General features: G+C 42.2%; 7 protein-coding genes, 5 long non-coding RNA genes, 1 other non-coding gene and 1 pseudogene across 26 annotated transcripts; 10 read left to right on the top strand and 4 right to left on the bottom strand.

The window, feature by feature from the left end:
* The first annotated feature begins 15,417 nt into the window (after positions 1-15,417).
* Positions 15,418-93,785, top strand: UBL3 (ubiquitin like 3). Its single transcript, XM_005585569.5, has 5 exons — positions 15,418-16,253; positions 80,873-80,981; positions 85,944-86,030; positions 90,491-90,568; positions 90,879-93,785. Exons 1-5 carry the CDS (start codon positions 16,227-16,229, stop codon positions 90,929-90,931), a joined length of 354 nt encoding a protein of 117 aa, XP_005585626.1. The 5' UTR covers positions 15,418-16,226; the 3' UTR covers positions 90,932-93,785.
* A 6,860-nt stretch (positions 93,786-100,645) lies between these two features.
* LOC141408959 (uncharacterized) lies at positions 100,646-135,696 on the top strand. 2 transcript variants are annotated; one of them, XR_012426785.1, is made up of 6 exons: positions 100,646-100,767; positions 103,842-103,966; positions 127,846-127,994; positions 128,114-128,319; positions 131,455-131,495; positions 133,453-135,696. It is a non-coding gene; the product is annotated as an uncharacterized lncRNA (long non-coding RNA). The 2 variants fall into 2 exon arrangements; XR_012426786.1 differs by lacking the exons at positions 100,646-100,767; positions 103,842-103,966; positions 127,846-127,994 and having other exon boundaries at positions 128,081-128,319.
* A 114,891-nt stretch (positions 135,697-250,587) lies between these two features.
* On the top strand, positions 250,588-336,962 carry SLC7A1 (solute carrier family 7 member 1). Of its 4 annotated transcripts, XM_065533121.1 has the most exons (14): positions 259,375-259,442; positions 290,844-290,923; positions 291,642-291,741; positions 309,828-310,211; positions 313,078-313,236; positions 315,325-315,499; positions 322,039-322,160; positions 322,796-323,018; positions 323,837-323,976; positions 326,801-326,903; positions 328,558-328,775; positions 329,041-329,207; positions 330,106-330,214; positions 331,787-336,962. In XM_065533121.1, exons 4-14 carry the CDS (start codon positions 309,842-309,844, stop codon positions 331,888-331,890), a joined length of 1,890 nt encoding a protein of 629 aa, XP_065389193.1. In that variant the 5' UTR covers positions 259,375-259,442; positions 290,844-290,923; positions 291,642-291,741; positions 309,828-309,841; the 3' UTR covers positions 331,891-336,962. The 4 variants fall into 4 exon arrangements, with proteins under 4 accessions (XP_005585622.1, XP_045233066.1, XP_065389193.1 ...); XM_005585565.4 differs by lacking the exons at positions 259,375-259,442; positions 290,844-290,923 and adding an exon at positions 250,588-250,850; XM_045377131.2 differs by lacking the exons at positions 259,375-259,442; positions 290,844-290,923 and adding an exon at positions 250,850-251,123.
* LOC102119677 (uncharacterized) lies at positions 334,679-336,962 on the top strand. Its single transcript, XM_045377132.3, has one exon. It carries the CDS (start codon positions 334,679-334,681, stop codon positions 335,357-335,359), a length of 681 nt encoding a protein of 226 aa, XP_045233067.2. The 3' UTR covers positions 335,360-336,962.
* Positions 336,963-338,550: 1,588 nt separating this feature from the next.
* Positions 338,551-341,393, top strand: LOC141408958 (uncharacterized). Its single transcript, XR_012426784.1, has 2 exons — positions 338,551-340,129; positions 340,595-341,393. It is a non-coding gene; the product is annotated as an uncharacterized lncRNA (long non-coding RNA).
* On the bottom strand, positions 340,873-770,820 carry MTUS2 (microtubule associated scaffold protein 2). 4 transcript variants are annotated; one of them, XM_045377128.3, is made up of 14 exons: positions 768,371-770,820; positions 761,469-761,709; positions 686,798-686,995; positions 535,824-535,985; positions 501,362-501,460; positions 485,008-485,219; positions 408,559-408,625; positions 368,270-368,484; positions 360,624-360,729; positions 354,585-354,658; positions 349,428-349,526; positions 348,185-348,304; positions 345,643-345,740; positions 340,873-343,847 (listed from the first exon to the last, which is right to left on the bottom strand). In XM_045377128.3, exons 1-14 carry the CDS (start codon positions 770,615-770,617, stop codon positions 343,634-343,636), a joined length of 4,152 nt encoding a protein of 1,383 aa, XP_045233063.2. In that variant the 5' UTR covers positions 770,618-770,820; the 3' UTR covers positions 340,873-343,633. The 4 variants fall into 4 exon arrangements, 3 of the variants coding, with proteins under 3 accessions (XP_045233063.2, XP_045233065.2, XP_005585621.1); XM_045377130.3 differs by having other exon boundaries at positions 686,798-686,992; XR_012426783.1 differs by lacking the exon at positions 408,559-408,625 and having other exon boundaries at positions 343,251-343,847.
* LOC123569802 (uncharacterized) lies at positions 354,075-361,776 on the top strand. Its single transcript, XR_006693597.3, has 3 exons — positions 354,075-354,749; positions 357,950-358,242; positions 360,482-361,776. It is a non-coding gene; the product is annotated as an uncharacterized lncRNA (long non-coding RNA).
* Positions 390,638-409,732, top strand: LOC123569803 (uncharacterized). The gene is made up of 4 exons (XR_006693598.3): positions 390,638-390,720; positions 393,498-393,589; positions 394,978-395,064; positions 409,600-409,732. It is a non-coding gene; the product is annotated as an uncharacterized lncRNA (long non-coding RNA).
* Positions 768,371-977,189, bottom strand: LOC141409003 (uncharacterized). The gene is made up of 4 exons (XM_074022127.1): positions 977,111-977,189; positions 970,176-970,710; positions 951,418-951,490; positions 768,371-770,819 (listed from the first exon to the last, which is right to left on the bottom strand). The coding sequence occupies exons 1-4, from the start codon at positions 977,187-977,189 to the stop codon at positions 770,724-770,726; spliced, it is 783 nt and encodes a 260-aa protein (XP_073878228.1). The 3' UTR covers positions 768,371-770,723.
* Positions 977,190-1,020,532: 43,343 nt separating this feature from the next.
* LOC141408957 (uncharacterized) lies at positions 1,020,533-1,022,208 on the top strand. The gene is made up of 3 exons (XR_012426782.1): positions 1,020,533-1,020,706; positions 1,020,799-1,020,938; positions 1,021,670-1,022,208. It is a non-coding gene; the product is annotated as an uncharacterized lncRNA (long non-coding RNA).
* A 19,124-nt stretch (positions 1,022,209-1,041,332) lies between these two features.
* On the top strand, positions 1,041,333-1,059,266 carry SLC46A3 (solute carrier family 46 member 3). 4 transcript variants are annotated; one of them, XM_074021795.1, is made up of 6 exons: positions 1,041,333-1,041,609; positions 1,042,291-1,042,503; positions 1,047,350-1,047,477; positions 1,049,297-1,049,380; positions 1,055,205-1,055,361; positions 1,057,720-1,059,266. In XM_074021795.1, exons 2-6 carry the CDS (start codon positions 1,042,394-1,042,396, stop codon positions 1,057,799-1,057,801), a joined length of 561 nt encoding a protein of 186 aa, XP_073877896.1. In that variant the 5' UTR covers positions 1,041,333-1,041,609; positions 1,042,291-1,042,393; the 3' UTR covers positions 1,057,802-1,059,266. The 4 variants fall into 4 exon arrangements, with proteins under 4 accessions (XP_073877896.1, XP_065389191.1, XP_073877895.1 ...); XM_065533119.2 differs by having other exon boundaries at positions 1,046,607-1,047,477; XM_074021794.1 differs by having other exon boundaries at positions 1,041,333-1,041,818.
* Positions 1,055,498-1,055,603, top strand: LOC123569946 (U6 spliceosomal RNA). The gene has a single exon (XR_006693818.1). It is a non-coding gene; the product is annotated as a U6 spliceosomal RNA (small nuclear RNA).
* A 19,054-nt stretch (positions 1,059,267-1,078,320) lies between the features above and the next one.
* Positions 1,078,321-1,097,124, bottom strand: POMP (proteasome maturation protein). 3 transcript variants are annotated; one of them, XR_012426781.1, is made up of 7 exons: positions 1,097,068-1,097,124; positions 1,093,736-1,093,833; positions 1,092,831-1,092,891; positions 1,088,803-1,088,904; positions 1,085,320-1,085,468; positions 1,084,949-1,085,042; positions 1,078,321-1,079,184 (listed from the first exon to the last, which is right to left on the bottom strand). XR_012426781.1 is itself a non-coding variant. In XM_045377617.2 (6 exons), the coding sequence occupies exons 1-6, from the start codon at positions 1,097,068-1,097,070 to the stop codon at positions 1,079,117-1,079,119; spliced, it is 426 nt and encodes a 141-aa protein (XP_045233552.1). In that variant the 5' UTR covers positions 1,097,071-1,097,124; the 3' UTR covers positions 1,078,321-1,079,116. The 3 variants fall into 3 exon arrangements, 2 of the variants coding, with proteins under 2 accessions (XP_045233552.1, XP_073877897.1); XM_045377617.2 differs by lacking the exon at positions 1,085,320-1,085,468; XM_074021796.1 differs by lacking the exons at positions 1,085,320-1,085,468; positions 1,092,831-1,092,891; positions 1,093,736-1,093,833.
* Positions 1,097,125-1,144,356: 47,232 nt separating this feature from the next.
* Positions 1,144,357-1,144,883, bottom strand: LOC102115836 (large ribosomal subunit protein uL23 pseudogene; annotated as a pseudogene). Its single transcript, XR_012426780.1, has one exon. The product of XR_012426780.1 is annotated as a large ribosomal subunit protein uL23 pseudogene (transcript).
* Positions 1,144,884-1,153,433: the final 8,550 nt, after the last annotated feature.

Here is a 1,153,433-nt window from a genome sequence, read left to right as displayed (position 1 = left end):
CTACCCGCAAAGACAAGATGAACAGTTCCTCTCCAAATCTCCAGATAACTTTGAAAATGTCAGAACTGGGCATACCCAGGGCCCAGAGGCAGGCTGTGCTTGTAATTCAGAACATAGCAATTCCTGCCTGACTCTGTATTCTTTGCTTACCCGAGACAATTCAACGAATCTTGTAAAGTAGTGATATCTCCCCAACAGGGGGATGTTAGGAGAGTCCTAAGAGATGAAAAGCACAGCGCCAGAGCCTTCCTAGTTTCTTCAGCTGAACAATCCAATTCATAGCATTAATTGAGCAACTACTCTGAGCTGAACCCTGATGTTGTGCCAGGTAAGGTTAGAATCTTACATGTTTATGCATGACACTTCCTGTAAGTGAAGAATACCTGGAAACTTCTGCCCCTAGCGCTTCACTCGGCTAGCTGCTTCTTTTCATTAGGGTCTCTGCTAAGTGCCATCTTTTCCAAGACCTTCTCTGACCATCTGCCCTTGAGTTGACCACCCTCCTTGTCACTCTTCATTTTACTACCCAATTTTACTTTATTTATAGATCTATGACTACCTAAAATTATCTTGCACATTCATGTGTTTAGTTGTTGGGTTTATCAGCTGTCTCCTTAACAAAAACAGAGGCTGCATGAGAGCGGGACCTCACCTGTCCTGCTCTGTGCTCTCGCCTGGTGCCTGACACAGGTATGTGAATGGATGCCAAAGCAGGACACACTTGCCAAAGGGCTGTCAGTCAAGGGCTGCCGCAGGCCACACCGGACTCCAATGTCTTCCCCTTGGTCCTTCAGAGGCTGAAACTGAGATTGGTTGAGGTGTGGGGAGGGTTGCGGACTCCTACCTGGTGGGCACTGAGTTTCAGAGAATGAGCAGGAGTTAGCCAGGTAATGGAGCAGGGGAAAGATATGCCAGGCAGAGGAAACAGCTCATGCCCGGGGCACAGTGGTGCGTGCCTGTAGTGCAGCTACTTGGGAGGCCGAGGCCGGAGGATCGCTTGTGCCCAGGAATCCTGGGCTGTAGTGGCTGTGCCAATTGGGTGTCTGCACTAAGTTTGGCATCAAGATGGTGACCTCGGCCAGGCACGGTGGCTCACGCCTGTAATCCCAGCACTTTGAGATGCCGAGGCGGGCGGATCACTTGAGGTCAGGAGCTCCAGACCAGCCTGGCCAACATGGTGAAAACCCATCTCTACTGAAAACAGAAAAGTTAGCTGGGCATGGTGGCACATGCCTGTAGTCCCAACTAGAATAGCTTGAACTGGAGAGGTGGAGGTTGCAGTGAGCCAAGATTGTGTCACTGCACTACAGCCTGGACCACAGAGTGAGACCCTGTCTCAAAAAAAAAAAAAAAGAAAAGAAAAGAAAAAGAAAAGAAAAAAAAAGATGGTGACCTTCCGGGAGCAGGGAAACACCAGGTTGCCAAAGAAGGGGTGAAGGGGCCCAGGTAGGAAACGGAAACAGCTCATACGAAGGCATGGTTCCCTTGAAAGAAGGTATCACACTCTTAGATTTGTAAAAGGTTTGGTGTAACTGAAGCAGGCATTAAAGGGTGAAGAGAGGTAAAAAATTAAGTGGAGGGAAAGAAAAAGAGGGAGATAGGTTGAAAGAGAGAGAGAGAGACAGAGAAAGAGAGAGAGAGAGACAGCAAATACTGAGGGAGATAAACTAAGGTATTTGGAATGTGATTAAAAGATTTTTAAATAAAGAGTCAAAAAAACAGCGATAAAGACCAATCAGGGCTTTTGAGTCACTCAAACCTGAATCCAAGTACCAGTTCCACTAATTATAAGGCGTGTGCCCTATCTAAACCTCAGTTTCTTCATCTGTAAAATGAGGATAATGATAAAACCCCACCTCACACATTTGTTGTGAAGAGTAATGTATACAAAGTTATTTGGGCCTGTGATAGGCACATAAAAATATGCAAGTACTTTTAGTTTGGAAGGTTATTATTGGGGATATCATGAAAAGTTTATATTTTAGAAAAAACCTTCTGACATAGGTACACAGCAGGCATTGACAGGTGTACAGATTTCATTTTTTAAAACTTTATTGATTACAGTTGATGTATAATAACCTCTGTTTTTTGTTTTTTTTTTTTTTTTTGAGACAGAGTCTTGCTCTGTCACCTGGGCTGGAGTGCAGTAGTGCAATCTCAGCTCACTACAGACTTGACCTCCTGGGCTCAAGCAATCCTCCTGCTTTAGCCTCCCCAGTGGCTAGAACTACAGGTGTGCACCACCATGCCCAGCTAATTTTTTTTTTTAAGATGGGATCTCCCTATGTTGCCCAGGCTGGTCTTGAATACCTGGGTCTAAGTGGTCTTCCTGCCTTGGCCTCCCAAAGTGTTGGGATTACTGGTGTGAGCCACTGTGCCCAGCCACACTGTACATTTTTAGTATACTATTTGTAAAACATTTATAAAAAAAATTAGTGACTAATGCAGGAAAGCCAACTTAAAATATGTATGTATAATAAAAATGATCTATTATCACCATTTCAAAATAAATTATTTTACCACTAAAAAGGCAGGAAGAACATTCTCTCCAAACAAAGGGTGAATGTTTATTTAAATTGAAAAAAAAAGAAATTAGTTTTTGAAAAACTCACTGCATTCTTCAACATTTTCCCCCAGATTAACAAAAATTTGATCCTGGATTGGTGTTTGGGAGGCTCTGATATTCGGGCTTTATTAGAGGGAGTGACCCTGGATGTAGGCAGGCACCATGGGTGGCAATTGGTCCCAGAAAGAACTTGTGAATGAATGAACTAAGTAAGATTGTCCAAATGGGTATGGAAATGTGGGTGATCAACTCAAGAAATATTAAGAAGGTAGAACGAGTATGACTTGGATATTGGGGATGTGTGATGGGAAAAACTCCAGGATGGACGACGGGAAGAAGCTTCCTACCACACAGGAAGGGAGGAAGCTTAGTAAGCAGCCATGTGCTGCTTTCTTTGTAATGTGCTGACTTGGGAGCTCCAGCAGGACATCCTAGTGGAGTGGTCTCACGGGAAGGTGGGATTTATGAGTCTGGAGCAGGTGATGCCTGAGATGCAAAATTGGACATCATTAGCTTCAGCGAGGCAGTGGAAGCCACTGCTGCGGAGGCTGCTCAGAGTGAGAAAAGGGAAGGGAAGGAGGGAGATAGAGGGAAGGGGAGGGAAGAGGGGAGGGGAAAAGGACCAAAACGAACACTCTAGGGAACATCAACCTTTGAGGGTCTGATGTAGTACGGAAATTAGTGAAGGAGCTGGAAAGACAGCAAAGAGAGAGTCACAAAGCCTGGAAAGGGTGTTATTGTGGAAAACTATGTGCTGTTTTTGAAAAGATAATGACAGTAAGCATTTCCAGAATGCCTTCTATCTACCAGGGGCTGTGCTAAGAGCTTTACAAACTATTTCCTCTGGCTCTTCTAACAACCCTATGAAGTAGCTACCATTCCTAACCATTTCTACAGCTGAGATGCTCACATTTTACCCAAATGAAGGCAGCAATGCCCACAATGCTAGTGAGTGGTAGAGCTGGAATCCTGTCCCATGTGGTTTGAGTCCAGAGCTCATCCAAGGGCGAGGGAGTGGCCTCTCCTGTCAAGGAATCAGTGCGTTGGTCAACAATGACAAAGCCTGAAATGTATTTGTGGCATTTGGCTATTAGAAATCCTAGCTTAAGGGTCTGAGTGAGGTGTGAGGGAAGGTGAGAAAGAGGAATGCCACATGTTAGTGGATAGAACCACCATATGTGGTCTTGATATATGTGCACTGTATAACTCCAGGGGTGCCATTGACATTGATCACAGTATGAGCAACTCCTGGAGTTATGTTGTGTACAGTCTACATAGCCCTTTGCAGCAGCCCTGCCTGAGGGTTACGTGGAGTACAGAGGAGGCACTCCCACATACTTTGAAGAAGTGTGGTGTTAAGGGAAAGAACAAGAGAGGGTAGGAGTTAGAGCAAGAGCACTGAGAAATGAGAAGTCCTTGTTTTTCAAGATGGGAGAGGCTTGAGCCTGTTTCCATTCTAAAAAGAAGAAGATTGGTTTGCCTGGGGTAGCCCCAACTTACCTGTTGTTGCTAGGGATGATTAATAGTGTCCTTTTCCCTAGAATATTTCCTGATTTGTACAATACATTATGTGGCCCCCATAGGTAGGAGAACCCTGGGAGCAGGAGACAGAAGATGTAAGAGATGGAAGGATTGTTTGTCAGAATAAGATTCTGGAGACAGAGGGAGTAGCTATGAGGCAGGTACAGGGTTTTAAAAGGGAGGGGGATAGGGCTTCCCTGAAGCAGGAAGGTGATGAGGTCAGAGTAAGTGTGGACAGCAACGGGTGAGGGAATGGATACAAATGTGTGAAATTTTTTACTTGATCCCCTTTTTTTTGTGAAGTAAGTGGCCCTAAGGTTACAGTTTGGGTTTCAAATTCCCAGGCCCAATTTGCTTTACTCTGTTAGTCATGAGGCCAACCTTTTCATAAATATGGCTCCATTGGTCTCTATATGAAAAGGTGGACGATGTGGATAGATCTGTGCTGAGCATCAACAAATAACTGAAAACACATGCTCTAAGAGAAGTTAGATTAGTAGTGTTTCCATCACCTATGAAGAGCAGTATCCCATTTCATTATGATAATTCTAATAATAGCATACCATGTGCTCGAAAGTGTTCTAAGTTTTAAATTTATGTGTTTTGATGTAAGATTCTAAATATATCCACTTTTAATTTTATTATTCTTTTTAAAAACTTTATTTGTTTATTTTAAAACATTTTTTAGAATCAGGGTCTTGCCCAGGCTGGAGTTCAGTGGCACAATTGCAGCTCACTACAACCTCAAACTTCTGAGCTCAAGCGATCCTCCCACCTCAGCCTCCCAAGTAGCTGGGACTACAGGTGTGCACCACATCCAGCTAATTTTTAAAATTTTTGTAGAGACAGACTTTCACTATGTTGCCCAGTTTGGTCTCAAGCTCCTAGGCTCAAGAGAACTTCCTGCCTCAGCCTCCCATATATAATGTTGGGATTACAGGTGTGAGCCACTGCAGCCACTGCAGCCACTGCACCCAGGCCCCCCTTTTTTTTGAATAGATGAGAAACTTACTCAAGCTTCCATATCTAGTAAATGGCAGGGCAAGGATGTGAATCCAGGGCCCACACTCAACCAATATGTTATTTCTCTCTCTCTTTCTTATCTACTTAAGTTCATTTCAGGTCTTCTCTTTTATCTGTGGCATTAAGTCAAAGGTTGTGATTGCGTTAAATTAATCATGTCTGAATCCTCTACAAAAGATGACGCAGTAATCTGATATGAAGGCTCCTGGCATGCTAGACCAGATGCCAAGCAGAACAGGGTCATCAGTTCTTAATGTTGTTGCTACCCCTGTAAGAGAGTTAGGCCCCTGGCTCTTCCCTGAAACCTCTCGGGAGCATGCTGGAGGAGGTGCATGCTAACTAGATTGCTCAGTTTAGGAAATACAGTCATGAATTCAACCACGTTGCCCAATAAGGCCTGACTCAGGAGCTTAATGAGCAATGACGTAGGCCGCTCTCTGGCTGCAGCCAGTCTCCAACTGTGGTGACCCCTCTGTTAATGTGGAAGCCTTCAAGAGCAAATGTGAGGCTTGCAAGAAACCTCTCCTTGATTCTTTATTTTGCCCTATCAAATATTAATATAATATATAATACATTCATTGATAAACCGTGCCGCTATCTCCCTTGGTGAATATAAGACAACACAATTTGAATGTGTGGAATAACCCATCGATCAAGTAATCAATAAAAACTAGTGTCAAAACTTTATGGTATGACTATACTAGAGGTTACTGGGGTATAAGAGAAATAGGATTTACAGTTCATGACACAAGATTAATGTTAACAGTACACTTGCCTACACTGAGGAAAATATATTTCTTACATAGGATTTTTTTTAAAATGGGGGATCGGGTATGGTGGACTGGCTCAAAAGATTCTGGAGGCTGAGGGCAGGAGGATCACTTGCATCCAGGAGGTAGAGTTCAGCCTGAGCAAAACGGTGAGGCCCTCAACTTTAAAAAGGAGACAACATTTGATAGAGTCTTACTACTTTTGGCATGAACAATTTTTTAGTTGGCTGGGCGCGGTGGCTCACCCCTGTAATTCTAACACTTTGGGAGGCTGGGGCAGGTGGATCACTTGAGGTCAGGAGTTCGAGACCAGCCTGGTCAACATGGTGAGACCCCCGTCTCTACTGAAAACACAAGAATTAGCCGAGCATGGTGGTGCGCGCCTGTAACCCCAGCTACTGGGGAGGCTGAATCAGGAGAATCGCTTGAACCTGGGAGGTGGAGCTTGCAGTGAGCTGAGATGGTACCATTGCACTCCAGCCTTGGCGACAGAGCGAGACTCTGTCTCAAAAAAAACAAAAAAGTTGTTGTTGTCAAATAGCCCTATGATAATGGGTTGGTCTCTATGACAATGAAAACCAGTAATAATGATTATGTCTTATGATATCAATTTGATGATAAATTCTATATTTATTTGACATGATTTAACATAAAATTATATAATAATTCAATATTACATAATGTTACTAGAATTTGTTTTGTCTTTCTATTTCTTGGAACAACTTAAAGGAAACGCATTCTCATGTGCATTTGAAAATTACAAAGAAATTGTGGCTGCTTCTCAAGAAGTTTCTATTTCCTCATTTGTGGGAAGAAAAAAAAAGGTGATGATATCATCACAAAGCATCATTCCAGCTCCAGCACTGGATGATTCAATGACCCCATAGTGTCCGCAAAGTGAGGTCAGGTCAGGAAGAAAGGCATTGAGGGGCATCAGCAAGACACAAAATTCGAGGATTCTTTTTCTGGTAGCGTATGAATTCTTAGACTCCCCCATTCACATTGTTGTTGGCAAAATAGCAAAAAACACGTTACCATTAAAAAATGTAACTCGTTTCTTCAAAAGTGAAATTCTCCAACCTTAACATGAAAATCGTTCCTCTTGCCATTGGCATATTCTTTTAGTCATGGGAGAGCCATTGAGTTAAGCCTTGGATATCATTTCTGTGGAAACCAGACACAGCTCTAGGTCTGAAGATAACATTAAGAAGGTAATCCTTGACTTTACAGAATCACAGAACTGGGAAGGGATTTTAAGACATCACATGTTCATCTCTGCAATGCACTTAGAAGATTTTTTTGAGTGCTATTCACTAGGTTAAGCCCTGGGGATACAAAGATGACTAAAACCCAGTTCCAGCCCTTAAGGAGAATACACATAGTTGGAGACACCAGGCACAAACTGACGAAAAGATGAATGATGGTGAAAGAGACAAATATCATTCTATTGCTGGTATAACTAGCAATTCAAAAAGAGAGAGAGAGAGAGACAAATGTCAAAGCTGCCAAATGGTAGCAAAACTGGGTGTTGCCTCTTTCTATATTCATGATGGACGGCCCAGGAGTGGTATTACCGAAATTATCTATGAATAAGAATATGATTTCTAAAGTTTAACAGATTGGTATTTGTACTCAAGTGATTCTAAAACCAAGGTTTTATGTTGCACACAAGTCCCAAATCTAACTAAGTGTGCCTGCCGCCCTGTTTTTGCTTGCTCAGCATCCACCCTTCAAAAATGTCTGTTAGCTATGCATAGAAAAAGGCCTGTAATCCCAGCACTTTGGGAGGCCAAGGGGGGCAGATCACTTGAGGTCAGGAGTTCAAGACCAGCCTGACCAACATGGAGAAACCCCATGTCTACTAAAAATACAAAATTAGCTGGGCGTGGTGGCACATGCCTGTAATCCCAGCTACTCAGGAGGCTGAGGCAGGAGAATCGCTTGAACCCGGGAGGCAGAGGTTGCGGTGAGCCGAGATCGTACCATGGCACTCCAACCAGGGCAACAAGAGTGAAACTCTGTCTCAAAAAAAATAAATAAATAAATAAAAGGCTGAATCTGATAAAAATCATCAAAGTATAAAACGAACAATCACAAAGTACATTTTTTAAATCTAATAAATCGGCATGCATAGGCAGAAATGATTCCAACCTTTATAAATATTTGGGGTTTCCTATCTGGTTGGAATGTGTGTTTGCGTGTGGATGTGGGAGGGTGTGAAGTGGGGGCTGTGAGGGTGTTGCTGAGGCTGTGTTTGTATAGCAAACACTCATTTCTACTTGGATTGTATCTTTACTTGGAGTATAGTAGAGTTAGTTGACTTTGGAAAATACCAGCGTCGGGCCCAGCCCTGGAGAGTCAATGATATTGAGAGGCTGAGACCTCCTTGCAGTCACCACTGTGCACTGCCACTGCGTCAAGGTTATGCGTGTATATTACATACGCGCTGACACAGCTGTAGACACATATAAGGGCTGGAGGTGGTAGTGGGAAAGCTGGATTCTCATGCACAGGTAGCATTCTAAGCAGGTAAAACCCTTTTGGAAAGTAATTTTGCTATGCAATTCAAGCACTAATGGAATGCTCGGAGACTTTGTGGCCAGTAATAGTTTCTGAACTCTCACCTAAACAAGTAATTCAAAATGCAGATTTATAAGCACAAATAGTGAACAATTGCAAGCAATCTTATGCCTGCCAAATAGAAAATGATTACATATGCACCAATCAATATGCCATGTAAGAGTGTTTAGCTCTTAAAAATGAAAACGAGCAATTGAAAGATGACATGGTCATTTGTAAAAAATGCACATTTTTATTTAAAAGAAAAAACTCTGCTTTTATATTTAAAAGAAAAACTTATGTCTATTATAAATGTGTGATATCATGTACACACACCCACACACACACACATACATACACACACAAAATCCTGGAAAGAAATATACCAAAACCCAAAAATAGATCCTCTAATTTCCAGAATTGCTATGATATACTGATGTTACTCTTTATTTTATTTTTTATTTTATTTTATTTTATTTTTTTGAGACGGAGTCTCGCTTTGCGCCCAGGCTGGAGTGCAGTGGCCGGATCTCAGCTCACTGCAAGCTCCGCCTCCCGGGTTTACGCCATTCTCCTGCCTCAGCCTCCCGAGTAGCTGGGACTACAGGCGCCCGCCACCTCGCCCGGCTAGTTTTTTGTATTTTTAGTAGAGATGGGGTTTCACCGTGTTAGCCAGGATGGTCTCGATCTCCTGACCTCATGATCCGCCCGTCTCGGCCTCCCAAAGTGCTGGGATTACAGGCTTGAGCCACCGCGCCCGGCCTGTTACTCTTTATTTTAAAAACAGAAGGGGAAATACATTTTTACTGGGTTAAATATATATTATGTAGTGGACTTTTATGACTAAAAGTCCTCCTTGTTTTTATAGAATTTTGTTGGCAGGAGGTGGGTAGTGAAAAAAGCATTGCACTAGGGGTCAACCCTGGTAGCCCTTGACACTGGTAGGTTTCCTGGTCTGCAAAATGAGGAGATGGCATTTGATGATCTCTGAGACCCCTTAAGAGTTTTAAAATTATGTCAGTCCAAGAGGTCACACAACATGACAACTGAGCCAAAACATACAGACAAAAAGTACTGTTGGAGTTCATAGACCTTTTATTTTTATCCTATTATATCAACAGATCTTATCATGACACTCTCCAGCTTAAAACCTTTTAATGGCTTCCTTTTGCTATGAGAGTAAATCCAAACTGCTCAGCCTAAGTTATAAAGCCTTTGGTGATTTACCTCTAGTTTCTCTCTCCTGCCCTTCTCTGACCCCAGTCCTGCCTTGATTCCCAAAAGTAACCATCTGAGTTTTAGCCACCTCCCTTCTCTGCCTCACTCTGGGCCATGTGCTTTCTTCCTGATTACCCTGCCTGTTCACCTGGCCTTCACCTGGTTAAACTCCACACGCCTCAAGGCTGAGTTAGTTTGCTTTATTTCCTCTGTGTTTTCAAAGTGCCTAGTGCATGTTCCTGTGGTAGCATTTAACAACTCATCACATGGCATTTTAATTTTCGCCTTACTTGTCTGTGTTTCTTACTGGACTCTGAGCAAAGAGGGAAGCATCTTGAGACAGAGACTAGGGCTGCATCAGGGAAAGGTCAATCTCTTAGTTAGTAGGTTGGTGCATGAATACAGTGGTATGGGGAGTGGGAGGAGAGAGCAGTGTGCTATGATTGTTCCTCAGACCACTCAAGACTGTGGCCATCGGTCACCTTTATAAATCACAGTACCTTCAGGTAAGCACTCTTATAAGAGAAACTAACTGGGAAAAGAAGGGGAGCTGGGCAGAAGGAATCTGGCATATGCAGTGTTTCTTCCCTGCACATTAGAATTACTTTAGAGATTTGGAAAATACCAGTGTCAGGCCCTGCCCTGGACAGTCTGATTTGGTTGGTCTGGAGGAGGGCTCAGGTATTTGCCTTTTTAAATGACTCTCAGCGATTCTTTTTTATTTTAATATTTTAATTTGACAAATTATGATGTACACATTCATGGGGTACACTGTGATGCTTTGATATGTCTATACAACCCGGAAGCATTACATCAAGCTGGTTAGCGTAACCATCACTTCCTTTACATAACCTTCCTCATTGTTTTTTGTGGTGAGACATCTGAAACTTAATGATTTTGAGACATATCCTACATTATTGTTGACTATAGTCCTCCTGCTATGCAACAGTTCTCAAAACTTCTTCCTCCTGTCTAACTGGAACTTTGTACACTTTGATTGACAACTCGCCATTCCTCCCCACTCCCACACCCTCAACTCCTGGTAACCATCATCCTTAGGATATGGAATCAGCCTAAGTGTCTATGAACAGATGAATGGATAAAGAAAATGTGGTATATAAACACAATGGAATACTATTCAACTTTAAAAAGGAAGAAATCCTGTCATTTGCAATAGTATGGATGAAACTGGAGGCCATTATGTTAAGTGAAATAAACCAGGCACTGAAAGATAAACACTGCATGATTTCACTTATATGTGGAATTCCAGTGATTCTTATGGGAAGCAAGTTGAGAATCTCTGGTTAGGAAAGTGTGAGGTTAACAAGCTGGATGTATCTGCCATATGTGTATTGGAGTACAAAGAGGTCACCCAGACTGTCCTATCTATTCCTTTGCTTTACACAATTTAATTTCATTCTTTATATTGCAAACTCCTTCAGAGGACAATTTTCAAATCTAAACACACATTCATTCTGCTCCAGCAAGAGTAAAGACTAAGGGAGGAAAATCCATGACAAAACCATTCAGTAAATTATGTCTAGTTTCAGAGGAAAGCCCTTGGCCACTTATGGTAGGGAATCAACATTTCTTTGTTTCTTTCTTTCTTTTTTTTTTTTGAAGATGGAATTTTGCTCTTGTTGCCCAGGCTGGAGTCCAGTGGCGCAATCTTAGCTCACTGCAACCTCTGCCTCCCAGGTTCAAGTGATTTTCCTGCCTCAGCCTCCTGAGTAGCTGGGATTACAGGCGTCTGCCACCACTCCCGGCTAATTTTTTTTGTATTTTTAATAGAGACAGGGTTTCACTACGTTGGACAGGTTGGTCTCAAATTCCTGACCTCAGGTGATCCACCCGCCTTGGCCTCCCAAAGGACTGGGATTACAGGCATGAGCCACTGCACATGGCGGAATCAATGTTTCCTGAGACCTCGTCTATGTTAGAGGGTTTCACGTAGTTTTCTCATGGGAAGTTTAGAATAATTTTACTAAGCCTTTGAAGTGACTCTTACATTGGCTAGAATCAAATAAAAGACTTAAAGAAGAACCTTAGGCATGGTTAGAGTCGTGATTGTCCTTGCACTGGGCCCCTACCCCGGGCCATGACCAGGACACATAGGGTTCCAGCTGCCCTTTGATGGGAAACTGCAGACTGTGTCTGGGATCCTGGGTACCTGCAGATCAGGCCAGCTTTCAGCAAAACTGAATGGCGATGGCAAAGGCTATCTCTGCTTCTTATCGCATTTTCCTACTGTCTGATTCTTTGTAAATGTCAGTGCATGGCATCATGAGATAATCAACTAAAGAACCACATGATAAAAGCTTACTGGTCTCACAGAAAGTAATCCTTCCATTTAGTTACTTTAACTTCACGAGGTTCCTTGAGAAGATCCTTCGGGAATGATCTTAAGATGGGAGCCATTTTAGACCCCTTACATGGTAGATGGGGGAGATATATTTGTTAACAAATGTATGAGATTTAATTTACATATTATAAAATCCACTCATTTCTCAATAACTCAGTGGTAGAAACAATTCATGTGTCTATCCACGGATAAATGAATACACAAAATGTGGTTTATACATACAATGGAATATTATTCTGCCATAAAAGGGAAGGAAATCCTGACATGTTATAACATGGATGAATCTTGAAGACAGTTCGCTAAGTGAAATAAGCTAGTCACAAAAAGACAAATGCCATATGATCGTATTCATATGAAGTATTCAGAGTAGTAAAAAAAACATAGAAACAGAAAGTAGAAAGGTGGTTGGGAGAAAAAGGGGAGTTAGTGCTTAATGGGTTCAGGAAGCAAAATGAAAAGAGTTCTGTGAATGGATGGTGGTGGTGGTTGCACAGTGTGAATGTACTTAATGCCACTGAACTGAAAATATAAAAAAGACTAATATGTTAAGTTTAATGTTATGTGTATTTTGCTACAATTTAAAAAATAAAGAATTATCCATTTAAAGTGTATAATCCAGTGGTTTCTAGTATATTTACAGAGTTCTACAACCATCGCCAAAATCTAATTTTAGGTTGTCATCACTCCACCTTCCCTGTTCCCCCCAAATCCCTCCTACCCATAAGTAGTCACTTAGGGAAGATATTTTTAACAGGCCATGAGTGTCATGCCCTATTTTTCCAGGACTTGACACTCATAGACTCTTAGAAGGGACCTTAGAGATTTAGTTCAAGCTTCTCAGATGAAGAAATTGAAACTCATAGAGGCAAAAGGTCACATAACTAATCCATGGCAAAGCCAGGTCTTTTGAGTTCCTGTGAAGTTATTTTTCCCATTACAAAAATGCCGTATCGTTCACTTTCTTCCAACTGATGCTGACAATAGATTCACGGGGTCAGGAAGATGCTACCTTTTCCTGCTAGGGACAGCTGAACTCCTTTCTACAGTCTCCCATCTCACCTGCCTGAGCTGGGAAGCAGAGAGGAAAGAAAGAGTGGAAAAATCTGCAACTGTGTCCAATAATGTTACCTCATGCCTTAACAATGTTAGGGATGAGTTATAATGAGTTTTATTGAGAATAATGTCTCAGCCTCTCTTAGAAGAGTAACTGGAAACACAGGGACTTTTGAAAGACATGGCCTTTTGTAGAGGTGGCAGTGGTAACCTGTAGCAAACAGTAACTCTTGCCTTTCTACTTATAGTAGCACTTAGGCCTGGCAGTGCCATGGCCAGGGAGGTCATTGGATAAAAGTTGGAGTCAAGGGTGTGGTGGAGGAACTAACTCTGTGAGTTAGAGCTTTCAAAATGTGCTCCAACATTCCTTCTGAGCTCACCTGCCGTTATTTCCTGGAGGGCTGGTGGAGGGGTAGGGGGACCTCAGTGGTTGCTAAATATGGCAAATGAGCTACCAAATAACAAAGGCCATGGAAAATCATGTAACTATGGACTTGGAAATATCTAGACAAAGTCTGAAGCCTAATCACAGTGAGATTTGGGCCTGTTTTCTCTTCTGGCCTTTGGTTTTTTGGAGAATTTGATCTATCCTCCTCAGGGTGATATAGTCCCTTAGGAGTGTTTGGAATTTCTCCACCCAGGCTACTCAAGAGGCAGGTACTCTAAATGTCCCGTGGGTTTCCATCTGATGAGAAATCCAACTTGAGAGATTGCTGTGGGGAATCACGTAGGCTTCTAGACAATGAGCTCCCTGAGGACAGTGACTGGATTCTGCCTCTTTTCAACAGCCCTGTAGACAAGGATGTAATAACCCCCATTGCCAACCCAAGACCTTGGCATTTCTGCCACATGATGCTGCTGTTTGCTACAGCGACTCATTTTTAATCTCCTAGTGCCTAGCAGAGTGCCTGGCACATTTGTTTGCTGAATGAGAGAATGAGTAGTGACATTTCATATCAAATGATGCATTATTATTTACAAAGTGACTTATTTCCCATGCATGAACTCATCCTCATAACTACCCCTACTTTACCCCTGGAAGGTAGGCAAGACCATTTTACCGATGAGGTCACATAGCTGTAGGTTGGAGCGGTGACTTTCGACTCTAAATTCATTGGCATTTATATATAGGTGTCAGATTGAGACTGCCCTTTCTAAAGTACTCTGTCAAAGGACTAAGAGATATGAATAGAGATTCAGATGTTGACCTCAGATTTAGGAACAAAATGCAGAAATCACAAATGTCCATCTGATTGGTCTCTCAACGATGGCATTATTTTCTCCTATTTGCTAATCACTGCAAGGCATATAGGTTTTTAATTACATTATGAGTTACATGGAATGGAATTTAGGGTCCAGGTGGATAAACTGGTGAATCCCCATGTAGTTTGTAGTAGCTATTTCCTGATACAGATTTGATAAATAACACTGTTGTATGTAATACAGTTTTGGTAATTTCAGGTAAGTTGATTGTAGCTTTATGGCCCTGGGTCTTCAAGGAAACACATGTTCAAGCATTCTCACTGCTTAATGAGATCCTTGTTCCTGTTGAACTTCTGTGACCTTATTGGAAATCAATGATTGCTTTTGTTCTTCAAAATGTAATGTTGAGGAGACCTAGATTAAATCACTCTACAAAATGCACTGAGATTGCAGGATGTGGGGAGTGTGCTGTAATTAAAATGAATTATTCTGCTTGGAGGTACAGCATATTTTAGCTCTGTGTGCATATTGTGCATAAGGGAATTTCTCTGTGCAGAATTATTTTCTCCCAACAATTCTCATGATCACAGCACTCCTGGTAGCAGGTGTCACTTAACTCCTGGGGAGCAGCTTGTCCAAAGCAAGGGAAGGGGGCGCTCCTTTCCTCGCAACTGTTGCTATGGGGGGCGTGGCTTCGGAGCCGTGCGAGGACGCATTCGGCGGCTCCCTCCCCCCATCCTTCGTAGACTACACTTCCCGTGATGCTCGAGGGTGGTCTCCGTGGTGACGCACTTAGTGTCCGCGGAGGGAGGACGAGGACGGGGGCGGTGGCTGCGAAGGGGGGCCCGTGCTCTCCCCGTTTCCCCTACTCTCGCTCAGGCAGCTGCCGCCGCCGCTGCCACTGCCGCCATGTTGGTTTGAGAGGCTATGACAGGAGGCGGCTGCGGCGTGTGGGATTGAAAAGTGGAGAAGGAGGAGGAGGAGAAACAAAGCTCTGAGAGGAAACCATTCCCGGGCTGAGCAGAGGGAGGACCCGGCCTCTTCCGGGGACCAGCCGAAGTCGGCGTCGCCCGGAGCTCGCGAGGCCGGGGAGGGGAGGGGAAGGCGGAGACCGGGGAGGCGGTGGCGGGGGAGGCGGAGGCAGAAGAGGAGCGCCGAGGAGCCGGAGACGATGCGCCCCGACCCGCGCTGCTGCCCGGAGGCGCCCGCGGCCTGAGCCCAGAGGGGCTGTGGAGTGTCCCGGCCGGCCGCGAGCACCCCGCGCTGTCGGTCCCCCGTCCCGGTCTTTCGCTTTGGCTCCCAACTAGTTAAATGCCCTTGAGCGCGGGTTTCCGCGGCCCGGCTCTTCGCCCCGGCGGCGCGAGTTGAGCCGTTCACCCGCGCGGGCGCCCCGAGAGCGGCTCGGCAGGGTCCGCGGCCAGCGTCCGGCCACCGCTCGGCCGCCACTCACGGCTCACGCGTCGATGTGTAGCTACATAGTTATCTATGTACATCCACGCTGGGGCATTTTTCTCCTGCTTGATGAGGACTTGACTCGGGAGCGAGTGTGAATCATTGCCGGGGCTGGGAAAGGAGGAAGGCGGATTTAACCCCCTCCCACCCCTCTTCATGTCCGTGTGTCACTCGGCTCGGTCCACCTGGCGCGGCCGGTCCTGGGGCTGCTGCTGCTGCTGCTGACGACGACGACAGGGGCTGCCTCTGCTGTCCCGGGAGTTTCTTCCTGCTCCGGCCACACAGCTCCTGGGGATTGTTCCTCTTCGCACCAGAACCTCGGCCTGACCGGCACTTTGGCTCCGAAATAACTTATTTTTGGGAGAGAAAGCACATCACGAACCAGTCAAAATCGTGAAGGCTTATTTCTGTAGCTTGAAGACTTCTGCTGTTTTTTCTTTGTTTTTTGTTTTTTGTTTTTTGTTTTCCGTAAATATCTGGGTATACATCAAACGGCAAGATGTCCAGTAATGTCCCGGCGGATATGGTAAGTGACGGATAAGTTATGACACTGATTTAACTGTGGTTTCCAATCTTATTTAATCAGAAAGACGGCAGGCGTGGGGCGAAGATTTGCTGGGGACTGTGGAAAAGCCACCGTGCTGAGCGATTTGGAGAAGTTGGAGCTTCTGGTTTCCCCCTTTTAGAAAGTAGTGCTTTTAATATAGGTTCTCTCATTTGGTCGTGTTTTCTAAATCCTTGAAGACAGTGGAGAAGTAGGGAAATGTATCATGGTAGCTTGAGGGGACAGAACATCTCTCTCTTTGCTAGAAGCCTCCGAACACTAGTATTTTAACGTTTCTGAAAACGTCAGTGACAGTGGGCAGAGCTGAGGACTGGTGTCCCTACGAGAGAATAGGTAAGGAAACGGGAATCTTGCTTTATGACACAGACAAGATCATCAGTGCAGTAGGGACGAACTTGATATTTTTCAAGAACAGAGATGCACATCTCTTCAAGAAAAAGTATGTTAGAATTTGCCGTGAGCTTTCTGAAATGTCAGAATACGGATGGCAACAGAAATATTAAGATATTTTGGGATTTTCACAAACGTAGGCTGACCCTGTATTGGTACTTACTGTGAATATTCCAGGGCTTTTTAATGGCAAATATTTGTTAGTAGTAGATTCCATATTAGACATAAAGCTAAGGAAACGTAGTATTGAGCCTCAATCACGATCACTGAGTGTTGAGAGCTTGAAACAAAAAGTACTGTTGTGTATTGACGCCTTTCTTTTTGTTTTGTTCATAAAGGCTGAGGTTGTGAGTCTGTTGATTGACAGTAACCGTGTAACCTTACAGTGCTGGGGGCTTGGATTGTGTGAGTGTGAAGTTACACTTTGCAGTCCTAAGGACAAACATAATGCAGTTAATTAACAGGAAGAGGAATAATCTTGTTTATGAAAGTATTGAAGTTAATGTAGTTGTGCTCACATATGTTAACATTTGAGTGTTTGTGTATTCAGTGGAAACAAATTGAACATTACTGATGATTAAATTTTATTTTTTAATTTAAATTTATTTTTTTATTTTTTGAGACGGAGTTTTGCTCTTGTTGCCCAGGCTGGAGTGCAATGGCGCGATCTTGGCTCACTGCAGCCTCTTCCTCCCGGGTTCAAGCAATTCTCCTGCCTCAGCCTCCCAAGTAGCTGGGATTACAGGCGCCCACCACCACGCCCGGCTAATTTTTTTTTTTTTTTTTGGTGGAGACAGGGTTTCACCATGTTGGCCAGGCTGGCCTCAAACTCCTGACCTCAGATGATCCACCCATCTTGGCCTCCCAAAGTGCTGGGATTACAGGCGTGAGCCACTGCACCCGGCCTGCTGATGATTAAATTTTAAAACGCCAGATGTTTCTATAGGAGCAAACCTCATAAACAGATTTTATAATAAAAATTAAATGATTCTAAATGGCTTATTTTGACCTTGGTTTAAATTTTGCTCTTGTTTAATTTCCCATTTAATGCAAAGGAAACACAGTGTTCTGTCTCTTGGGTGACCACATAACAGCTTTACACTCTCCTTCCTGAGTCCTAAAACTCGTGCGTTGTCCTTTTAGTTTTCGCTTCTCTTCTGGTGTGCACACATGAAATAGCCTCCTGCCTGGTTAAGGACGGTTGGACAAGGTTTCCTCCATACCACTCTTGAAGTTGCTGGGAGCGGTCTCTAGACAGAGCTGGGAAACGCTATTTCCCTTGTTTGATGAGTAATCTGTGGGTTCATCGCCTCGAGCAAAGATTTGCTCTCTCGAAAGCCTCCATTTTATATCATCAAGCACAGTGCAAGATAGGTTAACCTTAAGTACCATCTATTCTCTCACAGAAGTTGGAATGAAATAGATGTGTGTTATTAAAACAGTGCCACTACTTCCTTTAGGTCCAGTGAAGAAAAGCTGTAATGTGCGTAGCATCAGTCACAGATTGAGATGATTTGGGAAATACAGTTTCCAAGTCAGAGAGAGGTTTGGAGGCTGATGTTAGGATCAGAGGACTGGGAAGTAGGAGCAGGGTTTTATTAATATCTGCAATTATAAAATATAGCAGTTTATCTGTTTTAGACTGTATGTTAAGGCCTTGATGATTCTGTGGTGCTTTGAGATCCTTTGATTAAAGGTGATATGCAAGGGCAAAGCAGTATTATGTAATAAACATATAATGCCCTGATGATGCTATTTCAGAGTGGGTACTAAGGTACAGCACAGTTTGATTGTTCTGAGTGTTTTTTTTATGTCTTGTTCTCTACTGTTCAACTGGTTAGAGGTTAAGATTTTTTTCTTTGTGAAAGTCTTTTAAACGTTCATTTATTACTTTACTTTGCATTTTTGCTTAAGAAGTCTATCATTTGCTATATGCCTAGAATTCTCAACTTTTTGAAATATAACATGACAAATATTGGTTAGAAGTTGTCGATTAAATGCTTCATAATTATTAAACTCTTCATACCATTGACAGTTGATTTTCGTTTACATTCATGACAGAACAATTTACCGCTCCAAACCTTGAAGAGCTCCTCTCACCACTCCCACGGCAAAGCTAATGACATATATCCCTTGTAGCATAACTCTAAATTGATCAGGATATGTACTGTTACAATCCGCTAAACTTGCATTTATGAATAAACACATTTTTGCTAGATGCAGTAAAATGTTAATTAAGCTTTCTCCTAGTTGACAGTATGTGCTATTTAGAAACAAATGTTACAGTTTTACTTTTTGGTAGTGGTATCATTTCTATTGAAGTCAATCTTTTATATGTTAATGGTACTTGTCAGTTGTATAGGAAAATCCTGTTGGGGAGATGGGATGGGGGTGGTGAAGTTACAATCTCTGTCATGTTTCCAATAGAGATAATTTATTCTCGAGCTACAGTAGTTGCTAAATCAATTGATGTTTTTGGTAAAGTCTTTATGGCTATGATTATGACTCACTTTAAAATAGATTTTTCAGCTTTGGTTTTTGTTTTGTAGATAGAACTCACATTTAAAATTTATTTTTAAACATTCAATAATTTTTTGTGTTTAGCATAAGGGCTCTCATTTTTAATAATCCAAATGTCAATTTTTTGGATGAGGGAGTGGCACCCCTACTGAATGGATTTGCTGTACCCTTTAAAACATAATTTGTAGTTGGTACTTTTACTACATTCTGTAATATATATGTCCTATAAATATAAATATATTTACTTGAAATGTTGGTTTTTCTTTGCTAAGAGTGATTGAGTTTGAACTAGATTTGATAACATCTTAGTGTAGTAACTTATTTTTGAAGAAATCTGAAAATACTTGAACAGAGTATCATTATAATATATTGTATTTAAATGATGTATTTATTTATTTATTTTTCAGCCAAGATCATAGTTCATGATGCGGCAATATTCATTTTATAGTTTATAGTTGCAGTGTGACTTATGTTAACCACTGTAGGATTTTTGCAAGAAAATATTCACTGCCTGTGTTAGTAATAAGACCTAAGACTGGGCAGCAGTGGTAATTTTGTTTTCTGGATTGGTAAAGTTATCAAGAAATATATTCTTGTTTTTATAAGAGTACTATAGACAACATTTAGGCTACTATTTAGAGCTTTGGACTAAAATTATACTTTATAATATCTATTACATTGAAAACTTTAAGAGATAAATTGACAGTGTGAGAATAATGGCAGAGCAATTTTGTGATTCAAAACATTTTAGTTGATAAAACAAAGAAAAGCCCCGTATCTTTAACAACTGTTAATGTAAAAATGGTAGCAGATAACAACAATTTGTAATAGGAGTTGAATGAGATAATGACAATTCAAGTTTTTTCCAGTATATTTTGTGTGCTTAATGAATATTTTTATTATAATTTTTGTTGTATCACTTCCATTCATGTAAGAATTATTGGAGCCCTCTTGTGGACAGGAAATTACTAAAATATATTTCCTTTCAAAGTGAACTTTTATCACTTTTCCAAGTTAAAGTAAAATGACATATGTTGAATATACCAGGAGAAAATGCCATGAAAGAAAAAGGTCCAGAAAATAGAAAGTTTTTAACATTGAGAAAAGTATACTGAGATTTAATGCCCAAGGACTTTTTTCTCTTTACTTACAGCTCCTTTTTATTTTTCTTTCTCTTCCTGATGATTCTCATTTCAGGTTTAAGTTGAAGGGTTTTATAAAGCCAAAGGGTAGATAAGTACTGTTTACATATATGTGTTACTTGAATAGCTTAATAAATAATATATTAAGAATTGAATGTTTCTCTAAATTTTTACTTGAATGTATCTCATATTTGGTATTTTGAATTAGACATTTTTATTAAGAAAACGGATGACATTGTTTCCCTCAGTTTTGAATTAACTTCTTTCTACCTGCCCCAGCTTGTGTCTGAAATGGTCTTTAGTTCATTTTAGGCCACAGTGATCTTTCCTTCCTGTAAACCACTTTCCTTTAGTGCTTTTGACATTCCTCTTACACAGGTATCAAATGTCTGTGGATATAGTATAACTTTTATTTCACCTCTGATAGTTTTTAGACATTCAGAAATTGTTGAGTGACTTTCTTGACTCACAAAGTATTACTGTCTTTGTTACATGGAAAAAGTAAATACTGTTCCGTAGTAATAGTGGTATTAAATATGAAGTCTATAATGTCTGCTTCTGTTATCACTTGAAATATGAAAACTATATTTGTAGTATTAAAGCTTGAATTTATTTTAAATTGGTGGATAAAATACTGATGGTGCTATTAGTTTTCATAATATAAAACAGTAAATGTGTTTTAGGAGACTGAAGCATATACTTAGTAAATGTGCTCTTTAATTTTCTAAGTCATCTTATTCTGGGAGGGGAAAATGAAAAGTGACTGTAGAATTCATGGTAACCTGGAAACCTTGGGTAATAAGTCATTCTGAACCAGTAAATTTTCTGAATACTTGGAGGTTGAGTGTTAAAATAGCCCATTCTAACAATGTTGGATTACCATTGTATTTGCTTAAATGAAATATACTATGCATAAGTTAACTTATTTTTGGCAACTTAAGAGCTATGATTTGAATAATGTTGCTTGCATTTAATCAGTGTTTACTGGGTACCTGTCTGTGTAATATAGTAGTAGTATTAATAGGTATAAGCTATAACTATAATATCCTCAGCACCTAATATAGATTGTGAAGCTTTATGCGCCTTCACTAGATCAGTAATTTACAAAGTGAGATGAAGCAAGTCGATTTTGAGAAGTAAATATGAGAACGTCTATTTGTTTATTCTTACCCCAAAAGGGAAAAGGATTCAGCTTTTCTATTCATACTATATGAATTGGCTGTGGGGTTTTCCTAGGTCCACCTGCATTCAGGTGGTCGCTGTGAGTGTGGTTTGCTGAGGGAAGATGTGTGAATTCTGTAATGTAGATGCCAGCAATAGCATCATGAGTTTCTCAGAGTTTTTCCAGTTTTTCTGCTATATAGTCCCTTTTAAAATACTTTTTTAAAAGAAGAATCTATGATACTTTGTATTGAGATGGGGAACAGAGGTTTGCTGTCAAAGCATTTAAAAGAATTGTAGAACTCAAAGATTAATCACACATTTTTATTACAGAAGATGAGTATTCTATATGCTGTTCTTATCCGTGATGACAAGAGGCTACCAAAAATAAAAATTCAGCAGATATTTTTAGGAAAACAATCCCTAAATTGTCACTTGAAGGCAAAATCGACATTTTAAATAGTAAGTGAGAAAGTACCTGCTTTTCAAAAGAAACAAGTGTTATGGAGAACATTTTGAAAGCGTGTTGAGGTATTTCGTATCTGTTGAAAATCTTCCTTACAATCAATTTTAATTGACTTTGGACCATTTATTGGAAAGCCAAACATTTTGATTTGTAAAAATACCTTATTGCAGTCAGGAAAAAGAAAATTTTAATAACATTGACAACAGGTAGCTGACTTTAAATAAAAATGTTTGCGTATTTGGTGATAGAATGGAAAAGTAATATGATTTAGAAAATTAGTAAGTGACATGTTCTTCTATATAGATCTCATCTTTGTAAGATAAGTTTTTCAGATATGACTTATGACAACTCTTAAAACCAAGTGTCAGAATACATTGAACTTCACAAATGAAGAAACTAAGATTTTAAAAAATAGAGATATATTTAATAATAATGCTCACTTAATATGTTAATAATAGCATTTTTAGTGATTGAAAGATTAAAACGAATTAATATTTAAAATAGTTGATAGTTAAAATAGTAAAAAGTAAAACAAAATTTTGATCTTTTAACTTCTGTTTTTAGTATGTGTTTTATACTATATGTATGTTTATAAATGAAAACACATATACTGTAGATAGGTGCCTCAAGTATTTTATGTTTGGGATTTTCAATCAAAAAAATGTAGAAGCCACTGCATTAGATGACTAAAGATTTCTGAACATTTTAACTTCTTGTGTTTGATAGTTACAAGTTTTCTGTCTCCTGCCTTGTTGAGCAGCTGTTTTTTCCTGTGATCAGTGTGTCTACTTATTCCTAACCATTTACAGTTGCTGGTTTTAATTTGCTATGGGTGTAGAAACCATATTTCCAAAGTTTATTAAAAATAATATGTGTTTAAAATGAACAAATGGTGTCTGAGTAGAATTTTAGGAGTTACCTCACAGTAAAGTGTATGATCTTTTATTCCATGGGCTTGATCATATCTGTTTTGGTTGCTTAGAATTCTCTTTTTTGGGGGGCCAATTTTCTGGCTGTTAGCTGTGTTTTGGAGATATGCAGTTTCTTGATAGTGAAGAACTGGTTACGTGATAAAAAATAAAATTACACTTATAACTTTACTTTGAGCTCGTAGAGGAGAGAGAACTAATATTTGTTGTGTACTTGCTAATACCAGGCAGATGCTTGGTGTTTTACGTTATAGCATTTAATTTAATCCTTACAGTCACCCTGGATAAATATAGTTGGTATATAAAGAAACTCTTAATACCCACCAGGTGAAGACCACCAGGAATGCATCTGTGGTGAAACAAATTAGGTTGACTGTTTTGCAGCTAGGAAGAGCATATGCCAGATACCGCCAAGTGTCAGTAAAAGAGAGCGGGAGGGCTGGGCTCACGCCTGTAATCCCAGCATTTTGGGAAGCCGAGGTGGGCGGATCACTTGAGGTCAGGAGTTCGAGATCACCCAGACCAACATGATGAAACCCCCATCTCTACTAAAAATACAAAAATTAGCTGAGCATGGTGGCAGGAGCCTGTAATCGCAGCTACTCCGGAGGCTGAGGTAGGAGAATCACTTGAACCCAGGAAGTGGAGGTTGCAGTGAGCAGAGGTTGAAGTGAGCTGAGATTGTGCCACTGCACTCCAGCCTGGGCGACAGAGTGAGACTCTGTCTCCAAAAAACAAAAAAGAAAAGAAAGAATGGGGGACTTTTCAGTAGGGTTTGGGCTGTGCTAGAAGCAGGGACTCCTGGATTGAATGCTATCATACATCAAGTGGAGGTGGGTTAGTTACTGGGTCTTTCAGCAGTCTTTGTTTAGGAGACAGGATAAATGAAGGGGACTTGGAAAGTCATTGGTGAGAAAACATGATCACTTACAGAATAGGAGATTGTTGGTCATTTTGGAGCTGCAGTGTGGCCATAGGAAAAACTTTCTACCTGTTGGTCTTCTCTGTATCTTTCAGATATCACAGTCTGGTTATCAACCGAGCTCATTTTTACTTTCTCACAGCCTAGGTTCAGAGAGGGTAAGGAATTTGTTTGCGATCACATAGCGAGGAAGAAGTTGAGCTAAAATAGGAATTTGGGTCTGGTGGCAATAGTGATAAACATCTACACCCCCTCTCCACAACCATAACTGAGCAAACATCACTGAATCCCTCAGGCACATTATCCTAAGAATGCCTTAGGTTCCTTCCCAATACCTTGTTCCAGGGAGTCCCTGCTGATTGGTCTGAGCTAGCATGGTAGAAATGAAACCTATTTTATGAAACCTATTTTATGTATCTTTGTAATATACTATGTAACCTCTGGATTGGAATGATTTTAATTAAGGTTGCTTGTCTTACTAATTGGTAAAATTAAAGGGAGTTTCCTTTAAACTTGTAGGAACTTTGAGTCTTCTTGTGTATATATTTGTTACACAGTGGATTTTTCTTAAAAAGTACCACTTTGAATGCTTTATATATGTAACAAATAGATTGACTTGTAAAGGATTTAGTGCTTTCGGGGCATTTTGTTTTTGTCTTCATACTTTTAACTGCATATGTATATGTAGAAAGAGAGAGATTCTGTATTGGTTGGTCAAATCAAGTAGCATTTTTGGTCTAAGTAAATATATATTTGGGCAATTTTCTGACTAGGTTTTGAGAAGAAAATGTTCTTTCTGCTGAAGAAAATTGTGGAAGTTTGACATTAACATTTTTTGTTTATGTACTTAAGATGGCAATTTATTGTGTCTAGACAAAATGTTCTTATGATAAGTTTTTCTTTACTTTCATATAAAATTAGTGTTTTTCTTTGCCTTAGAAATAGTCTTGCTTTTGTATCCTGCTATTTTCATTTAGTCATGTTAAATCAAGTTTAGCCTAAAGCTACCTCCTTACATATTTTAAGCTCAGCCTATATTGAACATATATCTATGCAAATAAGTATAGAACCATATTATAATTTTGAACTGATTATGATAGATGTATATAAATTACTTAGCTAATTCCATATTCATGAGCATTTAGAAGCTATTACAAACAATGACATAGTGGATATTCCTAAGCGTATCTCTGTGCCTTGTCTGATTATTACCTTAGGACAAAACTCTTAGTAATGTAGTTGCTCTGTCAAAAAATAAGTGTTAGTTTTGGGACGGGTGGGAAAGAGAAGGATATATGTTTCCTAATTTTAAAGCATCCTTGAATTTCTGGATAAACCTAGCTTTTAATTATACATTACTCAAATGGTATATGCTAGATAATACTTCATTTATAATTTTTTTGTTCACGAAAAACATTGGCTAGCAATTTTAATTTCTTGTAAAGTATTTGACAGATTTAGGTATCAAGGTTATGCTGACGTCATAAAATGAGTTGGGAAATGCTTTTTAATTCTCTGGAAGAATTTGTGAGGATTGATTTTATTTCATCCACAAATGTTTGAAATAATTCACTGGTGAAGCCATCTGGAATTTTCTTGTGAAGATTATTGATTCTATTTCTTTAATACATAAAAAGCTATTCTTATTTTCTATTTCTTTGTCAGTTTTGACAAGTTTTGCTTTTTAAGGGATTTGTTCATTTTGTCTGAATTTTCCAGTTCAGCTTACGGTTTTTTTTTGTATGTGCATATCCTTTTATAATTGTTTTGATATTTGTAGTATCTATGATCTCTCCTTTTCAAAATCTGCTTATTGGCAATTTGGGTCTCTTTGTACTCAGTCTTTTCAGAGTCCGTTTTCTGATTTCTGCCTTTACCTTTATTTCTTCTACTTAAAAATGTTAATTTTCTGTACTTTTTAAAGTTTTCTGATATGGGTACCTAAGTCATTAATTTTCAGCTTATTTATTTATTTTTTAAATTTTATTTATTTATTTATTTATTTTGAGACAGAGTCTCGCTGTGTCGCCCAGGCTGGAGTGCAGTGGCGCGATCTAGGCTCACTGCAAGCTCCGCCCTCTGGGTTCACACCATTCTCCTGCCTCAGCCTCCCGAGTAGGTGGGACTACAGGTGCCCGCCACCACGCCCGGCTAATTTTTTGTATTTTTAGTAGAGACGGGGTTTCACCGTGTTAGCCAGGATGGTCTCTATCTTCTGTCCCCGTGATCCGCCCACCTCGGCCTCCCAAAGTGCTGGGATTATAGGCGTGAACCACTGTGCCCGGCCTATTTTTAAACATCTTTTTAAGAGACGGGGGTCTCACTGTGTTGCCCAAGTTGGTTTCTGAACTCCTGCGTTCAACTGCTCCTTCCTCCTCAGCCTCCCAAGTAGCTGGGAATACAGATGTGCAGACCACTGTGCCTGGCTCCTTTGTGGGTTTTTTTGGAATATTTTTGGAATTTAAAAAATGTATATGAAATTCCCTCTAAATGCAACTTAGATGGATCTTACAAGTTTGATATATATTATTTTTATTATCATTCAATAAAGCATATTCTAAATTTTCCCTTGTGCTCTCAGCATTTGGGGATTTTCTAGCTATATTTTTGTTATTGATATCTAGTTTGGTATCTCTTGTGGTCTGGAATCATTCTATGCTTATGGGTGATTTGTTGACACTTGCTTTATGGTCAGTTTTAGAAAATTGAGGACAGTGTGCCATAGACAGCAATTAAGTTTATTAATCATGTTCAATCTGTTGTATCACTACTGAATTTTTTTTTGTCTTTTTTAAATCACTCAATTGAGAAACTTCTGTTAAAATTGCCACATATATAAGGATTTGTCTATATGTTTTTAGTTCTCTCAAATTGTGCCTCGTATTTGGAGGCTAAGTTGTTAGCTACAAATAAATTTATGGTTGTTCTGTCTTCCTCTCTAGTAACACTTTTTGCTTTAAAGTTTTTTTTAGGGGGGGATGTTAATATAGCATTCTTTTTTTTTTCTATCCATTTCTTTTAAATCTTTCTTTGTCATTATACGTAAGATGAATCTCTTTAAGCATCATATAGTTGGGTTTTTGCTTTTTTACTAAGTTTGATAATCTCTGTTTTACCTTTAATGTAATTACTATAGCACATTATTTGGGTTTAAATTTACAATTTTGCAATTTGTGTTTTGCTTCCATCATCAGTCCTTTATAACTTTCCCTTCCATTTCTTGTTTTCTTTTGGATTAATCAAATAGTCCCATATGCCTTTCTCTTAGCTTCTCTGTTATAAATTCTTTTACTATCTTTACCGGTTAGTCTAGAGATTACAATGTACATCTTTAACTTTTTTGTCTATCATAAATTTTTGCCTTTGCCAGTTCAGGGTAATGGAATGGCCTTTTAATTTAATTCCATTTACCCCTCTTCCAGTCTTTGCTTTGTTTTCAGCCCATAACAACAGTGGTAATAAAATGTTGTTGTTAAAATAATCATTACTCATTTCACCTTGTCCTCAAATTTACTCTTCTGGAAGTCTTCATTTCTTTCTTTTTGATTGTATGTGCATCTGGGTAATTATCCTTTTATCCAAGGAACTTTTAGTGCAGGTCTTCTGGTAATGAATTCTGTTTTTGTTTGCCTGAAAATGTGTTCATTTTACCTCACTTTTAAGGGGTCCCTACTTCATGCACCTTCAAGATGTTATTTTATCATCACCTGGCTGCCACTGTTTATGTCAACTCAGGCTTTTAATTGTATTGTTATTCCTTTGAAGTTAATGCGTTTTCCTTTGGCTGTTTTAAAGATTATATCTTGTCTTTGATTTTCACCAATTTTACTATCGATGTGCTCTTTTGTAGCTTTTTTTTTTTTTTTTTTTTGTAATCTACATAAAGCTTGTAGAGTATCTTGAGGTCCTGAGTCAATCTTTGGCTTACTATATTTTGTCATTTGAGAATTAGCTAAATTTTTTTTTTTTTTTTTTTTTTTGAGACAGAGTCTTGCTGGTGTGCAGTGGCATGATTTCAGCTCCCTGCAACCTGCGCCTCCTGGGTTCAAGTGATTCTAGTGCCTCAGTCTCCCTAGAAGCTGGGATTATAGGTGCATATCACCACATCTGGCTAATTTTTGTATTTTTCATAGAGATGGGGTTTTGCCATATTGGACAGGCTGGTCTCAAACTCCTGGCCTCAAGTGATCTACCCACCTCAGCCTCCCAAAGTGTTGGGATTACAGGCATGATTACAAAGTGTTGGGATTACAGGTGTGATTACAGGCATGATTACAAAGTGTTGGGGTTACAGTGACCTGGCCCAGGAATTAGCTAATATTCTTTAAGTATTATTTCTATTCTATTGTCTTCTTTCCTTATGGAAAGAAGTTACATGTATGTTAGGTCATGTCACCATTTCCATTCTTTTTTCCCCCTTCTCGTAAGCCTAGAGATTTTCTATCCACCTGTTTTCATGTTCACTTATATCTTCACTGTCCAATATCCAGTTATTTCTAATTACTGAGTTTTTAATTTTAGTTTTTGTATTTTTTATCCTAAAATTTACATAGATTCAAATTCTTATGTTTTCATCTGTTTTCTTGAGTATATTAACTATTGTTGCAAAGTTCCTTTCTGATGACCGTCATATCTAGATTGCCTGTGAGCCTGTTTCTGTTGTTTTGTTTTTGATCATTCAATCCTTTTTCCTTGGGTGCCTGGCAATGTTTTATTAATATTGTGATGAAAAATTATAGAGAATCTGAATTATGGTTATCTTTCTCCATATAGGATTTAATATCCTCTAGTGAGTAGTTAGAAAAACATTGATTACTTTGACTCATAAGTGACTGATATGACATGAGCCTGAATTCAGGGCAGTCAGGAAATTCTGATAGCCTCACTATTGGTGCACTACTGGTATATAGCCCTTAGCTAAGGTCTCGGTTGAAAGTTTGGCATATTTACCAAGATACCTCTTCCTTGGCAAGTCCCAAATTTCAAGTGTCATGAGGCTGATGAAAGCTTTTTTAAAAACCTCTTTCCAACATCTTTTTGTTGGGATTTCCTGAATTTCAGTCCATGCTGTTTATGATTCAGCACATTCCTGGAGAGAAAAAGTTGAACAGAATATTGGGCTCCTTTCTTTGAAGTTCCTTTTTATTTTCCTGAGATCCTGAATTCCTGGCTCCTTGGTGGTGCAACATCCACTTTTTGTGTCTTCCTAGCCCAGTGAGACTCATACAACTTCTGGGATGCTGCTTTCTGCTTGGCCTTTTGCTCTGTGCTGGTAATTGGCAAATACCTCAAGGGGGAATTGAAGTGAGATCTTCAAAGTGTTTCCCTTCTCTAAGGAATCTTGGCTTCTCAAGTCCTGACTCTTGGTTGTTCTCCCAAAACCTTCAAATAGCTGGGGATTTAGGGGCATTTTATATAACCTTTATAGTTGTTTTCCATGGGAAATTTGGTCTGATATTGCTGTTCTCTCATAGATAACCTAATTGCCTTTTCTTTTCGTACCCTGGTTTTATTTTATTTTTTATTTATTTATTTACTTATTTTTGCTGTTTTGTGCTGTAGAATCGGCAGTCCTCTCTCTCTTCTATTCTTCTAATTGCTAAGAACAGCTAAAACTAATTACTATGTTACTTACCATTGCACCATCAGCCAAGCAGTTGCTTAAGTCAGACATCTCTTGGAGCCATCCTTGATTCGTCTCTTTTCCTCATTCTTTATATTCAGTCACTTTCGAAGTATATCTAGAATCCATCTACTTCTCTTCATCTCCATGCTACCAACATAGTTCAAGCACCCTGTCTCTCCTGGACTATTGAATTAATCTTGGAACTAATCCTTCTAATTTCATTCACATTCCCTGTAGTACCTTTTCCAAAAATACCTTGAGTGTTTTCCATTGAAGAATAAATTTCCATAGAATAAAATTACAAATCCTTACCTTGGGCCTTCAGGGTCCTGCATGATCTAGCTCCTGCCTAACATGATTATCTCATCTCATTTGATTTACTATGCTTTAATTATATTGGCTCCCTTTTAGTTCTTCAAACATGCCTACAAGCCCTGTCCCACAGCAGGGCTGAGTCTATGCCTAGGATATTCGTCAATATACTTATTCTTTTTTTTTTTGAGACAGTGTCTTAACTCTGCCGCCAGGCTGGAGTGCAGTGGCGCGATCTCGACTCACTGCAACCTCCGCCTCCCAGGTTCAAGTGATTCTCCTGCCTCAGCCTCCCGAGTAGCTGGGACTACAGGCGTGCACCACCATGCCCAGCTAATTTTTGTACTTTTAGTAGAGATGGGGTTTCACCATGTTGGCCAGGATGGTCTTGATTTCTTGACCTCATGATCCACCTGCCTGGGCCTCCCAAAGTGATGGGATTAGAGGCATGAGCCACTGCGCCCGGCCTGGATATTCATCGGTATACTTCTGTACCCACTCTGCATCACTGAGTCTTTGCGTAGGATACTCATCAGTATGCTTCTGTACCCTCTCTGCATCTGCATGGGTAGTTTTTCTTTCTTCAGAGAAACTTTTCCTGACATCTAAAGTTGAGAGCCCTTACTCCCTTGGTTTCTGTTGCAAGACCATATTGATTTCTTCTGGAGCACGTATCACACTTTGTAATTCAGTTATTTGTCCTCGCCAGTAGGCCAAAGATTCCAGGAGGGTAGATATATATATATTTTATTTGCTGCCATAACCAGTACTTAGTATAGTGCCTTTTGTATAGTAGATTTTTCATGAAGGTTCGTGGATTAAAGGAGTAAAATGATTGCTTACAGACACTGTGCCAGGCTTATTACTTGGAACAAATTTAATCCGTCAGAAAACTCTCAAAACAATCCTATCAGGTAGGTAGGTGCTACTGTTAACTTCATTTCATTGATAGAGAAAGTGAAGTTTAGTAATGTTTGATTATTTTCAGGAAGCCAGCTAGCTAGGTAGCCTTTTGTGTGTTCTTGGATTTTTTGATTTTCTAACTTTTTGACCATTCTTCACTTTGTCGTATCCTCTTTACTATATTTTAAAGCCAATGGTTATGGTTATACTAATACTCTGATATTTTAACTTCAGCTTCTGGCCTTTGCTTAACATTTAATTTTTAACATTTTAAATCAGCATGTAATTTAATAATTTAAATGTGAATTTTAACATTTGTTTATCATTAAGCCAAAATGTCAGAAAATAAATTTGAAAGTCGAATGGAAGTTTTGAGAAAGCATTAACTGAAGTTTGGTGTCTTTAATAGGACTTAAGTACTTTAAGTGGTGGATTGCTATGTGGCTATCAAGTATTGTGATTTTTCGAGCTATAAAATCTTTCTCATTACTATGTGACTGTAAAGAGAAAGACTGTATTATAATTGTATGTATTTGAATATATTATGTCATACATGAAGAAAACATTTTTGAGCCTTTTATATTTAAAGAACTATTTAGTTATCCATATTTTTTCGTTTTAGCATCCAAAAAGATCAACAGAATTTTCATGGTAGGTATCATTTTTATGCTAACTTACATGTAATCATTAATCATTCTGTTCTTTTTATTTCTTTTTTTTTTTCTCGAGATGGAGTCTTGCTCTGTCGCCCAGGCTGGAGTGCAGTGTGGCGTGATCTCAACTCACTGCAACCTCTTAAGTTCAAGTGATTCTCCTGCCTCAGCCTCCCAAGTAGCTGGGATTACAGGCACACGCCACCCATGCCCGGCTAATTTTTGTATTCTTAGTAGAGATGGGGTCACCATGTTGGCCAGGCTGGTCTCGAACTCTTGACCTCGTGATCTGCCTGCCTCAGCCTCCCAAAGTGCTGAGATTACAGGTGTGAACCACTGCGTTATTTATTCAGACAGTCAATAAGTATTTGTTGAGTACTTCCTATGTGTCAGACGCTCTTTTAGGTGCTGGTGTATAGTGGTGAATGAAGCAAACAAATCCTTCTCCTAATAGAGCTTACATTTAAATGGTAAAGATACAGACATTGAACAAAATAAGTGAAGTATATTGTATATTAGATGGTGGTAAGTATTAAGAAAAAGCAGTAAAGGGGGTTGGGGGTGCTAAGAGTATGTCTGTGTTCAGTTTTAAATAGTGGGAGCAGGGAAGGGCTCACAGAGATGTTGACATTTATGCAAGAGTCTAAAGGAGGTGGGGAACAAGCCATGCAGCTCTCTTGGGGAATTGTATTCTAGGCAGAGGGAATATTCCTCATTGGAGTCTCTGTTCTTTTTAAATTTCTCAGTGTGTCTTCTGCCATTTCCTCACATTTTTATGTTTCTTGTGGTATTTGTTTTCTGTCCTGTGTGATCTAAGTGGTCTCATTATTTTCCTCACTAATTTGGGCAGCAAACATTTTTGGGTACCAGTGTCCTAGATACATCCTGTCAATAGAGCCAATCATTTTTCTCTAATGTGTTTCAAATCAGTTTTCTTTTTTTTTTTTTTTTTTCTTTTTTTTTTTTTTTTATTGAGACGGAGTCTCACGCTGTTGCCCAGGCTGGAGTGCAGTGGCGCGATCTCGGCTCACTGCAAGCTCCGCCTCCCGGGTTCCCGCCATTCTCCTGCCTCAGCCTCCTGAGTAGCTGGGACTACAGGCGCCCGCCACCGCGCCCGGCTAATTTTTTTTGTATTTTTAGTAGAGACGGGGTTTCACTGTGGTCTCGATCTCCTGACCTTGTGATCCGCCCGCCTCGGCCTCCCAAAGTGCTGGGATTACAGGCTTGAGCCACCGCGCCCGGCCTATCAGTTTTCTCTTGTATCTCCACTACTTTGTAACCCGATCTCCATCCAGACGTCTTTTTACTTTAGTTATCCACTACTGTCTGCCTTCCACTGTTTTCCCAGATTTGTCTATGGAAAATACAGCTCTCAGTGTCTGACTAACTATACTACCTACTAATGGCTGGCTCTCACTCACATGCTAATCCAGGCCAACCTTCTTACCATGACAGCATTAAGGCTCTTCTCTTGGCAGTTGGGCCGCAGTCCAGCCTCATCTCCTGTTGGCCCCTTGTATGTGCCCTGTGTTTGAGTTGTAATGAACCCCTGCTTGTTCATAATCTTTCTTTTAACTCCTGTGCTACTCTCTCATCCTTGCAGAGCCTTCCCTTTCTGCTTAAAGTGGACCTTGACTTCTCTTTATCTTGCTCCATTTGCACCTGAGACTTGTCCTCAACTGCAGTGCTGATTCCTTGGTAGTGTTTTATAATTTTGTCAGGCAACTAGACACTGTAAGTATGGAACATGCTGGGACCTCCAAATTAAAAATGACAGTTGGTACAAAACTGACTTCTAGGAGGGACCAAGGAAAAGTAGCCAGAGTGGCAGGATAGCTTCTTCCTTCAGGGATTGCCCGCAATGTAAAGCGCAGACTCCAGAGGAACAGTGCTACCTTAAATCCTATGCAGGCATCAGTATTTCCGGTTCTGATGGCCCGGGGATTTCTAGGTAGTAGTGAGTCTCAGCATTATTTGTCATAAAGTCATACTGCTAGATGAACAAGGCTAAGTCTACAGAGAAGGTAAATTATAGAAGTTAGGTAAAAGGATTGGAATCCTAGCTAATTGGTCTGAAATTCAGAGCTAGGCCACAGAATTAGTTGCTCTTTCATAATTTTCATTATCTGTACTCTAGCAACTGTAAGTATTTTTATGTGTTTCTGCCACTAAACAGACTATGTACTCTTTGAGGGCGGAAAGAGGCTTTATCTTTCTAAACCCCTGTATCTAGCACAGTACCTACGAAATAAGGAAAACTCAATGAATGTTGAATTAGCACTGCAGGTGTCTGATAGAACTTTGCACAATCATGGAAATGTTCTTTATTGTGTTGTCTAATAAGGTAGCCACTTGCTGGGCTACCTGTGTCTATTGAGCACTTTCATCACGGCTAGTGTTTAAGGAGTAAATTTTTACTTATGTTTAATTTTAATGAAAATATGTGTATCTAGTGGCTACTGTTATTGGACAATGCATGTGTATGGTTTATATGATTAATTCTTTCAGTGGACTAAAAAGATCTTTGACTGTTTTTGTTTTTTTGTTTGTTTGTTTTTGGCTTGTATGCCAAGTGGTCCCAGATTGCTAAGCTTTTCGTTTTACTTTTTGTGATTTTTCAGTTTTCTTCTTCTCAATGTCAGCATTCTTTTTTTTTTTTCTTTCTATCATTAAGCTGTCATCAGCCTTTCTTTCAACTTTTCTGATTTTAGTCAATTCTCATATAGAAAGACATATAATCAAGGTAGTAGAATTATCTTTTTTTTTTTTTTTTTTTTTTTTTTTGAGACGGAGTTTCGCTCTTGTTGCCCAGGCTGGAATGCAATGGCGCGATCTCGGCTCACCACAACCTCTGTCTCCTGGGTTCAGGCCATTCTCCTGCCTCAGCCTCCTGAGTAGCTGGGATTACAGGCATGCGCCACCACCCTGGCTGAGTATATTTAGTAGAGATGGGGTTTCTCCATGTTGGTCAGGCTGGTCTTGAACTCCCAACTTCAGGTGATCCACCCTCGGCCTCCCAAAGTGCTGGGATTACAGGTGTGAGCCACTGCACCCGGCAGGAATTATCTTTTTTAAAAGAGCAAGTAGTGTAGGAATCTGTGAGTCATTTTACCTCTCCTTAACTTCCGTAAGAGTGTGAAATTAGTCCTCGGGAAAGAAGAGAAGTCTAAAAAGTATAAATTTATGTGAGCATTCAGTTGAAGAAAAAATACCAATGTGAGATTAGATGAGTCACCAAGGGAGGGAGGGAGGATACCCTGAAGGCACAACCCCTCTATTTGGGAACAAGGGAATTAAAAAAGTAAGAAAAGGAACAGAGTTACAGGAAAAAAGAAAATAACAAAAATGCTGGATTGTCATTTAAGGCATATAGGGAGAAACTCCAGGAGGAAGAGTGGTCAGCAACAGCAGATACAGCAAGGAGGTGAGGAATATTGTATAATTTGGTGAAAGCTGTATGGGTCTCAATACATTATCAGATATTTCAATGTGGTCAAGAGTGTTTTTAATATAATTCTTGTAGTTTTCTTCCTTATTGATATGCTAGGCATAGAAGGATTCAGTATGTCCATTTTTTTGGAAGTCATTTTTTCCATTCTTGTGCCTGTATCTGTATTTTCCCAACACTTTCTAATTGTCAAAATATTTTGCTTTGCTACTGCGTATAATCAGGACAGGCATTAATAGTGCTTGCTTTTTGCTCTGAAATTATTCCTTTTTAATCCTACACAGGTGAATTTTTCTGTTACAGAATAATAGGGCTGTTGGTTCAGTAGCAATCATCTAGTTCATGCTTTGATGCAGAGTTTGCAAAGAGATGTTTCTTATTAAATTCTTTGTACCCAGAGAAAGAGTTTTACTAAAAAAAATTGGGAAATCAGATTCCCAGCTGAATAGGAGAGAAACAAATGGCTTTTTCATTCCCCAAAGTACTGTCTATCTTACTCCTTTGGGACTTAGAACAGGCAGCCAAGAAAAATCAAAAGCTGGGAAAACTTTTGCCCTAAATACCTTTATTCTGGGTTCATTGATAAGTTGTATGTACTGCAGACTGCAGATGTAAGCTTGTTATTATATTTTTGCTTTTCAAATTATGCCAACACGTGAGTCATTTCTGGAAGAAATGCTGACATACCTCATTTCTCAATTAGAACCACTAGATGGACAGCTGAAGTCTTCCTTGAGTAGTTCAAGTGGCTATCCCAGGGTGGACAAAAGGGATAGCAGTCTACTCTGAAACTGTAAAACCTGTTTTTTGTTTCCCAGGTGACTTGAATAACTTATATAACTTATAATTACCTGAAAAGCACACCAAAAATAAATCACAGGTGCAAAAGGGAGGTTTTCCAGAATAGGCACATCAGATTATGACAAAGATAGGAACAATGGTCTAGCCACTCACTCTGTTTGAAAACATAGTATATATGTGGTCACATATTAGATGATTCATTCAAGCTAGAAGAGTAACTTTCCCAAATTGACCATTCTTGTCTTAATATTTTAAGAACATATTTTAATTAAAAATAATAGGAGTAATTTCTTATAAATTTATAATTGATGTGACTATTTTAATAACATAAAAACAATATTTTTAAACAATTAACTTTTCAGAAGGAAAGCTAATTATCATTATGCAGCGTCAACTAGGTTAATGTGGTTGCCGCTCAGTTATCCTCCATAGTAAAGTTAATGACGTGTATTCCTTCTGTGATTTCTCAATGTACTTGACCAGTGGTTCCTAAAGAGAAGTATTTATGTGGCTTGTCCCATTTTGTCCTTTCTTGGCCATACTCTATTTATTTTTATCTGTCTGCTCTTAAAAATCTACATTTGCGGCCGGATGCTGTGGCTCACACCCGTAATCCCAGCCCTGTGGGAGGCCGAGGCAGGCAGATCACCTGAGGTTGGGAGTTCGAGACCAGCCTGACAAACGTGGAGAAACCCGTCTCTTCTAAAAATACAAAATTAGCCCCAGGCGTGGTGGCACATGCCTGTAATCCCAGCTACTTGGGAGGCTGAGGCAGGAGAATCACTTGAACCCGGGAGGCGGAGGTTGCAGTGAGCCGAGATCACACCATTGCACTCCAGCCTGGGCAACAAGAGTGAAACTCCGTCTCAAAAAAAACAAAAACAAAAACAAAAAAACCTGAATTTACCGTTTTATTTTTTCTTTCATTCTAATTTTGTAACTAATTAGAAAAGCAATAAGATTATTGTAAAACTTGTACATTTTAAGGAAAATAGTGCCATCTATAAAATTCTTCTTCTTACATATGAATACTATTAATGTTTTTTCTCTCGACACTCCAGATTTTTTTATGTGTGATGTGATATGTGTGTGTGTGTGTGTGTATGTATACAGTTGACAATTCATTTTGAAATGTTCTAATTTGGGGAGGTCTTAAAGATCCAGTTTAATTAAGGGTCCTTTTATGTGCCCTTTTGTGTAGGCAATTTACACTCACTCGAAAGAAAACCTTTAGTTCTTTGAGTTTTTCGATAGGATAAAACAGGCTTCTTTTTAACACATCATAGCTGTACCATATTTCCTTTCTAAAATGCAGTCTTTGGCCAGGTGTGGTGGTTCATGCGTGTAATCCCAGCTACTGGTGAATCTGAGATGGGTTGATCACTTGAGCCCAGTAGTTTGAGACTGCAGTGAGCTGTGATTGTGCTACTGCACTCCACCTCAGGTGATTCTATAGAGTAATATGGTTGTGCCAGTGACTAGAAACACTTTTCTAATTTTAATCCTGTAATTTCACTAAGATCAAAGCAAATTGAAACTCACCTAAACCAGACTATTTCAGTAGAATCAAAAGGCGCAGAGGTTTGAGTTTATATTTGAGATTTGTGGGATGCTTATTTTAAAATCTTTGAGATCTCACAAAAGGACTGTTTTGTTTTTAACTGTTCCCTCCTTCAGTCAGTACTTTATCCTATTGCTAGATTTGTAAATACGTATATGGTATCTATATACATCTCTGTAGTACACAAGACCTTTAAAAAGACTCTTTAGATTTTAATTATGTTTTATTTACTCCCCTTTCACCAGCTAAAAGTAAATGAAGTAAAAACAAATATCTAAATGTGTGATTTACAAAATTTACACATACATTTATCTTTTCAGAAATCACGTTTGCATAAAGTTCATTAACTGAGTTCAATGTCTGCTAATTTATAAGATACTTTCCCTGCCTTATATATTCAACCAAGGCAGCATATTCCAGTGGTGGTATTGTTAATTATATCAGAATTACGAACATCAACACTTTCTCAAAAGTACTGAATGAGAGCGAGTTTCTAGATCTTCAAATTCAGGTAATTTAATTTAACAAAGAGCTTTAGGACTCGTTGCAGTCACCTAGCAATTACTCATAAAATTGTTTTTAATTTCATCTGAGTTCCTTGAGAGCCACTGTGTTGAAGATTCTGTTTTGGGGATTTATGTGCAGTCAGATAATTCATATTTTGTATTTCTGTACAAAATCAATAGAACAAGACAAAAGCAAACTTACAGAAAATTAGTAAAAACATTTTTGTATGGTCTCATACTAGAGAATATAAAGCAGATAAAAGATTTTTATTGGCTAAAAACTAAACTTTGCTACCTCTGGAATACGTTTGTAATGAACAAATGATATACATACAAAGTGTTAGAAAGCTCAACCAAAGAAGTTAGTATGTTCTTTTGGAAATGAGAATGTCTTCATGTTCCAGTGACGTTTAGTATCTGGAATGCAGTAGCAGCCTGATCTTACTTTAGAGATTTTAAAGTTAGATCTACCAAGAAATGGCTGCAAAAGGTATTACATCTGGCTTCCTGAGCACTTTGATTAGTTACCCAAGAGTTGTGATTACTATGATATGACATAGTACAGCTGTAAAAAAATAAAGACAATTTTAAGTTTTATCCTGGTGTGTATACACAGCTTTGCTATGTTACAAGAAAGGTATTTTCTTTGTGATGAGTTTAGTGTAATAAATCAAACACATATATAACCTATAAGTGATAGGTTTAAAAAGTATAAATATATTGAAACACTGCTCAGATTTCATAGTCTTTTTTTTTAAACAAAGTTCTTTTGGTACTTAAGTCAGTAAGCCTTCTTCTTCTTTGCATTATTTTTTAATAGTGAAATACCAGTTGCTGGCATGTATCGAGTGCCCAGGTGGGCACTGTTCTATGCTTCACACATGTTAACTCAGTAAAATTTCCCTACAATGCTGTTAGGTAGGTATTATTATTATCCCCATTTTACAGATAAAGAAGCTGAAACATGGAGATTTTAAAGCAGTTTTTTGGTAACTGGTGGAGCCCTGGCATTCAAATCCTGGCATTCTGTTTCCAGAGCCTATTGTGTGACCGCCTATTATTCCCAGAATTCTGGGAAGGCATACTCTGCTATTAAATACTATGTACATTAGAAATAAGGCAGTTCATTTTATATATGCATGTGGTAAGATTATAGAACAAAAAGACAACAGTCATTTAACAAATAGTAGCAAATAAGCTGAAGGGTTGACTTCAGTAACTTTAGCATGTAGTTATGTTTACTATTTTTCTCATGGTTGGAACCTAATATGTTGATTTAAGCAATGTCTATAGTTAATTCATTAGAATGAAAGGACAGAAATATAGTGGATGATGACTCAAGGGAGAAAAAAGCTTGATATAATGGTTTTTAAATGTTTAATACTATTTCAAATATAGGAACCATGAGTGAAAAATAAACTCCGGGATCGCAAGGAATCTGGGGAGTATCCTAAACTTAGAGTTCATTCTGTGTTACTGTAAAAAGTCTGAGGACCTCAGGCCGGGTGTGATGGCTCACGCCTGTAATCTCAGCACTTTGGGAGGCTGAGGAAGGCAGATCACCTGAGGTCAGGAGTTCAAGACCAGACTGGCCAACATTGTGAAACCCCATCTCTACAAAAATGCAAAAAGCAGCCAGGCATGATGGCACATGCCTGTTGTCCCAGATACTCGGGAGGCTGAGGCAGGAGAATTGCTCGAACCTGGAAGGCAGAGGTTGCAATGAGCCGAGATCGAGCCACTGAACTCCAGCCTGGGTGACAGAGCGAGACTCTGTCTCAAAAAAAATGTCTGAGGACCTCTCAGTGGGATTCTCATTTCTGATACATCTCTCTTTTCAGGATCACTCGCATACTAGCATTACTAAGAACTTAATTTAGAGAAGCTTCTTTCCAGAAAAGAAAGAAAAAACCATGTGTTGGAATAAGTTAAGAGACATTGTTAGGCTTATCTGAACACCATAGATCATCCTATACAGTTTATTTGTAGAACCTTTTACGTTTTTGGAATGGTTGACATTTTATCCTTGCAGTTGTCTGTAGAAAAGTTTGAGGGGTAGGGAGTGGGGAAAAAGGATTATTGTTCTTGAATTATCTCCTGTGATAGAGGTCTCAGGTCTTGAAATCAGCCCTTTGGCATTAATGAATCTTGCTCATTAACTCTTGGGAGTGGGGGCAGTGGTGTGGTCCTTGGATTCTTTCTAAATTGTTTTTCTCCAACTTGGAAATATGGTTCTCTTCTAACTTTTCCCTTTTTTGGAAAAAGTGATGTCTTTTCTGGTAGAAGAAGAAATTTTACTTTTGAAAAATGCTCATAAAAAGAAATCTACATAATTTGCAGTATCCTAGTATTTTAATTCATTATTGTAAGTAAGCAGTAATTATATAGGTTCTATTATAGAAAGTATAACTGCTTTATTATATTCAATCTTCTAGTTCTGTGATTGTTAGGTTAATTTTTTTCCAGGTTTGTAGAAGTACCATTGTAACAACCTCCTTAGTGTATGGACTTGAGCAAATGTTATTTTCACAGGTAACTGTTTCTTTTGAACTCTGAGCATCTTTCTTTATCCCAGGATTTCTGATATGGATAGCCTTGATGCGGTTAAGGGTAAACGCAATAAAATCACCTTACTTGGCTCTTTCCCTTTCTTTTTACACTTCATAGTTCTCCTTTTCTGTCCCAAAGCTAAACGTGGGGTTTAATTCTCTCAGATTATAAAGCATTTAGAGAGTCACTTAGCTAGGATTTTCTAAGCACTTTTATTTTAACTTTCATGAAAAATTTCAAACATACAGAAGTAGAGAGAATATTATAATAAAATTTCCATGTATCCATATTTCAGCTTCAACAGCTATCACCTCATAGACAGTAGTGTTTTATCTGTATTTGTATTTGCCCTACTTGCTCCTTCTCAATTATTTTGAATCAAATTCCACGTCATTCGTAAATATTCCCAGATATATAATATAGATAGTGATTATTTTTAAAACAACCATAATACTCTTATCACGCCTTAAAAATTAGCAGCAATTACTTAATATTATCAAACCACACAGATATAAAGCATGTAAAGATGCTATCTTTTAGCAATTGAAGGCATTGAAAAATTAACATTTCAGAATGTGATTCGTGTTAAAGTGGCTTTTGTCTTGTGAACGTTGAGAAGGGAAGAACGTGTGGGAAAGGTCTTTTTAAATTCTGAGACAGTATTCTTAGAGTTCTGGGTTTTTCAGTCTTAAACTAAAATGAACTAAGTCTCAGTCTGCTATCAAAATATACAAGCTATTATACATTGGCCACTAAGGTGAAGTGCAAGCACACTTGTGATATGCATATTATGTGAAGTCAGAACTTTAAAAATAAGGAAACAAACACTTTTTTGAAAGGCTGGAAAAACTGCCTTAACATTTAAAAATAGTTCTTAGAGAAAAATTTGTCAGGTGATTGGCCTTAATTTGAGAAATTATTAGTTTTCATCTTCATTTTTATTGGAAGGAAAAGGAAGAAAATAGTTATTTGTGTACTTCTAATCAAGTGACCTAAACAGTTTTCTTTTTCCTTTGCTCTATAAAAGATTAGTAGTTTAAATAATTGATGTTAAGTGTCTCTGAATTCCTGTGGTTTGAAGGCTTTGCACATATTAACTTTCTCTTCCTGACTGAAAAGGATGTGTGTGATAGTATCTTTTTTCCTTAGTTAGTCTAAATTTAGATTTCTTGATCATGAATTAGAAAGCCTGTGAGTGTATGTGAATGTTAGAGTATGACTGTTTTCTTATTTTTAGCTGCTTTTGCTGCTGAACTTCCTTTTTTCACTGCTTGATGCAGTTAAGGGTAAATGCAGAGCTGATACTGGTGTAATGCAGCTTCTAGGCCAGAACATTTGCATATAATATGTTCTATACCAGGAGCTTGAAATGGGGACTAAATGCAATTTGTGAATGAAGCACATTAATTTGCTAAACTAGCAGCTATGTCAGATTTTAAAAATAAATTTTTGCTGTCAGTTCAGGCTAGCACAAGTTATTTTCTGTAATTTAAATGAATAAAAGCAAAAGTTTAAAACATTCTCTGGATCAAATGTAATTTTGAATTCCTGGCTTACAGAGAAAGCACTTGTTTATGTCTGGTTGCCATTTACCCAGCTCTCTGTTCTCCCATCTGTCATAATGCTGACCCAGTTTGGGATTAGAGTAGGGATTTACCACACGCACAAGTTTATACATGCATGCACACATGTACATGTGAATTTGTACCTAAGTATTTCACTTAACAAATTGGATTTCAGCATTGATCTTCTGCTAAATGGAAATTTGAAAAAATTATCTATGATTATTTTCTGCTTTTAGAGTTGGATTACAGATTACATTGAAAAAAATGGAAAACTTCCAGAAACCCTCTCCTTTCTAATACATTTCAGCTATTTTGCTTATGGTCTCTTTCCTGTTCCTCCCCTGACCCATTCTTATTTCCATCACCTCAGCCAGCTTTATCATCATAACCCTGTACCCTTCCCCTACCAAGTAGAGCGGGGACTAAGCAGTGATTAAAACATTGGAGCAAACCTGAATGGCTTAATTCATTTTAAAAATTAGAAGGTTCTGCTGCCTATTTATCCATCAGATAAGAGGCAAAATAAACAGAAAAGCTTAGCTTTAGTTATTACAGTTTATGTTTTCATCTTAAACGTGTAGCATACCAAGCTATGGTAACTGTAGACTTCCCAAATGGCATTCAGATTCTAAACTAGAAAATGCTTTTATTTATTTACTCCAGAATAAATAAAATGTCACAGACAAGAAGTTAATGTATTTACCTCCTAAAATGACTTTAAAGATTGAGGTGGTTTAGTATTTAGTACTGAAACTTGGAATCAAACAGTTCTCGGTACAAAATGTCCAGGAATAATGAGGAAACAGCATGGCAGCACTGCCATGGTTTTTGTCTTTGGGGGATTGTTGTAGGCAGGCAGGATGACTTTTGTGTCTCACATCTTGAATCGAGAGGTGATAAATAAACCTAATTTACCTAGCAGTTAGGTGTAACAGCAGTCTGCTCCCTAGAGTTTATCCAAGAAAAAGGAAATAGCAAATGTCTCCAAGCAATAAAAATATTACACAGATTCTTATAACCAAATTTATAAACTTTACTCCTAGAAGATTTTCAGAGTTCAACGTTGTTCCTTTTTTTTTTTTTTTTTTTTTTTTGAGACAGGGTCTTGCTCTGTCACCCAGCCTGGAGTGCAGTGGCACAAACACAGCTTACTGCAGCCATGAACTCATGGGCTCAAGCAATCCTCCTACCTCAGTAGTTGGGGCCACAGGCATGTGCTACCATGCCCAACACTTTATTTATTTATTTATTTTGTAGATACAAAATCTCACCATGTTGCCCGGACTGGTCTCAAACTCTTGGGCTTATTCGATCCTCCAACCTCATCCTCCCGAAGTGCAGGGATTACAGGCATGAACCAATGTGCCCAGCTCATTTACTTTTATTTTAGACATGTGTAGTATTATTTTAGGTAAACAGTTTAAAACTGATTATTTCAGCACATAGCAAGAGATTTGCTTTAGATAGTGAAAACAGTCAGCTTCTATGATAAAAATTCCTTATTGTTATTTAGTTCTCAAAGTAGACTCCCTAAACTCTGTGGTTACATTCCATAATTTAGTCAATTTCTTCAATACCATATTGCTTTAATTGAGAAGGGACTCTACACAAAGTAAAGTAATAATACTACTATTATTCAATAATAAAATTATAATATGTTTACAGAGTGCTTTTTGCTTTTCAGTTAAAATACTTTCATTCATATTGTCTTATTAAAAAATAGACTATTTCTTCTTAGTCAGATCCTGGTGATGGTGGGGAAAAAAAATCCTTCAAAGCTGACAGAATTCCTAGCATAGCATTCTGAAGTTTAGTGGAAAATAGCCCTCAGCACCTACCTAATATGTCCTAAAAGCATCATTGTGTGATAAGTGATATTTTTGATGACTCCATGCAGAGACTGGTTATTTGATAGTTATTGAGAGGTGCTAAACTTACCTACATCAGAAATGTATAGATTATTCAGCTGTTCACAAAGATAGCTCCCAAAGATAGCGCTAACATAGACCTGTATGAGTTCAGTTCCTTCATTGCAGTAGGTAAGTTATCTAGACATCTTTCATTGAGTGCTTTTCTGTTTGAATTGGCATCTGTTTAATCGCTTTGTGAATGACATAGATATAGAAACCCACTCATCTGTTAACTTTTAGGTAGATTTTTAGGCAGTTCAGAAAGCACACTGAGAATTTCCATAAAATGACAGTAACATTGCCTGAAGTTTTATTTTTTGGTTCTGGGTTGGAAGGATAGTACATATTTGGGAACAAAGTGGCATTCAGAAGAGCAACAATAAAATGGGGTTTTGTTTGTTTAGTTTAGCTGTGGGTGTACATATGCCTTGGCTTCTAGACCTCACAAATTGATTTGTTCAGGAAGTTAACACATTTCTAACTTGGATAAAATAATTTTAATGTTAATATCTTTGATCTATGGTAGGTGGGTAATTCATGGTCATTTCCCAAAGTATGCATTTATCATTTTTTGGTATCCAGACTAGAGGATCTCAGAATTTTGAAGCTGATTTATTATAAGAGATATTTCCCCCCCACACACCCACCCATTTCCCACTCATCTAACTCATTCTATTTGAAATCTCAGCTGAGTCTTTTTCTCTGGGATGCTGTTTCAGACCCTTGTAAATCTGTATTGGTGCTCACTCTTTGTGCCCAATGACACAGGATTTCTGTTATAGTACACACTGGATTGATTTTTCAGTTGCTACCATGTTTTTCCCAGAGTTAGGACAATTCATAGGGGTTGGGAACTAATAGTTGCGAACTAACACAGTAATAATAATTTTTAAATATTTGCCCAACATATATTTAATAGAAGAGGAATAAACTGATTTTCTTTTTATAACATTTCTATATAGAAACAAATACCTACTAATTCATTTTCTGCTGGCCAATGCAGGGTCAGTTTTCTAAAAATAATTAGACAAAACATTTCTGAAGGTTTGGTAGTTTTAATCCCTTAGTTTTTATTGCATGATTTTTCTGAACCAGACAGCTTCTAAAGGGCATTTAAAATTACACAGTAAAATTTAATTAATTCTGGTAAAAATATATTGTTCAGTTTTGGAACTTCAGCTGACTACAACCACACATGGCCATCTTATTCCAGTGGTGTATTTCTGGACAGCAGCCCGCCTAGGTCATTCTTTAATAAAACTCTGGTCTGTCTCACTAGCTCATGTGCTGGGAGGGCATGGCACATGGGCATCTTATTCAGCTTTATAGTAGGCCCTTATATCTTAGGCCTATTACAGTGCTTGGAAAAGAGTGGGTTTTAATATTTATTTGATGACTTTTTGAAAGAGTATTAAAGTTTTTCTTTTTACTGATTTATAAAATTTGGCATCTCAAAATTTTTATTATTTTTTATTATATAGTTATAGATCTCTATATATTAAATGATTATTTGTGATAACAGTAGAAGTTCTTAGTAGGTTTTCATGTTGTTGCCATTAATTTGTTCTAGATTTTCTGTTTGGCAGAATATAAATTTGTTTTCCTTGAGAACATCTGTAAGCTAGCAGGCAGGCTCAGTTTTAGTTAAGGACTAATGAGTAAAATTTGTAACTGTGGAAAGACCTTGTATGATTTTTGATATTTGAAGTAAATAAAACAACCTGTATTTATTCATATTGGCTGTGCAATATAACTTCACAAAATCTACAGCAAAATAACATTAGATACTCTTTTAGAAAAAGAAAGATTCTAAATTGAACCTAAAACTACTGTTTCTTCTTGGATTAGACCTAATAACTGGGAATAGAAATTAACCCTCTTGAATAAGTTGAAGAAGGATGATTTGCATTCCTTCTTTTGTAACTCTGAACATTATTTCATTAGATAACCAGAACAGTGTCACTAATACTCATTAATTACATCTTTTTCTTCTGAGGATTTTCATTTTATTTCAAAAGTGGCTCTGGCTGTTCTTCCCCAAAGCATATGAGAATATTGTGGTGGTGTTTAAAGGTTGCTTTATTTCTTGAAAATAATGATGCAAAGTGAATTTAAAAAGTAGCAGTTTGAGGAATTGAATACAGTCGTCTCTCAGTATGAGGGAAGGATTTGCTCAGGACGCTACCATCACCCAGTACCAGAATCCACAGATGCTTCAAGTCCGTGATATAAAATGGTGCAGTATTTGCATATAACCTATGTACATCCTTTCCTATATGTTAAATTATCTCTAGATTACTTACAACTAATACAATTTAATGTCATTATATGTAGTTTTTTATTTGCATTATTTTTAATTATTGTATTATTTTCAATTTTTTCCAAATATTTTCAACCTATGGTTGGTTGAACCTGCGAATGCAGAGTCTCGAGGATACAGCCAGCTTTACAACTGTTCATATTTTACTTAAATAAATTTGCCTTTGCCTTAAGTTGTTTTGATGTTTCTCAGACTTTGGTTCTTATTGAAGATAATTTCTTTTCTCGTTACAACAAAAAAAGGTTTATGATTTTCAAGAAGAAAAATAATTTCTGAGCAAAGAGAAAATGAAGAAGAATACTATGGCTAGCCGGAGAAGCGTTTCCTGAAGTTCTATGCAATTACTGAAGTTTGGCTGTAATTTGGTTCTCAGCAAGGCAAAGAGAGATACCTGATTGATAATAAGATTCGTAATATTCATAAATTAAAACTATACCAATTGCTTAGGATAAGGAATTTTTTTTCTGGCACTGAAGTCTGAGAGAAATGTCTTACATAGGCCCTTATAAAGGAGACATTGACTAGCTCTTTCCAAGTAAATGTAATAGGTATTTTTAATGACATAACTCTTAGTCACAATTGGGTAAAAATGACTCTTTAGAAAATAGCACTGTCCAATAGAAGTAGAACACAACATATGCAATTTTAAATTTTCTGGTAGCCACATTAAAGTTAAAAGACACAGGTAAAATTAATTTTAATAACATTTCACCTGATATATCCGAAATATTATAATTTCAACTTCTAATTGATACAAAATTATTGATGGTGTTTTACCTTTTTTCATACTAAGTCTTCAGAATCTAAGGTGCGTTATACTTAGAGCACATCTGAGTTCAGATGTCAGATTTTCGTTAGAAATAGTCTATAGTTCATAAAATTTACAGTTGAAAAAATAAATTCATATACCCAAGTTCCAAACATGCATAAGGTTTTCTGGTAACTGAATCTCACATATCAATTTTTAAATTTAAATTAATTTCAAGTGCTCAATAGCTGTATATGGCCAGTAGCTACTGCAGGGAACAGTGCAACTCTAGAGTATCTAGAGTTAGAAAAATCTTACCCGAGAGTACACATCAGAATCACCAGATACCTTCAACATATATGACCTTGGAAATGATTTAGTACATCTGGGGTGGTGCCTTGGAATATGTATTTTGGAAAGTTCCACAAATATATTCTGATTTATACACTTGGCTAAGAATGTATTAATCCAGAAGAGAAAATGAGCTGCGTATACTTAAAGTGATATAACCATGAGTGGTGGTTCTTGCAGGTGGGCTTTGTACAAGAGTTCAGCAATAAGAGCCCAAAGTGCAGATATTCAACATTCCCAGCTTGAAAACTCTTAGAATTGAATTTTGAATTGGCTAAACCCTATGCTGATTTGAAAGGGAAGGTTTACATGGGGAATAAATAATGGCGAGACTGTCAATACATTCAGAGAATTGTGGACTTCAAGATGTAAACCCTGTGGCCCCTTTGGAGAGGCTTCTGGAAGGATACAGGTATTAAGCTAGGCCTTTTACAAATTCATAAGATTTCGATGGGGGAGCATTCCAAGTGTAGGAACATTAGTGCGAGTACAGCCTATATTGGCGAAGAAATTTTGAAGTGAGATGGAAAGCCAGAGTCAGGGAGAAAATTTTGAATTTTGTTTATTTAAAGGGCAACATGAAGGTACTTGGATATTTGAGAGAAAATAGGGAGTGTATCAGTTAGGAATGCTTTTAGCTGCAAAAACAACCAACCAAAAAACCACAAAAACTCCAAACAACCCCAACTAATAGTGACTTTATCACTAAAGATATTTAATTATCTCACATAACAAGAAACTGGGGAAAAGGCATTCTGGCTAGTCTAGCAACTCAGTGATGTTATCAAGCAGCCAGGTATTTTCATTATTGGAGGCAGGCTTTTTATCCTTGTGCTTGTTGCTCAGTAGTTGCAAGATAGCTGTGTAGCTCTAGGTATCACAACCAATTGAAAGACAAGAAGAGCAAGGGGTGTGGAATGGCATGGAGGGCATGGCAGGGACAGCATCATCTACCAATTTCCTTCCGCAGCTGTCTCTTCTTTTCAGCATAGGATTAAATTTCCTAGAAGCCCCCATCAGTCTTCCATACATCTCTTTGTCCAGAGCTAGGTCACATGGCTAGTACTAGTTGCAATGGAGTTTACTGTAGCTCTGATGTCCTCTTCACTGTGTTAAACATTGCTTCATTTTAAAATACTCTTACTTAGGAAGGAATGAAACAAACATGGCATGTATCAATTAATACTGAGTTTAGCAATTAGTAACTTCTAAATCATACTTAGTAGCTTAAAATAAGTAAAGAGTTTTTATTATTCTGCAACAAGAAATTTGGAAGGTGGCATTCCAGGTCTAGTACAGTGGCCTGAGAAGTGCCTTCAAGGGACCAGTATCCTCCTGTCTACTTGCTCTGCTTTCCTTAGTTTATGGATTTCCTCCCCATAGTCCAAAGATTATCATATAATAATTTCAAAGATCACATTATGTTCTGGGTGGTGAATAAATGGATGGGCAAAAGGCTTTTCCCTAGCAGTGCTTTGAGAAATGACCCTTCCTCCCCAGGTGCTTTAACCTGTACCACCGTTGACTCGAACTATGTCAAGGGTCTATGCATAGCTAGTAAAAGTTGAGCACGTTTTCCAGGTGTTTATTGTAAAGGCCCAAAATTCATAATTGTTAACAGTGAGCAAAAGAACACATTCCCACATTGTAGCCAGCCTTTCAAACTAAATCATTTTGTGTCCTTCTGTTGTGTGTGCAGCTACTTCTTCCTAAGCAGAGTGCTGGTTTCCAATCATAGCTTGCATTATAAACAACATTGGTTCAAATAAGGCAAATCAGTTTCCTTAATTTAAAATAACTAATTCACATGTAGAAAATTCACTGTTACACTAAAAATACCTGTATTTTCACATAGTAGAATATTAACTAGTTGTTAAATATTTACAAAGGCTAGGCACAAAATGTATTATACACCACTGGTCTTCAGTTTACAAATCCAAAAGATGCCTTGTCTTCATCTTCTTGGCCTCTCAGCAGCACTTAAAACAGTACCGCATTAGCCTTTTAAACACTTTCTTCTTTTGGTTTCTGTGACCCTATATACATGATTTTCTTGCTATCTCATTAGCTATTCCCTCTCAGTTTCTTTTGCCAACTCTCTATTTGCTTTTTAAATATTAGCCTTCTTCAGAGCTCAGTCTGTGCTCTCTTCTGTCTCTCTCTTTTCTAGAATTGGATCAGTTCCCAGGCTAAATACCACTTAAATGCTGATGACCCCCAAATGTGTATTTCTAGCCCAGATGATCTCCTCTGAATTCCTTAATCACATGGCCAGTTATTTTTAACATCTCACTTTTTAAAAAACAGACATGTCAAATTTAGGATTGATCCTATTGATACCATCATCATTCTCCCAGTTGCTCAATCAGGTTTGTGGAATAACCTTAATTCCTCAGTTTCTCCATTATTCACATCACAGACCTCAGCAAGTTGTATGTTTTACCCCTGAAATATACAGTTGGCCTTTCATATTCGTAGGTTCTGTGTCTGTGGATTGACCAACTGTGAATTGAAAATATACGGGAAAAAAAATTTCACAAAGTTTCAAAAAGCAAAACTTGAATTTTCTGCAGTCTGAGTACTATGTTGGATCCACACAAATGAAGTAATATATAGTGATTTGTATTAGGTATTAAAAGTAATTTAGAGGTGATTTAAAGTATATACGAGGATGTGCTAGGTTATATGGAAATACTGTGCTATTTTCGATCAGGAACCAGAGCATCCTTGCTTTTTGTTATCTGCAGGGTGGGGGTCAGAGGGCAGGGTCCGGAAACGTAGCCCCCACTAATGCTTAGAGATGACTCTGTATTTAATGGAAACATACCTTCTTCACTGCCTCTACCCCTGTCCAGGCTTTTGTCACCTCAACTGGACTCCTGCAAAGTCTTCTAACTGGTCTGTCAGCTTCTGTTTCTAAAGAAAGAATGCTTTATCCATACAACAACCATGATGACCTTCAATGTAAATTGGACTGTGCTCCACTGCTGAAAACTTTTTAATGGTTTCACAGTCCACTTTAATATTTAAAGTCCTTCCCAGGCTGTGTGAAATCTGACTCTTGCTTGCTCTTCAACCTCATTGGTGGCTCTCTTCCTCAGTCACCATTCTGTCCTGATTTATTTATTTTTTCCTCAGATGTACTAAGGCTTTTTCTTTTCTGCTTTGGAGTTTTTATGCATGAAGTTCCCACTGCCTCAGTTGTTCTGCCACCTACTCTTTGCTTTTCCGAGTCCGTCTTCAGGTTTCAGTGCAAGTATCACTTTCTGAAGCTCCTCTCCCCAGGTTCCCTATTCTAGGACCCTGTTGACCCTGTTATTTCTTTATAGCACTTTCCCGCAAGTTGTCTTTTGTTTGTTTCCTTGTTTACCTGTCTTCATCACTGTACCGTTAGCTCCATGTTTTCAGACATCCATCTGTGTTTTACATCATGTGTACCCAGTAGGTGTCTAGGGTAGGTGCTCAAAATTTTTGAATGCATGATTAATAGTCATGCATCTTGGAGAGATGTTTATATTATTTTGAGGAAAAGAAAGATTTATGTTTCTATTGAGCATGATCATACTGTGTTAAAAATATTAATAGTCTTTAGTTATTCCAATTTTTTTTTCAATTAAAACTTAAAAACTCTTCTAACTTGCAGTTTTATACCTGAGCACAACGGGAGATCATTGAATGCAACTACTACTTCCCTAAGAGGGGAACGCAGAAAATAATGTGCTACTTTATATTTTTACAAAAAGTTTTAGAGCTTACAAAATACATTCATATTGTCTCATTTGAGCTTCACAGTAGTCTTCTGAGTAGTTGGGGTATTTAACTTTATGTAAGCACTGGTCTTACTACTAGGCATGTGACTTTGGGAGGTAAGTCATTTGCAAAATGAGACTATGAGGGTGGTGTGGGTATCCATAGAATTAATATATATGACAATATTTTGTAAACTACGCAAGACAAAACAGATGTTGGTGATAATGATATTACAACTAAGAAACTTAGCTTCCAGGACAGTTAAGTTAAGTGGCATGTCTAGGATGTCACAGGTATTAAGTGGTATGATTGATAACCAAACCCAGTCTGTATAGTGAAATGAAAAAATCAAAAGGTTGAGTGGTAACATACTAGAATGTCTTCATAAATCTATATGTGAGGTGAGGGGAGTGGGAGCTTGGGTTTTGAAATTTTGTAATTAATTTAAAATGGTAATGTCATGCTTTATTAAATGGTCATATACGCACTGTATGCATTGAGTCTACACTGAGCAAATGAGAATACTGTGACACCTTTTTATACATTTGATACAAAATTAACTTGCTAGCTATACATTAAATATTTAACGAATTTTTTCCATCTTAAGAGTTGGAAGGAAAATGGAAGTTGATTTTTAATGATCTAGAATAGATTGTAGTGAAAGCTGCCTAAGCAGCTTCTTTTTGTTCATTTTTCCCTTTAGCAAACAGAGGCTTTGAGAATTTCCTCATATAGACCTGATTTCTCTTAGAAGTGCTATAAAAGCTGTTTTAATTCATGTTCGTTAATCATTGTGGTTTTTTAACCCACTACAAAGAATTTATAAAATAGACTATTATAGTACGTTTAACCATTAAGTAGCAATAGACAGTTCTTTTAAAATTTGAAAAATGTGGGAAATATTAAAAAGTAGCAAAAAGCCATCCATATTGTTACCTCCCAAAGATAGCCTGTGTAAATATTTTGGTTTCTGTCTTGGCAATCTTGCAGTTAACTGTTAGAGGTAAGTCTTGAGTCAACTTTTGCCTTCTCTTTTTCAGAATTCCTTTTTTTTTTTTTTCCAGAACCGCAATCATCATAGCTGATTGCTTCCTTTAGGGCTATATTTGATCTGAACAGTGATGCTATTTAGACTACACTAGATACTATACTTACAGTTATTAAATTAAGTCATACTTCATTGAACAGCAATGTAAACAGCTACTTGGATAATAATAACTATTGAATAAAAAGGAGCCTTAAAAATTCATAGAATTAACAGGAAAAACTCGATGTAGAATTGTGGTTGAAGTCAGTAATTTGGTGGAGAGCAGAAAATAAAGGGATAAAAGGCAATGAGAATTGAAGTCTGAGGTACTTGAATCACAGAACTCAGGAGCAGTAAGGCAGCTAAACTGGCAGGCTAGATTCTTAGGCAGCTGCCCAGTTTACGGACTAGGGAATTGAGCCTTCAGCAGTGAAGTGAGTGACTTACCCAAGATTATATAGTCAGCTAGTGTAAAAACCAGGACTAGGAGAGTCCAGGGTTCCTGACTTACAGTTTAACCTTTGTTTCCCATACAAGAAGTAGCAAGAACTGGGCTTGATGTTATAGAAAATGAATTCTACAAATATTAACTTTATATGAAGTTTGTGGCATCTATGTTCTCTTTAACAATAGCTGGGTCTCTGTGGAAGAGGAAAGAAAATATGGTAAACCTTCAGATTCAAATGCCCAAATTCATATTCTGACCAATTCCTTTTTGGTATCATTACCCTTTCTTTGTGATTTCATCGTTCTGAAGTATACTACATATTAGAATAACTGATAATTATAATTGAAATGATAAAATATGGTATATATTAAATATTAGTTTGGAAATACAATCTCACGGTGGGAAAGAACAAGATAGAGGATATTATTATAAAACTTAAAAATTGCACCATAGACACAAAAGCTGTTGAAGAAAGCATTACAGATCACAAAAGGCAATAAAGTGAATTATGAGTTTGCATGTGTATCACTGGGTCAGAAGAGATGGCAGAGCCATGGCCAATATACCCCTTCAGGCAGTGAACACATGTGAAGCCAGTTTTGGAGTGAGAAAAATGCTTTTTAATATTTCTGAAGTTAAGCCAAAGAATGCCTCAGTATTTATAATGAAGCAAAGATCTGGGTCCAATTTAAGAAGGTGTTAGACTGGGGTCAGTAAATATATGGCACCCTTGCACCTCAGCACTGCATCCACCATACTCCCTGCCCCTCAGCGCTACCCTTTACTTACGACAGATGTGGATGATTAATAGCAACTCATTTTCCACTGAACCTAGAGATGGTTTAAGATCCTTCTTAATGGAACGTATTTTCAGCAGCTCCTCTAAATTAATAATTGGCAAGAGTGATAAACTTTGTTTTCCAGGCCGGCATTAGATATTTTCTGGATATTTTTCTTGCTAAAGTAGACTAATGTAAAAGTTAGTAAATCAATCAGTAACTATAGAAGAAGAGCTAACTACTCACTTGCTGAATAATAAAGGTTTTTTCTCTATAGCACAGTTTTATCTAATTGGATGCTAGTATGTAATTTTACTAACATAGAAATACAAGATACCACTTTGTGGGGTTTTTTGGTTTTGATTTTTTGGTTTTGAGACAGCGTCTTGGTCTGTCGCCCAGGCTGGAGTGCAGTGGCACAATCTCGGCTCACTGCAACCTCTGCCTCCTGAGCTCAAGCTATTCTCCTGCCTCAGCCTCCCAAGTAGCTGGGACTACAGGCACACACCACCATGCCCAGCTAATTTTTTATATTTTTATTAGAGACAGAATTTTACTGTGTTGGCGAGGCTGGTCTCAAACTCCTGACTTTAGGTGATCTGCCTGCCTTGGCCTCCAAAGTGCTGGGATTACAGGCATGAGCCACCATGTCCAGCCACAAGGTACAACTTTGGATGCATACCACTTTATTCTAGAATGGCATTTGTAATGCCATAGTTTTCTGGAAATCCTTAGTAGTTTTAGAAAATGGTAGAATTGTTAAGAATTTATTTTTAAATCTATCCTGTATATAATTTAATGTTGGATAATTGCATGGAAATTGTATATAATGAATATGTGAAATCATGTTCTATCAACTTCTTGAATGTTGTGATGTTTCAACCATTCATTCAATAAAAAAATATGGGAGGGTAGGTTATAATTAAGCCAAACCAGTTGTACTAGGGAGTGATTCCCACCCCCCCAAGTTAGAGGAGACTATTTTTTATTAAAAAGATATATAGCATATACAGTCATGTTTCTCAAAGAGAAGGCAGTATTGGGGATGTAAGAGCCGTTTTCTAAGTGTAGATGCCCATGCTTTCATCCCACACGGCAGACATATCAGTCTCTTGGAAGGGGGGGCCCAGGCCAGGAAATATAATTTGAAAAAACTCCCTAGATGATTTTGAATCTACCTTGCCCTCAAGGACTGCTGAAATCTGGGAACTTTAAGAATTTAGATTCTAAAATTGGGTTTGTTTTCCAGACAGAATTCCCAAGAGAGAATTACTGTGGAAAGCTGCTATAGACCATTTAATCCATCATCCATTGTGATAAAATGGCAGACATTCTTAGTTTGGTATAGGTGTACTATGTGTTTTACATAAATCTTAGTATTTCTGATATTTTAAATACCTTTTAATTATTGAGTAGTCTCTTTAGAGAGTTGTTTTTTATTTAAATCATTGGCTTAGCTTAATTAAATGGTCCCGTATTTCTGAATCAGATGGCTATTTTGACATTTAATAATCCTGGCTCTTTCAAGTTAGTACTGTTACCTGAGATACAGAATTATACATAACCAAGTTGTATATATATGTGCATGTGTATTTCAGGCCACATGCACGTGTGTTGTGTATGTTCAGATCATTGGAAGGTAGGAATGATCGAATGCATTATAAGCTGTTTCTGTAATCTCTGTTGTTTATAGCTATAAATCATGTTCATTGTGGAAATTTGGAAAAATGTGAAAAGGATAAAGTAGAAATCTGAACTCATTATGCTGTCCCTCAGAAATAACATCTGTTGCGTTATTCAGTTTCTTCCTGGTTCAATCTTTGGAGGTGCTGTTTGCAGGAGTTTATCCATTTCTTCTAGGTTTTTTTTAGACTGTGTGTATGGAAGTATTCATAGTAGTCTCCCAGGGTTTTTTGTATTACTGTGGGGTCGGTGGTGATGCTCCCTTTTTCATTTCTCATTGTGTTTATTTGGATCTTCTCCCGTTTTTCTAGCTAGTGGTCTATCTTATTTAATCTTCAAATAACCAAATCCTGGATTTGTTGATCTTTTGTATGGTTTTTCACATCCCAGTTTCCTTCAGTTCAGCTCTAATTTTGGTTATTTCTTGTCTTCTGCTAGCTTTGGGGTTAATTTCCTCTTATTTCTCTAATTCTTCTAGGTGTAATGTTAGGTTGTTAATTTGAGATCTTTCAGACTTTTTGATATGGTTATTCAGTGGTACAAACTTCCCTCTTTATAAACTTCCGTCTTTAGCTGTGTCCCAGAGATTTTGGTATGTTGTATCTTTGTTCTCACTAGTTTCAAAGCATTTATTGATGTCTGCCTTAATTTTATTGTTTACCCAAAGGTCATTCAGGAGTAGGTTGTTCAATTTACCAGTAATTGTATGGTGTTGAGTGATTTTCTTAGTTTTGAGTTCTATTTTTATTGAGCTGTGATCCAAGAGTATGGCAGCATAATTTCAGGTTTTTTGATTTAGTTGAGGATTGTTTTATGGCCCATTGTGTGTTCTATTTTAAAGTATGTGCCATGTGCAGATGAGAAGAATGTATATTCTGTTGTTTTTTAGTGGAGAGTTCTGTAGATGTCTGTTAGGTCTTTTTGGTCAAATATCAAGTTCAGGTCTTGAAAATCTTTGCTAATTTTCTGCCTTGATTTTCTGCCTTGATTTCTGCTAATTTTCTGCCTAATATTGTCAATGGGATGTTGAAGCCTCACACTATTATTGTGTGGCAATCTAAGTCTCTTTATAGGTGTTTAAGAATTTGTTTTATCAGTCTGAGTGCTCCTGTGTTGGGTGCATATGTGTTTAGGATAGTTAGATCTTGTTGAATTGATCCCTTTACTGTTATGTAATGTCCATCTTTGTCTTTTTTGATCTTTGTGGTTTTACAGTCTGTTTTGTCTGAAATTAGGATTGAAACCCCTTCTCCCTTCATTTGCTTGGTAGATTTTTCTCCATGCCTTACTTTGAGCCTCTGGGTGTCATTGCATGTGAGATGGGTCTCTTAAAGACAGCGTACCAGTGGGTCTTGCTTCTTTATCCAGCTGCCACTCTATGCCTTTTAATTGGGATTAAATTTCAGCCTGGTTGGAGGACCTCTGCTAGGAACTAGCATGGTCAGTTGGTCAGCTGGCATTTTGGGTTGCCAGAGTTCGTGCACTGGTTCTTTCTTATCTGTGTGGGCTGATGTTTTTTAACTGTGGTATAATTCGAGTACAGTCAGTTAACTTCTTTTCTGGATGTTTTCAGAAGGCCAAGGCTTTGTGTCTTGGCCTTTTATTTGTGCAGAGTCTTTATTTGTCACTGAGTTCTTGTCCTGGGTTTCACAGCAGGGTGTATTAGCAAAGTATTTTTGGTGTTGAAGTTTAAGCTGTGATCCAGTAGATGGTGCTTAAGCGTAATGGCTAGTAGGTAGGCTCTTGCTCCACCACGTGGCGCCTCTGTATTTCGTCACCATTGCAGCTGTGCTTCCTCTCCGTGCTCTGAAAGTGTGGGCTCCTCTCCCACTTAAGTGCTGGCTGCAGATCTGGCCTTCATACTCCCAGGCTGCACACTGCTGCCCTTGGATGAGCTCAGGCTTCATGTTCCCTTCCCAGCTTGGAGGCAGCAGGGGAAGGGACCTTGGCAGTAGCTGTGGCAGAGGGCCTTTCACTTGCCTCTTGGGGCTCTACCCCAGAGAAATGCGGACCCTCTACCAATCAGTGTGATTGGCCTGGGGTGGGGTGGCTGCATAGTGGGCTCAAGCCAGGGAACCCTGCCTGGTGAGGAGCAATGGGGAAAGAGGACTTTGAGGGGAGACAGTCTGGCCTGTTCTCCTTAGGGCGGCTCTGGCTTACTAAAGGTATAGTTAAAGCACTCAGGGTCTTCGCTCCTTCCCCAGTCCGAGGGCAATAAGGGCAGTACAACTGAAGTGGCAGAGGGGCTTTCAGTTGTCTCCGGGAGCGAAATCAGAGAAATGCAGAGCCATTGCTACTGTTCAGCCAAGGATTGGGAAGGCTGCACTGCTGGCCCAAGCTTGGGGCTCTGCTTGCTGAAAAATGCGGGGGTTGAGGGCTCATAGTGAGAAGAAGCTGAGCTCCTCTGTACAATGACTGCCGTGCTTTAAGTGTGAATAAAGCTCTCAGGCTCTCTGTTTCTTCTCCAGTCCAAGAGCAGCTGGTGCAGAACCGCTGCTGTTGGTTGCCTTTGGGAGCCCCTCCCCAGGGAAACACAGAGTCACTAGCAGTGGGAATGCTCAGCTTGGGGTAGGATGGCTATTCAGTGGTTCCGAGAGCAGGTGTACCTGGTGAAGAGTGGGGAGTGGGGTCTCATGGAGAAAAGAGACTGGGCTTCTCTCCATAGCGTGGCTGTGGTATGCCAGAGTTGCCATCAGGCCCTCTGTTCCTTTCTCAGCTTGAGGGTAGCAAGGGCGGTACCACTGCATCTGCAGTGGTAGAGGGGCTGTGGGTTGTCTCTGGGATTTTCTCCTTAGAGAAATGCAGAGCTGCCACCCACTGAAGTGTTCGGGTAGGGGCAGGGCAGATGTGCTGGGGGTCCAGGTTGAGAGGCACCCTGCCCCTACCTGGAGGTGAAAACCCATCTGGCCCTTTTTCCATAAGGCTGCTGCACTGTGCCGGGGTCCCTGTCAGTCCCCAGCCACTAAGCTGCCTTCTAAGCCTCAAGGCAACAGAAAAGAGGTCTGGTGAGCAGCAAAAATGGCGGCCTGTCTGCTCCCTCTGGGAGATCCATCCCAGGGAGGTGCAGAGCTGCTACCAGCCTGAGTGTCTGTTCCTTAGGGCAATGTTGCTCCAACGATTTAACAGACTGGCAGGTAACTATCATGTCAAAAGGTTGGCTTGACTTATTCTATCCATATTTTATAAATTTTTACGGCTGCATAACATTCTTTCAAGTTAGTCTGCCCTGTTTTTTCTTTTATCTTCTGTTTTTTTAGTTGTATTAAAACATTCACACTTTATCGTTGTTAGGATTTTAGAAGACGTTTTTGTATGTCATAGCTTTTTTTCTTCTGCCTTTTTTGAATTATTTACATTGAATCAATTTCTAGGAATCGAATCTCAGTTAAAAAGAGGGAATATTTTTTACAGCTTTTGATATTAATTGCCAAATGACTTTTCAAACAGGCTTACACTGTTCAAGTGCTCTTCTGTCTCCTCAAATCTGCCTACTCACTGGCCGTCAGAACTTATTAACTCATTCAGTCAGGGGTTAGGAGGAGAAATAAGAGGCTGAAATTTAAATCCATCAGTCTTGTTACTTTGTTGGTGTCTCTTGTCATATTTTCAGCAGAGCAAGTGTCAACACTAGCATTTCAAAAGATATTTTAAAAATTAAACGTGAAATTCAGTGATTTATTGATTTGAATTGACTGCAGGGTGTTTGTGAAAGTAAGACTTAAATAATCATGAATATAAGCTTGAAAAGGAATTACTGTTCAGCAACTGGATTTTAAAATAAACGTTTGAAACCTTTGGATGTTAGTATAGTCATTCCCCTACTCCCTGCCCTAGTCATCCTAGGAAATTTTATTCTCAGTCCATTGGTTCTGCCATTTCATAAAATACTTTGACTTTTTTGGGTGTTTTTTTTTTTTTTTTTCAGTACCCACAATGTGACAAATTTTGTCCTTTGATATTTGGACTCATTTTGAAAATAGCAATAATAATTCAAAATAAAGTATAAAATAAAATGGTGATAAACTGCATAATATTATCCTGGCTTAAAGGAAAAAGCCAAATGTGATTTGTAGAATAAGAAGGCAAGGTTTATAAATGAACGCCATGTAGAAGTGAGGCGATGGGAACAACGGAGAGGCATATTCCTGAACTAGGTTTCAAAATACTTCCAAAGCACAGGATTTGACTCTTCTTTTCCCTTCAGTGGCAGCAATTGTGCACATCCTGTCCAGAGGGACCGCTTTGAAGAACCACTCATATGCATAGAAAAAGTTCTATTTTTGTTACAGATTCTTAATTTTATAGTCTTAGTGTATAGGAACAAAGAAATAATATGTGATCATGTAATTTATTGCATTTAGGTACCTTTTAGACATTTTTGCTTAACCATATAACATCTTCAGTTAGTCTTATTTTCAAATGATTTTAAATATCCTATTTGCTGAGTAGTTTAAAATGTGTGAAGTTATTGTATTGCTCTAGATTTCTCCAAGAATGTGCTCTTGAGGGTTCATCGTGGTAAAGGTATGAATTAAGTAATACTTTACTTAGCAATGATTCTCAACCGAGGCAATTTTGCCCCCTAGGAGACATTTGACAATGTCTGCATACATTTTTTTATTGCCACAACTTTGCCGGGGGCCAGGGGAAAGGGGGGCAGCAAGGATAGAATGCCACTGATATCTAGTGGATAGAAGCAAGGGATGATATTATACCTCCTACAATGCACAAACCCCCGCCCCCACCACCCAAATGAAGAATTATCTGGTCTAAAATATCAGTTGTGCTGAGGTTGAGAAACCCTATCTTAGCCTAAGATCTGTTCAGAAACAGAGCTGTATTCAGTTTCCCACTTACCTTCGGCAAGATGTTTAACCTCATTCACGCCTCAGTTCCCTTATCTGGAAAATAAAGAGAATAATATTTATCTTCTATAATTATAGTTAGCACAATCTCCAAGACCGTGGTAAGCAGGCAACACATACTGTTCTCATTGTTGTCACCACTAATAATATCAAGCATGTCAAAAATTACTAAAACTATAAAGTTTGATGAGTACTTAAATGCATCTATAGTTTTTGGGTTTCTCTGTTAATTTTGCTCATTTAAGAAGAATTCACATATCCTTTGTGAAATAGCTGTGCTGTTGCAAGTATGACTACTTAGAAGTTTTTGTTTTCCATGTGTTTTGTAATTACTCTTGATTCAGACTACTCTATTCATACTTGTATTATCAAAATAATGCTTAAATGCTGTGACAAATTTGTAGAAGAATGATTGCACATATTTAGTGGACTCTGAGTCTTTAGAATAAGGACTGTTAGTAAGTTTATGGACTGGGGCCTCTTCTTTTTTGGGGCTACATCTACAGTAGTAGCTGTGGCTTATTAGACATCTTGTCTGTAATCATGGTAATTATGGTATTTTTCTCTTTCTTTCTAATGGCCCCCTGATGATTTTATTGATGTACTTTAGGGAGGACGATCAGCTGATTTAGTACTCGTACCATGCCTTCTTTAAAGATGTTTAGGGTCAGGCGCGGTGGCTCACGCCTGTAATCCCAACACTTTGGGAGGCCGAGGTGGTCGGATAACCTGAGGTCAGGAGTTTGAGACCAGCCTGACCAACATGGTGAAACCCCGTCTCTACTGAAAATACGAAGAATTAGCTGAGCGCGGTGGTGGGTGCCTGTAATCCCAGCTACTCTGGAGGCTGAGGCAGGAGAATTGCTTGAACTCAGGAGGCAGAGGTTGTAGCGAGCCAAGATCGTGTCACTGCACTCCAGCCTGGGCACAACAGAGCGAGACTCAGTCTCAAAAAAAAAAAAAGTGTTTAATATGCCATCAAAAAAAAAAAAAAACACACAAAACTACATTGATCATATTTATTTTATTTGATCTTTGCAGTAGTCATAAAAGGTGAATGAACAGTTATGTAATGTGCCTCCCAAATGCATGTAGGTAATGTAGGTAATGTCAGATTATAGATTTGAAGATGTATTGGTAAAAATGTAATGGTAAAAAACATGTATTGGGGAATGTCAGTGTAGAATTTGAAGGGTTCTTTCTCCAACACTATCTTGGCCAGTGTAAATAAATGTATTTCAAGACCTTAAAGAGGATTAGGGGGATTCACCGGAGAACCACATCTTGGTGAAAATATTCTATAGAGACATTAAATTCCTGTAGTTCTAAGATTCTGTCTGTACCCTTCAACTCACATTTTACTCACTAACTAAGCCTGCTTCTTTGACCACAGGGAAGCAAAGTACCTAGCATGTAATTTTCTTTCTCTTTTTCCTTTTCTGACCTGAAGAAATGTACAGTTTCAATGGGGAGACAAAGACCAACCAGCCAACAGAAAACTGATACTAAAATATGAAGAATAAGAAAAATACATTAAGAATTTTTTTCTTTAGAGCCTGTTTGATAATGTTTTCAATAAATAATTTCTACTAATTAATTTGTAAATAATTAATTTCTAAGTACGTTAACTACTTATTCCATGGCAGTATAATTGCAATGTCAGTGGTTAAAGAGACATTTAGACTATGTTCTCTTTATATGACCCATGCTTCCTGCCCTTAAATTTTTTCCTAAAATCTGCCTGTTACTTTTCTAAATCTAGAATACAAAGCCCTTGAGAAATAGCAGCTGAGTTTAAACAGTATCTAGTGAAAGGCTGAAAGAATCCTCAAACCTTTTAGAAGAATGACCTTAACTGTTGTGATCAGAATTCAGACCAAGTCATGGGAGAGATCCAAGATGAAATCATTTTATCACCTAAAAGATTGTCAGCGTTTTTGATTACAGCCATCTTAGTGGGTTGGAGATGGCATTTCACTGTGGTTTTGATTTTGATTTTCCTGATGACTAAATGATGCTGAGCATCTTTTCAGGTGCTTACTGGGCAGTGTCACTTCTAATTTAAAACATGTACTTGAGTAGTGATTTTGCTTGTGATTTTTAGGAGAAAGGCTTAGAAGTTTATTTGTAGGACCATAACATTTATGAGAATTTCAGGTTGACCATGTTTATAAGTTTAGTTTATTAGACTTATAAGAAGTATAGGTAATTGGGAAGATTCACCAGCGGTTAGTGGAAATATCTAAAGAAGAAATTGAGTCTGTTCAATTAATAATTGCAGTTTAAAATCTAAATAATTGAAAGCCAGTGGTAAGTGATACATTTTGACAGATTTGTAAGTTAAGTAAAAACTTAAAGCTAACTTTAAAAGCTGGGACTAATTTTTTGATTTTTTTTGTAATTTTCATACGTCAAATATTAATTAAAAAATAAAATTAAACTTCTAGATTTTATTTTCTTTGCACAAAAACTACTCTTGGCACAAAAACCACTTCCAAGGGCTCCAAAAGCAGCTCACATCTTCAGCCTTTGAGCAAATGGCTTAATTTTAATCATCTAATTATTTATATTAGGCCAGCTCTAACATGCTTCTTCCTTTGCAGTAGATCTTTCAAGTTTTATCTTCTGTTCTCTTTTCAGGCTTTCTAATTATAAGAACCGAACAGTAGAACTAAGTATTTAAAAATATCGTTAAAAAGAAAAACTTAAAATTCTTCTCCTTATTTAAAAAAAAAAAAAAAGGGAGAGCCAAGTTTTCCTCTGCCACCCAGGCTGTAGTGCAGTGACACAGTCACAGCTCATTGTAGCCTCAAACTTCTGGGCTGCAGTGATCCTCTTTCCTCAGCCTTCCAAGTAATTGGGGCTGCAGGTGCATGCCACTACACATGGCTCTCTCTCTTTTTTTTTTTTTTTGAGATGGGGCCTTGCTATGTTGCCCAGGCTGGTCTTGAACTCCTGGCCTCAAGTGATCCTCCTGCCTCAGCCTCCCTAGTAGCTGGGATTACAGGCACAAGCTGCGTGTCTCCTTAGGGTTGCAGTGAGAATTAAATAAGTCAATTTATAAACACCTAAAAGAGGATCTGGCAAGAGGTATATGGATTAGCAATTACTAATAGTGTTATTACTGATTAATAATGTTACTTACATTATTAATACTAACACAATGTTACTAATTGTTACTAATTAATAATAATATAACTAATGTTAGTAACTGTTACTAATATTATTAATAATGTTACTAGATCCTGACTAGAGGATCTAGTAAGAGTTATATGTATTAGTAGTTATTAATGTTACTACTACGTACCGCATATTAAGTATATATTTTTTATATTATTAGATTATATTCTTAGGAGTTCGCTAGGATACTTGCTGCCATATATAGCTCCTTTTTTCCCCTTTGGAAAATGTAATCCAGGTTACAAACAATGGAGTTACAAGTTAAGCCCTTAGGACATGAAAGTTTATAAATCAGCATTGGTCAGGCTCCAGATTATTTAGTATTTGCTAGATTAAAGCCACTGGTAGTAGAGTTATTCCTTGAAGGCATTAGGTCTTATGCACATACAAGTTTATGTATGAACATATATGATCAAAATCACTAACTCTGTTCATGAGTGAATAGCCTGAGTACTTGAATTTGAAATGAATGTTTGCTATCTTATTTGAGAGTGTCAAGATAAGAATGTTTTGGCTACAATTCGTAATAATTGTCTCTTTGAGTAGAATTCTGCCTTTGTTATTTTGTAGTCTTGATACATGCATTTAATTCTTCCCTGTACCTGCTGCAAGAAAAATGTAGTCAAATGCATAGCCAATTTCATGATCTCAGAAGCACATATTGAAGTGTACCTGCTAATTTCTGTTGCTTTTGCAGGTCTTGAATATTTAAGCATTGATATGATAAGTGCCTGATAAACACATTTTGCATGAACAAATTAATACACAGGATTAACTAGAGCAAGATGTATTGGAGAAAGGGCACCCAGTGCCTGGGAAGACCCATTAGTAGATTACTTACCTAGTGATAAGGGTCTAAACTAGGATGCTGACAGGTGAATGGAGAAAAAATAAAGGATAAACACTGCAGAAGAAAAATTAATAAAACCTGATGACTGTGTAGCTCAGTAAAAATAGTTGTGATTAAAATATGATTTAAAATCATATCTGCTACCAACCATGTTCTTTATATCTTCTTCTAACTTCTAGGATCATTATTATTCTCTAAATTCAATTAACCTGTACCTGGGTACTTAGTTTTCACCTAACAAACATAACTAAAGTAGATTAGAAAAAGTCAACCTGCACATAGGTAGGGGTGTGTGTGTGTGTGTGTGTGTGTGTGTGTGTGTAGTGTTAGTAAAGATTCCCTCTTATTAATGTTGAATTGCTATTGAAGAAAACTGAGAAAAAAAATTTCCTAAGAAAGCAGCTTTTATGGCATAGTCATACTTTCTAAAACTTTTAAGATAAAGTAAGATAATACCTTCAGTATTGGTAAGTGTTCAAATATTAACATCTTGACTATTATGAAAATAAGAGAATATCTAATAGGCCAGGTGCAGTGGCTCACACTTGTAGTCCCAGCACTTCAGGAGGGTGAGGCAGGTGGATCTCTTGGGGCCAGGAGTTTAAGACCAGCCTGGCCAACATGGCGAAACCTTATCTCTGTTAAAAACCTAAAAAATTAACTGGGCATGGTGTCACATACCTGTAATCCCAGCTACTTGGGAGGCTGAGGCAGGAAAATCTCTTGAACCTGGCGGGTGGAGGTTGCAGTGAGCCGAGGTTGTGCCACTGCACTCTTAGCCTGAGCAACAAAGCAAGATTCTGTTTCAAAAAAAAAAAAAAAAAAAAAAACAGGTGGTGGGGGGAAATGTAATAGAAGAAATGAAAGTGGTAGTAACACTTAGTAACACATGTTAGTTCTTGTAATGAGAGGTCCAGAGACTAATTTAAATCTTTTCCAGACTTGTTAGTTACTCTGAGTTATCATTGATACATGGTAGCAACTTCTGGCATCCCTCAAATATTCTTGAGGATTGTAGATGTAGATAATTGTAGATAATAGATGTGAGTATAGGCTATATCATTGATTAATAATAGAACATTTGAGTAATTTATGAACAAAAGAGGAAGAAATTTAGAATATTAAAGTAATAAAAAAGAAGAAAACTAAAATAAATAAATAGAACATTGCTAAGCAAATAGTTCATGTCAGAGGGTTGCCATACCTATACCAATTTATTTGGAATTCTGTCTTGTCTTTTATAACCTTAGATAATTCTCTACAAACTCTGAGCCTCTTTCTAAATTTGCAAAAAATATGTGATATTTTCTAGCTCAGTGCCAGGGATCCATTAGTTCTTGAATTGTGTCTCTAACAATGAAGCATTCTGCTCTTTTCATGTCCATGGCTTTGGATAATTGTCTAATCTGCATATACCAATCTTTCCTGTTCATGAATATTATTTCTGCTGTCTGTTAGTCGTTGACTTTTCCCCAGGAGTTTATCTGTTCTTTTCCTTAGCTGTTTCTTTTTAAATTTTTTCCTTTCAATTTTAATTTGAACTTTACTATTCTGTAGTTCTCTTCTTTATTTCCCGGGACTCTTTGAAGCCATCTGCTGCCATTTGTTTTGCTTTCTGTATTATAATACGAAGTGTTTTGATGCTACTAGATTTATATTCCCTAACAAGGAGCTTATGAGCATTCTGTTTTTTAAAAAAACATAAATAGTGTGATGCCTTCACCTCTAATAAATAGCACTTAATGATTATGTTAATGAGCATTCTTAGTTTAGAAAGTATGCATAGATGCAGAATTTTGTGCTGTATTTTATATTATGTAGGGACAGAGATGCATTTGTCACTTTTGCTTGTCGTTTTCACTGCTTGTTATGCAAAGCTGTCCTGAATAATTTGTCATACCAATTCTAAGTAAATTGATAGATTATGTATTAGGATTTTAAAATTTAATTAATTACTATTAATAAAACACCATTGTGTTCAAGTAAGAATTCATGAGTATTCCAGAGACATCTATTTATAAATAAGAACTTCAATATTAAGAGCACGTGAGATCATGGCTCTCTGGGGCACCACTAAGTGACAGTATCACTAGTCACAGGTTGATGCAAATTGTCTGTGCGAGCTGAATAGGACTGCAAAGCAGAGGCAGTGTGAAACAATCGTTTTCTTCATAGACAGACAGACTGTATTCTTTTTAAACAGGAGAGCTTGCTATCACTTTTGAATAATGAGTTAACTGACAACATATTGTAAAGAATAGGATGATTATTTATTTATTTTTATTTTTTTCCCTCTTTAGAGTAATTGGTTTTTATTATCACTGTAATCTGTTTCAGAGCTTGTATTCCAAAATGGTTGTAGGAAATAGTGTGTTACCACTTAACTGTGTATAACAGTAAAAAATATTGGAAAACATTTTTTCTTGGTAATTATTGGTAGATCCACTTGCTGATTATACATGAAGTGTCCAGTTGCATGTATATCTTTGAAATATTTTAGTAATGTTGGCTATAGTTGCATACATACTCTAGTACATTATTCATTCATCCTTTGAAAGTATTAATACCTACTTTTTTCAAGCACTGTGACTGAGGTTAACTATATGAATTAACTTAAAATGAATTATTTTTCCTTTTTTGATTTAAAAGCAGGATTTAATTGAGAAACAAAACACAACCAATGGAACCTCATCTCCACAATTGTTCTGTAGCCACATACACATAATAAATGTGCCTGGTGTAAGAGAAATAAGACCAATTTAAGTTTTAAGATTGATTTTCTACCTTCAAGGACCATGATTTAATTGGGGGAGTTGGTAGGATATGGACATAAATGGTTTCTTGCTACAATAACAGATGTGATATATGTAGGATGACCTTATAATTTATTGTCTAAATTGAGGTACTTTTGAGAGTGAAAGGGGGCACAGTAATAGTGAGACATATAGTTCATAGTAATAGTGAGACAACAAACACGAATCAGAATTGTCCTAGGCAAGCATGGACCCTATAGTGACAGTGATTGGATATGCCAGTGATTGGATGGAAACGCTGAGGAAGGAATGAGTAGTGTAGGTTTGAGTGGTCACTTAGGCTTCCAAGGTGACCTCAGAACCAAACAAGAACAATTAGAAAGTCATTCTGGTGATTCTTGCCAGGATAGGATTTATAATAAATATATTGCTTTGGCTGAAATAGAAATTTGGATAGGGAATTGGCAGTAGTTGTACTGAAGAGTTTGGATTATAAATATTTGATCTTAAGAGTTACTTAACCTCAGTGTCCCAGTTTACCATCTGTAAAACAGAGATAACAGTACCTGTCTTATAGGGTCCTGTGATGTTTAACTGTGTACGTCATAGAAAGTACTGTGCAGCACTTGTAAGTGATTAGTAAATGTTAGTTGTCTAGAACACCCTGACAGAATTTTAAACTTTTAAGAATGTGTTTGAGAGTACACGATGGATTGGGCTGAGAAACTGGCAGAGAGAATTTGAAAGAATTAGTAATTGGGTAAGGGCAAGTGAGAACAAAGGGCAGGAGTAAATGATGACTGAGCTTTCAAGCCTAAAGGACTAGGAGACCAGGAGAATTCAGCAGAAATAAATAAGTCAGGAAAGGTATCTGTTGTTAAGAAGTAAGTTCAGTTTTAAACATATCAATTTTGAGGAGACAGTGAGCTATCTACCCAATCAGAAATGGGCAGCTAGCAGTTGGATAAATGAAAATGGTGCTTCATGGATAATTAGTTTGGGAATATTCCAAATGGATGGCAGTGGAAACCTTGGGAGTGAATGAGATCTCTCAAGGATGGAGCAGGGGCTGGGAGAGAAACTGATGAGGGAACCTTGGAAAACCCCATATTTGGATTATAAAAGGAAGAGAAACCAACTGAAAGAGAGGATCAGAAGATTAAATAAGCAGGAATAGTCTTCCCAAAGGATGTTTTACCAAACACTAGTTCTGTGAGGTGGTAACAGGTAATATAGGAAAGAAAATTGGTTCTATAGTTAAATACTCATTCACTGCAAGAATTCCATGCCCTTTTACGGGAGGCTGAGGCAGGAGAATGGCATGAACCCGGGGGGCGGAGCTTGCAGTGAGCGGAGATTGTGCCACTGCAGCCTGGGTGACAGAGCGAGACTCCATCTCAAAAAGAAAAAAAGAATTCCATGCCCTTTTAATATGTTAACATACATGACACATCTCCAAGAAAGAAACACATAAAGTAGTGTTTTGTAGATGTATCTGACATCAGAACCCGTTTCTCCCCAAAATACCTCTTGGGGGTTGGTGTTCCAGAAAACATACTTTGGGAATTATAGGAACCTAATGAGGAAAGACGTTTAAGAAGTAAGGGGTTAAATTGTGTGGAACGTTACAGAGAGACTAAGGAAGATGAGAAATGAGAAGAAAATTTTTTATGTTTTCATTAGATGGTCATAAGCAACCTTTAAGAACCCAGTTCAGTAGCATGGCTTCAATAGACACAGGTTTAAAAGGAATGAAAGATAAAGAGTTAGTGATAAGGAAATTAGAGTATTGGATTTATGTAATTTTACCTCTATCTAAGTCTAAAGTGTGACTGATAGGAATAAATAGGTCATTATTGAATGTTTATGTGTCCTATGTATATTATTATATTCCTAAATAACATTCTCTTTTTACTTAATAATTTTCATATATTAGTGAGGAACTTTTAACAGTCATCTAGAACAATACCTCTGAGAACCATTAGTTTCCTTTTTATAGGGTAAAGTCATACATTAAAATTATCTTATTTTTTAGCCATGGCATCAAGCATTAAACTATTTCCCCATGTTTTCTTAAAAGTATGGGGAAAGACGCACCTTTTTAAATTCTGTGTTTTTACAGTGTCCATCTTATGTGAATTTTATTCTAATAAATATTAAAGACCATCTCTGGGTATATTCTGCTCTTTCATGCAACAGTGATACAAATATTTAATTCATAGTTATGCTATAAAAGGGGGAGTCATTTTTACATTCACTAACAATAAGTAGATTATTTTAATTACAGTTATTTTAACATTTTTAAAGGTAGCAATGCTATGTCATAGGACTTCTGGCTGACTTTCCATTACAAGTAAAATTTTGTTTCTACATCAATACATTGTGCCCAACAAATTTGAAAATCAGCAAATAAACTTGAATTTCAGTGACCTGTTTGTGTTAGCCCCATTGCCTGCTGAGGTGGCTGAATGCCTTATAGCAAACCCAAAGTACTGTGGAGCTAGCAACTGTGTTTGATCATCTCTGTATTTTCTAGTGCATCTAGCCTAGTGCCTTTTTAACACACATTTGTGTGCTCAGTCTTTTGAAGAATCAGCTAAAAGTAGAACAATCTTGAACACACTAATAATACAGGTATAGCTCTCCTCCCTCTTAGAGATTTTGGCATATGAAAGATTCTGAATTTTGCAGTGAAGAAACTTACTTGAATTGAAATTTTCTTTTATATTTTTAAATTGTGATAAAATACATATAACATAAAGTGTACCGTCTTAAACATTTTAAAATGTGCAGTTCAGTGGTATTGCACATTTGTGATGTTTTGCTACCATCACCGCAGTCCATCTCCAGAACTCTCTTCATCTTGCAAAACTGAAACTCTATGCCGATTAAACAATAATTCCTGCTGGGCGTGGCGGCTCACACCTGTAATCCCAGCCCTTCGGGAGGCCGAGGCGGGTGGATCACCTGAGGTCAAAAGTTTGAAACTAGCCTGACTAACATGGTGAAATTCCGTCTCTACTAAAAATACAAAATTAGCTGGGTGTGGTGGTGCACGCCTGTAATCCCAGCCACTTGAGAGGCTGAAGCAGGAGAATCTCTTGAACACCGGAGGTGGAGGTTGTAGTGAGCTGACATGGTGCCGTTACATTCCAGCCTGGGCAACAAGAGTAAAACTCCATCTCAAACACACACACACACACACACACACACACACACACACACACACACACACACACACTATTCCCCATTAAGCCCTACCTCCATTCCCTGACAACTGCATTTTTTGAATTTTTTAACCCATTTCCAAACTTATTTCACAGTAATTAAGAATTCTTTTTATCTTAGCATCTATTTATATTCCCTACAAGTTCCATGGGTCAGAGAAATGCAGGATTCGTTTTCAGTTAGTATATAGCAGATTAATTAAGGAATATTTTGTCTCAAAAGTTGTGTAAATCCTAAGAGAAAACAAGCTTTTCTGGAGAGGCTATTTGAATAAGATAGAAATCAAATATTTAAAAAGAAATAGGAGGAGTCTTGAGCGGCTGTTTTTGGGGTGGCATCGAAGTGTGCTGGAACAAGCCCTGACCTAGAAGGGAGAAAACCCAGGTTCTAGCCAGCCTCTCAGGGCCTCTCTGTCCTGGTTTTTTCCTTATCTATGAACTGGATGAATTCTGAGATTCCTAGTTTTAAAAATTGTTCTGTGTTGAATGATTGAGGAATATTGTGAAAGGCATAGAATTTAAAGTAGTACTGAGAATTTGATAATGGCATAGAATAAGTAGGAGAGAGGGAATCTGGAAATTGACACAACAAAGGAGCAGACAGCTCAAAGGGGATATTGTGGAAGGCCCAAATAATGGCAAAGCTAAGGCAAATAAGTGTAGACGTAAAAGATTTATCCTGTATCATACCTGGATTTATTGGAATATCTAGATGGTTAGAGAGAAGAGGAAACACTATATAGTAGGTGCTGGAAATGTGCCTTGTGCTAGAACTATTCAAAAGAAAACTGGTGCCTAGTTGATCTTCAAAAAATACTGGTTAATTTCAGGCTGTCTTATCCAAAAAACTTCCACCATCATGCCCCCACTAATGGAAGGTGGACAGAGGAAATGGAATTGTCATCTTCCTGAAATATATGAAACTGTATCATGAATATATACTACTCTTCCCCTCCCTGCTGTCCTCTCTAGTGCTTTGCCTTTACCATTTCCCTTTTTCCTTTCTTAGTTTAATATCTTCAGTGTTTGGGTGACAGAAACAATTGTACTGAACAGTTGTTCTTAATTTACTGAGCCTTGTGACCTCAAGACACTCCCCAAAACAAAGATTTCTCTAGAAGTCTAGAAGGCAAAGATTGCCCTAGAGAAAATACTTTTGAATTCATTCAAATTTGTTATTTAGTTAATAGTATGTATAGAAAACTAGAGGGCTACCATTGTCCATTGAAATCAGGTTAAAGCTGTTACCTTGTATCCTAGATGAAAGGGATATCCTACAGTCAGGTTTTAAAGAGATACAGACTATAATTTAATTCAGAATCAGTATGCTCTGTAAGCTTACAGGAATTTGAACTTGAGAAAAAAGTAGTTTTAAGAATAAGTTGCAGGAATTCGCAGTAATATATACTGTCAGTCTTCTCATGGAATTTTAATTTTATCAAAGTTTCCCAAACTGAAAGTAAATGTACATTTTTAAGTACTAAAGGAAAGAGCATTATATAGTTAGCGTTACGTTATTTACTAAACTGATGATGGGTATAATGGTGATGATAATTTGTGATAATATCTAACTATTAGGGACTTATGTGCTGGGCACTAAATGCTTTATGAATTGTGAGTTTTATACTTTGATTCTGAAATGTATTTATAAGAACCCAAAGTTTTGTTTCTTCACTGATGAAGGAAAAAAAAAACAGTTTACATAGAAAGCAAGGAGGCTAATTAACTATTACTATTCATTCATCTCCATAGCCCAACAGCTTTTCGTTCATGTTCATGAGCCTTCTCCCGAAAATATTTTAGCTAATAAGTAGTTGAATGGTTTCTGTAATTCAAAAATTATTAAATGTTGCTTTGGAATGTAGTTTTCCACCTACATTTTAAAATGAGTTAAAATGTTCTGGAAGTTCACATTCCAAGTAAATGAGATGTCGTAAAAATTTTATTTGGGAACTTAAGCTGGAGGACTCTCTGGCCTCTCTTATCTACTTCATAGGGTAGGTAAATGTTTCCACAAGTAAAAGCAGGAATCTCACTGAGTGTTCTACCTGTAAGGATTTAATACTAACATTTAATAAATATTAGAATCTACATCATACTGAATGGTAAACAGAATATAGAAAAAGACCCCATAGCTTATTCCATCCATTTAGCAAATCTAAATGTACCCTAGTTTACAACTTCATGCCTTAGTCTACTGAATACAAGTAAATTCATAGTTAGGAATTCAGATGTATTATAGGTTAAAATCTGTTTTCGCAGATGGCTTAAATTACTTCTTCACAAATATGATGGGTGCCCCATTTCAGTGGGGGAGAGAAATCCTTTCTTGACTTCTCCAGTTCTATTTTGACATTCTTTTTCTACTCTTTTTTTCAAAACATGGGTCATTATTTCATCCAGGATGATTAGATGCCAAAGGATTTATTAATGCCATTCCCTCTCAAACATCTAGAAGCTAGAATGTGTGAATTGGGGTAGAGGGTGAGGAGTGCAAAGCATTCTAGGCAGAAGGAAAAACCTGTGTAAAGGCCTTGGGGCAAGTAAGAAATTAGCAGTTTTGACTGAAAGACCCCTGTGGTTGGAGCCTAGTGAGGGGAAGAGTGATGGAGATGACGTTGGAGAATAAGCAGGCCCATATAGGGACCATGGTAAGGAGTTGCTGGGTCAGCTGGTCTTTAGCAGAGTGATATGGCAGCTAAGTGCTGTGGGCTCAGATGCACCTGGGCTCAAATCTCAGCTTATCTGCTTACTAGTCTCTAAACTCTGTCCCATAATTCTAGAATGTGAGACTAATACCTTTTTCAGAGATGGGCTAGGTAGAATAACCAAGTGCAGCACCTGAAATATACTGCACCACTCAGTAAATGGCAAGCTATTATTTTTACTTTTTATAACTCGCTGTTCCATACCCTACTCAGGAATCTCAGACCCACAGCTGCTTCCTTTTTATTATTTTTAAAATTCATCCAGCAAATATTTATCAAGCACTTACAATTAACATATCCTAACTACCCCTCCCTCCCATAGTTATCTGTTTGTCTCTCATAGCTTCAAGGTTATGAGATCCTCAAGGAATTTCATATTAACCTTTTGCAATCCAGGTACCAAGCAGTGTCTGTTTTAGAAAATGTTTGAATAAGTGAATAAAAGAAAGTTTATGAAATATGTAATTACATATTTTAGCGCTGCAATTGTTTGAATAATTTTTATTTTAAATCAGTCTTACATAGGAAAATGAATATATCACTTCCTCATTCTTTGTTTGTTTTACAGTATAGTTAACAAAAATTCAAAATATGCCCTTTATAAATTCCTAATTCTAGAAAATGTTTATTTTAAAATGTATATATTAAAATAAGTCACTGATAGGTTTATTTTTTTTGTAGATCAAGTAGCTGTTTTAATATGATATTATTTTTTAAAAACTACTCATTTTCAAATGCAAATAAGAAAAATAACCAGAGACTGACATAAACAACAAATTATCAGAAAGTTGAGCACTTAAAAAAAAATCTTTTTGTTTTGAGACAGTTACAGATTAACCATGCAGTTTTCAGAAATAATACAGAGAAATCCCAAACACTGTTCACCCAGTTTTCCCTAATGGTAACATCTTACATAATCACAGTGCATATCACAACAAGAAATTGATAATGATAGGCCGGGCATGGAGGCTCACGCCTGTAATCCCAGCACTTTGGGAGGCTGAGGCAGGTGGATCACCTGAGGTCAGGAATTCGAGACCAGCCTGGTCAATATGGTGAAACCCTGTCTCTACTAAAAATACAAAAATTAGCCGAGCGTGGTGGCGTGCACCTATAGTCCCAGCTACTTGGGAGGCTGAGGCAGAAGAATTGCCTGAACCCGGGAGCCGGAGTTTGCGATGAGCCGAGATCCCTCCACTGCACTCCAGCCTGGGCGACAGAGTGAGACTCCATCTCAAAAAAAAAAAAAAAAGAAATTGGTAATGATAAAATTCACAGACTTTATATTTGTCCAGTTTTATGTGCATTTATGTGTGTGTGTGTGTATGTGTGTGTGTATGTATTTAGTTCTATGCAGTTTTATCACAGATAGATTCCTGTACCAACTACCACAGCCAAGATACAGGACAGACAGTTCCATCACAAGGATTCTTTGTGCTACCCTTTTATAGGCAATGTAACCCTTCCTGTCTCCTCCCTTCCAGCCTGGCCATTCTCCATCTCTATAATTTTGTCATTTCAAGAATATTGTATAAGTGGAATCATATAGTATGTTACCTTTTGCAATTGGCTTTCTTCACTAAGCGTAATTCTCTTGATATAAGTTGGGAGTTTTTTTTTTTTTTAAGATTTGCAAAAAGGGTCTAATACCTTTCCCACTGGCTACCTGCTTGTTGTTGCCATTTAGCAAAGAAGGCAGGAATGAGCAGTAGAAAGGCAAAGCGTGCTTCTGTTGATGGTTTTCTCCAAGGAAGACTGGCATGTGAAGTAGAGTATCCCAATACTCATTTTATTCTTAAGAGACTCTCAGAGGAGAAGTGGGAATTCCTTTTCAGATCAACGTATTTGTCTTTCAGCAGAAAACAGTCTTTTTAAAGGGCATGGTCCATCTCCATAATTATATTTTATACCCAAAGACCATTCTAGTCAGTTCCATCTTCCATCCTCCCTCTTTCTTTCCCCTCATTTTTTTCATCCTGACTGATTAAAAACATATTATTTTATAAACTAAGTTCTATATGAAATTTCCCCAAATTGATACTGTCTAACAAATAGAAATGGCAGTTTGACTAAAAATGGTTCTAACTTGAAATTACATGCGTTTAAGGGTTCTTGTTGTATCCATTGGCCTTACAGGAAATCATCATGGTAGTTCTGCCTCACTAATAGTCTTGTCTGATTTGTTTTGCCTCGAAAGTAAATATAAAAAATATATAATTCATTTGAGTGATCTAAATGCCATCTCTTAGGAACTTTACTACATATTAGCTCTCATACCAAGTCAGAGTCCTTATTACCAGTTTTCTTTTAGACAGGTATGTACACAAAGTATATTACATTTTAAGCTATAAATAAGTCTTATTTTTAACCCATTGTTGCTGTGTCAAGGATCCTACAAGCAGAGGTTTTAAATGGATTTTATACTTAGGCTTAGCTTGGCTTCAAAGATGTAAAAAGGTCTTTCATTAATAAATATTTAAATAATAAGTACTTAATATTTTAAAGGAAACCAGCTCACATTTATAGAAATTGTCATACATTTACTGAGAGGAGCTACAATTAACATTATTTATCTGAATAAGCCCTGGAAGATTCTTACTATAGCACAGGAGCAATTAACTAATAACCAGCCCGGGTATCCAGTTGTTTATCTGCGTGATTGCTTTCAGGATTTCTTCTAAAGGAAATTATGGGAATCCAGTGTTTTTCTCCATCTTTCTTACAGTCCTAAGGTACACTTGACAAGCAGACTGAGGCAGATTCACGGCTCTAGTCTAGTAGCAAGCTTGTCTCGTAGATATAAGCATAGGCCCAAGTTAAGACCAGTCTGTTAATTGTCTGTATCTATTAACCTAGTCCATTTGAAAAGTAGGCCCAAACATATTTGTTAATATGGTAACTTAGAATTAATTTTACTTTTCAAAATACGTTACTAAATGATAGCATTTAGGTTAACTGGGGCATGTTGCTGACAGTAAAGATCCAGAGCCTAAATCAAAGATTGAGGTGTTTACGCATTTGAACTATCTGCATGACCATAGCACTACCAAGAAACAATGATCCATTCCTGTTCTACCTACTGTGCCACCCCTTCAATACAATGCCAGAATGCTGAAGCCCAGGTTTGAATCAGCTCTGACCTTTCTAGTCTGCACTTTCACTTGCATCTTGAAACTGAAAAAACTGAAATATTAATCCACAGTTACTGACTGCCTACTATGCGCCAAACACTCATACAGGCACTGGATGTTTCAGGCGAGAGTTACTTTCCTCAGCAACGCAGTGTTGTGGGTTTGTTGCCGCTCTTTTCAATTTTGGACATAAGCTTCTTTCCTGAAGCAGTTTTACTATAAGACTTGATAAATTTTTAGACTTAAGTATTTACACAGTTACTGTTGGCAGTTGTCATTTTCTCCCCCTTCCCCACCCAGAAGGGTGATTATGTTTCCTCTGAGTAGAAGATTTTAAAATCTTACCCTGCTTTTTGTTCTCATTTTATACTTCGAAACCACTTTCAGACTCTACTGTGAATTACCAAACTCAAATGTTTTCTGGAACTAGGCAGTTTCCTGAGTGTTTGAAGCAGGCCAGGGGGAGTAAGGAGGGAGGAGTAGGGTCTCTGTCAAACCGAAGATGCATAACCACCTATAAACATTAAAATAATATTTTTTAAACTTGGTTCAAACGTATTTAGAGGCTATGAGTTTCCAACGTTCTGAACATCTAGATAAATATGAACTCTTTAGACCATTGATTTTTGAAATATGAAAGTATAATATCAGTTTATTGGCAACTGTGATGTGTGTTAGTTTTAAAATAGGAAATGCTGAGAATTTTGTGGCACGAACCCAGACAGTTAAATTTATAGGGTGCGGTGTGTGTGTCTTGTTTTGTCTTGTTTTGTTTTGGTTTGGTTTTCCTCTCACAAGCTTAAAAGCTTAAAAGCTTGTGAGAGGAAAAAGAGAGGAAAAAAAGAGGAAATAAAGAAATTGGGAATGTTCAGAGATAATTTCTTCAGCCGGATATCTAGAACAGAAGGTCTTAGGTTCAATGAATAGCCTTCAAAGGATCCATGAATATCTTATAACTTCATTTTTAAATGTTGTATTTCTATATTTCTGTGCTTAGTGTTTTCTATAAAAAGTAGACTTTGTTGATTTATTTTTATTTTATCTTTTTTTAGGGATGGGGTCTCATTCTGTCACCCAGGCTGGAGTGCAATGGCATGATCATTGCACTGTATCCCCACAGCCTCAAACTCTGGGTGCAAGCAATCCTCCTGCCTCAGCCTCCAGAGTAGCTAGTACTATAGGCATATGCCGCCACACCTGGCATTTTTTTTCTAAAATTTCTGTAGAGTCAGGGTCTCACTTTGTTGATCAGGCTGGTCTCAAACTCCTGGCCTCAAGCTGTTCTCCTGCTTCAGTCTCCCAAAGTGCTGAGATTACAGCCATGAGCCACTGTACCTGGCCAACTTTATTTTTTAGAGCGGTTCTAGGTTCACAGCAAAATTGAGAAGGTGGCAGAGATTTCCCATTTACATTTTTCCCCCATGCATACATGGCCTTCCCTGTTATCAGCGTTCCCCCACCAGAGCAGTGTATTTATTACAATTGATATGCTTATTTGTCTACTTAAGAAAATCATTTGTATTTCTTTGAAAGCCCATACTGATATAGTACTTGATAGTTTAAAATTTTTTAAATATTAATAGTTTATTAGGAATATCCTGAAATGATTATTTTTGAATTAAATGTTACTCTATTTTAAAAGTAATACAGACTTACTGTAAAAATTAGAAAATGCAGGAATACACAAAGAAGAAACTAAAGATGAAATAAGTACTGTTACATTTAGTACATACCTTTCAAGACTTTAGTTTGTACATATATATGTGTGAGATATACACACCCATACTATTGAAATATAAACAGAGTTCTGCTTTGTATTTTAGGTTTTTAAACTGTCAGAAGCACTATTTATTTATTTATTTTGAGGTGGAGTTTTGCTCTTGTTGCCCAGGCTGGAGTGCAATGGTGCAATCTCGGCTCACTGCAACCTCCGCCTCTGGGGTTCAAGTAATTCTCCTGCCTCAGCCTCCCAGATAGCTGGGATTACAAGCACGCACCACCATGCTCGGCTAATATTTTGTATTTTTATTAGAGACAGGGTTTCACTAGGTTGGCCAGTCTGGTCTCAAACTCATGTCCTCAGGTGATCCACCTGCCTTGGCCTCGCGAAGTGCTGGGATTACAGGCGTGAGCCATCGCACCTGGCTAGCATTTTCATTCAATTCAAAGTTATAAACTTATAAACTGCTGTACCAGAGAGACAAGAAACCAAGTTGCTGTAATAAAACATTTTGGCAACAAGAGAGTCCTGATCTCTTTATATGGAATAATAGGAAAACAAAGTAGAAAAATTTGTCATTGAAGATAGAAAATATAGGATAGTTAAATGTAGTCTTAGTTACACCTTTTCTCAACCTTGTTAGTAAACAGGTTACTTGTTCAGCAACCCATGAATATTCTATATTTTCTAGCCTCTTATAGGACAGCAAAGGAATTTATAACACAAAAGTTGAATAAACAAGATGTTTTTAGATCCAAGTAATTTAGTTTTTAGTTTTTGTTGATTTTTTTGGTCAACCTTCTCACCAATCATAGTTTCTATGAAAAGCTGCTTCCCTTTTTAAAGGGAGCCTCACATTTCTTATTTTATATTTTTCTTTGTGTGTATTATTCAACTTAGGCTGCCACAACAAAATACAGTAGACGGCAAAGTACCATTGCCTTCTTGTTGTCCCCACCTGGAGGGCAGGAAGAGAGAGGGAGAGAGCACAGGAGCCGAGCTCTTTCTCTTCCTATAAGCCTGCTGTTGGACAGACGAGGACCTCACCCTTATGATCTCCCTTTAACCTTAATTACCCTATCCTCCAGACACAGTCACTTTGGGAGTTAAGGCTTCAATACAGAGATTTTGGGGACATGTGAGTCAGTACATAGCAAATAGGCATGTGTTCTTTTGTTCCCACAGTACTGTTTTATACCTGGCTGCTTTCTCTCACTTAGTATGTTGTGGCTGTCTTTTCATGGCAGATCATACAGGTCTTTATCTCATGTCGTTTAACGCTGCATGGAATTCCATGGTAAGGATATACTGTCATTTGTTTTCCCATATCCATATTGATAGACATCAGGGAAAATCAAAAGTAGGCTTTGGTGTCACCTTTACAGATCCTAAAGACTAAATCTATTTCCTTTCATCATTTTTAAATATTATAATTTGAGTAAAAACCCAATGGAAATTAATTTTAAGCATAAAAAATTTTAAGAAGTAGTAAGTTCACATAATTTGCATTACTCTTAATTAGGAAGCTTGAATTTAATTATATTTTTTCTAGTTAAACACAAGTGGCTGAACTATTAGGGGCAGAATTTCTTGGACATTAATGACTGAAGACCTTAAATATTCCATATAAGTTCATAGGGTAATATGTATTTGTTATTCATACATTAAGAGAAAGCCATGAGTAGTAATGTATCTGTGACGACTAAAATTCACATTGTGTTGCATAGATGTTAGGTTCCTTGCTTGAAGAATTGCTCATTACCGATTTGCTATAGGAAATAAATAAGGTGTTACTTTCATAGAGCGTAATCATTCTTGCAGACTACTACTTGAACTCGTTCAAGTGGAACTCAGAGTTTTTGGATCACTTCTTTACAGCAACATGTTTTTATCAGATCTCTTCCTGTATTCAGCTATTTGGTATAACTTCATTCTAATTAGAAAAAGCAGCAAGAAATGCTTATTGGGCATATTGAAAGGGCTTTTCACCTGGAACATAGATTATTTTCTTTTATCTTTTAAAAAACTTTTAATTGAAATATGTAGATAGAATATGAAATCTACTTCCACTCCATCTAATATGAAATTCATTTGCATTACATTGAATCCAGAATTGTGTATATGCATTTTTATAGGGGAGATATTTTATAACTTTCAACAAAATTTTCAAATAATTTTCAAATTGGTGAGGTGCTGGAAGTGACACTGGCCATGGTGGTAAGTGAATATAGTAAATCAGTGACTGCTGTAATAGGCACCAATTTATTCATTGTAGACTCTGACATCTTAAAGATTTTCTGGTATTTTTAATAAGAAAAAAAATTAGTCACTAAAAAGGAGAGCTTGGGTAACCTGGGACCTGGCACAGTTCAGACTGGTACAATGAGATTCTCTGTTCTTTACATATAAAGAAACTAGGCTAGATTGCCTTATCCCAGGGCACAGCTCTGGACTGGACCCAACTTTTAGTAAGATCTTACTTACTCTTTTAACAAAGGCCAGGAGTAATAGAAACAACACTTGTATTTCTGTGACTTACAGGGGAATACATAGATATGGTGTTTTTTAAAAAAAACATTAATTACAACAGATAAAAATTAAACATTTGTGAAATATATTAACAATGATATAAGCAAATATATATTGACTTGGAAATGTGAAACCAGTAGATCTCAAACACTTTAATTCTCTTATCCCCCTTAGGGTTATCACTGAAGGTGAATTTATATCCTTTGTCCCTATCTTACTCCGTGTCCTACCTTACTCCGCCTAAAAAATATATGATCATGCAGTTGGGACTAAAAGAGCTACTATTATTGATTCCTCCTTTAACCATGATAAAGTTCTTTAAAATTAAAGTTTCTTGGCCAGGCACGATGGCTCACACCTGTAATCCCAGCACTTTGAGAGGCTAAAGCAGGCAGATCACTTGAGGTCAGGAGTTCAAGACCAGCCTGGCCAACATGGTGAAACCTCATCTCTACTAAAAACACAAAAATTAGCTGGGCGTGGTGGTGGGCATCTGTAATTCCAGCTATTTGGGAGGCTGAAGCAGGAGAATTGATTGAGCTCGGGAGGCAGAGTTTGCAGTGAGCCAAGATTGTGCCACTACACTGCAGCCTGGGTGGCAGAGCGGAGACTCTGTCTCAAAAAATATATATATAGTTTCATGTTAATTTGTCTAGGTTTTAATAATTTTCATAGGATAAAAACTTGTATATAGTTTTTCTTTTAATTATATATTTTAAGAAGTAGAGTACCAACTAATTTTTTTTTCTGTTTAGTGATGAGATCTTCAGTGCCAACATTTTTATTAATTTTTGGGTTAAAATGTATGTTCTATAATAATAGTGATAACTTGCAAAAGTTCAATTCTGAACATTGTTGGAGTAATTAAATTTAAAAGCATAATGAATTTTTTTTCCCTGCGTTCATTTATTATGGCAAATATGTCACACACACACACACACACACACACACCCCTTAAATAATAGGCAATAAAATGAAATGTCAAATTCCCATTCTTTTTTAAAAAGTTTTATAGAATTTAAATAAAAACCACAATATGGCATTGGTAATAATTTAGAATGTGATTGAAATGAAAAACCTTTGAGTCTTCTTTTTTACTTAAAAGATTTTTAGATTTATGTTAAAAGAATCATTGTCTTCTTACAGATAAATTTGCGCCTCATTTTGGTAAGCGGAAAAACAAAAGAGTTCCTGTTTTCTCCTAACGATTCTGCTTCTGACATTGCAAAGCATGTATATGACAATTGGCCAATGGGTAAGTGATATTTTTTCCTTGAGTATGAATAATGTTGATTCTTTATGCCCTACCTTGTCTCACAAACATTTTGAAACTGTTATAAACATATAACATTTAAAAGAACAACCAAAAATTGGGAGTGTAAGTCTCAGATTTAGAAGATCATTGTATCCTTCCTTATCTTGCTCTTCAGCAGTCTCATTCCCAGATGGTAAAGGAGCCCAGGATGCAATGGCTCCTTTTGCCTTAGAACTGTTTTAATGTAAGTGGAAAAAAAAATTTTTTTTTTTTTTTTGAGATGGAGTCTCGCTCTGTCGCCAGGCTGGAGTGCAGTGGCGCGATCTCAGCTCACTGCAACCTCTGCCTCCCGGACTCAAGTGATTCCCCTGCCTCAGCCTCCTGAGTAGCGGGGACTACAGGTGCGTGCCACCACACCCAGCTAATTTTTTGTATTTTTCGTAGAAACGGGGTTTCACCATGTTGGTCAGGATGGTCTCAATATCTTGACCTTGTGATCTGCCCACCTCGGCCTCCCAACGTGCTGGGATTACAGACGGGAGCCACCGTGCCTGGCCAAAAAATATTTTTAATAAAGAAAAATGCAGCCAGGGATAGTGGTTTTTACCTGTAATCCCAGCACTTTTGGAGGCCAAGGCAGGAGGATTGCTTGAAGCTAGGAGTTTGAGACTGACCAGCCTGTGTAACATAGCAAGATGTCATCACTACTAAAAATTTAAAAATTAGCCAGGCATGGTGGCACATGCCTGTAGTCCCAGCTACTTGGGAGGCTGAGGCAGGAGGATCACTTGTGGCCAGGAGTTTGAGGATGCCATGAGCAGTTATCACACCACTACATTCCTGCCTGAGCGACAGAGCAAGACCTTGTCTCAAAAAAAAAAAAAAAAAGAAAAGGAAAAAAAAAAACCACACACAAAATAGTGAGTATACACACACCTTCATATGAGTAAACCTATTTTTACCAAAACACAAAGTAAGAGGAAAGAGCAACATTTTTAACAGATAATACATTCTCTATGGTCTTCTCTAGATAGCCTATTTAAAATTAAGTTTGAAACAAAATTAACTTCTAATTCATGTCAGTTCTTGTGTTCTCTGAACTACTATAAGGTCAAGATGATTAATATCTGTCTATGCTTTCCATTTTCAAGCCAGTAACCATAACAATCTTGGAAAATGTGTGTGGTATTTCTTCCTTTCTCTGATTTTTTTTTTTTTTAAATATATAATAAGACTGTGGGCTGGGTGTGGTGGCTCAGGTCTATAATCCCAGCACTTTGGGAGGCTGAGGCAGGCAGATCACTTGAGGTCAGGGAGTTCAAGACCAGCCTGGCCAACATGGTGAAACCCAGTCTCTACTAAAATTACAAAATTTAGCTGGGCGTGGTGGTGCACCCCTGTAATCCAAGCTACTCGGGAGGCTGAGGCAGAAGAATCTCTTGAACCCGAGAGACAGAGCTTGCAGTGAGCTGAGATTATGCGTCTGCACTCCCGCCTGGGTGACAGAGCGAGACTCCGTCTCAAAAAAAAAAGAAAAAAATTGCCTCCTTCAAGTGAATTGTTGGTTCGTTTTCTTCCTTTGAACTTCCCCAGTGTCATCTTGATCCTTATGTCATGTATCATAGTGATACGAATTATTTTCAGCTGATTTCACTTAATTTTTTTAGCAGAAGCAATTTGAACTTTTAAAGGACAAGACTCGTTTTGACAAAGAACATAGTATATGTACAAAATGAGTCAATTAGATCAGTGTTTCTCAGCCTTAAATAATATATGGAACTTTTCTAGAGGAACATAATTCTTGTAGATCTCTAGTTGCTGACTTAAATTATTTTTATTACAACGAGTATTTTAAAATATAGAAACATAAACCCAGTTAAAACTCTTTATTCTTGTTAACTCATATGCATAATCATAAAACTAAAAAAGATCGATTCAGAAAATGCAAATATAACTCTCAAACCAATAATGTTCAAATTAATAACATTAATGTGCTAGATGATGTATTTTTGCCAAAACCAACTCACTGCTTACCCCATGAATACTATTGAGTTTGCCATGCCTATGTTCCTGCATAGTGTTTGATGATCAAGTTATCTGTAGAGTCACCGTAAAACCTTTACTTATACAGTATAACAAATTGTTACTCAGTTTTCTCTTAGATAGAATGCATCATTTACCTGTTAAGTGAACCTCTGTCCTTATCTCATTAGCCTCTTAACAATTAAAGAAGTACTGACTGCTTGGCACCAGTACAATCATAAGTTTAATGCACACGTGAGTACTGAAAACCCCAAGGCTGCGCTTGGTTATAAAATGACTATTTAAATCATCTAGACAATCTCCGACAGATTTCATTAAAATGAAAATACAGATTTTCCAGATTTTCATTAAAATGAAAATACAACTTAAAACTTCTTGAAGAGGACTTTTAGACCCTAAGGACATGTCTTTGTGGATTCATAGGCCTAAATTTAAGAAATACTGATTTAGACAAATACTTTCAACTACTGGATCTTTCTTCACATTAGTAACCAAGCGGCTGATTTCTAAATCAGGGAGATACTGAAGCTATAAAGGTTATAGCTAAGAAGGAATTTCAGAAAAGCTAAAGATGACTAAATTTGGGCTCTAAGAATATTGGCTATTCTTTATAGTCAGGCGGAAATAGACGACTGTCAGTATGAAAAGCATTTTTAAATATCCAACAATGATGTTATTCTAAGTGTGATACAAAAAGATTACCTTTATGAGATTTTTTTTGGGGGGAGTGGTCATAGTAATAGCTTTTGATATATGGATATTATAGATGAGATAACACAAGGCAGAAGAAGGGTAATCACTCTGAAATTTATTTGGGCAGTAAAGGTAAAAGAAACACTTTTACTTTCATAATTACTTACTTAGATATTAAAATTAGTTTAAATTCAAGTATAAGTCTTTGCCATAAATAGTATCCCAAATGAACAAACCATCTACCAGTACTGAAAATTGATTGTATCAGTGGATGTTCCTTTATTTTCAAAAAAAGATTTTAATTCCCAGTATTTCCTCAGGTTGCCAAGTCTACTCAGCAGTTTTAGACACTGCAAAGAATAGAGAAGTACTTTAATTTTTATTTTACATAAAATATTTAAATTAAAAATGTAAGTCTGTATTGTATCACATAACGTACTTAAAATCAGCAAATTAAATACTTATTGATGCTAATAATAAATGTGTGGCAAATATTAAATCAATAGAAGAAAATACTTAATGCACTATACTTGTTGAAGGAATTAGTTTTCCTTAGCATACCCTTATGCTATTTAGTGGAAATATTACTAACAGGTGGAATAGTCAGACACATAGCTGTTATTGGGTCAAAGGTTCAAAAAAATCTGTTAAACTTAGGATATGTTAATAACACCTGAAATTCTTCATTTAAGCTATATTCTAAGGTTTCTCTAAATTTCAGATCCTTGGAGAGGGGAAGGGAGATAGCATATTACACCGGTGAAGTACGTGGAAATCATGACACTCTGTATAAGATAATGAAACATGGGACTTCAGGTTTCTGCACCTCAAAAAAAAAAAATTCAAGTATTTTTAGAATATTAGTCTTTGTTTCCTGTGAATTAAACAATTACTGTAATTTACCTTTGTATCTATGGAGCACTTCCATCTTGACCAGAAATATTCTATTAAACAATAATTTTGGAAGTGATGAATTCAAAACAATTTGTATTATAGTGTTAGAGACTTATTTGATCTTTCTTCTGGAATAGGAGGGACCTGGGAGTAACAGGATCAGAAGGCAACAAAACCTTGCAGGAGGGAGAAGAGGGAAGAGACTAAAGGCATGGGTCAGGGGCAGGAAATGACTGAGATTTATTTCTCCTCTGCTCATTTCAGCTGTGCCTAAGTCACTTATAGGCAGTGGTTTTATCAAATTCATATTCATCATTTTGAATAGTCAAGAAAAGGGCAAAAGAAAAATCTGTAATTACTTCCTTTCTCTTCTGTCACTCTTTCAGAATACTTTAAACAATTTTTTTTGTGTTGCCCATTATCTCTTGCTATAGGAAACAAACACGTGAGAATTGTTGACAAAAAAGACAAAGGAATTCTCAGATCATTAATAAACTCAAGACTTAAATTGTTACATCTACAAGCTCATGAAAATTACTAACCCTTTACCCTATCATAACACTAGTGTCCTTAAACCTTTATTTTAATGGAGTGGCTTCCATCTTTTACTATTATATAAATTATAGGCTGAAGTTAAATAATCTTTTACCCATTCTACCTACCAGTTTGTCTTTTGATTTTCTTTGTGTGTACACTTTTCTAAGTTTTCATGTTTGTACAGTACCTCCTAATATATATTAGTTTTTCAGTTTCTTCCAAGTCTTCATTTTGGGTGAGGTGAACTAAAGTTGTATCTTCTCTAATGTTTACTAACTGACTTCAGATAGAAAATAAGATAATAAATCAACATTATCCAAAAGTAAACACAGTTTTTTTGTTATTCTTAATATATTAACTGTTTTTTAGATATTTGTTAAACCTGCTGTTTTCTAGCCTTAAATGTACATTTTAACAGGTACAAATATTGGAACATTATAATACTATCTGTTAATTACTGGTAATTTAAATTAATTTTAAAATGGTATTTGTTTTTACTTGGTAGGTCTTTCCCAACTCATTTGTATTAACTTTAAACTTGGGGACTACAGTTTGGTACATTTTAGTATTCTTTAAGAAGCAAAATGAGTCTCTTTGCAGCTCTTGCTACTTAAGAAGAATAAGCAAGAACTAGGGTTGCGGTGAATATATGAATAGTGACTGTTTCTAATAGTAGGAAGCTCCAAGGGCCTTCTTTGTACTCTAACTGATTTGAATCTGAATTTTTAAAACAATATAGTAGTACGTTAATTACGTGTTAGAATATACCTAACCAGTTCACTGGATTCTTTTCAGACTGGGAAGAAGAGCAGGTCAGCAGTCCAAATATTCTACGACTCATTTATCAAGGACGATTTCTACATGGAAATGTCACATTAGGAGGTAACAGCCACCTTTGTAATGGGATTTCATGTCTGTCTCATGGTAGCATGATTCGTTTGTTTTAAATGCTAATGTCTTTGAATTTACTAAAAAAAAAAAGACAAATTCAAACTATGAATTCTGCCTACTTCTGGTATGCCTACTCCTTCACATTGTGTATTCTGTTAAATTTAATTTTAGGACTGTAATAAGTATCTACTACCTTGTAAAATAAACTCTATCCCAGTATAGATAGAATTCTATACCTACTATTTTTTAAATGTGATGTTATTATATTTCCAAATAATGTAATTCAGATATAGTATTTTAAACTTAAGACTGGACACACAAACTAGGAAAAATTTATGATAGTTTTCAAATATATAAAGGGATGTTTTCAGGTGTTCCTACCTGATATAGTTGCTAATCATGTGAGAATAAAGTAAGTGACTGACATTAGAGCAGCATTTTAGCGTAATAGTTGAAAGAAAAGATTTTGGAACTAGACTATTTAAGTTGTATTAGCTGCACTACTTACTGGCTGTGTAAACCTTGGGCAAGTGACTTAACCAACCTGTGTTCCAGTTTCCTCATCAGTAAAGTGGAATTACCATAGTGCCTACCTCAGAGGTTAAGAAGGGTAAATTACTTTATATATTCAAAGTGCTTACATGCATGGCACATAGTAAACACCTTAATTGTTAGCTATTATTATTCTTTATATATGACTGGAGAAATGTAGCTCAATAGTGCCCCCTTATGGGGTACATTTTCTACCATCAACAGGATTTGTTTAGTTTTGAAAATAGGTATTTCAAATATATTCAGATAATTGGAAATGTATAGGCAAATTAAATGATCTATCTAAATATATATTTCATTAAATATAGTCTGATTTTTCCTCTAAACCTAATATATAATCTGTTTTTCCTTAAAGGTAGAATGTTTGCATTCATTCATTCAGCATGTATTTATTAAATTCTTATGTGCCAGTACTGTGCTAAGCACTTGGGAATCCAGTATTGAGTAAGACAGAAGCTCTCCCTTCAGGTTGCTCTAGTATTACATAGGACAAACAGATCAAATGCACTGGTAAAAATCCTGGGCAATAAGGGCTAAAGTAGATGAATGCAAATGATTTTATCACAGTGTCAAGTGAATAAAACATTTCAGGCTATAATCTCACACTGAGTTTCACTAGTAGTTTTATAACTGGTCTAAAAAATGCTTCTCTCTACTAAGATATCTGGCACTTTAAAATGGAGCTTTTTTGATTTGTAGTTTTTTTTATAGCTTTTGTATAAATAGATGGACTGACTCTTAATGCTCTTTGTGTAAGAATTGACTGTTAGCTCCCGAGCTATATTGTACATTCATTAAGGATGGGACCATGTTCTGGTCTTTTTAAAATTATGGCTCATACAAGATCTTACGTGAATTAAAAATTGGTAAATGATGGTTGAATTTAATCTATTGATTATATGAGTGAACCTTGAAATACTCCATTTCCCTTTTGAGTATTGATCTATGTGAGCAATTTCCCACCAACTCAATTCCTTAATTATCTTTTCTGTTGTGACCTCAGAGTTTGAACTTCATATTAAAGCTCATAGAATTTGTGTTAAAAATCAAAATTATTGATTCATTCCCACTAAAGTATAATTTTTACCAGTATTTTTTTGAAATTGTTTTAGAATAATTACCAGATTGACTTATATAATTATTATTGTCATTCTGTATTGCTGTCCTTCTTTTCAAAAACAATAAACTATCTCTAGCGTAGAAGCATGGCCTGGACCTCTGCGTTAATAATTACAACTGGATGTTTGAGCAAGTTTGGATAACGATAATCAACTATTTGTCTTTTGGGTCTCAGTTTTTCTTTTTAGCATCCCTGTGTTCTTCAATGTGAATAATAAAGAAGATAGCGCACAGGGAAATGCAACCATCTATAAATATTTGAGTGGCCTGTGTGGAAGAAGGCTTTGTGTGGCCCTAGAACTTGCTCTGTGTAGCCCTGTGAATTAGACTTCGGATCAATAACTGGAAATCAAAGACAGTTTCCTATTCAATATAGGAAAGAACATGTGAACACATTGAACTACCTAAAGAAAGACTAGACTGCCAGGGAAAGTTAGTGAGATCTTTGTTATAGGTGGTGGTCAAGCAGTGGATGACCATGAAGTAGTGGGTATACAGCCATGGGTGGAATTCAGCCATTATGTGGACAGTTAAAGTGGGAAGCCAGGGCATTCTCTGCCATTCTTGAAATTTTCTCGTTCAGTTAAGTTTCAGATTGAAATGTTCAGTTATCAAATGTCTTAAAACATAGCCCTGAATCCCCCTTTTTGAACTAGAACCTTTATGTAGTCATATAGAGTTTCATTTCATTAAAGGAAAAGTGTGACAGCAGCCTTGTTAATCAGAGGGTGAAGAAGATGATCAGCTAAAGCTTTGGCATTCAGTATGGCCCAGATTAGCATTTCCCAAAATGTGGTTCTGAAATAATGAGCATGAGGCTCATCTAGGATACTTATTTTAAAATACAGATTTCTGCACGCCCTCTCTCCCCAACCCGCGTCTCCTGATTTTACTACAGAATTGAATTCCTGGGTGATTTTTATGTACTCTAAAGGTTGAAAACCTCTATTCTGGATATTGTACTGTGTCATAGGAGAAAGCAGAAGCGTCCACAGTGAAAGGAAGAGAACGCATTTTAGATTCTGGCATTCCTCTTCTTTCACATTTTTAAATGTTATTAACATCAATACCTACTATTTCTAGTTAAAATTCAGATGAAGAAGAAAAAATAATAGCTCCCACACATTACATTTGTAACTTCAAATGGTAAGCCTCTTGGGAACTTTCCAGGCCTGTCTGACGTGTTTTTACATTTATATCTCAGTTCACCTACCTTTTTTCTCAGATTCATTTTCCTTGCTATCTCAAAATGATGATGGTAGTATATACTGAATGCTTTCTTTGTGCCAAGCTCTGGGCAAAGCACTTTGCTTGGATTGTTTGATTTAATGGACAGAGCTACAAAGGGCATGTAATAGAATTAGTATCTCCGGTTTAGTTGAGGAAACAGAAGCTTAGAGGGTAAGTAACTTGTTGAGAGTTACACAGTTGGAAGCAGCAGAGATGAAAATTTTTAATCCAGGTCTGTCTTACTAGAGCCCGGAAGACAGATATGAGAGTGATACACAGCCTGGTATGTGCACATTTTAAGTTCAGTTCAAGGTTTGAAGGTATGAGAATGATATGCAGCCTGGTATGTGTGCATTTTAAGTTCAGTTCAAGGTTTAAAATGTTGATCAGGCTTTCCCAAATATTTAGTGAAATTTTTCATAACATAAAGTCTTATTTACATTTTAATTTAAGTCAGGCCTAGGAAGTTATTCTAAAAGCCTCCCTTTTTTCGTTATGTATTTATGGGCCATCGTGCTTCATTTGAACATCAGAGGTTAAAAGTGTAGACCAAATAATGGCTGGCCAACTTTAAATAAGATGGGAACTCACCTTAAACATATGAAATAGTACCAGTGTTGAAGATAATTAGGATTCTTTTAAAAATCTGCATGGTAACCATCATCCTATAGAGCAAGTTTTAAAAACAGGGAGCTGGAGAGTCATTATTGCTAAGTAATGATCTTTGGCCTTACTTTAGTTTGTAGTTTTTGAAGACAGGGTAATTTGAGGTGTCAGAACTAAAACATGACAACTATAGAAACAGTTCTAGAAGCTAAATATACCAGCTGCTTCTAATTTTATACACAGAGTAACAAAGAGATTTACCATGAAACTCAGTGTTTGTATTTGCCTTAGTGGACATGGGTGTGTATTCTATGCCTGAAATATTTCATGATAAAATTTATTAAATTTATGAGTGAAAACATGTTATAAAGACTTGATTAGGAAACAGTGATTATTGATAACGCCAAGACAGTGATTATTTTAACCTAATCTTTTTAAGAAAATTCTTTTCTAATGGACGAATACAGGGATGAGAATAAATGTTTAAAATCAGGTTTGTTTCTTGCATTTCTACATCGTAGTAGCCTGTTCAGTGCAGTAATTTTATTAGACAATTGACAGGTAATTAGATTTAGAAATGAATATCTCTTAATCTAAACTTTTACCTAATATAGAAAGAGTATTTTTTTTAAAAAATTTAATCCTTTCTCCTCTAAAGGTAGCCTCTGATATTAGCCAATTACATATTTTTTTCTTTTATCATTTCTTAAATAATATGGGTAAATGTGTCAAGCAAATGGCTATATAACTGCAAAAAATTTTTAAATTTTAAATGTTATTTCTGATAATATTAATCTAATTTTGTGAAGGTACTCTGAGTTAAGAGGTTCAATCTGTTAAAGAAGTCAAAAAAAGCAATCAATTTTTAAAATGGTTTTAAATCTGGATAGTGATTTTAATAGGTTGATATATGTGTAACTAATCATCTTTTGCTTTTCACATAGCATTAAAACTTCCTTTTGGCAAAACAACAGTGATGCATTTGGTGGCCAGAGAGACATTGCCAGAGCCAAACTCTCAAGGTAAGCCATGCACTGGAAAAGTGTCTCAGTTGAGGCACAAAGACAGGCATTCAGGAATGCTGGGTTTTTCTTGGAGATTCTGAGGGAAAGGAAGTTTGCATAGTTTGTGAATAGAGATTGTCAAGCAAATAACCAGACATTTTTGAAACATGCTAAAATTAAAAGAACATTTATTACAGCTTCTTAATTTTGAAAAATGCAAACATTTTTAAAAACGCAAAACTACTGCTTCCTATACTTGATTGCCTAGCCCCTTTTCCCCTCCAGTTCTAGAATTTTTATAAACGAGGCCCTTCTTCATTTTCCCTAGGTCAGAGGAATCGTGAGAAGACTGGAGAGAGTAATTGTTGTGTAATCCTGTAAACACTGTCTGCCTAGTGTGATGTGATATAGTCTTTGTCTTTCATGCTGCTGGGACAGAAAAGACCCGCCATTGCTTGAGAAACCGTTCAGAACAGTCTGCCTGTAAGCCCATGGAACTGAATTACCACATGAACACTGTCCTCTTTTCTCATGAAAGTAAAAGCACCAAGAACATTTTTCACTCTGATTTTTTATTTCTCCTCTTTTTATGTTGAGCTGTTTTAAAACATACTGGTTTTTGAATGTCAATCTCCAGGGGAAAAGTTAACAAGTTATCTTTCGTAGCAGAAACCATTTTGCTGCCACAAAATTTTCATCATCAGAACTAATAAAGCAAGTGTTCCAAATACAATTTGCACTAAAAAGATTGGCATTATTTTGCTCATCAGCAGAATTTATAACAGTTTATGGTACCTAGAAATACTTACATATACAATTCCACACTGGAAGACACTCAGCAATTAATGAAGTTAATTACTGGGCCAACTTGAGAGGAAAAAATGGAAAAGAAACAAAAATGTTGGGTGAATTCTACCAAAGTCAGCCGTGGTGGCTGCAGTGGCACAGAATACTAAACTGAGTGTGACTCTTTTCACTGCAACAAATGAAAAAACAAAATGTGCCTGTTTAAAGCACTCAGTAGAGGGCTGATGAAACTGATTTTTTTCCCTTTAAGACATGCACTCTTGAGTCCTACAGTAACTGAGCGCTTGTTTAGACAGCACAAGAAGGGGTGAGAGTGCGTCTCCTAGCCTTAATGTGGGAGGGTAGTTCCAGTCACTCATCGGCTTTCATTATTGTGCAGAAATATTAGAAAACCTCATTGATCAATTTTACGTATTTGAATATCAGTGAATTGAAATTTTCCATAATTATCATTCATTTGTAACCACATCCAGTGTCATTCTTACTCCTTAGAGAGTTCAGATGAATTCTTAAAATTTAAAAAGAAAAACTCCATAGTACTAATTTTGTTTCTTTATATAGTTTGCATTTGATATTAGTGCTTGCAATTGTATTAAAGTCAAAAGCTGATTTTTATGGCATACACAATTAAGAATGCCACTTTTTCTTTTATTTCATACCAATAAATTAAAGATTGATATGCTAAAAACAATTTGCACAGCACTAAAGCATGAGCTAGTTTCATCTAAACCTGTAAAAATATGAAAGATTTTATATTTTTTCACTGGGAAGAAATTCTTCCTGGGTGAAATTACAAATATGTGTAGAATATATTTAATAAAAGACTTATAAAATACCTAACTATAGGACTTAAAATATAGATTGGCTTGTAGTATATAGAACAATATTCCATATAAATAAGTTTAGCCTTTATAAAAATGAAGTTGCAGGCTGACATTACATTCTGTACTTACTAAGTGTCAACAGCCCTTAAAAACATTAAATGTAAATGGTTTCAAATGGTCAGCGTTGTTTAAATGTAATCAGGTTATTTTATTCATTGTTAATGCTTTGATGAAAAGGCTTTATATGCAGTAGATCTACGAAAATATTGTTCATACTGATCAGAATTAAATTTGTATAGAGCAGAGTTTTAAAACGAATGTAAATAGCACTAAACATTTTCTTTCTGCAACCTGTACTTATAGATTCTTCCTGTAAACTAAATAAAAAAAAAAAATCATAGTGCATTTTGGTGGTAATTTTAAAGGTCTTGATTAGGTCAATAATTGTTAAAGCACTGTCTCATTCATGTTTTCTACTTTTATTTCTTAAGCTTTTAAAATTCATTTAATTAATATTCTGTTGTTGGTTTGGGGAGTATTCCCAATGTATCTTTGATATTTAACATGGTTAATTTGTATACAGTCACAACAATGGATAGAATTATGTAGTCTGTGTTATCACTAAAATGTTATATTCAAGAGATGTTAAATATATGCTTTGTTGACTAGCTGAAATGTGAATTCTGTTAGTGTTGACTAAAGAATCTGGTAGTTGCTTAATTGGGCAATTAAAACAATTTATGGCTCTATTCTTTTGTAAAACAAACTACTGGTAATTATTTTTAATACTTATTTTCATTCTAATTACTCTTTTTTTAAGTTAAAGACTATCAGTTAATTAAGATTGAGTTTTTATGATGTTTAAAAATCTCTATTGGTTTTTCAATATATTTTTCTGTGTGTTCTCAGATTATATATTTCAATCAATTTAGAGTTTGCTAAGTGAGATAAACTGGTTCACTAGTAGAGAAAGAATTATGTCGCTTAATACCTAATATCATAGTTGTACAACATGAAAAAAAATAAAAAGTAGCAGTAAAAGTATATACTGAAAACACCAAAAATTTAGATGCCTTAATAGTATATACGTGAAAATACTCAGCTGCCCCTTTAAAAATAATTTCTTGGACTGCCTGGTGGTTAAAATACGATTCCTAATATCCAAGGCTACTTTTGAAGATCCCTCTGCCAAAAATACAGCGTGCTTCTCTAAAAGTGAGAGCTGCATAGATCCAGTAATGTACATAAAGCCTGAATGATGAGCCTATGTCCCTGCCTAACGCTGGTGTCTCACTCATCTCTTTTATCTAATTTGTCCTGAACTTTGTTAAGTGTTCCGGACGAGGCCAAGCTTTTCTTTATTAAAACCTTAGCATGTCTCCCTGATCTGAACTATTTGCTTTCTCTTCAAGATAAGTTGTATTTTGCCATGAAAAAATACAGTATCTAACGTTACCATTCACATGAAATGAAGTTTCCTCATAACATCTATCTTTAGTTTTATGAAGTCATCGTGACCAATGTTACAGTAATTTCTGTTAGCTGATTGTGGTAAACAGTGTTTAATGTGAAAAGAAATTAAAACTTCATCTGTTGTAGAATAATTCTCTAGAATGACTTCCATTCATAATTCTGGTACATTTGCCTATTCTTTATTTCACTACTGTTTTTGTCTTTTTTTCTTTCTTCAGTTTATGATACTCTTCAGTAAAATTCAACATTGGGCCAGCCTTTACTCTGCTGTGGTTTAGCAAAATCAAAGAGAAGTATCAGCCAAAATTTAATATGCCTTCATATCGTTTTTATTTGTAACTTTTGCGAGCATTCCAGTTTTTTTTTCCATTTGTTTGTTGTAATATGGGCACTTGTTAGCCAAATGGAGTGATTGGGGTGGGGCACGTGACCTGTAATTACAAACACAGCTATAATTGAAACACAGCTGCAGGCTGTGCTGGAGTCTAGGCACAGTTTTTGTGGCCAGGGTAGGGTGGGGTTCTTGGGCGTGAGCAGTTGGTGGTTGGGTGTGACTCCTGGTTTACCCTGACCCCCGCCAGTTGGTGTGCTTGCTTCAGAAGGCAGCGGCTTCTATGAGCCTTTTTACACAGGAGACGGTTGACTTCTGAAAGAGATCATGGATAAAACTAAGTGAGAAACACCTAATTCTTAAATATCAAGAGTTCAAGCCAGTACTAAAATGTGAAAACCAATTTCACTTACTACATTATTTGTAGTCTTCGACAGTGATGTCAGATGTTTGTCTTTTAATATTTTTCATATTCCTCTTTTTCAAAATGACAGCTTTCAAGAAATAGGGAGTAGGCATAGTAAGTTCCCATTTGGGGAAAGGAAATGCCCATCTCTTTCATGTGAGTCAACCAATAAAAAAGGAGTTGGGTAAACACATTTTCTAACTTGGCTCTGGAAGTGGTTTGTTGTTAGAAGTCTTAGGCCAAGAGTCTGGCTGGTTTTAGAATGTGGTAATTATACATTCAAACATTATTTGATATCTTTTATTTTCTACACATGTTCTTGAAGCTTATTTGATGTAAGGGAAGTCTTACAATGAAGTGGGAGAAACTTTGCTATAGTTAAATAATAAAAGGAGGTAGCAGAACCTAGAGGGGAACTGGGACAAGCCGTAGCAGAGCGAGACCCTCAGAATTCTTGTAGGAACATACAGGAAGTTGGCCAATTCTCAGTTGTCTGCCAGATAAGATAGTTTTTCTTTTTCCCTGCATGCTGGAGCATGGTTCCCCTTATGTCTTTCTTCCTTATCACATGGTTTTCCCTGGGCATCACTCACCTGGGTTCCATTAGTTAGGGTGCCACTCTCCCCCAGTGTTTCTCAGTAGCATTTTTTTTAAGTCTGATAATTTTAACGCATCTACATTTTGACTGATACTGTTCTTCAGTCCTCAGAGTTCAGAAAACCAGAAGAATAGCTGGACTTTGGAGTCAAGCCTGGCTTTGTTCTGGGTAACTTTGAACAAGTTACTTAATATCTGAGCTTCAGTTTTTCATATATAAAAATTAACACGTAGTTTAGAGAGTTGCTGTAAGGATTATTTTAAAATAAATATTTAGAGCGCTGCTTTGTCCGAGAACTCTTGTAAGCTAGCAAACCTGTCAGAAGGCCTTATGTTGGAAATAAAGTGCTGGGCATCGACATATACTCTAAACTTTATGAAAGTAGCTTATGAAGAGGCCAGAGAAAATGTGGATGATGCTGGGTTCGTTTAAAAGGAAGATGAGTGGGGAGATCTGAAAAATAAGCTCTAGAATAGAAGGAAAGTAGGGGACCCAGTAATGACACAGCTCCAGATGTGTATATACGAGGTACCAGGTCATACATAGAGCTTAGACATGTTAACATAAGGCTGTAAACATGACTGTCAAAATCTGAGATGCTACTTGTTACTAGGGTACAAAAATTACACTGTTCAAAAGAAACGGGTCTAATAAAGGTGGGAAACTACTATACATCAAGAATACACAAAAGGAACTTAGACCTGAGAGGGAAAGTAAATGAGTATGTGAATATTGATGAAAAAAGACAAAAATATGATGGTTGGGTTATCTTGTACTTTTCTTCATCAGATTAAGGCTATGGATTTCTGTTCTGAATCTGCAACAGGAAAACACGGAGACAAGACATGGTAGGGATGCAGTAGTTGGGCTATAAAAGACCTTCCTGGATATCTTATTTGCTAAGAGTCCGATTAACTCTTGACTTGCTGATAATGCCATCCCATTAGGTTACCAGAAGTAACAAAACTGCTGCTCTGGGATTCATTTTGACCCAGTGGGAAAGAATTACTCTAGGGGAAATGTTAGGAGCCTGTAGTGAACATAGGTGTGCACTCAAATGTTAGTAATGATGAAACTAAGACACTGGTGATTGCTTCTCCAGCATCCCTGCTGCTTCCTGGCTGGGATATTGAGGAGTAACTTTGCTTTCCCCCTCCTCGTGGCTTAGGGAAGTAGGACGTTATCCCAGCCCTGTTACCTTGGGTGTAATTGCTTTAGAAGTGGTCGTGGGACTCCATCCTGGCAAAGGAGATGTGAGGGAACTCTGCTGAGGGTGTTTCTGGGGAAAGTTCCTTCACTCCCAAGGAGACCTTGCCGGAGACTTTTTGCCTGTGGACATTATTTTGCCTGAATGTGATGATTGAAACTGCTATAGCCACATTTGGACCTGGAAGGGATCTAGCCTGAGGGCAAAGCCAGCATATTGAAGCTGTAGAGGAGAAAGGAAAACACCTGCCCTTGCAGAGCTGCTGATTCTTTTTTAGCTTTTAAGTTCAGGCATACATGTGCAGGTTTGTTATGTAGGTAAACTCGTGTCACAGGGGTTTGTCATACAGATAATTTCATCACCCAGGTATTAAGTCTAGTACCCATTAGTTATTTTTCCTGATCCTCCCCCTCCCACCTTCTACCCTCTGGTAGGCCCCATTGTCTGTTGTTCCCCTCCATGTGTCCATGTGTTCTTATCTTTTAACTCCTGCTTATAAGTACGAACATGCAGTATTTTCCTGTTCCTGCATTAGGTTCCTAAGGATAATTACCTCCAGCTTCATCCCTGTCCCGGCAAAAGACATGATCTCATTCGTTTTTCATGGCTGCACAGTATCCCATGGTGCCTATGTACATTTTCTTTATCCAGTCTACCACTGATGGGCATTTAGGTTGATTCCATGTCTTTTCTGTTGGGAAGAGCGCTGCAGTGAACACATGCATGCATCTTTAGGATAGAACGATTTATTTTCCTTTGGGTATATACCCAGTAATGGGATTGCTAGGTCGAATAGTATTTCTGTTTTTAGGTGTTTGAGGAAACGCCACACTGTTTTGTTTTCCACAATGATTCAACTAATTTACACTCCCACCAACAGTGTATAAGTGTCCCCTTCTACACAACCTCTCCAGAATGTGTTATTTTTTGACTTTTATTTAGTTACCTTTTATTATTTTTGAGACAGGGTCTCACTCTGGCCCAGGCTGGAGTGCAGTGGTGTGAGCTTGGCTCGCTGCAACCTCTGCCTCCTGGGCTTAAGCGATCCTCCCACCTTAGCCTCGTGAGTAGCTGGGGCTACAAGCTTGTGCCTGGCTGATATTTTATATTTGTAGGGATGAGGTTTCTCCATGTTGCCCAGGCTGGTCTCAAACTCTCGTGCTCAAGCAATCCACCAGCCTCAGCCCTCCAAAGTGCTGGGATTACAGGCAAGAGCCACCACACCCAGCCAATTTTTGACTTTTAATAATAGCCATTCTGACTGTTGTGAAATGGTATCTCATTGTGGTTTTGATTTGCATTTCTCTAATGATCAGTGATGAGCTTTTTTTATACGCTTCTTGGCCACGTGTACTCTTGTGAAAAGTGTTCATGTTTTTTGCCCATTTTTTAATGGGATTGTTTATTTTATACTTGTACATTTGTTTAAGTTCCTGATAGATGCTAGATATGAGACCTTTGTCAGATGCATAGTTTACAAAATTTTTCTCCCATTCTGTAGGTCGTCTGTCACTCTGTTGATAGTTTCTTTTGCCTGCAGAGGCTCTTAAGTTTGATTAAATCCCATTTGTCAATTTTTGCTTTTGTTGTGATTGATTTTGGTGTCTTCGTTATGAAATCTTTGTCCATTGCTATGTCCAGGATGGCATTGCCAAGGTTATCTTCCAGGATTTTTATAGTTTGGGGTTTTATATTTAAGTCTTTATTCCGTCTTGAGTTGATTTTTTTCTGGTGTAAGGAAGGGGTCCAGCTTCAGTTTTCTGCATATGGCTAGCCAGTTATCCCAGCACCATTTATTGAATAGGGAGTCCTTTCCCCATGCTTGTTTTTGCCAGGTTTCTTGGAGATCAGATGGCCATAGAGTGCAGCCTTATTTCTGGGCTCTCTATTCTGTTCCATCAGTCTGTGTGCCTGTTTTTGTGCCAGTACCATGCTGTTTTGGTTACTGTAGCCCTGTAGTATAGTTCAAAGTCAGGTGGCATGATGCCTCTGATGTCTCCAGCATTGTTCTTTTTGCTTAGGATTGCCTTGGCTATTGGGGCTCTTTTTTTGGTTCCATATGGGTTTTAAAATAGTTTTTTTTCTGTTCTGTGAAGAATGTCATTGGTAGTTTGATAGGAATACCATTGAGTCTATACATTAGAAGAGCTGCTGACTTTGCTCAGTGTGGAGCCCGATGCTCTGGGCTTCTTGGGAAGTAATCTGTTGGAGCTTTTTCCTTCTTCCAGTTCAAAGCATCATATACATAGAAGAGAGTGTTAGGCATCAACATCTACTCCAAACCTTATGAAATTAGCTTACAAAAAGATGAGAGAAAATACGAAGATGCTTCTATGTATTCAGATCTCTGAAAAATAAGTATCTGCTGTGTAGTCACAGATTATTCTGATGAAGGGAAAAGAGGCATCAAAAGAGACCATTGTGGCTACGAGTCAGCTCTCCAATCTCATAATTTTAAAAAACATGAACAGAAAGTGGGAGTTTGGATATATAAATCAAGGATGAATATAATAAGTGCCAAACACTTCTGTGAATAATGTTGGAAAGGCCTGGGATGAGCTAGAATTGACAGAAAAATAATAAAAGCTACATGTTTGTTATGGTCACACAAAAACCAGCAGGGATACACCCCATATTTCTCAAGTGTGGCTGTGCATTAGAATCACTCAGGGAGTTATCATTTTTTTTACTTTTTAATATCGATGCCTGGGCCTCATACCAACCACGTTAAATCTGAACACCTATGGCTTGGAGCAGATCCCTAGAAGGGAGCACACGCTAAAGCTGGGAATGAGGACAGTTAATGTGGCACTGGAAACCAACCGAGGTGACAACGACAGGAACCAGGTGCCCCGCTACCTTGGTTCAAGTCACCAGACCCAGCTAAAGTTATATTTCGGTTACATTTCCGAGTTCTGAAAGAACTTGTGCACTCTGAGTAACCTGTTCCTCTCCCAGTTTCATTGTCAGAAGTGGAGGGCAAGCCCTAGGCACTCTCTCACAACCTCGCCATCATCATGTGCTCTGAGACCAGAAGGAACCTCAGACAGCCACATCCCCTCTCAGTGTCCTTACTGGAGTCTCTACCAGCCCAGGACATCCCCTTTTCTATTCCCACTTTCTGTCACACACCCTCCCCCATTCCAGAAACCCTGTACTGGCCTCTGGAGGTCAGGCTCCATTGGAAACTTGCCATATGCCTTCGACCTCTCTGAAAGTTCCCTTCACTTTCTTGCTCTGACCCCTGACTCGCCTGAGGGCACTGCCTCCTTTGCAGTCCTGGGGTGTTCTGTATTTTAAGGCTGTCATTTATTGACTGTTTACTTAGTGACAAGCACTGTTCTGTGGTCATAACATAGGCCCATTTTACAGATGATAAAACAGGCCCAGAGAAGTCCCATTTATTCTTTGAACATTGAAGGTTCATTTTCTCAGGCAAAGACTATTCTTAAAAATACGCCTTATAATTTTTTTCTGTTTTTAAAATTGATATTTTTCCATTTTAGGACTGTAATCCCATGATTACAGAAAAGTATGAGGGGAAGAAAATCCCACTATCCAAAATCAGCCCTTAATATCTCGGCAAATTTCCACTAGTCCTCTTTATGAATATGTATACATTAAAATAAAAGAGTACTGTATACAGAGTTTGTATGTGATTTTCATCTTTACGTATCACAAGCGTATTCCCAGAATGTTAAATCTTTGAAAACGCATTTGCTTATAGGTCTATAATACTCCATTTTATAGGCATGCCATTTTCATCCAAGTATCAAATGGATTGACATACAATTGTTAATAATCTTTACTTTTTATACTTTAAATGCCATAGCATCTGTAACAATATCATCTTTTTTCATTCCCGATACAGGTAATTTTTGTCTTTTCTTTCTTTTTATTTCAGTGTAGCTAGTGGCTTATATACTTTATTGCTCTCAAAGAAACAGCATTTTATTTTCAGTGTTTTTTGATTTGGATTACTTACCTATTTTCTATTTCATTGATCTCCACTGTTATTTTATTTTCTGTTTCTATTGTTAGTGTGCTCTCACTTTTTCTAGCTTCTTGAGGTAGAAAGCTTAGATTAATTTTTTTCCTTTTGTGTGCTGCTTAGGCTGCATCCCACAAACTTGGCTATATTGTGTTCTCATTTTCAATCAGTTAAAAAAAATTCTAATTTCCCTTGTGATTTCTATTCATGGCTTATTTATCAATATGTGTTTTCTTTCCAAGTAGGAATTTTGTTTTGTTTTTCTTTTTTTTTTTTTTTTTGAGACGGAGTCTCACTCTGTTGCCCAGGCTGGAGGGCAGTGGCGCGATCTCGGCTCACTGCAAGCTCCGCTTCCCAGGATCATGCCATTCTCCTGCCTCAGCATCCCAAGTAGCTAGGACTACAGGCGCCCGCCACCATGCCAGGCTAATTTTTTTTTTTTTTTTTTTTGTATTTTTAGTACAGATGGAGTTTCACCATGTTAGCCAGGATGGTCTCGATCTCCTGACCTCGTGATCCACCCACCTCGGGCTCCCAAAGTGCTGGGATTACAGGCATGAGCCACCGTGCCCAGCCCCAAGTAGGAATTTTAAGATATCTTTTAATTATCAATTTTCAAATTAATTCCACTATAGACTGAAAAACATTCTCTGTATAATTTTAATTAAGTGTATTGAAATTTGCTTCATGGCCCAGCACAGGGTCTATTCCAGTAAAAATTTCATGTGCCCTATAATAGGATATATATTCGGGATAAAAGTGAATGCTGCTATTATTGAATGTTGTTTTCTATAAATCTCAATTAGGTCAAACTTGTTGATAGTGTTGTTCAGGTCTTACTGATTTTCTGTCTGCTTTTTCTATCTATTACTGAGAGAACTGTAAATCTGGATTTGTCTAACTCTCTATTTTGTCAGCTTTTGCTTCATGCATTTGAAGCTGTGTAATTAGGCGCATACACAATTAGGATTGCAGTATCTCTTTGTTCCTTTTTTTTTTTTTTTTTTGAGACGGAGTTTCACTCTTGTTGCCCAAGCTGGAATGCAGTGGCGCGATCTCGGCTCACTGAAACCTCCACCTCCCGGGTTCAGGCGATTCTTCTGCCTCAGCCTCCCAAGTAGCTGGGGTTACATGCATGCGCCACCACGCCTGGCTAATTTTGTATTTTTAGAAGAGACAGGTTTCTCCATGTTTGTCAGACTGGTCTCGAACTCCCAACCTCAAGTGATCCACCTGCCTCAGCCTCCCAAAGTGCTGGGATTACAGGCATGAGCCACTACGCCTGGCCTCTTTGTTCCTTTTATCATTACGTTTATCTTCATTTCTGATGATGATGCAGGGCAGGCGAGCCCCAAAACTGAGGCTTAGTCAGGGAGGGTTTTTGGCTTTGTCCAGGAAAAAACTGAATGGTGAGCTAGTGGTATCAGACAGCAACTTTTATTGAAGCAGCAGTGCATGGTAGCAGCAAAGGGGACTGCTCCTTGCAGAGCAGGGCAGGGAGGCAGGGAGGGAGGGAGGGATGCCTCATAGTCATTGTGTCCAGGGTAGTAGTTTAGAGGCAGTTTTGCAGTCATATTTCTATTTATTTTTAATTATATGCAAATGATGGGGCGGATTATGCAGACATGTTTAATAAAGGGCTGTAACTTTCTGCTTGCTGAGTCATTGTCATGGAAAGGGGTGGTAAGTTCTGGGTGTTGCCATGGCAATGGTAAACTGACAGGCACACTGGTAGGCATGATGGAAAGGTGCTTCTGCCCTGTCCCTGTTTTAGCTAGTCCTCAATTTGGTCCAGTGTCTGAGCCCCGTCTCTTATTTCAATATTACTTTTCCTAAATTCTATTTTTTTCCTGATACTAACATTGAAACTGCCTTTGCAAAATTATAACTAAGGAAATTATGACCGTGAAAGACATCAGACCTAACCAACTCCATCTTGCTTCTAACCTCTAAACTGTCCTTGCCCATTCCTGGGTATAGGCCGAACGAGCCTTGGGAAGGAACTTAGTTTAGGGTTTAGATAATAGCCCTGACCAAAAGTGAAACTGTTCTTGCAAAACAAATAAAAGGTCACCAGCCACGAAGTTAAGGATGAGAGGGGCTGGAATTCTCAATATTGCCCGCCATTATTCCAGAGGTCATAAGATTGCAACTTCCAGAGGTCATAAGATTGCAACTTCCTCTTGAAGGTAACATCACCATTGTGAACCTAAGATTGGTCTGTTGAGATGTTTTTTCAGGTTTTTGCATTTCTGACAACTGGGTGTCCCCAGCCTGGAGGTGCCAACCAGTCCAGTGGCCCCCATCCAGGAACTGACTCAGTGCAAAAGGACAGCTTGGACTCCCTATGATTTCATCCCCAAACCAACCAATCCGCACTCCCAACCCACTGGCCCTACCCACCGAATTATCCTTAAAATCTCTGATCCCTGAGTTTTCAGGGAGACTGATTTGAATAATAATAAAACTCCAGTCTCCCCCACAGCCTGCTCTGCATAAATTACGCTTTCTCTACTGCAATTCCTTGTCTTGATAAATCGGCTGTCTAGGCAGCGGGCAACGTGAGCCCACTGGGCAGTTACAACATCCCCACTTCAGTTTCCTCATGACTACAGCTTACGTAGTGTATCCTTTTTCATTCTTTATTTTTAACCCATTTATGTGTTTAAAGTATATTTCTTATATACTGTGTATAGTAGATTATTACTTTTTTTTTTATAAGAACTATTCAATCTCTACCCTTTAACTGGAGTGCTTTTATCCTTTCTTTCTTTCTTTCTTTTTTTTTTTTTTTTTGAGACAGTCTTGCTGTGTCAAGCTGGAGCACAGTGGTGCGATCTCGACTCACTGCAACCTCCGCCTCCCAGGTTGAAGTGGTTCTCCTGCCTCAGCCTCCCAAGTAGCTGAGACTACAGACATGCACCACCACACCCAGCTAATTTTTGTATTTTTAGTAGAGATGGGTTTCACCACGTTGTCCAGGCTGGTCTCGAACTCCTGGCCTCAAGCAATCCATCTGCCTCAGCCTCCCAAAGTTCTGGGATTCCAGGCGTGAGCCACCGCACCAGCCTTTTTACTATTTACATTTAATGTAATTATGGACATACCAGTTTAATGTCCTGGCATTGTGAAAACCAGTTATGCCACACTAAGGATTGTCTCATCTGTTCTCTTTCTAGATCAAGCATTTTTCTTTTTTTAAATTTATAAATGGGAAGCTTACATCACGGTATTTTTAATTCTAACTCTACGATTGGCTTAATAGCTAGGGCTTACAATATATATTTGAAGTTTTCACAGTCTACCTTCAATAACATTACACTACTTCACAGTAATTCAAGACCTGAGAGAAGATTACTTCCACTTCTCCGCCTGTTTTGTGCTCTCATGCCATACATTGTGCCTTTATATGTTACAGATCTCGGAACATATAATCATTGTTTTAAACAGCCAGTTATCTTTTAAAGAAATAAAAAGATGACTTTTGAAAATGCTTTTATATTTGCCCACATATTTACCAGTTCCTAAACTCTGCATTAGATATGACTTTCCATTGGATATCATTTTCTTTTAATCTTTTGCCTTTTTAAAATATCCTTCCTTAGAACCTTTTTTAAAAAAATATAATGCTATGTTGTTCTCAACATTTTTTAGTGTTGAAATAAAATCCAATAATCGGAGAGCTCCTGGAATCTATGATGTGATCAGAAGATGGAGCAGTAATTTAAAACTGATTTTAGCCTCCGTGTGACCCAACGTTGTTGAAGGGCTGCCAAAAAGTAAGTTCTATCTCAGACTTTATTAACAGGACAGTAAGTCTCAGGATATGAACAATAATGTTGTGCTCCAATTTCATCGATGACGTGGAATGTTGTGTTCAGTTCTAGGTTCCACATTTCAAAGTTATTGACACATCTGAAGTGTGTTCACAAATGACCAACCAGGATCATGTAGGATCTAGAAATGGTGTCAGGGTGGTGCTGTCAGAGGAAGTGGAGATGTTTAACCCCCAGCCAGAGAGAAGAAACTGAAGTTACTTGAAGGGCCGCTGTGTCAAAAGGCGTCATACCTATTGAGAGTTGCTGCAGTGGTCAGAACAGAGCTAATGGGCAGAATTTGCAGGTAGACAAAGTTTGATTCAGTTTGGCTCAGCACCGTGCAAAAAGGAAAGGAGTTATTTTTGATAGTGAGCTTCCATCGCAGGAGGTGTTCAAGTAGATGCTGTCAGAAAGCAAAAATGCCCTGCCTAGTAGGTAGGAGAGAGAAGAGTCATGTATTGGACGTAAGGATGAATTAGTTTACGTCCAAGCACGTTTCCAAATCTGATTCCATCCCTCCTTAATTTCTCTGCTGGTTCCTGCCTTTCTTCCCTTTGTCAGTGTTATTTTCCTGCCTATACACATTCCTATTTTCATCTCTTGGCAGCCCGTCCCTTCCCTGCCATCTCCTTTCTAGTGTGTTTTTCCTTGACAAGTCAGGATGGTCTTGGGACTTGTGCTTAATTATAAAGACCTCCTTACATCATCAGTTTCTCCAAAGAACCACTTTCCTGTTGTAACGAAAATGTGACCATCCCTTAGTATATTGTCTAAGCCAAGATTCCCTGCTGGATAGAGGCTTGGACAAAGCTTACATGCCAAGACTAGGGAAATATTGTGGAAAGAAAATGTATATAAACCAGGCTTCGTACAGTAGGCTGGGTTTCTTGTATTCCATGGCCTTACTTTATCCTCATTTTTCTCCAGTTTTGCGTACTCAACTTTAGAATATAGTTTTCTCAAAGTAAGATTTCAACGCAGTAATCATGGCTTGGGGCACTTTGTTTCCTATTTTTATTTCTTTTCTTTTCTTTTTTTTTTTTTTTGAGATGAAGTCTTGCTCTGTCACCCAGCTGGAGTGCAGTGGTGCGATCTCAACTGACTGCAACCTCCACCTCCCGGGCTCAAGCAATTCTCCTGCCTCAGCCTCCCGAGTAATGGGACTATAGGCGCACGCCACCACACCTGGCTAATTGTTGTATTTTTAGTAGAAACGGGGTTTCATCATGTTGTCCAGGCTGGTCTCAAACTCCTGACCTCAGGTGATCCACCCACCTCGGCCTCCCAAAGTGTTGGGATTACAGGTATGAGCCACCGCACCGGGCCAGTTTCCTGCTTTAAAGGTGTTTTCCTAGTCAGCTGTGCTCATTCATCCTCAGCCCCTAAGTCTACTGGTGGCCTGTGCCCACAGCAATGAGTGTAGACTCATTGGACCCATGCTTTCAAAGGCAGCTCCGTCCACCTCCTGGGACATAGGCTAGTTTCCCTTGTGAAAGGAAAATATCTTGGGGTCCCAAAACCACTGAGCTAAAGGGAAGAGTCAAGCTGGAAACTGCTTAGGGCAAATTTGTTTCCCATTCTATTCAAAGTCACCTTCTGCTCACTGAGATAAACACATATCTAATTGCCTTTTTTGGAGTGGCTAATCAGAAACTCAAAAGAATGCATCCATTTGTCTCTTATCTGCCTATGACCTGGCAGATAAGAGACAAATAGGCAGATAAGAGTCAAATGGATGCCCTTCTCCTACTCAAGTTGTCCTGCCTTTCCAGACGGAACCAATGTTCATCTTACATATGCTGATTGATGTCTCATGTCTCCCTAAAATGTAGAAAACCAAACTGAGCTCTGACCACCTTGGCCACATGTCATCAGGGCCTCCTGAGACTGTGTTACGGGCATGCGTCCTCAACCTTGGCAAAATAAACTTTCTAAATTGACTGAGACCTGTCTCAGCTTTTCGGGGTTCACACCCTCTTAATGTGACTTTCTGCTTTATCCTCACGTTGGATCCGAAAAAGGCATGTGCGTGACTTGAGAAGCTATGTGTGATGGTCAATTTTATGTTTGACTTGACTAGGCCACAGGGTGCCCAGATGTTTGGTCAAACATATGGGTGTTTCTGTGAGGGTGTCGTGGATGCAGTTAGTGTTGAAATCAGCGGACTGAGTAGAACGGATTGTCCCTTCCATGCGGGTGGGCCTCGTCCCATCAGTGGAAGGCTAGACTAGAACAAAAGGACTGATTCTCCACAGTTTAAGAGAGGATTCTTCCTGCCTGACGTTGGCTTTTTCTTGCCTTTGGACTTGAACTGAAATGTTAGTCTGGGTCTCAAGCCTGCCAGTATTTGGAAGTGCACTGCTGGCTCTCCCGGGGCTCCAGCTGGCCAATTTCCCCTGCGGAGCTTAGTGCTTGCCAGCCTCCGTAATTGTGGGAGCCAATGCTTTGTAATAAATCCCTGTTTCTCTATGTATACATCCTGTTGGTTTTGCTTCTCTGGAGAACCTCACTAACACACTGTGCAACTGAGAACTCTCATGAAAGGTAAAACATTCAGCAACGTGGGTGGGGGCTCCTGCCATAATAGCTCCCCAAAATAGGACATCTTTGGAACCCTTGCCTCACTCTTCCTGTTTATTTGGTTTTCTGGCTTTGTCTGAGGTATTCTTATTTTTCTTTTGAGACAGGATTTTGCTCTGTCACCCAGGCTGCAGTGCAGTGATGCAATCCTGGCTCACTGCAGTCTCAATCTCCCAGGCTCCAACAATCCTCCCACCTCAGCCTCCCAAGTAGCTGGGATCACAGGCATGCTCCACCACATCTGGCTAATTTTTTAAAAAAAATTTTGTACAGACAGAGTGTCTATGTTTCCCAGGCTGATCTTGAACTCTGCCTTAACCTCCCAAAGTGCTGGGATTGCAGGTGTGAGCCACCATACCTGTCCTGTGGGATTCTTATCCTCTAACATCAGAGGTCCAGCTATATTACTAGAATGTGTTGCAAACCTGGACAGTGAAACCCTTTCTGCTATAGTATTGACTGTCGCCTGTGTTCTAAGCATTAGGTGAGCTAGTAAGGATTCCGAGTCAAATGAAGTGATCTCTACTCTCAAGAAGCCCATAGTCTAGTGGGGAAGATGGCAAGCAGAACTTACAAACCAGCAATTGCAGGATAACCTAACAAATAAGATGGTGTATACACAAGACATCACAAGAACACAATGGGTAGGTACCCAGCCCCAAATAAGGAAACCAGGAATGGCTTTCAGAAGATGATATTCAGCAGGAATCCTTACAAACGAGTAGGACTTGTGCGTCAGTGATTATAGCAGCATTCTCACAACAGCCAAAGGGTGGAAATGACCCAGATGTTCATCAAAGGACATACAAAATGCAGCATACACAAGATGCAAATGGATATACAAAATGTAGCATTATACACAAAATGCAAATGGATATTTAAAATGTAGCATGTACAATGGAATATTAGTCAGCCTTAACTAGGAAGGACATTCTGACACGTGCTATAAAATGCGTGAACATAGAAAACACTATGCTAAATAAAATAAGCCAGTCATAGAGGGACAAATACTGCATGATCCCGCTCATGTGCAGTCCCAAGAACAGGTACATTCACAGAGACAGAAAGTAGAATGGTGGCCGCCTGGGGCTAAGAGTGGGGCGTTGTTGTTTGTTGAGTATAGAGTTTCAGTTTGGAACGGTGAGAACGTTCTGGGAATTGAAAGTGGTGATGGATGCATAACATTGTGAATGTACTTAACACTTTTGAATTACACACTTAAAACTGGTTAAAATGGGGCTGGGTGAGGTGGCTCATGCCTATAATTCCAGCACTTTGGGAGGCCAAGGCAGGAGGGTTGTTTGAGCCCAGCAGTTTGGGACCAGCCTGGGCAACATAGAGAGACCCCATCTCTACAAAGGAATTGAGAAAGGGGAGGCTGGAAAAGTAAGCAAAGAATGTGACTGAGGAACCTTGGAAGCCCTGCCAATGACTTTGAGGTTTGGACTTTTTTCAAAGACAGTTGCACAGGTATCATCCACATTCACATCACATGGAATGAACTCTGGTTGTCACCTTGGCATATTTCCCTTCAGTCTTTATATTGCAAGAAATTATAAATTTTTGTTTAAAAAATGCTTACTATAAGGAATTTAAACAGTCCTAAACATGAAGAGATGAAAATGTTTCACATTACCCCAAGCCCTTCACTCTTTTTTTTTTTTTTGAGGAGACAGGGTCTCCCTATGTTGCCCAGGTTGGTCTCCAACTTCTGGCCTCAAGTAAGCCTCCCACCTCGGCCTCCCATAGCGCTGGGATTACAGGCGTGAGCCACTGCACTCGGCCCATCACTCTTAAGTAAGAATATTAACGGAATATTTTTCTTTCATACAGATAGTTGAAATGGTTAATAAACAAATTCACATTTAAAAACTTGGGATCATGTAATTGCGGCCATTTACAATTTTTAGGTATTTAATTTTAGTTAAATTTAACATAAGAAACTGAAGTGAAACCAAAGGACACACTGACTGTCACATAAAAATATCTTCACCACTACAGGATGATTTCTTAAAAATCTGTCTAGGATTAAGAAAAGAGTAATTATGAGGGACGCAGAAGAGAAGACACTGGCATTATTGTTTGTATTACACATTACATATCAATTTCAGAAAATACTGACTCCCTGCTATGAAAGACGAAAATATTAATACTTCTTCCACCTAACCCCCTCCGTATTTTGTAGGTTACATGATTATCTCAAAATGTTCCATGCCGGGTGCAGTGGCTCACACTTGTAATCTCAGCACTTTGGGAGGCCGAGGCAGGTGAATCACCCGAGGTCAGGAGTTTGAGACCAGCCTGGCCAACATGGTGAAACCCCGTCTCTACTAAAAATACAAAAACTAGCCAGGCGTGGTGGTGGACGCCTGTAATCCCAGCTACTTGGGAGGCTGAGGCAGGAGAATCTCTCGAGCCCGGGAGTTGGAGGTTGCAGTGATCCGAGATCGCGCCACAGTACTCCAGCCTGGGTGACAAGAGTGAAACTCCGTCTCAAAAAAAAAAAAAAAAGTTCCAGGTTTCCATCACTTGCACTGTGCTCTTTAATTAGTATTCTCCTAATTGTTCAGTTTTAATTCAATATTTAAACGAGTTTCACTTACTTGTCAGTCTTTTATCAGGGCTTTCCTACTCCTTGTCATTTTTGTTTTTAAATCATGATTCACCTAAAGTTGGTAACTTTTTTTTGCTTGTTTTTTTGTTTGTTTGTTTGTTTTGTTTTTGAGACAGAGTCTCGCTCTGTCACCCAGGCTGGAGGACAGTGGCACGATCTTGGCTCCTGCAACCTCCACCTCCTGGGTTCAAGCAATTCTCATGTCTCAGCCTCCCGAGTAGCCGGAATTACAGGTCCGTGCCACCACACCCAGCTAATTTTTGTATTTTTAGTAGAGACGGGGTTCTGCCATGTTGGCCAGGCTGGTCTCAAACTCCCAACGTTTTATGGTAAATGTTTTTTCGAGAAGATTCATGACATTGTGTGGAGATGTCTGCCTGTTCCCTTTCCATTTGAAGGGCACCTTGACAGGTTAGATAGTCTCAGGTCACACTTCCTGGAACTCTGTTGACGTTACTCCATTGTCTTACGGCTTTGATTGCTATGAAGAATTCTCAGGCTGGTCTAATATGTTTCTGTTGTAGTTGATTTCTGTTGCAGTTGATTTGTGTTTTTCTGGATGCCTGGAGATTTTTTGGCACAGAACCTCCTGGAGTATCAAAATCTCCAAGAACATGGGGTGTGCTTTTAATTTGCAGTGTCAATCCTGCCTGGGAGAGCCCATGTAGATATCTTTGAGTAAACCTTCTCCACCCCTTTTCAATCCTCTGCTTCAGGAACACACGATTGTTCTTATGTTGGTTTCTCTTCTTTTCTGTACCATATCCATTCTCCTTTCCGTTTTAACATCTCTGTTGTCTTCGTTTGCATACACTGAGATTACTGGAAACCTTTCTTCTGTGCCAGTGTGCTTGAATTTTTAGCTATGTCTAGTCCTTTGATTTTTTAATAATCTACACGTTAGTTGTCTAATTACAGTGTTCTGGAGTTTGAGGCAATGGAGTGGGGGAATAGAAGGAAAGGGCAGAAAGCTTGACTGTGGCCATGTGCAGCCTGTTGGAGAAGCTGCACCCTGCTCTTTGCTGCTGTGTTGCTGTGTGGAACCTGGGATCACTCTGCCTGGCTGCAGGGGTGGTGTGGGAATGGCAGGTGTCAACATTCCCACATGGGGCTTCAGATGGTTCTTCCGATTTAGGCGTAGTCCTGGAACCCTCCTTTCTGCTGGGGAGTCAGTTCTGTGCTTCACTTTTCCCATTTCTCCCATTCCTCTGCCCCTCAGTATCCCCAGTCTCCCCCTTGACTCTTTGACTCTTTGTAAAGTGCTCTGTTTACTTCTCAGGCTGGTGGTCCCAAAGAGGGGAAAATAGCAAAGTCTATTGACTCTCCGTGTTTTCAATAGTTATTTTAAAACGTTCCTTTCGGTGATCACTCGCCATCTTTGACTTTTCCCTTTCATTCATTTCCTAGTCATTCACTGGGCACGTATCACATGCCAAGCACTGGCAGAGATACTCGCAGTTCAAGGACAAGTGGCATAGTCTCTGCTCGTGGAGTTTATGGTTCATTTTATTTCTCATTTCATTAATCACCAAATCTTCCCAATTTGCTATTAGTTATTATCCTCTTCCTCTCTACTCTCGTCAGCCTGTTCCAAGGCTTCATTATCTCTTACGCATATGATGCAATCACCTCCTATACATTCCTCCTTATCCGAGAATTCCTGTTGACAAGTCAAGCCTGCATAATATCTTTAGAGAAATCATTTCAAAATCACTTTCTTCATGACTCTCTTCTAACCAAGAAATTATCAGCAACTCCTTACTTGTGACGACGCAAGCCCAGGCTCCCGATCACAGGTCCCTGTCCTGTGGCTCCAAGCTCTCCATGTGCAGTGAATACTGTGGAGTGGCTTGTTCAGCATCCATCCCAAACCCTTCCAGCATTCCTTTCATAAGCCGCCCAAATTGAGAGCTAAAAATTACATTTTTCTGACTCTACCGCAGTTAGAATCCCAGCTGTGAGGAGATTCCGACTGTCAGATGCACTTGGTGAGATCTGATTCAAAGCTGAGGTATGTGGAAGAGAACTGGGGGTGAAGCATCCATTTTGCCAGCGTGGGTTGCGACAAGGGCAGGGGGGTCTGGTTTGGAGGTAGTGGCTTCCTGGTCTGGAGGCAGCTTCTTAATGTGGCAGCTGCCAGGTCATGGCAGAGCCCTCTCTGCTCTCTTGGTGGCCACTTCTACAGTGTGGTTAAGAGTCATTCTTGGTTGGCCAGGTGCAGTGGCTCACACCTGTAATCCCAGCACTTAGGGAGGCCAAGGCTGGCAGATCGCCTGAGGTCAAGAATTGGAGACCAGTCTGGCCAACATGGTGAAACCCTGTGTCTACTAAAAATACAAAAAGTTAGCTGGACTGGTGGCACATGCCTGTAATCCTAGCTCCTTGGGACACTGAGACAAGAGAATCACTTGAAACCAGGAGGCAGAAGTTGCAGTGAGCTGAGACCACACCATTGCACTCCAGCCTGGACAACAAGAGCGAAACTCCATCAAGAAAGAAAGAAACAAAGAAACAGAGAGAGAGAGGGAGGGAGGGAGGGAGGGAAGGAAAGGAAGGAAGGAAGGAAGGAAGGAAGGAAGGAAGGAAGGAAGGAAGGAAGGAAGGAAGGAAGGAAGGAAGGAAGGAAGGGAGGGAGGGAGGGAGGGAGGGAGGGAGGGAGGGAGGGAGGGAGGGAGGGAGGGAGGGAGGGAGGGAGGGAAAGAAAGAAAGGAAAAAATAGTCATTCTTGGAAGCTTAACCTAGAGACTAGAGGCTTTGTTTCTTCTTTCCATTGTCCAAGTAGCATATACTGCTAAGTCCTTTCTGCTTTAACTGTCTAGCCTGGCACCTGGTTCCTGCGATTGCTGCCTCTGACTAACCAATGTATTCTACTATCCAACTTTAATCCTTACTTTCCCCCACAACTTACCAGGCTAGTCTCCTCTCTGGTTCCAGGAATATATCCTGTTCACTCCTGCCCCTGGGCCTTCATTCTCATTCTCATTTGTCCCCTGCCCTGTAGTGATCTCCACTGGGCCCTCTAATTCCAGATCTACAGCCAGAGCTGTCTCCTGGAGCCTTCTTTGACGGCTCTTGTCCCTACTGATCATCTCCAAAAGACAGGAAGGCACAGCCCTGAGAGTCAGGCGCAGGTTTATAGTCTCAGCTCTTCCACAGCCCAATTGCAGTACTGGAAAAACCAGCTCTTAGTTTCCTTCGCTGTCAAACATGGAGGCTGGACCACATGGACACTCCATTCTCTTCCAGTTCTAAAGTCGTTAAGACTCTTACAGCTCCAAGAAAAGCCACTTTCCAATTCAAGAGAGCCAGGCTGCTCTTAAACACATTTTATTTCAAATTCTGTGACATCTTTATTTCCTGACACCTTTTTTCTGCAAGGTTGACTGTGCCCATGTGGAATTGTTTATTTTAATTGCTGGAAAGTCCCTGCAGCTGGCAGAGCCAGGCATCGAGTGATGAGGAACAGAGTATTTTTTTTAACAAGGCAATTTCTCCTCCGAGTGTGGTCACTGCTTTATGGACAAAATAAACAACTTGCATATGTTCAATTACCCGGCTTGTCTACTGAGACCTCCTGGCCATAGCGAAGGCCTGATTGGTGACCATCCAAAACAAGCTCTCAGTCCACGTTCCAAGAAAGGCAGACGACGAGGCCTGGAGGACACAACGCTAGGCCGTGCTGGGCCTCATTAGAGGCTCCACGAAAGTCAGCACCAAGGAGCAAACGCTTTGGAGCCTCGGGGGTGATTGACTTGGCAGAACAATGAGGTCTTGGGGTGAGATCATTCCCAGCCTTTTCCTTCAGAGTGAGAAAGAGAACGTGCTGATTTCCACACCACTGCAGAGGCTGTCACTGTCATCTGGTGGACGGAGTAGCAGGAGGGAGCACACCAGAAGCCTGTCGAGGCAGGTCTGCCGCTTACCAGGCTAGTGTATATGCCCATTTATCCAACGATTCTTAGTCTACTCTTTATCCAAGAGCTACATCCCTACATCACATTATTTCAATCATACCATGCAAGGCCTTCATAGAACTTGATGGCAGTGTTATCTTTATTTGTTTATTTATTTTTTTGGAGACAGAGTTTCGCTCTCATTGCCCAGGCTGGAGTGCAGGGGCACGATCTCGGCTCACTGCGAACTCCGCCTCCTGGGCTCAAGTGATTCTCCTGCCTCAGACTCCCAAGTAGTTGGGATTACAGGCACCTGCCACCACGCCCAGCTAATTTTTTTGTATTTTTAGTAGAGACGGGGTTTCACCATGTTGGCCAGGCTGGTCTCGAACTCCTGACCTCAGGTGATCCGCCAGCCTCAGCCTCCCAAAGTGCTGGGATTACAGACATGAGGCACTGCATCTGGCCAATGTTATCCTTATTTTTTAAATTTTTATTATTATTATTTTTAAGACGGAATCTCCCTTGTTCGCCCAAGCTGGAATGCAGTGGCATGATCTCGGCTCACTGCAAGCTCCGTCTCCTGGGTTCACGCCATTCTCCTGCCTCAGCCTCCCAAGTAGCTGGGACTACAGGCGCCCACCACCACACCTGGCTAATTTTTTTGTATTTTTAATAGAGACAGGGTTTCACCGTGTTAGCCTGGATGGTCTCGATCTCCTGACCTCATGATCCTCCCACCTCGGCCTCCCAAAGTGCTGGGATTACAGTTGTGAGCCACCACGCCCGGCCTATCCTTATTTTTAAAGTATTATTTTTGTTTTTCAGAAATGGGGTCTCTGCTACCCAGGCTGGAGTAGAGTGGTCCAATCGTGGCTCACTGCAGCCGCGCACTCCTGGGGTCAAGCGATTCTCCCACCTCAGCTTCCTGAGTAGCTGGGACTAAAGGCGTGTGCACCATGCCCAGCTAATTTTTTTATTTTCAGTAGAGATGCAATCTCACTATGTAGCCCAGGCTGGTCTCAAACTCCTAGGCTCAAGTGATCCTCCCGTCCCTGCCTCCCAAAGTGCTAGAATTGCCTTTGATCAAGCGATGACGTAAAAGATAACCAGCTGGAAAATGCCCCTCATTTCTTCATGCATCTTACATATGCATCTCGGAAGCCATGGATGCTACTTTAACAAACGCAGCACTTAAGTGGCCTAATTTGGGGTCAGGAATAACTCCAGATTTTTATCCTATTTCTATCTGCTTTGTTCTCTTCAGTGCATTGGTGCCTTCTCTTACTCACACACGCACACACATACACACATACAGCCTTGGCCCAGATTCACACGGCTGGGAGGCCTGGCCCTACTGCTTGATTCTGACCCTGGCCTGGGACTGCCTTGGGGTTTTTGTTTTTTCTAGTAATTGCCACTCCACATATTGCCCCTACTCCTGGACACCTACCTCCTACAACCTGAACCCACATCATCTTGACCCCACTTCCCAAGGGATGGAGATTAAACAGTTCCTGAGTGGTAGAAACCATCAGACATAATTATACTGATCCCATAATTGCAAAAGATTTTCAGAGCAAATTTCTCAGAAAGTTTATCTTCATGAATTGCTTTGACCTATGACCCACCGTAGCTATTTTTGGCTTATGTGTTCATGAGTGCATTGCAGAGACAGATAGGGTATCCACACCAAACAGGAAAACAAACATTAAAATTGGGGCTTTGTGTTGTCTGACCCACAGCTGCAAGAATGAATGCCCGGATTTGAAGCAATGGAACAGGTAGAACTTAGCCTTGCCAGATGGGGTAGGCGCATGAGCCACAAATGCAAATTTGGCCCCTGGTCTCAGTTCCCCAGAACTGCTATGGGGATCCCCAAGACGAGCTCCCAAGTAAAAAGTAAGAACTGTAGCTGTAAATATTTAAGAACTGTCTCCAAGATCATAGACAAGAGTGAAAGCCAGAAACGAACGTTATTGCACAGCTTGTGCTTGACTCAGGAACAAATGCTGAGCCAGTTCGAACTCTGCACCCACCTACAGATAGGCTTGTGCTGGTAAGCTGGATGCGTCGATGCAAAGCTCGCTGCTTCTGATCTGAACTCTTCTCACTGTTCCTCATTACTTTAAGCAAATGACGATGTGAGTAGCACTCAAGAAAACATTTGATTCATTGGAGGTAGAATGAGACATTCTGCAGTGAAGAAATAGACCTTATTCCTGTCACCCAAGGTCCTACACATTCTTATCGGGAGGAGAGACAGCAAAAAAGGACAAGAAACTAAAGAGAATCAAATTCAGCAATGATTTATAGGAAGGGGAGCCATATGTCCCAGTGATGCCTACGGTCTGAGTGTAGCTGTTAACGGTGCCTCTTTTCACTCTTTGATTGATTGATTGATTGATTGATTAAGGCAGAGTCTTGCTCTGTTGCCCAGGCTGGAGTGCAGTGGTGTGATCTCGGCTCACTGCAGCTTCTGCTTTCTGGGTTCAAGCAGTTCTTCTGTCTCAGCCTCCTCAGCAGCTGGGATCACAGGTGCCGGCCACCACACTTGGCTAACCTCTGTATTTTTAGTAGAGATGGGGTTTTACCATGTTGGCCAGGCTGGTCTCAAACCCTTGACCTTAAGTGATCCACCGCCTTGGCCTCCCAGAGTGCTGGGATTACAGGCTTGAGCCACCGCACCCGTCCTCACTCTTTATTGATACTTACTGTATTTGTTTGCTAGGACTGTCGTAACAAAGTACCTCCAATTGGGTGACTGAAACACAGACATTTACCATCTCCCAGTACTGGAGGCGAGAAGACTGAGCCCCAGGTGTCTGTAGGACTGGTTTCTCTGAGGGCCAAGAGGGACTCCAGGCCTCTCTCCACTGCCTGGTGGCTGGCTGGCCATCTTGGCTTTCCTCGGCTTGCAGACACATCACCCCAGTCTCCGATTTCATGTTCACGTGGCATTCTCCCTGGGTGTGTCTGAGTCCAAATCTCCTCTTTTTTTATAAGGACATCAGTCATCTTGGATTAGGGCCCATCCTATTCCAGCATAACCTCATTTTAACCAACTACATCAGCAACGACCCTATTTCCAAATAAGGTCACATTCTGAGGTCCTGGGGGTAGGACTTCTTCAACATATGACTTTTGGGAGGACATAATTCAACCCGTAATAACCACTATGTGGCAAACCCACGTGGATGTTGAGAGACAGAGGAGACACCCAGGACACGGCTGAGGCAGGGCGATGGAACTATGAATGAAGCTCCATGCGAGCGTGAAGGAGAGGCTCAGAGAAGCGGCGTTTGAGTACTAGCTTGAGAGGCACCACCTTCACATTGTATCCTAGTGAAGCTGCAGGGGATTTTTGTATCTAAGACTTAGTTTCTGAGAATACATTTTCAAAGTCATGTGCCCACCTAGAGTGCAAAACTGCGTAGTTGTTGTTAAAACCAATACACTGTGAAGCACAAACAGGTTAGAACCAGAAACAGAAACACTGCGTTAGGGGCCGAATTGTGCTCCTGAGATTCCCATGCTGAAGTCCATCCCCTAGTCCCTCAAAATGTAACCATTTTTGGAGACAGGGTCTTTTAAGTTAAAATATAGTGTGGGTCCTAATGGAGACAGGGTCTTTTAAGTTAAAATATAGGGTGGGTCCTAATGGAATATGATGGTGTCTTTTTTTTTTTTTTTTTTTGAGGTGAATTCTCACTCTGTTGCCAGGCTGGAGTGTGGTGGCACAATCTTGGCTTGCTGCAACCTCCACCTCCCGGGTTCAAGTGATCCTCCTGCCTCAGCTTCCCAAGTAGAGGGGACTACAGGGTTGTGCCACCATGCCCAGTTAATTTTTGTATTTTTAGTAGAGAAGGGATTTCACCATGTTGGACAGGATGGTCTCGATCTCTTGACCTCGTGATCCACCCGCCTCAGACTCTCAAAGTGCTGGGATTACAGGCATGAGACATCGTGCCCTGCCAATTGCGTCTTTATAAGAAAAGGGGATAAGGACACACTGGGGAAAAAGAGAACCCAGGGCTACACATGCACAGAGGAAAGGCCGTGTGAGGAAGGGGGAAGACGGCCTTCCGCACGCCAAGGAGAGAGGTGGCAGAAGAAGCCACACCTGCCAACACCTTCGTGCTGGACTTCCAGCCTCCAGAACTGTGAGAAAATAAAACCCTGCTGTTTAGGCCACCCAGGCGGCGGGACTTTGCCGTGGTAACCGAATACATGCTGTGATTAGTTCAGAATCCTCGTGCACTTTTTGTTTGTTTCTTGTTTGTTATTAGTCTTGTTTTGCTTGTTAATGTTTAACTTCAAAATCTTACATGAACACATCCACTTTCTGCCCAAACCTCCTCTTCTCTCCCATGTTGCCACTGTTTCAGTTTGGAGTGTGCAAGCATACGCATATACAGGATTCTTTTTAAAATTAATGGGATGGTACTGGGCATAGTATTCTACAACTTTTCTTTTTTTCTGAGTAATGTACCTCTGAGGTCTTTCTATATTTTAACATTTTCTTTACTGATGTACTTTTAAATTGTTTCCAGTGTTTGCTATTAAAGTCTATTTTTAAAAAATAGCTCCTTAGGAATGGTTGACGGTTTAAATAGTCCAGTTTCTTTAAACTTGCATGGGGAATAGAATGGTTATTTTGAATAAACTGCATGCCTCAGAAAATTGAAAAAATAAAGTCCTCAGTTTCTTAAGAATTCAGCAAAGTCGTATTCCTTAATTTTATGGTTTCAATTTTTAAAAACTTCAATAAAACAGTGTAACATTTTCCAACACATAGAACTTACACCCAAACCTAAATGTGTTTCTGACTTTTTAGTGCTTAATTCCCTGAAACGTGGATTGAATGTGGCCTGCAAGGCTTGGTGGGACTCTGCGTTTATTTATTTATTGATCTATTTATTTTACTTTTAGGATAGAGTCTCACTCTGTGGCCCAGGCTGGAGTGCAGTGGTGCGATCTCGGCTCTCTGCAACCTCTGCCTCCTGGGTTCAAGAGATTCTCCTGCCTCAACCTCCCAACTAGCTCGGATTACAGGCGCCTGCCACCATGCCTGGCTAATTTTTTTGCTTTTTTTTTTTTTTTTTCAGTAGAGACGGGGTTTTGCTATGTTGGCCAGGCTGGTCTCTGACTCCTGACCTCAGGTCATCCACCCACCTCAGCCTCCCAAAGTGCTGAGATTACAGGCATGAGCCACCGCGCCTGGCCAACTCTTCATTTTTAGTCTTTAGCTAGAATACTTAGAATGTACAAGGCCTGGTGGCTATTTGCATTTTATTGTAATCTAGTATGAGTCTGAATTGTTTTGAATTAAAATCAACCCTTGGGCTAAGAAAGGCTGATATAATTTATTTCAGGCTTTCAGTGACATACCAGATGTGACAGCCCCTTGGATTTGCCTTTACCTGTGAGAGATTTGACTCTAAGTGTTTTACAATACTTTGGGTGCATACAATTGTTTTAATCTACTCCCAAAGGATTTTTACTTCATCTGTAAAATCTTGGTCTCTTTATCTTGGTCTCCCAAGATTATAGACAAGAGTGAAAGCCAGGAATAAATGTCACTGCACAACTTGTTCGTGACTCAGGAACAAATGCTGGGCTAGTTCAAAATATGCACTTACAGATACACTTGTGCTGGTAAGCTTGAGTGCGTCATTGCAGAGCTCACTGCTGTTGTCACGATTGCTTAGTCAATTATTACTCAGACGTTTTTACCCATCCAATTTAGCAGGGAGTAACTTTTATTTGAAGTCAAAAGCAAAGGCAAACAGAATAATCTGATAGGATGTGTGCTGAATTTGAAAATCTAGGAATTTTATTTAAAAATCAATTTGAGACAAATAGCATACAAAATGTCCTGATGCAAGTTGATATTATTAATAAGTACCTAGTGGATTATAGTTAGAATATACAACCTTAACTAAAAATAGTAATAATTTGGCCGGGCGCGGTGGCTCACGCCTGTAATCCCAGCACTTTGAGAGGCCAAGGAGGGTGGGTCACGAGGTCAGAAGATGGAGACCATCCTCACTAACATGGTGAGACCCCGTCTCTATTAAAAATACAAAAAAAATTAGCCAGGCATGGTGGCGGCACCCGTAGTCCCAGCTACTTGGGAGGCTGAGGTAGGAGAATGGCGTGAATCCAGGAGGCGGAGCTTGCAGTGAGCTGAGATCGTACCACTGCACTCCAACCTGGGTGACAAAAAAATAAAAAAAGTAAAGATAATTCTTTCAAATACTTATGGCATCAATTAAAATATGAACTTTGTGGTTCTGTGCACAAAAAGCAGTAAAAAGCTTTTATTTTAAATCGTCATCAACACTCCCATCCCAAAGCTTCATCAGTTTCTCCACAGATGATGAGTTCGCTAAGAAGCTGCAGTTGAGGAGAGTCAAGTTAGGTTTCTGAAAATGTTAACCAGTAGTAGTAATAACAGTAGCAGTATTATTGATAGCAATAACAGGATAGTAATAACAGTAGTAGTATTGATAGTAATAACAGGAGTACTGATTATCGAATTTAATGAATGAAACATCTGCAATTAAAATTGTACAGAATTTTTGGTGTTTCCAGGGATTTGAACTTAGAGAAAGCCTCCATAGAAGTTCCCATCAAGGAGATTCTCTTCTCTCCTCTTAGCAGGTCAAGTGCCCTTGCGGGCAAGAGCAAGGAAGAGAACACCCTTCTCCATTTTATATTCAGCTAGGAGCAAGCAACAGAAGGTAGGGCAGCTCTGCATGGTGCCCTCCCTGGTCCGTTGTTGGGATCACTTTTTGCAACCCTGAACTTGGTTCTGAAATTCTATCCCAGGTCCAGTACAGCACGAAGCCACCTGACCCTTCTCTCTTAGAGACGCCGGAGCTGGTTATTGCCAAAGTGCAGTGTCTGGTGGCTCCTGGCATCAGGAAGGGAGGCAGAATGGAAAGGCTTTGGTGTCTGACTGGCATGGGCTCAGCTATTGGCTCCCACACTCACTAGCTGCGGGATCTGGGGAAATTATCTAAGCTCTTTAAACCCTAGTGTCCTCAACTGAAAATAGTATCAATGCTACCCGCACGGTAGGACAACTGTGGTGGTTAAAGGGACACACACCATGTGTTCCATGCAGGGTCCTCCTCTTTCCGTGGATGAGTAACCACAAAACCTCTGCTTGGATCAGGCACACTTGGATCAGCCCAGTCCAGACCAGAGGAGATAAGCTGCGAACACCTTGATCCTCAAACCTTGATCATCAGGAAGCATCCTGTGATAGACAGGGTGCCTGTGATAAGTGGCATCCTGTGATAGGCGGGCACAAGCATCCTGTGATAGATGAGCTGTCGGCTGCTGGGGCCAGGCGAGGGTGGCGATCGCTGCGCTGGAACAAAACAACAAAGCTGTCATGTTGTCTGCTCTGTTTAGATTTATAATAAAGCAGTAGCACTGGTACTGATATTCTTATGAGTGTGACATTTATTTTAAAAATTAGTGAAAATGGCTGGGTGCAGTGGCTCATGCCTGTTATCCCAGCACTCTGGGAGGTTGAAGTGGACAGATCGCTTAAGTCCAGGAGTTCAAAACCAGCCTGGGCAACACGGGGAAAACCCGTCTCTACAAAAACTACAAAAATCAGCTGGGCGTGGTGGAACATGCCTAACACACTCCCAGCTACTCGGGAGGCTGAGGTGGGAGGATCGCTTGAGCCTGGGAGACAGAGGTTGCCATGAGCCAATATTATGCTGGTACACTCCAGCCTGGGTGACAGTGGGAGACCCTGTCTCAAAAAAAAAAAATTAGTGAACACAAATATTCAATACCTTACACATCAGATAAATTATAAACATGTTACAAACAGCAATAAAAACATTTATAATTGTTATATTTTATCAAACACTAAATTATTAAAGACTAAAAATGAGATACTCAAAAAATAAGCAAAATCCACATAAAATGAAGAACACTTAATAAAATATAATTGAAAATATAATTTGATATATTTTTTAACGTTCATCTGAAAAAAATAAATTTATGTTAAATAATAGAGTGACTCAGTGGTGTCATTGTTGAATGGTGAACATATTTTTATTGAAAATGTTGCAACCATTGAGAAAACTCTTTCTCACCTTTCACTAGTTAGCGACATTGTGAGGAAGTAACTTTACGTGTCTCCTTAGACTCCCGCTTCAAGGAATCTCATCTGCTTGATAACTCTGAAGGATTCTTTTTAAATAATTTCTTGGGTTTTTTTTTTGGTGAGGGAGGGTGCAGTGGTCAGCAGGTCAGCAACAGAAACGTTTTGATGGCAAGTGGTGGCTTTGTTTCCAAAAAAGAATCTCAGTTTTATTTTCACTCTTTTCCTTTTTTCACATATAGATACAGATTCCTTGGCAGTTTCCTATCCATTTCAGTAATAGTCCGCTTAGATCCTATTTGCTAGCAGCATTTTTGATCAGAGTAATAAATAGTCTTGCCACAGAAATTTTCCTCCTCTTGCACCTACCAAAGGAATATAACTTTGTTCTGTTTGAAAATTCATGCCGGCCGGGCCGTGGCTGACACCTGTAATCCCAGCACTGTGGGAGGCCAAGGTTGGTGGATAGCCTGAGGCCAGGAGTTCGAGACCAGCCAGGCCAACATGGCAAAACCCTGTCTCTACTAAAAATACAAAAATTAGTGGGGCATGGTGGTGGGTGCCTGTAATACCAGCTACTTGGGAGGCTGAGGCAGGAGAATCACTTGAACCCAGGAGGCAGATGTTGCAGTGAGCCAAGCACTCCACCATTGCACTCCAGCCTGGGCAACAGAGTAAGACTCCTCAAAAAAAAAAAAAAAAAAAAAGGAAAGAAAAGAAAAGAAAATTAATGCAGCATGAAATTCTCTGAGTTCACCTTAAGACATAACATGATCTCAATTCCAGGTCATTTAAATATTTCAAAAAAAGTTTCACCCACAGAACATTTACAGTTCAGCACTCAAAATTAGAACTCTGACTGACATAATGGTAGTTATCTTGATGCTATTTGTACTCATCATTCAAAAGCCATTCCTTGAGTATACATTATCTGCCAGGTCTTGGGCTAGTCATTAATGAGAACTAGAGAACATGACAGATGTTTTTATTCCTGTCCTTGGAATCTTTCTAATGTGAGACACAGTAAACAATTAAATGAATAAATGATTGCAAATGATCATTTGTAACCGGAGAGAAATAGCTGAGTGCTAAAAAGCAAATGTCTTTCTGAGGAGGTGATATTTAGGCTGAGTCATAAGTGATTAGAAAAAAGATAACGACAAGGAAGCAATTAGAGAAAAATGTTTCCAAGTCGGGGAAGGAGTGAGTGCAAAGGCCCCAGGGCAGGGAAGAGCTGTGTGTAGTCCGAGAACACTGGGGCCGTGTGACTGGTGCAGAGCAAAAGAGCAGGAGACGGTCATGGGATGAGGCTGTGAGGTTAAGAGGAGCCAGAATAGGCGGAAGTTTGTTGGCCTTTATCCTCAGGGCAATGGAACATCAGCGAAAGGATTTCAGTAGGGAAGTGACATAATCTGCCTCTCAAAGAACACTTTGTGGAAAATTGTGGGAGGTGGCAAAAGAGGAAACAGGGAGACCCGTGAGGGGGCTGCTGCCGTTGGCCACATGAGAGGGGACTGTGGCTTTGACCCAGATGGTTGTGGTGGAGATAAAGAGAGATGGGCTTGTACCAGATATAGTTTGAAATACAGACAACAGAACTTGCCACTGGGTTAGACAGAGGTTAGATAGAGGAGAATAGACATGTGAGTCCGGGATGGGATGCAGTAATTACGGGCGCTAGTACCCAAGTGAATGGCAGTGCCTCTTGCAGAGACAAGAAGGTATGGGGAGGATGAGACTTGGACGGAGTGAAGGGCTTCAAAGGTCCTGTTTTCATGTCTGAATTGGAGATGTCTCTAGGACATCTAGGTGGAAATGCTGATCACTGAAACTACTTAAAGGGAGCACATAGACAGACACCAGAAGAGAGCCCAGGACCAAACCTTGATGCTGCCCAGCAGCTAGGGAGCAAGGGGAGGAGAAGCCCGCAGAGGAGAATGACGGAGGTCAGGAAGTAGGTGCAAAACCGAGAGAGTGCAGGACCTTAGAGGCCAAGAGCGATGCCCAGACGCTCAAGAAAGGATAAGGTTTCAAGAGGAGTGGATGAGTATGTCCAACAGAGCAACTTAAAGACCAAAACACCCCTTGAAGTTGGCGATCTGGAGGCTCTTGGTGATCTAGTCCCGCACAGCTTCAGTGGGGAGGGAGGTGCACAGGGTGGATGGATGCCATGCAGGAGCATGCTGGTGAGAGTGCACACAACTTTTGCAGACAGCTCTTTGGAGAGGTTTTCCTTTTTGCCAAGCAAAGGGGTGCAGAACAGAGTCCCACACTGCTCTGGACAATCCCTTTTCCCAATTAACCACTTTCAACCCCTCAGCCTAGACACCTTTCCCAAACGGCAGAAGCCTCTCCCAGCGCCTCCACCCCTGACCTTTCTCCTAATGGTCTGGTTGGGAAGGAGAAGGAACCACTTGCTTTCGGCCTCCATGTGGACACCTGTTCATCCCACTGCCCAGGATTCATCTCCTCTCCTTCTGCTAATAAGCCCCAAGCTCTGCCCTACTTGATTTTTGACTCTGGCTAGCTCAAATTAAGTTTCTATCACTTTCATGCAAGAGACCCTAAAAACTTCACCCTTTTCTCTCAAAAGGCTTAAGGCCAGCTTTTCTTGGCTTTCTCACTTAGCCAACAATGAGGTAGGACATGAGAAATGCTAAGAAATGCCAAAGAGTAGAAAATGAAGGAGAACTTGTAGGAACACAATCATTCTCACAATGTTTTGTTTTCTCAAATTTTATTTTGTTAAACTAACCGCATTATGGGAAATTGCCAGTGGGGGAATATTGACTTTTCAAAGCAGAGTAGTGCTTTAGAAAGACATTATGTGGCTTTGATTGAAATCGCAGGATAGCTTTATTTTGTACATGCCCACTATCATGGCCTGGGGAGGGAGGAAGATGTGTAATAAATGTGAGGAAAGGAATAAAGGGAATTTTATTAAGGGTGGGATGCTAGGACATGAAGATTCTAGCCCTTACATAACTGCAGAAGTGTAGAAATTGGGTATCAGGAACAAAAATAAATAACATAAGACGCAGCAAATTTAATGGATTTGAATATCACCAGCCAGTTAGACTCTCCTTTGCAGACCAACATATTTTCCCTATTTGCAGCAAAGCTTCAAAGCCTCAGGCTGGCATCAGGCCATCAGAATATTCAAACTTCAGTGAGGACATTTCCTGGAATCCAGCACCTCACTCACATCCCTCTTTCCCCTTATCTTCCCCTACCCTGTCGCTAAAACCCAAACATGATGGGAAAGAAGAAGAGTGCTTCCTTTTCGCTCATATGCTTGCTATGCCTCCCAACAATACAATATATTCCTCAACTTGCCCCAAGTCCCACGTCCCATCACATCCAGGCAGTTCCAAGCCGTGGGAGACCGGGCAGACACAAGAGAATGCATGCTCTTTTCTCTCAAAGCCTTCATGGGAAATTCCCAGAATTCTGCAGCATAAAACTGTCTATTTTGTTCCCTCTCTATTTCCGGTGGCTGCACAGTGCCTGGTACGTGGTAGACCTCAGTAGCATTTCTTGAAGGAATAAATGGAGGACTAAGCTAAGCTTTTCCAGAGGAGACGTTCACACGCCAAACACCCCATCTCCATGTCCGGATGCTTCCATTTACCTCTAAATAAATTTATCCTGTTTGTTTTTGTATCTTTCTTCCTTGAAGTGGAAAAAAAGTCAAAATGGTGAAATGACATTTTTGTCGAATCATGAGGCATGAAGGTAAAAGGACCAGAGTGTGGCAAATCTGTGAAGGTGATGATGACCTTTGATGCCCGACTCCCCTGCCAGGGTTTCATCCGCACTGCCTGCCTCCTGATCACCTCTCCATTTCTCTCTCCTTCCACCTGCCTCTTGCTTCCCCATCCCACTCCCCTGATCTCCAGGGCTCAGCTGTCCATTCAACTGCCTAAAGTGTAGCTCATGAGGACTGAGCCTTCCTAGAATTATTTGGATTTAGTGGAAGTTTCTTGAAGAGCAGCCCACACGAGGGGTAACATTTCCAGAGGGGAGGAGCAGGTGACTTAGGAAGATTTGATTCTCCCACCTCAAATTATCCCAGAGGCAGCAATATATTCTAGCCATTCAGAAGGCTCTATCTGGCCACTGATCACGTTGATGAATAAAATTGGGTTAGGACCCAATGGATTCTCATATCACCAGCCAGTTAAACTCTCCTTTGCAGATCAATATCCTTTCCCTATTTGTGGCAAAGCCTCAAAGACTTAGCCTGGCATCAAACCACCAGAATATTGCCAACTTCAATACTGCAAGATTGTCTTCAGTGAGGAACTACCATCCATTCACCCATCTATTTCTTCCATTCATTTGCTAAAGACCAGTGGTGAAAAAGAACTACACGTCAGTTCTCCAGCAGCTTACACAATCAGGGAGACAGAGAGATAGTAACCAACTAACCCAAGAAGTGAAGGAAACACCTGAGATAAAGGGAGGCAGGATATGGGGGTTCATTCCACAGGAACCACAGAAGCTGGGTGGCTTGAGAGGTGTCTTCCAGAGGAAGGAGGAGAAGGAGTTAAGGGTGGAGAAAGGGGAGACGAGATTCCTTGGGGAGACAGCATGACTTATTTGAGGTACAGAAAGCAGGCTGCAGTGGCTGTAGTGCCAATATCCAGGTGGACAGAAAGGCAAAAACCAGACCATTTGGGCTCTTTGGGGCCATATTGAATATTTTTGTCTTAAGCACAATAGAAAGCCATGGGCCGTTTCGAGTGGGAGCAGTGCAGTGATGCTGGTGCACACTGAGATGTTTTAAAGCTATTCACGTATGACTGGGCTTTTCTTCTTTTGCACTCGTAAGTCAGAGCATCTCTTGCTGAGGTGAATTAAAATGGTGCTTTCTTGGAAAGCAAAGACAGAGCCAGGGTCAAGGTTCCACTATCGACATCCACTTCAGAGATCATAGAAATAACCAAAGCTCTGATTTTTAAGAGCAGAGCTTTTAGTGACTCAAAAAGCAGAGCCCTGCAGGGCAACAAAGTTCATTCAAAGGTGAGTAGACAGTGGTCAGCTGGAGTAAACGCAGGGGGAGGGGAGTGGACTAAGAGGAGAAGAACAGAGGCCAGAGGGCCTTCTTGACCTGTGGGAACCACATCGAGAGCAGAGAAGAGCCTGCGTGGAGAGACTGCTCACCCTCTGCCCCCCAGAACATCAGGGTGCCTGTGGGGACCCAGCCAGGCTTCCCCAACCCAGCCACAGACTGCCCCTATCTGGGGGAAAGCATGCGGCTTGTCAGTGGCCTGGGCTGAGGGGCCATCTTCCCAGCTGCCTGCACTTTGCCCATCACTAACCCAGCAGAGGCGACACCCCTTTTTGTTCAGTCCATCCAAACTATCTCCTCAATTAAATGGCTGATGACCTATGTACATTCCCTTTCCAAAGAGAAAATAATAACGAGGACATACCCAAATGGGCTAGTGATGCTTCAGATGGAAGAGATCCTTCATTTCTGTATGTGGATAAGACTAACAGAACCCCCTGGGCCGAGATAGTGTTCAGACCCATTCCTATTATTAATGTAATTCCTTTCCAAGGTCACCCTTGCTGCTGGGTGGAGAGCTAAGTGCCACGCGGCCAGAGCAAAGGCTGTGAGAACAGGCAGGAGGTCATTGCAGTGGCCCAGACAAAAAGTGGCAGTAGCTTGGCTCAGATGGTGGTGGGACTGGAGATGAAGTGAAGAACGGGATTTTAAGATGTTATTGAGATCCACAGATAGGGTTTAATGAAGGAACAGAGGTGGAGAGTCAGATAATTGTATTACTTAGGTCTCCCCTATAATGCTGAATAGCAACTCCAAATTCTCAGTGGCTTACAATAATCATTTATTTCTCTTGTTAATAGTTCTGCAGGTTGACTGGGGCATTTCTGCTTCAGGTCGCAGGTGAGGTTCAGGGCATCCCTTTGTGTCTCTTGTTCTAGGACCTGCAGCAACACAGGGCAAGCTCTCCATGGTTGATAGAAGAAGGGCAAGAGGCCACACCAAAGCACACAGCCCATTCCAAGTCACCGGCAAGACAAAGCCTAAAAAGTGTCTTTGTGTATACATCAGCCACAGGACACCAAATGGCAAAGCCCAAAGACAGTAACAGAGGGAATTAAACTCCACCCCAGGGAAGCCATGCAAGGATGAATTGTGAGCAAATAATGCTTTCTGTCTTAAGAATCAAGGATGGCTCCTGAGTTTCTGGCTTGCACAGCTAGACAGTGGTGTCCTTCGCTGAGAAAGGGAACATCAGAAATGGAGCTGGTTTTGGAGAGATCATGAGCTCAGCCTTAGACATTTGGGTTTAAAATGCCTTTTAATACCAAAGTGGTGGAAGCTATAGAGGAGTCTGGCCTGGAGGTATAGATTTGGGAGTTGTGGCGAAGGCTACCAGTTGTCCCCTACCATTCATTCACTTACCCTTCTTCTTTAGTATTAGAACATGTGATTTTTAACTGACCACTGTATCTCCCTTGAGCTCAGGTGGTCATCTGACTAAATTTTAACCAATGAAATATAAGGAGTGTCATATATGACTTCCAGAAAGGCATCCTTAAAGGAACAGTGTGCTCATTCTCCTGCCTTATTCCTTCTTGCTGGCAGAAATGTGATTTTGATGACTGGAGCCCAAGAAGTCGTCTTGGACCATGAAGTAAAAGTCTTATGTTAACAACAGAAGAGCAACAAGACAGAAGACCAGTTCCCTGATCATCATATTGCTGCCATGCTAGCCCTGGCGTGCCTTTGTCTGTGTGAGTGAGAAATACACTTTTATAGTATTTATATTACTGATATTTTGGAGTGTTGAGGAAGGATGTGAATTACTGTGCTCATAGGACAGATTATTATTTTTTCTTTTTTTTTTTTCGAGCCGGAGTCTCACTCTGTCACCCAGGCTGGAGTGCAGTGGCATAATCTCGGCCAATTCTCCTCCAAAGGAATGCAGCTCCTTGCCAGCAATGGAACAAAGCTGGACAGAGAATGACTTTCATGAGTTGAGAGAAGAAGGCTTCAGAAGATCGGTAATAACAAACTTCTCTGAGCTAAAGGAGAATGTTTGAACCTATCGCAAAGAAGGTAAAAACCTTGAAAACAGATTAGATGAATGGCTTACTAGAATAAATCCAAACCACAATGAGATACCATCTCACACCAGTTAGAATGGCGATCATTAAAAAGTCAGGAAACAACAGGTGCTGGAGAGGATGTGGAGAAATAGGAACACTTTTACACTGTTGGTTGGATTGTAAACTAGTTCAACCATTATGGAAAACAGTATGGCGATTCCTCAAGGATCTACAACTAGATGTACCATACGACCCAGCCATCCCATTACTGGGTATATACCCAAAGGATTATAAATTATGCTGCTATAAAGACACATGCACACGTATGTTTATTGCAGCACTATTCACAATAGCAAAGACTTGGAATCAACCCAAATGTCCATCAGTAACAGATTGGATTAAGAAAATGTGGCACATATACACCATGGAATACTATGCAGCCATCAAAAAGGATGAGTTTGTGTCCTTTGTAGGGACATGGATGCAGCTGGAAACCATCATTCTTAGCAAACTATCACAAGAACAGAAAACCAAACACCGCATGTTCTCACTCATAGGTGGGAACTGAACAATGAGATCACTTGGACTCAGGAAGGGGAACATCACACACAGGGGCCTATCATGGGGAGGGGGGAGGGGGGAGGGATTGCATTGGGAGTTATACCTGATGTAAATGACGAGTTGATGGGTGCAGCACACCAACATGGCACAAGTATACACATGTAACAAACCTGCACGTTATGCACATGTACCCTACAACTTAAAGTATAATAATAATAAATAAATTTAAAAAAAAAAAAAAAAAAAAAAGATTTGTCCAGGGACTCCCACTAGAAAAAGACAGAGAGTTAGGACTCAAGACAGGTCTTCCAGGCTCACTTTCCACAGCAGCAGTTTCTACACCTGACACTGATGGTTTTGTTGATAAGCCTCTTTCTTCCCTATTGCTTCCTGACAATGACTTACACTATTCCAAGAGTGCTTACAGTCAAAAGAAACCCAGACTAAGCAAGATTGTATTCAGACTGAAGGACATTCCTTAAAGCCACAGGAAGGTGTTTAAAATCTAGAACCCAGAACAGGGAAGTCTACGGGGTTCCTCACTCTTTGATAGGACAGCTGGAAAGGCCAGGAGAACAGCATTAGTGTGGACCGATGGTTGAGGCCCAATAGCTCCAGCTCCGAAGCTGATATGAGGCCTGCCCCATGCCAGCTTATAGCTCACACTTCAACCAATCAATCACACTTAATGTGATTGTTCTTCAAGGAGACAGTAAAATCTCAGATACGCTTTATTCTGGATGAAATGTTGGGCCACAAGTCTGGAAGACTCTCATCTTGTCACATTTCAGCCGGTGGCTCCATCCTGGGCACTCACCCCCTATCAGCCTTGAGCACTTTGGCAGGAGATCCACAGATATTTAGAGCACTGTACAGGGCTGGCTGTCCCCACAGAGGAGGCCCACATCCATGGTGTCAGCGAATGCAGGCCTTACAGTTCTATGGCTGGGCATGCTGGTGGCTGCAGTTTAATAAGGGGATAGACTTGGCCATTTATAAAATCTGTCTCTAGGATTATGTACATCATTGACTCCTGCCCCGAGTGACGAAAGATGATCCCTGCTCCCCATGGGCTTTCTGCCCAGCAGAGGACAGCAAGCAGGAACGGTTACTGCCTTCTCACATTACTCCTGGTAAATCTGGTAACTCTGGGTGCAAGGAGCTGAGGACAAAGAGCTTTAAGCACTCAGGAATAAGAGAGGTTGCTTCTGGCTGGGCAGGTCGGGGAGGTGGCCAGGGGGCCCCGGGGTGGGTATTGAAAATTATCCTGGGAAAGAGTCCCAGAGGATTCCCCTCGAGCTGCCTAAACAGTCATCTTCACTTCAGCCAAGCCCAGGCAGTGGGGCAGAACCATTTTTCTTCTTTTGCATCCTCCCATAGTCAAAGCCTAAAAATGCAGGTGTCATTCTCAAGTGGCTCTTGCTATGGAGCTGAGGACCCTCAGTAGCAGGAGCTAATGTACCAGAGACATGTGTACCCTCACAGGTGGCAGGTACCAGAGAGAGCCAAATGCTTGTGCCCAAAGACTGCAGTAAGAAACATTGACTGTGACTGTTTCTTCAGAACAAAGTTAACACTGATCGGTCAGGTACCTGAGGTCTTAAATCCATTTAATTAACCCAGACACAGGTTAGATATGAGACATGTGAGGTGTAAAAAGTGTGCTTACTAATTTTAAAGATTCCCTTGAGGAGTCCAGGAGCCTTGGCTAACAGGAATTCCTTCTGAATTGTATGGGAGCCAGCATTTACCTGCAATTCCAGGTCTTCCCCACCAGAGTGCAGCAGTGCACAGTCAGCTCTGGCTTCAGAAATCAATTTGGAATTCATTTATTAATAGAAATCTGTACACCTGTATTTACAAGAAAAAGAAAAGGCATGGGCTGAGGTACATCTACCGTAAAGACAAAATCCAGAAGTATACTACTTTAAGAACCAAAGTTATGTAACCCTTTTGTGCCTCCGTGAATCCGAGCTCGCAGTGGTTTGTGAGAAACAAAGCAGAGCCTCTCGATTTTTCATGCGCATACAAGTCACCTGGACATCTTGTTAAATGCATATTCTGATTTGGGAGGTGAGGGCTGAGAACCTGTGTTTCTAACATGCTCTAGGTGATGCTGCTAGTCTGTGAGCCCTACAGACTTTCAGGAGCGAGTGATCAGAGCACTGTCTTATCCAGGGTCTTCATACATGCTGTTGCCTCCCACAAGGAGGGTCCCCACCTTGTGGCACAGAATAAAAGTTTATTAAGCAATATCAAATGTATATTATGTCCCTTGAGGTGCAGACGTGCACTGTCAGAGGAAAGCCCAAGCAGAAGGCAAATCCAGGATTGGCAGAGTCAGGCCAAAATCTTTCTATATTCCCCTTGGGGAAAAAGAGGAGGAAATTGCACTTTTTATGAACAAGTTTAGCCTGGCTTCCTTTTGACTCCACACTCATCATGTACTACATGTAGTATTTAACATAGTTAATGTAATGTTGATCATCAGTAAAGCAGAGGGAGTTTTGGAAGGCTTGACCTTCAGGGTTAACCTATGGTGGTAGGACAATTGTTGGTGACATTGGATCCTTCTCTTCCTCAGGCCTTCAAACCAATGGCTCCTCTGGGGTGACTTCGGTCAAGGTGAGACTGGTTTTGTCCTCTCTGTCTTCAGGTTTGACCAGGGGCTCTTCACGCTGCCCACAGGCTGTATACAGAGTGCTCCGTCTGGCCTCCAGGTTCTACGGCTCCTCCCTCTGCTGTATCCCCTGGACTTTCGTTGGACTCTTCATACCTGGGAACCAGGTGGAGCAGTCTGCATGCAACCTATGGGGTAGCATCAAGAGCATTTGTCTTTGGAGCCAAGAAGCCTGGAGATAAAGGGCAGCCATGCCACCAGGTGGCTAGTATTTTGCAGTTGGTGATGCCCTGTATCGACATCACCTGGGTGCTTGTTTAAGCTGTGGCTTTATGGGGCTCATTGAATTAAGACCCCTGGAAGTGGATTAGCGAGCTCCCCTGCCACCCTTTTTTTTTTTTTTTTTTGGAGACAGAGTCTCGCTCTGTTGCCCAGGCTGGAGTACAACAGTGCAATCTCAGCTCACTGCAACTTCCCCCTCCCAGGTTCAAGCAATTCTCCTGCCTCAGCCTCCCAAGTAGCTGGGATTAAAGGCGCCCACCACAATGCCTGGCTAACTTTTTGTATTTTTAGTAGAGACAGGGTTTTGCCATGTTGGCCAGGCTGGCCTCGAACTCCTGCCCTTAGGTGATCCACCCGCCTTGACCTCCCAAAGTGCTGGGATTACAGACATGAGCCACTGCACCCAGCCTAGAGAGCCCTTTTGCACACTGAATTTTGAGACTTACTTCTCAGCAGGAAGCCAGGGATGCCTTTGGGAGAGCATGAATGGTAAAGAGGTATCTGCCTGTGGCTCTGGAAGTGATGGGCAACTTTCCCATGAGCCAGGAACCCCGGAGCCCTTGGATTTTTGCCCCGGTGGCGAGAATACCTGCTCTGTAAGGATCCACTGAGTCCCAGCTGAGGGGCTAGTTTCTTTCCCTGGTGGGGTGAAGGGAGGAGCTTTTCCTCCTTAAAATACCTGTTTCATTGGTGCTGCTGCCTTTCCTGGACCTTGAAGGTGAGGCAAGAGATAATGGTCTTAAACATGCTACATACCTTGAAAATACGGAGGACTCTGCACAAATAGCACCCTGTAAACCAAAAATAAAATTTAACCCTTCCGCCCCCTCCCCCCTCCGCCCGGCAACTGACTTAATGGACCTCACCTCTCAGCCAAGGGGATTCCACAGTAAACCTGAAAAACTAGTTTGGGGCCATGATAGGAAGGGGGGCAGTGGTTGGATACGCTTCATTATACTCTCCTGCCTTTGGAATTCAGGAACAACTGACCAGCATTAAATTAAAACAGAGATCTTAAGATTAACAAAACAGACTCTTGGTAGCAATAAGATACCAAATTCCAACCCGACTCTAGCATAACATCACATGACAGATAGCAGGCCCTGAAAGAAATCAAAGTATTTTCCCTCTCAATATATTTCTTTGACATATTTTGAAAGAGCAGTGCGAAGCTGTCTCTTGGGGAAATTTACATTCTTCCTTTTCCAGGTCTTTTTCTGATGCTGGAGAGATTAGCTGAGAGTCTAGCACCTTTGAAAAGTCTGAGTAGGAAACATTTGCCATCTATTGCCTCTAAGGGCAGCTACCTATAGGACTTTACAGAATAAGAACTTTGGTCTCCACAACCCTTTATCTTAACCCAGACACTCCTTTCTATTGATTCCAGGTCTTTAGATAATAACTTAATTCTCTCGACCAATTGCCAATCAGGAAATCTTTGAATCTACCTATGACTTACAAGCCCATGCTCCAAGTTGTCCTGTCTTTCCAGACGGAACCAATGTACACGTTACATGTATTGATTGATGTCTGCCTGTAACTTCTCTTTCCCTAAAGTGTAGGAAATCAAGCTGGAACCCAACCACCCTGGGCACATGTTCTTAGGACCTCCTGGAGCTGTGTCATGGGTCATGGTCCTCACATTTGGCTCAGAATAATTCTCTTCAAATTGTTTTACAGAGTTTGGCTTTTTCATCAACAATTTGAACCAGCAAGAAAGTGTGGAAAATAGCGCTGATGAGAAAAACCCAGTTTTCTAGGCTAGAGGCGTGGGTCTGCCCAACTGCTGAGAGGCTTCTCCAACATGGCTCACCATTCCTAGAAGTGGTGTGTGGCGGAGCTTGTGCAGAATATCATATCAGGACATACCTGCACCAGTTAGTCTAGGCCAGATCTTTTGACTATGGGAGAGACTGGGTCCGCGGACCCGCGCGTAAGATGTTTTCCACGCTGTTAGTAAATCAGTGGCCTTTTTCCCCCCGAGTGAATGAATTTGGGAATAGTACCCGAATCAGAAAAGTTTCTGAGGATTTCTCCTGGAATTCCAAGGGTCTGTAAATCCTGTGGCTGGCTGGGAGCCTACGTTGATGATCTTTAATGCAGAAGAGGATGTATTTGAGCATCTGGCCTGGAAATTGACTAAATCTGTCTATAGCATAATTGGTTCAGAAAGAGCTGGAAGACAAATCGAGAATGGTGGGCGTAAATAGAAGAAAAGGTGGCAGAAGGGGAGCCAGATGGATGAGCTGAGACACAAAACACACACAAACAAAGGCTGCTTGGGATGCCAGCAGAGCACATTTGCATCTGGGGTCCAGAACAGGATGGTCACAAGGGAGCCTCCTTGGCCTGGAGATGTCAAGACCCAACATCCAGCTCCCAGGACAGAGCCTATCCCTAAACAGCAAGAACCCAACCACCTTCCACATGGGGCAATCTCTGAGCACACTGGGATAGGTGGTCCAAATTGGCTTTCTTAGTGAATTCAGAACACAAAAAATTCATTGAAAAATCAGTGGATTTCTTAGAGAATTTAGGCTCACGGCTGATGCAGAGGTCTGATCAGAGACAGATTAGGGAAAGATGATTTCTTCGTTACTATATATAATTTTTCCTTTTGCACGGTGCCATTCCAAGGCAGCCGAAATATATTCCGTTTGCAATTCTTACAGGGTGTTTAGAGTAGTAGCTTGCATGTGGTGGGCCCTCAATACTATGTGTGGTGATAGAGAGATTTCCTTATTTGATCAAGCCTTGCTGCAGCCAGGAGGGAATCAATAGTTAAAAATGTCTGCTGCTGAATTGCTTCTCATGCTCATTTGCCGGCGGTGAGGGAGGGTGTTGTCAAGCAGCCTTAACTTCTATCTGCACCCAACAGATACCTATAATTAAAAAATAATAAATTTTGCATTTACTTACAAACACTGAAGCAATTTTCAGAGTATCAAAAAGAGCAGGGGAGAGACCATCGCAGTGAGAGGTGACATTGAGCCAGGTGCATTGAACAGCACAACCATAAATAATTACATTGCCCTTTTCAGAACTGCGACGCATGACCTACCCAATTAAGCCTCCCAGAGTCTCATTCTGATGGCCCATAGTTCACGACATCCTTCCCACATTTGTCATAACAGCTTTGTTTTCTGCATCTGCTTTCTTTCACAGTTTGCACCCCGTGCAGTCAAATTTCATGCTTCCAAAATGAAAAATAAAACTGCCAGTTCTCGTCTCTTTGGGGGAAATTAGTCTTCTTTCTCCCATAAATTATAAGCATGCTTCAGCTGTAAACAGAGCATTAGCAACTCTGGAAGTACATTAACTTCCGTTATTGGCAAGACCTGAGGTTACTGAGATTTGCTGATTTTGACTTAGGGAGGGGAAGGCAGGTAGCTGCAGAGTGGGTGGGAGGTGTGGATTATTTACCATTTCAGCAGAAGGAAGGACGTTCTCATCCGTGCAACCCCAGTTTATGCTGCTTGTCACAGCACAAGTATGAAAAGCATCCCTTTCCCTCTAAAAGTGTCCCAGTTTGGATGACAAATTATATGGTCACTCTGATTAAAATGCAAATAAAATATGGAGCAAAAGCTTGTTTTGTGAGTGAAGCCAGACACAAAAGGCCACATGTTGTGTGATCTCATTTATTTGAAATGTCCAGAATAAGCAAATCCATAGAGGGAGAAAGTGGATTAGTAGTTGCCAGGGGCTGGGGGTTCCTGGGGGAAATGGGAAAGGATTTCTAATGGGTATGAGATTTCTTTATGGGGTGAGAAAAATGTTCTAAAATTGATTGTGGTGATGGCTGCATGACTCTGTGAATATGCTAAAAACCATTGAATTGTACCTGTTAAATAGGTAAATTGGATGGCACATAGATTATAAGTCAATAAAGTTGTTCTATTGAAACAAAAGTTAAAAGAAAAATGTTAAACTACATAAATCCCAGAAAGGGAAAACAAACAAATGAAAAGCTTGCATTCTGTCTTTCTGCTCATGAGCATTCTGCCCTCTCAGGGCTGGTCCCTCTGAAAGAGCTGATTCATTTGAAGGATGTGGTGGCACATGCAGGGATCTGGAGGGCCAGCCTCTTGCACACAACTGTATTTTTATGATCTTGTTGGAGCAAGAAAGGGAGCATGAGTTTCCCACAGTCGTTGCTGAACATCAAGGTGTGTGCGTTGGCCTTTAAATGGCAGGGGAGCTGGTCAGGGGACCAGCAGGAGCATCAGGTATATAAAGGGCCCAGCAATGACAGCTTGGCTGGAAGGAAGAAGACAGAGGATTCTGATAGGGACTCACCCTTGCCCAGTCATGCCCACTGCCAGTGAGTTCCCATTTAGGGAGAAGAAGGGAGGAGTTACAGGATGAGGGTGAAGGTAGGCATGGGGGGAACAGGAGTTTCAGTCTCCCCAGAGGAATTGAGCCCATGATTCTGCAGGTGGCACAGGGGTGGGGCCAGATCTGTCCTCTGAGGTCAGGAACTCTAGGGAACAGAGGACAGCCATAGAGGGGCCTCTTGATGCTTAGACCTCTCAGCCTAGTGCTTTGAAAGGGATTATTCAAAGCCTAGTGTTTTGAAAGCCTAGTACTAGAATGAGCCCTGTTCCTGGTCCATCTTCCAGCATTGGGATCCTCCTTCAAAAGACGGGAGTTGAAACATGTAAGGAGACTAAACACTTACCCTGCACATTTGTATATCCTCACCCCCTAGAACAGTCTGGCATGTAGGAGTATGTGGTTGGACAGACGCACAACACACAGGGTTCCGTTGAGCTGATAAGGTTCCCTGGGGCAGCCCGTGTCCCAAGCCAAGGCCCAGGGTATTTGGTCTGGGTCACCAACAGAGGGTGCTAGACACCTTCAGAACAAGGCTGGGTCTGGGGCCAGGGCCTGTCTGGAGGTGATGGAGTTCTCTGCTCATTGCAGACAGAGGTGGAGCCGGGGCAGGACTTGAGCCCCAGTATCCACACATTCAGCGAAGGGATGAGACAAACCTGTTCCCTGCTTGGGCATTTCCCCAGCATTACAAAAGGAAAACCAATCCCTGAGTGAATAGAGGACACGATCCGTGTTAGGTTTGCTCACCAGTCTATCCCCAAGGGCCGGCACACAGTGCCGGGACAGAGAGGGCATGTGAGAGGAGAATAGGAGGGAATGTGGGAAAACCAGACGGGAGTGGGTCCACAGTGTTCTGAGGCTCTATCTCTGGCCTTTGCCTAGTGAGTCTCAGAAACAAGAGTTACACATGAACTCCTGTACACCACCCAGTGGGGTCTGTGCCTGGGCTGGTCTTTCAGCTGGATAGAGCTAGGTACAGACAAGGCCCAAGCAGGTCTCATTAGCTTTGCAGAGAGGACAATTCCTGGGACCGTGCACCTCTTCACACCACCCTCCCCACTCCCCAAACCAAGTCCACAAAAACAGAGGAGACAAAGCAAAGAAGGAACAGAGCAAAAATGAGATCAAAACCCTCCTACAGAGGGCCAGCACATTGGGCCACCATGTCTTCAGGTGAGAGTGTCCATTTGATATTTTGAGAGTCAGAGATGGGGCTGCTGGGGCCACAGGTGAATCCAGGAATGGAAGAAATGGAGCTGAATGCATCTGCTGTTGAGCTGCTCATCATATAGTTTTCTGCATTTCACATACTTGTCTATTTTTCCCTTTATTGCAAGGAAATCCTTGTTGTGTGCAAGGAAATCAGCAGGAAAAGGGTGCAGTCAGGAGTCAAAGGGAGAACCAGACAAATAAAGGAACGCTGTTCTTCAGAAGATGAAGCCTGGCGACTGTCACCCAGGGCTGGCGGTGAAACACTAATGCATCCGCAGGCATCCCCTCTGTGGGCAGCAGTCTTGCCACCTGCAAGGTTGCTCAAGGACAAATGTTGTAAGAACAAACCAAAAGAGCTTATGATGTTACCCAGTGCGAGTCCCTCACAGCAGCACATTCTGCTGAGAGGGTCGAGTGTTATAACAGTGAATCAATGAGGAGGAGTCGAAAAGTTTCTTCTTCCTGTGGGTTTAGAGTTCCCGCATAAGCTTGAACAGTTGAAAGTGTTTGTGAACTCCTTATTTTTTGTTTGAAATTCTCCTGGGACATGTTCCATAGGATCTTAGGATTTTAGAATGGAAAGGAAAAAACAATAAGACCTTCAAAGTCTCTTCCTTATATTTACAGTTGGAAAAAGCCAAACACTGTGGTGGCTAGTGTCTGACCCACACCTCAATACACATACCACACACACATACTCACTTACACACTCACACAGAGAAAAAAGAGTAGTAAGGATGAATCTTCCTGATAATAAGCACCAACTAAAGGCCATTCCTTTGCATCTTGTTTATGGCTCTGCAGCTCATGTCAGGGGCCCATCTCTCCCCATGGCTGTGGACTTCCCTGAGCACCACCAGCCCTCTTGCCAAAAAGTGTGAGTCTTGGCCATGGGGTGCCTCCCTTGCTTCTCAAGGACTTGGGTTCTTAGAGTGAAACTAGAAAAATTTACTGATAAAGGATTAGCCATCTGTGAGAATTAACTAAGAAGAGTTATTGGTAAACATGTCACCAAAGACATTGGAAACATCCAAAACTCAAGCTGGCTAAAGGAGGAAACATGAAATGTGGCCTGTGGTGATAATAGAGTATGTGGGGTTCTAGCCATGCCCTATTTAGAGAAGGGCATTGAGAATCCACAGGATGGCTCGCTCTGTAGGCCAAAGGCTTGGACAGAAGAGAGGAAGTCAGGGAAGCCAGGTTCACCTCCCCTTCTCCCCACACACAGGGAGCTGGGGTGCTGGTTAAACCTCTAGAAGCCACCCAGCAAGGCTGTCCCCAGAGTCAGGAGAGAGATTCCCTCCCAGGACCTGGGCCAGGAGAACATTCTGAATGTCCACCAGCACCAGCATCTGATTTTCTGCCCTCCAACTGTCTACAGAGGCAGAATGCCCTGAGCAGGTGCTGGCCTCCCCTTCTCAGTGTGTTTCTCATTGTAAGTGCATAACTTGTTACTCTGGGGTGGGGGAAGTATAAATAGTAAAACAGGCCCGAGACAAGAGCAGGGCTCTCTTTATTAGTTTTCTGGGGCTACTGTAACAAATGACCACAAATGGAGTGACTTAAAACAACAAAAATTCATTCTCTCACAGTTCTGGAAGTCAAGAGTTGGAAATCAAGGTATCAGAGAGGCCACACTTCCTCTGAAGGTTCTAGGGAATAATCCCTGTTTGCTTCTGCCAGCTCCTGGTGGCTCCAGGCTCGCTGGCTTGTGGCTGCATCACTCCAGTCTCTGCTTCCTTCTTCATGCAGCCTTCTCCCCTGTGCATCAAAGCTCTCCCACTTTTCTCTTAATAAAGATACCTGTCAGTGGACTTAGGGCCCGCCCTAAATCCAGGATGATTTCCTCTCAAGATCCTTAACTTAATTACATCTGTAAAGACACTTTTTCTAAATAAGGTCACAGTCACAGGTTCCACAGGTTAGGATTTGGCCATATCTTCTTGGGGGCCGTGATTCAACCCACTACACTGACCCATATCAGGGTCCCAGGCCTGCCATGCTGGGCCAGCCTCTGGGGGATGCACACTTTCACAGGGATAGCCAACCCGTGGAACTGTCCAGGGGCAAACTGCCTTCATCAAGGTTGCCCCTTGTTGTAGCATTGTGCTCTTATTTTAAGCCAATTTTGCTGACCACTTCAACTCTGACATTGCATGCGAAAAAGCACCTGTGAGGGTGTCCCTAGCTGGTCCCCACTGCCTGCAAACCAAATGCTCAGCCTTGAGGAGCACAGCACATGACAGACAGAGCCAACTTTCCAAAAACATCTGGGAAATTTCCCCCTCTGCAGTCAAGAAGCTTCTAGAGAAGGTTGGCTATTCCCGGATATGGAGTAAAAAAAGAGGCTTGTCTAAACTCATTTATTAAAAAATGCAATTTCCTCATGTTTTTTCCCAAGGGGAATATACAAAGGGCTTCTCCTGGCTCTGCCAGTCCTGGATTTGCCTTCCACTCTGGCTTTCCTTCTGACAGTGCGGGTCAGCACCTCAAGGGACAGCAGCTCTCCACCAACAGGCTCAGCCTCAGAACAGTTTCCAGGCATGGAAGAAGCTCAAAGTGCTTCAGCCGATGCTGGCAACCAGGAACAGATAAGGAACAGGAACAGTCACTTAGAGGCAGGACACACAGTGGGTCAGGCCTTAGAATCTAGACTCAGACTGGGTTTGAATGTTGGACCTGCCACTGGCCAAGGATATGACAGTGGCCAGATTCCTTAATCTCTCTGAGCTTCATCTGAAAAGTGAGCAGTTGTGAAGACTGAACAAGTTTCCCAGGTAAACTGCTGAACATTCTGTTTGGCTGTCAGTGTGTGTTCAGTAAGCATTCGTCATTAAGGCTGTTCTAATTATTAAGAGGAAGGAAATGGGACTATTCCACTCCTTTATCGGATCCCTCAAAGCCCAGGGCTAAAGAATTGGAAACAGAACTGTGAAAGAATCACCTCCACCCTGTGAACTCCTCCACTTTCTCACCTCTCTTGTCATTGCAAATGCATTTTCAATCACTCAGTGACACTGAGACTTTGTCTTGATCATCTAATTTGTGTAAAATAATGCAAGGTTGGTTTTCTAGATCTAAGGAGCCAGGAGGAAAGAAGTTATGATGACGGGCTCTGCCATTGTCTCCTACCAGTAGTCCTGGAGGTCTGGAAGAGCTTCAAGCTACACGTTGCCTCCACAATCTGCCACTCTTTTGCAGAGTGCTCTGAACAGGAACTATTAATAATGGCTTCCCAACTAAAAAGCCCAGTGCAGCCCACAGAATACTTGACAGAAGGCCCAGCCAGTAGAGCTTAACTGGGGACTGGAGAAGGAAGGACCAAATGCCTCTCTCAAGTGACATCCTCACTACTGCAGTGTAACAGGACCCAGCACACAAGGCATTTGTCTGATCCTCACTCCACCAACAGAAAGCAATTGGGGTGGAACCTGCCTGCCATCAGCTCCCACACAGTCCTGAATGAACTCTCTCGCCCTGACCCACTCACCCCTCACCCACCTCCTCCCCCATCAGATGACATTTTTCTCCTTTTCCTCCAATGCCAAGTTATTTCTACCCCAGGGCCTTTGAACAACCTCTGCCTCCCATCAGATACACTTTTCCTCAGACCTTTTCAAGGCTGGCTCCATCTCCTCACTCAAGTCTCAACTCAAACATCACCTCCTCCAAGGCTGTGTGGTCTAAATAAATACTCCCACTCCTTCCCTGGTCAATGAGCCTGTTTTGTTTTCTTTGTAGCACTTCTCTGTATTTTATATAGTCTTATTCTATGTTTACAATTTGTTGCCTGTTTTCCTTTACCAGGAGGGCAAAGGGCTCTGTTAAGCTATGCACATTGTCAAGTTCCTGAGCGCTAATAAAGAGGGTCTGGAGGAGGCGGAGGAGGAGAGGGAGGATCTGGATGCAGAGGCTGGTGAATGACGGTACTGGGGGAGCTGAGGAGGACTGGGAAGAGTATTCCAGGTGAGGGTATGAGCAGAAACGAAGCTTGGAGGCCCGAATGTTGGTGAGACTGTCAATGCTGAGTGATTGCCCCGGTCCTTGGCAATCAGACTTGACTGCTACTGCTCTGGCAACTTCAAGTCCTACCCAGGGTGGGTGGGAACCGGGATGAGGAATGCACCCAGGAGGGTTTTGGTGGAGTCCTGGCAGCCTGTGGGAGGCCAGGAAACAGTGATGGCAAAGGAGTGGAGACCCAGGGGTCATCGCTGGGAGCTACAGCACAAGCCCAGGAGCAGGAAATGAGTCACTGGAGGCTCCCAGAGGCAGTCGGCAGGGCGAAACTTTTAAGCCAGATCCCGCAGTAAAGCAAGCCCCGACTCTCCCTGAGAGGGAGGCATTATTTAATAACTGTCCGCGGAGGGAGAGGCTGGGTGCATGCATCAAGAAGGGTGGAAAGACAGCTCTTACTCAATCACAGTTACTGATCCGTTGCTCAACTCACCGAATGCATCTTGTCCATCTGCCAGGAGTCAAGAGTCAGATTCTTGGCTCTGCCTCCAGCTGCATCTCAGCGACCGGCATTTCCTTGGTTTTCTCTTTTTATGGGATTAGGCTGTTGACTCCCTCATCTACCTCTTAAGGAAACAGGGAAGATTATCTGATTAATATCTGTAAAGTTCTTTGGAGACCCATTCGGAATGAACCAAAGATTACTGGAATAGCGATACTGTACTTTGAGTTTACATGGCTGTTTTTTGAAAAACCTTAAATAGCCAGTGTCCAGAAGTTTTTCTTAGGCTTTCTTCTAGAATTTTTATGGTTTCAGGTCTTAGACTTAAGTCTTTGATCCAGCTTGAGTTGATTGTTGTATAAAGTGAAAGACAGAGATCTGGTTTCATTCTTCTGCATGTGGCCATCCAGTTTTCTCAGCACCACTTATTGAATAGGGTATTTTCCTGATTTATGTTGTTGTATGCTTTGTTGAAGATCAGTTCAACAAAGTATTTGGTTGTATTTCTGAGTTCCCTATTCTGTTCCATTTGTCTATGTATCTATTTTTATGCCAATACCATGCTGTTAACTACAGCCTTGTAGTATAATTTGAAGCCAGGTAATGTGATTGTTCCAGATTTGTTCTTTTTCTTAGGATCACTTTGGCTATTAGGATTATTTTTTCTAATTCCATGAAAAATGATATTGGAATTTTGATAGGAATTGCATTGAATCTGTAGATTGCATTGGGCAGTATGGTCATCTTTACAATATTGATTCTCCCAATCCATGACTGTGAGATATATTTCCATTTGTTTGTGTCATTTAGGATTTCTTTCAGAAGTGTTTTATAGTTCTCCTTGTAGAGATATTTCACCTCCTTGGTTACGTATATTCCAGGCATTTTTTTTACAGCTGTTGTAAAAGGGATTGAGTTCTTGATTTGATTCTCAACTTGATTGTTGCTGGTGTATAGCAGTGCTATGCTTTGTGTACATTGATCTTGTAACCTGAGACTTTATCAAATTCACTTATATCCAAAAAATCTAGGAATTTTTTGGAGGAGTCCTTAGAGTTTTCTAGATATAAGATCATATTATTAAGCAAACAGGGATAGTTTGACTTTCTCTTTTCCAATCTGGATGCCTTTATTTATTTCTTTTGCCTAATTGCTCTGGCTAAAACTTCCAGTACTATGTCAAATAGAAGTGGTGAAAGTGGGCATCCTTGTCTTGTTTCAGTTCTTGTGGGGAATGCTTTCAACTTTTCCTCATTTAGTATGATGTTGGCTGTAGGTTTGTCATATGCAGCTTTCATTATTTTGAGGTATATTCTTTCTATGCCTAGTTTGTTGAGGGTTTTTAATCATAAAGTGATGCTGGTTTTTCTGCACCTATTGAGATGATCATATGGTTTTGGTTTTTAATTCTGCTTGCGTGATGTATCTCATTTATTGACTAATGTGTGTTAAACCATCTTGCATCTCTGGGCTGAACCCACTTGATGATGGTGTATTGTCTTTTTGATGTGCTATTGGATGCAGTTTGCTGGTATTTTTTTGAGGAATTTTGCATCTATGTTCATCAGGGATGTTGGTCTATAGTTTTCTTTGTTGTTATGTCCTTCCCTTGTTTTGGTTTTGGGGTAATGCTGGCTTCATAGAATGAGTTAGTGAGGAGTTCCTCTTTCTCAATCTTTTGAAATAGTTTCAGTAGGATTGTTACCAATTCTAAAGGTCTGGTAGAATTTGGCTGTGGATTCATCTGAACCTGGGCTTTTCTTTTGTTTCAATTTTTAAAAAATTACTGATTCAACCTCACTGCCTGACTGCTGAGATAAAATCACAGACTTTTCCCACTGAGCCTCGCACTGCACCTGTGCCTCTACTAAAATAAACTTTCCACAAGCGGAAAGTTCTGGGACTGAAGCCTTGCTCTCTGAATTCTTTTGTCCCACAGGTTGCTCCCTTGATGTTGTGCATTCCTCCTTGTCCTAGAAGTAGGAGTCCCTGAGAGCCAGACTACTGTGAACATTGCTGCTCCTATGGGTCTAGCTGCCCAGTGGGGCTGTCACACTCCAAGCTGGTGTTGGGGAATGCCTGCAAGGGATCCAGAGAAGTGATAGGTACCAGCACCAGTTCTGATGGGGTGGCAGGAGAGTGATGTAGACTCTGTGAGATTCCTTGGGTATAGCCTTAGTGCACTGACTTTCTCAAATGCTGGTTGTGGTAGGAATGAACTGGTCACGTGTACAGACTCAGGACTCCTGGTTAGCCAGGGTGATGCAGGCAATGGAGATAGTCAAGGTCACACACAAGTGGTATAAATACATATATGTGGCATAAATATATATAGTAGTGTATATATATCACATTTTATATATATTTATACATATAATTTCCCTTTATATATAATTTTTACAATATATGCAATTTATATATACATAGTTCTATAATATATGGAAAAGGTATATATAATGGAATATTATTCAGCCCTTTAAAAATGACATTATACTAAGTGAAATTAGCTAGATCAAAAAGGACAAATAGTATACTCAAAGTAGTCATATTCATAAAGACAGAAAGTAAAACAGTGGTTACCAGGGCTGGGTAGAGGAGAGAATGAGGAGTTACCATTTAATGGGTACAGAGTTTCAGTCTGGGATGATGAAAGAGTTTTTATATGGATGGTGGTGATGGTTATATAACAATGAAAATGTACTTAATGTCACGAAATTGTACACTTAAAAAGGGTTAAAATGGTAAATGTTATGTAAATTTTACCACAAAAATTAATAATAAATGCCAGGAAGGGTACTGCATTCCTTATTTTATAGGAGAGGAAAACAAGGCACAGATACCAAGGAACTTGCTCGACGCTGTAGAGCTAGGGAGGGGCAGAATTAGAACATGCCTACACAAAACGAGCTTCCAACCTATGCTCCCAGCAGTTTCCTGTATTTTCTCTTTCAAAGGTATTTTTTTGTGGTAATATTTATAATAGCACAAATATGGAAACAATTTAAACGTCCAAAGATTTGACTCAATTGTGGACTATCCATTTAGTATATTATAGAACCATTAAACTTATGTTTCTGAAGAATTTTCTAATAACATGGATAAGTCATCTACAATGTATTTACACACTAAGTGGGGAAAATGTCAGTATATAAAAGTGAACTTACATTATGATCCCAGTTTTATTTTTTAAAATTATACAAAGGCATAGTTTAAGTATGGTTAAGCATTAAAAGAAGGGATTATATTCAAGTTATAATGAATTTATTTTGGAATTGTAAAATTTGATGGTTTTTTTTTTTTTGGATACTTTTCTGAGTGTTTCTGTATTCATTATCTAATTGCTTTGTAACAAATTGTCCCCAAATTTAGTAACTTGCATAAATAATAAGCATTTCTTTTCTGTCACAGTTTCTGTGGGCCAGGACTTTGGAAACAGGTGGACTGATAGCTCTAGCTTGAGATTTCTCATGAGGATCAGTCAGATGTGTCAGGGCTGTGCTCACTTGAAGGCTCAACTGGGGCTGGAAGATCTGCTTCCAGGTGATGCCATTCATGTGGCTGGCAGGGTGGGTCCCCTCCACAGTTGTCTTGGAGTGTCTTCACAACACAGCAGCTGACTTGCCCCAGAGCAAATCCTACCCACAAAACCGAGGAGGATGCTGCAATGCCTTCTATGACCTGGCCTCAGATGTCACACGTTATCGATTCCACAGTATTCTATGAGATCCACAGACTAATCCTAATTCATGGTTCGGGGGGGACTGTACATGGGAATGAGTTCCAGGAGGTGTTCACCATCTTGGAGGCTGCTTCCGCAGTATCAACTTTTGTAAACTAATGTGAGACAATGTAGAATCAGGATTATGCCCTGGGTATTCCTCCTCAAAACCCATAATCTTATTCTAATGATGAGGAAACATCAAGCAAACCCAAATTGAGAGATATTGTACAACATACCTGGCCAGCACTCAAAACTGTCTGGGTGCTGATAAACAAGAAAAGACCGAGAAGGTCAGAAGAGACTAAGGAGATGTGATGATTAAATGTAATGTGGGATTCTGGATGAAATCCTGTAACAGAAAAAGGACCCTAGTAGAAATACTGGCGAAATACGAATAATGCCTGGAGTTTCGTTGATGATACTGTACCAATGTTAATTTCTTGTTTTTGACAAATGTACCATGGTAATGAAAGGGGTTAACATTAGTGGAAACTTCATGGGAGGTATATGAGAACTGTGTGTACTCTATTTGTAACTTTTCTGTAAAATTAAAACTATTCCAAAAAAAAGTTATTGAAAAAAGAAATATAGTTTAAGATAAAGGTTAATATTTGACTGATTGGATTTTAGAAGTAAAGGGTTTGGTTTTTTTTTCAGGCAGAGTCTCACTGTTGCCTAGACTGGAGCGCAGTGGTGCGATCTCAGCTCTGCCCCCCCGGGTTCAAGCAATTCTCCTGCCTCAGCCTCCCAAGTAGTTGGGATTACAGGCACACACCACCACACTGGGATAATTTTTTGTATTTTTAGTAGAGATAGGGTTTCACCGTGTTGTTCAGGCTGATCTTGAACTCCCAACCTCAGATGATCCACCCTCCTCGGCCTCCCAAAGTGCTGGGATTACAGGCTTGAGCCACCGTGCCTGGCCCAGATTGATCTTTTCAAACATTATCTCTGGCAGTCATGCGGAGAAGAAGTGAAAGGCAGGGGAAATTGGAATTAGGATGACAATTAGAACCTGTACTAACGATTCTGGCAACAGATGTTGATCGTGAAGTGAGGAAGTGGTAGGAAAGTTGCCTTTCTGAGCATTTCCTTGGAGCCACGCTCTAGGGTGAGCACTTTACATCTATAGAATCATTTCATCCTGACAACCTTAGGAGGTACGTACTATATTATGTCTATTTTAGACACAAAGAGACTGAGGTCCAGATAAGCTTGCCAGATAAAATATAAGATATCCGGTTGTATTTGAATTTCAGGCAAACCAGTAATACTTTTCTGGTATACATACGTCTCATGCAATATTTCGTTTTCTAAATCTGGCACCCGAAGGCCCAGAAGGGTGAAGCAAGTTGCTGAAGATGTCCTAGCCGCCCAGTGGCAGCGCCAGAATTGGACTCGTGGGCAGGTGAGAGCCTGCACTCGGCTCCACCCTGCCTGGCTGTGCCGCCTCTCGCAGGTGGAGCTGGCTGGGCTCTCAGCCGACAGAGAGGGCTTGCAGGAGCAGAACCTTGGCCAGGTCACTCGAGTTCATCTTCAGGCAGCTTCATTTACCCTTTCTCTCTGCCTGCGTTATTAATTAATTAATTTATTTATTAATTTATTTAGTACTATACTTGGAGCAGGTCTGCAAACCTCCTATAAGCTATCTTAGTGCTGATAGCAAAATCCTGGCTTGTGACTAAGTCACTAAATCCCCGGAACTCCAAAGGCTCCTCTGCCCTGGGGTTCAGAACATTTTTCCAGCTCTCCCCTCCCACGGAGCACTGTAATTAGGAACTTATTCAGACCTGATCTGCAGACAATATTCATTGACAGCTTTGTATACCTGTTCCCACTGGCCTGGGATATAAAGCTCAACTTAAACAGAACTGTTTTAAGAGATTTCATAAGGTTTCACCTGAGGCACAAAATACAATCGTACTTTCAACATTGGAATGTTTTGAACGTTTGACAAATGAATACTGGTAATACTGTGAAGTGCGGGGCAGGAATGTTACTCTTTGCAGTTGCTATCCTTACTAGTTTCATTGAAAAGACAGATACCAAAAAACAGACCCAGAACAACACAATGAGTGTTGCAAGGAGGGAATACAGAGGAGCGGGTGGGAGTCCAGGAAGAAGGTGGGGTCATGAGGATCTGGCTGCTCACAGACCACCCCATTGGCACCGCCGGAGAGCTCATTAGGAATGCAGAATCAGGGACGCCAACCGAATCAGACCCTGCAGTTTCCTTTCTGTTCGTTTGTTTTTTGTTTTGCTGAGATGGGGTCTCAATCTGTCACCCAGGCTGCTGTGCAGTGGGGCGATCATAGCTCACTGCAGCCTCAAATTTCTGGGCTCAAATGATCTTCCTGCTTGTAAGCGTATGCCATCATACTTGGCTAGTTTTACTATTTTTATTTTTGCAGAGACAGGCTCTTGCTATGTTGGCAAAGCTGGTCTTGAACTTGTGGGTTCAAACGATCCTCTCACCTTGGCCTCCCAAAGTGCTGGGATTACAGGTGTGAGCCACCACAACCAGCCTTAATAAGATCTCCAGATGAGTCCTGTGCACATTCCAGAGACATAACATTGAAGAATAAGCACCCTTCACTCCAGAGATGATACATGAAATGAATCTAGGAGGAATCGCTTTCCAGGTGGGGTTTAGAGGGAAGGCATTACAGGGAGAGGAAGCAGTAAGCAACGGCATAAAGAAAAGAGACACATTCAGGAAATGACCCAAAACTTTGGTACATCCAGAGCCCAGTGGTACATGGGGAGCAGTAGGCAGGAGCCTGCAAAGGTTGGCAAAGATGCCTTAGAGAGGGGAAGATGGTGAGTGGCTTTGTTGCCACATTGGAGGGTTGGAGTTTTTTAAATAAAACTGTTCGAGCATACAAAAAAGTATCAGTAACTAGCATAAAATACAATAATGAGTATCAAGTATAAATAAAACCTTACAGATCAGCCTCCTGTGTATTCCCACCCACCTGCATTCCATTCTCCTCCCTTCTTCCTGAACCTGACTTCTGTTCTGAGTTTGGCCTTACCATTCTTATGGATGTTTTTCATAATCTCCACACATGTGTTTGTATAGCTAAACAATACAGGATTGTTTTGCATGTTATTTTACTAATATGTATTTTACTACATAAACAATATGTATTTTACTACAATTTTACTTTCTGTTTGACACTATGTTTTTTAAGACTTATTGTTGAGACTGGGCACAGTGGCTCACGCCAGTAATCCTAGCACTTTGGGAGGTTGAGACAGTGGATCACTTGAGGTCAGGAGTTTGAGACCAGCCTGGCCACCATGGTGAAACCTGTTTCCACTAAAAATACAAAAAATTAGCTGGGCGTGGTGGCGTGCGCCTGTAATTCCAGATACTTGGGAGGCTGAGGCAGGAGAATTGCTTGAGGCTGGGAGGCAGAGGTTGCAGTGAGTCTCCATCTCCAAAAAAAAAAAAAAAAAAAAAAAGGCTTAACATGCATGAGGCCCTAGTTAATTCATTTTTGACTACCTTATAGTACTTCTTTGGATGACTATGTCACTATTAATTCTCCTAATAATGGATATTTTGTTGTTTCCAGTATAGACAATGCTGACATAAGGGTCGTATGAGTCTCCTTGTACACAGGCTTGAGTTTCTGTAGGGAACATTTCTAGGAGCAGAGTTGCTGGGTTATAGAATATGCACCTCTTCAACTTCTCTAGATGCCATCATATTGTTTGCCAAAATGTTTGTACCAATTTACATGCCTACTAGGATAGCATGAAAGTTTCTGTTTCCCACATTCTCTCCAATACTTGATATTGCCACATTTACACATTTTTGCATGAGAGTGGGATACACTCTCGTACACATGAGATACACATGAGAGTAGGATACAAAGTGGAAGCACTTTGATGAGAGTGGGATAGCATCTCCTATTTGCTTTTGTTTGTTCAGTTACTAGTGAAGTTGAGCATGTCATTGTATATTTACCATCTATAGGTTTCCTCTACTGTGACTTGCCAGTATATACCCATTGCCCACCTACCTCTTGGGTTGGTTGGCTGGAATTGATATGTAGGGTTATTAATATAGTCTGGGCTCTACTCCATGATTAGTTATCTGTATTTACAATTTTCTCCCAGGCTTGGTGGGCCTTCTTGTGGTGTTTGTGGTGTTTTTTATTATACTTCAGCTTTAAATTTTAGTATAATCAAATGAATCCATGTTTTCCTTTGTGTTTTGTGTATATATTTTGGACGTTATTGCCTTCCTTGATATTACAACAATATCCTCCTATAGTCTTCTAAAAGTTTTAAAATTTTGCTTTTCACATTTAGGTCTATTTGTATGCTTTTTCATATTGACAGTCAGTTGTCCCATTGCTATTTATTGAATCGTCCACTCTTTGCTTCTGAGCTATAACGTCACCTCTGTCATGGATCGAGGTTACACAGGTGCATGGTCCATTGCTGTCTGTCCTGTGAGTCTGTGTACCTTTTCCTGCCTCTATGCCATAGTCCTATTGACAGAGCCTTAGGATAAGGGAGACATCTGAAAGGTCAGTGCTTCCCATACTGCTGTAAATTCTTCGCCTTGCTGGTCCGCATGGACTCTGGGATCATCTTGTTAAAGTACACACACACTCAACACACACTCACACTCATTGAATTCTACTGCACTGAACATATAGAATAACCTGGAGGGAGACTGGCATCTTTGAAATAGTCATCCCATCCACAAACATGAACTTACTTTTCATTTATTAGATCTTGCTATGTTTCCTATAAAGTTCTCTTTATTTTAATTTTAGAGACAAGATTTCTCTCTGTCACCGACTGGAAGGCAGTGACACAAACATGGCTCACTGCAGTTTGTACCTCCTGGCCTCAAGCAATCCTCTCACCTCCACCTTCAGAGTAGCTGGGACTACAGGTGTGCGCCGCCAAGCCTGGCTAACTTTTAAAAAAATTTTCGGTAGAAACAGGGTCTTTCCATGTTGCCCAGGCTGGTCTGAAACTCCTGGCCTCAAGCAATCTTCTCACCTCAGCCTCCCAAAGTGCTGGCATTAAGATGTGAGCCATGGCATGTGGTCTCTATAAAGTTTTATAATTTTCTAGGTAAAGGTCTTGGATATCTGTGGATTTTTTTCCTTAAGTACTTTATGTTTTTTCTTGCTGTTGTAAATGATTTCTTATTTTAAATTATACTTTCTGGTTTTGTTTTGTTTTTCAGATGATTTGTGCTTTCAGAATAAGTATCCTTATAAATATGAATTGATCATGACACTTATAAATAAGAGTAACCTTCCTAGAAGCACATCATTACCAGATCCGATTGTTGATTTGCTTGTCCTGCGTTCAACAATAGATACAACTAGTTTTGTGCTAACTCATTTGCTCATCTGCCCCTTTTACTAATCACTCATCTCCTAGTTTCACTGTGGGTCTGATGGCCCTTTCTACATGGTAGCAGTTTCTTCTTTCATTTCTGGAAAAATCAATAATGTTTGCTTTGCTTTGTGAGGTCTAGATAGAACCATCTGTGAGAGCTTTGCTGATTCAGTTCATTTCCTCAAGCAGCTAAAACTAAGTAAAAAAAAAACACCACGTAGGTGGCTCCTTCCATTTTCGAGATTAGCTCATAGGTACTGCACATTCATCTAATTGCCCTGAGTCCATACATCCATGTCAGTAAAACAGTTTTAAAACAGACTTTTGTCCCCCTCTAAGTCTTTGATACTCATTTTAACTTCCCCAGGAATATAAAACTTGAAGGGAAGAAACACCATGGTTTGTCTTGGGGCTGTGGTCCTTGACCTTAAGAGAGAAAAAAAAAGAAAAGAGTCCTGCTGGAATATTAGGCCCCTTCTTCTCCACCCCTCCCACACTGACACCGCCTTCACCCCACTGTCTTCGTCTCCCTCCATGTATTAGTTTCATGTTGCTACGATAACATATGACGGCAAACTTGAGTGCTTAAAGCAACACCTGTTTACCATCTCACAGTTCTGGAGGTCAGGAGTCTTGTGGATCTCACTGGGCTAAAAGCAAGGTGTCAGCAGGGCTGAATTCCTTTGGGGGCTTCCAGAGGAGAATCCGTTCCCTTACATTTTCTGCCGTCTAGAGGTTGCTGACTTTTCTCGGCTCCCGATCCCCTTCCGCTTCATCCAAGCCATCCATTGCCTGCTGTGTCACTCGGACCCTGCTTGCTTCATCACATCTTCTCTGGCTCTGACTTTCCTGGCTCCCTCTGTCACCTGTAAGAACCTTCAAGATTACATTGGCCCTGCCTGGATGATCTAGGGTAACCTCCATGGCAAGGTCCTTAACATCATCAAATCTGCTGAATCCCTTTGCCAAAGGAAGTAACATTTTCACTTATTAGGTTTTGCTATGTATATAACAATCAACCATGTACTGTTCAAACATTCCGAGGTTCCAAGGATCAGATCATGAACATCTTGTAGGAAGGGCATTTTTCTGCTTACCGCACTACTTAGACCAAATTTTTTTTTAAAATCAAAAGCTCTGATTCATAGAATCAATTTTGTGGTTTGAAGCCAGCATTTTTTAAAAATGAAACCAGAGCACTTTGCTTCTAATAAGGTTAAGTATTGTTACATTGAGTAAGGATTTATGTTGTTTCACAGACTTTGGGTTTCCTTGATATGTATGTATCTGTCACTGGTTACCGATATAAAATGTATTTCTTACTGTGAGTTGTGATAAAATTAAAAAAACAACTATAGAACTATCATAACAGCCTCTTAATTGGCCTTTCTGCCTCCAGGCTCTGCAGTCCCTCCTCCACACTGCTGCCAAAAAGCTCTTTCTAAAAATAAATTGGATATGCCATTCTGCTTAAAAATTTCTGGTGGCCCTCCATAGAGGAGCTAGATCTCCCCAGCTCCTCCAGATGCACTGTTCATCCCCTCCGATGCCTGACCATCATGGAGGGCTTCAATCAGGCTCCTAGAGTTTGACTACTACTCAGCTGTGGGCAAAGGGATCCACTGGCAAGAGTCAGAGGGCTGGAAGATAGAGTCGTTTCGGGTGTTCTTCCTCCAGCATCTTCCCTGGGGGCTGAATTCCTTTGGGGGCTTCCAGAGGAGAATCCGTTCCCTTACATTTTCTGCCGTCTAGAGGTTGCTGACTTTTCTCGGCTCCCGATCCACTTCCGCTTCATCCAAGCCATCCATTGCCTGCTGTGTCACTCGGACCCTGCTTGCTTCATCACATCTTCTCTGGCTCTGACTTTCCTGGCTCCCTCTGTCACCTGTAAGAACCTTCAAGATTACATTGGCCCTGCCTGGATGATCTAGGGTAACCTCCATGGCAAGGTCCTTAACATCATCAAATCTGCTGAATCCCTTTGCCAAAGGAAGTAACATTTTCACTTATTAGGTTTCGCTATTTTTCGCTATCACTTATTAGGTTTCCCTGGCAGGCAAGCCAGCTTCATGGGCACTCAGTCTACACAGTTGCACAGGGCACCATGCTCAGAAAGGCTCCACACTTGGTTTAACAGTCTGCTGTTGCCTCCTTGGAATTTGGACTAATTTTTTAACAAGGGGCCTTCGTTTTCATATTGCACTGGGCCCTGCAAATTGTATCACCAGTTCTGCTTTCAGGGTAAATGTTGCAGGAACAATGTTCCTCTCCCAAAGGCACCGCTCTTGTCTGAGACCCGTTTCCTACAACCACACCTGTTGGGTTCCAGCAACTGCTTGTCCACGTGCCCTGGCAGTCCTGGCAGTTCCTGCTGTTGCTTGCCTTGGAGCACTTCACATCCCTTGTTCATTTTTCTCAGTCCTACCCACTTTTTAAATAATCTCTTCATTAAAACATTTCACCCCTTTCAAGAGTGTCATTTATTTCTCTCAAGACCTTGACTGATAAAAATAGTCCACAGGATAATATCCAAAGTCTAAGTCTTATTGTCTAAGTCTAGCCCCTCCCTATCCTTTTAGTCAATCTACCACGTTGCCTCATTCATGCTATGATCCCGCTCCGTCACACTTCATGTTGTTTTCACAAATATGCTGTACCTTTTCAGGTCTTTAGTCTTCTCCAGTTGCTAAGGATTCCCCAGGAAATCACTACCTTGTCTTCTCTAGTAATATAATTTAAGCTGGGCACATTGCTATCCAGACTAAGACAACACATTCCAACTTCTCTCGTAGAAAGTGTGGCCACGTGACTAAATTCTAGCTAATGATACCAAGTCGAAGTGCTGTGTGTGTGACAGATTCCAGGAACCTTCCCTAACAGACTCCGGGAACATGACCTCTGCTGGTTCTTCATTCCTTCTTCCGTCCTGTGGCCTCAGATGTGGGCCATCTTAGACTATGAGGATGAGAAGTATGTATACTCTTGGGATGGCAGAATAATAATTTAGAAGGAGCCTATGTCTCTGAGGATTTATTGAACCAAACTCTGGACAAAATGCCTAGAGGCCTAAAGACTCTTATATAAGGAAGGGATAAATCACCTTTTTAAGCCACTGATATTTGGGTTTTCTTTTTTTTTTTTTTTAAACCAATAAACCTGATACTAATTAATGCCATACCTATCACCAGTCATTAAATAAATCTTTATTAAGACCCTCCTGTGGGCTGGGCCCTGTTATGGGCTCTGAGATTAATTTTGAATAAGCTAGTAACAGTGAGGCCATGTGCAGGCGGAGGCGATGGTAATTTGAGGCTGTCAGGGATAGACAGGAAAAGACCACCAACTGGGAATGCATATTTGGAAGAAATAACAAGGCTGGGAAGAGCACAGACGAGACTTCAAGACAGAACTCAGACAATGATAGAGAAGTCAAAGTCCCAGAGAACAGAAGAAGTTGTAACCTGCAAAAAATAAAATTCAACCATATTCTACCCAAAATGTATATTATCTGACCAAGTGACTGGGAAAGGTTAAAAGGAAAATGATGGACAAAATTTACTGTGCAAATAAATATAAGCAAAAATGGAGCAGGGGCTGAGTCCTTAATATCAAATGAAGACTACAAAGAGAAAGCATTTGAAGGACAAGGCCCTTCTACAAAAGCCACCCCAGCCCTAGGTGACTTCCCTGATGAATTCTACCAAATATGTAAGGAGAAGATAATACCAATTCTACACAAGTTCTTCTATGAAAATAGAGGAGGAAGGAACCACTACCCAATTCATATTATGAGACCAATTCTTTGTTCCAAAACATGACAAGGACATTACAAGAAAACTACAGATCAGCTTCTCTCATGAACACCAATACAAAAATCCTGAACAAAAGACTAGCAAATTAAATCCAGCAACAGAGGGCATCTCACATTGCCAAAAGGCAGAAAGTGTTTAAAGACTGAAGGGAACATGCGGAAAGAACCCAAAAGCTGACTTGAAGGAGCTCCCACTGGCCAAACTTGACACAATTTGGGCATCAAAAAGAATAATAATGGATTAATAACAATGGATTATAGGAATGGATTATAATGTATTGAATAAAAGAGAACCCACAAGCTTTTACTCATACTACAATAAAAAATGGGCAAGGAAATGCTCTTTATAAAAGCACTCTTAGCTGATTAATATAGAAGGAATCATAGAAAAATCAGCAGTTTGCAATTCTTAGTGTAATACTTAATTCAGATAAAGATCATGAATAGCTGCTGAAATAACTGAATAAAATGTGAATGAATATACATAGTTTAGAAGTATCATCCTACATATTACTTATAAATTACAAAATGTGAAAAGAACTTTTCAAGCGGTGAGATCTGGCAGATGACAAGAGAAAGCAAGTGACACAACTGTAATGTATTTGCCATTGCCACAAAAATATGCATGATGAGCCTCCCCAAAGTCAATGACTTAGAAATGGTGACCATTTATTTTTATAACTTACATATCTGTGAGTTGTCTGGAATTTGGTGGATCGAGGTTGGTCTGGGCTAAGCTAGGTGGTTCTGCTGATCTTGGCTTGGTTCACTCAATTATCTGCAGGTCAGCTGGGGAGCTCTGCCTTAGTCTTGTGCTGAGGAAGCTTTGCTGACAATACTGCTCATATGTCTCATTTATCCCCCCTGAAACCAACGGGCTAGCCCAGTCACATTCTGTTTGCACTAGCGGAAGTACCAGAGAGCAGCCCAAATACATAAGCATTTTCCAAGATTCTCCTCACACTATATCTGTTAACATTCCATTGTCCAAAGCAAGTCATACGACTGAACCCGGGAGCAGTAGATTGCACCTTGCTTCACAGCAGGGGGGTTGGGGGTGCTGGAAAATGATGTGGTTTGACTTTGATTTAATTAAAAGTTGAGGGAAAGAGGGGAGATTGGATTCAGAGATGCTAAGAGCTCTTTGGGCTCTGACATTCTAGGATTTAACCATATAACCCCTTCCCCAAGTATGGGGCAAACAGGAAAAGAGAGGAGCAAAGAGTATGGGTATTTCAACTGCTGCAGGCCACTAGAGTGGTTAGAACTGTCTGGATGATAATGCATCTGAAATGCTCCTAACTTAGGCAGAGATGAGGGCTTAATTAATGCCATACCTTAGGCCTTAATCTCTGCCTAAGTTATCACAGAAAAATATACATTACTATAAATAAGTAACTTTCCCCAGCCTTCTCCATTCAATTTGTCATTTACAATTCAGAGTAATCATAGTAGCACATTTTAAATCAAGCAGAGAAATATGAATATATATATATGATAAATGCATATATTTCTGGAAGGCTGCTTCAGTTTCGTGTGAAAAAACAAAGAGCCAAGGAAGGTGAGAAATTAGAAAAGCAGTAAAATTCATAGTCTGAGCCAGAAAACTTAATTCGTTATAATATGAATAAGAGAACAATGCAGTGGTTGTGATTCATAGACTGAACCACTTCAGTGTGCTGCCGGTTATATAAAGGACGGATTCTGAGACAGTAAGGTGCTGCCATGTAGCATCAGAATGAACAAAATTCACATCACAAATTCGATTCTGAGGCTGCCAGCCTTTATGGAACTTTGTATGCAACCATGAAGGAGACATTTGGGGACAGGGAAGGGAGAGACACTATGCCTGGGATAGAGACTCACATGTCTGAAACAGAACATTATAGCCTCTAAAAATAGGTGCTCAGTAACCACTCTGTCAAGAAATAATATGCCGCAAAGTTATGCTTTCTACTTAGGAAATGTGAAAGGACTTTTCTTTTACTCTGCTGTGATGTATCATAAGAGAGTAAAACAAACCAACCTTCAAAATCTGGAAATGCAAGGCCTCAGAATTTGGACAGAGGAGAATTCTGTGCCTTCTCCATCTCTATTTTCTTTTAGTTCAAAAGAAACTTTTGCTAGTTCAAGAGAAATTGAACTAGCAAGAGTAATCACATCCTTTAGGTAAGAGTTGAGTCTCTTGGAGGGCTTGGGGGTCTGGCTTTCCACAAAGCCCATGCCTTGAGCAAAATGCCCCCACCCCCTCCTCACCCTTACCTTCAATCAGAGCTCTTATCAAATAATTATTATCAAAGTATTCTTTTGAGTTAAAGATAGTTCATTCATACACTACTGCAGATGCTAATAGGAATGGGAAGGAGAATAGGAAAAAGGATAAGGCGAAGGAAAATGTTGTGGACTAAGTTGTGGCCCCCACAATTCATAGGTTGAAGCTCTAACCCCTATGTGACTGTATGTGGAAACATGGCCTTTAAGGAGATGATGAAGGTTAAATGAGGTCATAGAATGGGGCCCTAATCCAATAAGACTGGTGCCCTTATAAGAAGAGGAAGAGACATGGGACGTGGACACAGAGAAAAGGCCCGTGAGGACACAGCAAAAAGGTGGCCATCTGCAAACCAAGGAGAGGGGTGTCAGGAGAAACCAACCCTGCCAACATCTTGACCCTGGACCCCCAGCCTGAAGAGCCATGAGAAAATAAATTGTGGTTGTTTGAGGCATCTGCTCGTGGTACTTTGTCAGAGGAGTTAGTCCAAGCAGACTAATAAGGAAGCTATGTTTATTAATCATCCACGAAGTGTCAAGCGCTGAGATCAACACTCAGTGCATCCATTAAATGAATCTTCGCAATAGCCCTGCAAGGTAGGTAATGTAGAGACAACTGAAGCTCAGAGAGAAGCAACTGGCTCAAGGTCACCCAATGCATGACTCTAAAATTGAACTCATGCCTACTTGATTTCAAATGTAAACTGTTTTCATTGTATTCGAGGTTCTGAAATATTGGTGTGCTGTGCAGAATCATCGGGGAGCTTGTGGAAACTTCAGAGGCTTCTATCCAACTCAGGACCTGCTGAATGAGCTGAGGATGGGACCTGCCCTCTCTGCTTTTCCTAAGCTCCCAGGGGAAGGCAATTCACAACACTGCCGTCATTTACGAGGCTGTGTGAGCCAGTCTCCTGCCTGGTGGTTTTTCAGGGTTCTGTGGGTAGAAAAGCAGCTGTCTGAACTGCTAATTTACCATCTTTCTTCACCTCTCAACTTTACTAGAATTCCAGGAGATACGGTTTTCATTAGCTTTTATGGAGGAAGTCTCCAGCAACATCAATTTAAAATACAAAAATCCACTCTGATCTGGCCCATAATTGTGGGTAATCACACAGCTCTATGGTCCTGAGTTTCTGAGGGTTCATCCTACTCTACATTCTGAGGGATCCATATTCGAGTGTAAAAATTATCAGGACGGAAATCTGTGCAGTCTCTGACCCATTTGCTGTCAGCCACACCCAGTACAACCAAATTTCAGCAACACAAAAATGCAGCATTGTTTTTGGAAAATGAATACTCCTTAATTCTTAGTATTTTCTGAGTTTGGAATTCTCTTCATTGTACATACAACAATAAAGTTGTATGCATCCATGGTTATTTCTGGCCATTGGATGGTCATTTTGTGCAGTGAAATCAGACAAATACCAGATATTCCCTGGCTATGTCTCCTGAACTCTCTATTCTCATGGAGAAAGATACTGACTTGTTTGAGCCATCTCATTATTTTCTAAACATCAAAGAATATCCTTTCTCAGCACATGTCATATCCCTGAAGGTGTGGATTTGCCAGACCGCTTCACTATTGATAGAGACAGGAGACAGTCAACGTCTCCGGAAAAAGTCCACCTTCAAGCCTAAAACAGGCTGAAGGCTGAAAAACCGAACCGCTGGTCCTGGATGAAGCCTGCCCTTTCCCGACTGATGCTCTCTATGTAATGGCCACCTTCGCACTGGGGTAAGGGGATGGAGCCAGGGAAAGTTCACCCTGTTTGCAGTGGGGGAGGAGCCTGGCCCCTTGGGGTCCTGTGTGGTGGCCTGGGATTCAGTCTGTAAGGTGGGGGCCTGCCAGCAGGACTCTCACTTTGCCGAGAGCTCCTCTTTCCCTTTTTCCCTTTCACCCAATAAACCCTGCCCCACTCACCCTACAACGTGTCTGTGTGCCTAAATTTTCCTGGTGGTGTGACAAGAACCTGGTTTTTCCTACAACACAATCAGACAGGAACACAATTTGCTAGTATGTGATTTTTCTTGAGGCCCAATTCTTGATTTTTTTCCCCACTATTTTAGGAATGCAGTAAATTCAGAAACTCAGTTTGGCTTCAAGGACTGTTAGCTAGTTTCCTAACTGCATCTCTAGGGAAAAAGAGGGAGTAAGAGGAACCGAGAAGATGGCAAAAATCAATGGAGTCTACGTGAATTATTAGCGCCCTCCCTCCACCAAATATCATGAGGCAGGTTGGAGTGAGCTCTTAGCATATGGGGAGCCAGTGGGCAGTCAGATGCCAATCAATGGTAGGACTGCAGGCGGGGCATCCTTGCCAACTGCAGGTGAGGACAGAGGCAGCTGGAGGGGAAAGCAGAGCTCCTGCTTTGTTCTAGTTCATCTTTGTCAGAGAGAAACAAACGCAGGAAGAACACCACCCAAAAGAGCCACGGCAGAGAACAGTCTGCAGCACCAAAAGGCAAAGCAGGCTCTGCTGAAGGAACGAGTTTACAATAAGATCACTGAAAGATATATCTTTTTTTTTTTTTTTTTTTTTTGGAGATAGAGTTTCACTCTTGTTGCCCGGGCTGGAGTATAGTGCATCCTCCACCTCCCGGGTTCAAGCGATTCCCCTGCCTCAGCCTCCCAAGTAGCTGAGATTACAGGTGCCCACCACCATGCCCGGCTCATTTTGCATTTTTAGTAGAGACAGGGTTTCACTATGTTGGTCAGGCTGGTCTCGAACTCCTGACCTCAGGTGATCTACTTGCCTCTGCCTCCCAAGGTGCTGGCATTACAGGTGTGAGCCACCATGCCTGGCTGAATTATATACTTTAAAGTGGTGAATTTTATAGCAAGTGAATTATTATCCCCAATTTTAAAAGATTGTAAGAGAAAAAAATCTCCACAAAAGAATTTCATGTTAGACACCCGAAGAAGGAAAAGAAAGGTGTGGAGGAAGAGTAAGGAAGCCCCAAGTGATGGGAGATGCTCACAGCTTGACAAGGGGCAGCCTGGCTCTCAGCGCCCTGTGTCTTCACGCAGCAAGTGTCCATGCATGCACCGGGGCAGCTGATGAGTCCCACTTTATGCTGGAGATTCTCATTCCGAAGAGTTGTAGAAAGAAGAGCTTTTGTCCCAAAGCAGCCATAAAGTGGCAGGCTTGCCAAGATTTGATACTTGTATCTTCCGTGACTACCCAAGGGATAAAAAGGGACCCCTCTTTAGGTCGGGACCGTAGGACCACAGCTCTGTTCCTCACATGTGACCTTGCTTCTGCTCAGCCGGGAATCACCCAGCTCCTGACGCTCCGAGATGAATGGCCCTTAGAAAAATCTACTTCATCTCAGTTATAAACGAACCACATGTGCAGCCTCTTTGGAGTCAGTTTAAATCATAAAACCGGCTCCATTGCTCAGTTTTGACCCGTTTGTGCCTGGCCCATTTAGGCTCCTTATCTTAGCACTCAGCCCTTGAGCCAAGAGACCTGCTGGTTCTAACCAAAAGGTCTCAAGGACCCCAGCTGGTGACTGTTGCCCTTCTGTTCCTGCACTTGGAACATCTTGCACAAGTCTCTGGGCACATGATTCTAGGGCAAGTTTAACATGTCGCGATTCCCATCAAAATTTTTCCATTAAGATCATAGCTGTCTCTCTAATCATGGAAGTTTTCCTTCCAAACATTCCCGTCCCTTCTAGCCCAGGACATTAGTCCTTGCTTCTTGCCTACCTTAAGTGATCAATGCCCAGAAAAGATGAACAAGATGCATGAGTAAAACCTCACATTACATTTGGAAGTGCAATGTGGAAATATATGTACCTATAGGAGTAGAAAAGAGAGATTGGCTATCTTTGATGAGGGGCGTGAAGCTAGAGCAGGGATCACCCCCACACACACAAAAAAAATAGTGCTTTGCTCTTACTATTTCTTTTTTATGTATATCTTTATCATTTAAATGATAGCAAGGCATTCTTCTGAGTGGAGAAAATTTTAATTGCATGAAATAATTCTTATCTGGAGCAAAAAAGGGCATACGGACATAAATAATTTATGAGAATTGAATTAGTTCCCAAAGCCCTCATATTTGAGTCTACTTTTCTTAGAAAGAATATGCTATGCTATATTTGAGATATGTAAGAAAAGGGCTAGGGAATAACATGACGCTCATGTTCTCATCACCCAGCTCAAGCTATGAAACATGACCAGTATAGTGAAGGTGCCCTGTGAACCCCTCCCTTGTGCAGTCTACTCCATAATTCCAAGAGAAGTGAGAACTACTCCTAGTCATTCTGCGGCCAACCCAGTAACTAATGTAGCAGTTGTCCTGTGTGATGCAGATGGAAATTCCAGAAATTGCCTCTCAGGAAGTAGAGAGAAGGAATTTAAGGAAAGCCTCGGGCTGATTAATTACCATTTTGTGTTATCTGCAGTAATGCTTTCCTCCTTTGGCAAGAGGGTATCAGTTGAGAGGATGTCTGAAATAAAATCAGCCAAGAGCTCTGTGTGCAGCAGACCCACACCAGCCGGGCAGTGATTGGCCCTACTTCCTGTGAGCACGTTCACCGTGATCACCAGGTCTGCTGTGTCTGGGTGATGAGGAGTTGGCCGTCATCCACTCATTTACTGAATGTACGTCAGGGAAGGCCATCTAATCAGCGTTCCACCGGGAGGCGGCTCTGTGACCCTGTAGTTCAATGACACTGTTGCTTTCTGAAAACTCTAAATCAAAGGAAGCAGAGATTGCTGGTGAATGAAACCTTTTGTGTTCTTTTTATTAGCACTCAAAATTACGTTTTCTCTGGCGCATTTTTATGTTTGGTGAGCTCAAGAACAATGGCTGTGTCTTTGGAAATTAATGATGTAATTAAAAAATCTGTCCTCCCCTAGGTCCCTTGCTGGTGGTCACAAGGTGTGTTTCATCTTCTTTTTCCAGCAGAGTTGATGAAGCCCAAGTTGATTTTATGTAGATTAGCTAAAGAATGCTCCCAAATGGGTATACATAAGAAATGCACTAAGATTTTTCCAAATGACAATGACTCATCCCTCCCCACACACATACACACACTTTTTGTTTTTGCTAATTACTGCTTCAGGTTTTTGTTGCTATTGTTTATTTTCTTGGAAAATTGCAATGTAAATAATGCACAGTATGTTCATGTACCTGTACGTTGGTGCCAGGTGTGAAAGCACGAGCTTCCGCTCAGTTTATAGTCGCACCTAGAATGGCATAGAAATTATCTTTACAGGCCAGGCGTGGTGGCTCACGCCTGTAATCCCAGCATTTTGGGAGGCCGAAGCGAGCAGATCACAACGTCAAGAGATCGAGGCCATCCTGGCTAACATGGTGAATGAAGCCTCGTCTCTACTAAAAATACAAAAATTAGCTGGGCGTGGTGGCGGGCGTCTGTAATCCCAGCTACTCGGGAGGCTGAGTCACGAGAACTGCTTGAACCTGGGAGGTGGAGGTTGCAGTGAGCTGAGATTGGGCCACTGCACTCCAGCCTAGGTGACAGAGCAAGACTCTGTCTCAAAAAACAGAAATTCTCTTTACAAGGATGCAGCGTTCTGCTAACTGCTAGCATCAGCTTTATGTGTCAATTTGAAAAGATTCAGATGCAAAGGGACGGCTAACCCACGCCAGAATGATGCCTGTTATCTCCCCATGTTTAAAGAGAGACCTGCTTATTGGCTCTGCTCCCCACATTGAGGCACCAGGATGGAAATTGAAAAGGATTCATTAATGAAAATATCAGAGGCAGACCTATATTCTTTGGGTTTTTCTCCTTAATACCATCCACAGGATTCCTCTAACTTGAAAATTTTTAAACATAATGAAAGCATCCAGTGAAAACAACTGAAACATATTCTTTATCTATCTATCTAAAAATCATAATATATGGCATCTAGAATCATACATATGTTATGCAATTTACTAAAAAGGCAACATAGATATAGCAAATATACCATACATTTCATTCACACTTATGTTTTCAAACTGGCTCCACCACCAGCCTCTGCTCCCTGCCCCTGCTCCCCGCCGGCTGGCCGGGAGAGCAGGGGATGAGGTGTTTCTGCCCTGATTCTCTTCTTTCACCATCCTGATTAAGTGTCTCTGATGTACTCCTCAGTCTCATCCACATTTCATGCCGATGTGGTCATGACATTTGTCCTAACAAATCAGATAATAGAATATATGGGCCATAATTATTTTGCCCTCATTTTATAGACAGAAGAAATGAGGCCAGAGATGCTATGACTTGCCCAAGATTCCTTAATGCTGAAGTCAGAGGGCAGAATTCTGAATTCCTTGTACCCGGGCACCATTCTCCTCCCTAGAGAACCCTTGTCTTCAAAGGGAGACTGGACAATGCTCATTAAGGAAGGGCTAATTGACTAGGGCACGTAGGGGGAACTCCCACCACTGCCTACGGGCATAGAGTGTCAGGAGAAAACACCTACCGCATAGGCCTCAGCTTCGACGTTGTACATTTCAGTAGAGACAGTAAAACCATATACTTAGAATGTTTTTACCAAGACTTGAGAATTGACATTTGCTTCAACAAACGTCTGTTTCACAGAATCTCAGAAAACCTTAAGTCCTATGGATTTCCACCATGTTTTTATTTGTCACTGTTTCTCAGCAATTGCGTCAACATTTCAGGCCAGCTGGAGATAGGCCAGAAAAATGAGAACATTAGCCAGAAGAGTCTGATGCCCTTGATTTCATACCTGCTTTCATGGAGTTAACGTCAGGCTTTTATCTTTTCTTTTTTTTTTTTCTTTTTTTATTTTTTGGCCAGTGATGATTAATCTTTGTAATGATTCAGTTTTCTTTTGCCACAGCTTGTCTAAAATACTTTTCTCGCATAGTCTTCTGGTGAAAAAAAATACTAAGACAACAAATGAATAGAAAGGGAAATTTTTAGCCATTTCCACGGAATGAGGCTAAACTCAGGGCCCAGTTTTACCTTCCCTTTTAATGGGACTGGTGCCAACCAGGTAAAACTCTGCAAGCAAAGCAGGGAGATGTCACTCTACCAGAGTGAAGCTGATTGTCCTTCTCCTGACAGAGGGCACTCTGGAAGCGGCTGCCACATGCTGTGCCTGCCATTGCTCCAGAGATGATGGGCTGGTTGCCCTTTCTAGCCTCACACGTTGGTCAATCCTCTCAACACTGCATTTTGGAAGACAGTTCATGAGACGGAGCTACTACTCCTCTGCCTTAACGTGAGAAGGTTTTTGATGGGAGAGAACGGGGTGTAGCCTCCTCTGGAATAGTCCTTGTATTCCTCCTACGTCTGAAGTTCGTTCTGATGATCATACAAGGGAGTGTTTAACATAGCAGGGAGTGTTCAGGGCAATGCTCTTTGTCCCTTTCAGGCTGACAGGGCTCTGGCTAATTTCTGAGAGGCCAAGTCGTGAGCAGTGAGGCCCCATCCCTGGAATGCCATGTGGACACATTATGGTGTTGGGAATTTTTCCTGACCTGGGGGCGATGTGTACCCACCTTCAGAAGACTGAGAGCTCCTGGAGCGGAGGAGGCCTCTGGTTTACAGATCCCTTTTCCCACTCCGAGTTCACGGTCCTCATGTAGGTAAGAAGTTCTGGGTAGACTGCTTGCATGAGGCAGACCAGAGTGTCCTGTGGTATCAAAAATAAGTCCAGCTTTTTTTTTTTTTTTTTTTTTTGAGACACTTTGTCACCCAGGCTGGAATGCAGGGGCGTGATCTTGGCTCACTGCAGCCTCGACCTCCCAGGTTCAAGCAATCCCCCTGCCTCAGCCCCCCAAATAGTTGGTACTGTAGGCTCTCACCACCAGAGCTGGCTAATTTTTTTTTTTTTTTTTGAGATGGGGGGAGTCTTGCTCTGTTGCCCAGGCTGGAGTACAGTGGCCCAATCTCAGCTTACTGCAAACTCCACCTCCCGGATTCAGGTGATTCTCCTGCCTCAGCCTCCCGAGTAGCTGGGATTACAGACGTGAACCACCACGCCTGGCTAATTTTATACTTTTAGTAGAGACGGGGTTTCTCCATGTTGGTCAGGCTGGTCTCGAACTCCCAACCTCAGGTGATCTGCCCATCTCAGCTTCCCAAAGTGCTGGAATTACAGGCGTGAGCCACCATGCCCGGCCAATTTTTGTAGTTTTTTTTAGAAATGAGGTTTCACAATGTTGCCTAGGCTGGTCTTGAACTCCTGAGCTGAAGGGATCCACCCACCTTGGCCTCCCAATGAGCTGGGATTATAGGCGTGAGCCACCGCCCCCAGCCAGTCCAGCCATTTTCAACTACCAAATTCGATTTCTCATTCACACTTCCTGTGCGTCAAAGTTTGGCTGCAGCTCTGTTGAACGCACCTTCCCTTTGGGCCCCAGACTGCCGTCACAGCCTGTGTGTAGGACATGGCTGGTTAACTCAGCAGACGGGAAGGAGGACTTGAAAATCATGGCCCTGCTCCTAAAGCATCTCCCTGGAATGGGCGCAAGGCACTCCTGCTCGTGGTTCATTGGCCAAAGCAACTCATATGGCCACTGTTAGGTGGGGACTTATAAGCCTCCCACCGGCAAGGAGAGTGGATACTTGTGAATAACAAAACAATTAGTAATGCTAATTAAATGCTTGGTCTTTAGTATTCAGCACTTCCAGTTCATTCAGCACTTCCAGTTCACTGGCCATTTGGTAGACCACTGACCACCAAACATGCCCATTCTTAGCTGTTGCCAAAACCACTATTAGTTGGTTCTTGGTCTCCTTTGAACTACATCTGTCTAGACTGATTTTTTCCTTTACCCTTAATTACATGAATAATGCATAAATATATTTTTTGTTGTAAAATATTCAAACAATAAAACTAAAATAACACTATGGTGGTTTCCATAAAATTAAAAATAGAACTGTCATATGATCCAGCAATCTCAGTACCGATTATACTGTAGTTTCCCCCCCTTATCTGTGGTTTCAGCTACCCATGGTCAACCTTAGTCTGAAAATGTTAAATGGGAAATTCCAGAAATAGACAATTCATGAGTTATAAATCACTTGTCATTCTGAGTAGTGTGATGAAATCCCACTAGGTCAGTTCTATCCCACCCAGGACGTAAATCCTCTCGTTTTCCAGTGTCTACACTCCCTATTCATGAGTCACTTGGTAGCTATCTCGGTGGTGCTGTGTTTAAGTAATCCTTATTACACTTAATGATGGCACCAAAGTGCCATAGTAGTAATACTGACATATTGGTTATAACTGTTTTGTTTTATTATCAGTTCTTGCTGTTAATCACTTACTGTGCCTAATTTATAAATTAAACTTGATCGTAAGTATGTCATGTATAGGGAAAAAAAACACAGTAAGGTTTGGTACTATCTGCAGTTTCAGGCAGCCCCTGGGGGTCTTGCAATGTATCCTGAGGAACAAGTAAGCAGGGATTACTTGTTCTAAAAGAAGTGAAAGCAGGATCTCAAACTTGTATTTGTACACCCATGTTCAAAGGGTGGCTGTTGTATCCATTGACAGATGAATGAATAAATGAAATGTGGTGTATCCATACAATGAAATATTACTCAGCCTTAAAAAAGGAGGAAATCCTGACACATGCACAATGTGAAGACATTATGCTAAGTAAAGCATGCCAGTCAGAAAAAGACAAATACTATGTGTTAGGAAGATTTGGGACAGGGTCTGGGTTTCACTATGTGATTCTATTTATATGAGATGTCTGAAATAGTCAAATTCATAGAATCGGAAAGTAGAATGGTGGTCACCAGGAGTTGGAGGGAGAGGAAAATTGGAGTCTGTTGTTTTGTATTTTTTATTTATTTATGTATTTATGCATGTATGTACGTATGTACGTATTTATTTATTTATTGTGAGACAGAGTCTTGCTCTGTGGCCCAGGCTGGAGAGCAGCAGTGCCATCTTGGCTCACTGCAACCTCCACCTCCAAGGTTCAAGCGATTCTCCTGCTTCAGCCTTCTGAGTAGCTGGGATTACAGACACCCTCTACCATGCCCAGCTAATTTTTGTATTTTTAACAGAGATGAAGTTTCAGCATGTTGACCAGGCTGGTCTCAAACTCCTGACCTCAAGTGATTCATCTGCCTCGGCCTCCCAAAGTGCTGGGATTACAGGCGTGAGCCACTGTGCCCAGCCTGGGTTTGTTGTTCAGTAGGCACAGCGTTTCAGTTTTGCAAAATGAAAAAAGTCTGGAGATCTGTTGCACAATAAAGTGAATACACTGAACACTGCTGAACTGTACACTTGAAAATGATTAAGATGGTAAATTTCATGTGCTTTTTACCACAATTAAAATTTTTTTAAATTTTAAAATAAAAAATAAGGTAAGGGTTTCATGACCACCTTCCAATCGCATTTACCTCACCACAGGTAACATCGGCTTACCAATTTGGAGTGCATGTTTTTTTAATACTTTAAGTTCTGTGATACATGTGCAGAACATGCAGGTTTGTATATTTCTTTTTATTGGTTTCAAACAACTTATTTATTTCTGCCTTAATTTCCTTATTTACCCAGTAGTCATTGAGGAGCAGGTTGTACAGTTCCCATGAAGTTGTGCAGTTTTGAGTGAGTTTCTTAATCCTGAGTTCTAATTTGATTGCACTGTGGTCTAAGAGACTGTCATGATTTCTGTTCTTTTGCATTTCCTGAGGAGTGTTTTACTTCCAATTATGTGGTCCATTTTAGAATATGTGCTATGTGGTGCTAACAATGTATATTCTGTTGATTTGGGGTGGAAAGTTCGGTAGATGTCTATTAGGTCCACTTGGCGCAGAGCTGAGTTCAAGTTCTGAATATCCTTGTTAATTTTCTGTCTTGTTGATCTGTCTAATATTGACAGTGGGGTGTTAAAGTTTCCCACTATTATTGTGTGGGAGTCTAAGCCTCTTTGTAGGTCTCTAAGAACTTACTTTATGAATCTGGGTGCTCCTGTATTGGATGCATGTATATTTAAGATAGTTAGCTCTTCTTGTTGCATTGATCCCTTTACCATTATGTAATGCCCTTCTTTGTATTTTTTAATCTTTGTTGGTTAAAATCTGTTTTATCAGTGGCTAGGATTGCAACCCCTGCTCTTTTTTTTGTTTTACATTTGCTTGGAAAATATTCCTTCATCCCTTTATTTTGAGTCTATGCGTGTCTTTGCACATGAGATGGGTCTCCTGAATACAGCACACTGATATTTCTTGAGTCTTTATCCAATTTGCCAGTGTGTCTTTTAACTGGGGCATTTAGCCCATTTACATTTAAGGTTAATATTGTTATGTATGAATTTGATCCTGTCATTATGATGCTAGCTGGTTATTTTGCCCTTTAGTTGATGCAGTTTCTTCATAGTGTCAATGGTCTTTACAATTTGGTATGTTTTTGCAGTGACTGGTACCGGTTGTTCCTTTTCATATTTAGTGCTCCTTCAGGAGTTTTGTAAGGCAAGCCCGGTGGTGACAAAATCTCTGAGCATTTGCTTGTCTGTCAAGGATTTTATTTCTCCTTCACTTATGAAGCTTCGTTTGGCTGGATATGAAATTCTGGGTTGAAAATTCTTTTCTCTAAGAATGTTGAATATTGGCTCTCACTCTCTTGTGGCTTGTAGGGTTTCTGCTGAGAGATCCTCTGTTAGTCTGATGGGCTTCCCTTTGTGGGTAACCCAACCTTTCTCTCTGGCAGCCCTTAACATTTTTTTCCTTCATTTTAACCTTGGTGAATCTCACGATTATGTGTCTTGGGTTGCTCTTCTTGAGGAGTATCTTTGTGGTTTTCTCTGTATTTCCTGAATTTGAACATTGGCATGTCTTGCTATGTTGGGGAAGTTCTCCTAGATAATATCCTGAAGTGCTTTCCATCTTGGTTTCATTCTCCCTGTCACTTTCAGGTATACCAATCAAACATAGGTTCGGTCTTTTCACATAGTCCCATATTTCTTGACGGCTTTGCTATTTCCTTTTCATTCTTTTTTCTCTAATCTTGTCTTCATGCTTTATTTCATTAGTTGATATTCAATCTCTGATATCCTTTCTTCTGCTTGATCAATTTGGCTATTGATACTTGTGTATTCTTCACGAAGTTCTCGTGCGATGTTTTTCAGTTCTACCAGGTCATTTATGTTCTTCTCTAGACTGGTTATTCTAGTTAGCAGTTCCTCCAACCTTTTATCAAAGTTCTTAGCATCCTTGCATTGGGTTAGAACATGCTCCTTTAACTCAGAGTCATTTGTTATTACCCACATTTTGAAACCGGCTTCTGTTAATTCATCAAACTCATTCTCCATCCAGTTTTGTTCCATTGCTGGCAAGGAGTTGTGATCCTTTGGAGGAGAAAGGCATTCTGGTTTTTGGCATTTTCAGTCTTTTTTTTGCTGGTAGTTCCCTCATCTTCGAGGATTTATCTACCTTTGGTCTTTGCTGTTGGTGACCTTCGGATGGAGTTTTTGCGTGGTTGTCCTTTTTGTTGATATTGATGCTATTGCTTTCTGTTTGTTAATTTTCCTTCTCACAGTCAGGTCCTTCTTCTGCAGGTCTGCTGGAGTTTTCTGGGGGTCCACTCCGGACCCTGTTTGCCTGGGTATCACCAGTGGAGGCTGCAGAACTGCAAAGTTTGCTGCCTGCTCCTTCCTCTGGAAGCTTTGTCCCAGAGGGGCACCCTCCGGATGCCAGCAGGAGCTCTTCTGTGTGAGGTGCCTGTTGACCCCTGTTGGGAGGTGTCTCCCCATCAGGAGGCACGGGGGTCAGGGACCCACTTGAGGAAGCAGTCTATCCCTTAGCAGAGCTCAAGTGCTGTGCTGGGAGATCTGCTGCTCTCTTCAGAGCTGGCAGGCAGAAATGTTTATGTCTGTTGAAGCTGTACCCACAGCTGCCCCTTCCCCCAGGTGCTCTGTCCTAGGGAGATGAGAGTTTTATCTATAAGCCCCTGACTGGGCCTGCTGCCTTTCTTTCAGAGATGCCCTGCCCAGAGAGGAGGAATCTAGAGAGGCAGTCTGGCTGCAGAGGTTTTGAGGTGCTGTGGTGGGCTCCACCCAGTCTGAACTTCCTGGCAGCTTTGCTTACACTGTGAGGGGAAAACCACCTACTCAAGCCTCAGTAATGGCAGACACCCCTTTTCCCACCAAGCTCCAGTGTTCCCAGGTCAACTTCAGATTGCTGTGCTGGCAGCGAGAATTTCAAGGCAGTGGATCTTAGTTTGCTGGGCTCTGTGGGGGTGGGTTCCAATAAGCAAGACCAATTAGCTCCCTGGCTTCAGCCCCCTTTACAGGAGAGTGAACGGTTCTGTCTTGCTGGCATTCCAGATACCACTGGGGTATGAAAAAAACTCCTGCAGCTAGCTCCGTGTCTGCCCAAACAGCTGCCCAGATTTGTGCTTGAAACCCAGGGCCCTTGTGGCTTAGGCACCTGAGGGAATCTCCCAGTCTGTGGGTTGGGAAGACCTTGGGAAAAACGTAGTATCTGGACCAGATAACACAGTCCCTCATGGCACAGTCCCTCACGGCTTCCCTTGGCTAGGGGAGGGAGTTCCCCCACCTCTTGTGCTTCCCAGGTCAGGCGATGCCCCACCCTGCTTCTGCTCACCCTCCATGGGCTGCACCCACTGTCTAACCAGTCCCAGTGGGATCAACCAGGTACCTCAGGTGCATACGTAGAAATCACCCACCTTCTGCGTTGGTCTCCCTGGGAGCTGCAGACTGGAGCTGCTCTTATTCAGCCATCTTGCCCGGGAGTCTGGAGTGTATTCTTACAGGTATTTTAAAATGTGTTTACATACATACCAACATCAGCAAAAATAGAAGTAAACAGTTTTGTGTAGATTTTTAAATTTAACATAGTATATTACATAACATGGTATTTACCAACAATATGCTTTTAAAATTTAACAGTATATGTGTTAGATATATTTCAGTGCTCATATATACTGTTCAAGCTTTTTAAAAATTGCCACAATGAGCCATAGTATAAAAGTATAACAGATTATTTAACCATTCTTAATGGACATTTAAGTTGGTTTCCAATTTTTTCACTGCTACAATCAATATTTTGAGTTTATGTGCAAGTACTGCTCTACATTAGATAACTAGAAGTGGATTTTTGGATCATCTAGTATGTGTATTTAATATTTTAATTTCTACTGCCATGTTGTACTCCAAAAGAACCACTTATAATGCAGGAAAATACCATTTCCTCACCTCCTCATTAATGCTTGCTAAGATCAGTCTCTTCCATTTTTGCCAAACTGATGGCTGGAAGTGATATCTCATTGCTCCTCTAATTTGCATTTCCTTGATTGCTGTTGAAATTGAGGATCTTTTCCTTTAGTTGCTGGTCATTTGCATGTTTTCCTCTAAATTGTCTTTTCAGATTCTTTGTCCACTTTTCTTTTGCGTTTTCTCTTACTGATTTGTAAGAATTGCTTATATATTCTGTATATTCATCTGCTGTCTCTTATTATATACGTTGCAAATACCATCTTGCACCATTTATTTTCCAGCATCATTTATTGAATTTTTTACTTACTGGTCCCAAATGCAGCCTTTGTCATTTACTAAATTTCTATACATACATAGGTCTGTTTCTAGACTCTAAATTATGTTCCATTGATTTCTTTATTTCCTTCCTTATGTCACACTTTTTAAATTATTATAACTTATAGTGTACTTTTATAGCCTCCTTAGTCTCCTATTTCAAAATAGACTTTTCTGGTCTGGCACATATTCTCTTCCAAATAAAAATATAAAAACATTTGACATATGTTGTAAGATTTGAGATGGGGAGGAGGTTTTGAGTGGTATTGCAAAGAATTTATAGATCAATTTGGGGATAATTGACATTTTTAAAATATTGAGTCATCCAAATAAGGAACGTGGTATAACTCTCCATTTATTCAGATTTTTTTGTCTTTAATAAGTTTTATTTTTTTATCCTTATGAATGTTATATTTTGCTTATTATTCCTAGGAATTTTAGAGGTTTTATTGGTGGTGTAAATGCAATTATTTTTTCAATTTCTAATTGGTTTTGGTAAGCAAATTGAGAAGCTATTACTTTTCATATGTTGATTTTATATGCATTCACATTGTTGAACTCTGGCTAAATAGGGTTTTAATTTATTTTCTTGGACTTCATGGGTGGATAATTATGTCATTCTAAATCAAAGACATTTTTGGTTTTTCTTGTCAATATTCATGTTTTTGTTTATTCCTTATCACATTGGCTAAGGATGTCCAGCACAGAGAATGATGCAACAGCCTTTCCTTGTTCCGTTAATAGTAATGCTTCTAATTTTTCATCATTTATTATGGTATTTGCAATAGATTTCTGTCATATGTACCTATTAAATCAGACTCCCAATAAGAAATTGATAACATTTTGAAATAGCATAATCTGAGAAGAGTTTGTTTATAAAGAGTCGATCCTCATTATTCACAATTCTATATTTGCAAATTTACCTACTTGTTAAAATTTATTTGTAACCCTATAACCAGTAACCACCTTACTTTCTCAGTAATTCATGAACATTTATACACAGAATGGTGAAAAACAAATGGAGTCACCAATGTGCATCTTCCCAGCTGATGTCAAACAAGGTGTCGTCTGCCTTCTTGTTTAAGCTCTCATAAATAAACATGCATTTTTTCGTGGTTTATTTAGTGCCACATTTTGTTGAATTTCTGTGCTTTTTCTTGTGATTTTTCTGTTTAAAATGGCCCTGAAACACATTGCTGAGGTGCTGTCTATTTAGAGAAAGAAGGTGTTGACGAAAAGAGTCAAACTCTGCAAAATATTTTAAGAGATTTATTCTGAGCCAAATATGAGTGACCATGGCCCATGACACAGCCCTTAGGAAGTCCTGAGAACATGTGCCTAAGGTGGTTGGGGTATAGTTTGGTTTTATATACTTTTGGGAGGCATGAGACATGAATCAAATACATTTAAGAAATACATTGGTTTGGTTCAGAAAGGTGGGACAACTCAAAGCGGGGCTTCCAGGCTATAGGTAAATTTAAACATTTTCTAGTTGACAATTGGTTGAGTTTATTTGAAGACTTGGGATCAATAGAAAGGAAATGTTCAGGTTAAGGTAAAGGATTACAGAGACCAAGTTTTATTGTGCAGAGGGAGCTCGCAGATAGCAGACTTTAGAGAGAGCGGTTGTAAAATGTTTCTCATCGGACTTAAAACGGTGCCTGACTCTTGGTTGATTATCTCCTGGATTTGGAAAGGAAGGAAGGAAACCAAAGGGGAAAGGGGATTTTCTATAGAATGTAGATTTTCCCACAAGACACTTTGCAGGTCAAGTTTAAGATATGGCAGAGAAACATATTTTGGAGTAGAACATTTTGATTTTCTTTCTCATTATTTCAGAGTTAGATTGGAAAGTAAGTCACGATATACAAGGTTGAGTAAAATCCATCTGATGAGAATTTATGGTTTGTAGGGCATGATTCCCCAGGCTCCTTAGATAGGAATTTCAGCAAGATAAAAAAAAATCAGAATTTTTCTCTCAAAGGCTATGATGTGCCTTAAGGAGAAAATACGTGTGTTGGAGAAGCTTCATTCAGACATGAGTTATAGTATAAGGCTGTAAGTTCAATGTTAACAAGTCAATGATATAGATTAAATATGTCTAAGAAATACACAGAAAGCAAGGTTACGTATTGATTGGTTAATGAAAATATTTGACCACAGGCTCACAGGTACCTAACCTTATATTTCCTCTAGGAGTGATGATTCAGTATTTCTTAATTCAGTGTTTGTAGTGACTTTGTAGGACAGATCTACGTACAATAACAAGAATTTGCTGTATTGACAAAGGTTCAGGTAAAGGGTACCACAAGGGGTAGAGAAGCAATCCAGGGCTCAGGAGCAGCAGCACACTCAACACCTCTAAGGCAGAGGGATGAGGAGGGAGCAGGTGCCAGAACGCAGAAGGAAGAGTCCTGTGGAGTCTGCTGCCTTGAGAGCTCCAGCAACTACTCAGGTGACTTTGCGGGGAGGAGACCCAGAAACAAATACCCTGACCCACTCTCCTCCTTCCTCCATCTTTTTGGTGAATTTCCTGTTAGTCAGTTTCAGCAGGAAACCAGAGGACACACCAGGCAAGTAGAAACCTTTGCCAGGGTCTCTGCAGATGAGTGAAAACTGGAACTTACGGGCCCAGGGAATACAGTCAGCATGGTGCATCAGTTGAAGGAAGGGTCTCTATATCCCCAACTTATTAAATAGCCTTTACTTTTCTTTAAAAAAAAAAAAGGAATTGTTGAATGTCACACAATTTTTTTCAGCATTTATAGTTTCTCCTTTAATCTGTTAAGGTTAGAATTATATTAATAGATTTTCTAATGTGAAACTACCTTCAATTACTGGATAATTTGTCTTATCTTTTTAATAACCTAAGTCAATTTGTTAATGTCTTATTTTGGATTTTTTTTGCAGGGATGGTCAATTGCAAGTGAAATTGGCCTCTAGTTTTCCTTTCTAGTTTTAGTACCATGGTAAATCTAGCCTCCAAAAATTATGTTAGACAATTTCCATTTTTCTACTCTGTAATAGTTTTTATAATGTTGGAATTATCCCTTCGTTGAATATTTTTTAGAACTCTGAACACTTTCTGAGCATTTTTTCCTTATAGTTTCATCAAATTTCATTTTCTTCCTTTACTTTTTCTTTATTATATTATTCTTTAATCCCCCAAAATGCATGCAGTAATAGGCACAACAACTTTAAAATAGACATAAAGAGTAAAGATGCTCTCCTTGTTCCTGCTGTGTTACTACCCACTAAGATGACCAATATTGATATCTTGGGTGCATCCTTTCCCACGCTGTTCCACACTCACTCAAATGTACACAAATAAGTAAAGTGTGCATTTTTTAAATGGATCACATTGTACACATTGTAAAAAGTAAAGTAGAGGTTCCTCTTCAAAGATTTTCCTCCCCATTTAATTAGGAATAAATAGTAACTTCTCTTAGAAGCAACATTTATTCAAAGACCTGTGCTAACATTCTTAAATATCTGCTAGCCATGATAAAGAAATCAATGTACTTTATGTTCTTAGCTCCCACAATTTAGCTTCAATATTTGCCCTGGCATGCTTATACTGGTCCAAGCAAGCATTAGGTCATAGCCTGTTCCTCTTCCTTATTTGAAGGTGTTTTTACCTTTCTCAGTCTTCCACAAGTTACTTCCTCTTTCCTTTGTTCTCCTCTACTTTTGCCTCCTTTAAAAAGTTCTAAGTTGCTAGCCAATCAGGACAAATACAGAATGTGAGGTCCTGTTCCAGCCAATAGAAACCGGACACAGCAGTAAAGTGGACACGTCAGGTTATAAATGACCCTGTCTCCTTTGTTCAGTGTACTATCATGGCAAAAATGCTGGTGAGTGCACCCTTTCTGCAGAAAGTATAAAAATGGCCTTGCCGAGTAAATTAAATTTATGTTCAAGTGCTATTTCCTTACAGCACTGGGGAACAAGCATTTCAAACACCATTATTCTGCAATTTCTTTTATTCTCTGCAACCAGTATATAATTAATATCCTTCCAGGTAATGAAGATAGTGTAACTGATTGTGTGTAATAGCTGCCTAATAGTCCATTGTATGAACATACAATGGGTTAATTGCACATCTGCCATTCCTTTATAGATGGAGAGTTAGGTTTTCTTTCTTTCTTTCTTTGAGATGAAGTCTCACTGTTGCTGGAGTGCAGTGGCATGATCTTGGCTCAGTGCAACTTCTGCCTCCTGGGTTCAAGCAATTCTGTCTCAGTCTCCTGAGTAGCTGGGACTACAGGTACTCACCACCGCACCTGGCTAATTTTTGTATTTTTAGTAGAGATGGGGTTTCACTATATTGGTCAGGCTGATCTTGAACTCCTGACCTCAAGTGATCTGCCTGCCTTGGCCTCCCAAAGTGCTGGGATTACAGATGTGAGCCACCACGCCCAGTCCTTTTTGTTGTTGTTACTACAAATATTGTCTCTGTAAATATTTTTGTATACCAGTACTTTTATTTCTATAAAACAGATTCTGAAAAAAGTGGGATGACTGAGTAAGGAGAATGTAAATTAACAAGATGCAAAACAAGGCTCAATTCTAGCCTGAGGTTCCAGGAGTCAGAGTAAAGAAGTGGTGATGCTTTTCCCATTCTGTAGGGTCCTGCAACAGAATATGCAGGGCTTGCAAAGGAGCGGTTAAGGGCTGATTTCAAAAGCCAGAGGGCAACAGCCACTTAAGAGTCAGAGGGTAGAAGAGGCTGGGATTGAGGGAGGCTTTTTTGGAGAGGGTTCTTGGAGGGCTGTGGCAGTTTCCTTCTCATGGCCCCAGGGGGCAGGGAAAAGGGCCCTTTCCCCTCATCTCAAACTGGTGAGAAGAGCTTCAGGAGACCACAGGGAGAACTACAGATGTGTCCCCTGAAGTTTGAGATCACAGTAAAGGGTTTCTAATTCTTGCCCCCCAAAATAATTCTCCAGGTGAAGGGCTGACTGCAGTCCCCTAAGGCAGCAAAGCGAAAAACTGTATTGGCCTGCACCACACTTTCACTGATGCAGGGGACAGGGAACTGTGGGTGCTTCCTGTGGACTAGAAGTAGTCTATGCAAGACAGAGGTGGCCTGGAGCAATTATGAATCTTACTCAAGAGGTTCCTCGCTTTTACCTCTTGGCTATTATGAATAATAATGCTTTGAATAGAGATGTCCAGATATAGTCATACATCACATAAGGGCATTTTAGTCAACAATGAACTATATGTAAAACAGTGGTTCCATAAGATAATAATGGAGCTGAAAAATTCCTATCACCAAGTGACATCATAGCATAATAATGTTGTAGCACGATTACTGTATTTTTTTTAGACAAAGTCTTGCTCTGTCACCAGGCTGGAGTGCGGTGGCACGATCTCAGCTCACTGCAACTTCCGCCTCCCAGGTTCAAGCAATTCCCCTGCCTTAGCCTCCCAGGTAGCTGGGACTACAGGCACGTGCCACCACGCAAGGCTAATTTTTTGTATTTTAGTAGAGACAGGTTTCACCATGTTGGCCAGGACAGTCTCGATCTCCTGACCTCATGATCTAGCCACCTTGGCCTCCCAAAGTGCTGCGATTACAGGCATGAGCCACTGAGCCCGGCCAACTCTATTTTAAAATTAAATTTAGTGTAGTCTAAATGTACAGTGTTTCATAATATCCTAGGCTTTTACATCCTCACCACTTATTCGCTGACTCACTCAGAGAAACTTCCAGTCCCCAAGTTCTATTTATGGTAAGTGCCCTATGTAGGTACACCAATCATTTTTATCTTCTGAATTATGTTTTTACTGTCTCTTTCTATATTTAGATATGTTTAGATACCTGGGTACTTACCATTGTGTTACAATTGCCTACAATATTCAGTAAGGAAACATGCTGTGTATAGTACAGGTTTGTAGCCTAGGTTTATAGTAGGCTCTATTTTCTAGGTTTGTGTAAGTATGCTCTATGATGTTCACACAACGATAAACTGCCTAACGATACATTTCTGAGAACGTATTCCCATCGTTAAATGACACATGATTGTAACTGAGTCTTTGCTTTCATTTCTTTTGGGTATATATCCAGAGAGGGGATTGTTGAACCATATAGTAATTATATGTTTCGTATTTTGGGAAACCACACACTGTTTTCCATAGTAGCTGCACCATTTTACATTCCCACCAACAATGCACAAGGATTCTAATTTCTGTGCATCTTCACCAACACTTATTTTCTGGTTTTTTTTTTTTTTTTTTTTTTTGATAACAGCCACCATGGAGGTGTGATCAATTGAGTTTCAGTGATTATATTTTTCATTTCTAGAGTTCTATTCCATTTTTAAAAAACATCTATTATTTCTTTAACACTGCTAAAGATAGTTATTTTATATCCTGGGTGTGATATTTCTCTATCTGAAGTTTTTGCACATCTGTTTCTATTGTCGCTTGTTACTGATTATTTCACTGATGGTGCTTTTTTAGTCTGTGTTTAGTTGGTTTAAAATTAGGAGTTGATCATTTTATTTAGGCATTTATTCATGGGAATTTTTCCCATGTACCTTGCTTGAAGGTACACTCTTTTAAATAAGATTTGTGTTTGTTTTTGCCAGCAACTAGGAGGCACTGCCAATATGAGACTTCTTTAAATTTAATCCTGGCTTGAGACTGTTCAGATCATTACCAGTATGAACTTGTACCAAAATTTACATGGGGTCCAGATCGAGGTGATGAATTCTCAATAAAGACTGCTATTACCCCTCCAATAAGTGTCAAGTTCAAGACAAGGAGGTTTCTCCATTGTTTCCATTTGCATATCAGTTTTAATTTCTTTTTCATCCCATCATGAAACATTGCCCTTGGGGTCCCAGCTAAATGCAGAAGAGGGTATCTCCTTATAGGAGTAGACCTTATAAGATTTACTAATTTTAGTAGATGCTCAGATTTATTTCCTTGCCTGGACCTTATTTGAGAGATATTTTATATTCCCAGTGGATAAAAGGACTACAGCAAAGGTATACATTCTTCTTAAATTCATATGTAGTCTTAAAGTAATTCCATTCAACATTCCGGAGTTCTGTGTATGGCGAGGAAGAATGTGGTAAAATGATTCTCAGAATAAATCAGCATGAAAAATAAGAATTTTAGAAAGAGAAATGGGAAGACAGAAGACTTTACCTACTTGATAGCAAGCTACGTCACTAAGTTGTCCAAAGAAAAATGAGATAATAATTAACAAGAATTCCATGGAAGAGCCTAAATAGAGTAAACCCCCAAAACATAAGCTTAATGTTTGATAAATGACTCATCACAAGTCATTAAGAAATTGATTCTTCAGCAAATGGTGTTTGTAAAATATAAAACTGAGATTCATATTCTTACTTCATTGCATACACTGGAGTAAATTTGTCATAAATTAAACAACTGAAAATAAAAGAAGCTGTAAAATTTATTTTACATGAATGAATGAATAATCTCTAGTCAGAAAAAAACTTTCTAAGGACAGAAGCAATTAGAGAAATAACAAAAGGAAAGATAACTAGATACAAATGAAAAGTCCGTACAGCAGAAGACATAAAAACTTAAAGCTAAGAACAACTGCAGGGAAAATTCTTTTTTAATTTTAATTTTAATTTTTTATTTCAGTAGGTTTTTGGGGAACAGGCGGTGTTTGGTTACATTGATAAATTCTTTAGCAGTAAATTGAGTGATTTTGGTGCACCTATCACCTGAGCAATGTACACTGTACCAAATGTGTAGTCTTTTATCCCTCACCCCCTCCCAACCTTTTCCCTGAGTCCCCAAAGTTCATTGTATCATTGTTATGCCTTTGCGTCCTCGTAGCTTAGCTCCCACTTATGAATGAGAATATATGATGTTTGGTTTTCCATTCCTGAGTTGCTTCACTTAGAATAATGGTCTCAAATTCCATCCAAGTTGCTGTGAATGACATTATTTTGTTCTTTTTATGGCTGAGTAGTATTCCATATATATTTTCTTTATCCACTCATTGATTGATGGGCATTTGGGCTAGTTTCATATTTCTGCAATTATGCATTGTGCTGCCATAAACGTGTGTGCAAGTATCTTTTTCGTATAATCACTTATTTTCCTCTGGGTAGATATCCAGTAGTAACATTGCTGGATCAAATGGCAGATTTACTTTTAGTTCTTTAAAGAATCACCACACTGTTTTCCATAGTGGTTGCACTAGTTTACATTTTCAACAGCAGTGTAAAAATGTTTCTTGTCACCACATCCATGCCAACATTTATTATTTTTTGATTTTTTTATTATGGCCATATTTGCAGAAGTAAGGTGATATTGCATTGCGATTTTGATTTACATTTCCCTGACAATTAGTAATATCAAGCATTTTTTCATATGTTTGTTGGCCATTTGTATACCTTCTTTTGAGAATTATCTATTCATGTCCTTAGCCCACTTTTTGCTGGAATTGTTTGTTTTTTTCTTGCTAATTTGTTTGAGTTCTTCATAGATTCTGGATATTAGTCCTTTGTCAGATGCATATTTGTGAAGATTTTGCCACTCTGTGGGTTGTCTGTTTACTCTGCTGATTATTTCTTTTGCTGTGCAGAAGCTTTTTAGTTTAATTAAGTCCCATCTATTTATCTTTGTTTTTGTTACATTTGCTTTTGGGTTCTTGTCCATGAAGTCTTTGCTTAAGCCAATGTCTAGAAGGTTTTTTTATGTTATCTTCTAGGATTTTTATAGTTTCAGGCCTTAAATTTAAATCTCTGATCCACCTTTAGTTGATTTTTGTATAAGATGAGTGATGAGGATACAGTTTCATTCTTCCACATGTGGCTTGCCAATTATCCCAGCACCATTTGTTGAATAGGGTGTCCTTTACCCACTTTAGGTTTTTGTTTGCTTTGTCAAAGATCAGTTGGTTGTAAGTATTTGGCTTTATTTCTGAGTTCTCTATTCTGTTCCATTGGTCTATGTGCCTATTTTTATACCAGTACCATGATGTTTTGGTGACTATAGCTTTATAGTATAGTTTGAAGTCAGGTAATGTGATGCCTCCAGATTTGTTCTTTTTGCTTTGTCATGCTTTGGGTATGCAGGCTATTTTTTGGTTACATGTGGATTTTAAGACCGTTTTTTCTAGTTCTGTGAAGACTGATGGTGGTATTTTGATGGGAATTGCATTGAATTTGTAGATTGCTTTTGGCAGTATGGTCATTTTCACAATATTGATTCTACCCTTTCATGAGTGGGGAATGTGTTTCCATTTGTTTGTGTCATCTATGATTTCTTTTGGCAGTATTTTATAGTTTTCCTTGTAGAGGTCTTTCACCACCTTGGTTACATATATTCATAAGTATTTTATTTTATTTTATTTGAAGCTATTGTAAAGGAGATTGAGTTTTTTATTTGAATCTCAGCTTGGTCACTGTTGGTATATAGCAGTGCTACTGATTTGTGTACATTGATTTTTATATCCTGAAACTTTACTGAATTAGTTTATCAGATCTAGGAGCTTTTTGGATGAGTCTTTAGGATTTTCTAGATATACGATCATATCATTGGCAAACAGCAAGAGTTTGACTTCCTCTTTACCAATTTGGATGCTCTTTATTTCTTTCTCTTGTCCGATTGCTCTGGCTAAAACTTCCAGTACTATGTTGAATAGAAGTGGTGAAAGTGGGCATCCTTGTCTTGCTCCAGTTCTCAGGGGGAATGTGTTCACCTCTTCCCCATTCAGTGTAATGTTGGCTGTGGGATTGTCATAGATGGATTTTATTACCTTAAAGTATGTCCCTTCTGTGCTGATTTTACTGAGGATTTTAATCTTAAAGCAATGCTGGATTTCGTCAAATGCTTTTTCTGTGTCTATTGAGATGATCATGTGCTTTTCTTTTAATTTTATTTATGTGTTGTATCACATAAACAGGATTGCATATGTTAAACCACTCCTGCATCCCTGGTATGAAACCCACTTGATTATTATGGATTATCTTTTTATATGCTGTTGAGTACAGTTACCTAGTATTTTGTTAAGGATATTTGCATCTATGTTCATCAGGGATATTGGTCTGTAGTTTTCTTTTTTTGTTATATCCTTTCCCGATTTTGGTATTACGGTGATGCTGGCTTCATAGAATGATTTAAAGAAGATGCCCTCTTTCTTTAGCTTGTAGAATAGTGTCAGTAGGGTTGCTACCAATTCTTCTTTGAATGTCTGATAGAATTCAGCTATGAGTCTGTCTCATCCTAGGCTTTTTTGTTGACAATTTTTTTTTTATTGCTGTTTCAATTTTGCTGCTTGCTATTGGTCTGTTCAGAGTATCTATTTCTTTCTGGTTTAATCTAGGAGGGTTGTATGCTTTCAGGAATTTATCCATCTTCTTTATATTTTCTAGTTTGTGTGTATAAAGGTATTCATAGTAGCCTTGAATGATCTTTTGTATTTCTGTGGTATCAGTTGTAATATCTCCTGTTTCATTTCTAATTGAGCTTATTTGGATCTTCCCTCTTCTTTTCTTGGTTAATCCTGCTAATGGTCTATCGATTTTGTTTATCTTTTCAAAGAACTAGCTTTTTGCTTACTTTATCTTTCGTATTGTTTTTCTTTGTTGTTTTAATTTCATTTAATTTCATTTTTAATTTTAATTTCTTTGTTGTTGTTTCTAATCTTTGTTGTTTCTTTTCTTTTGTTGGGTTTTGGTTTGGTTTGTTCTGTTTCTCTAGTTCCTTGAGGTATAACCTTAGATTGTCTATTTGTGCTCTTTCAGGCTTTTTGATATAGGCACTCAATGCTTTCCTCTTAGCATTGCTTTTGCTATATCATAGAGGTTTTGATAGGTTGCGTCACTATTATCATTCAGTTCAAAGAATTTTTTAAATTTCTAAATTGATTTCATTGTTGACCCAATGATCATTTAGGAGCAAGTTATTTAATTGCCACATATTTACATGGTTTTAAGGGATCCTTTTGGAGTTGATTTCCAATTTTATTCCACTGTGGTCAGAAGAGGACTTGGTATAATTTTGATCATCTTAAATTTATTGAGACTTGTTTTATGGTCTGTCTTGGAGAATGTTCCATGTGATGATGAATAGGCTGTATATTCTGCAATTGTTGGGTAGAAAGTTCTGTAAATATCTGTCAAGTCAGTTTGTTCTAGGGTATAGTTTAAGTTCATTGTTTCTTTGTTGACTTTCTGTCTTAATGGCCTGTCTAGTGCTATCAGTGGAGTACTGAAGTCTCCCACAATTACTGTATTGCTGTCAATCTCATTTCTTAGGTCTAGTACTAATTGTTTTATAAATTTGGGAGCTCCAGTGTGAGGTGCATATATATTTAGATTGTGATACTTTCCTGTTGGACTAGTCCTTTTATCATTATATAATGTCCTTCTTTGCCTTTTTAAACTGTTGTTGCTTTAAAGTCGGTTTTGTCTGATATAAGAATATTTACTCCTAATTGCTTTTGGTGTCCATTGGCATGGAATATCTTTTTCCATCCCTCTACCTTAAGTTTGTGTAAGTCTTTATGTGTTAGGTGAGTCTCCTGAAGACAGAAGAAACTTGGTTGGTGAATTCTCTTGTTGGTTAGCCTGGGTCACAGACTTACCTCTGTGGACTATGAGGGCTGTCGGGGCTGGGGGAGATTGGCAGCTCCATAAGCATCCTGAGATAGAGGAAAAATCCACTCCTGAAGGAAAGAAAGGTGAGCAGACAAGGAATGATCAGGTATCCACTACGTATGCCACACCCTCACTCATTCGAACATCTCCCAACTCACTCCCGGAGGGTCCAAGAGGATCTGTACCTCATCCACAGTTCAACCCCAGTCATCTCTCCAACTATGTCTGCCCTATGCTCCAGTGTTACTCCAGATAGGGAAAGTAAGCTTCACGTCCAGTGTGGCCAGTTCTGTCGCACAGCCACACAACACCACACATTGGTGCTGCCTGTGCCCTCACTGCCTGGATAGACTTGTCATGCTTCACTCTGTCTCATTTCCTTAGTCTCCTCTCCCCCATGAATCCTGGGAACTAGGCTGAAGGACACAATATGAGCAAACAGGCTATCATCAGGAATGCCCGTCCTCCTTGAAGCTAGCCTTGAACCAGACTGTGGACTTGGACTTTTTCCCCTAAGGTGGAGTTTCTTCTGAAGGGTTCCTCCGTTTCTGCTTCAGGTAGACTATCCCTGTGCTCTGCAGATGTTCTCATTAGATCAGTCTCGATCACTCAGAATACCATTCTCACCGGAATCGTGAGAGAGGCACATACTTGGGCACAGGACCCTAGCAGGGCCAATCGGAGGCCTTTCACAGGGCTGAAATGATGGCTGCAAGGGATCTCCATCTATCGTGCAATCTGTAAAGACCATTCTTCCTACCAATGGAGAGATCTGACAGAAAATCATAAAGTCACCAGGGAAACTGTGAGATAGAGAGAATGAGACAGATTTTGAGGACCTGGCTCTAGCCATATATACACGTGGCTCAAATCCTAAACATTTCAGTCACACAATGATGAAATTTCAAAATTTCTAAAATTCTTTTACACCTTGTTTAATCTTATGGATGACTTACAATTGAGTGACTCCTGACTAACATAGAGGAAGGATTATTTGTTTCTGTGTTTGACCATTTGAAACGGTGAGCAGCTGTGACCTGTGGAAACACGTATCTCAGAGGAAGAAGGCAGAACAAATCATCCCTTCCTCAGTCTCATACCTAATATCTCCAGTTGTTCCAAGGAAATTTTTAATATGTATATAAATATTTGTCTGAAAATTCTTTTAAAAAGTGACGGTGACTGGTAAATCCCATGTGCTCAGGAATGCTTCCTTCAAGTATTCGTATCTCCCTTCTCTGGAACGGAACCTTGTAGTAGGGGATTGGAGACCCTGATTTCCAACAGCCTGCAATGATCTCAGGGCATCCAGAAATGAGGGGCATGGGGCCAGGCGCAGTGGCTCACGCCTGTAATCCTAGCACTTTGGGAGGCTGATGTGGGTGGATCACGAGGTCAGGAGTTCAAGACCTGCCTGACCAACATGGTGAAACACCATCTCTACTAAAAATACAAAAATTAGCCAGCTGTGGTGGCACACGCCTGTAATCCCAGCTACTAGGGAGGCTGAGGCAGAAGAATCGCTTGAACCCTGGAGGCAGAGGTTGCAGTGAGCCAAGATCACGACCCTGTACTCCAGCCTCCAGCCTCGGCGACAGAGTGAGACTCCATCTCCAAAAAAAAAAAAAAAAAAAAAAAAAGAGGGGAATAGGAGACAATGAAATGGAAGCTGTCTGTCTGTTGGGGATAATGAGATTTCCGATCTGCATCCAGTTGGGCAGTTGGGGAGGAGTTGGGGAGAAGACAGTGTGGCTTTATCCTTACGTCACTGTTCACGTAGAACCTGTCATTTTCATCAAGCCATTCAGCATTCACACAACCATGCAATGTTTGAGTGCCTGCTCCAGGCCGACATTCTGCATGGCACACAATGGTGGGAAGATAGGACACTGCCTTTACGGAATTTATAGCCTAGATGGGAAAGATAGACAAGCAATTAATGATGAAATGTGATAGGTGTTATGAATGAGACATTATTAATGTATTTGATTAATGTAGTTGACTGTATTAATCAACTCTTGGTGACAAGTGAGAGAATCCAAATTCAAGCTAGCTTAAATAAAAAGAGTCTACTTACTGACTGCACGATAGCCCTGGATTCAGATGTCTTCAGGTTTGACTGGATCCAGCACACCAGTGGTGTAATCCTGTCTGCCTCTGCCCCTATCTCTGTGTCTCTCTGACCTCTGCTTTCTTCTGCATCTGCTTCATTCTCGGGCAGGCTTTCTTGCTGGCAAAGATAGCCCCCGGCAACTCCAGAAATACATTATCCTAATTATAATGAGATCCTAAGATCTCATATAAAAAGAAATCCTCTCTCTCTCAGTCTCCATAGCAATCCTTCAATTATTCAGTTGGTTCGTGCCCACCACTGGATCAATAATTATACCCAGAGATTAAAGGTTTTATTTGCAGCTGTCTGGTTTACAGGTGCAACCCAAGGCTGCACTAAGAATCTAGGAGGTGTATTCTTAAAGATTTTAGGGGCAGCCCCTAAGGATATGATGCATAACTTATACCACGTACTATGGGAACACATAACAGGGCAAATGTCCTGCTGTAGGGCTTCCGGAGAGGCTTATTAGAGGAAGCTCATGTGAAGCTTGAGTAGTAATTCTTTCTTTTTCCTTTTAGAGACAGAATCTCACTTGTTGCACAGGCTGGAGTGCAGTGGCACAATCATATTTCGCTGCAGCCTTGAACTCCTGGGCTCAAGTGATCCTCTTGCCTCAGCCTCCGGAGTAGCTGGCGCTACAGGCATGCTTTCTACCATGCCTGGCTCAATTCTTATATCAATAGCTAATATTTATCAAATGCTCGCTATGTACCAGGCACTATGCAAAGCACCTCACATATATTAACTCACTTATTCTTCACCACAACCTCTGAAATAAAAACCAGTGTTTTGTCCATTTTAGAGAAACAAAATTGAGGCACAGAGGAGTTAAATAACATATTCACAGTCCTATAGGTAGTAAATGAATAGGGTGTCGGGTAAGGTAAGTGGGAGGAAAGAAAGATCCAGGTGAGAAATAGCATGTGGACAGACCCAAAGGAATCACTGAGGAATCACAGCCTGGACTACGGGAGGACAAGGAGCTCTGCAAATTGGGGATGTTAGTAAGACCATTTCCCCTCTGTCTTGACTGTAATTTCGGAGTCTTGTTTTCAGAGACCCACGTTTCCATGCAGTTTGCCAAGGATCTGGATCAGCTGCACTGAATTCCCGGCTCATTTCTAGAAACGTGGCCCAATGCTCTGATCAAAAAGCATACCTTGATTAAAACTGATCTTTCAAAAAAGCCTGCCTGATGTGACCTATTATTCTCACGGTTTTAACAACATGGCAATAATTGTGTTGTTGCTTGTTGCAGTTGAGTGACTCTATTTGGCAAGTGGGCTAATTTTAGAGAGATCAGCCAACCTAATTTATCTGCAACCTTTCCCTTGGTCCTGAATTCATTGGTACTCCAGTCACTTGGGTTTTTTGGTTTGTTTTGTTTCCTCATTTTTGTCCTATTGGAGTGCTCTTCTGGGCATAGATCAAACACCAGTGGCTACACTTCTGGATGTCTTTCACTTTAATAACAGGTCACCATCCCCACTATGAGTGCTCTGGGGCCCGAAGTCTCGAACCATCCCGCAGAGAAACACAATATGTGTGCACCACTCCGCAGCCTAAGGACACAGTATCAGAAGTGCTATATTTCTATTTACAGAAATATTTAGAGGAGAAGCATCTTTTAAAACTGGCGCAGACCTGGGTGCAGTGGCACATGTCTGTAGTTCTAGCTCCTCAGGAGGTGAAGGAGCTCAAGAGTTTGAGGCTTGTGGTCATCAATATGGTCAAGTCATCTGAAATCCCATTCTGTAGTATGATTGGGAAAGATGGAGGAGAAGATGACAATGGGTGAAAAGACCATATAGAGGCATCGTTGGATGCCGTTCAGGTACAGTAACAACCATCTGACTACCTTTAGTCACCGAGCTGCTCTTTGAGTGAACTTTGTCTCTGCTACATGAATGACTAAGATCTGCTTCAATCTTTACTTCCTTAAAGAGACCTCAACCAAAGGCTCACCAGCATGCAGGATTTATATTAAGCATATTTAACAGCCAACATGGCACAGGCATCAACCAATCAAAACAGGTGCTGAGCTACATGCAATGGTTCAGTTGAACTTGTGCTCACCAACTGACTCTCAGCCCTGCTGGTGGGGATCAGGAAGTCTCTTTTCACCCAAAAGACAGCATCCAATATCTACTGCAAGACAACCAGATATTCCTCTGGGCCAGTGGCTCTCAGTAGACGCTGATTTTGCCTTCCAGGGGACATTGGAGATGTCTGAAGACATTTTTGGTCGTGGTATCTGGTGGGTAGAGGCCAGGGATCCTGCTACCTATCCTACAAGTCTCAAGGCAACAACAACAAAGAATTATCTGGCCCAAATTTTCATAGTAGTGAGGTTGGGGAACTGTCCTCTTGGAGATACCCTTAGCATGAGCAATAGCTTCCCATGCTGTGAATCACAGCAAACCTTTACAAGATAGTGTTGATGGCAGAGTCCTATCAGCTTGTCATCTTGCGGGTGTGCCATGAGTTCACAATAAAAAGCCGTTTATAAATACCACTGCTCCTGTGGCTTTTTTCCACTTTAAAATCTACTAGTCAAACAATAAAATGGCCAGGCACTGATGAAGGTGTTCTGCTGGTGTTTTCTTATACCAGCAGAGCATGCATTAGGTGAAAATTATTTATGGTGACCACAATAATGAAAGGCAGCTTTTATGAAGTTATTATTATTATGTGCCAGGCACTTCTTAGGGAGTTTTCAGACTTTATCTCAATTTTTACAGAAGCTCATTAGATGTCCCATTTTTGTGATGAGGAAGCTGAGGCCTAGAGAGTTCAGTGACCTGCTGAAAGTCACTCTGTCTCTACTCTGTGTGTTCTCAGCCACTGTATTGTCCACACACCCCTGATAGCCCACTCTTGTAGGAATGTTCTGTGTCAAATGCAAACAGAAGAGACCTAATTCTAAGGCTGTGAGGTTAGGGTATTTCAAGGCAGGAATGGGACGTCTAGGGAATGGGCAAACTGTTTAGAAGTCCAAAATGTCTTCAAATATAATATATACAAGGCTTATATTTATGCTTCATAGAGTTGAAGCTTCTGAGGTGTTCAAGTGGGATGAAATCTCTTATACCTTTTTCTATCTTAATGCAGCAAGAAAGCCTTATCTGTGATGAGGATTTTCAGATGAAAAAACTACTGTGGTTAGGCTTGGCCCAGGATGGCACATCACTCACATGGCACACCCTTCTAGAAAACCAAAGAAGGGGATGGCTTCTGTCAAATCAAATCCCTGCAGACATTAGCTAAACCCAACAAAGCGCATTAATCAGGTGAGCCACCTCCAGTGCCACCCAGAGCCCTATGGTTTACAGGCAGGTGTTCCCTGGTTGAGAGAGACACGTGTTTTGTTGGAAATGGCCATGGAAGAGAGTCAGGGACCTCGGTACAGGCCTTGCTACACTTTCTTTGATTTCCTTTCTTTTCACAAGAAGGAGAGAGAAAGGAAGAGTCAGAGGATAGAAGAAAGAAGAGAGGGGAGGAGGGAGCTAGTGATCTGACATTTCCTTTTACGCACCACCTCATCTCATCCTCACAGTGATCGGTCAAGGCTAAACATTGTTGTCCTCCTTTACAGAGCCTTTAAGAGGTTCACTAACTTGACCAAGGTCACATAGTTGGTTGATGAGGGAGTTCAGATTCACACCCATGCCTGTCCAATGCCAAAAGCTCTGCTTTTTTTCCTCTCTGCCACTCTGCTCACAGTGGGACGTCCCAGCCTTCGGGAGCTGATAGCATTGTGCTCCTATCAGTCAGAGCAAGTGGATTGCTTGTGTTGGCAGCACATCTACTGAACGGCAAATGACAGGGACGAGGATGACGTGGAGACTCTCGAAGACTTTCCTATGTTCCGCGTTGGGCACAGGAGCCAAGAGGGAGGACAGCAATTGTAGGAAACACCTTAAAAGCAACAAATTGATAAATAAACAAATGGAAGCTTCAATCTTACGTCCTGAAAAGAGCCTGGCACTGTCAATAAGAGGGCCTGGTTCTGCCTCTGCTTGGTCCTGTGGCCTTGAGGGCTGCATGGGGCTCCCCGTGTAGCTGTAAAACCAGAGGTTTGCTTGGGCCATTGTTAGTCGTCTCTTTCAGCTCTGACAGCCAATCTTCTGTTTAAATATGATTTCCACTATATTAGTCTGTTCGGGCTTCTGTAACAAAATACCACAGACTGGAAGGCTTAAACGACAGACACTTACTATGTCATAGTTCTGGAGCAGAGAAGTCTAAGATCAATATGCCTGCAGGTTTGGTCTGTTCTGAGGCCTCTCTCCCTGACTTGCAGACAGCCGTCTTCTCATCATGTCCTCACGTGGTCTGTGAGTAAGCCTCCCTGGTGTCTGTCTCTGTATGTCCTAATCTCTTCTTCTCCTAAGGACACCAGTCAGATTGGATTAAGGCCCACCTTAATGACCTCATTTTAACTTGTTTGTCTCCCCATCCCCAAATTACATTCAGAGACATTGGGGATTAGGATTTCAAGATATAATTTTGAGGAGGATGCAGTGCAGCCCATAACATACTATATGTTCCAGAATGTTCTCATGTGCTTTATAAATTTAAATGTCAATGGATATGACATTCATATGCTAAAAAAATGTAGCAAAGGTATGGGAAGTTAGTTAAGTACTTGCTTCATGGCACACAAAAAACTTCCAAACACTACAGAAACCCATGCCGCTGGCCTTCAAATCAGAAAGACATCTAAACCGGAAAGGTGAGTGAGGAAGCATCCTCTTGGTGATAATGATGACCAAGGCTCAGGTGAGAGGTCACTATCAGGGCTCGAATGCTCACCTGACAAGCTGCTTGTGCCTAAATCTTCAGCTAAATAGGAGAACCTGAAGACAGTTGTTGGAAAATGTGGTATGAAAGGGAAAAAACACTGAAGGGAATCAGAACAGCTTGGGGAAAAAAACAATTTGTTGGACCGCCTCACACTTACTTTAATATAGTTAACCCTGGGACAACATGGGGCTTAGGGGTGCCAACTCCTCACACGGTGGAAAATTCATGTATAAGCCCTCAAAACTTAATTGTCAATAGCCTACTGTTGATCAGAAGCCTTACTGATGACACAAACAGTTAGTTAACACATATTTTGTATGTTACTAGTATTATAGATTGTATTCTTACCATAGAGTAAGCTAAAGGACAGAAAATATCATTAAGAAAATCGCAAGGAACACAAAATATATTTACTGGTCATTATGTGAAAGTGGATTATCATCATGGTCATCATCCTCATTTTCACACTGAGTAGGCTGAGGAGGAGGAGGAAGAAGAGGAGGGGTTGGTCTTGCTCTCTCAGGGCTGGCAGAGGCTGAAGAAATGGAGGAGATGGAAAGGGAGTTGGGAGAGGCAGGCACCCTTGGTGTGACTTTTATATTTAAAAAAAAATCCATGTATGAGTGGACCCGTCCAGTTCAATCCTACATTGTTCAAGGGTCAACAGTATTTTTATTTTCAAATACTCATGCGGAGGACAGGTTCTTATCACCTTTCAGAGCTTGTTACCCTGATTACCTTCTTACCTAGTGCCAATGGCCTGAAAATCTTGTCAACAGTTGGATGCCAGGCCTGAGCCCTTTCCTAACAAACCACAAGAGACAGCAGGAGTTGAGAAGGGAGGCTTGGATGTTCTTGACTTGTATAGATTTGTCCCAAACAATTTTGGTTTTTGGTAAAATTCTAATTTTTAATAGCATCTATTGAGTTTATTGTAAATTTTCAATGTAGAAAATTGAGGTAAGTATACAAAAGAATTAAAACTTTCTGTAGGGACAATATTTGTATATGTTTCTGCCCTGAATATATATATTACATGTATGTGTGAATATAATATAGCCTTATATTTGCAGATATGTACATATGAGTATGTATATATAAAAATTGGAAGTATATTACAGACAAAATATTAGACCCCATTCTCATAATATAGTCTGAGTACCTTCTACAATTTTAAATGCTATTTGAAAGCATGATATTTAATGACTGTTTAATATTCCATTATGTGAAGGCGGTAGGGAAACAAGAGCATAGCAGAGCTAGGGTGACAGCATTTTAAAATCAACTCTATCTTAAAACTACCAAGGCACATTCCTTGCCAGTCACAACCCATGGTCATAAGATGTTTACAACTAAGGAAGCAGCCTAATAATGCCCACAAGGACAGACTCCTATGATAACGAAATGCCCAGATGTCCTAATATCACATAACAAAATATGCTTTTAAAATAATTACAGTCATGCGTTGATGTACTTACGCACAAAAATGCCAAAGATAACCTTTTAAAAATTGGCAAATTACTAAAATTTGTCTCACTGTCGGCCCATCTGCGGGTAGACATAATTCATCTTTTACGTAGATAAGACCCCTGTATGAGAAGAGTTTAAAACAAAGACACTTTCTGAGGATGCCCTATCCGGTAGCTGAGTAGCCTTCAGTAAGCTACCTCTTCTCACTGCACTCTGTGTCTTGTCTTGAATTCCTTGCTGTGCGAGTTCCAATAACCCTCTCCTGGGGTTGGATCGGGACCCCTCTTTCCAGCAGCAAAAGCAACTTAATGTATTTAACCAACCCTTTGCTTATGGGTATCTGAAATTTCCTCTTTTGCTATGATAAATGACTCCATGATAGACATATATGTATCTAAACCTTTGTGAGCATCTCTCATCATTTTCCTATAGTTGTGTGTGATGGTCAATATTAAGTGTCAACTTGGTTGGATTGAAGGATGCTTAGATAGCTGGTAGAGTATTGTTTCTGGGTGTGTCTGTGAGGGTGTTGCCAGAGGAGATTAACACCTGAGTCAGTGGACTGGGAGAGGAAGACCCACCCTCAATCTGGGTGGGTACCATCCAATCGGCTGCCAGTGCAACTGGAACAAAAGCAGGCAGAAGGTGGGATAAGCTGGCTTGCTGAGTCTTCCAGCCTTCATCTTTCTCCCGTGCTGGATGCTTCCTGCCCTCGAACATCAGTATCCAGCTTCTTCAGCCTTTGGACTCTTGGATTTACACCAGTGGTTTGCCAAGGGCTCTTGAACCTTCGGCCACGGCTTTCCTATTTTTGAGGCTTTGAAACTGGGACTGAGCCACTGCTGGGTTCCTGGCTCCTCAACTTGCAGATGACCTATCGTGGGACTTCACCTTGTGATCGTGTGAGTCAATTCTCCTTAATAAACTCTCTTTTGTATGTACATATGTCCTATTAGTTCTCTCCCTCTGGAGAACCCTAATACACTATATTTTCTTACAAACATGTAAATTGTGAGAAAGTCCTCTTCTCTTGAGAGTACACTGTTTATGCTGTAGAGAAAGCACTTTCTACCATGCCACAGGCATGCATGCAGCTAGTTTCGAAGGTCTCCTCAAAATTCTGGCAGGATTAAATTTTATTCTGTACTAAATGACCATAGTCAAATCCTCTAAGCCCAACAGCTGCACATTTTAAAATCCAAGTGTTTGTCAGATGTTGCTCTCTGTCTTTTCTGCAATCCTTTGGGGCACTGTTTTCTAAAGGTGCTTCTAATTATTCCTCACTGAAACAGGGTAGAATGGTCCTAGCATGGGAAAGCTGTGTGAATCAGGACTGTTGGACGTAAGTGACAGAAACCCAAGATGAAGTGGTGACAGCAAAAAACGGGGGTGAGGGCTAGTGAGCACTGGAAAAGGGATCGAGGGCTACTAACTCTTACTTTGTGGCTCCTCTTTGATTTCTCTGTCTGTGTCCACTTTATTCTCTCAGACTGGCTTATTCCCTGGGGCCGGAACCGAGGATGCTGGCAGCACCTGGCTGATGTCTGCCCAGCTCTGTCCACAGGGAGCAAAGAGACTTCTCCTTATTCCAGTTCTGAAAGTCCTTGGCAAGGAAGGCTTTTGTCCACCCTGAGGGCCCTCTCTATAGCCAGGGGATGGTCAGCCAGGAGCTTTCTACCCCCAACAAAATTTCTATGCCAGGGAGATGGGATTTTTTGGGATGGAAGTTCCTTCTGAAGTCACACTAACTGGTAGGGAAATTCAAAAGCAGAATTTCCCAGAAGAGAAAGCCACTCTCCCCAGGTCAGCAGCTCGTTAGAATTGAAACCCACATCTGTCTGGCTCTGATTCTGTGCACTTTCCTTGCTCCCAAGGTGCCCAATGGTGCTAGAAAGAGACTTAGTATGTCAACCTTAACCTTAGATGTTGCTCTGTAGGGCCTACATTGTAGCATCTCCTTTTCTTAATGGTTGCTGGAATCTTGGGCAGCTGCTCTTTGACTGTAATCAAGGCTGCCTGTCACTCATGGTTTCTCTGAACCTGTAATGTGAGTCATGACCTGCCTAAAAACTGGCTTTGCTTAAAACATTTAGCCCACTTTATTAGCATCCTCTAATTTTTTGCTGAGATCTTGTGCATAACTATTTTTTCCCTGGTTCACACTGAATCCTTTTTCCTGAGAAGTCACTTGCTCATGGAGTTTGTTGTATTGAAGACAGGACCTTGCTGAGTGGGAATGCTAAACGGAGCACAGTGCTAAAAGTCTCCTGGGTTAAATTTCACCCATACTCCCACCAGGGCCTGGAGCACTTGCTCTTAGAATTTACAAACATTAACTTCATGTTGGCGCTCTGTGTTGCCCAAGGAGAGCATCTCTACAATCTACGAAATTCTATTTTACTGCCAGAAGTCAGCACAGGGAAAAAGAAAGACAGACAGATAGGCAGAAAGAGAAAATTCCACAGTCATATTTCAAACACCAAGGCATAGCTTTATTTTTCTTAAGAATACAAGATTTACAAGCTCCAAACAGGGGTGAAACAGTTTGCAGAACTCTCACAGCAAATGAACTGGTAGAGTTCAGATTCAAATCCTGATCTGGTGCCAAGGGCAAAGGAGGTGGTCTTTAATCCTACCAGGCTTCTCTCTGTGAGAACGGGACATGCTTACTGTAGCCTAATTTGATAGCAATTTTAAAAAGATTAAAATGAAAAAAAAAATTCCCCTATATTAAGTCTTTGAAAGGCATCCAACTTAGTTTTCATACAATTATTCTCTCTTTGGAGTCATACTTTATTGGTTTCAGTAATGTGTAACAAATGCACCAGCATAAACAGATTTAGGAGCAAACAGCTGCTTCGTAATTATAGTTCAGCTTGTGGGGCCCAGCTGTGGGGGTGCAGCCTGCGCCTGCCTGTGCGCCAATAGGGCTGGTCACCTTGAGCATCTGGGAGTGTCTGGGTAAGTGAGGTCTGGGCAAGGCAGCATCCACACACCTGCGTAGTTCTCACTTTGTCCACGTTATCCGACAATGCCACAAAATTATCAAGTAAGTGTTCTCCAAGCGCATATTCAGTTAGTGTTTGGAAAGTGCATAGGTACCTCATACAGCACCTTTAAGAGGAGCTAGGGGCCCAGGAATGAGAGCAGGTGTGAGGCCTGTACTCTCTTTGCATAGATAAAATATGCATGTGCATATCTGAGGCCAGAAAGTTAGATTGGGGCCAGAATGTGGAAGTCCTTACCTGTGGGATACTAGGGAACCACTGAGGGTTTCGGAGAGAATCGTGTCTCTGATGTGCGGCATGCCGTGGAGCCGGGGGGTGACAGGGCAGGCTCATGCAGGGCACTCGCCGTGGCCGGAGGAGGAGAGAAGGCAGCCAGTGAGCTGAGCAATTCGGTGCCTGGGTCAGGAGGGGAAGAGGGAGTACAGGAAGGCGGATGAAGCTGCGAGTCTGCACCCCGAGGTCGCCGTTGCGCTTTGCCGGAAATCAGGAGAAGCAAGTGTGGATCTGACTCGGAGATACTTAGAGACACCACTGCAAGCTGCAAGTTTGGAAATACAGGAGGAGGCTTGGGGAAAATCTGGAGCAGGGAGCATTTGGGAGCCTCTTAGGTAGAAGTGCAGGTCAAGTAGCCAGAGTGTGAGGCGTGCATGTCTGGAGAGAGGAGGCCAAAGGAAAGCCCACATTTGGAAATGGAGGAAGGGTTGGAAGACCCAGAAAAGGCCCTGCTTAGAGTCCAGAGAAGAGCTGGATGGCGCAGTTCACGAAAGCCCAGAGCCGAGAGTTTCCAGGAGAAAGTTCCAAGTGTTGCTGAAAACCAGGGGGCAGGACTCCAGTTGGAGCCTGTGAGGGGAGCCTGGCGGCCCTGATCCCTGAGAGCAGCCAGAGCCTGGGCGTCATGGTGGAAGTGGGTGGGAAGTGCAGGAAGCAGGTGGAGATGGTCCTTCAAGGCCTGGTGATTCACACAGGTAGCCAGCTGTGGACCGAGACACAACTGGAGAGGGGCCTGAACCCAGAGCATCTCCAGGTGGAGGAGGGAGCCAGGAAGGGCCAAGGTATCCGGAAGAAAGGGGGCAGGCATGGAGCCAGGTCCCCAGGGAGGCTGCAGTCTTTCTCTGTTCATGGACTGGTTGTTGGTTATTTTGGGTTCTCAAAGTCGTCCACTCGGTGCGGTCCAGAGAAAGTTCCCAGGGGTCTCAAGCCAGAGCAGGCCTTGTGCTTTTCCGAACACTGTGCGTGTTGACTCAGGGTTACCGTCAATGGCTAATTCTAGCGTGTCTTTTGTTGAAGTCTGCAGAAGAGCCTCAACCAGCACCGGCTTTTGAAGAACTTATAAAACTTGTGTTCTTCTGATTCTGGGATTTTTGCCTGAAATGCCTCGTATATTTTTGGCTAGGTGTTGTTAGCACTTGTGTTACAGCATTTGGAGCTCTGTATTTTTGTGATGTGCTAGCTGTGAGGATGTTTAAAATTAGATTCCTAGAAATCAGGTTATAGGAGCTCTCGGCCATGCTTCATGGGTTATGTTTTGACCCCTCATAGTGGACCCCGTTGCAGTGGCTCTTCTTAGTATTTGTGGAACACCTGACTGGTGATGCTAGGAGAATGTGATTTGTTTTCTTTGTAAGTCTAAAGTCTAATGACCTTGTAGAGTCTTTATACCCATCTCTTATAAATCAGCTTTAATATACTTGAAAATGTCCTCATTTTGCCCTTGAAAAGCAGGCTCACATTTTAAAAGTCATCCTTTTAAAATCCTTTTCTGCAGCCTGTGCCCTTTGTCTGTTTTGTTACCTTCACTGCAACATCATGAAACAGGGACAAGGGCTAGAATCTGTTTCATACACAGAACTTGAAACAGGGACAAGGACTAGAATCTCTGTTTCATACACAGAGCTGAACTGTGCTGAGCGACCTGCTATGCTGACGTCTGTTTCTGTCATGAGAGGGAACCCAGGCCTCTTGACTTTTCCTTTTGTACATTTTCAAAAAGAATATTTTTTCCTCTCTTGGGTCCATTCCATTGTGGGATTCTCTCCTAAGGCTGTTTCTTTGCGTTCCATTTTGACAAGTATGATTTAGTTTCCGAGATGATGAAAGGGCAGTGAAAAGGCCTGGGAAAGAGAAAGCAGGAAGAGAAGGAATTATCTCATGATTTTAGTCAGAAGGAAATCACTCAGACAGAAATGCTATTCCAAGTGGGTCAGATCCCAGGAAGTGGGATTGAATAAGTGACATGGTATCGCACAACTCTGTTTTACATTCTTGCTGTTGCCAGGGGTAACGAAAAGAACGAGTATATTCATTCCGAGGTCAAATATATATCTTTGCTGACTCTGACTATAATTAGCAGAATTCGTTCAGTTCAAGTTTGAGAATACCTTTACAGAAGAGGGCCTTCGTGCCCGTGTGCCTATTTCTATTTATATGTTCACACGTATTGGAGTATAAATGTGTGTGTGCTCTGTGTGAGACCTCATTATTTGAAACAAGAAATGTGCAGTAGAGCTTATTAATTACGGGAAGGTACATTTGGGGGATAAACCACTTTGTTTAGAATTGAATAATGGGGTCTTTGAGGGACGTATATAAGTATGTGTGTTTGCATTTATGTGTATGAAAGTGTGTATTGCATGTATATGTGTTGTGCATGTATGTGTGCCTTTGTGTGTAATGTACATGTGCATGCATGTGTATATGTGTGCATGTGTATTTGTGTTGCATGTATGTGTGTGCATATGTTACATGTTTAGGCACGACTGCACATATGTGCAAGTAGGCATGCATGGATGCTCGTGTGTATATAGTTATACATGTATATTTGTGCATGTTATGTCTATGCATTTACATATGTATGTGTGTCAGAATGTGTACGTATATGCATGTGTGTTTGAGTGTTGTGTGTATGCTTGTGCATGTGTGTTTGAGTGTTGTATGTTTGTGCGTGTGTGTTTGAGTGTTGTGTGTATGTGTATGCATGTGTTATGTGGTCGTATTATGTGATTATGTGAATGTGTGTGCATGTGTGAATGTATGTATTGCATGTAGGTGTGCGTGTCCATGTGTATGTGTGTGTGTGATATGTGTCTGTGCATGCATGCATGTGCACATTTGATTTGTGAATCCTCTCTGGGAGGGGCATGTTCCTGGAGACAGTGCATGGGATCCTCCGCTGTCCTCTCAGGGAAAGAGACATTGTGAAAGTTCGAGCCATTAGGTAAACATGCCTGATGTTCTACAAAATATATATTTAAACATACCACTGGGGTTAAATATATGTTAAATGGGTGCAAAGCTGTTATATTGCATTAAAAGTCATGTTAGTACTTCCTGGTTAAAGGCTTTGTGAATGATTTCCTGTACATGGGACATAATACACCACACAGAATTACAGCGGGTCAATGGTATTTGCCAGGAGGTCTGGCTTATGATTGGTATTTCTAGTTGCAGACATGCAGGTTGAGCTTTGCTGGACTTAGAGGAGGGTCATTGACTCTGCCCACTGAATGATACCAGCCTCTCTGCTGCTTCCTTTTTCTGCCGGCTTCATCCAGAGCTGGGACAGCTGCTCTCAGACGCATTGTACTTTTCTCTCCATAAAAATCTGCAGCATTTGTTAGCAGTCCAATAGCAGACCGAGTGGCAGGTCCAAGGGCAGGTCCAGCGTCAGGTCCAGCATCAGGTCCAGCGGTAGGTCCAGCATCAGGTCCAGGAACAGGTCCAGCGGCAGGTCCAGTGGCAGGTCCAGGGGCAGGTCCAGTGGCAGGTCCAGTGTCAGGTCCAGCGGCAGGTCCAGCCAACTTTCCACATGGCCCATGTGAAAATGTACCCTCTCCCTGCCATTTTTTAAAGCAGTAGTTATTAGTAGAGCCTACTGCCATTTCTCCTTGAGCTCCTCACAGTGGATGGTAAGCATTTGCTTTATTAAAGCAAAGTTCCGTGCTCTTTGTGCTAAGTCTCCTCTGCCTTTCTGTGAGAGGCTAGAATTGGGATCGACCCTCAGCTGTGCCAGAGCCTTGGTACATGTCTCAGTTCTGGAATCTACTCTGTGCTTGTTGCCTTCCATCCACCGACAGCCATCTGTCTTCCTGTCACTCCTTCAACACGGAGTCCAGCAGAGTGCACACAGGTGAGCCTGTGTGAATGCTGGTTTTGTAGGATCTTATCGGGACCTTAGTCATCTTTTCATTAGGAAACGAGACACTGCAAAGGACTTAAAGAAAAGCCCAAAGAAGCCGTATCAGTAGAATCATAGAGACAGAATCCTACAACCATAGGAAATGGCATTGATTATCATGAAATGTGCATTTATGTGAGGCATAGTAAAACATCACATTTCTTACTGGGTAAGAGCTTGGAAAAGAGATTATGAAAGTATAACTGACTCTACTCTTGTATCGTGGAACATGGTAAAATGATGCAAGGTATTGTATAGAATGGAACAAACAGAATAGAATTATATAGAGTAGCGCAGAATAGAACAAATAGCATAATGTTATATAGGGTAGCATAGAATAGAAGAAACAGTGTAACATTATGTAGTATAGTATACAATAGGACAAATAGTATTACGTGGTCTAGAATAGAACAAGTGGGATAGTATTGTAGAGTATACAGTTGAACTAATGACATAGTATTGCATAGCATAATACAATCTAGATTAGAACACACAGCATAGTATTAATATTACGTAGTGTGGTGTGGAATAGTAGAGTCGCATGGCACAGAACAGAGAGGATAGTGTTCTGTAGCACTGATGCAGGAGTTTTGCTCTTTAGCTCAGCTGGGTCCAGGTTCTTGTCTCATGACCAGGAAGAAACAGGCACGGGGACATCGAAGAGTGAGTGCAGTGGAACTCGTTAAGCTAAAAGTTAAGCTGTCAGCGAAAAGAGGGGTCCTGAGAGCAGGTTGCTGGTCGCCCCCTTCCCAGTTGACTACAAGGGCTTTTATATAGAAGCTGATGGGGCTGGGCTCGCTGTCTAAGGAGCAAATATCTGGTGGTTCCACCCCTTTCCCTCGTGTGCATGGGGACCCTTAGTCTGCTGTGAGCATGTTTAGGCGAGCCCCCCGTGCAAGTCCCCCTATCTGCACAAAACATGGACTGGAGGCTCTCTGGGACCTTCCCTTACTGTCTGCCTAAAGCAAGCTGGCTAACTCCTTTCTGTATAGAAGAAAATAGAATAGAATAGAACAGATAGTACAGCATTTTATAGTATGGAATGAAGCTGTAGTATTCTATCATAGAGAATGGAATAGTATAGAATAGAACAAACAGATCGTACTAGTGTAGTATAGAATAGTAGCCTCATGCAGCACGGAGCAGTGTTGTGCTCCCTATGTACAGAGTGTAACCACCAGGAGAGCGTTCTTCAGTGGGGCGTCACTGGCCCTTCATATTTCTTTGGTTCTGCGGAAATGAGGAGAGGGAGTTAAGAGAGGGGGAGGAGGTTGGCTTTCTTACTTTTAAGGCGCTCATTACTTCTTGGGGATCATTTGATGGTCCCCTTTGGTAGTATTCTGTGAAGCAGTCTGTGGACTCTGTGTAGGGTGAAATGTGGGGCAGTCTGTGGACTCTGTGTAGGGTGAAATGTGGGGCAGTCTGTGGACTCTGTGTAGGGTGAAATGTGGAGAAGTCTGTGGACTCTGTAGGGTGAAATGTGGGGCAGTCTGTGGACTCTGTGTAGGGTGAAATGTGGGGCAGTCTGTGGACTCTGTGTAGGGTGAAATGTGGAGCAGTCTGTGGACTCTGTGTAGGGTGAAATGTGGAGCAGTCTGTGGACTCTGTGTAGGGTGAAATGTGGAGCAGTCTGTGGACTCTGTGTAGGGTGAAATGTGAAGCAGTCTGTGGACTCTGTGTAGGGTGAAATGTGGGGCAGTCTGTGGACTCTGTGTAGGGTGAAATGTGGAGCAGTCTGTGGACTCTGTAGGGTGAAATGTGGGGCAGTCTGTGGACTCTGTGTAGGGTGAAATGTGGAGCAGTCTGTGGACTCTGTGTAGGGTGAAATGTGGAGCAGTCTGTGGACTCTGTAGGGTGAAATGTGGGGCAGTCTGTGGACTCTGTGTAGGGTGAAACATGAAGCAGTTGAGAAAGGATGAAGTCAGAAGTAGCTCAGCAGAGATGCACCAACTCTTACCTGGGAGACTGTGGAGCAGTCTGTGGACTCTGTGTAGGGTGAAATGAGGTGTTTTATGTAAATTGTTGTCTCATGCCTGGCACATGGCAGAGCCTCCGTGGATCTTGCCGTCATGAACCCTCTGATAACTTCTCTACAGTGCCCTCCACACTATAAATACCACACATTGTGGGAAGTCCGGGCCTTTTCAAAGGCTGGGTTTCATTTTAACAAAATTGGAATGCCCTGCATATTTGGAATGGCCAGATCATCCTGCACTTTTGACTTCACCTGTCCAGCTGGGTACACCTCCCTGCGTGCTGCCAAGGTTTACGGCGGAATTCCCTGACGCCACTACCCTCACTGCCTGCACCTGAATCTGCTGTGGGGTCATTTCCTTATTGGACTTGTCTGGGGACCTCCTGAGGGGTGGATGGGTCAGGACTGGGTTATCTGGGGAAGGTGTTCATGGCATTCCTGTTTGCAGTCTGTGTCTCTGTTGGAAGAGATGCTTTTAGCACATCCGTTAATCCAGACGTGATTAGCAAGGGGCGTCTCTCCCAGGTAAGAGTTGGTGCATCTCTGCTGAGCTACTTCTGACTTCATCCTTTTTCAAGTCTGTTACAAAGAGAACTTTGGTTTCTCAAGGTTTAAGAATTAATGTCAAAGAGCAATTTAGTGTTCTTTTTGAGTCACCAGCCTTGCTGTGGATGATTCATGAGTCCTTGGTGGTTAGGGCCACAGCACAATCGGTGGGCCGTCTGTTCCCCACCCTGGTGGATACTTTCTCACCCAAAGAAATGTATTCTGTTAACATGTCTCAATTAGAATATTTTAGTAGGAGACAGAGTTATGGCTCTTGTTTTAATTTGTAATAGATGATTACTGTAGCAGGGTCAAGGTTGAGACTTGCAGTGTAGCTCATGGAAAACATTGATTAGAAACACCCAAAATATATCACCAGCTTTGTTGCTGCAGCTCCAAGGGACTAGGAATGCATATATATTTTTTCTTTTGTTATTATTTATTATTTTTATTTTTGAGACAGAGTCTTGCTCTGTCACCCAGGCTGGATTGCAGTGGCATAATCTCAGCTCACTGTAACCTCTGCTTCCAGGGTTCAAGAGAATCTTGTGTCTCAGCCTCCCAAGTAGCTGGGATTACATGTGCCTGCCACCATGCCCAGCTAATTTTTGTATTTTTAGTAGAGACAGGGGTCTCACCGTGTTGGCCAGGCTCGTCTTGAACTCCTGACCTCAAGTGATCTGCCAACCTTGGCCTCCCAAAGAGCTGACATTACACACATGAGCCACTGTGCCTGGCCGCCATGATCATTTTAAATGTGGCACTGAATATCTGCCTTTTTTTTTTTTTTTAAGAAGTGCAAATGTTACCTCTCACACCTCTATTCTGTTGCTGGCCTGGGCTGGCCAGCAGGGTTCCCAGGCTTGAGGCCATGTCTGAAGTGTTGTTGGACAGTGTGGATCTGTGACCCCTTGGTCTTTGGGGACGTGGGGCACCCCAAGACACCCACAGTCTTGCGAGGGCTTACGGCTCTGTGTGTGGCTGCTATGAGGCAGCTTTCGGTGGGGAGGAAGGAGAGCAGAGCCCATCTGTCCTGGTGCGGAAAATGCCCAAGAAACTAAAGAAATGGTACAAAAAAAATCATCTGCCCTGGTGCCATTTCTGTTAAAAAAAAAAAAGAAAAAATTCACTCTGAATGTGGTGCTGTGCTTGAGGAGGATAGAAAATACCTGGAAAGGCGCAGAAAGTGTTCTTATGGGGTCAGCGCCGGGAAGTGGGATGGAAGGCTTGGGAGTGTGTGCAAAGGAGGACGTGGCGTATTTTATTCTAGTTTATTTGGTAGAGCAAGTGATGAAAGTGAAAGCTTGAGTGATCAGAGCAGCTCGGCCTGGCCATGGGTAGATCCCAGCGTGTCCCGCCTCCCGCCTCCAGCTGCAGCTGTTTCTCAGTCACAGATGAGACAGGTGGCCTGAGGCTGTGGGCCGAGGAGGGGCAGCTCGGTGTCCTGAGCACCTGACTGTCCAGGCTGCTCTTGGGCCAGCCTGAGGGAAGGGGTGGAGGAGAGCTGGGAGGGTGCACAGTGCGTCCTCCTCCCCTGCCCTGGGATTGAGGTAAGCCCAGGCTGCTGTCAGGATGGAGGAAGATGCCCTCAGGATGGAGGAAGAGGCCAGTGGAGTTTGGTCAGCAGCCAGTGTTGTCTTTCCCACAGGGGATACGCAGTGCGCCAACTAGCAGGAAAAAACTCTGCTTTAGTTTTTAAATTTTGCTCATTCTCTTTATCGTGCTGGTCATGATAAGATATGGATATTGTTGGTAGGAATCAGTGTCAATTGCGTACAGTTGACTCTTGTCCAACACAAGCTTGAGCTTTGCGGGTCAACTTATAGGTGGATTTTATCAACCAAACTCAGGGAGAAAATACAGTGTTCTGCCACGTGAAACGCATGTTGGAGGGCTGATTCTTTGTACACACAGAAAATACAGCGTTCCTGCCATGTGAAACGCGTGTCGGAGGGCCGACTCTTTGTACACGCAGGTTCGGCAGGTCCACCTGTGGGGCTTGAATGTGCCTGGATTTGGTGTCCATGGGGTCCTGGAACCGACTCCCTGAGTCCAGCGAGGCTGGCCCCGGGATCGACTCCTTGAGGACAGTGAGGCTGGCCCCGGGACTGGCTCCCTGAGGACAGCGAGGCTGTTTCTAGTAGCAGGTGGTTTATTTTGTGTTTTCCCCCTGGCTCCACACCCCGTTCTCAGAGACACGGCTGTCACAGGGGGACCAGCTGGGGCAGGGGAAGAGTGGAGGGCACCTGGTAGAAGTGGCCGTGGACTGTCTTAGGAACGATAACCGTGACACCTACCGTAGACGAAGATGTTGTTGGTCTGCACTCTTCTCGTGTTGGTCTGGGGCATACAGTGGCCGTGGGCTGGTGTGGTCCACAGCCCCGGGCTCCGTGGTCCCTGACCCTGAAATCCCATCCGGTGCTGTGTCACCTTGGGCCAGCTGTCTCCTGAGGGGAAGGGAACAGGGAACAGCCCTCCCCGCATGGCCTCCCCAGCACCACCCACCCCCAGGACCTCCAGTGTTGACCCTGCTGGGGGCTTCTCTCTCCTGGGGGGACCTTGTCCCAACAAGAGGACTCCATGGGCTGCAGGAGGTGTCGAGCTATTTTCTCTCCTGGAACTGGGTTGCTGGCAGCTCCCAGATGCAGGAGGAAAGGCTCAGAAGTGCCTTCATAATAAGGAGTTGTTGACGTGAACTTTGGACAGCAAACACTGCTTACATTTCCTTTTCCATTTTGATGCGTTAATGGTGTGCGGCAACGCCGTGACACACGGGGATGCAGGTGATGGGTGACCCCCCCGCAAGGGGGCCATGCACCTGTTTGATAAGAAGGCATGCTTCTCTTACTGCAAATAAAAACTTTTAATGGTTTTCTGCCAGAAAGACCCTGTCCTTTATGTAGGATACATAGAGGATCATTTGGCAAAGGATTGGGGATTTGGGGTTAAACTAAAAACAAATTAATTTCATTTTATAGCACTCTAAACCCATTTGAGTTCATTATTCATTGAGAATTTGAATAGCACACACTGTTCTGACTTCCAATTTCCCCCTAATGAACGGCATTTGCTGTAACATGACAAAACCCTTAGTCTTAGAATTACTGGGTAATGTGGAAAAAGTCAAAGTTGGTTCTCTGTTGTTTTGCTTTAAGGAAATTATATTACTTTGCAGCCACTTAGTTTTCTCCTTTCCAGTAAGAAAAATTGCTTTCTTACTACCTGAAAATTCGTGAAGGTCAAGGGGACACAGGCTGCAGTGCATTAAAAGCCACCATCAAATGTGGACGTGGACCGAGTTTTCCCCTGTTCTCTCCCACCATCAAATGTGGACGTGGACTCAGTTTCCCCCTGGTCTCGCCCATCATCAAATGTGGACGTTGACCCAGTTTCCCGGTGTTCTCGCCCATCATCAAACGTGGACGTGGACCCAGTTTCCCCCGTTCTCTCCCACCATCAAATGTGGACGTGTACCCAGCTTCCCCCTGTTCTTGCTAACCATCAAATGTGGACTTAGACACACTTTCCCTCTGTTCTTGCCCACCATCAAATTTGGACACGGATTCAGTTTCCCTCTGTTCTTGCCCACCATCAAATATAGATGTGGACCTAGTTACCTTCTGTTCTCACCCACCATCAAATTGTGGGTGTGGACCCAATTTCCTTCTGTTCTTGCCCACCATCAAATGTGGACATGGACTCAGTTTCCCTCTGTTCGTGCCTACCTTGCCACCATGGCTCATTTCACAATCACTCAGGAAAGAAAGAAACATTATTTTTAATAGGCATAAAGGCAGTTGTTTTTAACCTAAAGAACAGGACATAATTCCAGCAATGGAAATGACCAGCCGAGTGGGTCTGTGTGAGGTTTGGAAGAAAAAAAGGATTTTAACTTCCCCTCTCTGTGTGTGCCCACCTCCCCCAGTTGAGAGTCACAGATTTAATTACTTTAATTTTGAGCTTAAAATAATTTGACAACCTAACAAAAACTACTACAGTCCTATAAAATTCTACTGTGTGTTTGGTTTTTCAGTTGCTTTTCTGAATATGGTAAATGAATGCATTATGAGTTGTTATTTTAGTAATTGCTATAAAAATTAATGTATGTTATAACCAAGTGTTATAAAGTTAATTTAGCACAAAGTAAAGCTAAAGCTGCATTGATTTCCCACTGTACTTGTGCATAACAACAGCTCCATGAGGCAGGCGCTGTGACCCTGCAGTCTGGTGGGAGCAGGTGCCAACTGGCTGGTGCGTTCGCTGCCCGTCCCCTCTTGCTGCCAGGCAGCTTTGCAGTTTCCAGGCTATGCGGGAGTTGAGGCCGGTGGTCAGTAAGAGACGGTGGGGAGTTGGGTGGTGCAGGTTGACGTGGGGTGGAAGGAGGCGTGGAGAGCCTGGGAAAGGCTGGACAGCAGCTCCGGTACCTGCACAGCGGGGCAGGGTGCAGCGGCATGAGACAGTGAGTAGCTCCTGGAAACAGCCCTTGGGGTTTTTATAGACGAGTCTGTCTTCAGCTCTGCACCCCTTTCCTGCTGAGTCCGGGTGGAGGGTGGAGGCGTCGAGCGCTTGTTTCTCCAGGTGAGGGCCCGTCGGACACAGCCAGTGTTTCCTGGAGTCCCCTCAGCTGGGAACGTGCCCCTGCTCTTTTCAGAACAAAACAAATCTTAGTTAAACTTGACACATCACCTTTCCAGAAGGTGTTTAAGTCTGTATGCCTGTTAAGTCACCGAACTTTAAAGAGTAATGATACAATATGCTTCTTTTTAGGGGAGAAAACCTAGCTGATTTAAAAGATAAAATCAGAGGTTGGGGTCGCAGCATTTTGGAGGAGACTTGGTTTATGTTCTAGTGGGCAGCAGTGTTTCCTCAACTATGGTGTTTGCTCTATTATTACATTACAGAGGTGACACTTCAAACATAGGGAAATGGAAGGCAAAACAGCCCCCCCATTCAGAGATAAACGTTATCAACATATTCATGCACTTCCTTCTGCTGTTTTTGCTCTTCACTTTTTATTTTAAGACCACGTTCGTAGGATGGATATATAATTGTTTATGGTGACTTTAAAAGCACCTTTCTTGCTAAAAAGAGTATTTTTTCAGTCTGGAAAATTTAGACAACATGTTTTGTTTAAAAATTAATTATAATACCACCGTGAAGTCATCAATGTTTTTATACATTTTCTTGGTCTCTTTATGGACTTAATATATACAATTTAACAAATTGGAAATAACGTAATTTTATGCATAAAATGTTTCTTGGCATTAGAGATGGAGCAGAGAGGAGGCACAGGGCTTCCCGCTGGCTGAGGTCCTCCCAGGGTGTGACCAGCAGCCTCCCAAGTTTAGGGTCTGCACGGAGTAAGATTTCTAAATTGCCTTACACCACAACCCCTGCAGTCATGCGTCCCTTTGATAAGGGGGTGTACTCTGATAGATTTTTCAAGACAAGAGTTTGCTGGATCTAAGGCTGTTTCAGCTGCTTCTGGAGACGGCAGCTCTGGGACGTTGTGCCAGCTCTCCCTCAAGACCCCACGGATGCCACATCCTCGTCTTTTGGAACCCAGTGTTGTAGAGGAGAAATCTGAAGCCAGTTTGATTTTTGCTTCGTGGTAGGAAACTGATGTTTTCAGGCTTTTCCCCTTTATTTCCATAATGAAGATGATGTCCCACCTCATCCAGAGGTGTGTTTGTTACCTTGTCGGGAATGTCCAGCCCTTATGTGCCCCTTCAGGTCCTCGGTCCCTTTCTCAACTTCCTTGCAATCCTCCCCATCTCATCCATCTTCACTGTATGTAATTCTGTTATTTTTTTCATTTTTGTGCTCACTTTCCCATGCGACTTTTGTTCTTGTTTCACAGATGCCCGTGCCAAACTTTATGTCTGGGGCTCGAGGGCCGTGTTTTATTCTGTCTGCCTCTGCATGTACTTTTGAGAAGTGGGGTTGGAGGTTGCCCCCCAGGTGCTGTTTCAGCTGGACCTGCCCAAACTCTGTGAATTGGGGGCGTCGGGCAAAGCCCATGTGGCTCTATGGTGGGCCGTGTTGCTGAACCGTACATCTGAGGTTTGGGGGCCGTGTTTCATTCTGTCTGCCTCTGCATGTACTTTTGAGAAGTGAGGGTGGGGGTTGCCCCCTGGGTGTTTCAGCTGCACCTGCCCAGACTCCCTGAAGTGGGAACATCGGGCAGAACCCGTGTGGCTCTACGGTGGGCTCTGGTGCTGACAGAGCAAGAAGCCGCACTCCCAGGACATGCTTGCAGCTGTGGGCAGGACTGGGATTGTGACAGGATCATTTCCTTCTCTAAAATACATCTCAACTGTTATCCAGAGGGTTGGCTGTAGGCTTTCAACAGCTTCACTCTTCTTAGTGACCAGGAGACAATTCACTAAACAGAGCTGCTGTCAGGGTTTAATTAGGAATCTGCGAGAGGCTGGCGGGGCAGCTCCCTCTGCAAGCCTCCTGCAGCCTCCCCGTCCCCACTCTTGGGCCCAGCCACCTGCATTGGTCTGTGGAGGCTGCACATTCTCTGTTCTCCTAAGGGGCTCCTGGACTTCGGGACAGCCTTGGTAAGTTGATGTGTAACTCCCAGTCTCTTCTCTCTTTAAGTAAGTACGTTCATGGAATCCTGATCTTCTAAATTGTTTCATCTTTGTAAAACAGCCACAGTTTCCTAAGCCACCTTGTGTCTGAATGTGAATCACTTGTTATTTTTCACTGCAGAATGAACAGAACTGGAATCATAAGATTTAGAGGGTGATGAAAAGACAGAGGTTAGCATATTCCATTTTCTCACCTTTTCCTTACACTTTTTCCTTAAATGCACCTCTCGTATGTCTGTGAAGTTCTTCCCAATTCTGTAATGTCACTCCATCCTCAAGTGGAACATCTGTGAACAGTAACAAGTATTGATGTGTACACCTCTGCAACCCAGCTGGAATTAATGCTTTTTATTTATGAATGGATGGTCATCGGATGGCCAGAGGGATTCCCTGTGAATTGCGGGGGTCCTCATGCCTGCTTGTGAGTGACATGCACATGGCGAGGGCTAGGGAATCTCAGTCTCTGTGATTCGAGTAGTGACATCGTTTACGCAAGGCAGGTGGATGACTCTGAGCTTTGCATGCTCCTGGGTGGCACAGCACAGCTGACATGGAGTGGGGCAAGGGCTTGTTCCACGAGTTTCTGTGTTTTTGTTGTTGTTGTTGTTGTTGTTGTTATTTTTTTTGAGATGGAGTCTCTCTCTGTCACCCAGGCTGGAGTGCAGTGGCGCGATCCAGGCTCACTGAAAGCTCCGCCTCCCGTGTTCACACCATTCTCCTGCCTCAGCCTCCCGAGTAGCTGGGACTACAGGTGCCCGCACCACGCCCTGCTAAATTTTTTGTATTTTTAGTAGAGACGGGGTTTCACAGCGTTAAGCAGGATGGTCTCGATCTCCTGACATTGTGATCCACCTGCCTTGGCCTCCTGAAGTGCTGGGATTGCAGGCGTGAGCCACCGTGCCTGGCCTGTTTTTGTTTTTTTGAGACAGAGTCTTGCTCTGTCGTCCAGATTGAAGTGCAGTGTCATGATCTAGGCTCACTGCAACCTCCACTCACTGCAACCTCCGCCTTTCAGTTCGAGCAATTCTCTTGCCTCAGCCCCCCTAGTAGCTGGGATTACAGGCATGTGCCACCATGCCTGGCTGATTTTTGTATTTTTAGTAGAGACAGGATTTTGCCATGTTGGTCGGCTGGTCTTAAACTGTTGGCCCCATGTGATCCGCCCGCCTTGGCCTCCCAAAGTGCTGAGATTACAGGCATGGGCCACTGCACCCAGCCCTGTGTTTGACTCTTAAATCTTCTTTTTCTTTTTAATATTTCTGTTTCTGGATGGTCACTCAGTGGATATGGAGGAAGAGTTCACAGATGTCCGTATTACATTTCTTACTTAAATTAGCCTCCCTTGAACACTGCTGTAGGGTACAGACGCATGAAGGGCTGAAAGGGTGGTTGCGTCCCAGTAAGTGTGAGCGTGGAGCTGGTCTGTGAGACCCCGGTGCCAGTGAAGGCACCCGTGTGAGATGGCCTGGGATGGGGGTGTGCAGAGCCCTGACCGTAGCACACACCCTTCAGCTTTGATGTTTCAGGCCATTGCTCTGGTCATCAGTGAGCAGAAGGTCTAACAGCAGTGATATTTATCACTAGCTGTGTTGGCCAATGTGTTAGGAGGGTGAACCTGTTTGACTTAAGCTGTTTGACGGGTTTGACAACTGGTGACCTGGTGCCTGGACGCTTGCTCTGTGACTTGCCCTACGTGGCTTCTCCCTCTGGTATGCATTAGATGAGATGGGCGTGTTTAGGGTGGTGTGGCCCTAGACTAGAAATGCAAACCCTGCCTCACCCCAGATCTGCCCCACCCCAGTGTGACTTTTGGAGGTGGAGGCCCAGCATCCTTCACCTGCCCTCCAGGTGGGCCTGAGGATGCTGAGGTTTCAGAGCGCTGCTTTGCTGGCACTCCAGCAAGTCCTGCTTAAAGAGGCCAGGATCTGAAATGGCAGGTTACCAAATTGTATAGCAGAAAAATAGAAACGTTTCCTTAGAATGGGCGTAGGAAGAAAAATGATTTCCTTCACCATATCTGGAAAAGATTTCAAATTAGCAGGCGCTATTTGGAATTATTAGTGGTCTCCTGTATTTCTTATCTTTTTTTTGTTTTTTGTTTTTTCTTTTTTTTGATACAGGGTCTCACCCTGATGCCCAGGCTGGAGTGCAGTGGTGCAGTCTTGGCTCCCTGCAACCTCCGCCTCCTGGACTCAGGTGATCCTCTCACCTCAGCCCCCTGAGTGTCTGGGACTACAGGCATGATACCATACCTGGCTAATTTTTGTATTTTTTTTTTTTTGTAGAGACGGGTCTTGCTATGTTGCCCAGGCTAGTCTCAAATTCAAGCATTTGTCCTGCCTCAGTCTCCCAAAATGCTTCTGTACCCCTGACCCAACAAGGAAGGCCAAGAGGCGTGAGCCACACTCCTGGCCTCCTGTCTTTCCTTGTTGGAACAGGGATGTAGAAGCACTTGCCACAGCTGACTTGAGTATATCTCGTTTTGCTTTGTTTTCCTCACGGGTAACCTGGCAGTGCTGTGCACCAGTGCTGCTGGCCAGCTGTTTTTTCGATGGACTGGCAGAAAATCAAACTGAGACCCGTGTTCCTTTCTCCCTGGGTACTGACCAGGTGGGAGAGGAAGGACGTTATCTGAGTATCAACTTCATGAGGGCTGGTGGGGAAATGTCAACTTTAAGGTGCCTGGGATCTAAGGCATGGAACCCAGAGTGCAGCGGAACATAGGGGATGTAGCCTTGGGAGCAGAGACGTGCGGGCCAGTGCCCTCGTTCCTGGCGGGTTCTGAGTGCAAGAAAAGGTTAGTGAACCAGCCGAAGTCACGGAGCAACCTGCCAAGACCTGCCTGGATGTACGGCTGGCGTCCATGCTGGCCCCAAAACTGCCCATTTGGGGATTCCTTGCAGTTTCAGACCCACCTAGGGGTCCGGAGAGCGTCCAAACCATGACCTCAAAGAACGAGGTGTTGCCTTGAGATCCTCCAAGGTGAGGGTAGTAATTTTTTTTTTTCAATTAGCAATAATTTGTTGTGAATGATCTTGGACCTATTTTCCACTTCTTTGTATAGGAAGAGAGACAGAATAAAAAGTCTCAATGTGCCAGATGCCATGTAATGAAGTCGTGGGGTTAACATTGTTGATTATTACGTAACATCACGTTAATTGGAACATATTCACACGTGTCCACAGCGTGTGCGTGTGCCCAGTCCGATGAGCACGTTGGGTTGGGGTCGCTGCTGGTTCATGCAGCCCCTCTGGGTGGTGCTTTCTCTGTGACTTGCCCAACACCATTGCTGCTGCCTCTGTTGGAGTTCAGCCCTGACCGGCCTTGCTGCCACCAGGTTCTCGGGGCCTGTGCACCCTCTTCCCCGCGCGCACCCTCTACCCCGCGTGCACCTTCTTCCTGGGGCACACCCTCGTCTCCGCGAGCACCCTCGTCCTCCGTCCTGCCCACCCAGGGTCTGCTGTGTGTTTCTACTCACCCCATGCCCGCCTCTTGCTGTGAGCTCAGTTTATTGAGGTGCGGTGAGAAACCAACAGAGGGGAGCAGTGTCCCAGCTTGTCAGGGCAGGAGGGAGCCTTGGGCATCTCTTCCCCAACTCTGGCGACCCACCCTTCACGATGTAGTGCTGGGGAGAGAGGTGAGTTCTAAAGGTAAGACGGCCGTGATTTCCTGAGTCTTAATTACCTAACACTGGGTCATTTGCCGTGTCGCCTCATCGAAGGGCACCTCTAGAGACAAAGCAAAGCCTCTGGTGGCCGTGGGCGGGGTGGCCATGCCTGTCTGTGGGTTCTGTAGAACCTACCCAAAGCCCCTCCAGCCGTGGGGATGTTCAGGCACTTGCCGCCTCTAGGAAGTGTGCGTTAGCAGCGTGGTAGGTGCGGACGCCTGGAGGGACAGGCACAGGCCCACAGGCGTGGTGAGTGTGGGAGATTTAGCCACGTGGGGACGTGTGGAGGGATAGGCACAGGACCACAGGCGTGGCGGGTGTGGGAGAAAGTGCACAGAGTGCCCAGCAGACGGCGTGTGGTCAGCGGAAGCCGTGAACACAGGCCGGGCTCGGGAGACACATTTGGAAATACACTTTAAGCAACATCAATGGATAATGCTGCGATTTGGTTTCCTCCCGTGGTCCAAAACACGTTCTAGAGATGCCGCTGCTTTGTGTGTACCTGAGACAAGGGTCTAAATGTATTAGGGCCTTGATGTAATCTGTAAGACAGGTACAAAATGCCTATTTCAACGAGGCACTGAACAAGAAAGCGTGCTCTATTCAGTGCAATGAGAATGCTTCATTGTCATAAGCAAAGTAAAATGCCTCCAAGGCGAGCTTGCCATGTGTTTAATGACCTTGGACAGGAGCCTCCTAAACCTGCCAGAAAGTGCTTCCAGCATGGCTTCATGCAGTGGTTTCATGCAGTGGCTTCAGTGGAGAATGTGCATATGTGGCTGATACTGAAAGCTGCGCAGCACCCTCCCGACCTGACGCATCCCCATGTGTGGGCCATGAGCCGGGCATCCTGACCTGACAGGTCCGCATGTGTGGACCATGAGCCAAGCAGCACCCTCTTGACCTGACGGGTCTCCTTGTGCCCATTGGGGGACCTCCGTCAGTCAAACAAGTGACACATGTCAAACTGAATGCAGGGAGGAGGGTCCAGGATTGCACGCAGGCTCCGTGTCTCGTCCTTCTGAGGCCTTCTGGGAAGCCAGGAGGGCAGTGGGGTCTTTTGCGTGTTTCCTCCTGGTGGCTGTGAATTTGTACCAATGGCTTTTTGCAAAAGGGCCCAGAGGCGGAATCAGACCCTGTCTTAGAAAGGATGACGTCTTCACGGGCACCTCTTTCCACCACTCTAGTGCTCCTGTGATTTTTCAATATGTGCACCCTGCAGACTTCAGCCTGTTGGTGTCTTGGGGGAATAGATACCAGGATTGTTCCAGTGTCTGCAAACCTGAAACAGGAATTTCTCTGCATTAAGTTGGTCACCAAAATGGGAGGTAAAGGGAGAGGGGAAGGAACTTCTTGGCCTCATCAGCCCTTTTCTTGAAACTCACAGTCAAACTTTGTCAAATTCTAGATGATGGTGCTTTAGTCGATGCATTTATGAATGTTATGTCTTGTTTTCTGAGTATGGTGCTTCGAGAATTTAAATATTAAGGTGAAATTGCCATGCACAGTTGAATTGGCACCATAATTTGACTCTGTAAAGCCTTTTGGTTTTCTGTTAGAGTGACTTACCATTTTTTGAGTTAACTGAAACAAACTCTGCTGTCAGCACGAAGGAACCACTGTATAGTTAGGACATCCAATTAAATAGAATTCTCCTAAATAGAGCGTGCTCTTTTCATAAATTTTAAAAATTCATTTATTCATCAAACACATATTGAGTACTTATCACCCTGGTTGCTAGTCACTGTTCATATATATTTTTAAGGAATTACTTCCACCTAGCTCTGAAATAACATTGCATTTAGAATTTAGCCCAGAGGTGATTAAGCATGAACTTTTCTCAGCAGTCTTGTTTTCATTTTTACTTGAGAGCATGTTCTCAGACTTGGTGCCCAGCTGACATTACCATGCATTGCCCAAGGCACACACCTGGCGGGGCTGTGTCTCTGGGGCTTTAGAGCAGGAAGGAAGGGCTGCCAGGTGTCTGGCCCTTCCATATTTCCCTGGGGGAAGGATTAGGCCTTGGGCAGGAGTCTTGGCTTGTCTTACTGGATTAGCTGGTGTCATTCAGTCAGCTCTGCCTTGGTGTTAAGCTCTGGACTGACTCTGACCTCTGAGTGGCAGAGGAGAGGATGGTGATTTAGAATCAGTCATGCAGACGGGGGCACCCAGCAGGTCTCGGATAAAAAGTGGTGGCAATTGATCACTTCCCTTTTTGGGAGAACTGTGTGGATTGACTCAGACCTCTTTCTTTTGATTTTATCTTGAGACTTTGCAGAAGCAAAAATGCCTTTAAAAAAAATTAAATGATGGGCTTTTGTAATGTTTGTGTCTCCCCAAGATTCACAAGTTGGAATCCTCACCCGCGAGGAGATAGTGCTAGGAGGGGGAGCTTTGGGCGGTGAGGAGGTCGTGAGGGTCTCATAAATGGGATTTGTGCCCTCAAAAAGGGACTACAGAGAGCTCCCTCGCTCTTTCCACGGTGTGCGGACCCAGTGAGAAGGCGCCGTCTATGAACCAGGAAGCCCTCACCAGGCAAACCTGTCAGGCCTTGACTATGGACTTCCCAGCCTGAGACTGAGACTGAGAGCTGTGAGAAATGAACTTGTGTCATTTGCCAGCCCCTGCCCAGCCTGTGGTGTGTTGTTAGAGCAGCCTGGGTGAACGAAGGCAGGTCGTGAATTTTCTGTCGTACTTTCTGGCTTCAGATACTTGCTAGGGAGATGTCACATCTTACCCAGGTGGGACGGTCTGGAATCAGACGTTCTGTTATAATTTGACCTTGTTCTTGCCCCACGCCTGTGCCGTTCACACCTCCAGGTGTCTCGGCTGCCCGCGGCCCCTCCAGACGTTTCTGATTCGGGGTGTGGTGCTGGTCGCGGCCGTGCCGTCAGTGACCAGGAGTAGGAGCTCGCGCCCCTCGTGAACCAGCAGCCTCACCCGGAAGCTGCCGAGAAGCATTTGACAGAAGGTGATCGCGCCTCGAGACTGAAATTTCCTGTTTACAGGGAATGGAGGTGCATAGTAGGGAATTTCATGATGGCCCTAGAAACAGATGCCTCTGGGGTAGGGGATATTCTGCAGGACAATGGCCCCGGACTCTCGAAAAGTGAAGATCACAGATAAAAGGGGTGCAAGGCTGTCCCTGACTAAGACGGGGAAGGAGAGTCACTCAGCACAGTGTGTGGCCCGGATAGAAAAGACGTTTTTGGAACGATTGTGCTACCCGAACATAACCTGGACAACGATGCTCTGAAATCGTTCTTGTCTGCTGATGATGGTACTGCGGCTGCAGAGGGGCCCTTATTCCTAGGGAATGTGTGCTTGAGGACTCGGTGAGGCAGCAGGAGCCTCTCACCTTCAAGTGGCTCCAGAGGAGAAACAAATCTGTCTCTCTGTCTGATCTACAGAGAGAGTGAGAAAGCAAATCTAACGAAATGTTAGCAGTTGTTGGAGCTCCACGTGGAGAAAACTTGACCACTCGTTGTACTGTTCTTCCACTTTTTAAATATGTTTGAACATTTTCATAATGAAAATGTGGGAAAGTAAAAATAAATCTGGAAATTAGAATGGAAGTGAGCCCAGCCAAGCGCTCTTGGGTTCAGCCGGGAAGAGCCAACGGTCCGTTGGTGTTCTCTCGACTCGTCGTGGGGATTTCCTCCTCCTGGGTTCACCACCTAGTTTTCCTTGTGATAGTTATTTTATACATAGCTATGAACATAGGTGATACTGAAAACACACGTTTAGTGTGGTTTGTCATTAAGAATTTGGAGAACTGGCTAAATAAACCACTTGTACAGAGTTGAGATGAGCACTGCCTGCCTCAGCGTCTGTGGTAACAACTTCATTTGGGTGCAGAGCTTGGCAGAGGTTTGAGTGACTCTGTCTCGATGGTCCTCTGTCAGAGGACAAGGTTAAGCATCACCACCGAGGGCCCTGTTGAGCCTCCGGGCTGGAAGTAACCTCCCCCTGGCTGGTGAGGCAGCCTCTGGGGGCCTTTCCTGACAAAGCCCTTCACTGAGCTGCAGTTTGGCCATCTCTGCCCTCGCCTCCCTGACTGCAGGGTCTCGAGGTCTCACCACCTCCAGCCTGAGCACCCAGTGCCCAGGGAAAATTTCCCACCTTCCCTGGGGCTCAGGATGCTGGCTCCCGGGGCAGTGCCCGCAGCTGGGCCCCTCCTCCTGGGCTGGGGGTAAGGCTGGCCATGGCCTCCTGCTATGTCCCACTGGCCACTTCACCGCAGCTGCAGCCCTCACTGGGTGGCCCCTCCTGCTTCTGTTGGATGAGGAGATGCAGGCCTTCACCGAGGCTTCCTGGCCTCGCCCCTGCTGGCCCCAAGGCTGTGCCGCTTCCCCCTGCCCAGCCCCTGGTCTCCGTACAGTGTCTGTCCAGGAAGTCTGTCCATCTGTCCTTGACATTCTGTCCAGAAGCAGCCACTGTCATCCTAGTTTGTGAGGGGCGAGCAGAGCCCAGGTGCGGTCGATGTGGAGATGCTCATGCACTTCAGTGTGCAGGGAAGTGAGTTCCTTCATATCTACAGCCTCTGCACAGCCAGCTGGGAGCTCACCCCATTCACAGGTGGATGTGCCTTGTTTTTTGGCCCAATCACCTGCATTAACTCAGAAGAAACACAGTTCCCTGCTTTTCTGTCTTTCGTGACCGTCCACCTCCCTCCTCTGCCTGGGGCTGAATGGTGGGGTCTGTCATGGGTTCGTGGGACCCTCTGTTCTTGTGCGGCCACCAGGAACTGTTATCCGGGCTGATTCCACAGGAGGAGTTTGGGGTGAGCTCCTGAGCGAGAGTTGGGAAGACTGACGTCTGTGTAAACCTTGCTTGTTCATGGTTATTCCTCTCAGTCTTCTTAAATTGTGAAAAATTGGGGGCCAGTTTGAAATAAGGATTTGGGTATGGATTGGTGAGGAGAGAACGTTGATCTAATTGGGTTTACGTTGTGTGTGATAATTTTACGCTATCCTTGGAAAGAACTGAAGATGTTGACAGTGTCATGAGAATCATTTCTTTCTTTCTTTCTTTCTTTCTTTCTTTCTTTCTTTCTTTCTTTCTTTCTTTCTTTCTTTCTTTCTTTCTTTCTTTCTTTCTTCCTTTCTTTCTTTCTTCCTTTCTTTCTTTCTTCCTTTCTTTCTTTCTTCCTTTCTTTCTCTTCCTTTCTTCCTTCCTTTCCTTCCTTTCCTTCCTTTCCTTCCTTTCCTTCCTTTCCTTCCTTTCCTTCCTTTCCTTCCTTTCCTTCCTTTCCTTCCTTTCCTTCCTTTCCTTCCTTTCCTTCCTTTCCTTCCTTTCCTTCCTTTCCTTCCTTCCTTCCTTCCTTCCTTCCTTCTTTCCTTCTTTCTTTCTTTCTTTCTTTCTTTCTTTCTTTCTTTCTTTCTTTCTTTCTTTCTTTCTTTCTTTCTTTCTTTCTTTCTTTCTTTTTTAGATGGAGTCTCACTCTTGTTGCCCAGGCTGGAGTGCAATGGTGCAATCTCGGCGCACTGCAAACTCTGCCTCCTGGGTTCAAACAATTCTCCTGCCTCAGTCCCCCAGTAGCTGAGATTATAGGCGCTCACCACCACGTCCAGCTAATTTTTTGTATTTTTGGCAGAGAAAGGGTTTTGCTCTTAAGGGCATTGTTCATTAACTATTTATTGGTGGCCTGCCGTTGAACTAATGTTAGTGTAGTGCTGACATCATCAGCCATGGCAGAAACTTACTTGGCATCCCTGGAAAAGAGGGCAGGGAAGCATAGTGCCCTGAAACCACCTCATTCTCCAGTGCTACTTCCAACTCTGAGCTGATGGTCATTATGAGTGGATCTGCCCTGGACAATTAGTTTAGTGCAGCTGCCTTGGACAGTCAGGTTAAAAGTAACAAACCGCCACAAAACTCAGCTAATAAAATGTGAGGAGAGACATGGGGCACCAGGAAGGGGTGAGGCCTGTCTCCCTGTGTGCCATCTGTGTGGAGCCTCAGTACCTAGGGGACAGCGTTTACATAGAGCCCCAGGTTTTTATTAGCATTTCCCTGAATAAAATGTCACTTGTGAGCTGTGGACTGGGAGGCTTTTTCTGATGATTAGGTTTCGTAATGTGGGATCATCAGTAGGCAAGGTGGGCCTGAGGGCCATAGGATCTGGAGACTGTCCAGGGCTGCTTTCTGGGGATGACAGGCTTGTCCCTTCAGCAGTCAAGACACCAAAGAGAGTCTTTCTGAGAATAAAAGAGAGAAGCTTTCAAGGAAAAAAGCAGTTTCTCTCTCTGGGAGTTGAGTGCATTTTCCTACATTTACTCGGAGATGTTCCTTGGTTCCCACCGTGTGCCATCGCCCCGCTATGGGGTGGGGTCACCCCACCGCGTACCTAACCCAGGAAAACTCCTCTGCAGTTATTTCAGAGGCTGTGTGCATTTCTCTTGCCTCAATGGGTAGAGTGAGTTTTTCTTCCTACTGTTTTTAGTCAGTTTTCTTAATCTAGCCTGTTACTGGGATAAGTTCCAGAGACGAGCAGTTTTAAAAACAATCTTTGTACGTTGCGTACAGAGCAGTCCACCTGTAACCAGTTTGTTCCTGGAGGTACCGCGTGGCCTTGGTTACGCGAGGGCCCCGTGGCTCAGGATGGGCCGAGGAAGGAGTGCGTGAGCAGTGGGCACTGGCCGGAGGCAGGGGAGGCGTGGCCACCTGTGGCTCGAACTCCCCCCATCCACTCTACCGCACCGCTGGGATGTGAACACTCTCGCCCTGGACGTTTTGTCTGAATGTTCAGTGCCCAGGCTCTTGGGTACACAGGCGGCCCCGGGTTTTATTTCAAAAGGGTGTCGCGAACAGTGAAGTAACCCACGTGCCTAAGCTTTGATTGACATGAAGGAATGTAGAGGCTGCTGAAATCCTGGTCATTTTAGAACAAAGTATTTTATTAACAGTTTTCTAAAAGAAAGAAATCATTAAAAAATTGATCCCTGTTGAGGTAGAAGGATCTCGTCCTCATGCTCCTCAGTTCCTTCCAGAATCAGCTTCCAGTTCAGCTGCAGAACAGGTTCTGGTGGTGGCTGGAGCAGCCCAGGCAGGTGCCGTCGGGTCTGAGTTCACACTGGTGCCCGTGTGGTCTCCAGTTACGGTGCGGGCCATGGGGTCTGAGTTCACACCATTGCCCATGTGGTCTCCAGTTACGGTGCTGGCCATGGAGTCTGAGTTCACACTGGTGCCTGCATGGTCTTCAGTTACAGTGCTGGCCATTTGTGCCTTTCTGGGAAGTTAGAAGATTTGTGCCTTTCTGGGAAGTTAGAAGGAGGATCATTTCATCATGTCTCTGTCCTCCCACACCTGATCTATGCTGGGCCACCGTGAATTCTTCCTTTTAACTGTTTCTCTCATCACGGGCAACACTGGTGTTCTGTGGTCAATGTTTGCCATTTCTGAAAACGGATTCTGTGTTTCTTTATATAATCACCTGGTCTCTTTTACGAATTTCGCTTTTCTTTAAGAAAATCATCGTGCTTTTATCTCTTCAATCTCAACTCTGTTCCCTGACACAGGCTCTTACCAGCTCGAAAATTAAAAGTAATCTTTGATTATACTTAATACTTTCTAAAGTTTTCAAAAGTTTATCAGCATGTGGGTTACTGAACATTGACTGTTTATTTAATGGAAAATTACATTCTAAGTAGAGTATTAGAGTGAAAATGATCTTTTGAATTTATTAAAATATTCAGGTAAAAATACTAAAATGCCTTCGCCAAACTTCATGCCTGTGTAGCGTGAAAACATTAAGCTGCTCTCTGCTCCCGGGAATGCAGGAGTAGAGTATGTGTTTGAAAGCGTCATTCCAGTCTTAAGTTTTAGGTATTCTTAAAGGGGTTGGCTGGAGAAGTGACATTTAGCATTGAGTGAACGTTTGACAAAGATTTGTCTCGATATAAAAATAGTTAAAAACAATCTTTAGTGTTTCCTGTCGGGGTTCACCCATTAAAGAATGGTCTTGTAAAAAACTCATCGAGAGTGTCGGCACCCAGAGGTGCTACCTTGCCCACAGTTGTGTCATCTGCTGTCACCGGGCGACACTCCCAGTGTTTAGCTGCACGTCAGATGTGGCCACGGGGCCACAGGACATCCCTGCAGACGGATGTTCTTATGCAGATTAATGAGGATGGAGACCGCTGCAGAACTGTAAGCCCCTCAGGGGCTGACGGAAGCCTGGGAATACCCAAGACACCAGAGTCGCTGCTGCCCTGGGTGGAAGGAAACCTGCCCTGGAAGATGGGAAGTGCAATAAGGAGAAAGTACCAAGGTACATGATGCTGTGAAAACGGAGATGTTTTAATTAAATTAGCAATTAAAATCATTTTAATTATGTGAATTATTTGAATTCATGTTAGTTCTTTTTAGGAAATTAATACTTAAAGGAAGTTTGTTTTCTGAATTGTTTGAATTAATTGAGTCAGCACAAGAGTTAGCATTGATATCTGACCCTCTTCCAGGGTTGGGGCAGAGGAGATGGGGGCAGAGGAGACAGGCCTGCCACCCGCTTTCCCCTGGAGCTCAGCCAGAATTTCCCATTGAGGAGCCCTCAACTCCCTGAGAGCCAGGAGCTCTTGCGGAGAAGCCGCTGTCGGCATGCCACCCGCTTTGATGGCCCTGCTCTGCCATCCCTGCGCTCCAAGGGCCGGACCCTGCCGCTGCCTGTGCCAGACGTGTCTCAGGGAGGTGCCAGCCAGGGGGTATGCATGGCGGGGCCTGGGCATCGCTGTCCGGATTCCGTGGCTGCCGGTTACATTCTCTCGCTGTTTGTCCCCCGGCAAGACTCATGAGGTTCCTTGAGGACAAGACCCCCTCCTGCCACCTGGTCTGTTTCCTGAACGTTCTCTGCACCAGTACAGCCCCGGGATGCAGCCCTCGGGTATCAGGGTGTCGGCCATAGTAGGGGGGGTAGCTCTGCTGGGCACCGTGATGGATGTTAGCCGCTGTGCTTCACTTTGGGGACATATTTAAGTACAAAAGTAATTTTAAAATTTCACCGTTATTTCAAGACAGCTGAGAGCCTATTAGCACAGAATCCCTGGTCTGAATGAAATGAAACGGTTCTTATTAATTATTCATGATGCCATGAATATGTAGCCTTATTTTTTATAATTGCCAGTCTGTATAATTAACCTTTCATTTGGTTAAAGTACTTAACACTAAGTAGAGCTGTAATTTCAACTGTTTATAAAGCATATGGAAGAATGTTTAAATGTTTAATTAGAACCACTTTTTTTAGTTTCATAGAGAATTTTTTTTCTTGTCAACGAGGGTCTTTAATTATTTAAACCAAAAGAGAAAAACAGACCAGAAAAGAAAAACAACTAGTAAAGCTCGGAACTGCGAAGGTGGCATCATTCCGTTAGTCTCGGGTTTTGCTTCCTGGGTTTGTGACGTGGTCAGAGTCCTTGTCTTTGATTTCCTAACACAAGTTGTTAAAGTTGGAAGTGAGTGTGAAATTGAGTTAGTCTAGCTTTATTCTTTCATGGATGAGAAGTGAATTATCTTCAGCAAGGTGGGTGCAGGCGTGGTCCGCGGGGGTCACTGTGGTGAACAGGCCGCCCTTGTGGGGAGCCAAGTTCGTCATCACTGGGACAGAGCCCAGGACACTTCCCCGGCTGGCCAGCCTCTTCCTAGAACCCCACACATTACAAAGGATGGAGTCCAGATCTATGCCATAAAGAATCGAGGGTGGTTACAGAAGGCACCACGATCTCAGCTGAGTGGCTCTGAGCACCCCAACGTTGGGGCACCTCAGCATCCTGTGTGGCTCAGGCTGTGCCCAGCAGGGAGGCTGGCCCGATCAAGCTGCGGTCTCCACCCTGAGAGTGTGGGCTCCTTCCCCCAGCGCGGGTTAAAGCACCGTGTGTCCACCTGTGCAGTGGCTGGTCCCAGTGGCCCTGGAGGGCTGAAACCCTGGGTCCCGCCACTGGTCCGGGGCATCCGTTTCCCCTTCCCGCAGTTCCTGTGTCTGTGTGTCCAGGGGGCTCCGATCCCTGTCTTAGGACCATGGCTGAGGGGTCAAGTTTACCCGCTTTGGAGCTGGCCCGGATCTTGGTTCTGTGGATCCTCGCTGTGTGGCTCTGGAGCAGTTCTGTCCTCAGGAGATGGATCCTCACAGCCGCCTCTTGGGGCCATGAGGAGAATTAATAGGACGACCCCCGGGTAGCTGCTCAAAGCCCCGTGCGGGGCCAGGCCTGTGTCTCCACCAGTTCCTTTGCTCTGTGCTCCCCCCCACTGTCACATCGCCAGCCTTTATTTCCTTTTCCTTGGACCCAGGCAGCGAATGCCCCGCTGGCCTTGGCAGCCCCTTCTCTAGTCTGTCCTCAAATCACTTCCTGATGGACAGCCGTGACTAGCCATCGGCGTGACCAAAACCCCACAAAATAGAACCCAACTTTCCTATTAAGCTGTACAGAGCTGTCCCAGCCCCACTTCCCACAGGCTGGCCTCATTCGCCATGGGATCCGTGGTTCTCACCTGGGGCTGGGGGTGCCCCTGGCATCTGGAGGGGAATGTCAGGGATGTCCCTCCAGGCCCAGTACAGTCCCCCAGCCGGTGGCCGGCAGACAGCAGCACCCAACCTGATGTCCCTGTGGCTTCTGGTTCCCCGAGGCTGGCTGTGCTTTGCTGCCTCTACATGCTCTCAGATGGGTGCCCTCTCTCCACCTTCACTGGTTAGCTGTGTTCCATCCATTAGAGCTCAAAGCACTGCCTCCCGGCAATGCAGCCCCTTCTCCTGGCCTGCCGTCTGCCTGTGCCCCGCGCTCTGTACCGTGTCCTCACAGACCGATCAGAGCGAGGCTCCCAGGGATGGAGAGGTTCCTGCTTGTGTCTGCTTGTGTCTCTGTCCCGCCTTCTCTGGACCCGGCACCGTGGCCTTTGCCGACAGAGGTCTTGGGTTGATTGTCTGCGAAGCAGACAATCTATATGGCTCTAAATGGCTGTGAACATGCTTGATTGGGTTATTTTAAAAATAGTTGTATATGTAAACATTTGAGTGTGACACAGGTGGATTTTTGGGCTAATGGTCTTGTTCTTCAGGGAGTAACCACAGGCCCATCCACAAGGACCATTTCCAGCTGATTTATGGAACGCTGTTCTACCTGGTTAATTTTCAACGTTATCTCAGTCTGAGAGGTAGCTCAGCATGTGACGAAGATCACTGGTTTGAATCCTAATCTTCTCCTTAGGAGCTGCACCTTCCATGCCTTCGTTTCTTCCTTGGTTAGGTAGGGAAGGTATGAGCTACCTCAGAGTTGTGAGTGAGGCCTGCATCGAGTGACCGCATTAAAGTGCCAGGAACTGCACCCGGAGTGTTGATATTTAAAGACCTTTAAACATTGCGATGCTGCATTTTGGTACCCAAGTAAAACAGCAAAGTTATTTCAGATGCAGACACAGACCCTCCGTGAGGTGGGGGGCTGATGGCAGGAGGTGGACCACCGACCCTGTAACGAGGGCGTGGTCTGTTCGAGGCTGAACGAAGTGCACATCATTGCACGTACCACGGAGGTCCCTCTCGTGAAGTCCTGGAAGCGTCCATGTGGCTGAGCCGTGTGGTCTGTCCATGACGTCTGGCAGGAGCAGAGCTTTCGGGTGCAGCCTTGCTCTTGTGCGCACAGCCCTCAACGGTCTCAAAAGTCTGAGGCTTAAAGCAGGCTTGGGGTTTCCTTACACCTCCTGGACATCTAATTTGCCTGGCAAACATGTTTTTCTTGGGTGTAAAGGTGAAGGAGTGGGTGATTCTGGTGAAAGTGTACTAATTACTGCACTTCTGGGTCAGTGGCGCTCGGTTGAAGACACTATCTGCCCTGGGTGGACATCTCTGGGGTGGTGAGAACCGGTGGCTGGATGTCACGGGGTTGCCAAGAAGATGCCAATTTTTTCCTTTTTCCTGAGTAACAACACCCTACTTTGTTTAGGGAAGCAGCACACCCAGCTGAAAATCCAATTCTCTTGTGCGGCGGAGCGGCTGGTGACACAGGTCCAGATGCTGGGATGCTGATGGGGGGTCCTGGAGTGGGAGGTGTCAGGAGGCTTTCCCGACCCACAGCAGCCCTGGGCCCTTGTCCGGCCTTCTTGCCCGGGGCATGACACCTGGAGGGAAAGCAGCTTCGGGGGCCCGAGGGCCAGAAGGCAGAGTCCTGGCGTGTGAGGCAGGCCTGGGCCAGGCTCCTCGGAGGATGTCACAGAGCTGCTGCCCATGCGGGGACCACCCATCTCTGAGCCCCACGCAGATTTTCCTCCGTAGCCGAGTGAAATCCTGGTACGTCCAGTGAGGCAGTCAGAGGCACCTTTTGTGGAAGGAGGACAAAGCTGGAGGGAAAGAGGTTTTCCTAAAGGCACAAGGCGCTGATTCTGTGTTAGGGATAATTCCTAGGAGTGTGGTTGCTGGTGGGTGGAAAACTGTAGCCAGAGAATAAGTGGGAGTGGCACTTGCTGGTATTTAACTGATTCGTTCACAAATGGTCCAAACAGTTCCAGTGAAAAGAACATTTCGGACACAGAAGTTTTCATCCTGCCTGACAATCAGCGTGACCGTGGGCTCTTCCATCCTTCCTGGGTGACAGTGAGAGGGTCTCAGGCCCTTCCGGCCCTGTGCTGGCATTTCCCCAGGGTGTGTGCCCCATCCCGAATAGGCTGGAATGCCTCTGGGTACAGCTGAGCCTCTTGAAAAGGGAAGAGACATGATGCGCTCTGGCTGAACAGGAAAATGAGGGAGGACAGGGAGAGGGGCCTGGAGGTGAGGAGGATGGTGAGCAACACTGGGGACAGAGGACGTAGGGTAACACCAGGGACAGGGGGACGGAGGGTAACGCCAGGGACAGGGGCATGGAGGGTAACGCCGGGGACAGGGGATGGAGGGTAACACCACTTCTCCAGGTGCCTTTGGGGGATGCTGCCGCCTCTCAAACCCCAGAGTGAAGTCAACAGGATTCTGTCCCGAGGAGCCCCAGAGCCTGGCAGCTGGGATTGTCGCAGTATGAACCACTGTTCACTAGCTCTGCACCCTGGGACAGGCTCCCTGGTGTTCCCACCCTGGTTTCCCATCTGGACAGTGGGACCCTGAGTGTCCCCGTCCCAGCTGTGCCCAGAGCCCTGGACTCCAGCGTGTCGTCGGCACTCATTAGCGTTTCTTTTGTTGTGGTCCGTGGACGAAGTGGCTCTCTCTTTGTGTGTTCACAGCCCTCCTGCTCACTTTACCTTCTGGGAACACTTTTTACATAGCTTCGTATGTGGGGAGGACTCGAGTGATTAATCGAATGTTTCATCAGGTGCAGTTCTTCTGTTTCCCAGTTTTGACACAACATTTGGTGAAATTTCCAGGGACTCCTGTGGTCAGCCTCACGGTTTCACTCTGTCACTTTCTAATGCAGTATTCTTTGGGAGTCTTTTCAATTAAGCACCATCATTTAAAAATAAGTTTTATAATATGCAGTTTCAGGTTAATTCTTTACCTTTGTGTCTCAGGCAGTAGCTACCTACCTGTGAGTAGTCACAAAGGTTCACGCAGTTTTCTCTAGCCATCCCTGGCTCGTAGCTCAGCAGGTCCCTTCAGATGAGTCAGCCAGCTGTGTACCTGCATGTTCAAGATACTTGTCAGGGGCCTTCCTCAGAGCAAGACCGACGCTCACCTCATCCTTGGGACTTTGGAGCCCTCCCTGGAGAGACTCCAGCCACGTCCAAAGGGGCCGTCCGGCTCCCACAGGCTGGTGGGAGTGACTTCTGAGCCACTCCAGACCACACTTTGTGTTCCTACACCCCACAAAGCCACTTAAAGTGCCATGTTCTGGTGCTGTGTGCCTCACCAGTGTGCCACACAAGCCTGCATGGGGATCTGAGCGGGCGCTGCCTTCCTCAGGCTATGCTTGAGTTTTGGGGCAACTGGAGCACTCGTGGCTGTGATTCTCGCCACTGTCTGGGCTTCCCTAGAGGGTCTCACCCGCAGCCTGAGGACCACATCGGCAGCCACCGAGGAGCCGCCAGGTGCGGCGTTGGTCCCACTCAGTCCTTCTCAACTTTGGTGAGAGAGGAGACAGCAAAACTTCAGCTGGGAGCCCCAGGCCTTCTCTGCTTGGGGCCCTGGGACTGACATAGCACAGATCCTGCCATCCACGTGCTGGGGGCCCCGCCGTGCGGTTCCCTCCTCTGGTCAGGGGCTGCACCCTTGGGCTGTGCAGCTCCTGGTTCTCACACTCAGGGGCCCAGGGAGGGTGGTGGATGAAGAGAGAAGGAGAAGGGTGGCAGTTTGAGCCCAATTGTGTTGGCTTCGTCTTCCGCCTCTTGTCCCTAAGTACATTGGCAAAGTTTTCCAGGTGAAAACTCAGAAGGGATTTTTAATGACTGGAATCTGTGAATTCCATGGAAGCCAAGTCTGTCCACCTCTTTCACCCACCTCATTTCTCCCCGTTGGGGCTGATTTTGGCAGCGTTCATAGGGGCAGGGACGGAAGGGGTGGGGGCCAGCCGTCGGCCCTATGTCCCTCCCCTCCTCCCCTCAGCGCCACAGCATTTCGGTGTCATCCCCTTCCGTGCACGCGTCCTCATGAAAACCAAGTGCGGCTGGAGGGAGATGCCTGCGCCCACTCCCGTGACCTTCCCGGCCAGCCTGGCTGCAGCGGCCTCTCGGCAGGCATCTTTCTGGTGCTGCCTCCGTGCCCCTCCCATCACCTGATGCTCGTGTTCCTGAATCTTCACGCATGTGCTCTGTGCAGCCACCTCACGGGATCCCTGGGAATGGAGACAGTGTCTCACACTGGTCAGAATGCTCTTCTCTGTCCACTGAATAGTCCAACACAGAATCATTCCTCTGTGATTATTTATGCTTTGTTATGTAGAATTGGAATAAAGAAAAAGTGAATTTAGACATTACAGCCATCAGGTTGAAGCTTAGTAATTGCATTAGGGAATTAAATGGAAGCATTTGAGCTTCTCGAGTTCTAATTCCACATCTTCGTATCCCCATCACCCCATACCCAGTGTCTAACAGAGCTCTTGGTCTAGGAGTTTCTTGATAAATGCTTACTGAATTGAACTGGACTGAGCTTAACATTCCCACCCAGAGTTAGAAGCCAGTCCCTGAATAAATTGCATTTAGAATATGAGTTTGACGTTACTGTGGTAAGGGGTATCCTACACGTCATAATTCCTAGTCAATATCGGGTATTTAGTCAAATAGACTCAAGTATAGAGAAGCATAGGCCCATCTGGCAAAAGGGCAAGGCACGGTGCTTTAGGTCCAGGTCCCCAATATCAACTATGAAAATAAAACGTCAACTCCAGTGACAGCCCTGTCCTCAGCTGGTCACTGTTTACGCTAACAATTATAAACAGCTTGAACTTGCTGTCCTGAGAGGCAACACACCCTCCATTCTCTCTGCAGTGTAGCTGCCTTGGTGGATGGAACATACCCCTCCTCCCTCCCTCTCCCTATCCCTCCCTCCCCCCTCCTCTCTCCCTCCCTCTCCCCTCCTCTCTCCCTCCTTCCCCTCTCCTTCTTCCTATCTTCTCTCAGCTTTCTCCCCCCACCTTCTCTCCTGGACAAGGGGCAGAAGAGAGGAGACCTCCGGAATCTTCTGCTTCATCCAAGCAGCTTGGGGGCAGCATCAACAGCTGCAATTTGGCTGCCCCAGCAGGTGCCTCAGGGCAGCCTTTCTAATGGGAATCCTGGAATCATGTCTTTCCTTAATGTGTCCTAAAGGCTGGAGGACATGAAGTGAAACAATGCTCCATGCTCAGTCCTGTGATTTTGTGTAATTATTGGACTTACTTTGAAATTAAACTAAATGATACCCAAGGTAGAGCATGAAAAAAAAAGAAAAAACAGGCTATGGTGTTTGAAAAACAAACAAAACCATTTGGTTTGTTGGTTTGTTCTTAGACCTTCACAGGCTCCTAGGTCACACGTTTCAGTTTCTCAGCAAGTGACATTCTCTGCAGAAGCTGTGTCAGTCTCTTCTTTGATGATGTCAGCCACAGCAGAAAGAAGCACTCCGTAGGCCCCGTGCTCAGCACCTTGGCGTGAGCTCCTGCCATCTTCTGTTCATGCTCATCATAGCTCTGTGCAGTGGGCATCCTCCTGATCCCTGTGGGAGGATGGAGGATGGAGGCGGAAGGGTGAGTGATGGCAGGATCACATGAGGGGTCTCTCCCGAGGTAGGGAGGGGAACCAGCCCAGGACCTTAGTGCCCATCGCATCCTTCTTCCTCCTCCTCTGCCTCTCTGTGACTGTTTGGCTCAGGCTGCAGGGACAGACATGAGTATGTGCAGAGCCTGCGTGAACCCCTGGGAATGTGTGCTCATATTGGCAGGGAGGGATGTGAGTGTGTACAGAGCGTGTGTGCACACCTTGGCGGTGTATGCTGGCGTTGGCAGGGACAGATGTGAGCGCGTATGGAATGTGTGTGCACACCTTGGGGATGTGTGCTGGCATTGGCAGGGACAGATGTGTACAGAGCATGTGTGCACACCTCGGGGTGTATGCTGTTGTTGGCATGGACAGACGTGAGTGTGTACAGAGCGTGTGTGCACACCTGGGGGTGTGTGCTGGTGTTGACAGGGACAGATGTGTACAGAGCGTGTGTGCACACCTGGGGGTGTGTGCTTATGTTGTTTTGTAACCGGCAAATACGTGGCCCGTTGCATCGGGCGGCCCTGCGCCCATGCTGAGTCCGTCAGTGGCCCTCGGGTTGGGGTCTCCATCTGCCCAGACAGCACTCGAGTGGCTTGAGGTTTCAGATTCTTCCTCTGCGGATACTTGGGCCTCCTCAGGACCAAACGTCAGAACCAGCCAACTGCAAAGTACAAGAACGTTCAAATGCATCTTCAGTAGGAAAAACAAAAGCAATTGGAAAAATTTTCCAACGTGACCCCGTGGTTAAGCCGTTAGATACTCCAGCCAACAGATTGAATCACTTTAAAATTCACACCAATTAAAATGGTTGTGAGAGTTGCAGAGCTTTACCGCTAAACCTTGAAATAATTGAAGCATTCTGCTCCACTTGCTTACAAACTAGGGTTGGGGATACCTTTCAGTCCAAAGTAGCAACGTTCTAAATCCAGCTTAGATGCGAGGCTCCCACTGACACAGGAAGAGACAGTGGCCCTTGATTATTCTCCTGTGTTCAGATACTGTGTCGTTTCTTTTTTTTTTTTTTTTTTTTTTTGTATCCTGATCATCACTTCTGCTTTTCCAATTCAAACTAAAGGGAGTTTAGTTCTGTTTTGGAGAAGCTGTAGTTAGTGGTTTCTTTTCATGGTTTGCTTAATCTCTTAAGTCTGGTGCTTACATTACCCAAATAGACTTTTCTTTAGTACGACAGTGCCTTAACCCAGGGCTTCTCCCTCCATATCTGCTCCCCAGGAGGCTCCCTAGGAATGGGTGCTGGAGATCCAGCCCCTCTCCATGTGCCTTTTTCTTTGAGTCCAAGGTAGCTTTGGCTCAGAGAAGAAAAGAGGCCTCCGGGTTAGGTGCCTCTGATTGCTTGCTTGTGAAATGTTTAATGATAAGGCGACTTCCAAACTAATTTACACATTGATAGTTGTAGCTTGAAGTATCACCGCAGTCATAAGAACAAGAAACACTCCCATAAAGTAGATAAGCAGAAAAAAGCCATAGAAGTTTAATAAAGCGCAAATAAAATGGTGTTGTAAGAATGTCCAGTGGGAAATGCTCTCAGTCCAGCCAGATCCAGCTGTGGCATCAGTCCAGCTGTGGCATCCTCCTGTAAAAACATTCAGCCACGTGTGGCCCTGATCGCAATCACTACTCTGAATTGTGATCCAGAATGTTGTTGGGGGCCGATGCCGGGACTGTTCCAGCAGTTGAGTCTGATTGGGCCTCACGGTGGTGATGTGCTTAGCGCGGCCAGCTGGGCTGAGTGGTGGCCACCCGTGCACTCGCCACGTGCAGCCGTTATTCTGGTGATGGGGTTGCATGCAGCGCGGCTTGTCCACCTGGGCAATTAAAGTACTGGGAACCCAACCGCGGGCGGGTGCCTCCCGACATGGGAGCTATCTTTTTTATCCAGGGCCCTGTGGCGCTGCAGACCCCTGCCGCCAGTCTGAGCTCACAAGGAGGTACCGGAGGGCTCTGCTGGGGCATGGAGGTCCCTGAGCAGGTGGTCACTTATTGCTTGTGGAGTGGTCCATGGCCTGTGAGTTTATTCTCGGGGTTTGTGTGGGCGAGGTTAACCAGTTCACAGCTGGGCACTTACCCCTTACACAGGTGACACTAGTTAAAGTGGAATCTATATTAGCTCACACGGGAGTGTGTGAGGAGCTGGGAGGGTGGGGAGGCTTGGCCTTAGCACTAGATCCCGGTCTCCTGACGTTTCTGCATCTTCCAGTTGAGGGGCCGTCAGAGCCGCTGTGGGTCCTGAAGACAGTGGATGCCATATGGACCAGGGGATGCGGAAGCCTCTAGGGGATGTGGAAGCCTCTAGAGGCTGCGGGAGGCAAGGAGACGGTCGCTTCCCCAGAACCAGCCCTGCTGCCACTTCGACGTTAGATGGTGGGACCTGTTTTGGACTCCAGCTCCCAGAAATGTGAGAAAATAAGTCAGTGTTTAGGGCGCTAAATTTGGGGTGATTTAGTGGAGAAATAGAAAACTAGCCCACAAAGGTGCACGCATTGAAATGTGCTCTGTCCAGGTGTTCACAGTGGTGTGAGGGGGATGGCATCAGGGTTCTGGGAACTGTGCAGTTTTACTGAAGGAAGGGGGCTCGCCACGCCTTTCCTCATATAACTGAAGGTATGTATGCCTGCCACACTGCCCAGGAGACAGGGACTAGAATTCTGACTTTATTTCTTATGGGAACCAAGCCACAGTCAGAACACGGTGAGGGCCGAGACGAGCTTCCTACAGCCTGAACTGGGAAGAGGAATCGCAAGTAGTTTGTGTTTTTCTACACAGACCTGTCCTTTCAGGTTTTGTTAAGTTTTGGAAAAAGGGAGAAGCCAGGCACACCTCGGCGAGGGACAGTGTTTCTGCAGGTGGTGCGGCTTCAGCCTGAACATGGCCATGTGGTTGGGAGGCTCAGAAACTGCCCTCAAAGGGCACTCATCTATTCCTTATTGCAGTAATACCTCATTTACAGAAATCCACAGAAATTACAGTGCGGGAGGCTTCTGGTCTGGATGGGTTTGTGTAGACCGAGGTCACGGGGTGTTGTCCCAAGTGCTAATCCTGATCTGGCAGAGGCTCTGTTCCCAAATAATTATTCCACAGTTTCAGAGCCTATATCTGAGTGATAGTCTTTTAACTTTGTTGCATAAAAGGAAACAAAGTATGTCTTGAGGGTCCAAAAATCCATGTGGTAATCATGGCTGTAAACTCATACCTGGGGCTTTGGGATGGAGTGAAAACCACCGTCACCTGGCGTGGACGCTGCGTGGTATTTTTAGCGTGGCGGCCTGCTCGTGCCTTGAACTCTATCTGCAGTGTGAGCAACAGCTGTGCATTTGAGAAATGTGGACAGGTCAGCTTGCTCCTCCAGGGGCTGCAGGCATCTGGGTGAGGGGCCTGGGATGAGGCCACATCAGTGGGAAGGAGCTTGGTTGTGTCAGCAGATATGTCTGCCTCTACAGGCCCGCAAGCCAGCCAGAACCCAGTTTTCCTTTGGTCATCTAATGCCAGAAAAAACCTGTTTCTTAGAGATTCTCATAATTTATATTAATGAACCATTTGACCGTACCTAAAATGTTATAAATGCATGAGGCTTTACAACTTGGCAGATGTGTAACTCACATGTCGTTGTATCAAACTGTTGAAGATATTTGTTTCACTTGAAGGTTTTTAACATTTTATGTGCAAAGCAAATGCCAGTAGCATTTTGAAGGAGTATTTTGGAATTTTAAACACAGTGGGATAGTGCTGGGTCTCTGGGATACTGGTGAGATGGACGTGACCTCAAGCTCTTGTAGCTTGCAAGCAGGATTGCTAAATTGTCACAACTGCAGTGCTGGAAAGTCAAAGTGGATTTCTGTAAATAAGGTATTAGTGCAATAAGGAACAGATGAGTGCCCTTGGAGGGCAGTTTCTAAGCCTCCCAGACACCCCAGGAGGAAGCGGGGGACGGGGGCAGTTACCCACCAGAACCTGGACGGTGAAGCTGGGTTTGCTGGTGGCCCTGCTTGGCAGGTCATTACGTGCAATAAGAAACAGGTGAGTGCCCTTGAGAGCAGTTTCTCGGCCCCCTTCAGAACCGCAAGTGGAAGACGCTCCAAGGTGGGGGGTGGGGGTTCGGTTATCCACAGGAGCCTGGATGGTGGAGCTGGGTTTGCTGGTGGTCCTGCGTGGCAGGTCATTACATGCAATAAGGAACAGGTGACTGCCCTTGAGGGCGGTTTCTCGGCCTGCTTCGGAACTGCAAGTAGAAGACGCCCCAAAGTGAGGGGGGGGCTGGTGGTCGGTTATCCAGTGGGGCCGGATTTGCTGGTGGCCGCTGCGTGGCAGGTCACTGCGTGGAGCGATGGGAGGGGAGTGGAGTGGGAATAGAGGATGCAGCCTCCACAGCTACTGCTGGGAGTTGGCTCTGGTAGCAGAAGGGGCATAGATAGAGGGATTCCCATCAGGGGCAACACGACTGGGGTCCCACGTGTGGTGGATGCCGAGGTGTGGCTATATGTAATCTCAGTCTGCACAGCCGTCCTGGTGAGTGGGTTCAGTTACCTTCCCATCTCACATTTGAGAAATCTTGGGGGCTCACATCACAGCTAGGTGGGTTGGAACTAATGTCTCAGGCAGGACGTTGGCCCCAGAGCCCAGATCTTACCCGCCCCTGCTCTTTTCAGTCCACCAAGCTTGTAGAGAGGGTTGTGTGGTGGTGGGTGGCGGCTGAGAAACCAACACAGTAGAAGGCGGGGAGGAACTAAACCAGGCAGGAGACACAGGCAGTGCTTGGGAGGGGTCTGCACGGGGTGTGGGTGTGGGAGACACCTCTGGGCCAGTGAACCCCGTTCTGTGCTCCTGGCTTGCCCAGCCTTGGCCCTCAGCCACATGCTGCGTGCTTTAGGTGAAATCTCAGTCGCTCGTGTGGTGCGGGCATCTTTTCTCCCTGGCTTTGCCTCTCTTTAAATCACGGAGTCTCAGTGGGGATGGCGGGGCGGTTGGTGGTCCATGGAATTTGCCCTCCACCTCCTCATCCTTGTCCTGTCCTGTCTGGCCTGTTACCTGAATCTGTGTCTCTTCAGAGCCTGCAAATGAGTGGAGGCCACGACAGCCTCTTGCTGACCGACCTCTCAAACTTCTATTCATCAGAATAGTGTTAAATGCCGATTCCTAGGCACCCCCATTGGACTCTACGCCTGCCTAGCATGGGTACTTTGGGGAAGGTACAGAGGATTGCTGGGCTGTTCCAGGGGGGAATTTGCATTGTTGAATGTCTATTGTGTTCCTTCCAGCACTCTACTTTCCACGCACACGTGGCATTAAACCTGGAAGACCTCTGGGTGCTGTGCTGGTGAGGAAGCCCCGGCTGGACGAGGGGCTGCTGGGGCTCGGACTTGATTCCTGGGCTGGGGGCTGCGGGCTTATTCTCTTCAGTGGGTCTGCTGATGGGATGCCCTGAGAAGTCCTGCTGTGCACTCAGGGGAAGGTGCAGAGACGGGCTCAGAAAAGACAGACCATGGATTTAAAAATTCCTACTGGAAAATCTTTTATGAGCAAAGTAATTTGCATCTAACTGAAGACAATCATTGCTTGAATAATTGGTTTGTTTACAAAGTTGGTCCTATGAACAGATTGAAGTTTTCATTCATGCCTTATCTATAATGTAAATAGGAGCTATTACCGCAACTTAAATTAGCTTTAAATTTCGTATCAGATTGCAGTCCAGATCACAAACGGCTGCTTGATAATCTAATTGATAAAACGGAGGAATTTAGTGCTTGGAACCCAGAGTGAAGGGAACAGAATTGCTTTGGTTTCTCAAAAGCGTGTTGACTGAGTGGTGACCTGGGGTGAAGAGAAGTGTCTGGAGTCATTACACTCGAGATGATCTGCCCCCACCTTTCTCAGCTGTCTTCTGGACAAAACAAAGGGTGATAAATGGAAAAAATTCAGCACTGAGTTCGTCTATGCCCTGAGCTTCTCATACAGTCATTAATGGGCTGTATCTGTGAAGCCTCCATACAGGCACAAAGGAATTAGGCTAGAGTAAGGCGGCCGGCGACCTCTGGCGTCTGGACCTCATGTCATTTCCTAAAGCCCTTTTGGGTGAAATGACAGTGGCAATGTCGTTGTTCGGAGGAGTGTAATCTCACGTATGAGATGCAGATTTTAAATGATGCAGATTTTAAACACCAAAGTCAGGAAGCTTGGTGGGAGTGGCTGTCTTCCAAGTGGTTTTCTGTGCTGCCATGGATGAGGCGTGGATGTGTCATCTGTTGGTGAGATCCACTGGTGAAGGGGCTAAGCAAACCATGGAGGTTGGGGGTGTGAAGCTGCATCTCTTCTGGCATCCCAAGTAAATACATCTTGTAAAACTTGTGAATTTGACCCTGACCCTAACCCCAACCCTGAGTGTTGAAGTCTGGTGCAGTGTCTTGAGCCCTCTTCTGCATTGAGGGTGAGTGACTGTAAATGACCGATTCCTCAGTGGTGAAAGTTCAAATTTAGCTTCCCTGAGGAAGCCAAACCTCGGTCACCCGTATCTCCATTGTAAACACTGCGGCCCCTACGCGGGTGGCTGCAAGTTTCCAGGCCTTCCTTGGAGAAGCAGCCGTGAGGTGCTTGATGATTTGATAACATCAGCCACCTTCTGTCTTCTGTCTAATCACGGTACAAATGATTCTCCTACAAGGAAATGGATCTGGTTTCTTCCTGATCATTGGAAGAAGCAGCCTGCCTAGGGACTCCACTGTCCTCTGCACTTGCACAGCGAAGCCTGTGTCTGTCTCCAAGGAGTGTCACGTGTGTCGTGGGAATCGCTTCCTTAATTCTTCCTGCTTTTGATAGCTTGGGTAGCTCTGCCTGTTTCACCCGGGATGAGCAGCGGGTGGTCTCTGGCTGCTGTGGGACTAGGGCTTGGGGGTGCATCATCACATCCGGTGGCCTGTCCAGGTGGGCATCATTGTCTTTTGCCTGTTGCCTGAGGCAGCTGTGATGCCATGGGGGTCATGCTTGTCAGGGCCAACCCAGTTCTTCCCGTGTACACCTCTCCTGCTGGAGTGCCTTTCCTTATGATGACTTGTTGAATTAACGTGGAGAATGCAGAGAGGCTCTGGGCCTCTCTCTCTCCCATTCTTACTCCCTGGAGCTGTGATGCCCGACAAGGGAGCCCATAGCCAGAGGCTCCTTTAAATTTAATTAGAATAAAGATTTGATTACATAGCTAAACACATTTGAAAAGAACTTCACAGATTAAATTCCAGATTCAATCCTTCAGGCCCAGTGGCCACGTTTCGGGGCTCAGCAGCTGTAGGTGGCTGTTGTCTTCCTGTGTTGGCTGAGCAGATTGGGGCGTTTCCAGTTCAGCAGGCAACTCTCTTGCATGGCTCTGCCTGTGGTGAGGGCACCTAGGCTGGAGAGCCTCATGGGGATCCCTTAGGCCTCCGGCTGCAGCCAGGCTGCACGGTTCCTGTGCCCCGGGTCCTCTGCAGGCCCAGATGGATCCCACCACAGAGCCAGCACTGCTAGACTTGGGTACTGTGTGCAGACAGCAGAGGGTCACGTCCGGGCCTTGCAGGGGATGGGGTGACTGGCCTCCTTGGCCAGGCTCCTGTTTCCGAGTCTTCAGGGGAAATGCATCCACCATCCACCATCCACACCGTGCACCAGAGGAAAACTGCAGGCTTCCCTGTGGATGGTGAATTGAGATCATGCAGAGTGACTAGGTTTGGGTTCCTGACCAGCGTGGAACCTGATACCTTTAGGTGGAACCTGACATGCCTCCGTGTGTACATGGCAAAGAGAATGCAGCATTGTCAGCTTGAATCCAGATGTGCTCCCGTTTTGAGGTGGAAGGTTCTGGGAGTATTGGCCATTGGTGATTGTGCTGCCGTGGAGGACTTTGAATGCAGGCACTGGTTTGGGATAACCCTGGTTTCCTGGTCCTGTATGTGGGCATCCCTGAATATCCCGGGCTGGAGGAAGGCAGGGCAGATGGGAGGGTGACAAGAGGTGTCAGGTGTTTCCAGCTTTGGGGACTGATGCCATCAGATGGCCGAGATCAGGATGGTGGTGGCCAGGGACCAAAGCAGGGGTGCGTGGAAATGCCATGTTCCTCGGAGCATGGGGAGGACCTCTTGAACTCTATTCCTGGGCAACAGTTCTTCCATTCTCAGGAATCTGTGCCATTGTAATTGAGTAGCAAATTCTGTAATTGCTCTAATTACTTACTGTTAAGTCTCCATCCCAATTACCATAAATTAGCAACAGTGATAAGTTTGCCTGGTCAAACCTTACCAAGAAAAACCAGTGGACCTAGTTTTAGTTGCCTCCGGTTCCCTCCAAATCAGATTCCTTAGCGGCTTGTGTCCCCACACTTGCTGCAGTTCCTCCTGGGCCTGGCAGGCACATTCCAGACATTCACATCTCAGCTCAGATGCAGGCGTGCACATTATTTATAGAAAATCGCACTGCGCTGTGATCGGCTTGAGCTGACGTTCTCTAGGTGAGAGGTGGAGGTTCAAAAGTTCTAATGGGATGAAATTAGAAATATGAATTTTAAAAATTCACGTGTTATGAACTCTGTTCAGTGATTTTCTCTGAAATGAGAGACTATTTGCAGATGAGGCAGTCAGCCTGCAGCTCTCCTTAGATCTGTCCTAGACCTCGATGCCATCCTTCGGCCTCTTCCTGGGTGTGGGGTGCTCTGCTTGAAGCAAAACCAAAGGAAAGAACATGGTCTGCATCACTACTGCAGCCAGCTCAACGCGCACACCCACTAGGAGGGGCGTTTGATCACTTAACATTTTAAATGCATTTAACATTAAACCAGCAAGTCAGCCAGTGCTTTCTGTAAGCAAGCTGCCTGGCTCATGGGAACCTGACACTTGACTTTTTGGAAGAGAGTACTTGCTTCTGTGGAGTCTCAATATTTGTCTCATTTCTTGAGACTCTGCTCAAAGTGATGAACGTGAGTAAATTAGGACCTTTTTTTTTTTTTTTGTAAATTGGGCCACAGAGCTCTCTAGGCACAGTCAGGGGAGTAAACGGCTGTGAAAGATGCCGCCTGATGTGAGCCATGGCCAGGCACTTTGGAACCTGGGATCCCATCTCCAGCCTTTCAAAGGACACAGATGAATATAAAATGCAGATGGGAGAGTTCATAATTTGGGCATCTCTGTTCTTTTGAAATCAAAGTGCAAAGAAAAAGTTTTGCCTTGAGGTCTTAACCCATACTTGTTTTTCTCCTGAGGTTTTAAGATTTTCTTAACTGCTTTTTTCTCCCCCAATCCTTGAGGAAGTTCTATCTTCATATCTTCTTAAAAGATATGGTTAAATTCAACACTGAAATATAAAAACATGCTTTCATATTTTTCTTTAAACTGATGTATCTGACATTGGTGAAGAACTAACTGGGAGTATTGATTTATTTTTATTTTTTTGAGACAGTCTTGCTGTGTTGCCCAGGCTGGAATGCAGTGGCATGATCTTGGCTCACTGCAGCCTCACCTCTTGGTTCACGCCGTTCTCCTGCCTCAGCCTCCTGAGTAGCTGGGATTATAAGTGCCTGCCACCATGGCTGGTTCATTTTTGTATTAGTAGAGACGGGGTTTCAACATGTTGGCCAGGCTGGTCTTGAACTCCTGACCTCAGGTGATTCACTCACCTTGGCCTCCCAAAGTGTTGGGATTACAGGCACGAGCCACCACACTCGGCCTGGGATATTCTTGATTATAACTGTAACATATCCCTTTAATAAAAACAAAACAGAACAACAACAACAACAAAACAGCTGTCTGAAAAGTCTCGAAATTAAAGAGCTCACTTGGACAGGGATTTGGACACCAGTTGAATGGCCTAGCACACCACAGTTACATGGGCCACTCGGCCTGTTAGGTCCTTAGGGTATTTGAAGTCATATGGATATTTGCATTTCTGCCTCTGGATATCGTGTTAGTATTCGGCTAGTGTTTGAGGGCCAGGCTCAGATCCGGGAAAACAAGAGCCCCTGCCCTCACGGCACTTCTCTTCCATGTGTGTGTGTTAGGAAAATAGAAAGCATAAGATATTTTTTTCAATGAGCTGGGAAGATGGAAAAACAAGCTTAAGATGTTTACTTGTTCAGAAGAAGGGAAGTGCAAGGAACACTCAGCTTTGCTGCTGCTGAAGGAGGCCCCTGGTGGAGGCTGTTTCAGAGGTGGGGTTTCTCTGAGAAAGGCGGTAAGAGGCAAATAGGATGCCCCATCTGGTTTGCCAGAGATGGGGAAAGTTAGTATCCCCAAAACAGCTTCAGCATTCTGGCAAAGCTTTGGAAAACCAGCTACGGTGTAGGACCTTGTTGGCCGCTGGGTAGAAGGAAAACATTGCTGGTCCTGAGGACTGTACTGTTGTTCCACTGCTATAAAGAACTATCTGAGGCTGGGTAATAAGGGAAAAAATATTTAATCGGCATACAGCTCTGTGGGTTGTACAGGCTTCTACATCTGGGGAAACTTACAATCAGAGTGGAAGGTGAAGGGGAGGCCGGCATGTCTTCACATGGCTGGAAGGGGAGAGAGAGTGAAGGGGAAGGTGCCATGCACCTCCAAACAACCAGATCTCAGGAGAACTATCATGAGGACAGCACTTGGGGGATTGTGCGAAACCATTAGAAACCACTCCCATGAGTCAATCACCTCCCACCAGGGCTCACCTCCAACATAGGGTTAGAGTTCAGCATGAGATTTGGGTGGGGACACACGGCCACACCATGTCAGGCTTCCCATTCTTCTCCTGCACGTGCTTCGCAAATGGTTCTGTCATTGGTTTTTGTTTCTGTTGATACATAATATATGTACATATTTTCAGAGTGCATGTGATACCTTGATTCACCCCTATATTGATGAAATCTGTGTACTTGGGATGTCTTTCACTTTAAATAGTTTCTTTTCCTTGTGCTGGTTATGTTAAGTTATTCTCTCCTAGCTGTTTTGAAATACACGGTAGATGCCATCCCCCTGCTGATTTATCAATAGTAGGTCTCGTGTTCCCATTAGGCTGTGTGTTTGTGCACATTACCAGCCTCTGCCCATCCTGCTTATGAGTGGGCTCTGCTGGGCCTTGTTGACCACCTACTTTTGGCCTCCACGAGATCTGCTCTCAGCTCCTGCTTATGAGTGAGAACATGGCCGTTTCCTTGCTTGAGTCGTTTGCTTAACGTAATGTCCTCCAACTCCATCCATGCTGCCGCGGATGACAGGGCTCTCCGCTGTGTGGTGGAGTATTGTTCCTGTGTGTGTGCGGGCCACGTTCCCTTCATCCCCTGTTGACGGGCACTCAGGTGATTCCAGACCTTGGCTACTGTGGATGGAAGCTGAGAGCAGTCACTGGCTTTATACTCGGGGGATGTAAGCCACTTTGATGTTCTCAAGCAGCCTATCCCCAAAGCCCTCCGTAGAATGCCGCATTCGTTTGTACTCATGGCTTCTTCCACTAGGATGAACAGCTGGGAAGGGGCTTTGAGTGAATGCTTGGGTTTCTGTCTTTAATTGGTACCCAGCCACACTGGCCAAGCAGGGGTCCCAGTGACCCTGGACACTACCTCACATAAGGTCCAAAGATGCAGTTAGGTTCTTTTTTTAACTTAAAAAAAATGCTTTTGACCTGGGTAAGCTATGGCATTATCAGTTAGAGTTTTTCATATTGGAAAGGTGTATATTTTATTTTCTAAGAAGGAAAGAAATCCTGTTAAATACTCTAACTACAGATTAAATCATGTCAAGGAAAGAGGTACTATTTTGGGGGAAAATTACCCCTTCATGTCAAAGATCAAGGAGATGACTTACATTGTTTAATTGAGTGAATTATGAAATCTTAAGTGGTTTTAAGAAGATGAGCTGTGGATCCTGCAAGACATGAGACTGATACTGATTTAATGTTAGTCAGCCCTGACAGAATGTGGCTAATATTTAAAGCTTGCTCCAGTATTGCTTGATAGATTGTAAGTTAATGTAAAGATCTGTTTGACACTTTTATTTTACAAAATATTATTGAGAAAAAGTTTGACAGCCAAGGAACGGCCTTCAACCAATTTCTTCCTAATTTCTATCACCAGAAAATTTTGTCCTGTTAATTCCAGAATTTACTTTTGGAAAGTTCCCGTAAGTAGAGCAGAGGTATTGGTGGTTGAATGGTGACTTGAATTTAGGTGAAGATCGTTAAATATTTCATAGTCATGTTTGTCTTGGTGGTTTTAGCAATTTTATATTAAACTTAGAACTGTGAGTCAAACCAAATGTGTTCTTTTGCTTTTGTGATACTCCTTTGTATGACTATACTGGTAAAGAATGATAAAATGTGTATTGGGTATTTTTTCTGTGTAGATATTAGGATTTTTAGGGGAACAAATTAATCATTCTTCTAATATACACTGTGCTGTGTGTTGGGTCCTTTGTATATTAGTTGAATCACTATAATGAGGACCACTTGAAAGTCTGTTTCTATAGCAGATCTTTTATATGTTGACTTGTGTTATGCAAAATCCTTCATTCTCTAAGAAGACTAAGCAATGGGTTGGAGGAGAGATTTAATCACCCATTAGGTCTATTCCGAATGCCCAGAATTGAATGCAAGTACTAATTATGTTTTTGAAGTGGTGTGGGTGTGTGTGGTGGACTCCTTTTTAGGTCATGGGAGGGAGGTAAAGCAAAGATGAGATTTGCTGATGAACATTTGTGCATATGCTAGTGGAGAAGTCATATGACTTGACTGCACCTGCGTACTCTGATTTTGGTTTCGTTAGTGTCCGTAGCCACAAGCCTCAGCCGCCTCTGGGACCCACCCTGAGGGGCTGTGGTGAGGGTTATTACAGAGTCGTGTGTCTTAGTGAATGGCACAAACGGCCTTGTGGGGCCTACTTTGGCTTTGTTTGAACCTCTAGATTGTTAAACTAAGTTTAACATTTTGAGGATTATAAATTGTGATTCTTGTCTAAGAAGAGGTTTCTGTTGTCTCTGAAGACAGGAGCCCCAATACAGATGGTCCCTGGCTCCCAATGGTTACATTTGTGATTTCTTTTTCAACCTTGTGATGGTGTGAACTAGTCACACTCAGTGCATTGTTTGGCCCAAGATGCGCTGCCTCTGGATGAACCCGTTGTAAGTTGAAACTATGATGTCAAATGCACTTTCTATTTAGGATATTTTCAGCTTACGCTGGGTTTATTGGAACAGTTTCATCCCGTGGTAAGTCAGGGAGCATATGTGCTCATAAAAGTAGAGACGATCTCATAGATACCGTGAGATATAATGTCTCTGATGTTACAGAGATACGATGAAAAAATCAAGTGGGACTTGGAAGCCTTGGAGGGACTCACATGGGCGGCTCCTGGAATGCAATCCTGAGCTCCACTGGCTTCTGGATGTGACATCTGTGCCTTCTGCTTAGCCCAGTCTGTTATCGGCTGCTCTCGAGAGCAGAGAGGTCCAGCGTTCCTGTGTTTAGGTGTTTGAGCTGCCTTAAGAGGCTAGGTCAATACTCACTGGTGTCTTCAGGGCTTTAGGCCTTCTGAACAAGCAGGAAGGGCGAGTTTGTAGAGCTTTGGAAATCTCAACAGACTTCAGGGCCATCCCCCTTGGCAGGAGAGAGCCCCACTGGAGGCGAGCAGGGTGCCTTGCGGGCCTGTGCTGGGCCCAGGCATGTACGGACGTTGTGAGGGCCACAGGACACAGATCGGTCTTGGTTCACAACTGGTGTCGATGGCCACGCAGCATTTCTGCCAGGTACATGAGTGCGGGGACTTGGGTTTTGGGGTGTGCGTCCTGGTTGCCTAGTTGCTTGGAAGACCCCTATTCAGACCCCAGCCTGAGTCACCGTGACAGGCCTCCTGCTTCACACGCCACACGGAAGCCATGCCGTCGGTCACTGACGTCCACCAGGTGTCAGATGTGCGTGTGTATCTTCCTTGGTCTCGGGATGGGTCTTGTTTTGAGGTTATAGTAAACGTTCTTTACGAGGGGTTTGGATTTTTTATGTTGTTTGCAAGGAGGCAGCAGGGAGTGCTTGAGCAGTGAGATCCCCTTTCCAACCAATGCAATTTCAGATCCCAGCAGGTAATTAAGGCAGCGGAGCTGTGGGATCACCTTTCCAACCAATGAGAATTCAGATCCCAGCAGGTAATTATGGCAGAGGGGCGGGTGGCAGAACCCTGAACTGTGGCTGTTTCTGGTGTCTTGCCCCACGGACAGAGCGTGCTGGGGCCTCCGTGGTCCTCTGTGGGGTGGGTGGAGCGCATAAGCTGGGTGCTGCTGGGCCCTGGCTGGCTCCACAGCCCGGGGTTTATGCAGGACTCGTTAGACAACTTGGAACCCAGAAAGCAGCACGAGGAGAACGGGATTGTGCCTTTCTGGATCGTTGGTGCTTCCCAGTCTCAGACACTGAGCAGGCTCTGAGGGGTCTCGCCGGGAAGACTTGCACAGTCGGCCCCCAGGATGGAGTGGGGCTGCAGCGGGTCTTGCAGGAGCTGCAAGTGGGGGTGAATGTCTCGCAAGTGGGACCTTTCAAATGGGCCCAGCAGGATGCATCCGTGGAAATGGTGCCACCTAACGCAGGGCTGTGGCTAGCAGGACCTGAAAGGCTACCGCGGGCTCTGTTTCTGCTCTCTCTGGAGAGTCTCTGCACGGTTTTCCTTGGTTTTTGTCTGTTTGGAGGACGCTTCCCCCTTTCTTGCGCTTACCTAGCCTTCTGAGCTGCCTTGTTGAGTATGACAAAGCCCTGAGAACCATTTTTATCGCATAATTGTGTTATCCTGGTGGCTGGATAAATGACCTGCAAATGTGGGTGACTCAGTAGCTCTGAGGGTGTTCAATATGCAAGACAGAGGTGGGAAGGAAATGTTCAGGCAGGCATCAGAGGATCTGTTCTCTGCTTCACACTGGGGCCCTGGTTTGCTGACAGTCTTCACACTCAATCCAAAAATGGGGATAATGAAGTCTCACGGATTCGGCTTCAGCTGAGAGCTGCCTCCAGCACAGTCTTGTGTGAGTAACAGTTTCTATGTTTGGTGCGAAGGGCGGGCGTCAGTTGATCTTATTTGTGGTGGTGCTTATGGTGGGTTTTCCATAAGGAATGTAGACTTTATTAGCTTTGGCAAGGGAATCCTGAGTGATAAATTGGAAGAATGTTTCAGGAAATTCTGGAAGCTGCAGTGAATCTGGAATCTGTATGAAATTGAGATTTGGATTCTCACGATTTCCTAATGCTACCCCGAAACCCAGTAGTTGAGACGGTCGTAGAGCTTCAGTTGTGCTGCTCCGGTTCCACATTTTAAAAGGAACATGTTGCTTTCATCTGGAATGTTCTGAGCTCTGAGTGCTGCCGGCAGAGTGACCAGCTCGCTGCATCAGAGGGGAAGCCAGGGCTGCACTCACGGCGTCGCGGCAGCTGGGAGCTGACCCTGGACCTCAGGCACGTGTGATGCTGACCATTTTCTGTAAACTCCAAGGGTGTAGTGGTCTCCTTGGCCCTTTACAGTCTTCTGAAGCTTTTGATGTGTCTGCACTTTATAGATTTTTCAGAAGTAGACAGCATTTTCCCACACCCTTGGGCTGAGTTTCATCGAGGCTGGTGTGTGGGAAGCACCACACCCGCATTCTGACAGGGAAGACTCTGGTGCCCAACTGAGGTCAGAGTGGAAATTTGTTCTTCCTTCCCTCCAGTCTGGTCCAGCTGCTCCCTGCTTGGCCAGAAGAAAATCATGCTTATCCAAGTCGTAGGCAAACCCCCGAAGTCAAACATTTGTCTTTTTTCTTTAATATGCCCATTTAGTTTATATGGAATAATAGCTAGAGAAATGCCTTTTAGTGGAAAATTAATTTCCTTAATTACAGAGAACTTTTTGGATAAAAATCAGGAGGCTATTTTGTAATAAGATCTAGTTAAATACTACAGTGGAAAGCTCCTTATATTTGATCTTAAACTTGGGCCCTGTGTGCGTGTCCGCATGCTCGTGCTCATGACGCCAGGTGCAGATGTGAACTACAGGCACAGTACATACTTTCTGGTTGCTTTTTTGAACGTCTTATTGCTTGACCTCTCCGACTCAAATGTTGAGTTATGTTGATTCTGTTCAGAATGTTTATCCCTCCGTCTAGGGTCCAGTCGTCTTTCAGGGAGGAACCGTCTTCCTCATCTCTGTCTCCTACAGTATTGTATATTTAATAGTCAAATATTTATAGGTTACATGGGTGACTGATCTGTTCATTAGGAGGAAAACAATGCCAATTTTCACATCATTAGAATGGACTTGTTAAATGATTGTTAGTCTAATGAAGTTTCCATGGCAAAAGAGGCTTTGCAGATGTGAGTGTAACGGACAGTGAGATGGGGGAGGACCCTGGGTTGTCCAGGTGGGTGCAGTGTCTTCACATGTGCCTTGATGAGAGGGAGTACGAGGGTCTGCCTCAGAGGAGGAGACCTGAGGACGAGATAGAGGCCAGAGGGCTGTGGGGTTGAGGGCGAGTGTGGGGCAGGGGCAGGGGCCGGAGGGGTGCAGGGCTGAGGCCGGGGCAGTGGTAGGAGGGGTGTGGGGCTGTGAGTCAAGCTGCATGGTGGCTTCTATGAATTGGGAGACTCCAGGCAGGAATACAAGCTACTGACCCCTTGACTTCAGCCCTGGGACTCCTGACTTCCAGGGCTGAGAGGAGGTTTGCATTTGTGGTAATTTGTTGCAGCAGCAATAGGAAGCTAATGCATTGTATCTGTTCTTTACCTCCAAACCTTTGAAAAGTAACCCTGTTGTATTGGCCTTTTGTGTGCCCTAAATTCTAATGAGATGGTTTGTAGGAAATAATGGACACAAACGATGGCAGAACAAAAAGTTGGACAGAAGCAGTGTCTTCTGTGGTTCTGTAGTTTGGGTCTGGGAAGTTAGATTTCAGTCAGAGTGTGTGGTCTTGTTCAGCGTATACCTGGAGTACTTGTTCAGAGCTCCTGGGGGAGTGGTCTTTAACACCGTTAGGATTAAAACTCCAAGCACATCAGGGCCAGAGTTCCTGAGTCAGTGTTAGGCGACCTTTGAATAAGAGTTGGCATGTAGAGTCTGCCCACTTTACTAGTATGAAGCAGCAAAATCTTTTTTTTTTTTTTTATTTTTTGAGATGAAGTCTCGTTCTGTCACCTAGACTGGAGTACAGTGGCGAGGCCTCGGCTCACTGCAACCTCCGCCGCCTGTGCTCAAGTGATTCTCCTGCTTCAGCCTCCAAATTGCATGATTTATTTTCCTGTTTTATATACTTAGTATGTGAAAACTCTGCAAACTTTATTAATACAAATGACATGCCAGAACTTAGGAGAATCTGGTATTTTCCCATGCAAGTTAGTAGTGATGTGGAATTCCTGGGCTGGTTTGGTTTTATAAGACATGAGGCGGATTCTTTGCCTAACTTCTGTGGAGCTAACAATTGTTAATCACCCAGCACTCTTACCTCCCCCAACAGCTCAGGTGAGGGGGGTGTTACCCCCACTGTCGTGATGAGAGGCAGGAGACTGAGGCTTAGATGAGCAGGTGACACATTACTGTCCAGCCCCACCCACCCTGTAGTTTCCTGCCATGGCTCAGCTATCTTCCTGCAAGAAAGGACAGACACCCTGGTGCTGGGTAGAATTCCTTGTGAACCCCTTTCCATCCTCCAGGGAGTTCTTGCTTTACAGTGGTGGCTCATGGGGAGTCCTCTGGCCCACTGAGAAAGTGACTCATGTTGTGACATTACTGTCTCTGTCCGGCTGCTGTCGATTGGGTGATTTGTAAAGAGACATTTATTGCTCACAGCTCTGGAAGCTGGAAAGTCCAAGGTCAAGGCAGTCCAAGGTCAAGGCACCTGCAGATCTGGTGCCCCAGGGCCTGTGGCTCACAGATGGCAGCATCTCGCCGCGTCTTGCGTGGCAGCGATCGTCTCGTCAGAACTCAGGTGGAGGAGCAGGAGGGCTCCTCCAGGCCTCCCAACAAGGACACCAAGCCCAGTCCTGAGAGCAGGGCGTCCCAAAGGCCCCACCTCTTAATGTATCCCGTCGGAGATGGTTTCAGCATGAGGTTTTGGGGACATTCAGGCCAGAGCCATTGCTCTGCTGTGGTGTTAGGGCTGCATGGCATCATTACTGCAGCAGAGCCACAGCTTCTTATCTGCATTTGCTGCAGGAGGAAGACGCAGGTGCCTGTGTAAGTTGGGGTTCGGTGCAAGAAGTGGAGACTCTCTGGGAATCTTAGCAGGAGGAACTTAAGGGCTTTGAGAACTGACACCTTAGGACTGTAGTTTTCTTCAGACTTTCTTCAGACTGTAAAAACCTTGGTGTGTGACAATACTGAACATTGCCTGAGCCCTGTGATCCTGTAAAACAGTGATGGTTAAGACATTCCCCCTCCCCACAACTGCACCCCCACTTTTACTGCAAGAAGCCCCTTCCCATGTGGCTTAGGCTGACTGGCGGGATGACCATTTACCGAGGACAATACCAGATACAGGCCTTCAACCCCCCCTTCTCTGCCTTATAAGTGATTAGCTAAACTGCCTGTTCCCACTGATCAATCACTTCCCACCTTGAAATGGTTCTTCGTGGTGCAGTTGCGCCTAGGGGGATGGACTTGTCTTTGACTGTCGCCTTCCACAGAGGACAGTTAGGGTGGGCAGGAAAGAATTCTCTGCTACAGGTCTGCATTCCTGGCTGTTTCCAGAAGTGGGAATTCTGGTGCCCTAGAGTGTGGGAATGGATTTCTAGTGTCCCAGCTTCAGGTGGAGTTGAAATTGAGTGAGGCAACCCACGACACCCATCTGGAGCCAGGAACTAGAGCCATTTTTAAAGTGGCAGTTTCTCCATAAGATTACCCAAAAAATGCGCTCAGCACGTTTTTCTTTCTTTCTCATACGCATTTGGCCATCTAAAATGGGAATAGTGGTTTTTTGAAGCATGGATGTAGTTTTAAATTTTGAGTATTGTAAACCTTAATGTAGCTTCTTAAAATGTTTGCCTGAGTATCTGGAGATATACTAAACCTTTGGAGTGGTAATAATGAGTTGATCTATATGACTGCCTTCTATGATGCAATGAAAGTACTCTAATTAAAACCTCTGCAGTTGGGTCAGCAGGCGATTGGCCAAAACAAATTCTGCTTTTTGGGTTTCTTTAACCAAACAAGGGAGTAGAGTGTAGGCTGAAGTGGCAAATTCATTTCAGAGTACGCCAGAGCCCTCAGCAGCCTTCTCAGGTGAACGTGTAACGTGCCGTGAGTCTTGGCAAGCCTGGCTACTGATGTGTGCACGTGACACCACAGAGCCACACCTAGGAAGATGTGGTTTCTGTAACAAGCTTTGGAAAACCAAAGTTCAACTAAATTATCCAACTTTGTTACAGAAAAAGCTTAGACCAGATGGCCAAAGACCTGATTGTTTCATGGTTGAGACATGGTTATAAAATTGCCCTTACTTGGTGCCAATCAGTGTTGGTCCACAGTGATACTCCTCCAACCTCACTGAATAGTTTGGAGACTGATATGAGACTGTGAAAATCTCCTTAAGGTGAAAAGGGTTCTGGGGCACCCGGAAATATCCGCACACCCGTGGCCATTCCCCTATAAGGTGGAAATGACGGCTGGGTCATGCGGGAGCATCAGCACACCTGTGGCCATCCTCTTTAAGACGGAAAGGGCTGCTGGGGTGCCCTGCAATATCTGCACACGCGCGGCCATTGTAGCTGTCCCCCTTTCTGCTCAGTCACCTCTGTGTTCCCGCATTCAGGCTTTGGGACACTCATGAACAGCTCGTCCCCTGGGCTGGTGAGGAAGGAGTGGGAGGTTGTTCTGAGGCTCTGTCACTGTCTGCCCTGTCATGAGCTGGGCAAGGCAGTGGCAGTGACCCTGGAGGAGTCTGGTCAGTGAGGGCTCCGGCAGGAAGTGCTGAGGCTTGAGGTGACTCTGCCAGTCGTAACCAAACGTCTTCCCTCTTATTTCCATGATTCCTTCTAGTTCTGCACCTTGCACTGTAGAGTCTCTGTGTATCTATAAATACACATGAGTTATGATACAGGTGTCTCTTTCCCCTCTTTCTGGGGCTGGGCCCAGGGAGTGAAGTGCAAGACCCCCTTACTGCTGGATGCCCACCAGCACGAGGCACTGCCTGCCCTGCTGACGAATGCCTACAGCGAGTCCTGGAAGCCTCCTTTTGAGCACCTGGCCTGTTGACGGTGTATACGGGAGACAACGGAGCTCCCCTTGCCCCACCCTGAGCAGAGAGTGGGGAGGCGGCGGCAGCACTGCCCCCATGGTGCATCCTTGGTGCATGGAGGAAAGTCTGTTCATGCTTAAAACACAGCCCATCCTCTCAAAAGCAGGGTGACAACCATATTTACTTCTGGAATTTTAAAAAAGAGCCCGTCTCTTTGAGAGAAGAACATGGCACGTATGTGTGTGTACCTCCTTTGTTTTTTTTTTTTTTGAGACAGTTTCCCTCTGTCACCCAGGCTGGAGTGCGGTGGTGCGATCTCAGGTCACTGCAAGCTCTGCCTCCCGGGTTCATGCAATTCTCCAGCCTCAGCCTCCCAAGTAGCTGGGACTACAGGCACCCACCACCATGCCTGGCTAATTGTTTGTATTTTTAGTAGAGACGGGGTTTCACCGTGTTAGCCAGGATGGTCTCGGTTTCCTGACCTCGTGATCTGCCCACCTCGGCCTCCCATAGTGCTGGGATTATAGGTGTGAGCCACCGCGCCAGGCCGTATGTGTGTACCTCTTTACAAGTCTTGCCCGACCTTTGCATTTAAAAATTATTGAAAAACTTAAGGATGTAACTGACAAGAACTTCATAGGTTTCTCCAAGTAAAAATTTGGAAAAGTTAAGTGAACCCATAATGTGTTTTATTTCTATGAGTCCCACACTTGGATTTTTAAATGTGGGCAAAACCTCAGCAGGCCGAGCAGGCTGCGTGGGATCTGGGAGATCTTCTGTGAGTGGAGGGCATCATTTCACCACTGTGCAATTGAACGAAGATACGTCGTTTATTTATTTTTGAGCCAGAGTCTCGGTCTGTCACCAGGCTGGGGTGCAGTGGTGCAATCTTGGCTAACTGCAACCTCCACCTCCTGGGTTCAAGCAATTCTCCTGCCTCAGCCTCCCAAGTAGTTGGGACTACAGGCGTGCACCACCACATCCAGATCATTTTTGTATCTTTAGTAGAGATGGGGTTTCACCATGTTGGCCAGGATGGTGTCAATCTGTTGACCTCATGATCTGTCCGCCTTGCCCTCCCAAAGTCCTGGGATTACAGGTGTGAGCCACCGTGACCAGCCAGATTTGCTGTTTTAAAACAAAGCGTATATGGCGGCTTACTATGTCAAGCACGGTTCAAAGCACATTACAAAGCTGGGCAGGATGGTGCTCGCCTATATTTCCAGCTACTGGGGAGGCTAAAGTGAGGGGATTGTTTGAGCCTAGGAGTTCAAGGCTGCAGTGAGCTATGATGTTGCCACTGCACTCCAACTTGGTGACAGAGTGAGACCCAGTCTCTAAAACAAAAACAAAAACGCATTTTACAACTGCTAAGCCATCTGCATGTGTTCATTACAGTTTTTTCTGCGAACGGGCATGGTGGCTCATCCCTGTAGTCCTAGATGCTAGTGGAGGTTGAGGCAAAATGATCGCAAGACAGCTGGTATTTGAGGCCAGCCTATGCAACATATCAAAAACCCTTGTCTATATATAAAAAAAAATATTAACTAGGCGTGATGACACAAGCCTGTAGTTCTATCTACTTGGGAGGCTGAGGCAGGAGGATCACCTGAGCCTGGGAATTTGAAGTTACAGTGAGCTATGATTGTACCACTGCATTCCGGCCTGGGTGACAGAGTGAGACCCCTGTCTCTAAAAAACAAACAAATGACGACAGCAACAACAACAAAACACTTTTTCTGAAGCTAGCACCATGCAATTATGTACTTTATAAATTGCTAGTCTAATTCCAAGGGAATAGTTCAGCAGCTGACATTTGAGAAGCACCTGTAGAAAGGATTCAAAGGCCACGGACACCGTCCACTGTTTTTGTTTTCCTACAAGAAAAAGGATGGCAGTATTTATGCCCTGCTTACCTATCCCAAGTCGTAGATCACTGAATCTTTAAAGATTATGATTCTTGCTTGGTTTTTGGTACCAAAGGAGACAAGGAAGGAGCTTAAGAGGTGAGCACGGTGTGATTCAGGACTGAAGTTTCTGCCACTTCCTGGGAGGTAACTGCAAAAGTGAGCCGTTCTGACTTAGCTGTTTGTGCATTTGCCACCGCCAAGGGGGCACTGGTAGATTCAAGCTTTGGGGCTCTTCTGACAACTGGCAAGGATAAAGTATTAGCAAGGGCAAGGGAATAGCAATAAAATAATCCAATAACAAAGATATGAAGATTTATAGTAATTTTTAGGCCGGTGCAGTGTTTCAGGCCTGTAATCCTAGGGCGCTTTGGGAGGCCCAGGCGGGAGGATCACTTGACCAGGATTTCGAGGTTAAGGTGAACTGCGCTCCAGCCTGGGCAACAGGGCAACACTCTGTCTCTAAAAAGAAAAGACAATTTAAACCCTTTACGTGCATACCAAATCTTATACCAGAAGGAAAACTGGTCTCGAGCTCCGTGTGAGCTCCCTGGGGCCCGCCGGGACGGGGTTGGCACAGCCGGACCTGCGGCACTAGTTCTGGCCGGGCGCTGTGGGATCTGCAGGGGACCATAGGATGCTGTGGCGCGGCGGGCTGAGATTGGCGGAGAAGCGGCCACACGCCTGCCGAGCTACTGAGAAGGCGAGCGGAGGTGCACCCCGCCCGCCCGCCCGCCGCGGGAACCGCAGGTTGAGGCGCCGGGCGCGCGAAGACTCAGCTGCCCCGCCCACCAAGGGCGCGTCGGTACTCGGCCGCCGCCTCTGGGCTGGCAGCCGCCACCGCGCCGCGCTCCCATTGGTGCCCGGCGGTGACGCGGCCGAGCGGGCCGGGGCTGCCTGGTCCGTAGGCGGGCGCGGGGAGCTGGGCGCGAGGGGCGGGGGCCGGGCGCGCGGCTGATGAAACCTGGCGCCGGATTCCGCCAGTCCTCCGCGCCCATTCAGTCAGCGCGGGCAGGTGTGAGCCCCGGGTCAACCGCCTGGCAGGCGCGCACGCGGCCATCGGCTCCCGCTAATCGCAGCCTCCACTCCTCTCCCCGCGCGCCGCGCCCCCGCCCCGCCCAGTCTCCCCGGCAGAGCGTCCGTTGGTCCTTGAGCGCGTCCGACTGTCCGTCCACTGTCCTGCCGGAGCCCCGCCGCCGCCGCCGCCGCCGCCGGCTCGGTGAGTGCCCGGCCCCCGCCAACGCAGGGGGCAGCTCCTTGGGCCCGGGTTATCACGAAGGCGGCCCTGGCTCCGCGTGGGGCCGCGGGAGGGCGGCGCGGGAGTGGCGAGGGCCCCCGTGCCGGGAGCGCTGCCATCCTCCGGGAAGGGCCAGGACCTGGACCGGGCGGGCCCTGGAGTGGGTGCGCGGGGCCGGTGCCCATGCGGCTGTCGCCTCCACGGAGTCCATTTTGGCTCCTTGAAGCCGCGGCGTGGTGTATGATGCAACACCGAGTGAGTAAGCGTGGGCGACCTGGCGATGCCCGCCCCGCGCGCCTGTCCGGGGACCCGCGCGCCGCTACGCATCGGGTGGTCGGGGTGGGTAGGCGGGCGGCGGGCGCACTGGCCAGCCCGGGAAGCATCCGGAGCCCGCTGGCAGCGAGGAGACCTTCCCTTACATGGCGCGGTGCAGAGCACCCCGCCCCGCCACGAGGTCCGGGGATGTGTCATCAGCCTTGGGTGGGGACCCTGCCCGGCCGCCCCCAGGGTGGTCCTGCGGCAGGTGGCCCGCCCGGGGACTCTGTCGCCATCCCCGCCTGGTGGTCGCCCTGACCTAGAGCACCTAGCCCTCCGCTTGTCCCTAGAACCTGGGACGCGCCGCCTGCACCTCTCGTCTGGGTCCCCAAGATTGCTTCGAGGAAGTCTCCCCTAGGTGGGCTGCTTTGTGACCCAGTGTGGCCTGAAAAGACCGGGTTCCTCAGGCCCTCCACATGGTTTGGAGTGAGAGGAAGTTCTTCCGCCTTTGGGAAGACACCGTATTCTCAGGGTGTTCCCTTCTGCGTAGTAGAAAACTTCCCGGGCATGGGCAGGTCACAGTCATTCTAAAACCTGCGTGTATTCAGAGCGGCAGCTGCGCGGTAGTACTACAACGGCCTGTTGGTTCAGCTCCTGACCCTTTCGAGGGGATGGGGGACCCAGATAGCAATTGTGTTTGACTTGTGTGACTGGGATAGTCAGACATGTGCCTTCAGGAAAAAAATAACCTGCATTTCCCAATACTCACGTCATCACCGCCATGCCCTCATGTGTTGGGTTTTAGTCCAGACATAGTTACCAGATGGTTGGGATTTCAATCCCAGGTGTATCTCCCTAAAAAATGTGCCTTTTATTTTCCATTCGACTAGTAGAATTGTGTATGTCGGCCTCTGGCTGAATGCCCTAATTGTATTTAATTCGAATTATAATTTATTTGGGGTTTTTCTTAATATTTCTTGCCCTTTATGTTTGGTTCAGATAATAGGTAACCATGAAACATTTATTCCTCTGGTATTTTTAGTTGGTGTCAGTGGAAATTATCATGATTTTCATATGAACACACCTTCCTGTTATTAAAACAAAAGGTCTTATTTAAGTCACACGAACAGAATAGAAACTTAGGGGAAAAGTCAACAATAGGTTAAAATGGTTTTAAAAATAGGTTTAGCATATTACGATCACGTTTAATTATTATAAAGGTAAAATTCAAAGGATGTCAAAGGAGTTTTGAGTAAAGAGAACAGGGCTTAATAAGTGGATCAGAAATGTAGTCCCTTGTCTGGGTCTGGATCCTAGAGCCACATGCTTCTGTGCATATGATTACTTGCTTTAGGTGGAAAAAAAAAAAAAGGCTTGAAAGACAAGGTTGTTGACTTCAGGGAGTTTCAGTTTTCTATTTGGTAGAAGAACTCATTCTTTGATGGAATTAAATACATGTTGATTGATTATGCCGGTCTGTAGTTTATTTTAACCGAAGTCCATACAAATAAGTAACTATGTTGGAGGGCTCAGAGCCAATTAAATTAATCCTTTCTCATTATCAACCATGTATTTGGAGAGATTGCTGTTATTCCGAGGGACAAATTTGAAATGTGAATAAGTGCATCCTTGTTATGGAGAAAAATATTTTTTTCCCTCTAAACCTTGGAGATACTTGGGTCTCGGAGTTATCTCTTCCAGAGGCATCTTCAGAGATGCCTGTCACTCCACCTGCTTCTTGGTCCTCACTCCAAGCAAGACGTTCCGATGGGTTGTGGTGTTTTTCTATATAGTTGGGCCCTGCAGACCTGGACAGATTTTAAAGCAGATCCAATAAGATTGGCCGGTGGATTCATGGAGGGTGAGAAAGGTCAAATATGACTCCAAGCACATCAGAGTTGCTGTATTAATGAGATGGGAAGGCTGAGCAAAGAACCTGTTGGATGGAAAAGGGACTTTCTGAAAGTCACAACTGCCCTTTTTAGAACTCTCATCCCCAGGGTCAGGGCTAGAAGACGTATCTTCTTGGAGCCCCTCTCAGGTGCCTGCCTGTGTGTTGCAGCCAGCCGTCCAGGGTGCTGGCGTCCTTCCCCTTCACCTAGCCTCACTGGCTCCTCTCGCCAAATCTGGGGGGTCTCTTCAACCTCTGGCTCCTTGCTGCCCATGGCCTCCCTTTGCTCCTCTGCCGCCTTCTAGTGGGCCACCTGGCGGTGGGCTTGTCCTGTGGAATGGGGACCCTCTAAACATGGGGTTCAAAGGTCCTGGGATCTTCCTGTATCATCAGGACATCTGCCTCCTCTCGGGTTTCCCAGGCCTTGGGTGGGGAGGCATCAGATCCCTGGCCAACCTGCTGTCCACCCCAGGGTTTGGACCTCTCTTCCAGTGAGGGAACAGAGTAGTAGCTTCATTTGCGGCAGATTACCTGCCTTGTGATAAACTTTAGTGGCCTCCCTTTCTGTTTTGTCATAATCTGCCTCCTCCCCCACCCCCATACCCAACTGCAAAGCAGCCTTGAAAATAACCACCCCTGTGGTTCAGTGTGGGTCATGATCTGTCAAGCCAGGTTTAGTGCATTTGCCAAATGGAATTACCAGAAGGATGGGCATAAAACTGGGAAAGTGATTTGGTGGCTTGCTAGCCGTGTTCATTTCTCTCCCAAGGCATTTGTTCAGATGTGCAGCATTGGCAGACCCGGGGGATGCCGTTTACCTGGCCCATTGGTCAGGATTTGGTCATCCCAGGAACATGGACCAGATTCTGGCTGGTCTGCGGTTTGCCCCTCCTGCCACACCCAGTGGTTTTCATTGAGCTTTCTTCATCTAATTATTGTCAGAAACAGTGGGGAATGGCAGGTATTGCATTTGGTGAACACACTGGATAATGGAGCCAGAGCCGTGTGACTGAGGGAAGAGGCCTTCACAGCTTCAATGCAGAATGGGATGATTATCTGCCTTGAAACGAAGGATGCTGCTTTGAGGAACTGAGGGGAGTCAGGACCAATACTGGGAACAGCACTCCTCCTGGCTTCTGGAATCCTGGCTTTGCTTCTCTCTGAGGTAATTTAGACTTCCTGAACCTTCTACACTGGCTCCATCTGTATATTGGGAGAGCCTGTCCCTCTCAGCCTCACAGTGGTGAAGTTAGGAAGCATGGAGTCCATAGTGTTCTTTGAAAGAATAAAGGCACCAAGTCCATGCATTTAAATTTCTCTCTTGAGATCAGTCCTTTTGTTAGCAGCCTGCAGTTCTGACCGTGGCAACCGAAAGTCAAGAGCAAGGAAACCTGGGGGTTTATTTGGAGGTGGGAGAGGAGGCCCCTTCTTCTAGTAGGACTGTGTGTGGCTACATTGTCTTTCCATTTTGTTTTCTGATTGTCCCCTTGCCCCTCCCTTTCCTGGGGGCACAGAGGGCATGGCAGTTTTGTTTCCTAGCTTTCCATATTCCTACTGCAGTGCTTTCTTCAGAATATTCGTTCAGATCGGGTTCTTGGCTGTGAGGACAACCAGCTGCATTCCTGTTTCTTTAGAAGTGGATCCCCGTGTCCTGCACAGTGAGTTCTGTGTTGTAGAGACCGTCTAGCAGTGGTGACTCCGGGAGTGGCCTCTGCTCGATGTGGGGCCTCTGCAACATGAGGTTAGGGGGCCTCTACGCTGTGGGGTCGAATGAGACGTCATGACCGCTGCTGGCGGAAAGAGCAGAGCCCCAGAGTGGGTTCCACTTCTGGGATAAGTGTTTTTTCTGATAGTCCTCGGAACCACATTTAAATTCTTTTTCATATTGTTTGCATAATAATTGACTTCTAGTGCCTACCTTATAGGACTGAGAGGTTTTAAACGAGATAATCCATGCTATGGATTTAACACAGCCTCTGGCACAAGTCTAAATGTTGCATATAAGTGTTAACTATCATACTGGAAAGAAGGCTCAGTTCCTTGATCTAGGCGTGGGAGAAATATATATATCTATGTGTATATGGATATATATATATATATATTTTTGAGAGAGGGTCACGCTCTGTCACTCAGGCTGGAGTGCAGTGGTGCAGTCACAGCTTGTGTAGCCTTTACCTCCTGGGATCAAGTGCTCCTCCACCTCAGCCTCTCCGGTACCTGGAACCACAGGTATGTACCACCACACCCGGCTAATTTTTATTTTTTGGTAGAGGAGGGATCTCATTATGTTGCCCAGGCTGGTCTCAAACTCCTGGCCTCAAGTGATCCGCCTGCCTTGCCTCCCTAAAGTGCTAGGTTTACAGTCGTGAGCCACTTAGCCTGGCCCTGAGAAAAATAATTTTTATAACAACTTCATTTTGCTCTCTCATTTTACCAAGGCATTAAAATGTTGTGCTCTTTCCTTGGGTTTGTGTCTGAATTAGAAAGGGGCACACATAGTCCCAGGGTGCTGAAGGAGGGATGTGGGCCTCTGAGGCATCTGCTGACAGGTTCACCATCTCATCTGGTCCTAGGTCTGAGGGAAGGAACGATAGTCTCTGGGCTGTTTTGACTCTGACTGCCTGGATGGACTTGAAGCCATCTCTCTTTGGGATCCTGGTGTCCCCCTGGCCATGGGGTGCAGGTTTGCTTAGGTCTCAGACCCACACAGCTTGGGCTTGGTGACTCCTAGGACTCCTGGGAAACAGAGCTCACAGCCCCTTTCTTAGTGTTTGCTGTATGTGTATGTGTATGTGTATGTGTATGTGTATGTGTGTGTGTTTGGTGGGAGGCAGGACGGGAGTGACTGCCCTAGCTATAGTCATCCTAAACATTTTGTTCAAATTACTCTGAAGACCTTGGGTTTTAGAAAAAGCAAAGCTGAGAAGCTGAAACTCTGGGCCGTGCGTTTCCCACCTCACTCATCCCGTGCTTGTGTCAGTAGGATAGGATGCCTCCATACAGGGCGGGGTGGTGGGGGACACCCACCGGGGGGGGCAGCAGTGAGAAGGCAGGGGCTCACCTCCCCACAAAGTGGCTGGAGTTGATCTGTTACGGATGTCTTCGGAGTGTCCTTCTCTGCATCTTGTCTGCCTACCAAGTGCCATTAGCTAAAGTCTCTTAGGCGAAGTAGGAAGGAAGGGAGGGCCCCGGGGCTAGGTAAGATCAATCCTTGCAAGCACTTATTTCATGCTCAGCATGTACTCTACGCTTTATCTATGTTTCATTTGAGTCCTCCCAGCCACCCAGTGAGGTCGGCCCTTCTGCTTTGACTGATGGGGGGAGGGAGGCAGGTGGCCCATGGGCACACAGGTAGGCAGTCAGCGGCCGAGTGAAGATTGGAACCTAGATATCTGCCTTTACCTGGACTCCAGCCTGTCTCAGTATAGGCCTGGTCTGGCCTGCCCTGTGTGAGTAGGAGGCAGACAGATCTGAAGCCCATCTGCCTGTGTCCCTCTGTTTCTGGCTGAGTCCAAGTGGTGCTGGCACTGGTCATGCGCCCCAACGCTGGATGGCACCCTGCCTTCCCTCTCTTTGCCCTGATTTCCCTCTGCTGTCTCTGAACGCAGGTCTTCCCCCTCCCAAGTCCAGGCGTCTGGCACAGCTGGAGCCCTGGGGTCCCTGGGGCAGCTGCGCTGGGACGTGGCCAGTGTCAGGAGCCAGTGTGTATGACAGGCTGGGCTGCATTCTTTTTGGGTCAGTAGTTTGGCATTTACATCACCAGCCTTTGGCTGGATGCAATGCCTCCTGCCCAGACCACAAGGTTGCTTTGTCTGATTTATCACCATCCAGCCATGCCCACATTCCACCTCCATCTCCACCTGGGGAGACCCCATTGCAGGGGGTCTTGTGGGAACCAGAGACTGTTCGTAGGGGAAAGTCAGCTTCCTTTTGTGTATTCCATCCTTCTTAAGGCCAGTGGCCTCTGTCGTCCTGCCCTTGGCTTGGCTTTGATGATTTCTACAATATCTTGCAGAGGTGCCGCCTTTCCATAGAGGATGCTGCTTTAACACTCTCAGAGAGCCTGGGGCGGGAGCTGTCCACCCCAGAGCCTGCAGTGAGGGCCCGTCTTCCCCAAAGTGACTTGGGAGTGTCTTCCTGGTCCGCAGCTTTTCCACAGTGTCAGGGACACCTCCTGCCCTCCCTTGGGACGAGGCCTGGTCCAGGAGCTGGGGCATTAGGGTGCAGTTTCTGGGACCCCATGGAGGTCCCCTGGGAAAGACTGGCAATTAGAGTTAGGAAAACTCTTCCCTAACCCTTTTTGCCCTTCTCCTTTTCCCCTTTTCTTTTTCAGCAGTTTTTGGATAACATTTCAAAGTTAAAAGTTACAGAGGCCAGGCATGGTGGCTCACACCTGTAATCCCAGAATTTTGGGAGGCTGAGGCAAACAGATCACTTGAGACCAGGAGTTTGAGACCAGCCCTGGCCAACATGGTGAAACTCATGTCTACTAAAAATACAAAAGTTAGCCAGGTGTTGGTGGCACATGCCTGCAGTCGCAGCTACTCGGGAGGCTGAGACACAGGAGTCACTTGAACCTGGGAGGCGGAGGTTTCAGTGAGCTGAGATCACACCACTGCACTCCAGCCTGGGTGACAGAGTAAGATGCTATCTCAAAAAAAAAAAAAAGAAAAGAAAAGAAAAGAAAAGTTGCAGGAGTGCAAGGAACTCCTGAGTACCCTCTTCTCAGATGTGCAGGTGGTTTATGTTTTGCCTCCTTCTATTCTCTCTCCACCCACACACAAACTCACATGCACACAGACATATACATTTTTTTCTGAACCATTTGAGAGTAAGCTGAAGATATCATGCCTTTTTATTTGCTCTCTGTACTTCGGTGTATATTTCCTAAGAACAAGGACCTTCTCTCATATAACCATGGTACGATAGCAAAGTCAGATTGCTAGACAGTCCATATTCGACTTGCAGTCGTCCACATAATGTCCTTTATAGCTAGGTATTTTTGGGGAAGGAGTTGTGCAGTGTAGGGGTTCTTTCAAAAAAGCTGTAGTCTAATTTTCTACCTCATGAGCCTTTTTAAGAAAAAATGTTTCTAAAAGTTAGAATGCTTTGTTGTGGAAATTTTGGAAACTGCAGAAAATTAAAAGAAGGAGAAAATAAAAACCATTCATAATTCCAGTTCAGAGGCTGAGTAATCAACCAGAAAGGTGGTGGGAAGACTTTCTCAGCTCCTTCAGCTCTGGTGACCTGGCCACGCAGTCCCGTGGTCCCTCTACCACCCACACACCAGGCAGGAGCCCCGCAGCGGAGTCCTGGGGCTGTGGGAGGAGCCGGCCCTGTCTGGAGCTGACGGTCTTTCATGCTCCTGCCCACCCCTTGGGCAGGTGCCCACCGAGCAGGCGGACTTAACCAGCCTTGGTGGTGCCTTTGTGGTGCATATCCTCCGGGTGGGGAAGGGTGGAGATTGTTAATAAATATCCAGAACTTGTTTGAGACTTGAAAAGAAATGTTGCAGGCCCACTCTTGTCTGGTCTATACCCTTTGCTTCCTGGACTTGGCAGAGGTTAAGGATGGGGCCTGGAGCCTGATTGAGGGAAACAGCACTGGCCCCGTGTCAGTGACCTCTTGGGTGCTTCATGCGGTTGCTAGACTTGCCTTTTAATAAGCCTCTTGGCCCCTACCAGTGGGCTACAGAAGAAATAAAATGTGAAATTTTACCACGTGAAGTTTGCTGTTTGCTGATGACTGTGCGTCTCATAAGTTCCTAGGGAAAGGTTTTAAAACTGGTGCAGATAGTGAAGTTTGGATCTCACGTCTCTGCTTTGTCTGCTTAGGTGGTCCCTTTGTCATAACAGCTGTAAGAGTGGCTCTCCCATTTCCTCACCCAGGAGGGGTCTTTGCTAAGCGAGTCTGGTGTCTGGAAGGATTTTGTTCTTAGAAGCTACTACGTCATTGTCCTCAGCTCCCCGTCGTTTGTACCTCAGTTTCCCTGAGCTGTAGGTCTACGTTATGTGTGAAAATGGGCCTCTGAAGGTCATGATCAAAAGCCTTGAGTATTTTTCCATGTGTTTGTTTTTTCTGCTCCGGCCCCAGACCCTCTCCTTGAAGGAGCTGGCCTTGAGAGTGACTTCGGTGGGCAGCCGCCCAGACTCCACACACCCCGCTGAGTCCACGTAACGCCCAACCCGGACAGGCCAGAGCTGAAGGGCTACTCTTCAAAGAAACCCTTTGAAGTGCAAACATTTCCTTTCCTGAAAAGAAGGGAAATTGAAATGAAAACGTATTGTTCTGTGCGGACAATGTTCTCTTCGATCAAAGAGGGAGTGGGGCTTATAAAGGGAGATGCACAAATTAGAGCTTGATGTGGCCAGTGGTGTGGACGTGAATATTCATCCCTGTGGAGGAAAATAGTGGGGTCTCTAACATTCGTAAGACTGTATTTTCCTTTTTTTTCTTCTTTTTCCTTAAGGCTCTGAATCTAGGTCTAACGTTCTGTTTCATGATGTCCCTCCTTTGTGTTTTGATCTTGTGGTAAGCATTTGGGAGTGTCTTTCAGTCAATCATGATACCATTTCCATGTTAGAATATTATGTAGCCAGTAAGAATGGTGTTTTCAAAGAACATTTGATTTTATGGGGGAAACTTTAATGTTAAAAGTGAAACCATCGGGGTGCAATGTTCCATATTCGGTGTTATCTTAATGAGATCTTTGTATTTGCACAGAAAGAAAAAATTGGTAAAATTGGACTTTGTTTTTCTCACTCAGTGTTTGTGGCACCTAAAATAGTGCTCAACAAATATTTATTGAATGATTATTTTTATAATTAGTAAAACTGTATTTAAAGGAGGAATGTCTTTGAGCTAATGTTTTGGCAGGTGGATGGGACAATATATTATTTTAAGTTTCTGTTGTAATTTTGCCCTGGCAGCTCAGTTCTGGTTGATTTTGTTCTTTGGTACACACATGTACCCCATTTTGCACTTTGGTGCAAATTATACTGTGAATGGGTGACTTTGACATTTATATTTTTGGAAGAATCCGGTTCTACTGAAGTCAGAGTATCAGAAAGTTGACTTTTTCCTAATGTTCCCAGATGGAGTAAAATTACAGCTTCTTCTTACTTACTCTGTAGTTAAGGAACCTTTGGGCCAGTTTGTCCTGTCCTGTGGTTGAGAATTTTTGCCTGATTTGCCCAAGGTTTCTCATCCTTCAGCATCCAAGGCTACCAACATGCACTGTTCATATGTCGTCCTGGTTTCTAATGGATAGTTGTCTAAAAATGCAGCTTCCCATTCTTACCTGTACTGTAGGTTAGCTCGGAAGATGTCCATCCGTGGTCTCAGTGATCTTATCCAGGGAGGGTGACTGTCACAGCTGTCCTTTCCTCTCTGGTGACATTGTTTCATTCCTCCTTCAGGCACTTGGGATTCAGAGCCCTGTTGACTGCCTCTTCTGCACTGTTAGCTTAGCACAGGATTCTGGAAGCCCGGTGCTGGGAAAGCCTTTCTCTGGGCTGTTTGGGATGGGGCTACTGGTTACACGTACACACTGGTACTCACTGGGTGTTCCTGGGGATGGCAGCTTTTAAACTTCTTTGACTGCAGTCTACAGTAAGACCTAAATTTACATTGTGATCAAGTACACACACAGAGGCACACATATTGATACATAGATTAAAATGACAATTTTTATGAAACAGTACTCAGTTTTACTATCTGTGATACACTGAGATAATTTTTATTCTTTTCTATTTCATTACAAGAAAAATTCCTGGTGGCAACTTGGAGTTTGCAAAACACACTACGTTTAGACATATGAGCCACACCTCACCTGCAACTTCACTGCACTGCCCTGAATTTCATGTTCACTGCTAGCACCAGGGAATGGGAGTCAGTTCTCCATCCAGACCAGTTAGGGCAAAGAAAGTTGAGGAGTCGAGGTTTCTTTCTGTGGTGATTTGAGAGTTTCTGACTGAAGGAGACATTATTCTCTGTGGTGATGCCCAAGAAGGTGAGTAGGTTTTCAGGGCAGATCTGTGTTAATTTCCCCGGTGTGGTTTGCTTATGCAAACTGGGGTATCTGTCCTTAGTTAACCTGACACACTGGTGTCCCAAAGGTGGCCTGGTCAGGCTGTATGTGAGTCTTTAGAAATGGGCCATACGTTTGTTAATTTCGGTGGTCTGATTTTCTTTGAGTTTATTTTATTCGGCGTGATGTGACGAAGAACCTATCTGAAAGAGTTAAGGATTTTTGGGAAGAAGAGTAAGAAAACATACTCGTAGAAATGTTATTTTTTGACTAAATCTGATGGATTAAAATCGAATGGTGTTGAAACTATATTAACAATAGCAGCCGTACCATTAAATAGTTCTTCTTGAAAAGGTTGGATGGATTTTTGCTTAAGAAATGCTTGAATGTTTTTTCTGTTTTTTCTTAGAAATTAAATGTCTTTTAGTCTGTGTGTATAATTCACAAAACAATTGTAAATCAAGGGAATTGACTCTGCCTAACAAGGATATAGTGACATAACAGAACTAGAACAAGATAAATGGCCTCATTTATTGAAACAATGTGCAAAAGTCTGTCCTTGTTCTTTGGAAGTTTCTTTTATTTACTATGCTTCTTAATAAAAATAAATTTGTTGTGAGAATTCAGAGTACTTACTTTACAGTATTCTTAAAAGTTCATATAGAAGTTACAAATATTGGCTGGGTGCGGTGGCTCACGCCTGTAATCCCAGCACTTTGGGAGACTAAGGCAGGCAGATCACCTGAGGTCAGGAGTTAGAGACCAGCCTGGCCAACATGGTGAAACCCCATCTCAACTAAAAATACAAAAAATTAGCTGGGTGTGGTGGTGCAGTACAGCTCCCGAGTAGCTGTAGTCCCAGCTACTCAGGAGGCTGAGGCAGGAGAATCGCTTGAGCCCAGGAGGTGGAGGTTGCAGTGAGACGAGATTGTGCCATTGCACTCCAGCCTGGGGAACAGAGTGAGACTCTGTCTCAAAAAGAAAAAAAAAAAACCGTTACAAATATTACCACCACCATTGTTGGTGTTTGAGAAGAAACCTCATGAACTTGATCTTATGCTGTTATATATGTTAATGTTTGAAATAAGTGATGACTCTGTTATTGCAAGTGTACCGCACTTCCCCCGCAAATCTATAACCTCACAGTTTCAGCCGCTGGGTTTGTTTGTTTGTTTGTTTTTGTTTTTTAACTTTTGTTGGAAGACATTTCTTTCTCAGATTGCTTTCTTTCCAGAGGGCAATCTTGGGAGAAATTAAGCAAGAGCATTCATTAGTTCTTTGAGTAATTTTATTGAACTGGGAAGAATGTCTGTCTTGCTGGTCTCAGAGTTGGATACAATTAGAGTTTTAGAAAATTATCAGATCTAATTTGTGCTGGGATTCAGGCCTAATTACCGAAAGACTCTGTGGTCTGGTGAGTCAAGGTGAGGGCATGGCTGTCTCATGTTTCTTGGGTGATTTGGTGTAGGGCAGTGCCCAGGGGAGGAGAAAGCTCTCTGCACAAATCTAAATCACTTTCCTGTGGCTCCTGGTTGCCCATGAGCGGTCCGGTGTGGAGCATCTGCAAGGGAGGTCTTGCTGAGTCACCTTGCGCAGCGTTTGAGTTGCTGGAAGAGTTGAAGTCTACTAAGAGCTGCTGGCCTTGACCCACAGAGGTCCCAGCAAGAGTCTCTTTCCAGCAAAGGGTCCTGCTGTGTGAAGGAAGAAAGCACCATTCCGCCCTGGGGAGGCACTTGGGAGCAGGGACAGAGGGAAAGCATGGGCTTCTCCACACGGATGCTTTGTGGAAGCAAGCAATACTCCCTGTATCCAAACGAGCAGCGACTCAGACATTTGAATTCTCTTACCTTTTCCTGGAATTGACCTTGTTGCTAGACTTCCTTGAAGGAACGGAACCGTAGGGCACACTTTACTGTGCATGCGGGCACGGGTATGGGCTCCTTACAGTTCTGGGGTGGGGCCTGAAGGCCACATCGCTGCCAGGTCTAGACCTAACGAAGGGCCTGCACCTGAAGATGTAAGCTGTGTAAAATAAAAAGTCAAATCTGAGGACAAGACTAACTGGAGCGTATTGTTTCTGGAAATGCAGCACACACAGCAGGACACGTTTCCATTGTAGTTGTGTACGTTGGGTGTATTTTGTAATGTGTCTGTTCATTATGACTGTTACTCCTTCGTTGCTCTCTAAAGAGCATGTGGGTGGATAAGATCATATGGGTTGGGCAGAGGTGGCAGTAGGGGCAGGCAGTAAGGATGGGGAAAAGGAACCGCATCTCAGCAAGTGTGCAAGTTAAGTACTTGGCATAATGTAGTGGTGCCTTTCATATCCTAAGGTCATACTGTGGGTATCTTTGAACTGTCTAGACCAATACATGCATACAGATCCTCCCCCGGGGATCTCCTGAAATGCAAGTTCTGATTTGGTAGCTTAGGGAGTGGGTCTGAGAGATTGCATTTCTAACCAGCTCTCAGGGTCACTTGGAGTAGCAAGCACCTCCAAAACTGCTGGAACCTGGGACAACTGCAGGGAGACCTGAGCTGCCCATTAGACCACATCATCCTGAGGGTCTGGGATGCATGTGTCTTTGTGCCTCCTGTACCAAGGGCAGTGCTTGGTATGAAGTAGATGCTCAAAGTGATCTCTTCAACTGGACTGAAGAGGCTGCTGTCCCAGAGCCCATTTGCTTTAGTGGCCTTGGGACGGCAGGGGTGTGGTGATCCAGTGATAGCCTGTGCACTCATTTCAGCCCAGCTTGGTTATTGCTTTACAGCCATCTGCAGATAGGTTGTGCGGATTTGGCAGCAGAAGCGGGCTCCTGGCACCGGCAAGGAGTGATAGCCGAGGGCTTGGCAGTGAGGACAAGGACAGAACACCCACGGAAGAGAGGCAAGAACTCAGTAACCACCACCGTCTGGGATAATTAGCCGAGTGGCAAGCAGCCCTCCTCATTTCAGGAGGTCTGTGTTGTACACCCACATGCAACTCTGTGCCTCAGTTTCCTCATTTGAAAAATGGAGAAACTTACAGTCCCCCTGTTGTAGGTTATATTAAGGATTGAAGCTTTTAGCGCCTTGCCAGGCTTAGCATGAGAGTGCAATAAATGTGAGTTGTAATTAGGACTGGTGTGTAAAGGGTTACGCCCCAGCCTTCAGGGAGGTTTCTCCCAGAAGAAAAATCCCATTCCTGGGGCTGCACATAAATGTGTTGGTATTTTGCTGCTAAAAGAGTAGGTGTAAATTAACATGCAAAGTGATTCCTCCAGAAGGCTGGGGGTGGCGAAATGGGCCAAGGGGAGGTTGCTACTTGTTCCTCATCCTCAGGAAATTCTTAATGGAAGAGGCGGATGTCAGGAGCTTTCTAATTAACAGGCGGGTGAGAGGGGAGATGAACGTGTCTCTGGGGTGTGCCTCAGGGGCAGGCATGCACTGGCGCTGGCGCTGGGGCGAAGTTCCAGGGACCCTTGCCCGTAAGACCTTAAACCAGAGTGCCACTTAGAGGGGACAGCGCACGCTTGGATGCGTGCTCTGGTGTTTAACCCTCTTTGCAACTTACTTATGTTTGGTTCTTCAAAAGTCTTAGAAGTGGCTGGCTAAAGGTAACGGGGTGCTGAGGCATGGCTCCCACACATGTCTATCACCCCAAAGGTGCTGGGCATGAGTACTGAGGGAAACCTTGGCTGTGTCTGACCTGTGTTTACTTCAGAGCTTTATGCCTAGCACATGGGTTTGCACAGGGACATTTAAAGTAAGAAAGAAGAGAGCATAGTAGATCGGTGTCTCGGGAGGCTTTGAAGGGGGCCCAAGCTTCTGTGTTTTACCGCAAATGCCTGTGAAAACTCCCAGAACATTCCTTGATCGAAATGGTTTTCTTGTACCTTCTCACAGGGGGAGAAGCAGGGGTGGGGGCGGGGGCGGGATGTCATGGGAATGGAGCGTTCTTAAGCTCAGTTGTATGTGATTTTTATTTCTCTCTGTTGCCTGGTTCATTAATTCATAAACTCCTTTAGAAGGCTGAAGAGTTCGTTAGAAATATCCTATTTCTGTTAAATAGCAAGTAGAAACATGGCATTTACATTTTTCTTTAAAACTCAGAACTTGAGATCACTTATGTAAAATGTGAGGCAAGGCTGTCCCTTCTCCGGGAGGCTCTGGTGTTGGCGGGAATGGGGGGTTCAGGGGATCGAGGTTTAACCTGTGACCTTTGGTAGCTTTTGAATTTTTGAGCCATGTGTGTGTTGGCCTTTTGAAAATCCCATCATGGCATGCTGCTTTGGGGAAATCTGATTTCGTTTGTATGGTACGTCTTGCAGGAATGTAAAGGGTAGCTTTTAATCACCTTCTTAACGCTGTTCAGTCTCTAGAAACTGGCATATTATTCATTTGCCTCAGCAGGCGTTAAGATTAACAACATATTCCATGGGTGAAACTTTGCAGTTGGGCCTGGGAATAGTCTCTCTGCTTTATAGCACTCATCACCTTGCTGGAGAGGGAAAATCAATCAGGTAAGGGGACATGTCTTGATTGTTCAGCGCAGCAGCCGTGTGAGGAAATGAAGGCTTGTTTCCAGGTGGGAAAAAGGCCTGTGAAGGAGGAGGCTCTGCCAGCCATTGAAAGTGTGTTCTCCACGTGTGTTTATGTATTGTCTGGGCATGAAGAGGGGTAACATGGAACAGATCTCAAAAAGGGGGAGGCAGTTATGAAGGCACTGAGAAATAAATGTAGAAAAGCAGAGAGGAAACACGGTGTAGGAGTCCTGGACTCTTAACAGAGCTTGAAGTACCTAGGAGCCTGAGAACTCAGACATGTCCCCTCTGCTGTCCCCTCCTGCCTGGCCTCGGAAGTCCTCCTGGGGACTTACCACACTCGCTGCATGGCAGTTCCCGGATGCCCCGGCCCCTCCGCAGTCACAGCCTGGAGGTAGAGAGACCTGCACCCCACCGGCTCAGCCATGGACTCATGTGATCCTGGGCCAGAGGCAGACACTCCAGGCCGCACTTTTTGCCTTGGGGATCTGAAGAGCTTGCACTAAGATGCTGCCCTCTGTGAGGTTTCCAGCCCTAAACGGGAAGTGAGGGACATTCCATGATTATGGATCCGCCAAAGAGCTCTGAGCGGTTCGGTGGCCATGCTGTGAAAGTGAACGTTGAGTGGGAACCACGCCATCAGATCTAGTAGGAACAAAGGGTCTGGTAGGAGGACGACGACAAAGACCTCTACTGAGAAGTGTCACTTTGCCTGTGTTAGCCCAGAAACATTGAGCAGGGCACCGGTTCGACCAGAAGGAACAGAATGGCTCTTGTAAAAATAAAAAGCACTTGGTACCAGCATCCATGTGGTCCACCAGGCTTGTGCCCCGTCAGAGGAATACTCTGGAGGAAATATTCCTCCGGCTGTGGAAAGAGTGAGCAGTTGTGGACCAAACATTTCATGGTCTGATGAAAAGCTAGTGGATGCTGGCCAGGTGCGATGGCACTTTGGAAGGCCGAGGCAGGTGGATCACCTGAGGTCAGGAGTTTGAGACCAGCCTAGCCAACTTGGTGAAACCCTGTCTCTAATAAAAATGTAAAAAAATTAGCCGGGCATGGTGGTATGTGCCTGCAGTTCCAGCTGCTCGGGAGGCTGAGGCAAGAGAATTGCTTGAACCCAGGAGGCGGAGGTTGCAGTGAACCGAGATTGTGCCACTGTGTTCCAGTCTGGGCAACAGAGCGAGACTCCATCTCAAAAAAAAAAAAAAAATGCTAGTGAATGCTTATCCATTCATGACAGGGGCAGCCGTTTCCTGGTGTCAGATCCCTCGCCGCGGTGTCCTGTTGTGCGGGGCGCCTCAGGTGGAGTTTGGAATGTCGGGATAGGCCATGAGAAGTTTTAGTTCCATACTATCTCACCAGGGAGGAAGCCTGAGAGAAGTTATTTTTCAAAAGGATTAGTGAGCCATACACATCAAAATATATACAGGTTTCATCAAAGGAAAGAGACCCAGCTTGAATTGAGGATGAAGCATTTCCACAGCGGAGTGAGGCCGAAGCTCTGCGTCGAGATATCTAGAGAGAGCTGGCTGCTGCCTGAAAGGTTTCTTTCAGAAAGCCCTTCACGGTGGTACCACGTGTACTTGTTTCTCTTCTGCCCTCCTGAGAGACATGCTTGTCCCCAGCGGAATGAAGAAAAAGGCAAATTAAAAGATGTGTGAGAGAGAGAGTTCTTGCCTGCCGCCAGATCCCGCCTGCGGAGAGAAGAGCAGGACTGTGGAAAGAGGCCTCGGGTCTGAGAACAAGAGGACTCATTCAAGTCTGTGGCTTTTGACAGGCTGTGACAGGGAGCCGGCGTATTGAGGGATCGCTTTTCCAGCATTGGTGGATCCTTAGTGGACTTGGAGCTCTCAGGGTACCCAGTGAAAAGGCACCAGGCCAGAGCTCCCCGGGGTGTCTGGTTGACCCAGTAGCTTGCCGTGTCCTCTCCAGGAAGAAATAGTTGAGAGTGGATTGTGCCAGATTCGCATTCCTCTCCGCAGCCCCTCCAAGGCTTCTCAGCCACGGCTGGACTCTGGGTAGACTCAGCTGGGGACAGACGGTGGACACCTGGCACCTCTCCTGGGCCTCACAACGTTTGCCCAAGGTCCTTTAGGTTTGTCTTAGCAGATGTGATCCTGCCGATGACAGGGTATTCTTATTTACACTTGCAGATGTGTGTGTATTAAAATAACACGCCCTTGGATTGAATAGAGCACATTCGGCTGTGCCACTGAGTTCACGTAAGGTTTGCAGTAGGACAAAGGATGGCAAACAGTTCGATCTGCAAAAACAAAAAACAAAAAAAAAACAAAAAACTTCAGTTGTGCAGCCCAAGTTCAGATGTCTTAAATATCTGCTGTCCGGATAGAAATCTGAGAAGGGTTGTGCTACGGGAGAGGGGAAATCTCATTTGCCAGCCCCCAAGAAGCCTTGGCTTTTGTCTGGGGACAGCAAGGACTTCCTAAGAGGGCTGACTGAAAGATCCCGAAGATGAGAGTAAGAGATGCCCTCAGCGTCTCCAATGCCACAGGCCACAGCGAGGAGAACCACAGACTTAGTGACCAGCTCTAGAAGTCAGCATGTGTTCCTTGTCAGAACTGGCAAATGTTTTAGAATAAATGAAAAGCAAATAGGACTTTCCATAGCTGGTGACAAACCGACCCAAGCAGAGGAGTGGAGGAGGAGAGGGTCTCGGGGTCCAGAAGAACGTGGTTCTCCGTGGTTGCCCAGCACGTCAGGGCCAGCAGTGCTTGGGGTGATGACAAATCTTTTGCAAATGCTATCATGGGACATGCCGGCCCACAAAGCCTGCTTTGTGAGCTCCTCCAAAGACAGGATACTCGGCCAGTGGCGACTAAGGTTGACCAAGATGTTATTTCTTGTGATCTTGGCTCTCCAAATACAGGCTCTGTGGCATTTCAGCGAGGAGCAGGACAACTTGGTGGCCAAGAGGTCCATCAGAGATGCCTGGCATGCATTCTGCACGTCACTGTAAAGCAAGTTGCAGCCCCAGCACGGACACAAACCTCTTGGAGCCAAAGTTCAGATTTCCCTGTTCTCTCCAGTGTGTGTTTTCCACCTGTCCCCCTTTACTTGGACTTCCCAGAGCCACACGCCCAGGAGACACTGCTACCTTTCAGTTAGTGTCACTTCTTCTGCACTGGGCACCCAGCTTCCTCCACAGCCTCACCAACCCCCGCACCAACGAGGTACTTGGAGCTGACTCGTGCATTTGGCTCCAACTGTGGGAGCCTGCTGAATCTGGCGCCTGGCTCTGGCTCACCCTGACCCAGTTAGGTGGGAGTTCAGAGTCAGAGCTGGATGCCAGCCCGGCCACCAGCATGAGGTGTGGAGAAAAGCCCCAGACGCATTCAGCAACAAAGTGGCTGGGAGAGAAGGTGGCTGTTGAGGTGCAGGGAGAGGAAGCCCCTGCCCCATCCAACCATTGAGTTCACTGTACCTTTTGCTCATTCAAGCTACAGTGAAAGACCTTATGCCAAATTTCATTTGAATTTTAGAACCGACCTTGTGTTTCACTGTGGATAAAGCAATTTGTAAACTTCTGTATTGGTATTTAAATTGAGGTGATTAAAAAAAGACAACCAGCGAATGGAGGTGACAGGCTCGGGCCAGGGCCCTTCTGACCCAGGGCTACCTGAATGGGAAGTGAGAGGAGCAGAGGTGTTGGCACCAGACAGACTTGGGTTCTAGCCTGGTCTCTGGTGCTGACCGGTTGTAGGAACCTGCTCCAGGCCTTCCTCTGCCCACTCGCCAGGTGCCGTGTTCCAGGGTATCTGAGAATTGAGGCAGTGGCTGGCCAGTTCTCAGTACAGAGCTGCACATTTATCAGTTGGGCAGCAGTTACCAGTTTCCTTTTTTTTCCTCCTCATTCTTTCATTTAGTTTTAAATGGCACTAGAGATGGTGCATCTGTTGTCCTGGAAGCCCACAGGGCACTCGGAACAAGGCTCCTCAGCAAATGAACAGACCAAGTGGACCATTGGGATGGCCCAGACATCCTGTCCTGTCCCCTCCTTCTCTCACTTTCTGCAGCTCCATCAAGTATAGGTTTGATTTGAACTTGGTACTGTTGGTGTCAGCCTTTGGAACGTAGGGAGGGTGTATGACGCTGAGAAATGGTGATATAATGCAAGTAACAGATTCCCAATTTCAACAGCATGTCAGTCGCATTACCTAGTTCTCTGCTGTTAGAAAACTGTTCAGTCTTATCTGAATATAGTTTGTGTGGTTCTTCCTACCTGCGGGAAGCTTTAAATTTCTTTTGTTTTCTTTCCTTTTTTTTTTTTTTTTTTTTTTTTTTTTTTTTTTTTTTTAAGAGACAGGACCTCATACTGTTTTTTAATGATTAAGTGAATGACAGAGAACATCACACTTTTACCATCTATCTTCATCCCTTTGTAAACTAAGCTCCTACTCTTCTAAAACCGCTCGCAATTTCAATTTCCTGTCTCTTGAATTAGACAATCTCCTGATCTCTTCTCGGTCCTCCTAGAGGTCTCTCACATGCTGTACATGAAGAAAGCCTCCTTCAACAGACCCAAAAAATGAGAGGATCTGTAGAAAGGAATGGCCAACAGTATTAAATGTTTCACAGACACCGCAGGGGGTGATCGCAGCTCACTGCAGCCTTGACCTCCTGGGCTGAAGCAATCCTCCTGCCTCAGTCTCCTGAATAACTGGGACTACAGGTGCACACCACCATACCTGCTTAATATTTTAGAATAGTTTTTGTAGAGACAGAGCCTTGCTATGTTCTCCAAGCTATTCTCAAACTCCTGGCCTCAAGGGATCCTCCCATTTCAGCCTCCTGGAGTGCTGGGATTATAGGCATGAGCTACCACACCTGGCCTAAATTTCTTGATAACTCCACCAGTGCCGTGAGTTCATGTTCTTGTTCATGTGAGTACTAGGCAACATTAAGCATTGATATTTGGTGAAAATTAATAAAAAATGTACTTTCAGCTCTGAATGGGGAGCTCTGTAGGCCTTTCTGGAAGTTGCAGGGCAGGGGCAGATGACCACAGTGGGCACTCATGTCCCTCAAGCAGGGACAGAAATCTCTTTCTGTGGGCCAACTTTGAAAACGTTTGTACTGTATTGAAAACAGACTACATTTGGAATCTAAACTTTTTAGACATTGGTATGAAAAACCTTTGGTTTAGTTTGTACATAAACTTACTTTTAGGCTCACTCTTAACTGCGTCATAAACTATCTAAAAGTAGGTATTTTAGGGGATTCAGGGGCACATTTGTTTTATTACAAGTGGTATTTAATAGCATATCCAAGAGCTAAATACACCTTTAGTTCAGACTCTTATTTAAGTTTGTAAATTCTAAAGTTGGGTCCTTTAGCACAATGGAAAGTTTGCAGAAGCAAAACAAGTAAAGGTTTCTTTTTAAAAATTCATTGTGTACTGGGGATTTATCATACGTTAGAAGCAGTATACAGTACTTGGCTTTTAAAACTATATGTCTTTTTCTTTTTTTGTTGTTTGCGTTTACTGTTTTGAGAAGATCTCCCTGGGCATTCTTCCAGCACAGATCGAGAGAAATTGGCACTGGGTAGAATCATAGTTTTATGTATAAGTAAGAAAATCATGGTGTTCTTAGATATTTGTTTACTTAAACGCTCCTGTAACTAAAGAACAGTTGCAATGGTTACACAAAGGGCATAGAAAAAGTGCCTTCTGAACAAGATTAGCTTGAGTTTAGGAGGTGGCAGCTTTTCCTCTCTGCTTGATTTGTGTGAATCTTAGCATGTGCCTCATTAGGTGTTTTTGTTCATTTGTTTGACTTGGGCCCAGGACAGATACTTGTGATTTGTGCTGCAAATAATCCTCCACTGAGAGACTGGTTAAAAAGTAAAGAATATTAGCTGCTCCAGTGAGTGCTACGAAATGTTAAGGTTTACCCTAGACCTTGGCTTTCCATTTTTGGATAAGATTTCAAATTTCAAAACAGGCTCTTTGAGAAGACAGCCCCCATCCATGTATTCATTTGTTCCACAGGTATCGGGTGAGCTCCTACAGGTGCTGGCACTGACCTTCCCAGATTCTTGCCCTTGTGGGCCATAACTCCCTGGCATCATACAGGTAGAGTGATAGCACAGGCAGTTGGCCAAGGACCCTGTTTTTTAATGATTAAGTGAATGACAGAGAACGTCACACTTTTACCATCTATCTTCATCCCTTTGTAAACTAAGCTCCTACTCTTCTAAAACCGCTCGCAATTTCAATTTCCTGTCTCTTGAATTAGACAATCTCCTGATCTCTTCTCGGTCCTCACCCCCTGCGGGGTCTGTGAAACATTTAATACTGTTGGTCATTCCTTTCTACAGATCCTCTCATTTTTTGGGTCTGTTGAAGGAGGCTTTTTTCATGTACAGCATGTGAGAGAGCTTGTCAAAGAACGGAGTCATTGCTTGTTAGCCGCTGGGTATGCAGAAATGCCTGTGGAAGTCAGAGCTCATGGTCTGCAGTTAGAAAGTGCTGGGCGAAGGTGAGGTGTTTAGGCCTGAGGCCTGAGCTGTCCGTACCCAACTAGGGTTACCAGGTTTAGCAATAAAAATACTGGACACCCAGTTAAATTTGAATTATAGATAAACAGTGGATCCTTTTTTTTAGTATAACCTTTTTATACTAAAAAATTATTTGTTGGCAATATTTGGGACATCATTGTGATATATTTGGGGCATACTTACATTAACCAATTATTGGTCATTCACATGAAATTTAGATTTAACTGGGCAGTCCTGTATTTGATCTGACAGCTCTTTGCTGAGCTACCATCGAGTCACATCGTCTTTTGTGGTTCCTGGTGCACTTTGAAAGGGGAGGATGTGGGCCTTAAGGCAGACACTCGGAGTCGGACACTCTGGTTTTAGAGAAGTCCGTCTGCCTTTGGACTCTAGAATTGCACCTCCCCGTCATTTGTGTGCTACTTCCTCCTTCGGCTCCCAGAGTGTGGTGTTCCCCGCGATACTGCTAACAGCTGCCTTCTTTTCTCCCAGGGATTTCACTCCCAGCAACACATGCCTCTGGGTGTGCTCCGCATCCAAGTTCCTCGTTTCAGATTCTCACATCCCCGACTGCTTGCCAGATAGTCCTCTCTGTTCTGCTGGATACAGGACATGTGGCAAGACTGCTTCTTGATCCGAGGATATTTTGACTGTCATTTACGAGTAAAAATATTTTATCAGATACATGTCATCACCGAAGAGTTTTTTGATGACAAGATTGTCCTGATTGAACTTCAGTTTAAATCATTGTGTTTTTAGAGCACAGATAAACCATTTAAATTTTTCATGTTTCATGACATTATTCTCTCCAGGATAGATTATTTGCTATCTACATTTTCAAGAAAGGTTTCTTGTATGTACCAGCCACTTGTCTGTGGCAGATCTCATGGCTTTGGCTTCTGTCTCTGTTTCTCCTGGACCACTTATCCCTTCCAAGTTGAGTTTTCCTCCCTCGAATTGTGCAGCTTTAGATGTTGGTTACCATGCTGAGTTGACCTTTGCGGTTGTGTGCGTTGGCTGCTTTTGCTTGCTGTGCTGAGAGCAGTCCCATGCAGGTTTCCCAGGGTCACCTTCCCTGCCCAGCGCTGGTCAACTATAGTGCTCGTGCCCGTGTTTTATGAGCTTCTGATCACTTTGTAGATTCCAAACTGGGGCAGAGAGCGACTCAGGGAGCCAGAGGGGTAGGGCTACAGTGTCTTAGTGAGGGCCACCCTTAGCTCACATTCAGTGCTTCCAAGTTTAGGATTTCAGAGTTACCTTGGGCTCATTCCCTTCATATTGATAACTGATGGCATCCGGCCAGTCCTTCCTTCCCTACCCCTCACACGGTCTTCTTCCTTTTCATTCTAGTCCCACGCCCTCGTGCCGTGAGTCCTGAGTGTTTCTTCCCACCTCCTCACCCTCTGTCTTTCCAGCATCCTCCTGCGTGGCCTCTGTACTTTTTCTCCCCTGTTAGATTACACTGGCACCTACCCCTTTACACGGTGCCTGCCATTCTTGACAGCGTGTGCGTAGAGTAGAAAACCCAATGAGTGACTCTTGCGTGAAGCATCCTGGCTCTGCCCCGAGGGCTGGGGGAGCCCACACTGGTCCACTGGGCTTCTCTGGCGACAGGTGTGACTTAGTGTGGGACCAGGTGGCCCAGACAGCGTGTCGCACTTGGAGGTGTGCTTGGGACCCACAGGCGGCCTCTGCACCCTCACCACCTGCATTTTGGGGCAGTGTTAGGCATGCCACAGGCAGCCTCAGACCTGGGCATTGGTGCCTCCTTGGCCACTGGCCATGAGGCCTGCTTCCCTTGTGACATTTCACTTTGACCTTTCCTTTGAAGGTTTTTAAAGCAACACTGTACACGCAAAGGTCAACAAAGAAGAGTGGATGATAGGTGGACAGAAATGTAAGTTAAAAGGCAGGAAATGAGGCTGCTTAATACAAGCAGGTTGGAGGGGATGAGCAAAACAAAAAATGCCCTTGAGATGATGCTTTAATCATTTGTCTTTAGAGACGTAAAGCGGGACATGGAAAACAAACATTTCCATTCAATGTATACACAGTTTGCAAAACAAATAACTGGGCTTTGTGAGTGTCCAGACCTCCTGGAAGGAGGAAAGTGGCTCTGGACTTGGCAATCCTTTTCCGCCTGAGTTCAGAGTGGAAGACATTGGGGAAGCCGCCCCTCTGGTGGAATAAGTAAAGCAAAAGCCTTTCATTTCCTTAATGAAATGTAATGCTTCCAAATTTGGCCCAAAAGCCAAACTGAGATGAAAAGGCCTCTGGGTGGAACGGGACCATCCATGAGTGAGGACCCCCCAGCGGATGTCTGGTGGTCACTTCACTGCGATCTAGAAAGGCCACAGCCATGGCCAGCCCTCCACCACCCCGCATTCAGGCACTGCCAAGCGCTTTGGTGGTTGGTGCTATAGAGACTGGGACCTTTACATATGTAAATGTTCTAAAATTAAAATCGACCATAAAGTGTCGTTATGTTATGCTTTTACAATTTCCCCATTTTGTTTCTGTTTTTAATAGTTTTAAGTCAATTTTAATATTTCTGGGCAGCAGCCCTCAAGTCTTCCACCATCTGAATCAGGGCAGATGAAAATAAGTCAAACAATAACCTTATTTTATTTTTTAAACTGTATATTTGTATAGTACGTTTTTGATTACAAAATACATTTTTTTGCTATTTTAAGGGCAAAAACTGCAATTATTTTTGCATCAAGCTAATACCTTCATATGGTATGGCAAAAACAGGTGTCATTTTGGGTACTTAATGTTCACAGCACTTTATAAGTTGGTTACTAATGAGATGTCTTATACATTAAGAAACTAATAATAGTAATATAGTTGACATATAGCACATACTATGCACCAGGTGCTCTGCAGTGCTTTACATACATAAATTCATTGAAACCTCCTCATCTTGCAAAGGAGAAAAGGGAAACTCATGAAATTAAATAACTTGCCCTTTTTTTTTTTTGAGACAAAGTCTCTCTTTGTTGCTGAGACCCAAGTACAGTGGCATGACCATGGCTCACTGCTGCCTCTACCTCCCTAGGCTCAAGTGATCCTGCCATGTCAGCCTCCTTGGTTACTGGGACTATAAGCACAAGCCACCATGCCTGGCTAATTTTTTTTTCCTGTATTTTGTAAAGACATGGTTTTGCTATGTTGCCCAGGCTGGTCCCCAACTCTGAGGCTCAAGCCATCTATCCGCCTGCCTTGGCCTCCCAAAGTGCTGAGATTATAGATGTGAGTCACTGTGCCCAGTCCCATCATTTTTTGAATCCAGTTTGGCCTGAGAGTTTAGCTTCTATCTTGTTTCACTGTCTCTTGAGCCTCACAGGAGGAACAAGGTGGAGGTAGGGGGGCGGGTGTGGGTGACACTGTCATTATTCCAGTTTCAGATGGTAGAACTGAAACAGCAGCATGGAGTAGCTTGCTCTAGATCACACGGCGAGGGCAGGCCTTCTGATTCCTCATCAGATCAGTGAGCAAATATAAAATGGGACGTGGAAAGAATTTTTCTATTCAATGGCAAGTCAATGACAGTGCTTGATGCAAACCGCTAGGCCTTTGTACGCAGGCACGTGGCAGGCCCTGGCTGCCTCCTCCATGCTGAGCTCGGGGCAGAGGAGGTTCAGCAGAGGGACCACTGCACATAGCATAGCAGCCATTCATTTAACGCCAGAGGAACATGTGAACGAGCTTCCCCAGGATTCCCAGGCGGGTGGGGAGCTGCTAGGTAATTGCACCTGGTGGCCCACCCAGGCAATGTGATTATGTGATTGTGGCATTCAGGGAGCTTCCGCATTATGTTAGAAAACTTTTGTTTCTGGTTCTGTTTCTCTTTTAATTTGTGTAATGTGACCAGGACGTCTGTGGCCCGGCTAGCCGGCAGCCGTGTGCTTTGTTCCCTAGTTGGAGCCTGGCCAGCCGCGGAGGTGGATCCGAGGGGCCTTTGGGGCGACTCCTGCCTCAGCCTCTTCGGGCTCTGATAAGCACCCCTGAAACTCTTTGAGGTTCAGTGTTCTCATTTATGAAATGAGGATTGATGGTTGCTTTTCTAGGTGTGTGAAAGACCTAGCACAGTGTCTGCTGCATACCAGCTGCTCAGATGTCATTGCATTACGTTGAAGAATTTTTTAAAAATCTGTGTTGATAGTGCAATGTGTTGTTGTAAGTGATCACTGGACTCACTGTGGGTACTCTTGAGAATGGGGTGGTGGTGATTAGTCTGGTGTCCTTAGGAGCTCGATTTAGAAGGAGGAGGGGTGTCGTGTGATTATTGCAGCCCCCGCCTCATGGGGTCAAGCCTTCACACTTGCAGTGGACCTGGTGGCTGCAGACATCCAGAGCTCACTGCCCCTAAGGCTGCTGCCATCAGGGGCCCTGCAGGGAACAGAGTGCTTTCTCAGGCTGGGCAGTTTGAGGTGAGTTTAAATAAAGTGACTTTTTACAAAGGCAGGGCAGGGGGTTCACAGCCTGGAGTAGTGAGGGAGCCCTGACCACTTCTAACACCCTCAACCTGAGGGGAAGGGACGGTTTTGAGGCTGCAGCTGGCTTTGTGAAGGGCCGATCTCCCATGAGACAGCCCGCAGAGAGGGTCCTCCCTCGCCTCACTCCTCCCTGCCGGCGTCCAGAGAGCTCGGGATGCACAGGTGGGCCTTGTAGTGGGGAAGGCAGGGAGTGGCTCTGAGGGCAAACAGGATGCAATTTCAGGCATGGGGCACAGAGCCAGGTGCCCTTGGCTGAGCTGAGGACAAAAACAAGTCAGATGAGTTGTGCAGCCCACATTTTTGTTTGCTTTAGATAGGAGTCAGTTCCTAAAATGGAATCAAAGTGACTGGACAGAGACCTGTTTTGATGAATTTAAGCTGGTGGCTTCTTGGGTAATCTTCCTTTACTTGCTTAGAAGCCTGGAGACATGTGTTCAGGTGCGTCTGAGTCATTCGGTGTATTAGGACTTGAGTTGCCCTGTGGCAAAATAAAGGGATGGACTTGATCAGGGCTTATCAAGCGGGTGGCCTACAGGGCCAGGTAGTACATATTTTAGGCTTTGCGGCCACACAAGGTCTCAGTTGCATGATCATCATCTCCTTTTTCTTCTTTCTCTTTTTTCTCCCTCCAAAATCATTCATAATTTATGGTCAATACAAAAATGGGTGAAGCGCCATTGTGTGTCAGCTCCTGGACTAGATCGTCAGTCCCCTGTGTGCTTTGTGCACTTCTGTGTGCAAGGTGATTTTAGGGAATGCACATGCGTTTTTATTTTAATGGTATGTGAGTTCTAATGTGTATTGGGAAAAATAGATGACTAGCACCTTAAGAGTTCACTACCCATAGATGTAGCTACGCGGGGCCCTCCAGGAAACAGTTGGCTCTCGCAGGCTGGGTGGTGGATGTGAGTTTTAAGACCTGATTCCAGGTAATTTTGGTGGTGCTCCATTTATGAGAGTAATACATGGTGGTTTTTTAAAAAATTGCCTACATTATTAAAAGATGGATTCCTTTAAGGAGAAATGTTATAAAGGACAGTGTCCATACCACACAGAGCAGAACCTCACAGAAGAGGTACAGTGTAGACTGTGGGCTGGAGTGGATTAGATCAGCTCACTCCTCCCCAACACCACACTCCTTGATTATCCCATGTTTTAAATGTAGCCTGTTGGACCATTTCACATTGATGAAAATGCTCTCCACACTTTGAGAAGTTTTGTGTAAGTTTAGAGGAGAAAACAAGAGGGCAGAGCCGTTTTTTCGATGGAGGTGGGCAGCCCGCCCACACTGCCCCTCTGTGAAGGGCTGTCCCCTGGCTGGGAGCTCTTTGGAGTCAACCCCTCCTCGAAGTTAGAGCCACTTCACCCTCCAGGGCATGCACATTCCAGCAACACAGCTAGTGATTTAGGCCCAGGAGAACAAATTAAGTCTGTAAAAAAAGTACAGAAATTCAGAGGCCAAGACTTGCGAGTGCTTGCTTAATTCCCTTTGGTAATTACCGCTGTCAGTCTCCCTGTCCCTGAGCCTGTGCTGCTCTCACGAGCTCCTGGCCACACCCGAGACTTATTTGTCTCTGTGGGCTTCTTTAGAACTACTGCACTGTCCGGGTTGCATCTGTGGGAGGGATGCCCGCCTGCAGGGAGTTGTACCCAGCAGCTTGTAAACGCCCAGGAGTGTGGCACGAGCTTACCTGTCAGGTGTGCCTTGGCAGAGAAAAAGCTGCGGCCAAGCCCTGTGAGCATTCCGAACATTCAGTGCTGGAAGCATCCCAAAATCTGTCTCCCACTCACTGAGTTGGGCATGTCTTTTCCTATCCTCCCGGATGACTTCTTTGTCCTGGTAGTGAGCCCTGACGGCCTTGGGAAATACTGGCCTGGGCTAAGAGACTGTTGCATTTTGACTGCCTGATGAGCTTTTACTCTTCTGATTACCTCTTTAAGCCACCCTTTCTTTTTGAGATCCTGGACCATAGGCACCCACAGTGAGAGGGGTTCCCTCCCCCCACACCCTATTTTGACCTAAAAGCTTAAAAACCATGTGTATGGCACTATGTAAACCAAAAAATACTGCAACCTTCCCCGTTTTTATTATTCTGTGTCCTGTCGTTGTGAAGTATTTAAGCTGTGTGTTAAAACAGGAGCTTGTATTTGCAATGTAACAGAACACCAGAAGATGAGGCGGCAGTTGTAGGGAGAGTTTATCAGATAGGAGCTAATTTCACCCTCATGAAACTCTCAAAGCAGAATGACGGTTGCATATAATAAATAGCTTGTGCAAGTAGAGTGGAGAGCCTCTTACCGACGGCAACTGGAGCCATGATGATTGATTTCTGGGGGAGTGGGGTGGTAGAGTTTTGACTTGAAGGAGAATTGAAGTATGTGGGAGGAAGTGCTGCCTTAGCAACTGAACTCGAATAGAAGTTCAAGTTCAAATCTGCCTGTTATGGTTAGTGGGAAAACTATACTGGGGTCCCTTTGGATTGGGCTCCTCTCGGCCTTTTTTTTTTTTTTTTTTTTTTTACAAAAAATAGTTTTATAAATCTAATTTACATTGAAAGTATAAATTCAGTGGTTTTTAGCAAATTCACAGGGTTATGCAGTCATCGCCCTAATTTTGGAATATTTTTGTCACCCCTAAAAGGAAACTCGTACCCATTAACAGTCATTCCGCACCCGTAGCCAAACCCTGCACAACCACCGAATTCCTTTTTATCTCCATCCTGGACATTTCGTATAAACGGAATGACACGGAATGTGACCCTTTATGCCTGGCTTCTTTCACTCAGCATCGTGTTTTCAAGGTTCATCCATGTTGCAGCGTGTGTCAGAATGTCATTGCTTTTTATGGCTGAATAATATTCCTTTGTCTGGATGTGCCACATTTTGTGTATCCATTCAGCAGTCGATGGGCGTTTGGGTTGTGTCTGCTTTTTGGCTATTATGAATAATGCTACTGTGAACATTGGTGTACATTTTCGTGTGGACACTTGCTTTCCTTTGTCTTGAGCATGGACCTTAATGGGATTGCTGTATTGTACCTCCGTGCACTTTCTGAGGAATCTTCCTAGTTGTTTTGTTTTTCCATTTTGAATTGTAAGTATTTTTTAATTGTGGGAGAATACACATAACCAAACTTACCATCTTAGCTGTGTTTAGGTGTGTAGTTCAACCACATTAACTACATTTACGTTGTTACACAACCAGCGCTGCTGCCCTCCTTTACTTGGGTTTTGGTGAAACAGTCCACACCATCTCTTAGGCCCCAAAAAGGATAAATAACTTTGGCTTTGACTCAGCAAAGAGGTGGGTTAACAATGATCGAACGCACCGCCTTTTGAGAGGTGTGAGAGTCTAGACAGGGTGATGGTTCCTTGGCCCAGAACCTCAGGATCCCTTCTCTGTACAGATGCTGCTGTGTTAGGAAGCTTTGGATAAGAGGAGCAGGGTGGGGATAACTTGAAGAGGCTGCCCAAGAACTAAGAGTGGGAAAATGGTAAGGTGGGCTACTGTCTGCATCCTAGAGGAGCCCACCAGGCGTGTTTGAGGGACACTGTCTTTCCCAGGCCTTTCTCCGGGGCATAAGTAGGTGCACAGGGGCTTTTCTTTTGTAGTGGTCTGAGATCCACCTGTGCCCTGGCAGATGGCAGAAAGGGATCCTGAGTATAAAGGACTGTGGATTGGATTTGCTGAGTCACGGGAGAGTGTACAAGTGTGGGCCAAAGTGTGTAAGCGTGTTTAGGGAAGACCTTCATAGACCTAGAAGAGATCCTGGAGAAGGTGGGCCTAGATCATCGACAGCAGGCCCCCTCTGCCCCGCCTCTTGGGAGGCCAATGCCCTGGCGCTCCCTGAACCCTTTGTACTCCTCCAGGCCCTGTTCTGGGAATGCCTGCTGGGTCTGTTGGCTCTGCCCTGAAGTCTCGCCAGGCCTCCTTTCTCTCTCTGCTGGCCACCTTGAGATTACCGCGCTGCGTTTGCACTGTACTCATGCATCTCCATGAGCCGCTGTCTTCCCTTCTCAGTAACATAGTCACCTCCTCACTGGCAAGGTCTGTATTTTGTACTCTTTCGGGTTAAGTCACTGGCAGACAGAAACATCAAATATCCTAATTCAGGATGGATGCCACAGTCTACCCAGGCAGCTCATTAATGAGATAATTCTTTAAAAATATTGACAAACCATTAATTAAGAGCTGATTATTCACACATCAAACAATTCTTCACTTAAACTAGAGGATTTCTTTAAATAGCAGCTCCCCCTGGCTGCGTTTATCTCTTTGTGTAGTTTATTAGCTATTTGGCAGAGAAATTTCAGAATGCCAGCTACAAGCCAGTGCAGTTGAAGAACAGAATGTAATGAAGCGAAAGTATTTCTGGAAGCATGTCATTTATTCAAAGAAATTATCTAAGAATGTATTTATTTTGAAAAGCGCTTAATGTATTTATATGCATAATCTCTATTTATTTTCTTAAATAATTCTTTGAGCTTAGCAGTCATTTCTGCATTGGAGAAGGCAGGATATTGAGATTCAGAATAATTTGTCCAGGCTTTATTCAGCTAGTCCGTGGTTGAGCAGGGATTGATATCAATGTCTTCCTCAAGACTTGGGCCTCCTCATCCCATTGCCTCTGACTGCATTTGCTAAGTGGGAGGATCGTCCGTGCTTCTAATTAAACTTGTACTGTAATTTCATTATGGCTGTTGCCCTAGGGGAGCTATTGTAAGTCTGGCATAGAGTTTCAGTAGTATTGAAAATAATGGAGCATCGTGGATTTAGTTAGATGCACACCCTGAGGTTTGAGCTGAGATTCCGCTTCACAGAACCTACTTTATGCAGCTGGTTTTTTCACATGTGAAGCAAGTGTAACAGCTGTATCACCTTCAAAGGCTTGGCTTGAGTATTAAATGAGATGACATACTCATTTAAGAAGATGTGCCTGAGGAGAGGGCACTGGTGCCTCGCAGGCACCTAGCAGCAGTGTTAGCCTTTGTTGTTATTCTTGTCAGTGGGCCTGTAACTGACTTCACGGGTGCATTTATTGTTGACTGAGCCAGAGGTGAGCTGTGCAGGATAGTTGGTGAGAGCATGTCAAATGGAAGGCGGGAAATGACCGAGTGGAAAATCAGTGTATTCTTCCAGACCACCCCTTCCTCCAGCCCTTGTCCTCCCTTCCTCTTTCTCCCCACTATTTTCCTGTGTTAGTCATGGTTTTCCTTTTACTGTCTTGAGAGGACTCGTGCATTCGGTGACTGTGTGGTCCTTCCAGCTCTTCCAGCTTAGGACTTGGTGTTTTTAAATTCTCATTGGCCGGCAGAGCATCACTTGTAGAGAAGCTACGCTCCCCATGGTGAAAACTGCCTCTCACCAGCTAAAGATTGCGTTCCCCCAGGAGCACCAAAACCCTGTCTTTTTCGGGACAGGAGGACTTGTTAATAAATTGGCAGTGGTGCCTTAGTTTCAGAGTTGAGCTGCCTTTCCTGAGCATCAGCATCTCATCCATAAAGCGGGGATGGGTATCCCTGCCCGTGCTGGGAGACCCATGACAGCACAGAGTGGTGCTGGCGGTCCCGTCTCTTCAAGCTGCCTATCTTCTCCATGCTGCCCGCAGGGCGAAGGCATCCCCAGCCATTGTACCAGCTGTCACATTCACTCTTAGAAACCAGAGCCTGGATTCATTCCAGTGGGAAACTTGTCTTGGTCTCCTGCATCTTCTCATCCTTTACTGCTGTTCTTCCCCTGCTTCTTCTTAGCTATTCACTACCTGGTTCAGGGACATCAAGGGTTCTCCCGGGGTGTGGTGACAAAGTTTTGCTTTCCTGTGAATATGTTTGTGCCTATTTTGCAGACAACATTTGTAATTTTTAATATTATAATTTAAATAGTGAAACATTAAAAAACCCACTCAAGTAAATTTATAGAACACTTTGCCGTCCACCATTGCACACGGTAAGGTGGGCTTTCTCTGCCTTGGCACATCATGGATCATTCTTTGTTGAGGGAACTGCCCTGTGCATGGTAGGATTTAGCTGTATCCTTAGCCTCTGCCTGCTAGTCGACCACCATCCTTCAACTGTGACAACGTAAAATGTCTCCAGACATTGTCAGATGTCCTCCAGGGGACAGAGTCACCCCCGGTTGAGAGCCACTGCACTGCAGCCCCCAAATCTGTCTTCCCGGTCTCTCTTTTTGCCCCTTTTGGAGCCATCATTAGATTTACACCAGTAGGTTAGAATGGCTTTCTCTAGCCTTTTGCAGTGCACAGCACAGAAGGCGTGTGTAGCCTTTTCTCAAAGTATTTTGCATTTCAAAGGAAGGATGAATCATGCAATTTTGAGCCAAACGATCTTTTCCTGGGTGCAAAATGAGCTGGAGTAGTTTTAATTATTGAAGGGCTGGAGGTAGGATAAATATCTTGCTGTTTATTCCTTGACCACATTTTCTTTAGAGTTCGTCATCTCCCATCCCCTAGTAAGTATTGTAGAACCACAAATACTATATAGATTGTGTGGTCTTTCCAGCAGCTTTTGCATTTAAATTTTGTTGCTTCCTCAGGGAGTGGACAGGAACTGGTATAGGTTCCAAATAATAGTGGAGCCAGGGCAGACATTAGAAATTAGGAGAATGCCACAACAATGATAACTGTGTGAGGTAATGCATATGTTAGTTAGCGAGGTTCAGTCATTTCACAGTGTAAAGGTTGAGGATGCCTTATCCAAAATGCTTGGAACCAGAAGCTTTTCGGATTCGGGATTTTTTTCAGATTGAACTATTTGCATTATACTTACCAGCTGGGCGTTCCTAATCCAAAAAAAAAAAAAAAATCTGAAACTAGAAATGCTCCAGTGAGCATTTCCTTTGACAATCACGTTGGTGCTCAAAGTTTCAGATTTTGGAGCATTTCAGATTTTGGATTTTTGGATTAGAGACACCCAACCTGTGTATACACTTTAAAATATCATGTTGTACGTAGTAAATATATACAACTTTGTCTGTCAGCGTGAAATATAAAATGAAATAATCTTAAAGTAGGGGAAGACCTATTGACATTCTCACGTGGAGACGAATCTATTCTATGAGTTAGCCTGGGGACTGTTGAGTAACAGCTGGAACATTCCCTGTCATCAGGTAAAGGACAGGGCATGATCATGGGGAAACTGGCAGGCTGAGAATGCTATGCTGGGATGGAACTACGGAAGTCAGGAATGCAGGGGAACGTGATACTTGACAGGTTTGGTTGTAGTACCATTCATTTGTGCCCCTTGCCATTACTCTGTATTGCTGCAGTTAACAAGAGTCTGGATAAATCTAAGATTTGGACTTTCAGGACTGGAAGGCTCAAGGACAGAGGGGACGCCCCTGTTTCTGTGGTCCAGAAAACCCTTTGGGAATCGCAGCTCTCAGTGTGTCTGCAGAACAGCCTCTAGGATGGTCACCTGTTGACACAGTCCGGTGGTGCCGTGTGTGGGGCCCATCAACGAAGGGGCGGAAGGGCCCCAGACCACGAGAGCCTCAGAGGGCAGTTCTGGATTCTTCGGTGATGCCTGGGGCCTGCCCTTGTGGTTCCAGGGTTGCTGAAGTCTTTACGGTGCACATTAGGTTTTGATTTCTGTCCTCCATCACTCTCTTTGAACAGTAAAGTTATTTCAGTCTCAGCGCAATGCTGTTAACAGAAAACTCATGGAAATTTCAAGACAATATTTATGTCAAAGGAAAAATTGAACTAATTGTAGTTTGCCTTTTCAAACTAGAAACCCCCTCTTTTTGCAAGACTCTGACACTCCCGACCTATCCCCTCGGCAGCTGCCTGGGCTGTTCCGCAGGAATCTGGCCATCCAAAGGGCTCGGCTCTCACCAGAGTTATTGGTTGACTTCACAGAGGTCTCCCCACTGCCTTGAACTGTGGTCCCTTGTAGCTTCATTCTTGACACCCCCTCAGCGCGTCACCGATAATGGTGACATCGACCTCCTGCTGGGAATGAGCACCTGCGCGTATGGTTGGCGCTCATTCTGTTTCTCCTTGTTTCATGCAGTTACTTCAGGAGATGAGAAGTGTGCTGCCTTCATTAGGGTTTGCTCCGTTCTTATTTTTTGAAGAGGCGTTCCCATTAATAGAACATTAAGTCCACAAAGATGGGGATTTTGGTCTAGTTAGTTCACTGCTGCATCCCCAGTTTCTGGAACTGTACCTGGCACTCAGTACATAACTGTTGAGTGAAGAATAGAATAAGAACAGGCGAAGCTGCTGTGTAAGTTGCCAAAAAGTTGGGCATTATGTTTAATAAATTTAAAGTTTTTTTTAGTGGTTCTTATCAGTGTACTTAGTGGAAAGACCTGAGTCCTTTTGATTTATGAATCGTTCAGTGGGATATGTTTTCTGATATTTTGGGGTTATTTTATGCACAGATTTTCTCTTGGCCTGCCGGGTGTCCACTATAAATATACAGCCATGGGCCCTGTAATGATGTTTTGGTTTATTATAGAACTCATCTATGAGAGTAGTTCCATAAGATTATAATAGATCGGAGAAATTCCTGTTGCTTCTTGATGTCTTATCCTTTGTGACATTGTCCTGCTATGCGTTACTCACGTGTTTTGGGTGGTGCTGGGGTTAACAGACGTACTGCATTGCCAGCCATCTAAAAGTATAGCACATGCAATTAGGTACAGTAGATAATACTTGATAATAAATGACTGTGTTACCGGGTTATGTATTTACTATATTATAATTTTTATCATTATTTTAGAGTATAGTCCTATTTACAAGAAAAGTTAACTGTAAAGTCGCCTCAGGCAGTTATTTCAGGAAGTATTTCAGAAGAAGGCATTGTTATCACAGGAGATCACGGCTCCCTGTGTGTTCCTGCCCCTGAAGACCTTCCAGTGGGACAAGACGCAGAGGTGGAAGACGGTGACATTGATCATCCTGGCTCTGTGTAGGCCCGGGCTAATGTGTATGTCTGCATCTTGGTTTTTAACAAGACAGTTGAAAAAGTAAAAAAAAAAAAAAAAAAAAAAAAAATTCAAAATAGAAAAACCTTGTAGAATAAGGACATAAAAATATTTTTGTACTTTTGTGTAATGTTTGTATTTTAAGCTGTGTTATTACGAAAAAGTAAAAGAGTTACAAAAAAGTTCGTGAAGTAAAAATGTTGCAGTAAGCTAAGCTTAATTTATGACTGAAGGAAAAATATTTTTTACACATTTAGTGTAGCTTCATTGTACAGTGTTCCTGAAGCCTCCAGTAGTGTGCAGTCCTGTCCCAGAGGCCTCCACGTTCACTCCCCGTCACTCACGTTCACTCCCGTCACTCACATTCACTCACATTCACTCCCCGTCACTCCCGTCACTCACATTCACTCCCCGTCACTCACATTCACTCCCCGTCACTCACATTCACTCCCCTGTCACTCACATTCACTCACATTCACTCACATTCACTCCCGTCACTCACCTTCACTCCCCCGTCACTCACATTCACTCCCCTGTCACTCACATTCACTCACATTCACTCCCTTGTCACTCACCTTCACTCCCCGTCACTCACGTTCACTCCCCATTCACTCCCCCGTCACTCACGTTCACTCCCCCGTCACTCACGTTCACTCCCCCGTCACTCACGTTCACTCCCCGTTCACTCCCCGTCACTCACGTTCACTCCCCATTCACTCCCCTGTCACTCACATTCACTCCCCGTCACTCACATTCACTCCCCCGTCACTCACCTTCACTCACTCCCCGTCACTCACCTTCACTCCCCGTCACTCCCCGTCACTCACCTTCACTCCCCGTCACTCCCCGTCACTCCCCGTCACTCCCCATTCACTCCCCGTCACTCACGTTCACTCCCCGTCACTCACGTTCACTCCCCTGTCACTCACGTTCACTCCCCGTCACTCACCTTCACTCACTCCCCTTCACTCACCTTCACTCACTCCCCCGTCACTCACCTTCACTCACTCCCCCGTCACTCACCTTCACTCCCCGTCACTCACATTCGTTCACTCCCCGTCACTCACATTCGTTCACTCCCCCGTCACTCACATTCGTTCACTCCCCCGTCACTCACCTTCACTCCCCGTCACTCACCTTCACTCACTCCCCCGTCACTCACCTTCACTCCCCGTCACTCACATTCACTCCCCCGTCACTCACATTCACTCCCCCGTCACTCACCTTCACTCCCCCGTCACTCACCTTCACTCCCCGTCACTCACCTTCACTCCCCCGTCACTCACCTTCACTCCCCCGTCACTCACCTTCACTCCCCGTCACTCACGTTCACTCCCCGTCACTCACGTTCACTCCCCGTCACTCACGTTCACTCACTCCCCCGTCACTCACCTTCACTCACCTTCACTCACCTTCACTCACCTTCACTCACTCCCCGTCACTCACCTTCACTCACTCCCCGTCACTCACTCCCCGTCACTCACCTTCACTCACTCCCCGTCACTCACCTTCACTCACTCCCCGTCACTCACCTTCACTCACTCCCCGTCACTCACCTTCACTCACTCCCCGTCACTCACCTTCACTCACTCCCCGTCACTCACTCCCCGTCACTCCCCGTCACTCACTCCCCGTCACTCACCTTCACTCACTCCCCGTCACTCACCTTCACTCCCCCGTCACTCACCTTCACTCCCCCGTCACTCACCTTCACTCCCCCGTCACTCACCTTCACTCCCCGTTCACTCCCCCGTCACTCGTGTTCACTCCCCACTCATTCGCGTTCACTCCCCACTCATTCGCGTTCACTCCCCCCCACTCGCGTTCACTCCCACTCGTATTCACTCCCCCTCCCTCACTCACATTCTCGCCCCCCTCACGTTCACTCCCCCCACTCGCGTTCACTCCCCCCCACTCGCATTCACTCCCCCCACTCGCGTTCACTCCCCCCCACTCGCGTTCACTCCCCCCCACTCGACTTCACTCCCCCCCACTCGCGTTCACTCCCCCCCACTCGACTTCACTCCCCTTCACTCGACTTCACTCACGTTCACTCCCCTCATTCACGTTCACTTCCCCTCACTCACATTCTCGCCCCCCTCACGTTCACTCCCCCCACTCGCGTTCACTCCCCCCGACTCGCATTCACTCCCCCACCACTCACGTTCACCCCCCCACCACTCACGTTCACCCCCCCCCACTCATTGACACTCAGGACAACCTCCAGTCCTGCAGCCTTTGTTCATGGTAAGTGCCCTATAAGGAGGTACCAATTTTTATCTTTTGTATCTTATTCTTGCTGTACCTTTTCTATGTTTCCATTCACAGATACTTACCATTGTGTGACTGTTGCCTACAGTATTCAGTACAGTAACATGCTGTACAGGTTTGTAGCCTAGGAGCCAAGGCTATCCCATGCAGCCTAGGTGTGCAGTAGGCTATCTCACCTAGGTTTCTGTCAGTACGCTCTAAGTACACTGCAGGATGTTCACACAAGGATGAAATCACCTAAAGACGCATTTCTCAGAACACATCCCTGTCATTAAGTCATGACACATGACTGTATTACAATATAGCCACATGGTGTCACAATCACACTTTTACAGTCCGCATGTACTCCTGGAAGCCCATCAAGGGTAATGTTGGAATGCTGCTTGCTATATTTTTGAAACAAATGGAATTGAACTCTTTACGTCTGAGGCGTAGCATTGCATTACTCTGCTTTTAACAAAGGAATTTTCAAATCTCAAAAATTACAATAAATTGGTTGGAACATTTTTGGATTAAAGGGAAGTGATGCTAATGAATTTATTTGCTATGCATTCCAGTCCCATTAATCCTGATGAGTTCATCCTGGCTTAACATATGGCATGCCTTTCTTTAGACTTTTAAAGAATTAACTGCTTTTATACCACGACTGCTTTTATACCACGACAGGAGACTGCGACTGGAGCAAGCGTCACTGCGGCAGGCTGCTGAATTCATGCCTAAGGAGCAGGACAGCAGCATTCCTCCTGTTGAGTGTATATTAAGCTTGGCTGTGTTCATTTCACTGGGCAACCTTTTAAGCACTGGTTCTCAAACTGTAGGGTCTGGAACCCCTCTGACACCCTTAAAGAGTATTGAGGACTCCCAGAAGCTTCGCTTATGTGGGTTGTGTCTATCAACACTTATGAATTGGAAATAAAATGTAGTCTGGGTGCAGTGGCATACCCCTATAATCCCAGCACTTTGGGAGGCTGAGGCAGGTGGATTGCTTGAGCTGAGGAATGTTGAGACCAACCTGGGCAATGTGGCGAAACCCCGTTTCTATGAAAAATACAAAAAATTAGCCAGGCGTGGTGGTGCGCACCTGTAGTCCCAGCTACTTGGGAGGCTGACGTGGGAGAATCACTTGAGTCTAGGGAGGTCGAGGCAGCAGTGAGCCAAGATTGTGCCGCTGCATTCTGTCGCCTGGGTGACAGAGTGAGACCCTGTCTTAAAAACAAAAACAAAAAAAAAAAAGAAATTAAAGTTTAGAACGACTTGAAATAAATGTCTTAATCTACCTAAAATAACAAGGATTAACCCATTTTGTGTTACTATAAGTAACATTTTTATGAAAAGTAACTATTTTCCAGAACAAAAATAATTCAGTGAGAAGAGTGGCATTGTTTTACATGTTTATAAGCCTCTTTAATGTTTAGCTTATGGCAGCTGGATTCATGTATGTGCTTCTGCATTCAGTCAGTTTGGACGTGTTGTTTTAGTTGAAGTATATAAGGAAAATTTGGCTTCACAGGGATGTACCTAGAAAAGGAGGAACACTTTAGTGGCCTTTTCAGGTAATTGTAGATATTCTTTCTTGATACTACATTAAAACTCCACAGGCAATAGTGGGTTCCACTGTGGAATCTGAAGCCATCTCGGTAAGCTCTTTGTTCTAAAATGATGGGTCTATCTTGCACTTCGAATCAGTCTACACATTTATGATTCTGTTTTACTGAATTACTGTTTTACTGAATGATGTAGGTCTTCCAAATGCTGGCACATTTCATCATATATTTTTAAAATATCACATTTGTTAACATCACCCCCAGTGTCATGGAAAAATTCAACTTTTAGGGAGCTGTCCACATCTTGATGACGAATACAAGTTTTCTGAAATTCCCATTTTTTTCTTGAAAGCTCTCAAATTTTATCACTCGCAGCAAATGTCGTCAGTTGTTTCCCTTCTAGATTCTGCCCCTTTTTTTCCAGAGTTAACTTTTTAAACTATGAATCCCAATCATGGCCCTTTGGCACCCACCCTGCAGTGGGGCACCAGTATGCTGTGTCCCTGGTGGGCTGTGAGCCTGACTTTATCAACCTTCATTGTTCTCGGTGCTCTCATGGTACATGATAGAGCATCAAGAAAGAGCGGTAATTGACAATTAGGGACACTTGATTATGGACTGTGTCTTTTTTCTTTTTTTTTTTTTTTATTATACTTTAAGTTCTAGGGTACATGTGCACAATGTGCAGGTTTGTTACATATGTATACATGTGCCATGTTGGTGTGCTGCACCCATTAACTCGTCATTTACATTAGGTATATCTCCTAATGCTCTCCCTCCCCGCTCCCCGACCCCATGATAGGCCACGGCGTGTGATGTTCCCCACCCTGTGTCCAAGTGTTCTCATTGTTCAATTTCCACCCGTGAGTGAGACCATACGGTGTTTGATTTTCTGTCCTTGCGATAGTTTGCTCAAAATGATGGTTTCCAGCTTCATCCATGTCCCTACAAAGGACATGAACTCATCCTTTTTTATGGCTGCATAGTATTCCATGGTGTATATGTACCACATTTTCTTAATCCTATGGACTGTGTTTTAAATACTATTGAATTAATGTTCAGTTCCACTGGTGTGATCATGGCATTACAGTTTGGTAACACAATGTAATTCTTAGCAATTACTTATTGACATATTTGGAGGTAGTTGTCATGATAGCTATAGCTTGCTTATCACAATGGTCATAAGGAAAGCATATATTTGTCTAAAGAGGGATAAAGCAAATATGGCAAAATGTTAAATATTGGGAAGTGTAGATAAAGAGTAAGCATTCAACTTCTGTAGGTTTGACATTTTCAACATAGAAAGTGAAAAGGAATGAAATATCAATGTAGGATGAAATATCAATGTATGAAAGATGACGCAGGTGGGAATGGAATAAGATTCCAATTGTGGGCAGTCTGGTTTGCTGCTAAGTTACACAACTCTAGCTGTTGATGAGCATGTTTATGTGCATTTTTTGTGTAATGATAATCTTATCTGGGTTCACATTAGGTGCAAATCATATTTCAGACAGCTTAATTAAACCTCTTCAGCTCCCGGGCGAGTGCAAGATTCTGTGAAGAGTATAAATGGTAAGATTTAGAAAACAAAGGACTTTATATGCCATGCATCTACAAGGTTCTTCCTAGCGTGTCCTCAGGCTGCGTTCACACCAGGTACTCCCAGTCACTGGCCAGCACGATTCCATTCCAAGGCAACAAGGTCCTGCTTCCCAGATTTAGGATAACCTTCTGCCCATGCTGAGACTCTTGGTGTTATGGGCAGACGTGTGCTCCGTGCTGCCATGGCAGCTGTTAATAGTACCCATAGAACTCCATCACCGAATGCTCGATTGTACGAATTGGAGTCCAAGTGTTTTCAGAAGATACCAGCTAATGTTTTCTGCCCCTGCTGACCTTGCTGGTCAATACCAGTGTCAGGAGCGGACTCGCTCCCCTTCTTCCTCAGAGCTTTTGCATGTCTACGACTGTGCCCTAGATTTGTGGAAATTGCCAGTGTGACGCTTTTATATCTTCCTCTTTGAAATATGAGAGTCGATTTCAGAGGTAAAGCGGTGGAATCTCTGGTGTGGAGGGCATCTAGTCTGGCTTCCCATCTTCTCCCTGAATTCCCCTGATGATGCCCCATGGTGGTCCCCTTTGCCGTCAACCCTGTCTTCAGTTGCTGTTAAGGTGGCATGTGTTTCCCACTGCAGGGCTGAGCTGAATCCGTTTTCACTGTACCAGCCACAGACTTGGAGATTCTGGGGTCGAAACTGAACATATCTGATGGCTCTTCCTTGCCTTTCAGGATTCTGAAACCTTCCTCGTATCCCTCCTGACACTTCTTTGCTGCAAGATCGAGGCTGTACTCTGGTGAGAAGGTGTTGAGGCTTCACGTCGTAGTCCAGGTACAGTCTACCTGTCAGCATGACAGCAGCATGCTAGAATATGTTATTCTGTTTTGTGCTAGAATATGTTATTCATTTAGACTGCTGGTTGTCTGTTGACTTTTTAAGTTAACTGTCAACTAAAACCCCCCAGTTGTCTTCTTTTTCAGATTCCCAACTGCTGTAATTTTTCAGACTCATGTGGCTAACTGTCCAGACCCATTAACCCAGCAGAAAACAAGCTTGTCTTTTCACTTGAGTGTGTTCCTTAAATTCCTGCATTTCCTTCCAACAGAACTCTTGATATCCTGTGGCTGGCCAGGCCTTCCGTCCCTGAGGCCTGGTCACCAGGGCAGGCTCTGGGGAAGGATCAGCCTGGAGCTGTCCCACGTCATTCCTGGTGCGGACATTGGGCACTGTGTCTCGTGCTCTGTGCGCCACCCAGCTCCTGGGCACTGGCGTGCAGCACAGCGGCTGTGCTGTGTCCTGCTGTGTTTCTCTGTGTGACTCCTGGAGCCTTTGCAATTCTCAGGGTCAAGGGCTGCTTCCAGTTCTCTTCCTACCCCAGAACTTTTCATCTTGCTCCCATTCTTCTGACTCTTCTCCTTACTTCTCTCCCTTTTACTTAGGAATTCTGCTGTAACTCGTTCCTGGTTCAGGGGCTGTAGCCGTCTGCTCTAGGGCAGTGGTGTTTCAGGCTGTTCCTTGCAGCTTGAGAGTTAATTCCAAGTGGGCATAAGAGCCAAGTGGGGCAGGGGGGCAGTCAAGGCTGGCCACTGAGGCTCTGTGTCCCCTCTCTTTCTTTAAATACGAGTAGCTTCATTTTTGTCTGATTTTTCTATTTGGGTTTGGCGTAGGATGTAGTTTGGGTGCCGAGACCAGCTCGGTCGGAGACCCTAACCCAGCAGCGCTAGAGGAATTAAAGAAACACACACGGAAATATAGAGTGTGGAGTGGGAAATCGGGGCTGACAGCCTTCAGAGCTGAGAGCCCCAAACGGAGATTTACCCACATATTTATTGACAGCAAGCCAGTGATAAGCATTATTTCTATAGATTATAGATTAACTAAAAGCATTCCTTATGGGAAATAGAGGGATGGGTCTGGCTAGTTATCTGCAGCAGGAGCGTGTCCTTAAGGCATGGATCACACATGGTAATGTTTGTGGTTTAGGAACACCTTTAAGGGGTTTTCTGTCCTCGGTGGGCCAGGTGTTCCTTGCCCTCATTCCAGTAAACCAACGACCTTCAACGTGGGCATCATGGCCATCACGAACATAACACAGTGCTGCAGAGATTTGGTGGATGGCCAGATTTGGGGGCCTGTTCCCAACATTTGGGAAAAAGAGTTCCGCTATAAAATACTTTAAACTAATTGCTCTGGCCATTTCTCCATTAAACTAAAAATGTTTACTGAGTATGGAGGCTTCATCATTATCATTGCTATTTTATTACACAAAATAGAGCTAAAACTCTTCAGTTGAGGGAAAGTGTGTGTGTGTGTGTGTGTGTGTGTGTGTAATGACCCTCACCTGACTTGTCTCCCACTCTCTCACATTCTTACAGTCATTTGAGGCCATTCATATAGTTAATTCTGAGACTATGGCTATATTAGGAATGCAGACATACCCAGGCTCAGCAGCCCACACTGAGATCTTAATCAGAAGGACTTCTGGGGGATATAGCCAGTGACCTTTGCCACATGTAAGCAACTTTGAGCAGGCTGCCTTGAAATAAAAATTAAGGAGGAAGGAGGGGCTGCCCACAAGCTTCAAGCTCCGGGGGAGGATTAGGCTATAAGTAAGCACCTTGTTTATGAGGCTGCTACAGCCTTGTCAATGTCAGAAACAAAGGTGCAGAATTACCAGGTGCACCTTCCCAAAGACAGTGGGTAAAATTAGCTGCCGGCCAGCAGGGAAGTGGGAGGATGTTCTGCACAGGCCAGAAGCCACTGTGTGTTGGGGTGTGTGAGCCTTGAGCACCCTTTTCTTTCCTTTCCTGTTTAGGTGCTTAATTAGTAGAATGACTTGAATTAGAGTGAGTTCATTCTGCATTCTTCCCCCCTCCACCGCCCCAGTCAGATGTGTTTCTGCTGTCTTGACAGACTATTTTAGAACACCTTCCGGTGTTACCTGACACTGGGGCTGGGCGTTGACATCTGAGTGAATAGCCTAAGTCAGAGTCTTCCGCTTCTAGGGCTGGGCAGTGCATTATCAAGGTGTGAGGGGAAGCCCTTGGGTGGTGTTGGGGCACAAGTCCTGAACCCTGTCTGAATCGGGGGAATTTATGGCTTACTGGGCACCGCCATGATGTCACCTTTTCCCGTCGAAGAGAATCAGGCCAGGTGGTAACATAGGTGCCACATCTCCTGGAGGCCTTTCAGTCTTGGCCACGCTTGTTGTTTGGTTTATCACATTCTGTCTTCTCTCTTCTGTTCTGTTCCCTGCGCTTCCTTAGTCTCTGCAAGGAGAGAGCGCACATAGTAGGGGAATAATAGGTAGTTGTTGCATGGGTGGATCATTGTGAACAGTTACTTGCTTGCTTCTTTCTTTCCATAGTGTGCACTCTGAGGGCAGGGACGATGTATGGTCTCATCTTTATAGCTCCCATAACTCCCTACAACCATGGCCCAAGGAAGATCACCCAATTTTTAAAAAATGAAGTAACAGCTATTTAATATATGGCATTTTTCCAGAAGGAGGAAATTACTTTCAAATCATTCAGCCTCCGTTAAATGAAATAGTTTCAGGCAAAGTCGTGGTTATCCCCACCACTGAAGCAATGTATTAAAGAAAGTTGCTGCTCTTGTTCTTAGACCCACAAGGATTCAGTGAGCAAATGAACGCCAGTTCACTCATTATCACACGAGAGTGTTTGGACCGTGGTTAGTCATCTATTTCTCTGGCTTAAAACAACACACATCTTATTTTCTCAATGTTTCTATGGGCCAGGAATCAGAGCAGGAGTCAGGGCTTAGCTGGGGCCTGTGCTTGGGGTCTCACCGGGCTACAGTCTGGATGCTGGCCTGGGCTTGGTGTTCATCTGGAGGCTTGACTAGGGAAGTGTCCTCTTCCACGTTCCCTCAGGTTGTTGGCTGAATTCATGTTCTGTAGTTGTAGGACGGAGTTGTGGCCTCTTTTTGGCTGACGTAGAGGCTGCTGTCAGCTCTGAGAGGCCACTCGCGGTTCCTAGCAGCTGCCTGCATCTCCCAGAAGCCACCTGCAGTTGGTTGTCATGTGAGCTTCCCCAGCATGGCTGCTTGCCTCATCAAGCCAGCCCAGCACAGGTCAGCTTTCCTTACTCCTTGGAAGGGAGAGCTGAAAAGTGGTTTCCATCTGCTGTCTATTTTTATAAGAAATTACTTTCTTCCTTGCTTTTTTACTACATTTGTCCCTGATTTTAAACCTTCTACAGGGTCCCAGCCCAACAGGACCCGTTTACCCTTGCAGCCAGCATGGATGCCCTGAGCCATCACTGGCCCTGCTGGCTGGTGGGTGGCTCCGGAGTGCCCAGTCCTACTTTAGGAGCGAGATGGGTTAAATGGCTTTTTGTGAGCTGCCTTGGAACTTAACTGCAGCTTTGTCATGTTCTTTGTATAGGAAAATGTGGTCCTGGGTCTCAGATGACTGGCATGTCAGTGAACTTTAGCAGGCAAGAGGTCCTTATACAGTAGGTTTTTCTGTGGCCATGGGGACTGTAGAGAATATTATTTGTGGCATATGTTAAAATGTCTCTTTTCAGCCTTTAAGAACTCCTTAAAAAACAATAGAAGTGGCTGGGCATGGTCACTCACACCTGTAATCCCAGGACTTTGCGAGGCTGAGGTGGGTGGATCACTTGGGGTCATTCAAGACCAGCTTGACCAACATGGTGAAACCCCATCTCTACTAAAAATACAAAAATTAACTGGATGTGGTGATGCACACCTGTAGTCCCAGCTACTCAGAAGGCTGAGGTGGGAGGGTTGCTTGAACCCAGGAGGCGGAGGCTTCAGTGAGCTGAGATGGTGCCCCTGCACACCAGCCTGGGCGACAGAGTGAGACTCTGTCTCAAAACACAAACAGACAATAGATGTAAGCTGTGCTCTCTTTTTCTCCTGATTCTGTGAAATGTAGAGTCTGACTGTCACAAAGCCATAACCAAAAAAGGAAGAATTTTGATTATGCATGGTCTGGAACATTTGAGTTGAATGTTGGCATATTGAGGGGCTGGCTCCAGGGTCAAGTTGGGGTGGCACTCCAGAGTGACAGTGTGTGGTCATGGTGTTGGTCTGGCGCCTTTGATGAAAGCAATGCAGGTGGCACTGCCAGTGACGGATGATAAAATACGGACCACGTGGTGTGCTGAAAGGGCCGCTCCACCCTTCACCCCCTCTGGCACTCTCATGCGGTGGGAAGGAATGGAGCTGGCTTCCTCCTGGTCCGTGGGCACTGTTTTCTCCCGGTCTTTGATCGTTCAGGTGAGCATGCGGACAATTGGCCATTTGTTTCCAGATACCTGAAAGGAATTGCAGGTAAATTGAATCACATTCTCCTCTCTGCTAGAGGCTATTCTCTCAGTGCCCACTAGCACGTCCGCTCCACATAAAGAGAAGGCCTCGTCATTAGAAAAGTACAACCAGTACTTGTTGAAGACTGAAGACAGGTAAGGTGGTCAGCCAGGCCAATAGGCTGTGACATTCTTTTGAGATTAGAAGTCAGATTAAAAGTGTGTTCCTTCTGGAGTGAGTGTCTGAAATTCTGGTCACCAGTGAAAAAGTGTGGTTGTGAATGTGGCAGGAAGACCTGCCATAAATGTGGCATTTCCTGGTGGGAATTACTGGTGCATGACATGAACTGCGTAGATAATCCCCATGGTAACTACGGGCGTGTGTTTTATGTGTGTGTCAGGGCTCTTTGAGAAAAAACAGGGACCGGGGAACAAAGAGATCAATAGGAAAGGTCACAGCATGTGCTTACGCAAAGGTGTTATATGAGATGGATTAAAATATTGGGCTGTAAGGCGAGCATATTGATTTGCTACCGAAAAGGAGAAGGCTGGACCTCGAGAAGTTGGAAGTCCTCGTGCTCTGTTTTCCCCCCTCAATGTTTCTTACACAGACCAGATTAGTCTGCCCAAGATCATGTTTTGTGGATGCTCTTCCTTTGCTTTAAAACTCTGCGTCTAAATAAAGGTGTAAATCCCTTAGCTGACCACTGAAGACCCCTAAAAGGGCCACCCTGCCCTGCCCCAAGTCACAGATCACAGATCAGCGTGCCAGCCTCGCCCAGTGACTGACATGCCACCTGTTGTCCGGCGGGCATGGGTTCCATCTCCCCAGTGAGGTTGTTACCTGTCGAAACGTAAGAAGGAGTGAACTGCAGAATTCACTTGTGGTCCTTCCAGTGTATAGCTTCTAAACGCGTGCGCCTAACGTTTTAGACAGCCACCAGCTTTTGCATAACCTGTGAACCATGCCTAAGTCTGTTCCTTGGTGCTCACATCAGCTTTTCTGGTAGAGGCTATAGTATGAGAGACGGTTGCTTTTCAGTTTGACTTTCTATTGATTCAGACTTAGGCCCAGAGAAGTGTCTCAGGACACCGCCAGGAGAGTTAAGGACAGGTCTGCCTGTTACACATCTTTGACTCTTGGCTGTTTTTCTAGGTCGTAATGGTTGAATATTGACAGTTTCGTAGGGCTCAACCTAATCCCATATAAAAGACCCTTTAACTAGTTAACATGTGGCTGTCACTTACAGCATTTTGGGGCTGTCCTGGCGCTGGGGTTGGGGAGTGAGGTACTTGGTGCAGGTAGTGGAGTTTCCTCAGTGTTTTTTGGGTCAGCCCCAGACGAAGTCCTTTGTTTTTACATTTAATTTTGGAAATTTCCAAACATGTACAAATATAAAGGGAAAAGCATAATGAAGCCCCGTGTATCTGCTTATCAGCATCTCCTAGACAGACTCGAGGTGGGCTTGGCTTGTCCTGGGACCCTCATGCCTTCCTTTGTTCTCCCTCTTTGTTGATTTCATTAAGAGATTTTCTTTCCCTTAATTCAGAAGCAGTGCATACTCATTATTTAAAAATCGTCGAAATATGGAAGGAACCATTCATAATCTTCTTCTGTCTAGAGACAAATGCCTCACTTCCTCCTGCACTACCATTCTTTGTATACACTTATTTTTATGTTTTTGTTTTAAGGACTGCTATATGTTATTTTGACACTTTTTTCCCTACTTTTATCAGGGACATCATATCTCCAGCGTAATATGTAATCCATCTGCTTTATCTGCCACTTCCTTCCACATACCCCTTCCAGGCCTCTGCTATCTGTATCCTTTCTACAACTTTCCACCGAAGCCCCGGTTGGGTCCTGCAGCCAAAATTACCCACTTTTCCTCAGTCCCAGATAAAGTTCCTGTTACCTCACAGGCAGCAGGTGTTGGCTAGCAGCTGGCTGGATGGGAAGTGGATGGATTACATTGATTCACTCCACTGCATGAATAATAATGGGCTTCATTTTTACAGGGGTGTCACATTCAAGAAGAGGTTGTCACTTAACTCATGACTCTTTTATGTTTGTAGGATTTCAGACAGGGTAACAAAGTAAGAATTGTCAGGCAGCAGGGAGAATGAGCTTGGTCAAAGTTGAGTCAATTTGGCACCTGGCAGGCCATAGGGTTTCAGGAATTAGGTGACCTGGGTTCAAATCCTGGCTTCACTATTACGAGTTATGTGACGGCAGGCAATATAATCCGCCAGCTACCTAGCAATTGTGACTTGATTGCTTCCTTGTGAGGATTTAATGCAGCAGTACATCTATGCATGTGTGTGACGTGGAGCTGGTGTTGTGTGATATTGGCTGTTTCTAGCCGGCCCCGCTCACTCTGAGGCTGTTCCTGGGCTGTGCCCCATTGTTCATAGGTTTTCTTTGTCTCCTCTTGAACCAGTGAATTTTCTAGGAGTTCCAAGTTTTTTCACAAAAAAAGTTGCTTGTGATGGTGGGGAGACTGGGGGAGAAGTGAACATTTCCAGGAGTTTATGGATTAAGGTGTTCCCAGGCCTGTGTGTGAATTGGTGGACTGCCTGGGTTTATTAAAGGTTTGTTGAGTGAATCAGTGAGTGAGTAGGAAAATACCAGTCTGTGAATGTCCAGTGAAAATTCAGTTAAGTTGGCATGGAATCCTCTGCTTTGCTCTCGTTTGCAATGCTGATTCTCCTTGTGCTTTTTGAAAGAGGAAATATTTAGAAGGAGGGAAAGAAAACTAATTTAACTCCCAGGATACTTAGAGGCTCAGAAAATTGAAGTGCCAGTGTTCTAATCTTGGGGGAGCTTTGTTTAAAACATTTCTTTTTAAATAAATGAACAAATTTGTTTAAAGAACAGATTTCTTCTTGAGATGTGAGAGCCGGTTCCATAGCCATTTCCAAGGCCCCGATGCAGTGCGCGCAGACGTAAAGCCTGTTGCATGGGAGCTCCCGCTGTGTCGGGCCAGCTCCCTGGTTGGTTCTGGCTCACTGATGCTGCACTTGGGAGGCAGCAGAGAGTCTCCCCGAGGACCTGCCCACAGGGTGTGCAGACTGGTGTTTTCTTTCCATGCTGCCCAAGTGTGATGAAAAGGCACGTGTCAGAGGAGCCCTGGCTCCAGTAGGATAGGCTAGGATACCTGTTTTTGTTGTAACACACTTCTGCATGCAGGGTGTGGGCGTCTCTCCCGATGAAGCACTGCCCTCTGATGATGAAAACACGTCGAGAGACACCAACTCTCCACTCATCCTGCTGGCTGCAGGAGGAAACGCTTTTCGGGTGTTCTCTGGATTTTGTGAAGATGTCGATAGCTTTTCCACCGGCTTCTCGTTTTTTTAAGTCAGTCTTTGATTTGGGTAAACAGAGTTGGGTGACGTGAGCTGAGTGGAGTGGGTGGTACTCAGTGCCTGTGGCAAAGATTCCATGAAGGGAAACCCTGGTGATGGGAACCTTGAGCTGATGGGGATTGTCTGCCCTGTGCTTCTGTGAGGCAGAGACAGTGACCAACAGATTGTAATTGAGATTTAAAAGAAAATATTATTATGAGGCAGTAATAGCTACTAATGGGGTGATGCTGATAGTTATTTGCATTTGAAGAGCAGCGAGCTCTGTTTTCTGGGTGTTTCCTAGTACGTTGCCTCATGTGAGCCTCACAGCACCTTGCAGTGGCAGGACCATCCCATCTTCATTTTACACAAGTAGAAACAGAGACCCTGACACTGTGCCTTGTTGAACACAATGCATTTGGGCCTATGGAAACCTGGGCAGAAAGAGTGGTGGGGACCTGAGCTGGTCCCCACAGTGGCATGGGGGCGATGTCTGATGGGGGTGAAGGGGGTGGGGAGAGGGCGCAGACAGAGGTTACCTGTCAGGAGACGGGCTTAGAGAGGGCTTCCTAGACAAGATTGTTGCTTTAGATTTTAATCTGTAACTAGCAGGTTTTTACATTTATATTCATTTAGAGAAACACATGTATTCCTTGGTGAATGAAACCATTCAGTATTCAGCTAATAAGATCTCCTTTGATAGAAAGACCCTCACAAGTTGTTGATGGTCATGGTGATGATTACCTGAGACAAAAGTGAGTGTCTCGTTAGCTTCCTGAATTTCAGGTCATTGGTAATTACTGAGTGCTGCACATGCTGTGGTCCTGTCAATCCTATTTGGTGCCTGCTAGGTGCCAGGGGCATGGAGGGATGATCGGGATGCAGCCCTTGGCCTGGGGGAGCATCATGAGGGGGCCGAGTTGAGTCAGTGGAAAGAGCTTGCCCCCCCTCCGATGAGGCATGTGTGGTGTCGCCTGTGCCCCCTTTGCCAGGCCACAGTGCCATCTGTGCCCTCTTCTGTATTTTATACCCTCTCCCCACGGCCCTCGCTGCCATGCCATTTCCCAGAATTTGTTGATCCAATTCAGAGGGCAGTTCAAGGCTTTGGAGGCAGTGAGGCTTGAGCCCCAGCTGCACCTTTCATTAGTCAAATGCCCTTGGGGACGTTCCTTGGGAGAATGCTATAGAAGTTATTTTATTTGTGGTGGGGCCGGAAATCATTACTTAAAAAAAATCTCGCCAGATGATTGTAATGTGCAACCAGCGTTGAGAATTACTGAGTTGTAATCAAGCCTGCAACTTCTTGTCTCTAGAATGCAAGGTATTGCCTACCTGATAAGGGGCGAAAAGATGAAGTAAACTATGTAAAGGACTTTCATTTGGCCAGTGCCCCAGGATGTTAGGTGTTTTTAGTCATTACTGTTGTTTTCTCATTGAAAACGTGACATGTCATTCTAGACTACACAGCAAATGATGGAAAAGAAGAAAATAACAACAAAAACATACCTATAATCTGAGTTAATATTTTAGGATTTTACACCCACATAAGTACTCATTGGGATTATATTATGTTCTTTTGGACTTGATGTTTTCTCATGACATTAAACGTTGAAAACGGTTTACTGACTGCAAACCATTTCAGCAACAGACTCACGCTGTAAAGATCTCACTGGGCTCCTTCCTGGGACAGCATTGTCCACTTTCGGCCTGTGGGCTGTTAGTTTATTTGTTTGGGCCTCTTCACGGTGTGAGTGGTAGGACCTGGCGCTCCTTAGTTGCTTTTACCTGGCTGAAGCCCGATGCTGTGCGTGTGGTCTCTGCCATGCCTGCTTTGGGGCCTCTGTTGGCAGTTGTTCCTTGGCTGGGCAACTTCCCCACTGTGCCTGGAAGCTGTTCTGCAGTTGGTGGCTGCTCAGCCCAGGGAATGGCACCTGCGGTAGAGCCTCGTGTCGTCTCCTCCCTGCATGACCCCCACTCACCCACTCCATCCTCCTGTGGAACCTCTCATCCCTCCCTCCTCCCCACCCCTCTCCCTCCTCCTGCGGAACCTCTGATTCCTGCCTCCTCCCCATCCCCTCCCTCCTCCTGTGGAACCTCTGATTCCTGCCTCCTCCCCATCCCCTCCCTCCTCCTGTGGAACCTCTGATTCCTGCCTCCTCCCCACCTCTCTCCCTCCTCCTGTGGAACCTCTGATTCCTGCCTCCTCCCCACCTCTCTCCCTCCTCCTGTGGAACCTCTGATTCCTGCCTCCTCCCCATCCCCTCCCTCCTGTGGAACCTCTGATCCCTGCCTCCTCCCCACCTCTCTCCCTCCTCCTGCGGAACCTCTGATCCCTGCCTCCTCCCCACGCCTCTCCCTCCTCCTGCGGAACCTCTGATTCCTGCCTCCTCCCACCCCGTCCCTCCTCCTGTGGAACCTCTGATTCCTGCCTCCTCCCCACCTCTCTCCCTCCTCCTGCGGAACCTCTGATCCCTGCCTCCTCCCCACCTCTCTCCCTCCTCCTGTGGAACCTCTGATCCCTGCCTCCTCCCCACCCCTCTCCCTCCTCCTGCGGAACCTCTGATCCCTGCCTCCTCCCACACTCCTCTCCGTGTAATGTTGCCTTTGCTGTAAGACTTAGAGTGGTGGGCTGTAAACCTTGTCTATGGGACCTCAGAGGTCCCTGGGAACTTCTGCCACCAGCCCTGTTGAGTCAGTAGGCAGAAGCCGTGGCGGGGAGGCGGGGCTCTCAGGCTTTCTGATTGTGAAGTCACCAAGGCCTGAAGGACTGAAACCCCCGGTTCAGCCATCACGCTGGCCCTTGGCCCGCCTTGTGCCAGACTCAAGCAGTCACATTGCCTGCAGCTTGTGGATTTTAGAAGAGTGTAAAGTGTCTACAACCAAGGCCTCCAGCTCGATATACAGAAGTGCCCAAATGGCTCTGTGCCTCTGTACTTCTTGAGGGAAGGCCACCTTTTTTCCCCCCATGAAAGTAGTGGCTTTTTGAGACAGACCTTTTCCTTGTCCCACACTCCCCTTCGGGACCCTAGTGCTCCAGGAGTCGCCGTGTATGTTCACAGCCTCCCACCCCACCCCACCACTCTGTGCTTTCCAAGAATGAGGACGGAGTTTGCCCATTTCTCTTAAACCCCAGCTGTCACAGTGCTTTGCACATAACAGGCACGGGATCAGTCACTTTGGGTGGAATTTAGTTATATCCTCAGCATGTCACTAGCTGCCTGGGGTCAGCCAGATGTAGACCCTGGGGCCTTTAAAAGAGTCTCCAAGCTCAGAAGTCATGTTTCATTCTAGGCAGAGCCTCTTCCCAGTGAGACTGGGGCCTTGCACTGTGCCATTTCCTTCTCTGCTGCTCACTGCACAAGTGGACTATTGTTTGTTTTTTTTTTTCTTTTAAGCTGCATAATTTTGAACCACCCCTCCCATCCTCATACTTTTGATTCTTTGATTTACTCTCTCCAATTCAGTTTTCTTATGGTCGTGGAGCTCATTTAGTCTTTTTTTTTTTTTTCTGAAACAGGGCCTCCCTCTGTCACCGAGGCTGGAGTGCAGTGTGTGATCACAGTTCACTGCAGTCTTGATTTCCTGGGTTCAAGCCATCCTCCTGGATCAGCCTTCTAAGTAGCTGGGACCACAGATGCATACTACAGTGCCCGGCTAATTTTAAATGTTTTGTAGAGATGATGTCTTGCCACGTGGCCCAGGCTGGTTTCGAATGAACCCATGTGGTCTTTTTATTGAGACAGATTTCGCTCTTGTCACCCAGGCTGGAGTGCAATGGCGTGATCTCGGCTCCCTGTAACCTCCGCCTTCCAGGTTCAAGCAATTCTTCTGCCTCTGCCTCCTGGGTAGCTGGGATTTTTGTATTTTTAGTAGAGATGGTGTTTCACAATGTTGACTAGGCTGGTCTCCAACTCTTGACCTCAACTGATCCACCTGCCTCAGCCTCCCGAAGTGCTGGGATTACAGGCATGAGCTACTGCGCTTGGCCGAGCTCATATAGTCTTTAGTGACACTTTGCACGGTGAAAGGTTTTCTCTGCCTGTACTCCCTGTAGGTGAACATGCCTTCTGCAATGCAGAATGACTTTGGAAAGAATTGTATGTATTTTTTAATGACAAAAATAAAAGAGAATTTTTAAAGAGAATTTTGAAAAGTATTACGATAGTGAATAATAAAATTACTGCTATTAATATTTTGATATACTTTTTATCTGGCATTTAAAGGATACATATATGTATTTTGCTTATCCAAAAATATATACTTTTGTAGTATTTTTCTGTGAACCTGTTGTGAACGTTTCTTCATTGTCCATACATAGTCTAGAAAGACATTCTTAATGGTTGCATTATTTTGTCATATGTTATTACAAGTTATTCATAATTTTTCCTACTCTTGGACAGGAAGAATTTTTCTCATTTTTTCCACTTCTCTTAGTGACATCATGTTAACATCCAGAATGATCTTAAACTATATTCAACATTTGTGAGCATGTCACTCATGATTTTCCCAATTATGCTAGTCTGTATTTGTCAGTCTTCTATACATTGTATGTGAACTGAATTTTTATGAATAAGGATTTTCCCTTTGATATGTACTAAACTTCTTAAGATCAGTCCTCCTATCTGCTCCCTGCCCCTCATGCCCAAACTGGCAGTGGCTTCTGATGACAGGAGAAAGACCGTGATATCTACCATTGTAGCAGGCTCAGTTCACCCGGGATTAATGAGTCCATGTTAGGTCAGATATGACCTGTCCTCTGATGGTCTCAGGCACTGACCACCGTTACTTTCCTTTTCTGTTCTGAGTCTCTTTCTGCCTGTTAAGGGACCTCCATTGCTGCTTCTCAAGACTGTGTTTAGTTCTATCACTTTCCTACCTCTTTTTTTTTATAACACCATGCCTACCTCCTTCCGTCTCCATCCTTAGTGTCTGCCAGTCCCATCTGATCTGACTTGTTTTTTAAAATTTGAGTTCTTGCACCTGGGCCTCCTAACATCTGTGGGGAAGTGGATCCTGGTTTGAGATCACTTCCTTCAACACAGGTTTTGCCCTTGTCATTGAGACTCCACATCCTCTCCCACCATGGCCAGTGTCCCCTTCTCCCACCTGTGGCTGCAGCCCACTCAGCTGTGCGAGCCCTGCCCCTCTGTGCACACTCAGTCTAGAGCACTCTGGGACTGCTGGGCAGCTGCCCACATGCCAGCCATGAGGCTGGCCAGCCACTCTTGTTGAGGAAAGCTGAAAAGACGCCATTGACTATGCCCACCCATTCATGGTATCCTATAATAGTGCTACCACCCTAGCAAAGACAGAGATTCCTTAGCCTGGTACAAACGTGGACCACAGTCTTTCTCCTGCAAGGGTGAAAGATTTTCCTCTGGCTGGCTCCCGCCAGGTGCCTGGAGAAAGGGGTCTCCCGGGACCCGGCCATTCTGAAGGCCACTGAAGGGCAAACTAAAAGTGTTGGCTTCTTAAAGATCCCAAGATGAAGATTTTCTTGAAAGAAGGGCATTTCCAAGTATAGTGTAACAGCTTGCTTTTGACTCCTCCCGTCCCCCAAGGAGGCCATTAAGCTGGAATGTATCAGTGGTGGAAAGATCCGTTAAAGTCAAGGCTGGAAACATCACACCATCCACCCCTGCTCGCTTGTATCAGAAATCTTTAAAATAGAGCGGAAAAGAGTCTTTATCTCAAATTCTGACCCATTGGGCCAGTAAAACTCCTGGTGTTATGTAGTGGTTACTAGAATAGAATGCAGAGTTAGAACTCCTGTTGTGGGAAACTTGCTTTTCTGAGGATACCCCGCAGGTAAATGTTCTTTGATAATAAATGACAGGGAGCAAGATGGATCCGAGACACTTGGGGTTGCAAGATTTCCATCAAACCCTCAAATAAAAGGAGGCGTCGACTGTTGTATAAATTCCTCCTCACCTAATTTCCACGTAATGCTCTCAAAGTATTCTGGCAACTTTCTGTGTAAACCCCAACAGCAGGCAGTCTCTACCAACCTGACTTTGCTTGCTGGGGTTGGAATGGTTAGGCTAATTCTGTGCAGAGTAGCTTTGTGCAGCCTCACTGTTGGTTGAACAACCAGCTTTGGAGTCCTGGCATGAATGTAAGAACTGGTATAATGTGTACAAAATGCTGACAGATAAAACCACTTGGAGAACAGGTTTTTGCATTACTTCCAAGGAGACAGGATATTTCCTAAAATAAACCCAAGACAGAGTAAGTGTCTCATTTTCTCCTACCCTGGGAAGTAGGAGTGAACACCTAGCCTGAGACATTTATGTTCTCCAGATTATCAGCTCTGGGCTTCTCAGCAGCAGTTGGCAGCATCTTTGTTCCAGTGTCTTCCAAAGGAATTGAGTTTGCGCTCTCCCTAGATAGCAAGCAATACTTAAGAAGTAACCAAGGTAAAATTAATCTCCTGTAGGGGTCCCAGCTGTCCCCACCCCACCCCGCTGAGACCCAAACACTTCCCTCCAGCACTTCCCTGGGCTTGGTGAGGGGGAAACAGGCCAAGAACTATACCGAAAGCAAATGGGCCACTGCGTACCTATTCAGGGAAAATGAGCTGCATCTGCGCACAGATGTCTCACCAGAAAGGCCCTTTTCACATGATGTTAGAAAACCGTTATCTGTATCTAAGCTTACAGTGATGTAATCACCTGCCCCTTCATTTTGAAGGGTGTACAGAGGTCCCCCCAGCATAAGTTGCTTGGTTCTTTGAGTGGGTTTTCAACTGGTAGCAGTGATCTGTGCTGGTGGTGACACAGATGCATGTGTAAGGCTTTGCATCTGCGCACCTCCACAGGCGTCATTTGTCCTCTTATGCGAGCAGCCGGCTCACATTAGCCTTCTGTTATACGGAGGCCCAGAACTATGTAACTGGAGTGTGTCTGGGCTCCGGTGCGCTCCTTGCCAAGAATCCGTTTGGTTACTCTTGTAGCTTTGGTTCTGCCTAGGACAACAGCACATTTTTGAGAAAGGAGTGCAAACAGGGAACAGCCCTCCTGAAAAGCCCAGAACAGAGAAAGGCAGGGCGACCCCTTCTCACCTTCTGGGCATGTAGGTTATGTTATCCTATGAGGCCTAGGAAAGAAAATGCTATTGAGTAGCATTGTCTTTCCCTTGCACTTGGTCTTTAGTTTTTTTTTTTTTTTTTTTTTTTGAGACAGAGTCTCGCTCTGTCACCCAGGCTGGAGTGCAGTGGCCAGATCTCAGCTCACTGCAAGCTCCGCCTCCCGGGTTTACGCCATTCTCCTGCCTCAGCCTCCTGAGTAGCTGGGACTACAGGCGCCCGCCACCTCGCCTGGCTAGTTTTTTTGGATTTTTTAGTAGAGACGGGGTTTCGCTGTGTTAGCCAGGATGGTCTCGATCTCCTGACCTTGCGATCCGCCCGTCTCAGCCTCCCAAAGTGCTGGGATTACAGGCTTGAGCTACCGCGCCCGGCTGGCCTTTAGTATTTTATGGAGAGAATCTGCTTATTCTTGAGCAGAAATGACATCTGGGAGAGGTTGGACACAGACAGGCACTGTCTGTGCATCCCCCAGCCACATTTCCCCCACCAGATCCCAAACAGTGCAAGTCATAAGGAGTTTTCACACCCTGTTTCTCTTCAAGGCTCGTCTACTTAAACTACTCTCCTCCCTGCCAAAAAGGATATTGAGAAGTGACTGCAGTAATGTTTGCACATCTCCCAGCACAGGCTTTTCAGCTGAGGGCTATGTTGCATTTTCCCTTTCAATTTACTATGCAAGCAATTGTTTACTAAACGCTTTGTTGTGATTTACAATTTGACTTGAATAAATCTGGCTAATTCCCCAAAAGGAAGAAAAGAAAAAGGCATTTCCAGGAGAAATCACCCCCTGAGCCTGCAGATCCTGGGGTCCCAGCACCACTAGGTCCTTGGTTCCTGCTCCTTCTCCTCCCTGGTGCCACTCAGAGGCTCTCACTTAACTGCCTAGGAGGCCGCAGGCATCCCTGCCTTGCTGAGACAGCTCAGAACTGCTCTGGCTCGAGAGCTTGCAGAAGCAGTCCCGTGTGTTGCTGTAAACAACCTGGGAAGCCATCCGTCTCTCTCGGCTTGCTCTTCTCTTGGCCTCAGGCGCCCTTTCCTGCTCTTCTCAAACTCTGAGGTCTGATTTTCCCCGCTCCATCGCTGTTCCACAAGCAGCGCTCCCTCCTCATATCCTCCCCACTTTGCCCCACCTGCTACACCATGATATCATTTCCTTCCTACCTGTGATGCTGCCGGAACCCCAGAGGATGGTGCCTGCAGAGCCCGTGACCCTGTTTGACACTTGGCTCTCAGCTGTTTTCCCCATCTTTGCAACAAAGGCATAGGATCAGATGATTTTTATTCCCCATTCTAGCTCACATTTTTGAGTCTTGGGATTATTCTCTTCCCTCGGCCTGTCAGATAAAACAGAGCAGGCACCGCTCCCAGTTGCTGCCCGACCTGGAGCTGATCAGTGATGTGACCATTGCCGAGGGGCCCTGAGCTGCAGCCTGGGGAGGCCCTGCTGCGCTGTGCCTGCCCGGCAGCTGTGGGTGCAAAGGTGTGGGCAGGCAGGGAAGTGTTCAGGTGCTTAGGCACGGACTTTTCTAGACTTACCATCTCAAGTGACTTAATTGCAGCTAAGTTAGGTCAATAAATACCAACTGATGATCAACATGAATAATTGATGGTTTTTTGTGTGTACCTCAGTAGCCAAAAGTCATGATGATAGCTTCTCTGTGCACGTGCTGTTGTTTTGTCTTAGATTTTTAAAATAAACTCTGTTTTAGGATAGTGTTAGATTTACAGAAGAATGGTGAAGCATACAGAGCTTGCATGTGCCCCTCACCGTTTCATATTAGGAATGTGTATCTTATTTTGGTGGGTACACTGGTTACAATCAATATTGATGTGCTCTCACTAACTGACATCCATATTTGAGTCAGGTTTCCCTCGTTTTTCCCAGGTGTCCTTTATCTGTCCCAGGATCCCATACAGGATCCCACATGGCATTTAGTCCTCACGTCTCTTTAGCTCCTCTAGGCTCTGCCATTTCTCAGACTTCCTAGTTTTTGATGACCTTGACACACTCAGTCTGGTATTTTGTAGAATGGAATGTGTCTGGTGGTTTTCCCATGGTTAGCCTGGGGCTGTGGGTTTTGGGGGAAAGACCAGGGAGATGAAGTGCCCCTCTCATCACATCACTCTGCCAACATGACTGTCACTGTCGTTGGCCTCGGTCACCTGCTGCAGGCAGTGGTCCTTGGGTTTCTCCACTGAAGAGTTTATCTGTCTTCCCACCCCTACCCTTCCATCCTGGACTCTGTGGAAGGAAGTCTCTTCCCTTCAGATGTGGGGGGCAAAGCTCCGCCTTTTTGAGGGTGGCTGCTGGCCTGTCCTTGCCAAGGGCTCACCTGTTGCGTCTGGCCAGGCAAGGTGGGCCCGTAGGTTGGAGGAAAGCAATCTCAGAGCCATCCCACAAGGCACAGGGTGTCCTGGGCCCTAATGGGGTATGTCCCATGTGAGGGTGGGATGGATGGATACATGTCCTCTCGTGATAAGTGCCCAAGAACACATCAGATATGCATATATATCATGTACCACGGAGCACATTGGGCTGACATTTCAGTCCAGAAGAAAAGTGCTTCCTGGAGTAGTAAGTGATGAAAAGCCCTCACTGGTAATAACTCAACATTTTTCTGCTTCCACTTACCTCTGTGTTACCTTAAAAGTGAAAACAACTGGCTCCTTACCCTCAGGGGATCCTAGAAAGATCTTTAAAAAACCATTGTTATTGCTATTCAGGGCTTCTGAGTTTTAATAATTTAATAATGTAATTTAATCATGAAATTACGATATGGTTTGGTTTGCCTTCTATTACAGCATACTTAAACTAACACCTTGTTTTTCCTGGTATATTATCTGATGACTGAGTGTAGGAACAATGTCATTGATGTGTGTTTCCTCTACTACACAATTTCCACCCATGGAAGAGTCTCCATTAAGAGGACCTGATACCAATGTGGAAGCTCAGAGACCTCAAAATGAAGTCAGCTGTATCTGTTGGCCTGCTGGGATAATTCTGTATGTGCTGGTGAAACTGGAGAAGGCTGTGTGCTTCTGACAATCAATGGAATTCTACGAATTAAAGCCTTTTAGCAGGAAATGATTATGAAGGACCTGATCACTGTCTGTTTCAATAATGTGATAAGATGAGAGTGATGGAATGAAATGAGGAGCAATCAGGAAACATCTTTGTTCTTTTTCGACAGCTCTGAACAGCAACATGGGGTGCAAAGTCCTGCTCAACATTGGCCAGCAGATGCTACGGCGGAAGGTGGTGGACTGTAGCCGGGAGGAGACGCGGCTGTCTCGCTGCTTGAACACTTTTGACCTGGTGGCCCTCGGGGTGGGCAGCACACTGGGTGCTGGCGTCTATGTCCTGGCTGGAGCTGTGGCCCGTGAGAATGCAGGCCCTGCCATTGTCATCTCCTTCCTGATTGCTGCGCTGGCCTCGGTGCTGGCTGGCCTGTGCTACGGCGAGTTTGGTGCTCGGGTCCCCAAGACGGGCTCAGCTTACCTCTACAGCTATGTCACCGTTGGAGAACTCTGGGCCTTCATCACCGGCTGGAACTTAATCCTCTCCTACATCATCGGTAGGTACCGGGGGTCCGGAGCTTGTGCCCTCTACCACTTTTCTGTTTGTTCCCACCTCTAAAGTGTGGGCGGATGCCCCGTGGGGAGGTCATTCTTGTTAACAAGAGAGGCACAGAATTAAGAGGATGTTTCTGATTCATTTAAAAGTATTTAGTTTCTTTTAGTATGTTTTTTAGTTACTAGAGTAAATGCATCACTGATAGAGAAAAACTGGGAAAATAAAGAAAAGCACAAAGAAGAAAGTAGAAATATCCTGCCTGACAATGTGGAGAAACTAATTCTCTTATTCATTCATTCATTCATTCATTCATTCATTCATTCATTCTTTTAATAAATGTTTATTGAGTACCTGCTCTGTGCTGGGCATTGTGCTAGATACTAGGGATCCCACGAAGGCATAAGACTCTGTTCAGCAGTTTACTGTCTACAGAGAGAACTATTGTTTTAACATTTTTGTGAATTTAAATGTATATTTTTGTACAGTATACCTCTTTATAAAACAACATAGAGTAAACACTTCTCATATCATTAGCTATTTTTCCATGGTAACGTTTCTAATGCTTGCCTACCCTTGTATAGATTTCTATACACAGCGTGTAACGTATTGGATGTCTTTATGGGTTGTTCAGATTGTTTCCATTATGTTGTTGCTGTTGTTATAAACAGTTACTTACTTTATGTTTTTGTGCTTAGCCATGATTCTTTTCCTTAAAACTGTCTAAGGAGCAGAATGGCTCTTGGTGGGTCTGCATGTTTTTAAGGCCTTTGTTGACTGTGATCCTCCACGTAGCCAGGGCCCCCTTACCCTGCAGTGTGGACACTGGACATCGGCCTGTAACACAACCACCCAGGAAATAAAGAAGCAAATGTAGAAAATCTTTCCAGTTTGCCAGGTAAACACGCTTTGCTTCCCTTTATGCTTTTTTGTATTTTGATTACAACTGAAGTTGAACACGTCAACTTAAAAGAAACAAAAACCTAAGTCTCAGAAGAAGCAAAGGGTGCACACGGCCACTCAATGTGCCATTTATTTTTTTTCTCAAATTTTTTGGTAATAGCGAGAAAACAGTAAGACCTGGTCAGCCGAGCCATGTGGGTCCTGCCTTGCTTCTGTGCCAGCTCCCACCAGACCCTACCACACCCGCCCTGCCACGCATGCTGCCTGCTGGGACCGTCCCAGCCCTGGGCTCCCCGCAGCCCTATCTCTGCATGGGGGGCACCACTCCCCCTTCACCAGGACAGCTGGCAGAGGGCACACACTCACGCTCTCTGAACGGCACCTTCGCTTTCTTTCCAGCAGCTGCAGTATCTGCTGAGAGCCAACCTAGCTTAGTCTTCTGGGCTCTAAAATAAAATTCATAATGTTTTCTTTCAATGCCACATCAAAACTTTACAGCCACACATGGTTCTCACAAGCTGAGGTCTCTCACTGGGAATGTAGCTATTGTAAATGGACCGTTATGTTTCCAGAGGATTTACCTGAGCATAAAATATACATTGAGCATGAACTGCTTGCAGCTTCTAGACCAGCAAATGAAAGGCTCTGCCAGAGTGCCATTTGCTTGTGGGAGAACATTTGCATGCATTATGAAAATATATTTGCAGCCTTAGCTGCTGGGAAGGGCAGTTTTTCCAGCAAACATTTTTTTTTTTTTTTTAAAGGCATGATTCAGAAATTGGGAGAGGGTAGGCTGGGAAGAAAGGCTGGGGTAGCCCCTCTCATCGAGCAGGACAGGGTTTGGGAGCCACATTTGCCAAGAGCCAGCCGCTTTGGGGGTGACAGGGAGATGGTGAGACCATGTTTACAGAATTCATAATAGATTGGCTGCTCAGGAGGAAGAAATGTGGTTAAACTTCTGAGTTGTTGGAAAGATACTTACTTATCATAAGACCCAGTAGTGAAATTGAATCTCTGCAGATGACTCTGGCAGTATGCGGTGAATAATTGGGACCATGGTCACCGACAAGGCCCCCTTTGAAAACAAAGGAAAATGCTCTATGAAAATACTGGAATTTTAGTGACATTTCCTGAGAAACACCAATGGAAATGCATTCTGACTCTCTCCAGAATTATATGAGAGGAGAGAACGAGAGTGAAAGACAGCAGCCAACTATTGTTGGCATTTTGGGTGCTGCCCTGTTGGTGTTCTTCAGCGCTGGAGGGTGCAGGCTGAGGGGAGAATGAGGAGAGCTGGGGTCTGTCTGCGGTCCCGCACTCTGGGGATGCCATGGCCTCCGAGTCACGTTCAGGCACAAAGTGGCAGAGGTGGCTGATGCCTACTCTGAGGTGAGCAAGTGGCTTTGTCCCTGAGCTGGGGTTCAGCCCCTTCAAGGACCTCCTAGGACGCCTCTTCTTGCTGGGAGAAGAATTATGGTGCAGGCGCCATCATCTCTGCTGCCAAGAGTTTCCTAGAAAAGGGCTTCCTGACCGGGGTTCCTGCAGACTGCCAGCTGCACCCCGGGAGTGCATTATGAAATCAGTTTTTCATGAGTTGTCGTCAATGTTTACTTTTTCAATGCAACAAAATAGGTAGCATTGCATACTATCAGAGTGCCTCTCAGGTGGTAAGGGTAACAGCTGTTTTGCAAAGTTTTTATTCGGATATGTATATTTGATAGAATACACCTGTGCATATTGGGTGGGATGTGAAATGCATTCCTCTGTGGGCCCTAGAAGCCTTCTCGCACTTAGCACTAGTTGACCGTCACTTCTGGCTCAGCATACGCTGTGGTCTGGCTGCTGCCGCCAGATTCCAGTGCACTGTCAGTGACTCCTGCAATGATGTTATGAACATGGAGCTCCACTACAAGTACCTGGCTAACCGTTGTCCTCATATCCCCTCTGTTGTGTGTGCTTTGGGGCAGGTACTTCAAGCGTAGCGAGGGCCTGGAGCGCCACCTTCGACGAGCTGATAGGCAGACCCATCGGGGAGTTCTCACGGACACACATGGCTCTGAACGCCCCCGGCGTGCTGGCCGAAAACCCTGACATATTCGCGGTGATCATAATTCTCATCTTGACAGGTAAAGAAAGCCCACACTGAAAAAGAGATCAGGTCAGAGTGACGGTCAAAGGTTCTGTGAGAGGCTCCTGTTAAGTTCTTTTCTTTACTTATCTCTTAAACCACAACCCCATTTCTTTTTGTTTTGTTTTTGTACTTCATGCAGGCATCTTTATTTGTCCCTGTCTTCATGGCTGCTTGTAGATTCAGATAGGGCTGGCCTGCTTCATAGCTGCGGAGTTGTGTGCCACTTCATTAAAAGAGAATCTTAGGTGTTTAGCCTAGCTGTTTGTGGAATAAGATTTTGTCAGCACTGCAGGCTTTTTGTATGAGTGTCCTGGGAATAAAAATTCTTTTGACTCAGAGGATGACCATTTGGAAAGCAAAGCTGTCATTCATCAGCCAGGAAAATGTGGAGGAATGAGCTCCGTCTGGAACACTAATGTGTGCCTGGGGCGTCTGAAGACGACTTGGATGGTTTTACACCTAACAACCATCAAAACACCCTTTCAATAAATAAGTTTCATGACAGAGTTGTGGTTACAGAATTTGAAAAATCCCAAAGACTGCCTGAACACAGCTGATGGCAACTTCTTGCTGGTGACATTTGTGCGTGTCTTGGCCAGTGCAATGCGAGTTTTGCTCTGTGGGGCTGTATAAACGTGAAGCTGAAATGCAGATAAATTCTCATTTGGGGTTAGAAAATCTTGGATGAGTTTTAAAAATGACATGCTTTATTTTACACACCACATAATTGAAATAACTTCACTCAGGCTGGTCTCAGCAGTATTTCTGGTCCAGCTGGCAGAAACATGCGTCAGAAAGTAAGTCTGCACTGGTGAGATTTCATTTTAATAAACCTAAGAAGGAGGAACAGTAAAGAAGAAATAGATTGTTGTGTTGGGGTGTTCTCCCTGTGATTAATCACACAATTCTCTTCTAACATCTGTACTTTATAATTCCATCTCAAAAGTACAGCAGATTTTATTTTATTTTACTTTATATTTGAGACAGAGTCTTGTTCTGTCACCCAGGCTGGAGTGCAGTTGCGTGATCTTGGCTCACTGCAACCTCCGCCTCCTGGGTTCAAGTGATTCTCACACCTCAGCCTCCCAAGTAGCTGGGATTACAGACACGCACCACCACACCCAGTTAATCTTTTATATTTTTAGTAGAGATAAGGTTTTGCCATATTGGCCAGGCTGGTCTGGAACGCCTGACCTCAACTGATCTGCCCACCTCCCAGAGTATTGGGATTACAGGTGTGAGCCACCGCACCCAACCAGTTTTTATTTTAAAACTATGAGGGGCATCCATGGCAGAGCAGTGGTCTCAAATCCTGGCTGTGTTTGAGTGGTACCAGCCCCTTCTGTGCCACTTTTCCTGCGCAGCAAAGACTCCAGCTACGGAAGTACCTGAATGACCTCTTCACCCTAAGGTGGTGCTGGGGCATACGCCTCAAAGGCAGCGCTATCAGAGGTTCCTGGGCATCTTTATTACTTAGTTTTCTTAAAAAAAAAAAAAAAAATGTGAGTTTGCAAGCTAGAGCTAGCCTAGCTCAGATGTTATTTTATATGCACTGAGTCCGATGAGGAACCATGTATGTTAGTGGTTCCAGAACCATACTGTTAGTATCACTAACATCCCAAAGTCAACCAGAATAATTTCCTCTTCTGAAAAATGCCCGTTCTCCCAGGAAACTGAGCAAAGTGTTTCTTCCTGGAATTGTTCCTGGAGGCTGTTTCCCAGCAATGCATTCTTTTAGTGAGCGGGAGCGGCTTGGTATGCGGGTCCAGGCTTTCCCTCCCTATGAGAGGGGCGCGTGCTCCAGATCTCTGCAGTCCTGGGGTGCCTCTGGATGGGCTTCTGAGGGGATCTGGAGGTCACCTAGGAGGGCCTGGGAAGCACCCACAACCTTGGTGATTTAGACCCCGATCCCTGCCCCCAGAAAGATCGTTAATCCACCCCAATCCCAGAGGCTCACAGAGGTCTGCAGAAGCTCGATGCACTTGGATTCTTTTTCAGTCACCTTCTTATCCCCATCCAGGAAGGACCTTCCCAGTTGGTGGTTAACACTTAGACAAGGTTTTGTGTCTGTGCACTTTTTCAGGACTTTTAACTCTTGGTGTGAAAGAGTCAGCCATGGTCAACAAAATATTCACTTGTGTCAACGTCCTGGTCCTGGGCTTCATTATGGTGTCAGGATTTGTGAAAGGGTCGGTTAAAAACTGGCAGCTCACGGAGGAAGATTTTGGGAACACATCAGGCCGTCTCTGTTTGAACAAGTGAGTTGCTGCTTCTGACCATTCTTCTTATTTGGTATTTAATGACATAGACTTGTATGGGGGATATAACTGGCTCGGATGGCTTGTGCTTTTAAAAAAACATTATTGGAGTATATGTTGTTAATTGTTTTGTTTTTTTGCAGTGAAGTAGCTGAGGGTATTTTGTGTGTATCAAGTTTGTGTGAAGGTTTATTCCCCTGAAATGGAAAGACTATTGTATGACAAGAAAGACTGAAGGAAAGAAAATCATCACCCTAATTCCAAATTGTGTATCATTCAAGATTCTTGTCAGACTCATTAAATGATCCCTCTTTCCCCAGATTCTGTTTGATGGCCAACTTTCGAATTTTGTGTTCAGAAAGGATTTTTCTCTGCAGTGCCATGGTGACCTCACTTTACCTTTGAATACCTTCCTGTTACATTAATAATGCAGAGGGAAGATAAATAGATGAAACTGCTTTTGAAGGTTTGCAGAATGACTGAAGTGTCAGAATGTGAGCACAACAGTCTCTTTCGCCGACATTCGACTTGTGCTGCTCCAGCCCTGGTGACAGTGGCCCCATCACCCTCATGTCTCTGACGCAGACACCCGGAACTGGAGGTGACACCTCCACCCTGTGCCATCTCAGGTCTCTCACCCAGCCCTCACCGACAAGCTCAGATAACCTAGGAAACAAAGCTCAACAGTGACAGCATATCTTTTTTATCTTTTCTGTCAGATCTCCACATAATTGTTTAGGTCCCTGGATAGAGAATGGGGGCTTGGATTTTGTGTGTGATTCTTCATTAAGACTAAAGGTTGAAACTGCCTTGATAAAGAGGCCGCCCCAGGTGCCACAATGGAGTGCCTTTAAAGAGATTTTTTCAGTCCTGAAATGAGCGTCCAACTTGGCTGGCCAGCTTTACCACAGGCCTCTGTGGACCCAGACATCTTCCGTCTTTCTCCGTCTTGCTCTGGGACATTGTCCTCATGTGCCCGGTCAGAGCTGGCTGTAGGTACAAGCGTGACCCAGCTCTTCCAGAAGGGAGAAGAGAGGGTAGAGGAGAGTGCTCAGGGCTATTCAGGACAGACCAGAAGACACACAGAAATTCCACGGGCAAGAGTCCACTGGGGGCCACATCGAACTGCAAGGGAGGCTGAGAAGCACTATCCCACGTTGGGAATCTTAGCAGTCACGTATGCCCAGTTGGTCACTAGTTCAGGGCCAGGTGCCCAGCCATGTTGTCTAGTGTTGTCACCAGTGGGCAGGCATTGACGTGTGACTACTTGAATGGAAACAGGAAACTATGGCGCTCGGTCGCACGAAACTTCACTAACACAAATATTTTGTGGTTAGCCGTTCTAATAAGAATACCTTTGCTTCCTAAACTCTGTGACAGAGAAGTGAAGACTTTGAATATGTCATCCCAAGCATTTCAGAGTGATGTTTATGCCAAATTTATGGATGCGCATTAGTTTACGGTGGCGTAAAGCCAGTTCCAAATATGCCTTGAAGGAACATAGTAGCCTTTGAAAACTCTGAGAGCGTATTTGAGCGGTTGCTATTTACAGGTCAGGAATGAAATACAAAGGGCACCTCTTGTTAACTGGTTGCCAATCGAGATTTAATTTTATTATTTTTATGAAGAGATTGTTTGTGCCAGCCGATGGTATTTACTTTCACTGGTCATCCTCACGCTGATGCCCTGGTAATGATGAGCTAGCTGTACCGGCCCCCAGACAAAGCAGCGTTTGTTGCCCCAACCCCCGATCACAGGTGGGGCCCCCTTGGCTACATCTGACGGCCTCACTGCCAGGGCCCAGCGCCCTGACCACGGGGCCGGCAGGGGATCGGCTGTGTGAGGAGGTGGCGTTCTGCAGGACTGGAGTCTCCTTGGCATGCTCTGTCATGTTGTTAAAATCTCTAAGCATCTTTCTGTCTTTTGTTTTTCCAGCCATAGCTTTGTGTTTCCGACGACAGCCATGTAGTCTTGCATGAAATTGCTTGTTCCTCTGAAATAGTAGGGCACGGCCCAACCAATCCATGTAACGTACGGGGGCTTCATCTTGCATGGGAGGCCGTGTGACCACGTGGGTCTGTGATTTCAGGATGCTGTCTTCTAGCCGTCCGAGAAGGCCCCCAGGAACTAGGTCGGTCTGTCTGTTGGTCTGTGAAGAGGAGTGTTACCCTGCAGTCTGGATGGCTCCTCATGCCTTTGACTCAGGCTGCCGCTGGCATTCCCATCCAGTGTTCTGTGGACACAGCAATAGTGAAGCATCAACCCCGCGTGGAAGCCTGTTGAGAAAGTTTTGTTGGATGGTGTCTGCCAGTTAGGATGGAAGCCCCAAAATAACACTGGCTTCAACAAGATAAGGGTTTGGTTCTCTTTGGTCAACCTCTGGGGGTGGTAAGTCCAGCATGTTGCTTCACCCGGCCAGGAATCCAGGCCAGACGCCCCAGGGCCCAAGGCAGCTCTTCCTGCTCCGGCCAGCAGGATGGAGAAGGGAACAGCAGAGGGCCCCCTGCCTCCCCACTTCATCCCCTGGGGTTTCTCAGCAGACGCAGACACCATGTCTGCTCAAACCTCCTCCATCAGAACTTAGCCAGATGGCTACCCCTTGTAGCTAGCGACTCTGGGAAACATGCAGTCCTGGTTCTTAAGGCTTATATGTCCAGCTGAAACAAGGGTTCTATTACCACGTAGAAGAACAGGGGAGTGTGGCTTTTGAGCACAGCTAACAGTTGATGTCAGGGTGGCTGGTGTAAGTGAGGGGGGCGGAACCCTGCTGCAGGATGTTCACTGCTGATGCAGTGGGAGACCTTCGGGCCTGACCCCTTTCTATGCCAGGCCTTGTCTTTGCTGCTTCTGAGCGGCCAGCTGACTGGAACACAGAAGGGCTGGTCAAAGGCTGCAGGGCAGGCAGCGCCGAGCTGAGACCAGGACTCAAGCTCACTTTGTCTCGGGGCAACATTTGCTGGGTGAGGGCTCTTGGCAGCCCTTCTCCTTCACGTGTGAGTTGCCAGATGATGAGTGAACACAACTGCCGCATGCATGTAAAAGGTTAGTTATTGATTATATAGAAAGAGACCGTTGAGAAATACCTCTACATGTTTTGGTTTGCGCCTCTAGAATGGATTCTGTGGTTATTTTGTGTTAATACTCTGCCACTGGCATCAGTAATACCCGATCTTAAAGGTTGAATTTAACTTTTTGAGTAGGTGAAATACTACGTGGTTCATAATGCTTTAAAAAAAAGATTTACAATGCGTTCCTTTCTTCATCCACCTCATCTCCCACCCCCACAGGTAAACTTTCTAATTGTGTGTGTGTGTGTAAGCTTCCAGTTTCTCTCTGTGTAAGCACAAGCAAATGCAGATATGTATATTTTATTCCTTTTTTCTTACACAAAACGCGGCATTCTGTATATATTGTTCTGCACCTTGCGTTCTCGCTTACTAGCATACCCTGCAAATTTTTTTTTAAATCAGGCCCTTGTTCGTTGTTATGGTTGCCCAGGGTCCCGGCACCTGGGTCCTCCTGGGTCGGGGGTAGGTCCTCCTGAGGTCGGGGTAGGTCCTCCTGAGGTCGGGGGTAGGTCCTCCTGAGGTCGGGGATAGGTCCTCCTGAGGTCAGGGGTAGGTCCTCCTGAGGTCGGGGATAGGTCCTCCTGAGGTCGGGGGTAGGTCCTCCTGAGGTCGGGGATAGATCCTCCTGAGGTCGGGGGGTAGGTCCTCCTGAGGTCGGGGGGTAGGTCCTCCTGAGGTCGGGGATAGGTCCTCCTGAGGTCGGGTGTAGGTCCTCCTGAGGTCAGGGGTAGGTCCTCCTGAGGTCGGGTGTATGTCCTCCTGAGGTCGGGGGTAGGTCCTCCTGAGGTGAGGGTGCAGTACGAGGAGCAGGTGTGGCAGGGTCACAGTCAGCGGGGCCAGTTTTCGGATGCTCACGCGTGCCTTCACCCATGTTCTGTCACCTGGAGGGTTATCCAGTGTCTCCTGCAACTGTCCTGAGGAGCCAGGGAGGATGCCTTTTGTTTTGCCTCCTTCCTTTGCACTCACCCATCCCCCTTGCTTCCTTCTCTCCGTGCTTTTATTGTTGTGCGTGCTTTACCTGTCTGCGTGAGGAAGACACATTCCAGCCCTTCTTAGTCCTCTTCTGTGAGTTCACCTGTTTCTGGGATTTAATCCTGTATGCAGTTCCCTACACTTTCCACTTGCCCTGAAATGGGAATTTCAGGACCTTTCTAGGTGCCTCTGCCTCGTGGTGGCCTAAAGCTCATCTATCCATGATAGCATTCATTTATATATATTTTTTAATTTTTAAAATTTATTTTAGAGACAGGATTTTGCTGTGTTGTGCAGGCTGGGGTGCAGTGGCACAGGCTGGGGTGCAGTGGCACAATCATGGATCAAGGCAGCCTCAAACTCCTGGGCTCAAGCAATCCTCCTGCCTCAGTTTCCCAAGTAGCTGGGACTCTAGTCACATGCCACCACACCCAGCTAATTAGAAAAAAAAAATTTGCACTAACCCAGTCTCACTATGTTGCCCAGGCTGGTCCCTAACTTATGGCCTCAGGTGATTCTCCCGCCTCGGCCTCCCAAAGTGGGCATGCATTTATTTTAATGCAAGGCCATGTTGCTAGCTCTTGATGTCATAGGAGCTGAGTGGGGATCTGGAGGCTTTTCACTGCCTGTCTGTCACCCTGGCCACCACAGGGGACCGAAGTGGGGCCCACAGAAGCCATTTTGACTTTTGAGTCCCCTCCTCTTTTGGCCTCCTCCTCCCCGTCTTGAGCCATTTGGTTGTCCCCTGTTTTGTCTTCAGCATAGGCCACTTTATAACAGAAGCCGTTAGCCAGGGTGGGAGTGGGCAGCCGGCAGGGCCTGTGGCCTGAGAGGCGAGGGGGTTTGGATGAGGTGGGCACAGCTCCAGCCCTTTGCTGTCCTGTGGCTCTGCTGACTTGTCTGTCCTGGGCTGCTTGGGTTTCTAATTTTAGTCATACTCTAACACAACAAACTAAAATTTTGTTTGGCCACAGTTTTTCCTACATCCATCACTTGTACATTTCTGGGGGTTTCCTCTTGTTACTGTTTATGGAACCACAGTAAACCCCACATGTACATGAGCTTTCTCATGCATGTACTTGCAGTGTCTTCATGGCAGTTTCTGTAACTGAGAGATGTGAATATCCTCTAGGAATTAGTAAGGCTTAATCCCTATTAGAAAGTTGGGTCCATCCTATCTGTCTGTTTTATCAGCCAGTCAGTAAATCCCACTGAAAGCAAAGTTCACCAAATGGGCTGCCCAGCCAACCTGAGGAACGTCAGTGTTTATAGGATTGGGAGCATTCTATAGGGTTCCTCTCTTCATGCTGATGAGGTTTAGGGCAGGTTGTCCTGTGCCGCTGGGCGGCTGTCAGTATGGTTGAGTGGGGGTGACAGGTGGGTGGTGAGCATCCTCTGGGGCTCCAGGCCAGCCAGTGGGACCCTGGCACAGGACAGAAAGCCTGCGGCCCTGCGACTGGCAAAGATGTGGGAGTAGGGGGTGCCCTTCTTGAACCACAAGGAGTGCAGTTGCTTTTTGGGTGGCAGCAGAGGGCCGGATGCAGAAAGCTTAGGGTTACTTGGTGACCAGCAGGGGCTATGTGCCTTCTGACCAGGCGATGGTGGCCAGGGAAGCCACCTGCACTGACGGCGTGGTGCACCCCCAGAACGCGGCATGTGGGGGACTCAGACAGGCCAGGGCTTTGTACATCGCAGAACAGGGGCTTGAAGGACCCCCGACGGGGCCCTGGGAGGGGCCATAGCGCCACACTGAACCTGGGCACCGTGTCTCAGAACGGGTGTCAGATTTATGGGACTGTTTTCTGAATGTTTAAGCAGCCTGCTTCTTCTGGACTACTGGGTTTGTAAACTGTGCTGATTTTGCCTTTGCATTCATCAGTGTAGCAAAGATGTGCTGAGACCCTCCCGTGGGCCAGAGCCCAGCTGTGCCTGGGACCCACACACCTGGCAAAAGCTGCGCCATCCTGGACTCCACCTTGTGCATACAGGCACTTAAGGAATGCCTTTGCTGACAGAGGCTTTTAGTTTAGCCTTAGCTTCTCTGGAATTATTTGTTTGGAGATTGAGTTCCTGGTAAATATGGGACCCGGGTATTTATTCCTGGTAAATATAGGACTGGCTGGCGGCTCTGCATCCTTCCTCCGAGGGTCCTGGGGAGAAGGGTGTGGGGCTGGCCGCGTGGCTGGTTTCTCCCCCATTTCCTGTTGAACTCCTGCCTCATAGTCCCCACGTCTCCCTACCCTAGTCATTGTTTAGAAGGTGCTTCTGGAAAGGGCGATACTCTGCAGCGTTGTGAGCCTGGGCCACGAACATCAGGGAGGCCTGTGTCCACGGAGTCAGCATGCTGTGGCTGGATTCGGTGTCTGAAGCCCAGGGCCTGGCAGCGGTAACAGGGAGGGCTGACTGCCAGGTGCCGCTCGTATCCGGAGATGAGCACAGCTGCTTACGCCAGACTGTGCAGCGAGTGACGTGACATTTGTTTGTGGCTCTTTTTTCTAGTGACACAAAAGAAGGGAAGCCCGGTGTTGGTGGATTCATGCCCTTTGGGTTCTCTGGTGTCCTGTCGGGGGCAGCGACTTGCTTCTATGCCTTCGTGGGCTTTGACTGCATTGCCACCACAGGTATGCCTGCCAGCCCACTGCGGTCCCGGGTCCTCCTGCATCCCGGGCAGACAAGCCAATGCTGCCCATGGCTTGTCATTTCCCTCCTTGCTGGCACGGTCCGGTCGCCACTCTTTCACACATGAGTGACGTGTAGATTTGTACTTTCCTGCCAACCCCTCCCACCCTCAAACCATCATCACATCCCCAAGTGTCAACGCCTGATGGAAGCTGCATCCTGAATGAGGCTAAGGTTCTGCTGTTAGAATGGGATCATAGCTGCGTGGCTGTGGCCTGACTCCTTATCTGAGCATCTTCCGGGAGGAGTGAGGCCATTCACAACATTGTCATCCTGGTGGACTGAACAGGCCAGATTTCCTCTGCCAAAGGAAGCAAGTCTCTTCCTTGGCCGCACCGCCACATTCAAGCCGAGAGCGCTGCTGCAGGGCCGCGGGCTGTCGGCTGTGTCTTCCTGAGCACCACCCCTCCGCTCCCGGAAGCACAGGAGGCCCCAGTGCCACAGGGCCAAGCGCTGGGGGGAGGTTTCCCGTAGTGTTGCGTGGGTTCCCTGGCACTGAGAGGCCTTGGGTGTCACGTGGGCAGATGCGCTGCCTCTTGCTCTGTGCCCTCCTCTGCTAACCCCTTGGTGCTTCTAGGTGAAGAGGTGAAGAACCCACAGAAGGCCATCCCTGTGGGGATCGTGGCGTCCCTCCTGATCTGCTTCATCGCCTACTTCGGGGTGTCGGCCGCCCTCACGCTCATGATGCCCTACTTCTGCCTGGACAATAACAGCCCCCTGCCCGATGCCTTTAAGCACGTGGGCTGGGAAGGCGCCAAGTACGCAGTGGCCGTGGGCTCCCTCTGCGCTCTTTCTGCCAGGTGAGAGGCCTTTCTGTGCTGGCTGCTCCTAGGGGTGGAACCACCGCAGGGCTTAGGCTGTAGCAGACCAGGTACAGCCGTGCGAGACACACGTTGGCTGCCAGCATTCTTTACCCTTGAAATAGACCGAGCACCCAACCTAGCCTGGATCATGTGGCTTTCAAACCCTTGTCAATATTCATCATCCCAAGAGTTGTGTTACTGAGATTTTCATCCTGAAGAACCCGAGGCTGGCTTTTCAGCATCATCTGCTTAGCAAGGGACTGGCTCTCTGTCCCTAAATCTGGTCCCTGGAACAGGCTCCCTGTTTGAACACCATAGTTTGGCCCTCAGTTTGGCTGTCATGCAGAAGCTACTTTGAAGAAGGGAATAAATGCCTTTTAATGAGAAACATTTTCACCAATGTATTTCCTCTTAGCCTGTATAAACAGAGCTATTTGGTAAATATTGATTTACCATGGGGAAATCTTCATGAATGCAGTGATGCTTGTATTTTCTGTTTGATTCAGCTAGAAATAATTGCAGGAATAAATACAGGTTTCCATCGGTAAAGACGGTGCTGGGTCTCATGCTAGTGTATGTTAGATAGATGTTCCCTGCTCTTTACCTTAACCCTTACTCACAGTGTGTGCTTTTTCTGGGGTTGATTTATTAAATGCCAAGTCTTTTAGCTACAGGCCTCACCCAGCGTGGAGGGATGGCAGCTCTTGGTGAGCTCAGACTCCCTCTCCTCTGTGGTAAACTGAGCATGGATGGATGTGGTGCCTTTATCCCTTATGAGCCAGGTTCACTCACGTGGTTTGCCTCTCCCCATCTAGCCTTCTAGGTTCCATGTTTCCCATGCCTCGGGTTATCTATGCCATGGCTGAGGATGGACTGCTATTTAAATTCTTGGCTAAGGTCAATGATAGGACCAAAACACCAATAATCGCCACACTAGCCTCGGGTGCCATTGCTGGTGAGTACCAGAACTCATTTCACATGTCAATATTTTACCAGTGGAGTCATGACTCCCTAGGGAGGTATCTTGCCTTGTTCTGGTCTGTGAGTAATCTCACCTGGTCTTTTTAACTCCTGGGTTTCATACTTGGAGCCTGGTTCATTGCAAGTTGACTGACCTTTTGACAAAAGGCAGAGGCCAGTTTGACAGAGGATGGGAGAGAATTTTCGAACAGCTTGCACTCTGGTTTTCATCTCATTGGGCAGAGCTTAGAACACACAGTATTCCCCCAAAACCCTTTCCCCCCATTTCTGGACATTTCCCTGAGTAGTCAAGGGCAGGCTGACACCTTCCTGCATGACACAGGCCAAGGGAGACCTCGCCAGCACCTGGAAATTCGGCATCCATTTCTGAATTCTCTGGAAAATAAATGTCCCTTATGAAATGTGCTGCCTCTTCCCCAGAGAGTATCAAGCGTGCTGCTGATGAAGCCGCTTGCCGCTAAGTTTATACGTAACAGCAGACCCAGTAGAGCTTCATCTTGTCAGATGAGCATCATTGCTGAGAGGATCATTTTGATGGATGACTAATCTGAGCCATGTGGGTGTTCCAGGGCCGTAGATGATGGAAAGGAGAACCCAAAAGGAAGCTCGCGTGCACACTGTACCTGTGGTTTTATGTCTCCTTCTTTCGCGGTTGCATTTCATAGCCCGGAAAGGCAGACGCCAGCCCACTGTACAGATGTAGAAGTGGAGGCCCAGGGAGGTGAAGTGAGGATGTGCACCCAGGACGGTGGAGCAGCCTTGTGATTCCAGGATTGTTTTCATGCCAAAGTAGCCAAGCTCCTTCCAGGGTCTGAGCAGAGCAGTGGGTCTTTTTGGCAAATTGGGGCATGTGATATCAGTCATAGTTTCTAACACAGCAACTTGTCAAGTAGCCATTGGTAAGGCCCTTGACCTTCTTAAATGAATGAATTATTCACTAAGTTTTATTAGCATTCATGCCTTTAGCAAACTGCTTAGTTTTGTGGATTAATATTATGTAATAAACCTATTTTTAAATTATGAAACTTTTTTTTATGTGATTCTATGTTCTTCAGAGTGACTACAGTGGTCAGATTGAGAGGCACTATACACCAGAATGTGACCAGTATATTTACAGGATTAAGGATTTGGAAATAGTCATTGTTTTCTCAGTCTTTACCCGGAATTTGATCATGTTCAGGACTGGCCTTAATTTCCTTCCCCTGCTGATAGAGGGAGATCAAATCATGCTCTTTGAAGGGACTGTGAAGTACGTGCCATTCACAAAATCCAGGATTTACCCTTTTCATTTGGTGGGAGTGGTAAATAAGTATTTGATTTTCTAAAATCACCTCACATGGAAGAAATTAGTCTCAAGTTTCCCATGAGTAGGAGCATCGGCATCTGTGGCATGCACAGTTGGGTGCTGTTCTGATTATCCAAAAGGCCCTCCCTCATTGCTCTTTAATTTTATGTTTTATTCTCCATTTAAATTTGTTTTAGTTGCAGTGATCTAGAGGGGCTTGAGAGATATTTGTGGAAAAATAATGGTTTTGTGTTTATATTTTAGCTTGTGTTGATTGCATGTGTTTTGAAAATATCCCAAAGCAGATCTAGCCAAGTTGTTTTTTAATGAGTACTTGACATACACACCCACGTGCATAGACATGCATACTCTCCCAAAACTCACAAAAGATGTTCAAATAAGGGTGCAGGTTTTCATTCATTTTAAAGGCCAGGGACACGGTGATAGGGGCTGATACTATATTGTTTAAGAACAGCTCTTCAGATTTCTTCCATGTGAGTGACTTCACATGTGAAGAACTCTGCTCTCCTGCTCGCCTGCCTGGGTTAGGACCCCCTGTGATTCCCCCCAGAGCACCAGACCTGCCCTTCTTTATCATCCAGCACTGTTGCCCACTGATGCCTGTGTCTTGGTGGGGTACACTCGGAAGGCTGGGGCCTGTGGTCTGCCCTGTTCAATAGTGAGTGCCTAGAACCCAGTGATGGGCACATTCTCACCAGAGCTGGATGGATGGAAGATGGGTAGATGGATACATGTTGAATGGATGGACGGGTGGATGGGATGGATGAATGGATGGATGGATAGATGGATGGATGAGATGGATGGAAGATGGGTAGATGGATAGATGCTGAATGGATGGACGGGTGGATGGGATGGATGGATGGATAGATAGATGGATGAGATGGATGGAAGATGGGTAGATGGATAGATGCTGAATGGATGGACGGGTGGATGGGATGGATGAATGGATGGATGGATAGATAGATGGATGAGATGGATGGAAGATGGGCAGATGGATGAGATGGACTGATGGATGGTGAGTGGATGAATGAAAGATGGGTGGATAGATGGATTGATGGAGAATGGATGGATCGATGGGATGGATGCACATGAGTCTGTGAATCAGCATGGTCTAGAGGAAGACACACAGGACTCAGAGTCATAAGAACCTAGTTCACATCCTTATACCTATGCTTATGAGCTGTGTGATCTTAGATAAGTCTCCTAACCTGTGTGAATGTTAATATCTGTAATGTAAGGATGGCTTACAAAGTTGCCATTAAAATCACAAGAGCGAAGGTATTCTCTATACAAATGTTAATGATTATTACTGTCTATTGAGGACTGTGTCTGTGATTTAATCACAAGCTTAAAGGGAAGCTTGACTTTAATCAAGCTTAAAGTGGGAGTAAAAGCAGCCCCCTTCGCTGCCCTGGATGGTAGGTGGTGGTGGTCCTGGTTGTCTGTGCATGCAGACAGCCATCCACAGATCCTGGTGTCTGTCTCTTCCCAGCTGTGATGGCCTTCCTCTTTGACCTGAAGGACTTGGTGGACCTAATGTCCATTGGCACTCTCCTGGCTTACTCGTTGGTGGCTGCCTGTGTGTTGGTCTTACGGTATGTATGGCTTTTTGGGGTTTCATGACAGAATGCAGATGCACCTGGTAGCCTTTTCACAGTTCCGCTATGGTTTATGTGATGAATGAAACTTTTAGGTTGGTGATGGCTCCAATGGGAGCTGCCAAGGAGAGGGGAGGACCTGGGTTGAGAGCCCAGTTAGGAGGACGTCCTTGGCAAGAGTTGGGTGGCCCCTCACCCCCCTCTATCGTGTGCCCTCATTTTTATGGCTAGATGTTGGGTGGATAGAAATAGATTCTCGGCCCAACTATTAGGCCAGGATCCTGGGATCAGAATTTTTGAAGACTGATTGCAACTTGGTTCAGATTCTTGGGACAGAGAGGATTGAGGGCTGCCCTGGTAGGAGTTAGGGAAACCCAAGGCCTGTGAAACCCAGGTCAGCGTAATGCTTCTGAAGCTTCGTTGCACTGTGGCTGGAGGAATGAATCCCATTACGTGGCATGGGGTGCCCTAGGTTGATGTTCAGGGACACTGTGGAGTCGGCTTGTTGTGGCCTGGTTGGGGCCAGGCAAGCCTCTCGCAGTCGCAGTAAAGCTGCTTTGGGCCTGGGCTTGGTGCCTCGGTGTTCTCACCTGCCCCAGCGCCCACTCCCAAAGCGCATCCCTGGGCAGCTGGCATCCTGAGAACCGGTGCTCATGGAGACACTCAGCACTGGTCTGCCCTCAAGAGCCTGCTCCTTTCTTTTCAGGGATTCCCACCTGCCAGGCCATTGATTGCATCTCCAAGGTGCTCAGCAGCCGATGCACATAAAGCCCGAGCTGAGCCTCAGCAGAAGCTCTGTAGAATCAGCTAAGACTATTGGGGACCCCTTATTCTTCCCAACAGGCCCAAGGCTAGAAGATTCTCTGAGGTCCCCCACTTTCTTAATTGACCGAGTGGTGCTGCACAAGCGAATCCGTACAAAAATGGTTAATATCTTTATACTCCCTCTTAGAATTGATCATATGCAAAATAATTCATACAGCACTCTGCTTTTCAAAGCTGGTGGAAAAGATGTGCACTCTGTTCACTTTGGGTGGGAAGATAAGGCACCTCATTCAGAACGGATGCTCCACTGGCAGGTAACTCATGTCTTGGAAATCATGCTGCAGGCTCGGCCCTCCGACCAGCCGCACAGAATTACTTACTCCGAGGTACTTGGAGTTTTAAAATAAATTGATCCAATTAAGGCACGCAAACAGAATTTCTCAAATCCATCAGCCTGCAGCCGCATTTCTCTGGCTCTCTGTGCCAAATAGGATCCTGGCGTTACTGCTTTCTATTTCTCTCCTTCCTTTTTGCTCCCTACAGCAGTAATTTTGTGGGAAGTGGCCTAATATCTTTAGCATCTGAGGGCCACTGCCACTTCTCAGAGCAAGAGAGATCTCTCAGGGTATTCCTCTGGGCTGCTCATGGTGGAGGTCATGTCACCCCGAAGCAGAGACCGTGGGGGATGTTCCCCAGAAGCAACAGTGGGAGGTGGTGGTCCCGGTCTCTCCTCGTCTGTCTACAACGCAGCATCTGACTATATCCTTCCCATTTTATACCTTGTGTCCCGGGCAGCTAACTTTGGAGGCTTATTGAGAACTTGAGTTGGTGCATGTCCTTTTGCTTGAAGCGGATGATGGTGGTCACACAATACCTTTCTTTCCAGGTATCAGCCAGAGCAACCTAACCTGGTATACCAGATGGCCAGTACTTCTGACGAGTTAGATCAAGCAGACCAAAATGAGCTGGCCAGCAGCAATGATTCCCAGCTGGGCTTTTTACCAGAGGCAGAGCTGTTCTCTCTGAAAACCATACTCTCGCCCAAAAACATGGAGCCTTCCAAAATCTCCGGGCTCATTGTGAACATTTCAACCAGCCTCATAGGTAAGAGCTAGCCCTTCCCTGGGGCCTTGCTTGTTGGCATTGCATGGTGTCTAGGCAGTGGAGCTAGAGTTGGGGGAAGGTGCCAGAGAAGATGAGCATCTGTCTCGCTCCTAGACTGGGACATAGTTGCTCTGTGCTAACTGAAGTTGATGCCTTCGGAAATGGAGCCTCTCTCGCCACAAGTTGAGGGGAGAGCAGCGGATGCCAGTGGGAAATTGAGAAATGGTTGAGTTGCAGCTCGCTCTGTCTCTTCCTTCCCCCTTAGCTGTTCTCATCATCACCTTCTGCATTGTGACGGTGCTTGGAAGGGAGGCTCTCACAAAAGGGGCGCTGTGGGCAGTCTTTATGCTCGCAGGATCTGCCCTCCTCTGTGCCGTGGTCACGGGTGTCATCTGGAGGCAGCCCGAGAGCAAGACCAAGCTCTCATTTAAGGTGAGCAGTTCGGCCTGGGGAAGGAACCCTGGCACACAGACCCTGGCCCTCCTGCTGCCGGGCTAGCCTTGTGTGGGCTCAGCCGGGCCTGGGTGCTCCTGAGGAAGGTTTTTGTCAGCCAGCTTCAGGTAATATGGGGCAGGGGCACTGAAGGCACACAGAGGACCAGACCCTGGAAGGGGAGGCAGCAGCCCTCCTCTGCTGGACGTTTCCTGAGTAGTCAAGGGCAGGCTGACACCTTCCTGCATGACACAGGCCAAGGGAGACCTCGCCAGTACCTGGAGGTTCGGCATCCATTTCTGAATTGTCTGGAAAACAAGCGTTCCTGATGGTCAGTGTTTTGTGAAATGTGCCGCCTCTTCCCCAGAGAGTATCAAGGGTGCTGCTGATGAAGCCGCTTGCCCCTAAGTGTATATATAATAGCAGACCCCGTGGAGCAGTCCCTCCGGGGCGGTGCGACACTTCTCGTAAATGTCTGCTCAGGTTGATCGCATGAGTTTTCCAAGCCTCAGAGATGGGCAAGGCCTCTGCATTTTTAGATTACAGAAATACTAAAAAAGGTTGTTGACCTGAGAGGTAAAGTGGAGGTCTGTCTTCTAGTCCTTTCTTTAGCGGGAGAATCGCAACAGAGGAAAATTAGAATGGAGCTCACTTGGCCATTCCGAGCTTAGAACCAAATCCCCACCTACTAAGATTGACCCTTGGGTGTGTTTGTGTGTGTGTTTGGGTGCGGGGTGTGTGTTGGGTGGGGGTGGGGGTGGGCGCTCCCTCTCTCTTCCCCACGCTCGCCTGACAGTCCCCGTCACTCTCAGGTGTGCTGCCTTTTGCTAGACAGTTTTACTGAACTGTTGGAACCGGCGCCACTGCCGTGGACTGACACCGCCTCCTGTCTCTGCAGGTTCCCTTCCTGCCAGTGCTCCCCGTCCTGAGCATCTTTGTGAACGTCTATCTCATGATGCAGCTGGACCAGGGCACCTGGGTGCGGTTTGCCGTGTGGATGCTGATAGGTATGTGATGCTGCCGCCAGCATCTCTCGGGAGCCTCCCTTGTTTCAGATTTCATAACAGAATGACGCACATGCAGTCAGCAGCTTTCTCGAAGATGATGCTGAATCCCTGGTAGGCTGAGTCCTCTCCTCCCTGTTAGATACTTTTTGTTTTCATTGCCTCTTGCCCAAACTATTTATTCCATTGGGCAAGACCTTGGTATTCACAGGAGCAAAGTGATGAGTCTGCTGCAGATAAGGTACCAGTTATTTTCACCCCGGACAGGAAAGTCTGGCCTGTGCCTCCCGGCCCCCCGCCTGCCCAGCACCAGGTTGGCATGGGCAGTAGGCCCAGGCAGGGGTGGGTGTCATGGGCTCTCTGTGATGGCATCGTCTTTGTGGAAGGAGAGTGCTTTGGAGCCTATGGGAGATGCCACTGGGCCAAGGGGCTCCCACATGAGATAGATCACCAGGGGTGGGTGCAGCCTGTAGGGCCAGCCGAGTCCCACCCCTCTGGACGTCTGGCCCAGGGGCTGGAGGGGAGCGACTCATTTCCTTCCCTTCAGCATCCGAGTCGTCGTGCTGATAGCCAGGAGAGTGGCCCTGGCCGTTGCCCCTCAGGACCATGTCCCTACAGCCTCGCGGCCCCGAGTTTGCATGCTGCGGGCAGGTGGCTGCTGCCTCATCTCCCGGGACCCTCGAGGGGTGCTTTTCCTCCAGGAAGTACTTGGCGGCCTGTTGTCTGCTGGCACCGGGGGGAGGGGGGTGTCCTCATTCTCTGCAAATCCAGCCTATATCTAGTTAGACAGACGTCTCCTAGAGCCTTTCTGAGAAAAAACTGCTCACAGCCCACTGGCCAGTTCCTCAAGGCCTGGTGAAGGCGAGGCTGCCTCTTCCCAGCATCCCTGTCGAAGCCCCTGTGTTTGGGAGCCTGAGCTCCTTTCCTGGGCGCTGGGTGGCTGAGTCCTTGCTTTCAGGCCTCTTTACTGTGTCGGCCACACAAGGTGGCCCCAATTACCTGGGGCCATCTGGCCACGTTCCCTGGGCAGGTGGTTAGAAGCGTAGGTCCTGGACCCACCCCGGAGTCCTGGGCACAGGAACAGACTGTGGACTCCTGTGTGAAGTCCGTTCCCGGGGCTCGGTGGCTCCTGCAGTCTGATGGTCAGTTACGTGGAGGAAACGGGCAGTGGGACCGTCCAGGCTGAGAGCCTGGAGACCTCCAGCGCCTGCGGGAAACCCCATCTCCATAGTGCACATTCCCGATACTCTCGTGGCCTCAGGGGGCATCAGGGGGTTAAGCTGAAGGACCCGACGGCTTCGGGTGGCCCTGGCCCAGCTGCTCTGTCTGCTCAGGAAATGCTGCAGCATGAGGCCGTCCAGAGGAATGTGGGGCTTTGCCAGATGTCACAGTGGCCTTCGTGTGGCAGCTGCTCCAGATGTGGAAAGGTCACAAGGGCTGCTGGCTGCGGGCTCATGCCAGGCAGGGGCAGGCTGCCTGAGCGGGTTTGCTGCGGGGCTGCCCTGGGCTCCCAGCCCTGCCTGCGGTGGTGCAGCCAGCGCTCTGTTCACACCCGTCTCTGCTGTCGGCCCGCAGGCTTCATCATCTACTTTGGCTACGGCCTGTGGCACAGCGAGGAGGCGTCCCTGGATGCTGACCAAGCAAGGACTCCTGACGGCAACTTGGACCAGTGCAAGTGACACACAGCCCCGCCCCCCGGAAGTGGCAGCAGCTCCGAGGGACGCCCCCAGAGGACCGGGAGGCACCCCCCGCTCCCCACCAGTGCAACAGAAACCACCTGCATCCACACCCTCACTGCAGCTGAAGGTGCAATTACTTGAACTGCAGCCCCAGCCCACCCTCGGCTCTGCAGCCGGCTCTCCAGGTCCTGGTCACCTCCAGACAGCTGCTTGGCTGGGGCCACTAGGCTGCAGCCGGCCACTGTGTCTCCTCACTTCTCTGAACAAACAGTTCCTCCCCTATCAGCTCAGCCCGGATCTGCCACAGCCTCAGGCAGAACGGAGGTCACCTTCTCTCCTTATCTTGGGAACCAGGCCTTCCTCCCCGGGAACTGTTCTGGGATTGAAATTGTGCATACTCCAAACTTTCGCAGCCATCTTCCCGCTCAGCCCCAGACACCCAGCAATCAAGCCAGATGAGTACCACAAAACAGTGTGTCCCCAGCAGCTCCCCACCCTCAGAGCCAAACGACAGTAGTGCGCTTAAAAAGGAAAATCAGGCCTGTTGTCCTTCTCCCGTTGCGTTCAGATGGGTCATTAGGGCTGGACCTCGCCTGCCCCTCAGCTTCTCAGGGCTTTGCCCTGACACCATGACTGGCTGGTCAGCGGGGCTGGGGGCAGCTGGTTCCTCTCAAATGAGGAAGAAGGGATCGCTCCCATTAGGGCCTGCTCTGCTTATGCATGTGTGTGCACACGTGTGTAAACCAGGGACCTTCCTCAGCTCGTGGCCTCCAGGCCTGGGCCAGTTCTTGCTGCTCCTGCCGTCTTCTCTGACTGGCTGTGTCCTGAGTAACTGGAACATGAGACTGTATCTGCAGGACTGGCCTCACGGCGGCCGAGTTAGAAGCGTGTTTCCTGTGCGTCGCCGCCGTTCGCTCAGTCTTACCCTCCCATGCTTTGGAGCCAGTCTGGTGGCTCTTGGAAAGTTCTCAAGGTTGGTGGCAGCTCAGTGCGGGTTTAGGACATGTCGGGGGCATGCGTTTCTGGCCCTGACATGAGCTGTCTGGCCTCTCTGTGACGTGATGAAATTGAAATCAATCTGCAGTCCATGAAATTGTGACTCACTCCCCCAGATTAAGTTAGGGCATAACATGAACGTGGAAATGACCACGTCATCACCCCTGTGGCTGGCGTATTGCTGAGATGTGTGGTTCGTAGGGGAGATGATTTCCAGGCATATTGCTGTCCCTTTTGTGTATCTGTCATCTGGATGCTTCGTACCCCACGCCTCCACAAGTGGGACAGACCCGAGCATCCTCCCCGCCCCCATAGCTACAATGCACTCCACCCCGGCCTGTCTTGCCCGGGTCGGGGCCTGCGGCCAACACCATTTCACGCACACTCCTTGTAGATGGAAGCCAGAGGAAACCTGAACGTGGGTGGAGCATTCCATTGAGAGTCGACTTCAGGAGACAGAAGGCCCATGCTGATGGGGCAGGGAAAGGGAGGTAGGCATTTTGGACGCCAGGGGAAATGGAAATGTTGCTTTCAAAACTTAGTTTCCTTTCCATTTCTTCCTAGTCTGGCCTTTGATACAAATCTGGTAGAAGCCTGATACATTGAGGGCACTTGTGTCCTCCCTGTGTCCCCAGAAGATTCTCGGAGAGAAGTGCAAGAATTTGTGAACACGCCAGTGGAGGGCAGGTGGGCAGCCATGGGCTGGGCCTCCGTATCAGGCCTGCTCACTTTGCTGGGAGCTTTATTCTGATGTCATTTTGAATGGTCCAGAGGGAGCATCAAAAGAGCCCAAAGCTCCGATTTCCAAAGAGAGGTATTGACATTTATATAGATTGGTGCTGTAACATATTTTGATAAATACTAACTTATTTTGTTGGGGTTTTGGTTGTCTCTTGTCTTAGGACCTGGTAGTTATTTGCTTGATTTTTTTTTTTCCGTTATTTTCTACATAAGCAAAGAGAACTCAAGGGATAGACAGTCTCCAAGAAAAGTGAAGTGGTAGGAGAGAATTGCTTTTTTTTGTTTTTTCTTTTTCTCTAGTTTTTCTTTCTGGCTGAAATTTCTGTGAAGACAGCACCCAATAGACTATGTAGAGTTGACATTTGACGTTTCAGTGGGCGCCGTGAATCATTCTGTAGATTGAGAAGGTGTGTCTCCCCTGCTCCGTCTCATCATGAGGGCTCACTGACAGCTGGGAGTCTGTGGCCTTCCTCACGCAGAGGCCTTAAAGCTCGATGCGGAAGCACGCCTAGGCTCGGCAGGGATGGGACCCCCCCCGCGCCCCCTCCTTAGAGGACGGGCTTCCTGGTTAGGAAAGGACACGTGGAGGTGCCTTGCATAATAGTTCATTGGTCACCGTGCTTTTATGAGTAGTTTTTTGTGCAGTTGCCAGGGGGTTTCTCTGCTGTGTGCGAGGGGAGTAATTTAAGCAATGGTGTCTGGAGTAAGCCTCACAATTTTAATAGACTTTTTTCTTATCACATCCCTCAGTTCTTTCCCTGAAATAAAAATACAAGCAAACACATTGATAGTTTCACATCTCTTAGTTCCCTTGCCCAAACAAGAATATTCTTAGTTCCGCTGGCCAGGATTTTCCTACATAGTCAGAACTTACACATTACTAGAGGCACACCCGCCAAGGGAGTATGGTGTCTACTTTTATCTGTGCACCAGCCACAAATAAATACCCTCATTGGAAAGACCCATTTGTGCTGGGTAAACATCCCTTCCTGTCTGCCACAACCCCCGTGACTGCCCTGCATGTGTTCATGACCTCTGAAGGCCCAAATTCATGAAGCAGGAAACCCAGCAGATCCCCAGCCCGCCTGCCTCAGGACCTCTGCTGAAGACAGGGATGAAGAGGGTCTCCAGGGAGGCAGCGGGGGCCTTGTTGGCGGCTGGCTCAGGAGCCGGCTTACAGGAGGGCAGCTCTGCAGTGGGGAGGAGCGCCGTCCGGAGGAGACCAGGCCTCTGCATGCCCCCCACTCTGCTTACCATCCCTGCTCACACCCCCTTGGCCAAGGCTTTATGCAGCGGATTTAATTTTCCAAATGAAGAGGACAGAGTGATAGATGCATTTTCCCCAGGCTGTCTCGGAAAGGTCGCTAAATGTATACTGTTAGAATTGCTGAGCTCTCCCCCCACTTTTGGTTTTTGCAGCAGCAAAAACTCTCTCTCCACTGCAACTTCTTTTCTCTCTCTCAGGCAGCCAGCTCCCTGGTCCCTTGTGCTGACTGTAGTACAGGGGCCAAGAGCTGATACGAAGCCAGGGGTGACCGCAGGACGGTGGGCTCAGTGGGCTTCTCCACCTACCCCAGTCGCCAAGGCCCTGACGCACTCCCTCCTGCGCCGTCAGCACATCCATGTGCACAGCTGGAAGGGTGCATGGCCCGCCCACCTTTGTCCAGACGGGTGGAAATCTGATGATGCCAGCTCCTCCCTGCCGTGCCCCTGCCGCGAGCAGGCATTGTGAACTGGCTGGTGTTCGCAGTCCCACGTGGTGTGGCCTCCAGCCCAACCCATGGTGGAGACTGGAGACAGAGCAATGAGTCCTGGTGGGGGGCACGTGGACATGCCCCACAGGGGCCTCACCCAGGCTTATAGGCAAGGTCCTGGGCACTGCGTGACGCAGCACTCACTGCTAAAGCAAGCCCGCCTGGCTCTGTGCCAGGGCCCCTCTTCTGATTCACACGTCGCATTTTTACGCAGACCCTTCCTTCTTAATAAAAGCTGACAGTTCTGTTGGCACCCAAGAACCCACACCGTGAAGACAGGGAGTGAGGGGCCTTTGTGCCCAAGCCCAGCACAGCTGTGTTCTGGGGTGCGTGAGAGGCATGTTTGTGTCCGTGCGCTGCTGGTCTCCTAACACAGTTCCGAGGACGGGGAAATTGCTGGGTGGCGGGGCTGTGAGGCTCGTATGTGGAACTGCTGCAGAGTTCGCCGGCAGACGGATCTGGATATATGTTATGTATAATTGTTATGTGTAATTTAAGATATATCTGTTTGCCATCGTCATAAGATTATATGTAAGACTCTTAAGGGAGAGGGAGATGTACATTCTGCCAGGCTCCTGTGGACTTTGTTTGAGTCATGAAATTGATTACTGTTGATCCAGTGGTGCGAGAAGCTACACTCCATGTGTCATCACGCTTATGACTCCTAATGGATTTTTAAGGCAAAAAATGCCAGCCGACTCCATCTTCACCCCTCAATTCCTCGAGTCCAGCCTTTCTGTGCCAGTGCATCCCTGAGCCACAATGCTCTCGCCATCGGGACCCGGCTGGGCCTGGAGTCTCGGGGCACAGTTACCATGGAGCCCTCCTGGGTCATTCTACAAATGTGCTGAGTGCCAGCTGAAAGCCCCACAGGAGATGGAGTGCCTTGGCCAAGCTTAAAGAGAAGATTTTCTCAGGGTATTTATTAGTGTGTCCAGCAGGGTCAGGAAGCAGGGATGGAAAGATGCATTCAGACTGTTAATTTATTAACAAGGCAAATGGTTTTGTGTTTCTTGATGACAAGCTATTAAGTTTGGGACTTATTTTCCCATTTGAGAAGTTATAATATATATTTAAGATAAGTTTCCTGCTTAAGTTGTGCCTTTCAGCTTCAATGAGTTTAAGGAGCACTAAGGGTAATGATACCAATGAGGGTTGGTTTATTATCAAACCTGAATAGCTGTGGTTTCTCCGGTAAATGTTTTCTTCTACTGAACATGGAGCCATTATTAAGAGTTGTATGTTTTTTATTATGTACATTTGTATATTTTTTTGCTTGTTTGATGTTCTATTTTTCTAATAGTTTTCTTAGAGTTTCTTAAAGTTGTGATACTAGATTTAGATTCCGATGCTAACTGCAAATCAGGTTGGTCTCTGCTGGGTCTCTCCTGCTTTTATTTTCCTTTAAGGACAAGTGTAGTTGTCGTCCACCACCTTTCAAAACATGTGAAACTGCCCTGCCTCCCCTTTTTGCTAACAACCCTGTGTACATTGACAACTTCTTTTATGTTGTAAAATCAAACTATTTTGTGGTACATTATCTCGCGCTTCCGCAAATTCTAATAAATTCTGTGGCTTCCATGTGCACGGCGTGATCTCAAGAATCCTGGCGGGTCTCTGCTGGGACCCAGGCGTGGGTCCAGATCCCGCTCTGCTTCCCCACAGCCCATGACTTTAGTCCCATCTTCTCTTTCCTGTAGCCATTTGGGGGAAATCTTTATTCCAATAATTTGAGCCTCAACCAGAGAATCCCTTGAGCCCCCATTTTGGATGCTCTGATACTGTCTGCAGATTTATTTGGCTTTGGGGCCACAGATGTCTTCTTTCCAACCAAGCTGTTGGGGTAAAGCAGCTCAGAGGCTGTCAGTTGTCAGGCATTTGCTGAAAGACTTGGTCTCCGGCAACAAACCGCCCTCGCCCATTGCCACCGCAGCCTGTGCTGGCCTGCACACACACACCATCCTGACACACACACCATCCTGACACACACACCATCCTGACACACACACCATCCTGACACACACACCATCCTGACACACACCCCATCCTGACACACCCCATCCTGACACACCCCATCCTGACACACACACCATCCTGACACACACACCATCCTGACACACACCCCATCCTGACACACCCCATCCTGACACACCCCATCCTGACACACACCCCATCCTGACACACACCCCATCCTGACACACACCCCATCCTGACACACACACACCATCCTGACACACCCCATCCTGACACCCCATCCTGACACACACCCCATCCTGACACACACCATCCTGACACACCATCCTGACACACACATACCATCCTGACATACCATCCTGACACACACCCCATCCTGACACACCCCATCCTGACACCCACCCCATCCTGACACACACACACCATCCTGACACACCCCATCCTGTTAGAGGGAGCAGAGTGTATGCAGGGCAGAGGGGCTGTGGGGAGTGTAGCTATCCTGGTAATTGTTACTCTCTCACTCCCTCAACTCCCTTGAGAAAGGATCCATTTTTTTGCATTGGAGGCAAATGTAGTCAAGTGGGTCTTAATTCCCAGACAGTAAAAGGCAGGGATTCACAGCGGCTCTACCAGAAGATCTGCTGCCCGGAAGATAAGGTTTGACCTTTGAGTTTTGTCAGCTGATGGATGGTGCTGAAAGCAGATACCCAGGGAGCTGTGCGGAGGGGAGGGCAGGCAAGCTGCTCTCCTGGCCCCAGAGTGCCTGTGATCTGGAATGTGTGACGAGCATCTGCACCTGAGAGCATCATGCACATTTCGTGTTCCTTGGCCACACAGAAAGCCAGACCACAGAGCTTGCCCGGTGGGGAAGCAAGACTGCGCAGCGTGCCCCTGGGACACAGGGTGGGCGTGGTCTCTGGCCCAGTGTAATTACTGCGGGAGGTTCTGCTGATGCAGAAGCTGATTCACAAAAGGGGCCAGCTTCGCAAAGCGGCCCAGAGAGCCTGATAGATTCCAGAATTGGGAAATAAGCACGGGACATACCTTGTTCCTGGATTTTTGTATGTGTCCTGTAGGAAGGCGACCTCTGGTCCCTAAGGATGACTTTGAGCCAAGTGCAAGGTGGACCCCAGTTCCTGCAGCGCCACACTGCCACCTAGTGGCTACTGCTTGGTGCCGCACAGGCAGCTTGAAAAGGCCATGCCAAGTCTTTCAGCAGTTTCTTCGAAAACCCTGACCGGTGGCGGCTCAAGGCGCCGTGGGGCGATGCCAGGCTGGAGGCTTGAGGGGCACCACCTGGAGGAAGTTTTCCCTTGCACAGTTTGGTTATGAAGCACCTCTGGTCATTCAAAAGCTGCCCCCAAACAGCATTCGCAGCAACAAGGAAGCCTGTGGAGCCATGGCCTGGGGTGCTAGCCTGGCTTCCAACCCAGCTTTCAGCCCAGCCCTTACACCACACAGACCTGGGCAGGGTCTGAGGCTGCAGCGGGGAGGGCTGAAACCAACTACAGGTAATCAATCCCATCAAGCCCTGTTCAAAGGGAACACCAGTGTTACCAAATGAAGCCTGTCCACTCAGCCATAAATACAGCCATTTAGAAAACACAATGCGAAGAGAAGTCGTCAGGAATGAAACAGGCAATATGTCTGCAGATGAGGAGAACAGCTTTTTGGCTTTTGGTGTGGCCAAGCACTTAAGCCCAGTGGATTGGGACAGTGGGGAAGAAAAAGCTGTGCTGGGTGGGACTTTGCCATGGATGCTTTTAAATTGTACTCCTTAAAACAATGCACCTGTGTGCCAACCGATTCAGAACCGCTGTTCCCACAGTGCAGGAGGGACGAAGCCCAGTGCCTGCTGTGTGAATTTGGTGGTGCAGTCATGTGAGAAGCCGCTATGCAGAGCCAGCAGCTGCGTGGCAGGGGCTCTCTTTGTGTCTGTGGTGTGAGTGCCTTAGAGGGAGAAGGCATGGGCACCCAGGAGGTCTGTACACACTCAAGGGGCAGGGCCACCTGAGCTCAGAGCTGCAGGGCCTCCCGACCCTGCCTGGCTCTGGCCCTGGAAAAAACTTCCCGACGTAGTGAGCGAGAAAGATTGGCCTGCATCACGCTGCAGTGAGTGACCCACGCCTGGCCGTCAGAAACACCAGATGTCTGTCTTGGTTGTATTTTATGAGGTTTGGGGCAAGAAGTTTGAGAGATGCAGACTGGCTCACAAAAACGTATTTAGCAAAGTTAATTTAAGTGAATTAACATGCTCTGTCTTAACCACCAGAATGACTTACCAGCCTTCGGGATTTTGGGGGGGGAGGTGTGTGTATTTAAGCATTTGACAGACTCACGTGGGCAGGATCCTCACCGCTTGGTGGTCATGGATGAGGTGATGGTGCAATCCCGGTCATTGCCCAAAGCGTACACACTGGTGCAGCAATGGCTTTGAGACCATCCTTCAACTCCAGTCGCAGGTGGAAAGCTGTCCAACCATTTGGTTTCCACCTGTGCTTAACTCCATAACTCTTTTCTTGCTAGGGGGATACAAGTCTCCCACGCAGGGAGAGCCAAGCTCTCAAGGCTCCTTGGCACAGAGGAGGTCAGTGAGTGAGTTGACTTCCAGAGTCTCCTCTGCCTACTGCAAATTGGCCATGGAAGGGGCCACCATTCTTCACGGACAGTGGAAAGCTGGCTCTAATCTCACCACCTGCTCATGTGGGTGGCTGGCACCCATTTGCTCCTTTGTTATGTGGAGGTGCTGCCATCTGCCTTGTTTACCGCATAAGGTGGGTAAGGACAAGGGGAGGGGGTCATTAGGAAAGTGAAGGGTGCTCAAGATACCCCAGAAGAAACAAACGGGTTAGGACACGTGGCCAGGTAGATTATTAATAACTAGATTGCCATCGATACCCTGGGAGGCCTGGATGACCCAGAGGTGGCCCTGGGATGTTCCCTGTGAGGTCCCGAAGGGAATTGTGTGTCCTCTACAAAGGGTCTGTCATTCAGTACTTGTTCAGGAGGGACTCGCTGATCTCCCTAAAATAGCTGCCACTCCCACACACCCTGCAAAACCACCACAGGGAACCTGCGAGCCCAGCTCTCTCCCTTGTGACCAGTGCCAGGCACCTGTGGGACACTCTGAGGTCCAGCTGGCTAAACCAGCTGCAGCCCAAACTGAAGGCCATCGGGATGGGGGGAGCAAGCACTTTCAGGTTGAAATGAATGAATGACCTTTTGTGTTCTCTTTCCAGCCAACTCCAGCACACCCCAGCCCTGCAGAGCAGAGGCACTGCGCTCCCACGTCCAGGGGAGGGGCTGCTCAAGCCCCCAGGCTGGAAGGGTGGGCGCAGGGACCTGGGACCTGCTGAGTCAGGGGAAAAGGGGTCTCTAGACTTCTCGCATGGACGATCACCCAATCCCAGCACACACAGAAAAGGGGTCCAGCCTGCAAATGCCACCCCCCACCTTGCCTCCCTGCCTGGAATCCCCAGCCTGAGAGGGACAGGACTCCAGTTAAATCAAGTAGGTATCGCAGAAAGTCCCTCAAGTTTATTTTAATAGGCTTTAGAGTTAAACACAAATATGCAACACAAACTGTAGGGGCAGGAAAAGGGATGTTGTGACCCCATTCATTCAACCAATCACTGCCAGGGCTGTCCCCACCCCCATCCGTTCTAACATCCAGCCAGAACCTTGTCCCAGCATGTGACGGGCAGGGGCGGGGGTGGGGGGCAGGCCGCCCATGCATCCCCCAAATGCCACAAAAAGACAGGTGGTACCTGGTGGGTCTGTCTGAGGCAGGTGCAGAGGCTGCAGCATCTGAACATGGAAATTGTCGCTCCAGCCTGGAAAGGGACAGAGGCAGACACCACGTGGAGAGAAATCTGAATTCTGATGGTGTGGGGGGTGGAAGAATCGGGGAGGAGGCACAGCAGCTGCTGCCCTATGTGTTTCTGGAGCAGTGATGGCTCAGATGAGGAGCCATACACGATGGGTGTCCATAACAAAAGAAAAAGCAAAAAAAAAAAAAAAAAAAAAAAAAAAAGAAAACACGAAGCCAGGGCCATGTGGAAATTAGCTCAAGTACCCAAGGTCAGGGTGGGTTAGGGTAAAGCTCTCACCAAAGTCCACCTAATGAGGAATTACTTAGTGCTAACAATGCTACAACTCTGACCACAGCAGCCTAACACACTGTACCACGTTCTAGCATCACACAGAAGTCGGTATTGCTGTGTAACTGCGTTTAGCAGGTGCGGCTATGTAAGCGGTTCCTAATTCGGGCAGCTAAGCTGAACCGAATGTGTGTTTGCAGGTTGTGCCTGCTACAAGAATAAATGATTGTGTACTTAGTCAATGTGGCATGATCTACTCTAATGGAATGCCCAACTCAGTATCACAGTATCATGCAGAGCCACTAAAGCAAAGAGAAATGGTGGCACTTCCATGTGGATTTACTGTGTATGTCCCCAGAAGGAGCAAGACCCTTGGAGGTTTGCTGGAGATGTACCCGAGGCCCGGAAGCTCAGCTTGGACTCAGGCTAGGGCCAGGGACCATGTCTGCCTTCATGTTGGCCACACTTGCGCCCTGGGCAAGCCGACTCCGTCCGCTGGCTGTTTCTTCCCCGCTCCATGGCTCTGGCCCCTGCAGGATCCCCTCATGGTTCTTCTCGCCTTGGGCACACTCAAAGACAGGCCTGTGCTCAGGACAATTTTGGGGGGCCTCAGGGAGAAAGTGCAGGGTCTTTGTCGCATACAGGAAACAAGCGCATCATCATCATCACCATATATGTTAAAACTACTTCTTTCTTTTGTGTATCATGCTCCTAATCTTCCACACCACTACATGAGTACTGTTCATATCCTAATTCTACCATTTTAGAGACAGATGCCAGTCCAGGAGCTGGTGGCCCCTGGCTGGCTGTTTCACTGGGCTCCTCTGTTTGGGAGAACCTTCTGGGTCTAAGATGGGCGCACGGTCAGCAGCAGCGTTGGCTGATCATCCAGCAGGAGGTGGAAGTGGGTTTCTGGGTGGTCGTGTGATGATCTAGCACAGCTCAGAACTGGTTCCCCGGGGACAGAAACGGTGTGTTTTTCTGGAAGCCCCTGCCAGAACCCCTGAGCCATCTCAGTGTGCACTGAAGGGGCTGAGTTGTAGAACCAAACTGAAGTGGGGGCTGCTATGAAATGGGGGCCTGAGGGTCCTATTTCAACGAGTTGATCATTTACGGCATCGCGTCAGAGTGAACCACATGGCAAGCTGGAGTGCCGTCCCCCTCTGTGCCTGATCAAAATACAGACCCTAGCAGCAAGTTCCTTCATGAGGATGGAGCGCGAATGGGCGCGGTCATCTGCAGGGTCATCCTCACTCTCTCTCAAAGGTTTTCCGGAGGGTGCAACCTGTTTTCCGGATTGTGCAACAATAGCTTAATGACCGAGTCTGAGATGCCATTTAGGAAAAAAGCAAAACTGTGTTTACAAGACTGTTAGAGATGAGTCACTGTCATGAGAAACGTCTGCAGAACTGTTAAACCCCCTTCGGGTTTCCCACTGCTCTCCCTCAGCCGCTCATGACAGGAGTCTCGATAATGAAAACTTGCGAATGGAATAATAGTGATCTCACATCATGTTGACTAAGAAGCTGATTGTTCCAAAGGCAGTTACCGTTCACAAATAGCTGGTGTTCGTGTTAAAGAGAGCACCACTTGGTGGTGAGTTGAAAGGCGCTTCTTCTCTGTATCTTTTTTATTTTTTTTTCCTTTTTCTATTTTGGGTAGAAATATTCCTGGGAAGCTAGATAGAAATGCATTTTCATTTCCCAATAATTCTTAGGCACAAGTTAGAAAACTGCTGACCTTCACTAAAATATGTCAGCACTTCATATTATAAAAAATGAAATTGAGAACCGCAGCATGTGTATATACGTATATCTAAATATACACACATATCGGTGCAGTACACAATGATTATTCAATGTATATTGAAAACTGAGCTTTTTGTAACTAACCTGAAATTCTGCAGTGAAAGTTCATTGCTCAAGAACAATTGCAAGTGTCTTTCTTTTGGCTCTAACTATGGTAAAACGTTTGCACATCAGACTTTACCATTTACACGTTCCTAAGTGCCGACACCAGGGCAGTCTTACACGGGGATCAGAGGAGGACGCGCCTAGGATGCATTCGCAGCTACTGAGCATGCGCACAGGGCCAGCTCCGGCGGCACCGGCTCGGTGCTCCCTCGGGGTGGAGACTGGAGGACGAGAAGCCGGAGCTCCCGCAGGCCGCGCAGTGGCGTCATCTGGGTGTTGTGCTGACTCTGGCCGGAGAGGAGGGCCCCGAGGAGGAGCCGCGGTAAACGGGAGATGTGGGCGAGAGTTTAATCGGGCTGGTTGGGTCCCCAGTTTGGAGCTTCCAAAGCAGCTCTTCGTTGGTTCGGCTCAATCTCTTCTTCTCCTGGGTTTCCTTCTCAACATACTCCTGGAGGTTAGCGTTTTCCTCCGACAGTTGTCTGCACGGGCACAATGACAAAACAAGTAGCAATCATGCTAGTGGACACCGAACCTGAGGTCACGACAATGGGTGCAGGACAAAGGGAGGAGGCCATGATGCCATCAGGGAGAACAGGGACCAGGGCGACCCAGTGACCAAGAACTTTGGTGGAGTCATGATTTCCATTTAGCCCAATGACACACCTGTTCCCAGAGCCTCTCTGGCCAACAGCCATCATCTCACAGGCCCTCTGCCTGGTCAGCGGGGGCACTGGCTGTCCACTGGACAGAGCAAAGGCCAGCGACTGAAAGGAGGGAAGTGGAGAGCTGGAGTGGGTGTGCTGCCAGGGGCTCCCAAAGGAGAGACAGCCGCGGAGCTGGCAATTCACAATGACAACAGCACAAGAGCAGCGACGAGCCGCAGGCCTTCCTGAGCCTGCCGGGAAGCTGGGGGGGCCTTCTCCTGGCCTCCCTGCCCTAGGCTTGTGCCTGCACGACAGCAGCGTCCTCCCCTGATGGACATGCTGCGCTAGGGGTCTGTGTCCGCCTGCTAGACTGGGAGCTCCGGAGGACAGAGGCCAAGGCTCCGTCTGCATGCTGAACCCCCAGCGTCCAGCTGGTGCCAGGCACATAACAGATGCTCAGTTAATATTTGCTGATAAAGACTGGTGGGTGAAAAAATGAATCTAAGTTGCTTGCTTTGTTGCATTTTTGAAGAATGACAGCGCCTTTGAGGAACTGACAGGAACAAGTACATATGCATTTTAAAGCTGGACAGATCGAGGTCCAGAAGAATCAGCTCTGTTGGATAAAGTCTGCACTTGCTCTGCTGACAGGGCACCTTGGCAGCTTCCGGAGCAAAGGGAGACTGCTGCCCCCAGCACAGCCTTTCCTATGTGCCTCTGAGCTGAGAACAAAATGCCCGCACTAGGGGCTTAGTTATGGGGGCAATGGCTGTGTGTCCGTTCGTGCATGTGTGTAAGAGCATATGTATGTGTGAGAATGTACATGTGAGAATAAGCATGTACATGTGGGGATAAGCGTGCACGAGTGTGCAAATATGAGGGCATATGAATAGGTGTGAGGATTGTATGAGTGTGTGTGCATAAGTGTATGAGAGTGAGTGTGCATGAGTGGGAGTACGCAAGTGTGTGTGTGAGCGAGCATGCAGTGCCTGTGTGAGTGCATGTGAGTGTGTGCATATGCACGAGTTATGTGTGCAACGGTAACACACCACAGGTGAATGCTGAGGAGCCTAGTTGAGTGGGCAAGGGTTCGGGCCTGGGTCTTACTGATATGGCTGAGCCCGCTTGGAAGAGCAGCTGAGGAAGCCAAAACCCTGCTTTATCCGCACACTGCGCTGTGTGAGGGAGGAGCCTGAACACTCTTTCTTGAAAGCTGGGGCACCTCAGAGCGGGGCCCCACAGGGACAGGCAAGACCTGGATGAAAATTGTGAATTTCTGGAAGTTGCGGTATCAACCAATGGTGACTCTCTTTTTGGCCTGGGAACACCCAGCTGGCCCTCCTCTCCTAATCTCTTCCAATAATAAACCCCTTCCCCTCCCAGTGCTGCAGGAGGACCCTGCCGCACACTTTTGCTGATTCACTCATGTCTCCCAAGGTGGGGCCCATTGATATGTGGCCAGGAATAGGTAAGATGGCCACAGGGGCACGCTCTTGTTCTTCAGGTCTTGGGGGAAAACAGCAAGAAACTGTGGGGAAAGACTCACAGCCCAGAGTGAGGGAAACTGGGTGCTGCAACAAAAAGAAGCCAAGAGGAAAGCCACTTTGTAGGTGACACCCAGCCCACCTACCTGGTGACAACTGTGTTTTGGTCAATCCTTGCTCTGAGGTCTTCGTTCTGCTGTTGGAGAACCTGGATCTTTTCTTCTAGGATAATGTTCTTTTCTGCCTATAAAGGAAACAGTGTTTAAGAGGTTCTAGCAAGGCCATCAAATGGGAAGTAAACCGGTGCCCTCAGCTCTGGGCATTGGAGGATTATCAAGAACAACATTTTGCAAATACCAGTTTGCAATGTATTAGTGGGTTGTAAAATCAGGTCAGAGGAATGCGACCAGCATTTCTTCTTTAAACGAAACAGCATAGAAAACGCCCATGTGCACCGTATGTAGCAAATTTCAGGTATTTTTATTTTATATATATATTATGTGTGTGTTTCTGATGTAAAATGTATTTCTTATAGTGAGTGTCCCCAGGCCCTTGCCATTGTCAGAGATAAACCATGAATACCACTAGGACCTCCTTTGACTATTGGGTCTCATGGTTCTTCCCAAAGTGTCAACCACACCGTAGCAGCATCCCTGGCCAGCCGTCCGTGCACGACACGACATCCTGAATCAACGGAGGCAGGAAATCTAAATAACGTAAGCACGCTTTTTCCTTCAGAGGCTACGGGCAGCCAGGAATGCAAAGCCGGAGAGCAGCTGGGTACATTCGCCAAGTCCCATCATGCCATGGCTGTTACTCCCCAGCAATTGATGCTTTCCCTCTGTTAGCATGTCCTCGAGGGCCTGAGACCTGGCTGAAGTACAGTTCGATTCTAAGACCACTTTAGAAATAAATTCTTTTCCGAAAAGAATGTGACATCATTCACTGTTAATGTAGTTAATCTTTAAAGAAAACGGTCCCTAGTCCATGAACAGGACTTTGGAATCCTGGCCCCAGGACTGGCCCCCTCTTTAGCAAGGCCCCTCACCCAGCCCTCACTTTTGCTCCCAGGAGATGAAGTGATCAAGTAGGTTCCTTTTTGCCTGGAAAGGTTTCTGGGATGAGAAGCCATACGGGCAGGCAGAAAGCCTGAAGCAGGGCTAAAATCAGCCAAGTAAACCCAGAGGTTTGCTGGTGACCCAATGCAAGTGGCCAAGCCAGGAGCGGGAGGAAGGGTGGCTGCTCTCAGAGCAGCTGGTCCCCACACTGGCAAGGCTGCAAGGCAGGGTTCGGCTGAGGCAGGCGCTGTCTAGGCCTGGCCTGAGCTGGGAAGTCCTGAGCTGCTGGAGGGTGCAGAGTGGTCAGCATTGCCCAGAATCTTGGTGACAATCCAGCATCACCTGGTCTGCCCCCATTAACTGAGAAGCACTCGTGCAGCAAGAGATGTTTGCAAAAAGGGATGCTTCCAGAGAGAGAGGCAACATGGCCACCAAATGTAATGGGTGGCCCTAGATCAACTCCTGGTTTGGTTGTACAGATGCAAGGGACATTTCACAAATGGGGAGCTTTAAAAGTTCGATGTTATGATCAGTTTCTGCCTGACATGGCAAGCTGAGGATATAAAACACATGGTACAGTACGTGTGTGTGTGCAGACACTGCCTTACAGAGGAAAAGTTCTGGAAAGTATAAGCATTGGTAGGAATATGATGCTATAATCTGCTTATTTTCTGTTTATCTTATTTCATAATTTTCCATAGTACACATATTTCCTTTTGATAGTATCAGAAGTTTATTTTTAAAGTAACAATAATAAAGGGAAAAAATAAGAATCTGAGATCCTGGGGCCAACTTCCAGATCAAGATGGGCTGCCCTTGGAAGGAGGCTTCTCCTCCACTCCCTTTGCACACCTTTCTGGGACTCTAGCCCTGGCCGGGGGCTTGTGTGAAATCCTGGGTGTTCTGTGCTCCCCTTTACTAGCTCTGCAGGAGCCAGGCTGGTGGGCTGAGGTGGACGAGTGTGGGTGAGAGCAAGGACTCTGTTCTGGACTGAATGTTTGTGTCCCTGAAAATTCCTATGCTGAAACCTAACCCCAAAGTGATGGTATTAGGAGGCGGAGCTTTGGGGAGGGGATTAGGTCCTGAGGGTGAGCCCCTGTGAACGGGATTAATACCCTTATAAAAAGGGCCCCAGGGAGATCCCTGGCCCCTTCTGCCTTGTGAGGACCCGAAGCACTGGGCCAGGACTCCTAGCTCCATCTCCGCATCTGTAAAGCGGCTGGGGGCGGCAGCTCCTCCACAGGCAGCTGTAGTAGTTAGGAGCAGGCTCGGGGAAAGTGCTCCGTGCAGTGCCTGGGCACTGGGGATGCTGCATTGTGCTGGGTCACCACACGTCCCCAAGAGAGGGCAAGGAGACAGCAGGACTGTGGGAAAACCAGCGCAAAGCAGAAAGAGGCCACCCATCAGAAAGGCTCCAGAGTTGGACAAGATAAGGCCACCTCCAAGATTCCTTATGAGAGCTCCTGGCTTCCTGGGAAAGGCCCGCGGTGGGATTTTCTGCATAGGTGTAAGCAATGGGCAGGTAACAGACACACCTGGCTGAACACCTCAGTGTCAACGATGACCTCAGTGATGACAGCAGGAATGTCATGGAGGTTAGTTACTCTCGCGAGCAAATGGACCAACTCACCAGCTTTTCCAGCTCGAGAATCTTCTTTTCCTGCTCATGTATTTGCTGATTCTTCATCTCTAATACCTGCTTCAGACTCTTCATGTCTTCTTCCAAGTGCTGATAAGGAGCCAATGCAATCTACAGGGGCAGAGAGCCATGAGCTGTTGACCAGGGCTCCCGACAAAACCCAGTATTAACCAATACCACGAATCCAGCTAAATCCATCCTCCTGGGACAAGTGCCCTGATGGCAACTGCGACACCAAAGAGAGAGGATGCTACAGCCTTCCCTGATAAAGTTTCCCACTGAGAAGCCTCCTAAAATCCAGTTCTGTGGGGGAGCAGGTGAGACACGGCCATCGTCCACTGGAAAGTCTGACTCCAGAACTGCTGGGTGCTGCCAGCCTATGCCCAGCAGGGAGCTCATGGGGTAGAAAGAGTAAACCCAACACTGGCTTTTAACATTCACCCGGAAGACTTGATTCACGAGGTAGCTGGGACTCTTACAGGTCTCACCTATGCCCGTAAAGAGCCCATGCATAGGAAATGAGTCAAGTGGTTTAAGAAGCAGAAAAGCCATTTTAGACAAAAGTCACGTTGGGGTAGTGCTGCTGGATGTAACAAATTAAAATACAGTAGGTCCTGTTAAATCCAAATTCAGATAAATGACATTTTAAAAAATTCAGTATAAGTATTGCATGGGACAGACTTACACTCAAAAATTTATCTGTAATTCAAATTTAACTGGGTGTCCTGTATTTTATTTGGCAACCCTACATTAGAGGGAAGGAACTTTGCCAGCTTTTCTGGAAAAAATTCCCCTCAACCTGTTAACGCATGCTGCAGCCAAGGCTGCCCCACGTCAGCCTAAAAAGTTGCGGGAGAACGGGCTGGAAGGGGTGGCCGGGCCGGGGGAACGGGCTGGAAGGGGTGGCCGGGCCGGGAGAATGGGCTGGAAGGGGTGGCCGGGCCAGGGTGGGGGTTTCCAGACCATGCTTATCACAGGAGCCCTGGGACTCCAGCTGGGGAATGCTGCGGAATTTGGCAAAAATAACACGTCGCTGGAGAAACCCACAGCTGCTGTCTGTCTCAGGGGAGAGGTGCTGACAGCAATTGTTTAAAAATCCAGGGGAGGCCGTGACCAGCTGTCACTTCAGCAGTGGATTCACAGAGAGGCCTTGTCTCGGGACTGGACTGCTGAGGGAGCCCCGCTGGCCTCGCTGGGGCGGGGTCCCTGCGGGGCTGGAAGCCTGGAAAACTACCTCCAGCTGCTCCTCTGTGTTCCTCCTCAAGGCCTCTTCGAAGCGGCGGGCTCTGTCCCGCAGAGACTGGCTCTGGAAGGTCAGCGTGTCCACCTGGTCCTGCAAGTAATGATACAAGGAGTCCAGCTGGGGCCACTACAGACAGCAGCCACCACAGCCTGGGCAGCTGTGATCAGTGGGCCACCACTGTGCCCTGAGCACCCTCAGAGCGTTTCCCTGGGGGCTGGAGAAAGAGGTGCCAAAGGGGAACCCCCACAGCCACACGATGGAGGAGGGTGTCCCCCCGCGTCTGCCCTCGGCTCACTCCTCCTTGGTGCTCTGTCAGGAAGAGACCACAAAAGCACAGTGAGCCGGGGGCGTTTCACAACCTCTGATCCCACAGAGGCAGACAATCCTCAGAGAGAATCCTCAGAGGCGCCTCTTGTCCAGGAGGCACCCAGCCCCTGGCTTTGGGAAGGACCACGATGAACGTATTTCAAAGATGTATTCTCATTTAGGAAGCTCAATCCAGAACCCTTCAAGCCCTCCTTGACTTCCTTCTCTCCCTTGGGACCCCTCCCACATCACCAAACCTTCTCATCACGAAGTCCATAATCAAGTCCTGCCATCCTGAATGTCCCTAGAACCCACAGACTCCCCTGAGCTCCGGCCACTCTGCTGGCTACTTTCTGAGACGATTCCTGTTTTTTTCTGAATGATCACTCCTTTGCCCTCACACTACATGTAGTGAGGCACTCTTTCTAACGTGCAAACCGGAACCTGTCCTTCTCCTCTCTCCTACCCCACTGCCCTCAAGCTGCAGTGCACGCTCCCTAACACAGCGTCCTCCCAGCCTCGCTGCCTCCCTTTCCTCTTGTGCCAGCTCTCCTGCTGCCAGTGCCTTCCTCCAGCCAGCTCCCTCTCACTCCCGCTTCACTCTGGCTCCCACACAGCCTTCCCGGCCTCAGGACTGGGTTGCATGTCCTTGATAGGAGCTGCCACGTAAGCCAACTCCACACAGTCTCCTCCTCCCTGCTCAGACCCGCCCCGTGGCCAGACTGGCGCTCCCAGCCCTTAGCCTTCCCATGCCTGCCAGTTAGGCAGGCCGCTGGCCACTCTCCACCTGCAGGTTGAAGGAATATAAGGGTGTCTATGGAGACACTGCACCCCTTCCCCAGCTCCCAGCGCAGATGCACCTGCACTGACCCTGCCCCACTCAGCTCCCGCCATGACTCTCAGGACCACAGGCTGGCAAAGGACCGCTGATGCCCAAGGAGAGCTTCACCCTTCATGTCTCACTCATGCAGACCAGTCCAAAGCTCTTTGCCCAGCACCATTTCTATAATATCAAAACACAGAAACTAGGCTCTCCCATTAACTCTTCTAAAAAAGTATACAGATATACAGATACACACACACACAAAAAAAGAGAGAAGGAGAGAGAAAGAGAGAGAGAGAGAGACAGGGTCTCACTCTGTTGCCCAGGCTGGAGTGCAATGGTACGATCTCGGCTCACTGGAACCTCCACCTCCCAGGCTCAAGGGATCCAAGGGATCCTCCCATCTCAGCCTCCCAAGTAGCTGGGACTACAGGTGCGCACCAGCACACCCAGCTAATGTTTGTATTTTTAGTAGAGACAGGGTTTCGCCATGTTGCCCAGGCTGATCTTGAACTCCTGACCTCAAGTGATCCACCCGCCTCAGCCTCCCAGAGTGTTGGGATTACAGGCGTGAGCCACCGTGCCCAGCCTCCCGTGGACTGTTCTGGCAAGAGAAATGGCCTCATCCGCCAAATAATGGGAGGCGATATTGTGAATGCTAGTAAGTGTACACAGTGACACTAACATGGGAAGCACTGGCTTGACTGCTTGCTTTCTTATGGTGGACGACCCTGGTCTGCAAGCTCCCTGAGTAGGTTCCTTTTCCTCTTTTTTTGTTCTCTTTTCCAGTTACTTCTTTTTTTTTTTTTTTTTTTTTGAGATAGAGACTCACGCTGTCACCCAGGCTGGAGTGCAGTAGCTTGATATTGGCTCACTGCAACCTCCGCCTCCCAGATTCAAGAGATTCTCGTACCTCAGCCTCCTGAGTAGCTGGGATTACAGGTGCCCGCCACCACGTCCAACTAATTTTTTTGTATTTTCAGTAGAGACGGGGTTTCACCATGCTGGCCAGGCTGGTCTCAAACTCTGACCTTGTGTGATCCACCCGCCTCGGCCTCCCAAAGTGCTAGGATTACAGGTGTGAGCCACCGCGCCTGGCCCATGTCTGACTAATTTTTTTTGTAGTTTTAGTAGAGATGGGGTTTCACCATGTTGGCCAGGCTGGTCGCGAACTCCTGACCTCAGGTGATCTGCCCCCCTCGGCCTCCCAAAGTGCTGGGATTACAGGCATGAGCCACCGCACCCAGCCTACTTCCATTTTATTTTTAAGAAATAAAAGTTTCCAGGCCGGGCGCGGTGGCTCAAGCCTATAATCCCAGCACTTTGGGAGGCTGAGACAGGTGGATCAGGAGATCGAGACCATCCTGGCTAACACGGTGAAACCCCGTCTCTACTAAAAAAATACAAAAAACTAGCCGGCCGAGGTGGCGGGCGCCTGTAGTCCCAGCTACTCAGGAGGCTGAGGCAGGAGAATGGTGGGAACCCGGGAGGCGGAGCTTGCAGTGAGCTGAGATCCGGCCACTGCACTCCAGCCTGGGAGACAGAGTCAGACTCCGTCTCAAAGAAAAAAAAAAAAAAAAGAAAGAAATAAAAGTTCCCACAGTGCCATGAAATGCAAATGCCAGTGCACTGGGGCAGCACGCTGCAGGTGGGATTTTGCAGGCCTATGAGCTGAAATGTTCATCGCAGCCTGGGCAGCCCCTCCAGGCCCGCAGCACAGGTCACCTGCTATACTGACTATAAAAATGACCATGGCTTCTACACCAAACCTCCTCAGTGTTGCCAGAGAAAGCATTTCTTTTAAGCCTCTTTCCCTCCATTAAAAAATAAAACAACAGCAAACTCTTCAGGCAATTACAACTTAGGATGGATCTAAAATACCAAACTGATGTGTCTGCCTTATTCACCATTACTCAAAACAGATCTGCAGGGAGAGCATACGCTGCTGCAGCTAACGTGGGCTGCCTTCTTTATGTCATGCACAAAGACCCGGCTGGTGGCCTGACCCAGTGTGGGTCACTGGGGAGTCAACCGACATCATGACAATAATCACAATAAATGTAACAATGCTTGTTATTATTACAACAGTCACAATAGCTGCCGCTTATTAGCACCGACCTAAGCCAACCCAGGGCTAGGCACTTCTGACACGTTATTTTCCTTAATCTGTTCACACCTTGAGAAAAGTAGTGTCATCATCCTTATTTTAAAGAGTAAACTAAGGTTTACAGAGGCTACATAACTCTCCAAGATGTGAAAGCTAGTAAGAGCTAGCGCAGCGGGGATTTAAACACAAATTCAAATCTCTAACCACCAAACCTGTTTCTCCAGGTGCCTGTGGACTAAGGAGGTTGGCTTGAGCAATTCCACCCTCCTTGCACCAAATCACCTCCAGCCCAAATGGATTGTGCTGGACGGAGAGTCACAACGAACATATGCCCAGTTCAGGACCATCTGGTGTCAGTGGCAGGGCGCCGACTCCCAGACGAGACAAAAACTCGCATTTCTTTGGGTTTGGGATTGGATGGGGTTTTTGTGACATGGCTGTATGGCTGTCAGTTTCCTGATTTGTGTTCCTTTAAGGATAGCACAACTATTGGTGCAGGATGTGTATACAAGGAAGGCAGTCTGGGTTCACTGGCCAAGGGCAAACCACACGAGCACTGTGCAGGCATAACACATTTTAGTTTTTGCAGAGTACACTGGAGGGTGTGACCCTGGCTCTCTCCACAGTCCTGGACTCTTGGCGGGGCAGGCTCAGTGCCATGTATGTTGCCAGGGGAAAGTGAGCCATCAAAAAAGCAGAATTCCTGCCTATGTATTAAGCTATGGGGTTCACCTCCCACAATTCCAGATGAGAGTATGCCTAACATTTAAAAAATAATTTTGCTGTGATTGGAATTGCTACACTTGGAAGTGGAAGCAGGGCCCCCAGCGTCCCCCTGGCTTCCCAGGCAGCTCCTCCATGGGGCTGGCGGTTGTCAATGTCTTTTCACACAAGCAGCTGCCTGCGTCTCTGTAAGGCAGGAAGGAAGCAGGAAGGACACACAGGTGATCCGGGACACGCTGCATTCTCTCCTTAGAGGCCTGCAGGACACAGGCAGCTCCTCTGGCATCTGAGACCAGCATTTCTTAAAGGTGATGGTGAGAGGTGGAGACAGTGTTTTTCATCTCAGCCACCTCCAGGTAACTGCAGCCCCTTTTGTAAGTCTCAGAGCATGTTTTGTAAATCTCAGAGCATGTTCTGTAAGTCTCAGAGCATGTTCTGTAAGTCTCAGAGCATGTTCTGTAAGTCTCAGAGCATGTTCTGTAAGTCTCACAGCATGTTCTGTAAGTCTCAGAGCATGTTCTGTAAGTCTCACAGCATGTTCTGTAAATCTCAGAGCATGTTCTGTAAGTCTCAGAGCATGTTTTGTAAATCTCAGAGCATGTTCTGTAAGTCTCAGAGCATGTTCTGTAAGTCTCAGAGCATGTTCTGTAAGTCTCAGAGCATGTTCTGTAAGTCTCAGAGCATGTTTTGTAAATCTCAGAGCATGTTCTGTAAGTCTCAGAGCATGTTTTGTAAGTCTCAGAGCATGTTTTGTAAGTCTCACAGCATGTTTTGTAAGTCTCAGAGCATGTGAATTCTGACCTGCAAAACCCTCCTTGCACCATTTCCTCAGCCTAGAACACTCTCTTCCCCAAGTCCTCCTCTGGCTTTGAACATAGCTCAGTTACTCCTCGGATACTCCAGACCACAGCAAGTGCACAGTAATCTCTCTGAATGCCTGTGGCATTCACTAACGGTATTATTCATGTGGTGCAAGTATGTGTTACCTGTTGTCTGTTACTATTTGCATCACAGCTCTCCGAGTAGACAGCACATTTCTTCAGGGTAGGCAGTATGACTTATTTACCTTATGTTCCAATGTTTAGTACAGGATTTAGTACACAGTAGGTGCTGAATGAATGTCTGTGGGTGCGAATAACGATGCTGCCATTATCTTGGTATCAGGTAAGAAAATTAAAGAAATACTAACCTGCAATGACAGCCGCAGTTTTTCAAAATTTTCTTCCAATTCTTTCTTTTCAAGCTCATGAGTGGACATCAATTCTGGAAAGAGGACATGAAACTGTTAAGTTGGTCTTCGTTTTGAAAAGGATGAAACAAGGCTCTTTTGGCAGACTAAGACCCGTGACTTCAGGTAAATCAATGACTCCCGGATAGCAGATTCAAGCCTACGGGGACTCCTCCACTGGTTTGAAATTGTATGTGATGAACGGGTTAGTATTTAGGAGAGAGAAAGAAAAAAGGGACTGGGGAAAGGGAGGGAAAAAGAGAAGATGGGGGCAGAGAGAGCACATATGAACACACACAGAGCACACACTACACACACACACACGTCACACACCCATCACATACACACACACCACACACACACCCGTACCACACACACATCACATACACACCACACGCCACACACACATCTACCACACACATCACATACGCACACACCACAAACTACACACACACACCTATGACACACAATCACATACACACCACATGCCACACACACACACCTACCACACACATCACATACGCACCACTGCCACACATACACATACACACCTACCACACATATCACATACACACACACCACATGCCACACACCTACCACACACACATCACATACACACATGCCACACACACATACACACCTACCACACACATCACGCACCACTGCCACACATACACACCTACCACACACATCACACACACACCACATGCCACAGACACATCTACCACACACATCACACACACACCACACACTACACACACACCTATGACACACAATCACATACACACATGCCACACATACACACCTACCACACACATCACATATGCACACACCATACACCACACACATATACACACCTACCACACATACCACATACACACCACATACACACCTACCACACATTCATATACACACCACATGGCACACACACCTACCACACATACCACATACACACCACATACACACCTACCACACATTCACATACACACCACATGGCACACACACCTACCACACATACCACATACACACCACATACACACCTACCACACATTCACATACACACCACATGCCACACACACCTACCACACACACATCACATACACACACATCACATACCACACACACACACCCCTACCACACATCACATACACAGCACATGCCACACACATACACCTACCACACACACATCACATAAACACACTACCCACAAGAGCACATCCAATACACACCTTCCATGTACATCACATACACATACTACATGCACACACACACACCCCACACACACATCACACACATACACCACATGCCACACACACACCACACAATCGCAAACACACACTACATGCCACACACACATACACACCAAGCAATCACATACACTATATGCCACACACATATACACACCTATCACACACACCCCTGCACACACTCCCCCACATAGACCACACACATCCCCCACACATCATGCCCGCCACACCCCCACATACATACACTGCCCACATCCCACATACACATACATACCACATACAAACCTCCAGCACACACCCACTACACACACCACACACATTCCTCCACACCCCCACATATATACACTACACATACCACACATATACGACATACACACCTACCACACACACATATACACAACACACACACGCATAACACACCCACACACACCAATCACATCCTCATAGCCTGCCACGCTCGCACGCCTCCAAATCCATACACATTTACACACACACACATGCCCTCCCCCCACATCCTTACAGCACCCACACCTTTGTAACACACCCACCCCCCCACACCATACACCACATACACACACCACACACTCCCCATAAACACATCACACATATACACACACATGCACACTCACACACTGCACACACTATAAACACCCACCCACATACCACACACACACATCCACATCCCCATACCTCCCACCCCACACACACACACATGCATCCCCCCATACCTCCCACCACATACACACACACACACACACACACACACACAATCCCCCCATACCTCCCACCACATACACACACACACACACACATCCCCCCATACCTCCCACCACATACACACACACACACACATCCCCCCATACCTCCCACACACACACACACACATCCCCCCATACCTCCCACCACATACACACACACATACATCCCCCCATACCTCCCACCACATACACACACACACACACACATCCCCCCATACCTCACACACACACACACACATCCCTCCATACCTCCCACCACATACACACACACACACACACACACACACATCCCCCCATACCTCCCACCACACACACACACACACACACATACATCCCCCCATACCTCCCACCACATACACACACACCTGCATCCCCCCATACCTCCCACCACACACACACCCCCGCATCCCCCCACACCTCCCACCACACACACACACCTGCATCCCCCCCATACCTCCCACCACACACACACCCCTGCATCCCCCCATACCTCCCACCACACACACACACACCCGCATCCCCCCATACCTCCCACCACACACACACCTGCATCCCCCCATACCTCCCACCACACACACACACATCCACCTGCATCCCCCCATACCTCCCACCACACACACACCTGCATCCCCCCATACCTCCCACCACACACACACACCTGCATCCCCCCATACCTCCCACCACACACACACACACATCCATATCTCCCCATACCTCCCACCACACACACACACACCCGCATCCCCCCATACCTCCCACCACACACACACACCCGCATCCCCCCATACCTCCCACCACACACACACACACACCCGCATCCCCCCATACCTCCCACCACACACACACACCCGCATCCCCCCATACCTCCCACCACACACACACACACACCCGCATCCCCCCATACCTCCCACCACACACACACCTGCATCCCCCCATACCTCCCACCACACACACACACATCCACCTGCATCCCCCCATACCTCCCACCACACACACACACACACATCCACATCTCCCCATACCTCCCACCACACACACACACACATCCACATCTCCCCATACCTCCCACCACACACACACACACACACACATCCACGTCTCCCCATACCTCCCACCACACACACACACACACACACATCCACGTCTCCCCATACCTCCCACCACACACACACACACACACACAAACACTTCTACGTTCAGCTGTACCACCATCCTGCCCAAGTCAGATCCTTTGTTCACGTTATTCATTGATTCTCTAAACTGTCCTCATGGCAAAATAACTAGGTAATTAATATTAAATCCCATCTTCTTCCCCTCCCAGGATCACTCTTCCTTCCCACTGCAAAGCAGCCATCTGTGGCTGAGGAAAGCAGTGGAGCTGCGAGCAGCCATCCTGCCAGCCGGGCTCGCCAGCCAGGCTCAGTGCTGCGTCTACACGGACACCTCGGTAGCCTCTTGGCTGCCCTCTGAGAACCACACATCCCTGGGATTTGCTTCAGCAAAGATTCGGTGTTAAGACAACTCAGATGCAAGGAAGAACTAATTGGACTGATTCCTCTTAAGAGGGTCTGAAACAACTCTGTTCCGTGAAAAGTGTCATCCCAGCAATACTTTGTAAGTTAGGCAGGAAGAGTTGTCATGTGAGAGCTATTAAGCAAATGGATTCTCTTTTCCTCCAGATGGGAAGAGTCTTATTAGCTGGGTGAAGCCCATCTCATTCTGGCTACACAAGCAATTTGTTTTCATGTTGTAAGGAGAGGGAGGAGGGTCTCATTAATCAGCCGGGATCACATGCTCAGAATAGCAGCATACCGGAGACCGACCATTACCATTCTGGGTGGCGTGAGCTGCAATCAGGAAAGACTGTGGTTTTCATTCACTCAAATCTTTTAACTAATGGTGGTAAGGGCCACTAAGAAATCCAGGTGTTACAGCTGACATTTACATTTGGAAAAGAAACGTTTGTGTTGATTCTGAGTGAGACTTCATTCGTCAGAAAAATCCACCCGATCTATTTATGTGAAAATCCAGAAAGAAAAGGCAACACCACGGCTCACTGTGCCATTTCCGTTCACGTTCCCTCGCGTGAGACCAGCTTCCTCTAGTGACAGATTTCAGGGTGTTTTCAAAGGATCCCAATGCCCCAAGGGAAAAGAAGAGGCAGTATCCATTCTGAAGATGACATAAACCATTGCTAATATCTGTGTCTTCATCATGTATTTCTTTATTTCAAACTCACAACACTGTCTCATGCTTAATAGGGTGTTTAACACAATGGTTCTCAAGTTTTCCTGCATATTAGAATCACCTAAGGAGTTTGAAAGCCTTCTGATGCCTGGGCTGCACCCCAGAGCAATTAAATGGGAACATCAGAGGTAGGCAGCCACACATCAGTGTATTTTTAAAAACTTCTAGGTGATTCCAATGTGTAGCCAAGGGTAGGGGCCAGTACTCCGAGTGTGAGACACACTACCAGGACCCAGGCAATCCCTTTAACTAGTCCCCAGGAAAATGCCGTCCTTTGCCTCCAGCTTGGTCACCTACTAATAGCTCCCAGAGGCAGCGGGGGTGGTGCTTGAGGGCGACAACAACACAGACCTTGGTGATGGCACACTGGGTCTTGTTCACAGAGAACATTTTTACGATAATACAAACTCTGATGCTAATTCTCAAATTGTAAAATTGTAAAAGTTTATCAATGTATTGTTAACTGTCGTTGCTTTTAATACACACTTTTTTTTTTCTTGAGGCAGAGTTTCACTCTTGTTGCTGGAGTGCAATGGTGCAATCTCGACTCACTGCAACCTCTGCCTCCCAGGGTTCAAGCGATTCTCCTGCCTCAGCCTCCCGTGTAGCCAGGCCACCGCACCTGGCTAATTTTTGTATTTTTGGTAGAGACGGGGTTTCGCCATGTTTGCCAGGCTGGTCTTGAACTCCTGACTTCAGGTGATCCACCTGCCTCAGCCTCCCAAAGTGCTGGGATTAGAGGTGTGAGCCACTGCTCCCGCCTTTAATACACATTTTAACAACCAGCTGACTGGGAGGGAAAAGTAAAGCGAGAGGAGGTTGAAAAACAAATTGTATGTATTAATGTAAATGCATGTGAAAGTATAAAATGCTGCTTCTTTCACAAAGGAAAATCTCATTGGAACTTAGTAATGACGCCGTTATGACCCACATAAAACCCAAAGATAATTCAAAGTTACAAAAATGTAAAAAGAAAGATCTGGAGACTGAATGCCCACCCACGGTGAATGTGGTCTATGAGTGTCAGCTCTGGATATCCCGATCCAACCAGATGCCGCAGGAGCCCGGAAAGCATCACAAATATGAGGAAAGTGTATCCATGCCGGGGCTTCCATTTGTTTTTATAAGGCCATAAAAATCATAAAGCCTAGCCGGGTGTGGTAGCGGGTGCCCGTAATCCCAGCTACTCAGGCTGGAGGCTCCAGCTGAGGAGAATTGCTCAGGACCCAGGAGGCAGAAGTTGCAGTGAGCTGAGATCGCACCACTGCACTCCAGCCTGCAGAGCAAGACTCTGTCTAAAAAAAAAAAAACGGGGAAAAGAAAACATAAAGTGCACTATTTCCATGCCTACTTTAGACAGTGGCCCTCAAGTGTGGCTACACATTAGAATCACCTAAGGAGTCTTAAGAAATCTTGATGCTTACACTGCACTACAGATCAAGGACATGAGAATCCCTGGGGTGGGACTGAGGCTGGCATTGGTCTTTTGTTACAGCTCCCCAGAGGACTGGGAATTCCAGTATTCAGCAAGGTTGAGGATAACTGCATTGGAAGAAAGCAGCAGCTAGCTACCTGCATCCTTAATTCCTATCTCTTCTTTTCCCAGGAGCCAACAGAAAAAAATGCACCAGGAGGGAAAGACAGGAAAGGAGGAACAATAAAGGAAGGGGGGCTCCACACACCTGCAGCAGGAAAGGCTCGGCTTGCACCACCCACCCCTGCCTGCTGCACATGAGGCTGGGAGCTACCTTGGACTTTGTGGTCGTGGTCATCCTGCAGGATTGTGATGGCAACTGTGTGGTTATTCTCCATCTCTAGGAGAGCAGCCTCATGGCTGGCGGTGAGATCTTCCACCTGGAGGAGAGTCGCAGTTACCGGTTAGACAGAGAGCTGCTTGGAGAACAGAAGTGGAATTCCGTGAGTGGAAAAGGTCCATGACCTGAAACATCAATGACAAGTCACAGCCTCGTGCCGAAGCAGGTGAGTTGGACTTTGGTGGTGATGTGGCAGCCCTCAGAGTCAAGAGGAGGTCACTGCCCCAACCTGGCTCTTTGCAGGAGGATCCAACTCCAGGCAGGGGATCACTGCCTGAGGTACCTCTTTAGAGTCCTGAGTGTGGCTCCTGGACCATCCCCTTCCCACTCCTAGTCCATCCCCTTCCCACTCCTAGTCCATCCCCTTCCCACTCCTAGTCCATCCCCTTGCACCGCTATGAGCGATGACGGCAAAGGAAAAGAAATGGGTCCTCCCTACGGGGTGGTCTGTTTCCCAGAGGCAGGGGGAGCTACAGTACACAAGGTAAACGGAGGCGAACGAATACTTATTAGGCTGCCCGAGATACGTTACTCTACTTAACCCTCAGAGCCACCTTCTGAAGTAGATCTTATTATGCCCAATTGACAGATGTGGAAACTGAGGCTCAAAGAAATTTGAAATGTTTTGCCCAAGGGCTAACAAATGGCAGAGCTAGCAGTGAGACCCAGGTCTGTCTGACTTCAAAGGTGAAGCTCTTTCGAATGCACTATTGGTTTGTGTTGACCTCCCCCAAGCAAGACCAGCAACGGACACCTTAGGATTCTCTCACCAGTACCAGGTGAGGCTGGGAGGTCTGCGTGTCTGTTTTTAAACACAAGGTTGCCCCCCAGATTATAACTTGGACCTTCTGCTCAGGCAACGTGGTGCTCCTGGTAAGGGCTGCTGCTTCCCAGCTGCAGGAATGCTTCTAGCAGTTTAATCGCACGGAGTGCAGCCAGTCCAGTCCAGGATTCTTCCTTTTCATGTTTCCTGACCCCCTCCCCTACCCCTCACCTTCCTGCCTACCAGGTTTACTGTTTTTGTTATTGTTATTGCGGCTGTTGTTTTAACTTCAAATACATGACTTGCAGGAGTAATGGCCTAAAACGACCTCTCCCTATCATTGCAAATCTCTCCTGGATACGCTACAACAGTGTTTATCCAAGTTCTCTGTCAGTGATCCACTGCAAAAATCACCATTGTACACAATACCACAGCGCACACACCCCCACACGACCACACCCAAAACCAAAGTTTCACAGAAACAAAACTCCGCCTTCCATTTGGAAAAGTCTGGTTTAAAAATGCTTCCTCTGTTTTACTTCGTTTTACAAAAGGCGAGTTAGTAGCCGCTACATTTATTTCACAAGCTACTCGTGTCAAAACTTGGCATTTGAAAACCACTGAACTAGAAAATGTGCGCTGGTCTTGAAGCCCCTTGGTGGCCCAGTTAAGAAGACATTGCTTCTAGCTGGTCATATTCAGCCGCGTCTGAGGCTCCCACATTTCTCTGGGGAGGATTCACGGGCTGACCTTTGATCTGAATGGAGAAAGGGTTCTCCCCAAGAAAAGAAGCCTGCCTGTGAAGTTGACACATGGGGATATATCTGATTTAAAAAGGGGTGGATTCCCATTCCGGATACTATTATTTCATCAAAAAATTATCCCGACTTCTCTTTCTTCTGGTAAACGAGAACTTCATCCACTAAAACAAGTATCACTGGGCAAAACCAACAGCGGACCCATGGCATTAGGAAAGCTGCGTCGCAGTGTGAGAATGGACACGGTGCACAATGACTCGCTCGCATTTAAAGGCCATTCTTGATCAAACGGTATTTACTCGAAGCTCAGAGCTATGAACCCACCAGCAGAAAGGCTGATTACAACAGTATTTAATTGTCCAATTCCTGTTTACAGGAGGTTTTCATGGAATCTTTGTCCAAAACCTTTCAATCTGTTGGAAAAATAAATCACTAGCTTAAAAAGGAAATACCTCTTCTTTCTGCTCCATTACGGATGTCACTCAGGCCACAGCACACCGTAAAAACACAGCACCCCCCCGCACCCTCCCTGCACCCTCCCCCCCTCCGCCCCACACACACTGTTTGGAGGGCTGCCACACAGTTCAGGAGAGCAAAAAACCTTTCATCGGTCCTTGGCGTGATTCTCATTTATTGGGTGCTTACACAAATGATCATGAGTGGTTTCAGAAAAGACAGACAGATGGAAGAACTAAGTTTCAGAAGAGTCCTATGAGTCCCAGGAGGTGGATGTGCCCTGACCAGCAACACTACACTGTGTTTGTGGCATCAACGTGTGCCATTCTGGTTTGCTGGAAGGTAAAAAGCCTTTGATTCAGTGGTGATGGAATACCATGCCCATTGTAGTAAGGGTAATGTAATGGTATCATATATTCCTTACAGCCTTTCAGAGGTGCTTTTATGAATGAAATCACTGATCTCCTAACTCTAAAAGTTCATATGGAATTAGAGAAATGCCCAGTATGTTAGGAAGGAAACTAAAGGGAGCCCACGAGTCAAAAAATCTGAACACAAGAATCCATGCTCTTTAGTAATTCAGGTTTCATGCAACTTTATGGTTTTTAAAAAATGTTCTCTCCAAGAGGAAGGAGCTGTCTACTGTTGGCCATCCTCTTTCTTGTCATAGTATTCATCCATACAACTTCTCCTGTGGTTCTTGGCTTCTTTCTACAGCACAGGTTCACATTTATGAAGCAGCCAGTAAGAACTCCCAGCCTGAGAGGATCTTGAAACCAGAAGGAATTGGAGGAGATTTAAACAAGGTGACCCAAGGAAAGCACAAGATCTTTCTATGCATTGAAGATGACCAAATCAAAGACAAAAGTGCTCGACCATTATGGCCTATGGCAAACTTGGGCTGGCTGAAGCACCCTTAGCTTCCATTTAGAACCCTGGTGAGGCCCCTTAGACCACCACTGGGCCATCCTCCTCCCTCCATAGAGAGAGTTCTGGGCTGTGCCATGGAGGCGTCTGTCAACACAGACATCCGGTAGTCCTCGTTCTATGGAAAAGCAGCTGTTCCCTGTGACATGACTCCATTCCCGCAGCCGCCTGCTATTCAGCTGGGCTGACTGACAGCAGAGCACAGGGTTGGAAGACCACCCTCTCAGACGGGTGAGACTATAGCTGTGGTTTGACTTCATTTAGCCATTTACAAAATGCAACGATCTGGGGCTTTGGCAAGTCACTTGGAGAAGACTTAGATTTCAAATGAAGAAACGTGTGTTTTACATTGTCTCAGCTTCGTTCATTAAACCCAAACCAGATTAAACTCCCATTTGCGCCCATCCACATGGGATGAGAGAGAGGGAGCCTGCCCAGGCCCACTCTCTCCCACGCTCTCTTCATGATTTTCATTTTTAGATAACGAGGGGGCCCTCCTTCACTTGGTCATGGGTTGCAGTATCCTGGACACTGGCTCAGCCATGCCAGAGCTCCCAGTCTGCTGTCATCCCATGCCGGGCTGTGCCTCTGCCCCTCTGCAGCCCTCCACGCCGCAGAGGCCCCATCTCCACTGCACCGCCTTCTCCGGAGCATGGAACGTCTGGGCTGTGATGGCAGGCTCTGGTGCTGGGAGACAGAGGGCCCTCAGGGATCTCTTTCTATTTGATTAGACAGAATGTGGTTTCCGCTGCACAGCAGCTGTGAGCCTGCTCTGCAGGAGGGCTGAGGAGGCATAATGCAGATGATGGACAAAGTGGCCTCTGTACGTTTGGATTAATCCTGGGATGCTTTTCCTTGAGTCATTTAGTTTAAAATGATTTCCTTACGAAAGCACAGAAAGTGCATCCTGGATAAGAGACAAAGCAACATTTAAACTCCAAAGGCTGAGCTCTGCTGCTCCCTATGGAGGGGGATGTGTGCTGAGCCTGATGGAGCAGAATCGTCACGCATCCAGACAGGCGGTCCCTGAAGCCAGTGGCTTTGGAGCAAGTCGTGGAGTAAGACAAACTGAGGGTCTTGGAGGAATGGGTCCAAGGTCACACGCCAGATACTTGCATGCCAGGCTCTGTGGGGACAGTCAAAGGCAGCCCAGAAGCCAGGGCTGGAAGCTGGGCTGAACATGTTTGGGGCAAAAAAGGAAAATGCGTGTGTGTTTACAGTGAGTCTGTTTTGCGTGCTTTGATAAAGGGAAGCTGTGGCCATTTGGCATCTGTTGATGCGCAGCTTGCTACAGAAGGAGAGCTGGCTTTCACACACGAAACACCTTTATCCTTGCACCTTGAAAATAAGAGTTACATCTTGTCTTTAATCTCACTTAAGAAAGCCAAGAGGCAAGACCACCTCCACCCCTCCCTCAGGTCCTTAACTCGAGCCAGCAGGGCCCTGCAGCTCCCACGATTCCTGCGGTTCTGGGCCCGGGCTGTACACAGAAATCCCCTGGACAGTCCAGAAACAACCTGCTGCCAGGTCTCATCAGTGACGCTGATTCAATTAGTGTGAGCGGAGGCTGAGGAGGGGTGTTTGCCAGTTCTCCAAGTACCCACCTGTGTAGCCAGGGCACACACCATGGGCAGAGAGCCAGCCCGTGCCCCGTGAGATGGCGGGGGGCCAAGCAAGAAGCAGCTCTGGCTGGCTTTGTCATGAAGGAGGTGCTGCTGCAAAGCCAGAGGTCAGCCTGCCTCAGCCGGCAAGTCCCAGTTTGAGTAAAGTGATATTTGCAGCCTCAGAAAATCCTGCATCAGAACTGAAGCAGCACCTGCCCCTATTGCCAGCTGTTGGGGGCCACAGGGTCATGAGGAGACGCCAAGTCAGTGAACCTGATTTTTAAGGGTCCAGAAGGACAGAAATGTTGCTATCTGTGGGGTTAGCACTGCCCAGTGCAACCGTCCCTGAGAAGGAGGCCCCCAGAGTGGAGAGTCCACCAAGGACTCTGAAACCATGGATCATCCTCATCTCCATCTCAGTCACACCCTTGAGTCTCCTCTCCCACTAAACAGGAACACTGGTTCTATCTGGTAGTTAGACTATTGGCCTGGGGTGCATTTCATCTTCCTCACTTCCTGCATGTTCTCTGCTAAGGAAACTGAAGCCTGGGGAAACAGCCAAAACATTCTGCAGCAGGAGCAGAATCAGGGGCCTGAATAATTCATAGGCTTGACTCTCTGGTTCCCCCAAACCAATGGGTTTCTGTAGGAAAGATTCAGCCAAATGAAAAGCATTCAGATATGATTTCTGACACTTCCAGCTGTGAGGATAAGATGTGAAACTCTCAATTCCTCCACACGCTGTCTGCATTTCTCACCCACGTGACAGCTCCTTGGGCACTTATCTCGAAGCTTCCTCAATGGATAGATAAGCAAGCCCACCTTTTATAAATCTCAGTATCTCTTGCAGTATCCTGTCATGGCGCTTTGCGTACATACAATGCACATTCCACAAATATTCTTTGCGCAGGTGAATCAGTAAATAAATAAACGGCTTTTGCTATCATAAAGGATCATGAACAGAGCACAGAGCTCTCATACAACAGAACGTTTGAATTACGCCCAGGTAGCTTTTGTAAGTCATTTTCATGTGGAAACGTCAAGGGTTTCTCTCCTTTCATCACTCCAGCTTGAAATATCTAAAAGGCCGCCATGTCCTGGCTTTAAAAAGAGGTGAAGCACATCTCTAGGCACACACTTCTGCACAGGTGAGGCCTCAGCGAGGCATCCTGGCCCCCGAGGGGACATGCCCCCCTCAGCAGTGCCTCAGCTCCAGGACACCACCACGTGAGCCTTTGTTCAGCGTCTCCTGCCTGCGGACCACCTCTTACCCCTCCTCCTCACCTTCTGGCATCGTCTCAACCAACTCAGACCTTCAGATCAGAGGCCTTTGGTAAACATGGGTATAAACGTGTTCTGTGTAAAACTGGGGATGAATGGCCCATAGACACAGAGGCACAGAACAAGCTGATATTCATACCAGGCTTGAGATGTATAAAGCGGCCGTAAAATCAGTAAGACTGTAGACAGCAGCCCGTGCAAATGTCTCCCGACAGGAGTTACACGCAGACAGACTGGGAGGCACGACGCTGGGGGTTCAGTTTCGCATCTTAACACCAACAGGTAACTTTAGCTGTAACCTATTCTGTTTCCTAGTCTCTATGGTCTAACCCACCTCAAACAGGGAGGTGTGTCTGGTTTTTACAGGCCTCTAGGAAAGGAGAATGACTAACCTGAGATACTGTCTAGAATAAAATGCCACAAAGTAAGAGAGGTTTTTTATTACAATGACAGCAATTAGTATTACTCTTAAATTTCTCCCAGGTCCCCTAAGATGCACAAGCCTCTTCTGGGGCAGTGGGAGGGCCGGGTGGGTACTGCCGTCTGGGATGTCCATTTGGAAGCAGCTGAGGAGGGCAGCACAAGGGTTTTTGACAATGAAGAGGCCACTCGACATGAACCTGAATGCCAAGTGAGATTTAAAGGGTGCCCTTCACAAATGTCAGCTTACCTTAAGCATATCATGAGCACACTATATAAAGCAACACACCAATTAGAAGGTGGGGGTGAAGGCACCGGAGCTGGAGAACTTAGAAATAAGAGAAAAGAAAGGAGCAGTGCTCATGGAAGCAGGGTGGGTACATTGAATCGTCCGCCCGCCTCTCATCAGTACTAACGGCAGTCGTGGACAGGGTGGCTGCAGTGGGGGTGGCAGCACCTGCCTCCTTCCGGCTTTCATACCGACAAGCGCCCTGGGAATTATCCTCTGGTTAGTCCATTGATGCATTTTCCTCTCCAGTAAGGTTTCTGGGCAAAGGTTAACCATTGGCATTCATCCTTTCATCCAGCAAATGGATATTGTGGGTACTCCGCCAGGCATGGATCCAGGTGCCAGGATCCAGCAGGAGAGCTGACAGGCAATTCTAACTTAGTGGCTGACAGCAGGGGTGTGGAGCCAGACTGGCTCAACCCTGGCTTCTCCATGACCAGCTCTGTGAATTCTGGCAATTACTGAACCATGGGGGCTTGGCTTTCTCCCGTGTAGAATGGGAATAAGAATGGTACCTTCCTCATTAGGGGAACTGTGAGGACTAAATGAGTCAGTTCATGTAAAGAGCTTAGAGCAGTGTCCGGTGTAGGATGAGTGCTAGATACATGTTTGCTTGTTATTCTTTCTGCCCTCATGGAATAGAAAGATGATAAATAAGGTAGAAAAGCAAAATGTATGTGTTAGTGATAAGTGGTGAAGGAACACTAACACTGGGAGGGGGACAGAAAGAGTGTGTATGTGGTGGGGGGAGGAATAATACTTTTGGATAAAGATCTCACTGAGAAAGGTGACCCTGGAGAAAAGTCTGGAAGGGAGGGCAAGAGGGAGCCATGCACTGTCTGGAGGGAGAGCATTCCAGGCAGAGGGCACAGCAAGTGTGAAAACCCTGAGGAAGAGTGAAGGAGGCCAGAGTGGCTGGAGGAGAAGAGAGGACAGGGGAGAAAGGAGAAAGCAACTCAGAAAGTGAACTGTTGGAAAAGCTCACCTACTGAATAGGACTTCTTGCTAATGGGGCACTGGATCCCCTCTGCCTGCCACCTCCATCACCCAACAGCAGAGCTCGAGCGGCACTGCAGACTGACCTGCTCCTGGTGCTGACACCGGATGCTCAGCAGCTGGTCACGGTGCTCCTCCTGCAGGCGCGCCATCTCTGCCTCGAATTGCAGCTGCAGCCGCTCCTCCAGCTCCTGGAGCTCGGCCTGCTGCTGCCAGCCCAGCCTCTTCACCTCGTCCTCGAACCGCCTCTCCAGCTCCTCCTTCTCCTTTTGTAGTTTCTCGCACTTTGCTGTATGGAAGGCTGGGTGCAAAGCACAAGATCTTTCTTTAACAAATGGCTGTAGGAGGCATGGGAAGGCCTCAGCCTCCACGGTCAGATCATCAAGGCTGGTGTAATAAACAGGGCGAGGTCCTCTGACTTCTGCAGGGCTACACGGTTTGTAAAGTGCTTTCCTTTCTACCCATTAGATCCTCACGACAGACCCTGGATGTTGAGGAGAAGCCGCAGCCTCACGGAGGTCTGGAGACTTGCCCAAGGTCATCCAGTGGCTGCAGAAGGAGCTGGGAAGGCAAATTTGGGCTTTCTGATTGCAAGGCCTCTACGGCAAGTTGTCACAAGGTCCGTGGTCCATAGACATAAAAAATATGGGGCATTTGGTAAAAATGTAGGCTCTGAAATACACCCTGGGTGAATCAGAGCCCACGAGGCAGGAATTCAGGATCTCAACTTTTAGCAAAATCCCTGGGTGACTCTTATGTCCCTCAAGACTTGAGAGCTGCACACTACGGAAGCTGGAGATAGGAATAGGGCCTGGCCCCTAAGGCTACTCTATTCTAGCTAAAATGCCAAACAGGATGATCTCAGAGAAGGTGTGGGGGCTTCCTTTCAGGTGCCCTGAAGTTTTCTACTCGGTATCTCTTTTGCATAGGCACGCCACCCCTAATCACAGAGTCGTGGTTGGCTTCAAGCGTGCCAGCTGAGAACAGGGCATGAGGCAATGACATCAGCCACCACCGCTCCTGCCTGAGCTCCCCCTCCAAGCCTGCTCTTAGTGTCCGTGCCTCCCCTGTGCTGTGGGCGACAGCCGAGTGCTTCCATTCTAAAGACCGCTCCCTGAACTGCACACCTGCTTCCAAGACCTTGACAATCTACCACGTCTAGGTCAAATGGAGCTGATTACACACACACCCAAATGCAAATGCCAAGGCACACAGACACATCATCTACGTTCCGCAAAGGTCTACCATGCTCGCCGCGCTGTGCTACGAACTGGGGAGACACTGGCATTTACGTTAAAATCGAATGAGCAGCGATAGGTGCTGATTAACTGTAATCCAGACTCTAGTGGTGGTTACCGATGACGGGAATATACATCCAAGGTTGCTAGATGGCATTCGAAACACCCTAATTAGAAGTCCCACGCTATAGAGGCAGCTAATAAAATAGGGCTTCTTTGCCACATTTGGCTCTGAAAAGTTTAATTAGCATAAGGGATGTTAACGTTTTTTTCTTCTGGTGAAATAAGTGGTGGATTGGCTAGATATTACACAGGCACCTTGCCCTTGTATTACACAGCCTAACACTGTCCCCAGTGGTCTTCCTAGCCTACCCGAGGGCTTCCGTTGGGCCAGTGTCCCACATCCCATCATTTAATGGAGAACTCTGATCTCCCAGTGCAATCAGGGTACACCGAGGGCAGGGTGGTGGGAGCTATTCATTCCATGTGCAGGCAGTAAGGAGATGCACTGTAGGTAGAGAATTTACAAGCGAAAACCAAACTGACTTTAAAAGATCCCTGGCTTTTGATGAGCGCTTTGCACCAATAATTCGAAACAATATTGGTGGAAAAGGACTCCTTCTCAAAAAAGGCTTTTGTTGCTCTAAGTTCTGAACAACTGCTACAGTGACTTACCTTTCAGGTTTTTGAACTCTTGGGGGCTTTTTATTTTTTAAATCACAACCACAGAGAAAACACAGAAGTACAGTACAAGGACATTACTGTATAACTGGAACCATTTGAGAGTAAGATGCTGACCTGCGAACATGAACCCCACATCACCCCATGTCCATTCCCTACAAATAAGGGCTTTCCCCAATCTAACCACAGCACTGTCATGAAAATCAGGAAAGAAACATTGCTACAATAGTGCCGCCCAGTGCTCAGACCTACTTCAGCTTCACGAGTTGTTCCGACGACGTCCTTTCTAGAAAAGGAATCCAGCCCTGAATCACAAGTTGCTCCAAAGGAGGCTCCTGCTCCTTAGTCTCCTTCAGGCTGGCACAGTTCCTCAGTCTTTCCTTGACTTTTAGAACCTGGACACTTTTAAAGATAACTGGCCAGGAAACTTGTTGAATGACTCTGAATTTAGTGCGTCTCATGCTTTCTTCTTATTCCATTGAGCTTACTCCTGGTTGGCAGGAATATGACAGAAGTGGCACTGAATTCTTCTCAATTAATAAATTTAAATAATATCGTGAAAATGGAAATTTCTTCTTTTTAAATTATTTATGTAGTGAGTCAGGAAAATGATGCGTATTACTGATTTTTACATGGTGATGCTGAAAATAATTTTGTGGTATAGAGGACAGGGTGTCAAAAATGATCCATTTTGGGTACCAAGTTAGGTGTGCCCCTGAATATATTGCCACATCTGTTGCAAGTAGATCTTTTAGGTGAGGTATTTCTAAGGAACAAAGAGCTGGAAGGCACCAAGCTTCGGGGCACAGGAAGGAAGCTGACATTTTGCTTGCCTGCTAATAATTATTAGTATGAAAGGCAGACTTAGTCAGAGACTTTGTGGTTCCTTGTACTGAGGTCGTGGCAGGGGACCCCCAGAGTCCTCCCCTTCCTCTGATCACTGGAGACTACAGTCCCCACACAAGGAACTTAATGAACAATGACTGATAGGCAATGTGGCTCAGGTGTGGTGGCAGGGGTGAGGACATACCTGTTCCCAGGAGTTCTGAGACCCCAGTTTACTCGAGCTCCAGCTCTCCCTAAAGACCCTCCAACGAAAAAAAATGTAATCAGGATTCCGCCAGGGAGTTGAGCTAGCGAACAAAGCTCTTAGGAATCACAGAAGAGGTAAGAGGTGGATATATAAAGATAGGTTTATCCTGGGATGACTGGGTGTTAAGAAAATAGAACAAAGACCATAGAATGTCAATTAAAACACAGTGATTGACAGATTGACACAAAGTCAAATTAAGTCAAGTAGAGAAGCAAGAATTTTATCTACATGGGGAGAAAGCATGAAGTCACCCTACAGACAAAAACACAGTCCCCTGCTGCCCACGAGGACAGTCCAGGGAACGAGCTCCCAGTGCACGGGGCCCATCTGCAAAGTGCTCTTGCCTCTAAAGTTCAGTGTGAAGTAGCTTCATAGTGGCCTTCGCCTCACGTATCATGTACCTGTGGATGGGATAACTAAAGCAGTGACATCGATGTATTTGCTTGTATTTAGGTTTACCAAGAAGCTCACTGAGAGGTAACACAAACAGCCAAGGAACATGAAAAGATGCTCAGTGTCCTTGCAAATGGAAGCAGGAAATCATTTTTCATCTATAAGGCTGATAAAGATGAAATGTTCTGATAATACAGGAAGAGTATGAGGAAACTGTCACTTGATGGACTGCAGGTGAAATATAATTGATACAGCTGCCTTGGAGGGCAAAGATATATTTCAAAATTTAAATGTCAGGGACAGCAGCATTATGGGTGGGAGATAAAGTATCTGGGTTTCTTTCAGGGGTGATGAAAATGTTCTAAAACGGATTGTGGTGACAGCTTTCCACAACTCGGAATATACTGAAACCCACCAAATTGTATACCTTTAATGGGTGGGTTGTATGGTATGTGAATTATATCTCAATAAAATTTTTACCAAAAGAGAGGAAGAACATTTTTTAAAAACTAACATGACATGGAGTATATCTCAGAGGATAAATTTAGATGTTTTTATAGAAGGAAAGTTCATATTCTGATTTTAAAACTCTATATAATAATGGTGAAGGCAAATGCTGGCAAAATGACAATGAAAACCCTACCACAACACTGTTGAATATACACACACACGTACATATATACATATATGGATATAGTCATGCATTGCTTAATGATGGGGATACGTTCTGAGAAATGCTTTATGAGGAAATTTCATCACTGTGCAAACATCATGGAATGTAGTCGCACACACCTAGATGGCATAGCCTACTACCCACCTAGGCCATATGGTGTAGCCTATTGTTCCTAGGCTGCAAACCTGTACCACATGTTACTGTACTCAATACTGTAGGAAAGTTATAGCACAATACTATTTGTGAATCTAAACATATCTACACATTAACAAGGTACAGTGAAACTACGGTATAAAAGATTAAAAAAATGGTACAACTGCACGGGGTACTTACCACGAATGAAGCCTGCAGGACTGGAAGCTGCTCTGGGTGAGTCAGTGAGTGGTGAGTGAAAGTGAGGGCCTGTGACATGACTGTACACTACTGTAGACTTTAGAAACACTGTACACTTAGGCTACACTAAATTTATTTAAAATAATTTTTTCTGTCTTCAAAATAAGTTAACCTCAGCTAACTATAACCTTTTACTTTCCAAACTCTAATTTTTTCAAACTTTTTGACTCTTTTGTAATAACACTCAGCCTAAAATGCAAATACTCCGTAAAGCTGTTCAAACATGGTTTTTCTTCATATCATTATTCTAAAAGCTTTTTTCTAGTTTTAAATTTATTTTACTTTTTAAGCTTTTTTGTTAAAAACTAAGACACAAATGCATATATTAGCGTAAGCCTACGCAGGCTCAGGACCATCAATATCTCCATCTTCCAACTCCACATCTTGTCCCAAGGGAAGGTCCTCAGGGGCAGTAACACCCATGGAGCTGTCATCTCCTAGGAAAACAATATGCCTTCTTCCGCAGTACCTCCTGAAGGACCTGCCTGAGGATGTTTTACAGTGAATTTGGTTTTATAATAAATAGAAGAAGTACCCTCTAAAATAATAATACAAATATAGCATAGTAAACACATAAACCAGTAACAAAGTCATTTATATCATCAAGTATTATACACTGAACATAATTACATGTGCCAGACTCTTTTAGGATTGGCAGCACATTCAGTGTGTTTATACCAGCATCACCACACAGATGTGAGTAATGCATTGTGCTGTGAGGCTCTGACGTCACTAGGTGATAGACATTTTTCAGTAGCATTGTAATCTTGTGGGACCACCTTTGTACATGAGGTCTGCTGTTGACTGTAGTGTTGTGATGCGGTGCATGGCTGTACGTGGAACCTAGGAATCATTCTTACCACTTCTTAGCTAGAGATACATTGAGCACATAAAACTCAAATGAAAATAATTTTTAAAAAAATCTAACCATTTATTTTGTCTTTAGAAAGTACTGTTTTGCGTGGGTAAAAATTATTTATCACATGCCAACGTCAGTAGTTTTAACTCCAGAAGATCAAGGCAATAAGTTGACTTGTATAGATGGAATAAAACAGACAAAACGTACATAAAAGAATAAAAACAACTTATTTACATTGGTGAAAAAAATTAAATGACACATATCTTTTAACACAATAATTTCACAAGTGCACAAAAAACTGGGTCAAGGACAACCACTATAGCATAATTCGCCTTAGGGAACTAGTAGGGGGCTAAATGATGATGACAAACCCAGTACACATATAGGTTGAATCCTATGCCAACCGGATTTGGGTAACCAGTAAAAAAATAAGGCAAATCTTTTTGTAGCATCATGGAATGACCTCTGTAATATATTGTTAAACCTAGAAAAGGCAACATGCCAAGCCGTGTAATTGCAAAATTACATTTGTGATAAAACTGTACCTCTATTTTATACTCTTTCTCCTTTGGGAGGTTGGATACCAAGGTATAGGATTCACTGTATATTGAATTCCTGTAATGATATATATTTCATTAAATCCCTATTTATTGTTTGCATGACTTAGAAGTACAAAGATTTTAAAAATTATTTGTCATAATTAAAGAGAAGTCTGGGTTTTCAAAAGTTCTGGTATCCAGTGGTTGGACTTTTCAGTTTCACTGATAGTTTTACCCAGGTCAGTGTAGGATGACTCATGGATCAGGCACTCTACCAGGGGCTCAGAAATGATTGGGTTTCATTCGAGGGCTGCCCCTGAACTGCACTATTGTCTTAAATCAATCACAAACTGGGTAAACCTCAGTTTTGCTGTCTATAAAGTGGCAAAGTAATCACTTTTTGCACATATAGCTCCAATCCCCAAATTCCCAATTGCTATTACAAAATGAGAGGTGATGCCTACATTCTTCCAGTGGCTCTCTGTTGTAAGCCCTACGCCTGTAGAAAATATTGGATAATAAGAGCAGCTGGCACCAGGGGAAATGGTTCCAATAATGGAGTCCCTAAAGAAATAAATATCCTGTTGCCTCTAGTAAACCTTCAGAAGTCTATCTACTTGGGCACTTTTCAGCCAGAGATTAATGTAAGCTAATTTAATAGCATTAGACAATACCTGGAGTTTCACTTTCATTATTTCTATTCATGTGAAAACACTTAGCCCTTCAGAGTGAAAGGCAGACACCACTATCATAAACTCCTATAATCTAGGAAGCTGAGAAAATACATTTTCAAATAATCAGATTATGATTGGCCAAGAGTATATAACATTTCTAATTCATAAGCATAAATTTGAAAAGCAAAAGTAGGATTATAATCTGTTGTACAGTTTTAAATAACTGATGTTTATTGACAACGAATAATACACACACATCTGATATAAAAATACCTAAAATAGTATTAAAACTGCATTTGGAACATCCTCAGATATATATAATATAAAGATATCAATCTACCAACTTCTGAGTATAAACCAGTAAGATGTAGTGTGATCCTTGAGCCAACAGCAGACTAAAATTGCTGTTGGAACCATTTATAAGACAAGCTTAATTTCAACCACAGTTCATAACTTGAGTAAGAGAATCGAGTAAGATCAATTTGCTCTCAACGACTGTCCCAAGAGTCTTTTGAATAATTGTAACTTCACACTGGTTTTCCAAAGAGGCAGCAAAAATAGGAGTTACAGCACTAGATTGAAACAAAAGAGAACTATTTGGCTCTATAGCTCGTAATAAAATCATAAATAAGAATATTACGTGGCCTTTTATGTCATAGCGAAAGCTTTATATATAATTGCTATAAAAAATGATGAACCAATACTTTGTGTGTATATATAATATATATATGCTACCATTACATATACACACACATATATTTACATGCACATTATATATATTTAGGTCACTATAATAGTCACTATCATCACATACTGATGAAAGACAATACCACAGTTAGATAAAAGATTAAGTTGTTTCTTCAAGAGATTGGGAGTAACTGAAAAGACAAAATAACTGTCAAGGACAAAATTTAATTTAAAAAATTACCCTTAATGTCACTACACAAAGAAAATGAAAATTTAAATTGTGCAATCCCTTCACAGCATTTCAGTGGTGTGAATTCTTAATATCCTGTTAGGAATTTCCCATGTCTTCCTACGTAACATTTTATGGCGACTTTATATTCTCGTGTTCATGTAACACAATTTATATTCTCTCGTTATTGCACAATTAGTTTGTTTCCAAGATTTGCCATTATAGACAATGCAACAAACATGTTCACCCATATATCATTTTGCTTTTTTTCATTTAGGATACATTCTTGGGTGTAAAATTACATGGGATTAAATATTATGAGCATCTTTATGCAGTGGAGTTTTTCTTTTTTGGCAGCACAGATCCTTGTAACAAACCTGTGACCACCAGGCGGAGCTATGCTGCCTGAAAAATGCCCTCTGGTGGCAACTGTCTTTGTCCAAACCTGTTAGGTCACAGGAACATCTGCAAGGTGGTCAGGCGGGCTGCATGAAACACAGCTGTCTGGGATCCCGGACGCAGTACCCTGTAGAGCCCTACTCTCTCTAATTACTGATTTTTGATGACAATGTTAAGAGGTGAGAAAGGAATGGCTGAAAATGAAGGATGAAATTTCATGGACCATGGCTGGGCACGGTGGCTCACGCCTGTAATCCCAGCCCTTTGGGAGGCTGAGGTGGGTGGAACACCTGAGGTCAGGAGTTGGAGACCAGCCTGGCCAATGTGGTGAAACCCCATCTCTACTAAAAATACAAACATTAGCCGGGCTTGGTGGCACGTGCCTGTAATCCCGGCTACTCTGGAGGCTGAGGCATGAGCATCGCTTGAACTCGGGAGGCGGAGGTTACAGTGAGCCGAGATCACGCCACTGCACCCCAGCCTGGGTGACAGAGCAAGACTTCATCTCAAAAAAAAAAAATATATAAAAACCAACAACAACAGAAAGTTCACGGACCAAGAGTGAAAGGGCAGGAGTGTCTGGGGCTCTTGTCATCTCTGCAGGTCCCTGCAGCACCTCTAGGGCCTGGTGACCAAAAGGGAGCTGGTGCTGTGAAAATCACAGGTGACAACTGTGAGCGATTCCCGGGTGCCAAGCACCTGCCTCATACTGTTCCCCACAGTAAGCCTATGGGGTCCCGTAAGTATCCTAATCCGTTTGCAAAGAGCAGGCAGGGGCTCAGAAGGAGGAACTAAGTGATCTAAGACCAATGTGTGGGAGGGCTAGGCCTGCCTAGCAGAGGCTGTAGCATAAACTGAGGCCTCTCCTCTTGTCCACCCCTCTGGTGGGGGCTTCCGTGATGCCCCCGTGTGGTAATATTGGGAGGGAGGACAATGCCTCACCATAGCTTCCTGAAAATACCCGCTGTTGTTGTAAACTGCAACACATCTCTTCACCTGTCTGTCTCCCTCAGCAGTGGGCAAGGACAGTGCTATCCTCGTTTTTGCATCTGTGTTCAGATAGGCAGGCCAACAGTCAATAAACTGGCATTGACTTTATGTTACCTCTTGTGTGACAAGCACAGTTCTTGGCATAGCGGAGAACAGACGCTGTCATGGCGGGAAAACAAATGAGCAAAAAATGTAGGAAGCAAAATTTCATTTCATTTTATTATTATTGTTATTATTTTTGAGCTGGAGTCTCGCTCTGTTGCTGGAGTGCAGTGATGTGATCTCAGCTCACAACCTCTGACTCCCGGGTTTAAGCGATTCTCCTGCCTCAGCCTCCCAAGTAGCTGGGATTACAGGCATGCACCACCAAGCCCGGCTAATTTTTGTACTTTTAGTAGAGATGGGGTTTCACCATGTTGGCCAGGATGGTCTCAAACTCCTGACCTCAGGTGTTCCGCCCGCCTCGGCCTCCCGAAGTGTTGTGATTACAGGTGTGAGACACCGCACCCAGCCAGGAAGCAAAATTTCAGATAGTAAAAACTTTAGATAGGTGCAGTAAAGAGAGTGAAATAGAAGCAAGGCTAGGGAAAGACCGGGGAAAGGGGAAGGCAAGTTCGGCTGGGGTGGATAAAGAAGGCTGTTCGGCGAAGACGCCATTCAAACAGACTTGAATGACAGAGAAGAACATAGAGAGATAGGGAAAGGGAGTCCCAGGTAGAAGGAACTGCAAATGCCAAGGTCTTAAGATGGGAACAATTCTGGCATACTGTGGACAGAAAGACAACCAGTGGGGCCTGAGTGCCCATGGAGGAGAGCAGAAGGAGGTGAAGTTCTAGAGGAAGGTAGGGGCTAATCACACAGGGCCTGTGGGCCCTTAAAAGGGTTAGCGTTATGCTCAGGTAAAAATGCAAAGTCCCCAGAGAGTATCAAACAGGGGATAACAGGAACGAATGAAGCTTTTAAATCCCTCTAGTAGTTGCATGGAGAATAGACCCTAGGAGGCAAGGATGGAAGTGAGGCAATCAGTGAGGAGAATGTGTTTGGAGCCCAGGTGGTGACATTCAATGATGACTTGGACTCAGGTTGTTGCATGGGGAGGAATGGATTGATGGCGGATGCATTTGGGAGGCAAAGACAAATTGGCTTGCTCATGGATGGGATGAGGGCGGTGTGGGACAGACAGGAATCTTACCGTGGAATTCCCCTCTGGGTCACAATGTTCAGGAAAGGCCTTTCTGGATGATGTTGGAGGTTGCCAATTAGTATGAAAAATTTAAAATTTAGGACTGCTCAGTTCTGATAAGCCTTTCATGATTAATGATGGTTATCACCTGGTTCACATGCTGTGCTGTATTTTATACAGTACTGAGTTATTAAAAGCACAGAGCCTCAGGATGGACTCTAGTTATTCAACCCCCCAGGGAGGTGGGGCAGGCTAATAGTTGTGTTTTTCTTCCTAAGGGCCTGCAAACAGTCTGCGAAAGGATATTTGACATTTGGCTGTACTAAGGTGAAGGGCAATTTGGGCATCAGGAGTTGGGGACGGGATGTAACAAATACAGAGAGATTTCTTATCAAGGTGGCATTTTAAAGGGCACTGATGTTTTCCTTCCCTGTGAGCCAAACTTTGAGAACACAGCCCCCAAACCGGATGACTACAGAGGCCTCCGGATCCCCAAATCCATGTCAGAAGTGCTGCATTGAAGTCTTACCCCTTACTTCTTCTTTTTTTTTTAAATTTATTTATTTGTGTTATTATTTTTTAGAGGCAGGGTCTTGCTCTGTCACCCAGGTCGGAGTGCAGTGGCGCAATCATGACACTGCAGCCTGGAACTCTCGGGCTCAAATGATCCTCCTGCTTTGGTCTCCCAAGTTTCTGGGATTACAGGTGTGAGCCACTGCACCCAGCCTTCTTTCTTAAATAACTGACTGTACACTGAATCCTGCAGGTCAGAGTTTCCAGAAAAAGAGAGATTAGAAGGGGTGGGTGGAAAAAGTGGAAGTCCAGGAAGGGGAGTGGTCAGAGGAGGGAGAAGGACAAAGCAGAGGCCAGGCAGGTGAGGCCCAGGCTCTGTCCACACCAGCTGTGGGAGCTTGAGCAAGGCACAGGCCTCTCAGGGCCCGACATTCTCATCGGTCAAATGAGGAGGTTGGGCACCTTCAGTATGCAGCCCCTTTCTGTCCTAGCATCCTAAAATTCTATGGGTATTGTGATGGTGCACGGGTGTATATTACATCCACTCTCTTCTGTTACAGCAAACAGGGAAAGGGGTACCAGTTTTTATTATAATTTCCTCCCAAAACGGGCCCCTAAAGAGATAAGCTTCAATTACAAGAACGTGCTTTTGCAGAACCACTTCATGTCCCACTGACGTGAGAAATTCAGAGCAATATCAATGCCTAGCATCTGTATGTTTCATAGTTTATAAAGGTTCTTAACACTCAATATTAATTTGCTCAACCTTCACTGCATATTGCAAAGATGGGTGAAGCAGGCATTTTTCCTCTGATTTAATAGAATAAATCGTGGCTTGGAGGGGTTCAGTGACTCATCTAAGCTAATACAGCTAGAAAGAGACCAGCCAGGACTCAGTCCAGGTGTTCAAATCTCAGTTTTGTGTGTGTGTGTGTGTGTTTGCTTTTTGAGACAGGGTCTCACCCTGTCTCCAGGGCTGGAGTGCAGTGATGCAATCTCAACTCTCTGCAACCTCTGTGCAGCCCAGATTCAAACAATTCTCCTGCCTCAGCCTCCCGAGTAGCTGGGATTACAGGCGTCCGCCACCATACCTGGCTAATTTTTGTATTCTTTGTAGAGACAACGTTTCACCATGTTGGCCAGGCTGGTCCAGAACTCCTGACCTCAAGTGATCCTCTCACCTTGGCCTCCCAAAGTGCTGGGATTACAGCCATAAGCCACTGTGCCCAGCTGCAGTAATGCTCTTTCGAAGAATAATAATATTGTTATTCTGCCATATGCTTTGGAAGAAGTGAAACAAAGAAATATAAGGAAAAGCAGAACAAAAATCCTGATTAGTTTAAAGCTCTTTTTTAGTAATAAATACTTGGCCATTTTATGTATTCTTTTGGGATGTTTTTGTGTTTTTCTGAGGCAGGGTCTCCCTCTGTCACCCAGGCTGGAGTGCAGTGGTGTGATCATGGCTCACCGTAGCCTCCACCTCCCGGGCTCACATGATCCCCCCACCTCATCCTCCGCCACCGATGCTGGGACAGTGGGTGTGCGCCACCACACCTGGCTAATTTTTGTATTTTCTTGTAGAAACAGGGTTTCTCAATGTTGACCCAGCTGGTCTTGAATTCCTTGGCTCAAGCTATCCACTTGCCTCAGCCTCCCAAAGTGCTGGGATTACAGGTGTAAGCCACCACGCCTGGCCTCATTTTATATATTCTTAAGCTACAGGATAAGCATTTCAACAAATGGATAATGACTGATCCTATGTGTGACTATAACTGCAAGGTTATAACATTCTTGGTCTGAGAGGAGAAAAATACAAGTATGATTTATGGAGGCAAAGGAAGAAAGGGGAAATGGATTTAAGAGGATGGTTATAATTATGAGTTTTTGCAAAGAAAAAAAAAATGCTGTCCAAGTGAGAACTAATAACGCTACTGCCCATAAATAGGAAATGGCTTTAATAGGAAATGGTTTTGCAGAGAGCCCATTTCTTCCTCTCCTCCAGGTTAATTTGGGCTTGCAGAGTTTTAAGATCTCCACGGCACCGGTTCATATAATACACTACATGGGGGCCATCCAGAAGGCTCAGCATTGGAAAGGCAAGGTGAGTGGCTCCCTGTGGTCGCAGTGGTCATTTACTAGCTTTAATTTTTTTTTTCCTGTGCAAAGTGGCATCGAAAAATGATTTTTAATTTGATCTCAAATGAATATTTGTTACATAAATTATAAGGTACCATCATCTGCATGTTGAATATCCCTTTTAGAAAGAGCTTTTAACAAGTTACTGAAAAATGTTTAAACAGAGGCAGAAGTTTAAGTTTGCGACCACTCTTTGCTGTGTAGAATTGCCCTGCGGGGTTCTAAAAAATGAACTCCCGTGACCCAATCATTTAATAAGCTTCACTGTTTGGAGGGGCCTCCTTCCACAGCCTGTTGCTGACTTCATTCCTCTATCCCATAGTTTGGGTGACCTTATTTGCTCCTAGGTGAGTAGGAGACTAAATGGCTGCTAGATAAGAAATCTGAATGCATTTGATGGTAATAGATTCAACATTTTATTCCTTTTTTCAGGTTGTCAAATGCAAAGCATATTTTCCACAGGATGTGGGAGGCACCTTTCTTCCTTTTTTTTTCTTTTTTCTTTGAGATGGGGTCTCACTTTGTCACTAAGGCTGGAGTACAGTGGCGCAATCTCGACTCACTGCAAACTCCGCCTCCCAGGCTCAAGTGATCATCCCACCCCAGCCTCCCTAGTAGCTGGGCCTACAGACATGCACCACCACACCTGGCTAATCTTTTATAGTTTGGTAGAGATGGGGTTTCACCATATTGCCTATGCTGGTCTCGAACTCCTGAGCTCGAGTGATCCACTTGCCTCGGCCTCCCAAAGTGCTGGGATTATAGGCGTGAGCCACCGCACCTGGCCATATGATTGTCTTTCTTTATTATTCATCAGTTTACGGCTTTTAATTTTGCACAGGGATGGGTTTATGTTTTAAATCTACAGAACCTAACTTTAAACATGGAAGACATGATTTTCCTCATCAACTCATCCCAGCTTCTCCTGATTACAACCAAATACATCAAACAGATTCCTAGGAACAAAAGAGATCGCCTTGAATTGTTTCCGCCCAGGAACTTTTAGGCATAGACACAGAAGCAGCTAGGTTTTCAGGCAGTTATCAATAGCCCAAGAGTGTGTTGATGGCAATGGCTAACAAAAATGCCTGTCCAGTGTCCTGGCTAGACCTCAGCTGGGCTGCCTTCATCTACATATTCCCATCACTTGATGCGATGCCAGGCATATGGCACATTTCCATAAATATGTGCTGACTTGAAACAAAGCAAGGCGATACCTTCCTGCAGAGTCCTCAAAAGGTGGGAGGTGGCCTGTTCCCAAGGGGCAGACATGTCTAAGACAGCAGCATTGGAGAGCCACACCCTTTCCGGGACAGTGTCCAACCTCCAGATGCCGGATGTCCTGGCCGGTGGGTGTGTGTCCCTCTTGCAGGTGTGAAACCCATTTCATTGGTAACTGTCTCCTCCTGGAATGCGTCTAGAACAGAACAGCTTTCACGGGAATTGCTGCACCCATGGTTGCGGCTTCTCCACGGAGCCCTGGCTTCCTGCCAGCCGGCAGACTGCTCTTAGACAGTCACAAAGACAGAGCTGACATTCAGAGAAGTGACCTTCAACTAGAAAATGAAGGTAAGGCAACCTCATGGAGCAGAGGCCAGGATTAAATGTATTTCTGTTCATGAAGCCCCCAGCACGGCGGCTGGCTGCCTCTGCCCCTCGCCAAGGTCACTGATGCTCAAGTGGAAGGAGCAGGGACTGAGGGGTTTCAGGATGTGAGGCTAGAAAGAATGATGAGTTCGAGGAAAAACAGAAACAAGCTGGGACCAGATGAGGCATCACCCAGACCCCAGGGCAGGAAACAAGGCTGCACACGCAAATCCTCAACGGAGCGGAAATACTGGTGTGCAAAGATTATAATTTTAAGGGTAGCCTACGTGATTACCTGGTGTGAAATGCATTCCCGGGGATGCCTCCAGCTATGGCATTTCTCCCAGTGCTGGGGTAAGTAAAGCACAAGTGTCTAAGAGCATGGGCTTTCGTGTCCAATGCACTGGAGCTTGTGGCCTGCTCACTGCTTACCAGCTGATGCTCCTGTGCAGGGAGTTAAGCCCTCTAAGCCTCACTGTCCTCATCTGTAAAATGGGGATTGCACCAGGACTTCCCTCCTAGGGCTAGTGTGAGGTTTAAATGGGATAATTCATAGTAAGTGCTCAGCACCATGCCTGGTCTCTACTAGTAATTCAATAAATATTAGCTGAGGCATTCACTGTTGATGGCTTCACAGCTAATCGGTACTGAGCCCTAATTCTATGCTGGCTGCTCTACTGCATCCTCTGTGTAAAGAGGGTTACTGAATGTCACAAAAGTCCTGTGAAGTAGGTGTGATTCCAGCTTAATTTTCTCAAGTTAAAAAACAGGAATCTGGGCAGCAGAACCAAGTCCACCTGAATCTGTGGAATCTCAAATCTATGCGTATCACTGCTACATCATCCTGTCCCAAGCCAGTGCTTCTCAAACTCAAGCATGCATTAGAATTAGCATGGCTGCTTAAAACTGATTTCTAGGCCTCACACCCAGAGTTTCTGATTCAGCAGGGGCTGAGAACCTGCATTTCTAACACATTCCCAGGTGCTGCTGGTGCTGCTGGTCCAGAGACCACACTTAGAGAACCACTGCTGTAAGCAAAGACAGTGCTTCTTAAACTGCAATACCAATTAACGGAGGATTCTGTTAAAATGCAGACGCTAATTCAGGTTGTGAATTAGTTGGGGTGGAATCTGAGAGTCTGCATTTCAAACAAGCCCCCTGGTGACAGTAAAGCTGCTGCTCTAGGGATCGCCCTTGGAATCACAAGGCCCTAGGTCTCCGTACTCAGGACTCAGGACCACAGAGCCCTGCCAGCTCTGGTGTGTGGAAGACCAACAGCCTTTATCACTTGTGCCAGAAGGCTGCTTAGAAACAGAGCAGAAGGCAGACGGTGCCCTACCACTGATTACAGGGACTTGCCCAGGGCTGCCACTCTGATCCTCTTACCTGTCTGAATTCTAGATCTTCCTGTTCTCTCTCCCTGGCTTGAGCCCCCACTCCTGGCCCTAGGACTGTCTGTTCACACTTGGGTCCGAGGCTGTGCCCTCCTGGCTAGTTGAGTCTCAGGTTACTGAATTTCCTTTGAGGCTCCTGCCTTTAGCTTCCCATCCTCCACATCTCTTAGAGTCACAGAGTGACCCCTTTCTGCTCTCAGGCACCTGCTCACAGCTGTCCTCTCCACGCCTGTTCCCAGACTCCTTGGAGGCACCTTCCACATCCATAAGAATGGCTTGCTCAACACCACAACCTCCAGATCCTGTCCAGAGCCAGCAGCCAAGACATCCAGAGTCTGCAGGAACGCCTCGACCACACCACCTCCACCAGCCAACATCTATCATTTCTTTTCTTTTTATTTTTGAGACATAGTCTCACTCTGTCGCCCATGCTGGAGTGCAGGGGTGCGATCTTGGCTTACTGCAACCTCTGCCTCCCAGGTTCAAGTGATTGGCCTTAGCCTCCTGAGTAGCTGGGATTATAGGCACGTGCCACCACACCTGGCTAATTTTTATATTTTTAGTAGAGACGGGGTTTCGCCATGTTGGCCAGGAGAGTCTGGAACTCCTGACCTCAAGTGATCTGCCTGCCTCGGCCTCCCAAAGTGCTGGGATTACAGGCAGGAGCCACAACATCTATCACTTTGAAGGCTCCCTTTTCTTTGCTCAGAAGAGGCTCTGTGGTGAAGTGGTCAAGAGTGTGGGAGCACCTGGGATTGAATCCGCCTCTGGTCTTCGGTGGCTGTGTGACCTAGGGCAAGTCACCTAGCTCTGGCCTCAACTTCCTCAGCTACAAAATGCCCCAATAGGGCATGTGCCCTTGGAGCCTACTTCGCTGGGAAAACTGAAGTCAACAGGCACAAAGCTCTCCTGTTCCTCATTCTGAAACTAAAAAAATTCCTCCTTCTAGAAGAAGTGTCTTATTCAAGGTGATATTCCTTGATGACCATTTCTCACACTCTTGGGCCTGTGACCTCTCTAGGAGTCTCCTGTGGCTACTCTAACAAATTCCCATAAACTTAGGGGCATAAAACAACTCCACTTTATGACTCCACAGTCCTGGAGGTCAGGAGCCTGAACTGGTCTCACTAGGCTCAAATCAAGGTGTCGGCAGGTGTGTGCTCCCTTTGAAGGCTCCCTGGAGAATACATATCTTCCCCTTTTCCAGCCCCTCGAGGCCATCTGTGTCCCTTGGCTCATGGCCCCTTCCTTCATCAGATGCACCAACAGTGTAGAATCTGCAATTTAGCAAATCTCTCTCTGTGTGACCTCTGCTTCCATCCTCACATCTTTTCCTCCATCTCTGAGCCTATAACTTCCCTCTTACAAGAAACGTTATGATTCCACTGGGCCCCAAAGGATACTCTCCCCATCTCAAGATGCTTGAGTTAATCATACCTGCAAAGTCCATTAACCACAGGAGGTAACACACTCTCAGGCTCTGGGGACTAGAACGAGGACATCACTGGGGACGTTGTTCAACCTAGTGCATCTTCTGAATTTCTCCTGAGCCTCTCCCTGAGATTCCCTCTGGCACTAAGGGTTTCACTCGGGCTCCATACACACAGCCTCTACAAATGGTGGTGTCTCTCTCATCTTTCCCAAGCAGAACAAGACCACACAAAAGCACAGCCTTCCCTCCTATGATGTCCTCTAGCTATGTGGTTACCCTCCATTTCTCTCCCTTTTCTCTCCCTCTTTTCTCCCTCTTTATATAGTCTTCCTTACAAAACAAACACAGGTCTCCTGTCCCTGCCAATTCCCTTTCTCCCACTGACTTTCAAATTACTGCGATCACTATGTCAGCTCTGCCTTTTCACTATATCTGGAATTTGGCCACATCTCCCCTTTTCACCACCACCATCCTGGCTGCCACCACTATCTCTCACCTACATAACTGCTATGGCCCCAACTGTTCTCTCTCCACTGTCCCAGTCCTTGTCTCCTGTACCATTTAGTCTCAGCACAGCAGCCAAAGAGACTCTGAAGACTATAGATGCAGCATGTTGCTCCTTTACTTAAAGCTCTCACCTCCCTCAGGGTCACTGCCAAGTCCTGCACCATCTCTACTCCGTAGCCTTCTGACTTCATTTCTCGGTCCTCTCCTCTGTTCACTCTGCTCCAGCCACACTTTGCCACTTCTTGAACACTTTTAAGCCTGTGGTTCTCAAAAGAGGACCCCCAGACCAACAACACTAGTAGCACCTGAAAGCATGTCGAAATGCAAATTCTTGGGTTCCACCCTCTTCCTCTGAATCAGAAACACTGAAGGTGGGACCCAGTAATCTGCATTTTCACAAACCCTTCAAGTGGTTCTGATGCTGAAGAGTCTCAGGGCCTTTGTACTTGTGATTTTCCTTGCACGGAAATCCCTTCTCCCAGCTTCCTCAGCAGACACCTGGCTCCTTCTTTTTGGGTCTGGATCTGAGCCCCAGGAATCCCTCCCCCAGGCTCAGAGACATGAGCATCAGCAGACCAGTGGCCCCTTGTCAGTCTGAGATTCACTCCACAGAGCGCCTTAGCCAAGCTTCTACGTTTAATACTAAATAATCCCAACCTCTTCCTGAGTACCCCAGCTGCTTCTTACAGTTGCTACATTCATGATAACCTAAGAGTTCTCTTTTTGATTTTCAAATGCCTAATTAACAATTCTTTATATTAAATTCTTACTGGTAGAATATCTGGTGTGGTTTCTGCCTGCTGATAGTACTCTGCTGATACTCTGGTGAACTCTGGGGTCTACACACAACTCCATGCAAATGTGGCCGCAAGCAAATTGTCCTGTTTCCACCAGTGAGAACTGTGAGTGGAATGGAAGAAGATTCCTTGTCGTTCCAACTGTTCTCTGTTGAACGTACTTTGATATGCACTTTGTGTATGTGTGGAGTATCTGTATCTTTGTATACTGTGGGGTTGCTTCCTGGGATGGAGTGATTTGTTATCTAAAATAAAACCCTTTAAATGACCCCCTACTATGGCTTGAATGGATCACCCCAAAAAGCATGTATCAGAAGCTTAATCCCCAATGCAACAGTGTTGAGAGGTGGGACCTTCAAGGGATGATTGAGTCATGAGGGCTCTGCCCTCATGGATAGATTAATGTCATTATCATGGGAGTGAGTTTCTGATAAAAGAATGAGTTCACCTCCCCCCTTCCCTTCTCTCTCTCTCTCTCTGTCCTGCCCTCACTCTCTCTCTTGCACTTTTCCTTCTGCCACGGTATGATACGGCAAGTTAGCCCTTACCAGAAGCAGCCCCTCAACCTTGGACCTCCCAGCCTCCAGAACCGTAAGAAATAAATCTCTGTACTTTATCAATTACTCAGTCTCAGACATTGTTATAACAGCACAAAATGGACTAAGACACCCCTAAGAAGCTATCTGGTTTAGAAACTCACTAAAGAAAAGAGAAAAATCCCACAGAAAAATACAAAACGCATTTGCCAATTTTTTTTTTTTTTTTTTAGATTGTTGACTTTCCTTCAAGGAGTGGAACTATATTGTCTATGAATGTGTCTGTGAATATTTTTTAGTCAGAAAAAGATCAGTCTATCCCCTGATCTCATTAAAAGAAGTTGAGTAAATGTAAAGAAGGACCACACTTGGAGCCTTTCCTGGGCACTCTGTGTCTGCATCTGGCCCCATCTGGTCAAGTCCTCCGTGACTTCACATCATCTCAGAACAAAGGATACATTTCTCAGCATGACAGATGAAGCCCTTCATCAACTCATTGTTGCTGGGAATGATTTAAGAAGGAAAAACAGGGTTTGGGGATAGAAAAGGGAGAGAACATGGATGGTAGAGCAGAAATGGAGGCTTTTGCACTGAAGCTCTGATGGGAAGAAAAAAGCGAAGGAAAGTAAACTTGGACGTAAACATTGAATGCCCAGCCTGTCAGGAGGAGCGAGCTGAAAAGCAGGAGCAAATTGCTGATGCCTGCATTTTAGGACAGTGTCTCTATGAGTAATGGGCGGGATGGGGGGCGAGGGAAGAACCAACAAATCCAGTCGTAATATTGGGAGCCACTACGATTTGAGTGGAGAAACAGAGTTTAAAACAAAACAAAAACTCTGAGGATGCATGAGAGGCACCGTGCTTATAGGAAAAACAGGCATGGTTTTGGAGCCTGATAACCCTCAAGTCAACTCCCTTTCTGTACAACTGCTAGCCTTGGGCAAGTCAATTGATTGTTTCTCTGAGCCTTAATATTCTCATCTGTAAAACAGAGATAACATGACCTAACTTGCAGGGTTATTGTGAAAATTAGAAACCATGCATTTATGCTCCTTGATATTTCATTGGCATTTAGTAAATGGCAGCTTTGATTATGAATGATATACATGTGGTCTGCAAGCATCTGCGGAACGGCCCAGGGAAGGTGTGACAGAGGGGATGGTGGACTTGAGTCTTCAAGGAACCCTGGGGAGGTTGGTGGAGCGAAGGGAGGGACAGAACAGTTTAGGAAGGGGCAGGAGAAGTTGGCAGAACTTCCAAGGGGCATGTGGCTATCTTATGGGAGTAGCAGGAGTTGTGTGTGGGTGGGCAGACAGCAGTCTGAGGACGCTGTGCTAAAAAGCCTGAATTCTAGCTACCCTGTGAATGATAGAAAGTCACAGAAGGATCTCTCTTTATCGTAGTGGTTTGATTTTTATTTTTTGCATGCTAAAAAAAAATTAAAGCATTATGAAAGTGAATGCAATAAAAAGTAAATTTCTCTCTCACCCCAGACCTTCCAGCTAGACAACTGCTGTTCCTGCTGGAGGAAAACATGTTTCTAGTTACTGATCGATTTTAATCAGGGAGGGGAAGTCAGATTTGTTTTTCAAATGTATCCCCAGTGGTAGCAGACAGGAGGGTAGACTTAGGGGCAAGGGTAGGGGTAAGGACTAGTGAGGAGGCTTTTGCAATAAGAAAGACTAAGTCACTATAATAATGAGGAGGAAGCAGAATTAGAACACACTTCCGAATTATAATCAACAAACCAATGACCTATTGGATGTAAAGTATGAAGGAGAGGAGGGAGAGAGCTGACGATCACTCCCTGATCAGGTATCAGCTTATTCTGTGAATTGTGGCATGTCAATAACGGAGCCACCAATTTGTGGCTGAACTTTTAAATCACCCCGCCATCCCCATCTCCCTTTCCTTATTTTGTGAATAATCGTCTGCAAGTTATAACCGAAATGGCTTTCCCACTAGAGGCTCCATTTTCCAATCTCCTTGGAACTTCGTGCAGGCACGTGACTCCGCTTGGGTCTAAGCAATGCGAAGAAGTGACATGTGCAACTTCTGGGTCATATGGGGAAACTTCTGGCCCTTTACTTTCTCTTTCTCTTTCCCTTAGGCTGAAATATGCCCTTTGTGGGCATCACTCTCAGCCATCCACGAGGACAGCAACCTAGGGATGGTGGCGATGAGTCCCTGATGCCCTTCTTGCAGCAGAGAAGCACGGCCACCCCTAGGCCTCTTAACTTTAGACTATTACATGAGAGTGAAACATCCCTCTGTATCATTTATTTCATTGTGTTTGGGGGTCTCTGTTGTAGAAGCTTAGTTTGCACTTGAACTAACATAGGCATATAGGAGGAAAAGCAGGGATTGGTTTTATTCTGTTTTCCTTTGAGGTGGGGAGTGTGCAGTGGGTGGAAATAAAGCTGTTTTGACTATGGAGAGTTGTCGTGCCTGTGGTTCACCAAGAGGTGAGCTCACAAGAGAGAGATTAAGGCTAGAGATTAGGAGACAGTGGTTTATAGGCGGTAGTTAAAGTTGTTAGGGGTAGACGAGATCATCAGAGAGATCATGGAAAGTGAAGGCCCAAGACAGTATCTAGGACAAATATTTTAAGGAAAAAGCACTTACCTCATTTTATGTTACAATCTTTTGCTGGCATGCATGTTTTCTCACCTGATTATAAATTCTTTGGGTCCCTGAATTAAAACCCCTAGAATACTTTCATGCGGAACAGACATTCAAAATTATCTTAAGAACAGCACTTTTAAAATACTTTATGTCTTGGCAATAGATTTGCTTTCTATTTTTCCATTTCACGACTGTAGACTTAGGCCATTCCGAGTCAGTCTTTAAGTGCTGAGATACAGAAAACAGGTCACAAGCACAAAGGAGTGAGGTGGGCCAGGTGGGACATGTGGCAAGCATGAGACAGCCCAAGGGCTTGGGTGAAGACAGCAGGTGCCATTCAATAAGAAGACACATAGCACTACAGAAAATGGGCCATAGACGCTTCACAAAAGAAGATACACAGATAGCCAGTTGCCACATAAAATGTGCTCAACATCATTAGCGATCCGAGAAATGCAAGTCAAAACCACCATGCGATACTTTTTCACACTTACTAGAATGGCTAAAACAACAACAACAACAACAAAATTACGGACAAATGTTGGCAAGAATGTAGAGGGACTGGAGCCCTCCAAGATTGTTGGGGATGGTGCAAAATGGTGCAACCATTTTTGAAAACTGTTTGGTATTTTCTCCTAATGTTAAACTCACATCTAACCTATGACCAGCAATTCTATACGTAGGGATTTACCTGAGAGAAATGAGAACGTGTATGTCCACAAAAGGCTTGTAATAAGGATATTCATAACAGCCTTATTTATAACAGCAAGACAGTGGCAACAACCCAAATGTCTACCAGCAATGCATAAATGCATTGTGGTATATAGTTACTCATGCAAATGGAATGCTAGTCAACAATAAAAAGGAGCAAACCACAGATACACTCAACACTGTGGATTAATCTCTTATGTGGAGCAAAAGCAGCCAGACACAGAAGAATACACACTATTCATTCTACTCATATGAAATCTAAGAACAGGTAAAACTAATGTATGGCGATAGAAATCAGAAAGGGGTTGCTTTGGAGGAAGGGGGGCTTGGCTGGAAAGAGGCATGAGGGAACTTTCTGGAGCAATGTAAGTATCCTATTTCTTGTTTTGGGTGGTGATTACACAGATGTATTCATAGTCCAAACTTCTCAAACCGAACATTTAAAAAATAAACTAAAAACAACAAAAAGAATAGTCTTTTTTTTTTTTCTGAGACGGAGTGACGCTCTGTCGCCCAGGCTGGAGTGCAGTGGCATCATCTTGGCTCACTGCAAGCTCCGCCTCCCGGGTTCATGCCATTCTCCTGCCTCAGCCTCCCAAGTAGCTAGGACTACAGGCCTACCACCACGCTTGGCTATTTTTTTTTTTTTTTTTTTTTTTTTTGTATTTTTAGTAGAGACAGGGTTTCACTGTGTTAGCCAGGATGGTCTCAATCTCCAGACCTCATGATCCGCCCGCCATGGCCTCCCAAAGTGCTGGGATTACAGGCATGAGCTACCGCGCCTGGCCTAGTCTTTTATATTTATCCACATGGTTACCATTTTGACCATCTTAATTCTTTCCTATACATCTAAGTTTCCATCAGTTTTAAAGGATATTTTCTCTAGACATAGAATTCTGGCTGACAGTTTTTTTTTTCTTTCAGCATTTAATACAAATGTCATTCCACTGCCTTCTGGGCTCTGTTCATTTCTGACAAGGCTAACCGTCATTTACATCCTTGTTCCCCTAAATGTAATGCATGTCTTCACTAAGCGCTTTTTAATATTTCCTCTTTATGTCTGATTTTCAGCAGTTTGGCTCGGATGTGCTTAGGTGTGGCTTTCTTTGCATTTATCCTTCTTGGGGTTCACTTAGCTTCTTGGGTGTTCAGGTTGCTCTTTTAAAATCAAACTCAGGATATTTCTGCCCATTATTTCTTCCATTTTTTCCCTTCAATCTCCTCTCTCTTGTCCTTCTGAAAACTCAATTACACATCTGTTAGACCTGGGTGCTATAGTCCCACAGATCACTGCTACTGCCCTTTTTTTTTTTCTCTCTCTCTCTTTTCTTCTGATCGGCTAATTATCTGTTGATCTATCTTCAATTCACTGACTCTTTTTTCTGTAGTCTCCAGTCTGCTTAAAAGCCCATCGGTGAATGATTTATTTCAGAGGTTCTGTTTTTGGTTCTAACATTTCCATTTGGTTCTTTTATAATAGTTTTTATTTCTCTGTTGTGCTCCTCTATCTGTTTACTCATTACATTCCTCTTTTTGTAGAAGTGCTAGAACGTGTTTATAATAGCTTTTACATTTTCGTATCTGCTAATTCCAACATCTGGGGCATTTCAATATCGATTTCTTTCTTTTTTTTTACACAACTTTATTTTTATTTTTATTTTGAGACAGGGTCTTGCTCTGTTGCCCAGACTGGAGTACAGTGGTGTGATCACGGCTCACTGCAACCTCCACTTTCTGGGCTCTGGCAATCCTTCCACCTCAGCCTCCCAAGCAGCTGGGACTACAGGTGTGCAGCACCATGCCCAGTTAATTTTTGTACTTTTAATAGAGATGGGGTTTTGCCGTGTTGCGGAGGTTGGTCTCGAACTCCTGAACTCAAGCAATTCACCTGCCTTGGCCCCTCAAAGTGCTGGGATTTCAGGTGTGAGCTAACATACCTGACCCTCAATACCCATTTCTATTGACTACTTGTTTCCTTGATGATAGGCCTCGCGTCTTTGTATGTCTATTTTTGTTCATGCTCAACACTGTGGATGAGGTAGTGCAGGGAGTCTGTACGACACTGTCTTCCTTTAATGGGCATTGAGTGTGTTGTTCTGGCAGACAGTTCACTTACTGGATCCCTTTGATTCTGTCACACATGGTTTTATTCATCTTTCGTGCTAGAGAGACACTTGTTCTAGATAACAGTCATTCTACAGACCGGCCTTTCTCAGGTCTCAACTGATTGCTCACAGTACTTGGTGAGAATCTTCCCCCCGACTGGGCTGGAATTCCCGTATTTCCCAGCACTGCACAACGGGTGGAACCTCCACTCAGCACTCAGACCTGCCCTCAGCTGCCCTCTGCAGGCCTTCTGAATATGTGCAGCCTACCCTTCACCTAAGATCACATGGGAACCCCCCGCCATGTAATCCCTGGGGCCCTGCTCTGCTCAGCTTACTCCTGTCCAGTGCTCACCCCACTAGTAGCTAGTGGAATTCCTAGTCACTTCAATTGCCCTGTACTCTCGTGTTTACCTCTTCAGCCCAGCAAGATGGCGGCCACAACCTGCACACCTCCCGCGCCCAGGTTTGGTGAGCGGCCCCAGGCAGTAAGCTGGGGCTAACAGGGGACTGATTCATTTCATGCGCTTCCCTTTTTCCAAGGATTAAGGCTAAGGTGTCAACTGTGCAGTGCTTAGAAACAGTTGCCTCATGTTTCGTCTGTTTTATAGCTGCGTATCGGTGGTTATCACAGTCAGTACCAGTTATGCTATTACGGCTAGAAGCAGAAGACAGGGCATGAATAGTTGAGAAAAGCTTCCGGTGATTCTAATAGGATTCTGTCTCCTCCTATGGGGATGTCTAAACACTGAGGATCTAGAAAAGAAATCATTATGCAGATAGCTCCTCAGGGATATCGTGGCAAGATGCCATTGGTATTGATAGAGCACACGACTGACTTTGATCCACTGAGCAGCCACTGATTACAATTTTGCCTTTCTAAAATTGATCAAGTGTAGGGAAGAATCATTTGTTCACTGACTCCTACGTTTCCTTAAAGCTCAGCAGTTTCCTTGCTACGGCCTTTCCTGGACCCCTGACTGGGTAACAACCCTCCTCTAAACTCCCAGACCACTACCACCTTGCTCCCAGGTAGGTCTGCCTATAAAGAGACGTATTTCTCATTGTAAATTAATACATTGGTAATTTGGTTTTCTAGATCATGCTCCAGTAAACTGAGTTAAAAGTATTTCCCTGAAAGTCAGAACCATTCCTGGTGTACTAACAAGGAAAATTTAAAAAGCTGGACCACAGGGAGTCCACTAACATAAGCACCTGCACTTAGCTGCCAGCCTGGGCTCTCCAGATGACACCTCACCTGGAATCATCTTTCTGACTGGCTAAACTCTGACCATGTTCTTCATCAGGACCTTTGTAAATAGAAAACAGCTGTGTTGAAGAGCCCTGGATCTTCATCAGATTCATACTGAAACTTAGGTTTCAGTAGCAGTGACCTAGTTAGGTCTTTACATGATTACTTGCAATGCAGAATTGGTCAAGTTATCATCTTGTTCAACAGAATTAACTTTCTTTGGCTGAAAAAGTGCAATTCTTATCAAAAAGAGACTTGACCACTATATAAACATACACTGCAATTTATATATTTGTTCAAATCATCTGCCAAATTAAGCAAATAGACTGACAGTACATTTAATACCTAACCATGGCCCTGGTGGTATCAGTGGTTCTTTGAGTGAATCAGGCTAATTCATAATGGCTTAGACATGACCAAAAAAAAAAAAAACAAATGTTAAAAAATCTGCCAAGAATCATTTGAGCCTCATATCCCAGACACCGGCCCTGCTTTTTATGCAAGCAATAGTAAGTCTCATAAACACAAACTCATTTCCTCTACTCCTCCTGCTTAGAGACAGCCATATAGAAACAACTGTCTTCACTGTTTTTCCTGTTTCCCAGTAGAGAGATTAAGTCAATGTTGTCATTAATGCTGTCTCTGAAACTGATCAAGTGTACAGAAGAATCACTTGTTCACCGACTCCTACATTTCCTTGAAGCTGTTTTTCTCCTACCTCCTTTTCTGGACCCCTGACTGGGTTACAAACCCTCCTCTAAACTCCCAGACCACCAGCACCTTGCTCCCTACACTGGATATGAATGACCTGCTATGTGTCTGTCTCTCCAATACACAGGCATTTCAGGAGTGCAGAGCCCTGGTCACATCTTTCTTTTCCTCCTGGCACAGCAAAGAGTACATCTGTGTTGAATAAAGTTTATAAAATGAAGCAGCTGAATTCCCCACATTCATCGTGCTAATCCCTGGGCCAGAGGCTTAACATACCCTGAAAAATAAGAGGAGGTCCCTGTTCACGAGAAACTCAACTGAGTCGATTATGTTTGCATAATTTGCATGTGATTGTCTGTAATTTACAACATATATTTTGCAAATGCTCTTCAGCCATTTCCAGGTTAAATCTATAACACGTTACGTCTTTTTCTTGCTATTTATTATCTTCTCTCAGACACCAATTTAGATCTTACAAAGCGAAGGCAGCCTGATATGGTTATGGTGGGAAGAGATAAGGATGCAGCTCTGTTCTTCTTAATAGGTATGTGATTTGGGGTTTGCTTCTATTCTGTATAGCCATGATATATTTACTGTGAAATTGATGGCGGTATTATCTCCCTTGCCTATCTCCTACTGTTGTTGTCAGGATCAAATGCAGTAATGTGTGAAAGAGCTTTGTAAACTATATACCACTATTCAAATATTAGATTTACGGAGTCCTAAACCAGTGGAGGCAGCTGACTCTGTTTCCGGAAGCTGCTTGTCCCCAGGGTGATTTAGGGGTTGCCCTTGGTATTGGAGCTATTCTAGCCAGTCAGTTCAGGTTAGTTAAAGATTAAACTCACAGATTTAAAAATATTAACATTAGCAGGCACAGTGGCTCACATCTGTAATCCCAGCACTTTGGAAGGCCGAGGCAGGACAATCATTTCAGTCCAGGAGTTCGAGACCAGCCTGGGCAACGCAGTGAGACCCCGTCTCTACAAAATATATATATACACATATATCTACTATATATATATACACACAGTTGGGTGTGGTAGCATACACCTGTAGTCCCAGCTACTCTGGAGGCTGAGGCAGGAGGATCACTTGAGCCCAGGAGTTACAACTGCATGTCTGCACTCCAGCCTAGGTGACAGAGCAAGACTCTGTCTCAAAAACAATAATAACATATATCAGAAAAAAGTTATCTTTATCTTTATTCATAAAAGAGTAAACATTTTAAAGGGTTACAAAACAAACACCTCCACATAAAATAACCAGAAAGTGTTAGGCATATAGATGTAAAATAATTTTATAAATATCAAAAAATACGTTGCTGCCAACTGGAATGAATCATTTTCTCAAAGTGTAGCAGTTTTGTGAAATTGTAGCTGATAATGTATTTTCCATGGCAACCAACCCTAGTCTCTGGTACATTTAAGGGAGTTTGCAGTATTGATATTACTGTGCATGGGTAAGCACCTGTTTGGGATAGAAACTAAAATGACTTTAGAAAATTACATTTACTGGAATAAAATCTAATCATGGCAGTTGACATCACTGGTCTGAAATTTTCCCCGCTTAGAACTGATATTATTTTCTTATAACAGGGGCCTAGTCATGCTGAGTGGTCCATTGTGCAAACAAATCAGTAATTTTATCTGAAGCTATATTGTCACTCGCAAATTTCTGACAGTAGTCCGGGCATGCAGGCTCATGCCTATAATCCCAGCACTTTGTGAGGCTGAGGTGGGCAGATCACCTGAGGTCAGGAGTTTGGGACCAGCTTGGCCAATATGGTGAAACCCCGTCTCTACTAAAAATACAAAAAAAATAGCTGGGTGTGGTGGCACACACCTCTAATCCCAGCTACTCGGGAGGCTGAGGCAGGAGAACCGCTTGAACCCAGGAGGCAGAGGTTGCAGTGAGCTGAGATTGTGCCACTGCACGCCAGCTTGGGCAACAAGAGTGAAACTCCATTTAAAAAAAAAATTTGGACAGTACACTAAACCTACTAAATCTAAACCTTCTTTCAAATAACACTCCTCACCTCACCATCAGCTTACCTAGGAAAGAGCCTGGTATATATTTTGGGTGCCCCCTAAATTTTGCTGGCAAATTGAATGAGAAGATCCAACTCTGCTAATCAGAGAGAATTTTGCATTCCATAGATTTTGATATGTTGTGTTTTTATTTAATTCGAAATATTTCCTAATTTATCTTGTTTCCTCTTTGACCTATGTGTTATTTGGATGTTGTTTAATTTCCAAATGTTTGCAGATTTTTTTCCAGATATTTTTATGTTACTGATTTATAGACTATATGATAGTCCAAAACATTTTGTATATTTTCAGTTCCTTTATATTTGATGAAGTTTGTTTTATGGCTCAGAATATGGTCTGTGTTGCCAAATGTTTCACATATATTTGAAAAACATGTGTATTCTGTTGTGGAATACACAGAATACACATGTTTGGATGTATAGAATGGATACAGCATTCTATAATGTCAGTAAGGTCAAGTTGGAAGATAGCGTTGTTCAGGTCTTCTACAGAAAATCAGCTGACTGATTTTCTGCCTGCTTGTTCTGTTGTTACTCAGAGTGGAGTGCTGGGGTCTCCAATCATAACTGTAGATTTGTCTATTTCTCCTTTCAGTTCTATCCATTTTTGCTTCAGTGTTTTGAAGCTCTATTGTTTGGCATGTAGGTATTTGGTATCATTATGTCTTTTTAGTAAATCAACCTTTTTGTCATTATGTAATGGTCATCTTCATTCCTAGCAATATTCCTGGGTCTGAAGTCTACTTTGTGTGATATGAATACAGACACTCCAATATTCTTTTGATTGATGTTCACATAGTATATATATTTTTTTCATCCTTTCACTTTTAACTTATTTGTGTCTTTATGTTTGAAGCGGGTTTCTTTTAGGCAGCATGTAGCCAAGTCTTGCTTTTCTTTTTTTATCTAGTCTGACAAACTCTGTCTTTTAGTCGGTGTGCTTAGAACAGATAGTTTTATGAATCAGAAAACGTACATTCTTTTTGTGATCCCAAGGTTGGTTATTTTTTTCTGCTGGTTTCTTGGTTTCTTAATTTTGAGTCAGCTTCTTTAAAGCTGGGTGAGAGAGGAGACAGCAGAATCTAATCTGAAATGTAAGGGAATTAACACATACTGAGCACCCACTATTCTTCCAAACATTCTGCTAGATCCTTTGCCCTCACCTACCTCATACCTACTTACGACAGGACTACTATCCCCATCTAACTGTTGAGGCAATTGAGGACCTATGATATAGGGTGCTAGTCACATTCTCCCCTTCTTCCATAGTAATAACATAATATCTGGGCAAGGTCACCAACAGGAAAAAAAGCACATTTCCCCAGCTCCATTGTGGCTAAATTTGACTTGTGACTTAGTTCTGGCCAAAGAGATGTATAGTCAAGGACACTTCCTGGACACTTTCCCCCAGAGAGAGCAGACCCACTTTCTCTGCTTCTTTGTTCTTTCCTTCTTCCAGCCTGCCACCTGCAATATAGATGTAATGACTGTCACACCAACTGTCACACTGGACCACAGTCGGGAGGGTATCATGGTCCTCCTCCTTGCGGTCATAGGACAGTGGCTGTAAGGAGCCTGGGTCCCCAAGGACGGGGAACAGTACCACAGCTGCTCCTCAGTGCTCACCTTTTGACTCCTATGTAAGAGAGAAATGAACAGCTGCCTTGATTCAGCTACCATTATTTCGGGATTTTGTTACTCATGCCTGAACCCAATCCTAATGGATATAGCCTAGGACCAATTAAATCACACTGTGTTATAATCCATGTTTGGACAGATTTATACTAGCGTCTATCATGGTTTTGCGTAGAAGTCATATGGAGTTAGGAGTAACAACTATTTTATTTTGTTTATCTGATATTTTAATTTACCAAATTAAAAATTGGAAAAAAAAAAAAAAACACTTGGTAGTCAGGGTGCAAATGCTGTGGTGAACTTAGATACTGTATGTGGGAAGAATTTAAGACTTTTCTCCGACACCAGCTGTATGCTGTTAGGAAATCACTTACTCTTTCTGACCCTCAGTTTTCTTATGTATAAAATAAGGATACCAACGCCTACTTTACTGTTTGAATAAATAAAACATGTCATATGGAAGGGCTTGGAGGTACCAAGCACTGTGTAACTAAAAGGGATTATAATCATTAAGACCAGAAGATAATTTTTTTTGATAATCATGAATGGTAAATCATCTCACAAATACCTTCCACTGTATGTGTGTGTATGTGTGGGCTGTTAGTCATAAATGAGAGCATACTGAAAAATGCATGCTAGTCAATAACTTAAGAACATAATAAATAACAATTCAGTGCTCACTGCCACAAACTTAGATTCCTACCACATCTTTATATCAAGCTCTCAAAATTTTTTCTTACATCTTTATTTTATATTATAGAAAACATTCAGGTATTGTTTTGCTATATTTCAATAAACTGACCTTAATCAAAACATAGATTTAACTATTTGGATTTCTGTACAATACCTGAGAAACTCTGCTAGAAAGAGTGCTTTAGGCCAGGCATGGTGGCTCATGCCTGTAATCCCAACACTTTGGGAGGCCGAGGCAGGCAGATCACTTGAGGGCAGGAGTTCGAGACCAGCCTGACAAACATGGCGAAACCCCGCCTCTACTAAAAATACAAAAACTAGCTGGGCATGGTGGCCCGTGCCTGTAATCCTAGCTACTAGGGAGCCTGAGGCATGAGAATCGCTTGAACTCGGGAGACGGAGGTGGCAGTGAGCTGAGATCACACTGCTGCACTCCAGCTTGGGTGAGAGTGAGACTCCGTGTTAACAAAAAAAAAAAAAAAAAAAGAGCATTCTGTTTTTCAACTATATTCCATTTTTAGTATTTTTAAAGTGTTCAGAAAAGATAAAAAAGCAAAGTCCATCTTAAATCTGAAGCCAGCAGGAAGATGAAAACCTGTGGCCTGGCTTGGGTGGGGACACCGAGAACAGAGGCTGTCACAAGCTCTGAAAAGGGCACAGGAGCAGGAGGCAGCTTTGTCCAGCAGTAATGGGGACTGGGGGTAGCTGCAGGTGAACTGGGCAATATCTGGGCAAGGTCACCAAGGGGAAAAAAACACATGTGCCCATCTCCATTGTGGCTAAATTTGCCTTGTGACTTAGTTCTGGCCAATGAAGCCAGCAGCTGGGGTGATTGAGAACTCCAAAGTTAAGAGCCAATTTCACACCACATTCAGATAGTCACAGCTTTGAGCAGCCCCAGGGAAGAGCGTGATGGGAGTTTTGCTGGGGAAGCATCATTGGTTCATGCACATTTCAACAGGCTTTCCAGTCTGGCCGGCAGGGCAGCAGGGTTAGCGAGGGGTGCCAGCCGGAGGGCTCCATTGTATCGCTGCTGCATTGCATGTTTTCTGTCTGGTGGAGTTTGTTTAATTCATATTGATTTTTAAGACTCAGGTTTTCTAATAAGGCAGTCACAGTGTGACTATGATGTCATTTTCTCTCTCAGCTTGGCTAGGGAGAGAACCTTAAACATCCACCTGATGGCAGTAAACAAAACGTGAGGCATACGATCTCGAAAGGAGATAATCCTTTCTGGGGAACAGCATCTTATAAACCGATTTCAGTGCTTACAAATACATCAGTGCTCTTCAGTGATTCAATATTCGACTTTGGAATTTGGAGTGTGGTGTTCCATCAGAAAAATCAAGGGTCATATTTTATTTTCTGGAAAATTTTTAAATGTGATAAAAAATCAAATATTAAATCTATTTCTAGCATCTTTGCTCTTCCTCCCTGGGTGTGGTGCTGGATTCTGGTTTCCTGGGGATCCAAAATGCCCTTTAATCTCCACAACCACCACCACCTGGGGAAGCCTTTTCCAAGGACACACCCAATTCCCCAAAACCCCACAGACAAGAGCCATCACCCATGGAGGGTGAGCTGAGGATGAGATCCTTTATGACCAGCATTTTAAAAAAATAAAAATGGAGGCCACAGTTTATATACCCCAACGCCAACTACCTAGAGCCAGGTAACCGAAACTTAAGTCACCCTGATTTCCCCAAACAGGCAATTATCCTATCCCTAAACAAAACACACAAGTAAGCTTTTGGTCTTTATAAGCATGATTGAATGAAATCAAACCAATCAGCTACAGATGAATCAGCTCAAACAGCTCTATTTGCCTGAAAAAAGAATATATGACAGCCAATCATGAAAAAAGTCAAAATCTTTATGCTCTAGAAATTGTGCTGCAACTGCTGTAAAGTTGAGCCTTAGTAGCAGTTTTTGGTTTGAGGTCTCCCAGTTCATGACGTATACTTTCATATGCATCATATATTCCTAAAATTCTAACTTGATCTGATTTCATTTTTGACACCAGAGTGCCCTGTCTCCAAGGAAACATATGTTGAGTATCCCTTATCTGAAATGCTTGGTACCAAAAGCATTTCACATTTCAGATTTTCTTTTTTTTATTTTGGAATATTTGCATTATACTTACTAGTTGAGCATCCCTAATTTAAAAATCTGAAATCCGAAAGCATCCACTCAGCATTTCTTTTGAGCATCAGGTCGGTGCTCAAAAGGTTTTGGATTTTGGAGCATCTCAGATTTTGGATTTTTGAACTATGGATAATAAACATGTACAATGTAACACAAATATGAGCAAATTCAGCCACTCCATAGGGATTGTACTCTTGAACCACAAAAGGCTCCGTCGTAAACTATACCCTGATACATACTTGGATATTATGTGTCTCTTCTCATTTGTGTGTATGTTTGTGTGCATGAGAGGGAGAGAGAGAAGATTTAATTTCCTCTTTATAAGACAACCCTAGCAACACAAGATGAAATCCACCATAATCTTTTATCTTGATTTACAGAATAAATATCCAACACATTTTGCATTATAGATACATTTGGGACAAATGTAAAATCCTCCCAAAATTATCAGTCAGTGCTTTTGAGAATATATTCCCAAGAAAATAACAAAAGAGGTAAAAAGTAATTTGCAAACACTATACTTGTTGCATAACAACAAAAATGGTAAAAATCCAAATGCTCAAAGAAAAGGAATGTATTCTAGTTTATCAGCACTACAGAACATTTTATGGCTATGAAATGACAAGTATGAAGACTCTGATACATAGAAAGAGAAACAGGGAAACACTCATTCTGTCCTTAGGTGTGCAGAATGGGCAATGTCTGCAAATGATCATGGCAACCACTGTTCCAGGGCGGATTTACTGGGGGCAGCAGGTGTTGGTAGGTGCTCCATGGTTGTGCTCTCCTCCCCTGCCCACACGCATCTATTTGCATCTTAGCATATGAGGTCCACAGTAGACAGCACCTCTTTCACAGAATCTCTGGTACTAAGCATCGGGTCAATCTAGCCCACACAGCACCTCTGTGCAATCTGGGGAAAAAGTGTCCCTTCCTCTGAGTGGCAGCAGCCTCATGCCAGGCCACAGGGCTTGGTGGTGGCTGCAGTTGGATGCATTTCAGCCCTGACCCAGAGGGGTGCCCCTTTAAACAGTATAACCTACTGCACCACCCATGGTGACCCTGACCAGCCTGTGTCTGACAAAAAGTAGGTGCTCTAGAAACAGCTGTTGGATGCATGAATGGACTGAGATTAAGGAGAACGAAGTTTTTCCTTTGGTGCTTTTGGCACATGTCCCAGCTTTAGCCAAGATCTTTGAAACAAGTCTGTAGACTGATTTCTAAAATGCAATGGATAGGGTACTGTCACTCTGGTCTGGACTAGCCCTAAACTCCTATGACTTCCCTGTCTGCTCCACACAAGGTGCTCAGAACCTCGCAAAATGAGTGAATCATTCTCCATGACTGTAGGACCGACCTGGTCTGGATGTGGTATAAAATATATTTGGTCCTTCTTCCCAGTTTCTGGCACAAGTCTCTAAAATGCTTGGAGTTTTTCAAGTGGCAGGATTACCTTTTGTGACTCATAATGATCCCCTTTCAATCACACCTGAGTTTATGCTAATGATGACTTAGGGTAGGGTCCCTATTTGACTTTAGGATGGGGCTGGTCACTAGAATGAAGAAGTCATTAGAGGATTGGAACTTTCAGTCCCACCCACCGACTTCCAGGGAGAGGAAGGGAGGCTGGGGATAGAATTATATAAACTTTATAAACTTTTTTATTTTTTTTGAGACAGAGTCTTGCTCTGTCGCCCAGGCTGGAGTGCAGTGACACAATCACAGCTCATTGCAACATCCGCCTCCCAGGTTCAAGCAATTCTCCTGCCTCAGCCTCCCGAGTAGCTGGGATTACAGGTGCCTGCCACCACGCCTGGCCAATTTTTTGTGTGTGTGTTTTTAGTAGAGATGGGGTTTCGCCATGGCCAGGCTGGCCTCGAACTCCTGGCCTCAAGTGATCCACCTGCCTTGGCCAAAATTATATAAACTCTTGAATGTGATTCAACAGGCTTTGGGGTTGGTGAGTATACTAAGGTACAGGGAAGATGGTGCACCCAGAGGGCATGGAAACTCCCCACCTCTCTCCCTGCCAAATACCCTGCTCTATGAATCTTTCTAGTGAATTATCAAATCTAAGGAGGCAGTTGTGGGAACCTCTGAGTTTATAGCAGATTGGACAGAACCTTGGGTGGCCGCTGAGACTTAGGACTGGTTTCTGAGGTGGACATGGTCTTGTGGGACTGAGCTCTCAACCTGGGGGTCTATACTAACACTGGGTCCTTGGTGTCAGAACTGAATGGAATCACTGGACACTCAGCTGATGAGGAAGAATTGGCTGTCAATATGGAGAAACCCTCCATACCCTGGGCATGAGAAAACAGCACTCACTAGGGCATGTTCTCAAGGTTTACTTGTAAATCAATTGCCAGGAAATTCCTACTTAAAGACTACTGGAGATTCTCTTCCAGTGTGTGAGGACACACATCGAGTCTCTGGTAGAGGGCACTAGTCCAACTACGGACCTTCTAGAAGATTCAGTCGTGATACCACCAGAGAGGTCACAAATGGGAAGGTATAAAAGGGCAGTGTCTGCAAATGTACTGGGGATTGCTTTCCATGCCTTGCTCCCCAAAGTCCATCTCACCAGGAGGGTAGCTGACTTGAGAAGACTGAGTTCCCCAGGCAGACGGGCAAAGGCGAAGGAAGGAGGCGGGAGTGAAGGAAAGGGATATCCTTTGCCATTTCTCAGGAGCCAGGCCAGCCTCGGTATAATCTCCAAACAGGTGCAATTTGTCTTTCGCATCTTCCTTTTCTGCGCCTTTCCCCACCCACCTGTGCTGCTCTCCCTTGGCCTGCCTTGCTGCCCAGGGCCCCCCATGATGGGATCCTGCCCTTCCAGGCCTATCCCAATTGATGTACTTCCTGCCTCAACCCTGTCCCTGGCCCAAATCAAACCCCCTGTTCCTTCAGTGTAGTTCATTGAATCTCCAACTTCACTGTACTTAATAAACAGCTGGGGGCTTTAAAAAAAATGGCCTAGGCCTCCTCTTCAAATGTTTTGATTCTGTTGCCTAGGGCATCACTGCAGGTGATTCTAATATGCATCAGGCCTGTGAACACAGACAAAGCTGATTCTGACCAGATGCTAAAGCTTTTTTTTTTTTTTTGAGACAGAATTTTGCTCTTGTCACCCAGGCTGGAGTGCAATGGCACAATCTCGGCTCACTGCCACCTCTGCCTTCTGGGTTCAGGTGATTCTCCTGCCTCAGCCTCCTCAGTAGCTGGGATTACTGGCACCTGCCACCACACCTGGCTAATTTTTTGTATTTTTTTTTTTTTTTTTTTTTAGAGAGATGGGGTTTGACCATGTTGGCCAGGCTGGTCTCAAACTCCCGACCTCAGGTGATCCACCTGCTTCGGCCTCCCAAAGTGCTAGGATTACAGGTGTGAGCCACTGTACTCAGTCCAGATGCTAAAGCTTTCGATTGCATTTATTCACCTCAAAAGTTTGGACAATGGATGGGTACTTATTAACAGATATTGGTGGAATTTAGGCATGAGTTTAATGGATATGAAACAGTTTAAGCAGCAATTTTTAGATTTGGGAGACAGGGCAGCCCTGTTCTGGAATCTGCAATAAATACACCTAACTATTCTGACTTTCTGCACCTTCTTCCCTTCTTCCTTGTCTGAAATCAGAGCCTTAGAAATTCCATGTCCCCCATGTCCCCCCACATCCCTCCACCTCCAGTTCCCATTAGACTCAGCTGATAAGAGCCTTAACTTAGGACAGGGCTGGTGCTAAGGGGAAGGGACTGACCATACTACTCTCTCTGGGCCACCCGTAAGCCAGGTTTGCATGCTCAATGCTCTTCTCCCAAAAAGAGAATACATTGCATGTCAAGACGCCAGAGCTTATGCGCTTTACGGTTGACAACTGATCCCCACATTCCCCTCCGTCTTTGTTCTCTCAATGCAATCTCAGCTGTGAACTGGGTGCTTGCGGCTGAAGTGTGTGCCGGGGATGAAAGCTGGGCCGAAGGAACCAGGCAGTGGTGCTGCCAAGGCCTTCCGCCCTCCCTCTAGTAGCTTTTTCATCTGGCAGATAATTCTGGTTCTATTCTTAGCACTTAGGCAGAAATCAAATAAGACTTAAACCCAAAACCCAATGTAATCCTTGTGCAGTGCCTGCTGCATTTAGAAGCTTCGGGAAAGCACAGAGAGAAGCAGCCTTGCACTTGGCACACCCGGCACCCAACCCAACTGCATCAGGGGACACGGGGCCCTCAGAGCCAAAGCTTGCCCACGGGGAGGGCAGAAGTCTCTCCAGGGAGAAATTCACCCTGGAGTGGAAATTTCCATCTTTTATCTTTGGGTTCAAGGTGCTACACACCGGAGAGTTAAGAGAGTCACCCTGACGGAGAGCTATCCGCACTATCTTCTTTAACTGACTTTCCATGTTATGAAGGGGAACTTGTGGGACACAGAGGTCTACCAGCTCGCCCCACCTGAACCTAAAGCCCATGCTCAGAACTGCCAAGCCTTGGAACCCCCTAGAAACTCGTCTGTTTCATAGAGAAGCATACTCAGGGATTGGCTTCTAGCATTTCAGGGCTACAAGACTTGACAGTCCTCATATAATTCAATGCTTTTCTATCACTCCCTTAACTGAGACTAACATATCTTGCTAAAAGAGGAGGAAAGGCGGCAGGAGCTATACATTACAGGGGGTAACACCGCACACTTTTCTAGCTGAACCATAACTTATCAGCATCTTTCTGTTTCTGAGTCTCTGGAGACCCAACCTTCCTCATGCTCAAGTCTCTCGGCCACTGAGGGCAGGGAAGTGTCCCCAAGCCAGTGGTTTGCAAACTGTGTGCTGAGGCACCCTGGGCCACTGCGGCAAATCACAGGGCGCTGCAGCATTTCTTCCATTAATACTCCCAAGGGAAACACACCGATGCTGCCTCCCTGGGGGATACCATGCGAACTCCTGGTTTGGGGGGTTCAGAGTTTTGACATTAGCTCAACATTAGCTCACACTTCATCCCCTTTGATATCATAACTTTGCAAAGCTGAGGTTTTGGCTGCTGCTATGATAAAAAATATGCAGTGAAAATCAGTGTGAAACAAGATACAAGGATAGCCTTATCCAATCCGATGCCAAGGTCTGAGAAGTTGTGTGGGGCCCAAACACAAGCAAGTCATTGTGGTTCCTTAAGAATAAAACAAAAATATATTGTTTTCTTTCCATTTATGTTCAGTTTTTCAAATGGCCACAAAGTTGTTAGGACATACACACTTAAGTGGCTTAGACCTAACTCCTTAATAAATAGAGCTGCAAGGTATTTATTTGGCCTTGAGACTGTGAAAAAAAAGTTACTGAGACACTGTGTTCACTGTGAATTGAGAATTTTGGAACCTCTACCCTAGGCCTCTGAGCTGTCCCTGCAGTGTCATCAGGGGCCATCTCCAAGGGTCTCTACCTCTACAAGGTGGAAGGCAGATTCCAGTAGGGGACAAGGCAAGATCTCCCAGCTGTCTCCACCTCCACATTCCCTGGGAACTGACCTGAAGGCCAGCAGAGGTGAAACCTGCTCTTTGGCAGCTTCGCTGAGGAGCAGAGGCCTCAGAGTCACCTCCAGCTGAGGGCAGGCCCTAAAGCGGATGGGTGCAGAGGCGGGTCTTTGCAGTTCATCAGTGAGGAAGGAGGAACTCCTTTTTGATAAAGCAGTTTCCATCAGTGTGGAAGGAGGCGGAAGGTCCTTTTAAAGGAACCACGGGAGTCATCGAGGAGGACAGCTCTCGCGTGTGTGTGTGTGCGTGTGTGTGTGTGTGTGTGCATGTGTGTACAATGTGTGCATGCACGGGAGGGCAGCCAATCACATGGGACCCATGGCTCCATGGGTGAACAGTGGTGAGTTCTTCCTTAGAGAAGAACGGAAACAGTCCCTGGCACTGGGCAGGGTCGCCAGTGAGTGTACCAGGAGTTTCCCTTCAGGAAAAAGTGGGGGCCACTCTCAACACTGGTCTTTGAGGCCAGATGTGGGCATCTGGATCATGAGGGGTGGCCACACTGGTGAAGAAACTCAGATGGGGGCACAGAGGCTTCACCCACGGCGGCCTTGGCAATGAGGTCATCACTGGAGCTGTCCCTGTGAATGCTGCTTGGGGTGATACCCAACACACAGAAATTAGGCTCAACCTCCATGAAAACAACAACAATGGCAAAAAGGAAGGATGAGACTTTTCCAGCAGGAGTCTGCGGGGCATGGGGCCGCTTTCGCCCCTCCCGCTCCTCCTTCCAGCCAGGTCAGACATGGCCCTCATGGACCTCAGCTTCCCAGGGCTCCTCACACCCTGCCTTTCCTAGCTGACTCTGTCGGAAGAAGCGTATATCTGGCGTCAAGCCCTGGGCTTCTCCTGGCCGGGGAGAAGGGGTGTCCGGGTGTAGGTGTCCCTGCAGCAGTAGCAGGGTCCTGCTGCTCTGGATCACACACCAGCGAGGCTGGGAAGGGGCCTGTATTTGTTGTTTTCCCACAAGCACCTGCTGTCCTTAGAGAGGAGAAGAGACCACTGCAGACCTACTTTAACGTTAAAAGAAGTCACAGAACTCACAAGGGAGAAAAAGAAAACATTTTAACGAAAGGAGAGGGGAATACAAAGGGTTGGGGAAGGCTATGCTTGGATCTCACTATTCTGTCCACTGCACACCTGAGGGCATGTGGTCCCTGGGGAAGTCCAGCCTTCTGCCTATCTGCATGGCTAGCTACGTGCCAAGGACACCTGAGATTGCTCCAATCCCCTCACGGAGGAAGCCACACCTGCACATGGTGGCCTGTTCCCAGGACCACACTAGATGGAGGAGAAGTGCTCACTGACAAAGACAATAGTGGGCAATGGGAACAGACCATGTGTATTTCAGCTTTGCTGACTGATTCCTGGGGAAAGAGAATAACAGATGGTCAAGAGGGAAAATGGGATCAAGCAATGAGAACATGGCAAATATCTGGTCCTGTCCTTGACCTACAGTGAAAGCCACATCCCCAGGGTTTGGGGATCATTTTATTTATAAGGTCTCTACGGTCCAGACTGAACCAAACCATTTCATCAGCCAAAGATTAGAAATTTCAACATGAACTCTCACATTTTTAATCCAACCAGATTTGTGTTTTTGACCTTGTTCTAGATCACAGAGTATTTCACAACAGGGTAGACAGTGGCAGGAAGCCATGGAACATCTGCGTCTTACAGACAGCACCCCATTTTATCAGAGGGGACCCAGATGGATCAATGCAGACTGGTGTATGAGCTGCCGTCTGCAAATAGCAGAGTCAAGGACTGATGAGTTCCACTGTGAACTGTTAGGAAGCTGTCTTTATAACAGCAGAGACGTGAAAATTATGGTTCCCTGCTAAGGCCGCAGCAGCCCACCACTGCGCTAGGCAAGATACTTCATTCATCTAGGCAGGTTTGCACTGGCTTATTACAGGAGGTGTAATTGCTTTTGTTACACATTCATAGGAATCAGGAAAAGACATTCTTTATGCTCCTCATTTTCAATGCCCTACTTACCAACTTCATCCCTGATGTTTGCAAGTTCGATTGACAGCTCTTTTTCTTTCACAAGGGCACTTTCACTCTGAAAAAACAAAACGGATACCGAGAGTCCCCTAGTTTTATGCTAGATAAGCACTTTCACATGATTAATTAATGAATCGTATTAAGCAAATATTTATAAGTCTAGTCCTTAAGGAGATAATTTTCACATTATACAAGCATATAAAAACTTACAAAGTCAAGTCTGACTCATTCATTTGTATCCCATTCAAATGGCAAAGCTAGCATTATAATATTAATAACACCCGTGGTTGTGCTTTTGTCTGGATTACACTCTTGTATATCATCCTGCAATAATTCTTTGCATATTTATGTCCCATGCAATCTATTGCCATATATTATTATACAGTGTTTATTATTATCACTACTATGAGATTTCCAACCATTAAAAAAGTCTGTGCCATATTTCTCTGAGGGCCAAATGCTTGTTTTACCAACTGTTTTTTACACTTACCCTTTTGTCCATACATGATTAGCTACTTAATCAATAATAAAGATCAGGACAGAAGGCTTAGCATGAAACACTTCTCTTTGTAATATGACCAACAACATTTAAGGTTTCCAAGTTTTTTGTTCCACTGTCAGCATCAATAGATGCAAAAAGAGGAAATCTCAAGCTTGAAATACCATTTAGTGCAAAAAATGCCACATATAACTAAATGACTGCTAAGTTGTTTTCAAATCAAAGTAGGGAAGTAGTTGAAGATATGCTGAATTTGTAATCTGCATTATTGAGTCACCATAAACAGCATATTATGATTTTATTACTCACAATTACCAGAAAAGATGAGCTACATAAATTCTCTTCAAGTTTGAGATACCAAAAATACAGGCCTTCAAAGAAAGTCTCTGTCATTCTGTAGCATAGACTCTCAAAGCAAACTGATTTCCAGAGAGGGAATTTTGAGTAACGTGTGGACCAAATACCTAGCGTGAATATCATCGGGGCCTTGAGAATGTTTTTTCTTCCTTAATAACCATTGCCGTTGGTTTCAGCACCTCTGAAGGACGTGTGCGGAATGTGACCACACCGTTCTCACAATATTGTTTCCGGTGTGCTGTTCTGAGACGCGGGTAACAAGTGTGCTGCTTTGGGTTGGTGGGAGGGTCTCGGGTTATCCAGAGGGCATTTGCTAAGCTGTGTCATAATATTCATCATGTCAAAAATAAAACCCTATTTTCATAATACACTGAGAGCTATTTTCATCACAGGAGTCAAAAATTATTAGCTACTAGTTTCCTTAAGAAAATGTAGCAATAGATCTGTCCCTGAGGGAAACGGGCCCTGCTATAGTCTGAAGGTATGTGTTCCCCTAAATCCCCCTAAAATTCATGTTGAAATCCTCACCTCCAAGCTGATGCTAATAGGAGGTGGGACTTCTGGGAAGTGATCAGGTCATGAGGGTGGAGCCCTCACGAATAAAATTAGAGGGATCCCAGGGAGCTGCCTTGCCCCTTCCTCCATGTAAGGATACAGCCCAGGTTCTAATGTTTACAGGAAAGTGGCCAGCACCAGACACTGAATCTTTTGGAGCCTAGATCTTGGGCTTCCCAGCCTCCAGAATTGTAAGAAATAAATTTCTGTTATTTATAAACCACCCAGTTTATGATATTTTGTTATAGCATCCCAAAGAGACTAAGACAGACCCAACGGACACCTCCCATCTCATTTCTGAAGTTCTCTCCTTCCATCCCAGTCCATAGCATCCTTGTTTTCCCTGAATTTCAAAGCTAACAGTTACATCTGAGAGCATGTATTTTCTTGCCTAATCCTACCCTGTATCTCAATATTCCTACTCTAACGCCACACCCACTGTGCAGGGTTGTCATGAGGATTACATTAATGTATGTGATGTAGTTAGTGTCCAGCACTTAGCAAGTTCATACAAGTGTAAGTTGTTACTATATTTCTGTTTCCTTGTATTTCATTTGCAACTGGATAACATCCTATATATAACAGGTGCTTTTCCATATTAATTATCTAAATGCATTTAGAATTTCTATATCAGTCTTATCCTCTTTTTTTTTTTTTTTTTTTTTCCTGAGACAAGATCTCGCTCTGTCACCTAGCCTGAAATGCAGTGGCGTGATCATGGCTCACTGCAACCTCCATCTCTGACGCTCAAGGTATCCTCACACCTCAGCCTCCCAAGTAGCAGGGACTACAGGTGCATGCCACCATGCCTAGCTAATTTTTTGTATTTTTAGTAGAGACGAGGTTTCACCATGTTGCTCAGGCTAGTCGCAAACTCCTGGGCTTAAGCAATCTGCCCAATCTGTAGCTGCCACAGTACTGGGATTACAGGTGTGAACCACCGTGCCTGGCCTTATGCTCTGTTTTTGTAAGCACCTTCTTGGTCTGCCTTGATTTTGCTTAATTTTTGATGTGATTCAGAGATTAGAGAAGCCAGAACAGGGAACATGTTCTAATCAGACAGATCACAGGGATTATATGCTCATTCTAACAGCAGCATAATATGGCCAGATGACAATCAATGTGTTCCTGTAGGTTAAGCAAATTTGGTATTTTGGAGAGTGCTAATTTCGGTATTGACCCTGAAATAATCTTAACCTAGTGGAAAAACTAACTTGCTTTTACTGTCAAGAATAATTTTGAATACTCACATTCTCTAATTCCTAAACACAGCCAGATAATTGAAATAGTATGCTTATCAGTCCAGAAATAGCATTACACAGCGGTCACTCTCAGAGCAATGAGAGTTGCAAAGACTTAGACTGGGCCAGGCAGTGAACAATCAGAACATAACAAAACAACAAATGAACTCTAATTTCTAACTCAAAGCCAACATTTCCCTCAGCTCCCTGTCATGGCCCCTGCTGGACGTTAACAGAGTCATGACCCAGGGATCTCTCACATCATAACAGATCAGTCCACACTCCCAGCCGCAGAAGAATCAGGCCTGTGGGGAAGGAGTGGCTGGAAGGCCCTATGAGAGGGACAGGCCTCTTAGGGGTGGTGCTGACTATGAGGGAGCTGCTGAGGAAGACCTTGAGACTTGAATCACTTCGCTGAAAAGCTAATGCTGATACTTTGTGGCCAGGCCTTCCCCATATCCATCTGTTGCTTTAAGAGGAACACAAATAAGATTGATGGAAACCAAGTGAGAACTGGGGGGAAAAAAAAAGCAAGTAAAGAAAGGAAGGGGAGAGATAGGCAAGGAAGTGGAAAGGAAATAGAGTGAGATTAGAGACCTTGTACCATCTCCAATTGGGGAAGCAGAGGCTGTTAAAACAGATCACGAAGACCCAGTGAAAATGACCTCGTCCACTCTTTTGCAAGTTCAGGCTCTAAAATCAGCCAGTTCCAAACTATAGTCATTAGATGGCTTACCAAGGAAGGGCTGGCTGCCAAAGATAAGCAACAAACCTGATGACTAAAATGTCAAGGAAAAGAACTTAACTCTGGCAAGCTCTGGCTAAGTATTATTTACTAATTACTACAGGTGATTCATGCTGTCCAGCACCGAACACTCTCTGTAGTCCAGACACAATGTCAGGTAAGCCCTTTATGTCATTTACTCCTCGAGACACTGTCCAGAGCGTCCCGGGTTTTATTTCCCTTTATGGAGGAGGAAACTGGGGCTCTATGGTGAAGTGGCTGGCCCCTGCACAACCCACCAGGAAATGGCAAAGGCAAGAGTTTCCACCCAATGTCCACACTCTTCATCAAACATGAGCACACCAAGATTTCCCCTCCTAGCCATACTTAGATAGAAGCAACAAGATCCAAATTGCACTGAGCCTTGGCTTGGATCTGAGCACTTATTACCAAGAAGCTTTTCATGTCTGACTGGGAGAGAGGCAGGGTCCGCTCCTGACTACTCTGTCTCAACAGAACAATGCCCTGGCTGCATTCACATCCCACTCCACAGCCTGAACTGCCTGTCTCTGTCCTGGATGTGGATTCGTGAGTTGCATGTTAGTCTGTTTACAACGTCTGGACCCATTTCGCCATAGCCTACTTGGGCTATAACTTCTGAGAGACTTTAGTTTTCCCCACCAGCTTCTAGAAGGATGCTGTCTCATGACCTCTGAATGTGTTGCTGCTGAAGATGCTGGCACAGCTCAGCTCTGGCTCGCTAAGGCCAGCCTGTGCAGTTTGGCGACAGCCCTTCTTCCGTAAGTGCTTGTTTTTGAAAGGATATCAACTCTTTTAATTTATGAATTCTCTGCATAGAGTAAGTTACTTTTTGCTTTCTGCAAGCCAAACCAGAATGACGTAGTGCTACCCTGCAATGAAATGAGTCAATAGCTGTGACTGCAGGAAAACTGTTCCTTAGGCAAGAGTGAACTTAAAGGAATCTTCCATTCACTGTTCTTTGCCTCAAAAAGTTATTCCTCCATCTATCATGGTTCAACAGAATCCAGTGTGATCTTGCAAGGCCCATAGGTTCTGTTGAACACCCAGGACTCCCTTGGAAAGGATCTCAAGTCTCTAATCCCCTCTATTGCCCAAACTATGCCTGGTCTGGGTGATGACACCGTGGGTTGACTGAAATATGAGCAAGGCCTCCTCTGAGGGCCCAGGGTTAGATCAGTGCCTCTCTAAACAGGGGATGAGTGGAAAATTCCCAATGAGTGCCAAGTACATGAGCTCCTGTTTTCACTCAAGAGGGCTAAAAATAGAACTCAGCGTTAATCATCCAAACTGTCCTGGTGATATAGTCCAGAAATTGCAAAGCCTAACAAGGCCATCCCTCTAAAATTTCTGTTTATTCTATGACAGGCTTAACTGGAAGTTGACACTTTAAGAACATTTATCTAAGCCCCAAACCAGCAGCTGTGTCTTCTTAGCTACCTCTTTTATTTGGTCATGCACCGCTCTCCTTTGCACGCTGAGTTCTCCATTCATTCTGGCGTGGTCTATCTCTTTATTCATAGATGAAATGCAAGACAAGCTACTCCCATGAAACATCCAGCTCACTCCCTGTACATCTTGCCCTAAACATACCCCTGCAAGTCTGCTATAGTGAAGCCTCCACTTCTTTTTAGACATGGCTCCCCATCTAAGACTTTTCACAAACTCGCGGGGATACTGCCTTTCACTTTTCCTTGCTAGAGCAGCCTTGCAGAGCAGACAACCCACTCATCATCCCATTAACCTCAAGCAATCAGATGTGTGGCCAAAGCCCAGGCAAGCCTGCCATACTCTGTTATTTTAACATGTGTGCTCAATGGGCATTATCTCTTCCGATGGTTGGTGCTACCCCGTGAAGCTGGTGGTAATGGGAAGTGAAAACGCCTGTCCTTGTTAGCATCATCTGTGTGATTCTATGCTTGCGTATTAGCCACCTGTGCCACTCCTCAAATTAGAAACCAACAGAACAGCTATTTACTACTAAAACTGAATGCTGGGTAAATCTGAGGTGCTTTCACTCCAATTCATCCAGAAATAGGAAATGTACACCAAATAACACATACTCACTGAGTGCCTACTATGTGCCTGGCAGACATTTCTGCTCTCAGGAAGCTTGACTTCCAGAGAGTCAGTAAATGGATGAACAATTACAGAACACTGTGGTCTAACCCAGCAGGGCAAGGCTGTCTTGGAGATTTAAACTGAGAGCAGCAGGATATGCCGAGAGCACCCCAGGCAAAACAGCATCTGGGACTTTTTGGGAACTTCGGTCAGCCCATCAGACAGGCCCCTTTTCCCTCCAACGTTCTGCCTCTGGTCTATGAAATTCCTGGCAGGAACTCTTGGTTGGCTACAGGCGTACTGAGGACAATTTCATAAAACTCACTGCAGATTTTCATCAGCTCCTTGTTCCCCACCTGATTTTTTTTTTTTTTTTTTTGAGACAGAGTCTCACTTTGTCGCCCAGGCTGGAGTGCAGTGGTGCGATCTCGGCTCACTACAACCTCCGCCTCCCAGGTTCACGCCATTCTCCTGCCTCAGCCTCCCGAGTAGCTGGGACTACAGGCGCCCGCCACCTCACCCGGCTAGTTTTTTTTGTATTTTTTAGTAGAGACGGGGTTTCACCGTGTTAGCCAGGATGGTCTCCATCTCCTGACCTCGTGATCCGCCCGTCTCGGCCTCCCAAAGTGCTGGGATTACAGGCTTGAGCCACCGTGCCCGGCCCTTGATTTTTTTTTTAAAAAGAAAATACATATATATGTTAATTTAAAAATATATATGTAAGCCCAAAGACTCCCAGCTAATCTTTCCTATATTTTTAGCCTGCTCTGAAATCCGTGTGGATCAGGAAAATCCAACCCTGTGAGCTGGGCCATTTTTTTTCCCAAGCTAAACAATCGAACTACAACAGGAAATTAAATAAGAGATCTATAGAATTCTGGTATTTGAGGAAACATCCAGATCTGTTAAAATTGTGAATTAAAAAAATTCAAATATGACATGCATGCACACTAAATTGCAAAAAGGTTAAAGCTTTTTTCACGCTTCTCAGAAACATTATTGCTTTTTACCCAGGGCTCCATGAGTTTAAATCAGGGTTTAAAATCAACAGGGTAGAACTTCATCTTCAAAGGAAAACACTCTCTTTTGTATTTCAAAATGAACCAGCTGCAAGGTTACAGCAACAAAACACAAGTATCTGACTTGTTTTCATACCACCTTTTGTGGCTATTGCACTCACTTTCAATACTAATATTACGAAGATTGGCCAGATCCATAACATATAATAGCTCTGTGGAAAAATCCCATGGGAGGTGGACTGACCTTTTGTTTTTCATTTTAGTTCTTATAGCTTTAAGGCAGCACTGACACTATGCCTTGAGTTAATCAATAAGTATTATTTCTTTCACATATAACTAACACTAGGGCCTCTGTGTTTTTGTATAATGATCTGCTTTTCTGCTGTGAAATGAAATTTCATATAGGCTTGTCAGAAACAAAGTATCCTTCCCATTTAATACTCTTCAATACATTTCAGTGCCTACTCTTATGAAAAACGAGCAGAGTCATACCATATATTAGAAAAAATCAAAATGACTACAAATGCATAATTTCAGCCTTTGCCTTTGTGCATGTGGGGAAGAGCCACTGGGTAAAAAGACATCTAGCTTTCCCAAGAGGCTGTAGTTAATAAGGGAATATCACACCATACCTGGATTACTAATGAACAATGGGAAAGGACAGAGATTAATGGGGCCAAGGAGAAGAAATGCTGATCCAAAGAAGTCATGCTGGGAAATTCTGGTCCCAGAGTAAGTGCAGCAGAAAGGAGAATTAGCCAGTTGCCTGCGTTTTAACCCATTTGTGTATCACTTAAGAAGTTTCTTGACCTTTCTGGATTCTATCTTTCTCTAATAACCCTCCCAAATGTATTACTGTCAGAGCACCTGCGCATACCTGGGAGGAACAGTGAGGTGCCTCTCCCCACTCCCGCCCCTGCCAAGAATTTAGAGACAAGGTAAGTAAGACGAGTCTCTGAGATTAGAATCAACACATAAAAGGCTAGGGTAGAGATATGCAAATGAACCCCTAAAGGGACAGGACCATACCTAAACCAGCAAGTCTTGCTGTTGGACTGAATCTGTAACACGATGTGAGGAATAACAGGTCCATTACAAGAGGAGTTGGACAGTGAAGGGGGCTTAGGAAAGGGAGTCTCCAGGGCCAGGAACATTTCAGGGGAGCAGGGATATGGGAGATGAACCTAGTAGGCTCTGAGGCCACTGGATTCTTATAGAACAACTCGCTGGCTGAGATTCCATTCTCATCAAGGTTTCTTATGAGCTAGACTTTTGACTCTAAAAGGAAATAATATGTTTATCAGGCTTGTTATCGTTTGCTTGCCAGTTATATTTCATATGGTTAAAAAGGACGCTTGTATTCTAGTTTATACGTCTAGTTTATTCCTCTTAATAACTCAACAATTCTAACAACCATCAATTCAGGAAGGCTATGGATAAGGAGTTTCTGTGCACATAGAGCTCCTGGCTTCATCCTGGACCAGGTTGAGTCCGTAGGTGAATGGGCCCTTTGGAATCCATTTGGGTCATACCATTCCTTTCAAATACCTGTATACAAGTCTTTCCACAGACTGCATCTCTGCTCAAAAGCCCAAGATAGATCCCTACTTTTTATTTAGCTCAAGTTTAAAAACCTGAGTCTTTGGCCAGGCATGGTGGCTCACACCTATTATCCCACCATTTTGGGTGGCCAAGGTGGGTGGACTGCTTGAGCCCAAAAGTTTGAGACAAGCTTGCGCAATATAGCAAGACCCCAGCTCTGCCAAAAAAAAAAAAAAAAAAAAATAGCTGAGCGTGGTGGTGCACGCCTGTGGTCCCAGCTACTTGGGAAGCTGAGGTGCGAAGATTGTTTGAGTCTGGAGTTCAAGTTTATAGTGAACCATGATCACACCACTGCACTCCAGACTGGGTGACAGAGGGAGACCCTGTCTCAAATAAAACAAAAACCAAATCAACCAACAAAAAACCTGGGTCTGGATTTCAGGCTGGAAATTTCCCCACACTCCCTATGCACCGTAGCTCCCACTGTGTTCACCATGAGATTGCCCCTCTCAGGTTTCATAAAATGAGGCTAAAAGACCTTTCCTTACGTGCTCCTCGCTTGGAATACATTCTTTCTCTTTAGTTTAATAAAATTCTACCCCATTCTTCAAAGTGTAATTCATGTTCCACTTTTTCCAAGAAACCTTGCCTATGGGTCTAGACTGACTTCTCCTTTCACTAAATTCCAGAAACAGGTATGGTCAGTACCACATAATTTTCACTTAATTATACTCCAGTCTTGTGCTAATGTTTAATTGTTCTGTGTGTGTTATTGTTGCCTACCCACTTGTAAGTTCTCTGCAAAAGGTAGAAATAGAATGAAACCACTTATCGGTAAGCTACATAAGGGCCGGCGATGCCTTTTAAGAATTATTTGATGGTCCTAATAGTAACTAGGCACAGAGTAAACCAGTAATAAATATTTCCAATGGATAGGTCTTTATAAGTTGGCAATACATAAGCACAAACAGTTTTTAAACGATTTGTTCATTTAACAGTTTTTTCATTATACACTCTAGGCAAGATTCCAGTTTCCCCTAATAAATTCATGCTAAATAAGCATCCTCATATTCACAGTTTTTAGTTGATATTCAGTTTTTAGTCAGATCTCTGAAACTGATCACTTTGAAAGTATCTTTAATTGTCTCGCCATGTTTTTCAGAACAGCTTTAGCTGCACTATGATCAAACTGTTAAATTGTTTTGATTTCTCAAAATGAAGTTTGCTATTTTGATCTATATGAAGTTCTGAGGAAATGGTTATTGTTTTAAGGTTTATGAAGCTAGGTTAAGGTAATCAGAAACAACTCTGTCAACAATTTTACCAGGCCTCTTTTAAATTGTATCAACCTCATTGGGGTTGTTAGAGTTGATTAACAGATTGAAGAACTTTGTTGTGGGATTTGGGAATTCTGATTCCTAGAGTTTGAAGTTGGAATGGAATCCTATCATGCTCCTGGTACACAATACCTGGCCCAATAGGTAACTATCAATTAAATAAATGATTTTGGCCTACTGCCTGTGAAATTATTCTGCAAAATAGGCAACTACATAAAACAATGTGTTTTTTAATTTAAAAAGAAAGTCCTCAATTCATTTAAAGAGCACCTATGAAAATATACATATAAAACTTCAAATGGGAATACTATTCTGAAATATAGCAAAGAAAAGACAAGAAATGTAGGTGTGAACATAATGAAAAAGCTGGTAAAGGCAGTGTAAGTTTTAAAGTTTTTACCAGTAAAAAATAATTTGTATTGAACTGGAAGTTTCAAAACTAAAACACTGGAAAATTACTCAAACATCATACTGCTAGAGAGATGAAATAACATTAAATTATCTTCCAAAATCTCTGAATTCAAGAATGACATAGGGATAATCATTTCCAAGAACTTGATTTAAACAAAATAGGTAAACAAGATTCCCTTTGAAACATATTTTCTCAAACCAAAAGGCCTCCATATTACAGCCTCTATTTCTAAAACTTTTGTATTAGGATTTAGAAATATGAAATTTATAATATTGTTTTACATGTAGCAAATCTTTCCCTTTTATTATAACTACTGTTGTAAGGCTTCAATACTCTTTTGTGACCACTTCGCAAAAGGCTTAGTCACTTCAATGTTAGATGTGCAGACAATTGAGCGCAAATGCTTTATAGTTCTTTTTGTTAAAAGCACATAAACGTGTATATAAATATTTTAGCTCATACTCACGGTAGCAAAGCCAAATCCACTGAGGTGGTTATTTCTATTGGAGCAAAACTAGTAAGTGACTTTTAAGGTATCAGTTTAATTTTCCTAGGTGGTAAGTAACCCTACTTTAGGTCAAAGTTCATAAGCAGACTGGTAACTAAGATGCTTCCAAGTGACCGCTTTTTGATGAGCGTGTATATTAAGCCACATATTTTCCTTCTCCTGGTCACATACTACATCTCAAGCGATCTAGATAGCTGATGCCCACATGGGTAGGGAGAAGGCAATTTCAACAATTCAATTGTGAAGTCTCATTTCATGCATCTTGGAGAAACCTAAATATGCATGACAATAAAATATCTCACAGAGACGAGAGTTCTTGCGAACAGATTTCTAGTAATGAAATTAAAAGCATATCCTAATCCCTCTGCTAGCTCACAAGAGTAGGCAAATGTCAAAAGCAAAGAAAGGCTTTGTGTTGGAATTGCTATATAATTCTCATGCATACTCTATTTTCAGTTCCCTGGCTGTGAATTTTTCTCCAGTGAAGACTTGAACACACCCTCAGCCTCTCTGGCTTTTTAAGTTTTCACCTCTATGTTTATTCATCTCTCTGTGATGCAAAGAAGTACAGAGAGAACAACTATACTGTGCGCTTTCTTCTCTGATGTGAAGAATATAAATTACAAGAATGAGTGCTGTTTTGAAAAAAGAGTGGTAAACTTTCAAAGTTAGCACTTGGCGAAGAGAAACACGCCTAACTAATCTGAATTCCCCAGCGGAACGTCTTAGGTTTCACAGGTACATTAAAATGCATTAAGAATATTCCGAAGATCTCTTGGCAGTTTTGATTTCAAGATGTTGGAGCAGAATCCTACTATTTCAGGAAAATGCAACAGTTACATTTGAGACTGCAGGAATACAGAATTATGTAAGGCACTGCAGAGTATGTGAGACCAAATGTTTCTGTGAACACCACTCACAATTCAGCATATTGGAACCAGTAAAGAGAGCCTCCTGTTCACCAACAAAGCGCACACGCATGCTAGGGGGACAGGCACAGAGGTGGCTGGCTCACGGCTTTCTCTCTGCCCTTGCAAAGGAGGAGGGGGAAGAAGAGAGAGGGAAGGCAAAGTACCGTCTTGTCCAGGCACTGAAGGCAGTTATAAGGCTTGCAGCAGCAATGGCCCATCCCGGCAGGCTGGCAGGCAAGGGGACCTCCTTCATTCAACGTGTCAGCGGGCAACTCCTAAGCCGAGGTACTGGCACACACGAAAGGGGCGCGCCGCTGGGAGCTGTCACAACTTCCATGTGGTCCCCTCGGCTACCTTATTTCTCCTAAACTTCAGGAATCCAGGAGGCACAGGAATGAGAGGAGGAGGAGGAGAGCAGGGCGGCAGCGATCAGATCTTGCTGCTGCGGGAGGGAGGGCAGGCGGGAGCCAGGAAGGGAGGGGACAGGCAGGAGGGAGGGTCACTTTGCCACTGGAATCCTCAGGGTGAGGCAAATCAATAGTCGCATAACCACAGGGCATTTACCAATGCCGGCTCCCTAAAAGGACAGCCTGGTCTCCGCCGGGTGCGCGGCCGCTCCCAGCCCTCCCCTGGCGGGGATGCGCCTCCGCACCGCGCGGACACGCCTGGAGAGGACGCAGGAAGCACAAAAGGCGAGCCTGGGCTTCAGAGCACTGCCTGGGGACGCCTGAAAGGGCTGCCAGCGCTTGGCTCTGCTGCAATCCTAGCTCCTAGTTTTCTGGGAAGTAAAAATATTTATAAACGTGATGTATATGGCCTCTCCTCCCATGAAACTCTTCTCAGAACATTTGTTGCTAATGGGAACCACCAATTTCTCATTTTCTAATTTGCATGCCATGAACAAATTTTTTGCCTTATTTGATGAAATCTTCATATTTAAAATGTAACTGTGAAGTCGCTTGCCTAGGCTGACATACACACACCATTCATCTGGCTTGAGTAATTAAAATTGGGGTTTGGGGCAGGTATTTCTCCTAGGCAAACTGGCATAAAAGCCTTAAAGGACTTGATCTTTCTAGTTTTTCACACAGTTAACAATCAGAAAGGGAAAGCATCAGGGAGCAAAAGTTTGTTTGTTTTTTTTTCTCAAAAAAGACTTGGTATTTAAAAATATATTTATGTAATCCTGAAAGTCAAAGAAGCAAATATTTACATGATTGATTTTATATGCCCTGATACCCCTCAGAGGAGAAATCTTGAAATTTCTCATGTTTAGAAATATACAATTACGTTTTTGCCCACTAAACTGCCTAAGGCTGTAAACAGACAATAGTTGTTAAAACTAGATGATTTTACTAACTTAACTGAGATTTTCCAAGCAGATTTTAATTAAGTAGTATAGGCTCGGAGAAAGGCAAGTACTTAGTGATCAAATAGGAACAGACTGGAATGTTTGCCTTAGACTTGAAAGAATAAATGGAAACCTTTCTTTCAAGCTAGCAGGTAAATTAGCATAATCCTTCAGGAAGGCGATTTGGCTGTACCTATCAAAATATTAAATGTACACATGCCTTGACCCAACATTTGCACGTCTATGCTATAATAATACATACATATACAAGCATGTATGCATAAGGATCTTCAATTCAGCATCGCTGGTAACAGCACAAAAATGGGGAATATTTTAGATTTTCAATGCCTTTCTATTATATGGAGAGATGATATACATTGTTGACTGAGAAAGCAAACTTTTATAAAAAACAAAGCAAACATACACATGTGCATATGTTTGGAGTAAAGCTTTGGAAACAGTCACACATTCATGTAACAGCAGCCAACCCTTGAGGAATGGGAACCAGGAGGGAGTGACTGTCCACTTTTTACCCTCTCATGAGCATGTTTTATTTTTACCGTTTTAAAACAATGTGCCAGGGAAAAGGCAGGGACCCCCATCTGGGCTCTGTGATGTGAGGTCCAGAGCTCACTCAGGCTAATGCTCCTTGGCAATGAGCTTGCGCAGACCTCTCAGAGGGAAAGCAGCTCACAGTACCTTAAGCTCGAACCTGTGCTGAAAGCTGTTCCTAGGGCCTTTGAAATCGGTGAGAAAAACTTTATGTTGCAAAAAGTGGTGGCTTAGTATACCCCGACGCTCACAGCAGCATTATTCACAATAGCCAAAAGGTGGAAGCAACCGGAATGTCTACCAACAGATGAATGGCTGAACATAATGTGGTGTGTGCATGCAGCGGAACGTTAGTCAGCCTTAAAAAGGAAGGAAATTCTGACAGGTGCCACATAACACGGCTACCTAATCTGACAGGTGCCACAAAACATGCCCAACGAATCTAAATTCATCTTAGGATGAAACTTGAGGATATCATGTTAAGTGAAATAAGCCAGTCGCAAAAGTACAAATACTATATGATTCCACTTATATGAAATACCTAGAGTGGTCGAGTTCACAGAGACAGGAAGTGGAATGGTGGTTGCCAGGGGCTGGGGGCAGGGAGAAGTAGGGAATTGCTGAATGAATACAGAGTTTTAGTCTTAGAAGATGAAGAGTTCTGGATTCACACTACAATGCGAATATACAGACTGTTCCCCACTTTGATGGTTCCATTTATGACTTCCACTTTACGATGACATGACACATTCAGAAGACTCCTTGACTTACGATGGAGCTATAGCAGGATAAATCCCTGGTAAATTGAAAATACCGTTAAGTTGAAAGTGCACTGTCGTAACCCCGTTGTAAGCTGAGGATCATGTGTACTTAACGATAAACTGTACACTAAAAAATAGTTAAGATGGGGAATTTTTTGTTATATTTTATCACAGTGTTTTTTTGTTTTTTTTTTTTTTTGTTTTTTTTTGTTTTTTTTTGAGATGGAGTCTCACTCTGCACCCAGGCTGGAGTGCAGTGGCGCGATCTCGGCTCACTGCCAGCTCCGCCTCCCAGGTTCACGCCATTCTCCTGCCTCAGCCTCCCGAGTAGCTGGGACTACAGGCACCCGCCACCACGCCCGGCTAATTTTTTGTAGTTCTAGTAGAGACAGGGTTTCACTGTGTTAGCCAGGATGGTCTTGATCTCCTGACCTCATGATCTGCCCACCTCGGCCTCCCAAAGTGCTGGGATTACAGGCATGAGCCACCGCACACAGTTTTTCTAAAAGAGAAATGGTAGCTTGCATTTACCTGGAGGCAACAGCTCCTGAGCTGCAGGTGTGGATTAAATCAAGACAGAGCAAAGCCCTATTGTGGACAGAGCCAGGCGGGGTGGGAAGGCCGCAAAGCTAAGCACCCTACATTGATTTAAAGAATGCTTTCTTCCAGCTCAGTTGTCTTCCTGAAGATAGGTCCTCTTAGAAAACAGTTTTATTCTAAATTAGAGGTTAGAGTGCACCATACTAGAAAATGACTTCGTATTCTTAGGAGATGTACGAGAGCTCTTGCTAACCAGTTGCTCCCAGGAGATTAGTGTGAGACTGGAGGAGCTACACAGAGGCCGTTTTCAGCTTCTCTTCTAGGGCACAGAGGGCACTGAAGGGCACGGCACTTCCGTAGTCCAGTCCTTCCTACATTGTTGAAATCGTACATGTACTATGATCTCAGTGCACACGACCTAGATTTTGAGAAATGTATTCATGTTCTAGAATTGTGCCTTGTTTAGTTTACATGTTACAAAAATTTCAAACATATTGAAAAATAGAGCTAAATACCAAAGGTCTTCACATCCCTATTTCCAGGTTCAACAGTCATCAAAGGTGTGAGCACACTTGTTTCATCTATCGTTTTTTGTTTTTATTTTTTTACTTTTTCTTCATATACCCATCACCCCACTTCAGCAATTACCAAGACTGTTACCTTATTCTCACTTGTGTCTTGTCTTTCTTTTTTCTTTGTTAAAGTATTTCTTTCCTTTTTTTTTTTTTCTGTTTTTTGGTTTGTTTTTTTGTTGAGACAGAGTCTCACTCTGTCACCCAGGCTGGAGTGCAGTGGTGCCATCTCAGCTCAATGCAAACTCCGCCTCCCAGGTTCAAGCAATTCTACTGTTTCAGCCTCCCAAGTAGCTGGGATTACAGGTGCAGGCCATCATGCCCAGCTAATTTTTGTACTTTAGTAGAGACGGGGTTTCACTATGTTGGCCAGGCTGGGCTCAAACTCCTGACCTCAAGTGATTTGCCTGCCTTGGCCTCCCAAAGTGCTGGGATTACAGGTGTGAGCCGCTGCTGCACCCGGTCTGTTATAATATTTCTATGGTAAAGTATTTCTAAGCAAAACCCTACATGCTTTAGTATGCATTGCTAAAAATTATGAACATTTTCTTACATAACCACAATGCCATTAAAACAAGTGACAATAATTCCTTGGTATCCAATACCCAGCTCATAAAAAAAATTTTGCTGGTTTCTAAAAAAAAAAAAAAAATTTTTTTCTGGTTTCTTTGTTTGAATCAGGATTCAAACTAGGTCCATGTATTACATCAGCTTTTAAGTATCTTTGGTCTCCTATGAACAGCAATCCCCACCCCTCCTCTCCTTTCACTGCCATGCCACTGACTTGCTCAGAAACTGGGTCAGCCACCCTGTCGAATGTCCTACATGCTGGATGTGCCTCTTTGTGTCTTTGTAATGTCACTTCACCTGTTCCTGCATCCCTTTAAGCGAAATTTAGCTCTCAAATCTGGGTTAGATTCAAGTTCAGTTTTGGGGATAACATCTCAGAGGTGATGCTGTGCGCTTCATGTTGCATTCCGTCGGGAAGCACACCACGTCTGGGTGTTCCAATTTTAGTGAGCTACAGTGGATCAGGATGTGATAGCCTCATCTCCATTGTAAAGTTTCCCATCAGCCTTTTATATAATGGATTCATTTGTTAATAATTATTACCTGAATCAATTATACCACTGGGGACTGCAATACAATGTTCTGGTTATTTTTGTCTTTTTGCATTTATTAGATGGAATTTTTATATAAATTTTTTTTTTCTTCAACTGGGGTGACTTTCTTTGATATACATTTTTAAATTGATACATATTTATACATATTTATGGGGTACATGTTATATTTTCACACATGCATACAATATGTAATAATCAAATCGGGGTAATTAGGACATCCATCATTGCAAACATTTATCATTTCCTTGTGTTAGGAACATTCCAAATCTTATCTTGTAGCTATTTTGAAATATACAATACATTATTGTTAGCCGCGCATGGTGGCTCACACCTATGATCCCAGCACTTATGGGGGCCAAGGTGGGCAGATCACTTTGAGGTCAGGAATTTGATACCAGCCTAGCCAACATGGTGAAGCCCCATCTCTACTAAAAAAAAAAAAAAACCAAAAAACCAAAAAACAAAAATTAGCTGGGCATGTGGCAGGCACCTGTAATCCCAGCTATTCAGGTGGCTGAGGCAGGAGAATCCCTTGAACCCGGGAGCCAGAGGTTGCAGTGAGTCGAGATTGTGTCACTGCATTCTAGCCTGGGCGACAAAAGTGAGACTCCGTCTCAAAAAAAAAAAACAACAAAATACTATTAATTATAGTCACCCTACTGTGCTATCGAACACAGAACTTATTCTAACTAACTATATGTTTGTACAACTAGGGCAATTTTAATTTCCTGCAATACAGTTTGTACAGGAAGGACAGGATAAATGCCTAATCATTACCTTTTAAGTGCCAATTTCCTGAATAAAGACTTGGTGTGGAAATGGTACCCAGTGAGGCTGTTGTTGAGATGTTTCCTCTCACCTTTTAGAAACATCATTATAAATTATAAACTCATGTTTTTATTTTGACATATAAAATATGTTTTAGTCCATTGCACTAATTACCGTTTTTAGATGCTCAGTGTATCCTCCCTTTGGCCTGCAGCCCTTCTTTTTGGCCCCTCTGTTCTTTTGGCACAACTCACTTGTCTACCTTCCTTGCTTCCTGACACAAGATATCCTAGGCTCATCTTGTGTATTTCCTCCTCCAGTTGTGGAGTCATCTATCCTTGCTAAGAGCCCTAGTTCCGTCTGGGAATGACAATTAGGTACCACAAGCAATGGGTGCTGTTTCTTGTCTTTTTAGAGCCACATGAAGGGAGCGAGATTTCCTTTGAAGGAAGTGAGGCTTCCCACAGACAAAATGTCCTTTGAAGAAGTCACTGAAGAAATCAGCATGGGGCCTTGGGCTGGGGTGAGAAGGAAGCAACTCCTTCTCTTGGAGCTTTCAGAGGCTGGGGCCTAAATTCCAGGTAAAGGAAAAATGCTCAGAGAAATTCATTTTGAGGGAGATAAACTGGTCCTGATAATATGGCGGCCAGCTACAGGCCAGATAGGGAGGTCCCCTCTGAATAAAAATTCTCCAGGGACTCACCCAAATGCTTGGATACCTGAAGAAAGAATAAACTTAAAGGCAAACACAATGAAGGTTTAGACTGTTGTAATTTGTCATAAAAAGAAACCATGGGCCGGGCGCAGTGACTCACGCCTGTAATCCCAGCACTTCGGGAGGCCAAGGCAGGTATCACCTGAGGTCAGGAGTTCGAGACCAGCCTGGCCAATGTGGTGAAACCCTGTCTCTACTAAAAATTGTAATCCCAGTTACCCGGGAGGCTGAGGCAGGAGAATCGCTTGAACCCAGGAGGCGGAGATTGCAGTGAGCTGAGATCACGCCACTGCACTCCAGCCCCGGCAACAGAGCGAGACACTGTCTCAAAAAAAAAACAAAAACAAAAACAAAAAAAAAAACACCATGATCTCACAGGCTCATGAAATTTGGGACATTTTGGCTCCCAATATTTAAAAATGTTTGAGGTGATTTTTACTCCTGGCATATTTTCTTGCATTGAAGTAGCAACAAACATTTAGAAAAGTCATAAGAAAGCCATAGGTGGGTCTCCTTGGAGAAAACTTTATGAACACTGTTTTTTGGAGCAATAACTAATGATAAGCATTACCTGACTGACAACAGATGCCCGGCCCTGTGCTTACGGCTTGCACACTGTATCTCACGTAACTCTTACAAAACTGTGAGATAAGCACTATTATCATCTCCATTTTACAGATGAGTAAATGAGGCTCTGAGGTTGCACAACCTGTCAGGTGTACACAAAGCCAGGAAGTGATTATGTGGGGTCATGAACTCAGGTCTAACTCTAAAGCTTATGTCTTAAGCCACTGTGCTTTACTAACTGCACTGTAATTTGGAAGCCTTTCATCTACAAGGCCTATAGAACTTCAGGCTTGTGTGATAACCTGGATAAGGAATCCAGGCATAGGAAAATGTAAAAGGAAATTCAAACATATAAATGGAATTGCCCACATTTTTCTATCTTAGAGCAAGAGCCTCTATTTCAATGCTTTATAAAAAGTACATTTACAAACAAATATACAAACAACTTAAAAACTGACATAGTAGAAACATGCAGGTCAATGTTAAAATGTTCAATTTTATTAGTTCTATTTCTTTGTCTTCCTTAAACTTGGAATTCCTTTCCCTCCCCTGTCCTCCATCATGCTAGTCAGGCTCAAGTTTCCTTGGCTTAAACTCTGCTCCCCAGTACTCCTTAGCACCACCTCACCTCCTCCAGGGCTCTGCCCAACCCTCCAATTTGGAGTGAATTCCCTCTTTCTCTGGGATTTCATGCATTCCATATGCTCTTGCCCCAGGATTTCCTGCCCGATATCATAATGATTGTTTACCTTTGTCTTCTACAAAGTGTCACAGCCTCCTTGCTATGCCACACTCATGTTTACACCCAGGATACCTGGAATCTGCCTCGAAGATAGGTCTCCATAAACATTTCCTAGGGCAATGCAGGATAGGACCTTGAAGGAGTCAAAGCCAATGGTAGCTCTGTGGCAGAGGCATTTTGGTGTTCTATGCAGTTTGTGAACCTTGGTACCATTTGCAGGAGGTCAAAGAGTTAAAAACTATATCGCAGTCTCACTATTTATTTCAAGAGAAAACCACGAAAAATGATCATGAAAGAGTCTCTTACAGGTTGTCAAGGCAACCATCTGTTTATTTGGGTTCCTCCATCCAGACCCCTCCTTTTTCCATGCATCTAAAGTATGAGCAGGAGCTCTAGGGCTGGATCTTAGCAAAGGGGACTGCCAGGGCCAGGAAAATATGCGTATTACCAAACACAATCCATCTAGATTTTAAAGAGGTGAGAATAGGCTGCAGAGGGAAAAAAGAAAACAGAAATCTTTAAACTGGGAATGACGGGTGGTTATGATCATCCACACACAGACAAGAGATACTCTGAAGCACCTTTGATGTAATAACCAGGATTTAGAAAATTAAGAGAGAAAAAAGAAGAGAGAAATGGCATATGTGTTTTTGTTCTGAGATATGTTCTCAGATACTTGTCAAAAGAGAACTAAAAAAATTTCACTTTTCTATAATACCCAAATAGGAAGGTTGCTACTGATGGAAGATAATCTTTTTTTTTTTTTCTTGTCTGTTAGTCTTTGACAGTACCCTTTTTTTCCCTTTTAAGTCAGTGACTAGGATGATTGCAGGAGAGGCAGCCTCCTTAAGTTTCTGTATATTCAGAGGAGCTGACTACTCTCATAAGAGAAGTGAAATTCAAAATTATCTTTACTACCTGGATAAATACGTTGGACAATATTGGATAATTGATAGGTAAAATCGGATAGAGGGATGGGAAGCAGCTGGCAGAGCCCCCAAGTGCATCTGTCTATTTGACATATGTTAGACAGAAAGGATGATCGCAGTGAACCATAAGCTGAAAATCAACAAACAATGTGACTGTTGCTATAAAGAAAGAATGGAGGCTGGGTGCAGTGGCTCACGCTTGTAATCCCAGCACTTTGGGAGGCCGAGGCAGGTGATCACTTGAGGTCAGGAGCTTGAGACCAGCCTGGCCAACATGGTGAAACCCTCTCTCTACTAAAAATACAAAAATTAGCCGGGTGTGGTGGTGGGTGCCTGAAATCCCAGCTACTTGGGAGGCTGAGGCAGGAGAATCGCTTGAACCCAAGAGGCAGAGCTTGCAGTGAGCTGAGATCGCACCATTGCACCCTGGCCTGGGTGACAGAGTGAGACTCTACCTCAAAAAAAAAAAAAAAAAAAAAAAAAAAGAAAAGAAAAGAAAAGAAAAGAAAAGAAAGAAAGAAAAGAAAAGAAAGAAAGAATGGAAGAAAAAAAGAGCAGTTTCAACATAGATATCAGAGAGATTTCAGTTCAATTTTCAGCTGGGTGATTTTGGGTAGGTTACTTAACTCTCTCAGAGCCTCAGTTTTCTTCTCTATAAGATGGAGATAAAACTAGTATATAAGGTTTCTGGAACAGTTCTCTAATTTGATTAAATTTGAAGATGCTAATGATTCTATTTCCAGTAGAAAAGAGAGCATTGATAGTCCACAGCTGAACTGTTTATGGAAAGATGCAAAATATCAGCATTGGATACTCCTTATTAGCCACTTATAAGAAGCAAGGCTGCCTCTGTATATGACAGTTTCAATTTTTTTTTTTACATTAATGAACATACTGATATTGGCTGGTTGCTCCTAATGTCACTAGACACAGTAGTGCAAGAAAAGGATGAGCTCAGGGATTCAAATTCCCAGCTCAAGTATTGCCTAAAGAACCTAAGCACTTCTACATGTGTCCTGAAGAAGACCCTTATCCTTTTAACTGCAGGGCTGACATTGCTGAAACTCAAACAAAAAATTTCATTCTGCCACTGGCTGAATGACAACACAAGTTGAACCCCAGCTACAGTAGCTATTGTCTACCGTTAAAGTGAAAGCACTGCTTTGGAAAGAATGGGAGCCCGTGAACTGGGATGGAGACATGTGGGAAGGCTCTGATGAAACCGAGGACATGGAGTCCCTACATTCTGTTGAGTGTTCTTTGCCAGTGGAAGAGGTCTCCTCAGCCTTGGCAGAACTGGTCTCCCCATCTCCAATGGAAGTGGCCTCCCTAACCCCAGAGGAAACGACCTTCTCACCGTCAGTGGTATCAACCTCTCCACCTCCAGCCTGTCCACCTCTGTTCTGAGTGAATTAACCCTGCACTACTTGAGGAAACTGTAATGGTCTCTCTTGAGGCAGGTGCTGTGCAAGACAACATCCACTCTCCCCAGGATCCACCCTGCCACTCCTCTTTGCTTCTAGACCTATAATGAGACTTGAGTCCCAGCAGGTGACTAAAGTTGAGGTACAATGTATGACCCATGAGGGGCATGACATTCCAAAGGAACTACTTGATTTTTCTAACTTATACAGGCAGAACTCCAAGGAACATGTATAAATATGTACACTAAGTGTAAGGAATAATGGTGGAAGAAACATAAAGTTGGGTCAGGCTGAATTTACTGATATGGGCTCACTAAGCAAAGATTCTGCATTTAATGTTGCAGTTTCAGGAGTCCAAAAGGGTTCTAACAGTTTGCCTGGCTGAAACACAGACCAAAAGGTAGCCCATAGTGAGTGAACTGAACGTGCTGGCCATGCCTTGGTTTAATGTAGAGGAAGGGATTCAAAAGCTGAGAGAGACTGGCATGTCAGAATGGATTTGTCACTTGAGACCTACCCACCCACACGGGGAGGGTCTAGAAGGCAGACCTTTCACCACGACTGTGAGAAATACATTTGTGAAGGGAGCTCGAACATCTTAGAAGAACTCTGTGATCCTTCTTCTCTGTAAGTCAGACCTCACAGTCACTGGACTGGGAAACCTAAATGCAGCAGGGGTAACTGAACCCCAGGGAAGCAGGGGCCAGGTGGTGGCACTCAACTGCTAAAGGCAAGATAGGTATGGTTACTGTCATAGACAGCAGAGTCCAAACAGCAATCAGAATAGTCTAACTTATGCAGAACTATGGAAGCTGGCTAGCTGATCATGATATTCCTAGAAGTGAAATAGATACGAAGCCAATTAAATTCTTAGTTGATCTGTATGAGCAGAAAAGTTCTGGGTCAAGTGAACAAAGTCTAACCTTAACCGTAAAAACAGAGAGTCATGGCCACTCAATTAATTCCCAGACTTGGGCCAGTTTACAGACTCAGAATTCTTTGAATGAAGGGGAAGCTGGATATCCTTGAGGAAATCCCTTCCTCAAGGACCCCAATACACTACTGAAAATTTCAACTGAAAAATGTAATCTTTTTTCCAGCCTCTGCCAAAGGGACCTATTCCTTTTTACCGAGGTAATTGTTCACTGGGGGAAAAGAAATAATCATATTTTTCAGGGATTATTGGACACTGGCTCTAAACTGACACTAATTCCAGGAGCCCCCAAACATCCTGTGGCCTACCAGTTAGAGCAGGGGCTTACGGAGGTCAGGTGATCAACAGAGTTTTAGCTCAGGTCAGGAAATGTAGGCAAGACAAAAAGAGCACCAAAAAATCGAAAGATACAAATCCCTTGTTCCAGTCACCCCCCAACTTCACTAAAAAGTCTGGACTTTGTTCCATGACAAAAGGCACCAAATTAGGAATCTTAAAAAGCAGCCTAATACTAAAAAAATAAATGAAAAAAAAAAAACGGAATAAACAGATACAGAGTTATTACAAAGAACTAGAAAATAAGATCCAACACATCTCAACTGTTGAAAACTTTTTCCAAGAAAACAGCCATGAAGCAAGAACATTCAAAATGAGTTAAATGTACTAACACTGGCATTTGGGATATGAAGAAAGATCTTGAATAAAAAATACAAAATGAAGAATAGAAATGGACAAAGAACAAAAATATACTAAAGAGTTGATTAATTTAGGAAAGCAATGAAAGAAAATAACAAAGTTATCTCAAAAATGAAGATTAAATTACAAGGTGCCCAGAGTAAGATAAACTAACATGAAAATTTACTAAGGGGCATTTTAAAAGGTAGGAAAACCATCAAGAACATAAAAATGAGAAAAATAAAAGAATATCAAAGGTCACAGGGAAAACAGAGAAAATGGAAAACAGATAAAGAAGGATCAATACATAATTAGACTATCTGAAAAGAAAAAAAATAAAACAATACTGATATAGTTTGGATTTCACCCTCTCTAAATCTCCTGTTGAAATGTGGTCCCCAGTGTTAAAGGTGGGGCCCTGGTAGAAGGCGTGTGGGTCATGGGGGCGAATCTCTCATGAATGGCTTGGAGCCCTCCCCACGGCAAGGAGTTTGCATAGAGCTGGTTGTTTAATGAGCCTACACCTCAACCTTCTCTCTCTTGCCCCCTTTCTCTCCATGTGATGCACTGGCTCCCCCTTCACCTTCTACTGTGATTGTAAGCTTCCTGAGGTCCCCACCCAAAGCCAAACAGATGCAGGCACCACGTCTGTACAATCTGCAGAACTGTGAGCCATAAGCCTCTCAATTAGAAATTATCCAGCCTCAGGCATTCCTTTACAGCAATGCAAAATGGACCAATACAAATGCTTGAGACTATAATATAAGCAAACTTTCCAGATCATTGAAACTTACTATTGAAAGGGTCCACCTGGTACTTGGGAAAGTTAACCCAGAGTTAGCAACTCTAAGACTTATTAAACCTGTTAGAATTCAGAGACTGAAAACAAAACAAAACAAAACCTCTAGGCAAATAGGTCACTTAATTACAAGGGCAAAAGTATTAGATCTTCAAAGCAAGACAACAACAGAACAGTATTTTAAAACCAAAAGACAAAAAACAGCTCAATGAAAGAAAATGTGAATCTTCATTTTATATAAAGTTAAGTTGTCCCAAGTATCAAGGCTATTGAAAAAGTGTGGAACACACAAAACCTTAGGGAATCTTGAAACTGTGAGTTTTTTCTTGAGGAATTGGATAGTGTATGAGTTTTATTCACCTAATAAGTGACTGGAAATTTTTCAGCAAAATGACTGATACTAGCATATATATATATATGCTATATATATTATATATATATCAGCAAAAGGACTGATATTAGCATATATATGATAATATATAGCATATATGTATGCTATATACATATAATTGTAGATCTAAGACAAAAAGTCAAAATGAAGGTTGAAGACTAATGTACAAATGCTATATGTCTTGACAAATAGAAATAATGCAATTAAAAACTGGCTAAGGGATGGAAGACAGAATAAAGAGAGTAAAATAAGCTTACTGGCTGTTGTAGAGGCAACAGGTGGGAGTTGAAGATACAATTAAAAACTGGTGGCTGGGCATAATGGCTCACGCCTGTAATTCCAGCACTTTGGGAGGCCAAAGCGAGTGGATCACCTGAGGTCAAGAGTTCAAGACCAGTCTGGCCAACATGGTGAAACCCCGTCTCTACTAAAAATACAAAACAAAAAACAAACAAACAAAAAAATTAGCGGGGTGTGGTGGTGAGTGCCTGTAATCCCGGCTACTCGGGAGGCTGAGGCAGGAGAATCACTTGATAGAGGTTGCAGTCAGCCGAGATCGTGCCACTGCACTCCAGCCTGGGTGACAACAGCAAAACTCTGTCTCACAATAAAATGAAATAAAATCTGGCAAGTAGGTGGTCAAAGGTTAACTAAGAAAATGGGACAATGGACATTAAAAAAAGGTGCAAATATAAAAACCACTAGAACAACAACAACAACAAACTTCTTAAATTTCATTTTTCATAATTGAAGAGTAAAGCATATAAAAGAAACACAAGAAATATGACATTATATATATATATAATTATAAAACATTATGATAGACCCAGACCAAACATATCAGCCATATCAATAAATCTAATGAACTAAAATCACCAATGGAAAGAAACACATTTTCAGTTCGGCTCACAATGTAAAAGACTCAGCTATGTACAACATCCAAGATATATAAAACAAAGTGAATAAGAAGGCAAACTATAAATGGATAGATAAAGAAATTCCAGGAAAATGGAAACAACAAGAAAGCAGAGGTAGCAATCTGATATCCAACAAATAAGGATTCAAGACTAAAAGTGTTAAACACAACAAAAATTAGCACCCTTTAATGCTAATAGCCAAAATAACATAACACTTATAAATATGAGACATAACACTTATAAATATTCATGCTCCAAAAAACACAGCAGCCAACTTTATGAAGGAGTTTTTCTACTCTTGGTTCAAAATGGATAAAGTGGATTAAGAAACATTCAACATAATCCATTATGTAAATCTTATAGCTGTATATTGAACTTTATACTTTCGTAATAGTGAAATACCTGTTTATCAAGTGCCTTGAAACCATTTATCAAAATTGATCACAAAGAAAATATTAGTAAGTTCCATGAGTTAGAAATATTACAAACAACACGCTGAACACAATGCAAAAAGGAAAAAAGAAATTATTAATGAAAACTAAAAACAAAAAGATCTTCCACGTGAAAAATTTAGGAAGCCTCCTATTAAACAACTCTTGAGTGAAAGGGAAAATACAAACTGAAATTAAATAATTTCTTAAAAAAACAAAAAAACCCAAAAAACCCCCAAAATCAAACATATAGGACGCATTTAAAGCATGTGTCAGAGGAAAATTCATAGAATGAAACATTTTCATAAGTAAAAAATAAAGAAGTAAATAAATGACTTAAATACCTAGTTAGAAAACTAGAATACAACAAAGTGAACCAAAAGGAAGCAATTAGAAGAAAATAAAGACAAAAGCAGAAATTAATAAAGTAGAGAATAGAAAACCAGTGGACTTACGTGAAAAACATTAACAAAATAGCAACTGCTAACCACCCTGAACAGGGAAAAAGAACACAAATAAAAAAATTATAAATGACAAAGGAAAATAGAAAATAATTAACAACCATAAGATATATTTGAAATTTTGTATTAAATAAAGACATAGGTTCCCAAAATTGAGCCCATCAGAGAAAGTTTAAATAAAGCAAATTTCCCATAATATACAAAAACAATTATTAAACAACTATTGCATACAAAAAACATCAGGCCCAAATATTTTCACTACAGTCTTCTACCAAACTTTCAAAGATGAGATAGTTCCAGTGTTCTATAAATTGCCCTTGAGCTTTAAAAACGCAGAAGGCAAAATAATGTTCCCCTTCCCCTAAAAGACACCCACGTCTCAATCCCCAGAACCTGTAAGTATGTTATGTTGTACACCAAAGAGGAATTAAAACTGCAGAAAAAATTAAGGTTCTGATTAGCTGATTAGCTGATTAGCTGAATTTACCTAGGGAGATTATCCTGGATTATCAAAGTGGGCCCCATGTCATTGTAATAGTCCTTAAATATAGAAGAGGGAAGGAAAGAGTCAGTGTCAGAGACATGTAATATGAGAAAAACTCAACTGATGCTGGCTTTGAAGATGGAATTGGGCCATGAGTCCAAGAATACGGGTAGCCTGTGAAGCTAGTAAAGATGAGAAAGTGGATTTTCCCTCAGAGCCTTCAGAAATGAATGCAACTTGCTAATACATGACATGATCATAGCTCAGCATAACCCTGAACTCCTGGGCTCAAGCAATCCTCCTGCCTCAGCCTCCTGAGTAGCTAGAACTACAGTCACAAGCCACCATACCCGGCTAATTTTTAAAAACTTTTTGAAGAGACAGGGTCTTGCTGTGTTACCTAGGCTGGTCTCGAAGTCCTATGCTCAAGCAATCCTCCTGTCTCAGCCTCCCAAAGCTCTGGGAATTACAGGTATGAGTCACTGTACTTGGCCTTCCTTATTCTTTTAATAATTAAGTATGACCTAATTTTGATACCTAAGCCTGATGAAACTCTACAAAAAGAGTAGAAAAAAGGAAAACTGGAGAAATCTCACTCATGAATACAGGTACAAAGGACTATATCATAGCAAACACAATCTAACACCATAGAATGGAAATCATACACTGTGACCAGTTGGTACTTACACCAGTATTTTAAGGTTGGTTCCATATTAGAAAACCAATACCGATAGATCTAAGGGGAAAAATATTATTATCTCCATAGATGCTGACAAAGTCTTCAACAAAAATTTGATATCCATTCCAGTTAACAGCATACAAGAAAATCGGAATTGAAGTGTTTTCTTAACTTGATAAAATACCTTAACCTGATAAAAATCCTTAGTTCCAAAGCCACTATTTTACTGAATGTGTAAACAACAGAAGAATTTCCATTCAAATCAGGAACAAAGCAAGGATTCCTACTGTCTCCACCACTATTCATGTTATACTAGTGGTATCAGCCAATGAAATTAGAAAAGAGAAATTAATTAGAGGCATAAGATTTGGTAGAAAAGTAAAACAGTCTCTATTTTTACATAATATGATAATGTAACTAGAAAGCCCTACAAATCAACAATGATAAAACTGACTCAAACAGTATAATAATTCCATAAGGTAGCAAAATATAAAAGTAACAAAAATCAATAGTCTTCATATGCACAAACACGAACTATTTAGAGAACGCAATGGAAAAGAAAGTCCAATTTAGAAAAGCAGCAAAGAATATTAAATACACAGGAAGAAGCTCATCAAAAATATGCAAAACCTCTCTCTGAGGAAAACTTTAAATGAGTCTGAAAAGACAAAAAAGTAGACTTAGACAAATGGATGGAAATCATTTCCTGTTCTTGGAAAGATGACTCAGCATCACAAATAAAGATGTCAGTTCTCACCAGGCTAAATAAGTTTCATGTAATCTCTGCGAAAATACCAACAAATCTGTGGTTTATGGAGTCAGACACATTGATACTAAAGTTCATTTGGCAAAAGCAACACACATGCAAGAATATCCAGAAAAATTAAGGAAAATTTGTGCAGGGGGTCTCGACCTAGCAGACATTAAAACATACCACAAGGCCTCTATAATTAAAACACTGTGGTACCGGCTTATGTGTATACCATAGACCGGTGGAATAGAACAGAAAGCTCAGAAATAGACCTAAGGACATATGGAAATTTATTATAAGATAAAGCTGGCATTTTAAATCACTGAGACAAAAATAAACATTTTAATAAGTAGTGCAGGGTAGCCATTTGAATAAAGATAAAATTAGGTCTACATCACACCCTGTGCCCCAGAACAAACTCCAAATAGATAAGGGATCTAAATTTCAAAATAAAACCATGCAAGTACCAAAAACAAAACAAAACTCCCCAAAACCATGAGTTAATTTCTCTTTTAACAATAGTGTGGGGTTGGGCGCAGTGGCTCATGCCTGTGAGCGTGAACCAGCACTTTCGGAAGCCAACGCGGGTGGATCACCTGAGGTCAGGAGTTCCACACCAGCCGGGCCAACATGGAGAAACCCCATCCATGCTAAAATTACAAAAATTAGCTGGGTGTGGTGGCATGTTCCTGTAGCCCCAGCTACTCTGGAGGCTGAAGCACAAGAATTGCTTGAACCCGGGAGGCAGAGGCTGCAGTAAGCCGAGATCGCACCACTGCACTCCAGCCTGGGCAACAGGGTAAGACTCTGTCTCAAAACAAACAAACAAATAAACAAACAAACAAAACCAACAGCATGGGAATGACTTTCTAACTATGACTAAAAAAACGAATATGCATTATAAAATAAATGTGACTATGTAATTTTTTATAAGTTTGGATGATGAAAATTACCATAGACATAGTCAAAAAATAACTGACTAACTAGGAGAAAATGTTTGCACCATGTATCATAGATAAAGGGGTAATATCTGTAATATATAAAAAACTCTTTCAAAATGACAAAACCAAGGATCAAAAACCCAACAGAAAAATCAACAACTTACAAGAAATATAAAATGACCCTTAAACATATAAAAATTGTTCTAAGTTTCATATAACTAGAAAAATACAAACTAAAACAACATTGAGATACCATTTCTCACCTATTTGGCTATAATTAAAAACTATAGCCCACGTACAGTGGCTCACACCTGTAATCCCACAACTTTGGGAGGCCGAGGCAGGCAGATCACCTCAGGTCAGGAGTTCAAGACCAGCCTGGCCAACATGGTGAAACTCCATCTCTACTAAAAATACAAAAATATTAGTCAGTCATGGTGGTGGGCACTTGTAATCCCAGCTACTTGGGAGGCTGAGGCATGAGAATCACTTGAACCCGGGAGGCGGAGGTTGCAGTGAGCTGAGACGGTGCCATTGCACTCTAGCTTGGGCAACAAGAATGGAACTCTGTCTCAAAAAAAAAAAAAAAAAAGAAAAGAAAAGAAAAGAAAAGTACAACAGCATATTCAACGGGCAAGGGTTTGAGGAAATAGTCTTATATGTGGTGTGAATGCAAACTGGTTCAAGTTTTTGTAGGTGAATTTGGCAAAATCTAATAAAACTATACATGTACTTTCTTTTTAATCTAGAAATTGCATATCTAGGATTTTACCCTGAAGATATATCTTTAACAATGTACAAGGTCATTCATTACAGCATTTATAATTACAAAATATGAAAAACCAACCTAAATGCCCTTTCCTAGGAGAATGGTTCCACAACTTATGGTATAGGCACTCAGTGGAGTACTATGGTTGTTAAAAAAAAAAAAAAAGAAGAATGAAGAAAATGTCCATGAACTTATCTGGCATGATTTCCAGAGTATATTGTAAAGCGAAGAAGACAGGATGCAAAATAATATTTACACTGTAGTATCCTATCTTTTGTGTAAGAAAGAGCATAAGGAAATAAACATGAATCTGCTCCTCTGGATAGCAGGGATAGACCAACGAATCCCACCACAAGGGGGTTGGTGAGAATGAAACAGAAACAATAGGGGAACCAATGTGTCACATACTCATCAAAGTAATCACTAAAAATCAACCCAGATGTGTGGGGAATCCAAAAGGGAATAAAATGCATCTAACTTTTGTTTTTTAAAAACAAATGGAATTACATTAACAACACTGAAGAAAATGGGGAAGAAAAAAATTAACCTAAGTAACTTTGGAAACCAGTATCTTAACTACATAGCATATGAGGCTAAAACAATAAGAACTACACACAAATGGGTGAATAATTTGGTTTTCTGTTTTGTTTTGAGACAGTCTCACTCTGTCCCCCAGGCTGGAGTGCAGTGGCGTGATCTCAGCTCACTGCAACCTCTGCCTCCCGGGTTCAAACGATTCTCTTGCCTCGGCCTCCTGAGTAACCGAGATTATAGGCGCCACCATGCCTGGCTAATTTTTATATTTTTAGTAGAGACAGGGTTTCCCATATTGGCCAGGCTGATCTTGAACTCCTGACCTCAAGTGATCTGCCTGCCTTGGCCTCCCAAAGTTCTGGGATTACAGGCATGAGCCACCATGCCCAGCTACAAGTGGGTGAACAATTGAAACTACTTTGTGCTTAGTTTAGGATAGAGCACAAAAGTATATTGTGTGTAAAAACAGCCATGTTTTTCATTGTTGGAGAAAGAAGTGTTTCTCACTGCTGACAAATTGAGTTAAAAATAAGCAAAGGGGACACTAGAATAAACACTGTGGTGTTGGATTGGAATTCAAGGTCTCAATATGAACTCATGTTTTTAGTATATATACAAGTAGAAAGATACACATGTGTAGAAACTTGCTAAATGACATAGATTGCACTGCACACAAATGAGAAAAGGATGGGCTATTCAATAAATGAGGCTAGGACAATGGTTATCTATATGAAAACAAAAGTAATGATCTACCTCACCCTATAACAAAAACTATTTCCAGTTATATTAAAAACTTAAACATGGGCTGGGTGTGGTGGCTCACACCTGTAATTCCAGCCCTTTGGATGGTCAAGCGGGGAGGATCACCTGAGCTCAGGAGTTCAAGACAAGCCTGGGCAACATAGCAAGACCTCATCTCTACCACAAATAAAAAAAATTTAGCTGAGCATGGTGGCCTGCGCCCATAGTCCCTGCTACTCAGGAGGCTGGGGTGGGAGGATCGCTTGAGCCCAGGAGATGGAGGCCACAGCGAGCTATGATTGCACCATGGCACTCCAGCCTGGGCAACTCAGCAAGACCCTGTGTCAAAAAAATTCTTTTTGGCTGGGTGCGGTGGCTCATGCCTGCAGTCCCAGCACTTTGGGAGGCTGAGGTGGGCAGATCACGAGGTCAGGAGATCGAGACCATCCTGGCTAACACAGTGAAATCCCATCTCTACTAAAAAAAAATACAAAAATTTAGCTGGCCGTGGTGGCGGGCACCTGTAGTCCCAGCTACTCGGGAGGCTGAGGCAGGAGAATGGCGTGAACTCCGGAGGCGGAGCTTGCAGTGAGCAGAGACCATGCACCACTGCACTCCAGCCTGGGTGACAGAGCGAGACTCTGTTTAAAAAAAAAAGAAAAGAAAAGAAAAGAAAATTAACATGAAATTAAACATGTTAAAACATTAAAAAATATTATAACAAAATATCATTATGCCCTTTTTAGGGAGGGTGTTTTTTAAATCAAGACACAATAAAGGCACAAGCAATAAAGAAAAATAATGATACATTTGACACCCCTTAAAATTAGAAGTTTGGTTTAGAAAAGACACTAAAAATGAAGTGATAAGTCACAAACTGGAAGAAAATGATTGTAATATATATAATCCACAAATAAACTAGTATCCAGATTGTAAGAACTATTTCTAATTGGTAAGATAAAGATAACATGATAGAAAAAAGAACAAAGGATATGAAAAAGCAATTCTCAGAAGAAAGGCAAATAATCCATAAACATACAAAACATAGTCAATTCTTAAATAATAATTGGTTAAATGCAAATAAAAGCCACAATGTGACACCAATTCACACCAACAGACTGGCAAAAGTTAGGGTCTGATGATATCTCAGTTGGCTAGGATGTGGAGTAAGGGTACATTCATATATAGCTGGTAGAAGTATAAATTAGAACAATCAGGGCTGGGCGTGGTGGCTTATGCCTGTAATTCCAGCACTTTGGGAGGCCGAGGTGGGTGAATCACTTGGGGTCAGGAATTGGAGACCAGCCTGGCCAACATGGTGAAAACTCCAGCTCTACTAAAAAAACAAAAAGTTAGCTGGGTGTGGTGGCAGGTGCCTGTTATCCCAGCTACTTGGGAGGCTGAGGCAGGAGAATCCCTTGAACCTGGGAGGCAGAGGCTGCAGGGAGCCGAGATCGCGTCATTGCACTCCAGCCTGGGCAATAAGAGCGAAACTCCATCTCTAAATAAATAAATAAGTACAATCACTCTGGAGAATAATGTGGTAATGTAAGAAAACTGAAGCTATCGTCACACTTTGAATCAGTATTTCCACGTCTAAATACATACTTTAGAAAGAAACTTTTGCATACGTGCACAATTTGACATGTTTAAAAACGTTCAGGCCAGGCGCGGTGGCTCACCCCTGTAATCCCAGCACTTTGGGAGGCCAAGGCATGTGGATCACGAGGTCAGGAGATCGAGACCATCCTGGCTAACACAGTGAAACCCTGTCTCTACTAAAAAATACAAAAAAATTAGCCAGGCGTTGTGGCGGGCACCTCTAGTCCCAGGTACGCGGGAGGTTGAGGCAGGAGAATGGTGTAAACCCAGGAGGCAGAGCTTGCAGTGAGCTGAGATCGCACCACTGCACTCCAGCACTCCAGTCTGGGTGACAGAGCGAGACTCTGTCTCAAAAAAAAAAAAAAAACAAAAACAAAACAATTCAGCTCATTTTTAATAGTGAAAACCCAAATAATCTAAATGTCTTTTATTTATTTATTTATTTTTGAGATGGAGTCTCGCTCTGTTGCCCAGGCTGGAGTACCATGGCACAATCTCAGCTCACTGCAACCCCTGCCTCCGGTGTTCAAGCAATTCTCCTGCCTCAGCCTCTAGAGTAGCTGGGATTACAGGCGCCCACCATCAGGCCTGGCTAATTTTTGTATTTTTAGTAGACACAAGGTTTCACCATGTTGGCCAGGCTGGTCTCAAACTTCTGACCTCAAGTGATCACCCGCTTCGGCCTCCCAAAGTGCTGGGATTACAGGTGTCAGCCACTGTGCCTGGCCTAAATGTCTTTCAGTTAAATACTGGATACCTAAATTACGGCATATTGATACAGTGAAACATACAGCAGAGAAAACGGATGAATCAGATCTAAATGTATCAACCTGGAAACATTTCAAAGATATAAGTTTGTATGTAGGATGATGCTTACAGCATGATATTTATATAGAGTAAAAATAGGCAAATACCTATACTTTTCTATGTTATCAATATTTATCTGGTAAAAATGCAAAAACATTCTTGGGAATGCAGCAGCTGGCCTTCAAGATGGCCCCAGTGATTTCTACCTTCTGATATTACACACCTGGTGTGGTCCTGTCCCACACCATATGAGGTTTGGTCTGTGTCATCAGTAGTATATAGCGGAAGTGATGGTATGTCACTTCCAAGTTAGGTTAGAAGACCTGTGGCTTCCATCCTAAGCATCTCATTCTCATTCTCCCTCTGATCTGTTGCTGGGGGTGCAGTGTGGGTGGGGGAAGCCCTAGGGAAAGCCCATGGGGTGAGGAATTGAAGCCTCCAGTCCACAGCCAGCAAGGATCTGACATCTGCCAACAGGTGAGTGAACTTGGAGGAGAATTCTCCAGTCCCAGTCCAGCTTTGACGTGACTGCAGCTTCTGACAACAGCCTGACCTTGTGAGCAATCCTGAGCCAGAACTGCCAGCTTCTCCTGGCTAAGTTTCTCCCAGATACCTGATCCTCAGTAGGGTGATAAATGCTTGTTGTTCTCAGCTGCTCAGCTGGGGGTAATTTGTTATACAACAATAGATAACTAAGACAGGGTAGGTTTCTTCTTGTAAGGGACGGTCACAGGATCACGGAGAGGTGCACAGTGGGCTATACCTCTGTCTGAAATATGTTATTTTAAAAATAAAAGATCTAAAGCAAATATGGCAAGATGTTAAGGCTTATTAAACATAGTTAAGGCCAGGCGCGGTGACTCACGCCTGTAATCCCAGCACTGTGGGAGGCTGAGGCGGGCGGATCATGTGAGGTCAGGAGTTTGAGACCAGCCTGGCCAACGTGGCGCAACCCCCTCTCAACTAAAAATACAAAAATTAGTCAGGCGTGGTGGCGGGCACCTGTAATCCCAGCTACTCCAGAGGCTGAGGCAGAAGAATCGCTTAAACGCGGGAGGCGGAGGTTGTAGTGAGCTGAGATCGCACCACTGCACTCCAACCAGGACGACAGAGCGAGACTCAGTCTCCAAAAAAAAAAAAAAAAAGTAGTTAATTAGCCCATGTTCATCATAATGTAATTCTTTATAATTTTATGCCTGTTTGGAATATCTCAGACACAGAAGATCAGAGCTTCGCAAGTGTTGCATCTCGCTGGTAGCAAGACATTCTCCACTGCCGTGGCAAACGTGCAGTGGGCGACTCCGCTCTCTCACTAGCGAACATGCCAAGTCTTTTCTGAAAGGGTTCTTACGTCATTTACACTGAATTAAAATACAGAACTTCAGAAGCTGACTTTTATTGAGTGGGCTGTGCTATGTAATTTGGATTTCCATTACAATAAATGAGAAACTGTACTTGACTTCATCTTTTTATTTTAAAATTGTGATGCTTATAAACTTTCTAAAAAACCATCATATTTGGAGAGTAAAGAAGTCAAAAACAGGTTGTCGACATGATTGAAAGTTGAAAAATGTTGTTTAGTTTCCAGTAAAACGATTTAATTAAGAAGCAAATCAAAATCCTCAAGCCATAGCTATTTAACATGATTATACATGCTGATTATTCAAATTCGAAATTCGTTACTGGCAAATTCTCCAAGGACATTAAGTTACTCCTCAGTGGCAGAAGAACAGGGGATTCGACTCTTTCATTGAATGGCTGGATTATTTTCTTTTCCAGGGCATAGGAAAGCAGCAGATTAACTGGTCAGTATGTAAAGAAAGATCAGGCATACTTTAGCTCTACAACTAATACAGGAAAGGTGAACAATAAGAAGGACTTCTTGAGGCTTACTAACTATCCCTAAAATTAAATAAAAAGAACTTGCCATTGCTGCACGTCTCCAGCGTCCCCTCTTTTATGTGAGGATGTGAGGGTCCCAGGAGAATGGTTTTCAAACAGAGCAGAAGGAAACCCCGCTTTCCTGTTTTTCAGTTTAGCTTATTAAGTTTAGCTCAGAACACTACTTGGAGCCTATCTTCTTTTTGGCAACTAAACCACACTTTTGTCTCATTTATTTTATCATGAGGCGAAGCTCTCTAGGGTAAGGGATAAAGCACATCTTTACCCTTTATGCCTCTTCATTCGGTTTATACTTCGTGTTTAAGCTCTAGAGGTAGTTCAGGGAGGCAGGGGCTGACTCAGGTGTGTGTACAAGACTGACCAGTTAGGTGACCTCGGTTTGTGGAAAATAAGCCACAAGTCCACCTGTGGCTCTAAGAGCAATGTTAAAATTGTATCTGTGGAGAGGGATGTGGTTAGGGAGAAGACAGGGGACAAATACTGCTCTTGAATCTCAAGTCAAGGAGCTTGCCCTTTATTTTGTCGACCCTGTGAGGCTGGCAAGCTGCATGAAGCCATTCTCCCGCCTCAGCCCCACGAGTAGCTGGGATTACAGGCACCCACCACCACGCCCTGTTCACTTTTTGTTTTTGTTTTTTCGAGACAGGGTCCCACTCTATTATTCACACTGGAGTGTGGTGGCGCAATCACAGATCACTGCAGCCTCCACCTCTCCAGGCTCAGGTGATCCTCCTACCTCAGCCTCCCGAGTAGCTGGGAGTACAGGCATGCACCACCACACTCGGCTAATTTTTGTATTTTTTTTTTGTAGAGATGGAGTTTTACCAGGCTGGCTAGGCTGGTTGCTGGAAGATCTTTAATAGGGAAGGGACATGGTCAGATTGGTGTTTTAGGCAGTACCTTCTCTGAAGCAACCAAGACTTGAAACCATTGTAGTAGATAGATGTAGTGAACAGAGTATAGATAGAGTGTCCTGGAAGGATAAATACATGTATATACACATTTATATATATATATATACACACACAAAGACGGGAATATATTATATATATATATATATCTATACACACAAAGACGGGAAAAATATGAGGAAGAGTAAGGAAGGCAGGAGAAACCAGATAGATAGGTAGAGGTAGGGAGAGAGAGAGGGGGAGAGAGAGGGGGAGAGGGAGAGAGAGAGGGAGAGAGAGAGGGGGAGACAGAGAGAGAGAATAAGGAATTGGCTTACATAATTACAGAAGCTGAGAACTTCCAAGATTTGAAGTCAGCAAGCTGAAGACCCAAGAGCACTGATGGTGTAGCTCCAGGCTGCAACTGGTATACTGAAGACTCAGCGAGAACTGATGTTTCATATGAGCCAGCAAGCAGGAAAAACAAAATCAATGTCCCAGCTCACAGGCAGTCAGGTAGAAGCAGTTCTCTCTTCCTCAGCCTTTTTGTTCTCTTAGGGCCTTCAACTAATAGGATGAGGGTCACTCACATTTAGAAGGGAAATCAGTTTTACTCCACCAAATCATATGTTCATCTCATCTGGATACACCCTCATAGACACAACATGAATAACGTTTGACCAAATGTCTGAGCACCCACAGCCTCATCCAAATGCACAAAATTAGCCATCACAGAGCATTCCTAGTTTCCTGGTTTCAGTGACCATGGTGCCAAAATACAAAGATTAACTCAGATGCAGGGTGCACAGGGCCCTGGAGAGGGAAGGGAGACAAGATTGGAGTAGGTTTATAGCGTGAGAAGGAATCAGGAGGGAAAGAGCTGCTGAAGAAACACACAAGAGGAGTGGTAATGGAACAGGGACCCGAAAGTAGTGGCCAGGAATTCTTATCAAGGTACAAGTCTGTGTGCACAGGGCTGGGGGCAAGGGGAAGATATTATACTTAATTTGAATTGGAGGATAGGGCTATTTATCCTTTAAGACGAGTGAGAAACAAGTGAGATGGGCTGAGGACATGCATCTAATTTCCCTTCTTCCCTCCTGAAGTTCAGTCTTAAGATTGTAAGTATTGGGGCTGGGCACAGTGGCTCACGCCTGTAATCCCAGCACCTTGGGAGGCTGAGGAGGGCAGTTCACGAGGTCAGGAGATCGAGACCATCCTGGACAACATGGTGAAACCGTGTCTCTACTAAAGATACAAAAATTAGCTGGGTGTGGTGGCGGGTGCCTGTAATCCCAGCTACTCGGGAGGCTGAGGCAGGAGAATCGCTTGAACCCGGGAGGTGGAGGTTGTAGTGAGCTGAGATTGTGCCACTGCACTCCAGCCTGAGCAGCAGAGCAAGACTCTGTCTCAAAAAATAAATACATAAATAAAAAGATCGTAAGTGTATACTGGAAGAAAATACAGAGAAGTGAAAAAAATAGTAGTGCAGACCAACCTTATGGAGAACTGGAATATTATAAGGAGACAAAATAGCTCTGGCAGCTTAATAATATGAATGATTCAAGCAGGGGCCATGGTGAGTTCATCCTCCTCCAGCAACAGGTGTTCCTTGCTTCCCGCCCCTGCAACTCTGCCATCGGCATGATTCAGCTTCTTCCTGTATCTTCTATTTGTTTTTCTAAGGCTGCTGCCCACTATTATCTCTGTTGTCTTTTATCTCTTGTGTTTTACGCTTATCATGAATTTTACTGCCTCTTGGCTTTTGCTTACTGCTTTCTCTTTCTCAGCTTCTGGCTCTACTACCATCTGCTAACACTCTACATCTGAAAAACAAAGTCCCTAAGAGAAAAGCTCTGCTTGGTTCAAGCAGGCACTCTCCAGTACAGACCATGCTATCTGGTAGAGTTCTTGTCTCAACTGCAGGTCAAATTTGTAGAGCCTAGGGTGGTGGGGTCTGGGGACTAAGCACAGTGACGTAATCAAAGGGCACTCAAAGATCACAGGTGACTCTCCTATATAGATAGTTGTGGACAGAGAGTTGAAAGGAGTAACAAATCTGTACACAGACTTCATATCCAGAAATATGCAGAATTCATATGAAAAAAAGCATGAATATGTATATATACACCCATATATATTATGTATACAAGTGTGTGTACACATACACACACACAATTCAAGTATTGAGTAAATGAAGTAATACCATTTCTTGTTCCTGATTCAAAGCTGCCAATTGTCTCCAAATCAACATACAAATCCAGTGCAATTAAAATTTAAATCTCAATGAGCTTTTCTTTCAAACTTGACAGGTTGTTTTCACACGTCAACTGGAGGAGAAAATGTATGAGAATATTTATGAAAATGTTTCAAAAATAACAATGGTAAGGAGCAAACACTTGACATAGATAATTTTGTTATAAACCATAGTGGATAAAACTATGGGGTTCTGGTACAGATATAAACAAGCTGATCCATGGAACAAAAAAGAGCCAGAAACAGAGCCGTTCATATTTTGGAACTTAATGCTATAATAAGAATGGCACTCCAAATCCATGGGGGATGCCAGAGTATTCAATCAGTGGTGTTGAGACAGCAGCCTACTTATGCGAAAAAAAAAGGTAAACCCTCTATCTCAAGTCATGCACCAAAAAACATTTTATATAGGGCTAAAATGTAAACATAAAAATGAAAACTTTTGCGGTATCAGAGGCAAATATCTAAGAGTATCATAATCTTTGGGAGGACCTAAGTATGAATCAAACCCATAAGACATAAAGGGTACAGTCATAGATTTCACTACATAAAAGGTAAAATCTTATATATGTTAAAAGACAGCATGATCAAAGTAAAAAATCTATAAAGAAAAGATTTGTGGCTGAGCGTGGTAGCTCACAACAGTAATCTCAGCACTTTGGGCGGCCGAGGTGGGTGGATCACCTGAGGCTGGTGGATCACCTGAGGCCAGGAGTTTGAGACCAGCCTGGCCAACAAGGTGAGACCTGTCTCTACTAAAAATGTAAAAATTAGCCAGTCACGGCGGTGTGTGCCTGTAGTCCCAGGTATTCAGGAGGCTGAGGCAGGAGAATTGCTGGAACCTGGAAGGTGGAGTTTGCAGTGAGCTGAGACTGTACCACTGCACTCCAGCCTGGGTTGCAGAGCAAGACTCCATCTCAAAAAAAAAAGAGGAGGGGGGTGCCCAAGATGGTGGAATAGGAACAGCTCCAGCCTCCAGCTCCCAGCGTGAGTGACACAGAAGACAGGTGATTTCTGCATTTTCAACTGAGGTGCAGACTGACACCTCACACCTCACACGGCTGGGTACACCTCTGAGACGAAGCTTCCAGAGCAAGAATTAGACAGCAACAATGCTGTTCAGCAATACTCTATCTTCTGCAGCCTCTGCTGCTGATACCCAGGCAAACAGGGTCTGGAGTGGACCTCAAGCAAACTCCAACAGACCTGCAGCCGAGGGTCCTGACTGTTAGAAGGAAAACTAACAAACAGAAAGGACACCCACACCAAAATCCCATCAGTACATCACCATCATCAAAGACCAAAGGCATACAAAACCACAAAGATGGGGGAAAAGCAGTGGAGAAAAGCTGGAAATTCAAAAAAGCAGAGCGCATCTCCCCCTCCAAAGGAACGCAGCTCATCGCCAGCAACGGAACAAAGCTGGACGGAGAATGACTTTGACAAGCTGAGAGAAGATGGCTTCAGTTGATCAAACTTCTCAGTGCTAAAGGAGGAACAACGTAACCAGTGCAAAGAAACTAAAAACCTTGAAAAAAGAATGGAAGAATGAATAAGTAGAATAACCAATGCAGAGAAGTCCATAAACGAACTGATAGAGATGAAAACCATGACACAAGAACTATGTGACAAATGCACAAGCTTCAGTAACCGACTCGATCAACTGGAAGAAAGAGTATCAGTGATTGAAGATCAAATGAATGAAATGAAACGAGAAGAGAAGTTCAGAGAAAAAAGAGTAAAGAAATGAACAAAGCCTCCAAGAAATATGGGATTATGTGAAAAGACCAAATCTACGTCTGATTGGTGTGCCTGAAAGTGACGGGGAGAATGGAACCAAGTTGGAAAACACTCTGCAGGATATTATCCAGGAGAACTTCCCCAACCTAGCAAGGCAGGCCAACATTCAAATTCAGGAAACACAAAGAACGCCACAAAGATACTCCTTGAGAAGAGCAACTCCAAGACACATAATTGTCAGATTCACCAAATTGAAATGAAGGAAAAAAATGTTAAGGGCAGTCAGAGAGAAAGGTCGGGTTACCCACAAAGAGAAGCCTATCAGACTAATAGCAGATCTCTCGGCAGAAACTCTCCAAGCCAGAAGAGAGTGGGGCCAAAATTCAACATTCTTAAAGAAAAGAATTTTCAACCCAGAATATCATATCCAGCCAAACTAAGTTTCATAAGTAAATGAGAAATAAAATTCTTTACAGACAAGCAAATGCTTAGAGATTTTGTCACCACCAGGCCTGCCCTACAAGAGATCCTGAAGGAAGCACTAAACACGGAAAAGAACAACTGGTACCAGCCATTGCAAAAACATACCAAATTGTAAAGACCATCGATGCTAGGAAGAAACTGCATCAACTAACGAGTAAAATAACCAGCTAACATCATAATGACAGGATCAAGTTCACACATAACAATATTAACCTTAAATGTAAATGGACTAAATGGTCCAATTAAAAGGCACAGACTAGCAAATTGGATAAAGAGTCAAGACTCATCAGTGTGCTATATTCAGGAGACCCATCTCACATACAGAGACACACATAGGCTCAAAATAAAAGGATGGAGGAAGATCTACCAAGCAAATGGAAAACAAAAAAAGGCAGGGGTTGCAATCCTAGTCTCTGATAAAACAGACTTTAAACCAACAAAGATCAGAAGAGACAAAGAAGGCCATTACATAATGGTAAAGAGATCAATTCAACAAGAAGAGCTAACTATCCTAAATATATATGCACTCAATACATGAGCACCCAGATTCATAAAGCAAGTCCTTAGAGACTTACAAAGAGACTTAGACTCCCATACAATAATAATGGGAGACTTTAACACCCCACTATCAACATTAGACAGAACAACGAGACAGAAAGTTAACAAGGATATCCAGGAATTGAACTCAACTCTGCACCAAGTGGACCTAACAGACATCTACAGAACTCTCTACCCCAAATCAACAGAATATACACTCTTCTCAGCACCACAACACACTTATCCAAAATTGACCACATAGTTGGAAGTAAAGCACTCCTCAGCAAATGTAAAAGAACAGAAATTACAACAAACTGTCTCTCAGACCACAGTGCAATAAAACTAGAACTCAGGACTGAGAAACTCAATCAAAACTGCTCGACTACATGGAAACTGAACAACCTGCTCCTGAATGACTACTGGGTACATAACAAAATGAAGGCAGAAATAAAGATGTTCTTTGAAACCAATGAAAACAAAGATACAACATACCAGAATCTCTGGGACACATTTAAAGCAGTGTGTAGAGGGAAATTTATAGCACTAAATGCCCACAAGAGAAAGCAGGAAAGATCTAAAATTGACACCCTAACATCACAATTAAAAGAACTAGAGAAGCAAGAGCAAACACATTCAAAAGCTAGCAGAAGGCAAGAAATAACTAAGATCAGAGCAGAACTGAAGGAGATAGAGACACAAAAAACTCTTCAAAAAATCAATGAATCAAGGAGCTGGTTTTTTGAAAAGATTAACAAAATTGATTGACCACTAGCAAGACTGATAAGGAAGAAACGAGAGAAGAATCAAATAGATGCAATAAAAAATGATAAAGGGGATATCACCACCGACCCCACAGAAATACAAACTACCATCAGAGAATACTATAAACACCTCTATGCAAATAAACTAGAAAACCTAGAAGAAATGGATAAATTCCTGGACACATACACTCTCCCAAGACTAAACCAGGAAGAAGTTGAATCCCTGAATAGACCAATAGCAGGTTCTGAAATTGAGGCAATAATTAGTAGCCTACCAACCAAAACAAGTCCAGGACCAGACAGATTCACAGCCGAATTCTACTAGAGGTACAAGGAGGAGCTGGTACCATTCCTTCTGAAACTATTCCCATCAATAGAAAAAGAGGGAATCCTCCCTAACTCATTTTATGAGGCCAGCATCATCCTGATACCAAAGCCTGGCAGAGACACAACAACAAAAAAGAGAATTTTAAACCAATATCCCTGATGAACGTTGATGCAAAAATCCTCACTGCAATACTGGCAAACCGAATCCAGCAGCACATCAAAAAGTTTATCCACCATGATTAAGTGGGCTTCATCCCTGGGATGCAAGGCTGGCTCAACATATGCAAATCAATAAATGTAATCCAGCATATAAACAGAACCAGAGACAAAAACCACATGATTATCTCAATAGATGCAGAAAAGGCCTTTGACAAAATTCAACAGCCCTTCATGCTAAAAACTCTCAATAAATTCGGTATTGATGGAACAAATCTCAAAATAATAAGAGCTATTTATGACAAACCCACAGCCAATATCATACTGAATGGGCAAAAACTGGAAGCATTCCCTTGGAAAACTGGCACAAGACAGGGATGCCTTCTCTCACCACTCCTATTCAACATAGTGTTGGAAGTTCTGGCTAGGGCAATCAGGCAAGAGAAAGAAAGAAAGGGTATTCAATTAGGAAAAGAAGAAGTCAAATTGTCCCTGTTTGCAGATGACGTGATTGTATATTTAGAAAACCCCACTGTCTCAGCCCAAAATCTCCTTAAGCTGATAAGCAACTTCAGCAAAGTCTCAGGACACAAAATCAATGTACAAAAATCACAAGCATTCTTATACACCAGTAACAAACAGAGATCCAAATCATGAATGAACTCCCATTCACAACTGCTTTAAAGAGAATAAAATAGCTAGGAATCCAACTTACAAGGGATGTGAAGGATCCCCTCAAGGAGAACTACAAACCACTGCTCAGTGAAATAAAAGAGGACATAAACAAATGGAAGAACATACCATGCTCATGGATAGGAAGAATCAATATTGTGAAAATGGCCATACTGCCCAAGGTAATTTACAGATTCAGCGCAATCCCCATTAAGCTACCAATGACTTTCTTTACAGAATTGGAAAAAACTGCTTTAAAGTTCATATGGAACCAAAAAAGACCCTGCATTGCCAGGACAATCCTAAGCCAAAAGAACAAAGCTGGAGGCATCACGCTACCTGACTTCAAACTATACTACAAGGCTACAGTAACCAAAACAGCATGGTACTGGTACCAAAACAGAGATATAGACCAATGGAACAGAACAGAGTCCTCAGAAATAATACCACACATCTACAGCCATCTGATCTTTGACAAACCTGAGAGAAACAAGAAATGGGGAAAGGATTCCCTATTTAATAAATGGTGCTGGGAAAATTGGCTAGCCATAAGTAGAAAGCTGAAACTGGATCCTTTCCTTACTCCTTATACGAAAATTAATTCAAGATGGATTAGAGACTTAAATGTTAGACCTAAAACCATAAAAACTCCAGAAGAAAACCTAGGTAATACCATTCAGGACATAGGCATGGGCAAGGACTTCATGTCTAAAACACCAAAAGCAATGGCAACAAAAGCCAAAATTGACAAATGGGATCTAATTAAACTAAAGAGCTTCTGCATAGGAAAACAAAGTACCATCAGAGTGAACAGACAACCGACAGAATGGGAGAAAACTTTTGCAATCTACTCATCTGACAAAGGGCTAATATCCAGAACCTACAAAGAACTCAAACAAATTTACAAGAAAAAAACAAACAACTCCATCAAAAAGTGGGCAAAGGATATGAACAGACACTTCTCAAAAGAAGACATTTATACAGCCAACAGACACATGAAAAAATGCTTGTCATCACTCGCCATCAGAGAAATGCAAATAACAACCACAATAAGATACCATCTCACACCAGTTAGAATGGCAATCATTAAAAAGTCAGGAAACAACAGGTGCTGGAGAGGATGTGGAGAAATAGGAACGCTATTACACTGTTGGTGGGACTGTAAACTAGTCCAGCCATTGTGGAAGACAGTGCAGTAATTCCTCAAGGATCTAGAACTAGAAATCCCATTTGACCCTGCCATCCCATTACTGGGTATATACCCAAAGGATTATAAATCATGCTGCTATAAAGACACATGCACACGTATGTTTGTTGTGGCACTATTCACAATAGCAAAGACTTGGAATCAACCCAAATGTCCATCAGTGACAGACTGGATTAAGAAAATGTGGCACATATACACCATGGAATACTATGCAGCCATAAAAAGGGATGAGTTCGTGTCCTTTGTAGGGACATGGATGCAGCTGGAAACCATCATTCTCAGCAAACCATCTCAAGAACAGAAAACCAAACACCGCATGTTCTCAGTCATAGGTGGGAATTGAATGAGATCACTTGGACACAGGAAGGGGAACATCACACACCGGGACCTATTGTGGGGAAGGGGGAGCGGGGAGGGATAGCATTAGGAGATATACTTAATGGAAATGAGGAGTTAATGGGTGCAGCACACCAACATGGCACATGTATACATATGCAACAAACCTGCATGTTGTGCACATGTACCCTAGAACTTAAAGTATAATTTAAAAAAAAAGAAAGAGAAAAGAAAATATTTGTAACACATAAGATAGACACAACACTAGGCTCTCTAATATGTAATTTATTACAAATCAATATGGAAAAGACGAACAACTTGAGGAGGAAAGAATAAGCAGGGGATGGGGAAGTGCTTTCTCTCTTTGGAGAATAGCATAGTGCAAAGATTTGACATTCTTAAAAAGTGTAACTTTCACAGGTTCTAATGATTAGGGGAAAAATGTATACCTGTATACACTCTGCCAAATTACCATGTGTATCCTTGAACTCCTAAGCATATTTCCTGGGGAGAGGGTTTGCTAAAAGCACAGGAATGAACAGCTAATGACACTTTGGTTATTAACCCTGGCTATTGTTGACATAGGGCCATCTGATGACCCTCTATTCAGTACACGAAGGGAACAAAGGCCAGATGTGAGAGATTCCAGAATAGATTATTGTCTTCTTTGATTAGACATTCAGTGTTTTAAATCTGTTGAGCAAATGTCATGGTAAGTGGATACGCGATCTCATCTTTTCCAGAACTTCAGGTCTTTATAAATCCACAATTTCTGTGCTGCTTAGAGATGCTCTTAAGATCTCAACTGATTCATAAATTCTGCGAGGGCAAAGTTCCATCTTTATTTCTTCTTCATTGCCTCCCACCATGTCACTGGAGTTCTTCTCGCATGCTGTACACACGCTGACCACTTATACAGATACATGTGTAACTAAACATGGAGATACATATTCATTTCCAGATGCAACATTCCTTCTATCTTGGACCTTCTGTCTGAGATTATTTTCCTCATTTTCAAGTTCCTTTAAGGAGAGTGTGTGGGTGGGCAAATCTTTAAATCTTTGTCTAAAAAATCTCTTGATTTGTGAAAGCTGGTTTCACCGGAAGTCCTATTACAGACTGGTAGTTACTTTTCCCCACCATCCTCTGTCTTCCATTGTTATTGGTAAGGCATTCATTCACAGCATTCATTCTCAGCCTACCTGTTTCTCCTTTTGCAGATACTCCTTTGCTATGACTGCTATATAAGCCTTCTGTTTGTCTTTCATGTTCTGCAATTTCACCACACTGGTTAGGTATGAACTTCTCTTTATTCACCTTGTTTCATTATTCCTTTTTAAGTCTGAGGATTCATGCTATTTATGAGTTTCCTATTGATTTGTTTATGGCTTTAATTTTCATTTGTTTGCCATTTGTTCTCCTTTGGGTTTTACTTATTAATTCTGAAAAATTCTTAGTCCCTATTGCTTTTAATAATGCCTCTTCCAATTCTCTCTGTTCTTTTTTTCTGGAACTTTCATACATTGGCCCACTTCATTCTCTCCTTGGAGTTTCTTAACATCTTCGATATTTTTCCTTTCTTGGTGTTTCCGGGTTACACTTTGGGTAATTTCTTCAAATGTTCGGTTCATGAATTATCTATTCTGTAACTGAGCTCCATTAAGTTTTGATTTCAGTTTTATTTCCAAGTTCTTGAATTTCTGATCCTTTGATAACTTTTGATAATCTTTGAACCATACTTTGGATTCCTTCTGTCAGAGGTGTTTGAACCAGGGCAACCGCATCTTCAACAGGAGATGGATAAATGAGGCTGAGACCTACTGGGCTGCATTCCCAGACGGTTAAAGCATTCTAAGTCACAGGACGAGACAGGAGGTCGGCACAAGATACAGGTAATAAAGACGATGCTGATAAAACAGGTTGCAGTAAAGAACCTGGCCAAGACCCCCCAAAACCAAGATATCGATGAGAGTGTCCTTTGGTCGTCCTTGCTGCTACACTGTCATCAGCACCATGACAGTTTACAAATGCCACAGCAATGTCAGGAAGTTACTCTACACGATCTAAAAAGGGGAAGCATGAATAATCCACCTCTCATTTAGCATAACATCAAGAAATAACCAGGGGCTGCTCTGTCTATGGAATAGCCATTCTTTCATTCCTCTACTTTCTTAACAAACTTGCTTTCACTTTACTGTATGGACTCGCCCTGAATCCTTTTTTGTGCAAGATCCAAGAATCCTCTCTTGGGTTCTTGGGGATCTGGACCCCTTTCCTATAATACTTCTGTTTGTAAAAACCCATATTATAGATCCTTATTTTGAACACCATTTATGATAATTCTAATCTCAGAAGTCTTCTGCCTGTGGTTCTGTCATTGTCTCTACTGACTCTAATGTTGGGCTGTTTGTGTGTGTTGTGTGTGTGTTTTGTGATTTTTTTTAAAAAAAGTGTGCTTCTCTTTTCAGCACTTTATGTGTAGGAACCCTTTGAGGTCTGGTTGGAGAATGCATTCCTCTGGGAGCTTTTCCTTTTATTTCTTCTGCAGTAGTACTTCAGGTCCAAGTTCATTTCCAATTTAAATTCTTTGCTTTTCATTTTCAGACCAGGCAAATAGTAGAATGAGAGACATCTGGGCTGGGCAGTGGACACAGATTATCAGGAGAAACTCTTAATTTTTCTTTTTTTTTCGACACAGTCTCACTCTGTTGCCCAGGCTGGAGAGCAGTGGCATGATCTCTGCTCACTGCAACCTCCACCTCCTGGGTTCAAGCAATTCTCCCTGCCTCAGCCTCCCAAGTAGCTGGGATTACAGGTGCCCGCCACCACGCCTGGCTAATTTTTGTATTTTTAGTAGAGACGAGGTTTTGCCATGTTGGCCAGGCTGGTCTCAAACTCCTGACCTCAGGTGGTCCATCCGCCTCAGCTGCCCAAAGTGCTGGGATTACAGGCATGAGCCACCATGCCTGGCCCTTTTTCTTTGCTTCAGCATGACCTTTTAAATTTTATTTTGAAATTATAAGTCATATCAAACACACAGAGAAGTATAGTAAGTAATATAACAGATACGTGTATTTACAATACCAAGATAAAACAGATGGTTTTTGCTCTGTTTGTTTACAATTCTCTTTCTTTCTAATTATTTTATGATTCTCTGTTTTATGGAAAAACATACATGTCAATTCATATTAACAAAATACAACAATCATGTTCAAAGATTGAAATGTAAAAGAATATAATGATTTTACTCTAATATATATTAAACAAACCTGGTTTAATTTATAAAGAGGATTACTGGTTTGAGTCAGGGTGCATAGGAAAAGGTAAGCATTTGGAATACTTGTGGAGAGAAATAGGAAGGAAATGACAAAAATAAATAAAAGGGTTGATAAAGAGCTCTGAGAGCTAAACTGTGATTGGAGGCACAGGTCGGGAATGGCTGACAATGGTGGGTACCCACACTGCAGTGTCCACCTATGAACGGGGTTCTGCTTTGTGGGTCCAGCAGAAGGACAAAAAGTTAGGAAACCTACCAGTACAGTAATTCACAGCAGTGCTTCTCAGATTTAGTGTGGATACAAATCACCTGGCGCTCTTGCTAGAATGCAGATTCTGATTGATTGAGCCTAGGATGGGGCCTGAGACCATGCATTTCCAAAATGTTCCCAGACATCGCCAATGCTGCTGGTTTGCAGACTCCCCCTGGAGTAGCCAAGTGGTACTGGTTATGGGGGGAATGAGATAAGAAGGGTCTTGGCACAGTAGAATAAAATAGAGGCGCCAAGGAACTGGAAGTAGGTCTGTACACATTGAAGAGGGACTGCAGGAGGAAGGGATGAGAGCTGGGCAAAGAAAAAAGAGTGGTAGAGAGCAAGGCCTGATAGCTTAGAGCATCTGTTGTAGGGCAGGTCTGGGTTAAGACAGAATCTAGCCCACAACTTCCGGAGTGGCTGGTCAAGTGGAGCTGTAAAGGGATCTGGAGTTAGGAAGGTCCAGGATTGGACGGTCAGTTGTCAGTTGTTGGTTGGGCTGACAATCTAGTAAAACCTACAGTCTTTTTGATATGGTCCAAACAGCCCTGCCATTTCCCTATCCTGCTTCCCTTACTCCCTTATAGGTTTTCCTAGAGCACAACTCCCCAATAATTCATGTGCTGCAAGATCCCTGTCTCGGACTCTGCCTCTAAGGAAGTTCATATGAGGGATGAGGAACCCATAGGCAAGGGAGGAAGGCTGTCTATTATTTGATGGCCAGGGACTGCAGGGATGAAGACCATGTTTCAATGTCACTGGCCTCAAGTATCCTAACTGGATGTTAAAAGCAACAGTAAGGTTGCCCCCATGGTCCTGGCTCACAGTGGGCTGAACAAGGATGAAAACCTTGTTTCGCTCCCTTGTTACTGGCTTATTAGCACCCCAGAAGTATCTGATTTAGGGAATTGCAGACATGCAGTTACATAATCGGAGTAAATATTTTTGACAGGAGGTGCTACAAGTTCCCTAAGCCCCACTACACGCTAAGAATGCAGTGGACTTTGATTCCCTTCTTATATTCCAAGCAGGCAGAATAGCAGCTACTCAATAAATCCTAATGAATTTAATTTTATTAAAAATGTAAGTCCCTACCAAGCACTGTGGTAGTCACAATCCTAATTCCTAATATTACATTTTTGGATGTATGTTATAAATCATTCTTTTCAAGGCATGAATTTATTCAACACATATTATTAAATGCTCACTATATGCCAGGCACTAGTCTAGGCTCAGCTGATTGTGACTCTGGGATTTTTTTTCAACACAGCACTTACCTCTATATATTTAAATGCCAGAAAACTGAAAAAATACATACAAGGAATTATTACATATTAATTATATGTTCAGTATGTTGGTGCTTTTGAATGTTTGCATGTCTTGGGAGGTGGCACTCTTTCCTTCTTTGGATTATAAGATGATTACAAAGATGATGCAGACCATGTGACAATTTTTTTAAAAAGTCTTTTTTTTTTTTTTTTTTTTTTTTTTTTAATCACGTCTGGCCAAATTCTGCCCCCAGTGGGTGTCCAACAAATGTCAGTGACTTAGTGACATCTTAACCACAGTTGAGCACGTGTACATAAAAATACACATTTTTTGGTCCACAAACAACTGTGATTTGTTTCATGAAGCCCAACATTGTTTCTGTAGAGGAGAACTTGCTGAGTGTTATTTCATTTCAAACCTGACAGCATGAGACTGCAAAAAGGCTTCTTTTCCTTCCCTTTCTCAGTGTGCTGATAATAAATTTTGCAGAGTACCAGTTTTGTAAAAAGACTAGAAAGACATCATATTCTGAAAGCATAACAGGACAGGGTGCCCCCAGCATAATGAATATATTGATGAATTCTGACAAAAAGAGTTATGTTCTTGTCTTCTCGTAACAGCCATTTAAGCAAAACAAGTCAGATCCCCAGAAGGGTGCGTTGAGTTGCAGTCTAGCAAAGCCTAGTGGACTGATTACAAATATGGATTTCAGGCATTCTGATTCATAATCCTGGCCTTGCCATGCATAAGTGTGGCAGATTTGCTTAATACAGCAAACCCTGGCTGTGACTTTGTAGCTACCCTTTGAGCAAGGAGACCCTACCTTCTCAACTGGCATCTCCCTCTTGTTTTCCTCATCTCAATTAACAGCACCACAACTCACTCACTGTGAAGACTGACAATCAAGGAGACATCTCCGATTCCTCTTTCCCTTTACTGCCTCCCTGCAATCTAATCCACCAACACTGAGTGCTCCATCTTCAAAATACATCCCAACTTTATCTTTCACCGCATCCTTCGCCAACACCTTGGTCCAAAGCAGCAGGCCTCTCGCTTGGGTTACACCAACAGCCTCCAGGCTGAACAAGGTAGTCAGACATGACACATTACACCCTCATGCCTTTGGAACTCAGGCACGACTGACCAGCGTTAACATTAAAATAGAGATCTTAAGACCCGAAAAACAGACTCCTTGTAGCAATAACACATCAAATTCCAACCTGACTCTAGTATAGCATCTCATGACAGATAGCAGGCCCTGAAAGAAATCAAAGTATTTTCTCTCAAAATACATTTCTTTGACATATTTTGAAATGGCACTGCAAAGCTGTCTCTTGTGAAATAACCTATATTCCGCAGAGCAGTGGCCCCCAACCTTGTTGGCACCGGGGACTGATTTCGTGGAAGGGGCAATTTTTCCACGGACGGGCGGGTGGGGGGTGTTTCAGGATGAAACTGTTCCACCTTAGATCATCAGGCATTAGATTCTTATAAAGGAGGGCACAACCTAGATCCCTCACGCGCACAGTTCACAACCCGGTTTGTTTTCCTATGAGAATCCAGTGCTGCCACTGACCGGACAGGAGGCGGAGCTCAGGAGGTAATGCTCGCGCTCACCCACCGCTCGCCTCCTGCTCACCTCCTGCTCACCTCCTGCTCACCTCCTGCTCACCTCCTGCTGTACAGCCTGGTTCCTGACAGGCCACAGAACCGGGACGGGTACCAGTTCGTGGACAGGGGATTGGGGACCCCTGCTGGGGAGAATCCTCTTCCCTTTCTAAGTCTTTTCCTGATCCAGGAGAGATTAACTAAGAGTCTGGAACCTTTTTAGGTCTGATAAGAGACATTGACCATCTAGTCTCTCTGAAGCCTGCTTCCTGGAGGCTTCACCTGCATAATAAGAACCTTAGTTGCCACAACCCCTTACCTTAACCCAGACATTACTTTCTATGGATTCCAGGTCTTTAGATAATAACTTAAACTCTTTTAACCAATTGCCAGTCATCCACCTAAGACCTGGAAGCCTCCCCTCCCCTCTGCTTCTAGTTGTCCCATCTTTCTGGACCAAACCAATGATTATCTGTACACCTTACACGTATGAATGGATGTCTGCCTGTAACTTTTGAACCCCTCAAATGTACAAAAATCAAGTTGTAACCCAGTCACCTTGGGCACATGTTCTCAGGACCTTTTGAGAAAGTGCCTTGAGCCTTGATCACACGTATTTGGCTCAGAATACACCTCTTTAAATATTTACAGGGTTTGACTTTTTTCTCTGACACTGCGGTATCAACCCTGTGGACAAAATCATATAGGAGCTGTGAAAGGAAAATAAATCTTGGGGCCCCCAAATCACAAAGCTAAAGGGAAAAGTCAAGCTGAAAACCGCTTAGGGCAAACCTGCCTCCCATTCTGTTCAAAGTCACCCCTCTGCTCACTGAGACACATGCATATCTGATTGCCTCCTTTGGAAAAGCTAATCAGAAACTCCAAAGAATGCAACCGCTTGTCTTTTATCTACCTATGACCTGGAAGCCCTCTCCCCACCTCGAGTTGTCTCACCTTTTCCAGACCGAACCAATGTGCATCGTACATTTATTGATTGATGGCTCGTGTCTCCCTAAAATGTATAAAACCAAGCTGTTCTTGGACTCTCTTGGGCAAATGTCGTCAAGACCTCCTGAGGCTGTGTCACGGGCATGCGTTCTTAACTTTGGCAAAATAAACTTCCTAAATTGACTAAGACCTGTCTCAGATATTCAGGGTTCACAGAACACAGCCTGAGTTTTGTCTTCAGTGTCACTGAGAACTGTGATCTTTTCCCCGTGTGGCTCCTGCGTTGGTGGCTGCCTGACTGCAGGGGAAGGGAAGGACTCAGCATCTTGCTGGGGTTCTGAGCACAGAACCTCCCTGACAAGAGAACAGCTAGCCAGGTGTTATTCATCAGAAAGTTATGGGGTAGCTGCAGGTCCATTTCGGGAGAGACGCTAAAGGAAAAGGTTTTAAAGGTAATGGTTCCACTTGGGAGCTGGGAAATGGGGCGACAAGGAGATGGAGTGTCTGGAGACAGTCACTCCAGAAATTACTGTCAGAGGAGGAAAAACAAATGGTATGTGGTGTCTGGACTCACTGTGCTACTTTTCAGATGAGAGGTTGCCCAGCAGTGCTCTGGCAAACCCTAAGAATCAGTAGAAACTACAACATACAAAAATAATAACAAAGGTCTCTGGAGGCTTTGCTGGACTGCAAGCTGCTGCTTCTGTCTTCGTCACTGCCTTGCTCACAGCTGGCCCTGGCGCGGTACTGAGAGACGCTACCTTCATTCACATGCGGGAGTGCTGAGACAGTCTCATGTATGGATTTCTCTAGTTCAGTTTACTAAATGAAACAGATGTCTTTTCCTCTTTTGGTTAAAATCATTCTGAATACCCAAGTTGCAGATATCATTGCATAGATCCCACTTACCGGTTTTTTAGGTTAATTTTTTATTGTGGTAAAATACATATACGATGACGTTTACCATTGTAACCATTTTTAAGTACGCTTCAGTGGCATTTTTACATTGGTATCACCAATGTAAAATGGAGTGTGGTATCACCACCATCCATCTTCAGAACTTTTTTATTATCCCAGACTGGATCTGGACATTTTCCCCTCCTTGCAGCCCCTGGTAATCACCCTTGTTCTTTCTCTCTCTATAAAGCTGACTACTCTAGGGACCTCCCTATGTCCACTTATCAGTTGTACCAGTTGCCAAGCTAAGAGCATTTAAAAACATCACTGCCTCAAAACTCATATAAATATACACCACAAAGGGTGAAATTTACTGTAGGTAAACAATTCCTCAATATGCCTGACTTTAAACAAATTCATTCTTTGATTGCCCCAGGGCGAGAGCCATCCAGACAGGGCGTGAGAAGAGATGTTTCCTCAGCTGTGTGTCCCTGTGGCGTCGCGAGTTCAGCTGTTTCTCCTGCACTCTGCACAGATCCCAAAGGCTGAGAGTGCACGTGCTGCAACTGAACAAACCTTAAAGGCATTATGCTGGGTGAAATAAGCCAGTAACAAGCGGACAAACGCTGCGTCATTCCACTTATATGAGGAACCCAGGCACCAGAGAACATCAAATTTCTAGAGACAGAAAATAGAATGGTGGTGGCCAGGGGCTATGAGAAGAGGGGAATGGGGAGTTATTATTTAATAGGTACAGAGTTTCAGTTTGGAAAGATAACAAGTTTTTTTTTGTTTGTTTCTTTGTTTTTGAGATGGAGTCTTGCTTTGTTGCCCAGGTTGGAGTGCAGTGGCGTGACCTCGGCTCACTGCAACCTCCACCTCCCAGGTTCAAGTGATTCTCCTGCCTCAGCCTCCTGAGTAACTGGGATTACAGGCCATGCCACCCACACCCGGCTAATTTTTTTAGTTTTTGTAGAGACGAGTTTCACCATGTTGGCCAGGCTGCTCTCAAATTCCTGACCTCAGGTGATCTGCCGGCCTCAGCCTCCCAAAGTGCTATTACAGGTGTGAGTTACTGTGCCCGGCCAAAGGTGACAAAGGTCTGAAGACGGATGATGGTGACAACTGTACAATAATATGAATGTACTAAATGCCACTGAATTGGACACCTAAAATGATTAAAATCGTAACTTTTAATCGCAGTTTTTGTTGTATACTTATGTTTGGTTTTTATTTACTTATTTTATCATTTATTTACTATATTTATACTTTGCCACAATTAAAACTGAAAAAAATACATTTTAAAAAAGCAAACAAAGACCAAAGAAAGACCAAGAGTGTGAGAAAGGAGGATTCCCTAAATCTCTCAAGAGCATCACCATTCTGAGATACTGCCCCTGAAGCCATGTGGAGTAAGGAATCAGACCTATTTGACTTCTCCTTCTGGGCAGCTCCTTACTCCAGTAGAATTCCTGTCATGCGCTGCAATGCCCTGGGGAAGATGGTACCATTTACATGGTGAACATCCACTCCAGTTGTAACCAGAGTCTTCAGGGGTCCACTAAGCCTGAAGGCCACTGTAAATATAAACAGCCCCTCAGATAGTTCTCAAAAGTAATCTGGTGTCCAGTCTGGCCAACATGGTGAAACGCTGTCTCTACTAAAAATACAAAAATTAGCCGAGCGTGGTGGTGTGCACCTGTAATCCCAGCTACTCGGGAGGCTGAGGCACAAGAATCACTTGAACTCGGGACATGGAGGTTGCAGTGAGTCGAGATCACTCCACCGCACTCTGGCCTGGGTGACAGAGCAAGACTCTGTCTCAAAATAATAATAACAATAAAAATAATCTGGGATGGGCACGGTGACTGATGCCTGTAATCCCAGCACTTTGGGAGGCCAAGGCAGGTGTGCAGGTCAGGAGTTCAAGACCAGCCTGACCAATATGGTGAAACCCCATCTCTACTAAAAATACAAAAATTAGCTGGGCACGGTGGTGTGCACCTGTGGTCCCAACTACTCCAGAGGCTGAGGCAGGAGAATTGCTTGAACCCGGGAGGTGGAGGTTGCAGTGAGCCGAGGTCGTGCCACTGCACTCCAGCCTGGGCGATAGAGCAACACTCTGTCTCAATCATCATCATCATCATCATCATCATCATCATCATCTGGTGGGACTATCTGCAGTTGTTCTGTTCCTAAACCAACACCAATTTCGGCCCAACAGGGACTCTAATACATATTTTTTTTTGAGATGGAGTCTTGCCCTGTCACCCACGCTAGAGTGCAGTGGTGCCATCTCGGCTCACTCAGCTTCCGTCTCTTGGGTTCCAGCGATTCTCCTGCCTCAGCCTCCCGGATAGCTGGGATTACAGGTGCGTGCCACCATGCCTGCCTAATTTTTGTATTTTCAGTAGAGACAGGGTTTTACCATGTTGGCCAGGCTGATCTCGAACTCCTGACCTCAAGTGATCCACCTGCCTCAGGCTCCCAAAGTGCTGGGATTACAGGTGTGAGCCATGACAACTCGGCCACATATTTTCAAACTTAATGGAAATGAATCTTACAAATCCACTTTTCTTCCAATATGCAAGTTGATTTGACTCATAAGCCACCCTTGACCACCTTATACACTCCTGATCCTACAAATAATTTGGGTCTTGTGAATCTTTACTCTTGCTTCCTTCTAGTCCTTTCACTCCGTTAGAAAAAAATATATATTCATACACACACATATACACACACAAGTGCGTCTGTGTGTGTATATATATAAAGTCAGTATATACATATATAAATATGTGTGTGTGTGTGTGTGTGTGTGTGTGTGTATATATAGTCAAAACAATCTTTAGTTTCTCCTGTCAGGAAAAAAAAAATCCGTGATTAAAACAACGTAGATAATTTCCAATGAGAATAAAGGCACCAAGTATGTAACATTCTCTATGAAATGTTAATTAGCTGAGTTTACAGATTATCACTGCTATGAGGAAAGAAGGGGGTGGATGGATGAGGGTGGTTCCTTATAATGAAAGTTCCACTGGGAAATACTGCTGGGGCCAAGACAACAGCCTGGGGTGAGCTATATACAGTACAATGAGACATAAAATATAAATATGCCTTTTTCAGTTCAAATAGACACAAAAGTTGAGAATGGGCCCATCAAAGATCATGTACCAAGGGAGCCAAACTCAAATTCTACTGAGAGGCGATAATCCAATATAAGTCACTGACAGAACATGAGCCTTGAGACTCTGTCTAAATTTTAGCCCAACTTACAATGTCTGCTTTGTAAGTTGGCTTAATTATTTTTTATTCTTAAAAGGTGGCTTAATTTTTTTTTATTTTTAAAATAAAATGATTCCCAGCAGGAAAGTCTAAATTGACTTTGACAATTATAAACAATGTTAACTTTCAGCTGTTTTGATAAGTTGGGAGCCAAAAGAAAACAAGAAATGAATCCAAGTTCTTTGTGTGTAAATGGAGCCAGACTTAGGCCCCTAGAGAAGGAAGTTTAGCCTCAGTAATCATTCTGCCTGGGTCATTACAAAGGAAGACAACTAGAAGCTATTTTGCTGGATTCCTATGTTTAAAACACTCAAGGTGCTACATTTGATCAAGTGATGACAAAATTAATCAGATAAACGATAAAAAAGTACTTAGAAGAGAACAAAGCAAACCTCCCCGACTCTGTCTTTATTTTCCCACTGGTGATATTAGCAACTTCACAGTACCTGTCACGGTGCTAAACTGAATGTCAACTCTGGTAAAAACAAGGGGATTGAGTCAAAGAGACCTGGAATGGTTACAACCTCCCCATCCTGGTCCCAAACACCTGGATTAATTCCATGGAGACTGGAGTTGGGGGTCAGTCCTTCTTGGGCTCTGGGGGTAGAGGCCATGCTGGGTCCTCAGAGCCATAGGTGTGCCATCTCACGGGGCAGTGAACAGGCACTTACTGCAGCACAAAGCTCTGTGCTCTGGTAAACGCATGTTCAGAGTGAAGCGGTGGCCCAGTTGTATATATGTGCTGGATTTCTAGTTGTAAAAAGCGACCAGAGTGTCTAGTCTTCCTCTGAGTAACTGTAAATAGGCCTAACATGATTGTAACATGCTGACTGCCTTTCATGGGACCTCAGATCACTAGATGATGGAATGGAGTCTGCCAGTCCCAGTAAGTGGCTTTGCCACGCACGCATTAAGTAATCCAAAGCCAATGTCTCCCTAAACATCTTCCCCAAACACCCCCCATAACTCATCTTTCACCAAGGCCTACTGGTTTTTACCACACATGTGTCTCCTAATGTCACCTGCCTCGCTCCTGTTCACTTTTGTCCAGGAGGGCATCATCTCTTGTCTCGTTCCTTTAACATCCCCTTGCTGGTCTCCCTCATTTCACTCTGGCCCCTCTCCCCTCCTTTGTTTGTCCTGTACAAGAGGGATCTCCACGGGCTCATGACCTAGACTATCACATGCTCCTGTCACATGTCCACCCCACAGCTTACCGGCTTTCTCTTGTTCTTAGGGGAAGAGCCTTCATTCATCTGCCCACCTGTCATGCCCCTGCCTAGTCCAGCCTGATAGTCTCTTCTCCATCCCTCCTTCTTAGGCTCTTAGAGGACTTCTCCCACCACAGAGCGTGGTGCTAAAGCTCCCTCCACTTGCAATCTGCATCATTTTACCTCTGCATCTGCCCAATGGATTGTTCGGCTCTCGGCTCAATGGTCACTCTAGAACTGTTTCCTTCATCTCCTCTGCAAGGTCAGCTCTGCCTTCCATGTGCAGTCACTGTGCAGTGGGGCTCTCCCCTGAGCCACTTATGACACATGTCTGTGAAGTTCTGAATGTACGCGTATCTTTCAGGTTACATGTAAACTCGGTCAGGGCAGGGGCTGCTACCCAGTCCCCCAACTCAATCCCCAGTGCCTAGCATCCTGCCTAGCACATAGTAAGCACTCAGTAAATATTTGTGGAATGAACAAATGAAAACTCTGGATTCTGGGCCTTTATACTTTTAAACCCTTAGTGGTAAATCTACCCAGACACAAACAGCAAGGCTGGAGGAATTGCCTTTTAACCCCTCCCCTCTGTGAGTGGGAAGAGCAGGCCCTATGGGGATCTGTAGTCTGCTCCCAACTCAGTTCTGACTTTTGCAAACCCAGCAGGGGGAGCCATAATGCATTTCCATCTCTAAGATATCTGCTGTTTAGAACGTACGCTTTTTGGAGTTACTCTTACGGGGAGTAACTGGGCAGTTGGACTCACTGCTCTACAACAATGTACATAATGTAAATGAATAAATACAGAAGAAAATTAACTCATTAAAAAATCTGTTGACAAATAAAAAGTGACAAAGACTCTTTCCTTGACTAAACTTTGGTTAGACTCCTCTGAGCCTCTTTTCAACCAGGCCTCCTCCTTGAGGCACATCTTCCACCTGTCCAGTCCCGCTGGAGCAAAAATCTGGCTAAGTCATTTTAGCGAGAATCCCCCCTGCCCTTGTTATCTGATCACTCTCCATTGCTGACCAAAGTCCTCAACCCTCACCTAGATCTCTGATCACCCTGTCCTGCCTTCAGCAAGAAACCTGTCAAGTCAGATTAGCGCAAATCCCTTACCCTTGATGTCTCCTCTTAGAAATGTCCCATCCCCTTACCCTTCACCCTGCCCCTGGGCTGTAAGTCACTGGCTGCCTTTGTGGTATTCAGAGTTGAGTCCCAGCTCTCTCTCCTATTGCAAAAGTTTTGACGCTGATCACAATAGTTCTGAATAAAGTCTTCCTTAGTCTTAACAAGTGTCAGGATAACTTTTTTTTCTCTAACAAAAGGAAAGACTTTTCCTGATAAGGGTCTTATACCTTGACATTTTGCATGGATTGAGTAATGCATTCTCTCCATGCATTATTCAACATTAAACTTCTTCATTCATTCATTCATTCATTTATTCAGAGCATTCTGTGTAGGTAATTCCTTTATCTTTCCCACATTTACTGAGGGTCCAAGAAGCTGAGGGCCCCTGTGCTATTATAGGCTTCATTATAAAATGTGCTGTATGGACTGAAATGGGATTCCCTGTTTGAGACAGAGAGACAGTTCACTGCATCCCATGTGGGACAGCACTAGGAAAGGTTTGATCAGAGAAATGAGTCATATCTTTCTTCCAGTGGGTAGGAGTCCTTCCTTTTTGGCAAACAAGAAAATGTCTCACTTTGGCTCGTGCTTGGAAGAGATGACGTTCTGGGTGCAGGTGGTTCTATCCCTGATTGGCTCAGAACACAGCAGCTCTACCCAGACATCCATTCGTCCCTAAGCTGGGGAAAAAGGACAGACAACGACCAGGAAGGGCTCAGCAGCAGCAAGAGGCAAACCTGCATTAGAGACTTCAGCGCTGGGGAATACGAGGCAACTGCCAAGGATGGATGGGATGGGGCGGGGAGGCTAAAGGAATTCCCTGTCTCCATTTCCGCCCCCTCTGAAGGGTAGAGGAAGACACCTAAGAAAAGGTTTATGGAGCATTCTGATGGCTTCCTTCCACGGACCTTTTCTTGTGGCCCTGACATCTCTACTTTTTGGCCTCCTCTGTGCCTGGGCATTTGGTCACAAGGAGAGCTTGGGAATCTGCAGGTGTGAAACACCCAGCACCCAGGGCTGCTCTGAGCATCGCTCTGCAGAGAGCAGGGACAGGCCACAGAGCTACCCTAGGGACCACAGGGACAATGAAATCAGACATGATCTTCTGGTTGGACCATAAAAGAACACGTGTTGCGCTAGTATTTTGGTAGCATGGCCTAGTATTTCTCACAAATGTTGGCACATTTTCAGCCAGCCTTATGATGCTTCTGAGACTTTATCTTGTACCAACAACTGGCGCCTGGAAACCCGTGTTGGTCCTGCTCCCTGCTGAACTCTGGAGCCCAGCAGAGTGGCTGGTCCACCATGGACCCTCAAGACAAATGTAATGAATGGACAAATGTGAACGGGGTTGGGATTAAAATTGCATCCCTACACTAGCATTACCAACTGATATAGCAGTCCTCACAATTGTCCTTTTCAAAGCATAGCTAGGTGTTTTTAGGCCACCAGCATAGCTTGAATAGGAGCTGTGGTCTGTTTTCAGCTAGGAATAACTGTTAAAGGCAAGCAGTTTAAACTAAGACAGGCTAGGGGCATTGTTGGCTGGAGTCCCAGGCTGGGGGCTGCCATGTTTGAATGATATCCAGGCTGGCAGGCAAGCCTATTTCTCATTGAAGCGTTGGATGTCGGCAGTGTGTACCCTGGGGAGATGTCAGCAGCTGTGCAGACAGGTCTCGTGTTCCCAAGCTATTGTCAGAACTGTAGATAAGAGGAACAAACCACACGGATCACGGTCCCTGGTAATCACGAGTAGCAGAGGCCTTTATCTTAATCCTTTAGCTCTTGAGAGACCCAGACTTTGCTAATGGACATGGGAATTCAGAATCCAGCTTGGCCTGAGCTCCTCTCATGGCCTGTTTGGGTTTCCTCTCTATATGCTGAAACAGCATCCAAATCATGAATGCGTGCACCAGGTCAAGTCCCGCTTCCGAGGGTATTTTCTTTGGAACAGAATGTAACATGTCAGACCTCGGATTACAAAAAGCTGGTATTTTTAATTGAGTAAGGGTCATAAATAATTATGATTCTAACAGAAAGTTCAGATGATATCAGAAATCTAAGGGAGAAAGGATTTCCCCTGGGCTTGGATAAGTAAATGGAACTCATCATTACTTTGTTGCACTACGGAAAAGTTTCTTCCCATAGAAGACTATTCTTTTGGCTGTAATATTTCCCTTTATTGTCTACCTTTCTCTAGACATAGTCACAGAAAGAGTATTTTATAAATACCTACAGATGTTTTTTCTCCCTTTGGGGATTTTGCTGGGTGCACTGAAAAAGCATTCATTAGCTTAAAAGTATTTTTCAAAATGCAACCCCACTTCAGGTTTAATGATATACAATATAGGTCAACTTATTTTAAATGGTCCCAAAGTGGCTGTCCCTGAACTACTTTGTATGTTTTGCATGAGTAAGTTTTCCTATTACTGAGAAAAAGTGGACAGTTAGACGCTGAAGACAAATGTTTCCTCTATGTAAGTGGCCTGTGGATGGTTATCCAGGACAGTAATAAGCAGATGGAACTGGAAGATGCTGCGTCTCCAGGTGCCGCATCTCCTTTTCCAGCAGATTTGAACAGCCTGCCCCTCCCGTGGCACAGTCCGTGCCCTTGGCAGAGAGAGATTCCTTCTCGCCGGGCTTCTGCGTGCACTTTCTGATGGGATCTAACATGCTAGGGGCTGGTTCTGTCCCCCAAAAGGGAGGGAAGGTGGCAGGCCTGGTGTGGCAGGAATGCAAAACTGAAAGCCCCAGGATGAGAAATCTTCCCTACACAGACACACTGTTTACTCAAATCAGAAGACATTTTCCCATGTGAAACAACACTTGAAACGAGTCACTTAGTCATCCTTGCCTTAGAAACACGTCCCTGCCTTCGCTAGGCACAGTGACCATTCTCTCTTGCTGCAGGGTCTCCAGAAGAGCTCACTGGGTCACCCCACTACCCCCCATACTTGAGATGACTATGAACTTAAAATAGACCTCACATTTTTCCTTTTCCTTTAGTCTTCACATCTATTTTAAAATATATTTTTTACTAAGATGGCTGGTAGGCATTACACTGCCTAAAGACCTGCATGAGAAAAAAAAAAGTATATATATATATAAAACATACTCAATTTTCATGTCATTTAAACTTGTGTTTTCCATTTGCCATGACTTGTATGTCATTTAACAAGACTAGAAGCAGCCAAGGAAACAGCCAAAAATACAAATAATATATATCCATCATTAAATACATGTCTGTGTTAAGTGGCTAGACTCTGTGGCCCAACACTATCGAATAGGTGCACCCATCACCTGAGTAGTGTACACTGTACCCAATACGTGGTATTTTATCCCTCATGCCTTTCCCGCACTCTTCATTTCTGAGTCTCCAACGTCCATTATACCACTCTGCCTGCCTTTGCCATACCCATAGCTTAGCTGTACTCACAAGTGAGAACATACGGTATTTGGTTTCCATTCCTGAGTAACTCCCCTTAGAATAATGGCCTCCAGCTCTGTCCAAGTTGCTGCAAAAGACATTATTTTATTCTTTTTTATAGCCGAGTGGTATTTCAAGGTGTATAGATATAGTAGGTTGGTGCAAAAGTAATTGCTGTTTTTGCCATTAAAAGTAAGTAACTGTGGTTTTTGCCATTAAAAGTAAGTAATTGTGGTTTTTGCCATTAAAATAAGTAATTGTGGTTTTTGCCACTAAACTGCAAAAGTAATGGCTTTCTTCTCTCTGGAACTCCTGTTACAAAAATATTAGACCCTTTGTAAATTGTCGGTTAGGTTCCTGAGGCTCTGTTCTTTAAAAATTATTTTCTTTCTGTTATTCAGATTGGACAGTTTCTACTGCTTTATCTTTAAGTTCACTGACTTTTTTCTCTGTCATTTCCATCCAGTGAGTTTCTTATTTTGGTGGTTGTATTTTTTAGCTCTAAAATTTCCATTTGTTTCTTCTGTGTATCTTCTCTTCCTTTGATACATCTTTCTTTGAAAAAATTTCAAGGGTAACTGCTTGTACTTCCTGAAGCACTTTGCAATAGCTAATTTTGACACTTTTTGTCAAATAAATGCAACATCTGTGTCATCCTGGTTTTATTGTTTGTTGATTAGCTTTTCCCATATAAGCTGAGGTTTTCCTGATTCTTTGTATGCTAAATAGTTTTAAATTGCATTCCAAGCATTTTGAATATTACATTATAAGGCTCCTCTGGGCCTTGCTTAAATCTAATGAATAATCAGCAGCAGGCAATCAGTGAGGTAGAGTTCAGGTTATCAGTTCCATCCAGCCTTCTGTAAGTTGTGCTTCCAAAGTTAGCTCCATTTTCAAAGCTTTTGAAGTGCTAATAGGATCCATACCTCATGTGCCTCCCACAATGGCCAGTCTAGCACTCTGGTGATGGTTTGCTCTGTAGTTCAATTCACAGAGTCTGTATATGCTTTTAGGATGAGAGTCACATACAGCTCAGGGGTGAGCCCAGGGGTTCAAAAACAACGTAAGGGGTCACTTTCCCACGTTCCTCCTTTGCCTCAATATCTGCTATCCTTTCCAGTTCCCTGGGTGTTCCCCTTGTTAGTCCTCGAGTCAAAAAGCTGGACCTTTAGTTACCCTGCTATATGCACTTTTCACAACTGTGCTCCTGTTTGTGGACAGATGGTAAGTGTACACAGAGGTAATAAAAACAGGGACCACAGCTCCTGCAAGCAGACGAGAAAGTTCCCTTCCCTTATGGTTTCCCTCTGGCAGGTTCGTGCTACCACCACTGCAAGGCTGCACATAGATTAGGATATGGGGAAAAGAAGAAAAATGACACAGAGTTCCTTTTCCCACTTCTTGAGTGAGACCTAAAAAGTTTCTCCTGGAGCTCTTCCCGTCCAGATCCCGGTCTCCACTTCTAGGTTTTAAGCTGAACTGACTTCAGGTCAGAGAATATTGGAGAGAAAAACTTGTACGTTCACCACTCATTTTATAATACTTTCAATTCAACTCTTCTTTCTAATCTGCCTGCTGCATATCCTTTTAAGTCCTCAAATAGCTGCTTGATGCATTCGGTCCAGTTGTTTATAGCTGCATTTAGTGGGAGAAGCAGGGTAGAGTGTGCCTCTTCCCTCTTACCTGGAACTGGAACTCAACTGAGATCTTTTGGATCCCTTGCTTGGTTTGTGTGTTGGGTCTTCATAAAAGTTACAGTCATTCTGAGGAGCTGCTATTGCTGATAATATACATATGGATCTGAAGAAGTAAACAAGCCGGTCCATACAAGGAAGAAAAATAATTCTGGTTATCTTAGGTATGAAAACGAGCATTGGCCTTCACTTCTGAGGGAAACATAGCAGCTTGTGGCTCTCACTTAACAGCCACCTGCTATAACACCTGAATCTCCTTTATGGCTTTATCTGGGCATGGTGGGTGGTCTTCTGTGGGTGGGTGTTTGTCCCCAGGTGCAGGGTAGAGTGTTGAGCTCCGGGCCAACCTTAGAGTTAATCTTAACATATAATAATTGTTACCAAGATCTGGTAATTTAGGGCAGCAAGAAACCAGCAAGGTACTAGTGCTCCCTCACTCATGGTGTCAAACTGTCCGATGGAGCTTGGCTTATCATTGCAGACACTGAATGCTGTTCTTCATTGTCAGAAGTGAGGCATCTCAGCATGAGGTCAAGATGCTATTTTGCATTGATGTTTTGGTCTGTTGGTGCTGCTAGATGTGATCAATCAATTTCCCATCTTTGTCAATGGAATATCAAAGCCAGAAGAGTGGAAGGTGCACACTAGATTTGGAGGCAGGAGGTCCTTGTGAAGTCTTTCGCCTGCCAGCTTTACTGAGGTACAATTGATGAATAAAATTTCTATAAATTTAAGGTGTACAATGTGCTATTTTGATATGCATATAAATTGTGAAATGATTACCACGATCAAGCTAATTAACACTTCCATCACCTCACAGTTACCTTTTGTGCTTGTGTGTGGGGGGGGGTGCTGAGGACACTTAAGATCTACTCTCTTAGCAAATATCATGTATACAACACAGAATTATTAACTATAATCACCATGCTGAACACTAGGCCTCCAGCACTTATCTGCACAAAGTCTTGATTCTATGGCTTATTGATCATGAGACCTCTGGCAAGGAACCACTTCTCTTCCTCTGTTTCTTTACCTGGAAAACAGGAACACTAAGAGTTCTCCTGCCTATCTTTTGGCAGTGCTGACAAGATCAAATGAGGTGTTTTGAAACAATTAGGTAGGATATTTGACTGGAATTTCCTTAAAGGGAAGTCCTATGTCATATCAATTCTATTATTTGGAGAACGGCCAGGTTTTTGAGAAACATTTAATGAATAAAATAATAAACAAAATATTATTTGATCAAGGCAACCTGAGTTATCTATAACATGGGCATCAAAATACCTACATCAAAAGGTTAATGTGAAGAGGCTGGGCACGGTGGCTCACGCCTGTAATCCCAGCACTTTGGGAGGCTGAGGTGGGCAGATCACCTGAGGTCAGGAGTTTGAGACCAGCCTAGCCAACATGGTGAAACCCCATCTCTACTAAAAGTATAAAAATTAGTCAGGCATGGTGGTGGGTGCCTGTAATCCCAGCTACTCAGGAGGCTGAGGCAGGAGAATCACTTGAACCCAGGAGACAGAGGTTGCAGTGAGCTAAGATCACACCACTGCACTCCAGCCTGGGCAACAGAGTGAGACTCCATCTCAGAAAAAAAAAAAAGAGTTAATGTGAAGATATTAAATGAAATAATATGCATCAAAAAATAAGTAACATATCGTGCTCAGAATACATCAGGTGTTTACAATTATTTTTTCTTCTAAATCCTGGAAGCGTTTCAGCTGATTTTTGAGGTTGAAGCAACAGGACTCTCAGAACTGCAATAATTGGACATCACCTGAGCACACAAGTCACTGGAACCCAATAGAATCAGCCTGAAATATCAATAGTTACCTTCATGTTTCTTACGTTTTCTTTAAGAACAGACTCCTTTATCATTATGTGTCCCCCTTTATCTGTGGGAATCTTGTTCTATAGTGTGCCTTGTCTGAAATTAGTGGGGCTATTCCAATTTTCCTTTGATTAGTGTTAGCATGGTGTATGTTTCTCCATTCCTGTACTTCTAATTTGAGCTATATATTCAAATTGGGTTTTTTTTTTTTTTTTGGTGGACAACATATAATTGGGTGTTATCTTAGTCCATTTTCTGATTCTATAACAGAATACTACAGACTGGGTAATCCATAAAGGAAATAAGTTTATTTCATTCACAGTCTGGAGGCTGGGAAGTCCAAGAGCATGGCACTGACATCTGGTGTAGCTCATTCCATGGCAGAAGGGAGGATGGAAGGCATAAGTGAGTGCATGACACAGAGGGACAAGATAGGAGCCAAATATATCCTTTATCTAGAGTCCACTCCAGGATAACGCCATTAATCCCTTAATGAGGGTGTAGCCTAATCACCTCTTTCTTTTTTTCAAGAGACAGGGTCTCCAGCTATGTTGCCCAGGCTGGAGTGCAGAAGCTATTCACGGGTGCAATCACAAAGCACTATAGCCTTGAACTCTTGGGCTCAAGTGATCTTCCTGCCTCAGCCTCCTGAGGAGCTGTGACTACAGGTGCACACCACCACACCCAGCCTAATCACCTCTTAAAGGCACTACCTCCTAATACTGTTACAATGACGATTAAGATTCCAATACATGAACTTTTGGGGGACATATTCAAACTATATCACATTTAAAAAACAAAAAACATTTTCTCTCTCCCTTTCAGAGTTAAGCTTTTGCCATGTTGCCCAGGCTGGTCTCAAACTCCTGGGCTCAAGCAATTCACCCACATCGGCGTTCCAAAGTGCTGGGATTATAGGCATGAGCCACTATGCCTAGCCAGATCTGTCTTTTAACTGGGGCTGTTTAGACCATTCACATTGAATGTGATTATGGATATCTCTGAATTACTATTGACCGTCTTTGTAATTATTTTCTATTTATTATACTTGTTTCTTTTTTCCTTTCTTTTTCTTCTTCCTTCATGCTTTTAAAATAAATACAGAATTCTGACCCTGAGTTTCAACCTGAAACAAAAATTGGGGAAATATTATTGAAGAAGAATTTGAGAAATAATATCACCTCATATCTATTTTGTCAGCACAATACTTAGGATAAATCTTTGTTCTCAAGAGAATACTGTCATGTAATAGAGTTACAGTATTTTGGGATTTTAAATGTTTTTCTTTCTTTTCCTGGGAGGGCAGAACTGATGAGATTTTACTCTCTCCAGGGACTGGATCACAGGTATAGATCACTTTCATTGTTAGGTTTGTGCCATATGTAATTGCTTTTATGAATTATCTCATAGGCAAACTGTTTGCAGTGTACCACATAAATCTTATTCTTGCTGTTTTAGTAATTTGATTGTCAGGAATAAAATGAAAAATGAAAGGAGCTGAGCTGTGTGTTTTTAATTTCAAAACTAGTTTCAATCAGGTTTGTGGCATAGGCAGGACTGTAGCTCACACTTTAGGAAGCAAAAGGGAGGAGAGCAGCATTTGCTTTTGGTAAAACTCTCTGGAATTTAAGGTAATACTTGGCATGAGTTCTTTTCTCTGGGCAGAGATTTTCATTTCTAGACAATGTCCTGTAGATGGTGCCATTGCCACTCCTCACAGGATAGAAGAATTGGCTTCTCTGTGGGCTGAAACGAGGCAGAACTAAATAAACTAAATAAACCATTTGATAATAGAGGAACCAGGAAAAGCTGGGTGTCCTTACCTCTTTACAGATACTCTTCCCAAACTGCCCAACTCCAGGGTACTTCCTCATTCTGTAACCTTTTCTCCCGCCGCCTGGTACCTGGTATTGTAAATCACTGTCACCTGTCAGAGACGCCCCTCCATTTGGCTTCTGCGAGATGGGATTCTCCCCTTTCCTGCGACCCCTCCCAGCAGCTCCTCTCTCTCCTTGCCAGGCCTACTGTTCCTCGCCTGGCCCCATGAAGGACGCACAGGCATTTCCCAAGATGCTGTCCCAGGTCAGCTTCCCTCCTCTGCATATGCCCTCCTGTGAATCTCATCCCTTTCGTATCACTGTGCGTAAACCACCCCGAGCTTGCTTCTCTAGAGCCTCCCTTTTCTCTGACATCTACACCTCTGCTTAATTCCCTCATGGAGATCTGAGCATTACCAAACAGAAAGAGTCCCGGAAATCAACACAGGGGGCTGTACCAGCTCTGGAGGGATGCAGGATGGTAGGAAGCATAAAGTGCGTTAATTTTTTGAATTATTTTTTATGGATGCATATGTGTACCTATTTATGGGGTGTATTTGATATTTTGATAAATGTATTGAATGTTTAATGATCAAATCAGGGAATTTAGGATATTCATCACCTCAAACATTTATCATTTCTTTGTGTTGCAAACATTTCAAATCTTCTCTTCTGGCTATTTTGAGATGTAACAATATATTGTTGTTAACTGCAGTCACCCTACTATGCTATCAAACATTAGAACTTATTCTATCTAACTGTAAGCATTAACTCAATTAATGCAAGAGAAGCAGCAATTCAGAGCCACCTTGCAATTCCTGGAGAGGATGGGTGGGACACAGGGTACTCCCAGGAGGTGGGACAGGTGATACATGGGTTAGAAGTAGAATCTGGGAGGAAAAAAAAAGAAAAACTACAGGTTCCTTGGCATTGCTTTATTTTTCCCTGGACTTGAGGACTTGAGGGCTCACTGATGCATAAAATGTACAGTTTCAGAGCAGATTTCTTCAAGGGAACCCATGACCCCTTTAAACATTTCGGAGCTGTATATGCACATAATTCCTAAGTTCTCAGCAGTCTGTGATTTCTGTGTGGGTGTTGCTGGGGCTGGGGTGAAGTGGGTTCATCCTTTATCGTCTGGGTATCTTGAACCCTCTTAGTTGTCAGGTTCACAGCCTGATCCTCAGGCTCTGTATCTGCCCTCTCCTTTCCACTGGGACTCCAGGTCCTCCCGACCCTTCTCACGTCTTGCCTGGATTTTTACTCCACTGACAGAGGCTCCTACGTGCTTTCCCTACCTGGGGTTTTCTTGCTGCCATCCATCTCAAACCTGGCACAGAGTTAATCTTCCTAAAACACAGCCTAAAACACAGTGCTGCAGCTGTTGTCCAAAACTCAGGGCCTCCTGCCTGCCTCTGTGAGTGCCTCCTCTCTTTTATTTGCAATTCCAGGCCCTGAACTCCTCAGCCTCATTCCCCACCATCATCAGTCCTGCACCCAAAGCTTTAGGCAAATTAGACCCTTAATCTTCCACAGAGTGGTCCTGCCCTCTCCCCACGCTGCACCGCTCTCTGCCCAAGTTCTTCCTGCTGCCCCGGAAGGCCCGATTCCCCCACCTTTGCCTGCTGAGATCCTATGTGTTCCTTGGCCCACTTCACAAGCCACACTCCTCTCTCAAGGCGCCCCTGCCCCGGGCACCCTGGCTGCTTGACAGGCTTCACAGTCCACTCTGCCCTCCCATGATTTCAGTGAGCATCTCTTCCCTAGAATTGGAACTCAGGGGCTGAGATGTGGTTTTCAAGTCATCCATTTACCAAGTGGATGGACCGTAGACAGAATGACTAGGATGGACCATTCTCTATGTTTGGAATTGGAGATGATTCAGGGTGTGTGTCTATTGAGGAGGAGGCGGAGGGATGCAGACCCAGGGAGGGAGGCTCACGTCATAACCTGCTACAGGCGATGAGGTACCAGTTTTAGTTCCACATAACAGGTACTCCAAAAGCCACCAGGTCTCTCGACTCCTGCTAGAAACCAAATGCCAAAGGAACCAAAGAGAAGGCTCAGCCTCAACAGGCAACTACTAGAGGGCTCTCTCTCTCCCCATCTCTCTTTGCACTTGGTGGTGTCTCCAGGGAATAATATGCTAGAAACAGATTCATGATTCAGATGCTCCACAGACGTTTGTTATTTAAATGATTTTTCCCAAAGAGACTAATCTAACTTATATTTTCAAAACTGTGATGGTCCCATACCAGGTATGCTTAGAGCAAGCCACAGGGATCGATAGGCATATCCTACCCCCTGAGGAAGGGCAGAGCACTTTCTGGTGCTTAAGTGTCATGCTCTGCCAACTGAGCAGCAGGCAATGATTTTGTGGTATTTAAATAATGCTTGATATGGTTTGGCTGTGTGCCCACCCAAATCTCATCTTCAATTGTAGCTCCCACAATTCCCACGTGTTATGGGAGGGACCTGGTGGGAAGTAACTGAACCATGGGGGCTGGTCTTTCCCATGCCACTCTTGTGACAGTGAATAAGTCTCACAAGATCTGATGGTTTTATAAAGGGGAGTTTCCCTGCACAAGTTCTCTTCTCTTGTCTGCCACCATGGGAGACGTGTCTTTCACCTTCTGCCATGATTGTGAGGCCTCCCCAGCCACACGGAACTGTGAGTTCACTAAACCTCCTTCTTTTGTAAATTGCCCAGTCTCAAGTATGTCTTTATCAGTAGTATGAAAACAGACTAATAGAACCCCCCACAGAGTCAGAGGCACTGAATTAAAGCACAGAGCCTGGGCCTGACAGCCCCTTCATTCTAGTCTTGTTCTTGAAACTGGACCCTTGGTAACTCCATTTTATAGAAACACTGAGGTCTAGGAAAGTTAATAAACTCATCTCTCACGGGAAAGAGGTTCTGGGGCTGAGACAACCATATTTCCTCTCATTAGGGAGTCATTATTTTTGAATATTGTTTTTCCTTTGACTTGTGTTTAGTTGGAGGGGAGTTTACAGCATTTATTTTCAAATAAGTTGCCAGTGACATTTAAGTGAAGACTTTGGTATCTGCCAGAGGCCATGGGTCTAGAAAGGTTGGGTGGGATGGCCAGGTGACACTCCATGCCCCATCTGCTCTGTGGCCTCTCTGGCCTGCAGGATGGCTATGCTGAATTCTGTATCCCAGAATATCTTAAAGGCACACACTTTTACTACAGACCAGGTTTAACCAACTGCCCACCAGGGTTTGGGGAAAGCCTCAGGCCTCTTCTGCAAAGGAGAGGCTGAAATTCACCTTTCTTCTCCCATGGCACCTATCTGCCTTCAAAAGAATGTCATTTAATTACCGACAACAACAACAACAAAACCCAAACAAAAAAGCACATTGATGACAAAGCATAAGTGAGATGAGCTGAATGGGACAATTAGTTTTCACCTTGGTCAGGTATCTATTCTCATCTTATTGCATCTTATTGTGAAATTTATATTATCATCAATAGAGTTGGGTTTTATCAGGCTTCAGTACCAACGATCTTCCATGAATGTTGAGAAGACTTTGCTATTTTGAGTTTCATTTTCCACTGACCATGATGTTTTGCACGACTGACACCACAGGCCAAGGGTTCTTATTACTTCGAAGAGCTGCTTGGCATAGCTGGGAGATTCTATCCCTTGATATCAGGAATATTTTGATGTTTGGGGGTTCTGCTAAAAATTCCTTTGGCTAAAGTCCTACAAGTGAAACCATACAGACACTCATGGTTCTTTTAGCAAAGCACTGTGGGGGTACTTATTTTTGTGACACATAATATTCTTTCAGAACAGCAACCATAGGAACCATTCATTTACCTTGAATTTACCACTTCACTAGCACTCTCTACTGTGTTATATACACTGAATAACTGTCAGAAATGCCACCCTAAGTGCTCACATTTTCTTTAAGCCTTTGGTTATTCATGATAAAATTAAGGGAAGAGAAGATAATCGCAGAGCATCATTTATAAGTGGGAGAGGCACAAAACACTATGTTTAAATGACCATGTTTTGGATTAAGAAAGCAACAAAGAGCTTACTGTTTTCAATTCTGATCAGGTATAATTACTGCTCTGAGAGCTCCACTCAGTGGGAAAATCTCTGAAATGTGAAGTCCTTTGGCTGGTGGACGTAACAGCTTCTCTACTGCTTTAGGAGCTCAAGAGCAACATTCATTCTGATGAATCCCTGAATTTAAAATCTGAATGCATTAAACAGATAAAGCTAGCAAGCCTTTATTTTCCAAAGGGGTTCTTCTGCTGTCTCTTCTCTCTTCCCCTTTAACATACACCCTGCCCTGACGCGCGAACCAACCAGGTGTTATGGAGCACTCAAGGTGAGCTGGGGCCAGCTTCACTACGAGGAGTCTGCAATCCATACTAGAGCAATCACTGCACTTTTAAAAACAGTTCCCCAGTGACTAGATCTCTATTCAGAAGCCATTAACTAATTTACCAAGGGCTTAAAGATGTGCAGGGAGTGGGGGCACTCTGCAGACAGCAGGCGTTGGGTGTTCTCGTCCCAATACCCTTTCCTTCCTCTTTGCTCACCCCACATTCTGCTTCTCTCTCCATCCTGCTCTTCCAAGACTCCTTCCCATTATCAATGACGAGGCTTCCACTTGAGCACATAGCATTTTTTTATGGCAACAGCTTAAACCATTACGTCATTTTCTGTGTGTTTAACTCTTAGTTTATTATTTCACCTGTTTTGCAGTTGTGCATTTTCCCCCTTAATACATCAAAAGCACCCTGATGATTGTGAGGAGAGGGAGAAATAGCATCATAATATAGTGGAAAAACACGGGTGTTGGGTGTGGCCTGGCCTGGTATTTGTATCTTGGCTCCATCACTTTCTAATTATATTGTCTTCAGAGGACTACGCAAACTCCCCGAGCCTCAGTTTCCCCAGGTATCACATGACGATGATATCTACAACAGCTATGGTTGTTGTGAGGGTTAAAATAATGTCTGTTAAGTGCCCAGGACATAGTAGATGGTCAATAAATAGGAGCTCTATTGTTGAAGTTCTACCTCTTTCTTTTTTGAATCCTCCCTACCTACCCACCCTGTAGGGTAGAGGCAGAGTTGCTAAAGATTGTCTACTAATATATGTGAACTGAAGGTGAAAGGCTGAAGTTCAAATACACAAAATACATAAAAAATAGACACACCCCTAACTAACAACAACAAGACATAGAGAAAGCAAATATGGCAGAATGTTAAGAAATATTAAATATGAATTATGGGGTATTTGGGTTTATACTTTCCACTATTCTATATGAAATTGTTTTTGTGATAAAAGGTCAGATAATAAAAGCCATAAAATATATACACACTTTGAGAAGAAGGAGGTTGGTGCACTATTAATTTTTTGGTAACCTTAGAGAGTCCAAAAATGCTTGACATTCATTTTCAGGTCTTTTATGCCTAAACTATTTAATAACATGTAAAAAAATTCAAAACCGTAATCTACAATCACATGCATAAAGTTAACAAAAGAAGACAAGAATGGATATGAAAAATACTGAGTAAGCATAATAAATCTGATTAAAAGTAACATGAAAATCCATGTACCCTCAAAGGTAATGTATATAAAACTCCATGCTGCAGGGTGAGGACCATCCCGTGGATTGTTTCATGGATGAGCCACCAGGGGATGCTAAAGAGCAGCATTCCGGGGAACCACAAAGCAAGAGCACCATCACACCATTCAACCTGACCCTGAGAAGCGCGAGTCCCTGGGAGTCACACTCATTACGACACCACTTGGGGGTCTGGGAGCACGGATTTAGCAGATCTGTTTGGCCTTTGGTGAGGAACATGCCTTGCTGCAGGGGCACAGCTGCCTGCAACCAGCGCAAGTGTGAGGCTGCTGTTGGCACCTAAGTGTGGCATCTTAGAATCCCCGGACGCTGGGCTCAGGCTGTGTTAGAGCTGACAGCTTTCACAGCTACTCTGCCAGGAGCTATAAAGCATGGGGTAGAGAAGGGAGATTCTTATCTGGGCTTCTAATTCTTTTTCTCTAGTGGTGAGGCTTACTTCCAACATATATTTAAATTAACGGCATCAGCACATTCAGGTAAAAATATATAGCAGTAACTGAAGAGCTATATTAGAAAATTATTTTCATTTTTATTTTAAAAAAATGTATTTTGAGATGGAGTCTCCCTCTGTCACCAAGGCTGGAGGGCAGTGGCGCAATCTTGGCTCACCTCAACCTCCGTCTCCAGGGTTCCAGCAATACTCCTGCCTCGGCCTCCCAAGTAGTTGGGATCAAAGGCATGTGCCACCACACTCGGCTAATTTTTAAAATTTTTTTTTATTTTTGGTAGAGACGGGGTTTCACCATGTTGGCCAGGCTGGTGGAGCCTGGCCACTAAAAATTATTTTTTTTAATTATTTTTAAAGTACATTCCAGACCAAGCTCTTCAGGGGCTTTGACTGTGTTTTCACCTTCTCCCACTTGAGAGTAAAATTGTTGAGGCAGATCTTGACAGATATCTTTGTACTCAGAAAAGAATGTTTGATTGAATATTTGTTTAAAAAGTGCCTTTGCCAGCTGGGCATGGTGGCTCATGCCTATAATCCCAGGGCTTTAGGAGGCTGAGGCAGGAGGATCCCTTGAGACTAAGAGTTTGAGACCAGCCTAGGAAACACAGTGAAACCTATCTCTATAAAGCATCTTTGCACATTAATTCACTACATTCTCACAATGACTTCATGAAGAGCTATTATGAATTCTATTTTAAGTGGAGAAAACTGAGATTCAAAGTTAATGAGTCAGCCGGGGGGAAGAGAGCAAGGACAGGGATGTTATTCCTACGGTGACGATGACGAAGTGCACTGAGGGGCAGGAACTTGCTCAAGGTCTCCCCACTGGATCAGGGCAGAGATGGAACTGACTCTGGGTTAGCACCGTGTCCTCTCTCCACCAGAGCATGCTCTGCAGATGAATATGCTACAGTGTACAAAAGATACACGTGCATTCCTTACAGGACGGAATTCTGGCAGGGCCTTCTAACCAGTAGAGCAAAGAGATCGTGCATTTTCAGGCTGTACAGGTCACGCTTCCTCAAAGCTGATATGCTCGACTCAGACCATATCTCACTCACAATAATAGTGCATGGGTTTTCCACAAGTGTGACATGGGATACCTTGGGTTCTCCTGACCTGGTAACTTCAGAGGGCTCCATTGTTGAAGGTTCCAAGGCTGCTTTGCCTCTATTTTCCCAGATTCTCCACCCCATGTCACACCTCCTGGTCTAATTCGGTATTACTAGCAAATTCTCAAATCCATCACCTTAAACTACATGGCATGCATGACGGCCTGCATAAAAGATGCTGATTATGTTCAATTAGGACATTAACTTTAAAAAAAAAAAATTTTATCTTCCGTTTTTTCTTCTGGCATTTATCTGGTGAGAGAGAGAGAGCGTAGAGATCAGAAAGACAGAGAAAAAAAATACATTGTGTGGGAGGTGAAATGCCACGGTCATTTTTGAAGCTCATTTGGAGTTACTGGTTGTGATTTACTGAAAAGAAAATGAAATTCATGTCCACCATCCGTCTTGCTGAAATGTCATGCCAAGTGCAGCTGTAGTAGCAGGGAGGTCCAGTGGAGATGCCTGCAAATCACCTGCCAGCCGCTGTTGGTCTCTGGTTTGAGAGCCACGTGCGTGCCGCAAAGAAGTAAAACCCATGGTCTGCAGGCCAACAAGGAACTTCCCTGGAACATGGAAATGCTCAACTACAGGGACCCCTAATTTTGGCACAGTTACTCTCTCCCCTGCCATGATCCCAAAAGTGGGGCCTAAAAGCTCCAACTTCTAGAACATGGAACATATTATCAATATGTGTATCAATATCTATTGCTTTGTCCATCCTGACTCTTTGGATGACGTCTGAAAGGTGGAGTCCCACAGCAGGCAGCACGGCGATATAAACTATATCAACAGGATCACTGAACTTCAAGGAACAGCCCTGTTTTCCTCTTTAGGCACAACCTGACAGTCAGTGGGAAATTCGACGAAGCACCTTCCCTAACTGCAAAAATGCTCATCTTGACCATGCCCAGTCAGGCCCCTGGGCTCCTTGAAGATGTGTTTGTAACTTTCTTATAGGGTTACATAATGCACGCTTACCAGATCATGTCACGCATCATGACTAGACCAGAAAGGAAGGTATGAAATTCACATTGGCCATATTCTGCTGGGGTTAAAATTCTGGTTGGGGAGGAAGCTGAAACTATTGGTAAATGGAAATTTCAGGGTTGCCTATTCATCTTGTCATTTATTACCACAACAGATTGAAAAATGGCTCTTTCTGTTGAAAGCTTTAAACAAACAAAAATAACAACAACAAAGAAACTGCAGCTCAGGCTTCTATACTGGAGTAGAGCGGAAGGTGAAGGATGCCATAAAAGGCCAAAAAGGAAGCTGCCAGGGGACATGGAGTCACTTCACATTCTTCTGCTTTTCTTTTGAAATTGGCCGGATATTTCATTAATTCACTCTTATTTGGAGAGCATTTATACAGCACTTTTACATCCCCCCCATGTATAGATACCAGGAGGTCCATACATGAATCTCAAAAATGTGCATTTATAATGTTTATGCTTTTTCTCCCCCAAGGACACCTTGGTGACTTCAAGGTGGAGCACAAATGCAGTGGGACACTAGGCTCCCACCTCTGTCCCCCGGGGAAAGGCTGGGAAGTTTAACTGCTCCATGGTTAATAACAGATTCAGTGTACACACACAGATCCAGACATTTGCAGAGGAGAAACCAAACTCCCTACATTTTCAGAAAAATCGAGGGTACAGGGAGAATCCAAACCTCTCCCCATGCCGCTCTGGGAACTGGGGCCATGGCCCTGAGTCCCAGGCCATGCACATTCCATTGCCCACCAACAGCCGAGGTGGACGGGACTGTGGCCCTGTCTCCCTTTGATGTGATGTGAGCAGAAATGTTGGAAAGTGACCTCTCGCCTTGAAAATGCAAATAACCATATGCTCCATTTGCTGCAAAGATCTCACCGGCAAAAATGTCCCTGTATATCCTTTCCTTTCATTTTTTACATAATTTCCTCTTTCGGAATGAAGATGATTAATGATTCTTCCCAGACATATTTCTTTCACACCTAAGGATAAATGTGGCTCCCCAAAGATGATGGGATGCCTCAGGAGATTCTGCCCGAACTCCCGAAAATCCAAACTCCACTCTGATCCAAACTCAAACCCAAAACAGCAACACACACAAAGAACTGTCACCATCACCACCTTCTCCCCTAACCAAAATGCCCTTGGACCTTCACGAAATGGGGCCTCACCTTTCTAAAGAAATGCTGCGTGGCCACGGCAAGGGCATCAAAGCTGCAGATGGCCCTCCTCAGCTCCCCTTGCACGATGCCTAGCTGTCTGGTCTGCCGCTCACACCGCTCCTTCAGCCGCTGCACCAGCTGCCGCTCAGCCTCACGGGCCTGCGGGTCCGGCTTGGGCGGAAACCCATTTCGAGCTGCCGCAGTCCTCTGCTTTGGGTATCCTGTGAGAAACAAAACCAAACTCCAGTCACCTGTGAAAAAACACGCAGCACACAGGTGACAACGGCTTCTTATTACACTGCCCACGGTTTGTCATCTTTAAGGACTGAAAAGAAAAAACAGGGACTAAAATTATTGTTCCATTAATGTGGTTCTAAGTGCAAGGTTTCCTGCTTGGAAAAAGGACAATAGACAAAATTGCCAAATTCCTTCCAGCTTCCGACACTTCTAGGCTTGCTTGGATAGAGAAGCATTTTTTTTTTTTTTTCTTAAAGGAGATTGCTCTTTGAAAATGTCTAATGGGAAATCAATCAGTCAATCCAGATGGAAGTCAGACCTATAATCATCTAGCAACCTTTTAATTGGGCATCAGAGAACAACACCTCGATGCCCCTTTCTTCGCCTTAGAGGCTACTACCCTTTTCTTCAATGTCAAGTCCAAGTCACAGCCCTGGCCACCTCTGCTCTAGCAACTCCCGACTTTAAATTCCTACAGGACCAATGTCCTGTGAGGTTTCCTGCAATACATCCCTCCAATGTGACTTGACGCCACCTCCGTGGCTAAAGGTGCAGTCTGAGCCATCATCCCCTCTCGCTCTCTGATAGGAAGCCCTGCTTCCTCTCTTCCTTCACTACGCCACAGCCAGAATGACCTTTGCACACGTGAGGCAGGTCATGACCCGTGTGGACCCCTCTGTTCACTTTCTCTCTCAGTAAAAAGAAAGTCCATATACCTTACCATGGCCTGCAAAGCCTTCTGTGACTTGGCTCCGGCCAGGTGAGTGTGAGGGGCCGTAGGGCCACAGATGAAGGGGCAAGGAGCTCTGCCTGGGGTTGAGGACAGGGTTCTGGGGGTAAAGGAGTGGTGATTTTTAGGTTGAAGCTCAAAAAAAGAAAAGGCAAGGTCCCCCAAAATAGCACAGAGGAAAGCACTCCACCATGGCCCAAGACCCGTGTGTGGGCAGGCGCCTTCCTCTGGTCCCTCTGTGGGAGGCGCAGATAGACCCAGGACGCGCAGGCAGTCAGAGAACCCCTGCCATTGACAATGGGCTTACATCTCAAAGGTGCGTTCTTTCCTTCGCTCTAGTAGATCACACTCCTAGAGGACATGACACAGACACTGACCAGCACCATCATAAATTCACTCATATTTCAAATGTTTTCTTCCTCCTCTTTTTTCCTCTCCAAGATACCAGGGAGCAACATATAAAACAAATCAGAAAATGTAGCCCCTTTAGTACCTGGTGTACTGAGACAACGTAGAGTAACGGGTTTGTGAATGTGCAAGTGGCCTCATCTTTTAAGGGGAAAGTGGTTAATTGATCTAAATGCTTCTAATGGTTAATTTAAGGGTTACCATGCTAGCTGGGTGCGGTGGCTCAAGCCTGTAATCCCAGCACTTTGGGAGGCCGAGACGGGCGGATCACGAGGTCAGAATATCGAGACCATCCTGGCTAACACGGTGAAACCCTGTCTCTACTAAAAAATACAAAAAAACTAGCCGGGCATGGTGGCGGGCACCTGTAGTCCCAGCTACTCGGGAGGCTGAGGCAAGAGAATGGCGTAAACCCAGGAGGCGGAGCTTGCCGTAAGCTGAGATCCGGCCACTGCACTCCAGCCTGGGTGACAGAGCGAGACTCCATCTCAAAAAAAAAAAAAAAAAAAAAAAAAAGGGTAACCATGCTAATTTTAAAATTAATTCCTTCTCCTCTTAAAAAGTCATCAGAGATTGCCATGTAACCTCACATACGGCACATCTTAAATTATTCTGACTTAACAGAATAGCAGAATGTGAAATCACTGCTTCACAGAGACTGTCTTTACGATAGCAGAGTACATAATATTCCAGAAAACTCACTTGTTTGTTGTAGGCAAATCAACCTGAATATGTCCTTTATCTCAACATTCTCAATGCTGAAAACAAAACAAATATGACTACCAACTAAACATCATTAAGAAAAGGTGAGAGATTTTATTGCCTGCATTAAACTCTAAGACACAGCTTAAGACCAAAGATAGATTTTTTTTTTCCCCACAATTGCTGTTTTCCATTTTATTGCTGTGGCTGGTGATTTTACAAAACACTTCAGTGCTTTAATTAATTTGTTGAGGTACCAGGTGCCTGACACTGTTACAATAGAAGGCACTTCTTTTAGAAATCTAAAGAAAATAATAAAACAATTTCCAGCTCAGTGAATTAGAACTAATTGTAACCCATGGTACAGAGAGTCACCTCTGAGCTTGTGGACGTTAGCAGGCGCTCACACTGTCATGTATTTTTGGATGTTAGATTTATTTCTGGGTAGGATAGCTCCTAAGAACGACCACCTTTAATAATATCATCATCATGATGTTAGAAATTATACTCAATGGTAAATGCACAATATAAAAGGATTCAGTGAAATTCTACTCTTGGCACTTACTTTGATATTGGTGTCATTATTATATTGCTTTTACTCACCTATTCAAAATTCCAGTGTTCTACTGAACAACAGTGCAAAAAGCTCACCTCTTCTTCTGGGGCCAGCAAACAACCCGTGTTCTGAGCTAAGATAGAGGCTCCCCTGACAACGTCAACTTTTGGGATCAACACACCAAGCGAAAGTTTGGCGGCTCTGTGACACCAAACTACCTTGTGAAACTAATCCTGGTTCAGGACCGGTGGCACTCAATCACTGTCAGAGCACAGATCAAGGCTCCGGCACCTAAGACTTTAGGAAGGAAAAGCTGAGAAACAAAGTTGACTGTAGAGTTCTCTATTGCTTTAAGGTGAAAAGGGTCCTGCCATTCTCTAAACATATCCAGCGTGACTTTGCCTAGGACTAATAATCATTGTACTGTCACTGGCAGTCTTTTGTCTTTGCTAAAAACAGTATTCTTTCTCGTGCTGTCGATCTTTGTTACTACTTCTATAGCTGATTCCCTGACGTACTGTCACCTCCTTTCCTGTCCACCCACATGTCAGACGGTCCCCAGGGTGGTGCATAAAGATCGCAGCTCAGGCTCACTGCCACCTTGGGGATGGACAGCTTATGATGAACGAAGATCACTGACACAGCCAGCTTCAGCTGTTTCAGAACAGGTGTTTGCTTCTCATTTTTCTCTCAAGAGCCCGCACATAGTGAAGCTAGAATGCACATCTGCTTAGGAAGCACCAGGTTTGTGGGATAATTAGAGGGCCAACTTCTGCAGGGTGGTGGTCACAGGCAGCTCCCAAGGCACATGGTGGGCCTGGGATGAGAAGTGGTGTTGGTGTGGTGGTGACCCACTCCTGACCTCTTCCCCATCATATTTCTCACTAGTGCCACCGCGCAGGCTTTAAAGGAGGGGCATGTCACGTTCCCCCACGACACTTTCAGATGTAGGAGTGTTTTGTTATCGCCTCCTTCCCTGCTCCTTGCAGTACTTCTATTGCTTCTGGGGTGGTCTCAGGTCCAAAGCAGAAAAGCAGGCAGGCATGCCACTGACCTCACTGTGCAGGCAGCCAGAACCTACTTAGACGCTTTCCAAAGAAGTGAGACTCTGGTCTCCTACAATGTCTATCTGATTTCCACCCAGCTGAACTAGGAAATGGATATTAGTGAATAGGGGCCTTCAACACAGGGCTTACCAATGGATTCAGAATCTTTAAATGCAGGGAAAAGAGAGTAGCATTGCCAATTTTTTACTCACTGGCCCTAGTACACTACCCAACTGTTAATGAGCCTTATCTCCAATGTACTTCCTTTTCTGTGTGAAATATACAAGCAGAAATACCTAGATTAGTGTTTTGTCCTGACCTACACACAAAGCTGACTTCACATGCATGCTTCTTGTCATGTGGTTTTCGGCCGCAAAACCACCTGACACCTTCTCTTCAGCACTGACTCTGTGAATGAGACTGTGCAAGGCACAGCGGGAAATGAAAAGAAGTAAAGCCCAGTCCTTGCCCTCAGGCAATCCGTTGTCCTGTAGGGACCTGGCCAGGCCTGGCTCTTGGTCTTCTGACTGCCTTGCCCAGGGCTCTTACCAATTAAGCACATTGCTGAACCACTCTACAACATCTCTAACAGATCTCCCTGGTTTGGGCGCATACTCTAAATCTAGAACACCCTCCTGCCATCTAAATGTTACCCCAATCATGATTTTTTTGCAGCCATCCTATTGGCTACATAACTCTGGTCAGGAGAAGATAGAATCCATGCTGATCTCAGTGGCAGCTGGTAACTGTGAGGCCTCCAGGGAGAAGCTGGTGACCTTCTACAGCACAAAGGTGGATGCGAACAGTTTGCGTGCAAAGGCTAGGCATTGCGTGCAAACGCTGAGCACGGGAGAGGACACGGCCTTTGAAAATAGAAAGAAAATATTAAAAATTCATCGGCAGTCATCCAGTCCCTATCCAGAGGATTGTAATGGATGAAAAAGATTGGTTTAATTTTAAAGCTGGAAAGCTTAACTGACACAATAACAAACAGTGCCGCATGGGAACCTGCATATTTATAACATCAGAGATGGCCCATGACCTTCACACCATAGACAAGAAGGCAAATAATTACAGGACAGAACTTTGATAGCTTCCCACTTGAAGACAAAGCACTTCATGGGTTTGGTCAGCATCATAACAGACAGCAGGACACCCTAGGGAGTCCATGCACTGATTTCTTTGTGGACTTGGACAGGCTTTATTTTTATTAAACCAATCTAAATTTATTTCAGAAAACGCTGCCCAGTGGCCCACTATTTTCCTACTTAGTACTGGCAATGGCTTGGCTGGGGTGAGCTGGTGGTGGGGAGAGGCTGAGCAGATGGCGTGTGGGTGGGGATTTCCTTCCAGCTGGTCCTAAGTACAGATGGGGGCAGGAATTACAAATTTGGGTAGCACCGGGCCATCCCATAACTACGCCCTGTAGGAGCAAGGTACTCCCAAGGTAGGAGCAGATTCTTTCGTGTTTTGATGTACAGAAGAACCGAAAAAACAGGAAGCTACAATCAGGGTTTCCAGATCCAACAATAAACACTTTGTTCATATAACCCACTCTCTAGACAAGATAAAACGTGGCATACAGTATTTTCAACTTTAGGAAACTTATTGTTATTTACAAGAAGTACGGGTGCTATTTATCTAGGTAAATCTGAATCCCTTTTTTCTCCAAAGGTAAAAAATAGTGGCTTAATGGTGTTATGACAATTGCCAAATTTTTATATTCAAATATAGCTACTTCTGGCCAAGATGAAGTAAGTGGGATCAGACTTACCCTCTCATTTGAAATCAGCAAAAAAAAAAAAAAAAAAAAAAAAAAAAAAAGCCCCAAATATACAAGACAATAGTTTTCAAGATATTAAACTTTAGGCAATGAAGCACAGTGATCCCTGAGAGTCAGAAAACAAACGAGGTGAACCTACAATTGCTGAAGCTCATCACCCACATGACTTTTCAAACTCTGGTGCAGGGAATCGGGGGACTCAGGTAGAGCCCGGAGGTTTCTCTGAGTTGAGAAAGTGGATCTGGGGGCTCAGGGAGGTCAGGAGTTAGAGCCTACAAGGTAGAGTACCAGAGAGGACTGAGCTCCACCGAGAGAATTCTGAAGATCTGAGGAGTGACCTCGAATTTTCATCCAGGTTCTGATCAGTGCATGCCTGCCTGTGGAGAGAGGATCTCAGGTTGGGGACAGAACTCTGCCAAGGATTAGTGGGACAATACTTAAGAGTCCACCAAAGGCCACAAATAGTTCCTGTTCCCAGCAGCCAGTTTGGAACACCCCATACTTCATGGGCATCAGGTAAAGCATTCACACAGCTTTTGCTCAGTAGTGTAGAAAAATTGGCTGGGAAGAACTGCTGATCAGTACCTGCCTAATAAGGCTGAAAAGCAAAACCCAGAATGATCAGACTCCTTCCGAGTGACATAACTTCACTCCAGAAAAAAACTTAAGAATACTATGGGGGCTAGGCATGGTGGCTCATGCCTGTAATCCCAGCACTTTGAGAGGCCAAGGCAGGACAATGGCTTGAGCTCAGGTGTTTGAGACCAGCCTGGGCAACATAGAAAGACCTCATCTCTACAAAAACAAAACAAAACAAAACCAAAATTAGCCAGGTATGGTGGTGCACACCTATAGTCCCAGCTGCTTGGAAGGCTGTGGGGGGATGATTGCTCGAGCCTGGGAGGTCAAGGCTGAAGTGAGCTGACATCACGCACTGCACTCCAGCCTGGGTGACAGAGTGAGACCCTGTCTCAAAAACAGAACAAAACAAAACACCTTACTAACCAAGAAATCAGTAGTGGCCTTTGTAGTAGAATAGTGGGGTGTCTAGATGGTAGCAGGTAGAGTCATTTGTAAGCATGGGGACCGGGATGGGGAACATAAACAATTTTTTCTCAAAACTGGGTGTCCAGATGGGGAGAAAAATGTGTCAGAAATATGAGGGTCAGGGGATGTTTGTTATTCTGGCTTGTTTTGTTTTGGGGAAGCGAGAGATGGCAGAAAAGATAGTTCCTGCCATGATTCAATTTACAGTCCAGGAGGGGAGAGGAACTCTCCTTAAATGAGACACCCAGAAAGCTTCTCCTAGGCCAGATGTCATTTGAAGGCCCAAAGGCCTGATGGAGGCACTAACCATTTCAGTTGATTTTCTTTGATATTCAGTAATCTGAATAAAGAAGCATCATCATCAAAAAGAAATGAAGATCCTGGAAAAAGAAAAACTGTCCCTCCCAGACCTCTCCACTGTGGTTATGTAGCATTTCCAAGTTGCCATTCTTTAGGACTCGAAATCCACCCGTGGTGGCAAGACCCTACACTTGCCCTCAGTGACTGCCCCTTCATGTACATACCCTGCTGCTATGAACTGACTGACTGTGTGCTCTCAAGATTTATATATGGAAGCCCTAATTCCCAATGTGATGACATCTGTAAGTGGGGCCTTTCGGAGGTGATTAGGTCCTGAGAGTGGGGCCCTCATGAATGGGATTAGTGCTCTTATAAGAAGAAATATGAGAGCAATAATCTGTCTCTCCCACGTGTAAGGCTATGGCAAAAATGTATTCATCTGCAAACAAAGAAGAGGACCCTCACCAGAAACAAATCAGTCAGCACCTTGCTCTTGGATTTCTCAGCCTCCAGAATCATGAGAAAAAAATTCTATTGTTTAAGTCATCCAATCTATGGTATTTGTTATAGCAGCCCAAGTGGACTAAAACAACTGCATAACAACCATGAACATGAAGAGATACCGCTCTCAAGACTATATTATATTACACATTAAGAGGAAGATTATCTTGGGTGAGCCTGGCCTAATCAAGCAAGTCTACTAAAAGCAGAGTTATCTCCAGCTGGTCATAGAGCTGCATGTCAGAGATTTGAAGTCTGAGAAGGATTCAACACACCATTACTGCTTTGAAGATAAAAGGGAGCACATAGCAAGGCATGTGGATGGCCCTATGAGCTGAAGGTTGTCCCTGACTGATAGCCAGCAAGGAAACAAAAACTCTAGTACTACAAGCACATGAGCTAGATTCTACCAACAACCTAAATGACTTTAAAAGCAAACATTCTCCAGAGCCTCTAGTCAAGAACTCAGCCTGGCTGACATCTTCATATCAGCCTTGTGATCATTTGAGCAGAGAATTCAAGGTAAGCCACATCTGGACGTCTAACCTACAGAACTGTGAGTTAATAAATAAATGTTATTTTATGAAAAAGAAAGGGAAAGGAAAAGTAGTGAGGATATAGCAATCGAAACTATCCAGAATGAAACACAGAGAGAAGAAATACTCAAAGAAATGAACAGAATATCACTTTGAACAGGAGCTGTAGGGCAACTTGAAGAGGCCTAATATATGTGTTATTGGAGTCCCTGAAGATGAAGAACAAGGACTGAAAATATTTGAAAAAAAAATGGGCAAAACACCGCAAATTTGATGAAAACTATAAAAACAGATCCAAAAATCTCAACAAACTTCAAGCACAAAAACACGAAGAAAACAACAACAAGGAATATTGTAATTAAACTGATCAAAACCCATGAAAAAGAGAACATCTTTAAAGCAGCCAGAAAAAAGACACATTATGTACAAAGACCCAAAGATAAGAATAACAGCAGATTTTCCACTAGACATCATTCAAGATAGACACAAACAAAACAGCATCTTTAAATATTCAAAGAAAAAAATACCAACTTGGATTCAGAACAAAGCAAAAATATTTATCAAAAGCACAGGTGAACAAAATCCAAAAGAATTCACCACCAGCAAACCTCCACTACAATAAATGTTAAAGGAAGTCCTTCAGACAGAAGAAAAATGATACCAGACAGAAATGTGGATCTACACAAAGAAATAAAAAATACTAAAAATGGCAATTAAATGAGTAACTCAAAAGACTTTTATTATTTAAATTTCTTTAAAAGAAAACTGAGTGTTGATAATCAATAATAATAACAATGTAGTATAGGTTCATAATATATGTAGAAGTAAAATATCTAATAACAATAGCACAAATGCCAGGAGAGAGATGGAAATATGCTGTTATAACATTCTTACATCATGTACAAAGTGATATAATGTCACTTGAAGCTAGAATGTTGAAAGCTAATGACATATATTATGAAACATCCACTGGATAAAACAACCACTGAGAACACAAAAATAAGAGACAGATAGCTAATACATGAACAAAGGAGATAAACGGAATCATAAAAAACTTTCCAATGCCAAAAGAAGGCAGTAAAAGAGGGAAAAGAAAAGAAAGAACATATGGGTTAAATAGAAAATATGGCAAGATGGTAGATTTAATCTCAATTACATCAGTAATAACATCAGATGTATATGAAAGGCAGAGATTGCAGATTGGATAAAAAGTTAAGATCTAATTACATGAGGCCTATAAGAAGCCTACTTAAAAATAAATAGAAAAATAGATGAAAAGGTTAGTATGGAAAGATTATACCACGCTGAAAATAACAGAAAGCTGGAGTGGCTCTATTAACAATGAAAAAAGTAGATTTCAAGGAAAAAATTATTACCAGGGATAAAGAAGTTCATTTCATAATGATAAAGTGGCCAATTCATCAAAGTGATAAACTAAAACTTTATATACCTTATAGAGCTGATTCAGAATATATGGAGGAAAGGCTGATAAAGTTGACAAAGGAAACAGACAAATCTGCAATTACAGTCTGAGATTTCAAGCCCTCTCTCATCTACTGAAAGAACAGGTAGAGAGAAAATCAGTGAGGGTATAGAATACTTGACAATGCTTCAGCCAACCTGACCTATGAGATTTGTAGAACACTCCACACAGAAACAGCAGAGTAGACGCTGTTTTTTTAAGTATGCATGAAATGTTTACCAAGGTAGATCTTGTTGTGGGTCTTAAAACAAGGCTCGATAAATTTAAAGGATTCGAGTCATCTGTGACATAATAAGAAATATATATTTGCTCTCTGCCCCCAATTTCTGACACAGAGTTCCTAAAACCCTTGTACTTTGCTGAGTGATATGAGTGCTAGAAGAATCTTTTGTTCTAACATTTGGTTTTGATCCCAGTTTCTGACACAGAGCTCCTAAATCCCTTGGAATTTCCTGGGTAACAGAAGCATTATTTGCTCTAATGACAGCTTCTCTTGGTGGCTCCTGGATAGTTTCAGGATAGGGACTGGTCACCAGAAAGACCAAGCCATGATTAGAAGCTTGAAACTTCCAGCTCCCTCTCTCCCCTTCCTCCGCGGCTGGAGACTGAGTTAAGAATCAGTCATGTCTGTGTGATGAAGCCTTATCAAAACTCCTGAAGTATAGGATTCGGAGGACTTCTGGGTTGGTGAATGCATCCAGGTATCAACATGGTGGAGCGCCCTCTCTCTGTGGGACACAAGCTCCTGCACTCTGGACCTGACTCTATGTACCTCCTCATCCAACTCTTCATCTGTATCCTTCATCATATCCTTTATAATAAACTGGTAAATAACTGAGATGTTTCCCTGATTTCTGTGAGTTGTTATAATAAATTATTCAACTTAAGGAGAAGATTGTGAGAACCTCCAATTTGTAGCCAGGTCAGACAGAAGTGTGGGTCACATACACACCTACTACTTTTAGTTGGCACCTAAAGTGAGGGTCAGTCTTGTGCGATTGAGCCCTTAACCTGTGTGGCCTGTGCTAACTCTGGGTAATTAGTGTTATACTTGAATCAAATTGTAGGACACTTGGGTGGTGTCCACAGAGAAGTGGAGAATCGCTTGGTGTGGAAACCTCACATGTGTGGTGTCAGAGGTGCTGTGACGGGAGGAATAGGTTTGTGGTTTTTTTTTTTTTTTTGAATCATCCAAAGTATGTTCTCCAACCAAATTAGAATTACAAATTAGAGATCAATAACAGAAAGATCCCTGAGAGGTCCCCAAATATGTGCAAACTAAACAATACACTTCCAAATAATCATAGACCAAAGAAGAAATCCAAAAGGGAAATCTGAAAATATTTTGAACTCAATGAAGATGAAAACCGAATGTGTCAAAATGTGTGGACTATGACTAAAGCAACTTGTACAGAGAGATTTACTGTACTAAACACATACATAATTAACAAAAGACCTCCAACCAATGACATCAGCTAATTAAACCCAGTATAAGCAGAAGAAGAGTAAAAAGAACAGAAATCAGAAAGTGAGGGAAAATGGCAGACGGGAGGCAGGACTAACCTACGGCTCCCACTCAGATGGACAGAGCAGCTTGTGGAGACACACTGGGAACTTTTGGTCCAAGAACTACTGAAGAACACACCAGGAAAGCTGAGAGAATCCACAGACCCTTTGAAAGAGGTGGTTGTTGCTGCGGGCTCCATGACACAGCTGAAAAACTATGAGTGTCCGAAGTGTGACAGGGGAATGACTGTCCCCAAACACACGTCCTCACTGGGGAGCCTGAAGAACCAGATCACGGGAGAAGGATCTGACCTTATCGGGAGCTAAGACAAATTAGAGAGCTGAGCAAAATATAAGGGTAGGGGAAGCAGTGGAAGAGTCCTGTGGGCACTCTTGAACCCCAGGGAAGCCATTTCTGCCTTTGTCTCTCAGGGGTTCTTGGGGGAGGGGTGCCAGTGGAACTGGGGAAAGATCACAGGGAGAAGGAAACTTCCAGCTGAACTTTAAAACAATTTGCGCAGTTTCCTGGACAGACTCTGGAGAGGAGGTGATCTGGGAGTACGGATAGGAGCACAGAAGCCGCTACAGGTGGGGAGGCAAGAAACCTGAAAGTCCCGCTTGCTTTCTCAGCAGGGAGGCTTTTAGCCTGGGGCATGTCCCTCTTGTGCTGTTGGGGGGACATGTGGGAGTGACACTGGCCTTGTAAGGCCTGTCACTGCCAGCTTTCCCCCTGGCGACCTGCGTGACCCAGCAGAGGCGGCAATAATGCCCCTGGGAACATAATTCCATTGGCTTGAAACCACACCCCCATCCTGCACAACAGCCCCAGGGAGCCCCCTCTACCAAGGAGAGTCTGAGCCCAGACATGCCTAAATCTGCCCCCACCTGATTGTCTTTCTCTACCCACCCTGGTAGCTAAAGACAAATAACACAATCTCTTGGGAGTTCCAGGGCCCTGCCCACCACCTAAGAAACCAAATACTTATCATCCAGGTGGCATTAGGGCAAGCTCGTATCCTCCCTACACTACTGCAGCTGAGGCTCTCTTGAAAGTGCCGCCTCCTGGCTGGAGGTCAACCAACACTAAGCCAGTGTACTAAACAAAACTACAACCGAGGACCCTCTCAGAGTCCATTTCACTCCCCTGCTACCTCCACTGGAGCAGGTGCTCGTTACTCACGGCTGACAGACCTTAAGACACATGATATCACAGGACTCTTTGCAGACACTCCCCAGTACCAGCCTGGAGCCTGGTAGCTCAGCTGGGTGGCTAGACCCAGAACAAATATAACAATAGCTACAGTTCGGCTCTTAGGAAGTCCTATTCCTAGAGGAAGGGAGGAGAACACCACATTAAGGGAGCACCCCGTGTGACAAAAGAATCTGAACAATAGCCCTTGAGCCACAGATCTTCCCTCCAACATAGGCTACCCAAATGATAAGGAACCAGAAAAACAATTCCGGTAATATGACAAAACAAGATTCTTTAACACCCCCAAAAGATCACACTAGCTCACTAGCAATTGAGCCAAACCAAGAAGAAATCTCTGAATTGCCAGAAAAATAATTCAGAAGTTTGAGTATGAAGCTACACATGGAGGCACCAAAGAAAGGTGAATACCAACTTAAAAAAAAAAAGTTACAGGGTATGGATGAAAAAATCTCCAGAGTAATAGATAGCATAAATAAATAAAAAACAATCACGACTTCTGAAAACGAAGGACACACTTAGATAAATGCAAAATACACTGGAAAGTGTCAACAATAGAATCAAACAAGCAGAAGAAAGGAATTCAGAGCTGAAAAACAAGACTTTTGAATTAACCCAATTCAACAAAGACAAAGAAAAAATAATTTTAAAAAATGAATAAAACCTCCAAGAAGTTTGGGATTATGTTAAATAACCAAATCTAAGAAAAATTGGTGTTTCTGAGAAAGGAAAGAAATCTGAAACTTTGGAAAACAAATTTGAGGGAATAATCAAGGAAAACTTCCCTGGTCTTGCTAGAGATCTAGAGAGCTGAATACAAGAAGCTCAAAGAACACCCAGGAAATTTATTACAAAAAGATCATTGCCTAGGCACCTAGTCATCAGGTTATCTAAAGTGACAACAAACGAAAGAACCTTAAAAGTTGTCAGGAAAACGTATCAAGTAATTTATAAAGGAAAATCTATCCGATTAACAGCAAATTTTTCAGCAGAAACCCTACAAGCCAGAAGGGATTGGGGTCCTACCTGTAGCCTTCTTAAACAAAACAATTGTTAGCCATGAGTTTTTTATCCAATGAAATTATGCTTCATAAATGAAAGAAAGATACAGTCTTTTTTCAGACAAACATGTTGAGAGAATTTGCCACTACCAGGCAGCACTACAAGATCTGCTAAAAGGAGTTGTAAATCTTGAAACAAATTCTCAAAACACATCAAAATAGAACCACCTTAAAGCATAAATCTCACGGGATGTATAAAACAATAACACAATGACAAAAACAACAACAACAAGGTATTCAGGCAACAACCAGCATGATGAATAGAATAGTACCTCACATCTCAATACTGACATTGAATGTAAATGGCCTAAATGTTCCACTTAAAAGATACAGAATGGAAGAATGGATAAGAATTCACCAACCAAGTATCTGCTGTCTTCAAGAGACTCATCTAACAACACATAAGGACTCACATAAACTTAAGGTAGAGGGGTGGAAAAAGATATTCCATGCAAATGGATACCAAAAGTGAGCAGGAGTAGCTATTGTTGTATCAGACAAAACAGACTTTAAAGCAAAATGTTAAAAAAGACAAAGAGGAACATTATATAATGACAAAAGGACTCGTCCAACAGGAAAATATCACAACACTAAATGTATATACACCTAACACTGGAGCTCCCAAATTTATAAACCATTTACTATTAGACCTGAAAAAATGAGATAGACAGCAACACAATAATAGTGGGAGACTTCAGTACCCCACTGATAGCACCAGACAGGTCATCAGGACAGAAACTCAACAAAGTAACAATGCACTTCAACTATATCCTAGATAAAATGTAGTTTGTGGATATTTACAGAACATTCTATCCAACAACTGCAGAATGTACATTCATCAGCACGTGGAACATTCTCCAAGACAGACCACAGAATAGGCCACAAAAGAAGTCTCAATAAATTTCAGGAAATCGAAATTATATCAAGTACTCTCCCAAACCACAGTGGAATAAAAATGGAAATCAACTCCAAAAGGAACCCTCAAAACCATGCAAATACATGGAAATTAAATGACCTGCTCTTGAATGACCGTTGGGTCAACAATGAAATCAAAATGGAAATTAAAAAATTATTTGAACTGAATGATAACAGTGATACAACTTATTAAAACCTTTGGGATACAACTAAACCAGTTCTAAGAGGAAAGAAAGTTTGGAGCATTAAATGCCTGCATTGAAAAGCTGAAAGAGGACAAACAGAGAGTCTAAGGTCACACCTCGAGAAACTAGAGAAACAAAAACTAACCAAACTGAAACCCAGCAGAAGAAAAGAAGTAACAAAGATCAGAGCAGAATTAAAGAAAACTGAAAGACAAAAATAATACAAAAGATAAATGAAATAAAAACCTGGTTCTTTGAAAAGATAAACAAAATTGATAGACCATTAGCAAGATGAATCAAGAAAAGAAGAGGGAAGATCCAAATAAACTTGATTAGAAACAAAACAGGAAATACTATAACTGATACCACAAAAATACAACAGATCATTCCAAGCTACTATGAACACCTTTACATGAAAAACACAGAAAACCTAGAGGAGATAAATAAATTCCTGGAAATATACATCCTTCCTAGATTAAACCAGGAAGAAATTAAAACTCCAAACAGACCAGTAATAAGAAGCAAGATTGAAATGATCATAAAAAAAATTGCCAACAAGAAAAAGTCCAGGACCAGACGAATTCACAGTTGATTTCTATGTGACATTGAAAGAAGAACTGGTACCAATCCTATTGACACGAATTCAAAAGATAGAGAAAGAGGGAATCCTCCCTAAATCATTCTATAAAGCCAGTATCACCCTAATACTAAAACCAGGAAAGAACATCATAAATAAAAAGAAAATTACAACCAATTTCCCTGACAAACATAGATGCAACAATCCTCAAAAAAATCCTCGGCTTCCCACAGAGCTGGAGCTGTGGTCGGCCAGTCTCCTGCAGGGTGAATTTTCTTTTCCTTCCAAAGTGTTGCCCTTTAGAAATTCCAGATTTATGCAGGGTCCTCAGATCTGATCTCTCACCCAACTACCAGGCTTTGTCTCCTGTCCTTCACATTTACAGCTTTAATCTATTTTCCATAAATTTTTAATTAATCAGCAATTTTAGTAAGTTCTCTATTCTCCATGCTTTTGGGTTAACAGTGTAGCAACTAACAATGCAAGTCTGGAATACAGATTGCTTAGGTTAAAACCAAGGCTCCACTACTTATTACCTGTGACTTTGGGCAAATTAATGAAATGTCTGTGCCTCAGTTTCCTCACATGTAAAGAGAGGGGCGATAACACAACCTGTCTCACAGAGTTATTGTGGACATTAAATCAATTAACATATTTAAAGAGCACAGGACAGTACCTGGCACGCAGTCAGAGCTCAAACATTAGCTGCTATTAAGGCCACCATTTTTGGGCTTAAAGAAAATGTTTTGAGGTTGCATTGCATACTGTTCTACAATGGCAGGAACGTCTTACAACGGGAATATTCTTCTTTTTCTTTTTCTTTTTTTTGAGATGAAGTCTCGCTCTGTCATTCAGGTTGGAGTGCAGTGGCGTGATCTCGGCTCACTGCGACCTCCACCTCTCGAGTTCAAGTGATTCTCCTGCCTCAGCCTCCCAAGTAGCTGGAACTACAGGCGAAAGCCACCATACCCGGCTAATTTTTGTATTTTTAGTAGAGACAGGGTTTTGCCATATTGGCTAGGCTGGTCTGGAACTCCTGACCTCAAGTGATCCGCCCCCCTTGGCCTCCCAAAGCGCTGGGATTACAGGCATGAGCCACCACGCCTGGCCAGGAATATTCATATTAAACAATTTTTGACTTTCAAGTAACCTTATGTAGTTTGTTCATATCTGAATAAATGCAAATAAATGGTTTCCTCATTGACAGACTAACAAATCATTTGATACCCCTTATCTCTGTTCTTCTTCCTTTTAGACAATATTATTTCTTGAGGTTAGATCTTTAAAGTCTATTTTTCAATTGTAAATGATTTCTACATGCTATTGGAATAGCAGATACCCCTACACGGAGAAGATCCTCCCAGTTAAACGTAGCATAGCATCTTGTTTTTTCAAGATAAAATGATGTGAACAGTTGATTCATTTCATCTAGAGTCAGAAAACATCAGCATATGTATGTCAAGCTCTGGAACAATCATGTAAATCACATGGGCTGGCATTGCTCCATTAATGACATCTGAATAAGATAAATTCCAAGTTCAAGTCATCTCCCCAAGTAACACATCATATTTCCTACATACCTGGTGAATGAAGCTTGGTGGCTGAAGCTGCTACTCTCTTAGGAGATGAAAGAGCAGGTTTATTCGTATCTTGATCTTTCTGAGTGTCTTTCTTTGTTCCTATGCATAGTTGGAGAAGAGAAATAGAAGGTAAGCTAGTTAAAATTGAAATGGCAACAGAAATTGTGGAAAGGGTGGCTTCACAAAAGTCAAACAGATCAACAAAAGAAATAGTTGGGTGATTTGTTGCTATGGTCACCACCCCCTGTGCTTGAGGAATGACACACTTGTTTATAGGAAAAAGAATTTAGTTTTGAGTGGTCAGGGGAGGAGTAAGGACACTGCTGTCTCCGATTTGATGAAAAACATGCCCTTCTCTGAAAGTCACTGCCACCCTAATGACCCTGACCAAACTATCTGGGAATTAAAATTTTACTGTCCTCAGCCACCAACTTAGTCTGCCTGCCTGTCTCTGCCGAAACAAATTTTCAGAAGACGGGGAAGGATGCTGTAGCTGCATATAGCTGCTAATAACTTTCGCATCACCTGGAGCCAAGCCACAGGGGACATGGTCCAACTCTAATTAATTTCCATGCAGCGGGTCCACAGAGGTGACCTAGACAGCCTTTTAGCTCTCTTGGCTACAGCTGAGCCTTCGTGGAACTTGCTGCCAGAGCTGGTCCAGCAAAAACATGTGGACGCTCCTCACATTGTGTCCAGGGATACCCGGGGCACAGTGCAGCTTCTCCTTTGTGTTCTAGGCACAGTGCTCACCTTCACATCTCCTTTGTCAGAAAGTCAAAGAGCAGTGGATGGGAGATTAGCGAAATCACACAGACCTAGATTAACCCAAACCTGCCTTGGCTTCAGCGCACTGTTAGGTCATTTCAAAAACAAAGCTTGCTGTGGTTCCTTAGATGCAGACCATGAATGTCACCCCCACGCTCACCCCCAAACCCTGAGACCTCACTCTTCTTTCCAGCGGTAACTGCTGCTAGCAGTTTTGTGTTTATTCTCCCAGATTTTTTTCTAGGTATTTATAAAAGTACACACATATACAAATACAGCTACTAGTTAAATATGTGAACTAAACATTGCAACTTCTTTTTACCTACCCACATTTTTGGAGATCTTTTTCTTATCAGTGTATTTACAGATTTTTAAAAAAGAGCCACATCATACAGATGGGCAAAGACATACTGTAATTCAGTTCCCCATGGTCTTATGGATGAGCATTTAGATGGTTACAAGTTTAGCTAATGAAATAGCTTCATGTGCTGTAATAAACACTCTTATACTTGTTTCTTGGTACACACAGACCAGGATCTTCAGAGGACAAATACACAGAATTGCTTTTGCTGGATCGAGTCTGCTCTTTTGCAGTGTTGCTATGCACAGTCCAATCGTCCAACAAAAGGATCCACTAATTCATATTCCCAACAAACAGTGTCTGAGAACAGCTCTTCCAACATGCCTCATGCCCTACTGACACTGAAGTCTCAATCATTTAATCGATTCATTTAATTAAGCAATCATTTAATTATGATATGTGCCACCATATCAGATGGTGCAGCCCCAGATGACCTCAAAGACACTGTCACTGTCCCTGCCCACATCTGCCAGCCACAATGCCAGCCTTGTTGGTCCCCAAACATGCCATTCTTCCTCCTGTGGCTTGAGTTCCTCTGCACAGAATATTCTTTCTCTAGCCCTTAAGCATGGCTTATCCATCCATTCAGGAGGTCTCAGCACAGCCACGTCTCCTCACCACGCCTGGTGCTCCAGCTAATGTGGCCCTCTCACCACCTGCCAGTTTCCTCTTCACCCACTTCATTCTTCCTCACAGCATTTGTCACTGCCCAACAATCTACTGTATCCTCACCTGTTTGCTTAGTGTCTGTCTTCCCCACTAGAACACAAACTTTGACCCAGATAGGGTGGCCCCTCAGTGTGTGCCCCTCCAACTCCTGCTCTCCTCTGGGCTTCTTTCCAGGCAGGTTTGCCCAGGCATTTCAGGGCTCACAGAAGGCTGCACCTTCCAGGTCTGGAAAGCCCAGTCACTGCACTCTGCTGAAGTCACAGGGACCCCTCAGGGTACCTACTATATGGCTAAGCTCCCCATTCTCTTCCTTCACTTGGCTTTGGTTTTAGGTATAAACAAATATGGAAAGACACCGAGACTCCTGAAAGCTGAGAAGGGAAATATTAAAGTCCCCAAATCTGCACTAAACCTAATGTTTTGTGCTGAAAGGGAAACTAAATATGATTATTTATGTAGCCTTTCAGCATTTTCCATTCAGCTTTCATGGAGTACAAATTGTATTGTATCAAAAATGCAAATATTGATAGTTTGGACCCTGCAATTCCATTTGTATAAATCTCTCTTTGAAACACTTCTAAAAGTATGCAAAAACATAAATTATAACATGTATAACATAAGTTATATGAACTGTGGTATATTCAAACCGGGGACTACTATGCAGCCATTAAAAAGGATATCATAGCTCTGTATTGTACTGCCATGGAAAGCTGTCCATGATAAATTAAAAAGTTAGTTGAAAAGCATGCATGGAATCATCCCATTTTTATAACACAAAATGTCACCTGTATTATGCTTACAAGTAAGTAAAAATATCTGAAAGACAGGCACCAAACTTTTAATAGTGGTTACTTCTAAGCAGTAGGATTTAGGAGTTTTTACTTTTTATTTTAATATGCTTCTGCATTAGTTCCATATTTTGTAATCATCACACATTACTTGTATAATAACTAATAAGCAAAAAGAAAAGGAGAGAAACCAAACCAGTAATGAAACTAATTTGTCTGATCCATAAAAGGATAAGGAGAGAGAAGTCTTATCCAAGCAATCCTATAGCAATAACTCAAACCGAAAGTTTCACCCTTCCTTTGCTGGCAAACTTTACCACAGGAACACAAGGCCACCTGGAGAACTCTTGTATGGTCCGGGAATTATTGATGGCACAGATAATTACAGTGATGAATCAAGACCTTCTGTTCTTCTTGCCATTTTTTTTTTACAATCTAGACTCAGAATAAATGTCTTCTAAATACACGGTAAGCTTTCATTCACTCGACGAGATCTCTGAGTGTCTAGAAATGCTAGTGCGGTCTTTGGTCTCAGGTTTTCCTACTGTCCCCCGGCCATTGTCTCAGCCTTCTTGGTTACTCTGTCTTCTCAGCCTTCTTGGTTACTCTGTCTTCTTTCCTTAGACCTGGAACAAGGTATTCCCAGTGCAGCCTCCACCTTCTCCTGCCCAGTCTTCTGAGTGAGCTTATCCACTCAACAGGCTCACATCACCGACTTACATACACTGATGACCATATCTGTGATTTCCAATCCAGGTGGGCCCAGGTATCTCTCCTGGGATCCAGACCTGTTTTCAGTTGCCAAATAGACATTACTCCTTATCTATTAGATGACAAAAACCATTGTTCCCCAAATGGAGCTGGTTAGCTTCTTCTTAAACCCATTCTCTGTCCTGTACTTTGTTTCCTAGTCAATTGTCCTCCCAGTCACTGAAACCAGAAACCAGTCAGTCTTCTTCTCCATCGTACCATATCTAGCAGTCACGAGATCTTTCTGACCTTCAGTAGCTCCTAAGTCTGGCCCCTGATTCATTCTCACTTTGTACCTCAGCTCAGTCCTCATCATGTCTTGCTGGTACAACTACAGACTTCTCTTCAGTAATTTCTCCGTCTTGTGCCTTAATCTCTGAATCTTTACCTAACTCACCCTCCTTAGCACTGCCAGAAAAACCTTAAGCCTTTAACAAGATCCCGTGATTTTACTGTTAAAACCTTTCCAAAGCTTACCCTGGGCTTCAGAAGGAAGTCCCAACGCTGTGGTGTGGGGAAAGCACCCACCAGGATCTCCTGTCCTCTGCCAGGTGCCCCTGCTGTTTCCATGTGACCCCGGGTGTCTCAGCCTGTGCTGTTCACGGAGGCTGAGTGCTCAGCCTCTCCCTGGTCTGCCTGGCCCACTCCAGGTCATCTTCAATTTCAGCTCCTTCTGTTTTAGTTTTCCCATTACCACTGTAACAAATTACCACTTAGGAGTTTAAGACAACACACGTTTATTCCCTTCCAGTTCTGGAGGTCAGAAGTCTGAAATCAGTCTCACTGGGCTGAAGCCAAGGTGTTGGCCAGGCTGGTGGCTTCTAGACTCTCCAGGGGAGAGTCCATTTCCTTGCCTTGTTTGCCTCTCGTGGCTTCCTTCATTCCTTGGCTAGTGGCCCCTTCTTCCATCTTGAAAGCAATCACTCCAATCCCTGCTTCCTGCATCACGTCTTTCTAATTCCTCCTGCCTCTCTCTTACAAGGATGTTTGTGATGACATTGTCTCTATCTGAGTAATCCAGGATAATCTTCCCATCTCAACATTCCGAACTTCATGCAAAGTCCCTTTTGCCCTATAAGGTAACAATGACAAGTTCTGGTGATCCATACATGGACATATTCGGGGGTCAGTACTCAGCATACTACAGCTTCCCTGTCTAACTGAATGGCTCAACGAGGAAACTCTTTACTCACCAAAAACTCACCAACTGCTTGGTATCTATTAATCCCCAGAGTCCCTGATACTTATTTATGAAGCTTTTCCTTATTTTTTTTGACCCTTCTTGAATAGCAGTATTTCCTTAGACCCAACTCAGCTTTCCCTGATCTCTTTCCCTGAGTGCAGGCTCTGTGCTGCTAAAGCTAGCGGGCATCTCGTGCTAGGCCTCAGTAGCTCCTTTGAACAGCACCCCTGCTGACCTTTGGGGAATCGACCCTTGCCTCCTCTTGTTTCATGTGGTCAGAGTAGGGGGCTGAGGGACCAGGGCCTGGAGGGGGCGTATGACACAGGCCTGCCAGATAAGAGCTCGCACCGCTCTGGTGTTACGCAGTATCCTGGCTTGAGAATGAAACAAGATGTGAGTTGGGACGATGACAGTCCTAACTCGAGAATTTTGCTGGAATTACTAGGAAAAAATTCTCCTTTTGAGAGATGCCGAAGCTGGCAGGATATAGGCCTGGAGCAGCTGCTGACCATCTTTGTTCTCATGTGGGGAGAGCCTTTCTGAGGATGAGGCCACGAGTGGAGAACGAGGGGCCGGGAGATGGACATGTATTCCTGCCGCTGCAGTTGAAGTACCCCCCGGGGACAGTCATGCCTCATGTCAGCATGACCTCCAGAACCTCTCAGTTCTGTGAGCCCCAAATCCCTCTGCCCTTTTGCTTTCTTGTTGCCTAAGGCAATTTGAATTAGGTTTCTCTAACATGACACCAAACAAGACCTGGATAATATAATGCCGGCCAGAGAAAATAGCTCCTTAATCAATAAATGCACATGCTCTTCTCTCATGGGGCCATATGTTGGTCAAAACTGCTCCTCATGTGCCTTCTCTACACTGAGATTCAGAGCTCCATGAAAGAATGTTTGTACACAAACGCCAGAGCACTGGGGCTTCTGCCGGGAAGGAAGAAGGCAGCAGGAGGGGAAGAAATGCCAGCCTCAGTCTGGTCTCAGAAGAGAAGGCTGTAAGTTTAACTTGAAATACTGGCACTGATCATATTCACCCAATGCCAATCACTACAAACCCAGATGGTCCTAGACTGTTTCGTCATAGTGTAGCAAGAAGCACCTCAAAAGCCTACAGGGATGGGTGCTGCCTAGCAATCCACAGAGAGTGTCTCAGAAAAGAGAAGAATAGTGTAAAAGCTCATTTTCTCCCACGGACAAGGACTTTCCACAATGGTATCAGTGGCTTCCACAACAGCTGGCAGAAGCACCATTGTGTAATTTATTCCTGAACCGGACATCATAAAAGTGACTTACAACTTGTTTATTACAAATGCTGAAAAGAAAGACAAACTGCACAGGACCCATGAAAACATGACTTGGCCCTAAAGCTGCCCAATCAAGAATGATGGCTTGATGTGTCAATTACAGATTTTAAAAAATGAGGAAACTCTTCTTACTCACCAGAAAGTCACTAACTGCTTGGTCTCTATTAGTCCCCTGAGTCCCTGAACATAAACAAGAATAATGGCTCACTCTGAGGACGAGGCTGTCATCTCAAAAAGAAAAAAAAAAAAAGAAAGAAATAACAAGTGACAACAGCTAATTCAGGATCCTCACTGAGCACATCTAAATGGGAAAAAAAGATTTAAGAGAATAGCTATATACTTTTTTAATAAAAAGAAGTCAGCACATCAAAAAAAAAAAAAAACCTAAAACATTTTTATAGGCTCTTAATCTCACATACAATAGGCTGCAAATTCCTGAAAGTAAATCTCAATGTAAGTAAGAAAAGATAAGAAACAGAAAGGATAAAGAAGTATATACAGCAACAGACTTTATCCCCCAACTATCTAAGGTTCTCCCTCCACATGCCTGTGAAAGCACATGTCACGGGGTTGACCCTGCCCTGGCCCCACAGATCAGCTCCCATGCAGCGAACACGAGGACTGCAGATGCAGATGGAGCGAAGCAAGAAGAGGGAAAAGCAAAGGTGGCCATAATGCAAGTGATGATTATCACTCCAGTGCAACCGGAAGGAGGTGAATAGAAAACATGAATGATGCAATCAGAAAATATAGATTCTGAAGCCATTTGTAAGACGAATTGAATGGCAACATTTCAAGGTAGGATTCATAGGGATTGGATAGAATGAAGAAAGGAAACGTATCTAGATAAGAATATACAGAATAAAAGAGACACCTGGATGAGTTATAAACTAAAGAGAGAGAGGAGAGAGAGACACCGAGAGAGAGAGCGAGTGAGAGCGAACTCAGGAGAGTTAGATGCAAGGACTAGAGGAAAGGAAATCAGTTTTCAGCTGCTAATAGTAATTTTTTAAATATTAAGAGGAATATCTGATATTGACGCAGGAGAGTTAATAGGAGAAACAATCTGAATATTGGGCTATATTGGGAAGGTGGATTTTAACCTATTTAAGCTTTGTTCCATTTCAACATCCAGGCACTGCATGCATGAAGGCAGAGATTGTAGCTGGGAATTTAAGTGAGAATACGGAGGTTTCTGTACTCAAATAGAGGCCTAGTGAAGCCTAATTATTACCTGGATAAGACTAAGGGATAATACATTCTGAAAATTATGAAAAGGTAAGGATAGAAGAGTGAACAAGTGGTTTTTGAAATATATATATATATATGTGTAAAAGCTTTGTAAATTCCCCCCCCCCCCAAGCCCAATACATTCACTGATCGATTCATTATTAAGCACAAAGAATCCATAAGGCACTGTCCTAGTGAAAGACAGAGGTATGAGCTGTAACGGAAGTTACACGTTTGGGAGAGATATTTATCATAAGCATTTATAAACACCAGGTACCATGTTGCAGTTGCTTCTGTGTATGTTACCTCACCTGACACCTGTCCAAACTCTGTGGGTATTATTGTTACTGGTTCACAAATGAAGGAACTGAAAGTATGGAGTTTGTAGCATATCCGCATCTACCAGTACATGGCTAAACCTGCAACTTCCGGCCCTACTTAGACTGCGTTTCACTACACTGCAGTGGCCTCAGTGAGTCCTGAGAAGTAATGAGTTCTACCGCCTGCCTGCTCGCCTGCCCACAGAAGCACAGTGGATCCAGGTGGAGTCTGATTCCATTTGAAGGGAAGAAGCAAGGGGAAGGGGTGAGAACGCTTACAAGAGAGTAGGGGTGTTGGGGAGACGGCAGGAAGGCTGTGACTAAGAGACCAGGAAATGGCTTAAGCCATTAGTTTTCAAACACTGGGGGCCAGCGAATCCCAACATCCTTTCCATCCCTGGCCCCAACCTTTCTCCCTCCGATGCTTCCTCTGTACTATGTGGAACTCCTTCTTCCTTTGGTAAAAAATCTTCATCCCTTACCTTTGTCCTCAATCTCTCTCAGAGCAGTTTTCTCAAATGGTTGCCACTGGTGCTTTTCCTCCACATTCAACTCTATCCTGGTCAGGAGGTCTCCTTTAAACTCTCAAATACCCCACTAGAACATGAGGCCCCACACATGTGTAAAGTGCCTTTCCTTTGAGGTTCCAAGGTTCTTGCTGCCTAATCGAACACTATTCCTACAGCACGGTTACTGCCTCTCACACCCCACAGGTGTGGTCTTCCCCTTTACCCTCAGGTACTGACACCCTAGTAATCCCCAATGCATGCCTCATCTAGCATCCCAGCTTTCAGTCCTTTGACACCTGCAACCCAAGAGGCACCCTGAATCAAGACCCTGGGCATCACCATGGACCTTGTCATCACCTTAAACTTCGCCTCTGAAATTCACATATCCTTCTTTCTGGTTACAACCCTCTATCCCTCCACCATCTCACTATGCTGTCGCCTATCAATTCATATCTACAACGCAGACAATAATCTCTTTCCCCACACCATCAGTCTCCTTCTGTCTTCAACTCCCTTATTATCCAACCTAAAGTTTACCCCAGAGTCCTTTACTTCTACCACTTTATTAGCCACATGCTTGCTCTCATTTCAGAGACAACAGAAACAACAATGGTCACAACTGTCTGCAGGACCCAACCCTGGCTCAATCCGTTGTCACCCTTTTCTAGCCCAGCTGAGCACACAATGACACAGATGGGGACATCAAATTTATAGTCACCAGGTATCACTGTGGCCACAGCAAAGTCCAGCAATTATTTCTTCCATTTTTTCCTTTTCATCCTTTGCATACCTTTTAAAAAACTATTTTTATTATTCTAATTGGCACACAGTAATTGTACGTATGTATGGGGTACATACTGATATTTTGGAACATGTAAACAATATGCAGTGATCATATTGTGATAACAAGCATACCCATCACCTCACATATAGATCATTTCTTTGTGTTGGGACCATGCCAGATCCTCTCTTCTAGCTACTTGAAAATATGCAATAGCTTATAATTAACTAGAGTCACCCTACAGTTTTATAGAACACTAGAACTGATTCCTTCTAACTGTAATTTTGCATTAATTAACTAATCTCTTACTTTCTCTCCTTCTCCCTACCTTCCCAATTTCTAGTAACCACTATTCTATTCTCTAGTTCTAAGAGATCAACTTTTTTAGATTCCACATATGAGAACATGTGATATCTGGCTTTCTGTGCCTGGCTAATTTCACTTCACATAATCTCCTCCAAGCTCATCCATGTTGCCATAAATGACACAACTCCATTCTTTTCAATGGATGAATGGTATTCTATTATGTATATGTATCACATTTTCTTTATTCATTCATCTGTTGATGGACACAGGTTGATTCAACATCTTGGCTATTGTGAATAGTGCTGCAATAAACACAAGAGTCCAGATACCTCTACAATGCTCCGATCTCCTTTCCTTTGGATATATGCCCAGTAGTAGAACTGCTAGATCATATGGTAGAAAACTATTTTTCAAAACAAAGTTCTGTATTGATCCCTTTCTGAAAGGTCATTCTGCAAGGTTTTAAACAACAACAAAACCCACCCAGTAGTATCTTCTCTCATCTCTCCATACACTTTCATATTCATCACTTCCACATTTTGAGTTGTTTTTTCTATGCATCTCCATAGATATAAGTAAAATGTTTATAATGCTACTTCTTGATATTTATATTTTACATATATTTTAGTAACTTATTACAGCAAATGACACTTTTTTTTCTCTGCAGGCTCCCTTCCACACTACCTCCCCCATCATTGCAATACAGTTGTACCATTTTTGGTTAGGTCAAAATTCAGTTCACCTTGTTAAAACCATATATGAATATTATTTACAACTGAACCATCTTCTTGTCTGACTTTTGTTTTCCCTGGGTTTAATAGCTGCCTTGGTTTTTGTTTGCTTAGTTTTCTATGTATATATTGCTAATTCTCCCACGAGTTCTCCATCAGCATATAACTTTCCTCTCATAATTATGACATGTAAGGTTATACCTCAGTGTAGTTTTGTTTTCTTGGAGCCATTCTTCCTGGAGCCCTCAATTCTCCATTTCATTCTAGACTGGTCATTTCTAGGGCTGTGACATGGCTGTCATTTGAGCTGCATCATCATTCTGGGAAATTCCTTTGCTTTTTTCCTACTTCAGGTTCCTATTTTCTGGACCCCCATGCCTTCCTCTTTCTTGATCTACTTCCTTACTTTGGTAGAGCACATTTTTTTTAAGTTTCTGGAGAAAGGTATACATGAGGTAAATTATCTGACAGCTTCCAAAGCTGAAGATTTCTTCATCCAATTGGTTGCTTGGCTCAGTGCAGAATTTTAACATGGCACATGGCAGTCATTTCCCCCAGAAATGCTAAGGTATTTCTCTTTTAGCGTCCAGGGTTGCTACTGATAAGCCTACTGATGTTATTCTAAATCTCAGTCTTTTGTGTGTGATCTGTTTGCTCTCTTGGGAGGTTCCTGGTGCCTTCTCCTTTTCCCCAGCGTTGTAAAATTTCATGCTGATGTGTCTTGCTGTGGATCTTTCTGCATCCATTATGCTAGACACTTAGTGTGCCCTTTTAATTTGTAAACTCTCATTCTGCAGTTCTGGGAAATTTTCTTGATATGTTGCTTCATAATTTCCTCTCCTCTGATTTCTCTGTTGTTTTTATGGAACTCCTAATATTTGCGTTCCATATATGTGTATACACATATACATGTAGATATATATCTTATTATATATCTTCTCTCTCTCTGTATAATCTCCAAACTATAGATGAATGTTTCTCTTCAGATGTCTCCCATGCACATCACACTCCATATGTCCAAAATTGAACTCATTGTCACCTAACAAAGCCTCTTTTCATTCTTAGCTTCCCTAACTTGGAAAATGTGATTTTTGCCCAAGCCAGAAATAATGATCTTGTCTTCATCTCCTCCCTCTCTCACTTCTTTATGTTCAAAAAAATGCCAAATCTTTTGAAATATACATCTTGTGTCTCTCTTAAATCTAGTCCACTTTTTTTCATAGTCACTGCAACTTCGTAATTCACACCAGTGCCATGCCTCCTGTAGGGAGAGCTCTGCAGCAGCCCCTACCTCTTCATCACTCCTGTTAGCTCTGCTCCCTCTACTCCAACACATCCTTCACACCTCAGACTGCTGCTCTAATGCTCTGGGGCCACAGCTTTACTACACTATGGGTTGAATGCCTTCTCACCTGTCCATATTCCCCATTAGACAACACACTTCATGAGTATCGCCCACTCAGTAAATATCCATAAATAAATGAGTTGGTTATTATTACTAACTAATCACATTCTTCCCCCATGGAAAATAAAGTGAACCTTGAGATTAGGGGAATTCCTGACATTTTAAATAGCTTTTTATTTTATCTTTCTTGTTTCTTTTCTAGTACCTCTCTCTTCCCACATAATAAACAAGCAGGTTGTAAATGATTAATGAGAAATCACTGTACATACTGCTTGAAACAAAATGAGTAAAGCTTTGAATACGATGGATTTGTAGGAAGAAAATAATCCACTTCTGGGGAATCAGGACTTTGCATGATCTATTAGGTACTGACAGCATGTGAATAAGTAACTAGTGGTAATAAATACTCTGCATTTTTAAAACTACACAGGTAGATGTTTGAATTTTATCCATGGTGGCACTTTTCATTAAGCCAAAATAAAATAAATAATCTGGATTATTTGCCTCTTTCTACCCAATAATTTACTTTCGCATTAATTCAAAAGCACAATAAAAGTATGCCCTTTTAAAAGCTAACATTCTCCCCACATAAATTTAAAAATCCCTAACATGGTCTTTTAGTATTAAGTGTCCTCATGTTAGATCCTGTAGTTTTACTTGAAAGCCTGCCTCATCCTTTAAAAAAATTTTGGAGCTATCATTTTCTCATAAGAGCCTAAGCATTCCCTTATTCATTCATTTGTCATATATTTATTGGCTAGCTGCATTGTACTTGATATGGTATTAGCTGTTGGAGGTTTCAAAGTGAAAAGACAGAATCCTCAGCTCTAGGAATTCACCAATTAGTTGGGCGTGTAAATAAGTAATGACAAGATAATGTAGCAAGCACCAGCCCAGAGGTTTGGGCAAAGATTTCTCTCTGGGAGTGTGGAGGAAGAGCCAGGTAAGGCTTCACTGCAGAAGGTTATGTCTGAGATGAGACATGAAGTATGTGAGATTTGTCAGGAGGCCAAGGGCACCGCAGAGCAGTGCAGTTGGAGGGATGTGGGGGCCGTGAGCACGTGCAAAGGAACCAGGGGTGAAGGAATACAGGTCAGGGAGAGTAGGGTGGGGAATAAGGTTGGAGGGTTTGTTTTTGAGTCCAGCCTACAATGTTTCTAGCCCTATATGATGTCCCACTTCGCTAGACCAAGGCAAATATTCTTACTAAGTTTCCCTCCAGTGAGTCTGAACTCCCCTGAAACTCCAATTGGAGGCTAAATCAGGCTACCTTTGATTGGATAGTAATTGTACAATTTTTTGCCTTCTTTTTTATAAATGGGGAACTTTGTGATTGAAGTTGCCACTGAATGGAAACAATGACTAATAAACAAATAGAAAGTAAACAATAAGTTAAACCGTCTTTGGCTTCTATTGCTTATGGTTTAAACTAAGTTATCTGGTTAAGATGTCAGATCGAGACTCAGCCATCCAAGGTACGTATGTATTAAAATAAGTTATTTCCTTTCTTATAAAAGGACACATAAGAGAGAGAAGTAAAAAAAAAAAAAAAAAAACACTTTTCTTCATTTGCATCATATTCTCAACCAGCCATAACCATTTAAATGCATTATTTCAAACCAAATTATATATATTCATTCATATATTTTTATTAATCGACTATAATACAGTTTTAAAACATTTTTATCACAAAATACAATACTTATCTGTGCAGTTTAACACATAATTATAACACAAACATCCATGCAATTGTTACCCAGGTGAGGAGTGGGAATAGTAGAAGATCACTGGCAGCCAGAAGGATGACAGGTCTCCACCGTGCTTTTCCCATTCGAGGAAACAACCGTCAAGATGTCTGTAGCGATCATGTCTTGCTTTTTCTCATAGTTTTACCACTTCACCTGCAGCCGTAACAATATCCTGAAGTCTATTTAGAAACTTGACATCGATGAAACCATACTGTCTGGATTCTGTGGTCTTGCAATTTCTACTACACATTAAACTTGTAATTTGCATCCACACTGCAGCATGTAGCCCCAGTTCACTTGCATTGACAAATAATGATCCATTGTGCGCATACATCACTATAGATTCACTTATTCTACCATCGATGAGTTTGAGTTGCCCCCACTTCTAGTTTTTGGCCATTATGAACAATGCTGCTTTGAACAGGTTTGTACATGTCTCTAGATACACATGTGTATGAATTTCTCATATACCTATGAGCAGAAACCCTAAATTATGACACACAAGAAAGTTTACTAGATAACACTAAATTATTTCCCAAAGTGGCTCCATCAATTTCTCCTTTCCGGCCAGCACTGCATGACAGTTCCCCACGTACATCTTCACCAATATTTAAAAGGTCAGATTTTTAAAATATCGTTATTCTAATGGATACACACCTCACTGTGATTTGAATTGCGTTTTTCTGATTACTGATGATGTTCAGCCCTATTTAAATATCTTTATTGGCTATTTTATTTTTTTACTTTTGTGGAGTATTGACCAAATCTTTTGGTTCCTTTTTCGTCTGCCCATTTTTGTGCGCTCACTTGTAAGGGTTGCAATTTGCAGCCTTTTTTAAAGCTTTATCATCTTTCATGATGATATTCGTCTACACTATTTTTTCCAAACGTGAACTAAATACTAACTTAAGTTGTTGAAATCATAATTCACAATGGAGACAGTAGCCACTGAAAAGTAGAAGTGGTAATTACAAATATCAATTATTTTCAAGTCGGAGGCGGAATTAGGTAAAAGACACAACGAAGAGGTTGTTGAGCATATGATTAAGGGCCCAGACATTCAGCTTTACTATGTCCTTAGCTGTGTAAACGGCAGCAGGTTACTTGAACTCTCTGCGCGTTTGTTTCCTCCAGTGTAAAATGGGTGATAACAGTAGCTACTCCATAAGGGTACTGTGAGAATAAAATGGGACTGTGGATTAAGAGTGCTTAGCATAAAATTAACACAACTGAACTCATGGAGATAGAGAACAGAATGAAGGTTACTAGAGGCTGGGAAGGGTAATGGGGTTGCAGGAAACTGGGGATGATTAATGGATACAAAAATATAATCAGATAGAATAAATAAGATCTGGTATTTGATAGGACATCAGGGTGACGACTGTCACAATAATTTTTTTGTATATTTAAAAATAATGAAAAGAGGATAACTGAATTGTTTCTAACACAAAGAAAGGATAGATGCTTGAGGTGATGGAGACGTCATTTACCCTGATGTGACTACTGCACATTGTATGCCTGTATCAAAACATGTCATGTAACCCATAAATATATATACCTACTATGTACACACAAAGATTAAAAATAAGTGCTTAGCATAATGCCGGGTCCTGATTAAGCATGCAAAATGGTATTTCTTAGCAATATTATTATAAATATTTATTTAGAACCTACTACGGTCTGAATGTTTGTGTTACTCCAAAATTCACATGTTGAAATCTAAATTTTTTTACATGACAAATGTTCATTTTTATTATTTTATTACTTTGTTCTTTAACTTCAAGTTCAGGAGTACATGCGCAGGATGTGCAGGTTTGTTACATAGGTAAACGTGTGCCATGGTGGTTTGCTGCACAGATCATCTTATCACCTAGGTATTAAGCCCAGCATCCACTAGCTATTCTTCCTGATGCTCTCCCTCCCTGCACCCTCCATCCCACAGGCTCCAGTGTGTGTTGTCCCCATCGTGTATCCATGTGTTCTCACCATTCAGCACCTACTTATAAGTGAGAACATGTGGTGTTTGGTTTTCTGTTCTTGCATTAGCTTTCTGAGGATAATGGCTTCCAACTCCATCTGTGTCCCTGTAAAGGACATGATCTTGTTCCTTTTTATGGCTGCATAGTATTCCATAGTGTACATATATGCACCACATTTTCTTTATCCAGTCTATCATTGATGGGCATTTGGGTTGACTCCATGTCTTTGCTACTGTGAATGGTGCTGCAATAAACATACATGTGCATGTATCTTTATAACAGAATGATTTATATTCCTTTGGGTATATATATATAATAATGGGATTGCTGGGTCAAATGGTATTTCTGCCTCTAGGTCTTTGAGGAATTGCCACACTGTCTTCCACAATGGTTGAACTAATTTACCCACCCACCCAACCCTCCCATACAACATTTACCTATGTATGTAAAAGTGTTCCTTTGTCTCCACAACCTCACCAGCACCTGTTTTAACTTTGTAATAGTAGCCATTTTGACTGGCATAAGATGGTATGTCACTGTGGTTTTGATTTGCATTTCTCTAATGATCAGTGATGTTGAGGTTTTTTTCATATTTGTTGGCTACATGTATGTCTTCTTTTGAGAAGTGTCTGTTCATGTTCTTTGCTCACTTTTTAATGGGGTTGTTTCTCATAAATGTGTTTCAGTTCCTTGTGGACTCTGGATATTAGACCTTTGTCAGATGGATAGATTGCAAGAATTTTCTCCCTATCTGTAGGTTGTCTGTTCACTCCGATGATGGTTTCTTCTGCTGTGCAGAAGCTCTTTTTAATTAGATCCTATTTGTCAATTTTTGCTTTAGTTGCAATTGCTTTTGGTGTTTTCATCATGAAATCTTTGCCCATGCCTATGTCCTGAATGGTATTGCCTAGATTTTCTTCTAAGGTTTTTATAGTTTTGAGTTTTGCATTTAAGTCTTTAATCCATCTTGAGTTAATACTGTATATGGTGAAAGGAAGGGGTCCATTTTCATTTTTCTGCATATGGCTAGCCAGTTTTCCCAGCACCATTTATTAAATAGGGAATCCTTTCCCCATTGCTTATTTTTGTAAAGTTTGTTGAAGATCAGATGGTTGGTGAAGATGCTGGTGGATTCCACAACGTACTCAGTGCCAGCATCACCCCATTTGATTTTGGAGGGATCTCGCTCCTGGAAGATGGTGATGAGATTTCCAGTGATGACAAGCTTCCTGTTCTCAGCCTTGATGTGCCATGGAATTTGCCATGGGTAGAAACATACTGGAACATGTAGACCATGTAGTTGAGGTCAATGAAGGGGTCACTGATGGCCACAATATCCATTTTGCCAGAGTTAAAAGTAGCTCTGGTGACTAGGCTCCCAACATGACCAAATCTGTTGACTCCAGCCTCCACCTTCACCATGGTGTCTCAGGGATGTGGCTGGCAATGCGAGAGAAGATGCAGCTGTCTGTCAAACAGGAGGAGCAGAGAGCTGACCATTTTCATGATATTCTTTCTATCCATGAGCCTCGAATGTTTTTCCATTTGTTTGTGTCCTCTGTGATTTCCTTGAGCAGTGGTTTGTAGTTCTCCTTGAAGAGGTCCTTCACTTTCCTTGTTAGCTGTATTTCTAGGCATTTTATTCTTTTTGTAGCAATTGTGAATGGAAGTTCATTCATAATTTGGCTCTCTGCTTTCTTGTTGTTGGTATATAGGAATGCCAGCAATTTTTGTAGATTGATTTTTATATTCTGAGACTTTGCTGAAGTTGTTTATCAGCTTAGGAAACTTTTGGGCTGAGATGATGGGGTTTTCTAGATATAGGATCAGGTCACCTGCAAACAAAGATAATTTGACTTTGTTTCTTCCTATTTGAACAACCTTTATTTCTTTCTCTTGCCTGATTGCCCTGGCCAGAACTTCCAATACTATGTTGAATAGGAGTGGTGAGAGAGGGCATCCCTGTCTTGTGCCAGTTTTCAAGGGGAATGCTTCTAGCTTTTGCTCATTCAGTAGGATATTGACTGTGGGTTTGTCATATGTGGCTCTTATTATTTTGAGGTATGTTCCTTCAATACCTAGTTTATTGAGAGTTTTTTAACATGAAGGAATGTTGAATTTTATTAAAGGTCTTTTCTGAATCTATTAGAGATAATCATGAGGTTTTTGTCTTTAGTTCCATTGATGTGATGAATCACATTTATTGATTTGCATATGTTGAACCAACCTTGCATCCTGGGATGAAGCCAACTCCATCATGGTGGATAAGCTTCTTGATGTGCTGCTAGATTTAGTTTGCCAGTATTTTATTGAGGATTTTTGCATCAATATTCATTAAGGGTACGGGCCTGAAGTTTTCTTTTTTTGTTGTATCTCTGCCAGGTTTTGGTATCAGGATAATGCTGGCCTCATAGAATGAGTTAGGAAGCAGTCCCTCCTCTTCAATTTTTTGAAATAGTTTCAGTAGAAATGGTATCAGTTCTTCTTTGTACCTCTAGTAGAATTTAGCTGTGAATCCATCTGGTCCTGGGCTTTTTTAGGTTGGTAGGCTATTTATTACTGCCTCAATTTCAGAACTTGTTATTGGTCTATTCGGGGATTCAATTTCTTCCTAGTTCAGTCTTGGAAGGGTATATGCGCCCAGGAATTTATTCATTTCTTCTAGATTTTCTAGTTTATGTGCCTAGAGGTATTTATAGTATTCTCTGATAGTTGTTTGTATTTCTGTAGAGCCAGTGGTAATATCCCCCTTATCATTTCTGATTGTGTTTATTTGATTCTTCTCTCTTTTCTTCTTTATTAGTCTAGCCGGTAGTCTATCTTTTTATTACTTTTTTTTCACAAAACAAACTTCTGGATTTGTTGACTTTTTAACGGGTTTTTCATGTCTGTATCTCCTTCAGTCTGCTCTGATATTGGTTAATCCTTGTCTTTTACTAGCTTTGGGGTTTGCTTGCTTTTGGTTCTCTAGTTCTTTTACTTGAGATGTTAGGTTGTTAATTTATGATCTTTCTAGCTTTTTGACATAGACGTTCAGTGCTATACATTTCCCTCTTAATACTGCTTTAGTTGCAACCCAGAGATTCTGGTACATTGTCTCTTTGTTTTCATTAGTTTCAAAGAATTTCTTGATTTCTGCCTTAATTTCATTTTTACCTAAGAGTCATTCAGAAGCAGATTGTTCAGTTTCCATGTAGTTTTTTGTTTTTAAGTAAGTTTCTTCATCTTGAATTCTAGTTTGATTGTGCTGTAGTCTGAAAGACTGTTATGATTTTTTTTTTTTTTACATTTGCCGAGGAGTGTTTTACTTCTGATTATGTGATCAATTTTAGAGTAAGTGCCATGTGATGACAAGAAGAATGTATATTCTGTTGTTTTTCAATGGACAGTTCTGTAGATATTATCAGGTCCATTTGATCCAGAGCGGAGTTCAGATCCTGAATATCTTTGTTAATTTTCTGTTTTGATAATCTGCCTAATATTGTCAGTGGGGTGTTAAAGTCTCCCACTATTATTCTGTGGGAGTTTAAGTCCCTTAGCAGGTCTCTAGGAACTCGCTTTATGAATCTGTATGCTCACGTATTGGGTGCATATATATTTAGAATAGTTAGCTCTTCTTGTTGAATTAAACCCTTTACCATTATGTAATGCCCTTCACCTTGTTTTAAATCTTTGTTGGTTTATAGTCCGCTTTGTCAGAAACTAGCATTACTACCTCTGCTTTTTTTCTGTTTTCCATTAGCGTGGTAAATTTTCCTCCATCCCTTTATTTTGAGCCTATTTCTATGGGTGTCATTTCATGTGAGATGGGTCTCTTGAAGACAGCATATTGATGGGTTTTGGCTCTTTATCCAGCTTGCCATTATGTGCTTTTTAATCAGGGTAGTTAGCACATATACATTTTAGATTACTATTGTTATGTGTAAATTTGATCCGGTCATCATGATGCTAGTTGGTTATTTTTCAGACTTTTTTAATGTGGTTGCTTCATAGTGCCCCTGCTCTGTGTACTTCAGTGTGTTTTTGTAGTAGCTGGTATTGGTTTTTCCCTTCCATATTTTGTGCTTCCTTCAGGAGCTCTTGCAAGGCAGGCCTGGTGGTGATGAACTCCCTAAGCATTTGCTTGTCTGTAAAGGATCTTAGTTCTTCACTTATGAAACTTAATTTGGCCAGATCTGAAATTCTGGGTTGGAAATTCTTTTAAGAATGTTTAATATTGGCCTCCAATCTCTTCTGGCTTGTAGATTTTCTTGTAGAAGTCTACTGTTAGTCTGATGGGTTTCCCTTTGTAGGTGACCTGGTATTTCTCTCTGGCTGCCCTTAACATTTTTCCTTTCATTTCAATCTTGGAGAATCTGATGATTCTGTGTCTTGGGGTTGCTCTTCTCATGGAGTATCTTACTTGGATTCTCTGCATTTACTGAATTTGAATGTTGGCCTGTCTTGTTAGTTTGGGGAAGTTCTCCTGGATGACATCCTGCAGTATGTTCTCCAACTTGGTTCCATTCTCCCCATCTTTTTTCAGGTACCCCAATCAGTCATAGGTTTGTTCTCTTTACATAATCTCATAGTTTTCAGAGACTTTGTTCATTGCTTTTCATTCTTTTTTCTCTATTCTTGTCTGCCTGTCTTATTTCAGAAAGATAGTCTTCAAGCTCTGAGATTCTTTCCTTCTCTTTGTCCATTCTGCTGTGATTGCTCTGTGCCACTCCCAGGTGGGCCGTCAGCACCCCCACCTTTTCTTCATTCTCTGTGGGTTGTGGTGTTTGCCTTCTTTATTCTCTGTGGGTTGTGCTGTTTGCCTTCTTCATTCTCTGTGGGTTGTGTTGTTTGCCTTCTTCATTCTCTGTGGGTTGTGTTGCTTGCCTACTCAGTCACATTGTGAGATCTGGATATTTCAACGGAAGGTGCTGGATTCATTTGCCCCTTTTCATTCCTCTGAGTGCTGGAGACTGCAGCTGCTTCTAATCAGCCATCTTGGATCCATCTCCAAAATCTAATTTCTAATGTGATGGTATGGAAGGTGGGGCCTTTGAGAGGTGATTAAATCATAAGAGTGAAGCTCTCAGGAATGGGATTAGTGCTTTTATAAAACAGGCCCCCCAAAGCTCATTTGCACCTTCTACCAGGTGAGGACACAGCAAGGCGGCACCATCTATGAGGAATGGTCTCTTACCAGATATTAAATCTTCCAGTGCCTTCATTTTGGGATTCCCAGCCATAATTATTGGAAATAAATGTTTATTGTTTATAAGCCACCCAGTTTACGGTATTTTATTAAAGCAGCCTGAACAGACTAAGATAAAACCTATGGATTATAAGCACTGTGCTAGCATATCCAGTCATTAACAAATGAAGTTGGTGTTATTTTCCTTTTTCCAATGAGGAATTCAAGGATCAGAGAAGTTAAATAATTGAATCAGGGTCACACAGCAATTAGTGGTAATCTCGGTCTAACTTCAAAGCTCATTTCTTGTTTCCCATGCCATACAAATTCTGTGATAGAAACTGACAATTCACACTGTAGATTATTAATAAAGTTGTTCCATTCCTTTGAATACAAATCATGTAGAGACAGAAATATGGCCAAGGTGGCTTTTTTTAACCCAAAAATGTGTAGACAGCTCTTTAAAAACGTGTCTATAACTTGCCATGTTTTTCCCAGGTTGTAGGCACAAAGCAGCACATGCTGGCAGCTGAGGCAGGCTGGGCCTCTGCTGGGTGACTCTGGGCCACAGCAGCTGTGTAAAGAGGGCCACCACCATCAGAATCACACCATTCCAGGCCTACAGAAAAGGTCAATGAGAGCTGCTGCAGGGTCCTAGACAGGAGAATGACAGGCCCAGTCTGGCATCTGAAAGGTGAAAGGCTACCACCAACAGTTGGGGGTGGGGGGCAAGCTGGAGGGCTTTCCGCTCATCCCTCACTTCAGCTAGGCTGGTTGGGTGACTACTGATTAGCAAAGTGTGGGCCCAAAGTGGTTCTCAACATGAATTTGCTGACTGGTGGGTTAAAGATGGAAGATGTGAAGGCTTTGCAATACCAAATAAATATGTCACTCTTCTCCAGTTATCTTCTAGAATGGATGACTGGCATTTGTCTCCTTCTTCCAGTGCCTTGATCTTGGATGTTCCAGCCTCCAGAACTGTGAGAAATAAATGTTTGTTGTTTATAAGCCACTCAGTCTCTATTTTTTTATAGTAGCTTGAATAGACTAAGATAAAACCTATGGATGATAAGCTCTGTGCTAGTGTATCCAGCCATGAATGAATTAGGTTGCATTCATTTCCTTCTTATTGTTTCATCTTTTACTACATCCCATGAAGAACCACTGTCTTCAAACAATACAGCCCATGAAGACTTCACATCAAACACTTCAAATACTACTCTTAGTATTTGGTAATTCTTCAATGTAATATAGCTAGTAGAATATATAAGTCTGAAAAGAAATGGAAAGTTTTAAAACAGTGGCATGTAATTAAAAGTTTCATGCTCCTTATACTAAGAAATTGGGCCATATGATGGTAGCAATTTGCATAAGAATGCATTTATAGTACAGTAGGCAGATTTCTGAAACATACAAATGTTGAAAATCACAATAGAAAATGCAGCTCCAAAAGACCATTTGCATTAATTACTGTTGCACAAGCTCCCATAGGCTCCTCAAGGCTGACAAGCAGAGTGGACAAAATACCATGTGTGTAACCTTTTAAATACAATATGTGTAACACTCTTAAATGAAAATTAGGATTTTAGTATCCTACTTTTGAAGAGCCTCCACAAAAGGTTTCACAGCAGCCTACAGGGGGCTTAATATTAAGGTGGGTCACAAGAGTGTTATAAATTCTCTTCTGGCACTATAGGTATGTCCTGTAATGCCTTCCAAATTATCTAAAATTACCTAAAGTACTATTCTTGCTATTGTTTTGATGAAACCATTTTAAAGGCATAGCAGAGAAAGATAAATGGAACTTTTACTTGGATTCTTCTGTGACATTTCAATGATAATAGCTAAATAGTACCCTGAGCCACTTAATTTGTAAGACAGGATGAGGTTATTAGGGTTTTAAAATCAAGTGCCCCCCCCCAAAATGCAAATTGTTCCACTGAATTTTACTGGACTGCCCAGTAATATTAGAGACTAATTAAACTGCTGTGAATTTTCTGTGCAATTTTTTTTTCATGCTGCCTTTAGACCATTTCACAGCTTGCAAGTTTCTACATAGAAGGGTTGGGAAAAAATGGGGGAGCATATATTTTCAAATTTACAAGGTATCTAATTGTTAGCAGCCCTAGTTCAAGATTTCAAGGGGAGCAAGGTTTGAGAAATCTCTAGCTTTACAAAGAAACAACTCACATCATTAACCTGAATGGATGCAGTTCCCCATCATCACTGGCCACTTCTATGAAAGCTGTAGGTCTCTGCCAGCATGTTTTCTGTGCACTATGTTATGTCTCTGCACTACATGGCCTTGTTGGACACTCACTTCCCTTTCACAGTGCTTAGCATAAACGTAATTCAATAATTAAGCATGTAAGTACAAGTTTCATGTTGCTCTTTCCTGTGACCCCCATCAGCTCCACAGAGACAAGGACTGTGTCTTATTCACCATGATTTCCCCAGGTATCTAACAAAGTGTTCAGCTTGAAGAGGGTATGCAATCAATATTTGTTGAACAAACGGAGGCCCATCCAAATGTTCACTGATCCTTAGTCTCTGGAGGTCTGAGAGTTGACTTCGGTGTCGCAGTCTGTGATTCCTAGTGCTTCCTGGCTTTCCTTCTTCTGGCCAGAAAGAACAGCAGACAGACCATCTAAGACATGCACTCATGTGGCTCTCCCAGTGATGAAGTAGACAGTTCCTTTAACCAGAAATTGTATACATCATCTCCATTATATTTTCCTGTCTCTGTGATCTCATGCAAAGAAATGGAACTCATATTTATTATATTTAGTATTCTCCCACAAAGATTCTTTTTAAACACTTCTATTCTCCGACAACCTCTTCTATCCCCAAACTAATTGCTGGTTCCCTGTTGGCTTCACAATGCCAAATAAGTTGACACTGTTCAATTAATAAATAAACAAATGAGCTGAATAGACAACCCTCAGAAAAGATATACAAATGGCCACCAGGTATATAAAAAATGTTTATCATCACTAATCATCATGGAAATGCAAATCAAACCATATTGAGATCATCTCACCCCAGTTAAAAGGGTCATCATCCAAAAGACAAAAAGTAACAAATGTTGGTGAGAACAGGCTCCGGTGTGTGATGTCCCCCTTGCTGTGTCCAAGTGATCTCATTGTTCAATTCCCACCTATGAGTGAGAACATACGGTGTTTGGTTTTCTGTTCTTGCAACAGTTTGCTGAGAATGATGGTTTCCAGCTGCATCCATGTCCCTACAAAGGACATGAACTCATCCCTTTTTATGGCTGCATAGTATTCCATGGTATATATGTGCCACATTTTCTTAATCCAGTCTGTCATTGATAGACATTTGGGTTGGTTCCAAGTCCTTGCTATTGTGAATAGTGCCGCAATAAATATACGTGTGCATGTGTCTTTATAGTAGCATGATTTGCTATCCTTTGGGTATATCCCCAGTAATGGGATGGCTGGGTCACATGGTATTTCTAGGTCTAGATCCTTGAGGAATCACCACACTGTTCTCCACAGTGGTTGAACTAGTTTACAGTCCCACCAACAGTGTAAAAGTGTTCCTATTTCTCCACATCCTCTCCAGCACCTGTTGTTTCCTGACTTTTTAATGATTGCCATTCTAACTGGTGTGAGATGGTATCTCATTGTGGTTTTGATTTGCATTTCTCTGATGACCGGTGATGACGAGCATTTTCTCATGTATCTGTTGGCTGTATAAATGAAACTGAATCCTTTCCTTACTCCTTATACAAAAATTAATTCAAGATGGATTAGAGACTTAAATGTTAGACCTAAAACCACAAAAACTCTAGAAGAAAACCTAAGCAATACCATTCAGGACATAGGCACGGTTAAGGACTTCATGACTAAAACACCAAAAGCAATGGCAACAAAAGCCAAAATTGACAAACAGAATCTAATTAAACTAAAGAGCTTCTGCACAGCAAAAGAAACTACCATCAGAGTGAACAGGCAACCTACAGAATGGGAGAAAATTTTTGCAATCTACTCATCTGACAAAGGGCTAATATCCAGAACCTACAAAGAACTCAAACAAATTTACAAGAGAAAAACAAACAACCCCATCAAAAAGTGGGCAAAGGCTGTTCTAATTATCTTTGAATCCAAGTCACCTGTGCCTTAAAGCAAGCACTCAGATGTTTGTTCAATGAGTGAACCAGAAAAGAATCACTCACCAAAAACTCACAACAGAAATCTAGGTTAAAGGAAACAGCCCAAGTACTTCCAGGGTATGTTCTATTGTAGGTACACGTTGAGTGGACAACAGGGGGTGACCCTAATTGAGCAGGTGATGCTGACATGCAAGAGCTCAGCCATCATCAGCTTAGAGCCACCAAGGGAAGGAAGCAAAGTATCACAGCTGAGAAATGTTTCCAACAAGGGTTAAAACAACAAGAGTTTGTGTTATCTCAGTAATTAAAATAACTCAAACATCTCGCAGTCCCAAGAACTCCAGTTATTTGGGATTTAACTACAATCGGCATGCCTACCTTCAGCTTTTTAATTAGCTTGATAACAGAACATGGTAATGTGAAAACTGGATCTCATTTTAGAAACTGGACTTTATTTAAAAACCAATGGGATACATGCAAAGCTAAAATCCTGAAATAAAATTTACCTTTTAGCAGCAATGATTTTGAAATGCAAGGAGGCCTTAGATGTTAGAGTTGGATGAAACTGAGAAGAGAAAGTCCCGGTCACATTTAAAATGAGTTTCTGCTTTGTTTTCCCAACTACGTCCTGCCTTGACAACTCAATTCCATTTGCTCTGGGTTTTTAGGCAATATGTGTGGCCTCCCATCTGAGCTGGGAAACAAAATGAAGGCCTCTTCCTCATGGATCTTAGTCTCCTGATAATGAAAGAAGAAGGACACGACATATTCTAAACCAGTGAGCCCTATGACCTCAACCATCTCATGAGGTCAGCAGGACCAGCCGGCTGATGCAGGTGATCGCCTGTGAGCTCAGCTCAAAGGCTGGAAAAGGCAGAGCCGCCAGGGGTTGCTGGACGCCTGCGATGTTCCCAGGGAGCCACAGCGGAGGGTCTGCCCAGTGGTTGGCACGGGGTTCTCTGCTGTGTAAACAAATCTTTGTTCTAAAACACCCTAGTACCTCCCCGCTGAGTCAATGATGCAAAAATGTCTACAAAGTTTTATGCCTTTTGAAAATAAAAAACGGAGGCTTAAAACACCATTGAAATTAGTTTCTCAGTAGATTTGGGCCAAGACTCAGGAACTGTCCACGGCGTGTCTCAATGGCTCTCCAGTGGCTGGGGCTGCCCCTCACTGTGGGCCCTGGAGGAGGAGACCACAGGGTTAACAACAGTGGAGAGAGGAAACTAGGAGAGAGGTGCGCTGGGGGCGGCTGTGAGCTGCCTCTACCAGGCGGGCTCTGTGATTTGCTATCAGTGTCTAAGAAGCAACCTTCTCCGAACCGTTCCACAAGAGACTAGGAACCGGTAGGTTCTCGGGGTACCTGCTGGAACCCATACTAACAGAAGGGCAAAGGGCACGTCTCTCACTTATCTTAAATGTCTGGTTTGTCTTGTTGCTTCATTACGTGACCATGTGCCACAAGACACAGGGACTTTCTGAGTACTCATTATGGCAAGCGCTCTCAAATCACTAGAGAAATCACAACTTTCATTCATTCGGCAGGTATTTGTTGAGAGCCTGCTTTGTGCTGGGCAAACCCTAGTACCTCCCCACTGAGTCAATGATGCAAAAATGTATACAAAGTTTTATGCCTTTATATACATTTGTGCTAAGGATTTGGGGATGAGTACACCAGCCACGACTGCACATACAGGGCAGAGAGACGTTAGCCAATCTCAGACATCATTAGACAACTAAACTCGTCAGCAGAGCTACGAGGGGAAGAGCCCTGAACAGGCAACATTTAGGTCAAGACCTGAAGGAGAGACAGGTGTCACCAGAGTAAGGAGAGGAAGCGGGAACAGGTTGTGGGGGAGGGAATGTGTATCAGAGATGTTCGTAGCAGAGGCACTTACAGGAAAGGGAAAGCAAGATGCAGCCTGTTTTCAGGGAACTCCCAACTTAAAGGGAACATGACCTAGGAAAGAGCTACCTTTTAACCGGTAAGTAAATATTACGGGTTTCTGGACAAAGGCAGGAAAAATAATCACTTAGAGAAAGGCGCTGAAAGTATTACAGGGGCTTTTCACTTTGCACTTTTTCTCCCCTAACTTTGGAATTGTACAGGCATCTTTATTGAAGGTATGTGGAACCACAGGTAAATTCTTTATTGCAACAGGGTTTGCCTCTGCACTAGTGAATGCAGGTTTCTGAGGGGGAAATTCAGGGGAAAAAGAAATTTTGATCATGGGCAGAGCAGAATGCAGGCTGTGGAGGTGGGGTAAAGCAAAAACATCAATAAATACCAATTCTGGAGAGTACATGGTAGGTTTCATTAAAACACCTCTTCTGCCTATGAGAGACTGGAAGGGGTCTGTACCCTCTAAAATTTCTTCACATTTCAGTTAACCCTCTAAAACTCAAATAGCCTTTATGAAATGCCTACTTTGGGCAAGGCGCGATGGCTCACGCCTGTAATCCCAGCACTTTGGGAGGCCGAGGTGGGTGGATCACGAGGTCAGGAGTTCAAGATCAGCCCGGCCAAGATGGTGAAACCCTGTCTCTACTAAAAATAAAAAAAAAATTACGTGGGTGCAGTGGTGAGTGCCTGTAATCCCAGCCACTCAGGAGGCTGAGGCAGGAGAATCACTCGAACTCGGGAGGCAGAGGTTGCAGTGAGCCGAGATCACACCACTGAACTCCAGGCTGGGCAACGGAACAAGACTCCGTCTCAAAAAGAAAAAAGAAATGCCAACTTTGTTCTATGTCCTTTCATTTATGTTAATTCTCAGAACAATCCCATGGAGTAGGAACTATTATCCCCACACATGTTTTAACTGACTGAGAAATACGGAAAGACTCCTTAATGTTGATTTGTCTCGAGTCCGGTGGCTGAGACAGGCAGAGCTGGATCCAGCCTCTTTGCAGGAGTGAAGCATCTTTACCATCCCATCCATTAGTCCATACTTGAGCTTTGCTGTTTTTACAGATATAAGGCTGTTTAGTCACATATCTGTAAAAGCTAAAGCAGTTTATACCACATGCTTCAATTACTGCTTAGTCCTGGAGCTCTGATGAGCATCAGCGCTCCTGAACCAAAATCTTCTACAGTTACATGGTAGGAAAAAGGGGTATTTCAATTTGTTATATAAAAATAGGAGAACATGTATTTATTTTTTATAAAGGTTTTTAAAACCCAGCTGGATTTGTTTTTGCATAAGCAAAGTCAATCCAGAAAAAGTAGTGGTGCAAAACCACCCCTGGGACAAAGAGTGGATGTGGCTGTTCTGCAGTCTCCGAGTCTGCTTCAAAGGCAGCAGGTGGAATGCTGAGACCAGGTGTAGGTGTTACTCTGTGATGATGGACAGGCATCTGGGGAGTGCCCTGCTGTTCTGACGTTCTCACTAGGGACTCAGTAGGTAGTGGAGGGGCAGAATGCGAGTTAACCATTTTGTCAAAACCCCCAGAATCCATCTCCCAAGTCAAGTGGAGCCTCCAGCCTTAGACAAAGCCAAGGTGGTGCAGCTCCTTTCCAATGTCAGCCCTCTCATCCCATGCTGCAGGCCGTGGCTTCCTGCCCTAGTGCCACCCCTGCCACCTAATAGGCCTGGCTGCAGGACTTCTTTACTTTTCCCACCTCCACTCCCTCCTTTTCTTGACATTTCTATACACAGAGGCAAGTGTCACTCATTCTAAAAAGCAAGAATTTCCTTTGCCCACTTCCCCTTTAAGCTACCACCCTATTCTCCTTCCTTTCCCTTTCCAGTCCTCAAAGAACAGTCTGAGCTCACCGCTTCCATTTCCTCAGCTGCTGCCCCTCTCTGTGCTCTGAAAGCTCTTCTTTCTCCAGATGAGCCTTCTTCATCTGCTGCTTCCATTTTGGTATTAGCAAGGTGGCAATCCCAGTTACCTTTGCCCTTTCCATGTCCTCCCCAGCAAACTCACATCCCCATTGCCTCCATTCCCAGAGCCATGATGATGACCCCATGAATTCCACATGGAAATCTCCAACTCAAAACTTCCCTTAGAGCTCTTGGCTTATTCCACTGTCTACTGGACACTGCTAGATGGAGGTTTCCCAGGCACCTCAAACTCATCTCATCTGAAGCTAAATTTACTGTCTTTCCTCTACACTTGTCCTCCTTTTGCCTTCAGTCTAGTCACTAAGCCATTCAGTTGTATAAGTGAGGGAGCCTGCAGCCCCCTGACCAGGCCTGACACGTGTCAGGCTGTACAACAGCTCATTAAAACATTGGTCAACGTTTTAATACTTGTTTCTTTGTGCTTCTCCGCCATCAGCCTGTGAACCCTGTGGGGACAGGAATCGTGTCTCACTCATCTGCACATCTCAGAACATCCTATCCCGCAGCATAATACCCGGTCACCTCATCACTGAATTGGGAAATGTGGAACAACTATTCAATGTGCTTTAGTCTGAAACAGGAAGAAAAAGCCATTATCACACTCATAAAAGTTTATACCTAGGACAGCAAGTCTAGCAAATATCAGATGCCTGTAGGGCAGCTTGAAAGAGTGTTTGAGTTTTCAACAAAGAAAGGGAAAGCTCATCATAAGAAGGGACAAGCATGTTTACAGACTTAAAATTTTGCCTCTGGAGAAAATAACACACATGTGTTCAGCGAGGGAGGGCTGGGTGAATGTTTACATGCGCATGCGCGCGCACACACACACACGCATGCACACACACACACACACACACAGAGTGATGCCAGCTTTTAAGGAAAGTAGCACACTTCTTAAAAATGCATTATTTTATGGAAAACGCAAATAGTGTGGTGTGTGCTCCGCCACAAGCGAGAGTAGGGAAGGACCATACAGAGGTTAAGGCATCCCCACTGGAACTCCTAACCTGGTAATCTCAAAGAGAGCCGGGCCTGAAGCACAAAGCCCTGGGCATCGCCCTGCTTAACACCATCCCCCGTTCACACACATGCAATCTGTTGGTAATGGACAAACTGCAGCCCACAGATGGAATTCTGAGAGTCCTTAGCCAGATATTTATGCTATTATTATAAGAAAAGGACAGGGAACATATACCACATCCATTTGTTTCTGGATGCCACTGTGTGACCTTGGACAACTCGTTTCACCTGAGTCTCACTTTCTGTTTCTGTAATCATTTCCTTGCCTACCTCTTAGGGTCTTCGTGAGAACCAAATTAGATTCTATATATTAGTGTTTTACAAAGTAATACAAAGTGGAAGAAAACTGTTATCAAGAGTGCATGGCTTGGTGGCTCATACCTGTAATCCCAGCACTTTGGGAGGCCAAGGCAGGCAGATCACCTGAGATCAGGAGTTCGAGACCAGCCTGGCCAACGTGGTGAAACCCCGTCTCTACTGAAAACACAAAAATTAACCGGGCGTGATGGCGGGTGCCTGTAATACCAGCTACTCAGGAGGCTGATGCAGGAGAATCTCTTGAACCCAGGAGGCGGAGGTTGCAGTGAGCTGAGATCATGTCACTGCACTCCAGCCTGGGTGACAAAGCCAGACTCTGTCTCAAATAAATTAGATAGATGATAGATAGATAGACAGACAGATAGATAGATAGATAGATAGTGCATGGCTTTCAGAAATCCCCTTTGGAGCAGAAACACTTGGAAAAGTAATGAAACTTACGGTCCCACTACCTGCCTTTCCTCTTTTCAACATCTGAAATACCTTATTTCCATTTAACTTCACTTCCATGAAAACAGCCATTCTCTCCACACATTTTACCATGCTATTATATAATTCTTTAAGCAGACACTAAAGTAGAGAGACCAGTCGAGTTAACTTACTGTATTCCATTACCCGGCTTCAACAATGAGCAACGTGTGGCCAGTTTTGTTTCATCTTTTATATCATAGACTCTGCTCACCACCATCCTAGGTTATTTTGAAGGAAATATCAGATAGCATTTCACATATGTGAATTTCTAAAACATGACCTTTTTTAAAAACATAGCCACAAATATATCATCAAACTCAAAATATTAACAATAATTCGGGTGCGGTGGCTCACGCCTGTAATCCCAGTACTTTGGGAAGCTGAGGTGGGCAAATCACCTGAGGTCAGAAGTTTGAGACCAGCCTGGCCAACGTGGTGAAACCCTATCTCTACTAAGAATACAAAAATTAGCCAGGCCTGGTGACACACACCTGTAATTCCAGCTACTTGGGAGACTAAGGCAGGAGAATCGCTTGAATGCAGAAGGTGGAGACTGCAGTGAGCCAAGAGTGTGCCACTGCACTCCAGCCTGGGCAACAGAGAGAGACTTGTCTAAAAACAATTAACAATAATTCCTTAATGTCACCACATAGCCAGTGTTCACATTTTCCCAACATCTTCAGAAGATTCTTTGAATTTCTGTTGGAATTTCAAATTTTTGTTCAAATGTTTGTTTGAATTAGGATCTCAAATTAGTTCCATACTGCAATTGGTTGATATGTTTACAATTTTTTGTAATCTACAGGTTCCCACGCCTTCTTGGTTTTCCCCAAAGATGTTTGGTTTTTATTTGTCACACTTTGTGTTGTTGTTGCTCTTGCTGAGTACCTCTGCCTCCTGGGTTCAGGAGCTTCCCAGAGTCTAGGTTTGCTGATTCAGTCCCCCTGGTGTTTTCAACGTGCTTCTCTGCATTCCTTTGTATTCCTAGTAAACCAGTGGTTAACTCCAGAGGCTGCACCAAATCCATTTCTCCCCCTAAGACTAATTCCCAGGTAATTTGTATATATTTCCATCAGGATACTTCGTAATGTCTGGTGATTCCTCATACTGATGAGCATTGCTTTTATCAACTCATTCATCAGAAGCAGCAAACAGGGCTGTGTAATCATGTGTTTTGTATCAGCTGCAATACTTTTATAAAGTGAAATTTCCCCCTCACCAGCTATTTGGTTATCTTGAGATAGACTGAGTAGGAGAAATTACTAAAAGGCTTTTCTTTTCCTTTATTTACCAGATTTTAAAATAATGAGGTCATTTCCTAGCATCTCCAATGTGACTAGTTTTGGAGGGTTTTTTTTGGTTTTGCTTTTTATCATATGCCCCCATGGATGGGTATTAATCCATTGTAAATACTAATCTTATTGATATTCAAAGTCTTTTTCAGTTTTTCTTCTGTTTTTTCTTTTTTACTAGCAGGAGCTTATTCAGGTTGACCCCTAAGTCCTTTCAACAGAATCCTCAGTTTTTATATTCTCCTTAGCCAGCTAGTATGGCAAGATGTTCTAGGATCTGCATTTCCTGTCCTAGACCTGAAACATCTGTTTCTTCAAGGATCCCTGTCTCCCTCTACTGGGAAGTCCCTTTAGTCATCACAACCTGGGCTCTAGGGGCGCTCATTATGACTGGTTTAGTCACCACTCACTACTTTCCAGTGGACAGAGCTGAGAATATTGTTTTAAAGATAAATTTCAGATGAGTTCTGACTTTATCGTATAATACCCCATCACATTTATCCCATAATACACACATTCAGAATAACAGCAGATGCAGAATCACGATACTCACACTACCACCAATAAGTTCAGATTTTCATTGCAATTATTTCTAAATCTGAGGTATATACCATTGAGAATGTACTTCTCTGTGTGGTTATGCCATCAATGGGCTATGCGATTACTTCCATTTGTTTAATTTCATGTTTGAGTTTTAGATATTACCTTTTAACATTTAGCGTATAATTGTGTAAAATATCTATGTAATTTCAAATCTACAAAACAAGGTGCACTCAAAATGTATCATTAGGCTTTATCTCTATTCTCTCCTTCTATTCCTTCTTTTACCCTGAAGGCCACCTTTTTTTTTTTTAATCTTAGCTTATTCTTCTATTGTTTTTTCTTAATATAAGTTCATATATAACATTTTCCTATTGTTTAGATAAAACATAGTCTACCACATTTTTTTCTCCATCTTTTATTGCTCAATGACCTCCTGGAAATCACTTTCTAGTAATGTTAATACATAGAGCTATTTCCCCACTCATATAACAGCTACTTAGTACTGCATCCTGTGGATATACCACAATCTGTTCAGTAAGCCCCCTATTAACGGACATTTGAGTTGTTTTCAGTCTTTTTCTACTTCAAAGAGTGCTGCAGTGAATCACTCCATGCACTGTATTCTTGTCAGTCTACCTTTGGGAAAGACTGCTCGGGGTGAGACTATTATGTCAAAGAATAAATGCATGTATGATTTTGTTAGATACTGCCAAACTCCTCTTCCTAGTTGTACCATTTTATATTCCCACCAAAAAATGTATGAGAATGCCTGTTTGCTTGCAGCCTCACAAATAGAATATGTTGTCAAACTTCTGGATTTTTGCCAGTATAATTGGTAGGGCGTTGGAATCTATTGTAGTTTCACTTTGCATTTTTCTTATCAGTGAGGCCGATTATTATCCCTTCATATGGCTAACAGCCCTTTGCCTATCTTTTTCTAAGAAGTGTCTTTTCAAATTCCTAACCCATTTTTCTACAAGTGGCTCACAAAGTGTAATTCCTAGTCTAGGGGCACCGCCTGGGAATTTGTTAGAAATGCAAATTCTCAAGCCCCAAACCAAACCTACTGAACCAATAACCCTGGGGATAGGGCCCAGTAATCTGTGTTTTTACAAGCCCCGCAGGTGACACGGATACACTCAAGCTTGAGAAACACTGGGCTATAGGGTTGATTCAACCACAGTGTTTTAACTTACCATAGGGTTGTCTAATTATTTTATAATTAAACCAAGGCCAAACTGTTAATAAATTGTAGCTGAAAGATTCAAATGCCATGTGATATCCATTCATTCATTTGTTGATTCAATAATTAACACATAGATGTTAAACACCTGCTGTGAGTCAGTCACTGTGGCAGGCAATGAGGATGCTGTGTTAAAACAGACACAGTTACCACCCCCAGAAGCTTACCTTCCCCCCAGGAAGAACAAAACTAAATGAGCCAATTTAAGTCTTAACAAAAGGAACTGCAAGGTGCTGCTAGAGCAAGAGGTTCCAGTTAGTCTAGTGGTCAGGGAGATGCAAAGTAAAATAACTTTGCGATAATACTTGACTCCCATCAAGGGGACCAAAATTCTAGAAAGGGATAACACCTCTTCCTAGCAGGGATATGGGTGGAGCCTCTCTGAAAGGCAATCTATCCATATCTATTAATGCATCAAACAAAGCAATACCACTCCAGGGAACTGATCCCACAGAAACAACGCCACCCACTCAAGGCTGTTTATTGCAGCATTGTTTGTTGTAGCAAATACTGGTTGCAAAATGAACGCCAACTAGTGAAGGAATGATTGAATACACCATGGCATATCCACAGCATGCAGCCATTGAAAAGAATGAGCCCGACCATGGCCAAGGGTATTTCTGTGACCTATACTGAGTAAGGAAAGCAACATGTAGAAAAATTGATATAATGCAGTCTCATTTAAAAATACCTATAAAACTCATACGTTTACATATGTATATACATTGATATGATGATACCTTGATACAAGCATAGGAAAAATACAGAGGAATAAACACTGATATGGATGAGCCATCTATGGTGAATTAGGGATCAACATTCATTCTACCATCCTGATAAATTTGCCTTCTATAGTGCAGAAAAAGAAAAGCTAGGAACAAGATACACAAACATCCTTGCAGGCAAAGAGATGCACTTGTGGGAGGGATGGGAGGAGAAGCACAGCAGGGGCCACACTGGTGCTGCCTGGGCACTTTCTGCTGACAAGCACCTGTGCTAGTTACACCTTTGAATCAGCTGAATTCTGCAGGTCCAGTCACTAACTTTGTGGGTATGCACAGGTGGGGCACAGGGATCAGTTTTGCTGGACTGAACCCTGCAGTCCAGTCTCGAGCCAACCCTACCATGGGAGCTGTGGATCCATCCCTGGATCCTAGCTTTGGAGATGTGAGCCTAGAGCCAGCAGAGGCATGGAGCTCCCGGACCGTTGCAGAGACAGCGCTTCTCTCGGGGCTGTGGGGCTCGTTCCTGGAGGCGCAGCCTGGAGCTTGCTCCTACAGTCCCTGCAGTGATATTGTGAGCACCCACTTCCCTGAGCCAAATGCCAATTTGCTTAAAATAGTTGGTTCTTGCTTTCTGAAACGGAAACTGTGTGATTCAAAGGGTTACCAGTCATGGGAAGAGTGAGAGGCAGTTATGAGAATTTAAACATGAATATACGAAAGTGCCTTAAAAGCAGTGATATTATGAACTATCATTTCACCAATCATCCCTTCTAAATAACTGATGTACACAGGGGCTTTCAAAAGACTTTTTATTAATGCAGAAAGGGCACGCCATCAGGGAGCCTCTCCAAGGCACAAAGTCTTACCAGCAGGTGTGGAAGTGGATTTTGGCGCTGGAAGTAAACTCCTGCGGGGTGCTGCCACACTGGAGGATGCTGGAGGGGCCACCCGGCCGGCCCCCTTGGGTGTGTCCTTAGAAGGCAGAGATGCCTTCAGAACCGGCTGTTCTTCATTCCCAAAGGTTGCACCTGTGGGAGGCAGACAGCGTGTTAATTATAACTTCATGAAAAATGGATGGAGCCCTCACCATTTGCACTTGCCAACCAATCCTACTGCCGTCATCTGCTTTAGAACTTGACCTGATTCTTAGTGAGTGACCTTGAAAAGTATTTTTCTGGAACCCTATGTGGAGAAGAACTCCCTTTAGTCACTGCATAAATATCTGTCACACAAATCCCGTGCACCAAAAGGGGCTCCACAAAAGCGAGGAGCAGCCTGCATGCACGCACGCACACACACAGACAGACACACACACACACACACGCAGAGTTCGCTTATGTGTAAATGTATGTGTATATAATAAACACTTATTTGATAACTCAGAGAATGAAGAGCCTTTCATTTTTGAAATACAGAGTGAGTGACGCAGGAGAAGTGAGTAGAGGAATATACACGGTACCATGAGCCCAGGAATTTTATTCAGAGCTCCTGAAACCCCGCTCATTTGACCCCCAGAAGAGGAGGCTTGGGATGAAGGTAGACGGGTAGGGAGCGTGGGGACAGAGAATCTCTCTGAAACTCAAGCAAGCTTTCTGTTTGAAAAGCGGAGGCCTCACCAAACTGGGAGGACCCTGAATTAGAGCCTAGTACTTCCAAGGTAGAAGACATTTATTGATAATTGCAGTTTACTAGTCAATTTAGAAAGAGCCTCTTTATAATCCACTGCTCTGAGACTCCGAGGATATGGCATACTGGGACTGTGTTTGTGTCAAATTTAAATATGCAAAGTTGTTTGGCTTAAACTTTTCTTCTATATCTTTCTAAACCTTGTGGTTAATACATTTTCAATCTCTTAAAGACAATGACATCACTATCTATTCTCTGTTAAAGGGTAACTCTTTCTAATAGACTTCTGAGTACAGCTGTGAAGCTAATCTATTAATTTAGAGAGCCTGAATGCACAGAGATTACCGCTTGTTTGGAATAGAACAGTCCAGTGGTAGGAATATGACTATCTACCATGAAAAGTAAGCCATGACAGCTGGAAGAAGTATACGACATTTTAGCAAAGGATTAAATTTTTTGTTTTCATCCTTTTCAAAGGTTAGTCTAAACATTCTATTTAGATAAGGCCTCCATAAAAAAGATAACATTATTAAAATGGCTTTAGTGTTTATAACATCCAGGCATTTTATTCAACCATTTAGAGTAAAAGATTGTTGCTTTTCTCCCTCTTAACACCTGAAATTCTGTTTAAAATTGTGGAGATTTCTGTTGTTTCTAAAGAAAAGCATATTTAGGAAGAAATCAAAGAATGTACTATTTCTTAAAACAAGACCTATGCCCTATAGTTCTTTTAAGGTGTTGTGCAAGGTTTTTAAAATAGTTCTACATAGGACTAAGAGAATGTATTTAACCTATGCAAAGAAAACAAATGCACTGAAACTCCATTGAAAGGATCTGCACTGTATCCTGGGTGTCAGATAAAAAATAATGCAGATAAAAAGTGTGTTTGATGCAAACCTAGCCAGGAAAAGCAACACCATGAACGTGCAAAAACAGTGAGCCTCAGCTTCTGAATTATCCAGTGGATGCACCAGTCCAGTGCTAGAACTCAGGGAATCTCTCAGGGGTTGAATGATATTTCACATGGGACATGGCTCAACCATTAGAAATATTTCACGAGTAATTATCTAATGTCTAGCCTCCTGCTGACATACTGCCAGAATAATCTGTTCACTGAAATGTGTAGCAGAAGCTGAATTGAGCCCAGAACCTCTCACAGAGTCTTTTATTTAACAATTTATGAAAAATTTTTTTTTTTTTTTGAGACGGAGTCTCGCTCTGTCGCCCAGGCTGGAGTGCAGTGGCGCGATCTCGGCTCACTGCAAGCTCCGCCTCCCGGGTTCACGCCATTCTCCTGCCTCAGCCTCCCGAGTAGCTGGGACTACAGGCACCCACAACCGCGCCCGGCTAATTTTTTGTATTTTTTTTTTTAGTAGAGACGGGGTTTCACCGTGGTCTCGATCTCCTGACCTTGTGATCCGCCCGCCTCGGCCTCCCAAAGCGCTGGGATTACAGGCGTGAGCCACCGCGCCCGGCCCGAAAATTTCTTAAGAAGAGAAATATTTTGTATCGTCTGTAGAGTTCAAATGCACTTGTATCAAATCCTCTTGCATCTGGCATCATTCTCTTACATGAAATTTATTATTCTGTGAACACGTCAATTTAGAGATTTGGCTGCTCTCCAGGCTGGGAAGTAATTCATCTGTTTGAAGTACAAGTATCAGGGAACTATGTACTTCCCTCTGAGGGAGGGCTTGAATTACCAAAAAATAAAATAATATAAAACACGATTCTTATCTATTATTGTGGGAGACAGCTGGCAATAAACAGTTCCACTCTTTGAAAACCGGCTTAAGTTGGCTGGTAATTAAAGATGCATTATTCAGTAAAGGAAAAGTACTCTGAATTTGGAAATGGCTGTTGAATTCTATAAATCCTCCAAGTACTTCACAATAATGCTGACAACATTAAACCATTGCCTGGTAAGAGGAAGAAAACAACTGGAAATAAACTGCTTCTGTGAGCCAGAAAAATGTTCTGGAGAATTCAGCCAGTGGAAATGGTTCACGTGGCTAATTCAGTCTTTTCATTCCCAACCAATCTGAACCGACTCCAGCCTGAACAACCCAGGAAATCTACCTACCCTTCCACTTGACCATAGCACAGCAGAAACATCAGCAAGGTGGTTCGTGGTGCAGATCTGGGAGCGAGATGGCTAGGGTTTGAATACCACCTCCTCTACCTATCGCCTCTCTTGCACCACAGTTTCTTCATTCATAAGCAGGGATAATGATAATCTACCTCACAGAGTTGTTGTGAGAATTAAAGAAGCTAATGGCAGGACAGTTTTTTTAAAGTTAATGTAAGAGTAGCTATGAAAAAATACTTAGTATCTGATATATAGTATGCTCTATGTGTTAGTTATTAATGTACACACTAATTCTAAGTTCTAGGGCTAAGTCATTACAACAAATCAGTTTTTCATGGGAAAACTATTTGGAAAGTATTCAACGATTAATATGAGATGGGCTGCTCGACATGAGAAGAAAGAAAAGGATTGAGGTAAATCTGATAATACCTGTAGTATGAAAGACTAAAGAGAAGAGAATATGATTGTCTTAAAAATAGATGATAAACGATTTCAGACGTAGAAAAAGGTGAGGATAATAACACTATTGACCATCAAGCTTAGGAAATATGAAACATCATCAATTCCATTGACAGTGAAAAACTGCTGGGATATAGGGAAGTTTGCTCAAGTTTCCTGGATATTCAAAATTGCTTTCCAAATTGCTTGTTGCAATTCACATTAACCAGAGGTAGTAAATGTAGCATCACTGAATTTTAATTTTGGCAACTGGTTTAATTTTATTAACTGGTTTTAATTTACAGGTTTCTGACAGGTGGCGAGATTCGAGATTTTTTTCACATAGTTATTGACTACTCAAGTTTTTCCCTTCCGTAAGATGCCCATTCATAACTTTTGCCCATAATTGAGGTGGTTAGCCTTACTTCTTTAAATAGTCTGGACACAACCTTTATTGGATTCTATATTGGGTATCAGTATATTGGATATTGATATATTTCAAATACTCTCCCAGTCTTTGGCTTGTCTTCACACTTATGGTGCCTTTATTCAGAACTTTCTCATTTTAATGCAATTGATTTTCATCAGTCTTTCTCTCCTGATTTGTACTTTGCTTGTCTTAGACTTTCAATCTCTCTCCTGAAATCATAAAGATGTTCTCCTACGTGCTGTTTGAAAAGTTTTAAAGTTCTATTTTCACATTTACAGTATCAATCCACCTAGAATGGTACATGGGGAAGAGACTGAATTTGTTGGTGTTATTTTCTACATAGCAGCCCGCTGTCCCAGGCCTTTATATTAAGTAGTCTAACTTCCTTGCATTATCTGCTGAGCCAGCTGTTACATGACAAGTTTCCATCCAAACATGATTTACTGGGGCAGACTCACAAACAATCCCACAATTTCAGTACTTAACATAGCAAAAGTTTAATTTGTGATCATGAATCATCTTTTGCAGGTGCTCTGGATGGGCTGCCTTGCGTGCTCTCCTTGGGAGAATTCAGGGATCAAAGCTCTCTTCATCTTGAGCTTTTGCCCTACTCTGGATCTCTTGAGAACTTAACATTCAGCTGGTAGACAGAGGAAAATGAACTGTTCACAGGAAGATTTCATGGGCCATGCCTGGAAGTGGCGTGTATCACTTCTGCCTTCAGTCTACTGGCTGGAAGTCAGTCACAAGAGCCAGCAAGGGAGGCTGGGAAATGTAGTTTAGTTTATGTCCAGGGGAAAAGGGAGTGGTGTGATGAACAAATATTCACTGTATGCCATGTGAGGCTCTATTTCTGAGTTCTCTGTTCCATTTCATCGGTCTATTTGTCTATCACTGTGCCAATACTATACCGCATTTATTCACTACAATGTAAGATCAGTCCTGGTATACTAAACCTGTATAAGACAAATATCACAACCTTGAACTTTGACTTTAAATACTGTCTTAACCATCTTTGGCCCTTTAGTTTTGCATATAAGTTCCAGAATCAGCTTGTTAAGTTCCATGAAAAATGTCAACACTTTCAATGGACACAATTAAGTCTTCTTTTCCCAACTGCAACTTAACTGAAAGAAGAGCAAGCACAGACATAAAATCAGCAAACATGCTGAGTAATAATTATACCCTAGAACCATGTTACATGATAGAGATACAAAGAAGGCTTAGTATCATGAAAAAATAAACATCAAAACAAGCGGCTCCAAAGAGGGGCAGCACTACTCCACTGGGGATCAACATTTATGAGGATAATTTGGACTGAGGCAATGCTGGCATTTAGTGGGTGGGGTTGTCAGAAGTTAGTGGGTGGGCTCTGTTTAGAAGACATGCAGAAATGTAAGACACCATACAGAACAGAGGTTAATAACTGTCAGTTAAAGGGTATGAAGTAGACAGAAAAGGCATTTCCAGTAAACAATCATATGTCATTGAAAGAATTTCCTTATACTATTCTTTTTCTTATTTATTTATTTATTTATTTATTTACTTATTTTGAGACAGAGTCTCCCTCTGTCCACCAGGCTGGAGTGCAGTGGCACAGTCTTGGCTCACTGCAACCTCTACCTCCTGGGTTCCAGTGATTTTCCTGCCTCACCCTCCCGAGTAGCTGGGACTACAGGCACCCACCACCATGGCCTGGCTAATTTTTGTATTTTTAGTAGAGATGAGGTTTCACCATGTTGGCCAGGCTGGTCTTGAACTCCTGACCTCAGGTGATCCACCCGCCTCGGCCTCCCAAAGTGCTTGGATTACAGGCGTGAGCCACCGTGCCCAGCCTCCTATACTATTCTTAAATATTGAGCTGATTGGTGGCCAGCTCATTCTCCTTAATTCCCTTCCTGTGCCCATGCCAGTGGGACTCTCTGCTTCCATCATACCGTTTTCCCCGAAGGATGAAGGTATTCCACTGCTCATGGAAACTAAAGGACTATAGCCTCTTGCTTCACTGCTGAACAGAGATCATCTTCTGTAGATATCTGAATCATCACATCATCAACTTACCATTTGGAAGGTAAGATCTCCTTCATTAGAGTAAAATAAAAGGTGTGTATATATATATATATACACACACACACACACACACACACACATATATATATATATATATATATATATATATATAAAAAACTGAAAAATTACGAGGTTATATATTCCACATGATTACAGAATCCAGCTGGGTCCAGTTCAATACATAAACCAAATCTCTCTATAATTTTCTCATTAAACTCTTAGGACAAACATGCTCTTTTCAGCATCAAATCCATGGGGAAGGCGATCTTCTTATTCTCCCTCCAGGGATAGTTCCTACAGTTCATTCCTCACAGTGTGTAGACACCCTGAGCTGATCAATTGCATCAATCAAAATCTCATGGACTTGAACTCCTACCTCACACCATAATTTGTTTTAAATTAGCAAAAACTGATTCAAAATAGATCTTAGATCTAAATGTAAGAGCTAAAAATATAAAACTCTTAGGAGAACACATAGGTGTAAATGTGAATGATCTTGGATTAGGCAATGGTTTCTTAGAATGTGACATCTAAAGCTCTAACAAGTTGAGAAGAAGACATATATCCCACTCCTAAGTACATACCCAAAAGAAAAGAAATCAGTGTATTGAAGAGATCTCTGCATCCCATGCTTGTTGCAGCACTACTCACAACTGCCAAAATTTGGAAGCAACCTAAGTGTTTATCAGTAGGTGAAGGGATAAAGAAAATGTGGTACATCTATACAATGGAGAACTATTCAGCCATAAAAAAGAATGGGGAGCCCTGTGATTTGCAACAACAGGGATGAAGCTGGAGGTCATTATATTAAGTGAAGTAAACCAGACACAGAAAGACAAATTTCCCATGTTCTCACTTATCTATGGGAGCTAAAAATTAAAACAACTAAACACATACAGATAAGAGTAGAAGAATGGTTATTAGAAGCTGGAAGGGTAGTGGTGCGTGGGAGCAGAGGTAGTAGGGATGGTTAATGGGTACAAAAAATAGAATAAATAAGATCTAGTATATAACAGGGTGACTATACATTTAAAAATAACTAAAAGAGTATAACTGGATTGTTTACAACACAAAGAATAAATGTCCGAGGTAATGGATACCCCATTTACCTGATTTGATTATTATGCATTGCATGCCTGTATCAAAATAGCTCATGTAACCCATAAATACACATACTATGTATCCACAAAAATTAAAAATATATTAAAAAAGAGTTTCTAAATCTATAAAACAAAAAAAAGAAGTGAATGGACTGCAATCAAATAAAAAATTTGTACTTCAGAGGACACTATTTAAAAAGTCAAAAGAATTCACAGAACTGGGGAAAATATTTGCAAGTCATATCTGATAAGGGTCTAGTTTACAAAATATATAAAGAATTTTTATCAGCTGAGCATGATGGCTCACACCTGTAATCATAGCACTTTGGGAGTCCAAGGCAGAGGATTGCTTGAGGCCAGAGTTTGAGACTAGCCTGGGCAACATAGTGAGACCCTGTCTCTACAAAAAAAAAAAAAAAAATTAGCTGGGGCATAGTGGTAAACAACTATAGTCCCAGCTACTTGGAGTTGGACGATCTCTGGAGTCCAGGAGGTCAAGGGTGCAGTGAGTTGTGATCACGCCACTGCACTCCAGCCTGGGTGGTAAAGTGAGACCCCGTCTCAAAAACAAAAAGAATTTCTATAAATTCAATAAAAAGCCAAATAACCCAATTAAAAATGAGAAAGGGATCTGAATAGACATTTCTCCAAAGAAGATCTATAAAATGTGAAATAAGTACATGAAAAGGTATGCACTTGTCATTAGGGAAATGCAGATCAAAACTACAATGAGATACCACTTCAAACCCAGTAGAATAGCTATAATTAAAATACAGACAACAAAAAGTATTGATGGGGATGTGGAGAAACTGAAATCTTCATACATTGCTGTGGGAGTATAAAATGGTGCAGCTGCTTTGGAAAAAAGGTTGGTAGTTTCTCAATATGTTAAACATAGAGTTGGCTGGGCACAGTGGCTCACACCTGTAATCTCAGCACTTTGGGAGGCAGAGGTGGGTGGATCACAGGGTCAGGAGATCGAGACCATGTTGACTAACACTGTGAAAACCCATCTCTACTAAAAATACAAAAAATTAGCCAGGCTTGGTGGTAGGCACCTGTAGTCTCAGCTACCCAGGAGGCTGAGGCAGAAGAATGGCATGAACTTGGGAGGTGGAGCTGGCAGTGAGCCGAGACCATGCCACTGCACTCCAACCTGGGTGACAGAGCGAGACTCCATCTCCAAAACAAACAAACAAATAAAAACAAAACAAACAAACAAAACCACAGAGTTACCATGTGATTTAGCAGTTCTGCTCCTAAGTATATGCCCAAGAAAACTGAAAACATATGTTCACATAAGAGCTTGTACATGAATGTTCACAGCAACATTATTCACAAGTCAAAAAGTGAAAACTACCCAAATGGCTCCCCATCAACTGATGAATGAATACCCTAAATATGGTATATCCATACCATGGAACATTATTCAGCCATAAGAAGAAATGAAGTGATGATATATGCCATATAACATGCATGAATCCTAAAAACATTCACAAAAGGACAAATATTATGTAATTACATTTCTATGAAATGTCCAGAATAGACAGAGAGACAGAAAGTTGATCAGTGGCTTTCAGGGGTTGGAGGGAAATGGAGTGACTGCTAATTGATACAGGGTTTCCTTCTGGGGTGATTAATTATGTTCTGGAATTAAATAGGGATGGTATTGCATAACCTTGTGAATATACTGAAAACCACTAACTTATATACTTTAAAGAGGTAAATTTTATGGTACTTGAATTATGTCTCAAAAAAGAAAAAAAAAAGTCTCAAAGGATTTTTCCTCTAGATCCCCTGGCTGTAACAAGTTCCTTAAATTGTGATTCAGCTCTTCACGTCTCCCCTGAGAGACTCCTAATGCTCTTTTCTGGTGATGTTTTTATTCCTATTCTCTGTCCCCTATCCCTGAATTGTGACTACAGTGAATTCCAACCAATCTGTCAAAGGGTTCTTCTGTCTTCTGATAATATATTCTTACATAATACTAAAAAAAAAGCATTCCTCAAACCTACTATTGCATCCCATGCATTAAAGCAAAATGTCCAAGCTCCTATGTAAGGAGGGTGATACTCAGCTTCTCCTTAAACCCCTTCACTTTTCTCTTACACTCCTGCAGAATTAGGTGTAAGTCTGAGCTGCTCTGGTCCTACATTACTGTTATGGTTTGAACATGTCTCCTCCAACATTCAGATGTTACTTGCCAGTGTGATGGTATTAAGAGATGGGGGCTTAAAGATGATTGGGCTATGAGGGCCTTTCCCTCATGAACGGTATTAAGGCCCTTATCAAAGAGGCTTCACATCGTATTTGGCACCTGGCCCTTCCTCCCTGCTTCCACATTAATTCTGCCATATGAGGACACGAAGTTCTTCCCCTCGGAGGGTGTAGCCCTCACTAGCTAACCAAACTTGCCAGTCCCTTGATCTTGGACTTCACAGTCTCCAGAACTGTGAGAAAGTAAGTTTCTGTTCTGTATTAATTACCCAGTCTATGGTATTTTGTTATAGCAGCACAAAGAAACTAGGACAGTTGCTGAAAAAGGAAGACACATGCAAATTCAGGCCAGAGAAGCCTGTGCTAAGGGAAGAAAAGTCCCTTGTAAAATTTTTGGGACTGGGAGGAGGAAGGTAGATTTATAGGTCACTTGACATCCCCCTACAAAGTAATGAGTGATTCCTATTCAACCGCCTCAAAACGATAATTGATTGTGACTGAAGTTTGAGTGAGAATTTAGGATTTCTGACCCATATTCGGTGCACTTTTCACTACTTCATTTATTGAGAATACCAGGAACTCAGCCTAAACTCTCAAAAGAAATAATGGCAACAGGGTATAAACACTAACCAGACCAAAATGAGGTTCTTAAGGAAGAGGAAGGCTGTAGAAGAAAAGCAAAACAGTCGTTAAGAAGAAGATGGCATCATAGCCAAACTCTAAGAAACAACTTTCACTGACTTTGAATATCAATATTATAATCAATAAATTACTCTCTTCACTGACTTTTTTTTTTTTTTTTTAACAATCCCAGGCAATCAAATTGTATAATGCTCTGGCTGCATGATTAGCTAATTGATGCATATTTCACTGACTTAGCAGCATTTATCACTGGGTGATAATATTTAGTTTAATTATTAAAGTACCAACTGAATGTTTTACTTCCCCATTCTGCATATTTTAACCAAAGCGTATATTTTCTTTCTCACATTAAAGGCCTAAAGTAAACCTGAGATCTTGTCATTGCAGCAAAACTATTTATTTCTTTTTCAAAATGAAATATTTGTCTAAGAAAAGTTGAGATTCCACAGAGAAAAAGTTAGATATGAAAAGTTTCAAATTCTGGATCTCTTTCAAAGAGGAAGCATTAAGACTAAGAGTGAGGGGGAAGTTTAGAAAGATGGCTTAAGCACAATAAACCCTCACAGCAAGCTTTGGTACTTATATAAATCCTTATATCATCTATCCATGAAACATTGATTGGTCACCCTTGATGTTTCAGGCACTGTGCTAAACCTCAGGGATAAGGAGATGAGGGATCTGGTCTATAATCCCCAGAAGTTCATATTTCATATGACTGTGTCCATTTGCAGAAATTCAGGCAAGATACAGTCAGTTAGCATTGAGCAAATGCTGGCTGATGTTATTGTTATAAACCCACACTTGGCAAATCACTGATGAACACATGAGCTGCTTGGTCCAGCAAACGAATAAAACAGAAACACAAACTCCAATAAACAGGAAGAAAGTGAGCATATCTTAACAGTACCAAGAAAGAACAAGAAGAGCCCAGCCCAAGGGGATATGGGCAGGTACTAGCAGAGACACTCAAGGTGGGTTCTGACAGTCAGGTGGGACTGGATCTGTAAAGACAGGGAAAATCTGTGAAGGAGAAGGGATGGCATGAGTAAAGACCCAGCATTAGGGAAGTGCATGATTGGCAAGGAGTCTGGTTTGATTGAAAAGTAAAATTCGGGAGGAAAAATGGAAAATTCAGGAAGACAGACAGACAGAGGAAGATAGTAGCAGACTCCTCTCATAACCTCTCACTTATCAACCTTCACTCAGAAGCTGTTGCAGGGACAGAAGGTACACGTTAGGCTGTTGCAGGGACAGAAAATACAAGTTGCCAACGGTGGATGCTGGCAGAAACCGAGAAAAGAGGAATCTTTTACTAGGAGATCAGGAAGCCAGAATGCATTTCAGAGATTTATTTCCAGTCCTATTTTTAAAGGCACAGACTAGAAGGATGCTTAAGGTTGCAGGCCCCAGGAGAATTTGAAATAAAGAAGAGGGTATCTTTAACTTTAAATTTTTTTTTTTTTTTTTTGAGACGGAGTCTCGCTCTGTCGCCCAGGCTGGAGTGCAGTGACCGGATCTCAGCTCACTGCAAGCTCTGCCTCCCGGGTATACGCCATTCTCCTGCCTCAGCCTCCCGAGTAGCTGGGATTACAGGCGCCCGCCAACTCACCCGGCTAGTTTTTTGTATTTTTTAGGAGAGACGGGGTTTCACCGTGTTAGCCAGGATGGTCTCGATCTCCTGACCTCGTGATCCACCCGTCTCGGCCTCCCAAGTGCTGGGATTACAGGCTTGAGCCACCACGCCCGGCCAACTTTAAATTTCTAACTTTACTTTCAATAGCAGAATGCCTCTGAAACTCAAACTTGGTTGGGTAAAGTCAATAACATTTACAAGGGACAGAGAAGATGCTCTCTGATGGTGACAGGTAACAAGGAAGATCCCCGGGCTTGCCTTGAGAGTGTGCCACAGCTCCCTGATGCGGCTCGCCTGCCCGCCATCTGCTCAGGTGGCTGTGTGCCTGTCAGAGGGCCGTGCCAGCTTCAACAGCGATCAGATGCCACCAGATGCAGGATAAGGAGCAGCAGCTGCTCCACAGAAAGGGCCTTGTGCTGCTGAGAGCTCACAGGGCCAGCAGCATCAGCTTCCGTACACACAGGGAGCGTGTGCTCATGCTCGGGGCATGGTACCAGCCCCACGTGCCTGTCCACACTGTTCCTCCCCATAGGGAAAGATGAAACATCAGAGAACTAGAATCTCAGAGAATGCCAGGGGGAGACCTCAAAGAGGGGGAGTTCCAATTTGTACCTCTCCACCTCCATCCCTTTTCCTAGAGTTTCCCTCTGCTGAACTGCCTAGCCCTTAGGGATTTGCCGTCACTGAACGGTGCTTGGCTCTGACTCGCTTGGCTCTCAGAAGTAGTGCTAGAAGCTTGCTCCACGTTTTGTGACAGGCATGCGGCAGAGGATGCTGTCCACCGCGCCTGAGACCTCCCTTTGGGGCCAGACTCCTCCTGAGAGGGGTGCTTTACCTCAAGGGCACCATGAATCTTTCAACACATGGTTTTTTGCTCTTTGATTAGGCTGTCTCTAGCAGGTCCCTGTGGTATGCAATTTTAAAACGGTGGTAAAAGCACTTAATAACACATCTGCCCCCTTAAATGGTAAGTATGCAAGCCTGCTTTGTTAAGTCTAGGCATACACCTGTACAGCAGCTCTCTAGAATGTATTCATGCTGCATACATGAAACTTTATACCCAATGAATGGCAGCACCCCCACCTCCCCTCCCTGCAGCCCCTTGCAGCCACCATTCCACTCTCTGCTTCTATGAGTTTGGCCTTTTTAGATACCTCACGTAGTTGAGACCACACGGTATCCGTGCTTCTGTGACTGGCTTATTTCACTTAGGATAACGTCCTCAAAATTCATCTATGTTGTCAAAAATGGCAGATTTTTCTTCTTTTTCAAAGGCCCTATGGTATTCCATTTTATGTAGATACCACATTTAAAAACAATCCATTCATCCGTTGATATTCGTTTCTACATCTTGGCTATTGTGAATAGTGCCACAATGAACGTGAGAGTGTAAATATCTCTTCGAGACCTTGATTTCAATGCTTTTGAGTATATACCCAGAATTGGAATTGCTGGATCATATGGTAGTTCTAGTACTAATTTTTCAAGGAACCAGCGAACTGTTTTCCATAATGGCTGCACTATTTTACGCTCTCACTGACAGTATACAAAGGTTCCTATTTCTCCACATTTTCACCAACATGCGTTATCTTTTGTCCTTTTAATAAGAGTCATTTAACAGGTATTAAATGTTATCTTTGTGGTGTAGTATTCATTTTGGATGTGCTGATGTTAACTCTGGCTTCATATCATTTTCTTACCTTTGTTATTTCTTTTCATGATTTTCTTATCTATTTTTTTAAGTTTTACTTTATTTTTTTGAAACTTGAGGAATGTAAAACCAATAAAGCTGTCTCTGATTTACATTCTCAATCCCTCCAGTCTCAGTTGTGTTTTAGGAAAGAGCGATGATGGCTTAAGACAAATTAGCAGCCTTGTATCCACTCTCCAGTAGGCAAAGGCAGATTCTTCTCCAGGAAGAGACTAAACTATGAATCTGACCTAAAGACAAAGGGGAACTGGGGAATGAATTTAATTCTGACCTGACTATATTTATTAATTTTATTATATTACACTTGTAACTGAGCATGTTCCTGAGACACTGTTCTGCCCCTGTCCAATTCTGGAGCTCATGTTCTTGTAGTTGGGGATACACAATAAATATAAAACAGCATAAAGAGAGGATGATAAGGCAGGAGGATTGCTTGAAGCCAGGAGTTTGAGACCAGCCTGGGCAACATAGGGAGACCATGTCTCTACACAAACAAACAAACAAACAAGTAAAAAGCTGGGCATGGTGATGCACCTGTAGCCCCAGCTATTCAGGAGGCTGAGGTAGGAGGATTGCTGAAGTCTAGGAGTTTAAGGCTGCAGTGAGCTATGATCGCATAACTGGACTGCTGCCTGGGATCCTGGACAACAGAGAGAGAGACCCTGCCTCCAAGAAAGATATAGAATAATTATGGAACAGAATTCCATAGTATGCTACACATTGTGAAATGCCATGAAAAAAAACAGAGCAGAGTGTGGGGTAGAGGTTGTGACCTGGGGAAGGCCTCACCATGGAGCGCTGTGGAAAGATAAGACTGGAAGGAGGTGAACGAGAAGACAAGAGAGGAATGAGGGCAGGGCCAGCAAAGGGATGAGCATGGCTGCCACAGACAGGAGGAGGAGAAAGCAGAGGATTTGATCTGAATGGTGATGACGAAGACTTGGACTCAGCAGCACCGTCAAGACTCGACTTTCACACACACAGAGTAAAATGGGAGTCATTGGAGGGACCTGGCTTGACCCTCAGTCACTCCCTGTCCCTTGACTGCTTCCTAAAACTGAGCTGAGCATCCTTTATCCATTTTCTCAAAAGGCCTCTTCCTCAAATATGCTGTCCATGTCAAAAAAAATTCTCTTTTCTATTTCATAAAAACTTTCAAAGAGCTTATTGTCCCTTCCTCATTCTTGCTACTCATTCATTGCTTAAATCTGATGCCTATCACCCACCGGGGTCTGTTGGCGGGTGGGGGGCTGGGGGAGGGAGAACATTAGGAGAAATACCTAATGTAGATGACGAGTTGATGGGTGCAGCAAACCACCATGACATGTGTATACCTATGTAACAAACCTGCATGTTCTGCATGTACCCCAGAACCTAAAATATATTTAAAAAAGCTGATGTCTACCTTCAGATTATTTTCCTTAGGATTCTAAATGATCTCTTAGTTACCAAATACAACAGTCTTTCACCTGTTTTCATTTTCCCAGCTGGTGTGCAGCACCAGAAGCTTCCGAGCACCCCCACTTCCTTTGACTCAGTGTCCCCTTCCTGCCTCCCTCCACTCTTTCTTTCTCATTCACCGGATGTCCTTTCTCCCTGCGATCCTCAGATGTAGGCCTCCCTGCTGGTCCACAGACTTTCTTTTTTTTTTTTTTTTTCTACGCCCTCTCCTTTGGGGGCTTCATCCCTTGGATCTCATGATATCAACCATGAACCCATGTGATTCCCACAGGGTCGTAGAGAATCCCGGCCCATCTTCAAGGAATCAGTCCTACATTGTAATGTGCCCGCTGGAACAACCTGGTGAACTTTCAAACTCCACATGTTTACTTATTCGATTCATGCATTTATTCAATAAACAACTGCTGAGAGCTCTGGGCCAGGCCCTGCCTTAGGCAGGGGACACAGGGAAAATGTGGGCCTGTCTTCACATAACTTACATTGCAGCAGGGGTGACAGGCCACAAACAAGTCCAGACAAAATCACCACACACTGTGATTTGTTATGAAAAAACACAAGGGACAGAACTAGAAAAGGCACTCAAGGGTGGACAAGGGGAAACCCACTTTGGGTGGCGTGGTTGGAAGTACCTCTCGGAGGAGTTGGCATTTACAACAAACATTCCTCTCAGCTGCACCCACCTCCTTTATTTATTATTGACATCATTGTTATAGAAACCTAGAAATAAAGCATCAGAATCATCCTTGAACGTATCTTTCCCTTGTATATACCAATGCAAGCCAGTATGCTTGTTTCCCTTATGGACTTCACATGTAAATCCCCTCTCTGCTTCTGTGAAGAGCACCAGGTTAGCCCTTGGTGCCTCTTGCTGAGACAATGGCAGCAGCTGTTCTTTTCCCAGCGCTTTTATTCAGTTCATCCTCCTCGCTGTGCCTGTCATTCTGTCCGAAGCACAGATCATTCAATGTAGTCTTCTAAATAAAACCTAAACTGTTCTTTCTGGCATCTGAATCTTTCCCATCCCATTTCCCGCTACCACATAAGGCACAGTGCAAACCCCAGGCAGGTAAGGATTCCATCCCGTGGCTTCCTGTCCTACTTACTTCATACAAGGCTGTGCTTGAGATGTCTGCTGCCCAAGCGAATAAATTACTGGCTGCAAATCTGTCCCATGGGGCCGCTGCTTCCTATCATAGCCACTTCTTTTGCCCAATTCTTGAACCCACAGACTCTCTAAAAGCTTCACACTTTTTGCAACTGCTCTAGGGAGTGCAGTCACAGTGGGCATGACCGAGGTGGGCCATGTATAGTTTAAAAGTTAGGAATCATCTATAATATAGTGTGATCATTTTCTAAAATTTTTGAAAACAATATGCAGAAAGATAAAAATCAGAGCTTATCAAAATTTAGTTGTTTTATTTGGGGAGGAGGGTAATTACTGCCAAAGCACCACTAATCTTTTTCTAAGAGAGGGTGTCATTTACCTAATAATTTTCCTCTGTCATCATTCAGTTTTTACTTTAGCTTCATCATAAGCATTAATCTCTGGGTTTGACAAAGTTTGAAAGGCTAATGGTTAAGTGGTTAGGACTGCTTGGGTTCAGATCTCGGCTCTGTCTCTTACTTGTGTCTGACTTTGGACAAGTTGCTTAATCTCTCTATGCTTCATTTCTTCATCCTTAAAATGGTGGTAAAAGTGGTACCTAATTATTGGAATTGTTGTATGAAAAGAGTTAGTAAAGTGCTTAGAATATTGGCTGGAACGTATCAGCACTCAGTGGAATTGCCACTGATGTCACCCCCATTAGCAAAACATGGAGCCTTAGTCACAGCCCATCCATCTTTTGACTTCCCTTTTCTTCCTGCCACTTGTCCTCCTATGACTTCATATCTTTCCAAGGCAATAATTACGATCACTCTCGGTGGTCGGGCTCTGAAGAGGCAACCCTAGAGAACGGCCATGCTTTTTCCATCTGTCTTTACTCAGCACCCTAAGTCCGAATGAAAAGGGGAGAAACACATGGGATGCTGATTTGGTTTTGATGTGTGTCCCCACCAAATCTCATGTTGAAATGTAATCCCCAGTGTTGGAGGTGGGCCTGGTGGGAGGTGTCTGAATCATGGCAGTGGATTCCTCATGAATGGCTTAGCCCATCTCCTTGGTGATAAGTTCTGATGAAACCCGGTTTTGTAAAAGTTTGTGGCAGGCCCCCTCCTTGCTCCTGCTTTTGCCATGTAAAGTTCCTCCTCCCGCTTAGCCTTTTGCCATGAGTGAAAGCTCCTTGAAGCCTCTGCAGAAGCTGGGCTGACATCAGTGCCACACTTCCTGTAAAGCCTGTAGAACCATGAGCCAATTCAGTCTCTTCTTCTAAATGTATAAATTACCCAGTCTCCAGTATTTCTTTATGGTGATACAAGAATAACCTAATATGGAAAACTGGTATTGAGGAGTGGGGTATTGCTATAAAGATACTGAAAATGTGGAAGCAGCTTTGAAACTGGTTGACAGGCAGAGGTCAAAAGAGTTTGGAAGGCTCAGAAGAAGACTGGAAGATGAGGGAAAGTTTGCAATTTCTTAAAGACCATTTAAATAGCTGTGCCCAAAATGCTGATGGTGATATGGACAGTGAAATCTAGGCTGACAAGGTCCCAGATGGAAATGAGGAACGTATTGGAATCTGAAGCAAAGGTCATCCAAGTTACAACTTTATAAAGAACTTGGCTGCATTCGTTCATGCCCTAGGGATGTGTGGAAGTTTGAACTAATGAGTGATGATTTATAGTATTTGGTAGAAGAAATTTCTCAACAGCAAAGTGTCTAAGGGGTAGCCTGGCTGCTTCTAACAGCCTATGCCCAGATGTGGGAGCAACTAAATGACTTAAAGTTGAAACTCATATTTAAAAGGGAGGCAGTGCATAAAAGTGGAAAATCTGCAGCCTGGTCCTGTGGCAGAGAAAAAGTAGAGAGGAATTCAATCAGACTATGGAAAACCACTTGCTAGAGATATCTGTATAAATACAAGGGAGATATCTGTATAAATACTTGCTAATAACCAAGGCAATGGGAAAAAGACCTCAAATGCATTTCAGAGACCTTCATGGCAGCCCTCCCATCACAGGCCCAGAGGCCTAGTAGGGAAGAATGGTTTTGTGGGCCAGGCCTAGGATCCTGCTACCCTGTGCAGTCTTGGGATATTGCTCCCTGCATCCCAATCACTGTGGCTCCAACCTTGGCTCAAAGCGTCCCAGGTACAGCTCTGGCTGCTGCTTCAGAGGGTGCAAGCTGTAAGCCTTGGCAGATTCCACATGGTGTTAAACCTTCAGGTGCACAGAAGAGTGCAAGAGTTGAGGCTTGGGAGCCTCCGTCTAGGTTTCAAAGGATGTATGGAAAAGCCTGGCGAGAGCCTGCTGTAAGGGCAGAGCCCTCACAAAGAACCTCTACTAGGGCAGAGCCAATGGGAAATGTGCGGTTGGAGCTCCCACACAGAGTCCCCAATGGGGCACTGCCTAGGGGAGCTGTGGGAAGGGGGTTGCCATCCTCCAGACTCCAGAATGGTAGATCCACTGGCAGACTGCACGCCTCAGCATGGAAAAGCCACAGGTACTCAACTCCAGCCCATGAGAGCAGCCTTGGGGACTAAATCCTGCAAAGCCACAGTGGGGGAGCTGCCTAAGGTCTTGGGAGCTCACCCCTTGCACTAATGTGCCCTGGATGTGGGACAAGGAGTCAAAGGATATTATTTTGGAGCTTTAAGATTTAGTGACTGCCCTGCTGGGTTTGGACTCATGTGGGGCCTATTGCCCCCTTCTTTAGGCCAATTTCTCCCTTTTGGAAAGGGAATGTTTACTCAGTGCCTGTAACTACCATTGTATATTGGAAGTCGATAACTTGGGTTTTTTATTTTATAGGCTCATCAGTGGAAGGGACATGCCTTGTCTCAGATGAGACTTTGGACTTTTTTAGTGATGTTAAAATGAGACTTTCGGGGGATGACTGGCAGGGGATAATTATATTTTGCGATGTGAGAAGGACATGAGATTTGGAGGCCAGGGGTGGGATGATATGGTTTGGATCTGTGTCCCCACCAAATCTCATGTTGAAACGTAATCCCCAGTGTTGGAGGTAGGGCCTGGTGGGAAGTGTTTACATCATGGGGGCAGATCCCTCGTGAATGGCTTGGGCCATCCCCTTGGTGATGAGTGAGTGAGTTCTCATCAGATCTGGTTTTGCACTCGATTCTCTCTCTTGCTCCTGTTTCTGCCATGTGATGTGCCTGCTACTACTTTGCCTTCTGCCATGAGTAAAAACTCCCTGAGGCCTCCCCAGAAGCTGAGCTGATACCAGTGTCATGCTTTCTGTAAAGCCTGCAGAACTGTGAGTCAATTAAAGCCCCTTTCTTGATTCGTTTTTTAGTCTCAGGTATTTATTTACGGCAATGCAAGAACAGACTAACAGAGATGCATTTCACTACTCCCCATTCATCCAGAGAAAATATTAACTTCTCACTAAGCCAGAAGGTGGCCTTGGGTCTTTCTCAACACAGAACTCCAGGAGCCCAATAAAGAATTCCAACCCTAGACCAGAGATCACATCCTTGCCTATACCTAATGTCCTGATCAAGAGGAAGACATACTTCTACAGGTCAGGGGCTGGGAAGAAGATGATAACTCTAGGTCCACAGGAACTTACTGGATTCCTGCTACAGGGTCTAGTTTCCTTGAGCTCTTCTGGATAGGCTTTGAAGGCAAAGTATTTAACAGTAATAATAATAAGAGTGCCATATAGTACAGTCAAACACCATAGGCTCTGCCCAAGTCCCATTACAGCTTTGAAACATACTAGTAACATTCTTTTAAGAAAACTAATTAATCCTCTTTTGTTAAATGGCTTTTTGTTTACCTTCTGTCATTAGACTTATCTGAGAATTAAATGACAAAGTGCATATACAGCACTTTATAAAATGCCTGGCACATAATACATGTTAGCTGACACCATCAGTACCAGCACCAGCAGAAGCAGCTCTCTTTCATCAGCTGTCATTTCTTCAAGATTCCTATCTGTCCCACAAGACCCCAGATGGCACCACATTTTATGAGATACTGTCTCATGCAAGCCCCTATAGCAAGCCCTATGGAAATATCTTCAAGTCATCCCTAACTTCACCAGGTGAATAATTAAAGCGAGTGATTTGTGCAAGTGGCAGGTATTGACACTGACAGTCCTCCCCACCTTCACAAGCTTCTACTGCTCTGGGAGGTAGTTTTCCCGGGGTCTGATTGACTGAGGACCTCAGCATCTCAGTGTCCCAGAGCTAGGCATAATTCCTTCAAACTTACTTTTTTTTTTTTTTTGACACTAATCACAATTTAATCATTGTAGGGGGGAACAAAAAGTTCTCCTGCTCTTAATCCATCCCCTCAACCACCCAGGCACTCCAGAGAAGATTCTGTATCTCCTCTCGAGTCCATTTTAATATATGACAAAAAGGGTCATCTTTCTTATTTCTGTTCAGGAAACAGGGGAAATATGGGTGCAGATGAACTGGTTAAATGGGACTCATAGTCCAGGGACACAAGCGTAAAAGAGAAAGGAGGCCCAAATCTGAGAGAGCTGTGGCATTCTGCAACCACTGGCAAGTCTAGCAGTTCTTCACAGCCCAATTAAATGCCACCTTCTCTATGATTCAGTTTCCCTGTGGATAACAGAACTACTTTAAGAAAGACAGAGCTGGTTAACAAAGAAAGCAAAGGCCAGGAGTGCCAACACTGATGCTCTCAGTTATAGAAGTAATCACAGAAAATCAAAGCCAGCATCACCCAGCCCAGGACTTCTAACTTCTGGCACATACATGGCTTAAAGCTTTCTTTTGATTTGGGAAATTCTCTTTAATATTTGCCCAGTCACATTCACATAGGAGAGAAATCAGTCAAATATTGATGGAGGTTAGTTACTTAAAAGACCAAAGGCTAATATATCAAGAGACCTTTGAGTAATTAAAAGCAACTTTTCACCATTCCTCTTTTATATCAATTAGACCCGTTGTAATAAATCCCTTTTCCCTATCTGGAGTACTTAAAAGCTTGAGCCATCATCCATGAACACTCTAACTTTAGTTCATCATTGTCTGAATCTTTTAGTAGTTAATACCTTGGGGAAAATATTTAAACTGGAGCATTTTAATTATATGCTTAGCGTGAAAGTTGTTAAAAGATAAGAGCATCTGATGTGAACCCAATTTAAATTCTGCTGAAGTTATTAATATGGTATAAAATTTTAGAAATGATCAAGGGCTTATATAGTAGCTTTTATTAATAGAGCAATAAGAAAGTTTAGGTGCTCTATTTCTGTAGCTTGGATTTTTTTTTGTTCTAAAATAGTCTACTTTTGTGTCAGAGATCTGATTAGTTATTTTGAGGCATCTGAGGGACTTGTGGATTATTACATGTCAAACACTGCTTTAGTCAGCCACTTTTGAAAGCAAACCACTCTCAAATCCTGAGAAACCAAGTCAAATGTTGAAAAGGGGATCACTGCACCTGAGCCCTAAACCCCTTTCCTGTATACGTATGAACACCTCAGGGACTGCAAGGAGTCAGATTGTACCATCTGGTTGAGATTTCTTGCACTCTTAAAAAGAATCCTTTGACTTAGCTTCCGGGGAATATGAAATCTTTAAAGGAGAAGAAATTGAACAGCTTCCTAGGAAATAGACCGCATATTGGCCTTAAGGAGGTATGTCAACTTCTAAGTCAAAATAATATTTATTCCTTGAACTTGAAGCTAGTTTCTCTCCCCTCTTGGGAGCTAGAAAACTCCCTCTCTTCTTTCAGGATCCAGGTGGATGATCATCTTTCTTTTTTTCTCTTTCAGCACACTGATTTTATCGCCCGACACAGCTGCAGGACTCTTTCCCTTTAGCCTGGAGTTTTTCAACAGCAGCGCTACCCACATCTTGGACCAGATAATTCTTTGCCGGGGGCAGGGGTGCTGTCCTGTGTATTGTAAGAGGTTGAGCAGCAACCCTGGCCTCTACCCACTAGATACCACTAGCAAATTCCCTTTCTTTCCATACCCAAGTTGTAACAATTTAAAAATGTCTCTAGACTTTGTCAAATGTCTTCTAAGGGGAACACTGCCCCGATTAAGAACCACTGCTCTAGCTGAATAAAGGACTGAAAGATTTATCCAAAATACAGTCCTTACTTGTTTCAGTGTAAAATGAGACTGGTAGCATAAAAAATCCTGCTGAGTTAGCTTTCTAGCTAAAAGCATTCACTCATTTTGTTGGTGAGTGGTAATTCTTTAGCTACATGGGGACTATACAGATATGTGTTTTCAATATTCAACCATGTTTTAATCCATTTATGCCAGAGGCTGTAAATTTTTTTGTGTGAAAAATCAGACATTGGCAATGACCTTGAGTGGTAGGATAGAAATAACTCCCACAAGCTTAGCGTTCCAATAATGGAACACTAGGCATAAGTGGGTTCATGACTGTTCAGTGGTAGTGCCTCTTCTGCTTTCCATATTTATTTTCTGCTCAGTCTCAATCAGAAACTGGGGAATGGTACTGAAATTGTCTGATTCTGACAGCCTCAGTCCAAAACCTTAATCTCTAGGAGCTGTACTAAAGTCCAAAGAAAAAATATCTTGAAAACATAAATAGCAACTGATTTCAACTGAAATTGTGTTGTGTTCTATTGAGGAGCCCAGTGGAAAAGAGATGGTGCTGCCTTTCAAGCAACTTAAACCATCATGGTTTAGCGGAGAAGATCGCATTCACTGAAAGTATCCTATGGCTATATAGAGAAATAAACAGTTTTACAAGTGCTAAAATTACTAGATTCATCTATCAAAACAAAGTGAGTTCTCCTTTTCTTTGCTCCGGCTGTTGGCTTTGATGAAAGCAGAGTGTGGTCACTGGGTTCCATGGTCACCGGACACCATGGTAGGTGCTGCCACAGCACTGGGTACACAGCAACTCTGGGACCATCACTGACTTGCCTCAACCTGTGTTCTCATTTGTAACATAAGAAAAGCAAGCCCTGTTGGGACTGAAAAATCATGTATAGAGTATGTGATATGTGGTGTGTACTAAAGAAAGGTTAGGCTCCCCTCTCCTGGCCTCTGAAAGTTTATGGTGATCTTTTCCACGAAAGCCTTCTTTAATAGAAAAATGTCAAACATCAAAAGACCTATTTTTATTCATTTTTATTGGTAAAGCTTTGATGGGTATCTGCTGTCCCAGCTATCATCCATGCAAAATAAAATCGCAGACATCTTAAAATCTATCATAAAATCAGGCAGCTGCGTGAAAATGGACTAATAGAAGTAGGGAGAACATTCTTCCAGGGGGAAACCTAGAAAGAGAATTGGATGTTTATACTAAAGGTGTCCCTTTGGGACTTTCCTGTCATTTTACATTTTTGGCCTTTTTTTTTCTTCTCAGGGCTTCATCCTGGGTTCTTTTCTCTTCTCTCTCTATAAATCACATCCCCAGCTGGTCATCGTGGCTCACGCCTGTAATCCTAGCACTTTAGGAGGCCAAGGCAGACAGATCACTTGAGGTCAGGAGTTCAAAACCAGCCTGGCCAATATGGTGAAAACATGTCTCTACTAAAAATACAAAAATTAGCCAGATGTGGTGGCACGCACCTGTAATCCCAGCTACTTGGGAGGCTGAGACAGGAGAATCGTTTGAACCCAGGAGGCAGAGGTTGCAGTGAGCCAAGATCATGCCATTGCACTCATTCAGGACCCTCCACGACTTGGAGTTCCTCCTCCAAATCAGGGCTCATTAGCATATCTCAACCATTAAAACCTTATCCAAGTAGGTATTCTCAGACCAACAATGACTTATCAACAGTGGAATCAGGTCCTCTCACCTGCTTCCGGGTACTTCCTCCTGGAGGTTGCCTTCTTCCAACCTGACCTCCATTGTTGCAAATAAAAGATGGACCTCGGTATTCTTTACTATATACATATACATATATTTACTGTCGCCATCTCCCTTCCTTTGTCTCATCAACCTACTGGACCAGGTTCTCATTCTCTCCTTGCCCTTGGTCTTACCCTATTCAAATCCTTTTTCCCACTCTACAGCCCTGGTCATCTTTCCAAAATGTACAAGAAAAAAACAACCCCATCAAAAAGTGGGCAAAGGACCTGTTCAGACACTTCTCAAAAAAAGACATTTATGCAGCTAACAAACATATTTAAAACATATTTTAAAAAGCTCAACATCACCGATCATTAGAGAAACGCAAATCAAAACCACAATGAGATACCATCTCATGACAGTCAGAATGGCCATTATTAAAATGTCAAGAAACAACAGATGCTGGTGAGGCTCTGGAGAAATAGGAACACTTTTACACTGTTGGTAGGAATGTAAATGAGTTCAACCATTGTGGAAGACAGTATGGCAATTCCCCAAGGATCTAGAACCAAATAACATTTGACCCAGCAATCCCATTACTGAGTATATACCCAAAGAAACAGAAATCATTCTGTTATGGCTGGGCGCGGTGACTCATGCGTGTAATCCCAGCACTCTGGGAGGCTGAGGCGGGTGGATCACGAGGTCGGGAGTTCAAGACCAGCCTGGCCAATAAAGTGAAACCCCATCTCTACTAAAAAATGCAAAAATTAGCCAGGCGTGGTGGCACGTGCCTGTAGTCTCAGCTACTTGGAAGGCTGACGCAGGAGAACTGTTGGAACCTGGGAGGTGGAAGTTGCAGTGAGCCAAGATTGCACCACTGCACTCCAGCCTGGGTGACACAGTGAGACTCCATCTCAAAAATAAAAAAAGAAATCATTCTGTTATAAAGATACATGCACACAATGTTTATTGCAGCACTATTCACAATAACAAAGACATGGAACCAACTCAAACGCCCATCAATGCTAGACTGGATAAAGAAAATGTGGTACATATAAACCATGGAATACTATGTAGCCATGAAAAGGAATGAGATCTTGTCCTTTACAGAAACATGGATGAAGCTGGAAGTCATCATCCTCAGCAAATGAACACAGGAACAGAAAACCAAACATCACATATTCTCACTCGTAAGTGGGAGATGAATGATGAGAACACATGGAACAACACACACTGGTCATGTGTTGCTGGGGGAGGGGATGGAGAGCATCAGGACAAATAACTAATGCATGTGGGGCTTAAAACCTAGGTGATGAGTTGATAGGTACAGCAAACCACCATGGCACATGTATACCTATATAACAAACCTGTACATTCTGCACATGTATCCTGGAACTTAAAGTAAAATAAAATAAAATAAATTTTAAAATTAAAAAAAAGAAAATTACAGGGTATCGTATACTTTTGATACGATGGATTTTTTTTTTTTTTTTTTTTTTGTATTTCAGTAAGTTTTGGGGGAACAGGTGGTGTTTGGTTACATGGATAAGTTCTTTAGTGTCATTTCCAAGATTTTGGTGCACCCATCAGATAAGGAACGTATACTGTATGCAATGTGTAGTCTTTTATCTATGACCCCCCTCCCACCCTTCCCTGAGTCTCCAAAGTCCATTATATTATTCTTACACCTTTGTATCCTCATAGGTTAGCTCCCACTTATGAGTGAGAACATATGATGTTTGGTTTTCCATTCTTGTGCTACTTCACTTAGGAAAATGGTCTCCAGTTCCATCCAGGTTGTTGCAAATGCCATTATTTCATTCCTTTTTACGGTTAAGTATATTCCATGGCATATATATCACATTTTCTTTATCCACTTGTTGACTGATGGGCATTTGGGCTGGTTCCATATTTTTGCAATTGTGAATTGTGCTGCTATAAAACATACATGTGCAAGTGTCTTTTTCATATAACAACTTCTTTTCCTCTGGGCAGATACCCAGTAATGAGATTGCTAGATGAAATAGTAGATCTGCTTTGAGTTCTTTAAGGAATCTCCACACTGTTTTCCATAAAGGGTGTACTAGTTTACATTCCCACCAGCAGTATACAAGTGTTCCCTTTTCACACATCCATGTTAACATCTATTATTTTTTGATTATTTGATTATGGCCATTCTTACAGGAGTACGGGGGTATCACATTGTAGTTTTGATTTGCATTGCCCTGATAATTAGTGATAATAAGCATTTTTTCATATGTTTATTGGCCATTTGTATATCTTTTGAGAATTGTCTATTTATGTCCTTTGCCCACTTCTTGATGGGATTTTTTTTTTCTTGCTGATTTGTTTGAGTCCCTTGTAGATTCTGGTTATTAGTCCTTTGTCAGATGCATAGTTTGTGAAGATTTTCTCCCACTCTGTGGGTTGTTTGTTTACTTTGATGATTATTTCTTTTGCTGAGCAGAAGCTTTTTAGTTTAATTAAGTCTCATCCATTAATCTTTCTTTTTGTTGCACTTGCTTTTGGATTCTTGGTCATGAAGTATTTGGCTAAGCCAATATCTAGAAGGGTTTTCTGACGTTATATTCTGGAATTTTTATGGTTTCAGGTCTTAGATTTAAGTATTTGATCCATCTTGAGTTAATTTTTGTATAAGGTGAGAGAAGCCAGTTTCATTCTCCTGCATGTGGCTTGCCAATTATTCCAGCCTCATTTGTTGAATAGGGTGTCCTTTCCCTACTTTATGTTTTTGTTTGCTTTGTTGAAGATCAGCTGGCTATACGTATTTGGCTTTATTTCTGGGTTTTCTATTCTGTCCAGTTGATCTTTTGTGTGCATTTTCACACCAGTACCATGCTGTTTTGGTGACTATATCCTTACAGTATAGTTTGAAATTGGGTATTGTGATGCCTCCAGATTTGTTCTTTTTGCTTAGCCTTGCTTTGGCTATGCAGGCTCTTATTTGGTTCCATATGAATTTTCTAATTTTTTTTTAGTTTTGTGAAGAAAGATGGTGCTATTTTGATGAGAATTGCATTGAATTTTGAGACTGCTTTTGGCAGTATGGTCATTTTCAAAATATTGATTCTACCCATACATGAACATCGGATGTGTTTCCATTTGCTTGTGTCGTCTGTGATTTATTTTGACAGTGTCTTGTAGTTTTCCTTATAGAGGGCAAAAAACCTCTCACTATTGCCTTTGCTTGACTCCATTGCTTTAAAACCCAAGTACCCTCAGCTATACACACTCAGAAACTTGTTCCTAATGAACTGTATCTTGGGAGAAAAGAAGCCATAGCAAGGTGCTGTTTGGGTTCATCTTGGTAGGTCTGTGGTTTTCCCTGTGACTCCATTAAGAACTTTCACGAATGAGCACAAAAAAAAAGTCCAGGACCAGACAGATTCACAGCTGAATTCTACCAGAGGTACAAGGAGGAGCTGGTACCATTCCTTCTGAAACTATTCCAATCAACAGAAAAAGAGAGAATCATCCCTAACTCATTTTATGAGGCCAGCATCATCCTGATACCAAAGCCTGGCAGAGACACAACAAAAAAACAGAATTTTAGACCAATATCCCTGATGAACACTGATACAAAAATCCTCAATAAAATACTGGCAAACCGAATCCAGCAGCACATCAAAAAGCTTATCCACCATGATCAAGTGGGCTTCATCCCTGGGATGCAAGGCTGGTTCAACATACACAAATCAATAAACGTAATCCAGCATATAAACAGAACCAAAGACAAAAACCACATGATTATCTCAATAGATGCAGGAAAGGCCTTTGACAAAATTCAACAGCTCTTCATGCTAAAAACTCTCAATAAATTCGGTATTGATGGAACGTATCTCAAAATAATAAGAGCTATTTATGACAAACCCACAGCCAATATCATACTGAATGGGCAAAAACTGGAAGCATTCCCCTTGAACACTGGCACAAGACAGGGATGTCCTCTCTCACCACTCCTATTCAACATAGTGTTGGAAGTTCTGGCTAGGGCAATCAGGCAAGAGAAAGAAATCAAGGGTATTCAGTTAGGAAAAGAGGAAGTCAAATTGTCCCTGTTTGCAGATGACATGATTGTATATTTAGAAAACCCCATTGTCTCAGTCCAAAATCTCCTTAAGCTGATAAGCAACTTCAGCAAAGTCTCAGGATACAAAATTAATGTGCAAAAATCACAAGCATTCTTATACACCAGTAACAGACAAACAGACAGCCAAATCAGGAATGAACTTCCATTCACAACTGCTTCAAAGAGAATAAAATACCTAGGAATCCAACTTACAAGGGATGTAAGGAGAACTATAAACCACTGCTCAGTGAAATAAAAGAGCATACAAACAAATGGAGGGACATACCATGCTCGTGGATAGGAAGAATCAATATTGTCCCAAGGTAATTTATAGATTCAATGCTATCCCCATCAAGCTACCAATGACTTTCTTCACAGAATTGGAAAAAACTGCTTTAAAGTTCATATGGAACCAAAAAAGAGCCCGCATTGCCAAGACAATCCTAAGTCAAAAGAACAAAGCTGAAGGCATCACGTTACCTGACTTCAAACTATACTACAAGGCTACAGTAACCAAAACAGCATGGTACTGGTACCAAAACAGAGATATAGACCAATGGAACAGAACAGAGTCCTCAGAAATAATACCACACATCTACAGCCATCTGATCTTTGACAAACTTGACAAAAACAAGAAATGGGGAAAGGATTCCCTATTTAATAAACGGTGCTAGGAAAATTGGCTAGCCATAAGTAGAAAGCTGAAACTGGATCCTTTCCTTACTCCTTATACGAAAATTAATTCAAGATGGATTAGAGACTTAAATGTTAGACCTAATACCATAAAAACCCTAGAAGAAAACCTAGGTAATACCATTCAGAACATAGGCACGGGCAAGGACTTCGTGTCTAAAACACCAAAAGCAACGGCAACAAAAGCCAAAATTGACAAATGGGATCTAATTAAACTAAAGAGCTTCTGCACAGCAAAAGAAACTACCATCAGATGAACAAGCAACCTACAGAATGGGAGAAAATTTTTGCAATCTACTCATCTGACAAAGGGCTAATATCCAGAACCAACGAAGAACTCAAACAAATTTACAAGAAAAAAACAAACAACCCCATCAAAAAGTGGGCAAAGGATATGAACAGACATTTCTCAAAAGAAGACATTCATACAGCCAACAGACACATGAAAAAATGCTCATCATCACTGGCCATCAGAGAAATGCAAATCAAAACCACAATGAGATACCATCTCACACCAGTTAGAATGACAATCATTAAAAAGTCAGGAAACAACAGGTGCTGGAGAGGATGTGGAGAAATACGAACACTTTTACACTGTTGGTGGCACTGTAAACTAGTTCAACCATTGTGGAAAACAGTATGGCGATTCCTCAAGGATCTAGAACTAGAAATAACACATGACCCAGCCATCCCATTACTGGGTATATACCCAAAGGATTATAAATCATGCTGCTATAAAGACACATGCACATGTATGTTTATTGCAGCACTATTCACAATAGCAAAGACTTGAAATCAACCCAAATGTCCATCAGTGACAGACTGGATTAAGAAAATGTGGCACATATACACCATGGAATACTACGCAGCCATAAAAATGGATGAGTTTGTGTCCTTTGTAGGGACATGGATGCAGCTGGAAACCATCATTCTCAGCAAACTATCGCAAGAACAGAAAACCAAACACATGTTCTCACTCATAGGTGGGAACTGAACAATGAGATCACTTGTACTCGGGAAGGGGAACATCACACAGCGGGGCCTATTATGGGGAGGGGGGAGGGGGGAGGGATGGCATTGGGAGTTATACTTGATGTAAATGACGAGTTGATGGGTGCTGATGAGTTGATGGGTGCAGCACACCAACATGGCACATGTATACATATGTAACAAACCTGCACGCTGTGCACATGTACCCTAGAACTTAAAGTACAATAATAATAATAATAATAAATTCCCACTAACTGCTTGGGAGCACAGCCTTGCAAAGGCTGTCCTGGCTCAGCCGGCTCTCTGGTCTCTGAGTTCCGTGTTAAGCAGCAGCAAGAGATCTGGGCAGAGGAGCTTCAGGAGCTTCTTCTGTTTCTGGAGACTATCCCAGGGAATCTCAGAAGATCTGAATGGTCTAGGTCTAGTCTCATGGCTGAACATCTACCTCTCCTTATCTCACTAATGCTGATGCATGCCTATGATTGTCCTCTCTTACTCATCAAAAACACGGGCATCAGGCTCATCTTTTAACAGCTCAAACTGAGCCCTTTATAGGATGTTTTCAATCTCCAGCTGAATGATACACCCAATATCCTAGCCTAATATGTCCTTCACATCTTCCACTGCACTGACTTTTACTTTTAATCTTACCTCATTCAACCTTAACTACAGTCAAGCACCACACCTTGGAGCTGATATATATTAGCCTAACTTCCAGTAGCGTGCGCCAACCATGAGCTCCCATCCTGCCAGTGTGTTCATGCCACTCACCTTACCAGTCTTTCACCTGGATCTCAGTGGCCCATTCAGTCTCCATGCCCTTCATTTCCTCCTAATCAGCCTCCTCTGCCCTCACTTGCTTCTCTCCTTTTCCTGGGATCCATGGTTGAAAACTCTTGTACTGTTCCATCAGTGGGATTTTCAGAATATACCACCCTGTCCTTACTGAGCCCATTCTTAGCAAAACCCCAGATCTGGATCATGACTATAAGTCTCCCTCTCTGCACCCAGGCTGCTGGAGGAAATGGCCCTTTTAGGTTTTATTTTCACACTGGAACTGCATTAGGACTGTGTGTCCCTAACTACAGGTGGGCCACCTGCACAAGCTGACCACCGTTCGACTCCTCACCCTATTCCCTCCAGCACGTATTCCAAAGTTTTACCTCCTTTCTCAAGCCATGGAGCTCCAACTCCCTTCACCTATTAGCCTCACCCTTCAACTGAGAATGTTGAATAGGCATGTGCTACTTCAACTTCCTACCTTTACATCTGTAAACTTATCTACAAACATACTCACGCTCACCCCTGGTCTCACAGACTCAGACACTTGTTCTCCTGGTCAAGGCCAATGTCTCTGTGTTGCTACTAATCCCATCTACTCCTACCCTCCTCTGAAATACCATTCTATCAATTATGCCAGTGCTTTTCAACCCTGGCTATAAATTAGGATCATGTAGGGAGCTGTACAAATTTTATGGATGCCTGAGTCCTTCTACAAGACCAGCTGAATGAGAATTTCTGCTCTTAAACAGCATCCCCCACCCCCGCTGCCTCCCGACTGCTTTCCCCAGCCCAGGTGGTTCTCACATATAGCCAGGGTTGAGAACTACTGAATTGTTTCCTTACTCTCTTATATAAATATTTCCAACGCTTCTCCTTTCTGGGCTCCCTGCCCCAAGCATATAGGTATTCTCAAGTCTGTCATATTGAAAAGAAAATCTTCCTTTAATGCTCTAAGGCTTCAAGGCTTTAGTTCTTGAATCTCTCAAAAGAGTAGCCCTTACTTGTAATTATGGCCCATTAATTTCTAAATCCACTACCAACTGGCTTCTGACCTTGCCCGTCTTTGAAAGCAAATGTCATCAACAGCCTCCACATTTGCACAGTGAGGAGACACTTTTGGTGTCATCTTCCTGGGTCTTCATGCTGTGTTTGCTGCTTTACCTGCCTCACCTGTCTGCCTGTTGGCTCCTGCGGCCCCGCTGTCTTTGGTTCTCCTCCCATATCCCCAATGTTTCTTCTGGGCGTGGAGTTGCTTTGCTCCAGCTTTCCTGTACACACCAGTGCTCCCCAAGGCTCGGCTTCAGCTTTTGTCATTCTACATGCTCTCCCTGAGTAGCATCCTTTCTTGTGACTTTACTCCTCTTATATGCTAATGACAATTTATATTTCTAGCTTTGATTTCATGTCCCAGCTTTAAATGAGTCGATACAAATACCCATTGAACATTTCTCCTCAAGCGTCCCACGTTATCTCAGATTTAATCTGTCTCAAACTCTCTTTATATCCTTTCCATTCCTGCCCTTTAAGAACTGTTATTTTTTTCTGAGTTTCCTATCTCAGTTACCAGCAGTACCATCTACCATACATCCAGTCTCCTAAACCAGTGGAAGTTACTTGGGCTAGTTACTTAACCTCTCTGAACCCATTTAATCTATAAAAGAGGACAATGGTACTATCTTCCTCATATGCTATTGTGAGGATTTAATGAGATAATACATGTAATGTACTTAGAACCATACCTGGCAATAGTAGGTACTCAACAATGTTAGCTGTTATTATTAGACTATAAGCTCTTCAAAGGCAGGGATGATGTCTTACTTATTTTTTCATCTTTAGGATCTAGCACAAAGGTGTTCAAGAAATGTTGATACGAACAAAAATCCCAGCCTGGCTTTCTAAGGTTCTCTACACCGGAAATTACCTGTGGACAAGTTATGCTGTAGCCAGGGTGCTGATACCATCCAAACAGGTAATTCAGAGGAGACAGGGGACATTAAAATAATGAAAGTATACAGTGTTTTTGAAATATTTGTTACCAAATAAACTGGTCTTAAATTATAATATAGTTCTATTAGCTGGACAGATACAAGGCAGTATATCCATAAATTGGAATACTACTCAGCAATAAAGAAGGAATGAACTAATGATACCTGCTACGAGACAGATGAGCCTCAAAAGCATTAGTGAAAGATGCCAGACAAAAGAGACCACATATTGCATGGTTCCATTTAGATGAAATTCCTAGAAAAGGCAAATTGATAGATAGTAGATTACTAGCTGGTGATAGAAACAGGGATTAACCATAAATGGGCATGAGGGTTCTTACTGAGATGATGAAAATATTCTAAAACTAGATATGGTTATGGTTGAACCACTCAGTAAATTGACAAAAAGTCACTGAATTGTACTTCTGAAACTGGTGAATTTTATGATATGTAAAATATATCTAGTTACACATAAAGAAAATGATAATACAGTCCTATGAAATTACTTTTAAAACTCTCTAAACATTTTCTAAATATTAAAGTAACATATGTCTGGGATGAACGCTAAGCTGAATGGGATGCCAGGGTGAGCGGGCAGGAAATGGGAGTGTGGCAGGCAAGGCAGCACACACCTCTCAGAATTACAGCACACCTCTCAGAATTACAGCACACCTCAGAATTACAGCACACCTCTCAGAATTACAGCACACCTCTCAGAATTACAGCACACCTCTCAGAATTACAGCACACCTCTCAGAATTACAGCACACCTCTCAGAATTACAGCACACCTCTCAGAACCACAGCACACCTCTCAGAATTACAGCACACCTCTCAGAATTACAGCACACCTCTCAGAACCACAGCACACCTCTCAGAACCACAGCACACCTCTCAGAATTACAGCACACCTCTCAGAATTACAGCACACCTCTCAGAATTACAGCACACCTCTCAGAACCACAGCACACCTCTCAGAACCACAGCACACCTCTCAGAATTACAGCACACCTCTCAGAATTACAGCACACCTCTCAGAACCACAGCACACCTCTCAGAACCACAGCACACCTCTCAGAACCACAGCACACCACTCAGAATTACAGCACACCTCTCAGAATTACAGCACACCTCTCAGAACCACAGCTCACCTCTCAGAATTACAGCACACCTCTCAGAACCACAGCACACCTCTCAGAACCACAGCACACCTCTCAGAACCACAGCACACCTCTCAGAATTACAGCACACCTCTCAGAATTACAGCACACCTCTCAGAATTACAGCACACCTCTCAGAATTACAGCACACCTCTCAGAATTACAGCACACCTCTCAGAACCACAGCACACCTCTCAGAACCACAGCACACCTCTCAGAATTACAGCACACCTCTCAGAATTACAGCACACCTCTCAGAACCACAGCACACCTCTCAGAATTACAGCACACCTCTCAGAATTACAGCACACCTCTCAGAATTACAGCACACCTCTCAGAACCACAGCACACCTCTCAGAATTACAGCACACCTCTCAGAACCACAGCACACCTCTCAGAATTACAGCACACCTCTCAGAACCACAGCACACCTCTCAGAATTACAGCACACCTCTCAGAATTACAGCACACCTCTCAGAACCACAGCACACCTCTCAGAACCACAGCACACCTCTCAGAACCACAGCTCCCCTGCCCACCCAGAAATGGACAAGGTTCTCAGGTGAATTGGACAGACTGCCAAAGTATAAGTCAGTTCACCTAGGGTGCGCGCCCAACCTTCACAACCGTAAAGTTTTCATTCAGTTAAAATTCAGGCATCTACTACAGACAGCGCCCTATCCTCGATGCGCGGTGCACAGAGATAACTAGGACAGGGTTCTTGTCCAAGAAAGGCTTGATGAACGTGCAAGAACAAAAAGACTTAACCAGAAACAAATGCAATCAAATGCAGCATGTGATGTTTGAGAAATTTGTTCTGGGTAGGTGGGGGTTTGAAGAGATACTGAAATGTCAATTCCACCAAGGCAGAGAGCAGCAGCTCTGAAAAAGCTTCCCAGGAGATGTGACTTGAGAAGGATGAGAGAGTCAGTATAGTGTGCTGGCGTTGTGCCAGATGCTGGGAATGTGAGACCCTGTCCCAACAAAGCCAAAAGGTACTACACAAGTAAACACATGAATACCTCCTTATAAACAATATAATTACCGAGAAAGGGAAAGACTAAGATGTTTGTCTATGGAGGGGTGCTATATTGCGATAGGCATTTGATTTTCCCTTAAAGTCTCCATGAAATTGTTCTGTCAATTTTAAAGACAAGAAAAGAGAAATGGACAGAGGTAAGCGGTTTGCTCAAGGCTGCCCAGAAAACTAGGCTCAGAACTAGAAATAACCTCTAAGCCCTGCAACCCAGGGCTGGGGCTCTTTCCACTCTGCTGAAGGGTCTTCCCCTTTTCATAATTTCACATTCGGGCAGCCTGCATTTGATACATATTAAATGTAAAATATGTTTTTACTTTTTCCTCTCTTCTTTGTCAATAATTAATAACATAAAAGCAAATATGTAATGTCATTAAAGAGGCTGATAAGGGCAGAGAAAGGAGAAGGGAGGCATCTTTTGTCATTTAAAAGAATTATAATTTTTCTTTTTTATGAGGTTGAATTTTATAAGGTTTTCATAAAACTGTTACACTTACCGACTTTTAACAAAAATAAAAGCAAGGCAAAAGTAAAGGGATAGATTTGAGATAAAAAAATCAAATGCAGTTCATTAAAAATACTCTTCATAAATAAAATCGTGAGAAATGTAAAAACTGCATTTGGTTGCTAAGAATATGTATCCCACAATCAGGATTCCACTGTTTAGAAATTTTAATCATATGAGATTACCCAGAACCAAATTACCCACAGATGATAACACACTGAAATTTTTATAGTGCATTGAGAATCCAATTAAAGAAAAAGTAATACTTTATGTTTTATATTACACTGACAAAAGTAATGTGTTAGTATTTCAACTGTGATTCATACAGGGTGAAGGCAACTGAAATAGCAAAAGTGAGAGTCAACATACTTGACTTTTGTAAACAAGGATCAGATATTCGATTTCACACTGAGTCTTTCCATCATCATTATAACAGCATTAAACTTGCAGATGGCTTCTACAGCATCACATCTGGTAGCTGGGGTTTTATATGCTCGAATTCTTACAGTTGGGAGAGATGGCTGATTAGACCACAGTTGTTGCCATACTCTATTCGTGTGGGGACTGAGTTCATAACATCTCCATAGTTTGTTAGTATTAATGCTGGTAACCATATTTAGACAGTGCTAGGATGGGTAAATCATATCCTGATGAGACAGTGGCCATGTTAACTGATTCTCGTGGCATCTGTGTGTCTGTTTATTTATTGTGCGGTTGAAATGAAATTATTTCTCCTTCCAGAAGGACTTGCAATCAAAACCTGAACAGGTTTTCTCTTACATTGACTTCAATAGTTCCTCACCCGAGGAGGTCTGCAGAGGGGCTTCAGGAAACCAGACGCCACATGCACAAAGAAGTATTTGTCTGAGAATGGGGCTTATCAGTGGCTGGGTTGTTGTTGTTGTTTTCAGATTTTCAAAGGATTCTGTGAGGCCCCAAAACTTGAGAACTTCTTGGACTCATCTGTCCACTCTGGTTTCTACCCCCAGAATCCAACAAGTGGCCTCCCTCCTGGATTACCTCCAGCACAAGAGAAAGTGCACATTCTGTCTGCTCTGCTGGCCAGGGGAGTAGGGAAAGAACAGGAGACAGTAACGATAAAATGAGAGCAACATAAATGGGTAGCATAAAATAGAAAAAGCAGCTATTGTACCTCCCTCACTTCAGATTATTTGTCAGATATGCCCTTCCTTACATGTGTGTGTATGCATGTTCCCGTACGTCACAGTTCTGTCCATCTGCCCGTCCCACTAGATCAAGAATCCTTGGCAATCAAGACCATAACTCTCATGGCACCCAACACAATAACTGCCCTGTATTACATTCCCAATAAATATTTGCTGAATTTCACTGAAGCGAATTAATAGAAGACATATTGTGCATAGGTCCTATAATCACATACAAACTGAGGCCCGGAACTGAACCATTAGCCATGGTATCGTTATCACTGTCAACCCAGATTCCCGGTCAACACTGCAAATGGGATTGGAACACAGGGACCCTCGCCTCACCTCTGCCTCTTTGTTTCTCAAATGGACAAATTCTAAATAAAATAGAACAAAATAAATTTCGTTTGGCTTTAGAGAGTATGTATTCTTTTTTCCCCCAGCTTCACTGAGGCATCACTGACAAATAAAAATTGTATATATTTACTGTGCGATGTGAGGTTTTAATATATGTATACATTATGAAATAATGTAATAATCAAGTGAATTAATACATTCACCACCTCATATAGCTACCTTTTTCGTGTGCCTGTGGTGAGAACACTGAGGGACGACTCTCAGCAAGTTTCAAGTGTAGAATACGGCATTGTCAACTATAGTCACCATGCTGTACGTTAGATCTCCAGAATTTACTCATCCTGCACAACTGAAACTTTGTATCCCTGGACCAAGATCTCCCCGTTTTCCCCACCCCCCATCCCCTGACAATCACTATTCCACTCTCTGCTTCTATGAGTTTGACTTTTATGGATTTCACATGTAAGTGAAATCATACAGCATTTGTCACGGGTGTCTGGCTTATTTTACCTAGCATAATGTCATCCAGGTTCATCCACTATGGTTAATATTGAGTGTCAACTTGATTGAAGGATGCAAAGTACTGTTCCTGCGTGTGTCTGTGAGGATGCTGCCAAAGGAGATTAACATTTGAGTCAGTGGACCGGGAGAGGCAGACCCACCCTTAATCTGGGTGGGCACTATCCCCTTGGCCGGCAGCAGGGCTAGAAAAAAGCAGGCAAAAGAAGGTGGAATTAGCAGACTGGCTGAGTCTTCCAGCCTTCATCTTTCTCCTATGCTGGATGCTTCCTGCCCTCAAACATCACACTCCAAGTTCTTGAGCTTTTGGACTGTGGGACTGACATCAGTGGTTTGCCAGGGGCTCTTGGGCCTTTGGCCGCAGACTGAAGGCTGCACTGTCAGCTTCCCTACTTTTGAGGTTTTGGGACTCAGACTGGCTTCCTTGCTCCTCAGCTTGCAGACAGCCTACTGTGAGACTTTATCTTGTGATCATGTGAGTCAATACTCTTTAGTAAACTCCCTTTCATATATACATCTATCCTATTAGTTCTATCCCTCTAGAGAACCCTAACACATGTTATCACAAATGATAGGATCTCCTTTTTAAAGGAACATTCCATTGTATGCTACATTTTTAAATTCACTTATCTGTCAATGGACATTAGGCTATCTTCCTGTCTTGGCTGCTGTGAACAATGCTGTGATGAACATGGGAATGCAGATATCCCTTCAACATACGAAGTTCAGTTCCTCTGGATATATATATACCCCGTCATGAGATTGCTGGATCATATGGTAATTCTGATTTTTTGAGGAACTTCCATACTGTTTTCCATAATGGCTGAACTAATTCATATCCCAACAAACAGTATACATGTTTCTTTTCTTCCTTTTCTTTTCTTTCTTTTTTTTTTTTTTTTACATTCTTACGAGCACTCATCTTCTGTCTTTTTGATAATAGCCATCCTAATGGGTGTGAGATGCTATCTAATTCTGGTTTTGATTTGCATTTCCATGATGATTAATGAAGTTGAGCACATTTTCATATAGTTGTTGGCCGTTTGTAAGTCTTCTTTTGATAAATGTCTACTCAGGTCATTTGCCTATTTTTTAGCAAAATAATTTTCAAGTATAAAGTTGTGCTGAAACCAAGAAAGGGAAATCTCCAGGTATACAAAGTCAAGAGAGAATCGATGTCACAGAAGTATTCCCAGAGTAGAAGCTGAAGCCAAAGTGACAACAGACATACTCTTAGTGTCTGGAGTCTTGATAGTCCTGTGGGGCTGGGTCCAGATCACAGATCACAGGGAGCGGAGAGACTTACCCACCAAAAATCAGGACATGCAGGTCCTGGAGAATTCCACCCTCAGCTTGGAGAAGCAGCAGAGAAGCTTAAAATCTGCTTGGGGGATGAGTGGTGCAATCAGCTGAAGAAACTAGAGCCCTCTTAGCCTGAGACAAGGAGGATGTTGGGACTCAGGAAATCCAGGCTGAGAAATGACCCAAAAAATCAGACCCAGAACCAGGGAAAGCTCCCTGAGCAGTGGCAGGAAAATAAAATCATCTGTAAAGGACACTTCTCTAGCCCAGAGCACACAGGAGTGTCCTGGAAAGCCACCACAAATGAACATGAGCCCACAGTCAAAAGATTCTAAAATGTTAAAGAACCCTTTTAAACCACCTCCAGTGATCACATTTCTATAGAACTAGACATAAAGACCTAAAATAGAAGTAAGCCAGATCCGCTGGAAATTTTAAAAATGGTCTTCTGAATAACTCTTGGATCAAGGAAGGCATCAAAACCACAACTGTAGAAAATAACAAATATTTAATGGGTACAGATGAAAACGGTTGGCCACTAGGAATAAGTTGACTTTTTTCTCTGTGTTTATTTTCCTATCTTTCTTCTGCTCTTTCCAACAGAGAACAAGAATTGATAGAACTGCTCACATTCCAGGACTCAGATTGGGATATGTCTGTTAGTGATCAATATTAAAAACAGATCCATAGGTCTGAATGTTCTGCATTTCCCTTCCAGAAAGTCGGGATGGTAACAATAGCACCTGTTCCTGCATGGAAGAAGGCAGGAGTATCTCACCTCCTTTCTCTCTCTCTCTTCCCCCACTGGAGACCCTTCCATGGTCTAGACTGGCTGGACACTAGACATTCTGCACTAACGGCTTTTCCTTGCTCAGCAGTACCTTTCTGTTTCCATTTCTCATAGTGTTGGTGGTCATGCACTATAACTATCCTAACACTGAATTGCATTTGGGCTTGCCCATTAAAGTAAGTAAAATAGAAGAGTCTGTATGGTTGCCTTTCATCACAAGCTATTTCAGTCTCTTCTGTCCAGGAAAAATTAGTGTTCCACACAGTTAATTCCAGTTTTCTAGGTTCTTGCCTAGGTTGTACTAGGGCTTGAGTTTTCAGGGAGTTTGTGGGAAAGCTGACTGACTGGGGTCAGAATTATGTGTCCTTATACTCCCCAAAATAATTTGATTTTAAAAAATCTCACCCTAATTATGTAATAGAACCTATAGAATACAAGATAATATCGGTAAAATAAACCTTCTGTATATAAAATAAATGAAGTAAGTGAAGCAAGTGCTCAACAGAAGAGGCTATAAGGAATCCAAAGAATTGCCCCGGCATTGAATGACCCTGACAAGCCAAAACATAGATTTAAAGATAAAATATAATAATAAATTAGAGGAAAAAGAGTAGATTAATAGGTTAAAGTTTTCTTTGAGGAAAAAAAGCTTAATATACCATATAAACATTTAGCTAATGAAGAAAAAATGCAAATATATAATATTAGATATAGGAGGGGAAGACAGAGATTCAGATAAAAATTTAAGAACAAATATACTAATAGATTAGAAGACTTGAGTGAAATGGATAATTTTGTAGAAAAATGTTGTATATATTAATTGGAACACCTTAGTAGGATAAAAAACAAAACAAAAAAAGTCATCAAGAAAGTTGCCAGTTATTGATGTATAATAAGCTCCAGGCCAAAATGGTCATGAGTGAATCATAAAGAATTAATACGCAAATAACTAGTTCAATAGTACAGAGAAAAATAATCCTAGAAAATCTGTTTAAATAATTCACTGTGTCAATGAGTCAAGGAGAAAAATCCTAGAAGTCTGTCAATTATTGGTTTAAACAAACCCTTGACAAAATTCAACATTTATTCCTGATTGAAAAAAAGGACTGAATAAAATCTGAATCGGGATAATTCCTTAAAATGAACAAAGCACGCATTTCAGACCACATGTGTAATAGTTTCAAGTGAACCATTAAGATTAACAAATACTAGAAGCATTCCTAATAAAGTCCAAGTGAGATAATCATTTAACATCACTATTTCTGAATATTGTTTAAGAGGTACACTTAAAACAAGAACTTTTTTAAGGTTTATATATTAGAAATGATAAAAATTACCATTATTGGCTGGGCGTGGTGACTCAGGCCTATAATCCCAGCACTTTGGGAGGCCGAGGAGGGCAGATCACCTGAGGTCAGGAGACTGAGATTAGCTTGACCAACATGGAGAAACTCCATCTCTACTAAAAATACAAAATCAGGCAGGCATGGTGGCGCATGCCTATAATCCCAGCTACTCCTCGGAAGGCTGAGGCAGAAGAATCACTTGAACCCGGGAGGTGGAGGTTGCAGTGAGCCAAGATCGCACTCCAGCCTGGGCAACAAGAGTGAAACTGTCTCAAAAAACTAAATTAATTAATTAAGTAACTAAATTAAATTTTAAAAATTACCATTATTTGCAGATATTAACATACTGAGTAAGTCCAAAAATAATCCACTGAAAATATCATAAACAACATGCATTAAATTAAATGACCAGGTAACAGCTTGATTAGTTTCAGAACATTAAAAATCCCATTTATTTACAAATAAATAAAAACTTCTATATAAACTTAACTGAAAACATAAGGGACTAAAAAAAAAAAAAAGTGGTAACTCCTATTTTGTGGGGAAGTGACCTTGAAAAACTGATATCCAAAGGCCATGTTGAAGAATAAATCTGTGAGAATAGCAGCGGGTGTGGGGAACAGAAGGGGAAGCATTAAGGGGTGTGCCACCAGAGGGTAAATGCTCTACTATTACACAGTGGGAAACAGACAAATCCATGAAATGAAGGGTACAGAGGGAGATCTCAGCAGGTGACGGAAACGGCATTATATATCAGAAAAGAAGGAGTGTTTTTCTAAGTGTTTTTACAATTGGTTAGCCATTTGGCTACAAATCAAGCTTGACCTCATTTTCAGGCTTTCCATCAAAATAATTTTTAAATTAGAAGATAGCCTTACCTAAATAATGGGGGAAACATGCAACTGAATACTATGTAGTCATTTAAGAGTGTGGTGCATGGTTATATTCAACAGTAAAGAATGACCTGTTGGATAGGTCACATTATGCTGCAGAACTGCTTGTGTAAGATAATCTCTTATTAGATTATCCACAAGTCTATGTGCATTTACCAATATAACGTGTGGAGGAACCTTGGGTGGAATCCTCAGTTATGGTGAGAGAGGGCCCAGAGCATGCCTGTCTGTACACTACTGAAGCCCCAACGCCTGGTCTGCATAGAACACAGTAGGCGCTCAATAGATACCTTTGAAGTGAAAAATTGAAACCAATTATTATGTGTAATTATTTACATGTTTTAACTGTTTTATATTATACAACCATATTATCATTATAATGGAAGAAGGACTGGAAGCTATTTTCACTCCAGAAAAGCCAATTTATGTACTGCAGGGCAAAAATCCTGACTGACTCTTGACACTGAAATTCATTGAATAACTGCTGATTTTCCCATTTTTTTCTTACAAATGTAGGTCTAGTCCTACGTAGCTTCTCTTTTGAGAAGCACCTACAAAAATAATTGCCTATTACTTCCCTTTGCCACATGACATATGGCAGTGGCAGTATTTCATTTCAACTTTTCAAATGTCTTTTTCAGATGAGAATAACCTTCTGAAATGGCAATGACTAAAATGGCTCAGGTTTTTTTCTTCCAAAGGCATTCAAAAGAGTTGTTTTCCTACCTTTCCTGTCAATCTCCAGGTGATATGGTAGATTTATGTCTCCCTTTTCGAAATTATGGCAGAAATATTTCCCTGGAAATAGCAACTTCTTAGACAGAATTAAAAAGCTGAGACTGGATCACCACAAATTAAAAAGCTGAGATTGGATCACCACAAATACAAAATGTCTGTGGGTGAGTGAAAATACAAAATCACGTTTCTCCCAGCACAAGGTTCTAAATTTTAGCTTGTCACTGGCATCTCCAGCAGGTTGCTGTTAACTACCAGTGGTAATAAAACTATTCAGCTATGTGCTGCAGATTACCAAACCTATAAACCTATACCAAACAGAAATATAAAACGACATCAATCACGAATGTCGACTATACTTCTACTGTTTTACTTCTGGGTGGATTTCACAGCGGGTACACTTCCCTACTTCGTCCCAAGATGCCTGTTGGGTCAGATCACAAGTCTGTTCTCACAGATTGCCTAAGCAGAGTCCACTTTTTAGTCACCTATCTCCAACTATGCTAGGCTCAGGGTGTTTCTACATTACCCCAAACTGTTTTTTTTTTTTCTTAAAAAATGCAAAAACCAAAACCCTCAATAAATAACATTAAGCAATCATCCAACAACATCACAGTGGGAAGAATGAAATGGAAAGAAAGGTTAAATCTTATTAACCTAATTTTTAAAAAGGCAACAGCAAGGCCAACACATGATTGAATAATTTCATATGGTATTTATTAACTCTGCTTTGACATGACCTCAGGTCATTTTGGTGTTCTTTTTGTTAACGTCCAGGCTCAATCCTTTCATTTTCTTTTTGGACAGGAGACTCTGAACGTTTAGGAACATTCACTGTGAAATCCCTCCTAATTCAGTTGAAAAAAACAGCCGAATTTAAATTCAAACACTTTAAATCTTTTGAGGAATGCTTTCACTCCCACAATGTTGAATACAGACATTTCTCCTGTAATAGCTAATGCTACATGTTGTGAAAACAGAATTTTCTACCTACCTGAACGAAAGCAGGAAGCAAACAGTAATTAATTCTGAATCATTGGTAATGTGAGAAAACCCAGACAGTACTGACTCCCCCTTCTCCCCACACAGTCAAATCTATTAAGCTAAAAATGAGCAAAAGGTAGACAGAACTGCCCAGTTAATTCAGGTAAAAAAAATAAGCCACTTATAGCAAACTAACCATCATTCTTTAAACTCTTTCTGCTTTGATTTTCAACTGTGAAGATCAAAAATATTTTCTATAAAACAGATTAGAAACCTTTAGTGTCCTGAACTGGGAGTCGGGAGTCCCTAGTCTGGTCTTAGTCTTTCCCCTTAGTGGCTATCTATTTTACATATACTCTAAAGTTCCTTCCAGCTCTCACATTCTTGGAGTTTATGATTACGTAAAACTGAGGTTTGAAACTGACACAAGCCAATCAGCACAATATATACGTGTGTGCATGTGTGTGTGTGTGTGTGTGTGTGTGTGTGTATTCTGTTTGGCCTACACATTGTTTTTGGAAATCATGTTATTAATTAACAACATTCAAACTTGAGGAATTTCCTACAAAAATCTGAATTTCTGGCTTTTATTAATAAAACCAGAAGATCTGAAAATACTAAATGGTAACTAGCTGCAGTGGGGTAGAGACTTTGCACCTTTAGACAGGGCATGTACTCCTTTGCCACAGTCTCCACTACTCCCTAGTGTCTATACAACTCTTAGGCCAAATGTAAATTACCATTAGTTGTCAAACTGTGCTTTTCTTTCTCTTTTATTTGAATATCAGTAAAAAAAATTCTTATATCCTCATATTAAAGCAACGAAATCAAGATCCAAAATACTGAATGTGCCATAAAAATGTGAGAAAATAATTTTCTTCACTTCCATGTAAAAATATGTTAGGTGTTTAATACGCAAATAAGCATATCTGTACTGAAGGAATATGACATTTTGAAATAAACCACAATAAATGCTGGCATAGGGCAAGATTTATGATGAAAACTTAATAACATGAGAAAAAAGAACTACAACTTCAATAGGATTTGTTTCTGAATGTGAACAAATAGCTGTTGCAACTGTGAAATAATGAGTTAAGTGAACTGCTGAACATGAAGCCTTTTAGGGGTGATAAGTTTATAAAAGTGTTTATTGAATGTAGCTGTAATCATGTATCCTGAACACATGGGAATAATCTTTTGTAAATATAAGTGTAGCCTGAAACACTGCTGTTCAGCATATTGAAGAATTAGTGCAAAACTTGCAGGACAAGTTGCATGAAAAGATAAATTGTGACATTTTCTATTGCAGCTGATGAGAGCATTGTAAGCTATATCTACCTGTGATGTGATAAGAAATGTGATGTGACTAAAGAAATGGTGGACATGGTGCTGACGAAACAGACAGCAGCAGGAAAATATTTAGTTTTGTGTGTTGGAAAAAGTTTTAGAAAACTTTTTTAAAGAAGCTTAATATAATAAGAATATCTAAAATTGTCCTCCTGGGGGTGGTAATTTCATACATGCTATAAAATATAACATGTTTATGTGATAACATTCAATAAGAACATTTAATAGAAATTATTTATGTCAGTTCATTGAATCATTTACCAGGAAATTCTTTGTACTAAAACCTTAAAAACAGTCATAATAAAATGATGCGTGAGATGGCCTGAACCACTTGTGGCTTGAATCACAGCAATTAAATGGTTGGCTGGATGGATCAGATGTACAACATGGTATTTGGCTATGCTATACAAAATCAGATTATGGTATAAAAGATATTTTCTAAAGTACTGAAAGAAATAATTTCTTTTTCTCATAATGCAGGCAAAATCCAATGGTGAAAAAAGGACCAAAGACTCGTTATTCTTGTGTGATGCTGCAACCCACCTAAATACTCTTCTGCATATTCACAAATGGAACACAAATATAGGAACTCACTGGTAAGGTTATCTGGCATGAGTAACGCATCTGACTTTCCTATACTGAAATCAGTCTCCAGAAATGAAAATAAAGGCCTGTACTCTAGTTCCGAAATCGTGAAGTTGAAGACTTAATTCTTCCAAAGTTACCTGATTTCAAAGTTTGTGAAAATAAATTAAGAATGCTTAATTGGCATTTCTCACTATCACATGTTCAGCCTGCTTCTGACTATGAGGAGGTTGCTCATATCAGACCAACCCTCTCACTGAAAACAGTAAAAATCACAAGGCTACTTGAAAATATTAGAGAACAAAACAGCAGCCAGGATTTGTACATGTTAATGCCAGCATGAAGCAAAACATATAAAGATGTAAGCCAGGCCTTCCCTGATGATTTTTCTCCTTGGATCCTGTGCTGACTTGCAGGACAGAACACCAAGATAAAGAAGAAAGCGGCAACCTAGAGCTCCCAGCAGTCTCACAAGGTGATTTTTATCAGTTTCTTCTCTCTTGGTTTTTGGTTATTTGGTCCTTGTTCTTGGAAAGCCTGGTAATTTTTAAAAGTCGAATGCGATACATTGTGTATAAAACTTTTTAGAGGCTCTTGATGATGTCATCTTCATTCAGAAAAAAAATATAATTTTTATCTGGCTGCCGGTAAAAGTATGAGCAAATCACTGGCCAGATATAAGTTTAATGTAAATAAGGAAGAAACGTACACAGATGAAAATGGTTCACCTCTGAGGATAGAGAGTTTCCCATAACAACAGGAAAGTGCTCAGAAATTTTGGCCAAGCACTTTGTGGAAGTGTTTCAGAAAAGATTCCTGCATCTGAGGTATAGTTGGATTTTATACCTTTAAGATTTCCTCCTGAAACTGAGATTGTGAGTTTACTTTTAAAGACAAAGAAAGTAAAATGGTAAATTGAGACAGAGTCCAACCCAAACATCCAAATTTAACTACAGGATTCATACTTTTAAAGCAACATGAAACACATTAGAAATCCATGTGAATCTCTGTCATTAATAATATAACTATTTTGGACTGCTCCATGAAAAAAGTCAATGGGAAAGGAATCTACATTTAATACAGTACATACTAAAAGTGTCCTTGACCCTGAACCATGTAAAGTGGATCAAGAAGACAGGCTGTTCCAAGTAAAGGCCAAGAAAATGAGTGAAATGTTGAGGACAAAGTACTTCACAATGAAACTAATGGTTCAGATGCAGAAATTACATGAAAGCTACAGGTCAAGACAAAGTCAGTGACCAAAGGTGGAACACAGAAACAACCAAGAATTACTGCTGAAAACTAGAGGTCAAATCAGGTGATGCATGAAAGACAGGGGAGCCAGCAGAAATCAACCCCAGAATCAAGGTACCAAAGTCTAGAGGACCTTTCAAATGATCACAGTCTGCCTCAGTGAAGAAGCCCCTCTGTGTTAACTTCATGGCAGAATCAACAGGACCTTCGCGGATGCGGGCATTCCAGCAGCCGGAGGCAGTGCGGTGTCTTATCTTCGGTGGATCTTTGTCCTAAGGATGCTGTCTTGCCCACGTTTCTCAAGCCAATGTATAGCTGTTCCCAGAGCTATGTTGTTATGGGACAAGAATGAAAAGCACAAACCTGTGCATTTTTTCAATTTTACAAGAAGAGAGAAAATTTGTTTGTCTAAAATTTGTATTATATATATCACACATACTTAATTTTACATAATGATATAAAAGGGATGTTTTCTTTCCCCCTTCTCCTTTCTCTTCATTTTTGCTTCCTTCATCCTCTACTCTCCCTGCACCACTTCCAACTCAGATAACCTGGGGAGTTACTTAGTTCCTCACGCTAATATTAGTTACAAATCATGTATGTACAGGTACAGGGCTGGCCTAGTGTCTCATGCCTACAATCCCAATGATTTGGGAGGCTGAGGCAGGAGGATTGCTTGAGCCCAAGAGTTTGGGACCAGCCTGGGCAACATAGTGAGGTTCTACTAAAAATTAAACAACAACAAAAAAAATAGCCAGGCGTGGTGGCACACTTCTGACGTTCTAGCTACTTAGGAGGCTGAGATGGGAGGATCGCTTAATCCCAGGAGGTTGAGGCTGCAGTGAGCTATGATCACGTCACTGTACTTCAGTCTGGGCAACACAGCAAGATCCCATATCTAAAAAAAGAGGTGAGCTCTTTACACTTTCTTGCATTTTACTTTACTCATGGGAATCCCTTTGAGTCATCTGGCAGATTTCCAATTCATTCTCTTTAATCTCCATACAATATTCCATGACATGGTGGCTCCACAATTTATCATGTATTTAACCACTCCCCTCCTAAATGCCATTCATTTCATTCCAGTTTTTGCCATGACATGTGGTCATAAATATTATTATGCATGAATCTTCATGTATTGATGCTTTTATTTCTATGAGACAGATTCTTAGGCATAAGATTGCTGGGTGAAAGCATACATATGTAACAGATACTGCCAAATTGCTTTCCAAAAAGGCTGTAATAATTCACAAATGTAAGAAAAAACACTACAATTCTATTAATATAAAACTGAATACACTTTGGAATAGAATACAAAAGTTACATAATTGTTTGGAAGACATATAAGACTTTAACAAAACATGGGACTTTCAGCCATCCACACCTTAATATTCTCTAGGGCATGTGTTTTCTTTTCACTGCCAAGTTTGAGAGGCCCTAGATTGCATAATAGAAATAGTATGTAACTTCTAGGAGTAGCACATGACTCTCTTGTTTGGTGGAGTGTGCAACAGCAAAGCCTGACACAGTTTCATTCCAAGGATAAAGTAACTTCCCTCTCAGAGGTTAGAGAGAGAGCATTCCTGTCTATAATTTTATCTTCCTTTGTTTTCCACAAAAGGAAAGAATGCCAACCCATGTAGAACCCTGAGATTCTCCTCGGTATGATGGTATGGAAGCTTTCTTAGAAGCAACTTCAAGAGATTGTCTTGATTTAATTCTTGGCTTCTTCTCTCAGGTCACTTGATGCAGCTTCAGACAGTGAGCCCCCCTGGGTCACTTGCCCTGGTGCTACAGACACAGTCATAGCGGCAAGGAGGTATTTAATCAATAGCTGAAACCCCCAACCAGGGGCAAACCTCTCTCAATTTGTCATGACATAATTCCACGGATTTTCCTTTTTAGGATGAAGCTGCTCCTATGCAGTTTTTTGTTGTGGTTTTTTTTTTTTTTTTTTCCTTTTTGAGACGGAGTCTTGCTCTGTTGCCCAGGCTGGAGTGCAGTGGCCCGATCTCAGCTCACTGCAGCCTCTGCCTCCCAGGTTCAAGTGATTCTCCTACCCCAGCCTCCCAAGTAGCTGGGATTACAGGCACACACTACCACACCCAGCTGATTTTTTGTATTTTTAGTGAAGACAGGGTTTCGTCATGTTGGGCAGGCTGGTCTCAGACTCCTGATCTCAAGTGATCTACCTGCCTTGGCCTCCCAAAGTGCTAGGATTACAGGCGTGACCCACTGCGCCCAGCCCCTATGCAGATTCGAGTCCAGGACACATGTAAGAAAGAAAGAGAAGACTTGAGAATCCTGCTATTGCTCTGAAACCTGTAATTACTCTTCTTGAAAGGATTCTGAGATCAAACAACATCTTTACAATGGCTTAATTTTGGCTTTTAAGTAAAGCTTTAAAATTAACAAAGCTTATCTGTATGGTTATTGATTATTTCTATTTATTCAAAATTTTTTCCTTTGGCTATTCAAAGACATAGATTCCTTCTCCTCAGTAAAAATTTTAATATTAAAGAGATTTCAAGTATAAATAAAAGGAATTCAAGTTTTAAAGAATTTACTTCCACATCTTAGAATTCTGACGAACCCTACTGAATTTTTTACAGTCTTGAAAGCTTTGGAGAAAAAAAATTAATATTTATCTAATATTTTAAAATCAAAAATATCAAAACAATAAACATAGGTCCTGTTTTGGGAGTGCACATGAAGTTTCCTTGAAGTATCAAGTGATGGTGGCCTCTGACAGAGGGAAGGTGCCTAGCTCTCTGAATTCTTCATCTGAAAAGCTTTGATATTTCAATATTTTAAGTCAAATGCTGTCATACCCTTCTCTTGATAGTATAAATGAGAATATGAAAAGCCACTTAAGTTTAGCAGTTAAATTTCACTATACATGTCAAATATTATTTGGTGAAACCTACAATGAACTATTTCCAAGTATCTTTATTCCATTTTCATCTTTTAAACATGTATCTTTTAACTTAACCTAAAATTAATGTAAATCTGAGAGCCCCATGAAGAATCTGTAATGTTATCTTTTTAATCTGGGGGAGGCTGTTTCCCTGGCATGGTTTAAGGTTGGATATTGGAATGATGATGATGAGATGCAGGCTAATATGAACTCAGCAGAACACGAGAAAGTACGGCCAGCACTAACCAAAATTTAATAGGGCATTTTTGGAGATACAACCCTAGTTCTAAAGGACATATCCATTCCAGGTTGATTATCATTGTTATTTTATAAGCTTGAAGTAATGAACATAGACAGTTTACTAAAGAGAAGCATAATTTCTTATTTACTTAGACTGTTGACAAGTTGTTGAAAAAAATTACACAGAGTATGGTACATCCCAGGACAATACTAATACTGTATTATCATTCTTGTTCCAAAACACACAGTAAATATTCTATTAACAGAAAATATTCTTTTGGTCAGCACATGAGCACAGCGATAATATATGATCAGCAAAACCGTCAGATTTTCTGACACCACCTTACCTAAACTGGTAAAGACATTTTGATGCTAATTTGTTAAGACAAGGAAACTAAAGAGAATTCATTTCAGCTATTTAAATCCTGTCACTGATGTCCATGCCTTATGGCTCAGATAAACTATTCAGATGTCTCTTTCTAATCATCTTTCTTGAATTAATCTTTCAGCTGGTGGATCATGATATGATTTACTGAAAGAATGTCACCCTCAATTTTATGACTGTGTAAAGAGAGACAGGAGCAGGGGGCTGAAATGTACACAATTGCCCTGTTGTGACAGGAAAATCTTATAATACTGCGGAACTTTGAAAATAATTTTTTTTAAATCAGATTTGATGAGTTGAGATGGCAAAATATGATCACATTATGATGTATATCCTCTGCTCTGACATATGCCAGCAACGGATTAAAATATAAATAGAAGAAACCGTGGTCCTCTTGCCAATGAAGAAAGAGTTGTGAATCAGAATTGGAACAGAACAGGGAAGGGCTTGAGCCTTCAACTCACCAGGCTCCTACAGGAGGCAGGAACTGGGTGTGCTCTGCTGCCCAGGGCAGGCAGAGAAGGAGCCAGTCTTGTGAAGAAAGCTGAGCAAAGCCTGCTGCTCACTGATGCCTGGGCCCCAGCTTCTGGGAGGCCGCAGCCCTAGGAAAGGTGGAGGAGGCAGACACAGCCTGGTGACCAGGAACCACCGCAGCCTCTCAACTCCCATTAAACCCTGGTACAGTGATTGGATCAGTGATATCATCATCATGGGACAGGAGCTCAAGTTGCCTGTGAAGAACTCGTTCTGGATTGGAGGCTCCAGAACTTGCTGGACATAACCACTAAACAGGGAGGGCAAACACTGTGGGAAAAAGAGAAACAGTAGCAACAACAAAATGAGCCTGTGAACAAAAGCTACAAAACTAATTAAGGCACATAGTGCTAAGAAAGACAGCAAAAAGCACTACATGAATTTATCAAAATAATTAATTTTATGGATCAGGCAGACAAACATTTTAAAATAAGAATATTTAGGATACTCAGAAAAATTAATTAAGGTACAACCATTTAAAAATATCCCAAAATTATGGAACGAAACAGCTATAAAACAACATATAGATACAGGAGAGATAAAATTAGAATTTCTGGAAATAAAAGATTTGGCCATTTAAATAAATAAAAGTCTGGATGAGATTAACTCTAGACTGGACTATGCAATGAAGAACAGTTAAAAAAAAAGATGTTAAAAAAAGAGTAGCTAAGCAACATGGGAAATAAATGAAGAGTAAGAGAAATATTTGAAGGGATAATAGCTGGAAAAATGTAAAACACCCAGGACTATATCTTACAGAAGACGTGAAGGGCCTTTTTGAAGTAAATTACAATATATTGCCAAGGTACTACAAGAGCACTTGATTATATGAAAATATCATAGGATCCTTGGGGTGTCACTATTCTGTCCAGAAAACTTTATGGCCAGTGGTACCTTTGCCTGAGTTTTGATTGGGCCCTCTGGGCTCATTCTACCTACTCAACCTGGCAGGCTGTGCTCAGTTTGTGCTACCAGCCTGGATCCCATGCCTGCCAAGGGCAACCAGGTGCAGAGCAGCAAGGAATGTGTGAGCGAGCAAGTGTGGGGTCCAGCCACTGCGCACAGCCAGGCATGGTGGCTGCAGCTGGGCAGGCAGCTCCAGGTGCCAGTACAGGTACTGGCTCCCTACAAGGCTGTGGCTGGACCAGATGTACCACAAACAGCTTCCATGGCTGGCACAGGGAAAGTGGTGGCTCCTGGAAGCTTGAGGACAACAGGAACTGCAGAACTCCAAAGAGGGTGTCACAGCCCTGGCTCAGGGAGCTCCTAGGTCTGTACTCCCAGGAGGACCACGGATCCTGTCTCCTTCTCATCACCTGCAACATGTTGAGCAAGGGGCATGTTGCAGCCTTGTTTGTGTTACAGACCCACCATTCAGTGGGTCCCAAGTTCTTGTCCCATGTCCCGGAAGAATGAGGTTCATGGAGAAGTGGAGGGTGAGCAAGGCAAAGAGGTGCTTTACTGAGTGACAGAACATCTCAGAGGAGACTCGTGGCAGGTAGCTACTCTCTGCAGACAGGTTGTCCTACAGTCTATTCAGCTCTCAGCAGAGGGGAGACCTGCAGTGAGTAGCTCCTCTCCGCAGGCGGGTTGTCCTAAAGTCTATTCAGCTCTCAGCAGAGGGGAGACCCACAGTGGGTAGCTCTCCACAGGCAGGGCATCCATCATCTGTTCAGTTCTCAGCAAAGAGGAGGCCCACAGTGGGTAGCTCCACTCTACAGGCAGGTAATCCTGTCATCTACCCCTGTCTGGTTGAGTCCAGGGATTTTATGGGCTTCAGAGGGGAGAAACTACATCCTGATCTGTCCATGAGTGGCCGTGGGCAGGCCCAAAGAAAGCACCATAAGTTCTCACTCCAGTCCACAGAACTGGCAGCCTGGGCCCCCAGGCCTCGGGCCATCCCTGACCTGAAGGTGGGGTTTCACTTGGGACCCACTCCTTTCCGCCCAGGAGCCTGCCTGCCTCCTGCTGCCATTAACCTGCCATTCATGGTGCTCACAGTGTCCAGACTGTGCCATGGGGTGTCTGTAGGCCCACACTGAGCCACCCTCAGTCCTAACTCAGCCTCCGTCCCATGTTTGTTGGTGCCCAAAGTCCAGAGGGGGCCAAGGCAGCTCGGGGCTGGCATGTTGGTGCTGTCCTGAGCATGCACACACCTAGCTGGGTTGTGACAGCACTGGGGATTGGCCACAACTTTGCTCCAGAATTGGAGCAGATATCAGGAGAGGGGAGAGGAAAGGCAGTGACAGCAGGCAGGCCCTTCTGAGTCTGCAGGAAAGGGGGTCTTCCTGGGCCTGAGAGTACAGAGACACCTGGGTCCACAGCCACAGCTGGGCAGCTGCAGCTGCACCCAGGAGGGCAGGGCTCCCACCCCTCCAACTGAGAAGGGGTAGGGTTCTCGCCCGTTCCTGGCTCCTGCTGGCTCTGTGGACCATGCAGCCCCAGCTACGCCTCTCCCACTGCAGCTGGCACCATGGCAGCGTCTGCTCCAGATAGGCCACCATCGCCATCACAAAGATAGAGCATATTCCCATGAAAGAGAAAAGATTACAAATATCAGTTCTCCCAAAATTATTCTATTAACTCAAATAATAATTTTAGTATAAATCCTAACAACTGCACAAATTAATCCTAAAATTCATACGTAAGAACCAAGGTCTAAAAACAGATAAGATAATAATAAAGAAAAAAGAATAGAAGAAATCTCCCTGCCAGATCTCAAAATTTGTGCTAAAATGATAAAAATTAAAAGGTACATTACTAGTACAGTGGTAAACAGACAGACTACAATAGAATAGAGAGCTGAGACAAGCCTACACACAAGTAAAATCAATGACGCAGCAGTTAACCACGGACATGTGCAAAGACAAATTTAAATAAATAGTTCCTGGACCGCCAGTTATTTCTGTAAAAAATCAAATAAAATGAAGCTGGGCATGGTGTCATCTGCCAGTAGTCCCACTGCTTGGAAGGCTGAGGCAGGAGGACTGTTGGAGCTAGGAGTTCAAGGCTCTAGTGTGCTATGATGGTGCCTATGAATAGCCACCGCACTCCGGTCCAGGCAACATAGTGAGACTCTATCTCTAAAAAGAAAATAAAATGAGACATCTATCTCATCCTATCCATAAAAATCAGTTGATCAGTTGCAGGAGAAATAAGAACTATAATATGAAAAGTGAAACTTGAAACCTTATAGAAAATATATTGGCAAAAAAAAAAAAAACATAGGTAAGAAAGAATTTCTAAAGAGACAAAAAGGGCACAAACAATAATGGAAATGAATGGTAAACTGGACTAAAAATTTAAGAATTTATAAAGAAACAAAGATGATAGATTTAACCTCAATTAAATCAATAATAACATAAAATATATATGAAAGGCAGAGATTTCAGATTGGATAGAAATGTAAGATCTCATTACATGTGGTCTATAAGAAGCCTACTTAAAAATAAACAGACAAATAGATGAAAAGGTTAGTATGGAAATATTATACCATGCTGAAACTAATAGAAAGCTGAAGTGGCTCTATCAACAATGAAGAAAGCAGACTTCAAGGAAAAAAGTATTCCTAGGGATAAAGAAGTTCATTTCATAATGATAAAGTGGCCAATTCATCAAAATGATAAACTAAAATTTTATATACCTTATAGAGCTTCAGAATATATGGAGGAAAGGCTGATAAAGTTGACAATGGAAACAGACAAGTCTGCAATTACAGTCTTAGATTTCAAGCCGTCTCTCAGCTACTGGAAGAACATGTAGAGAGAAAATCAGTGAGGGTATAGAATACCTGACAATGCTTCAACCAACCTGACCTATGACATTTGTAGAACACTCCACACAGAAATAGCAGAGTAGACGCTGTTTTTAAGTATGCATGAAATGTTTACCAAGGTAGACTTTGTTGTGGGTCTTAAAACAAGGCTCAATGAATTTAAAAGGATTCAAGTCATCCGTGACATAACAAGAAATATATATATATATTTGGTCTTTGACCCCAATTTCTGACACAGAGCTCCTAAAACCCTGGTAATTTCCTGAGTGATATGGATGCTAGAAGAATCTTTTGTTCTAACATTTGGTTTTGATCCTAGTTCCTGACACAGAGTTCCTAAATCCCTTGGAATTTCCTGGGTAACAGAAGCATCATTTGCTCTAATGACAGACTCTCTTGGTAGCTCCCGGATAGTTTCAGGATAGGGGCTGGTCACCAGAAAGACCAAGTCATGATTAGAAGCTTCGAACTTCTGGCTCCCTCTCTCCCCTTCCTCTGGGGCTGGACACTGAGTTAAGAATCAGTCATGCCTGTGTGATGAAGACTTATCAAAATCCCTAAAGTATAGGATTCAGAGGGCTTCTGGGTTGGTGAATGCATCCAGGTATCAACACAGTGGAGCGCCCTCTCCCTGTGGGACACAAGCTCCTGCACTCGGGACCCCTCTGCACCTGACTCTATGTACCTCCTCATCCAACTCTTCATCTGTATCCTTCATCATATCCTTTACAATAAACTGGTAGATAAGTAAGATGTTTCCCTGATTTCTGTGAGTTGTTATAATAAATTATTCAACTTAAGGAGAAGATTGTGAGAACCTCCAATTTGTAGTCAGGTCAGACAGAAGTGTGGGTCACATACACACCTACTATTTGTAGTTGGCACCTAAAGTGAGGGTCAGTCTTGTGAGATGGAGCCCTTAACCTGTGTGGCCTGTGCTAACTCTGGGTAATTAGTGTTATACTTGAATCAAATTGTAGGACACTCGGGTGGTGTCCACAGAGAAGTGGAGAATCGCTTGGTGTGGAAACCCCATATGTGTGGTGTCAGAGGGGTTGTGAGGAGAGGAATAGGGGTTTTTTTTTTTTTAATCATCCAAAATATGTTCTCGAAGCAAATTAGAATTACAAATTAGAGATCAATAACCAGAAAGATCCCTGAGAGGTCCCCAAATATGTGCAAACTAAACAATACACTTCCAAATAATCATGGACTAAAGAAGAAATTCAAAAGGGAAATCTGAAAATATTCTGAACTCAATGAAGATGAAAACCGAATGTGTCAAAATGTGTGGACTATAACTAAAGCAACATATACAGAGAAACTTACCGTACTAAACACTTACACAATGAAAGAAAGACCTCCAACCAATGACATCAACTAATTAAACCCAGTATAAGTAGAAGAAGAGTAAAAAGAACAGAAATCAGAAAGTGAGGGAAAATGGCAGACGGGAGGCAGGACTAACCTACGGCTCCCACTCAGATGGACAGAGCAGCTTGTGGAGACACACTGGGAACTTCTGCTCCCAGAACTACTGAAGAACACACCAGGAAAGCTGAGAGAATCCACAGACCCTTTGAAAGAGGTGGCTTGTTGCTGCGGGCTCCATGACACAGCTGAAACACTATGAGTGTCCGAAGTGTGAAAGGGGAACGACTGTCCCCAAACACACATCCTCACTGGGGAGCCTGAAGCACCAGATCACGGAAGAAGGATTTGACCTTATCGGGAGCTAAGACAAATTTAGAGAGCTGAGCAAAATATAAGGGTAGGGGAAGCAGTGGGAGTCCTGTAGGCACTCTCGAACCCCAGGGAAGCCATTTCTGCCTTTGTCTCTCAGGGGTTCTTGGGGGAGGGGTGCCAGTGGAATTGGGGAAAGATCACAGGGAGAAGGAAACTTCCAGGTGAACTTTGAAACAATTTGCGCAGTTTCCTGGACAGAGTCTGGAGAGGAGGTGATCTGGGAGTACAGATAAGCCGCTGCAGGTGGGGAGGCGTGAAACCTGAAAGTCCCACTTGCTTTCTCAGCAGGTAGGCTTGTAGCCTGGGGCATGTCCCTCTCGTACTGTTGGGGGGACATGGTGGGAGTGAGACTGGCCTTGCTGGCTGTATCGGAATTGGGTAAGGCCTCTCACTGCCAGCCTTTGCCTGATCCCCTGGCAACCTGCGTGACCTAGCTGAGGCAGCCATAATGTCCCTGGAATCATAACTCCATTGGCCTGAGAACCACACCCCCATCCTCCATAGCAGGCCCAGGAAGCCCACCCACTAAGGACAGTCTGGCCTCAGACATGCCTAAATCTGCCCCTACCTGATTGTCTTTTTCTATCCACTCTGGTAGCTGAAGACAAATAACACAATCTCTTGGGAGTTCCAGGGCCCTGATCACCACCTAAGAACAAAGCTGGATGCATCACACTACTGACTTCAAACTATACTACAAGGCTACAGTAACCAAAACAGCATGGTACTGGTACCAAAACAGACATATAGACCAATGGAACAGAACAGAGGCCTCAGAAATAGTGCCACACATCTACAACTATCTGGTCTTTGACAAACCTGACAAAAACAAGCAATGGGGAAAGGATTCCCTATTTAATAAATAGTGTTGGGAAAACTGGCTAGTCATATGTAGAAAACTGAAACTGGACCCCTTCCTTACACCTTATATAAAAATTAACTCAAGATGGATTACAGACTTAAACCTAAGACCTTAAACCATAAAAGAACCTAGAAGAAAACCTAGGCAATACCATTCAGGACACAGGCATGGGCAAAGACTTCATGACTAAAACACCAAAAGCAAAGGCAACAAAAGCCAAAATTGATGAATGGTATCTAATTAAACTAAAGAGCTTCTGCACAGCAAGAGAACTATCATTCAAATGAACAGGCAACCTACAGAATGGAAGAAAATGTTTGCATGGGACAAAATTTTTGCAATCTATTTATCTGACAAAGAGCTAATATCCAGAATCTACAAGAAACATAAACACATTTACAAGAAAAAAATAGCCCCATCAAAAATGGGCAAAGGATATGAAGAAACACTTCTAAAAAGAAGACATTTATGCAGCCAACAAACATATGAAAAAGCACTCACCATCACTGGTCATTAAAGAAATGTAAATCAAAACCACAATGAGATACCATCTCATGCCAGTTAGAATGGCAATCATTAAAATGTCAGGAAACAACAGATGCTGGAGAGGATGTGGAGAAATAGGTACACTTTTTCACTGTTGGTGGAACTGTGAATTAGTTTAACCACTGTGGAAGACAGTGTGGTGATTCCTCAAGGATCTAGAACCAGAAATACCATCTGACCCAGCGATCCCATTACTGGGTATATACCCAAAGGAGTATAAATCATTCTACTATAAAGATACATGCACACATAAGTTTATTGCTGCACTATTCACAATAGCAAGGACTTGGAACCAACCCAAATGCCCATCAATGATTGACTGGATAAAGAAAATGTGGCACATATACACCATGGAATACTATGCAGCCATAAAAAGATGAGTTTATGTACTTTGCAGGGACATGGATGAAGCTGGAAACCATGATTCTCAGCAAACTGACACAGGAACAGAAAATCAAACACCACATGTTCTCACTCATAAGTAGGAGTTGAATAATGAGAACACGTGGACACAGGGAGGGGAACATCACACACCAGGGCCTGTCCGGGGGATGGGGGACAAGGGGAGGGATATCATTAGGACAAATACCTAATGAATGGGGGGCATAAAACCTAGATGACAGGTTGATGGGTACCGCAAACCATCATGGTACACGTATACCTATGTAACAAACCTGCATATGCTGCACATGTACCCAGAACTTAAAGTATAATAAAAAAAATTGTACACCCACTGTAGAAAATAGTATGGTGATTGCTCAAAAAATTAAAAATAGAACTACCATATAGTCCAGTAATCCCACTTCTTGCTATATACCCCAAAGAACTATTAATACAAGCAGGAACTGAAGCAGATATTTGTAGACTCATGTTAATAGCAGCCTTATTCGAAACAGCCAAGATGTGGAAGCAACTCAAGTGTCCACAGATGAATGGATACGCAAAGTGTGGTATAAACATATGATGGATTATTATTCAATCTTAAAATGGAAAGAAATTCTGGCATATGCTATAGGATGGATAACACTGAAGAGACATGATGCTAAATGAAATAAGCCAGACACACAACAAACAAATACTGTATGTTCCACTCTATAAGTAGTGAAAATCATGAAGACAAAGTAGCACGGCAGTTGCCAGGGAGTGGAGGAGGCAGCAGTGGAGAGTTACTGTTTCATGTGTAAAAGGTTTCAGTTCTGCAAGATGAAAATAGTTCTGGAGATGGATGATGGTGATGGTTGCACAACATTATGAATGTGCTTAATGCTACTGAACTGAACACTTAAAAATGGTTAAGATAGTAAATTGATGTTTGTGCATTTTACCACAGTAAAACAATTGAGGAAAAAATATTAATATTTTTTAAAATCTGAGATTAAAGAAACTAATAAAATATAGGTCTGCACATTTTTATGGACCTGTAGTAGTTGCGGGCGGATCACCTGAGGTCAGGAGTTCGAGATCAGACGGGCCAACGTGGTGAAACCCCATCTCTACTAAAAATGCAAAAATTAGCTGGGCGTGGTGGCAGGTGACTGTAATCCTAGCTACTCGGGAGACTGAGGTTAGGAGAATTGCTTGAACCTAGCAGACAGAGGTTGCAGTGAGCTGAGATCGTGCCACCGCACTCCAGTCTAGGCGACAGAGTGAGACTCCGTCTCAAAAAAAAAATCTGCAGTAATTTAGTCCTGTGTCATTGCGATTTGATTTTTCTGACAGCCTCTGTGATTCTGGGCTTGCACCTCTCAAATCCATCCTCCCCACTGTTGCCAGGGTGATCTCTTTAAAACATAAACTTGATTGCATCAGTCCTCCTTCAAAGCCCCTGCTTCAGGCTCCACAGCCGGCACCCAGGCTTTCTGTGACGAAGCTCAGAAATTCATGAGGCTGAATATAGCCTCATTCTCCAGTTTCCCCCCATCATTTACTGCTCCCAGAAATACCAATTTCTTTTTGTCTCTTACACACATCACACGGGTTTTTGCTTCTGTGTTACTGCTGAGATTGTTTCCCTTCATGAAACACTCTTCTAACAACAACCCTGGTCTCAGCTTCACCAGGATGACTTCCTGACTGGCCCAGGCTGCGCAGGGCACCCTTCCCTTGGTCTCCACGGGGCCTCTGGCTTTCCTTTCTTTTGGTGCTTGACACTCTGTGCATCTTTCAACATGAGCTGGAAGGACTGTGATGTACTGGCTACTGTAGTTCTTAAGAGTCACTGAGCTGAATGGTGTGCTCTATATTTACTACTACTTTCCCCCTTTCGAATCCTCCCTCACTGGTTCAGCACTCCAATCTCGCTGTATAAGAAAAAGAGAAGTGTAGTCAGAAAGTGGGAGGTCACTCTCCCACCAGCTCCTGCACTGTGTAGTGACCACAGAGAGAACATCAAGGTATATATTAATAGCATTTCTGCAGTTAGAGGATGGAAATGATAGTCTTTCAACATTTTGCTCATTGACCTAAAATGTAAATGTATGATATTGACTCAGTCTCCCCAGAGTTAATCTTGGATGAAAATACAAAATGCATTCTTCGAGTCCTCCCCTTCAACCCCCCACCCAGCCCCCAGGCATCCAGCTGTTACTCTCTTACATTATAACTTACCATCCCTGCTTTTCATCCACTCTGGACCTAAATTAACAAACTTAAACCATAGAGTGCTCTTCCCAGGTATAAAGTAGGCAACCTGATCGTGGCCTTGGAAGAGATAGTACACAGGTTTGGGTTTAAAAATAAATTACTGAAATTTCAAGTGGATTATGAGAAGAGTAGCCTAGATAGCATTTTTAACAAACAGATTTCTTTTTTTAGGCGAATCGTTAAGTTTTTTTTAACTTTAAGAAATATTTTTAATTGATACCTAATGATGACATATTTATGGGGTACATAGTGGTGTTTCATCTTAGGGTAATTAGCATATATATCATCTCAAGCATTTATCATTTCTTTGTGTTGGGAACATTTACTATCCTCCTTCTAGCTATTTGAAACCATATGTTATTAACTATATTAATCGTTCAGTGCTATAGAACACTAGAACTTATTCTTCCTCTCTAGTTATAATTTGTGTCCTTTAATAAATCTCTCCCTATCCTCTTTCACCGACTCTTCTCAGCCTCTAGTATCTCCTGTTCTACTTTTCACTTCTAGGAGATCAACTTTTCTTTAGCTTCCACATACGATTGAGAACATTTGGTGAACAAAGACGTTTCACACTTTGAACAGAGTCACATACCTAGTATTCTGTATACTTAGTAACCCAGACCTTTTCCAAAACATGTCCTCACTAAATTCTAATCAAAAAAAGTCTCAGAAAATCTAACCAAAATATTTAAGACCTGGATGAAGTTTAACAGTATACACACAAACTGGAATTACTTAATTTGAATGATTTACCACTCAATAAATTTTGCCCATGTACCATCAATGCTGTAATAAAATATTTCAGCACAAAGTAAATTTTGAGATTTATGACATCCTTACGGACTTCAATACTGTTCATCTTTTCCAAGGTTCATTTCCCACTTGGGAAATAACTCACTGCCTTGTAGTCACCACATCTCTGACAAATGTCTTTTTACAGGTGCTGTACAAAGTCTGATTTTACACAGTAAATGGAGACTTTACTGTGGTAAAGAAGAAGGTAGAGAAATTGACGATTGTGTAATTTCACAGTTATTACCAACTACTATATAATCTTAGCCATCCAAAATAGTGGGAGAGACACTCAGGGAAATACCTTGAGTTATTTATTTTTCTTCTTGGGTGGATGACGAAGGCTGTCACGAGCCAGGGAATGGTGGGCTGACAGTCTGTTTCACACCCAAGATCTCCAGGAGTCAGCATCTGGCAGGAGGCCGGGGGGATTCAGTGCTGGCTTGATCTGGCCCCAGATGGTCTCCTGGACACAGAAGCCCAGTCCCCCACGTTCCCCAGCCCATCTTTGCACTTTGGTGGCTCTCCTTCACAAACATGGCAAAAGAGCTCCAAGAACACAGAGCACACAAGGCACACATCCAGTTGCCAGGATGTCAGAATCTCAGTTATGTGGAGCCCAGGGAGACAAGCTCTGGCATCTGCTTTCATTATTGCCTGTCTGACTGCACAACTGCTTCTCATCGTTGTTTTTATAGCAATTGTAATTCTCCTCCTGTATCAGTTTTCCTGCAAACCAATTATGTTAAAAAAAAAAAAAGGTATCTCAGAAATTCTAGTGCCAGTGATCAAATGTTGAAGTCACTAAGAGACTGAAATTCTGCCATTTTCCCATTTCCATTCCTTTCAATGAAGACAGCCTCAAACTCAGACTTGATTTCTGAATCTCCAAGGGCGGCATGGCTAAAACTGAATATAATCTGGGTAAACTGAAGCGTTATGAGGCTCTGGAGAATGAGACTGAGAGGTATATCTGACAATGCCATGGCCAAACCTCCTGGGCTTCCCCCATACAGCTGTGCGGCAGCTGTAAGGGAACGCCACTCGCTTCTCTACACAGGATTCCCAAAAAGGCTCTCTTACAATGAGCATGCCAATGTGGGCAAGCCATTACATCTTCTCAGGGTAAATCACGTGCTTGGGTTGAAAGGGAAAAACACACAGTTGTCCAAGTTCACTATTACGGTAATGTAGGTCCCAGTGAATGTGAGGCCAACTGGTGGCCGAGGTTCACCGTCTAGTAGACCTGGAAGCAGCCCTCTGTTGACAGAGGACCAGAATACCATCATCCCGCCTGGAAAGTACTGAAAGAGACTAAGTTATATATATGCAATGCTCTAGCTTGAGAATTACAATCCTATAATTAGGAAAAATGCTGAGTACATCTAGTCTCTATGTAGTTCAGTCAGTACACCACACCTAACTAACACAGTGTTGCTCCCTGCATTCACCTGTGCCTACCACCACAGGCTCCTGAGCTTCCCTGGGCACCACTGCCAAGGCCACACGAGGCCAAACCAATCTGGAGGCGTGCGAGGTTCCCAACCACCTCCATAGCATGGGACTTAGCAGAGGTGGCTGAGCATGTGGGCCACCATTTCCAGAACCAGGCGACCTGGGTGTGCACCCCAGCTCCACCACTTGTCAGCTTTATAAATACAGGCAGGTGTCCTAAGTTTTCTTTGCCTCAGTTTCCCGTCTCAATCATGGGATTAAAACAGTGCTTAACTCAAGGACTGAGTTAATATATGAAAAGCTGTTAGTATTCCAAGTGCCATGTAAGTGTTAGGTATTAGCTTTGTTATTTTTATTTTTACTAGAGTACATGGGTATCTTGTACATGGGTACAAAATACCACAGACTGGGTAGTTTAAACAATAGACATTTATTTCTCACAGTTCTGGAGGCTGAGAAGTCCAAGATCAAGGTGCTGGCAGATTTGAATTCTAGAGAGGGTCTTCTTGCTGGCAGACAGCCTAGCCACCTTTTCACTATGTCCTCATATGGCTGAAGGGAAGAGCACTCACTCTATTATCACTTCTTCTCCTAAGGATACTAATCTCACTGTGGGAGCTCTACCCTCACGACCTCCTAATTTAAACCTAATTATTTCCCAAACGCCCCACCTCTGAATATTATCCTATTGGGGGCTAATGCTTCAATGTATACATTTAGGGGTGGAGGGACACATATTCATCCATAACAATGGAGAAAAACAAAACAGGTGGACCTTCCAAAGGTTTATCACGGAAGAAACTTTGAGGCCATAAGAGTAACTTCTTAAAGTCCACCTCGGCTGTGAGATGGAGTTTCCTAGTTTAATTCAATGGGTAATAAATTATATTTTAAGTAAATAAAGTAAAACAAACAGAAAACACAGTGGAACAGTATAAAAGAGCAAGAGATTAGTCAAGTACATTGGCAAGTTGCATAATTAGAGGTGAAAGTGTCTTTTTTTCTGGTTCATTTCTTTTTTTTAAAGTCCCTTTGCCTGAGCTAGAGAACATTATTTTTATATTAGGTGGATATTACCAGTTTTAACAGCTTAACTAAAGCAAAGGTAGCTTTACAGTCCTAATACTGTGAGGATAACACAAAGAGCTGTTATGAGAACGCACGGAAGCATATCACTCCGTGATGTAAGATAAATATTAAACATTATAACTGCCTCTTCCTTAGGAACAAAAAAGATGTGATAACAAAATAAATTAATTTTTGTTTTCTACCCCCTGAAGGTACTTTCTAAAAGTTCACAAGTATGAATTCCTGAACCTAATGTTTGCGAAAGTCCTGAATATTCTCTTCCCTCTCTTCCTGTGTGCCACACCTTCTAGAGATGAGATCAATACATACTTTACAGAATAGACAAGTAACTCAGGCTTCTGTGAGGGACTTGGCGATTCGAGGAACCCCAATTCCTGAGCTCTGCCCTGCTGGACACAGAGGTGCTTCCCCAGGGTCACTGCTGATCTACTTCTTATCCCAGCCACTGGTGCTCCCCATTCTCATCGTTTCTGACTTTCAGACTCTACCTGTTGTTCATCTAACCTTATGGTACCTGTGTAGGGAGTCTGAAGAATTTAGGGATTGATCAAGGAAAAAAGTTACGACCATGAAATGGCAGCAACACACACAAGGCTTTACTGGATAAGGCTCTGACAGGTTTGCGTGCAGGTGGAGTCCCTCACTGCACGTGACTGACCAGAGGCTACTGCAGAGGGGTGGCTACTCAGAAGGGGAGGTAGGCAAGGGAACAGCCGGGAAAGAAGGGACTGGGAGGGGAAGCTTATATACGTATGTTTCTATGTGACGTCAGTGTTACTCAGCAGCAGAGCAAGGAGTCTCTGGTCAGAGATCCCTGAAGCACAGCAGTGACCCGAGGGTCTTTTAGGCCTGGGGCTTACCTTATGTATGATTATAGATGTTGGATAGAGTTTTGGGTGTATGCAAATCGGTAGGCTCAAAATGGCTAAAACTCTGCTTAAACTATGTTTAAAACGATTTGGATGTGAAAACATTTCAGTATGGTGCTTGCAGGCTTTTGAGCTAATGGATCTCAGTCAGCTATGTAAGAAATAAACAATTCAGGGATTGATATGTGGAGGCCATTTCGGACTCATTCATATAACATGCCTACCAGGCCAAATGAGCTCCAAGATGTGTATCTTCCCAAGTAGTATAATTTATATTTAAATCATTTCACCCAGGGACCGATTTATAATTTCCCACTCATTTGCCACAGAATCACTTCATTTCTATGAACCTTGGTTCCCATGTCTGAAGAGCTGACCACCTTCTTAGTGTTTATTCCACTTCTCCTTGTTGCCGCAACATTAAGTTCATTCCTACAGAAGATACACCTAGGTTATCAAGATGTTTGATAAAATTACAGATTCCTGATCCCTAACAGCCCTACCAGATCTGTATTCCTGGGAGGTAAAAATCAATAATTCATAATTTGTGAAAATTCTCCAGGTGACAGGCAGTCAGGCTAGGAGCCAAGGTCCCGGTAGCTTCCATGGGGAAATGTGGAAGTGATCTCTGCCGTCAAGACCTTTCCATGTTGTTTCATTGTTGAAACAAGACAGATGTACTTTGGGAACAGATGGGAGAGGTCTGGGTAAGGAACACATTATGAATGAAGACAGGGGACCAGAAATCAACACAGAGTGTTATGGGACAGTAAGGAAGCTGTCTGGACCTCTGTATTGGGTGTGTGTTCTGAGGCAATGAGGACATCAGGTTGGATAAGAAGGCGTGGCTGAAATTATCCTGGGGAGTGTCTGTTAATGAGAAATAATTTTGACCTCATGTGGTAGGAAATAAGAAAAAATCAAGTGATAAGAGAATGACAAATAAGGAGTCATTCTGGAATGCAAAGTATTTTGCCATGTGCCATACATGTACAGAAATGAAATAAAAGACAAACTATGGGGCAGAACCTAAAATGACAGCTTTATAAACATCTCATTTAATGCTCAAAGCAGTTTTCTTTCTAGTAATTTATCCACTTTACTCACCTAATTTCTTTGTATACAATTGATCAAAGTATTCCTTTATAACCCTTCCTATATCTCTAAGGTCAGTAGTAATGTCCCTCTTCACACCCGATTTTAGTCATTTGAGTCTTTAATTTCTCTTGGTCTGTCAAGCTAATAGTTTGTCTATTTCGATCTTTGCTAAGAACCAACTTTTGGTTTTATTTTCTATAATGTTTTTCTATTCTCTATTTCATTTATTTTCTCTCTAATCTTGTTTCCCTCCTTCTACTTGCTTTGGATTTTGTTTGCACTTTTTTTTTTCTGATTTCTAAGTGTGAAAAGTTACTGATTTGATTTTTTTTTATATTTTAATATTTGCATTCACAGGTATATTTGCATTCACAGGTATATCCCTCTAAGCACGGATTTAGCTGTATCACATAAGCTTTAGTATGTTGTGTTTTCATTTTTAATTCATCTCAAAATATTTTCTAATTTTTCCCTTGTGATTTTTTTCTTTGACCCCATGGTTATTTAGAAATGTGTTAAATTTCCATATATTTGTAAATTTCCCAAATTTCTTTCACTTATTGATTCCTAATTTTATTCCAGTCATTGACTAGTACACTTTGCAAAATTTTAATCCCTTTAAATTCATTGAGGCTGACTTTATAACCTAACATTTTCGTCTGCCCTGGAGAATATTCCATGTGCACTTGAGAATAATGTGTGTTCTGTTGCTGTTCAGTGGAATGTTCCATAGACGTCTATGAAGTCTAGTTGATTTATAGTGTTGTTAAAGTTTTCCACATCCTTGTTTGTCTTTGTTCTAGGTGCTTTATTATTGAAAGTGGAGTAAAATCTTCAACTCTTATTGTTGGATTGTATTTCCTCCTTCAATTACGTCAATTTTTGCTTTATGTATTTTGGAGCTTAGTTGTTAAGTGGATTAATGTTCATAATTGTTATATATTCTTGAAAGAATGGTCTTTTATTATTTTATCCTTCTTTATCTCTAATGATAATTGTTGCCTTAAACTCTATTTTGCCTGACATTAATATGACCACATTAATTATCTTTTGGATACTGTTTGCATTTTTCCCAAGTTTTTTGAATTACTTTTTCCATTCTTTACTTTCACCTATTTATGTATACATTAGATCTAAAGTGTATCTTATAGATAGTATATATTTGGGTCATTTTCAATTCAGTGTTTAATTCCTTTTTAATTGGACTGTTTAATTCATTTACATTTAATGATTATTGATAGGATTATTTATGTTTGCCATTTTGTTATTCTATCTTTAACAATTAAAAAAAATTCTTTGGGAAACAGGGTCTCACTCAGTTGCCCAGGCTGGAGTGCAGTGGTGATATAATAGCTCACATGCAGCCTGGCTCAGGCAATCTTCCCATCTCAGCCTCCTAAGTAGCTAGGACTACATGCATGTGCCACCATGCCTGAGCTAATCTTTTTTAACTTTTAGCAGAGATGAGGTCTTTTTATGTTTCCCTGGCTGGTCTCAAACTCCTATGCTCAAGTAATCCTCTCACCTCAGCCTCCCAAAGTACTGGGATTACAGATATGAGCCACCATGCCTAGCCTTAGCCTTCTATGACATCCTTTTTATTCAACTTCTATAATGTCCTTTTTATTCAACACAAACGGCTTTGTGTTAGACATCTTCTACTTAGACATATTAATTCCTTGTCATTTTTTAAAGATTCTTTTTAATATTTCTTATAGGAAATATCTGCTAGTGACAGATTTACTTTTTGTTAACATGAAAATACTTAATTTCTCCTTCATTATTAAAGGATGGCTTTGCTGGATATAGAATTCTTGATTGATACGTTTTTATTTGAGCACTCTGAATATGAATATGTCATCCCACTGCCTTCTGGCCTTCATGATTTTTTGCGGGAGAAATCAGCTGTTAACATTGCTGAGGACCCCTTGCACTTGTGATGAATTGCTTCTCTTTTCAAAATTCTGTCCTTGTATTCAGATCTCCATGGTTTAATTATGATGTGTCTAAGATGGTTCTCTTTGAGTTTATCCTATGTGGAGTTCGCTGAGCTTCTTCAACAATGTATAGATTAACGCTTTTTAGCAAAATTGGGAAGTTTTCACCCTTATTTCTTCAAGCATTCTTTCTTTCTTTTTCTCCTTTCCTTGTGGGATGCCCATTATGCATACATTGGTATGCTTGATGGTGTCCCATAGACCTCTGAGGCTCTGTTCATCTTTTTTCATTCTTCTTTGTGTTTCTTCAAGTGGTTAATCTCAATTGATCTATCTTCAATGTAGGTGATTCTTCTGCTTGCTCAAATCTGCTGCTGAGCTCCTCTAGTAAACTTCTTATTTCAGTCATTGTACTTCTCAACTCTAGAATTTCCATTCTATTCCTTTTTTTAAAAAATAACTTTTATATCTTTTTTGATATTTTACATTTAGTGAGGCATTGTTCTGATACTTTATTTCTCATACAGGGTTTCTTTTAGTTATCTGAACATATTTAAAACATCTGCTTTAAAGTCATTGTTTTGTATGTCCAACTAGTATGGACTTGCTCAAGGAAGTTTCTATTGACTGTCTCCCTACAGCCACCATGATTTTTTTGGCCACACTTTCTTTATTTTTTGCATGCCTCATCAATTTTTTGTTAAAATACTAGACATTTTAAATGATATGATTTGGCATTTTGAAAATCAGATTTTTCTCATTCCCCAAGGTTTGCTGTTGCTGTTTGTTCAGTGACTTTTCTAAACTAACTTTGTAAAATACATATTTTTTGTCATGTGTGCCACTAACATCTGTGCCCAATTAGCTTACAGGATGGCTAATGATTGGACAGAGATTGCCTTAAATATCTGGAACTAATACATCTCCCAATCTGCCAAGTGGCTCTGTGTGTAGTTAGTGCATGTCTTCAACACTCAGCCAAGAAGTCTACAACTTCACGTCCTGCTTTCCTGCTTTCCAATGCTTCAAGTTTGGCCAGAAGTGAGAACTTGGGGCTTTCTCAGGTCTTCCACAAACATGAATATAGCACTGGGAATGCACACAGCTCTAGTATAAGCATGGCCTTTTAGATTTCTAGGAGCATGATGTTCAAGAACAAGCTATACTAATTTCTGGTGAAACAAATCAGAACAGTGGAACAGTGACTGCCTTTGGAAGGTGAGGAAACAAGGGAAGCATCTGGGCGGGTGGGGAACAGTAATTTTTATATATTAATGGAGTTGGGTTATACACTACATGCATTTGTCAAAGGTAGCTGAATGGCATACTTGAAATTTTTACATTTAGCCACCAGTAAATTTTACCTAAAAAAACAAGTAAACAAATATTGAATTGTAGATAATGATATGCATAACACATGTTGAAGTATTTAGGGGTAAAGCCTGCAACTTACTTTTAAATCTGCAAAGCATAACATGGCTTGATGGCTTATAAAGCAAATAAGAAACAATGTTCATTGCTGAATCTAGATGGTAAGTAAATAGCTGTACAGTTACTTTAACTTTTTATGTTTACATATTTTTATAACAAACTATTGGGGAAGAAAGAGTAGTAAAAAGACACTATCTTCCTCTATACAGACCTGGAAAATTCTTTTTGTAGTAAAATTAGGAGTAAGATAGTATGAATAAAGTAAGGATGCATAACATTATTTTTAAGGCCAATCTAGCAACCTGATTTGATCCAACTGATCACTTTTTAAATAATTTTTTTCATTTAGCTTCCAGGACACTATACTCTTCTAGTTTCCCTCTAACTTCAGTGTTTGTTCCTTCTTGGAGTCCTTTGCTTTTTCTTCCTCTTTCTCCTCACCTCTTAACATTAGAGTGTCCCCAAGATTCATCCCTTGAACATCCTCTTTTCCTATACCCATTCTCTTGTTGATCTTTCCAGTCTTACGGTGTTAAATTCCATCTATTTGCTCACAGCTCTCAATTTTATATCTCTAGCTCCAACTTTCTCCTCTGAGCTCCAGAATCCTTACTTGATATTTCCATTTGAAAGACTAATAGATAATTCCAATTAGCCAAGTCTGAAACAGAACTTCTGATTTTTGACCCTACCCACAAACACATCTCCTAACCTGTTCCCCCCGCTGTTTTCCTCATCTCCATTGATGACAACTCCATCCTTTCAGCTGTTCAGATCAAGACCCTGGTCATCATCCTTGACTTCCTTGACTCTCTCTCTCTCACACCCCAACATCTAATCATCAGGACATCCTGTTGGCACTGACTCCAAACTGTAGCCAGAACTTGGCTGCTCCTTACTACCTCCTCTGCACCTTCCCTGGTACAATTCATCCTCACATCTTGCCTGTATTATTGCAATAAACCTACAGAACACAGCAGCGAGATGGAGACGATTAAGACATAATGCTGCTTCTGTCACACTCTGCTCAAAACTTTTCCACTGGCTTCCCATTTCACACAGAGTAAGGCCAAAGTGCCTTCTGTGGCTCCCAGATCCTAGATTGTTCCTCCTCGTCATCTGCCAACTCAACTCCTGCTGCTCTCCCCCTGCTTCCTCCCCTTCAGCTGCACTGGCCTGGATGCTACTCTTGGAACTCACTAAGCCTGTTCCTACCTTAGGGCCCTCCACAGTGGTTGTTCCCAGGTATCTGTTATTTAATTCCTTCACCTTTTCCAATCTTCACTTAATTCAACCTTCTCACCCAATTTAAGTTTCCAACTTATTCTGGTATTCCTGAACTCATACTCTCAGAGTTTTTCCTTCATACTTATCACCACCCACTAGCATGTACTTATTTATTATATTTATTACTATTTGTCATCTTCTGCTAGAAAGTAAACTTGACAAAGGCAAACCTTTTTTTCCTCTTTTCTCTCTGATGTCTCCTAAGAATCTAGCTAAGAACCTGGTACATAGTAGTTTCTCAGGGAATGTTTGCTGAATGAGTAACAGGGATGTATTGTACAAGGTATAAAGGTGACACAGAGGAGGAAATGATTGATTCTGCCAGAGATGGTCTGAAGGACTTAAGGATGAGTAATGCAACACAGTTTTACTAAACTACATACATGTTACACATGCAGTTATGAATGCCTTAGATAGACATTAAGCATATTTTACAGACAGTCCCTTGCAAGCACCAGTCATCAGTGGAGACTGTATAGATGAAAATAAAGAAGCCTAAGCAGAGCTGGGGCTGAACAGCCAAGTTTTTGCTATATTTTGAATATAGTTGTGTCAACATGTCCTCATGGATTGGACACTAGGTGTGAGAAAGAGAGAGAATCAAGGATGACTCCAAGGTTTTTGTCTTAGAACTTAGCCTCAGGCTCAGTCCACTCCAAGCTGTAGACATCTGAACCTTCATCTTCAGAGATATTGGACTAGGAAGAATATCTCTAACAGTAGCCACCAGGGAGGGGCATCCAAGTGAGAAAGAGGTACACATATTTAACTAACTTAAGCAAGGGCAAAAGGAGGCTGAGAAAAATGGAGCAAATCCTATAATCCTTCTCAACTAATTACAGTATAATAAAAACATATACAATGTGAGAGCACTTTCTTAGGAATATTTAACCATACCAGAAGAATATCTGTTAGTTATTTTCTATTATCAGCAAGAAAAAAATGTTTATCAAAAATGTCCTGATCAAACACTCCAGTAAACACACACAGAGTAGTGTGTAAATTATAATGATTTCTGAAAAAGCTCCACATATAATAGAAATTTCAAAATGCCTTTTCAAATCCTTTATTAGAAAACCTATTAAAATCACTCATATGAATTTATTATTACAGTAAAAAGCCCTGGTAACCGAGTAAGCATTTGTTTTGATCCATTAATCATACATATTAAACAAATCTCTTCAAAACCACTAAATCCTAACCCTGAGGCAAGCAAAGTGAGGAACTCCTGCCCCAGAACTATTTCTCTGGTGATTAAAAATGGCAATGCTTCGCCTACTACAGCTTCACAGCACTGGCATCAGGAAACCAGCTTTCAGCAGTTGCAATCTATTTGCACCCAGGCTGGTGTCCGGTGTGACAATGGGCAGGCTCGGGGTCCCCAGGAACCTTGGTGGGTGGTGATGCAAGCAGCAGCTGCCCCCACGTAGGCCCTCATGTCACTGTGGCCAGGTTGTCAGTTCTGTGGGTCCCTGAGGAAGATCATTTGCTCTTGTCACCTATGGAGATGACAGGCACATTGGCAGGACACCTGCTGCCACCAGTGGCTGATAGGGGTACACAGTCGGTACTAAGGAACAGATGTTCCAGCGTAGCACTGTGGCCCATCGAGAGAATATGGCTGTGGTTTCATAGCATCACCCATTACCAGCTCTCTCCCTGACACTCATTACATTACCAGCTCTCTCCCTGACACTCGGTCGCCAAGGCTTTTGAAATGGCGAAAAGGGAAATAATTGCTATACTGTTTCTTCTGGAAGATTTTAACACCTTCCAATTCTATGCTATAGAAAGAGTTCAACCACAGGCAAGAGAATTTTTTTTTTCAGGATATTCTGAAATAACTTAGAATCAAATGGACATACAGTTGTTTTTCAGTTAGGCTTTAAAATCCTGTTATGAATATTTCTATGTTGAAGAGAATACAATTTGTGGAAAATGATACTTGCTTCACAAGACGGGGCATGAGTGTACTGATGAGGCCAGAGGCTACCCCGGACAACCCTCTCACAGGCGCTGTGTCACTTGCAAGAGCCAAATCCCATAAGCATACAACCAACTCTGACTCCCTGTTCATAAATGACTGAACCAGAGGTGGCCACTGGACTCAAGAGAAGCCAGTTCATAGGCTAGCCAGTGACCTGTGACCTGGAGCAAAACAATAAGTTTGGATAAACCTTAACTTGAAGAAAATAGAAAATTAATGAAGCACTGTGTCACATGCTATAGATTTATCTGAGGGTACAGACAGACGTCCACCTATGCCCATAAATGTCCAATTCTCCCAAGAAAAAGTGCATGTACTTTTCCAAACTGAGTGACCTTCACATATTAAGATTTGCCTAGGTAAGATTTGCAACTTATTAATTTGCTTTTAATTTGCTTCTATCTTTGCCCTACATTCTACTTTTCTTTATCTTAGGGTTGCTTATATCTTTATGATACTTGTGTTTGGCAATTAAAATTAATATTGTGTATATGTCTGTGTTCATGACCCATTTATGTGCTTTGGAGGTATTAGGGTTAAGTGACCCACTGAATTGCATGTTTCATGCAGGCCTGTTGTTCTGACTAGAGAGGTCAATCAACCATGACAAAGTGCTTATGAACAGCTGGCCTTTAAGGAATAACTTCCCTCTCTAATATTAAAGATGCATAAATTATTCAACCCCTTAGAAGAGGGTTTTGCAGGGAAATATTCAAAGTCATTAAAAATCACTTTTCTTAAAGAACATCTTCATTTGAAAACCAGCCAAAGACAAAGTAGTTAACCAAATTTAGCAGTGAGAAAGCTTTCCCTTCACTTAACACAGTTTATGTTCTGATTTCTGGATAAGTTTTGTCCACCTCAAATGCGTACACAGAATTGGTGCCTAAGAACACAACAACTGTTACTAGTTCTTAAAAGAGTTTATTTATAACCTATCCTTAAAATTTCTCCTCTAAGGAAAAAATTCCTTCAGATATTTTAAAATGAAAGAGCTCAACTGTTTTCACAGACCAAGTGAGATAAACCAGAAAATCTGAAAACATATATGAGCTAGTACAAAGTATAAGTATAATTTTAGGCAACAGTGTACCTACTAGAATAATGTTGCACACCAAATGTATTTTCAGATTTTCCGAATAAGAATAAAAATCACCAAGTTTTCAAAGTTTGTTTTTAATTTACTTAAAAAACATATTTACTTCCTGTGCTTTTTCCCTAGAAAATTCTATTTGTTAAGGACACATGGCATCATTGTCTAACATTTAGTTGGCTGAGAATAGGAGTATAAACACCTCCTCAGTCATCCATCCCTTTCTTTCCTTTAGGGAGGAATCTCTCCATATTACCACTGTTGCTGTTATGTATTTCCAATGGCATTGCCCCGAAACCTCTTTTGAAAAAATGTCGGCAAGAAATTGATCTACTAAAATCTTAACTCCCTTTGTATTTAAGTGTGTTCATTTCTTTCCATTTCCATACATTTACGTTGGCTCATACCATATTAACTCAGGTTAAACTGTCCTCTGCACATGGTTAATGAAGAGATATTTTTTGGATGATAATCAGAGATGTGTTTTCTTTTCTTCCCAACCTCTTGGGTGTTAACCTTTCCTTCCAGTGGAATAAAACTGATTTGACTGTCTCTTCATGAATCGGTCATCAATATCCATCTATTATTTTATGTTTTGAGCTTTGGCCTATGTTACATTAAAGCAACGGACACAAATAAGCGCTCTACAGAAAATTCTGAATGTCTGGGTAAAGATTCTCAATCAACAGCACAGTCTTCTGTAACTAAACAGTGGTAGGTAGGAAGCCAAGGCCAGCTTCTACTTAGAGAGTTCACATGTGGCTGTACCACATCTCTCTTAAAATCCACTACTGTGGCTGAGCCCTACTTTATTTAAATTCTGGTGCTCCACTTTAATTTACACAGTCTTACTAAATCTTCTTCTAAAACGCCACCAGATTTTCCCATGTTTCATGTCGAACGTGATTTGGTCAATTAAATCCACAATCAAGTCCACAATACTCCCACAAAAGACAGGAAAAATGATAAGGTTTTGGAGAAACTTAAAATCTACACATATAAATTAGAATGTCTTAAATATGCTTCTATCGAGAAAAAAAAAAGCTTTTTTTTTTTTTTTTTTTTACAAAAATTCTGTCCTTTTGGCCATGATTCTTAACTGGGAGTGATTTTGCTCCTCCAAGGGACATCTGGCAATATCTGGAAATACTTTTGACTGTCACAACTGGACTGAAGTGCTACTGAGAGTATTGGCCAGGGATGTTGCTAATCATCCTACAGTTAACAGGACAGCCCCCGACAGCGAAGAATTATCTTGCCCAAAGCTCTAGTAGGGCTAAGGTTTAAAAACTCTGCTTTAGAACATAATTCCTAACTCTGGTTTTACAATTCATAGAATGTCTCCCAGGATTTTCAAAGGTTATTCCAAGATTTTTTTAAAAATTCATTACAATTCACTTTAAATCTGGGGAGGAAAAAAAAAAAAGCAATGTGGTCATTTGGGAAAGTAGGGTATCGCCAAACAAAAATTGACAAAGTAACAACATTCAACAAATTTGAGTTTCATTAATAAAAAGGCTTTAGTCAAATTAAACAATTTTAAGCTTTAAATTTTACAGTATTTATGTTGTTTGCATTCAATGTGATCAGACCTATATGCCAAATACCCAGTAGTTCACTGTAAATTCTACAAATATGAGCCCATCTAAGCAAACCAAGGGAGTAGAAAGAGCTCTCATGAAGGACCGCAGCCAACCACCGGGGCGCTGCAGACAACAATGCAGCTCTAGGACTTGACATTTTATGTGTTGCCAAGACCCTTGGATCCTAAAAAAGCCATGGTCATCACATTCAAAATTTTCTAACTTCTTTCTTCCTGGAAAAGAAAGCATGCAAGAGTGCACAGGGGAATCTGAGGGATCCTGGGAGATAACAGTGGTGGGTTTCCTTGACTCTAGATTCCTTCATAGAAGGTGTAGCTCAGGGTCCTCATCTGAGCACACACTGGAGCTTCTCCACGATGCTATGGGCAGTCCTGTACCAAGGGATAAACTTATCCAGTCCTTGACTGGAGAAGACCTATTCCAGTCTGTGGGTCATGGCTGAGTGTTTTAAAGAAGTTTCCAGGAAGGAAGGAAGTAGGATTACCTGTTTTTTTGAACCAATTGCTACTTTGCTCACCTTAAAATTTATATCTGTTTGGAAAATAAGTTTCATTACATGTTCCAGTTTGAATCTACTGAGAAAGCATTGTGTAGACTAGTGAAGGATTTCAGGCCTTGGTGAAAAGGGTTCTGAGATCAATTAGGGAAGTCTGGGGATAAGGAGAAATGCCTGCCCATTTGGATCTATTCCCTACAACTTTCACAAGTGAGTAAAACTTGAATATCCCATCGAGCCTTATGGCCTATGATAATTTTCTTTAAATTATTATTATTATTACATCCAGTAGTTTCTTTTCAGTTTTCTTCAATGAACCCATTCTATCTCCTTAGTTTTCATCTATATTCTCTTCCTTTGTGATCTTATCTAGTCTCATAGCTTTAAGTATGACTTAAAAGGTTACTGACTTCCAAATTATTATCTCCAACCCAGAACTCTCCCCTAAATTCTAGAACGAGGTCTGCAACTGCCTAGTCCACTGCATGCTTAATAGATATCCCAAATGTAAGATCTTAGACTAAAAGTGAACTTCTCATGTTCTCCTGCAACCTGTTTTCTGCCCCAACATGGGTGGCCATCAAGAGAGTGAAAATGATGGCTGAGCAAGTCTAGAAAGAGATGACCCATCTCTCCCCGTCCAGGTATACTGGCATGGAAGAAACCTCAAAATCTCCCTGCAATCTCTCCATGGCAATAGAGATAGTTGAGAGTAAAGAGCCACCATGCCTGCCGGGGACTCCATAGCAGAAGCTCAGGGATGACTGTCCACAGAGAGGAGGGAGGAAGGTTGCAGGGAGGCTACTGTGCCAATGATGGTAGACATGTGGAGATGGCCAAGCCTCATGAAGAGCTGCTATCATGGTCTGAATTTTGGTGTGCCCCCGAATTGATATGTTGAAACCTAATCCCCAATGTGATAGTATTAAGAGCAGTGGTCTGTACGGAAGTGATTTTCATGAGGGTGGAGCCCCCATGAAAGGGATCAGTGAGCTTATAAAAGAGGCCTGAGGGAGCTTGTTTGCCCCTTCTACTATCTGAAGACATGGCTAGAGGTGTTATGAAGCAGACAGTGAGCCTTGGATCTTGGACTTTCCAGCCTTTAGAACTGTGAGAAATAAATTTTTGTTTACAAATTACCCAGTCTAAGGTTAGAGGAGCCCAAGTGGACTAAGACCCTGGACAGGCTCTGTGAGCAGTACCAGCTACCTCCTGCTCCAAGAGAACAGACGATGGACACCACAGTAGGGAGTGCTGGGACAATAAAGACTGATAACCAAACACTAAGCTGGATGAGATCTCTCAGTGCAGTGAGGTCTCGAGGACAGAACATGAACCAGGTCCTCTTGCCCTCCACCATGCTGCTCCATAAGTCCCTCTCCTAACCAAGAGCCAATGGGGAACAAGGAAGAGGAAACCTGAGAAAAAAGAGCAGTACAGTCAGGGAGTTTGAAACCTGCATAGAAATAAAATGAAACAAAAAAAAGAACTCATTGAATATTTACTCAAAAGACAACATTTTTAACCCTGCAGAAACTGAGCTACCTTGAAGTAGCAAAATCGTGTTCTCTCTTATCCACAGAAACAGTGACTTAATGACCAAGTTGAATTTATCTATAGAAAAAACGAAAAACAAAATCCTCCTTATGACCAAGTTGGGACTATAAATTTCAAACCCACTAAATACATAAAGAGAACACATAAATACATATGGCTGTTGAGCTCACTCCAAGGCCAACCTGTCTCTATTACAGTTGTACTTTAATGTTTAAATAAATTATAAATTTAAAATAGGTGTGATATTTAAATAAATGCTCAACAGCCACAACGGGATTAAGCAAACCTCTGCTGAGAGTTTCCAGGAAAAAAAAAAAAAAAAAGAAAATCTATTGTTGAGATCCTAAATAACAAAGCCTACATTTCCAGGCAGCATTTGTTGGCCACGTCCACATAAGGCCAAAGGTCTGTTTCTGTTAGCAACACCCTATTGTCTTGCTCAAAAGCAATCATTAGTGAGATCAATATGTCCAGCAATCTAACAAAAAACTGGAAATACTATAGCCCTCAAATGCCACAATGCTTCCCAAAGTCACTGATGGTCAGCACAAAGCAGTAATGACAGATATATACACAGGCTGCTTTCTTTGTTACCACCCTAAAGCAGTTTTTTTAGCCCACATGTAAGTGGAGAACACATGTTGTCTAATGGCTACTGCAATGGAGCACTGTTATTTTTTCCTGTGTTACTGCCTATGAACGCTTCAGATGGAAATGACTGTGATTCTGAAGGGACGGACAGCAAATCTGCTTCCCCTGGGAGTAATGAAATCCCATTCTTTTATAATCACCCATAAATATTTATGTTTTATTGTCCATTAGTCTTTGCATTACAAGAGAGGCATATTCTTTTATCTTTCATTATTTAAAGAATAAATTTAGACTTTATATTTATGATGTACAAATAATACTGGATTTCAGGGTGAATTTTTCTGTTTTAAATTACTTTCAGCTTGTAATAAAAAATGCACATTTTCTAAAAGCAGAATTAAACAATATGTTAAGAGCCTCGAAAATAAGAGTCTCAGATCCTGATTATGTATAAGACTTAAATATCCGCCTTAGATTCAAATTATCCATTTGATTTCTGAACATCTTATTGGCTGAAAATATAATTGAGGTATGAAGAGGCTGAATGGTTGTCAGCGAAGGAAGAGTGAACCACTTCAATTTCTAGACTGGAAAGACGCTGGCCAGGCACAGGTATTTTACATTTACTCTGCCAATAGTTCATCTTTATAAAATGTAAATCTCAAGGAATTTAATTTTTCATGAAATACTGGCCTTAAATAATCACCATTTGCCCTGCTGGGATAAAGGAACAAACCCTTCTATTTATTCCACCCAAGTGTTACAATACTACGCAGAGGGGAAATTGTTGTCCACATGATATGGCCTGTGTTGGTGTTGTAAGAAAACCGCAATTGCTACTGTAAGCAGAATTAAACATAAAGCCCCTAATCAATGGAGAAAAACATATTTATTAGGCAAATTGGGGGTAATTTTAGAATGCAAAACAGAATGTAGTTTGGCTAATCTTTTATTTGTATATCACTTGTTCTCACAGTCCAAACCCGACACTGTTTCTGTGGCATAATATACTTTCAAATTCCATGATTCAATATGGACAACCATGACAAACACTAATGAATAGAGCATGCAAGCTACTGTTCTGGTTCTGAGGGCTCACTGGTTTTTTAAATGTTGAGGCTTAAACAGTGTGAAGGATTTCTCAAGGGTAAAACAGTAAATAGAAATGCTCAAACGGCCAGGGGACCCTCCTTCTTTTGTGGTCAGGAAATTGGTTTCTTGATCATCTCAGAGAATACATGAAGAGTGCACCCAAACATGCAATATGCCACATTACGCAAAATAAATGATGTAGGCATATCATTGTGTTTCTAGGTAGCAGGGAACCATCTGGGATAAATGAAGCACATTTTCCATGAAAGAAAGGCTGATTTAAGGAGGAAACAGGATGGAACAACTGTTAACTTATAGGTGTGATTTTTTATAATTAATATAAAATCAAATGAAATCAGACTGCCTTTGCAAGTACAATGTCACAATATACCTTCTGCAGGGTGTAGGAGTCCATATTTCCTGAATAGAATAGAACAGGAAAATGCCACCTAAACATCTAAATACTCATATAGGGAGGAGAGATTTTAAAATATCCATTAAAATTTGAATGTAAGTCTACGTTAAGTCTAAGTTTAAGCCTAGAAGGTTATTTCATATCAAAGATGTGTTTTTGCAATTTTAATTTCAGGAAACAGATAAGGGGAGGTTTTTTTAAATGCAGGTTTATTTAAGGTACAAAATAAAAGTGAGAAGAGCAATATAATTTCTTTGACTGTAGTACCAACCCACTGATAATCTTCTCAGAAGGGTTCAAAGAATTCATCATCTTAGCCTCCTCCAGGAGAGAATCAATATGCTATTTCCATTCTAATCATTCATCCTGAACTATAATTTTTTCCTAAGGAAATGAAAGATGTTTAACACTGTACTAAAGGTCCTAATATCTTGGATTAGTAAACCCTTCCACTGACATATGACAATTACAGATGGGCAACACACAAACAACTTGAACTTTATAAGGAAACACATACATTAAAATGTGAAGATAAACCAATGCTAAAATATTTAGTGTCATATAAACTTCTGAATTGTAGTTTATTTCCTTAAACTCATTAACATTTAGACCTACAGAGAAAACAAAGGACTTCAAAATCAAAACAAGTGATTGGAGAATTCAGGCAGACAAGTACTTTTGGCTTCATGACTTACATATCCTGGGACTTGAAATTGCCAAATAACAGCATCCTTTCTCAATTTCTCATTGCAAACATAAACAAATCATTAGAGTAGAACAGATGACTCAGAAAAGGAAATATTGAGTCCACAGACATATTTATTTTAACATACCAAATATCAATAAGAAAAATAAGTTATTAAATAAAAATTTACAATAAAAAATAAACAGATGCAACTGTTTTACACCCAGCACAAACAAGTCCCAGATAGAAGAATTAGGTGCCTATATAAAGGTGCCTGGCACACACTAGATACACGAGATACACATTGGATGGAAGAATGAATGAAATAAGAGGAAAAATATATTTTTAGAAAGTAATTTGATGATTAATTTGCTCTTACCTAGGACTACTACATAATTTGCAGGGCCAATATAAAGTAAAAATGCAGGACTCCTTGTTTTAAAGTTTTTAAATTTTCCTTCTCTACTTTGTACACATTTTAGTGACTGCATGATCACACCTTCACGTGGTTTTATGTACTTGTGTGTGATTCCACAGTAGCCTGGTAATGTCTCTTTGTCCCTGATCTAGTTACTGGCCTTTGGTAGATACTCAATTTTTAATTGAGATAAACAATCCCCATTTCTGGGTCTCTCTTTGTAACTTTATCTTCTTGAAGGGTTTCAAGCTTGAGCGTGCAACTGAATTTTATTATAATAAATTATAATGCTAATTTCAGCCAGAGTCAAGAGTCCTAAATTGAAGAAGACATTGAACTGGATATTGCCAACATTTAATTCTCCATGAAATATTAGGTCTGACTAATTCTTTAATTCATTACACCATTTTATTCAGTTTATTAAATGCTTCAATTTGCTGCATAAGTTTTGTCCTCAGAGGTCAAACTGTACTCACTTGAACAAGAGTCAGTCCTTGATGTACCTAAATCCCAAATAACTAAAATCATGAATCACTTTAGTCTTGTTTTGACAACACACTTTCAGGAGGACAGAAGCCAGCATGTTTGAGGGGAGAGTTATCTTGGACATTGTCAAGTTCTGCATCCATGCTTTAAAAATAATGGGACTGAGGCCCAGTAAACTGGAGAGACCTGTCCAATGTCACATGGGAAGTCAGTAGCAAAGCCATCATGAGATTCCAGACATAGACTCCTACAAATAGTTGTTGCTTCCATGATACCACAATCATCGTTTCTCTCCAAGCTTCACGGCAGAGACTGCTGGATGTTTCCCTGTGTGCACTCTCTCCTTTCATCTTAATACAACCCAATTACTTTAGTGGGACACGTGGCCACCTGGTAGAAACAGGACCTTTCCCAGTTTTCCTTGCAGCTAGGTGGGACTACATGGCTAAGTCCTGACTCAGGAGATGTAAGTAGAACTATGGTGTGCATCCTTTGGCAACTGCTATTTGAAAAACGAACTAGCTCTTCTTTGGCTACTTTTCCTTCCTATGAACTGGAATGCTGACTTAATGACTGGATTTCAAGTAGCCATTTTGGACCATGAGGTAGAAGCATTGAACTACAGTTGGTAGAGAAATACAATAGAAGGAGCTTGGGTCCCTAACACCATGCCATATAAGCCCTGGACTACCTATCTCCAGATTTATTTTACACAAGAGAAAAAGAAATTCTACCTTGTGCAAACCATAATTGTTTTGAATTTTGTGTCACATGCAGACAAACCTGACCCTAACTGATGTAACTTACATGCCTTATATTTTCCTCCATTTGACTTCATCTACTTGGAGATCTCACCTCCACCACTACTAATATTAGGTCTACTTTATCTTTCTCATAAATCAGAACAAGTCCCTGTCTGACCTATCTCATCTGCGAGGTTTTATTACTGCTGGCTCAGGAAAGTAAGTTCCCGGACAGATCCTATTTTGGCCTGATCACCTGTGCTTTCTGTGTAACAGCCTACAAAGTCCACTGGTATTCAGGTCCTGCTAGATTCTTATTCACTAATTGGGATTCAATTGTACTCAACATTCTATATTTATCAGGCAATGGAGGACCATGAAACACTGAAGAATGGAATTTCACTAGAACCAGAAAATTGAATTCACCCCCCACCCCCAACACACACACACACACACACACACACACACACACACTCACCAAGCCTTCCTGCTAAATGAGATCCTGTGTTTCCAAGTTATCTTTGTAAGAATATGCACAATGATCTGCCGTTAACACAGATAAAAGAAAATTGGGAAAGGTCCAGCAAATTTCTAAAAGTCAGGCCACCAGTCAGTAAACACCTTATTCCCTGATGCAAGGACTCATGACATAGTAAGCCATACTCCCTCGTCATTCTAGCCCGGGCTGGCTGCCACATTTTTGAAAGATGTTTTATCAATGGTGTCTAAATACAGAAAGCTGTTTCGAAGAACAACATTACTGAATAACAACCACAACAAGAGACACACACTTAATGGGAAACAGAGCATCTGTCACTGTCCAGGGCTGGAGGAAAATTTGGGGTTGGTAGCCTTTCTCCAAGCTGGCTGTTGGCCCTAACACCAGGTGTGAGCCTCATTCAGGCACATGTGCACTTGACAGCAAATGCCCCGCCCCATTTGGGAGAACTTTGGATGGAGGGCAGCAAGGAAACCCAGATGGTCTGGCTCAGTTGGAAACCGGCTTAAATTACTAACATCTGTATTCAGTTTTACAGTTCACTCAGCATTTTTATATAAATCATGTCATCTGATTAAAATATTCATCCCCAGGGTTTCCTTCACCCCACAGCTCTCTTAGAAGCAGACGTGGCCTTTTTATCAGAAGTGCTAATAAAAAGTGGCCTGTTACTAGGAGCATAATGTTGATGAAACTCTGAATAGGAGTTAAGCTCTAATTTGTAACTGCTCACACAATTTCATTTCAGGTTGCTAGTTCTCATGAGGGTAAAGTTAATATTCATGGGGGTAACAGAACAATAACAATAAGAACAAAAATAGTAACAGTAATAGCGGCCACTTCCTCTCACTAAGCAAAGCTCCCTTTGCCCTTATCCTAAGTTCTTCCTTTATCAGATGCATTGCATTCTTGTATGTTTTCCTCCACCTTTTCTAAATCAGTTTATCCTCTCACACGTGAGTATCTTCCTTCCCAAGGCTCTCTGTCCCTCCACCATGGTTCTTATGTCTGCAGGCAATTCTTCTCAGGCCTTCACTTCTTTCTCCATGCTCTCATCAACCACTACTGTGATTCTTCTTTGAACCTTTGCTAATATATCAACATTAGCAAGTGACCATTTGCTGACTGTCAGGCAATGACAGGTCCTGGGGTCCCTCAAGAGAGAAACAGAGTTGATAGGTTTGGGGAACTTAGCTAGGTGAGGCAATAGGAAAGGCAGATGCAAAATGTCAATTATTGTCCTAGGCCTGTCTGCAACTCGCTTGCCATCACCTTTACCTCCTGTAGGTGTGGCTGCACGGCCCTTGTGCGGTAGGAGAGCAACCCTGAAGCTTCACACGTGAGAACCGGCTGGAAAAATCCTTAAGCGCTCATCAAAGTTCAGCAGGATAAGAAAAAACTAAATACTTGCACAGCAAAGTGACAGATAAGAGGAAGAGTACCTCTAAATTGAGAGTGAAGTATGGCACTATGTTTGTATGTATAAAATATATACACATAGATCATATCTATATCTATTGGTCTGAAATGTTTACCCAGCCCCAGAAGAGTCTCCTGTATATTATGCAAATACTTGATTAATGTCTCTGACACACACGTAAATTAAAAGCCAGACTTATTCTTCTGGTAAAAGCTCACTGCTGCAAGCACCACTTCTTAAATTCCAATACAAAAAAAGAATGAATCACACACACAGAACCATTTTCTCTTCCAAACAACTATTTTTATTTTACTTTTAAATTCTAAGAAGCTGTCTTAACCTACACATAAATCATACTACCAATGTGCTTTTTAAAATTCTATAAAATAGAAGCATATTTCACTAGAGAACCTATAGAGAGCTCCAACTTTCAGCTAATATTTTGCTTTATTATTAAATCTCACTTTTATAAAATGACAAGCATTACATTTCAGTCTCTTCAACATTTATGCAGTTTATGAAAATTAGTAAGGCCTGATTTTGATTTCATTTGCTTTTATACCCCAGCAAGCCTGGGACACAGAAATCAAGAGTGAAGCAGCCATCCTATCGGAAGATTTTGGGCAGATCATAACCTAAAAGGAAAATCATCTCATTGGTGGTCACTCCAAACATCTGATCCAGCTGTGACTATCAGGGCCGGGTTGACTTGTACATGACCTAGAAATGATACTGGCATTATAACATATTCTTCTCACACACACACACATGGATTCATAAAGTGAAAGGAGACAAATATGTGTGGTGGTGTCTGCAAAACAGTCGCATTCTTCCCCCTGAGGTCAGGCTTAAATTCCTCCTCCTTTGAACGTATATAGTGATCCTGGAATATTGGTACTAAGGGCTTTGGATGGAATAAAGAAGGGGAAAATTTGTTCACAAGGCTAGAAATAAAATATTCCAGTTGTCAGTAGTGTCACGTTTGAACACCTATCCCGTCTTTCTGCCCAAAAATAAGGGCCTCCTTGTTTGTTCTGGAAATTAGCAGACACTTGGTAAAATTAAGAAAGCAAAGCCATGGAGAGAGATTTCTGAATTGTGAATGCTGACCTTTGCTCTGACACTGTAGTTGTTAGTTATTTATCTCTTCAACTCTAAGATGAAGCCAAGGGCAGTTCTCTTCCTTGTGCCAATATGAAGAGATAATTCACAAAAGAACACTGACTGCTAGGTTGTAAAATCCAAAGCATTTTGTAAGTAGAGAGTCACCATCTAACATTATTTATTAAGGGGCTATGGAACAAGGTGCTTTTCTAAGCAGGTGGAGCTCAGTTGAAATCTGAAACATCATCAACAACCATAACAAGCACAAATCATACTCAAAGGCTAATGTGTTTGAAAAGTCAGCAGTTTCTTGTTTAATAACCTAACGTCGAAGGAAGGCATCTGAGTAACATAGAAAACATTCAGCTAATGTTCAGAATATATCCTCCTCTATATTTTCTGAGATTTAGTTAGTTATTGTGGCTTGCTTCAAAATTAATATAAACATTAAATACATATGTCAAAAAAGATACATGAAATGTCAGCTGATATAATTTAAAATGATGTCAGTTCAACAAAATTATACATTGTTCCTTTTGTACTTTAGTTAAAAGCACACAAAAACACTGGTTTTGCTTTCCTCTTGTCTGTCATGTACTCCTTCTATGTATTTCAGTATTATGCATACATGAATAATACATACAATATCTGCGTATCCTTTATCTGAAATGTTTGGGAACAGAAGTGTTTCAGATTTTGGAGGATTTGGGAATATTTGCATTATACTTACTGACTGAGCATCCCAAATCTGAAAAACATCAAATGCTTCACTGAGCATTTTGCTAGAGTATCATGTTGATGCTCAAAGAGTTTTGAATTTTGAAGCATTTTGGGTTTCAGATTTTCAAATGTGGGATGCTCAACTTGTATTACTTTATGAAGTCGCTTGCTGTGACTTTTTCATGAAATATATTTTGATTTTAACTTTTTTGGTTAAATATTTTTAAAACTGTAAAAATATGATTTCAAAATTTTAAAAATGATTGTCTTCTAATGGTCACATTTAGAAGCCATCAAGATGTTCTTAGTTTTCAACACTGGAAGTGATTACATGACAATTCAACTTACATAAACCACTAAGCTAGAATGACTTAGAAAGTAATTTATTTAAGAAAGAAAGAGAGAGAGAGAGAAAGAGAAAGAAAGAAAGAAAGCAAGAAAGCAAGAAAGCAAGAAAGCAAGAAAGCAAAGAAAGCAAAGAAAGCAAGAAAGCAAGAAAGCAAGAAAGCAAGAAAGCAAGAAAGCAAGAAAGCAAGAAAGCAAGAAAGAAAGAAAGAAAGAAAGAAAGAAAGAAAGAAACGTGGTTACATTATTAGAAATCTTTTTTTTTTTTTTTTTGAGACGGAGTCTCGCTCTGTCACCCAGGCTGGAGTGCAGTGGTGAGATCTCAGCTCACTGCAAGCTCCGCCTCCTGGGTTCACGCCACTCTCCTGCCTCAGCCTCCTGAGTAGCTGGACTACAGGTGCCCACCACCTCGCCCGGCTAGTTTTTTGTATTTTTTAGTAGAGACGGGGTTTCACTGTGTTAACAAGGATGGTCTCGATCTCCCGACCTCGTGATCCGCCCGCCTTGGCCTCTCAAAGTTCTGGGATTACAGGCGTGAGCCACCATGCCCCGCCAGAAATTCTTCATTTTTTAAAAGCCTAATAATAATCAGTTCTAGAGAATACTCAAGAATTATATCTTAAGAACACAAGAACTCATTTGTGACACTAAGTAAAACACATGGCTTGGTAGATACTTCTGTTCTTCCTATCATACAGCCACAGATACTACGTTATTGAAAAAACTGAACTAGGAGGAGCATACTGAAAAGCAACTGAAATCCATTTACTTTAAAAAATGATCAGTTGAGCTGGATTTTATTTTAAAACTAATTTTTTTTCAAGACAATAAATCTTTATTTCAAGAACAGATTAAATTTTATGATTAACAATGGTAGGCTACTGACCTGGCAAGTATTTAAATGCAAAATTCTCAAACAACTTTTTAAGGAAGCTAAAGTCTAAAAAGATGTCTATATACAATTGTGTTAATTTTGAAAGTCTAAATGTAAATACATATAAAAACTACCAATGCAAACAGCTACTAGTCTGACTTCCCAGGGCAAATAAAAATCTATCCATTTAAATATGTTCTAAACCTAGAAACAAAACTGTATGCAGTTAAAGCCTGAACATCTATTGCTGAGAATTACTGGAGGATTCAGAAAGGCAGAGACAGATAACGGGTCTGGGGTTGACGTGCATCCACAGAAGCAAGAAGCCTCATGGCTCATTCTGTCTAGAGCTGCTGGAACAAGAGCACCCATGTTCTAGTGACTAAGGGCTGGCCCGTTCAAGAAGGTGTGTTGAAGGGTTCTTTTTGTCAGAGGGTTCATATGTGGAATTCTACTCCAGCTTTCTGTCAGTCCCCCACGTTGCCCTGTTTTTCCTCCTCAAGTCTACAGATCAGTAAAACTGTGTTTCAAAGCTCCCGGAACTTGTGTTTCCAATCCAGAAGTAAATATTATACATGTGAAATAGTCCTAGAGAAATAGATATTGCAAGGAACTTAATGTCCTGTGTCCTCATTCTACTTAGAATGAGTGGTCAGGCCAGCCTTTCCAAAGTGGAAGCATAGTTCTGTGTTCACCAGTAGCTGCACCCTGATGAGTCACCACTACAATCAAGTTACAAAACAATTCCCTTACCACAAGGATCTCTCATACTTCCCTTCTAAAACCACACGCACTCACCTTCCTCCAGCCATCCCACCCAGCCTCATCCATAACCTCTTGAACTACTCATCTATCCTCCATTTCTATAATTTTGTCATTTGGAGCGTTCTGGTGAAAGAGAAGCTTCCTCACTGCATCAATTTTATGGAAATTCAATTTTCATGGCATTTAATTATTCCCCACCATCCACAGTAGGGAAACAAAAACTTCAGAGCAACAAGAGCTGCATCCTGAACATTTCCCTTCCACTCAGAACACAGTGGATGTGTTAATGTTGCATTAACAGCAAAAACTGTAATGATACCCAAATAAATACAGAAGATTTCTCTACCACATCGTCTACTGCATCAAAACATAAAACCCCTATTTGAAAACACAGCAAGTGTTTTAAAAGCAATTTCTTTACCTCATATTTAAATTAGCCATTAGAGAAGGACTGGCCTCACAAATTGTTTTCGCTTCCTCCCAAAATTTATATTAAGGTGTCAGGAAAGACAACATACATCATGATAAGCAAAACGGGGCTTAATTAAGTCCCAGCTCTTAAGCAACGATGGGCCACATAGAGGTCAAGAGTTACTGTCGAATGATCTTAAATGCCACTACAAAAATGCAGCTCTGATAAGAGCTAACGGACAGAGACATGATGAGGGTGTTACGTGTGGTGAGATGGAGGCGTAGGTTAATCTAGCTTAGAAGGTCAGGACAAGCTTCCCTGAAGATGGGTTGCTTTAGCCACGATCTGTGAAGAATGGAGGGAAGGACGGCCCTGGGGTGAGAACAGAATATGCAAAGGCCCAGGGGCAGAATAGAACGTTCAGACACAAGAACCTGAAAACTGGTCAAGGCCATTTCAGTGGAGAGAGTGAGGGATTGCTGGTGAGTGATGACACCAGAAAGCAGGGAGGAGGGAGTGCCTACAGTTCCATAGCATGAGCTATGAGCATGAGCTATGGAACTGTTTCCATTTTAAGGGCCACAGCAAGCCACTGAGATTCCAGCTTTTCCACATTTTCCTGGGTCTACAGAAATACCTATTCTTAGAGTTGAATTTCTAAGAAATTTTTAAAATATTTCAGAATAATACATTTCTACCTTAAATAAGCCCTTTCCCATAATTTCAGTGCTTAAGCAGAAAAAAACTATACAATTATTTCATTTTTTTCATTTATTACTAATAGTAGAGCAACTGATTTTAAAATAGTTTTACTTAGCATGGACAGAAATTATTTCCCACTGGAAATGACTTTATATGGTTAATATATAATTATTCATGGTGTCAGAATTTACCCACCATTTTTTTCCTTGAAAGCACACTCTTTTTAATATTCTATAAGAAGGATCTTATCTTCAGTCATTTTCTCTTTGTGGGCTCCCACCCTAGGGCAAAAGTGCTGTGAATTTAATTCACATATACGTCATCTCTAGATGAAGGATCGGAATACCTCAAATCATATCACATGATAGACTGAAACTAGAAAGGCTTTTCCCCAAGAACCCCGTCAATAACCAATCTTTAAAAAGAAGTAATCTCTGAGGGCCACAGACATTTATAATCATTGAAATCACTAAGATTTAGGTAAGGTACCTATATGTCTTCCCACTGTAGTGCACATTTGCCAAAATCGCTGTCAAAAATCTAAGCCCAATGCACACTGCTGCTGACTTCAGGACACAAATGATGACACAAACAACATGAGCAGACCGCAAAAGTTGCGCCAGGAGCAAATGGTACTGACTGGAGCCTGGAAAGGCAAAGGGAGAAGGGAGCCCTCCAGCCTGTTGCGGGCCCAGGGCCGCTCCTGGTGTGGGGTTACAGAGCACTGACTGCACACGGTTTGTTTTCTTTTCTAGTCATCTAGCCTAACTGCCCATAAGCAGGTTTGGGTAGGTTTATGGTGTGGAAAAGGGGAAACACTGCACAACAATTCTTTCTGGATCTTCTATTCTCTCGGGAACAATAGGAACAGTAGGGACTTGTTCCTACTCTTCTGAGCCACTTTCAAGCCAGTTAATAAAAGGTGTGTACCAAAGTTTTCAGCAACCTTTAGTGAAAGGGCGCTTGAGCTGTGGGCAAGCAAGGTCAAGCAAAGGGGTCTGCACCCTGTTAGGGCATCGGGGCTCCGGATTTCTGGAGTGTAGGAAGACATTGTGGAGGTTAGTTTGAAAGGCTTTTTCTAACATGTATGACTGCCTGCACTGTGAACTCCAAAAAGTGTCTCACGCATAGGTTGCAATGCCACTTAGGATGAATGAGAGCACTCTGGCTGCACATCCCTACATGGGCTCGCTCAGGAGTGCCCTGGACCACCTTGGAGTCAGCCAGAATAGCCCTGTCCTGCTAGTGGGACTGAAATGAAGTCAAACTGTAGGGTTCATCTTAACGGAATCTGACCAACAACCACCTAACCATTCATAGATGTTCCAGAGCCAACTCCTAGAATGGACAAGTGAACACTCAACACATACATGCACACACGTGAACACATGTGCACTGCTGTGCTGACCCATGACAGAATATAAGGCAAAAGGAAAAAAATGTGTGTTCCTACAGACATTTGTCAGAATATCCTCCCATATTTTGAACCAAGTGGAAAAAGTGAATAAAAGCTGTACAATAAAAACATATGACTACATATAATACCCACATGGCTCATTCTGCTCACACACCACTGTCGGCCCTCAGAAACCCCCTGCTGAGGGGGCGGGAGCCCAGCCACACGGACCAGGACCCACTGGCTATTCCTGATGACTATAATACAGTGTCATAAAATAAACAGCAGCCCTTTTTCATTTAAACATTTGATAATTTGTTGTGAATTTTAATGTAATTTTTAACTTTTAAAAATAGGACATTAAAATATATTTATCTTGATTACTGAGACTTTTGGTGCCCCAGTTGTGAAAGTCTCACTCACCCCACCCTATTCTCCACCCTATGATATACACTCCCTACAGCATACACATACAATCGAATGCATCACACACATACATGTGTGCATGCCACACGCATGTTAAAACTGAACAAGATCTAACTTTTAGAGACAAGACACAGAGTTAATTTTTTCCTGATCTTCAGAGTGCATTTGAGGCCACTGCCCATTTGCAGCCCACAGCAGATAATGATCAAACTCAGCTGCACCAACGAGCAGCAGCAAGCCTTGGGCACAGCGAGTCTTAGATTCTCAGAGGATGATCTGGCTCCAGTGACTCAGCAGTCCACCAGAAAGCAAGGAATGAAGCAGCAGTCACTGAAAGTGCTTTGTTAGCAAGTGCATGAATGCTCTGAATTAGACGCATGCAGTTCTTTATATCTAGAAACGATCAAACAGCAGCAAAATTTTCATTTAAATATAGCAAGAATATAGCACGATGTTTATTCCAAATGGCTAAAGAAGGTCTCTGTTTTAACTGATCACTTGGTATTTTGTATTTGTCTATCTGTTCAAAAACATGGTCAAAGAAGTTGACATGTCCACATGTACTACCCCCAAAAGGGCGTCATGCATTATATAAGTAAACACACTCTTTTTTTTTTTTTTTTTTTTTTTTTTTTGAGACGGAGTCTCGCTCTGTCACCCAGGCTGGAGTGCAGTGGCCGGATCTCAGCTCACTGCAAGCTCCGCCTCCCGGGTTCCCGCCATTCTCCTGCCTCAGCCTCCCGAGTAGCCGGGACTACAGGTGCCCGCCACCTCGCCCGGCTAGTGTTTTTTTTTGTATTTTTTAGTAGAGACGGGGTTTCACCGTGTTAGCCAGGATGGTCTCGATCTCCTGACCTCGTGATCCGCCCGTCTCGGCCTCCCAAAGTGCTGGGATTACAGGCTTGAGCCACCGCGCCCGGCAACACACTCTTTAATTTATTGATATTCTGCTCTTTGCTAGACAAAGCACCAGGAACTTGGGATATGACCAGGACCAAAAAAAAAAGAGTCCTGCCTCTAAGAAAATTACATTCTAGAACCAGGAGTCAAACAATAACAAAACAAATCACTTATATAATTAATAGAGTATGTCTACTGAGTTAACAGTGTCCCCTAAAATTCATGTTCACCCAGACCCTGTGAATATGACCATATTTGAATATAGGGTCTCTGCAGATGTTATCAAGATGAGGCCATATGGGATTAGTATGGGTCCTAAAGCCAGTATGACGGGTGTTCTTATAATAAGGGGACAATTTGTACACAGAGACACACACAGAGAGAAGGGACCTGTGTGAATACAGTGGCAGCGATTGGAGGGATGCTAAATTTTGAAGTGTCTAGCGGATATCTAAATGGAGATGTAGATGTCAAGTGTGCAGCTAGATAAATGAATCCACAGTTGGGGAGAAAGGAGCTGGAAATATAAGAGTGGGAGTAGCAGACACACAGATGGTGTTAAAGCCACAAGAGCATGTGCAGGCAGACTGGGGCAGAGGAGCAGCCACTGAGCAGGAATTCTGCCGTTAGAGGCAAGGCAGAGAGTGGGAACCAGGAGGCCACACACAGAAAACACGACAAGAAGGACGCTGCCAGCCATGACAGAGGATGCTGCTAGGAGAGGGAGCAGGGGCTGAGAACTGGCGCTGCAGTTAATACTGGTGATGCTGATACCTTTTGGTAAGACTGTGGAGATGAATCCTAATTAAAGTGAATTGAAGAGAGAATGGAAGAAGAGGAATTGGGTGCAATGAATATAAACAATGCTTTCATGGAGTTTCACCGAAAAGGAGAGAAAGTTATTAATAAGAGTCCGAAATTTCAAACTGGTTAAGTCCTTCAGTGATTGTATTACTAATTAATTTATTTCTTATAGATACCAAGCTATAACATATACTATGTATTATATATGTTATAATTATGCATTATATAATTTATACAAATCTAAAAATTATAACTTTAATTTTTTACTTCAATTATATCACTCACATGAAATTCTGAGAAATAATACAGTTCAATCTTCTACACCCTACATTCAGTTCCCCCCAGTAGCAACATCTTGGAAAATTATAATACAATATCACAATCAGGATACAGACATTGATAAAATCTAATGATTTTGTTTAATTTCCCTGTTTTTACCTAAACTCATTTGTGTGTGTGTGTGTGTGCGCGCATACGCACATGCATGTTTAGTTCCATGCAATTTTATTACATGTAGTTTCAGGTATCTGCCACCACAATCAAGTTACAAAACAATTCCCTTACCACAAGGGTCCGTCACACTTCCCTTCTAAAACCACACTCACCTTCCCACCAGCTATCCCACCCTACTCTCATCCATAACCCCCACTATTCTCCGTTTCTACAGTTTTGTCATTTTGAGAAGGACTTGTAAATGGAGTCATGCAGTATGTAACCTTTGGGATTGGCTTTTTGCACTCAACAAAAATCACTGAAGATTCATCAAGGTTGCTGTGTTTATCATACAGTTGACCCTTGAACCATGCAGGGGTGGGGGATGCCAACCCCAACATGGTTGAAAATCCAGATATAATTTTTGACTCCCTAAAACCTTAACTTCTACTAGCCTACTGTTGACCAGAAGCCTTATTGATAACATAAATCATTATCATGTAATATAAATATAATGTATTTAATGTATAAAATGTATAAAATGTAATACATAAAATATATTTTGTATGTTGTGTGTATTATATACTGTATTCTTACAATAAAGTAAACTAGAGAAAAGAAAATATGAAGGAAGTCAAGGAAGTCACAAGTTACAAAAAAGAGATTTACCATTTACTAGAAGAGGGTTGGTATTGTAGTCTCAGGGATGGCAGAGGTGGAAGAAAATCCACATATAAGTGGACCTGTGCAGGTCAAAGCTGTGTTGCTGAAGGGTCAACTGTGGTTCGTTCCTGATGACTGCTGAGTAGCCATCTGCGGTGTGGATGTGCCACAGTTGTTTAATCATGTGCCCACGGAAGGCCTTCTGGATTATTTCCAGTTTGGGATTATTACAAATGAAGCCTCCGTGAGCATTGGTGCATAGGATTTTTTGTGTAAACATAAGTCTTCATTGCTCTGGGATGAAAGCCTGGGAATATGATCACTGGATTGCATGGTAACGGAATGTTTAATTTTATATGAAACTGCTAAACTGCTTTCCAGCGTGGCTGTACCATTTCACATTCTCACCGGGAACAGAGTTGGGGCTTAGTTTCTCCACATTCTCACCTGCATTTGGTGATGTTGCTATTTTCTATTTTAGTCATTCTGATAGGTGACATCACATTGTTGTTGTAATCTGCATTTCCCAAATGGCTAATGATGTTGAACATCTGTGTATCTTATTTTCCGTCTGTACATCTTCTCCAGTGAGATGGCTGCTCATATCTCTTACCTACATTCTAACTGGATTTTTTTGTTTTTGTTTTTACTGCTGAGTTTTAAGAGTTCTTTATGTATATTAGTCCTTTGTCAGATACATGCTTTGCGAATATCTTCTATCAGTCCGTGGCTCATATTTTCATCATCTTAGGGTATTTTGCAAAGCAAAAGTTTTTAATTTTGATGAGATCTAATTTATTACATTTTTTTCTTCTGGATCATGCTTTTGACACCCATCCTAAGAATTCTTTGCTTTGTCCTAGATCCTGAAGATTTTTCTCCTATTCTTTTTCCTAAAAGTTTTATGTTTCACATTGAAGTCCAGAGTATGTATGTGTATGTCTATGTGTATATATAGTATACACACACTTAGACATGCATGCACATAGAGAGAGGATATTAAAGTAAGTCCAAAATTTGTATAAAATTACCTGTTAATTTTAGTATGTGTCTTTCAAGTCCTGGATTTGTGTTGTAAAGTTTGCATTTATAGATGTGTATTTTAAAAGCTTATATGCACACATACATACACATAAGACATGTATATAAAAACTTTTTTAAAACACAAAATTAGTATTATATCACCTGAATTTTTCAGCATCAATCATGAACATTCTCTACAGTAACTTTGTCAAATCATTTTTAAAGCAGCACAGTATTCCACTGTACAACTAACTCCAATCTGTTCAGGAAATCTGCTCTTAATGGTCATCTAAGCTGTTTCCGAGTCCCCGCTCCATCAAGCTGAGCCCTCACGTTCCTGGGCTCTGCTGGTTTATGCCAGTCTCCCACTGGTGGGCCTTCTCCAGAGGCGGCTGGACATTCCGAAGACTAGACCCTGGTCCCATCCCCACTCCTTCTCATTACTGCTATCCTTGAACAGTGGGTTCCCTGAGCATCTTAAAAGAATTCAAAACTCCTTCGCTAAAAGCCAGAGGGAAAAATGAAGCAGGTTAGCACGAAGACACGGGCAGATTTCAGAGGCATCAGCTAGAAGGACTTGTTTTTCTCTCATCCCACCTGTCTCCTTTTCTTGAGGGGTGAGCACAGAGGTAGAAGCAACTGCTGCATTCCCTATTCCTTTCAGTCTCTCTTCTTGGGTGACAGAAGCCGAGAAGCTATTTTTCCTTCCATGCCTTCCTTGCTCTATGAAAAACAGCTCTCTTGAATTGCTGTGGTCTGTTCTTTCTGGTCCAGCTCTCACTGTGGTCCTGATACTGCCAGGCTCTGGGGAGACAGGGTGAGCTCAAGTTTCCCTGATTGGCCTGGGCTAAGCCCTGGCTTAGACATTTCCTGCTGATTAGCAAAAATAAATAAAAATAAAAATGGGGGAATGACCTATCTCGTGGAATTGTTGCGAGGTGTAAATACGAAAGTACATGAAAGTCGCTCAGGGCCTGGACGTGGTAGGTCCTCCAGAACTGGCAATCTTTTCATCTACTCTTAGGGCATTCCTTCCAGAAATCAAAGTGCTCAAAATCCAGAAGCAAAGACTTTTGAGGGAGTCCGGAAGGGGCAGTCCCCTTGGAGTGAAGGGCTTTGATTGTGCCTGCGTGAAGATTATTTGCAGCAGTCAGTAAGGAGATGATACAAAACATACCCCAAGAAGGCACTCAGGCCAGAAGTTGACGTTACGTTTTTAAAAGTCAGAGATATTTCACCTGATTTGCCATATTTCTTTAGAATTCCCTTCTCCATTTCTATTTTGTCACGTAGACCCACTTAACCAACTTTTTGCATTACTCTTGACTGACAATATGCCCAGCGCTGAGCTTTTCTACCTTGTTTGATGAATCATGATCGAGATATATATATCCCAATCCAGATATAAAGATTTGCCACAGAGTGTGTTGGAAATGCAGATTCTTGGCGCTAGATTTGGTGATTCTTAGTGGCCACATACAGCATTTCACTTATTCCTCCTGAGACTTCTGAAAATTCAGTGTCTCCAGGACAGAAACAGATGTTGGAAGCCCATAGCAGCCACAGCCAGGAAAGACAGTGCTGGGGTTTCACCCAGCCTCAGAACTCAAGGTGCTGGGTACTTTCCATTGCTTTATGCTAGGTATTTACTTTGGTTAATACGGGTCAATGTTGACACAAACAGAATTACTGTCACTTGCTAAACTGAATCAAATTCTAATATTTATTCATAGACCCATGAATATTTAGTCATGTTCATTTAGATACTATTAAAATTAAAAAGTCAAAAACACCAAGGGCTGGTGAGTCTGTGGAGAACTGGGAACTCTTATACACTGATGGAGAGAGCAGTGCGAATTGTTAGCACTAATTCGAGGGCATTCTGTTATCTCTGATAGTGGTAGAGATGTGTACATGACCCAGCAATTCCACTTCTAGCCCTAGAGAAACATTTAGACATGTGCACAAAATATATTCCGATATATGTGCAGATATGCTCCTCATAGCTTAGTCTGCAATAGTTCCACATTGAAAACAAAGCGAGATGCCCATGAGCATAGAAGAGGATGCACGCGATGGAGTCTGGGCAGCAATAAAAATGAATGAGTAAGAGCTGTGTATATGACCATGGATGAGTCTTATAAATGTTGAATGAGTTACAGGAGAATACAGAGAGTTTTGATATGTTTATCTAATATTTAAAGACTCTAAAGACAAGACTATATATTATTCACAGATGCACATTATCTCTGTGGTAAAAGTTTCACAGCAGGCACAGAAAGAGCATGTATATGACTTGCACATGGCTCTGAGTGGGAGCCGGGAGTGGACTGGGAGGGTAACAAAGCGGGAAAAATTCAGATTTATTCATTTTGAGTGCGGAGTATCAGAATATTTGGAAAACTTCAGAATAATTTTAAAAGATATCAATATAGGTATCTTTTCATATACACGAATAACTCTTCCCATTCCAAAAGTGCTTTGGAGTTTATGAGACTCTCCAACTACACCATATCCTCCAAGTAACTCCAAAGTAGGCAGGAGATATGTTGCCACAATTTGACAAAAGAAGCTCAGAGAGTCTAGTGACTTGCTGAAGATCACACAGCAAGTAAGTGGCAAAGCCAGGATTCAGACTCAGACTCCAGATTTGGCACTGTTTCCTCCCATCATCCAACATCTTTCCAGACATCTTTGCTTGTAATGAACATTTCAGGGCTTTTTACCGCATAACCTTGGGAGCCTTTTGTCAACTATGGGCACGATTTTCCCTTGGCAGACTGGAAAACCAATATAGATGAAGCTATTTTCATAGATGATACATTCAAGATCACACAGCAAAGCAGTGTTTGAATCTATACTGACACCCATGAACTTTTGACTCATTTGTGACTTATTCTTTTGAAATGCTGTCAACTTTCCAGTTTTTGGAACTAAGAATCAGATTTATAATCACTTATAATTCAGTTCTTACAAACATCTTAACATGACATAATTTGTTCACTGCATGATTATTTATAACACTAGAAAATGGGAGCACCCTAAAGAATTAACAGTAGGGCAAGAGATAGGTAATTGTGTTTAATGAAGTCATTAAAGCTTTACTCATAGACTCTGCAACAATAGGTCAGAATACTTTCAATCAAGGTCAATATTTAGCCAGTGTGCATGGGTATGGGCACACAGCTGTTTATGGTTAGTGTCCATTCAGACCAGCTACTTACTGCCCATGCCTCCTATGCCAATTTCTGTGCTATACTAGTTGTTAAATATTTTTAAGATTACCCTGGTAATGATAGAACATTAAGCGGGAACAAGCAGAAGTTAATTATATTATAATTAACAATCACAGAGATATGTGTGTATGTACACATGTATAATCTAGATGAGTATATATGTATATATACTTACCTCTATGACTGTAATCATAGTGTAATATAATATGTTCTGCTTTTATATATGTATAATGAAAATATACGTAAACACATATAATTTAGTTTGAAATACAGAATTTCTGGTGTTTTCCTCTCTAGATCACACATTTTCCACAATCTTATATGGATGTTGTAATTTACAGACTGAATACTGGGGTATTAGAGCACATCTTAGAGCATATCCATCCTGAGCCTGCCTCTTCACGATTCTGTCCTGCACTTTCTCTCCACTCCACTCTCCCCATGAGGGCATGGCTTTTGTGCTGAGGCAGTGAAGTGTGATGCATTGTTGAATGAGGAGACACAACAGCTCCACTTTGTCTTCAGTGATAAGATCAAATGCACTGGACTTATTTTATACATTTCTATTTTGCTAAGGGTACAGCAAATTATACAGTGATATGGAAAGATGAAATGCTATCAGCCTCTTTAAATGAAATTCTGATCCTCTGAAATCTCCCAGTTCACTCAAGTCTTATTTCCTCCACTGGGGTGTTACAAACACCCACATATCTCTTCAAGGCTGAGAAAGCATGCTTAGTGCTATCAGAGCAAGTCCAGTTTCATCAAATACAGGTAAACCTTTCAAATCGTATAAACCCTTGTGACAGTACTCTATGTTATCTCTATCAACCATCCTAATCATGAGAATTCATCCTTACAATTCAGAGGAATGAAATTTGAACACTAAAAACTAGTTCTGGATTTCGTGGTATAGATGCCTATGCGCTCAGGATGCTCTCATGGCATTACGCTCTAGCAGCGGAGGCAGCTTCAGTTAAACTTACCTTCTTTTCTACTACCCTGTTAAAAGGGACAATGTTACTGTGACTTATGTCTGTGTGCCAATAGCTACTTTACTCTTTTTAAGTAATTGGTTTCTTAAAAAATTATAGGCTCAAAATATAAGTAAAACTAATGAGGTTATAAACTGTGAAGCAAAACCACCAGGACAACTGAATGTTTCCCTGTGTCATAGCTAACACATGAAATCCAATCTAGCTTAGCCATATGAAATAATTTCAAGAGGTACAAATATGTCAAACAATTATGTAAGCAAAAGATGTAGCACACTGTATGATGACAGGTAATTTGGGTTCTTTTCCTGCATTGCTTCTCCTGGCAAAAGGATCAAGTAATGTCCCAACACTTTGGCTTTTGTCTGGCATTCCAATGTTAGCTGTGCCGAAATCCCATTTTGCACTATCGTTGCAGAAGTCTATTATTTATGAAATTGATTCCTGACACATTGTGCTGTGAGAAGGTTAATGGTTCATTGATTTAGCCAGTAGTAGGATTTGTTATGTTTAATAATGTATGAGATGATGGCCTTTTAATTCCTTTATATTTCCAGTAAGACAATAAACTTCTGCAGTAATACAGGAAAGGTATGTAGCATGATGCTTTCACGTTGCTTTCAACACTTGAAACGCATTTTCAAACTGAAGAGTGACCAAATACATGAATTCAGATATTTCACAATGACATAGTTCATGATGAAAATCCAAAGTTTAAAAGCTGGTTTTCCTATAAATCTTACATGTTCTCAACTAAGAATTTATCTTCTATTAAGTTAATCTATGAAATGTAGTAACATTTTGCTTTCTCTAATTTTGCTAGTTGGCAACCAGTAAGTAATGAGACAGCAAGGCCAGGGCTGGAACAACACAGTAACAATGAACCGAACTCCAACAGCCAAGTGTGCCTCCATGCACCACCCTCCAACACCTGCTGAACAGGGACAAGTAGATTCTTTTGGGTGCCCCTGACTGTTTTTTCTCTGAACCACCTCGATACTCTTTTGACTCTCAAAACTTCCTGACTGAGCAACAGGGAGTACAGAGGTAGATGTAACAGCTACACACTTCTATTACCCTTCCCACCAAATAAAACTTAAAGACTTTAAAATGTTAAAAAATACAGTGTCACCTCATGCTTTTTCAGCTTAAGTGAAACACTGTCATATGAAACCAAATAGGAAGAATAAAAGAGGAAAATAAAGAGAATCAAAGGAAAAGAAGAAAGCAGGAGGAAGAGAATTGAAGAGGACTGGGGATACTGAAGGTCACTTAGTAAGAGCCAAGGGGAGAACTGGAGGTGGGCAATGTGTAATTGAGCCCACGGCATAGAGGGTACAGACAAGCCCAGTAGGGTTGTCTTACAGCTGGAGGCAGTGCCAGCCATCCTTCTCCTCCTGGAGATGGAAGCACACAATGGGAAAGAATCACAGACTAGGAGGTTCCTGCGCCCTCCTCGCCTAAAGCATTTGCAGCTCTAATATTGTATGAGAAGAGGTTCAGGTAGGGATGCTGAGAAACAGGCAGAGGAGGGGTTGTGCCAGGCAGCCAGGAGAAGGAGAGAGTGGAATTTGCTAATTCATTTATAAGTGGAATATATTATTGTGGATTTGTGGGTGGTTAGTTAAAAATTCTGTTATGTCTGTCACTAGGAATGTGAGGTTCTTTTTTAACTTCTGAGGTCTCTCTAGGCCTGATGGGAGATTAACAGGACCTGCACTGTCTTGTCTTGCCAGGAAGCTGGGCTTCACTTTGCACTGAAGTGTCAAGAGCCATCAGAAACCACTGTTTTACCAAAACCAGGAGGCTTGCAGACAGAATTCAAGACAATTTAGCTTGAAGGCATCATGGAGTTCATCTGGCACAACTCACGTTTTGTTCATGTAAACCTGAAGTTCAGAGGGGGTTAGGGTATTTCTCCAGGGTCACAGGATCTCCTAAGTCCATCAAGTACTTTCCTTTCACACATTAAGCCTCCCAGAAAAGAAAATAGATAAAACCTTTATCCCACTTTTAGGGAACTCCTTCCTATCTGTGGTAGGCAGTCTCTTGAGATTGCCCCCAAGTATCCCAATCTCCTGATAGACATGTCCTTGTGTAATCCACTCTCCTTGAGTGTGGGCTGGACTCATTGCGGTTTCTGACAAATATGGCAGAATACAACAGAACATATGGGATGTCACTTCTGAGATGAGGGTGTAAAAGCTTATGGTTTCCATCTTTGGGGCCCTCTCTTTCTGATTTCCCTCTCGTGGGGAAGCCATGTCTTGAGGCATCTCTACAGAAGGGTCCATGCAGCTAGAAGCTGAGGGAGGTCTCTGTCCAGCAACTGTCAATGAACCAAATCTTGCCAGCAGCCATGTGAATGAGTCTGAAAGTGGGTCCTCTTTCAGAGGAACCTTCAGATGAGACCACTGCCCTGTCTGACAGCTTACAATCTCACAGAGATCCTGAGCCAGAGGATGCCAGCAAAGCTGCACCAGAATTCAAGACTCTGGAAACTGTGTGAAGTAACAAGTATTTGCTGTTTTATTCCTCCAAGTTTTGGGATAACTTGTTATTCAGCAGTAGATACTAAAACATTTTTCTAAGTCACACACCGATTAGTCTCTTAAATCTAACAGGTATTTTTCCTCCACATATTAAACATTCCAGATTATTTTTAAATAAAAGAACCTTTTAGCATATGTTTAGGGAACTCCTTTCTATCTTAATTCCTCAGAAGACATTTATTATGGTGATTATTTAGTACTATTTTAAAAGGAAAATTGATTGGAAACAAATCATTGCTATTAATTTGGATATATTGTGAATTCTACCAGACACACAAAGAAGAGCTGATACCAATCCTACTGAAACTATTCCCCCCACTCAAAAAAAAATCAAACAGGAAGGACTCCTCCCTACTTCATTCTATGAAGCTGGCATCGTCCTGATGCCAAAATCTATCGAAGACACAACAATAAAAGAAAACCACAGGCCAATTTCCAATTAACATAGATGCAAAAATCCTCAACAAACTACTAGCAAACCTAATCCAGCAGCACATCAAAAAGGTAATCAACCACCATCAAAAGTCTTTACTCCTGGGATGCAAGGTTCATTCCACATATGCAAATCAATAAATGTGATTCATCACATAAACAGAATTAAAATCAAAAACCATATGATCATCTCAATACATGCATTAAAGCTTTCAATAAAATCCAAAATTCCTTGATGATAAAAACCCTTAACAAACTAGGCATTGAAGGAACATACCTCAAAATAAGAGCTATCTGGCAAAACCACAGCCAACATCACACTGAATGGACAAAAGCTGGAAGTATTATTCACCTTGAGAACTGGAACAAGATAAGGATGCCTAATCTCATCACTCTTATTCAACATGTACTAGAAGTTCTAGCCAGAGTAGTAAGGCAAGAGAAAGAAATAAAGGCATCCAAACAGGAAGAGAGGAAGTCAAATTATCCCTCTTCACTGATACGATCGTATACCTTGAAAACCCTATACAATACCTCCAGAAGGCTCCTAGAACTGATAAACATCTTCAGTAAAGTTTCAGAATGCAAAATTAATAGACAAAAACCAGTAGCATTTTTATACATGAATAACGTTTGAGCTGAGAGGCAAATCAATAATACAATCCCACTTACAATTGTCATAAAAAATTAAAATATCTACAAATATATTTAACCAAGGAGATAAAAGATCTCTAAAAGGAGACTACAAAACACTGCTGAAAGAAATCATACATGATAATAACAAATGGAAAAACATTTCATGTTCATGAACTGGAAGAAATAACATCATTAAAATTGTCATACTGCCCAAAGCAATCTGTAGATCCAGTGCTATTCTTATCAATCTGCCAGCATAATTTTTCACAGAATTAGAAAAAGCTTCTGAAATTCATATGAAACCAAAAAAGAGCCCAAATAACCAAAGCAATCTTAGGCAAAAAGAACAAAGCCACAGATATCACACTAGCTGACTTCAAACTATACAAGGCTACAGTAACCAAAACAGCATGATTCTGGTACTAAAACAGACACATAGACCAATAGAACACCATAGAGAACTTAGAAATAAAGCTGCACACCTATTAATACAACCAACTGGTGTTTGACAAAGTCAACAAAAATAAACCATGGGGAACAGACTCCCTATAAGTGGTGTTGGAATAGCTGGCCAGCCATATGCACATGAATGAAATTGGACCCCTACCTATCAGTATATATAAACATTAACTTAAGATGGATTAAAGACTCAAATGTAAGATGTACACTATAAAAATCCTAGAATAAAACCTAGGAAATATCCTTCTGGACACCAGCACTGGCAAATAATTTATGACTAAGTCTTCAAAAGCAATGGCAACCAAAACAAAAATTGCTAAGTGGGACCTAATTAAACTAAAGAGCTTGTGCACAGCAAGAAACTATCAACAGTGTGAACAGAAACCTACAGAATGAGAGAAAATATTTGCAAGCTATGCATCTGACAAAGATCGAACGTCCAGAATCCATAAGGAACTTAAGCGAAAGACAAATAACTTTTACATTAAAAGGTAAGCAAAATACATGAACACACACTTCTTAAAAGAAGACATACGAGGAGCCAATAAACATATGAAAAAATGCTCAATCAAATCATGAATGAACTTCCACTCACAATTGCTACAAAAAGAATAAAATAAATAGGAACACAGCTAACAAGGGAAGTGAAGGATCTCTTCAAGGAGAACTACAAACCACTGCTCAAAGAAATCAGAAAGGATGCAAACAAATGGAAAAACATCCCATGCTCATGAATAGGAAGAATCAGTATCATGAAAATGGCTACACTGTCCAAAGCAATTTATAGATTCAATGCTGTTTTCATTAAACTACTATTGACATTCTTCACAGAACTAGAAAAAACTATTTTAAAATTAATATGAAATCAAAACAGAGTCCAAATAGCCAAGACAATCCTAATCAAAAAGAACAAAACTGGAGGCATTACACTACCCAGCTTCAAAGTATATACTACAAGGCTACAGCAACCAAAACAGCATGGTACTGCTACAAGAACAGACACACACATCAATGGAACAGAAGAGAGAACCCAGAAATAAGACCCCACACCTACAACCATCTGATCTTTGAAAAAGCTGACAAAAACAAGCAATAGGGAAAGGAGTCCCTTTTTAATGAATGGTGCTGGGAGAACTAGCTAGCCAGAGACTTGAAACTGGGCCTCTTCTTTACACCATATACAAAAATAAATTAAAGATGGATTAAAGACTTAAATGTAAAACCCAAAACTATAAAAACCCTAGAAGAAAATCTAGGGAATACCATTCAGGACATAGGCACGGGCAAAGATTTCATGACGAAGATGCCAAAAGCAATAGCAAGAAAAACTAAAATTGACAAATGGGAACTAATTAAACTAAAGAGCTTCTACACAGCAAAAGAAACTATCATCAGAGTGAACAGGCAACCTATAGAATGGGAGAAAAAATGTGTAATCTATCCATCTGACAAAGGACTAATATCCAGTATCTACAAGGAATTTAAACAAATTTACAAGAAACAAACAACACTTTGGGAGGCCAAGGCAGGTGAATCACAAGGTCAGGAGATGGAGACCATCCTGGCTAACGCGGTGAAACCCCATCTCTACTAAAAATACAAAAAAATTAGCCGGGCGTGGTGGCAGGCGCCTGTAGTCCCAGCTACTCAGGAGGCTGAGGCAGGAGAATGGCGTGAACCCGGCGGGGCAGAGCTTGCAGTGAGTAGAGATCGCGCCACTGCACTCCAGCCTGGGCGACACAGCGAGACTCCGTCTCAAAAAAAAAAAAAAAAAGAAACAACATCCCCATTAAAAAGTGGCTAAAGGACATGAACAGACACATCTCAAAAGAAGACATACATGCGGCCAACAAACATAAGAAGAAAGCTCAATATCACTGATCATTAGAGAAATGCAAATCAAAACCACAATGATATACCATTTCACGCCAGTCAGAATGGCGATTATTAAAAAGTCAAGAAACAACAGATGCTGGCGAGGTTGTGAAGAAATAGGAATGCCTTTATACTGTGGGTGTGAATGTAAATTAGTTCAACCACTGTGGAAGATGGTGTGGCAATTAAGACCTAGAATTAGAAATACCATTCGATTCAGCAATCTCATTACTGGGTATATGCCCAAAGGAATAGAAATCATTCTATTATAAAGATACAAGCACACATATGTTTACTACAGCATTATTCAAAACAGCAAATACATGGAATCAACCTAAATGCTTATCAATGATAGACTAGATAAAGAAAATGTGGTACATATACACCATGGAATACTATGCAGCCATAAAAAGGAATGAAATCACGTCCTTTGCAGGGACATGGGTGGAGCTACAAGCCATTCTCCTCAGCAAACTAAGGCAGGAACAGAAAACCAAACACAGTATGTTCTCACTTACTGGTGGGAGCCGAATGATGAGAACACATGGACACATGGTGGGCAACAACACACGCTGGGGTCTGTCATAGGGTGGAGGTGGGAGGAGGGAGAGCATCAGGAAGAACAGCTAATGGATGCTGGGTTTAATACCTAGGTGCACCAAACCAGCATCACACACATTTACTTATTTAAGAAACCTGCATATCCTACACATGTACCCCTGCACTTAAAATAAACGCTGGAAATGAAAAAAAAGCTCAACATCACTAATCATCAGGAAAAAGAAAATCAAAACCACAATAAGATACCATCTCACAACATTCAGAATGGCTATTAAAAACAACAGATGCTGGCAAAGCTGTGGAGAAAAGGGAACAGCTTATACACTGTTGGTGGGAATGTAAATTAGTTGAGCCACTGTGAAAAGCAGTTTCAAAATTTCTCAAAGAACTGAAAACAGAACTACCATTTGACTCAGCAATCCCATTACTGGAATATACCCAAAGGAAAATAAATCATTCGGCCAAAAAGATACATGCATGCATATGTTCATAGCAGCAAGATTCACAATAGCAAAGACATGGAATCAACCTAGGTGTCCATCAGTGGTGGACTGGACAAAGAAAATGTGGTATATATTCTCCACAGAGTACTATACAGCCATAACAAAGAACAGAATCATGTCCTTTGCAGCAACATGGAGGTAGTAGGAGGCCATTATCCTAAATGAATTAATGCAAGAACAGAAAACCAAATACTGCATGTTCCCACTTGTAAGTGGGAGCTAAACACTGGGTACACATGGACATAAATATGAGAACGATAGACTACTAGGGACTAGTACGGGGGGGAGAGAGAAAAAGAAGGGAAATGGTTGAAAAATGACCTGTTGGGTACTACACTTAGTACCTAGGGGACAGGATCAATCAAACCTCAATCCTCAGCATCATATAATATACCCATGTAACAAACCCGTATATGTACCCCCTCGATCTAAAAGGAAAGCTAAAATTTTTTAAAATGGGCACAGTGAATTTCAGCACTGCACATACAAAATCCTTTTAAATAATCTATGACCATGAATACAGGAAGTTTCTGATTTCAAATCCTGGGTCTAACAGATATTTATGACTGCTAAAATCATGTATAACCCATTAGCTGGTGGCTTCCATTGTATCAACTGTTGAAGTTTTCCAAGGAAAGGAGTTGATGTGCGGGTGTTGGGAGCTTCCAACAATGAATTTAACCTCATTTATATCATAGCCTTGGCAAATTAACATTATCTCCTTCCCTCAATGATGGTTAAAAAAAAATGTGGCTTAGAATGAACTGAGTAATTGAATTGGCTTTGACATGACTTATAGGCTTTATTTGAATTTCTTTTACGTACAATGGGTATTACAGCCACCTTGCTAAAGTTCACAAGAATATTTGCAACAACTGTTGTCACCCACTAGTCCTTAGTGTGTTATCTCATTTTGTTTTCAATCCTGATTGAAAACTGACCCTGTAACAACAATCATCATCCTTTATTCATTCATGCAACAAACATGTGCTGCATACTTAATAAATCCTGTACCAGGCCGGGCGCAGTGGCTCAAGCCTGTAATCCCAGCACTTTGGGAGGCCGAGGCGGGCGGATCACAAGGTCTGGAGATCAAGACCACAGTGAAACCCCGTCTCTACTAAAAATACAAAAAAAATTAGCCGGGCACGGTGGCGGGCGCCTGTAGTCCTAGCTACTCAGGAGGCTGAGGCAGGAGAATGGCGTGAACCCAGGAGGCGGAGCTTGCAGTGAGCCGAGATCGCGCCACTGCACTCCAGCCTGGGCAACAGCGTGAGACTCCGTCTCAAAAAATAATAATAATAATAAATAAATAAATAAATCCTGTACCATCCTAGGCACTCTAAATAAATTATCTTTCATCCTTAAAACAATCCTGCAACATATTCTACTGCCCATGTCACAGGTAGAAGATCGGGTAACTCAGGTCTATGTAGGATTAATATACTCTACTCAACTTTACCAAGAAAATGTGAAGATTACAAGCCAAATATCACAAGTCTTTATATTGGCATTTAGTCATATTTGCATAGGTAGTAGGTAGCCTTTCTTGTTGGATAATTTATTTATCTTAATTGTCAAGTAAATAGTTTTCTCCTGACATATTTACCAAATATTAATAAGGAGGTCTGATGTGGGGTTTAAAAATGGCAAATTATTAACTATAAAATAATGATGGCAGCTGCTGAAATTGGATGCCTAACAATCTGTAGTATGAATTGTTCAGACATTGTTGTTCTAAACATCTGCATGAAGAGCTGAAATCTTTGGATTAAGAAATGGGAGTGTAACTCTGTTTTAAATCATAGTTACTGCTTCTCAAATATTTAATTCTCAAATTTGTTCTTAAAGTTACATCATTTTAAATCAAACAACGAGCTGGCCATGTATAGATAACAGTATTAGAAATCAGACACCTAAATTCTCAATTTCTAAAATACAGATAGGTCCAGAATATTTGTATCATATGTTGTGCCTGCACACTACTCCAGCCAGGGTAAAGGAGAGACTCCCAGAAGTTACGATGTGTTCTTTATGACAAAGGTGTTGGCATTCTTTGGGAAAGGGTAAAGCTTTATTTGACACTTTATTTTAAACATAAATTTTGACAAAGAGCTTTATGTAATGAACCAAGATATATAAAGAATCACCATCATCAATAGCAAAAAAGGTTTACAACAAATACAGAAGCAAAAAGTCATATCACAATAGTAGGCTCACAAGTAAGAGTGTTGGCAGAGTCAGGTGCACCCATGTTGTCCCTTGAAGAAATAACTTTTGTCCAGCTTTCTTTACCATTTGAAGGTGTGTTTTATGTGCTTCCATAAATTAGTTGTGCTTGCTTCCAAAACTACTTACACTCATCATACTTGCTATTGTAATTATGCAGTTCTACTAAAATATGCCATAAGCTGAAATACAAGCGTGCAAAGAGAAATATTTCTATGAAGAAGTTGAATGCTTTGAAAAGATAACGGAAACCTGCAGAAAAAAATTTCTGGGAATCTTAGAAGATTTTGGGATGGCAGGGGTGGGTGGGGTAACATTCTAAGAGTATTTTTCAATTGGACTACCTCACACATGTCTTCAAGAGCTTGACCAGCTAAAAAGAAACCTAAACACTGGAAATGACCTTGGTCTTATAATGTTGACACAGTCATATTTATGAATTTTTTTTGAGGTGGAGTCTTGCTCTGTAACCCAGGCTGGAGTGCAGTGGCACGATCTCGGCTCACTGCAACTTCTGCCTCCCCGGTTCAAGCAATTCTCCTGCCTCAACTTGCCGAGTAGCTGAGATTACAGGTGCCCGCCACCATGCCTGGCTCATTTTTGTATTTTTAGTAGAGACGGGGTTTCAACCATCCTGGCCAGGCTGGTCTTGAACTTCTGACCTCGTGATCCACCCACCTCAGCCTCCCAAAGTGCTGGGATTACAGGTGTGAGCCACCGCGCCCTTACTCATACTTATGAATTTTAGGTTAAACTGAAATATTTAAGAAATATGTAAATTGTGTCCTTTTGTCTTACTTTTTTGACCAATAATTAAACAATAGTAATTTGTTATTGCTATTATATGTGAACTTTGATAAAAGTCAATAGCACAACACTAAAGGGCAATTTAATAAAGGCAGTCCTGGCAGATCCAATTATAAAGTCATCCAGCAACCTTAAATGATTCAAGAATGTAGCCAAAAGTACCAAGAGAAATGGATGAATAACATGTCTGATAATTTCCTAAATTTGTCTCAGATGTGTTCTTCAAGAGGCAGTCTGTAGTATGTGACTGTGACAGACATACTGTAAGGTACGACCCCACTCCCATATTACCTACCTCTTATTGTTTATGACCTGTGTAACCCCTTTGTCTGTGACTTACTTATAATCAATAGAATATGGTAAAGATGATGGGCTATCACTCCCAAGGTATTTGATATAAATCTCCATTTTAGACTGCAGTGAGAGATTCTTCTTGCTACCTTGAGGAACACTAAGGGGTTATGTTGAGCATGCCCATGTAGCAAGGCATTGTGGGTAGCCTCTAGGAACTGAGGGTGACCTCCAGATGACAGCAAGCAAAAAACTGGGATCTTTAGTTATATAGCACAAGGAAATCACTTCTGCCAACAACTTAAGTGAGCCTAAAAAATGGATTCTTGAGCTGGCCACAGTGGCTCATTCCTGTAATCCAAGTAAACTGGAAGGCTGAGGTGGGAGAGTCGCTTGAGCTGAGGACCTCGAGGATGCAGTGAGCCATGACGGCACCACTGCACACTAGCCTAAGAGACACAGCAACACCCTCGACTAAAAAAAAAAAAATTATTCCCCAGTCAGGCCTCCAGATGAGCATGCAGCCAGCCAACACCCTGACTCCAGTTTTCTGAGACCCTGAACAGAGAACCTATGGAAGTCACGCTCAGATTCCTGACCCACAGACACAGAAAATGTGGGTTGTTTTAAGTTACTGAGTTTCAGTGATTTGCTACACAGCAATGGAAAACTAATAGTTATTTATTTGGCAGTTTCACAGCCACATCTGTTTACCTTTATGTCCCTCTTTCTGGATTGTCAGCTTGTTCAAAGGGAGGGACTGCGTCTTCATTTACTTTTGTTCCCTACTCACTCTGCTGTTTAGCACAACTGTCTGACATACAGATGGTCAGTGTGTCCTGAATAAAGAGTCCAGCAAATGAATGAATGAATGAATGAATGAATGAATGAATACAGCACTATGATACTTCTGCATTCCAATAAATGTGTTAAGCGCCATGACATACTGCTTTTCCCTCTAATATCTCTTGGTTAATCAACATGCTGAGAAAATGAAAACTATTTCCTTTTCTAAGAAAGTCATTTATCTTCATTAAAATGGAACTGCTGTCCTATTTTCTGGTCATACTGTTTGATTAGCTCCTTCTGGAATATTTCATACAATTCTCTATGGTTTTTCCTAGCCTACATAATTTTGTGTCATCAGTTACTTCAATGAGCTAGCTACTTTTCTCCGACTAATTATTTCATATACTAGGCACCAATTCCTGAGGCACCCCATCAACTCCATTCTATGAGGAAATTTGCACAAATATCCTTTCTCTGAACCAATTTAAATACATATGAGAACCTGATTTCTCATTCTGTCATTAGCGATAATAATCATATTCATACTTTTGGATGATCAAAGTACTTTACACCAATTATTTTGTTTACCTGTAGAGGTAGACATGCTATATAACCCCCATGTTTTGGATAAGAAAACTGAGGCAGAAAAATGCTTTTGGAGCAAGGTATTTTTTCTGTGAACAATGTATTAAGCACTGAAAATACATGGAGCACCATATTTAGAAAAAATGAAAGGAAAACAGATCTGTCTTGTCTGCCTTATCAAATTGAATGTTTCCTACAGTTTTATCTGTGTTTTTTCCATTTTTATTTTTTTTCTACTGGTATTTCCACATACAAAAGCTAGGCTTAAGCCTTCCCTACGTGACACCTAGGAAAATACAATAGGCTTCTGTGTGCTTTGGGCTCATCCTGGCCCTGTTTATCTAGCACAGGACTTAAGAGAATGCCTTGCTAAGCTTGATTTTATTGCAGCTGAGCATCCTACAGTGAATTCCTGGCGCCCATTGTTCAATATGCAAACATGTTGGCTTTGTTAAAGATCCTGGTAGATACTTCATTCACCTTCCTTCCCAATCCAATATTCTCTGGTTTTTGTTTGTTATTTCATAACCAGAAATTCTCTATGCAAAATCTCTATGCAAAATAACTAGCTTATTGCCCACTGAAGCAAAACTTCACGTTTGTGCATGCTGCCTTGCTTTATGCACATGTTGCCCCTTCAAGTCAATATGCCCTCTTGGCTTATGTTTGACAATTCAACTGCTCTACTCGTTTTTCAAAACAAGAACAATATTAACCTCATTATTAACTCTATCCAGCTCTACCTGGGCCTTCATGCTTTGGCTCCCATAAGCCTGAACTTTTTCTTCTTTTTTTTTTGAGACAGAGTCTCACTCTGTTGCCCAGGCTGGAATACAGTGGCATGGTCTTGGCTCACTGAGACCTCTGCATCCCAGGTTCAAGCGATTCTCCTGCCTCAGCCTCCTGAGTAGCTGGGATTACAGGGACCTGCTACCACACTCAGCTAATTTTTGTATTTTTTTAGTAGACACGGGGGCTCACCACGTTGGCTAGGTTGGTCTCAAACTCCTGACCTCAGGCGATCTGCCCACCTCAGTCTCCCAAAGTGCTGGGATTACAGGCATGAGCTACCGCGCCCAGTCTCATGAACTTCTTTAATTTGCTTGCATTCCTATCAATGGTTCTGGACCAGCAGCATCAGCATCACCCAGGAATTTATTAGAAACACAAATTCTTGGGCTTCAACTTCAAATATACTGAATCAGACATATTAAAGGTAGGCCCCTCCAATTGTTTTAACAAACCCATCATGTAATTCTAATGCACTTTAACGAGTAACAACCCCTGATTTATCGGTGTACGTAAATATATAAGTTAAAATATATATACACATATAACTACCTAAATAATACATCACTAAAAAATTACATCCCCATAGCACTTTGGGAGGCCGAGGCGGTGGATCATTAGGTCAGGAGATCAAGACCATCCTGGCTAATACGGTGAAACCCTGTCTCTACTAAAAATACCAAAAATTAGCCAGGTATGGTGGTGCCTGTAGTCCCAGCTACTCGAGAGGCTGAGGTAGGAGAATGGCATGAACCTGGGAGGCAGAGCTTGCAGTGAGCCAAGATCACGCCACTGCACTCCAACCTGGGTGACAGAGCGAGACTCCGTCTCAAAAAATAAATAAATAAATAATAAATAAATTAGACCCCCATTCAGATTGCAAGCTATTTTGGATAACAGGAAACATGATAAAATTTAACTAGTATTATTATTGTTTTTCTAAATCCCCGTAGCACATAGAACAGTGTTTTTCACAAATTTTATGCTCATTACACATATTTGGCTGAATGCCACACGTTTCTTTATCCCATCTTCACTCATTGATATTTATTTAAGCACCTTTGACCAAAGGGACACAAAGAAAATAAAGTAAGCATAGCACATTATCCTCATTAAGTATGTATTTGCAGCTCTGATTAAGGCTAGGAAGACTAAATTAGTTCTGCACACAAAGCTTGTGTGTGCAGCTGCTCCAAAAGCATTTTTCTGCCTCAGTTTTCTTATCCAAAACATGGGGGTTATATAGCATGTCTACCTCTACAGGTAAACAAAATAATTGGTGTAAAGTACTTTGATCATCCAAAAGTATGAATATGATTATTATCGCTAATGACAGAATGAGAAATCAGGTTCTCATATGTATTTAAATTGGTTCAGAGAAAGGATATTTGTGCAAATTTCCTCATAGAATGGAGGCTCCTCCAGGTTAGACTTCTATGACCCATCTCCTGGGGCTCCTATGTGCTTCTGTAACCACAAGGCTGCAATCAGACTGAATTATCTGCACCTCTCCAACAGCATCTCTAGGCTGTAACTTCTGCCCAAAAATGTCCTCTACTCACTATCTGCCTGGATATTTCCAATGTATCCTACAAGGCTTATCTTCAGGAAGCTTCTTGACCTCCAACATAGTAAGACACTCCTCTCTCGTGCTCCTGGGCTACCCTCTATTTACCCTGATCCTGGCACTTGCCACACTGCATTCTGAAATAATTTCCACCTGTCTGTCTGCTCCACTGCATTGTAAGGTCAGGGTTCTCACTGCTGTATTCCAGTGCTTATCACACGATTGGTGCTCAACATTTGTGGACTGGGAAAAATATAAGTGGATAAAGTTTGGTATCAATGTAATTCAGTTTTCTATGTTTTAATTTCCTCAAATAATCACACATTAATATATTTTATGCTAATGACAAATTTAGTTCAGAATAAGAATGTAAATTTGTCTCTGCTGGTGGAAGGGGTCAGGGGACCCCTGAGGCTACTTCTGTACCCCTCCTAATATCTAGTGCACACTGACACCAATTTTTGTAAGCAGGTATACCAGTGATCTAGAAATAGAATGCCAGGCATGGGATGAGCATAAGCATATACTTTGCTGCATTTTCAAGTATCACCTGCAGACACAGGATCATTTGCATATGCCTGCTTCCCATCAGGGAAGCCTTCTTGAATGTCCACCAGATGAGCTCCCTTGAAAATACAGTTAATGACTAGTCACCACGCTCAAAAGAGGAAGAGGTGATTTTCTAGTGATCGGTGTTTCCTAATCACCTACCAGAGAACTGGGGCAGGCAGAGGTGAAAATGAATGAACAAATACCTTTCGGTGGTGATCTTCAGGCCAGTAAGCCCTCTTATCATCACTTAGGATGAGGAACAATTTGTTCAGAACACCACCAAACACTAGCAACTTGGTTTCCTACAAAAGGAAGACATTCCAGAAATAACTTCAGCATTTAGCACGGATTTCTGTTCTCCTTCACTACTCTGGCATGCTGTCTGACAGGACGTGGGACTGCAGAGAAGCCAACCTCACAGCAAAGTCATGCTTGCATTGGCCACAACTGTTTGTAAGCAGTGCCAGAAAATACGGTGTTGCTTAGCCCCGAGATTCTTCAGGAGCAGGTTACCCCTATGAGAAGATCACCTTCCCATCCTGTGGGCAGCCACCTCTTCATGGCTTATTCCTGAAAGTCTGAAGACTCAAAATTTAATGTTTTTCTTCATTTATTCCTAAATAAAGATGTTCTCCTCATGTAAGAAACTGCTTATTTTGACGAAATCAGGAGAGATTTTATGCATATATTCATAAATAAATTAAATCTCTCTATGTTGATGAAGAAAAGTTAAAAATTTAAAGTGACATCTGTAGCAGCCCTCAGCACAGTTTCCCATCCATGAAAACTCAGAGAAAGAAGAAAACTCTCAACGCTGACAACCATGACGTGATGACAACCTTGTGTTTCGATCAAAGGTTTGCAAAAACGTTGCTGACTACAGGGCAGGTGACGATTAATGGAGGAAAACCAATCCTGGAAACACTGGCTGATGGAGAGCTCACCAAAGGAAGGGGAGGATACTTATTCCTCTCTGCCCATGCGCCTGCTGTCTCAGAGACCCAGGATCAGTACCAACCAGAAGTCTAAGAGCACAAGAATGAGGAATCATGGCACAAAAGGATGAGTGGTAAGTGTTTAAACCAGTTAAAACAAATATGTCTCTAAATAATCATTGCATATTTTCGCAAAACAGTGCCATTTCTTTATGATGTAAGAAAATGCAATAATTACCTCGATCTGAAATCACGAAGACCAAAGAGTAGAGTGAAGATAATGAGATAGTAAAAGGGTACAAAATTCTTTGTCTCAAATTGGACTAACTCAATAACGTGAACAAAGTCCATAAACAGATATTAAATTTAGTCTTATATTAGATATTAGAATTTAGCATCATAATAAACATCTCAAATGGGGGGAAATGAATAGTTTTACATACTGTTTTAGAACCACTACCAAACCATTTATTATAAGTTAAAATGAAAGTCTTGCCTAACTGTGGCCCTAAGTTAATTTTAGATAGCTTAAAGATTTAAATATGAAGATGTTACTAGAGGAAAACAGAAATGTATGGTGTAAAGAAGAGCTTTCTGAGCATTATCCCAATGCAAAATCCAAGAAAGAAAAAATACAAATATGTAATCATGAGCTTGAGTTAACCGTTTTGTGCTTGCGCTTTCTCACTGTAAGATGGGGTATGATAAAATAACCTCTCATTAGGGTTGTCTGTGTGTCAGCGCATATGTGAATGCAGCTTATATGCATGAGTGCATGAGAAAATACATGCAAAGTACCTAGCATAAGGCTGGGAACGTGGAAAACACTCAATGCATGTTAGTAAAGGAAAAAAAAAGGAGGAAACTGAATTTAACATATTAACATAAACAGGTACTTACTCCATATCACTGGGGGCAAAGGGGAGAAACCAGCTTCCAAAGCAGTTGGGAGATCCGTTTTCTCTTAAAAAACTAAAATGACTCAGAAATTTACTATAATAATACCTTATTAAATAACTGATCATTTTTCACTCAATTTATTTAAAATATTATTCATATGGTGGTGGCTCATTTTCAGCATAGCTGCCTATGCAGTGGCATTTTAAAATGGCTTTATGTTGACTCTGGATGAGTTATTTGGAAAAAAACAGCTTTATTAAGAAATAATTTATCATAAATTTTACCCATATAAAGAATACAATGCAAATGTTTTTAGTACGTTTACAGAGTTGTGCGACCATCGCCATAAATAGTTTAGAACATTTTTGTCATTTCCAAAAGAAACCCTGCACTCATTAGTCTCCCCACTCTCGTCATCCATCTATTAATTTTTAATATAGTCCTTCCAGTAATATACTTGAGTTACAAACTTTATATTTATATGACTCAAATATAAATATTAAAATATATAAATATAATTTATATACATCTTTTATTTATATAAATAATATATAATATTTATATTATAGATTTCGTATTATAAAAGCATATGAGGATTCTGAGCAGATGGCAAAGTAGGAAGTACAGGAAATCTGCCTCCCCACCCAGACAACAATTACACTGGCAGAATCTGTCTGATGCAACTATTTTGGAACTCTGGAATCTACTGAAGGCTTGCAACTTCCAGGGGAAGGTGAGGATAGTAAATTGTAGTTAATTTTGGTCAATTTCACCTCTAAGCACAGTAGCAGGTACCTGTCCCCCACTCCCCAGCCCCACAGCGGGCAGTTGTGCGCGTTCCTAGAGTAATCTGAACACAACTTGCAGGAGATGGAGTAAAAGGACCCTGTCTTCCAAATGTCAAGGATCTGTGCTCCACTCCTATTACTTCTTCTTATCACAGAGGCACAGAAAAAGAGGCACTGATGTTCCACCTCCTCCCTATGTTGTCCCCCCTCCAGCTTATGCTGAAGTAACTTCCAAAGGATTGAAAGGCCAATGCCTTTTTCTTTTAACCTCTTTCATTATTTTCTCTTTTGGGAGGTAAACATTGAAGATTAGGACATTCAACTGCAACCATATATATGCGTACATTAGAAATTCAGAGCACATGTTCAAGAGAAGGTGCAGGCTCAGAAAATACCTGAGACGACCTTAAGTTTATACCTCAGGCTGACCCCTGGCACCAAGACAGCCAACAACAGTCAAAAAAACCAAAACCAAAACCAACCAAACCAAAAATAGCAAAACCTAAGGAAGGGAGAGAATCCAACTTACAGAATTACCATATTATTAAATGAAAATGTCCAATTTTCTACAAAAATCACAAGGCACACAAGAAAACAGAAAAGTAGGGCCCATTCAAAGGACAAATTAAAACAGAAACTGTCCCTGAAAAAGACCTGATGGCAAATCTTCTAGACAAAGACCTTAATTTAAAACAACTGTCTTAAAGATGCTGAGAAAAACTAAACGATGACATGGAAAAGTCAAGAAACAATTTATGAACAAAATGAAAACATCAGAAATAGAAACCTAAAAAGAAATTAAAAAAAAAAAAGATTCTGGAGCTGAAAAGTACAAGAACTGAAATTTAAAAATTTAAAAATTCACTAGAGGGATTCAAAGGCAGATTTGAGCAGGCAAAAAAAAGAACCAGTGAACTCGAAGCCAGGATAATGGAAATTATTAAGTCTGAGGAATAGAAAGAAAAAGACTGGCTGGGCATGGTGGCTCGCACCTGTAATCCCAGCACTTTGGGAAGCTGAGGGGGGTGGAACACAAGGTCAGGAATTTGAGACCAACCTGGCCAACATGGTAAAATCCCATCTCCACTAAAGATACAAAAAAAAAAAAAAAAATTAACCAGGCATGGTGGCATGCACCTGTAATCTCAGCTACTTGGGAGGCTGAGGCAGGAGAATCACTTGAACCTGGGAGGTAGAGGTTGTGAGCCAAGATCGTGCCATTGCACTCCAGCCTGGGCAACAGGGCGTCTCAAAAAAAAAAAAAAAAAAAAAAAGAAGAAGAAGAAGAAGAGAAAAGACTGAAGAAAACTAAAGAGCTCTAAGGGACTTGTGGGATACCATCAAGTCAACCAACAATACACTGTGGTAGTCTTAGGAAAAAAGGGAAAAAGATAGAATATATGAAGAAATAATGGCCAAAAATCCCCCAAATTTGGTGAAAAACATGAATATAAACATCCAAGAAGCATGGAGATAGGATGAGCATGGAAGCAGGATGCACTCAAAAAGGCCCACACCAAGAAACAGTATAATAAACTGTTAAAAGACAGAGATAATTTTGAAAGCAGTAAGACATAAATAGTTACATACTAGGGATCCTCAATAAGATTATCAGCAGATTTCACATCAGGAACTCTGGAGGCCAGAAGGCAGTGGGCTGATACAGTCAATGTGAAAAAAGAAAAAAACCCGTCAACCAAAAGTTCTTATAAGGATACAGGAGAAAAAAACAAAATGTTTTTCCTCTGTTTAACCACTCACAATCAACACAACACAGAATACTTCATCTCTGACTACTAAATTGTGTGGAGATTTCTCTCTACCAGCAACCAATCAATTCTTCAGCAGACACTAAATGGGTATCCTTCAATTCCATTCCGATACTACCTACCCAGCAATAACGTCACATCCCACAGGTTGAGGCTTACTTAGTCCCACAAGACTGGCTTCCATATCAGATGCCAGTCGCCAGGTACTAGGTTGCCACATATACTTCTGACCGAGGGTTCATGATATGCTCCTTGGGTTTTGATTAATTTGCTAGAGTGGCCCACAAAACTCGGTACAAAAGATACGTATGAATAGCCAGATGGAAGAGATGTATAGGGTGAGGTAAGGGAGAAGGGGTACAGAACTTCCATGTCCTCTTTGGGCCAGCCAACCTCTAGGCATCTCCATGTGTTCAGCTATCCAGAAACTCCCTGAGACCATTCCTTTTGGACTTTTATGGAGATTTCATTATATAAGCATGACTGATTTAATCATTAGTCACTGGCGATCAACTCAACCTTTGGCCCTTCTCCCCTCCCCAGAGGCTGCAGGGTAGGACTTAAAGTCCCAACCTCCTGATGAAGACTTGGTCATTCAGGTGACCAGCCACTACCTGAAGCTATCTCAGACACCACCAGCAACTTGTCATCTCATTAACAAGCAAAAGACCCTCTTATTGCTCAGGAGATTCCAAGGATTTTAGGAGTTATATGCCAGGAAACAGGGACAATGACCAAATATATATTTCACAATATCACAATTCTATATCTGGCAAAACTGTCCTTTAAAAGTGAGGGAGAAAGATATTCCCAAATAAACAAAAGTTGAGGGAGTTTGTTCCGAATCAACAGACATGCCCTGCAAGAAATGCTAAAAGGAAAGCAGGTTGAAATGAAAGGACACTAGACAGTAACTTAAAGCCATATGAAGAAATAAATATCTCATTAAAGGTAGTAACATGGGCAATCATAAAAGCTAGTATTACTGTAACAATGATGCATAACTCAACTTTTTGTTTTCTATGGGACTTAAGAGTCTAATACAATTTTTTAAAAGCAATTATTAGTCTAAAAGCTAGTTTTATCATAACTTTGGTTGGTAACTCATTTTTCCTACATATTTAAGAGACCTCAAGTCAGGAGCCTGGCCAAAATGGTGAAACCCTTTTAGTCTCTACTAAAAATATAAAAATTAGCCAGGCGTGGTGGCAGATGCCTGTAATCCCAGCTAGTCGGGAGGCTAAGGCAGGAGAATTGCTTGAACTCTGGAGGCGGAGGTTGCAGTGAGCCAAGACCGTGCCATCGCACTCGAGCCTGGGTGACAACAGTGCAACTCTCAAAAAACAACAAAAAAAAGTGTAATACAGAAGGAAGATATATATAACAATTATAAACATTTAAGCATCTAGTAACAGACCATCAAATATATGAAGCAAAAATTGATGGAACTGAAAAAAGAAATTGTTCTACAGTAATAGTGGGAGACTTCAATACCCCATTCTCAATAACCTACAGGAAACCCAGAGGGAAGATAAGTAAAGAAATAGAGAACTTGGACAAAACAATAAACCAACTAGATTTATACAGACTACTCTACCCAACAACAGAATTCACATTCTTTTCAAGCGCACATGGGAAAATTTACAACCTAGACATATACTAGACCTCAAAGTAAGCTTCAATAGATTTTAAAAGATAGATTACAAATTTTCTTCTCTTACTACAACCAGATGACACTAGAAATCAATAACAGAAGGAAATTGAAAATTCAAACATTTGTGGAAATTAAACAGCACACTCTTAAACAACCAATGAATCAAAAGAGAAATCACAAGGGCAATTAGAAAATAAATAGAGACAAATAAAAATAAAAATACAACATAACAAAACTTAGGGAATAAGCAAAAGCAGTGCTAAAGGGCAAATCTGTAGCCATATTTGCTTACAATAAACAACATGAAAGACCTTAAATCAACAACCTAATGTTACAATTTAAGGAACTTGAATGAGAAGAAAAATTAAACCCAAAGCTAATACAGGAAGGAAATAATATAGAGTAGAGGTAAATGAAATAAAGAATAAGAAAATAGTAGAGAAAATCAATAAAACCAAAAGCTGTTTCTTTGTAAATATCAACAAATTGACAAACATTTAGCTGGAGGACATACACTTCCTAATTTCAAGACTTACTACAAATCCCCAGTAATCAAATCAGTGTGGTATTGCAAAATTATAGACATACAGACCCATGAAGTAGAATAAAGAATCCAAAAATAAACCCTCACATTTATGGTCAAATGATTTTAACAAGGTGCCATGACTATTCAATGCCATGACTATTCAAGGGGGGCAGGGCGGGGGCGGGAAATCATTTCAACAAATGATACTTGGAAAACTGGATATCTCCATGCAAAACAACAAAGTTGGGCCTTTATCTAACATATACAAAAATTAATTCAAAATGGATCAACCATCTAAACATAAAAACTAAAACTATAAAGCTCTTAGAAGAAAACAGGACAAAAGCTTCACCACACTGGATTTGGCAATGATTTCTTGGATATGACATTGAAAGCACAGACAATAAAAGAAAACAATCTGAGCACTTCTGAAAATTTTAAAAATTTGTATATCAAAAACCATTACCAACAGAGTAAAAAGGCAACCCACAGAATAAGAGAAAATATTTGCAAATTGCGTATCTGATAAGGGATTAATATCCAGAATACCCACAAAACTCCTGAAACTCAATAACAAAAAACAAACAATCCAATTCAAAAACAGGCAAAGGACTGGAGGAGACAGTTCTCCAAAGAAGATATACAAATGGCCAATAATCATATGAAAAGGTGCTCAACCTCACTAATCATTATGGAAATTAAATCAAAACTATAATGAGATAGCACCTCACAACCATTAGTATGGCTACTATTAAGAAAAAAAAAAAAACATAAAATAACAAGTGTTGGCAAGAATGTGGAGAAACTGGAACCCTCGTGCACTTGTGAAGATGTAAAATGGTACAGCTGCTATGGAAAACAGTATGGCAGCTCCTCAAAAAATTAAAAATAGAATTACCACATGATCCAGCAATTCTACTTCTGGATATATACTCAAAAGAACTGAAAGCAGGGTCCTAAAAAGATATTTGTAACCCCATGTTCACAGTGGTATTAATCTCAGTAGCTAAAATGTGGAAGCAACCAAAATGTCCATTCACAAATGAATGGATAAACAAAATATGCTCTATGCATACAATAGAATATTATTCAGACTTAAAAAGAATGGAAATTCTAACAGATGCTACAACATTAATGAACCCTGAGGACATTATATAAGTGAAATAAGTCAGTCACAAAAAAACTAATACCGTATGATTCCAATTATACGAGGTATCTAGAGTGGTCAAATTCATTGAGACAGAAAGCAGAATTGTGGTTTCCAGGGGCTGGAGGGTTGGGGGAAATGGGGAGTTATTGTTTAATGGATACAGAGTTTCAGTTCTGTGAGATGAAAAGAGTTCTGTGGATGGGTGGTGGTAATAGTTGCAAAACAATGTGAATGTACTTACTGCCACTGAACTGTACACTTAATCGTTAAGACGGCAAATTTTGTCATGTGCATTTTACCACAATAAAAAACATGGGGAAAAAGCTATAGAAAGCTTAATTAGGATTTTGAATGCAATGACAGTAATTTATAGAAGAATTTGAAGAGAATGGGAATCTTCATAACGTTGAGTCACCCAGGATCAGGCTGTATCTCTCCAGGTTAAGTTCTATTCCTTCAATAAAGTTTTTACTTTACCCCATGAAAAAGAAAAGTATATGTATGTGTGTATACACCATGCACATGCACCCACACAGACACACACATATACAAGTATATGAAACGTACTCATTCCTGAGTTCTGGAGTCATGTCAATATTTGGGCTGAAACCTGGATGCACTACTTACCAGCAGTGTCATCTTGGGAGGTCATTTAACTGCTCTGCTTCTCATCAGTAAAATAGAGCAAATAATACCTGCCTCACAGACTTGTGGTCAAGATTTTTAAAATGGGAAATCAGCACTAAATGCTAGTGCAGCTCCACAACACGTAAGGATTCAATCAAAATCATGTCATCATCAATGTCTCTGGATGGTAGAATTAGGGATGACTTTTATTTGATACTGGGCACAAACTGGTGCTTTCCAAACTCTCCACAGTGAACATGTGTTGCTTTCGTGATGAAATAAGACAACTAAACATTGTTTAAAGCCGTCTAGAGGGATGGCTAAGTCAAGTGGAGGTGAGCAGGAAGCCAGGCTTCTTTAGCTAAAGAGTGCAGCCTCTCATCTTTCAGAGCGTTAATCCCTGTAGCTGCCAGCAGGCTTGGACCAGCCCTTGATGCTGACCTACAGATGTCTCAAGCTGTCCTGTTTCCTTGTGGAAAAAGACAATGCCTCGGCCCCACCATTGCCACACCACATGAAGGCAGCTGTCTGCCCATGTCAAGTCCTCCTGAGCTAGGCCTCAATGGCCCCCGCCTGCTGTCTGGGATCTGGTTGGCAGCACTGGCTGCTGTCTTAGGGGTAACATCATTCCAGCCAGGAGGTAAGCAGGGCATTTCTAAGTCAGCTGTCTCACATCCAGTATGGTCAAGACCATCAGCTTTTGAGTCAGTAAGACCAGGGTTCAAAACCAGGTTCTGTTAATCTCCAAAACCTCTAGGGCTCTGCTTCTCTTAACTACAAACTAAGGATGACAGCTACCTCTGTGACTATAAAGAGATTAGCTCAAGGCCTGGCATGTCATAAGAAGGTAAGAGGACTTTAAAACATCATCATGCTTCTCGTTCAAGACATCTCCATGATAGACACAAGGAATATCATTTTAGACCAGTGAAAAACACTGACCCATTGAATCTTCCGTCAATTCCATTCAACACCTATGTGAGGACCTCCTGAGTGCCAGGCACAGCTGAAGGCACTTGGGATACATCAGTGAATAAAAGGGATGAGGACCTCTCCCTTCCTGGAACAGAGGGAGATGAATAATAATCAATACACATAGAAATAAATAGGCCGGGCGCAGTGGCTCACGCCTGTAATCCCAGCACTTTGGGAGGCTGAGGCAGGTGGATCACGAGGTCAAGAGATCGAGACCATCCTGGCCAACATGGTGAAACCCCATCTCTACTAAAAATACAAAAATTAGCTGGGTGTGGTGGTGCGTGCCTACAGTCCCAGCTACCCAGGAGGCTGAGGCAGGAGAATCGCTTGAACCCGGGAGGTGGAGGTTGCAGTGAGCCGAGATGGCGCCATTGCACTCCGGCCTGGCGACAGAGCAAGGCTCCGTCTCAAAAATATAAAATAAATAAATGAAGTATGTATAGAAATTGAATACACATAATGAATAAGTGTGCTAGAGGTGAAAAGTGCAAGAAAAAAAAGAAGAGGGCTGAGTGTGCAGAGGCAGAAGGCAAAGGCTGTCACGTCATTAATGTGAGTAGTCGAGCAGGCCTCACTGGGAAGGTGAGATTGGGCAAAGGCCAGAAGGAAGAATTATCTGGGACAAGCATCTGAGGCCTCAAGCAAGGGTGAGCCCACTGTGTGGGCTGAAGGAAGAGCAAGGACGCTGGAATGGCTTGAGCAGAGTGAGGAGGGGAAGCAGAGGAAGCGTCAGGGAAGAATGGGACCTTTATTCTGAGTCAAAGAAAGAGCTGGAGATTTCCGAGTGGAGAGAAACTTGATCTGAGTTAAATGTGATAATTAACAACATACTCAAAATCTACACATAGTCTTGCTCCCTTCAGTAAGGGCGTCCAAGGCATGACCAAATCCTCTCTCTTCTTGGACTCACTCCATTCTCTCCTCCATATGACCAAGACAAAACCTTAACCTGGCTCGTTCAACCTGTGGCTAAGCAAAGTTCTTGGCTAGAAAGCACTCTGAAAACACAAAGGGTGAAGGCTCCATGACAGCAATGATTGACAAACAGCAGTAAGGCCTCCCCAGTATCGAGAAAGGTCTTGGGGTTTCTCCTAAGTGTAAAAATAAAACTAATCCTCAATGTTCTGACCTTAATGGACCGAGAACCCTCACCTCACCCCACCTCCACCATTCTTTTCTGAAGAGAGACTATGTTCTGCTTCACAAAGATAGCCCAAGCCCAACACTGCACACCCTACTCAAGCACTGAGGCTGCCCCTGAGAACCAGCATTCTGGGCACAAGCAGTTCCTTACCAGCCATGACTCATTTTGTTGTCCTTTCACTCACAATCACATCTCATCACTAAAGTAAAAAGTAATCTTTAGAATTGATTCCTCCTATCATTACGCATTCCATGCATGCAACAAAATATCACACATACCCCATAAATATGAACAAATATGATGTACCAACAAAAAAAAACTACAAAGTAAAAATGAGTTTGAAAATGGAAAGGAAACAGTCATCTTTACTAACGAGGCTGAATCTCTTTGTTTAAACAACAATGATATGAAGAAGACGAGGTAGATCTGCGTGGGAAATGTATTTGAAGTGGAAAGGCCGCCATCCAGTCTTTTGCACAGGGAATCCGGCCTTCAGGAAATGTTGCCATCATGAACCCAAATGTTCTGTTTTGTAACTCCAGTTATGAAAAACAGACCAGCTTACAGAATCTGGACCCTGGCCCAATGACAGAAAAAAGAATTACAGTTCTCTAAAATAACAGAGCTAAATGACAGCCAGTCCTTTCTGAATCTGGAATGTCATTCCAGATGGAAAAGGAAAAAAAAAAAAAAAAAAAAAGACTGCCAGGGGAAAGGAGTTCCATTCCAATACCTGAATATATGAGTAATCATGGTACTAAATATTTCTAAACTAGAGAAAGTGCACGGAGTGTCCGCAATTCCACAGAAACGCACTTGCCACCACATTTAGATAAATCTAAAGAAATGTTCTACAAGGCCCGATATTTAGGGCAATGGTTTGAACTAAACCTTTGTTTTATCATTTACAATTTCCTTTTAAACTAGGGTCATCCTTTGATGCACAATATAAAGGCATCAAAGATGAAGGGTTTCCTTATTATTTCTGATTTAATCACCAAATACATTTAGACTTCGTTCCGTTGTATATATATGAGCAAAACACCCAAGCATGGATCAAAACTGAAAGTAGGCACAGAGTGAGGAATACAGTTGAAGGCAACCTGGCAATTTTTTTTTAAATGTTTGAATTAACAACATGAGTGACACATGGCCAGCATCAAAAATTTTAAATAATGATTAGAAGATAAACGAAAAAACTAAAATTACCCCACATGTCACCATTCAGAAATATTTACTGTTGACTTTGGGAAATTATATTTTCCATCTTTGCTCATGTAAAGATTGCCAGTTCTTTTTTTTGTTTTTCCTTGATATGGAGTCTTGCTCTGACACCCAGGCTGGAGCACAGTGGCGCGATCTCGGCTCACTGCAAGCTCTGCCTCCTGGGTTGAGGCCATTCTCCTGCCTCAGCCTCCCAAGCAGCTGGAACTACAGGCGCCAACCATCACGCCCGGCTTTTTTTTTTTTTTTTTTTTTTGTATTTTTAGTAGAGACGGGGTTTCACAGTGTTAGGCAGGATGGTCTTGATCTCCTGACCTCATGATCCGCCCGCCTCAGCCTCCCAAAGGGCTGGGATTACAGGCGTGAACCACTGCACCTGGCAAGATTGCCAGTTCTTTATTTTCTTTTTCATTGAGGTGTATAATTCACCTTCCGTAAGATTTTCAAAATCATGTTATTGACATTTAATATATATGCACTCACATCTGTTTGTATCCTTACATTTTCTGGTATTTATAATGTGAGATAATCCTCAAGACCTCTTTTGTCCATCCTTTCCTCTCCTTCCTGTCGCCATCTGAGTCCCGCTGTATTGTCTGTCTCTGGGTAATTCCTAACCAGTCTCCTCTCCTCTTGTTTCACCTTCTCTAACCCACTCCCTATGCCACCCATTTTGTGGTCTTTCATTCATAAATCTCACTCACTCCTCATTGAACATTATTTCCTGGTCCCGCTGCACGTCTTCATGGCCTGAGGAAGGCCTGCCTGCCCAGCAGTGGCCCAGCAGGTCTAACCCCATCCTGCTGCTGCAATGCGCCACGCCTCTACAAATTCACACGGCTATTCTGTCTGTCCCACCTGCAAACTCAACTGTTCCTTCAAGTTTCTCTCTTCTTCTACTGCCTTCTTTGATGTCCCAAACTCAGACACCTTTGCAATACATTCACTTACTCTGTACGCACCCCCATGACAGTATCACATCAACATTTGCTTCAACACTGATCTCACCAGCCTGCAGCCCTTGAAAAGTAGGGATAGGTTCTTTTCAGGTTTGTATGGACAGCACTTTGCTAGGTATGTGGCATACCCCCAAAATTCAATAAACATCTGTTGAATACATTAATCTTTAAAACCACACTGCTTAGCAGAAAAAATGGAAGTGTTCGATATTAACTAAGCTATGGGACAAGCACATGGAGAAATGTGGCTCTTGTCAGTGTGCAGCTATCGAGCCAGAGGAGAATCAGGGCAAGCGGGGCCCAGTGCAGCCACGTGTGAACTGGGAGAGGCTGCATCAGTCAGCCCTCTCCACAGACAGAACCAGGAGAATGTGAAATACACACATGCACAGAGATTTCAAAGAATGAGCCTACCCAATTATGGGGGCTGGCAAGGCCAAAATCCACAGCGCAAGCCTGCAGGGTGGAAACCTGGGGGCAGGAGCTGATGTTGCAGTCTTGAGGCACAATTTCCTTCTTTTCAGGGAAGCCTCAATTTTGCTCTTTAAGGCCTTTGAAATGATTGGATGAGGTTCACCCAAGCTAAAGAGGATAACTTCTTTTTCTTAAAGTCAGCAAATTATAGATGTTAACGACATCTACAACATACCTCCATGGTAACATCTAGATTCACATTCAAGTGAGTAAGTGGGTACTCTGGCCTAAATGAGTGTCTAGTGAATAACCGGGTACTCAGGCCTAGCCACGTTGACACAGAAAACTGACCATCCTGGAGGGGAAATCCAGAGAGAGTGGAAGGACAGGACAGAGGCCTCTCACTCACACTTGGACAGGCGGAGTGGGTATGATATCAGGTAAGGATCTCTGGAGGAAGTGCTACTAAAGCGAAGGTTTATGAGGCTAAAGAACAAGTTAAGTGGTATGGGAGCAGCTCGATGGCTGGGGCCAGAAGCAGGGGAGCAAGAAGCATGTGGGTACAGAAGAGAAGCCCAGAAGCCCAGACAGAGGAGGCACCCAAGACAGCAGCTGGGGCAGAGGCTGGTGATCAGAGCACTGAACACTGGCTGAGCACTGACCACATGCCCGCCACTGTCCAGTGTGCTTCACGTGCATTTTCTCGTTAATCCTCACAATCGCCCCGTGATATGGATATCATTAACCACATGTGCTGATGAGAAACTGGTGTACAAAGTGGCCAATGAACTTTCCAAGGTCTCCCAGCTTCTAAGCAGAGAGGCAGGACCCCAACATAGGCATTCTAAGGTCTTCAGGCTATAGGACCAAGTAGAGCAGGGGTGTCCAATATTTTGGCTTCCCTCGGCAACATTGAAAGAAGAATTGTCTTGGGCCACACATAAAATACACTAACAACAGCTGATGAGCTAAAATTTTTTTAAAATCACAAAAAAAATCTCATCAGGTTTTAAAAAGTTTACAAATTTATCTTGGGTCACATTCAAACCCATCCTGGGCTGCATGGAGCCAGCAGGTTGCAGGCTGGACAAGCTCGAAGTAAAGGGCACAGATGAAGAAATTACTTTAGCTTTGGATAGAAAAAGGAAAGCAGAGCTAAAGACAGGTAGATAGAGAGGGGTGGGTGGCAGCAAAACGGGAATTCTACAGTCTGGTGGAGGTTTGGAGTAGCCACTGTGGAAAATGAGGCAAGAAAGGAAAGAATGGGGAATAGGGCCATAGGTTAGCACGGAGAACAAAGACTTCAGAGGCTGACAAGGCACAGGATATGACTACAGGTATCAGCTCTTCGCATGGGATTGAAGGTTACTGCAGTCACAGAGGGAAGGAACTGAGAAGACCTCCTCCCCGTGGGTTCTCAGTAGAGGGCAGGAGTTAAGGGAAAGAGGAAGTCCAGGTATGAGGATAGCCCACCAACCTCAGTTGTAGTATTTGGAGAAGTTAAATGAGTGTCAAAATAATTCACATACTTAGCTATACTCCTCTCCTCGCTGGTCTACTCCAGATAGAGTCTGTTAAAGACAGTGAACACAGGCGTCTGAGTAGAATATACAGCTCTGGCTTCAGAAGAAAAGAGAATCCCCAATTATGGCTATCCTTTGGCCAATCCAGTGGGATCATCTCAATTTTGTACATCTGCTACCGACTTTATTTCTGCGGATCGCAGAATGCAGTGAGGGGATGCCTCCAACAGAAAGCTGTCTCGTTTCCGTCTGTTCTGTGGCTCTGTGTAGCACGTGAACTGAGTCATCTAACTATTGTCTTTGTTGGCTAAGCTTAACCAAAAAGAAGTCCTCTGGATTTCAAAAATCATCATGAAATAGAGTTTGCCATTTAACAACTTCATTTTACTGAGTGATTTTTACAACTTCCCAGGTAAAGCTATTAGTCTTCAGAGTATAAATCCTGTGGCAGGCATCTACATGTTGCCTCTGGGCTCTTGAAAGACCTAAGGTGCTTTGGCTGAGAAAACAAAACAGCCGGAGGGGCTGCATGAAACACTGTTCTTGTAGAAACAGCACCGCACGTTCTTGACGAAGTGTTTATATTATTCAATAAAATAGCTAGAAATGAAAACATTTAGATTCATTGTTTCTTCTATCATTTTAGGAGATATGAAATTAATGTTAGATTTGCTTCTGTTGACAGCAGTCATGTTGCTTGGCAACCTTAAGTGTTTCTTGGGTTGAATTGCAAACAACTCAAGCAGCTACTCATTTTTATTATTATTATTATACTTTATGTTCTAGGGTACATGTGCACAACATGCAGGTTTGTTACATATGTACACATGTGCCATGCTGGTGTGCTGCACCCATTAACTTGTCATTTACATTAGGTATATCTCCTAATGCTATCCCTCTCCCCTCCCCCCATCCCATAACAGGCCCAAAAGCCACAATTGACAAATGGGATCAAATTAAAACAAAGAGCAGCTACTCATTTTAAACCAATGAAGCTGCTCAAGAAGTTCAATGTGATGCCTATCACATACCCCATCACTCACACTGATGCAAGAGATTTATTTGTAAGATGCTACCACTATTGGAGGTAAACACCTACACCCCATTGGCCCTACAAGCTGTCCTATAGTTATCAAAGTGATATTTTAGCCCACTTGATTTAGTTTTCTATTTCTTTATTAACTATGAAATAATTGGCTGACATTGGACTTTTAAAATTTATTTTCTAACTGTGGTAAAATTCACGTAATTTTACTATTTTTAAGCGTAAACTTCAGTGGTACTAAGTACATTTACATTGTTGTGCAACAATTACAACCATCCACCTCCAGAATCTTTGCATCTTCCCAAAGTGACACTCTATACCTGTTAAACAGTAACTTCCCATTCCTCCTTCTCTTTAGCCCCTGACAACCACCATTTTACTTTGTGTCTCTATCAATCTGACTACTCCAGGTACCTCCTATTAGTGGAATCATGCAGTATTTGTCCTTTGTGTTTGGCTTATTTCACTCAGCACAATGTACTCAAGGTTCATCCATGTTGTAGCATGTGTCAGAATTTCTTTTCCTTTGAAGGCTGAATTGTCTTCTGCTGTATGGATAAATGACATTTTGTCTAACCATTCATCCATCAACGGATGCTTGGTCTGTTTCCACCTCTTGACTGTTGCAAATAATACAACTAGGAACATGTATACATAAATATCTCTTCACAAGCCTGCTTTTACATTTCTGGGGTATATATCCAGTAGTGGAATTGCTGGGTGACACAGTTATTCTAGTTTTAATTTTTTGAGGAATTGCCATCTTGTTTTCTATAGCGGGTACACCATTCTAGTCCAATCAGCAATGTATGAGGGTTCCAATGTCTCCACATCCTCACCAACACTTGTTATTTTCTGGGCTTTTAAAAAAAAAAATAGTAGCCAACTTAATGGCAACCAGATTTTATGTGCTTTATTTTTTCATATCTCTACTTCTTTAGGTATTATACTATATTGTAATAATTTACATTAAATTAAATTACGCTATGTTGTAATGATTTACATTAAATTAGAATATCAGTATCCTCCTCCGCTAATCTATGACCTGCAATGGAAAGAACCAAGTCTTCTTCATCTTAAATAGCCTCTAATTCAAACAGGCAACAACATGCCTAGTCCTAAAATAGAAGTTTCCTGAATATCTGTCCCATTCCTCACTACCAATGGAATAATGAGGCTTTGGGTAAGAGGTTCAGGGTAGACTGAGAAAAATCCTGAATGCCAAGCTAAGGTGTTTACCTTATTGACAAGGGAGAGAATTATTTGTCATTTTTGTAAAAGGATGACATAGTCAAATATTTGGCAATGGTGTGTTGATCTAAGCACCTAGAGTCACAGAGTCCACTTACCCGCACAGTACCCCCTGGAATGAGGGCAGCGGGTATCTGCAGGGGGATGGCAGCCTAGGGATTGAGACGGGAGGCCTGAACACACTACCACCGTGTTCTGAGAACACTTGGGTTTTATCCTTTAAGGAGACTCCCAGTTTATCCAGGGCTCTCAATATATCATTCAGAAAAATATGTTTTTCAAGAGTGTGTGTGTGTGCATGCGTGCGTGCGTGCGTGTGTTTTGAGATGAGTCTCGCTCTGTCGCCCAGACTGGAGTACAATGGCATGATCTTGGCTCCTCCACTCCCAGGTGTAAGCAATTCTCCTGCCTCAGCCTCCTGAGTAGCTGGGATTACAGGCATGCGCCACCACGCCCAGCTAATTTTTGTATTTTTAGTAGAGACAAGGTTTCACCATGTTGGCCAGGGTGGTCTCAAACTCCTGACCTCAAGTGATCTGCTCATCTTGCCCTCCCAAAATGCTGGAATTATAGGAGTGAGCGACCGCACCCAGCCAAATGTTTGTGTTTTAAATATTAAAACAGAAATACCAATGTGGTAAGTTAACAAATGAAAATGAAATATAAATGAAAATTACATTCTCAGAGTGAGAAGAAAAAATTTAAATGAAAATTATAAATACAATGAATCACAGAGTATTTAAACTACCCATGAAAAATGAAAAAAAAAATAAGTAGCTACTATAAACAGAAAACAATAATTTTGAAAAAAGAACAGTGAAAGGAAGCAAAAGGGATAATATTTAGAGAAACTAAAACAAGTGCTGATTGTAAATGAATAAAACTTTCAAGTATTGACAGAATATTAATGCAAAACAGGAAGTTTTAAAAAAATCTGAAGCATAGAAACGTCAGGGATAAAGAAAAGGAAATATGCTAGAAATTTAAATTTTGCTCTTTACCATAGTTTTTACATTATTTCCAATTTTTAAACACTTTCTAGCACCTGGTATAGAACAGGCATGGAACTAGGCACTGGGGACAATATAGATAGTGGCTGATCATTAGAAATTGTCCACAAAAGCTACATTTTAAAAATTTTCTCCTCGAATGACATATTTTTGTGACAGAGTTTAAAAAGACTGAAGGAGAGAGCCACTGACATGGACAGGGATGTGAATTTATTTAAATAAAGTAGCATCATTTAGTCTTTTTTCTGTTTCTGATCAAGAAGGTAGAAATTTCAATTCCTATAAGAACCTCTAAAAGGTAATCAAATAGTCATAGGTGGTGACAGAACCCAGAGTGAGGGCTGATTTAGACAGACAGTGACTTGGTCCCAGTGGAATGCTCTCCCCATCTGATATGGTTTGGCTGTATTCCCACCCAAATCTCATCTTGAATTGTAGTTCCCCTAATTTCCACATCATGGGAGGGACCCGGAGGGAGGTAACTGAATCATGGGGATGGTTATCCTCATGCTGTTCTCATGATAGTGGGTGAGTCCTCATGAGATCTGATGGTCGTATAAGGGATTTTTCCCCCTTTACTCGGCACTTCTTGCTGCCGCCATGTGAAGGCGGCGATGATTGCTTTCCCTTCCGCCATAATTGTAAGTCTCCTGAGGCCTCCCCAGCCATGTGGAACTGTGAGTCAATTAAACCTCTTTCCTTTATAAACTACCCAGTCTTGGGTATTTCTTCATAGCAGCATGAGAACAGACTGATACAGCGTCATTTCCACCAACCCAAAGCCTCCTGTCTTTCAGGGCCCAAGTGCAACCTAGCCCCTTCTCCCTCCTCAAAGCCTCAACTGCTTACCTGGGATATCAGACCCTTACTCAGGGGACTCAATCCAGGGGCTGTTTTTGCATCAATAAAGAGTACAACTTTCTGCTCAAGATTTAGTTATACAACAAGTATACCTACTTGTACTACACTTGATATCCTTTAGCCTACAAGGAACCTCAATTACATGTTTTTATCCTGACAATACAGCAAGAAGTGAGGTTTTTAGAAGTGAAAAAGTGGGCCAGGTGTGGTGGCTCACGCCTGTAATCCCAGCACATTGGGAGGTTGAGGCGGGCGGATCACCTGAGGTTGGAAGGTCAAGACCAACCTGACCAACATGGAGAAACCCTGTCTCTATTAAAAAACAAAAATACAAAATTAGCCAGGTGTGGTGGTGCATGCCTGTAACCCCAGCTACTCGGGAGGCTAAGGCAGGAGAATCGCTTAAAGCCGGGAGGCGGAGGTTGCAGTGAGCCAAGATCGCGCCATTGCACTCCAACAAGGGCAACAAGAGCAAAACTCCACCTCAAAAAAAAAAAAAAAAAAAAAAAAAGAAGTGAAAAGGTGAGAGTGTGAGTGAACAGCAGAGCAGGGACTTGAACTCAGGCCTTCTCTCTGGAAGTTCTGTTATCTTTCCACAGCCTGGCATTAGCCAGAGAAAGCCTTGCATGGAACTCAATTTCATTATTATATATCTTTTTTAAATTCCCCATATCTATCTACATGACATTGCCTGTGCTCGCTCACTCTACCTCTTGCATATGTGTGTGTGTGTATTTCATTATATAAAATGAATTTGATATAGGGAAATAGGGAAGTCTTTTTTCTTTTTTTTTTTTTTTTTTTTTTTTTTTTTTTGAGGCGGAGTCTCGCTCTGTCGCCCAGGCTGGAGTGCAGTGGCGCGATCTCGGCTCACTGCAAGCTCCGCCTCCCGGGTTCCCGCCATTCTCCTGCCTCAGCCTCCGGAGTAGCTGGGACTACAGGCGCCGCCACCTCGCCTGGCTAATTTTTTTGTATTTTTAGTGGAGACGGGGTTTCATTGTGTTAGCCAGGATGGTCTCGATCTCCTGACCTCGTGATCCGCCCGCCTCGGCCTCCCAAAGTGCTGGGATTACAGGCTTGAGCCACGGCGCCCGGCCGGAAGTCTTTTTTCTTAAGCAACATAAAGATAAGCTCTTTAACGCCCACATCTTCAACATCCATATTGGTTTCTGCCTTGTTACTCAAGTATCCAGCACAGAATAAAAGCAATAAAGCAATGGGCTCTTAATCAATATTTCTGTAATTATTTTTAGGATGAGAGCAATCAAAGACATTTTCAGGGATCCATGCCTAATGACATCCGTCGAGCTCATCCTAAGATAGTTTCCTTAGGGATAAATGAGATTTATTTCTTATAGCTGTCCCATAAAATGACCATATTGTTACCTCTAAAAAAGTAATAAGGACTTATGGGGAATTTTATGATCACTGAAATAACACTCCCCTGAGAAATTCAGGAAGATGGCAAAATTTCAAATGCTCTGACACTTTGTTAGGGAGTGCTGTGGCATTTTGTTCCATGTATTGTCAATTTCAAAACATGACATGACTTATAAAAGTGGCTTTTATCATAATCTTTTCTGAACATAAGCACGTTCTGCTTTTTCTTGCTGTATCGATTTTACACAGCCTTCTTTCATCTTTTAATTTTTGTCAGAATGCTGTAGAGATTGTTTCAGCCCGACTTTGATCTCCACTGCAAGAATGAACTGAATTCAGTAATAGAGGGAATTGCAATGCACATCGGACCCCAGGGGGATCAGCCCGTCCTTCAGTGGAGGGTTCCTGCCTCACTTCACACTGAAATTTAACTCCTTCTCCGGCCCCTGCTAACTACAGGTCAATTAGCCTTCAGTCCCTTTCTTTGTATTCTTCTCTTATTTTTAAGTGGTGATACATTTCCAAAAAAATTCTTTTTTCTTTTCTTACTTCATGCTCCATGTTTAGAAAATATAAGCGAATAAACATTTTTTAAAGTCTCCAATAATCCCAACTATTAACATGAAAATAGAAAGTAATCTAGGAATTTATCTTTTATTATATATTTTAATATATAAGTATAAAAATAGTCTCATGCATAATACTGTCTTGATTTTTTCCATTTAAATAATCATGGATATTACGGATATTTGTGAAAATATATTTCACTATTACAACAAGAATGAAGGTGCATTGTTTTAAATACATCTGTTTATTTTCTCAAGGTAATTCCTTATGTGGAATTATTTGAAAGAAAGGTATTCATGATATGAATACCTTTAAGGTTTCTTTTTTAAATATTAGTAAAGTATCTTCCTTAAATATAACATCAATTTGTGATTCTGACCTCAGTGTATGAGACTGCCCAGTTTGCCACAGACTCACCAATACTCTATGTATTACTATCCCTTTCAATCTTCATCAGTCTAATAATATTGTAGTTAATTTGTTTTACGATATCAATTGTAATGGCAAAAAATGTATCATAAGTTTGTTGGATATTGGTTTCGCTTTTCTTATGAATGTGCATTTATGGCCTATGCCCATTTTGCTAATTGAACATGACGTATTTTTATGTATTCTTTTTACTGATTTGTAAAGGTTCTTTACATATTCTTGTGATTGTTAATTTTGTGTCAAACTCACCGATCCACAGAATGCCCAGCTAGCTGATTAAACATGATTTCTAGGTGTGTCTGTGAGGGTGTTTCTGGAAGATATTAGCATTTAAATTGGTGGACCGAATAAAGCAGATGGCCTCTCCCAATGTGGATGGGCACCATCCAATCCTTTAAGCGCCTGAATGGGATAAAAAGGCTACAGGAGGTTGAATTTGCTCTCTTCCCTGACTACTTGAACTAGAACAGGGATCTTCTCCTGCCCTCAGTACTCCTGGTGCTCAGGTCTTCAGAATCAGACTGGAATCTTTCCCTGCAAATTTTAGTTGACTTTTTACCTGAAGAACATAATCAGATAATTTATATATACCAAACTTATAATGCTTAAGGAACTAAAGTTTTTAAGTTACTAAATTTCACAAAAGAGATATTTTCAAAATATCACATAAAATAATATATGAAAACTTTTTGTCATATATGCTTTCAAACTTAAAATTCCTAATAGTAGATCTCTAATTGCTTTCCACTATTTACTAAGCCATTTATCTCTTTTTTTTAATGCAGTGCCCACAAGGTCCAGCACCAAAAGAAACTATATGAAAGCAATATAATCTTACCACTATTTAGATTGTTAAAATTAGTTTTGGGGAATTTATTCCTCAGTTAATCTGGCCCGATGTATATCTACGTACTGAGATTCAGGATTTTATCCTATCAGCACTACCATAAGACTTTAGATTTCCTTAAATGAGAAAAATATATGTGTATGTTTTAGATATATAGCTCTGGAATTATGAATTTCTATGGACAATACTAAATACATAGGTAACATATCTTGTATGTCCTCCAATTGTGATCAGAGAAAAACGTACAAGAAATATTAAGAGCCTTTTCTTTAGAGTTTCTGAATAAAAACGTGAGAAGCAGCAAACTTGTGTTCTGGGGTGCTAAAGCATCCTGCAAATCTTCAGCTCTGGAGTCACAGGACCAGACAACTGGGATCCATGAAAGCATCCCAGGACTCACCGTCCACTCCCTCACTTCACAGGAAGGACACTGTCACCCACAGGGATCAGGTGATTTGCCCAAGGTGACAGCGCAAGTCAGTGTCTAGAAGCCCAGTCTCCTACAGTCCTAGTCACTGTCCTGCCCAGCATGCTGCCTCTTTTGAGTCTTTGGGAAGGAATACAAGGCCGTGCCAATTTCTGTGCTCAACACACAAACACTCACACTTACCCCCACTGCTCTCCAGGGATCGCTCACGCAGAACCTCAGCCAGTACCGACATGCTGCTAACAGACTCCCACGAACGTGGGGCAGCTGAACTCAGCTTCCCATGAGCACTCAGCAGAGGGAAGATCATAGGACACTGAGAGTCTAGTTGGCTGCCAATTTATTAATATGTTGTAGGACTTCAACAATGGAACATCATCCTCAGACTCAAGCTACACATGGATGCCTCCTCCAATAAGCCATGGTGCCACATTAGGTGCCTCTCACCCTGGTGTGCATCACGGGATGAGGACATCGGAGTGTCCATCACTAACCTCACCCTGGGAGGGTGATAAGAGTCATCTCACCTCTCCTGGCATCCGTCTCCTCCTCTGTGGAATGTCTGTGGTCACCTGGATAATATCTAGGGTGCCAGTATCACTATTCTAGGCTTCTGTGATGGTAAACAAGGGCTTGGGAAGAAGGAAGCTAGTGATGACCATGAAGAGAGCCCGAGAGATACACAGGACTCTCTCAAGGCAACGTATATTTCCTGCATGAGTAACGAGGCTCCAGGCAGAGAACACGTCTTTTCCTTAATTGTAATAAAAACCAGGGAGACGTGGTCTATTTTTCACGCACCTTCGGAGCCACTGTTGCACACAAAACTAATAGCACCTGCTTGAAACAGTAGCAGCTCTTTGACCTCCAGCCTAATTAGCAGGTTTCTCCAGTGAAACCATCGTGACAGGGTCTGCCCTGGCTCATTTCCTTCATTAACAAACCTTCCAAGAGGCAACAGAAGTCTCCTGTGTCAGCACCAACCTTAGAGGCACACCTTGCAGCTGACAGGGCCCGAGGTGTGGTGGCATTTTTCATTTTCTAATCAAAGGGGTCGGAGTAAATGGGTGTTGGCAGTTGACAGCTGCAGCTGTCTGATGTGTCAACTCCTTGCCATACACATTTTCTAATAAATCGTGCTGGAAAAAGAATTCACCCCTCAGCTTTCTGTCACAACAGCTGTGGTGGGAGATCCTTGGGTGGCCACTTTCCTGTCACACTTATCTGTGCAAGAGGTGGGGAGTATGTGCATGTAGACACACTTACATCCGTACATTAACACTCATGCACAGGAATGGCATGGAGGAGCCCTGCATTACTGTGGTCGTGTTTTTAATACTCAACCCTGAAAACCGAGGAGAGTGAGTGGGGAGGGGCACCAGCATCTGCTAATACTTAACACGAGCATGGAAGCCACTAAAAGATGTGCAGGAGGGCAGCTCTTGGAGCTGCCGGTGGCCCTCTGTCCTCATGCACAGGTGATAAGAATGACAGGGGTCCAGGGCCTGGTCAGGCCAGGGCAGGGCGTGCTAACTGGAAGTCCGCGTGGGTCACAGCAGGCAGGGAGACACAAAATGCTGTGGCTGCAGCATCCAGAGAAACCCACTCATCTTAACCTCACACCCAAGCTGAGGGGGCTACCAAGAAAGGAAAGGATTGTAAAATAGCTCATTCTTTGCTCACAGAACCTCAGCACACAAAAAGAGAACCAAGTACTCAAACTAGAGAAAGTATCATGGACACAGTAAAGAAATACTCCCAGAAAAGGGGTAGGACATGAGTTAATCTTTCAGAACTTCTTGGAAGAAGTAACTCTACCTAGCAATGCTGGGAAGAAACACTATACTTGCAGTCAACTTGAAATTAGTACAGCAGTCTCCCTTTATCCATGGTTTTAGTTACCCAGGGCCAACTGTAGTCCAAAAATATTCAGTGAAAAATTTAAATAACAATTTATAAGTTTTCAATTGCACGCCATTCTGAGTAGCAACATGAAATCTCACGCTGCTCTGCTCAGTCCCATCCAGGACGGGAATCATCCCTCGGTCTGGGAGATTCACTCTGTAAACCCTGCCTACCCTGAGTCACTTAGTAGCCATATCAGTGATCAGACGGACTGTGGTGGTGTCTCAGTGCCTGTGTTCAAGGAACACTTATTTTACTTAAGAATGGCCCCAAAGTGCAAGAAGAGTGATGGACTGGCATATTATTACAATTATCTATTATTGTTGTTCTTAATCTCTTACTGTGTCTAATTTACAAATCAAACCTGATCCTAGGTATGTATGTATAGGAAAAAACATGGTATATGTATCCTTTGGTACCACTGAAGGTTTCAGACATCCACTGGAGGTCTTAGAACTCATCCTTAGGAATGGATAAGGAAGAACTGATGTACATAAGAGAACTATAGACTAAGGCCCCTGATATAAAAAAGCGAAATCTCAAGGTCTTGGCTACATTGAGAGAAAGTTCTCACCAGTTCCTTAGGAAGGAAGAACTAGACAAAACCTACCACACATAATCTAAATTAATTGCATATATTTAGGGTAAAAATAATACATAGTAAATACATCTAATTCTATCTTATGGATTTAGTTATTCTCAATATATCCCTGTTGTCTTCATAAAGTTCTGACTTGCTTGACAGATATCTGAATGGAACCCCACACAGCCCCTAGCACAACAGAGAAGATGGGGCCTAGGGGCCAGGCATGGAAGTAGATTTATGGAAGCTGGCTCATATTTTATTTACGTCTCAGTGTGCTCCAAGTTAAAACAGCACATTATTCACAGATATCTACATACCAACACAGTAAAGACTCAGCAACAATCCTATAATGCCTGGTTGGTCTGGTTGATATCATGCCTGTTATGGCCCTACCACCATTAACTAGAATAAACACACGCATTGTGTAATTCAGCTTAACATGTATAAGACTTCTTTTTAAAGAATCAATTGAACACTGAGTATCACTGAGTTCAAATGCCTCCTTTTACTGATGAAGAACCTGAGGCCCAAACGAGTAAATTAGCTTGCCTAAGGCCACCCAGCCAGTTAGTTTTAAGAGCTGAAGGTAGGGCCCAGTGGTCCTGGCTACCAGTCCACCTCTCCTTCCCTAGGTTTCATTACCTTGTGAAGCTAAAGGAAATCAATAAATTACATTTTCATATGTAATTATGAACAATTTATTAGATACAAAGATATGTTATCTTTAATGCTTACAATCTTTACAATATTTAAATCAATTATCTTTTCTTATGATTTTTTGACAAGATGAACTAAGTCTAAAGGAAACAGAGAAAGAACAATGCCTAGTCTTTAGTGACTCTGGTTATTGGTTACTCCGGAATATGTGGCTGGCTGACATGCAGCCTGGTCAAAATCACCCTTACAACTAGCCAGAAAGGAGCCTTCAGATGCCAATGCCAAATTCACACATTCACATAGGACTCCTTGATATTCAAACTCCAGTTGGGGAAGCTATTTTATTGACATCACCAAAGGAGGTAAAACTGTCTCACAAATGTACGACCTGCACATATTCAACCGTGTAAGAACATTCAACAGAATGCATCAGCTTAGCATCGAAAAGTTACCACATTCACCTAGTCTAGTCTGTTAGCTGACTAGACATATTCATGGCAGTTATTGTATTAATAGGATCTAGACATTCTTAATCACAATGTCTGCAATATTTCATTTTAGTGGTACCTGCTAGCAGATAAAAAAATCTACATTTCACTTCATTTATCCTGTACATTTCTCTCACATCTTGTAATACTTTCTATTCAGATGGCTCTGGCTCAAGAATGAGCAATGCAGGTGCCTGCAGTAATTTAATAGCTCTGTCATCTGCATGGCAAATTCATGGGGGTAAGATGTGTATGCCACAGAAACAAAGTTACCTTTTTATCTAAGCACCCACTTAAACAAGTTTTCTGTTTAAACAGTATTTCAGAAGTAATCTGGCATTGCCTTTAATTGAAAATACAAATTTCCCTAATTTCTACACCTTAAGAGATCCCAAGAACCACCTCAAGCTGAGGTGTTAGCTCTGACTCTCATTGCATCCCTGCCTGGGGAGGGCAGGGCAAGCGAGCAGCTGGACAGGAGGACTTCAAGAAAACCAGGAAGAGGACAATAGAGTACCAATGGCTCCTTGTTCCCTTCTCAGTTAGTCCCCACCACGACCATCTTACTATCTGCACCTCAAGCCCCTCACTTCCCTTCCTTACTTCCTCCTCCATCTTTCCTTTCACTTAATGTATTTCTCTCCCCCTCCTACTCTTCTGTCTGTCCAACTTTACCTACCTAGAGTGAAACTATTATATTTATACACTATGAAGGTATCTTGAACAAAATGTCAAATTACGTCTGCTCTGCTGTTCTTATACATAAGGATATGGCTCTGATCACAATAGATGATTTATTCCATCTTCTATGAACTAGTCTTCTGATCAATGGTATGAACTTGTAAAATAAGCAATCAGCTCCCTGGTTACTGGATCTTTCTCCTCAGAGCATAAGCATTCTTATGTGCTTAAAAAAAAAAAAAAAAAAAGCAAACACAAAACAAACAAACTTCTCCTGCTACGGTTCTTTCCCTTTTCCTCACCACACTTCTCAACAGTAGTAGACACTCTCCACCTTTACCTTCCTTACCCCCTTGTAACCCGATTTCTGCCTTCATACATTTTATTAAAAACTTACTTCAAAGCTACCAGTAACATCTTTTCTTTTTTCCTTTTTTAGACAGAGTCTCGCTCTGTTGCCAGGCTGGAGTGCAGTGGCATGATCTCAGCTCACTGCAACTTCCGCCTCCCGGGTTCAAGCCATTCTCCTGCCTCAGCCTCCCGAGTAGCTGAGACTACAGGTGAGCGCCACCACGCCTGGCTAATTTTTGTACTTTTAGTAGAGACGGGGTTTCACTGTGTTGGCCAAAATGGTCTCGATCTCTTGACCTTATGATCCGCCCACCTCGGCCTCCCAAAGTGCTGGGATTACAGGTGTGAGCCACCGCGCCCGGCTACCAGTGATATCTTAGTCACAGTCTGCAGATCCATTCTCCTCAATATCGAAACATCTCAGCACCACAGCACAGATGGTTTGACCAGCCATCTCTTTCCAGGAACCTCTCTCCCCCAGCTTTGGTGATGCTGACACGCCTCCTCCTCACTGACCAAGCCTTCTCCAGCTGTCTCCCATCTCCCACCCCCACAACCCAGATAGATACTCCCTGCACAATGTGTCAGCTTCCCTCTTCCCGTTTCATTCTGCATGCACTCCCTCAATGATGTCAGTCACGATTCCAAACATCACTTATTTTCCATGGCTACTCTCCTTATTTTCAGCCCCAATCTGCTGGAGGTAGTTATAGGAATGGATGTATGCTGCTGCGGATGTAGTTACAGGATGGATGTCTGCTGGATGTAGTTATAGGAATGCTTCTCAACATGACCAAACCCAAACTCATCAAAGCCCCATCAATAAAACTCATCAAAGCCCCTGTACAATCCTGTACACAGTGTGAAATGGCACCTTCTGACTCGATCATTCCTATTGTAACCCCCTAGTTCAGGTTTCCATTAACTCTCTCCTGCTAACTGCTGCCTGTTACAGGAGCCCAAATAACCTTCTGATATAACCATATAAATTTTTTTCTTTTTCCTTGCAAAAAAAAAAAAAAAAAGGAGAAATTATCAATCTCTTCACTCTGTCTACTGCCTTCAGAAAAATACCACAAGGGTTTTTACGAACCTTCCCAGAAGACGGCCTACACATGTTACAACAATGCAAGAAAGCACGTACTGTTGGCAAAGTTCCCATGAGAAGCAAGATTCATCTAGAAGCTATGTTTGTTTGCTTGTCGATATTCTCACTCTGCCACAGTCTCAAGTGAAATTAGAGTTGTGACAAAATGTGACCTCTGACCTAGAGTTTCTGCTAAGATAAAAGCAATAAAATGTATGAAAATGTTTCCTCCTCTTCCTTTCCACCTCCTTGCATCTCCTCATCTTTGTTCTGGTACCGGACTAATAATCCAAGATGCTCGGCATTAGAGAGAGGGCTAGAGCAAGAAAATAACTTCCAAGCATCTCATAGCTCTGCATTTTACAGAAAAAAGCAAGGCAGTAAAACCTTTGCACTGTTCTCTGTTACTGTTCTAAAATTTGTATCTTATTAAGACAATGAAAAAAATAACAAAAGTGAACTCTGGCCCAGAGGGAAAGCATCATTAATTTTGGCGGAACCAAGATGCCTCACGCCCAGTTTCCCTTCTCCAAACTACTTTATTCACCACTATCATATTAATTTTCCTTGAACACAATTCTATTATTCCTCACTTAAGACCATAAATGGTTTCATTTTTTTTAACAGAATAAAGTCACAGAATGCCAGCTCTTGAGGGCCCAAATTGGTCAATTCATTTAATCCAATCCCTCTGAACTTCATGATAAAAATCTGAGTCCAGTAAGGTTAACTGACTTTCCCAAAGACGATTCCATTATTGAAAATGCTGGGGTTTATGCATATTACACATGCTAATATGTCATATTTCTTATCTAAAATATGATTTCCATAGCTCCCAGTATCTTTTCTTCATTAAACATATTGAATGGGCTAGAACATCCTAGAATATGGCACTTACAAACTTTATAAACCTCTAGAGAAACAATATGATTTCTAAGTTAGATCCAGATATCTGAGTTAAGGTGGACAAACTAGGAGTTACTGAAGCAATAAGAAAATATTTTCACTTATTAAAGGCAATGCTCAAAAATACTCAGAAAAAAGTGTTCTCCTTTGTAAATGTGTGGGAAGGAAGCAAAGAAAACAGGAAAGAGAAAGAACTGAATGTGTGGGAATAATTGGGAAAATTAACAGCAAGATTCAGTAAAAATGATTCTATTTTTTTCTCATAAAGAATACTTTAAATTTCATAATTACAGATTCCAGGGAACTAGATACTGAAATCCATCAGTGACATTTGTTTGACTTCCGCATTTCCAGAGGAAATCAGAAGCTTATTTTAGTTTTTGTTCTCACTCTTCTCTTTTTCACCCACCCAAATTGGGTTGAGATGTTTGACAAAGTAAGCCCTAATACAATGGAAATTAGGCTCTAGCAAAATGAGAAGCTGTGCAAAGCCCTTTAAGTACTGTGAATCAAATGTTCCCATTCTTCCAACAGACATTGAAAAGGCACAGAAATAAAATCAGATCCAACTCTCACTTTGTATTTTGAGCAGAGGTTTTAAATGCCATCAGCTTAGATTAATGTATTAGTCACCTTGCATAAGTATGTTTCATTTACAGGGAAGCCAAGTGAATATATTCACTCAAATGGTAATGTGCTAAAGGCATGGCATAGCCTTTTTAAATAAAGAAATCAAAACATGATTTTCGTTGTCTATATTTTGTCAATGTCCAAACCACCACAAGTGTACAACTCAGAAGAAAGAGATTGCCATGAAAATCATCAACCTCCACTTTCATGTCTCAGAAATGATGCTTTTTAGCTTAACACTCACTCAGAAGGCTATTCACCATACATGTGCGAGGTGATCATAAAAATTCAGAACCAGAATATATGTCGTGTGCCTGACTCAGATGTCAGCAGAAGCATTTTCTTTCCTCCATGAGAGATACATTAATCTATCATGGTCATCTTCCAACTGAGCTGCTGAATCCTCATGCACATGGCCAATGGATGGAAATGCCCACAGAAACATTATTATTATTGGGCAAAGCCCTTTTCTAAGTACTCTGCAGACATTAATTCCATCTGATGCTCCCATCGACCCTATTGATGGCTTCACTTATTTTAATCATTGTTTATATTATTATTATTTTGCAATGAGGAAACAGAGGCACAGAAAAATTAAGTAACTTGCGCAAAGTCACGAAGCTAGCAAACAGCAGAGGTGAGATGTGAGCCCAGGCAGTGTATCTCCGGAGTCTGCATTCTTCACCACTACTGTATCATCCCTTCAGTATGGGGATGTATTGGCTAAAGGGTTCAAAGTTTCAGGTATTCAGGAGGAGTAAGTTCTGGAGCTCTAATAAACAGCATAAGGTTGATCATTAATAACACTTTATTATGTACTTGAAATTTGCAAAGAAGGTAGATCTTAAATGTTCTCACCACACATACACACACATATACACAGAAGAGGTAACTATGTGAGGTAATGGATATGCTAATTAACTTGATTGTAGTAATCATTTCACAATGCATATGTATATCAAAACATCATAATGTCAATATACACAATCTCTGTTATAATTCAAAAAGGTTAGAAGAAAAAAAAGGTTGTCTAAGAGCCTTCTAGGGACCACTAAATGTAAAAATAAAATAAAACAAAAAAGAAATAAAAACGAATACAGAGAGAAGGTGGAGTTTAACCTTCTACGGAAATGTTCAAACATACACAGCAAGTCAAGGAGTACAATGAATCTTCATGGTTCCATCACCCAGCTTCAAATATTTTCAAATATTTGTCAATCTTTTTTCACCTATCTTCTCCCACCTCTAGTTTTTTTTTTCCCCCCTTTGGTGGAGTATTCTATAGCAAATTCAGAAGGTTGTCAATTACTTAAAACCAATGTGGAAGAATTCCATCTGAAGACATAATGCAGTAGTGCTGAGCCAGCCTGGAGAGGACCTGCAGGGCCTGAGGTCTTTCTTCACCTCACTCAGGGTGCACGGATACTTCCCCCTTCCTGTGCCTCCTCCCTCCCCTGCCCACCACATGCTGTGTGGTCTTCAATCACAGTCTTGCTAACATTTCCCTGCATCATGGCTTTATGTGCATAACCCTGTCTCCCCACTCCCTGCAAGGGTTAGTGAGGACTCACCCTTGTCCAGGTCATGGCAGCCCCGGTGCTGAGCTTATGCTTACCACATAGAATACACTAAAAGAATGTAGGATCAGGAAACGGAAAGCAGATAATCTAATCTTCAGAAAACAAGCCAGCCAAGAAAACTGAAGCAGTTCAACTAGACATTATGTGTACTACAAATAAAAATGTTCCCCAAACCTTCAGTTTATCTTATAAGCAGAAATGGCCAACATCCTTAAAAATAAAACAAAACATGCTTGCAATCTAATCCTATCTCTGGGTGGAAATCATTGTCTGAGTGTTTCTGAAGAGAATGAACAAAGACATCATTAAGAGTAATATCAAACAGGCAATGGCTTCTCTGAAGTCTGACCTCACAAGCCACCTTCGGCTGCTTTTTCCATGAATAAAAAATGACTCTCTCTTTGCCGATGAACATGAGATGGGTTAATGGCTGTTTCCGTAAGAGTTATTAATAACATTTCTTGTCAACCCTGATCTTATTTAAAAGGCATGTCAGACGTAGAAAATCAGATGTGTTATGTATGTAAATGTGTTTTATAGTATTCATCAGTGTACACCCTAAAGTTAACATTGCAAAAAGCTTTCATATTAACCCTCATTTTCATTGATTAGACTTCCAAAAGGCTAGCAATTTTCCACTTCAGATTATTATCGCCAGAACCCAAATCCTATTCAATAATTAAAAGAACATGTACTTATTTTAAATATTAAAACAAGAAATAAAACTCTAGAATTTAATGAGAATATCTATACTTGATCTTAGCCAAAAGGCCGAGAATTGATTAATGAGAATATCTAACCTCATCAAATCAAGACATCTAAGTTTGGAAATTTTGAAATTCTCTCAGGAATAGCCTCAAAAGTAGGGTTTTAGCCCAATTATTTAAAAACAAGTATATGCAAGGAGATATAAAGGTTACTGGACACTTGTGAGACTACTAAGTCAGTCTGTATGATGTTTATCTCTGAATATATTTAGAGTTCAAAGAGTTTTCTACTCTTTGACTTAAGTAAATTATCTCTATGTATACCACAGTCAATAAAAATGACATTTTAGAGGTCCTCAAAAACTGTGAGAGCTATAATTATGAGCTTCATCAACTATCAAAATCCAAGAATAAAGTAAAAATATGTTCCCAATACAAAATACTCTCAAAGATACTTAAGTCAAAAATCTCTTTTTCCATGCCCTTACATAAGAGAAAAAGTTTCTATTGGGAGAGAACTTCCCTTAAAATTCTACTATTGTAAAGGACAGTGTCCTTCAGTGTGAGAGATACTAAAATTATTAAGAGGCATAGCCCCTACCTGCTAAGAGCTTATAGTCTGTAGGGGAGAGAGGACATAAAAACAAATAACTACAAGAGCTAGTAGGTAATAAAAGTGATACAAGTCAAGAGCCCTAGGGGTTTCCAGGAACAAAAAAATCACATTGAGGGATTTTTAGAGGAAGTAAAAATTGAAATGTATCTAAAAGTGATAGAATCTGCAGAGAGAGATGGCATAGAAAGCTGGGGGAGGTGTATTCCAGAGATGAATGGTTTAAATCAAAACCAAAAGGCAGGAAAGCACAAAGCCCTCATTAAAAAACGTGAGCAACACATTTTTGTTACTCACATTTCGCTAGTTGGGAGTATATGTCAGGATGGTACGCAGGAAAGGTAGGAGGGCCAGGTCATGGAGGACCTGAAGTCTGACAGGTGAAGCAGGCATAGGGGCACCATGCAGCAATCGAAACGGGGTCAAAGGGAAAATTACCAAGGACCATGTACTTTGTGGATTAGAAAGCCAAGGTATGCCAGGAAGAGCTCAGGTGAGCACTACCACAGTTTTAACACAGATGAGGAGAGAGAAGAATGAGGATGGGGTAAGTGCCAGAGAAAAAGAATTTACCAGAAATGATGAGTGAACAGAAAATACGGCAAAAAGCAGGCATGACATGGCCACGTGCAGTGGCTCACACCTGCAATCCCAGCACTTTGGGAGCCCGAGGTGGGTGGATCACGAGGTCAGGAGTTCAAGACCAGCCTGGCCAAGATGGTGAAACCCTGTCTCTACTAAAAATACAAAAATTAGCTGGGTGTGGTGGCGCACGCCTGTAATCCCAACTACTCGGGAGACTGAGGCAGAGAACTGCTTAACCCGGGAGGCAGAGGCTGCAGTGAGACAAGATCGTGCCACTGCACTCCAGGCAACAGAGCAAGACTCTGTCTCCTCCCCACCCCGCCCCCCCAAAAAAAGCAGGCATGACGTAATGCTGATTTTGAAATTCCCAGTCTTGGTTGCCAGGAGATCACAGATATCATTAAAAGACAGAGCAACTTCCAGAGAAGGTTTTGGGTTGTACTAAAAAATGAATTTGTTTTCTGAAAAAGTGTCCAGTTTGCGGTGAGTTGATACCCAGTTAGAGATACTTGATGGCTCATTTGAAATGCAGGTGAGTAGTTCTAGAGGGACACATCAGAGCTAGAGAGATAGACATGAGCACTGTGTCCAAACTGCTAAGGGCTGAAACTGTAGATCAGATGACAAGGTGAAGATTAGAGAGACCTGAACAGACACATTGTGAGAATAAATCTTGGGGAGCTCAAACATGTGGGCTCAGCACCCAGGAGACAAACAGCGCCACGATGAAGTAGCAGGCTACACGGGGAATGGCAGCTTCTCAGATTCAGGAAGTTTTCTGAATGCTCCAACAGCACCGCTCCCCTACCAAAGATCTCCTAGAGTTCATTCCACCTTCCAAAAGGCGGTCTGGCTTACGATCCCTTCTGAGAAACAACCTGACATCCTCATCAGAAATTAACCCTCCACTTCATGCCACTTTGCAGGCTCTGAAAACATACATCCTTTGCCAGGATTATTTATGCGAACGTCAGCCTCTCTGCCCACCTCCCCAGCTGTAGCTCTACTTCCCTATCATCTGAATACTTCTGTACGGCAGAAGAAAAAAAAAAAAAAGGAGAAAAACTTCTAATTTTTATTTTTTACTTGTTTTTTCAAATTCTTTGCCCCATAATTTCTGTTCTTAGGTTATGCCATGGAGAACACACGGCAGTATGGCAGTATTTGAAAAGAGAGGAAGAGAAATGGTAAAGGAAAGCTGCAAATATCACATTCTCCATGTACTTCTCTGATAGATATTTTCTGTTTCTTGGGCACCCAGTAAATGAAGTGCTATTCAGAATACATGATGACATAGGATTTTCCACATAAATTATTCTATCCTTGGGTGATACGATCTATTTTCATTAATGATTAATTTATGAAACCTATGTCACCCTATTTTCCCTCCGCACATGTTCCCAAAGGTTTTGACTTTAAGTCACATCTGCCTACCCACTGGGAAAATCAAGTCTATCCCTAATTACTGATTAATGTGATAACCAAGTACAGGTTGAGTACCTCTTATCCAAAATTCCTGGAACCAGAATTGTTTTGAATTTTGGAATTTTTCAGATCTTGGAATATTTTTATTATACCAGTTGAGCATCTCAAACCCCAAAATCCAAAATCCAAAATGTTCCAATGACTATTTCCCTTGGGCATTGTGTCAACATTCAAAATAATTTTGGATTTTGAAGCATTTTGAATTTCAGATTTTCTGATTTGGGATGCACAACCTGTATACATGAGGCAATAGTATGTTTCCAACTCTAAATTCTACAGCACAGTCATTATTTTTATCAATAAGTTTCTATCACCTAAACTATATTTGGGATTTTTTTTCATCTCTGGACATTATAAAAGAACTAAGGAGCCACACCTCGGGTCAGACCTATGATGTTAAGCTTATGCTTAAGTTCTAAGGTAGAAAATTACATTCCCTCCTTCAATGTAAATATGTTTTTGAAAAGCTATGGGTCACTAATTTAATTTGTAGTTTTATTCGAGGCTCAAAATGGGCCAACCTCATAATCTTCACATGACGAATTGGTAAGGGAATGAAGGGCATGCTATCCTGGGGCTCTCCTGGGGGCACGATACACATGCAGGTGCTGTGTGAGTCCACAGGAACTGTGGCTACTCGCTGAAGATTACAAGGAGACAACCTGAACTCGTAGCGAGCGCTTCCCAATGAGAGCCTCAGAGGTGGCTTCTGCATAGAGCGGAACCCTCTCTCGCACTTGAGCGTCCCGCAGGGGCTGGCTGACAACCTGGGAAGCCTGAGGGGCCTCTCAAGTCAGCTCTGACTCTATGATTTGCTTTACTAAAAGAAAGAAAATATATTCAAAGCATGCACATATCTTCCCTGTATATGGCAGCTTTAAGGAAACAGAGTAGGAAGAACACCAGCCCAGGACCCAGGGCAGGTCAACCTGATCTGTTTGCTCAGCTATAAAATGGGTGGTAAACTGGATGGCAAGACACCTTCAAGTTCTGAGGACCTATGCACGTAATTCATTTCCCTGTGCCTGTCTCGTCTGCCAGAACCTTGTGGAAAAGGTAAAAAGACATAGACGGGCACCGGACTTAGAAAGCCTCTGCTCAGTGGGGTTGGGCTAATGGCCTGAAGCCTGAGCCCAGGGTAGATGGGGACTCCATATGGAACAGCTGAGACCCCAAATGGCCCTGCCATCTCATGTCCAGGGGGATGCATGGGGCTCCGATTTCCACATTCATCATCACTTGCCCCTCAGGACCCAGGGAAACAGCAAGGAAGAGTCCCAGGAGAGCCAGGCTAGCCTAGGAAACACTCATGAATTCACAATGAGTCACTTAAAAGTGTCCCAGTATAGCATGCCACAGTCAGTGTGGACATTGTTTAGACTGTTAATATGCACAAGCACCTACAAATATGAATTACACATTTGCAAATACCATAGGCACCACATAACGATGCTTCAGTCAACAACAGAACACATACACGACAGTAGTCCTGTAAGATTATAAATAAGCTGAAAAGTTCCTATTGCCTAGTGGTGTCTTAGCCATCGTAATGTCACAGCATAGCACATTACTCATGTTTGTGGTGTTGCTGGTATAAACCAGGCCTCCAGGATAGCCCTGGTTTATCATATAAAGGTGTATGATGATGTCCTAGACCTTCATATTCACTCACCACTCCTTCTCTGACTCACCCAGAGCACCTTCCACTCCTGCAAGCTTCATTCATGCTTAAGTGCCCTATACAGGAACACCATGATTTTTAGTTTTTAAACCATAGTTTTACTGTCCTTTTTCTATGTTTAGATGTTGTTACATACACCAATACTCGCTAATGTGTTATAATTGCCTACAGTATTTAGTACAGTAAATGCTCTCCAGGTTTGTAGCCTAGGGGCCAAGGCTATACCATATCACCTAGGTGTATAGTAGGCTATCTCATCTAGGTTTGTGGAAGTATGTTCTATGATGTTTGCACCATTAGGACACTGCCTAACAACATATTTCTCAGAACATATCCCCATCATTAAGCAATGTGTGACTATAGATCCTCACCATGCTCGTGTTTCAGATTTTGAAACATCTACTCTGCATGACATAATCCCTAATTACAGCAGTATTCCTTTAATGAATCCTATGTGAAAATAGTGTCTGCAAAAAGACCAGCTTTCCAAGAAGAAAAAAAGGGACCAATTCTGATACCACATTGGCTGTTTCCATGAGCTGAACCAGCAAAGCTTTCCACACATCATCTCTGCAAACACAAGAAAGAACAGAGAATGAACAAGCTTGGAGAAGAAAGCTTTGTTGGATAGATATATACCATGTGAGAAGTTGATCTAAGGACTTTCAGCTCTCTCAAGAGCTTCATATTTTGTTTATTCCCTGTCATCAAAGCACCATCTCTTCACTAAAGCATAGAAACAAAATGTTTCTTGACATTACACCTAATAACAAGTATAGGTATAATGATTTAGTAGTACTTAAGACAATTCAAATTCATGGGAGGTTTTTCTGTGATTTATTGGTGAAGTAAAAATTACATACATAGTAGGTAGCTGATAATTAAAAATCGATTCTAACATATGTCTCTTAAAATAGAAAACAATTCTGGATAGACATTCATATAAAAATGTCACTTTTAATATGAAGTCTTTAAACTGGGAGTTATTTTCTCTAGCACATACAGCTCTTATCCCCTGGGTGTTCAGGGGTCCCTCTCTAGTATCCTTTGGAGCAGAGGTGAGAAGAAATGCCCTAAGCACACCTGCAATTATTCTGTCCACACCTGTCAGCTCTCGGTCAGCAAAAGCTGCTGTTATGTGGACATGGCTCATCTCCCCTTGAGGTGAATTTTTTTTAAGACATCAAAATCTAACTCCTTTGTTTGAAAGATATATATCATATGATAAGTTTTTCCTTCATACTACTTCCTCTAAAAGAGAAACATGTCATCGGGTATTTTATTAATAAAAATCATGATAAATAGTTGCTCCTGTATTTTAAAATCATCAGACTGCTACTATGCACATGCATTTCTAAAAACATGAATTACGCATTTGCAAACAGTTTTTTATTACATTCATGTTTCAGATTTTGAGACCACTTACTGTGTAATGATGTAATCACTAATTACAGTGATATTCCTTAAATGTATCCTGTGTGAAAGCAGGCCTGAGCTACAGCACCTTCAGAAAACACCCTTAGAAACTGCTTACAAACACATCAAGACAAAGGGAAATGTAATGTATTACTTTTAGAAATAACTAGGTAGTAGACCAAAATTTAGAACTATGCAAATGTTCCACACATCATCTCTGTAAACTCAAGAAAGAACAGAGAATAAACAAGCTTGGACAAGAAACTGACAAAATAATAAATCAATTGATCGCTCTCTCTCTCTTTCATACTATTCCAGTTTGATTCAACTTCTACAACTCCTTCAAAACAACTCTCTACATGGAAACCTCTAAGACTTTCCTGGGCCTCTGGCAAGGTCTTGAAAACATCTTAGATGTCATGGTTTCCCATCCAATAAAATTGACTTTGAAGTGGAGACTGAGATGGGGTTTGGTCATCAAAGGCACAGTTGAATGGGAAACCTCCAGATCTTCCTCAGGGACAGCAGCTATTGTAACGTGCTCTGCAGGTTATTAATTCAAACTTTAAAATGCAGTCTACAGTACCAGTCTCAGGAAACGGGCCTCCAACAGCATCATCTCGGCTAATGGGGACCTTCCCGGGCATGGACTTAAAGAAGCTTGGCAGTGTTTTGCTACTTTTAACATTATTTATTTAACTTTCAGAAATCCAGTCAAGTGCTCTGGCAGTGTGAAGGCATTACTGGTAATCACAGGTAACTAAATGATTCTTTCAACTAATATTAAATATCTAGTATGTTTCATGACAGCACAATGTAGTAATACCTTTCTTGGATCTTTCTGTGATTTCTTACCTAGAATCTGCAAAGCAAAGGGCTGCTGGAATCTGTCTCTGGATAAGTCATTTTCTATATCATAAGAGGAGGTTACAATCTTTTTTTCCCGGCACACTAATTCCCCATAACTGATGGTGTAAATGGGCTATTTTTCTTCAGTAGATGAATAACACAACAATGGGAAGCTAAGGGAGGTGATCTGAATTCTTAAACAATCATGCAAAGAAAATGACACACAGTTACACAGGCGCACTGGTTTTAATTCAGTGCAGGTACCCCACCCTGCCCCATCCCACTTACGGGTGGCCGGCCGGCCCTGCTCTGGCTGTGCACTGTCCCCGGACTGGGTGCTGGAGACTGAGGAGACGCTGGAGCTCCGGACAAAGCCAAACGCCGCCAGCTTGGCTGCTGGGAGACGTGAGTATCCAGGAGGACGGAGACCAGATTTCAGGAGACTGGATTTTGCAGCATTTGAACTGGAAGCTTTCTTTAAATCTGCTAAAATGAACCCAAATAAAATACAAAAATTATTCTCAGTTCATAATGAGTTAAAGAATTCCACAGATTGTGAATTCAAACCCAGCTCTATCATAAACAGACTAAAATTAATCTTGCAAGGTTTGATTCAACACATCTAAAATGGACCTTGGAAGAGAAAGGCCCCTTATATTGTGGGTCAGGTGCCTCAGAGAACTCGGAGAGGAGGTGGTGCAGCCCCGGCCTGGACAAGTTTACCATCTACTTAGGCAGATGAATTGAGGAAGACAAATAACTCTATCTTAAGGCCATAAGAAAAGGTATCAAGTGCTTAAGACAATAAGTGAAAGTGAATAGTTATTGTTGCAAGTTACCCCAGATTTGTGAAATTGAGATACACCTTAAATTTTGACATACAGTGGGCAAAGAACCACTGTGGTGAATGTTCACTAGTAATTTTAAGCAGTTTGTAATAAGTCTTATGAAAAACATGTACAAAGAATCATCTAACCATCTGTTGGCTGCAGGAATGAGGAGGAGACAGTGTAGACTGTGGAACAAGCCAGGCTGGAATATCAGCTCTCCCAATGACGAGCTGTGTAATCTCAAGCCCTTGTCCTAACACTTAGAGCCACAGTTTCCTTTCATGTAAAGATTGGGAATGATAACACTAACTTTGCAAATCTAGTATAAATATGACTGCTTATACCACAAGAACTTGATATGTGCTCAAACTGATGTTAGATTTCTTTTCTCCTTTTCCCACTATCTGTTATGTCAGTCTAAACTTCAGAATTAGTTCCCAGATATGTGCAAAGTCAGCTTGTTTTGAAATAATAAGGCATCAAGTTATAAATCTAGCATCTCAGCATCCCCATACTCTAAGTCTGGGCCAGGCTCCCGCAATAGCAACTGCGATGATTACAACAACACTACGAGAAGGCTCTCAGCATCAGAGAGAATCAGAATATTGTCAATATACACATGCTCCTTAATAGGAAATCTAAAAGACCCAAGCTTCCTCATGTGCTGTAGTGCTGTATAACTGTCCTCACTGATTCCTTTAACAACTGTCACCAGCAGGGCTATTTACCATGAGTGCCTATATACTGATCATTCAGTAGCATTCTTATGCCAGTCAACTCTTCATTATCCAGTGAAATATTTACCAGGTTTCAGAGTAAACAAGGATTTAGATTAAATGACCCATTTGAAAAAAAAATTCCATGTCTATAAATCCATGAAGAAACCACATATTAGAAAGCATCTATGTGTGGAAATACGGAGAACGGCAATAGATGATACACTGGGTCGAAATGGCACATAGAAAAGGACCTCTTCCTCTGCCAGCAGCTCCCCCAAAAGTGAGGCTATGGAGAGCCGTGTGTCCAGATAAAGGCAGAAGCTGCACAGCTGTGGGTTCCTGATGCCTGAATCAGGACTAGGATGGGGAGGAACCGAGTGAGCACAAAAGGAAAAAAAAGCAAGGAGCTGGGGCTGCAAATCTTCCCGACTCAGGCCTGTCCTAGTGCTTGGGACAAGCACAAAAACAAAAAACAAAACCCCAACTATGAAAAAGAAGAAACAACACACTAGCAAGTGGTAACGGCCCATTTGTATCAGCAATTTATGCCGCGTTTAATGACTCCACATTGTTGTTCTCACATTATTTTGAATACTTTTAGTTCAGGTCCCCAGAACAGTGAAAATATCCCTATATATCAGATACCATGTTCACAGTGAATTTACGCCAAATTGATTTTGGATGATGTCTGTAGAACAGGAAAAGAGTTGCTAAACAGCAGATGTAATTTCAACAATAAGTATGCTCTAAATCCATTACATTTTGATACTATTTTAAGTCATCTATAACCTCCTTTCTAACGTAATCAATAATTATGCAAAATCAAACGAAGAGAATATGAACAAAATAATTTTTCTGAAAAACAAACTATATTTTGGAAGAAAAGTTAAACTCAGAATTTTTAAGAGTACCTAGGCATGCAGTAAACATTTAATACTTAGTCAAGAATGAAAACTAAGTTTGTTAAATCATTACATAAGACAAGTCACTGAATATGTTCAAAACGAAATTTATCTTATTCGACACTTACTTATATTCCATTATTATTGATTTCATCAGTAGAAAAGCAGCAGTGGAACACACAGTGAGGGGGAGGACAAGCAGCACAGGATCCCAAGTACACAGGAAGCCAGTCTCTAAATTGTTTTCCAGGTTTCCCTTTCCCATAGTCCAGATCTTTATTTTAATAAAGACACATATGGGCTGTGTGTTTGTGTGTGTGTGTGTGTGTGCGTGTGTGTGTGTGCATGCGCACGCATGCGTGCACGTGCTTGTGTGTGTGTGTGTGTGTGTGTTTAGATGACTTGCAAAGTATACTCTGCCCCCAACTCTCTGTGAATACAATTTTTGTAAATTTAATGGTACCTGTATCATACACTGAGTTACTCTATAATGGTCTTTCCTTCCAGCAGATTAATCTCATGAATATCATACATGCCTTCAGGCTTTGCAGAACCAAGTCTTACTCTTTTTATATCACCAGCTCCTAGCACAATGGTTTCCACAATGTATTTGATAAATATTTATTTGAAGTTTACGTTAGCCAAGATTGTACCACATAAATTTAGCCCACAGTATAAGTCAAATATCTCTACTAGTCTCTGCATGAGAGTTAGTCTGGAGTAGAGCTCAAAAGTCTGCTCTTTCAACAATCACCTCAGTGATTCTGATTCAGGCGGTCCTTGGATCTTTGAAAACTTCAACAGAATATGCCAACTTGAAAGGAGCTGGGCACATTCCTCAGCCCCCGGGCTCAAAACTCCCTGAGCCTAGCACAAACACATCCCATCCTCCCATCCCACCACCATATATCTCTCAAACTCCCTGAGCCCAGTACAAACACCACCTGGAAAGTCTCCGATAAGGGGACAGCCGTTCAAGGTTACTGAAAGCACAGGAGCCAAAAGAATTTCTTTGTTCCCCTGCAACTTTCGGGCTATAAAAAGCAAACGCTCGCATTGTTCGGGGCCCTCTTGTATACTGTGTAAAGGAGGGACCAAGTTCGAACTTGTAGTAAAGATCCTTGCCGCTTGGCTTCGACTCTGGACTCTGGTGGTCTTCTTTGGGGAACAAACAGTCTGGGCATAACAAACTCACGCTGTGAGATAACTGCATTCAGCTGTTCTGACTGAATGTATCTTAATTTAATCTTAGTTTCTCGTAAGAGGGACATATTTATAAAAATATATAGTCCTTACTATTTCTCAAACTAGTCCAGTGTTATGGACTGAATGTCTGTCTCCCGCCATCCCCAAAATCACAGGTTTAAATCCTAACTTCCAATGTGATGGTATTTAGAGGTGAGGCCTTTAGGAGATAATTAGGTTATAAGAATGGAGCCCTTGTGGATGGGATTAGTGCCCAAGTGCCCATATGAAAGAAGCTGGAGAGCTAGCTCCTTCTGTTTCCACCATGTGAAGATATAATGAGAAGATGGTGGTCTGCAACCCTGATCTCAGACTTTCAGCCATAAGAACTGTGGGATATACATTCCTGTTTTTATACACTACCCTATCTATGGTACTTTGTTATAGCAGTGGGAACGGACAAGGACATTTAGCATGTCAGAGGAATATATGTTTCCAAGTATTTAGTGTTCTTGGACTATTCAAGAATATAGACTTTGACAGAAATACAAATGTTACAAGTGCATAATAAGCCTTCAATACACAAATGATAGCTATAAATATTACAGGAAAGCTGAGGTGGCACATAAAAAAGACAACTTTCAGAATGGTGACATGAGGTTTTCCATGGACATGCTTCCCAGTGAAACAAACATAACGGGTAAAATAACATTTAAAATAACAACCACCATTTACAGTTTCCAGAAATTGTTCTATGAACATGTAGCACATAAACAAACATTTGTATAAGAAACTCTACTAAATCCAGTAAGAACAGTGACAGTCAGTGGCACTTGAACCACAATCCACTCTCTTCCTCCCCTACTATCATCACAATATAATGAAAACTCTACTCTGGATGGGTGTGGCCAAAAGGATGGGTTTCCTCTCCTAGAGTCAAGGACTATAGTATCTGCCTGGGATGGGCGGGCCACCACCATTTCTCACTCCAACCCCACCCCCAGCTCCATGTTGTAGACGCTGAATTACATGAGAGAGTGGTCAAAATGTCAGGGAACCTTCCTTCACTTGGCCCAAACATATAAGACAGAGGTACTACCCCAGGCACAGCAGGCCAAACAATACTGGGGCCCCAATCACCATTTCCCTAGAAGTTCAACACTAGAGAGAAAACGGGAGAAGACTAGAAGCTACTGCCCCTACCTTGCACCTCACTTATAAACCAGGAGTGTCAATCCAAGAGAAGCAGTCCACTGTCCCCAACCCCAGCTTCAGAATGGTGCCTGAGAGATTCTGCGCAAGCATAGAGGTAGGCAATAGGAACAGAAATCTCCAGAGTCCTCTGCAAAGGAATTAACTTTATTTGGAACAAACTGTGGGGGAAGTTCAGGCCTAACAGCAATCTCCAAAACAATAAAGACTTTTTATGGTAAGCAATTAGGAGGAGGCTGGTAGCTCCATGAAGCAAAATAATAAACTGTAGACAAGGTAGTTTATCAGAAGGAGCCAAGGAAATAACTGAAAAGAGCTATCCAGGGGTCAGAACTAACCTCAAAGAGTGGCTTTAAAAACTACCCTTGAAAAGGAGCTTGAATTTAACTGGATCAGACTATGGAATAACGTGTGCCCCAGGACACTGTAGAAAATTATGGAGCAATCAGTCAGTAATTAGTGGAACCTGACAGCTGAATGTGATACCGAAGGGAGGAAGACAATGTAACACAGATCAGGGAAAGACAGCCCTGGTAAAACATTGTCAGTGTGACTGTGTACATGCCCAAGGCTATGCCTTCTGTGGAGTGACATTAGTGAATTCACAATGCAAGTGAAATAGGCTTCACTATAGTAGATCAACCAAGTTGTTAAACAAATAAATAAGCAAACAACAAGCCCCAGAGAGGAAGAGAGGTAATTAGTAGTCAAGGATGCTACAATAATAATCTAAAAGTTCCATTACAACAAAAATAAGATGAGACACACAAAAGAAAAAAATGCAGGAAAGGTTGATTCAGGTACGAGAAAAAAACAGGCAACAGAAACTGCCTATGAAAAGACCCAGCAGTCAAAAACTTCAAAAGAGCTATTATAAATATAACAAAATAACTAAGGAAATTATGCTTAAAGAAGTAAAGGAGCTATGATGACAATATTTCATCAAATAGAAAATAACAATAAAGAGAAATTATAAAAACCAAATGGCAAGTTTGGTGTTAAAAAGCAAAATAAATAAAATGAAAGATTAACTGAAGGGCCTCTACAACAGATTTGAAGTGGCAGAAAAAAAAATCAGCGAACTTGAAGATAGATCAATACATATCACACAATCCAAGGAACACAGCGGAAAGACATGAAGAAAAATAAGCAGAGCCTCAGAGAGATGTGGAACATCATTAAGTGCAACAACATACAGAGAATGGATGTTTCAGAAGGAACAAAGAGAGATAGGAGCAGAAAAAAGATTTAAATAGTCCAAATCTTTCAAAATTTATTTAAATGATTAATGTTTACATCCAAAGCTCAAGGAAACCCAAATAAGGTAAATGTAAAGAGATCCACACCTAGATACACCATAGTAAGAAATGTAGAAAGATAAAGAGAAAATCTTGAAAGCAGGAAGAAAAGAATGACTCATCATGTACAAGTAAACCAATCGCTTAACAGTTGATGTCTTATCAGAAACAACGGAGGCTTTAAGGCAGTGAGACGACTAATTGCTGGAGGAGAAAAACAACTGTCAACCCAGAATCTTATTTCCAGCAAGACTATCTTTCAAAACATTAAGCTAAAATAAAGACACTGTCAGATAAACAAAAACTTGGAGATTTGTTGCTTATAGACCCACCTGATGAGAAATACTAAAGGAAGTCCTTCAGGCTGAAAGCGAGTGATATCAGATGATAAATCCACACAAAAAAAGCAAAGGGTACTGGTAAAAATAATTATGTATATTTCTTCTCATAATTGACTTAAAATGCAATTGTATAAAACAATAGGCATATAACTATTATTAGGCCTATAATACATTGAAACACACTATTTAACATTAACAGCATAAAGGAGGTGGTGGGGGCAAAGCTGTATTATGGAAATGACACCATATGGAAACTCAAATTCACAGAAAGAAATGAAGAACATCCAAAATGGTAAATAAAAAGGTTAACATAACAAATTACAAAAATATATTTTGCTCTCCTTTATCCTCTGCTTCTTTAAAAGATATAAAATTATATAAAGTAATAACCAAAAAATATCTTTCATTGGGTTTGTAACATACATAGATGTAATACATATAAGAATAACAGCACAAAAAAGGGAGAAGAGGGAATAGAGGTTTACAGGAGTAACATTTCTGTATCTTACTGAAGTTAGTATAAAACTTAAGTAGGACTCCAGTAAGTTGAGATGTATATGGTGAGTCCTACAGCAAACAATAAGAAAATAACACAAAAAATATAGTGGAAAAAAATACCAAAGGAATTAACATGCTATGCTAGAAAATATCCACTTAATGCAAAATAAACACCAATGAGGAGCAGATAATCAAAAAAAAAAAAGACATGAGACATACAGAAAACAAAAAGTCAAATGGCACATGAATATATAACCATATTAATAACAGCATTCAATGAGGACTTATTAAACAATCCAATCATAAAGCAGAGATTGTCAGACTGAATTTTTTTAATGATTCATGCTGTCTATAGGAGACACCTTAGGTTCAAATACACAAATAGGTTAAACATTAAAGGAAGTAAAAACACAGGCCATGCAGAAAGCAACCATCAGAAAGCTGAGGTGATTGTCCTCCTATCAGATAAAGTAGGTCTTAAAAGAAGAGATGAAGAGGGATAGTTCATAATGATAAAAAGGTCAATGCATTAGGAAGATACAATTATTATAAATGTATATGCACCTAACAACAGATACCCAAATTACCTCAAGCAAAAATGAATAGAATTGGGAGGAGAAATAAACAATTCAAAATAATAGTTGGAGACTTCAGTATCTCACTTTTAATAATAGAACAACGAGGCAGAAGATAAGGAAATAGAAGATCTGAACACTACAAAGCAGCTAAACCTAACAAACTTCTATAAAACATTCCACCCAAGAGAAGCATAATACATATTTTTCTCAAGTGCACATAGAATATTCTCCAGGATAAACTTTATCTTAGGCCATAAAACAAGCATTAATAAATTAAAAAGGATTGAAATGATACAAAGTATGTTCTGTGGTCATAACAGAATGAAATTAAAAATCAGTAACAAGGAAATCTGGGGAATTCTCAAATATCTGGGGAATTCACACATAAATAACCACTGGGTCAATGATAAAATTGAAAGGGGAATTAGAAAATACTAAGATGAATAAAAATGAATGACATACCAAGGCTTATGGGAAGCTGCTAAAGCAATGCTTAAAAGGAAAATTATAATTGTAAATGCCTACATTAAAAAACAAAGAGGCTGGGCGCAGTGGCTCATGCCTGTAATCCCAGCACTTTGGGAGGCCGAGGCAAGAGGATCACGAGGTCAGGAGATTGAGACAAGCCTGGCCAATATGGTGAAACCCCATCTCTACTAAAAATACAAAAATTAGCTGGGCATGGTGGCATGTGCCTGTAATCCCTGCCACTCGGGACGTTGAGGCAAAAGAATCGCTTGAACTAGAGAGCTGGAGGTTGCAGTGAGCTGAGATCCTGCCACTGCACTCCAGCCTGGCAACAGAGCAAGACTCCATCTCAAAAAAAAAAAGAAAAGAAAAAGAAAAAAGATGTCAATTCAATATTTTTGACTTTAAAACGCTGAAGAAAGAAGAGCAAACTAAACTTAAACCAAAAAGAAGAAAGGAAATAGTAAAGATTACAAGTGAAAATAAATAAAACAAGAGAAATAAAGCAAGAAAAGCCAATGAAAACAAAATCTTAGTTTTTTGAATTATCAAGAGATTTGACAAACCTTTAGCTGAGCCAGCCAATAAAAACAGAAGGCTCAAATTACTAAAACTAGGAATGAAAGAGGGAACATCACCACTTATTTTGCAGGATCCTATGGGAATGTTGTACTATGAACAACTGCATCTCAACAAATTAGACAACCTGGTGAAACGGACAAATTCCACAGAAACACAAACTATAAAAGCTGAATCAAGAAGAAACTGAAAATCTGAATGTACACTAAAACAGAGATTGAATTAGAAATTTAAAATAATTCCCACAAAGAAAAACCCAGGCACAGATGTCATTAGCGAATTATATCAAACATTTAAAGAAGAATTAATACTAATTCTTCACAAATTACAACCCCCACCCAAAAAGAGAAGAGAAGAGGAGGGAATATTTCTAAATTTATTCCATGAGTCCAGTATAACCTTGATACTAAAACCAGATAAAGATATCTCAAGAAAACTATACATCAGTAACTCTTATAGATCCAAAATCCTCACCAAAATACTGCACACTGAAGCTGGCAACATATAAAAAATATGATATACCATGATCAAGTGATATTTATGCTAGGAACGCAAGACTGGTTTTACATATGTAATTAATCCATGTACTATACCATATTAACAGAAGAAAAACCATATGATCTTAATTAATTCAGATAAACCACATGATAAAAACATTTAAACTAGTAATTAAAGAAAATATATTCAATCTTATAAGGGCTTATTGGAAAAACCCACAGCTAATACAGTAAAAGACTGAATTCTTCCCCTCTAAGATCAAAAACAAGAAAAGGATGTTTGCTCTCACAACTTCTATTCAACATTGTATGGAAGGTGCTAGCTAGAGAAATTAGGCAAGAAAATAAAATCAGAGACGTGCAGTTTGGAAATAAAAAGGAAAACTTTCTCTTTGCAGATGACATGATCTTGTATATAGAAAATTCCAAGAAATCCACTAAAAAGCTATTATAACTAATAAATGAGTTTAGCAAGTTTACAGAATACAATTCAACATATAAAAATCAACTGTATTTCTATATACTCACAATAAATAATCAAAAAATAAAATTAAGAAAGCAATTTTATTTACAGTAGACCAAAAGGAATAAAATACTTAGAAATTATCATAAATGATCAGACTCCATCGTTTTCTGTTTTTTGGGGTTTTTTTTTGAGATGGAGTCTTGCTCTGTTGCCAGGCTGGAGTGCAGTGGCAAGATCTTGGCTCACTGCAACTTCCACCTCCTAGGTTCAAGTGATTCTCCTACCTCAGCCTCCTGAATAGCTGGGACTGTAGGCACGCACCACCACACGCAGCCAATTTTTGTATTATTAGTAGAGATGGGTTTTCACCATGTTGGCCAGGATGGTCTTAATCTCTTGACCTCATGATCTGCTCGCCTCAGCCTTCCAAAGTGCTGGGATTACAGGTGTGGGCCACTGCACCCAGCCCAGACTCCACAGTTTTTTTTGTTTGTTTGTGTTTTATGTTTGACTGCTAACAGCTTTTGGCCTCAAGCCCCACTCCTTTGGCCCCATATCTGGGAAAGCTGATAAGAAAGCCCAATGCTCCCTCTTTTGATGCCGCGAAGTGGGGCAGGAGTGAGGGTGATAATTTAGATTAAAACTACACAAGCTCCTTCCCACTTGCATGGGAACCCTTACGCTTGCCCCACTCCATAATGATAATAAAAACCCTGAGCCAGTATTCTTTCCTTGCTCTCTCAAGCCATTTCAGAAGTATGAGAGGCCAGTCCTCTTTCCCCAGAGACTTCAATTGTGTAAGTCATAAAATTTGTTATACCCTCTTGCTTTGTGTGTGGCATAATTGATACATGATTCTTCTGTCACTCTGCCAGCCAGAGACCTCCACGGCCAATGACATCTCCGCCCAGGGCCTCACTTGGCCCTGGGCCTGCTGCAGAAGGTGCCCCATCCACTCGTCCTGAGGGACCATGCCTGACTTGTGCACCAGCCTGGATCCCATGCTCAGCCTATGACTGGGCCATCTGTGCCCCAGCCCACCTGTGTTACAGCTTGTACCCACATTCAGAGGTTCCCAAGTTCTTGTCCCACATCCAAGAAGAATAAGGTTACTCTGATAATTGAAGGGTGAGGTGGGTGGAGAAGAATTTTATTGAGTGAAGGAATAGCTCTCAGCTGAGAGGGTATGCAGAGGTGGTCCCCCACCCAAAGCCAAGAGGTCACCCACCCAGTGTGGCTGGGTTTGGGGCTTTTATGGGCTTAGAATGGGTGAGTACATGCTGATTGGTTTGTTAGCATGCAAAAAAGGCTAAAACAAAGGCACCATTCAAAGGTGGGCATGACATAGTAAAAAATCCATTAGGGAAGAGTAGGTATATGTAAAATGGGTGAAGGGTGAAAATCAATCAGAGGAAAGCACACCAAACAGAAAGAGAGGTTCTCAATCTGTTCCATGGATTTGACTTGTAGCTTGGCTTTCAGGCTTTAAACTGTCTTTGGCTTGAAGGCAGGGTTTCACTGGGAACCCAACCCTATCTGCCTAGGCATTTGACTACTTCCTGCTGCTATCATAATCACTCTTGACATCTAAACCAAATTTTGAATGTGGGTTCATCTTACCTCTTCAGGGTGGCTACAAAAACAGATGCTGGATCAGGACGCTGAGACAACGATTACCTCCACAGGGGCTCTTTCCTAGGGTTCTGGCTTGTTAACAGGCTCTGCTGCCTCCTAGCAAGAATATACTCTGCACTGTTCCTTCTCGGCTTCTTGTGCTTTGAGCTGTGCTGCTCTGTGCTGCACTGCTGAGTCCTACAGAGCTTTTGTTACAGATAATGCTGAACTAAATTGGAATATTCAATGATTAATTGATTTTTGGAATAAGAATATGAGACTGGGGTAGGACAGAGAAAAATGTATTGAACAAATAGAAAACAAAAAGAAGAGGGTTGCTATTTTTATTTTAGAAAAAAAAAACACTATGATTTAATAAACCAACTATTATTAGAAAGGATAAAGAAGGGTATTACATAATCATAAAGGGTTCAATTCAACAAGATGACGTAACTACCCTGAATATATATGCACCCAATACTGGAGCACCCAGATTCATTAAAGGCCTCTAAAGAGACTTAGATAACCACACAGTAATAGGGTGAGACTTCCACACCTAACTGACATTAGACATCAAAGCAGAACACTAGCAAAGGTATTTGGGACCTAAACCCAACACTTGAACAAATGGACCTAACAGGCATCTACAGAGTACTCCACAAAACAGAAGAATATACCTTATTCTCATCTGCACATGGCCCATACTCTAAGATCAACCACACACTCAGGCAGAAAGCAATTCTCCACAAATTCAAAAATACCAAAATCCTACCAACCAACCACACTCTGAGATCACACAGCACAATAAAATTAGAAATAAACACCAAGACGATCACTCTAAACCATAAAATTACCTGAAAATTAAACAACTTGCTCTTGAATGACTTCGGTAAAAAATAAAAATTAAGGTACAAATAAAAAAGTCTTTGAAACTAATGAAAACAAACATACAATATACCAGAATATCTGGGACACAGCTAAAGCAGCATTAAGGGGAAAGTTTAAAGGACTAAACACCTACACCAAAACGTCAGAAAATCCTTCTTTTTTTTTTCTTTTGAGATGGAGTCTTGCTCTGTCACCCAGGCTGCAGTGCAATGGCATGATCTTGGCTCACTGCAACTTCCACCTCCCTGGTTCAAGAGATTCTCCTGCCTCAACCTGTCAAGTACCTGGGACTACAGGCACCCACCACCACACCTGGCTAATTTTTTTGTATTTTTAGTAGAGACGAGGTTTCACCATGTTAGCCAGGATGGTCTCGATCTCTGGACCTCGTGATCCACCCACCTCGGCCTCCCCAAGTGCTGGGATTATAGGCGTGAGCCACCATATCCAGTCAGAAAATTTTTAAACTAACCACCTAACATTATACCCAGAGGAACTGGAGAAACGAGAGCAAACCAACCTGGAAGGACTCCTTCCTAACTCATTTGATGAGGCCAGCATCGTTCTGATACCAAAACCTGACAGAGATAGATGAAAAAAAGAAAACTTCAGACAAATACCCCTGATAAACATAGATGCAAAAATCTTCAACAAAATACTAGGAAACTGAATTTAGCAACACATCAAAAAGCTAATCCATCACAATCAAGTAGGCTTTATTCTTGGGATGTAAGGTTGGTTCAACATATGCAAAACAGTAATTGTGATTGACCACATAAACAAAACTAACACTAAAAACCACATAATCATCTCATAGACACAGAAAAGGCTTTCAATAGAAATCAACATTCTTTCATGTTAAAAACCTCTAACAAACTAGGCATTTAAGGAACCTACCTCAAAATAACAAGAGCCATCTATGACAAACCCACAGGCAACATCATATTGAATGGGCAAAAGCTGAAAGCATTCTCATTAAGAACTGGAACAAGATAAGGATGTCCACTCTCACCATTCTTATTCAACATAGTGCTGGAAGTCCTAGCCAGAGTAGTCAGGCAAGAGAAAGAAATAAAGGCATCCAAATAGGAAGAGAGGAAGTCAAATTATCCCACTTCACTGAGGATATGATTCTAGACCTAGAAAATCCTACACACTCCTCCAGCAGGCTCCCAGAAATGATAAATGTCCTCAGTAAAGTTTCAGAATACAAAATTAATATATAAAACCAGTACCATATACACCGATAACATTTGAGCTAAGAACCAAATCAAGAACATGACAGCCACAAAAATAATAAAATACCTAGAACACAGCTAACAAGGGAGGTGAAAGATCGCTACAAGAATTGCTAAACATTGCTGAAAGAAATAATAGAAGACACGAAGAAATGGAAAAAAATCCATGCTCTTGGATAGAAAGAATCAGTATTGTTAAAATGGCCATAGTGCCCAAAGCAATTACAGATTCAATGCTATTCCAATCAAACTATCAATGCCATTTTTCACAGAATTAGGAAAAAAAAATATTCTAAAATTCATATGGAACCAAAAAAGAGACCCAATAGCCAAAGCAATCCTAAGCAAAAAGAACAAAGCTGGAGGCATTACACTAATCAACTTCAAACTATACTACAAGAATACAGCAACCAAAACAGCATGGTACTGACACAAAAACAAACACATAGACCAGTGGAACAGGCTAAAGAAGCCAGAAATAAAAACCACACACCTATAATCTTAAAGACTTAAATGTAGTACCTATAAAAACCCTAGAAGAAATCTTAGGAAATACCATTCTGAACATAGGCCTTAGCAAAGATTTCATGATAGTCTCCAAAAGCAATTGTAACAACAACAACCTAAAGAAATATATAAGTAAGATCTAATTAAAGATCTTCTGCACAGCAAAAGAAACTATCAATAGCATAAACAGAAAACCTACAGAATGGGAGAAAATGTTAGCAAATTATGTATGTAACAAATACCTATCTATAATGTACTTAAATCAACAAGCAAGAAACAAACCTCATTTAAAAATGGGCAAAGAACATGAATAGACACTTCTCAAAAGACAACATACATGTGGCCAACAAGCATATGAAAAAATGCTCAACATCACTAATCATCAGAGAAATGCAAATCAAAACCTCAATAACATACCATCTCACACCAGTCAAAATGGCTATTTTTTAAAAATCAGTAAATAACAGACGGTGGCAAGGCTGAAGAAGAAAGGGAATGCTTATACTCTGCAGGTGGGAATGTAAATTAGTCCGGCTACTATAGAAAGTAGTTTAGAAAATTCTCAAAGAACTTAAAACAGAACAACCATTTGACCTAGCAATCCCATTACTGGGTATATAACCAAAGGAAAAAAAAGTCATTCTACCAAAAAGACATAGGAATGCCTATGTTCATCATAGCACTATTCACAATAGCAAAGACATGAAATCAACCTAGGTGGCCAAACAATGGTGGACTGGATAAAGAAAATGTGCTACATATATATATATCATGGAATACTACACAGCCACAAAAAAGGACAAGATCATGTCCTTTGCAGGAACATGGATGGAGCTGGAGGCCATTACCCTAAGCAAATTAACACAGGGACAGAAAGTCAAATTTCACATGTTTTCACCTGTAAATAGGAACTAAACTTTGGGTACACATGGACACAAAGGTGGGAATGATAGACAGTGGGATATACTTAAGGAGGGAGGGTGACAGAAGAATGAGTGTCCAAAAACTACCTATTGGGTACTATGCTCACTACCTGGGTGACAAAATTATTTGTACACCAAACTTCAGTGACATACAATTTACTCATGTAACAAACCTGCACATGTACCCCCTGAACCTAAAATAAAAGTTGAAAAATAAAATAAAAATTACTAAATAAAAGAAAAACAAAAGAGGTTTATTTTTGCTCATGGTTCTGCTAGCTGTATGAGAAACATGGTATCATCCTCTGCTTCTAGCGAGATGTCAGGAAGCTTCTACTCATGGTGGAAAGTAAAGGGAAGCCTACATGTCACATGGCAAGAAAGGGAGAAAGAGAGAAAGAAGGGAGAGGTCTCAGATTCTTTTAAACAACTGGATCTCCTTGCATGAACGAACTGAGCAAGAACTCACTCATCACCAAGGGGATGGCACTAAGCCATACATGAGGGATCCACTCACACGATCCAACACCATTAGCCCCACCTCCAACACTGGGGATCACATTAACATGAGATCTGGAGGGACACATCCAAACCACATCACTATTTAAACCCAGTGTTCTTAAACCCTATAAAGTAACCATTGAGGCCAGGCACAGTAGCTCATGCCTGTAATCCCAGCACTTTGGGAGGCCAAGGCGGGCAGATCACCTGAGGTCAAGAGTTCAAGACCAGCCTGGCCAACATGGTGAAACCCCATCTCCACTAAAAATACAAAAACTACCTGGGTGTGGTGGCACGTGCCTATAATCCCAGCTACTAGGGGGGCTGAGACAGCAGAATCGCTTGAACCCAGGAGGCGGAGGTTGCAGTGAGCCAAGACTGTGCCACTGCACTCCAGCCTGGGTGACAGAGCAAGGTTCCATTAAAAAGGGAAAGGAGGACAGAAGGAAAGAAGGAAGGGAGGGAGGGGAGGGGGAGGGGAAGGGTAAGGAGAAGGGGAAAGGGAAAGGGAAGTGGAAGTGGAAGGGGAAGGGGAAGGGGAAACGGAAGCGGAAGCGAAGGAAAGGAGAAATTAAGTAACCATTGCATGGGGAGGCCCCTAACCCCGACAATACTGATTTGAACCTCTCTGGAGGAAGGAACTTATAAATCTATGCAAAGTAGAGAGAATGCTCAGTAACAATAACAGTTGTTTATTTTTTAAAAAAAGGAAGGTGGAGGGAAGAAGAAAGAGATGGAGAAAGTAACCAGATATGAGACAGGAAACAAAAAAGTGAATCAGACCCATAGTTGGACCCAATTTGAAATCCAAAATTTACTAAAAGAACTTATACAACTGGATTTAAAAGGGCACTAATTGGCTTTTATACTTCTGCAACATAAGTTCCGAATTAACTTTAACACAATTTGAATGCACCAACTGGCAAACCTTCATGGCCTTAACACTGAGGCTCAAACTACATTTATTCCTGGGATCTCATTAAATTTAAACAAACTACCCCCTATAATTATAATCCATAATATAGATTTAATTTATAAGTATTTCATCTACAGATTAACACGTTATAATCTTAGGGGAGTTACTGGACAAAGAATAGAGGGCACATAAGTATGTTTCATCTTAACTGCAGGAATTACTGTCTCCATTTTCCAGCATCATAGCATTCATTGACCTAAAATATTCCATAGTGAGCACAGACACTCTGGCCTAATGATCAATACATTTAAATATAATTAAGATTTTGACATATACAAAATTGGCTTGGCAAAATGAGACCCCATAGACCATACCCCTAGTAAAACTAGTTAGTATGGCTCAATGTAAATTTAAACAGAACTTGCAAGTACTGAAATCCATCACATGCCTCCATTGTTCCTTCATATAACAACCCAATTTGGTCTGTTCTTACAGTTGAAATGAATGACACTACACAGTGGATTATATAACCTTAATGCCATGGTACTACCCAGTAAGGCCCCCAGACACTATATTATTGAATTGACTGACTCCATCTAATCAGCAACTGCAACATATTTTGCTATTAAACATTTGGCTAATATGTTCCATTCAGCTCCTATTTCAACGGCTTCTTAGTCACAAGTTTCCTTTACCTCTAAAGGAACACAACATATCTTCACCTGGTGGCCATCCACAGGGTACCCCAACAGCCTCACCATCATACACAAGCCTTTGCAGGGAAGGTCTTAACTGTACCCATCTTTCTCCAAGACTACAGGTATGACATTAGATTGATGACATTATCTTCTGAAGGCATTCATCTGACACACTCGTTCAGGACATAGAAATAAAAACTCACCAAGGAGTTCACAGAAAAGAAATGGGCCATTGCCTTGTGCATAGTGCAACGTCTTGCCACTATGCTAAATTCCTGAAAATTACTTAGCAAACTGCAGGGCATTCCATCTCCTGACTCTCTTAAGAAACAGCTAATGATTTCATCAGCACCAAAAATATTAAGGGAAGTTCAGGGTCTTTCAGGCTTTTTTGGGTTCAGGAAGCCAAACATTATTCATTTGTAAATTTTATTGAAGCCCATCTTCAATGGGCTTCCTTCCAACAAACGGCTCTAGAATCTGTTCAGATTGCAATCAACATGCATTTCCTTTAGTTCCCTCAGAGACTCCTCATTATAAAAGCTTTAGTAACCTCCTCTCATGCTTTCTGGAGTCTCTAGACCACCTATAACGGCTATAAGTTTCCCCTGGACTTCTGATACAAGAAACTAAACCCCCCGGGCCCTGCAATATACAATATAATAATACCAAATTCTGGCCATATGCTGATTTCTCCTGAGAAGAGAAACTTCGGTTCCCTGAACCTATGACTCTCCATACTCAGGTCTCCATTATGCCTTGAGTCATACAAGTGGCACCCTGCAAGCTTGGCATAACTATTGAGGCCTCCTTGCTACAGAACAGGGCCAAACCTGGGCCCTCTGGCATATTCTATCTGCCAAGTTGTGGGGGGACGGAAGGAGGACCTCCCCTTAGCTCAGACCTCTGCCTGTTGCCACAGTGCTGGAGGAGGCCACCCCTTTAAGACTTGGCTACCTATGGAGCCACTTGTGATCAACTAATCAACAGCAATGGGAGTTTACACACTTTACAGATGAAAATGTCACCATCAGACATGATGGAGCTCACTGGAGAGCTGCTGCTTTTCATCCCCTAATCAATATGTTGCTGATAAAAGATGGGACCTATCTTAGCTCAGGCTGTCCTAACAAAATGCCCCAGACTGGGTGGCTTAAACAACAGACAAGTATTTCTCACAGTGCTGGTGGCTGGAAGTCCAATATCAGGGTGCCAGCATGGTCAGGTTTCAGTAAGGGCCCTCTTTCTAGTTTGCAGATGGCTTTCTTGCTGTGTCCTCACATAGCAGAGAGGAAACTCAAGTGTTTTTTCTTGTACTCCCACCATGGGGGCTTCACTCTCATAACCTCATCTAAAACTAATTACTTCCTGAAGGCTCAACTCCTAATACTATCGCATTGGGGATTAGAACTTCAACGTACGAATTTCAGGGAGACACAGTCAGTCCATAACTGAACCCAAGGGTCACCACGGTCGGACAAACTTCAGGCAGTCATGTAACACTGGATACTCCGGCCAAAAGTTGATTCCATCTGCATATTTTTCTACTCTTGGGTCACTGCCAGTGGTCTGACTGTTTGATCTAGACAAAGGTCACAACAATTTCTTGTTCAAGGTTGGCACCGTTGGAGTAAAACAAAAACAAAACAAAACAAAAACAACCAAACCTCTGGTAATCTCTTGCCCTACAGATACCCAAAATATAAATTAAAGTCACACGTCTCTACACATGCCCAAGTCACAGTATAAGGTCTCACCAAGACACTCCTTATCTATTAGGTTGGTGCAAAAGTAATTGCAGTTTTTGCCAAATGGCAAAAACTGCAATTACTTTTGCACTAACCTAATACTTTGGCGTTCCAGACACTACTGATAATACAAGAAACTTTTTGCTTCCCAGAACACACAATGCTGGACTCTTGAACAAGGAATTCAATGGAATGTTTGCCTTCCTTATTGGCCTCAGGCTGTAAGCCTTGTAGAATATCATAAGGGCTTACTAAACAAGCTCAAATTCAATTAAATAATACATAGTATGTTTTAGTCCTCAGTTAGACATCAGGGTGAATTGTAATAGTCAGACTCCCATGTTTGATGTTTGAAGCTGTCATCTTTTTCAGCCTCACTGCTCTCGCTTCCCCTATGGCCCACATATAGACTCATCACAAAGCCTAGATGCTCCCTCCTCTGGTGCTTGTGGGAAAGTCAAACCAGGCAAGTTTCTGTCTATGTATAGAAACCCTTGCCCCACTCAATACCCTAAACCCAAAAAAATTCCAAGCCAATCTCCTTTCACTGTTCTCTCAAGCCATTTTCAATCTGCTTGAGAGGTCTGCCCTGCTTTATGTATGTCAGTAATAAAGCATTGCCAAAGGAGATTAACATTTGGAGCTGGCACAGTGGCTCATGCCTGTAATCCAGCACTTTGGGAGGCTGAGATGGGTGGATTACATGAGGTCAGGAGTTCGAGACCAGCCTGACCAACATAGTGAAACCCCATCTCTACTAAAAATACAAAAATTAGCTGGGCATAGTGGTGGGCACCTGTAATCTCAGATACTTGGGAGGCTGAAGCAGGGGAATCACTCGAACCCAGCAGGCAGAGGTTGCAGTGAGCTGAGATTGTGACATTGTACTCCAGCCTGGGTGACAAGAGTGAAACTCTGTCTCCAAAAAAAAAGAGAGATTAACATTTGGGTCAGTGGACTGGGAAAGGCAGACTCACCCTCAATCATGGTGGGCACAATCTAATCAGCTGCCAGTGCAGCCAGACTAAGAGCAGGCAGAAGAAAAGACTAGACTGACTTAGCCTCTAAGCCTACATCTTTCTCCCATGCTGTATGCTTCCTGCCCTTGAACATCAGACTCCAAGTTCTTCAGCTTTGAGACATAAACTGACTTCCTTGCTCCTCAGCTTGCAGACAGCCTATTGTGGGACCTCACCTTCTCACAGCGTGAGTCAATACTCCTTAATAAACTCCCTTTTATATATACATCTATCCTATTAGTTCTGTCCCTCTGGATAACCCTGACTAATACACCGTGCAATCACCTCATTGCTAAAGTTCCAATTAATGTAAGAACCAAAGTAGACTAGTTTGGGTTTTTTTTCCTTTGTATTCATTTTACTTATACCAAACTACTACTTCACAAAAAGGCCACTCTGTAATATTTCACTTTGCTTTACTATAAATTCAAACTACCTAAATATTTTCCTAATACTAAATGAGAATCCAAACAAAATTGAGGTACAAATCCATCTATGTCTTCAGAGTGGCTACAACAAGTATAAAATTTAACAAAAGTATAAATCTTTTACTCTGAAAACTATACAATATTGTTGAAAAAATTAAAGAATACATAAATAACTAGAAAGCATCCCATGTTCATGGATTGGAAGTCTTAATATTGTTAAGATGGCAATATGGCAATACTCCCCAAATTGATACACAGATTCAATGCAATTCCTATGTAAAATGCCCCGTGGCTTACCTGCAGAAATTAACAAGCTAATCCTAAAATTCATATAGAAATTCAAAAGACAAAGAATAGCCAAAATAATCATGAAAAAAAAGAACAAAGTTGGAGGGCTCATACTCCCCAATTTCAAAGCTTAGTATAAAGCTACAATAATCAGGACAGTGTGGTATTAGCATAAAGATAGACATACAGCTAAGCAGAACAGAACTGACATTCCACAAATAAACCCAATATTTGTGGTGAACTAAATTTCATCAAGGTTGTCAAGATCATTCATTGGATAAAGAAGAGGTTTTTCAACAAATGGTGCTAAATATACTTATGCCAAAGAAAGCTAGACCCCTATTCATACCATATTTTAAGAATTGAAAATGAATTAAAAGCTTCAAGGTATGAGAAAAAAACTACAAAACTCTTGGGGAAAAATAGGTATAAATCCTCATGACATGAGATTAGCCAATGGTTTCTTAGCTATGACATGAAAAACATAAATAACAAAAGAAAAAATTAGATAAGTTGAATCTCATCAAAACTGAAAGTTTTTGTGCTTCAAAGGACACTATCAAAAAACAGAAAAAACCCTAAGAATGTGATAAAATATTTGCAAATCATGTAAGTGTCTAATATCTGACACACATAAAGAACTATTCCAACACAACAATGAAAAGAAAAATAACCAAATTTTAAAATTAGCAAAAAACTGAATAGATATCTCTCCAAAGAACATGTACAACTGGCCAGCAACACATGACAAGATGCACAGCATTTTTAGCCATCAGAAAAAATGCAAATCAGTGCCACAATCAGATACCATGATACACTCACTAGGACAGCTATAATTAAAAAGACAGACAATAACAAGTGTTGGTGAGGATATGGAGAAATTGGAGCCCTCACACATTGCCGGTGGGAATGTAAAACGGTGCAGCCACTTTGGAAAACAGCCTGGCTTAGAAGTTTCTCAGAAAGTTAAATACAGAGGTGCCATGTGACCAAGCAATCCTCCTTCTAGTTATATTCCAATGAAAATATATGTCTACATAAAACTTGGACATAAATGTGACATTATTCATAAGAGACAAAAGATGGAAAGAATGCGAACATACTTCAACTGACGAATGGATAAACAAAGTGGATTACCCATATACTGGAATATTTTTCAGCTATAAAAAGGAGTGAAGTACTGATAATGCTGCAATGTGGATGAAGTTTGAAAGGTCACGTGTTATACGATTCCATTATATGAAATGCCCAGAATAGAGACAAAATGGCTTAATAGTTTCCCAGAACTGGGGCTTGAGGGAGTGGCTGCTAATGGCTACAAGATTTCTTTATTTTAGGGATTGTGAAAATGTTATAAAATTGCAGTGATATTTGCATAATTCTGTGAATATACTAAAAACCACTAAATTGTATCCTTTAAATTGTGAATTGCATATAGTACGTGAATTATATCTCAACAAAGCTGTTATGATAAATAAAAGTTCTTCAGTCCAGGAACAGGTTTACATTAAGACAGAGCTATGGCTGTTTTCCCAATCTATATAAATATCTTCACTTTCAAAGGGCCTGTGTCAGATAGAAAACGTGGTCTGTTATTGTATGTCCTCTACAAAAACACTCGCTTCATGCAGGTGGAATAAATGTTTTGTATGGCCAATCAAAGACTCTTCTAAATGAATAAAATCATAATAGGAAAATTAACTTAATCCAGAAGCTAATGAACATTTTTTTTAAAAAAAACCTAAGATTAAATATTCAAATCTCATGCAAAGAAGCTGAAGTGGACTCATTTCTTTCATTTTTATCAAGGCATTATATTCTGACAAGATTTTGCCCAAAAAGAAAAGATGAAAATTTCTATTTGAATAACAAAAAAGATTGTGCTGCTGCTGAACTTTTAATTGCTGCTGTTGAACTTTTAAAATATGTGTTGCTCTTTCAAAATAGTATTTTTTTTAATATAAATCCTTTGAAAAAAGCAGATCTTCTCATTTTGATGAAACTTGAAGAATTGTTTGTTTTGCCATTTCCCTTTTTGTATTGATTCTCCTTTTAATGACTCCGTAATGCTAGAAAAATATCTCGATCAACTAAAATCATAGTGTTTTAAGTTTTAATATTACATTGATAAAGATCCATCCATCATTGTCAAACGTTCTTGACATTCCGGGCAATCCAATGAAGAAGTTAAGAAAGTAAATATATATTAATCCAATTCAATATGCATTCACAGATGCCTACCATTGTCAAGACACTTCACAAGGTGTTCTAGAAAATTCAGAAACAAAGAAGGAGTAGTCCGTACTGGGGCTGACAAGCTGCTGGAGCACTGTGGTTCACTGATAACCACAGCCTAAGACAAAGTGGGTAACGGCCAGAACAGAGGCGAGAGTAAATGCTATGGGAAGACAAACCTAAATGAAAGCAAAACATATCAGGCAGAATGATTCAGTGTTTTTATTCAAGGGCCATGTTTTTCTTATAATTTTATATTTGAAGTTTTTTTCTGGTATACTTATATATACAGGGCAATGTATTGTTTGGGCTATTTTTTTTTTTTAATTTTACCATAGTTCTTCCTAGTTGTTTTTACAGTTTCCCCTTTCACAGATATTTTGTTACAGAGGTGGTTTGCTTTGTTCACATGGCTGAGAAGCAATTCTTCCTCTCTCACTTTGCTTGGAAACGTGAACAAACAGCAGCTGTTTTTTACCAAGCTTTCTTCACACTGGGACAAACCTCTTTAAACAAAACTCTTTAGTATTAGGGCTACAGCTCTCCCAAAGGGGGGAAAAAAGACACAATTAAACAAAGCAAGAGAAGTGGCACATTTCAGAACTGTATTACAGATCTGCCTTTTATATAATTACTACCAAGTGTATAATCTCAAGAAAGACTCAAACCCTCTGAATTTCAGTTTTCTCACATGAAAAATGAGGATAAAACCATTTATTCATTATAATGAAAGAAGAGAAATTGCATCTAAAATGTTTATCGTATTGCCTAACATATAATAAACACCCAACAAATGATAGGCATTGCTATTTTTGCTATCATTAATGCCACTCTTACTGTAATTGCAAAGACACCTTTCCACCAAAAGGAAAAATAGAACATAGGTCAAGGCGCACAGTAGCTAACTTCCAAGATGGCGGCTCTCCAGTGACCTTCACACCAGTGAATTCAGGGCTGACCAGTAAAATACTGAGGAAGTGAAGTGTGTGACTTCCGAGTCTAGGTCATAAAAGATACCGCAGATTCTTCCTTAGGCTCTTGGATTGCTCTTTGAGAGGGAAGCCAGCTATGCCAGGAGGACATTTAAGCACCCCCATCCAGAGGTCTACATGGGGGGGAACTGAGGCATGCCAACAGCCAGCATCAACTCGTCAGTCATGTGAGTAATCACTTCATCTCAGAAAAGGGTTCTCCATCCTCCATCAAGCCTTCAGATGTGTAGAACTAACCAAATCTGACTGCAAACTCATGGAGAGGCTCCAAGCCAGGATCACTCAGCCAAGCTGTTCTCAAATTTCTGACCCACAGAAACCATTAGATCATAAATGATTGTTGTAGTTTTAAGCATCTAAGCTTTAGAGTGATTTGCTATTCAGCAACATATAACTAATGCAGATTTCAGTACTTGGAAGAGGGGGGCTATTAATACCATAATAAAAACTTTATCCTGTAAGAGTGGCTTTGAAGCCAGGCAGTGAGTGGAAGCTGTAAGGAACTTGAAGAAAGCATTACTGAAAGCCTAAGGACCTTCAAAGAGACTTCCAGAAGAAGCTTTATGCCTTTTGAAGAAGTTGTCAGTGAAGGCTTAAAGGAAGTTGAGGAAACTAATGGGAAGTGAATTCTTGTTAATGAATAGCAGAAAATTGAGCAGCAGTGTTACCTACTATAATACGAAACATACAGACTGTAACTCATGAACTTAAAAATCTAGCTAAGGAGGTTTCCAGGTAGAGTTTAGAAGATGCTACCTATCTTCTTCTCACTCTTCTGGTAAAGCGTAAGAGTAAAAGGATAAGCTAAAGACTTCAATGTAAAGGAATTGTTGAATGGAAAGGAGGTAGGACTTGTTAGAGGTTTCAAAAGTCCAAGCCTCTCCAGATGGTAAATAATACCAAAATTAAGAAATGACTTCTAGGCAATGATCCTATTCAGACACTAACAGGAAAATATGGCCTGATGGTGAAGCTAAAGGTGTGACTAAAATCCTTTGGTAAGACCAGAAAAATCTGAAGCAGTGTCTTAAATGACTGGTGATCAACAGGATTCTAGGAAACATAAAGTTGTTGTCCCTCAGTAACCCCAGCCGAAGCCCGAGGTAGAGAAAGGCTTTATTTTGAAGTGATTTTTTGATGTGGCTTTTGTCTAAAGGAGTGAATACAGTAATATTCATAGCAGAATCACAAACTTTTTAAGAGAATTATATTAGCAGAAACAGTCAGCTTAGACTAAAACAGTCAGAGATAATACTAACTGAAAGGAAGTCTTTAGACAACCAAACTTCTACAGGCAGAAAATAGGCTGAGAGATGGTAGAGGTCAGAGCCATGAAAAATCACTTAGACAGTGGAACAAGTTAGCTGTACCAACACGTGTCCTGATGCATTCCAGAACTGTCTGGGATAATGAACCCTGTGTGCCTCCCATTATGCCTCTTTTACAAATGGGAGAGGGCAGTTTGAGTAGACTAACACAGGAATGAAATACTGATATGTGCTGTAAACTGGATGAACCTTGAAAAAATTAAGGCAAGTGAAAGAAGCCAGACACAAAAGGTCACATAGATTGTGTAACTCCATCACATAAGATGTCTAGAATAGGCAAATGTGTAGAGACAGAAAGTAGATTAGTAGTTGCCAGGGGCTGGGGCTTGAGAAATCTGGAGTGACAGTATATTGATAAGTTTCTTTTTAGGGTGATGAAATGTTCTCTAATTCCTGTAGTGATGGTTGCACAACTCTGTGGATAGGATTAAAATATTTGAATTTATGCTTTAAATGGTGGAAATATATGGTGAAATACGTGAATTATGTCTCAATAAAACTGTGGCTTAAGAGAGACAGAAAGTCAGAGACAGACACTAAGAGAGCCCTAGAGCTAGCTAGCTAGTTAACTAGCTCCGGGAAAGGAAAATAAAGCAGTAAGATAGAAGATACAGAAAATTGGGAAGAAGATCAGCCCCTCTCAACCCAGGAGACAGGTGACTAAAATAGAAGCACTCATAGTGTCAGCATCACAGTCACTTGAGAGGAGCACAGAAGGCTAGAAAATGAAAATTACCTCAGGGAGAGTAAAGCTGAAGAAGTAGAAGGAAGAGAACAGTAAGACATATCCTCTGCCTTCACTCAGTTCAGCTGAGTTTGAGAAATAATCATTGAACGTACACCGTCTGCCATGACAGCTCTTATGAAGTAATTTTTAAAAATGAGGCATAGTTCCTGCTATCAGACACACATGTGCAGAAAATGACACTAAAGGGTGCTAAGTGGCATGATGGAGGCATGGACCCAGAGCTGTGGGAACACACAGGACAGGGGATCCCTAGCACCACCCGGCACCACCCGGACTAAGCAAGGAATGGGTTACTGGAGGAGGTAAACTTGGCCTGAGTCATAAAGGATGAAAAGGAGCTAGTCAAGTTAGGACTATAGAAGAAACAGGGCATTTTGGGGGAGCAGAAAATGCAGAGGTCAGCTGGAAGAGTCTTGCTTGACATTAAGGTGTCTGGCCTTTCTTCTGACAGCAATGTGGAGCCAACAAAGAATTTTAAAGGAGGGAGAGCTGGGTATGATTTGCTCTGTGGAAGATGGGTTGGAGAGGGGCAAGGCTGAAGGCAGGGAAAGCAGTTGGGAGACAGCCAGTAAAGAGAGAAGTCCTGATGTTCTGAGAGCAGGAACGGGGCCGAGCGGATGGATTAAGTCACAGAATTCGCAGGTCTTGCTGAATGATGAGTTGAGAGGCTTGGGGGTGAGGAAACAGTAATCCTCTTTGTTATACGAATGAGAAAAGGTCTACATACCTGAAAGATCTCCAAGAGAACCACTGTAGTTAAACCATGTCCCACTGAGAGCATGCACACCTGAAAACACAATCATTTGTAGGGACTTTAGGAAACCTGGTCTGAAAAGCTCTATGGGAGGCTCTCCTAAGAGTGGTCAGACAGCCTGCAGGGTTACTCCCTGTGATCAGCAAAGCGACCCCCAGAAAGGTGAATAATGAAGAAGGGCAGGAGGTACACATGGTGCCTGCACAGGCAAGGCTGTAAACAGATGGGGGAAGGCTTAGACTCTTAGGCTTTTGATTTTAAAAATCTATCTAGCAAAAGGTAAAGGGTAACCGCTCCCTGCACACACAGACACACATGACTTTCACTAACCTCATTACACATGCGTACATAACCTGGGAATGATGAGCAACAGCAAGACTTACCAGAGAGTTGTGGCTCCCTGGCATTATTTAATATCCAGACCAGAAAGAGAAACTAGGCAAAGTTGTTTGTTTTGTTCTATTTTGTTAATGTTTCTGGAGTTGTGAAGAGATGGTTGAAGGTAAATGCAAAACACTAGGCTAACTGAGCAAGAAACTACAAAACCAAATAAACCTATTCATGCAGTGTGTTTTTAATTGACGTCCAAATCTTGAGTTGACTTTCTTTCAACAACCTAAGACACTGAGGTTAAGCATTTTGGGGTTACTAGAAGAACCCAAAGATCTGAGTGTCTGCATTTGCACTTCTGTTTGGGTTGTGTTATATCGTTGAAAGTGACTGCATTTAACCCAGATTCACAAACGTCTAGTGACATGTTTTCCACCAGATTAGAATAAAATGACCACCAGAGAGAGTGAACCCAACGCCATAGAAGGGAACTGGAAAGTGGAGGATTGCAGAATGAACACGACAAAGTGCTACCAACAAGAGGAAATTAGCAGAAGGTAAGGTACAAGTCGTATGAATGCTGCAAAAGTCAGGCTTTGTTGCTGGACAGATCTGCTTATAAATAGATACTGTTTGAAAAGATATGTCAAATACTGAGAGACCCTGTACTAATATCTTTCAGAATGAGAAGAGTTGGTCAATGACTTTTACCTGATTCTAAATCTACTAATGCTACTAAACTGTTATGTTATAAATATGGATTGCTAAAGCCCCTGGATCCTTTATAACAGTGATTTTCAGGAGAAACATCAGAGGTCCAAAAGAAAATTAAAAGAAACAATATTTTTGTGAGCAAATTTGGTTGAACCATGTTTGCTGATCAACGGCTTTAGCATTTCAAAATGGAAGTAAAATTAAAGCAGGGATTCTATTTGCTAAGGAAACAACTCAGAAAACTATAATATGATGACACAGGAAGTCTTTTCCATGGAGTGCCCTTAAAATGCATTTTCATAATGCTTTTACGATACAGATGAAATGGACTCATTATACAAAACTGCAAAACACCCTCAGAGATGCTGGTCATCAACACTGACTAGATTTAAGAGACCAGGAGACCGCCAGCACAAGGTGAGACCGAACACAGGTATTTTTACCCTCTCTAATCAAAGAGGCTTGAAAATGAGAGTAATTCAATTGTAAGAGGTAGAATTAAAAATAACAACCAACATTTACTGAGTGCTTTCTATTAAGCACTCTGCATATTTAAACCTAGATCAAAAAAGAGAAAAGAGACAAGTACTTACTGAGCTAGATATGTCACAATTTCTGGCAACAGGACACAGATGGAGGCCCTGGACTGATGAACAGAGGAAGAGACGCACAGCCTGCAGCAGACGAGACAGCAATGCTGCAGTAGAGGAAGAACCTGCTGACATACCAGCCTGGAGGCCCAGAAACTCCAAGATGCAGATCCAAGGGAAGATGGAGGAAGAAATGGGCTGAGAAATGAGGCAGGAACTATATACCCCCACCCACCATCTCCTCTTCTAGGCATGGGGTAAGCACCCAGTACCCATTCATTTTCCTCTTACCCCCACCCCCGCCACACCTCGGAGTTGGAGGAAACAGACTTCTAAAGAATTTGAACAAATTAACTCAAGTTCATCCAACTCAATAATAAGAGTAAAAGATCGCAAAGAATTTGAGAAAATCTTCCAGCATAAAACAAATAAAATCAAAGAAAAACTGCCCTGAATAATATAAAGAGAATTCAAGCTGTAATCCCAGCACTTTGGGAGGCCGAGGTGGACGGATCACGAAGTCAGGCGTTCGAGACGTGGTGAAACCCCGTCTCTACTAAAAATACCAAAAATTAGCCGGGCATGTTGGTGCGTGCCTATAATCCCAGCTACTCACGAGGCTGAAGCAATAGAATTGCTTGAATCCGGCAGCAATTATATTCCAGCCTGGGTGACAGAGGGAGACTCTGTCTCAAAAAAAAAAAAGAATTGAAGCAACAATAGAGATCTTTTTAAAAATCTAATTAGTATCCTCAGAGAAATTTGGGAAGATATTGCAACAATAAAATAAAGAACAATGTGCTATAAAAACAAGCAAGATGCCGGTCACAGTGGCTCACCCCTGTAATCCCAGCACTTTGGGAGGCCAAGGTGAGCAGATCACGAGCTCAGGAGTTCGAGACCAGCCTGACCAACATGGTGAAACCCTGTCTCTACTAAAAAAAAATTAGCCAGGGGTAGTGGCACATGCCTGTAGTCCCAGCTACTCAGGAGACTGAGACAGGAGAATTGCTTGAACCCAGGAGGCAGAGATTACAGTGAACCAAGATAGCACCACTGTACTCCAGCCCGGGCAACAGAATGAGACTCCATCTCAAAAAAATAAATCAATAAATAAACAAAAACCAAAAAATAAGCAATCAGAAACCAAGAAAGCATTCTTAGAAATTAAAAATACCAAAACAAAAATTCAACTGAAGGGTTAGAAAATTAAGTCAAGTAAGATTGTCTAAAATGCAGAAGGAAAACACAAGGTGAGAGAAATCAAGCCAGAAAAAGGTAATGATACAGGTAATCACTTTAAGATGTCCAAAAGCAAATAACAGAAATTCCAGAAAGAAAGACAAAGCAGAGAGGTCGAAACAAACAAGAAAGAACACAAGACGACTGTCCAGAGCTAAAGGGAGAGCCAAGTTTCAAACAACTCTCTGACATTCACGAGCATATACACATATCCACACACAGATGCCCCTAGAAAGTTTTAAAACACCAGGGATGAGAGAAGATTCTAAAACTTTCAAGGAGAAAAAAAAATATATCAGATCACCTACAAAAGAATATTTACCCAACTGGTGTTATAGTTTCTCTTGAACAACACTGGAAGTCTCTATATTTGAAAACTCTTTCAACCTAGAAAATGATTTTTAATTTAATAAATGCAGACTACAGACGATTTCAAAAATATAAACATTCTGTAAGTGTGCTTTCTTAGAACTCTCTCTTAGGAAACTGCCAACGACGTACTCCAGCAAAATAAATAAGTAAACCAGAGAGGAGAAACACATGGATCAACCCCCAAGAGAAAAGTGAGTAGAGGTTCCAGAGGAACATTTGAGAAGGCAAACAAACTGCAGAATTGAAAATTTCAGAGGCAGGCACCAGGAGAAACAGAAAAAGCCATCCAGAGATAGAAAGTCCAGCTCAGCTGGTGTCCAGTAAATATTTATCACACGATTCCATCCCCTCTCTCCAGCGTGAGACTCCACCTACCCAAATCGCTCAGTACTGTCCACCTTCTCAGCCTATGCTTTGAAGTCATGATTGTTATATGGTTTTGGAATAACGAAGGGAAGAGTGTAGAAGATAGGATACATCCTCTTTTTGTTATAAAATCCAGGAGAAAGCTTTGTGCTAGGAGCTCATATACAATGATAAGCAGGACAGATACCTTGAGATTTTTATATCAACCAAAGGTCAAAAGTAACAGAACAAAAAAAAAAATCCAGATTATTCATCCTCATCTTTACTATCCATTTGAAAAAACAAACACAATTACAGACGAATCAGGTCATTACAAGGCCCATACGCTTCAGCTAAATGCCTTTGAATTAGTCATGGATTTTTGCCAGTAGAGTTGAGCTAGAGCTGCTTTCCTTGCTTTTTCTTCTTTAATTCTTTTCCCTTTCAAACTATTACTATGTGAATGTGGCTCACAGTGTCAGGAGGTGTCACGGTTAATTTTATGTATCACCTTGAGTAGGACATGGGTGACTCAGATATCTGGTTAAACATTATTTCTGGGTGTGTCTGTGAGGGTGTTTTTAGAAGATATTAGCATTTGAACTGGTTGACTGAGGAAAGCAGATGACCTTCCCCAATGTGGGTAGGTACCATTCAATTTGTTGACAATCTGAAAAGAGCAAAAAGGTAGAGGAAGTTTACATTCACACTCTGCCTGACCTGACGGATTGAACTAGGACATCCATCTTTTCCTGCCTTTGATGCTCCTTGTTCTCAGGCTGCAGACTCCGACTGGAATCTATACCATTGGCTCTCAGGCTCCCAGGCCTTCAAACTGAACGACTAGTTTTCCTGGATCTCCACCTTGCAAACAGCAGATCATGGGGACTTCTCAGCCTCCATAACCACATGGGCCAATATTGTATATTAAATCTCTTATTTCATATTGATTCTGCTTCTCTGAAAAACCCTGACTAATAAAGGAATTTAATAAAATCCACCTCCTTAAACCCATCTACTTCTCTCCATGCCCTACTCTCCCACTACCTAGGTTGGGCTGTCCTTTCCGGTATACTGCGACAGCCTCCTAAGGGGTCTCTTTATGTCCAATCCTTCCTACCCCACCCTGCTCCACTCCTGTCCTCCAAACGTCAGTCCAACTAAAATTTCTAAAAAAGAAAGAGGATCATATCAATCCCTTGCTTAAACCCTTCAATGGCACCATCTTGCTCTTAGGATAAAAGGCAAACTCCTCAGCAGCACACAGTGGTGTCAAAGTCTTCTCCAGTCCCTTTTCTCATCTTTGCCCTGACACTCTACAATCTACCTGTGCCAATCTTTACACATACCATTCCCTCTGTCTGAAGCACCCTTTGGCTTTCTTCCTTTCCTGCCATTTCCTCACCCTCACACTTCAAATCCTTTGCCCTTCATACCACACTATACCTAATAAACGTTCTGGACTTCAACTTGGGGTTGGATTCATCTCCGACATTCTGATCTCAGACACTCTGCTATCACAGCAGTCAATTACATGGTATCATAATTGACTGTGGAACCTCTTCTATCTGGTTTATGGTACTATCTTCAGTGCCTCAGGAAATCTGATACATAGCAGGTGCTCAATACTGATTAAAGATAGAGTGTTTCTCCAAATAAATTGAGAAATATTTATTATGCCTGTGCTTCACACTCCAGAGCCACTGAAGCTGACTCTCTGGGTGTAGACGGAGGAAACCTGGATTTTTAATGTCTCTTCAGGACATTACTAGGTATGCTGAGTTGCAATGAAAGTAAGCCAAAGATAGGACAATTTTGTTTGCTGAATGCACAATGAAAATACAGGCATTGCCAATGTCCATTTCAATAATACGTAGAAATGGGTAACACTGTGATACATACTAAACACCAGAACAAATTGAATAGTTCTTTGGCAGCCTCCAAGATAAGTTCCAAGGTCAGTGGTATCATTAAGACCCAAAGGAACTATAATAAGACCATCTTCTCTTTTATACCATCTCAGTAATTCACTAGTTTGTCTTATGGGGATATTTTCCCATTTGATTTAAACTTCCTTGGTAGATAGTATAGTTATAAAATTAAGTAAAACAGTGGTGAAAAATAGTGAAGTGGCAATGAGGTGATGCCAATCAATTGTTTTTATTCTTCTCACAGGAATCTTTGCCCACTCTATTTTTCACCTATTCTTTCCCTATTTGGTCTTAGAAGAATCAATGTTCCACTTATATTCCAGGATCCACCCTTCCGCATGTGACCTCAATCCCTCATTTCCTGTTCTCCGGAGGGCCTCGTCTAACAGTTATCATCCCCACACCCTTCACCAACTTCTCTCCACAGGCCGCTGTAGCATTTCTATTTCACATTCCTTCCAAACTCTCCCACCATGCTCTGAAACATAAAACTAAACTCAACCCTTCTTCCCCCTCCAGCCAGCACCCGTGGCTCTTTTCTCCATCAGCACATTTTTAGAAACAGCCGTCTATTCTCATTGCTTCCACTTCCCCACTTTCCATTCACTTCTCAACCTACTAATTAATATGTGACTTCCGCCCCCATGTTTTACTAAAATTGCTCATTCAAAACTAGGTCACCAACTGCTTCCTAATTTCCAATCCTAACAGCCTCTTTGCATTTTTACTGGTCCTCTTATCTATGAGACAATCTGACCACTTTCTACTTTGGAAACTCCCTCTTCCTGAGACTCATACACTACATTTTCCTGGTGTCTCCCCACTCCCACCCTACAGTGTTGTGTCTCTTGCTGGCTTCTCTCCTCAGGTACCCCTTCAATATGGATGGAAAGTTCCCTTCTTGATCATCTCCTTACTCTATCCTCCCCGTTCTCTGAATCTGCTCATCTATTCCCATGGCTTCAACTCACATCCATGGGGTAATGACACCACATTGTATCTTTGGTTCAGACTTCTCCTTAGCTCCAATTTCAGCATTTTGGAAATTTCTACCTAAATGTCCCTTAGGAACCTCAAACTCTGCATGTATCAAACAACTAACTATCTTCCACCATCCCAATCCTACAAGACATCCCCCAGTTGTCCCCTACTGAGTAACTGACCCCTCTAAGGGATCTTAATAACCCAAATTGACAGCCTCTCTCCTTGACAGATCTATATTCTATGTTTGCCCATGCTCAGCCTGGCAAACTTCTATTTATTCTTCAAAATCCAGCACAACTTGCCTTAGAAAACTTTCCAGAGCCCATCTCTGCCCAAGCCTAGTGGGTTCCTCTCCTCCTGTGCATTCTGCACATGTCTCTATCAAGTATTCATCTCTTCCTAAGGTAACTGCTGATTTATCTCTTTATATACCCATTACGTTATGGACTATGCATTTAATCTGTGCACTCTAAATACACAGACCAGCATCTGGCCCATAATAGGTCCTCAGAAAATCTCTGAATGAATAAAGGAATGAATCTGATCATCTCGAAGGTTGGTGATTCTCTAAAACAGCGATCATTCAGCAAACTACAGCCCATGGACTAGCCACCTGTTTTTGTAAAAAGAGTTGTAGTGAAACACAGCCATATCATTCATTTACACATTGTCTGTGGCTGCCTTTGCACTACAACATTGGAGGTGAGTAGCTACAACAAAGACAACAAAACCCACCCCTGCTCCAAAACATCTCAGGAGCTAATCACTTCTTGATAATGATGGGAAAAACAACACTACTACTACTACTACATTGTTATTATTAACATTTATTCAAGAGATCTTCATGTTTTAAATCCCTCTGTTATCACAGACTATATGCTGCAGCCGGGTGAGAGACAACAAATGTGTAAAAGCAAAATAAGAAAATTATAGATCACAATAAAAAAGTGAAGAAAACACAGGGTGTGTTAGACAGCATCTGGCTGAGAAGAGGTCATTGGAGAGAGGGTGACCAGGGAAGCCTGTCCCTCGGACGCAGAGACATTTATGTTGAGACCCAAAGGAGGAGACAGAGCCAGCCTTGGAGAGTGATGAAGTACATTCTAGAAGGCATGGCAAATGAAAGGCCCTTAGGACAGAAAGAGAGTGGCATGCCTGAAGAAGTGAATTGAGGCCACTGTGGTTTATGCGTAATGAGAAGACAGAAAGAGACACAAACAGGCTCAAGGGAGGAAGCAGGAGGAAACCTGGGGGCTTTGCAGGTCAAGTGGCGGGGGGTGGAGGGAGTTTGAATTTGTTGATTACATTCTGAATGCCAGGCACTACTCTAAGAGCTTTCATTCAGTATTTTTAACAATCACGTGCTTTATGTTCTGCTATTGTTTTCATTTTTAGAGATAAAGAAAGTAAGGCTAAGAGAGGTATAGACTAAGTAATAAATAGAGAATCTGGGGTGAGACTCAGAGCACCAGGACTGACTAGGAGATCACACAGCCTCTCCAACTGCTCCTCCTGACTTCTACAGTGTCAACTTAAAAATTACTGCAATCCGGCCAGGCGTGGTGGCTCATGCCTGTAATCCCAGCACTTTGGGAGGCCAAGACGGTGGATCACGAGGTCAAGAGATCAAGACCATCCTGACTAACATAGTGAAACCCCGTCTCTACTAAAAATACAAAAAATTAGCCAGGTGTGGTGGTGGGCGCCTGTAGTTCCAGTTACTCGGGAGGCTGAGGCAGGAGAATGGCGTGAACCCAGAAGGCAGAGTTTGCAGTAAGCCAAGAATGCACCACTACACTCCATCCAGCCTGGGTGACAGAGCGAGACTCCGTCTCAAAAAAAAAAAAAAAAAAAAAAAAAAAAATTACTGCAATCCCACAAAAGAAACTATCAACAGAATAAACAGACAATGTCTGTTTATTTTCTCCCAGGTAAACAGACAAATTTACAGGAGAAAATATTTGAAAACTATGCCTCTGACAAAGGTCTAATATCCAGCATCTATAAGGAACTGAAACAAATTTATAAGAAAACAACAAACAACCCCATTAAAAAGCATGCAAAGGATATGAACAGACACTTCTCAAAAGAAGGCATACATGAAGTCAACAAGCATATGAAAATAAAGCTTAATATCACTCACAATTAGAGAAATGCAAATCAAAACCACAATGAGCTACCATCTTACACCAGTCAGAATGGCGATTACTAACAAGTCAAAAAATAACAGACAGTGGCAAGGTTGTGGAGAAAAAGGAACACTTATACACACTGTTGGTGGGAATGTAAATTAGCTCAATCACTGTGGAAAGCGGTGTGGCGATTCCTCAAAGAGCTAAATTCAGAACTACCATTCAACCCAACAATCTCATTACTGGGTATGTACTCAAAGGAATATACATTGTTCTATCATAAAGACACATGCATGCATACGTTCACTGTAGCACTATTCACAACAGCAGAGACATGGAATCAATGTAAATGCCCATCAGTGGTAGACAGGATAAAGAAAATGTGGTACATATAAACCATGGAATACCACGCAGCCATAAAAAAAAAATGAGATCCTGTCCTTTGCAGGAACATGGATGGAGCCAGAGGTCACTCTCCTTAGCAAACTAACACAGCAACAGAAACCAAATACTACGTGTTCTCACTTACAAGTGACAGCTAAGTGATTAGAACTCATGAACATAAAGAGAGAAGCAGACACTGGAGCCTACCTGTGGGTGAGGGATCGGTGGGGAGGAACAGAAAAAATATCTATTGGGTAGGGTATTAGGCTTAGTACCTGGGTTACAAAATAATCTGTACAAGACACCCCTATGACATGATAAACTATATAACAAACCTGCACATGTACCCTTGAATCTAAAATAAAAGTTTAAAAAATTTATTGTGATCACAAAAGCAAAATATAGTATTATAAAAATCTGGAAAACATGAAAATGTGTAAAAACATTATTATCTTGTGTTTATACTACAATAGTAGATTCCTCACTGGCCTCCCTACATTACTTATCCACAATGCTGCTCATAACTGTCTCTTCGAAATATAAAATTATGTCAATTCTCTATTTTAAAACCTAAAGACACCCAATTCTGTCAAAAAAAAAAAAAACCTCCAAACTTAGACTGGCGCTGAAATCCCTTCAAAATCTGGCCCCAACCCACCCATCTGGCTTTATTTTCAGTGACAACCAACCCACACACTCTGTATCTATCCATAAAACTGGTCCCTGTTTCCTAAAGAGGCTGCAAACTCCATGCCTCCGCCATGTTCCTTCCACGTGGACCTCGCTGTTTCACTTAGTCCATCTAACAAATTATTCCAGGCCCAGTTCCCATGCTACCGCTCTATGAAGCCCTCGTTAATACAGTATAAGCTGCCCCCTAACATAACATTCTGCTCCCTTTAATAACACCTTTCCACAACACATCCCAGTGCTCTGTGCAGAGCCAGCGCTAGGAGCAGGTTAACAGAATGAATCAGTGTGTCTCCAGGCCTCAAGCCTTCTATCACTGAGCTCTGCCAGAATGTGGAGAGGTGGAGAAGCCCCTCCTGCTGTCTGAAGGGCACCCATAGGATCTGATGTTAACATCCATTGCGCCCACTTAAATTTGTTAAAAATTAAAACTAGTCATCTAATACAAATCAGAAGACTAAGAACTATCATATGCTTTGCTACCAAAAAGACAACAGTCATGGAGAAAAAAAAACTGTCATATTTTCAGAGTTCTTTTTTTTTTTTAATTTATTTATTATTATTATACTTTAAGTTGTAGGGTACATGTGTATAACGTGCAGGTTTGTTACATATGTATACTTGTGCCTTGTTGGTGTGCTGCACCCATCAACTCGTCATTTACATCAGGTATAACTCCCAATGCAATCCCTCCCCCCTCCCCACTCCCCCCTCCCCATGATAGGCCCCTGTGTGTGATGTTCCCCTTCCTGAGTCCAAGTGATCTCATTGTTCAGTTCCCACCTATGAGTGAGAACATGTGGTGTTTGGTTTTCTGTTCTTGTGATAGTTTGCTAAGAATGATGGTTTCCAGCTGCATCCATGTCCCTACAAAGGACACAAACTCATCCTTTTTGATGGCTGCATAGTATTCCATGGTGTATATGTGCCACATTTTCTTAATCCAATCTGTCACTGATGGACATTTGGGTTGATTCCAAGTCTTTGCTATTGTGAATAGTGCCGCAATAAACATACGTGTGCATGTGTCTTTATAGCAGCATAATTTATAATCCTTTGGGTATATACCCAGTAATGGGATGGCTGGGTCATATGGTACATCTAGTTCTAGATCCTTGAGGAATCGCCATACTGTTTTCCATAATGGTTGAACTAGTTTACAATCCCACCAACAGTGTAAAAGTGTTCCTATTTCTCCACATCCTCTCCAGCACCTGTTGTTTCCTGACTTTTTAATGATCGCCATTCTAACTGGTGTGAGATGGTATCTCATTGTGGTTTTGATTTGCATTTCTCTGATGGCCAGTGATGATGAGCATTTTTTCATGTGTCTGTTGGCTGTATGAATGTCTTCTTTTGAGAAATGTCTGTTCATATCCTTTGCCCACTTTTTGATGGGGTGGTTTGTTTTTTTCTTGTAAATTTGTTTGAGTTCTTTGTAGGTTCTGGATATTAGCCCTTTGTCAGATGAGTAGATTGCAAAAATTTTCTCCCATTCTGTAGGTTGCCTGTTCACTCTGATGGTAGTTTCTTTTGCTGTGCAGAAGCTCTTTAGTTTAATTAGATCCCATTTGTCAATTTTGGCTTTTGCTGCTGTTGCTTTTGGTGTTTTAGACATGAAGTCTTTGCCCATGCCTATGTCCTGAATGGTACTACCTAGGTTTTCCTCTAGGATTTTTATGGTATTAGGTCTAACATTTAAGTCTCTAATCCATCTTGAATTAATTTTTGTATAAGGAGTAAGGAAAGGATCCAGTTTCAGCTTTCTACTTATGGCTAGCCAATTTTCCCAGCACCATTTATTAAATAGGGAATCCTTTCCCCATTTCTTGTTTCTCTCAGGTTTGTCAAAGATCAGATGGCTGTAGATGTGTGGTATTATTTCTGAGGACTCTGTTCTGTTCCATTGGTCTATATCTCTGTTTTGGTACCAGTACCATGCTGTTTTGGTTACTGTAGCCTTGTAGTATAGTTTGAAGTCAGGTAGCGTGATGCCTCCAGCTTTGTTCTTTTGACTTAGGACTGTCTTGGAGATGCGGGCTCTTTTTTGGTTCCATATGAACTTTAAATCAGTTTTTTCCAATTCTGTGAAGAAACTCATTGGTAGCTTGATGGGGATGGCATTGAATCTATAAATTACCTTGGGCAGTATGGCCATTTTCACGATATTGATTCTTCCTATCCATGAGCATGGTATGTTCTTCCATTTGTTTGTGTCCTCTTTTATTTCACTGAGCAGTGGTTTGTAGTTCTCCTTGAAGAGGTCCTTTACATCCCTTGTAAGTTGGATTCCTAGGTATTTTATTCTCTTTGAAGCAATTGTGAATGGAAGTTCATTCCTGATTTGGCTCTCTGTTTGTCTGTTACTGGTGTATAAGAATGCTTGTGATTTTTGCACATTAATTTTGTATCCTGAGACTTTGCTGAAGTTGCTTATCAGCTTAAGGAGATTTTGGGCTGAGACAATGGGGTTTTCTAAATATACAATCATGTCATCTGCAAACAGGGACAATTTGACTTCTTCTTTTCCTAACTGAATACCCTTGATTTCTTTCTCTTGCCTAATTGCCCTAGCCAGAACTTCCAACACTATGTTGAATAGGAGTGGTGAGAGAGGGCATCCCTGTCTTGTGCCAGTTTTCAAAGGGAATTTTTCCAGTTTTTGCCCATTCAGTATGATATTGGCTGTGGGTTTGTCATAGATAGCTCTTATTATTTTGAGGTACGTTCCATCAATACCAAATTTATTGAGCGTTTTTAGCATGAAGGGCTGTTGAATTTTGTCAAAAGCCTTTTCTGCATCTATTGAGATAATCATGTGGTTCTTGTCTTTGGTTCTGTTTATATGCTGGATTATGTTTATTGATTTGCGAATGTTGAACCAGCCTTGCATCCCAGGGATGAAGCCCACTTGATCATGGTGGATAAGCTTTTTGATGTGTTGCTGAATCTGGTTTGCCAGTACTTTATTGAGGATTTTTGCATCGATGTTCATCAGGGATATTGGTCTAAAATTCTCTTTTTTTGTTGTGTCTCTGCCAGGCTTTGGTATCAGGATGATGTTGGCCTCATAAAATGAGTTAGGGAGGATTCCCTCTTTTTCTATTGATTGGAATAGTTTCAGAAGGAATGGTACCAACTCCTCCTTGTACCTCTGGTAGAATTCAGCTGTGAATCCATCTGGTCCTGGACTTTTTTTGGTTGGTAGGCTATTAATTATTGCCTCAATTTCAGAGCCTGCTATTGGTCTATTCAGGGATTCAACTTCTTCCTGGTTTAGTCTTGGAAGACTGTAAGTGTCCAGGAAATTATCCATTTCTTCTAGATTTTCCAGTTTATTTGCGTAGAGGTGTTTATAGTATTCTCTGATGGTAGTTTGTATTTCTGTGGGGTCGGTGGTGATATCCCCTTTATCATTTTTAATTGCGTCGATTTGATTCTTCTCTCTTTTCTTCTTTATTAGTCTTGCTAGTGGTCTGTCAATTTTGTTGATCTTTTCAAAAAACCAACTCCTGGATTCACTGATTTTTTGGAGGGTTTTTTGTGTTTCTATCTCCTTCAGTTCTGCTCTGATCTTAGTTACTTCTTGCCTTCTGCTAGCTTTCGAATGTGTTTGCTCTTGCTTCTCTAGTTCTTTTAATTGCGATGTTAGAGTGTCAATTTTAGATCTTTCCTGCTTTCTCTTGTGGGCATTTAGTGCTATAAATTTCCCTCTACACACTGCTTTAAATGTGTCCCAGAGATTCTGGTATGTTGTATCTTTGTTCTCATTGGTTTCAAAGAACATCATTATTTCTGCCTTCATTTCGTTATGTACCCAGTAGTCATTCAGGAGCAGGTTGTTCAGTTTCCATGTAGTTGAGCAGTTTTGATTGAGTTTCTTAGTCCTGAGTTCTAATTTGATTGCACTGTGGTCTGAGAGACAGTTTGTTATAATTCCTGTTCTTGTACATTTGCTGAGGAGTGCTTTACTTCCAATTACGTGGTCCATTTTGGAGTAAGTACGATGTGGTGCTGAGAAGAATGTATATTCTGTTGATTTGGGGTGGAGAGTTCTATAGATGTCTATTAGGTCTGCTTGCTGCAGAGATGAGTTCAATTCTTGGATATCCTTGTTAACTTTCTGTCTCGTTGATCTGTCTAATGTTGACAGTGGAGTGTTGAAGTCTCCCATTATTATTGCATGGGAGTCTAAGTCTCTTTGTAAGTCTCTAAGGACTTGCTTGATGAATCTGGGTGCTCCTGTATTGGGTGCATATATATTTAGGATAGTTAGCTCTTCCTGTTGAATTGATCCCTTTACCATTATGTAATGGCCTTCTTTGTCTCTTTTGATCTTTGATGGTTTAAAGTCTGTTTTATCAGAGACTAGTATTGCAACCCCCGCTTTTTTTTGTTCTCCATTTGCTTGGTAAATCTTCCTCCATCCCTTTATTTTGAGCCTATGTATGTCTCTGCGTGTGAGATGGGTCTCCTGAATACAGCAGACTGATGGGTCTTGACTCTTGATCCAGTTTGCCAGTCTGTGTCTTTTAATTGGAGCATTTAGTCCATTTATACTTAAGGTTAAGATTGTTATGTGTGAACTTGATCCTGCCATTATGATATTAACTGGTTATTTTGCTCGTTAGTTGATGCAGTTTCTTCCTTGCCTCGATGGTCTTTACATTTTGGCATGTTTTTGCAATGGCTGGTACCAGTTGTTCCTTTCCATGTTTAGTGCTTCCTTCAGGATCTCTTGTAAGGCAGGCCTAGTGGTGACAAAATCTCTAAGCATTTGCTTATCTGTAAAGGATTTTATTTCTCCTTCACTTATGAAACTTAGTTTGGCTGGATATGAAATTCTGGGTTTAAAATTCTTTTCTTTAAGAATGTTGAATATTGGCCCCCACTCTCTTCTGGCTTGGAGAGTTTCTGCCAAGAGATCTGCTGTTAGTCTGATGGGCTTCCCTTTGAGGGTAACCCGACCTTTCTCTCTGGCTGCCCTTAAGATTTTTTCCTTCATTTCAACTTTGGTGAATCTGGCAATTATGTGTCTTGGAGTCGCTCTTCTCGAGGAGTATCTTTGTGGCATTCTCTGTATTTCCTGGATTTGAATGTTGGCCTGCCCTACTAGGTTGGGGAAGTTCTCCTCGATGATATCCTGAAGAGTGTTTTCCAACTTGGTTCCATTTTCCCCCTCACTTTCAGGCACCCCAATCAGACGTAGATTTGGTCTTTTTACATAATCCCATACTTCGTGCAGGCTTTGTTCATTTCTTTTTCTTCTTTTTTCTTTTGGTTTCTCTTCTCGCTTCATTTCATTCATTTGATCCTCAATCGCTGATACTCTTTCTTCCAGTTGATCGAGTCGGTTACTGAAGCTTGTGCATTTGTCACGTATTTCTCGTGTCATGGTTTTCATCTCTTTCATTTCGTTTAGGACCTTCTCTGCATTAATTACTCTAGCCATCAATTCTTCCACTTTTTTTTCAAGATTTTTAGTTTCTTTGCGCTGGGTACGTAATTCCTTCTTTAGCTCTGAGAAATTTGATGGACTGAAGCCTTCTTCTCTCATCTCGTCAAAGTCATTCTCCGTCCAGCTTTGATCCGTTGCTGGTGATGAGCTGCGCTCCTTTGCCGGGGGAGATGCGCTCTTATTTTTTGAATTTCCAGCTTTTCTGCCCTGCTTTTTCCCCATCTTTGTGGTTTTATCTGCCTTTGGTCTTTGATGATGGTGATGTACTGATGGGGTTTTGGTGTAGGTGTCCTTCCTGTTTGATAGTTTTCCTTCTAACAGTCAGGACCCTCAGCTGTACGTCTGTTGGAGATTGCTTGAGGTCCACTCCAGACCCTGTTTGCCTGGGTATCAGCAGCAGAGGCTGCAGAAGATAGAATATTTCTGAACAGCGAGTGTACCTGTCTGATTCTTGCTTTGGAAGCTTCCTCTCAGGGGTGTACTCCACCCTGTGAGGTGTGTGGTGTCAGACTGCCCCCAGTGGGGGATTCTCCCAGTTAGGCTGCTCAGGGGTCAGGAACCCACTTGAGCAGGGAGTCTGTCCCTTCTCAGATCTCAGCCTCCGTGTTGGGAGATCCACTGCTCTCTTCAAAGCTGTCAGACAGAGTCGTTTGCGTCTGCAGAGTTTTCTGCTGTGTTTGTTATTGTTTACTGTGCCCTGTCCCCAGAGGTGGAGTCTACAGAGACAGGCAGGTTTCCTTGGGCTGCTGTGAGCTCCACCCAGTTCGAGCTTCCCAGCGGCTTTGTTTCCCTACTTAAGCCTCAGCAATGGCGGGCGCCCCTCCCCCAGTCTCGCTGCTGCCTTGCCGGTAGATCACAGACTGCTGTGCTAGCAATGAGGGAGGCTCCGTGGGTGTGGGACCCTCCCGGCCAGGTGTGAGATATGATCTCCTGGTGTGCCTGTTTGCTTAAAGCGCAGTATTGGGGTGGGAGTTACCCGATTTTCCAGGTGTTGTGTGTCTCAGTTCCCCTGGCTAGGAAAAGGGATTCCCTTCCCCCTTGCGCTTCCCAGGTGAGGCAATGCCTCGCCCTGCTTCAGCTCTCGCTGGTCGGGCTGCAGCAGCTGACCAGCACCGATCGTCTGGCACTCCCCAGTGAGATGAACCCAGTACCTCAGTTGAAAATGCAGAAATCACCAGTCTTCTGTGTTGCTAGCGCTGGGAGTTGGAGACTGGAGCTGTTCCTATTCGGCCATCTTGCTCCGCCCCCTCAGAATTCTTATACCAGAAATACTGTGCAGATGTGTACATTCTAATAAATTTCTAATATTATCATGGCTGCTCGGACTTGAGCTTGTTTAGATTGTTCCAATCAAGTTGACCCACTCTTTAAGATTTGTTTATAATTTCACGGTCTATATGCTGTAACTTGGTATGATTCATCATATTTAAAAAAATTACCAAAGAGGAAACTTTACACAGTATGTCAAACTCTAAAATAAAATTTATTTTAATAAGCAGAATTCATAACCAAACTGGATGTATGTTGAGAAAAATTGTCTCAACTTTTCTTATATGATTGAATTTCTCCGGTTATTTATAGAATGCAGTACTCTCATTCATTCCTTTAAAAACTTCTATTCTGACACTTCAACTGCTCCTATCAAAAAATATTACAGTTCTTTCAGGTTGCATTGTCTGACACAAAAATATTATACTTTCGGCTACAACTGGATATTTTCATTTTAGCTGTATTTACCTTATGCACAAATTACATCCTGACATTCTGTACACTGTACAGGTTAACATTTTCTATATAATGTGTTAGGCCATTGGGGGGGTTTCTGAAGAAAGAACATGAAACACATAACCTACTAAAAAGGCAGTGTAGAAAAGTACTGCCTTTTTATTTCTTAGAAATGAGGGTTCTAACAACAAATGTTTAAAATACACGCTCTTACGTTTCCCTAATAAATATTTTATGTTCACCCAAAGGGAGGTAATAGCTCTGCTGTATTTTAAGCACTCAAATAAGATCTTGTGTTTCATACCCAGGCCTGATGACAGTCCAAACTCAAAGTCTGAAGCATGATTACAAAGTCAAAGAGCATTGGATTCAAAAACATGAAAATGATGTAAGATGTAATGAAGTGCTTAGATTCTTTTATTCTCCAGAAGACACAGTCACATCAAGATATGTAAGACTCAAGGGTCTTTAGAAATATCATTCATTTATGACACAGAAACACTGGGAGGATCGCCATTGTAGACTAGCATGTATTTCTTGCACGTCCAGTTCTTTTAGGTCACTTTAAGACTGCAATAAACCTAGTGATACTTGTAGAATCAACATAGGAGGGAAACACCAGAAATTATTCTTGACATCTGAGTCACAGCATACCGGCCTGTTATTAACCTAAGAGGCTTCCTATCTGAAAACTGAAAAAAAAAAAAAAAACGGAGTGTAATTTATATATTAAGCCAGGTCTTAGATTTCAGAATAAAGAAAATCACTTGTGGTTGTAAATATGTAAACGCTAAATTTCAGGGCACAGCATTATGGGCTATTTCTGTCTCCAGCTCTTATTTGCCAGTGTGATGGTACTTAGAACCTTGAGTGACCATGTAAAATAAAGATATGAAAATAGCCAAAGTTATTCTCACAGAAGTGATTCACACCAAAGACCTACACAGAATTCCAGCCTGGTGAGTATGTGACACCTGTTAAACATACAAATACAACCACATACTAACATGTTTTTAAAGCATTCTTAAGGCTGGACATGGTGGCTCATGCCTGTAATCCCAGCACTTTGGGAGGCTGAGGCGGGTGGGTCTCTTGAGTTCAGGAATTCAAGACCAGCCTGCCCAACATGGTGAAACCCTGTCTCTACCAAAAAATACAAAAACTAGCTAGGCATGATGACACACACCTGAGGTCCCAGCTACATGGGAGGCTGAGGCACGAGAATTGCTTGAACCCTGGAGGCAGAGGTTGCAGTGAGCCAAGATCATACCATTGCACTCCAATCTCAGCAACAGAGGGAGACCCTATCTCAAAAAAATAAAGCATTCTTAAAACAGTAACAACAAAGTAAAACAATCATAAAAAATAGCCTGCAACTAAAAGTATAAACACAAAAGTTAAAGTTTCTTTCAGCTACAACAAAAATTATCTGATGCTAATAACCTTTGATAAATATGTAAGAGAAAGTTCACACACGAAGAATTAACATATGGAAATAGCCATAAACAGTTAAAAAACAAACAAAAAATATGAAGCTAATGTTTTCAGAAAGTATACAATAGCCAGCAAAGCACTATGATCCTCAGGGAAGGAAAACAAACAAGGTGTATCAAGTCATTGCCCTATCTCTCTGCCTAGAGAAAGTTTCCTGGCCACAGCACAGGATGGAGAAACTCAAACAGAAGCTTCCATCATGATAAGTTGAAGATACAGATATCAAAGTTTGGAGAAGTCAAGGCAGCTAGAATGTATGGAACAGAGAGGAGAGAGACATGCACACAAAATATCCAAAAACCTACATTAGAGTCCCATTAACCCTTTGGATGAATATCAATCTACATTCATAATTTAACAAAACCCCATAAGACCGAGTAAGAACAACTTTTGAGGAAAGAACAGCTATGAGGCAGCTGTAAGATAAACAATTCGCACAACTCACACAAGCTGATAACTGTTCCACTTCACTATAGCCAAAATGGAGACATCTTGTTGAATACACAGGTAGTCAACGGAGACTTCAGAAACCAGCTCTAGAAGAAAGGTTACTTTATAGATATTCTAAAAGAACTTTAAGCCTTGAAAGAAACAAACTAATTGAAAAGTAACTAAACTACCTGCCAGAATGAGTTCAATAATCTTTAAGGAAACAGAACAATATACAGTATCAAACAAGGTAAAATTCACAATGTCCAGCATCCAATCAAAATTACTAGAAATAAGAAGAAACATGGCTGGCCACTGTGTCTGGCCAACACAGTGAAACTCTGTCCCTACTAAAAATACAAAAATTAGCTGGGCGTGGTGATGGGCACCTGTAGACCCAGCTATTCAGGAGGCTAAGGCAGGAGATTCACTTGAACTCAGGAGGTGGAGCTTGCAGTGAGCCGAGATCACGCCACTGCACTCCAGCCTGGGCAACAGAGCAAGACTTTGTCTCAAAAAAAAAAAAAAAAAGTCAACTAATCCAAATGAAAGGAGTGAAAGGGGATAAAAAGAATGCAGAAATGGGTCAAATAGAAAATGAATAACAAGATGGCATATCTAAGGCATACTGATAATTTCGTTAAATGTAAATAGTCTAATTAAAATTAAAAGGCAGAAATTAGAAGATTAGATTTTTAAAGCCCATTTTAAATAGAAAAATACAAACAGATTAAAAGTAAAATAGGCCGGGCACAGTGGCTCACGCCTGTAATCCCAGCATTTTGGGAGGCCGAGGCAGGTGGATCATGAGGTTAGGAGATCGAGACCATCCTAACCTCTCGATCGAGACCAGCCCTAACATGGTGAAACCTTGTCTCTACTAAAAATACAAAAAATTAGCCAGGTGTGGTGGCGGGTGCCTGTAGTCCCAGCTACTCGGGAGGCTGAGGCAGGAGAATGGCGTGAACCTGGGAGGCGGAGGTTGCAGTGAGCTGAGATTGCGCCACTGCACTCCAGCCTGGGCGACAGAGCAAGACTCCGACTCAAAAAAAAAAAGTAAAAGAATGGAAAGTGATTTACCAAGTAAATAGTAAAAAACAAACAAAAAAGACTAGGAGAAACCACACTGGGATCCATCCATCAAGGCAGCAGGTGGACACAGAGAGCAGAGAGGGGTGAAGCTGGGTACCAGCTTGTCTAGGCTCAACATGGAGCCAAGAGAGCCTCTCCGACTTGCTAAAAACCAGCAACTTGGGAAAGAGTGAGTGAGTGAGAGCCCCCTAGGGATTCACACTCTGCACAGGGAACTGGAGAAAACTGGGAACAGAAGAATCTCCTTGACACCCCGCCCCACCCCCATGCTTCTGAACTGAGGCAGAGAGCCACCTGGACATTTTGTGGGGGCAGTTCCCAATTCCAAGGGGACCTCTACAACCCTTGGTCCCCAGAGCACACTAGTACCAGCACCATAGCCCCAGTAGAGGTCACAGTCATGGTGCCTGGGAGCAGTAAGACTGCTTCACCCCCTTGCCAGACAAAGCTTGGCACCAGCTTCCAGCCGAGCAGTCCTGCTTTGGCCTGAACTTGGCTGGCACTTGCAGCTTTCCTGCCCTGCCACCCAGGAAGCACCCGAATGGCAGGGTAGGTGACCCAACCCAACCCTGCCACTAGGAGCCAGGCAGGCAATGCCTGCTAGAGCTTCTGGCCCAGGAGTGCTGCTTCTATGTAAGTGCAGCTGGCAGGCACAGCCCTCCTGTTGTTCCAGGAAGCACCCAGATGGCAAAGCAAGCAACCCCACCCAGCCTTGCCAGCGGTAGCTAGGTGGGCAACACATGCTAGAGCTTACAGACCAACGGTCCCACTTCTGTCTGGACTTAGCCAGCAGGCATGGCTTCCTCTTTTCCCAGGAAATGCTAGGATAGCAGAGATGGTGACTCCACCCAACCCCAACTCTCATAGCCAGGCAAGTCATGACTGCTAGAGCTTTCAGCCCAACAGTCCTACTTCTACCTGAATTTGCCAAGTGGCATAGCCTCCTATTGCCTTGGAAACACCTGGATGGCATGGCAGGCAACATCACCCACCCTCGTCTCTCATAGCTAGATGGGCCACACCTGCTAGAGCTTCCAGCCAAGCAGTCCCACCTCTGCCTGAACTCTGTGGGCAGATACAACCTTACATTCTACCAGGAAGCACTCAGAGAGTAGATTAGGGCTGATTCAGTAAGGATACGACCTGTCTGCCAACTGCAACTCCTGCATCAGGGAGCCTGGTGGACCAGAAATGTGGTCATGGAGACAGTAATTGGAAGGGGCTCCTGCAAGACCTAGGAGCAAACTAGAATTGAAGCCAGTTGACTAAATCCACCTTATGCCATAATCAAACACCCAAAGGCATCAAAGAAGATAAAAGAAAAAAAAAATCCAAAGAACAGTAACTTCAAAGACTAAAGGAAAATTAGCCCACACAGATGAGAAAGAACCAGTGCAAGAACTCTGGCAACTCGAAAAGCCAGAGTGTCTTCTTACCTTTAAACAACAGCACTAGTTTCTCTCTAATGATTCTTAACCAGGCTGAAAAGGCTGAAATGACAGGAATAGAATTCAGAATATGGACAGGAACGAAGATTGTCAAGATTTGGGAAAAAGCTGAAACCAATTCCAGGACTCTAAATAATACAATAAATCTACATAGGAGATAAAAGATGAAATAGCCATTTTAAGAAAGAACCAAAGTGAACTGATAAAGCTGAAAAATTCACTTTGAGAATTTCATAATATAACCAGAAGTATTAACAGCAGAATCAATCTGGTTGAGAAAAGAATCTCAGAGTTCAAAGACTGGTTCTCCAAAATAACTGAGTCAGACACAAATAAAAAGAAAACAATAAAGAAGAATGAACAAAACCTCCAAGAAATGTGAAATTGTGTAAAGAGAGCAAACCTATAACTCATTGGTGTCCATGAAAGAAAGGGAAAGTAAATAAGCAATTTGGAAAAGATATTTGAGGATATCACCCATGAACATTTCCCCAGACTCAGTAGAGGCCAATATTCAAATTCAGGAAATTCAGAGAACCCTTGTTAAGACACTATACAAGATGACTATCTCTAAGACACACAGTCATTAAATTCTCCAAGGTCAAAATGAAAAGAAAAATGTTAAAGGCAGCTAGAGAAAAAAAGAAGGTCACCCCATTAGGCTAACAGCAGAACTTTCAACAGAAACCCTAGAAGCCAGAAGAGACTGGGGGCCTATACTCAAAATGCCGGGCGCGGTGGCTCAAGCCTGTAATCCCAGCACTTTGGGAGGCCAAGATGGGCGGATCACAAGGTCAGGAGATCGAGACCATCCTGGCTAACACGGTGAAACCCCATCTCTACTAAAAAATACAAAAAACTAACCAGGCAAGGTGGTGGGCGCCTGTAGTCCCAGCTACTCGGGAGGCTGAGGCAGGAGAATGGCGTGAACCTGGGAGGCGGAGCTTGCAGTGAGCTGAGATCCGGCCACTGCACTCCAGCCCGGGCGACAGAGCGAGACTCCGTCTCAAAAAAAAAAAAAAAAAAAAATTCTTAAAGAAAATGAATTCCAACCAAGAATTTTATATCCAGTCAAACTAAGTTTCATAAGCAAAGGAGAAATAAAATCCTTTCCAGGCAAGCAAATGGAAAGAGAATTTGTTATCATTAGGTAAGTGGTCCTTAAGGGAGTGCTACACATGGAAACACCATTGCTGGCCTCCACAAAAACACACTGAAGTACATAGACCATTGACAATATAAAACAACCACACAATCAATTCTGCATAATAATAGTCAACAAACAACAAAAATACGGGATCAAACCTGTACATAACAATATTAATCTGGAAGGTAAATGGGCTAACAGCCCCAATTAAAATACACAGAATGGCAAGCAAGATAAAGGACCAAAACCTGACTGTATGCTGTCTACAAGAGACCCATTTTAAATGTAATGAAATCCACAGGCTCAAAGTAAAGACAGGAAGAAAAATCTACCAAGCAAACAAAACACAGGAAAAAGCAGATAGAACAGGCAAAACAGACTTTAAGCCAGCAATGATCAAAAACAGAAAAAGAAGGGCATTACATAATGGTAGAGGATTCAATTCAATGAGAAGACCTAACTATCCTAAATACATACACACCAAACACAGGAACACTCAGATTCATAAAGCAAGTTTTTAGAGACCTGTGAAGAGACTTAGGTAACCACAGGATAATAGTGGGAGACTTAAATACCCCACCAATAGTATTAGACAAATCATCGAGGCAGAAAACTAACAAAGATCTTCAGAACCTGAACTCAATTATTCGACCAAATGGGCCTAACATATATCTACCAAACTCTCTAACTAAAAACACAATATATAATCTTCTCTTCCGTACATGGCACATACTCTAAAATCAACCACACAATCAGCCATATAACAATCTTCAGCAAATTTTTAAAAACCAAAATCATAAAAAACACACTCTCAGGCTGCAGTACAATAAAAACAGAAATCAATACTAAGTTCAAAACCATACAATTACATGGAAATTAAACCACCTACCCCTGAATGATTTTTAGGTAAACAATGAAATTAAGGCAGAAATCAAGAAGTTCTTTGAAACTAATGAGAACAAAATACAATATACCAGAATCTCTGGGACATAACTACAGCAGTGTTAGGGAAGTGTACAGTGCTAAAGACCCACATAAAAGTTGGAAAGATCTCAAATTACAACCTAACGTCACACCTAGAGGAACTAGAGAAACGAGCAAATCAACCCCAAAGCTAGCAGAAGACAAGCAATAACCAAAATCCGAGGTGAACTGAAGGAAAATGAGATGTGTAAAACATTAATACAAAATAGTAATGAATCCAAGAGTTTATTTTTTGAAAGAATAAATGACATGGATAGACCACTAGCTGTACTAATAAAAAAAAAAAAGAGACGATGCAAATAAACACAACAAGAAATGATGAAGGGGACATTTTCACTGGCCCCACAGAAATACAAAAAACCCTTACAAACTAGAAAACCTAAATGAATTGGATAAATCCCTAGAAACACACAACCTCCTGAGACTGAACCAGGAAGAAATTCAATTCCTGAACATATGAATAATAGGTTCTGAAAACGAATCAGTAATAAATAGCTTACCAACCAGAAAAGACCCAGGACCAAATGGATTCATAGCTAAATTCTAACCAATGCATAAAGAATTGGTACCATTTCTACTGAAACTATTCCAAAAAATTGAGGAGGAAAAACGAAGTCGACAAAAACAAGCAACAGGGAAAAGAGTCCCTATTCAATAAACGGCGCTGGGGTAACTGACTAATCATATGCAGAAGATGGAAACTGAATCCCTTCTTTACACCATATACAAAAATCAACTCAAGATGGATTAAAGACTTAAATGTAATACTTAAAACTATAAAAACCCTTGAAGATAGCTGAGAAAATACCATTCTGGACATAGGAGGAAATGCCATTCTGGACATAGGACCTGGCAAAGATTTCATTCTGAAAACACCAAAAGCAATTGCAACAAAAAGAAAAATTGATAAATGGGACTTAATTAAACTAAAGAACTTCTGCACAGCAAAAGAAACTATCAACAGAGTAAATAGACAATACCAAATAAGAGAAACTATTTGCAAGCTATGCATCTGACAAAGGTCTAATACCCAGCATCTATAAGGAGGTTAAACAAATTAAAAAGAAAAAAAAAAAACAAGCAATCCCATTTAAAAGTAGGCAATGGTCATTAACAGATACTTTTCAAAAGAAGACATACACACAGCCAACACATCTATGAAAAAATGCTCAACATTACTAATCATTAAATAAATGAAAATGAAAACCACAATGAGATACCATCTCACAGCAGTTAGAATGGCTATTACTAAAAAGTCAAAAAGTAAGAGATGCTGGCGAGGTTGCAGAGAAAAGGGAACACATATGGAATACTACACATCCATAAAAAAAGAACAAGATCATTTCCTTTGCAGGAACAGAAAACCAAATACTGCATGTTCTCATTTATAAGGGAAAGCTAGATATTGAGTACATATTGAAACAAAGAAGAGAACAACAGACACCAGGGCCTACTTGAGGGTAGAAGGTGGGAGGAGGGTGATGATCAAAAAACTACCTATAGGCTACTGTTTATCACCTGATGAAGTAATCTGTACACCAAACCCCACAACACACAATTTACCTATATAACAAAGCTGCTCATGTACCCCTGAATCTAAAAGTTAGAAAATTAAAATTAAAGGCAAAAAGCTACAGTACTATATTAATATCATAGGATATTGGGCTTCTGAATAAGGAATATTACCATGAATAAAGATGCATATTTCGTAATGAAAGGGGGTACATTCAGTAAGAAGACATCAAAATCCCAAATGAGTTTATGCACCTAATACCAGAGCTTTAAAGGTGAAGCAAAAATTGATATTACTGAAATAGCGTTTTAAATCCAAATTTCCATTTAGAAATTTTACCATTCTTCTGTAAGCAACTGATAGAACAAGTTTTTTAAAAAATAGTAAAAACATAAAGGACTGCAATAACACTATCAATCAACTGGACCTAATTGACATTTATCAATCAGTATACCAAACATAAACACAGACCATATCTGGGAGTATAAAACAGAAGCCACAATAAGCTTATAAAGATTCATATTAAAGCATGTTCCCTGAACACATGGAATGAAACCAAAAATCAATGGAAGGGTATCTTAAAAAATCCCCAAATTTGGAGGAATTAAGCAACACAATACTAAATAGACTCTGGGCCAAATAAGTCATGAGATAAATTAGAAAATCTTCTCAATTCAAAGATAACAGAAATACATATCCCAGATCCATAAGGTGTAGCTAGAAATTAAAATATTTTAAATATTGGCATTAGCATAGGAAAACATAAAATACCTTGGAATTTCTTTTTTTTGACTGTGGTAAAATTCAGGTGTCATAAAATTTACCAGCTTAATAGTTTCTAATTATATAGTTCAATGGTGTTAAGTATATTTACACTGTTGTGAAATTAATCTCTAGGAATTTTCCATCTTGCAAAACTGACATTCTGTACTCATAACACAACTCCCCCCGTCTCTCCAGCCATGGCAACTGCTATTCTAATTTCTATCTCTAAATTTGAATTTGACTAGTCAAGGTACCTTATTTAAGTAAGGTACATGAAAACTGGAATTTACCAAAATTAGAAGTCTACTCTTTGAAAGACACTGCTAAAGTAATGAAAAATCAAGACAAACCTCAGATGGAAACATTTTCAAAAGATGGATCTAAACAAAAACTTGTATTTAGAATATATAAATATCCCTTAGAGCTAAATAATACTTGGAAAAAAACACCAGATTTCTTAAGTGATCAAAGGATTTGAACACACACTTCACCAAAGAAGATATATGAATACAAATTAACACATAAAAAGCTGTTCAACATCATTATTATCAGAGAAACGCAAATTAAAACAAAATGAGATATTGCCACATGCGTACTGGAATGGCTAATATTAAAAAGACTAACAATTTCAGATACTGGTGAGCCTGTAATTCTCATAGATTGCTCATGGGAATGGAAGATAGGAAAACTGCTTTGAAAAATACTTTGGCAGTTTCACGTAAAATTAAACATGCACTTACTGTATAGCCCAGCATTTCCATTCCTGGGTATTTGTCCAAGAGAAGTGAAACCACATGGCCACAGAAAGACTTGTACATGAGCATTTATAGCACCTTCATTTGTAAGAGCCAAAAACTGAAAATAACCCAAATGTCTATCAACAGGTGAATGGATGATTGAATTGTAGTATATGCATCCATACAATACTCAGCAATAAAAGGAATGAACTACAAATGCATGTAATAACATGAGTGGATCTCAAAAACATTATGAGTGACAGGCACCAGATACAAAAACAGTACATACTGTATGATCCCATTTATACGAAAGTCTAAAAAATATGATATAATTTATAGCATCAAAAAGCAGATGAGTATTCACCTGGGGTAAGGTAGTAGGATTGGGGATTGTCTAGTAAGGGGCAAAAGGGAAATTTAGTGGATTATGAAAAGGTCTTAATTAATTCAGCTAGGTTTGACCTTAACTTGCAAACCTCCCCAAACTGAAACCTTCCTATATGCCCAAGGGGACACTGTGAACTGGGCCTTCCAGTTGCACCTACATGGCAATGCTCTGTCATCTTCCTGATAAACAACATGAATTAGTGCCCCCATGGATCTCCACGTGGGTACTACTACTCTGAATTACTAGACTTGTGATCTTGTCAGTGTTACTTAATCACCCTGAGCCTCATCTATAGAGCAACATCCTTATCTGTGAAGAAAACAAAAGAACAATCTCACAGGCTTGTTGGCAGATTATATAAAATACATATAATAATAACTCTGAATAGTCACATTAGTTACCATCTTCATTGTATTTGCAATGATACATTAATATCATTGTCATTGTATCAATTCATTCTCATGCTGCTATGAAGAATAAATTATCCAAGACTGGGTAATTTATAAAGAAAAAGGTTTAATTGACTCACAGTTCTGCATGGCTGGAGAGGCCAGGAAACTTACAATCATGACGTAAGGTACCTCTTCACAGAGCAGCAGGACAGAGAATGAGTGCCCAGTGAGGGGGGAAGCCCCTTGTAAAAACATCAGATCTCGTGAGAACTATCACAAAAACAGGAAGGGAAAACCATCCCCATAATTCAATTATCTCCACCTAGTCCCTCCCCACAACACATGGGGATTATGGGAACTACAATCAAGGTGAGATTTGGGTGGGGATACAGCACCATATCAATCATTATTATACTAAGGTTGTCAAAATAATTCCATATACAAGTTCAGCCTTTTAAAAAGTCATTACTTTCCCTGAGGCATGTCAGAGTAACTCTTCTCCCCACAGCCTTACAATGGGCATCTTTCATTGTTTGGGACAATAGCTTACTTAACTTCTATTCATCCTCTGAAATTTCTTGCAGTGAGCCATTCAGAGGCTTTGTCCATTTGCTTGGACCATTTTCATTGTCCTTGCTTCTTTAAGATATCCTCCAGCTGCTAGCTGTTTTCATTTTCTTTTCCTTTTCCTTTTTTTTTTTTTTTTTTTTTTTTTTTTGAGACAGAGTCTCCATCTGTTGCTCAGGCTAGCATGCAGTGGTGTGATCTCGGCTCATTGCAACCTCCGCCTCCCAGGTTCAAGTGATTCCCGTGTCTCAGCCTTGTGAGTAGCTGGGATTACAGGTGCCTGCCACTGTGTCTGGCTAATTTTTGTATTTTCAGAGAGATGGGGTTTTGCCATGTTGGCCAGGCTGGTCTCGAACTCCTGACCTCAGGTGATTCACCTGCCTCACCCTCCCAAAGTGCTGAGATTACAGGCGTGAGCCACTATGCCAGGTCTGTTTTGATTTTCTAAGAAAAAAGCTGAGCAAGTAGACCTGGGAAAATGACTGCAGATAATATTTTGTAAAATGACAGCAATAAAATTAAAGTATCAATTACCTGTGAAGTTAATAGACTTTTTTGTGACCCAAAACACATTTGGGGACAGCTGACAGTGCTGTGTCTATTTGGGCCGAGGTCAGTAGAGAGGCGACTTTCAAGGAAGATCTGCATGTGAGTGTTGTCAAATTATTGTTGAGTGGTTTTCAGAAACTCTGACCATAACAGAATCATTCTCGTTCCCCAAATCATGAAAGAGCTGCAAGTCTTGTCTGGCCATTTTTGCTATTTGCCCCTTATATTTCACAAGCTTGAGTTGGCTACACTTGGGTGTCAACTTCCCTCTCTCTCTGGCTAACGAGGATTGGTCTCCATGACTCCACTTAAAGTGTTCTTGTAAAGAGAATCAACGTATTTATTCCATGTTGCCAAATTCACTGATCCTTTCTCTCCCTTCAACTGCCCAGTGGCATTCAAAATTATTGACCATTTTTTGCTTCTTTGAGGCACTTCCTTCTTGTGGCTTCTGGGACACCACATGCTTCTGGTTTTCCACCCTCTACACTAGCTGTTGCTGCTGAGCCTTCTTTGCCAGATCTTTAAATGTCAGAATGTTGTAGGGGCCCATCTTGGGGCACCTTGCAGTCCTCTGACTTGGCATCTAGTGAGCCGCAGATTTCAATCTCCAGCCCTGACCTCTTCAAGAACCCCTGACTCATAATTACCTCTGAAAACTTCACAAGAATTCCCCAAAGGGAGTTCTTCATATTTCTGCACAGGCCTCGTGCCTCCCGAGTCGAACTGGTTAGTCAACCTACATGGATAAATAACATCACCATCCTCCCAGTGGCTCAAGCCAAAATTCTACCAGTCATGATTGGTTCCTCTCTTTCCCCATCATCCGTGCTCAGAGTCCAATCCTACTGGCTCTATCTCCAAAATGTATCCCAACAATTCCATCCCTTTCTCCTTCCATCTTCCCAGCTGTCCTGACAGTAACTCTCATCTGTAAACTGTAACAGCTCACAACTGACCTCTCTGCTTCGCTATTATCTCTCCTATTCCACAGAGACTACCCAGGATAATCTTTGTAAAAACATAAATCAGATGATGTTTAAAACTTTTGTGGGGTTTCCCATCACACTGGAATTAATATCCAAACTTCTAACCCGGGCCTTGAGGCCCCATGTGATCTGTACATCAACCACCTCCATACTTCCTCTCCCACTCTCCTCCTCTCACTTACTCCACCCACACTGGCTTTATCTCTGTTCTCTGACCGCACCAGGCTCGTTTCCATCTCAAGGCATTTGTGTGTATTGTTTCTTCTGCCTGGAACATACTACTTGTGCAAACAGCTAGACAGGAAGACTTCGTCCTATGAGAAGATGAGCTGAGTCCAGTGGAAAACAACATGGCATATTCTCAAAGTTTTTCAAGACCTGAGGCAGAAAGTCCAGAGTTTCCCTGTCCTCTGCAGGAACACAGGACACGGGTAGAACCAGAGTGAAAGATCAGGCAGTTACCCTATGTTCAGCAGTGGTGAAGCTGGGTGTGAAGAGGGGCTAAGATGATGCTGATGGTCGTGACCGAGGTGGATGCCAAGGGAGAGTGAGAGCTCCTCTGGGGCATATTTGAGAGTCACAGAGAAAGAGAGGGGCTCCAGAAAAGATACAGGATAGGAGACATGAGGAGAGAAAAGGAAAGTGAGAGTTTGGAGTGGTGAGGATGGGGTCACTTGCTTTGTAAGAACCAGGTGTGGACTGGAATATCTTATTTTCTCTTGGTGGCTGGAATAAGCTTCTTAAATGTCTCTGTTGAGATGAGTCCATGTGGGCCCCAGGATTTGCATAAGGGGGTGTTCCAGTCTCTGCGCTTCATTTTGACCGTAACAGGTGAAACTGATTGGGTATCTAGTTCCACAACATTTTATGGTAATAAAAGTATGTAAGAGAAAGGGAGAGAAACAGAAAAAGAACACACTTTTTGGGTTTCCTAGGGACACAGGCTCTTGAATCCGGGCCTAGCAGTTGTGTGTAGGTAAGGAGAGAAAGGAGCATGGGGAGGTGGAGACTCTGACCCTTCCTCATCTTCTCAGAGGGCAGTTCTTCCTGTCCAGCCGTTTGCATGAGGTTCATGCAGGAAGGGCTAGAGTCAGGTTTCACATTGGCAGGAAATCTCGCTACTCACAGAGAAGCTCCTTAGGACCTGAGGTATGTGTGAGGGGCAGGCTGTTTTTCAACCTGGGCTTCTCTCCAGACAAATGAAACTGGCAGCTGCAGAGCTGCTTGTATTTTAGAGTCTCCTGACACCACACTCACTGGTTGACTATTGTAAAGATGTGGGTTGTCTCATTCTGCTGCCTCCCTGCTGCTCTGTGGTAGAAAACAAGGGCTGTGGACGCTCCTGCCTCCTATGCATCTACTCGGCCCCATTGCTCTAACATGGGATTCCCAGCCCTGCCCTGCAGGGCGAGTCTCCTGCTCTGTGGGCTCCACTGACCTGTACCGAGACCCACAGCTGAAAGCATCCTTTTTAGGTGTTTTCTGCGTTTGACAGACTTCTTAGTTCCACTTTTTTAAAATCACCTCAAGGAGAAAACCTTAAGGGGTTTTGGAACGAGAGAAGAGAACAGCCCTGGAGAGTCCTTTAATGGTCAGTCTCCAGCTTCATTGCTAAACCTCTCAGCCAAAGGGCTGAGTTTGTCCAGATGATGTCTGGCATATGACTGACAGCTCCACAGCTGTGATCCTGCCAGCCTTTCAGAGATGGGTAAACTTCAGCCTGCCTAAGCCCCCCGCCATCCTAAGGGCCTCATGGGAGCCTCCCTGGCACTAGTACTCCAGCACGGTCCCCAATGCCTTATGTTGGGACAGCTCTCCAGAAAAATCACAAACAAAAGGATGTCCTTGTGAATAGATTTCAGTAAAATCCATTAATAAACTTTAAATTCACCCTGTCTTCCATCTTAGACTCTCACTGGCCAAAGAGTTGCAAAATTTGCCATTTGCTTTTTCAGTTAAATGGCACTATTCTGAATAGTAACCTGACAATATGCAAAGACAGGGTCAACACTCTTTTTCTTAACGGGCCAGACTGTACATATTTTTGGAAGAACTGCTGATCACTACACGCCTAATAAGTCTGAAAAGCAAAACCCAGAATGATCAGACTCTTTCTCAGTGATATGACTTTACTCCAGAAAAAAAGGCAAGAATACTATGGGGGCTAAACATGGTGGCTCATGTCTGTATTCCCAGCACTTTGGGAGGCTGAGGCACGTGGACTGCTTGAGCCCAGGAGTTACAGCAACACAGCAAGACAGTCCGAGCAGCATAGCAAGACCCCACCTCTATAAAAAATACAAAATTTAGCTGTGTGCAGGGGTATGTGCCTGTAATTCCAGCACTTTGGAAGGCTGAGGCAGAAGGATTGCCTGAGTCCAGGGGTTTGAAATCAGCCTGAGAATATAGTAAGACCTTGTCTCTACAAAAACCTTAAAAAATTAGCCAAGTGTGGTGGTGCCTATAGTCCTAGTTACTTGGGAGGCTGATGTGGGAGGATTGTTTGAGTCGGGGAAGTTGAGGCTTCAGTGAGCCATTATCTTGCCACTGCAGTGATGGGCAAGAGAGTGAGACCCTATCTCAAAAAAGTCTATGGCAATAAAAATATATCCAATACTCATAAAGGAAAAATTCACAATGTGTGTCATCTAAAAAAAATCCCCTGGCATGCAAACAAGCAGGGTTATACCACCCATAATGAGAAGATACAATCAATTGAAACTGACCAAGAAATGACACAGATAATAGAATTACTAGACAGGGACAGCTAAAGAGTTATTGTAAATATATTTCATATGTTTAAGAAGCTAGAGGAATAACTTAACATGTCAAGTAAGACAAGGAAGACAAAAAAGACCTAAATAAGAATAGTACAGAAAAAAATTCCAATGTATGAGATGAAAAATACACTGCAAGGAATGAAGAGTAGATTAGATACTACAAAAGAAAAGATTAGTGACACAAATTTTCATAGCAGCATTAATGATAGTAGGCAAAAAGTGGAAACGACCAAAATGTCCACCAACTAACACATGGATAAACAAATTGTTTTATATCCATACAATAGAATATTATTCAGCCATCAAAAGAAATAAAATATTGAATCATGGATGAACGTTAAAAACATTATACTAAGTGAAAGAAACAGACACAAACAGGCTCAAAGCCTATGATTCCATTTACATGAAACTTCCAGAGGAGACAAAATCCATAAAACAAACAAAAAAAAGACTAGTGGTTGCAAGGGATCACTGAAATGTACACTTTGAAACGGTAAATTTTGGCCGGACATGGTGGCTCATGTCTGTAATCCCAGCACTTTGGGAGGCTGAGGGGGGCAGATCACAAGGTCAGGAGATCGAGACGATCCTGGCTAACACAGTGAAAACCCGTCTCTACTAAAAATACAAAAAATTAGCCGGGCGTGGTGGCGGGGGGGCCTGTAGTCCCAGCTACTTGGGAGGCTGAGGCAGGAGAATGGCATGAACTCGGGAGGCAGAGCTTGCAGTGAGTTGAGATTGCACCACTGCACTCTAGCCTGGTCGACAGAGCAAGACTCCATCTCAAAAAAAAAAAAAAAAAAAAAAAGAAAAGAAAAGAAAGGTTAAATTTTATGGTATGTGAATTATAGCTTAACTAATAAAAAAACACTCAATAAGGATATTTTGATAGGCCAATTTGGACATGGGGATATTTGGCGGCCATTTTATCAAAATGCAAGCATCAAAACAGCTGCATCAGAACGTCCTATCTTTAAAATATGGTCTCTGCTATCAGGAAGGCTGGAGCTACGGAAAACTGAGCTCTGACACGGTGGTGCTTTACATGCATCATCTCTCACCTTCACCATAATCCTGTAGCATGGGTAAAATTTCTATTTCACAGAAGAAGAAACTGAGGCTCAGAAAAGTTCTATAATTTCCACAAGGTTACACAACATTCACCAAATCAGGATTTAACTCAGATCAGTCTGTTAGGTATAATGCTCAAAATCCTGAGGAAATTGAACACTCAAACAAAGGATACTCAGCAAAGCAAATTTACTTCTGCACAGAGGGGTCCCTCCTTGGCCAGTTGCCATGGGAGCACACCTGAACAAAGGGGCATGAGAGCCTTTATTCCTGATGCAAGTCCTGCCTCTGTACCCTTTCCCCATTGGCTGGGGTCGGGTCGTACAATCTAAACTAATCCCGGATGGCTAAATATTTGATTTTTTTAGATAACGTGGGCACGTAAAAGAAAGTAGAGAGGAAAGGGTAAGCGGTGTCTGTAACGAGCTAGAAAGTTAGTCCTCTTTCCAAATAAGGAAAGGAATGTGAGCTGGTACTGATAATGCCTGGTACTGTGATATGACTAGGCATCTAACAAAGGCAAAAAGGGAAAAAGGACAAAAGGAGGGGGGTGTTACTATGAATTAAAGAATAAAAGATTGCTCAGGTTATTTGAAGAGAAACCTCATCATATCCCACAAGTCTATTTTCTGCCACTATCACCTGGTAAGATTTAGAAAATGCAGGGGAAGGGTTTCTAATGAAGGCAACTAAGAACCAACACTTGCAGATGCATACAAGAGAACAGGCAGATGGGGTTGTTCAAATAAGTGAAGGAAGAAACAAGTTTCAGACAGAAAGGAGTAATCAATAACATCAAACACCAGTGCTAAGATAAGGAACAGAACATATCTATTAAGACTAACTAAGGCCAGGCACAGCAGCCCATTCATGTCTATGATCCCAGCACTTTGAGAGGCCAAGGCAAGACAACAGCTTGAGCTCAGGAGTTTGAGACCAGCCTGGGGAACATACGGAGACGTCATCTCTACAAAAAAATAAACAAAATTAGCCAGGTATGGTGGTGCACGCCTATAGTCCCAGGTGCTTGGAAGGCTGAGGTGGGAGGATTGCTTGAGCCTGGGAGGTCAAGGCTGAAGTGAGCTGACATTGCACTGCACTCCAGCCTGGGTGACCGAGTGAGACCCTGTCTCAAAAAAAAAAAAAAAAAAAAAACTTACTAAGAGGTTAGTAGTTAGTGGCTTTTGTAGTAGAATAGTGGGGTGTCTAGATGGCAGGAAGTAGAGTCATTTGTAAGCACGGGGACTGGGATGGAGAACATAAACAATTCTTTCTCAAGCCTGGGTGTCTAGATGGGGGAAAGATGTGTCAGAAATATGAAGGTCAGGGGATGTTGGTTGTTATGGCTTGTTTTGTTTTGGGGATGGGAGAGATGACAGAAAATACAGTTCCTGCCATGATTCCATTTATAGCCCAGCAGTGGAGAGGAACTCTCCTTAAATGAGACACCCAGAAAGCTTCTCCTAGGCCAGATGTCATTTGAAGGCCCAAAGGCCTGATGGAGGCACTAACCATTTCAGTTGATTTTCTTTGATATTCAGTAATCTGAAAAAAGAAGCATCATCATCAAAAAGAAATGAAGATCCTGGAAAAAGAAAAACTGTCCCTCCCAGACCTCTCCACTGTGGTTATGTAGCATTTCCAGGTTGCCATTCTTTAGGACTCGAAATCCACCTGTGGTGGCAAGACCCTACACTTGCCCTCAATGATTGCCCCTTCATGTACATACTCTGCTGGTATGAAATGTTTGTGTCCTCTCAAGATACATACATATATATATGCCCTAATTCCCAATGTGATGACATCTGTAAGTGGGGCCTTTAGGAGGTGATTATGTCCTGAGAGTGGGGCCCTCATGAATGGGATTAGTGTTCTTAGAGGAATTATGAGAGCAATAATCTATCTCTCCCACATGTAAGGCTATGGCAAAAAATGCACCCACCTGCAAACAAGGAAGAGGGCCCTCACCAGAAACAAATCAGTCAGCACCTTGCTCTTGGATTTCTCAGCCTCCAGAATCATGAGAAAAAAAAAATCTGTTGTTTAAGTCACCCAATCTATGGTATTTGTTATAGCAGCCCAAGTGGACTAAAACAACTGCATGAACATGATGAGACACTACTCTCATGACTATGTTGTATTACATATTAAGAGGAAGATTATCTTGGGTGCACCTGGCCTAATTAGGTAAGTCTACTAAAAGCAGAGTTTTCTCCAGCTGGTCATAGAGCTGCATGTCAGAGATTTGAAGTCTGAGAAGGATTCAACACACCATTACTGCTTTGAAGATAAAGAGGGGCACATAGCAAGGAATGTGGGTGGCCCTATGAGCTGAAGGTGGTCCCTGACTGATAGCCAGCAAGGAAACAAAAACTCTAGTACTACAAGCACATGAGCTAGATTCTACCAACAACCTAAATGACTTTAAAAGCAAATATTTCTCCAGAGCCTCCAGTCAAGAACTCAGCCTGGCTGACATCTTCATATCAGCCTTGTGATCATTTGAGCAGAGAATTCAAGGTAAGCCACATCTGGATGTCTAACTTACAGAACTGTGAGTTAATAAATAAATGGTTTTTTTACGAAAAAGAAAGGGAAAGGAAAAGTAGTGAAGATATAGCAATCGAAACTATCCAGAATGAAACACAGAGAGAAGAAATACTCAAAGAAATGAACAGAATATCACTTTGAACAGGAGCTGTAGGGCAACTTCAAGAAGCCTAATATATGTGTAATTGGAGTCCCTGAAGAGGAAGAACTAGGACTGAAAATATTTGAAGAAACAATGTGCAAAACACCCCAAATTTGATGAAAACTATAAAAACAGATCCAAAAATCTCAACAAACTTCACGCACAAAAACATGAAGAAAACAACATCAAGGCATATTGTAATTAAACTGCTCAAAACCCATGAAAAAGAACATCTTTAAAGCAGCCAGAAAAAAAGACACATTATGTACAAAGACCCAAAGATAAGAATAACAGCAGATTTTCCACTAGACATCATTCAACATAGACATAAACAAAACAGCATCTTTAAATATTTAAAGAAAAAAATACCAACCTGGATTCTGAACAAAGCAAAAATATTTATCAGAAGTAAGGGGAACAAAAACCAAAAGAATTCACCACCAGCAAACCTCTACTGCAATAAATGTTAAAAGAAGTCCTTAAGGCAGAAGAAAATGGATACCAGATAAAAATGCGGATCTACACAAAGAAACAAAGAATACTAAAAATTGCAATTAAATGAGTAACTCAAAAGACTTTTTCTTATTTAAATTTCTTTAAAAGAAAACTGAATGTTGACCATCAATAAGAACAATGTAGTATAGGTTCATAACATATGTAGAAGTAAAATATCTAATAACAATACCACGAATGCCAGGAGACAGACGGAAATATGCTATTATAACATTCTTACACCATGTACAAAGTGATATAATATAACTTGAAGCTGGAATGTTAAAAGCTAAATACATATATTAATATTATGAACTCTAAAACAACCACTGAGAACGCAAAAATAAGACAGATATCTAATACATGAACAAAGGGGATAAACGGAATCATAGAAAACTATTCAATGCCAAAAGAAGGAAAAGAGGGAAAAGAAAGAACATATGTGTTGAATAGAAAATATGGTGAGATGGTAGATTTAATCTCAAACCAGTAATAACATCAAATGTATATGAAATGCAGAGATTTCAGATTGGATAAAAAGGTAAGATCTAATTATATGTGGCCTATAAGAAGCCTACTTAAAAATAAACAGACAAATAGATGAAAAGGTTAGTATGGAAATATTACACCATGCTGAAACTAAGAGAAAGCTGAAGTGGTTCTATTAGTAATGAAAAAAGGAGATTTCAAGGAAAAAAATATGACTGGGGAAAAAGAAGTTCATTTCATAATGATAAAGTGGCCAATTCATTAAAATGATAAACTAAAACTTTATATACCTTATGGAGCTTCAGAATATATGGAAGAAAGGCTGATAAAATTGGAAAGGAAACAAACAAGTCTGCAATTACAGTCTGAGATTTCAAGCCCTCTCGCAGCCACTGATAGAACATGTAGAGAGAAAATCAGTGAGGGTATAGAATACCTGACAATGCTTCAGCCAACTTGACCTGTGATATTTGTAGAACACTCCACACAGAAACAGCAGAGTAGACACTGTTTTTAAGTATGCATGAAATGTTTACCAGGGTAGATCTTGTAATGGGTCATAAACAAGGCTCGACAAATTTAAAAGGATTCAAGTCATCTGCGACATAATAAGAAATATATATATTTGGTCTTTGCCCCCAATTTCTGACACAGAGCTCCTAAAACCCTGGTAATTTCCTGAGTGATATGAGTGCTGGAAGAATCTTTTGTTCTAACATTTGGTTTTGATCCCAGTTCCTGACACAGAGTTCCTAAATCCCTTGGAATTTCCTGGGTAACAGAAGCATCATTTGCTCTAATGACAGACTCTCTTGGTGGCTCCTGGATAGTTTCAGGATAGGAGCTGGTCACCAGAAAGACCAAGCCATGATTAGAAGCTTGGAACTTTCAGCTCCCTCTCTCCCCTTCCTCTGGGGCTGGAGATTGAGTTAAGAATCAGTCATGTCTGTGTGATGAAGCCTTATAAAAATCCCTAAAGTATAGGACTCAGAAGTCTTCCGGGTTGGAGAATGCATGCAGGTATCAATAGGTTGGAGCACCCTCTCTCTGTGGGAACACAAGCTTGTTCACTCGGGACCCCCCGGACCTGACTCTACAAAATACACTGGAAAGCATCAACAACAGAATCAAACAAGCAGAAGAAAGAACTTCAGAGCTTGAAGACAAGGCTTTTGAATTAACTCAATCCATCAAAGACAAAGAAAAAAGAATTTATAAAATGAACAAAGCCTCCAAGAAATTTGGGATTATGTCAAATGATCAAACATAAGAATAATTGGTGTTCCTGAGAAAGAAAAGAAATCTGAAAGTCTGGAAAACATATTAGAGGGAATAATCAAGGAAAACTTCCCTGGCTGTGCTAGAGATCCAGATAGCCACATACAAGAAGCTCAAATAAACCCAGAAAATTTACCACAAAAAGATTATTGCCTAGGCACCCAGTCATCAGGTTTTGTAAAGTGATAACAAGGAAAGAAACTTAAAGCTGTGAGGAAAAAGTATTGAGTAACTTATAAAGGAATACCTATCAGATTAACAGCGGATTTCTTAGCAGAAACCCTACAAGCCAGAAGGGACTGGGGTCCTACCTTTAGCCTCCTTAAACAAAACAATTGTCAGCCAAGAGTCTTGTATCCAATGAAACTAAGCTTCATAAATGAAAGACAGATAGTCTTTTGCAGACAACAAATGTTGAGAGAATTTGCCACTACCAAGCCAGTACTACAAGATCTGCAAAAAAGAGCTGTAAATATTGAAACAAATCTTCAAAATACATCAAAATAGAATGCCCTTAAAAGCATAAATCTCACAGGACCTATAAAACAGTAACATAACGAAAAAAAGGAAAAAAAGGTATTCAGGCAACAACCAGCATGATGAATAGAATAGCACCTCACATCTCAATGCTGACATTGAATGTAAATGGCCTAAATGTTCCACTTAAAAGATACAGAATGGCAGAAAGGAAAAGAATTCATGAACCAAGTATCTGCTCTCTTCAAGAGACTCACCTAACAATATATAAGGACTCACATAAACTTAAGGTAGAGGGGTGGAAAAATATTCTATGCAAATGGACACCAAAAGTGAGTAGGAGTAGCTATTGTTGTATCAGAGAAAACAGACTTTAAAGCAAAAGCAGTTGAAAAAGACAAAGAGGAAGATTATATAATGATAAAAGGACTCGTCCAACAGGAAAATATCACAATCCTAAATATACATACACCTAAAAATAGAGCTCCCAAATTTATAAAACAATTAGTATTAAACCTAAAAAAATGACATAGACTGCAATACAATAATAGTGGGAGACTTCAGTACCCCACTGACAGCACTAGACAGGTCATCAAGATAGAAAGTCAACAAAATAACAATGGACTTCAACTATACCCTAGAACAAATGGACTTAACAGATATTTACAGAACATTCAACCCAACAACTGCAGAATGTACATTCATCAGCACGTGGAACATTCTCCAAGACACAGCATATGATAGGCCACAAAGAAGTCTCAATACATTTCAGAAAATTGAAATTATATCAAGTACTCTCTCAAACTACAGTGGAATAAAACTGTAAATCAATTCAAAAAGGAACCCTCAAAAGCATGCAAATACATGGAAATTAAATAACCCACTCTTGAATGATTGTTGCATCAATAATGAAATCAAGATGGAAATTTAAAAATTATTTGAACTGAATGCTAATAGTGACACAACATACGAAAACTTTGGGATACAGCAAAAGCAGTGCCTGCATCAAAAAGTTAGAAAGAGGACAAACAGTCAATCTAAGGTCACAGCTCAAGAAACTAGAGAAACAAGAACAAACCAAACCCCAAACCCAGCAGAAGAAAAGAAATAACAAAGATCAGAGCAGAACTAAATACAATTGTAAGACAAAAATAATACAAAAGATAAATGAAAAAAAGCTAGGTCTTTGAAAAGATAGACAAAATTGATAGACCATTAGCAAGATTAACCAAGAAAAGAAGAGGAAAGATTGAAATAAACTCGATTAGAAAAAAAACAGGGGATATTATAACTGCTACTACAGAAATACAAAAGATCATTCCAGGCTACTATGAACACCTTTACATGCACATAGTAGAAAACCTAGAGGAGATAAATAAATTCCTTGAAATACACAAGATTCCTAGATTAAGCCAAGAAGAAATTAAATTCCAAACAGACCAGTAATAAGCAGCAAGACTGAAATGTTAATAAAAAAAAATGCCAACAAGAAAAAGTGCAGGATCAGACAAGTTCACAGTTGAATTCTATGAGACACTCAAAAAAGAATTGGTACCAATCCTATTGATGCTATTTCAAAAAATACAGAAAGAAGGAATTGTCCCTAAATCACTCTACAAAGCCAGTATCACCCTAATACTAAAACCAGGAAAGAACATCACAAAAAAGGAACATTACAGATCAATCTCCCTGATAGACATAAATGCAAAAATCCTCAACAAAATATTAGCTAATGGAATCCAACAGCATATAAAAAAGGTAATCCAACATGATCAAGTGGGTTTCATAGTAGCGATGCAGGGGTGGTTTAACATAAGCAAGTTAATAAATGTGATATACGACATAAGCAGAATTAAAAACAAAAATAGCATGATCATCTCAATAGAGACCGAAAAAGAATTTTACAAAATCCACCATCCCTTTATGATTAAAACCCTCAGCAAAATCAGCATAGAAAGGACATACTTTAAGGTAATAAAAGCCATCTATGACAATCCCACAGCCAACATTATACTGAATGGGGAAAAGGTGAAAGCACTCCCGTTAAGAAGTGGAACAAGTCAAGGATGCCCACTTTCACCACTTCTATTCAACATAGTACTGGAAGTCCAAACCAGAGCAATGAGACAAGTGAAAGAAATAAAGGGCATACAAATCAGTAAAGAGGAAGTCAAACTGTCGCTGTTCACTGATGATATAATGGCGTACCTAGAAAACCCTAAAACCTCATCGTAAAAGTTCCTAGAACTGATAAATGAATTCAGCAATGTTTCAGGATACAAAATCAATGTACACAAATCAGTAGCACTGCTATACACCAACAGCAACCAAGCTGAGAATCAAATCAAGAACTCAACCCCTTTTACAATAGCTGCAAAACAAACAAATAAACACAAAAACCACTTAGGAGTATATTACACCTAAACAAAGAGGTGAAAGACCTCTACCAGGAAAACCACAAAACACTGCTGAAAAAAATCAAAGATGACACAAACAAATGGAAACACATGCCATGCTCATGGATGGATAGAATCAATATTGTGAAAATGACCACACTGCCAAAAGCAATCTACAAATTCAAGGCAATTTCCATCAAAATACCAAACTAGAACAATTCTAAAATTCATACAGAACCAAGAAAGAATCCACATAGCCAAAGTAAGGCTAAACAAAAAGAACGAATCTGGAGGCATCGCATTACCTGACTTCAAACTATACTATAAGACTAAAGTCACCAAAACAGGTGACTATGGAAGCAGGCTCATAGACCAATGGAACAGAATAAAGAACCCAGAAATAAAGCCAAATACCTACAACGAATTGATCTTCAATAACGCAGACAAAAACATAAACTGGAGAAAGCACACCCTATTCAACAAATGGTGCTCGGATAATTGGCAAGAAGAATGAAACTGGATTCTCATGTCTCACCTTATGCAAAAATTAACTCAAGATGGATAGAAGATTTAAATCTAAGACCTGAAACCATAAAAATTCTAGAAGATAACATCAGAAAAACCCCTCTAGACATTATCTTAGGCAAGGATTTTATGACCACGAACCCAAAAGCAAATGCAATAAAAACAGGGATAAATAGCTGGGACTTAATGCAACTAAAAAGCTTCTGCACAGTAAAAGCAATAATCAGCAGAGTAAACAGACAACCCACAGAATGGGAGAAAATCTTCACAAACAATGCATCTGACAAGGGACTAATATCCAGAATCTATAAGGAACTCAAACAAGTCAGCAATAAAAAAACAAATAATTCCATCAAAAAGTGGACTAAAGACAAAAATAAACAATTCTCAATTCCCAAATATACAAATAGTCAACAAACATGAAAAAATGACCATCATCACTAATTATTAGGGAGATGCAAATCAAAACCGCAATGTGATGCCACCCTACTCCTGCAAGAATGACCATAATAAAAAAAATCAAAAACCAATAGATGATGGTGGGCACGTGGTGAAAAGGGAACACTTGTATACTGCTGGTGGGAATGTAAACTAGTACAAACCACTACAGAACACAGTGTGGAGACTCCTTAAAGAACTAAAAGCAGAACTGCCATTTGATCCAGCAATCCCAGGTATCTACTCAGAGGAAGAGAAGTCATGCTACAAAAAAGATACTGGCACACATGTTTGTAATAGCAGAATTCGCAATTGCAAAAACATGGAATCAGCCCAAATGCCCATCAATTAACGAGTGGATAAAGAAAATGTGGTACAAATGTACTATGGAATACTAATGAGCCTTACAAAGGAATGAAATGGCAGCATTCGCAGGAACCTGGAAGAATCTGGAGACCACTATTCCAAGTGAAGTAAGAATTGAAATGCAAAAGTAAACATCGTATGTTCTCACTCATAAGTGGGAGCTAAGCTATGAGAATGCAAAGGCTTAAGAATGACACCATGCACTTTGGGGACTTTGGGGAAATGGGTGGGAGGTGAGTGAAGGATGAAAGACTACACATGGGGTGCAGTTTACACTGTTTGGGTAAAGGGTGCACCAAAACCTCAGAAATCACAACTAAATAACTTATACGCATAACCAAACATCACCTTTCCCCAAAAAACTACTGAAATAATATTTTAAAAATAAATAAAAGTTAAATGAGAGAAATGACATTAGTGTTCAGAGACAATCTATTCATGGATGTATGAAGGCTGGAAATTATAGGAAATCCACATAAAATCAACATTGTCAGTGCTAAAACAAAACCTGATGGCTCCATTTTCTTAAGAGCAAAATTGCAAAAAGTGATATTAACATCCATCCTAGAAGAATGAAACACACATCACCTTTACTGATATGAGTAAATGATTTGTTTTTCTTTGAAGGAGTATCCAAGTGTATTGTGTTCATTTTCAGAAAGAGAGCACACTTCTGTCAACAGGCATCTGTAGTTTTCAGGACCAGGCAGAAATTCTATCTTCCTTTAAAGGTCAGGAACAAAAGTAGAGGCAGATGCTAGGCCCCTCTGCCCAGAGCCAAGTGGTTAGGACCATCAGGGGGAAGGATGGAGGCTTGAGCTTCCCTGGTCCCCCAGATCCTCTGGGTGCTGCCCTCCCCCACTGCAGCTGCCCCCTGTGACGTCTCCGATTCCGCGAGGTGCTGCCCTGGCCCGTGCGGGACCCCATGGCCAGAGGGAGCCCAGCGCTCGATGTCTTGTGTGCTTTCTGGAGTCCTGATTCCAAAGGTCACCAAGCTCTGCACACTTGGCCCCAGCCAGAAACTTCTGGAAGCCCAATTTCTAAGGAAAGGTCTCGACCACTGCACTGTTGTCATGGGCAGGTACCTGAGCTGATTCCTGGGCTGGCCCCGGGCCAGGGTGCTGCCCCAAGCCCAGAAGCACCGGGATATGCGGTCCAGGCCCATCCTCTGCTCCCAGGTCAAGGACCACTGCAAAGTCGTCTGTGTCAATGGGAAGCGCTGGGTCTGCACCAGGCCCCTCCCCACAGCCCCTCCCGACTGGGACTACGCCCACATCTGAGAGAGATGGTCCCCGAGGCCCCGGGAAACCCCAAAGGCACTTTCCCAACAGGCCACCACTCCTGAGTATCACCGGGCTGGACTTTTACAAGGCTCACCTGGCCTACGCGAAGCGGTGGCTTTGGAAGCATCTCTGAAAGAAACACAGCAGCCCCAGTAAGGGGCTTATATATCAAACTCTCATCTCCCTGGGACAGAGCACCTGGAGGAAGGGGTGGCTGTGGGCACAGCTTCCACAGACTTAAAACATTCCTGCCTGTTGGCTCTGAAGAGAGCAGTGGATCTCCCAGCACAGCGCTGGAGCTCTGCTAAGGGTCAGACTGCCTCCTCAAGTGGGTCCCTGAACCCCATGCCTCCTGACTGGGAGACACCTCCCAGCAGAGGCCAACAGACACCTCATACAGGAGAGCTCCAGCTGGCTCTGGTGGGTGCCCTTCTGGGATGAAGCTTCCAGGGGAAGGAGCAGGCAGCAATCTTTGCTGTTCTGCAGCCTCCACTGGTGATATCCAGGCAAACAGGGTCTGGAGTAGACCTCCAGCAAACTCCAGCAGACCTGCAGCAGAGGTGCCTGACTGTTAGAAGGAAAACTAACAAACAGAAAGCAGTAACATCAACATCAACAAAAAGGATGCCCATGCAAAAACAATAACATCAACATCAACAAAAAAGATGCCCCATCTGAAGATCACCAACATCAAATAACAAAGGTAGATAAATCCATGAAGATGAGGGAAAACCAGCACAAAAAGGCTGAAAATTCCAAACACCAGAGCACCTCTTGTCCTCCAAAGGATCATAACTCCTTGCCAGCAAGGGAGCAAAACTGGATGGAGAATGAGTTTGATGAATTGACAGAAGTAGGCTTCAAAAGGTGGGTAATAACAAACTCTTCTGAGCTAAAGGAGCATGTTCTGACCCAATGCAAGGAAGCTAAGAACCTTGAAAAAAGGTTAGATGAATTGCTAACTAGAATAACCAGTTTAGAGAAGAACATAAATGACCTGATGGAGCTGAAAAATACAGCATGAAAACTTCGTGAAGCATACACAAGTATCAATAGCTGAATTGATCAAGTGGAAGAAGGGATATCAGAGACTAAAGATTAACTCAATGAAATAAAGCATGAAGACAAGATTAGAGAAAAAAGAATGAAAAGGAATGAATAAAGCCACCAAGAAATATGGGACCATGTGAAAAGACCAAACCTACGTTTGACTGGTGTACCTGAAAGTGACAAGGAGAATGGAATCAATTTGGAAAACACTCTTCAGGATATTATCCAGAACTTCCCCAACCTAGCAAGACAGGCCAACATTCAATTTCAGGAAATACAGAGAATGCCACAAAGATACTCCTTGAGAAGAGCAACCCCAAGACACATAATCATCTGATTCACCAAGGTTGAGATGAAGGAAAAAATGTTAAGGGCAGCCAGAGAGAAAGGTCGGGTCACCCACAAAGGGAAGCCCATCAGACTAACAGCAGATCTCTCTGAAGAAACCCTACAAGCCAGAAGAGAGTGGGAGGCCAATATTCAACATTCTTAAAGAAAAGAATTTTCAACACAGAATTTCATATCCAGCCAAACTAAGCTTTGTAAGCGAAGGAGAAATAAAATCCTTGACAGACAAGCAAATGCTGAGAGATTTGGTCACCACCAGGCCTGCCTTACAAGAGCTCCTGAAGGAAGCACTAAACATGGAAAGGAAATATCAGTACCAGCCACTGCAAAAACATACCAAATTGTAATTACCATCGACACCATGAAGAAACTGCATCAACTAACAGGCAAAATAACCAGCTAGCATCATAATGACAGGATCAAATTCATACATAACAATCTTTTTTTTTTTTTTCTTTTTTTTTTTTTTTTTTTTTGAGACGGAGTCTCGCTCTGTCACCCAGGCTGGAGTGCAGTGGCGCGATCTCGGCTCACTGCAAGCTCCACCTCCCGGGTTCACGCCATTCTCCTGCCTCAGCCTCCCGAGTAGCTGGGACTACAGGCGCCCGCCGCCACGCCCCAGTTAAAAGACACAGACTGGCAAATTGGATAAAGAATCAAGACCCATCATTGTGCTGTATTCAGGAAACCCATCTCACGTGTAAAGACACACATAGGCTCAAAACAAAGGGATGGAGGAATATTTACCATGCAAATGGAAAGCAAAAAAAACGAGGGTTGCAATCCTAGTTTCTGATAAAACAGACTTTAAACCAACAAAGATCAAAAAAAATAAAAAAGGGCATTACATAATAGTAAAGGGATCAGTGCAACAAGAAGAGCCAACTATCCTAAATATATATGCACCCAATACAGGTGCACCTAGATTCATAACGCAAGTTCTTGGAGACCTACAAAGAGGTTTAGACTCCCACACAGTAATAGTGGGAGACTTTAACACCCCACTGTCAATATTAGACAGATCAACAAGACAAAATTAACAAGGATATTCAGGACTTGACCTTAGCTCTGGACCAAACTGACTTAATAGACATCTACAGAACTCTCCACCCCAAACTGACAGAATATACATTCTTCTCAGCACCACGTCACACTTATTCTAAAATCGATCACATAATTGTAAGGAGGTTAGTTTTAATGTAAACAAATCTGTCCTTGTTTACCTTGGAGATCTGGGCTAAATCATGGTAAATGTACAATACATAATTATCAAAAAGTACAAGTGTTTCTTCTTCACCACAGTGTTCTGAATTTGAGTCTTAAGTGAACCTCACTCCCTTCTGTCAGAGGACTTTTTGTAATGGAGGAACAAATTGAGAGTGGCCTTGGGAAGGTACTCACAGTGCCTCCACGTGGAATCTTAGCTGTTGGGTCCCCTCCCCTCCCCTCCCCATCTTTCCTTTCTTTTTTTTTTTTTTTTTTTTTTGAGACAGTCTCACCCTGTGGCCCAGGCTGGAGTGCAGTGGTGCGATCTTGGCTCACTGTAGCCTCTGCCTCTTGGGTTCAAGTGATTCTCGTGCCTCAGCCTCCAGAGTAGCTGGGATTACAGACACGCACCACCAAGTCCAGCTAATTTTTGTATTTTAAGTAGAGATGGGGTTTCCCCATGTTGGCCAGGCTGGTCTCAAACTCCTGGCCTCCAGCGATCCATCCACCTCAGCCTCCCAAAGTGCCGGGATTACAGTTGTGAGCCACCACGCCAAGCCGGGTTTTTCTTTGTCTTTGTTATTCCAGAAGTTATTTTTTATTCCAGGTATTTCTCTTCATTTCCTAGGACAGTCTGAAAGTTAAGCCTCCTAGATCTCAAGGGAAACTATCAATAGTGTTTTGTGGATAATGGCTTTGGCTCTGTGTTCAGTGAACCATCTAAGTCTCTTGTGAAATAAAAACAAAACAGGGATTGAGGAGCAAGGGAATATCTCTGAGGACAACATGAAAATGGAAAGCTTTCGGCAGAAAGAAGAGCATTAGTGAGGCATATTGCCAAAATTGAAGATGGAGGCATTAGGGATTCTAGCAAAGCTGTCTGACAAGGGAAAGGGCCTGCTGCCTGCAATTGGCCAAGTGACCAGAGGCCAAGCCAAGAGCTACTGGCCGGGCTCAAGGGCTCAGGGGCCAAGGGAGCTGAGTCCTTGCCCTCTAAAGCTCCCCAGTCTCCAAATTAAGAACCTCTCATTGTCCCAGAGCCTCTGGCAGGTGATCCCCCCAACAGTGCTAAGAAGGGATGTGACATCTTCCATGCCCTGTAGGAGTGATACTCATCAGCATTACTAGTTTTGCTGGGTCTCTAATGATCAACCATGGGAACATACACTGTTCTCTAAATTAAGACACCCACAGACCCAAGGAAAAGGGTTTGAGTCCTGAAGGAGTAGGGATGGAGGCAGCCCCTCATATGTGTACTTCCAGGACCGAACTGAACTTTGAAGAAGTGACACCCTTATTACAAAAATGTGTAAATATGAATCAGCCAGCCTCAGAAGAATTTGATCTGCCTGTCTCTATCACAGCGGTATTTTTATACAGTAGTATAGTCTTAAAACCTTGACTGTTGCAAGAAAAGCTCAACTAAGATTATTTTTATAACTTTGAAGTTTTTCCACATTTTGTGCATAAAGTAAAAGTGTGAACATTTGTCACACCATACTATTTCAAAGGTGCATAATTCAAGTTCACATCAAATTTATAACATCCTGATGAAGGTGTAGTCGTGGGGGACAGCAAAGGCAGCTTGGTGAAGGACAGCATCACAGCTCCGAATATCATCTGTCTGCCTACAGATAACGCTTTTATATCTCTAGCCAGGTCCTGTCCTCTAAACTCCAGTCCCATAAATCCCATGCTGTATCCTGCAGGATGACCAAAGACATTTCAACCTTCTCATGTCCTTGCTTGACTCTTACCTGCCTTTCTAAATGCACTTCTCTATGTGCCAACTCCATTCTTCCAGTTGCTCAGGCCAGAAACCCTGGAGTTCTCCATGGCTTTCTCTCTTGCAGCCCATGCCCAGTGAGTCAGGAACTTCTTTGGCTCTACCTTCTCTCTGTCTCATCACCAAATGGACCAAGGCCCTAAACAGTTATGACACTGACTCCTTAGGACCCATATGCTCCAAAATATTTACTCTTTGGCCCTTGACAGAAAACAACTTCTGAGCCTTGTCTTATAGGGAGGATTAGAGAAGGAAGAAACTCTGAAAAGCTGGATGGTAGTAACAAGGGCCATCAGTTCAAAGGTGACATGAAGGATGACAGTTGCACACAGATGAGTTTCACAAATGTCTGCATCTACAGACAGATGGAAGAATAGAAAAAGGCTCTCCTGAAAGGATGAAAGGCATTCATATTTTAGACAATTATCACCATCTTACATGATGACCATCTAAACATACAGCAGGAAAAGGCAGAAATTGTTGGATCGGTTACCTGAAGGATCGGAACTGTAGAGACTGGCGGCTGTTGTTATGGGTCCTGGTGGGTGGATGGCGCTCGCTGAAGACCTCTGACTTGCAATCAGAATCCTGCTCTTTGCAGATGGTAAACGGGACATTGCACCCAATCCTAGCTGGGGCTTAAGGAGCATGGCTGACCGATAGAAAGTTGGAGGGACTTCGTAATGAGCATAGGGAGGAGAACAGAACTCTTCTTTTCCAGGGTGGTCTGTAACCTATGATAGACGAACAAAAACTCAATCAGAGACCTTCACATCATAGTGTGAGTTCTAAATAGGACCACGAGACGGAGGCTGAACCAATGACCACTCTGGTACCACTGAGCTGCTTGATCGCAAGTCCGCTACCTTCCCTGGGCCACAGTGTCTTCGTCTCCTGACTGACAACACACCTGGATGACCTCTCAGGTCTCTTCCAGTTCTACTACTCTACGAATCTATAGTTTACTGGGGTTAAAAAGAACTCACTGGATAAGATTTTTTTAATTCCATTGTTACAAAATCACTGGAATCTGAGTAAGCAGCCAAACTATAAATGTCAATAAAGCAAAAAAAGCATTTAGCAAATGTTCATAAAATTATGGAAGTTTTATTATACCTGTGGGAAAAAAAGCCGTAATCTGTATGATAACCTAGTCTTAGACTGACTAGATAAACTGTATCCATTTATATTAGATCTTTACTGGGCTACTTAGGAAGCAAAAAATTGCATTGTTAACAAGGGAGGAAACATTAGCCAGAAAAATAGGGAAGTTAATGGAAAATGTGTTTTCAGACCTGTACTGTGTGTTTACCTAATGACCTGAGCCTCAGTTATATCCTCTGGTCGTCTGCCCTAGTGAGGTGATGCTCCCAGGAAGGTTTGAGCAAGTTTCACCAGAATGCAAGTTCTAGGGCACAATCTCATCAACTGCTGACTTCAAAGCACCAAAAACAATGTCTAGCACATAGCTAGAGTCAATAAATATTTATTAAAGAATCATGTTTCCATTTTTCCCTAAGTTTAATAATAACATAACGTTACTGTTACTTTCTCCTGTAGCTAGCAGTTTGGCCTAGAATACAACCTGTGGGCAGTACCTTTTATATATGCAATTCTGTACTCATTAAGTCTGTTCATATTATCAATGTTTTTTTCATATTAAACATGAAAAAGAGAGAGAACTAAATAATCTATTTCCTTTAAGTTACAACAAAAAATAGTGCTAAGGGCTATAAATGAAAAGATACATCTGTTAATTAACTCTGTTCTAAATCACAGCACATTTTATGTGTCAAACTTGTATCTCAGGAATCATAAGCATTTAATAATATTCTTTAATAAGGGCTATAAAAGCTTTGATCCAAGCTGTTGAAGAGATAAACCCTTAAATTGATACTCATTTAATGTTGAAATAGATACAAAGTCCTCCTTCAAATTGACATTGTAGAAACAAAAGATTAGGCCTTTAAAGTTTTATCATAATCACACTGTAAAATATGCATGATTGTTATAGTAGATAGATTGTACTTGGCTACAGCAAATTATATTCCTATGAAAGAACATTCTACATCTGCACTCTGATAAATTTTTTAACATACTCTACTTACTCTCACTATCAATCTCTGGTTTTTCTCACATACACCCTTTTTTAATTTTAGTTTCTAAATTTTGGGTTCCATTGCACATTGCTTTGAGCAGGTGCTCTTATTAAGAAATTAGTATTATTTCCAAACTACGTCTGTCAGGTTTTAGGATTGCAATATGCTGATCTTAGTAGTTACTGGGTGCCTTGAAACTGAGTAGTATTTAGGGATTAAAATTCACCACAATCTCACTCAACAATGATCTTAACGATTTCAGTAACTTCAATGCCTATCATTTTGTTGGGTAATTTGTTTCTGGTGAGATCGCAAATTCTTTAAAAGTGGGAAAACTACGCCTTTGATGTCTAGTCTGTGCATTTTTAATTAAACAAGGGAATCTACAAAAAGCTTCATACTCTTTTCCTTAATCTTTACTGACAGAATACAGCAGGTGACACAGCCCAGTCATAAACACATACAGAACAATCCCAAACACTGCCATTTCCCTCCTTCCATCCCAATGGAGAGTTTTTAGAGAAATCACTTTGAAAGCAAACAAAAGAATCCTATGATTTCAAACGAACTCGTAAAGTCAAGGCATGCAAACAAATACATTCTTACCAGGCTGTCCCTCTTCCTATTTGCCCTGCACTGTTCTCAGTGGGATAGTGTGCCGTGCAGACAGAGGGTACAGGTGGAGGCGTCGTTAACAAGCCACTGGGATAGGGGTGAGGGAAGGGTGTCTGGGATGGTTAATTTTATGTGTCAACTTGGCTGGGTCGCAATACCCAGATATTTGGTCAAGCATTCTAGATGCTGCCATGAAAGTATTTCTTATATTAGATAAACGTTTAAATCAGTAGACCTTGAATAAAGCAGCAGACCCTTCAGCATGTAGGTGAGTCTCAGCTAATCAGTTGCAGGCTTTATTAAAAACAGACTGACTCCCCCTAAAGAAAAGGGGATTCTGCCAGGAGATCACCTTCAGACCCAAGCTGCAGCACCAACTCTACCCTAAGTCTCCAGGCTGCTGTCCTGCCCTGCAGACTTTTGACTTGCCAGCCTCTACAATCATGAGCCAATTTCTTAAAATCAATCAATCAATTTCTCTATATATATATATAGATAATGTGATGTAACCTCTCTCTATATACATCTATATCCATGTTTCTCTATATATGATACATATATAGAAATATATATATATAATATATATTGAAACAGAGAAAGAGACAAAGATGTATACACACCACACACACACACACACACCTATTAGTTCTATTTGTCTGGGGAACCCCAATTGATGCAGTGCCCCTCAGAGACGAGTGGCAGCAGTGAGGAGGGAGACAGCCCTGGATCATACCTCTGTACACTGCACGCACATCGCCCTCCCTCCATCCTCAGCCCTGCCCCTTTCTTCCCACCTCCCTTTACCAAAAATAAAAAGGGCTTCCAAGTTGTTGGAGGGAGGGAGTGTCCCTGAGACCTCAGGAGAGCCAGCGGCAGAGGGCACCTGTTTAGGAAAACATATCTAATACCTGGACATGACTAGATCCCAGATGATCTTGGAAGCCACTTGTGGAAGTTTTAAACGCCTGTGCTGCTCCTGCCAACTGGAAAAAGAGTTCCTCTCTCAGAAGAGTGCTTACTCTTGATTTTCCCACTTCCACCCATGCTACGTAACCAGCGGGGATCTGTCGATAATGATGGAAGTGTCTGAAGCTGGTTTGGGTTTTTATTTTTAAGAGGTTCTCATTTTATTTTAAAAAATCTGGTTTCTATAACTGAAAAATACTTCTATTGCAACACATTATCACAAATGTGTTCTTGTCCTAGAGACCAGACTGCGGCCGCCCCACGGTGAGCTTGGGGCGCACTGGCAGAAGAAGTCGGCTTTTTTATCTCCCTGCACTGAGCTCAAACACAAGAGGGGGACTCGCTGGGTTAGAGCATGTCAGAGCAGTAGCAGGTGGCCAAGGACCAGCCTGTTCCCCACTTTTTACGAGTAAAGAAGGTTATCATAGAAACGAGCCCAGCACAACACCTGGGTATCCTCCTGCAGCCTGAAAATGGGCCTGGGTCTCTCAGATGCTCTGATGATGGCAGAAAATGGTCCCCAGGTACAGGGAGGGAAACTGACATTTCAAATGAACTTGTAAAGTCGAGGCACAAAAACAAATAAATCCTTTGGAGACGACTTTGGGATGCTCGAAGTGTGAGGCCATGATGCTCTCTCCACACCAGTGGGGTCTCTCTGAACCCCTCAGAACCGCCAAAGCCACACAAAGTCCATACAATCCCATTTCCTTGAGTCTTGAGGTGGTGTCTAGATAATGAAGTAGAGAAAATAGTTTGGGGACAATATGCATATAATATATAAACTATTCTTGGAGGAAGCAGAAACAACACAGAAAAATATACAGAAAAATACAGAAGTGCACAAAGAAAGAATTACAGACAATGCGGGGTTTGGGCCTACATATCCAAATCAATTTCCCTCACGAGTTTGTTTTTATAGAGAAAAATCTAGGCTCTGGCTATGGTTTGGATATGGTTTGTCTCTGCCAACTCTTATGTTGAAATGTGATCTCCAATGCTGGAGGTGGGGTCTAGGGGGAGGTGTGTGGGCCTTGGGGGCAGATGCCTCATGAATGGCTTGGTGCCCTCCTTTTGGTAATGAGCAAGTTCTTGCTCTATTAGTTCTTGCTCTATTAGTTCCTTGATCCTTAAAGAGCGGCCTGGCACCTCCCCTACTCCCCTCTTGCTCGTCTCTCACCACGTGATCAACGCACACATGGTTCCCCTTCCCCTTCCCCCATGATTGAAGCAGCCTGAAGCCTCACCATAGGCAGATGCTGGTGCCATGCCTCCTGTCCAGCCTGCAGAACCATGAGCCAAATAAACCTCTTTTCCTTATAAATTGCCCAGCCTCAGGTAATCTTTCATAGCAACACAAATGGACTAAGACAGGTCTCTTCATGGAAACTCTGCAGTGATTCCCTGCCTTATAGAAGAGCACAGCTTCAGAGCCTGACCCTGAGCCTCAGAGGCCCAGGTGGATGAATGTTTAGAAATTTGAGAATGACTCACTGTAACCAAACTCAGAGACTGATGTATAAAACCAGAAGGGCAATTTGTTCACTTTTAATGGGAGACCACTGCCTAAAGCCAGACTCAAGTGTCCTCTAGCCAGAACATGCTCTCATTGCAGGGCACAGAGTAAGAAGTCACTTATAAACAAGATGTCATGCAGCCCCGTACAGCAAGACAAACCCTGCCAAGCTGACTGGACCCCTGAATTGTCCAGTCAGAATCCTCTCCAGAGATGCGAGGTAGGAAGTCAGTTACAACCAGAGGCCTGGTGGCAGGCCCAGAGTCAGAACACAGGGAGCAAGCTGTGTGATCTGGTTGCTAAGGACCTGCCTCAAGGCAGCACAGCTGGTCGGCTTGTTGGAGCACCTCGTCAGTGATTGCCTATGTCAGTGTTTGCTGCCAAGAATGGATTCAACTTTGTCTTTGTGCTAGATATGACAACTTCTGCTGTGATTGATACATGCTTTAAATACGCCAATACATCTAACCAAGCTAGAGTCCAAATTTGGACTCAATCATCCTATCTCTAGAAACCCTTGGTACACTTTTTTTTTTGGTTCCAACACATACGGAGTTCATGATTCAGTTATCATTCAACATTTTCTGAGCACATAATTATAATAAGCACCATTCTAATTTCTGGGAACACAATGGGGAAGAAAATATTGACAACAATCCTTTCCCTCGTGGAGTTTATATTATAGGCAATGCAGGAAAACTAAAGAAGTGTTTATGGCAGGTGGAGGCAGGTGCTAGGAAGAAATAAATCAGACAAAGGGGATTCAGAGGCAAGATGGGTGGCCTTCCCAAGGAGATAACGTTGGAGCACAGACCTAAAGGAAGTGAGGGAGAGAGCCACCTGGATAACTGGGAGAACATTCCAAGCAGAGGGAGGTACAAAGGTCCTGAAGCAGCAGAGTGAGAAAGGGAAAGTGGAAGGAGAGGAGCGGGGGTAGCTGACAGAGCCCCAGTAAGCACATCCTAAAGGCTTAGCCATCCTACAGGCCCCAGCTTGTGTTCCAAGCAACCTGGGCAGCTCTGGAGGGGGTTAGAGACAGGATGATCTCATCCTGCCTTTTTTTTTTTTGTCTGTTTTCTGTTTTGAGACGGAGTCTCATTCTGTCACCAGGCTGAAGTGCAATGGCGCGATCTCAACTCACTGCAACCTCCACATCATGGGTGCAAGCAATTCTCCTGCCCCAGCCTCCCAAGCTGCTGGGACTATAGGCGCCCGCCACCACACCCAGCTAATTTTTGTATTTTTAGTAGAGACACGGTTTCACCATGTTGGCCAGCATGGTCTCGATCTCCTGACCTCATGATCTGCCCACCTCAGCCTCCCAAAGTGCTGGGATTACAGGCGTGAGCCACCGTCCTCAGCTCCTGCCTTACTTTTAACTGATCACCCGGCTGTCATGAAAAGACTCCTTCAGGAGACAAATCTTTGTTCTGAGGTCTCGAAGGATGACCCACCATAGCTCCCAGGTACAGTGCAGTCTGAAACTGCACAGGCCTGAGTGAGACTCTCAGAGCTCTCCTTCCTTCATGGTGGGTGACTTAAAGCTCTCTGTCTGTTTCTGTATCTATACGGTGATAAAAACTGCCATACCAACCCTCAGGGAATTATTGCAAAGATTAGTGAAGATTAACAAAGATCCAATGCTATATGACACGGGCCCATTGCAGAGCTGGCACTCAATTAAATGTTAGTTGTAATTATTATTTTTATTTTAAAGAAACAGCGCAGGCCTAACACACTGCTTTCTGCTCATTTGCTGTTCTTCACATGTACGAATAAGAGATACTCCCAGGTAGAAAATACTCCCCATTGAGGAATGAGTCTGATCTATTTGAAGAATACAGTAATTTGGCATTCTTTCTTCCTTTGACCTGGCTTATATTATATTCACTTATTTAAACATGGAAGCCTATTTAATGCATACTCATCTAATTTCATACGAATTATAGCAAGTGAAATTTCAATGGGTCTCCTGAGATACTGGGTGCATCTTATTAAGAGAATCAGACTCTTCTAATTAAAAATGGTCATTTCTCTAGACAATCTCCTCTAGTCAAAGACTCCATTTCTTCACCAGTGTATCCATGGAAATCTGCAATTCACTTAAAGAGGACATTTTACTTTCATAACTCATTGAAAATATGTCACAGATTTTGGGACAGTCAACTTACAGACCATATCATGATGACATTCTCTTACCTCCTGCAAAAACTTTTCACTCATTTGACCGAAAGGATGTCCTGGGGGCTTGATTCCAGACACCATCAATCCGGAACTGAAGACCCTTGGCTTCTGCAGGTCTGGCTTGAATTTCTCATAGAGGTTGGCAGACGGCTTCAGGTCACCACTCACAGCCTTCTCTTCATGGGGAAGAGGCATGGTACATGTGGGCGGGGCATATGGAAGCCCCACTGGAAGCAGCGAGGCGTCCACCTGGCCCAGGGCCTGGGGACTCCTCCTGATGTAGGTGATGATCTTGGGCCTCACATGCTTGGGCTTGGGCATAATGACGGGCTTGGTTTCTGTCCTCTCCTCTGTTTTTTCAACCTGATGGTTCTCCGTTCCCTCCTGCGAGGAAGGTGTGTCCTTGGAATGTGTGAAGACAGGCTTGGGGATCCCACTGGGGCAGGCGTTCTTGTCAGGCACTTTGGGGGATGTGTTCGACAAGCGTGCACTATCAGCAGGGGGTGGTACCGCCAAGGGGGACACTGCATCCATACCGAACACGCTAACATCCTGAAAACGGCTACTGGGTGTTGTAGGCTGGTGGGTCATGTTCACAGTTGTCTCTGGGAGGAGGGGTGCTGGAATATTGAGAACTGAATCTACTCTTGCTGAGGTGCGTTCAATCTTATCAGCATTCTCTAGAAGGTTCCTGCTTTCAGCAACAGATGTGGTGATCTCTCTGCTTTCCCGTGCTTCTGAGCTGCCACTTTGAGGTTCCAGGGGCTCAGGCACCTCTGTCTGGCTCTCTCCAATGGAAGGATTGAACACCAGAACTGTAACACTGTCCTTGTCCACTGTGGGTTGCTCACTGCCCAACTGCCTTTCCTCCTCAATGACATCCAAGGGTTTGCTGTCAGTCAGATTAGTAGGAATAAAAGCCACATGACCATCACCTGGTGAAAAGCTGCCGGATGTCCTTTCACCCAACTTCCCACCTGCACATGGTGAAATGTTGCCAGTGGGCTGACTATCAGCCCCTCCTAAGGAAGCAGAGGCCTGTTTGGGGGTGGCGTGGAGAGAATCCGGCTTCCCTGGGTTGACTCCTCTCTTCTCTTCACTGTTGCCTCTTCCCACCCCAAGGTGGTGGAGGTCACTGTTTGGCAGAGAGCCAAGTGCATCGGTGGTTTCTGGGTGCGCCTCCCCACACAGATCCTTTCCCTCCAACGCTGAAAGATTCTCTTCCCTGTGGCATCCCAGATACCCTTCCTGGGCTGCCTTTCCCTCCTGTTCAACCCTCCTGGGTGAAACATATTTCAGCTCCAGCTTGGCCTCTGCCTTTCCCTGACCTAATTGTGCTTCTGGCTTACTCGGGATTTCCCTCGATGTCAAAGTCAGATTCAGAGCAGGCTCTGGATGGGCGGAACGTGGTATGTGCTCACTGCACGCCTGCAGTACATGTGCTCCCACTGTCTGGGTCTCTGAGGGGGTGCTCTGCTTGGTCTCTGAGGTAGATGGTTTAGGATGACGCACACTCTTTCCCTGTGAGGTACTGTCAGTTGGAGGGAACGCTGCCGGGAGAGCGCAGTCTGGCAACGTCTTCTGTGGCCCCTCCCCACCCCCAGGCACCTGACCCCGTGCTTCCTGGGAGTCAAGGGGTGCAGGCTGTGGATGCTGCGGAGTCAGGCTCCCGACTACAGCTACAGAGCTGCTTGCTCTTTCCAAAGAATGCCTCCTCAGTTCCTCATTGTTGAGGGTCTTTGCCAATTTATCCTTGGGAACGTGCCGGGGAATTTCAGCATCCCTTTTAGCCAAAACGTCTAGACTGGCCTCACCCATCACATTTCTCCAACTCGACAGACTCGGTCCCTGGATACTCCGCGGGGTCTGCGGGCTATCTGCGCCTCTCTCCATTGTGTGCTCCTCATTGAGTTCCCTCTGAATGGTTGAAGAAAGTCTAAAATCTTTCAGGCTGGTGGAGCCAGGCTGAGATCCCTTCTCAAAGCTCTGAAGTTGGTGAAATTCCTTATGGAAATGGGTACGGTTTTCTGGCTCACTTGAATTTGTATTTCCAATTTCATCTTCCAGGTCACATGTCTTGGACTCATCATGAGAGGAGCTGACCTCCAACATGATTTGATTGGCATTTGTATCTCCCAGACTTAGGATGCTCTCATTATTATTTCTTGCTGCATTTCTGTTGTCCCGCAGCTGAGTGTAACATGATTTCTTAGGAGCCACTGGGACGCTCATTGTCAACCCTTTGGTGGGGCTGCTTGCCATGCAGTCCTACTTAATGGAAATGGGCTGCCTTCAAGCTGCAATCAGATTAATAGGAAATTCTCAGGCTGCTTGTCCTCCCCTGACAATGTCAGCTTGTGACACTGCTTTAATCATTCTCAGAAGAGCTTGAAAAGCAAGCATTCTCTTGATATACAGCAGGAACTAGGTTCCGGCTGAATGAGAGCCAATTAGTCCGTGAAACCTAGAGAGAAATAAAAATACATTCACATTAGATGGACAAATAGAACTTCTCAGGAGGAAAAAAGTGGTAAACACAGATTTATTCGTCATTTCTATACTATTATTTCATTCACTCGATAGTTTTCTCAAAAACCTTTCTGATCAGGGCTCCTGCTGACCAAATACGGACAGAAATTAAACATCAGAATGTTTAATGTTAGAAATCGATTATAAATGCATGTGAAATCTTAAATCCAAATTTTAAACATCCACAAGTCTATACTGATACTGATTTAAAAGGGTGGAGGAGAAGTAAAGGCTCTTCTTTACAGAAGAGCATCAACGAATGTAGAAAAAAATTTACAGAATTTGAAAAATCACTATTTTGCAATCTCTGCATTAATAATTATCTTGCACAAGGGATGCCAAAGGTACAAACATTGGGTAAAAGATTGTTGGGGAACAAGATATTTATAGATGCTTAAAGTATCTTCCCCCCAGCTACTTTATTTCTTACAAAAAGAAAATTTGATCTTTACAATGGAGAGATCTGGTAGACACCACATTAACCACGTGATCAAATTTAACATCACTGGTATCGAAACTGACATGACGGACTCCTGATATTAGTTAGTTCTCAGGGCCACACATCACCTATGCAGTAATGTTCAACCAGAATTTAACCATGAGAAAATAACCTGGCGAATTTAAATTGAGGTATGTATTACAAAATAACTGGCCTAACTGGTCCCAAAAAAAAAGTCAGCAGAGGCTGGATTTTCAAAATATGTTAGCAAAGGATATTATTAGGACAATGAGAGATGTAAATATGGACTGTATATAAGGTACAGGTATGTCATAATTAATTTCCTTGGGTGTATAATCGTGCTATAATTATGCCAGAGATCATCTTTGTTCTTGAAATATCCATGCTTTAGAATTCAGGGGTAGTATGTCATGATTTCTCTAACTTATTCTCAAATGATTCAACCAAGAAAAACATGTGTATGTATGTGTGTGTGCATATGAGAAGGAGACATATGTGTGCAAAAGAGAGAAAGAAACTGGCAAAAGTCAACCATTTGAATATCTAATTAAGAATTCTACTACATCTGCAGCTTTTCTATAAGTTTGAAATTTTCCAAAATAAAAACTTGGGGGAAACGCTTCATTCCGGCCTTCGCGGCCTGCATGATCAGGCCCTGAACACCTTTCTGGCCTCATCCCCACCTCACCATCTGCTCTGCAGGCTGCTGCCACATTGGCCTCATTCCTCACAGTACCATGTTCATTACTCCCTGCCTCAGGGCCTTTCCACATACTTTTCCATCTGCATGGAATGTGGAACCATCCCCCAGCCTCATCTAACAAGTCCTTTGCATCCTTCAATATGCAACGTAACTACCACTTCCTCCAGGAAGCCTTCCTGACTGACTAGGTCGTCCTATAATGATGAATTTGTAATATCCTGTATTTTCACTTTGAAGAATTAAAAAAAAAAGACTTTCTGATTTGCTAGACACTGAAAATAAATATTGTCTAATACCTGGCATACATATTAGGCACTTAGTATGTATTTGTAGCACGGACGAATGAATACATGACCAGATGAATGATGAGGAAGATCAGTGTTATTTCTGCCCCCAAAGAGTTTAAAATCCACACAGGATATGCTTTTCTGTGAAAGTAGACTCACAGATCACCACTAAACCATTCCACTCAAGGTTGACATTGTTTCATCCACTACTATGAATGTGTTTTATTAGGCACTGGGGATAGAGGATTTTAACAGTAACAAGGTTCGGCCCTATCACCAATTCCCCCAATGGAGACTCGAAGCCTTCCACACTCTCCTCCCTCATTCATCAAGAATACACAAGCACACGTGCACACCACACAGGAGGCTACTGTTATGTTTCTCCTGAAACAGGTTACATGGCAATGTGGCCACCCACTTGTTTTCCCTTCATCATTGTTACTATGTTGTTTCATATATTAAAAAGAATATGAGGGTTGGGCACAGTAGCTCCCACCTGTAATCCCAATGCTTTGGGAGCCTGAGGTGGGAGGATCACTTGAGGCCAGGCGTCCAAGGCCAGCCTTGGCAACATAGGAAGACCCTGTCTCTATTTAGTAAAATGTTTATGTTATAAAGCAAAATCATATAATACGCGACAGTCCATCACCCAACCCAAGGACACCTTGCAGCCATCCTCATGCTCCTCCTCACTGAAGCCCTCTGTGTTTCCAAATTAGAGCTCTCTTTTCTTTCACATCTATACATAAGCAGGTAAACTGTTTTACATACATAAGATCATTTCTTATAAGCTGGTTTTTGTTCCGTTTTTTAAAATTTGCCTCTTCTACCCCATACCCCAAGACACATTAACATCTAGATCTTTCCATTTCTTTCCCCATGTTTGTATGATCATGGGAAAATACAGTCATACATGTGCATGTGCGCTCGCATTTCCCTACCACACTGCTCTTCTGTGCTTTCTACGACTCCCTCACTGTCTTCATCCTCTGCACTCTCATGCTTTTTCTCCTTCTCCGTCTTCTCCTCCCAGCCTTATCTCCAGTAAGCCAGTAGCACCCCCTGGTGCAGCCTGACCCCAATATAGCCCTCAGGCAAGTTGCTGATACCCTGATCCCAGTCTTCGTTTCCTGACACAGAGGGGATTCTCAACAAACTCTTGTTTCTTTGTTTATTCAATTTTAAAAGTGTTTCCCTTGAAGATACACATGTTCTCTAAGCACAAATACAAAAAGCATGTAGGCAAATCAGTAAGACTACAGTTTAAAAGAATGCTGTGCTCTCTGGGTGGAGAGACAGGTATCCTGGAAAGTCGAGAAGGGGAAGAACGTTCATAAAATAGACCATCCACAGAAGGGAACTGCCTCTAATTTTCTGCGGGCAGAAGTGTAAATATGCAGCCAAGAGTGCTCTTCGGTTTGAACTGCTGAAGCTGGGAGAAAGAAAGCAACTTTGCTTAGCAGAGACAAACAAAAACAAAGCATCACAGTCCACGACACGTAACATGACTGTAAGAAAGTGACAGAGAAATATAAAACCAACGTCATGCTAGAAAGAGTTGTGTTTTAATTTTTAAGGAATTACATCATAAATGTTCTTTAAGTTTGTCAGTAAACAATAACCAGTGGTACTCGCTGGTAAGGGGACAGAAAAAAAGCTGGAACCTGCAAGGGGCCCAGTATTTTCTCAGCAGTTATACAAATTTGTTCAAAACATTGCGACAGGATCTCATTCTGTTGCCCAGGCTGGAGTGCAGTAGCACGTTCATAGCTCACTGTAACCATGAACTCCTGGGCTCAAGAGAGCCTCCTGGGTCGGCCTCCCAAGTAGCTGGGACCACACGTGCACAGCATCACACCTGGCTAATTTTTTTATTTTTGTAGAAATAGGGTCTTGATATATTGACCAGACTGGTCTCAAACTCCTGGCCTCCAGTGATCCTCCCACCTTGGCCTCCCAAAGTGCCAGGATTACAGGTATGAGCCACAGCACGTGGCCTAAAATTTAACTTTAAATTAAAATTACACAATTATAAGTCTTTAATATTCAATTTTAATTTAAGTTCGGACACTTAATATTTATAGCAGGCCTCCAGAGACAGGTCTTCACATCCCCTTGCTTTCCCCCCTTCGCCTACTTCCCGGTATGGAAATGAAAGCACACAGGGGGTAACATTCCCAAGGTCACACAGCTCATGAGTGGCAGAACTGGGACACAGATAGAAAGCAGAAGCTGTAAAGAAGAAAAGCTGCCCATGCATGGAATCATACACCACACAGGAAGAACAAAAGGAAAACACACTATTGTAAGAACAAGAATAGAAAAAACCGAAAACAACACGTGGAAGTTCACATAAGACAGGAAAAGCAAATTGAAAAACTTTCTTCAATTTTATGAGGCAAAATTATGCACAGGAAGTCATGTTTCCTGTCTCCTTCCCTCCCCCTTACGTGGCTTCACGCGTCTCCCTCACCCCAGCTCCCTCATCCTGCCATAAGATAGCAGCAAAGTAAACACAAACACGAATTTCGTTCCGGATCTAAATTTCAATCCAAGGCCCTCTACTAAGATAAACGTTTTCACAGAACATATAACATGACCATAAAAGTTCAAACTCATAATAATACAGGACTGTGTGTGATTAAATAAAATATGCAAATAGGTCAACCAAGGGTACAAACCCCTAGCTGAAGTGCATTTTCCCAGAGTGAGACATATAACTTTCATATGCCTTAGATCCATTATTATAAAAAGTTAAGAATGATGGCCTTAGAGGTAAGTGGTATTGCATCTTGAAAAAAGAATCAATTAGTTAAGTACTAGTTTGAAAGGAAGGTAAAGATCTAGGCTTATAACCTGCCTGATGCTTAATAGTCTTCTAAGTGGTTTCCCCTGGTTCTAGGGCCAGAAAATTCACCACACATCTGCGCAGGGTCTCTGTTGGCAAGCTCTGCCTCCCTAGAGCAGAATGAGGCAATTTTTCCACCAGATGACCTTTCAGGTATTTACAAAGAGCTATATGCTCTCTTCCTCCCAAAACCTATTCTACTCCTTGTCAAAGAACTCAGATTCTCCCAACTGTAGGATTAGCTTTTGAAAACTCCCACCATCCAAACAGCTTTCCTCTAAGTACATGCACCAAGGAACCTGAATTCCCTCCTAAACAAGGTGCCCAGAGCCATGCCAATACTTCAGTTCTAACTGCACCATCTAGAGTCACAAGAAAGCATGTCTTCCATTCTCTTAGTTATACTTCTAACCACTCATTCTAAGAATGACCTCCTCATGGACATATAAATCACCCTCTAGTTCCACATCAATTAAAACATCAAAGTACCATATAAGTTGTCCTAAACTCCACTGACTCAATCCGAGACATTTGTAACTGGCTTCAGCATCCATTCGTGGGATCATAAAAACATACTTCTCAAACATCATCTTGCTGATCTCAATGCATCATTCTATCCTTTTAAAACTTGCGGAGCCCATCCTTAACTTTTCATCGAAAATATCTGCAATCCATTCTTGTTTCCATACTATCGTTGAAAAGCTAAGAGTTCCTTCTACACTATCGTTCATTGATAATTCACTGATAAATCACTCATTGGTGTCATTCATTGACACCAATGTTAGTAGAACACAGCAGGGGACAAAACAGCAGCCCCTTGTGCCAAAAGGATGTGACCCCACAATGCTTCCACAATGCTCATCTAATCACTCCTCAGGCACCCCTCTGCCCACCAGTCCCTGCAGCCACTGTATGTGCCCCCATCTTGTCCACGAGAGCATCATAAGAAACTCTGTCAATCATGTTAGTAATTATAATGTTGTCTCTCATGAAAAATAAAGAAAATGAAAGTGAAGACAGACAAGAAAATGAGGCTGAAGTACCATGACCAGTCCTACACAGTAACCTACAATTGCATAAGGGCCACTGTTTATTTTTCGTAGTACTCATAACTCACCAACTATCAAGGCTTTAAAAAACCTAACATGGGCTCAGCATCAGGGCTGCTAGCATGAAGCCAGAGCATCATATGCTCTCCTTGCTCAAAAACAAAATTGTCTCTGCCCATCTTTCATAATCAGGAACATCTTCAGCTCTCCTGAGCTCACAATCTCTGGTAATGGTTTGTGAATACACATATATTTCTTTCTTTTTTTTTTTTTTTTTTGGTGCAGGGGCACAGGGCCAGATGTGGTGGGGGGAGGTGGAGACAGAATCTCACTCTATCACCCAGGCTGGAGTGCAGTGGTGCGATCTCAGCTCCCTGTAACCTCTGCCTCCCAGGCTCAAGCCTCAGCCTCCTGAGTAGCTGGGATTACAGGCACACGCCACCACACCCAGCTAATGTTTGCATATTAGTAGAGACGGGGTTTCACCATGGTGGCCAGGCTGACCTCAGGTGATCCATCCACCTTGGCCTCCCAAAATGCTGGGATTACAGGCATGAGCCACTGGGCCTGGCCAAATGCACATACATTTCTAAATCATGAAATCGTGAAGTGAAATGATAGCATCTACACACTCATGTAGAATTTCTTCATCCATTTTAGGTTTGATTTCCAGTGACCCATGTTTTTTTTGTCCAATACAGCATGAAAGGCATTCCTGCATAGTATTCCATGGTGTATATGTGCCACATTTTCTTAATCCAATCTGTCACTGATGGACATTTGGGTTGATTCCAAGTCTTTGCTATTGTGAATAGTGCTGCAATAAACATACGTGTGCATGTATCTTTATAGCAGCATAATTTATAATCCTTTGGGTTTGTGTCCTTTGTAGGGACATGGATGCAGCTGGAAACCATCATTCTTAGCAAACTATCACAAGAACAGAAAACCAAACACCGCATGTTCTCACTCATAGGTGAGAACTGAACAATGAGATCACTTGGACTCAGGAAGGGGAACATCACACACAGGGGCCTATCATGGGGAGGGGGGAGGGGGGAGGGATTGCATTGGGAGTGATACCTGATGTAAATGACGAGTTGATGGGTGCAGCACACCAACATGGCACAAGTATACATAAGTAACAAACCTGCACGTTATGCACATGTACCCAACAACTTAAAGTATAATAATAATAAATAAATTAAATAAATAAATAAATAAATAAATAAATAAAAAGAAAGGCATTCCTGAATGAAGGGAAACTCACTGGATCCACCACGGTGCCATCCAAGAATATCACCCTGAGTGATCCAGCCAAATGACAGGCTGAAGTGACACTTCTCAGCTTGACATTCAAGGTCCAATGAGCACAGGGCCTATATATGTTTCCAGATTTAATCCCCTTTACTCTTCTACTTAGAGTACATTTGCCCTGTAAAATCGTCCTCCTGCCCAACAGCTCCATGCTCTAAGCATCAAAGTCCAGCTAAAAGGCCACTTCCTTCATGAAACCTTTCCTAAATTATCTCCTCTCCTCCCTTCCCCACCAAAAAGGTAGAGGAGGAACTAGATATTTTCTCTCCGTGTCCTGAATTCACAGATCTTTCCTTTTGGAACAGTCATACCATGCTTTTTCATCACAGCCATGTCCATCTAAAATAGTTAAGTGTGTCTTTTTATTACAGTTATATGTGACTCATTATTGTCATTACATGTGTCTTATTCCCTTTATGAAATTATAAGCTCACTAGGCTGAAGGTTAATAGCACAGGCACTTCTGTTTCCTATGTAATTTCTGGGACAGCACTTTGCACATGGTAGGCACTCCAGATGAGGTAATCTCATCCTAACTTCAGCTCAGAAAGGTGAGATGTTCACTACAATGTGAGTCCTTTTTTTTTTTTTTTTTTTTTCAATCTTTCAAGATGAAAATTGTAAAGCCACCCTTCCCAACTGAGCAACTGGTTAGACGTCCTCCCAAGAGGGCTATATCAGAATATCCAAGTAAGAGTAGACAGAAAAATATATTCTGATCATCAGTTTCATTTATATTTGTCATAATACTTTACTTTGAAAATAAACTGAAGAAAATTTGGGGGATTTTTGAGTTATTAAAAGGGCGCACGGGTTTTGAAAGATTGAGAAGTATTGTTGTACAGCTCTCCTTGGCTGCCAGGACTGCTGTGTAATGCTTTATCAGTTGTGAATTTTCATATATACATTCAACCACCATGCCTCCGAATGTAAATGCAATTTCATCTGACTTCATAAAACTTTGCCAAAGGAGCTCCAACTACAGATCATGCCATGTAATCAATTATCCTGTAGAACTTTAGGATACAGAAAAATGAACAGAGTATGAACCCAAAATTCAAGAGTAAATGTAACAATGCAAAAAAATTCAAAATCCTAGTTTTCAAATTTTAGTTGGCATCTCTACTGGGTATGTATTTGGTGCCTATAGTGTTTTGCCACAGTTAATAGGACAATTGTATATGTCGTTACATATTTATGTACAAGTCAACGTATTCATCTGAAAGTCTCCTGGTAATAAAACCTCCACGTTTTCTGCAGTTGTAATTACTTAGGAATATGCAGGTTCTTGGTCTTATTTCATAATGTTGGTTATGTTTATTCTCAACAGGCACAATTATAATCTAACACTTGATGCTCTGCAGACTAAATGAACCTTACAAGTACAGTGTCCTTACAATATGGTTAAAAATTGAATTATTCTTTGGGAGATGTTAAAATATATATTCAGGGACTCTGCAGCTATCTATGGTGTCACATAACACAAAGTGTAATAGCTCTCTGGAGCCTGCTTTGCTGTCCTTATCTTATGTACATAATATGGGCAGCATATCACATTTTATTCTAATATATAAACAGGACGGTGTTCAGAATATCTTTTTTTATTGAGGTAGCAGAGGCTATTTTATTTTTATTTTACCATGAGTAGAAAGAGTAAAAAGAATATATACATAAATGAAATGCTGCTATTTCCCTCTACAGAGGACCAGGAGAGGGGGTAACGGTTTTTCCTAGTTTAGACCAAGGTGATATTTAAACAAAATATTATGTTCATTGGTATTTAAAATCTCCCCCAATCAAAATGCTGCAAGTTTCTCCAAAACAAGTTTCACTCACATTTGCCAACAAAAAGCATTTCAAGCATACCCTTAAAAAAAAAAAAAAAAAAAAAAAAGTCCTTTCCAGGGGAGAATTTCACCCAGAAAATAAAGGACATTCATTCCTTGCCGATTGTGCTTAATGTTTATTTTGTTTTGTTTTTGTCTTGGATGACTTTTTTCCCAAAGTGGAACTACTCACATTGCCAATTATAAAAGAAATGAATCGGCCGGGCGCGGTGGCTCATACCTGTAATCTCAGCACTTTGTGAGGCTGAGGCGGGTGAATCACGAGGTCAGGAGTTCGAGACCAGCCTGACAAACATGGTGAAACCCCATCTCTACTAAAAATACAAAAATTAGCTGGGCGTGATGGCACTCACCTGTAATCCCAGCTACTCAGGAGGCTGAGGAAGGAGAATTGCTTGAACCCAGGAGGTGGAGGTTGCAGTGAGCTGAGATTGCGCCATTGCACTCCAGCCTGGGTGACAGAGCGAGACTCCATCTAAAAAAAATAAATAAATAAAAAATAAAAAAATTAAAGAAGAAAAAGAAGAAATTAATCTTCATTAGATATATTTTTAAAAAGGTAAAAATGTAGTATTTTCGATTTTTTGTTTTTACACACATGGAATGAGTTCTATAACCCCAATTTTTCACTGTGCATGTCATATTCTTCCTCCCATATAAATACGTGTAGTAAAAACTTTATCATCGAATATTCCCAAGTAATAATCAATTACACTATAATCTATTCACCAGTTCCCCTTATTGTCAAGAGTTTAGGTTGTCTTCAATTTTTACCTTGTTAAATAACTTTTCACAGAAAATCAGTGAATGCACAACTTTATGGCACCCTTTACTTCCTTCAGATAAATTCCTAAAGGCAGAATCCCTGTGTTAATGGGTATGCACATTTGCATCTTCATCCAGAACTCTTAAGCTCCAACAAGGGTTTCTGTTTCATTTGCAAGTACTTCTCCAGTGCCTAGCAGGGCCTGGCACAGAATGAGTACTCTGGAATTATTTGTTGAATAAATACCTACTACCCTCAAGAGAAAAACATGCCACTCTTCATTCTCTCCCTCCATTTCCCCCACTTCCTGCTCCATCCCTTTCCTTGAAAAACTCTTCCTAATTGGAATGACCAGAGCACCTAATTTGAATGACCATCATTCAAACTGGAACATCTTTTTCTTGCTCAGGATGTTATTCCGCTTTTTACTAAAGTATAATTGACATGCAGTTACCACCATTTTTACTGTACAGTCTTGTGAGTTTCGGCATACAGTCTTGCAACTCCCACTGAGAGGTGACAATGTGCTAGCAGCCCTCACTCTCAGTGTCTCCTCGGCCTCTGGCCTCAGTTTCCACTCTGGCGGTGCTTGAGGAGGCCTTCAGCCCGCCACCGCACCATGGGAGCCCCTCTCTGAGCTGGCTGAGGCCAGAGCCTCCTCCCTCTGCTTGCGAGGAGGTGTGGAGGGAGAGGCGCAGGTGGGAACCGGGCTGCCGGTGTGAGTTCCGGAGGGCAGGGGCGCGGGCTGGGCGGGCCCCACACACGGAGCAGCCAGCTGGCACCGCTATCCCAGGACAGTGAGGGGTTTTAGCCCCTGGGTCAGCAGCTGTTGAGGTTGTGCTGGGTCCCTCAGCAGTGCCGGCCCACTGGCGCCACACTCAAGTTCTCCCTGGGCCTTAGCTGCCTTCCCGAGGGGCAGAGCTCGGGACCTGCAGCCCGCCATGTCTGAGCTCCTCCCCTGCAGTGGGCTCCCAGGCAGCCTGAGCCTCCTCAACGGGCGCTGCCCCCGGCTCCCTGGCGCCTGGTCCCCTCCACAGTCCAAGGACTGAGGAGTGCAGGCGCCCACCACTCAGGACTGGCAGGCAGCTCCACCAGCAGCCCTGGTGCAGGATCCACTGGGTGAAGCCAACCGGGCTCCTGAACTGGATGGGGACTTGGAGAACTTTTATATCTAGCCGAGGATCTATGTGCACCAATCAGCACTCTGTGTCTAGCTCAGGGTTTGTGAATCCACCAATTGGTACGCTGTATCTAGCTAACCTAGTGGAGACTTAAGAGGACTAGCACTCTGTGACTCTGTGTCTAGCTCAAGGATTGTAAACGCACCAATCAGCAATCTGTCAAACGGACCAATCAGCTCTCTGTAAAATGGACCAATCAGTAGGATGTGGGTGGGGCCAGATAAGAGAATAAAAGCAGTCTGCCCAAGCCAGCCAGCAGCAACCCACTTGGGTCCCCTTCCACAGTGTGGAAGCTTTGTTCTTTCGCTCTTTGCAATAAATCTTGCTGCTGCTCACTCTTTGGGTCCACGCTGTTGTTATGAGCTATGACACTCGCTGCAAAGGTCTGCAGCTTCACTCCTGAAGCCAGCGAGACCACGAACCCACCAAGAAGAACGAACAACTCCAGACACACTGCCTTTAAGAGCTGTAACACTCACCACGAAGGTCTGCAGCTTCACTCCTGACAGCCAGACCACGAACCCACCAGAAGGAAGAAGCTCCAGACACATCTGAACGTCTGAAGGAACAAACTCCGGACACACCATCTTTAAGAACCGTAACACTCACCGCGAGGTCTGCGGCTTCATTCTTGAAGTCAGTGAGACCAAGAACCCACCAATTCCAGACACACCACCACCTCAATTACAGTTCTATCATCTCCAAACATTCCTCCAACCTATGGCAACCAATGATCTGATTTCTGTTCCTCCACAGTTGCTTTTCCAGAATGTCGCTTAAACGTAACCCTACAGCAAGTGGGTGGCCACTGGGTCCAGCTTCTTTCCCCCAGCACAGTGCACCTGGGAGTCACCTCGGGAACTGTGTCCATCAGTGGTTTATTCCCTTCTATGGAGGAAGAAGAGTCCATGCAGAATGCATCTCCCATGGAAGCCACACGTATCCTACCATGCTCCCGGACTTCGCTCTTGCTTCTCTGAAGAGCCATTCTCCCTGTACATGGTAGCCAGGCGAATATCTTGGCAGGTTAATCAGATCAGGTCATTTTTGGCTACAAAATCCCCACTGGCAGCCTTGCCCTGGCCTGCATGGCCCTGTGAAACTTCCCTCACTCTTCGCTCTAGCCACCTCTGCCTTGCTGTTGACACAGCTGTGCATGCTCCATGCCTGACTCTCCCGCTTCTAACATTTCAGGTCTCGGCCTAAAGGGTCCCTCCTCAGAAGGACTTTCCTGGATGGTCCTCCTCTACCCTCAGTCACAGCCCTTTGTCATTTCTTTCCCAGTCTTTAACAGCTATTTTATGTGTTTGTTTATTGGTTCATTGTCTTCCTCTCCCAATAGAATGAAAGCTCCATGAAAGTAAGGATGGGTAAGCCCTGCTCACCACAGATCCCAGTGACTAGGCTAGTACTCCATACATTGTAGGCACTCAATAAATTATCTGTTGAATTAATGAGTATGGTGTCATCATAACATCTTTCCTAATTTATTTAGCTTTCTGGGTCATGTCTTGCTAAGAGTATATTAATCACTGAATGTTAGAAGTGAGAAGAAACAGATATTAATTAGTTCAGCCCTCTTGTTTTATAAATGAGGAAATGGCAGTCTTGAGTAACTGTGTGAATTACTCAAAGTCGCACAGGTAGGCGCTGTCACAGCAGGGTGGGGCCTGGCTCCTCAGCCTCAGTCTGCTGCTTATTCCCCTTGACAGACTGCAATCTCCATGGAACAAGGCCTCCTGGGTTAGGGAGGTGAGAAAAGCAAAGCAACGGCTCTAAGATGGACCTGATTTACTGAGCATCTACTGGCTTAAAACACACAGTGCAAGGAGCAATAGGAAACGAAAGATAAAGAAAAGAAGGGTCTTAATCCTTGAAGAAATTGCTCTCTCCTGAGGGAAAAGGATAGAACATACATATAGCTAATCACTAATAAAAGCAAGACAGGGTATAATAAAATATGCTGTTAAACAGAAATACAAAGTACCATGTAATGGCAAGAAAAAGACAGAAATCTCAATTGAAGGGGTGGGGAAATGAGATCTTTAAGTCTCTCCGCAATGTAGGTATGTGTGTGTCTGTGGGCGTATATGCATGTGTGTGTGTGGCTAGTTTAACAAAGTATCAGGCTGACCTCCCTCCACTGGCACACAAGGAAGGGCTGTATCATTCAAGGTCTGAGTACAGGATTTGTAGGTGATGCCAGAGGCATATGTCCCCTCTAACTCCAGCTACCCGTTTCCTTTTTAGTTCCTTGTTATTGCCCCAGTGGTGAAGTTCTAAAGAAAAGAAGCCACTGGGAAACTCAAATCTGTCAAACACTGTTCGCTCTAAAAAATGATTTCATAAGGAAAGAGGGTAAAATAATACCTAAAATAAAGCATGGGACCGATCTATGGATTTCAATTATCTGCAACCCTATCTGCTTACCAGAAAAATTGAGCGTTCTCTCTTCTGGTGAAGGAAGGAAATTTTTTTAAATTTACTTTAAAACACTGGCAGCTTCAAATGGCAACAAGAACACTGGCTTTGACCATCAAGAGTTGGTGATAAATTCTCTGCCATTACTTCATGAGACAGGTTTGAAAAGCCAACATATTGAAGATTAATATGCCATCTAAAAAATAACAGGTAAGATCCAAACTGCTCCAATCCCAATGTTACGTGCTTGTGTTCATTAACAGAAGACTGAAAAAAGGAGACACGGACTCCAAACTGAGAGAAAAGGAAACACCCTGAATTACAGAAAAGACGATGTACTTTTCCTATAGGCATTTCAACTGGCACCCCAAGAGCTGAATCAGACAAGGTTTTTGTTGTCTTGTCACAGGAGTAGGCAACGGTGCTTTTTAAAATGGAATTCAAGTGTATATTTGCAGGGCATGCACTTTCCCCTTCTGCAGTGGTTACTTGACCTAGTAACGCACACCTGGTTGCTTCATAGCCTCTGCTACCTGCTGCCTGGCACCTGAATGCAACTGAGGCTGGACATGCACTCTTTTTTTTTTTTTTTTTTTTTTGAGACAGAGTCTCGCTCTGTCACCCAGGCTGGAGTGCAGTGGCGCGATCTCTCCTCACTGCAACCTCCGCCTCCTGGGTTGATGCCGTTCTCCTGCCTCAGCCTCCCGAGTAGCTGGGACTACAGGTGCCCACCACCACGCCCAGCTAATTTTTTGTATTTTTAGTGGAGACAGGGGTTTCACTGTGTTAGCCAGGATGGTCTCAATCTCCTGACCTTGTGATCCGCCCGCCTCGGCCTCCCAAAGTGCTGGGACTACAGGCGTGAGCCACCGCGCCCGGCCTGGACCCACTCTTTTAGCATATCTCTTTCTAAGTAGTCACCTGCCTGAGTATTAATATAGCACTGTAATATTTCACTAATTTATTCCCTTCCTAATTCCTAACCACAAACACCTTATATGAATATTCCCAACAAACCCTCTCCACTTCTTCCTTCCTACCACAAATCCTATGGCCTTATTCTCCTCTGCAATGTGGACAGGCTGGACTGAGTAGCTGCCGGAGAATCCAAAAATCCACCTGAGCAGGTGGGGAGCAAAGCTAATTCCAGGGAGGGCAGCTGATTTCCGGGAGTGGGGGTGAGTCGGGTTGGTGAAAACTGAAAGGGCAGCATGGACAGTTACTCAAGCTCTTCTGCTAGGCCACTCTCCACCGAGCTTCTAACCCACTAAACATGGGTTTACTTCAGAGCAGGAGGCACACTTGAGCTGCACGCCCTTGACTCTTACATACACCTTAGACTCACAGAATGGATGCAGGTGGCACATGACCCACCCTTATCTACAGGACTGCAGGCTAGAAACCTCAGGGATGGTTTGCTATCTGAAAGGAAGAAATAAATCATTCTAACATCATCAGGAGTGAAGTGAGGTTCACTTACAGCTCAAAAGCCTGCACCAGGTCGCTTTACACAGGGCTCCTTCAAATTCCTTTTTATCCTGAAGGTGAATTTCTTTTATCTTTCATCAGAAGCTCATATCCTTTCTTCTGTCAAATGAACTAGATCTCTAGAAGGATGAAGCTGAATATGTGACACCATGATGCAGCCCAAGCAAAAAAAAAAAAAAAAAAAAAGTTGTAACAACCAGAAAGCAATTAAATAAACTGCACAGGTGAGGGCAAAACCCTCCAACTAAATGGAAAGGTATACGCTTTCATGTCCCAGGGCCCGTCATAAGACTCTATATTTTCATTAGTTAGACTTTGTAATGAACAAAGCATTTTGGATCAGCAGGCTTGGAATATCTTTAAGGAAGAGATAAGGACATGAAAATAAATTAAAAAGAAAAAACCATATTATTCAGCTAGGAACCAACTCAGCCCAGAAACATGAAGGAAAAATAAATGATAATATGCTGGGGAGAATGACTGGTTTTTCTGTTCAACTGAGATAAATGAATAAGATTGCTTTGGGTAACTTGTAGTAATCCTCCAACATTTCACCAAAGATCGAAGAAAAATAGTACAAGATATTTATATTCCCAACAAAATGTAAGAGTGCTTTTTAAAAGATCAGCATGTTGATGTGCGTTTGAATAGCACTCAATCTATAATGCAAGGGGGAAAAACTGTCTTGCTGGTATTTTCAGGATGGGGTTGAGGCCTCATACATCTTCATTATCAGAATAGACAATTTCTCGATGCAACAAAAATCAATCATTCTCAAAAGCACAAATCTGAGTAAGTATGAATTTTCATGGGCATGTTTTAAATATTTAAAAATCAGTTTAGAAATTCACTGTTAAATACCCAAACAAATCCATTTTAATCAAAGACTCTCAAAGAAATTCCATAGGTCTCAGGCTTCTTATCTCTTAAATAAAATAGTTAAAAAGCTAATTAGTCAATTCGGTTAAGTGATTCAGTCACATCCTCTTACATGTACGACATGTATGCATAAGTGTTAGGCATGGGAAGGGGAGCAACGATGCTAATGCGTCCTCTCTGGCAGGTGGTCCTGACAGCTTCCTGGGAGGCTCCTGACCCCAGGGGCACTTCTCCCAGGGGCAGCTCTCCAGGACTGCAGCAGCAGCCCAGACAGTCCTCCACCATCTGACTGCTAGGACTAGCATAGCTATACACTGACTCCCCTTCTCCTGACCAGAGAAATCTGTTTCAAGTCTACTGTTAGGCGCTCTTTCTAACTAAAGTGTGAGGACAGCTCTGATGGGGGAGGAGAAACCAGGAATTCTGATCAATACAGTTCTCAGCTCTCAATGGGAGCACTCTCTGATGTCAAAAGGGATTGTGACAGAGCAAGTAAATAGGAAAAAAACCTCCCCATAGCAGTGGGACAGAACTTCCCAAGCATACAGACAGGCTGAGAGTGCAGTCCGCATGTGGTGGCCTTCTCAACCCCAAAGGAAAGAAGGAAGGGGGTCCTAGCCTAGAAAAGGCCAAAGCCCTGTAGGCCAAGGACGTGTGAGGAAAGTGGCAAGGAAAGGGGGACCCTTGAGATGGCAAGTCCTCTGATTAATGTGGAAAGAATAAAGTAATGCTGGACAAATCATCCCTAGACTCCATTCCCCACCAAAAGCCAGATTTTGGTTCCAAGGAGGCTGGAGGAAAAGAGGGAAGAAAAAGAAGAGGAAAACCCAAGAAGCATTCTGTGTGTGACTGTAAGTGTGCAAGTGTGAGTGTGTGTCTGTAAGCATTTTACAGCTTTTTTTTTTTTTTTTTAAGATAGAATCTTGCTCTGTCGCCCAGGCTGGAGTACAGTGGTGCGATCTCAGCTCACTGCAGCCTCCACCTCCTGGGTTCCAGCGATTCTCCTGCCTCAGCCTCTCGAGTAGCCAGGACTACAGGCACGTGCCACCATGCCAAGCTAATTTTTGAATATTTTAGTAGAGAGGGGGTTTCACCATATTGGCCAGGCTGGTCTCAAACTCCTGACTTTGTGATCTGTCCGTCTCGGCCTCCCAAAGTGTTGGGGTTACAGGCATGAGCCACTGCGCCTGGCCTTTATAGCTTTTTATCCGCCACACTCTCAACATCTACTAGAGCAAATGCATACAACACATGATATGTGACCCTAGATTTCAATCAGCTTTTTAATGCCTGATTCTTAAATATGAATGAATAGCAAAAAATGACCAAATATGTAAAAAAGACTTGAAATGAAAAAAGGCATTAAAAAATACAGAAAACATAAGAAAACCTTTTTAAAATATTTTCATTCACAACAATATATTCATTCTTTTCGGTTTATAGTTCTCTAAGGTTTGACATATACACAGAGAAACCATAAACTCAGTTAAGATACAGAACAGTTGATAACCCCAAAAACTTCTCTCATGTTATCGCTTTGTAATCAGCTGTTCTCCCCAAGCCACTAGCAAATACAACCTATTCTCCATCCGTATAGTTTTGTCTTTTCCAGAATGTCATATCAATATAACCAAACAACATGTAGCCTTTCAACTCTGGCTTCTTTCATTTTTAATATGGATAAACCTAGATTATATTATTATACTATTTTATTAATATTATTGATGTCATTAATAAAAGTAGTTGGGTGTTATTTATTATAGTTAATAGTAGTAGTATACAATACATATTGCATTCAAGGTTCATCCATATTGTCACATGTATCAATAGTTTGTTCCTGTTTATTGCTGAGTAGTATTCCATTATATGGCTGTACCACAAATTGTGTATTCCCCACTTGAAAGACAGGAAAAAATATTTTAAAATTCTAATTAATTTTTTCAGAGGGATAAGAGTCTCCATAAAACAACTATAGGGTGCTATAGAGACAGAATAAATAGGTGCTTAGAGAAACAAAAAATATGACAATTAGAATGTAAAAATCAAAGAAGGCATTAAAGTCAAGGAAATCTCTCAGAAATTAGAAACCCCCACCCCAAAAAAAAAGAAACTAAGAGAGAAAAGATAAAATAATTAGAGGATCAACCTAGGAGCTCTAAATTCTAATAGATACGCGGAGAAGGAGGAGAAGGAGAAAGGAGGAGAGGGAGAAAGGAGGAGAAGGAGAAAGGAGGAGAAGGAGAAAGGAGGGGGAGGGGGAGGAGGAGGGGGAGGAGGAGGAGGAGGAGGAGCAGGAGAAGGAGCAGGAGAAGGAGCAGAATAAGAAGAAGCAGAAGAAGAAGAAGCAGCAGAAGCAGCAGCAGAAGCAGCAGCAGCAGCAGCAGCAGCAGCGAGAAAACAAAAAGCAAATTACCAGGGAAACAAAACAAGAAAATTCTCAACACTGAAAAACACAAGCCTCCCAATTAAAACGGCCCACCAAAAGTCTAGAAAAAAAAAATTGCAATATGCAAAGCACAGCATCAAGTAATTTCAGTGTCCTAGGAATAAATGGAAAGCCCTAAATCCTCAAAAGACTTAAAATAAATCACATATAAAAGGAATCATAATGGCAACAGATTTCTGAACAGCAAAAGCAAGTATCTGATAACACCACAAGAAAAAATGATTTCCACCTAGAACTCTATATCTTGCTAAACTATCAAATCAAGGGTGAATACAGAATAAATACATTTGCAAACATGCAAAAATTCAAATATATGTATATTCCCCAAACCTCTAAAGAATATGCTTCTGTGAAATGATTATGTAAATGAAGAAGACAGGGAAGCCAGGACAGACAAACTGAAAGGAAATGGGTGGTCAGGTCCAGAGATGAACCAGTTCAGACTGGAACAGAAAGGCAGAAGGCGGTGGAAAGCAGATCCAGCAAGAAAAACTGATGGTCCTGACGTGCTTGGATGTTTGCATGTAGTAAGTGATCCACAGGGTTTGTAGAGAGGATGTTTCTTCCTTGTCTATCTCTCTAAGATAAAGAAACCTTCCAGAGGCAAGCCCGGCAAGTTCTTCCCCCCAGGGCAGGAGATGGGGCTCCGGTGACTGGCTTGGCACTATCCGGAGTTACTGAATCAAGGGGCAAAGGGGTGAACATCACAACTAAATCAGCGTTCAGCCAGCAATGAGGAAGATGAAATGGCTATTGGGCAGCAATTAGCAATACAAGCCTCATAGGGCATTTACTAACTGCAGTGGCGGGGAGGTTTCACGACAAAAGAAACCAATCATCATAGTACACTAATAAGAATATCAACAAATTACAAATAATCACATATGGTTGACCCTTGAACAATGTGGGAGTTACGGGCATCAACCCCTGTGCCGTTGAAAATCCACAAGTAACTTTTGATTCCCCCAAAACTTAACTATTAATAGCCTGCTGCTGACCAGAAGCCTTATGGATAACATAAACGGTTGATTACCATATATTTTGTATGTGTGTTATTACAATAAAGTAAAGCTAGAGGAAAAGAAAATGTTATTAAGAAAACCCCAAGGGAAAAAAATATGTTTACTATTCTTAAATGGAAGTGGATCATCACAAAGGTCTTCATCCTCGTCATCTTCACGTTGAGTAGGCTGAGGAGGAAGAGGAGGAGAAAGAAGAGGGGTTGGTCTTGCTGTCTCAGGAGTGGTGGAGGCAGAAGAAAATGCAGATGTTTAAGTGGACCCACACAGTTAAATAGTTACTGCTAATTTCCCAAATTTTGGAAGTCTGAAGAAAGGGATATGTTTAGTAAGAATATGCAGTAAGACAGCTGAATTTTCCACTGCTGTAATGATAAATATCCAAAATTGATGAAAAGAAAAGATAGAAACACAGCATCTTCTTAGAATGGTAGACCTGGTATCATTGATACCATCATAGAATGGTATCAGAAGAATCAGTGAAGTCATTTGAAATCTGTTGTCTCTGGGGAGTAGGAGTTGAAATGGGAGGGGTGGGCAGACCGAGGACTGCAATTTCTTGTAATAAGCCTTTTATCACTATGATAGAAATTTAAAAATTTAAAACCACTGTTTTCTTATGACATAATTAAACTATAGCAAAGTGTGAAGGTTTAGATGATTTTAATGAAAGATTAAAGCTACAAACTCATTAAAAAAATTTACCTTGTGATTTTCCCAGTTTAGATTGAAATTTTAAATTTAAGGAATCTAAGAGGATCACTGTACTGGATGCCTAGGAACACAACAGATTGGATGTTCTTGCTGAAATAACAGGACATCTGAACTTGAAGCTGAATCAGTGGGAGGAAAGACGCATATTTCTTGTGTGTTCAGAGACCAGCAGACCCCAGATTCACCAAGGGTTGAGCAGGCAGATGAGACTGCATCCCCTCCTGTCCCTGAGTTCAACGGATGAAGGATTCCCAAGAAAAGCTGAGTTACTCTAGTGAAAAGGAAGTCACAGCATCAGAAGAGAGTCACAGATTTCGACAAACAAACACACAACAGATTTAAAGACTGTCCAGTTGCCTGTGGAATGGCAACTCAGGATGTTTCTGAATTATCCAGCATGTTCTATCAGGTAGCGTGCTCCCTAGAAGACATAGCCCTCCTGTCATAAAGAGATTTAAAAAAAGAAATTTTGCATCGATGTTCATCAGGCATATTGGTCTAACATTCTCTTTTTTTGTTGTGTCTCTGCCAGGCTTTGGTATCAGGATGATGTTGGCCTCATAGAATGAGTTAGGGAGGATTCCCTCTTTTTCTATTGATTGGAATAGTTTCAGAAGGAATGGTACCAGCTCCTCCTTGTACCTCTAGTAGAATTCGGCTGTGAATCCATCTGGTCCTGGACTTTTTTTGGTTGGTAGGCTATTAATTATTGCCTCAATTTCAGAGCCTGCTATTGGTCTATTCAGGGATTCAACTTCTTCCTGGTTTAGTCAAGGATCTAGAACTAGAAATACCATTTGACCCAGGCATCCCATTACTGGGTATATACCCAAAGGACTATAAATCATGCTTCTATAAAGACACATGCACACATATGTTTATTGTGGCACTATTCACAACAGCAAAGACTTGGAACCAACCCAAACATCCATCACCAAACATCCGTCTTAATGACAGACTGGGTTAAGGAAATGTGGCATATATACACCATGGAATACTATGCAGCCATAAAAAAGGATGAGTTCATGTCCTTTGTAGGGACATGGATGAAGCTGGAAACCATCATTCTCAGCAAACTATCGCAAGAACAGAAAACCAAACACCGCATGTTCTCACTCATAGGTGGGAACTGAACAATGAGAACACTTGGACACAGGAAGGGGAACATCACACACTGGGGCCTATTGTGGGGAGAGGTGAGGGGGGAGGGATAGCATTAGGAGATATACCTAATGTAAATGACAAGTTAATGGGTGCAGCACACCAACATGGCACACGTATACATATGTAACAAACCTGCATGTTGTGCACATGTACCCTAGAACTTAAAAGTATAATAAAAATTTTAAAAAACCTGCCTATTGTCAGGCCTCTCAGAATGCCTTCACAATGACCACCATCCATTCAAAGCAGAGGCAAAGAAGGTGCTGGAATGTGCCAGCTTCTGCTTTGGATCATTGTTCTGTCATCTTGTGGCTACATGGTAACTCACTAATCTCATCTGTGTCCTTATGAGCATTCTAATGGACCTAAAAATAGAGGCTTGTAGCTTTGTTGGGAGGACCAAAGATATATATATAAAAAACACACTTATTCCATGGGAGGTTATTAAATAAATGGAGTATGTATTATGTCACTGCATTAAAAAAATATATGTTCAGATTCATTGCTATGTACCTGGTTCATTGGGCCACAGAAAGGAGTAATGCCCAGAGATGTAAGAATGAGTTTTGCTGCTGTTTGCTTTTATGTGTTCCTAACAGCATCTGGTGCAGAGTGCTCTGTGCCTGCAACTAAACTTTTGCAACTGGGAAGATCCTCCACTGGTACCTCACCATTCACCTGCCCACTCTCAGCCCCAGCTTACAGCTGCCCCACATCCACCTACCCTCTGGTTTTGCCCTACTCCCCTCTCCAGGAACTTGCACAGCCCCTCCATACAAGAGAAATATTTAGTCTCTGTTCTAGAAACCAAATCCCTACATAGTAAGGGACTGGTGAAAGTGTCTGAGTCAGAATTGCATCTTTAAAAGAGCTAGCTACAATCAGATAAGAAAAGAATTGTTACAATGGGCCATCTACCAGAACATGGAAATAGTTTCATCTTCAAAACTCGAATGGCAATACTATTGCTTTTCAACACTACCTCCATGGAGCAAATTCCTACAGAGCAGATTCTGTGTTCAACGGAGCCTCACAAGACACAGAAGTACTTTGGTGCAGACTATGTCCTAGGTTAACAATACTAGCTCAGTTTTTGTGAGGAAGAAGCATGTTTGCAAGATATCGGTATCATTACTAGAGAATAACAACAGACGAAAATGTGCCTGGTTCACATGTGCTAAAGTCAGTATGGAGTTCCCTACTTCCTTGTGTCCAAGATCACGGCTGCACTTTCTCTGCCTGTGCCTCGCTTACAGCACTTACCCCTTTCCATCCTTACTGCCCATGGTTATTCCTGTATATGCTTCCTCCTGACTCCTCTCCACCCTACTTTGTTCCCAGGACTTGGCTGCTCTAGAGGGCAGGGTCCTTGTCATTTAGCATCTGCAGATCCCTTTCTGTACCAGAACTTTCATACAACAGACACTCAACAGAACTTTCCCAAGTTCATAGATAAATTCATCATTTCCGATTTGGAGACGGGCAAGCACTGGGATCAAAGCCCTTTTTGTTCTTGCCCCTCTCCAGTTGCTGGGCCAGCACCACTTCCCCAAAGGACTTCCAAGCCCCTCTCTGGCCCACAGAAACCTGTGTGGGGCCCTCGACCATAATGCTGGTGGCTGAGCACTCATCACTGTCCACAGGAGCTCTGCTGCCAAAACTAGGTCCATTCACTCACCCTGTGTACATTAAGCATTGATGTGGTGGCAGAAGTGGCTGGGGTTGTAGGAACAAAGAAATGCCAAGACAAGAATCCTACTGCAGCAAAGGGTCTGTGAGTCCACGCTGATCTCCATGGCCTCACTGGCTGCACCATGGCAGGTACGAGATGTTGGAGAAGTCCCTCTAGAGAGCAGCCTGAGGTCCTCCTTTGCTCTGCAGCACCTGCTCATCAAGAACTGGACACCTGTGCTCCTCTGAATTCCTATACATTTTATTTATTCCCTTCCCATGATCCTGATCACTTTCCACCTTGTACAACTATTCGCTACAGGCTTGTCTTTTCTTCTGTACTGAGCTTCCAGCTCCTTCAGACGAGGATCCCAGCCCAGTTCACCTCCATATCCTTCACAACACCCAGCAAAGGACCTCACCACAGCAGGTTCTCAGTTTGTATTTGCTGAAAGAAACATGCTTGTTTAGTTGGCATCAGAAATTAAAACCCATCACATTCTAGAAAACTATTATTGATTTAAATTTTTCTGGCAAGTTAAACTAACATGCTAAAATATTGTATTGGGCAATTTCTGACGATACAGATAGTCTAGAAACTACAAAGTGTTGCTTTTCAGTAAACAAAAGATCCACGTTTTCTTCTCACTTTTGCCGGCTTTGTTGTGAAGGTAAGAAATCCCATACTTCAAGGATCTATGTTACAAACATTCATTTAAAGACCAGAATTGTAAAAAGGTTTGTCCATTATATAAATAAGCATTTCATGAATACAACTACTCATTGGGAGTATTTTGAATATATAATACTATACAGAGGATGCTGCAGGACAAGATTTTCTTTTTTTTTTTTTTTTTTTTTTTTGAGACAGAGTCTCGCTCTGTCGCCCAGGCTGGAGTGCAGTGGCCGCATCTCAGCTCACTGCAAGCTCCGCCTCCCGGGTCTACGCCATTCTCCTGCCTCAGCCTCCCGAGTAGCTGGGACTACAGGCGCCCGCCACCTCACCCGGCTAGTTTTTTGTATTTTTTTAGTAGAGACGGGGTTTCACCATATTAGCCAGGCTGGTCTCGATCTCCTGACCTTGTGATCCGCCCATCTCGGCCTCCCAAAGTGCTGGGATTACAGGCTTGAGCCACCGCGCCCGGCCTAGATTTTCAAACTCAAATCAATTTAATAAGTCACGGCTGGTATTTTCTTTTTAATGAGACTATATAAAAACTATCAGTGTATTACACTTTCATGGATGAGAATTATTTTCTGAAATATTTTTCAGTTAATGCATGTACATGCATGTACGTGTGCACACATACATGTGCGTGCCCATATATCCTTTCTGAGTTGCAGACAGAAAATGTCAAAGCCACATTGTAGAATTATTTGTCATTATTTTGGGCTGGCAGGAACCAAACCAACTTCCTACTTTTGGGTAATTCTGTGTGGTCAGTCCTGGTGGAGGCAAGAAACTATACTCCATAAAAGTAGCAAAATGTGGGAGCTCCTCACCCTTTCTTTCCCCCGGGAAGGTGAGCCAGTGTTGGCTAAATGGGTGCTCTTACTTGGGCCTTTGAATCTGAAACACATGATACGAAGACCATGATGATGGTGAGACTAGATGAGAGACAGCACCTGTGGGCAGCAGCTGCAACCAAGAATGGCAGCAGAGCCATCCATGGAGGCTGTGCCAGGGCCACAGGAGCACCCTGCCTAGTTTGTTCTCACTGCCCATGCCCAGCGCTCCCTTGCTCTTGTCCATCACCCAGGTATCCCATGGCCTTCCTTTTCTGCACAAAGTAACCACAGAAGACTGCTGCTCACAACCAAAAATATCATGCTAAGGAGTCTGGCCCCTATTCTGTAGGAAATGGGAAAACACTGCATATTTTTAAACAAGAAGAATGACATCTGGTGAGACAGTACTAGGTATGTTGAATTAGAGACCAGAAACAGTTGGGGCAGAATAAATAGCTGGCCCAGACCAGGACTTGAATTAGGACACAAAGTGTTCAACAGGAATCCCACTTATATGCCTGAACTACATTTAAAAGGGGCAGACATGTATAGGAGACGGAATTCAAGACTGTAAGCTGAAAAGATCCAGTGAGGCTAGCACAGACTAAGCGCATGGACTCCCTGGACTTGAATCCAGACTTACCAGCTGGATGCACTTGAGCTGGTTACTTGATCTATCTGTGCCTCAGTTCTGCCATCTGTAAAATGGGAACAATGATAGTACTTTACTCACAGAGTTGCTTCATGAAAACTAAATCAATTAATTTATGTAAAAGGCTTAGAAGTGTTAGGCACACAGTAAGCAGCATATAACTGTTTCTTAAATTAAAACATTAAAAAAAAAATGTCCCATCCATTCCAATCTCTGTAGCAAAGCTGTTGCTTCTGGTCTAACTTGGGGACTGAACTCCCAGTGTGTTGCTCTTCTTGACCTATTTTAACTGTACTTTTAGTTGTTTATAGTTCTGTAGGGAAAGGCTTTCACAATAGGGTTGGTGCGCAATTGGAGTCTCATTGTTCTCACTGCCCATGCAGTATCTTACGTTGGTATTCACGAATGTATTCACTGCTAAAGTTCAAAGGTGCTCTATTACCTAGCATCGCTGGGGAACTAAGTGCACCAGATAAACTGATTTTCTAGCAACTGAAGCATATTTAAGAGCCAATGCACTTTAAAGTTTGAATTATGTTGAGAGAGAGCTTGTAAAATGTACTGTAGAATTCTCTAATTTCTGAAAGAGTGCATCAAAAGTAATCTAATATTTTCATGGTGACTTAAGGCGATCATTTTGAACATTGGTCACTGAACTCAGGCTGTAATAGCATGATGATCTAATGGAGGGGTTAACCACTATGATTTAAGGATCTGTTAGCTCCTAAACTATTTGCTCAAATATGACTGTATGAAGCCCTTGCATCTCACTTTTTACTTTAATTTTCTCTGCATCTGCCCCTGCTATTAACTATTACATCCTGCAACTATCACTACCTTCAGCTTCAAAACAGAACTTTTCCTATTTTCTTATCATCTGGAACCACTTTGTAATAGATAATCAAATTCTGTAGAAAGCATGTAGTATATAGTATATATGCGTATATAGTGTATCAATTGTGGTATAAGCAGGGTATAAGCAGGTATAAGCAGAAACACCAGCCAAGAGCAGAAAACATATACTGTACATTTTGGGAAATCCACTTAGCCTACCGTCTAAAAACTGTTTCCAGATGTTTACTATTAAGACAGCTGAGGTTGCCAAAAGAACACAGTCATTTTGCTGAGTGATGAATGACAGCTGAAGTGAAGGAAGGTAGGCTCTCCCTAAGCTCCAGACATATGTGTAATACAGCCCACTCAATATCTTCATTCATTTCCTATAACTGCTGTAACAAATTACCACAACTTACTGGATCAAGACAACACAAATTTATTATCTTGCAGTTCTGGAGGTCAGAAGTTCAAGATGGGTCTTAAAAAACAAAAGTCACGGCATTGGCAGGGCCGCATTCTTTCTGGACACTCCAGGAAGAATCCATTTCCATGCCTCTTCCAGCTAGAAGCTGGAGAAACGTATGTCACAAAATGTGAGATACAGAGGCTACCTGCATGCTTAGCTGTGGCCCCTTCCTTCAACTTCAAAGCACGTCATTCCAGCTTCTGTTTTGATCATCACATCTTCTCCTCTGACTGTGACATTCCTGCCTCCCTCTTACAAGGATCCTTGTGATTTCATTGGACCTACTCAGATAACCCAGGATAATCTCTCCAACTCAATATCCTTAATCACATGTGCAAAGTCCCTTTTGCCACATGAGGGAACCTACTCACAGGTTTCAGGGACTGGGATATGGACATTTTGTGGGGGGCCACTGTTCTGCCTGCCACATTTGCATAGATGTTGAACAGATTTCAATCTTAACTTGCACAAAGCTAAGCTGCTGATATTTCTGCTCACTCCCACCACCTCTGTCCAAACCTGCTCTACCAATATCTGCCTGCGTCTCAGTTGATGGCAAGCTCATCCTTCCATTCGCTCAGGGCAAACAGCCTGGAGTCACCCTTGACTCCTCCTTTTCTCTCACATTCCACATGCAACCTGTCATCACGTTCTGTCAGGTATCTTTTTAAAAACAGATCAGCATCTGACTACTTCTCCCAACCTCCACAGCCACCATCATCAAAGCTACCATCTTTCCTCAGTGAGATCCCTGGAACGATGTCCCAGATTCCATCCTGTGGTTTATAATGAACCCTATAGCTAGAAGGACCTTTTTAAAAATGGAAATTAGATCATATCACTCCTCTCTTCAAGCCCCTCCAGTGGCTCTTCATCTCACTAAGAATAAAAGCCAAAGTTCTTATGAGAAGGATCCCAGCAAAAAAGGCAAGAAAGAGTAGTTTTCCAGGAACTGAATGCTGCTCAGTGTGGCCTGAATAATGACTGTGAGAGGCAATGACAGATAAGCATGTGCATATGGGCAAGGGCTGGCACCCTCCCTACATTAAATAGCCTGATCCTATCCTAAGGACTGGAGAAAACTGCTGACAAGTGTTCAGCAGAACCAGGGAACAACCATCTCTGTACTTTGGGAACAGAGCTCTGGCTGCAGCCTGAGGACAGGTTAGAGTGGGCCCAGCAGAAGGAGACTGGGAGGCTATTGGAGGTATGCAGTAGTAAAGAGAAGACAATGGCAGCAGAGGGAAAGGAGAGTGAAAATATTTGTGGCTATTTAGGAGGCAGAAGTGGCAAAACTTGGTGATGGCTCAGATGTGAGGTCAAGGATGACATCCAGGTCCTGACTTCAGTGAATGGACCTGATATGTTTAAAGTGCTAAAAGAAAAGCACTGTTGGCCGGGCACAGTGGCTCATGCTTGTAATCCTAACACTTTGGGAGGCCGAGGCGGGTGGATCACCTGAGATCAGGAGTTCGAGACCAGCCCGGCCAACATGGCAAAGCCCTGCTCTACCAAAAATATAAAAAATTACCCGGGTGTAGTGGCATGCACCTATAATCCCAGCTACTTGGGAGGCCGAGGCAGGAGAATTGCTTGAACCCAAGGGGTAGAGGTTACAGTGAGCTAAGATCGCACCACTGCACTCCGGCCTGGGCAACAAGAATGAAACTCCATCTCAATAAAAAAGAAAAAAAATAAAAACACTGTCAACCAAGAATCCTATGGCCAGCAAAACTGTCCTTCAAAAGTGAAAAGAAAATTAAGACATTCCCAGATAAACAAAAGTCAAAGATATTCAGAGTAACCAAGGCATGAAATCCACCTAAGTATCCATCAACAGATAAATTGATACAGAAAATGTGGTAGATATGCACAACAGAAAACTATTCAGCTATTAAAAAGAATGAAATACTGTCATTTGTAACAACACGAATGAACCTGGAGGACATTATGTTAAGTGAAGTAAGCCACACACATAAAGACAAATACCACATCATGTCACTCATATATGGAATCTAAAAAAGTTGGTCTCATAGCAATAGAGAGTAAAATAGTGGTTACCAGAGGCTTGGGGGGATGGGACAGAAGAGGATGAGGAGAAGCTAGTCAATGGGTACAAAGTTACAGTTAGGAGGAATAAGTTCTGGTGTCCTATTGTACAGTAGGATGACTATAGTTAACAATAATATAATGTATATTACAAAATAGCTAGAAGAGAGAATTTTGAATCTTCTCACTACAAAGAAATGATAAATATTTATGACTGATTTGCTAATTGTCCTGATTTGATCATTACACAATTATGCACATACTGAAATATCACATGGTACCCTAAATATGTGTATTTGTCAATTAAAAGTAAAACTTTCAAGAATTAAATAAATAAATGTAAGCCCTGTGGAAACCACAAAAAAATCAACTATAGAATATACATAAATGAAAATGAGAAGGAACGAAACTAAAATATTTCACTACAAAGAAAATCAACCAAGCAAAAAGAAGATAGTAACACATGGTACAAAAATAGACACATAAACCAATGGAATAGAATACAGAATCCAGAAATAAAGCCACACATGTACAGCCATCTGATCTTCAACGAAGTCAATGCGATAAGCAATGGGGAAAGGAATCTTTATTCAATAAATGATGCTGGGATAGCTGGCTAACCATATGCAAAAGAATGAAACTGGACCCCTACCTTTCTCCAGATAAAATTAACTCAAGATGGATTAAAGATTTAAACATAAGACCTCAAACTATAAGAATCATAAAGAAAATCTAGGAAACACCCTTCCCTCAAGAGGGACCTAATTAAACGAAAGAGCTTCTGCACAGTAAAAGAAACTATCAATAGACGATGCACAGGAGAATAACGAAATAACGGGCATGGGCAAAGATGTAAAGAAACTGAAACACTTGTGCATTGTTGGTAGGATTATAAAATGGTACAGCTGCTAGGGAAAACGGTATGGCAATTCCTCAAAAAATAAAATAAAATTAGAATCACCATCTGATCCAGCAATCCTACTTCTAGGTATACAGAGAAAGAACTGAAATCAGAATCTCAAAGAGATATTGGTATACTTGTGTTTACAGCAGCATTGGTCACAATAGCTAAAATGTGAAATCAACCAAAATATCTCTCTATGGATAAATGGATAAACAAATATGATATATACATGCAACGAAATATTATTCAGCCTTTAAAAAGAAGAAAATTCTGACACATCCTGCAACGTGGAACTTTGAGGACATGACACTGAGAGAAAAAAAATCAACAGAAAAGCAAATACTGGTGGTGACAACAAATACTGTATGATTCCACTTACATAAGGTACCTAGAGTCATCAAATTCACTGAAAGTAAAATGGTCATTGCCAGGGGCTGTGGGGAGAGAAGAAAAGTTGTTTAACAGGGACAGTTTCGGTCTTGCAAGATGAAAGAGTTCTGAAGACGGATGTGCTGATGGTTGCTCAACAATGTGAATGGAGTTAATGCCACTAAACTGTACGCTTAAAAATGGGGAAGGCAGAAAATTTTATGTTATGTGTATTTTACCACAATAAAAAGAAAATTTCAAATATGAGCAACTAGGACTGGATTGTCCAAAGGCCCAGGGGAGCTTGCGAGGGATGGCCAAACTGAGTCTTACAAATGGTCAGGCAAAACCCAAGCTGTTGGAAGTGGCCGTGAACCACTGAAAATACAATTATTAAGGAAACAGTCATTAGTGCCTTCCCGGAAGTATGCAAGTGTGAGATATGTTCACTGTGAAATCTCCCTACTTCTAGTCCGTGTGCAGCCATCAAAACCATCTCTCCTCATCCCCCACCAGCTGGAAAAGGCTGCTCAGACTACGCCAGTCCTAGTTCCCTCCTTCACCTCCTCCTCCCTCCGGCAGTCCTCATATCTGCTGTCTTTTGGCTCTGAAACCAAACAGTAACATCAACTTGCCACCATGGAAAAAATATTTGTTGAAATAGCAATGTCTTTCTTTCTTCTATTTTCCCTTTCTCCGTCAACCTCCCCCAAGCAGCCTCCGTGATTCCCAGTCCCTAGGGAGCTTTGTGACTGCAGAGGAGGAACTGCTGGTAAGACACTTCCCTTCCTGGTTTTGGTTTCCAAATGCTTAAGCCCATGGAGGGGAAAAAAAGTTTCAGGCAAGAAGAGGTGTCACTGTGGGAACTATAGAGAAGAGAAGGGAGATTGAGAGAGTCCCCCAGAGTAAATTTCCCAGGCCCACAAAGGAGCGGACTGTAGTTCCTAGAGGTAGGCAGGATCTGTGCTGGCTGCTCTCAAAGCCAGCTGAGCCTAGAAAGGGAGGAGTAGCTTCAGCCAAGCCTAGGCTGGGCTCCAGGACTGCACGAGTTCCCAGGTATAAAGACAGAATCACACTGGCTGATCCTAAGAAACCCTTGACATCTCAGAGGTAACTGCTGTAGATCTGAGACACAGGACCAGAGGGATGTCCCTACTGCCTGGGTGCTGCCTCCAACCCAGGACCTTTACACAAAGGGGAAGGAGGGAAAAAGTGGTAAAAAGTAGCCAGGTTTAAAGCTCCTGCTGGCCCAGAGCAGGAAAAAAGGCTCACAGTCGAAATTAAATCAATTTTTTTTAAAAACTGAAGAGACAAACCGAAGTTTCATAACTGGTATACAACCTCGATGGAAAGAAAATAAAGAAAACAGCTGGGACAGGGAGGACAAGTCTAACCTACACACATGTGACCCTGTGATGTTTATTCACATTCTATCCCACATGGTCAAGAGCAGCACAGACCCTAACTGCATACCTTAACATAGCAGCAGTCTTAAATGAGCAAAAATTCTTAAAAGTCTAGCCCTCAAGCATGCACTGGGTCACCTGCCTCATCTTGTTCCTCTGCCCAGCAGCAGCAGCTTGTAAATACGCGAATGTGATCATGACAGTTCTCCACTAAGCAGTTCCCTCTTGCTCTTAGAGCAAAATGCACACTCTTGAGCAACCGTAAAAGTCCTTCACTCTCCAACCAGGACTGAACTTGCCAATACCATCCCCCCATCCTCTCACATGGACTCAGTCTCTAATCACATAGAAAAGAGTCACTCCAGGCCAGGTGCAGTGGCTCAGGCCAATAATCCCAGCACTCTGGGAGGCCAAGGCGGGCAGATCACGAGGCCAGGAGATTGAGACCATCCTGGCTAACACGGTGAAACCCCGTCTCTACTAAAAATACAAAAAATTAGCCGGGCATGGTGACAGGCGCCTGTAGTCCCAGCTACTCGGGAGGCTGAGACAGGAGAATGGTGTGAACCCGGGAGGCGGAGCTTGCAGTGAGCCTAGATCGCGCCACTGCACTCCAGCCTGGGAGACAGAGCGAGACTCCGTCTCAAAAAAAAAAGAAAAGAGTCAGTTCATAAACATACCAGCTCCTTCCAGAGTCCCAGGCCTCCAACATCTCCCTGGCTTGTAATTCCCCACACCTCCAACCCACCTTGTGCCTGGCACACAGTAGTTCGTAGACACATGTTAAACGAGTGACTCACTCAGTGAAGCCCCAATCCACAAGACATCTTCCTGCCAGTTCACAACACCTCCCAGGCAGCAGAAGATTCCAGTACCTCCTCCCATACAAGCCCTGGTTAGGAAAGTAGAGTAGGGAGCCAAGGGGCCAGGCACACAGGTCAAATCTGACCCCGATAGGCATTTTATTTGACCCTCACAATGTCATGATTTAAACTTATTATCAATATGCACAAATCAGGGAATTCTGCAAAAAAACAACCCGAGGCCTGTCTTAAGTCAGAGAATGAGACAACCTGGCATACGTGGCCCTGCAATCCCACACAGCAGCTGGCTCTCTAGAGAGCTGCATGGGCTTCCCTGTTCACCCCATCCTCACCCCTCATACTGTCTCCCCAGCAGAAGACATGAGGGGGCTGCCATCCACCCTCGTCCTCCCAGCCAGCCTCCTGTGGGCCCTGTGGACACCTGTAGAGAGGACTGCTGGAGCAGACGACCCAACCCTCATCAAACTGTGACCCAGCTTCACAGACTCCTCCATTCCCATCCTCAACAGGTCAAATCTAAGCATCTTCACACCTGTGACCTCCTCCTTCTTAGAGTTTGCTGAGGGATAATTTTCTGGGCTTGGGAAGTTGGCAAGGGACTTTGTTAATGAGGCCAATTTTGTATTCAGTGTCTTGGCTGTATGTCTGAACTATATATGCTCCCCTAAAATTTCCTCATACATGTATCCCTTATCTAAAAAGGGGTCACTATCTTGGCCCCATTTTCATAGCTCCTTTCACTGAGTGAGTCTTGGGCAAGATGAGAATTCATCTGCAAATGCCCAAATTACTAAGCAACCATTTTCCCCAGCCTGCCTGGACTCTGTGGCTCTTTCATATATCAACAGCTGACACGTGTGTAGATTCTCAGCTCCCAGCACTCCACCAGCTTCACAAATTTTATAAAGCATGCCCAACAGAGCATCTTAAGTTACCAGGAATCAATAAAAATCTCCCTCAGCAGACAGGTCTAAGCCAATGAAACTGTTGACAAGAAAGCATTTGCATCTCTTGATTAGGAGCTAGTCCAAAACCAATTGACTCAAAGTACAGCCAAGTTGGTTTACAAACAATTGCCTTTGATTACAAGGAAAGCTAAATGAGCAACATCTTCCTGCTGGAAAGAGGCTTATTCTCATATTAAACTAATATTTTAGACATGAGCTTCCATCACTTCAAGCTACATTAAATTCAGGGGGGAAACAGAATTTTATTTCCCCCCTGAATTATTCAAAACCTTCTGTAATTTTTAGTAGACATAAATATACTCCCCTTTAATAAAAATGCTCCCTCTGAAGAATGCCTCAGGTCTTTGTCTACTCCAAAGGCAACTCTTTGAATATCTGATAATTAATGGACTTTTAACATTTTCGTGTTAAAAGGGATAATTACATTTTTGAAATAACTGTCTATATTCAGTGAACACTTTGTACACTCGGTTTACTAAAAGCTTCGTTAGTGGCACTATACATTTAGATTTCATTGTTCTTCCTGATCTGTTGGCTCACAAATCCATTTCTCTAGTTTTCTGTTTTCTCCAAAATGAATTAATAACTTCTCTAGTAGTACAGTAGGGGTAGAAATGGAAAGGTAAAGTGATTCCTAAAAGATTATCACTAATGAGTATGACACTTTTGCTTTACAACACATCTGTACAAAATGAATTCCCCGGGAACAAACAGATTTTCAGAAGCACAAAGACGTGATGACATAGCCAGGTAGGTGCATATGTCATTGCCACTTTGCAACTAGAAAAGTTAAAGACTAGCTGAGCTCAAGTCTTGGACATCATGAAATTCTCCATTATTCTTGCTGCGGTATCCTCACACCCCTAATGTAACATAATCCATATACATCCTCACTTTTGCCCCTCCAGTCCCAGAAACAGAAGTTCCCTATACATGGATTCTTACGCTATTTCTTCCTGTCTCTATCCTAATTGCTAATTCTTTCACCTTCTCAACATTGGCTGTAAAATGAGATCACTTTTTCATTTTAAACAATTCTGCTACCTGGGTCCCTCCTCCAGACATTCTGACTTCATTGTTTCAAGGTACGGCCTGGGGTTTAGGATTCTCTGTGCACAGCCAAGGTAGAGAGTAATGCAGGATCTATCCCCCTAGCCCAGAAGTCACAAACTCACAACTTGTGTGCCCAAATGGCCCGGTGATATGTGCTTTTTGTTTTTTGGTAAAAAACACAAAAACTTTACCGTTTTAACCATTCTTAAGTGTACAGTTCTGCAGCATTCAAGACATTCACATTGGTCTGCAACGGGATGTGTGCTTTTTATGGAAGCACATGTTATTTTAAACGTGTTTATAATTTGGCACATTTCACATAAAAATCCAGATGTGTGGACTCTGGCAACAGAAAGCTAATATGGTCTCCCAGCAGCAGTCAGCTGGGACAGGATGGTGGTGGCCCCCTCTAGGCAGGGCATGTGTCTCAGGGTTGGCCCCCACCCCAAAGTTGCTTCCAGCCTGGTTCCCACAATCTTTACCTTAGTCTGTCAGCAGGGGCAAGCTTCCTCAAGCCTCAAAGTGTCCTGTCTTTTCATCTCATGTCTCTTTCTAGCTGCCCAACCCCATCTCCTTCCTCTCCCTCATCTCCTATTTATTCCTCAAAGCCCTGATATCCAGCTTTCTCCCCCTCTACTAGGCTGAAACAGCTCTCGTGAAGATCAAAGACTTCATGCTGCCACTGTGCAATGCGACTCGAACTCTCTGTGCTGCACTGGATGTGCTGCATCCTTCTGGACCCTCTGTCCACACCCTCTGTCCACACCCTCTGTGTGTCTCCACTCTTCTCCATCTTTTCACGCAGGGTTGCCTCCTGCCATAGACACGGAAGATTTCCTGCATGCTCAAGGTTCACCACCACCTGCAGGCTGACAAGTCCAGATCCAGCGGACGAGACCAGAGCTCCAGGAGAGTCTGAGGGGTCCAGCTTTGAGTTCCCAGCTCTGTCACTTAAAACTGTGATTTTGGGGCCAATTATTCAGCCTAAGCTCCAATATCTTCATCTATAAACTGGGGATAATAATTCCCACTCCAAAACACCATGGGAGTATGTAACAATGTACACAAAGCTCTAGACTAGAGCATGGCTGTCCAGCCAGCTTTCTGTGAGGATGGAGATGTCCCACATCTGTGCTGTCCAATACAGAAGCCACCAGGTATATATGCAGCTACTGAGCACCTGCAATGTGGCAAGTGTGACCGAAGAATTAAATTCTTAATTTACATGGGACCAGTGGCTCCCCAGCGGACAGCGCAGCTCTGCAGTGATAAACACTGAACACACATCAGCAGACACAGCTATTAATACTGTCACTATTCACAAAGGGAATAGTGATATCAAGCTGCTGCAGCTCAAGCCTCCATCTAAGACTTGGACTCTGCAGGAACAGATCTCAGCCAAACTTGATGCCTGGTCCTGTTAGAGGAGTCTGTGCTCGGGAGAGTAACCCAAAATTCATCAGGGGACACGGTGAACTTTAAGGAATTGTTTTGTCTTAGTTCGTTGCAGCTGGTGAGAAAGCAGGCATGCAGCCACAGTCTCCAGGACACTGGGGGTAGCATCTTTAACACAACCAAGTGGAGTCCCAGCTGCTGGGTTTCCCTCTGGGCTCTGAAGCCAGGAAGCCTGTGCCTACCTAGTGTATGCATCAGGGACTCTGCTCGACACAGCAGGCAAGTTCTTATATCCTGTGTCTGTTAACACCTCTCCATGAATCGCCATCACCCTCAAGACCAACTCTCATCCAGGGGTGTACCAGACACCTCCATATGGATCCCCATAGGCCCCAACAGCTCCCAACTTAGCCTGCCGTCTATGCCCACTCCCAAGGCCCACTCTCCTTCCTGCCCCCATCATCCTAACCCGCCAACGCTGGCCATCCTAGATGCTGCTTTAGACCCAGATAACTTCTCACAATCTTAAGGGAAACTTTGGAAGCCATCATCTCCTATGTTCTGTTTCTATAAACGAAGAAACCAAGTAAGGTCAAGAGAGGTCCATTCATCAGAGTTCTAGAGAGACAGAGATTGAGATTTATTTTAAAGAATTACCTCACACAATTATGGAAGCTGGCAAGTCCAAAAGCTGCAGGGTGGGCCATCAGGCTGGAAAACAGGGAAGAGCTATGCTGCAGTTGGAGTCTGAAAGCTGTCTGCAGGCAGAATTCCCTCTTGCTCAGGAGAGGACTATCCAGGTCTTCAACTGATTGGATGAGGCCCACCTACATTATGGAGGATCAATCTGCTTTACTCAAAATCCTTCAATTTAAATGTTAACCTCATCCAAAAATATCCTCACAGAAATATCCACAATAATCTTTGCCCACATATCTGGGCCCAGCCAAGTTGACACACAAAATTAACCATCACAGAGTTGAAGTGACTTAAACAAGGGCACTGAATTAAAGCCAGGGAAAAACCAAAGATAAAGCTTTTAAAAAAAAAAAAAAAAAAAAAAGTATCATTTCTTCCTTCTTCCTTTGCTAAAATATTTTAAAATATAAGGAACAAATTTTGATAAAATGCATTTATATCTGGAATGAGAATAGACAATGGCTACTTATTAACATCCCCAGTTATAATAATATACCAAATTATCATTTATTGAGTTTCTAAAGACCACACTCTGTGCCAGCTGCTTTCAGTACAGTATCCCATTTAGTCATGACAATGAACCTATGACATTGTGGTGGATTTTTGCAACTACTTTGTGTTCTGCTTTCAAAGAAATAAAACTTTGTGTAGCATGCATATACAGCCAGTTTCAAAGATGTGTCTGAATTGGGATATTTTTCCGTCTAAAAATCAAAATCATAACATTAAGCTCCAATATCTGGGAACATCCATACATATTTCTGGACACTAACATATAGTTCTCTCAAGTTGCTGGTAACAATATCAACTCCAAAAGGTTGACACATGAATCAGCTCTTAGGAATCTTCTCCTAATCTGGGGCATTCTTCAGCCATTCCAAAACAAACAAAAGCCACACATTTGCTAATTTGGGTTTATTCTGTTATTTCAGACAACACAGGCACTACCAAAGTCCACAATCCCTTATCCATTATCCTGAACGCCAAAAGATCTAAAAGCTGAGAGGTTGTTTTTGTAACTCATTTGACAGAAAAACATAAGCCAAATGTATGAAGCTATTTATAGTCTTTTTGAGAAATCCCATTTAGCGTGAATGCCCACGTTTCACTTCAGAAATAACATACTTGATACAGGGCACTGCCCTAGCCCTTCTTTAGGAATGTAATGTTATATACAACACAGGCACAATCTAAAAACCTGAAGTGCAAATTCATGCACAGATTTGGCCCAGAGGGTTTTACAGAAAGTATTGAGGACCTCCTTTATCCTCATTTGACAAATCGGATCATAGGGGTTCAAAAAGAGCCCAAATACAGCTCCATCAGATGTCAGTCCCAGAACGGGTCGTAGGCACACTGATCTTCTTCACGCAGTGACGGAGAGTGCACTGCAAGCTGTGATGCGGCACTGGAAGCCATTAATTCTGTCTTGAGGACCAGGAGTCAGAAGCACTGAGAAGGTGAATGATTTGCTCAAACACATCTGGTCTCATCAAAACCAGATGCAGAAGTCTCATAAAGACCCCTTTTATTGGTACTAGGAAGCAACCAAAACTTCCCCCAGAAGGAAGAAAGGGAAGGAGGGGTAGAGGGAGAGAGGAACAAATTTAGACTCTCATTTTTCCCAAGAGATTCTCAACTGCATGAGATTTCCAAAACCAATGATAATTTAGCACCCTTCCCCTAATTCTTCACATCCTCCCCTCCCCGCCTGCCTGAGCAGAATGCAGACACCACACAGAATTCAGCAAAGTTCACATGAGTGCTCGGCAATCGTCCTTAACTCAAGTGCATCAGGTAGCAGAAACTGGCAAGGAGAACTCCCCTTGTCCCAGGGAGCAAAGAGAAGGGAAAGTGGAATCTGTGGTCAAGTCCACTGAACATGGAGCTGGAGGCCGGTAAAGAAACAAAGTGGGTGAGAAGCCACATAAGCAGAGAGTGGAGAGACAGAATCCAGAGCAAAGCAAGAGAGCACCCAAACAACTGTGAGTGCCGTGCTAATTTGCACCTGCAGTCAGTCCTTCCTGCCTAAGCTGCGATTAAAGGTTAAGATGCTTGGCAGCAGTGATAAAGCAGCCTTTTAGTCTTAGTAGTTGTTAAACTGATTAAGAGTGCTCTAGAGCCCTGGCTCTCAAACTTGAGCAGATGTTAAAACACAGATTGCTGGCTCCATCCCCAGAGTTTCTGGTTCCAAGGGCCTGGGGTGGGAACCAAGAATCTGCATTTCTAACACATTTTCACATGGTGCTGCTGCTCCAGAAAAATGCTAGTCAACAGAAATACAACAAAAGCCATACATGAAATTTTAGATTTTCTAGTAGCCACAATAACAAAATTCCAGTCAAACAAGTGAGATTAATTTTAATAATACATTTCATTGACCCCCCCCCCCAATAAATGTTATTTCAACATATTATCAATATAAAACTATTACTGAGGTATTTTACATTGTTTTTCTCAGATGAAGGCTTCAGAATCCAGTGTGCATCTTACAGTTACAGCACATCACCATCTGGATGAGCCACACTGGAAGTGCACAACAGCCGCACATGGCTTCTGGCCACCGTCCTGGACAGAAGTTACAGAAGATCGTCACTGTACGTGAATGACAATGCATGTAGCAGGAAGATTAGCTTGATGGTCCCGCAAGTGATGGCATATGAGGGAAGTCGGGCCACTCTGGAGCGATGGAGAGGAGAACCTGCCAGGGACCTCTGTGTGAGGAACCACCCACTGCAAGGGTGCCTTCTTCACACCCACCCAAAGGAGATGACAGCCAGCCTGCCTTGGCTTTGCAGGTAAAAATCTGCTGGCTTTAGCTCACTCCCCTTGAATTTTCCTTAAGATTATGTTTTTATGGTAAGATATCCATAACATAAAACTTGCCATTTTAGCCATTTTAAAATGTATTCACTAGTTCAGTGGCAGTAAGTATATTGTTCTGCAACCATCACCACCATCCATCTCCAGAATTCTTTCCACCTTGCAAAACTAAAACTCTATACCTATTAAACAATTCCCCCACGTCGCTCTCCTGGACCCCTGGCAACTACCCTTCTACTTCCTGTCTATGAATTTCACCACCCTAGGTGCTTCATCTGAACGGAATCACATAGTATTTGTCTTTTTATGACTGGCTTATTTCCTTTACCATCATATGCTAATATGCTCAAGGTTCATCCATGTTGTAGCATGTGTCAGAATTTCCTTCCCAAGGCTGAGTAATATTCCATTGTATGTACAGACCCCATTTTGTTTATCCATTCATCCAAGTGTCACAGGGCAGTTAGGCTGCTTCTATCTCTTGGCTATTGTGAATAATGCTGCTGTGAACAGAGGTCTACAAATATCTGTTTCGGTCCCTGCTTTCAATTCTTTGGGATATAAACCCAGACGTGAGATTGCAGGATCAGATGGTAATTCTACGTTTAATTTTTTGAGGAACCTCCATACTGTTTTCCATAACAGCAGCAGCAGCATTTTACATTCCTACCAATGGTGCACAACTGTTTCAATTTCTCCACATCTTGCTATTTTCTTTTTTTTTTTTTTTTTAATAATAACCACCCTCATGGATGTGAAGTAGTAGCTCACTGTGCTTTGATGAGCATTTCCCTAATGACTAGTGATGTTGAGCATTCTTCTGATTTTGACTCTTGACCTCTGCTGACTTTTGCATCCACCTCCCATCCTGGACCCAGAGAATGTGCCGTTTTCCATCTGTCTTCACTGTCTTCCCGATCCTGCACCCTACTTACCTGTGGAACCTTCTGTTCTTGCCCAACTAAACATTCTTTTTACTTGGTCCAGATGCAGCAGACATTTACGCTGGCCATTAACTGGCATCCTCTGTCACAGCCAAGATTGATTCACCATGTAAGAATCCTTTCCCTATGCCACGAAGAAACAAGGGAGAATCCCTCAGGCATGCAAGAAAGACTGGGGCACTGGGAAGCAATTATCTGGGCTCCCCATTCCCTCCAGGTAAAATGGAACCAGATCAGCTCACACCCACTTGAGCCTTGGGGTGACACAATGGTGGGCCACACTCACCCTGAACCCCTGACCTTGGCATCTGCAAGATCTCTAAAACAAGCCAGATGAAGCCGTACAGGACCACAGTTTCCTGAAGCGGCACGGCCACCAATGACAGCTAGAAAAGTGCAAGTGACGCAGGGGTCACTGGGCAGGAGGCCCATCGGCAAGTGCCACTCAGATCACGCTGCCCTTGCCCAGAAGAGAAGCCAGACCAGGCAAGACATCTTTCCCAGAGCTCAAGGGAAACAACACTGGGAACTCTACTTTTTTTCCATCACTTTTTTCATTTCTCTTCTATTAAGCTATAATTTACATATGGTGAAATGTACTCCTTTAAGTGTATAGTTCTACGAGTTCTGAAAAACACATAAAATCCTGTAACCACCACCATAATCAAGATATAGAACAGTCCCATCACCCTCCAAAATTTCCTCCAGCTCCTTTGTAGTCAACCCTCCCTATGCCCTCAGCCCCTGGAAACTACCTACACATTTGTTGTTTCCATAGTTTTACCTTTTCCAGAATATCTTTATGAATAGAATCATACAACATGTAGCATCTGAGACAGTCTTTTTTCTTTTCTCATTTTATCTAATTTTTTTAGATTAATCCCTGTGGGTTCATATATTAGTAGTATGTTTATTTAACTGTCATGCTTTTTATTGTGGTAAAATATACATAACGAAATTTACCATTTTAATCACACTGAAGTGTACAGTTCCATGACACTACATACATTCCTACTGCTATGCAATCATCAGTGGCTTCACTTTTAAAGGCTGGCCTCATTAAAGGATTAATTTTGAATTTTAATTCCATTCAAGGTCTCCTGAGAAAAACTGAAAAGTCTTATACGGCATATTCTGTCAGCAAAGTTAACATTAAGTCAAGACATGTCCCAGATTACCTGGCAAAGTCCCAGCTTACGCCTGTTGCCCTAGTGTGGCTATTAATAGAACCGCTTTCCACTCTCAGAAGTGCCCCGATTAAGACAATACATTACACGGCCGTGCTTGCCACAGGAAAATAGTTTCCTTTGAACATTCCTGGTGAGAAAGCAAAATTCTATTCTAAAAAACAAACAAACGACAACAACAAAAACACTGAGGAATAATCTGACATCTATCAAAATTATAAATATCGATCCAACCATCTCATTTCTGAGATTTTATCCTACATATATACCTACACATGCACATAAAATATCACAGCACTGTCTGTAGAAGAAAAACATTAAACACTGGAAACAATCCAAGTGGCCATCCCCATGAGCTAAGAAGCAGCTCCCTATTTTCTGATAAGGGCAACCGCTCTAGGATGTACCCTTAAGTGAGGAAAATAAACAAAAGCAACATATATACTACACTATTTTTATATAAAAAGGGGAGTAGGGAGAAGCACAATACATATTTTCGTAAAGAACCGCCTCCAAAGATCCTGGGAAAATACACAGAAACTAGCATGTTGGCCTATGGGGCGGAAGGGTAGGATGGGGCAAACGAAAACGGGGTTGGCAGTAAAACTTCTTGAAGCATACCTTCTAATATCTCTCTTAACTTTTTTGACAATGGAAACAAATATATTATCTATTCAAAAACAATTAATTAAAAAGAAAAACTAGGGTGAAACGTTCTTGGGAAAAGAACTGCCAACGTTAATGGCATGGACTCTATTGTAATCAATTTATTTTCAATATTCGCAAAATCAATACATTTACCTTGTAAACAATGAATATATTCAAAAGCTCTCAAATATCAGGAAAGTGACTTCCTTTTCAAAATTCATCATCTAATTATTCCTTTTCAAAATGCATCATGTAGTTGGCCTAAGCATGAGAAAGTTCCTTTTGATGATTTGCTTTAAATTCAAACATGTCATCTCCAAAGCAAGAGAGGACCTCCTTAATTCTCTTCTGGGTGCTATGCTTACTTCTTTTAAGGGAGCACTGGTTCTTGAGAAGTTGAATCATTGTAAAGTTCCCCTCCCCAAAAAAAGGTTGCTCCAAATTTTAAAACATTAACATAATATCATTTCAATGTGTATATTAAATGTTAGCATTTAACATTTCATGCTAACATTAAGATACGCTGCAGTATATTTTGGGAAACTGGGCATCTTCTGAGGCACTAAACTCAGAATCTCATCAGAGCCTCTGACTCTCCCAGATTCTCTTTCCATTTTGAACCTGGGAATCACTTCAGACCTCATGGAATTGACTCCAAGATAGCAACAAAAACCGAAACTAATGATGACTACATGTTTTACCGTTAAACTCTTCTATTAATTTCAAACTTGTTATTTCTAAATCTTTTCCTCAAGATAATAGAACTAAATCTTTTTAGAAAAAAAACAAAGGGTTGTTTTTGGATGAGAAAAGCAAGAGAAAACTATATACTGGATTTCTATACCTTAAAGAAATCCAGTATATTCTTTAATTTTCATATAATTTTATTCTTAAAATGGAAAGGGCCTGAAAATGGTTTTCAGGATGAAAAGGCACTGTTAATTTTAAATGATTTTTGTTTATAACAATGATTTTTGAAAAATGATAGAGCAGCTCTAATTAGGGAGCATTGTGGTAGAATTTACAAGCCTAAATAGAAATCAGTAACAACTTGGCCATGGAAGTCAGACCTCTCAATGCAGAGTACCTAACAAAGAGTTTTGTTTAATTCTTCAACTGTGGCTGGTCACAATACCTACTTCAAACAAGTCTCTCTCACTTAAGCTTTCTTCCAAACTTCAGCTCCTGAAGGAAACCACTTGGAATCTGGTAGTTGTCCTAAAATGTTCACTGGAACTCTTTGCAATGTCTGACTGCAGAGGTTACAGATGCCTCTGGGGAGTATAGACAGGGACTTGCATCTCTTCTGAATGATCCAGGGGGGCTGCTTTCCACAACCCTATGCCAAGGCAGTCATTTTGGGAAGGTCATGTTGAGTGAAATGGGGTGGTAGATCCCAGGCAAGAACCTCTCTGGCTGGTTGTCCTCCACCAATCTCGGCTGTCAGAGCCTAACAGCCTTTGATAGCACCACTGGCAAGACCTGGGGCAGATAGCGTAGAGTCCACTGACCCATCGTCACAAGGCCAGAGCCATGAATGCAGCCTGTTAGATCACTGGGGTCCAGAGATGTGCTGCTGTCTTACAACAAAAGGATATTATCATGAGGAATTACACTCTACAGGACATACATACCTGCAATACATCTAAATCTGTATTTTAAAACAAACTATAATCACAACCATCACATCACAGTAATTTCCAATGAATCAGAGATCACTATCTTGAGTTCTAATATAAGCAAGATGGCCTGCTAAGCAGGTAAGAACCCTGTAAGAATTTACATAAGGAAAGGTATATTATTTCTACATCTTAAAAATGGAAACCAGTGTATAAATCACATCCCCCTTCTCATTCTTCTTACTGCAAATGATGATGTTTATGCCCTTTGTTTTGTGTTGCTTAATCCAATAGTCACAGTTTGCGTTCCTGACTGCTTCTCTAGAAATTCTATCCTATCTACTAATCAAAACTCTACAAAGTGAGGGGCCAAAGCTTAGTCTACCGCATTGAACTGTTTTGTCGAACTAGAAAAATCCTTTTGATGTAAGAAGATCTTAAATCTAGGGGGAAATTTTTCACCACTAGGTAGCTGAGACACTTGCCTATTTCACCTAACTTTCTATATTCTTAATATATGCTAATGAATGTCAAGTGCGATAAAAGTGATTAAAGGAAGAAAGAGCACATGTGGCAAGGTAAATGTAACAGCAAAAAATACAGTTCTTTAATTTGGCAGATAAATTCTATCGCAAAGAGCAATGTCATGTACTTTCTGCAGTACTGTAGTTTAGAAGTCATTTTTCTGTCTTTGTGACCATGGCATGGCTACAAATCCCTTGGTGGTAGTCTGGGAAAGAGACAGTAAATGTATCATAGCTGGCAAAAAGTGGGATGCTGAGAGAGGTTAGGTTTGTAAACTAGTATTTCAAAACTGAAAACATTAAATAGGCAAAGATGATGATTTTCTAGGTGAGTAAGACTTGAATTTCCCATTACAAATAAATGAATAAACCCTGGACTCCACCAGCTCAAAACCAAATTAATAGAGTGCTGGCTTTTTAATAATATTTTTTTCTGTCTTCACCTCAGTGAAGGGAAAGTTTTTAAATTTATTATTTTGATTATCACAAAGGCGTTCATCTCCACCTGATAATATAGCAAAGTAACATTATGATGATTGATGTACATGTGAAGCTACTAACAGCCTATAAATGTGTGTTACAAAACTCTATTCTGTTGGATAATTACTTAATAAGAAGCACATAAGAAAACCAATTACCTCATAGATTATATTACAGAAAGTTTAGGAGGAAGTTGTTGGGAATTGAGAAAATATTCTCCCATAAAAATATAAAAGGTAGTAAGTTTCCCAGTTTATTTCCCAAAGTCATTTGAACCTGTTAGCAGCTGATTATAACTGCTGAGTTCTGGTCATTGAAAAGATTTCCTATTCCTTCTCCTAAGCTAAAATTCCTACTCTCTTAAAATTGGTCTAAACATAGGCCAATTGGGTTGAAATACCTTAAAATAATGCTTTTAGTAATTTTAAATGAAAAAGAAACACCAGGATGTGATTCATCAATCATACTTAAATCCACTGTGAAAAACATACCTACAACAACTGACTCATCATCCCCTCTCCCCCGCAACAACCCCACCACATAAACCTACTCCCTCACCTGCATTTGTGAACCCAGGGTTATGTACACCTAATTCCTCTCCCTCAGTCCCCATATCCAGTTCACACACAGAGATCTGATAAAAATAGGTCATATATTCCCATGGCATCAAACTCAAAGGGAAGAAGGGTACATCATAAAACCTAAGCCCCTTCTCTCTATCCCTTCCCCCAACCACCTAATTGTCCTCTGCAGAGATAACTCACACATCCTTCCAGAGATAGTCTATGCAAATTTGTTTTGTACAGTCATGATTAGCATAGCATGCAGATTATTTTGTATCTTATTCCTCCCACTCATTTCCAATGTTTCAAATTCATCCACGCCATGTACATAAAGCTGCCTGATGCTTCTTAACAACTGATCATGCACCCTAGTATACATATAATATAATCATTCCCTCACCAATAGCCCAATTAGATATTGCCAATCACGGTTACAAAAAATGTCCCGCTTATTTTAACTTCTAAATGTTTCTCATATCTACTCTCTCGTCTCCTCCTGCTGTACTTCCAACTGGCTTTATTCTGTAGCTCCTCATCCCTCCCTGGACTACCACAACAGCCACATAATTGATCTCCCTTGATTCTTACCTTCCCTCCCATTCATCCTCCAAAATGCACTGCAATCTACTGAATTATATTCTGGTCCACACCTGTTCCAAGCTTAAAATAAAACAGCCACTACTACTTACTCGACAAAAGCCAGGCTCATTAGCACATTATACATGCCTCCTACATTGTTCCACCCATTGCCGTCACATTAATTTAGTAATATCAAACTGTTTGCAGTTCTTGTGCGACATTAGGCTGCTTCATACCTCTCTGCCTCAGCTCATGCTGTGCCTTCTTCCTGGAACACCCTCCCATCTTATTTCATCTAATTCTTTTTTTCTTTTCTTTTTTTTTTTTGAGACAAGGTCTCATTCTGTCACCTAAACTGGAGTGCAGTGGTGCAATCATGGCTCACTGCTGCCTTGACCTCCCAAGTTCAATCAATCCTCCCACCTCAGCCTCCTGAGTAGCTGGGACTACAAATGTGCACCACAACACCTGCCTATTTTATATTTTTGCCTCCAAGGCAGTTCTGCCACCACCTCCCGCAGGAAGTGGTCTCCATCCCTCAGAATGGACAACGAGCTTTCATTGCTGCCTGTGCCCACCTCAGTCCTCCCTTGCTTGTGATAGTGGAATTTCTCATCTCCTCCACCGTAAGCTCCACGATGGAAGGAATCCTGCACTGCTCATCTTTGTAACGGAAATACAGGAGGTCATAAATGTTCACTGAAATGAACTGCTATGGAAAGCAAAAAATAAGCTGAATTTCAAAAAGGCAAAGATAATCAACATGTTACTGTGCCTCAGTTTCCTCATCGCAAAAATTAGGGATAATAATATTGTCCTCGTGGTTTGTGGCAAAGATTAAATGAGATAGAACGCATCAAATTCTTGCAACAGTGTCTGGCAAATGGAATGCACTCAACAGATGTTATTATAATGTCCAGAAGGAGAGGAAGGGTTTAGAAAAGACATTTGGCTGACTGACTGCACTGTCAAGGTGGTCTTCTGATGGGTTTCCCTACAGTGCTGAAGGCTGGGGGCTGCAGAGGAGGGCAATGCTGCCGCAGGCAAGGCTGGAAACTCCCAGTGAGTAAACTGCCTGAAGAAGCCACTATGGAATGTCAGAGCGGGGACCAGGAAAACTCTAACAGGACTTCAGGGCTGGGAAGAGACCCCACTGACCATGCCGCGCTTCTGTGGCCCAGGCCATGCAGAAGCAAGTCAGGAAGCAGGAAGAACTAAGGACAGCTCTGAAGTCATTTTTAGAATCAAGAGACTTAAAATAAGACTCTGATGGCTCTGGCCGCTAGGGATGGAAAGGATCATGATCAAATTCCTAGCCACTCCACATTAACGTTTTCAATAGTTTCCTGCTGCCATGGATCCAATCGGGCTGCCTACTGGGTTAAGTGCGGAAGAGTGTTAATTGTTCTAGAATTTCCTCAGCACTGCAATTTCCTGGGCTTGATCAAATGCCCATATGGAACTTCGTTTTCTTCTCTTATAACTGAAGGATTATCAATCGATCCTCACATTTCCCCTAGGGAAGAAAAGGCTCCAGATGGACCAACCCTCATTATATGATTTTCCAAGAGCTAGGCATATTTTCTTTGTATACATAGCTTTGCCATTTATTATTCATTCTACTGACTAATCTATTAATGTGCTGAGCTTTCTTTATAAATCATGAATTAGCTATGTGGCATTTTGGTGCACAGTAAAACTGTCAGGGTTTGACATGTGGAAGAGCCTTGTGCAGCAGAAATTTCCTCTTACTATTAACCCCGAGAAAATAACAATACTGGTAAACAGCAAGCATGTTTTTTAACTCTAAGATTTTCAATTCTAAAGGAACAGGAGCTGTATGTTTTCATCATTCATTTATGCATTGATTGGACAACCATTTATTATGAACCTGTTATATAACAAGCCTTGTGTTAGGTGCTGAGGAGCAAAGACAAATGAGTATTATTCAGAATTTCACAGCTCCTTCAGCACTCATTTACACACCCAGGAGAAAACAAGCAAAATGACAAATTAGGTCACAAGGAATCAACATTGGTGTTCACGATTTCTAAAAACTTAGCCATTTCACAGTTCTGTTCCCTTAACAGAGAAATTTCAAATCAGTGGCTCACAGTCTAAATTCAGATACAGTTTGTTTGGCCCAAACTATGTTTTTAAAAACGTGGCTCAGTATTTTAAAAACTAAATCAAGAGACTTCACAAGATTAAATTAATTTTTAAAAATATTTCCACTTTCTCTTGGAAAACGCATAAAAATATCTAGCAACATTGGATTCTAATTCCCACAAAACAAAACTCCCCTAGAGCAGAGTTGCAGCTGCCCCTGCAGAGCCCACCACGGAAACTTACCATAAGAAACTACTCACTGTCCAGTTAGCTCTCTGCACCCACACAAGCATCAAAGACAGAAAATAAAAGACAGACTAAGAGGGGAGGGCAGTAGAACAAGAAAATTGGGAGAGAGAATATATCTCTGAAGGAGTGAAGAACTGTTCCATGCATTAAATGTGCAAACATGTTACACCCAGCACGCTTCACTCACTTACATAAAAACACAGGCTGCTGAAGGCACCTACATTTTCACCCTCTGCTCTAAGTGCAACACATCTCATACCCGACAGCAGAGAACACCATCAATGCTAGTCGTTTTCTAAGGCTGAAGTCTGTAACATCAGGTATCAAAACATTAGCCATTTCTCGCCTGCCTTCTTCCTATCAACCTAGAAAGATCCCAGCCTCTCCTTTCCACGTGCTTTATTTTTCTTGTGACTATCCAATACTGTGCTAAAATTACAAAATGTAAACTTTCAAATAAATGGATTTCTAACACTTAGAACTGACTTGTTCTCAGTCTCATCAGCAATAGGGAAAAGCAAACTAGGATTACAGTTAGAAACCCTTGTCACAAAAGCCTAGTGCTAAAATGTGGTAAAATAGGAAGGAGCCCTGCACATAAGTTGCAGTCACTTTCAAAAGCAGCTGGGCAACATTCAGGACAGCTGAAGATGCATATATCCTGTGATCCAGCAGTAGGTCTAAGGTACATGCCCTAGTGTGGCAGCTTCCAGCTTTTCACTGTGACCCTCAGTAAGAAATATATTTTACGTCACAGCCCAGTGTACCTGCATATATACACGTCTAATGGAAAAAAGTTTAACTAAACAAAACTTACCCTTATAATGTGCAATAATGACAGTTTTCAAAACAGCCTAGAGGATAACTCTCATGTGTCCATGGAGTTACCTGTCGAAGTGTTGTTGCATTCCTCTTGCTAAGAGTGAAAAATTTTAAATAATTTCAGTGTCCACCATAGCAGACAGGAAAAATTAAATTTTACATCCACTTCCTATTCATATCATAGAGCAGGTTAATAAATTTAGAGCAGTTAATTAAAAAAATCCATTTTAATCTCAAAAAATAATGCTAGGGATTTTTTTCTAAAAAAGCAAGCTACATACAGAGTGCATGTACACTTTAAACATACAAAATAGAACTATATTTTTATATATATATATACACACACACACACACATAGACACATGTATAGTAAGAAAACAACATCATGCAAGGAAATGTTCATATCTACTCAGACTAGCAGTTTTATTGGGGGAAGGGGCATAGGGAAAGAATTAAGATAGGGCTTAACTATCTGTGTCTGAAACATTTCTCGACTGCAGCAAATGCAAAAAAAAACCAGCATCTCTTAAATGGGGATGTAGATAAAGGTGAATTATTTTCTGTGTTTTTATGTTTAAATAATTCACAAAACAAAAATTCTAAGTGATTTTTAAAGAATTACCTTTTCAAGGTACACTTTCTCCCATAAGACAGGAACTGAGCTTTGAAGAATGGGAAAGTCATTCTCTAACACCCTGCAGCTCTCAGAACTTGGGGCTGTGACGGTAGTATTTAGGTTTTACTGTACCTTTGGCCAAAGGGTAGAACTAACCTAAATGGCTGTGCTTTCAGTATTATTTACAATTTGACCCTTTGAGAAACTAAGATTGCTTTGAGTTTCTGAACATTAAAAGATCCTAGACCCAAATGCGTACTGTTTATTGTGAAGCTTTGGTGATTGAGAATGCTGCCTGGTGCTGAGCAGGCATGATTTTAGCTGACTCCTCACAGGGCCACCTGCTAACACAGTGCAGAAGGACATCAAGGGGACCAATTATTTCATAGATTAATAATGCCGACTATTTTCTGCAGTCAAGTGTCCTGGAAGAACTGGAGGGTCACTTATCAGAGAAGCCATTCATTATTGTACCTGTGACTGCTGGGATCCCAGGGGCTGCATCTTCCCCTACCCAGGGTGTGGACCCTGCCACCTTCCTTACCTTCCAAATGCAGCTTTATTTGTGCAGATCTAAGATGCTGAGAAATATTCAAAATTGCTTTGATCTAGGCAAATATTTCTTTCTCCTCAATAGTTGCGCTGCGTGTAGTTTTAACACCCCCAGACTCAATGCCATCTATGTCTTGTGAAATTTGAAAGTTCTCATTAATATTAAAGCCATAAATCATATGTTTGTTTTCACCCTTGGCTATTAGCACTTGAAATCAGTGTTACCATGAATTGTCCAGCATGGCTGTTTGCATGCAGCACATGAATTTCATCCATTACTTTATTTACAAGGCAAGCTTTGGCATGGCAGAAAGAACATGAAAACTGGGACAAGAACATCTCAATTTGTGTCCTGTTTTGGCCACATGGAAGCTTTCTGACCTTGGGTAAGTGCTGTCACCATTTTGAAACTCAGTTTCTTTGACTACACTTTCTCACATGTTTACATGAGAAGTAAACGAGCTCAAGTGTGTGGGAAGCCCTGCATAAAATAGAAAGCATTTTGAAAACATAAAATGGTGCTGTTATTAGTGGTAATAGCAATGAATGTAATGTCTGCACCCCATTATATAATGCAAATAAAATCCATAAATGAGACTGCTATTTCCGTACTTGTTCACTGTGGCCCATTCCATTTTTATATAGCTCTTACTGTTAAAGTCCTAATGGGTCTAATATTTCTCTCACCTATTAACTTGAATTCTTCATTATAATTTCTTTTTCAGCTTGAGAGAACAGGTACTCAGATTATATCTCAAAATGAGAGCCCGAGGATTCCTTTGGACATATCCTAAGTACTTGGCTCATCAGACCATGGAGCTCCATATCAAAATCATGCCATTTGTTTTCCTTGTGAAACAGCTCGTTTTGCTGTGTTTCAGTGGCCCCCAACCATATAGCTGGCTTCAAGTCACCAGTATCAACGGAACAACACTACCGGTAATGATTCAGGATATTATGATTATTTTTTAAAATACTCTAAATCCGGAAATTTTTTAAATGTTTTCAAGTGACTGCCAGGCGCGGTGGCTCACGCCTGTAATCCCAGCACTCTGGGAGGCCAAGGTGGGCGGATCACAAGGTCGGGAGATCGAGACCATCCTGGCTAACACGGTGAAACCCCATCTCTACTAAAAATACAAAAAAATTAGCCAGGTGTGGTGGCGGGCGATGTAGTCCCAGCTACTCTGGAGGCTGAGGCAGGAGAATGGCATGAACCCGGGAGGCGGAGCTTGCAGTGAGCCGAGATCGCGCTACTGCACTCCAGCCTGGGGGACAGAGTGAGACTCTGTCTCAAAAAATAAATAAATAAATAAATAAATAAATAAATAAATAAAATAGAGCAAAACTTCATCTCAAAAATAATCATCATCATCATAATATATTTCATGATTTCAAATAACTAGAAGATACTGAATGTTTCCAACACAAAAATGATAAGTGTTTGAGATGATGGATTTGCCAATTACCCTGATCTGATCAGTATATACTGTGTATGTTGAGACACTACTGTATATCCCATGAATATATACAATTATTCTTTGTCAATTAAAAAAAATAGTTTGCAACCAGCTTGGACAACACAGTTCGACCATGTCTCTACAAAAAATACAAACATTAGCCAGGCAGGGTCACTTGCACCTGTGGTTCTAGCTATTTGGGAGGCTAACGTGGAAGTTCAAGGATGCAGTGTGCCATGATCATACCACTGCACTCCAGCCTGGCCAACAGAGCAAGATCCCATCTCTAAAAAAAAAATTAATAAACTTACACAAAAAAATTGCAGCTTTATAAAAACAACTTTATTTAAAATTTTGATATCATTAGTTGTAATCTGTATTTTGCCTTTCAGTTTTACTTTATAATTTTTGAATATTTTTGAAGAGAAAATTTTTAATTATTTTAAATTTCACATTTACTTTTATTTACCTTTTTGGTGAAAATGTATTTATATTTGGTATACTTTGAATAAAATTTCACTACTTTTTAATCCTTTACATGATGTGTACAAGTGAAGAATGTTTTAGAAATAGAAATCATGAAAATAGAATTCAGAAAAGACAAAGTTTAAAAAGTTAAAAATCTTCAAAAAATCAATCTTCTTAAAATTTTTAATATTAAAACTTAAAAGTGAGCAGGCTCTGTAAGGCACGAGTCATATAAAATTCATAAATAGGACATGAAAAATATTTTATTTAAGGAAGATTGAATTACTGAGCAAAACACTAAAAACGAACAAGAAAAGTATCTCATGCAGTACAAGTTCTGAACTGGTAAGATGAAATTCCAGGAATTTTAGATTCCTTTTTAAATCAAGATTTAATTACAAAATTGGCCCATTTTTCTGCATGTAATCGTGCTAAATAATAAACTGAATCATTTGACATTTTTCTGACATTCACTGATATAAAAATCATGATTTTTAAAAACTTTGCCATTGCAATGACATATTTGCCAAGGTAGGGAAATAGAACACATTTAACACTTTGCTAACTCAATACAATACCTAAAAATACAATATGTGGAGCTTTATTTTGTACTCTGCCCAGCCTCATAGTATAAAATGTATTTTGGTTCATCCAAATAATTTTAAAAATGCAAACATTAAAAATTAATTTTTTAAAACTAACTTTTATGGAAAAAATGAGATACAATGATACCTCAAAAAAATCAGAATCATTACTGCAGATACTTTCTATATACAGTTACGCAGCAAAAGGCAAATTGGAGAGACTTGAAGATATTGCAGTCTAATGTTAGCAGGTGTATCTCTGAATTGTGACATCACAAATAATTTTTATCTATTGCATGCTTCAACTGTGTAAACAATATGTCATTAAAGAACTATAAAAATAAATGCTATTGAAATAATAACAGGGTGTAGTTCTGTCCACAACTCCAACATTTTCACATTCATATGTGTTTTTATATGATATTTATAACACACAGGAACTATAGCCATATACTCCCTATGAAACAAAATGTTCTCTCTATATACACAGACTCATGGCTCCTGGAACATATGCTGGGCTACTTCTTCCAGGGATGATGAATTTTTGCACAGATCATCATCTGGGTGGCAAGGGCATGTGTGTGTGAGGTGGCTGACTTGAGAAGGGGGAAATGAGAAGGGCCACAGAGCTCTAAATCAACATCCTGCCTCCACTGATACCAGTATCTAATGCTCTGAGCCAACCAGACAGTACTTTTGGTGAATAACATTCAGAATGGCCTCCAATAACTTGATAGAGGCTTTTTCATAACAATGACGATGACAATAATGGCACAGATGCTTTAGTTCCTCCAGCACGTCCTCTGTTGGGTAAATCAAGAGTCTCTTAAATAGACCAGAGCTTTTTTATTTCTTCTTACTGGCAAGACTACAGGGATATAGGTGGGGTAGAAGACATACTGTAAGTCTAATATGCAGTAAATTGTAATTACACTTGGTTAATTTTAACCTTCCTAGAAAGTTCCTGATGAGTAGATCATTTCAGAAATGCCTCTCCTCCCCGCAATATGAATAGTAAAATGGTGCACAAGGGAGATTAATATAATAGTCAGGCCCCCAGGGTGTGCTATATGTTCAAAGCAAAAGAAGTTAAATTTAGTTTGTATAATACTCATCTTCAACGATGCTACTGACCATTCCATCATGACTCCTCCCCCTGCTGGAAATGAGGTGGTAAGAACTTATTTGAACTTACTCACACACTGCAATACAGTGCCTGGTAAGTCTTGTAGGCAGTTTCATGAGGTAGTTAATGATGTCCAGTGTATGAAATTGCTATTGCAGTACTACTACTGCCAGATCGTGGTAAGAGTGGTCAGGATATACTCATATTTACCATACTTAATCAAGGGAAATTGTGATACTATTCTCAATAAATTCAGCTTGTACAAATTTCCTCTGAGGAAGATTATCCCTCAAATCAAGAAACACTGTACAATTGTAAACTTCCTTAATGTTTCAAAATGGGTATTATTTTCACGGGGTATACACCCAGGTTTGCAATGCTAAACTTTCCAAGTTTGAGAAATGTTCAAAAAATAATAATCAATTCTTTTTTTTTTGAGACAGGGTCTTACTTTGTCTCCCAGGCTCAAGCACAGTAACACCATCACAGCTCACTGAAGCATGGACCTTCTAGGCTCCAGCCATCCTCCTGCCTCAGTCTCCTAAGCAGCTGGGACTACAGGCACGTACCACTATGCCCAGCTAATTGCTTTTTAATTTTCTGTAGAGATGGTTCTCACTATGTTGCCCAGACTGGTCTTGTACTGCTGAGCTCAAGCCATCCTCCCACCTCAGCCTCTACAACGTGCTTGGATTAGAGGTGTGAGCCACTGCACTCAGCCAACAGCCAATTCTTGAATTAGGCACAAACATGAATAGAAAATTATCTAAGAACTTGCACAAAATCTAAGTATTTCCAAAGCAAAGAATGTGCAAATAAACTGAATATCTTTAAACAAGTCTCTAAAATAAAAGGCTGTGATAATTAGAATCTATTCTTGCAAGCCGCTATAGAATTTCCTAGGAATTAATCATTTTTTTTGCAATGTTGGTGCCAATGCAAAAGAGGGGGAGGTCATATCTTTAATTTGCTAAGTATTATTTGGAGGGGATCATAAAATAACCCCATGATTAAAGGCTCTAGCTTTTCATTATTACTTTACTTCACTATTATCATTTGGTTAACAATGGCAGGGAAAATATGTTTCATTTTTACCAGATATTCCAGAAATCTCTTTATGCAATTGCTGCGCTGCTCATCACTTTGAGCACTGTTTAGTCAGCCAGTGTGATGGTTAATTTTTATACGTAAACTTGGCTAGGCCATGGTACCCAGTTGTTTAGGCAAATCCATCTAGATGTTGCTGTAAAGGTCATTTTTCAGAAGTTATTAACATTCAAATCAGCAGAGTTTGAGAAAAGCTGATTATGCTCCATAATGTGGGTGAGTCACACTTCATCAGTTGACTGTGTTCAGAGAAAAAGACTGAGGTCCTCCGAGGAAGAAGGAACTCTGCTTCCAGACTGACTTGGGACTTGAGCTGCAGTATCAGCCCTTCCTGGGTCGCTGACCTGCTTGCCTACCCTGCAGGTTTTGAACTTGCTAGTTCTTACAGTTGATGAGCCAATTCCTCAAAAATAAACCTCTCTTTATCATATATATACACACACATATATACACACACACATATGTATACGTATGTATATGTTATGCATATATACATATATAATGTATACATTCTATTTGCTCCATGATTCTTTCTCTGAGGAGCTCTAATACAACCAGTCGCTCAGGCACACACTTCTGAATTGTTAACATTCAATACAAAGAGGATTCCAGGTAGTTCTCTCTCACAACCAGTGTTACAACCTATTAAAGGAATCACTGCACACCTAAGACCGTGTAGACAGGAATGAGAAATGCCAGAAAGCCCCTTTTAGATTCCAAACGCTGAGATTCAAGATCTAGGCCCACCGATTACAAATGATGGAATCTGAACAAGTGACTTAGAGGTCACTTGTTTCCGCGCAGTGTCCCCATGCGGTGAAGGGGGTACCCGCTACCACTCCTGCCTACCTCGGGAGGCTCTAAATCCCATGCGGCTATTGAAGGAACTTTGTAAACTATGAAGAAATGTGCCATTGGCAGGAAGAGCTAGAAGAGAGATCATAAATCACAACCATCCGTGTGAACTTCATTACGACGACACGGGTTAAAACAAGAGACTCTCCCCACTATGTTACCAAAATGGAAAGTGACACACATATGCCACGGGGTGATTGCAATTACTGCACTGCTCATCAGCTAAAGGGAGCAATCGCACACAAACCACATGTTTCTAAAATGGGAGCCCTATCAAAACAGGGAGCATATGGGACTATCAGCTATACATGCACAGGAGGAGACCCTGCCAAGATGAGCAGAGTCGAGCTCGGGAACACAGAGATGCTGTTCAGAAATGTGCAATCGAGAAAGGCCAACCATCACTACAAGGTATGGGACTTTGGGCATCAGCGTTCTTCTAACCCAAGACGCAGGCATTAAAAACACAGAAAAGCTTCTTGTACAAGACTAAAGCTCAGACAGACTGAAACACTGACCCAGTTCACTTGAGGTCCCCAAAGCAATGCCCAAAAGCAGCAACAGATTTGTTTATCCCCAGTGTCACTTGCAACTCTGCAGACACACTTGCGATCACCATCCTTCATAATTCAGAGTACCTGTCAAGTGTCAGGCAGTGTTTAGGTACAGTGGCTATGCCAGTGAACAAGACAAGGCTGGCCAGTTTGACAAACAGAGACGCGCTGCTGCTGGTGGTGTTAAGGGGTCGGGATTTTATTCTAAGCTGTACAAGGAATGACACAATCCAATTTACACTTTCAAGTTTCTCTTAATCACAGAATAAAGACCAGATTAGAGGAACAGGTAGAAGGAACAGTGGCTTGGACTAGAGTAAGAGCAGTGAGGAAAGACAGCAAGGATATTCTGAAAAAAGAGGTCATAGGACTTGCCAAGATTGTTGACTTAGCAGCAGAGTCAGCAGTATCGCCATTTACTAGAATGCGGATGACCAGGTAGGAACAGGTTGGGTAGGAAAGAATTAGGAAAACTACTTTGGCAATGTTAATTTTGAGACCTCTATTAGACATCCAAGTACAGGTATCAATTAAACAATTAGCCAAATAAGTTTGGAGCTCAGTGGAATGGTTAGGGCTAGAGGTTAGAATTTTGGAAATATCACTTTGATAGCAAGGGCCTGGGGAAGACTTATGGGGAGAGTAGAACCGAAGGATGAAGAGTTCACAGCTGAGCTGAGCTGCAGGACACTCCAACGTTCAAAGGTCAGGCTAGGGGGAGACTGGGAAGCAGTGAAGCCAGAGGAGTAGCAAGAGATGGGAAACAGCATTTCAAGAAAGAGGGAGAATGCCATTGTGCCAAGGTCTGAAAGGATAAGATGACATCCGACGTAACCACTGCAGCTGCCAAGTTCAAGTTCTGGTAAAGCTGACAAGAGCAGTCCCCACGGAGCGATGGGATGGAAGCCTGACTGGAGTGGAATGAGGAGAAGGTAAGAAAGTGTCCAGACAACTCTTTCAAAAAGTGCTTCTGCAAAGGGGACTGTGAAATGGATGGAAGAAGTGGTGAAGCCAAGGAAGGGGTTTTGGTTTTGTTTTTAAAGAAAGTATATATTCACACACACTCTCATACATAGAGATACACTATATATAGGCATGCATGTGCATATATACATGTTTATGCTGTGTTTAAACAGACCATTTTTTGTCTTCACAGAAAGAAACTGGGTATCTGGTGTGAAAGGGACATTTACTTTTGACTATAAAATTTTTGCATTATTTACATATATGCAGATACTCTATTTCTTTTTTTGTTTGTTTTGTTTTGTTTTGCTTTGTTTGAGACGGAGTTTCACTCTGTCACCCAGGCTGGAGTGCAGTGGCGCGATCTCAGCTCACTGCAACCTCCACCTCCCAGATTCAAGCCATTCTCCTGCCTCAGCCTCCTGAGTAGCTGGGACTACAGGCGACCGCCACCACGCCTGGCTATTTTTTATATTTTTAGTAGAGACGGGGTTTCACCATGTTAGCCAGAATGGTCTCAATCTCCTGAGCTCATGATCCGCCCGCCTTGGCCTCCCAAAATGCTGGGACTACAGGCATGAGCCACCGCGCCCGGCCGCAGATACTCTATTTCAATTAAAAGAATGAGTTCTGAAATACAAACTTTTACAAAAAAGGAAAGGAAGGCTCAATTATAGTATGTTTATGAGTTGTTTGCAAATGATAGAGTAGAAAGAGGGGGACACTGATGGTGCAGGACAGAAGACTCATCAGAATTCTCGGGGCATTCAACCTGCAAGCTTGGCCCACCGGTCCCAAAAGTGACACTGATCAGGGCTGGTCTGATTGCACCACACAGAGACCCAGTGTCCACAAGGCTCTGGAAGTTCTCACACTGCTCTAAATCCAGCGCCTCTGAGACACCCAGAGCAAGCCCTGGGTAGACAGGGCTCTGTTACCTTCCCAAATCTTGGTTTACTAAGCCCACAAAATCATCATGAATCTAAGATTGAGGCAAAGGAGACCAAAAAAAGGCCACAAAAAAATCTTGAGAGTTTCAGGAGCAAAGATCGCCAATGGCATACACCAGCTGCCAACAGGAAACTGGTTTTTCTGTTTTCTTTTAAAGAAACTTCATTTCCACTAATTCCTCAGAGTGACCTGCCATCTACAAAGCTATGCTAAAGATATACCTAGAGAATATATAAAACAAAAAATGGTTGCAAAAGATTGAAGGCTGCAATTTAAGAGAGAATACAGATAATACATCAGTAAACTGATATCTGTCTAGGTAATTTTATTATTAAAAAAAGTAAGAACTTTCTAAAACCAATATTCCAGAAAATTATAATATGGGAAATATCAAGCAGTTGGAGCCAGGAACAGTGTGGGAGAGGGAAGAGAAGAGAGATGAAAACACATCAAGACTCTTGACTTGACTGGTGGAAGAGTACCTTTGATGTTTTTATAAGAATCATATATGTGCACATACACACTTTTCCCATCATGTAAGCTAGTATAATTTTTCAGGACAACAATTTGTTAAAAATATATGAAAAATGTATATTCTTCATATAATTTTTAAATCTCTTTATTTTATATGTATATATAGAGAGAATATTTTAAAATCTCTTTATATATGTATAAATATATATATATAAATTTGTATAGAAATAATTTTTCAATATTTATTCTCTGTAATCCAAGAATTCTACTCCCAAAACCCTATCCTAAGAAATAATCAAGAGATATAGCCAAAGACTGATAACCAATGATGGACATGGGAGTGTTATTTAAAATAACAAGAATTTGCAAACCACCAAAATAACCAAACATAAATCATTTTACCCCCAGAGTATTGAATGTTATGCAACCATGAAAAATCATGTCCTTGAAGACTATTTAACAAAGTGGAGGCCGGGCGCGGTGGCTCACGCCTGTAATCCCAGCACTTTGGGAGGCCGAGGCGGGCGGATCACAAGGTCAGGAGATCGAGACCACGGTGAAACCCCGTCTCTACTAAAAAAAAAAATACAAAAAATTAGCCGGGCGCGGTTGTGGGCGCCTGTAGTCCCAGCTACTCGGGAGGCTGAGGCAGGAGAATGGCGTGAACTCGGGAGGCGGAGCTTGCAGTGAGCCGAGATCGCGCCACTGCACTCCAGCCTGGGCGACAGAGCGAGACTCCGTCTCAAAAAAAAAAAAAAAAAAAAAAAACAAAGTGGAAAACTCACATGATCCAAAGTTGAATGAAAAGGTACACGGCAAAACTACGTATCTTAGATGATCCCAGTTTTGTAAAGCGTACAATAAAAAGACTGGATATAAAACACACGAAAAAGTTGACAAGATTTCCAGGTGGTAGGATTATGAGTGATTTGTAGTTTCTCTATGTTAATCCCAATTTATCAATAATTAAATTTTATTTTCATAATCAGAGGTTTTGTCATTTAAAATTTTAAGTTGTAACCCAATGGTGGGAAGGAAGAGTTGATGGAAATGATTATAATGGAGTAAAATAGAATGTGTCTAGCTTTCACTTTGCTCTGATCTCCACGCTTTCTGATGAGATATCCAATATCACTGTAATTGTTTTTCCTCTATAGATAAGGTGTCATTTTTCTAATGCTACTTTCGATATTTTTTCTTTGTCTTTTGTTTTCACAAGTTTGATTAGAATACGTTCTGGTGTGGATTTCTTTGGATTTATCCTGTTCCAGATTCTCTCGGTTTCCTAAATCTTAAAGTTGTTGAAAGTTCCTATCTTGAACAAATTTAGGAAGTTTTCAGCCACTAGTTGAGTACTTTTTTAGTCCATCCTCTTTCTCCTTTTTCCAGGATTCTGATGACATGAATGTCAACAAAAATCTTTTGTTAGAGTTCCCTGGTGGTAATTTATTTTCTCTCTGTTGTCTAGATAATTTCTATTACTGTATGTTCCAACTCACTGATTTTTTCTTCTGTCTCCGCCATTCTTCTGTTGAGCCCATCCATTGAGTTATTTATCATATTTTTCAGTTCCACAATGTCCATTTGGTTTTTCTTTATATCATCCATTTCTTTGTGGAGACTTTCTTTTATTTGTTTCAAGTGTGCCTGTAGTTTCCTTTTGAAACATTGTATTTACTGAGATATTTCACACACCATAAAATTCATCCTTTTGAAGTATATGATTCAGTGGTTTTCAGTATATTCACAAAGTTGTGCAACCACTACCACTACCTAATGCCAAAACATTTGTATCAAAATATAAAACCCCATACCCATCACTAGTCACTCCTCATCTCCCTTTCTCCTCAGGTCCTGGAAACCATTAATCTATGTTCTGTCTTTATAGATTTGCCTAGTCTAGACATTTCATGTTTCAGTGGAATCATACAACATGTGACCTTCTGTGTCTGGCTTCTTTTACTCAGCATAATGTTTTCAAAGTTCATCTATGTCATAGTATGAATGAGTACCTCATTTTTTATAGCTGAATAACATTCCATTGTATGAGGATATGACATACTGTGTATGCATTTGTATTGTTTCTACTTTTGAATGTTATGAACAATACTATGAACATCTGTGTACAAGTTTTTGTGTGGATGTATGTTTTCATACTCTTGGATATATACCTAGGAGTAAAATTACTGAGTCATATGGTAACTCTGTATCTAACTTTTTGAAGAACCACCAAATTGCTTTCCAAATTCTTTGTACCATTTTATAATCCCACAAGTAATTTATGGGGGTTCTAACTTTTCCATATCCTTGCCAACATTCTTATTACCTGTCTTTTTAAATTATAGCCATCCTAGTGGGTGTGATGTGGTATTTAATTGTGGTTTTGATTTACATTTTCCTAATGGCATTGAGCATTTTATTCAGGTGTTATTGAAGCAATTTTATAATGGGTGTTTTAAAATCTTTATCAGATAGTTCTAACACTTGTCACCTCAATATCAGCATCTATTGATTGTATTTTCTCATTAGCTTTGAGATTTTCCTGGTTCTTGGTAGGACAAATGCTTCTTTATTGAAAAATTGACATTTTGCATATTATGTTATTTGTTATGAGAGGATGACTCCTTTCAACCTGAAAATGCTCTGGCAGAAGAAAAAGGGAAGGGGGCTGCACCATCACATTACTGACAGGTGGTGTGATACGGTTTGGACGTTTTGTGCCCTCCAAATCCCATGTTGAAATGTACCCTCCAGTGTTGGAGGCGGGCCCAGTGGCAGGTGTTTGAGTCATGGGGACGGATCCCTCATGAATGGCTTGGTCCTGACCTAGCAATAATGAGTGGGTTCTCACTCTACGAGTTCACTTGGAATCTGGTTGTTAAAAATTGCCTGGCACCTCCTCTTTCTCCCTCGTGCTCCCTCTGTCACCGTGTGACTCACCAGCTCCCCTTCACCTTCTGCCATGAGTGGAAGCTTCCTGAGGCCCCCACCAGAAGCAGATGCTGACATTATACTTTGTGTACGGCCTGCAGACCATGAGCCATACAAACCTCTTTCTTTATAAATTACCCAGTTTATAGCCATGCAAACAGACTAACACAGGGCTAGAAGTCCGGGCTCCCTATATGGCCCCCACTGAACCATGGAAGGGGTGTGCGACCTCATTGCTATGGGTGATGAAGTCCTGCCTCTCCACTGGGCCTCCTCTGACACCACTGCAGCGGGGACGCTGAGGTGCCCTTGGTGCTGCCAGGCGGGTAGAAGTCCAAGCTCCTTACTCAGCCTTCCCTACCACCATCCTGGTGGGGGCAGTTGAAACCACTCATTACAATCTCAGAAGATGGGGAGCCTAGGCTCTCCATGCGACATTCACTGGCACAGGTGGAAGTGGGGGCACAGCGTTTCCGTGGTGTTCAGCTGGAGTCGAGAGGTGATCAGAGAAGTGTCCTGTCTTGCTGAACTGCTCCTTTCCTGGTCTTCTGGCTAGAGAAAGCCGGCTGTTGCTGGGGCTTTTTCCTCTGTGTCCACGGCTGTTCTGGGTTACCAACTGCTTCTGCTCCCACTCTGAGACAGGTAAGGCAAGAAGCAAGCCCAAGGGCCCCCACCACTGTGTTCCTCCCCAAGTCCTGAGGTCTCCAGCTGGTCTGCCTAGAAGGAGTATTTACTTGTATTCTCAGAAGCCTAACCTCTTCCCAGAAGCAAAAGTCCAGCTTGTTTTTCCAAACAAATTTTTTTAAAAATTTGTTGTTAAATATTAAATACAGACATAGCTTTAAAGTGAATTATGCATTGCCTTATCCATCTGAAACACAGGCCACTGAAATGAATTTAACCTTGCTGACAAGCTCAACAATGCAAACACCCACAGCTATAGCTTTGTTGATTCCAAAAGATTCGCTTGGAGTCTGCTATGTGATGCGCACGCTTCCATTTGCTGTCATGTTAAATGGGACCTGTTGACCCAATTTTGGGAGTTCCTGTAATTGCCTGTTCTATTTTCTACTTCTCGCTCCTGTCAATGTGGCCGCCTCCAGAGAATTTCCACACCTTTTAATCTGCTTTTACCAGCGTGCAGCCTGAGAAACCAGACAGTCAAATCTTTTGGAGATATTTTTAAACAATAGTAAACAGACTAAGAATAACAGACTCTTCGCTTCATATACAAATTTTCCAACATCGATTTAGGCTGCTCCAACATCCTTTAGGCTTACTTAGTTTCCTCACCATCTTCAGTTAGCTGAAGTTGGATATAAATGATCTTAAATAGCATGCAGTGCCATCGTACTTATAGATTCATTTTACGTTAATAAAGATAAATCAAGCAAGCAGTAGGCTTGTGGGAAAACAGGCAGCCCGTGCCAAGTATAGACAGCTGGGAAAACGCCCTCTGCCTGGTGGCTCTAGAAACCCACTATCCAGGGGCAGCCTGAGATCACAGATAGGCTGGGAGCTGAGGATTCCAAACTACTGTGCTAATTAAGCAGGAGGCGCAAGTTAAATTCAGATGCCTAATAAGCACTTGGACATTTTTTCTTACTTTATTACTGTTAGAGCACAGCCAACGCTGACAATTCCGGCACAAAGGGTTGTAGCACCTCTTCATCTCAGAAAAAAAAAATGGGCTGTGCTCAGAGACCATGCCCCAGGCGTATGGTTTTTCAAGGTGCCTAGGCTAGTAATTCATTAAAGGTCCACCTTACAGTTTTGTCACTTGTCTCCTATCCCATGCCTATCACAAAATATGGAATGCTACATTCCTGAATTCCATAGCAAATAGAACCAACTCCTGGCATCACATTGCAGGGTTCACGCACATCTATGCTTCTGAGAGAAAAGACGTGGTTCCCAAGAAAAAGTGTGAGTTTAGAATCAGAGAGTTCTAAATTCACCTCTGTAGCCTTGGCTAGTTACCTGAATACAGCCATCCCCCAGTATCCACAGGGCATTGGTTCCAGGACTCCCCATAGATACAAAAAGCTGTGGGTGCTCAAGTGTCTGACATAAAATGGCACAGTATTTGCATCTAACCTGAGCACATCTTCCTGTATACTTTAAGTCCTCTCTAGATTACTAGTAATACGCAATACAATGTAAATGCTATGTAAACAGTTGTTATTCTGTATTATTTAAGAGTGACAAGAAAGAAAGTCTGTGCATGTTCAGTAAAGATGCAACCCTCCTTTTTTCTGAATATTTTCAATCCACAGCTGGATGAATCCATTAATGTGGAACCAAGGGATGTAGAGGACCAAAATCTAATAGAATAAGGAAAGTATCCCCCACTTTACTGAGTTATGATAAACTCTGGAGAGAACCATGGTGCAAAGGAAGCATGAGTACGCAATGAATGGAAAATGTCATCATTAATTTTTTTATGTGTAAGGAAAAGACCACCTCTTCACAAAGGGAACGGATACCAGACACTACCACCTAGTGATTTGCATCTAGGCTAATGGGTCAAAGTACCAAGTTGTTTTCTATTCTAGTGACAATCCACCCATTATCTCCACGTCCAGAGTTCTTTGTGCACTGTGATACATGTTTTGGCACATGTGGAAAGGCAGGTGCAAGCCCCAGACCATGAAAGCATTGTTGTTTCTCTAGGGCAGCCTTCTTCCCTCTGTTCCCACCGCATTTCCTTCCCACCAGCTCACCTATCTCTAGGGCAGCCTTCTTCCCTCTGTCCCTGCCACATTTCCTTCCCGCCAGCTCACCCATCTCCAGGGCAGCCTTCTTCCCTCTGTCCCCACCACACTTCCTTCCCACCAGCTCACCCATCTCTAGGGCAGCCTTCTTCCCTCTGTCCCCATCGCATTTCCTTCCCACCAGCCCATCCATCCAGCCTCCCTAGGAATGCCTCCCACGCTCCCTCACTCCCTCTGTCTCCCTTTAATCCTCCAAATTACAGTGTTTGTTTCGTTGGTATTTTGGTCTCTTCCAGCCATACACACTCCCCAGAAGTTTGGGTCTTTATTCTATATGGTTTTTACCCAGTAACCCCCTCTGCTTTCTATGCAACCCTCCTGACCTCTCATATCTCCAATTCTACAGGATACTATTCTTTCTGAAAAAGGAGGCTTTGCTGGGGAAACCCACCAAGTTTTGATGGGATGCTTCACACAAAGGTGGGAAGCCAACCTACAGTGGGGGTGGAGCAGGGAGACGAGAAGGAGCACTGGGTTGCTGCCGCCATATGGAACTGATGTGGCACCATCTACAGCCTGTGGCAGGTGAGAACCTTAACGGAGATTCCTACCCGCTGCTGGGGATGGGAGTGAGGGTGAGGGTGGGGACTGACAAAGGCTAGTGACAACCATGGCGGAAATGATCTTGTGACTGAATCAAGAAAATTCGTTCATATCTATGAGACTGGAGACTATTATTCTAAGTGAAGTAACTCAGGAACGGAAAACCAAACATCGTATGTTCTCACTGATACGTGGGAGCTAAGCTATGAGGACGCAAAGGCATAAGAATGATACAATGGACTTTAGGGACTTGTGGGGAAGAGTGGGAGGGGGGCGAGGGATAAAAGACTACAAATATGGTGCAGTGTATGCTGCTCGGGTGATGGGTGCACCAGGATCTCACAAATCACCATTGAAGAACTTACTCATGTAACCAAATGCCACCTGTGCCCCCATAACTTCCGGAAAAATTTACAAAATGAAAATTCATCTATGTCTGGAGCAAAGCAAAGTGTCTAAAGTTCCCATGATGGTCCAAGCAGAAAGGGGCATGCCATGAAGGCCTGCAGTGGCCCCTCTTAGATCAGGACTGGCTCAGGCAGTCACTTCTCCCTGGTACCACGTCAAGTGGGTGCTGGAATTCTATCTGGCACGCGAGAGCGATAAAGCGTCAGCCTCGACCTCCCCACAGATGACGGCAGAAAGGAACGAGGGAGACAATGGCATCTGAGGGGAGGGGGAGTGAGAAAGGATTGGCTTAGAAATGAAGCTTTCATTTGAGCAGTGAAAATCATCTCAGATATGGCCATCCATTTTCCCAGACACAGACACCTAGAAAAACATCACATATATGGGTCACACTGAACCCCTCACTTACATCGGAGACTTTTTATAGCAGCATCATTAAGCTATTTATAGTGAGCAATTAAAGGGTACCTAAGTGGGCCACCACATTCCCATCTGGCTGGCTCTGGCTACTGTGGCAATATGCTGACAACAAGATAAAGGCTTTCCTTAAATGCTGTGCCACACAAAAGCTGCCTCTAGATACCTTAGAAATCTGCTTTTAGTTTGTATTTATATTTTATTTTTTAAAGTCAGTTCAATTATGCTTGGGGTACATTAACCACAATGCAAGCTGCATTATGCAAAACTTTACAGAAATCGTGCAATGCCAGGCTGGTGTTACTGTGGGCAGGTGGCAGGACTACAGATGTAACATGTGGGTAAAAGACAGTGTCATAGGACAGAATGGGCAAAGTCTGTGGATCCTAGCAGACCGGACTCTGAATAGCAGCTCTGCCAATAGACATAACCCTGGGAAAACTGGTCTTGTAACTCAGTTTTCTTACCTGTAAGACCAGGATCTACTGCTGACTCCACAGTGTTCTTGCATGGGAAGTGCCTAATGAACCTTGGCACCTGGAATTGCTCAGTAAATGGTAACTGTCTGGGGGCAGTCAACAGAGCACAGGCCAAATGAGGTCATGGTTATGAAGAGAATTCTGAATGGACTCTACTCCAACCATCCCTCGAAGTGACCTTTCCAAAACAAACTCAGCCCTATACGTAAGTCTCCCATCTGGCGGCCCCACGCCTGATCATGTAGGGCTGGCCACTCCCAATCTGACCACTCCCCTCTCTCCTCACACATCCGCTTCACCAAACTGTTGCACATGTGTGTGTGCTTATGTCACACACGTTCTTGGAAGGCCACCTTTTCCATCCCACCTGTTAAAATCCTACCTCTGCTTCACAGTTCCACTTCAATGATGTTCACACACCACCACCTTCCTCCTCAGAATCTCTTAGCCCTGCCCACACCCACTCCCCATACAGGCCACTGTGAATACATTCCTGAATAAAGGAACACACCCTCCCTCCTAATTCTGCCCAGCTGCATTCGGTCAGGAACTGCCCCAGGTGCATGGACTCATGAGAGAAGAAAGTAATGGAAGGTCACAATTTTGTTTTGTTTTTAGGTAATTAATCTTGCACCATCTGTGTCATCTGTAGTGCCTTGAAATTAAGAAGTGACCCACTGGGATATTCCCTCAGACTTGTCAGCACTTATGGCGTGAGGCCAGGAAATGACTTGACTGTCATTGTCACAGTCACTGAAATACACCCAACGTGAGCCACTGAGAAATCCTTCAGCAAAGACTCTGCATTTTTCTGTGGAATTTATTTGCAAATGCCATGAATATTTGTCTGCCTTGCTGGTAAAAATGAACACACTCTGCAAATTCTTTTTTCCCCCGGAATTTTAAAAATGTAGATACATTTTAAATATACCACTCTTTTTAACAACAGAATTTAAATACCACATTGTCATCTTTTAAAATTTTACTTATACTAAGATCTATTTCTGGAGTCTCCATTCTGTTCCATTGACATATTTGTCTATCATATTGATTTTATTATAGTAGCCCTTATAGTATGTTTTAACATCTGACAAGGGAAGCCTTAACTGCCCCTTCAATATTTTTTTGGACTCAAATAAATGGTGCTGACACCTTTGGCTGTCTATTTGTAACAAAATTAATTTGGTCCTCTTACTTGCCCCATATGTAAAAATTATGCAAAGTAATTTTACTAACATACATAAAAGGAAAGGCTAGATGTCAAAAACAAACCAATAGCTCTTAAAAAGAAAATCTAGGGAGGGGACTACATGTACAACCTAGGAATGCATGGAGATCTTACCCCACAAAACATATAAACATAATACTAAAGATACATATTTGTCTATATGGAAATTTAAAAATTTTACCGACATATGATCTTTGTACCAAGCTGCTTCACTTAGTAAAGCAAATATATATGACTTCCATAACTAAAAGTATCAAATAAAGAAATTTTCTTTTTAGAAAAGGAAAAACAGTAATAATGGTGAGAGGAAATAAGATATGCATCACGAATTTTTTTTTCAAAGGTCATCCAGGCATTTGCCACTGGTGCACTTCCACACTGCAGATGGGTTATGAGGGCACGCTGCACACCGGCACTCTATCACCAGCCCTACCCTTCAACAAACGCCACCCTGCCCTGGCCAGTACCAGAAGCTCTGTCACCTGGCATCACCCACTAACAGATACTGTATCAAGTCAGATAATCATGGTGCTTGGGAAAATGCAAGACTTTAATTTTTTTTTTTTTTTTTTTTGAGACAGAGTCTCACTCTGTCATCCAGGCTGGAGTTCAGTAGCGCAATCTTGGCTCACTGCAACCTCCACCTCCTGGGTTCTGGCAATTCTCAAGCCTCAGCCTCCCAGGAAGCTGGGACTACAGGCGTGAACCACCACACCTGGCTAAATTTTATATTTTTAGTAAAGATGGGGTCTCACCATGTTGCCCAGGCTGGTCTCAAATTCCTGGCCTCAAGCGATCCACCCAGTGTGGCCTCCCAAAGTGCTGGGATTACAGGTGTGAGCCACTGCGCCCAGCCTCAAGACTTTATTGTTTTTAATTAAGAGAATGCACTCACAAAACTAGGAGGAAACTGCCTTGATATGGCAAAGATCATATATGAAAAGCCCACAGCAAACACCATACTCAGTGGTGAAAGACTAGAAAATGCTGCTGAAAGAAACTGCAAAAGACAAACGAAAAAGACATCCCGTGTTCATGGATTGGAAAACTTAATATTATTAAGATGTCAACACTATCCAAGTAATCTACAGCTTTAATGCAATCTCTATCAAAATGGCTTTCAGTGTGTAAGTCTTCTGCCTCCTTGGTTAATTTCTAAGATTTTTTTTTTGGTGTTTTGTAAATGGAATTTTCTTATTTTGAAATGTTCATTATTAGTGTAGATAAATGCAGCTGATTTTTTGTGATTATTTTGATCCTGGTACTTTGTCGAAGTTATTAGTTCTAACAATTTTTAAGTGGAGCTTTTAGGGTTTCCTAGATATAAGATCATCGCATCAACAAACAGATCATTTTACTTCCTTCTCAATTTAGATGTCTTTTAGAGGTACACCTTGTTTTACTGAGTTTTACTTTATTGCATCTCACAGATTTTGTGTTTTTTACAAATTGAAGGTTTGTGGCAACCCTGCATCAAGCAAGTCTATCGGTGCCATTTTTCTAATGGCACATGTGCTCACTTCATGTCTCCATGTCACATTTTGATAATTCTCATATTTCAAACTTTTTAATTATTAACATATCTGTTATGGTGATCTGTGACCAGAGATCTTTGATGTTACTATTATAACTGTTTTGGGAGCACCATGAACCATGCCCACATAAGATGACAAACTTAACTGACAAATACGTATATTATGACTGCTGCACTGACTGGTCTTTTTCCATATTTCTCCCTCTCTTTGGGCCTCCCTATTCCCTGAGACATAACAACATTGCAATTAGACCTAAATGTAAGAGCTAAAGTCTTCAAAGAAAACATAACAGAAAAGTTTCATGACACTGGATTTGGAATAATTTATTAGATGCTAAAATTACAAGCAACAAAAGTAAAAATAGGTAAATTGAACTACACTAAAAGACTTCTATGTATCAAAAATCATCATTAACATAGTGAAAGGGAAACCTATCGAATGGGAAAAAAAACATTTGCCAATCACATATGTGACAAACGGTTAACACCCAAATGCTCTTTAGGGCTCCTACAGCTCAACAACAAATAAAAACAAATAACCTGATTAAAAGTGAGCAAAGGACTTGAATACAAATTTCTCCAAAGAAGATATACAAATGGCCAACAAGAATATGAAAAGATGCTGAACAGCACTAATCATTAGGAAACTGCAAATCAAAACCATAAAATGTCACCTGATACCCATAAGGATGGCTAGTATCAAAAAACAGACAATAACAAGTGTGGGCAAGGATATGGAAAAACTGGAACCCTTGTGAACTCTTGTGAATGTAAAATACAGCAACCATTGTGGAAAACAGTATAGCAGTTCTTCAAGAAATTTAAAATAGAATTACTGCATGATCCAGAAATCCCACTTCTGGGTTGCATACATATTCAAAAGAATTGAAAGCAAAGTCCTAAAGAAATATTTATACATGCATGTTCACAGCAGCATTAGTCACAATAGCCAAAATGTAGAGGCAGTACAAGTGTCCACCAACAGATAAACAAAAGGTGGCATATCTATACAGTGGAATATCATTCAGCCTTAAAAAGGAAGGAAATCCTGGCACATTCTATAACATGGATGAACCTTTGAGGCATTATGCTAAGTGAAATAAGCCAGACACAAAAAGATCAATATTGTATGATTCTACTTACATAAGGTAATTACCTACAGCAGTCATATTCATAGAGACAGAGAGCAGAATGGTGGTGGCCAGGGGCTGGGGGAAAAACAGGGAGTTGCTGTTTATGGATATAAAGTTTCAGTTTTTCAAGATGAAAAAAAGAGTTCTAGATATTGGTTACACAATACTGTGAATTTAATTAACACTATTGAACGATACAGTCAAAAATGATTAAGATGGTAAATGTTATGTTAGGTATATTTTACCACAATTAAAACATTTTCAAAACATTAAGAGAATTGGATATTGTAACTACAAGATAGCAAGATAGGTGAAGTAATGGTAAGAAATTGTGCTGGAAACAAAGAGAAGCTGGAAACAAGTAAGCAAACCCAAAAGCATTCGAAAAGCCAGAGCCCCAAGGCAGGCCACTGGCTACCATTCGGGGTAAACTAGCTGCCCATTAAACTGGTGCCCAAACCATACACAACAGAAAAACCAATTCTTGTTGCTCAAAGTCAAAGCCTGGCTCAATGAACGGGAGAAGAGATGTATATTTTCCATCCTAAGGAGGGTCAGCCTCCCATAAAATGAGCAAAAGAATCCCTTTCTATGCAACAAAAATTGAAAAACAAGTTTCTTCTTAATTTGGAAAAAAATTTAAACATTTATGTTCTCCTCCATACACGTTCCCTTTATACCTTACATATGAAATATACTGGATATGGTAAAAGAAAAAATGAGGCTCAGAGATGTTAAGCAACTTCCAAGATCTACAAATTGGTAGCCCTCCCAGGACAACCTTAAGTTTAAAGGCGGACCCACTGGACACCCAACAGGGGAGTAGGGAGGACCACCAACCTGTACTTGAGATCTGAACTGAGCTTGTAAGACCAGGGAGAGTGGACGCCTGTTACAGTGTATACAGCCATATGCGGGCCCAAGACATGCTGTTTCCTTTCCCCACCCCTGGTCCCCCGCAGCTACATACATACCTGTGAAACAAGCAATGCAAACATTACCATACATTATAACTCCACCACGGCGCTCTGGAATATGTTACCAACACGGTTATTAAGCCTCCTGTAATATTTCAAGATTGCAAGCAGCTATTTTATGACAGGGTAGAAATAACCTATATTGGAATAAGGGGGGAAAACCTTAGAAATCAACAAGACTAATTTTCTAAGTAATAGAGGAATCTCACCCACAGAACTTCAGACAGGTAGACGCCTGCCATCTGCTTGAATATTTCTAATTGCAAAGAATGTCGCTGCCTAGCAAGATAGTCCAGTCTATTTTGGAGCAGCCGTAAAGAGTTATAAAGCTCCTTCTTATACAGAACCAATAAATGCCTCCCTGTAACTTCTACCTGTGGGCCTGAGCCTTATTTTCTCAAAATTGAGAGATTATTTAAAATTATGTAGGTGATGTAGGATCATTTGAAAACACTTCTATGGACCACCTGAGGTAATATTATTTGCTTGGAGGAATACAGAAGTCACACAAGTGAGAAAATAGCTGTTTAGTGAGCACGTGGGCACAAAGTTCCTATCCTGAATGAGTTCAGATTTAGGAGGTCAGATTAACAGCAAAATTATTTTGCTAGTGAAACATAGCTAAATCGTGTTCAGTAATTTTTGATTGCACAAATATGCTAGCTCTGAAAACAATCTGTCATCTTTGAATAAGAAAAAGATGACCCGTGAATTTTGGTTTGAATTTCTAAAGAAAATTTCCTTCAAAGCATAAAATACATACTTAAAACCAATTACAGTCTCAACCAAGCTACTGAAATTGACAACTACAAAAAAATAACCATGTGACCAAACATCCTATATATTAAAAAGTTTTAATGGGCTCTATTTCTAAAAGCATCCTCAAATCTTTATCAAAGAAGGAGTAGTATACACACAATTATTTATTTTCCCTTCGAGGAAAGGCATGAAAATTAAAATAAGACCAAAAAATGACTTATATTTTCCTTAAGTGTAACATTTCAAATGTGAATTCACTAGCACTGGGTAAGACCTGAGAAGTGTTGGAGATGCAAGTGCTACAGTTAGATTCTTTACATGAGTGGGCTGAAGTCAATACCTATAATTAGGAAGCTGCTTTGGGTCCAAAAGAGGAGCTCACTTATAATTTGTTCCCATTAACAGCAGTAAGCATTTTTTTTTTTTTTTGCAAAAACCAAAAGATCTCATGTGGCTTTGGTAGACACTTTGAGGACCCCTTGTCTAAATGAATATGTCATTCACAAACATATTGAGGTATTAATACAAAGAAGTTAATCTCAAAAGAAAAGTATAAAATTCAATTTAAATGTTTTCTCAAGCATTATTCTTTTCTAAAATAAACACTCACTCACGCATTCCAAAGCAATGGTCCAGCCCCTAATCTTTAATTCAGTTCCAGGTTGCACAGCCATCACAAAGCACCTACTAAGCACCAGACCTTTGAAAGCATCCCCTGCTTTCAAGAAGCAGATACTCTTTCTAGCTGCAGTTCTTAACAGCCAAAACATAAAAGCCCAGGAAAACTGTAATTAGCAAATTCAAGGCTCAAATTGAGGCAGTCAGATAAAGTAATATAAAATCTTATGTAAGCCACAGTAAAGAGCGAACTCAATCACAATAAAGAGTACAGTTAAATAAACATATTCCTTCGTTATTATTTATTTGGAGATGTATATAGGCAGCATCAAAGGCAATTCAATATCCCCATAAGCTGAGAATTCACTGCAAAGACCCCAAGTATATTTCTTACCATCCTAGAGCCTTCAGTTAATTTTGTTTCCCCAAATAGTTGCTCACAATCTAGTCACATAGACTTTCCTTCTATCTCAAAAGAAGCCTGTTCTTTTGGCTGTATCAACATCTCACACACACAAAATCAAGCTAGCCATACTTACCCAAGTCCATGCCAGTCGGACATTTGATCCACGGCTTCACCCTGGAGCCTGTTAAACACGCAGACTTCAGGCTCCGCCCCAGACTTGATTAATCAGAATCTGCATTTTAATCTCAAGCTCTCCACTTGAGTTCCAAGCATCTTCAAGTCTGAGCAGCAGTGCTTTCGACCAGTAGGTCTCAAAGGGCGGTCCTAGAACCAGCAGCATCAGCAGCACCTGGGAACCTGTTAGAAATGCACATTCTTGAACCCTCCACTACTGAATTTAAAACTCCTGAGGTGGGGCCCAGCGATCCGCACTTTAACAAGACCTCCAGGTGATTCTGATGTACTCTAAAGCTTTGGAGAACCAGTGCTTCAGACAGGGGTTAACAAATTTTTTCTGTGAAGGACCAGATAGTAAATTTAGGCTTTTGGGACCCTGAGTCTCTGCGGCAACTTGCCACCGTATTATGAAAGCAGCATGGACGATATGCACTGTATTATGAAAGTAGCATGGACAATATGCAAACAAAGGAGCTTGACTGTGTTCCCATAAAACTTTACTATGGACACTGAAATTTGAATTGTATATTATTTTCATATGTTCTGAAATATTATGCTTTTGTTTTTTTTTCAACCATTTAAAAATGTAAAACCATTCTCAGCTACTGGCCCACATATAAACAAGTGAGGAGCCGAACTGGTCCGCTGGCTGTAGTTTGCCAACCGCTGCTTTGGCCCAGGATACTTTTTTCCCAGTTCCTACTGATCTCCTTTTTTGGCAAGTCAGAGTCCTTAACATCACTGTATATGATCCATGTAAGTCAGAGAGCTAGGCAACCTTGTGTCTCAGCAAGACAGTAATGTTTAAAACACATTCTACAATGTTGTGAAAACAATCCTATAGAAGAAGGCATGCCAATCCCGCATACTAATAATACCTACGAAATAAAGTGAGAGTCGGTTGAGAACACATAATAATACCTGCCAGTTTTCCAGAAACTTAATTCTAAGTGTCTGGGGGCATTGGGAGCAAATGGAAGAATTCAAAGGATTCTGTGATCTGGGTCCAGCCCATCTTTCCAATCTTACTGTCTCTACCTACTACGTCTTCCTGTGCTCCAACTGAATGCAGCCTCTCTCTCTCTCTGCCCAGATCACAGTCTGGGCATTCCTACAGACACCCCCTCATCCCTTTCTCCATGAAGGACACCTGTTCCTTCAGCCCCTAAGTCCAAATCCTACTCATTCCTTAATGTACAAATCCAGTTCCTCCATGAAGCATTCCCAATCTCCCAGCTAAAATTAATCCTGGTATTTCAACTTCAGTAGATCAGAAGGAAGAAGGAATGGCATGGGTGTTTGCGGGAGATGGCTTCATCAGCATCATATGTATACATTAGATATAGCCAATAGCAGCAACGACTGTGTAGCATCCTCCTAGAGGTTCCTATGATCTTCCTTTAGGCAGATCATCATTGACAGAACCAAAAATTATTTCAGTTTTTCAGAGGATGCCTTAAAAAATAATTAGTAATTTTCTCAAACAATGTGAAATTCAGATATTATCACTTAGGTGGGCTGGCATTTACAAAAATTCAGCAACAGTTTTTTTTTTTTCTTTTTGTGGAGACAGAGTCTCACTATGTTGCCCAGGCTGGTCTTGAACTCTTGGCCTCGAGCAATCCTCCCACCTTAGCCTTTCAAAGTGCCAAGACAGATAGATGTGATTATCATATTCGATGCTTTATTTGCACAGTTTTTTGTATCCCTTACTAGACTATAAGCTCCTTGAGGGCAGGAATAACTTCCTCATATACTTGAGTATATTTAGTCCCCTACCAGAGGGACATCAGAGTTACATATTTTCTGAAATAATTTAAATTTAGTTTAAAATAATGTAAAAATAATTACAGAAATAGCAGCAGCAGCTACCTATGATTGGGTCCTTAGTGCCTCATACAGTATATACAGTAATCTCCTACCTCACAGTAAAACTTCCTTTAAGGTAGGAATTCTTTGCCTATTTCCAGAGGATGACATTGAGTGTATGAGGTGGCCCAGGCCAGTGGTTCTCACGGTTCAGTCCCCAGATGAGTGAGATCAGCATCACCCGGAAACTTGTTGGAAATGTGAATTCATAGGCTCCCATTCATTCAAGTACTTCTTTTTACTCAGGAAGGGATACTAAACTTGGTAGGCCACAATATTTATGTAAAAATGCAGATAGGCAATTCTTTGTTGCAGTTTCTTTCTAGAGACTATCTTCTTCCACAAAAACTTTCTGAAAGTTTCTGCAGTAATGAAATGCTTACTTATCAGCCACTCAACCAAACCACTGGGAGCATGATGACTAGAGAGACGCTGACAGTGTTTGGGAAATCCAGCTACTTTCATCAGTCCAAATGAGCACGGACTTTACAAAGACTTTTTCATTATCTCAGATTACAGTGATAAGATGAAATAGCAATAATATATAGAAACCAAAAAGTTAAGACATCAAGATCCCAGCAGTTGAAGTATTTATTCCAACTTGTATCAACTGAGAAGCCATTATTTGGTAGAGCAGAAGTATTTTCTAGGTCCTACTTAGAAAAAAAGAAAGCGCATAAGGCTATCTTAGCGTCATGGAACTATACACACACACAAACACACACACACACAAAGTGTAAAGTTAAGGGTAAAATTATAGGATTGAATATCAAGAAGTATTTCCCCAAAAAAGAGGTCTATCAAACCCAAATACAACTGCCTTCATCTAGTCACACATGTATTCACCAGATCTATTTTGCAACTTTACTACAAAGTATTTCGTGCATATTCACCAGATCTATTTTGTTTACCATTGCCACGAGACTCAACTATCTTATGCAGACCAAAAGAGGCTGAGAGAAAAAAACAAGAACTTATTTCTAAAAGAGATTTTACTGTGTTTTATTATTCTCTTCCTCCTTGCCATGCATTTTCTTTCATAGTTGTTGCATGTGTGTTTTAAGTTAACATTAAGCATTACCTTAAAGCCAATGTTCACCAGAAATGTGAAAAATAAAACATGTCCATCTTCATGGGCTCTCGAACATCTTAATTCATCTTGAGACCCACTTTGCTAAGTCCATAAGCAAATTCTATATTTTCTCAACAAAGTCATGTCAGTGAATATTTAGGATGCATGAGAAACAGTCATTCGTGAGAGGGATATGCAGAATCCAGGCCCACTGAGAAGCAGAAATTCAGTAAGAGGAGGTAAATGTTACAGAAGTTAGAGTAGCCTGAAATGTTCTAAACACAAGAGGGAACTTGAGCAGCCTGATCTATGAAATCATGTGTGTCGTGTGGTAGGGCTGATTCAAACGGGCATGGGACTCTTTTCAGTTGCTTTATATAATTAAATCACCTAACCCATGAGCAGACAGCAATAGGAAAACTATATAATGTTTAAACTCATGAGCTGGTTGCCTGGAGAGAACTTAAGGGGAAAAAAATTCTCTATATGAACAGAATGGTTCAAGCAGTCTTCAGTACGTTGTACATGTAAAATGCATGTGTAATAACTGATAATTAATTAAAATAAATAAAAACATTCCTCAGTGCAGCATATTTCAAACTTAGTCATATTACCAATCTCTATAAGCATGAATAATCATGGGCAGATGGAACGCCATTATAATTACAGTGATTCTGTTTGCTTTCATTTTACAGAAAGCCCTGAGGAATACATCTGGAAGAACTCTGACAAATCTGATTGAAAAGGGAACTTATTCTATCCTGGGGGCACTTCTTACTTGCTACAACTGGACTATATTGTTTGTAAACTGTGGCTAATGTGAACACCCGCCTCACAGGTATGTTGTAAGCATCATATACAAGATGTGAATGGTGCTCTGCAAATGCTAAAGCTCTCTACAAAGGAGAGTGATTTCTACATGGGAATAGTTCACATCAAATGAATGAAGGGCAAGAGTTAAAAACTGGTGATTGGTCAGGTGTGGTAGCTCCACCTGGAATCCAAGCAGTTTGGGAGGCCAAGGCAGGAGGATCACTTGAGGCCAGGAATTGAAGACCAGCCTGGGCAGCACAGTGAGACTGCATCTCCACAATAAGAAAAAAAAAACCCTGTTGCCTAATTTTTGTGAATGCCAGTTCATCTAAGCTAAGTGACAATAGTTGAATTTCAAATTGTTTGAGAAAATTACTAATTATTCTTTAAAGCAACCTCTGAAAAACAACTTTTGTTCTATCAATGTTGATCTGCCTAAAGGAAGATCATAGGAACCCTAGATGATGTTACACAATAGTTGTTGTTATTGGGCATATCTGATGAGCATGTATGATGCTGATCAGGCCAACTCCCTCCAACACCTAGGCCATGACTTTTTCCTTATGATCTACCGAAAAGTTACATTTGTGAATTACCTCAGCTTCCAAAAGTCCTATTCCCGTGCACCCCTCAATCCTACTTCTTAGCAGGAACTCACATGTGTGTGTATATGCATGCACACACACACACACACACATACACACAGACAGCGAGAAAAGAGACACCAGGAAAAGTAAAAGCACCATTGGAAATTCTTGCTAGACTGGCAAATTTAAAGTACCTTCTACATGCTAGTTACTTCTAGCTTTCTGAGTCTTCCAATTAACAAAATGTCTGTAACAGAACTTTTTCCTACAGTGTATACTTATAGATTACCATTGTTATATTAAACTATATAACCGTGAAGTTTAAAAGATGACAACACTGCTACACAAGTTTCTTTTTACATACCTACAGCTGTGTGCTAAATGCACTACTGAATACATCATCAGCCATGGGGTAAAGCTGTCTTTCAGAGTCCTAAAAGACCAGTACATATATTTTTAAAAGAGTACCTATCAGAAAACTCTTCTGGACATTGCCTTAGGCAAAGAAATCACAATTAAAACCTCAAATGCAAATACAACAAAAACAAAATAGAAAAATGGGATTTAAATTATAAAGTTTCTGAATAGCAAAAGGAAATCATCAACAGAATGAAGAGACAACCTATGGAGTAAGTAAAAATATTTACAAACTATGCATTCAAATCCAGAATCAATAAGGAACTCAAACAACTCAACAACAAGAAGAAAACACAACTCCTTTAAAAAGTGGGCAAAGGATATGAGCATTTTTCAAAAGAATACACACAAATGGCCAACAAATATCTGAAAAAATGTTGGACATCACTAATCATCAGAAATGCAAATTAAAACCACACTGAGGTATCTTACACCAGTCAGATGTTATTAAAATGTCAAAAAAATAACAGATGTTGGCAAGGATGTGGAGAAAGGGGAATACTTACACACTGCCAGTGGGAATGTAAATCAGTACGACCTCTGTGGAAAACAGTATGGAGATTTCTCAAAGAACTAAAAATAGAACTACCTACTGGTATCTACCCAAATACTCTACACTACTGGGTAGAAACCCAAAGGAAAAAAGAAATCATTATATCGAAAACATACCTTCCCTCGTATGTTTATTATAGCACTATTCACAATAGCAAAGATATGGAATCAACCTAAGTGTCCATCAGCAGGCGACTGGATAAAGAAAATGTGGTATATATACACAATGGAATACTATAAAAAACAACGAATCATGTCTTTTACAACACGGATGGAACTCGAAGCCATTTTCTTAAGTGAAATAATTCAGAAACATAAAAGTCAAATACTGCATTTCTCACTTACAAGTCAGAGCTAAATAATGTGTATGCATGGACACAGAGTGTGGAATGATAGTCACTGGAGACTCAGAAGGGTTTTAAGGGTGGGAGGGGGTGAGGAATAAGAAGTTACTTAATGGGTTCAATGTACATTATTCAGGTGATGGCTGCACTAAAGCCCAGGCTTCACCACTACGCAGTATGTCCATGCAACAAAACTGCACTTGTGCCCCTGAATACAAATTTTTTAAAAGACAGGAAAAGAGAAAAACGATGTACCTATCATGAATGGTGTTTATAGTAAATACAGGGCTAGTCTGGACTTCGATGACAAGCTGTGTGATTTAGCCTGTTCAGACCACTCCCACAGCCCAAGGATGAGTTCCAGTTTTCAAACACAAAAAGAGAAACTAAGTAATCACAAGTTTTAATTTACAAAACACAGATACTTAGTAAATATTGTGGCATAAATAAGCAATGTTACATTAACATAAGAAAGAGCAAGAGAGCTAACAACTCAGAAGTAAATGTCATTATATACAAGATGACAAAGGATTCATCACAAAGAATGGGAAACATTTAACAAATGGTTGGGACTTACTAGCTAGCCATCTGTAATATCTATATCTAAAATTTAGACAACCCATTTGAAGCACCTAGAAGTTAGCCTGACACCATTTTATATTTAAATATATAAAATAAAAGCATAGAAAAAAATAAAACAGAATTGAAAATTTATACGCTTAGGAAAATCAGACCTGATATTCAATATATCAGTCAGGGGACTATAGTTTACATTGATCTGTCATACTTTCAGAATAGCTAGAAGGCGATAATTCAAATGTTCCCAGCATAAAGAAAAGATAAATATTTAAGGTGATAGATATCCCAATTACCCTGATTTGATTATATGAATGTATCAAATTGTATCAAAGTATCCCATGTACCCCCAAAATACGTATATTATGTATTAAAAAAAGAAAATTTCTGTCTCTAGAGTAACATTTTCTATGCTTAGAAATTGTAAAAGAAAAGAACCATAGATTTGCCTGCATAAAAATCTAACACCAACACACTGAAAAAAAAAAAAAAAAAAAAAGCAAACAAAAGACTAGGAAAAAATATTTTTAACAAGTATGATTGTTTTATTTTTGTTAAGTAAATTTATTTTTTAAAAAGAAGCATTAAGAGGTAAGCAAGTAATGGATAAAAGTACTCCTGAGCATCCCCTAGAATAGCTCCTCAATGTGGCCTTCCCCGCCCTCCAGAGCCCCGGCCCGCTGTGCCTTCCAGCCACCCCTCCAGCTTCCTCCCTATGCATCCAATGCTCTTGCCATGTTGAACTGCTTACAATCTCCAGGTGAGTCAAAGCTCGAAGCCCTGGCTCATTGTGTTTTCACTCAGCTGGAATGGACAACTCTTCATTCTTCCACCTGAAAATTCATCTTTCACAGCAGCTCAAGTCTCACCTCTCTACCAGGACCCTGCGATGACCACCTCTGTCACCCCATCGCCTGCCCTGTCCAACACTGTCCAGAAACACTTGCTGCAATGATGGAAATGTTCTGTAAAAGTGTTGTCTAACACGTCACCCCTAGTCACGTGTGGCTATTTAGCACTTGAAATGTAGCTACTGTGACTAAGAAACTGAGCTGTTTATTTAATTTTCATTTAATTACCATCTGTGGCTAAGGACTACCAGGTTAGACAGCACAGTAATCCCAATGGAGTTCACTAACTTTGTCTTATTTTTCCTGGTATCACCATCACTAGCCCAATGCCAGATACATGAGCAGAAACTCAGTAAATGTTTATCCAATGAATAATTTAAGGTGCTAATTATGAACCAAAGACTATGCTGGACACATTACATATATTACCTAACTAGCTCTAAAAATAGCAATATGAAATAAGCACTATTATAATCCTTAGCTTTCTGATGAGGAACTTAAGGAACTAAGCAACTGCCCCAGATCACATTCTTAAGAATGTGTGAGAAGGGATACTAAGCACAATGCCAGAGGAATGTCAGCTTGAGGGACTGTATTCTTTTAACTACATTTTCAAGCTTTTTGTGTTAAGGATATGGTAACCTTCTAACTCACATTTTTTCTTAGTATTAATATATTGTTTCATAAATTTTTATTAAAATATACATACAGAAAGTGATTAAATAATTAAACGAATGAACACAAAGTACACATCTTAATGAAACTACCACTGGAATCAGGAAATAGCACATTACCAGCACCCCAGCAGCCTCCTGTGTGCTCTCACACCTTCCCTCCTCCCTGCTGCCCTCCCTACAGATAATCGCAATCCTCACCTTTAACACACCGGAGTTGTTCTGCCTGTTTCTGACCTTGATAAAAACTGAAATCATATACTACATTACTCTTTTGTGTCCAGCTTCATTCACTCAACAGTGAGATGTATCTATGTCACCGTGTAACAACAGCTCTACTGATTGCTGTATAGGATTCCATTGTAAGAATACACCACAGGTCTATGTCACTGTGTAACAACAGCTCTACTGATTGCTGTATAGGATTCCATTGTAAGAATACACCACAGGCTGCCGATCTGTTCTCTTACTGAAGGACATCTGGGATGTTTCCAGTTTGGAGCTGTTAGGAATATTGGTGCCATGAACATTCTTGCACATGTCTTTTGATGCGAATATGTGCCATATTTGTTAGTTATATTCCTAAAAATGTAATTACTAGTCTATAAGGCATGCAAATAATCAGCATTTAACTAACAGTTTTACAAAGTGGTGTACAAATACACATTCCATCCATAGAGTATGAGTTACAATATTCTCCAATATTGTCAATATTGCTACTTTCATCTTTTTAATTCTAGTAATTCTTGGGGGAGCGGCAGGGTGCTGGTATCTCATTGTGGTGTCGTTGCATTTCCCTGATGACTAATGAGGTTGAGCATCTTTATATTTATTTATTGGCCACTTGGATATCCTCTTTTGTGAAGTGCATGTCAAGTATTTTGCTGATATTTCTATTGAGTTGCTTGTTATTGTTTTAAGTGAGTTACTTAAACATTATGGATGTAAGATCTTTGTTACTTTCATGTCTTACAAATACCTTCTCTCAATATTTTGCCATTTCATACTCAGTGATGTTTTCCTGATAAACAGAATTCCTCACTTTAATGGAGTCCAATATTTTCCGATGAGATTGATGTTCATGAGTTTTTATACTATACAATGAAATGCGTCAACATTTGAAAGATGAAAGATCTGCATAACTCAGTGAATGAGTATTTTACAAATGACCAAAGCATAGTGTTAGAAAACCATGCACTAGTAAAAAATAATTTAAAGGGCAAGATAGCCCAATGAATTTTAATGTAATATAGCATTAAAAGCTCATCAAGATGATTCCAGATTCTACTTTGCAAGTAAGCTTAAGAAACTACCACCTGCCAAGTTTGATGTACCAAAGAATATTCACAATGATTGAAGAAGCTATTAAAATAGTCCTCTTCTAACTACACACCTTTGTGAAGCTAATTTTCTTCACAGACGTCAACCAAAATAACATATCAAAACAGAAATGTTGTCTTCTATTGCTATATCTTCTGTTAAGCTAAACATTCACAAAATTTTCAAAAATATTTAAAAGTATAAAATATTAAAATTTTAAGACAAATTTTGCAAAATTTGCAAAAATATAAAAAGATATTTTTAAGTTTTTGCTTAGAAAATAGATATTAACATGAGCATGTCTGGATTTGTTATTGTTTTAAATATTTATGTACTATATTTCATAAATGTTTTTAAATTCCTAACAAATTTCTGTAGTGTATTATCCATATATATTAGTGTATATATAAACACATATATATACAGTAAGTGTATGCAGAATATATGCAAATACAGTAAATATATACAGAATATACCGATATTAATGAATACAGTCAATATAAATATAACCCACATAAACAAAAGATCTTTGCAGTCCTCAAAAATGTTTAAGAGTGTATAGAGGACCTAAGACCAAAAAGTTGGAGAATTATTGGTATAGCTGTTCTAACAATGACTGAAAGGGAGGTGTTAAGATCTACAACTATGATTATGAATTTTTTTAGTTCTTTTATTTTTTTTGCTTTGTAGTAATCTATTAGTTACCTATATATTTAGTATAGCTATCATTTCCTCTTTATGTCCAGTCATGATCCTTGCCTCAAAGTCTAACTTAGATGATAACAGTATAGTGACCCTAGCTTTCCTTGGCTTCGTGTTTTTATGGTACATGTTTTCAGACATTATCTGTTCAAACATTACTTCTCTCTCTCCTTCCAGCCTCCATCCCCCCCTCATTTTCTGGAATTCTAAATACACTTACCTCAGATCTTTTTACCATATCCCATGTGTCTATCATGCTTTGTTTGACACAGTTTTCTAATTCCTTTTTATGCCCATGCTTTAGCTGGACATTAATCTATTTTCTAGTTCACTATTTCCTTCTTTACCTATATCTAATCTGTACTTAAACGCACTATTGAGCTCTCAATTTGTTAATTTTTTATATACAGATATTTATACTCTTACAGTTTCCAGTTCTACTCTCTTATAGCTCTATTTCTAGTCCAATTCTCCATCTTATTTAATTGCCTGAATAGAGCCGTCAAAGTTATCTTAAAGTCTGGGTTTGGTAACTCCAATAACAGGGTAACCTCCGACCCACTAAATAGTTACTTCCCATGCCCCTTCTCCCCACAACCCCTGGTAACCACCAATTCGCTGTCTGTATGGATTTACCTATTTTGTATATTTCATATAAATGGAATTATACAATATGTGACCTTTTATGTCTGGCTTCTTTCACTTAGCATCTTTTTCAGGTTAAGCCACACTGTAGCATGTATCAGTACCTGATTCCTTTTTATGGCTAATAATATTCCATCACATGTACACACCACAGTTCACTTATCCCTTTTTCTGTTGATGAACATTTGGGTTGTTTCCCCCTTTTAGCTGTGGTTAAGCACTGCTGTGAACATGAGTGCACAAACATAGGTTTTTGTGTTATTTTGGCTTATTAATATGGTTTGGCTGTGTCCTCACCCAAATCTCATCTTGAATTGTAGCTCCCATAATTCCCCACATGTCATGGGAGGGAACCAGTGGGAGGTAACTGAATCATGGCGGCAGGTCTTTTTTTTTTTTTTTTTTGAGACGGAGTCTCGCTCTGTCGCCCAGGCTGGAGTGAAGTGACCGGATCTCAGCTCACTGCAAGCTCTGCCCGCCGGGTTCACGCCATTCTCCTGCCTCAGCCTCCCGAGTAGCTGGGACTACAGTTGCCTACCACCACGCCTGGCTAGTTTTTTTTTTTTTTTTTTTTTGTATTTTTTAGTAGAGACGGGGTTTCACTGGGTTAGCCAGGATGGTCTCGATCTCCTGACCTCGTGATCCGCCCGTCTCGGCCTCCCAAAGTGCTGGGATTACAGGCTTGAGCCACCACGCCCGGCCTGCGGCAGGTCTTTCAACTGTGTTCTCATGATAGTGAATAAGTCTCACGAGATCTGATGGTTTTATAAAGGAGAGTTCCCCTGCACAAGCTCTCTCTTGCCTGCCGCCACGTAAGACATGACTTAGCTCCTCCTTCACCTTCCACCATAATTGTGAAGCCTCCCCAGCCAAGGAAACTGTGAATCCATTAACCTCTTTCCTTTATATATTACCCAGTGTTGAGTATGTCTTTGTTAGCAGCATGAAAATGGACTAAGACACTTACATTCTCTTGGTGGTGGTTGTTTTTTTTTTTTTTTTCACCTTTCCTAGTATTTCTCAGCAGGTGAATTGGTTTGCAACAAACTAGTCCACCATCTCCAGAAGTAAAACTAAAATTTAAATTTTATTTGGAAAAACTGCAACATCAAAAAATGGATTCTGAACTAATAACTAATGAAAGATAATTTGGGGGCATAAAGCAAGCACTCAATTTTAAGTAGTATGGCAAACATTTGGAAACCGTTTTGTTGATGTTTCTTAACTATTACTCAAACTTTCCTTAGGCCTAAATACAGAAACAATTAGTATTGTAAAAAGCAATTCAGCCCCAGAGACATATGCTACACAAATTAAAACATGAAAATTCCCTTTTACACACAAAATATAAACAAAGAGTCTTGAGTATTTAGTCTTTTATTTCTCCAGTTAAAAATGCCTAGTTTTTAGCTATCTGTTGCTTCCACACTAAAAAAGTTCTGCAGTGGCCATAAAGATACTGGCTTTTAAAAGTTAGCATCTGACAGGAAAGATATAATGTTTCAATACAAGGAAGAGCAGTTGGGCAAAAGCAACCCAAATTTCCTGCCTGAAAGAGAAAACTGAGCTTAAGAACTATGAAAGCTCCATGTAAAAAGCGAAACACTGTAAAGTCTGAGAGGAAACTGAAATGGAAATACAAAAATAGACTTGCTCGACAAAGAAGAGAAAGGTGGTTACAGCGTTGTATCAGATTCCTTTGGTTAATTCCTGAAAAGTCTAGAAATGTGAAGCAGAATGAAGAAATTACAAGTGTAGAAACCTGACTGCACAGTCCACCTACTATCACATACCTATGCTATTGAAATAAGGGCAGAGAGTTCATTTGAAAAGCACAGTATTAAACGATGTTCACTTTTATGGATGCTGCTTTTAAAGTAAATACAACTATCTCATATGCCTTTCAATGTCTTAAATTCAAAGTCTTAGTACATCCGAAGCACTTAACTCGCTGGCTTAGTCTTTAGTAAGGAAGGTGACTGGTAGAGTTAAAGTAAAACATTTGTCCTTTTTGTGCCTGTGTGAATCTCAATTTCTCCAATAATAAGTTCCTTTCTATTTCTGAAACTAAAAGATCCCATACAGAGAATTTGGGGGAATCCCATAGTTGGGTACCACCATATGTTAGTAAGCAAGAAAACTTAGGCAAAATTATTTTTAATATAAAATGTTTCCTCCAGACTATAACCTCTAAAAAATCTAACCTTCTTTGCAATATATATCCACTACTGATTTTAAAGAGGGCAAGAAAACATTCTTATCATTCTGATTAACACAACAATAATCAGAAGGCTACATATATTTTTTTAGCAAATTCTTTAGGAAATCAAAAAGATATTTATTTATTTATTTATTTATTTATTTATTTATTTATTTTTTGAGACAGAGTCTCACTCTGTCACCAGGCTAGAGTGCAGTGGCACAGTCTCAGCTCACTGCAACCTCCGCCTCTGGGTTCAAGCGATTCTCCTGCCTCAGCCTTCTGAGTAGCTGGGACTAGCACGTGCCACCACGCCCTGCTAATGTTTGTATTTTTAGTAAAGACAGGTTTCACCATGTTGGCCAGGATGTTCTCGATCTCCTGACCTCATGATCTGCTCGCCTCAGCCTCCTAAAGTGCTGGGATGCAGGCGTGAGTCATCACGCCCGGTGAAGACATTTTTAATAAAGTCAGCGATGTTTAACAATAAATTACACTTTGTTATATTCTCAGGGACCTACATGCACATGGGATTGGATTAGGGAAGCATCCTCATTCCGGGGCATGCAGGACCTCTGGATGAATGGGAAAGTGTGGGTCAGTGGTTAGGAATCTCCGTAAGTTGTTCTTCTTTTAAAGGAGTGAGGGGACCAAACCCCTGGTCTATTAGGCTCAGTGCCTTCCTTCTCCAAGCCTCTGTCTTCAGACCTAGAGGTCAGCTGACCCAAATACTGGCTCCACCAGCCATAGGAGCTAGTCACTGTCCCCTTATCAGAAACCATGACACCAAGAAGGCCACTGCACCCCACTCAGGGACACTCTAGGCTGTGCCCTGAGGACACACAGGACCCACCTACACTGTCCCAAAGTGGCCAGAAACCTGGGCTTTGTGCCAGGATGACAGCCATAACAGAGCGCTAGGAAGTCCATGAAGCAGTGTGAAATTGTGTCCAGAGTTGGTTCCTCCCGTTGGGTTCTTGGTCTCACTGGCTTCAAGAATGAAGCCACGGACCTTCACAGCGAGTGTTACAGCTCTTAAAGGTGGCACGGACCCAAAGAGTGAGCAGCAGCAAGGTCTACTGTGAAGGGCAAAAAAACAAAGTTTCCACACTGTGGAAGGAGCCCCCAGTGGGTTGCCACGGCTGGCTAGGGTGGCCAGCTTTTATTCCCTTATTTGTCCCCCGCACATGTCCTGCTGATTGGTCCATTTTACAGAGCACTGATTGGTCCATTTTACAGTGTGCTGATTGGTCCATTTTGCAGAGTGCTTTCTGGTCCATTTTACAAACCTCTAGCTAGCTACAGAGCGTTGATTGGTGCATCTTACAATCTTAGCTACAGAGTGCTGACTGGTGCATTTTACAATCCTCTTGTAAGACAAAAAAGTTCTCCAAGTCCCCACTTAACCCAGAAGTCCAGCTGGCTTCACCTCTCAAAATCACCCTCCTCCTGGGCACCACTGTTATTTCAGTCTATAGCCACAAGAACTGACTCCCCTAATACTCATTCAAATCAAACTCTGCCCCTGTTTCCTCCACTTCCCCAGCAGTTCTCTTGAAGGAGTGAAAAGTACATCCCATATAGAAGGTCACATCATGTTGTTAGAGGACAAAGGAACAAACCAGAACTCCCAAGCAGCAGAAGCCACACACCGTTTTGAATATTAACAGACAGGCTTCCCCGCCTGCTGCACACTTTCCTCCAGCACAAGGTCCTCATTCAGGCAACTGAGCATTCGCCACCATCTCTGCAGGATCAACATCTCAGAAGAAAGCAGAAGACAACCCAATCAATTCTCGGCCTTTGGGTTTCAAAGCCTCAGGGCACACCGCAGATGCCCAATGAGGAAAAGACTCACTTGTCACACCCCACACGACTTCCTTCAATGCTGCCAGACACGACAGATTCTTGGTACTGAGGTGGAAGGGGAAGCCAGGAGGGAGGAGCTGGACGTTCCAGAGGAAGGCGTTCCATGCTCTTCCCCCAAGCCACGCCAGACACTCGGTCCCATCCCACAAGCTCACCAAAAGGCACAGGCACAGGAGGAATGCAAAGAGGCCGGCAGCATCACTGCCTTAGCTGTCAGTCACAGGCATCCCTAGAGACTCCTAGAGCTAACAAGCAACTGAAGGCCCTGTAAAACTAGGTCAGGATTAAAGTCAGATAAAGCATTTTTATCTCCAAGTAGAACACGCAGCCAAAAGAAATCCATATTACAATGGTAAAAGGAAGAAAACTTATAAACCAAATTGACTTTCAAAGACTTAGGGTACAGGGGTAGGGGGTGCTAGTTTGAGGTGACAAAGGTACCAGCATGCTGGCATGACACCTGCTTTCCCGCTAGCATCACGTAACCATGCAAACATCATGGCAACTAACAAAGTCCCTCCCGCTCAGGGCTGTAAAGGAACATGGTGAGGCGTGATTCCAATTCAGAGTACCTCTTTATCTCCCTAATACAAAATCTTGTCTCAAAAAATGAGTCTGGGCCAGGCATGGTGGCTCACACATATAATTCCAGCACTTTGAGAGGCCAAGATGGAAGGAACACTTGAGGCCAGGAGTCCAAAGCCAGTCTGGGCAACATAGCAAGATCCCATCTCTACAAAAAGCTTAAAAATTAACCAGAGATGGTGGTACAAGCCTGTGGTCCCAGCTACTCAGGAGGCTGAGGTGAAAGGATCATCAGCCCAGGAGGTCCAGGCTGCAGTGAGCTATGATCACACCACTGCACTCTATCTAGGCCAACCCAAAGAGACCCTGTCTCTTAAAAAAAAAAAAAAAAATTAGCCTGGTCTTTGGAATGTTTGCACCCTGAGGCTCAGTTAAAATGCTTATAATTGTATTTGCCTTCCTTCTTGGTAGTGCCCTAAGACCAGGCTCATCAGAGAATAATCCATGGGGACTCAAGGATGGGGCTTGCCAGAAGCAGCATACAATCCAAGAACGTAACCACAAGAGGACAGCATGTAATGACTATTGGTGTCAGTAAGTCACTTACACAACCCCATAAATGTGTTCCAGAGGACTTGTGTACAATATTTCAAAACCAAAGGGAAAAAAAAGGCTTTGGTGAGGATATAGAACAACCAGGATTACAAACACTGCTCACAGTAGTATAAATTGGTACAACCACTTTCAAAAGCTGTTTGGCAATCTTTCCAAAACTCAACATACGTTTGGCAATCTCTCCCAAAACTCAACATACGTTTGGCAATCTCTCCTAAAACTCAACATATGTACACCCTACGACTCAGCAATTTTACTCCTGTTCATAACAAAAGAAATGGACAAAAATGTTCCTAACAATATTACGCAGAATAACTGAAAAACCTGGAACACAACCCGAATGTCCCTAAACAGTAGAATGGATGAAGTGTGGGCTATTCATACAATAGGACACTTCACAGCAATCAAGAAAAGAACTGCAAAATGTCATGTGCTGAAGACACAGTGTACAGCAAAAGAAGCCAGACACGCAAGTGCACCTGATCAATGATTACATCTGCACAAACTTCAAGCACAGGCAAAAAAAAAAAAAAATGCTATGGAGATGAAACAGTGGTTACCTACGGGTGGAGAGGGGCTAGCAGGGATACCAGGGAGCTGCTGGGGTGCAAAAATATTTTAGATCTTGATGGGGATGGTGGTTACACAGGATTATATGTGTGTAAATTTCAATGGGTTATACACGTAAGATGTGTATGCTTGTTGTATGTAAGTTATAACTCAATACAAAAGTAAATGCCTTTAATCTCAGTTTTTTGGGAATCCGAGACAGCCGGATCACCTGAGGTTGGGAGTTCAAGACCAGCCTGACCAACATGGAGAAACCCCGTCTCTACTAAAAATACAAAATTAGCCAGGCGTGGTGGTGCACACCTGTAATCCCAGCTACTAGGGAGGCTGAGGCAGGAGAATTGCTTGAACCCAGGAGGCGGAGGTTGTGGTGAGCTGAGATTGCACCATTGGACTCCAGTCTGGGCAACAAGAGTGAAAGTCCGTCTCAAAAAAAAAAAAAAAAAAAAAAAAAAAAAAAAAAAGGTGAACTTTAAAAAAAGCAAATCATTCTGTAAACCCCTCAGAGGTAAAAAATAAAAAAAGCAAATCATACAGCATATTTACCACAGAGCCTGCAGTAAGCAGTGCCTAAGTCCTTAAACACTTATTTATGTAACAGTGAGGGAATCTAGAAAAGTGAACTTTTCTTTTGAAGTATGAACTGGAAAACAGACACAGGAATAATAAACACACAAAGAGAAGAAGAAGGAAACATATAAAAATCCAATGCAATAGTAGGGATACATGAAATAAACTTTAACAATCAGTATCTCCACTATACACAAACATTAGGCTGACTTTTGTGTTACACTATGCATTTAGTCTATTGTTTACAAGCACGTAAAACAGATTTACTTTATTTTCTGGCAGGAGCCTTCACTTAATTGTGGTAGTTGGTAGCAGAGTGAGAACGAATTCTGTTAACTCCACTTCTGGGAAGTGTAATCTGATAATATAAAGTGTGCTCACATAAAATCCTTCAGAATTTGTTGCAATTAAAATTTATATCCATACATTCCCATTAGTCCAAATTGACTAACAGCCATCTAAGCATGAAGTCAAGGGATCATAAGTCATTTTCCGACAGAGAATGCCGTATAAGCTGCAGCTCACTGACCACTGGCCATTCTCATCTAGGAAATGGTCTCCCTTGAGAGGCAGCACAGAGAATGGAAATGGTAAGGTCTCTGGAATGGACAACTGTGTGACCTTGGTTAAATACCTTATGCCCCTGAGCCTTTGTTTCCTTGTTTGCTGAACGGTGGGAAATAAGGCACATCTTTACAGGGCTTCTGTAAAGATAAAACAACAGTCACTGGACGCTAAGCCCCACGAGGGCAAAGTCTATATCATTTCATCACTGTGGGCCTGCCCAATCATACAGCAGGCAACCCCATTAATGTATGTTGTGATGGTTAATTTTAAGTGTCAACTTGGTTAGGCTATGATGCCCAAACACCAGACAAGAGGTTGCCATGAAGATATTGTTTTAATGGAATTAACATATATGATCAATTGACTTTAAGCTAATGACCCTTCACAGTGTGGGTTGGCCTTGTCCAATCAGTGGAAGGCCTCAAGAGCAAAGACTGAAGTTTCCCAATTTAGAAGGGATTCTGCCCCAATATTGCAACAGAGAAACCCTGCCTGAGTTTCCAGTCTTCCTGGCCTGTAGTTTGTGGACTGAAGATTACAACATCCACTCTACCTGAGTTTCTAAGCCTGCCAGCCTGCCCTACAAATCTCAGACTTGCCAGTCCTCACAATCATGTGAGCCAATGCTGATAAATAGGTAAGTTAACAGATAAATCAATCTATGTGTGTATGTGCATTGATTCTGCAGAGAACCTAGACTAATATATACATTGAATGAGTAAGCAGAAAGCACTCAGAACAGTAACAAATTTCCAGTAGACACAAAACACAATGTGAGAGCCTTACCTTTTTTCCTCTTTACTTGGCTAATTCCCTTCTGTGCAGAAACTATGCCCTTTATTTTGGATGCATATCCCATATTTTAATTATTTAAAATAGCTGCAGTTTATTTATTTCATATCATCTTCTATGAGTCAAGCACTGCACTAACAGGATTGTTTTATTTTAAGCCTTAGAACAGATCCCCCTGTGAAAGGAAGATCAGATTCCTGTTTCACAGAAGGGAGGACAAGCACAGTGTTAGTTCTCTATTGACACAATGCTACATAACAAATGCAACATCTCAGTGGCTTATAACTACATTTATTTTTCTCACATACGAGTCTGCACATGGGTTGAAGTTCAGCTGGTCCAGGCTGCATTCACCTGCAGAGCTCCAGTTTGAGGTGGGTTCAGGTCTGTCCCCTGTTCTTCACCCCGTGAAGCCCTGGATAAAGGGACAACAACTCCAGGGCACATTTTTATTCAGCCTGAATCACCTGAGCCCAAGCCCAGGCACACAAGGAGAATCAAGCCTCCTCTTACATCACATTTGCCAATATAATGTTGTCCATCAGTACCGTGGCGTATTGGTTCCAGGACCCCCTCGGATACCAAAATCTACAGATGCTCAAGTCCTTGACATGAAATGGTATAGCATTTGCATGTAACCTACACACATCCTCCCATATATTTTAAATCATCTCTGCATTGCTTATAATACCTAATACAATGTAAACAGTCATTACTATGCTGTATTAGTCCATTTTCACACTGCTAGAAGAACTTCCAGAGACTGAGGAATTTATAAAGAAAAGAGGTTTAATTGAATCACAGTTCCACACAGCTAGAGAGGCCTCAGCAAACTTACAATCACGGTGGAAGGGGAAGCAGGCACATCTTACAGGGTGGCAGGCAAGAGAGCGAGCGAGAGAGGGAACAACTTGCCAAACATTTTTAAACCATCAGATCTCGTGATAACTCACTCACTAACACAAGAACAACAGGGGCGAAACTGCCCCCTGATCCAATCACCTCCCACCAGGTTCCTCCCTCAATACTTAGGGAAGTTGAGATTTGGGTAGAGACACAAAGCCTAACCATATCATCTGTGTTGTGTTGTTGTGTTTTATTGGTATTATTTTATCACTGTATTGTTATTTTTGATTGTTTTTCCCCAAAATATTTTCAATTGGTGGTTGATTGAATCCAGGGATGCAGAACCCAAGGATACAGAGAGCCAGCTATAATTCATCAGCCAAAGCAAGTCATGCGGCCATGCCCAAAGTCAAGGAAGTGTGCTCCAATGAGCGTGAGGCCAGGGCCAGGGAATAGAATTCCATAACAGAGGGTGAAAAACGTGGCTCAGTGATTCAATCTATGACAAGGAACCTGTCCAAAGTCATGGAACGGTTAGTTAAAACCATGACCCAGGTCCACCTGACTCCAGGTCTGCCCACCTGACTATTCTAATTCTTATAAAACATACAGCTATAAAAGGCCAATTATTCTCAACTCCACTAGTAGGAGTTATTGCAATTACCTGTACTTTTTTCAACTCATCCCAACCCCCCACAAATCCTATACGTAACAGCTCTAGGGTTACTGACAGGAATGTCCTCCCTCTGGTGTGCTGGGGACTAACACTAACCCCCATTAAGTGTAACCACCATTAAGTGTATCAGACCAAGAAAAAATGTTCCAGATTCTACTCTGCTATAGAAGATGGTCCAGGTGGGATTCTACCGGGGGAACAAGGAAAGTACTCAAAAATCACCAATTAAACTAAAAATCACTGATCTTATTAAAACCTCCTATCAGTGCCTGAAGACCTAAACAAATCTTAGATATGTGAGATGTTCTTGTTGAAATGCCAACCATTTCCCTATGCACTGAGTTCTACACACTTTTACTCTACCTTCTATTCACACCAAAAGAGAGGGACCCACAAATTTAAATCTACCCAGTAAGGAAACCAAAGTGCTATGGAAGACCAATGCCTGGCTCCCATTCCCAGCCCAGTGGAACAGAGGAAGACAGGCAGGGTTCCACCCCAGCACACACAAGCCGACCCAGAGATAAGCACCCGGCAGTCCCACCATGCAGCTTCCGGGGTAGGTGCTCAGTTTACCTTTGGAAAAAATGGTAGGAGAGCTGCCTCGAGGCTGCCGATGATCAATTACGCCTGAACAATCACATTTTAGTGGCGAAAACATAACATCATTTTTCTGATAGAGATTATTTATTTATTTATTTATTTGAGACGGAGTCTCGCTCTGTCACCCAGGCTGCAGTAAAGTAGCACAATCTCAGCTCACTGCAAGCTCTGCCTCCCGGGTTCACGCCATTCTCCTGCCTCAGCCTCCCGAGTAGCTGGGACCGCAGGCGTCTGCCACCTCGCCCGGCTTTTTTTGTATTTTTAGTAGAGATGCAGTTTCACCATGTTAACCAGGATGGTCTCGATCTCCTGACCTTGTGATCTGCCTGTCTCAGCCTCCCAAAGTGCTGGGATTACAGGCGTGAGCCACCGCGCCCGGCTGAGAATCTCCTATGTAAAAGATAATTTTGATTACAAGCATACCTAATTTTACTATGTGAGGCTAAAGAGTTATTCTGAAGAAGGGAAAATGAGAGACTGTGGCCTACATTTTTTTCTTGAAAAAGTTACCACATAAAAAAGAGATCTCTCATGACTGAGCCAGACCTTTGGAATAAATCTTGGTGCCATCTGGGACTCTGCCCTCTCCTCCTCACCTGCACACGCCCATCTCCTCAGGCCCTCCTTTCCCTCCTTACAGCCTCAGCCCCACCTCCTCTATCCAGTCCTCCCCTCCACAGCTCACCAGAGTTTTCTTCTTAAAACACTTGCCAGATCCTGTAACTCTCATCCTCAAAAACGCTCACATACTACACAGTAGGGTCCCCTCCAGACACTCAGCTCTTGCTGAGAGCAGGGGCTGTGACTGCCTGGACCACCAAGGTAGATCAAGCAGGCAGCACACACCTGACACTTAGCAGGTGCTAAGACGTGTTTGCTGTTGGGTAAATAAACCTAGGTTTCCAGACTCATTCCCTACTAAATAAAGTCCTCCTTCATTTACCCTGGATTTTGCCAAAGTTCTCCATCATTCCCTGAATGCAGTGTAGACTCTCTCCTTCATACCTGTCAAGCTGGCTCTCTGCTTGAAAGAATGGTTCCAGCCACTTCCTACCCATCAAATTTCATATTTCGGGCCAAACTCAAATGTCAAGTTCTAGGCCTTCTCAGATTTTCAACTGAAATATTTTTATGTTTTTATTGACACATAATAGATGTACATATTTTCAGGGTACATGTGGTAATTTAATACATATAATTTACAAAGATCAAATCAGTGTCATTGGGATCTCTACCACCTTAAATATTTGTTTTTTCTTTATGCTAGAAACATTCAAATTATTCTCTTCTAGCTATCTTGAAATATACAAGAGATTATAGTAAACTATAGTCATCCTACTGGCCTATCAAACACTAGGTCTTATTTCTTTCATCTAACTGTACATTTCTACCTATTAATGAACCTCTCCTTCAATCCACCCCTCCCCTACCCCTTCTCAGCTTCTGTTAACCACCAATCTTATCTACCTCCATGAGATCCACATACTTGGTTCTGACGTATGAGTGAGAACATGCGATATTTGTCTTTCTGTGCTTGGCTTATTTCACTTAGCAGAATGACTTCCAGTTCCAACCATGTTGCTACAAATAACAGGATATCATGTTTTTGTAACTGAATAATATTCCATCGTGTGTGTTTATGTATGTGTGCATGTGTACATGTGTGTTTCAGACACACACACACACACACATACACCTGTGGGGCACCAGGTGATATACATATATATCACATTTTCTTTATCCATTCATCCTTTAGTAGGCACTTAAGTTGATTCCATACTTTGGTTATTGTGAATGGTGCTGCAATAAACATGGGAATGCAGATATCTCTTTGATATACTCATTTCCTTTCTTTTGGATATATACCCAGGAGTGGAATTGCTGGATCATATGGTGGTTCTATTTTTAGTTTTTTGAGGAACCGCCACACTGCTTTCTATAGTAGCTGTACTAACTTACATTCCCACCAATAGCATATAAGGGTTCCCCTTTCTCCACAGCAGTCATTATTTTTCTTTTTCATAAAAGCCATTTTAACTGAAGTGAGACACCTCATTGGGGTTTTGATTTGCATTTCTCAGATGACTAGTAATGTTGAGCATTTTTTCATACATCTGCTGGCCATTTGTATGTCTTCTTTTGAGAAATGTCTATTTAGATTTTTTGCCCAGTTTTTAACTGGATTTTGTTATTTGCTATTAAGTTGTCTGAGTTCCTTATATATTCTGGTTATTAATCCCTTGTCAAGTGGGTAATTTGCAAATATTGTCTCCCATTCTGTGGGCTGTGTATTCACTATGTTGCTTGTTTCCCTTGCTATGCAGTAGCTTTTTGGCTTGGTGTAATCCCATTTGTCTATTTTTGCCTTGGTTATCTCTGCTTTGGATGTCTTACACAAAAATTTTTTTTATCCATATCAATGTCTTGATATATTTACCCAACATTTTCATCTAGCAGTTGTACAGTTTCAGGTCTTAGATTTAAGTCTTTATTCCATTTTTATTTGATTTTTGCATATGGTGAGAAATAGGAATCCTAGTTTCATTCTTCTGCATATGGATGCCCAGTTTTCCCAGCACCATTTATTTCCCTATTGTATGCTCTTGGCACCTTTGTCAAAAATGAGTTGGCTGTAAAGGTGTGATTTTATTTCTGGGTTCTCTATCTGTTCCATTGGTCTCTGTGTCCGTTTTTATGCCAGTACCATGCTGATTTGGTTACTGTAGCTTTGCAGTATATTTTCAAGTCAGGTAATGTGATGCCTCTGGCTTTTTCTTTTTGCTTAGGATTGCTTTGGCTACTGAGAGTCTTTTGTGGTTCCATATACATTTTTAATTGTATTTTCTATTTCTGTGAAGAATTCACTGGTATTTTAATAGGGATTTCATTGAATCTGTAAATTATTGTGTATAACATCAACTGAAATGATTTTATCTCTATTTAGAACTGATTTCTTAGGATTATTGCTTATCTTTCTATCTCTTCCATTGTACAGAACTGAAAAGCAGGCATTTTGTTTGAAATTCATTTTCTAAAAAATTTTTTAAGAGACAAGGTCTCATTTTGTCACCCATGCTGGAGTGCAGTGGTGCAATAACAGCTCACTGCAGCCTCCAACTCCTGGACTCAAGACATCCTCTCATCTCAGCCTCCTGAGTAGCTGGGACTACAGGTGCATGCCACTATGCCTGGCTAATTTTTTCTTTTCTTTCTTTTTAGAGACAAGGTCCTGCTATGTTGCCCAGGGTGGTCTCAAACTCCTGACCTCATATGATCCTTCCACCTCAAATGATCCTTCCACCTCAAACCCCCAAAGCGCTGGAAATACAAGCTATTTTTGTATCTTTCTTGTGCTGAGCACAGCATTTTGCAAACAGCAATAAATAAAAGCTGTTTATTGAATCAAATTTCATAGGCTGCTGCAAAATTCATAAATTTTGTTTCTATTTACATCAACCAAAAAATAATTTTAGGCTATACACACTGTACATATAGGTAGAAGAAAATCTGATTACTATAAATGCTATAGCACCTGGTTATATTCCACAAGCGTAACAAAATCTTGATGCTGTGCTACCCTTCTGCACCTGACTCCCTAGGGAAGCAAGAATCAAACAAACTAACAAAGATTAGAATCCCATTTACGCCCACACTGACCAAGAAAAATCCAAGAACAAACACACATCAAAATAAAAAGGTTTTAATGGTCTTCGAAATTCATATTTTTAAACTATTATTATTTCAGCAACTAAACAACTTCACTGACATAAGTCCCTTGCATGAAATTACATTTTACATAGCAAATTGTATTATATAATTTTAAATATATTTTTATAAAAATGATTTGTGGGGATTTGTGGGAAATTTTTTCTAATAATGAAAAGATGATTGACAAACTACTCTCAATAAAGAGATGAATTCAGAATGCACAATCAACTACCAAAATTAAGCCTGTACATTTTTTTTTAATAAATAAGTTTGAAAAAGCAATCAGAGTTAGACAATAAAATGGCTGGCCTCTTGCTCCTGCAGTACCCATGACTGAGTTTATGTGATTAAAACGTGACGGGGAATTTACTTAATTAAAATTAAGTACAACTTGTCTTATTTGATTAGCTCTCTCCTTCACACTCGGGTCCTGGAACTAAATGCCCTGGTGTAGGCTCTTAGACACAGCTGTCATTTTAATGGGAATATACTTCAGTAAATTCAGCAAATTTCTGTCCACCACCAATTGTTAATCCATGTCAATCTGATTTAACAACAGAAAAGCTATTATGAATTTGTCAGCACTTTAATTTCCCTAAAGGATTTTAATTGATTTTTTATTACTCATTTGGTATTAACATCATCTTCTCTGAATAACAAAGTACAACAAAATTAACCAACACAAATGCACACTATTTTTAAGTCCATACCTTTTGGAAACAGATTAGCTGGGGATCTGTGTCTTCTATAGCTTGTCTCCAATTTGACTGCCACGAAGAACGTAATAATGAGAAGCTGAGGAAAATTCCCACCCTTGGGATTAAATAAGGAAGAGGGGGTGATCAGAAGGGGCAGAAGCAAAGCACTGTTCACTCAAACAGGGTAACGATGCCTCACGCTAAATATGAGCATACGGCATTTTTATTACTAGGACAGGGTATTCAAGACCCTGGTGATAGATACCAATGCCAAGGTAGTTCTATTTTTAAGTGTGCATTCTAATTCCCATAGTCATATCTACTTTCTTTTGGTTTCATAATAACAGTAACCATCCACCACAAGAAAAGCTAACAGCTATTACATGTTTGCCATAAGCAACATATTGTTCTAAATGCTTTGCATATACTGTTCCACTGAGTACTCACGATACCTCATACAGTAGTACTGTATTTCCCCAGTAAGCATATAAGGAATTTGAGACACCAGAGGTAAGTTAACTTGCCCAAGGCCCAAAGTTTGTAAATGGTACGGCCAGGATACAAGCACACATAGTGCACTCAAACCCGGGTCCGTGACCACGAGGTAGAGTTTCTCTCGCCAATGTGAACACCCCCACAGAGAAGTGTGAGCCCCAGTGAGTCAATCAAATGGCACTTAAGATTTTCAAAAGACACTACTAGAAATTTAGTAAATGTTTAAAGAGCTTAAAAGTAGCTAATGATTAGCATTTCTTCATAAAGGACAATCAAGTATTAGTTTAAAATACTTAAATTGATTACATGTTCCCACATCTATCAGCATCAAATTCATTTTCATGTACTCAATGAAAATATGAGCCCTACATAAAACAGAAAAAAACATGGGAACTTAACCAGGAATTCATTAATTCTTCAATCATTAAATGAAGAGAACCAGAATCAATATTTCAAGTTCCTTCTTTAAGTAAACTTCAATTCCACTGACTCCTGCAAAGTAGAAACGATCAACAGCTTCTTGTGTCAGATAATTAAGTACAACATTCCAATTCTAGGTAAAACGCAAAACTGAAATGACCCAACACTGCCTTGCTTAACCCAAACCATTCTACGGCCTAAAGGCAAACAAGGCATCTCTTGTCTCACTGTCCTCTTCGCATTAGAGAAAGGATCTAAGACAGGGAGCAGGAATTAAATTATTTCTTTTGCCATTTAGTATATAATGGAATCAGTCTTACCAATGGAACACATCTTGCCTGACAAGACGAATTTGGTTCTGGTTTATCTTTCCAAGCAGAAGGCGATGTGTGCACCCTTTTTCAAAGGAAAAACAGCCATCCAGTAGAGATCTCATCTGCTTCTCTACGAATACTCACTAATCTTAAAGTGATTTCCACACTTTTTCCATTCCTTTTCAGTGCCTAAAGTACAGGAATTACCTCTAGACAATCCAAAGATAGTTCCTTGACTGAGGGTCCTGGGCGCTGCTTCAAGGGAATGAAACTGGGAGGCCAGACAGCCAGAGCCCTCCCCATCAGCCAGGACAAGCACTGACCACAGACACACAGCCAGAGAGAAAAGGGCAGTGCCAGCCCGGTGCATCACACACAGAGCGGCAGCAGCAGCTCCCTGTCTTTATTCCCTGTGCACATGGAATTAAACTTTTGTTTTATATTAATTGGAATAACATGACTCCACACCAGCAAAATTAATTCAGCCTACTGGGACTTTGACCTTGGCCAGACACAGCAGAGCACTGTACATCCGTACTCAAGAGCACGAGGATATTGCTTGATTGCAGGATCACTCTCAAAACTTTACAAGACAAGGGAAATGAAAACAAATTCAGAAAGGTAATGAAAGCTACGTAACAAATACATAATTCTGAATAAAATGGCAGAGACTCACTTTTCCCTGCTCCTCCATGCTAAGTACAACTATAAACCCTGGAAATAACACAAAAGTCAGCCAAACCAGGATTCTGAAAGGTGTAAAGAGAATGGTGGAATGGTAAGGGATCAGCTAGGACTGTATGAGCAGCATAGTGCCTTAGGATCCCCCTCCCGAAAGCAGAAAGCGACCCAGGCCTGGCATTTCCTGACGCTTGACCAAGCAAGAGAAGGTGGCTCATTCCTCCCCTGAATCAAACTGGAATCCTACTGACAATATATATGAGCCACGTAAGAGGGACTGATGGGAATTCCTGCAGACAGTAAGTGGCTAGGGGAAGCACTCTGCTCCCAGCTGGGAAAAAGTATTAACCTCCACTGAGAATCACACTGGGGAGGGTGGAGAAGGGCAGCTCTAACAAGGGGAATTCTACCACAGAAAGTATCCAGGGTTTGACCCTAAGGACCTAGAGACACCAGAGAGACCTGCAGCACAGGCAAGAAGATCTTCCCACAATAAGTAGCCAGCCTGGAAGGTGTTCTAGGACCCCAGAGGCAAGGTGAGCTCATCACAAGTGACCTAGCTTGGGAAGTTGCTGTGTTCCTAGGTGCCAAAGACACTCCACCCCAGCAAGAAGCACTGGACAGCACCATTAAGGGAGATTGCAACACAACAAGCAGCTGGACACAGAAAGCCTCACTGACTCTTCTACGGTCAGGAGACAGTCTTCCCCATCTAGAGGGGCAAGGTGTCCTGGCCTGTGTGAAGCTATTTCCACCCCCTCGCCAGCACCAGCAGGGACCAGTGGGAGCATCAATGGCATGAGATACAGCAAACAGTCTTAAAGATTCAATTATCTTTGGAATCACAACCCACAAATGTAGGCCAGGACCTGCATACTAAAACAGGGTGACTGCCTTCTAAAATGGAAGATGGAAGATCTAAACAGGACTCAGAAGTTATCAAACAGAATAGCCAAAATGTCCAGAACACTCATCATACCAAGAAACAGGAAAATCACATCTTGAATGAGAAAAGACAACTGACAGCAACACTGAGATGAATCAGATGTTAGAATTCTCTGACAAGGATTTTAAAGCAGCCATGATAAAAATGCTTCAACAAATAATTATAAATTCTAATAAAACAAAGAAAAAGGAAAAACACAACAGAATTTGTTTTAATTCGGGGCTCGATAATGAGGCAGAAATGACAAAGGAGAGAATCCATAAACTTTAGAACACATCAATAAAATTTACCCAATTTTAACAAGAGAGAAAAGATACACCGGAAAAAAATGAACAGAGCACCTGTGCGACAATGGAAAAAGGTCCAACATTTTTATCTCTGGAGTTTCAGAAGGAAAGGAAAAGGAAAGTGGGCTAAAAGAGTATTTTAAGAAATGTTGGTGGGACACAGCAAGATGGTCAAATAGAAGCCTACACAATTTGTTACCCCCACAGAAACACCGTATTTTAACTAACTACACACAAAAAGCACTGTCACAACAACCAAAAACCAACACTCACAGTACCTGGTTTTAACTTCGTATCACTGAAAGAGGCACTGAAAGGGGGTAGGAAAGATTGTCTTGAAGTGCCAACGCCACCCCTCCCCCATCTCTTGACAGTGGCCACCTGGTATGAAGAATCTATGCACCTGGGACAGGGGGAGTGCAATGACTGGGGGACATTAAACTGAACTCAATGCTTCCCTGTCACAGCAGAAAGCATTAACAGGATGGCACCCAGCGGACACCCACCCAGGGAAGGAGCATTTGGATCAGGCCTAGCCAGATGAGAATCACCCATCCCAGCAGATGGAGTCAGAGTTCCAGCAAGCCTCACCACTGCAGGCTAAAGTGGGACCCTAAGTAAACTTAAAGAGAAATCTAGGTGACAAGGACTGCAATCCCTAGGCAAGTCCCAGTGCTGAGCTGGGTTCAGAGCCAGTGGACTTGGCAGGGGCACACGATGTATTAGTCTGTTCTTACACTGCTTTAAAGAAATACCTGAGACTGGGTAACTTACAAAGAAAAAAAGCTTAATTGACCCACAGTTCCACAGGCTGTACAGGAGGCATGGGTAGGGAGGCCTCAGGAAACTTACAATCATGGTGGAAGGGTTCAGGGAAGCAAGCACATCTTCACATGGCAGCAGCAGAGACAGCAAAGGGGAAGTGCTACACACTTTTAAACAACAAGATCTCATGAGAACTCACTCACATCACGCAAACAGCAAGGGGGAAATCTGCTCCCATGATCCAATCCCCTCCTACCAGGTCCCTACCCAACACGTGGAAATTACGATCTGACGTGAGACGTGGGTGGGGACACAAAGCTAAACCATATCACATGAACTACTGAGACACAAACCAGCCAGGGCAACTAATGAAGTGCTTGTGCCACCTCTCCCCCATCCCCTGGCAGTGGCTGCATGGTGTGGAGAAATCTGTGCACTTGGGAGAGGGAGAGTACAGCGATCATGGGACTTCACTTTGATCTCAGTGCTGTCCTGTTACATTGGACAGCAAAGCCATGCTGGGCTCAGCTAGCACCTACACACAAAGGGAGCATTTGGACCAGACTCAGCCAGAGGGGAATCACCCATCCCAGCAGGTGGAACTTGAGTTTCTCAACAAGCCTCACTAGCACAGGCCAAAATGCTCTAAGGTCCAAGGTAAACTTGAAAGGTTGTCTAGGACACAAGGACTGCAATTCATAGGCAACGCCTAGTGCTGGGCTGGGCTTAGAGACAGTGGACTAGGGTGGCACATAACCTAAGAGACACTAGACAGAGTGGCTAAGGGAGTGCTTGCACCACCCCTCCCTCAACCCCAGGCAGTGCAGCTCAAAGCAATAGAAGAGGTCCCTTCCTTCTGTTTGAAAAAAGGACAGTGAAGAGCAAAGAGGACTTTGCCTTACATCTTGGATACCAGCTCAGCCACACTAGGATAGGGCACAAGGCAATCATGAGGCTGTAGCTCATGGGAGACATTTCTAGAGACAGAATAGGCCAAAGGGGAACCACTGCCTGAAGGCAAGGACCCAGTCCTGGCAGGTTCACCACTTGCTGATTAAAGAACCCTTGGGAATAGGCCATGGGCCTTGGGCTCTGAGATGTGCTGGCTTCAGGTATAACTAAGCAAATTCTCAGCTGTGGGGGCTATGGTGAAAGACTCCTTCTAAAAAAAAACAAGGGGAAATGTAAAGGGCACTCTGTCTTGTACCTGAGGCACCAGCTCAGCCACAGTGGGGTAGGGAATGAAGCAGGCCCTTGGGGTCCCTGAGTCCAGGCCTAGGCCCTTGGTCAGCATTTCTGAACCTGCCTTGGGCCAGAGGGGAGCCCGCTGCCCTGAAGGGTGAGTCCCAAGCCTGGCAGCATTCACCACAAGCTGACTGGAGAGTCCTTGGGCCTTAAGAGAACACCGGTGGTGGCCTGGCAGAAACTCCCTTGTGGTGGTGGTGGTGGTGGTGGTAACAAGAAGAGGCTCCTCTGCCTATGGAAAGGGAAGGGAAGAGCGGGAAGGACTTTGTTTTGTGGTTTGAGTGCTAGTTTAGCCGCAGTAAAATAGAACTAAATATCTAGGATTTTTGACTCTAATCCCTGGCTCCCAGACAGCATCTCTAGACTCACTCAAGGCATTAGGAAACTCACCACCCTGAAGAAAGGGACACGAACTCAGCTGGGTTTATCATCTGCTGATCACAGAGCCATAGGGCCTTGAATGAACATAGGTGGTAGCCAGGTAGTGTTACAGTGGGCCTTGGGAAAGACCCAGTGCTGTGCCAGCTTCGGATCTATATTAACACAATTCCAGTTGTGGTAGCCAAAGGGGCACAGTGTCCCCTCACCCCTAGTTCCAGGTGACTCACCACAGAGACTCCGATTGTGTGGGAGAAAGTAAGGGAAAAGAACAAGACTCTGCCTGGTAATCCAGAGAATTCTTCCGATCTTATCCAAGACCACCAAGGCAGCACCTGTATGAGTCTGCAAGAAGCACAGTGTTATTGGGTTTGAGGCCCAAGTCCTTTTGAATACCTAGAAAGCTTTCCCAAGAAAAACTGGCAAAAACAAGCCCAGACTGTGAGAACTACAATAAATGCCTAACTCTTCAGTGCCCAGACATGTTAACTCAATAAATGCCTAACTCATCAATGTTATTGATGAACATCTATAAGCATCAAGACCATCCAAGGAAACATGACCTCACCAAACAAACTGAATAAGGCACCAGGGACCAATCCTGGAGAAACAGAGATATGTGACCTTTCAGACAGATAATTCAAATTAGTTGTGCTGAGGAAACTCAAAGAAATCAAGGCAATACAGAGAAGAATTCTATCAGATAAATTTGACCAATAGATTGAAATTATTAAAAAGAACCAAGCTGAAATTCTAGAGCTGAAAATGCAACTGACATATTGAAGAGTACATCAGAGTCTATTAAGAGCAGAATTGATCATGCAGAAGAAAGAGTTAGTGAGCTTGAGGACGGGCTATTTGAAAATACAGTCAGAGGAAATGAAAGAATAAAAAACAGTGAAGCATGCCTACAAGATCTAGAAAATAGCCTTAAAAAGGCAAATCTAAGAGTGTTTTGGCCTTAAAGAGGAAGTAGAGACAGAGATAGGGGTAGAAAGTTTATTCAAAGGGATAATATAACAGAAATTCCCAAACCTAGATAAATATATCAATATTCAAGTACAAGAAGGTTATAGAACACCAAGCAGATTTAATCCAAAGAGGACTACCTCAAGGCATTTAATAATCAAATTACCAAAGGTAAAAAATAAAGAAAAAAATCCTAAAAGCAGCAGGAAAAATAAATAATATACAATGGCGTTCCAAAATGTCTACCAGCAGACTTTTCAGTGGAAACCCTGCAGGCCAGGAGAGAGTGGCATAACAAATGTAAAGTACTGAAGGAAAAAATCTGGCAAAAAATATCCATCAAAAAAGCAGAAGAAATAAAGACCTTCCCAGACAAATAAAAGCTATGCAATTTCAGCAATACTGCACTTGTCCTATAAGAAATGTTAAGGGGGTTATTCAATCTGAAAGAAGACGACATTACTGAGCAATAATGAACCATCTGAAGGTATGAAATTCACTGGTAATAGCACACAGAAAAACATACAATATTTTAACACCCTAAGTGTGCTGTGTAAACAACTCTTACCTTAAGTAGAAATACTAAATAATGGACCAATCAAAAATAATAACTACAAAAACTTTTCAAGACACAGAATAAGACATAAAGAGAAACAACAGAAAGTTTAAAAAGTGGGAGGGATTCAGTTAAAACATAAAGTTTTTTTATTAGTTTTCTTTTTGCTTGTTTATTTGTTTATGCAGTGTTGTCATCAGTTTAAAATGATAAGCTATATTATTTGCAAGCCTTATGGTAGCTTCAAACCAGAAAACAAGTAACAAATACACACAAATTAAAAAGCAAGAAATTAAATCATACTACCAGAGAACATCACCTTCACTGAAAGACAGGAAGGAAGGAAAGAAGGAAGACCACAAAACAAAAACCAAATACCAAAATAGCAAGAGTAAGCTCTTACTTTACAAATAATAACATTAAATGCCAATAAATGAAACCCTCCAATTAAAAGACAGAGTGGCTGAGTGGATGTAAAAAAACAAATAAGACCCAATGATCTGTTGCCCACACACACAAAAAAACCACACTTCACCTATGAAGGTGCACACAGAGTGAAAATAAAATGATGGAAAAAGATATTCCATGTCCACGGAAACCAAAAAAGAACAGGAGTCACTATACCAGATAAAAGAGATGGCAAGACAAAAACTGTAAGAAGAGACAAAAGTCATTATATAATGGTAAGATGGTCAATTCAGCAAAAGTATGTAACATTTACAAATATCCCAATGATAGAGCACCCAGATATATAAAGCTAATATTATTGGAGCTAAAGATTGAGACAGACCTCAATACAATAATAGTTGGGGACTTCAACACCCCATTTTCAGTACTGGACAGATCTTCCAAACAGAAAATCAACAAGGAAACATCAGACTTAATCTGCACTGTAGATTAAATGAAGCTAACAGATATGTACAAAACATTTAATCCAAAGGCTTCAGAATACACATTCTTTTCCTAAACATATGGCTCATTCTCAAGAATAGACCACATGTTATGTCACAAAACAAGTCTTAAAACATTCAAAAAAACTGATAATTTCAAGCATCTTCTCTGACACAATAGAATAGAACTTTAAATCAATAACAGAGGAAATTTGTAAAGTAAAAAATACATGCAAATTATACAACATGCTCCTGAATTACCAGTGAAGAAATTAAGAAGGAAACTGAAAATTTTCTTGACACAAATGATAATAGAAACACAACATACCAAAACCTATGGGATACAGCAAAAGCAGGACTAAAAGAGAAGTTTACAGCTTTAAGTAACTACCTCAAAAAAGAAGAAAAACATCAAACAACCAACCTAACAATGCGGCTTAAAGAACGAGAAAAGCAAGAGCAAACCAAACCCAAAATTACTAGACTAAAATAAAGAACAAAGATTAAAGCAGAAATAATGAATTTGAAATGGAGAACACAATACAAAAGACAAATGAAATAAAATCTTGGTTTTTTGAAAGAATAAATAAAATTGACAAACTTTTAGCCAGACTAATGAAGAAAAACAGAGAGAATACCCAAACAAATAAAATCAGAAATAAAAAAAAAGACATTACAACTGATACCACAGAAATTCAAAGAATCACTAGCGGCTACCATGATATAAATTCCTAGACATACACAATCAACCAAGATTTAACCATGAAGAAATCCAAACCCCGAGCAGATCAATAACAAATAATGAGACAGAAACTGTAATAAAATCCCCCAGTAAAGAAAAGTTCAGGACCCAGTGGCTTCACTGCTGACTTCTATCAAACATTTAAAGAAGAACTAAAGCCAATCCTACTCAAACTATTCCAAAACACAGGGGATAAGGGGACACTTCCAAATTCATTCTACAAGGACAGTATTACCCTCATACCAAAACCAAACAAGGATACATCAAAAAAAGAAAACCACAGGCCAATATCTCTGATGAAAATTGATGTAAAAATACTCAGCAAAATACTAGCAAACCAAATTCAACAATACATTAAAAAGATAATCATCATGACCATGTCGGATTAATCCCTGGGATGCAAGGATGGTTCGACTTATGCAAATCAATCAATGTGATACATCATTCCAACAGAATGAAGGACAAAAATCATATAATCATTTCAACTGATACTGAAAATATATTTGATTAAATCCAACATCTCTTCATGATAAAAACCCTCAAAAGACTGAGGATAAAAGGAGCATACCTCAATATAATAAAGGCTGTATGTCATACACCCACAGCTAGTATCATACCGAAAGGGTAAAAACTGAAAGCCTTTCTCTAAGATCTGGAACACAACATGGATACCCACTTTCACTACTGTGACTCAAGATAGTACTGGAAGTCCTAGCTAGAGCAAATCAGACATGAAAAAGAAATAAAGACCATGCAAATTAGAAAGAAAGAAGTCAAATTATTTTTGTTTGTAGATGACATATTTATATTTGAAAAAACCTAAAGACTACACAAAAACATGATTAGAACACATAAACAAATTCAGTAAAGTTGCAGAATACAAAATCAACCTACAAAAGTCAGTAGTTGAACAATCTGAAAAAGAAATTTTAAAAGCAATCTGATTTACAATAGCCAAAAATAAAATTAAATATCTAAAAATTCACCAAACAAGTAAATGATCTCTACAATAAAAACTATAAAACACTGATGAAAGAAATTAAAAAGGACATGAAAAAATGGAAAGATATTCCATGTTCATGGATTAGAAGAATCAATGTTATTAAAATGTCCATACAACCCCCAAAGCAATCTACAGATTCAATGCAATCCCTATCAAAATACCAATGACATTTTTCACAGAAATGGAAAAAACAACCCTAAAATGTACATGGAATCACAGAAGACCCAGAATAGCCAAAGTTATCCTGAGCAAAAAGAATGAATCTAAAAGAGTTACTTTGCCTGACCTAAAATTATACTACAGAGCTATCATAACAAAAACAGTATGGTACTGGCACAAAAACAGACACATAGACCAATGGAACAGAATAGAGAACCCAGAAACAACCCAAACACCTACAGCGAACTCATTTTCACAAAGGTGTCAGGAACATATAATGGAGAAAAAACAGTTGTTTTTCAATAAATGGTGCTAGGAAAACTGGATATCCATATGCAGGAGAATGAAACTAAATCCCTATCTCCTGTCATATACAAAAAATCACATGAAAATGGATTAAAGACTTAAAAATCTAAGACCTCAAACTATAATGCCACTACAAGAAAACATTTGAGAAACACTCGAGGACACTGGCCTGGGCAAAATTTCTTGAGTAATAACCCACAAAGACAGGCATCCAAAGCAAAATGGACAAATGAGATCATATCAAGTTAAAAAGCTTCTGTACAGCAAACAAAACACAATGAAATGAAGAGACAACCCACAAAATCAGAGAAAAATATGTGTAAACCACTCATCTGTCAAGGAATCAATAATCAGAATATATAAGGAGCTGAAACAACTCTATAGGAAAAAATCTAATAATCTGATTTTAAAATGGGCAAAAGACCTGAATCAACATTTTTCAAAAGAAGACATACAAACAACAAACAGGCTTGTGAAAAGGTGCTCAACATCATTGATCATCAGAGAAATGCAAATCAAAATTACAATGAGATATTACCTCACCTCAGGTAAAATGGCTTTTATCCAAAAGACAGGCAATAAGAAATCCTGGTGAGGATGTGTAACAAAGAAAACCCTCATACATTGTTGGTTGAAATGTAAATGAGTACAACCACTATGGAGAAGAGTTTGGAGTTTCCTCAAAGAGGCTAAAAATAGAGCTACCATACAATCCACCAATTCCACTGCTTAGTATATACACAAAAGAAAGGAAATCAGTATATTGAAGAGATACCTGCATTCCCATGTTTCTTGCAGTACTGCTCAAAATAGCCAAGATTGCAAGTAACCTAAGTGTCCATCAACAGATGAATAAATACAGAAAATATGGTACATATACAATATCAAGTACTGTTCCGCCATTAAAAAAAGAATGAGATCCTCAATTCACACATAACAATATTAACCTTAAATGCAAATGGACTAAATGCCCCATTTAAAGGACAAAGAATGGCAAGCTGGATAGAGTCAAGCCCCATTGGTATGCTGTCTTCAAGAGACCCATCTCATATGAAAAGACACACATAGGCTCAAAATAAAGGGATAGAGTAAATTTACCTAGCAAATGGAAAGCAAAAAAAAAAAAAGAAAAAAAAAAGCAGGGGTCACAATACTAGTTTCTGACAAAGCAGGCTTTAAACAAAGATTTAAAAAAAAAAAAAAGACCAAGAAGGGGATTACATAATGGTAAAGGGTTCAATTCAACAAGAAGAACTAACTATCCAAAATATGCTTGCACCTAATACAGGAGCACCCAGATTCATAAAGCAAGTTCTTAAAGACCTGCCAAGAGACTTAGACTTCCAAGCAATAATAGTGGGAGACTTTAACACCCAACTGAAAATATAAGACAGATCATCAAGACAGAAAATTAACAAAGATATTCAGGACCTGAACTCAGCTCTGGCCCTGATAAATATCTACAGAACTCTCCACCCAAAAACAACAGAATATGTATCTTTCTCATTGCCACATTTGCTCTAAAATTGATCACATAATAGGAAGTAAAACACTCCTCAGAAAATGGAAAAGAACTGAAATCATAACAGTTTCTCAGACCACAGCACAATCAAACTAGAACTCAAGATTAAGAAACTCACTCAAAACCACAAAACTATATGGAAATTAACCTGCCTCTGAATGACTCCTGGATAAATAATGAAATTAAGGCAGAAATCAGGAAGTTCTTCAAAATAATGAGAACAAAGAGACAACGTACCAGAATCTCTGAGACGTAGCTAAAGCAATGTTAAGAGGGAAATTTATAGCACTGAATGACCACATCAAAAAGCTGAAACATCTCAAATTAAAAACCTAACATCACAACTAAAATAACTAGAGAACCACATAGCTAGGAGAAGACAAGAAATAACCAAGATCAGAGTGGAACTGAAGGAGATACAGACACACACAAAAAAAATCCTTAAAAAAAAAAAAAAACCAACAAATCCAGGAGCTGGTTATTTGAAAAAATTAATAAAATAGACAGACTGCTAGCTAGACTAATAAAGAAGAAAACAGAGAAGAATCAAATAGATACAATCAGAAATGATAAGGGGGATATCACCACTGACCCCACAGAAATACAACCATCAGAGAATACTATAAACACCTCTATGCACATATACTAGAAAATCCAGAAGAAATGGATAAATTTCTAGACACATACACCCTCCCAAGACTGAACCAAGAAGAAACTGAATCCCTGAACAGACCAACAATGAGTTCTGAAGTTGAGGCAGTAATAAATAGCCTACCAACCAAAAAAAAAAAAAAAAAAAAAGCCCAGGACCAGATTGCTTTACAGCTGAATTCTACCAGAGGCACAAAGAAGAGCTGGTACCATTTCTACTGACACCATTCCGAACAATTGAAAAGGAGGGACTCCTCCCTAACTCATTCTATGAGGCCAGCATCATCCTGATACCAAACTAGATATCAGAGATACAACAGAAAAAGAAAACTTCAGGCCAATATCCCTGACGAATATCAATGCAAAAATCCTCAAGCCAAATCCAGCAGCACATCAAAAAACTTATTCACCACAACTAAGTTAGCTTCATCCCCAAGATGCAAGATTGGTTCAACATATCCAAATCAATAAATGTAATTAATCACATAAACAGAACTAAAGACAAAAACCATGATTATCTCAATAGATACAGAAAAGGCCTTCAATAAAATTCAACATTCTCTCAAGTTAAAAACTGTCAATAAACTAGGTATTGAAGGAACATACCTCAAAGTAGTAAGAGCCATATATGACAAACCCACAGCCAATATCATCTTAAATGGGCAAAAGCTGGAAACATTCCCCCTTGAAAACTGGCACAAGACAAGGATGCCTTCTCTCACCACTGCTATTCAACATAATATTGGAAGTTCTGGCCAGGGCAATCAGGCAAGATAAAGAAATAAAGGTATTTTAATAGGAAGAGAGGAAGTCAAATTATCTTTGTTTGCAGATGACATCATATTATATCTAGAAAACCCCACTGTCTCAGCCCAAAAGCTTCTTAAGCTGATAAGCAACTTCAGCAAAGTCTCAGGTTACAAAAATCAATGTGCACATATCACCAGCATTCTAATACACCAACAACAGGCAAGCAGAGAACCAAATCATGAATGAAATCCTATTCACAATTGCTACACAAAGGATAAAAATACCTAGGAATACAGCTAACAAGGGAAGTAAAGGACCGCTTTAAGGAGAACAACAACCCACTGCTCAAGGAAATCAGAGAGGACACAAACAAATGGAAAAACATTCCATGCTCATGGATAGGAAGAATCAACATCCTGAAAATGGCCATACTGCCCAAAGTAATTTAAAGATTCAATGCGATTCCCATTAAACTACCACTGACATTCTTCACAGAATTAGAAAAAAAAAAACCTCTTTTAAAACTCATATGGAACCAAAAAAGAGCCCTTATAGTCAAGAAAATCCTAAGCAAAAAGAACAAAGCTGGAGGCATCACGCTACAAGACTTCAAACTATACTACAAGACTACAGTGACCAAAACAGCATGATAATGGTACAAGAATAGACATATAGATCAATGGAACAGAATGGAGAACTCAGAAATAAGAGTAACACCTACAGCCATCTGATCTTTGACAACCCTGGCAAAAACAAGTAAAGGGGAAAGGATTCCCTGTTTAATAAATAGTGCTGGAAGAACTAGCTAGCCATATGCAAAAAATTGAAACTGGAACCCTTCCTTACACCATATACAAAAATTAACTCAAGATGGATTAAAGATTGAAATGCAAAACCCAAAACTATATTTTTTAAAAAAGAGAAGAAAAAAAAAGCCTGGAAGAAAATCTAGGCAATACCATTCAGGACATAGGTATGGGCAAAGATTTCATGACGAAAACTCCAAAGTCTATTGCAACAAAAGCAAAACTTGAATCTAATTGGAATCTAATTAAACTATCCTTAAAGCGGTCCTTTACTTCCCTTGTTAGCTGTATTCCTAGGTATTAAAAATGGAATCTAATTAAACTAAAGGGCTTCTGCAGAGCAAAAGAAACTATCATCAGAGTGAAGAGACAACCTACAGAATGCAAGACAATTTTTGCAATGTATCTATCTGGCAAAGGTGTACTAGCCAGAGTCTACAAAAAACGTTAACAAACTTACAAAAAAAAAAAATTTAAAAATGGGCAAAGAATATGAACAGATGTTTCTCAAAAGAAGACATTCATGTGGCCAACAAACATATGAAAAAAGTTCAACATCACTGGTCATCGAGAAATGCAAATCAAAACCACAATGAGATACCATCCCACACCAGTCAGAATGACAATTATTAAAAAGTCAAGAAACAATAGATACTGGTTAGGTTGTGGAGAAAAAGGAAAGCTTTTACTCTGTTGATGGGAGTGTAGATTAGTTCAACCATTGTGGAAGACAGTGTGGCAATTCCTCAAAAATCTAGAGGCAGAAATACCATTTTACCCAGCAATCCCATTACTGGGTATATACCTAAAGGAAAATAAATTATTCTATTGTAAAAATGTGGCCAGACACAGTGGCTCACACTTCTAATCCCAGCACTTTGGGAGGCTGAGGCGGGTGGATCACAAGGTCAGGAGATCGAGACCATCCTGGCCAAGAGGGAAAATAAATTATTCTATTGTAAAAATGTGGCCAGACACAGTGGCTCACACTTCTAATCCCAGCACTTTGGGAGGCTGAGGCGGGTAGATCACAAGGTCAGGAGATCGAGACCATCCTGGCCAACATGGAACCTTGTCTCTACTAAAATACAAAAAATTAGCTGGGCGTGGTGGTACACGCCTGCAGTCCCAGCTACTCGGGAGGCTGAGGCAGGGGAATTGCTTGAACCCAGGAGGCGGAGGTTGCAGTGAGCCAAGATCGTGCCATTGCACTCCAGCCTGCTGACAGCCCAGGACTCCATCAAAAAAAAAAAAAGAAGAAAGGCCTGGTGTGGTAGCTCATGCCTGTAATCCCAGCACTTTGGGAGGCCGAGATAGGCAGAGCATGGGGTCAGGAGATCGAGACCATCCTGGCTAACACGGTGAAACCCCGTCTCTATTAAAAATACAAAAAATTAACCGGGTGTGGTGGTGGGCGCCTATAGTCCCAGCTACTTGGGAGGCTGAGGCAGGAGAATGGCATGAACCTGGGAGGCAGAGCCTGCAGTGAGCTGAGGACATGCCACTGCACTCCAGTCTGGGCGACAGAGCGAGACTCTGTCTCAAAAACAAAAGAAGCCATGTATGTGTGTGTTCATTGCAACCACTATTCACAACAGCAAAGACATGGAATCAACCTAAATGTCCATCAGTGATAGACTGGATAAAGAAAATGCGATACACACACTTTATGGAATACTATGCAGCATAAAAAGAAATGAGATCATGTCCTTTGCAGGGACATGGATGGAGCTGGAAGCTGTTATCCTCAGCAAACTAACACAGGAACAGAAAACCAAACACTGCATGTTTTCACTTATAAGTGAGAGCTTAATGATGAGAACACATGGAGGGGAACAACTCACACTGGGGCCTGCTGGGAGGGTTGGGGGAGGAAAAACATCAGGAAGGGAAAGAATAAGTAATGAATGCTGGGCTTAATACCTAGGTGATAGGTTGATATATGCAGCAAACCACCATGGCATACGTTTACCTATGTAACAAACTTGCACATCCTGCACATCTACCCTGGAACTTAAAAGCTGGGGAAAAAAATGAACAAAAAAAGAATGAGATCCTGTTATTTGCAACAACATGGATGGAAGGATGGAACTGGAGGTCATTATGTTAAGTGAAATTAGTTAGGCACAGAAAGAGAAACTTCACATGTTCTCATTTATTTGTGGGAGCTAAAAATCAAAACAATTAAACCTGTGGAAATAGAGAGTAGAAAGATAGAAAGATGGTTACCAAAGGCTGGGAAGGGTAATGGGTGGGATGGAGGGAAGTGGGAGTGGTTAATAGGTACAAAATAAATATAGAAAGAATAAGACCTAGTATTTGATAGCACAACAGACGGACTACAGTCAATAATAGTTTAATTGCTCATTTAAAGATAAAAGAGTAGAACTGGATTGTAACATAGAGGATAAATGCTTGAAGGAATGGGTACCCCATTTTCTGTTATGTGATCATTATTGCGTTGCATGCTTGTATCAAGATATCTAATGTAACCCATAAATATATACACCTACTATGTACCCACAAAAATTAAAAAATAAAAAGAAATAGTTGCTGAAAATATCCCAAATTTGGTGAAAGACATAAATCTAGAGAATCAAGAAACTGAGTTAATTCCAAATAGGATAAACACCCCAAAATTCACACCAAGACACAACACGATTACATCTAATCTAAACACAAAGAAAAATCTTGAAAGCAGCCAAAGATAAATAACAGATGGCCCATAGGGAAACATCAATTCAGATTACTCATCTGAAAGCATGGAGACCAGAAGGATGGTTTTTTAAGTGCTGAAAGAAAAGAACTGTCAATTGCAAATTATTTATCCAGCAAAACTATCATTCAGGAATAAAGAGGGAAATAAAGACAATCTCACATGAAGAAAAACTAAAATAATGTATTTCTAAAAGACCTATCCTTACAGAGTGGCTAAAGGAAGTTCTCCAAATAGAAGGAATTTTAGATGAAATGGTCCAATTTCTCAAAAACCAAAAATTACCACAACTCAATCCATATGAAAGAAATGATTTGAATAGCCCTATAAATTATTGAAGAGTTTAATTCATCGTGTACAAAAGCTCTCAAAAAGGAATCTCCAAGTCCAGCTGGTTTCACTGGAGAATTCCACCAATGTTTAAAGTAGAATTAGCATTAATTTTACACAGTATCTTCCAGAAAACAGAAAAAAAGAAAACACTTCCCAAACCATTCTATTTAATAAGAAGCCACTATTACCCTGACCAAACCAGACAAAGACAATACAAAAGACAGTCCACAGATCAATATTTCTCATAAAGTTAGTTACAAAAAATCCTAAATGTAATATTAGCAAATTGAGTCAGGCACTGTATAAAAAGAATTATACACACTAGGATTATTCCAGGTATGCAAGGCTGGTTCCACATTTGAAAATCAATGTAATCCACTATATATGTGAGCTAAAGAAGCAAGATTGTATCAATTAATGTTACATTTTTTTTTTTTTTACAAAATCCAACACCTATTCATGACAAATACTCTCAGCAAGTTAGGAGTAAAGGGGAATTTCCTTAACTTGTTCAAGAGTGAGTACCTACAAAAAAACCTATAGGAGACACTATATTTAAGTGAAATGCATTTCTTAATGCTTCCCCCTAAGATCAGGAGCAAGTTAAGGTGATCTACTCTCATCACTCTTATTCAAGATGGTACTAGAAATTCTAGCCAGCAAAATACGGCAAGAAAAAGAAATACATTTGGATTAGAAAGTAAAAAAATTAAACTACCCTGGTTTGCATATAATATAATTTTCTACATAGAATTTCCCAAGAAAACTATTTTTTTAAATCTCCTGGAAATAATAAGTTCAGCAAATTCACAGGACACAAGATCAACATGTAAATATCAATCATGTCTCTACATGCTTACAAGAACAAGTATTAACCAAAATTAAAAATACACTATTTATAATCTCTCCAGAAAAAATAAAATACTTAGGTGTGCACTTAACAAAACACATACAGAAACTTTAAGCTGAAAATTCTAAAATTCTGACAAAAGAAATCAAAGATCTACATAGAAAGACATATTGTTTTCATATACTAGAAGATTCAAGATAGTAAAGATGTCAATTATTCTCAAACTAATCTAATGTAATTGCCATCAAAATCCCAGCAAGGTTTTTGTTTGTTTGCAGATAAACAAGCTTATTTTAAAATTTATATGAAGAGGCACAAACCCTACCATAATAATCTTGGGAAAAAAACACAATAGGAAGAACTACTCTACCTATTAAGACTTACTTTAGTGCTACAGTAATCAAAGTAGTATGGTATTGGTAGAGGTATAGACACACAGATCAATGGAACAAAGCAGAGAATCCAGAGACAGATTCACAAAAATATGCCTAATATTTGATAACAGAGCAAAAGCAATTCAATGGAAGACAGAGAGCCTTCCCAACACACAGTGCTGGAGCTGCTGGATATCTATAGGCATAAGAAAGAACCTCAACCTAAGCTTATATCCTATTGCAAAAATTAACTCAAAAAGGATCATGGACTACTTACATGTAAGACCTAAACATTTTATTTAAAAACTAATAGGAGAAAATCTTTGGGATCTAAGGCTAGACTAAGAGTTCCTAGGCTTAATGCCAAAAGCACAATCCATAGAAGAAAACATTAAATTGCACTTTTTCAAAATTGAAAAGTTTTGCTCAGTGAAAGACCCTATCAAGAGGATAAAAAGAGAAGCTATACATTGGAGGAAAATATTCACAAAATGAATTAGTATCCAGAATATATAAAGAACTCTCAAAAGTCAAGAGTTAAAAAAATTTTTTAGTGAGCAAAAGACATGAATAGACTCTTCTCCAAAGAGGATATTCAGATGCAATAAGCCGAGAAAAGATGCTCAACATCATTCTTCATTTGGGAAATGCAAATCAAAATCACAATAAGATACCATTTATCAAAATGGCAAAAATAGGAAGTAGCGACACCACCAAATGCTGCCGCGGATGTGGGGAAACAGGCTCACTTGTACACTGTGGGAATGTAAACTGGTACAGCCTCTCTAACACGGCTTGGCACTTTTTTAAAAGCCTAGACATGCAATCACAATACTACTGAGAAACTGCAGTCTTAGGCATTTACTCCAGAGAAATGACAAGTGATATTCACAGGAAAACCTGCACATGAATGTTAAGTGCTGAATTGAGTCTCACACTCCAGATTCATATGCTGAACTCCTAAATGTCTGTTGTCTAACCCAGTTTGTGGTGCCTTGTTACGCCAGCCTAGTCAACTAATACAATGTATGATTGCAGCAGCTTTATTTGCGACAGCCTAGAACTAGGAACCACCTAGATGTCCTCTAGACGGACTGTGGTACCTCCGTATCATTACTACTACTCAGCAATGAGAGGAAACAAACTATTGATACAACCTGGATTAATGTTCAGAAATTATTCTGAGTGGAAAAAGTCAATCTTAATGGTTACATACTGTATTATTACATTTATTTTGTCTTGAAATGACAAGATTATAAAAATGGAGAAGCAATCAGCAGTTGTCAGGGATTAAGGATGATGGCAGAGAGCAGGTTGGGGGAACAATGTCTGTGGTTATAAAAGGGCAACCTGAGGGATCCTGGTGGTGAAGGAATTCAGAATCTCACCTGTGATAGTGATACATGAACCCACACTGATTAGACTGCATGGAACACACACACATACACAACTATAGGTTAAAACTGGTGGGAGAATCCGAACAAGATAAGTGGATTGTATCAATGCCAATATCCTAATTGTTGTTAAAAGAAAAACTTCAGCCAAAAGAATTTAACTGGGGTTGCACGCAATGGCTCACGCCTGTAATCCTAGCATTCTGGGAGGCCAAGGAGAGCAAATCACTTGAGGTTAAGAGTTCGAGGCCAACCTGGCCAACATGGTGAAACCCCGTCTTTACTAAAAATATAAAAATTAGCCAGGCATGGTGGTGCCTGCCTGTAATCCCAACTACTTGGGAGGCTGAGGCAGGAGAATGGTTTGTACCCTGCAGGCAGAGGTTGCAGTGAGTTGAGATCCCGCCATTGCACTCCAGCCTGGGTGATGGAGTACTTTTTTACTCCATCTCAAAAAATATAAAATAAAATAAAATTTAAAAGAGTTTAATTGAGCAAAGAACAGTTCATCAATCAGGCAGCCTCCAAAACGTTAGCAGGTTCAGAGACTCCAGTGCAGCCACATGGTAGAAGACGATTTATGGACAGAAAAAAGAAAGTGACACACAGAAAATGGAAGTGAGGTATAGAAACAGCTGGATTGCTTACAGCTTGGCGTTTGCCTTATTTGAACATGGTTTGAACAGCTGGCCACCTTTGGCGAAAATTTAGTGATTGGCACAAGGATTGGCTACACTCTGTTTACGAGTCCATTTAGGTTATATAGTTGACGATACACAGAGAAACCTTTCAGCTGAACTTAAAATACGTAAGGAGGCAGCTTCAGGCTAAACTTGATTTAACATTGTGATATTTTACTATTGTTTTGTGAGATATTATTATTGAGGAAAACTGGAGAAAGGGTACATGAGATCTCTATTATTTCTTGCAACTGCATGTGAATCTACAATTATCTCAAAACAGAAAACTAAATAATGTCAAGGGTAAAGGTGTTTATTGCCTGAAGAAGAAAAACTGAGACATCATCCTTGCCAAGCCGGCGTGGTTTGTGGTAGGGACTGAAAAAAGGTGGGAGGAAAGGGAATTTGAATTATTTGCCAAATAAAAGGTATGCATCTTCATTGAGTCTGTGTTATTTTATTCCCCTTAAGCACCCATATGGCAGGCAAATACTCTACGCATAGATCAATCACACATTTAACTAAAGATGATCCACACACCATAGCTCGTGTGAAATCAGGATTTCAGTGTCAAGAATTCCCAGCCTATTACATAACATTATTTGTAAAGTATGTCTAAAATAAAAATTTAATGTCTCCACAATGATTTCTATTTTGTTTTTTTTTATTTGCAGTAGTGATTCCCATTGAGACATTCAAAATGAAAGCGAAAGTTCTGGTGTAATTGTCAGCTAACAAACTAATGAATGCCAAGCGCCCAGCTAGTGTGGCACTCAGATGGTACTTTCTAAACCACATCATTTATTTTCTTTGAAGAGATAATGTTTGCAATCAGCAGGGATGGGGTAGTTCATCATGTACTCTTGCTTTACAATGGATTCAGAAAAATAACGCTATCTTCGGTGTGATGTTCAGGATGGAAAGACAAACCACTGTGGAAAGAGCAGGGCTCTGGTGCCAAACAACAACCCTTGAGGAACATACCATGCTCTGATACGGTGAAGCTGAGACAAGAAAGGATTTTAGGTTGTGATAGTGTTTTTGGCCACATATCTCTCACTACTCACCTTTAGAACTCATTAGAACTAGCCAATTTGGCTCACTCACCAGCCTTTAAACCATCCCATGCAACCCATGATTTAGAAGGCTTCTGTGCTTGGTTTAAAGCTCTTCTGTCACGGACTAGAAATACCTAAGAATTTTTCTAACAGGAAACCCCATATTTTTATTTTGTGCTGGATCCTCCAAATTACACAGCTGTTCCTACATCAATATTGTATAAAACATCTTATACTGCCCACTCCCCAGCCCCCCAACAAAACTTCAACCTCTTCTTATAGAATACCTCCTACTTCATCACTGCTGTTGGAATCCCACTGGTTAATCGAAAATCCAGTAAAAATTACAGCTCTTCCCTAATCATCTCAGTCTAACATCTTGTATTATTTATTATCTATACAATTACTCCAATAATCAATCACATGCTGCCCAGAGACACTGCTGATAAAAATGTTAATTATGTTTTCTTTTATCTTATCCTTCTACACATCTTTCTATCCCAGATTTAAAACAGATTTAAAATTAATCAGGGGCAGAAAAAAATGTTCCCACCCCACATTATCCAATAGAACTTCCTGAGCTGGAGGAAATATCCTACATGTGCACAATCCCACAGAATTACCACTAGCTGTTTTGGCTAATGAGTATGTGAAATGTGGCTGTGCAACTAAGAAATGGAATTTTGCTTTGTATTTAATGTTAATTCATTTACATTTAAATTCCCACTTGTGCTAGTGGCTACCATATCCAACAGCGGAGGTCCACCGCTTCTCTGCAGTTTCCATGGCACTGGTGCAGATGTGTGCACAATGAACAACTCAGTTGTTCTGATTTCCCAAGAACTTAATATTCACCTTCGTGGACCTATAGACAGTCAACCATATTTTAAGGGCACAAGTTTTCCAAAGATTACATACTAATTCTCCCTACTGCTTGAACTATGCCTGGTAGATACACACTATCTAATACTACTACTTAATTTAAAAGAATAAATGTAACTCTCTAATTGTCTGAATTAATATTGGGGAGTTATGTGGTTCCAAATTCATAATACTCAACTATTAATTGTTTTTGAATTACAGAATTCCTCAAAATAGCTTTCTATATCCTAAAAGTCCATCACAAGCACAGTTCATTCTTACACAAATTAGCATGAAAAACAAGTCAAGTAAAACCCATGAACTATTGTCACTGTATCAGCCTAGTGCAATAAAAGGCTTAGAGGGCATGCTCTCTTCCAAGAGAGATGCTGCCTCAGAGGCCCATGAAACTGCATTCTAAGGGAGTCCCACTGCATTTCGGATCTGGGAGGTATAAAAACATAGCTGGGACTACTTCCACAAATAGATATGAGCATCCCCTTCCCCCTTTGTTTTTCTAAATATAACTTGGCATATATGAGGCTGGCCTTCAGCCACTGTGAACAAATGATTTTTAGGAGGGCTAAAATTGACAGATGGATTTCGAGATATTTGAAATACATTCTTTAATCATTTTTCTGTTTTAAACTGTTTCATCTTACGTACTTCTTTTATTGCTACTGTGGTCCCCAAAATTGATATTAATCATAAATTAGTCAATTCATTAATCTGACTATACATCCGAGAACTTCTATATTTCTACATGAAGCTAGTAAAATACACAAAAGGCTCCAAGAGTTCATACTTAGAGCCTACAGTGTCCTTGGATGCAAAGATTTTACTGATTCTTAAGCAAAGTATGTCCTACCCTTTACTAAAATTTGTCGCACAAACCCACCCCAGTTTTTCACCTTGGCCTGTCTCTATCAGACATTTATATGTCAAAATGGATTCCACAATACAGTCTAAGGAATGTAATAAACACATGACCTTGAATCCTTGGTTGTCCCAGGTTTTGCACATGGTAGCACCATATTAGTCAGCTTGAGCTGCCACAGCAAAACACCATAGATTGGCCAGACTGGCTGGCTCAAACAAAAGAAATTTATTTTCTCAGTTCTTGAGGCTGAAGTCCAAGATCAAGGTGCCAGTAGATTTTGGTTTTGGTGAGGGTATCCTCTTCCTGGCTTGCAGATGGCCACCCTCTTGCTGTGTCCCCACACAGCAGAGACAGTAAGCTCTGTTCTCTCTCTCATTCTCTCTCTCTCTCTCTCGCTCCCCCGCTCCCTCTCCCTCTCCTTCTTCTCATAAGGACATTAATCCCATCCCAGGGACCCCACCCTCATGTGACCTCATCTAAACCTAATTACTTCCCAAAGGCCTCATCTCCAATGCCATCACGTTAAGAGCTGGAACTTCAACATATGAATTGTGGGGCGACGGTGGAGTGGGTACACAATTCAGTCCATAGCAGAAAAAGAGATGAAGAGGGAAGTTAAACAGTGAGGAACAGCCTGGCCGACCCTGAAGAGCCAAATGATACAACTCTGTAAGTTCTCAACAACAAACTCACTCTATGTGCCTTTTGTGCATCACTATAAAACAAAGTGTGACTTACTTGCTGTACATGCAAAATCTCAAATCTTTAGCAAAACCAAAACAATGTCGATCTGGTGCCTAGCTTTACAACATATTTCTTTGAGTCATAAAAATTTGCAAATCTGCACATGACAGAAACTAAGCCTCACAACTCAAGGATAAGAATAATTATAATCATGTTCTATTCATATGGAATGTCTGTTTAACCTGTCTTCACATTTAGTCAGCTGTAGCTTTAAAAACCACTTGGAAGGATGGTATCTCATTGTGGTTTTCATTTGCATTTCTCTGATGGCCAGTGATGATGAGCATTTTTTCATGTGTCTGTTGGCTGCATAAATGTCTTCTTTTGAGAAATGACTATTCATATCCTTTGCCCACTTTTTGATGGGGTTGGTTTTTTCTTGTAAATTTGTTTGAGTTCTTTGTAGATTCTGGATATTAGTCCTTTGTCAGATGAGTAGATTGCAAAAATTTTCTCCCATTCTGTAGGTTGCCTGTTCACTCTGATGGTAGTTTCTTTTGCTGTGCAGAAGCTCTTTAGTTTAATTAAATCCCATTTGTCAATTTTGGCTTTTGTTGCCATTGCTTTTGGTGTTTTAGACATGAAGTCCTTGCCCATGCCTATGTCCTGAATGGTATTACCTAGGTTTTCTTCTAGGTGCTAGAAAGGATGTGGAGAAACAGGAACACTTTTACACTGTTGGTGGGACTGTAAACTAGTCTAACTATTGTGGAAGACAGTGTGGCGATTCCTCAAGGATCTAGAACTAGAAATACCGTTTGACCCAACCATCCCATTACTGGGTATATACCCAAAGGATTATAAATCATGCTGCTATAAAGACACATGCACACGTATGTTTCTTGTGGCACTATTCACAATAGCAAAGACTTGGGACCAACCTAAATGTCCATCAATGACAGACTGAAGAAAATGTGGCACATATACACCATGGGGTACTATGCAGCCATAAAAAATGATGAGTTCATGTCCTTTGTGGCGACACAGATGAAGCTGGAAACCATCATTCTCAGCAAACTATCACAAGGACAAAAAAACCAAACACCACATGTTCTCACATGTTCTCACTGGGATTGGACATTCCCAATTGGGACATTCCAATCCCAATAGAAACGTACACAAGGAACCAATAACATAGCCCATACCTGGCAGTTCCAAGATTCTTCTAACAACAAATCACATCAGTTGACCAATGGTTTTACCTTCGGCACTCAGGAAAAGATCCTATTATTCTTACTGTTTCCTTGCCCACTTCCAGTCTATGTTTGCCCTGTGCCACTTTCTGTATTAAACTGGAGACAGAACGAATCCTTAATGATCTCAAAGCACCATGTGCCAGAACTGCTTTCCTTCCTGATTTTGTTGGTTCTCTTTCCCTATATGAATACCTCTTCCCAGCTGGCTTAATAGTTTTTCAACCTGGTTTTTCTTTCTGGCTAGGACACCTGACTCTGACTACAGCTCTGATACATCAACTGCACGTTCAAAAATCTCACCAGCTCCCGATTAATGAAGAAAATCCAAACTTCTCGCCTTGCAGTAAGAACCTCCATATACACCTGAAAATGAACCCTCCAAGGTTATTTCTTGCTGTTCCTCCTCTCCAGCCATGTGGAAGGCCATCCTGTCTGCAGACATTTGCTTCTGCTGTTTTCTCCCTGACGAATGCCGACCACCCCAAGACTCCTCACACCTAAATTCCACATGCTAAAAAAAAAAAAAATCATTCCCACCATGAAGCCTTCTTTGGTCTTCTCTAGATGGAAAGAAGTCCTCCTTCCTGTGAACTCTCGTAGACACTAACAGGTTTTCTCCTGTGGCTTGCATCACTTTCTGCCTTGTTTTAGAGTCTCGTACCTGAGGTTCATTGCAAGGCCATAAGCTCCTCACCAAGGTCCCCCACATGCTGGGCAATGTGTTTTACATAGTAGATTCTTACAGAAATCAGGAGATAAGGGAAAAAGAAGAATAAGAAGGAGAGAAGTATCAAGAAGGAAAAAATGCCCAATACAGATAACCTCTCATCCTACCCCATTAGGTGATTCAAAATGCACTCAATGAACCCACAGTCATCTTCAATCTGAAGTAAAAATTAAAAAGCAAAATAGCACAATTTTTGTAACAATGTGGGTAAATATTAGGTATGTCTTGCTATAAAATGTGACGTGTGGTTTGGGTTAAAGCATTTTTTTTTAGAATGGGATAAAAGGATAGCCTCAGTCTTGCCTCTGTGCCTTTGAACTTACTGTTCGCCTTGCCCAGAGGGTTGTCTCTATCTTCCCAGCCTGGCAAATGCTTACCAAGAGACCTCACGATGGCCCCGGCACCAGCTGCCCCCCAGGAAGCCTTCCTATACCTCACCCATAGCCCCAAGCGCCACCTGCACACGTGTGCTCATTCAATATAGATACATCCCACGCATTCACTATGCCGGGCATCTCACTGACACGACACAGGGTATATAAATACTAAGGAGACAGTCCATCCCTCAAGGAGTCCAGGAATATGGAGTGAAAAAGGCTGAGAAGTAAATGGATAACGATATCTGTATTAAGTAGACTCTTACAAGCCTAGAAGGCTGCACGAGATGCTGAGAAAACAGAAAGGGAAGCCCTGGAGCCAGGCTGGTGAAGGGGTCAGAGGGTTCAGGAAGGCTTCCCAGGGGAAAACAGCAGCTGAGCTGGACCTTAGGGGAGAAGTAGGAATTAGCTGGACCAAACGGAGTATATCAAGGGAGGGAAAAGCCTGCAGATAAGGTTTTGTCATCTGTTTTTTGTTTGTTTGTTTGTTTGTTTTTGAGACAGGGTCTCGCTCTGTCACCAGGCTGGAGTGCAGTGGCGCAATGTCCACTACAACCTCCGACTCCCTGATCCAAGCGATTCTCCTGCCTCAGCCTCCTGAGTAGCTGCGATAACAGGCACGCACCACCACGACCAGCTAATTTTTGTATTTTTAGTACAGACGGGGTTTCACCATGTTGGTCAGGATGGTCTCCATCTCCCGACCTCGTGATCTGCCCACCTCGGCCTCCCAAAGTGCTGGCATTACAGGCATGAGCCACCGCGCCCAGCCTGTTGTTGTTCTTTTTATGTCATCTTCTCCTTTCAGCACATTGCCTCTAGTATCTTATTGTTCCCTTAGGCAGGAACTTAACATTCACAAAGCTCCTCCCTCATACTATTTTTTAATGCCTTTCAGTTCAACAGCCTACGATTCTGCCTTTTTTTAATGTGCGTGTGTGAATTTTTGAATAGGCAATGCACTGTATGGTGTAAAATGTGAAAGATAAAAGAGTAGATGATGAAAAGTAAGTTCACCTGCCACTGAGTTCCCTTTCAAGAGGCGACCAACAAGCACCAGTTTTCCAAGCGTTCTTTAAATTACCGTTTCTGGCTCTTTACAGGGATACTGGCTGGATCTACTCTCCACCTGCAACTTTTGCATCTGAGAAGACATTGGCTGCTTCCAGCTTCCAGGTGCTCATAGCATTTATGAGCACTAATTAGTACAAGCAAAATGTATCCCGCACGTCCTCAGACAGATCTCCTCTCCCATAGCTTCATTCCCCTGCAAAGGGCTGACTTTGGACAAGCAAGGCAGGCAGGGACTCGTCCAGAGGGGAAGCTGACACTTTGTAGGGCTGACGAAGAGGAGACGCTGGGACACAGGACAGCTTTCTTCAATTATGCAAAGGGCTGTAATGGAGAAGAGAGATTAGAGCTGGTCCCTCTGATGTCAAAGGGTAAAACGCAACGGATGGAAGGAAGCCACGGAACTCGCCCCGTGAAAAGCTGTTCTAACAGACACAGCTGGCTCAAATGAAGTGGAATCTCTGGAGGCTTCAGTCTAGGGCAATGTAGGAAACAATTAAACACCAAAAAGCCATGAGACTAGATGACAGGATCAATGCTTCTCACAGAAAAAGACATACTCCATTAATCACATGTAATCTAATTTTAGGTAGCATAAAAATAGCCCACTAATAAAATCTAATTGTAAGTAGCATAAAAGTAACTTTGTATTTCAATGGTTATTTTATGCATATTTCTCTATATAAAAATATATAACTAATAAAAATAGCTAGCATTCTGTGAGCACTTACTATGTGCTAGGCACTATTGTAAATATTTTACTTTTTTTCATTTAATTCTCATAAAAACGCTATGAGACAGAGATTATTATTGTCTCCATTTTGCACCCAGGGAAACAGAGACACAAAGAAATGTAGTGACTTGCTCCCAGTCACCACACCAGGAAGATGTAGAGCCAGGATGTGAACCCAGGTAGTCTGGCTTCAGAGTCCTAGCTGCAACATTATGAAATCCAAACAGTATGCTTCGTATGAGGCTAAGCACAGGATAGAATCCAGAGAGATATAACTAATAATGGTAGTTCTTGTATATAGCAAAAAGCATGGCTACAGCACTCAAATCACTGGTGTTTGAAACATACTTGTCTAGATGTTTCAATAAGGTCCCTTCTGAGCCATCTCATAGAATTACGATGTAACTACTGAGAGCTCTTATAACTTATGCCATTCTGTGATCACAGAGTACCAATCATCAGAAGTGAAGTTCCACTGCCGAAATAAGGATGTTCCAGGGACAACACTGCGCTTTACAGTCTCATAAAAAGTTGCTATGTTGCATAGAAACTTTCTTGCTATGCCCTCCAAAACAAACACTGGAATGCAGGTGCGGACAAATGCAGCCAAGACCTTAACTGAATATCACTGGGGCACCCCACATCCTGCATCCCTCACCTCAGCCTCACACACCTGCACTATAGTGGAATAGATCTGCCCTCTCATGCCCAAACTCCACTTAAGAGCAGAAAACACACACATACACTAAGTGGGAGCTTCTGGGGGTCATGCCTGGGTCTCTAATTGCTACTCCTAGGGGCTCTTACCCTTATTGCTACTGATTGTTTATTACGGAATCACGTAGAATCACAAAATTAGAACATCTCAGAGTTTAGTGTGTTGTCCATGTTTCCCCAGGCATGGCTACCCTCTATCTAACAGGAAAAAAAAATCCCTCATCTTTTCTTTCGAAATGCAAATTTCAGCATGCATCATAAGGCACCACTCTATAAGTGTTTGCAAGAGATACAGAAACCAAGGGAACACGTGGAATCCTTGAAAAAAGGACACACCCACGCTCAGTGCACACTTCCCCTTCATCACAACTTCAGATGCAAGCCCAACAACAGAGAGTTATTACCTGATAACAAGGTAGCTCACCAAAATCTGTGATGACTGCTACAATTAGAAAGTCTGAAATAATGAACATGTACCTGCAAGCATGACACGAGCACAGAAGAGAAAATGCTACTGTGGAAATGAGTTTAATTACTATGAGGTAGGCAATGCTTTTCTTCATTCAATCATCTTTGCGAGTAAGTGAACCCTAAATGCCTCCGACTTTTTTTCCCCTTCAATGGAACCAACATGAGATCCTTTCTTTTTTTTCTGAAGCCTGCCACACAGAACCAGGAGCAGGTGAAGAGCTACACCTCCAGGGAACAGCTGAGAACAAATGAACAATGAGCCTGTCACCACCATCACCACAAGGAATTAAAAAGAAATTAAAACAAATGGATTCTATGAAGCACCCTCAGTAAATGCTAATTACTTCCAAGTAGAAACTTGGTTGTCGGAACCTCACTATCAATTACAGTTTTCCTGGCAGTGGGTGGAGGGGATGGTTCAAGCTAGCATACAATTTTATTTCTTATCCTTTAATCTTTCCACATGATTTGGGTTGTCCCTTACCCTTTGCCCTGGACATTGACAATGCAATTCTAAATGCAAAAGGATGCAACCCAAAGGTTGCTGGCAATATCTCAAGGGATCAATTCTCTCTCTTGAAATATCTCTTGTTTTTCAGATTTTACAAGATCAATATGGGGTCTGCAGGCAGAATAATAATCAACAGCATCCCTTGATTAAGATGCCAAGAGGAGCCAAGCGCGGTGTCTCACACCTGTAATCCCAGCACTTTGGGAGGCTGAGGTGGGTGGATCACCTGAGGTCAGGAGTTCAAGATCAGCCTGACCAACATGGAGAAACCCCATCTCTACTAAAAATACAAAAATTAGCTGGGTATGGCAGCCCATGCCTGTAATCCCAGCCACTCAGGAGGCTGAGGCCAAAGAATCGCTTGAAACCGGGAGGCAGGGTTTGCGGTGAGCCGAGATCATGCCATTGCACTCCAGCCTGGGCAACAAGAGCAAAACTCCGTCTCAAAACAAACAAACAAACAAACAAAGATGCCAAGAGGAAAACCAGATAGATGGGTCTTCTCCATCTGATATATTCACATTGTGTATTAGGCATGACTCTTTCTGTTCTCTCTACTTTCACTGTCCTATTTAAAACATTTTTACCAGTGTTTCAATAGCTATTTTTATTGTGTTCATAAAATGCTATTTAGTAGAACTCTGAGACCCAAATATCATGCAAAGCCCCAGCAACATAAGGTTCAGAAGGACTCAATCCATTAAGAACTCAAACAAATATACAGTAGTCAACAGTTCAAACAAATAATAGAGAGGAAAGAACAGCATTTTATAGGGTCCCAGGATTAAACTGTTCTGCCAGGGAGACAGGTAGGAATAAACAGGCAGGAAAGGTCTCACAGAAGAGTGGCACTAGAGCTATGCGACTGGACGGGCACCAGCAGGTAGAAAAGGTGTCCGGGACAAGGAGAAAAGGTTGAAGGAAAGTATAAATAGCAAAGTGGAAAGATACTTCTTGGAGTTTAGAGTTTAGGACGCAGGAAGTTAACCATGTCTTTGGGACTCCCAGGTAGAGATAACAGTGAGGCAGTCTAGATGTCAACAGGGAGGTAAGAAGAGAAACTAACTGCCCAGAGGATAGCTGAGATCAAGAGAAGAGATGATAGCCCCAGGGAGTGGCATGGGAGAAGAAAGGTCCTACAGCAGACCTCAGGGGACACTCCTCACACCTGCAGCCGCATGGACCTTTGCTCTTGCCCGAGGGCATGAAGCTCATCCCACCTTGGCACATGCCTCCAAGGTCCAGAATGCTCCTCCCCCCTCCCTTTGGCCCACTGAAGTCCAGACCTCAGTTTAAAAACCTCCTCCTCAGCTTTGAAGCTGAATACTGTAGTTTCCCCTCCCAGGGCTTAGGAAACCTGAAACCATGCAGCGGTGTGTGTGACCATTTATGAAATATCTGCTCCCCACTAGACCCTGCCTGCCTCACCCCGTGTGTCCAGCACAAGGGCTGCCACAGAGCAGACTCTCAATAAGTATCTCCTGAGTCAATGATGGGGCAGCTGTGGTCAGAGAGATGGGAGGTGCGTCAGAAATGAGCGGCGTCCAGGGAGCCGAAAGAGGCGAGTGTATCTGGAAGACGGTAGTCAGCTATGTCAAAGCTGCCCAGAGAATAAGCATGATTACACACCAAAGAGGCCTACTTCTAAGAAACCTGAGGGAATGATCAAACTTCCCAAGGCAGTAGTTCAATCAGGTCTACTACCCGAATCAACCCCTTTCAATCACGGCCAATTATCCACAAAATGAAGGCCAACTTCCTTAGCCATCACCCAGAGCCTTCCTCAAGCAGGATGTACTTCCAACCTCTACCTCCACTGATCTCCAACTTGAACCTCATGTTGGTCAACACAATTTATTCCCTGTTGCTGAACACACTCTGTACCTTGCACTACTCCATAGACAATGGCCTCCCAGTTCTCCAACCTGCCAAGCCCTACAAGTGCTTCAAAGCCAAGGAAAAGCACCAGCTGCTCATCACCGTCCACCTAATCCTAAACTGCTGTGCCTGTGGCCATCATTCTGCATCTGAAGTGCTGAAGCAGCTTTGGTCTCAATGGTGAGAATGAATGGTTTATCATTCATACACTTCGAGTACTTTGTAAGGCTGTGCGTACTTTATCTCCCCTTATTTATCAGTGAGTTTCTGGAGAGCATTTCACACTTCCGTCTGCTCAAAAGTGCTACCATGATGATTTGCACACAGGCAACACACATTTCCCCTTAGCACTCTCCTACTTAATCCATAACTGAGCCCCTGATCTGCCCTGCCACACTCTTCCCCATCTCAGCACACTGCATTCACAACTTCATCTCTTTCCTTACTTAGACCAAAGAACTTGCAGTCCTTCTCAATGCCTCTCTTCCTCTCATACCTCATAGTTAATCCATCAGCACGTCCTGTGGGCTCAGCCTGAAAAGTAAAATCAGATTTCGACCACTTCTCCCCACCTCCACCACTAACCCTGGACCCAGGTCTCTATAATCTCCTGCCTGCATTACCGCGATGGCTTTGAACCTGCCTCCCTGCTCCCCTGCTGGCCCCCTGCTTCCATCTCCTCTCAGCAAAGCCCTTGAGTGATCCTTTCAAAATTAAGTCAGATGACAGCACTCCTGCTCAAAACCCTCCAGCCACTTCCCATCTCACAAAGGAAAAGCAAAAGTCCTAACAATGGCCTACAAGGCCATTCCTGGTATGGCCCCTACCTCCCTCTGACCTCACTCCTGACCACTCCTCTCCCCACCAGCAACTTTGCCCAGACACACTGGCCTCTCTGTTCCATGCCACACCAAGCACACTCCCGTCTGGGGCTTAGAGACTCACTATTCCCTCTGTTGGGAATGTCCTTCCCCAACTGCTCCGCAAGCCTCACTTCCTGACTGCCTCCAGGTGGCCCAGTGCCACCCACCTTGTGAGGCTCTCCCTGATGACTTATCAAAATATCAACTCACTGCACTCCATCCTACAGCCTTCCCTTCTAAAGGTGTTCCCACAGTCCTTATCACTATCTTACATATATTTTACTTGTTTTCCTTGATTTTGATCTGTTTTGTCCACTACTATATCCTCAGTCCCTAAAACATTGCCTGGGATCATTAAAAACTCAATAAATACTTGTTGGCTATGTATCAAATCAACAGCTATTTGCTCTCAGAAATACAGTGTTGAATATCCATCTTTAAGACTGATCCATACAAGAATGTGTTGTAAACACTTCCTGCTTATAAACCATGGCCATCCAGAGCTAAAGATCAACAAAGCTAGCAAAATTGGTGTCTTCCTAAACTTGACTCCAGGAACTCATGGTGCCATACTTTGATGCCTCTCCTAAATAAGTCTGGATCCCAGCTTGGGCATTCATCAGCTATCTAACCTTGGGAAAGGTACTCAGTGTCTCTAGGCTTCAATTTTCCCTTGTAAAGAACACTTAATTCCCTTAAACAAGGCACGTGTAAAAGTATAACAGCAGTTGCAGAACAGGCTTCTATAAATGTTGACAATCAATGTCAGCTTCTTTCCCTTCCCTTTATCCACAGAGGTAACCCCTACCCAGCCACTCCTCCCTGCGGACCTCTTGGTATCATTCAGTTGTCAAGAACACTTTTTTTTTTTTTTTTTTTTGAGATGGAGTCTCGCTCTGTCGCCCAGGCTGGAGTGCAGTGGCCAGATCTCAGCTCACTGCAAGCTCCGCCTCCTGGGTTTACGCCATTCTCCTGCCTCAGCCTCCCGAGTAGCTGGGACTACAGGCGCCCACCACCTCGCCCAGCTAATTTTTTGTATTTTTTAGTAGAGACGGGGTTTCACCAGGTTAGCAAGGATGGTCTCGATCTCCTGACCTCGTGATCCGCCCGTCTCGGCCTCCCAAAGTGCTGGGATTACAGGCTTGAGCCACCGCGCCCGGCCAGGAACATTTTTCAATCTAGTTGAACACATATGTCTGTATTCCCGCCAAACTTTCTCACTAACATTTATCAGATGATGTATAAAACAAAATCAAATCACCGCAGAGCAAGAAAAAAAGCAAAATATGAGTGATGCTTTTCCTAGAACACCCAAACCAAACCTGTTAAGATAAAGCTACCATTTGGAAATGTATTTATTTACTCGAGGGGATTAATGACCAGAAGTCAAAATGATTGATGATAAATTTCAAAAAGTGGACTCTTACCTTAAAAAACACTTAAAAGGTGCAATTTTTACACACACACGTGTGCACACACACACACACACAAAGACTGACAAAATGATAAACTCTTCCAACAATTGGTAAACTTTCCCAATAAATGCAGTTAGTTTTCTCTATTTCCTGTATGCCAGGAAAATTTGTGGCTTGTCTCAAAAAATTTAAAAAATGTCTTATTTTGAAATAAAACACGTTACTTCATTCACAGGAAGTAACCAAAAATGCAGCAAGGTCCTGTGTACATTTTGCCCAGCTTCTCCCAGTGAGAACACCCTGCTTAACTAGAGTAAAATATCAAACCAGAAAACTGCACTGGTACATCTACAAACTTTATTCAGTTTTCACTAGCTTCAAATGCACTCATTCCCGTTCCCCGCTCCCAAGTGTGTATGCGTGTGTGCCGTGTGTGTGCTCGTCTGTGTAGATCTATGCCATTTTTTTATTGTCGTAAAATACTCCTAAAATTAAGCTGTTAAACTATTTTAAATGTACAGTTCAGTGGCATTAAGTACATTTACACTGTTGCACAGACATCACCACCATCCATCCTCAGAATTCTGTTCATCTTGCCAAAGTCTACACCCATTCCTCTCTCCTCCCAGCCCCTAGCAACCACCATTCTACTTTCTGTCTCTATGAATTTGCCTAATGTAGGTACCTCATGTAAGCAGAATCATACAATAGCTGTGCATTTGTGACTGGTTAATTTCACTTTGCATCATGTCCTCAAGGTTCATTCATACCTCAGCATGGGTCAGAATTTCCTTCCTTTTTAAGGCTAAATAATATTCCATCATATATATATACCACATTTTGTTCATCCATCCATCAATGGACATTTGGGTTGTTTTCACCTTTGCCTACAGTGAATAATGCTGCTATGAATATGAGTGTACAAATATCTATTTGAATCCCTGCTTTCCATTCAGACTATATATCCAGAAGTGGGGTATATATCCAGAAGTGGAATTGCTAAATCATATAACAGCTATTTCTAATTTTTGAGGAAACATCATACTATTTTCCATAGCAGTTACACCATTTCACATTCCCACCAGCAATGCACAAGAGTTCCAACTTCCCCACATCCTCACCAACACTTGTAATTTCCCTAACTTTTTAAATAATTGCCATTACAATGGGTGTGAAGAAGTATCTGACTACAATTTTGATTTGCATTTTCCTAATGATTAGTGATATTAAGCATTTCTTCAGCGCAATCTGATAACACGTTTAGAATCATGTAATCATGGCCACAATCAGGATGCTGAACTGCTCCATCACCACAAATACCCTGCCTCCTCCTGCTACCCTTTTATAGCCAGACCCTCCCCCATTCCATACCCCTGGCAACCACTATCTGTTCTCCATCTCTATAATTTTGTTACTTCCAAAATGTTACGTTAATAGAATCATATAGTATTTAACCTTTTTATATTGGCTTTTTTTTCAATCCACATAATTCCCTGGAGATCCATCCAAGTTGCTGCATGTATCAACAGCTCATTCCTTTTCATTGTTACATAGTATTCCATGGTATGGATGTATCACGGTTGTTAATCCACTCATTAAAGGATATTTTGGTGGCTTCCATTATTTTTCTATTCTGCATAAAGCTGCTATGAACACTTTCGTGCAGGTTCACGTGTGAAAATAAGTTTTCATTTCTCTGGAATAAATACCCAATAGTGCAATTGCTGAGTTGTGTAGTCAGTACATTTTTAGTTTTACAGGGAAGTGCCAAACTGGATTCCAAAGTGGCTGTACTATTTTACATTACTCCAGAAATATATCAGTGATCCAGGATTTCTGATTTCTCAGCAGTATGTGGTATTCTCGCTATTTTTATTTTAGCCATTCTGATAGGTGTGCAGTGGCATTTCACTGTGGTTTTAATGTGCATTTCCCTAATGGGTAAGGATATGAACATCTTTTCGTGTCTTATTTGCCATCTGTATATCCTATTCGCTGAAATGTCTGTAAAGTCTGCTCATGTCTTTGCCCATTTTCAAATTGGATTGTTTTATTACTGAGTTTTGAGAGTTCTTTATATATTCTAGATACTGTCTATTTTTGGATATGTGGATTACAAACATTTTCTTCCAGTCTGTAGCTCATCTTTTCATCCTCTTTTTGCTTTTCAGAGCATAAGTTTCTAACTGTAGCTTGCCTTCTCATTTTTTTATCATGTCTTTTGAAAAGCAGTTTTTAGTTTTGATTAAGTCTATTTTTAAACAATTTTTTAGAGACATGATCTCGCCCTGTCACCCAGGCTCGTGTGTAATAGCACAAGCATGGCTCACTGCAGCCTCAAACTCCTGGGCTCAAGTGAGCTTCCTGCCTCAGCCTCCTGAGTAGCTGGGACCACAGGAATGTGTCACTACACCCAGGTAATGTTTTGTTTTGTTTGTACAGACAGAGTCTCACTATGTTACCCAGGCTGTTCTCAAACTCCTGTACTCAAGCAATCCTCCCACCTAAGCCTCCTGAGTTGCTAGGATTACAGGTGTGAGCCATTGCACCCAGTTCGGAAAGTCTATTTTATTAATGTTTTCTTTTATGGGCCATGCTTTTGATTCTATATTTAAGATATTATCTTACATTTAGGTCCATGATCAATTTTGAAATAATTTTTGGCCGGGTGTGGTGACTCACACCTTTAATCCCAGCACTTAGGGAGGCCAAGACAGGCAGGTCACTTGAAGTCAGGAGTTTGAGACCAGTCTGGCCAACATGGTGAAACCCTGCCTCTACTAAAAATATAAAAATTAGCCAGGTGGGTAACATGCATCTGTAATCCCAGCTATTCTGGAGACTGAGGCACAAGAATTGCTTGAACCTGGGGGGCGGAGGTTGCACTGAGCTGTGATCATGCCGCTGCACTCTAGCCTGGGAGACAGAGCAAGACTCCATCTCAAAAAAAAGAGAAAAAAAAATTGAAATAATTTTTGTGCACATGGTGTGAGGGAAGGATCTAAGAGTTTGTGTTTTGCACATGGATATCCAGTTGTTCCAGCACCATTTGTTGAAAAAATTATGCTTTCTCCATTGCAGTATCTTCGTACCTTTGTCAAAAACCAATTGGCCATAAATATGTAGGCTCATTTCTAGACTTTTTATTGTGCTCCATTGATCTTTGGCTATGGCCAAATTCAGTAATGTAAGTCCTCAAAACTATCATCTTTTCTCAAAACTGTCTTGGCCATTTCTTAAAAGATACACAAGTGGTAATCAAACATATGAAAAACTGCTCAACATTACTAATCACCAGAGAGATGCAAATTAAAACCACAATGAGATATATTTGTCAGTCAGAATGGCTATTAAAAAGTCAAAAACCAGCAGATGTTGAAGCACGCGGAGAAAAGGGAATGCTCATACACTGTTGGAAGGAATGTAAATTAGCACAACCTCTTTGGAAAACAGTATAGACATTTCTCAAACAGCTAAAAACAGAACTGCCATATGATCCAGGAATCCCACTACTGGGCATCTGCCCAAAGGAAAAGAAATCATTTTATCAAAAAGATACCTGCATTCATAGTTTATCGCAGAACTATTCACAACAGCAAAATCATGGAATCAACCTAAGTGTACATCAATGAACGACTGGATAGAAAACAAAGATGTGGTACATACATTACAGAATATTATGCAGCCATCAAAAAAGAATGGACTAATGTCCTTTGCAGCAATATGAATACAACTGGAGGCCATTATCCTAAGTGAAATAACTCGGAAACAGAAAATCAAATACCACATGTTCTCACTGACAAGTGGGAACTAAATAATAGGTACACGCGGACATAAAACCGGCAATGATAGATACTGGGGTCTCCAAGTTGGGGAGTGGTGGTGAGGGCTTAAAAAATTATCTACTGGGTACAATGCTCACTATGTGGGTGCTCGGTACACTAGAAGTCCAAACCTCACCACTACACAGTATATCCAGGTAACAAACTCCCTAAGTCTAAAAACGAAAAATAAAGAAATAAAAACAAAAGTATCTCGGTGATTCTAGGTCCTCTGTGTTTCCGTAAGCCCTCATATTTACATACATAGTTCTATCAAAAATACTCACAAAAACAAATGATTAACTATAATCTATTCTAGAACTCCACCTTTTATAAGATTTCTCTCAAAAAGAGACCACGCTGTACTGTTAACCATGGGTAAAATCGTATCTGCCTCATCTCTTCAAGTAACAGGAATGGCTGAAACCTACTAAAAATAATCCCTAGCACTTAATAAAAGGAAAATAATCTGCACATGGAAAAACAAAATCTGGTACACTCAAAATATTATCTGTGGTTACAGCTGAGTAGTGTGACTAGTAGTGACTAGGTTTTCCTTTTAACAGTTTCCCAAATTTTCCAAAGTATGCATATGTTACATTATGACTTATTTTTTCTTATTACAAGTACATAGATCTTCGATGTTTAATTTTCCTTTTATTATAACCTCTGCTTTTTGACGGATAAGCACTGTGTTACCATCCAAGTTGTTAGCATGAATACACCAGTGTTTACCATGAGTCCTGGACTTTCCTTTTCCAATTCACAAAATCCAAGATAGAACAAACTTGATTCATGCTTTGCTTTATTCATTTGCTGCTGTGTGTCATGAATATTCAGGAATCAACCTTGCTTGATTTATTCTGATCTTAATAAAATGTATTTTATTTTTTTCCTCATTATCCTGGAGTGATATGCAAATAGGAAACAATAACCAGTAGACAGGAAGGAAATGAAATTTCAACTTCACCAACAGTAAATGCTTTTGTCATGTTTTTCAGAGAGTTGGTGTGAGTTGAGCACAATGAATACAGATTTCCTCCTTAAATCACATTATTAACCGAAATGCGTTGAATAGAACAGTGAGACCACATGTTGGTGAAATGAAGTATCGACAAAAATTGGCAAGATATGTAATGAAATGGTGAATGGAGTCTTTCAGTAGCTGAATCTCTTGTCTTCTTTCAATGTATCAGGTCCTTTCGAGCTTTATTTCTTTGCCTCAACCTCACAACTTCAGATATTATTAGCACAAACACTCTCAACTTCTTGCTTCCTTATCTCCCTGACCTGGATCAATTCAACCACCTCTACCTGGGTTGTTGAATATTGACCCTGAAAGCCATGTAACTGTGCCAATCACACTTAGATACATTTCTAATATCAGTATCAGCTGGACACTCAACCCTAAAAGGAAATCCTTTGACCTCACTTTAGAGAGTTTTCCCTCCCATCAATTTACAACCTCTGCTAGATCATAAAGGGGCTTTATTATTGGATGAAAATCATTTAAAACTCTTAAAGCAGATAGAGCAAAATATCCTATTCAGGAGAAATTCACTCTCTCAAATTTACAGCAATGATGTTTCAAGAATGTTTTCAAACAAGGAGAGGCCCCAGGTCAAGATTTCAACATCAGCAGTTCATATAACTAGCTCACGAAATAATGGGTCAGAAGTCTCGGCGACCATGAAATACACCTTCTAAAAAGTAAAATGGAGCCCCCCCAGGCCCTGCCCTACCACCTATACTATGACCTTACATTCAGATTCTAACATGTGAACATGCTTGTTGGGATTAACAACACAAAGGAACATGAACGTAAGAAAAAAATTAAAAAGAGGGTAGTAATTAAATTGCTTCCCATTGGTTTCATAAATGATTGAGGAAAATGTCATTCCCACTTGAGTTTTCCTATCCACCAGCAGGCACTTAAGGAAAATATACTCTTTTTTGAAAATCAACAGAGTGAACAGACAACCTACAGAATGGAAGAAAATTTTTGCAATCTGTCCATCTGGAGGGCTAATATCCAGAGTCCTTGCAGACTCTGTTTATTAGACCTCTGTCAGATGAGCAGATTGCAAAAATTTGTTTTCTTTTAAACAAATTTAAAAGAAAAAAACTCCATTAAAAGTGAGCAAAGGACACAAACAGACACTTCTCAAAAGAAGACATTCATGCAGCCGACAAACATATGACAAAAAAGCTCAACATCATTGATCACTCCAGAAATGCAAATCAAAACCACAATGAGATACCATCTCATGCCAGTCAGAATGGCAATTATTAAAAAGTCAAGAAATAACAGATGCTGGTGAGGTTGCAAATAAAAAGAAATGCTTTTACACTGTTAGTGAGAGCGCAAGTCGTTCAACCATTGCAGAAGACAGTGTGGCGATTCCTCAAAGATCTAGAACCAGAAATACCATTTGACTCAGCAATCTCATTACTGGGTATATACCCAAAGGAACAGCAATCATTCTATTATAAAGATACGTTCACATGTATGTTTACTGCAGCATTATTCACAATAGCAAAGACCTGGAATCAACCCAAATGCCCATCAATGATAGACTGAATAAAGAAAATGTGGTACATATACACCATGGAATACTATGCAGCCATAAAAAGGAATGAGATCATGTCTTTTGCAGGGACATGGAGAGAGCTGGAAGCTGTTATCAGCAAACTAATGCAGGAACAGAAAACCAAACACCACATGTTCTCATTTATAAATGAGAGCTGAACAATGAGAACACATGGACACAGGGAGGAGAACAACACGTACTAGGGCCTGTAAGTACGGTGGTGGGAGGGAGAGCCTCAGGAAGAACAGTTAATGCATGCTGGGGTTAATACCTAGGTGATGGGTTGATCTGTGCAGCAAACCACCATGGCACATGTTTACCTATGTAACAAGCCTGCACATACTGTGCATGTACCCCAGGACTTAGAGTTGAAGAAAATAAAACCAAAAAAGTGTGTACATATATGTACATATATGTATATGTGTATATGTACATGTATGTACATGTGTACATATACATATACACACACATATACACATATACACACACACATATATACTCTTTTTTAAGCCACAAAGTTCAATGTTTGAAAGTATTTGGGGCCATTGGACTAAATGTCACCAAATTAGACTAAATGTCACCAAAGTTTGATCTTCATACACATCAATTAAAGCTACATACAGCTACAAAGCATGCACCCTAATCCACCAGCCACTACTCAAATGATCAACTTGGCATCATAATGAAAGAAAATACCTCAGCTCATGCCCTGTACTCAGGAGGTCAGTAGCTTCATTTCCAAATGCAAGAGAACACATTTTTCGGATATGATAAAACAGACAAGCCAGCACCTCTGAGGTCTGAACTACCCACAGAACAATAAGCACCAGCATAGAGAATCCGCTAAGGAATCCAGATGCTAAATTTATTTTAAGTAAACCAACAATGGCACCAGCAATAGAAGAATTTAATTACAGATTATGGCATCAAGAGATAAAATATACATATCCCATATTACTATGGATCAGCAGGAAAGCTTCTGAGTATCTTCTTACGGATTCATTTAACAAAGCATCATCATCACTACATTTGTCACAGGATTTATAGTAATCTCACACCAAATTCACTTCTTTTAACTGAACAAGTTTCGATGAGTAATGTGAGATTTTATGGCTCCTACCATATGCCATGACTATAATATGACATTCTCGGTTATACTTCTACTGTCTTACAAGCTATAAATAATGAATCAGATTTCTTTCTTAGTTTTCCTAAGGATAAACCCTTAGACTGTAATATGCAAGCAAAGTTATCTGAATATATACCTACCAAGTTGTTTTAATTATAAATTATTTTTAATAATTCCATTAATAGTGAAATAACAACAGGCTACTTAAATAAGTTTTGTTTTTTTGTTTTGTTTTGTTTTGTTTTTTTTGAGACGTTAGTCTTGGTCTGTCGCCCAGGCTGGAGTGCAGTGGCACAATCTCGCCTCACTGCAAGCTCTACCTCCTGGGTTCACGCCATTCTCCTGCCTCAGAGTCCTGAGTAGCTGGGACTACAGGTGCCCACCACCACCCCCGGCTAATTTTTTTCTTTGTATTTTTAGTAGAGACAGGGTTTCACTGTAGCCAGGGTGGTCTCGATCTCCTGACCTCATGATCTGCCCGCCTCGGCCTCCCAAAGTGCTGGGATTACACGCGTGAGCCACTGCGCCCAGCCTTAAATAAGTATTTTTTAAAGTTCTCTTAAAAGTAGACAATAAGCAACGTATGAATGTTTATCTCTCAGGAAACAAAAGCAATCATAGAACTTGAGAAATCAAACCAGAAGATAAAAGAGTGAATTAATTTAATAAATGTTGACAACCTATTATGTGCCAGGGATTGTTCTAGGTACGGGGTACACAACAAAGAGGATAAGGAGCATTGTTTGCTCATTTACCCAGCATGTGTTCCCTCCTTCCTAATGAAACCCTGATTCTGTTCAGGAATTCACCTCTCCTCCAATGTTTCCCCTCACTCCATGGGTAGGTCTGACTGATCCAAAGGTAATTCTATTCCCATCACGGGTTCAGGAATGTGGCCCAACCTAGGCCAAAGACCCACAAAGAGGGTGGTAACTTTCATGGACACTTTTGGTAAAGATCTTCCTCGATCTTCTGCAGCTTTCAAGAAACAATTCTCTCTTCTTCTAGACAGTGTGTTGAGAAGCGAGCTCTGGAACTGCTGCAGCCATCTTTAGGATGGCTTGGGATGTGGAGAAGAGAGCCAAGACAGTCACATGGAAGTGAATCTGGACCCACCAGATGATGTCATGTGGGAACTCCACCCTAACTTCTCAGCGTCCATATTATGTGTGCCAGTTGGTCATTCTTTAACCAATCTTAACTGGATATGCTGTGTAAACATCTGAAAGCAACCTCTGAAGGTCACACATTGTCTCTTTGCTTCAGAATCTCTAATCTAGGGAAGAACACAGACCCCAGCCCAGTATTCAGTATTAGGCTCTCTGTGATGCTGTGTCCACAGCTCACCAGGGTATTCCCTCATCTCTGACTGGGAATCCGTAAGGAACTTGTACACTGACTAACACTCAGAAAACAACTTCCAAGAAGAGGAAAAGAAGAAAGGCGGAGGCCAAGGCAGAAAATTAGTGGGGCTACTACCCTCATCAGAGAGTAATGTTTCAGCTATTAGCTAAGTCATTTAAATAGCAGCATTTCAGAAAAATGGTGTGCAGGCAGCTGCAGGAATGTGGTCCTTTCTGGCATTCTGCTACCCAGCCAAGTCTCATCAATGTTTAAATTAAAAGAAAATTTTAAACGGGTTTTAGTAGACAAAACAAATCATGAATAAAACAAATTCTAGAACATTACAAATAGCTAACCTACAAAATGATCACTTCAGTAATTGTTGTCTTTTTAATAAGAATAATTCTTACCCATATATCCTTAACATCAATAAATAGAAACCATTTTTTATTTAAAGATATAACTTTATCTTCCTTACTCACCCCAAGCTGTTGAAAATGGTCATCAAAAATCTTTTTTTTTTTTTTTAATACTTTAAGTTCTAGGGTACATGTGCACAACGTGCAGGTTTGTTACATATGTATACATGTGCCATGCTGGTGTGCTGCACCCATTAACTCGTCATTTACATTAGGTATATCTCCTAATGCTATCCCTCCCCCCTACCCACAATAGGACCCGGTTTGTGATGTTCCCCTTCCTGTGTCCAAGTGATCTCATTGCTCAATTCCCACCTATGAGTGAGAACATGCGGTATTTGGTTTTCTGTTCTTGTGATAGTTTGCTGAGAATGATGGTTTCCAGCTGCAACCATGTCCCTACAAAGGACACAACTCATCCTTTTTTATGGCTGCATAGTATTCCATGGTGTATATGTGCCACATTTTCTTAATCCAATCTGTCACTGATGGACATTTGGGTTGATTCCAAGTCTTTGCTATTGTGAATAGTGCCACAATAAACATATATGTGCATGTCTTTATAGCAGCATGACTTATAATCCTTTGGGGTATATGCCCAGTAATGGGATGGCTGGGTCAAATGGGATTTCTAGTTCTAGATCCTTGAGGAATCGCCACACTGTCTTCCACAATGGTTGGACTAGTTTACAGTCCCACCAACAGTGTAAAAGTGTTCCTATTTCTCCACATCCTCTCCAGCAACTGTTGTTTCCTGATTTTTTAATGATTGCCATTCTAACTGGTGTGAGATGGTATCTCATTGTGGTTTTGATTTGCATTTCTCTGATGGCAAGTGATGATGAGCATTTTTTCATGTGTCTGTTGGCTGTATGAATGTCCTCATTTGAGAAGTGTCTGTTCATATCCTTTGCCCACTTTTTGATGGGGTTGGTTTTTTCTTGTAAATTTGATTGAGTTCTTTATAGGTTCTGGATATTAGCCCTTTGTCAGATGAGTAGATTGCAAAAATTTTCTCCCATTCTGTAGGTTGCCTGTTCACTCTGATGGTAGTTTCTTTTGCTGTGCAGAAGCTCTTTAGTTTAATTAGATCCCATTTGTCAATTTTGGCTTTTGTTGCCGTTGCTTTTGGTGTTTTAGACATGAAGTCCTTGCCCATGCCTATGCCCTGAATGGTATTATCTAAGTTTTGTTCTAGGGTTTTTATGGTTTTAGGTCTAACATTTAAGTTTCTAATAGCAAATGATCAATTACAGAAATCAGCTGAATAATTTTCTCCCTGGCAAGAGGCTAAATCCATACAATTCAATAGTGCAAATTTACTTATGTAGGCTGTTTTTTCCCCCTTCCACAACAGCACACATACTAACAGTTCTTCTAAAAATAAACATTAACATGAATACAGAACACTGAAGACACAGGTTAACTACAATAGCAATGTAAGGGCATAGCCAGGATAATAAACAAAATGAAACAAAAAACAAATCCACTTTATCTAAGTTTGGAGCTTCTCTAATCAAGAACCAATAGCATCTACTAGATTCACTTATTCTTTCATTTAACGCATTTTTACTGAGCATCCGTTATGTACCAAGTACTGTGCTATCTGGTGCTGCCTTGGACCCAGTCTTCACAAAACATTGTTCTAAAGGGGAGACAACAAAATACCTCCATCAATATATGTGAACTACAACTGTGGTAAGAATATAAACAAAAGACTGGTATAGGAGATCCTACTTCTCTCATGATAATTGACATCAAATCAAGACCTCTTAGAGGGAATCTATTTCAAACAAAACAAAATTTTCATAACACATTATGAAAAAGAAAGGATAATGTATGTGGTAGCCAACCCTCAAGACTACCCACAATGATCCATGACTCCTGGTATTCCTGCCCTTACATAGCTTCATAGCTTCATCCCACCGTGAACTAGGGTTGCTCCTTGTGTGAACTGAAGTTGGTGAAAGTGACAGTGTGACTTCTGATGCTAGATCATAAAAGGCATTGCAGCTTCTACCTTGGCCTCTCGGATGGCTGGGGAGCCAGCAACCATGCCTTGAGGACCTTCAAGCAGCCCCACAGAAAGACCTACGTGGGAAGCAACCGAGACCGCAAGACAACAGCCAGCCACATGAGTGAGCCATTCCAGCCCAGTCACACTTACAGATGACTGCTATTTACAACTGTCTGAGAGATCCTAAAAGTGAGCCACCTAGCCAAATCCTTCCTGAATTCCTGGCTAACAGAAACCATGACAGATAACAAATGATTCCCATAGTTTTAAGCCACTAAGTTTTTGTAGGATTTATTATACAATATTAAATAAATTGAATGGTTTATCTTGAAAGATGGCTAAAAATGAAATTAAGTGGCCGGGCACAGTGGCTCATGCCTGTAATCCCAGCACTTTGGGAGGCTGAGACGGGCAGATCATGAGGTCAGGAGTTCAAGACCAGCCTGGCCAAGATGTACTAAAAATACAAAAATTAGCCAGACGTGGTGGCAGGCGTCTGTAATCCCAGCTACTTGGGAGGCTGAGGCAGAGAACTGCTTGAACCCAGGAGGCTGAGGTTGCAGTGAGCTGAGATTGCGCCACTGCACTATAGCCTGGGCGACAGAATGAGACTCCATCTCAAAAAAAAAAAAAAAAAAAAGAAATTAAGTTCATCTCATCCAACACTTCAGAACATTTAAGAAAATCATTCTTAAAATGAAAATATTAATCAAATGTTGATTAGAGGGCAGGATAACATTACCAAATGATAGTATAACACAAAATGCTTATTGTCACTTGGAACTTTTACAGGACTATAAAAGAGTAATTTTTGTAAAAATAATCAATTTTCCCAAAAACCTCTTTGTAATTCTTTAATTTCCAAATTATTGTCTATTAAATGTCCATTCTGTCTTCTTCAATTATGAATAACTCTGCCAGATCTTTACCAGTCATTACCAATGCATGTGATTCCAGGAGTTCAATATCACGTCATCAAAATTCAAGAAATTCTGCATAGCTGGCAACATGTGTGATTTTACTTTGAAACCCATTTGTATTGCATTGTTGTAAACATTCAATTATCCACTAGAGATTAATGGATACGAGATACTGACAGGATAAACACTAGTGTTAAGGCAAAAAGTCTGAGTGGGAACTAACTTTATATGTTGTCAGTTCACAAATATTCATGTTATGATAAATGTCCTATTCAATATTGTAACACTCTAGTAATTAATATTTGGATATTTATGACACCCTTTACAAGAGGACTTGATTTAGTTCTAAACTAGACAGGGTTCAGAGAAGGCTTCAGGAAAGTGGCATTTGTGCTTCTATCTAAATGATGAGAGTGGGTTAACTTCTCAAAGAGATGTGAGGAAAACATCAGACAGAGTAAACAGAATGTGCCTCAAACACTCTTGGCAGGAAGAAAGTTTTCCCCCCATGGTATGTTCAAGGAACTCAAACATGTGTCACTGAAATATATTATTCAATCCCACATCTCCATACTTCCATTTGGGTCTGTGGGAAATACAGCTTTTCAGTGTTCATTTGTCTAAAAATGTATTTATTTTGCCTTTATCCTTGAATGATACTTTCATTGGCTATAGGATTTTAGTTTGGCAGTTACTTTCCTTGAGTTTTAAAGACATCATTTCATTGTCTTCTAACTTTCATTGTTTCCCCTAAGAAGTCAGCTGTCAGATGTACTGTCAGTCTGTTGAAGGAATCGTGTATTTGAGGTTTGTAATTTTCCTGTATCTTTCATCAGATTTGGAAAATTCTCAGCCATTATCTCATCAAACATTGCTTATGCCCCAGAGCTATCTCCTTGGATGGCTATAGTTTGAATATTTATCCCCTTCAAACCTCAGGTCAAAATGTGATCCCTAATGCTGGAGGTATGGCCTAAAGGGAGATGTTAGGCAAATCCCTCATGTATAGATTCATGCCTTCCCCAGGGAGAGGGGGCAATGTGTGAGTGAGTCCTCACTCTACTCATTCCCACAAGCTCCATTGCTAAATCAGCTCCCTCCCACCCACTCCGTTACTTCCTCTCTTGCCATGCGATCTCTGCACATGCCAGCTCCGCTTCACCTTCCAGCATGAGTAGAAGCTGCCTGAGACCCTCACCAGATGCCCAATCTTCCATCCAGCAGAATAATGAGCCAAATAATGTTTTTTCCTTTATAAGTTACCTAGCTTTAGGTATTCCTTTATAGCAACTCAAAACGAACCAAGACACCTAATATGGATCTCGATCTATCCAAAACAAAACTTTTGGTTTCTTCCCAAAACCGATTGTTCTCCAAGTATTCCCCCAATGAAGTAAAAGCCATCATATCTACTCAAATGCTCAGGACAAAAACCTAGGACTGCTGTTCAATTCCTCTCTTTTTCTCACACCCCCCATGAATTCATCAACATATCTTTCAAAACATCCTCTAAGTTCATCCACTCCTCCTCCACTGAGCCACCAGCACCAAGGTCCATACCACTGTCTCTTACCTAGATACCTTCTCCAGGAGCCTCCCAGCTGGGCTCCTTACAGTCTAATACCCACTTATAACCATAGTCAACATTTTAAAACATGAGTCAGCTCACATGCTTCCCTCTCTTCCTACAAAGCCCCAGTGTCCTGTCACATGTAGAATAAACTCCATTCTTTAGCATAAGGTCCCAAGCTGTTGTGATCTGCCTCCTGCCTCCCTCTCAGCCTCCTCCCTCCTGGTCTGGCCAGACTCACCGGTCAGTAGATCTTTGATCCCTCTACTGGGCCTTTGCACTCGCTTTCCTGTCTACCTGGGCCACTCCTCCCCTGAGATATTGGAATGCTGGGCTCTCTTGCATGACACAGGTCTCTGATCAAATGTCAACTCTATAGAGAGGCTTTCCTTAACCACTCTAAAGTAATCGCCCCACTTCAGCACGATCGCCTTATCCTGCTGTACTTTCTTAACAGTAGTTATTACTACATAAAGTATTTTCATATGACTATTTGTAAAATAGTCCTACCACTAAAATAAAATAAAAGCTCCTACCACTAAAACAAAAGCTCCACAAGGACAGGGATTTTGTCCTTTTTGCCCACTACGATATCCTGAGTGATTAATAGAGTAGCTGGCATATAGTAAGCACTCAACATTTATGGGGTAAATAAATGAATGTAAATCTCATTGAAACAGATACCCACTGTAATTTCTCTCTCATTCTTCTATTTCTCTCCTATCCATTATCATCTTATAAAATAAGTGCTCATTACTATAAGCCCCTATTCAAAAACTTCACTAAGCCACTATAATCCCAGAATAAAGTCCAGACGCCCACACCTGACATGAAAAGCTCCTCATAACTAGGACACAGTCAAAACCTTCCAGCTTTTTCTTTCCAATCCAACTTACATAAAAATTTCACTCCAGCTGAAACAACATAAGGAGATAGAAGAGCTTGTGGGTCAGTGCTACCAACACTGTGTCCTTTCTTCCAGAAGTTAAGAAATATTTTAAAATTATAAGAATTTAAAATAAATAAATAAATACTGTGTCCTATTAATTTTATTTAACTTATCTGGCATGAAGCTATAAGGATTACACAAGCTAAAGCAAATGACACTAGTTGTAGCATTGAGGGTGCTTAATAAACGTGTTACATCGTTAATGTAGGTGGGGCCGTGTCTCTCATACCTTTGTATTCCCAACACTTAGCCCAGTGCCTTGGACTTATTAAAAGCTCTGTAGATATTTGATAATGATGCACCAAAATTCCCTCCTTTGCTATCAAAAACAACTAGAACATGATAGAAATTATGACATAAATTTATAAATAGGGGCAGAATTCTTTCCATGTGCAAGCTGTGCCAAGATCTAAAACTGAATGACTGGGTGTTGTTCATGGGGAAGAGGAAGAGAGGGGGATTTCAAAGCAATCCACTTTCTCCTCTCAGAAAATCAACAAGTCCAGTGACTTTACTGGTCTCCCATGCTTAAATAAATTATAGCTCTGCAGTTCTTCCACTGCCAGCCAGACTATCCAAGTTAGTCTCCAGCTTCAAACCACCCTACTATCTCCCTCAGGACCTGCTCCTACAAACTCCTTTCTAACTACCACACCTGACCAACTGCAAATTTAATCAAACAAGATAATTCTCAACTAATCAACAAGGTTAACCAGCAGAAGCACAGATATCCATAACCTGGGCAGTCAATGTGAGGAGATGGGTAATGGGCCAACCAGAGAATTTCACTGAGAAAATGATGGGAGAGGCTGTGATGTGGAGTCCCACTCCAATGGGTCTCCTTCCCCCTCCCATACTCTGTCATCTGTCTGCCTTACCAAGCAAGGCCATCTGTCCAGCCAGGTGGATAATGGATAAAATATCAAGATTGTTGTTGTTTTACTACTGAAACAGTAAGAGACATTTCATTCGGATTCCTTCTTAAGATCTAAGACATTTTAAAGTAAACATTTCATTAATGTTCAATCTAATAATATTTCACACACCTTGTTACTAATATGTATGAGGAAATCATAGTCTGATAGTTACCAACAATGTGTTATACATTTTCAAATACCTAGGAGGATATTGAGGGTTCCCAATATAAGGAACAATAAATATTTGAGGCAATGGATATGCTAATTACCGCGATCTGATCACTATACATGATATGTATTGAAATATCACTGTGTGACCCATACTCATGAATATGTACAATTATTATTGTCAATTTTAAAAATACAGAAAATGCATATAAAAGAATTTTATACATAACATTCAAAAAAGAAAGAAACTGGAGTCTGCATCCACTTAAAAGTTAACATCTTAATAATTTAAATATCTGACGGTAACAAAAATTTATGTATTGCACAGAAGAGAGACATATAAAACATAGGGGTGTGCTCACTTCGTTTTTGGTTTTACTACTTTTGTTTGTTTCGTTTTATTTTGGAGACAGAGTCTTGCTCTGTCACCAGGTTGGAGTGCAATGGTGCGATCTCAGTTCAGTGTAACCTCCACTTTCCAGGTTGAAGTGATTCTCCAGCCTCAGCCTCCTGAGTAGCTGGAACTACAGGAACACGCCACCACGCCCAGCTAATTTTTTCTATTTTTAGTAGTGATGGGTTTTCACCATGTTGGCCAGGATGGTCTCTATTTCTTGACCCTGCGCACCTCAGCCTCCCAAAGTGCTGGGATTACAGGTACGAGCCACTGTGCCTGGCCTTTACTACTTATTTTTAACAAAGCCTTATGAATATTCCTGAAAGGAAAAAGAGTCTTTCTTCACAATTTCTTGTAAATTTCTTCCATGATTTACAAATGGACCCAAATCTATCCCTTGCAGAATTACTTTAAACACCAGTAAAAACAACTTCGCATTTAACTGCTTTGAAAAGGCCCCATGATCAAGGTCAATGTGAAGTCATTTGAACAATGAGCTATCTAGTTAAATTCAGTGGAACCTGAGAGAGCCAACTTTAATCACTTAACTTTGAGAACTCAGAAACCCACAGCAAATTAAGAGAGCGAGGGCCAACGCGTGTAGGAGTGGAAGCCAGGGTCAAGATTCCAAAGAGCTCTTCAATAGCTCCAAATGGTTCTTCTTTGTGAAGAATCTGCAGCTGGTGTGCAGATTATCAAATCAACCTTGTGCAAACCTTACAGGTGAGTGGTTTCAAAAGAAATCCCAGAGAAGTTTCTGGCAATGCTCTGGACACAAGTTAAATGTCCATCAGCCTCCTCCTTCATGCTTGCGCCTAAGAGTAAAGGGAGACTGAGAACCTCCCGCACACACACAAGCCATGGAATGGGATGCTGAGAGGAGCACGAGGGATCACTCAGCCCAGTGCTTCCCAAAGTCTGGTCTGAAATGAAGTTTTTATCAATCAGCCTACAGTGAAATGTTTAAAAGATGACAGATAGGGACCTTTATATAAAACTGAATTTATTCCATTTCTAAAGGACTGATAGTCTAAAGCTACAGTTCTCTTGCTTTTCTGGAGTTAAATGTCTTTTATGAACTCTCTATGAGCAACAAAATGTGGAGAGAATGACACTGATGGTGGCAGGTAATACTGAGGATATTTTAAAACTACGGGATTGTCAAAATAAATTTGGGGTACTTTTCCCAGGAATATCTGGTTCCTGAAATCCACAAATCTAAGGATACATTCATGTATTCCCATCCTTCCCTTTGTAAGGCCTGAATTCTTCCGCTGACGGAAGTCCGTCGAGAGGAGCACCATAACCAGACACAAAGTGAACAAAAGGAACACCCTGGGCAGATGTGACCAGAATCTGCATGTAACATGGAGCCTGTGGCGCCAACCCAGCAGGTTGAAAAAGAGCTTAGTAACGAAGAAAAAACACCAGTGCTGCCACTGATTATGGTACTTCTGATAACTCAGGGTGAGAGCTAAACCACTGCAGAAATAAAGGTTCCAAGGCAAGAAACAGATGGGCAAATCTATCACGAAGAATAACACTATTATAAGGTAATAAATTATGAATTATTATATCACAATGTGAATTTTCACCTGAATAGGATAAAATGCACATCCAAAATCCTCTAGGCTTTGAATTTGTGAGAAAATGCTGCTGACATCTTTTTCCTTCCATTTTTTTTTTCTTTAAAGCAACCCTGTAATCCCTTCATCTTTGTTACAAGCAGATAAAGATGAATGATTTGACCAGAAAGTGTTCTGAGTTCCTTAGAAGCAGACAAGAAATAATGCAACTGTCTATTTGTGATGGTCTCTTCAGGATTCCCAAAGAATCACAGCTATCTCAGGACATCAAACCATCAGGGCCCTAGAGTCTGAGCAAGCAGCACACATCTTGGGGATGATGGCTGTGCAGAAAAGGCTCAGCAATGCCATCGCTGCCCTGGATCCTTGTACAGTATTTCAGGAAAAAGAACAGGAGCTGCAACAGTCAGTCACTTGGCAAACAGTAAGCACAGGATGCAGGTGTGAAAGCTGCCAACATCCTCATGACAGCTGAGCCAAGTCACACTGCCTAGACTCAGGACCTACAATAAAATGCTGCACTCTCTACCAGATAAAGTAGCTTCCAGTATTCTTCCTCTTACTACGGAAGAAAACCCATACCCACAGATTAAGAGTTGTAATAGATTTTAAATATGTGAGTCTTCTAATATGAAAAGCTTTAATCTTTCCCTCCCTTGGATATGTTTTAAGCAATACAAAGTGATATTTGGCAGAAAAGAAAACCAGCAGTGAAACTTCGCTCAAGAGATTTACTGAGGTTCTAAATCACGTTCTCCTTCTCCAGAAGCCCCTAGTACATTCAGTGGGTCTAGAAATTTCACTTTGTGTTGCTGGTCAATACGATGCCTTCTCCTCCACATTTTTTCTTATAATTTGTTTTCTTACATTTAAAAATCTATATTAAATTAAGTCTGAGGGGAAACAGGGAAGAAAAAAGAGCTTTGGTTACATATGCCTAAGGGCTAGGGCCATGAGCAAGTTTTGCTTAGTAGTAAGAGTGACAGAAGTATCTGCTTAATATCAAAGAGCAAGGGTCCTTCAGAAGCTAACAATGTTGCCATTCTTGGCAACTTCCTTGCACAAGATTAGACCAGTTTACATTCTCTCACCATGATTCTACCCTTCCATGTCTATCAACTGCCAGTGAAATAGGGTAAGTATGATTTAAAACTTCCCTAATGTTTTTATGGTTCAGCAGGGATTTAGGAATTATTTATGTAACTTAAACATTTACTTGAGGTAACAAGTGTAAGATGTTGCATTGTGATTTACTCATGATCCTACTACTGTCCTTAAAAACTTTATCTGAATTTTTAAATTCATTTTATACTTTTAGTCAATCCTCATAATACATTATTAAATATATATATTTCAAGGAAGATGTAGTGACTTTAAAATGCAGGCATGGTAGACATATACAGAAGGGTATCCTTTAATCAAATAATACAAGACAGAGGAACCTGTCTAGCACTCAAGCAAAAGTAAAGGCTGCATTCAAACTACTACAAGTTAACATGAAAATTACATATACTTTATCTAAAGCCTATTCTTGGCATCCGTGCTCTAAATCTTATACAAAGGCATCTGTAAAATAAGATAACTACATGAAAACAGTTTATAATAAATGTAAGTATTTATCTCAAACCATTTCAGAATAACTTCTGAAACCCGGCTTAAAACCAATAATCAGTCATTTTAGTATTTAGATACAGAATATTTCTAACCCAAGAAGCACAGATGCCATAAGCACCAATAACAAAAACCACAAAGGCCACATGCCAAGAAGTTCGAGGCAGCACACAGCTCTTTGTTACTATCATGCTCTTCATGCACACTTGTATAAGCATTTGTCCTTACCAACTACTTGAAACTCAGGAAAACGATGCGCTGATCCGAATTTCACAAGAGAGAAGAAAAAGTCACACAGCTTATGGTGAGCCATGGTTCAACTGACATTTAAGCTCACAGGGTCAAAACAATGAGACAGTGTAGTAATCAGCACCAGAAACGTGGCACCGTGTCGTACCAGACACAAGCTCCGTGCTCACATGTGCTCCCATGCAGAGAGCAAACATCTTCTCTCTAATTAGCATCAGAACCACCTACCTGGGGAGGCACTAAAATTCTGTGCTGATGAAAATTTAAATACAGCGTCAGTGAACAGCCCTCCCCCTTGTTTATACTTGGCCTTTTATGGACAGGTAAGAAACTTAAAAGACATTCTATTCACTTTTGAAATGAAGAAAAGCAGAAATCCAAACTCTAGGCAGATTTCTCCAACTGCCTCAGATGGTTTGATTCTAGTATTGTTTTCCAGAGAACAGTCTGTCTCACTCATCGAGGAAATCATAAGAGAAAAGCAATCACAAAGACCTGCAACAGCTGAGCCTGGAAAAGACCATCACTCTACTGTGGCCAGTCAACCCAGAATGCCATCATAGGGGAACTGGATAGTTGGCTCCCAAAAATACTGCTCCTTCTCTGCCAGCTCAATCCATGGGCTAATTTCAAGAGAAACACCCCCAGGGAAGCCATAATCCATCCATGGTGCAGGAGATTCCACCGTCAGCCAAAGCCCTGACTGTTACACAGGACAAGCTGTATTTCCTCCCTGATTAAAATGTGCAGCCCATGATGGATACTTGATGCTAAAACAATTTGCATAACTAAGCTCAGCCTCTCATTATCAAGCACGTACAGAGGAATCATAAAGTCACGCTTGGAAGCACAAATGGCTGAGAAAAGCATGACAATTTGCCAACTTAATATGACGATTTCCTATTTTCTGGGTGTTTCATCACTTTAATTTGACTCTGACACATGAGTGAAGGCCTGACCCAAAGAACTGGGGAAAGACATAGAACCACCATGAAAATAAAAAGGACTCCATTAGCACCATGCTCATTCCTCCAAAGCAATGTTTCTTTAAATCATGGACCTCTGCACCACCTGCAGCCCAATCTTCAATAGTGCTTGTTAGAGACACAGAGTCCTCAACCCCAGCCCAGAGCTACTCAACCAGAATCTCAAGGGTCATAGGAGCCATCGAGGTCATCTTCTTCCCAGACAGGTAGATCAGCTGAATAGACACACCTGCATATACACACACACACATATCGACACACAGACATAGACACACACACATACACACAGACACATACACGTTCGCAGTCATTTGAAAGAATTTTAGATGTTATTTCAAACTGTAAGTCAAAAGTACAAATATGGTTTCATATTCTTCAAGAGCGAGTTGCTATGTCTACACTAAACAAAAACATCAACTATTGAAAGCTGTCAATTATGTACATGGGAGCAAAATCAAATATTAAAAAAACAAAAAAGGACAATGCCCAGGAAAACAAGCTAGTGATCACAGACTTGGAACCAAAGTTCACATTTACCAGCCACCAATGTATGGGTCTCCCTCACTGGGAAAACATCCAATTTTTCCCCAAGGGAGGACTGAGGTGAAAATGCCCAAGAGAACTAAGTAACTCCCTAGCATTTTAGGTGTGAAGAATCTGAGCGGGGTATTTTTGTTTAGTAAACTTAAAACCCTACAACTTCTTGATCAAGCATAGTCTCAGGCCCACACCTTTTTAATCTTCTTAATTTAGCCTGGTCACTGTTAAGATATCATCACAGGGTTTTTAAACCCATGATCTTCAGCTATTAATTTAATGTGTTTTAACTTATGTTAATTCAAACAATTAAGACTTGTTTGAAATGTGTTAAATAATTTTTAAAAAACAGAAAAAGCCTTTAAAAAGATTTTTGTCCCACGCTTACTAATATTCTCTTCAAATAAGACTGAGAACTAAAGTCTTCTAATTCTCTGCAGGTAACCAAAACCTGGATTGTAAATTATAGAACAATCTAAGCTTTACCCTAAGAAACTGGATTCAGGATCCCTCACTGTAGATCCTGAAACATCAGTTGAGCTACCACAAAACATTCTCACCACCTGCTCTGATCTATGATTCCATAAGACATGGTACATCGATTTTGACATATTTACATCCTGGAATTGTTAATGGTAAATAATTGTTGTTATTGCAAAAAAGAAGCTAAGGCATCTTACCCCAGGTCATTCTAAATATTCTGTCACCTCAAATAGACAATAAGCACATGTAATGTCTAGAACTCTCAGATTTGTTTTAGCTCAAAATATTGTACTGAACCCCAAGAATATTCTGTTTCCTCCAATGCCTGTCCTCCTACACAGAGTACTGCAGGAAATCGGGTTTTTTTTTAAGAAGCTCTTTTAAAGACATGAACAGTTTTCCATGTCCTTTCCCATACTGAAGACCTCTGCTGGGCTGATGATTGGTGCTCTCAGGTGGCCTTGTTTAGCTCTGAAGACACAACAAAGGACTCTTATTCCTTTCAGTGTTTGTGTGGAACACTTCATCAAGCAATTGGCTTTTAATCACTGAGAAGATACATTCTCATAGAAATGAACCCAGCAGAACATTATGCCCTTATTTCATCATATTCTGAAATAGAATATTAAATTATGTGACTGCCCTTAGTTGACAAAAAAGCAACAGAAACTTCAAATGTGCATTCTACAGATGGTGATTAACCGAACCAAGCCACCCACAATCCAACTTGGGTCTCTTGGTGACCAACATGGGCACTGGCACGACAGTGTGCTGAAGCTAAAGTCTTGCTTGTGAGCAGAGAGCAGCATCTTTAAACTGGCCTGCATGAGGATTGAATATAGTTCAAAAGTTAACCCGTGCCCTCTCTAACTGATCAGGCTGACAGCTGGGTTCAACATACAGGGAAAGAAACACAATGTCAACAATGATAAATAATAGGAACTCAACAAATACATGCTGAATAACTGAATGAAGTCAGGGTCTCAGACACCTGAGTATCCTTCAAGCACCTCCTACATCTCCACCAGTGAGATGTGCCCACATCCACCCCTGCTCAGTCTTTCAGTTCCACCAAACCACCCAGGTACCCAGTAGGACCCAGGTAGCAACTACGAGGGCAGCAGAAATCTAGTAAATTTCAGCAACTGCTCCTCCCTCACCGATCTGATGAGTCAGGAGGTCTGAGAATCAGTCTCTGGCCACAACACATTCCCACACTGTGGTCTAACATGATATCCTGAAATCAGGTCAACCCTGCCTACCCCATAAAATAGTGTAGAGAACAATCCCATTTTCCTTTTATTTTTCATGGACTTGCTATGATTAGCATGTAGTTTACAACTATTATGGTATGAACTCATAATTGGCATGTTTCTTAGTGAGAATCCTGCGTTTGCTAATGTGTAGCGGAGGAGGTACAGATGGTTAGAATTTCACCTGAATGAATCTTCATAGACTTACAAGTAGGCAAAGTGGCAGAAGAGGAGAACCCAAGCTGTGGGGATGTAATTAGTGATTCCTAGCCCATAGCTTCTGAATCCCAGAAAACGAACAGCACGGAGGCTGGGGGCTGAAAATCAACTTACATTAAAACAGATCCAGGGCTGAGCGCAGTGACCCATGTCTGTAATCCCAGCATTTCTGAAGGCTGAGGCAGGAGGATCGCTTGAGCCCAGGAGCTCAAGACTAACCTGGGTGACATAGCGAGAACCTATCTCTATAAAAAATAAAAATTAGTCAAGTGTGGTGGTGCATGCCTGTAGCCTCAGCTACTCAGGAGACTAAGGCAGAGGGATCACTTGGGCTCAGGGGTTTGAAGCTGCAGGAAGAAAAGGTGACACCATTTCAATCCAGTCTGAGTGACAGAGTGAGTCCCTACCTCTAAAAACATTTTTAAATATAAAAATATAAATTAGTCCTGGTGTGGTGGCTCAAGCCTGTAATCCCAGCACTTTGGGAGGCTGAGACGGGCGGATTATGAGGTCAGGAGATTGAGACCATCCTGGCTAACATGGTGAAACCCCATCTCTACCAAAAAATACAAAAAACTAGCCAGGCGAGGTGGCCGGCGCCTGTAGTCCCAGCTACTCGGGAGGCTGAGGCAGGAGAACGGCGTAAACCCGGGAAGCAGAGCTTGCAGTGAGCTGAAATTGGGCCACCGCACTCCAGCCTGGGCGACAAAGCGAGACTCCGTCTCAAAAAATATATATATATATATATGTGTGTGTGTATGTGTGTGTGTGTGTGTGTGTGTATATATATATAAATTTTTTAGGTAAATTTTAAAACATCTATTTTCAGAAGAATGTAGAAGCACTCTGCGGCACCTGTGAGAGATTCTTCTGCTAAGATGTGTTTTTTCCTCACTGGAAAGCCTACTCCAGGCAAACCTAGGAAGACAGGCGTACAAAGCTCACGATACACTCGCAGCCAAGGAGCAGAAAGAAACAGTGTCTGCTAATTCCCTCTTATGTCTAAGGCCAGAATTCCTCAGCCTCGGGCTATATGAGAACATTTACAAGGCTTGACACAACACCTTTAATGACACTGTGGGTTTCTATATAAAGGCTCAAGGTGGGAACCAACAAATTGTAACCGAGTGGGAGGCTTGTAGAGGACCTGAAAGGTTTGAAACAGAAAAGGGACTGGATTTTAATAAGGAACAACCTGTTTTCCTGGGGACAAAGCCTGTAGACCAGCTTCTGAGAGCCCTGGAAGCCAAATGCTTAAGAAACACAAGGAAAGCTGCAAGTAGGAAAGAATGCAGAAAAAAGTTCCTGAATTTGATGAGCTTGCGGCTCTGTTATAACCTTCTCTGGATAAAGATGAAGCTTAATCACCAAAGCTCTCCTGACATTAGTGGAATGTTTAGAAACAAAAGATGAGACAGCATGTGAGTTACTTTTATATGTTTGCATTTTCTATAATTTCTTCATTTTGATCTCCCTCAGCAGACTAAAGGTAATCACTCAAATATATAATGTCTGAAAATATAAAACAAAAAAAGTTTTGCACATTTGGGAAACAGAAAAAAGGAAGAATCACTTACAAAACCATGACTCTACTGGGAAATATCTATTATGATGTATTTCTTCTTTTTCATACATGTTTAATTGAAGTCATTTTGTATATAAAATTTTTATTCTTATTTTTCCATTACTATCATGTTCAATTTTTTATGTTATAATAATCTTCAAAATCATCACTTTTAATGACTGGAGAATTCACCAAGGGAATGTATCCCAATCTCTGAGCACATAAGATGTTTCCAATTTTCCACTATTATAAATAAAGCTACAATCAACAACTTGTATGTAGAGGGTTTGGTTTTGTTTTGTTTTTGAGAGGGAATCTTGCTCTGCCGTGCCCAGGCTGGAGTGCAGTGGTGTGATCTCCGCTCACTGCACCCTCCACTTCCCAGGTGCAAGTGATTCTCCCACCTCAGTCTCCCAAGTAGCTGGGACTACAGGTGTGCACCACCATGCCTGGCTAATTTTTTTGTACTTTTAGTAGAGACAGGGTTTCACCATATTGGCCAGGCTAGTCTCGAACTCACGACCTCAGGTGATCTGCCTGCCTCAGCCTCCCAAAGTGCTGCGATTACAGGCGTGAGCTACCATGCCAGCCGAAGGTTTTATTTCTTGTACTAGTTCATTAGGATGCATTCCAAACGGGACACTGAATCATTAGATATCCCACGTTGACTGATCTTTGGATTACCTGCCAAATTGCTCTCCAAAGTTTTAAACTAACTTTCTGTACAACCAAAAACAAATACAATACAACCCAAAACACAGAAGAGTATGTCTTTGCCAGCCCACACATTGTTCTCACTGATTTCTTTTCAAACTGTAGCTTCTTTCCATTTTTTTTTAATTCGATTGAGGCTGGCCTATTTCTATATGTTGATTAGGTACATTTCTTCCACATTGTCTATTCATGTTCTTCGCCCATTTATCTACCATTTCTCAATTTGAATAAGCTCTTTGTATAATATATTTATACTTGATAATATTTCAGGCAAATATATTTCTCACTCTGGCTACATTTTGTTGACATACATTTATTATTATGAGCCAAATTCCTTGATCACTTCTAGTGCTTGAAAGTCATCTGTCATCCAGGAGCTTCATAAATATTACATTTATTTTCTTTTATTCTTTTTTTCTGAGACAGAGTTTTGTTCTCGTTGCCCAGGCTGGAGTGTAATGGCGCGATCTCGGCTCACCGCAACCTCTGCCTCCCGGGTTCAAGCGATTCTCCCGCCTCAGCCTCCAGAGTAGCTGGGATTACAGGCATGCGCCCCCACACCCGGCGATTCTGTATTTTTAGTAGAGACAGGGTTTCTCCATGTTGGTCAGGCTGGTCTCAAACTCCCAACCTCAGGCAATCCACCCGCCTCAGCCTCCCAAAGTGCTGGGATTACAGGCATGAGCCACCATGCCCAGCCATTTAAATTCTATTTTCTTCTGGCTTTTCTAATGTTTGACTGCGTTCCTGCTATTAATTTACTATGTAATCATGCAGAATTTGGGTACATCCTAGCAGGTATCAGCCTACATAAATGTTTCCCAAATTTCAAACCAGCCATGCGACAACATTGCCGAAGAAGCCCATTCGGATTGATCTGTGCTATTTCCTTTGTCATACACATGCTTTCCATTCACGTGTGAGGTCAAGGGGATATCCACAGACAAGGGGTATACACATATGCATGTGTTAGGGTCAGCTTCCAAGTTCCTTTATAAATTTAGCCCCTCTCTGTCCTATGTTAAGGATGAAAACTAAAAAGCACTTTCTTTCCCACACATTTTTGGAAATTGGGTATATATGGGGTAGAAGATTGCGGAAAAAATTGAAAGGAAGAAGCGTATGGGGGTTCCCTGTGAATCTTTAGGGACGGGTCAGGGAAACCAGCACAGGAGGGCACTTCCCACTCAAACACTCCACGGGGTCGCCACCTCCACTCACGCCTCCAGAGCAGTTCCCTTTCACACAGGCACTCCTCAGGCTGCTGGACATGGGCAGTATCTGCCTCTTCACTTTCCCGATTCCTCCACACAGCCAGTAAGTGCCAACTGAGTGCCCACCATGTGCCAGGCACTGTTGTAGGCTCGGCAAAAACACCACTGAACAAAGACCCTGGACTCCCGATTGGTGACAAATATTCCCAAAGATGACATTGTGGCCTTCATGTAATTGCAGCTGTTGCCTACTGATTGCTAAGTGCCAGACATTCGGCTTCTTTATTCACATCCATGCAAAATCATCTCATTTAATCTTCCAGACAACCCTTGGGCTGTGTTAACACCATTAAGAGTTAAAAAAAAAAAAACAACAACAACACAGAGGCTCAGAAGGGCTACATGCCTACACAAAGGCGTTAAGTGACAGAATTGTACCCACACCAGGCCTGTCAGGTCCCACAACCTTCAACTCCAGGTAGAGCAATAATTCTGCAGAGATTAACATGGATGTGCTGACTACCTGCGATTCATTCTCTAACTCCAGCAATCATTGTTAAATGGACAATTAATCTACATACTCTCACACGAACATTTTAGAAGTACTACATTCTATCACATAGGACTTCCCATTGTATGTACCACCCTAACTCCAGAGGGTTACTTTCTCTACTTAACGCCACAGCACTGGGAAACTGCCCCCCTAAGGGCCCCAAACAGAGACACTGTCCAGCAAGGAGGCCTGCCCTCTGCCAGCCTGGTCCCTGCCCTGCAGATGTTTAACCATCTCTACGTGCTGGCTCTCCCCAGGAGGCTGATAAGATTCCCTAACAGACTGGTTACCATCATAAGAACAGCATTTGTTACTGATGGAACTAGCAAGGAACGGTCTGCCTGACACTGGCGAGGTTCTGTTCTCAGGCCAAGCCACGGCTATCCAGCACAGCCCTCCAACAGGTACCACGCAAAACGAGGGATGCACACTGTCACACTGTACCCGACATGTAACCTCCAGTGTTTGCAAAAACTGAGTGTGACAGGAGGCGAGTTGACATATATATGAATTTTCTCTGAAAGCAGTGTAAGAATGACTTGTCCTAGTTCTTCCAATATCCAGCACGCACAGCGAAACATCTGAGGGGGATGGGTGTGAGGAGGGTGCGGTCAGTCAGACTCCAAACATCCAGGGATAAGCCTCGTGCACGTCCCCCACTAGGCTGACACGCAGCACGCGGTGATGTTTTGCTAAGGTGCACTCTACCGCCGCCACTGCCTTGACTGAAGGCCAGATAGCCCCCTCCCTAGCCGCATTTTCCACATGACACTGGGTTTCAGAGGAGTTTAAAAAAGCCAAGACCTAGGTCTCCTTTCCAAATCCCATATTCCAGCCTGGTGATGGTACCTGACGTCTCAGGGGTTCTCTGCTCACATCATTCCAGACACTATCCTCTTAGGAGCAAGAAAGTCAAACAACCTGATTCCTACAAAAAGCTGGCAAAGGAGTGACTATTAGAAATGCTGCCTCATTTCTCCTCTAGCAATTGAGTCATTTGCATGTTTTCACAGAAAATGAAAATAGTTATCAGGAAAAAAGAAACAACAGTATTTGTTTAAGGGAGGAGGACCCTCAATAAAATCTAGAAATTGTATTTTGATTTTATCTCCAAATGGAAGCTCTCCCTACAGATGGCAGAACATCATAGCACATGGCAATTAAGCAAATTCTAAATCCATCCTGCCAAAGATTATCTACCACTTTGTCTAACTGATCACAACTAAATGTAATATAAATCAATCCCTCCCTCCAACACTGCCTCAACCCAAGCACAAGGTTCTGCAATAAAAGTAGGCAGGATGGAGTGTATTGATCAGCAAGATTAATCCTGAAATAAAACCCAACAATCTGCCTCTCTCTCTCATTGGGCTTCAGGGGAACATGCTACAGGAAGCGCTTCCACCCACCCCCGTCTGTGGATCCTGGTCATCCCTCACAAACTTTGCCCCTGAACAACATACGCATCTCCCATATTCTACCCTTTCTCCTGTATGTTTCTCTGTGCAGCTCCTTAAAGAAACACAGCCTTTCTTAACTCAGTGCCAGGATGATCTACCCCATCATCCTGCACAAGTTCAACATGTTTTGCAAAAATACAACTTTACCTCTGTCGTTAAGTCTAATCATGGATACTTCAACTCTGCATGACAACGAGTTCTGCAAACTCATGAGAGCCTTCATTACCGTGGCTTAGAAAGGTGGCAGATGTCCACACACATAGGGCCTAAGCAGCCAGCACACGCCTAATTCCCCAGTCCTAGAAAGTAAAGGAGCGTTCAGATAGCGCCAGCTTACGAATGGGGCTAAACACATTTTTCCACGTAAGTGACTGGACTGCAAGGATGAGGTTCCTGAGTTAGTCCCCAGAGTTATTTTGTTCATTACGTCTCTGAAGAACGCAGCCATGCCTGCCTACTGTGGGGACTGTCTTCAGACATCCAACCAGGGACAATGCCACCAGCAGCCCACAGTTCCCACTGGGCCCCGGCCACTCCTGTAGTACCAACCACTGAACAGGGCAACACAGGGTCAAGTCCAACCTGGTTCTAGCCCCACTGGGCCTCAACTTCTCCTTCTGTAAAATGCAGCCAGCAGCACCTAATTCAGGATGTTGTGGAGACAGCAAATGTGATGACTGCACAGGGCCTCCCATGTAATTATCTACTTCCCCCTTTCCCCAAAAGCAGCCTGTCTTGAGTACTTGCCGTCTCCTGCTACCAAAGTACTCCTGCTTCCCTTCCTGGAGGGTTACCCCACTTGTTGGCTGTCTTTACCGTCTCCCACTCCTCTCTCCACCTGAGTGGCAGCTCAGTTCAGGGAGTGTGCCCTGGAGGAGGAGCTGACAGATCTGACCTCAACTCCAGCTGTCCCGTTTCCTCACCTGGTAAAACTCACCCTTTATCTGAACTTCAACCCCACCCACCCGGTCACTCATCCAGCTAAATCTTCCCTGTTCCTCCAGATTTTGCAGGAAGCTCCCCGACAAACATACACCCTACTCCCTCTCCACACAACAGTCTGAATTAGGGGTTCCTCCTTCATATTCCGATAAGCCTTGTACATGTGCCTCTGGAGAAATTAACGCATTCTATTTTAAAGTGTATGTCCCCTCTCTAAGTGCTAAGTTTGAGGGTGGGGGATAGATGGTGGGTACATGCTATAATTTTATTGTCAACTTCCAATGCAGCAAATCTTCAAAACACATTTGATGTTGCCGTAGATAATGACAATGATGTTCTGCCTGTCCTGCCTGCCTGGGAGGTAGTGGATGAAGAATGGGAGGAAGGAGAGCCAGGGACAGATTAGAGATACAAGTTTAAATAACTATATGAAATAACTCAGTCAACTAATAATTGCTATGCAATTAATACAGCTTTGTCCAGCAGGTCAGTGAAAAAGACAAATTTGCAATTCCAAGCTTTTTTCTTTAGACATGGGTTTAATTCCTGAGCCATAACCCCAGTATAATATATTTATATAAACTAAAAATCTGATGCAAGGTAGAAAAGTCTTTTAATCCTACATACCTTCATTCAAGAATCCTTCCTGTAAAATAATTTCAACTTAAGGGAAGAGCTACACATCCTCAAACTCCCAAGCTTATGAAGACCCAGCCTCTCAGGGAAAGGCACATTCCCACTCATGGGCTTTCTCCTTCTCATTTTTCAATTAGGTCAAACCCCTCTACTTTATATCCAGAGCATGACACAGCTCTCCTGCATGGTACCCACTGCTGTTGCAATCGTACACATGTGCTTTTAATGAGATTTAAAATAGCAGGGGCCAAGCGTGGCTTTATACACCACAGTGTTCTTAGTGCCCAGTCCAGGGCTCAGGGTATGTAGCAGAGACTCAAAAGGATTTCTGGAAAGAATGGAAAGGTAGATGGATGGATAGATGATGATGGGTAATGCTGGAAATACCAAAGCGAACCTGTAAGGTAAGATTCTGTGCAGAATACTGGAGCTAACTTGAACATAAGTAGGCATCTCTCCTGACCTTGATTTGTTTATATTCTCATTCCCTAAGTACTTTCTTACATAGTGATCATCAAAGCTCCATTAACATGTCCTTCAGTGCTTCCATATTACTATGTCAAATGTATTTCCATTCCCTTCTGTATTTATTAAACACTTGAAAAGGGCAGTTCTGTAGTTTGACTTTCAAAACCATTATCTATTTCTGCCTTTTCCCCAAAGACAGCCTGTTCTCTGGTACCGGCTGCCTCTTGATAGGAAAACGCTCTTTCTTCTCGGATACCTCTCTCCACATGTGTAGTATCTTTACCTTTTCTTTCAAGAACCAACTTTGTTCTTATCCGAGTCTCGACTCCATTTCCCACATGATTATCTTCCTAAAACCTGATCTCTGATCTTCCATCCCTCCAGGAAGTTCATGAACCCTTTGACTTTAGCCTTTCAGATTTTTAAAAAGAAGAATCACTAGTTGGATGGGCATGTTTCTACATTTAAGAAGACTTGCCTTTGTCTTCCAGAACTATCATCTTCACAAATTTTCTCAGTTGGTACAACATTCCCTGTAGGAAGCCACCAATTCTATACCCGAGATGGTTCTTTGAAACAGCATTAATAGCTACTGTAAATTAAATTTAACCTGTCTTAATACACTCAATGCCAAGGATTAAATTTAACCTATCTTAATACACTCAATGCCAAGGTCTTCCCCCGCCAGGTAAAGCAGGCAAATGGGCAATCAGCCCCTTCAGGAAACACCAGCTCCCCACTTCCTTAGAGAGTCTAGGGTGAATCTGCTCCACCACTCAGATGTTTTGATTTAGTGGCTACGAAGTTGTGTTAGCACGCTATAAACGACAGGAGTCTCTCTCCGCACAAGTGCCTTGGTTTTTTGGTTTGGAGTTTTAGTGGAGTTTCTTTGGGAGAGGTTGTTTGGACATATTGCAGCTTAACAAAATCACAGCAAAAAGCAAACAAAGATATGAAATAGTACTCTTTATTTTGGCAGGGGGCGGGGGGGGCTTCTGTTCTATGGCCAATGAAAAATAGTCATTTTTTAAATCCTCCTTAGGCCATTTTCAGTTTGTTGGCTAGCCATAAATGTACAACTTGATATTCCATAAACAAATTTGTCAGAGAGATTTCCCCAGATAAGCAGCAGAGTTCTGCAAATCTGCAGATGCACACAACTGCAAACATCAGCACCACTGCTGTTGTTGCTGGCAAAGTGACAACAGAAGCCCTGCTTCCAGCTGATGGCCCATTATTGCCTGGGCTTCCAAGATCCTGCCAGGTTCCCCAGTGGGTCTATCTGTTCAGCCAAGTGTCAGGTCCTTGGAGACACCCAGTCTGACCAGCTATGAACTGCAGCCTCAGGATGTGTCAGACTGAGCACGCATCCCACATTGTTGGCTGCATTTGGGCCTCGCCACTGCTAAAAAAAGATTTTATGGACAATCTGGGACTTCCCTACATATGCAGCCATCCGTTTACTCAAACAATACTTAGTGTGCCTAAATGTGCACTGTGTCCAGCTTTGCAAGTCAGCAATCTTCAAACTGGAGCTCACAGACACATTTCAAGGGTGCTCATTTTAAGGGAATCGGTTTACAGAACCTTACATTCTATTTGTACTTTTTCCTAAAATTGTTCTGCCTGGGAACATCTTCTCTCTCACAACTACTCTTCACATCCTGAATCTTTCCAGGGTACATAGATGTGGGGTATAAAACCTTCCAGTGACAATCATCAGAGAAACGCAAATCAAAACCACAATGAGATACCATCTCACGCTAGTCAGAATGGTGATTATCAAAGACAAGAAACAACAGATGCTGGCAGGGCTGTGGAGAAAGAGGAACGCTTTTATACTGTTGGTGGGAATGTAAATTAGTTCAATCATGTGGAAGACAGGATGGTGATCTCTCAAAGACCTAGAACCAAAAATACCATTTGACCCAGCAATCCCATTACTGGTATATACCCAAAGGAATATAAATCATTCTATTATAAAGATACATGCACGTGTATGTTCGCTGCAGCACTATTCACAATAGCAAAGACATGGAATCAACCCAAATGCCCACCAATGATAGACTGGATAAAGAAAATGTGGTACATATACACCATGGAATACTATGCAGCCATAAAAAGGAATGAGATCATGTGCTTTGCAGGGACATGGGTGCAGCTGGAAGCCGTTATCCTCAGAAAACTAACACAGGAACAGAAAACCAAACACCACATGTTCTCACTTATAAGTGGAAGCTGAACAATGAGAACACATGGACACAGGGAGGGGAATGACACACACTGGGGCCTGTCGGTAGTGGGGCAGTCTAGGGGGAGGGAGAGTGTCAGGATAAATAGCTAATGCATGCTGGGGTTAATACCCAGGTGATGGGTTGACAGGTGCAGCAAGCCACCATGGCACACGTTTACTTAGGTAACAAACCTGTACATCCTGCACATGTATCCTGGAACTTTAAATTTAATTTTAAAAAATGACTAGCGCCTGTGGGATGATAGAATTCTGCTACTAAAGAATAATCCATTAAAATAAAATAATAAAATAAAATTCCAGGGACAAAACCACAATTCCTACTGGCATATCAATCAAGATTGGTATATTTATCTGTTGGGATCTAACCAAAAAAGAAAGAATCTACTTTATTTGGCATAGAGGGAATTACTGCAAGGCACTGATTAAACCAATGAAGGGGCCGGGCGCGGTGGCTCAAGCCTGTAATCCCAGCACTTTGGGAGGCCGAGACGGGCGGATCACGAGGTCAGGAGATCGAGACCATCCTGGCTAACACAATGAAACCCCGTCTCTACTAAAAATACAAAAAAATTAGCCGGGCGAGGTGGCGGGCACCTGTAGTCCCAGCTACTCAGGAGGCTGAGGCAGGAGAATGGCGTAAACCCAGGAGGCGGAGCTTGCAGTGAGCCGAGATAGCGCCACTGGACTCCAGCCTGGGCGACAGAGCGAGACTCCGTCTCAAAAAAAAAAAAAAAAAAACAATGAAGGAAGAGTTGGTAAACCAGCTGGGAACCTCAGAGAAACCCCAAGATGAGTAAGGGATGGAAACTAGCACCACTCCCGAGCTAAAGGGACAAAAGGAGGAGATGTGTCACCAGAGCATCCCCAGGAGGGAGGTGGAACCACCATGAGCCCATCCAGTGGGAGCTAGAACTGCCAGGAGACTAAGCTGCTACTGGACGCCTCACAGAAGTCAGGGAGAGGCAGGGAAGACAATCTCTGGGTCCTCCCACTGAGAGTCTCTCAAATTACCTGGGGATCAGATTCTACTGGCTAGACTGAAAAGAGGGATGTAGTTGGTTTTATTTCTTAAATGTCAATGTTTACAATAACCTAGGCATTACTTCGCAACTTTTAAAATTTATGAGGAACCAATGGAACTTTTAAAAATGGGCAGGTATATATGATTTTTCAAGGCTTTTTAGGAGGTACATGAGCAAAAGTTTAAAGATCTCTGTGCTGGGAAATAGAAAGATAGAGAAGAGCTATCCCTCCCTAAATGTGTTCATGGACTAACAAGGCAGAGGGGAAAAGGCAAGACTGAGCTGTGGCTCCTGAGAGGGCTTCACATTCAGACAACTCTTACAAACCTTCTGGGAGGCAAGGATTGTTGTCTCTGTTTTACAGATGTGGGAACAGAATCTCAGCAGGTCATTAAGCTGCCAAAGGCCAAGGTTGCCAGCGACATAACTAGAAGTAAAAATCAGACATCTTTAGTTCCACGATTTCTTGTGGAGAGAAATGACTCCCTGGTTTCAGATGCACAGAAGCAGCATGTTATAAAATACTCCACAGGAGTGTCTCCCTGACTGTAATGTGCATACAGATGACCTGGGATTCTTGTTCAGATGCAGATTATGATTCCAGAGGTCTCGGGTGAGTCTTGAGATTCTGCATCTCCGAAAGCTTCCCAGTTGATGCCTCATTTCAGACCACGCTTTGAAGAGCAAGTCCCTCAAGCAGTGGACACTAAGCTTTCTCGAGTGGACAGCCCTAACTGTAAGAAGCTTTGAGCACACATCCCCCAATACAAGTATACTTGCTTATTCATGCATTGTAGATTACATGTATTCTGACCAGTAACTACTGCAACAAGCCATCCTATACAGATAGCACAAGATACACTGTTAAAATAATAGCTATGAATCCATATTTCAAATAATCTTCTTTATGATCTTGAATTCTTTGGCCAACTTCTTATCCAGTAGGATTAGGTTATCATTTGTTTTTATTTGGCTAAGGCAATTCTCACACAAACAGTAGTAGAAGGAATATAAATTCTGCCATCTCTTTGATGCTCATTTGCACTTTTACTTTCTAACATGATGGTCAATCTCTGGTTTTTAAGCAACTTCTCTATTTCGTGAAGGTCAATTTGGTTATAAAAAGATAACGTATGCCGGGCGCGGTGGCTCACGCCTGTAATCCCAGCACTTTGGGAGGCCGAGGCGAGCGGAACATGAGGTCAGGAGATCGAGACCACCCTGTCTAACACAGTGAAACTCCATCTCTACTAAAAATACCAAAAACAGTAGCCGGGCTTGGTGGTGGGCGTCTGTAGTCTCAGCTACTCCGGAGGCTGAGGCAGGAGAAGGGTGTGAACTCGGGAGGCGGAGCTTCCAGTGAGCCAAGATTGCACCACTGCACTCCAGCCTGGGAGACAGAGAGATTCCATCTCAAAGAAAAAAGATAATGTAATTTGTAAATCTACTCAATCCCGTACACATATGCGACAAAAAGGACAAGGGTATGAAGGTGTCACTGTTTCCCCTCCACGCAATGGACCTTCCACCAGCTGCCTCAAGACACCTCAGTTCAGAGACTTACAGGTTGCCCAAGTGAGGCCAACTGTGTTGGTCCTTATAGCAAAATATAATAAAAGCTTAGTTTCTGTCTCATCGGCCACCCCCAGCAGAATTTTAGGAGCCTCCAAGGCATCTACTCCGGCCACTGCCATTCTAGAGAAGAGGAATATGTAACCAGCAGGAACATGGAGAACAAGAGATCATTTTCACAATGCAACATGCTGCTGCTTTCAGGATCAAATACATTTTCAAAAAGTTAACAAAAGCATAATCAGTGGAGAAAACATTTCAGATAGGACTTTTTACCTCTTGAAAATTAAACTCCTCTCCTACCACACACTCATACACTGAACTGTCCCCTCCTTTTCCCACTTTTCAAGATTTAAATCTCTTCCAACCAGATCCAACACGAAGGCATCTGAGACAACAGAACATTCAAGTAACTGGTAATTAGAATACAATCTCAGACCTTTTTCAGATCATCAGATGCCATCCATCCACAGGAATCGGCACGGAAGTTTTTCCCAAGGAATGTATGTATGTATGTATGTATGTATTTAAGACAAAGTCTCGCTCTGTCACCCAGGATGGAGTGCAGTGGCGTGATTCGCCTCCCAGATTCAAGCAATTCTCTCTCCTCGGCCTCCAGAGTAGCTGGAACTACAGAGGTGTGCAGCACATCTGGCTAATTTTTGTATATTTAGTGAAAATGGGGTTTCACTATGTTGCCCAGGCTAGTCTCAAACTCCTGACTTTGGGTGATCCACCTACCTCGGCCTCCCAAAGTGCTGGGATTACAGGCATGAGCCATTGCATCCAGTCTTTTTCCGAAGAATTTAAAAATTCCGTAAATTAGTGTTGCTCAGAAATAAATACATTTTTAGCCTCTCAAAATAGAGACCTGGAAGACCATTAGCCTCCCTTTTCACAAACTGTTGCAGACAGACCTCCCAGCTACTGTGCCCACACCATGTCTCTATTACTTTCACTCACTTTTTCTTCTAACAGATATTTAATGAGTGCCTCCTGTGTACCAGACCCCACCCAAGGTGTGGGGAAACAGCAGAGTAAGAGCCATACTGTCATCCTCCCAGAGCTTCCATTCCAACTGGAAAGAGAGATGAACAAAGGAGTATGTGATGTAGGGAGAATGCTCTGAAGAAAATAAGTCAGAATAAAGAGGGCAGGGAAGGCAGAGGAGCACCTGATAGTGTGATTAGGTGAGGCCCCTCTGAGGACAGATATTTGAGCAGGCGGAGAGGAGCCAGCCCTGTGCTAAATAGGAGGGAGGAATCCTGCAAGCAGAGGGCACAGCAAGTGCAACCCCTGAGACAGGAAGATGACTGAAGGCTCTAAGAACAGCAAGGAGGCATCAGGAGCAAGGGGGAGTGGGAGAGATGTGGGGTTCAAGTCCCGGTGTGATGGAAAGCAAATATGAACAGGAGAGTGCTATCATCTCACTTAGGTTTTAAAGACTCACGCTGGCTCCTGTGTGGAGAGTTGACTTCAGGAGGGAAGAGTGGAAACAGCACACCCCTACGGTGCCACCTCCTCCAGGAAGCAGTGCTGGGCGCTAAGTCCTGCTCAAGTGCTCCTACCACTCAGACACATCCCACAGGGCCAGGCGTGGAAAGTGACACTTTGGGGGTCCTCACCTGCACAAGCCCCTTCAACATACACATTCATCTCTCTACCTCCTTTAGTAATTTTGCATATTTTTTAAGGAGGGCCTCTGGAACTGTGCGTGCTTCAGGACCCTGGTCAGAGTCCTTTTCAGCAGGTACCAGAAGTACCGGATCTATACTCATCTATATTTCCTCTTAGACTCTCAGTGCCTGGAGGGCAAGCATCATATCACATATACTTTCATATCTCTGACACCTGCATAGTGCCCAATTCGTTGTAGTCACTCAGTACATATTTTCTTAATTATGTGCATGTGATGATTTGTTTTTGAAACAGGTTCTCTGATTCCTTTTCTTTGTGGATCAGCAATACCATGGCTTTGGGAACCACTGGTCACTTACAATGAATTCCATCAAGGTCAATGGACAGATGTATGTGCTTACATAATGGCGTTTAAAAACACAATTCTGAATGTTTCAGAATCCCCAGGCCTGCATTTGAATTATGCAAATGTTACAGATTTCTTATTCCTCTTAGGTTCACTCCAGACATTTTTATCACTTTTCTCTACTTCCTATACCAACATAAGTAAAGGCCTTACTGCTAAGAAACAAGACAAAATAGAGTATAAAAACAGCCCTCAGAGACACCTCAAAGCCTTACAGAACAAACAAGCTTCAGGCAAGAACAAGCTTCCATCCTTTTCAGAATATGTTTTAACTTGCAAATAAATGATCATCCTCATTTAACAGGGATATTCCCCTCCTTTCTGGCAACCGAGAGATACATTCAGCTGCACACAAAAAGGGGAAATTTTCATCTAAAAATAAATGAAACCATGGTAAACAGGCAACTGAATTCTGAATGCAAAAATCAAGGTAAATTTTCTCTACCCAACGATCTCATATGAATAGAAAACAAGTGATTGTAATAAGAACAGGTATAATAATGAAATTTTATACCCAGCATGAGATTTTAATTTTAATATATCTGTCTGAGTTTTGCCATCAAATGAATCAACTGCCTAAAGACCAGTCTCCAGGATGGTTTCGAGACATCCTTAAGACATCCTGCACAAAGAATGAAAGTTCTCTGTAACAAAATTAAACTTCACTTTTACAAGTCCCTTCTCCCTCTACTGTTTAACACTTCAGTGTTAAGCATACCCTCTGGGCAATTTATGTTTTTAATATTGCTCTTGTAAACAGTGTTGATCAGAACCCACTGCTGCTGGGAATTCTACACAATATTGCAAAGTTCTGAGTTGCATCTAGAGAGAAGGTGCCTGGTGAGACTGACAGAATGCTTCGCCCAGCAGGGTTGTTGCTGGCCAATTAGCCAAGCTTGGCCCTTCTCCTTGAATTTGCCACGAGCCAAGATCAGAGCAGAAGAAGAGACACACACACACCTTCCAGGTTGTACCTGAACCCTGAGAAAACAGGGCTGGCTTTACTCCACCTGTGTCCAAAAACTGGGATGGGGCCCTATACACAGGAGAATGTATCTCTGTCGAATGTCAGGATGGCATTGACATTTTTGTCTATTTCTAGAGCTTGCGGACGATATAAAAGTACTCCTTCAGGTCCCTTTCTTTGTCCAGGTTAAGTACTATCAGAACATTCAAAGGCACCTTACACCAATGAGCAGACTGCTGCGTACAGTCTCTGGCAGGCGTCCATCCAATGGGCCCTGATGAACCAAAGGGAGATGCTCTCCTATCCTTATGGCCTGTTCCAACAACCACGAAAAGATGAATTTGTCCCATTCACTGTTTTGAAGCACCTGAGGTTTCTATAGAATGGAATCTGATAAACCATGACAGTACCTTGTTTCCTGGATTTGGAGGGGGTGAGAGAGGGGGAAATCAGGTTGTTAAAGACTTTTCATGAAGGAAAAACGGGAAGGGCTTCATACAGGCTGCTGAACTTGAGTTGAGTCTTGGAAAACTCAGAGGTAGAGAGGAGCGGGAAAACAGCATTCGAGACAGAAGAATGTCATGGTCAATGAGAGACAGGCAGCACAAGGCATGTTTAGAGGAGAAGAAGGAAAGTCTGGCTGGGGCAAAGGGTTCAAGCAGGAAAACACTGAGAGAGAAATTGGGAAGTCAAGCACTTGGCTTTCTCAGCAGAGCCAGCACAGATGGCGTCCACGGGGCAGTGCAAGGTAATTTCTGAGCTGGCTGTAGTTATATCTGTCTGTGCCCCTAGCCGCACGTAGTGCTGCTGTGAAGCTCAGTTTCTAGTTCTCTAAGGACTCTGTATGATGCCCACTTATTTTCCTATTACAGGTTTGTGTTGAGTTTGCTTTTTGGTGCAGCTGTTTGCTTAGAGCATATTCCTCTGTGGCTCCAGACCAACTGGGCTTTCATGAACTTCTGCCATGTTTTTGCCTGTTCAGCTTTGCAAACAAGCTGATATTAGAGTTGATGACTTTCTATCTTCTCCCTCTTAGAGATCCAGGTGTCTTATTTTTACTGACCTAAAACCTGCTTTGAATCTTTGAAATGACTCTCATAACCTCCGGCACATATTTTCCAATTATCTAACTCTGAAAGTACAAAAGGAGTGTTTGGAAAACAAATAAAACGCTATTATCTCCAGGAATTATGCACTTAATCATTCAACCAACAAATACATACGAATTGTGGACTAGGTTACAGGGTCTGTACTAGACACTGGGGATACATTATTAGTAAAGTTCTCCAAAACATGCTGAGCGATCATCAAAACTATTCACCTGATGGATTAAATCATAACAAGGCTGTTATAAGAAGACCATGCAGCAATATGGGCTATTCATCCAGACTAGGGTTTCTCAACTCTAGCACTACTGGCATTTGGGGTCGTAAGATCCTTTATGAGGAGCTATCCTATGCATTACAGGATGACGAGCAGCATCCTTGGCCTTTTCCAGTTAGACGCTAGTTGCACAGCCAAAAATGTCTCCAGACACTGTCAAATGTCCACTGGGAGAGTGGGCAAATCCTTGTAGGCTGACATCTAGACCATTCGGGCCAAAAATATCTCTTCGTCAACAGCAGAGGGGTTGGCAGGGAATAGGGTGGGGTTAGAAATACCAATTATTATTATAAAGTGATAACAGGAATGTTTACTGAAAGACTCTTCTAAGTTAATTTTCTTTGAAACTCAATAATCACACCCCTTGTTACTGAAAATACTTCTGATTTATATTCATCTCTTTTCCTACCACATTAGATACCACTCACACACCAGGTACCACTAACATTACAACAAGCTTGTTTTTATTATTTAATCCATAAGCTAAGTAGTATAATTTAATCCTTTTGACTATTATCGTTCTTACGGTATCTAATACTATTTTTCAGAAGAGCAATCACTGTCATACAATATTACGGATATAAAACATCACAATCAAACCAATATTGGCTGACCTCCATACATACGAACGATGAGTGGCTTAGGAAGGATGGCGAAAAGGGGCTTGTGAGTCCCACCTCTGTGTTTCCCCATTAACATTCCTTTAAACTATTTTTTTGAAGCTGTTTGTATATTGGGCTATCCCAATAGATAGTAAATTCTTGGAAAGCCAAAACCAAAGTTCAATCCTTTTGACGTTCTCAGCATCTGGCTCAGTGACTATCACAAAGCAGGCATTCTATATATATATTATAATGTATATACAATGTGTAACGTATATAATGTATATATATTATATATAATGTATATATAACATATATATATCCCTGAACTAGAAAAGGAGTGTGTGACAGGAAATGTGGATAAAACATGTAGTGTGGGAAGGGTCTTATATTCCTGCTAAGAAATCGGGGCATCATCCTGCAGATAAATGTATGCGGAGGTCAGATGACAGGAGGGCTGAGCCTGGCCAAGGCAGAAAGCCCTGGTGAAAGCCCACCTTTGACAGTGTACAGGCCTAGCTACTCGCCTCCTTCCCGCTCTCCTCCCAAGCCTGAGCTTTGCGTAAGATGGGCGCCCAGAGGCTGCATCTATGGGAGGTCCATCCAGCATCAGAAAGCATAACTCTGAGACAGCATCAGTCTTCAGGGCTGCTGCATGGTTTCCTTGGACAGGACTTGAGACCAGCCAGGAGATAGGCCTGGGAGGTATTGAAAAAGCCAAGAATGAAACGAAGTCTGGGAAGATGCAATCAAGAGAGACACAGATGGAAGAACTAGGTCACACAGGAAAGGAAATGAGGCCTTCCCTGCAAAACCACCCTGCCGACTCCTCATCAATTTGCCAGAGCCACAACAAGACACAGGACGCAGTGGAAATTGACAGGCACGGGGGAGAGGTACAAAATCACAGTAAGTCTCGAAAGTCTCAAAAGTTATCCTTGGTGTCCTCTAGAGGAATCCAGGCCTGACACTCCACTGAGCCCCATTTCTAGAGATCCTCTTACCATTTCCTTTGGACCACTCGCCTCCCTCTTCCTTCACACTGAGGAACCCAAAATCAGAGCTCCTATGCCCTGTGTCCCTCTATCTGGGAGGCAAAAACTTAGACTCCACACTCATCCCCACCTTCTCATTTGCACTAGAGCCAACCAGAAGAATCAAAGGGGCCCAAAAAAAACCTCAAGTGATATTGACTTTATTGTCAGAAACTCTATATTGTTCATGCCTATTTGAATATCTTCCCACTTTGTCAAAAAAAAAATTACCTTAGATGATTTTCTGGCAGGCTTCTCTTACCATCCTAAACACAGTACAACACACTGGCTCAGCCAGAACCTAACGAGGAAATGAATTCTTCCACTTCACCCACAATTAAAACTACGAGAACCACAATGAATCTGGCCCTCCGCACTTTGCTCAGAAAATCCTCATTGATTCACCAAATGTTTATGGATCCCCATTATGTGTAAGACACTTTGCCAAATAACATTGGGAACGAATAAGACATGGATACACCACTGAGGAAGCATAGGGCCCAGTAAGGAAATAATGTCTGTTCACAAATAACAAGGTGCAAGGTACAGGGATGCATGAGGTATGAAAAATCGCCATGGAGCTAGGAGACACTAGGGAGTTTCATAGACTATCAATTTTGTTATGTTTGCCTTTGAGAGGGAAGATGAGTCCTGATACCCTCTTCCTATTAAGATTCATTGTTTTGTTAAGAGTGCATTTCCTTACTAAATGAAAGACTACTTTATTTTCTGAATGCATATACAAGAACTGCTTCTACATGAAGCGGAAGAAAACATGAGTTCTTCTGACAAGCAGTCTATTAAAAATGCACTGTAAGTGGCATATTATTTGCACATCTATAATCGTCTGTGGAGATTAACCTGCCCTGATAATTTAATTTCTCCTCAAGAGGAAAGAAGAAAACTACAACTAAAACATTTAAAAGCCACACACAGCTTTTGACTTGATGGACCGAGAAGTATATCTGTATGTCCTGGTGGATGTTAAAATGCTGGAGTGAACTGAAATGCCTTTTAGAATTTATAATTAGCCAAATGTTTTCAATATAATTCTTTCATGTTCTTCAGTTATTACAGAGACCTGACGACTCCTTTAAACTCCAAAGAGAGAGCTGCCCTGGATTGGGAGACCTCAAAAACTTAGTTTAGATTTCCCCCGTGGCCTCTCACGTGGGTTCCATATTTAAGAAGTGTCCGTTCATTAACAAACTAGTTCAGATTAGTGCAGTTATGTAAATGCCTAAACATGATAAACAGTGCCAGGCTGTAACTCGAGCAGCTCTACTTCCTTACAGGACTCTGTTTAATATGCCCCATTCTGAAGGAGAAATAAATATTTTTTAAGAAAAAAAACTGCATATATGTTTTTAAGCAAAGCAGTTAAATTAGCAAGTCTAGTAATGTCAGGTTCTTAAAGGAGACTTAAATGAGGCTTCATTTGGAAGTGAGAAGCAACATTCACTCTGTAGCAGGCACTGTTATATTACTGAGTGCTCTCCCTTCTCATTTCATGTAATCCTTACAGAGCTGCAAGCCAGGTACCATCCCCTTTTAAGGTAAGGAAACTGGAACATAAGCAAAGTCACACACTAAAAAATGCCAGAGCTGAGATATGACCCAGAGTGTCATCAAAGTCTACATCGTCCTTCTTTGTGGCTATCTGATGACTTATGTACCCTCTTATTCTGAGCAACATGTATAGCAAGTTGTCTAGGTTAAAAAACAAAACAAAACAGAGAGGGAACACAACAGGGACCTCTATCACAAAGCTGGTCCTTCCATTAGTTTTTTGACCATAAAGGATTTTTTTCCTTCCAATTTCTTTTTTTTTTTTTAGTAATTAAATATATTTTATTTCTAAAATAGTATGCATACATAAAATAGAATTAAAAAGTTAAAGAGATAGTAATATAGTGAAGTAATCTTAAAATACCTAAACATAGGTAAGCAGTTTGGAATGTAAATAACTTAAAGTATTGGCTTTCATGGGTATATAGGGCACGTTATTTTAATCCTATGAGAAAAACATCCTATTTGCTTTCGTTTTAATGCCCTCTTACGGACTTCTAATTCTATTTATCCTGATTCAGGCCTATATAGTTCTTTATATTTCAAAGCGATTTGAAATGGCGTGAACCCGGGAGGCGGAGCTTGCAGTGAGCTGAGATCCGGCCACTGCACTCCAGCCTGGGCGACAGAGCGAGACTCTGTCTCAAAAAAAAAAAAAAAGAAAGAAAGAAATAGTAAACATTTCTCAAATGTCAAAGATAGAACATATTTTTATACTTCAATACTCATACCTAGCTTTATATGTTATAATGGTTGACTAATTTGGATTTTTTTCAAGTACTGTGAAGTTACTTATTGTATTATAACTTAGAAATAAGTCAATTTAAGATTTATTATATAAACTAAATTATAGCAAATGTAAGTTACAATACCAATATAATGATAATGCAATATAACATCATTTCCAGCATATTTTTTAAGGAATGTGGAATTCCTCACATAATGTCATGGTTGATGGCTGTCTAAAGAATATGAAGCTCTCTGTGGTACTGAAATATTCCATTTTCTTTCAGGCATTGGTGTAAATGTGCATGATAACTGCTTCCAGGCAGGTGAATGATAGAATAACATTTTAATCCTCACTCTAAAAGAAGGATTGGTCACAGAGAAAAGTGACTTCAATTATTTTCTAAAAAATAAAAGGTGAAGGAAATTGTACTACTTATAAAGTGGTCATTGCTTACACAGTGACATTTCATTCAACATACATCATTCTAAAAACATAAAATAAAATAATTGACCGTCACCCTGATCTCTCGATATGTTTCTGTGCTGCTGAAAGAATAAGCAAAAGACTAAGTAAATCTTGTTTTCCTTCGAGATGAAAAAAAAAAAAGAATCTACTTCCCAGAGATACAAGATTCAAAGCTGCTTCATTCATTCTAGAAACATTTCCTGAGTGCTCAATGCACGTTAGGCGTTTATTCCTCAAAGTGTCAGGAAAATGGTAGTGAATAAACAGACAAAAATCCCTACCCTTGCGAAGTTTACATTCTAGTGACAAGTGGAATCTACGGCAGAAAGATGAGAAAATGTTGCTGGCCAGGAGCGGTGGCTCACGCCTGTTACCCCAGTGCTTGGGGAGGTGGAGGCAGAAGGATGGTTGTTTGAGATCAGCTTGAGCAACACAGCGAGACCCCATCTCTACCAAAATTTAATTTAAAAAAAAAAAAAAAATTGGCCAGGCCTGGTGACCCTTGCCTACAGTCTTAGTTTCAAAAGCCTGAGATGGGAGGATTGCTTGAGCTCAGGAATTCAAGATTACAGTAAGCTATGATCACACCATCATACTCCAGCCTGGGTGATAAGGTGAAATCCTGTCTCTAAAAAATAAATTAATAACTAAATTAAACTAAAATTTTAAAAAAGAAAATGCTGGCCAGGCACAGTGGCTCATGCCTGTAATCCTAACACTTTGGAAAGCCAAGGTGGGTGGATCTCCTGAGCTCAGGAGTTCGAGACCACCCTGGGCAACATGGGTGAAACCCTGTCTCTACTAAAATACAAAAAAAATTAGCTGGGTGTGGTGGCGTGCGCCTGTAGTCCCTGCTCCTCAGGAGGCTGAGGCATGAGAATTGCTTGAGTCCAGGGGGTGGAGGTTGCAGTAAGCCTAGATTGTGCCACTGCACTCCAGCTTGGGCTACAGAATGAGACTCCAACTCTCTCTCTCTCTCTGTCTCTCTCTCTCTCTCTCTCTCACACACACACACACACACACACACACACACACACGCACACAAATGCTGCAGACCCCTTCCTCCCTCGCCATGTGCCAAAGCTGCTTCCCAAGCCATGTGGGGTGGACAAGGACTTCTGAAAAGGCCTTTCTCCTATCCTGGCATCTCAGAGAAATATCCCCATATTAGCAACTGAACATTAAATCCACACACACACACACACACACACACAAGCAGCATTTTAAAAATCAGGACGCTAAGTACAATGAGTAACAGCTACATAAATATGACAGATAATTAAATACAAAATCCCTTTCAGGCAAAAGCAGATGTTAAAAAGCCATTTTTTAAATGTCATTTAATTCATTCTCCTATCTCCTAGACAGAACCAAACTCAACCTTCAAAAGAAGAACATAAATGATCTCCCTATGCAAACTCCCCAGCTTCTGCCCCAGGAAATCGCGACCAAATGGCTGATGTCAGCTCAGGTTCTCAGTGCTTCTACAAGGAGAGGGAAGAAATCACTGTATTAAGAATGTGCAAGCTGAAGCAATAACTCACATAACACTTGAATAATTACCCATTCATTTTGAATTATTCTGTAATTCCTGTGATGATTTCAAATATGATGAACTCCTTTGACATAATATGAGTATTGCAGGAAGTTTTCCAGGATTCTCATTGTAATTCATCATTAACTGGATGCATGTTCAAATATTACACAGCTCCCTGCTATCTGCTTCTAATAGCAGGAGCAAAGCCACTTCGTTTGCCTACTGGCATGCTTACCCAGTTAATTTCCAAAGACGACACAGTGCCAGCATGACCCAGCCCCCTGTGTGTGCCCTGATGACCTAGTTTAATAAAATCTGGCCTCATATCAAACAGATCACAGGTTTAATTCCTGGCTACAGCAGCTACGTAACAGTACATACAAGAGAGTGGTTCAGGGAAAATTGCACAGTCTTATGCACCATTTAAAAATGGACAACAAAGAAGCTTATATGGTTTCTATCATCTTAAGAGAACTGCTCATGTGACATTTACTGAATCCACCACTCCTTTTATCCCAATAACCAACATACTAAAATTCTGGGCTCTGGATCTATGAATTTAAATATTAAACTGTGTTTGGTCTTTTTGTTTTCCTCCTGTGTTTTCTGCCTAATGAAACAGATGAATTAGGAAAAGGATTAACCTTACCCTGCCTCAAAAAACAGACTCTGTGACCCCGGTGCTTCTAATCTATTCTTGAGGATAATTTTAAAGCAGAAAACAAGATGCACACACTGCTGGGTTTCTTCACATTCTCCAAATCTGAGGTATTTCAATGATTTAGATACTTCTGAATCACAGGACCTTCTTTGATAGAAAAATAAATTTAAAAAAAAAATAACCTTCAGAAATCTCTAAGGTCTCTAGGAAACTAACTGCAACCAACGATCCCCTCACATCTCATTATGTGGCACAAATTTAGTTCTAGGATTCCCCTGGCCTTGTTCAGCTGGTGTCCTCTAATGATAGAATTATCTGCTCAATTTTAAAGCAGCTCTGGGGGATGAGATGGGCTGGTCTGAAATGCATAATATTTGAGAAATGAGAAAGACATTAAAAAGTGGAGCCAGTCAGGTTCCAAGGAGGCCAGAAAGCCTAGTGGCAACGGGCATGGCTGGCTACAACAGTAGCTCCACGCTTCACCTCTCAGAGCTGTAAAACGAGAGCCATGGCAGCACCTCCTCAGATGGGGTTCCGGGCTCAGCACAGTACTGAACTAGGAGCACCCACTGTACGTGGCTGTTACTAGCACCTGCACAGGGTAAAGTCATTCTGTCCCATTAAGCACGCATCAAGCACGTGGTGCTCTATACCTAATCTAACATCCACTGCAGGATAACCCACTAACTCCCCTCTTTCAAAAGCTGTGCTATCCTAAATCTCTCTTGCTGCAGAGTATATACATCTTTACAGAATCACCGTAAACGATCTCCTCTTTAAAAGAATGAGGACAACTATTTGGACCATGCAATCACAAATTATTTCAATCCAAAAATCATGACGATTCAGGACAGTGAGAATACCAGATCATCATCAAACCTATCATTCTGTTTCATTTTAATATTCATTAAGCCAGTGTTTTCACAAATATTCCCTCTGTGTTTTCTAATAAGGAATATCATTCTCTCTACTGAAAGATAAGGAAACATGAAACACAAAATTATTAGCTCAGTATCACAGGTGCCAAACATCAGATCCAAAGTGCCTTCATATTCTCACTCCCCTTGGTGTTCCACAGGCAAGGATAATATCCACAAAGTAGAACAGACAGCTAAACAACTGTAGGGGTGGGAGGAATTAATTGATCTAAGCCTTCTTTATCTAGTTTCCCTTTTTCCTTCTGCCTCCTCCACTCATTAAAAAAAAAAAAATCTACATTTCTTTCTTCAAAACATAGATCATTTGTGTGTTGAGGGAGCAGAGGGGAGGTCGTTTTAGATGTAAATAACACCGGGGCAAAAATGGTTTTTGAATGAATGGTTTTTGTAATCGATCATGTTTCTGTGCTTCTGTATTCAGAGTATCATATCCTCCACTATATACATAGAGGGGAATGGGGGAGAAGGGGATAAATGATACAATAAGAAAACAAACTTTGGCCGGGTGCGGTGGCTCACGCCTGTAATCCCAGCAGTTTGGGAGGCTGAGGCAGGCAGATCATGAGGTCAGGGATCAAGGCCATCCTGGCCAACCTAGTGAAACCTCATCTCTACTAAAAATACAAAAATTAGCTGGGCGTGGTGGCACGCATCTGTAATCCCAGCTATTCGGGAGGCTAAGGCAGGAGAATCACTTGAACCTGGGAGGTGGAGGTTGCAGTGAGCCGAGATTGTGCCACTGCACTCCAACCTGGGTGACAGAGTGAGATTCCACATCAAAAAAAGAAAAAAAAAAAAAAGAACGAACTTTTCATCCCACAAAGAGAGGGCCCCTTGAATATCCCTCTGGTCAATTTGTCTCCAGCACCCAAGAAACCAAAAGCTATTACTTAGGCCACATAATTTGTGTCCACAGCCTGGCATCTTTTCCATCTGTCATCTCTTCCTTCTTATGTGTCTTCAGCGCCACAGGGGCAGCTGCCAGCCCTCCACTACCAACCATCCAGCCACTCCAGCAGCCACCACCATCCTCACCACCCCACAACCTCCACCACTTTCACCATGACTCCAACTACCATGACTGCCACATCCACCTACCTGCACTGCATATGACTTTTCCCCATATCTGTTCCAATTTCCTCATTAACTTTTCAATCACCAGTCACATACTCCACCTGCAGTCCCTAAATCTGGCCCCAAAGTATTGCCACATCCTACTTAGCCTGTATTTGTCAACCAACATCTATCAAATACACCTAACAGCAACATCATAGCTTTTTGTTTCATCAGAAGATTATTTACAAAAATTTGTAAGTAATGAAGAACCATCCATTATGAATGTACTCAACATTCTGAAAGCAAATCTCTTTTACGGAGAAAAACAGTCCAAGTTTAAATCATCTTTGAGAACAAGGACACCACACAGGTGGTGATCTATAGAATGAAGCTTTCATGATTAAAGTAGGGCGAATCCGAAAGCACATACTATAAATCACCACATGGTAGCAACTCAGTCATAAATTTAGTTTAAAGCACAGTTTAGGTGTTTCTTTCCTAGTTTTAGTCCTAGAAAGTTCAGGCTAACCCTTTGGGACCCCAAACCTATAGCTACTGTGCTTCCGATAAGTTTCTTTCAAGCCACCCAAGTTTCTAGTCAAAGCCAAACCTCAAACTCTTGTTTCTATCCTCTGTCCCCTATGACTAGACCTTAATAAAAAGTGTTCCTTCCTTAGAGTCTATCATGAGTTGAATCCCAACAAGGCAGAGCCAACCTGCCAGTTGCTCAGGTTGCACACTGTGGAAAAGCACCATGTTTAAGGAGGCATCAGTCTCATCGCAAGCATCTCTCTACTCGTTTAAAAGCTGTTCGTATTTTTATTAACACTTTGATGATTTAAAGATGGGTAATTTGATTATTTATATTACAATTTTCTAGCACATGGCAATAAAATGTCTTGTACTAAAAATCAGTATAGCTGAATAATTTCCCATCAGATGGAAGTGAAATGTCTTACAGAGGGGTGCTTTGGTCTAATTTGCACAAAGCACCATATGGGCTAGCAGCAGCCTTCAGAAAAGCTTCCCTCAAACGTTTTAAGCTTTCTGTGGTCTTGGCTGTTCACTAAAGCTTCTGCTCTTAGTTTAATGGACTGTTTGCACTGCATTCACTTTTTTCCTCCCAATCTGGTCTTCTTCCCTCAGTAACTTCAGTTATCAAGCACATCCCCTACTTAAAGCTCATGTCCTATGTCTGTCCATTAATATTACTAAACACATGCTAACATGACCCTTTGTTACAGAAGATCAATTGCTATTAAGAGGTGTCAACTCTAAACACACCCTACAAATTTAAAATCACTAACACGTTACTTGAACTCAGTCAATATGTAACTAGATTCCTCACAGCTTTAAAAAAAAAATTAAGCTTTCATATAATTTATTTTCATTGACTTGTTTCATTAATAATATCACTTATTTTTAAAAAAAAAAAAAAAAAAAACTACCACCAGCTATTTACCTTGAGTATCAGGAAGTAAACAATATTTGAGAGACAATCACAGGCCCAAATCGAATGGAATAATAAATCAGGTAGAAATCCACATGAACTCACCCTGCTCGCCAGAAAATGAGTTTTACTGCCATTGGTGACAATGGGCCCTAGTAAACAATCCAGCTGTGGAAACCTTAAAAAGAAAAAGATATAGGAAAATTTAGAAGGAGAAAGATTCAGGAAGGCATAAACAGTAATTTCATTATAATAGGTCTTCTCACCAAAACATAAACTTAGTTCAGAAGTCCCTGAATCTATGCAATAATTATACCACAGACTCTTCATAATTGGAGTTGCTTCATCAACTCACCATTTTTTCCATTAGCTGAGTGTAGGATTTTAGAGATACTTAATCTTATTTTCAGATTAATCCTCAGTGGATTACATGACTTCAATTTTCTGTCTATATTAATCCCTCAAGTAGTTAATGATCTGCAAACTGATTCTTAAATACACCATATAAATGAAGTATCTTAAGGACTTAAGACAGAGCTTTTGTCAAGGGAAGAATACCTCTGATATATGAACAATCATGTCCATTTTATAGATCTTAATTTTCATATTATGCACCAAATTTATACTGTCATGCTTATTTTCTTCTAATTCAGAAGCAATAAAAAAACAGAGGAACTATGAATCCTACACACAATATTAACATTAATATTAATTAAATCGTTAAGAAAACTTTAATTCAAAAAATCAGCAAATAACTCTCTTCTCTAAATTGTCCAACAGGAAGACTAGTTACTAGTGGTAGAAAAGAGACAAATTTTCCTCCCAAATGTTACTGGCATATATACCACAGAATGGCTGCTATTAGTAGGTTGACTTATACAAAATTGCTGATTATTCAACCATTTTTTACCTATACACATGGCAATTTCTTAATTTTACAAACAAAAAAAAATAAACAGGATTGAAAACCCCGGTGATTATGAAACAACTACATTTTCTAAACTACCTGTTGCTCAACATACATCATTTTTCTGAGTAACATCAATGGTCTGGGTATGAATAACTGATTCCATTCTAATTTACCATCAATGGTATATAAAACATAAGAAAGGAAAGGAATGACCTCCAGCATTTGGAAGGGCTTATGTGTATCTTTTCAATTATTTCTTCCCACCCAGTCCCCCGTTTACTTCCAACCCCCTCGACTTCCCCCTTGCAACATAAGACTCTTTTCCAAGAGCATAGATGTGACAGAAAGAAAAGCTGAGGGCTGGAAGACAAAAAGGTGAGACGGAGCATGCTGATCTCCAACAGGGGCAGGTGAAAGGGAAAGCAGGCAAGAGCAAGCGAGGGACAAGATGCAGGGGGCAGACGGATGCAGGAATAAGATGCAGAGGGAAGCGTGCAGAAGAGCTGCCCACTAGCTCAGGACAGGCGTGGCCAGGGAGCAGCACCCCACACAGGTCCAAGCCCAAGTCCATGGGGCAATGAAGTGAACATTTACTTCTGTCTTGTAATAAATGTAGTAACCCATCTATTTTAGGACCTACCCACAACTACCACCACCAGCACAACAGCATCACAACCACCCCACAATAACGTAAACTCAAAGCATGCACAACGCTAATGGGAGTAAAAACTAGTGCAATCAAGGCCATTTGGGTACCCCAGGTAGAAAATTCACAAGTTCCCAAAGGACGTTTTCTTCTAAGAAGGAATAGAAAAGGGTTTAAATAATTTTCCCTCCCACCAGGAGACCCATTAAACCAGCAGCCTACTATAAATTGTTTTGTTTTTGCATGAAAGAGCAGCCAGCTGCCAAATAAACTTTTTAATCTCTTTTTAGTACCACCCATTTCTCATTCCCTATTTTTCAGATTAATTATGTGAGGATAAAATGGAGGATTAAAATCAGCATTCTGTGACATGGTCACAGAACGGTGGTGACAAAGTCAAAGTTGATATGCTAGATGAAACCTGTCATTTTGTTCACGTCCAATCAGAATCTTAAAAACACGTTAAGACCATGAAATTAAATGCAAGCAAAGTAAATCTGACATTCAGAGGCACTCTGTGTTGTTCCAATAGCGACTTTCCCCTTTAAACAGAGATATTTGGATCTACCGTGGATCACTACAGGGTTGAAGGTAAACGTATCAATGATGGCAGTGATAGTACTAATTGTAACAGAAAAAAAAAGAAAAGAAAATTGTCATTATTATTATTATAGGTACGGTCATAGATAAAGAGCTGCAAATAGAACAGCTCTGAATTAATAGACCAGTTGGAATTATACTTCAGGTTGTGGAATGGAGTTAGAAAGTGACTTTATGTTAACACGGAAATTAAATAAGAGTGTGAACAAAATTAAGGAGTACTGGCTAAGGTCTGTGAAGTAGATACATACATGTGTGGAAGATGTCACGTACCATTTCAATGAGGCCAATCTATGAAGAGCAACCTAAGAACCAACTGGGCAACATGAAACAGAGTAGCCTGAGGCCACTGGTAATTACCACTGTGATCAGACTAGGGTCTACAAGACCATCGGCCAGGAAACAGTACATGGAAGCTGATGTAAGAGGCAGAAAGAGCTGATGTTACCGAATGGCCCAGAGTCCTAGACGAGAGTTGAGGACGTGAACTCTACACATTGGTATGCAAACCCAAAACAGGTGGCTGCATAATAACCACGGAGAGAATTTGTTAAACATAGATTTGTTAAACATAGATTCCTGGACACCACCCTGAGGCTGATTGTTGTGCTCCAATGATTTATATTCTTGAAAGCTTTCCCTGGGTACTGCTGCAGCACAACTACATTGAAGAACAGGAGCTAGGGCAACAGATGGACACTACCAGAGAAGCAGTCTCTCGATTCAGCAGGAGTCTGAGCTGGACCATCAGGTATGCTTCATATACTAGTTCACTCAATCTTCATAGCAACAGCCTGAGTAGATTTCAATAACCCAATGTTGCAGAACAGGAGACTAAGGGAGCAGATCTGAAAGCTCAATAACTTGCCCAAGGTAACAACGCAAGAAAGATCAAATCCCACCTCATCACTTACTTCTTGAAGCTCTTCTATGGGTGTTCACTGTCTAATATGAAATGCATTGTATATAAATTGACTGTATATGTATGGATCTAATTCCAGTTCATAGTCAATTCCATTAATCTATTTGTATAACTTAACAACTTAGCATAAATACCACACTGTCCTGATTAATGTAGCTTGATAATAAATCTTGAACTCAGATTAAAAAAAAAAAAAAAAAGAAAAAAGAAAAAAGGAATGCATTCTAAAGCCTCTTGCAGGTGCCCTGGAATAACATGGCCCTCAACTCCAGCTCAGCCACACCACCCTTTCAACCAACCATTCCTGCTCCATGTGAACCAAGCTATAAGCAATCGCCTGGGCAGTGCTGTTGCAAGCCTCCTCACTGCCCTTGCTCCTGCCTCCTCCTAGAACGCCTCTGCTCTCATCTACCTCCTCTTCCAAGATGGAGCTCAGACCTCTCCTCTTTGCAAAGCCCTTCCTGAACACCATCAACTCTTTCCTAGCTAGAAATGACCACTGCCTTCCTTGGGTCTTGCAATAATTAGCACAATAAAAGATGATACTTCTCTCCAGTATTCATATGCCTGACCCTATGTAGAAATAGACTATGATTTTTGAGAACAGATGTCAGTAAATATTTTAAGAATAAATAAATGCAGCGCTAGAGCCAAAGCCAGAATCTGAATCTGGATCCAACTCAAAACCAGTATACCATGCTGCGTCTCTGAAAGCTCTGCCATCTACTTTCATGAAAATCACTCTTAACATTGTCAAGACAGTAGCCACTCAGCAAGGGGTGGCCAATGAACACTTGAAATGTGGCTAGCCTAAACTGAGATGTGCTCTAAGTATGAAATACATTATTTTGAGGATTCAACATGAAAAATGTAAAATATTTCCACATGAAAAATGATATTTTAAATATTTCAGGTTAGATAAGACATATTAAAATTAATTCCACGTTTCTTTTTGATTTTTAAATGCAGGTACTAAAAAACAGAAAATTACATATACAGCTCACATTATATTTCTATTAAACAGAAATATACCCTATAAAGTATGCCTTAACTCTTCCTTATTAATAAATCCATTAACATGATGCTCAGCATAATTTAACCTTTCTGAATGACATAGAGCCAGAGCATCAAAGACTGTATTGCAGTGCTGAACAACATGGCCCTGCTAAGCACACAGAGTTTGTCCCGACACCTAAAGCTCAGAGAATATTGCTTTCAGAGTTCCACTGAGCCACTAAGCTTCTACTCTACTATAGCTGCTGGCACTTCACATGTAACTCCTCAGGTTTCTTATCTTCCAATCTAGATATTTTACTGAAATCTGAGCAGGACCAGGACAAGGCAGAGCACCTGCCTTGGGGAGAACTAAAACTCTCAGAAATGAAGATAAACAATTTATTAAATAACAGCTTTACTGATAATGTAGCCCAGATACCATAAAATCCATCATCTTAAAAGGTGCAATTCAATGGTTTTTATCATATTCACAAGGTCATGCAAGCATCGCCACTATCAAATTCCAGAACATTTTCATCACCCCCCAAAGAAACTCATACCATTATCAGATACTCCACAGCCCTCCTTAGCCCAGCCCCTGACAACCAATAATCTATTCTGTCACTTGAATTTGCCTATTCTGAACACTTCACATAAACAGAATCATATAACGTGGTATTTTGTGTCTGGCTTCTTTCAATTAATAAAATGCTTTCAAAGTTCGGCCATATTGTACCAGAAATCGGTACTTCATTGCTTTTTATGGCTGAATAATATTCTATTGTATGAATACACCACATCTTATTTATCTATTAATCAGTTAATGGACATTTGGATTGCTTCCAGTTTAAGGCTACTATGTACACATTCATGTGCCAGTTTTTATATGGATGTAAGTTTTCAATTCTCTTGAGTATACACTTAGGAATAGAGTTTCTGGGTCATGTTGTTACTCTATGCCTATAATCTGAGTAACTATCAACTGTTTCCCAAAACGGCTGTACCATTTCACAGTCCCACCAGCAGGTATCAGGGCTCCAACATTTCCACATCTTCACCAACACTTAATTTTGTCTTTTTAATTTTAGCCATCTTAGTAGATGTGTAGTGATATATTATCGTGGTTTTAATTTGCATTTCCCTAATGACTAATGTGGACTGCCTTTCCATATGCTTATTGGCCACCTGTGTATCTTCTTTGGAGAAATGTCAATTCAAATCCTTTGTTGAATTTTTAATTGGGTTATTTGTCTTTATCATCCCCCAAAAGTTACACTGTTAAGTGAAATCATTTGTATATATTCTGGATAGAAGATCCTTATTAGATGTGTAATTTGCAAAAATTTAATCTCATTCTTTGGGTTGTCTTTTTCTTGATGATATCCTCTGAAGGAAACAATTTTATAATTTTTATGAAGACTAACCTATATATTCATCACTCCTGCTTTTGGTGTTACATATAAGAAAATATTGCCTAATCCAAGATCATGAAGGTTCACTCTTACTTTTATTCCTGAGACTTACTGTTTTATATTTTACATTTAAGTCAATAATCCATTTTGAGTTAATTTTGTATATGGTATGAAGCAGGATCCAACTTCATTCTTTTACACATAGGCAACTAGTTATTCCAGCACTATTTATTAAAAAGATCATCCTTTCTTGAATTGAATTATCTTGTCACCTTTTTGAAAACCAATTCATAAAAAATGCAAGGGTTTGCTTCTCGGCCTTATGGATCAGTTTTATACCACTGATCTATAAGGATATAATTTGCCTGCATCACGCTGTCTTTATTACCTTAGTTTTATATTAAAATAGTTTTGAAATTGGGACATGTGATTCCTTCAACTTTGTTCTGCTTTTTCAGGATTACATTGACTATTCTGGGTCCTTTGCATTTCCATATCAATTTGAGGATTAGCTTTTCAATTTATTGGAAGGAAAAGACCTCTGTTTTTGATAGAGATTACATTAAATCTGCAGATCAATTTGGGAAGCATTGTCACCTTAGTAAGTCTTCCAGTCCATGAACACAGGATGTCTTTTCATTTATGTACGTTACCTTTAATTTCTTTTAACAATGTTTTGCAGTTTTTAATATACAAGTCCTGAATGTCTTTTGTTAAATTTGTTCCTAAATATCTTATTGTTTTTGATACTACTACAAACGGAAATTTTCATCTTCATATTGTCAATTGTAAGTGCATAGAAATACAACTGATTTTTATTAATCCTGTATATGGCCACCTTACTGAACTTGTTTTTTAGTTCTCACAGTCTGTGTATAGAGTCCTCAGGATTTTCTACATACAGGATCACATCATCTGCAAAGAGATAATTTTACTTCTTCCTTTCCAATCCGGATGATTCTTCTTTCTGTTCCTTGCCTCACTGCCTTGGCTAGAACGTTCAGTATTATGCTGAATAAATGTGAAAACAGTAAACATCCTTGCCTGTTCCTTATTTTAAAAGGAAAACAGTCTTTCATAAGTACGATGTTAGCTGTGGGTTTTTCACAGATTCCCTTCATTAGGTTGAGGAATTTCCCTTCCATTCCTAGTTTTGTATTTTTATCATGAAGTGCTGTTTGAATTTGTCAAGTGGCTTTTTTTTTCTGTTTCTGTTCAAATGATTATGAGGTTTTTGTACTTTATTATATTAATATGGTATATTAAATTGATTGATTTTCAGATGTTAAACCAGCATTGCCCTCCTCAGATAAATCCCACTTAGTCATGGTATACAATCCTTTTTATACACTGCTGATTTGTTTGGTAGTATTTCCTCGCAGATTTTTGTATCTATATTCATACAGAATAACAGCTGATATTTTTCTCGTGATGTCTTTGGCTTTTGTGTCAAAGTACTACTGGCCTCAAAGAATGAGCCAAGAATGTTCCCTCCTTGTCTATCTTCTCGAAAAACATTATGCAAAACTGTTGTTAATTCTTTAACCATTTGGTAGAATTTACCAGTGAAGCCATCCCAGTCTGCGCTTTTCTTCGTGGAAAAATGTTTGATTACTAATTCAATCTCCTTTCTCGTTATAGGTCACTTCAGATCTGCCCCTTCTTCTTGAGTCAGTTTGGTAGTATATGTCTTCCTGGGAATTTACCCATTTCATTCAGTTTATATAATTTGTTGAAATAAATGTATTCACAATGCTCTTAATTTCTCTAAAATGGTAGTGATTCTCCTTCTTTTATTTTGATTTTAATAACTGAGTCTTCTCTCTTTTTCTATTAGTTAAAGATTTGTCAATTTTTTGATCTTTTCAAAAGACAACTTTTTGTTTTTATTGATTTTTTCTATTGTTTTTCTATTCTCTATTTCATTTACTTCTGTTCTAGTCCTTACTATAGTTAGTTTATATTCAGTTTATTATTTATATATCTATAAATATATAATTTTAAATATATACAATTTTAATATATTATGTCATATTACATATAAATATATATTTAGTTTACTTAGTTTGCTCTTTCTTTACATTATTAAGGTGAAAATTTAGGTTGTTGGTTTGAGATCTTTCTTCTTTTGTTAATATAGTTATTAATAGATAAAATCCCTCTAACTATTGATTTAGTTGCATTTTAGAAGTTTTATTGTGTTATGTTTTTGTTTTCATTCTTCCTAAACTATTTTCTAACTTGCCTTCCGATTTCTTCTGTAACCCACTAGTAGTGTGTTAATTTCCACATTTTCTGTATTTCTGAAATTTCCTTCTATTCTTGATTTCTAATATCATTCCATTGTGGTCAGAGAACATATTCTGTATTATTTCGGCCCTTTTAAATTCATTAAAACTTGTTCTGTGACATAGTCTATTTTAAAGAATTTTCTAGAGACATTTAAGACAATGTGTATTCTGCTACCATTGGGTGAAGTGTTCTTTAGGTATTTGTTAATTCCAGTTGGCTTATAAAGTTGCTCAAGCCTTTTATTTCCTTGCTGATCTTCAGCAAAAAATAAGATCTTCTCAGTTTCAACCCATTATTGAAAATGAGGTATTGAGGCCGGGCACAGTGGCTCACACCTGTAGTCCTAGCACTTGGGGAGGTGGAGGCAGGCAGATCACCTGAGTTCAGGAGTTTGAGACAAGCCTGGCCAACATAGTGAAAGCCTGTCTCTACTAAAAAATATATTTAAAAAAATAGCCAGGCATGGTGGCATGAACCTGTAGTCTCAGCTACTTGGGAGGCTGAGGCAGGAAAATCACTTGAACTCAGGAGGCGGAGGTTGCAGTGAGCCAAGATGGCACCACTGCACTCCAGCCTGGGCAACAGAGCGAGACTCTGTCTCAAAAAAAAAAAAAAAAAGAAAGAAAGAAAATGTGTACTGAAATCTCCAAATATTATTGTTGAATTTTCTATTTCTTCTTCCAATTCTGTTTCTGCTTCACATATTTAGGGGATCTATTGTTAAATACATGTATGTTCAAATTGACTTCCTGAGAAACTGATCCCTTCAACAACAGGTAATGACCTTGTCTTCTGTAATAATTTTCAACTTACAATTTATTTCACTTCATATCCGTATAGCCATTCCAGCTCTCCTTTTATTACTATGTTCATGTTATATCTTATTCTATTCTTTTACTTTCACAGTATTTGTGTCTTCATGTATAAAGTGAGTCTGGTGAATGGCATATAGTTGAGTCATGTTTATTTCATGTTTATTAATTCTGCCAATCCATGCCTTTTGACTAGACTGTTTAGTCCATTTACATTTAAAGTAAAAACTAAAAATGGCAGGATTTTACGTCTGCCATTTTGCTATTTGTTGTCTGTTATGTCTGACGTCTTTTTGTTCCTCCATTACTGACCTCTTCAATGTTAAATACACATTTTTCAGTGTCTCATTTTCATTCTGTTTCTTTTACTATACATTTTTTAGTTATTTTCTTAGTGGTTTGTACTCTTTTATATTTACCTATACAATTACCTTTACTGCTACTCTTTATTTCTTCCTGTGGATTTGTGTTACTGACTTGTGTCCTTTAGTTACAAACTGAAAGATTACCTTTAATATTTCTTGTAGGGGCAGTCTGCTAGTGATAAATTCTCTGCTTTTGTTTTTCTGAGACATCTTAATCTTTCATTCTTTTTTGAATAATAGTTTTGCTGGGCATAGAATTCTTAATTGACAATTTTTTGTCTTTCAGCATTTTGAATACATCATTCCACTATCTTCTAGCCTCCAGTTTCTGATGAGAAGTCAGCTGCTAATCTTATTGAAGATCCTCTGTACATGATTACTCACTTCTCTCTTGCTGCTTGAGTTTTTGTCCATTATTTCATCAAGTAGTCTTTCTGTCCCCTTTCTCTCATTCCTCTCCTTTTGAGATTTCAATTACATATATGTTAGTATTCATAATGGTATCCCACAAATCTGATGTTCTGTTCATTTCTCTGCATTCTTTTGACTTTCTGTTCCTCATAGTATATAATTTCAATTGATTTATTTTCAAGTTTGCTGATTCTTTCTTCTGCTAATTCAAAACTGCCGATGAGCATCTCTAATAAATTTTTTTCATTTCAATCACTGTACTTTTCAATTTCATTTCTATTTTATTCCTTTTTTAATAATTTCCCCCTCTTTACTGATATTCTCTATTTGATGAGACACCATTTTCCTACTTTAATTCTTCAGACAAGGTTTCCTTTAGCTCTTTGAACACATTCATAATAGCAAATTTAAAATGTTTGTCTAATAAGTCCAGTATCTGGACTTTCTCAGGGATACTTTTGTTTTTCCTGTTATGGCCCATATGCTACTGCTTGTGTGTGTGTGGAAATTTTATGTTGAAAACTGGATTTAAAAAAATATGGCAACTCTAGAAATAAGATTCCACACTGCATAAAGATTTGTTGTTATATTTGTTGCTATTATTGTTTCTATTGCTATTTCCCAAATTACGTAAAGTCTACTTTCTTTACCATGTTCAGCTGCTGAAGTCTAGCTTCAGTGGTCAGCTAATGATGGGAGAGAGATTTCTGTCTTGAACCAATACATATCACAGCCCTTGCTGAGGGATTGTGTGTGTTGGGGGGTGGGGTACATGCTTTCAACACTCCAGGAGGTAGTTTACAACTCTTAGTCTTCTCTTCCTACTTTACTTATGCAAAGCCTCATTGTTAGTCTGAGATAACAGATTAAGGCCTTCTTAAGACTACATCAGAGGTTTTTAAAGCCCCCATACATATCTCCTTTTTTTTTTTTTTTTTAAAGCCCCCATAGATATCTCCTTTCCCAATTTTTCCTTTTAAGTTTTTTGGTTAACCCCAACTGGTGTCACTGCCTCAGGCAGCTGAGAGATTAAACAATTACTGCTGATTGTTTTCCACAAATGCCCTAGGGCTCTGCAAAACAAGCTCTGAGAATGGAGATTTTTAGCAAGCTTCTAGAGCGATCATATAGTGACAATTTTCTGAGACTGGGATCTTGGAGGGCTCTAAACCTGTTTTGTCCCTTTCAGTGGCTTCTAGGCTATTAGTTGTTGTTTTTGGTTTGTTTTTTTTTAGACGGAGTCCTGCTCTGTCACCCAGGCTGGAGTGCAGTAGTGCCATCTCAGCTCACTGCAACCTCCACCTCCCAGGTTCAAGTGATTCTCCTGCCTCAGCCTCCCAAGTAGCTGGGATTACATGCACACATCACCATGCCCAGCTAATTTTTTTTTTTTTTTGTACTTTTAGTAGAGATGGGGTTTCACCACATTGGCCAGGCTGGTCTCAAACTCCTGACCTCAGGTGATCTGCCCGCCTCGGCCTCCCAAAGTGCTAGGATTACAGGTGTGAGCCACTGCGCCTAGCTTAGGCTATTAGTTTTGAGGGCTACAATGGAGCTGCAGAGGAAAGAATGGGAATAAAGTAAGTTTAAAAATCACAAAGTTCACTGTTCTTACTGAGATTCAGATCTTTTTCTTGAATAAATATTCCTCAGATTGTTATAAACCCTTGATTAATTTCCACCATTCTAAAACAGTTTATTTTGGTATTTTTGCCAGTGCTTTCATTGTTGTTGTGCAGGAAAGACTTTTCAGAATGTCTTTACTCCAATAATTCAGATATGCTTCCGAGATAAGTAATATATTAATGCAATATTTTTAAGAAATCAAAATTAATGGAAAAAAATCCATGATGAACGAAATACTAAAACTTTAATTACAGATAGAATCAGTAACAGTGCTGTTCCCAACCAAACTGGAGCCTGACACAAAAGGAAAAATCAGTAATACTGATCCTGTCTTCCTTTAAAATTTTGATATTTTGTTCATTATAAATTTTTTGCATTAATCTTGACTTTCTAAACTGCATAAAATTTTTATTTGTATTACTGACTATCTTGGTGTCCCTTAAATTTTGTGCCTGAGGCAAGGGCTCACCTAGCCTCTCTCTAGTGCTGACCCTGGAGAAATGTGGTTGCAGGCCACGTTCCTGCTTTGCTATTCCCTAAACTGAGATATTAATGCTAACTCACATTTATATTTTATTCCAATATCTTGGGCCATTATCAAAATTAAAATCCTAAAATTTAGCAGAGAATTTTCAGTATAAAGTTTGGGGGTAGAGGACAATGTATTTATACCAAAATAACTTCAAAATCTGCTAGTAGTGGCAAATTAGCTCACCCAATATAAAACTAATTACTACCTGTCAGTTAAAGTAATATAATGTGGATTGAAAAAAAAAAAAAAGAATACTTGCTAGAGTTTTCAGAAAACTAAATGTAATGTTTGGCATGTTCACTGTACAAACTTCCAATGATAACACTAATAGAAAATGCATCAGGCTTAGAAACATCAATTTCAACCAAAATCATTCTGCTACATGATTTCAATTCTCAAATTAACTTCCCCTGAAATAAACTGATAGTAATATAAGAATTAGAAGCAAAAAATGTGTCTGGTTTAATATGTGGCAACATTTCCAACCTGAGAACACAATTATTTGTGTGCAGAAAAATACTGCCTGTCTTGAGAAGCTATTTTCAATGAGTAATGTTAAACAGCTTAGTACAAAGATAATTAATTCTGGATGATTTAAGATTACTTCTCCCATATTTACAGAGACGGTGTTCATATTAAGTTTTTAGACTAGTACTTTGCAGTAGCAATCTGATGAAGTGTGGAAAATAAACTTCCCTATTAAGTGTGCATTATTTGCTTCTGCTGTTTTATTATCATTTATTGTAATCCACGGCTCTATATTTCTTGCTTTCTCTATGGTACTTCTGGGGAAAGCACTTAAAATCACTGTATCAATATCCGCCTGTTTCTGGACAAATGTATTTGCCTCATTACAGTCTTCATAGATGCTAACGCACAATGTTGGCTTTTCATTTCTGCAAGGTGAGTCAAACTTTCTGAAGTCAGTATCAGGCAGTCATCAACACTCGTTTGGCCCTAATCACATACACTGCTGACTTACCTATAGTGACTGTGGGAAGACACTGTTTTGTTTTTCTATGGGAACTGAATATACTGGTACAATGGGACTACAGTAAACACAGTAAAAAGACTAACAAGGAGAGGACCTCAGAGATCATATAGCCTATCCTCTCTGGGACAAGGGAAGTACATTTGGCTGAAATACACTAATCTTGTTTTTAAAATCTCTCAACGGATAAACAGTCTCTTCTCCTTCTATCTAGTCTAACTGATAAAAAATAGAAATAACGAGACCAAAGTAATCATTTTTTATTTTAACTATTCGTTCATCTAACCATTTATTTTAAATTAAATTAAAATAATTTATTTTAAATTTATTGATTTATGTACTTATTTAGCAGATGATATGACCATCTATCTAGAAAATCCAAGGAAAATAACCACAAAACAAGGTTACAATTAATAAGAGTTTGAAAAATGCTTGGTTACATTACATTTTAGAATAGCTTTCTATATATCAATTATTGGTTATATGTAATTCAACCAACATATAGAATATATACAACCAATTAGAAGAAGGCCCATTTACAAAAGCTAAAGAAGAATATCAAATACCCAGGAATGACCTTAAGTCCCCCATTTTCCAAATACAATAGGGCACGTGAGAGACGCTTGCACAGTAAGAGACCACAAGAAGTCATGACAGGCACAGAGAAGACAGTCAGGAACACCAGACCCCTATAAATGCCACCTCCCCAATGCCAGCTGCACACGTCCACTCAAGCTGCTGTGATGCTCCCTAACCACCAGCAAACAATCCAAGGAAACTCTATATGAGAGATTTCTGTTTTGGTTGTTGAGTTTAAAATTGTTACAAGCTAACAGCTTAAAAAATGAAACAGCTATCCCATCCCGGTTCCATACCCCTGTCCCCATGAGTACAGGAAGGCTGTAACTAAAAACCAGCAGACAGGCCCTGGCTGCAACTCCCCAATGGCTTCTTCACCTTCTCCACTAAGAAATTCATGATAGCCTGTTGCCAGGTCCACGTGTGTGTGTGTGTGTGCGTGTGTGCGTGTGTGTGTCTGTGGTGTTCTGATTAGCAGATGTAGGGCAGCCATCTGGGCATGCAGGAGCCTCAGTCAACGTCTGAGTAATCTCCCCTCCTCGAACCCTAACCAACCCCAGTTGCCTTTAAGCTGGGGATTCTCTCCGGCTCAGCTCCACTCAGCAAGTTGTTCTAGGTTCTTGGTATTAAGGCATTCCTCAAGCAAGAGCAGTGTGGTTCCCACTGTCCACAACTTTTATACATCATAGTTCCATTTGTTCCCAGGGTGACTGCAGGGAGTCCGGGCTGGAATGAGCTGGCCCCCAGCCCCTTTCCTATGACAAGCCAGTGGGAGCCATCACTGAAAACATACACTCGCCCTCCCTACTCGTATTCATGTATGGTCTAGGCTGGATCCCGATGCCCTAGGAGGCCCTCAGTTCCAAGCCACCACACTATTAAGGCCCCAAGAACACCACCAGTGTTCGTGGGCAGACTCGGGTGGCTGGAGCGGGGGATAGGGCTGCTGTCATGAGGAAAAGCTGGCCATGAGCATGAGATCCCCCACTGCGGCCTGCAGCTGCCTCCCTGTGCTCCCCACCAATGCCAGCTGCACTCTGGTCAGGCGGCTCACTCTTCCATCTCCTTCAGGGCTCTGCTCACCATCTCCTCTCAGTGAGGCGTCCCCTAACCACACTACTTGAAAGAGCAATTCCCCATCTCCCACGCCTGCTCCCCCGTCTCTGATTTACTTTCTCCATAGCACTATCCATACCTGATATATTAAGTACTTAACCTCATCTGATTCATTCCATTGTACTGTAAGTTCCTCAAGGGTACAGTTTTTGTCTGTTTTGTTTGCTGCTCTATACCTAACATGTAGAACAGTGCCTGGCCTATGGAGACACTCAAACTTTTTTGTTAGCTGGTGTGGGGAAAAAAAAAATCCGGACACTGGTTAAAGGCAGTCAAGACAGATTTTACTCCATACTACCACAGTGAAAGAGACTTCAGTATAGAGCTGAGCTCAACTCCGGTAGAGGTGACTGGGTGTTTTAAAGAGAGAATGAGGAACTAGCGAAGAAAAATGAGAATGTGTGTGGGCTCAAGCAGGGTCAAGGACATAGAACATTACAGCAAGCAGACCAGGGGGTTTGCCAATGAGACTAGGCCATCTGTGACTGCTAAATGTCACTTGTCAAAGTTAGGCTCCTACCCACCTACAGAGACTAGAGGACAGAGCCCTATCCTCCCTGATGATTACATGTCAAAGGAATGGCTCAGACACTGAGGAAGACACTCCAGGTGGTAGGAGATACACATACACCTCAAAGGCACAGAGAAAGAATTACAATTGTAAGTTTTTCATAAACGATCTAACAAAATGAAAGTCAGGGGCCTATTATCATTTGTGTAGGCTAGAACAAAAGACAAATACTTTGGGGCAGCCTTGAGCTTTTGTAGGCAGGAATGCAAGTGAGGCTGGGTCATCCCAGGAACATGGCCTTAGGCTGCTAGATGCCATGTTATAAGGCTTGGCTGTGTCCCCACACAAATGTCATCATGAATTATAATTCCCATAATCCCCATATGTCATAAGAGGGACTAGGTAGGAGGTAATTGAATCATGGGGGCGATTACCCTCGTGCTGTTCTCGTGATAGTAAGTTCTCATGAGATCTGATGGTTTTATAAGGTGTTTTCCCCCTTTTGCTCATTATTCTTTCCTGCTGCCATGTGAAGAAGGATGTGTTTGCTTCCCCTTCCACGATGATTGTAAGTTTCCTGAGGCCTCCCCAGCCACGCTGAACTACGAGTCAATTAAACCTCTTTCCTTTATAAATTACCCAGTTTCGGGTATGTCTTTATCAGCAGGGTGAGAACAGGCTAATACACCATGTGACAGTGTTTTCAGATCCCTCAGAGGGTGGGAGCACAGACAAAATTGTTTGTGTTGAAAGCTGCAGTTCTTACAGGCCAAGGTTGAGGCCCAGTTGAGAAGAGGGCTCAGGTGAGCCTGGCTAAAGTTTGGTCAAAAGGAGAGTCTCTATGGATGGGTGGGTGGATGGTAGATAGATGACTGATGGATGGATAATTGATAGACGAGGTATATGGGTTGGTGAGAAGGGTCAAGATGATAAGATCTAAAGGCATCCACATTCACACAGGAAGTACAAATCATTTCAGAGAAAAGGGGAAACTCTTTGACTCTTTTCAACAACTCATTTCAAACATGTGTGTGGTGGATATTATAAGCCTCCCACTTGCTCATAAAAACTGCTAATGGGAACAAGCTGATATTCATCTAGTCCTTCCAAACATGCATTTGTTTCCTGTAGGATATTTTCCAGGAATGAATTTGTTTGCTCACTGTCGAAAATTCATATTAGAGACCGATCCTAACAAGCTTACAGAAGGATCTCCTATGGAGCTGATGCTATCTGTTCCTATTAACATTTTATTAATGAAGCATCTTTCAGTAGGGTTTTTTTCTTTCCTTTCCGCCTGGCATCCTGCCTCTGAGAGGAGGAAGAGCTTTTTTAACCCACTTTCCTCCCTTCCCCACCCCATTTCCACTCTTCTCCACCTCCAGCTCACACACTGATCCAAAACAGTCCCATGTGTGTGAGATCAGCAGGCAAGGAGCTGGTTCTCCAGGTAAGTGCCTGATTTGAGAGGCTCCACACAGCCCTAGGTTATAGCAGTTTGCATTTTCCCAGCAAGACAACTATGATATTGTACAGATTCTTTTTTTATCTTTTCAGATGACAAAAATTAAACTAAGAATAGGCAATTTTGTAAGTTAATATTCAAAGATAAGCTGGAGCCTGGGATAGATGCAGGGTCTGCGGAACTTGGGTTTATATAATTGGGGGTGGGAAGGTAGAAAGAGTACTCTCCCCATTTAAAAAAAAATAAATAAACCAAAAGTGCAAATAGAAACTCAGGGATGACCACATGAACACACTGCCAGTGCCCCTCCCAGAGGGCTCCGAAGAAGCCTGTGTGAGGGAGGGACCTGAGGCTTAGGTTCCTTAGCTCCCCAGTCGATCTGCCGCTGCTGGAGATAGAAAGGACTAGAGAGGTTTCTGCCACAGCATTCAAATCTCCAGAAAATCGCTAAGCATAACAGTCTTCTATTACATCAATCCCCCAGACGCTATTCTTACCTCTCGTTCACAAACCACCATCCCTGCTGTTCCCTCTAATTTGCCAACAGCAATTCATTATAAAAGTGTGTATGCCGGGGTGGGTTTGGGCATCCTCCCGGATTTTGGCTTTAACAGTCTAGTTCCGTGTCAATTATGTAATAGCCAAAACAGGGAGTTTAACGGAGTACCAAAAGCACAGTCAGAGTTCTTACATAAGCCTTCATAAACCATCCATAAGATCTGCTTCTAGATTTGGATATTTGGGATTACATAAGGTAGACAGAAAACATTGCCTCAGAGGCCAGGTTTCTTTCTGACCTTAAAAACAATAAAAGCTTTTTGCACTTAATTTACTAGTTTACAGTAATACAGTAAGTTTTTAATTTGATACGGAAAATAATCTTTCCTATGACTTACTTTACCGTGTAAACATAAAGGAACCCTGACACTACTACTCAACTTTCATTGGTACTTCCGCAAATGAAATATATATCACTTAAGATTCCCAAAAGTATTCTACACGGAATTATGGGTCCCTGATAAACACCAACTACTCTTTGCAGGAAAAAGAATAAAGAAAGAGCATTTAGACAAAATACGAAAGTCTATATGCTGTAATTCTTTGATGTGTCCCCTTTCCAATACCATTTTTTTCTTCCCATGTTTCTAACAACGTATTTTTGACTTACCTTAAACCAATGTAGCAACACCATAGGCTACGAAGTGACAAAACAATGCTCCACAATGGGTCTCACCCCTTGCTACACGTTAGAATCACCAGGAAAGCTTTTTAACATTATAGGTATCAAGGCATCACCCCAAACCAATTAAAACAGAATACTGGGTGGAGGGGGGACAAGGGGTCTTCCCAGCCATCAGTATATCTGATGTTTTCTACTTTTGTATTTTTACCTGAAAAATATAGCCATAAATGTGAGTACTGGTTTTGGGGCCTGTGGAAAGGCAAGGGAAACAGAGACACATCTTGAATAACTGGCAACTCATTATTACCACATTTCCATCAGAGATAAAAATAAAATCATTCAATAGTTTGAAAACTAGAAAGGATACACGTAGGATCTTTTTACCAATAAGTAGTCAAAGAATTCTCACCAATTCATAATAGACTTTACAAAACCAATTTTTTCAATGCTTTACAATTTTACCTAACGACTTTTTTTAATATAGGGTCCTATATTATCTTAAAAGGGTACCTCAAGCTAAAACCACTGCTTATCTCCAAGTAAACTTAAAGCATGACACTCTCTTCTTAGGTGCTCTGGTAATCACACATAACTTTACCAATGAGCAAATATTTTTTTAAGCACTTATATAACAGAGAGTACAGGCGCCTTTGGTATCCTGCCAAGAGTACTTCTTTCCGTGTTTGTATTTAAAATAGAATGGTAGTAACATCACTTGTGTGCCTGTAATTCCTTCTGTGCACAGGCTCAGAATGAAAAAAAAAAAAAATGGATGTAGAAAGCCGCTTCACTGCTTTGCCATTATAAAGCTTGAAGGAAATAACACACTCATACTAAATTAAGACGAAGACTCAGACCAAATTATCCAAAGCTGGGGGTGGGTAGGGAAGAACTCGCTTTAACTAACCTACCAACGCCTCTAAAGCAGGGGGTGTTGAACCTGGCAGCACGCGAAGGTGCCAAAAGAGCTGCAGTCCCTCAACCAGAGCAGGTGATGTGGGCAGGAAGCATCAGCGCTCCGGAGACGAGAGGCCGAACCAGCCCGGCGCTGCCCCGAGCCCGGCTGCGCGCTCCCCAACTCCGCGCACCTGTCTCCGGCGGGTCCAGAGGGCGGGCAACAGAGCCAGCCGACCCCGCCGGACAGCGCAGCAGAGGATTCGCTCACCTGGGTCGAAAAGAGCCAAGAAAGATGTAATGTCCAAGAGGCCACCACTGCCCTCACCGAGACGCTCATCCCGGGCCAGGTTCCGCCACGCCGCTTCCTCCTCCTCTCCAGCTCGAGTTTTCTATTTACCGACAGGTCTGTACTCCGCTAAGCGGTCAAGGGTTTCCGCAGAAGGGAGAAGATAAACTTACCCTGAGAGCCGGCGGCGGCGGCGGCGCAGGTGGAGCGCGAGGGGCGCCCCCGCACCTGGAGCAGCCGGCGCTCGCTATCACCTCTGCCCGCCCACGCCCGCGCCGCGGCTGCGCCCCACTCCGCGCCCCCGCACTCACCTCGGCGCAGGCACCGCCCAGGCCGCCGCCCCCGCTCGAGCGCCGGGGCGCAGCCGGGGACTGGAGCCGCCCGCGCGACGCCCAGGCGCTCCCGGCTCAACCGCGGCCGCGGCTGGTCCTCTGGCCGCCTCGCCTGGACAAAGAGAAGCCGCGGGGCTGGCGGCCGCCCAGCCCAACCTTCGCAGCGCGCCGCGCGCGCCTCGCCCGCGAGGTGCCGTCCGCGCTGACAGCGGCCAGGCGGCGAGCGGGCCCGAGCGGTAGGCGGCGCGGGGCAGCTGATACGCGCACCCCCTCCTGGCCGCCTGGAGACGCACTCGCCGAGACCCGGGCGCCTCCTCCCGGCCCGCACTCTGCGCCCCGCGTCGCAGCCCCTCAGCCGGGAGTCGCAGCGCCCTCTGCCGACCGCCCCTGCGCCGGCTCCTGCGCGCGCGCCTGCCCGCCCCAGCTCCAGCCCCAGCAGCCCCAGCCCCAGCCCCAGCCCCATCCTCACCCTCGGCCTCCACAGGAGGCGGGCGCGGCGCAGGCGGTTGCTCCGCTGGTCACCGCGGTGCCCGAGCGTCGGGAGACCCCAGGAGAAAGAAGGAGTAAGACTGGGTTGGCGGCTCCAGGGCAGGCCTCCGGGAATGGGTTCCGCTGTTTTCCGCTTAGAACAGAAGAGGGAGCCGCTTCGAATTAGGCGCAGCAAGAGGCATTGGGGTTCAGCATCGGGAAGAACTTTGGAGGACGCTAGGGTGCCTGATTCACAGGAGCCCAAAGCCAGTCTCTGAAAAGATTTGAGCAAAAGGCAGGCATTTCTTTCTAGAAGAAAGCTTATTTCTGTGTTTAATGAGCATCAAATGTGCCTCCCCACTGTCCGAGGGGTTCCAGCGAGACTTGACTGCTCTTATGGTAAATAGATGAATTAATGATGTCTCAAAGACCTTTTTCCAGTCCTACCTGAAATGCTCAGGCTCCCCTATGCGGTGCACCTGGAAGGTTTGAAAAGGCAAGCGAAACTAGAGGACTTTTGCAGACTCTGATTCAACCAGCAATGGAATAAAGATTTACCATTATAAAGATGAAACGATGTTGCTGGTCTTTGCACTATTTAGGTTGGCTTTTTTTGTGTTTTTAGGGGATGTCTTTCCAAATCACTGTGTTAAGCAATACTTTATGCCAGTTAATTTTTTTTTTAACCAACTGGACTACTTGGTGAAGAGAAATCACGAAATGGCACTTTTTTTTCAGACCACTATCTTTTAAAATTATTCCATCAGCTCTTCCTTTTCCCCTGGAAGAATCTAGGACAAATTTCATAGCTTTTCCTGTCACTTTCAGGTGTTCATAAACAGTCAGATTTGCTGTTATTAAAAAGTCCAGGCCAGGCGCAGTGGCTCACGCCTGTAATCCCAGCCCTTTGGGAGGTCGAGGCAGGCGGATCACGAGGTCAAGAGATCGAGATCATCCTGGCTAACACGGTGAAACCCCGTCTCTACTAAAAATACAAAAAATTAGCCGGGCGTGGTGGCGGGCACCTGTAGTCCCAGCTACTAGGGAGGCTGAGGCAGGAGAATGGCGTGAACCCAGGAGGCGGAGCTTGCAGTGAGCCGAGATGGCGCCACTGGACTCCAGCCTGGAAGACAGAGTGAGTCTCCATCATAAATAAATAAATAAATAAATAAATAAATAAAATTTTTAAAAAGTCTAGTCCAATCCAAATCAAAACTTTAATCACAATCCATTCAAGCCTTCCCCACTCGCCTCCCACCACCCACCAGACCCCAACCTGACCCAAGCTCAGAAGCCTGCAAGGAGGAGGAACACGACCTTTGATTCCTGCTTGTGTCCTCCCCAGCTAGCTCTGTGAAGACTGGTTCCACACCAGGCACGTTGGCTCATGCCTGCAATCCCAGCACTTTGCGGGGCTGAGTCAGGTGGATTACTTGAGGTCAGGAGTTCGAGACCAGCCTGGCCAACATGGTGAAACCCTGTCTCTACTAAAAATACAAAAATTAGCTGGGTGTGGTGGCGTGCACCTGTAATTCCAGCTACTCAGGAGAATCACTTGAACTCGGGAGGCAGAAGTTGCAATGAGCCGAGATCATGCCACTGTACTCCAACTGGGCGACAGAGCAAGCCTAGCCTGGGTGACAGAGCAAGCCTCTGTCAAAGAAAGAAGTAGGGTGTGGTGGCTCATGTCTGTAATCCCAGCACTTTGGGAGGCCGAGGCGGATGAATCACGAGGTCAAGAGATCGAGACCATCCTGGCCAACGTGGTGAAACCCTGTCTCTATGAAAAATACAAAAAATTTAGCTGGCCATGGTGCCACATGCCTGTAGGCCCAGCTACTCGGGAGGCTGAGGCAGGAGAATCGCTTGAACCCAGGAGGCGGAGGCTGCAGTGCACCGAATCGCTCCACTGCACTCCAGCCTGGCAACAGAGCGAGACCCGGTTTCAAAAAAAAAAAAAAAACTGGTTTCTCAAGTTGAGCAGGGTGGGGTTCTGACCCTGCAGCTGTTTCAGCCTCAGCTTCACTGGTGGTCTGCCTCACGCAGGCCCTCTGCAGGGCAACATGCCCTGGCAGTCAGTCCCAGCTACCTTCCACCATATGCATGCTGACCAACGGACACCAACTGGCATTTGGCCCATCACGCTATAGAAGTGCAGGCCGCTGTCACTGCAGTACTGTCTTATTCTCTGGTCACAAGCAGCTCTGACCAGCCTCTTTCCTTGAAGCTTCTCAGGCAGCTATCTCTGGGTTCCTGCATGTCCCCACACTCCAGGTGACACATGCCAGATTCTGGAAGCATGCCTTTCTTTGCATGAAGTGGGTGGGTCCTCCTTCTTCTCCCTGTCAGCACCATGTCATTCTCATCACCAACCTTTTCCCTTGATTGCTCCCTCCTTTCCTTCAATTTGGTCTGAAGGTGGTGGAACCCTAACTTTTAGCAAAGCCTACAAAGATGGTCCAGTACCTCCATTTATGTGGATTTATGTGTAGGGATACCTGTCTGTGTGGTGGCATGGAGGTGATCCCCTGAGATCTTGCAAGCTTGAGCAACTGACAGCCTGCAGCTGTCACACATTTGGATCCACCACAGAGCTCACACCAAGGTCACACATTCGCCAGCTGTTTCCGGCTCACAACTGAGCATGGTGAGAGCACTGGAGCTACGCCCTTTCTGCTTCTAGCCGGCGGCCTTTGCTCTGGAATTCCTCCCACCCTACCAGGCCTTTCTCAGAACGTGCTGCAGTCTGGAGCTCTTCCAACCCAACCTTCTTCCTTTCTCTCTCTCTATTCACAAGTGTCAGACCTGTATTGCACTGAGACCTGTCAGAAGGCTCTCCTCACCTGCATGCCAGGCTCCTCCTCCCTCCTGCACTATCCTGAACAGGCGTTGTCTTTAAAATATTTTGGCACATCTAATCCTATCTTGACATCCGCTTTTCAGAGGTCCCAAACTGGCATAGTCATCTGTTGGCCCACCTAGCAGCATTCCGAGATAAGTCTTATTTTAACATTTGATTATGCTGTGTTTAGAAACTGTGAAAAGAACAATGGCAAAATCATGGAGCCAACCGGAGTGTCAATCAACAGTTGACTGGATAAAGAAGATGTGGTCCATATATTAATACATCATGGAATACTATGCAGCCATAAAAAAATGAAATCATGTCCTTTGCAGTGACATGGGATGGAGCTGGAGGCCATTATCCTAAGTGAAGTAGTTCAGAAACAGAAAACCAAGTACCGCATATTCTCACTTATAAGTGGGAGCTAAACAATGAGTAAATATGGACACAAGGATGGAAGTAATAGACACTGGGGACACCAAAAGAGGGGAGGATGGGCAGAAGGCAAGAGCTGAAAAATTACCTATGGGGTACAGTGTTCACTGTGTGGGTAATGGGTCCACTAGAAGCCCAATCTCCAGTATGCTCATGTAACAAACAAGCACATGTACCCCCTGAATCTAAAATAAAATTAATTTTTTTTGAGACGGAGTTTTACTGTCGCCCAGGCTGGAGCACAGTGGCGCAATCTCAGCTCGCCACAACCTCCACCTCCCAGGTTCAAGTTATTCTCCTGCCTCTGCCTCCTGAGTAGCTGGGATTACAGGTGCCTGCCACCATGCCTGGCTAATTTTTGTATTTTTAGTCGAGGTGGGTTTTCACCATGTTGGCAAGCCTGGTCTCGAACTCCTGACCTCAAGTGATCCACCCGCCTCAGTCTCAAAAAGTACTGGGATTACAGGCATGAACCACCGTGCCCAGCCAAATTAAATTTAAAAAAAAAAAAAAAGCTGTGAAAGGAAGAGTAGAATGTTCTTTTGAATTAAAAAAATATATATATATGATCAGCAAGTATCGTAGTGTAGATTCCCTACCAAAGCAGAGACTGATAGAATGACTTGGATACAGGTAGTTAGTTTTTATTGTTTTTTTGTTTGTTCATTTGTTTTTTGAGGCAGAGTCTTGCTCTGTCGCCCAGACTGGAGTGCAGTGGCACAATCTCAGCTCACTGCAACCTCCACCTCCTGGGTTCAAGCGATTCTCCTTCCTCAGTCCCCTGAGTAGCTAGGATTACACCACCATGCCCGGCTAATTTTTGTATTTTCAGTAGAGACACGGTTTCACCATGTTGGTCAGGCTGATCTGGAACTCCTGACCTTGTGATCTACTTGCCTCTGCCTCCTGAAGTGCTGGGATTACAGCCATGAGTCACCGTGCCCGACCTATGTCATTTTTTAAGAAGTCTTCCAAATGTAATACATATGAAAGTCCTAAAATTAATCCTGTTTCTAATTGGAAAATGTTTAAATTGAAAACTCACTAAGATTATACAAGTAGTTGCCCTTTTACCTGACATGTTTGTTTTCACTTTTTTTTTTTTTTTTTTAGACAGGGTCTTGCTCTGTCACCCAGGCTGGAGAGCAGTGGAATAATCACAGCTCACTGTAACCTTGAACTCCTAAGCTCAAGTGATCCTCCCACTTCAGCCTCCCGTGTAACCAGCGGACTTCATGCCCAGCTAATTTATTATTATTATTATCTATTTGTAGAGACAGGGTCTCACTTTGTTACCCAGGCTGGTCTTGAACTCCTGGGGTCAAGTGATCCTCCTGCCTCAGCTTGCCAAAGTGCTGGGATTACGGGCATGAGCCACCGCTGCACCTGGCTCAAGTTTTTAATTAAATTTGCATGCTTTTTTTTTTTTTTTCCTGAGACGGAGTCTTGCTCTGTCGCCCAGGCTGGAGTGCAGCAGCGCCATCTCAGCTCACTGCAACCTCCGCCTCCTGGGTTCACGCCATTCTCTTGCCTCAGCCTCCTGAGTGGTTGGGACTACAGGCGCCTACCACCATGCCTGGTTAATTTTTTTGTATTATTAGTAGAGATGGGGTTTCACCATGTTAGCCAGGGTGGTCTCGATCTCCTGACCTTGTGATCCTCCCACCTCAGCCTCCCAAAGTGCAACTATTCCAATTACATTGTGTTTAACCAAGTTGAAATTAAGCTTTCATTTGTTGCCCAATTTTTCTAGAGAATCTAAATTTACTAGAACCTCATAGTAATTCACATATCTGTTACTTATTAGCCAAAATAATGACATTGCTTTCAAAACAATTTACTATTTCCAGTTTCTGGATTATCTTATGAAATTTCTTGTCTGTACAATCTGGAATGGAAGAATGTACACTTCATTGTTAAAAGAACTAGAAACATGTCATGCAAATGGCTTCTCCGTATTGAAGGTCTGCTGGCATGGGTTAGTGTTCTTCAGGGGAGCCTTCCCCCATTCTTCCAGGTGGAATCTGTTGCTCTTCCTTCTGTAATCCCGTAGCTCTGTGTGTGTAGAACTTGCATAGCAATGTGCTTTTGTTTATGTGTTTGTTCATCCCCTTTGACTGACCTCATGCCTTTTTCATTTCTACTTGTCTACTACCTATCTTGGTCCTTATCACATAGGAGATGCTCAATAAATATTGGCTGATTGATCAACTCATTGGATGGTTACACTGGTTAATGTTAAAGTGGGCGGCCTATTTGCTTAGCTTCTGTTCTCCAGAACAGTTAGACCAAGATCAATGTATAATGCACTTCAACTGTTGTTGAAATGGTCATTCCTTTTTTTTTTTTTTTTTTTTTTTTTTTTTTTTTTGAGACAGAGTCTTGCTCATTCACCCAGGCTGGAGTGCAGTGGTGCGATCTTGGCTCACTGCCACCTCCGCCTCCCAGGTTCACGCCATTCTCCTGCCTCAGCCTCCCGAGTAGCTGGGACTTCTGGCGCCGCCACAATGCCCAGCTAATTTTTTGTATTTTTAGTTGAGATGGGGTTTCACCGTGTTAGCCAGGACAGTCTCTATCTCCTGACCTTGTGATCACCCGCCTCGGCCTCCCAAAGTGCTGGGATTACAGGTGTGAGCCACCGTGCCCGGCCTTTTTTTTTTTTTTTCTGAAACAGAGCCTCACTCTGTAGCCCAGGCTGAAGTGCAGCGGCACAATCTTGGCTCACTGCAACCTCAGCCTCCCAGGTTCAAGTGATTCTCCTTCCTTAGTCTCCCAAGTAGCTGGGATTACAGGCACCCACCACCATGCTCGGCTGACTTTTGTATTTTCAGTAGAGACAGGGTTTCGCCCTGTTGTCCAAGCTGGTCTTGAACTCCTGGGCTCAAGCAATCCATCTGCCTTGGCAAAGCGCTGGGATTACAGGCATGAGCCACCACTCGCGGCCAAAATGGTCATTCTTTTATATCTCTCAATCTAGATAATTTTTGGAGGACCCAAACACCACATAGGAGATAAGAAAGGGGGAATTTGAAAGAATCATCCCCGGTTCCTAAAGCTAAGTTATTCTAGCAATATAATAAATTGGATTAGGGTAGGAAACATGGAGTCCAAGTCCAGCTCTTCCCCTGAACACCTGCTTAGGGCTTTAGTTCTCTACAAAACTAACCAGGGTTAGAATCATTCATTAGGCGACCACACTGCACAGTGGAAAAAGGGGGGGTTTTGGAGTCAGGTGGATCTGGCATTGAGGGTAAAATATCAGTTTGTAGCTTAACAACCTAGGGCACATTATTTAAATTCACTGATCGTCAGTTTTCTATGGGAAATACAATGACTGCCTTGCAATGTTGCTAAGTGAGACAAAATGTATGAAGTGCATGCCACTGTGCTTAGCACACAGTAGAGTCTAGACAGGGACTTTCGTTGTGTAAATCACACTCCTGTGCTTATACACAGAGGAAGCTCATCTTTCATCAATTTTTTTTAGGCAGGGTCTCCCTCTGTTGCCCAGGCTGCAGTGCAGTGGCACAGTCATGGCTCACAGCAGCCTTAATCTCGCTGGGCTCAGGTGATCCTCCCCCACTCATCTTCCTGAGTAGCTGGGACTACAGGCACTCACTACCACGCCCAGCTGATTTTTGTATTTTTTTGTAGAGACGGAGTTTCACCATGTTGCCCAGGCTGGTCTCAAACTCCAGCGGTTCAAGTGATCCACCTGCCTCAGCCTCCCAAAATGCAGTGGCATGAGCCACTGCATGGCCATCTTTCAGTTTTTACTTATGCTTTACAATCTCTCTCTCTCTCTCTCTCTCTCTCACTCTCTCTCTCTCTCACACACACACACACACACACATACACACACACAGTGAAATAGGGAAAGACAGCAAAAGTCCACCAGGTTTAACAGAGTATTTTCCATCATTGCCAAAAAGAAAGGTTATCATAGAGGCAGTGATTTAATGGTTAAATATAAAATTCTTTATGCCTTAAAATCATTAAAGTACTATTTCTCAAGTAATTCTCTCTATGTCCAATAAAATAAAAAGTCACCAGATGTTGAGCACTTGGAAATGGGAGTGATTACATTATTTAAGCCCTGAACGAAAGTACCATTAAGGTGTAGGCCCATTCCAATCACTTTTAAAGATTACAAAGAATACTTCATACACAATAAGCAAGGTTATATGATGGCACAATTAAACAGGAGAACCAACTGCTCAACATGTTATGTTTCCGCTGTACTTTGCATGGTAGATTTGGATACTAAATTTTGTGAGTGCTTGGTTTTAAGCAAAAGTCACCTTCCTACAAGGCAATTCACTTTAGAATAGGCTACTCAAATCTGCAGCAGCCTTCAAAAGTGCAGATGGAGAAAATTGATGATCAAACCGTTGTCTCAAATTGGGTTTTGAAACTCGAATTGGGAGCAGTTTCTTCACAGGTTTTGAAGTAGAGCTAATGCCTGCTTTGCCCAGCAGAGGGCAACAGCCCCCACAGGAACGTGCCAGAGTATTCACCCCCTTTAAAAGCCGACTTCACCGGAGGTCCACGGAGAGAAAGCGGCGGCCAAGGGGTGGGTGACACCGTTCCTGGTCAAGATCACCCAGGGGCAAGCATAAAATGGAAATGCGGGTCCCTTGTTAAAAAAGAGGAAAAAAGTGTTTCTTCTCCATTCTCTCTCACTTGACCTGTCCAGGTGTTTTGTTTGCTATTTAATGTCACACTCCCTCAAGCACAGAGAAGCTGGCAGGCTGGGTGCAGACCCTTAGGGCACCAGGGGCCCGCCCTGTGGTTATGCGGTGCAGAGGGTCATGCCTGACCCTGCCCCCACCCTGCCCTGCCTGTCTGGTGGAGGGCGGGAGGGGCACCGTGTCGGGCCTCTCAGGATGAAGGCCAGCAGCAGTTCTGAGCAGGAGCAGGAACAGGTGACCCAGACCCAAGTCCAGGAGATGGGGAGGAGGCAGGACCGCACACCCCTAGAGAGTGGCTTAATCATGCCCTTTACAGGTAAAATATAGAAAGCCCAGAGAAGATCTTACAGAACGTCGCACAGCTCATAGCGGCAGAGCCAAAACTAAAAGACCCAAGACTCTTTTGAATTTTATCTTGTGCTGTTTTCAGAGATCATTCTTTTCTGAGCATGTGGTCTGCAACCTGAGCTTGTAGTTTTATATTCAAGGTCAGGAGGCAGCAGAGGAGAGCTACTGTCCTTAGCAACTCTACTTAGTGGCCCAGGACCTTGGGAGTTTACTCAGCTTGTTTCCAGAGATCAGTCAGCTTTGCTTTGGTTTCAGTTCAGGGTTAGCATATCCATAATTCTGTATTAATAAGGCCAAGCCTATGTTTCTTAGCAGTTGCATATCGAATATGAGAAAACATAGGGAGTGTACTATGTATTGTGAAACATTGCAACAGACAAGCATATTATAAGCCATGTGATTCTAAGCATTTGCTTCCTAAATGATCGTTGATCTCTGGCCCCTGAGGAGTTCATTCTATCCCTGAACAAGTCACTTGTTCCAGCCCATTACTGTAGCTAATTAGCCACAACCACATTGCATGTAAGGGTTTCCTTTGTGTTGAACTTTAATATTCAGCAGGAGAATAGACACTGCATCCCTTTAATTGTGTTTTCCTAATTAAATTGAAAATTCTAATTGTTTCTTCCTCTTGAAATGAAGATCTTAAATTTTATCGTCAAGTTCCTATGCTCAAGTTTTATTTTAACTATTTTTAAAACCTTGCCAGAACTAAGTAACCAAGTAGACTTTACACCACAGATAAATTTTGGATACATGATTATCTAATAGTACATGTATAATGATTACAAAAGGGACAAGAATAATACACTTCAGTGTCACTAGGCAAAATGAAATGTATCCTCTCCTTGTCATGAACCACTATGTTTCTCATTTCCTAATCTCCAAAATGGAAGAAATTCCATCTGACTTTCATTGACTTAAAAGGAGATTAAGAAGATTAACTTCACACTCTTAGAAAAAACGAAAATATTATAGTATACATTTTCGCAAGCAAAAGTACCATGTTAATATTATTATTATTTACAACACAGTTGCTTTATAACAGATTGGTAAAAATGATCGGATTTGTAGAACACATAATTTTGAAACTAGAAGAGACTCCAAAGGCGATCTAGTTCAAATTCATTTTACAGAAGAATAAACAAAAATGTAGAAATAACAAGTTTTCAGAGTTTGAAATACCTATTTTAAAGTTATTTCTACAATGAAGTCTTTGACATAATAAAATTCTATAATAAATTAAATTTAAAGAAGGAATGAAACTTACTATTTAACTTATTTAGAATATATGACAATAGTGAGACAGCTAATATTTCTTTCAGAAGCTCCAAAGTATTTAAAGCAGTTTCTTTACTCTTCATAGATGTTTTCCAGATTCTCCTGATTACCTGATTACCCTTGATATATTTTAATTTACCAATGTCCTTCTCAAAATTACTAAACTTAAATTCTCAATCCTATTCTCGCCACTATAGGGAACTATGGGTTATCACCTTTTATTTGCTTGAAACCCAGGTGAATTTAATTAATGCAAACCAAATCACACCCATTTTTGGAATACCTGCAAAAACTAAAATGCCTAAGCCTATTCTATGTACACTGCCTTAAAATTAGGGGACATCTGTCCTTTTTGACTGCTCAGTATCCATTTCTTCTTCTGCAACTGTGAAACAATTTGGCTTTGGAGAATTACCACTCTCTCCACTGGAGATGGAGATGGAGAAACTGTTCATGCACATGGTATGTCTTACCCTGGCCAAGAGTTGGTCAAGTGAGTGAAGCCAGACCAACCAGCTGCTCACTCTTTCTCTTTCTGGCATCCTGACCCAGAAGGAAGTACTAGTAGGAGCTCATTGATGCCAGCGTGGTCCTAAAAAGACAGTCAGTCGCTTCTAGTTTCCTAGATGTTCAAAGTTGTTCTGGTTTTGGAACTTCCAAATCTTGGTTCTTCAAGCCTTTTCTTTGATTCTGTGAATTACTCTGTATCTTCCCAGTAAAATCCTTCTTTTGCCTTTTGTTAAAGTCAGTTTCTGTTGTTATTAAGCAAAATCTATACCTGGTACACCTGGCCTGATATTTTCTGGTTTATTTGTTTTCTTGTCTGTTTTCTGCCTCTCACCCTCTTCTATCAGGAAAGGGATCTTGTCTGCCCTGTTTGTTGCTGGAACTCCAGAATCAAGAATTGTGTCCGTAACGTGGCAGTTCTCAAGAAATATATGTTGAATGAATGACTGATACCCAATTCCCTAAATAATACAGTTGTCATCTGGGCCCAGTGGCTCATGCCTACAATCCCAGCACTTTCAGAGGCTGAGGAGGGGGACTGCCTGAGCCCAGAAGTTCAAGACCAGCCTGGGCAATACATCAAGACTCTGACTCTATGAAAAAAAATTTTAATAATAGTAATAATAATCCAGTTGTCGAAGCCAAGTACCTAGGGATGATAAATTAAATAAATAAGATTTCTTAATCTATTCATTTAAAAACACAAACTCAGAAAAGGGGGGAAAGTCTTACAGAGGTATGTAAAATCTGATCCTCATTAACTAAGTGCAAGCCTTATTTTCTGCCAAATTAGCCTCAAAATTGAGCAGCTGGGCCATGGTTGGAGCGGCCCTTGTGACAGAGTTGATGGTTCAGCTCATTATTCCTCAGAGCAAGTAAATCTCTGGGGAGAGGATATGGCTGCTGTGGTCACAGTAATGGCTCCCGCACCACTCATCTCCCAGACCAGCAAGCCAGGGACAAAAGTAACTGGGTGGAAAAGATCCATATAGACATGACTTTGCATTTCTGTACCTGCTATCAAATCCAGGGTGGATTTAATGTGGACCTAAACTAATCTCCATTAAAAGGAGTGAAGATAGGCCGGGCGCGGTGGCTCACGCCTGTAATCCCAGCACTTTGGGAGGCCCAGGCGGGCGGATCACGAGGTCAGGAGATCAAGACCATCCTGGCTAACACGGTGAAACCCTGTCTCTACTAAAAAAATACAAAAAATTAGCCGGGCGTGGTGGTGGGCACCTGTAGTCCCAGCTACTTGGGAGGCTGAGGCAGGAGAATGGCGTGAACCCAGGAGGCGGAGCTAACAGTAAGCTGAGATCGTGCCACTGCACTCCAGCCTGAGTGACAGAGCGAGACTCTGTCTCAAAAAAAAAAAAAAAAAAAGGAGTGAAGGTAAACAGTAAAGAGGAGAAGAGCTGTGCTGACAGGATGCTTACGACCAGTGTTTGCTGACAGAAGATAACTGGGTGCATATTGAAGACATAAGGACAATAAGATGCTCACAGACTCTTCCCCCGCCCCCTCATATAATAATGTTACTTATTGGGGCCATGGAGGCCTCAGTCAACTGTAGAGATGATCTTGAGTAAAGACTTGTATTACAGAAGAAGTGCCAGTTGTCTCTTACATCACAAAGGCCCCAACAGAGATGATCGTTAATAACAGCTGATGGGAAGTGATCATCTACTGTGTATCAGGCATGGGCTCTGCTAAGTGATTTGCACACATTTTCTTATGTGACTGCACAGTGCCCTGGGATAGGTACTACTTTGGTCTTCCATTGAACCAATTAGGAAGGTGAGGCTTAGAAGGTTAAGGAACGTGCTGAAGGCCATACAGCTGGCAAGATTTCCACTGGTTAAGAAGAGATGCTCACCTGCAGAGAGGGAAATAGGATCAGATACACGATAAGGCTGGGCATGGTGTTTCATGCCTGTAATTCCAGCACTTCGGGAGACCAAGGCAGGAGGATCACTTGAGCCCATAAGTTCAAGACCAGCCTGGCAACATTGCAAAACGTCACCTCTACTAAAAATGCTGACAGCTATGGGTGACAGGATTAGGCATGTACAAGATCATGGGTCATGGGGAGCTTTTTTCTCCCCAAAAGGGGAAACTTGAGAGCTGATGGGACTGCTGGAAAAGATCCCTTCACGACTGACAAGCGGCCACCTGAACTTTTCAGTGTCGCTGCAATGGGTGGGTCTTTCTCTGGCCTCCCTGAGCTGCTCGCCTCCCCCACCTCACCACAGGTAATGCTTTTCTCTCTCTTTCTCTCCTTTCCCCTTCCTATCTTTTCTGTTACTCAGGGCGACTGTCTTGCCCAGAGACCACATGGTGAAACTCCTGGTAGGAAGTCCCTGAAACAAACGAAAAAAACTAGATGAAATTTCCCTCTCTTCTTGTTTTATGCCCTTGGGAGCTTGACCTGGTGCACTCGTGGTGAAGTCATAACCTTCGTTCAGGTTTATTGGTTTCACCTGGAAGTTAACCTTTGGTAAAGTTTAAAAATCAGAATTATTGGCAGTTTGGCATGGTTAAAATAATTGGGTAATAAGAGATCTAAAAAAATTTTTTTTCTTTAAAGAGCACAATGGTTAAAAGTCAACTTAATTAAAAGTGGAGAGAGCCCTCTCAAAATCTAAGGCTCTGTTCTGTTTTACACTGAATTAACTGATGGTTTTGACTTTTGGGGGTATCAGAAATCACTTCGCATTATCAGAGAGCTTTGGTGTCTAATAACTATGTAGGAAATACAGTTTTGGGGATAGCTAATGGCAGTTTTAGGGGGATACTTGGTTCTTTGCATGTTTGGATCAGAGAAGCATGCTCTTGGTCACCTGGAAGATATGGAGATGTCTCCATCCCCCCCACCCCCTACCGAGAGATAAGACTCCCATGGAGGATGGGCTAATCACAGAATGGGCTGATTGGCTTTGGGTTGCTTTGCAATGAAATGCACGGTACAATCATGGCATTGTTGTTCTGTAGCATTTCTCTTTGGGGGATCCAGGATTCAGTACAGAAATGGAACCCTTAATTTTGGGGATCTGTTTTCGCATCCCAGTTGTGCCTGCTAATTAGACCATAGAAACTGCATGCTTTCCTGGTCCTGTTCCTCCAGGGGTTCCACCCTGAAGCCAGTAATCCAATTAAGAAACTGGCAAGTGAAAAATCATACAAGCACTGGATCTTCTGTCTGTGTATTTATGTGTGTTCTGTGTGTAATATGAAAGAGCTTTGATTAATTGGTTTAAAAATAAGTGCTTAAATCAAATATTTTGTCAGAAAAGTAAAAAGCGTAATGCCTTTAGTTCATGTGACTTAAGTAATTTTTGGGAACTAAGAACACTTTTACATGCAAAATGTATAAGGGAAGTGAAATATGTTTTTGGTAAAAGATTTATAACACGGCATGGGAATGTGGAATTTTTTTTTTTTTTTTTTTTTTTGCCTAGATTAAAGGGTTAAAGAATTGTTTTAAGTTGGATAAGATAAAGCTGAAGGTTTGAGTACATTGTGGAAGGACTGTGAAAATTAATCTTGTAAAAGAAATTCTGTGTGTGAACATAATGGCTAAAGTTAAAGGGGTATTATTCAGTTTTTCCATAAATTGAACATTGGAATAAAAGCACAACAGGTTTTTCATAGAGCACTGATCTGCTCTTTCACAAAAATTTATAAAGGGGTACAAAAGGTTTATGGTGTCTTACCTTATGGTCAAACGGATTAAGATTGGATAGATTTGTCTATAAGGTTTTATTTTTTTATTTATTTTTTTTTTTGAGACGGAGTCTCACGCTGTTGCCCAGGCTGGAGTGCAGTGGTGCGATCTCGGCTCACTGCAAGCTCCGCCTCCTGGGTTCACGCCATTCTCCTGCCTCAGCCTCCTGAGTAGCTAGGACTACAGGCGCCTGCCACCGCGCCCGGCTAATTTTTTGTATTTTTAGTAGAGACGGGGTTTCACTGTGGTCTCGATCTCCTGACCTTGTGATCCGCCCGCCTCGGTCTCCCAAAGTGCTGGGATTACAGGCTTGAGCCACTGCGCCCGGCAAGGTTTTATTAAGAACTGGTTTTGAAATCAATAGCACACCAATGCAAGGATGAGGTTTGGCTTTCTCTCTTGAACAAGATTTTCATGTAATATCAAAAAAAGAAAGATTTTTGTTTGCTTTTTGAATAAACTGTAGAAAAAAGAAGGGAAAGAAAAGAGACATAAAACTTGGAAAGCTAAATCTTCCCTCTATTAATGATTAAAATTTTTTGTCTTTAAAAAAATTTTAAGTTAATGAATAACTTACGGTAACCTGAAATTCTACTTTAAAATATAAAGCATTTAAACATTTGAGATTTGACAAACTTTCCAAAATCAAATTATAAATTATGTCCTTGGGGGATCTGGCAAGACGGCCGAATAGGAACAGCTCTGGTCTGCAGCTCCCAGCAAGACCAACACAGAAGGCAGGAGATTTCTGCATTTCCAACTGAGGTACCTGGTTCATCTCATTGAGACTGGTTAGGTAGTGGGTACAGCCCACAGAGAGCAAGCAGAAGCAGGGTGGGGCATCACTTCACCTGGGAAGTGCAAGGACAGGGGGTCTCCCTTTCCCAGCCAAGGGAAGCTGTGAGGGACTGTGCTATCCAGCCAGATACTACGCTTCTCCCATGGTTTTTGCAATCCGCAGACCAGGAGATTGCCTAACCAAGGAAGTAAAAGACCCCTACAAAGAAAACTGCAAAGCACTGCCAAAAAAAAATCACAGATGACACAAACAAATGGAAACACATGCCATGCTCAAGGATGGGTAGAATCAATATTGTGAATATGACCACACTGCCAAAAGCAATCTACAAGTTCAATGCAATTCTCATCAAAATACCACCATCATTCTTCACAGAACTAGAAAAAGCAGTTATAAAATTCATATAGAACTGAAAAAGAGTTCGCCTAAGCAAGGCTAAGCAAAAAGAACACATCTGGAGGCATCACATTACCTGACTTCAAACTATATTACAAGGCTATAGTCACCAAAACAGCATGGTACTGGTATGAAAATAGGCTACTAGACCAATGAAACAGAATAGAGAACCCAGAAATAAAGCCATATACCTACAGCAAACTGATCTTCAACAACACAAGCAAAAACATGAATTGGAGAAAGGACACCCTATTCAACAAATGGTGCTGGGATAATTGGCAAGCCACATGCAGAAGAATGAAACTGGATCGTCATCTCTGACCTTATATAAAAATCAACTCAAGATGGATCAAAGACTTAAATCTAAGACCTGAAACCATAAAATTTCTAGAAGATAACATCGGAAAAACCCTTCTAGACATTGACTTAGGCAAGGATTTTATGACCACGAACCCAAAAGCAAATGCAATAAAAACAGAGATAAATAGTTGACACTTAATTAAACTAAAAGCTTCTGCACAGTAAAAGCAATAATCAGCAGATAAACAGCCCACAGAGTGGGAGAAAATCTTCACAAACTATGAATCTGACAAAGGAATAATATCCAGAATCTATGAGGAACTCAAACAAATCAGCAAGAAAAAAACAAATAATCCCATTCAAAAAGTGGGCTAAAGACATAAATAGACAACTCTTAATTCTCAAATATACAAATAGCCAACAAACATAAGAAAAAATGCTCATCATCACTAATCATCAGGGAGACACAAATAAAAACCATAATGCGATACCACCTTACTCCTGCAAGAATGGCCATAATAAAAAAATAATAGATGTTGGTGTGGATGTGGTGAAAAGGAAACACTGGTGTACTGCTGGTGGGAATGTAAACTGTATAAACCACTATGGAAAACAGTGTGGAGACTCCTTAAAGAACTAAAAGTAGAACTACCGTTTGATCCAGCAATACCACTACTTGGTACCTACCCAGAAGAAAAGAAGTCATTATACGAAAAAGATACTTGCACACATACGTTTATAGCAGCAGAAATAGCAATTGCAAAAACATGAAATCAGCCCAAATGCCCATCAATTTATGAGTGAATAAAGAAAATTTGGTACAAACGTACTATGGAATACTAATTGGCCTTAAAAATGAATGAAATAATGGCATTCGCAGCAACCTGAATGAAGTTGGAGACCATTATTCTAAGTGAAGTAACTCAGGAATGGAAAACTAAACATCATATGTTCTCACTCATAAGTGGGAGCTAAGCTATGAGGATGCAAAGGCATAAGAATGATACAAGGCACTTTGGGGACTTTGGGGAGAGGGTGGGAGGAGAGTGAGGGATGAAAGACTACACATTGGGGGCAGTTTACACTGCTTGGGTAAAGTGTGCACCAAAACCTCAGAAATCACAGCTAAATAACTTATATGTGTAACCAAACATCACCTTTCCCCCAAAAAACTACTGAAATAATTCTTAAAAATAAATAAAGTGAAAGGAGAGAAATGACAGCGTTCAGAGATAGACAATCTAGTCATGGATGTAGGAAGGCTGGAAATTATAGGAAATCCACATAAAATCAACATTGCCTGTGCTAAAACAAAACCTGATGACTCTCCATTTTCTTAAAAGCAAAATTCCAAAAAGTGACATTAACATCCATCCTGGAAGAATGAAGCACACATCACCTTTACTGATATAAGTAAATGATTTGTTTTTCCTGGAAAGAGTATCCAAGTGTATCGTGTTCATTTTCACACTGATCAGAGAGAGCACCCTTCTGTCAACAGGCATCTGCAGTTTTCAGGACCTGGCAGAAATTCTATCTTCCACCTTTAAAAGTCAGGCACAAAAATAGAGGCAGCTGCGAGGCCCCTCTTCCCAGAGCCAAGTGACTGGGACCATCAGTGGGAAGGACGGAGGCTTGAGCTTCCCCGGTCCCCCAGGTCGTCTGGGTGCTGCCCTCCCCCGCTGCAGCTGCGCCCTGTGACGTCCGATTCCGCGAGGCGCCTTCCTGGCCCGTGCGGGACCCTATGGCCAGAGGGTGCCCAGCGCGCGATGCTTTGCACGCTTTCTGGAGTCCTGAGGCCAACGGTCACCAAGCTCAGCACACTTGGCCCCGGCCGCAGACTTCGGAAACTTCTGGAAGCCGAATTTCTAACGGAAGGTCCCGACGATTGCACTGCTGTCATGGGCAACTACCTGAGCTGGTTCCTGGGCTGGCCCCGGGCCAGGGTGCTGCCCCGAGCCCAGAAGCACCGATCCCTGCCGTCCAGGCCTGTCCTCCGCTCCCAGGTCCAGGACCGCTGCAAAGTCGTCTACGTCCATGGGAAGCGCTGGGTCCGCACCCGGCCCCTCCCCACCGCTCCTCCCGACTGGGACTACGCCCGCATCCGGAGAGAGCTGATCCCAGAGGCCTGGAGGCGCTTTCCCAACAGGCCACCACTCCTAAGCCTCACTGGGCCAGACTTTTCCGAGGCTCACCTGGCCTACATGAAGCGGTGGCTTTGGAAGGCGCGGCACCCCCGGCCCGTCCGCAGCCTGGTGACCGTGAAAATCGCCCCGCCGGAGCACAAAGGGGAGCCTGTACAAGCGTCACCTCCCCTCGAGGCCCCAGATCCCTGTGCCAGGGAGACCGTGCTGAAGGCCCTCAGCCAGTGCAGCAAGGGAAAAAGGAAATTCGACGAGCCACTCTGGTTTGAGGTCTCAGACACCAAGCGTAGCAAGCAGAGCCCGTCACCCAGGCTGTCTGCCTTCAAGCCCATCAGGAGACATGGAGAGGTCCCCGCCTTTGTGCCCAGGCCTGGGCCGCTCAAAAGAAGCCGCCACTCTCCAGCCGCAGTGTCTTCGAGGAGAAGCAGCCTTCCCTCAGCCCGCCGCCTGCCCTACTGCAAGAAGTACGCCAGCCACAGCCCAGTCGTCGAGCCACCGCGGGAGCTCTAGGAGCAGGTGCAGCAATGTCTCGGTGTCTTGGGTCTTCCTACACACCAAGGAGCCGCCCTGGGGAGACCATGCACCTCTGAGCACACCCAGCCTGCAGCCCGGCTCAGAGTCAGGGCCCTGCCACCTTCTCCTGAGCCTCCAGACTGCTTCATCCTATTGACCCTTGTTTTACCCCCACAGGAGCCACTGACCCCACCAGGGCACTTCCCACTGCCTCAGCTGACCGCTCTGCCAGCCCTCCAGCCCCGCCTCTCCTTAGCCTGCGGAGCCCACACTGAAGAGACCGTCTTGCCCTCAAAACCCTTACCTTTCCCCTGCCCATCCACTTCTGCCTTCTCCCCGGAAACAGGAGGCAGGCATATCCTCCATTTTCACAGTTTGCTTAAATATTTGTTCTTCTTTTAAATAATAGTAAATGTCTTTATTATTTTAAAAAAATGGAAATGAGTTGCATATCCTTAAGCAAGAAAAGAAAGAAAAATTCAAGGCACACCTCATACTATATACAAAAACTAACGCAAGTAGATCATAGACTTAAATGTAAAACCAATGAATTTATATCTTTTAGAATAAAAGAAAGGAAAAATTGTTTTGACCTTGTGTTATGCAAATATTTTTTAGATAATACCAAAAACAGAGTCTATAAAAGAAAAAATATATGAATTGGACATGGTTAAAATTAAGAACATAACCTCTTCAAAATGTACTGTTAGGAGAAGGTGAAACAAGCCCTAGACTGTGGGGAAAATTGCATATCATTTAGCTCATAAAAGAATTGTAGAAAGAAAAGGTAGAGTGGCTGGCAAGATGGCTGAATAGGAACAGCTCTGGTCTGCAGCTCCCAGTGAGATCAACACAGAAGGCAGGTGATTTCTGCATTTCCAACATAGGTACCCAGCTCATCTCATTGGGACTGGTTAGGTAGTGGGTGCAGCCCATGGAAAGCGAGATGAAGCAGGGTGGGGCGTCACTTCACCTGGGAAGTGCAGGGGTCAGGGAACTCCCTCCCATAGCCAAGGGAAGCCCTGAGGGACTGTGCCATGGGGGACAATGCGTTCCGGCCCAGATACTACACTTTTCCCAACCCACAGACCAGGAGGTTACCTCAGGAGCCTACACCACCAGGGCCCTGAGTTTCAAGGACGAAACTGGGCAGCTGTTTGGGCAGACACCGAGCTAGCTGGAGAAGTTTTTTTTTCATACCCCAGTGGCACCAAGAACACCAGTGAGACAGAACTGTTCACTCCCCTGGAAAGGGGGCTGAAGCCAGGGAGCCAAGTGGTCTAGCTCAGCAGATCCCACCCCCACAGAGCCCAGCAAGCTAAGATCCGCTGGCTGGAAATTCTCACTGCCAGCACAGCAGTCTGAAGTTGACCTGGGATGCTCCAGCTTGGTCCGGAGAGAGGCGTCGGCCATTACTGAGGCTTGAGTAGGTAGTTTTCCCCTCACAGTGTAAACAAAGCAGCCAAGAAGTACCAACTGGATGGAGCACACCGCAGCTCAGCAAAGCTGCTGTAGCCAGACTGCCTCTCTAGATCCCTCCTCTTTGGCCAGGGCATCTCTGAAAGAAAGGCAGCAGCCCCAGTCAAGGGCCTATAGACAAAACTTCCATCTTCCTGGGACAGAGCACCTCAGGGAAGGGGTGGCTGTGGGTGCAGCTTCTGCAGAATTAAACGTTACTGTCTGGCAGCTCTGAAGAGAGCAGCGGATCTCCCAGCACAGCACTCGAGCTCTGCTAAGGGACAGGCTGCTCCTCAAGTGGGTCCCTGACCCCCATGCCTCCTGATTGGGAGACACCTCCCAGCAGGGGCCGACAGACACCTCATACAGGAGAGCATCTGGCAGGTGCCCCCTGGGACGAAGCTTCCAGAGGAAGGAACAGGCAGCAATCTTTGCTGTTCTGCACCCTCTGCTGGTGATACCCAGGCAAATGGGGTCTGGAGTAGAGCTCCAGCAAACTCCAGCAGACCTGCAGCAGAGGGGTCTGACTGTTAGAAGGAAAACTAACAAGCAGAAAGGAATAGCATCAACATCAATAAAAAGGACGTCCACACAAAACCCCATCCGAAGGTCACCAACATCAAAGGCTAAAGGTAGATAAATCCACGAAGATGAGGAAAAACCAGTGCAAAAAGGCTGAAAATTTCAAAAACCAGAATGGCTCTCCTCCTCCAAAGGATCAAAACTCCTTGCCAGCAAGGGAACACAATTGATGGAGAATGATTTTGATGAATTGACAGAAGTAAGCTTCAGAAGGTGGGTAACAACAAACTCCTCTGAGCTCAAGAAGCATGTTCTGACCCAATGCAAGGAAGCTAAGAACCTTGAATAAAGGTTAGACTAATTGCTAGTTAGTATAACCAGTTTAAAAAAAAACATAAATGACCTGATGGACCTGAAAAACACAGCAGGAGAACAACATACACATGTATTAATAGCCAAATTGATCAAGCATAAAAAGGATATCACAGATTGAAGATCGACTTAATGAAATAAAGCATGAAGACAAGATTAGAGAACAAAATGGAAAAGGAATGAACAAAGCCTCCAGAAAATATGAGACTATGTGAAAAGAGCAAACCTACGTTTGATTGGTGTCCCTGAAAGTAACAGGGAGAATAGAACCAAGTTGGAAAACACTCTTCAGGATATTATGCAGAACTTCTCCAACCTAGCAAGACAGGCAAACATTCAACTTCAGGAAATACAGAGAACACCACTAAGATACTCCTCCAGAAGAGCAATCCCAAGACGCATAATCATCAGATTCATCAAGGTTGAAATGAAGGGGAAAATGTTAAGGGCAGCCAGAAAGAAAGGTCAGGTTATGCACAGAGGGAAGAGCATCAGACCAACAGCAGATCTCTCTTCAGAAACCCTACAAGCCAGAAGAGAGTGGGGGCCAATATTCAACACTCCCCCCTTTTTTTTTTTTTTTTTTTGGAAATGGAGTCTCGCTCTATTGCCCAGGCTGGAGTGCAGTGGTGTAGTCTCGGCTCACTGCAACCTCCATCTCCCGGGTTCAAGCGATTTTTGTGCCTCAGCCTCCCACATAGCTGGGACTACAGGTGCGTGCCACCATGCCCAGCTAATTTTTGTATTTTTAGTAGAGATAGAGTTTCACCATGCTGGCCAGGATAGTCTCAATCTCTTGACCTCGGGATCCGCCCACCTCAACCTCACAAAGTGCTAGGATTACAGGTGTGAGCCATTGCACCCAGCCTCAACATTCTTAAAGAAAAGAATTTTCAACCCAGAATGTCATATGCAGCCAAACTAAGCTTCATAAGCGAAGGAGAAATAAAATCCTTTACAGACAAGCAAATGCAGAGAGATTTTGTCACCACCAGGCCTGCCTTACAAGAGCTCCTGAAGGAAACACTAAATATGGAAAGGAAAAACTGGCACCAGCCACTGCAAAAATATACCAAATTGTAAAGACCATCAACACCATGAAGAAACTGCATCAACTAACAGGCAAAATAACCAGCTAGTGTCATAATGACAAGATCAAATTCACACATAACAATATTAACATTAAATGCAAATGGGCTAAATGCCCCAATTAAAAGACACATACTGGCAAATTGGATAAAAAGTCAAGACCCATGGGTGTGCTGTATTCAGGAGACCCATCTCATGTGCAAAGACACACATAGGCTCAAAACAAAGGGATGGAGGAATATTTACCAAGCAAATGGAAAGCAAAAAAACACAACAACAACAAACAAAAAAACAGGGGTTGGGCTGGGCGTGGTAGCTTCCACCTGTAATCCCAGCACTTTGGAAGGCCAACGTGGGCAGATCACGAGGTCAGGAGATCAAGACCATCCTGGCTAACACAGTGAAACCCTGTCTCTACTAAAAACACAAAAACTTAGCCAGGCGTGGTGGCACACACCTGTAGTCCCAGCTACTCAGCAGGCTGAGGCAGGAGAATCGCTTGAACTGGGAGGCAGAGGTTGCAGTCAGCCAAGATCGCAACACTGCACTCCAGGCTAGGTGACAGAGCAAGACTCCATCTCAAAAAAAAATAATAATAATAAAACAAGGAGGAATTGCAATCTTAGTCTCTGATAAAACAGACTTTAAACCAACAAAGATCAAAAAGACAAAGAAGTACTTTATATTATATAATGGTAAAGGGATCAATGCAACAAGAAGAGCTAACTATCCTAAATATATATGCACCCAACACAAGAGCACACAGATTCATAAAACAAGTTCTTAGAGACCTACAAAGAGATTTAGACTCCCACACAATAATAGTGAGGAACTTCAACACCCCACTGTCAATATTGAACAGATCAATGAGACAGAAAAGTAACAAGGATAATCAGAACTTGAACTCAGCTCTGGATGAAGTGAACCTAATAGACATCTACAGAACTCTCCACCCCAAATCTATAGAATATACATTCCTCTCAGCACCACATCACTCTTATTCTAAAATCGACCACATAATTGGAACTAAAATACTCGTCAGCAAATGCAAAAGAATGGAAATCATAAAAAACAGCCTCAGACCACAGTGCAATCAAATTAGAACTCACCATTAAGAAACTCACTCAAAACCACACAACTACATGGAAACTGAACAACCTGCTCCTGAATGACTACTTGGTAAACAATGAAATTAAGGCAGAAATAAATAAGTTCTTTGAAACCAATGAGAACAAAGAACATATCCCCATCAAGCTACCACTAGTTTTCTTCACAGAACTATAAAAAACTACTTTAAATTTCATATGGAACCAAAAAGGGGCCCGTATAGCCAAGACAGTCCTAAGCAAAAAGAACAAAGCTGAAGGCATCACACTACCTGACTTCAAATTCTACTACAAGGCTACAGTAACCAAAACAACATGGTACTGGTACCAAAACAGATATACAGACCAGTTGAACAGAACAGAGGCCTCAGAAATAACACCACACATCTACAACCATCTGATCTTCAACAAGTCTGACAAAAACAAGAAGTGGGCATTTAACAAATGGTGCTGGGAAAACTGGCTAGCCATATGCAGAAAACAGGAACTGGACCCCTTCCTTACACCTTATACAAAAATTAACTTAAAATGGAGTAAAGACTGAAATGTAAAACCTAAAACCATAAAAACCCTAGAAGAAAACCTAGGCAGTACTATTCAGGACATAGGCATGGGCAAAGACTTCATGACTAAAACACCAGAAGCAACTGCAACAAAAGCCAAAATTGACAAATGGAATCTAGTTAAACTGAAGAGCTTCTGCTCAGCAAAAGGAACTATGATCAGCGTGAACAGCCAACCTACTGATTGGGAGAAAACTTTGTAATCTATCCATCTGACAAAGGGCTAATATCCAGAATCTACAAGAAACTTAAATTTACAAGAAAAAAACAACCCCATCAAAAAGAGAGTGAAGGATATGAACAGATGCTTCTCAAAAAAAAAAAAAAAAAAAGACATTTGTGCAGCCAACAAACATACAAAAAAAATGCTCATCATAACTGGTTGTTAAAGAAATGCAAATCAAAACCACAATGAGATACCATCTCATGCCAGTTAGAATGGTGATCATTAAAAAGTCAGGAAACAACAGATGCTGGAGAGGATGTGGAGAAATCGGAATGATTTTACACTGTTGGTGGGAGTGTAAATTAGTTCAACCATTGTGGAAGACAGTGTGGCCATTCCTCAAGGATCTAGAATCAGAAATACCATTTGACCCAGCAATCCCATTACTGGGTACATACCCAAAGGATTATACATCATTCTACTATAGACACATGCACATGTATGTTTATTGCAGCACTATTTACAATAGCAAAGACTTGGAACCAACCCAAATGCCCATCAATGATAGAGTGGATAAAGAAAATGTGGCACATATACACCATGAAACACTATGCAGTCATAAAAAAGGATGAGTTCATGTCCTTTGCAGGGACATAGATGAAGCTGGAAACCATCATCCTCAGCAAACTAACACAGGAACAGAAAACCAAACACTGCATATTCTCACTCTGAAGTGGGAGCTGAACAATGAGAACACATGGACACAAGGAGGGGAATATCACATACTGGAGCCTGTCAGGGTCTGGGGGGCAAGGGGAGGGACAACATTAGGACAAATACCTACTGCATGCCAGTCTTAAAACCTAGATGATGGGTTGATAGGTGCAGCAAACCACCATGGCACATGCATACCTATGTAACAAACCTGCACGTTCTGCACATGTATCCCAGAACTTAAAATAAAATAAAATAAAAAGTTAGAAAAAATAAATTTTGTGTTTTCTAACCTAATTAATCTTTTAGGTATTAGGTCCCCGAAAGTACAAAAATGACATAGTTGGCTTATTTGGCATAAAATCATACAGGAAACATTATCAAATATGAAATGGTTTTAGGCTTTCTTTGGACTTTATTTGTATACATATGTTATTGGTATGTGCTCCAAAATTATGGGAAACTCCTATAATTCTGATATGACTTAGTGTATGTTATTAATAGTTATGATTGTTATGTAAAATTGTTGTATGCCACAGAAGTAACCAAAATTTCCTTGTCATTTATGGCTTTAATATTGGCTGTCATAACTAAGATGTTGTGTCATTCACAATTGTTGTCTTGTTTTAATCCTCTTTAAAAAGTGGTTTAAAGACAGCTACAGGACTTTAACAGGTGTTCTTCAATGCAGGTTTCTGATAACTTTGGAGATTGTGACATTAGAATGGAGAAAAAACTTTGAGGACTCTTATGGAGAGCTGGAATACTCATGAATGTCAAGCAGAACAGGAGTTAATGTATGGACTGAACTAATGGAAGACTGAAGTAATCTTTTTGACTTTTTGCTTTAAACATTGCTAATCCTTCACATTATTTTTCAGAGTCAAGGAAACTTTTCTTTTGAGCTACTGACAGCTTTTAACAATTGAGTGAACAAAATTTGGAGCATATTTGTTTCTCTCTACCTGATTTCTTCAGAATTTAAAAACTATTTGTGAGTATTCTTAACTTATGGCAATATAGTTAATTACATAAATGCATTAAGAATCTGTTTTCTTTTGCAATAGGACACAATTGAGAAACTGGTTATTTTAGCAAGGCTTTGCCTGTAATGGTATGCTTTCCTTTAAGGAATCATATTTGACTTATAGAGCCAATAAAAGCCCCTTGGGAAACCTTGCCTCATACTTGTCTACACAGTCTCTACACAGGCTTTCTGACCTGTGATAATTAAAGAATGTCACCTTCTGAAAGTCCCAGTTATCTTGGGACTTCAAAGGCAGAGGAATTTATGGTACAAACCCTTGGTGGGTTTGGCTTTTAAAAAAAAGTCTTTGGCCGGGCGCGGTGGCTCACGCCTGTAATCCCAGCACTTTGGGAGGCCGAGGCGGGCGGATCACAAGGTCAGGAGATCGAGACCACAGTGAAACCCCGTTTCTACTAAAAATACAAAAAATTAGCCGGGCGCGGTGGCGGGCGCCTGTAGTCCCAGCTACTCAGGAGGCTGAGGCAGGAGAATGGCGTGAACCCGGGAGGCAGAGCTTGCAGTGAGCCGAGATTGTGCCACTGCACTCCAGCCTGGGCGACAGAGCGAGACTCTGTCTCAAAAAAAAAAAAAAAAAAAAAAAAAGTCTTTGGCCAGGTGCAGTGGCTCATTTTGGGAGGCTGTAATCCCAGCATTTTGGGAGGCTGAGGTGGGCAAATCACCTGAGGTAAGGAGCTCGAGACCAGCCTACCCAACATGGGCAAACCACATCTCTAATGAAAATACAAAAAAGTAGCCAGGCGTGGTGGTGGGTGCCTGTCATCCCAGCTACAGGAGGCTGAGGCAGGAGAATTGCTTGAACCCAGAAGGCAGAGGTTGCAGTGAGCCAAGATTGCACCTCTCAAAAAAAAAAAAAAAGTCTTTATTTGTGATTCTCCTATGGAACAAAGTTTCATCAAAGCCCATTTTTAAAGCCTATGTGAAAAATAATTATTTTTGCTGCACTTTATGCAAATAATCAGGTCAAGAATAATAAAGCATACTGATCTTACCATGATTTGTCTTTAGTAAAAGTGGAAGACTGAAGAGAGGAAAAATACATTTCAAGAACTATGGTACACTCTGTTATTAGGGTATAGTCCAATTAGTTGTTTTTCAGTTTTTTCCTGCAATTTAGACCGACCCTGCTTATTCCTGTGAACCAATCAGTGATCTCTGACTGCAGCTCAGAATAAGTCAGAGGGATTGGTAATGTAACAATTTGGATTAGTGTTCTAATTCTGGGCACATATTGGAATCAGCTAGCAAACCCATATCAGCTTGGTTCCAGCAGTTGCCCAGTTCATGGAAAGCCTTCTTATTTAGTTTATTTGGGATAGTTTTACTTATTTTGCTTTACTCTTGTAAAATATATTGCTGCTGTACTCTGTGTGTTGGAATGCATGATAAGCTTCCTCAATGTTCTCTTAAATTGAACACTTATTAATCTTCCAGATATCACCTTTTGTCAGAACTCAAGAGTTATGAGTGGTCCTTGACATACCCATGCTTTCTGACTGAGCTCCTCTCTACCCTGAATACAAGAGACCCTAATAGTTAGGCAGGAATATCATCACCCCTATTCAGCCTGAAGAAGTTACAGAAGATGGATCTTCATCTCTCTACAACCCTTAGGATTAAGGGCTCCCTTGTAAAAGGGAAGGGGGAAATATGTCAGAGTGATGCCATCTTGAATAGGGTAAAATGAGGCTGAGACCTACTGGGCTGCATTCCCAGGAGGTTAGGCATTCTAAGTCACAGGATGAGATAGGCTGGCACAAGATAAGCTCAGAAAGGCCGTGCTGATAAAACATATTGTGGTAAAGAAGCTGGCCAAAACCCATCAAAACCAAGATGGTGATGAAAGACCTCTGGTTGGCCGGGCACGGTGGCTCACACCTGTAATCCCAGCACTTTGGGAGGCTGAGACAGGTGGATAACAAGGTCAGGAGATTGAGATCATCCTGGCTAACACAGTGAAACCCTGTCTCTACTAAAAAAAATACCAAAAAAATTAGCCGGGCATGGTGGCAGGCGCCTGTAGTCCCAGCTATTCAGGAGGCTGAGGCAGGACAATGGCGTGAACCCAGGAGGCGGAGCTTGCAGTGAGCCGAGATTTCACCACTGCACTCCAGCCTAGGTGACAGAGCAAGACTCCATCTCCAAAAAAAAAAAAAAAAAAAAAAAAAAAAAAAAAACCTCTGGTCATCCTCACTGCTCATTATATGCTAATTATAATGCATTAGCATGCTAAAAGACACTCCCACCAGTGCCATAACAGCTTACAAATGCCATGGCAACATCAGAAAGTTACCCAATATGGTCTAAAAGGTTGGCACGAACCCTTAGTTCCAGAAATTGCCCACTCCTTTCTGAGAACACACATGAATAATCCACTCCTTGTTTAGCATATAATCAAGAAATAACCATAAAAATAGCCAACCAGCAGTCCCCAAGGCTGCTCTGCCTGTGGAGTAGCCTTTCTTTTATTCCTTTAATTTCTTAATATACTTGTTTTCACTTTAAAACAATAATAGTAATAATAATAATAAATGTAATAATAATTAATAATAAGTGTAAGCTTCATGAGGACAGCATCTTCAGCACCTTGGACAGGGTCTGCTACATAGACTATTCCCAAAACTATTTGTTAAAGGAATTTACTGCTCATCCTCTTAAAATCCTTTCTTCCTTGGTTCCCATGATATTACACTGTCCTGATTTCCATCTGCATTAGTTTCCTAGGGGTACTGTAACAAATTTCCACAAACTAAGTGGCTTAGAACAACAGATACTTATTCTCTTACATTTCTGGAGGATAAAAGTTTGAAATTGAGGTGTCAACAGGACCATCTTCCCTCTGAAGGCTCTAGGGACAACCTGTTCTTTGATTCTTCCCACTTCTGATAGCTCCAGGCATTTTTTGACTTGTGGCTACATCACTCTATATGTCCCTATCTTCACATCACCTTCTCCTCTGTGCATATCTAATCTTCCTCTTGCCTCTCTTTTATAAGGATATTTGTCATGGCATTTAGGGTCTATCCATAAATTCAGGATAGTTTCCTCATCTTAAAATCCTTACCTTAATCACATCTACAAACACCCATTTTCAAATAAGGTAACATGCTAGGAATTTTAACCTATCTTTGGAAGCTATTATCAACCTACCACATTCTTCTACCTCACTGACCTCTCATCAGCCTCCTTTATAGACTCCTTTCCCTGGACTTTAAATGTTGGTGCTCCCCAGAGTTCTGTTTATCCTCATTTCTTTTCTCATTCTACACTCTATCCATGGTAAATCTCATTTTCTCCCAACATCTCAGTTACCAACTCTAAATTAATGATTTTAAAATCAATATCTCTAGATCAGAAATTTTTTCTGAACACTAAACCCATATAACCAACGATTAGAAAACTATTCTTGGATGTCTCACAGAAACTCATATGTCAAATGTTCACAACTGAGCCCGCTGTCTTCTCCCAGATCTGCCCTACTCCTGCATGCCTGTGTTGGTTAAAGGCACCAGTTACCAGCCGCTTAATCCTGAACCTTGACTCCTCCTCTCCCTCAAACCTCTCATTTACTTAGTCCTAAGTCCTGGTGATTCCACCTGCAAAATATCTCTTCAGGCTGTCCAGATGCAACACCTACCATCTTTACTGAGGCCAACCTCCTACCACATCTCCCGACCTACAGTCTTTGACCATTCCCACTAGTTCTCAAACTACAGCCATTATTATTTTTCTAAAAGCACAGTCTAAACTTATTCCCCTTGCCTAAAACCTTTCAGTCACCCCCGAAGGCATATGGGATTTTCAAAAGATGGCTGCCACATCTCCCATCCACATGCTCCTCTACAATGTCATCTTGCCTCTCCCCCTTCAAGAGGTGGAGGCTAATTCACCTTCTCTTGGATCTGGGCTGCCTCTGAGTGGCTTCCATATAACCAAGAGGATGCGTCAGAACCAAAATGGTGTTCTGTGGCTTCCAAGGCTAGGGTGGAAGGAGCCTTGCAGCTTCAGCCTGGGTCTCTTGATATGACCAGTCTCCAGGCACTTGCTCTCAGAACCCAGCAGCACACTGTAAGGAGGCCAAGTCAACCTCGAGGCTACATGGTGGTCTCCAGTCCACAGCCCAGTTGATCCCAACCTTCAGGCTATCCCAGTCAAGGTGTCAGACAGGTGAGTAAAGAAGTCTTCAATGACCCTGTCCCCAGCCACTTGAGCCATGTCCAGGCATTCAGTCTTTGAGCTAAGGCTCCACATACCATATAGCAGGGACAAGCCATCCCTGCGGTGCCTGTCAGAATTCCTGACTCACAGAATCTGCACATAACAAAATGGTCATTGTTTGGTGCCACTACATTTGGGGTAGTTTGTTACATGGCAGTAGATAACTGGGACATCCTCTGGTGTCTTCAAGGTAAAAATCCAAACTTGTTAATCTCTCCTTCATGACCCCATCCCTGCACTTGCCACTTCCCCCACTCGAGTCCATCCTCTGACTCTAATAACCACTGTCAGTTAGCTAAACAAGGCTTTTTCCTTCACAGTCAGCCCTTTCGATGCTTAGGGCCACCCTGATGGACTGATACATTCACTCTCAGCTTCCGTCTCCCTTCCACTTCCACAACAGTGGTTAAGATGGCAAAACACTCCCGCTCTCAGTCTTCTTTGAAGCTAAGGGAGCCATTTGTGACACTGTTTAACCTATGGAAGTTAAGCCATGGTCTCCTGGAAGCTTCTAGGACAGGTTTTGCTTTCCTGATTAAAAGGATAGACATTGCTAATAACTTTTCCTCATTTTTTGTGCCTTGAACTCAGAAATGATAATCAGGCAGGAATCGTTATCTTGTGACTGTAAGGGACATGCCAAGAGAATCACTGCCACCTGACATCAGTCTGCTGAACTAAGGCCAGCAGTTTCCTATGCCACCTCCTTAGGATGTGATGAAAATAGACTCCAACTACTTCAAGTCACTTTTAATCAATGCAATACACTTTTGCTTGAATCTAAAATCATTCCTAACTGACAGGATGTTATTCCTTTTGCCTGGACACTTGGTCCCTTCCCTCTTCATCCTGTTAGCTGTTTCTGATGCTTCATGTCCAACCTTAGATTTCAGCTCCTCCAGGAAGGCTAAAGTCTGGATCTGACCCTGACCTGAGTCTGGATCTGACCACCCTCCCAGGAACTTGCCCAAGGCATCTTGTATTTTCCTGACTATTGCATTTACCACCCGTTTTCTTTTCTCATATATCCCACATCACACTGTGTTATGGGATGAATTCCCCCAACATTCATATGTTGAAGTCCTAACCCTCAGTACCTCAGAATGTGGCTGTTTTTGGAGATAGGACCTCTGGAGAGGAGATTTAGGTTAAATGAAGTCATATGGGTTTGCCCTAACCCAATGTGACTGGTGTCCTTATAAGAAAAAGGGACTCAAGCTGTGCACAGTGGCTCATGCCTATAATCCCAGCACTTCGGGAAGCCAAGGACGGTGGATCACTTGAGGTCAGGAGTTTGAGACCAGCCTAGCCAACATGGTAAAACCCCATCTCTACTAAAAACACAAAAATTAGCTGGACTTAGTGGTGGGCACCTGTAATCCCAGCTACTCAAGAGGCTGAGGCAGACTTGCTTGAACCTAGGGGTCAGAGGTTGCAGTGAGCTGATACCATGCCACTGCACCCCAGTATAGGCGACAGAGCAAGACTGCATCTCAAAAAAAAAAAAAAGGAAAAAGAAAAAGGGATTCAGACACAGACACACACAGAGGGTTACCATGTGATGACACAGGAAAATGGTGGCCCACTGCAAGTCACGGAGAGAGCCTCAGGAGAAACTAACTTTGCCAACACATTGATCTTAGTCTTCTAGCCTCTAGAAGTGTGAGAAAGTACATGTCCTTTGTGTAAGCCCCCCAGTCTGTGTTACTTTATCATGGCAGCCCTGGCCAACTAATACACAGCCAATACGGCCAAGCTGATGTGCCATCACTCCCTTGATTAGGTTATGTTACATAAGACCCAGTCTTAGCTGCCTGTATAGTGAGAAATTCTCCTACTCGTCTCAGATGCAAACAGCCATGGTGTGGACTGTTTATGGAGAGGACCATGTGGCTGGTAACTACAGGCACCTCTAGAATCTGATGGTGGCTTCCAGCCAAAAGCAAGTAAGAAGCTGAGACCCTCCATTCTATAACCACAAGGAAATGAGATCTGCCCACAATCATGAAAGCTTGGAAGAGATTTCTGAGCTCCAGATGAGAACACAGCCTGGCTAATGCTTTGATTGCAGCCTGTGGTACAGAATCCCAGCTAAGCCGTGCCTGGACTCCTGAGCCATGAAAATGGTGAGATGATAAATGGGTGGGAGCTTTAAGCTGCTAAGTTTGTGGTAATCTGCTACACAGTGTAGAAAACTAATACGTGCTTGATGATGACGTTTTTGTTTCCTGGTGGGAAGTCTCCAGGAGGTCTCCCACCAGGAAAGGGAGGTGGGGCAGGTGATATCCATGACTCCAAGCTAGGAATTCTCACTGGAAATTCAGGAATTGCACTGAATCTGAGAAGGAAAAAGGAAATGAGAAACATTATGCAACTCTCTACATCCTCAAACATATTTTATCTCAAGGTTTGATGGAGTAAACAACTAATATAGTGTAACTTGAGGAACACTGAAAAGCTTGGTCAAAAAATATCCGCCCCACCTTCCTGTCTTGCCATCTAAGATATCTATCCGCAGGGGGAGTCTTTATGCAAAAAGAAGCATTTGGCGTCCATGTTTAAAGTGCGCATGCTTGAGCCCCACCCTACACCCTCAAAATCAAAGTAGACATTTTAATCAGGGCTATCTGGGTGCTTCTGATGCTTGCATCCGGGGGCTGTCCGTTGAAGAACACCACCTTAAGCACCTTCTGCGGGCATGTACATTGCAACTGGAATGATGCAGTCAAGAATTTGGAAACTTATAAATTATCTTGAATAGAAAGAGGCCCTTTCTCCCGTCTCCCCTCTCAGCCCAGCCCAGGTCTCAGGGCCTGTCCTGGAGCCGCATCTGGACTTGTTGTTCCCTGTTAGGACTTGTTGCCAGGCTCTCAGGCTGCTGCCCAGCCTGTTGCAAACCTCTGCCCACCCTGGGCAGAGTGGGCATGCTGGCCTCACTCTGGAGCTCGTCTCAGCCAATGCCTAGTCTCCTAACTGGATTCCTTGTACCTGTGAGTACCAGGCCCCTACACACACATGCACGCGCGCGCGCACGCACACACACACACACACACACACACACACCCACCCACCCCCCAGTAGAAGGTTTGAGCTCAAAGCTGCCATACTCCTGGTTCTAGAACCTTTGCCCCATGGAAGGCTGTGGGTGTCTAAGGCCAGCATGGACAGAGGAGTGGGCACGGGGGCAAGCTCCTGACTTCTCAGTTTGCTTCCACAGCCCTTACCCTCCCGTCCCAGCTCCTCCTCAGAGACCTGCGGCATTATTTACAGCACTGAGGGGCTGGGAGACCCCAGGCAGCTATTGCTACCCTCACAGGGATGTACCAGGTTGCTAAGGATGTCAGAGTGAGTCACTAGCATGACCCACCCCTCTAACACCACCTCATCCCGCCGTCATCTTTCCTGTTGCATCTGCACTCCAGGTGTCAGCCTCTGTTCCCTGGGCAGGAGTTCCTAATGACAACCATCTTCATTGCATCAAACACACCAGAAATACCATCAGCGCCCTCTAGCGAACCATAGCAGACAGGGCTGAGGACCATATCTGGCACTTGCTAATGACTTTGTTCCAGAAAACTTGGAACACTCCCTCTAAGTGCCAAGACTCAGGATTAATTAGAATTTAGGGTAGAGTTCAAAATGCTTACTGAAAGCTTTGTGCTTCGTTTGAGCTATTTTATGTAATGGCATGCATGGAGTTTTAGGAAAAATCAGAATTGGAAAGATGACCATTGCTTTTATCATCACTACAGAACACTTTATAGGATCTGCTACTGCAATGGCCATTCTACACTTTTGCTCTTTTTCTTTTCTTTTTTTTTTTTTTTTTTTGAGACGGAGTCTCGCTCTGTTGCCCAGGCTGGAGTGTGGTGGCGCAATCGCAGCTCACCGCAAGCTCCGCCTCCCGGGTTCAAGCCATTCTCCTGCCTCAGCCTCCCGGGAAGCTGGGACTACAGGCGCCCGCCACCAGGGCCAACTAATTTTTTGAATTTTTAGTAGAGACGGGGTTTCACCGTGTTAGCCAGGATGGTCTCGATCTCCTGACCTCATGATCCGCCCGCCTCGGCCTCCCAAAGTGCTGGGATTACAGGCGAGAGCCACCGCGCCCGGCACTTTTGTTCTATTTTACAGTTCACAATCCCATATTATGTATTCTCACAATTCTCCCGTGAGGAAGCTAATATTTGACAACAACGAATTGAGCAAGTGGCTCCCCCAGGCCACACAGCTAGTTAGTAGAGAAGAGCTTAAAACCCAGACCTCTCTTCTTGTTCTGTGTGCTGCCATGCTTGTGCATCGATTTTTTAGGCTCCCAAAGATAACCTTGAGATAGTTTCATTGGCACTACCTTCATTTTGTTGTTGTTGCAGGAAGGAACAACAATTTTGAGACAAATCATCACATTTCCCTTCAGAAACAGAATTATTTTCATTCATCTTCCTCCAAAAGGTCATACAATTAGTGACGAAGCTGCCCTGTGTAGGTTGTTGCTGTTTTGGTTTGCATTGGTCTCTTTTCCCCCTTCTGAGCCTCCTCAAAGGCTTCCATCAGAGATGCTCTGGAATGGAGTGAGTCACTGAGACACAGATGCAGGGCCACCTGTGAGCAGCTTGAGTCAATTATTCTAAAACTTACGAAACTTACTCATCAGTGGGGGTTTTCAGTATGTCTTGTCTTCAAGTATCTAAAAATATCAGTGCTTGCCCATTTCAGGCACTCATGGCTCATACAGATTGCCTGATACCTGGCTATGTTCATCCAGATTGAGAGCAGCTTATGGGCAGGGCCCATGTCTTAGTCAACCTTCGGTTCCAAGGCCTAGTACAGTGCCTGGTACACAGTAAGCACTCAATAAATGTGTGATTAATCTGGTTGGGTTGGATTGCAAACCCCTGCGCCCTGCCAATCCAAGAAGAAGCAGGGAAACCAGATGAGGTCTGATGTACTTCCAAGTCAACCAAGCATCCCTGGCTGGTGCCCCAGCTTCTGCTGCTTCTCTTCATGGATCCCAGTCAGTACCTTTGCCTGTCGACCCCCACAACTGCGCTGCCCTCCTACTCCCCCTGACCAGACTGCGAGGAAATGGGAGGCCAAAGTGGAGATAGAGAGGCCTCCACCAAACTAAAATGGTTCACCTGACCTGTTTGCGTTCCCTTCTGGTATCCAGAATTTAATATTCTTGCACTGGTTGTCTGTCATTTATAAATGTTCATGTGCACATAACTACTTTACAGAAAAAAAATCTACTTAACTAAAATATTTCTCATCCTGGTCTATATTCAAACATGAATTTTTATAGCGTTAGAATCAATGATTATACTATAAATGATTGTGTGTGCTTATTTTTAAAATATCATCTGTAGACTTCCATATTCATGGTTACCTAATGTTTTATTATACTGATGTACTATTGTCTACATGACATTTGCTATTCATTGCTTACTTGGGTTGCTTCATTTTTTCACTATTGTGAATTGTGCTGTGATAAACACATTTGTTTGAATTTCCTTTTGGTCTTTTAGTATTCCTTAGAATCTGTTTCTTAGACTATATGCCTAGTAATAAGATAACCAGGGCAAAAGAATGAATGGACACACACACACACACACACACACACACATACACGAGCCATGTGGCATTACAGAAAGATGAGAACAAATTGCTAGTTTCTATTTGACAACACTTGTTAGGCAAGGGTTTTTTAAATCTTACTTTTATTTATTTATGGGTTTTTTTGGTTTGTTTGTTTTTGTTTTTGTTTTGAGATGGAGTTTAACTCTTGTTGCCCAGGCTGGAGTGCAATGGCATGATCTCGACTCACTGCAACCTCCACCTCCCAGTTCAAGTGATTATCCTGTCTCAGCCTCCTGAGTAGCTGGGATTACAGGCATGCACCACCATGCCTAGCTAATTTTATATTTTTAGTAGAGATGGGGTTTCATCATGTTGGCCAGGTGGTCTTGAACTCCTGACTTCAGATGATCCACCCACCTAAGCCTTCCAAAGTGCTGGGATTACAGGCATGAGCCACTGCTCCTGGCCTTAAACCTTACTTTTAAAAAGTTAAGGTCTTGGAATTCAGGATTGAAATGGAGTTTTTTTAGAGTCAATTTGCACCAATACCATAAACAGTGCAAAAATGCCTTCTTTGACATTACAATACCTTGTTTTCACAATCAGTTATAATCTGTTGTTCAGGTTAAAGTACATGAAGAAAATCCAGCCTCACACAGATAGGTGATTGTGAAAGAATAAGTTTGTAATAGTCTTTTCAGATAAATCTGGGTATTCTTTTTTGATACTACTTTTTTTATACTACACTATATATTAAAGCAAGCAAGGTAGAAGCTAAAAAAGAAGAAAAAGAAACTATATGAGTGAACTTTTTATACCCTGTTACATTATATATTAAAGCAAGCAAGGTAGAAGCTAAAAAAGAAAAAGAAACTATATGAGTGAACTTTTTACACCCTGTTACATTATATATTAAAGCAAGCAAGGTAGAAGCTAAAAAAGAAGAAAAAGAAACTATATGAGTGAACTTTTTACACCCTGTTACATTAAAATTCATTGGTCTATCTTGTACTTTGAATGACTCTTTCGCCCATGCATGATTTTATAACATCACTCATTGGTCAGTTGGAAAATTTAGTTCAATAGTATAGAGAGACCTTATAAATGCAGACACATTGCATTATACAGTATCAAATAATTACATTGGCCCAGGACTAGATGGCTTCACTGGAGAATTCTACAAAATATTTCAGAAAGAATTAACACCAATCCTTCTTAAACTTTTCTTTAAAAAAATGAAGAGGAAGGAACATTTCCAAAATCATTTTTTCAGGACCCCACTACTCTGATAACAAAATCAGACAAAAATACTATAAGAAAATAAAACTGGCCAGGCATAGTGGCTCACACCTGTTATCCCAGCACTTTGGGAGGCTGAGGCAGGTGGATCACCTGAGGTCAGGATTTTGTGACTAGCCTGGCCAACGTGATGAAACCCCATCTTACCTAAAAATACAAAATTAGCAGGGCGTGGTGTTGCATGCCTGTAATCCCAGCTACTTGGGAGGCTGAGGCAGGAGAATTGCTTGAACCCAGGAGATGGAGGTTGCAGTGAGCTGAGATCATGCCATTGCACTCCAGCCTGGGCTAAAGAGCACACTCAAAAAAAAAAAAAAAAAAAAAAAAATTAAAAGAAAGAAAGAAAAGAAAAAAAATTACAGACGAATATCCCTGATAAATATTGATGCAAAAATTTTCAACAAAAAACTATCAAACCAAATTCAATAACATATTTAAAAAAAAGATTGTGCATCATAACCAAGTGAGATTTATTTGTGGAATGCAAGGATGGTTCAATATATGATAATCAATCAGTATAACAAAACATATTAAAAGAATGAAGAAAAAAAAAACACGTGCTCATCTCAATTGATACAGAAAAAAGCATTTTACAAAATTAAATACCCTTCCTGATAAAACGCCCAACAAACTAGAAAGAGAAGGAAATTATCTCAACATAATAAAGGCCATATGTAAACAGCCCACAACTAACACCATAGAAATTGTGAAAAACTGCCTCTAAGATCAGGAACAAGGCAAGGATTTCCACTCTCATCACTTCTATTCAACATAGTACTGGAATTCCTAGCCCGAGCAATTTGACAAGAAAAATAAATAAAACGTATCCAAATTGGAAAGAAGGAAGTAAAAATCTCTCTGTTTGCAGATGATATAATTTAATATGTATAAAATCCTAAAGATTCCACCAAAACCTATTAGAAGTAATTTTAAAATACAGCAAAGTTATAGGATACAAAAATCAATTGTGTTTCTATATACTAAACAATAATCAATTCAAAAAGGAAAGTGAGAAAACAATCCCATTTACAATAGCATCAAAAAGAAAAAAATACAAATAAAAATACAAAGGATTTGTACACTGAAAACTACAAAAGATTGCTGAAAGAAATTAAAGAAGACACAAATAAATGGAAAGATATCCTGTGTCCATGGATTGGAAAAATTAATATTATTAAAATGCTCATACTACCCAAACTGATCCACAGATTTAATACAATCCCTATCAAAATCCCAATGACCTCTTTTGCAAAAATAGGAAAAAAAAGTCCTCAAATTCATATGGAATATCAAAGCATCCCGAATAGCCAAAACAATCTTGAAGAAGAAAAACAAAGCTGGAGGCCTCAAACTTCCTGATTTCAAAACAGAATACAAAGCTACAGTAATCAAAAGAGTGTGGTTTTGGCATAAAGACAGACATATAGACCAAAGGAACAGAAAAATGCAGAAATAAGCCTTCACATATCTGCTCAAATGATCTTTGACAAGGGTGCTGAAATCACTCAATGGAGAAGAGATTGTCTTTTCAACAAATTGTCCTGGAAAAACTGGATATCCATATGTAAAAGAATGAAGTTGGACCCTTACTTTAAAACATAAACAAAAATTAACCTAAAATGTATTAGAGACCTAAATATAACACCTGAAACTATAAAACTTCTACAACAAAAAATAGAGGAAAAGTTTTATGACATTAGATTTTATAAGGATCTTAGACATGATGCCAAAGCACAGGTAACAAAAGCAAAAATAGACAAATGGGACTACATCAAACTTAAATAGTTCTGCACAGCAAGGAATAATTGACAGCATGAAAAGGCAACTTACAGAATGGAAAAAAAAATATTTTCAAACCATGTATCTGATGAAGGACTAATATCCAGAATATATAAAGAATCCCTACAGTTCAATAATAACAACAAAAAGCAAATAACCTGATGTAAAATAAGCAAGAGGCTTGAATAGACATTTCTCCAAACAGGAACTACAAATGGCCCACAGGCACATGAAAATATACTTAACATCCTAATTGTTAGGGAAATGCAAATAAAAATTACATTAAGTTATTACCTTATGCCTATTAGAATGGCCACTATCAGGAAAACAGAAAGTAACAGATGTTGGTGAGGACTTGGAGAAACTGGAGCCCTTGTGGACTGTTAGTAGGCATGTAAAATGGTGTAGTCAGTATGGAAAACAGTATCAAAGTTTCCTAAAAAATTAAAAATAGAATTACCATATGATCCAACAATTCCACTACTGGATATATCTCCAAAAGAATTGAAAACAGGATCTCAAATAGTTTCACACTCATATTCATTGCAGTGTTATTCACAATAGCCAAGATACAGAAGTAACCTAAATGTCTATAAATGAACAGACAGACAAGGAAAATGTTGTACATACATACAAGGGAGTATTATTGAGCCTCAAAAAGGAAATTATGTTATATGCTACAACATGGATGAAACTTGTTGGGATGTTATGGTAAGAGAAATAAACCAGTTATGAAAAGACAAATGCTGCATGATTCTCCTTATATGTGTATCTAAAGTAGTCAAACTCTTAGAAATTAAAAATAGAATGGTGGTTGCCAGATGCTGGTGTGAGGGGGAGAAGTATTGTTGTTTAGTGTGTGTAGAGTTTTAGAGTTGCAAGATAAAAACATTTCAGAAGTCTGCTGCACAACAGGGTGCATGTAGTTAGCACTGCTGTACTGTACACTTAAATGGCTGGGATGGTATCTTTCATGTTCTGTGTTTTTTAAAACAGTAACCGAAAAATTAGTGAGAGTAGAGGAGAGAAGGAAGGGAGGAATGAATAGGTGGAACACAGGCGTAGGGGACGAAAAATATCTTTCTCTACCCATCCTAGGTTCATGGCTGAGTACCCTGTAACAAAAGACAGATTAACAAGAGAAAAGCATATAAATGTATTTAAGTTTTATATGACATAGGAGGCTTCATAAGGAAATGAAGACCCCACAGAAATTGTTAAACTTGGTTATTCTTTTGGGCTTTTTTTGGTTTTGTTTGTTTGTTTGTTTTTGAGGCAAGTTCTCACTCTATTGCCCAGGCTGGAGTGCAGTGACATGATAATGGTTCACTACAGCTTCAGTCTCATGGGCTCAAGCAATTCTCCCACCTCAACCTCCCAAGTAGCTGGGACCACAAGTGTGTGCCACCATGCCCAGCTAATTTTTTGATTTTTTGTAGAGACAAGGTCTCTATGTTATGTTTCTCAGGCTGGTCTGGAACTCCCAGACTCATTCCCCTCCAGCCTCCTCTTTCCTCTGCTGCTGTTAAAACCATAATAGCTTTGACCTTTGGTCAGTGCATACAAGTTTGATGAAGCGCTTTCCCATTCATCATCTCCTTTGGATTTTGATCTTCAACCTTTGTGAGACAGACATCTTCCCACTTTTCCACAGGAAAATGAGGCAGGAATCTGCCCAGGTGTATAAAGGTCACCGTTCTCATGTCTCTTTTCAAGATCTTTCCAATCTCCAAAAGACTAATTTATAATGAGGTTTACCTGATGGCTAGTTCCTTCACATGTTCCCTCCAAGAAAGATTCACTTTATAAACCCTCCAAGAAAGATTCACTTTATAAAATGGAATTTTTAAAAAAACAAAAAACAAAACATTTGTATCTAAGAAGTGATTCCCTAATTTTGAGACTCCTTTTTGTTTGTTTGTTTGTTTGTTTTTTGAGAGAGTCTCAGTCCATCGCCCAAGCTAGTGTGCAATGGTGCAATCTAAGCTCACTGCAACCTCTGCCTCCCGGGTTCAAGCAATTCTCCTGCCTCGGCCTCCCAAGTAGCTGAGAATACAGGCACACACCTCCACACTAGCTGATTTTCTTTTGTATTTTTAGCAGAGTCGGGGTTTTGCCATGTTGGCCAGCCTGGTCATATTGAGACTCTTATGTGCCATTATGGTTTGTGCCTTTCAAGGAGAATAACTACAAGGAGAAATAGAAAACAGCATAGTTTTACAGGTAAAGTGTAATGGGTATGCATTTTGCAAATTTTAATAAATAAACATAAATATTTACATTTACAAGTGACCCCAGCATCCACTGTGTGCATTTTGCCCCAGTGACATCTGGACATAGCACACATTCCCCTCTGCATGACATAATATATGCATCAAGATTGGATATGTACAAGAGTTTTGGGGGAATTGATGAGGATGTCATAACCTTGCTCCTTTAATAGCCACAAACCACTTAGTAGGACAACTAAAAGCCCAATTAAAGTAAACCACAAAGAGTTAAAAGGAAAAAGCCTAGAGTCCAAACCTAGCCAGCTGAGGCTTTGAAGTACTTTTACAAGGCTCTGGCTAGATGGGGGAGTGCTTTAAACGGAGGAAACAGGAAGTACCTAGATTTAAAGTTTGTTTTGTTTCTTAGGAGGGGGTGGTCGTTCTAGAAGTGCTCTTCCAGGAAACCTGCCCTTTCCCACCTAGATGTTGAGGTTTCCTGAGAAAAAATAAATAGCCTCTCCTTAGCACAGTGTAGAGGCTCAGTTAGGCAGTAAAAAGCCCAGAAATGGAGCCGGCTCTGCTCGATGTTATCAGCGCAAAGGAAGGGCAGGAGGACTTTGAAGCAAGGGTCTGGGAAAAGGAGGCGGCAGGAAGAAGACGCGGAGTGAAGGCGGCCATCTGCAGACCTCAGGCCACCGCAGCAGCAGCGGGCAGAAATGGCACGCAGGAGCCAGGGCGTTTGTTCCTGCGGCTGTGCTTCGGCGCCGGGCTCCGTTCCCCCGGGGAACAGCATCACTGCAGAAGATGGCCGGCTGGCCGTGGGATGCGGGGGCATCCAGTTAAGGCACTGAACACCGCAGCAAAGAGACCCAGAAATGAAACCCTTCTCAAACCGTCCCGTTTTGCTCAGGGCTCCACCGGAAGAACCTCCCTGTGGCTAGAATGGCCGATCCTCGTGGACCACACTGCCCACTGGTGGAGGCGTACTCGAAGCACCACCCGCGGGAGCAGTTCCGGGCTGTGGGCCTGAGCCACGAGGTAGTCTACCTCGACCGGACGTGCAGAGTTGTGGCTTCCTGGACACGTACACTCTATCTTCCCAAATATCAGACTGCTTATCAAAATATGCTAGCTGCAGCTGTATCTCAACGCATCCTTCTTAAAGTTACTGTCTCCCACGCCATCACGTCCAACTTCCCATGGCCTTTAGCTGGCTCCGCCCTTTCCCTGGCATGTCTTTCTTCTTTCATATTTTACCCAGAGGCTCCTTAGTTAGATAACCAGCTTCATCTTTGCTCTTAGATGCCCAGCACGCTGCTTCTATTCCTAATCCCAGTGAACCCAGCTGCCCTGGTACTTCCCCTTTCTCCTGAGCTCCCTTCTAAGGAGTCTGGCCAGTGTCAGAGGCCATGTGATGTAGTCACTGTTACAGAAAAAAATGACCCAATGATACTTGTTAAAGCATGGTGTGGCCGACTTTCTTCAGAACCATTGCAATAGGTATAGGGACCACCAAGCAATGAGATTTTGCAGTGGGAGACAGAGATTGGGCTCAACTCTGAATACAGCATGAGCAAGTAGGAATGTATAGCCAAGGAGCAGGGTGGGGGTCGGTGGAGGGAAAATCACTAAGAGGGAACTTCAGGCCTGAGGGAGATTTCAGCTAAAGGGACAACAGGATTCTTGCTGAAGACAGGCCGGGAAACCAGCCATTACCTGGGGGCTGGTGGAGGGAGAAGAAACCAATCAGACATGAAGGTGATCAGACAGTGTAGGTGGAGGATTCTTGCTTAACTGACTTAGCAGGTTTCTTTGCTAAAACTGGATTTTACAAGGAAGTGCACAAGGCCTTAGGAGAAGATTCCAGAACCTGACTGAAGTTTGCCCAAGCAAATAATTTTTGCCGCAACTTGCCAAGCTTTCTTAGTAATTTTTATATTATTTGTTAAAAGCTTCAAAAAATTATTTCAACCAAGTGAGCCATTGCTAGTAACTGCTAAGGAGCTCTGCCCTGTCACAAGCAAGGCTGGTGGGGGGCAAGAGGGCCACATGGCCCACTGGTTCTACACTGACTCTGCCACCATGTGGCTGGTTTATAAACTGCAGGCAATGAGTACGCCAGGCAGTGACTCAGCACTTCCCTAACTGTAAAAGCCCAGAGAGAATATGCATTCCAGTGTAGGAGTGTCTGTGTCAGTATCTGTAACATTCAGCATTTCTCCCTTCCCCTCCCTTCCTATCCTTTCCCTTCCCTCCCCTCCCCTCCCCTCCCTTCCCCTCCCTTCCCTTCCCTTCCCTTCCCTCCCCTCCCCTCCCCCCCTCTTTCTTTCTTTTCTTTCTTTTTCTCTCTTTCTTCCTTTTTCTTTCTTCTTTCTTTTTTTAGATAGGGTCTCTCTCTCTCTCTGTGGCCGTCATTATCTGTAACATTCAGCTTTTCTTTTTTCTTTCTTTCTTTTCTTTCTTTCTTTCTTTTTCTTTCTTTCTTCTTCCTCTTTCCTTCCTTCCTCCCTTCCTTCCTTTCTTCCTTCCTCCCTTCCTTCCTTCCTTCCTTCCTTCCTTCCTTCCTTCCTTCTTTCCTCTTTTTCTTTTTCCTTTTCTTTTTTTAGACAGGGTCTCTCTCTGTGTGACCCAGGGGCTGGAGTACAGTGGTACCATTGTAGCTCACTGCAGCCTCAAACTCCTGGACTCAAGCAGTCCTCTGGCCTGAGCCTCCCAAGTAGCTGGAAACCACAGGTGTGCACCAACACACCCAGCTAACTTAAAAAACAAACAAAAAAAGTTTTTGGCTGGGTGTAGTGGCTCATGCCTGTAATCCTAGAACTTTGGGAGGCCAAGGTGGGTGGATCACCTGAGGTCGGAGTTCGAGACCAGCCTGACCAACATGGTGAAACCCCATCTCTATTAAAAATACAAAAAATTAGCTGGGCGTGGTGGTGGGCACCTGTAAGGCCAGCTACTCGGGAGGCTGGGGCAGGAGAATCGCTTGAACCAGGGAGATAGAGGTTGCAGTGAGCTGAGATCGCACTATTGCACTCCAGCCTGGGTGACAGAACGAGACTCTGTCTCAAAAAGAAAAAAAACAAATTTTAAAGATGGGGTCTTGCCTTGTTGTCTTGGCTTAGCATTTTTTCTGAAGAAATATAGTGCTCATATTTTGAGAGAAAACAATTAGTACTTGCCTTGAACCAAGAAATATGATTAAATGTTATAATAGTTAAGAGATAAATAGAAATGCTGATTTCCTCGTAATAAGTAAATGTCCATATACTTTTATTCAGACACTTTTTCAATACAGGGAACTGAGATGAATGTGGAGTTTCTTGGAGGGTGAAACTCCAAGTTAATAATATCTGTTGAATTCTGAAACATTTGGCGATTTCACAAAAGAGACTTTGTAGTGCCCTTGTGACAATTGTAAAAGTAGGAAACAAACCTGAATAAATATATAGAAGAGAAAAACAAGTTATGGTAGTCTAAATATAAGATACAAGGTAATTCTTTTAAACTTTCAGTACAAAATATACCTCAGAACAAATAGAATGTACTGAGTACACCCAAACAATTCTCATTTTAGATGTCAGAGCCATATGATTTCTGGCACCAGGTCAGAATGTGCAGGAAAATTTTAGCATCTGAGAGATGGGTTATAAAGTGTTTGCAAGAACTAATGGAAGTCTCAAATTTATTTTGTTCCCGAAGAAGTTTGTTTTTTAGAGAATTTCTGGAAAATGACGTTAGATCATTAGAAAAATAATAATTCCTGGGCGTTGCCCTGTTGACAGCCAATGTAAATGCTGCATCTCCCTGGATCAAAGAAACTAGCCCTTCAAAGAAACACTGGACATCATGAATTAAATATTTCAAACTATGAGAGAAATACTTCCAAAAGAAGAAGAAGGTATAGGGTGTTTGGAAAGGAGGTGGCAGATTTCTTTAAATGCAGAGAATTTTTAAAATCATAATAATAAAATAACTGGCATCAGTGGAGCATTTTGTATGTGCCAACACCATTTGCTAAGAGCTTTACACATGCAATTTCATTTTAGCCTCACAAAACTCCTCTGAAGGAAGTATGGGCATTGTCCCCATTGCCAGATGAGGACATAGAAGCATAGAGAGGACATTGCCTTGCCTGAGGCCACAGATGTAGTCAGACACCGTGGCCTGTACTGTCGGCTCTGCTCTAGTGCCTTCCTTCTGGCCTATGTAGGGTACAATGCTTTTAATACTTGCAATGACCCAAGCACCTTTCCAAGGACTTTACAGGTACCAGCTCTAATGCACACAGCAATAGCCAATGAAAGACACACGATCAGCATCCCATTTTACAGATGAAGAAACCAAGACCTAGAGAGGCTGAGAGAGCTGTCCAAGATCACCCAGCTATGTGCCAGAGTGGGATTTGGACCTAGGCAACCTGAGCTCAGAGGCAAAATCTGAATCATTTCACAATACCGTATCTCACACAGCAAAAAACTTTTCAGTCTTACATATATCATTATGTCGTTTCCTTTCTTCCTTTTTTCCATTTTTTCCCTGTCTTTTTCTTTTTGGAGGCGGGGTCTCACTCTGTCACCCAGACTGGAATGCAGTGGCACAATCGATCTTGGCTCACTGCAGCTTCATCCTCCCTGGCTCAAGAGATCCTCCCACCTCAGCCTCCTGAGTAGCTAAGACCACAGTTGCACACCACCATGCCCAATTTTTGTACTGATTGTAGAAACAGGGTTTTTCCATGTTGCCCAGGCTGGTCCCAAACTGCACCCAGCCGTGTGTCGTTTCTGAATTGCACTCTATGCAAACAAGTCAACAATTTTAAACAGTAGGGAATATTAGTAAATGATTATTTTCTTTATTCACATTAATTTCAAATTCAGGAAGAACTGAAGAAAGACATGACAGAAAATGCCCATGTGGCCCAGATGTGTCATTACCAGCTCCTGGCAATGGCAGTAAAAGTGCGATGTGATGAGTAGAAAATGTGGGGGAGGATTCTGGTGAGAAAGTCAAGAACTGGAAGAACTGGCAGGGCCATGACAAGAAAAAAGCCAAACAATGCCTGAGCTTCTGCACCAGCCTGGGATCCAGATTAACGACGGAGTGGAACAGAAACAATAAAATACCACATTGTCGAGTACCTGATTCTTCCCACAAAACAAATCAACAAACAAAACACCGCCCCGTGCACTTGAGTTTATCGTCCTTTTACAGAAGGGTGTTATCTGACTCTGTGCTTAACTGTACTTGTCAGTCTTTTACCAGCTCTTCTTGAAGATTGGCTAGGTCTCTATCCAGTAGCTACATTACCTTGAGGGAGGTGTCGGAAGAATGAGCAGTAATGCATTGTGGACAGGACAGTTAACGTTAATTTTTTTAATAAACAAATATTTATGGAGTCTTTACCATGCACAAGAATTCATTGCAGCTCTTGACTGAACTGCCAGCTGTTTGAGAAGATGAGGAAATGATGCCTCATGGTGGTTATGATCATTGTTTCCTTAACCTGAAAAAACTCACCCCCTCCTAAACACTGCCCACACTACAATGGAAAAGAAAGCCTATGCCAGTGGGTAGTTTCCTGGCAGTTCTGTACTCGCAGATGGTTGATCACACCTCCAGCTGGATGCCAGTGGATTTCCTGGAGTAAAATAGTTGAGGCTGCTGTAACACCGCCACATATACACACACGCACACACCTCAGTGAACACAACAAGGCCTTCTTTGAGGCTCACAGACCACATGCAGTGTGAATTACAGGTTTCATGGGTGATGGGAGTGCTCTGCTCATTGCAACCATCCAAGGACTCTGATGGGCTGACAGAGGATCCCTTTAGGTAAATGCTTCCACGATGCTGGAAGAATGAGAACAGAATTGTTCACGGGCTCTTGATGTTGCCTCCTGGAAGTCTCATGTAATTTCCACCCACATTTAATTGGCCAAAGCAAGTGGCATGATATGCTTATTTTTTAAAAAGACAACAAAATGCAAACTTAGTTTATGTCTAAGCCCATGAGGCTAGGTAATTTATTTTAAAAAGAGGTTTATTTGACTCACAGTTCTGGTGACTGTGCAGCTGCATCTGGAGAGGCCCGCAGGCTGCTTCTGCTCATGGCAGAAAGTAGAAGGGGGCAGGTGTGTGCAAAAACATCACATGGCAAGAGAGGAAGCAAGAGAGAGAAACCGAGGGAGCCAGACTTTTTTTAACAACCCACTGTCACAGGGTGTACACCTGTAGTCCCAGCTACTCAGAAGGCTGAGGTGGGAGGATCACTTGTGCCCAGGAATTAAAGACCAGGTTGGGCATCACAGTGAGACTGTCTCATTAAAAAACAACCAAGCAAACAAACACACACCACTCCGGTGGGAACTAATTCGTTCCCTGGAGAGAGAAAACTCATTAATCTATTCAAGGGAGAACCTATTAGGCCCCACTTCCAACACGACCATGTTGGGGATCAAATTTCAACATGAGTTTTGGTGGGGATAAACCACATCCAAGCCAGAGCAGTATGTGCCCAGGAAGAAGGAAGACTGCACTATTCATTTACGTGTGGCCCTAGTGACTATGACATTGAGAAAATGGCATTGAGTAAAGGAAATTGGATGTTAGAATATGGAAGCATGGGGTCACCAAAAACAGCCCCTTTTAATCTTGTGCATCTCAGACTAAAGACCTGCATAAAGTGGACTCAAGAATGATGACAGGTGTTAAAAATAATTAATTAGGGCCGAGTACAGTGGCTCTTTGGGAGGCCTAGCACTTTGGGAGGCTGAGGCAGGTGGATCATTTGAGGTCAGGAGTTCGAGACCATCCTGGCCAACATGGTGAAACCCCGTTTCTACTATAAATACAAAAATCAGCTGGGTGTGGTGGTGCACCCCTGTAATCCCAGCTACTCTGGTGGCTGAGGCAGGAGAATCACTTGAACCTGGGAGGCGGAGGTTGCAGTGAGCTGAGATCGCGCCATTGCACACCAGCCTGAGCAACAAGAGTGAAACTCCATCTCAAAAATAATAAGAAGAATAATAATAATTAATTAGGAGGCCTTTAAGTTGGGGTTGCTCCCATGCCCTGGGTTCCTAGGTGAGCAATCCAGAACCCAACTCAATGTCAATGGTTGGGTTAACCAATCAGAAACCACCAACCAACCTCTAACCAGGGACTTTTCACTGGAATAATCCAAATGAGGCTATTACTGTACTTTAACAAATCAAGTATATATTTTTTTGTCCTGCTTCTGAGTGAACTGGTCTTGTAAAAGACTTCTTCCCCACCCCTGACCCCCAGCCCTTTGCCAGAGCCCCAAATTGCCTGAGGTCTGGAGCTCCCTGTTTATGAATAAGATGAATAAACCCTTTAAGATTTTAAAGCACCTCAATTTATTTTTTCACATTGGTAATGTTTTAGTAGGTATATGTGTACGTGGGGAAAGGGTCAGATGGAGCTGGCAGTGAGTGGCCAATGACTACAGAGACAAGGACAACAGAAACCTACCATGCTGTTACCAGTTTAAGAACTTGCAACTGAATCCGGAAGTTGCCAGATGTCTGTGGGTCCCAAGGTCACAGAGAGGGTGATATGTTTGAGTTTTAGGAAGAGAAAATATTTGAGACTATTTTGCTCACAGCCCTGTGACTGTTTATGAACATCCAATAATAAAGAAAATGACCTTATGCAAAGACGAAAGCTCAGCGCTGGCAGATTTTGAGATTTGGTTGCAACCTCTCTACATAGGACTTCATGGCTTTAGCCTTGATCTTTGACTCACTGAATGCCCACAGTCCCTGGTGTTCTCCATGCCAAGCCACTGGCACAAAATGACCTTTCATTCCTGACAAAATTTAACTAATGCTTCTTGTGAAATAAAGCAGCAGGCAGGACAAGAAATATGGGAAGGAAAATGAGAGGGAAATGTTTGTTTATGGCATTGTCCCCCAGGGCTTTTCCCAAAAACAGGATGCTGTCTGGAGGGACTGGGTTTCTCTATAAAATGGAAGCACTGGCCAGGTGTGGTGGCTCATGCTTATAATCCCAACAGTTTGGGAGGCTGAGGCAGGTGGATGACCCGAGGTCAGGAGTTCGAGACCAGACTGACCAATATGGTGAAACCCCGTCTCTTCTAAAAATACAAAAATTAGCCAGGCGTGGTGGTGTCACCTGTAATCCCAGCTACTTGGGAGGCCGAGACGGGAGAATTGCTTGAACCTGGGATGTAGAGGTTGCAGTGAGCCGAGATCGTGCCACTGCACTCCAGCTTGGGTGACAGAGTGAGACTCTGTCTCAAAAAAAAAAAAAAAATTGGGAACACGAATGTGTCTGAGAAGCTGTTGAATCATCAACCATCCACACCAAGCCTCGTTTGCACTCTGCAACCTCACTGGAAAGTATAAAGTACACTTTTAAGTCTCAAACCAAACAAGGACTCCAATTAATTGATAAGAGAGCCAAGCAGGTTAACAGCCCAGAAGGCCTGGTCTTCCTGTTGTTCGGGGCTTTCTGCTCTGTAGCTCTAAGAGGATGCAAAGCACCTGTTTGCTTCTTAGCACAAGTGTCATTTTAATGAGGTGCAAATTCAACTTGTTCAGCAATGCTACACTAAGACAGCACAGCGCAAAGTGTGGTCGGTCCACCAAGCAATAGTAGCGATGCCCGATGCTTGCTTGAAATGCAGAATCTCAGGCCCCATCCTGAGCTGCTAAATGAGAACCTGCATTTGACGATGTCCCCAGGCAATATGCAGCCACATTAAAATCTGAGGGACCCTGTTCTCCAGAGTTTTAGGTCCTCCGTGAAAGAAGTCATTGCGTCTGCCCTCTATTGAACAGAACAAAGGCAAATCCTGGCTCCTCCCAGCCTGCCTTCTCTCTCTTGTTAAACAGTAAAATTAGCACCAAACACCCAAGTATTAATTCATCTGCCTCCAAGCCTTTATAAAACAATGTGTTTACATGAATGAAACTGTACTTAAAAAGAATAAGTCTATTTCAGTATGTCCCCATAGCTCCTAAAAGTACAATTTAAAAAAAAATGAGTTTTAAATGCTTACTTCCATAAATAGCATACTTATTTCTCCCAGACTATCAATTTGGCCTTGATCTTTGACTCACTGAAAGTCCGCAGTCCCTGATATTCTCCATGCCAGGCCACCAGTACAAAATGACCTTTCATTCCTGACAAAATGTAATTAATGCTTTTTGTGAAATAAAGCAGCAGACAGGACTGGAAATATGGGAAGAAAAATGAGAGGGAAGTGTTTATGACATTGTCCCCCAGGGCTTTTCCCAAAAACAGGATGCTGTTTGTAGGGACTGAGTTTCTCTATAAAATGATCATTTTGTTTCTAACTCTCTTTTCTTTCTCCATCACCATCGTGTCAGAGGCATGTGAACCAGAGCAACTCCGTCTTGAATAGGAGTCGGGTAAAAAGGCTGAAAGCTACTGGGCTGCATTCCCAGATGGTGAAGGCATTCGAAGTCACAGGATAAGATAGGAGGTCAGCACAAAATACAGGTCATAAAGACCTTGCTGATAAAACAGGTTGCAGCAAAGAAAGCAGTTAAAACCCACCAAAACCAAGATGCCCATGAGAATGACCTCTGGTCGTCCTCACTGCTACACTCCCACCAGCGCCATGACAGTTTACAGACGCCATGGCAATGTCAGGAAGTTACCCTATATGGTCTAAAAAGGGGAGGCATGAATAATCCACCCCTTGATTAGCATATACTCAAGAAATAACCATAAAAATGGCCAACCAGCAGCCCTTGGGGCTGCTCTGTCTATGGAGTAGCCATTCTTTTATTCCTTTATTTTCCTAATACACTTGCTTTACTTTACTTTATGGACTCACCCTGAATTCTTTCTTGCATGAGATACAAGAACCCTCTCTTGGGGAGCGGATCAGGACCCCTTTCCTGTAACAACTGGCCAAGTACCAAATAGGTTAGATGGCCATTTGCATAACATTATGTCTGTTTACAGGAATTCCATGGGATGTTGTGGCTTTTATTCTGCTCTGTTTTGTTTGAGACTAGCTGGGAAGTCTGGACTGTGTCCTGCTTGAGTACGTTCATCTGGGCTAGTCTAGTGGCTGTGTCTGAGGAATTCAGTAGAATGCTGAGAGATGCCACCGGGGAAGAAAGCTGATGTGACCCATTATCTATTTTTTTAAAAGGTATGAACCATCATGCTTTACCTTAAAAATGCTAATGTTCAGTAGCAGAGTGGCTTAATTTGAAAGTTAAGTTTTATTGTGCTATGGGAAATGTCATCATGATGTATGTATTAATTACATCTCATCTGCTTTGAGAATTTAAACGAAGCGAGTAAATAGATGTTGTACTGAAACTCAAAGAGGCTGCGTTTAAAAAGATACTTTGGGGCCAGGCATGGTGGCTCAGTCTATAATCCCAGCACTTTGGAAGGCTGAGGCAGGGGGACTGCTTGAGCCCAGGAGTTGGGAGACCAGTCTGGGCAACATAGCAAGACCTCATCTCTACAAAAAAATTAAAAAATTAGCTGGGCATAGCAGCACGTGCCTGTATTCCCAGATACTTGGGAGGCTGAGATGGTAGGATCACCTGAGCTTGGGAGATAGAGGCTGTAGTGAGCTGTGATCATGCCACTGCACTCCAGCCTGGGCCACAGAGCGAGAACCTGCCAAAAAAAGAAAAAGATACTTTGCTTTTCATTAGCACTTACTTGTTAACCTCAAGAATCTCCTCTCAGCACTCAAAAGATAAAACTGGTAATGATGGGGTTCATGACACACGACCCCAAAACATGGGGTCACCTTCCTCTCACTCATCCCCTGAAGCAAGCTGTAGCACCAGGGAAAGCGTCTCCTACCTTCCCCTGAAGACAGACCTAAGACTGTTTTTCAAGAGGTGCCCTCCCTCTACCCAGGCAAAGGAGCATCCTGATCTCTGAAGACACAGCACCACAGACAGGAGTCTGAACAGGACCTGCTGGGTTCCCCTCGCACTGCGCTACCACCCGACCGTACTTGTTTTTTATTCAATTGTACCTCTCCACGACTATCTACTTCTTCATCAAAATGAACATAAAAAACACACAGGTCTACCCGTTTCTTTGGGTCTTCGTTTCCTTATAAAGTGTCTTGTATCGTGTAAAACTTATATCAAATACACTTGGATGCTTTTCTCTTATTAATCTGTCTTTTTTTCTTATAAGGGCCTCAGCCATAATGGGAAGGGAGAATATCCCCTTTCCTCTACAGTGCAGTTGACGCGAATGTGCGTTTCAATATGACTGAAGGCATCCCAGAAACTGTGTTCTCTGGAGAGTTCCCAACAGCCTTTAAATAATCCCTAGTAAAACAGTAGAAAGAACATTTCCAGGTGGCAATGGAGCTGGAAGTGATATGACGTTTGTACGTGATGAAATACTCATTTTCTGAAATAAAGAATCTGTGAAGAGAGGAATTATGACTAGTATTTACATCAACTTTTCATAAACATCCCCAAATTCCAGGCACAAGACAAAAGGCATGACTCATCTCACAGCAGGCGCTGTGGCCGGGGAAGTGACCCTCATGGAGATTGCTTCCCTAATGCCTGAGAATGGCTCTGGTGAGATCTGTAGGAAGCTGATAATCGGGTATTTCACTTGAGTATCGCCTGTCAAAATCTGGTTTTTGATCAAGAGCATTTCCTCAGCTAAAAATGTCATGCTTCCAGACCTCGATTTGACTTTTTTGGTAGATCATGACTGAAAAGACTGAAAACTTGAAAAAACAATATAGATGATTGCAATTTTTAATTTCTGTGGTCTTTTGAATACACATGAGATTATCCTGATGACTGTGACTTGAGTTCTCCAATGTGCTGTAGCTTTAGGGGGCCAGGAAGTTGCTCTCCCCTTCCTATCCCTCTTCCCCTCCTCTAATAACGGCCAGAACCCCACCTGCAGGAGGCCTTCCTGTGGGTGAAGGAGGTAGTACCTATAGGAACTTGTTTAAAAGCCACACTTCAGGCCGTGCACGGTGGCTCATGCTTGTAATCCTAGCACTTTGGGAATCCAAGGCGGGAGGATCACTTGAAGCCGGGATTCGAGACCAGCCTGGGCAACAAAGTGAGACCCAATCTCTACAAAAAATTTTAAAATTGGCTGGGCGTGGTGGCACACACCGGTAGTCCCAGATACTCAGGAGGCTGAGGCAGGAGGATTGTTTGTACCCAGGAGCTGGAGGCTACGTGAGAAGTCATGGCACCACTGCACTCCAGCCTGGGCAACAGAGTGAGACCCTGTATCACACACACACACACACACACACACACACACACACAAAGTCACACTTTGTGACCCCAGTCTCAGGGGTCCTACTTGGTCTGAGGTGGGGTTAGGAGTCTGCATTTTTATAAGCACCCCCTCCAGATGATTCTGAGACGTGATCTTCCGAATAAGTTTAGAGAAACACTGACTAAACCTAGTTAATTCCTCATATTTAAAAAAATTTATATTAAAAACAGAAAATAAGTGTAAGACGAGGAGAAAGGGGAACCCTTGTACATGCTGGTGTGAATGTAAAATAGTGCAGCCCCTATGGAAATCAGTACGGCAGTTCCTCAAAAGGTTAAATATACAATTACCATATGATCCAGAAACTCCACTTCTGGGTGTACATCCAAAAGACTTGAAAGCAGGGACTCGAAGAGAGAGGTGCACACTCATGTTCCTATTCATTATTCACAATAGCCAAGAGGAGAAAACAACCCAGTGCTCACTGACAGGATGAGTGGAGAAACAAAATGTGGTCCATCCATACAACAGAACATGATTCAACCTTCAAAAGGAAGGAAAGCTCGGGCGGGTGTGGTGACTCATGGCTGTAATCCCAGCACTCTGGGAAGCCAAGGCGGGTCGACCTCCTCACCTGAAGTCAGGAGTTCAAGACCAGCCTGATTCAGACACGTGGTGACACTCTGTGTCTACCAAAAATACAAAAATTAGCCAGGTGTGGTGGCGGGCGCCTATAATCCCAGCTCCTCGGGAGGCTGAGGCAGGAGAATCGCTTGAACCCAGGAGGCGGAGGTTGCAGTGAGCCAAGATCGTGCCACTGCCCTCCAGCCCGGACGATAAGAGCGAAACTCCATCTCAACAAAAAAAAAAAAAAAAAAAAAAGAAAGAAAAAAAGAAAGGAAATAATTCTGGCACATGCTACAACATGCATGACCCTTGAGGACATTATGCTAAGTGTAATAAGCCAGTCACAAAAGGACAAATACCGTATGATTCCACTTATATGAGGTACCTAGAATGGTGAACTTCACACAGAGAGAAAGTAGAATGGTGGTTGCCAGGGGCTTTGGGGAGGAGAGAATAGGGAGCTGTTCAATGGGTACAGAGTTTCAGTGTGAGGAAATAGAAAGAGTTCTGGAGATGGCTGGTGATGGTTGCACAAGAATGTGAATGTGTTCAAGGCCACTGAACTGTCCACTTAGAAAACGTTTAAGACGATAAACTGTGTTATGTGTGTTTCACCATGATTCAAAAAAAATAATTTAAAAAACTATTCAATACCCTTTAAAGGGAAAGGACATTACACAAAAGATAAATTATTATCTCTGTGACTATTTTCCAGGTAGGAGATGGAAAAATACTAGTTAAAACTCACTTTTAAGGCAGGGTGCAGTGGTTCAAGCCTATAATTTCAGCACTTTGGGAGGCTAAGGCAGGCAGATTGCTTGAGCACAAGAGTTCAAGACCATCCTGGACAACATGGTGAAATTCCATCTCTACAAAAAAATACAAAAATTAGCTGGGCATGGTAGGTGCGCCTGTAGTCCCAGCTACTCAGGAGGCTGAGGCGGGAGGATCACTTGAGCCTGGGAGGCCAAGGCTGCAGTGAGCCAAGATCGCATCACTGCACTCCAGCCTGGGCCTGGGCAACAGAGTGAGACCCTGCCTATTTAAAACAAACAAACAAACAAACAAACAAAAACTCTAGGATTCATAGACGTTAAAAAGACTTTCTCAAGGTCAGACATGGTATAGCCAGGATCTGACTCCAGTCAGCTGACTCCACGGCTCCTCCGCAACTGTGTCCTCCGCCCACTGTGGTTCATTTCTGTTTGGGTGTAAGGACTGATAAAAAGAAAGTGTGATGCAGAATCTGATGTTTCAGGTTTGGGTTCCTGGAAGACAGGGTTTCCGTTTACAAAAGTGAGACATTCGTGGGAGGATGCTGCTGTGAAGTGGGAGGGGAAGAGATAGAAGGTTCCATTTTTGAATTTGTTCATCTGACTGACAGAAGACAGCAGTCTGTTGGAAATGCTGGCCTGGCATTCATGGGAGGGGTGGATGTGGGAGCTGTTGCTGGGCTAATTAGTAAGAGCAATAAGTGGGTAAGCTCAGCAGGGAGAGAAAGGAGGAAAAGAGGCAGAGAAGGGGGAAGTGAGAGGAGCCCGGAGCCAATGCCAGAAGCTGGGGAAATGCCCACACTGTGTTCAGTAAGCAGACAGAGAGAGCAGCCGACCTGGAAGACAGAAGCAACAGGTGCACCCTGAATGCCCAAGACGAGACTGAGAGGCTCTTACTGTGGCAAATTGCAATGTCATGGGCTGAGTACAGATTAGCATATGTAGATCATGTTTCAGGCCCATAGTTCTGGAATCTCCGTGACAGCTATGTGAGGTCAACAGAGATGTGCCATCGTTTCCATTTTACTAATAAATCAGCAACCACAGTACTAGTCCATTTCTCAAGGTCATACACCAGCACTACGTCCATATCTTCCGAGTCCAGATTCCCACTCCCTGAGGAAGAGAGTAAGGAGTGGGAGAGGGAGCCATGTGTAGGCAACAGGAGATGCATCACAAGTAGAGACAAAAAAAAAAAATCATAAAACCAATGGTACTAGTGATTCTACACAAAATGCATCTTCCCGAGAAATTCTCAACAATTGCTGCAGTTACTGGTGAGTTTTGCTAGTACAAATGTTAGTTTCCAATGAACACACTTGAATTACTTATTCTCTCATAAGTATCATCTTATACTTACCGAAGTTACTCTGGAGAATCCTGTGATTCTGGCTTACCAGGACTCATCCACAGAAAGGTGTTTTGAGAATAAATTGGTAACACTTTAGAATCACTCAAGTTTGCTTCCGGCCCATTACCTGGCTCCAACCCTGTGGTACCATCTGCTATTGTGTTTAAAAGGCTGGGTGTGGTGGCTCACAGCTGTAATCCCAGCACTTTGGGAAGCCGAGGCAGGTGGATCACTTGAGGTCAGGAGTTCGAGACCTGCCTGGCCAACATGGTGAAACCTCGTCTCTACTAAAAATACAAAAATTAGCCAGACATGGTGGCAAGTGCCTGTAATCCCAGCTACTCAGGAGGCTGAGACACGAGAATCGCTTGAACCCGGGAGGTGGAGATTACAGTGAGCCAACATGGTGCCCCTGCACTTCAGCCTGGGCCATAGAATGAGACTAAGGCAGACTTGAAATAAATGAGGAGAGCACAGTGATTGCGAAGATGAAGAAGCAGAACTTGTAATACTTCGATTTTGTCATTTTATGTGATGACTTATGTGATGGTTAATAGTGAGTGTCAACTTGATTGTATTGAAGGATGCAAAGTATTGACCCTGGGTGTGTCTGTGGGGGTGCTGTCAAAGGAGAGTAACATTTGAGTCAGTCGGCTGGGAAAGGCAGACCCCAGTCTGGATGGGTACAGAGTAATCAGCTGCCAGTGCAGCCAGAATAAAAGCAGGCCAAAGAAAATGGAAGGACTAGACCGGCTTAGCCTCCCAGCCTACATCTTTTTCCTGTGCTGGATGCTTCCTCCCCTCAAACATCGGACTCCAAGTTCTTTAGCTTTGGGACTTGGACCAGCTTCCATGCTCCTTAGCTTGCAGACAGCCTATTGTGGGACCTTAACTTGTGATCATGTGAGTCAATGTTCCTTAATAAACTCCCATATATATGTATCTTCTCATATATATGTGTATATATATGTATCTTCATATATATGTATCTTCATATATATATCTTCATATATATATATCTTCCCATATATATGGGAGTTTTATACACACACACACACACACACACACATATATATGTATTTTATTAGTTCTGTCCCTCTAGAGAACCCTAACACAGTTGGATTTTTTTTTTTGGAAACAGAGTTTCACTCTGTCACCCCAGCTGGAGTGCAATGACATGATCATAACTCACTGCAGCCTTAACCTCCTGAGCTGAAGTGATTCTCCCACCTCAGCCACCTGAGTGTCTGGGACTACAGGTATGTACCATTATGCTTGGCTTTAGGGATTAAAAAATTGTAGAGATAGAATCTCACTACGCTGTCAAGTCTGGCCTTGAATTCCTGGCCTCAAGCAATCCTCCCACCTCAGCCTCCCAAAGTGCTGGCATTACAGGTGTGAGCCACTAAGACTGGTGTGGGAAACCTCACTCCAAGGCAGCTGGAGATGCGGTCTTCTCCTACCTTTCGCTCAAGGCTAAGTCTTGCAGAGTCAGAACAAATGATCACAAGTCCTTACGTGATGTCAGTGATGAGAGAATCCCATGGTTCAGGTTATCCCAGGTCACAAGACCTGGACTCCACTTTGATTTCCAGAAGCAAGGCTGCCATCATCAGGTCCTCTCTAAAATGGCCAATGGCCTCCCTCTGTGCATGTCTCCAGTGACAGTGACAGGTTTCTGCCTAATACCATTCACCTCTCTATCTGTTTTGCAATCACTTTAGTGCAAGGATTTTTCTACCTTTTTTTATATTCCATGCTAGGGTATCCTGCAGAGAAAAGATGCTCAATAAAGAGTAAATTCTCAATGAAATTCACTCCATTGGCTCATGCCTGTAATCCCAACACTTTTGAAAGGCTAGGCAGGAGGATCACTCAAGTCCAGGAGTTTGAGACCAGCCTGGGCAACATTGCAAGACCTTGTCTCTAAGGAAAAAGAAAAATAAAGAAATTCAGTCCATTGTCAATTTCATTTCTGCAATGAAATGAAAATTGTGATGACCCCAAATCTTTTCTTATTTTGTACAAGAAAGGAAAGCAGGTTGAAAGTGAAACTGTTTGGGGCTTCTGGAAGCTTGGGAAAGAAGCTAAATTTGGCCTGAGAACAACAGAATTGGGCACATGACATGTAATTTTTGCTTTTATTTGAGCCTCTGAGCCCTCTGACTAAGGAAGAACTATCAGGTGACAATGAGTTAGAACAGGCAAGTCCTATAAAAAGGGCCTATGAAAACATCTATTCAGACCCCTTTGTCTCCACCCAAACACCCTCCAGTATGGGTCACTCTTTAACTAAGTTCTGCGCTTCGAAGAAGCTGTGATAGTAACAGGCACCTTCTTGATACGCTGCCAAAATGTTCTTCCCTGGAAGAGAAATATGGAAAGGTAGAAGGCATGTCATGGATCTGGTTCCCAGGAAGCCCACTCCAAGGTGGAGATAGGGGCACAGGAAGTGCACTGAGGGGGTCCTGGGGCGGACGCCTGAGAGGAGTGAAGGCCACAGGAGAAGCAGCAACAACCAAGGCCTCAGTGGGCCTCCAGGGAGCTCTGGGGTTGTTATTTTCTCATACTTTTGGAGGCTGGAAGTTCAAGATCAAGGTGTCAGTAGGTTTGATTTCTGCTGAGGCTTGCAAAAGTCTACTTTGACTTGCAGGGATGTCTGTGTTTTCGCTGTGCTCTTCCCTCTGTGCACATGAGCCCCTGGTGTTTCTTCCCTTTTTGTGTGTGTGTGTGTGTGCGTGTGTTTTTGTTTTTTTGTTTTGTTTTTGAGACAGTCTTGCTCTGTCACCCAGGCTGGAGTGCAGTGGCACAATCTTGGCTCACTGAAACCTCCGCCTCCTGGGTTCAAGGGATTCTTGTGCCTTAGCCTCCCAAGTAGCTGGGACTACAGGCACATGCTACTACACCTAGCTAATTTTTGTATTTTTAGTAGAGATGGGGCTTCCTATATGTTGGCCAGGCTGGTCTCAAAGTCCTGACCTCAAGTGATCTGCCTGCCTTGGCTTCCCAAGTGCTGGGATTACAGGTGTGAACCACCATGCCAGCCTACCTTCCTCTTCTTATGACAACATCCAGTCCTCTTGAATTAGGACCCACTCTAAAGACCTCATTTAATCTTAGTTACCGCTTTAAAGACCCTTCTCCAAGTATTTCTGCTACATTTGAGGTAAGTTCTCAAACCAGTGCATTGTGGGGAACAATTCAGTCCATAACTGTATGTTACATTATCTAGTGTCATTTTCAGGACTTAATACCATAACGTTTTGGAGTTGGATGAGTTATTAGAAGTGTTCAAATTTACTTTTTCCTCAAACCTAGAATCCCTGGCAAACAGTGGTTAATTCACTGGACAACCGTACTTTCCCAGTTGGCAAGTCTGGTATATGGGATTGATAATTCATAGCAGGTAAAAGTAGAAGGAGAGGTGGGTGGAGGCAGGGCTAACCAATAATACTGAATTCCAAAGCAGAATTGATCTGTAGTAATAAAAGGCCAGGCGCGGTGGCTTATATCTATAATCCTAGCACCTTTGGAGGCCAAAGTGGGGAATTGCTTGAGTCCAGGAGTTTAAGGCCAGACTGGGCAAGATGGTGAGACCCCTGTCTTTACAAAAAATACATAAATTGGCTGGGCACGGTGGTGGCATGCGCCTATAGTCCCAGCTACTGGGGAGGCTGAGGTGGGAGAATTGTTTGAGCCTGGGAGGTCAAGGCTGCAGAGAGCCATGTTTGCACCACTGCGCTTCAGCCTGGGTGACAGCATGAGAACTTGTCTCAAAAAAAAAAAATTTTTTTTTTTTGAGACAGAGTCTCACTCCATCACCCAGGCTGGAGTGCAGTGGTGTGATCTCGGCTCACTGCAAGCTCCGCCTCCTGGATTCATGTCATTCTCCTGCCTCAGCCTCCCGAGTAGCTGGGGCTACAGGCGCCCGCCACCACACCCGGCGAATTTTTTGTATTTTTAGTAGAGACGGGGTTTCACCGTGTTAGCCAGGATGGTCTCGATCTCTTGACCTCGTGATCCGCCCGCCTCGGCCTCCCAAAGTGCTGGGATTGCAGGCGTGAGGCACCACGCCAGGCTTTTTTTTTTTTTTTTTTTAAATCAAAGGAGGCTACAGAAAAGGCAATGAAGATGAGAGCAGAAACTGACGGCACATTCAATGCAGAGCCCAGAATGCTCAGCATAGCCCTAAGCTAGGGGCAGGGACCCCAAGAGCGTCTTAAGTCCACACCCAACAACGGCTTTCCTAGGGGTGTATCCTCCACTCCTAGGGAATGTGTGGAATAATTAAATAGTTGAGTTAAGGATAACAAATAGGCTGTGCAAGAAATTATAGGATATAGATGAGGAGGAGGGTGACCTCTCTCTTTTTTCTGAGACAGGATTTCACTCTGACACCCAGGCTGAAGTGCAGTGGTGCCATCTCGGCTCACTGCAGCCTTGACCTCCTTGGCCTCAGATGGTCCTCCCATCTCAGCCCTGCGAGTAACTGGAACCACAAGCACGTGCACCATGCCTGGCTAATTTCTTTTTTTTTTTTTTTTTTAGAGATTGGGTTTCACTATATTACTACAGGGCTCAAACAATCTGCCTGCCTCGGCCTCCCAAAGTGCTGAGATTACAGACATGAGCCACCGCGCCCGCTCCCCCCTTAAATATAATTTCTCTTCCAAACCTGGGCACTCCTTTAACTCCCTATCCAAATGGAATGACTCCTATAAATCCAGCTCTGTAGGGGATGCTGGGAGTGGTGCCCTGAGTCTTTTTTCAGGTCTAAAGTTTCATTTCCCAGCTGCTGGGGGTGGGGGCCCTAGGGCTGTCAGCCGAGCTGGCCTACAGGCAATCCCCATGAAAGAGAGCTGCCTCATCCAAGCTTATGCCCTCTTCCTGGGCAGTTTCTCCCCTCTCCTTCTTGCTCCTTCCTGCGTTGGTTTCCTTGCCTTTCCTCCAGCATGCTAGGTACACATCCACACGGGCCATGCCTTCACTGGTCTGTTTCCCGGATGCTCTCCCAGCTATCTGCACGGCAAACTGCCTGGCTTCCGGCAAGTCTCCGTTCAAGCCTCTCTCCTCAGCGACAGCTGCCCTCGTCAGATGCATAATCCTACAGCCTGCCCGCTCCACCCCACCCCAGCAGGCCCATCCCTCAGTCCTTTTCTTGACTTTTTTTTTTTTTTCCTTAAGAGATGGGGTCTCACTATGTTGCCTAGGCTGGTGACAAACTCCTGGCCTCAGGCAATCCTCCAACTTCAGCCTCCCAAGTCTCTGGCATTACAGGTATGAGCCACCTGCCCAGCTACATTTAACCTTTTGGTTTGCTGTCTCCGTTCCCTAAGTCTGTTTTGTCCACAGATGTGTTCGAAGCACATAGTTGATACTCAAGAAATCTTTCATGCAGAAAACCAAACACCGCATGTTCTCACTCATAGGTGGGAACTGAACAATGAGATCACTTGGACCCGGGAAGGGGAACGTCACACACCAGGGCCTATCATGGGGAGGGGGGAGGGGGGAGGGATTGCATTGGGAGTTATACCGGATGTAAAGGACGAGTTGATGGGTGCTGACAAGTTAATGGGTGCAGCACACCAACATGGCACAAGTATACATACGTAACAAACCTGCACGTTAGGCACATGTACCCTAGAACTTAAAGTATAATAATAAAAAAAAAAAGTAATCTTTCATGGATTTATCATCAGCTAAAGGAGGGATATCATTTCAGTCTTCAGATGATCGAACTCTCTGACATCAGAAAGAATCATGATGAAGAAAATGCGGTGGTCTTTTTTAGATACTAGACATTTTATACTGTCTCAGATAATTCTTTCTAAGTCTCAAGGTTCAATGCTGTAAAAGCAGTGGCATAGTGCCTAGCATGTTTGACAACCATATCAAATCATTCTTCCACACCCCCTTGGCTGTAAACAACAAAACTATTTTCAGTAATCACTAAAAATAATTTCATTGTTATACTTAATTTTATGCTTGTTTGCTTGATTCCTTCTTCAGTTTAAAGCAATTAATAAAAATAATAAATTTTCACTTAAAGATTCTGTAATATATTATGTATGAACTAGCATCTTTGCTTACTAAAGAAAAATATTAAGTGCAGCCCACATTCAAGTGAGTGGAATTGGAAGGGAAGGGTATGGAAAAATTTGTAGATATGTTTTTAAACTACCACACACACAATTATTTAGAATTAACAAACAAATTTGGCGAGGGTGCTTATTTTACTCATAGATGTTGTTTAGAACTGCTGGCACAAGTAGATAACAAAAAGCAGAGAATGCTTTAGTCATTTTTATTACATTTATACATCCTTTACAGACAATTGTTCCTTGTTGTCTGTGCCTGGGCAGAACACTCCGGCTTCCCTGCCCTTGGTAAACCATCGAATAAGAAAGAAAGCAGATATAGAAGACGTCGGGTATTACAGTTGAATCGTGGTCCTCAAAAATATGATGAAGTCCTAACTCCCAGTATCTTAGAATATGACCTCATTTGAAAAATTTGCAAAATAGGGTCATTACAGGATATAATGAGTGAAGATGAGGTCATACTGGATTAGAGTGGGCCCCAATCCAATATGACAGGTATCTTTATAAGAGGGGCACAGAGGCCCAGACACACAGAGAGAATACCCTGTGATGATGGAGGCAGAGATTGGAGTGATGCTACAAGCCAGAGGATGTCAAGGATCGCCAGCAGCCGCCAGAAGCTAAGAGATGCCCATGGAATAGATTCTCCCTCAGACTCTCCAGAAGGAACTAACCCTGGTGACACTCGATTCCTGTCTTCTGGCCTCCGGAACTGGAGGGAATACATTTCTGCTGTGTAGGTCACCCAGCTTGTGGTGCTTTGTTACTGCAGCCCTAGGAAACTGACTCTTGAGTCTTCAGGAAAATCCGACATAGCCACGGCTTGTGGAACACTAGATGGGGAATACTGTGGGAAGCAGATTATTTGGGGAAGGACATTTTTTTTAAAAGAAAAAGCCAGCCAGGCATGGTGGTTCACGCCTGTAATCCTAGCACTTGGGGAGGCCCAGGCAGGAGAATCACTTGAGCTCAGGAGTTTGAAACCAGCCTGGGCAACATAGTGAGATCTTGTCTCTATTTATTTTAAAACTAATGAAATAAATAAATAATATATATATATTTTTTGTTTTTGTTTGTTTGTTTGTTTGTTTGAGACGGAGTCTCGCTCTGTCGCCCAGGCTGGAGTGCAGTGGCGCCATCTCGGCTCACTGCAAGCTCCGCCCCCGGGTTCACGCCATTCTCCTGCCTCAGCCTCCCGAGTACCTGGGACTACAGGCGTCTGCCACCACACCCGGAGAATTTTTTGTATTTTTAGTAGAGACGCAGTTTCACCATGTTAGCCAGGATGGTCTTGATCTCCTGACCTCGTGATCTGCCCGCCTCAGCCTCCCAAAGTGCTGGGATTACAGGTGTGAGCCACCGCACCCAACCAAATAAAATAATTTTTAAACAGAAAAGAAAAAATGGAGAGTTTTGCCTAGTTGTGTTCTGAATACTTGCAGATCCTTTTTTTTCCTTTTCTTTTCTTACAAGTTCCATGGCAGGAAATACTTGTCGATTCCACTCTGATTACATGCAGCTTTCCTGCATATTGCAAACCTATCTATCATCAGGGCTGCGGGGAGATAGAAATAAAGTGAACCATAATTGATCAGGATTAGAATGAACGCTGACCAGACAAATTCCATCTCCCTTCATTTAAAGATAACCAAGGACGCAGCTCTCCCTCCCTGAGCTGGTGACTGTCCTGTTTTCATAATCCTGAGCAGTGCAGTGACCTCAAGGACACCAGTGGTAAAAACTGAGTAACATGGGAGCAGCTGCAGGAGTGGAAAGATAAGAGAGCATTTTACCCTCCTGTGGCATGAGCAGCAATCTGAGCTCCTCTTTCTCAAAACTTAAGTTTCTTAACTGCCTCCTTAAACTGCTCCTTAAAAACTCCACTTTCTGGCTGGGCGCGATGGGTCACGCCTGTAATCCCAGCACTTTGGGAGGCCGAGCTGGGCAGATCACCTGAGGCTGGGAGTTCAAGACCAGCCTGACCAACATAGAGAAACCCCATCTCTACTAAAAATACAAAATTAGCCAGGTGTGGTGGCACATGCCTGTAATCCCAGCTATTCGGGAGGCTGAGGCAGGAGAATCGCTTGAACCCGGGGGCGGAGGTTGCAGTGAGCTGAGATTGCTCCATTGCACTCCAGCCTGGACAACAAGAGTGAAACTCCGTCTCAAAAAAAAAAAAAGAAGGTGGAAAACAAAAGTGGACAGATGTGTGGTAGCAGGGACTGGGTTATAGGGAGGACCCCATCCACAGTCTCTGGGCACAGGCCTAGGGCAGGGCAACGTGTTCTGTGGAAGATAACACAGTCATTTCACCTGTGGCTTTTGTTTTGTTATGGGTAGGGTGAGGGGGCTGGACTAGCACATTTCCACATGCCGTGAGTCTCACTGATTCTGAGTCTGGTTTTAAATAGGTTGATCCAGGCAGTACAAAAGGTTTCCCCAGTTCCTCCCTTCACTTCAGAACAGTTATTTCTCCATTCTTGACTTTACTTTTCTAGATCAAGGACTCTTGACTGCTAGCGAGTAGTTAACATCCACCATCCTCTTATCCTGGGCTACCTATGACAGTCCCAGAAGGTCACTTTAACATGTGGTTGCTGATTCAGCCTTAAAGCTTGTAGAACCACTTGGAAAATACCAACCTTTGAGAAGGTCTAGGTTTTAGGAGACTAAAGCATTTTAACAAGTAGGAATGACTTTGCATGTAATTGTTCTATTGTTTTCCTCTCTCATTTCTTTTTAGTTAAACTTTTTCTGGTTATAAATTAATACATATTCATTGCTAAAAATGTGGACAATATAGAAAGTCATACTGTCTATGGTATTTAATATGCAAGCAAAAATTGTTAATAATCCTACCCCTCAGAGACAATTGTTAGTAACAATTGTTAGTAAAAGCCTATTACTTAATAGGCTTTTTTTCTATGCATTTATACATACATATATTTTTTTAATTGCGATGTGCTACGCCAAATATGTTTTGTTGCCTTTTTTTCACTCAATATCATGGCCTGAAAATTTTTCATTGTAACTAAATATTCTATGAAAATAATCTAACGGCCTTTCTCAACATACAACTATATGTATGCACTGTTCCCCTATTATTATATATCTATATATTTCTTCTTTTTTTCCATGTCACAGAACATGTGGTTTTTACATATATATAGTTGTAGTTATATCTTGGTATATATTTAGATCTCTTCAAATTGCAAACAGCCTGATAAAAATCTAAATAGCTAAATTGCTATGAAAATTTCCATTATTTCGTCAGTAAGACTTGCTGAGCAGACAATGTATAATGATTTTAGTGCATATTGTTAAATTATAATTCTGAAAAAAGTTTTACTAATTCACTTTTTACTAGCAATATATGACACTTGGTTCATTCTACCTCAGGCTGGCCAAATGAATATATATATTCACATATATATGTGTATACATATACATATACATACATATAGTTTTGTTTCGTTTTGTTTGAGAGATGGGGTAGCATTATATTTCCCAGACGAGTCTGGAACTCCTGTCTCAAGCGATCCTCTTGCCTCAGCCTCCCAAATAGTTGAGATTATAGGCACGAGCTACTGTGCCCAGCTAATTTTATCTTAAAAACAAACTACTTGCTCATTTTGAATGTGAAAGATTATACCTTAATTGTTATCCTGGTGTGTGTTTATTTGATTACTAGCGAGGTTGGACATTTTTGTCCCTCTTTCTGGTTGAGAATGAAATTTCAGATGGAATTACAATTAGTCTGGGAGTGACACATTTTAGATTGTTTTTATAAATAAAACCTTTTCCATTTCTGTTATTACATATCATATTTCAATATTGTTTGTCATGATAGTTTGCTGAATGTTCTGATACACATGTATTTTAAGTGATTCAGCCAGACAGAGCTTATTGTCATAAACTCAGCTTCTTAAAAAAATAAATACATCAAACAATTATTCTCTGTGGTTCCCATGGGCAGATAAGGTGTATAATTCCATAATTTAGGAGTACTGAACAAAACCACCTCATTTCGTCTATTTGATTAAGATTTCCTGCATGCCAGCCCCAATTCTAGATATGAAACAGTCATACAAGAGTCAGCCATGGTCCCTGCATGCATGGAGCTTCATTGTAGTACAGGGCACAGATGACCAAAAAAGGCAAACGTACAAATATATAAAACAATATAGAATGTGAAGTGTTCAAAAAAAATCAAACAAGAAGCTATTGAGCTAGAGAACAGCACTTTCCTGCTTTGGGTGTGAAAGCCAGGGAATACTTTAAGGTGACATTTCAGCTGACACCTAAAGGAAGGGAAGGAGCAGTGTGACAATCCTGATGTGGGAGGGAGTTTGGCCGGCTGAGGGTGCAGAATAGATGTGGCCAGATCCTTTGGGGTCTTTCAGGTCATGGTGAGGAGGTTGCATGTTATTCTGAATTCAAGTGGGGAGGCCGTTGATGGTTTCAGAAGAAGATGTTGTATTGCCCAGGTAGGAAACAGTGCAGCAACGCAAGTGAGAAACAGTGGTGGCCTGGGGTAAGGATAAGGAGCTGGAGGTGGAAACAGGTGGGCTAACCTTCTAAACAAGGGCTGTATTGTGAAGTCACATGCACAGGACTTTAAGTTACTCGCTGGCTTTAAACCCTTTCTTCCTGCTATTCCCAAGCCCGTTAAGGTTGGACTGACTCTTCCGCAGGGGAAATGTCAATTTGGAGTGGTGGCTGGGTTGTGCTTTATAATTTCTCAAAGATAGTACGAGGTGTGTCTGATTAAGCATGAGTGAGATTCAAATCCACGCATTATTGAATACCCACCAATTGCCATCCCCTGGTCTAGGAGCTTTTACCTGCTGCTATAGGAAATAAGCCCGCCCCCAAATTTTTTTTTTTTTTTTTTGAGACAAAGTCTTGCTCTGTTGCCCAGGCTGGAGTGCAATGGCGCAATCTCAGCTCACTGCAACCTCCGCCTCCTGGGTTCACACCATTCTCCTGCCTCAGTGTCCCGAGTAGCTGGGACTACAGGCGCCCGCCACCACGCCTGGCTAATTTTTTGTATTTTTAGTAGAGATGGGGTTTCACTGTGTTAGCCAGGGTGGTCTCGATCTCCTGACCTTGTGATCCGCCCGCCTCGGCCTCCCAAAGTGCTGGGATTACAGGCATGAGCCACCGTGCCCAGCCGGAAATAAGCCAAATTTAAGTCACTACACAGACAAATCAAATGTGAGCTTCCATCCTATTGCTTGTAAGAAGTGCGTTCTTCATTCTCTGAGCTCTTCCTTCCTTGAAAAGTAAAATCCTCCAGGAGCTTACTTAGTGCAAATGAGGTAGTCCTGTTTACTATCATTGTGCAGAAAAGAAACTGAGAGGTCTAGTCACTCTGCCTAAGGTTCCAACCACTGCTCTGGTGAGGCTGGTACCAGAAACAAGATGTTCAGCTCCCAGGCATAAAGGTCGTAGCAATGGGTTCTCCACACCATGGGACACTGGATTCCTGGTTACAACTCTAGTGACAGATAGTTGCATTTACAGTTAATCAGCCATTTCTCTCAACGAACCCCAGGGTCCAAGGTGGTAGATCAGGTTGTGGTGCAATCACATGATTCTGTTCCTCACTGACCCTCCCTCAGGATAAGACACTGCCACCAACTCCACCACCACCGTCACCACCAACATGGTGGATTTCTCCTCGAGGGATGTTATTGTACATTTCTGACAACTGAGCCTTCTTAGGACCATCCCAGGCCATCAGAAGTGTTGTAATAACTTGAGACCTTAGAGGGAAAGGGTCAGGAGTTCTGACTTACAAGAGAACTCCTTGATCGCTTTGCATTTTGTTCACCTCGCCAGCAACTTTCAAATGCCACTCAGCAATAGACCAAGAGCAAGACAGAGCCCATCACCTCAGCCAAGCCAAAAAAGAGATGTTCAGTCTGAATGCTACTAAACCAGGGACCTACTTTCCTTACAGCCACACACCTGAAAAAGGTATAGATAATATTAATTCTATTTATGATGTAAAATATTTGCAATGCATTTAATGATCAAAAAGTCAGGGATGAGTCCTAAGTCTCCATATCTGTTAACTGGACAGGTGATGTTACTGACTGAAACAAAGATTATAAGAGGGTATCAGATGTATGAGGAAGATGATATCTGCTTTATACATTTAAAGTATACAGTTTTGTGGGGTTTGGGTTTTTTTGTTTTTGTTTTTTGCTTTTGTTTTTAATACAAATAAAAGGAAGTTCTGGGTGTTAAGTTCAAGAGAAGAGGGTAGGCTTGAAATAAGAGATTTGGAAATAAGAGATTTGGAAATGGTCATATTTGTGGTAGCAGATCTTAAGTGCATATGAAATTGACTGGGAAGAGGTCAGAGCTGAGATGGGGCCTGAGGCACAGCACCATTTGAGAAGCAAGCTCACAGAGGAAACCGAGGTGGAGCTCTCAGGGAAGCAGGAAGACAGCCAGGTTATGGAACCCAAAGGGGGAAAATATTTCCAGAGGGAGGAATCTATTTCACAGTGTCCAAAGCAACAGAGGTCAAGAAAGACAAGGCTGACATCAGGTTATGAAATTCTCAAGTAGATAAGACCTACTGAGGCCTATTTTGGAAACTTATTGACTAAGGTCATATGATTAGATCACATTTCCCTTCAACAATTTGTGCTTGGAGTTGTATCACATTACTCTTATCAGAGCCATTTTGACAATCATCTACTAAGCAGTAATTGGTATAACTGAAGTCTTTTCATCACATCTTACTTTGCTGATTTGATCAGAAGTAAACAAGTCACTTTCTTCTTGAGACCAACAAAATCTCATAGCTACTGTATTCCATTTTGGCTTTTGCCACTTGACCATGGCACTGCCCAGCACAGTATGTGTTCTTCTGAGTTCAGAATGTCTATTTGTGTGTAAGGCAATGACTTAAGTCTCCCATCCATACCTCTTATTGGAATACTATGGAAACTTCTCTTGAACAGCATGATATGACATTGTTTGGACTTCACTTAGTTTGGGCATATCATTTACATATTTAGTCCACTTATTTTCTCATTAGTCGGACATCATTAAGTACGGCTTCTTGGAGCCAATGTGACCATAAGCAGAAACACAAATATAGACACTGAAATAAAATGTCAGTACTTGATTACAAGACAATTCATAACATGCTAACATTAAAATTTCTAGGTTATTTAAATGAAAACATAAGATTTCAAAATCCTGGAGACCCCTTTCCCGAAGAATACTCCTCTTGATCTACATCTCAGAAACACGGCCAGGGAGATTATGTCTGGTGAATGGCCACTGCCCCTTGCACACTTGCTTTTATGTTTTATTTCTTCTCTCAGAGTCTTTGAAGGAAGAAGGCTGGAGTGGGAGTCTGTGAGGAGCAGCAATAGCTGTGGAGAAACGGGAGTGACAGGTCTTGATGGTTTCCATATACTTGGTTTTAGAATTGTTTTTACTCCACTGTGCCCAATAGAGTGACAATTAAGAGTCAAGCTTCTTTAATACATACTGAAGCACTTAATATTACTTGGGGGAAAAAAAGGCTTCCATAATGACTGTTGTCACCATGGAGATCAGCAGCAGAACTCATTAAGAAGACCTGGCTTTCTTCTTCATGTGGAAGAGTAGGAACGCAAAGCGTGGAAGTATATTGGACACTAATTATTTTTGCCCCATAAGAAAGGACATCTTCAGCCAGGCGCAGTGGCACATGCCTGTAATCCCAGCACTTTGGGAGGCTGAGGCAGGCAGGTCACCTGTGGTCAGGAGTTCAAGATCATCCTGGTCAACATGGTGAAACCCTGCCTCTACTAAAAATACAAAAATTAGCCGGGCATGGTGGCGCACACCTGTAACCCCAGCTATTCAGGAGGCCGAGGCAGGATAATTGCTTGAACCCGGAAGGCGGAGGTTGCAGTGAGCCAAGATCCTGTCACTGCACTCCGGCCTGGGAGACAGAGCGAGACTCCCCTCAAAAAAAAAAAAAAAAAAAAAAAAAAGGACATCTTCTAAGTGCCATGTAAAATAATCTATTCTTAGCACAAAGTACTGCAATTTAAAATATTATGTCGTCCTTGCAAACTATATCTTACTCGTGTTTGTATATCTTCTTTCCAATATTCATGCTCCATTGTTTGAAACTCATAACAAGTGCTTCATAAATGCTGATTTGAAGAAGCTGAGAAGTAAGATTAAGTGGCAGGTCCAAGGCTACCAGCTACTAAGTAGCAATTAGGACTCAAACCAAAGACGTTTAACTCTACATTCAGTGACATAACTGTCATTTAAGGAGTGCTGAGGAAGAGAAAGCAGCTCTGACATCCAGGTGCTGGGACTATCAGCTGGGCCTTGGTGTTGCTAAGAACTTTTCTGGACCATGTTGTTCTGTCGAATGAAAACAGTTTCACAGAACACCAAAGTCAGACAAGAGCATTCTGTAACCATGATCAAAACAAAAACAAGACCACGTCGTAATTTTGTCTGAACACGGACAAAATTTAGGCATTGTCTAAACCACAAAAATGACAAATATGTGTGACTGCTGCTTCTTTATCATTCATGGCTTTAGCCTCTGTCTAGTCTTGACTCCTTCTAAATAAGACTTATTAAGATACCCAGTCATAGAATTACTGCCACTTCCTGACAGCAACCAATCCAGAGTAAGGCCTTGCTTTCTTGAACTCTTCCCAAAATCACAGAACACAAGCCCATAGTAAAATCTAACGCCTTCTTACTGAGATGCCCCCACGGTTCCTCACGCATGCATTCCTCCTGGCTTCAAGAAGTAATAGCTCAATTCTTTCACTACAAGCGTGTTCTTGGTGGGTGTATTGGAGAGCACTGACAGCTCCTCCTATGTCCAGGGGTTATGTTGTGTATACATGCTGAGTGTTTAATTAGACAACCCTGTAAGACTGTTATTATCCTCACGTGGCAGATAAAGACATGGAAGTTCATGAAAATTTAACGATTTGCCCAAGTCCCCCTCCCCAGGAAGAGCCAGCGACCACATTCCAACCCTCCACTAACTCTGCATTGAACACTCTCTTTCCTATGCCCTCCACCGGCGCCCCTTCCCCTCTTCTGCTGGCACCTGCCCGCCCGACCGGGATCCGGCTGGGGGCTACAGCCCAAACATGTTACTTTTGCAACAGTTATTTTATGTGTTTATATGAGAAACGCTATTCGGATTCAGAAACGCTTTGCAACTCCAGAGCCGCTGAGCCTGCGGCGCGGCCCAGCACCCAACAGCGGTGCTGAGTGGCTGCTCCGCCGCGCGGGATCCACTCCGGACCTCCGAGGGTGGGTGCACGATCCACTAGCCACTCTCCGGGGGAGAGTGACGTCGGGGTGGACCAATCGCCGCTGGGGCACCGGCTGCTGGGCCCAATCGCAGGAGACCCGGGTAGAACAGTGACAGCGCCGCGGCAGCCGACCCCGCCTCCTGGGCGGACAGCAATGCTCAGCGGGCTGCGGCCGAGTCACTGCAGAGCGCTGGCCGGGCCGCGGACCGACCGACAGAGGCACCGATCGGCCAACTGTCCACTGCGCAGAAGGAGCGGCCGCCCCGTGCCCCGCCGCGCCGCGCTGAGGCCAAGTCCGCAGAGCCGCGAGGAAGCCGAGGGCTGCGCGGGGAACCGTGCAGGTGTCACTCGGGACGCGGAAGTGCGCTTGCCGTGGTTTGCTTTACAATACGCTTGAGACTCCCCGACAAGGGTAATTTGGTCGAGTTCGACGGGAAAGTCCCCTCCCCACCCCAGCGCCAGCCGCGCAGCCCGAGGTTACTGTCCCCGGCGCGTCCTCCGTTGCCCCAGTCCAGAGGCTGCCTTTGAACCCGGGCGCGCGCGAGCGCAGGGCATCCGAGGCGACAGTACCGGGCACGGCCCGACCTGAGCCCAGCCTGGCAGGAAGACTGTAATCGTGGGGTGAGTTAAAAATAAGGCCCTTCTGATTGGGAGCTGCTTTTTAAAACGCCCCCTCCCTGTCCGTTGTTAACACGCAGCAAAATAACAATAACAGTTGTGCAACTGTGTCTTCCCAAAAGGAACCTCATTGTTGAACTTATGAAAAATCGGTTGGCAGTATACAGTGTGGGAACTGTACTGTGATCATTGGCTAACCAAGATGGTGACAATTTATTATTTCAAAGACTCAAAGGCGGCTGGAGTCCTACAATGTCGTAATCATAAAAATGGAAAGCACGGCAACCTCAGGTTGCTACAGAGTACTCTACTCCAAAGTAAAAGTTATTCTCTGAGAAAGTGCTTACTGCCTTTTCTGTTCTCTAGTTTGCTTGTTTAAACATTTACTCCACGAAATTGCTCAAACTTCCCCATCTTTGAATATCTAGCCTCTGGGATGAGACAGATGATCTTTCTCCGTTTTCACTTTTTATAGAATACAGCTACCTACCCAGGCAATATGAAGATTTTATTTGTAGAACCTGCCATTTTCCTTAGTGCATTTGCTATGACTTTGACCAGTCCGCTGACAACGCAATATGTTTATCGGAGAATATGGGAAGAAACTGGCAACTACACGTTTTCATCTGATAGCAATATTTCTGAGTGTGAAAAAAACAAAAGCAGTCCAATTTTTGCATTCCAGGAGGTAAGAAATTACAATATCCATAGTATTTTTAAAAAAGGGAATGTGTATGGGGCTTTTGAGTCAGAGGACCCTGAACTCATCATCCATTGCTCTCTCTAGGGCAGCCATCAAAGTCCTAATTCCCAAACCTAATGGCCTTTACTGGGACCTCACCCCATTTGAAGTTTCCTGACACCTTTCAAATCTGCCTCTTCTTAAAACACCCTCCTCCTCTGCGACACTAGCCCTTCTCCTTTCTCTCGGAAAATGTCACCACAGTGTCATCTCCTCTGTGGCTGTCTCCTTCCTTTGTCCAAAAAAAAAAAAAAAAGTCTGAAAATTGGGGCAGGGCAGGTTGGAATGGGCTACTTGGTGGACGGGGTGGCTGATGTTTCTCTCTCTCCCTTGCTCTCTTCTTCCCCAATCCTTTTACTGTTTCTGCATGTCCCAGTTTTCAGGGACTCGAGAAAGTGGCGCATCACTGAAGATTGTGGGCCAGTGTCTGTCATAGGGTGGGGTGAAGGAGCGTTTATTGTTTGGTGGTGGTGTCCTGTCAAATCAGCCTTGGCTGTCGCGTGTTAAGGAGCAGCTGTGTGAGGACATCTGGAGTGCAGAGTAACCCCCCCACCCCCCGTTTAGCCAGATATTAAGGAGGCTTTCTTCTTCCCTCTCCAGCCACCTCCCCAATTTTTTGTGTGTAAAACAGGATGCACTTCACCATTCTCCTGGTCCCTTGGGCAGTTTTTGACAAAAGTCTATCATTTCAAAATGCAAAGAGATAGTATCCAGGTTTGGAATTTTTTTTTTTTTTTCTACAATGCCTCAAAAACAAATCACAGCTGTAAACTCTAAACTCTTCTTCTTGGGGCTATTTTGTGATTGTAAAGGAGTGGTGCTGCCTTCCCAGTGAAAGATAATGAGTTAAAAGGAATTGAGTCACCTCCTGCTGGCTCTGAGAGTCCCTGTGACCGGGAGAAGAGCCTGAGAAGGAGGAAATGGCATATCGCCCAAGAGGCAAGGTTCTAGCACTTCCCGAGGTGTCAGGTGGAACCTTGCTGGGGTGAGGCTAGGCAGTTTGGCACAACCCCTAATCTTACTCATTTCCGCATTCCCATGGGAAATGTTTTCTTGGAAGTGATTGTTTCTGAACAGCCTGGAAGACATCAAGGTTCTGGCATAGAACGCATTATCCTGTGGTGACAAGGATAGGCAAAATGGCTCTGCACCTGAGAAGCCCAGAGTCTCTCTAGGTTGAGAAAAACACACATAAACAGAATAGAGTTTAACAAATCCTCTTAGTTTCAAAATTGGGGTCCTACGTAGGGATGCTCTTCAGATTTTGGCTTTGGAGATGTTTGTTAGATACGTACTTGAATCCCATCCTGGAACCTGTCACACAGTGTTTTTTAACCTTGACTGGACGTTGGAATCACCTGAAGTGTTTTTTGTTTATTATGTATTTATGCATGTATGGTACTTTTTGAGACAGGGTCTCAGTCTGCTGCCCACGCTGGAGTGGAGTGGTGTGGTGATAGCTCTCTGCAACTTTGAACTCTAGGCTCAAGTGATCCTCTCACCTCAGCCTCCTGAGTAGCTGGGACTACAGGCCCTTGCCACTATACTCAGCTAATTTTTAATTTTTTTTTTTTTTTTGTAGAGACAGGGTCTTGCTCTGTTCCCCAGGCTGGCTTTAAACTCCTGGCCTCAAGTGAGCCTCCTGCCTGGGCCTCTCAAAGTGTTGGGATTACAGGCGTGAGCCACCGTGCCCGGCATTATTTTATTTTTTTAACTGACAAATAATCATTGTACGTATTCATGGCGCATACAGTGGTGTTTTGATACATACAATGTATAGTGATCAGATCAGGCTAATTAGCATATCCATCAGCTCAAACATCTCTCATTTCTTTGTGTTGGGAACATTCAGTATCCTCCGTCTTGCTCTTTGAAACTATATAATGTATTACTGTTAACTGCAGTCACCCTGTGGTGCTACAGAACACTGAAACTTACTCCTCCTATCTAGCTTAATTTTGTATCCTTTAACAAATCTCTCCTTATAGGCTCTTCAACTTCTGTATTTGATTCTATCCTTTCTTTCAGCTGACCGCTAGGAGCAGGCCGCCTGGTTGCAGTGGGAGGGACCAGGGAGGAGAGGACTAGAATGTCTGGGGAAGTCCGCGGCTCTTGCTGTCTTGGAATGAGGGAAGACAGGCCTTGGTCCAGCCAGCTTGGTGGCTTCTGCAACCGTACAGGTGGCAAGTGTTGGCCCACCTCCAGCCTGGCCCAGCTGCCGAGCACCCTCTATTGCCCAGAGCAGTGGTCTCATGTCAACGATTTTTGCCAAATTTTCAAATTGACTTTTTCATTTATTGTTTCTTGATTGGATTAATATTCAAGAGAAACTACTACTCTGGATCCCTTCCCTTAAAGTTGGTGCTCTTAGACCTCCGGGAACCAGAAACCACCCCTAGCCTCACCTGCCACTCACGCTGGAGTGCCACCCACGCTGGAGTGCCACCCACGCTGGAGTGCCACCCACGCTGGAGTGCCACCCACGCCTACGCTCCGTTTGCTCCTTAGGACAAAGGAACATGTTTGTTTCCCAGGAGGCACCACCATTGCCTTCAGTGATTCATTCAATGACTAAAAAAGGTTTAAATCTGTTTTTTAAATCAGCTTAGCATTTCCCAGTATACAAATGGCACACACTTTTTATATTGACTTTGGAAAATACAGAGAAATGGCAAGCAAAAAATGTTTTAAGATCATGCAAAATTCCTTCCATCAAATAACTAGTATAATGATTGACACATCTTCCAATCTGTGTGTGTATGTCATCTGTCATTGTCATTTTGGTCCTTGGAAGTTGAGTTTATCTTACTCCTCAGGTCATGACATACTACCACCTTTATTTACTTTTTATTTTTTTTTATTTGAGATGGAGTCTCACTCTGTCACCCAGGCTGCAGTGCAATGGCACAATCTCAGCTCACTGCAACCTCTGCCTCCCGGGTTCAAGCAATTCTTCTGCCTCAGCCTCCCGAATAGCTGAGACTACAGGCACAAGCCACCACGCCTGGCTAATTTTTGTATTTTCAATAGAAACAGGGTTTTGCCATGTTGGCCAGGCTGGTCTCAAACTCCTGACCTCAAATGATCCGCCCACCTCAGCCTCCCAAAGTGCTGGGATTACAGGCGTGAACCACCGTGCCTGGCCTTTTTTTTTTTTTTTTTAAGTTTATTTTTAGAGACAGGGTCTCACTATGTTGCCCAGGCTGGTCTCAAATTCCTGGGCACAAGCGAAGCTCCCACCTCGGCCTCCCACAGTGCTGGGATTATAAGCGTAAGCCGCCACACTCAGCCATGGCATGCTACCATCTGTAGACAATGTAAGGCTCCTCTTTCAATTTTATCTTATTCTAAATGTTCTTTTATTTAGTAAATAAAGGAATATGTTTCTCATTAATCTATCTGTGAAGACATAGGTTTAAAAAAAAAGAGGAACAGCCAAGCTCTCCCTAAATAAAGGCTAATTATTTTATTTTATTTTATTTTTTGGTAGAGATAAGAGTTTTACCATGTTGGCCAAGCTGGTCTCAAACTCCTGACCTCAAGTGATCCTCCTGCCTCGGCCTCCCAAAATATGAGGATTACAGGCATGAGCCACCACGCCTGGTCAAAATCTGAAGCTTTTTGATCACCACATTTTACCAGAAGTGTAAAATTCCACACACAAGTACTCAATGGCAACTGTTTTATGCACAAATTGTTTAAAGTATTGTATAAAATTACCTTCAGGCTATATGTATGAGGTACATATGAAACATAAATGAATTTTGTGTTTAAATGTGAGTCCCATCCACAAGGTATCTCATTATATCCCAAAGTCTGAAAAAATCCAAAATCCAAAACACTTCTGGTGTCAAGCATTTCAGATAAGGGATGCTCAGTCTGTATTGCTTTGTAAACTGGATGAAAATGTAAGCTGTATTAGTCCTGCCCATGCACTAGAGATTCCTCATCCATAACCTATTGGCCACAGGGCAAAAAGCATGCACCATGATACTTGTATGCACATTGTGTAAACTACTGTAAACACATTTCTTTTTATTTCTTTGCAGGAAGTTCAGAAAAAAGTGTCACGTTTTAATCTGCAGATGGACATAAGTGGATTAATTCCTGGTCTGCTGTCTACATTCATACTTCTGTCTATTAGTGATCACTACGGGCGAAAATTCCCTATGATTTTGTCTTCCGTTGGTGCTCTTGCAACCAGCGTTTGGCTCTGTTTGCTTTGCTATTTCGCCTTTCCATTCCAGCTTTTGATTGCATCTACCTTCGTTGGTGCATTTTGTGGCAATTATACCACATTTTGGGGAGCCTGCTTTGCTTATATAGTTGATCAGTGTAAAGAACACAAACAAAAAACAATTCGAATAGCTATCATTGACTTTCTAGTTGGACTTGTTACTGGACTGACAGGACTGTTATCTGGCTATTTTATTAGAGGGCTAGGTTTTGGGTGGTCGTTTCTAATTATTGCTGTTTCTCTTGCTGTTAATTTGATCTATATTTTATTTTTTCTTGGTGATCCAGTGAAAGAGTTTTCATCTCAGACTGTTACTATGTCATGTAGTGAAGGCTTCAGAAACCTATTTTACCGAACTTACATGCTTTTTAAAAATGCTTCCAGTAAGAGACGATTTTTACTCTGTTTGTTACTTTTTACAATGATCACTTATTTTTTTGTGGTAATTGGCATTGGCCCAATTTTTATCCTTTATGAATTGGATTCACCACTCTGCTGGAATGAAGTTTTCATAGGTTATGGATCAGCTTTGAACAGTGCCTCTTTTTTGACTAGTTTCCTAGGAATATGGCTTTTTTCTTATTGTATGGAAGATATTCATATGGCCTTCATTGGGATTTTTACCACGATGACAGGAATGGCTATGACCGCGTTTGCCAAGACAACACTGATGATGTTTTTAGGTGAGTTCCAAGTGTAGCTTTAGAACTATGTATTTGATATTCATATAAAATGAATATTGTCTACTAGGGGAAAAACTTTAATATAAAGCCCTCTATTTAAGCCATTCTAGTTCAATTAAAGGGCAATAGCTAGTTTGCCAGGAGTCAATAAGCTGAAAGCCAAATTTGCTTTTAAAAATTTAATTCATGGAATAACCGCATTTCCCAAATTTGTATATTTGCCACGAAATTGTTTTCAGGAACGTTCTTGTTATGAGTCAGTTCTTCCACATAGCTTTCATTAAAGTGAACATTTCTTAAAATGCTACTAAGAAGACTACTTTCCATAAAAATATTGAGGACAATGATATAAGGTATACTAAAAATACTTACAAGACAAAAAACTATGTCAATTTAATATATTCAAGAAGAAATTTTTTAAAGGCAGGTTTTGCAAATTGACCTTTCAGCAAATTGGCCATTTCATAAATTGATTTTTGATGAATTGCTGGTTGGCAAATTAGCCTGCTTCCTTAACTACCTACCTCATAACGGTTTTTGCAGGATTCGAATGAGATACTGCATTGGAAAAGGCTATGGAACTATCAAATGAGACTCTGGGAAAGGTCCAGTTTACTCTTTTCTCTAATAAAGGTGTTAACCCCTTATTATCTTGCAGGGAAGCAGTGTGACCAAACAGAATTGGGCCCAACTTCCATCTATAGTCCTAGATGGTCTTGGACAAGTTACTGAACTACTCTCAGCCCTAATTTCCTCATCTGTAAAATGGGCATGGTACTACCTAATTTAGAGGATTACAGTGAATATTAGGTAGTTGTCAAGCACTCGCTTAGCACAATCCCTACCATTCAATAATGGCCAGTTTTTCTCCCTGTCTCCCTAAGAGCTGCCAAGGCCAAGTAAGTTAACCTATGTGAAAACGCTTTGAGAACGGTAAAGTGATCTGCTAATGTCATATTTTACTATTTTATGATGTAATTAAAACTACTGACTATTAAGGGTCATAACTGAAGACCAGAGGTAATTTGTGTTTATGAAGTTATTCTGCCACAAAGATGAACAGGCAAGATGATAAAGAACCAGTTTACCAATAAATGAATCAATATAATAAAGGCATGCTAACACTAAGAGTGCCAAGTCTGAAAAAAGCACAAACAAAAACGAATTCGCAGTCACAATTTGCTAAATAAGAGGTTAATACATAATTAGGAAAATAAGCAGACCAGTCTTTTTTTTTTTTGAGACGGAGTCTCACTCTGTCACTAGGCTAGAGTGCAGTGGTGTGATCTGGGCTCACTGCAACCTCTGCCTCCCAGGTTCAAGCGATCCTCCTGCCTCAGCCTCCCAAGTAGCTGGGATTACAGACATGTGCCACCAGGCCTGGCTAATTTGGTATTTTTAGTAGAGACAGGGTTTCTCCATGTTAGTGAGGCTGGTCTCGAATTCCTGAACTCAGGTGATCCAACTGCTGTGGCCTCCCAAAGTGCTGGGATTACAGGCATGAGCCACTGAGCCCGGCCAGCAGATCAGTCTTAATCGGCAGATTATATAAATAGATCTAGACCTAAAAACTACATGATCTCTTGTTCTTTGCACTGGAATAGGAATTCTCGAGTAAATTAACCTTAAACTGACCTGTCCATAGTCTACTTTAGTTCATCAAACAGAGTTCTACAATTAATTCATTCCATTTTTAGATACAATGAGTTAGGATGCTTGTAGAAAAGGAAATATTTAGGCAGCGTGAAAGTGTTTCCTGTTTTAAATTGACCGTTAGCTTTCAGAATACGCCAGTGATGTTGAACCCTTTCTCTCACAGCCAGGGTGCCGTTCCTTTTCACTGTTGTGCCATTCTCTGTTCTCCGGTCCATGTTGTCAAAAGTGGTTCATTCGACTGAACAAGGTGAGTTTAATTTGCTTAAGAAATATGAATCTACCATCTTTACAAACTCAAATCTGTGTACAACAATGTTTAATGCTTCAGAATATTCTACAGCCCTTTTTATGCACAGATCTCCTTTTGAATAAAGTGGTAAGCTCTGTGAGGAAAAGGCTTACATTCTTGTAAGGGAGCCCCTACCTAGGGCCTTGTACTTCAGAGAGCTCACCGGGCTCTGGGCCATGCCCCACCCTAAGAAGAAAGGAGACCTCAGCGCCAGGTGGGAGATGCCCTCTGGGAGCTCACCATATCTCCTTCCTTCTGGACTGAACTCTGCCCACCTGGATTCCTGCAATTCCCAGCCCAGAACATGTCCAGTAAGGGCCTAGATGATCCTCTTCCTCAGCCACCTTCTCCTGAGGGTGGACGGTGCCCAGTGTGCTCACCTGTAGATCAACGAAGGAGCCAAGGGGCGACTCCTTATAGAGGGTCTGGCTGGACCTTGGAATCGCAGGATGGGGGTGCTCTACACCCACATGTAAATGACCCTTTCTGAGTAGGGTGGTGCAAAGGGTAGAGCAGAATGGGGGTGGGCTCCAGCTGGGCACCAAAGGCTGAGGGCCAGTTCACCCTGGGCCACTCTGTTCCTACATGGAACTCTGAAAACGTCTGAGAAGCCTCCGTGTGTGCTGGTCTTCTAGATCATTCATTACAAAGGGATATTTTTCACAGTACGAAGGCATAATATATTTTAGTTAACAGTTTGTTAGCCAGATTTCAAATAACTTTAAAATCCTTAGAATATAATATAGAGGCCTCTAATCATGTTCTTACACTGGCCCCTACAAATGTCACAGCTGGGCCTGACTCAGAATCCTGGCAGAAAACGTGGTCCCACTCAGCTGGTTCAATCGAGCGACTTTCATGAAGGCCATTATAGAGAGTGGGCAATGTCAGGGCAGCCAGAGAGATGCCCCAGATAGGAAGCAGAGAAGAAACACCGTATCCCTTCCCCTGTTTCACCCTTTTAACCAAGTGCAGCAGGAACTCAGGCCAGCACGAAAGTCCAAGCCATACAGTCTGTGGGGTCAGCCTCCCAAGCACAGAGCAGGGCACACAAAGTCAGACAGTTGAAGGGGTGGGCAGAGAATAACCAGGATGCAGCAAAGACAAAAATTAAATGTTCAGTGAGAACTAGTTACTAGTTAGATATCAGGCATATGGGGTTGTCCTCCTTCCCTTTTGTATCATATGAATCTTATTAGACATTGGCACTTTCTTTAATGTCATATCTTAGCCCAGTGCTATGAATGTACTTATTTGATTTATGAATAATTCATAATTATGCTACTGTATTTTTACCCGTTTAGTCAACACTGGAGAAGACTACATAATTCAATAAATTAAAAATATGCTTTCTTTCTTTCTTTTTTTTTTTTTTTTTTGAGACAGTTTTGCTCTTGTTGTCCAGGCTGAGGTGCAATGGTGCGATCTCAGCTCACTGCAACCTCCACCTCCTGGGTTCAAGCAATTCTCCTGCCTCAGCCTCCTGAGTAGCTGGGATTACAGGTTCCTGCCACCAGGCTTGGCTAATTTTTGTGTTTTTAGTAGAGACGGCGTTTCACCATGTTGGCCAGGCTGGTCTTGAACTCCTGACCTCAGGTTATCGTCCCGCCTTAGCCTCCCAAAGTGCTGGGATTACAGGCATGAGCCACCGTGCCCGGCCTCTTATTTTACACTCATAAGATGAAGCTTTATATTCACGCATTTGTTTATAGATGATGTGATGATGATTACTTTGAAAACCACTAAAGAATGGAAAAATTTATATAAACTATGTAAAAATCTATCTGCTTCTTTGGATTATGCAATAGTTTCTTAGATATGACACCAAAAGCACAACAACAAAGGAAAACATTGATAGATTAGACTTCATCCAAAAATTTCACTCAAAGTTTGTCCTTTGAAAAGTTTGTATGTTTCAAAGGACAACATCAAGAAAGTGAGGCCAGGAGCAGTGGCTCACACCTGTAATCCCAGCAGTTTGGAAGGGCAAGGTGGGCGCATCACCTGAGGTCAGGAGTTCGAGACCAGTCTTACCAACATGGTGAAACCCCTTCTCTACTAAAAATACAGAAAGGAAAGGAAAGGAAAGGAAAGGAGAGGAGAGGGGAGGGGAGGGGAGGAAGGAGAGAAAGGGCAACCGACAACCCACAGAATAGGAGAAGATATTTGCAAATTGTATTTGTCTGATCAGGAACTTGTATGCAGCATATTTAAGAACCCTTAAAATTCAACAACAAAAAGACAGCTCAGTTTAAAAATGGGCAAAGGATTTGAACAGAAGATATACAAATGACCGATAAGCACATGAAAATGCTGGATATCTTTAGCCATCAGGGAAATGCAAAGCAAAACCACAGAGTGAGACCCACGGGGGTGGCCAAAATAAAATAGGCCATAGCAAGTGTTGATGAGGATGTGGAGAAATTGGAGCCCTCATACACGGCGAGTGGGAACATAAAATGGTGCAGCAGCTGTGCAAAGCAGTTTGGCAGTTCCTCAGAAAGTTAGTTGCCTTATGATTCAGCAATCCCTCCCCTACTTACATACCATGAGAAGTGAAAGCATATGTCCACACAAAATCTTGTTCATGGCAGCATTATTCATAATAGCCAAAAAGTGAAACCTATGCAAATGTTCATGAACTGACAAATGGATAAACAAAATGTGGTTTATCCATCCAGCAAACTGCTCTTCTGCAATAAAAAGAAATATTATTCTGTTACATGCCGTAACGTGGATGAACTATGAAGTGATTATGCAAAATTTAAGAAGCCAGTCACAAAGGGCCACATATTGTCATTTAAATATGATTCTGTTTACGTGAAATGTGCAGAATAGGCAAATCCATAGAGACAGAAATTCGATTAGGGCTTGACTGGGGCTGGGGAAGGGGAATGACTACTTATGGGTACACAGTTTATTTTGGGGCTGATGAAAATGTTCCACAGATAGTGGTGATGGTTGCACAACTCTGTAACATACTAAGAACCACTGAATTGCAGACTTTAAAAGGGTGAGTTTTGTGGGATGTTAATTATATCTCAATAAAGCTGTTGGGGAAAAAAATTTACCTGCTTTGATTTAGAGCTAAAATAGAGCTGTCAAGATGTATAGTTTATTTTTGTTTATATTTGGTTTAGTTTATGAAGCCTTTTAAAAAGTCATCTCCGCCAGGTGCAGTGGCTCACACCTATAATCCCAGCACTTTGGGAGGCCGAGGTGGGAGGATCACTTGAGGCCAGGAGTTCAAGAGCAGCGTGGGCAACAGAGGGAGACTCTATCTCTATGAAAAATAAAAATAAAAATAAAAAAGTCATATCATACTGTTAAATACAGTAATATTTTAAAATGTTTACATTTTGGCGTTTCTTATTCTGAATTCCGGTAACTGTGAATTGTGACTTCATTATTCTGGGATACTTATTTTGTTCTTAACTGCAAACTAAACAATCTTTTGGATGATGCCAACATTTCTATAACTAAATGTATTATTATTCTTCATTATTATTTAAAGTGGACATTTTTGTGAAAGTATTAGGCACTTTAAATAATGAGAGGAGTGGGGAAATACTGCCGAAGTTTTCAGGAGCCTCTCGTTATTTCTATTATCTTAAATAAGAAAGGTAAGAAAATGGAATTCCAGTAATTATTTTGAAATCTCTACGCTCTGCACCACTGTGAACTCATAGCTGAAGCTGCCTTGGACTATTTTACCTGGGCATCACCCATATACTCCTTGTGATTATAAATTGGGATACAGTAAAACAGACTTGATTTTTGAAGTCTATTCCATTAAAAAAGAAACAAACAATTTAGAAGATGAACTCAGTTGGACTTATCCTTTAATCCTGTTTTATCTCTGGCAACTATTAAACAAGTTGAACTGCTCAGAGAAGTTGGGCAATAAGCTAAAGCTACTTCATAATAGTATGGTTCCATCAGAACAGATGGTGCAGAGTCTGACCTATTTCCCATCAAGAATAGATTAAAACCCTTATATAATAGAACTAGTGCTGTGCAGTCTGTTTTCCATAGCACTATTCCTGGCTGCAGCAGGAGATCAGAAATAAAAGAAAATAATGTAGTTAGACAAGTAGAAGAGCATCCTTCCAATTAAACGGACTTAATGTATTATCATAAATCATGGAGGCAGTAAGTCTGCATGCTACTTGATGACTGGTAAATGGGATCCTGAATTAAGCTTTTATTCATTCATTTGACAAATATTTATTAAATGCCTGCCATGCACCAGGACAGCTGAGCCCTAGGGATACAGCTGTGAGCAAGGCAGATCGACAAAGCTTTCATTTTAGTTAAAAGAAGACACATAAGTGATCACATGATATTTCACAGAGATAGATGTATGTTTTATGAAGGTATGTCCTATCACTCAGTGAATAATTTGAAGCAATATATGAGAATATGTACAATAAAATGAAAAAGTTTAAATAGATAAAAATCAATACACGGTCTAAAAGATCAAGACCATGGGGAAAATTAGAATATAGACAAACCATATCTAATTTTGAAAGATAACCCTCAAGCTTGGCCTTTTCCTTCCTATCAGTCCAAGCAAACACAGTTATTTACATGATGTGTATTGTCAATAAGAAAAATGCATTGCAGTTTATCATGGAAAAGTAAACTTGGCAAAGTGGGGAATAAGCATAGTGGCTTGTTGACAAAATCTGCAGAAAGCAGAAGATACATATATAGGAACTGAGACCAAGAAAGTCAGATCAAGCTGACTGAAAGTGGTCATGAAATTTTATATCTGATGATGAGCAATTTGACAAAGAGGAAGAAAAGCACATGAAGATGGTCAGGCTGTCTTTGGAGGTTTAACTCTTCAGTTGACATGGTCTTGGATTCCAGATGAAACTAAACCTAGGTAGAATACTGTCTGTTTCTGATTGTGAGCTTGTACTGACCATGCAGACTTCATGAACAATGCTGAGTGGCCTACCCTTGACCAGCTTTGGTGTATAGCAAGTATGACCGTGGCAGAATCCCCATTCTTCATCTTCTAAGGCACCTTAGGGCAGAGGCAGTTGCAAGCAATAAGGTGGAAACAGATGTTTTCAAGAATCACTTAACATTAAACCGTGGCATAAACCTTCACTAGAGCACGGGATGGTTAATTTGATGAGTCAAACATGCAGAATCTAGTGGTGATGGAATTTTTTGGTCACACTGAAGAGGGGGATAAAATTCCACTTGCAGAATGTATGATAAGAGTCTCCTCTCCGCCTGCAGCTGTCACGTTTGCCAGACTGAGGAGCAGATAAGGGTTTCTTTACCTTTCAAAAGGCTCTTGCAGGACGCATTGCTTGTTAGGAGCCATCCTGCGCTTTCAGGCATCACAGATTAGCATGGGGACGGAGGGTGGGAGACAGCATCCTGAAGAGCCGGGGTAGGTGTGGCTTTGCCTGGGGCTGTGGCAGAGAGGCAAAGACCTGCAGTGGCAGAGACCTGCAGTGTTCAAAAGAGTCAGCTGCATTGTCTTTTTAGCTTTGCCCTGTGGACACTGGAACTCAGCTATCTGGAGTTTTCAACATCTCTCCCATCAGGTCCAAGGAGAACCTTTGCCTTAGTTTCCTCAGCTGCAGAATGGGCTGCTGACTTCCTAGGGACTTTGAGGGAATAACGTGCACTTCGTTCACCAAGCAGTGCCCTCATGTTTACTGTTTTCAGTGAATAACAGTTGTCTTCGTTAGTTTGTGTTTGTTGTTTTGTAATTCTGCCTTTTCTTTTTCTCCCTCTATACCCCTACCCCAAACAGGTACCCTGTTTGCTTGTATTGCTTTCTTAGAAACACTTGGAGGAGTCACTGCAGTTTCTACTTTTAATGGAATTTACTCAGTCACTGTTGCTCGGTACCCTGGCTTCACTTTCCTGCTGTCTGCTGGTCTGTTACTACTTCCAGCCGTCAGTCTATGGTATGTCATTACTTTTAGTCATTTTATCAAAGGGTACATGGATTAAGTGAATCCCCTAACCTCACCAGTAAAATTACATAGATCTGTTGAAATTTTGCCTCAGAATGTGCTTTTCTCAAGAACTTTTAGACATGAAGTGCTCGCTTCAGCAGCATGTATACAAAATTGGAATGATACAGTGAAGATTAGCATGCTCCCCGTGCAAGGATGACATGAAAATTCATGAAGTGTTTCATATTTTAATAAAATAAATTTTTTTAATTAAAAAAAAGAGAGCCGGTCATGATGGTGTATGCCTGAAGTCCCAGCTACTCAGGAGACTGAGGCGGGAAGATCATTTTGAGCCCAGGTGTTTGAGACCAGCCTGGACAACATAGCAAGACCCCCATGTCATTAAAATAAATAAAAATATGTGAAAGCATCTGTCAACAATTTTGGGAGACTTAGGAAGAAAAAGAGAGTGACATGCATAAAGAACTCAAAGAAAGACTGTTCGTTATAACTCCCCGCCTTTAAACCATTGATTAAATTAGCATCTAAGATTAGAGATTTATACCTTAAACTATGATTTCCCAGAGTACAGTATCCCCTGATGGTCAAATATTGCTGTAATTAGATTGACTTTCACGTGGATTCTTGTATAAATGACAAAAGCAGATAGGATGTGCTGACTATTGAGTTCTCTTTCCAGAGTTGGCTTGTTTAATGACTTTGTCTGGTTTTAATGACTTGTTTAAACTTCTGTTTAAATGTTTTTAAATTTAAATATTCAAATTAAAGAAGCACAAAATTCCATTTATGAATAGTACATATAATGGATAGATCAGAAGCATAAATATAAGAGCAATATTTATGCCTTCTTTTTGCTTTCTATTTAACAAAAAATGTGAGCTGGCAAGATGAATGATGGCTGAAATGTCCAAGCAAATTTATTTGACACATTAATGAAGAGCTCATTAATCTGTTTCTGCTGAGCTCTGTGCATTTCATGTGACTGATAGCATAGCACAGTGATGGGAATCAAGGCAGTGGAGACACAAGAAGCCAGGCCTTCTCTGCTTTCTCCTAAGCACTTTGGGGTAAGGCTCTGAGTTAGGGAGGAAAGTACCTATAAGCACAGGTGTTAAGCATCCTGCCAAGATGGCAGACTCCGGAACGGGCCGGCTCATGTCTTACTCATAGTAGGAGCTCAGTACTTACTGTTTCTACTGAATTCTGATACCTAGATCTGTGTCAGACAGAGAACAAGAGTATTTGCAGTTCCTCTAATTTTGATGAAAAGTTATTTATACTAGTTATCTTTTTTAAAAAGAGACTATTCATCTATTGAATTAACAAAATTACCAGTACATACTGCGCTGGTGAGCACATAAGACAACTGATCTTACACACTGTTGATAATAGTGCTATTCAGCTGTATCATAAAGCAATTCATGAACGTATCAAAAGCTCTTTTTTCAAAGTTCATAGTGATTGATCCAGCAATTCCTTTTAGAAACATACTCTAAAGAAATCTTCAGTAATGTTGTCAAAAATTGATATATAAAAATGTTAATTACAGCAAAAAAATTTTAAATGACCAAACTGTCAAACAGTGGGAGAATGTTTAAGTAAATGATGGTACAGCCATTTCATGAAAAATAACTAATAAGAATTGTAGCAGGCACCATGGCTCATGCCTGTAACCCCAGCACTTTGGGAGGTTGAGGCAGGAGGACTGCTTGAGGCCAGGAGTTCAAGACCAATCTGGGCAACATAGTGAGACTCTCATCTTTACCAAAAAAAAGAGATTTTTTTAAAAAGTAGGAAAATAAAATTTAAATTAAAGAAGAGAATTGCATACATGGTGAGTAGAATAATAGGTAATTCTAATTTTAGTCTTCATATATTTATAAATTCTGCTATAACTAATAGATAAAAGGCAGTTGTCCTTTTAATAATAAGGTAAATGTAGATGGGCTTCTGAGTTTTTTTTTAACCCTACACTGCTCAATATTTTAAAAATCAAAATTACATGCTGTCTTACCTCCAAAGTTTCTGGGCTTCAGTTACAGCGATCGAACAGGAACTTCCTTAATAGCTTTAGTTATAACTAGTTTATGTGGACTACACAGAGTTAACAATGGGACAGATGGGATATCTTAGGGGTCTAGAAGATTTTAAAAAATCATGTAGTTTTTAAATTATTTTAAGAATACCACGCATGAATCAGCTGGATTCAAAATGCCAGGATACTCCTCCTAATAATCTGCATAATTTATTAAAAGCTATATAACTGGGAAAAAATGTTGGAAAACAGATTACTTATTTATGTATTGTCTTAATCTCAACTCTAAAATGTCTTGTTTCGTTTTATAGTGTTGTCAAGTGTATCAGCTGGAATGAGGGAAGCTATGAACTTCTTATACAGGAAGAATCCAGTGAAGACAATAGAAGTTAATTCAATAGAAGTTAATTCAATCCAGTTAATTCAATAGAAGAATCCAGTGAAGAATGCTTCAGACAGATAACTGTGAATCTATGAATGCACATATCACATACTGTGACTTCTGAAGACTGTAAATGAATTCCACAATCAGTGCTTCACTGAGAACCCATTTGATGTATCTTTTCTCCTAAGCTGGACAGTCAGAGAGACAGCTCCTGGCTTTAGCTTCTTGCGGTACCACACACTTTGAGCACTTTGTGCGTATCATGCAATGTACTTGCAATACACAGAACAAATCTCAAATACGCCTCACTTTTGGACACAGAAGAGAAACATTAAAACTTAAGGGTGCAAGGTGGGATCAAGAAACTTGATCAGGTCAAAAGCAATAATCTCCCTGACATATTCCAGGCTCTTACACTGAGACCAAAGAGAAATCTTTACCTTAGTTTCTTCATCAGCAGAATGGGTTTCTGGCCTCTCTCAGGGATTTTTGAAGGCATAATGAAAATTATGATGAATCATTCATTGGTAGGAAAATAATGATGTAAGTTTCACATATGTGTAATTTTACCTATACTTCTTAATGCTTCATTTGATAGAGCCTGTTAAGCTGCTATTGATAGAGCTTATATACTGACTTCTGAAGACTGTACACGAATTCCACAATCAGTGCTTCACTGATACAAAATCCTTAAAAGGGAGGCACTTTAAAGACTATGTATTTTTCACTTTTCTTAATATGTTTCATCAGTGACAGGCATGATAATGTTTCTAATGTAATGGGTAATTGGGAAAAATAGATTAGAAATAAAATTGCTTTAAAGAAGTTAAAAAACTGAATGAACAGCTAATAGTGGTATAAAAAACTGAATGAACAGTAATGTTTGGAGCCAACATGTTGTCCCTTGTGTTAGTAAAAGGATATTCACATTCCATGATCCCTGGCTGAGTTCCACCTCTAGTCTTTCTTACCCAGCTGTTGTCTATCCTTGTTCAATTAGAAATACTGATAAGAGAATTTTTAGAATACAGATCTTGTACTCCTTAAATTTGAATCTGTCAGCATTGTCACTCATAGGAAAATGATCAAACAAGCAAGCCAGTCATGATTTGACCCCTTTCCATCTCATTTCTGACTGCCTTACACTCATCCTGAGGTCCACCTTGGTCTCTCAAAACACCATGTGTTCTCATGCCCCCATGTCTTTTCACACACTGTTCCATTTGCTCTTCCTCCCACATTACACTGAAACTTTCAAGCCTCAGCCAAAACATTGCTGCTTCTGCATAGCAGCCTTCTTGACATCCCTTCTTACTCCCCAGTCCCTACAGGGCTTCCGTAGCTCTTTGTGCGTACTTCAATCCCAGCATTTTCCATCAACTTGTAATTGTTTCTGCTACCTGACAATCATCGCCTTGAGTACTGGACAACCTTTGATTACTCATATCTTCAATAAATGTTTGTTGAACTAAACTAAATGACTACAAAATTTTATTTTTACTTGTAAAAATCATTTAAATCTATATATTTAATGCCTTATGAGAGTAACCACTGTTATCATGCCAATCGTTAAGCCAGCCTTGCAGACAAATTGAAAAATATGCCAGCTTATACACTTTTAAAATTGATTTACAGTATTTTCATAGGTCCTTTAATACCTCCCATTTTCTAAGTTACCATAAATAATAACACAAATGCCCTAAAGTGCAACTAAATTATTAACTTCACTGTAATCTCTTGAAAGCAGATACGATCTTCTGTTTTATAGTATTGCTTAGGACTTTAAGGAAATCAGTGATTGCTTGACTAGTGAATAGCACATTTAATATACTAGAAATTCTTATTTCCAAGATCGTTCCTTTTAGGTTAAGCTAGTATCTTCTGGGCTTGAGGGCTCATGTAATAACTAAGTGATTCTCAGATTGACTGATACATTTTTGTTTTCCTTCCTGTCCAAGGTTCTTCCCAAACCAAAAGAAAAAGCATCTTACAGTTTATAAAGTAGATATTCATTCTCCTCATTTTACGGAAGAGGAAGGTAAGTCTCACAGAGATTTGGCTTGACTGTGGTTATTCACTGCCTATCAGCATTACACATGAATGGACTTGACCCTACTGACGTTCTTCATACTAGGGTTTGCAGTAACAGATTATAAACCCCAAAGCAAGAATTGCATATGTGTAGCATGATGTACCCATCAAAAACACATTAACAAAAAACTGTACCCAACTCACTGCCTATAATTATCTTTTTTGAGTTTAGACAAGATGGTCTATAAAGTCTCTTCCAGCTCAACAGCCCATGGTTTTACACATCTCATCTGAACTGAAGAGGTACTGTGTAATACAGTTGAAGGGTTAACAGATGGTTTCTCAGTTGAGCAAAAAGTCGATTTGAGAGGTAGCAAGTATATCAGGAGATTAGATTGAGGTGACCAAGGGCAAAAATGTAGCACAAATGAACCTAACTATCTCCAAAGTGTCTAGCCTAAGAGACAATTAGTAAATGTGGTGCTGAAGAGATGAGAGAAGCATGCAAGCTGATGGGATGGGGAACTATAGACTCAAAACAGAAATGGAAAAAAAAAAAAAAGATCTAATTTCCCATCATGTAACCCAATTATCTGAAGAAAGAATGTTAATGGAAGGACTTGTCTTTATGGAGCCCATTTAAAGATAAACCAAAGAGGAAAAAAACATGTTCCATGTTATCCAGTAGTGTACAAAGGAGGTTAGATTACTGTATCTACTAGAAATGAAGTTTCTCATCGTTACAGAGGACTAGTCAATGAGATTGTCCACAGCCTGCATTGCATGGCCTCAAACATCTAAATCCCTTTTCTCCACTTCCATACTCACTAAATAATTGTATCTGGAGTTGGTTCCTTCTGGTGGGTTCACAGTCTCACTGACTTCAAGAACAGAGCCACAGACCTTCACGGTGAGTGTTACAGCTCTTAAAGATGGCATGGACCCAAGGAGTGAGCAGCAGCCTGATTTACTGTGAAGACCCAAAGAACAAAGCTTCCACAGCACGCAAGGGGACCCGAGTGGGTTGTGGCTGCTGGCTTGGGGGTGGCCAGCTTTTATGTTCTTATTTGTCCCCACCCATATCCTGCTGATTGGTCCATTTTACAGAGTGCTGATTTGTCCATTTTACAGTGTGCTGGTTGGTCCATTTTACAGAGTGCTGATTGGTCCATTTTACAAACCTCTAGCTAGCTACAGAGCACTGATTGGTGCATTTTCACAGGGCACTGATTGGTGCATTTTACAATCCTCTCCTAAGACAGAAAAGTTCTGTAAGTCCCCACCTGACCCAGAAAGTCCGGCTGGCTTTACCTCTCATAATCCTCTAGTTACTCATTCAATGCCCAAGAATCTTGACAATAGAATAATGTGCCCTGGGTTCAGTACTGTTTTAAAGAAATCCCTGCATATATGAGAACTATCTGAAGAATTAAAAAATAAAAATAAAATAAATAAATTAGTAAAAATAAAAATCTCTGGCCTCATGTACTGGAGATTCTGTTTCAGTAGCTCTGCAGTGAGTTCTTGGAATGTATTTCTAAAAGCTCCCCGGGTGACTGATACACATCCAGACATGGAAACTACTGCCCTAGATGAGTGATTTTCAACCCTAAATGCACACTATAATAATCAGTGTTGGGGTGGGAAGTAAAATGAATACAAACACAAAGTCTTATTCTCATCCAGCAGTTCTCAACCTGCCGAGTCAAATCACCTGGGGAGCTTTTGAAACTTCCAATGGCCTAGTCTCAGCTAAAACACATTAAATTAGAATTTCTAGGTATGAGATCCAGACAGTATTTTTTTTCAGACGTTCTCCAGGTGACTCCAGTATGTGGCTAGAGTTGAGAATCACTACTCTAGGTCAGGGGCTAGAAAACATTTTCTGTAAAGGGCCTGAGAGTAAACAGTTTAGGCTTTGTGGATTATACAGTCTGTCGCACTCCTTAACTTTGCCAATGTAGCACAAAGTAACCAAAGACCATACAAAAATCAATGGGCACAGCTGTGTATGATCAAGATGGGGCCTGGCCCAAATGGTTTCATTGCTAAACATTTAAGGAATAAACATATTAGTATTACCTACAGCTTTTCTAGAAAATAGAAGCAAGGAACACTTCCCAACTCATTTTATGCAGTCAGCATTACCTTCATGTAAAACCAAAGAAGTTACAAGAAAAGTAAATTATGAATGTGTGTCCCTCATAAACACAAATAAAAAATTCACAACAAAATATTAACAAATCAAGCAATATATTAAAAAGATTATATATACTGACCAAGCGAGGTTTATCCTATGAATGCAAGGCTGGCTCAATATTTAAAAATTACTTTATCACAATATTAACAGAATAAAGGGGAAAAAACCCACACGATCATATCAATAGATGCAGAAAAGATATTTATCAAAGTTCAACATCCATTTATGATAAAAATTCTCAAGAAACTAGGGATCAAACTGATAAAGGGCATCTATTTTATTTTTTAAAAACCTTACAGCTAATGAAACTTTATGGTAAAAGGCCTGGCTGCTTTCCCTCTAAGATTGGGAATAAGGCAAGTGTATCCAGTCTAACAACTCCTATTCAACACACCATGCTGGAAACCCTAGACATAAGGCAAGAGAAGGCAATAAAAGGGATATAGATTGGGAAGGAAAAAGTAAAACTGTTTATCTGCAAATAACATGACATAGAAAATTCTAAAGAACCTTCATTAAGATAAAGAAACTACTAGAACTAATAAATGAATTTAGCAAGGCTGTGAAATATAAAGTCGATATGTATGAATCATTGTATTTCTGTATACTAGCAACAAACAACTGAAAAAATTAAGGTTAAAACAAACCATTTAATAAAAGCATCAAAAAACATAAAATACCTAGGAATAAATTTAACAAAATATGTGCAAGACCTGCATGCTGAAAACTATAAAACACTGCTGAAATTAAATAAGACCTAAATAAATGGAAAGAAATTCAAGTTGATGGATTAGAAGACTCAACATTAAGATATGAAAGTTAATACAAAATTTCTAGAAGAAAATAACAAGAAAATCTTCATAATTTTGGGTTAGGTAAAGATTTTAGATAGGACCCCAAAGATGTAAAACACATACACATAGTTTAATTGGATTTCATCTAAATTAAAATGTTCTGCTTTGAAATACACAGTTAAGAAAATAAAAAGAAGTGGGTGCAATGGCTCACACCTGTAATCCCAGCATCCTGGGAGGCTAATGCAGACAGATCGTTTGAGCCCAGGAGTTCAAGACCAGCCTGGGCAACATGATGAAACCCCATCTCTACAAAAAATACAAAAATTAGCAGAGCATGGTGGTGTGCACCTGTAGTCCGAGCTATATGAGAGGCTGAGGTGAGAGGATCACTTGAACCCAGGAGATCAAGGCTGCAGTGAGCCAGCCGGGAATGTGCCAGCCTGGGCAACAGAGTGAGAACCTGTCTCAAAAACAAACAAACAAACAAAAAGATAAGAAAAGAAAAAAGAGAAAAAAGCAAGCTAAGACTCCGGAAGATATTTGCAATACATATACCTGACAAATGCTTAATAACCAGAATATGTTAAAAACTTTTACAACTCAATGAGACAAATCAATTTAAAAAGAGTGTGGGGAACTGGACAAAAGATTTGAAAGGACAAGTCACACAAAAAATACAGTAATGTTCAACACCATTAGTCATCAAAGAAATGCAAATTAAAACCACAATGAGATACTATCACATATTCGCTACAGTGGCTAAAGTTTAAAAAGTGTGACAATACCAAGAGCTGATGACACTGTTAAGCAAGTGGAATGCACATACACTTATCATATGATGCAGCAGCTCTCTCCTATGTCATTTGCCCCAAGACAAATGAAAACACATGTCCATACAAAGACTTGTCTATAAATGTTTATAGATGCTTCATCTATAATAGCCCCAAACTGGAAATGACCCAAATAAACTTCAATAGATGAATAAACAAAATATAAATATCCATACAATGGAATACTACTGAGCAATAAAAAAGACAAATTACTCATATATTCAACAACATGAATAAGTTTTAAAAACATTATACAAAGCAAAAGAAACCAAATACAAAACAATTACATACTGTATGATTCTATATACATGAAATTGAAATTCTTGGGAAAAAAAAAAAAACCCACAAACTAATCTACAGTGTCAGAAATGAGATGAGGGTTTGCCTGGGGCTGGGGCAGGAGATACAGGGATTAAAAAGTGATAGGAGAGAACTTTCTGGGATGATGGACATATTTTTCATTTTGATTATGTCGGTTATACAGTTATATACATTTGTCAAAATATATGAATACACCGTGTTATGTAAATTATATCTCAATAAAGTTCAAAAGATTATATTGACCCTTTTGGGAAAGACAGGTAGCAAATGAAGAGGGGATTTACATAGGCAAAGCACTCCAACATTCCTGTCCTTCAAAGTTATTTGATTTCTTTCTTCTACACTAGTGACTTTCAAAGTATGGTCCTTAGTTTAGTGGAATTACCGTAACCTACAAACTTGTCAGAAATGCAGATTCTCAGGCTTCAACTCAACCCTTCTGAATCACAAACTCCAGGAGTGGGGTTCAGCAATCAGTGTTTTCAAAAGCCGTCCCATGATTCTGGTGCACACAAAAGCTTGAGAATCGATGGGCTACTCTATGTCAAGGACTTCCGGCATCTCCATTTCACTTAGTGTGTGCCTGTGTTGAATCCAGTTCTACAGAGTATTAAGCCACATCCAGCTCCTTGAAATATTTGAGTCTAGAATTATTTTACATAAGGACATTATACAATATTCTGAAAGCGCATTCAAAATCTATTCCTTCAGTGAGTGGTGTTGAGTCAAAAAAAAAAAATCGATTCCATCACACATACCTGAATTTCTTTTTTTTTAAATTTCTGTATCCAGCAAAACTAAACTTCATAAATGAAGGAGAAATCGTCTTTTGCTGACAAGCAAATGCTGAGGGAATTTGCCACTACCAAACCAGCACTACAAGGAATGCTAAAGGGGTTCTACATCTTGAAGCAAAAGCTTGATATGCACCAAAATGGAACCTGCTGAAAGCATCAGACTCACAGGGTCTATAAAGCAGTAACACAATGAAAACACAAAGTATCTAGGTCACAACTAATATGATAAATATAATAGTACCTCACATCTCAATATTAACGTTGAATGTAAATGGCCTAAATACTCTACTTAAAAGATACAAAAGGGAATTTCCGGCAAGATGGCTGAATAGGAACAGCTCCAGTCTGCAGCTAACAGTGAGATCAACGCATAAGACGGGTGATTTCTGCACTTCCAACTGAGGTACCTGGTTCATCTCACTGGGACTGGCTGGACAGTGGGAACAGCCCACGGAAGGCGAGCCGAAGCAGGGTGGGGCATCGCCTCACCCAGGAAGCCCAAGGAGTTGGGGGATTTCCCTTTCCTAGCCAAGGGAAGCCGTGAGACACTGTATGGGGAGAAATGGTACACTTCTGCCCAGATACTGTGCTTTTCCCACGTTCTTTGCAACTGGCAGACCAGGAGATTCCCTCCAGTGCCTGGCTCGGTGGGTCCCACACCCATGGAGCCCAGCGAGCTAAGATCCATTGGTGTGAAATTCTCGCTGCTAGCACAGAAGTCTGAGATCGACCTGAGATGCTGGAGCTTGGCGGTGGGGAGGGGTGTCCACAATTACTGAGGCTTGAGTAGGTGGCATTATGCTCATAGTGTAAACAAAGCTGCCAGGAAGTTCAAACTGGGCGGAGCCCACAGCAGCTCAGCAAGGCCAGCTGCCTCTCTGGATTCCACCTCTGTGGGTAGGGCATCTCTGAACAAAAGACAGCAGCCCCAGTCAGGGACTTGTAGATAAAACCCCTATCTCCCTGGGCCAGAGCACCTGGGGGAAGGGGCAGCTGTGGGCATAGCTTCAGCAGACTTAAACATCCCTGCCTGACAGCTCTGAAGAGAGCAGTGGTTCTCCCAGCAGTATTCGAGCTGTGATAACGGACAGACTGCCACCTCAAGTGGGTCCATGATTCCCATGTAGCCTGACTGGGAGACACCTCCCAATAGGGGCCAACAGACACCTCATACAGGAGAGCTCTGGTTGGCATCTGGCAGGTGCCCCTCTGGGACGAAGCTTCCAGAGGAAGCATGAGGCAGCAATATTTGCTATTCTGCAGCCTCTGCTGGTGACACCCAGGCAAACAGGGTTTGGAGTTGACCTCCAGCAAACTCCAACAGACCTGCAGTGAGGGACCTGTTAGAAGGAAACTAACAAACAGAAAGGAATAGCATCAACATCAAAAAAGGACATCCACACCAAAACCCCATCTGTAGGTCACCAACATCAAAGACCAAAGGTAGATAAAACCACAAAGATGGGGAGAAAACAGTGCAGAAAGACTGAACATTGCAAAAACTGGAACACCTCTTCTCCTCCAAAGGATCACAACTCCTTGCCAGCAAGAGAAAAAAACTGGACAGAGAATAAGTTTGACAAATTGGCAGAAGTAGGTCTCAGAAGATGGGTAATAACAAACTCCTCCAAGCTAAAGGAGCATATTCTAACCCAACTTAAGGAAGCTAAGAACCTTGAAAAAAGGTTAGATGAATTGCTAACTAGAATAACCAGTGTAGGGAACATAAATTACCTGATGGAGCTCAAAAACACAGCATGAGAACGTTGTAAAGCATACACAATCTTCAATAGCCAAATCAATCACGCAGAAGAAAGGATACCTGTGATTGAAGATCAACTTAATGAAGTAAAGTGAGAAGACAAGATTAGAGAAAAAAGAGTGAAAAGAAACGAACAAAGCCTCTGAGAAATATGGGACTATGTGAAAAGACCTGATCTACATTTGATTGGTGTACCTGAAAGTGACGGGGAGAATGGAACCAAGTTAGAAAACACTCTTCAGGATATTATCCAGGAGAACTTTCCCAACCTAGCAAGGCAGGCCAACATTCAAATTCAGGAAATACAGAGAACACCACAAAGATATTCCTTGAGAAGAGCAACCCCAATACACAAAATCGTCAGATTCACCAAGATTGAAATGAAGGAAAAAATGTTAAGGGCAGCCAGAGAGAAAGGCCAAGTTACCCACAAAGGGAAGCCTATCAGACTAACAGTGGATCTCTTGGCAGAAACCCTCCAAGCCAGAAGAGAGTGGGGGCCAATATTCAACATTCTTAGGGAAAGGAATTTTCAATCCAGAATTTCATATCCAGCCAAACTAAGCTTCATAAGTGAAGGAGAAATAAAAGCCTTTACAGAAAAACAAATGCTGAGAGATTTTGTCATTAACCAGGCTTGCCCAGAGCTCCTAAAGGAAGCACTAAACATGAAAAGGAACAACTGGTACCAGCCACAACAAAAACATGCCAAATTGTAAAGATCATTGATACTATGAAGAAACTGCATCAACTAACAGGCAAAATAAATAGCTAGCATCATAATGATAGGATCAAATTCACACATACAAACATTAACCTTAAATGTAAATGGGCTAAATGCCCCAATTAAAAGACACAGACTGGCAAATTGGATAGAGTCAAGACCCATCAGTGTGCTGTATTCAGGAGACCCATCTCTCGTGCAAAGACACACATAGGCTCAAAATAAAGGGGTGGAGGAAGAAAGAAATCACAGATGACACAAATGAATGGAAATATGAACCATGCTCATGGATGGGAAGAATCAGTATTATGAAAATGAACATACTGTCCAAAGCAATCTACAGATTCAGTGAAATTCTCATCAAAATACCATCATCATTTTTCACAGAACTAGAAAAAACAATCCTAAAATTCATATAGAACCAAAAAAGAGCCCACATAGCCAAAGCAATATCAAGCAAAAAGAACAAATCTGGAGGCATAAAGTTACCGGACTTCAAATTATACTGTCACAGGATCCTTAGGGTGTCGCTTTTCCAGCTGGAAGCCTCAGTGGCTGTGGCGCCTTTGCGGGAGTTTTGTTTGGGCCCACCGGGCTCATTCTGCCCACGTGGCCTGGCAGGCTGTGCTTGGCTTGTGCCACCAGCCCAGATCCCATTCCTGCCAAGGGCGAGCCAGGCACAGTGTGGCAAGAGGAGCATGAGTGAGCGAGCATGGGGTCTGGCCACTTCGCACAGGCAGGCACACGGGCTGCTGTGGCGGGGCGGACAGCTCCAGGCACCCACACAGGCACTGGCTCTGTGTGAGGCTGTGGCTGGACCAGGCATACCGCAAGCAGCTTCCACTGCAGGATTCAAGAAATGTGGTGGCATCTGGAAGCTCGGAGATGCCAGGAACCACAGGGTCCCAAAGAGGGTGTCACAGCCCTGGCTTGGGTCTGGGCTCCCCAAAGGGTCACAGCTCTTCTCTCCTTCTCCTTCTCACAACATGGCCAGTGGGTTGGGGGGTGTGTTTCAGCCCTGTGTGTGTTACAGATCTTTCAGTTCTGCCATTTGGCAGGTCCCAAGTTCTCGTCCCATGTCCAGAAAGTATGAGGTACGTGGATAACTGGTGGGTGAGCAAGGCAAAGAGATGCTTTTTGGAGTGACAGTATAGCTCTCAGGAAACCTGAAATGGGTAGCTCCTTTCCACAGGCAGGTCATCTGAATGAGTGCAGCGCTCAGTGGAGAGGAGACCTGGAGTGGGTAGCTACTCTCTGCAGGCAGGTTATCCCGATGTCTGTGCAGCCCTCAGCAGAGAGGAGATACAGAGTTGGTAGCTCCTATCTGCAGGCAGGTGGTCCCTACATCTCTGCAAGTCTGGCTGAACCCAGTGCTTTTCTGGGCATCAGAAGGGAGAAGGTGTGTGCTGACTGGTCCATGGGCAGCCACGGGCCGGCCCAGAAAAAGCACCATTAAGTTCTTACTCCATCCAGGCTGCAGACTCCTCACAGAACTGACAACCCAGCCCCCACACTTCAGGCCATCCCTGGCTTGAAGGTGGGGGCTTCACTGGGGACATGCCCCTTTCTGCCCAGGAGCCTGTCTGCCTCCTGCTGCCGTAAATCATGTCATCCATGGTGCCCAGGCTGTTTGTGCAGAGGGCCACCTGCAGGCCCATGCCAAGCCACCCTCAGCACCACCTTGGTCTCCCTGCCATGTTTGTTGGCACCTAAAGTTTGGAGAGGGCCTAGGTGGCAGGGGGGTGGGATGTCAGCACTACTCTGAGCATGCACACCTGGCCGAGTTGTGACAGTGCCCTGGCTTAGCCTCAACTTTGCTCAGAAATTGGAGCAGGTGCTGGGAGCAGCAAGAGGCCAGGCAGCAGGAGAAGGCACTTCCAAGCCGGCAGGGGCAGGGGCTTCCTGAGTCTCCGAGAGCTCAGGGATGCTCAGGTCCATAGCCCGGCTGGGCAGCTGCTCCAGATGGGCCGCCACTGCTATAAATACTACAAGGCAATAGTTATCTAAACATCATTGTACTGGTATAAAAATAGGCACTTTGAACAATGGGATAGAATAGAGAACCAAGAAATAAAGCCGAATGCCTACGGCTAACTGATCTTCAACAAAGCATACAAAAACATAAATTGGGGAAGGGACTCCTTATTCAATAGATGGTGCTGGGATAACTAGCAAGCCACACGTAGAAGAATGAAACTAGATCCCTGTCTCTCACCTTATACAAAAATCAACTCAAGATGGATCAAAGGCTTAAACCTAAGACCTGAAACCATAAAAATTCTAAATGATAACCTTGGAAAACCTCTTCTGGACATTGCCTGAGGCAAAGAATTCATGACTAAGACCTCAAAAGCAAATGCAACAAAAATAAACATAAATAAATGGAACCTAATTAAACTAAAAAGCTTCTACACAGCAAAAGAAATAATCAGCAGAATAAACAGACAACCCACAGAGTGGGAGAAAATAATCACAAACTGTGCATCCAACAAAGGACAGAATCTACAAGGAACTCAAACAAATCAGCAAGAAAAAAACAAATAATCCCATCAAAAGTGGGCAAAGGACGTGAATAGACATTTCTCAAAAGAAGATATACAAACAGAAAACAAACATATGAAAAAATGCTCAACATTATTAATCATCAGGGAAATGCAAATTAAAACCACAATGAGATAACACCTTACTCCTGCAAGAATGGCCATAAACAAAAAGTCAAAAAACAATAGATGTTGGCATAAATGAGGTGAAAAGGAAACATTTTACACTTCTAGTGGGAATGTAAATTAGTATAACCCCTATGGAAAACAGTATAGAGATTCCTTAAAGAACTCAAAGAAGTACCATTCGATTCAGCAATCCCACTACTGGGTATCTACCCAAAGGAAAATAAGTCATTATATGAAAAAGACACCTGCATACACAGGTTTATAGCCGCCCAATTCACAATTGCAGGGATATGCAGTCAACCTAAGTAGCCATCAACCATTGAGTGGATAAAGAAAATATGGTATCTATGCACCATGGAATGCTACTCAGCGATAGAAAGGAACAAAATAATGGCTTTTGCAGCAATTTAGATGGAACCAGAAGCCCATTCTAAGTGAAGTAACTGAGGAATGAAAAGCAAATACTGAATGTTCTCACTTATAAATGGGAGCTAAGCTATGAGGCTGCAAAATCATACAGTGATATAATGGACTGTGGGGACTTTGGGGGAGATGGGAGGGTGATGAGGGATAAAAGACAACATATTGGGTACAATGTATACTGCTTGGGTGCTGGGTACAGTAAAATCTCAGAATTCACCACTGAAGAACTCATCCATGCATCCAAAAACCACCTGTACCCCCAAAATTGTTAAAATTTAAAAAAACAAAAATAAAATTTTTTGTATAGATAGGGTCTCAATATGTTGCCCAGCCTAGTCTCAAACTCCTGGCCTCAAGCGATCCTCCAGCCTCGGCCTCTCAAAGTGCTAAGATTACCGTGCCCTGAATGTCTTATAGATAGAAATTGGCAAAGTCCACAGATTCTATCATGTTAGCTTTCTTTGAATTTGTCCTCCAGGGGGCATGCTGGACTCTTTAACACTAGCTATGGGTTTGGAAACAGAGGGAGTTAGCAAGAGGGGGAACTGGTTTTCTCTGATAAACTGACTCCCTGAGGTGAGGAAACTGCTTCTTCAGTCATATTCCCACTTAATTCCATTCTCAGGATACTACTGGTTCTAATGATTGCTCCAGCTTTCATACAATAGATCTGGTGGGGCAGCGGCTTCGACAGCTGTGCTGATTCTGGAGACTGAGATCTTGATTTTCACTGAGTATTACAGCTGCAAGAAATGAGATCCTTTAGGCTGCTGTAGGTTGGTTTGGGGGTTGGAGCTTGTTACTCACTTGCTTTAAACTTTTCAGTGTTGTTAGAAGCTGCCATCCCAGAATCCTGACTTTTTGATATTCTGATTGTTCAGAACCTTGCTATAAAATGGGTCTGTGATTTTATGTGACCAGATAGGATAGCTATTTTACAATTGCCTGCCAGAGGCAGCTAGATTTCCTACCTAGATTCACTGCCTAACCTCTCAGTCGGGTAACTAGTTTCCAATTCCCACATTTCTCTGGAGACGTGTTCCCTGTAACGGGGATCCCCAACCCCTAGGCTGTGGACCGCTACTGTTCTGTGGCCTGTTGGAACTGCGTGGCACAGCAGGAGGTGAGCAGCTGGTGAGCATTACGGCAGAGCTCCGCCTCCTGTCAGACCAATGGCAGCATTAGATTCTCATAGGAGCGTGAACCCTACTGTGAACTGCACTTGCAAGGGATCTAGGTTGCACGCTCCTTATGAGGATCTAATGCCTGATGATCTGAGGAGGAACAGTTTCATCAAGGAACCTCACCCTTAGTTCAATGGAAAAATTGTCTTCCATGGAACTGGTCCCTAGTGGCAAAATGCTGGGGGCTGCTGCCCTATAACACAAACTATGTGAGGTCAATTACTCATTCAGAGACTGTGATTGCTAGCAACAAAATGTACTTTTATCTTAAGCACAAGAGGCTTGACTTAATGATAACAGAGACTCACCCATTCAGTAGAAAGCTGAGGAGCAGGCTAAGAAAGCAACCAGGAAGCAAAACAGCACTCACAAAGCAGCAGCAACTACAGCAATGACGACGCAGCATGAGAGCAGCTGTTGCTGGTGATGTGGCACCTCACTGTCCTCCCCATGTCCTTGCTCAGGGGCCCCAGTCCCAGAAGAGAAGTTTAACTGGCTGACGTGGGTCCCATGCCTGCCCTCTGGAGGCCCCCGAAGCAGACAAGGAAGAGAGAGCGCCCTCTTAGAATTCAAGAAGGGGGCATGCGCTCTCTCCTCAAGACCACGCACAAGGAAGAAAGGTGATTCCTCTAAAGAATTAGGTGTTAATCTTGCTGGGAAGTAAGGGTGAATGCCAGACAGCCAAAAGAAGACAAATGAGTTCTCCAAAGGAGAAGGTGAAATAGAGGGTAATGGAATCTGGATGCTGACCTTACCTATCTTTTCCCCAGAACTAAACCCTGGGGGTGTGCAGTTTTTGCTGTATTAAGGCAAGAGAGGGCTTCTCAAGCCAGTCCCAAAAATGGTAAGTTGGTTCGTGCCCTTTTTATCTTTGTGAAAAACAAGCATACAAAACAAAAACATTGATTAAACAATATGCACCTTCATGACACAACAAAAAAACTAATTGTTACAGAATAACCCATGTTTTATGACTGCATAATGCAATTTTTATTATATAAGTATTACTGTATAATTATAATTTTTGCTATTTTGAAAATTGCTAGAAATAACAGAATAAAGTTTATTCCCTCTGCCTTTCCTATATTAACTCTACCCCTGGGTAACCAAATTGTACGTAATAGGAAGATTCTCTTTAAGACAGTATTCTGGCTAAAAGAAAAAGAAAGAAAGAAAAAATGATATGTAGAATCATCATTTTGCAAGCCTTAATAAATAAATCTCTATATTGTGTGTCAATGGCCACCACTGTCACAAAATGGGCAATGGTTGCGCCTTAGGTGTCTTTTTATGGAAGAATACACCACTGGTGAAGTGACTATTTCAAAAATAATGAACCTGAACCTTATCAAGCTTATAGATTCAACTAGCAGTTTATAGGCAATACTAAGGAAAGAAAACAACATGTTAAACTATTTCACAAACAGGCAGACAGTGAAATCTAGGCTGTGGGAAACTATAGAGCAACCAGCTTGGTTTTTTCAACAACTAGCAAGAAAAAGAAAAATGAGATGGCGGTGGAACCCATATATTTGGACAATTGGCACAATTTATATATGACACTTATTGGACCATTAGAAATTTGAACGATGGGTATTTGTCAGGAATTACTGTTAATAGTTTTATGGTTATGCTAGTGTTATAAACTGAAATATTTACACATGAGATGTCTGGAATTTCTTTTAAGGCAATATTGAGGGGAACAATGGGTGCAAAATATAGATGAAACATGATTATTATTGAAGACAGATGATAGGGACATGGGATTATGTTGTATTTTTCTATCTACTTCTGGATATTGAAAATTTTCCATAGTAAAAAGTTTAAGAAGAACTAATGTGCACCACTCCTTGTGCCTTATCAGTTTCCTCCATCTTCTCTTAAATTTTCTTTTTTTTTTTTTTTTTGAGATGGAGTTTCACTCTTGTTGCCCAGGCTGAAGTGCAGTGGCGTAATCTAGGCTCCCTGCAACCTCTGCCTCCCTCTGCTGTTTTGCTTCCTGGTTGCTTTATTAGCCTGCTCCAGGTTCAAACAATTCTCTAGCCTCGGCCTCACAAGTAGCTGGGACTATAGTGTGCCACCACGCCCAGCTAATTTTGTATTTTTAGTAGAGACAGAGTTTCACCATGTTGGTCAGGCTGGTCTTGAACTCCCGATCTGCCTGCCTCGACCTCCCAAAGTGCTGGGATTACAGGTGTGAGCCACTGTGCCCAGCTCTCTTAAATTTCCATACCCTAATGCCTACTTCAAGGCTATCACACAGAATGGGGCAAGAACCACCACCCCGTGATCTCTCTCTGGACTTGCTTACGCTGTGATCTGGCAGAACACTGGCAGTGTGAGGGTTAGCAGTTGCTCCCTTTATGGCCAACATGGTATTTCTTTGGCCATAATGTCTATGATTATGATAACAAAAATATCTCAAATGATATTCAATACTCTGAAATAACATTAATGAAAAATTCTAAAATTAAACATTTTGGCACCAGTCATTTTCAAATTGAAGGCCTGTTCAATAAAATGGTTAGGTTTAGGCCATCAAAAGGGTACGGTGTAGAAATAGGCTCTAAAGCATTTCAGAAGAATCCATGAGTGCATAAGGACACTTGAGGAGAGAAAGAGAAATGTGGGGAAACTCTGCTTTACAACTGGTCAGCCAAAACAAGTAGAAAAAGAATGTCACGATTTTGTAGCCCTCTTTTGACCCCCAGGACCGTGTTATAAATGATTTGGGCAAAGATTTTCCATGAATACTAAAACCTCAGTGAAAAGTTCTTAGGGAACAGGATATACACAAGGTCTCAAATTATTGCTTCACAGACTACTTATTGATTACAAAAAGAATACTGTACTTTTACAACAAAGATCTCTGAAAGCCATCACGCATTAACCAGGTGATCAAACGTGGCATCACCAGCAAGTGGAACACCCTGACATTGTATGACTCCTGATGAGCTGCAGTTAAGAAGCAGACATCGCCACCGCCGTGGATGTCCTGCCAAAAATGTTTCTCCTGAATTTACTCATGAGGAAATAAGACAATATATTAGAGACATGAAGGTTATATGGGTGCTTTTGATATTATTCTTCCAGATTTTCTCTGACTTTGAAATTTTAAAAATACAAAAGTCTTGAGTTAAAATCAATTCATCTCTCCAAAAGTGTGGCAAAAGTCAAAGCAGAGTTCTACCTGATCCTCCGCTGACCCAAAGCCATATCCTCCGTGACCTCTATTTTGTCACAGTGCTGAACAATATAGCTTTTTCCTGTCTCCATTAAGCCAAGACACTGAAAAGCAGCAAAAAGCAAAGTATAGCTGACAAAGCAGGTCTGCTGGCTCCAGAAGTAACTTCAAATCTGGAAGCAAAGCCTAAGCTTTCAAAACTTAATTTTTCATCTTTAAAAGTTTTTAAAGTTGGCTGGGCACAGTGGTTCACACCTGTAATCCCAGCACTTTGGAAGGCAGAGGCGGGCGGATCACAAGGTCAGGAGTTCGAGACTAGCCTAACCAACATGGTGAAACCCCATTTGTACTAAAAATACAAAAACTAGCCGGGCGTGGTGGCGTGTGCCTGTAATCCCTGCTATTCAGGAGGCTGAGGCAGGAGAATCGCTTGAACCCGGGAGGCAGAGGTTGAGTGAGCCGAGATCACGCCACTGCACTCCAGCCTGGGTGACAGCACGAGACTCTGTCTCAAAAAAAAAAAAAAAAAAAGTTTTAAAGTCCATTACACTTTTTCAATCTGAAAACAAAAAACAAAACAACAACAACAAAAAAAAACAGGTACTTGGGAGGCTGAGGCAGGAGAATCGCTTGAACCTGGGAGGCAGAGGTTGCAGTGAGCTGAGATTGTGCCACTGCACTCCAACTTGGGCTACAGAGTGAGACTCTGTCTCAAAAAACAACAACAACAAACAAAAACAAAAACAAACTAATAGTATATTTTCATTCTTTAGGAATATTTAAAGATCTATAACATATTAAGTATAGGTTCTTTTTTTTTTGAGACAGAGTCTTGCTCTGTGGCCCAGGCTGGAGTGCAGTGGGGCGATCTGGGCTCACTGCAAGCTCCGCCCCCCGGGTTCACGCCATTCTCCTGCCTCAGCCTCCGGAGTAGCTGGGACTACAGGCGCCGCCACCACGCCCGGCTAGTTTTCTTGTATTTTTAGTAGAGACGGGGTTTCACTGTATTAGCCAGGATGGTCTCGATCTCCTGACCTCATGATCCGCCCGCCTTGGCCTCCCAAAGTGCTGGGATTACAGGCTTTAGCCACCGCTCTCGGCCTAAGTGTAGGTTTTTAATGAAGCATTTCTTATATATGAAGAAACTTGAATTTCAATTTTGAAGTCATGAGGAAAGTATGTCCAACAAAGTGTAACAGCATTTTTTATTTTGTTTTATTGGAATAGCAGGTCAAAATTTGGTTAAATTTGACTTTGACCACACTTTTTAAGAGATGAATTGATTTTAACTTATATTTAACTTATATTTCATGTGTTTGAATAAACACATTTATCCAACTGTAGAATCCAGTGAAAGATTATATTTCGCATAGTTCTTCCATTTTTCAAAAGCACTTGTTCAGATCGTTTTTCTCATTCTTGAATGTCTGCATTTAAAGGAAAAACAAGCTGGGGGCATGGTGGCGTACACCTGTAGTCCCAGCTACTCAGGAAGGTGAGGCAGGAGGAGCATTTGAGCCCAGGAGTTCGAGGCTTCGGTGAGCTATAATCATGCCTGTGAATACCCAATGCACTCCAGCCTTGGAAACATAGCAAGACCTCATCTCTAAAAAATAAAATAAACAAAGGAATAACAAAATGTAGAAGAGCACTGAGCTGCATTCCCTGTCCTCCAGAAAAAGGGATAACACCCACAGTAAAGGGCAAAATTTAAAAAAAGTAATAAGCCTATTATTTACATTTTGTATAGTGAAAAGTTGTGTTTAGTGAAGGAGCCATCCTGTGGTGTACCAGTGTTCAATTATACACCAAACCCCCAACACTTCCAGATGGTAATACCCGCCAACTCCCTTGTTCTCATGTATATTAAAGGCTTAATATAAAATTAGATTGTACTCCCATTAAGTATGCTTCTTTTATCTTAGTATTAATAAATTTTATCTGACTGTGATATCATGACTAGAAGCTTGGAATCTGCAGCCTCACTTGGAACTGCAACCTCATCGTCTAGGAAGGCAAGAGGGATTGGAGAATAAGTTCATAACTGATCATACCTACAAGATGAGGCTTCCATCAAAATCCCTGAATTTTCAGGTTGGTAAACACGTGGAGGTGTCTGGAGGGTGGTGTGCTGGGAGAGGGCATAGAAGCTCCTAGCACTGCCCTATGCATCACTTCCATCTGGTTGTTCATCTGTAGCCCTTGCAATATCTTTTATAATAAAAGGATAAATGTAAGTGAAGTGTTCCCCTGAGTTCTATGAGCTGCCCTAGCAAATTATGGAACCCAAGAAGAGGGACACTGGGAACCCCAATTTACAACCAGTCGGTCAGAAGCCCAGGTCACAACCTGGGAATTGCAATTCGCAATTGTCACTAACACAAAGGCAGAGCAGAGAAAGGGAATAAAGCATATAAAAGGTTCTCAACGTGGAGCACTTTCAAAAAATATACTTCCTGGGATCCACCTCAGACTAGTCCTACTGGAACTTGAGATTAAAATCCTGACACTAAAATTTCTTCAAAAGATTCCCAGCTGATTCCTATAAGCATCCAGGGGTGAGGGCCACTGATATAAACACAAAGAAGGTTAAAAGAGGAGAGAGGAGGCAAAAAGATAGTGTTATTCATGATTACCAAGTTCTATATTAAAGCCTCACATTTTCCATTTAAACTACACTCTTAAACATAGTACCCTCTACTGGTCAGGAAGGGTATCTGTTATTCCTAGGTTTAAGGTACAGAAGAAACCTCCAACTTCCTTATTATTAAAGAGAATACACGTAGAAGCAATTAGTGAATCTTTATTATTTCTACATTTGCTTATTAAGTGTAGTGGGCTGGAGAACACTGTGTTAGCGAAGACGATTCTAAACTTAATCTCAATAGTCAAGAGCAAGGCATCTATTTTGAAACTGTATAATTGGCCAGGTGCAATGGCTCATGCCTGTAATCCCAGCACTTTGCGGAGGCTGAGGTAGGAGGATCACTAGAGGCCAGGAGTTCAAAACCTGTCTGGGCAATATATAGCGAGACTCCGTCTCTATAAAAGAATAAAAAATTAGCCGGGCGTGGAGGTACATCCCTGTACTCCCAGCTACTTGGGAGGCTGAAGTGGGAGAATTGCTTGAGCCTGGTCAGTCTCAGCTGCAGTGAACCATGATCTCGCCACTGTACTCCAGCCTGGGTGACAGTGAGACCTTCTCTCAAAAAAAAATTTCTTAAGTGTACTTGACTTTTCTCAAGGTTTGTCAACTTTAGCAACTACTGACATTTTGAACCAAATGATCTTGGTTGCAGAGTGCAAACTCTGTATGTAGATGGCTTTAGAATGTTCATAAGTTTTTTTAAAGACATAGAATGCTACTGTACAAATATAAACTGGGAGTTTTAAATTCATTTCCCTTTAGTGTCTTCAACTAGTTACAAGACCATAAATTGATGCTGATGTTCCATGCATTGTAGGATCTTTAGCTGTATTCCTGGCTTCTACCCACTAGATGCCAGTAGCAGCCCACCCCCAAAGTTGTGACTCCAAAAATGTCTCTCGACATTGCCAAATGTTTCAAATCAGTAATTTATCTAATCAAAGATGCTCCCAAGAAATTGATAATCAAAATATACTTTTAATTGTAAAAGACGACCCATTCACTAATGTTCTAAAAATGTAAATTTGTATATACCAACTTCATACAGAACATCTTATGGTATCTTGTAATATATAAATTAACAACAAGAAAAAATGAGTTTTACTTTTCTTGAACAGTGTTGCTTGGTAATTACATAAGTCTATGAAGTAAAAGTTTAACCTACATCTACCGGTTGCTTTAATTTTTCACTTAAAGACCAGACCAAAATCAAAACTTTAGAACTTCTACTTTTCAACCCTGAATCAAAGAATAGCTATAACCCTAAAATAGCACTGAGACAGTAAATGTTATTCTTATGAGTGTTAATGGACGATACTGATATATCTCATATTGTACTCAATTTGAAGAGTTGCCACTGAAATCAGTTAAAAATGTTTATTCTGAAAGATGCTACTACAAAGTTTACAGACTCAAATGCTTATGCTTATTCAAAACTAAGTTTACAGAAAACTTAGAAAACAGGTTGAATTGAAACCTGTAGATCATTTTATAATATTCATGAGCAACATTTTTTTTAAAGACAAAGGCTATTGTTTTAATATAATTTAAGAGCTTTAACATGATCCCCCTTTAGTGCTTTTAATTGTCACATGGCTGTAAACCAAAGATGCCCCCAAATTTTAAATGATCACTGATGCTACTTGAGCAGAAATTCTCAGGTGTCAGTACTTTTAATGTTGTGTACATCAAATTACAGTACAAAGACGACTATAAACAAGATGCAGCCCTCAGTTTCCATGAACAGCACACTACTACAGTAAACCGAGTTTATATTCCACCATCAAGTGTGGCTCTCCCATGACTTCACTTTGTGATGGATCTGAAAGCAAACAAAAACAAACATTTTAAAAGACTCTCAAAAGAGATAAATTCAATGATTCCGCTTACATGAGAATCCAGAACAGTCAAAACTAACCTAAAGTTATAGAAAACAAACCAGTGATTGCCTGGGGCTGGAGTGGGGTGACTGATTGCAAAGGGACCAAGAGAACTTGTGAGGCAATGAAAATATTTTACTCCTTTATTTAGGAGACTCGGCTCTATGTTGATTAAAACTCACAGAACTGTTCACTTAAAAACAGATGTACTCTACTGTATGCCAATAATATCTCAAAATAGCAGATTTAAAAAGAAAAAAGATTGACAAAGTTTTCTTTTTTCAAAGTTCTTAAGTTTTCTAGTGGCTTCCCACATGACTGGAAACAATCTCTTAATTCACAAAAACGTTTTATCTGTATCATCTTCTGATCTGTTGTATACACACAAATGTAAGTAAGAATTCTTAAAAAAGAAAACCTTTAAAAATCGTCACTTTTATGTTTACAGATGAGTCAGACAAAAGTCTTATTTTAACCGTGTTTATACACCTAAAAGAACTTTTAAAATTATTACCAAGAGTAAGCTTCCTAAAGACAGAGCCTTTTTCTTTGTCCTCTACTCCTCAACATAGGACTAGAAACAGAATAAAAACCTAATGAACTAAATCATAAAATCACTTTGTAAGAATGAATAACCCTGCACATAATAATGACGGCTACCAAGAGGAACAAACAGTTCAGTGAAACCAATGTGGATGTTTCCTCACTGGATCTCCTAAGAGACTGGAGATTAATAAATTGCTGTGTATATAAAAGGCACTCAAAACCTCAACTTAAAAAAAAAGGCAATGCCAACTATTTTTTGACTATATATGTTAGTATTTGTAGAAAGACACGTAGAACAGTCTGGAAGGACAGACTAAACCAAACTAAAACAGTAGGTAATTAGGGAACAAGAAAAATGGGATTGAGGGTCATTACAGAAAATCGAAGTTTCAATGGTAATATTTCAAATTTTTGCACAAAGAATATACTCATTTATGTAACTAAACTTTCTTCCACACCATGCTTTTTAAAGCTTCTTTAATAAAATGCATTTATTAAATAAATCACTTGCACCAAAAGACAGCACATCATGTAAGCAAGGCACTGGCGGGAGACGGGTTTTGCACCTGTTGTACCAAGAGCTCGCCATGAGACTCTGAGTGAGGACTGAGCCTCTGTGAGCTTCCATTTACTCATATTCCAGTTAGGGGATTAGAGTACATGAAAGTCCCCCTTCCAGCATTAAGAAAAAGTACATTTTTGATTTTACTAGTGTCCTTATATGTCCCTCCTAATCTTGTAAAATGTACAGGATTAACTTGCCTAAGTACTTCACTGATAAGCAGGCAAAAACGCCATCATCTCCAATACTGTTATAGTCTTTACAAAGTATTTAGATTAACAAGCTACTCTCTGATTACAGACTTAACACTGTGTTTCGTGTCAAAGGTGGTAAGAATGTGGTCAACAAGACCTTTAACTATGGATCAAGCATCCTATCAGGTACTGGGAACACAACAGTTAACAAGAAAAAATCTCCAGCTCTCCTGACATGTATATTTAAGTTGGACATATAATAAATAAGAAAAATATCAGATAAGTGTTATGCAAAGAATTAATATAAGGTAGGGTGACAAAGCAGGGACTACTTTAGATTAGGTAGTTGATATGGTTTGGATATTTGTCCCCTCCAAATCTCACATTGAAATGTGATTCCCAGTGTTGAAGGCGGGCCCTGGAGAGAGGTAACTGGATCATGGCGTTGAATACCTCATGAATGGTTTAGCTCCACCCCCCTGGATAAGTGAGTTCTTGTTCTGAGTTCACACAAGTTCTGGTTGTTTAGCTGTGTGGCAGCCCCCTCTCACTCTCTTGCTCCTTCTTGCCATGTAATTCACTGGCTCCCCCTTTGTCTTCTGCCATGGTTGTAAGATTCCTGAGGCCCTTACCAGAAGCAGATAGAGCACTATGCTTCCTGTACAGCCTGAGGAACCATAAGCCAAATTAAATTTTCTTTATAAATTACCCAGCTTCAGGTATTTCTTTATAGCAATGCAAGAATAGACTAACAGTAGTTAACAGAGGACTCTCTGAAAAAGTAATACTTAGGTTGGGATCTGAAAAATGAGGGTAAACTATTTGAAGAAGAAAGGAACAGCTAATTCAGGTCCCTAAGGTGAAGCCCTAAGTTATCCACATATTATGCAGTCACAGTTCCCGCAAGAAAAAAACTAGCCCAAATACAGTGGTCTCATTGTGATAAAAACCATCTACCTGGCCGGGCCTGGTGGCTCATGCCTGGAATCCCAGCACTTTGGGAGGCTGAGGTGGGTGGACTACCAGAGGTCAGGAGTTTGAGACCAGCCTGACCAAGATGGTGAAACCCTGCCTCTATTAAAATACAAAATTAGACAGGCGTGGTGGTGGGCACCTGCAATCCCAGCTACTTGGGAGGCTGAGGCAGGAGAATCGCTTGAACCTGGGAGGTTGGAGGTTGCAGTGAGTCAAGATCGCGCCACTGCACTCCAGCCTGGGTGACAGAGCAAGACTCTTGTCTCAAAAAAAAAAAAAAAAAAATCATCTACCTTGCAAACAGGTGATTTTTCCTAATAGCTACCTTAGAGAGACACAAGGAATGAATTTTAAAAGATGCCCACAAGATAGCAAGTGGCTTATTTTTTATTTTTTTGAGACAGGGTCTCTCTCTGTCACCCAGGCTAGAGAGTACACTGGTGTGATCACTGCTCACTGTGGCCTCAAATTCCTGGGCTCAAGTGATCCTCCTGCCTCAGACTCCCGAATACCTGGGACTACAGACACACACCACTATGCCCAATTAATTTTTAAAAACATTTCTGTAGAGACAGGGTCTCATCTTACCCAGGCTGGTCTCAAACTCCTCGGCTAAACTGATCCTCCCACCTCTGCCTCCCAAAGTGCTGGGATTATGGATGTGAGCCACCACACCTGCCCAGCTAGTGACCTTTTTTTTTTTTTGAGACGGAGTCTCACTCTGTCGCCCAAGCTGGAGGACAGTGGCGCGACCTCCGCTCACTGCAAGCTCCACCGCCTCCTGGGTTCACGCCATTCTCCTGCCTCCCAAAGTAGCTGGGACTACAGGCACCCGCCACCATGCCCAGCTAATTTTTTTGTATTTTTAGCAGAGACAGGGTTTCACTGTGTTCGCCAGGATGGTCTAGATCTACTGACCTCATGATCCGCCCACCTCAGCCTCCCAAAGTGTTGGGATTACAAGCGTGAGCCACCGTGCCCGGCTGCTAGTGACCTTTTTAAACATGTAATTCCATCACATTAGATCCTTACTTAAAACTGCTCAATGGCCTTCTGCTGCATTCTGAAGAAATTCTAAACTTCTTTTCGTGGTCTGTAGGCCATGGTTCATTTGTTCCTTGCTTAGCTTTCTGATCTCAACCTTATTCTATTCTCTACTTTACTCAAAACATGTCAGCTATATGGGCCTTCTTAAAGTGCTGGGAGACAGTTCTCTATTGGTCTCTCCATTCCGCAAGCTGGGAGCAGACGCACTAAACTGCCTTTGTTCTAGGCTATCTTTCCAAAATCGTTTCGCCTCAGAAGACAAAGAAGCACAGGACAGGCAGGTTGACTGCCAGTTGTAAGGCTGAGGTGGCCTGAACTTGGAGTTCCTTTCCTTTAACATAACACACTCAATGTACAAGGCATCACCTTACCCTCTTCTTAGCTGCCCCATAGGAAGCGGGGCTAAGGGAACCAAAAGAAATGCTGATACTGTGGCTATGCTACTGCTGCGAGTAAGAAACTCTCCTTTAGGAGTCTCTTGTCTTCTGCTAGCATTCGTGAATTCATGGCAGGTTAACAAGTTAGCTTGAAAGTAGAGTAACATCTCAAACTGTTCAGAGCTCTTCAGCTGTTCTCAGGTTACAGACCCTGCACATACTGATCTCTTCTGTCTGAAATATTCTCCCTCTACTTCTAGGTCAATGATTTCATGTTTCTTTCAGGAATCAACTTACGTGTTATATTCCCAGAGGTATGTGCCCTCCCAACCCAAAAACATCCTTTTTATTCCTAGAATTATCAAATTGTATATTTGTGTTAATGTGTTTATCTCCATTTGAAAGCACAGATATTTGTTTTGTTCACAGTTGTATATTCAGAGCCTAGCCCAGTGCCTGACACATAATATTTGACTGACTAGATAAATGTTCCTAAGTCCCTCTCCCTTTCTTTATACAGAATTACAGAAGCAGATTTTTAAATGAATGCTTTTATAACTAAAGACCTGAACTATGTCACCTTAGTAGTTTTAAATAAGGTCTAAGTTCAATGTAAAAGCTTAAGAATCCCAGCTTTTCCTGTATCGAAAATGCTCCCTCAGGGAAGATTCTCAAAGGAGGCTCACTAGACTTCTGTTATGTCCACAGCATTTCCTTACCGGACATCAGCAGCCAAGCAAAACTAATAAAACTTAATCCTGTTGGATATTTTTGTTTCTCCTGCACTGTTGGGGCATAGTGAGCAGAGGCAGCATTGGACAGGATTGTATTTATTTATCTTCCTCAGGACCAGAAAAAATAGAGGATGCTGCATGTATTGTTCTTACTTAAATTCATTTACAATTATTCAGGGAATTTTATTTAAAACAACAGATTTGGCCAGGTGCAACGGCTCACACCTGTAATCCCAGCACTTTGAGAGGCCAAGGCGGGCAGATCACAAGGTAAGGAGTTCAAGACCAGCCTGGCCAACATGGTGAAACCCCGTATCTACTAAAAATAAAAAAATTAGCCAGGTGTGGTGGTGGGCACCTGTAATCCCAGCTACTCGGGAGGCTGAGGCAGGAGAATTGCTTGAACCCGGGAGGCGGAGGTTGCAGTGAGCTGAGACCGCGCCACTGCACTCCAGCCAGGTGACAGCGCAAGACTCCATCTCAGAAAAAAAAAAAAAAGACAGATTCCTCTTTCCTATTTATCACCTGTAAAAGTACAAAAACTACGTTTTTTGGGGGCTACTTTTTAAAGAAAGATTTATCTTCCTGTTGTTTACAATGCTAGTCATAAAAACCCTAAAATCAAACTGAACAAACAAAAACACCACCAGTCACATCCCAACAATGTGAATTCTGTAATAATTATCACTGTTTAAGTTATCCTAGGAGTATTAAGACTGACGTATTACGCTTGAAGCTCAGGACATGAAGTGAATAACCACCATTACTAGACTGAAATGACTATATACCCTTAGAATTTCAAAAATAATTTTCCCTTTTTTTCTTTTTAAGACGGAGTCTTGCTCTGTCACCCAGGCTGGAGTGCATGACACGATCTTGGTTCACTGCAACCTCAGCCTCCCAAGTATCTGGGATTACAGGTGCCTGCCACCATGCCCGGCTAATTTTTATATTTTTAGTAGAGAAGGGTTTCACCATGTTGGCCAGGCTGGTCTCAAACACCTGACCTTAGGTGATCTGCCCACCCCGGCCTCCCAAAGTGCTGGAGTGCTGGGATTACGCATGAGCCACCGCACCCAGCAAATCTTCACTTTCAAAAACAGTTGAAGAATAGTTACTACCATTAGATTTTTATCTTAATGCAATGAAAAAACAAAGTTAACCCAATCAGCTGTAAGTTCCATGAGGACAAGAATTTTGCCTATTCTTTTTGCAGTTGTTTGCCTTTTAAATTACAACGGCTCCATAAAAAGGTGCTGAATGACACTTACCATTAAGAATATCCTCAAATCCAATAGTCTCATCATTACCCCTCAAAATATCCAATGAAAGATTTGAGCTTGAAAGAAATGGAAGACGCTGAACCTTTGGGGAAAAGTATGAAGGGACAAGATTAGAAAAAATTAGGGGAAAATGACAGAATACATAGTGTAATTTCATGTTCTTTATTCTTTGTTTGAAATTTCACAAAACCAAATAAAAGATGAATTTAACAAGGGGAAAAAAACACTAGTTCATATTTTAGACACAAACTAAGTTGTAAAGACACTGAAATTATACTTTTCATTAACACTTAATAATCCTACCTGGTATGCATGTATTTTGAGGCTTTGCTTCTACTCAGGAAAACTACGGCACATACCATGTGATGAAATGCAAAATCCCAGAGCTTAACATCACGCCTCATTCCTGATATATGTGGGATGATCAAATTCCTGAAGAAAAGTCCAACTCAATAGGTTGCCTAGGCTGGTCTCAAACTCCTGGGCTATAGTGATCCTCCCACTAAAACTGGGATTACAGGTCCATATCACCAAACCAGCTAATACAGATAATTTTAGATATTGCCAAAGACTACCAAAATAGGTGGTCTTTGACTAAATGATATTAGCATTTTAAAAATAATCACACCTTTAGAATCTAAGAGGGCAGTTTCTCACATTTCTCCCCCCTCCACAAAATGTATCCAGACTAAATATATTATTTTCAATTACTAATGTCCTATAGAGATATTTAAAATCTTTATAGTGTGGAAAAATTTCTCTAGATTGTCAAACCTAAAAAAAAAAAAAAAGGAAGTGGGAGGAAAGAGGAGGAAGAGGAAGAAACAAAAATAGGAACCTGTAAATTAAACCAGACAGCAAGGGGTCTTGTAGTTAGATCAGAGGTACAGTCCCAAGAATGCATCAAAAGCAAGGAGGAGCAGGCAGCTGTCATATATCTTGACAATCCAAAACTGCGAAAGTATAGAGATAAGAAAAAAAAAAAATTCTGGGCAAAGATATTTAGACCAAATCGTATTAAAAACTTAAGTCCAAAATTTGAGCAATCTGTAGTTGAAATCTGAGTAAGAGGAAAATAAAAAGGGAAGCTAACAATTTTGTGCCAAACGTAATTTCATTTAACCTTCAGAATAATCCTGTGCTACTCTTACTGTTCTCCTTATTTCGCATTAAATTAAAAAATCTGAGGTTCAGAAAGTTCTCCAACTTACTCAAGTTCTTAAGACTAGTAGATGGATAAGCCAAGATTCAGCCTTAGGTTGCTCTGACTTAAAACCATGCTTTTTAAGAGCTTTATCTTTGGAAAACAAGTAGCTTCCAGAATGACTTAGCTAAATACAATTGATGGCATTAGCGGAATTTATCTTATTATTATTTTTTTTGGAGATGGAGTTTTGCTCTTGTCGCCCAGGCTGGAGTGCAATGGTGTGATTCTGGCTCACTGCAACCTCTGCCTCCTGGGTTCAAGCAATTCCCCTGCTTCAGCCTCCCGAGTAGCTGGGATTACGGGTGTGTGCCACTACGCCCAGCTGATTTTTGTACTTTTAGTAGAGATGGGGTTTCAACATGTTGGTCAGGCTGGTCTCAAATTCTTGACCTCAGGTGGTCCACCCTGCCTCGGCCTCCCAAAGTGCTGGGATTACAGGCATGAGCCAGCCACCCCCCATGGCCAACAGAATTTATTGAAAAAGACAATTTAGCTCGGTCAGAGAAAGGAATCCACACCAGTAGGAGAAATGTGTGCAAATGCCTAACAGTGAAAGAACCTAATGAATTAGGAAACTGCAAGTTGTTTAAGAGGATATGAAGTGTGGTGGGAAGCAAGAAGCCAATTCATGGACAGAGCCACACTAAGGCGCTGGGTTTTATTTTTACTTTGAGGGTAAAGTGAGGAGAGTGACATAATCGAATCTGTGTTTTACAAAGATTATTCTGACTAGAGTGTTAACAAGGATTGGAGGGGCAGCAGGGATGAGTGCTGCAGTAATCCAGATGAAGTCTGGCAGGGTCAAGAACTAACGTAGTAGCAATGGTGGGGAGAGCAAGTAATAAACTGAATGAACGATTTCGGGGAACAGGGGAGGAGGTTAGGATGGGTGCCAGGTGACATAACCAAGGCTAATTATCCAATTTCTGCCTTAGGCAGAACCTATTCATACGGGATAAGGAGTATGTGGGGGATTATGAGTTATTCTGTACTTGTCCATGTAAAACTGGAGATGCCTGTGGGACTTCCAATTGGAAAAGTTTATAGGTTTATAGCTCATGAAAATTGTAACTTTGGGGTCATCAACATATTTTATGTTTTGAGATGGAGTCTCACTCTGTCACCCAGGCTGGAGTGCAGTGGCACGATCTCAGCTCACTGCAACCTCCAACTCCCGGGCTCAAATGATCCTCCCACCTCAGCCGCCTGAGCAGCTGGGACTATAGGTGTGCACCACCAAGGCTGGCACATTTGTTCTATTTTTTTTTGTAGAGATGGGGTTTCGCCATGTTGCCCAGGCTGGTCTTGAAGGCCTGAGCTCGAGCAGTCCTCCTACCTTGGCCTCCCAAAGTGCTGGGATCACAGGCTTGAGGCACCAGGCCCAGCTGGAATCATCAACATATAATTGATAACTAAAGCCACAAGTAGGAAACAGGGTGAGGAAAGGACTAGAGATGGGGCACTAACAAAACTGGCATTTTAGGAAACAGACAAAACAAATGGAACCTACACAGAGACACCTGAGAATAAGGATTCAGAAAGAAGGACATCAGGAAAGCGTGGTGTTCTAAAAGCCAAGGAGGTGGGAGGATAGCTTGAGGCCAGGAGTTTAAGACCAGCCTAGGAAACGTAGCAAGAGCTACAAATAATAATAATAATGTTAAAAACTAGCCAGGCAAGGTAGCACATGACTGTAGTCCCTGCTACTCAGGAGACTGAGGCAAGAGGATTGCTTGAGCCCAGCAGTTCGAGGCTGCAGTGAGCTATGATCATACCACTGCAGTCCAGCCTGGATGACAGAATGAGACCGTCTCAAAAAAATAAATACAAAGTAAAAAAGTAAAAGCCAAGGGAAAGAGGAAGAAGCCACTATTAGTGTCAAATGCTACAGGGAGATCAAGTAAAGTGAAGGTAAAAATGTCCACATTGTTCAGGAGCAGCTTCATTGGTGTCATGGGAGACAGAAATAGTGGGTTAAATAAATAGGAGGGAAAGGAGTACAGAAAGCAAATGTAGACAACTTTTCAAGAAGCAAAAGCACACTCAATGAGAGACAAGTTACTATAAAGGAATTTGAAATTGATACAATTTTTTTTTTGTTTTAAAAGACAACAAAGGTTAAAATGCTACTGCTGAGACAGGGCAAGCAGAGAGAGGTTGAAGATACTAGCTTTAGAAAGGATCACTGATAAAGGGATTTTCCTGAAGTAATGTAACAGGATATTATCCAAAGCACAGGTAGGAGGGCAGTTCTTAAACTGGAAGGATATTTTCCAAGTACTTGTTCCTTAACAACAGTTATATCCAACTATATACAAATTGTATACTTGACACCTCCACTTGGATATTCTTACAGGGATCTCAAATTCAATGTAATCCCTTAAAAAAAAAAAAAAAACAGAAAAACATGAAAGCAGATGCAGTTAGTTTTCAGACACCAAGCCTGTAATTTGAAGTTTTCCATTTAATAACTTCTTTTTTCCCTCTATGAAGTAGAAATCAAGGCCATATCCTAAAAAGGGAGAGGGAAGTAGAATAGGTTGTAAGGTAGATAAGGTATAAATAGCTGTTATGAAAACAGAAGAGTCCTCATGAATGATATTGACACATATGTAACAGAGATCCATTAACTCACCTGCTGCACTGCCTTGAATTCCATCTGTAATTTTAGTGGAGCAAATAGACCCTGAATGTTTCTCAGTGTGGAAAAATTCATTTTATCTTGGTTGAGCTGGAACTACAAAAGACAATGTAATTTTAAACATTACACTCAATACTCTGCTTTCAAAACAATTAGCAAGTGGCATATATATAACATAATAGTTAGAAGAAGAATTTTAATATCCATACCTGTAATAAAAACTAAGTATTTTTAGTATTTTTTCTGATAAAGTTTAGACCACATATGTCTATATTTTATTTAGCATGCAGGTGTACTTTTACGAGTGTAAAATTACTACCATAATTCCAAATTTATAAACGTAATAAATTAAGGAATGTGTCTCCTATTTCAAAAGTACATTTACAATACATAATCATATTTTAGTGCTTTTGATTAAAAGTACTGCAAAACTAGCAAAGGCATAATTTGAGATCCAGAAAATGTCACATGCACTGACAAAAATAGTTAACTTCTAAGTGTGAAGGTATATATTTAAAAGAATTCAGCAAAAGAAATAATCCAATCACTAAATCATCCCGTTAATTAAACTATAAACTCCACTTATTTTTGGCATTCGCCTCGGGGAAAAACAAACATCTCTCAAAAGTTTATTCAATTTGTATTGGGTAATAGTCAGTAATTTTTTTTCCTGGAATCATACTTTTACTACGTACTGATATTACATTTAGGGAACTTTGACTATAACTTAATGTATTTCAGGCAAAATGAATCAACTTGACTCATGGATTCTAAAACAGTTTCCAAAAATGGCTCCTAAGGATAGTGAATGTGATATGCAAAACAGACTGTAACAAAGATTTGTCTGAGCTAAGGTGATTATAATGAGGTAAAGTCACTTCTTGTCATTATTTTTTATTACATGCTACTCTCTTGATAACATTGTCTTCTAACAGTAATAAAAAAGGTAATTTTAATCAAAAATATATTGAGAGATTAGCACCTACTTGGGATATGACGATGAAGTTTGAAAGTAAGGTGACTATCAAAATGCTTTTTAATTACTTTAGCTTGACATAGCAAATTTTGACAGATGGTCCTTAGGGAGAACCTGCAGTATTTTATTATGGGTATATGATCTGAAGTTCTAAGTGAAGGGTTTGCTTTAAATATTGGTCTATCCTCATAATACAATTTTATTTTAAGAGACAGGTCTTGCTATGTGGCTGGAGCGCAGTGGCTATTCACAGGCACGATCATAGAGCACTACAGCCTGGAATTACCAGGCCCAAGCAATCCTCTGCCTCAGCCTCCCACGCAGCTGGGACTACAGGCACACCCCACCACACCCAGCAGTAAATGTAATTTTATGTATAAAAATTCAAAATTCAATGTATGTAAATTTTGATGAATACAGCCATCTTGTAATGTGATATTAATACTATAATTATCAATCAACATGTTAAGTTAGCAACCGTGTGCAAAATTAGGCTCTGTGGCAACACACAACACAACAAAACTGAACAGTCTACCTTGGAGAAGACTATAATCCAGTTTGGAAGACATGATGTATAGATCAGGGCTTCTCAACCCTCCACACTACTGATTTCTTGGGCCAGATAATTCTTCACTGTGGCGGGCTGTCCTGGGCACTGTAGGATGTTTGACAGCATCCCTGGCCCCTACCCAATAGATGCCAGTATTACATCTCCCCACCCCCACCGCACCACTGGTGACAACCTAAAATGTCCTCAGACTTTGCCAACTGTTCCCTCTTGGGGGCAGGAGGACGATCCTCCCCTAGTTGAGAACCACTGGTACAAAAGATGATGGTCATCTTCCCTTACTATCACCACTCAAGCTCCCAATCATGCAGAGCTACTAGAGGCCAGCAATATGCCAAGGATGGGCTATTACTAACTCCAGATGAGAAGACTAAGGCTTAAAGAAAATCAAGCAATATGCCCCAAGTTTACTTAGCAAAGTGGAATGCCCAAATAGTTCCACTACACAATCCATGCTAAAGGATTTATAATAGTGTCACATAAAGAGTGAGACTGCCATTAGCTGGCTAAATGATTAAAGAAGAGACACAGTAGATATAAGTCAAGTCTCAAAAAGATCTCTGAAGAATCTCTAGATTCTTCACAGTTCCGGCCAGTCTCACTCAGATTTGTCAGTTTCTCTTAACATGTACTGCTTAGAACTAAAGCAATATTCCAAATCTAATAGCCAGACTAATATACAGGAAAATAAAATAATCTCCCTTGATTTGAGCCCCATCTTATTAACAAAGCCCAAGACTGCATTAACCTGTCTTTTTAGTAACTAATGTAATCTACTGGCTTATACTGAGTATACAGCCAATTAAAATAGTCAAGTTTTACACAGCAAGTCACTTTACCCTGCCCAAAGGTGTAGAATTCATTTTTCGAATCCAAATGCAGAACTTCACACTCACCTCTATAAATGTTTTTCTTAAATTTTGGTCTAAACTTTGGTCTATTTTATCATCATGATATAGTTCAATTATTCACCAGAATGAACTATCCTTCTCAACCTTTTCTCCAAAAACCTGATATACATTCTTTCTTTGGTTGGCCACAAGTCCTTGAAAAATACTTATCCCTCCTATGTGTCCATCTGAGTACCTAAGATGTAGACAGAGGCCAAAAAGCCCTATCGAAATATTCCCTCCAAACTGACTATTCTTTAACCACTGTTCTCTGGGTAGTTATCGACCTCATATATTTTACCCCACACTACTTTCACTAGGTTCATAATCCACCGTATAATCCTCAATCTTATCCCCTGTCAGGTAATTTGATCCCTTGACTGACCTATATGGCAATTTAGTAAAAGAATGAACTAAAATTAATTTGCGGAGTTCATTCAGATGCTGACGATCACCGCTTAAACTTTATTAAATGCTCACAGCTCACTCAACAGTCCACGTAAGAAATGGTTTCAGCAATCAGTGTTATCACAGACAATCTTATTTTTCAGTAAGATCCTTTATACAAAAGTGGAATATGTATCCATCTACAAGCAATGATCATTTCTCCCATTAGTTCTCAAAGATGATCAACTGTGCTTTTATAATCATACTTACATACTTTTAAGTATACTCTGGGTTGTCAACTTCTGCACCTGAAACCTGGATTCACTTAAAGCGACTAGGAACTTTTTTATTTTTCTCATCTAATTTGAACTTCAATTTCACAATTACATTTTGTTCTACTCTTTCTTATAGGAAGATCTATCCTCTTATTAGAAAGTAAAAGAAACAAACAAACAAAAAATACAGACCAGTTTTCTGTTACCTAATGACTGCATCACCTTCCCCAAGTAGTCAGAAACTTTTTTCTTCTTCCTCTAAATGTTTATTTAAGAATCCATTAAGTTGTGTTTTGGACATGTATACATGCTATCCTCTCTTTAGGAGTAAACTTTCTGATCTAAAACTCTTCAAAAGTCCCTCCTCTTCTATAACGCCTTCCAAAAAAGCCCTCAGCACAGGTGACTGTCCCATGCTTGGTCTTCTCTAGCATTTTACGAAGTCTTCTCCTATCCACTGCTTGTCTTCCTCATTAAATTTTAAGTTATTTAAGGATGGGGATTACGTCATATTCAGCGAAGTACCTACTGTGCCTAGTGGCTGTGTCCTACAGTAACTCGGAAATGCAGGACTTGAGAAAGAGGTCAAAACTAGAGATATGAACTTGGAAGTCAAGAGCAAAAATGGCAGGAAAAAATATAAAAGAAACAGCATTATTAAAAGAGAACATTCCTGTGAGAGGAATGGAGAAGTGGATCACCCTTTGGAGATATACATTAAAAAGGCAGGGAAGGATGCATAGAAAGGGAGCTTCAGAAGAGCAGTATAATTTTTAAGTCTATCCTACAAGGGGTTTGAAAATAAGGCCCCATATTCTTCATGGGCAAATCCTCAGTACCAAAATTGCTTTAATAAAATGAAACCAATATTACTAAAAGTATTTATCTATTGGAAGATAAAAATAAGGACACAATAATATACTTACATTTTTTTCTGATAATTCAAGAGGATGACTAGGCAAAAGTTCATTTTTCACACAAGAAAAACTGAAAGGAAATTTAAAAAAAAAAAAATTTAAAGGAGATTAAATATCACTCAATACCCACAGCTCAAAATCGTATCTATAAAGGGATGGCATGAGAGAGTTTTTTGGGGTAACAAAACTGTTCTGTATCTTGACTGTGGTGACAGTCATACAAATTGATAAATGTGCTAAAAATTCATAGACCCATACACCAAAAGGAAAAAAAAAAAGTACTATATGATAATTTAAGAATGTATCCATTATAGACATTGGTGGTCAAGACTTCAATCACTAGGGAAAACCTGCCAAAATCTGGTGCTACATCTAGAAGAAATTTAATGAATGTATGTTTATTCCTCAAAATAAGATAATAGACTATTATTAGGCCTATTTTATCTATAAGGACACCGAGGCATTAACTATGTGATTTGTCCAAAGGCACACATCTAGTAAATAGTAGAGTCAGGATCCAAACCCAGGCCGACTGAATCCAGAGTTTAATCTCTCAACTGCTATGTTCTAGCGCCTCCCAAAGAAAAGCGAATTACTCTAATAGTTAAGACAAGAAGGCAAATGGCTAAGTTGTCAGTAGTAAAAAAATAAATAAAAAGAATCCTACCAATTCATGCTCATGGGCACCACTGTCTAGGAGGATGCCCTACGTTGAGAACCTACTACTTTGATGAGATACTTCTTCCACTACAGAAAATATCTGAGCCTCTTCCCCTCTGCACCCCACGTAAGGTATATTACTTGCCGTCTGCCAACTAAATACACATGTATAGCCTATCGAAATACTTAAAGAATATTGTGAAAAATAATTCACAGAAACATAACAAAATCAAAGTCGTAATTCCCCCATATACCCTTTCCGAAGAAGATCATGACTTTCAAAAGGTCCACTTGCTGAAAGTTCAGTAACTGGAATACTGTCCTTGAGCTCAGATCCAAGTCCCCTGGCATTCTACAACACAAATAAAAAACATTATTAAATAGAAAAAAATTTAAACACACACCTAAGCAGCTATGTCAAAAATATTGTTTAAGTAGGAGACAGAAAAATAAGAGTCCCTCAAAGAGTCCACAGACTAGACAATTACAGCAAGCCTTAAACATTATGATATGATAGAGACACACATGGTATAATGAAATAACAAATGTAAGAGTGGGAAGGATTCCCGAGGTGATCTCTGAATGCTGTCAGTTTGAAAGGCATTCCAGGAAAAAATAACATGAATAAAGCTATGAAAATATAAATGAACAAGCTTCAGGTAGTTTGAGATGACTGGCTAAATGTATGTTTCCAGTGAGGCAGAAGTAAAGGCTGATGAAATACAAAAGTGCAATGTCTTACATGCAAAGAAATGTGGGTTTTATTCCGAAACCGACAGCCTCTGAAAGGTTATGGCATGACTGAATTTGTTTCCACTGGAAAAACCTCTCTCTTAGGTTAGAGTGTTTAACACAGAATAAAAAAGTTGAGGACAGCATCCTCAGGAACACTATTCCTTGAGGACAAGAAAGAACAACAAAGAAATGGGATTAACAGACAGGATGGCTAAACAAAAGTAGTCAGAGAAGCTGGGAAAAACAGGGAATTTCAGAAAATGTTTGGTTTCTATATGAAGATGGCACTACCTATAAAAACTATGTGTATCTAATCAGGATAGTATAAAACAAAACAAAAAAGACAGTGCATTTGGTATGGCGTATTATTACCCTACACTCCTGTGAAATGCACAATCACCAGATATTTATTAGCCGTCTATTATGTGTCAGGTACTCCGCTAGATACTGAAGATACATGTCTACCTCCCAGGGCTTCATCTTATGAAGATACATTAAACAAGCAAAGAAAAACATGGTGTTACAACAGGCAAAGCACGAGATGCTAACTTTATTTATTTATTTACTTTTTCAGATAGGGTCTTGCTCTGTCGTCCAGGCTGGAATACAGTCGAACAATCACGACTAACTGCAGCCTAGACTTCCCGGGCTCAAGCAATCCTCCTGCCTCAGCCTCTCAAGTAGCTGGGACTACAAGCATGCAACACCACGCCTGGCTAATATTTTTATTTTTTTGTGGAGATAAGGTCTCAACTATGCTGGCCAGGCTAGTCTTGAACTCCTGTGCTCAAGCGATCTTCCTGCCTCAGCACCCCGCGAAGTGCCAGAATTACAGGTGTCAGCCGCCATGCATGGCCCAAGATGCTAACTTTAAATCACTTGTTGCTCAAGTCCAATATCCCTACGATTCTGCAGAAAAATGTAAAACAGCTACAAGTAGTTTAGTATCAAATTTTATATTATTCTAGGAGAAAATATTGTGAGAAGTCAGCTTTGAACTATTTCTTATTCGTCTGTATATCTGATTTGGTCAGGTATTTTATCCTTTTCAGGGTTTCTTCATTATACCACTCTTGCCTAGCCTATCACGCAAGGATAACTTCAACAGCATTCTACTGGGTCTTGCTGCCTTTAGACTCACCCATTTTCCAGTTCTGCATATCAAGGTTTTCCTCAAGCACAAAACCTCCTCCAACAAAACTGCTATAAAATTTTTGTTGGTTCATCAATGTGTGAAGCACAAAGTTCAGACTCCTTAGCCTGGACCTAAAGAACCTGCATAATTGGTTCCAACTCCCCTACATACAAGAAGCCATGGTGGACGAGAAAAAGAATCTGGACTCCAGTGTGGACTGTCACTAACCTACTTTGTGACTGCCAGCAAAGCACCAACCTCTCTGGCCTTGTTTACTAATCTGCACCAAGGAGCTGAACTCCTACCAGGACTACACATGCTCCTTGATTTATGATGGGGTTAATTCCCAATAAACCTATCTTAAATGGAAAATATCAAAAGTCAAAAACACATTTAACACACCCAACCTACTAAATATCAGGCTTTAGCCTAGCCTACCTTAAACGTGCTCAGAACACTTACACTAGCCTACAGTTGGCCAAAATCATCTAACACAAAGCCTACTTTATTAAAAAGTATTGGGTTATTTCACGTAATTTATTGAACACTGTACTGAAAGTGAAAAACCGAATGGCTGCATGGGTACTCAAATATGGCCTCTACTGACTGTGTATGGATTTCACACCATCATAAAGTCAGAAGACTGCTGAACCACCACAGGTTGGGGACCTTCAGCAGAGCTGTGTGATTGTTGCTTTTCAAAGGTATCTTCTATTACTTCCCTATATGAACATTCTCCTCCTTCTGGACTGCTTTATTGTAAAGTGACAGAAGATTTCAATGCACAAAGAAAACGTGAATTCTGACTTCTGGATTATCGTCATTTTTTCCAATTTCCTTCTGTAAAATATCAGGATTAGTGCTCACCGTTTCTAATAAAGGAAGGAGCCGAGAAAGGCAAATCTACGAAAACCTAACTATTAGTTACATTTGAGAGTGCCTATAAAACTTTTTAAACAATGATTAGCAGTATTTACCAACAAACTTTCTAGATTTGGATGGATGGCCTACCAGCAGTACCGGTATCAGAGTCTGTGGCAATGGTGACTCAGTATTCTTCTCAAATATTACAAATTCTAAGTTAAAAAGAAAGAGAAAGTGGTGGGGAGGAGAGGGAGGGAGGAGATGTACTAACAATAATGACAAACGGAGAATAGCAACTGTCTGGTTTTTTCCCCCTCTAACACCTAGCACACTACAAGCTCTCAAAAAAGTTTGTAGAGCAAAGCTGCGTTACACAAATGCGACCTATAGTTGTGGGTTGGTTACCAGGCAGTTACAAGGGCGGGAACTGGGGGAGATGAGGAGTCTGAGGACTCTGGGCTCTCAGAGGTTACCCCTCAAGGAAAGGGTCGGCGGCGCCACCCCACAGAACGTTGCACTTTCGCGGCTGCCTTTTCCACATCTGCGCCAAGTAAGGGGAGGAGGTCTGGGCCTGCTGGGGTCTAAGGGATGGAAGGGCGCAAACCGAGCTAAGAGGAGCAGGATGAAGCCGAACCGCTGCTAGTGGGACCAGTGCCGCAGCCGGGTCCCAGCGACAGTCACGACCCACCCAAACCCCGTGACTCGACAGATTATGGCGCCCCAGGGCCGGCCTCAGCCCCACGCTGCCGCCGCCGCCGCCACCCGGGGAGGGGTTGGGAGGCTACTGCCTGTTTCTGCCGAGCTACAGTCCCGAGCCCGCGTGGAACTCCGGCCGCCCGGGTACCCACTCACCATCTTCAGCAGCTCTGCGAACACCCTGTCTGCCCAGTTACCGTCAGTCGACCCCGCGGCTCACTTCCGTTTCCGAGGGCTGCCCCCCCACATCCGCCGGAAGTGCGTCCGTCCGGGCGAGGAAGGAAGGAGGGCGCGGGACGCTGGAGGGAGCTGCGCGGGGCCGAGGCTCCCACGCTTGCAATCCCCAGGGACCGAGGGCCAAGGGCGCAGTAAGGGTGTGGCTGGGAGGAGGGAGGGGTCGGGACGAGACGTGCCTGAGGGGAGGGAAGACACGGACTCTGGTTTATTAATAAACATCTACGGTCTGTACGGCATTTTAAGATGTGCAGTGTGCTTTTTGTAGGTACATCGCCTTATTTAACACAAAATCTTTCTGAGGTGGCTATTACATTTCACAGAAGGGTAAACGAGGCATAGGTGATTTGAGTGATTTGCTTGAGATCGTTCGGCTAATGAAGCAAAATTGGGACACAAGGCTTTTGTCATTTTTTAAATACGTATTATTCTGGTATGTTCCGAACCCTGTGCTGAGGCTAGGAATACAAAAAAGGACCAGGCTCGTGTGGCCTCTGGGCTAGAGGAGCATGGGTACTCCGGAGGCTGGAGGGGAGGAAGGGGATGATAGAGACTACAAATTAAGTAAATGTGATCATGACCGACTTGTGTTGGGCTCTTTGAACTGCATATCAACACAATTCTAAGTGCTTACATCCTTTATCGCCTTTAATCTTTTCAATAACCTTACGAGTACAATTGACAGGTGAAGAAACCGAGACATGAAGAGGTTAAATAAATATGCCTAAGGACGTATTTATGAGCTTACAATCCATGGTCATAACCCTATACTGTATTCATACTGTATTGTTCAAATATAATGTAATAAAACAGACTTATAGTCTGCTACCACAGGATGGAGACACCTTAAGGAATCTTTGGACTGATAGCCAAAGGATAAGAGCGAACTAGTTTGGGGTAGTAGGGTATTTAAAACAACATTACGTGCAGATCTGCTTGTGCAAAAACGGTACTGGAAAAAAGGCCTAAGTCTGGCTGAAGTTCAGAAAGTAAAGTGGAGAGTACTGTGAGATGAGGTTGTAAGTAGATGGAGGCAAGTGGTTTTTGTTGTTGTTTTTGTTTGTTTGTTTGTTTTAAATACTGGTAGGGTTTAGCTGTGTTGCCCAGGCCTGCGTTGAACTTCTGGGCTCAAGCGATTATCCTGCTGCAGCCTCCCGAGTAGTTGGAACTACAGGCATGCATCATGGGACCTAGCTACAAGTTTTTTACGCAGCCTTTGTAGGCAAGATGAAGGGTGAGGCTTTGTCTTTAAAAAGCCGTGGAAGGATTTGAGAGAGAGAGGGAAATTATAAGGCCATGTATGTTATGTATATCCACGGCCGTGATCATACAACTTTGGAGTTCCAGATGTTAAGTGTTCTGCCCTGCTGTCCTTTAGGTGTCTTCTGGTCCTTCAAAACAACCATGTTATTAATCCTGAGATTTGAGTTGGAGTATTTCGTTTGCATCTTTTTTCTTTCAGTTCCACCTAATGAGAAATTGTAAAACTGCGAATCGTTTTTTAAAAATCATTTTAACGTTTGCTGATTGCTCACAGTTCAATGAATATGTATTGAACATTTGCTTGATATACTAGATTCTGGAGCTATAAAGAAGAAAAGGACATTTCCCTGTACCTGAGATGTTTCTATTTTCCTGGGGAAATAGACATGTAAACAGATGCTTAAAATGCAGCATGGGCCGGGTGCAGTGGCTCATGCCTGTAATCCTAGCACTTTGGGAGCCCGAGGCAGGCAGATCACTTGAAGTCAGGAGTTCAACACCAGCCTGGCCAACATGGCAAAAGCCCATCTCTACTAAAGATACAAAAAAAAAAAAAAATTAGCCAGACCTCGTGGTGCATGCCGGTAGTCCCAGCTATTTAGGAGACTGAGGCAGGAGAGTCGCTTGAACCCGAGAGGTAGAGGTTGCAGTGAGCAGAGATCGCGCCACTGCACTCCAGCCTGGGTGACGCAGCAAGATTCCATCTCAAATAATAATAAAATAAAATAATAAAATACAGTATGATAAATGCTTGATAGAGAAAGGGGCTAAACCAGAACATTGTTGGGAACAGGAGAAAACGGCATTCACGGAAGAAGAATGTGGAAAGGCAAGAGATTTGTGAAAAGTCATGCTGTTATCTGAGTAATGGCAAACATTTCCCTGTGGCTGGAGCTGTGGGTGAGCAGGTGAGCAAAATGAGATGAGGTTGGAGGGACAGGTTGGGGCCAAAATGAAGGGCCTTGTGTGGCATGCTGACGTTTAGGGCTTTTTCTTACAGACAACAGGAGATAATGGAGGTCTTTTCACAAACATTTGGCATTAAAAAAAAAAAAATTCTGGTGGCAGCATGAAGGACAGACTAAGATTAGGAGAAAGTAGGAACCAGGATACCATTTAAGCCACTAATGGTACACTAAGGTAGTGTCACATATTGGAAAGGTTTTGAAAAGGAGGAAAAAGCAGGAGTGAACCTAAGAAATACTAGACTTCAAAAGACAGCCGGAAGAAGGGGAGCCTGCTTTAAAGGCTATGCCATCTTAGAATCAAAAGGGCAAGAAAGTATTGAGAGGTTGGAAAGTAGTTAAAAAGAAGCTAAAAAGGGATCCTAAAGTCCTGAAAATAGGCTTTTGGTGATCAGTGTGAAGAGTTGTTTTAGTGGCTCAGCAAGGAGAAAATTCCCCTTGAGTCTTACACCCAAGTTTATATCCTATTTTAAATGGTCTGTTACAGTATTAACTAATACAGGGTACTTTTGAGTATGCTAAATACTTAAGAAATAAATTAGATTTGATTCTGGAATGATTTAATTATATTTACTTAAGCTTTATGTTAAATAGCTTAGAGGATAGAATATTAATAATGATAGCTAACATTTGTTACCTGTCAGGCCAGGGTTTAGTTCTTTGCATATATTGTTTCAATTAATCCTGTGAGGTAGATACTATCATTATGCACATTTCACAGAAAACGCTGAGGCATCGTATGAGAACAAGCACCCTATTTTATTTTACTTTTTGTAGTCTTCTTTGACTTTACTCTTAAGTCAGTCTGGTGACATAGATAGGCCGACTGAGGACAAGTTCAGCTTCGTTCACATCTGGCAAGAGCCCTCCTCCCTCCTAAGCTCTTTCCCCATTTGTTACCTCACCTGTCCCCTGTTTGGGTGCTATTCCTGTACTTCATTTTGTCAACTGAATTTGGGTCTTCTGACCTAAATTTTAGTGCTGTCGAATGATCTGAAATTACACTTACCCTTTGCCCTTTTCTGTTATTTGCCTAAGCTTGGCCCTGGGCAGCCAAACCCTATTACCCAGCCTGCTTGGTTAGACCCCTCTTAAAAGCTGCTTTGTCTCCACAGCATAGTGCCTTGCATACTTAAGGCAAGTACTCAGAAAGGTTTTAAAATCTAGTATGAAGTGGGCGTCTCTTTAGAACTTTGGAGAAGCTGGAAGAGGCAAGAAAGAGGCATAGAGAAGAGAGGTCTGAAAATGTCTCAGAGTTAAGGAAGATACAATGTTGAGATAAGGAAATGACCAGTGATGTCAGATATGATTATAGGAAGATCAATGGAGTTTGGCAAATGGGATGCCATTTGCATAATCTTCTGGTGAGCAGTTTAACTATAAACCAGATTGTTAGGAATGAAGAATTTATAAGAAGAAAATGGAGGCAGCTAAATTTTATAGATCATTCTTTTCATAAAGTTGTCCATTTCAAAAAATAGAAACAGGATTTTGGTTTGAATGAAAGTTGAGTTTTGTTTTTGTTTCATGTACATGATTGGACAGACCAAAGTTTGTTAGGCAGATGTTAGAAGGAGTTGGTGAAGGGGCAAGAGTGAAGACAGCAGGGAAGAGAAGCAGCAAGAAGGAATGATTGAGGTAATGACCTCTCAGATGCCCAGAACAGGTGTGAGGGGGAATCAAGGACAAAGATACAACTGTTAGAAACAGGAGACAGGCCAGACTCATGCCTGGAATCCCAGCACTTTGGGAGGCTGAGGCAGGAGGATCACCTGAGGTCAGGAGTTCGAGACCAGCCTGGCAAACATGGTGAAACCCCGTGTCTACTAAAAATATAAAATTAGCTGGGCATGGTGGCGCATGCCTGTAATCCCAGCTACTAGGGAGGCTGAGGCAGGAGAATCGCCTGAACCCAGGAGGCGAAGGTTGCAGTGAGCCGAGATCGTGCCATTGCACTGCAGCCTGGGCGACAGAGTGAGACTCAATCTCAAAAAAAAAAAAAAAAAAATTATGCTTCTCTACAAGGCTGGGGGTGGAGGAGTAGTTCATGTGAGGGTAGTGGTATTACACAAATCTTAACCGATAAGAAAATTACTAGGTTTTCGAGGGCCTGAAAAGAATCTATAGGTTATAAAAAATATATTCATATCTTGGGGGGGAGGGATAGCATTAGGAGATATACCTAATGTAAATGACGAGTTAATGGGTGCAGCACATCAACATGGCACATGTATACATATGTAACAAACCCGCACGTTGTACACATGTACCCTAAAACTTAAAGTATAATAAAACATTTTCCCAAAAAAAAAATATATATATATATACAAATCTTTAAATTATGTAAATTCTTACAGCGTTGGGAAAGGTTCACTATGCATAATTTAGGGTAAGTCATATTTACAAATCTTCTTTGCAAGCCCCTTCCCACGTGTTAAGAGATGAAGAAATACATTTGACCCTTTTTCTTTAACCCTAAGAGATGAGTGTTTCATATTTCTTCTGAAATATTTTACTGGCTATGATTTCAGATGCAGCTGCTTTTAAAAGAGTGTCTTCTGATTATGGAAAGCCGGATTTTGAGAATAAGTACTAGAGTAGACTATTTGGAATCCAGGAGTTTTATTTTACTACTTTACGTCTGCATTGCATCAGACATGGCACAAGTTAGCATTCCATTTTTCATGCTTTTGTAGCCCTGTTTTAGGTCTGTCTGTGCTCAAAATTGGTTTATATTTTCACCATAGGCTCTATCATTTGCCTGCACAGCATACAGCTCATAGATTATACGCAATGAATTTTAAATTCTACACCTCTTTCCTTTACCATAGCCATCTCCCATCATTTGCCAGCCCACATGTGGGAGCATGGAGTAATTTTAGTATTAGCCAAATAAAAATGTAATTCAGAAAGCATATCTGCCAAAAGTATCATGTGCAGGGCCTCACAAAGCCTAATATAATATACGTGTATACATGATGGTTTCAATTCCCTTATGTTTTTGGATACTAGTGTCAGTATTCCCCTCCACTGGCATGAATAATTAGTGGAAATATCTGTATTTTGAAAATTCAAAAATTTATTCCCTGAAGATACAGACTTGAGGAAAGAAATTTTGCCTATATTCAAAACACACCAGGTTACCTCAAAAGCAGTTTACATTGATCTTACTCAGAATTAGAAAGTCGATGCAGAATCAGAGAGCTGAAGAAGATGGCCTACGACATTCTGATTATATGGTTGGTATATTTGACTGTTCTGTTTTTTCTTCCAGAAGCAATGCATGTTCACTATAGAAAATCAGACACCACCAAAAGGCAACAAGAAGAAAATAGAGAACACTTGAACGCATCACCCAGAGATAACCAATGTAAATGTATTGGTGGATATCCTCTTAGACATTCTTCTATGTGACAGACTATATCTATTTATCTTTAAGAAAAAAATAGATTGATTCCATTTTCTAAGTGAGCTGGGAAATTTTCTTTTGGCTTTCTTATGACCATGTTATTATTTAATAAAACCCGTCATTGTGGAGACTTAGAAAACATCCTTCCTTCTTCAGGAATGAGAAATTACACGTAGGCAATTTATTCAACATTTTTCATTATGTCAGCATGATTAGATGCCAAGTGGCTATTTGGAATAATTTTTGAAGGTATGTTTTTTTGACACTTTGCCAGGGAAATCATAACTCTTAAAATTCTCCAATAACCCTAACCATACAATTGGAGTTATGGATGGATATTATGTTCCATGTTTTGTTGTTTTCTCACTGTTACAGTATCTGGGATTAATGCCAAAAGCTATTCAGCCTCACCCATTTATTAAATGAGGGTGTCCAACTAAGTTTATACAATAGAGTTTAGAAAAAAAAGAAGACCTTGTTTGTTTATCATTCTAGTTAGGTGTTTTTACATGAGCAAGAAAGAAAAGTATTGTTTCTAAAATTCCTTGATGAACTTGCCTGGTTGAGAAGTAGAGTATCATGGATAACAGAATTAATTACCTGACACCTGAGCCACAAGCAGAGATCCTTGCTTATTCCAAACCATCCTGCACACCGCTGCCAAAGTTGTTTGTTTTCTAAAATTCAAATCGATTACTTTCCTTAAAGCCCTGAATAGCTCCTCTTTGCCTGCCCTACAGAATTAATTTATAACTCTTTAGAATGTGAAACAGGCTTTCTGTGATCTGTTAACACCACTCTTAAATTCTTTACTCCAGTCATATTAAGGTACTTGAAATTCTCTGTTAATGTTGATTTCATACCCCTATACATTTCTTCCTGCTCTCCCCTCTTTTTGGAATGCACTATCAACCCATGTCAGGTCAAGCATCACTTCCTCTACAGAACCTTTCCTGACCTTCTCCACTGCCCTACGTTCCCTACTTGGGGAAAATAGACCCTTTATGCCTCATTGCTTATGCATACATATGAGTAATTGTATCTCACTAGCAGTAACACACTGTTGTACCTCTTGTTTTCACATGTGCTTGTCCTTGTTAGACTGTAAGCTCCATTCACCATCTTTCTGGAGCTGTCATCTTTTATTAGGAACATCGTAATAGCCTTTCGGCTAGTACCCCGCCCCCCTCCACTCTTACCTGCTCTTGAAGTGATTCTCCCCATCTCCAGAGTAAGTGGGCTCAACGAACTATGCTTCTCTGTGTGAAAGGTGTGGTGGTGGGAACTGGGTGAAATTAGCTCCAGGACACAATTAGCACTTGGTCTAATTTATTTACTGCAGTAAGTAACCAGTGCTGAGAGCTTCCCAAGAAGGATGGGGAGTGGGGAAGGAGTAGGAGTAAGTGGAGAAAGTAGGGGCGGAGAAACTAGGTGAAGAATCAGAATCAGGTGTAGACAGCCATACAAGTCACAGATCTGAAAAGGTCGAGTTAGCCAGAGTTCAACCAGGGCTGCCAAAACTTGTGTGGTTGGGGTGTGCCAGGCAGTGCCATTAGGTGCTACTGTGTGGTCAAGGGTTGGAGTGGTCATGAAATAAAAAAACACTGTCCAGTGACCAAACGTAGTTGCAGAATTCTGAGTTTGGAGCCAAGAGAAATGCAGCATTAGGTGATTTTTGTCGTTGTGAAAAATGTCGTAGTGTTCTTACACAAACCTAGGGGGGATAGCCTACTAACAGCTTGGCTGTATGTTCTAGCCTGTTGCTCCTAGGTTACAAACCTGCAAGAATGTTACTGTATGGAATCCTGTAGGCCCCTGTAATACAGTGGTGTTTGCTTACTTAAATATATCTAAACATGGAAAAGGAACAGTGAAAATAAGGTGTTTCATTATAATCTTTTTTTATTTATTTATTTTTTTTGAGACGGAGTCTCGATCTGTCGCCCAGGCTGGAGTGCAGTGGCGCAATCTCGGCTCACTGCAAGCTCCGCCTCCTGGGTTCACGCCGTTCTCCTGCCTCAGCCTCCCGAGCAGCTGGGACTACAGGCGTCCGCCACTATGCCCGGCTAATTTTTTTGTATTTTTAGAGACGGGGTTTCACTGTGTTAGCCAGGATGGTCTCGATCTCCTGACCTCGTGATCCGCCCGCCTCGGTCTCCCAAAGTGCTGGGATTACAGGCGTGAGCCACCGCGCCCGGCGTCATTATAATCTTAAGGGATCACCATCGTATGTGCAGTCCATTGTTGGCTGAAACGTCATCATGCGGCATGTGACTGTTTTTCCATTCTCACTCCTTTTTGGTTATTACTGTAACCATTCCTACAGATGCGGTAAGGATGGTATGTGTATTAGTCAGTTTTGTCTCAATTACACTGCAGTAACAAACAACCTGAAAATCTCAGTGGCTTATAACAACAGAAAATTTCCTGCTCATACTACGTGCTCATCCCAAGCTGGCTGCAGCTCTGCTTCACATCACCCTCACTCTGGGGCCCAGGCTAATGAAGCCATTGCTGTCGGGCACATTGCAGTCTTGTAGTAGAGAGGAGTCAAAGTATAGCATCTACTAATTCTTAAAAGCTCCTGCCAGGAAGTGTCACACATCACTTCCCCCACACTTTATAAGCCAAAGCAAGAAGTGCCCATATCTGACATTGAAGCATCTGGGATGCATATGTTCTCCACAAGGAAGGGCCCTTCAAGTCACAATGCCAAGCCTGACACCTAAGAAATAACCAGGAGACAGGATCAATACTCTTTCAACTTGAAGGGCAGCAAATATTTTGATCACTAATACAATATATCACAATATTTCGTTGTTAAGTTGGCAAGATTGAGAAATCCCAGAAAATGATACCTATGCAATAGACATTTATCTCCATTCAGCAATATTTGGTTTCTTTCTTACTTTCAAGTATGCAAGAAGATGACGCTTTTTCTTGTCTCTTAAAATTAAATATAGCCAGCCAGGCACAGTGGGTCATGCCTGTAATCCCAGTAAGTTGGGAGGCCAAGGCAGGTGGATCACGTGAAGTCAGGAGTTCAAGACCAGCCTGGCCAACATGGTGAAACCCTGTCTCTACTGAAAAATACAAAAAAAAAAAAAAAAAAAAAAAAAAAGCCTGGCATGGTGGCAGATGCCTGTAATCCCAGCTACTAGGGAGGTTGAGGCATGATAATCACTTGAACCCGGGAGGTGGAGGTTGCATTGAGCCCAGATCTCACCACTGCACTTCAGCCTAGAGGATACAGCGAGACTCTATCTCCAAAAAAAAAAAGAAAAAAAATTAGATATAGCCATGTGACTAATCCCAGCCAATGAAAATGTAAGTAGGAGTGATGTGTGTACTTCATTCCTGCACAGAAGCATTGAGAAGTTGGAGCATGATTCTCCATATCTTCCCTGCCATAGTGATAAATAGAAGTATATGCTGATGTAGAAGTACCGAAAGGGTTAAGTAGCTAGAATGTCTTCATATAGAAGACAGTGGCCGTGGATGTCACCCAGATAAAGAGTCTGTGGTTTTAAGTCACTGAGACTTAAGGGTTTTTTTGGTTTTACTTTTTTATTACTGTAATGTAACGTAGCCTAACTTTCATCAGGATAGCGTAGGTTATGCTGTGGTAATAATACATATTTAAAATATTTTAACATAAAATGTGTGTGTGTGCATATATATATTCATTTATCTATAATGTGATGTAGGACAAGGTCCTCTTAAGTATGGATCTACTGATTTGGAGTACCATGATATCTTTCTTGCATAAACTACATCAATAATGCATCATATACAGTTTTCAGTTTGGATTTCTCTAATGTGGTTCAAGAACTTAATAAGACTTGTAGAAAAATGCAAATACAAAATCTTAAAATTTTCTCCTCGTGCTTTACAATTGTTATGCCCAAACCAACAGCATTGTTTGCAACCCGTCTTTATTGACTCTTTCTAAAGCAGACAACAGTGTCTATGAAAACAAAAATTCATTCTTATCACATTATTCTGTATTGGCTTCAGTAATATTTGTTCAAGTTACTTGGTTTATAATAACAGTACAACTGTCATAAAAATGTTTAGGAGCAAGCACAACTAGAAATTGGTAAACAACTCATCTGGTAAAAGTGGAGTACATGGTTATGTAAGAGCGTAGCTCACAAGGTGAGTGCATTTTTCTGCCATAAGCAATAGTCTGTAGGTTTCACAGCTGACATTGAGAGCTTGTGTAAACCCCAAGAGTTATTTAGATAGAAGCAAACTAAGAGAACATATGGCGAACAATGTATACGCATATGTATATTCACATATTTACGTACCTTTGTGTATGTATCTTGTGTCCAGCCATATTAATTAAACATATATTCTTTTTAAAAGCATATCTTAGAGCTTGTAAATATGTTGGCATATTATCAGCAAAAAGATAATTTAATGTCTTCTTTCCCAAATTTATTTCCTTATCTTACTGTACCTGCTACAACCTCCAAAATAATGTTGAATAAGTAATGGCAATAGTGAATGTCCCAGTCTTTTTCCTGATTTCAGTGTAAGTATATTTAGTGTTTCACTCTTTGGGATGATAATATGTTATTAGTTTTTTGGTAAGGTCTTTAATATTTTAGGTGGTAACTTTCTGTGGCAGAGACTGGCTAGATGCTCACCCATACGTTTTCCTTTTCTCCTGAGAACACAGATGAACTACATTTTCCAGTCTTGCTTGTGGTTATGTAGACCTAACCTAACTGAATTTTGATCAGAAGAATGTGGGTGGAAAAGAGAGATTACATTTCCAGTACTAACCCTGAGCTTCCCACATTCTCCACACTGCCTTCCTTTCTCTACCAGTCAGATGCAGAGGTCTTGGGACACCTTTCTAGATGGAAGAGCTACTGAGGGAAAGAGCTCAGGTCTTTGAATGACTGTGGGTAGGAGAGCTCCATTGTTGTCCCACACTGGATTATGACATGAGGAAAAATAACTTACTGGGTCAAGCCAATAAGGTTTGGGGCTGTTTGTAAGACGAGATAGCTTCTGCTGACTAAAACATCTTCTAGTCAGATGTTATGGAGAGTTTTTAATTGGGATGACTGCTCAACTTTTTCAAATGCCTTTTAATCATCTATTTATATAATCACTATTTTTCCCCCACTAATTTTCTGGCATGCCCATAAGCAGTTATGTTGATGGGCTTCTTAATATGGAAACCATCCCTGTATTCCTAGACTAACCCTACTAGTTTATATTTTTTTATTCTGAAATATTGTTTCTTAAAATTGTATCCAGAATTTTTGCAGTTATAGTCTTAAGTGAGGTCATTCTGTATTTTCCTTCATTGTACTATTTTTTAATCAGATATTCAGATTAATATTTTGCTGGCTTTCTACAATTAAATGTGGAACTTTCTGTCTTTTTCTATGGTCTAGAATGATTTGATTTTAAAAACATTGAACCAGGTGTAGTGGCTTAGTCTGTAATCCCAGCTATTTGGAAAGCTGAGGCAGAAGGATCACTTGAGTCCAAAAGTTCAAGACCAGACTGAGCTACATAGCGTGGCCCCATCTGTAAAAAATAATATTAAAAAATAATAAATGACATTGAAACATCTGGCCCTGATGTATGAAAAGAGATTTGTATTTATTTATTTACTATTTATAGTTCTTAATTTCTTTGTAACATAACGTATCTTAGTTCTGTCTGGTTTTAAGCTTTGTAAAAACAAAAAGGTATATTTGTCTGTGACATTTTACTCAAAATGTTTTTCAGTTCATTCATTTTTCCTGTTGTATAATATTCCCTTGTATAAACATACCCTCTTTTAAAAAATCCAATTCTACTGATTCCTTGGATTGTTTCCAGGGTTTGCTAATATAAACAGTGGTAATACAAATATTTTTGTACGTATATTGTGGTGCAAAAGTTCCTCTAGTTGGCCGGGCATGGTGGCTCATGCCTGTAATCCCAGCACTTTGGGAGGCTGAGGTGGGCAGATCATGAGGTAAGGAGTTTGAGACCAGCCTGACCAACATAGTGAAACCCCATCTCTACTAAAAATACCAAAAAAAAAAAAAAAAAAAAATTAGCCAGGCTTGGTAGTGTGTGCCTGTAATCCCAGGCAGGCAGGGGAGTCGCTTGAACCTGGGAGGCAGAGGTTGCAGTGAGCCGAGATCTTGCCACTGCACTCCAGCCTGGGGGACAGAGCAGCCTGTGCCTCCCATGCTCAAAGGATTCTGGTGCCTCTGGCTGTTATTGTTGCCATTGATAAATGTGCCAAAAGTCTGTTGTTCCCTTATAGGTGATATGTATATTTTTCCCTCTGGCTACTTTAAGATTGTCTCTTTGTCTGCATTTTCCTACAGTGTGTCTTGATGTGAATGCCTTTTATTTATCCTGCCTTGAATTTTGGGAGTATTACAAAAACTTCCATGATAAAATAAGGGAGCCTCTGTAAAATAAATTCACATTTTACCCTTGCCTCTTTCTCCCCTTCCATCACCACCACTATCTTTGATTATAGTTATGAGGTCTGGAGCTGTGAGAACCATCTTGAAATCATAAGGTAACAAACACAAACATTGAGAAATGAGAGAGGAAGAACCTATGTCCTTGATAACTTCACTGAGCAGTCTAGAGTTAGGCACCTGGATTGCTATAGAAGAAACATAAATGCCTTTTTTGTTTAACTTATACTCTTTGGTCAGGTATTCTTTGCATCCAAAAATGATGTTTATCAAAACACAGTATATCCCCTGTGAAATGTGCCAGAACAGTGTAACAGAGTAAGTGTTCAGTCATGTTTTTCAAATGACTACTGATCATTTTGTATCAGGTACATGGAGAAATCTGTTTTTTGTCTTTTTTTTTTTTTTTTTTTTGAGACGGAGTCTCATGCTGTTGCCCAGGCTGGAGTGCAGTGGCGCGATCTCGGCTCACTGCAAGCTCCGCCTCCCGGGTTCCCGCCATTCTTCTGCCTCAGCCTCCTGAGTAGCTGGGACTACAGGCGCCCGCCACCGCGCCCGGCTAATTTTTTGTATTTTTAGTAGAGACGGGGTTTCACTGTGGTCTTGATCTCCTGACCTTGTGATCCGCCCGCCTCGGCCTCCCAAAGTGCTGGGATTACAGGCTTGAGCCACCGCGCCCGGCCCTGTTTTTTGTCTTTAAGCATAGGTTTAAATTAATGACCAGCAAGAAGAGATTAATCACTGATTAAAGACAACTTTAAAAGATTTCCCCTTCAACTGAAAATTCATTTGGAAAACCATACTTCTTGGAATTTCTTTTTAAATGTAATGTTGTTACTCATATTGTTATTTAAACCAAAGTCTTGGATTCTAAAAGTAAAATTAAAAGAGTGTCATCCTTTTGTTATTTTCATTGTTGGCACTCCCAGTGCCATGCCATTAATTCTCTGGAAGATTTGTTTTTGGAGGGAGACACTGTGAAAAATGTATTTATTTTGTTAGGACAAAAGTCATGCAAATGCAGGAAACGAATTCTAGTAGTTAACAGATACGGAGAGTTTATGTGCATGGATACAAACACCTCTTTTATTTGAATGTCTGGGTATAGCAGCCATTAGAAGGTCAGCAGTTCTGTTAGAGTCTGGAGGGCTTGACTCCAAATGCTCATTTGCATTTTGTCTTCATAAATCTGCACACTGTATTCAAGTGATGTACACTTGATATTTGAAAAATAGGATCCCAATTAGTCACTTCAAACAGAACCTAATACTTGAATAGCATTTTGTTTGTTTGTTTTGAGACTGTCTTGCCCTGTCACCCAGGCCACAGTACAGTGGCACAATCATAGCTCACTGTAACCTTGAGTTCCTGGCTCAAGCTATCCTCCCGCCTCAGCCTCCTGAGTAGCTAGGACTATAGCTGCACGCCACCACATTGGGCTTTTTTTTTTTTTTTTTGAGGCAGAGTCTCACGCTGTCACCCCGACTGGAGTGCAGTTGCTCGATTGTAGCTCACTGTATCCTCAACCTCCCAAGCTCAAGTGATCCCTCCACATCAGCCTCCTGATTAGCTCGGTCTATAGGCATGTGCCACCACACTGGGCTTTTTTTTTTTTTTGAGACAGAGTCTCACGCTGTCACCCCGGCTGGAGTGCAGTTGCTCAATTGTAGCTCACTGTAGCCTTGACCTCCCAAGCTCAAGTGATTCTTCCACTTCAGCCTCTTGAGTAGGTGGGACTATAGGTTCATGCCACCACAGCTGGCTAATTTTCTATTTTTTGTAGAGACAGGTTTCGCTGTGTTGCCCAGGCTGGTCTTGAACTCCTGTACTCAAGTGATCCTCCCACCTCGGCCTCCGAAAGTGCTGGGATTACAGGCATGAGCCATTGTGCCTAGCGTTGAACAGCAGTTTAGATTCACAAAATGCTTTCATGTGTATTAACTCATTATTTTTGTTGCATTTGTCAATAGTTCCCTTTTTTTGGGAGGGGGGTAGTGAAGAACTATTCATTGGTTTAGCAAATATTTACAAACTAAAGTGTTTACTGTGTTAGCTTCTTGGAGCACAATGCTTGCCAGACATGGTTCCTGTCCTCGTGGAGTTTCAGTCTTGGAGGAGCACACCTTAATCAAATGATCAAATAAACCGAAATAAAACTGTAGCTTTGCAGGTGCCACAGAAGAGAAATAAATGATCCTCATAGAGGAGTCAGTGAGGTCAGAAAAGGCTTCTCTGGTCTGATGAGTAGAAGTTAACTGAGTGAAGAAGGGAGTGAGAATAGATACAGGCAAAGGTCCTGTGATATGATGGTGCCTGGTGACTGCGGGGCTAGAAGAAAGGCAGTGTGGCTGCAGCAGAAAAACAAGGCTGTCTGAGGTTGGCAACGGCCCTGAACATGCAGGTTCTTGCAGGTAGAGGGGCCAGAAGAACAGTGAGAAGGCTACAACAGAGGAGAGTAGCTTGAGGATGGGGATTTGAGAGCAACTCAGAAGTCAATGACAAGATTTGGTGATGAATTGGCCATAGGGAATGTGAGAATGATGTCAAGGATGACTTTTTTTTTTTCTTTTGAGACAGAGTCTCACTGTCTACCAGGCTGGAGTACAGTGGCACGATCTCGGCTCACTGCAAGCTCCACCTACCGGGTTCATGCCATTCTCCTGCCTCAGCCTCCTGAGTAGCTGGGACTACAGGCACCTGCCACCATGCCCGGCTAATTTTTTGTATTTTTAGTAGAGATGGGGTTTCACCGTGTTAGCCAGGATGGTCTCGATCTCCTGACCTCATGATCTGCCCACCTCGGCCTCCCAAAGTGCTGGGATTACAGGCATGAGCCACAGCGCCTGGCCTTGTTTTTTTTTTTTTTTTTTTTTTAGAAACAGGGTCTTGTTCTGTTGCCTAGGCTGGAATGCAGTGGTGCAATCATGGCTCACTTTAACCTCGAACTCCTGGGCTCAAGTGGTCCTACTGCCTCAGCTTCCCAAGTAGCTGGTATCATGTCCAGCTAATTTTTAATTTTTTTTTTTTTTTTTTGGTAGAGATGAGGTCTTGCTATGTTGCTCAGGCTGGTTTTGAGTTCCTGGCCTCAAGCAGTCCTCTTGCCTTGGCCTCTCAAAGTGCTAGGATTACAGGTGTGAGCCACCACACGTGGCCAAGGATGACTAAAGTTTCTAATTTGTGCATTAATGGGTGTAGTGGCATTTACTCAGCTATGGAACACTGGAAAGGTACCAGATTTGGGAGAGACAATATGAGTTCTTACTTTCAACATGCTGAGTTTGCACCTTTGAGATATGCAAAAGGAAATCTCAAGTAGACTGCTGAAAGACGGGCTTGGTGCCTGGAGGAGATACATAAATGAGACATGTGCATAGAGGCCTTAACCAAAGCCTTGGGCATGGGGAAGTTCCTGTAAAGAAAAAAGTACTTTAGGAAAGAAACAGGAGCTAAAAGGAAAATAGCTGTCATGGAACAGCACTTCAGAGTTCTCCACTGAAAAAAATCCCTAAAAACAGAAGAAGGTGGATATTGACAGAGGGCGAGGAAGGAGGGGCAGTAGTTGGGCATGATTCTAAACTGTTGACGGCTAGCACAAAATTTACACATATTTTACATTTCAAGAATGCCTAATAGATCCTTGGTCGGTTTCATCAACAACAGAAGACAAAACTTTAAGGTTATTTACCCTCAAATGAAATTGATACTCTAAGAAGATATTTGTCAAGAGACTGACAAAAATTGCCATCAAATCGGCAGTAAGATCTTGACAGAGCCTGACTTTCATGATTCCTAACCAGTGTTCCACTTTCATCAACAAACATCAAATATCAAACACAGGTTGATAAGTAAATATCAAATACCTGCTAAGGTACCAGGTAACGTTCCTTCTACCATGCCACAGCCATGTCAGACTTAGCTGGAGTTTCATGACCCACTGATACAGTCTAAGACATGTAAGACATGTGAAATACAAGATTCTTGTATTGTTAAGGTTTGTGTGCACTCACTGAGACAAATCATTCATTCTTAGAGAGGAAGAGCCAAGACATGAAAATCAAGATGAATTGGGAGATCTGGCTTGAGGGAGTTGCAGATGTAAGTGCAGAGAGGGAGGAAGGCAAGGAGAGAGAATGGCTATAAAAACAGCCAGTTCTCTTTACTTTCCTCCTTCTCTCTCTCAAACAGCTCAGTTGTCTTTTAAAAGTCAGTGTATCTTTTGAAAAGAAGTCATCTGCAAGTGAGCTTGGGGGTAGGTGTACCATTGATTGCCTGTGGAAAGCTCTTGTGTCTGTCTGTGGCTAACTGCAGCTGGGAATACAGGATCACTATAAAGGTGCTGAGACAGAACGTGATCATGTCCCTCACTAAGACACTGCAGTGCCAGGGTGCTCGGGAAGCTCTGAAAGCATGTGCCAACTCTCCTGTTTCCCCATCTCATGGATGCACTTTCCACAGAACTCAGAGAGCTGGGCTACTATAGAGGCTTTCAAAAACCCAAAGAGGCCGGGCAGAGTGGCTCACACCTGTCATTCCAGTACTTTGGGAGGCCGAGGTGGGAGGATTGCTTGAGTCCAGGAGTTTGAGACCAGACTGGGCAACATAGATCTTGTCTCTACAAAAAATTTAAAAATTAGCTGAGCATAGTGGTGCATGCCTGTAGTCCCAGCTACTTGGGAGGCTGAGGCGGTAGGATTGCTTGAGCCCAGGAGACTGAGGTTGCAGTGAGCTAGGATTGCACCACTGCATTCCAGCCTGGACAACAGAGCAAGGCCCTGTCTCAAAAAACAAACAGAAATCCAAAGAGACTTGAAAGGTTTGTTAATCATGTCGGCCACCGCTGGGTTTTCCCCTCCAGCGTAGGGAATACCCTTCAAGTTTTGCAGAGAAAGAGGTGCTCTCATGGCCAGGGCAGTCACTGCAGGCTTAACAGTGTTTCTACAGTGAAGATAGGGTGATTTAGAAACTTGAAGTCTGGCTTGGGGTTTGAGGGCTGGTTCTGCCATTGGCCAGGTTCCCGGCATTGCCCAGAACTGAAGCTGGCGTGAGAGGACGGCCCTCTTCCCCCTGGTCCAGCTCCCTCACAATACCTGACTGCTGTCGCCCAGTGTTCTTCACAGGTCAAAATGTCACACACATTTGCGGACAATTCATGTAGTCGTGTCTTCAGACAGGCGAAAGAGAGCTGAGCGGAGCATTACCTCCGTAGGCATTTCTGTCGTGAGGAGGGCTGCAGCCTGTCCTGCTGTTGAGGAAGAGGCTGCCTGTGGGGAATTTGGATTTCCTTCTTCTTCCACTACGTCCCTGGTCATTAAAATGGGGGATCTCCACAGAGTTAAAGGTTATTTTACACAGGAAGCACATTCAGTATTAGTACAACAAATGTTTTCCTTTCTCCAGCCGTGGAAGAACTCCACTCACAGGGAGTCGTGATAAATCAGAGCTTCAGGCCTTTCCGCTCGGATACCAATAAGTCCTGCACTTAAGAATTGCTGACCTAAAAAGGATACTCAGCAATGAGCATGCCTTTTTTTTTCTTTTAAAGAAAGCAACACCAGAAGCAGTCTGATTTCCTTGTACACTTAGATACGTACAAAAAAGAAAAGTGAGTCACTCTGAGTTTCTAACTTTAGTTCATAGAAACAAAGCACTAAATCATATAACTTGTCAGGAAAGACCTAGATATAGTCCTATCTAGATAACGTTCGTATTAAAAGAGGCTAGAATTCTATTTTTGTGGTCGAGTTATGGGATTGGAGCTATGACTGTCTACTTAGTAATAATTCGGCAGGTCAGGATGTAACTATAAAGAACATCCCAACAGAGATGTCATAAAACCGTCTCCGTAGCACACTCTGCCCTCATACTGAATCAGCCGCATTTCAGATCAAAGCTTGTCCTTTATGTCCAGAACTGACAAGGAGCTATGAAATCAATGCTGGGAAAACACTCATCAACTCAGTCTAAATATTAACGTTAACATGCTGTGGAGGAAATGAAGGATTTTCTAAAATTATCTTTTCAGTTCATTGGAAATCAAATAAAAATCTATATATAAAACATATTGAATAGATCATAAATTAGAGCTTTCATACATTCTCTTTCTCATCGAAACCCAAATCTTTCTTCAAACAATTCTTTTAGAAGCCTGACATAACAGAATTAGTCTATATAAATACTATTCCTATTTTCTGACTCCTCCCTTAGAAAGTCGTGGTCTCCTACTGTGATTTTTTTTTTTTTTTTTTTTTTTTTTTTTGTGAGATGGAGTCTCGCTCTGTCACCCAGGCTGGAGTTCAATGATGTGATCTCGGCTCATTGCAAACTCCACCTCCCAGGCTCAAGCCATTCTTCTGCTTCAGCCTCCCGAGTAGTTGGGACTACAGGCACGCGCCACCACACCAGCTAATTTTTGTATTTTTAGTAGAGACAGGGTTTTGCTGTATTGGCCAGTCTGGTTTCAAACTCCTGACCTCAAGTGATTCGCCCATCTCAGCCTCCTAAAGTGATGGGATTACAGGCATGAGCCACTACCTCCAGCCCTCTGATACGTTAAAATCTTTTATTATCTCAAATACACATGCACTGCCTTTCCCACCGTCCTTATGAGCATGTAATTACGGAATGCTACTCAACAATCACAAGCAATTATTGATAGCAAAATTATGAAACAGTTTTTAAAACCACAATAACAATTGAGCCGCCTCATGTCACCACTCTGCCATACTGCCTCCCATTAAAGTAAATTAAGCAAAACAAAATAATTTGCTGATTCAGTACAATCCAAAGCCATGATCTGGGGATCTGGGAAGTATCTGGCATTTAGAATCTTTGCATTACCCAACCTTGAGAGCTTTTTGGGTTTTTCTGGTAAGATTTCCTGAAATCATGCAATATCATTTATCACACACTGTAATTTCCTTCAGCCGAATTTCATTAGAGTCTTAAAGAGTGATAGGTTCTGCATGAATATTTTGTCATTTCTATATGGATTAGGGTCACTCTGTCTGTTTCATGACCTTCTTCCATCTTGTGCCCTCACAACATGAGCTGTAGACTGCTTACAAACATGCACGCTGGTGAGAACAGCCATGTAATTCCATGTGCTGATAAAAGAAAGGAAGTGAGCTGAAAAGAGAAGTGGTGTTAGAATTCCCTCAACCGCTGCGGAAAGTCTTTTAGGTTCCTTGTAACTGATTTAAGGACTTGATACATGTCCTTGTTTATTATAACAACAGTTACTATTTGATGGATTCTATCTGAATCCCAGGCCCAGTGCCGAGCTCCTTACACGTGTTAAATCCTCACAACAACCTTCCAAGTGAAGGACTACTAATATTTGCCATTTTGCAAATGAGCAAATGAGGCTTACAAAGCTTCATTAATCTGCTCAGATCACATAAGTAAGTGAGAGTCAGTTTATCTGATTCTAGAGCTCAAGCTCATGAAAACTTTGCTGCCTGGGTAGAGAACCCACCAACAATGAGGTGAAAACAAAACCAAAACCAGAAATCATGATCTAGCCGTGTGCACAATAGACATTTGTTGAAGTTTTTATAAAAAACAGCAAACATTTTGAAGCTATTTCGAGGTAACACTAGACAAGAACTGTTATTTCTCTTTGCAGGACTATACAGGGCCCATGTGAGAGCTGCAGATGGAAATGACCGGATATTACATCATCCAAAGTGGCTTTGCCTTATTACAAACAGCCCCATAAAGAAAGGGACCACCATTATACAAACCCATCTGGTATAGGCCACTACAGATTGGACTGAGGGTACATTTTCATCTTGTCCTATTCTGACATAGCAGTCCGTCGCTGACTTAATATCACCGACTTTAAGAAAACTCAAATCTGGAAATATTTAGAGGGAAAGAGGGCTTTTATTCTTGAAAAGCCTATTTCTTCTCTTCTGTATTAAAGGTAGCATTAAAATCAGCTTAAACCTGGGTGTGGTGGCTCATGCCTGTAATCCCAGCACTTTGGGAGGCCAAGGCAGGGGGATTCCTTGAGGCCAGGGGTTTGAGACCAGCCTGTTCAACATAGTGAGACCCTGTCTCTACAAAAAATTAAAACAAACAAACAAATCCCATTCAACATGAGTGGGGGTGGAACTTGGTAGCACTGGCGTTCAGTACAATTCATTTCCATTCAGTGCTGCACTAATTACTTACTACCCATACACAGAATAAGGCAAAGCCCAAGGTAGTGTCTATTTCCCCTCTAATTTTAAGTAAGCTTGAAAGATATGCTCAGAAATGCCATTGGCTTGAATCCTATGCTATCTTTAATCAAATGTCAGCATTCCATTTTTCTAAATGCACAGTCAATGTTTTTAGTATCAATAAGCAAGTTTCCCACTCTATGAATGAGGTAGAGGAAGCCTTTATCTATGTGGGGGTGGGGCAATAAAAATGCCTAGGCTCCTTCAATAGCAATCTGAATCCCCTAAAGTGAAAGTACTTGCTATTTGTCTTTAGCAAATAAAACAAACAACAATCTTTTGATCTTTAGGAAGCCCTTTCTTGTTAAGGTAACATTCTGTCTGACTTTTATGTTTCAGCATTCATTGTATATTTAATTATTTTAAAAAGTTTTGTTTTAAACTATTAAACTTTTTCAGCATTTTTAAGATAAACATGGGCATGCTTTGTTAAAGACCAAAAATAAGTTTCACACGAAACTGCAAAATGTAGCAAAGATAATACTACATGAGGTCGGTATGTTCCAAAACATGATTCTCAGGGGACCCCCTCTGAACACACTGCTTCATTAGAATTCTTGTTCTGAAAAGCTTCAGGAAGCCCCTGACTCTAACCCACCCTTTCCTGAAGCTGGTGAAAGTATAAAAAAAAAAAAAAAAAGAATTAGCAGTAAAATGAAAAAAGAAGTAGAATCTCAACACACCAAGGAGGCATGTTTTGTCTGTTTTAAGACTGCTGCTATTTTCAAATATATATTGATGCTAACCTTGTCATAGCTTAATTAATTAATTTGGAGACAAGGTCTCACTCTGTTGTCCAAGCTGTAGTGCGGTGGTACAATCATGGCTCACTGCAACTTCAAATTCCTAGGCTCAAGCGATCCTCCTGCCTCAGCCTCCCAAGTAGCTGGGAATACAGGCAGGTGCCACCACACCCGGCTTTTTTTTTTTTTTTTTTGTATTTTTTGTAAAGACAGGGTTTTGCCATGTTGCCCAGGCTGGTTTTGAACCCCTGGGCTCAAGCGATCCTCCTGCTTCAGCCTCCCAAAGTGTTGGGATTACAGGCGTGAGCCACCATGCCTGGCCTAATTTTATAATAGCTTTCACACAGGAACACACTGGGGTAACAATTAGAAAAAGTAAATAAGTTTACATGTCTCCATAGGAATGCTATCAAACTACTGTTTTTCATTCTATTTGAGAGCAATGAGTAGATCCTGTTTTTATATTGAAAACATCTCATTTCAGACTATTGGACTTTGGTTGTGATATTTTATAAATAAGGGTTTCCTTTTGGAAACATCAAAATAAAGATAGAAACGGGTTTCCCTTGGTGACTCATTTTTCAGGTGTATTCCTCAGATGCTCATTTGTTCTTCCATTTTATTCTTTCTTTCTATTCTAATACGTTTCCTCTTTCTGCGGTTGGGAGAGTCACCTGCCCTGGTGGGTTTGAAATGCTCATGCAGTTCTCGGAGCAGACAGTGGGTGGTGATAAGAAGCCATGCCTCTGAGCCAGCCGTTCTTTCTGGAAGTTCCAGGTCAGAAGTGTGAGTGGTCTGATGTAATGGGATAGGGCGAGAATGCTGCCTAGCAGAGAAAGACAGGCTGGAAATCAGAAAACATGGACTGCACTCCTCCCTCAGCTACCCACATTTATGACGAGGACCCAGCTTCTTTACTTGCTAATGGAAAACATTTCTACCGCAGTTCAGCAATACTACCCCAATTGGAGGAATCAAATCTTTGGACCCAACGCCAAAAGATTTGACCTACTCAATGCCTATGATGTTACAATTCTACCATGACAGTGTTGTCTGCTAAAACTAAACAAAGATGTACACATAGGAATTCAATAAAATTCCAACAGTGGTTTTAAAAAGTATAGAATTACAAGAGTCCTTTTACAGATCAATTCTAGCCTTAGATTCCTGCAAGGAAATATTTTCCAAAGGGAATAAAGAAATAGAAACGTTTTCTAGGTTTCCTTTAAGAGAACAGTTAGAAAATGGATTACCCAAAGATGTAAATGGAGCTGTAACTATGGTGTTTAACCCAGAGTGCAATGTGATAAGCCATCAGAAAGGAATGCAATCTGGGTTCACTGGAATGATGTGAGGTTTATTAGTTATCCTTCCCCAGGACCCAAAATTAACAATTGGTTGGCCTAAATGAAATTGTTGCTATTTGAACAGGATTATGGGAATAAGAAAAACCTTAGAAAGCTACAAATTTCATCACGTCATGGTTCTGACATTGGGCCATTGCACAGTCTGTGAAAAGTGGCAGTAAAAACAAATGAATTCAAACTAAATCTTAAAAAAAAAAAAAAACACCAAGTAGAATTATATAATCTTGGAATTAGAGATCATGTGCTCTGACCTCTCTCCAAAAGCAAAAATCCCTAGAAGAACTTCTCTAAAAGATGACCTTCTAGGCATTTTCTGGAACACTTTGAGTCAAGAAGTTCTAACAACTTTTTAGAATACCTCGTTCCATGCTTGAACTCCCAATCTCAGCATTTTAAAAACTCGGCACAGACCCTGAGATACATTCTTGGAGGTCCAAGAGTTGCATACAAGGTCTAGAAGTAGTTGTCTTTTCATGTGGACAATAATCTAGAAAGAACTAATACATAAGCACTTTATGGTGACCACTTTCTTAAAAATTAGTAGGCTTTTTCTTTTCCTGAGCGATTTTAGGTTTACAGAGAAATGGAACAAAAAGCACAGAGAATTCTCATATACCCCCTGGCCCTCCATACCTAATTTCCTCTCCCCCCCCTTTTTTTTTCTTTTTAGAGATGAGGTCTTAATACGTTGCCTAGGCTGGAGTACAGTGGCAGTTCACACTCCAGCCTCAAATTCCTGGGCTTAAGCCATCCTCTTGCCTCAGCCTCCTGAGTAGCTAGGACTACAGGTGCACACTACTATGCCTGGCTTCCAATTTCTTCTGTTTTTAACATCTTACGTTAGTGTTGTACATTCATCACAATTGGTAAGCCAAAATCGATACATCATTGTTAACTAAAGTCCAGCCTTCCCATTAGGGTTCACTCTGATTATATTTTCTATGAGTTTTGGCGAATGTAGTAACCACTTTTTATCTGAGGGCTACCGGAAGGTATCTTTCAGTGTTCATTTTTGTTTATGTGTTAGGATAGTAGATCCACTTTAATTGGGGGTGAATTTAAAAAGAACAGAATTGGTCCTAATAGGTAACCATGATGTCAATTTTAGTGAAGGCAAGTAACGTCGTAGCATGCCTCATAAATGAAGATTTCTCTATGGTTCAGAAAAAGAAATGGGTTTGGTTTGGGTTATCACAATTCATACAGCAGCCTACACCTGCCCAAGGCAAAAGCCATCGATACCATATTCATGCTCTGAATGATGATTTTGCTTCAGCAAAACATCATCTGTCCCATTAAAAGAAGGTTGTTTATTTAAATACTGTTGACATTATAGCTTTGCTTGTCTTTAATGTTTTCATTTATAAATTCAGTTTATAAACTTAATTTGTAAATGTGTATAACTGTAAGCATAAGAACTTTATACCTAGTTGTATGTTTGTCCATAATTAAGAACTGTTATACAAAAACAATTTGTAAACTGTGGAAATTTGCAAGAATTTTTTCTATGAGGGATTCTGTACATGACTCAGGTTTAAGAAACACTGTTCTAAGTGTTAGACAGTTTTCCCCCTATTTGGGGTACAAAACTGCCTCCCTGTAATTCGCACACACTTATCCTGGCTCTGCCCTCTGAAATCTAATCCTTCTTCTATACAAAGCCCTCTAAGGAGTATTTGAATGTAACAATTGCTCAATTTGGAGCTTTCTGTTTTACATTTTGAAGGGCCGAAACAGATTAATATAGGTTGAAGATATGTATAATTTCTGGAGACTGGTTATAACCCTTCCCTCCCCCTTTTCCACTAATTGTTACACACCAGGGTATTGAGAGCTGAGGGTAAGGTTTGCTTCTCTAACTTACCAACCCTCCCAAAAATGGAAACAAGGTCAGCCTGGCCTGACTTGCACTTAGTGAATTGACATTGACTCTTCAGCCTTCTTGGATTTCTTTTCTGAACGTCCACAGTCATGTCCAGGAGGGGTTGAACTGAAGAGTTTATAGTTTCTGTAATATAGCCCTCTCCCATTTGAAACCTGGGACAATGTTTACCTATAAGCATTGTTCTGGAAACGGTAATCTTGTATAATTTCTCAAAGAGATCTGAGGGTGCTTTCTTGAGTAAATCCTCAGGGATTTTGTTCCAAGTACTATAGCTGGGGTTACCAGGGCCTCAGGTGAAACAATACATATGAAATATGTATTTATGTATAAATGTGTATATATAAATATATTTATATATAAACATATATGAAATATATATATATAGTCTATTTATTTGCTTGTTTGTTTACAAGCTACTTACTCTACAGTAGTGGTGCTGACTGGTACTGTATGAGTGGTGCTGGCTAGAGAGGACTGTGTCCCTAATAACGAAAAGGGCATGGTGGCTCGTGCCTGTAATCCCAGCTACTCAGGAGGCTGAGGCAGGAGGATCCCCTGAGGCCAGGAGGTCAAGGCCAAGGGTGAGGAACCTGATGACCCTGTCTCTAATAAATATATAAATAAAAATAGCAGAGTTAAGGAGCCATTGCCTGGAATCTCTGATACTAGAGTTGAGGATGCTGCTTTGAGAGTTGAGGCCAAAGTATGCGACAGCTAAAGGTCCCATGGAATTGGGAGAGGGGTGAGCTGATCGCTTAAACAGAAAATAAAAATGCTCTGTCAAGAGAACCCATATTTCTAGCCTGGAAGTTTACAGTGTATGTTAGGCCTCAAAATGAGGATCAAAGGTAAAGACTAAAGAAATGAAAGTCAGTGACCTGAAGAGTTGAGAGCAGGTTGGGGTGAGGTTTGAGGAAATGTTTCTTCAAGAAAGAAGCTGAGGACTGAGTATGTGGAAGGATAACCTGTCCTGGAGCACCATTTAATATGGGGCACTCATTGGAGGGTGCAGGGTGTTTGGGGGCATATGCATGTGTGCGTGCGCAACACAGAGTGGAACTGGAGGGAAAGCAATTTGCATGCGGGCTAACACTATACAAACTAGCCTTAAAAGAGGAGGAAAGGCCGGGCATGATGGCTCATGCCTATAATCCCAGCACTTGGGAGGCCAAGGCAGGTGGATCACCTGAGGTCAGGAGTTCGAGACCAGCCTGGTCCACATGGTGAAACCCCCCGTCTTCGCTAAAAATACAAAAAATTAGCCAGGTGTGGTGGCAGGCACCTGTAGTTCCAGCTGCTCACAAGGGGCAGGAGAATTGCTTGAATCCGGGCGGCCGGGTTGCAGTGAGCTGAGATCGTGCCATTGCATTCCAGCCTGGGCAACAAGAGGGTAGCTCCTCTCAAAGAAAGAAGGAAAGAAGGAAAGAAGGAAAGAAGGAAGGAAGGAAGGAAGGAAGGAAGGAAGGAAGGAAGGAGGGAGGGAGGGAGGGAGGGAGGGAGGGAGGGAAAGAAGGAAGGAAGGAGGGAGGGAGGGAGAGAAAGAAGGAAGGAAGGAAGAAAGGAAGGAGGGAGGGAGGGAGGGAGGGAGGGAGGCAAGGAAGGAAGGAAGGAAGGAAAGAAAGAAGGAAGGAAGGAAAGAAAGAAGGAAGGAAGGAAAGAAAGCCATTCCTACCTGCTATCTTTTCAGTAGTGTGATTTTGACTAATGTTTAGAATGAAGAATGAGGCTTTTAAGAGGAATCTGTTAATGTTGATGATCCAAAGCCAGGAGGTCATTCCTGCTGCTCATGAGTAAGACTATGTGAAAAAGTCAATGTCTCCCAAGGCCAGCCTTTGCTAATGCAGGGATAATGCTTAGATATGCTTCTGGTTACATGACGACAAGCCTGCATAGTCTAACTATAACACAGGAGCATGGACCTTGGAGCCAGACAAGCCTGGATAAGAGTCCTTGTTCCAACATCTACTATAGCCATGTGACCTTGAGAACCTCTGTTCCAGGACTTCCTTCTCAGTCAAACAGGATGATAATAATACACTTAGCTCTTGGGGTGGTCGTGAGAATGATATGAGTTAATACATAAAGTACTTAAAGAATAGCCCATGGAAACTGTTAGGTTGTGTAAGAATTATTATTTTTTAATTTGGCAGTGCCTAACTACAAAGGAGGCTGGGAACATGAGTATGTGGCACAGAAGAATAGAATGACGGCAAGTGACTCAAGCCCAGCATCCCCTGGGGGTTCTCAGACCTGATTCCCTGGGAACAGGGACTCTCCACCTGGCATCTGCATCAGATTTGTGTCAGCAAAGAAGAAGGGGAAGGGTGGAAATGGTTGTAGGAGAAGCTGCAGACTGGTCTGCTACATACCTTGATTTATAGGTGGGGCACAGAGACACACGAAAGCCTCCTCCAGATGACACAGTTGCTTAGTGGTTAACCATAGCAAAATCCCAGGCTCTTGCTTCATTATTACTTCTTGGCACAAAATGATTGGATAGCTATCTATGTGCTTCTCAACTATCATGGCCCTGATGCAAAGTGTTGATACACAAAATTTATAGACCTTAAAAATTCTGAAGAGTAAAGTACAGCTACTGCATGATCACAGACCAGCAATTAAAGTGTCATCCTAAATAACAGAGCACATGTTGCATAGGTCACTTGCTCAGAATTCTCAGGGTGCATGATTCTCACTCACCTGTGGTGTGCTGCTTCGTTCGTAGGACTGGACTGGAAGACTTCCAATATCTTTAAAAACACAAGACATTGCCAGTCCCTGGTACACAGCTCCTGCTTTTAGTATTTGGAATGAAAAGAGTTATTTCTTGCCAACTCACTCATTCCATTTTGAAACGACCTAAATATCCAATATTAGAATTAATTAAATTATGATTCTATTATGAAATATTGTGCAGAAATTAATCTCCTAAGTATAAAGACTGTGTAGCAACACGGAAGTGTTTGTGTTGTAATTAACGTTAAGTGAATAAAGCAGGAGAGCTGATACTCTGGGACCGCCCATGTCTCTCAGGGCTCTCAGGGTGTTCCAGCCAAGTTCCAGCTAACCACCCCCAGCTGTGGACACCTACACAGCTCAGGCACTGGCTCCCCCTTTCCTCCTCATGAACAGTCCTCAAACAATCACCGTGGGCAGTTAATGCATAGATGCCCCAGCTCCACCACTCCTAGAGTAGGATATTTGGAGGGGCAGGTTTAGCACCACATCCTCCAATTTCCTTGGGGAGTAAGCTTCCATCATTTAAGTGCCTTTTTTTTTTTTTTTTTTTTTGAGACGGAGTCTCACTCTGTCACCCAGGCTGGAGTGCAGTGGCACCGTATCGGCTCACTGCAACCTCTGTCTCCTAGGTTCAAGCAATTCTCCTGCCTCAGCTGCCCGAGTAGCTGGCATTACAGGTGCCTGCCACCACGCCCAGCTAATTTTTGTACTTTTAGTAGAGATGGGGTTTCACCATGTTGGCCAGGCTGGTCTCAAACTCCTGACCTCACGATCCGTCTCTACTAAAAATACAAAAATTAGCCGGGCATGGTGGCATGCGCCTGTAATCCCAGTTACTTGGGAGGCTGAGACAGGAGAATCGCTTGAACCCAGGAGGCAGAGGCTGCAGTGAGCCGAGATCATGCCACTGCATTTCAATCTGGGCAACAAGAACGAAACTCCGTCTCAAAAATAATAAAAAATAATAAAAAATTAGGCTAGTCAGGTGAAGCAGTAGGAGTGGAAAAGGAACATAGAAATCTGAACTGGTAAACACCACTGCACTTGGACCAGCCTGACCAATATTTTTAAGAAAACAATAAAAGCATCTACACTCCAAATCCACATGCACAGGAGGCTGAAAAGAGAAATGAGAAATAGCTGTGGAAGAAATGGGCTATTCCAGAATGGTCTGTTATAAGGAAGCAAGCGGGGAGAAGAGGGACAGTGAAGTTTCTGGAGCCAGGCAGGAGTAGGGGACATAACCTTGTAGAAACCAGACCTCAATCTCGTCTACATCTAAAATCCACATAAATCCAAAGTTTACATTGTTTAGTGCCCTGAAGTACAGAAATACCTGTTTTTTCCAGCACAAACTGTATAAATGCAAAGATATGATGCATTCCTTCCAATTTTTTCCTAAACTCCAAATACCTAAGCATTTCCTCTGGAAAATTCCTTTGGACATAAGTGAAATCATTTCTGTTGTAAAATTATGATCTGTGGTTTTATATGATCAGAGCTTCTTTTATTTTACTGATCTATTTTCCACATAAAGCCTATTTATAATCTGAAGAGGACAGTTTAGTTCTCCTGCCTCTTGGAACATTATAACAGGCTGTAGAAGCTAACATATTGCTTTATTGTTCCATCATTTTCCTCTTTAGAACTTTTGACTAAAAAGAAAACACATGCACATACAGCTAGTTCTATTGCAAGCACAAAACCAAAGCCTAAACATAATCTAGGTGTAAAGCCAAACCAGACATACGGTTTTGGAGATGAAGTACTGTACTCAGCAATGCTACTTTTTAAAATGGGGAGGAGTGGAAAGTAAATGCATTTAAGAGGATAAACAGTTTTCTTTGAAAGGCTAATTAACTCAACAAGTTTTTCTTCTCTAGTAGGCAAAGAGTGGGTGGAGTAACTTTCCAGTAAAATGAACCAGTAAATCGAAGAAGGAAAATGTGCTCTTTACTTTCCACGCTCTTTTCATCACAGCAGGACTGATACGGGTTGTATGGTAGTGAGAGTCATGTTTTTAGAGCTAGAGAAATCGAGGTTGAAACCCTGATCCAGCCACTCGTGGGCTGTAAGATCTTACGTGACTTATTTAACTTCTCCGTGCCTGTGTTTCTTCCTCTGTAAAATAGACAAAGAGTTTTTCACAAAATCAAAGGATGCAAAGCAACTAAAACACCCGTCAACAGATGGTATGGAAATTCGATTTCACAGCAGAGGAAATCAATGAACTTCAGCTACATGTGACAAATAGATGGGTGTAAGGAATACAACACTGAGTCAACAGATAAATAAGTAAGTCCAAAATAACTGAAACAATAAAGTATTTAGGCATACAGTAGAAAAAAATGAGGAACTACAAAATGCTGTATGGTGGTTGCACTTGGGAAGAGGAAGGGAGTAGAGTGGGAGGATCCTCTGTGCAGATGCAGGTTACCGTTCATGTTCTAGTTTTGGGGTTGGGCAGTCAGTTCATTTTATTATTTAAAATATGAAGAAATGAATAAAAGATGAATGAGAGAGGACCATGCTTGGAACAATGATAGTGTAGCCTGAACCCAGGATTATGATGAACCCAAAGCTGTTGCATCTGAAGTTGGGGGAAAAAGGTGAAATTGGCAAGATTATGCCTACTTCATAGAGCTGTCACAATAATTAAATGAGAAAAACACAGGGCATTGAATATAGATGTTATCTCAATTGCTCTCAGTTGACTAGATGTCATCTCAATTGCTATTTCACGAAATTATAGTTTTAGATTATTTCAGATCTTTGCAATATCTCATACTTAGCGTGTATTAATTTAAAACTACTAAAATTAGTTATAAAACTGTCCATTTAGTCAGCTCAGTTCTACACATATTACAGATGACTAAAGCAGATCCTTGAATTCAACCATTTAGTTTGTTTGTTTTTCAATAGAGACAGGGTCTCATTCTGTAGCCCAGACTGGACTGCAGTGGCACCATCATGCCTCACTGCAGCCTTGAACTCCTGGACTCAAGCTATCCTCCCACCTCAGCCTCCTGAGTAGCTGGGACTACAGGTTCATGCTACCACGCCGGGCTAATATTTCTATTTTTGGTAGAGATAGGATCTCATTTTGTTGCTCAGGTTAGTTTTGAACTCCTGGCCTCAAGCAATCCTCCCGCCTCGGCCTCCCAAAGTGCAGTCTTTCATTTTTGAGGGCCTGCCATCTGTCAGGTATTGTGTTGAGTCCTGGAGACTGTAGTAAGTAGCAGGTCTGGTCTTTGCTGTTGTGGAGTACATGGCTGGAGAAGGAGTGGACCAGTAATTACCTACTTTTCAGGTGGTTATGGCTATGAAGGAGAGGGACATGCTGCTGCATGTGACCTGGCATGGCTAACCCACAGAGAAGCAGCGTAGCATGGTGGGGGTAGAATGAGGGTTTGGCACAGACAGACACCGGTCACTAAAGGGCCACAGTCCTGGGCAAGTAACCGGTCTCAGGGCCATGATGAAGAGTAAACAAATTAGCATGCATCAAGCATTGAAGAGTTCCTGGCATATAACAGGCATGACGTTCATGTTATAAAGAAAGCAAACATGCATATATATAAGGGGCAAGTCTCCACTTGCATTTTTATACACTGCCCAGAGAGACTCCTAATCTGTAAAAGGGGGCTTTTCATACCTCCTCCTATGGTGTGCAGAAGCACTGAATGAGAAAGTGTGTGTGAAGTGCAGGGCATAACACGACATTCACAAGGACATTATTATTGCTGTTACCTTCAAAACGATCTTAGGAAACGAATAGCTATTCTTTAATATTCAATGCAAGGAAATGGTGCTGAATGCCCTCATCTGCATGGATGTCACGTGGCCTGCAGGACTGTGAGCAGAAAGCTATGAGCCTTCACCTTCACTCCCTCATCCCCAGCCCCGTGCACACATAAAACCACTGAGCACATATCCCTTCCTGGCTCCAGGCCTGACCTGTGGCAGGACACATTTTTGACTGTTTAGGATGGACATAAGCACAAGAGCATGATCACCCCACAGCCAGAGGCCCCAGGTCTCCACAACCTTCCCTTCTCTCCCACTCCCAATCCCACCCCTAAAAGGCCATCAAGGAACAGTTTGACTGGGTGCATGCACAAACTGGAAAAGTATCATCTCGTAATGTAAGAGCAGCAATACTCCAAGTATTACGGCAGAAGTGATTAGCGTAATGGTCCCCAAATTATATGCAATGGAATTGATAGAGACATTTGGCTATAATCACTGAGATGCTTTTTATTCAATAAGCGCTCCTTAAACATCACGGGTACCTATGCAGACACTGTATAAAGAGGTATTGGCTTTCGCTTATCACTTGGCATAAACACACTTATAATAAGCTTATGAGATTATTCATCATAAGCATTTAAACACGTTTCTCTGCTTCTGCGCCACACATAGTTGATTCTCTGAGGGAAATGAAGCATTAACATATGGAAGGTGAATTCTTAACCACGGCAGAATGATGATCCTTGACTCCTAAATTCAACGTGAAAATATTTTATTCTTGGCTCGGGAGCTGAGGAGGAGTTTGGCTAGGGCTGTACTCTCAGACAAGTTAAGAACAAGTTGGGATTGCTTCTTCTCCGTTACTGTGAGAAGGTGTTAGATAAGGGTGCAAACGGGTGTAAACTTTTTGCAATCACCCTTTGTATAAAAGGCAAAGCAAATGTTTTTAGAGTAAAGAATGACTGAAGTTTTTTTTTTGTTTTTTGCTTTTCTGAAAGGGAGTCTCGCTCAGTCACGCAGGCTGGAGTGTGGTGGCATGATCTGAGCTCACTGCAACCTCCGCCTCCCAGGCTCAAGCGATTCTCCTGCCTCAGCCTCCCAAGTAGCTGGGACTACAGGTGCCCGCCACCACACCTGGCTAATTTTTGTATTTTTAGTAGAGACGGGGTTTCACCATGTTAGTCAGGATGGTCTCAAACTCCTGATCTCAGGTGATCCACCTGCCTCGGCCTCCCAAAGTGCTGGGATTACAGGCATGAGTCACTGTGCCCAGCTAATGATTGAAGCTTTTAACCCTCTAGCTCTAGAAATGCTCAGCAAGGACCCCACTATTTCATGGCTCCCAGGGCAGGGGCCCCAGGGTGTCCCACCTTCACCTCCGAGTCACCTGGATCTAAGCCTAGCAAGGACACAAAGCTTTCTACATCTCTGCTCCACTTGGTCCCACCTTGATTTTGACGTAAAAATAAACAATGGATCATCTTCCTTCTCTCATCCCATATCACCTTAGCCCTCTTAACATACACAGAGACTACAATATTTGGAATTACTGAGTCCCTTCATTGAAACCTGTGCTGTCATATTAGACCATGTTAATCTTTCCTCTTTCTCCTTCCGGTGGCCTCAGAAGAGAACAGAGCCTGGCAGCTGTGAAGGTGATGGGAGACACTGGCTGCGGTGCAGGGGAGTGGGCTCTGTGGCCGCTTCCCCGCTCCTCCTTGGGGCCTGGGGCCTTGCCACTAAAGGTGATGGGCTCCACCTAGGTCACCTCTAAAGCCCCTGCCAAAGGGCCAAATTCAAAAGCCACCCAGGCCTGTGGCTGTTTGCAGGGTGCATATTTTGTAGGAGGGGAGGAATTCCACAGACTTGGTATCTAAGTCAGCCCAGCTCCCAGGCTCTACTACCCTTCAAGGTAGAAACCTGAACCCTGCCAATACAAGCAACTTAGTCCCTTGCAGTTTGAAATCTGTCGTTTTGGAGCAGGCCCCCGTCAATTCAGGCCCCTCCCTTTCTCCTTCTTCCAGGTGGGATCAGGGCTGACAATGTGGGGGCAAGTCTGTTTCTGTTCTGTAGTTGCTGTTGTCTTCAAAGAGCTGGACCTCACCTCCCAGGCCCAGTGTGCTGCCCTCAATCCCTGCTGATGGCCAGGCTTCCCCCTGGTTGTAGTGTCCTGCATGTGGCATCCCCGCGGCTGGCCTCTCAGCCACTTATATGCGTCCTAGGTAGGGGCAGGTGGCGCCGGCACACTGCAGAAGAGAAGCCTCCTTTGGAATCACGCTGACGTGCAGGCCCAATCACGGGGTGCCCTGAGGCCTACTGCTGTGGGTCCTCCCTCCTACTCAGGTGCCGAACCTGAAGGTAGATGTCAGACGTTGAAATCAGCAAAGTTCCCTTGCCCCCTCACAAGGTGTGCAATGGGGGAGTGGCTCGCTTCTTCAGTGCCCCGCTGCTCAAACCTCTAGGCGAGCATACAGACGGGCAGGCTGTGGAGGCTCCAACCCCACAGCAGGGTGTAGGGATCAATGTTTACAGACCCAGTGGGCGTGTATTACCGGGTGCTCTTTTCGTTTAGCTGTCCGTAGGCGGCCTGTGTTAGTCAGCTCAGTTAGACCCCTGCCTTATCGCAACAACAGAGGGCTTTCTGTATCCCGGTGTTCCCGCCTTGGTGTTGGAGAATGCGTGCAAGGTTTTATGGAGTGGAAGGAGCTCTCAACAGATGGGGGAGCCAGAAGGGAGATGGTTTTCCCCTGGAGTGGGGCCACTCAGCAGCCTGGGCTCTCCTCCAACTGCCCCAGCCATACTCCCTGTCATTCTGCCGGTTGGTGGCCTGCTGGTGCCTGTCCATGCGTTCCTCTCCGCGTCCAGCCACCTGTGTGTGCCTCCACTGACGTGTTCCTCTCCACTTCAGAAGGCACCTGTGTCTGCCTGCTAGGGTCTCCAGGGTGTTTTTATAGGCACAGGATGGGGGTGTGGCAGGGCAGGGTGGTCTTGGGAAATGCAACATTTTGGCAGGAAATGCCTGTCCTCACCTAGGTCCGTGGGGGTGGAGCCCTAGCCAGGGACTATGCCCTCCTCTATTCAGCACTTCCCTTCCGCGCTTCCATATCATTTAAAGGGACCACGCTCTTCCCTTCCCAGCACTTCCGTTCGGTATCAACGTGACATCCTCCAAACTCATCTGGGATCTGTGTTAAGGCCTTTTCTTCAAAGACACTGCACCTTTCTCAGGGGCTTACGGCATCTGAACACTATCCCCATATCCTTCAATTCTCCTCTTCCCCATTATGGCCCCATTCAACTCAGTTTGGCTGGATAGCAGCTCTTATGTTATCCTGAATCCCCCCTGGCCAGGCAAGGTGGCTCACACTTGTAATCCCAGCATTTTGGGAGGCTGAGGCTGAAGGAATGCTTGAGGCCAGGAGTTCAAGACCAGCCTGAGCAACATAGTGAGAGCTTCTATTTTTAAAAAAATAATGAAAAAGAAAAAATAATCCTCTCCCTTCTGATTTGCTTACAGAATAATTTGTTTATGGAATACTATAAGCAGTGAGGGTGAGGGACCCATTTGGGAATAGGTAGGCCTAGTTCATTCTCCAAATAATTTGCATAAAAAGAAAGATGAATATATACACAATTTATGGAGATATTTACAAAGAAACATTAGTTATATTGAACTCCAAGTGCTCAGAGATACAAATGAGACAATGGGTGGAATTAATCTGGGTTACAAATTGCAACAGAGGGAGGGAGGAGAGGAAAGGAGAGGTTCACAGCAGCAGTGGAAGAGAAAGGAGTCCCAGGTCTAGAAGTGGGTTTAGGTGAATGTCCAGGGGTTGCTGGAAGTTCAAAGCAAAGCATGTGGATTTGAGACTGTAGAGCGGGGTGGGAGGCACTGAAAAACCTTTTTTTTTTTTTTTTTTTTTGATACAGAGTCACACTCTGTCAGCCAGGCTGTAGTGCAGTGACACTGTCATGGCTCCCTGCAGCCTTGACCTCCCAGATTTAAGCAATCCTTCCACCTCAGCCTCCTGAGTAGCTGGGACCACAGGTACATGCCACCACGCTTGGCTAATTTCTTTTTTCTTTTTTTTGTAGAATTTGCGGTGGGGGAGGTGGTCTCTGTATGTTGCCCAGGCTGGTCTTGAACTCCTGAACACAAGTGATGCCCCCACCTCCGTGTGAGCCACTGCACCTGGCCTAGTGAGTACTCTTGATCAGAACCAAGCTGCCCAAGGAGGGTGTAGGTAAAGAGGGAAACAGTGGGTTAGCAGCCAGAAGAAAAATCCAAGCAGGACAGCACTGACTTTGATTTGATAAGATGATTCCGAAGGTACCCAGTGGAGTGGAGTAACATAGTCAAGCAGGAGAAATGGCTGCAGCTCATTCAACACCAGCCTCTAGTGGAGATTGGGGGTAGATATAAAGAACAATGTTGCAAACTGCAAAGCCTAGAGGTCTGGTCATGAGATGTGGATGGGATTCTGGGGAAGGGAAGGATATGCTCAACTGTCAGGCAGGCTGCAGAGAAGGAAGCTGCTGTGTTTGGCAGCTGACGGGGTGTGATGAAAACTGGAGAGGCGGCATGGATTACCGAGGCTGCAGGCTTGCGGAAGCGGTGGGGACTGGAAAAGCTCACCAGGACAGAGAAGTTGGGCAACAGGCAAGGCTGGTTGAGGGAAGGGTGGGGAGTTTGAGGTCTCAGACCTATTTGTATTTGGTTGGCAATGTCCTGCAGCCCTTGGTGCGTGACTTACAGAAGAGGGAAGGCCCGGATGTGTCTTGGGCTAGGAGGGTGGTGGGAGGCAGTTCTAGGCCATGCAAGGTGCATGGAGGAGCCCTGAGCTGTTCTCTATCCAACAAGAAAGACAAGCGCTCCCCTTAGCAATGTGTAAGTCAGAGAAGGACCTTCTCAGTTCCCTGTCTCTCCATCTCTGAGCTTGGAAAGTTAAGAACACAGAGCTGGGACACCACTGTCTCAGCTCACATTCGTTTTATGTATAATGTGACATTTGCCTTTAAATTATCTTTAAAGCACTGACAAAGTAGCATAGTTTACTCACCTGAAAAGAGTTTGGGATTTGGAGAATCACAAACTTGTATTAAAATCCTAGGTCTAGAAAGAAAATGTGGTCTATCCATACAATGGAGTATAATTCAGCCTTAAAAAAACAGGAAACTCTGACATGTGCTATAACATGGATGGATCTTGTGGATGTTATGCTGAGTGAAATAAGCGAGTCACAGAAAGACAAATGCTCATGATTCCACTTAGACAAGGTACCTAGGGCAATCCAATTCATGGAAACATAAAGTGGAATGGTGGTTGCCAGGAACTGGGAAAAAAAAGAAAGGAGGAGTTGTGGTTTAATGGTACAGTTTCAGTTTTGCAAGACGAAAAAGTTCTGGCAATTGTTGCACAATATGCATATAGTTAACACTGTTGTATTGTACCCTTGAAAACAGTTAAGATGGTACATTTTATGTTAGATGATTCTACCTCAGTTAAAAAAAAATCCAACATCTAGTCCTAGTGACTGTGTGGCTTTGACTTTGCACAAGTCACCTCATTTCTTGGGGTCTCAGTTTCTTCATCTGTAAGATGGGCATAGAATACCCACTCATAAAAATATTCTGAGGATGAAATGAAAGCCTGTATGTGACGCTTCCAACGTACCATCGCACATAAAAGGTGTTTGCATTTTAGTTCAATTAAACGTGCTACATTTAATTCCACTATCATCAAAACCTAAATGGTTCCTTTTTAAGAACCCAGACCCTTTTAGGATACAGCAGTGTGTCTCAGTGCAGCCCACACAATACTGAGGATAAAATGGTTAACAGTAACGCCCTGAGCTGCTACACCCAGAGGATTTGTAATAGGGCTACACAAGAAGTGGCCCAGCATTTCTTTTGTTGTCATTGTTTCCAAGACAGGGTCTCGCCATGTTGCAGCTGGCCTCAAGCTCCTTGGCTCAAGCCCCAGGCTCCCAGGTGTCCGGGACTACAGGTACATGCCACCATGCTTGGTTCGGCATTCCTGTTTTTGATGGGAGAGGAGTCCCATATAAAAAGGTCACTCTTCTTGTCAAAAGAAGCTGAACATATTCCCTCCTGACCACACAAATTAGGAAGAAATCAAATACAAGTAGCCAGAACTTTGGGTTCTCAGATAGGATAGGCCTCAAAAATATGGAGAAGCTTTTTGCAAAAAGTAGACGCCACAAACAACAAGCATTTTGGTTAACCCCAAGGGAAGGAGAAACAAATCTCCTTAAGAATATGATTGCTAAATATTTGATGGTCAAAGTGAAATCTGAATAAGTTCTGGTGTAGAGACAGAGGCCTTACTAGAGAGGTAGAACCAGATAATTGTGGAATATGCTTAGCAGAATCACTAGAACTTGGAGACCCAAGATGAAGAAGAATTCAGCCAAGACTGGAACAGAGAACATTTCCTTAGCCATTCCAGGCTGAGTTTTTCGTATTCTTTAGTGAGAAGAATTTGGGGGTTTATGCCAAAATGCCTTTCTATACCATGTGTGGTTTGTTGCATAAAATTAGAAGTTAACAGGAAATGAACTGGATTGGTCTTATTTCATAGCATGGGTTCAAACCCTCTCGATACCTCCTTTTGTTATCTTCATAAAGTCCTGGGTTAAGGACAGCCTCCAGCTATTATTGTAGCAAGATACCTGTGCAGGGTGGACCCCTTCATGATTGCAGTTCAAATCCTGGTGCCCGGAGTTTCCAGGTAAGCAGCAACCCTCATACAATGTTGTCTGGGTGTGCGGCATGTGTAACAATAGTGCACCACACCCAGAAAGACAATATGCCAAAATATTAAAATATCCTACCCAGCCACTGTGTCACGTAGAACACGCATGGCCCAACACAAGCCAGTCCCTCTTAAAATATCAGGGTCGTTGACAGGGTCACTCACAGGCTGACTTAATACTTGCACATTGCTCTCAACTTTCTTAGGCTGTTTACTTAAGCTGTCTCAGGCTTCCTCTCCGCCTTGGTTAACAACATGGCGGTGGGGTTTGGCATCAGGCAGAACTGAGTTGGAATTCCATCTCTATCCCCTCTAATGACTGTGCAAGCTGATCATGTTACTCAACCTTGCTGAGTTCTTCAGAATTCTGCATCCATGCAGCCATAACAAAAGAACAAGATCACATCCTTTGCAGCAACATGGATGGAGCTGGAGGCCGTTATCCTAAGTGAACTAATGCAGAAACAGTAAGCCAAAAATCACATCTTCTCACTTGTAAGTGGGAGGTAAACATTGAGTACACACGGACACAAAAATGAGATCAATAGACACTGGGGATTCCAAAATGGGAGATGGAGAGAGGGGATTAAGGGTTGAAAAATTACCTGTTGGGTACTATGCTCATTACTTGGGTAGTGGGATCATTAGAAGCCTAAACCTCAGCGTCATGTAATATCCTCACGTAACAAATCTGCGCATGTACCCCCTGGATCTAAAGTAAAATTAAAAGGGAAAAAAAAGAAAAAAAAAGAATTCCGGATCCTTAGAGAGAATTTAAGAAGCTACCCCAGATTCAGGGGGAGAAGATACAGGACACAGCCGAAGGTCACCTGGTCCACATGAGCTCCACCCTAAATGCCAACTGCCGCCTCTCACCTCTTCCCTGTGTCACCCTCTCTCTCATTGCCCCCGTTTCTGATTCTTGCTTCATTCTCTTATCCCAGGAACCTGCTCCTAGGCCTTGACCTCTTTCCTTGATGAGCTCTTTCATTCACAGAGACTCCTATGTTCACAGAATCTCTGATAACGTCCTTCATGCTCACAAAGATTTCATCTTCCTTTACACACACTCTCCCTTAACTAACTATGTTTCTCCCTTTATTAAAATAAAAAACGGACTGGCCCTTCAATTTCACGCTTGTCCAAGATGTCCTAAATGGATGTAAGAGGGCTGCTAACTTTTCAATGTTCTCTGATCCACTCTTACAAGGATGTGTATCTTTTTCTTATCATTAAGGTATCTGGTCTATAGGGCAGGGTCTTGTGTTTTGTGTTCCCATCCCCTGTGTGTGTGAGAGAGAAGGCACGTGTTTTCTCGAACGTGTCTGTTTTTCTGTCTGGGATGCCAGCACCACGTTGTAATCTGGATCCCATATCTCACTTGCCTTCGAGGCCCAGCAGGACAGCTGAGTCCCTACGTGCACTCGGCCAGCTGCGCCTTCCACTTCGGCATCCTGCTTGGGAACTTTCTCCTACGTAGATGCTGCTAATTAACTCGACCTAAACCCCGGTTTCCACAGCTACGTGTTCAAATGAAAGGGCCGTGGAGACGTCGAGGATCTCCCTGCTTCCTGCAGAGGAAGATCAATTTCTCCTTCCTCCTTTAATTTGCAACTGACTTCCTCCAGGAAGCGGGCGTTCCTCAGGAGATGTCAGAAGTAGTGGTTACATGTCGGGTCTTTTACATGAGAAGTTGCAGGGTTTTAAGGGGTGTTGAAAACCAGGCACTTTCCCCTGGGTCTTGCCCATACAATCACATCTGGCTCACATCAACTCCTGCTAACTTAACACATGTCTCCGTGGCTTCCCCATCCTTACTGTCCAGGGCCAAGCCGTCTGCAAAGCTTGTTTGTTCTCTTTCATGCTCGAAACAAAAGCACGTCCCTGCTTTTGTCCCGGGCCTACCCTCATGTTTAGAAATCACAAGGTGGGTTGTTGGTCTCCGGGGGCCACTTCTGGTGAAATGATGAGGGTGGCTGAGGAGGGTTTTATAAATGAGATTTGATCAAAACCAGGGTTGAGCCCCCCTGCAGCAAACCCCTGAGGCCTGGAGTTCGAGACGAGCCTGACCAACATGGCAAAAGCCCATCTCCACCAAAAATACAAAAACTAGCCGGTGTGTGGTTGCAGGCGCCTGTAATCCCAGCTACTCGGGAGGCTGAGGCAGGAGAATCACTTGAACCCAGGAGGCAGAGGTTGCAGTGAGCCAAGATGGTGCCCCTGCACTCCAGCCTGGGTGACAGAGTGAGACTCTGTCTAAAAAAAAAAAAAAAAAAAAAAATGACATAGTCATTGTCCAAATCAGGAACCTCCTGAGAACCCAGAGAGTTGGAGCAGGACTGGCTGGCACAAGGAAAGGTTTGAAATTAAGAATCTTCTGAGCTGTGTTTAATAGCCATTCATGTATTGGATGATTTAGACCTCGGTTTCCCATTGGCAAAAATGGGAGTTACCATAGGATGGCTGCCAGGTTTAAATAAGAAATTTAAAGATATTTCAGTGAAAAGAACTTCATGGATTATTACTACAATGATGATAAGTAATCTAATATAGGTAATATCCCTTTTGTGAGGATATCTATTCCTCACAAAATTTCTCAGGTGGGTACTGTGATTCTCCCTGGTTGACAGAAAAGGGCTCAAAGGTTTAGGGAAGTGGCAGTAAAGGGCTCAAAGGTTTAGGGAAGTGGCAGTAAAGGGCTCAAAGGTTTAGGGAAGTGGCAGTAAAGGGAGACAGGAATGCTGCCCGCTTGGCCTGGCTCTAGACATTTGCCCTTAACCAACACACTAGTAGTGATAGTTACCTCCGTATTGGTAATGGAGGTAACTAGTATTGGTAACTAGTAGTGATGGTTATCTCCAATTGGTAATAATTGGTAATTATTACCAATTATTATTACTAATAATTGGTTTCTTACCAGTATTCCAATTTAGTAATAATTGGTAATTAGTGCAATGTATACTTTTTATAAATGATAAATTACAAATGAAATTCATGTTCATTGCAAAACAAAAAAACTCAGACAACAGAAATATTTTAAGTATTTAAAGTAAAAAGTGGTAGGCCCGCCCCCAAGAAGGGTGTCGGCTGTTTGATGAACATCCATTCAGACTTTTTTTGATGCCTGCACACTGAGGGCTGTTTGTTTTCACAAAAGTTAAATCATACTCTATGCATTGTTCTGCACGACAGTTACATCTTTTTTTTAGATGAAAGCAATGTGGGGTAGTGGCTAAGCGCAGGCTTTGCATCTGAGCTGTGTTTAAGTCTCCAACTCCTTCTAGTAGAGCTGCATATCCTTGGGCAAATTACTTAACTTCTATAAGTCTCATCTTTAAAGTGGGTCTCATGCAAGAAGACATAATCATGGGCAACAAGCATATGAAAAATTGCTCCACATCACTGATCATTAGAGAAATGCAAATCAAAACCATGGTGAGATACCATCTCACACCAGTCAGAAAGGTTACTATTAAAAACTCCAAAAATAGCAGAGATTACAGTGAAAAGAGAGCACTTATACAGCTGGTGGGAATGTAAATTAGTTCAGCCACTGTGGAGAGCAGTTTGGAGATTTCTCAAAGAATTAAAACGGAACTACCATTTGACCCGGCAGTCCCATTACTGGGTATATATATACTCAAAGGAATATAAATCACTCATCACTCACGAGGTCAGGAGTTCAAGACCAGCCTGACCAACATGTTAAAACCACGGCTCTACTAAAAATACAAAAATTAGCCGGGCGTGGTGGCACATGCCTGTAATCCTAGCTACTCAGGAGGCTGAGGCAGGAGAATCACTTGAACCTGGGAGGTGGAGGTTGCAGTGAGCCAAGAGTGCACCACTGTGCTCCAGCCTGGGTGACAGAGTGAGACTCTGTCTCAAAAAAAAAAAAAAAAAAAAAAAAAAAAATCACTCATCATAAAGACACATGCACGCGTGTGTTCACTGCAGCACTGTTCACAATAGCGAAGACAGGAGATCAACCCAGATGCCCATCAACAGTGAACTGGATAAAGAAAATGGGGTACATATACACCATGGAATACTACACAGCCATGAAAAAGAACGAGATCATGTTCTTTGCAGCAACATGGTTGCAGCTGGAGGCCATTATCCTAAGCAAATTAATGCAGGAACAGAAAACCAGACACCGCATGTTCTCATTCATAAGTGGGAGCTAGACACTAAGTACATATGGACATGAAGAAGGGAACCATAGGCACTGGGGCCTACTTGAAGCTGGAGGGTAGAAGGAAGGTAAGGATTGAAAAACTACCTAATCAGGGACTATGCTCACTATCTGGGTGATGAAATAATTTGCACAGCAAAACCCAGCAACATGCAATTCACCCATGTAACAAATCTGCACATAGGTACCCCCTGAACCTAAAATAAAAGTTGGAAGTAAGTAAATAAATAAATAACTATGTAACTATTTAATTTTAAAAGATGGGCCTCATGCTATTTACCTTTCAGTGTTCTTACGATGATTACAGATGACAGATGTAAAGTCGCCAGGCACATATTAAGTAGCGGGGATCATTATTATTTTCAATAAACTATTTAATTCTGGGCCATTTTTCATTTTTGAACTGCAAAACAAGGTGGATTGTATTCTATAAAGATACTCTCTTAGATGCTTTATTCTGATGAATTCTCAATGGTGTTCATTCCTGTTTTCTTTTTTAAGAAGAAGGTTTTCAACCTTCAATGCAAATTACAATTACTTGGGAGATTTGTAAAAAATCCCAAACCAGGCCACACTGCAGAGCAACTACATCAAAATCTCTGCTCTTGGAACTTAAACATTAGTCTTTTTCTAAACATCTCCAGGTGATCCCAATATTCAGGCAAGCAAGAGAATCACCACTTTGTATGGTGCCATCTGTGCTCCCAAGAAATAGACATCTAGACAAGAAGGGAATGGATTTTATTTGCTGAATGTATTTGAATCAAAGAGTTTATTACTTTTCTTTTCTTAATGCAGTATAATTAATATTTAAATACACATGAAGAGTGAGAGCCAGATAAATTAAATCAAATAAAATATTATAAATTGTAAAGTATATTCTATATTTTTCATTATAAAAATACAAAAAATAAAATTTAAATATAAAAATTAGGCTGGGCGTGGTGGCTCATGCCTGTAATCCCAGCACTTTGGGAGGCCCAGGGAGGCAGATCACCTGAGCTCAGGAATTCAAGACTGGCCTGGGCAATCCCACCTCTACTAAAAATACAAAAATTAGCTGGGTATGGTGGTATGCACCTGTAGTCCCAGCTACTTGGGAGGCTGAGGTGGGAGAATTGCTTGAACCCGGGAGGTGGAGGTTGCAGTGAGCTGAGATTGCACCACTGCACTCCAGCCTGGGCAACAGAGCGAGACTGCATCCCCACCCCCCCCAAAAAAAATCATAGTCCTACTACCTTAAAATATACATATACTTTATATATAAGTATACATATATTCATATATCTTTTATATATATATATATTTACTGGTATCTAGTGTAGATGGATTTTTTTCCTACAATAGACTTTATTTATTTATTTATTTATTTACTTACTTATTTATTTATTTTTGAGACAGGGTCTCTCATTCTGTCACCCAGGCTGAAATGCAGTGGTGCGATCTCGGCTCACTGCAACCTCCGTCTCTTGAGTTCAAGTGATTCTTCTGCCTCAGCCTCTCGAGTAAACGGGATTACAGGCGCCCACCATGCCCAGCTAATTTTTGTATTTTTTGGTAGAGATGGGCTTTTGCCATGTTGGCCTGGCTGGTCTCGAACTCCTGACCTTGGGTGATCCACCCACCTCGGCCTCCCAAAGTGCTGGGATTACAGATGCGAGCCACTATGCCCAGCCTATAATAGACTTTAAAATACATAATTATATCCAATATTATAATTCCATATACCTTTTCATTAGTGAAGAAATTATATATATGCACTGAAAGAGTGCACTTATATAACCTGGTATGGTTATAAGAAGTCATTTCCAGAGCCCTCTTCCATAGGCAGCTTTGATCACTGGAGCATCAAGCAGTACCCGTCAGGTGTATTCTCAACCCCCCAAGTGTTTGCTATTCTTGTTTTATACATCCAGTTCCTCTGTTGCCCAAACCTACCCTCGTCCAGAGGCTCTCTGTCCACCCCATTCAGAATCTGATGGCTGAAACTACATCAGTGGGGAAGCTATTCTAAGATGTGAATTAATTCAGTTAGAGCATGTGCTGGCCCCAGTGTGAGACATTAGGGGCACAACCTTGAGCCAGGCAGACATGGTCTTATAGAGGAATTGGCTTCAGGCTAACATCTCAGCAGCTATGAGGACCCTGCTGCTCTCAGCTAAGTGCAGTTCCTTATAAAGTTGTCCACAGTGGGGAGGGTACATTCGTTTAAACTCTTTTTGTTACATTGATTTATTTTCTCCTTTGGATTGAAATAACTCAACGGGAAAGTGAAGAAAGGCATTGGCTGGGATGAGGAGAGAAGGAAAGAGTCATTTCCACATGTGACTATGAAGCAGATTGTAGTAATTTGTCTTCCATAGTGAAACCCCTACTTAAGTTCATTACAAAACCTCTGAAAAAAAAAAGAACACATGCAACAGGCAACAGTGGCCACCTGCAAATGGGGATACAAGTGGCTGGGGAGAGGATTCACCTTGAATACCACATTCACACACTACTTCTCAAAGAAAAACTGCATCGCTGAAAACAATCTGTCCTTTAATACCAGTAACTACTCTCCATTGTCACTTCTCTGGGATAGGCGCTAAGTTTATCTGTGTTTTCTCGTTTGGCTTATTTATGCATTTACCTGGTAATGACACTTGTATAAATAAACAGATAGTTCTTGACCTCTGGAAGCATACTGATAAATCGGCCCACAGACATGCGGAGGAACCAAGGGCAAACAGCAGACAATTCACTTGGTGCCAGCCACAAGGAAGGTGTATTTGAGGGAACGCATTGTGGGTGGAACATACTTAGTCAGGGTGGGGTCACAGGGAAATCACCTTTCTTACCGAAGAGATTCCAGGGAAGACAGGAAGATTGTGGAGGTGGTTTCTATGTCCAAGGAGACATTTCTGAAGTATGCGGGAGGAATGCTGGTGCAGACACAGGTGTAGCCTCAGAGGTGACTTAACCAGAACACTGCCACAGCTGACCAGGGGCTCATCACATGGAGATCCCACAAATGACAACAAGAGAACATTTGATTCGAGGTTTGAAGGAATGGAGGGAACACGTCTTGAAGGTGTCTGGGAGCGTAATGTTCAAGTGTGGAAGCAGGCATTGCAAAGGCTCTGGGGCAGAAATGTGCTTGACATATTCAGGAGACGGTAAAGAAGCTGCTGTGGCTGAAGCAGAGGGAACTATACTACTCTCTAATCCAAACCATAAGCTCAGAGACCATGTCTGCCTGGCTCAAGGTTGTGCCCCTAATGTCTCACACTGGGGCCAGCACATGCTCTAACTGAATTAATTCACATCTTAGAATAGCTTCCCCACTGATGTAGTTTCAGCCATCAGATTCTGAATGGGGTGGACAGGGAGCCTCTGGACAAGGGTAGGTTTGGGCAACAGAGGAACTGGATGTATAAAACAAGAACAGCAAACACTTGGGGGGTTGAAAATAAACGTGACGCGTACTGCTTGATGCTTCAGTGATCAAAGCTGCCTACGGAAGAGGGCTCTGGAAATGACTTCTTATAACCATGCCAGGTCATATATACGCACTCTTTCAGGTGACTAATGACTTCATATGAGATAAAAACAACATCCTCTACTTACTCTGTGCCTAATACTTCACTAAATGTTTTAGCTGAATTAGCTTTACATGATTTTTATGGAGATTAAATAGGATATCTCCATTTTACAGATGAACAAGCTGACTTTTAGACTTGCCTGAGGTCACACAAGCAATGGCAGAGACAAGTAAGAAGCCTGGGCAGTGTGATTCTAAAGCCTTTACCCTTAAACCCTGTTCCATAATTGCCTCTCTCCTCTTCTTGTCCCACGGGGGTGGGATGGTCTTACTATAGTGGTATGGACACACCAGTGAATGAAGGTACAGAGAGTAAACCTTAACTCTCAGATTGGACTCCCACTTCAGTGTATTTTTGAATCAAATGATGGCAACCGCCCCCCATGTTTGTCTTCTGGCTTGGGGTCTAGTCCTCAGAAATGAGGGCAAGAAGCAGCTACAAGGAGAGGCAAGTGTTTATCAAGGAATCTATGACCTTGAGGCTTGAAATTGACTGAGAAAAGTACCCCTGACTAGGAGGGAGCCTGGTGATCAAAGGAAGTAATGCCTAACAAGGGAACGCCTGGATGTTTTTCATGGAAAATGGCAGCACAGTCCCGGAAAATCCCTGTCATGCCCTATCTCTCCAAGACACAGATGAGATGAGATGTGTGGTATTCCCACTGGGACAAGCACTGACAGGAAATTAGGGTGGCAGGGAGGGCAGGAGCACCCACCTAAAGGATCAAGATATGCCTCCAGAATCAACAGCCATTGATTCATTAACTTACAAGTACGAACACAATGGAGATGTTTTGGCTGTTGACACATGGCCCTGCCACTGAGGCCCAGCAATGTCAATTAGGAAGGAAACGGTTGAATGCAAGTTCTTTAGGTTGTCCGTGTGACCTCTAACACAGTCACAGGCCTATTCAAAGGGTGTGTGGAACTAACAGTAAGATGACTAACTCAAACCCGGACAGCGGCTAAGAGTGGTGAGTTCCCTGAGAAGTCCTTTAAAAGGAAGAATGTGGGCTTTTCCACCTCTATCTACTTCCCTCTGGAGAGTCTTTAAAGAAATCAAAGAGACTGAAGACAGGAAGTAACCTTTATCCTGTGATCTCACCACATCCCACTTGGTGCTTTAGTGCCAAACAGGGGCCTCTTCCCTGATGTGATAAGAAGAGCTGCTTTCTTCAAGATCTGAGTGGTCCTTGGCGCTTATGGCAGTCTTGTCAGCAGGATGTTGGCCGCTGGATCAGGGGCTGAATCCTAATCTCTGGGAAAGCCCTGTGGATAAAACCATGAAGAGTTGACATGAATGCAAAACAATGAATGAACCCATTCCCCAGACTAAAGGAAAATGGGAGATGAATGGAAGATGCTTGGGCCAGTTCCTTACAGTATCGCAAAAGACTTTAACACCAGGCGAGATCGACTTCCTGCCCTTTAATTTCGCTTCTGAATTTTCTGTGAGAACACAGACATCTTTATCAGGATAGACAATACATGCGCATTCATTCCTCAAAGGAGGGGAGGCGCACTGAAACACATCGGGATGAAAACAAAACACACCAGGGCAAGCGACAATGAGGAAAACCACAAAACATCTGCCTCCATCTGGTCTAAAGGCAGGGCCATTAGTGCAGGATGTGGCACCAATTTAGAGCTGATTGCCAGAAAGCCCGTTACTCTGATCTTCGTGGACCACAGCATGAACTTTGTGGGCTTGAAAGCACAATGTTGGTGTTTGTGTGTGTGTGTGAATACGTTAGGAAGAAATTGAAAGTGAGTAATCAACATCAGGAAGTCACATCTCTTTTTCAAACATGACACATGTTTATTTTTTTTTATGTTGAAAAGATATATATATATATATATATATATATATATATATATTTAGAATTAGGCAGCTGGACTCAGTTTAGATGATCCCAATTTTGTTGGCAACATCCAAAGCGTCGTAATCAGGAGCCAGACGAACATACGCCTTTTTCTCTCCATCAGGCCGAATCAGGGTGTTGACCTTGGCCACATCAATGTCATAGAGCTTCTTCACAGCCTGTTTAATCTGGTGCTTGTTGGCTTTAACATCCACAATGAACACAAGTGTGTTGTTGTCTTCTATCTTCTTCATGGCAGACTCAGTAGTCAGCGGAAACTTGATGATAGCATAGTGGTCAAGCTTGTTTCTCCTGGGGGCGCTCTTCCGAGGATATTTGGGCTGCCTCCGGAGTCGCAGTGTCTTGGGCCGCCGGAAGGTGGGTGACGTGCAGATCTTCTTTTTTTTGTGGCTGTGGACACCTTTCAACACTGCCTTCTTGGCCTTTAAAGCCTTCGCTTTGGCTTCGGCTTTAGGAGGGGCAGGAGCTTCCTTCTTCGCTTTCGGCGCCATCTTGTGAAAAGGGTCCACATGTTTATTTTTAATGTGGTTCTAATGTCCCTCACCAGCAGAAAGAGCACTGAACTAAGAGTGAGGCCCAAAACCTGGGTCTGGTTTTGGGTTTTCCACTAAGTGGATGGCCTTCAGTATTTCAAGTCAATTGGGATTTCAGAGCCTACACTGTGTACTGCCTTGGGCTAAATACACACTGGGAGATACGAAGATGAACAATCCAAGACATCTGTCCTCAAACTTGCATCCAAATTGAGCAGACAGGCAAATGAAAAAAACAAAACAAAACAAAACAGTGACAGCATAAGGGAGGGGGTGTAGGTGTTAGAATAAAAGCACAACGTGTTAAAATAATAGGAAGCTGGAGGAGATTGATTTCAACTGGCAAGATATTTAATAGGCACATAGGGATGGCATCCTAGGTGGAGGAAATAGCATTGTAACCTGGCAGATTTATAAAAACGGAACCACGGTGAGATACCATTTCACACTCATTAGGATGGCTACTATAAAAAATAATTAACATGCGTTGGTGAGGATGTGGAGCAATTGGAACTCGTGTGCACTGTTGGTGGGAACGTAAAATGATGCATCCACTATCAGGAAACAGTATGATGGTTCCTCAAAAAATTGAAAATAGAGCTACCATATGATCTAGCAATTCCACTTCTAGGTGTATACCCCAAATAACTGAAAGCAGAATCTCAGGGAGATATTTGTGTACACGTTTGTAGTAGCATTATTCATAATAGCTAAAACGTGAAGCGACCAACCCAAGTACCCATCAACAGTGAATGAATAAACAAAATGGGATACATGCATGCAATGAAACATTATTTACCCTTACAAGGAAATTCTGACACTTGCTACACCATGCATGAACCTTGAGAATATGATGCAAAGTTAAATTAGCCAGTTACCAAAAGACAAATACAGTAGATTCCACTCATATCGAGGTACTTAGTCATCAAGTACATAGAGACAGAAAGTAGAATGGTGGTTCCCAGGGCCGGGGATTAGGGAGGGGAAGTGAGGCGTTGTTGAATGGATACAGAGTTTCAGTTTTACGAGAGGAAAAGAGTTCTGTGGGTGGATGGTGGTGGATGATAACACAACAATGTGAATGTACTTAATGCTACTGAACTGTACACTTGAAGATAATCAAGATGGTAAAATGTAGAGTATGTGTATTTTATCATAATATGAAAACAAACAAGAAGAGGCAGGGTGGATTTAAGGGAAAAGAGTTTGTGAGCCAAGGGTTTAGGAGATAAAGACCGATCAGGGCTCTTGGAGAGGGTCTTGAGCCAGGGTAAGCCAAGTTATTTGCCACATGGTACCTGCCAATGAGAGGGGAGAGGAAGAAAAAAATAAACTCAACATAGGCCATCTATGGGGAGAAACACATTTTGTCTTGGGAATGACACAATAAATGTCATGGTCATATTTGTTATCAATACGTTTTATGAGTTTTTGCTATAAATATGGCATTTAGGAATATCCCAGGGCCATTTGGGATAAGATAGATTCTTATCCCATCTGAGAGAAGTCTTGTGGGGCCACACCAGGCTCCATTCCCATGACCCAGACAAGCAGCTTTCTATCTGGATGTGAACCAGGTGAATATCCCAGATGGCACATCTAAATTAGAATTCGAGGAGGGCCAAATATAGGGACACTTTACCAAGATAAGAGTGGAGTGTAGGGGAACCATGAGGAAGAGAGCAGCGTTCTGGAGCAAGTAACTGGGACTGTTACCATCGCCAGACCTACAGGGTGAGGAGAGGGAGTGAGTCCTGGCTCTGGAAGGAAGGGGCCACATTGTTCAGTGGCTGCCTTGGGAAGTACAGTGACATTGGTGCCCTGCTGCAGCCAGTCCTAGACAATCCCACAGGGAACGAACCTGGGGAAAAAAACAATCCTGAACTCACTCCTATCTGGGATCTCCTGCCAGTGTTCCCCACCTGCCAAGGCCGAGAGGGAAGCCCGTGGCTAATCGGCCTGTCTGTCGTCGTCCAGGGCTCTCTAACATCAGCACACATCAGCATTCCCTGGAAGGCATCGTACAACACAGATTGCTGGACCCCACCCCAACGTTTCTGATTCAGTAGGTTCTGGTGAGGCCTGAGAATCTGCATTTTTAACAAGTTCCGAGGTGGTCTGGGGACCACACTTTGAGAACCACTGACGTAGCCCATGCAGATCGGCCTCCTAGAACAAACAGCAGAAGAAAAATGGAGAGTAGATTTGCAAAGGCAAACACCTATAATTTAATTAAGGATCCTGATGGACCCCATATGAGTGTCAAAATCTTTGCAGGCTTTAGTTTCCTTGCCTATACAATACTCAGTTTCCTTGCTTATTTTGTGAATTGTCCCCTATATTCAACTCTCCTCTAATTCTAAGCCCTCCTGTCTCTAAAAGAGACCTGTAAGATGCCTTCTAACTCATTCTGTGATCCCATGGACGCAAAGCTGCAGTACCTAAAGCTCCATCTCTTGAATGACCATGAAGATAGTACTTCCTTGTACAAGTGAAGCAGTTACTATTGCTATAGTCATCTAGTGGTTTGTAGAGTCATGTGATGCATTATGTGGATAGATTCTTGTTTTCTAATTGTTTTTCCTATTTGATTTAAAGCAACTTTGGACAGGACATATACAACGACCTTTCCAGAATATTTCTCTATAGACAAAAGGAGGCATTCACTACATCAGATAACCTATGCTCCAAAATAGGCAGGTCCCATTTGATTTGTGCACAATCAGACATCAAGGAGATCATTTTTTACAAGAGAATGCACCTAATTAATAAAAGTCCAGTGGGTTTATACTAACTAGGCCTGTAAAATTGCTATTCAGTGTTGCCTATGAAATACTTTTCTCTTTTCCAAAGCTCATTTGTTAGAATCCAAAGAGCCCCGTGGTTCTCCAGGTCATCGGTGACTGCACATGTGCGAGTGCCTACATGGGCTCTGAGTGTTTATGCCTCTCTTCACGGGTGTTTGACTTTGTGTCCCATATATTTACAGTGATGCAGATGATATATGGGCATGGCTGAAAGGGTTTGGAAAATACCCATCTGTTCTTTGGTTCCCCTTTTTTCTTTCAATTAACAACAACAGCAACAACAACAAAAAACCCTCTTCTTAAGTTCTTAGGCAATGGCTGGTTGAAAATAGACCCCCTCCCAGTAGCCGCCTTCTTCCTGCAGCCTCCAGGAATCTTAACATGTCTTGTAAACAATCACTTTGCTCTCTCTTCAGGGTGTCTCTGACCCAGAAATTTAAGCTGCTCTTGTTACTGATTCACGTATTCATTCACGGATCTGTGGCTATGAAGTCAATCTGTGGCTTAAGGATACGTGAGTAAGTCATGGGGAAGATTTCAGTTGGGATATTTGTGTCTGGATTCTGGGAGATTAAAGACTTTCAGGTGCCTTTAGGGTAGATCTTTCATGAAGAGCTTTCAGAGACCTGGGCCCAAGGAATAGCCTCCTCTATAGATCCATTTCATTCATTCAGCGAACTTTTCTGAGTACCCACGATAGTGCTCTGGAAACCCGTCACGGTGTGTGGTACGGACTCCTCATGTAGCTGACTTCAACCTGTATGTGAGGTGCATGAGGAGCCAGGCTTCAAAGTGATGAACTCTCCCAATAGACTTCCAGGGCCCCTGAGGACGGACACTTGTTCATGTCATGACAGTATATCCAGCTACCTAGCACATACTGGGTTCTCAGTAAGTATTTATTGACAGAGTGCAGTAATGGAAAAGTAAACAAAGAGCTCTGGGGGCATCGAGGTAGGACTGCTTCATCCTCCCTGGGGGTCCGGGATGGGCACCAGCTCACTAGGAGAAGAAGGGAGAGGCCCCTGTACCCCTGTCTTCCTAGGAGGCCATGAGCAGCCCTCGCTCTGTACTTAAAGGTTCAATTTGTTTTGACAAACCAAAGAGACAAACAAAACAAACCTGAATTCTGTTCTAAACATATTACCTCAAGCTTTTAGGGCCAACAGCCTGAAAATGTCTGCAGACCTTTTGCACGGAATTGCCACTCTCTTGGTTCGTTTGACTCTGGGTGGGGAGGTGATAGATTCAAGCCAAATTACTTGTAACTTCAAAATTCATTGATTGTGAAGCGAAGGGACCTGAGCATCATCCTTCTGAAGAATATACAGAAGGTATTAGATGAGCTGGAGCCCCTGCCTGCCCTCTTCTTGTTCCCTTGTTATTTTTATTTGGGCATGGACCTGGGATGGGGCAGAATATTAGGGGATGAAGGTGAATATGCTGAGTAGAACCATAAAGCCAGAAATTTCATTTAAATAAGAAGAAAAAGGAAACTCCCAATCAATTTACAGTCTTCCGGGAATTGCCTGATTCTGGATTAGGGAGGCATCGGAGTTCTGTTGATTCAAGGGAAAGGCATGTTTGACATGGGAGTGTAAGAAGAGACAGAAACTTTGCTCATTTGTTCCTTCTCTTCCTGTAACCAGCCACAGACTGAAATAAACTTAGAGACCCAGTGGTCGCTGGAGACCAGCTCATAGAGCCAATTGTTAAGTTTTCAGGAAATTTACCAAGTGGCTGATAAACACATCCATTACTAAAAATTATACAACCTTCCAATTAAATAAATCATATTAAAAATAAAAGTATTAAATGCTCAAAACTCCTAATTATTACTTGTTTTACTATTTGCTATGCTTTTGAGGTTACTTATATCTGTTAAATCTGTATGGTGGCAATATTATAGATGGAATCTTACCAGCCATCTCTTCCTCAACCCTATGCTCCGTGGCCTCACACTGGTAGCTTGAAATTGGCCAGGGTGGGAGTGCTTGTATTAGGGAAATCGGTAAACGCTGCAGTTCGGGGCTTTGGCTTCTTTCCTTTTTTTTTTCCCCCACCCCCACCAGAGTCAGCAATTAAACATTTACCAGCACATCACTGCAAAAGACCCTCAGAAGTTTCTTAGGAATAGATTTGCTTAAGTTTCCATGGGCCTTGGGGTGCTGTGGGCAGTCCAGCTTGGTGGCCTCTGAGGACAGCTATCCTGAGCAATGTGTGCTGGACCATAATATCGGCCCTTCATTTGCAGCGCAATTGTTGTGTACTGGGGCATTATGACATTCTGTAGTTGGAAATATTTCATTATATAATGAAATAGAAAATAATTCAGAAAAGATTAACGGCTTTATTAAGATACAATTCACAGACCATATAATTCACTTATTTAAAGTGTACAATGAATTTTAGTATATTCACGATATTGTGCAGCTCACACCACAATCAATTTTAGAATATACTCAACACCCTAAAAAGAAACCCTGGGACTGGGTGCAGTGGCTCACGCCTGTAATCCCAGCACTTTGGGAGGCTGAGGCAGTCGGATCACCTGAGGTCAGGAGTTGGAGACCAGCCTGGCCAACACGGTAAAACCGTGTTTCTACTAAAAATACAAAAATTAGCCAGGCATGGTGGCTCATGCCTATAATCCCAGCTACTTGGGAGGCTGAGGCAGGAGAATCGCTTGAACCCGGGTGGCAGAGGTTGCAGTGAGCTGAGATGGCGCCATTGCACTGAAGCCTGGGTAACACAGCGAGACTCCGTCGCCAAAAAAAAAAAAAAAGAAAGGCCGGGCGCGGTGGCTCAAGCCTGTAATCCCAGCACTTTGGGAGGCTGAGACGGGCGGATCACGAGGTCAGGAGATCGAGACCATCCTGGCTAACACGGTGAAACCCTGTCTCTACTAAAAAATACAAAAAACTAGCCGGGCGCGGTGGCGGGCGCCTGTAGTCCCAGCTACTCGGGAGGCTGAGGCAGGAGAATGGCGTGAACCCGGGAGGCGGAGCTTGCAGTGAGCTGAGATCCGGCCACCGCACTCCAGCCTGGGTGACAGAGCGAGACTCTGTCTCAAAAAAAAAAAAAAAAAAAAAGGAAAAAAGAAACCCTGTGCCCATTAGCAGTCACTCCCCATTTCCCCCTAGTCTTCCCTCTCCTCTCCTCTCCCCTCCAAGAATGAGGCAACCACTAGTCTTCTTTTAGTCTCCAGAGATTTGTCTATCTGGACATTTCATGTAAATGGCACCATACAATAGATGGCCTTTTCTGACCCACTTCTTACACGTAACATAATGTGTTCAAGGTTCATCCATGTTGCCGCATTTGTCAGTACATACTTCATTCTTTTTTATTGCTGCATATTCCTGTGGTTGGATATACTACCTTTTTTGGTCCTTTCATCAGTTGATGGATATTTGGATTGTTTCAACTTTTTGACTATTATGAATAAATGCTGCTATGAATATTCGTGTACAGGATTTTTTGTGGGCGTAAGTTTTCATTTATGTTGAGTATTCACCTACCTAGGAGTGAAATTGCGGGGATAATATGCTAACTGTGTGTTTAACTATTTGAAGAACTACAAAATATTTTCCAAAGAGGCTGCACCATTTTACATTTCCACCAGCAATGTACAAAGGTTCCAATCTCTCTACACCCTCACCAATATTTGTTATCTGATTTCTTTATTTTAGGCATCCTAGTGGGTGTGAGATGGTATCTCATTGTGGTTTTGATTTGTATTTTCTTAATGACTAGTAATGTAGAGCATCTTTTCCTGGGCTTGTTGGCCATCTGTATATCTTCGGAGAAATTTTCATTCCAATTATTTGCTCATTTGTAAATCGAGTTGTCTTTTTTATTGTTGAGCTGTAACACTTCTGGATTCAAGTTGCTTATGAACTATATGATTTGTAATTATTTTCTCCCATTGTGTGGCTTGTCTTCACTTTCTTGATTGTGTCCTTTGAATCACAAAGGTTTTTAATTTTGATGGAAGTCCAGTTTATTTTTGTTGTTGTGGTGCTTTCGGCATTATATATCTAAGAAGGTTTTGCCTAACCCAAGTCCACAAAGACTTACTCCTGTTTTCTTCTAGGAGTTTTGTAGTTTTAGCTTTTATATTTAGATCTATGATATATTTGGAGGAATTTTCATGTACAGTGTAAGGGAAAGATCCAACTTTATTCTTTTGCATGTGGATATTCAGTTGTCCTAGCACCATTTGTTGAAAATAATATTATTTCCATAGTGAATTCTCTTGGCGTGGAATAGATTTTGAAGCGTTACCTTACTTTTTCACCTGATGCTACCCCTAATTTCTTTAAACATCTATTCATTTCCATTGATCATTTCTGGCCTCATAGCTCAGGCCGCTTGGCTAAGCCCTCCCCTAAGGCACCCATTTTCACACACACTGGTGTATAGAGCCCAGACAGAAGGCGGTCTCTAATCTCCATGTGGATTAGCCAGGGTAGACCAAGTACTATAACAAACAGCCTCCTCCACCTCAGTGGCCCTACACAATCAAAGTTTATTTTTCTCTTATGGTAGTCCCGTGTGAGTTGGTGGGGGAAGGGGTGTTCCATGCACGTACTCAGGGCTCGGTCTCCTTCCAGCTAGAGCTCTTCTGTCGCCTTGGGCTTTATAGTCCTCTTTTTTCCCTTAGCTGCTGACCAGACCCAGATGGTCAGGTCTGCTGTCCCCAAGGGCTTATTGTCCTTCACTAGATCTTCTGGATCTGGCCAGTAGTCAAAGGAAGAAAGAGAGAGAACATGGAGGATCTTGCAGGAGTTTTTTTAAGAGCCAGGCTTGGAAGCACCACACATCATTCCTACTTCCCCAAGATTCACCGTACAGCTCCAACTGGCTGCAAGATAAACTGAAAGATGTCGACTCACTGTATGCTGGGAGGAAAGAGAGACAGAATTTGGTGAACATACAGCAGTCTCTGCTGTAACATCTATATAATATATTTTAAGAATTGACCCCCCAAAATTGTGAGTGTGAATATGTTTGCTGCTAGCTGCTGCAGAACCCGTCCACCTCCAATCTCCCTCCTCCACATTCTGTGATCGGGGCATGTCTCTCCAGCAGCTCATTGCAGTTTGTGTGAGCCCCCTTGAAAGGCAGTTCCTGGTTTGAAGAAACGCAAAGATCTGTCTGAGCGGAAGAGAGAGCAGAACTGCAGCAGTCTATGGGAAATCCAGTAGAAAATTCCAGGGGGAGCGAGCCGGTTTCCTGAAAGTTCAAGCTCAAGGGGACCTGAACAATGTATCATGGCAAATCCTTGGGTGTTGAGTATGCTAAGGTTATAGTCTGTATTATGAATTTGTCTTGTAAATGTCCACTGATTGAATGTCATAAACTGAGGGATTATGAACAAATGAGGCATGAAGACAGAACGGATTTCTCCTGTCTGGAAAGAACTCCTAGGATTGAAATTTCGTGGGCCTCTGATTAAACTGTGCTTTTGCTGCATGTCCTATGAGACACTGATTTTTCCTTGTCTCTTCTATATTCTTCTGCTGACGCTGAAGTCCTTTCTTCCACTCTGCCATTCACAGGAGCAGAAGAAGCAACTACATGTTTTCCAGAGCCCTCATCGAGAAAATAAGAAGGTACCTGGTCTGTCCTACACCATGTGCTGTCCCCAGTAAACTAGCCCCGTCCTTTTGTCTTTTCCTCATGCAGGCCTCAACTGCTGGTCCCCTTTG

Source organism: Macaca fascicularis, chromosome 17, assembly GCF_037993035.2.
Source record: "Macaca fascicularis isolate 582-1 chromosome 17, T2T-MFA8v1.1".
NCBI classification, from domain to species: Eukaryota; Metazoa; Chordata; class Mammalia; order Primates; family Cercopithecidae; genus Macaca; species Macaca fascicularis.
This window is presented reverse-complemented; position numbering and strand designations above follow the sequence as displayed.

What these genes read in the sequence shown, in the direction of transcription:
- POMP (XM_045377617.2), bottom strand. An exon ending in CATGATCTTCTTCGGAAAGG is followed by an intron (nt 1,092,892 to 1,093,735) that starts GTATATGGGGGA and finishes ATTTCCTTTCAG; the next exon opens with TTTTTCTTGTGTGAAAAATG. An exon ending in ATTTGAGGATATTCTTAATG is followed by an intron (nt 1,079,185 to 1,084,948) that starts GTAAGTGTCATT and finishes GTTTGCTTTCAG; the next exon opens with ATCCATCACAAAGTGAAGTC.
- LOC102119677 (XM_045377132.3), top strand. Translation starts at nt 334,679, where the DNA reads ATGAAGCAGGAAACCCAGCAGATCCCCAGCCCGCCTGCCTCAGGACCT.
- LOC141409003 (XM_074022127.1), bottom strand. Translation starts at nt 977,189, where the DNA reads ATGCCAGATCCACCTGACTCCAAAACCCCCCCTTTTTCCACTGTGCAG. An exon ending in AATGAATGATTCTAACCCTG is followed by an intron (nt 970,711 to 977,110) that starts GTTAGTTTTGTA and finishes CGCGGTGACCAG; the next exon opens with CGGAGCAACCGCCTGCGCCG. An exon ending in CTCATTTTCTGGCGAGCAGG is followed by an intron (nt 770,820 to 951,417) that starts GTGAGTTCATGT and finishes ATTTCTCTCTAG; the next exon opens with GTTTCACGGACTAATTGGCT.
- MTUS2 (XM_045377128.3), bottom strand. Translation starts at nt 770,617, where the DNA reads ATGGCAAGCAGCCCCACCAAAGGGTTGACAATGAGCGTCCCAGTGGCT. An exon ending in CACCAAGCTTCATTCACCAG is followed by an intron (nt 485,220 to 501,361) that starts GTATGTAGGAAA and finishes TGTTTCTCACAG; the next exon opens with GATACCCAAAGCAGAGGACT. An exon ending in AAACATCAGGGATGAAGTTG is followed by an intron (nt 368,485 to 408,558) that starts GTAAGTAGGGCA and finishes CTTTGCACCCAG; the next exon opens with CCTTCCATACAGCAAAGTGC.
- SLC46A3 (XM_065533119.2), top strand. Translation starts at nt 1,042,315, where the DNA reads ATGAAGATTTTATTTGTAGAACCTGCCATTTTCCTTAGTGCATTTGCT. An exon ending in AACACTGATGATGTTTTTAG is followed by an intron (nt 1,047,478 to 1,049,296) that starts GTGAGTTCCAAG and finishes TTTCTCTCACAG; the next exon opens with CCAGGGTGCCGTTCCTTTTC. An exon ending in GGTTCATTCGACTGAACAAG is followed by an intron (nt 1,049,381 to 1,055,204) that starts GTGAGTTTAATT and finishes TACCCCAAACAG; the next exon opens with GTACCCTGTTTGCTTGTATT.
- SLC7A1 (XM_005585565.4), top strand. Translation starts at nt 309,842, where the DNA reads ATGGGGTGCAAAGTCCTGCTCAACATTGGCCAGCAGATGCTACGGCGG. An exon ending in CTCTGCGCTCTTTCTGCCAG is followed by an intron (nt 323,019 to 323,836) that starts GTGAGAGGCCTT and finishes CTCCCCATCTAG; the next exon opens with CCTTCTAGGTTCCATGTTTC. An exon ending in TGCCGTGTGGATGCTGATAG is followed by an intron (nt 330,215 to 331,786) that starts GTATGTGATGCT and finishes GTCGGCCCGCAG; the next exon opens with GCTTCATCATCTACTTTGGC.
- UBL3 (XM_005585569.5), top strand. Translation starts at nt 16,227, where the DNA reads ATGTCCAGTAATGTCCCGGCGGATATG. An exon ending in ATATGACAATTGGCCAATGG is followed by an intron (nt 80,982 to 85,943) that starts GTAAGTGATATT and finishes GATTCTTTTCAG; the next exon opens with ACTGGGAAGAAGAGCAGGTC. An exon ending in GCCAGAGCCAAACTCTCAAG is followed by an intron (nt 90,569 to 90,878) that starts GTAAGCCATGCA and finishes CATTTTCCCTAG; the next exon opens with GTCAGAGGAATCGTGAGAAG.